This window comes from Mastigoproctus giganteus, chromosome 10 (assembly GCF_048544385.1).
Source record: "Mastigoproctus giganteus isolate SK-2022 chromosome 10, ASM4854438v1, whole genome shotgun sequence".
Taxonomy (NCBI): domain Eukaryota; kingdom Metazoa; phylum Arthropoda; class Arachnida; order Uropygi; family Thelyphonidae; genus Mastigoproctus; species Mastigoproctus giganteus.
In genome coordinates this window covers 68,945,027-70,098,459 of record NC_143584.1, presented here as the reverse complement: position 1 = coordinate 70,098,459, position 1,153,433 = coordinate 68,945,027, and the positions used below count along the sequence as shown (strand labels likewise).

Genomic DNA, 1,153,433 nt, shown 5'->3' with positions numbered 1-1,153,433 from the left:
TTGTTAGCTACCTGAGCAGGATCATCAACAGTTGACCCATCAACATCAAGTGGACCAATCTGATTCATCCCCTTCCTTCTAGAGTTTACATAAGTAAAGAACTCTTTGCTGTTTTTCTTTGCATCCCTTGGCAAGGATTTCTCGTAATCTGCCTTCGCCTGCCTAACCTCCTTTGTAACTTGGTTGCATATCAACTTGTATCTATCATAGGCTTCTGTGTCATGTGTTAATTTGTAAGTATCCCATGCATTTTTCTTCTCTGCCATATGCCTCATTAGTTCATCTGACATCCATTTTGGCCTAAACCTTGAACAATATTTCTTAGTTGGTATGTAAAGCCTAGTAGCTTCCAAGATAAGTTCTTTGAATGCTTCGAATTTTGAATTTGCTGTTGGTAACATCATCAGTTGGTCCCACTGTATAGAATTTAAATACTGTCTCAGTCCATCGTAGTCGCCTTTACGGAAGCAATAACCCTTCCCTTTACCCCTAATGGTAGTTACCTCTTTCAGTAAATCCCACTTCAGCACACTGTGATCACTGCCACCTAGTGGTTCATTTATCTGCAGATTCTTAATGCATGAAGAATCACTGCTGATAATCAAATCAAGAGTATTACTCCCTCTAGTTGCCTCCCGAACATGCTGATGTAGAAAACAATCATCCAATAAATCCACAAAGCCCTGCTAGTGTGTGAGTAACCAGCCCACAAATTCCAGTCAATATCTGGGAAATTAAAATCTCCCATTATAAGACTCTCTGATTTACTGGCCCACTCTATTTCCCTGTACAGTTCCTTATTATACTCATCAGAGTCATTAGGCCTATAGCACACTCCTACTCTCAATTTTGATCTCCCAATGCTTATGTCACACCAAACTGACTCAACACTGCACTGTCCAGCGATGTCGACTGGCTTCACTTCCTTGGTTTTTATGTGTTTCTTAACTAATAGCATAACCCCTCCATCCTTCCTATCCTGTCTATCCTTTCTGTAGACGTTGTACTCCCCAAATTGCAGTTCTGCATCCCTTATATCTGTGTGACACCACGTCTCTGATATCCCAACAATATCTGCCTTGAATGCTTCCCATTTTGAGTTTGCTGTTGGTCCCAATGCATAGAATTTAAATACTGTCTCAGACCATCATAGTCACCTTTACGAAAACAAAAACCCTTCCCTTTACCTCTGATGGTAGTTACCTCCTTGAGTAAATCCCACTTCAACACACTGTGATCACTGCCACCTAGTGGTTCATTTATCTGCAGATTCTTAATGCATGAAGAATCACTACTGATAATCAGATCAAGAGTATTGCTCTCTCTTGTTGCCTCACAAACATGCTGATGTCGAAAGCAATCATCCAATAAATCCACAAAAGCCTTGCTAGTGACCAATCCACAAATTCCAGTCGATATCTGGGAAATTAAAATCCCCCATTATAAGACTCTCTGATTTACTGGCCCACTCTATTTCCCTGTACAATATCTTATTATACTCATCAGAGTCATTAGGCCTATAGCACACTCCTACTCTCAATTTTGATTTCCCTATGCTTATGTCACACCAAACTGACTCGACACTGCCCTGTCCATCGACAGGCTTCACTTCCTTGGACTTTATGTGTTTCTTAACTAATTGGCATAACCCCTCCTCCCCTCCTGTCCTGTCCTGTCTATCCTTTCTATACACATTGTATTCCCCAAATTCCAGTTCCGCATTCCTTATATCTGTGTGTGACACCACGTCTCTGATATCCCAACAATATCTGCCTTTGATGTTTTGAGCAATACCTCAAATTCATCAAATTTATTTACCAAACTCCTAGCATTGGTGTACACGCAGGTATACATGCACCTGATTCTATTCTTAGCTACCCTAACACAACCCATGTGTTTACTTGTACCGCAATGACTCCCAGCAGTCTCTGAAATATCCTGCATCTTGTTTTTCAGGCTTCTCCTCATTTCAATAGAAGCAGCGCAAGAATCACTTCCACCTCTGCCAGTGGCTACTGTTAATCTATTAGTCCTTGTATCCCCCCCCCAACTAGCAGTTTTCCGACCCACCTAACACTGCCTCGACAGCATCAGCAAAAATTCTTGCACCCTTTCTATTTAAGTGTATCCCATCCCTGTAGAAGCAATCTCTCCTGTTAACAAGTACAGTCCAGGCTGAAAAAAATTCTACCCCTTGAGCCTTGCACAATCCCTCCAGGGCCGAATTGATCGACAAGGCTCTCATCATATACTCCCTCCCTCCTATCGTGTCTGGGCAGAATTGCAGACACTTTCAAATTCAACCCTAATTCACGGCTTTTTTTCAACAGTAACCTGTACTTGCTAAGTAATTCCGCTAGTCTCCTACTCTTATTTGTATTGCACTTTACAGTTTCATAAGTTATTCAATAAATGAATAATGACTGATAATGGCTGAGTAATCTCTTCTGTAAACAGACTAATTTACACAAATAAATATCAGATTTAATTCCACACAAACCCAAGGTAAGATTTCACAACCACATTCAAACAAAGATTTTTCTGCAGTTTGCTCTTAGCTGTTCTAAAATGAATGAAAAACATTTCCATCAACTCATGCTTGCACAATATAACCAGCTCATGTACCCATAACTGGTAAATACAATTTACAAAGGGAAAACAAACCGTTATCCTTTTTTGAATTGATTACACATATTAAATGGCAAAAGAATTTTCCATGTTATGAATACTTTGTTTTAGCATGTACTGTATGTACAATTATACATAATACAGTAAACAACATAGGCATATCATGTACAGCTGATCACCTATTACATTATACAGAGAGCTATGTAACAAGTTATAGTGATGACAAAATAAAGCTTAATCCTGTACTGGTGGGCACAGGATCTGTTAGGTGCCACCCGAGAATATCATTTTTTTTTTTTTTTTTTATGAAGACAAAGGGTATTAGAACATATAGTACTCAGTACCATGAGTGGGTTGGAAGTTCAGAAGCCGACAGAAGATGTTTGTTAACATTAGACTTGAACTTCTGTAAACTTTAAGTTTCAAGAAATAAATATGAAGGAAGGTTGTTCCAGAAAACGGCAGTTGAATGGATAAACGAGGAAGATGAAAAGTTGTTCTGTAAGTTTGAAGTTGGACAGCGCACAGATGTTGGCGGCACGTATTCGGACTGTCTTGAAAGAGAGAGAGAGAGAAGGAATTATAGAAGCCAACTGAGAAAAACAGTGCCAATGGAAATATCTGTAGAAACGGCATGCAGCAGAAACAGTATGTCTATGAGACAGAGTGGACAGACTGTTAGAGATGAGTCATTAATTAACCTAATTGTCCTCTTCTGATTGTAATCTAGAAGCCTGAGAGAGGTTTTGGGGGCAGCACCCCAAATGTGGGAACAATATTCCATGGTAGGGCGGATTTGTGATTTGCACAGAGTGAACAGCTGTTTGGAGGAAAAGTGACCAAAAGGGAAAACCAAGTTTTTTAGATGTAGAGGAAGCAATATTTGTAATGTTCTTCAGCCAAGAGAGACTAGAAGTCAGGGCAATCCGCAAAAGAGATATATCATCTTGACTAGAAATTGGAGTGTCACCAAAGATAAGAGGGAAGCAGAAGAATCCTTTTTTGCGAGACATAAGATAGAAGATCTTTACCCCACTGGAGAATTACCTGGAGACCAGCATTTAAGGAATTGGTAGCAGATATTCGAGAAGTTGAAGGTGATTGAGCAGGGCAAGGGTTCTAAAACTGGAAAGTGGAATGCCATGTGCATCAGCAATGGATAGGAATTCTGGTCAATGGAAGAAGATCATTAATATACAACAGGAAAAGAAATGAACCTTGGGTGACACCAGCCTTGGGATATTTATTGGAAAACATTTATTGAATGGATAGGAATTCTGGTCAATGGAAGAAGATCATTAATATACAACAGGAAATGAAATGAACCTTGGGTGACACCAGCCTTGGGATATTTATTGGAAAACATTTATTGAATTTGTCCACAAATGGGTAACATAAGACAGAATATCACCAGTGGATAAACACTGACGGAATATATACTGGTGATCGTTGATCAGCTGGAGGGTTTCTAGAAAATTTAAGAGTTGGCAGTTAATTGAATTCTCCATTATTTTAGAAAGAGTAGAAATGATTGCAATTGGATGATGATTGGATGGGAGTGATTTGTCACCCTTTTTAGGAACTGGTTGGATATGAGCAAATTTCCAAGCACAAGTAAAAACACCTTTGGAAAAAAGAAAGTGAAAAAAAAAAAAAAGTGGCAAAGAAAAAGAGTAAGTTCAGGAGTGCGGGTTTTGAGAACAAGTGGAGAAATACAATCAGGATCTGGAGCTTTCTTAGCATCAAGATTCAACTCCTTCTGACATTCTTTTGATGGAAGACCGCAGGAGTCATTGGATGGAGAGCACTGAGAATTGTGGGATGTGTTTTACCCAGATCATTAATACATGAGTCGGAAGAAAAATGGAATTCTAGCAGGTCACCTTTATCCTTGGCTGAAGTGACAATAGAACCATCTAGTTTTGAAAAAGATAAGAGCAGATAGGGGCAAAGGTTGCAGCCAGTAGCTTTGGCAAGAGACAAGAATGCTTGGTTACCATTAGGGCAAGAAGCAAGTTTTCTACTCTTTTCTACTAAATCTACTAAAGTTTTCTACTAAATCTACTTTGGACTGATTAATAACTCTTTTACAATTGTTGCAAGCTCTGGTGTAGGCAGAAATTGAAACTGAAGAATTGGAAACAAGCCAATTACGATGTGCAACTTTCTTCTCTCGAACAGCATTAGCACATTTTTTTGGGAAACCAAGGTTTATATAAAGGATGAGCTTTTAAGGTGGAGTGTGGAATAAAGGATTCCATTCCTACAAGAATAATCTCACTGACACAACCTGAGCAAATGTTGACATCAGAAGTTCTGAAACAGTAATTCGACCAAAGAAAAGAAAAAAAGAAATCTTCCAGGTCATCCCATTTTGCATTCTTGTAATGCCAAACAACACAAGGTTGGGAACAGCCATGAGATAAAGGCTCCATTGAAGAAGAGACAATCGCCAAGTTATGATATGAGGTGCCTAAAGGACCACTCGCTTCGACCATATACTTAGAAGGGTTGTTTGTGAGAAAAAGATCAGGCGTGTTGGCTGTATGGTTAGGATTGTCCAGTATTCTGATAGGTAAATGAACAAATTGGAACAAACTATTGGAATAAGCAGAAGCCTGGAAAACAAGATGCAGGATATTTCAGAGACTGCTGGGAGTCGTTGCGGTACAAGTAAACACATGGGTTACGTTAGGGTAGCTAAGAATAGGAACAGGTGCATGTATACGTGCGTGTACACCAATGATAGGAGTTTGGTAAATAAATTTGATGAATTAGAGGTATTGCTCAAAGCATCAAAGGCGGATATTGTTGGGATATCAGAGAATTGGTGTACCACAGATATAAGGAATGCAGAACTGGAATTTGGGGAGTACGTCTACAGAAAGGATAGACAGGATAGGAAGGGAGGAGGGGTTATGCTATTAGTTAAGAAACACAAAATCCAAGGAAGTGAAGACAGTCAACATTACTGGGCAGTGCAGTGTCGAGTCAGACTGGTGTGACATAAGCATTGGGAGATCAAAATTGAGAGTAGGTGTGTGCTATAGGCCTAATGACTCTAATGAGTATAATAAGAAACTTTACAGGAAAACAGAGGGGTCCAGTAAATCAGAGAGTCTAATAATGGGAGCTTTTAATTTCCCAGATATTGACTGGAATTTGTGGGTTAGTCACTCACACACTAGCAAGGCTTTTGTGGATTTATTGGATGATTGTTTTCTACATCAGCATGTTTGGGAGGCAACTAGAGTGAGTAATACTCTTGATTTGATTATCAGTAGTGATTCTTCATGCATTAAGAATCAGCAGATACATGAACCACTAGGTGGCAGTGATCACAGTGTGCTAAAGTGGGATTTACTCAAAGAGGTAACTACCATTATGGGTAAATTGAAGGGTTATTGCTTTCGTAAAGGTGACTACGATGGTCTCAGACAGTATTTAAATTCTATACAGTGGGACCAACTGATGATGTTACCAACAGGAAATTCAAAATGGGAAGCATTCAAAGAACTTATCTTGGAAGCTACTAGACTTTACCTACCAACTAAGAAATATTGTTCAAGGTTTAGGCCTAAATGGATGTCAGATGAACTAATGAGACATATGGCAGAGAAGAAAAATGCATGGGATACATATAAATTAACAAGTGACACAGAAGCCTATGATAGATATAAGTTGATCTGTAACCAAGTTACAAAGGAGGTTAGGCAGGCGAAGGCAGATAACAAGAAATCTTTGGCAAGGGATGCAAAGAAAAACAGCAAAGAGTTCTTTACTTATGTAAACTGTAGAAGGAAGGTGATGAATCAGATTGGTCCAATTGATATCGATGGTTCAACTGTTGATGATCCTGCTCAGATAGCTAACAAACTAAATGAATATTTTGCATCGACATTCACACACAAGGAGTTATTCAGCGAGGGGAATGCCAGAGGTGTAATCAACACTGGCAGTAAGCTAGATAATCTTGTAATAACTGAGTGTAAAGTGGAGGAGAAATTAGTAATAGTAATAGTAGTAGTGGCATGTGATGCAAGAAAGCAAGTGCATGAGCTTATGCAGCATCAGCCAAAAAAAAAAAAAAAAAAAAAAACACACCATTCCCTCCAAATGCCTGTCCAGTTCCTCTTTAAATTTATTTAACCTGTCAACTTCCACAACGACAGATGGAAGTTTGTTCCAGCAATTAACCACCCGCTGGCTAAAGGCAAATTTCCGCACATCTATTCTACATCTGTCTTTTCTTAATTTGAATTTATGACCCCTTAGGTTTGTAATCTGAACAAGTGGAAGGATCCCATCAGAATTCAGCGTGCTGAAAGCATTGAAGGCCTTATATACCTCAATCAGATCACTGCGCAGGGGCCTAGTCTCCAGCACTTAAGCCTCTCTTGGTAAAAGGATCCCTTCACTCCCCTCACCAATCTTGTTGCCCTTCTCTGTACACGCTCAAATAAATCTACATCCTTCCTAAAATAAGGCCTCCAGACCTGTATGCAGTACTGAAGGCATAGCCTGACCATTGCCTTATACAGAGGGACAATCACCACCTTCTCCCTGCTAGCAAAATTCCTATATATCATTGATAAAACCCCATGACCTGCCCTGGCAGCCTGTCTGCATTGCTCAGAAAACTTCATATCTGACTGCACAATTACTCCCAGGTCTTTTTAATTTTCTACCACCTTAAGTGTAGTACCACACAGTTGGTACGTTTCGATGGGGTTACTTCTACCCACATGCAGTACTTTGCATTTGTCAAGGTTAAACTTCAGTTGTCCCTTCTTAGCCTATCTGCCTAAATTATCTAGATCCTATTGCAGTAGCACACTGCCATTACTGTCATTAACAACCCTGCTAACCTTTGTATCATCTGCAAACTTCGACATTAAGCCTGATATACCTTCATCAATATCATTAATAAATATACAAAACAACAGTGGAACTAACACCGAACCCTGTGGGACTCCACTAATAACATTAGTCCACGAAGAGCAGCACCCGTTGATTACCACCCTCTGTCTTCTCCCACTTAACCATCCTTTTATCCATTGTAGCAACTTACCCTTAATACCATTCTGCTCCAATTTGTAGAATAGTCTTCCATGCGCAACAGTGTCAAAAGCTTTCCTGAAATCCAAATATATGATATCAAAATTATTTTTTACATCCAGTTCCTTTGTAACCACATCATAATATCCTATCAAATTTGTCAGACAAGACTTTCCCTTAACAAACCCATGATGTGTCTGAATTATTGCTGCAGTCTTGTCTAGATGATCCTGCAATGCATCTTTATCCATGACTCCATTATTTTACCCAGAACAGAAGTTAAACTAACTAGTCTGTAATTAGTCGTGTCACCCTTCGATCCCCCTTTGTGAATTGTGGATACATTTGCACATCTCCAGTTCGTGGGGACCTCTCCTGAATCCAAGGATGCTCTCATAATTATGGCTAAGGGTTTGCTTAGTTCCTTTGCTGCTCCTTTAATATAACTGGATAGATCCATCCACCCCCAGGTGCTTTTCTTATGTTTAACTTCAACAATTTCTCCTCCACTTTCTTTCAGTTATTACAAAATCATTAAATATCCTGCTACAGTTTGATAACCTTCTGCCATTTTCAAACCTTAATAATTCCTCATGTGTGAATGTAGATGCAAAATCCTCATTCAGTTTGTTTGCTATCTGAGCAGGATCATCAACAGTCGAACCATCGATGTCAAGTGGACCAATCAGATTCATCCCCTTCCTTTTAGAGTTTATATAAGTTAAAGAAATCCTCGCTATTTTCCTTAGCATCCTTTGCCAAGGATTTCTCGTAATCTGCCTTTGCCTGCCTAACCTCCTTTGTGACCTGATTACAGACTAGCTTATATCTGCCATAGGCTTCTGAGTAGCTTGATAATTTATATGCATCCCATGCATTTTTCTTCTCTGTTACGAGTCTCATTAGTTCATTAGATAACCATTTAGGCCTAAACCTTGAACAATATTTCTTAATAGGTATGAAACTTTTAGTAGCATCCACGATTGATTCCTTGAATGCTTCCCACTTAGAATTTACTGTTGGTAACATCATCAGTTGACCCCACTGTACAGAATTTAAAAACTGTTGGAGACCACTGTACTCACCTTTACGGAAGCAAAAACCCTTTCCTTTACCCCTGATGGTAATTAAATCTTTAAGTAAATCCCACATCAGTACACTGTGACAACTGCCGCCTAGTGGTTCCTTTATCTGCAAATTCTTAATACACGAATGATAACTGCTGATAACCAGATCAAGAGTATTACTTTCTCTGGTTGCCTCTGGAACATGCTGCTCCAGAAAACAATAATCCAATAAATCCACAAAAGTCTGACTAGCGTGTGAGTGACCAACCCACAGGTTCCAGTCAATATCTGGGAAGTTAAAATCCCCCATTATAAGACATTCCGATTTAATAGCCCACTCTATTTCTCTGTACAATTGTTCATTGTACTCATTCGAGTCATTAGGCCTATAACACACTCCTACTCTTATTTTTGTTTTCGCAGTGCTTATGTCACACCGAACTGACTCAACAGTGCACTTTCATCTATATCAACTGGATGCACTTCTTTTGATTTTATGTTTTTCTTAAATTGTAGGTGGTAGATGACTTTCATCAACCGGTGAAATACCACCACTTTGCTTATTGGAGGCTTGAAGTGGTGAAACCCATGTTTAGTCTCTAGAGCAAAGTTTCCGGCATCCCCCCCCCCATACTTCTCCTTCAACCCATGCATGGTACTAAGTACTATAGGTTTTGATACCTTTCGTGCTTGGAGTTTTCATAAAAAAATAAAAAATAACAGCATAACACCTCCTCCCTTTCTATCCTTTCTGTATACATTGTACTCCCCAAATTCCAGTTCAGCATTCCTTATATCTATGTGACACCACGTCTCTGCTATCCCAACAATATCCGCCTTTGATGTCTTGACCAACACTTCAAATTCTTCAAATTTATTTACTATACTTCTAGCATTGGTATACATGCTCCTACTCCTATTCCTAGTTATCCTAACACATCCCATATACCCACCTATTTCAGGATGACTGCCATCCGTTCCTGAAACGCTCAACACCCCATGCTCCAGGTCGCTACTTATTCTAATAGCAGTTGTGCAAGAATCACCTTCACCTTTGCCTACGGCTACTGTTAAAGTATTAGTCCTTGTATCCCCCCAAGCTATCAGTTTTCCAACCCACCTATCACTGCCTCGATAGCATCAGCAAATATTCTTGCATCCTTTCTATTTAAGTGTATCCCATCCCTATAGAAGCAGTCACTCCTGTTAACAAGTACAGTCCAGGCTGAAAAAAATTCTACTCCTTGAGCCTTGCACAATCTTTCCAGGGCCGAATTGATCGACAAGGCTCTCATCATATACTCCCTCCTATCGTGTCTGGGCAGAATCGCAGACACTTTCAAATTCAACCCTAATTCTCAGCTTTTGTTCAACAGTGACCTGTACTTGTTAAGTAATTCTGCCGGTCTCCTACTCCTAATATCATTAGTGCCAACATGTACAACTATATCACCTTTTGTGCCCTTAAAAGATGATATCCGTTCTACAACATCATCAACCTTTTCCCCTGGCAGACATACCCTGGTCCTGTTCCACCTATCCTTTTTACGAAGGATGTTTCCCGTTTCCCTGACAATAGTCACCAGCAACTACTAGTTCCTGTAGGACCAGCGCATTCTGCTTTGGGGGTTGCCGCTGTGTTGCATGATGACCATGTTGCATGATGACAAGCTCTGACGTTGATGTGGGCAGCTGAGAGCTTGATGGGCGCCTCAATTCAGATCTTTCGAGGGCATCCACCCTGTCCTTCAAACTCTCATATAGGCCCATAACAACGCTGAGTTGTCGCCTGATTTCCTTACACTCCTTACATTGCGCGCACACACAAAGACATCGCCCATGGCAATATCATGTTCCGTTCCAGAGAGTTCGGCAAACATTTCACAAGTCGCACATTTTTTTAGGCTCTGATGCGTTGGAGAATCGCCCCCCCATCAGTTCTTCCCCGAGTCACAGCACTCCTGCCACTTTGTGCCCGTTGCTTTGCTGTTGAAGATAAACACAAGAAAGACACCTGAGGTGGATGGGATCTATCCAGTTATATTAAAGGAGGCAGCTAAGGAAGTAAGCAAACCCTTAGCCATAATTATGAGAGCTTCCTTGGACTCAGGGGAGGTACCCATAGACTGGAGATGTGCAAATGTGACCCCAATTCACAAAGGAGGATCAGAGGCTGACACAAGTAATTATAGACCTGTGAGTTCAACTTCTGTACCAGGAAAATTAATGGAGGCACTGGTTAAAGAAGCACCGCAGGATCATCTAGACAGGACTTCAGTTAAATCTCGGACACAGCATGGTTTTGTTAAGAGGAAATCTTGCCTGAACAATTTGATTGGATACTATGATGCAGTCACAAAAGAACTGGATGCAGGGAATAACTTTGATATTATATACTTGGATCTTAGAAAGGCTTTTGATACTGTTGCACATGGACGACTGCTGCACAAATTGGAGCAGTGTGGCACTGGAGGCAAATTGCTGCTAGGGATAAAGGGGTGGTTGAGGGGAAGAAGACAGAGTGGTAATCATTGGACACTGCTCATCATGGACTAATGTTATTAGTGGAGTCCCTCAGGGTTCAGTGTTGGTTCCATTATTGTTTTCTGTATTTATAAATAATATTGATGAAGGTATATCAAGCTTAATGTCCAAGTGCAGACAATAAAAGGTTGGAAGGGTTGTTAAGGACACTACTGATGCTATGCTGCTGAAACATGATCTGGATAGGTTGAGCAGATGGGCTGATGTCATTTGTCAATGTTTAACATTGACAAATGACAAACATATGGGAAACAGCAACCCCAGAGCAATGCATCACCTCTGTGATACTACACTGACAGTGGTGGAGAATGAAAGGGACCTGGGGGTGGTTGTGCAGGCAGATATGAAGTTCTCTGAGCAGTGGAGATGGGCTGCAAATGTAGCTCATGGAGTATTGTCAATGATATACAGGAATTTTTCTAGCGGAGATAAGGTGGTGATTATTCCCTTTTATAAGGCAATGGTCAGGCCACACCTTTGAGTACTGTATACAGGTCTGGAGGTCTCATTTCAAGGACGCAGAGCTGCTGGAAGGAGTAGAGAGAATGGCAACAAGATTAGTGACTGGAACAAAGGGTTGCTCTTACGAAGAAAGGCTTAAGTTTTGCAAATCACAGTGCCTGGAGACTAGGCACCGGCGAGGTGATCTGATAGAGGTGTATAAAGCCTTGAATGGTTTGAGTATGCCCAATGCCGATGGGATTCTTCCTCTTGCTCAGAATAATCACCTGAGAGGGCATGAATTCAAATTGAGGAAAGACAGATTTAGGATAGATGTGCGGAAATTTGCCTTTAGCCAGCGGGTAGTTGGTTGGTGGAACAGACTTCCATCCCTTGTTGTGGAAGTTGATAGCCTAAATAAATTTAAGGCTCAGCTGGACAGATATTTCGAATGAACAGAGGGGTGAAGTGGAAGTTTTTTTTTTTTTTTTGGCTGATGCTGCATAAGCTTGCTTTCTTGTATCATATGCCTCTACTAATGCTAAATTGTGCTTGGATATTAGCAATTGCAAAAGCCTCAGCATCTCAATCAGCTGGGTCTGTGTGACTAGAAAACAGAAGCCAGCTTGAGTTGCAAACATTAAAATCACAAAGGAAAATTACCTCAGTGTTAGGAAAGTTGGACTGTAAAAAGTCAAGTTGCAAAGTGAGGAAGTCAAAGAGTTCCAAGTGATTAGTGGAGTTGGCAGAACAGTAGAGACAACAAATGAATTTGACAGAATGAGGTACAGATTTTTTAAGCCAGAGAAGATTTCAGGTTACCAATTCTCTGACAGGGAATATCAGAACGGACATATGCACAAGTACCATCTTTGAGGCGAAAGGACTTGTACAGTGAACAATTTTGGGCAACTGAGATGAGCAGTGGTTTAATCAACCGATAACTGAGATTCTGTCAGAAAGAATACATGGGGTTTGGCAGACTGTAAGTGGAAATGGACATCACTGAGATCACGTATATTTGTGAAAGGAACTAGGAAGTGTTTGGGAGGTTTAGATCTTTTGACAGATAAGTTTGCTCTACTAGTTTGGCAATTCATGGTGTATTCGAAAGTAAGAAAAGGTTGGGGGGGTAGGCATGCTATATGAAGTAATGAAATTTTTGGATATGGCATACACATGGTAAGAATATACCCAGTTCCTTGACATAACGTGGCCTCAACATATTTACCTTTTTCACCATTCTTGCAGAGTGGGATGGTTTACCTTATAGACTCTTTAGACTGCAATGAATGCTATGTGCAACAAAGTAAAAGGTTTCTGTGACACAGACAAACATTCAACTTTCCTCCACACGAAGTTCCCCCGCTGGCAGACGTATTTTTGACTACAGGACACATGATTGATCCTATCAAGTTTAGGTAGTACATCATGCTTCAGCCATATCACCGATATTGGCCAGAATCACATCCTACTTTCTACAATTGCAACTCAGGCCTTCATATCACTCTAATTTATAAACTTGTCACAATTCAAAAGGATCACAGGCGGCATCACAGGACATTGTGACAGTAGATATCAATCACATGATCATCCCATCCTGCCGTGGCATTGCTTCCTTCGATCATTTGTTTGTTGTAGCATTGCTGTGCAATGCTACAACATCATTGATAAAGGCATACTTGGATGTTAAAAGCTAACGTTTTTCATTCCTGTTTTTATGTTTTAATCTTTTATCCTTTATATTACTTTTTATCTTGCTTTAATCTTATTTTTAATCAAGAGTTTTTGGCATAAATATGCATTATTTTATCATTTTTATTTCCATCATCTCACCTCTGTATACTGCCATTACAGATTAAAGCCAACCCAGTACGCCTTTATCATTCTTAATAAAATTATTCCCATCTCCAAAGTATTTGTTATGCTTCTGCTTCTAGACATTCTTTTGTACTTCATTATCTCATAACATGGTACACATTTTAATTTTATTTTCTGAAAGCTACTATTACTCTTGTTAAATTCAAACCTGGATAATAAAGATGTATCATCTTGGTTAGCTTTTTAGGTTCTCATTTCCTATGTTTGGATAATTTCCGCAAGATGTCTCCATATACAACCTATAAAGTGCTCTTTTGAATTTTATGTTTCTAGTTAGTTATGTTCTTGAACAAACACTTTTCTCTGTGAAGTAGACACTTCGATTTCTCTCATTAAATTACACCCACAATACAATTCTAATAAATAATTTATTCTGTGCAAAATTTATAATTTATAATGGCAGAAAAACCTTCCAACATCAGTTAATTCCGCAAATTTAAATTTCTGTAATTTCATATACTATACTGTGTAAGGAAACAATTATTTCCAAGTGACCACACTGAACTCAAAAGTTCTGAATTAGCCTAAGGTGGAGCAATATACATTCAGATGTAGAAATTTTTATAGATGGATTAATGTGCAAGCAAGTTCTAAAGCATGTGTCCTGCACTGGTGGTAGCAAAGTATGTAAAATTGCCTGCACAAATTGTTATCTTATATACAGACATTTCAATGTGAGGGTGCAAAGGCTATAATAATTGATAACAACAAATATAAAATAAAGACCTACACATGCACATACAAAGAGGTCCATGTTTTACAATACTATTGACCCCTTAAACATGCTTTTTCTAGGGATAACAAAATTCATAAATCATTATTTATCCCTTAAACATGCCCCTCCCACCATAGATAAAAAAAATCACAAATTTCACAAACTATCATATAATACAAGAATAGTGGTGGTGGAATATTTGTTAAATGCAATTCATGTGGAGAGGCACTAAATGGTGGAAACAGTTTTAAGTTAAAACACATTTTATCTGAAAATTAATTCACCTCATAGAAAAAAATATTAGGTGAACATTTAAAATTTCTGAAGTTGAAAATTCTATCAATTGTATGAGCAAAAGTATTCGGATATACATAAGTACTCGTAAAAAAGGGAATTTTAATTCAAAAAGCTCATACATATTTAGACCACATTTGTCTTTTATAACAAATGGGTTGAATGGATTGAGCACACTGAATTCTGATGGGATCCTTCCACTTGTTCAGATTACAAACCTAAGAGGGCATAAATTCAAATTAAGAAAAGACAGATGTAGAATAGATGTGCGGAAATTTGCCTTTAGCCAGCGGGTGGTTAATTGCTGGAACAAACTTCCATCTGCCGTTGTGGAGATTGATAAGTTAAATAAATTTAAGGAGGAACTGGACAGGCATTTGGAGGGAATGGTGTGATTTTTTTTTTGGGTAATGCTACATAAGCTCATACACTTGCTTTCTTGCATCACATGCCACTACTACTATAACAACCTATCTGGAGATACAATCTACCAACTTCCAGTAGATGTTAGATGGAGCTGACTCGCATATTTTTTGCAAGGAGCCACCACAGCCAATTTTATAGAGTGCCACCCCACTCCTCCACTAAATCTGTCCCATGGGTTTTACAATAGGACTGGGGGCTGTACTCTTGTCTAATTCATCTAACATTTCAATGTCACCACCCACAAACCAGTTCTCTACAAACTATTGATACCGACAGTGCATATTTCTGCAGTATGGCCGTAGCATGCTGTTGTATAAAACATTCCAGTAAGGGTCAGGAAATACTATAAATGGCTGACTCCAAACTGGATTAAATAGTTAGAATGTGAGATTACCTCCAAAACAAACTTCAGGGTACAGACACTCCAAAAGGAAGTGTTCCCTGCACAATTTTCACTCCCAAACACACAGGTCCATGTGGGGAGAGGGGCATTTTGCAACAAGGGCTTTCACTGCATAGCCAGCCATTTCACTAGACTCCATGAACACTGAGAATGACATCATTCTAAACAATGTTTTGCAGTGATGGTTATAATATTTATATGCACAGTTGATTTGCCATTTAACCAAAATACAACTTCAACAAACAGTTAATATACTGTGCAGATGATTTTCTGGCATCTTGGACCTGTCACAAGGCACAAATTATGTTCTTTGAGATTTCCTTCCACACCCCATGATGGATCAAATATCACTATGCAACACAATTTTTATCTCCAAGAACTTAAATGCTGTTTTTAACCAATTTTTATACACAGATTTCGAAAATCACCATAACAGTTACACATCATGTCACAGTCATTAAATATAGAGGGAGTTATGTTTTACCAAAATATCCAATTTCACATAATCTAGCCAGTAAATCAGTAATGTATGACATACTGAATTATTTTAACAGATATAAGCTAATTCTCTTAAATTTAGCAATCGATTCTGGCCTCCAATTTCTCGTAATAAACGTAATCAGACGTCTACCTATGGTTCTTAGGTTCAAATTCCATTGCAACAATCTACAATTTGAAGAGAGCACACAGCATTTTTGTTGAGGATTTTTGTAGGTTGTGCCAAGGTTTACCGAGTATTAACTGATTGTGACATGTTCTCAGGGTTGTAAATCTATCCTCCAAACAGTAGTGGGGAAGATAATAGTGATCAAGTTCACGTTGACGATTCCACGGAAGCCTTCACGCCACAAGATGTCCACTATCATCCAATAAGTTCAGGTAGTGAGGTACAGTTAATCAAACAAGATGATGATGTTGTTTGTTATTTGGTTTTTAGGAGCATTAGCAACTAAGGCCATACTGCTCCGGAATATGCGGTGGTCATTCCCTGACCTTTCTGCATCCTCCGTATTTGGTGGTGACTGGCTCAAATCCAGGTCTAATCAAGAAGCGTATGCTACGCACTGCTGCTCCTTTCCACCTGGCTACGGAGGCACCTCAAACAAGATGAGGTGAATGATTTGGTTTGAGACTAAAATTTGCCAAAAAAAAAAAAACAAGCTGAACTGTTAGGCTCTAGATTACAGCAGTGGAATATACTCACAGCAGGAACAAAGATTTCAGTGTTTTGAAAAATATATGAAAAGTTTTTGAAATATTTTGCTCTGGAGGACAGTTTTTGCAAAGACATTATTGGACTTCTGAAAGAACTAGGTGTAGTGCATGTCAGATAAATGGTGTTTATTCGTAGATGCCTCAAAATTAAGTTTAAAAGAAGTTTTGTTTCATAATAGCAATGAATTTCCATCAGTTCGTCTTTCATTCAGTTGGACTTAAAGAAAGTCATGAAAGCATGTCTAAGGTTCGACATGCTAAAAAACACCAGGATTATCGTTGGAACATATGCAGTGATCCAAAATATTGTTGCTTTTTGTGTTTGTGGGACAGTTATGCGACAAAACAACATTATATTGTGTAACATTGGGACGAGTCACTTGAGAAGTGTGTTTCCTAATTTAACATAGGCCAAACTTAAGGAAGGAATTTTCGAAGGACCCGAAATTAGGAAACTCCTGAAAGATGATGCGTTTGAAACCCAATTAAAGGAGGTTGAATTAGCAGCTTGCCAATCATTTAAGGCAGAAATACATGGTTTTTTGAATAAGATGAAAGAAGAAAGCTATGAAATGTTGGTGTCCAACTTACTTAAGTACTACAAAAACAGGGGCTGTCAAATGTCATTGAAATTCATTTTCTTCATTCCCATCTCGAATTTTCCCCCGAAAATCTGGGAGATGTGAGTGATGAACAAGGGGAGCGGTTTCATCAAGATATTTCCACAATGGAAAAGTGGTAGTCAGTTCTGCTATAACACAGTACATGTGTTCCTAAAAATCTCCAAGTTATGTTATTTCATGCATTAAAAACAACATGGCTTATGGGAAAAATACAGATAGTGGTAGAGAAAGCAAAAAAAAAAAAAAAAAAAGTTCAGTGTTGTAAGTAAAACACTAAAAGAAGTTAGCAACCCAATAAAATTGATAACACAGGCTTAAACATCTTAAATTTCTAATAAATATTAGTGTAAGTATAGCACAGTAATATATGCATACTAATTGATATTTCTGTTCAATGACTTTTTTTAAAATTTAAATCAGTAAAAAAGATAAGCAATCAATAACGACGAACAGCGCGCACACAAATTGCACCAGTGAGATATGGAGTAACAAGTTTAAAATAACTAAATGCACAAGACATAATACGTTAAGAGTTTATTTTATATATAATATCGGTGTAGATACACCATAGACAACGCTTAAGAAAATACGTAGTAGTTGTAGTAGGCATCATATACACCTTTTGGCATCTCTCATATTGTGTGATTATCTTCACAACTGGGTCGTCATGTCTGCAATACCAGGGTATCTGCCCATCCACTGATGATAGGCCAATAGCCCTGAAAGAGTGCCATCTGGGTGGTAGTGGTACTCACTGAGAATAAGTAACAATAGTTTTCTCTATTAGTGAAGCGTTACTTATTCGAGGTAGTGCAATATCATGGCAACTCGGCATGAAGGAAGAGCACAATATGAGAAAAAGAGCAAATGATGCCTACTACGTAGTTTCTTAAAAGTTGTCTATGGTGTATCTACACCGATATTATATAGGAGTAACAAGTTTACGAAGTTTAAAAAATATGAACGAAGAGCAGATTCTGAAAATTTATTTGTTTTTTATATGGTTGAAGGAGAAACACATTTCACCATAATAATGTTAAAATCCACAGAATTCCAGCTATTGGTATTACTGCAAATGCAATAAGATCGAGTTTACCCCATTTATAATAGATTACCCTAACAGAAAAGCCCAATAAACCAGGAACTGCAAATTGTTTTTATTACTTTATGGTAGTGACCTCCAGAAATGTGCTCCTCTGCTCATCCTAACACGCCTCACAAAATTTCTGTTTCGAAGAGTAAAATGTGAGCTCCTGAAAACATGAGTTGGCCTACAATATCACCTGTTATCTTGTGAATACAACGAATGACAACAGTGTGTCTCTAACAAATGCATCTACAGCAAATGGGAAATATAGCTCTTAAACATTTGACATTTTTAAACCTTCGTAAACTTGTATGTACTGCTGTTCAGATCGCTATGTTCAGCTCTGTGTGGGGTTTTGCATTCACCTGGTGTTACTTTCAGACGAAAACGTGCATGAGGCAATGCAAAAATTGCATTATACTCTCATTATTCCCTAATATATCAGTCGCAGTGAAGCAAATTCGTATTGCCAAAATGCACGTTATAGCAGAACTGACTGTACTAATGTTGCTGGGATCCTGTAATGATGGGGGATTACTGCTGGTTCCTTGTGAGGATGAGTAAGCAGGAATACAAGAAGAGTGGGACGTGCAGAAGCACGTGCTCTTTGAGTGGACCGGAGTTCAAGCCTATGACTGCTAAATACGATTAACGTTTGTATTGATTGATTTATGGTAAACTCCACTGACCTGGATCGTGTGGAAAGAGTATAAACAAGAACTTTTTTTTTTTAAATCCCTTAGTAGCAAAAATTTTTAAGGACAATTACAAGTATGCTGATTATATATTATTGAAATATAACTATTTCACTAAGATTTGTGATAATTTTTCGAAAGTTAAATGAGTTATAGAGAATGTATAATATTTTTTTACACTTGTATTATAAACTTCAATTATACCTATACAGGGTGGTCTGTAATTTGTGGTACAACCAGCAAGAGGCTGATTCTTCATGAAAAAATAAGTCGAAATTGCAGAAAATTTTTTTCATATGAGGCTTCATTTTTGAGAAAATCGACTTTAAATATTAGTTGAGTACGCATGCGCTTGATTAAGACACCGTTGAGCAAATCTCAATACCAACCACTATTTACTCTTCTGTTTGTATACAATGTCACAACTTTGAGTGTTTATGATACAGTGTTATCATTTGTTATCATCAGTCTTAGTATCTTACTTATTATCAGTATTCACTAACAGTTTCTATCAACCCATCAATATGGCAAGGTACAGTAATCACGAATATATGGACATGCTCCTTGCATTAGGAGCATGTGCTGGATATGCTTTTGCTGCAGCAAATTATTACAGAGAGAGAGATATCCAAATCCTCACCACCCAGACAGGCGAGTAATTCAAAGAGAAAAGCAAACGCTGTCCGACTGTGGTTCGTTCCACTCTCTGCATCAAAATCTTGGATGTCGTTGACGACTGCCTAATCAAAAAGAGAAGAAGAAATTATGACGGATATCAATAATAATCCTCGTCTTAGTACGAGATATCTTTCTTCTCAACATAACATTAGCAGGTCGACAATTATTCACATACTACGTGACAACAGGATGCATCCGTTTCATGTTGAGAGAGGGCAAGAACTACGAGCTTATGATTTTGTTCCATGAATGGCTTTCTGCCATTGGTTACTTGAGCATCCATAATTTTTATCATGAATTTTATGGACTGATGATTCTAAATTTACACAACATGGAATTTTAAACATACATAATACGCACTGGTGGGCACTTGAAAATCCACAAGTTATTATTGAAATACATTTTCAAAAAAGATGGAGCGTGAACATCTGGGCTGCTATAATCAGTAACGAAGTTGTGAGACCTTATTTCCTTCCAGATAATTTAAGGGGTGCATTGTACTTACACTTCTTATGCAACAAGTTATCCAGACTATTAGAAAATGGTATCTCTGGATACTATAAGAACTATGATTTTCCAGAATGATGGCGCCTCAGTTCATTTTATTGAGAAGTAAGGAAATTTTTAAGTGAGCGATACAAACATTGGATCTGTCATGGCGGGACAATTGCTTGGCCAACACAGATTTATCAGCTTTAGACTTTTACTTATGGAATCATATCAAAGCAATCGTATATTCCGAAGACTGTGTACCAGTCTTGTACAATTGAATAAATGGATTGTACTGGTGTTCGAAACATTAAAAACTCGAAACACACTGAAAAGGCTTCAAGATACCAGCTTTGTATGCAACAGAATGGGCAATATTTTCAACAATTCTGAAACTAATAAAAGGAAATTATCAAAAGGAAATATCGTGTCTCATTTTAATTTACATATCCTATGCACTGGACACTGTAAGCAGAAGAGAGCAAATAGTGGTTGGTATCAAGATATGCTCAAAGGTGTCTTAGTCATGTGCAGGCATACTCAACTAATATTTAAAGTCGATTTTCTCAAAAACAAAGCCTCATATGAAAAAATTTTATTCTGCAATTGACTTATTTTTTCATGAACAATCCACCTCTTGCCAGTTGTACCATGCATTACAGACCACCGTGTATATATCCTTATTTTAACATTAAACGTTGGTACATCTTTTGAGGTAGGTGTGATAGAGACTTTTTATGGTGATTTCGGAATCAGCAAGTTTATTTCCTCCAGAATCGTTGCAGAGGTATGACAAAAAATATTGTTGGCTAGTGTATTTAAAAAAAAAAAAATATATATATATATATATATATCACTGTTGCAAGTACAGACATGTTACGGTTGTGGAATTCAACCACAGTCTGATCCAGAAAGTATACATTCCAATGTGCTACCTACTGATTTCCAACATACAGCTGTTTCACAGATAGACACACAGGATTTATTTTGACATATGCATTCATGTGTGATGTGTGTGTATTTATGAGAGAGGTGGGAGATTGACTCCAAACAAAATATTAGTAAATGGGTGTTCAAATACCTTTGTCTACACAGTGTACTGCTGCAACTGGAATGTAGAATATCAAAGGAACATTCAAGGACCATCTAGAAAATCCATTCTTTAAATAAAAGCTAGAAAATAGGCATCAAAAAAATTATATTTAAAAACAAACCAGCTCCAAATTAAATATTTCTTACCTTCCACTTTTCTTTCGGTGGTGGCTCTCTGAAGCGGTAGTAATGCTTAATTTTATTTATGTCAACATCATCTTCTAATTCCCAAGTACTTTCTTCATATGATAAACCTCTCCATTTCACTAGATAATGCTTAACTGTTTTTCGAATATTTTCAGTTTTGGTAGAATGATTTTCAAGTTCACTGTTTTCCACTTCAACATTTGTATTTAATACAGGATTCTCCTCTGCACTACTGGTATTTTGTTGTTTAGATGGCATCTCACAGTTCGGCTTTAATGGCAACTCAATTAAAGTATTTTCCGTAGAAGTATCTTCTACGTCCAATAATCCTTGCGGACCAACTGAATACTTATTTGATAACTGTTTATAACTGGCTACATCATCTTTTGTATTGTCAAAGGTATCACTTGTTGGATCAAATTTGAAAGGATCCTCAGATTCGTTATTAACTTTTTCATTATCATTTGTTTCACTTATAACAAAATTTTCCTCTTCAATACAAACTGTTCTTGGAGCCTTTTCTGAAGCAGACTCGTCTATTTTGTCAAGAGAATTAATTTCTGGTAATCCATTCAAAGCAGAGCCATCAACTGTTTCAAAAATTTCATTCATATCCAGCACTCTATCAACTTCCACATAATCTGGGTTGAATGGTTCTTCTTCAAGCTAAATTAAAAGGTGAACAAATATACATAAAAAATTAACTTCTTAAAAAATCATTATAACAAGTTTTTTTTTTTTTTTTAAATTTATCAGAGATAATAAAGAATATGCAAGAACCATCAAAGAAACTTAAAAGCTGGACAACATTAAAAATAAATTACATTAATGTCCCATATGTTTAATTTTATATAATTCTATGGTTATACTATAAGTTACTTTATGCATTTAATGTAGCAGATATAAATTACAGTAATAATTGAATTAGTATAGCATTACTCTTTTATACTTGGTGCAGTAATACTATGCAGTAGTTTTAATTTAAACCTTGATACCAAAACTATGCTTTGCACTAGAGCAACGAAGTGTATGATACAGAATAGTGAGGATACTTTGTTTCCGTGGGAGAAATTGCCAATGGCAATTCTCCATTACATCAAAGAATACTATTTGTTGCATGTGTGAAATACTATTTGTTGCATGTGTAACATACACATGAACCAAACGTTGCTAGCCATAATATCCCATGGTGGCAGATCATTCTTCATCATCATATGTTGCAACCTTCCACTTATTCAGAGAGTTCTAGGCTTGATTCCTATTTATTCTGAAGGCCTATTCAATTAGGGCTGTTCAATCTCATAAACAGAAAAAACGTTTTTAACACCAACTTCTTTTGGAGTTTTCAGCCAACACAACATGCAAATCAGTCTACACACACACACACACACACACACACACACACACACACACACACACACACACACACACACACACACACACACACACACACACACACACGCCAGCTAAAATATAGAGATAAGAAGACTAGATAAGAAGCAATCTCTGGTGCTCTTAAAATTGTTTTTTTTTTTTTTTTAATTTTATATTTTTAATTTTTATTTAATTATTTTTTGCTGCTGGCCCCTGCACGCAGTATGGTGGCCATAATAATCGTCCTCATCTTGTGGAAAAAGATGCAATTAAATTCCATTAATGATAAAAGAAACTTTCGTGGCTTTTTTCACACCATAATCAAATTAATTGGTCTGGGAAAGAGCTTACAATACCAGTCAAAATCTTAATACCGGTATTTCAGTATTTTTAATTTATGAAACCAGGATACCAGTATTCCAAAAACAAATGTTTTTCTCAATAAATTTTGATGACAATTAGGTGCAATAAAGTAAGGGGAAAAAAAAAGTATTGTAATTACTTGAATTCAGGTTTTAAATAAACTTTTATTGTAATAATAAATATTCTGAAAAAAAATCATTAAAACACTGTTATTCTAAAAACAAAAAAATACATATTGTTACTGAAAAGTTTAGTTATGTTTAAGCATCCACACTACCTGTCCGAATAAAGTGAGTTCTTAAGAAACATAAGCAATCAATAGTATGATCGTTTAAAATGGATCTAATTTTGGTACATACAGTATTGGATGAGTGGCAGAAAATGCCCTTTCGGATTCTATTCTGGAACTATTGTACTGAGATAATCGTAGACGATCTCAGGCTATATTTTCTAGGCTTTGAACTTTTTTACCAAAAAATAGTTAAAAGTATTTCATTAATTTCCAAATGAAGTTCATCTTTTAAAATCTCATTGGATTCAGGAAATTTCTTATTTTGGAAAGAATTTTCAGAACACTGATGTTCTGTTCCATGTTGGTCTTCCATGGTTGAATTATGTTCATTATTTTCTGAAGGAGAATGACGTTTTATTAAGTGAAGTATAATTTTCACTATAGTATCTTTACTGAGACTAGTGGCAGAGAAGAAAAATGCATGGGATACATATAAATTATCGGGTGACACAGAAGACTGGTAAATTTAAAATTTTTTATTCTGTTTATACTCCAGCACGACAACCAAGTCAGTAGAGTTTACAATAAATCGTCAATACAAATATTTATCGTATTTAGCAGTCACGGGCTAGTCCACTCAAGGAATGTGTGCAATGCACTCTCGCTACTGACCACTCGGCTACTCAGGTAGATATAAGCTAGTCTGTAATCAAGTCACAAAGGAGCTTAGACAAGTGAAGGCAGATTACGATAAATCTTTGGCAAAGGATGCAAAGAGGATTTTGATTTTGGGTTTACTGGCACAATGCTATAATGCGCCGACCACACTCAAACAGGAACATCAAAGACATCTTTACTTACATAAACTCTAGAAGGAAGGGGATGAATCAGATTGGTCAACTTGCTATCGATGGTTCAAATGTTGATGATCCTCAGGTAGTTGACAAACTGAATGAGTATTTTGCACCATATTTAGGAAGGGGAATAACAGAAGTCTATCAAAGTCTAACAGGAAGCTAAAGGATTTTGTAATAACTGAGAGCAAAGTGGAGGAGAAATTGTTGAAGTTAGACATAAGAAAGGCACCTGAGGTGAATAGGATATATCCAGTAATATTAAAAGAGGCAACAAAGGAAGTAAACACACCCTTAGCCATTCTTACGAGGGCATCTCTTAATTCAGGGGATGCCTCCATGAACTGCAGATGTGCAAATATATTCCTAATTCATAAAGAGGATCAAAGGGTGACATACGTAATTACAAACCTGTTAGTTTAACTTCTGTTCCTGGGACAATAACGGAGTCACTGATTAAAGAAGCATTGGAGGATCATCTAGACAAGACTGCAGTAATAATTCAGACACAGCATGGGTTTGTTAAGGGAAAGTCTTGTCTGACCAATTTATTGGATCCTATGATGTGGTCACAAAGGAACTGGATGCAAAGAATAATTTTGATACCATATACTGTTGCACATGGAAGACTATTGTACAAATTGGAGTAGTATGGCATTATGGGTAAGTTGCTGCTATGGATAACGGGATAGCTGATTGGAAGAAGAAAGAGTGGTAATCAATGGACACTGCTCTTTGTGCACTAATGTTATTAGTGGAGTCCCACAAGGTTCGGTTTTAGGCCCATTGTTGTTTTGTGAATTTATCAATGATATTGATGAAGCTATATCAGGCTTAATATCTAAGTTTGCTAATGATATGAAGGTTGGCTGGGTTGTTAATGACAGTATACTACTACAACATGATCTAGAAAAGTTGGGCAGATGGAGTGAGAAATGGCAATTGAAGTTTAACATTGACAAATGCAAAGTACTGCACATAGGTAGCAATAACCCCAGAGTAATGTACCAACTGTGCAGTACTACACTCAGGGTAAGTGCAGAATGAATAAGACCTGTGGGAAATTGTGAGGTCAGATATGCAATTTTCTGATCAGTGCAAGAGAAGCTCCTGGGGTCTTGTCAATAATATACAGGAATTTTGTGAGCAGAGAGGAGGAGGTGATCACTCATTGTATAAGGCAGTGGTCAGGCCACACCTTGAGCATTATATACAGGTCTGTGGGCCTCATTTTAGGATAGAAATAGAGATGCTGGAAGGAGTACAGAGAAGGGGAATGAGACTGGTGAGCAAAACAAAGCTGCTCATAACAGGAAAGGCTTAAGTTCTGCAAATTGCAGCATCTGCAGATTATGCACCTGTGAGGTGTATAAGGCCTTGAATGGTTTGAGCAAGCTCAATGCTGATGAGATTCTTTTGCTCAGATTACGCACCTTATGGGGCATGAATTCAAACTGAGGAAAGACAATTGCAAAATAAATGTGCCGAAATTTGCCTTTAGCAAGCAAGTGGATGATTGCTGGAACAAACTTCCATCTGTCATTGTGGAAGTTGATAGTTTAAATAAATTCAAATGAGAATGGTGGTGGTGTATTTTTTTTATGCTTTCTGGCATCATGTCTCTACTAATGTTAATGCCAAACTCAAATTTGTAATGTACCAAGTTTTAATTTGAGTCTTTGGATAAAAACAAATGATCTCTAAGGATCAAACACAGCATCAAATGCTTGGCTGCCTAATTTATTGCATGCACATAATGTCATATACATGATCACATGTTGGGTTCACTAAAATCAGAAGTCACTGATCTCAAATGAAGCAATTAAATCTGGTGACTGTCAGGGAAAAGGAAATATTTTGCTTAGTGAAGTTAGCATGAAAGAGGGCCATGGTACATCTACTAAGCTGTCAAAGTTAGTACTTATTTCAGAACAATTATAAGCTTGAAAGTATCAGTTTTAGCTATATAATAAAAGGAAGCCCAGGCATTTGCTATATCAGCTGAATAAATAAAAATAATAAAGTAAACTATGTATATGAGTCCCTTCTCATATAAGTATATATTCAGCTGACCAAATTTCCTCAAGTTGTTAGCTTTAAACCACCCATAGGTGGTTTAAAGGGTAATTTCTTTCACAATTTTCCAGCTAAAATGAAACATCCTACAATACAGTCTACACGACTTCTCCATTACTTGAATTTATGGACCCCTAGTTCTAATATCAATTGTTACTGTGAAGTTTCCCCTTCATTTCTTCTGGTATTTCCTCTCAGAACCTTAAAGACCAGACCTCATTCAGATCTAGTTAGCATATATTTAGTTTTTCCATCAATGGATGCTTTTTTGCTGATCTCATGCAAGCTTTGTCCATCTATGGATACCGTCATGTAAGTTTTTTTTTTTTTTTTTTTTTAATTAAGTGTTATCTCCATACTTCTACATGTTAATTCAAGTATCATCTTACACTTGCCTTGTTCAGTGCACCTCCAAATCTCTACAAGCATAGGTTCAATAAATTTATCTGATAATATTGGTCAAAGTAACTCTTGCACATACTTCAAGAGTTCATATCTGTTACCCCAACTGGACATATTATCTAGATGTTTTGGGGGCAGAAACGTTTCAAGTGAGCGGGTAGCTAATGCCAGGGAAGCGAGCCTAAAAAACTTCAAGGGTTGTGTTAGGTTTGTTAAATATACAAGAACAGTAAGTCTTAATTGTTTATATAGTAATGTTAGAAGTGTCGTCAATGAAATGAGCGAATTCGAACTCTGGTTAAAACAAGTAACGCGGACATAATAGGGCTTATGGAGACATGGTGCCACCCAGAAATTGGGGATGATGAGTTTCAGTACGGCTTGTATAATGTATTTAGGAAGGATAGGGTAGATAGAAGGGGTGGTGGGGTAATGCTTCTTATCAGAAGCAGCCTGAGTGCGACGATAGCTTTCCCGGATTCAGACGTTTCACATGCTAGTATAGAATCTGTATGGTTTGTTATTGTTATTTGGTTTTTAGAAACCAAGGCCATATTGCTCTGGGGATATGCGATGGTCATTCCCTGACCTTTCTGCATCCTCTGTATTTGGTGGTCACGGGCTCGAATCCCAGTCTAATCAAGAAGCGTGTGCTACGCACTGCTGCTGCTCCTGCCCACCTGGCTACTGAGGCACCGAATCTGTATGGTGTAAGATAGTTGGAAACAAAGGTATAATGCGAGTAGCAGTAATTTACAGACCAGGTGATTGTGAAGATTATGACAATAGCCTCTACATGCAAATGGAATGGGCAAGTAAGCATCAATGTCTTATTATGGGTGATTTCAATTTGCCTCTAATTGATTGGAGTAAATGGGAAGGAAACTCGACAAAATTTTTAAATCAACTAGATGACTTATTTGTATCAACATATCAGGGAAAGTCCTAGAGAAAAGAATATCCTAGATCTCATCATCACCCATGAATCAGATGAAATAACAGGGTAGTCAGTGGAGGAACCAGTAGCAGAAAGTGATCATGGATTTCTATGGTGGATGATGATGAGAGAGATAGCAGCAGTAAAAGGCAAAGGAATGGGTTTTAATTTCAGAAAAGGAAATTACGATGCATTAAGGTACTACATGGCCTCTATTAACTGGGTAGATATCGCACAGAGAATGAATACAATTGAACTGTGGTATGCTTTTAAAACATTAATCACAGATGCCTTGAATGCATATTAACCATTAAAAAAAATACTCCACGAGGAAAGTTCCAAGCTGGGTGAATAGTGAACTTGCCACATTACTTGAGCAGAAAAAGGTGACATGGAAAGGTTACAGAGCAACAAAAAGTACTGAAGCCTAGAACAGCTACAAGATGATCTGTAATAGAGCCACAGACAGCTTTGCCTGTTGAGCCACAGGTTCGACAGGCAAAGGCAGTTTATGAGAAATCACTAGCAAACAGAGCAAAGAGGGGGGGGGGGGGGTGATAAGGAATTCTTCACACATATAAATGCCAAGAAGAGCAGGACAAACCAGATTGGACTTTTACGTAAGGGAAAGGGGATAGTATTAAATACACCAGCTGCCGTTGGAGATGAACTCAACAGTTACTTTGCATCGATATTTACAAATGAAAAACCTTTTGTAGCAATGGGAAATTGTTGGAGTGAAGTTTAAAAATATGTAATTAATGATACTGAAATTTTGCAAGATTATTTAATGAAAAAACTTTCGAGCCTACAGGCCAGTAAGGCTCCTGGAGTTGATGGAATATATCCTATAATCTTAAGGGATTTGGCAATGAGTGCATCGAACCATTGAGGCTAATTTATGCAAGCATCACTAGACTCTGGGGAGATTCCCTTGGATTGGAAAAGTGCCAATGTATCTCCCATACATAACGGTGGCTCTAAGAGTGAAGTGGGAAATTATCGACCTGTCGGTCTGACTTCAGTAGTAGGGAAAATCATGGAGGAAATGATCAAGGGTGGAATTTGGGATCATTTGGATCGAATTGAAATTCTCAAGGATACTCAGCATGATTTTGTAAAGGGAAAATCATGTTTAACAAATGTGGTTCGCTATTTTGAAAGGGTCACTCACAAGCTGGATTTAGGGAATAATTTCGACATTGTTTATTTAGATTTCAGCAAAGCTTTTGACTCAGTCCCACATGACCGGTTGCTTTACAAGCTGGAACAGGTTGGAATCACTGGGAAAATCCTTAGATGGATAGCATGATGGCTTCAGGGCAGGAGGCAGAGGGTTGTGATAAATGGCTATTCCTCAGTTTGGGTTGCTCTAAGAAGTGGGGTTTCCTCAAGGATCAGTATTAGGACCATTGTTGCTTTTAATTTTCATAAAAGACATTGATGAAGGGATAGAGGGCATGATGTCTAAATTTGCAGATGATGTTAAAATTGGTAGAGAAGTTAATTATCAATGCCAAGCTGAGCTTCTTCAGAGAGACTTAGATAGACTTCAGGAATGGTCAGAAAAATGGCAGCTATGCTTTAACCCAACAATGTGTAATGTATTACACCTGGGAAACAGCAATCCTAAAATAACTTATTCAGTTGGTGAAGTTCAACTAAACCCAGTACTGGAGGAAAGGGACTTGGGTGTTACGATACGGTCAGACATGAAATTCTCTGAGCATTGTAAACAGGTTGCAAGGAAGGCCCATGCTGTCCTATTAATGATCTATAGAATTTTTGCAAGTAGAGATAGTTTGTTTGTTTGTTTGTATTTGGTTTTCAGGAGCATTAGCAACTAAGGTCATATTGCTCCGTGATATGCGGTGGTCATTCCCTTGACCTTTCCGCATCCTCCGTATTTGGTGGTGATGGGCTCGAACCCCAGTCTAATCAAGAAGCGTGTGCTACGCACCGTTGCTCCTTCCTGCCTGGCTACGGAGGCGCCAAGTAGAGATAGGGACGTGATAATCCCATTACATAAGGCTTTTGATAGACCGCACTTGGAATACTGTGTTCAAGTATAGAGACCGCACCTAAAGTAAGACATCGAGCTTCTTGAAAGGGTGCAAAGACGGTTAACTCACCTGTTGAGATCGGCAAAAGGGCGTTCTTATGAAGAAAGACTTCGAATATGTGGGTTGCAGAGTTTGGTAACTAGACACCTTAGAGGAGATTTGATTGAGGTGTTTAAGGCTCTGAGAGGCATCAGTAAAATGAATGAGGACGAAATTTTCAAGATTATAAATGATGCTAGAACTAGGGGACATAAATTCAAGTTATGGGAGGAAATGTTTAGATTGGACTGCAGGAAGTTTTATTTTAGCCAGCGAGTTATAAATTACTGGATTAAGTTGCCTACATGGTTGGTAGAGGCTGACAGTTTGGGGAAATTCAAAGTTCATCTGGATAGTACTTTCGGGTCAGGGAAGCACATAGGACGATAGGTTTAATTTCCATTTCTTTTATTAATTATTATTTTTTTTTATCATTGTTTTATTCATTTTTTTTTTTTTTTTTTTTGCCTGGTGCAGCATACGCCATAGGCTTTCTTCCACCATGCAGCCATTGAAAAAAAAAAAAAAAATTAAACTATTCGAGGCATGGGAGGAGGACCCAGTGAAAAAAAAAATAGTTCCAAAATCTGCCGATAGAGGATAATATGGTGCTGCACAAGAGGAAAGACAGGACAAAGTACCAACAAACTAAATCACAGGCACTCTTTGCTGCCTGCTTTGTAACTACCAAATCCATTCCTCTATTGTTTTTAATTCTCAGAGAAGTACATAAGTTATTGTGGTGTACAGTTAAATATCAATGTGCATAAAAACACAGCATCAAATTCTATGACCATCACTGACGTTTAAGTCATCAGAAAAAACTGTTTGGCACTGATCATTAATCACTGACCTCGAATGAGTACAATTAACAATTGTACAGAGAAATAGAGTGGGCTAGTAAATCAGAATGTCTTATAATGGGGGATTTTAACTTCCCAGATATTGACTGGAACTTGTGGGTTGGTCACTCTCACACTAGTGAGACTTTTGTGGATTTATTGGATGAATGATTTCTGCAGCAGCAGAAAATGTTTGAGAGGCAACCAGAGAGGGTAATCCTCTTGATCTGGTTATCAGCAGCGATCATTCCGTGTATTAAGAATTTGCAGATAATGGAACCAGTAGGTGGCAGTGATCACAGTGTACTGATGTGGGATTTACTTAAAGATATAATTACCATCGGGGGTAAAGGAAAGGGTTTTTTGTTCCGTAAAGGTGACTAGTGGTCTCAGACAATTTTTAAATTCTGTGCAGTGGGATCAACTGATGATGTTACCAACAGCAAATTCTAAGTGCGAAGCATTCAAAAAATTAATCGTGGAAGCTACTAAAAGTTTCATACTTGTTAAGAAAAACTGTTCAGGGTTTAGGCCTAAATGGTTGTCAAATGAATTAATGAGACTCTTGGCTGAGAAGGAAAATGCATGGGATGCATATAAATTATTAGGCAACACAGAAGCCTATGGTAGATATAGGCTGGTCTGTAATCAAGTCACAAAGGCAGCAAAGGCAGATTATGAGAAATCTTTGGCAAAGGATGCTAAGAAAAACAGCAAGGATTTCTTTACTCATATAAACTCTAAAAGAAGGGGATGAATCGGAATGGTCCACGTGATATCGGTGGTTCGACTGTTGATGATCCTGCTCAGATAGCAAACAAACTGAAAGAGTATTTTGCATCTACATTCACACCTGAGGAGTTATTAAGGTTTGAAAATGCCAGAAGGTTATCAAATTGTAGAAGGGTGTTTAATGATTTTGTAATAACTGAGAGCAAAGTGGAGGAGAAATTGTTGAAGTTAAACATAAGAAAGGCACCTGGGGTGGATGGGAACTATCCAGTTATAATACAAGAGGCTGCAAAGGAAGTAAGCAAACCCTTAGCCATAATTATGAGAGCATCTTTGGACTGAGGGGAGGTCCCCACTGACCGGAGATGTGCAAATGTGTCCCCAATTCAAAAAGGGGGGGATCGAAGGGTGACACGAGTAATTACAGACCAGTTAGTTTAACTTCTGTTCTGGGTAAAATAATGGAGTCACTGGTTAAGGGTGCATTGCAGGATCATCTAGACAAGACTGCAGTAATAATTCAGACACAGCATGGGTTTCTTAAGGGAAAGAATGACAAATTTGAATGGATATTATGATGTGGTTACAAAGGAACTGGATGCAAAAAAGTAATTTTGATATCATATATTTGGATTTCAGAAAAGCTTTTGACACCGTTGTGCATGGAAGACTATACAAATTATATTAAGTTCTGTACAAATGGAAGCAGAATGGTATTAAGGGTAAGTTGTTACAATGGATAAAAGAGTGGTTGAGTGGGAGAAGACAGAGGGTAGAAAATAATCTACAGTGCTCTTCGTGGACTAATGTTATTAGTGGGGTTCCACATGGCCCACTGTTGTTTTGTATAGTCATCAATGATATTGATGAAGGTATATCAGGCTTAGTGTTGAAGTTTGCAGATGATAAAAAGGTTGGCAGGGTTGTTACTGACAGTAAAAGCATTGTGCTACTGCAACAGGATCTAGATAAGTTGGGTAGATGGTCCGAGAAGTGGCAACTGAAGTTTAACATTGACAAATGCAAAGTACTGCATATGGGTAGAAGTAACCCCAGAGAAACGTACCAACTGTGTGGTAATACACTTCCGGTTGTAGAAAATGAAAAAGACCTGGAAGTAATTGTGCAGTCAGATATAAAGTTTTCTGAGAAATGCAGACAGGCTGCCAGTGCAGGCCATGGGGTTTCGTCAAAGATATACAGGAATTTTGTTAGCAGGGAAAAGGAGGTGACTGTCCCTCTGTATAAGGCAATGATCAGGCCAAGCCTTGAGTATTGCGTACAGGTCTGGAGGCCTCATTTTCGGAAAGTTGTAGATTTGTTTGAGCGTGTACAGAGAAGGGCAACAAGATTGGTGAGGGGAATGAAGGGATCCTCTTTCAAAGAGGGGCTTAAGTTCTGCAAATTGCAGCAGTTGGAAACTAGGCGCACCTGCAAGGTGATCTGATTGAGGTGTATAAGGCCTTGAATGGGTTGAGCACGCTGAATTCTGATGGGATTCTTCCACTTGTTCAGATTACGACCCTAAGGGGGCATAAATTCAAATTGAGGAAAGATAGAAGTAGAACAGATGATGTGCAGAAATTTGCCTTAGCCAGCGGGTGGTTAATTGCTAGAACAAACTTCCATCTGCCATTGTGGAAGTTGATAGGTTAAATAAATTTAAGGAGGAACTGGATAGAGGGAATTGTTATGTAAATTTTTTTTAATTTTTTTATTTTATTATTATATTATTATTTTTTTTTGGCTGATGCTGCATAAGCTCATATGCTTCCTTTTTGCATCACATGCCACTACTAGTACTACACTTCCAATCACCTAAACGTCTGAAAATTTTGATTTCACATCCTCAATCTTTTGTTGATTTCATTTAATAAAATCAGAAATAATAATGGTTCTCCCAGTAGTAATCTTTTTAGGGAACCCCACAAGTTCAGCATATAAATGGTAACTTCTCATGAGGGAAGTTACCATATATGCTGGTAAAACCAACCTGGTTAAAGATAAAACTCTTTAACCAGGTTGTTTAAAGATTTTTTTATCCTTTATAAAACTATGCAATTTTATCCATTAAAATTCCATTTCTATATAAATCCTGTATTGCACTCCTGATTAGTGCATCCATGCTTTTACAAACCACTAGACCCACCTTTATGTATTGGTAATACATTGGTACTTCTGCACACTCCAAAGGTATTATTCTCTAGTACAAGGATGTCCATGTAATTTATCTTAATGCTTTAACACAACTATTCCTCGCCCTCCACATAATTCAAAATTCTTCAATGGGTATATGCTACCAACAGCTCCACTCGCCTTCAGGCTCAAAAGGTTTTCAGATATAAGTAATTTCACATTGCTGAGCCTCACTGTCAGCCACTCCTTACTATAAAAAGTCTTTCACGGCAAATACCATCATAAAGTACATGATCAATTCATCAGTATCAGGGTTATCTAAGATTTTCCACACACATTAGGCAAGGGTCTAATCTGATGTCTTTTTTTCCTTCTATGTATTCACATAGATGAAAATTTCCTACCCCTGTTCTTTGCTTTCTCTCAAAGCAGAGATGTCTCATTTCACGTTACTATAAAAAAAAAAAAAAAAAACCATTCACATCACTTGTCCATTCTCTCTAATAATTTCTCAAGTTTATCAAATCCTTAAATTTATTGCAACTGCCCACTTAAATAAAAACAGATGGAAGCATGTTCCAACAATCAACTGCTCATTAGAAGAAAGCAATTTCTGCAACTTCCATCATTTTAATTTAATTTATAACCTGTTGTGTGTTGTCTGAGGATGGGTAACAAAGCTATCAACTTATAGCTCAATCAATCCATTCATATTTTAAATACCTCAATAAGATCTCCCCACAGGTGCCTAGTTTCCAATTTCAGTTCTGCAATTTACAGAACTGAAATCTTTCTTGGTTAAGAATTTTTGTTTCCCTCAATAATCTCATTGGTCTTTTCTGAATCCATTCCAACAGAGCTATGCACTTCCTAAGTGAGTCTTTCAGCCTTATATGAAGTGCTCAAGATTTAACCTAAACGTCACCTTATACAAAGAGATAATCACCTAATCCATGCTGGCAAAATTTCTGTATATCACTGAAAAAACAACAAAATGTCCTAGGAACCTGTCTGCACCCCTCAAAGAACAACTCGCACTGCACAATTACCCCCCCCCCCACTGCGTCTTTTACGTTATTCAGTCCCACCAAGTACAGTGCCACACAGTCAGTAGGTTATTCTGGGATACAAATACTCATAGGCAAGCAGTCCTCGTATAGCACGATAGTTGTGTTCTTAGAAACCCTCGTGCAATGCAAAATCGTGCAATATAAACAACAGGCCCTATGGGAAAAATAGGGTTAGGTGCCGACCACCCAAGGTTGAACACACAAACCAAAACCAAACACAATAAATAATCATAATAAAATACTTACGTATTTTATTACAACTATTACGTAATAAAATATTGCTAATGCTTTTGCTTCTATCGTAAGCAAACTTGTTTTTTTGTTTGATTTTCTAATTTTCTATCCAAACAGATAACAGCCGTTCCATCTCTTCCAATTCTTGTGTCTTAATCTAATGGATTTTAATTACACTTTGAGTTGTTCCTGCTATCAAAGTTGTTTTTATTTTCTCTGAATTCTTTGTAATTCTCGGCATTGCCTCATTTAGGTCTGTATCACGTGCAATATCACATGGTCCTTCATTTCGCTCAAAGCGTTTCACAATTTCATATTTTTTCTCTTTCGACAGAGGTGAATTGGCCATAAGCTCTACTGGGGAAACCCCGGTGGGCCGGAGGTCTGTGGGATTTTGGCCATAAATGCTAGTATGAGGCCAATACAAATTTTCCCGGGTAAGAATTTTTGACTCAGTCCGCCTCTGTTTATCGATTGCTTTTCTTTTTCTTTTTCTCTCTGAATCTGCAGTGTCTTCACCAGGACGCTTCCTTTTCACACCTTTTAAGTATTTTACTCATTTAGGGCACAATTACAAAACGAGGAGGCACGCTTGATACACATAAACAAAGCTGTAGCAACTGAATAAACACTAGGGGTTACTACCATAAAACAATAAAAACAATTTCCAGTTGTGTTTCTGCTAGTGGAATCTGTTATAAACTGGTAGTAAACTCGATCTAATGGCATTTGCGATTATACCGATAGCTGGAATTGTGTGGGTTTTTACGTTATTATGGTGAAATGTGTTTCCCCTTCACTGATATAAAAAACATAAATACATTTTCAGAATCTTCTCTTCATTCCTATCGTGTTGCGTTCGGTTGGGGTGATTCTGCATCTGACTGCCATTTCTTGTAAACACAAAGGCGAATCGTGCATAAGCAAATTCAGTTTGTATTATATAAGATATCGGTCCACTATTTATAAATTGTGTATGATGGAATTCGTGTAGTGTAAACGCGTGTTATACGAGGACTGACTGTACTATGCAATTGTCAAATTTAACAATTACAACTTCTAGCCTATCTGCCTAATTTTCTCTAGATCCTGATGCAGTAGCATACCCTGATTACTGCCACTCTAACAACCTTTCTGTAATCCATAAACTTATCTGCCTTCATCAATAATAATATTCCGAATATCATTAATAAATATTGAAAACAACAATGGGTCTGGTGCTGAACTCTGCGGAACTCCATTAATAATAACAATCAAAGAAGAGCAGTGCCCACTGATAGCCACTCTGTTTTCTTCCACTCAAGCATGCTTTTAACCATAGCACCAACTTTCCCTAATGCTACAGTGCTCCAATTTGTACTGCAGAGTTTTATGTGGAACAGTATAAAAAAATTTTCTGAAATTTAAGTATATGATTTCAAAATTATTTTTTACATCCTGTTCTTTTTTTTTTTTTTTTTTTCACATCCAGCTCCTGGTTCCTCGATCACATGCATCCAATCAGATTGATCAGAAAAGATCACCCCTTAAATTGTGAAATGAGGCTGCAGGTCTGTAATTTCATTTCACCCAGTGATCCAAATTTGTGAGTAGGATATACTTTTGAACATCTCCAGCCCATAGAGAGCTCACCTGAATCCAAATATGCTCTCAAATTATGGCAAAAAGTTTGCAACTTCTATTAATAATATTAGATAAATCCATCAGCCTTGGGTGCCTTATTCATGTTTAGCCTCATCAGCCTCTCTTAAGCCCTCCTCTCAGTTAGCACAAAATCATTTGATTTCCAGCTGGCATGCCTATTCCTAAATAATTTCCCAGTGTGCTAGTGTGAATATAGATGCAAAATATAAATTTGGCCTGTCTTCAACAGTTATATAATTTATATCTAGTGGACTAATGAAAATTAGTCCACCTTTCCTTCCAGTTTTATGCAAGTAAAGAAGTCTTTGCTACTTTACTTTCCTACTTTCTTTGCCAGAGACTTCTAGTAATCTATCTTAGTTTCCCTAACCACCTAAGTGACTGTATTGCAGCCTACTTTATACCCACTGTACTTTTTTGCACCCACTCCTGATATGTATCAAATATTGTTATTTGGGTTTTTTTTAGGAGCATTAGCAACTAAGGCCATTGCTCCGGGAATATGCGGTAGTCATTCCCTGACCTTTCCACATCCTCCGTATTTGGTGGTCACGGGCTCGAACCCCAGTCTAATCAAGAAGAATGTGGTACACACTGCTGCTCCTGCCCACCTGGCTATGGAGGCACCTACATCACATATATTTTGCTTCTCTCCCACTAGTCTCATCAGTTCGTGAGACATCCATTTAGGTCTATGCCTTGAACAGTCTCTTATTCGTATAAAAAGCCCAGTAGCTTCTGCATTTACTTTCCTGAATGCTTCCCATTTAGACATTGCCATTGGTAACATCATCAGTTGATCACACTGCATAGAATTTATAAACTCTGAGACCACTATAGTCACCTGAAGAAAGCAAAAGCCCTTCCCTTTGCTGTTGACAGTAGTTTTAACTTTATATCTTACACTGATGCACCACATGGAATTACAGCCACCTAACGGTTCTTTTAGCTGCAAATTCTTAATGCATGAGAAGTTGCTGCTGATAATCAGATCAACAGCACTGCTTTCTCTTTTTGTTTTTCCATACTTGCCTAATAATAAACTTTTCAAGTTAGTAATCATAAATGAGTTACATTCATAACGTTTGGCATAATCACTGGAGAAAAGTTTTCCCTCAGCTTTATTTCCTTTCATTTTCTGTATCATGATGTTTTTTTTTTATTTATTCTTATTACCCATTTTTAATTGCCATCCAATTACTAAGATTTCTATTGTTCACATTTAATGTTAAATAGACCTCTAATGTTCAAAATAAAAACTAAATTAATAGGTACAGTAGACTCAATTTTCTGGGATAGATGGTAAAAAAAAAAAAAAATCCCGGACAATCAATTTCCCAGTTAATCCAAAAACTCCTCAACAATCAATCATAAGCGATATGTTCCAGGACTTCTTACGTAAGTAGAGTTTTACATAACACGGGAATAACTGATAAAACACTGCTATTATATCCGTGATATGCCAAAATTACAAAAACCACATAATATCCTCAGAAGAATGAAGAAAAATAATTATATATTTTTAATTAGTTCAATTAAAAACTTTATCTGTGGACAGCGATGAAGTAGCCGGAGTGGCACATAAGAAAAGAAAAGATAAAAGGAAGAAAAAACGCTTGTTATTGTACTATAAAAATTGATACGTATTTCGTAGCCTTGGTTATTGTAGTTGACTTCACTGCTTCTCATATTCTGGCTTTCTCCTTTATTGTGTTCACCATTGCCACTGACAAATCTGAATTCTGAGCAATACTTGTTAATGTTTGGCCATTTTCATACATCCTTATTATTTTAATTTTCTGATCCAACTCAATCGCTTGCCTTTTCTAGATAGATTTACTAGTACCACTGTCACTTATTCTCTTAGTCGGCACCATGATAACTGCCAAAATTAAATTATCTGAGAACTTCACAGGGTTAAGGCAAAAACTCACAATTACCAACCCCATGCAGGCTTGCATTTTACTAAAGCACATTTCTGGAGATCACTGCCATAGAGCAATAAAAACAATTTGCACTTTACTGGTTATGGGGCTTTTCTGTCAGAGCAATTCATTATAAATGGTAAACTCAATCTTATTACATTTGCAATAATATCGATAGCTGGATTTCTGCAGATTTTTATGTTATTATTGTGAAATGTGTGTCCCCATCACTAAATTCTTCAGTAATAAAAATATATATATAAATAATGTAACGTAAGTCCAAAGCTATGTAAGTCGGGGCCTTACTGTATCCAAAAATGTTCAGCAACCTACATAAAAATAGATAAAAAAAATGAAAACACCTACCACACACTACTCGCATGTCCAATACAATGCGTTCCGTTATTTTTTACAATTTCGCACATGATTTGGTCACCAACATTATAATGGTTCATTACAGATTTAACAGATGCACCGTTTTCAACTTTTGAATAATTTCGCAAGTTTTTGCTTAATTGAAAGCACAACTCTTGCGTTTGCCTATCATTTTTGCAATTTCTAAACAAGCAAACAAAAAAAAAAAAAAAAAAATAGTTCTCTTGAACAGCCTTGGCACATTTATTGGAAAACCAAGGTTTAGATAAAGGACAAGATTTTAAACTGGGGTGTGGAATAAAGGATTCCATTCCTACAAGAATAATTTCACTGACACGATATGAACAAACGTTGACATCAGAAGTTTTGAAATGGTAATCAGAACAAGGAAAAGAAGAAAAGATATCTCGCAGGTCATCCCATTTTGCATCCTACACTAGGTTGGGAATAGCCATGAGATAAAGGCTGCATTAAAGAAGAGATCACTAAGTTGTCATCTGAGGTGCCTAAAGGACCGCTCACTTCGGCCATGTTGTTTGTGAGAAAAAGATCAAGCGTGGTGGCTGTATGGTTAGGACTGTCCGGTATTCTGGTAGGTAAATGAATAATCTCTGCGAGGTCATTAGTAACTGCAAAAGCATCAGCATCTCAATCAGCTGGGTCTGTGTGACTACAACACGGAAGCCAGCTGGAGGTATGAACATTAAAATCACCAAGAAAAATTACCTCACTGTTAGAAAAATTGAATTGGAGAAAGTCAAGTTGCAAAGGGAGGAAGTCAAAGGATCTTCAAGTGATTAGTGGAATTGGGAGAACAGTAGAGACAACAGATGAATTTGACAGAATGAGGTAGAGAGAGAGAGATTTTAAGCCAAAGAAGATCGAAAAGAAGAGATTCCAAATTAACAAGTCTCTGACAGGGAATATTGGAACAAACATATGCATAAGTACCACCTTTGAGGTGAAAGGAATCATACAGCGAATAATAATTTCGGCAACTGAGATGAGCAGTAGTTGAATCAACCGATAACTGAGATTCGGTCAGAAAAAGTACATGGGGTTTGGCAGACTGCAAGTGGAAATGGACATCGTTGAGTCTAGAGCCGACACCACATACATTTGTGAAATGAACTAGGAAGTACTTCGGAGGTTTAGATCTTTTCGCAAATAAGCTTACTCTATTAGTTTGACAATTTATTGTTTATTCAATAGTAAGAAAAAGCAGCGGGGGAGAGAGACATGCTGTATGAAGTAATGAAATTTTTGGGTATGGCGTACACATCGTAAGAATATACCTCGATCCTTGACATAACATGGCATCGACAATCCCCCCCCCCCATCATACTGCTCGGACTCCCTCCAGTCACTATCTTGCAGAGTAGCATGATTATACACTAGCTGATCCGGAAGCTTCCTAGAGAGTTACCGATAGGTTCGGTCCAGTGTACTAACTAGCGGCAGCCCTACGAACACCATTTTAGAGCTGTACCCTAGACATGTCCATCATAAACTTAAAAGTCATCAGTCATACCGCATGATGGAAGAGATGGGAAGGGTTAACTGGAACTTAGCTCTGGAGACTAAACATGGGTTTCACCACTTCAAGCCTCCAATAAGCAAATTGGTGGTATTGCACCAGTTGATGCGAGTCATCTACCACCTAGTACTGCCTGGTAACACAGAGGGGTGGCATTCCTCCATGTGGTGTGGGCACCACACCTCAACCCCTGCTTATGTTGGTTCACACCTGGGTGTCACCCAGTGTGCTTGAGGATAAGGGTTATACCCAGGATTACTAACAATCCCACCACATGAAGGTGCACGCAGAGGATTTGGCTGTTACAGACCGTAACTTCCCTGAAATTGGGTTTGTTTGTTATTTGGTTTTTAGGAGCATTAGCAACTAAGGCCATATTGCTCCGGGATATGCGGTGGCCATTCCCTGACCTTTCCGCATCCTCCGTATTTGGTGGTGACGGGCTCGAACTCCGGTCTAATCAAGAAGCGTGTGCTACGCATTGCTGCTCCTTCCCACCTGGCTACGGAGGCGCCTCCCTGAAATTGGGTCCACTTGAATTGGGTTTCACTCGAATATCAGTTCCATCAACGTTTTTGACTCCCAGGTAGTAAGTCCTGCCTGGTAACACAGAGGGGTGGCATTCCTCCATGTGGTGTGGGCACCACACCTCAACCCCTGCTTATGTTGGTTCACACCTGGGTGTCACCCAGTGTGCTTGAGGATAAGGGTTATACCCAGGATTACTAACAATCCCACCACATGAAGGTGCAAGCAGAGGATTTGGCTGTTACAGACCGTAACTTCCCTGAAATTGGGTCCACTTGAATTGGGTTTCACTCGAATATCAGTTCCATCAACGTTTTAGACTCCCAAGTAGTAAGTCCAGCTTGTCTGGCATATCTGAGAGAATGTCTGCAACAACCTCAAGGAGCACTTAATTTCTACTATTATAAAATCATTTCATTCCATGTTAGTATTCCAAAAAATTCTGTTAACCTCATCTCTAACAAGAAATGCTCAGTGCTAAGGCTTGGACATATATTAAACTTAGAGACAAATAGAATTATCCATGTTTAACAGAAGTGGCTAAAACCTTTTTAAATGCATCACAGATTTACCTATTCATGTGATGCTATACAATTTTTTAAAAAAAATCAACTTAGGCTAATGGTATTTGTCTCTAAGTTGAACACGTGCCTAAGCCTTGGTGTTGAGGATTTGGCACTTGATCTTCAGTAAAAACAGAAAGCCTCTCCACGATCCAAACTGAATGCAAGTAATGTTCAAATTTTGATTTTATTAAGGATTGTTCTTACTCTCTCGAAAACAGAAGGTTTTCCAGATAACAAAATAACAATAATTAAAAATCTGTATTTTATACTTATTGTTATTTTATGCTTTTTATATTATCTATACATAAATACTGCAATTTATGTTATTTATACTTATTGTTTTTGTATGATGCATTAATTTCTTTAAACTTTACTAATTTTCCAACCATGCAGTTCCAAAATAACTAACTTAAGAAGCAAATAGCATTTTAGTTTCACGAATTCGTATCAACTTATTATAGAGGGTATTTCCAAAGTATTTTAAAAAAATTCTGGGGTATATTTTAGAATCTAAAATGAGTAAAAAAAAAATTATGTACCAGATACATAATGAGTTGCTGCCGCTCTACTCTGCGACTGATAGTGTCATTGATAATGTCACAGTGGCAGCCCTTAAAAACATCTTTACTGCAGGAACTCATTATGAAACTGGTACAGTAAAAAAATAAAAAAAGTATGCTGCATTATTTTTATTGAAAAAATTATTTCAGTACAATGAAATACAATTAGTAAATTAATAAGAGGAGTTTACCTCAATATAGTACATGGAACACTTCCGTATGATACCCTCCAGAAATTAAAACGGAATTACCGGTATATTAAAGTATAATATAAATAAAGTAAAATATAAATAATCAATTTAACACAATTCTCGATATTCGGATAAACAAAAATACCTTTCCCAGATTAGGAAGCTTCGCGATAAATTAAAAAATTATCTACATCCGAACGATTGGTCTGCATTGAAGACCTCCATAGATTTGCGACGGGAAGCACAAGCCTCAGAAATAAAAAAGACACGTTAATAAGTTGCAAACATTATCGAATAGTTCAAGACACGTTCATGCAAATTCTAACACATTATCGCGAGCTTGCGACCAAGTTCACACGAGCTGGGTGACATCCCCCCCCCACAGACACACAACGCACTACCACAGAATATGTCGGCTAGTTCACGAACACCCCCTCATCCTGTATCCAACGAACCGACATATCAACAGGTTACAAATCTTTCCTCGTGTACACTATCGCAGGACCAGATTTCACTTTTATCCAAAGGATTAAATTATAATTTACCACCTCGAAAGCTGCCAAAAAAACAATGCGTAATTGATATTGAATTTGGACTTCGTAGTGTTCCACAAAAAGATGTATTTATTCAACAAGTTAACCAAGTAGTGAATAACATAAAAGAAACGCGACTTCCTAAATTGAATACATATGACAGTTCAGCTTTACGAGAACTTCGAGAAAATAAGGACATTATTATACAGAGGGCAGATAAAGGAGATACAGTGGTAATACTAGATAAACATGATTATATTAATAAGTTAGATTCAGTTGTGTCTGATACCTCCACTTATCGTGAGGTGGACCCAGCACTGTTTACCAATTTGGTAAATCAATACAATAAAACGTTAACCACATATCGTAAAAACGACTACATTACTATGGTTCAGTTGAAGGAATTGAAGTCCAGAACATACAATATTCCTGCACTTTTTGGTCAGGTAAAATTACACAAGCCTGGATTTCCGATTCGACCTATTGTTTCCTACAGGAACTCGGCATTTTCAGCCTTAGCCACACATGTATATAACATTATAAAACCTTTTAGACAGGTTATACAATTTGGGATTAAGAATTACGATACATTATTTAATAATCTTAAAGACTGTAGACTCGGCGACAATGACAATTTATTCTCATTAGATGTTACCTCATTATATACGAATGTAAACGTTGAATACATATTAGATATTATTTGGGATATGTTAAATAAAAACTCGACACCGATTAATTATACGAAGCTGCCTATTAAGGAAATTTTTCACTTAATTAAACTATTAGTTGAGGCTAACTACATCACCTTTCGAGACAAGGTGTACAAACAAATTTTTGGATTACCAATGGGTTTGAGCCTGAGTGGCTTAACGTCAGAGATCTATCTCTCAACGATTGAGCAGATACATTTGACACCTTTTCGTCCCCGTATCACATACTATGGGAGGTATTTAGACGATGTTCTAGTTATTACCGATAGTAGTACTATCCAAGACATTTTACATTCGTTTAATAATATTCATTCTAGACTCAAATTTACATTGGAAAGAGAAGATACGGATACTAAGTCATTAAACTTTCTAAATTTCACGCTTACCCGGGATTCAAACAAAATACAATTTAGCATCTATCGAAAACCCACTAACACCGGTATGCTTCTACATTATAATAGCTACCACCCGTTAACCTACAAAAGATCGATTATCTTTAATCAATTTCTAAATACCTATAAATATTCAACGACGGATTCTGCTTTGGACTCAGAAATACAAATATTAACTAGCAGATTCTTGAACAGGGGTTATCCCATTAACACAATAAATTGAATTAGGGTACAAGCTAAGGATAGGATACAAAATACTACACCAATCAACAATAGTAATATCAAAAAATACTTTATTTCTGTCCCATATGTTGAACAGTGGCACAAACAGCTTAACAGATTCTTTAAAGATACCGAATTTAAAATTATAGCTAGGCCTATACGGAAGTTACACACTATACTGAACAATCGCTCGGTTCTTTCCGCGTTCGCAACACAAATTAATGATCTAGTATACAACATTTCTTGCGGTGATTGCGACTCGTCTTACCAAGGTTCGACGCGATTTTCTCTTAATATTCGTGTAAATCAACACAAAGCCTCAGTTCGTGCTTCTCGTTCAGCAGCGTCAGAATTAGCCTTTCATGCCATTAACGAAAAACATACTTTTTTATTTAACGAGGCCAAAATACTTAATGTTCAACGTAATTATACGCGACTATTAATTGCAGAAACCGTTGAAATTAAATTACACGAGAATTCTGTTAATGTTCGGCGGCCATATTTGATTTCCGATGCGTGGACCTTTACGCGCATGCGCGAAGACATAATCACTATTTAAGTTGCAGGTTTAGCCTGATTCGGTAATTTTCATTCCTGTGATCACGACAGTCGGTCGAAAAGCATTGTCAGCTTCAGGAAGGAAAATTGTTTTGAATATTTTCTTTATTCTTTTAATTGCGTTAATTTGAATTTTAATTGTTTTAAATTGATTTTGAATTGTGTTAAATTGATTATTTAATTATTTATATTTTACTTTAATTATTTATATTATACTTTAATGTACCGGTAAGTTGTCGATTTTTTCGTTTTTTCCGTTTTAATTTCTGGAGGGTATCATACGGAAGTGTTCCACGTACTATATTGAGGTAAACTCCTCTTATTAATTTACTAATATTATTATCAACGTAGAACATATCGAGTATTACAGCTCTGATTCATACTATCTAATGAAATAACAATGAATGGAATTTTTCATTGTACTAGTGTACAATGAAATAATTCGTATAAAATATATATAACACTAAAATTATTGGTCTATGGTAACTGAAATAAGATATATAATTTTGACACTCAAATGATTTTAATTCCCGAGTAAATACTCCATCGATTGTTGTTTGTTATTTGGTTTTTAGGAGCATTAGCAACTAAGGCCATATTGCTCCGGGGATATCCAGTGGTCATTTCCTGACCTTTCCGCATCTGCCGTTTCTGGTGGTCACGGGCTCGAACCCCGGTCTAATCAAGAAGCTCCTGCCCACCTGGCTACGGAGGTGCCACTCCTTCGATTGCCATTCCATTATGTGTAGTATTTACTAAAGTATTTAACTTAATATCTAAACTGAAGACATCTTTCATAAATTTACAAAACTTTTTTCCAGCATCAGAATTTAACTCTAGATTGAAATCACCAGCAAGAACTATAGGTATATGATCTACTGGCCCTTTTTTGCACCTTCAACGGTATACGACGTCAAATTCTTGTTTATGAATTTTTGAATTATATCTAATGACATCCCTGGAGTGATGTACAGTAAACCCCCGCTATTCGCGAGGGTTACGTTCCTGAGAAATGCTGTGAATACCGAAAACATGAATACTGAGTTATGGCTCACATAGTAATAAAGGGGTTCCGTTCCAAAGTATGAAATATATAAGAAAAACTAGTCTAAAATTTTGTCTATGTATGTATTATATGTACCTTTATAATATGACTATGTACATACAGTACATAGTGAAATGCAAGTATATGGCATCGTAATGAAAATAAGAAACAGTTTAATATTAAATGTAATATTTATTAGAAATTTCAAACAAATCTTTCAAACTAGCGCCTTTGCTAGCTAAAAAACTTATCCTGCCAGTGTATCACCAGTTTCGCTAAAGTGTTGATAAAGGAGTTTTGCCTTTTCACGAATAATGAGTGAACTTAACAGAATTTTATTTTGAGTTCGGTCTTCTATCCACAGATTTAAAGCTTTTCCATCTTTTCTAATTTAACATCACGAGTTACAGAGCAAATTTTTGAAGCAATTAGCGCATTTTCACAGACACTATGGCGGATTTTTCTTCCGATATCTTGATTGATCGTACCGTTGACTCATTGATTTTATAATGTTTTGCCACTGAGAAGACACTTTCACCATTAGAAATTTTGTCTAATAACTCAATTTTATTCGCCAATGTCATCACCTTCTTTGATAATTTCACATTCACATTTCCATTGTTATTCGTAGCCATATTTTTGTACGGGTTAGAAAGAATTTGTCCAAATAAAGTCACTTTCTTCCATTAACACACTCGAAAAAATCTGTATTTCAATTTTATCAATTTTGTAAGCATATCAATTTATAAATTGATAAATTTATTCAATTTTAAAAGCATATAAATTAAAAACAAATGACGAAACCTTCCATGGCAAGCGCATAACACATACCGAACAAGGATTAGCGAGAAACATCCACGCTCGCGATTTTGTCACCCCTCCCCCCACCCACCCATTGAGCGCTGTTTTGACCGGGAAAGATAATTTTAGCCACGTCCATGTTTTTTTATGGCAGAAAATGTTCACAGCGCTTTAAAATTCACATTTTTTTAGGATTCATTTTATGTTAAATCAGCGACCGTGAATACGCGAAACCGCAAATACAGATACTGCAAATAGCAGGGATTTACTGTATATGGTAACGATGAAAATATATTCACTACTGAATTTGCACAAAGATCCACAAATGTCTCCAATTTCATCTGATAGTGCTGTCGCATTGCTGCTATTATGTTGTGCAAAGATATGTGGTGTACTGATGATAGTTGAACCTTCACGTTGATATATCGCAGCACCACCACTACGAACATCCGACCTTTTAAATTGATTCACACATTGGAATGGTTTAAGTAATATATATGTTCGTTATCATCCAACCACGTTTCACTTAATATCAATATTTTGGATGCTGTAAGATTGCATCCCTTTCGATTCTCGAACATGGGCCCGTAAACTTTGTAGTTTTATTCACAATATAGATATATCACTTTGTATGAAATCTTGCAGTTCATCCAGTAGAGATGGTAGCTTATTATTTTTCAAGTGATCTAGTTCAGCACGAAGTTCTATATTACTAGTAGATTTGCCATGGTGAAATGTCAAACCGTCGTGGGGATTTGTAATATATAAACCTTGCAATGAGGTCACTCGAGATAATGCCATGTATACAAGTTGCTGTCGATGATCTTTCTCATAATTATATACAACTTTGTCGAAGGTCCCTCCTTGAGATTTATGTATAGTCGAAGCACAAGCACATACTAAAGGAAATTGTCTACATGTTAATTTCCTATTGTTCTTGAATGGAATTGTAATTGATCGTTTATTAATAGGTATGGATTGACTAGGTAAATGTTTATCTTTCATATAGTTTATAATCAGACTGAAAAGTTATGTCCTATTTTTGACTCAGAAAATTTCATCCATACTCGTTTAACTGTTTCATCGTCATCAAGTTCAAAATATACTAAAGTACTGATTGCACCATTTACCAATCCATCAACCACATCTATATTTGTAATCGTGTACGGTTTTTCTTTCAATAGTGGTAGAATGTATGGAAGTCCTGCAGTTTCAGTCACTGACATTTTATGAATTTTATTTTGCGTATTTGCTAATTGTTCTTCAGAATGATATCCGTGGTATAAATCTTGTGCAACCACTTCATGGGTTTCATCTGCAACTAAAGCATTTGTATTATAGGCATTTGCATCACTATTTCTTAACAAGTACAGCGCATGGATTTCGTGATAATTTCTAGGTAAAGTAACACTTTTTTCCATATAACGCCGGTAAAAATGTTTTTAACGTCAGAAGTGTCAAACAGGTATCCAAAAGTGCTAATTCCAGAGTTAACAGATGATTTCAAATACCTATTGCTGATTAACAACAATGATCTGAAGTTGCATTCTTAACCTTGTTAGAAGGAAAGAGTGGTGTGAGTAATTCCATCAGGGTAATAATGTCAGTACTTTTTGATTAAGTCTAGGCTAAGAAAAAGCTCTCAATGGCAAAAACTCCTTTACCAAGCTTGATTACTTTTCCAGGGAAACATGTCTACAGATTTCACATGCACAATATACTTCTCTCTCTCTTTTTTCTTTCCTTTTTTTTTTTTTTTTTTTTAGTAGCCATTCATAACTACTTAATCATCCCTTTATACAGAGCAAGTGCATTAACAGACACCTCTTCAAAAACGGACTTATAACCCGACGCATGTCAAATGGACCCCCAAGCAGTGGAAGTCAGTTATTTTCTTGGATGAGAGGAAATTCAACCTGCATGGCTCTGATGGGAGACAAACGATTTGCCGCAGACGTGGAGAAGAATACCATCTAAACTGTATGGTGTCTACAGTGAAATTTCCTACCAGCTAAATAACATGCGGATGCATTTTGTATCACGAAGTAGGTCACCTGCAGTTTATAAAACGTTCCATAAATGCCGATGGATACCTGGCTATACTGGAAGGCAAATTGTTGCCAACCATTACAGACTATTTCAACCTGCCAAGTAAATGCATCTTTCGGAATGACTCTGCTCCTTGTCATAGAGTGAAAAGTGTAAGTAGGCACTTCTGTAATTACTTTAGCTTCATTTCTGCATTAGTGGTTCGACAGTAATGTGTTCACATTCGTTACAGATGAAAAAAGAGTTGGAAGACTGGTCCATTACAACTCTTAGCTAGCCAGGAAACAGCCTGGATCTGAATCCTACAAAGAACTGTTGGCATCGTGTGGAATCTGCAGTTGTCAGAAAGAAACCAAACACCCTTCTTGAACTTCAGGAAGCCATAATTCGTGTTTGAAACAACGAACTATCAGTTGATTATCTTCAAAAATTGATCTTGTCAATGCCTCGATGGTGTGCTGCTGTCATCAGGGCCAGAGGCAGTTCAACTAAATATTAGTTTGTACCTGGTGAACTTCTCATTTTGTTTTTCATTTAAAATGATAAACTGAAGCAAATTGAGGGCTTCTGATAACATTTCAGCCATAGTTGTCATGTTTACCAAATCCGTTGTATAAAGGTTGCAAATGCTCATTTTGGAATATTTTTAGACAGCACCTGTCAAATATTACTTAGCTTTGCCTTAACTATTAAGAAATATCTTTTGTTTATATTCCTATTTGTGATGCTAGTCATTAATGTAATATAACATCTAGAAAAAAGGTTAGAAATGTGAAATTCCTAGGTGGTGCACTTTCTTTGAACGTGTGTGTGTGTGTGTGTGTGTGTGTGTGTGTGTGTGTGTGTGTGTGTGTGTGTGTGTGTGTGTGTGTGCGCGCGCGCGCTGCGTGCGCACTCCATATTCACACACAAAAGAAAATTACAGAAATCAACTAACTGATTACATAAAATCTCAAAATATAATTTAAAAAACCTTTCAGAGGCTACATCATGAATTTTATCAGCAGTTTTGTCATAATCCAACATAAGGTCATCTGAACCTAAACTAGAACAAGATGAGCCAATGTCTGAACATGACAGAAGACTCTCACTCTTTCGACATAATTTATCAGATTCTCCTCGCTTTACAAAAATATTAGCTGCCTGTAATGCAGAAGTTCTGTTACAGACTGCTCAGGAAAGGTACTGAAGATGCATGAAGTTTAGCATTTTCAAATGAAAATGGCTTTTCATTCCAGTCCAGGCTGGGCTCGCTATTTCATCAATTAAAAATTCTCTATTTTCCAGTTCAGATACTGGACTAATTATCCCTTGTTCCATCAGGCTTTCTGATTTATCTTCTGATGAGTCTGGACTAGAATTTTGTCACTGTGTCATATCTTTATGGAATACATAGGAAGAATTTGTACCCGCACTATGAGGTATAAGCTTGCTTTCTTGAATATAGAAATAGAGTGCAGGGGAATAGAGTGGGCCAGTAAATCAGAATGTCTTATAATGGGGGATTTAACTGGGAGTAGAGTGGAGGAGAAATTGTTGAAGATAAACACAAGAAAGGCACCCGGGGTGAATGGGATCTATCCAGTTATATTAAAGGAGGCAGCAAAGGAAGTAAGCAAACCCTTAGCCATAATTATAAGAGCTTCCTTGGACTCAGGGGAGGTACCCATAGACTGGAGATGTGCAAATGTGACCCCAATTCACAAAGGAGGATCAAAGGCTGACACAAGTAATTATAGACCTGTGAGCTTAACTTCTGTTCCAGGAAAATTAATGGAGGCACTGGATAAAGAAACACTGCAGAATCATTTAGACAAGACTTCAGTTATAGTTCGGACATAGCATGGTTTTGTTAAGGGCAAGTCTTGCCTGACCAATTTGATTGGATACTATGATGCAGTCACAAAAGAACTGGATGCAGGGAATAGCTTTGATATTATATACTTGGATCTTAGAAAGGCTTTTGATACTGTTGCACATGGAAGACTGCTACACAAATTGGAGCAGTGTGACACTGGAGGCAAATTGCTGCTATGGATAAAGGGGTGGTTGAGGGGGAGAAGACAGAGAGTGGTAATCAATGGACACTGCTCATCATGGACTAATGTTATTAGTGGATCCCTCAGGGCTCAGTGTTGGGTCCATTATTGTTTTCTGTATTTATAAATGATATTGATGATGGTATATCAAGCTTAATGTCCAAGTTTGCACAAAGGTTGGCAGGGTTTTCAAGGACACTACTGACACTATGCTGCTGCAACAGGATCTGGAAAGGTTGAGCAGATGGGCTGAGAGGTGGCAAATGAAGTTTAACATTGACAAATGAAAAGTACTACACATGGTAAACAGCAACCCAAGAGCAACGTATCAACTCTGTGGTACTACACCGACAGTGGTAGAGAATGAAAGGGACTTGGGGTTGGTTGTGCAGGCAGATATGAAGTTCTCTGAGCAGTGCAGACGTAGCTCATGGAGTAGCTGCAAGAGTAGCTCATGGAGTATTGTCAATGATATACAGGAATTTTTCCAGCATGGATAAGGAGGTGATTATTCCCTTGTATAAGGCAATGGTCAGGCCACACCTAGAGTATTGTATACAGCTCTGGAGACCTAATTTCAAGAAGGATGTAGAGCTGCTGGAACGAGTACAGAGAAGGGCAACAAGATTAGCGAATGGAACAAAGGGGTGCTCTTACGAAGAAAGGCTTAAGTTTTGCAAATTACAATGTCTGGAGACTAGGCACCAGCGAGGTGATCTGAGAGCGGTGTATAAAGCCTTGAATGGTTTGAGCATGCTCAATGCTGATAGGATTCTTCCTCTAGCTCAGAATAATCACCTGAGAGGGCATAAATTCAAATTGAGGAAAGACAGATGTAGGATAGACGTGCAGAAATTTGCCTTTAGCCAGCGGGTGGTTGGTTGGTGGAACAGACTTCCATCCCTTGTCGTGGAGGTTGATAGCCTAAATAAGTTTAAGGCTCAGCTGGACAGGTATTTTTGAACAAACAGAGGGGTGAAGTGAAAGTGGGTTTTTTTTTTGGCTGATGCTGCATAAGCTTGCTTTCTTGCATCAAATGCCTCTACTAATGCTAATGTGGGTTGGTCACTCGCACACTAGCAAGACTTTTGTGGATTTATTGGATGACTGTTTTCTACATCAACATGTTCGAGAGGCAACCAGAGGCAGTAATACTCTTGATCTGATTATCAGCAGTGATTATTCATGCATTAAGAATTTGCAGATAAAGGAATCACTGGGTGACAATGATCACAATGTGATGTGGAAATTACTCACAGATGTAACTACCATCAAGGCTAAATAGAAGGGCTTTTGCTTTCAGAAAGGTGACTACATACAGAAGACTCAAAGTTTTTTAATTCTATACAGTGGGATCAACAGAAGATATCACCAACGATGAATTCTAAAAGGAAGTCTTCATAGGCTTAATTTTGGAGGCTACTAGGCTTTTCATTCCAACCAAGAAATACTGTTCAAGGTTTATGCCTAAATGGATGTCAGATGAATTGATGAGGCTCATGGCAGAGAAGAAGAATGTATGGGATGCATATAAAATATCAGGTGACACAGAAGTCTATGACAGGTATAAACCAGTCTGTAATCAAGTCACAAAGGAGGTTAGGCAGGTGAAGGCAAATTATTACAAATCTTTGGCAAACGATGCAAAGAAAAACAGCAAAGAAGTTCTTTTCTTATGTAAACTCTAGAAGGAAAGGGATGAATCAGATTGGACCACTTAACATAGATGGGTTGACTATTGAGGATCATGCTCAGGTAGCTGATAAACTGAATGAGTATTTTACATCTACATTCACACATGAGGAGTTATTCAATGAGGAGAGCACCAGAGGTTTATCAAACACTAACAGAGAGCTAAGTGATTTTTGTAATAAATCAGAGCAGAGTGGAGGAGAAATTGCTGAAGTTAAACATGAGGAAGATACCTGGGAGTGGATGGGATCTATCCAGTTATATTAAAGGAAGCAGCAAAGGAAGTAAGCAAATCCTCAGCCATAATTTTGAGAGCATCCGAGGACTCAGGGGAGATGCCCATTTAATGCAAGTGTGCAAATGCACAAAAGGGAAAAGGTGACACAAGTAACTACAGACCTGTTGGTTTAACTTTTGTTTCAGGGAAAATAATGGAATCACTGGTTAAAGAAGCACTGCAGAATCATCTAGACAAGACAGCATGGGTTTGTTAAAGGGAGGTCTTGTCTGACCAGTTTGATTGGATACTATGATGTGGTCACAAAGGAACTGAAGCCAAAAATAATTTAGATATCATATACTTGGATTTCAGGAAAACGTTCGATACTGTTGAACCTGGAAGACTGCTGTACGAATTGGAGAGGTATGGCATTAAGGGTATGTTGCTACAATAGATAAAGGGATGGTTGAGTGGGAGACAACAGAGAGTGGTAATCAGTAGACACTGCTTTTCGTGGACAAATGTTATTAGTGGAGTTCCCCAGGGTTCGGTGGTGGGCCCATTGTTGTTTTGTATATTTATCAATGATATTGATGAAGGTATATCAGGTTTGATGTCCAAGTTTGCAGATGATACAAAGGTTGGCAGGGATGTTAATGACAATAACGACAGTATGCTACTGCAACAGGATCTAGAAAAGTTAGGCTGATGGGCTCAGAAGTTGCAACTGAAGTTTAACATTGACAAATGCAAAGTACCGCATATTGGTGGCAATAACTGAAGAGAAACATACTTTGTGATGGACATAAAGGAACTGGATGAAAAGAATAATTTTAATATCATATATTTGGATCTTAGAGAGGCTTTTGATAATGTTGCACATGGAAGACTGCTGCACAAATTGGAGCAGTGTGACATTGGAGTGTGGAATTGCTGCTATGGATAAAGGGATGGCTTTTGTTTGTTTGTTATTTGGTTTTTAGGAGCATTAGCAAATAAGGCCATATTGCTCCGGGAATATGCGGTGGTCATTCCCTTGACCTTTCCGCATCCTCCGTATTTGGTGGTGACGGGCTTGAACCCTGGTCTAATCAAGAAGCGTGTGCTACACACTGCTGCTCCTTTCCACCTGGCTACGGAGGCACCAGGGTTGAGTGGGAGAAGACGGAGTGGTAATTAAGTAAAATTGCTCTTCGTGGACTAATGTTATTAGTGGAGTCCCATATGGTTCAGTGTTGGGTCCATTGTTGTTTTCTGTATTCATTAATGATATTGTTCATGATATATCAGACTTAATGTCCAAGGTTGCAGATGATACAACGGTCAGCAGAGTTGTTAATGACACTAATGACAATACGCTGCTGCAACAGGATCTAGAAAAGTTGAGCATATGGGCTGAGAGATGGCAACTGAAGTTTAACATTGACAAATGTTAAGTACTGCACATGGGAAGCAGTAATGCCAGAGTAACGTATCAATTGTGTGGCTACACTGACAGTGGTAGAGAGTGACAATGAACTGGGGGTAATTGTGCAGCAGATATGAATTTTCTGAGCAGTGCAGATGGTCTGCAACAGTAGATCATGGTATCTTGTCAATTAATATACAGGAATTTTTTTAGCGGGGATACGGAGGTGATTATCCCCTTGTATAAAGCAATGGTCAGGCCACAGCATCAGTACTGTATGCAGGTCTGGAGGCCTCATTTTAAGAAGGATGTGAAGCTGTTGGAATAAGTGCAGAGAAGGGCAAACAAGATTAGTGAATGGAACAAAGGGTTGCTCTTATGAAGAAAGGCTTAAGTTTTGCAAATTACAGTGTCCGGATACTAGGCACCTGTGAGGTGATCTGATTGAGGTGTATAAAGGCTTGAATGGTTTGAGAATGCTCAATGTTGATAGGATTCTTCCTCTTGCTCAGAATAATCACCTGAGAGGGCATAAATTCAAACTGAGGAAAGACAGTTGTAGGATAGATGTGCAGAAGTTTGCCATTAGCCAGCGGGTGGTTGAATGCTGGAACAAACTTCCATCTGTCTAGGGTTGAATTTGAAAATGTCTGCAATTCTGCCCACACACGATAGGAGGGAGTATATGATGAGAGCCCTGTCAATCAATTCGGCCCTGGAAAGATTGTGCAAAGCTCAAAGGGTAGAATTTTTTTCAGCCTGGTTTGTACTTGTTAACAGGAGAGACCGCTTCTACAGGGATGGGATACAGTTAAATAGAAAGGGTGCAAGAATTTTTGCTGATACTATCGAGGCAGTGTTAGGCAGGTCAGAAAACTGCTAGATTGGGGGTTACAGGGACTAATAGATTAACAGTAGCCACTGGAAGAGGTGAAAGTGATTCTTGCACTGCTTCTATTGGAATGAGCAGCAGCCTGGAAAATAGGATACAGGATATTTCAGAGACTGCTGGGAGTCATTGGGGTACAAGTAAACACATGGGTTGTGTCAGGGTAGCTAAGAAAAAGAACAGGTGCATGTATACTTGCGTGTACACCAATGCTAGGAGTTTGGTAAATAAATTTGATGAATTTGAGGTATTGCTCAAAGCATCAAAGGCGGATATTGTTGGGATATCAGAGAAATGGTGTACCACAGATATAAGGAATGCAGAACTGGAATTTGGGGAGTACAACGTCTACAGAAAGGATAGACAGGATACTAAGGGAGGAGGGTTTATGCTATTAGTAAAGAAACACATAAAATGCAAGGAAGTGAAGCCAGTCGACATCGCTGGACAGTGCAGTGTCAAGTTAGTTTGGTGTGACATAAGCATTGGGAGATCAAAATTGAGAGTAGGAGTGTGCTATAGGCCTAATGACTCTGATGAGTATAATAAGAAACTGTACAGGGAGATAGAGTGGGCTAGTAAATCAGAGAGTCTTATAATGGGAGATTTTAATTTCCCAGATATTGACTGGAATGTGTGGGTTGGTCACTCACACACTAGCAAGGCTTTTGTGGATGTATTGGATGATTATTTTCTAAATCAGCATGTTCGGGAGGCAACTAGAGGCAACTACATGAACCACTACGTGGCAGTGATCACAGTGTGCTGAAGTGGGATTTACTCAAGGAGGTAACTACCATCAGGGGTAAAGGGAAGGGTTATTGCTTTCGTAAAAGCGACTACGATGGTCTGAGACAGTATTTAAATTCTATACAGTGGGACCAACTGATGATGTTACCAACAGCAAACTCAAATAGGAATCATTCAATGAACTTATCTTGAAAGCTACTAGGCTTTACATACCAACTAAGAAATAGTGTTAAAGGTTCAGGCCTAAATGGATGTCAGAAGAACTAATGATACATATGGCAGAGAAGAAAAATGCATGAGATACATATAAATTAACATGTGACACAGAACCCTATGATAGATATAAGCTTTTCTGTAACCAAGTTACAAAGGAATTTAGGCAGGCAAAGGCAGATTACGAGAAATCTTTGGCAAGGGATGCAAAGAAAAACAGCAAAGAGTTCTTTACTTATGTAAACTCTAGAAGGAAGGGGATGAATCAGATTGGTCCACTTTATATCGATGGTTCAACTGTTCATGATCCTACTCAGGTAGCTAAGAAACTAAATCAATATTTTGCATCTATATTCACACGTGAGGGATTATTCAAGAAGGGGAAATGCCATAGATGAAGTAAACACTGGCAGTGAGCTAGATGATCTTGTAATAATTGAGAGTAAAGTGGAGGAGAAATTGTTGAAGATAAATACAAGAAAGGCACCTGGGGTGGATAGGATCTATCCAGTTATATTAAAGGAGGGAGCAAACCAAGTAAGCAATTTATTAGCCATAATTATGAGAGCTTCCTTGGACTCAGGGGAGGTACCCACAGACTGGAGATGTGCAAATGTAACCTCATTTCACAAAGGAGGATCAAAGGCTGACACAAGTAATTACAGACCTGTGAGTTTAACTTCTGTTCAGGAAAATTAATGGAAGCACTGCACGATCATCTTGACAAGAATTCAGTTATAGCTCAGACACAGCATGGTTTTGTTAAGGGAAGGTCTTGCCTGACCAATTTGATTGGATACTATGATGTAGTCACAAAAGAATTGGATGCAGGGAATAACTTTGATATTATATATTTGGATCTTAGAAAGGCTTTTGATAGTGTTGCACATGGAAGACTGCTGCACAAATTGGAGCCGTGTGGCACTGGTGGCAAATTGTTGCTATAGATAAAGGGATGGTTGAGTGGCAGAAGACAGAGTGGTAATTAATGGACACTGCTCATCGTGGACTAATGTTATTAGTGGAATCCCTCAGGGTTCAGTGTTGGGTCCATTGTTGTTTTCTGTATTTATAAATAATATTGATGATGGTATATCAAGCTTAATGTTCAAGTTTGCAGACGATACAAAGGTTGGCAGGGTTGTTAAGGACGCTACTGAAGCTATGCTGGTGCAACAGGATCTGGAAAGGTTGAGCAGATGGGCTGAGAGGTAGCAAATGAAGTTTAACATTGACAAATGAAAAGTACTACATATGGAAAACAGCAACCCCAGAGCAACTTATCAACTCTGTGGTACTACACCGACAGTGGTAGAGAATGAAAAGGACCGGGGGGGGGGGGTAATTGTGCAGGCAGATATGAAGTTCTCTGAGCAGTGCAGATGGGCTGCAAGAGTAGCTCATGGTGTCGTATCAATGATATACAGGAATTATTCTAGCAGGGATAGGGAGGTGATTATTCCCTTGTATAAGGCAATGGTCAGGCCGCACCTTGAGTACTGTATACAGGTCTGGAGGCCTCATTTCAAGAAGGATGTAGAGCTGCTGGAACGAGTACTAGTGAACGGAACGAAGGGTTGCTCTTAAGAAGAAAGGCTTAAGTTTTGCAAATTACAGTGTCTGGAGACTAGGCACCAGCGAGGTGATCTGATAGAGGTGTACAAAGCCTTGAATGGTTTGAGCATGCTCAATGTTGATGGGATACTGCCTCTTGCTTAGAATAATCACCTGAGAGGGCATAAATTCAAATTGAGGAAAGAGAGATATGTGAGATAAATGTGTGGAAATTTGCCTTTAGCCAGCAGGTAGTTGGTTGGTTGGTGGAACAGACTTCCATCCCTTGTTGTGGAAGTTGATAGCCTAAATAAATTTAAGGCTCAGCCGGACAGGTATTTCGAACGAACAGAGGGGTGAAGTGGATGGGGTTTTTTTTTTTTTTGGCTGATGCTGCATAAGCTTGCTTTCTTTCATCATATGCGTCTACTAATGCTAATGCTGTCGTAGAAGTTGATAGCTTAATCAGATTCAAGGCAGAACTAGACAAACATATAAAGCAAGTGGATGAAATTAGAAAGGGGTGCGTTTTTTTTTTTTTTTTTTGACTGATGCTATATAAGCTTGCTTTCTTGCATCATGTGCCCTTGCTAATGTTAAAAAAATTCTAATACATAATTTTTTTGCTTGTTTTTCACATATATTTTGCATATTTAAATTTCAAATCAGCCACACAGCCAATAGCTAGTCACAGGCTGTTGTTTTTGTTTTAGTTAAATTACCATCAAATAATGCAGATAAAGCCCACAAAATAAAACAAGATTCATAAGACTGCTTTTCTGGAAACAATAAAAATAACAGCAATGACCACAATGCTTTCATCCAAGATGAAAGGCTATAATTTCTAGACATACATTCCTTCCCAATAAAAAATATCACCAACCAAACCAAAATAACTTATCAATTGGGACATGCACGATGAATAATGAACTAACAAATAATTATTCACGGTGTAATTAATCTTGCTGTTCTGTTAATTCGAAACAAAACTGAAATGTAACAAGATAATTCTAATTGCTCAACCACAAAGGGTGAACACATCAACAGCAATATTTGAATAGCTAATACTTACAAAATCAAAAAAATTACTAATTGTATCTCGTTTCTGCTTAAACCTTTTTATTTTCTGGGCTACACGTCTATCTCCTTTTTCAAGCTCATCAAGTGACCTCCACTCACAATGAATATATGATCTGAAAAACAAACAATAAGAAAAAATATAAGTAATCTGCTCCAGCTGTATATGCTGCACATATTCGGTTCAAGTAATGATCCTAATCGCATCAGAAATTTATTCAAATATAAAAGTAGTTATTCTATTTACTTACAAATTTTTATACTTCACAAAAAATTCTTCAACTTCAATGGTTTCAAAGGAAGTAGGGATGTTTTCAGCATCGCTGTCTTGAGTAGCAATTTCTGGCTAAAGATACAGTCATGTATTAATATTCAAAATAAATGTTCTAAATAGGTAATCATTTAAAATTATAATAATAGTACTGCAATGAAAATGCACAAAAATGAACTATCATTATTTTCTTTTTTAAAGAAATCCACTTGTAATAACTTGTAATAAATGCCAAAAAATTTCATTATTTCCAAGAGAAATTTTTCAGAATACTTTCTCATTTTTCCAAACAATATATTTGTTTACTCCTAAAAACAACATCATAATTAAAATCATTGAAATGTTTGGAATGGCAGTATATACATATTATGAATTTGTATATACAAATTATCAATTTGCACATGTATTTATTATGTAAAACATATTACACAATACAGTGTTCACTTTGTGCCAAATAAGTTACAGAATTTTGCCTTTGCTTAGTCATTTTTCTAAATTACCCTGGTGTGGTTGAAGAAAAAGCATAATCTGGTGAACTCACATAGAATTTTCTGTAACCCACTAGATAACTGCATTAAAACATAAAACATTTTGTTTTACCAGATTCATTCAGGGAGTTCCTTGTTATCTTCTTTACTTTCTATCTTGATAAGTTTGGATAATACACAATCACAACTGCCAGATTACATTGACATGGTACCCTTACAATGTTGGTTTGAAAATCATTGATAAAAGAATTATTACATTTAGAGGATAAAATTTCAAACCACCAACTACAAAATTATCACTAGATCCAATGATCCAGACAGTAGTATCAATATTGGCAAAATGATGCAGGGAAGCAAGCTTATGAAGCACCAACCAAGAAAGAAAGAAAGAAAGAAAATATACATTTTAAAATATAAACTAAATAAGAAGTAATCAATGTAATCTTTCCGTCTTCCATTTACCTTTTGTTGGGAGTTTATTCCAAAGGACTAAAAGAAAAATTTCACCCACCCAGTATACAATTATCCCCACTCAAATTTATGCCTCCTTGTTTATGTCATATGAATAATAAAAATTCTTGTAGCATTTAGTTTCCTCAAACACCTTAATCAGGACACCCTGCAGATTCTTATTTTCCAAAACTGAAGAGTATCTCTCTCTCTCCCCTTCCCCCCCCAAACACATCTGCACATTGTTCTTAAATTGTGGTCTTCAAGCATGTATGCAATATTCAACAAGTGGCATGAAAACTGCTTTAATATAGGGGAGTATCATAACATGTGTGACCGACCCACTTCAGGATCTAAAAAGAAAAAATAAATTAAAAAAAAAAAACTCACGTAAACAGAGATCTGATTTTACTTTGTTTCAAAGTTACAGCCATTTTTGTGTTCCAGCAATTCTTTCCTCAAACTGAGTTAGCATAGCTGGCTCCATTCAACTATTTCCAAACAATGTTCGATATCTCATATAGGACTTTGCCGATAGTTATGTAAACAAGATCCCATGGTGTTCTTTGAGTGATATCAGTTAGTGTTTCTGACAATGGAACTACATTTGGAACTAAAATGGAACTACTTGTTATTAACATTTTGATATTATGCATTTTCTGAGATAATGGAGGCTTATTCAAATCGAGAGATGTCAGTTATGCACCTCATGTTTCCTTATATCCAATTCTTTACTGACAATCTTATAGTAACTAATTACTGACAACCTGAAAGTAGCTGAAAGTAGCTGACAGTAGCTAATCGTAGCATGGCTTGTTACGATCCTTAACAAACACACAATATTTCTTGTGAATTGGCCCTGATGGTTCCTCCCCAACTCCACGATGTAAGAATTAAGATGCATTAAAAACTCGGTCAAGTCCAGATAGTGGGTGTCATTATGTAATTTGTGTCGTGTATGTTGACCTGTTGTTCAGCTGGCTGCTTGGTCAACAGCCCATGAAGCACCATGGTCCCACAGTTTCCTGTCCAGCATCATAAGGAGGTGAGCCAGGCAGTTGGGTATGAAAGTTCCCTGCCTGGGGCAAATACTAGGTATTGCCTGAGCTTGACAAGGTGGCACACCCCCCAAAACACACACACACACACACACACACACACACACACACACACACACACACACACACACACACACACACAGAGGTGACCCCCACGTAACGCTGATACTTCGTCCCCGAAAAACAGAGCTAAGGGAGTGCCGTATTCCCGTAATGTAACGTATGCATTTGAGTTGCAGTCTATGCCATACCATATTTCCTAATCAATAATAAACAGTAGCAAAAAGACGCACAACTGTTGGTCAAAATATTTAATATTAAAACTTTGTACATATGAAATATTCTCCATTACGTACATATATAATTATATGGTATAAAATCATGAATTTATTAATGATTAATTTATCAAAATTAAACTTAAAATTATGAATTTATTAATCCGATGGCCCTGGGATGTCGAGTTTTCATAACTTTGGTCGATTTTGGGTTGTGCTTTGGCCGTCTTCCTAGTAAACTAAAAGCGGTTTTACTTTACAATCCCAGCAGAGTTACCATCCAACAATAAAGTCAACCTCCTCTTTGCCGCTTTGAAGCCTGGCATGTTTTTTTCTTCTTCTTTCAATATGAAACTTCTTTTAGGCATTTGTTTCCAAAAAAGTCCTGTTTCATCTATGCTAAAAACTTGTTGAGAAGTTTTATTACCACTCTTCAATAACTTTTAGAAGTTCTTCTTTGAAAGTTTCGGCTCCTTCTTGATCTGCACTTGTGGCTTCTTCCTGGATTTTAAACCTATCTTACCAGCCCTTACTACCTTTAAATAGTTCCACATTTTTTGTTTTTTTTTTTAAAGGTAAACTTTCTTTAGATCATCATATAGGCTAATTGATTTTTCTTTAATAATATTTAACTTAATGGAACTGTGTGTTGCATATTATCTTCAATAAAATTATTTAGAAGTCTCTCCATTTCAATTATAATAGCCGGCCTAGTTGCTTACAGTGGAACAGCTGTCTTTCCTGCTGCTAAAATTATTTCTTAATTTTTTATAATTGTTCTTACAGTTGAACCTGCCGGTTCTAAATTATTGCACACATCCACTTGTTGAACAGAATTGATTTGATTCAAAACTGATAATTTAATCTTAAAATTCAGTATTTTTCTTACTTTAGTAGGCTTCGTACTGCGTCCAGGCATTATTCCATTTTAATATCCGCCATTATTAATAGCATTAATTATGATACACTGTTCGAGTAAACTGTCCGTTACAGACGATGTCTAACACTGTACTTCAGATAAATGCATATAAAGCAAATATTACAAACAATATACTTGATCATTTTTTAAAATGTTGATCTCGGAACTATGTAACAAATCATCATAGTGCAATTAAATTAGCATGGGAAATTTTGCTATTCATTTTCAAGCTATTTACTACATTAGATGAAACATTTTTGTCAAACATGCCAAAAATTATATAGCAAATTTTTCTATGTAGTGAAATTTTATGCTTTCGCTTGGTTATTACATTGAAAATTGTTTCCATATAACGAAGAAAATTTCCATATAACGAAACGATTTTGAGACACCTGGGTACACGTTCACACCTCTGGCCTTTAGGCAATAAAGTTGATGCTGTAGAAAGCACTTGTTTTAGCTGTTAAAAAATTAAGAGCTAAAAGGATTAAGCATTAATCTCTTTAGCTTTTAATAGCTAAAGGCTTTAATTCCATGAATTAAGAGGTAAAACATTTTATAATTTAATGGTGCCCTGTAAAACCCTGCAGAAGGAAACTAGCCAACCATGGCACGGGTTAGAAAAAGATGTTGGAAAAAAGTTTGGGAGAAGCCTTTGTCCAGCAGTGGGTCAGCAATGACTAAAACAAAGTAAAATCTATACAACTTATACACTACTATGCTGAGAAGTCCCGCTGGTCAGCTGTCCACAGCCATTGGCAAAGATTAAGGCACATTCTCGACACAGGAAAATGGCTCTGGTCAACCTCTTTTCTACCGTAAGCAGCCTATTAGAGAATTAGGATAGAATGATTTTTTATCTCGGAAATTCATCTGTTGTTTTAAAGAAATGAGTCATCCACACTTTCACTAAATTTCGCCTGTCTCTGTTTACATGGTGACTACAAGTGGTCCCTAATTTCAGCTTTGTTTTAACTGCTGTGCAAGTAACCTTACAGTATCTAAGAGGAAATCCTTGAGTGTAGTGTGAAAAAGTGGAAATGCTTAATAGTGTAAATTGCAGGGTTAAAAAAAAAAAAAAAAAAAAAACCACTTTAAAATTTGATGTCCCTGCCAGTAGTGTGTCGACCATTCTGAAAAACCCTGTTTCGATTCTCAAACTGTTTGAGAAAACAGGACCCAGTCGGAAGCGTGTGAAATTATGCCTTTGGGAAGATGTAGATGAAGCAGTTTCACTATCAGGGCTATTAATAAAAAAAAAGGCAATGGAATATGCATCTTTTCTGGGGCACGAATCATTCCAGGCCAGTTCTGGTTTGCTGGATAAATTTGAAGAGCGTCATGGAATGATCAAAAAAGTTATTTCCGATGGATATGGAGTTACAATTGAAGAAGACTATACCCGCTGGAAAGAAACACTTTTGAAAAAAAATAAGGAGGGCTACTGATCCAAAGACATATTCAAAATTGATGAAACATGTCTATTTTTTAAATGTTTGTCGAATAAGACACTGACTTTTAAACGTGATAAAAGTTTAGGTGGCAAAAAAAAAAAAAAAAAAAAAGTAAAGAGAGAATTACACTCTTGGTTGCAAATATGGCTGGTAGTGAAAAACTGAAGCTTTTGGTAATAGGCAAAATTAAATAATCCCGGTATTTCAAAGGAGTAAAATCGTTGGAGTTGGACTACAACTACAACAAAAAACGTTGAATGACAAGCGAAATTTTTGAGCAGTGGATTTTAAATTTCGATAGAAAGATGATGAAAGAAAACAGAAAAATCACGTTGAATGTCGACAACTGCCCTGCCCACTTCACTCGGTAATTTTGAAACTTACAAGTGTGAAGCTTGTTTTCTTCCTTCAGAATAATTCATCTTAACTGCCACAGACGGACCAAGGCATTATCAAGAATTTGAAAATGCACTACCGAAGGCACATACTGAAAAAAATTATACTGAGATTAGAAACAAACAAACCTATATATGTTGGTATGAGTGTTTAATGGCGCACAAACCACAGCAGCTTGTGCGCCATTAAACACCCTTGTGTGGCTTATGCACCATTGTGTATCTATTCACAGGAATGTTAAAAAAATAATTAATATGAAGCCAGTTCAATTTTATTTCAGCTCAGAAACTAATCATATTCAATCATAAATTCCAATGTTTCAAAAAACAGAATAGTTCATTAATAATTGCCTCCTCTCCAATGATATGGTTTAATATTGGCGGTTCCCGGAGGTTAGCCAGAGAATGAAATATTAAAGTTCAATGGTGTTGATAGTATGCAGTCAATTAAAATATGTTTGACTGTTAGCTGTTCTGAGCAGTGTGTACACTGAGGAGGATCATTGCCTGTGAGTAGATGGAGGTGAGTTAGATGAGCATGGCCTATTCTAATTCGTGTGAGTATCACTTCTCACCAAACTGTCTGAATGCTTATACTTGAATGCCAAAATTTTGATTATTGCTTCAATTGGAAGTTTATTATTTGTTTGGTTATGCCATAGCTCTGTCCACTGTGCATGGTATGCTGATTAAATTATGATATTATAATCCGAGGATGGAATTAAGACAGATGATTTTTAGCAGAATTATCAGCCAGTTCATTTCCTGAATGTGCTAGAATCCAGCGAAAGTTTACTAGTTGCTGATGATCTTCAATTTTCAGCAGCAAATTCCTGATATGATTTAAAACAGGATGAACCTTATGAGGGGGATTCCGCATTGCTCTAACTGAGCTGAGAGAGTGTGTAAATTAAATATTTTGCAGATGGGTGAAGAGTCAAATTTTCTAGGGCTAATTGTATTGCATATAGTTCCGCTGAAAAGTTGCTGTACTCAGGTGGAAGATGTTGTTGTTATTTGGTTTTTAGGAGTATTAGCAACTAAGGCCATATTGCTCCGGGATATGCGGTGGTCATTCCCTGACCTTTCTGCATCCTCCGTATTTGATGGTGATGGGCTCGAACCTCGGTCTAATCAAGAAGCGTGTGCTATGCACTGCTGTTCCTTCCCACCTGGCTACGGAGGCGCCACCAGGTGGGAGAGAAGCTGATATAATAGCAGAGGGGAACTGCTGCTGCTCAACAGTTGAATGAGATTTGGAACTATCCGTATATATTGGTAAGAAGTCAACATAGCTTTGAATATGTCTAGCATGGAGTTTTTGCAGATTTAGAGTCAGTAGACTATTCTTTCCCCATTGGAGAAAAATAATTATCACAGGTCGGTTGAGGAAAGGGAGTCCACGGTGGATGAGAATAATTCTTTATCTGCTGCCTATTGTGGAGAGGAATATTCCCTCTCATCCCAATATCACAATTCTATGATATTTCAAGGAGCCATAGGCCTGCTGGTCATATTTTACTTGGTTTATTTCTATAGAGATTGTGAAATGGTGGATTAAAGAGGAAAGGCTGAATGGGATGCGGAGAACAACTTTGTATTTTGGCTGCATATTTAAGTAGTCACATTCTTCTGCAGAAGTACAGAGGGGAATCATGAGCTTGAATGTATAGATTATGAGTTGGAGATGTCCTATATACACCAAGAGCAATCTGCAGTGCATTGTGTTGTACAGGATCAAGCCAGCATAATACACTCTTTCGGGCAGAATCATAAACTGGGGCACCATAATCCAAACGGGATCTAATCAGTGCTCTTTATAAGAGCAGTAAAGTTGTACGATCTGCTCCCCAAAAAAGGGCAGATAAAGCTCTCAGCATGTTCAGCTTTTTCAACAGGTAGTACAAATTAAATTAATGTGCTCAAAGAAGTTTAATTTTTTTTTTTTATGAAAACCCCGAAATGAGAGGTATTAGAACCTATAGTACTTAGTACCGTGCTTGGGTTGGAGGTTGAGAAAACAAAGAAGATATTTGTTGACATTAGACAACAAATGACATTAGACAACAAATGACATTAGACTGAAAATTACAGTCTACAGAAGTTAAATTCTGTAGACTGTAATTTTCAGGAAATAAGTATGAACGAAGGTTGTTCTAGAAAACAGCAGTTGAATAAGTAAACGTGGTAGATGAAAATTTGTTTCTGTGAGTTTGAAATTGGACAGTAAATGGATGTTGGCGGCATGCGTTCGGACTGTTTTGAAAGAGAGAGCAGAAATTATAAAATGCAATTCAGAAGAACAGTGCCCGTGGAAGTATCTGTAGAAAAGGCATGCAGCAGAAACACATAACCTAAGATATGTGAGACAGCGAGTGCACAGACTCTGTTAGAGAGGAGCCATTAATTAACCTAACTGCCCTCTTCTGAATGTAATCTAGAAGCTTGTGAGAGGTTTTGGGGTTACTGCCCGAGATGTGGAAACAATATTCCATGGTAGGGCAGATTAGCAATTTGTACAGAGTGAACAGCTGTTTGGAAGAAAAGTAACGCCAAGGGAGAAGGAGAAAACCAAGTTTTTTAGATGCAGAGAAAGCAATATTTGTAATGTGCTTGTGCCAGGAGAGAGAGAGATTAGAAATCAGGGTAATCCCCAAGAAGTCAACAGTTTTAGATGTATAGATTATGACTTCTAATTCATCTAGATGCTCTGCTGTGTTAGACATTCTGTTTTTGTGAATATTTTCTAACATTTTAAAACAATTATAATTGTTATTGTTTTAAAATGTTAGGAAATTTTATTCATTCCCACTTATTTCTGATTTATTTTCCATCTTTTACTATATTTCTGAATTTACAGTATTTTTCACTGTTTGAACAGTGAAAAATACTGTAAATTCAGAAATTCTGAAAATTTGGAAATTCAGGTCATATTTCTTTATAACAAAGTTTCTGTTTAACAAATTTTTTCAAGGGAACGGTCTATTTCATTATATAGAGGTCCAACTGTGTGTGTGTGTGTGTGTGTGTGTGTGTGTGTGTGTGTGTGTGTGTGTGTGTGCGTGCGTGCGTGCGTGCGTGCATATTAATACAAAAGAAATAAAATCTCTAATGTCTAAGTGATACTGTTTGTTATTTGGTTTTTAGGAGCATTAGCAACTAAGGCCATATTGCTCTGGGATATGCGGTGGTCATTCCCTGACCTTTCCGCATCCTCCATATTTGGTGGTGACGGGCTCGAACCCCAGTCTAATCAAGCAGCGTGTGCTACACACTGCTGCTCCTTCCCATCTGGCTATGGAGGCGCCTTCTAAGTGTTATAAACAACTGAAAAGTGAAATTGTCACAACAGATTAAGCTTTGATTAAACATTACATACGCCTGCTAAATTAAAGAACAATTTTTTTTATTTTTAGACAATATAACCTAAGATATGTGTGTAACCATAACACATCAACATGGGACTAGCGCCTCTCAATACATGCCATCAATAACAACATTAGCTATCTGTTTCTGTGAGTTATATGCCAGTTTCACCTTATTAATATATACTAAATATAGTATACATAATAGCTTTAAGATCAAATTTAAGATTAAATTTAAGTTAAAAATAGCATAAATTTGGTAAAAATGCAAAAAATGAAATTCGCAACAGAAATATATACGCAAGGTAGACTGGCAAAATATAACTGCTAGCCCTACAGATAGCTTTATTCTTACATTATTAGAATATCTGCACGTGTGTCTGTAGCTTAATAGGCAGGAAAAGCAGCAAAGCAAGGGCATAGGCCCAAGAAATAAGCGAAAAGAAAAGGCAACAGGAATAGCAGTAGTGCCTCAATTTCCCTCGAATTACTCTAATAGATTTTGAGGCATAAGATATGAGAGTTAGATAGCAAACAGACAAAAGTAGAGGCAAAGACAGCTAACTACTTCAGAAAATTACTGGGGGTGTAAATCCCCATCCCTTAGTCGGGTTCCTGGTAATTCGTTGTGTAAAGAGACATGTACCTTACAACTAAGATTAAAAGGCTTAAATGCATAAATGAAAGTCATAGTGAAAGCTAGTATCAAGCACCTGAAGACTATATTTCAGAAAAATGTAAAAATTTTACCAATACTTCAGAGCTACCAAAGAAGTGAACTGACCAGAGCTACAGCGTGAAACGAAAGAAAATTCAAAGCTCCCTATACTGACATATGCAATTAGAGAAATAGCATCCACCAATTAGAAACGATATGAACAAAGGCGACCTCTGGACAAGATAAAAAAAAAAAATTATTCCTTCCCATAGAACAACTATGGGTACAACTTTTTCAGAGTGTAAGACACAGATTGACAGTTCTATGAGAAGTGCCTAATACGTACTTATATTTACGTACTTTTACTTATACATACTTTTAGTGAAACCACAAGTTCCTAATTATATCTTGTGGACAAAGATTGATATGCCATAATTTAATCGGCATAATATATTGCTATGAACTCTACGTGAGATGTTCGAATGCCAATGTGTGAGATTAATTGTCTCAAATTTAAAATCTGTGTTTTCGTAAACATTAGTATCAACCTTCCCAGCTGTAATTTTAATATCAATATCTAAAAATGTGGCAGCGATAAAACTATCTTTATTGGTATATTCAAACTCCAGATACGAAGGATAAAAAATAGCCATTTCTTGCAGAAAATTTGGCTCATTAATTAAGGTCATCAATATATCTATAAAGTATGGCACTATTATTAAACTTACTTTCAAAGTGGTACAGATAAAGATTAGCCACAATACATGAACTACACTCACCCATAGCTGTACCGGTATGCTACCTATAAACCGTATTTCCATTGACTTTGAAACAATTAAATAAACATGTCTATTAAATTATCCCAGTTATACTTATCGCAAGGGATAACCCTATAATACACTTTATAATATTCATTCAAAACGTTTCTTAAATTTTCATGCGATATACTAGTAAACAGATTTTTGAATTCATATGCCTAATATTTGTGGTATTGGTATTAAGATAATCCAAAACCTTTCCATTATTTAATATAATCATAGTGGCTCCTACCTTACCCAATACAATTTTTAACAAAGATTCTAGCTTTTTATGTGGTACTTCTAAATAACTATCTCTACAAGAAGTTATAAACCTAAATGCAACTGGGGGCTTATGAAATTTAGGGATCCAATGCACGTATGGAAATTTAATGTGATAGCAGTTAAGTTTTAACCTTTTTCTCATAGCAATCAGTCTTTTGCTGGTAATATTAATGTTAGTATCCACTATCTTGTAAATGGTACTGTTATTAAGCTCATTAGCCAAAGAGGCAATATAAAACTTTTTACAAATAATCCCATAGTTGTTGGCTGCTTTGTCAACTGTGGTTATAATAAATCTTGATTGCTTGTCTAATAACTGCTGTTTAATTAACTTTAAATCAAACATCTTGTCCCTATCATGCCATTTGAACTTACAATGAACCTGTTTGACCAATACCTCATATACAAGGCAAGTCCACGAAATTTTAGGCCAAACTGTGCTAGATCCATGTGGATTTGCTTACAAATTTTCTTAACCCTAAAACAGGGCCTAAATTTAAAACCATAGGCTAACAACCTCCTAAGTTTTACCTGCTTGACAATGCTAAGGTCTCCTGTAATTACATGTTTATGGTGCTAATCTACATAAGATTGATACTCCAGCAAATGGTATAAGCAAAGGGCATAATAATCTGCATATTCAACTTTATAGCCTCTTAATTATAATTATAAATCTTAAGTCCAATGGGCTTAAAGTAGCTGAATCTAGTTCCAATACTAGAATTGGGTAACGGCAGTGCATAGTTAAAATGATTTAGGATCTGATCTAGATTTATGCCGTCTTTATTGGCATTTTTAAAACTTATGAAATCCTTTGAGCCTACTTTTACATTTCCCAGTTTAAACTTAAAAATATCCAATTACTCCAGATGTGCATTAATAAATTTATAATCTCTGCTTACTTTAAGAAAAGCCTTCAGCCAGCTAGCTTTCATACCAAACACCATATCATGAAGTCTTAATGCTGATAGCAGGTTGATCCCAAGTCTTTATCAAATCTGAAAAATTACCAACATAATATCTGCTTTACCTAGATCCTTATTGCTACTATTTTGTAAACCCTTTTTACCATAACATCTAACCACCACTGAATGTGAGACAATAACGTCTAACCACCACAATGTGTGAGACAATTAATCTTACACATTGGCATTCGAACATCTCACATGGAGTTCATAGCAATATAATTATATTGCAAGGATTAATAATAGGAATATAGTCTAGTTAATATTTTAGTATCACTGACAGATTTTATCAACAAGCTATGTAAAAATGGCTTCCCTCTTAAATTTATATTTAAGTATATAAGTAGAGCTATTTTTATTGCGATTAAATTATGGCATATCAATCTTTGCCCACAAGATATAATTAGGAATTTGGGATTTCACTAAAAGAGATGTGTTATGTTGAGCTTATGTATATAAATACATATTAGGTACTTCTCATAGAACTATCGATCTGTGTCTTACACTCTGAAAACGTTGTACCCATAGTTGTTCTATGGGAAGGAATAATTTTTTTTTTTTTTTTTTTTTTTAAATCTTGTCCAGAGGTCGCCTTTGTTCATATCACTTCTAATTGGTGGGTGCTATTTCTCTAATCGCATATGTCAGTATAGGGAGCTTTGAACTTTCTTTTGTTTCACGCCGTAGCTCGGGTCAGTACACATCTTTGGTAGCTCTGAAGCATCGGTAAAATTTTCACATTTTTCTGAAATATAGTCTTGAGGTGCTTGATACTAGCTTTCACCATGACTTTCATTTATGCATTTAAGCCTTTTAATCTTAGTTGTAAAGTACATGTCTCTTAACACAACGAATTACCAGGAACCCGACTAAGGGATGGGAATTTAGATCCCTGGTAATTTTCTGAAGTAGTTAGCTGTCTCTACTTTTATCTAATTGCTATCTAACTCTCATATCTTATGCCTCAAAATCTATTAGAGTAATTCGAGGGAAATTGAGGTGCTACTACTATCCCTGTTGCCTATGCCCTTGCTTTACTTTTCCTGCCCATTAAGTTACAGAAACAGAAACATACATGTAAATATTCTAATAATGTAAGAATAAAGTTATCTGTAAGGCTAGCAGTCATATTTTGGCTGTCAACCATTTGTATATATTTCTATTGCAAATTTCATTTTTTGCACGTTTAGCAAAGTTATGCTATTCTTTATACTATACTTAGTATATATTAATAAGGTGAGACTGGCATATAACTCACAGAAACAAATGGCTCATGTTGTTATTGACGGCATATATTGAGAGGTGAGCAGTATCATGACTTAGCTGACCATAATGAATAATCAATCCACATTTTTTGAAACATTGCTAATGCAGGTTTCGGAAGCTTCATTCCAAGCACTCATGGTCATATGAAGTTATCTGCGTTGTGATATTGGATGATGTTCCCAAACCATCATCTAAAGACTGGATGATTCTTTGCCTCATATCCGATCTATAAATGGTCTTAAAGGATTTTATTATTCCCTGGTCAGAGGTTGAATCAGTGATGTGGTATTCAAAGGTAGAAAAACTAATTCAATGTTTTTGAAGGTCAGCTTTGGGTGAGCTGGGCAGTTAACCAAAATCATTGCAATTTTTTTTGTCTTTCTTATCCAATTGCAAATCCCATTTACAAAGATAATCTTCAAATAAAGATGTCATCCAAGCACAGGCATTATTGGCATATTCAACAGGCAGCTGTTTTACTCATCTAGGCGATTTACTCTTGCCTATAACTAACAGTTTAACATGCAACATGTTCATTTCATGTTGCATGTTAAAAGAACCGTAATCCTGACTTTGATCTTCTTTCCTGCAGAAGCAGGGAAATTTTTAAAAATCATGCAATGGTCTGGGGTGGCCCTGTACAAACCTGTTTCACCTGTTTTAAAAATGTCTTCAGGATTATAAGTGCTTAATACAGTTTGTCAAGACGTTCAACCAGTTTTCAGCTGCAGAACCATTGGAATCCTGCTTTCCCCCAAAACGTTTTTTTGTAAACAACAACATTTCTCTCCTTCCATCAGCCAACCATCCTTAAACTAAGTGTAGTTTTTCAGCAAAATCATTACCTTTTTGAAGAAGAATGCTACAATTGATTGGTGTGTTAAATGAGCTGGCCTGTTTGAACCAAATGAACAGAGCTTCATCTGTTTGGCTGTTGTTGTTATTTGGTTTTTAGGAGCATTAGCAACTAAGGCCATATTGCTCTGGGGATATGCGGTGGTCATTCCCTGACCTGTCCGCATCCTCCATATTTGGTGGTCACGGGCTCTAACCCCGGTCTAATCAAGAAGTGTGTGCTACGCACTGCTGCTCCTGCCCACATGGCTACGGAGGTGCCCCCATCTGTTTGGCATTCCCCTTCATGCTTCTTTTTCTAATTTCACTAATCACATTAGTGCTTAATGTGTGACATGATTTTAATAATTCTGATAAAGATGACCGAGGAACTGCTGCTTCTCTCTGAGACATATTGCCTAAGTTTAATTTTGTCATATGTTTCTATCATTCGTAACTTATCTTTTACACTCAAATTTTCTCTCTTTTGTTGTTCTGTTGTTCACTAACTTTTTTTTTTTTTTTTTAGGTAGTTAAGTTTAAAACACACAACATGCACAAACTGGAAATAACGCGACATGCGCAAGTGAGATAGGGAATAAATAGTTTACGAAGTTTGTTTTTTATATGATTGAAGATTTCAGTGAAAGGGAAACATATTTCACCATAATAACGTAAAAACACACAGAATTCCAGCTATCAGTATTATTGCAAAGGAAATAAGATAGTCTACTATCCACTTATAACAGATTATACAAACAAAAAAACCCAATAAACCAAAATGCGCAAACTGTTTTTGTTGTTTATGGTTGTGACCTCTAGAAATGTGACCTCCAGAAATGTACTTCTGAAAAATACAGCTAGATTGCAATTAGTGGCTGATAATGATTCCCATGAAGTGGCTGCATTATAATTATGTGTAAAATATGGTAATTGGTTCCAGCTCGACGGAAATAGGCAATGAATATTTTTAAACATAAGTTTTTATATGTTTATCAATGAAATATTATAGTAAAGGATAAAAAGAATATACTTATAATTCAAATTTCTTGTTAACAAAGTCATGTAATTATAGAACAGAGGTGTAAACACATTTTACCATAATAACTCACAGAATTCCAGCTGTCAGTATTATCGCAAATTCAATAAGATCGAGTTAACTATCCATTTATGATAGATTGCACTAGCAGAAAAGCCCAATAAACAGGTGACTGCTAATTGTTTATATTATTTTATGGTTGTGACCTCCAGAAATCTGACCGATCTACGTGGTACGGTCGGAGACAATCGTAGGGTGATCTCCAGTGCTGCGGTCTCCTGCCCCGATTAAATGGCATTTTGTCCCAATTAAGTGAAGTAAACCCTGGCTATTTTCTCGATTGGGTTCTGTTTTTTAAGATTTATCCCAATTAAACGGCTGCCCTGATTAACTGGTGGCCAAAATAACCGGAATCCACTGTATTATTATTATTATTATTATTAGCCATATGATGTAACGAAGCCTGAGGCTTACGCTGAACCAGCCGAAAAAAAAATTCTGAATTACCCTGGGAGGGAGGGGGGGGAGGGAGAGAGAGAGAGAGAGAGAGAGAGAGAGAGAGAGAGAGAGAGAGAGAGAGAGAGAGAGAGAGAGAGAGAGAGAGAGAGAGGAATGATGACATCCAGCTCAGGACCCTGGGTGTATGAAGCCCATACTTGCCAGATGTGAGCCCCTGGGCACACGCATGCACGCAATTTTGCTTATATGTAAGCAGAAATATATTTGAAACTTCACTCACTTTTTACGTCTTTTAAACTGGAAAATGTAAGAGAATAAGAGACTTAAGTTCTAGTTTGCACAAAAAATTTTTTGTATGGTTCACCAGAATTACTACTTTTAAATACAAGGTTTCTGTAAAAACACATAGCACATTTAAAATTTTTATTAAAAATTAAAAAATGTACATATAATTACTACAATTCATTAAGAAAAGATGGAAAATTGCACAGTTTAAGCAGAATTCAAAAACCTAAAACACTTCCCAAAAATTAAGTGTTTTATACTTTACAGGGGACTCCAATGTTTTTGCTACATTCTGCTATAAGAGAATAAGTGTTGAAAAACATACACCTATTCTCATCTTTGTTTACCAAATGCTTATATCACTTCACACTGATTCAATACATAGGAACTCCCAGAATCACCTAATACTCGACTTATGGAAATTCAACTTTACATAAGTTTTTGCTGACTGGAGCAAACTTAAAAAAAAATATGGAAACTTATTTTGCATCCCATAGGAATAAATGGAGGTATAATGAAAATACTGTAATGTGAACCCAATAATACATTGTTTCTTTTCTTTTTTTTTTTTTTTTGTAATTTGTTCCAAGTCCTTGGAAGTTAAATTTGCTAAATTACTAAGCTATTTATCTCTTTAAAAGGTCATATTTATAATGGAAATTGCGCTACACTTTCATCTTTATCAAATGTTCCCGTTATAAGAATCAATTTTGAACGCCTTCGTGATATTTTTCTAAAGCATGTTTCTGGAGGTCACGACCATAAAACAAAAACAACTTGCACTTCCCAGGTTATTGGGCTTTCATGTTAGTACATCTAATTATAAACGGATAGTAAACTCGATCTTATTGCATTCGATAAAACACATAAAACATTTTATAAAAAACAAATTTTTTTCAGAAACTTCTCTTCATTCCTATTTACGTATTAGAATGATGAAGCAAAAGCAACCAACGAGCAAGTGCAAGTGGTAGTAGTGCCAGGAAACAAAACAAAATTGATTTAGAAATGAAGATGAAAATGATTAGGAAGTAAGAAGCAGGACAAAGTTTGTCATCTATTGCAAGGAAACAAGGTCTCCCTGCTTCAACAGTGAATACTATTTTAAAGGACAGTGCACATATAAAACAACATGTCAAAGGATCAACGCAAATAAAATCAACAGTGATCACAAAACAGCATTCCGGTGCTATATCGAAGATGGAACAGCTATTAATAATATGGATGGAAAATCAGATTCAGAAGCAAGTGTCAGAGTCTAATGACCATTCAAGCAAAAGAAACAAGTATTTATAAAGATATTAAGGATAAGTATGGTGAACCCCAATTCAAGTTCGTGGTAAGCAATGGGTGGTTTAATAGGTTCAAGCATCGCGCTGGTTTCCACAACATTAACATAAGCAGTGAAGTCGCCAGTGCTGATTCTGCAGCTGCAAAGAAATTTTGTGATGTGTTAGAAAAAATTATTGATGAAGGCAGCTACTGAACACAGCAAATTTTTAATGGTGAGAAAACTGCTCTGTATTGGAAAAAAAATGCCGGATCGAATATACACTGCCAAAGAGGAAAAAACAATGACAGGTTCCAAGGCTTCAAAAGATAGGGCCACGCTTTTGCTTCTTTTACTTGGGACTAATGCAGCGGGAAATTACAGATTAAAACCACTGCTTGTGTACCATTCTGGAAATCCTCATGCATTTAAGGGCATATAAATGCCACCCTACCCGTGCATTTCCGATCGAACCAGAGAGCATGGATCCCCAATCTCTTTGGGGATTGGTTTAAATGCTGCTTCATTCCCAAGGTTGAAAAATATTGTAAAGACAATGACGTTCCTTTCAAGATTTTGCTTCTATTAGATAATGCTCCTGGACATCCACGCATCTAGCTCTTTTCAATTCAAACGTGAGAGTCATATTTCTACCGTAAATCACGCCTTCACTTGTCCAACCCTATGGATCAGGGTGTTAATTCAAATTCATGAGCATACTATTTACACAACATTTGCTCAAGCATTGTCTGCAGTAGATGATGAGAAAAATTATGTTAAGAGACTTTTGGAAATCTTACAATATTTACCACACCATCTTAAACATTAATAAGGCCTGGGCAGAAATTACTAAAATTTGTTTAAATGGCGGATGGAAGGAAATATTCCCAAGGCACGTAAACGGCTTCGAAGGATTTGAAAAACACGAATCATATGAAGAGGTTACAGATAAGATTGTAAAGGATGCAGAGCTACTTCAGTTGGAGGTTGATGCCAAAGAAGTGGAGGAGTTAATAGAGGAAGAAGAGAAGGAATTATCTAACAAACGAAGGAATTAACGAACGTGTAGAGTGGTTCTCTTCAAGACGTCTGATCAGCGTGAAGAGGAAAAGACCAAACCCTCCAGCATATGACAGCACGACAAAACAAATGGCCCTCAGACCACAGCAGCTTTCACTCCCCTTTTTACAGCAGCGAGAGGATCAGAGTGGAAGCAGAGGGTGTAAAGAACCTCTGGGTACGACCAGGCTACCATGCACGGAAACTGAACTTCTCCTGTTATAACGTAAGATCACTCATCGGTGAAGACAGGATATTAGAGCTGGAAAAGGAATTAGAAAATGTGGCTGAAACAAGAAGAAGAAATGAATCATTTATAAGTTTATCAAGTGGAAATCTGCTGTATACCAATGGAAACAGTGAAAGGAGTGATGGTGGAGTTGGGTTTCTGGTCCATAAAGATTTAAAAAACAATATTTTGGAATTCAGAAGTACATCACCAAGGGTGTGAAGACTAATACTCAAGATTTCTAAGAGATACAAGCTAAAGGTTATAATGATTTATGCACCAACATCGAGCCATGATGATGAAGAGGTTGAAGAAATGTACACTGAAATTGAGTCTTCTAGATGAGCAGAAAACCCACTACACTATTATTATGAGGGACTTCAATGCTAAGGTCGGAAAAAGAGAAAATAGTGCAGAAAGGGGAACTATAGAAATTTTGGAATTGGTGAAAGAAGTGAAAGACTTGTGGGATTTGCAGAATCTCAAGAATTGTCAGTAAATTAACACTTTTTTCATGAAAAGAGTGAACAGAAAGTGGAAATGGAAGAGCCCAAATGGATTAACAACTAATGAAATCGACTTCATCATCACTAACAGAAGATATATTGTGAATGATGTTACCATCCTGAACAAGGTAAATATTGGAAGTGATCACAGAATGGTAAGATGCACACTTGATATAGATGTAAGAAAGAAAAGGAAAAAAACTGACTCGAGTAAATAAAGTAAATAAGGACTTTGAGATAACAGAAGAGGAGAAAAAGCAGTATGTACTGGAACTTAAGAACAAGTTTGAGCTTCTTCAGACTGCTCAAGACCAAAATATCGACGAGGAATATTTAAATTTTCTGAAAGTGATAAAGCCCAAGAAACAAATAGGTAAAAAGAAATCCAAAGAAGAAAAAATTAGTCAAGAAACGCTTGTCATGATGAAACGAAGAAAACAAATGAAGAGCAAGATAAATGCTGACAAGGTGAAAACTGAGTATACTGAGTTATGCAAAGCCATTAGAAAGAAACACAGAGAGGACATAAGAAGATTTAACACAAAAAAAATTAGAACAAGCATTAAGGGAAAACAGAGGCCTTAAACCACCAGTAATACAGAAAGACAAATGAAACTGAAAAATACCGATGATGTACATATAAAGAGCAGAGAAGGCATAATTCAAATAGTAGAAGACTACTACAGAGAATTATACAAGACGCAAGGGAATGATGCCAGCAGTGGGGAAGATGGATCGCAAATTAGTAACACATATGATATACCAGATATCCTTTCTAATGGAGGTAGAACATGAGTTGAAGAAATTGAAGAATCAGAAAGCCCCTGGAGAAGATGAAGTTACTGAAGAGTTGTTAAAATTGGAAGGACGAGGAGACACAAAAACTGACAAGACTCTTCAACAAAATGCATCAGAAAAGGTGTGACGCCTAAGGAGTGGAATAATGCAATCATAGTTTTGCTGCATAAGGAAGGAGATAAATCAGAAATTTGAAATTAAAGACCAATTAGCTTGTTATCCCACATCTACAAATTGCTCACAAGAGTCATTACTAACAGATTAGAAAGAATACTTAATGAGAATCAACAGAGAGAGAGAGCAAGCTGGCTTTAGGACAGGATTCTCAACTAGGGATCACCTTCACATAATATCACAGCTAATGGAGAAAGAAAATAATAAAAAACACCATTTTGCCTGGAAATTGTGGATTATTAGCATTAGCAAAGGCACATGATGCAAGAAAGCAAGCTTATATAGGATCAGCCAAAAAAAAAAAAAAAAAAAATCCCTTATTTCACCCATCCACTCACTCCAAATGTTTGTCAAGTTCTGCCTTGTATCTATTTAAGCTATCAACTTCTACAACGACAGATGAAAGTTTGTTCCAGCAATCAACCACCAGCTGGCTAAACGCAAACTTCCACACATCTAACACCCCCAACAGCATTGAGCATGCTGAAACCATTCAAGGCATTATACACCTCAATCAGATCACCTCGGAGGTGCCTAGTCTCCAGATACTGTAATTTGCAAAACTTAAGCTTTCTTTGTAAGAGCAACCCTTCGTTCCATTCACTAATCTTGTTACCCTTCTCTGTACTCGTTCCAACAGCTCTACATCCTTCTTAACTTAAGGCTTCCAGACCGTATACCTCAAGGTATGGCCTGACAAATGCCTTATACAAGGAGATAATCATCTCCTTATCCTTGCTAGAAAAATTCTTGTATATCATTGACAAAACATCATGAGCTACTCTTGCAGATCATCTGCACTGCTCAGAAAACTTCATATCTGCATGCACAATTACCCTCAGGTCCTTTTCATTCTCTACCACTGTCAGTGTAGTACTACAGAGTTGATATGTTACTCTGGGGTTACTGCTCCCCATATGTAGTACTTTACATTCGTCAAGGTTAAACTTCATTTGCCACCTCTCAGCCCATCTGCTCAACTTTTTTAGTTCCTGTTGCAGCAGCTTTATGAAAAGGCATTTGAAGATTTAAACCTGCGAAAAGATTTAAACTTCCGAAACACTTCCTAGTTCGCTTCACAAATATACGTGGTCTCAATTCTAATCTCAACGACGTTCATTTACACTTGCAGTCTACCAAACCCCATGTAATTTTTCTGACAGAATCTCAGTTATCGGTTGATTCAACTACTGGTCATCTCAGTTGCCCAAATTATTCGCTGTATGATTCCCTTTTGCCTCAAAGGTGGTACTTGTGCATATGTCCATGCCGATATTCTCTTTCAGAGACTTGGTAACTTGGAATCTCCTCTTTCTCAATCACAACTTGGTGATTGTCTCTTCTCCAATTGAGCCTTTATCTCATGGCTATTCCCAACCTTGTGTTGTTTGGCATTACAAGAATGCAAAATGGGATGACCTGCACGATTCCTTCTCTTCTTTTCCTTGGTCGGATTACTGTTTAAAAACTTCTGATGTCAACGTTTAATCAGATCATGTCAGTGAAATTATTCTTGTAGGAATGGAATCCTTTATTTCACACTCCGCCTTAAAATCTCCTCCTTTATCTAAACCTTGGTTTTCCAATAAATATGCTAAGTGCTGCTCAAGAGAAGAATGTTGCAAATTCTAATTGGCCTGTGTCCAATTCTTCGGTTTCATTTTCTACCTACACCAGAGCTTGCAACGATTGTAAAGCAGTTATTAATCAGTCCAAACTAGATTTTGAACATACTAAGAGTACAAAACTTGCTTCTTGTCCTACTGTTAGCTGAGAATTCTGGGCTCTTTCTAAAGCTACTGGCTGCAACTTTTGCCCATCTTTGCTCCCACCTCTGTCAAAGCTAGATGGTTCTGCTGTCACTTCAGCTAAGGACAAAGCTGACCTGCTAGCATCCCATTTTTTTTCCAACTCGTATATTAATGATCTTGATAAAACGCACCCCACCATTCCCAGCATGCTCCATTCAATGTCTCCTGTGGTCTTCAGTCAAAAGGATGTCAGGAGGATTTTGACGAATCTTGATGTTAAGAAAGCTCCAGTTCTTGATGGTATTTCTCAACTTGTTCTCAAAAGCTGCGCTCTTGAACTTACTCCTGTTCTTTGCCGCCATTTTCACTTTCTCATTCCAAAGGTGTTTTTTTTTCTTTTGCTTGGAAATTTATTCATATATGACCAGTTCCTAAATAGGGGTGACAAATCACTCCTATCCAATTTTCGTCCCACTGCAATTACTTCTACTCTTCCTAAAGTAATGGAGAAATCAATTAACCATCTACTCTTCAACTATCTAGAAACCTGTCTGATCAACGATCGCCAGTATGGATTCCTTCAGTGTCGTTCCTCTGGTGATATTCTGGCTTATGTTACCCATTCATGGACAAATTCAATACAAAAGTTTGGCGAAAAGAAGCAGTTGCTCTTGACATCTCAAAGGCTTTCGATCGTGTTTGCCATAAAGTTCTTCTAAACAAGCTTCCATCTTATGGTTTGCCAACTGTTTTTTGTAATTGTTTATCCAGTTTTCTGTTTGACTATTCATTGAGGGTGAGGGTCAGAGAGAAAACTGGATAATCAATTACATCTTCTAATTACTTCTTTAACCAATTACCTCTCTATCTTCTAACTTCTCCACTAATGCTGGTGTCCCCCCCCCAAGGTTCAGTTCTTTCTTCCCATTCTTTTCCTCTTGTATATTAATGACCTTCTTCCATTGTCTGGAAATCCTATTTACAGTTTTGCTGATGACAGCACATTCCACTTTGAGAAACCTCGCCCTGCTCAATCAGCTTCAACTACTCGAATATCGACTATTAATTCCTTAAATTCCGATCTCCAGGTAATTCTCCAGTGAGGCAAAGTCAACTTAGTTGATTTCAATCCCTCTAAAACTTAGTCCTATCTTATATCTCGCAAACAGGATTCTTCTGCTCCTAACTTATCTCTTTTGACACTCCAATTTCTAGGCAAAATGATATATCTCTTTTCGGGATTGCTTGTTTGTTATTTGGTTTTAGGAGCATTAGAAACTAAGGGCATATTGCTCCGGGGATATGCCGTGGTCATTCCCTGACCTTTCCGCATCCTTCGTATTTGGTGGTCACGAGCTCGAACCCCGGTCTAATCAAGAAGTGTGCAATGCACTGCTGCTCCTGCCCACCTGGCTACAGAGGTGCCTCTTTTCAGGATTACCCTGACTGATAATCTCTCTTGGCACAAGCATATTACAAATATTGCTTCCTCTGCATCTAAAAAACTTGGTTTTCTCTTTTGGTCTCAGCATTACTTCTCCTCCAAACAGCTGTTCACTCTGTGCAAATCGCAAATCTGCCCTATCATGGAATATTGTTCCCACATCTGGGGCGGTGACTGCAAAACCTCTCTCAGGCTTCTATATTCCATTCAGAAGAGAGCAGTTAGGTTAACTAATGAATCATCTCTCTCCACTCTCTGTCTCATACAGATACATACAAACTGTTTCTGCTGCATGCCTTTTTTACAGATACTTCCGTGGGCACTGTTCTTCTGAATTAGCTTCTATGAATTCGCTCTGTCTTTCAAAACAGTCCAAACACATGCCATCACCAGCCAACATCCATTTACTGTCCAACTTCAAACTCACAGAACCAACTTTTCATTTTCCTTGTTCATTCATTCAATTGCCATTTTCTGGAACAACCTTCCTTCATAAATATTTTCTAAAAATTACAGTCTACAGAAGTTCAAGTCTAATGTCAACAAATATCTTCTTTCATCTTCTCAACCTCCAACTCATGCATGATACTAAGTACTATAGGTTCTAATACCTCTCGTGTTTGGGGTTTTCATTAAAAAAAAGAAGACAAGAGTTGAGGGAGAGGATTTAAGAATTATAAGAAACCTATACCAAGAACAAAAGGTAAATTTCAGAATAAATAACAAAATGACAGTAGTTTGAAGTCAAATGCGGTGTGAAACAAGGTTGTTTGTGGCCACCCTCCTTCAACTTGTATAAGTAAGGAATTAATTTCAGAATCTTTAAAAGACATTTAAGGTATAATAATAAACAGAACTAATTGGAATAGGATTAAATGATTGGTTGATACTGTTATAATTACATTAAATAACTCAGAACTAGAAAGAGCACTTAACAAAATTCACACAATGGGACAAGATAATGTCATGAGATCAAACGTGAGCAAAACAAAAATAATGGAATTCAGTGAAAACAAAAATTTAGAATGTAAAATTGAAAAAAATGGAAGGTTAGTAGAACAAGTGAGAGAATGCAGATACCTTGGAAGTTTGACAACAGTAGATGGAAGGAGTACTAGAGATTTGTTCAAGAATCGGAATGGAAAAGGCAGCATTCTGGAAACACAAAGGACTGATGGAAAGTAATGTGAATAGGGAAATAAAATTGAAAGATGTTGAGATGCTAGGTATGGTCAGTCTTCCTATATGAGTGTGAAACGTGGACTCTGGCAAAAGAGAGAAAGTTAAGATCAATCCTTTTGATATGTGGTGTGCTCAAAGAATGCCGAAAATTGAATGGGCTGAAAAGATTAAGAATGGAGAAGTTTGGAGAAGAATGGAAAGTGACTACAGCTTATTGAAAGAAGTGATGAAAAGGAAGTGGATATATGCTTGACATATTATAAGAGTATCCTCTGGAAACAAACTAGTTACAGCACTATAGGGATGGATGAGGGAAAGAGAGAGAGAGAGGGAAACAACAAAGGAGGTCAAAAAAAGAGAATGGCTAGATGACTTAAAGGAATCGTCCAAAAGGAAGAAATGCTTCGATCTGGAGACTTGCCCAAGACAGAAAGCTTTGGAAAATCATGACTGCGAACCGTCAACACAGCAAGCACCTGATGATGATGACATAGCAATAACTTTGAATTTTTCTCTTTTAGTACTAATTCTTATTCAGTGAGCTTCAAAACGTACCACAAACTGCTCTTGAAATAAATATGTAGCAGCTCATACAGAGCTTATATGAGTTGGAGACCAGTCTGCCATCACTTTAGAACACGGTGCACAAAGACAGATAAAAAAAATTCCCAAGGCAATTATAGTTGGAAATGGTAGTACACTTCATTAAATCTATGGTTAAACTCTTCCACAAACAGAGCCTTGCTAATGCACAAAATCAACAGATTTAATTCCATACAACCAAAGGATTTTTGTTCTGCCATCATAACTAATTGCACAACTCATCAGGTGAATGATTAGGTAAAAAAACTACAGACTGCTGAAGATCTTGGCTTCCCACTCCATAGTAACTCTGCAGAAAACAAAGCCAAGTAACTTTGTTTTTTGTATTTTTTTATTTATTCATTTTTTTTTTTAACTGTCACTCCCTCTGCTAGGGTTATAATGGTGGCAAAAACTAAACTTTCCAACTTTTGTTTTTCTCAACAGTATATTATTAAATGGTTAGAGTTATAAACAAGTGCTGGTGTTAGTGATTAACATTCAATGAAATGTGCTTCTCCAGAACTACTCCAGAAAATTTTAAAATCCCGTATATCTCTCAATTCCCAATGGTGCCAGATTTTAAAGACTTCGCTATATAATTTTAATAATACAACAATAATATGAAGTCACTAATATAAAATAGCAAGTAATATTAAGTCACTAATATAAAATAGCAAGTAATATTAAGTCACTAATATAAAATAGCAAGTAATATTAAGTCATACTAATAGCTATGACTTCGTATTATCTCAAAATAGACACAAAAATAGGAATTGGAGGGGAAGGGGATTCCAAACCTCTTGATTGTCACAAAGCAAAAGTAAACAAACATTATAATTAAAAACCATCCTGAATAATAAAAAAAAAAAAAAAAACTCTTTAGATTTTATATATTTCAGATAAATGCTAAAAATTTCACAATACCTGTCGTTGTACTATCCGTGATGACATTATTTTTTCTACAACCATGTAGTCTTCTGTATTGGCATCCTAGAAGGAAATTAAATACATTCAATTCACAAAGCTTACCTCAATCAATGGCACAAAGAATAATTTAACTCTATCACTAACTATCTCAATACCTATACCACTATTCCTATATCAGCCTATTTCCCATTGATTCAATCTTTGAGAACACTGGAAGCGATTTAGTATTATTAATGGAAAATGATGAAAGCTTATATAGCAAAAACAAAAAAATAATAAATAAATAAATACAGGCTGGCCTCGATTAATGCGATTAATTTGTCTCGTGAGTGCATCATGCAAAACGGAAATGTTGCTAATCGAATATAATAATCAATAGGAAAAATTATAATTGGTCTGTGACCTTCAGAAATGTCCATAAAGAATTTTAAAAATATCTCTTAAATAAATTTTTAAGTGTATACCATGAAAAAGAAAATGAAAATAATTATAGAATTAAATGTTTATTGCGTAAAATACACAATAAAGAAACTATTTGTTACGGAAATATTTGAACAGGTTCGTTTGAACAGTGTTGGCTTTTTTTCATCAATCAATTTCCAATAGCTGGCATTAATCTTCTCTAGGCCCTGGCAAAATAAATTTTGCAGAGAACCTCAAACCTTTTGTAACAGTAAAAGAACTAGATTAAATCTTTCATATCGCAGAGAGAACCTGCAATACAAATGATTTAATCTAGTTAATTTAATTTAATTCACCATTATCTCCTTTGTGGTAACATTTTCATCTCATCTGGCTCCTTTTTTTTTTTTTTTTTTTCATTTAAAAATTAGAATTTTTAAATGAAAGTTTGCATGTGACCTTATTAGTGGGAGACAAACAAGTAACACTTCTGCTTCCGATGGCTGATAGAACTCACCGAGGCAGGAAGTGGGCAAAGACGTGTTCATTGCCCATATGACGTGTGATAAGCTTAGCTTGTGATTCAAATCTTTTTCCAACTATCACTTAAAAAAATATTGCATTAACTGGAAATTTGCAACGTGTAAAATGAAAAGTAGTATAATTTTTTCGAATAGTGGTAATTGAAAAACATATTGATCGAACTCGCATTATGTGAGGTCTGGCTGTAATAATAAAATAAAACAACTAACTTTCTTTGCCCATCCCTTCCAATAAGTTGTCCAATCCTCCTTTAAACTTATTCTAAGCATGCATCTCACCAACACTAGGTGGAATCCTACACTAAAAATCGATCCCTCTATAGATGACACCGATTTCTGGGCATCTATCCTGCAATGATTCTTTTGCAATTTAAATTTCTTCTGTTCCATGCACATGTGACATCTTAGATTCAGCAAGGATGCCATCATCATTTAGTTTGATGAGCAGTTTAAAGCCTTAAGCATGTCAATTAGGTAACCACATATATAATGCTTCTAGAAGCTACAAACAGCTGGGTATTCTTACATATGGACCTGTAGGCAGTACTTGAGACGAAGCCTAACCATTGCCTTAAGCAATGAATAATAACCTCTTTGTCCCTGTTGGGAAAATTCCAGCTGGGACAAAACCCCTTGTTCTGTGCCAGAATACTATCTTCACTGCTCGGGGAATTTCATGCTGAACTGTACAATTACCTGTCTTTTCATTCTCCATTGCCTTTGTGTTGATATCACCCAAATGGTATCTTATTCTGGGATTACTGCTACCAAAATGGAGTCCTTTACATATAACAATATTAAATTCCAAATGCCATTTTTTGGTCATCTGCTAGCTTACAGATCTTGCATACCCTGATTACTGGCATTAACTGCCATGTCCACCTTTGTATCATCAGCAAACCTGGACATGAAACTTAATATGTCAACATTAATATCCTTAATGCATATTAAAAAGGGTTCCAACGCTGAACCCTGTGGGATCCACACATACAACAATAATCCACGAAAGGCAGTCCATTGATAGCCACTGTCTCCTGCTACTCAACCATCCCATTATTCATAGCAGTAATTTGTCCCAACACAGCTCCAATTTGTGCAGCAGCTGTTTGACGAAAACTTATATTTTTGCATGTAGATCCATTGTCTCACAGTAACTAAACAAATCACTCAGACAAGGTCTATCCTTTATTATTAACCCTCCCATCCATATGTATATATAATCATAAAATACAAACATGAAATTATTAGTCACCACCATCAACAAATTCAGAAAAGCATTAAGCACAATGAACCGTATTAATACGATAAAATTTTATTATAATATTTCATTTTTTTAATATCATTGTAACACATTAATACATTGATATACCATGAAACATTAATACATATGCATGTGCACATAATATTTTGTCTAAAAAATAAAGGGATAGGCAATAATAATCGAAACCATTTTACATCTATAATAACTAAGACAAAAAAAAAATTATTTATATAATAATCAAACATAAAACAAAAGAATATTGAATTTTTGTAAATCAACCAAGAGTTGAGAAACACTTTGTGAAACTGAAAGTAGAATGATGAAGCAGAAGGTAAGGTTATAGATGTATACACACACAGTCACACTGGGCCTCACATTGTAATTCTAAAGACAGGCATACCTCGGTTAACGTTACCTCTGATAACGAAGCCTCGATATAACGAAGTCCGCAATTTCAAGCCCCATTTAACATAAAAAAAATATTCCAATTTAAGACCAACGCCCGACAATCATTCGATTGGTGACTGATGGCGACTCGTTACGTATTCCCGAGTGCTCCCGAGCTGCGGGCGTGTCTGTTATAACAGTTTTGCGCATCAATCATAATTTAGTTGTTGTTTACACGATTGACGTTGTTTCAGTGTGGCGCATTGCAATAATCGACGTAGGTTCTTTGTAGCATTACATAACGTAGATTTCGTAAATTTTAATAGAAATATTTTTGTTTTAGTTAATTAAAATGTCAGAATCAAAGAAAAGAAAAGCAATTTCTTTGGAAACTAAACTAAATATCGTACGACGTGTTGAAAGCGGCGAAAGAAAATCCAATGTGGCACATTCTTTAGGATTAGCGCAATCAACTTTAACAACCATACTAAGTCAATCAGAAAAAATAAAACAGTCTGCTCAGAATTGTACAGATGTTACAGCGGCAAAATTAACTCGCTTAAGGAATCCAATTTTAGAAAAAATGGAGAAAATGTTAAGTTTGTGGATAGATGATATGTCACAACGTCATATGCCTTTAAGTCAAATGGTGATTCAAGAAAAAGCATTATTTTTGTTTAATCTCCTGAAATCTAAACAAACTGAAGAAATTACGGAAACCTTTAGGGCTTCTCGTGGTTGGTTCGAGAAATTTAAAAAAACGGGCCAGGATTCATAGTGTAAAATTAACAGGAGAAGCTGCAAATAAGTTTCCAGAAAAACTAAAGGAAATAATTGAACGTGAAAATTTTCCACCAAATTTGGTGTTCAATGTTGACGAAAGCGGTTTGTTCTGGAAACGGCTACCAACAAAAAGCTTCATTTCTATTGAAGAAAAATCAGCTGCTGGGTTCAAAGCAGCCAAAGACCGTTTAACGTTACTCTTTGGATCAAATGCCTCTGGCGATTATAAATTAAAATTGTTATTAGTTTACCATTCAGAAAATCCGAGGGCGTTAAAAGGTAACATAAAAATGAATTTACCTGTAATATGGAAAGCAAATAGAAAAGCGTGGGTTACCAAGGAGTTATTTACTGATTGGTTTGTTAACCACTTTTGTCCTGGAGTAAAACGGTATTGTCAAAAAAAACAACTTTGAAGAAAAAAGCTCTTTTGTTGTTAGACAATGCTCCGGGACATCCTACTGATCTTAACACGTTGGACACATGCATTCCTGTCAAAGTTGTGTTTCTTCCAGCAAACACAACTTTCCTGATTCAACCATTGGATCAGGGAGTAATAGCATCATTTAAAGCTTATTATCTGCGTTGAATTTTAAGCAATTTACCTGAACTACAGGATAAAGAGGAAATGACAGTTAAAACTTTTTGGAAAAACTACACCATTAAAAACGCAATTGAAAACATTGATAGTTCTTGGAAAGAAGTCACTAAGAAATGCTTAAATGGAGTTTGGCGCAAAATATGGCCAGAAGTTGTACTAGAAGAAGAAAATAACATCCAAGAAATTAGAAATGAAGTTATCCAGATGGCTCAATCAATAGGTTTCGAAAATGTCGATGAAGAGGATGTTAGAAATTTATTGAATGCAGAAGATGATGGTTTTTCAGTGGAAGATTTAGAAAACCTTGTTAGCAACGAAGACAAAGATAATGAAGGCGAAGTTAAAGAAGTTCCTGCCGAAAAAGTGTTAACAACCAAAGATTTAAAAAGGTGCTTAAATGACATTGAAAACGTTTTAAATTTTTTTAGTGAAAATGATCCTGATTTAGGAAGAAGTGTTATAGTTAAGCGATCAGTGTTAAATGCAATAACTCCGTATAGGCAATTGTTAAATGAAAGAGAAAAAAAGCAGAAACAATCAACTTTAACCTCATATTTTAAAATGTGATTTCACTTTGTATGTAAGTTGACTGTTTTAAGCAAAAAAAAACAATGGCACAAATAAGAGAACAGAATTACAAATTAGAGGAATATAATTCCACATACGTTTTCACACCTGACAAACCACATGCCGATTTTATGCAGTCCACCACCCCAAAGGAATAAAATTTGAAATATCTTTCATTAAGGGGTAATTTATTTTTTGATATATGAGAGCTGTTCCAAAAATATGCAGACTGGCAACACTGCTTCATTGCTATGGAAATGAAGTGTGCAGTCTAGGAATGTTCTCCCACCTTTTCTTAGTTTGTTTGTGCAAGCACATCATGTAGTATTCATTTTTATGTTCATTATAACAGTTATGTGAGGTGTGTTTTATGATGAGGGGATCAGAAATATATTTTGTCAATTATTAGACAAAGAATTGCAATTGAATTTTGTGTAAAGTTAGACAAAAGTGGCCAGAATACATTTGAGATGATTCAAGAAGCATACGGTGAATAAGTCTTGGGCAGAATGGCTGTATTTAAATGGTGGAAGCATTTTAAGGACGGAAAAAAAAAAAAAAAAGAGTACGAGATGAACAAAGAAGCAGGTGTCCGTCACCCTCAGTGAACAATGAGAACATTGTGGAAACCGAAACATTATTGAAAGAAAACAGACGTTTATCGATTCATGATCTGGCAGTTCAATTGAATGTTGGTATAGCAGGACGTTATGAAATTGTAAAGACACCTTAACATGTCGCGTGTTTGTGCAAGATGGGCACCCACGATCTTACCGCAGAACAAAAAAAACGGCGTGTTGAACTTTGTCAAGCCTTTGACAAGATGGAAGAAGAGCCCAACTTTTTGAATAAAATAATCATGTGATGAGTTCTGGATTAAAGATTTTTTTAGAAAGTCCAAACAGCAGTCAAGCATATGGAAACACCACAATTCACTGCCTCCAAAAAAATGTTTTGTTCTTTGACACCTACAGAACTGGGTTCCTGAGAAATAAACTGTAAATGGAGAATATTATGCTAACAGCTTGACAGTTTACCTCAAAGGAACAATTAGCAAATAAGACCAGAACTGCTTAATCAAGAATGTTTTCTTCTTCAAGATAATGCTAGGCCACATGTTGCACAACAAGCAATGCAAGCTTTAGTGAAAATTGATGGTCAACCACTAGACCACCCTCCATCAGCCCAGACCTCGCACCATGCGATTTCTGGGCTTTCCCATGCCTCAAAAAAGAGTTGAGAAGAAAAAAAAACTTCTTCTTCTTCTTCTTTGGTCCTTAGCTGGCAGCTGGGGGAGGCGGTTGGCCACGCAACCAGTATGCTGCTGTAGGTGCCGCAGGGTTTCGGACTTGCTCTGTGATGTTCTTCCATACCTTACGATCCATGGCGTCAGTCCTGGCCTAGTTAAGGTCGAGGCGTCGGCTCTTCAAGTCATTTTCCACTTGCTTGGCCCACGTTTTCCTAGGCGCGGTCCGTTGGATGCTCCATTGGGTGGGTCGTTGTCTCCAAAGGAGTGTGGATGGTATTCTGCTCGTGCGCATTCTACATACGTGGCCAAACCATCTAAGCCTTCGCTTCTGGATTTGGTCGGCAATGGTTGGTTGCTGTTGGCATCTGGGGCGGATGGTATCATTAGTGATGCGGTCGCGAAGAGAGATGCCCAAGATCTACCGCAGGCATCGCATTTGGAATACCTCAAGTTTGTTCAAATCTAACTTGAGACAAATCCATGTTTCCGATCCGTAAAGAAGAATGGGCAGGATCAAAGTCCGGAAGATTCGGATTTTAGTCTTTGTGGAAATGTTGGTCCTCTTCCACAAACACCATTTGAGCGAGGCGAACGCAGTGGCCGCCTGTCCAATTCTGCTGTGGATTTTCAAGGTGGATGCAACTTTCTTCTCCTGGACCAGCGACCCAAGGTATTTAAAGTCCTGCACTTGCTCGATCTGGACGCCTTCGAGATAGATGGTGGCTTGCGACCCATCTGTTGTCAGGGCCTTTGTCTTACCAGCATTGATCTTCAAACCGTATGGCCGGGCAATGTGGGCAATGTCGTAGAGGATGTCCGTGGCTTCAGCGTCGTTACTGGCAAGGATAGCACTATCATCAGCAAACATCAGGTCAGTCACATAGTGATCCTTGTCATATTGTATGCCCTGTCTGTTTCTGAATGCTTGCCTCATAATGGCGTCGACCACGATGTTGAAAAGCAACGGGGAGGCTACATCCCCTCGGCGGACTCCAGTTTGGATGGTAAATTCCTCAGATAAATCGTTCTGGATGCGCACCTGGCTGGTTAAACCGTTGTATGCAGTTTGGAGGAGTGTGATGACTTTTCGAGATACATGTTCAACCTCTAGTAGTTTCCATAAGGCAGGCCGGTGGACACAGTCGAAAGCAGACTTAAAGTCAATGAAAACAATGACGGTTCGCTGTCCACACCGGATCCTCTCCTCCATCAGCTGACGAATGGCAAAGATTTGATCACAGCATCCTCGCCTGGGTCTAAATTCTGCCTGTTCTTCTCGACTGGTTTGCTCGCGATGTTTTTGCAGTCTTGACTGGATGATCTTCATAAAGACCTTTCCGATGATGGAAAGGAGGCTGATGCCACGGTAGTTCTTGCAGTCCCGGTTATCACCTTTCTTGTGGATCGGTACGATAATGGCTTTCCTCCATGTTAGCGGAATTTATTCAGTGCACCAGATGGTTCTGAGGAGCGAGTGTAGTCGGCGAAGCAGTACATCTCCCCCGGCTCTGATCGCTTCTGTGGTGACTTGGTCCACTCCTGGTGCCCTGGCATTCTTCAGGGATTGTATGGCTGCTTTCACTTCTTCTACTGTGGGCTGAACATCAACCATGGAGACCTCAGGGGGGTCGATCGAGAGTGTGCTGTTGCTGGCGGTCCCTGAGGTGGGTCGTGATTATACAAAGCTTTGAAGAATTCACTCCACCGTTGCAGGCGTTCGGATGGTGATCGCACGAAGGTCCCATCAGCATTCTTGATGTTGTCACTAGTCAATTTGGTCTTTCACTCAGACATCTGAGGGTGCGGTACTCGTTCTTGGATGCCGCCACTTCAAGATCGTCTGCCACTTGGTTCCAGTATGCTTCTCTTTCTGCTGTCATTCTTTGTCGGACTTCTCGGTTTAGCTGCCGGTACCGTTCAAAATCGACCAACTTTGCCTGTTTCCGTTTGTCCACGAGGTCAAGGCACTCGTCTGATATCTGTGGTTGCGTTCGACGTCGGGCAGGTGGACATAGGGGCTTGGCACATTCCAGGATGGTATCAGAGATCTGCTTTTCTTCTTCATTTATATCCTCGGGCACGGCCAGCATCTCGAAGCGGTTGAATAGGGCGATCTGATATGCCTGTTTGTTGGCAGCATTCATTAGCTGCCTCCAGTCCAGCTTGGCTGACCGAGATGATCTTTTTGCATGCTGTAATTTGAGCTGCACCTTAGCCCGGATGAGGTAGTGATCAGATCCGCAATCAGGTCCCCTCATGGCACGAACGTCCATGAGTGATGAGCGAAATTTGGCATTGATCAAAATGTAGTCCAGGATTGCTGAGTCCTTGCCAGATGGATTTTGCCATGTAAGTTGATGTTTTTGAGGGTGCTGGAAATGGCTGTTTTCAATGGTCAGGTTGTTAGATGCGGCAAAGGACAACAAACGTAGTCCGTTGTCATTGATCTTCCCATGGCCAAACTTGCCCATTGTTGTTTCCCAACCAGATCTGTCCACGCCAATGTGGGCATTAAAGTCCCCTGCGAGGATGATCACTTCTGTCTGCGGAATTGAATCCAGCGTATGTTGGAGCTGGTTGTAGAAGTCATTCTTGGTCGGGTCCAGGCTAGTCTCAATTGGCGCATAGGCGGAGATAATACGGGTCTTGATGGTGCCCTTGACAGTAAGGACTGCCAGGCGGTCCGATATTGGTTGTAAAGCGATCACACTACTGGTGGCCTGAGCATCGACCATAAAGCCCACTCCTGCTTCTCGTTTCTCACCACCAGAGTAGAATAGCATAACCGCTTCGTTAGGTGCTGGTGGTTGGATGATCATCGTTCCAGACCCGGTGAGCCTTAATTCGGATAATGCCGCGATTGATATCTTGCACCTAAGTAGTTCTTGGGCAATGATTTCCTTTTGTCCAACGTGGTGCCCCGTTCGAACGTTCCATTTGCCAATGTTAATTGTCCTTTTCGGCGTAGTAAGCTTATTGCTGTGGCCAGTGATCCACTTCACACCAGCACCCTGGGTCCCCAGTGCTGGCGCATCGACTACCCCGGATGCGGTAACATTGTTGTAAGAGCTTGTTCCGAATTTCATGCGGTTTTTTGCCTAGTGTCCCCGGTTTCCCGGTTCTGGTCATTTCGGCAGGATGACCACCCTCCTCCTTTCGCAGCCGGGCTTGGGACCGTCCATGGCGGAGAAAAAAACTTAATACAAATGAAGAAGTTAAATCCGCCACATCCGCTATCTTGCAATGCCTTTCAGAAAATGGGCTGCAGCACGTTTCAGAAGCTAATGAAACTCTGTAAAAGGTGTACAGAATGTGAAGGATGCTATTTCGAAAAGGAGACCCATATCAACCTCCCAACTGACTTTGTGGGAGTCCGCATATTTTCAGAACAGCCTTCGTATAAACAAATTTTCACAAATCTAGTTGTGAGGGTATGCACATGACTTCTGAATGATCTGCAACAAGAACAATCTTAATTACAAGTAAGAACTAAATTTACGAAATTTAGTTCCCCTACCTGGCTGAATATGTAGGTTCTCACATTCAAATTAAGAGAACCAATCTGCAAAATATCTATTTTTTTTTTTTTTTTTTTTTTTTCTTGGCAAAATCAATTCATTTCAGTTTGCTTCAAAATATGATCATCTTGAAGTTAAACATAAATAATATTAAACTTAATGCTACCAATAACCTTGCTAGACAACTTGCTATTCATGAGTTTTCTTTGAGCCAGCAGTTTTTTGACTGCCACAACAGAAAGTCATCTGGCCACCAAAGTAAGTCTGCTATTTTCTTTTTTTCTTTTTTTTATGAAAACCCCAAATACGACAGGTATTAGAACCTATAGTGCTTAGTACCGTGCATGGATTGGAGGTTGAAGATGAAAGAAGATATTGGTTGACATTAGACTTGAACTTCTGTAGATTGTAATTTTCAAGAAATGTGTGAAGGAAGGTTGTTCCAGAAAATGGAAATTGAATGAATAAATGAGGAAGAAGAAAAGTTAGTTCTGTGAGTTTGAAGTTCGGCAATAAAAGGATGCTGACTGTTTACGGCACAGTTGGGACTGCTTTGAAAGAGAGAGCAGGAATTATAAAAGCCAATTCAATTTTACCACACTCAGTGAAATTTTCTCCTACGCTAATTTAATTGCAGTCCAATGACTTGTTACATAGTTCTGAGATCAACATTTGAAAAAATAATCAAGTTAAGGAATATGCATCATTGTTTGTAATATTTGCATCATATGTATTTATCCAAAGTATAGTCATCACTCAGTACAGTGTTAGACAGACACCTTTTTAATGCAATGCAGCTACATTTTTGAAGAGTTAATAATAGCAGATAAGAATCAAAAAGCAAAAACATCTGGATGTGAATGAAGACTACAAAGGTAAAAAAAAGACTGCATTTGAAAATTAAATTAGACGTTTTGAAGCGAATCGACTCTGGTCAACAACAAGTGAATGTGTGCAATAATTTAGGACTGGCAGGTTCAACTGTAAGAACAATTATAAAAAATGAAGAATTAATTTTAGCAGAGGGAAAGATAGCTGTTCCAATACAGGCAACTAAATTGGTTAAGGCTAGGCCGGCTATTATGATTAAAATGAAGAGACTTCTAAATAACTCTATTGAACATAATAACCAACACAGAATTCCATTAAGTTCAGTTATTATTAAAGAAAAAGCAATTAGCCTATATGAAGATCTGAAGAAAGCTCACCTCGAAAAAAATGTAGGACCATATAATGTTAGTAAGGGCTGGTTTGATAGATTTAAAAAGCTCTAAAACCTATTTTTTTCTAGATTTAAAAAGCGCTCAATTTACTGGGATCGGATTAACCGGGACACTTAAAGACACCAAATTTGAAAAAAAATAATAAATAAATAAATAATAATCATCAACCAGAAATCATAAAATTCAAGTAATAACCAGAATAGGTATAAACAGATGTTTTGCAAGTTGTAAATAAGCGACAAGAAGCAGCATTATAAGTCACCATTGGGAGATTAGTGTGCCTATTATCTTGCAACCCCCCATTGTCTTCACACCCACCACTCAAATGTTTAGTTTATTTCAGTGCGTTGCATTGATTGTTTTGTTCCGTCGCACTGCAAAAGGACAAATTTTGTTTCGTTATTTGTCTGGGATGTCGGATTTTTTTTTTTATAGTAACTTTTTTTTTTTTTTTTTTTTAGAAATCACAAAAATGATGGGCAAACAAGAGTTGTGCTTTCAATTAAACAAAAACTTGAAATTATTCAAAAGTTTGAAAACAGTGTGCCTGTTACATCTCTAAGGAACCATTATAATGTTGGTGACCACCAAATGCAACATTGTAAAAAATAAAGGGAAGCTATTAGATTTAAAATCAACATCGTAAAAAATAAAGGGAAGCATCGTATTGGACATGCGGGTAGTGCATGGTAAGCTTTATCGTTTTTTTTTTTTTTTATCTATCGCCATACTTTTTACGTAGGTTGCCGAACATTTTTCGCCACAGTAAGTCCTCGACTTACGTAGCTTCGGACTTACGTTACATTATTTATATATATTTTTTTTTTATGTGACAAACAGATTCAAGGCAGAACTGGACAAACATTTGGAGCGAGTGGATGGGTGAAATTAGAAGGGTCTGTGTGTGTTGTTGTTTTTTTTTGGCTGATGCTATATAAGCTTGCTTTCTTGCATCATATGCCCTTGCTAATGCCTTCATATTTCACCACAATAACGTAAAAACCCACAGAATTCCAGCTAGCGATATTATCACAAATGCAATAGGATCGAGTTTACTACCCGTTTATAATAGATTGCATTAACAGAAAAGCCCAATAACCCAGAAAGTGCAAATTGTTTTTATTGTTTTAAGCACTCCAGAAATGAGCTTTAGTAAAATGTGAGCTCGTGTATGGTGATAATAGTGAGTTTTTGCCTTAACCCTATGAAGTTCTTTTCAGAAAATTTCAAGATTCTCATGTTATCATGGTGCTGACTAAGCGAATAAGTGACAGCGGTACTAGTAAATCTATGAAGAAAAGGAAAGCGATCGAGTTGGATCAGAAAATTAAAATAATAAGGATGTATGAAAATGGCCAAACATTAACAAGTATAGTGCGGAATTCAGATTTGTCAGTGGCAAAGATGAACACAAAGGAGAAAGACAGAATATGAGAAGTGGTCAGTACCAATGAAGTCAACTATAACAAACAGGGCCACAAAATACGTATCAGTTTTTACAGTAAAATAACATACGTTTTTATTTCCTTTTATGTTTTCCTTTCTTATGTGCCACTCTGGCTACTTCATCACTGTCCCCCGATAAAGATTTTAATTGAACCAATTAAAAATATAACTATTTTCCTTCATTCTTCTGAGGATATTACATAGATTTTGTAATTTTGGCACATCATGGATATAATAGCAATATTTTATTAGTCATTCTCGAGTTATGTAAAACTCAACTTACGCAAGAAGTCCTGGAACGTATGTTGGAGACACTGTATTTTTGGATTACCGGGAAATCAGTTATCTGGGAAATTTTTTTTACCATCTATCCCGGAAAATCACATTCCAGTTAATGTTATCGAAAGCTTTTTTAAAAATATCAATGACTGCTAAGAAAGCAGATTCCATAAGTTCCATAAGTTTTTCATTTAGTATTTTAAGGCTGAAGGTTGCTTCTCTGGTTCTTATATTTTTCTAAATCTAAACCCATCCTTAGAAAAATTCTCTTCTACTTTATACTGAAGTCTTCTTGCAATGATTTTTGTTAGAATCTTGGAAGGATGTGTTGCTAAACTTGTTTATTGCTCTTTACATTTATTTTGCTTTGCTTTGTTTTTTTTCTGAATTGGAATTATTAAACTTTTATAAAAGTCACTTGGTATTATGCCAGTTTTATAAATTTTGTTTATTATCTTAAATAGTTCTACACTGCTTACTTCCCTGAGTTTTAAGGAGCTTTGAGGGAATAATGTCACATCCAAGTGCTTTACAATTCTTAAGTTCATTTAAGGATTTGTCAAATTCTGCTCTGATAATGCTCATCCCTAAATGATCTATTTTTTTTATCGTATGTTCATCAGTATCTTCATCAGAGTGTACAGAAAAGCACTCAGGTGATTTAGGAATAAGTTGTCCTTCACCCTGAGGCACAGGACGAATTGTAGTACATTTGGGTACGTTATTGTACACTTTTTCTTCACTGTCATCCCTTTTCTAATAGGAGGCACCATACAGAAGTATGGTGCCTCCTATTAGACAGTCTTAATATAAAACAATCTGTGACGTCATCTGTTGGCTCCCTCCATATCATGGGCACTGAGAAAGGCATAAAACATCCCTTTTGATTCACTCATGCGTTGAGTTTTGATGAATTAGTGCAGCATATGTGTGGAGCCCGGTTCTTGTCATGTTTGTCTACTTTATGCCCAAAGTACAAGAAGTAGGCCTTTTTTATGGCTCAAGTTAAGGGACACTTTCTTGTAGCTAACGTGACTTCTCCAGATACAAAACAGAAGTCATTCGGACTATTCACAAAATTATGGGGCATATTAATCTTACACAATACAAATACTGGGCAGAAAGTAGGAATCTCACAGAGAACAACCGTTAAGTGAGAATTACCCAGTATTTAGCCATATACGAGGATTCCTGCAACAGAGTTGAAGACAAATTTGAGGCGACAACAACTTATCACGTGGTGCAGAGCGAGGCGATGGTTGTTGACCGTGTGATAAAAGCTTGGTGGTACTGAAACTGTGGTGTGCCATGCATTTTGCCAAGAGCCATAGCTGACAATGTAGAATAACTCGTTAACCCCAACTGTAATTAGAAAATAAGAGCCAATCGGCAAATTTTAATGTGATTTTCGTGTTCAGCAGCATAAAATTAGTCAAGATTGAGTATTTTCATTTTCGTAACATTTTATGTGTTGACCAGTGTAATTGGACAACTGTGCCAAGATTGGTAATAAACATACAAAATAACAATATTTATCTCAAGGGGTGAAAATGAACTTTGCAATACATGTTAACCGAATTTTGTAATAAACGAATATATTTACATAGAAAAGCCTATCCTTTCACAGGGAAATGGTCAGCTGAGAATGATATTTAATCAAAATGTCACATTCCTTGAATTTTTGTGCCTGCTCATATAAACGAGTACTTTGTATAAACCGAGTTTGTATTAACGAGATTTTATTGTATATATTAATATATAAATTATATATAATCATTCCCTTGAAAAAATTCGTTAAACAGAAATTTCGTTATAAAGAAATATGACCTTTTCAACAATGAAAAATACTGTAATTCAACATTCAGATATGTAGTAAAAGATGGGAAATAAATCAGAAATAAGGGGGAATGAATAAATTTTCTAACATTTTAAAACAATTAATTTATTAATACATACATACATACATACATATTAAGAAATGACTACTCACATGACGCTCACGATGTATTAGTGATGCTTTTACGAATTATGTTGTAAAATATTAAATTATTTTTTGTTGTACACTGGATTCTACTGTACACTGTTCAAATGTTTGCATTTGTTTAAACACTCAAATATATTTTCTTCACACTGTATGCCTCAACACAAAGTTTCAAATGCTGCCAACATTTCTTGTTTGGAAGGATTAATATTCCCTCATTTTCATCCAACTCTTCGTCGATATTGTCACTAGTTCTTTGAATACTCTTAAAAATGTTGGTGTCACTTGGATATTCAGCTTCTATGACATCATTATGAACTCCTTAAAATTGGTCAAGAACAATTTCTCCACTGATCAAACCTCGTTTGGAACTCTTCCCAAAATTACTCAATGTCTTGTAGTAGTTCGTCCCTCTCATAGCTGTTGATTAGTGTTTTAGCAAAATCTGCTTTTGAAACTATTCTTAATCATTGTTTCCGTCACATCTTGCTTTCTCACTTTCACCAATTCTGAGATGCACATCCACAAATCTATAACAGAATCTATAGGTTGGTTGGTTCCTATTCTCAGTATAATTTTTTTCAGTATGCACCTTCGGTAGTGCATTTTTAAATCCTTGGCCCACTGGCTGCAGTTTAGACGAGGTATTCGGAGGGAAGAAAACAAGCTTCACAGTTGTAAATTTAAAAATTACTGGGTGAAGGTGGTCAGGGCAGTGTTGCAATAAACGCAATTTTTCTGTTTTCCTTCATCTTTCTATTGAAATTTAAAAGACACTGCTCAAAAATTTCGCTTGTCATCCGACCTTTTAAGATTTTTTGTTGTAGTTCAACTCTTACGACTTTACTCCTATGAAAAATCGGAGTCGTTTACTTTTGCCTATTACCAAAAGCTTCAGTTGTTTATTACCAGACATATTTGCACCAACCAAAACTGTAATTCCCTCCTTACTATTCTTACCACCTAAACATTTATCACCTTTAAAAGTCAGTGTCTTGTTCGGTAACCTTTAAAAGATAGACCTGTTTCATTAACATTGAATGTCTTTGGGCTCACAGCCCTCCATAATTATTTTCAAAACTGTTTCTTTCCATAGGTACAGTCTTCTTCAATTACAACTCCACTTTCGCCAATAAATAACTTTTTTGAGTAATCCATGGTGCTGTTTAAATTTGTCCCGTCAACCAGAACTGACCTGGAATGTTTTATGCCCAAAAAATGATGCGTACTCCATAGCCTTTTCTTTTATTAATAGCCTTGACATTGGCATGTTTTAGTCTCGAATCAACTTCACCCTCTTAAAAACGGCTGGAATGCATGGGCAGGAATATCAAATTTTAAAGCAATTACTTTTCTTTTTTTAAGCACTTTCACTTTTTCACACTACACTCAAGGATTTCCTCTTAGACTCTGTAGGTTACTTGCACAGCAGCTAAAACAAAAATGATTTATGGACCACTTGTACCTACCATGTAAACAGAGACATTTAGTGAAAGTGTGGATGACTCATTTCTTCAAAACAACAAATGAATTTCTGGGATAAAGGAAAATCACTCCCTCTCCTAATTCTCTAATAGGATGATTACAGTAGAAAACAGGGTGACCAGAGCCAATGTCAGCATCAGAAATATGTCTTAATCTTTGCCAATGGCCTGTGGACACACAGATAGTAGCTGACCATAAGGTATAAGGTATGTTCGTGTCAGACGGCACCTGGGATTTCTCCGATCTCCGTGTGTGTTTCGCTGTATCGAGGACAGTACACTGTCAAGCCAGAGACTTGAAAGTGTGTGGGCCATGTCTGAGCAGTGTGATATGTTGTGCCCATTGTTTATCCGGCTTATTGGCCACAAGGCCCCTAGTGGGGCCTGACATTGCCCATACCCTGCCACGTGAACGCTAGCCGGGTGTATCCAGTATCACCACAAATTGCTCTGGCAGGTCCTGCCACCCAGTTTCCTGGAATTTCAGTGGCTAGGACCTATTAAAAAAAAATTAATAAAAATTTGCGTCTGACATTAATGCTTAATGGGATTGCTGTTAGGAAATCGCTGGTTGGGGTTGAACGCTAAAGAGACGTGTTAAAGGCCAAATAGGTCGGGCAATATTTTGATGTTATTAAATTTAGACATGTGAGGCTATACGCTAGGTAAAAGCTAATAGTGTTAGTTGTCTTAGAGATTTACATAAAACCGGCAGAATTTAGACGTTGATTATAATTTGGCGGTATTGTAAAGAGTGTACTTGGTCGATTTAGTGAGGGGAGGGAGACTGAAGAAAACAGATAGAAGAATAGGGATGATAGAGTAGGCATTCCTAAAGAGGTCAGTGGAGATGAGCCCACCAGGCGAAGTATGGGGGGTAGGCAGGGAGGACAGAGGAGACAGAGATCCGTCTTCTCCCTCCCCTGCCTGGGGATGGGGTTTTAAAGGGAACCAGGTTAGAGTACCCAGTTCAGATCGCCAATGGTGTGTTGGCAGCAAAGCCACAGAATGTCTTCGTCGGTGTCATGTTCAAGAAGTGTCGAATCTGGTATGAAGGTCAAGCTGACCATCCCTCTCTGGGGGTGGGATATGTTAGCTGGCAGTGGGGAACCCAACAGGCGAGGGAGTGGGAGAGACACACATTTACTTCATTCATAATCTGCATTCTCACTCTACTTGCATTCTTTTTTTTTTTTTTTCCTTTTTTTTTTTATTATTTTTTATTTATTTATTTTTTTTAATACTTTTTTCTTATTTTATAATTTTTTTTCCAAGTTTTTTATATATATATATATTTTTTTTTTTTTTTTTTCCACTCAACTCATTCATCTTTTTCTCACACACAAGGAGGGGATGCAATGATGTGTAGTGTAAATTTAGATAATAATTAAAACTAGGGTTAGTGTGTACTTAACTGTAGCATTTATGGTTTGTGTTCTTTTTCTCACACGCTTACACTTTTATTCATTCTTCTAGCTCTCATCTCATTTATTCGACTCTTACTTTCTGCACTGCACTCTCTGGGCACCGCAACTTACTGTTATTCTTCAGTTGTGGTGCAGGCCTAGCCGCAAGGTTTTTTTTGCAGGCAAGGGGAGAATGCAGTGATAGTGTTTATGTGGTTAGTAAATGTTTGTTGGTACAGTATATATAAAGTAATGCAAGTTATTTTTAACTTTGTATTCTTTCGGCCAATTACATTTGCTCTTCCACTCATTCCCATTCACTCTCTCTTTCCCTCATGCTAGGTCACGCTTTCTTTCACTAAAACTGCCATTTATTCTGGTTTACCATAATTCCTAGTTCACTCAGTGCCCAGCCTATTTATTCTATCTTTCATTTTCATTCATTCATTCTATGTTTCATTTTCATTCAATCTTGCATTCTATATTGCATCCCCTTGCTACTAGCTTACTGATATTTTTCAGTTAATCTGCTTCCCTGGCTGCCTGTACATCTCCCTCCCCTATATGGTTACTTATTTGGTGTGGGGCCCCAGGTTCCTACACATGGCAGGGTAGTCCTGGGGAGTTTTGTTATGTCAGGTTTCTGTCAGGGTGCAGAATACTGCTATCCTAACAGTTTTTAAGTCATCGTCTGGGCGTGGTGGGAAACTTGGGCAATTTTACTATTGATTATTGTTTAATTGCTGGGGGTGCTGAATTGCCATTCTTTGCATTGCTCTGCGCATTTCGAATACTTTCTGTGTGAAAGATGTAAAAGCTTTATAATTTTGCTCTTCTATGAGGAACAGATGTTCTTCTCCCCTGGGAAGGGGACCAATCTATGCTATTAGCTCTGTTCTGGGGATGTCATATATTATACATTTATATAGAATGTGTGCCCAGTCTTCACTTTCGCCACAGGTGCAGTTTGGGTCATCGGTCAGGCCTAAGGAGGTTAGTTTTGCCTTTAGGGAGCCGTGACCTGTCAATATAAATGTTGTAAAAAGTCCAGGGGCATACCACTTAGGTGGCTTTGGGCTAACTATTGACACCCGTGGCAGAAACCGTTTAGTAACCAGACCTCTGGTTTCCTGCTCCCACTTTGTTTGCCATAGCTCGTGGAGCTTTGTGGCTATTCTTTTTCTTTCATCATTGAAGGTGTTGGTTGTATCAAGGGCTATGCCCAGAAATTCTGTGGGTATGCCCTTTTTAAATCTATAATATAAGCCTCTTTTGGCAGGTAAAGTGGGAGAGTTCTGGCCAGCAACTGTAGTGCAGGTGTGCTACATGCTCTAGTAATAGTGAGTAGTATTGTCCTTTGTATCGATTCTAATTTATTCCTATTTCTTACTATGGCTGAGCGGATGAACCACGCACTGGCTCCATAGGTGATAACAGGTAGGAACATTGCATGGTATATGATTTCCAGGGTCTTTCTTTTGAGTCCCCAGTCTGCTTGACTGATCCTGGCAATCATACCTGTATAATTTCTCACTTTCTTCGCCAAGTAGATCAAATGGGGGTAAAAAGTTAATTTTGACCACTCCAAGATATTTTAGTTCCGTTACCATTTTTATAGTGGTTGTATTAATTTTGATTTGTGGACGTGTTCTTATGTCCAAATTGCCTTTTAGAAGTTTTTTTTGGTTTTTACAGGCGATATTTTGAGCATGTGCATTTGTGCCCACTTCTGCAGCTGCAAGAGGGCAGCATTTGATCTTTGTTCTACAACCACTTGCGAGTTACCTTTTACAAGGAAAATCATGTCATCTGCAAAGGCCAGGCTTTCCACGGGGACCACATCCAAGGCCAGAAATTCGTCCAGAACGATGTTCCAAAAGAAAGGGCCAAGGATTGAACCCTGCGGGCAGCCTTTATTCACAGGGCGTGTCAATTCCTGGAACCTTGTGCGTACTGAGACACTTGTGTCTGTAAGGTAGCTGTTTATTACCTTATAGAGGTTTTGTGGGGCATTTGCCTGGCGAAGTCTCCTAAGGACACTAGGCCACCAGAGCGAGTCAAATGGTCCAGCAAAGTCAATGGAGATTGCCAGATTATATTTCTCCTCTGTTTGTTTTTTTTTTTTTTTTTAACTGTTGTGAGTAGGTGGTGCATGGCATCCTCCATAGAATTGCCCTGCTTAAAACTGTACTGATTGTTGGAATGCAAACCTGCTTCTGTGTAATATTGAGCTATTCTGCTATATATTAGTTTTTCATATATTTTCCCTAGTACAGGGAGTAGGGATATTGGTCTATATGATTTGGGATCAATAGGGAGTTTTTCAGGGTTTTTGAGGATTAATCTTAACACAGCTTGTTTCCATATTTTTGGGAATATACCTCATACAGTTATTATTTAGTGCTATTAATTTATCTGGTGCTATTTCTGCTAATTTTTTGATAATCTCAACCTCTAAGATGTCAAAACCTGGGCATTTATTGTTTTTGGTTTTAGATAGTGCTATTTCTAAGTCTGGTATAGTGAACAGAGGTTCAATAATGGCATTGTCATATTCAGTGTTTTCTTTTATAATGTTTAGCTGGGTGGGGGAATGATTTCCAGTTTCCATCTGAATGATACTGTCTAAGATGTCATTTACAGAATCCACCCAACACAGGGTTGGGGTTCCATCTGGTTTGACAGTAGTTTCTAAGACATCTCCTCTTGGTAGCTTGTTGGTCACTATTCTGTAAACAACTCCCCAAGGGTTATTGTTTCCAGTAGTTCCCACCAAGTTCCTCCAGCATTCCTTTTTCTTGTCTCTTATGAGGGCTGTATACTGATTCCTGAGAGATTCTATAAGAATCTCTCAGTGCATCCACCTCACTTTGTGGCCAAGATGTTCTGGCTCGTTGAAAATGTCTCCTCGCCTGGTGTACCCTACTTCTGAGTATATTCAGTTTGGGGCACCACCAGGGAACTGTCTGCTTCCTTGGTTTTTTCAGTGGGATGGACAGGGTTGCTGTTTTTGTTAAAATGTTTGTCATAGTAAGTGCTTGCTTGTCCGGGCTACAGTTGTCTGATCTAGACCACTCATTTTCCTGTTTTTGCAGCTCAGCTGCTGTATGTTCTGCAAAAATCTGCCAGTCTGCCTTTTTAAGGTTATACCTTTTGATATATCCAAAAGGGAGTGTTGGATTGTTTGTAATTGCCTGTTTAGTTTGAAGGAAATGGCTCTGTGATCTGATGTGGTCCAGGCTGGCTGGACACACCAGTCTGCGATTTTATAAGCTATTGAATTGGTGGAAAGAGTAACATCAATATCACTCTCCCACATGGTACTGCTAAAAGTTGGGAGGTTATTTGGTTGGTTTAGCACTTGAAAGGGTGAGGTGGCTATATAGTCTGAAAGTATCTGGCCATTGTGTGTGCCTGCTCTGTCTTCCGTACGGCTATGCCATAAGGCTGACCGGCAGTTGACATCAGCACACACTATGATATTTGCAGTAGGTAGCAAGTTTGTGACTACTTGTAGGTATTCAATAGTTGGATTTATATCTTCACCTGGTCTGAAGTATGGTGAAATAATGTAAAACTGTTGTACAGCACTGGTGATATGGGCACACACTCCCACTGGGAAGTAGAAGTGACCCACCTTTATGACTGTAAGGTCAGTATTTTTAACTACTATTGCTGTAGAAGGGACACCTGAGGTGTATTCTATTATTTTATAGCCTCTTGGGTATCCCTGAACCCTACCCATATGTGTGTGTAGGGTTCCTGGAGTACCAAGATATCTATATTATTTTCTTCCAATTTAGCAGTTTCTTTCAACTGCTATTTCTTCCAAAAGCAGTTGACCAGCGTGACTTCTTGGTATAGTAGTGTATAGGTCGTATATGATTTGCTTCTTTTTAGCCATCGCTGACCCTCTGTTGGCCTCTCTTAAAACTTAAATTTTTTTCTAGAAACCAAAGACCCTTCTTGAACTTCAGGAAGCTGTAATTCATGTTTGAAACAACAAACTATCAGTTGATTATCTTCAGAAATTGATCTTGTTAATGCCTCAACGGTGTGCTGCTGTCATCAGGACCAGAGGCGGTTCAACTAAATATTAGTTTGTACCTGGTGAACAGTTCATTTTGTTTTCCATTTAAAATTATAAACTGAAGCAAATTGAGGGATAACATTTCAGCCATAATTTGTTGTTTACCAAAACTGTTGTATAAAGGTTGTAAATGCTCATTTTGGAATATTTTGAGGGCACCTGTCAAATATTAGTTAGCTTTGCCTTAACTATTAATAAATACCTTTTGTTTATATTTCTATTTGTGATGCTAATCATTAATGTAACGTACCATCATGAAAGGGTCAGAAATGTGAAATTCATAGGTGATGCACTTTCTTTGAACATTGGTATGTTAATCCCAAATTAACATACCAATTGTGTGGTACTACATTCAGGGTAGTGGAAAATCAAAAAAGACTTTATGCAGTTGAATATGAAGTTCTTTGACCAATGCAGATAGGCTGCCAAGAGCCAATTAATGGGGTTTTGTCAATGATATACAGGACTTTTGCCATTGGGAATATGGTGATAATCCTATTGCAAAAGGAACAGTTGGACCACATCATCACACAATCGTGATCATCACAAACTTCATATATAAGAAAATTAAGCATAAAGTTAAAGATATGCAAGTGTATTTATTTTGTAAAGTGCAGCAATCTGCAAAAAGATTTCTCTTGTAAAGAAAGCAGGCTCTCATGCTTATAAAAAAGGATCACAAACAATTTTTTAGTCATTTTTCCAAGATGAATACAAGTTTGAATGCTGGATAAAAGTTTTACTTTTAGCAATTTGCTTGCCATGGAAAATATGGCCCTATGACAGCTGTTTCTTTCTAAGGCTGAGACACTAATATTCTTAAGATAACTTGTTATACAGGATGTCCAAATATAAACTTTTTTGCAGTTCTCATATAATCTTCTTTGTTCTCACGCTGATAATCAGTATCGATGGAAAGACTGATTATCAGTATCAATAATTCTTTGTAAATATTCTTACTTTAGCAAAAATAAATTGTTTATTTTTTTAATGAGAATAGTCATTCAAAACTCAGTAAAATTTATTTTACTAATAAATCTTATCAATGGGGTATAAACCAAAAGGTTTCTTCTTGTTGTAATGATGTTTGAGTGTCTTGCAACCATATAGGATTAATATCAGTTTTGTAGTAATTGCACAATAACACATACTGTTAGAGTACACAGTTACTTAATATCCATAAATTTCCCTAAACAAAAAAAAAAAAAAAAAAACTTTCAGTTGCCACCAAAATAATGACTCAAGAAAAACTATTCTAATACTGTTGGTTTCAGCACACAAAATACATATAACAAACATTTAAACAGAAACAAATTTTTCTATAAATAATACTGATTACAATATTATTTATAGTTTCTATTATTTTATGTGTAATATGTAATATTAAGGTATTTGTAGAACAGCAATAAACAGGAAATATAATAACAAAATCAATACCTTCAAAGAAGAGACAGATAACCCCAAGGGCTCACATCTGGTGAGTATGGACTTGGCACACTCAGTGTCCTGAGCTGGATATCATCATTCTTCTCTACTTCTCTCTCACTTGGTAACTTAGGAATTTTTTTTTTTTGGCTGGTGCAGCATAAGCCTCAAGCTTCCTTGCACCATATGGCTAATAATAATAATTAAAATCAAACTCAGCTTAATCAAAACCTAACAGATGCTTGTGGGCAACATTTTCAAAAACTTGAACTGGCTGGCTGAGAGCCAGTCCAACTTTTGAAAGAGGCATTCTCAAAAGCAGCAATAGTCATAACTGAATTATTTCCCTCATCGAAAGGTGCATAAAATGGATTTTTTGTTAACTATAAATTTTTAGTATCCATTAATAACTTTGTCCCTTACGCCGAATCAGCAGAGAGAGAGAGAGAGTGCATCCACATTTCCTATTATAACTATTTGATTATCAAAAACCCATAATTGATTATTTAAATGCAGTAATTGATTATTTTGATACAAACAGTTTCTAACCAACTGCTAACCAAACAGAAGATGCCAAGCATGTCACTATTCTGTATTTTTTTTTTTTTTTTTTTATGTGAGCCCCAAACACGAGAGGTATTAGAACCTATAGTACTTAGTACCGTGCTTGGTTTGGAGGTTGAGAAGACGAAAGAAGATATTTGTTGACATTGGACTTGAACTTCTGTAGATTGTAATTTTCAGGTATGCCCTAGTAAATACTAGCTTGTAGCATTGGCATAACCAAGACATACTTCATGGTTCAAGAAATTAAAGAAGTTATTCCCAAGATCACCACAAGTAACATATTCTAAGAGATGCCGCATATTACACATGTAAGAGGTCCCATACTGGTCAATCAAATCATAAGATGCAAAAGAGTGGGATAGCTCCTTGCTTATATAGGTATGTATCATTTAGGAAACTATGATAGCATTACCAATTTTATGGTATATAGTGTGTTTAGGATCTAACAGCACCAGGGGTTTCCACCTTCTCCGTTTCTATATCTACTATAAAAGAATGAAGAATACAGAGATGATTATTATCTACAGACCACCCAAGAAACACATTTAATAATAGATCATGGTGCCTAATCAACCACTAAGGACTGAAATAAGCACAAATAAGCACTGAAAGAGTTGGGACATATAAATAACACTGCACTTCTCTTTTAGATATGCTATTCACCACAGTGAAGCAATTAATAGTGAGAGTTAACACATTTGGAAAGGTTACATTCAATCTGGTCATTCTGTACATATGAAAAAAAAATTACTAATAGAAAAATATACAAGCTTTAATAAACAAAGTACCAGCTGTTGTACTTACCACAACTTGTACAGCCTTGTTATCTGAAGATAATATAACGGACTGTCCCAGATCAATTTCAATAGTTTCATCACTTAAATTTAAGTCAATATCATCTGTGTACTTCTTACGTGATGTATTTCTTGCTGAACGACGTTTCTAAAAAACAAAATTTGATTCTATTAAAATGTTTTAATTTTTTTAATGATTAATATATTTAATCAATTCTACTATTTAAATTTAGTATTCAAGATATAGATCCACATTAAAAAAAAAAAAAACCAGATACAAATTTATTTTCTGCACAAAAACAAGTTCAACGCATCTTAATAGTACTAAAAATAATAATTTTGTCTTAATTATATATAGCAATGGCACTGGAATGACATCACCATAAATGTTTCGCACTGGTAACTGGATATTGGGATTATACAGAGCTGCCCCACCATTAAACCAAGGCCAACCTCCCTACATGATTTTGATATACAAATTGATGTTCCTGTGGGCCTCATGGACTTGCTCCATGGTGTGTTCAGCACATGACCAGCATGAGGCAAAAACTGTCCCCTTTATGGTTCAATACATTTTAAGTGAACTTGTAAGTTCATCCAAACATTTTTTCATTAAGCTCACCTACAGTCTTTAACTATGAATAACGTCCACAACAATTGACTTTCAGACTTAAAAAAGTTGCAGTTGCATACGTAGAAAGGACTCCGTAGCCGAGTGGTCAGTAGCACACACTCCTTGAATAGACCGGGGTTCAAGCCCCTGACTGCTGAATACGGTCGATCTGCCAACCAGCACTGGACCAGTATGGCAGATTATGGTCCATTTCCCTCAACATGAATTGTTGAGGAGGCTTCCATCCTGCAGTGGGTTGATAATGGGTGCAGTTCATTTTATTTATTTTTCTTTTTTACAGAGAAAGAATACTGATGTGGCATCCAACTACCATCATATAGTAAAGTTCTGCACGTTCCAAAGCACAATGGTATTTGAACACACTGCTGCAGCAAAGGCAGATTCAGATTTGTACTGGTATTTCAAAAATAGAGGCATAGGGGAACTTTTCACAATCATGTAGGGGTGTCCAAACACCTTTGATCATACAATATATACAAGTTCTAACCTCAATGATGTCCATTTCTTTCTTATAATATGTTATACCAAATTTCATTTTCTGAGAAAATTGCAACTACAAACCGCCCCATGATCCCATTTGTCCTAATTATTTATTCTAAAACTCTAGCAGCTTCTCAGATGATTTTCTGCATCCATACACTGACTTTCCATAGTGAAATTTCCTAATCTGAATCACCTCTTTATCACCTGTTATGTTGTTCCAACTTGATAATCAATCAGCACTTTTTTGACATTCTTTCAAAACTCTACTTTTGCAGTCAAGCTCTCCAAACAGCAAATTAATATTCTATGGTTATTTTAATGTTCAAATCTCAGGCTGACTTCAGCTCTCTATTTATGTAGCCCCAGATAGAAGAGATGCTAAGGTATTCAATTATTGCTAACTATTTTTCAGAACTGGCTTGGTTATTTACTAGACCACCAGACAATTCCGACCCTATATCTCATAAAACCAGATCTGTTCCTCACTACTCTTTCCAAAGTAGGCATAATTATTTTAACTATATTCAAGGTACCTCAGTTCACAACTTAGTGACAGCCTCTTCTGCAATGTGGCATCTCATTTATAATAGTTCATCTCTCTTCTGGACCATTATCTGCAATGTGTCATATATTAACACAGGGGTTCTTAAAGTGGGGTCCACAAAATCCAAGGGTTCCATGGATAGATTTCAGGGGATTCGTGAAATTGGATGGGAAAAAAATTACATCTTTATTTTCACTAACCTCTAACTGAAATTTAGCATTTCCTTCAATTATGAATGTAAGAAACAAACCACAGTAGTATTAGCAGCACCTGCAACTTTGTCATAAATAGAAATTACAGATACCACACAGAAGTTCTCTGGCTTTTAAGAGGAGAAGTCTTGAAATGGATATTCGAACTAAGGACAGAAGTTCCACTTTTTCTGAAAAAAAAAAGAAAACCCACTCTTCGAACACTTTGAAAGGATTTTATCTATGGGTTTGCTTACCTGGAAGATATTTTTAACCACATGAATGAGATAAATCTTTCAATTCAAGGTCCTGAAGTCACCGTTATGGATACTACTGAAAAATTACAAGCTTAATTGGCTATGCTGCCAATATGGAAGAAGAAAATAGAGGCAGACATCCTTGCAAACTTTCAAATGCTGGAGGAAGTGCTTTACCAAGATTTGAGTTGAAATACAAAATTCTCTGTCGATTTCTTTGAAAAGAGAAGTCTGTGAACACTTGAAAATACTTCAGAACTCTTTCAAAAGTTATTTCTATCTTGTTGGCATTAAAGTTGAACCATGGATCTGCAATCCTTTTCTGATATAAACTTTATCAAAAATGTTGACTTAATCAAAGATGAACTCATTGATCTTAGGACAAAATAACTTACTATAACTAGAGTTTAACTCAAAAAGTCTTGGGGAATTCTGATGTTCCTTGAGTGAAGTGCTTATTCAAACTAAGGACAGAAGTTTCACTTTTTCTTTCAGAAAAAGTGGAAAAGTGGGTTTCACTTTTTCTTTCAGAAAACGTGAAACCCACTTTCCTACTTTTCCACAGTGTTCGAAGAGTGGGTTTCACTTTTTCTTTCAGAAAAAGTGAAACCCACTCTTCGAACACTTTGAAAGAAAGGATTTTATCCACGGGTTCGCTTATCTGGAAGATATTTTTAACCACATGAATCAGATGTAGTTAAAATGTTGCAAATGGAATTAAAGCTTCCATAGCTTGCTTTACAAGGTGAGCTGTGGAAACTTTAATTCCATTTGCAACAATCTTTGTAAATCGGGATTTTCGACACTTCTAACCATTGAAACAAAAAATCGAAATCGATTGGATATCCAACATGACATGCGTGTTGCCTTGTCAAAGACCACTCCACAGTTTAATGTTCTTATTCAAGCTAAGCACCAACAGCCTTCACACTGATATGTCTTTAAAAAATAAAATTTAACTTTAACTTGCCTAAAGTAGAGCGGCAGCAATTCATTATGTACCTGGTACATAATTTTTTTTATTTTAACATATCCCCTGTTAAAGCTTTGAAATGAAATTGTAATTTTTTGTCGGTTTGGGTGGGGTGGGGGGGCCCTCCTACGCCTGTGCGGAAATCCGCCACTGCCATTACAAAGCCGAGCATTGAAAGATGAAAATAAAGGACATATTGCATCCTTTCTCGTTTCTGGCAACCCTAGCTGTAGCTGACCGAGTACGCAAGGTCACAGAGGAGGGGAGAGTGGTTTACAGGTAGTTGCGAACGGTGATGCCGGCAAGGAAGAGAGGTCAGGAGAGGGGAGGGAATAGGAGAGGAGAGGGAGAAGCAGGAAGGGAGACAGTTGAGATGGGTGACTGCCGTCGTAAGCAACTGACAAGCTCTTGGACTATGAGAGGCTCAAAGATTGGATGCATGTATGTGCCATGGTCCCTGTTGATCATATTCCCGGTGACACTGATGTGTGCTATTTCCAGCCAACGGAAGATGCTGAAGTTGTGAGAGAAGCCTATTATTTTTGCGTCCTTGTGTGTGTGTGTGTGTGTGTGTGTGTGATATCATGGCTCTCCTGCCAATAGTGAGCAGCTAGCGCTGAATGGGTAAAGTCAGCTTTAGTGATGGCGGTCTGCTGGCCCCTCGACAGGTCATCACCACAGCATCAATGACCAAGACCTCCTCATATCCTACGACGTCACCTCCTTAGACACATGCATCCCTATTTGTTGGGCAATACACTGTCTTCGCCGTCTATTCAAAGGCGACCATATCTTATGCGATGGGACTAAACTTTCCGTATCGGAAAGTCTGTGAAGCAACACAGCTAGCAAGGAAGCACTGAATATAAACAAATCTGAGGCCTTGCTATGTGCTCTCCCATCAGTTCTCACCTGGCAAACCTAGTCATGGAAGAGTGCGAAACAGATTCCCTTTCTAATCCCTCCCCTCCTCCATCACCCTCTGGCATAGATGGATGATATCCTCATCTGGCATAGATGGATGATATCCTCACTATACTCCCCCAAGGCTCCGAGATGAGATTTCTAGGCTATCTCAACAGCAAATCACCTTTTTTTTTTTTCAAAATTCACAATTGAAATCAAGAAGGACAAGGCCCTTCCATTCTTAGATGGGTGGTTCCAGAGAAAGGGTTTGCAGGTCACGTCAGTATATCAGAAATCCACATGTGCCGGACAATACACCAACTACCGTTCCTGTCACTCCAATGCACAATATCATAGCATCAAGCGTTCACTAATGAACAGGGCTTGGACAAATTGCTCCAATGCTACCGGCACACGTGAAGAAATACATAGGGTCAAGAGGGACCTCAGAAAATGCGGTTACCCTGAGCAGGCCCTCAACTACTGGGAACTATGGACATCACGCCGTCACAGCACTGAACACTCTTCATCAGACACCCGACAACTTGACACTTCTGGTTTCTCAGGCATCGCCCGCATCCCATTTTACCCTGCTCTAGCGTACGACATAACCAGAATCCTTCGCAGCTACAATATCCCCACCGTTCAAACACCCGGAACGAAACTCCAATCCACATATCCCCCTCTGAAGCAGAGCGGAATCATTTACTGCATACCATGCCGGGACTGTGACGCAAGTTACATCAGGAAGGCCATCCGCTGTTTGAAAGATGGGTTGAGCAACCACCAGTCCGCCATTACTAAAGCTGACTTTAGTGCTAGCTGCTCACTATTGGCAGGAGAGCCATTATATCATACCCGAGGATGCAAAAATCATAGGTTTCTCCCGCAACTTCGAGATTTGCCATTGGCTGGAATCAGCACACATCAGTATCACCAGGAATACGATCAATAGGGACCGTGGCACCCACATACATCCAATCTTTGAGCCTCTCATAATCCAAGAAAAAGAAAGAAAAGTCCAACAGCTAGGCAGTCTCCCTTCCTGCTTCTCCCTCTCCCGACCTCTCTTCCTCGCCCGCATCACCGTTTACAACTACCCATAAACCACTCTCCCCTCCTCCTCGCATACTTACATAGTCTAAGGTCAGCTACAGCACATAAAAACAACTGCTTGCCAGTGCTCAATTAGTTGAAAAAGGCTACATACAGTAGTCAAAAGCTTCTATGTATGTTCTGTTATGTTATCTCTTAAACATCTGTCCATTGTATCAGTTTTTTTTTTTGTCACCGTGTTTACTCTATCACTTACAAATTAAGTTCTTTTCTCTTGGTCGGTGCAAGCAAGAAATCACTATGAATCCATTACAGAGAGTCAAAACATATTATAGAACAAACTTACTTGTGAAAAGATCTAAGCTTCCAGAAAATGCATTTTCTTGATCTGGAATATGTGGTCCATTTCCCTACAATCTGCCAAACCTAACTTAATTTTTCTGACATAATCTCAATTGTTGACTGCCTCGCCAGTCATCCATTTTTATCCTAATTATTCACTCATTTCTTTTCATTTCAAATGTAGGTAACTCTGCATTTGATGACTTAAATATTCCTTGTCAGAAAACTGATAGTCTGGAATCTTATCTTGATGATATCTCCTATGGCGTAAAATTTCATTAGTCCATTATGTAGGATTCAAGTGTTGCTTTTGTTTTCATGTTACTATTGTTCTCCTAATAATAAACCACTGATAACTTTTTGACTTTCATTTATGCAATACTCCAAAGCTCATTTTTCTAATGATAAGTAACAATCCTTGATAATTTTAATGCACACATCGTGCATTAAAATTACCAATCTTGAAATAAACAGCTTCAAATTTATATTTGCATAGTCCCAGATGGTAGAGGTGACAAGGCTTTTGCAATTACTAATGACCTTACTTGACTTGTTCATTTACTTAAGCATACCAGCTTTTGCAAACCACACACCTTGATCTTTTCAATATTCACAACATTTTTGATTTTTACCTCACCAATAACCCTTCGAAGTACACGGTTATGGTTAGCAGCCTTCAAGGTACATCAGTTTCAAACTTGGTCATTTGGCATAGGCACTTGCCACTGCAAAATTGGATGATCTGAATGGCTTCTGTTCCTCTTTTCCTAATCATAGATTAGGAAACTAGCTTCTTGTTCAAATAGCATTGCAGCCTTCTCATCTCTCCCCTAAACTACTGGTCACTATCTGTCCACACTTCCACTTCTGCCATATTCTGATGGTACTTATTAATCTTAATAAAAACGTAATGCTGAATTATCTTATTTTCCCCCAAACTTTGTATCAATGACCTTTATAAATTTCCTCCCAAAATAATAGACGAATCCATTCAATGCCACTCCCTGTCATATGATTCATTAGAAAAATCTTGAATAATCTTGCTGGATGCAAAAAATTGAATTCCTGGTGGAAATCCTCCCAATGTCATTAAAATGTGCTCCAAAGCACAACTATTACCCTATACCAGAGCCTTACATCTGATCAATTATAGCCAATACAGCCTTTATATTAAAGGCTATATTCGCTATAAAAGCTATATTGACTCCACCAGTTGATCATTCTTAATCAGCTAGTGGAGTCATTGCATATGTTACTCATCTTTGGTTTTTTGTTTGTTATTTGGTTTTTTTTAGGAGCATTAGCAACTAAGGCCATATTGCTCTGGGGATATGCGGTGGTCATTCCCTGACCTTTCTGCATCCTCCGTATTTGGTGGTCAAGGGCTCGAACCCCGGTCTAATCAAGAAGCATGTGCTACGCACTGCTGCTCCTGCCCACCTGGCTACGGAGGCACCTACTCATCTTTGGAAAAATTCAATTAAAAAGTTTGATGAAGTCTGTTCCTCTTAAACTATGGCTTTTGATTGTGTTTTGCATAAGTTTTCTAAACAAGCTTCCATCATATGATCTGCTTTCAGTTTTTTACAAATGAATAGCCAGTCTCTCTCTCTCTCTCTCTCACTGTAGTTGATAGTAGGTGGCTGTGTTTTTAACTTTTGAACTATTATGTTCTCCGAGACTATTCCCCCCCCCAAGTATTTTCCTTCAATACGTTAATATCTTCCACTAACAGAAAACCCTACCCATTGCTTTACCGATGCAAATCTTATCTTATCAGCACACTACATACCACCTAAGTATGAGGAATTCGGTTTCATCACCTGTTAAACATCAGACACCTGTTCCTTAAATGCCAGTCTACAGGCAAATCTGAATCAAACAAGCAAGCAAAATTTGGTTAACTTCAATACTAGTCCTGTCTTATTTCCAATTAAAAAAAAAGTCTTTTGCTCCTCCCATGCTCATCATTAATAAGAGCTTTTTAGTCAGGATCAATACTTTATTAGGGATAACCCTAATTCTAACCACTTCTGGCACAAGCATAACACAAATACTACTTCGGCATAAAAAAAAGCTTTTTCACTTCTGGCATTACTTTTCTGCTAAAAAGCTATTGATTTTATACAAGTCTTAAACTCACCCCAGCATGTACTGATCCTACATCTCAGATGATACCCAAGTGCCTCTAAAACAGTCTCTGGCTCCTAGACTATACAAAAAGAAAGTAGTCCAGTTAATTAATTAATGGCCCATTCCTTATAAGATATCCTTCCATCACAGAGCCATTCAGTTTCTGTTGCATGTCTTTTCTCTAGATACTTTTTCATGGGCACACTTTCAATGAAACAAGTCTGAATGAGTGCTTCAACCAAACAACATCCATTCACTGTTCCTTGTAAAGCTCATAGAACTACCTTTTCATCATTCATCTCCTACTGCTGTTTTCTTAAAATGACCATGTGTATTTCCTAAAAATTTCAATCCACCATCAAGTATCTTCTGTCCTCTCGGCCTTCAAATCACATAGGATCCTAAAGTACTTAACTCTGATATATTTTTTTGCATGTGCTTAAAAAAAAAAAAAAAAAAAGTACAAAATCAATTACACAGCCATTTAAGTAATTCATTCCAAGTTTCTCTAGACTCTGCCACTAATGACTGGAACAGTTATTTTGCAAGCATATGCTTACATCTGATCTTAATCAAAATGCTTTATCTCACTAATGATAAACCATACCTTGGCAATTTTTTTTTTCCATCACATAAGAATAGAAAACACGACTGCTTTAATGAGAAGGCATGTGAAGCGATATAACCATGGAAATCCATAGCTCTCTAGCTAGAAACTGTTTATAAGACTTTATTTTTATTATAAAACAATTTTAATGGGTATATAATAATATCTATTTACAAATATTTAGGGTTTTCTTATATATATATATATATATATATATATATATATATATATATATATATATATAGGTAGTAGTAATGGAGGCATGTGATGCAAGAAAGCAAGCATATGACCTTATGCAGCATCAGCGGAAAAAAAAAACAAAAACAAATTTTAAACATCCATTCCCTCTAAATGTTTGTCCAGTTCCTCCTTGAATTTATGTAAGCTATCAACTTCCGCAATGACAGAAGGAAGTTTGTTCCAGCAAATAACTGAAAGCTGGGTAAAGGAAAATTTCCACACATCTATTCTTCAACTGTCTTTCCTCAATTTCAATTTATGCCCCATCAGGTTTGTAATCTGAGCAGGTGGAAGAATCCCATCAGAATTCAGCATGCTCAACCCATTCAAGATCTTATGAACCTCAATCTGATCACCTCGTAGGTGTCTAGTCTCCAGCCGCTGCAATTTGCAGAACTTAAGCCTCTCTTGGTAAGATGATCCCTTCATTCCCATCACCAATCTTGTTGCCCTTCTCTGTACACACTCAAGCAACTCCACATCCTTCCTAAAATCAGGCCTGCAGACCTGTACACAGTAGTCAAAGTGTGGCCTGACCATTGCCTTATACAAAGGGATAATCACCTCCTTATCCCTAATAGCAAAATTCCTGTACAGGTGACCCCCACAACACTGATAATTCGTTCCGGAAAAACAGAGCGCTAAGCGAGCGCCGCATTAACTCACAAATACCATATGAATTTGTGAGTTGCGGTCGGTGCCACAGGATATTTCCTAATCAATAATAAACTGTAGTGAAAAGATGCACAAATATCGGTCAAAATATTTAATATTCAAATATTTGTACATATAAAATATTCTGCATTACATACATATATAATTATGTGGTAACTACTTACGTATCAAAATTAAACTTAAAATTCCAATTAAAATCATGAAAAATGTGTTGATTTTGGGTTGAACTTTGGCCCTCTTCCAAATAAACTAAAAGGGGTATTAATTTTAAATCCCCAGCAGCGTTACCACCTAACAATAAAGTCAACCGATCCTTCACCGCTTTGAAACCTGGCATGTTTTTTCTTCTTTCAATAGAAACTTCTTTTAGGCATTCGTTTTTCCATAAAATTCCTGCTTCATATATGTTAAAAACATAATACCCCTCTTCAATAATTTTAACTTCTTTTTTGAAAGTTTCGGCTCCTTTTTTTTTTTTTAAGTGAGTTTTCTTCAGATCATCATATTGGCTAATCTCTCTCTCTCTTTTTTTTTTTTTTTTTTTAATATTTAACAACTGAATTCTGCATTGGATATTATCTTCAATAAAATTAGTTAAAGTCTTTCCATTTCAATCCTAATAGCCTAGCCCTAGTTGCTTGCAGTGGAACAGCTATCTTTCCCGCTCTTAAAATGAATTCTTTATTTTTTTTATAATTGTTCTTATAGTTAAACTTGCAAGTCCTAAATTATGGCACACATCCGCTTGTCGTTGACTGGAAACAATTCGCTTCAAAACATCTCATTTAATTTTCAAATTCAGTCTTTTTCTTACATTTATAGTCTTCGTACTTTGCCCAGACGTTGCTTTTTCATTCTTATCGGCCATTATTAACTCTTCGAAAATGTAACTGCGTTGGTTGCATTAATTATGATACAATGTTCGAGTAAACTGTCCGTTTCGCACGATGTCTAATACGGTACTGAGTGATGACGAGGCTTCAGATAAATGCATATAATGCAAATATTACAAGCAATATATTTGGTCATTTTTTAAAGTCACTGTACTGCAATTAAATTAGTGTGCGAGAAAATTTCACTGAGCGTGGAAAAATTTCTCAATTCGGCGTGGGAAACGTTTTAATGCTGTTTTGCTATTCATTTTCAAACTGACTCCATCAAATGAAATGATTTCGTTAAATATGCCAAAAATGCAATCTGTAAAAGAGCGTTATAGTGATCTGTGACAGCGTTATAGTCAGATACAGGTTATAATATAAGAACAGCGTTATAAGATCAGCATAGAGCGAACTGCGTTATAACGGGGGCCTGCTGTATATCATTGACAATACCCCAACATGACCTGCTCTGGCAGCCTGTCTGCATTGCTCAGAAAACTTCATATCTGAGTGCACAATTACTCACAGACTTTTTTCATTTTCTACCACCCTAAATGTAGGACCACATAGTTGGTACATTTCTCTGGGGTTCCTTCTACCCACCCATATGCAGTATTTTGCATTTGTCAATGTTAATATTCAACTGCCACTTCTCAGCCCATCTGGCCAAATTTTCTAATTCCTGTTTCAGTAGCACACTGCCATTATTGTCATTAACAACCCTGCCAACCTTTGTGTCATCTGCAAACTTGGTTATTAAGCCAGATCTACCTTCATCAATATCATTTATAAATATATAAAATTACAATCAGCCCAACACCGAACGCTGGAGAACTCCACTAAAAACATTAATCCACAAAGAGCAACATCCAGTGATTACCATTCTATCTTCTCCCACTCAACCACCCTTTTATCCATTGTAGCAACTTACCCTTACTACCATACCTCCATGTCCAACAGTGTCAAAAGCTTTCATGAAATCCAAATATATGATATCAAAATTATTTTTTGCATTCAGTTCATTTGTAACCACATCATAGTATCCAATCAAATTTGTCATATAAGACTTTCCCTTAACAAACCCATGCTGTGTCTGATTTATTACTAGTCTTGTCTAGATGATCCTGCAATGCATCTTTAACCAGTGACTCCATTATTTTCCCCAGAACAGAAGTTAAACTAACTGGTTTGTAATTACTCCTGTCACCCTTAGATCCATCCCCGTTTGTGAATTGGGGATTCATTTGCACATCTCCAGTCCGTGGGGGCTTCCTCTGAGTCCAAGGATGCTCTCATAATTATGGCTAAGGGTTTTCTTACTTCCTTAGCTGCCTCATTTAATTAACTGGATAGATCCCATCCACCTCAGGTGCCTTGCTCATGTTTAACTTCAATGATTTCTACTCCACTTTGCTCTCAGTTATTACAAAATCATTAAGCACCTTGTTACAGTTTGATAAACTTCTGGAATTCTCCTCCCTTAATAACTGCTTATGTGTGAATGTAGATGCAAAATACTCATTCAGATTATCAGCTATCTGAACAAAATATCAACAGTTGCACCATCGATATCAAGTATACCAATCTGATTTATCCCCTTCCTTCTAGAGTTTATTTTAAGAAGTAAAGAAGCTCTTGCTGTTTTTCTTAACATCTTTTGCCAGATTTCTCGTAATCTGCCTTCACTTGCCTAACCTCCTTTGTGACTTGATTACAGGCTAGCCTATGGCTAGTCTGTAATCAATTAATTATATCTGCAATAGGCTTCTCTGTCACCTGATAATTTATACAGGCAGTTCTCACTTTAAGAGTTCCCGGGTTTACGAGTTTTCTTTCTTTTTTTTTTGTTTTTTTTTCAAGTATCAACAAAATCGAAAATATGAACATTAATTGCAATAAATGAATGTTTTAAACATTCATAAATACCACGTTCCAAACCAAGTGCATAGCTATACAATACAGTGTACCCTGCTTTACAATATTAATCAATTCCAGAGACACCACTATATCGTTAAAATATCATAATGTGAACCCAATAACACTTTTTTTTTTTTGGTAATTTGTTTAAAAATCTCGGAAGTTGAAATTTTCGCTGTAAAACTAAGGTATTTATCTCTCTAAAATGTCATTTTTAAGGTCACGAGCATGACCTTAAGGCCATATAAAAGGTCGTGGGGTGGTTTGCAAATTGTATTAGTTACCAATTCAAATCATTAAATGCACTACACTTTCATCGTTATCACATGTTCCATTATAAGAATCAATTTTGAACGGCTTTGTGATATTTTTCTCAAGTACATTTCTGGAGGTAACAACCATAAAGCAATTGCACTTTCCAGTTTATTGGGCTTTTCTGATATTGCATCTAATTATAAACAGGTAGTAAACTTGGTCTTCTTGCATTTGCAAAAATAGCGATAGCTGGAATTGTGTGGTTTTTTACGTTATTATGGTGAAATGTGTTTCCCCTTTACTGAAATCTTCAATTGTATAAAAAACAAATTTTCAAAATCTGTTCTTTATTCCTTTTATTTTAAGCTTTGTAAACTTGTTACTCCATGCGAATCGTGTTAGTTGCAATTTGTGTGTGCCATTAAAAAATGCTTATGCATGCAATCGTGAAATTTATAATTAAAAGAGAAGATTATCTTGGAAACAAATGCCTCTTGAAGCATATCTGAAGAATACGACTCCTTTGTGCAACAAACCGAGTGCTGAGCCAATAATGAGTGATCAACGAGTGTGCATTTAGTCGATGATGATGAAGAATAAACACTAACATTTGTAAGAGTGTTCTGGGTTTGAGATCCTCTTTCCTTTTTGGTCACTCTCCTTAATTTTCCATTTATCTTCTTAGTTTTATCCTTTAGATAGATGGTATGTGGGAGAAATACCACATACCATCTATCTAAAGATGGTATGTGGGAGAAATATTAGATTCGTGTCTCCTATCACTCTATCGTATTTAATCTTCTGCATATGAGTTAACCTGATTCCAGCATATCTTATCTAAGGTTGTCTGGCTAGTTTGCCTTTGGGTAACAAGTAATTTCTTTTTGCTATTGAGACTGTTGGTTTGTCGTTGCTGCCATTCGATTGGGCCTTAAGTTGTTGTTGGTTGTTGTCTATAAGGACGCACGTGATTGCCCTACAACCAGCATGCATTTAGTCAATGATGATGAAGAATAAACATTCTTTAACATTTGAAAAGTCGTAAATAATTTCTCTATTATTATAATTTGCTTGATTTTTCAGGCTACGTTTTCATTTCTTTCGATAAATCAATCATTGTTTAAACATAAACTAATTAGCTAACTAATTTCATTGTTGAGAACGTAACCCCTATATTTAACCTTATGTCTATGGGAAATAAATTCCCGCTTTACGAGTGCGCACTAGGAACGAATTAACTCGTAAAGTCGAGAACTACCTGTATGCCTCCCATGTCTTTTTCTTCTTTGCCATGCATCTCGTTAGTTCATCTGCCATCTATTTAGACCTAAACCTTGACCAATATTTCTTAATCAGTATGAAAAGCCTAGTAGCTTCCACGATTAGTTCCTTGAAGGCTTCCCACTTAGAATTTGCTGTTGGTGACATCATCAGTTGGTCCCACTGTACAGAATTTAAAAACTGTCAGAGACAACTACATATACATAAAGAAAAAATAAATAAGGAAAGAAAGTGAGGGAGACAGAGAGTGATAAAAGTGAATCAGAAGATTATAAAATATGCATAATAAAAATAAATAATTACAAAACTGATAAAAGGACTTGTCACACAACTTACAAAACCGACCTCTCATCAGGTGTCAAGGACCAGGATTGCAAGAAAGAAAAAAAGTAACATAAGTCTAATTCTGATGTAAACCACAAGCCAGAGGGTAAAAACCATAAACAAATAAAAATTAAAATAAAATTTTTTGTTACTAAAATAAATGAAAATGAAAATACAAAACTGTTTAAACAAAATAAAAATTACAAAGATTAAAAGGGGTTTTTAGAAAATGGCTTGTGAACTTTACACTGTGAAGTTTTCAATTTCTGTTATCAGTTCCAGTTTTAATTTCTCATCTTCATAGTGTCAGCTGTAAAGTTCAAAACCCGTTTTCTGAAACTCCCCATTTGATCCTTGTAATTTTCATTTTGTTCACAAAATTCTATTTTTATTTTCATTTATTTGGTAACAAAAAATTTAATTCTCATTTTTATTTATGATTATGCTTTTTAACCTTTGACTTTTGGTGTACATCAGAATTGAAGACAGATGTTGCTATTTTTCTTGCAATCCTGGCCACTGACACTTGATAAGAGGTCGGTTTTGTAAGTTGTATGGGAACATCCTCATTTTGTCAATTTTGTAATTATTTATTTCTTATTATGCACATTTTATTAGTTATCTTCTATTTCTCTTCTCTCACACTATCTCCCTCACTTTCTTTCCATATTATTTTTTCGTTTTATTGTTGATGCTCCACTTAGTTTTAGCATTTGCTGCCTTTGACTGCACTTGACTTCTCATTCCCCATTTCTCCACCTTCTTATTTTCACTTTCTTGTTATTCCATTCAACACATGTGAGTATATCTATGTGTGTATGCGCACACACATATATACCGGGTGGTTATAAAATACGTTACTCTATTTAGGAGACCCTAGTGTACAAATGGTTAGAGTTAGCGCTGTGAAAATAGGTGGGTATGTCATTTAGGGTATGGGGAAGTGATTTGTAGAAGAAAAAAAATCAGTTCAAATTTCTGCCACGGGAGAAATTGGCACTGTAAACATGGGATGGAATACTTAACTTATGATTAGATTTTAATATCAGAACTTAGAAATATACAGATATTGTTATATGTGCTTTCCTTCACTTGAGATGACATTCTGAAAACTGAGGACTGTGTGCAACAGTTTCGTGTGGCATCTCATTAGGGATGTTGGCTACATGCTGTTTAATGCTTGCTTTCAAATCGACAACCATCTGTATGCCACAACGGAAACTCTGTCTTTCAGGTATCCCCATAGCTAGAAATCACAGGGATTGAGATCTGAAGATCAGGCTGGCTAGAACTGCAGGAAGTCTCTAGAAACGATGCAATCATTTCCAAATGTTGAACACAGCAGTTCCTTTACTTGTCGACCAACGTGGGGAGGGGCACCATCTTGCATGAACACTACAGTCTCCAATAGCCTTTCTTGCATCTCTTAGAAGAACGCAGTACAGTGCACTAGTTACCATACACCTTACGAGGCCAAGAGGTGTAGACTCATCAGAGGAAAATGGTCTGATTATAAACTCTGCTACGAATCCAAATCATACTGTAACGTATTGACTTTGTGGTGGTCTTTCATGCACAGCAGATGGACAAGAAGTTTCCATATTCGGCAGTTTTGTGCATTTACAGTCTCATGAAATGTGCCTCATCAGACCACAAGATCATCTGAGCCCATGTATCATCAAGTTCCATACGAGCCAGAAATCGTAGAGTAAAGTCTATTCATTGTTGCTGAGCACAAGATTGCACTATGTGAATCTTGTACGGGAACCAGCGTAAAATTATTCGAAGCACTTTACGTACAAAAGATCAAGGAAGGTTCTCAAGTCTCTTGACACACCTCTGGCACTATTGACTGATAGTGTTTTGCATTCTGACTATTGCAACTGCCACTTCATCCACTACCTCCATTCCGACACATGGTCGTCCCCTGTATGGAATATGGAATTACACCTAACTTCCCTGGTCGCTTGAAATTTCTTTATTAGTTTTCGAAGCCCCACTGCCGTCAAAGGTCCTTTATGCAAACCTTTAGGTTTCCGATATTCACATAGTGCTGCATTAGTGTTACTAGTATTCTGGTAGAACAGTTTGACTAAACAAAACACATTCCTTTTTTGTAAGAGTCATTGGTTATTAAAGGTGGTATTGGCCTTTCTGCTTTTATCTAACAGGATGTCATTTGCATAAGCAGCATGTCTTCAAGTAAATGACAACTTTTACATATGTGCAGTGCCGTTTTTCCTCTGGTGACGGAAACTGAACAATTTTTTTTTCTTCTACAAATCGCTTTCCCGATACCCTAAATGACATACCAACCGATTTTCACGGCACTAACTCCAACCGTTTTGACACTAGGGTCTCCTGAATAGGGAAATTTATTTTATAACCACCCGGTACATATATATGTATAAATGCATTACAGAAATTTAAACATACCTGAATGCCTTCACCTTCTTGAGGAGACGGTGGAGGAGTTGCTTCCAAATCTGAATTATCTGAAGACCCAAATCTTTTCCGCTTTTTCTTTTTACTAAATTTCAAGGCTATCCTAAGAAGGAATATGGTAACTAATATTAGTATGGTCTAAACAAAAAAAAAACAGTTTATACAACATCAGCAAAAACACATACCAAATTCATTTGACCATACATTTGATAAATATATGTATATGTGTGTGGGTTAAGCTCCTGAGAAATGCAGCGAATACCGAAAACGCGAATACTGAGTTATGGCTCTCATAGTAATAGTAGTAGTGGCATGTGATGCAAGAAAGCAAGTGTATGAGCTTATGCAGTATCAGCCAAATGCCTGTCCAGTTCCTCCTTAAATTTATTTAACCTGTCAACTTCCACAACGACAGATGAAAGTCTGTTCCAACAATTGACCACCCGCTGGCTAAATGCAAATTTCAGCACATCTATTATACATCTGTCTTTTCTTAATTTGAATTTATGCCCCCTTAGGTTCGTAATCTGAACAAGTGGAAGGATCCCATCAGAATTCAGCGTGCTCAACCCATTCAAGGCCTTATATACCTCAATCAGATCACCGCGCAGGTGCCTAGTCTGCAGCCACTGCACTTTGCAGAACTTAAGCCTCTCTTGGTAAGAGGATCCCTTCATTCCCCTCACCAATCTTGTTACCCTTCTCTGTACACGCTCAAGTAAATCTACATCCTTCCTAAAATGAGGCCTCCAAGACCTATACACAGTACTCAAGGTGTGGCCTGACCATTGCCTTATAAAGAGGGACAATCACCTCCTTCTCCCTGCTAGCAAAATTCCTATATATCATTGACAAAACCCCATGACCTGCCCTGGCAGCCTGTCCGCATTGCTCAGAAAACTTTATATCTGACTGCACAATTACTCCCAGGTCTTTTTCATTTTCTACCACCCTAAGCGTAGTACCACACAGTTGGTACGTTTCTCTGGGGTTACTTCTACCCATATGCAGTACTTTGCACTTGTCAAGGTTAAACTTCAGTTGCCACTTCTTAGCCCATCTGCCCAAATTATCTAGATCCTGTTGCAGTAGCACACTGCCATTAACAACCCTGCCAACCTTTGTATCATCTGCAAACTTCGACATTAAGCCTGATATACCTTCATCAATATCATTGATAAATATACAAAACAACAGTGGACCTATCACCGAACCCTGTGGGACTCCACTAATAACATTAGTCCACGAACAGCAGCACCCACTGATTACTACCCTCTGTCTTCTCCCACTTAACCATCCTTTTATCCATTGTAGCAACTTACCCTTAATACCATTCTGCTCTAATTTGTACAATAGTCTTCCATGCGCAACAGTGTCAAAAGCTTTCCTGAAATCCAAATATATGATATCAAAATTATTTTTTGCATCCAGTTCCTTTGTAACCACATCATAATATCCTAATAAAGGGGTTCCATTCCAAAGTATGAAATATATAAGAAAAACTAGTCTAAAATTTTGTCTATGTATGTATTATATGTTCCTTCATAATATGACTACGTACATAGACAGCACATAGTGAAATGCAAGCATATGGCATCGAAATGAAAATAAGAAACAATTTAATATTAAATGTAATATTTATTAGAAATTTCAAACAAATCTTTCAAACCAGCACCTTTGCTAGCTAAAACTTATCCCGCCAGTGTTATCACCAATTTTGCTAAAGTGCTGATAAAGGAGTTTTGCCTTTTCACGAATGAGTGAACTTAACGGAATTTTATTTTGAGTTCGACCTTCTATCCACAGATTTAAAGCTTTTTCCATTTTTTCTAATTTAACATCACGAGTTACAGAGCAAATTTTTGAAACAATTAGCGCCTTTTTACACACACTACGGCAGATTTTTTCTTCTGATTTCTTGATTGATCGTACCGTTGCCTCATTGATTTTATAATGTTTTGCCACTGAGGAGACACTTTCACTATTAGAAATTTTGTCTAATAACTCAATTTTATTCGCTAATGTCATCACCTTCTTTGATCTTTTCACATTTCCCTTGTTATTCGTAGCCATATTTTTGTACAGATTAGAAAGAACTTGTCCACAATAAAGTCACTTTCTTCCGTTAGCACACTCGAAAAAGTGTGTTTTACACTGCAAAACGGTAGATTTATCACTTTTGTAAGCATATCAATTTATAAATTGATTATAAATTTATAAATTTATTCAATTTATAAGCATATAAATTAAAAGCAAACGACAAAAGCTTCCATGACAAGCTCATCACGCATATTGAACAAGGATTAGCGAGAAATATCCACGATCACGATTTTGTCACCCCTCTCCCCCCACCCACTGAGCGCTGTTTTGACCGGGAAAGATAATTTTAGCCACGCCCATGCTTTTTTTTATGGCGAAAAATGTTCACGGCGCTTTAAAATTCACATTTTTTTTTAAGTTTCATTTTATGTTAAATCAGCGACCGCGAATACGCAAAACCGCAAATACAGATACTGTGAATAGCAGGGGTTTACTGTGTGTAAATATATATATATATATTTTTTTAAAGCATTTTTATATATATCTTACTCTATGAAAAGTACACTGGACATTTTTATTTTTTGAACCTCCAAATTCTGAAGGAAATTGAGCCATTGATTCCAAAAATACCATTATATTTCTATCATGTCTCCATTGAGAGAGAGAGAGAGAGAGAGAGGGGGAGAGAGAGAGAGAGAGAGAGAGAGAGAGAGAGAGAGAGAGGGGGGGAGAGAGAGAGAGAGAGAGAGAGAGAGAGAGAGAGAGAGAGAGAGAGAGAGAGAGAGAGAGACTGAAATTTTACTAACTTCATCAATGATGAGTTTCGAATATCATACAGTAATATACCTATACTAACTTAATAGTGAGTCATTCATTTTAAAATACAGTAAACCCCCTATTCGCGGGGGTTACGTTCCTGAGAAATGCCGCAAATACCGAAAACGCGAATACCGAGTTATGGCTCTCATAGTAATAAATGGGTTCCGTTCCAAAGTATGAAATATATAAGAAAAACTAGTCTAAAATTTTGTCTATGTATGTATTATATGTACCTTCGTAATATGACTATGTACATAGACAGCACATAGTGAAATGCAAGCATATGGCATCGAAATGAAAATAAGAAACAATTTAACATTAAATGTAATATTTATTAGAAATTTCAAACAAATCTTTCAAACCAGCGCCTTTGTTAGCTAAAAACTTATCCCGCCAGTGATACCACCTGTTTCGCTAAAGTGTTGATAAAGGAGTTTTGCCTTTTCACGAATGATGAGTGAATAGCAGGGGTTTACTGTACTTGAATCAAACTATAATGTGCTTATGCACTCTATTTCCTTAGATATTGCCAATCAGAAAGTTTTTATTATAGTCCACTTTGTTTTCCCTGCTAAGAAACCAGCAGCAATCTCTTGTCATGGAAGTATCCCAGTGAGCTCGGTACAATTTTTCCATCACGGATATGTTCTGATTAAAAACATTCCCCTTGCACATCACTTACATCTCCCATATTATGAGAGAATAAACTGTGATAGGAATGAATAAATTTATTGTTTAAAGGCAGTCAGCAGCCAATATATTTAACATTGTAGTAACCTTTACACTAGAGATAATTATCATTCTTGCTTCCAAGAAATCTGTGCACGATTACTTGAAATCATCAAGCTGCTAGTTCAGTATAATTATCCATATCTCTGAAGTGATTTGTACAGTTTTTGCAGAGTAACTTAGTGTGAGAACCTGTCAGATATCCTGCCACTAAGTTCTGAATTACATGCTTGTTCAAAATATATCATCCTTGGGGAGTTTCTTTATTTCAGGCCATTAAAAATTTCTTCTTTCAGTTCTGTATCTGTTAAACTGAGAAACACCTCCCTTAAGTAGCAGAATTCATTATCTCCTTTTCCAGAGTCGTTACAAAATTCTTTGGATACAACAACAAAAGCTTTAGATGCAAAACTACAAGAAGAACCTTTCTTTGGTTCAACCAAAGGAATATATTTTATATTACCTCTTCACAGTAAAAATTCCTACTTAATGTTTTCTGTTGCACTGTCCCAAAAACATAGAAAAATAACAGTATTCTGTGAAATCCCCCTGCCCTGCAAAATGAGTAATCCAATTACCACAGGCCAGCACAGCACAGACATTTCAAACAATGTGATGGAAATTCACTACATGGAAATTCAGGTCAGGATCATGGACATATTTTCATGTTTCTTTCAAACAAACAGCATGCTCTGAGGACGAGAGTTGCCGGTGCAGACGTGCCTTTCTGCCACTCTTGGAACAGAGAAGTTTTTTCTGATTTATTTTTTGCTTTATTAGTTTAAATTGACATATTAACTTATTTTCTAGAGTAGCTTTATATTCCTATTTACAGTACTTAAGTTTAAAGTAACTTAGATAGAGATTCTGTAGGTATTACTTAGTATCGGAAAGGGTATCAAATCCACGTGTTTACCGTTCGTAAAAAGCCGCCATTGTTACGGGAAAATTAATCAGTAAAATCTATTAATCTTGTCGAATTCATTGGCAATTAAATTGTACTTTTAACTATACATATAACCACTTAGGTTACGTAACATAAATAATTAGTAAAAATAAATAATTAATACATAACGATACGGAAGTTATATAAAGGGATTTCGTAGATAACACTCGTTACTGAAACAAATATTTCGTAGATAACACTCGTTACTGACACATAAATATTCGTAGATTTCGTAGATAACACTCGTTACTGAAACATAAATATAGCGTTATAACTGTGTTGGGATACAAGTTTATGATTTAATTTTATATTGAAATTGAAATTTTATTGAAAGTAAATCGAAATCATGACTCAAACCAGAGCAGCAAAGCAAAAAGGCTCAAGCTAATGGGAATGATGTGGCTCAGTGGAGAACTGAGGGGGGCAGTTGCCCTCTGAATCACAGCCTTTTAAGATGCACAATTTGCTTGATGTTTGCGGAGCAGTCAGGTATGGGACATGATACTGCCATGGGGGATGTCTTTGTATGTGCGCGATGCAAGGAGTGTAAGGAAATCAGGCGCCAACTCAGCATTGTTATGGGCCTATATGAGAGCTTGAAGGACAGGGTGGATGCCCACGAAGGATTACAAGTGAGGGGCCCCATCAAGCTCTCAGCTGCCCACACCAATGCCAGAGCTTGCACTTGGTCATCACGCAACACAGCGGCAACACCCCAAGGCAGAATGCGCTGGTCCCAAAGGAACTAGTAGTTTTTGGTGACTCTATTGTCAGGGAAACGGGAAACATGCTTTGTAAAAAGGATAGGTGGAACAGGACCAGGGTATGTCTGCCAGGGGCAATGGTTGATGACGTTGAAGAGGGGATATCATCTTTTAAGGGCACAAAAGGTGATATAGTTGTACATATAGTTGTACACACGTTGGCACTAATGATATTAAGAGTAGGAGACCGGCAGAAATACTTAACAAGTACAGGTCACAGAAGAAAAAAAGCCGTGAATTAGGGTTGAATTTAAAGTGTCTGCAATTCTGCCCAGACATGATAGGACGGGGTATATGATGAGAGCCCTGTCGATCAATTCGGCCCTGGAAAGATTGTACAGGGCTCAAGGGGTAGAATTTTTTTCAGCCTGGTCTGTACTTGTTAACAGGAGAGAGTGCTTCTACAGGGATGGGATAAACTTAAATAGAAAGGGTGCAAGAATGTTTGCTGATGCTATCGAGGCAGCGTTAGGTGGGTCGGAAAACTGCTAGATTGGGGTGATACAAGGACTAATAGATTAACAGTAGCCACTTGCAGAGGAGAAAGTGATTCTTGCACTGCTTCTATTGGAATGAGCAGCAGCCTGGAAAATAAGATGCAGGATATTACAGAGACTGCTGGGAATCATGGGGGTACAAGTAAACACATGGGTTGTGTTAGGGTGGCTAAGAGGAAGAGCAGGTGCATGTATACTTGCGTATACACCAATGCTAGGAGTTTAGTAAATAAATTTGATGAATTTGAGTTATTGCTCAAACCATCAAAGGCAGATATTGTTGGGATTTCAGAGACGTGGTGTCACACAGATATAAGGAATGCAAAACTGGAATTTGGGGAGTACAATGTCTACAGAAAGGATAGACAGGATAGGAAGGGAAGAGGGGTTATGCTATTAGTTAAGAAACACATAAAATCCAAGGAAGTGAAGCCAGTCGACATCACTGGACAGTGCAGTGTCGAGTCAGTTTGGTGTGACATAAGCATTGGGAGATCAAAATTGAGAGTAGGAGTGTGCTATAGGCCTCATGACTCTGATGAGTATAATAAGAAACTGTACAGAGAAATAGAGTGGGCCAGTAAATCAGAGAGTCTTATAATGGGGGATTTTAATTTCCCAGATATTGACTGGAATTTGGGGGCTGGTCACTAACTCACTAACAAGGCTTTTGAGGATTTATTGGATGATTGTTTTCTACATCAGCATGTTCGAGAGGCAACTAGAGGGAGTAATACTCTTGATTTGATTATCAGTAGTGATTCTTCATGCATTAAGCATCTGCAGATAAATGAACCACTAGGTGGCAGTGATCACAGTGTTCTGAAGTGGGAGTTACTCAAAGAGGTAACTACCATTAGGGGTAAAGGGAAGTGGTATTGCTTTCGTAAAGGCGACTACGATGGACCGAGACAGTATTTAAATTCTATACAGTGGGATCAACTGATGATGTTACCAACAGCAAATTCAAAATGGGAAGCATTCAAAGAACTTATCTTGCAAGCTACTAGGCTTTACATACCAACTAAGAAATAATGTTCAAGGTTTAGGCCTAAATGGATGTCAGATGAACTAATGAGGCATATGGCAGAGAAGAAAAATGCATGGGATACATACAAATTAACCCATGACACAGAAGCCTATGATAGATACAAGTTGGTCTGTAACCAAGTTACAAAGGAGGTTAGGCAGGCGAAGGCAGATTACGAGAGATCCTTGGCAAGGGATGCGAAGAAAAACAGCAAAGAGTTCTTTACTTATGTAAACTCTAGAAGGAAGGGGATGAATCAGATTGGTCCACTTGATATCGATGGGTCAACTGTTCATGACCCTGCTCAGGTAGCTAACAAACTAAATGAATATTTTGCATCGACATTCACACATGAGGAGTTATTCAGCGAGGGAAATGCCAGAGGTGTATTCAACTCTAGCAATAAGCTAGAGAATCTTGGAATAACTGAGAGTAAAGTGGAGGAGAAATTGTTGAAGATAAACACAAGAAAGGCACCTGGGGTGGATGGGATCTATCCAGTTATATTAAAGGAGGCAGCAAAGGAAGTAAGCAAACCCTTAGCCATAATTATGAGAGCTTCCTTGGACTCAGGGGAGATACCCATAGACTGGAAATGTGCAAATGTGACCCCAATTCACAAGGGAGGATCAAAGGCTGACACAAGTAATTATAGACCTGTGAGTTTAACTTCTGTTCCCAGAAAATTAATGGAGGCACTGGTTAAAGAAGCACTGCAGGATCATCTAGACAAGACTTTAGTTATAGCACGGACACAGCATGGTTTTGTTAAGGGGAAGTCTTGCCTGACCAATTTGATTGGATACTATGATGCAGTCACAAAAGAACTGGATGCCGGGAATAACTTTGATATTATATACTTGGATCTTAGAAAGGCTTTTGATACTGTTGCACATGGAAGGCTGCTGCACAAATTGGAGCAGTGTGGCAATTGAGGCAAATTGCTGCTATGGATAAAGGGGTGGTTGAGGGGAAGAAGAGAGTGGTAATCAATGGACACTGCTCATCGTGGACTAATGTTGTTAGTGGAGTCCCTCAGGGTTCAGTATTGGGTCCTTTATTGTTCTCTGTATTTATAAATGATATTGATGATGGTATATCAAGCTTAATGTACATGTTTGCAGACGATACGAAGGATGGCAGGGTTGTCAAGGACACTACTGACACTATGCTGCTGCAACAGGATCTGGAAAGGTTGAGCAGATGGGCTGAGAGCTGGCAAATGAAGTTTAACATTGACAAATTTAAAGTACTACATATGGGAAACAGCAACCCCAGAGCAATGTATCAACTCTGGTACTACACCGACAGTGGTAGAGAATGAAAGGGACCTGGGGGTGGTTGTGCAGGCAGATATGAAGTTATCTGAGCAGTGCAGACGGGCTGCAAGAGTAGCTCATGGCGTATTGTCAATGATATATAGGAACTTTTCTAGCAGGGATAAGGAGGTGATTATTCCCTTGTATAAGGCAATGGTCAGGCCACACCTAGAGTACTGTATACAGGCCTGGAGGTCTCATTTCAAGAAGGATGTAGAGCTGCTGGAACGAGTAGAGAGAAGAGCAACAAGATTAGTGAATGGAACAAAGGGGGTGCTCTTACGAAGAAAGGCTAAAGTTTTGTGAATTACAGTGTCTGGAGACTAGGCACCAGCGAGGTGATCTGATAGAGGTGTACAAAGCCTTGAATGGTTTGAGCATGCTCAATGCTGATGGGATTCTTCCTCTTGCTCAGAATAATCACCTGAGAGGGCATAAGTTCAAATTGAGGAAAGACAGACAGATGTAGGATAGATGTGCGGCAATTTGCCTTTAGCCAGCAGGTGGTTGGTAGGTGGAACAGACTTCCATCCCTTGTCGTGGAAGTTGATAGCCTAAATAAGTTTAAGGCTCAGCTGGACAGGTATTTCGAACGAACAGAGGGGTGAAGTGGAAGTGGTTATTTTTTATTTATTTATTTTACTTATTTTTTTTTTTTTTGGCTGATGCTGCATAAGCTTGCTTTCTTGCATCAAATGCCTCTACTAATGCTAATAAAGGGAACTCGTGGGAATGAATTTCCATCATACAACTAACTACTTTTAAACTTAATTTTGAAGCATCAATAATTACACGCCATTCACTAGGATTGTGTTCGATGCCCAGTTCATTCAGAAGGGCAATAATATTGTTCCAGAAGAGGATACTGTTTTCTATAAAGAAATATTCTGAACAATTATTTGAAAACGTTACATTGAACACACTGTTTTTCAATAGCTATTTCTGTAATTTTAGTTCCTGCTTCTAATAACACTTCCAGTGATGAACCTAGAACCAAGGAGTTCTTGCTTACTCTCCAGATGTCCTTGAAGCTGTCGCAGACATTCTCTCAGATATGCCAGACAAGCTGTGCTGCTACCTGAGAGCCTAAAATGCTGATGGAACTGATATTTGCGTGACACTCAAGACAAGTGGACCCACCTCCGGCGAAGTCTGGACAGCCTGTGACAGCCAAATTCTCTGCCTGCACCTTCACGATGGTGGCAATGTTAGTAATCCTGGGTATTACCCCCAAGCGCAAGCACACTGTGGGTGACCACCCAGGTGTGAACCAACGTAAGCAGGAGTAGAGGAGTGGTGCCACACCACATGGAGGAATGCCGTCGATCTGTGTTACCAGGCAATACTAGGTGGTAGATGACTCTCATCAACCAGCGCAATACCACCACTTTGCTTACTGGAAATTGAAGTGGTAGAATCTATGTTTAGATTCCAGAGTTAAGTTCCAGTCTGCCCTCCCCCATCTCTGCCATCATGCAAATTATTCCCTGTATGATTCCTTTCACCTCAAATGTGGTACTTGTGCATACAGTCAGTCCTTGTATAGTACAATAGTTGTGTTCCTAGAAATCCTCGTGCAATGCAAAATCATGCAATATAAACAACAGGTCCTGTGGGAAAAATAGGGTTAGGTGCTGACCACCCAAGATTGAACACATATGATTTGTAATCAAAACATTACCAAACAAAAATTATCCTAATAAAATACGTAAGTATTTTATTACGACTATTACGTAATAAAATATTCCTAATGCTTTTGCTTCTATCATAAGCAAAACTTGTTTTTTGTTTGATTTTCTATCCAAAGAGATGACAGCCATTCCATCTCTTCCAATTCTTTCTGTCTTAATCTAATGGATTTTCATTACACTTTGAGTTGTTCCTGCTATAAAAGTTGTTTTTATTTTCTATGCATTCTTTGTAATTCTCGGCGTTGCCTCATTTAGGCCTGTAGCACGTGCAATATCACATGGTCTTTCATTTCACTCAAAGCATTTCATATTTTTCTCTATCGACGGAGGCGGACTGGCCATAAGCCTTACTAGAGAAACCACGGTGGGTCGGAGGCCAATGTGATTTTGGCCATAAACGCAAGATGAGGCCAGTACAAATTTTCCCAGGTAAGAATTTTTTGACCCAGTCCGCCTCTGTTTATCAATATTGCTTTTCTTTTTCCTTCTGAATCTGTACTGTCTTCACCAGGATGCTTCCTTTTCGCACCTTTTAAGTATTTTACTCATTTTTAGGGAATAAAGCACAATTACAAAATGAGGAGGCACGCCCGATACACATAAACAAAGCTGTGCGCGTGTAGCAACTGAATAAACAACACTGTAAAGGCAGAGACAACTCTACCTCACTAGTGCACATTTTACTAAAGCACATTTCTGGGGGTTACTACCATAAAACAATAAAAACAATTTCCAGTTGCGTTCCTGCTAGTGGAATCTGTTATAAACTGGTAGTAAAGTCGATCTAACTACATTTGCGATAATACCGATAGCTGGAATTTTACGTTATTATGGTGAAATGCGTTTCCCCTTCACTGATATAAAAAACAAATACATTTTTGGAATCTTCTCTTCATTCCTATCGTATTGCATTCAGTTGGGGTGATTCTGGTCCGACTGCCATGTCTCGTAAACCCAGAAGCGACTCGTGCATTAGCGAATTCAGTTCGTGTTATATACAATATCGTTCCCCTATTTATAAATTGTGTATGATCGAATTCGTGTAGTGTAAACATGTGTTATACGAGGACTGACTGCACATCCATTCCAATATTCCCTATCAAAGACTTGGTAATTTGGAATCTCCTCTTTTCGATCTCCTCTGGCTTAAAATCTCTCAACCTCATTCTCTCAAAGTCGTCTCTACCATTCTCTCAACTCCACCAATCACTTGGAACTCTGAGTACCTCTCTTGACTTTCTCCAGTCTAACTTTCCAAATAGTGAGGTAATTTTCCTTGGTGATTTTAATGTTCACAACTCCAGCTGGCTTCCGTTTTCTAGTCATACAGACCCAGCTGGTCGAGATGCTGAGACTTTTGCAATTACTAATGACTTAGAATGGATTGTTCATTTACCTACCTGAATGCTGCACAATCCCAACCATACAGCCAACATGCTTGATCCTTTTCTCACAAACAACCCTTCTAAGTACACAATCAAACTGAGTGGTCCTTTATGCACCTCAGATCACAACTTGGTGATTGTCTCTTCTCCAATGAAGCCTTTATCTCATGGCTATTTCCAACCTCGCATTGTTTGGCATTACAAGAATGCAAAATGGGATGACCTGCAAGATTTCTTTTCTTCTTTTCCTTGGTCGGATTACTGTTTCAAAACTTCCAATGTCAATGTTTGCTCAGATCATGTCAGTGAAATTATTCTTGTGGGAATGGAATCCTTTATTCCACATTCCACCTTACAATCAAGTCCTTTATCTAAGACTTGGTTTTTCAATAAATGTGATAAGGCTGTTCAAGAGAAGAATGCTGCATATCGTAATTGGCTTGTTTCCAATTCTTCAGTTTCATTTTCTGCCTACACCAGAGCTCGCAACAATTGTAAAGCAGTTATTAATCAGTCCAAACTAGAGTTTCAACAGGCTAAGAGTAGAAAACTTGCTTCTTGCCCTAATGGTAACCGAGCATTCTGGTCTCTTGCCAAAGCTATTGGCCACAACTTTTGCCCATCTCTGCTCCCACCTCTGTCAAAACCACATGGTTCTGTTCTCACTTCAGCCAAGGATAAGGCTGACCTGCTAACATCCCATTTTTCTTCCAACTCATGTATTAATGATCTTGATAAAGCACCTCCCACCATTCCCAGCATGCGCCATTCAATGTGTCCTGTGGTCTTCAGTCAAATAGATATCAGAAGAATTTTGACTAATCTTGATGCTAAGAAAGCCCAGGTCCTGATAGTATTTCTCCATTTGTTTTCAAAGCTTGCGCTCTTAAACTTACTCCTGTTTTTGCTGCCTTTTTTCACTTTTTTATTCCAAAGGTGTTTTTCCTTCTGCTTGGATATTTGCTCATATCCAATAAATTTCTAAACAGGGTGACAAATCACACCCATTCAATTATCGCCCCATTGCAATTACTTCTACTCTTTCTGATGTAATGGAGAAATCAATTAACCGCCAACTTTTAAAACTATCTAGAAACCTTCTGTCTGATCAAAGATAGCCAATATGGATTCCATCAGTGTTTACCCACTGGTGATATTCTGGCTTATGTTACCAATTTAGGGACAAATTCAATGGAAAAGTTTGGTGAAACACAAGCAGTTGCTCTTGACATCTCAAAGGCTTTCGATTGTGTTTGACATAAAGGTGTTCTAAACAAGCTTCCATCTTATGGTTTGCCAACTGTTTTTTGTAATTGGTTATCCAGTTTTCTCTCTGACCGCTCACCGAGGGTGAGGGTCAGAGAGAAAACTGTATAACCAATTACATCTAATCACTTCTTTAGCCGATTGCCTCTCTATCTTCTAACTTCTCCACTAATGCTGGTGTCCCCCAAGGTTCAGTTCTTTTCCCCCACTCTTTTTCCTCTTATATATTAATGACCTTCTTCCATTGATCGGAAATCCCATCCACAGTTTTACTGATGATAGCACATTGCATTCCACTTTCCAGTTTGAGAAACCTTGCCATGCCCAATCAGCTTCAACTTCTCAAATATCCACTAACAATTCCTTAAATGCTGATCTCCAGGTAATTCTCCAGTGGTGCAAAGACAACTTAGTTGATTCCAATCCTTCTAAAACTCAGTCCTATATTATATCTCGCAAAAAAGATTCTTCTGCTTCTATGCTTACCTTTGGTGACACCCCGAATTCTAGGCAAGGTGATAGGCAGGTTAGGGATTACCCTTACTTCTAATCTCTCTCTTGGCACAAGCATATTAGAAATATTGCTTCCTCTGCATCTAAAAAACTTGGTTTTCTCTTTCGCTCTCGGCATTACTTTTCCTCCAAACAGCTGTTCACTCTGTGCAAATCACAAATCTGCGCTACCATGGAATATTGTTCCCACATCTGGGGTGGTGACCCCAAAACCTTTCTCAGGCTTCTATATTCCATTCAGAAAGGGGCAGTTAGGTTAACTAATGAATTATCTCTAACAGTCTCTCCACTCTTGTCTCATATACATACTGTTACTGCTGCATGCTCTACAGATACTTCCATGGGCACTGTTCTTCTGAATTGGCTTCTATAATCTCCACTCTCTCTTTCAAAACAGTCTGAACACATGCTGCCACCAGCCAACATTCATTTACTGTGTAACTTGAAACTCACAGAAACAACTTTTCATCTTCCTTATTTATTCATTCAACTGCTGTTTTCTGGAACAACCACTGTTCATACGTATTTCCTGAAAATTGCAGTCTACAGAAGTTCAAGTCTGATGTCAACAAATATCTTCTTTTGTCTTCTCAACCTCCAACCCATGTACAGGTTACTAAGTTCCTCTCGTGTTTGGGGTTTTCATAAAAAAAAATATATATATATATATGTTAAAATCACATTATGTTTTAATTTTTTTAATTTAAACATTTCCCTTCATTTTTTATGCAAAGGTTAAGCCAACATATTGCTCACATTCATACTTTACGTTGGATACATCAAACAAGTCTTTACATATTTCTATACCACCTTGTGGTCAATAGCTGATAAGCCTCCCAGTGGTTCAGCGTCCCCCACAAGGCTCGAATCGTCAGGATTTTTAAGTTTGCCGTGGTGATTCCTATAAGACAGAGTTGGTCCGCAGAAGTGTGGAACCAGACCCCCCTATAGGAGATGGTAATAGATGACACTACAGGTTGAAGAAATCCCACCGTGAAAGAGAAGGAAGGTAAGTCCTGTGAACTGTGTTGCTTTGGAAATGGTACTTAGATAAAGTGAGAGATTATTTTAGAGTAAGGTTGGAGAAACACAAGAAATAAGGAAATGTTTAGTACTGAGGTGGTTTATTGGTTGAAGTTGTAAAGAAAATTGATATTGCTAAATGAAGAGACATTACATGGAATTGTTGGCATTAAGTTAGCAACTTATGGATTCTGTTGTCAAGAGAATTGATATTGGAGATAAAGATTAAATTAGTTTAGTGTTTGAAGCTGTAGAAAGAACTGAGATTGAGAGAAATTTTATATTTTATGGAAATGATAGCATGTATTAACAGATTAAATGAGAAAAATGAATAGATTAGATGTAAATGAACACCAGTTATGTATTGTAAGTAGATTTGTATGATAAATGACTTTTGTTTTATATTTGTGTCATTGCTCTTGAGAAACTGACAGCTCACATATAATATATATATGTTTGTTTTAATACAAATTAATATTATTAATATATGATATAATATATATCATTTTTGGTGGGGGGAAGAATATCCCTCGGCTTCTGTAAATTCTCATTTTTTAGCGCAGTCAGGTAGCTTGTGGGGAGTTGCTATAAGAAAATCATAACAATAGCCACTGACGGCAATACTAAAGTGCAGGGAAATAAAAATTAATAAATAAAAAAAATAACCCCTCCCCCCTCAACTTAGATTTAGTTTCCTCACCAAGCTTAAATGTCAATTCCTCTTTTTAATTAATACAGATATAGTACCATAAAAAGTCAAAAAGGAATTATTTTTTGAAGGCGAGGGAATGATGGGGGTGGGGGGGTTAAACTGCAACTCGTCTACGACTATCCCAGAAGAAAGCACCAACCAGCACAGAAACCAAAACGACATTTTCTGCCATTAATTAAATATGTACCAAAATAGATACAGTTTAAATGATAACACTTATTTCCTGAAAATTAAAGTCTACAGAAGTTCAAGTCTAATGCCAACAAATATCTTCTTTTGTCTTCTCAACCTCCAATCCAAGCACGGTGCTAAGTACTATAGTTTCTAATACCTCTCGTGTTTGGGGTTTTAATAATAAAAAAAAAAACCCTCTCCAAAAGAAGTCTTCCTACAATCCAGTCTAAATCTCTTTTCTTGTAATCTGAAATTACCGCCCTTCTGGAGTGCCCAGAAGAGTGTCGAGCTGCCAAACTAACTCACACATTCAAAGCCTTTCTTCATATAGGTATCCTTTTGCAGATCTCATCAAATGGGTTGCACATCTTTGGACATTTTCAAGATATGTATGCAATATATAACATATATGGGAAGGGAAGAAATAATTTGTGGATTTATATTTTTCTGAAATGAGATAGCTCAACAAATCTTTCTAAAACAGCCAAATATAAAATTTCATGAAACCACTCCATTACGAATTAAGTTATTACATGTGGATGGACAGACAGAGTAAAGACAGTAGGTTCTACATTCATATTTGCAAACTTGCCTAAAAAGAAAGATGCATTATAACATTTTATATATGATTGTATTTATTTATATATTTACGGCTTACACCTTCATCTAATATCTTCTGCCAAAACTTTTTGTTACAAATCATGTAATATTACCAACAAACAGTGCTCCACTTGTGAATCCTCCTCTCTCTCAAAGATTTTTTATTAAACTAATTTTCCGGGGAGTGAAGAACGATTAAAATTTAATCAATTTGTAATTTATGAAACAAAATTCTTTTCAAAAAACTTCTTAGCAAATATTAATATAAAAATTAATAAAAAGTTTCAACTTACTTTGGAAGTTTTTTCTTTGGAGTTGATTTTGTTTTATTTTCTTTAGATGAAGATAAAGCCTTGTTGCTTTTATTTTTTGCTTCCTTTTTATCCTTTTTTGATTTACTATCTTTGAGTTCTTTTGGATCTTTTATTTCATTCATATCAAAAGTGATCTCAGCATCTATGCTCACTCCAGTATCATTTAAAACTTTTGTTTCTTTGGATTCTTTTGATTCTTTGTTTACTTTAGGTTCTTTGGATTTTGATTTTTTGGGTTTTTTTGGCTTTGGCTCCTTACAATCTGAAGAATCTTTGTTTTCTTTATCTTTATTAGCCTTTCTCTTTTTTGGCTTCTTTGGAGTTTTATTTTCTTGATCATTTTCAATGGTCATTCCAGAATTTACACCTTCTGTAGAGATATCCTACAGAAAAAGAGAAACATTATTAATAGGAAAGCTGTCATAAAGTTATAACAATAATCACTAATTATACACACTTACATAAATATATAAATTTCTCAGTTAGACCCAAGTATTAAATTACAAAATAACATGAAATAAACGAAGTCACTGTTCAAATTAATGACTCATAATTTGAATAATATATACCAACTTGATTAAAGACAAAATCATTCCACATTATTGAAAATAATAAATACAGAATAAAACATTTACAAAAACAATATAAAATAAAATACAATCTAGAGATAAAACGATACAGTAAAAGTGATGAAATTATAGAATTAAAAGCTATAAAACAGTAGTAGTAATAGTAATGGAGGCATGTGGTGCAAGAAAGCAAACACGTAGGATCTTATGTAGGATCAGCCAAAAAAAAAAAAAAAAGAATTTCACATATCCATTCCCTCTAAATGTTTATCCAGTTCCTCCTTGAATTTATTTAAGCTATCAAACAACGACAGACAGAAGTTTGTTCCAGCATTTAACCACCCACTGGCAGAAGGCAAATTTCTACACATCTATTCTACACTGTCTTCCCTCAATTTGAATTTACCCCCTCAGGGGTTTGCAATCTGAGCAAGTGGAAGAATTCCATTAGAATTCAGTGAGCTCAACCCATTCAAGGCCTTATACACCTCAATCAGATCATCTCAGAGGTGCCTAGCCTCCAGCAGCAGCAATTTGCAGAACTTAAGCCTTTCTTGGTAAGAGGACCCTCTTTGTTCTCCTCACCAATCTTGTTGCCCTTCTCTGCACAGGCTCAAGCAACTCTACATCCTTCGTAAAATGAGGCCTCCAGACCTGTACACAGTACTCAAGGCATAGCCTGACCACTACCTTATACAAAAGGATAATCACCTCCTTTTCCAGACTAGTAAAATTCTTGTATATTATTTAAAATAACCCCATGACCTGCTCTGGCAGTCAGTCTGCATTGCTCAGAAAACTGCACATCTGACTGCACAATTACTCCCAGGTCTTTTTCATTTTCTACCACCTTAAGAGTATGGACACTTAGAAACATACAAATTACACAATTTGTATGTTTCTCTGGGGTTATGTCTACCCATATACAGTACTTTGCATTTGTCAAGGTTACACGTCAGTTGCCACTTCTCAACCCCTCTGCCCAAATTTTCTAAATCCAGATGTAGTACCACACTGCCATTACTGTCATTAACAACTCTGCCAACCTTTGTATCATATGCAAACTTCGACATTAAGCCAGATATACTTTATCAAAATCATTTAAGAATATATAAAATAACAATCGGCCCAACACCGAACCCTGGTTTCTCCACTAATAACATCAGTCCACGAAGAGCAGTGTCCATTGATTACCACTCTCTCTCTCTCTCTCTGTTTTCTCCCACTCAACCATCCTTTTATCCATTGTAGCAACTTGCCCTTAATGCCATACTGCTCCAATTTGTACAGTAGTCTTACATGTGCAACAGTGTCACAAGCTTTCCTGAAATCCAGGTGTATAATATCAAAATTATTTTTTGCATCTAGTTCGTTTCTAACCACATCAGAGTATACGATCAAATTTGTCTGACAAGACTTTCCCTAAAGAAACCCATACTGTGTCTGAATTATTACTGCAGTCTTGTCTAGATGATCCTGCAATGCACCTTTAACCAGTGACTCCATTATTTTATCCAGAACAGAAGTTAAACTAACTGGTCCGTAATTATTCGTGTCACCCTTCGATCCCCCCTTTTGAATTGGGGACACATTTGCACATTTCCGGTCAGTGGGGACCTCCCCTGAATCCGAGGATGCTCTCATATTTATGGCTAAGGGTTTGCTTACTTCCTTTGCAGCCTTTTGTAATATAACTGCATAGTTCCCATCCATCCCAAGTGGATGGGAACTATCCAGTTATATTACAAAACTATCAACTTCAACAATTTCTCCTCCACTTTGCACTCAGTTATTACAAAATCATTAAGCACCCTGTTACAGTTTGATAACTTTCTGGCATTTTCAAATCTTAATAACTCCTCATGTATGAATGTAGATGCAAAATACTCATTCAGATAATCAGCTATCTGAAAAGGATCATCGACAGTCGAACCATCGATATCAAGTGGACCATCCCCTTTCTTCTAGAGTTTATATAAGTAAAAAAGGTCCTTGCTGTTTTTCTTTGCATCCTTTGCCAAAAATTTCTCATAATCTGCCTTCACTTGCCTATCCTCCTTTGTGACTTGATTACAGACTAGCCTATATCTGCAATAGGCTTCTGTGTCACCTGATAATTTATATGCAACCCATGCATTTTTCTTCTTTGCCTCGAGTCATATTAGTTCATCTGACATCTATTCAGGCCTAAATCTTTAACAATATTTCTTAATCAGTATGAAAAGCCTAGTACCTTCACAATTAATTCATTGAATGCTTCACACACAGAATTTAAAAACTGCCTCAGACTACTGCATTCACCTTTATGGAAGCAAAACCCTTCCCTTTATCACTTATGGTAAGTAATTATATCTTTAAGTAAATCCCACATCAGTACACTGTGATCATTGCCCCTTGGTGGTTCCTTTATCTGCAAATTCTTTATACCCTAATAATCACTGCTGATAACCAGATCAAGAATATTACCCTCTCTGGTTGCCTCTCGAACATGCTGCTGCAGAAACAATCATCCAATAAATCCACAAAAGTCTTGCTAGTGTGCAAGTGACCAACCCACAAGTTCCAGTCCATATCTGGGAAGTTAAAATCCCCCATTATAACACAATCTGATTTACTGGCCCATTCTATTTCTCTGTAAAATTTTTCATTGTATGTACTCATTAAAGTCATTAGGCCTATAGCACCCTCCTACTCTCATTTTGCTTTCCCAGTGCTTACGTCACACCAAACTCTGACTCAATATTGCACTGTCCACATATGCAACTGGATGCACTTACTTAGATTATGTTTTTCTTAATTAAATGCATTAATTCCTCCTCCCTTCCTATCCTATCTATCCCTTCTGTACACAGTGTACTCCTGAAATTCCAATTCTGCAATGCTTATATCTGTGTTACACCATGTCTCTGATATCCAAACAATATCTGCCTCTGATGTCTTGACCAGCACTTCAAATTCATTTATTGTATTTCTAGCACTGGTGTAAATGCAAGTATACATGCACATTCTTATTCTTAGTTACCCTAACATAGCCCATGTATTTATTCATTTCATGATGACTCCCACCAGTCCCTGAACCCACAAGCACCCCGCCGTCCAGGCAACTGCTCATTCTAATAGAAACAGTGCAAGAATCACTTTCACCTCTGCCTGTTGCTACTATTAACCTTTTAGTCTGTGAATCCTCCCAAGCTAGCAATTTTATGACCCACCTAACACTGCCTTGACAGCATCAGCAAACACTCTTGCACCTCTTCTATTTAAATGTATCCCATCCCCATAGAAGCAGTCTCTTCTATTAACAAGCACAGACCACACTGAGAAAAATTCTACCCCATGAGCCTTGCACAATCCCTTCAAGGCCTAACTGACTGACAAGGCTCTCGTCATTTACTCCCTCCTATTACGTCTGGACAGAATTGCAAACACTTTCAAATTTAACCCTAACTCATGACTTTTTTTTTCAGCATTGACCTGTACTTGTTAAGTAAATCTGCAGATCTGTCACTCTTAATGTCATTAGTGCCATCATGTACAACAATATCACCCTTTATACCTTTAAAAGATGATATCTGTTCTACAACATCATCAATTTTGCCCCTGTCACTAAATCATACTAAAATTATTACAAAGTTAATATCACTCATATACCAGATGAAATTAAATATATATTTTTTTAAGCTAATCGCCTAAATCACTATACAATATAAGGTGACGTTTCAGGCATCTAATCGATACCTATCATTAGACCGTGCTGCTGTCAGTCTCCTCTTGCCTATGCTTCAAGAAATATGCATACCTTTCTGGAAGCAAGAGGAATTGGATAGCATCATGGTTTAATGATAGGTATCAATAAGATGCCTGAAACATCACTTTAAATTGTATAGTGCTTTAGGCAATTAGCTTAATAAATTGTTATTAATTTCGCATGGTATATGAGTGGTGTTAATTATAATAATAATCGAAAACAACCACATAACTTAACGGAAAATAACCATGTAACGTCCTTCCCTAACTATATTAAAACACACTAAAACTTTGAAAGGTAATCATCTCCTTTGTAAATAGCGGCATTTACTGCGATGACACATCATTATATAGCATAGCAGGTTCATGGCTCAGAATCTGTTACTCAAGGATCACTGTTCTCTCCAAAACCTTAGCCATTAGACAAGGGCCCTATATCTGTTTTAATAAAGATATTAGGCCCTAAATGTAACAATTTAGTCATTAGCATCATGTTTGTACATAGTGAATTACCAACAATGGTAAAATGGCATCACTTTTATCATATCTCATATTTTGAATACCTTCAGAATGAGTTCCCTGATAATGTATTACCTTGAATAATTTATGCTTCACCAGCAGAGAAGACTATTGCTACTTATTCTCAGTGGGTACCACTACCCAGGCAGCCGTTTCAAGGCTCTTTGGCCTCACATCAGTGGGTGGATTCCAATAAGTGACAAACCAGTCATGACAACCTGGTAGACCCAGTAGTGCAATATTAGGCAATTCATGAGGGTATTCACATATGAGATATGATAAAAATTATGCTATTTTACAATTTTCAGTAATTCACTACATAAAAACATGCTAATGCACTAACCTGTCACATTTAGCCCTAAATATTTCCAGTCTATTTTTATATTTCCTGTTGCACAAAATTATCTAGCATCTCTCATATTGTGGTTACAGTTCATAACTGGGTTGTCCCTTATTGTAACACCAAGGTACCTACTCACCCACCAATTAGAGACCAAACAGCCATCTGGGTGGTGGTGGTATCCACTAAGAATAAGTAACAATAGTCTTTTCCACTGGTGAAGCATTACTAATTCAAGATAGTGCAACATTGGGCAACTCATTATCAAGGTATTAACGATATGAGATATAATAAAAACAATGCCTTTTTACCACTTTCAGCAATTCGCTATGTACAAACATGATGCTAACACTAACCTATTACGTTTAGTTAATTTCTAGTTAGTTGCAGCTTTAGCCCTAAAATCTTTCCAGATATAGGGCCCTTAAACTTTCAAACTACATCCAAACTGATGCCAAAATCTGTGAATGATCAATGAAAATTGTGCATTCTGGAGAAATATGATGATTCTTTCCCCTCCCAGAAAAGTGAAAAATGGCTCAAGGTCTTATGGAATTTGTATTTCAGAAAGCATACCATTAACAGAGATATGGGATATGTATTCATTCCAAGTTCAAGGCTGTCATTAATGGATGGGATAAAGGATTTTGCATGGCACATGCCTGGATCATTTCTCGTCTCCATGCACAGATAGAGAACAAATCCCATGATCCTTCATTAATAGGTACTGAATTAAGATCCTGCTGTATAATTTAAGGATGTATCTTCACTATAAATTTCACAATCAAGAAAAGAGGTGATCACCCTTGAAAGCTGCAGTGTGTTTTATTATGCCTTCCCTAGCCGAGTGGTCAAAACACCATGAGGGTACAGAAGTATATGTACTCTAAATAACTGTGATTCAAGCCTGATTGACTACTAAATACAGTAATTTTCATGTATCACTCCATCTGGAGAACTCTTGTGACTTATGTGAATTGTCCCGGAATATAAATAGAAAATTTGTTTTATTATTACTTAATTCTATCTCTTTAAAATTTTCAAAATTCTATACAAAATATGATACCAAAAGTATTGCAAATGACAAACCATTCATTTTAAAAAGTGAAGTTCATTGCAGTCCTTCACATATTTTCACTCCTTTCCAATTATTTGACCTATTCTCACTTTTCTTGGAAAGCTCTGGATGCCCTGTGAATAGTTGTTGCAAAGTTCCCTTAAGACAATCAACATTACCTGAAGTACATCAGGAGTCAATTAAAAATATCTGTGAAGAGGTCTTGTAAATTTTTTTCAAGAATTTATAGTCTAGTGGACTCATGTCCAAACTATATGGTGGATGAGGAATAACCTACCATTTGTAAATTCCTAACATTTCCTTGGGCCACCTGGCAACATGAGCTGTTGTACGTACAGTGGACCCCCCGCTTTACGACGGGTTCCCTATACAATCAAATCATTTTACAATGGACTCTCCACAATAAAATACCTTTCACTATACAATGTGTAGTAAGTGCAGGATATTGTCATCACGTTTTCGAATTGAATTTTATTTCTATTTTAATTAATTAATTCTATTAAACGGAGCTTAAAAATTAGGAATGAAGAAAAGATTCTGAAAATTTATTTTTGTTTTTTATATGATTTCAGTGAAGGGGATTATACGATTTCATTATATGATTTCACATTTCACCATAAAAAACCCACAGAATTCCAATCATCGGTATTATTGAAAATGAAATAAGATCGAGTTTACAACCTGTTCATAATAGATTGCGCTAACAGAAAAGCCCAATAAACTGGTAAGTGCAAATTGCTTTTATTGTTTTATGGTTGTGACCTCCAGAAACATGCTTTAGAAAAATATCACAAATGCGTTCAAAATTCATTCTTATAACAAAACAAAGCAATAAACGATGAAAGTGTAGTGCATTTTAATGAGTTGATCTGCTGATTCTACTAACCAGAAATCACTGGTGCCTACTTATTTCACTCTACAATGGCTTACAATTGTCTCCGACCGGACCATGTGGTCCTCAGCCAATAGCAGCATTTGGAAACGTGTTGGGCACGTGTTTTGTTTTCATATCCTTTAGTTCAAGTGATTTTATTTTTGTGCTCACTTTCTATAAATTTACTGTATTGAATTCTTAAACGTACAACATTGCATAATATGGCCCCTAAAGAATGCAGTAAGAAGAAAATTTCAATTAAAATTAAAAAAGAAATAGTGAAAAAACATGATGGTGCTAAAATTAGTTCAATGGTGTGCGAATATGGTTTTTCACAGTCAACCATTTCTACCATAGTGAAACAAAAAGAAAACCTTAAAAAAGTTAAAGTAAGTGATGAATCTAACACAGTCCAAAAAGGCAGAGAAGTGATTGTAGAAATGGAAAGGCTTTTGTTTGTTTGTTATTTGGTTTTTAGGAGCATTACCAATTAAGGCCATATTGCTCCCGGATATGCAGTGGTCATTCCCTGACCTTTCCGCATCCTCCGTATTTGGTGGTCACGGGCTTGAACCCCGGTCTAATCAAGAAGCGTGTGCTATGCACTACTGCTCCTGCCCACGGAGGTGCAGGAAAGGCTTTTGTTGCTGTGGATAAAAGAAAAACAAATGAAAGGTGATACAGTTCCTAGACAATACATTTGTGAACGTGCAAAGCAAATTTTTGAGGACTTAAAGACTAAAACACCTTCAAGTAGTGATATGCGACATGGGGAATTTAAAGCCAGCAAAGGTTGGTTCGACCGTTTTAGAAAAGGGTCCAATATTAAAAGTGTCATAAGGTATGGAGAGGCTTGCAGTGCTGATCAGGAAGCAGCTGAAAACTTTAAGGTGGAGTTTCAAGAGTTCGTTAATAAGGAGGGTTACCTTCCTTTAATACAGACGAAACGGGCCTCTTTTGGAAAAGGGAACATACAACACAAAAGAAGAGGCCTCGTTGCCTGGTCATAAGCCTATGAAGGATGGGCTCACTCTGCTATTAGGGTCCAATGCCTGTGGTGATTTTAAACTTAAGCCAATGTTGGTTTACCATTCAGAAACTCCCAGTGTTTAAACAGTAAAAGGTCATCAAAAGTAGGTTGGGTGTCTTTTGGCGGTGTAACAAGAAGGCCTGAGTGACAAGACACCTCTTCAATGAATGGATATTTGAAGTGTTATGTCCTTTAGTCAAAGGTTACTTAGGGGAAAAAAAAAAAAAAAAAAAAACTTCCTTTAAAGGCACTGTTAATTTTGGATAATGCTCCAGGTCATGATCCCCAACTTTCCTGATCTCTGAAGGAGCAATTTAACTTCATTGCTGTCAAAGTTCTCCCACCCAATACCACCCCTCTACTTCAGCCAATGGATCAGCAAGTGACTGCCACCTTTAAAAAAATTTACACAAAGAAGATGCTTGTGAAGTGCTTTGAAGAGACTTCAGGAGACAGAGCCATCACCTTAAAGGAATTCTGGAAGACCAGATTTAACATCTTAGACTGTGTACGAATCACTGACAGTTCTTGGAATGAAGTTTCAGCTCGGTGCCCCAATGCAGCCTGGAAGAACTTATGGCCTTCAGTCATCCATGATTTTGAAAGATTTGAAGCTGTTGTTGTTATTTGGTTTTTAGGAGCATTAGCAACTAAGGCCATATTGCTCCGGGAATATGCAGTGGTCATTCCCTGACCATTCCACATCCTCCATATTTGGTGGTGACGGGCTCGAACCCTGGTCTAATAAAGAAGAGTGTGCTACGCACTGCTGCTCCTTCCCACCTGGCTACGGAGGCACCAGGATTTGAAGCTGGAGCAGGAAGTTATCACTTTTGGTGAGTCCTTGGTTCTAGAGATTGATGTGGCAAATGTGGAGGAGTTAATTGCGGACCACAAAAGGGAGTTGACAACAGAGGAGCTCCAGGAATTAGAGCAGATGGGCGAGCATGACAGTGGAGAAGGAACATGAGGAGGATGACTGTGTAGCAACAACTCAAGAAATTAAGGACATGTTTGCTGCATGGGATATTATGAAGAGGACAGTAAGAAAAAACCCAGATAGTGAAACCACTGAATTGATGACCTGGAAATTTGAAGATTTGAAGTTATTTCAAGAACCTTCAGAGAAAGCGCCAAAAGTAAACCCTTTGGACAGTTTTTATAACATAAGTAGCAAGAGGCAGTGATCAGAGAGACCACCAGATCTTGAAGGTTGTCCTGATATCTTGATGGTAAAAGATTTGCTTCCAGCTCCATCATCACCACCACTGACACAGCTTTTCCAATAAGTTAAATGAAAATTACTATTTTTGTTTTTTTAATGTTTATAATTATCATTTTAAACAACATTTGATGGGGGGGGGGGTGGCACTATCAGCATTTTTACTTTTTTTTTTTTAATTTGTATCATGCTCTACTGATTATTCCGGTGTATAAGATGTGCACCACAATTTTAGGGCGAGTTATTTTTAGATAAAAGGTGTGTGGTATACACTAGAAAATACGGTATTCAGTATTCTATATAAAACTAATACAATTTCTGCTATAAAAATCACCTTTAACAGAGATAAATAGCTTAATTATATAGTGAAAATTTCAACTTCCAAGGACTTGGAAGAATTATCAGAAAACAGTGTGTTACTGGGTCCACATTAAGATATTTTCATGATACGATGGTGTCTCTGGAACGAATTAATATCGTAAAGTGGGGGTCCACTGTATTGTTGTTTAAGATAATTACATCCAAATAAAGCATTTCAGGTTGCATTTTTTTAAATCTTCCGCTGCAAATATGAGGGGTGTTCAATAAGTTATCTCCCTATCTATGAAAGAAATGAGATAGAGGCAAAAATCTGTTTTTATTTTTCAATGTAACTCTCCTGAACTTCGATACACTTGTCCCATTTTGTTGGCAATGAGGAATTAAAGAACAAAAAAAAATTCTTTGCCCTGTCCTTCAAGAAACGCTCGAACGGCAGATTATCATCAGTAAAGTGACGTCCACATATGTTTTACTTGAGGTGTCGAAACAAAAGAGTAAATGGGGCCAGAACTGGCCTGTAAGTGGATGGGCAAGTTCTGTAAAGTCACAGTCCCACAAAGCAGAGCAACAGCATGTGATCTGTACACTGGTGCATTGCCATGAAGAATTAGCACACCTCTGGAAAGTTTTCCACAGTGTTTTTTCTTTATGACATCCCTTAGGTTGTACAGTAGGGATGCACATGACTCCCCAATTACACTGCTTGTGTTCCAAATAGTGAATTTACAAAATTCACTCAGCATTCCAACAACTGGTAGCCATAATCTTACCAGCTGAAGGTTATGTGAAATTATTTGGGTGGAGGAGAATCCTTGTGCTGGGAAATCTGGGAACCCACCTTGCACTGACCTTACTCATCCCCAAATGTTCATGGAGGATGGTTATAACTGTTCCCTCAGATATGTCACATTCGCTAGAGATTTGGGACACCTTTAAAAGTCGGGCACACTTCTGGAGTGGTCACTGTCACAGGCCTTCCTGGATGTGGATCATCTTCAATGGACTCTCTAACTCACTTGGATTTTTTTTGACAAAAATTTCACCTGGTACTGCAAAGGTGCACTGTTGCCATACAGAGCCTCCATCCTTTCATGAATGGCCTTTGGCCCATTTCCTTCTTTACTGCCCCACTAACTGCATGCAAGTCACCATCCAGTTCTGCATTTCCTGAAAGACAGCAGCACTGACTTGCTAATTTACTTTTATGTGAACAAACCAGTTGCAATTGTTGCACTGTGTTCAAAGAATAATCTTTTGTTATACAAATCTATTTTTGTGTTTTCTGTTTTAAATGCATCTTAGCTGATATCTTTTTAGAGTGTATCTTTAAATTAATTTAAAGTCTGCTTATAGTAAACTTCATTTAGCAATTATGCTGACAAAACATAAACAGACTGAGAAATAACTCCAGAAATTAAACTGAAAATTATAAAAGAGGTTGTTGATAGTTGTTGTTGGAGGTTTTATGGCGCATTATGGTCATTATGCTTGTTTGTTTGTTATTTTGGTTTTTAGGAGCATTAGCAACTAAGGCCATATTGCTCCAGGGATATGCGGTGGTCATTCCCTGGCCTTTCTGCATCCTCCGTATTTGGTGGTCATGGGTTCGAACCCCCGGTCTAATCAAGAAGCGTCTGCTACGCACTGCTGCTCCTGCCCACCTGGCTATGGAGGCGCCTGCCATTATGCGTCAAACAATGGTAGGTTGTTGATAGGATGGAATGAGATAAAACAGACACTGCAAAATAATACAACATCCCTGTCAGTATTGTAGACAAAGTGTGTACAATACTGAAAAACAAAAAAAAAAAAAAACTTGAAGTATGTGAAGCAGGAACCAGTGGCATAACTATGACAATGTGGCACACTGAGGCCCATGACCGAAAGGGGACCTCACTGCCCTCCTGCCTGAAACAGAAAAAAATTTAATTGAGCAAAAATGTATGTTTTTAAGCTGTTTATGATAAAATTTATTATGTCTACGAACAATTATTTTTTTCACACAAAGCATGTTTATTGTTAGCTAGCTGAAAAGTACAAGCAAAACTGCAGTGAATACAGGTGAAATGGTATTAGCATAGCTGCTGCTTCCAGGACAATTTTTAAGGATTTGTGACAGTGGGGGTCAAAGTCAAAAAATAATAATATAATAAAAAATAATAATAATACATTAAAAACTACAAATTAAACAATATATTGAAATCTAATAGGAGGTATTATTCCACACGCAGTATAAGCAATATATTGGGGATCATTATTACTGAATAAAGCTACTCCCTGACTTATGCGAATCGGGTTAAGGGTTGCATTCTACGGAACTCTAAATATGTTGAATTTTATATAAGTCGGAATTTCCCTAAAAGCTTATACAGCACTCGCAACTATTTGCAATGAATTGGATTGAAGAAATGAAAAGAAATGTTCTTTTTTACTTCAATCAAAAAAGGGACCACGTAGCCCTTCCTCTCGGCCAATAGCAGCGTTTCTAAACGTGTCGCCCATGTATTTTGTTTTTGCATCCTTTAATTAAAAGCGATTTTTGTGTTGTGCTTATTAGATATAAATTTAAAGAAAATTAATACAATTTCCATTATAAAAATAACCTTTTAGAGACATGACTAGCTTAGTTATATATAAAAAATTTAGACAAAGACGGTAGCAAATTTAAAATTGAGAAAGGAGTTCGACAAGAGACACAATATCTCCAAAACTGTTTACTGCTGCCCTTGAGGAAGCTTTCAGAAGATTAGGCTGGTCGCAGAAAGGAGTCAATGTGATTGGAGAGTACCTAAACCATTTACAATTTGCAGATGACATTGTGGTCATAAGCCACGATCCCAAAGAATTAGAGGAAAATCTTATTCAGTTATGCAGAATTAGTAAGGACTAAAGATGAATATGGCTAAAACAAAAATCTGCTGCAGGGATTTTCAAACATTTTTTGACTATGGAACTCTTTTGCTTTCAAATCAATATTTTCTATTATCCAATATACAGTGGTACCTTGGGTCACGAATGCCTCTAGTCACGAACAAATCGGCCCACGAACAGAATTTCCGAACAAATTTTGACTCGACCCGCCAACACTGTCTTGTCACACGAACGCACAAACATGGCTTTGGCGCCATGGTTTCGGCTCACGAACAGCATCAGTTGTACTCGGGTTTGTGCGCTGTGAACATTGTTTGTCGTTGCGTTGTTCTTGGTACAATTTTTTTTTGCTTTTTGCATTAAATTAACCCTCATTATGGCTCCCAAGAAAGTGAAAAGTGTTAGTGACAGTGGTGTAAAGAAGCCTAAGCATATTGCAGTAGAAACGAAGAAGGAAATAATAACTAAACATGAGAATGGTGTTCGTGTTTCTGATCTCGCCAAGCAGTACAACATGGCTAAATCTACGATCTGTACTATCTTAAAGAACAAAGATGTGCTAAAGACGGCTGATGTTGCTAAAGGAGTGACTATGTTAATGAAGCAATGGTCTCAAGTGTTAGAAGAAGTAGAAAAATTATTGTTAGTTTGGATTAATGAAAAGCAGCTTGCTGGAGATAGTGTTAGCGAGGCCCTAATATGCGAGAAGGCTTTACTTTTGCACGGTGATTTAGTGGCGAAAACGTCGAATACAAGTGATGCTAGCGTTGACGAATTTAAAGCAAGTAGAGGCTGGTTCGAGAAGTTTTGTCGATGAACTGGAATTCATAGTGTTGTTAGGCTTGGAGAGGCAGCTAGTTTGGACAAAAAAAGCAGCAGATGCCTATGTGGAGGAATTTGCAAACTTTATCAACTGTGAAGGTTACGTACCGCATCAAGTTTTTAATTGCAATGAAACGGGACTTTTTTGGAAAAAAATGCCAAGAAGGACCTACATAACCCAAGGGGAAAAGTCACTGCCTGGCCACAAACCAATGAAGGACAGGCTTACACTTTTATTGTGCGCTAATGCAAGTGGGGATTGTAAGATTAAGCCTCTTTTAGTTTACCACTCTGATATTCCGCACGCTTTTAAATGCAATAAAGTGCTAACGGGTAAACTTCTGGTATTGTGGAGAACGAATAGCAAGGCTTGGGTAACAAGATTACTTTTTATGGAGTGGTTGACTGAAGTTTTTACGCCAACTGTCAAGAAATGCCTTGAGGAAAATAATTTGCCCCCATCCTCCAAGTATGGAAGAAGACCTTGATGTTGAATACGATTTCATAAAAGTCAGATTTCTGCCTCCTAACACCACTCCTCTCATCCAGCCCATGGACCAGCAAGTAATTTCCAACTTCAAGAAGTTATATACAAAGGCTCTTTTTTCCAGTTGGTCAAATCCGTGAAAGAAAGATAATGAGATCATCAGTCCTGAAAGTGATCCACATGTTCAGAAAAACTTCCACCACAGTAGAAGAAAGATAAAAATCTACGGGGTGGGAGGACGGTTGATTATGGTTTTGTCAAGTCTCAGCCAAAAAATTTTATATGAAATGTATAACCCACTCCCCCTGAGAATGTTGGACCTGCACACAATGATGCCAACAACAGTAAGTTAAATATATAATAAAATTCCCACCAAATCTTGGAGCATCTTACACCTCTTTGATAATCTCACCACCAAATTTGGTGGCGGTGGTGGGATTCCTGTGTGAAAGAGGTACAAGATACTACTTACTGCTTCAAAAAGAGATACCTTAGGGTTTCTTTTTCGAAACATAATGCCAAAAATGCATCACAACAATGTAAAATATACTGCGACGATAACAGGTACTGTTTACATATAAATTTATTACTGGCAAATTAAATAACTCACAGGGTGCAATAATAACACTGATTGTATTCTACTACAGCCATCTATTCACTACTCACCTAAATACATAACGCATTACCAGAAAAGGTAACAATATCATGCTATTACATTTTCCAGTAAGAACCATTATGTCATTACGCTGCCCCACAGCACACATTAATTTAAATGGCCAGGCTGTTAATATTATGATAACAGCAAGCAGCATAAATGTCATTTCAATTACTTAAATACTAACTTTTCCTTCATCTCCAGCAATAAATGAAGACTTTGACTTTCCTTGTTTTTTGGGTCTTGGTGTTTTTGACTTCTTCGGTTCACCTTTTTGAGCACGCTTCTTTGTTTTTTTTGCAGGTTCCTCCTGAATATTAATTTCATATGGATCTTGGGTTAATTCTGGTGTTTCAGGAAGAGGCAGTGTAACATCAACTCCTGCAGCTGTAAATGTCTGTGGATGGTTAATCAACCCTGCAGAATCCTGAAATAACAATATTATGTCAAATATATTTAACAATAAGCATAAGCAATATAAAGATAAAAAGATTCGAAATTGTTTCATCAAAGCTTTTGATGAGTATGAGAAATCACTGACAAAAAAAGATCTAAGAACACAGGGTTTTTAGTAAGTCACATAGGTCCCCTCCAGCTCCAAAAATGCTGGAAAACATAGACGACCCAGCCAGAACTGAAGGTTGAATGGACATTGTGCTCAATTAAGGAAAATTTTTTTAAAGTTTTATTCCTAAACTTTTATTTTAAAACTAGTTTTAAAACTTTTAAAGACATATTTTTGCCATATATGCTTAAATGATATTGTACAGGACATCTTTTGTGTGCATTTACATGCTTCAAAAATATCTACTAGTCATTGCAATGATTCATTTCAAATGAGTGCCAGCCATATATTAGATCAGTTATATTCAACTTTTTCTTTTGTTGATGGATGCCTTAATTTTCTGCCCACACATGCTGATACATTTTTGAAACCAGATGAGCAGACAACACACATTCTCAACTCTGTATTAGTATGCTGCTGCTGCTGTAGCAATTAGCTATCATGTTTGATATTGAAAAATTTATTGGGAAGCCCAAAATTTTTGGTATTTTCTTTCCTATATGCTGTTTATTTTGTATGGGGGGTAGGTTTTCAGCCTAATATAGAGCACAAAGGTTTTTGTGAAAGACAATATTGCCAACCTGTGCTGTGACTCTTCTTATGTGGTCACAAAAAAATTCAGGTTTTTAACTATATTATTCTACTTTACAGAGGAGAATGAAGTGTGAAGGTGAATAAAGATTGCAAATGTTGCAAGAATCAAGCACCATGCAGTCGATGACCACCTTCATTTAAAGGAAATGTTGCTGAAAGAAATTCATACAGACATGCTGCAAACATTTGGGAAATCTTGTCCTTCATATGCCCTGGTCAAAAATTAGGTTTCAGCATGGATGAGACAGTATTGAAGATGCAATCTGGAGTGGGAGGCCTGTTACTGTGTTGACCCTGTAAATGTGGATGCCATTCATGACCTGATCACGCAAGGCTGTAGAATGACACTGAAGCATATTGAGGCTACATTTAACATCTCCCATGAGCGAGCTCACATTATTGTGAACATTTTAGGAATGAAGGTTTCTTCAAGGTGGATCCCTGAAGCAGCGAATGCAGATTAGAAGAAAAAAAACAGTGAGGTGTTGTCATGAGATTGTGCAGCATTTTGAAGCTAATGAAGCTCAGTTTTGGGGATGGTAAGTCATTATGAACAAAACATGTGCACTACTTCAACCGTGAAACAAAAGAACAACTGAAACAGTGGAAGCATCCTTCTCCCTTTCCAAAAAGTTGAGTATAGAAGTAGCTGAGAAAGTCATGGCAGCCACTTCTGGGATGTAGAAGGAGTGAACATGGTTGATTTCTTGGAAGAGGTGTCATTATCAATGCTAAGTATTATTCTAATCTACTGAGACATTTCCACGAGGAACTGAAGCTCGGAGGAGTAGGAAATTGGCAAAAGGAGCCATCTTGCATGAAGACAATGCACCAGCACACAAAGTGCTTGTGTCTGTGGGTTCAAGCTATTACAGCATACACCCCTACTCACCAGAGTAGGGGGTGTATGCTATAACAGCTTGATTCATCAGTCTATTTTTTATTTCCAAATCTCAAAAAGGTCTTGAAAGGACATAAATTCAACATGACAATGCTATGATGGATGCAGTCAACAACTGGCTTGAGCGAAAATCTTTTGAATTTCATTTTAGTGAATTACAAAACTTAGGGGATCATGCTAGAAAGTGTGTTGACTTAAAGGGTACAAGTTGAAAAATAAATGAGTTTTCCAGCATTCCTTCTATGGGATGCTAGAAACTTTTCAACCTTCCCTCATTTTTCATCTAGGTGTCATCTTATGCAATAGAATACAAATACATAAAAGGATGAAGTGTATAATTAGTTTTTTACATAAACTATACAAAGGTTAGAGCTTCAAATTATGAAATAGTTAATGCTATTAAGCCTTACTCAAATTATACAAGATAAGGTTTGTCTTGCCCCATCATGTGTTCCTGGGGCCAGCAGAATTCTGATTGTCTAATTAATGCAATAGTTTTGCCACTCACAGTATCCAGATTCCAATCTGAAAGTGCACAGACAACTAATTACCAGTGCATGGGCAACATAACAGCAACAGGGCATTCGATATTTAGGACTAATACTTGTCATAAACTGACTTTCTCACACGCATTAAACAGTTGAGAAACAGCAAACTTTGTCTTTGCAATGAGCACAAAACATTATATATAGGGATGTGCTGCCAATTTGTTAATAAGGGGCTCGCTTGAGAACAATTTCAGCATCACCTAAGGGCCATCCCCAGTGAAAATTAGTCAGTAAATTTCATCAAAACTAATTTTTTTAATAAATGGGTCAGATAATTTGACAATTGAAGGATACATGTAACACTGGAATTCATATAAGACACACCCGAGTTCCCTCCAGCACACGTTAAAACGCATAGTTTTAACATCGCAACAAAAAAAGGGAAATTATTAATAGAATTGAAAAAGGTGAAAATTTAGGAAATCTCTCCAATGAGTTTAATGTGGACTTCAACAATTTACGACATCAAGAAAAATTCCAATGCTATAACAGAATTGGTGTTGATTATGAATAGTGAAGGAGGATCTAGCAGGAAAAAGACGATGTCAAAATTTGGAAATGACACTTTGGAGAGTGCACTCTATTTTTTGTTTTTTTCAGAGTGAAGTTTAGGTGAACCAGTGTCTGGCCCAATTTTGTGTGAAAAAGCACTGGATTTCAATCCAAAATTAAGAGGTAATGAAGATATTAAGGCAAGCACTGGTTGGCTGAAAAATTTTAAACCAAGACACAGTATATGTGAACTAGCTATTCAAGGTGAGAAACGTTTTGCAGGTGAATCGGCAGCGGTGTCCTTTAAAAGTACGTTCGCTTCAGTTAAGCAAATTACGAAAAATAAAACGTTTATAATGTTCATGAGACAGATTTATTATGAGAAGCATTACCAAGGAAAAAACCCTAGCCACTAAAAGAGAAATGCCTGCACCAGGTTTTAAGATGAGAAAAGAGCAAGTTACCGTTGCTGTGTGTGCAAATGTCATTGGAATGCACAGATTGTTCGGGCTTGTTATTGGTAAGTCGAAAAAACTGAGAGCATTTAAAAATATTTCTAATTTTCATGTTTTGTATAAAAATGCCTAAATGAATTTTTCTGTTTTCCGAGATTAGTTTATAATTTTTTTTATTTAATTAATCTTAATTATTTAATTTAATCATAAGGTAAGATTAAATTTATTTAACCTTATTTAATTAAATAATTAGATTAAATTTATTTAATCTTAGCAGAAAAATTATCCAGAAAATTTTCCGATTTGAAAGAGGTCTTGACATCAATTATTCCAGGTAACTGATGCTCTGCTGTACTTTCAAACAAATAGACGATCTGCAATTGATATGCTGCTATGATAGCCTCTTTCAGGACTTGCTGGTTCCTCATCAGACAGCATGTGGTCTCTTTAAAATAAATGACAAGAAAAAAAAGAACAAAAAACCAATTGGCTATGTCATTTGTTTTATTTAAAGTAGCACAATAATAAGGCAACGCACTGCAAAGTTCCTTCTGCTCTGAGTGATGTATTAACTAGGCTGTTTAAATCCCACTAGCAGAGGAAAAAGTAATTATGATTATAAAAGGCATTTTGATACATCTGTTTTCACAATTTTCTCAGTTAGAAATGCCAAAAAATCAAGTCACAGTACTAACATGGCAACATGAAACAGATTTTTTGAAGTTACTTTTTGTTCAATGAAATTTATATGAGAAAAAAAGTATTAGACTGCTACTTAGGCACTGAATGCACCTAACAATAACAATTTTTCTTTTGTGATTTTCATACAGATGCAGAGTTCTGACATGCAACTGATCTGAAGGAAAGCTATTTTGAGACTCAAAAGTTCAGTGTAGTTTAGTAGGTCATGCTATGTGGCACGTTTTTAACAAGCCTGTCTAGTTTCACATTGTTCATATGGAGCGCGCGCACACGCACACACACACAGCATTTTAACTCTTATGTGGTATCAACCCTTACGGCATGTTGAAGACATTTCCAACAAGTAATGCTGAAAAGGTGTCAACTGCTACCTTAAAAATTAAAATCAAATTAGCAAATAAAATAAATTTGATTTAAAAAAATGAAATAATGATAGGATTCTTCGCTTATTTAATGGTTGTTCCGTGCTTGTTCCCAGCAGCATTTGCACCATTATTTAAGTAGGAGTGCTATAAATAAGCAGTGGATGTAAGCCACAGCTTATTTATTCTGTACTTTTTCAATTATTTAATGTTATTTTTATAGCACATCACTGGCAGTTTGATTGTGCCAGTGATGTGCAAATTTGTAAACCCAATACTGGTGGTTTTGGTCTGACAGGTTCCTCTGCAAAATATTTGTTATGTGGTAATTGCTGGTATAGGTATGTTGAGGGTCAGATGGCTCCGGGGATTTCTCCCATCTCCTCATATGTGCTATGTATTGAGTGACAGTACCCTGTCTATGCCGGAAGTTTAAAATAATGTATGGGATCATGAGGTATATAGTTTGTTGTGGCCATTGTTTATCCTGCCTCTTGGCCGGCGGGCCCCTAGTGGGACCTGGCGTTACCATACCTAGCGACGGGGATGCCGGCCGGGTGTACCAAGAGACTAATTATACTCTGGCAGGTCCTGCCACTTACTTTACTGGGATTTTGGTGACTAGGACCTAAAATAAAGGTTGGAGCGATCGCGGTTGATTTCAGTAAAACCATTTAGAAAGCGCTGTGTGAGGTTTTACACTGAAAGAACTATTTCTAGAGAGCCTAAAAGGTCCGGTAAAATTTGATGTGATTTAAATTTGGACATGTGGGGCAGTCGTTGTAAAAGAGAAGTGCTGGGAGGGGAGGTCATAAAGGTTGGGGGGGTGAAATAGGAAGAAGAGGGGTCGGATAGGAAGGTGATCCCCCATTTTCAGTGGGGCGTGCCCATGCCCCACTAGAGTGAAAATATGGGGAGGCAAGGAGGTAATTGCTGGTTTGAGAATTGTGGCTTTTGTGTGTTTTCCTGAAGCTGAAGGAGCGTCAACTGCAAACTTCATTCAAGCAAAAATTAATATGAACTTGGGTCCCCAAAAAGAGGACCACAAAAAGTTTATATTTGAAATCTCAGGCATACCTGGGACACAACAGTATGCCTGCTCTTATGACTTTTCTGTCATATTCACTGCAAATTCAAAAAAAAACACCCCACAGACAATTTTACTTTCATTTGTACACTTTAAATTATACTAGTTACAGTTTTTCAAATGCCACAACATCCTTTTGTGTGCTATTCGGTATAAACATCGGTTAACCCAAAACTTGTATACATAGTTGGAGACACCATTTCAGGAAAGATGTGTATCTATTAGAAAAAATGCTATGAAGAGCAACAAGGCTAGTTACTGTCATAGAAAAAAGCAAGTATTCCTACAGAGAAAGAGAGAGGGAGAAAAGAGCTTGCAAAACCTCAAGGTCAAATGTCTACAGCAGAAATTGAAATATTTAAGGCTTAAAGTTATAAGTAAACTACAGAATGGAAATATATTTTAACTTTAGCAGGTGACAGAAACTAGGTTTGTCCTTAAATTAAGAAAGATTGTACGTAAGAACTTGTAGAATATATATTAGAAAATTTAGGGAGTTTTTTTTTTTTTTATTAGTTTTCTTTTAAGGCTGGTGCTAAACAGACCTGTTTCCTTACATCATTGTGCCTTTGTTAATAGTGAAAAAGCAGTGAATATATATATATATTTTTTATTTATTTATTTTTTTTTTGTCAAAACCAGTGAATTAATATAACAGTAATAAACCACAAAAAAAATATTTTTTTCAAAATATTTACATACCTGTTCTACATTTTGCAACTGGAGTGGAGCTGAACATGTACCTATTTCTTGAATAATAGTATGACTTTGGGGAGACGACAATAATGGAGTATCTTGGTGTATTTGTGACTGTTGAATCTGTTGACCATAATGTTGTACATGTTGCTGTTGCTGTACAGGTTGTGGAAGATATGAGACCTGAGTTCCTGAACTAAAGAGCACTGGAGAACATGGATATGGAGATGTCACAGGTTGGTTAGTGATACTGGCAGAGAGAGATGAGTTTGTACTAGGTGAGGCACTATTCTGTGATTGCAAATACTGTAACTGTTCTTGAAGCTCTGTTATCTGAAGGATGGAAGTTCAAAATAAGATCATACCTCAAAATAGTAAACAAAGCACCTTTTACATTTTTAGAAGAAAGATCAAATTTAAATATAACATTAAAATAATTAATTTCAATTAATACAATAATGTTAAGTAATAATTAAATGATAAAAAATGAAGTGCAATCAAATGGTGGCACATTTTAGATACTATCACAAATGCATAAGCCCTTAATTAGCTTCATGAAGTCAGTCTGATGTCTGTCCACTGTTGTGTAACAACTTGACAAACATGCAATTTTTTTTTTAACCCAGCAGTAATGACATCCCATTTTCTTAACTTTTGGAAAATGTTATTTTTTTTATTTATTTATTTATTCATTTGGCATGCACAATGACAATATATCATCTTTTCTTAATGAATTGCAATGCTTATTATTTGTAACTGTTTAAGTGTATTAAAAAAAATTTAATTTTTAAAACAAGCTGTGTTTTTACAACTTTTATTTTTAAAAAAATTATTAATTTTGATAAAATTACAAAAAAAAACACGTTAGGCATAAAACAGAAGCATCAGTCTCTTCCATTTTCTAATTTAAGGCAGTTAATATGAAAACCATAAGTTCATTAAATTTCAAACTGTGCATGCAAGTGCATATATTTCTGCTATTATCTATAAAAATATTAACTAATAATATTCAATATTATTAGTTAATATTATTAGTTCATTTCAGTATGTAATATTGAATTATTAGTTCAATATTATTAGTTGCTTCCATTTTCATGCTTATTTCAATTAAACTTATTTAATTAAGCTTATTTCAATTATTAAGCTTATAAAATTAAGCTTATTTCAATTATTAAACATACTGAAATGAAAATCTTAAATTTGGCATCTTCACAATGTGCAAAGTTTGAAACTCTTCCCACCGAGCACCACCCATTTTATGAGAACACTGGGTTTCAATTATCATCTTTGTGCTGTGGAAACAACAATAAATCTTTCAAATATAACTAGGGTAAGATAGAAGTTTATTGATCTAGTGGAAAAGGAAAAACAAGTAACCTGAAACTTTAAAAAACACTGCATCAGCACACAATTATTAGTTCAATATCATTAGTTGCTTCCATTTTCATGCTTATTTCAATATATATCTTAAATTTGGCATCTTCACAATGTGCAAAGTTTGAAACTCTTCCCACCGAGCAGCACCCATTTTATGAGAACACTGGGTTTCAATTATCATCTTTGTGCTGTGGAAACAACAATAAATCTTTCAAATATAACTAGGGTAAGATAGTAGAAGTTTACTGATCTAGTGGAAAAGGAAAAACAAGTAACCTGAAACTTTAAAAAACACTGCATCAGCACTTGTCTGGTACCATCCAATTCTTCAAGCAAAATTCAAATAGTTCCAAAAATGGTGATGGAGCACTTGACAAGTTCTCGTGCTCAATTTTAATATGAAAACCATAAGAATATCAGAAACTGTTAACAGTGAAACTGCGACTATATTTAGGAAGGTAGAAAAAATTTCAGATTTTTTATCACTGATTAACGGTTAATGCTGGGGCACCTGCCAGGTACCCCGCCACTACTGCTGTGCTACTCTACTAATCTTGCTGTCTCTACTAATCTTGCTTTTTATATATAGTAGCACAGCCGTAGTGAGGGGTACCTGGCAGGTGCCCCAGCATTAAAAAGCAGATTGGATGGATTTAACATACTGAAATGAAAATTAAATATGGAAATTACATTATCCAGTGAAACGGAGCTTAAAAGGAGTGTTAAGTAAAATATGTGTTCATTACAAAAATGTATTAGAGAAAGATTGCAGTATTCAGTACACAGCTTGCCAAGATGCTAGAAAAGTAAGAAAAATAAAAGAGTATAGAATATGACAATTATTTCTAATGTAAAAATTAAATATAATTAATGGTCAGACTTGTATTAATTCACAAAGAGATTTGAAAACATACAAGTAAAAGTACAGAGATCCAAAAACAAACTTGAATTAGACTAATAAGTTATACATCTCTATAAATGTCTGTTGTCGATTCCAGTTTTAAATTTCTCATCTTTGTAGTATCAACTGTAAACTTCACAAGGCATTTTCAAAATGCCCCCCTTCTTAATCCTTGGAACAAAAATTTTTAATTTGCTCACAAAATTTTATTTCCATTTGGTAACAAATTTATATTTCAATAGCAAATTTTATTCTCATTTTTATTTATGTTTTTTACCCTTTGGCTTGTGATTTACATCAGAAAGGAAAGACATGTTGCTATTTTGCTTGCAATCCTGGCCTTTTGTAAAATATCGGGCAACATCCTTATTTTGTCAATTTTGTAATTATTTTATCAATGTTGTAATTAATTATATATTATTATATATTTTTTCTCTCTTTTTTCTTTTTTTTTACCTTCTATCACTATTTCCTTCAATTTTTTTTTCACTTTATATATATATACACACACACACACACTGCAGTTCAAAAAAAGTGCATCACCCCTTAAAATTGTAATTGTCGTCAGGATAACCTAAGTATATGGCAATATTTCTTACAGATTAAATTGCATCAGATAAGATTGACACGCACAGGTGATGAAGTAATGTTGCATTAGCCGTTACTTAACACTATATAAGCACACTCTGCAAGAGTTGCAATCATTCCTTGCTTGTGTCAGGATGGCGAGTTACATGCAGTTGACACCACGAAGAAAGAGTGCTATTGTTGCTTCACGTGAGGAAGGATGTTCTTCACATCATATTGCTTATAGAATGTCTTGTAATCAGTCGACAGTGAGTAGATTTCTATCCAAACTCAAGAATACTGGTTCAGCTGATAGGAAAAAAAGGAAAAGGATGCAACCGAGTCTCAACGCCAAAACAGGGCCGCGTTTTGAAGTCCTTATGTCTTAAAAACCATAAAGCTTCTTCGTCTGAGCTGAAAAGAAAATGGCAAGAACATACAGGAGTGGTAGAAAGTGCAGTAACAGCCAGAAGACACCTCTTAAAAAATGGAATTGTAGCTTGTCATCCTAAAAAGAAGTCCCTACTCACACAAAAAATGAAAAAGACCTGATTAATTTGGTGTAAGGAGCATGTCATATGGACCCCTGAGCAGTGGAAGTCAGTTATTTTCTCGGATGAGAAGAAATTCAACCTGCATGCCTCTGATCGGAGACAAACAATTCGCCATAGACGTGGTGAAGAATACCATCCAGACTATATGGTGTCTACAGTGAAATTCCCTACCAGCCAAATGATAAGGGGGTGCATTTCCTATCGCGGAGTAGGTCACCTGCAGTTTATAAAGGGTTCTATAAATGCCAATGGATAGCTGGCTATATTGGAAGGCAAATTGCTGCCAACCATTAGAGACCATTTCAACCTGCCAAGTAACTACATCATTCAGGACGACTCTGCTCCTTGTCATTGAGAAAAAACTGTAGGTAGGCACTTTTGTAGTTACTTTAGGTTCATTTCCGCATTAGAGGTTCAACAGCAATGTGCTTACATTTGTTATAGATGAAAAAATAGTTAGAAGAACAGTCCATTACAACTTAGCTGGCTAGGAAACAGCCCGAACCAGAATCCTATAGAGAACTGTTGGCATCGTTTGGAATCTGCAGTTGCCAGAAAGAAACCAAAGACCCTTCTTGAACTTCAGGAAGACATAATTCGTGTTGGGAACCACGAATTATCAGTTGATTATCTTCAGAAATTGATCTTGTCAATGGCTCAACCGTGTGCTGCTATCATCAGGGTTCAACTAAATATATTATTTTTCACCTGGTGAACTTTTCATTTTGTCTACAATGAAATTCCCTACCAGTCAAATGATAAGTGGGTGCACATTTGCCTTGTCTGATAACATTTCAGCCATAACTGTCGTGTTTACCAAAACTGTTGTATAAAGGTTCAAATGCTCATTTTGGAATATTTTGAGAGCACCTGACAAATATTACTTAGCTTTGCCTTAACTATTAATAAATATCTTTTGTTTATATTTCTATTTGTGATGCTAGCATCACAAATAGAATCATTAATGAAACAAATCATTAATGTAACATACCATCGTGAAAAAGGGTTAGAAATATGAAATTCCTAGGTGGTGGCACTTTCTTTGAACACCAGTATATACCGATGAACCAAAACATTATGACAACCTACCTAATATGATGTTGGTCCTCCACAGACAGCCAAAACAGCTCGTATCATGCAAGGCATCAACGCTACAAGATTTCTAAATGTGTCTTGTGGTATCTGGTACCAACACATAACCAGAAGATAGTTTAACTCCTGTAAGGTCCATGGGTGAGAAGCCACAGATCGGAGTTGCTGTTCCAACACAAACCATAGATGCTCGATGGGATTGATGTCTGGGGAATTGGGAGTTCAGGGCAATACCTGGAAGTCTTCCTCATGTTCTGCAAACCAGTCTCGAACAATTAGGGCAGTGTGGCATGGGGCATTATCCTGCTGACAGATGGCACCGAGAGAGGGAAAGACCGTTGCAATGAAATGGTGTACCTGGTCACCAAAGATGTTTAGGTGGTAGATGTCAGAGTGCCCGGCACATGGATGACTGGATCCAGGGTATCCCAGCAGAACGTTACACAAAGCATGATACCACTGCCACCGGCTTGTTTTCGTCCCACGGTGCATCCAGGCACCATCACTTCTCCAGGTAAATGACGCACACGTATAGGCCATCCACATGGTGCAATAGGAAATGTGATTTATTGGACCGACATCCTTCTTCCAATCACTCAAGGTCCAGTTTCGATGCTCCCGTGCTCATTGCAGGCACTTTCACCGGTGACCGTGGTTAGCACAGGCATTGAGCAACCTGCAGCAACACAGCCCCATTTTCAGCAGGGTTCGATGTACTGTGTGTTGTGACACATTACTCCTATCACCAGCATTCCAATTACTGGCAAGTTGCGAATTGTGCCACAGTCGCCCTTCTATTACCACGTACCATCGGAGAGAGCCTTCACTCACTTCAAGCATCAATGAGCTGTGGTCGTTGGACACCTTGTTGGCGGTTCGTCGGTTCCCCCTCCTCGGACCACTAACCACCCAACCAGCCATGCCGTTTCGGATATGCTCTGACACAGTCGTCTGGCCATTACAATTTGGCCTTTATCAAACAAGCTTAAGTCTGCTACCTTTCTCATCTGAAGAACAAGAGTAACACTGATTAACGGAGCTCAGTATCAGATGTTTTTATACAGTGTCCCGACCCGCACTGTAGTTCACCTGCAGTTGCTTCAATTTGCATACCAACTCACTGGTCATAATGTTTTGGCTCATTGGTGCATGTATATATATATTGAATAGAATAACAAGAAAGTGGAAATAAAAAGGTCGAAAATTAGGGAAGTAGTCTAGTGCAGTCAAAGGCAGCATATACAAAACTTAAGAACATGTAAAATAGAGCAATAGCACAAAAAAAAAAAAAAAAGGTTAAAGAAAGCAAATGTGAGAGAGAGAGAGAAGATAACTAATAAAATATGCATAATAAGAAATATATAATTACAAAATTGAAAAAAATCAGGATGTTGTCACACGACTTACAAAACCAGCCTTCATCAGGTACCAACGGCAAAGATTACAAACAACATAGCAACGTGTGTATTCATTTCTCCAATGTTCCAATCAGGGCCACTGCGACCCTATGTGCCACCAGTGAGCAAAATCAAATTTGCAGCCCCAAAATATTTTGATTAAAAAATAAAATAAGGCATAAATAATTATTATTAATTTATTGAAAAAGAAAAGAATTACAACATATCACACATACAATATAACGAAACAACAAACAAAAATAACAAAATCATTCTTAATGCAACTGCTATATTTGGAAAAGTATCTTTAAAATTGTTTTTAAAAATATATTGCAACACTTCAGATGGAGTAATATTTTCTTTTATATAAATTTGAAGTACTTTTAAGTTCTTCAGTAATGCTAAACCATCAATATCGGACTCATTACGATAATTGTCATTTAATTTAATATGTAAATCTTTACAAAGATTTAAGAAATTGTTATATGACCATTTTTTTTAAATTTAGAAATATTATAAAATATTTTAAATATTTCTACATGTTCTTTCCTATTTCTAAACCTTTCAGTTAACAAGAAAATAATTTGAAATAAAAAGTTAATTTTGAAATTTTGTTGAGGATCCTGAATAGCTTCTTCTCTACTTTCATAATCAAAATGACATCTTTTCCGTACAGTGCTTACTTCTGGAAACTAAGCGGCAATATTAGCTGAAGCAAGAATTTTTGGAATGCGTCCTCTGTTCTGTTGAAAATATTCCGTGATTTCCCATTGGTAGGGATGTAAGGGAAGGATGTTCCATATTCCCCATACTGTTTGATTGATATGCAAAAGCACTGATGAAAGGATTCAAAGAGCAGCTTAAAGGAGGTGTAAAAGTAGGAGGGGAAAAGATAAAGCCAATGAGATTTGCAGTTGACTAGATATTGATTGCTAATAATAAATTATTACAGAGCTCCTTGGACATCTTGAACAGAACAATAAAGGAGTAGAGTATGAAGATTAACAGCAATAAAACCAAGGTAGTGTTAATTTCAAAGAGGCCAGGAAGAATAATTAACATTAGAGGGAATAATATTGGAACAGATCGACAGATACTGTTGTTTATGTTATTGTTATTTGGTTTTTAGGAGAATTAGCAACTAAGGCCATATTGCTCCGGGATATGTGGTGGTCATTCTCCGACCTTTCCGCATCCTCCGTATTTGGTGGTGACGGGCTCGAACCCCGGTCTAATCAAGAAGTGTGTGCTATGCACTGCTGCTCCTTCCTACGTGGCTACGGAGGCGCCGTCGACAGATACAAGTACTTGGGAAGCATAAAGACAGAAAACAAAAAAATTCTGGAAGAAATAAAAACAAAAATTGCAATGGGCAAAGAGGCATTTAGTAATGGAAAAGAACTATTGAGAAGAAATTTCAAGAAGGAATTAAGAAAGCAAATGGTGAAAACATTAATATGGACTGTTGTACTATATGGCTCCGAAATATGGACACTGGAAAAGAGGATATTAGATGCCTAGAAGCTTTCGAGATGTAGATGTGAAGGAGAATGGAAAGGTTGAAATGGGTGGATAGAACAAGTAATGAGACTTTGAGGAAAGTAGAAGAGAGAACACTAATAAAGAATTAGGAGACAAAATAACTTTATAGGACATGTATTGAGAAGAGAAAGCATGTAGAGGAAAGAGAATGAGGGGTAGATGTGTGGGAAGAGAAATGTTGGGAGAAGGGGGATTGGAATGATGGATTGGATAAGAGGAATTATACAGGACTTAAAAGTGTAGCACAAGAAAGGGAAGCATGGCACCAATGGAACCCTGAACTTGCCTGAGGGCAGAGAACTTGAAGATAAAGAAAATTTTATAACTGCAAAATATAAATATGAAACACAGATTCAGATAAGCAACTTAACGTGCCTACAATTTTATGTACTGTATTTATTTCAAATGAATTATTTTCCTGCCATTTGAAAGTTGCATTGATCATCTGATTGTATAAAACCAATCGGATGACCAGTGCTACTTCTGGGTATGTAGGACAGGCAGTTGGTTAGGTTTTATGAGTAACACTAAGTTGCAGAATGGTAATCTCTTTAGCTCTTAATTCGTGCTTAGCAGTAACACTAATTAACTCAATTGCCTGAAGACCAGAGGTGCAAACAATGCACTCCCAGTAAAGTCTCGTAATCCGTTCGTTATATGAAAATTTTCTTCATTCTACTGAAACTATTATAAATGTAATTACTCAGGGGGATTTTAAAAAAAAAAAATCGTTAAATCGCTAGATCATCTAATCATAAGAATAATATATAATAATTCATTAAATTTTGAAAGCCAATTACAATAGAAATTTAACGGCGCCCCCCTCTGACGGGCACCAGGTCCAAATTTATGTGAAATATCACCAACAGATCTAGACAACTACAGCAAAATAAAACAAAAATAAACCAAAAATAGACTGACCATTACGCTCCATCTCAACAGAGGACCACAAGGCCAATAATGGTCAGGGAATTGCTGCATTTCGATCGCTACACATATTGCCGCAAAGGCGAGTCGATCGAAAGATCAGATCACCACCCGAACCCCATATCAAACCGCCAATGCAGAGGACTTCAATAGCGGTGGTTGAGATGGGGCGTAATGGTCAGTCTATTTTTGGTTTATTTTTGTTTTATTTTGCTGTAGTGGTCTATATCTGTTGGTGATATTTCACATAAATTTGGACATGGTGCCCATCAGAGGGGACACCATTAAATTTCTATTGTAATTGGCTTTCAAAACTTAATGAATTATTATTATTCTTATAATTAGATGTTCTAAATTATCTTAGAGATTTTCTGCTGCAATATTTTTACTCTTTTTTACCCCTCTCTTCCCTCCCTGTTTGGTTTGATTCTTTAGTTTAATTTCAACTATTTTTGCTCTTGTCTTGCCATACTGCTGGCATTACTTTATTTTTAACTCTCATTCTAATTTATTTCAAGCATCATGTAAAGCAGGAGTGGGCAACTTTTTTCGTCAGCGGGCCGAATGAAATTTTAGTATCACGATGCGGGCCGAATGAAATTTTCGCATCATGATGCGGGCTAGAATAGATTGAATGATTTAATAAAAAAAATCAGAACCTAAAAAATTTTATATTACTTGAATTACCAAATTATTAATGTATTTTTAAAAAAAATATCTGAATGTCCAATTATCATTGAAAATGTGGCATTCGGCATCAATTTTTCTTTTTTTTTTAATTGGCTCATTTTATGGGCTATAAATTATATTAAATTAAAAATTGTAATAATTAGAAAAGGCATAAAACATAAAATATCTCACACCAAATATTATTTTTTTCAATAAGAAATCAAACCCAAAGGAACTACGTTCGATCGATGCTACAATAATAATTAGGAAATAACTCTTTGACGCTGCGTAGAATCACTTGGTTACTGTTGTACTGGCCGCGATTCCCGATTGAACCGAATTAAGCCGAACGTTTACGGCGAGTGTAGTCAGGTAGGGATTTTCTATATTTATGCATTTACCGAGGGGGCCGGATTCAACATCGTCGCGGGCCAGATGTTGTCCACCCCTGATGTAAAGGGATATGCTTTTTGGTGCCTCTGATGTTTGCTGTACCTTTTTATTTTATTTTTTTTATCATGAAAGATTCAGTTTCCAACTATTTTAAACATTATTCAAATATATGTATAAGCATATACAGGGTGTTTCAGTTAAATGTTTCAGAACTTCTAAGAGGGGTAGGGTACATCCTGACAACTCGAAATCATATAGCAATGTGGGGTCGGAAATGCTTTCCTGAAGCGGTATTGTACACAGAAGTCGTCGTGCGACGTCGTGCAGCACAGATTCGATTTTCGGTCAATGTATGGGCCGGTATTATGGGAGATCACCTCATTGGACCTTACCTGTTACCGTGTCGTCTAACCGGACCTATCTACTTGATCTTTCTGCAGCAAGTATTGCCACAACTTTTGAGAGATGAACAGATTTCTGCATCGACACAACAGACAATGTGGTTCCAACACGATGGAGCCCCTGCCCATTATAGCGGAGATGTTCGTAACTACCTGGATGTCACATTTGGTCAACAGTGGATTGGACGTGGTGGTCCCGTGCGTTGGCCTGCTCGGTCACCCGACCTATCATGTCTTGATTTTTATTTCTGGGGTCATATGAAATCGCTAGTTTATGACACCCCTGTTGACAATGCTGAGGAGCTGGTTGCAAGAATCGCAGTAGCTGCCGAAGAAATTCGAAATTCGCCTGGAGTATTCCAGAATGTTCGGATGTCCATGCGTCGGAGATGTGAGGCGTGCATTGTAGCCCGTGGAAGAAACTTCGAACACTTACTTTAATCCATGTACCTTTTGCTTCTTTTCATGTATTATTAAAACGATTTCTCACTTACGGTCTCTTTTCTTTATGGTGCTTCTGGGTACAACACCGCTTCAGGAAAGCATTTCCGACCACACATTGCTATATGATTTCGAGTTGTCAGGATGTACCCTATCCCTCTTAGAAGTTCTGAAACGTTTAACTGAAACACCCTGTATATATATATATTTTTTTTTTTTGGAAAGGAGGAGGAGCATATTGTATCCAGATCATTTGCATGAATTTCTAAAATTCCATCATTTAGTTCAATTTGTTTGTCAGTATCCATTCCAGTGGTAACGTGGGTGTTGTCATTTTTAATTTAGGTCTTTTTGGAGGGGCATCAGCTAGAATGGTGATTGGAGTATTACTTGCTTGTTCAGATGTAGAATGGTGATTGGAGTATTACTTCCTTGTTCAGATGTTTGCTGCATAGAGTATTATCTGAAACCATAGACAATGGAGCATTTTTCTTTTTTTTTTTTTTAATGAAAACCTCAAGGACGAGAGGTATTAGAACCTATAGAACTTAGTACTGTGCTCGGGTTGGAGGCTGAGAAGACAAAAGAAGATATTTGTTGACATTAGACTTGAACTTCTGCAGACTGTAAAAGAAGGTTGTTCCAGAAAACAGCAGTTGAATGAATAAACGAGAAAGATGAAAAGTTGGTTCTGTTAGTTTGAAGTTGGACAGTAAATGGATGCCGGCTGGTGGCAGCACGTGTTTGGACTGTTTTGAAAGAGAGAGCGGGAATTACAGAAGTCAATTCAGAAGAACAGTGCACGTGGAAATATCTGTAGAATAGGCATGCAGCAGAAACAGTACGTCCATGAGACAGAGAGTGGATAGACACTGTTAGACAGGAGTCATTTATTAACCTAATTGCCCTCTTCTGAATGGAATCTAGAAGCCTGAGAGAGAGATTTTGGGGGCACCGCCCCAGATGTGGGAACAATATTCCATTGTAGGACAGATTTGCGATTTGTACAGAATGAACAGCTGTTTGGAAGAAAAGTAATGCCGAGAGTGAAAGAGAAAACAAAGTTTTTTAGATGCAGAGGAAGCAATATTTGTAATGTGCTTGTGCCAAGAGAGATTAGAAGTCAGGGTAATCCCCAAAACAGATATATCATTTTGCCTAGAAATCGGAGTGTCACTAAAAATAAGCATAGGAGCAGAAGAATCCTTTTTGCGAGATATAAGACAAGACTGAGTTTTAGAAGGGTTGAAATCAACTAAGTTGTCTTTGCCCCACTGGAGAATTACCTGAAGATCGGCATTTAAGGAATTGGTAGCAGATTTTCGAGAAGATGAAGCTGATTGAGCAGGACAAGGTTTCTCAAAATGGAAAGTTGAATGCAATGTGCCATCATCGGCAAAACAATGGATAGGATTTCCAGTCAATAGAAGAAGGTCATTAATATACAAGAGGAAAAGAGTAGGGGAAAGAACTGAACCTTGGGGGGACACCGGCATTAGCAGAGAAGTTAGAAGACAGAGAGCCATCTACCATCACCCTCAGTGAGCAATCAGAGAGAAAACTGGATAGCCAATTACTAAAAACGGTTGGCAAACCATAAGATGGAAGCTTGTTTAGAAGACCTTTATGCCAAACACGATCAAAAGCCTTTGAGATGTCAAGAGCAACTACTTGAGTTTCACCAAACCTTTCCATTGAATTAGTCCATAAATGGGTAACATAAGCCAGAATATCACCAGTGGATTGACACTGACGGAATCCATACGGGCGATCGTTGATCAGACGGAAGGTTTCTAGGTAGTTTAAGAGTTGGCGGTTAATTGATTTCTCCATTACTTTAGAAAGAGTAGAAGTAATTGCAATGGGACGATAATTGGATGGGAGGGATTTGTCACCCTTTTTAGGAACTGGCTGGATATGAGCAAATTTCCAAGCAGAAGGAAAAACACCTTTGGAATAAGAAAGGGAAAAAAGGTGGCAAAGAATAGGAGTAAGTTCAGGAGCACTGGTTTTGGGAACAAGTGGAGAAATACCATCAGGACCTGGAGCTTTTTTAGCATCAAGATTCATCAAAATCCTTCTGATATCCTTTTGACGGAAGACCACAGGAGGCATTGAATGGAGCATGTTGGGAATGGTGGGAGGAGTTTTACCAAGATCATTAATACATGAGCTGGAAGAAAAATGGGATGCTAGCAGATCAGCTTTATCCTTGGCTGAAGTGACAACAGAACCATCTGGTTTGGTCAGAGGTGGGAGCAGAAATGGGCAAAAATCGCAGGCAATAGCTTTGGCAAGAGACCAGAATGCTTGGCTACCATTAGGGCAAGAAGCAAGTTATCTGCTCTTAGCATGTTCAAACTCTAGTTTGGACTGATTAATAACTGCTTTACAATTGTTGCGAGCTTTGGTCTAGGCAGAAAATGAAACTGAAGAATTACAACGTGGTCTCAGTTTCAATCTCAATAATACCCATTTCCACTTACAGTCTGTCAAACCCCACATACCTTTTTTGACTGAATTCCAATTATCAGTTCATTCAACTACTGCTCATCTCAGTTAACCTAATTATGATCCCTTTTGTTTCAAGGGAGGTACCTGTGCATATAACTGCTCCAATATTCCGTCAGACTTAGTAATAACCTCTTTTTGAATTCCAATTATCAGTTCATTCAACTACTGCTCATCTCAGTTATCCTAATTATGATCCCTTTTGCTTCAAGGGAGGTACTTGTGCATATAACTGCTCCAATATAACTGCGTCAGACTTAGTAATAACCTCTTTTTGATCTTCTCCATGTTAAAATCTCTCTACCATACTCTGTCAAATTCATCTGTTGCCTCTATCGTTTTCACAACTCCACTAATCACTTGGAACTCTGACTTTCTCTGTTTGAAACTAGCCTTTCTCTAGTCAAACTTTACTAACAGTGAGGTAATTTTCCTTGATAATCTTAATGTTCAAAACTCCGGATGGCTTCCGTTTTAGCATTAGCATTTTTTAGCATTAGTAGAGGCATTTGATGCAAGAAAGCAAGCTTATGCAGCATCAGCCAAAAAAAAAAAAAAAAAACCCACTTCCACTTCACCCCTCTGTTCGTTCAAAATATCTGTCCAGCTGAGCCTTAAACTTATTTAGGCTATCAACCTCCACTACAAGGATTGGAAGTCTGTTCCACCAACCAACCACCCGCTGGCTAAAGGCAAATTTCCGCACGTCTATCCTACATCTGTCTTTCCTCAATTTGAATTTATGCCCTCTTAGGTGATTATTCTGAGCTAGAGGAAGAATCCCATCAGCATTGAGCATGCTCAAACCATTCAAGGCTTTATACACCTCTATCAGATCACCTCGCTGGTGCCTAGTCTCCAGACACTGTAATTTGCAAAACTTAAGCCTTTCTTCGTAAGAGCACCCCTTTGTTCCATTCACTAATCTTGTTGCCCTTCTCTGTACTCGTTCCAGCAGCTCTACATCATTCTTGAAATGAGGCCTCCAGGCCTGTATACAGTACTCTAGGTGTGGCCTGACCATTGCCTTATACAAGGGAATAAACACCTCCTTATCCCTGCTCGAAAAATTCCTGTATATCACTCACAATACTCCATGAGCTACTCTTGCAGCACGTCTGCACTGCTCAGAGAACTTCATATCTGCCTGCACAACCCCCCCCAAGTCCCTTTCATTCTCTACCACTGTCAGTGTAGTACCACAGAGTTGATACGTTGCTCTGGGGTTGTTGTTTCCCATGTGTAGTACTTTACATTTGTCAATGTTAAACTTCATTTGCCACCTCTCAGCCCATCTGCTCAACCTTTCCAGATCCTGTTGCAGTAGCATAGTGTCAGTAGTGTCCTTGACAACCCTGCCAACCTTCGTATCGTCTGCAAACTTGGACATTTAAGCTTGATATACCATCATCAATATCATTTATAAATAAAGAAAACAATAATGGACCCAACACTGAGCCCTGAGGAACTCCACTAATAATATTAGTTCACGATGAGCAGTGTCCATTATTTACCACTCTGCCTTCTCCCCCTCAACCACCCCTTTATCCATAGCAGCAATTTGCCTCCAATGTCACACTGCTCCAATTTGTGTAGCAGTCTTCCATCTGCAACAGTATCAAATGCCTTTCTAAGATCCAAGTATATAATATCAAAGCTATTCCCTCCATCCAGTTCTTTTGTGACTGCATCATAGTATCCAATCAAATTGGTCAGGCAAGACTTCCCCTTAACAAAACCATGCTGTGTCCGAGCTATAACTGAAGTCTTGTCTAAATGATCCTGCAGTGCTTCTTTAACCAGTGCCTCCATTAATTTTCCTGGAACAGAAGTTAGGCTCACATGTCTATAATTACTTGTGTCAGCCTTTGATCCTCCTTTGTGAATTGGGGTCACATTTGCACATTTCCAGTCTATGGGTACCTCCCCTGAGTACAAGGAAGCTCTCATAATTATGGTTAAGGGTTTGCTTACTTCCTTTGCTGCCTCCTTTAATATAACTGGATAGATCCCATCCACCCCGGGTGCCTTTCTTGTGTTTATCTTCAACAGTTTCTCCTCCACTTTACTCCCAGTTATTTCAAGATTCTGTAGCTTACTGCTAGAGTTGAATACACCTCTGGCATTCCCCTCGCTGAATAACTCCTCATGTGTGAATGTCGATGCAAAATATTCATTTAGTTTGTTAGCTACCTGAGCAGGATCATCAACAGTTGACCAATCAATATCAAGTGGACCAATCTGATTCATCCCCTTCCTTCTAGAGTTTACATAAGTAAAGAATTCTTTGCTGTTTTTCTTTGCATCCCTTGCCAAGGATTTCTCGTAATCTGCCTTCGCCTGCCTAACCTCCTTTGTAACTTGGTTGCATATCAACTTGTATCTATCATAGGCTGCTGTGTCATGTGTTAATTTGTAAGTATCCAATGCATTTTTCTTCTCTGCCATGTGCCTCATTAGTTCATCTGACATCCATTTTGACCTAAACCTTGAACAATATTTCTTAGTTGGTATGTAAAGCCTAGTAGCTTCCAAGATAAGTTCTTTGAATGCTTCCCATTTTGAATTTGCTGTTGGTAACATCATCAGTTGGTCCCACTGTATAGAATTTAAATACTGTCTCAGTCCATCGTAGTTGCCTTTACGGAAGCAATAACCCTTTCCTTTACCCCTAATGGTAGTTACCTCTTTGAGTAAATCCCACTTCAGCACACTGTGATCACTGCCACCTAGCGGTTCATTTATCTGCAGATTCTTAATGCATGAAGAATCACTGCTGATAATCAAATCATGAGTATTACTCCCTCTAGTTGCCTCCCGAACATGCTGATGTAGAAAACAATCATCCAATAAATCCACAAAAGCCCTGCTAGTGTGTGTGACCAGCCCCCAAATTCCAGTCAATATCTGGGAAATTAAAATCTCCCATTATAAGACTCTCTGATTTACTGGCCCACTCTATTTCCCTGTACAGTTTCTTATTATACTCATCAGAGTCATTAGGCCTATACCACACTCCTACTCTCAATTTTGATCTCCCAATGCTTATGTCACACCAAACTGACTCAACATTGCACTGTCCAGCGATGTCGACTGGCTTCACTTCCTTGGTTTTTATGTGTTTCTTAACTAATAGCATAACCCTTCACCCCCTTCCTATTCTGTCTATCCTTTCTGTAGATGTTGTACTCCCCAAATTCCAGTTCTGCATCCCTTATATCTGTGTGACACCATGTCTCTGATATCTCAACAATATCTGCCTTTGATGTTTTGAGCAATACCTCAAATTCATCAAATTTATTTACTAAACTCCTAGCATTGGTGTATACGCAAGTATACCTGCACCTGTTTCTATTCTTAGCTACCCTAACACAACCCATGTGTTTACTTGTACTGCAATGGCTCCCAGCAGTCTCTGAAATATCATGCATCTTGTTTTTCAGGCTTCTGCTCATTCTAATAGAAGCAGTGCAAGAATCTCTTTCACCTCTGCCAGTGGCTACTGTCAATCTATTGGTCTTTGTCTCCCCCCCCAAGCTAGCAGTTTTCCGACCCACCTAACGCTGCCTCGATAGCATCAGCAAATATTCTTGCACCCTTTCTATTTAAGTGTATCCCATCCCTGTAGAAGCAATCTCTCCTGTTAACAAGTACAGTCCAGGCTGAAAAAAATTCTACCCCTTGAGCCTTGCACAATCTTTCCAGGGCCGAATTGATCGACAAGGCTCTCATCATATACTCCCTCCCTCCTATCGTGTCTGGGCAGAATTGCAGACACTTTCAAATTCAAACCTAATTCTCGGCTTTTGTTCAACAGTGACCTGTACTTGTTAAATAATTCTGCCGGTCTCCTACTCTTAATATCATTAGTGCCAACGTGTACAACTATATCACCTTTTGTGCCCTTAAAAGATGATATTCGCTCTACAACGTCATCAACCTTTGCCCCTGGCAGACATACCCTGGTCCTGTTCCACCTATCCTTTTTACAAAGCATGTTCCCCGTTTCCCTGACAATAGAGTCACCAACAACTACTAGTTCCTTCGGGACCAGCGCATTCTGCCTTGGGGGTTGCCTCTGTGGCACGTGATGCCCAAGTGCAAGCTCTGGCGTTGATGTGGGCAGCTAAGAGCTTGATGGGCCCCTCAATTTAGTTTCTTCGAGGGCATCCACCCTGTCCTTCAAGCTCTCATATAGGCCCACAAGAATGCTGAGTTGTTGCCTGATATCGATATACTCCTTGCATCGCGCACGCGCACACACACACACACACACACAAAGACATCCCCCATGGCAGTATCATGTTCCGTACCCGATTGCTCTGCAAACATCAAGCAAACAGTGCATTTTATAAGTCTGTGAGTCAGAGGACAACTGCCCCCTCAGTTCTGCTCTGAGCCACAGCACTTCCATTAGCTTGAGCCTTTTGCTTTGCTGCTCTGGTCTGAGTCATGATTCTATTAATTTATTAATTAATTATAATTAATTATGTTATGTTATTAATTATGTTAAATATAATTAATTATATTACGTTTGTAATCTAAGTCGTCATATGTATTTATTTAGAAGTACAATTTAACTGCTAACGAAGTTCAATTAACGCTATCTAGTACGGTATATAACTATCGTATCACAAAGGCGGAAAAGTTACGAACGGTAAATCTACGGACACTTAAGTATTAATTAACTTTCAAATCTCGCTGTCTCCATTCAGAATAAACTAACGATCCTTACTAGGTCTATAAGCTACTTACAGAAATAATTCGATGTAAAAAATATTCAATCAAGCGGCGGCTAAATATGGCTAAAGAACTTCTCGTTCAGCGGAGTTGCAAACACGTGGATACAGTTACCGATACTTTTATGAAATTACAAGGCCGAGTAAAGAATAAATACACCAAATTAATCAGAAAATCACAAAATAATGTTATACTACTAAATTTAAATCAAAAGTTTTAGAAAAACAATAATTTCAAATCAATAAATAAGAAAAATCCACTTAGCGGCTTTGAACACGACCGTCTCCTTGTAGCCTCGTCAGCAGACTTGCTGATTTTCTAATCACAAGAACCCAGCTTTGCAATTACTAATAACCTCGCACAGATTATTCATTTACCTACCAGAATACCAGACAATCCTAACCACACAGCCAACACGTGGTCTTTTTCCCTCACAAACAACCTTTCTAAGTACACAGTTGACGTGAGTGGTCCTCTAGATACCTCAGATCACAACTTGGTGATGGTCTCTTCTCCAATCTGGCCTTTCTCTTGTGGTCATTCTCAATGTTGTGTTGTTTGCATTACAAGAATGCAAAATGGGATGATCTGCAAGATTTCTTTTCCTCGATCGTATTACTATTTTAAATCTTCTAACGTCGACGTTTGCTCAGATCATGTTGATGAAATTATTCTTGCAGGAATGAAATCCTTTATTCCACACTTCACCTTAAAATCTCATCCTTTATTTAAACCTTGGTTTTCCAATAAATGTGAAAGACTGTTCAATGTAAGAATTGGATATCATGACTGGCTTGCATTGAAATCTCCAGGTTCTTTTTCTGCCTACACCAAAGTCAGCAACAATTGTAAAGCAGTTATTAATCAGTCCAAACTAGATTTCAAACAGGTTGAGAGTAAAAAACATGCTTTGGCTAAGGTAAAAATGCCAACACGAGAAACTTTACTGGGAAAACGCATTTCCCGTCACTGCATTCTTGGCAAACAGATGGTGCATGTTATTGATAGTGGCAGTAGAAGTCAATAACAATGTATTAATTAGTTTTTTCTCATTATTAAAAGCAGACTACTGGAGTCCATGAGTGGTCTGAAATTTGCTTAAGGATAAACCCTCGAGACTGCCTCAGTCTTAGAGTGTTTATCCCCCTTCCTGCTGTTTTAAAATAGGAAAACAACTTCTACTGCAGCTACCGATAACACGCACTGCCTGTAGAAGTTGTTTTCCTTACTTGGCTACATAAGGCCTGATTATCAATATGGATACCATCAATTCTGACACACTGATTATATAGTGGTTATGTTACTATCTAGGCACAAATTCATTGGAAAAGTTCAGTGAAACTCAAACAGTTGCTCTTGACATTTCAAAGGCTTTCGATCGTGTCTGGCATAAAAGGTCTTATAAATTTGCTTCCATCTTATCATTTGCCAATCACTGCAGGTGATGATAGATTGCTTTCTGGCATCAAATTTTCTACTAATGCAGGTGTTCCCGAACAATCAGTTCTTTCTCCCGCTCTTTTCCTCTTGTATATTAATGACCTTCTTCCATTGACCAGAAATCCTATCTATAATTTTGCTGATGATAGCACATTGCATTCCCCCTTCAAAGTTGAGAAACTCTGTATAAACAGCTTCAACTTCTCAAATATCCACTACCAGTTTCTTAAATGCTGATCTGCAGGTATGCTCCAGTGGGGCAAAGATAACTTAGTTCATTTCAATCTTCTAAAATTCATTCCTGTCATATCTTGCAAAGAGGCTTCTTCTGTTCCTATGCTTATCTTCAATGACACTGATTTCTAGACAAGGTCAAATCTCTAATGGGGATTACCCTTTTAACTATACATATAACCACTTAGGTTAAGTAACATAAATAATTAGTAAAAATAAATAATTAATACATAACTTGATACAGAAGTTATATAAAGGGATTTCGTAGATAACACTCGTTACTGAAACAAATATTTCGTAGATAACACTCGTTACTGAAACAAATATTTCATAGATAACACTCAGATTTCGTAGATAACACTCGTTACTTAAACATAAATATTTCGTAGATAACACTCGTTACTGAAACAAATATTTCGTAGATAACACTCGTACATTTCGTAGATAACACTCGTTACTGAAACATAAATATTTCGTAGATAACACTCGTTACTGAAACAAATATTTCGTAGATAACACTCGTACATTTCGTAGATAACACTCGTTACTGAAACATAAATATTTCGTAGATAACACTCGTTACTGAAACAAATATTTTGTAGATAACACTCGTTACTGAAACATAAATATTTTGTAGATAACACTCGTTACTGAAACATAAATATAGCATTATAACTATGTTGGGATACAAGTTTAGGATTTAATTTTGTACTGAAATTGAAATTTTATTAAAAGTAAATCGAAATCATGACTCAAACCAGAGCAGCAAAGCAAAACGCTCAAGCTAATGGGAATGTTGTGGCTCAGGGGAGAACTGAGGGGGGCAGTTGCACTCTGAATCACAGCCTTTTAAGATGCACTATTTGCTTGATGTTTGCGGAGCAGTCAGGTATGGGACATGAAACTGCCATGGGGGATGTCTTTGTGTGTGCGCGCGATGCAAGGAGTGTAAGGAAATCGGGCAACAACTCAGCATTGTTATGGGCCTATATAAGAGCTTGAAGGACAGGGTGGATGCCCTCGAAGGATTACAAGTGAGGGGGCCCATCAAGCTCTCAGCTGCCCACACCAATGCCAGAGCTTGCACTTGGTCATCGCGCAACACAGCGGCAACCCCCAAGGCAGAATGCGCTGGTCCCGAAGGAACTAGTAGTTGTTGGTGACTCTATTGTCAGGGAAACGGGAAACATGCTTTGTAAAAAGGATAGGTGGAAGAGTACCAGGGTATGTCTGCCAGGGGCAAAGGTTGATGACGTTGTAGAGCGGATATCATCTTTTAAGGGCACAAAAGGTGATATAGTTGTACATGTTGGCATTAATGATATTAAGAGTAGGAGACCGGCGGAATTACTTAACAAGTACAGGTTACTGATGAAAAAAATCCGTGAATTAGGGTTGAATTTGAAAGTGTCTGCAATTCTGAGCAGACACGATAGGAGGGAGTATATGATGAGAGCCTTGTCGATCAATTCGGCCCTGGAAAGATTGTGCAGGGCTCAAGGGATAGAATTTTTTTCAGCCTGGTCTGTACTTTTAACAGGAGAGACTGCTTCTACAGGGATGGAATACACTTAAATAGTAAGGGTGCAAGAATGTTTGCTGATGCTATCGAGGCAGTGTTAGGTGGGTCGGAAAACTGCTAGCTTGGGGGGATAAAAGGACTAATAGATTGACAGTAGCCGCTGGCAGAGGAGAAAGTGATTCTTGCACTGCTTCTATTGGAATGAGCAGCAGCCTGGAAACTAAGATACAGGATATTTCAGAGACTGCTGGGAATCATGGGGGTACAAGTAAACACATGGGTTGTTAGGGTGGCTAAGAGGAAGAGCAGGTGCATGTATACTTGCGTGTACACCAATGCTAGGAGTTCAGTAAATAAATTTGATGAATTTGAGTTATTGCTCAAAACATCAAAGGCAGATACTGCTGGGATTTCAGAGACATGGTGTCACACAGATATAAGGAATGCAGAACTGGAATTTGGGGAGTACAATGTCTACAGAAAGGATAGACAGGATAGGAAGGGAGGAGGGGTTATGCTATTAGTTAAGAAACACATAAAATCCAAGGAAGTGAAGTCAGTCAATATCGCTGGACAGTGCAGTGTAGTGTCGAGTCAGTTTGGTGTGACATAAGCATTTGGAGATCAAAATTGAGAGTAGGAGTGTGCTATAGGCCTAATGACTCTGATTAGTATAATAAGAAACTGTACAGAGAAATAGAGTGGGCCAGTAAATCATAGAGCCTTATAATGGGAGATTTTAATTTCCCAGATATTGACTGGAATTTGGGGGCTGGTCACTCACACACTAGCAAGGCTTTTGTGGATTTATTGGATGATTGTTTTCTACGTCAGCATGTTCGGGAGGCAACTAGAGGGAGTAACACTCTTGATTTGATTATCAGTAGCGATTCTTCATGCATTAAGAATCTGCAGATAAATGAACCACTAGGTGGCAGTGATCGCAGTGTTCTGAAGTGGGATTTACTCAAAGAGGTAACTACCATTTGGGGTAAAGGGAAGGGGTATTGCTTTCGTAAAGGTTACGATCGACTGGGACAGCATTTAAATTCTATACAGTGGGATCAACTGATGATGTTACCAACAGCAAATTCAAAATGGAAAGCATTCAAAGAACTTATCTTGGAAGCTACTAGGCTTTACATACCAACTAAGAAATATTGTTCAAGGTTTAGGCCTAAATGGATGTCAGATGAACTAATGAGGCATATGGCAGAGAAGAAAAATGCATGGGATACACACAAATTAACACGTGACACAGAAGCCTATGATAGATACAAGTTGATCTGTAACCAAGTTACAAAGGAGGTTAGGCAGGCGAAGGCAGATTACGAGAGATCCTTGGCAAGGGATGCAAAGAAAAACAGCAAAGAGTTCTTTACTTATGTAAACTCTAGAAGGAAGGGGATGAATCAGATTGGTCCACGTGATATCGATGGGTCAACTGTTGATGACTCTGCTCAGGTAGCTAACAAACTAAATGAATAGTTTGCATCGACATTCACACATGAGGAGTTATTCAGCGAGGGGAATGCCAGAGGTGTATTCAACTCTAGCAGTAAGCTAGAGAATCTTGTAATAACTGAGAGTAAAGTGGAGGAGAAATTGTTGAAGATAAACACAAGAAAGGCACCTGGGGTGGATGGGATCTATCCAGTTATATTAAAGGAGGCACCAAAGGAAGTAAGCAAATCCTTAGCCATAATTATGAGAGCTTCCTTGGACTCAGGGGAGGTACCCATGGACTGGAGATGTACAAATGTGACCTCATTCACAAGGGAGGATCAAAGGCTGACACAAGTAATTATAGACCTGTGAGTTTAACTTCTGTTCCCGGAAAATTAATGGAGGCACTGGTTCAAGAAGCACTGCAGGATCATCTAGACAAGACTTCAGTTATAGCTCGGACACAGCATGGTTTTGTTAAGGGGAAGTCTTGCCTGACCAATTTGAATGGATACTATGATGCAGGGAATAACTTTGACATTATATACTTGGATCTTGGAAAGGCTTTTGATACTGTTGCACATGGAAGACTGCTGCACAAATTGGAGCAGTGTGGCATTGGAGGCAAATTGCTGCTATTGATAAAGGGGTGGTTGAGGGGGAGAAGACAGAGAGTGGTAATCAATGGACACTGCTCATCGTGGACTAATGTTATTAGTGGAGTCCCTCAGGGTCCTTTATTGTTTTCTGTATTTATAAATGATATTGATGATGGTACATCAATCTTAATGTCCAAGTTTGCAGACAATACGAAGGTTGGCAGGGTTGTCAAGGACACTACTGACACTATGCAGCTGAAAAAGGATCTGGAAAGGTTGAGCAGATGGGCTGAGAGGTGGCAAGTGAAGTTTAACATTGACAAATGTAAAGTACTACATATGGGAAACAGCAACCCCAGAGCAACGTATAAACTCTGTGGTACTACACTGACAGTGGTAGAGAATGAAATGGACCTGGGGGTGGTTGTGCAGGCAGATATGAAGTTCTCTGACAGTACAGACAGGCTGCAAGAGTAGCTTTTGGTGTATTGTCAATGATATATAGGAATTTTTCTAGCAGGGATAAGGTGGTGATTATTCCCTTGTATAAGGCAATGGTCAGGCCACACCTAGAGTACTGTATTACTGTATACAGGCCTGGAGGCCTCATTTCAAGAAGGATGTAGAGCTGCTGGAACGAGTACAGAGAAGGGCAACAAGATTAGTGAATGGAACAAAGGGGTGCTCTTAAGAAGAAAGGCTTAAGTTTTGCGAATTACAGTGTCTGGAGACTAGGCACCAGCGAGGTGATCTGATAGAGGTGTACAAAGCCTTGAATGGTTTTAGCATGCTCAATGCTGATGGGATTCTTCCCCTTGCTCAGAATAATCACCTGAGAGGGCATAAATTCAAATTGAGGAAAGACAGATGTAGGATAGATGTGCGGAAATTTGCCTTTAGACAGCGAGTGGTTGGTAGGTGGAACAGACTTCCATCCCTTGTTGTGGAAGTTGATAGCCTAAATAAGTTTAAGGCTCAGCTGGACAGGTATTTCGAACGAACAGAGGGGTGAAGTGGAAGTGGTTATTTTTTATTTATTTTTTTACTTTTTTTTTTTTTTTTTTTTTTGGCTGATGCTGCATAAGCTTGCTTTCTTGCATCAAATGCCTCTATTAATGCTAATGCTAAAACTTCTAATTTTTTTTTTTTTTTTTTTTTTTATTCAATAGTAACAAAATTTTTCAAATCTAGATTTTTCTGCTTCAAACAGTTTTCCACCTCTAGCACAAAATAATTTAGAAACCATTCTTTACAGAAGAAACCATTATGTGATTTTGACCTTAAAGCGTTATCCAAGCTTTTTTATTTGCTTTCCAATATACCAGTATATGTTTTTATTTACGCCTTTTACTGCACAAGGATGAGAAGATCTATAAACTAGCATAGGTGTTATCATATAATCGCCTGATGCATTACTGCACATAAGTAACATTACACTATCTTTTTGTGCTTTAAAACCTGGTGCAGTTCTCTTTTTTCAAATAACTGTTCTGTTGTGAATTTTTTCAACCAAAGATCTGTTTCATCAGCATTGAAAACTTCATGTGGTATGCATCCGTGCTCTTCAATTATTTTTTTAAATTCCTCTGCATACTTCTTGGCAGCTTCATTTTCAGCCAATGCACTTTCCTCTTGAATTTTTATGTTATTTAAATTGCTCAAACCTACCTTTACTGGCAACAAACTCCAGTTAACAAAAGATTCTCTATTTTCTTTAAATGGTTATAAATTTCTAGGGTCTTTTGTTTAATTACACTGCTGTCTAATGGGATCTTTTTTTACTGTTGTCATCAATCCAAATACTGAGTGCATTTTCCATTTTCTCAATTATTGGCACTCTGGAACAAGGTATCATTTGTGGAAATGAAATAACTTGTAGCAACAGCAGTTCTAATTTTTTGTTCTTTATGGTCTGGATTGTTGCTTCATTTAAATTTAAGCTTTTTGCAACGTATGATGCTTTTTTCCTTTTTAAGACGATCCATAATTTGTATCTTTGATTGTAGAGAAAAAGTTTCTTTTGAGCAGTGTTTTTTTTTTTAATTTTCCTTAGGCATAATTTAGGGCTGGAATTTAATTCACAACAAAGTACTTATTCCAATACGGTTCTCTTAAGAACAAAGTTTAGTAATACATACCCAGAAAAATTTATAAACAATCAAGTAAAAACCAAAATAACCTTACAAAAACCTTAAAAGTCACAAATTGCACGCTTCAAAATCACAATTTTTTATGGTCTCAAAACAAGCACAAGTTTGATAGCACGAAACAAAAAAAAAAAAAAAAATGGGATTTCCCAAATATTTTTTTTTTTTGCATAACGACTAGCGAGTCAACAGTGGAAATTCACAAAAAAAGAATGGAAATGTTTAAAAATTACATCCAACATAATTGCAGGGTTCCCCCAAACAAAAGCTCACAAATACTGTATTATGCGAAGTTTGCTGCAATTCTCTAACCATGTTATATAAGTACTGTGTTGTGTGAGGATTACCGCAATTTATCAATCATGTTAGAGTGAAACTGTGTTGTAGAAGTACTCTGTTATACAGGGGTTGCCTGTATTTTCAACGCTTGCATTGAACTCCTGAATCCTTCATGGGTTACTCTTGCAATCTTTTTTCTTTAAAAACTCCGATAAAAATCTGGAGATATTATATCAGGTAGTCAAATTCATTACAATAAAGTTCAATCGCCCCCCCCCCCCAAAAAAAACTCTTCCAACCATTCAGTCATTGAACATGCAGTATGGTCAGGCTCCAACAGGATTGGATTGCTCCATCCTGTTGGAGCCTGATGTCTCTGCATGTTTTAAAATATTTTTCTTCCCTGTGAAGGCAATGAAATGTTGGATAAAATTTATTTCACTGATGAAACATGGTTTCACATTCTCCACTTTTGACTGCTGAATAGCCACTAAAGCAAAACCATGCTTCATCAGTGAAATAAATTTTATTCAACATTTCATTACCATCAGAGGACAGAAAAATCTTTTAAAACAGTGACAGTACCATAATCTTTTAACATCATCCTAAAATTGAAGCTCATGCATACTGTGGATTAAGTTAGAAAAGGTTTTAGGTGTTTCTTACAGCAAATTGAGTGCGTGAAAAATTATGGTTGTGGTGAGAGAATCCCATTTTTGGCTCATAGCATATACATGTATAAAATGCCTGTTTTCTTCACTCCCAGTGGATCGATTTTCGTAAAATTTTAATTCTTTCAGAAAGATTTGTCGATCCATTCCAAATTTCATTAGAACTGGATCAATAGAAATCAGGCAATTATTTCTCTATTTAACCATCCACATGTAATAAAGACTCCCAGTGGATAGATTTTCATATCTGGCTCTTTCAGAATGATCTGTTAAGAATGAAATTGTAGAATGGAGAGATTCACTGCCTACATCACATTCAAGGAGCTGAAGCAAAGCATCATGAATAGTCAAAGTAATGAAGCAACCTTATCTGTGAAAAACTAAACCACACAAAACCTTCTTAATTCGTTATATGTGGCCTCAATTCCAATCTCAGTGATTTCCCAACCTGTGAAGCCCCACTTACACTTTCTGATGGGATCTCCCCTAGCAGCTGCCTCAACAAACACTCTTCACATGTCATTAATATCTGTTCTAGTATTTCATTTTAACCTCTTGCCTGACTACCCATATAATGTATGGGCAGATTTGTTGGTCCAAAAAATTAACTTGTCCCTATGTGGTATGTGCACTATGTGTTTTATGTTTCAGATTTGTTTTGGACAGAAATAAATACTCAACTATATTAGCATTATGTGATTTGACCTTAAAATTATTTTTTTTTTTTTTCTAATCATAACTTGGCTACTGTTTACTAAATGCTTTATATTCATCACTTCAAAGTAGCAATATATGCTTTAATTTTTGGTGTGAGGACTAAGAGTAGGAAAAAAACTTGTCCAAATGGTAGTTGAGCTTTCTGGCCTCTGGCCAAAACTACTGGTCAAAACTTCTGACCACCTATAGTTCCACATCAGTTACACCTCTCTTAAAATCATTACTGAGGCCTCACCTAAAGATAAAGCTGACTTATCTGTAGCAGCATTCAAATTGGTAACCTTGGTAAATTTCCTTTTACCACACCAAACACTATCAATTCAATTTTCCAGTAATTTTCCAGCAGAGAGACAGAATAATCCAGAATAACCTTGATACCAAAAAGTCTCCAATTCCTGATGGCATTTCTCAATGTGTTCTTAAAGCCTACCTGCAGTGCTTAATTCTGTTTCCATTACCTTTCTGCACTTTCTTATTCCAGTGGTGTTTTTCCCTTCTACATGGAAATTTGATAACATCCAGCCAATTTGTGGCAAATCTCTTTTCCAATTATTGCCCCACTGCACTTACCTCAACTCTTTCCAAAGTAATGCAGAAATCCATTAATCATCAATTCTTGTACTGCCTACAAACCAATGATGGGTAATAACTGAACGTTCAATAATCAATTATTTCCATAATCAAAATAATAGATATATAAAAATTAGTTGATTAAAAATTCAACGTACTCTAAAAACAGGAGCAGGCGGGGGAGGGAGTGACAGTGAAGGGATTCTATCTGGTGTCTTCATTCAAACTTCACTAAAGTGCTCTTCCCACTCGGGAAATAGTCTCTCTCTGTCTACAACATTTATCACAACCTAATTTGCATAAAATCAGTTATGAAAATTGCCATAATTGATTACTTCAATTTTTGCTCATAACTGATTATTCCCATCACTACTACAAACAAACCTTCCATTTGATCAATAACAGCCAATAAATCAGTGTATACCCACCACTGATACCTTAGCTTATGTTATCCATCTCTGGATAAATTCAATGAAAAAGTTCAGTGAAATTCAAGCTATTGCTCTTGACAGTTGGCTAGCCAGTTTTCTCTCTACACTTAGTCACTGCAAGTGATGGCTCTCCATCTTATAACTTCTCAAGTAATGTCTAACTAATGGACAGAACCTTTTTCCCAAAGGTTCTGTTTTTTCTTCCACTCTTTTCGTGTATATTAATGACCTCCTCCCACCGAAAAAAAATCCTATCTGTAGTTTTGTCAGTGAATGTTATATTGTGCTGTGTGTAGCACACAAAAACATTACACCCTACAGTTTAAGAGACCTACCCTTCACAAACATCAACAACTTCTTCAATGTTGATCTCCAAGCATTCTAGAGAAAATTATAATGTAAAACTCAGGCACCTTATTTCTTTTAATAAAAGTCTCCTATCCTCACCATCAGGTCACATTTCTTTATTGGAGACAACCATGACTTAACCTCTCTTGGTACAGTGGAACTTCTCTATTACGAACTTTCTTTCAAAACATTACACCTTGCAATGAAATTACATGTAAAATTAACCACATATAGTGAAATGTTAGTCTCTCTATAACGAATTTTTAAAAAATTAGCAGATTTTCAAGCATTTATTGCTAAACAGACAAAATAAATGCTTTAATCATCCTTTTAGTGAACACTTGTAGTCATTGACGGCCGTAGGAAGGTCTTCCTTTAATTTTTGTTACAGTTATAAAACCAAATGGGTTTTCTGAAAAGTGGTCATGAACTTTGCAACAAATAGGGTAGATTAGTAAATTGATGTTGGCTAAGGGGAAAACGAAATTGCTGCGGGTAAAGATTTATCATGCTGCGGGTTATACATAGAATGCTTTGATAGTCTGCTTTTAGTAACGCATACTGAGGGACAGTCACTTCTCACCTCAACCATACTATGTGACCTTCCTGTCAATCATTATATGATAGTTTTTGTATATGTCCATTCTCATCTAACTAGACTCCCAGTAGATGATTTTCATGAATTTTTTTTTTTAATATCGTTCTTTTGGAACAATTTGTCATCAATCATATAGGCTATATGCTCTTGGTTTTTTTTTTTTTTTTTCTCAAAACTAAAATACAGCATACAATTAAACATAAATTTTCTTTCATGTATATATGAATGAAAGCAGAATAAAAGAAATTCGCCAAGTCTATTATTTTTTCAAAGTGATTGATAGGAAAAGTCACGTGATACTGTTGAATTGACAAGTGGACAACAATGAGTAGGCAGTACTAACAATTCACTACATGACCAGTGCAGCGAAGTTTGCAGTGGCTACACGGTGTATGTGTATATATCGGCAAGATCTGCATTTGAGTCATTTTTACAGTTGTGGAAACAATGTCGAAGAGAAAGTGTTTAACTATTAACGATAAAGTCAAGATTCCTCATGATGTTGACCAGGGTTTTAAGAAAAAAGATATTGCGGAGAAATATAGCATACCTGCAAGCAGTTTATCTACAATTTTAAAAAAAATCGAGAATCAAATTTGAAGGAGGAGCAGACGAGAAGCGAATTAAGTTGTGTATATTGTTGTTGTTGATATGGGGGTTTGATGGCGCATAAGCTGCTTTGGCTATAATGCGCCTGAGTTGTGTATATACGAAGATGTTGATAAGCTGTTCTAAAATGGGTGCAAATGAAATTGAAATGATACGTGAAAAGTATATACCAATATCATGTCAAATAATTAAGCAACAAGCTCTGAAATTTACACAGTCCCTTGGACATACAGAATTTAATGTGAGCACTATGTGGTTAGATAAATTTAAGAAGTGCCACAGAATTGTGGAAAAGGTTATTTGTTGAGAAAGTGTTAATGTAAGCGAAAAAGATTGCAACAGTTAGAGGAACAACACCTTAAAGAAGTTTTTGGAAGGATATGAACCTAAGGATGTTTTTAAAGTGGGTTTATTCTTTAAATGTTTACCTAATAGAACACTTGCTTTTAAGGATGATGTTTTGGTGGGAAACAAAGCAAAGAAAGAATCACTGTGCTAGTTGGAGCCAATATGACAGGAAGTGAAAAATTATGACTTTTAGTCATCGGAAAATCAAAAAACTCAAGATGTTTTAGAGGCACAAAATCTTTGGAAGTTGACTACACCTTTAATAAAAAGAAAGCATGGGTGACAAGTGTTATTTTCGAAGAATGGATATTAAAACTAGACAAGCGTAAAACAAAAGAAAAATCGTGTTGATTACTGACAACTGTTCGGCACATCCTGCCAGTATTTCTGCCAAAAAGAACCCAATTCACATCTGCTGTGTGGAGTGTGAAGTTGTTGTTTTTACCGCCAAACGTAACGTCAAAACTGCAGCCAATGGACCAAGGCATTATTAAAAATTTTATTATCGAAAGAGAATTTCCTTAGAGGCATCTCTGAGATTGCAGTTCAGAGATTGCCAGTTCAGAGATTGCAATCTCTGAACTGCAACTCTGAACTGAAACCAAACTTTTGCCAGTTCAGAGATTGCATTTCTGAACTGGCAAAAGTTTGGTTTGGAAAAACGATGCCACTGAATAAACTATTCAAAATTGTTTTTCAAAAGCAAAATTTGCATTGAATACAGAAGTCGAATGACAACCAGGCAAATAAGATGAACTGCCCCTTTCACAACTGAAAAACTTTCAGACAATAGAATCGTCTGGAAACATTGAAAATGAAATAACACTGGATGGTTATGTTTATGTAGATCAAGATCTGGCTACAACAGAACATCCAAATGAAGATGAAATACCGATGAACAGTGTTAGACGCAACCACGATCACGAAGAAATTAACGATAATGCATTAGAACAACACGTAGAAAAGCCAACTTGTGAAGAAGTGATTCATGCTTTTAAAACGGTTCGTATTGGTCTACAGTTTTGTGAAAATGTTCCTGATAATGTTTTTAATGCTCTGAATAAATGTGAGGTTTTCTTTGAGAATCAGGCATTTTTTAATTGTACTGTGCCAATGAAAATTACCATTTTTTTTTTTTAATTTGTGATACTTACCGACGAAAATTGTGTAAACATAATTTAAATAAGTTGTTTTTAAAATAAAATACATTAAAAATAAATGTATATTCGTTTTCATTTTCTAATTAGATAACAATTTCCATTAAAAAAGACTTTTTTTCTTTAACAAAATTTCTCCATGATCAATTTTTTCGCTGGATTTATCGAATTCGTTATAGGGAAGTTTGACTGTATAAGTGTAATACAAACATTCCTTCCTCTGCTATGTATTACTTTTCTTCTAACTGTGAAAACAGAAGAGGAACATACAGCAAATACAAATATCAAATTTGCTTTACTATAAAAATTGTAACCAAACTTGAAGTGGTGTCCCAGATCCTCTGATCAGCTCCTAATATCTATACAAAAGAGGGCAATTGGGTTAATTAATCACCATCTCTTATAAATTTTCTCCATTCTACACATACATTCAGTTTCTACCGCATGCAATTCCAACAATGATTTTTCAAGGCCCTGTTCTTCTGAATTGGGAAATGCATTCCACCACTCTGAACTTCCTTCTAACTCTGCATCAACGTATTATAAAAGAAAACCAACATTAATTAACAAATAAAATATTAATATCAATTCCTTTGGGCATAATGTTTGAATTTTATTTTAATTTAATTATTAGCAATACCATCTGCTTACAGTACATAGTACCTACACATTCAGTTTTTAAATTGCATGCAGGTGTAGTGTAATCATGTGCAAGGATCAAATACTGAAAAGCAAGATCTTGGAGCTTTTTAACCTCATCATTTCCTACCAGTGCATTGGCCTGTGAAGTCAGGTGTTACTGGTGTTAAATTATTTGTGAAAGACTTCATAATGAGAACTCAACAAAAGTTAATCAGTTTCAAACGTGCAAATACTCCTGCTAATCATAACATTAAATTGGGTCAACGTGTGATTAATGACCTCAGTTTTGAAAAACTGAGTGCAAAACATACATCATGCATAACACAATCTGTGTGCCTTTGAACATGAAATGACTCTTCAAATTAGCATTAGCATTAGCAGAGGCATATGATGCAAGAAAGCAAGCTTATTCAGCATCAGCAAAAAAAAAAAAAAAAAAAAAAAGAAAACAACCACTACTCCCATTTCACCCCTCCGTTCGTTCGAAATACCTGTCCAGCTGAGCCTTAAATTTATTTAGGCTATCAACTTCAACAACAAACGATGGGAGTCTATTCCACAAACCAACTGCCCGCTGGCTAAAGGCAAATTTCCGCACATCTATCCGACATCCGTCCTTCCTCAATTTGAATTTATGCCCTCTCAGGTGATTATTCTGAGCAAGAGGAAGAATCCCATCGGCATTGAGCATGCTCAAGCCACAATTAATGAAGTAAAGTAAAGATCATGTCACTCTACTGTTTTGCTTGAATAAAACAGGAACCCATAAACTGCTTCCCGTGGTAATCAGAAACATTGTCATTTATACCGCATATTTGGATATACGGCAGGTCTTGCTGCCTGACAATGTGAAGCAAAATCACAAGATGCTGATAGTGCACAACAATTTATTAGTGACTTAAAATTTGTGTGTCAAGGTTTCCGTGATGAGCAACTATACAATTGTGATGAGTCTGCACTGTTTTATGGAATGTTACCAACGAAATCTTTGGATTTAAAATTAGCACCAAACAAAGCAGGATTGAAGTTAAGTAAGGATCGTGTCACCCTACTGTTTTGCTTGAATAAAACAGGAACCCATAAGCTGCTTCCCGTGGTAATCAGGAACACTGTCATTTATACCACAGATTTGGATATACCGCAGGTCTTGCTGCCTGACACCAATGAAGTGGTGTCAGGCACCGGAAAAAATTCCAAGAAAAATATTAATGTTGTTTTGCAAACTTGCACTGCAGGAGTCTTCCTCACTCAAGTGACCCACTGTTTGCGAGAGAGAGGGAAAAAGCACGGGTTCTTGGATATCTCAGGGATCTTTATTGAGCTTGAGTCGTTCAATTTGCTTATCTCCTCCAACACTAAAAAACGGTTTTCCCAAAAATGAGTCAGATGGGAGCAGTGCATTCAAAAAATGTGGTTGTTTTAGCCTCTGCAGTTAGTATCGATCATACTTCCTTGTGTAAGGGTTGTGTCACTGCAAAAAAAAAGATGATCCATAGTTTGAGATCTACCTGTGCCGGTTGTGTTTTTTGTGACTGTTTCCGTATGTATCGGTGATTTTTTTTACATTTTTGCAAGCTTTACAGACATAGCTATTGTTCATAATAAATTAAAATTGATTTCGGGGGTTAGGGCGAACATTAATAAAAGAAAATCGCACACCATCAAGGAAAAGCTGACTGTAATCAAACAAGTAAAAAGTGGTGTCTCGAAAGCACAAATAAAATGGGAGTTGGGTATTCTGGAGGGAACAATACGAGGATGGATTACAAAAGAAGGAAGACTACATTCCTTCTTGGATAAGTTGGACAAAACACCAGGAGTGGAAAGGAAGAAATCAAGACTGCAAAAACGAGGCACTGGATGATTGTTCATACATGTGGTTCGTTCAGAAACGAAATTTAGGATTTCCACTGTCAGGTCCCATTCTGAAGATGCAAGTGGAGAAACTTTTTCAAGACTAAAAGCTTGATAGTGAATTCCCTGCCAGTGATGGATGGCTATGGTGTTGGCAGAAACGTCATGGCATTGGGGAAATAACAATTAGCAGTGAAGCAAAATCACCAGATGCTGATAGTGCACAACAATTTATTAGTGACTTAAAATTTGTGTGTCAAGGTTTCCGTGATGAGCAACTATACAATTGTAATGAGTCTGCACTGTTTTACGGAATGTTACCAACAAAATCTTTGGATTTAAAATCAGCACCGAATAAAGCAGGATTGAAGTTAAGTAAGGATCGTGTCACTCTACTGTTTTGCTTGAATAAAACAGGAACCCATAAGCTGCTTCCCGTGGTAATCAGGAAAAGTAAGAATCTGCGATGTTTTAAATCCATCAACCGAAAACATCTCCTTGTAGAATACGTGACAGCTCAAAAGCATGGATGACTGAAATTTATTTTGGACCTCGTTCCACAAAATGTTTGTACCATCAGGGCAACAGCATTTGAGAAAAATACACATTGAACCAAAAAACATTACTGTTTTTAGATATCTGTAAAGGAACACCCACCTGCTGACAGTATCATATACAAAGATGGAAAGATTCGGACCATGTATTTACCAAAAAATATCACAGCATTAATCCAGATCAAGGAATCATTTATAATTTTAAGATAAATTACAGACACCAGCTACTTTTATCTTTGCTGTCCTCCAATCGTGATGTTCCTGAATTTCTAAAGGTGTTAAATTTAAAGGAAGTAGCATACAAAATTGGGCTTGCTTGGGAGTATTTTGGAAGATACAATTCAAAATTGTTGGAGAAAATGTGGTTTTCTGAGAACAGCTGATGGAGAGAATCAAACTGTGACCGATAAAAAGCAAAACAATGGACAAATTGCTATACATTGTTGGTTGGTTGGTTTTAATGGAAGCTTATTGGCACAAGGGCAACTAAGGCCAAATTATGCCTGTCACAGTAATTCTGGAATTGAATTTTTTTTTTTTTTTTCCATGGGTCAGATAAGTTTATATAAATGAGTTTCTTTTAAAAAATTAAATAAGCCAGACAGATTTGCATCATCACTGAGAATATGGATCATCTCTAATGAATTGTTTTGGGTTAAAGCTGATTTAAAATTTGTCAAACGAGCAGCGTGATTTTGGGGATATTCGAGGAGGATATGTTTCACTCTTAATAGGGCAGGACAATAATGGCAGGAGGTTAATCACCTGTCAACAAGTGGAGGTGGGTGAGATGAAAATGCCCAATGCATGTCCTTGCAAAGACAACCTCTTCTTGTCTGCTTAATCATGAACTAGACTTCCAAATAAAGAAAAGCCATATTGTGGCTTTTCTTTATTTGGAAGAGTTTATTATGAGTTTGTTGCTGCCATACTAATGCCCACTGGTCAATACATAACTGTTTTATGATGAGTTTGCAGTCCATATAAGGAATTGGGGCAAATGAAGACATGGGGTTGACTGGACTTTTTGCTGCTTGATCTGCTTTCTCATTTCCCTGGATTCCAGCATGCCCAGGAATCCAGCAGAACCTTACCTCTGTGTTATGTTCTGTGAGATTAATTAACTGTGCTCCGATTTTTTTCAAAATAGGATGAGAGTTCTGACATTCATGTTGTAAAGAAGTTACTGCACTCAAGGAATTAGTATAGATTATCTCTTCGTTGGACCTGCCGTTGACGTGTTCGACAGCCATTTTTATTGCATGAAGTTCAGTGGTGCAAATATTGCAACTTGGGAAAAGTTTTTCACAGGTAGCACAAGTGGGAAGAACTACTGCAGCACGTACATCTGTATCAGATTTGGATCCATCAGTATATATTTGCAGACAGTGTGTTTGCTGATGCATGAGTTGAATGTAGCTGCTGTATATTTTGATTTTCCAATGCCTGTTTTCCCCAATTCCGAAAAAATTCAGTGCATAAAGGTTTGAAAGTGGACCATGGAGGCTTCATTTCTCCGGTGTGAGGGTTGATGTTGTCTAGTGGGACACTCCAATTCTGTGCAACATCCTTCAATCTGATTCCAGCAGGTTTATTTTCATTTGGTTTATTCCTCTAGAAATTTAGGAAAGACGGGTTAAAGAGGCAAGGCCAGATGGGATGTGAGGGCATACTCCGAAGTTTGGCTGCGTAAGTAAGCAGAAGCATCTGTCTCCAAAATGATAATGGAGGTTCATGTGCATCAATATAAAGACTCTGGACTGGCAACGTTTGGAAAGCACCTAGAGCTGTTCTAAGTGCACTGTGCCGAATGGTATTTAGGAACTGTAATGCTGATTTTCTAGCTGAGTCATATACAGGTGCATCATAGTCTAGTCTGGATCAGATTAGTTTTATACAGGTGAAGAAAGGAGTGTCGGTCAGGCCCCCCATGACATCGCATAAAGCTCTCTAAGGATATACATTTTCTTCAAAAAATAGTTTGTGCATGCTGTATGTGTTTCAGTTATCCAATATTAAACCTAGGAATCTAATATTGCCAATGACTGGAATAGCATGATTTCCCAGGTGCAATTCAAGATAAGGGTGCAGTTTTTGCTTCTTGCAGAAGTGTATAGCAAATGTTTTCTGTGGAGATAGTCTGTAACCATTCTGTAACATCCACAATTGTGTTTTATTTATTGATAGTTGGAGTTTCCTTTCAACAGAGTACACATTTTGTGAGTAACTAGATATAGTGAGGTCATCGGCATAAAGATAAGTTTCTACTGAATTCGAGATGGTTGTTAGAGTGTGTATTCTAACTGCGAAGAGAGTGTGGCACCAAAATCTCCATACAGGAGGGAGTCCCACTCTTGTGGGACTCCCTCCTGTATAGAGTTTTTGGAGAGTGTACTTCGATAACGGACCTGGAAAGTTTGATATTTGAGAAAGCTCTGAATTAATGCTGGTAAATGTCCTCTTGGTCCTAGGGCATGTAGGTCACGAAGGATGCCATGACGCCATGTGGTTTCAAAAGCTCACCGTGACCAAATGTTCATTCTTTATGAATGCATTTCACACATTTGCCTCAGCCTTTATTATAATGTCTAGGGTAGATCTGTTTTTACGAAATCCAAACTGATCTTTGTTCACAGTAGTTTGAGTTTCCAGATACCGGGTAAGGCGACTATGTACCATTTTTTCCAGCCTTACCTAAGCAGCTAATAAGTGAGACTGGCCTATAATTATGCAGGCCTGATTAGTCTTTTCCTGGTTTTGGAATGAGTAGAACTACAGAATGTTGCCAGGATAGGGTAAAGTAATTTGCAACAAATATTCGGATGAAAAGTTTTGGGAGAGAGTAACGAGTTCTCTCATTTAGATTCTTTAACATGAGGTAGTATATGCCGTCTGGACCAGGTGCACTATTGGATGATTTTTTTAAAGATTCTTCTAATTCATACATGGTAAGTGGTTCATTATAAGAGAGGGCTGACTTCGCTCTGAAATTTATTTTATATTTTTCAGCTATTGATTTGGCTTTTAGGAAAGTTGGATCACATGCGGTTGATGCAGAATGGTAAGCAAAAGATTCCGCAAGAATGTTTGCAATATTCTCGGGAAGAGTTGGGTTATCTCCTCTCCTTTACAGACGATGATTCAGGAAGGAATTGATGGAGACTTTCCAGTAAGGCATCATTTTCTGCCAGATTAGCCCTGCACTTGTGTCTTTAGTGACAGATGAAGCAAAACGAATCCAAGATTCTTTTTTAGCTTTTCACGGGATTTCACGGGCCTGGGCTATACGTTTCTTGTAGATAATCAGATTGGCAGTGGTTGCATTTTTTCGGAACTGATTCCATGCCTTGTTCTTTTCTCCCTTAGCAGTGTTACATGCTGAATTCCACCAGTAATTTTTGTGTTTGGATCCTTTAATTGAAGTTTCAGGAATGGTAGTAGCAGCAGCTACCAACATTTGTTCTGTGATGTGTTTAACGGCATCATCTATGGAGTGATGCTAGATAATATCATCTAGTGTAATGGTGGATGTATATTTATTCCAGTCAGCTTTTGAGAATTTCCATTTAGTTCGACCGCTTACTGGTAAGTTTCTTCTTGTGCAGAGCTTACAGATTATAGGAAGAAAACTTCATGTCTGACGGCACAATTACCCCCAGGTTCTTTTCATTCTCCACTAACCTGAGTGTAGTACCACCCAGTTATGCTACCCATATGCAGTACTTTATATTTGTCAATGTTAAACTTCAGTTGTCACCTCTCGGCCCATCTACTCAACTTGTCCAGATCCTGTTGCAGTAGCATACTGTCACTGTTATTAACAACCCTGCCAACCTTTGTATTGTCTGCAAACTTAGACATTAACTCTGATATACCTTCATCAATATCATTTATAAATACAGAAAACAACAATGGGCCCAACACCAAACCCAGGGGAACTCCACTAATAACATTAGTCCACGAAGAGCAGTGTCCGTTGATTACCACTCTCTGTCTTCTCCCACTCAACCATCCTTTTATCCATTGTAGCAACTTGCCCTTAATGACATATTGCTCCAAGTTGTACAGTAGTCTTCCATGTGCCACAGTATCAAAAGCTTTCCTAAAATCAAAGTACAGTAAACCCCCGCTATTCGCGGTTTCGCGTATTGGCGATTGCTGATTTAATATAAAATGAAACCTAAAAAAATGTGAATTTTAAAGCGTTGTGAATATTTTCCGCCATAAAAAAACATGGGCGTGGCTAAAATTATCTTTCCCGGTCAAAACAGCGCTCAGTGGGTGGGGGGGAGAGGGGTGACAAAATCGCAAGCGTGGATGTTTCTTGCTAATCCTTCAGTATGCGCTTGTCATGGAAGGTTTCGTTGTTTACTTTTAATTTATATGCTTATAAATTGAATAAATTTATCAATTTATAAATTGATATGCTTACAAAAGTGATAAATCTACTGTTTTGCAGTGTAAAACAGACTTTTTCGAGTGTGTTAACAGAAGAAAGTGACTTTATTGTGGACAAGTTCTTTCTAACACGTACAAAAATATGACTACGAATAACAAAGGAAATATGAAAATATCAAAGAAGGTGATGACATTAGCAAATAAAATTGAGTTATTAGACAAAATTTCTAATGGTGAAAGTGTCTCCTCAGTGGCAAAACATTATAAAATCAATGAGTCAACGGTATGATCAATCAAGAAATCGGAAGAAAAAATCCGCCGTAGTGTCCGTGAAAACACGCTAATTGCTTAAAAAATTTGCTCTGTAACTCATGATGTTAAATTAGAAAAAATGGAAAAGGCTTTAAATCTGTGGATAGAAGACAAACCTCAAAATAAAATTCCGTTAAGTTCACTCATCATTCATGAAAAAGCAAAACTCCTTTATCAACACTTTAGCAAAACTGGTGATAGCACTGGCGGGATGATTTTTTTTCTAGCAAAGGCACTGGTTTGAAAGATTTGTTTGAAATTTCTAATAAATATTACATTTAATATTAAATTGTTTCTTATTTTCATTTCGATGCCATATGCTTGCATTTCACTATGTACATAGTCATATTATGAAGGTACATATAATACATACATAGTCAAAATTTTAGACTAGTTTTTCTTATATATTTCGTACTTTGGAACGGAACCCCTTTATTACTATGGGAGCCATAACTCAGTATTTGCGTTTTCGGTATTCACAACATTTCTCAGGAAAGTAACCCCCGCGAATAGCAGGGGTTACGTTCCTGAGAAATGTATATGATGCAAAATTACTTTTTGCATCATATACATAGTTCCTTTGTGACCTAGTATCCAATCAAATTAGTCAGACAAGGCTTCCCCTTAACAAACCCATGCTGTGTCTGAACTATAACTGCAGTCTTGTCTAGATGATCCTGTATTGCTTCCTTAACCAGTGCCTCCATTAATTTCCCTAGAACAGAAGTTAATTATTCTTGTCACTCTTTGATTCCTCTTTGTGAACTGGGGACACATTTGCATATTTCCAGTCCATGGGGACCTCCCCTGAGTGCAAGGAAGGTTTTATAATTATGGCTAAAGGTTTGTAACTCTCTTTGCTGCTTCCTTTAATATAATTGAGTAATTGGCATTTGTCTCATTTACTCAGTTCTTCCTTACTGCGCTGCTTGGCCCGGGCATTTCAACTTACGAATACTTTTCAGTTAAAGTGCAGCCCCGGCTGCAGATTTGCAAGCCAGAGGGAGTGTAGGGTATGTGTTGTTGTTGTTAGTATATAGTTAGGATTGTGTTAGTATTTCTAATACATATATTGTTATTAACTATGTGTTCTTATAGCCAATTACTTTCACTCTTTCGCTCACTGTCATTTACCATAACACTTATTCATTCTCTCTTGCTCCCTTGCTGGGTCCTTCTCTTTCACCAAAACTAAATTTCATTCCCTTTTACCACAATTCCTATTTCACTCTTTCATTCCATATACAGCCCATTCACTCAGTCTTTCAGACGCTTTCATTCTACATTGCATCCTGTTGCTGCTAGCTTACTAATATTTTTCAGCTAAGCTGTCTCTCTGGCTGCCTGTACATCTTCCTCCCCCACATTTACTTATTTGTTGTGGACCCCCAGGTCCCTCATTATAGACAGGGTGATCCTAGAGGGCATCCTAGTTAATCCAGTTTAGTCAAATTTGATTATCTGTCAGGGAGCTGGATACAGCTACCCTGTTAGTTTAGGATGTCATCATCCGGGTGTAGTGAGAGGCACAGACACTTTAACTATGGATTGTTGTTTTGCTGTTGGGAGATTTTTTTAAAGCCACACTGCACTAAAATTTTAATTTCTCGTGCATATTATATCAAAATACAGCCATGGAATTGATTGCCAGTACATTATGCTTTCAAAAATTAGCCTACCTATGATTTTTCTTTCTGTAGATTTTTGTTAGACTCAACTAATTTTTACTGCTTTAAGAAACATAGCTTTGTTCTCTTCAGATATGTTCAGTCAATGTTTTGTTCATAAAAATGGCCCTGCTGTCTAAACTTGCCAGTCAGCAGTGTTTCCAAAGCTTCACCAGGAAAAAAAGGATCTAAACTCAGTTTTTGTTTTTCTCTTCTAATTGTATATTCTCTCACATTCAACACTACTATGAAGAATTGTTAAAATGTCAAGGATGACTTAGTATGGGTAACATGAAACAAGAAAGTAAAGCTTACAGCAGCAAAAAAAAAAAAAAAAAATAACCCCCCCCCCACTTTCTTCCAACAATTTGTCCAAACATTCCTTAAACTGATTAAAACTATTCACCTCCACAATATAAGGTGGATGTTTATTCAAACAAATGATAACTCTTTGGCTGAATGTGAATTTCCACAGAATTATTCTGAAATCATCCAATTCCAATTTTAAAGACTAATATATTCTAGTTAGATCACTTTCAGATGCCTAATTTCTAGAGATTACAATTTTCAGAGCCACAAATATCCTTTGTGCCTCAACTAATCTTATTGCTCTTCACTACATCTTTTCCAACAAATCCATGTACTTCCTAAAACAAGGTTTCCAAATCTGTAATGCAGTATTCTAAATGTGGCCTAACCATTGCCTCATTATGGAATGATCGTCCCTTTATCCCCTTGCTTGCAGAGTTCATTTTTATCACTGACAAAACCTCATCAGCTATTCTAGCAACTTATTTGCAATACTTAGATAATTTCATGTCTGACTATAATTACCCCTCGATCTTTTTCACACTCCACTACTTTCAGAATAGTACCCCATAAATGATATTATTCTGAGTTTGCTACTATCCAAATGCAAGACTTTGCATTTATTACTGCTAAAATTTTCAGCCCATTGGCTTAGTTTATGCAGATCCAATAGATCAAAGGTCTACTGGATACTTACCTGTGTGAGAAGGGAAACACACAATTTGTTTTTTCTTATCTACTTGGTTCGGGTTTTTTTTTTTTTTTTTTTGCCAGTGTAGCAAAAGCCTGTGGCTTCCTTGCACTATAGGGCATATACTACTTCTATTTCTATCCCCTTCAACTAGCATGCCCTGATTACCTTCTCATTAACTACTGTGTCCACCTTTGTATCACAGCAAATTTTGGCAAACTTGAAATACCTACACCAATATCATTAATAAATATTAAAAATAGTAAGGGAACCCAATATAATCTTGGTATTTAGTGTGTATTACATGTCTTATTATCCATAATAAGGCATTTAATAGCCTTATTATCCATATTTATCCATAGTAGTAACTCTCCCCTGCTGTCACACTGCTCCAATTTATATAACAATTTTACATGTGATACAGTGCCAAAGGTTCTAATGAAATCTAAATATATGTCAAAATTATAGCAGCTAATAAGACTGCCTTGTTAACTGCTCCTGTTTTGGCTTCACAAGTCTATTGTGATTGGCTTGATGGTAGGGGAGCAACTAGCTAAAGGTCACACATTTATTTATTTTTTTTTTGTTGTTTTTTTATGTGAACCCCAAACACGAGAGGTATTAGAACCTACAGTACTTAGTACCGGGCTTGGGTTGGAGGTTGAGTAGACAAAAGAAGATATTTGTTGACTTGAACTTCTGTACATTGCAATTTTCAGGAAATACGTATGAAGGAAGGTTGTTCCAGAATACGGCAGTTGAATGAATAAATGAGGAAGATGAAAAGTTGGTTCTGTGGGTTTGAAGTTGGACAGTAAATGGATGTTGGCTGGTGGCGGCACGTGTTCAGACTGTTTTGAAAGAGAGAGCGGGAATTATAGAAGCCAATTCAGAAGAACACTGCCCGTGGAAGTATCTGCAAAAGAGGCATGCAGCAGAAACAGTACGTCTATGAGAAAGCGAGTGGAGAGACTGAGTTAGAGATGAATCATTAATTAACCTAACTGCCCTCTTCTGAATGGAATCAAGAAGCCCGAGAGAGGTTTTGGGGGCACCACCCCAGATGTGGGAACAATATTCCATGGCAGGGCAGATTTGCGATTTATACAGAGTGAGCAGCTGTTTGGAAGAAAAGTAACGCTGAGAGCGAAAGAGAAAGCCAAGTTTTTTAGATGCAGAGGAAGCAATATTTGTAATGTGCTTGTGCCAAGAGAGATTAGAAGTCAGGGTAATCCCCAAAAGAGAGATATCATTTTGCCTAGAAATCGGAGTGTCACTAAAGATAAGCATAGGAGCAGAAGGTTGAAATCAACTAAGTTGTCTTTGCCCCACTGGAGAATTACCTGAAGATCGGCATTTAAGGAATTGGTAGCAGATTTTCGAAAAGTTGAAGTTGATTGAGCAGGACAAGGTTTCTCAAAATGGAAAGTGGAATGCAATGTGCTATCATCGGCAAAACTATGGATAGGATTTCCAGTCAATGGAAGAAGGTCATTAATATACAAGAGGAAAAGAGTGGGGGGAAAGAACTGAACCTTGGGGGACACTGACATTAGTGGAGAATGTTAGAAGACAGAGAGCCATCTACCATCACCCTCAGTGAGCGATCAGAGAGAAAACTCGATAACCAATTAATAAAAACAGTTGGCAAACCATAAGATGGAAGCTTGTTAAGAAGACCTTTATGCCAAACACGATCAAAAGCCTTTGAGATGTCAAAAGCAACTACTTGTGTTTCACCGAACCTTTCCATTCAATTAGTCCATAAATGGGTAACATAAGCCGGAATATCACCAGTGGATCGACACTGAGGGAATCCACACTGGCGATCGTTGATCAGACGGAAGGTTTCTAGGTAGTTTAAGAGTTGGCGGTTAATTGATTTCTCCATTACTTTAGAAAGAGTAGAAGTAATTGCAATGGGACGATAATTGGATGGGAGGGATTTGTCACCCTTTTTAGGAACTGGCTGGATATGAGCAAATTTCCAAGCAGAAGGAAAAACACCTTTGGAATAAGAAAGGGAAAAAAGGCGGCAAAGAATAGGAGTAAGTTCAGGAACACAGGTTTTGAGAACAAGTGGAGAAATACCATCAGGACCTGGAGCTTTCTTAGCATCAAGATTTGTCAAAATCCTTCTAACATCCTTTTGACGGAAGACCACAGGAGGCACTGAATGGAGCATGTTGGGAATGGTGGGAGGTGTTTTACCAAGATCATTAATACATGAGCTAGAAGAAAAATGGGATGCTAGCAGGTTAGCTTTATCCTTGGCTGAGGTGACAACAGAACCATCTGGTTTGGACAGAGGCGGGAGTAAAGATGGGCAAAAGTTGCGGTCAATAGCTTTGGCAAGAGACCAGAATGCTCGGCTACCATTAGGGCAAGAAGCAAGTTTTCTACCCTTAGCCTGTTCAAACTCTAGTTTGGACTGATTAACAACTGCTTTACAATTGTTGCGAGCTTTGGTGTAGGCAGAAAATGAAACTGAAGAATTAGAAACAAGCCAATTATGATATGCAACATTCTTCTCTTGAACAGCCTTAGCACATTTATTGGAAAACCATGGCACAGACATGTGGTGAGCTTTATTGAAAAACCATGGCACAAACATGTGGTGAGCTTCACATGTCTCTTCTCATAACACAGCAGTGATGCAGCACAGTGGTCCAGCTAAACACCAAGAACAATACAGGAATAGCAAGAACAATATCCACATGTTCATGCACTGGATATTAGCTCATATAGGCTAATATCCTATTGTGAATTTCATAGATACCCATGCACACTGTGAGACACAATAAATTATGTCTTGCAAGAACATATCAGCACCAACACTGGACCACCAATGCATGGAAATCAGCTGCCTAGTCTGATGAATCCATTTCCAACTCCATCATGCTGATAGACATATCCACAGTTGGAGAATGCAATGTGAGCCCATGGCACCTATATGCTCTGTTTGGCATTCAGCAGGCAGGAAGTCGTAGTGGGAACTGTTTATGATTTGGGGACTGTTTACATAGCATGCCCTGGATCTTCTGATCACCATTAACCAACAGATAGCATCTGCTGTTCTATCTTGAATCACTGACAAAGTACACCCCTGTATGATGGCACTGTATGCAGACTACCCTAGCATATATCAAGAGAACATGCCATGCCAAGACCTGACAGGATGCTAATTGGCTTCAGGAACATGAGGATGAATACTCTAGCTTCCCATGACTGCTCAACTCACCCAATCTAAACCCAACTGGGAATGTTTGGGAGCTACTGGAAAGGAATTTTAATGCTATGACTACCCACCTGACAATGTGAGGGCATTCCTGGACACACTGTGAATGCATGAGTAGTACTACCACATGACATCCTGCAACATCTTGTAGGGTACATGCCAAGATGTGTACAAGCTGTATTATGGGCAAAACATGGCCCAAACAGGTATTAGTATTCAGTGGTAATACAAAGACAACTCAGCATATATAGAAAAGACAGGGAGTTGATATGAAACTTGCATAACTGAACAAAGAATCAGAATTAGCTGAGCATGTGCTGGGAGGTGCCAAGGCATATAACAATAGGAACTTGGTGATAATGGAGGGGAACTTAGAACTATGGAATGGGCTTTGCAACAATAACATTGAATAGGGATTAAATGGGATGGGATACCATTAGGCTGTAAGAATGCTAGATGGATTGAGATTCTTCTTTATGACATCAGAAAACTAAATGACATCAGAAGTTTGAAAAAATCAAATTTGTATCTATTCTCATTCATTGTGCATGTGAACATGGACCTGTATAAGGTTTGTAATGCGATGCTTATATAATATTTATCGTGGTGTATAGTGTTGTTAAAGTTTGTTTATTTCTTGATGGATATCAAATGCGAAGAAAACATCTCATCTTAAAACATGATTAAAGCCAGATTATTGTTTTGTCAAAAAAACAATTGCATTCTATGAGAACTACTGGTGACATTATGCTTTTAAGCAGTGTTGTGAGCTAAAGTTTTTGGCCCATTACAATATTTTTTAAATATTTTTCATAAATAAGCACACATTTCTTAAAATACAGGAAAATAAGCATCTACACTTTTGCACAGAAATCAACTCAAATATTATGCAACTCCTTCAGTTACTCTATAGGTAGTAAACAAAATTACACCAGTATAACTAAAATAAAAAATTATCAAATAGTTAAATCTAACCAATGCTCACAAAAATGAGATTTTAGTTTTAATTAAAATGGGAAAACTATTATAATTACTACTTAACATATATCTATCTCCCATAGAAAAAAAACATATATCTATCTCCCATAGAAAAAATATTTTACACACAAAATATCAGAATCATAAGTGGTCCACATACTTAATATTATGTATAAAATATAATATATGCACCTGAATATATATTATATATTCACACAATAAATGAACTTGCAAGATAGTCATTTAATAATCATATATGATTCATGAAATAATTAACGTATTAATATTCATTGCAATCATTTTATACTTTTACCTTTTGCTGATTCTCTGGAGTTTGGTGTAAGCTGTAGAGCTGTTGAAGTTCCTGTTGAATCTGTTGCATTTCATATGTCACTGCATTTTCTACTTGATATGATGATGCTTTATTAATTTGATACTGATTACTTGAATTACTAATAGGCTGCATATGACTTGGGGCTGCATTATTAATGTTATGATGTAGTGAAATGTTTGTGTCTGGTCCCACAACTGGCTGCATAACATTTCCATTGTTCGAAGTTGTATATGTTACACTAACATTGTGTTGTCCAGTTATTATTCTTTCCGATCCATTTGAATTTGTTCGAGCTGTAACTCCTGGTCCAGCTGGAACCGGCTGAGAATTTGGCACATGACTTGAACCTAATGTATGACCAACAACTGGTGAGAGCTGCCCCATAGACACTGCAGTTTGTCCCATATAATGATGGTGAGTATGTGATTGGGGTGACACATGAGTAAAGGCAGGGTTTTGGGGCTGAGGACGGGAATCACCAGTTGTGGCAGCAGGTGAAAGATGCTGGTGGTGTTGTGATTGAGTATGTGACTGTCCCAAGTGACCATAATAAGAAGAGCCCACAGGGTGGCTCATAGAAGAGTTCTGAACACCTGAGACACTGGCTCCTGCAGGTGGATTACTTGATCCTGTTCCTAAACGTGGCATCACCATCTGTTCTAAATGCTGCAAGCTGTTGGACGGTGCTCCTGTATTTCCAGGAGAGAGACCCTGTCCAGGACTGGACATGTGAGTGGCATTTGGACTTGGATAGCTTCCCTGAGATTGTGGTGTAGAAGATGTATGCATAAGTCTATCAGGAGTGTGAGATGGAGGAGGCATAGGAGATCCAGCAGGTGGTGTTGGAGTCATATGCTGAGGGGATTGTGTCACTTGAGAAGGATAAGGACTTCGGTACTGTGGACTTGTAGGTGCTTGCGGCAATGGCTGTGTATTAGGATACGGAGATAAATGTGGTGGTGTAACTGCCCCACCTCCACTATTTGCATGTGGCGAAGGCTGAGCACTACTTGGATAAGGTTGGTTAGGAGAATATGGTGGATGATACTGCTGAAGCCTAGCAGGGCTACCTGGGGGAAGAGCACTCCCATGCTGCTGCTGTCCTGAATTGAGTCGAGGAGAAACTGAAGGATAGCTTAACTGTTGTACAGGTCTAATACCAACCATTGGTTGCCCTATTAACTGATTTGATACTGTATGAGGCATTGTGTTACCAACACTTGTAGTATTATAATGAGGTCTACTTATCATGGACTGAGAAGATGTAGCATATGGTCCCTGAGAATATGTCATCACTTGTTCAGACTGAGACATAGGAGCATGGGCAAGTTGAGTGGCACCTGATTGTGAAGCACTACCAGGGTGCATATGTCCACTATTCTGACCTCCTGGAGTTACATAAGATGATCGCTGAATTGCATTAGGTTGTGCAGGTGAATGTTGTACGGCGAATTCTTGCCCACTTATATACTGAGTCTGATTTGGAGTGGTTGGTCGAGGACCCTGCATAGAAGCAGAACTATGAGCAAGTGTACCTGTTCCATGCTGACCTGAAGTTGCTGGGGTTGACTGCTGGTGTGGAGAATATCCTTGAGCAGAAGGTATACAGGGACGCGAGTGTTGTGTATGTCCTACATTGTTCTGCCAAAGATCATTACTTTGAGCGATATGCTGCAAACTGTGAGACTGCTGCTGAAGTGGCTGGTGGGTTACTGAACCATACTGAGGATACTGTGGTGAACTTTGCTGCATGTGAACTGCTGCTGGACTTGGTTGTTGATGTCTTGGCGTAAGATGACCACTAACCATACCCCGGTGTTGGTAACTTGCAACCTGATTAGGTGTTACAGGTCTTGGAGACAGCTGCTGAGGTTGAGAACCATGAGTCAAGAGTGGCTCTCCAATATGATGAAGCCTTGGACCTGAAACATACTGGCCTCCACTAGCAGTACTACCAACACCACCACTCACAACAGGTCCTTGGCTGTAATTACCATAGTGATGCAGCTTTTGAGGCACTTCACTTTGTGGATAGCCATGAACTGAACTTGTCTGATAAACCATACCTCCAGGTCCAGCCTGAGGAGGTGGTTGACCTTGCTGCTGTTGTGTTGGATTCATACCTTGTATCAAAGCATTAGGATTTGGAGTGGAAGATGAAGGCATACCTGATATCATTCCTGTACTTATTCCAGATCCTGCAGCATGAGAACTATGGCCATAATTTCCTGTTAAACCAGAATCTTCTATTATCATTCCCCCACTTCCACTCATGTTATAACCACCATTACTACTGGAACTATTGTTACTGCTACTACTGCCACCTCCACCACCATTGCCACCACCACTATTGCTGATGCCACTGCTGCCACCACTACCACCTCCTCCTCCTCCTCCAAGAAGGTGGTAATCTGCCATCACTGCCTCAGCAGTTTTATGCTACAAAAGCATAGTAATATCACAACCCACTGGCCACGCTTCGAACATGGCATTTACTTTGTTGTCTTGAACTCTATATACCTGCAAGTAAAAATAATAAATCTTTTAAGTAATAATAAACAAAATATAATGATAATTTTTTTTTTTTTTTTAACTTAGTAAAGATATCAGTATTAAAATATCTGCTCAAACTAAGTTCAGTAAACTGCTATAATCTTAAACTATTAATAAACAAAAATTCTGTCCAGCCACAATAGCAGGGAATACATGTTGAGAATTCAACAATACTGTCAGCAGTATTGTCAGTCAATACGGCCCTGGAGACTGTGTAGTGTGGTCTGAGGTTGTTAACAGAAGAGACTGATTTTACAGAAGTGAGATATACTTAAATAGAAGAGGTGCAAGAATATTCACTGATGCTATCGAGGCAGCCTTAGGTGGCCCAAAAAAAAAAAAAAGTTTTGGGTTTAAACAAAATAACAGAATCCATTGAAACATCCAGCAGCCTGCAAACAAAAGTGAAGGGGAATTCAAGTGTTGCTGTGTGTCAACACAGAACAAATAAATACATGGCTGTGTTAGGTTAAACAGAATAAGAATAGGTGCATGTATACTTACTTGCATTTACACTAATGCTAGGAGCATAGTAAATAAATTTGATGAATTTGAATTACTGATTAAGTCATCAAATGCAGATATTTTGGAGATTTGGAGGCATGGTATCACACAGATATAAGGGATACAAAATTTGAATATGGGGAGTATGTGTACAGAAAGGATAAACATAAAAGGATGGGGGAAAGAGTTATGCTCTTAGTTAAGAAGCACATAAAATTTAAGGCATAAGCACAGAGAAAACAAAAATGAGAGTAGGAGTGTGTTATAGGCCTAATGGCTGATGGGTATAATGAACGACTGCACAGACATACGGAGTCAGTTGGGAAATCAAAATGTCTTATAATGGGTGATTTTTAACTTTCCAGATATTGACTGGATTTTATGTGTTACTACTTATACAACAGCAAGGTTTTTTGTGAATTTAATGAATGACTGTTTTCTACACCAGGGTGGGTGGGTGGGTGAGTGAGAGAGAGATTTTTGGATTTTAAGTTTAGCTTAGATGCTTAGGGTTTGATAAAAGACTGACTAGGTGTCAGTGATAGTGTATTGATGTAGAATTTACTTAAAGATGTAACTATTGTCACGGGCAAAGGAAAGGGGGATTTGATTTTTTAAAGGTGACTAGTGGTCAAAGACAATTTATAAATTCTATGCACTAAGACCCACCAAAGATTTTACCAACATATTCTAAAGGGCAAAGATTCTGTGAAGTAAAGCAGAAGCTACTCAGCTTTTTTACACCAACTAATAGATACTATTTAATTCTTAGAAACCTAGATGGATAGTAGATGAACTAAAAAGATTTGTGGTAGAGAAGAAAAATGCATAGGCATATAAATTATCAAGTGATAAAGATGCCTACAGTAGATATAAAGTGGCCGGCAAGCATGTCCCAAAAGAGGTTATGCAAGCTAAGGCAGATTAAGAAAATTCCTGGCAAAGAATGAAAGAAAGGCAGCAAAGGCTTCTTTACATGTGTTTGTGTAAATACTGGAAGAAAGGGGATGAACCACAATAGTCCACTTAATATCAATGGTTTTACTGTTGATGATCCTGCTCAAGTTTCTGACAAACTAAATAGGTATTTTATATTCATACATAAACAGTTATTTAGAGAAAGGGATGGCAGAAGTTTATCAAACCCTAAGCATCTAAGCTAAACTTAAAATCCAACAGTAAGCTAAATTAAAAAAAAAAAAAAAACGACACCTGGGGTGGATCAGATCCATCCAATTATATTAAGCAGCAAAGGAGGTATACAAGCCCTTAGCCACAATTATGAAAGAATCTTTGGATTCAGCAGTGATCACTGTATATTGCAGATGTGCATATGTATCTGCAATTCACAAGATGAATCTAAGCATAACATGAGTAAGTGTTAGCTTCAGGCCCGGGCAAACTATGGCTCGCAAGCCGCATGCGGCACATGAGCTTTAATTGTATTTTCGAAAAAAAGTTTACTTATTTTATGCCTTTTGCGATGCCTTTTTGAAAAATAAATTTGTATATGTAATACATTATAGAATTTGTCGACTTGTAAATTGTTTTATCATCTCTGTATTGTTCAAATTGAGATAGAATTTGAAATTGTGCGCGAACCGGAGCGAGCCAACGGGAGCTTTTATAAAGGTATAATTTGCGATTATAAACTAACCTCGCGAAACTACGGTAACGGACAACCTGTGATGATGACAATGGCTTTGCTGCGGTAGCAGAGTAATAGGATAGGACTGCCGACCTGCTGCAGTTTCAATCTCTATTCTCTGACGATCATCCCGCAGTTAGTTTTTTTGCGTTATCTTCGGTCATCATCTTGGTGCCAGTAGTGATAAAAATAATATTTACGCCCTTTTAAAAATGAATAAAAAACAAAAAAATTCAACAAGAGCATCGTGTCTTCAATGAAGAGTGGAACACAAAATATTTTTTTTGCTAACATAAATAATGAGACTATTTGTCTCATCTGCCAGGAGAGTGTCTCAGTGTTGAAAGAGTACAATATTAAAAGACATTTCACTACTAAACATTCCGAATATGGTGCTAATTTAACTCCAGAAGCGAGAAAGAAAACTGCTGATGGATTGATTCAAAATGTGTTTAGCGGCTAACTAAGGAACAAGAAGCTACAGTAGAGGCCAGTTTTGTTATTTCTCATATAATTGCAAAAAGCAACGAGCCTTTTTCTGATGGAGACTATATTAAAGAATGTCTGACCAAAGCTTGTGGAATTATATGTCCCGACATTAAACACAAATTTGAGAATATAAGTTTATCTCAGCAAACCATAGTAAGAAGAATTGAATGTATCGATACAAATTTGAATGAGCAATTATTATCAGTATTAGAATCCATAACATGGTACTCGATAGCTCTCGACGAAAGTAACGACCAAAAGAATACTGCGCAGTTATTAATTTTCATACGTGGATGTACCTCTAATTTTGAAATTATTGAAGAGCTTCTTTCAAGGGAATCTCTTAAAGACCAAACAACGGGAGCTGATATATTTGAAAAAGTTGAAAAATGCTTAACAAGATATAATTTACAATGGAACAAAATGGTAGCGTAATAACTGACAGAGCACCAAGTCTGACAGGTAAAAATGTTGGAGATTTAAAGAAAATTCGAGAAAATTATCCTGATTATAATTTAATTACAATTCATTGTATTATACATCAAGTATTATGTAAAAATGTGTTAAAAGTTGAACATGTCACATCTTGTATTATTAAACTAGTAAATTTAATACGATCGAGGGGCCTGAAACACAGACAATTCGTTAATTTCTTCAAGATATTGAATCCGAGTACACAGATATTCCTTTTCATAGCCAAATTCGATGGCTTAGCTTAGGAAAAGTTCTTCAGCGAGTATGGGATCTTAAAGATGACATTGTTCTATTTTTAAAACTGAAAAATATTATGGACTTTCCCGAATTAACTGATAATAAATGGATTTGTGATTTTGCATTTACCCTGGACATCGTGACACACTTAAATACGTTCAACACCGTGTTACGAGGGAATAATTTATACGCCCATGATATGGTAAAAAGTCTGAATGGATTTCAATTAAAACTCCAATTGTTCTTTCGACATTTATTGATTAACAAGGTAGACCACTTTCCAACTATGAAGTTGCTGAAGATTCCGTAAAATAAATTTGAAAAATATTGTGAAATTATCAACGCTTTGAATGACGACTTTTCACAAAGATTTGGCGACTTCCGAAAAATTGAGACAAGTTTGGCAACAGTGTGCGACCCATTTTCTATAGAAATTGAGTAAAAATTGAAATTGAATCTAAATAAAAATTCTTTGCGATCAAGCATCGCCGATGAACATTTACAAGCTTTAAGAATCTCAACTACAAAATTAACACCCGAAATTTTAAAAAAATTAACTTTTTTTTAAAAATGTTAAAATTTTTTTTAATTTCGGGTGTTAAAAGATGCAAAACAGTTCCATTCATCTTATTAAATTCTTGGTCGTTAGAGAATAATTTTTTTATGTTATATTTCTTCTTCATGATATAACAAATAATATATATCTAAAAATAGTATTTTACGTGCAGCCCGCCTTCTTTTTGAATTCCTAATGTGGCCCTTCAGCCAAAAAGTTTGCCCAGGCCTGATCTAAGCTAAACTTAAACTCCAACAGTAAGCTAAATTAAAAAAAAAAAAAAAAAAAAAAAAGACACCTGGGGTGGATCAGATCCATCCAATTATATTAAGCAGCAAAGGAGGTATGCAAGCCCTTAGCCACAATTATGAAAGATTCTTTGGATTCAGCAGTGGTCACTGTAGATTGCAGATATGCATATGTATCTGCAATTCACAAGATGAATCTAAGCATAACATGAGTAAGTGTTAGCTTGATTTCTGCTCCAGGGAAAATAATGGAGTCTCTGGTTAAAGAAGTAATGTGGGCCCATCTAGAAATGAATACAGTTATATTGAAGTCAGAGCATGGATTTGTTAAGGGGTAATCTGGTCTGACCAATATGATTGGATACTATGACACAATAACAAAGGAACCAGATGCAAAAATAATTTTGACAACAATCTTAGATTTCTGAAAAGCTTTTGATACTGTTGCACATAAAAGACTGCCATGTAAATTGGAGCAGTGTGGCATTAAGGGCAAGTTTCTGCTATGGAGAGAGCAATGGCTGAATCACAGAAGACATGTTGAGTCTAGGAAAATTTACCGTCGCGTCAGTTTATCACATTTTACCATCTACAAGCAATGAGATGTGTTTGGTCAAATCATAAAAAAATACTTTTTATTTAAGTTTCTGCCTTAAGCTATGATTAGCATATTTTTTGGAATTTATGAACTGAGGGAATAATACGGAAATAAAAAAAAACATATGTATGGAAATATGTAATTTAATAGGTAGATTATGAATTTTAATAGTTATCACAAAAATAGTAAAAAAATCCATTATTTGAACAATATAACAGTTGGTTAATTTTAAACTAAACTAAACTAATTATAATATTATATGTCACACAGTACACTATAAAAATTCAAAATGAATGTTTATGCAATCTTCAGAATCAGTCATGTTGGGATAATTAATTACTAAGAAACTGTAATATTTACAACACAGTATGTAAATTATTAATAAGAAATATTATGCACTATACCTCTTAGATAATCAACAATATCACCCCGTTCATCGTAAGCACTAACAAGCCTTTTAATTCATAAATCACAATACTTCTTTTTTTTGTCGCCCGGATCACTTCCACTTAAGTTAAAGGAATTTAAGTAGGTACCTACCTAATTCCAATTTTGGAAAATAACAGGCAATTAAATTAAAGCACCTGCAATGGTATGTATTTCTAGGAAATGTATACCTAGCATATAACTTCCTTCCATTTTTAACTGCACTTAATTCTTAAATAACACCTATAGAAAGGCCATATTTTCAATTTAAAATGACCAATAAATTTATATAAATTATATGTATTGCCTGGCGATAAAATATGCTAGCAATCATTTGTAGGCTATAAATTGTTTATAAACTTAAATTTTCTTAAACTTTTGGCGATAAACTTTCCTAGACTAAGTCTAGGAAAATTGCAGGCGGTGAATAGGAAAGTTTATCGCCTGCAATTCACCGCCAGAAATTAATCGCTAGCAGTTTACGGCCACGTCAATTTATCGTATAAATAATTTATAGCCTACAAATATGCCAGGCAATATATATAATTTATATAAATTTATTTTTAACTTAAGTAGCATGTTTTAGGGGAGTGGGGGATAGGGCGTGCCGATTAGGGAGGTACTTATGTATTTATAATCTCTTACAATCACAACATTTTCTTATTTTGAGTTTATTTTTCATCCTTTTGAGTTTGTGAATGCATCATGTCGGTGGAATTTTTGAAATCAGAAAAAGGAAAACCGAAATTGTGCTTTAGTGGGCATTTGTTTTATAAAGACAGGCAAAATGAAACAAAAATTCATTGGAAGTGTCAAAATTACCGAAAAACCAAATGTGCTGCTCAAGTTACTACGGTAGATAGCACCATCGTTAAAACATGGAAGGAGCACAATCATTATGGAGACGCAGCAGGAGTTGAGGCAGCACAACTTCTTGATACCATTCAAACTTATGCAGAAACAACAAATAATACGCCTCATAGTATTATTTCAAATGTTTCGAGAACCTATAGCCAAGCAGCAGCCCCTAAGCTTCCAAGTGTAGATACAATGAAACGAACAATCCGAAATATAAGAAATCGAAATTTTGATGGCCCAGTTCTTCCAACGCATTGTAGAGACAGTTTTTACAGAAGAATATAAAACATCATGCAATGGAGAATTGTTTCTACAATTTTATTCTGGACCAGAGGACAATCTTCAGTATTTTCAGTACGAAAAGAAATTTGCAGTTGTTAGCGCGAAGTGAACACTGGTATGCCGATGGGACTTTCAAAACTGTTCCCTTCCTTTTTTATCAGCTGTATACGATACATGGATTCGAGGACAAAATATCGCTTCCATTAGTTTATGCATTATTGCCTAACAAGTCTGAGGAAACATATGTATCTCTACTACAGCAGCTGAAAGTATTGGAACCGGCTATGTCCCCGCAATCAAATAACTATAGATTTTGAGACGGCAATGATGAATGCTTGCAGAAGAGTTTTTCCTGACGCTTTGCAACGGGGTTGTTTTTTCCACTTTTCACAATGTATTTTTCATTCCATTCAGAATAATGGATTGAAACAATGTTATGAAACTGACGCTAATTTTGCTTTAAATATGTGAATTTTGGCAGCAATTGCATTTGTGCCCACTCCAATTGTGACGGTCGTTTTTTTAACATTTGTGTGAAAATGGTGTTTTTCCTCCAGAATCACGAGAAGTTGTTGTTTATTTTGAGGATACATGGATTGGACACCCAACCAGATGACATCTTCGTGGACCAACAAAGTATTCCCATGAAATGTGGAATGTATGCCAGCTTGTTCTTGAAGGATTACCAAGAACGAATAATTCTGTTGAAGGGTGGCATAAAGGATTTGAGGAACAAGTCGCTGCTTATCATCCCAACATTTAGAAATTTATTGATTGCATTAAAAAAGAACAAAGTATTAACGAAATGAACATTGAACAATATTTAAGTGGAAGTGATCTGGACAACAAAAAAATGAAGTATCGCGATTGTGATGAACGAATTAAAAGGCTTGTTAGTGCATACTATGAACAGGGTGATATTGTTGATTATCTAAGAGGTATAGCGCATAATATTTCTTATTAATAATTTACATACTGTGTTGTAAATATTACAGTTTCTTAGTAATTAATTATCCCAACGTGACTGATTCTGAAGATTGCATAAACATTCATTTTGAATTTTTGCAGTGTACTATGACATACATAATGTTATAATTAGTTTAGTTTAAAATTAACCAACTGTTATATTGTTCAACTAATGGATTTTTTACTATTTTTGTGATACATGTAACTATTAAAATACATAATCTACCTATTAAATTACATATTTCCATACATATATTTTTTTTTATTTCTGTACTATTCCCTCATAGTTCATAAATTCCAAAAAATATGCTAATCATAGCTTAAGGCAGAAACTTAAATAAAAAATATTTTTTTATGATTCGACCAAACACATCTCATTGCTTCTAGACGGTAAAATGCAATAAACTGACGCGGCGGTAAATTGCTGGCAGTAAATTTTCTGGACCCCGACATGGTTATCAATGAGCACTGCTCTTCTTGGACAAATGTTATTAGCTGAGTCCCCAAGGCTGGGCCCAGTGTTTTCTATAATTATTAATGATAAAGGCATATTGGGCTTAATGCAACAGTGTGTGGTGTATCTTAATGTGCTGAATAACTAATAACTAAATTTAATTAACTTAAAAGGAGTATAGAACAAGAAGTAATGTTATTACGTACTAAATTTGTATGTACTTGATTCTTTAATACTCACAGGCATACTCTCATCATTCTTCTGACATTCATCTCATTTGTTCAGGTTTTTTCTCACTGGTCTGCTGCTCCTCTGGCACTCCAACTTATTACTATTTTTCAGTTGCCATATAGCCCCAGCTGCATTTCATGCAGGCCAGGGAGAAGTACAGTGTGTTGGTGTTGTTAGTAAATCAGGTCAGGTTGTGCTAGTATCTTAAGCTAAATAAATTATATATATATATATATATATTTTTTTTTTTTTTTTTCTTTGTGTGTATTTATGCAGCCAATGTCATTCATTTCTTCACTCACTCCCATTTACCACAACACTCGTTCACTTTCTCTTGCTCCCTTACTGGGTCACTCTCTTTTACTAAAACTAACATTCATTCCCTTTTATCACAACTCCTTTTTCACTCAATAATTCAGCTCCCAGCACATTTACTCAATCTTTCAAACTCTTTCATTGATTTAATTCATTTAGTCTACACTGCATTCCCTTACTAATATTTTTCAACTAAGTTGCTTCCCTGGCTGCCAGTATATCTCCTACCCCTACATGATTACATAGTGGGTGTGGGCCCCCAGGTCCCTACACAGGGCAGGGTGTTTCTTGGGGGGGGGGGACCCTGGTCAATCCAGTTTCATCGTCAAGTATCTGTCAAGGAGCTGGAAACAGCTGACCTCTCAGGTTGAAATGTCATCATCTGGGTGTGGTAAGAGACATAGGCATTTTTTGGTTATTGATTATGTTTGGCTGCTGGGGTGGGGGGGGCTGAATTGCCCTTCTTTGCATTTCAGATATTTTTTGTGCGAAATCTTTGTAATTACCTTCTATTATAAACAAATTTTCTTGTCCCCTGGGGAGGGGACCAATTTCTGCTATTAATTGTTTCTTGGTATGTCATAAATTATACATTCATTGAGAATTTGTGCCTAGTCTTACTCTCGTCACAAGTACAGTTTGGGTCATCAGTCAGCCAGCCCTAAGGAGGTTAATTTTGCCTTTAGGAGCCGTGACCTATCTGTATAAAGGTAGTAGAGTCCAGGGATGTACACTTTGGGTGATTTTTGACTAACCATTTCCACCTATGGTAGAAACTTTTGGTAACCAGACCTCTGGTTTCCTGCTCCCAATTTGTTTGCCATAGCTCATGGAGTTTTGTGCTATTATTTTCCTTTCAGCATTGATGTTATTGGCTGTGTCAAGGGCTATCCTCAAAAATCCTGTTGGTATGCCCTGTTTGGGGCTACAGTATAAGCCTCTTTTGGTTACTTCCAAGTAAAGTGGGAAAGTGCCAACCAGCAACTGCAGTGAAGGTGTGCTTACAGTACAGCATGGTCTGGTAATAGTGAGAAGTATTGTTCTCTGAAATGTCTCTAATTTGTTCCTTTTCTGACTATGGCCGTGCGGTTAACCATGCATCGGCTCCACAGTTGATGACAGGCAAGAACACTGCCCTGGTATATGACTGCCAGGGTCCTTCTTTTGAGTCCCTAAGTCAGCCCGACTGAATCCTGGCAATCATGCTTGCGCAGTTTCTCACTTTTTTGCTAAGTATGTCAAATGGGGATAAAAAGTTAATTTTGAGTCAAAAACAACCCCTAGATATTTTAGTTCTGATACCATTTTTATGGTTTTTTCATTAATTTTAATTTGAGGGGGTCTGCTTAGGTTTCCTTTCATAAGTATGGATTTAGTTTTTTCAAGTGATATCCTGAGCATGTGCAATTGTGCCCACTCCTGCTGTTGCATGAGGGCAGCATTTGATCTTTGCTCTACAACCACTCTTGTGTTTTCTTTTACAAGGAGGATCAAATCGTCTGTAAAGGCCAGGCTTTCCAATGCACCCACATCCAAGGCCAAAATTTCATCTAATTCAACTGTCCAGAAAAAAAGGGAGTGAGGATTCTACACAAACTTGGAAAGAACGATTGACTAAAAAGTTTCTGATAAAAATGGGGAGATACGGTCAAAGGCTGTGGTATGCAAGTCTTTTAAGATGCCAAACCTCCAAGTTGTGTCATAAGCTTTAGAATTTATTAATTAAATAAATTGAAATCAAATAACCATGGCTCCTAAAGTGCAAGTTAAGAATAAATTTCCATTATATAGTGAAGTAAGAGATGATAAAAAAACATGAAGTAAAAATTAGTGCATTAGTACGTGAGTATGGTTTTCCTCAATTGACCGTTTCTAAAATAGTTAAACAAAAGTATATTCTAAAGAATGATAAAGTTAGTGATGATTACAAATCAGTGCATAAAGGAAGAGATTTTATTGTGGAAATGAAAAGGCTTTTGTTAATATGGATTAGGGAAAAGCAGATGAAGTGACAAAGTGCCAAGACAATTTATCCGCGAACATGCTAAGCAGATCTATGACGATATAAGACTTAAAGCTCCATTAACCAGTGGCAGTGCTGTGCACTTTGAAGACTTTAAAGCCAGTAGAGGCTGGTTCAAATGCTTCAAAAAAAAAGGTAAATATCAAATATCATTTTTATCAGCATCCAGTGCTGATAAAAAAGCAGCTGAGTTCTTTAAAATCAAATTCCAAGAGTTTGTTGATCAGGAGGATTATCTTCCTCCAGAAAAGGTTTTTAATGCTTCAAAAAAAACTGGCTTCTTCTGGAAGCGAATGCCAAGGAAAACGTACATCACTAAGCGTGAGGCTAGTTTACCTGGGCATAAGCCTATGAAAGATAGGCTGACTCTCCTGTTGGGTGCCAATGCCTCTGGATATTTTAAGCTGATGCTTTTGTGGTGTATCACTAACACCCCAGAGTATTTAAACAACAAAAAGTCAACAAAAGCATGCTGGGAGTGTTTTGGAGCAGTAACAAGAAGGCCTGGGTTACAGGATATATGTCTTCGATGGATGGGCATTTGAAGTTTTCTGTTCTTCAGTGAAGAGTTATCTTCAGAAAAGTAAGCTTCCTGTGAAGGCACTACTCTTGCTCGATAATGCCCTATGCCATGATCCCAACCTTGTTCAATCTCTTGAGGCACAATTTGACTTTGTTCAAGTCAAATTTTTGCCACCCAATGCCATTTATTCATCCTCTTATTCAACCAATGGACCAGAAGTGATTGCAAACTTCAAGAGAATCTATACCAAGAAAATGTTTGCAAGTTGCTTTGCAGGGACCTCTAGTGAAAATGCTGTCACACTAAAAGATTTTTGGAGGTCAAAGTTCAACATCCTGGGCTGCATGAGGCTGATTGTTAGTTCTTGGAATGATATTTCCACCAGGTGCTTAAATTCAGCCTGGAAAAACATCTGGCCTTTAATCATCCATAACTTTAGAGTTGAGAAGACTGTGCTTTGATAATATTGTCACTCTTGGTAAATCAATTGGGCTGGAGATTGACGAAGAGGATGTGGAGGACCTTAATGATGCTCATGGGCTTGAGACAACAGAGAAGCTACCAAGAGATTAGAAGAAAATTACAAGTGACACTGGAGAAGAAGAGGAAGAAGAAAACCAAAAGGTATCAGCTGAAGAATTGAACACTGTCATTTCTTGTTGGGAGCATTTAAGAGAAGTGGTAAAAAAAAAAAAAAACACCCCAACATTGAAAACACTGAAGTCGTGATGTGCAAAATGGAATGCGAAGTCATTTCTTACTTCAGGAAGGAACAGTCCACTTTGGACAGTTTCTTACAGTTACTTTGCCAGTAGCAGCAAAAGACAAAAGACTGAAAAGACACTTGATGCCTGATCTAGTTCCACCACCACTGATTTCATCAGCCCTGCATTTCAAGTCTAAGGTAAATGCTAATTTATTGTTTGTTTTTTTATTTTAAATGTTTTACAACTATTTATTAAATAATCTTTATAAAACACTCATTTTTAACGTAAAAATCAAGTATAACATGTAAGAAATACATATTTTATGTGTGGTGGGTCACCTGTCAAAGAGTTAAGAACAAATTACAGGAAATCAATGTATTATTGGTTTCAACTTACAATATTTTCAACACACAATGGGTTTTGTGGAACAAATTAAAATCAGATGTTGGGGGCCCACTGTATTGAAACAATATGCCCACTATCTAGAATACTCTAGAATCATCTACAAAGTTCTACCACATTCAAGAATCTTTTAAAATGTTTTACACCTTTCTGGAATATTCTAGAAGTTTCTTAAATATTATTTAAGTTTTTTGATTTTTATAAATAATTAGTAAAATTAAAAACTGGTAAACAAGTTGGTCCTGTTTGTTTGTTATTTGGTTTTTAGGAGCATTAGCAACTAAGGCCATATTGCTCTGGGGATATCCAGTGGTCATTCCCTAACCTTTCCGCATCCTCCATATTTGGTCAAGTTGGTCCTATTTTAATAAAAACTTTAAAGATTAAGAAAAATGAAACGTGATTCAAAACATTTAGGCAGGAGTGTACATACATGGTGTTTCAATTAAAATACACTGCAATCTATCTTGTTTATTTTTCGGTTTAGGCTATTTGTTGCTTAGGTCTCCTTTGTAAAATCTGGGATGAATTGAATATGCTGTAATTTGGACAAAAATATTACTATTTAGGTTTTACAATTTCTAAATTAAAATTTTGCCTAATCAACCACTTTTTTTTTTTTTTTTTTTTTAACTCATATCATATGAAAAGCTGTTCCCTATCTTTGGGTTTAGTCTGAAAATTTCTTCTCTGTACTTAAGAAACAAACCAACTTTATTTGAATACAAAATAAAATTAGCACAAACGGTTGCATGTTATTCACTTTTCAGTGTGCACATTTAGAAATGAACAGCTACAGTTGTAAGGCACCTCCTCACACTACAACCATTCTGTTTTAATTTTGTTCCAAAGAAGATTGGTTTACATTCATTTCTGAATGCAGAAATGAGGTTTTCAGATTAAACTGAGACATCCCCATCAGGAAAAAAACCAGGTGATTGAGCAAAATTTTAATTTAAAAATCAAAATCTAACAATAATTATTTATTGCATCTAAATCTTTAACTTTTCTAAATTCTTTTTATTTCTTGTGAGCTATTTTATTATTAGCTTTATGAAAGCACAACGAGAAGTTATATTCACTGAGAAGTTGCGTTCTGTATTTTCTCTCCTTCAGAAAATTCAACATCCTCTATTTTTCTTTGTTCATCTTTATTTTCCTTTTTTTATGCTGGGCTGCATTTATCATGAATTTAGTTTTTAGTTTTACATTTTCGCAAATTTAGTTTTTCACAAATTTAGTTTTACATTTTCACAAAACTGTAGACCCATACAAACAGTTTTAAAAGTGCAAATCATTTCTTTGTGAGTTGGCTTTTCTATGGGTTGTTCTGATGCATCTTCAGCATCACCGTTAATTTCTTCGTGATCATGGTCGCATCTAACACTGTTCAGCAGTATTTCTTCTTCATTAGTCAGATCTTGATCTACATAAACATAACTATCCAGTGTTATTTCATTTTCAATGTTTCCGGACAATTCTAATAATGTCCAAAGGTTTTTCAGTTGTGAAAGGGGCAGTTCATCTTGTTCATCCAGTGTGCACATTTAGAAATGAACTTCATTGAAATGTATTCAATGCAAATCCAGCTTTCAAAAAACAATTTTGAATAATCTATTCAGTGACATCGTTTTTCCAAACTTTTGCCAGTTCAGAGAAGGAATCTCTAAGGTTAATTGTAACCTCCAAGTTTCTATTTTCTGATAACGTATTGACACTCTTCATTATTATTCTCTTTCAATAATGAAATTTAAAATTTTTAATAATGTCTTGGTCCATTGGCTGAAGTTTTGAAATTATATTTGGTGGTAAAAACAACTTCACACTTAAGTTTGGCAGAAATACTGGCAGGATGTTCCGGACAGTTGTCAGTTACCAGCACGATTTTCCTTTTTTCTTTTGTTATACACTTGTCTAGTTTTAATATCCATTCTTCAAAAATATCACTTGTCATCCATGCTTTTTTATTAAAGGTGTTGTCAATTTCCAAAGATTTTGTGCCTCTAAAACATCTTGGGTTTTTTGATTTTCCAATGACTAAAAGTCTTAATTTTTCACTTCCTGTAATATTTGCTCCAACTAGCACAGTGATTCTTTCTTTACTTTGTTCACCACCAAAACCTTTATCATCCTTAAAAGCAAATGTTCTATTCAGTAAACATTTAAAGAATAAACCCATTTCGTCAGCATTAAAAGCATCCTTAGGTTCATATTTTTCCAAAATCTTCTTTAAGGTATTGTTCCTCCAACTGTTGCAATCTTCTACACTTACATTAACACGTTCTCCAAAAATAACCTTTTCCAGAATTCTGAGGTGCTTCTTAAATTTATCTAACCACCCAGTGCTTGCATTAAATTCTGTATGTCCAAGGGACTGTGCAAATTTCAGAGCTTGTTGCTTAATTATTGGACCCGATATTGCTATATTCTTTTCATGTATCGTTTGCACCCATTTTAGAACAGCTTTATCAACATCTTTGTACATACACAACTTCGCTTCTTGCCTGTTCCTCCTTCAATTGCATTTAAAATTGATTTTCGATTTTTTAAAATCATAGATAAACTGCTTGCAGGTATGCCATATTTCTCCGCAATATCTTTTTTTCTTAAAACCCTGGTCAATATCATGAAGAATCTTTACTTTATCATTAATACTTAAACACTTTCTCTTCGACATTGTTTCCGCAACTGTAAAAATTACTCAACTGCGGTTCTTACCGATACATGCACCGCAACCTTCACTGGGCTGGCCATATATGAATTGTTAGAACTGCCTACTCAATGACATTCGCTTGCCAATTCAACAGTATCAAGTGACCTTTCCTATCAATGACTTTAAAGAAATATACGACTTTGCGAATTTCTTTTATTCTACTTTCATTCATATATACACGAAAGAAAATTTATGATTAATGTATGCTGTATGTTACTTTTCAGAAAAAAAAAAATTAAAGAGCATATAGCCTATGTGATTGATGACAAATTGTTCTAAAAGAACAAAATTTAAAAAACAAAAAAAAAAAAAAAAAATTCATGAAACCAATCTACTGGAAGACCAGTTAGATGAGAACTGACATATCATATAATGATTGAGAGGAAAATCACATGGTAGGTTTAGGTGAGAAGCGAATGTCACTCAGTAGGCATTACCAAAAACCGACTATAGTAGCATTTTATGTATTGCCACCGCAGAATGCCAAAGATTTGCCGCAGCGAATTTTGTTTTCCTCTTAGCCAACTCCAATTTACAAATCTACCCTATTTATTGTAAAGTTTATGACCACTTTTAAGAAAACCCATTTGGTTTTATAACTGTAAGAAAAATGAAACAAAGACCCTCCCCACGGGTGTCAATGCCCACAAGTGTTCACTAAAAGGATGATTAATTCCAGCTGCTAATGAGCAATTTCAGAGGGAAGGAGGCTGTATATTTGAGCGACTATTTAGCTGTAAATGATTGAAAATCTTCAAAAATGCTTTTGGTAATTTAACTGTAGCAAAACAACATCTGCTTAACCTATATTCTTTCTCTCACACACTGTTTAATTGCCCATGGCAGTATAACATGGGCACTACTCCAATATGCTTTCTTGCAGCTAGTAGGCTAGTGTAGTACACCACACACCTCTCTTGAGTTATATGTATCCTGAGATGTCAGCTGTGTTTGTTCAAACCATGTTTGTACCAATAAAATTATTTATTGTAATTACAGCAGTATGTAATTTAATTAAATTAATGAAATGTGGGGGGAAGTAAGGAAAGCAAGCTGGTTTTTTATGAAAACTATCTGAATGCTCTGGAAAGAATTAATAAAGATGAGTCTAAAAATATTGCTGTTGAATTAGGTGTGGGCAATACAAATGCAAAAGACTGGAAAAAATGATAAAAAAAAAAAAAACTTGAAGAATTTTGCACTCACTTTTGCAAGGGTAGTTGTGTTCTCACTCCACTTTAAAGAAGCCAAAATCAGAGATAATAGAAAATGCACCATGGCTGTGGTTTATGCAAGAAAGACAACACTGAACCCCAATCAGCAAGCCCAAAAAAGTAGCATCAAAGAAAAGGTGAATAATACGAATAATACGAAAAGATGAATGACACGAATAATACCTGTAGCACCAGGATAAAACAAAGTCCAAAGAGCAAATCACAATAGCTGAGGGCTGTGAGGAACTCACAAATGGCTGCTCTGTGTTACATCAAAGACTGACATGCAGAAACCTTTACAGTAAGTGAAGGATTGCTTGGATATTAGAAAAAATGTCACAGTATTTATTTGTGTACCAAGTATCACTGGGAGGAGATTATCTACTGATCAGCTTGCTGCTTGAAAATTTAGAGATTTGAGATCATTTGTCAACAGGAAAAAACTGATTGACTGGGGAGCAACTCAACAACACCGGATAGAACAGCTCTAAATTATAAGATGTTACCTACAAAAAAATGACACAAATAATACCTGTAGCAACAGTGTAAAACAAAGTCCAAAGAGCAAATCACAATAGCTGAGGGCTGTGAGGAACTCACAAATGGCTGCTCTGTGCTATTGGTAAAAGAACTAATCTCAGAGCTTTTAAAAATATAAATTGTTCATCTTTACCAGTTTACTGCCACTCACAAAAATCAATGCATTGACTATGCATTATTCAAAAAAAATGGTTGTTTCATGAATAATTTGTATCTTTTGAAAAAAAAAATTGAAGAAAATAAACTTATCCGAAATGCTATTCTCTTTCTGGATAACACTCTTTCACATTGTTCTCCGTGAATAAGTTAAAGAAAGGGACAAAGGCCATGCTTTTACCACCTTATGTAATGTCCAGCATATGGGTTCAGGGACATACTAGAATGTCAAAAAAGGGGACATAGGCAAATGTTTTTGATTTCAGTTTTGGAACAGATAGAGACACGAATATGAGTCTTACTGAATCATTAAAAGTTATCACATTAAAGACACTAAATTATAGCAATAGTGTGTAACACAATTCCAAGTTCAAAATTTACTAAATCATTGAGAAAACTTTGGGAAAAGGTTGACAACATTAACAAAAGTCCTGAATTACAAGACGAGCACAGTTTATTAATTATGGTTCAGGTTGTCTGGAATCAGACAACCTGAACCTCTACTACATTAGCATTAGTAGAGGCATATGATGCAAGAAAGCATGCTTATATATACAGAATCATCCAAAAAAAAAAAATTCCCATTCGCTCCAGAAGTTTGTCACATGCCTCCTTGAATTTATTTAAGCTATCAACTTCCGCAATTACAAATAGAAGTTTATTCCAGCAATCAACCACTTGCTAGGTAAAGGTAAATTTCCACACATTTCTTCTGCAACTGTCTTTCCTCAATTTGAATTCATGCCCCCTCAAGGGTGTAATCTGAGCAAGAGAAAGAATCCCATCAGCACTGAGCTTGTTCAAATGCTTCAAGGCCTTATACACCTCAATCAGATCACCCTGCAGGTGCCAACCTAGTTTCCAGAGGCTTCAATTTCTAGAACTTAAGTCTTTCTTGGTAAGAGCAACCCTTTGTTCCAATCACCAATCTCATTGCCCTTCTTTGTACTAATTCCAGCAGCTCTACATCCTTCCTAAAAGGAAGCCTCCAGACCTGTATGCAGTACTCAAGATTTGGCCTGACCATTGCCTTATACAAAGGGATACTCACTTTCCTTTATCCTACATAACATGAACAAGACCCCATGAGCTGTTCTGGCAACCTGCCTGCCAGAACAGCTCATAGGGTCTTGCACTGCTCAGAAAATGTTATATCTGACGGCACAATAATCCCCAGATATTTTTCATTCTCCACTACCCTGAGTGTGGTACCGCACAGTTGGTATGTTATCTGGGGTCAACAAATTCTCTCCACTTTCCTCTAAGTTAGAACAAAATCATTTAGCTACCTGAGTTTGATAAACTTCTGGCATCTTCTTCCCTAAAGAATTCCTCATTATGTGAAGGTAGATGCAAACATTCATTCAGTTTGTCAGCAACCTGAACAGAAAACAGTCAAACCATCGATATTGAGTGGCCCAATTTGATTCATTCCCTTCTTTCTGTGTTTATATAAGTAAACACGTCTTTGCTGTTTGTTTTGCATCCTTCGCCAAAGATTTCTCTTAACCTGCCTATGCTTGCCTGACCTCCTTTATGACTGACTAACAAACAAACCCATGGTAGATACTTTGTATCTACCATGGGTTTGTTTGCATCATTTGTCAAAGATTTGTAACTTGATTACAGACTAGCTTATATCAACCAGTCTTCTGTGTCACCTGATAATTTATATGTATCCCATACATTTTTCTTCTCTGCCACGAGTCTCAGTTCATCTGACATCCATTTAGGCCTAAACCTTGAACTTGAAGCTTCCTTGAATACTTCCCATTTAGAATTTGCTCATGGTAACATCATAAGTTGGTCCCACTGTATACCCTAGATAGAGCTTAGATCAGATACAGAAAATACCCTAGATACAGCTTTACATTACATTGAATAACAGTTAATTCAATGGTCAATGATGTGTGATGTTCCCACAAAAAGTGGATTTCTATGCTGCAAAACATTACATCACTTAAAGATTAAAATGACTGATTTTATGTATATGTTTTAAATGAAAATAAGATTCTTAAGATACATATATATACTTATTTCATCATTCCACTCTTAAACCAACTTTTTTTGTGATTAACCAAATCAACTATCAGTCTTGATCATGTTGGAAAAGGCTACTGAATGCACATGCACGCAGATGCACACACAATATATATAATTACCCGTGAATATAGTGACAGCTAAGTGATAGAAGCACTATTAGAAATGTTTGCATCAATAAAAACATAAAAACAATGGCAATAAATAATGCACATCATACCTATCCAAAGAGATAACATGGGTGGTCGTGATGGTGGGAACCAAAAGGAACACGATCCAAAATATCTGGTTACTAACACTTAAGGTATTATGAGTGTCACAGTATGGATAACATTTTGACAGCATGGTTTATGTCAAATTATACCCTAAATGAAAAACAAAGAAATTTTCTATTTGTGTTAACTATTCAGAAAAGGTTAGGAATGCTCAACACCTATTAATAGCATTCCACTACAATAACTAAAACAAAAATTTAAAGAGAATCAAAATCTTTACCCTAAGGATACATATAAAATATAAGCAATGTTATTATCTATATTACAAGCAAAATACATAAATACAACCATGTCTAAGCTTCTGGTTATGGAAGAAGCTATAAACCAAAATAAGTAGTTTTTTGGTGGCAAGGGGATGAAATTCAATTTCATTTAACTATTTTTATAAACCTTGAGGTAAAATAAATCATGCACCATGACAGATAGCTTACCTATAAAATAATTACCTAACCACACATTTAAAATTGATATACGGTATTCCCACCTGAACCCAAGAACTTATATATCACTCAGATAGGGTCAACTATAATTTAACATAACACTTTTCCAAAAAATAATAAAATCAAAGAAAAAAAAATTTTACTACAAGCTGATTACATTTACTAATCACCATATCCAAGTGATACAAAAACCTACTATCATCTGCACCTACTAAGCTAATAATTACAATAAATATACTTTATGTCCACAGCACTTATGGGTCAACTGAACATCAAACAGGAATAATGAATGTGTTAATCACACCAGAAATAATGAACTCATCTTCAATGAATAATTGCTTGATGCCTGTGGAAACTTATTGTATAACATGGAGTAATCACAACTTGTGGTTTGAGATCTGAAATTGTCTACTTTCAAAAATGCTACCTATAATTGCTATTACAGGTAATTTTTTTTAAATTTAAAACTAAACTATAGTCATGAATCTGCTATAATCACTATCTGTCTCATCTATGAGAAGGCATTACTACAAAATGTGTCTAACAAAACATTCAATGGGCTACTGAGTTGCAAATATTTTGCAACCTAGTCAAACAACAACATAATGTGGCTCTGATGACGGTGAATGCCTGAGAATATGAGTATAAAAATATCATTGAACATAAGTCTCCATGCTAGGTTTCACAGATTCTGTGCAACAGCTACAAATATTTTAATCTCACCAAAAGGCGAGTTTAAAATTACATTCCAACATACGGCATGTTAACTTGTGATGTAGGAGTAAACAGATCATGAGTACCAAGAAATTAAAATAATTTAATTATATGCCAACTTTATCTGATAAAACAAATAATAAAAATAACTTGTGGTTGCAAAAACTTGCAATTTGGCCAAAAGCAACCACTCTTGATCAGTGATTCTACTATCTTTATGGTTAAAAACAGGTAAAACGACTGCAGAAAAATAGGATGCAATATCCAAATATTGCATCCTATTTTTAACCACCTACCTAATATGATGTTGGTCCTCCACATGAAGCCAAAACAACTCGTACCAGGTGAGGCATGGACATTACAAGATCTCTAAATGTGTCTTGTGATATCTGGTACCAACACGTAACCAGCAGATCCTTTAACTCCTCTAAGGTCCGTGGTTGAGACACTGCAGATCGGAGTTGCTGTTCCAACACAAACCACAGATGCTTGATGGGATTGATATGTGGGGAATTTAGAGGCCAGAGCAATACCTGGAAGTCTTCCTCATGTTCACGAACCAGTCTCAAACAATCCAAGTGGTGTGGCATGGCGCATTATCCTGCTGAAAGACAGCACCACCAGAGGGGAAAGACCGTTGCCATGAAAGGGTGTACCTGGTCGGCAATGATGTTTAGGTAGGTGGTAGACATCAGAGTGCCTGGCACATGGATGACTGGAGACAGGGTATCCCAGCAGAACATCGCCAAAACCATGACACCACCACCACCAGCTTGTTTTTATACCACAGTGCATTCAGGTGCCATTACTTCCCCAGGCAAACGATACACACGTACTCAGCCATCCACATGGTGCAACAGGAAACAAGATTCATCGGACCTTCTTTCAATTACTCAAGGTCCAGTTTCGATGCTCGTGTGCCCATTGTAGGTGCTGTCTCCAGTGAACCATGATTTGCATGGGCACTCAGAGCAACCTGCAGTTATGCAGCCCCATTTTCAGCAGGGTTCGGCATACTGTGTGTTGTTACACATTACTCATGTCACCAGCATTCCAATTACCAGCAATTTGCACCTACAGTCTCCCTTCTGATGCCACGTACCATCTGGGGTAGCCTTCACTCACCTCGAGCATCGATGAGCCATGGTCGTCCAACACCTCGCCAGTGGTTCTTCCTCCTCAGACCACTTTCAGTAGGTACTAACCATGGCTGACCGTGAACATCCCACCAGCTGTGCCGTTTACTAAAGTTCACGAAAGAGTTCAACGGGTGTTTCCATCCACATTTGCTGTGCCGCTGTCCATAATTCTGTTGCATTCCTGGGTGGACACGAACCCTGTGGGGGTTCCTGTATATGAACCCCCACAGGGTTCGTGTCCATTCACCGGAATTTACGTCTAGATGCATCTCTGGACCGTTCAGAGATGCATCTAGACGTAACAGAGGTCCAAATGTGTGCCAGTTCAACACTCCCCAGACCATTACCGACCATCCACCTGCCTGAAAAGTTCCTTGTTGACATGACAGGTGCATAGCATGGTGCAGTTTGCGCCAGATATGCACCCTCCTGGCCACTCAAAATAACTGGAAATGGGACTCGTCAGACCATGAGGCCAATCTTCAATCATCCAAGGTCCAGGGCCGATGTTCTTTTGTCCCATTGAGGCATAGAGTTCTGTGTCGTGGTGTTAGCAATGGGACTCTGGTGGGTCGGCAGCTCCCATAACCTACTGCGGCTAATGATCACCTGATGGTCATGGTGGAGACATTTCTGGCACCTCCCTCGCTGAAGAGTCGGCATTGATTTGTGCCACTGTTGTTCTCCGGTTGGCTGAAACAATGCAAGACAGACATCGACAGCCACATTCATCCACCATCTTCCTCCGCCCACAGCGCTGTCCATGATGCGATGTTATTCCAGAAATGGTGTATTCCTGATACACTTTTGATACTGTTCTGCAATTTCTGTAGCACCTCTGCGATAGTGACCCATGTGTTCAGGCACCCACTATCATCCCTCTTTCAAAGTCTGTTAACTCACAGCATTTATCCATATTGACATCGAATTAGCATCTACGTGAATGCGGTGTACCTATATACCTGCCAAGTGGTGGGTTCGTCCACTAGAGAGAGAGAGGGGTGACAGCATCGGTTGCCCAGAACCCCATGAATTCTGTCCTTTCAGTGTAATACATATAAATGTCACAAAAACATAAAACCCTCAACTGCTACCAAAATACAGAAAAACAAACGACTCTGCTGGATTCAGCACACAAAATACATAATTTATATTATAAAGTAGCCTTTAAGACCAATATAATTAAAGACCTCACCCTACAGGCTCTCCTCCTGTTCCATCCCTCTGAACTAGAACCGGTACATATCAAGCAAACTCTGCAGTCCTCTTCTATAATCCTAATATCTATGGGAAAAAAAAAAAAAAAAAACTATCAGGAACTCTCAAATTCTTTCTCCCACCTCATATATCTGTTCTAGAAGGGAAAATAAGGCTGGAAGAGTAAGGAGGCAAAGTTCAAAGGATCTCTGCTATTGTGATCAACATATGTACTCCCGATATAGCACTTGGACCTCTTGGTGCCAGAAGTACTACATGAAAGGTAAAATAAAGGAGAATGATGAAGCGTTATATGGATTTTGATATGTTTTAATTAACTCCTAAATGTGGTCAGCAAGGAGTACTATTATATGCAGGTGGAGAAACAGTAAAATTAAAACATAAATTTCATCACAAAAGTGCAAAACATTTAATGGCTTTCTTGTATAATTGTGGATAAAGTACATGAAACACTTGCAGGTTAATACATCATATGCCCCAATCTTGAGGGAACCTCTTCAGTAGCAAGTAATTTAATGTTACTGACTACTGAAGAAGTTCCAAAGATAAAGTATATGTGATGTAGTTTTAAGTAATTTGTGCCAGAAATTTTACAGGAAAGAAATTTTACATTAAACGTTTTTCTTCTATGCAGTGAAGTGTATTTTCTTTCTGCTTTTGACAGTAATTTTGTCAGTTTTAAAATAATTCAAACTTGCATTTATAATGAGTATCCTCATTAAAAAATGCCTTTTAATGAGGAACCTCAGCCTGGAAAGGCATTGTGTAGTTACATCACTGACCACCAGAAAAGCCACAAAAACAGCATGTGGAAAATACATTGGTGTGCAAAACTTGAGGACCAACACTATTTCTAAAGGTTACAACCACAAAATCTTTACTTAAGGTACTCTTTACTGATGAGAATAGATTCAGATTCAGCAGCGATTCTGGACGTCAGCTAATCTGGCGAGAGGTTGGCACACGGTATCACCCCACAAACATCATTGAAAGGGACTGATATGGTGGTCGAGGTGTTCTCATCTGGGGAGGCGTTATCTTGGATGGACTTACACAACTCCAGATACTGGAAGACTGTACTGTAACCAATGCACGCTACTGTACTGAGGTAATCCTCCCCGTGTGCATCTGTTCCAAGGTGCCATTGGCCCCGAGTTCACGTTTATGGATGATAACGCCATGGATGGCCACCCCATTGCACTGCAGCTGTTGACATGCTTTTGGAAAGTGAGGACATTGTTCGTATGGATTGGCCAGCCCATTCCACCGATTTAAATCCCACTGAACACATATGGGACACTCTGGGGAGACACCTAGCAGCACGTCAACACCCACCAGAAAATGTTCACCAGCTGAAGATGGTGCTGACAGAGGACTGGACAATGTTACCGCAAGAACTTATCAACAATACTGTTCTAAGTATGGACAGGTGGTGCAAAGCCTGCATCGACATTAGGGGGTGGCCATATCTCCTACTGAGGACCACCTCTTCCCTTTGTTCCATCTTTGGCAGTGATGCATCTGTATCATGGCAGCCAGTGCTATGTTGCCATTTTGAATAAAGTCCCTCTGTACTGTTTTGTTTCCGTTGTTGTGTCGGTGTTGTTTCCTTCATCATTTCTATAACTCACAAGGTTCTATAGTATGCTTTTCCCATATCCAGGCCACTCCTATGAGAAGCTACAGGTGAAAACCTAACTGGTCCTTGAATTTTGCACACCAGTATATAATAAAAGAAGACAATTTACAAAAGCACAGAACATCCAACCAACAATACACAGAAACAAGGAGAAAGTAACCTCCTCCAACTCCTCCAGAAAGGACTTCCTCCTCCCTTTCCCAACTTCACTCCCCCCCTCCAGTACTGGACAACCTGTGGTCAAATGATATAGAACAGCATCAACAAGAAGTTCAAAAGACAGAGCAGTTTAATATCAGCAAGGTCATTCAAACATGACTACCTTTTATTCAAGTCAAGATAGTGAATAATTGAAGATGGTGCCAGATTTCTTAAAACTATACCTACCAATTAATTTTATGTTTTAATACCAATAATGTGTCAATTAATTATTAATTAAAAGGGAAAACTTATTATGAATGTTGACAGCTCATTTGTTGGTGGACTGGAGCATAAAACTTATTTGCAGTGGTAGTCAATGTTTGTTTGTTGATATACCCCTTAACAATTAAAAACTCTCATAAATGTACTCCTTGCAATTCTTTCAAAGAATACTGTAACCATTAGATTTTCTCTTTCTAAGAAAGATGCCCCCTTAATGTTTTTGAGATAAATGTTTATAATACTTACAATAACTGATGAATTGACCAAAACACTTGATTAATTAAAATAAATTTACCACATAGATATGTTTTATAGATAATTTTCAGAGGTGATGAAAGAACCCCACCATGAAAGAACCTTGCATACCCACATGGGGTATGTTTACCACTGATTTATTATATTTATACTATCATTAATCTCGATAATCTAATTAAAACTATTCAAATGAATGAATGCAGAAAAATGTCTTTCACAACTACAGTAAGATTAAGTTATTTTTCTCTTTGCTATATCCATAACATGTTTGTGGACTTTTGTATTCCATGGTATCACAATTTTAATAATGTGCAGCAGACATAGCAGAGTTAGCTATGCATTAGCAACATCTACCTAATGGAACCACCTTATGACCAAAATACAGCCCATACAGGTCATGGCATGAACTCCAAAAAAAGATGCAGGATGTCCTGGTAATGCTAACCATGCTTTGCACAAAGTGTCAAGCTATGACCATACTGTCAAATCAATGGTGATAGCATTGAATGTCCTTTTCCTGTGGGTCCCACACATGCTCAATGAAAATGAGATTGGATGAGTTCAGTAGACATGGGAGAAGAGAGAATTAATTGTCATATTCCTGAAACCAGTTAGCAACCTATAGAGCTTTACAGCATGGCACGCTGCCTCATCGACAAACAGAGTTGTAGAGCTATACTGCCATAGTGGTGGGGTACTTGATCGGCAGTGATAGAACGGTAGGAGTTCCTATCGAGCCTTTGATTAACAGTGATCAGAGGACCCAGGGCATGCCATAAAAACAGTCCCCCAAACCATAACACTACCTCCATCCTGTGAACTGAGGCTAACATGAAGCCATGCACCGGGATACACTGAAAGTGTTCCCAGGTGCCATGGCCTCATGCTACTTTGTCCAATAGTGGCTATTATCCATGCAAACGGTAGCCCAATACAGTAACAGGTAGATAGGTGGTCATAATTAAGTAATCACTGAATGTATACAGTTGTATTTTAATAGGAATTTTTTTTGGAAGCAATAGGTTTCATTTCATTTTATTTCATTTTAAGTTCCTTTTAGTAATATTTTAATCTGGTTAATTGCTGGGTGAATAGTAATCTGTATACAGTAGACACTGCTTGCTATGGGATTCATCTGGAGCAATAACAATAACCAATGGAACAAGAATGAAGCTATTTAATGTTGTTTATTGATGCAGAACAGAAATGTATAGATAAAAGGCAGAAGTGCTGAGAAAGAAAACATGAAAATCAAGAAACTGGGTGTGGGAAAGTCTTAGATAATTCAGCTGATGAACTAAATAGGTACTTCACATCAGTTTCTGCTGACGAAAGGCCCTTTATGCTAAGAAGACACTGTGCGAGAGAGGCTGAGCCATATGAAACTGGTGATATTGAAATTAGGGATGACTATTTATGAGAAAAACTTTTATGCCTAAAAGCAAGTAAGGCTCCCAGAGTTGATGATACACTTATTAATTTTGAGGGAGGCAGCCAGAGAGTGTATAGAACCATTGAAGTTAATTAAAAGGGATTCATTGGGATCAGGAGAAATTCCTTTGGATTTAAGAAGTGCCACTGTATCACCAATACATAAAGGCAGCTACATTATGGTACAATAAAAGGTGGCTCTCAGAACCACCTGTATGTATTGTATCATAAAGTTTTATTTCAGTCTTATTTCAGTGGTAGGGAAAATCTAAGAGGCAATGATCAAGCATGCAATCCAGGGACATTAAGATAAAAATGGCATTCTGAAAGACCCACAATATGGTTTTAAGGTAAAAATCATGTTTAAACTAGTAAGCTATTCTGACACAGCTACTAATGAGCTGGATGTAGGAAACAATTTCAAGATAGTTTATTTATATTCTGTCATGGCATTTGACTTACTCCCTCATGAGAGGTTACTGTATAAGCTGGAACATGTTGGAATTAATGGAAAGAATCTAAGGTGGAATGCATAGCACAAGGCAGAGGGTTATGATTAATGGATATCCTTCAGATTGGTGTAATAATGTCAGAAGCGTGACACCCCCGAAGGATCGGTTCTTGGACCATTGCTGTTTGTCGTTTTCATAAACCACATCAACAAAGAGATAACAGGCATGATGTCAATATTTGCAGATGACAAAGACTGGGAGTTGTTAATGATCAGTAACAAGCTGCACTCCTTCAGGATGACTTTAACAGGTTTCAAGAATGGTCAGTAATGTGGCAGCAATATTTTAATGCAGCAAAATTAAGGGCTTATACATGGAGAATAACAACGCCAAAATAAAAACTTATACACTGGGCAGGATCAAATTAAAAACAGTAGAGGAAGAAAAAGAAGGAGCTGAGAATTACAATTAGGCAGATATTAAGTTTTCTGAGCATTTCTACCTAATGATATATCAAACAGTATCCTGTAGGGATAGGGAGGACCGCATTTGGAATACTGTGTCTAAATATCAAGACCTCAACTGAAAAAATACACTGAGCTGCTTGAAAGGGTCCAGAGACAGGCAACTCACGAGGTTAGATTGGCAAAATTGCGACCATAGAAGAAAAGACTGATTGTGGGCTACAGGGGTTGGCAACCAGCCACTTCAGAGGTAATCTGAATGAAGTTTGTAAGGTTCTGTGAGGGGGTTAGTAAAATGAATTAAGACAGAATTTTGATTGCTATAAATAATTTCATAACTCATGAGCATAAGTTCAAATTACATTATAAGAATTTTTCTTTTAGCAAGAGAGTCGTTGATTGCTGGAACAGGTTGCCTTCACAGGTAGTTAAGGCTGACAGTTTGAATAAATTGAAAGGTCAACTGGTTAGTTACCTATGTGAGAAGGGAAGTGCATAATTTGTATTTTCTTATCTCCTTGTTTTTTTTTGATCAGTGAAAAAAAAAAAAAGCATGTGGCTTCCTTGGCAAATAGTAATACTCTGACAAAGACATGCAGCAACTGAAATTGGACAGAAATTGGATTGGAAGTGAAACATTTAAAGATGTCCAAAGTTGATTATACCTGATGCAGATACTGATATTCAGGATAGTTTTATGAAAGTTACATAGGAAAAATGTGGTGGATACAATACTCGAAAAACATGCAGTGAGGCAAAATGTTAAGGTGAGATCTGTGAAAAAATATAAAGACAATAAAAATAACTAGATTTTAGACGTTACAGGTAAAATAGAAACAAAGATATCTGAAAAAAAAAAAAAAAAAAAGGATGGATGACATGGAACTCATATATGGTTAAAGATCTTGTGTTGAGGACTAGTTGTTATCACTGTATGGGATTTGGGCACTTAACTACAAAAGCACTACAATCCTTATATCTGTGCTCTCCACTACAAAAACAAGAAGTGTGTTTTTTTGTAATGGAGAGCACAGATATAAGGATTGTAAGAATAAAGGTGGAACACTAACACTTGTTTAAAAAAAAAAAAAAAAATGGAATAAGCTACAAATAACATGATGAATAAAAATTACCCTGAGTATAAAAGAAAAATGGATATAATAAGAAGTAGAATTGACAGTGGGTAGTATTATCAGATATAAGAGAGTAAACGTTATACATCTGAATGGGGAAAGTAAGATGACACCAACTCAAGTTATAAAGATTATTTAAAAAGAGGTAGATATAGTGCACTTGAGGAAACTCACTTTTACAGAACAAGTGTGAGGATATTCAGTGAGTTTGATTTTGATACGTGTAAAGAAAGAAAACAAGTAGCCATACTAACAAGAAAATGATTACATGATGACCTTTTTGAATTCCTCATCAACAACTTGTTGTTGTGTGTTGAAGTAATTACAGATATAGGAAGATTTATTTTAGTGTCTGTACTGTCAGTTTGGTGAGATGTGTCCTTAAATCAGGCAGGGCACCTAAGGACTTAAGAGTAAAATTGATTTCTCTGCATATAGTAAAATACACAGGGAAATCAAATACTGATATACCTTAAGTTAACCCGGGCTTACTGAGGATGGCGAAGAATTGGAGTGTTCACAAGTGATGGGGCAACACATCAGAATCATAGGGCAATAACATTTGAAGGGCAACTGTGGGTGAGAAAAGTATAAATCTGGGATATAGCATTGAAAAATATTCTATGAGAAGTTAAATGGGATGTTTTTCATATCACTGTGTTGACTGAATTTGTTCAAGGTCAATAAATGAAAGCGAGTTCACAAGAGTATGTGCATAAAATCATAAGGTTGTAAAAGAAGCAGTAAGTGCCTACAGGGAAAAAAAAAAAAAAAAAGAAATATAAGAGATCTGTTCTTCAGGAGGCTAATGAGTTGAGTAACAAAAGAAAGGAAATCAGAGTTATATAAACTGTGCAGAGAACGTGAAGAAATTAGGTGCCAACTCAGTGTTCTAATGGGTGTCTATAAGAGCTTGAAAAGTTGTGGGTAGATGCTCTTGAAGGAATTAAAATGGGGTCCCCATCAAGCTCTCAGCTGCTGACTGATTGCCAGAGGTCAAGCAGAGAAGCGGGACTCTTCAAGGCAGTGTGCTGGTCTCACAGGAGCTAGTTATTATCGGTGACTCAATTATAAAGGAAACGATAAATATATTGCGCGAAAAGGATAGGTGGAATAGAACCAGGGTATCTCTGCCATGGGCAAAAATTAATGACGTTGTAAAGCAGATATCATCTTTTAAGGGCACAAAAAGTGATATTGTTGTACACGGTGGCATTAATGATATTAAATGTAGATCTGCAGATTAACTTAGTAAGTACAGCTCAAAAAAGTCAGAGTTAGGGTTAAATTTGAAAGTGTCTGCAATCCTGCCCAGACACGACAGGAGAGAGCATATGATGAGCCTCGTCAATAAATTTGGCTTTGGATAGATTGTGCAGGGCTCATGGGGTAGAATTTTTCTCAGCATGGTCTGTGCTTGTTAACAGGTGAGACTGCGTCTACAGGGAGGGGATACACTTAAATAGAAAGGGTGCAAGAATATTTGCTGATGCTATCAGGGCAATGTTAGGTAGGCCAGAAAACTACTAGCTTGGGTGGGGGGGGGGGGGTTCACAGACTAATGATCAACAATAGCCGCAGGCAGAGATGGAAATAATTCTTGCACTGCTTCTATTGAAATGAGCAGCAGCCCAGAAAGCAAGTTTCTGGGGATTTCAGGAACTACTGAGAGCCATGAAACAAGTAAATACATCAACTGTGTTAGAGTAACCAAAAGTAAGAACAGATGCATGTATACTTGCATGAACACCAACACTAGGAGTACAGCAAATAAATTTGATGAATTTGAAGTGCTGGTTAAAACAACCAAGGCAGATATTGTTGAGATATCAGAGATGTGATGTCACTCAGATATAAGGGATGCAGAATTAGAATTTGGGGAGTACAATGTGTACAGAAAGGACAGACAGGATATGAAGGGAGGTGGGATTACTGTTAGTTAAGAAACACAAAAACTAAGGAAGTGCATTCAGTTGACATAGCACTGACTGACTCAACATTGCACTGTCCAGATGGACAGTGCAATGTTGAGTCAGTCTGGTGTGACATAAGCAATGGGAAAGCAAAAATAAGGGTAGGAATCTGTTATAGGTATAATGACTGATGAGTATAATGAACAATTAAACAAAGAAATAGTGGGTGGGTAAATCACAGTGTCTTAAAATGGGGGATTTTAACATCCCAGATACAGACTGGAAATTGTGGATTGATCACTCACATACTAGCAAGGCTTTTGTGGATTTATTGGATGACTGTTTTCTACAGCAGCAGCAATGAGAGACAATAAGAGGGAATAATTATCTGATTATCAGCAGTGATTATTCAGGCATTAAGAATTTACAGATAAAGGAACCACTAGGTGGCAGCAATCACAGTGTACTGATGTGGGATTTACTTACAGATGTAAATACCAATAGAGGCATAAGGAAGGGTCTTTGCTTTCGTAAAGGTGACTATAGTGGTCTCAAAGATTTTTTAAGTTCTATACAGTGGGATCAACTGATGTTACCAACAGCAAATTCAATGGGAACCATTCAAGGAAGTAATTTTGGAAGTTACTAGGCTTTTTGTTCCAAATAAAAAATACCATTCTAGGTTTAGGCCCAAATGGATGTCAGAAGAACAAAAGAACTAATGAACTTGTGGCAGAGAACAAAAATGCACTGAATGCATATAAATTATCAGGAGACACAGAGGCTATGGCAGATATAAGCGAGTCTGTAATCCAGTCACAAAGGAGATTAGGCAATTGAAGTCAGATTATGAGAAATCTTTGGCAAAGGATGCAAAAAAAAAAAAAAACAACAAAGACTTCTTTACTTATAAAAACTCTAGAAGGAAGGGGATGAATCGAATCGGTCCACTTGATATTGATGGTTCGACTGTCGATGATCCTGCTGAGGTTGCTGACAAACTGAATGAGTATTTTGCATCTACATTCAAACATGAGGAATTCTGTGGGGAAGTGATGGAAAGAAGCTTATGAAATTCTAACAGGGAGCTAACTGATTTTGTAATAACTGAGAGCAAAGTGGAGGAGAAATTATATTATATTACATTATTATTAGCCATATGGTGCAAGGAAGCCTTGGGCTTATACTGCACCAGCCAAAAAAAAAAAAAAAAAAAAACTCCCATGTTACCGAGAGAGAGAGAGACAGAAGTAGAAAGGAATCACCAAGAAAGAGAAGAATGTTGATATCCAGCTCAGGACCCTGGGTTTTCCAAGCCCATACTCACCAGATGTGAGCCCCTGGGGTTAATTTTTAAAAAAGATAAAATCAGAAAGCCACCTGGGGTGGATGGGATCTATCCAGTTTGTCATAATTATGAGAGCATGCTTCGACTGAGTGGACGTCCCCAAAGATTGGAGATGTGCAGATGTATCCTGAATTCACATAGGGGGATCAAAGAGTAATACAACTAATTACAGACCTGTTAGATTGCACTAAATCCTGTTAGTTTAACTTCTGTTTCGAGGAAAATAATGGAGTCACTGGTTAAAGAAGCATTGCAGGATCATCTAGACAAGCCTGCAGTAACAATTCAGATACACCATGGGTTTGTTAAGGGGAAGTCTTGTCTGACTATTTGATTGGATACTATTATCACAAAGGAACTGGATGTAAAAAATAATTTTGATATCATATATTGTACTGTACTTGGATTTCAGTAATGCTTTTGATACTGTTGCACATTAGCATTAGTAGAGGCATTTGATGCAAGAAAGCAAGCTTATGCAGCATCAGCCAAAAAAAAAAAAAAAACCCACTTCCACTTCACCCCTCTGTTCGTTCAAAATACCTGTCCAGCTGAGCCTTAAACTTATTTAGGCTATCAACCTCCACCACAAGGGATGGAAGTCTGTTCCACCAACCAACCACTCACTGGCTAAAGGCAAATTTCCGCACGTCTATCCTACATCTGTCTTTCCTCAATTTGAATTTATGCCCTCTCAGGTGATTTTTCTGAGCTAGAGGAAGAATCCCATCAGCACTGAGCATGCTTAAACCATTCAAGGCTTTATACACCTCTATCAGATCACCTCGCTGGTGCCTAGTCTCCAGACACTGTAATTTGCAAAACTTAAGCCTTTCTTCGTAAGAGCACCCCTTTGTTCCATTCACTAATCTTGTTGCCCTTCTCTGTACTCGTTCCAGCAGCTCTACATCCTTCTTGAAATGAGGCCTCCAGACCTGTATACAGTACTCTAGGTGTGGCCTGACCATTGCCTTATACAATGGAATAATCACCTCCTTATCCCTGCTGGAAAAATTCCTGTATATCATTGACAATACTCCATGAGCTACTCTTGCAGCCCGTCTGCACTGGCTCAGAGAACTTCATATCTGCCTGCACAACCACCCCCAAGTCCCTTTCATTCTCTACCACTGTCAGTGTAGTACCACAGAGTTGATAGGTTGCTCTGGGGTTGCTGTTTCCCATGTGTAGTACTTTACATTTGTCAATGTTAAACTTCATTTGCCACCTCTCAGCCCATCTGCTCAACCTTTCCAGATCCTGTTGCAGCAGCATAGTGTCAGTAGTGTCCTTGACAACCCTGCCAACCTTTGTATCATCTGCAAACTTGGACATTAAGCTTGATATACCATCATCAATATCATTTATAAATACAGAAAACAATAATGGACCCAACACTGAGCCCTGAGGGACTCCACTAATAACATTAGTCCACGATGAGCAGTGTCCATTGATTACCACTCTGTCTTCTCCCCCTCAACCACCCCTTTATCCATAGCAGCAATTTGCCTCCAATGTCACACTGCTCCAATTTGTGTAGCAGTCTTCCATGTGCAACAGTATCAAAAGCCTTTCTAAGATCCAAATATATGATATCAAAATTATTCCCTGCATCCAGTTCCTTTGTGACCACATCATAGTATCCAAATTGGTCAGGCAAGACTTTCCCTTAACAAAACTATGCTGTGTCCGAGCTAGAACTGAAGTCTTGTCTAAATGATCCTGCAGTGCTTCTTTAACCAGTGCCTCCATTAATTTTCCTAGATCTATAATTACTTGTATTGCCCTTAGATCCTCCTTTGATTGGGGTCACATTTGCACATCTCCAGTCCATGGGTACTTCCCCTGATTCCAAAGAAGCTCTCATAATTATGGCTAAGGGTTTGCTTACTTCCTTTGCTGCCTCCTTTAATATAACTAGATAGATCCCATCCACCAACGGTGCCTTTTTTATGTTTATCTTCAACAATTTCTCCTCCACTTTCCTCTCAGTTATTAAAATATCATCCAGCTAACTGCCAGAGTTTAACTCACCTCTGGCATTCCCCTCCCTGAATAACTCCTCATGGGTGAATGTAGATGCAAAAAAAAACTCATTTAGTTTGTTAGCCACCTGAGCAGGATCATCAACAGTTGAACCATCAATATTAGTATTAGTATTAGTAACGGCCGTATGGTGCAAGAAAGCCTATGGCTTATGCTGCACCAGCCAAAAAAAAAAAAAAAAAAAAAAAAATCCGAACAAAACAATGATTAAAACAAAAATTAAATAAATAAATAATAATAATTAATAAATAAATAAAAATAATAAAATGAAATTAAAAATTAAATAAAAAGGAAATTAATCCTATCATCCTATGCGCTTCCCTTACCCGAAAGTACTATCCAGATGACCTTTGAATTTCCCCAAACTGTCGGCCTCTACCACCCATGAAGGCAACTTATTCCAGTAATTTATAACTCGCTGGCTAAAATAAAACTTCCTGCAGTCCAATCTAAACATTTCCCCGCGTAACTTCAATTTATGTCCCCTAGTTCTAGCATCATTTATAATCTTGAAAATTTTGTCCTCGTTCATTTTACTGATGCCTCTCAGAGCCTTAAACACCTCAATCAAATCTCCTCTAAGGTGTCTAGTTTCCAAACTCTGCAACCCACATATTCGAAGTCTTTCTTCATAAGGACGCCCTTTTGCCGATCTCACCAGGCGAGTTACCCTTCTTTGCACCCTTTCAAGAAGCTCGATGTCTTTCTTTAGGTGCGGTCTCCATACTTGAACACAGTATTCCAAGTGTGGTCTAACATAGGCCTTATATAATGGGATTATCACGTCCCTATCTCTACTTGCAAAAGTTCGATAGATCATCGATAGGACACCATGGGCCTTCCTTGCAACCTGTTTACAATGCTCAGAGAATTTCATGTCTGACCGTATCGTAACACCCAAGTCCCTTTCCTCCAGTACTGGGTTTAGTTGAACTCCACCAAGTGAATAAGTTATTTTGGGATTACTGTTTCCCAGGTGTAATACCTTACACTTTGTTGGATTAAAGCACAACTGCCATTTTTCTGACCATTCTTGAAGTCTATCTAGGTCTCTCTGAAGAAGCTCAGCTTGACAGTGATCATTAACTACTCTACCAATTTTAACATCATCTGCAAATTTAGACATCACGCCCTCTATCCCTTCATCAATGTCGTTTATGAAAATTAAAAACAACAGTGGTCCTAATACTGATCCTTGGGGAACCCCCACTTCTTACATCAACCCAATCTGAGGAATAGCCATTTATCACAACCCTCTGCCTCCTGCCCTGAAGCCATCCTTCTATCCATCTAAGGATTTTCCCAGTGATTCCAACCTGTTCCAGCTTATAAAGCAACCGCTCATGTGGGACTGAGTCAAAAGCTTTGCTGAAATCTAAATAAACAATGTCGAAATTATTCCCTAAATCCAGCTCGTGAGTGACCCTTTCGAAATAGCGAACCAGATTTGTTAAACATGATTTTCCCTTTACAAAACCATGCTGAGTATCCTTGAGAATTTCAATTCTATCCAAATAATCCTGAATTCCACCCTTGATCAATGCCTCCATGATTTTCCCTACTACTGAAGTCAGACTGACAGGTCGATAATTTCCCACTTCACTTTTAGAGCCACCCTTATGTATGGGAGATACATTTGCACTTTTCCAATCCAAGGGAATCTCCCCAGAGTCTAGTGATGCTCGCATAACCAGCCTCAGTGGTTCAATGCACTCGCTTGCCGTCTCTCTCAAGATTATAGGGTATATTCCATCAACTCCAGGAGCCTTACTAGTCTGTAGGCTTGAAAGTTTTTTCATTAAATAATCTTGCGAAATTTCAATATCATTAATTACATATTTTTTAACTTCGCTCCCACAATTTCCCATTGCCACAAAAGGCTTTTCATTTGTAAATATCGATGCAAAATAACTGTTGAGTTCATCTGCAACGGCAGCTGGTGTATTTATTACTATCCCCTTTCCCTTACGTAAAGGTCCGATCTGGTTTGTCCTGCTCTTCTTGGCATTTATATATGTGAAGAATTCTTTATCCCCCCTCTTTGCTCTGTTTGCTAGTGATTTCTCATAAACTGCCTTTGCCTGTCGAACCTTTTCTGTGGCTCTATTACAAGTGGACCAATCTGTTTCATCCCTTTCCTTCTAGAGTTTACATAGGTAAAGAACTCTGTTGTTTTCTTTGCATCCTTTGCCAAGTATTTCTCATAATCTGCCTTTGCCTGCCTGATCTCCTTTGTGACTTGGTTACAGACTAGCTTATATCTATCACAGGCTTCCATATCACCCATTAATTTATATGTATCCCACTCATTTTTCTTTTCTGCCACATGTCTCATTAGTTCATCTGACATCCATTTAGGCCTAAACCTTGAACAATATTTCTTAGTTGGTATGTAAAGCCTAGTAGCTTCCAAGATAAATTCTTTGAATGCTTCCCATTTTGAATTTGCTGTTGGTAACATCATCAGTTGGTCCCACTGTATAGAATTTAAATACTGTCTCAGTCCATCGTAGTCGCCTTTACGAAAGCAATAACCCTTCCCTTTACCCCTAATGGTATTTACCTCTTTGAGTAAATCCCACTTCAGCACACTGTGATCACTTCCACCTAGTGGTTCATTTATCTGCAGATTCTTAATACATGAAGAATCACTACTGATAATCAAATCAAGAGTATTAATACCTCTAGTTGCCTCCTGAACATTCTGATGTAGAAAACAATCATCCAATAAATCCATAAAAGCCTTGCTAATGTGTGAGTGACCAGCCCCCAAATTCCAGTCAATATCTGGGAAATTAAAATCCCCCATTATAAGACGCTCTGATTTACTGGCCCACTCTATTTCCCTGTACAGTTTCTTATTATACTCATCAGAGTCATTAGGCCTATAGCACACTCCTACTCTCAATTTTGATCTCCCAATGCTTATGTCACACCAAACTGACTCAACACTGCACTGTCCAGTGATGTCGACTGGCTTCACTTCCTTGGTGAATAATAGCATAACTAATAGCATAACCCTTCCCCCCCTTCCTATCCTGTCTATCCTTTCTGTAGACGTTGTACTCCCTAAATTCCAGTTCTGCATTCCTTATATCTGTGACACCACGTCTCTGATAGCCCAACAATATCTGCCTTTGATGTTTTGAGCAATACCTCAAATTCATCAAATTTATTTACTAAACTCCTAGCATTGGTGTACACACAAGTATACATGCACCTGTTTCCATTCTTGGCTACCCTAACACAACCCATTTGTTTACTTGTACCGCAATGACTCCCAGCAGTCTCTGAAATATCCTGCATCTTGTTTTTCAAGCTTCTGTTCATTCCAATTTGAGTTTATGCCTCCCCCCTCAGGTTTGTAATCTGTGCAAGAGAAAGAATCCCATCAGCATAGAGCCTTCTCAAATCATTCAAGGTCTTATACACTTCAATCAGATCACCTCGCAGGTGCCTAGTCTCCAAAACATTGCAATTTGCAGAACTTAAGCCTTTCTTGATAAGAGCAATCTGCCCTTCTCTGTACTCATTCTAGCAACTCTACATCCTTCCTAAAATGAGGCCTCCAGACCTGCATGCAGTACTCAAGGTGTGGCCTGACCATTGCCTTATATAAAGCGATAATCACCTCCTTTTCGTTGCTAGCAAAATTCCTGCATATCATTGACAAGACCCTATGACAGGGGTGGGCAACCCGCGGCCTTCTAAGATCTTATGTGCACCCTTTGTCACACAATAAGATGAAATAAAATCATTAAATAATCCTACTACTGTTAAACTAATATTTTTTTAAATTAAATATTCAAAACATTTTAATAATAAAAAGCTTTATTTTTTTTTCACAATATAGAAACATTATACAGATAATTAAAAAAGGAAAATACAAATTTTTTTGATCTAAAAAGTAAAATATCAAGTTTAACCTTTTCTATTTATTTAAAAATCGTTTTTATGTACCACAAATGATAAAAAACGAAAGCTATTTAATAAAAGAAAAATTCTAATTCTCTGTTAAGTTTGTTAAAATAAAAAAAATATTTTAACAGAGTTAATAATTTGACGAAAATAGTTTTTTATTTTAAAATTTAAATTGTGACATTGTGATTTTTTATCTGTTGCTTTTATGTGCATATTTGTAACTGTGAATATTTTGACAACCGTATGTATTCTTGTCTCGAATTTTGTAATACTGTAATTTCTTATGTTTGATTTCACAATTGCTTAATTTTTAGATTGCCCATCATGTCCAAAAACGTTAAAAAGAAGTTGAATGAAGAAAACAGAACATTTAAAGAAGATTGGGAGATGCAGTATTTTCTTATTTCTAGGAAAGACAAAATGGTTTGTTTGATATGTAATACAGCATTAAGAACATTAAAAAAATACAATGCAAATCAACATTATCAATCTCACAAGGACCATAAATATGTAAAATTAGAAGCTCATAAATCTGCACTTCAAAAAATGAAGAAAGAAAAACAGCACCAGGAAAAGGCTTTTGGTGCTTTTATTAAGCAAGGAACTTCTGCAACCGATGTTACATACAAAATAGCGCATGTACTTGGAAAAAAAGGCAAACCATTTAGTGACATCGAAATGATAAAAGAATGTATTGTTGAAGCAGCAGGATGTTTAGATCCGGAAAAAGTTGACAAATACAAACTATTACCTCTCTCAAGAAAAACTATAACTAATTATAATCAACTTCCACGACAAGGGATGGAAGTCTGTTCCACCAACCAACCACCCGCTGGCTAAAGGCAAATTTCAGCACGTCTATCCTACATCTGTCTTTCCTCAATTTGAATTTATGCCCTCTCAGGTGATTATTCTGAGCAAGAGGAAGAATCCCATCAGCATTGAGCATGCTCAAACTATTCAAGGCTTTATACACCTCTATCAGATGACCATGCTGGTGCCTAGTCTCCAGACACTATCCTACATCTGTCTTTCCTCAATTTGAATTTATGCCCTCTCAGGTGATTATTCTGAGCAAGAGGAAGAATCCATCAGCATTGAGCATGCTCAAACCATTCAAGGCTTTATACACCTCTATCAGATCACCTTGCTGGTGCCTAGTCTCCAGACACTGTAATTTGCAAAACTTAAGCCTTTCTTCATAAGAGCACCCCTTTGTCCCATTCACTAATCTTGTTGCCCTTCTCTGTACTCGTTCCAGCAGCTCTACATCCTTCTTGAAATGAGGCCTCCAGACCTGTATACAGTACTCCAGGTGTGGCCTGACCATTGCCTTATACAAGGGAATAATCACCTCCTTATCCCTGCTAGAAAAATTCCTATATATCATTGACAATACACCATGAGCTACTCTTGCAGCCCGTCTGCACTTCTCAGAGAACTTCATATCTGCTTGCACAACCACCCCCAGGTCCCTTTCATTCTCTACCACTGTCAGTGTAGTACCACAGAGTTGATACGTTGCTCTGGGGTTGCTGTTTCCCATGTGTAGTACTTTACATTTGTCAATGTTAAACTTCATTTGCCACCTCTCAACCCATCTGCTCAACCTTTCCAGATCCTGTTGCAGCAGCATAGTGTCAGTAGTGTCCTTGACAACCCTGCCTACCTTTGTATCGTCTGCAAACTTTGACATTAAGCTTGATATACCCTCATCAATATCATTTATGAATGATATTGATGAGGGTATATCAAGCTTAATGTCGTAGGTTATAGTTGATAGCCTAAATAAGTTTAAGGCTCAGCTGGACCGGTATTTTGAACGAACAGAGGGGTGAAGTGGAAGTGGTTTTTTTTTTTTTTTTTTTTTTTTTGGCTGATGCTGCATAAGCTTGCTTTCTTGCATCAAATGCCTCTACTAATGCTAATGCTAATAGACAACATGAATTAGCTCAGAATGTACGAGAACAACTTCAGGTAATAATTCACTCTAAAGATGTATATTTTTCAATATTTTTTAGATGAAACCACTGATAGAAATGACTCTGCTCAAATATTATATTTTATTTGTGCTATAACTGAAGATTTTCATTGTCATGAGGAACTTTTTTTTTTTTTTTTTAGGAGCATTAGTAACTAAGGCCATATTGCTCCGGGAATATGCAGTGGTCATTCCCGGACCTTTCCGCATTCTCCGTATTTGGTGGTGACGGGCTCGAACCCCGGTCTAATCAAGAAGCGTGTGCTACGCACTGCTGCTCCTTCCCACCTGGCTACAGAGGCGCCTTAAGAGGAACTACTGGCTTTGGGTGCGCTCGCTGGAAGGACTCGTGGAATTGATATTTTTAACAACTTTAAAGAAATGTGTCTTGAGAGAGGACTAAACCTTGGTAACCTGGTCAGTGCATGCACGAACGGTGCACCTTCTATGAGAGGAAAGCGAGAAGGATTCATTTCATTGTTAAATAAAAGAAAAGCCCAATTTAGAAAAGTTAATTTCGTTCCACTGTATATTACACCAACAAAACCTTTGTGCTAAATCTTCCACATTGAGCAATACTTTGGACAAAATTATTGCAATTGTTAACTTTATTCGAGTAAATGCTTTAAGACATCGCCAATTTCGAAGCATGCTTATATTGGATGATGAGACACATAATGCCGACTTGCCATATTATTGTAAAGTGCGCTGATTATCAAAAGGACAAATTTTGGTAAAAGTTTTGGCTTTACGAGAACAAATTAAAAAATTTTACAAGGAACAACAACAAGAATGTGATTTATTAGATGAAGAATTTTGTAGAAATGCTGCGTTTTTGTGTGATATTATGGAAAAGCAAAATGAATTAAAATGTTTATTTGCAGGGAAAAACAAGACATATATATGACATGTGGCAAAAAATTCAGGTATTTCGAAAAAAATTAATTTTTTACAAAACTCTTTTCTCTAAATCAGAAATATCTGGGGAACATTTCCCTCTTTTAAAAAATATGTTAAAGGAGCAGAAATATGTTGTATGTGACACTTTCAAAGACTACATAACCGTATTGGACACGCTAAATGAAAAATACAATGACAGATTTTCTGATTTCGAAGAACATACTTTAGAAATGAAATTGGCATATGAGCCACATTTAGTTGATATCCTGACGGCACCCATGGAACTACAGATGGAATTAATTGAATTAGGAGAAGATAATATGATAGACTTTTTTTGATACAAAAAGATCCTATTGAAATATGGAAAAATGCAGTTGAATACCCACGTTTACGTCAACATGCTCGTCGACTGCTGTCTTGCTTTGCAACCACGTATTGTTGCGAATCAACTTTTTCATACTTTTTCATTAATGTAGGTGGATGTATTATGATGAGAATATTGTAAATATGTATGTTTTATTGAAATTTATTTGCCTTTCTATAGTTATATGTAATAAAATAACACTGATAATTAAGTATGCTTTACTTCGTAAGTAGTGGTTCGAAGAATCGGTGCGGCCTTTCCACTATTTCCGAAAATGAATATGGCCTTTTATTCAAAAAAGGTTGCCCACCCCTGCCCTATGACCTGCTCTGGCAGCCTGTCTGCACTCTCAGAAAACTTCATATCTGATTGCACAGCTAGTTCAATCAGATATGAAGATTAGTGACTCTTGTATACATATATATTGTATACACGTAGTGTTTTGTTTTAATAAATTATTTGCATTCACTTTTATTGTAATATTATATATATATACATTACGAACAATGCTGAAAACTCAAACAAATCTTGGAGTTGTCAGGTTTCCTTGGAAGATTAGGATGACAATGGATACCAGTGAACAAAACAAAAAACTCACTATTTTGAAAGATTCCACTTTAAAAGTGGAATTGTGTTATTGTGTTACTGAAGGGTTTCATGGAGACATTTTCAAGAGCACCTGTTAAGGTAATCATCGATAAGTATAACAAGCCTCAAAGTGATATGAGGTTTCCTACACTCTATGCAGAGTGTAGGAAGGACAAAAAATATTTGGAAAAATTCAAGGTGAAAAATCTTAAGGATCCGAAAAGGAGTTATTTTCAAATAATGAACTTACACAATGTGCTTCATTAGCTGAGTATTTCCAGGGAAAGGAGATATTCAAACTGAACACATAAGGTAACAAGAGTAAGAAAAGTCTCTGCTGGCTGAGGTATCTGATGTGGATAAACAAAGTGTCCAAAATATTGCTTACTGATAACTGGCAAAAGCTGCAAATGAGGCATTAAAAACAAAAACAGAAGCATATCATGTTATGGCCATTTTCAGGTCTTCCTTTACTGATACTGTCAAAGTTGCTCCTAGTGCTGAAAAACAAAGTTCTGAGAATTCCTGATTAAAGCAAATGACGGTTCTTCTGGAGAGGTTAAACAGGGTATTACAGTTAATATAAAATTAGTTAATATAAAACAGTTAATTTGGTGTATCAGGCTTAATGTCCAAGTTTGCAGACGATACAAAGGTTGGCAGGGTTGTTAAGGACACTACTGATACTATGCTGCTGCAACAGGATCTGGAAAGGTTGAGCAGATGGGCTGAGAGGTGGCAAATGAAGTTTAACATTGACAAATGTAAAGTACTACATATGGGAAACAGTAACCCCAGATCAACGTATCAACTCTGTGGTACTACGCTGACAGTGGTAGAGAATGAAAAGGACCTGGGGGTAATTGTGCAGGCAGATATGAAGTTCTCTGAGCAGTGCAGACGAGCTGCAAGAGTAGCTCATGGTGTCTTGTCAATGATATACAGGAATTTTTCTAGCAGGGACAGGGATGTGATTATTCCCTTGTATAAGGCATTGGTCAGGCCACACCTTGAGTACTGTATACAGGTCTGGAGGCCTCATTTCAAGAAGGATGTAGAGCTGCTGGAACGAGTACAGAGAAGGGCAACAAGATTAGTGAATGGAACAAAGGGTTGCTCTTACGAAGAAAGGCTTAAGTTTTGCAAATTACAGAGCCTGGAGACTAGGCATCGCCGAGGTGATCTGATAGAGGTGTACAAGGCTTTGAATGGCTTGAGCATGCTCAATGCCGATGGGATTCTTCCTCTTGCTCAGAATAATCACCTGAGAGGGCATAAATTCAAATTGAGGAAGGACGGATGTCGGATAGATGTGCGGAAATTCGCCTTTAGCCAGCGGGCAGTTGGTTTGTGGAATAGACTTCCATCGCTTGTTGTTGAAGTTGATAGCCTAAACAAATTTAAGGCTCAGCTGGACAGGTATTTCGAACGAATTGAGGGGTGAAATGGGAGTAGTGGTTGTTTTTTTTTTTTTTTTTTTTTTTTTTTATTGGCTGATGCTGAATAAGCTTGCTTTCTTGCATCATATGCCTCTACTAATGCTAATGCTAATGCTAAAATGACCCATAAAGCAACTTGGAATTAAGCAGATTCATAAAGCTAGAAATAGGAGTCTAACTGTAGGGAAGAGTGAGATAAAAGTTGATAAAATTCAAAAATGAAGCACATTAAATGAGAATGGACTGAATATAAAAATACACAGGGTTCAAGTCCCAAATGGCAATTTATGATGCAGATTCTGAACTCTCAAAAGAAAAGTTTCTACAAGAATTATATAAAAAAAATTTGAAAAACAGAAGAATCCATACGAAAGATTTTGACTAATAACTTCCAAAAAAGTTATTAAGGGCAAAAATAAATTAAGGGAGAAGTTTGCAAATTGGATAATACAGACAAATGGCAAAATAAAATCAGTTTTAAAGAATACTGGAAGGATATATGTAGGCTGGAATTCCTATAAATGTAATGATCATTTTATAAGGTGTTATAAACATAATATATATGGCCATGTATCTAAAAATTGTAACAATGAGCAGTTTTGGATAATGTGTGTGAGAAAAGGATACTTCTATAAGGAACATAAAAACAAAGATACCTTGTTGGAAGATAACAAAACAATGTTATCTTCCAACAATACAATATCCCAAGCCCTACACAATATCATTATTACGTTTATTTCCAAATTGGAAATGTAGTCATAATGTGGGCATAATATAGTCAAACATTTCTTACCATTTCTTCAGTGACTACAAAGTTGGTAAATAAGGGTTATTATTATGGAATTCTGAAATTTTTAGAATTAAAAGTTCTAGTAAATCAAACTTAGATCTAATTCAAAGAATTTTGTTTTAAGGTTAATTTTCATAATAAATAATATGAACACACCAGCTGTCTTTGCAATAGCACTGTCACAAAAGGTCACTTCAGTCACAAGAACTTGCTCCAAGCTGTTCCAAGAACTTCAAGTTCTTGTGACCAAAGTGATCTTTTGTGTTTGAACAAGAATATGTTTTGTCTACAAGGTCTTGTTCTGAGCTAGTCCAAACTGTACCAACATGTTCCATGAACTTTTTCAACAAGTTCTTGCAACTAGAGTGATCTTTTGTGACAGTGATACTGCAAAAACAGCTAGTAAGTGTTTACATATTATTGTTATTTATTATAAAAATTAACCTTAAAACAAAATTCTTCCTTAAATCCTTAAAAAAAATAAAAAATAAAAATAAAAAAAACTTTGGGCAGTTTCAGCTTAACTTCTGCAAAAATCTAGCCGAGCTTATCCAACAAAATCTCTTATAAAAGCCTCTTATAAATCAGCAAAGAAGCCCATCCGCCTTAAAGTTTGCACCTGGTGGTGGTGCCAGGATCTCACTACTCTTCGCAAATCAGTTCATCATGCTCAACATTTATACTAATGATACTGCAACTAGCCTGCTGCTGCTGACGTTGTTTGACTATATAATGACTATATTGTCAAAAAGAACACCTTTAATAAAGCAACTGCAAAGAGAAAGAGAAACCGAGGCACCTTTGTAAAAGAATCCAACAGCAAAAACCCATGGGGCCTCATAAACAAGATAACTCAGGAGAGAACATTAACCTCCGATTTCCTTAGCACTGTTACCACTGAGACCCATGAAACTTTTAGCTGGACAAACTGTTAACCAAATTCTTGATAACTTATTCCCTATGGATAATCCTGAAGATTCTCCAGAGTATATGGCAATTTGGGAGGCAAATAACAATTACACCACTGAAGCCAAGCCATTTACTTTAGAACTAACCTTGGCAATTGTTGTTGTTTGGTTTTTTAGGAGCATTAGCAACTAAAAATTGGTTTTTTAGGAGCATTAGCAAACATTAGCGACCTTTCCGCATCCTCCGTATTTGGTGGTCATGGGCTTGAACCCCAGTCTAATCAAGAAGTGTGTGCTATGCACTGCTGCTCCTGCCCACCTGGCTACGGAGGCACCACCTTGGCAGTAAAGAAGATAAACATGAAAAAGTGTCCAGGAATGGACGTGATTCAGTGTTTCCATTCTCCAGCTGTTAAAATTAAGACCTCTCTACCTGCTCATGCACTTCAATAAATGTCTCCTTGAAGGCATCTTTCCGTCTGGATGGTTTCTTTGCTCCATCTTATCAAAAAGCTGGGTAAGCCTGCCTCAAATCTGCATGCCTACAGATCAATTGCACTGGCTGCCAATCTTGGGAAGATCTTGGAGTGTCTTACAGCTCTTCAACTAACAATCTGTTTCAAAAGCAAAATCTCTTTTCAGCCTATCAATATGGCTTCACTCCAGTCATTCTTGCGAGGTGGCCTTGTCTGACTTCATCTGGCACACTGAAAATTCAAAATGCAAATTTAAAATAGGTATTATAGTCAATGTAGAGGGTGCCTGCGACACTGGTGGGGTAGCACCCTTGAACATCCCTATTCTGCCAGATGCTCTTTCATATATACAAATTATTTCAACATTACTTCTCTGACTGCTCAATAATTATCAAATCAAAATTTCTTCAAGTCTCTATGAAGATCTGTCAAGGGTGCCCCCCCTTATCTAGAACACTGTGCTTCAAGACTGGCTCGGCCGACCTCTCTCCACAATTCGAAAATTATTGCTTTCACTGATGATCTGACTTTGTGGTCTCATGCAGTTCTCATGCGGTATTGAGGTAAATGCAAACCGGATTTCATCTGACCTTTCCACCTGGTCATTGGCAAACAAACTTAAAATTAATCTAAAACAAATATGATGCTTTTTAAATACAAGCTGAATCTCAAGCAGCATCCGCAAGTCAATTTTTGGCAAGTGCAGCTCCCTACAGGAGCTGCACTTGGGAAGCTGCACTTGCCAAAAATTGGCAAAACTCAGGCTAAACTCCCTGGGGTCATTACTGATCATAAGCTTTCCCTCTATTCTCATATGATCCACATGAGTACTAAAATCAAAAAATTCACAGGGTCAATTATTAGAATTTCTATGGGGGAGAGGAGTGGGTCTCTCTAAGAAGTCACTCTTTCTCTAATGCTGTTTTTCTGCCTATAGTCACCTATGTGACAGGAGCTTGATTTCACTGGAAATCAATTGATTTCACCAATTCCAAAATGTGGTTAAATCTGAAATCCATCCAGTGGAGCATGCTCTTCTCTATTAGCATTAGCATTAGTTGGGGCATATGATGTAAGAAAACAAACATATACAGACTCAGCGAAAAAAAAAAAAAAACCTTCCCATTTTGCCCATCCAGTCACTTCAAATGTTTGTCTAGTTCAGCCTTAAATTTGTTTAAGGCTATCAACTTCCACAACAACAGATGGAAGTCTGTTCCAGCAATTAACTACACATTGGTTAAAGGCAAACTTCCGCACATCTATTCTACAACTGTCTTTCCTCAATTTGATTCTGCTCCCTCAGGTTCTTAGTCTGAGCAAGCAGAAGTATCCATCAGCACTGAGTCTGCTCAAACCATTCACGGCCTTATACACCTCAATCAGATCACCTTATAGGTGCCTAGTCTCCAGATGCTGCAACTTGCAAATCTTAAGCCTTTCTTCATAAGTGCACCCCTTTGTTCCTCTCACCAATCTTGCTGCCCTTCTCTGTACTCATTTTAGCAACTCTACATCCTTCCTAAAATGAGGCCTCCAGACCTGTATGCAGTACTTACTCAAGGTGTGGCCTAACCATTGCCTTATAGAAAAGGGATAATTGCCTCCTTGTCTCTGCTAGCAAATTTCTATATATCATTGACAAAACCCCATGATCTGCTCTGGCAGCACATCTGCACTACTCAGAGAACTTCAAATCTGACTGCACCATTACCCACAAGTCTTTTTCATTCTCCACCTCCTTCAGTGTAGTACAACACAATTGGTACATTTCTCTTGTGTTACTGCCATCCATATGCAGTATTTTGCATTTGTCAATGTTAAACTTTAACTGCCACTTCTCAGACCATCTGCCTAACTTTTCCAGATCCTGTTGCAGTACCATACTGTCTTTAGTGTCATTAGGTTAGGTAATCTAACCAACCATGCCAACCTTTGTATCATCTGCAAACTTGGACATTAAACCTGATATACCTTCATCGATATCATTGATAAATACACAAAACAACAACGGGCCCAGCACCAAACCCTGGGGGACCCCACTAATAACATTAGTCCACGTAGAGCAGTGTCCATTTATTGCACACTCTGCCATCCCCCACTCAACCATCCCTTTATCCATTGCAGCAACTTCCCCTTAATGCCATACCGCTCCAATTTGTACAGCAGTCTTCCATGTGCAACAGTATCAAAAGCATTACTGAAATCCAAGTACAGTACAATATATGATATTAAAATTATTTTTTCCATCCAGTTCCTTTATAATTATTTGTGTCACCCTTTGAACCCCTTTAGTGAATTGGAGATACAATTGCACATCTCCAGTACATAGGGACCTCCCCTGACTCTAAGGATAGTCTCATAATTATGGCTAAGGTTTGCTTACTTTCCCTTGCTGCCTCCTTCATTATAACTGGATAAATTCCATTTGCCCCAGATGCCTTTTTTATGTTTAACTTCACAATTTCTCCTCCACTTTGCTCTCAGTTATTACAAAATCATTTAAATCCCTGTTAGAGTTAGATAAACATCTGGCATTCCCCTCCTTGAATAACTCCTCATGTGTGAATGTAGGTGTACTCATTCAGTTTATCACCTTTTTTGAGCAGGATATCATTATTATTATCCATATGGGCAAGGAAGGCTGAGGCTTTTGCTGCACCAGGCAAAAAAAAAAATGAGTTACTCTGAGAGAGAGAGAGAGAGAGAGAGAGAGAGAGAGAGAGAGAGAGAGAGAGAGAGAGAGAGAGAGAGAGAGAGAGAGAGAAGCCCTGGGTGTGCCAAGCCCATACTCATCAGATGTGATCCCCTGGGTTAACATTACTCATCAATAGTCAAACCATATATGTTAAGTGAACCAATCTCATTCATCCCCTTCCTTCAAGTGTTTACATAAGTAAAGAACTCTGCTGTTTTTCTTTGCATGCTTTGTCAAAGATTTCTAGTAATCTGCCTTTGCCTGCCTAACCTCCTTTTGTGACTTTATTACAGACTAGCTTAAATCTGCCATAGGCTTCTGTGTTGCCTGATAATTTATATGCATCCCATGATTTTTCTTCTCTGCCACAAGCCTCATTAGTTCATCTGATATCAATTGAGGTCTAAATCTTGAACAGTATTTTTTAGTTGGTATGAAAAGCCTAGTAGCTTCCAAGACTAATTCCTTGAAGGCTTCCCATTTATAATTCATTGTTTTTAACATCAGTTGATTCCACTGTAAAGAATTTAGAAACTGTCTGAGACCACTGTAGTCACCTTTACGAAAGCAAAAACCCTTCCCTTTACCCTTGCTGGTAGTTACATCTTTAAGTAAATCCCACATCAGTACACTGTGATCACTGTCACCTAGTGGTTCCTTTATCTGCAAATTCTTAATGCATGAATAATCACTGCTGTTAATCAGATCAAGAGTATTACTCCCTCTGGTTGCCCCTCAAACATGTTGCTGTAGAAAACAATCCTCCAATACATCCACAAAAGTCTTGCTAGTGTGCGAGTGACCAACCCACAAGTTCCAGTCAATATCTGGAAAGTTAAAACCCTCCATTACAAGACATTCTAATTTACTGGCCAACTATTTCTCCGCACAACTGTTCGTTGCACTCATCAAAGTCATTAGGCCTATAACACACTCCTACTCTCATTTTCCCTTTCCCAGTGTTTATGTCACACCAAACTAACTCAACACTGCACTGTCCACCCATGTTAACTGGATGCATTTCCTTAGATTTTATGTGTTTCTCAACTAACCGCATAACCCCTCCTCCCTTCCTACCCTGTCTATCCTTTCTGAACACATTGTACTCCCCAAATTCTAATTCTGCATCCCTTAAATCTGTGTGACACCATGTCTCTGATATCCCAACAATATCTGCCTTGATCAGCACTTCAAATTCATCAAATTTATTTACTATACTTCTAGCATTGGTGTACATGCACTTGTTCTTACTCTTAGTTACCCTAACACAGTCCATTTATTTACTTGTTCCAAGATGACTCCCAGCAGGTCTTGAAAATTCTAGCAACCTGCTTTCTAGGCAGCTGCTCATCACAATAGAAGCGGTGCAAGAATCACTTTTGCCTCTGCCTGCAGCTACTTTTAGTCTGTGAATCCCCCCCCCAAGATAGCAGGTTTCCAACCCCCACCACTGCCTTGATAGCATCAGCAAATATTCTTGCACCCTTTCTATTTAAGTGTATCCCATTCCTGTAGAAGCAGTCTCTCCTATTAGCAAGCACAGACCACGCTGAAAAAAATTCTACCCTATGAATCTTGCACAATCTCTCCAGGGTCGAATTGACAAGGCTCTCATCATATACTCCCTCCTATTGTGTCTGGGCAGAATTGCAGATGCTTTCAAATTTAACCCTAACTGGCAACTTTTTTTCAGTCTGTATTCTCAGAGTCTAGAAGTTTCCACCGCTGCAGTACAATTTATTGTAGGGTCTTTCCCTTTGGATCTATTTGTCACCTATTGTTGGCTCTGCTTTCAACACAAAAAACAAATACCTTTAGATTTACTTGGTACCCATTTAAATTTAAATGAAGATCCTAAACAAAGAGAAATCCAGATGCTTTATTTTAACAAGGTAATTAGTATCTGCCAGACCAGGGAGGACACTTCCCCACTTGGCAGCACAATTGTCAATATGCACAAAATTGTTATTGCACTGATCTTAAAGGACAACCTGTGAATTATCCTGGATGGCAAAACAAGTATATATGGAAAAGTATCTTTTTTTTTCTTTTTTTTTTCCCTCTGTTTTTTACCAGCACCAGTGCCTCTTTTTCTGTTGTTGTTTTTCTTAGTCAGCACCACTGGATTTTTTTTTTCCCTTAACTAGCACCACTGGTTTTTTTTTTATTTTCATAACACACACCACAGGGTTTTTTTTTTTTATTATTATTATTATTTATTTCTTCTCTGGAATGGGCCCCTTCTAATTGACTGGTCATGGTTTGATAAATGCAAAGTTGCATGATTTAGGAATTACTGAAAGATCTAGTTGCCACTGTGGCAAAAGAGAATCATGGGAACATATTATGCATAAATGTGAGGAGTACAGCGATCTACAAATTGAATTGGTATCTCGGGTTAGTAATCTCAATCTTAGGGCAGAAGGCTGCGAGACAATTCTAGTTGATAAACAGGAGAACTTCTTGGCTTACCAAGCATTTGCAGCTGCAATATTTCTTAGGCAGAAGACACTTCTGCATCTGGAAGCCTTGGATTTGTAATGTGGTATTGTGTAGTGCCAAATTACCCAAAGTTCTGTGAAATCGTGGAGCAAGTTCTGTGAAATTGTGGAAGCTTGAGTCTGCTATATCCACTGCAACTCCAGCTACTTGTGCTGGCATTTCTATTCTCGGCAGCTCCTGGCTTTCCAAGAGACTTTGAACAGATGTAGCTCTTTCCAATGAAGTTTGGACGTTGTCTGAAATTTAATTACATGTATATTTATTTTTTATGCAATTTGATTATTTTCAGTTTGTTCATATCAATTTTTTTTTGGTCATGGTAGGTTTATTTCCTCCCTGTACTTGGGCAAACAGGAGAGGGAGTATATAAGAGTACTGCTAAATTATGTGTAACTGACAGCAGGGTTGCCATTGGTTGGCTGGGACCGCTTTAACTAATAAATATCAATCAACCTGGAATGGGCCCCAAAGGATCTTGGCCCACATTATGGCAACATTGGGTGGCTCAGAGTCTCTTTTAAGACAGTACATACTCTACCGGGATTGGCCCACCTTCCTATGATGTGGACGAGTACTCAGAATCATCTCTCCAGGTGACTGATGCTTCTGGGTAGAACACAACAACAACAACAGAACCCACGAACACAACAAAACATGCACACTAACACTACTCACATAAACCTACACCAATCATATTTCTGGCCCTTTTACAGTGATTCTGTTCTTTACAGAGACAAGAGGCAGAGTTAAACAGATGTTCTAAATACTGCCCTGTACATATACACATCCACATTCCCAATGCTTGTCAAACTGACTCAACACTGACAATAACATTATTCCACAAAGAGCAGTGTCCATTAATGAATATTTTATGACTTCTTCCACTCAACCTTCCCTTTATCCATAGTATTACCTTCTCTTGTTGCCTCTAACATGCTGCTGTAAAAAACCAATAAAACCAAAAAGTATTGCTAGTGTGATTGATCACACAAGATCCAGTCAATATCTGGAAAGATAAAATTTACTGCCCCACTTTTTTTTCCTCTGTATAGTTCATCATACTCATCACAGTCATTAGGCCTAAAACACACTCCTACTTTCATTTTCCCAGTACAGGTCACACCAAACCAACTCAATATTGAACTGGCCACCCATGTCAACTGAATGCACTGCCTTAGACTTAATGTGCTTCTTTACCTAAGTGCATAAACTACCCCCCCCCTTTTGTCCTTTCTGTACATGGTGTACTCTGCATATTCAAATTCTGCATTCCTTATGCCTGAGTGACACAGCCTTAACAAGTACTCCACGTTCATTAAATTTATTTACTGTGCTCTTAGCAGTAGTGTGCATGCAAGTATACATGCACCTGTTCTTACTCTTAGTTATCCTAACCCAGCCCATGTATTTGCTTATTCCATGAGGACCTATCCAGCAGGACTTTAAATCTGACACCATGCTTTCCAGTTGATCTATTAGTCTGCATTCCACCCCCCCCCCCAAAATCTAGCAGTTTTTTAACCCAACTAAGCCTGCCTCAATAGCATCAGCAAATATTCTTGCACCTCTTATGTTTAAGTGTATCCCAGTCCTGTGTCTCCCATTAACAAGCACAGACCATGTTGTGAAAAACTATACTCCCATGGGCCTTGCACAGTCTCCCCAGTGCCGAACTGATGAAAAGGCTCTCATCATCATCTATCAGAACTCAGCAAAATTTCTCAGACACAATGAGGCCCTCTCGAATTTAATCCTAACTTGTAAATATTCCAATATTTAATCATAAGTTGTGAATATTAAACACTCTCAAAATGGTCACTACTCTGCAAGAAGCAACATATGTAGTTTCAATTTAGCATGCTGTGAAGAGCATCAAATGTTAAATAACTTTAGAAATAAACTTGCAAGCAGAAGTAACTAATCGCATCAAATATATATATTTTTTGATTTTAATAATATTTATATACATAAGAAAAAATATGTGCATGTGAAAAATTTTGTGCACTGCATAGTCTTTTAAATTGGAAAATGAAAGAGACTAAGCAACTGATGCCTTATATTTTATGATTAAAATTATGCAATTTTCAGTGGAATTTTTTTTTTAAAAAACCAAAGGTTAAAATTTTCAATTTTTTTTATAAACTTAAAAAGTTACATACATTAAGTACTGCAATCCATTAAGATGAAATAATGGCATTATTCATGCAATACTCAACATTAATTCAAAACATTTTCCAGAACAAAAGAAAATGATTTGTCAGGTTTTCCACAACCATTTTTTTTCTACAAAAAGGATGCCCTCCCTACCAGGTTAGGACCTAATCATATCACTAAAGTCATGAAGTTATTCACAAAAATTTCTGTAAATGCAACTCTTCTTCCTCTTTGGACCATTATTTCAAATGTATTGTGAAAGGCATTATGTGAGATGAATATTCAAAAGTTAAAACAAATTATACATTTGACTCCATAATTTTATACAATTTTAAATCATTTATAGCAGAGATGGCCAAACTGCAGCATCATGCATGTACCAAGTAATCCATACAGGTCTTATCAGTAGCCTGTGTTTCATTTGAGAAAAAATAATGAAAAAAAAATACAACCAATTTGAAAATCAGAAATTCTTTACGAGTACACCACATACTTTTTTTGTATGGACTATAAACTGTGTGTGTGATTTTCGTGTATGGGCTGCATCGTGGTATATATTTGAAGGGCATTTCAAATAATGTGTCCATTTTATGCATAAATATAACATATGGACTTCACCTTCATGAATATTTCTTGAACCTAAAAATGTTCAAGTAAGTGCTACCAAATGCTATCTACCGTTACTTGGAAAGATATGCCTTTCCAAGTAATTGTAGAGACAGTTCATATGATAATCTTTAGAAAAGTCCATTTCTGTTAGCTTCAGTTCTGATTTGAGCTTACAAAAGACAAAATGGAATAAATTCTTTTGTTTTTCATCAAGTTGATACATATACACAGACAATGAGAATGTTATTGCATCAAAACAAATAACAATGGACTTTTGTTTTACAATTCTTCTCACTTTTTTTTTTTTTATTATTATTTTTAATTTCATTTTGAACAATAATTTCATACTGGGCAGTCAAGTCAAACAAATATTGAAAAAAATCATAAGCCTGAAACAGATTCAACTCCCTCATTAAGGACAATTACTGTATAAAAGGATTATACACAAATGACCTTCAAGAAATTTAAATTGTGGGCTGAGACCACAGTTTTAACCCTATGCTGCATCTCAGATGACACTTTTTAATTTTTTTTAAATTTGTAAATGAAATCAAATCCAACCAAATAACCTTTGACCACCAATATTCTCTAACTCACTATACAGCATTTCTATTTTCTTTTTTTGATATATAAAATTAAAGAAATTAATTAATTTTGTTTTGGCATTTAGCATGTTCGCTGCATGCTCAATGAACAGATGCATCATAAAATATTTCATTTAACTGGTGGAAAATCGCAACTTTAAGAATCATTTTCTTCCAATTTAATAGATGAAAAACAAGATAATTTTAGCAATAACCTTCACCAGATACTGACTAAATTTGGCCTCAATGAGGCGGCGGCCAAAAAATATCTCTGCCTGGCACAATCTAGAGCAGACTGGAGCCCATAATTGAACTCTGTGTGTGTGTGTGTGTGTGTGTGTGAAGGGCAGAAATCATAGGTAGAAGCATGCATGTTAACAGATGCCAAAAACATCTATCTTACAGCGAACTTCTATTCACAACCTGGAATCTCTGAAACACCACCAGCAATAGTTGTCTAATCTTGCTATTGAGATTTAGATTCGACCACTAATGCAAACAGCTGACAAAAATAAAGACATTCACGTCTGTCAAAGGCCATACAAGCATCTGTGACCTTGACAGTTATTATGAATACAATAAACACTTTTTATTATTCGTTCATTCCATAATTTGTAATTGAATTGAGCATCCCATAATTAACAGAACATTTTCATTTCAGTAAGAAATCTAAAAATTTATTTTTTATAATTAAAACCAAAAGAACGTGTCTCCCAGATCACGTGATCATACTTGTTCCACCTATTCCATGTTAATGAAAAAATGGGGGAAAAAAAGTTGGCTACTCATTTATCGAGTCCCCAAAGTAAAAATACCCATTTCCTACCAAACAGCTTCCCAGTACACAAAATAATATATATCATCAGAATCTTTAATAACTCCAACTAATGTTATACAGAATTGAGATAAAAATAAAAACAAAACAATAATGTATATTTATACATAAAACTACAGACTTAAAATAAGGTAAAAGCAAGGTAAAAAGTAAAATAAAGATAAAAATGGGATTAAAACATTAACTTTCGACATCCAAGGAGTCTTTGACAGCCATTAAAACTGTAAAGCAATGCTATGACAAATAAATATCTGAATGAAGCAGCACCAGAGTAAGATGGGAGGATCATATGACAGGTATCTACATGTGCAACATCCTGATACCATCTGCAATCCTTTGGAATAATGACACATTCATAAATGGGATTAATACACCACCCACTTGCAAGTGAAGCAAGCAGGGGTGGTGTGGATATAAAGTGATGCCAACCAATGGTGGTGATGTGTTCTTGTTTATACTCTGGCACAACCACCAGGTCAGAGAAAAAAAAAAAAAAAAAAAAAAGGAAGATTACAATAAATCATGAATATAATCACTTCCCATCCTTTCCAGTTTACTTCAATAATCATATTTAGCAGTCAAGACAAACCACAGTCAACTCAAAGCACATGCTACAGAAATCTCACTCCTGACCACTCAGCTATGGCACAAATGGGATGTCAAAAGGTACCATGTTTTATACTTATTTTTATCTTACTTTTTTACCTTATTTTAAATCAATAGTTTAGTGAAAATATACATTGCTGTTTTATTTTTATCTCATTGTAGTCATAAAGAAGATTCTGATATCATTCATCTCCAACCTAGAAGAGTTTTTTTTTATTCTAATATTGTGCTCTTGTCAATGTTTTAGATCCAGCTTTGGGTATTCATCAAGACAAAGCTGAGCAAATGAAAGTTCTCCTTCGAGAGAATACCAAAAGTTGGATCTAAAACTAGAATGCAATAATATTGGGTATATCAGGCTTACCTTTTAGTAGGAAATAGGTTGAAATACTTCTCATCTATTTTCTATTTCAGGTACACAACAAACCATTTAAAACAAGATGGAATCAAGTGCATTACTTTTTAAATTTAAAAAAAAAAATTATTTCTCCAAATCTTTGCATTAATTTTGAAAACTACACATTACTTTTGCAAAAGCACAACCCATTTCCATTCTGTCACGATCCTCATTTATCCCTTCTACTTCTGTTTTCTGGAACACACATATTTCCCAAAAATTGCTATCTAAAGTAATTTGAGTTAAATGTCAACAAGTATTTCCTGTCTTCGGAGCCTTCAACTCACAAATGGTACTAAGTACTATAGGTTCTAATGCTTTCATGTTTGGAGTTTTCCCAAAAACCCCAAACATGTCATTTTTTGTATTGTCAGAAACAATATGCCTATACCCCCTCTCCTGTGACTCTTCAGTTCTCTTGAGCTGATAGATGAAGTCCTTACCCACCAATTCTTATCTGAGTTTGTCCCACAAATTTTCTATCAGGTTCCTAAATCACCCAACAAAGTTATAGAGCAGCCATTCAAGAACAAGATCAACTTGAAACTCAGAATTGATATCCTGGTGAAATTTATATGTAATATTCCAATTTTTCAGCACTTTTGCACAAATTTTCTTGTAACATGTTTATATATTGCATTTTGTTCATATTACCTTTAATAGACCAATTTTCTTACTCCAACTGTAGATATACACTCTCCCCCCCCCCCAAACCATTATGCTTCCTCCACCATCCTTTAAAGTTAGAGGTTTTAGCTCTTCATTTGGCTTTCACCACACATTCATTCTCGCATCTGAACCAGAAACTTTATATTTACTTTTGTTAGCTTAGAGAACATCATTCCATCAGTTTTCTTCCTTCCCAACAACAGTTTCAGCACACTTGGGCTGCTTTTTTTTCTACTGACTTCATTTATGAATCTTTTTTTCCTAAACACTACCATCATACCCTTGTTTTCTGATAACTCTGCAAATTGGAATTCACAGTGACAAATAATGCAAGAAAGCAAGCTTATACGGCATCAGCCAAAAATAAAAAGTTATGGTTTTTACACCATAACTCCCATTTCACCTATTCATTCCCTCCAATAGTTTGTCTAGTTCTTCCATGAATTTATTTAAACTATTAACTTCAACAACAGCAGAAGGAAGTCTGTTCCAGCAATCAACACCCACTGAATAGAGGCAAACTTTTGCACATCTATTCTGCAACCATCCTTCCTCAATTTGAATTTGTGGCCCCTCATGTGTAGTCTGAGCAAGATGAAGAATCACATCAGCATTAAGCTTGCTCAATCCATTCAAAGCCTTAAAAACACCTCAATCAGATCACTTCACAGGTGCCTAGTAGTCTCCAGACAATGAAATTTTCTGAACTGAAGCCTTTCTTGGTATGAGCACCCTTTGTTCCCCTCATCAATCTCGTTGCCCTTCTCCGTACTCGTTCCAGCAGCTCCATATCCTTCCTAAAATGAGGCTTCCAGACCTGTATGCAGTAATCAAATTATTTCATTATGCACTTCCATACCACATTCCTGAAAAACCTCTTTTGTAAGTTTGATACACTTAATTTTGAAATTTTTTTTTATTTTTCTAATTATCAAGCATTTTCAAGTTTAGTTAGCTTCTCTGGTTGTCATTTTTGGGGCTTAGATTCAATTCTATCTTTGTTCTTATACCTCCTTACAATGTCATCAACTGTACTTCTACTCAATGCTAAAAGTTTGGCCAACCAAGAAGGTGCATCCCTTTTCATAATGAATAATAAGTTGTCTTTATCTTAAGTAGAATCTTTTACCTTTACAATCAACTGATTAAGAATTAATCAAATGGGTCACTCCATCCTGTGATGATCATCAAAGGAAATTGTGAAATACCAGTCAATGAGTACAAAATCGAATTCAGAAGTGATATATCAATACATTTTAAAATTAAAGAAATTATGTTTTGTATGCACACTGCTTTGTTTACATTGTATATTATGAATAAGTATTTACATTTAAAATAAATAACTTTTTGTTTCAGCCTTTAAATATTATAATTAGGCATTAAATTAGGAAAACTTGATGCTGATTGAATATTAAGGCAACTGTATAATTTGGCATACCAATTATTTAAAATTTCTGGCGTTCTTCCTGGTTTAATAACAGTATATGTGTATGTCCTATATATATATTATTATTTTTTTCTATTGTTGCTGTTTTCATGGCCCACCTGTCACTTGAGAATTCATGATGATATAACAGATTGTGCATTACACGAATTATTTACTAAAACATTTTTTACATAAATCAGTACTGTTGCCAGCTGAAGAATTTCTCGGCAAATCGTAATACTGTACAGTATACTATAAATATATTAAGTACATGGATTGTACTGTCCAGTGACGTTAGGCTTAACCACTTATGACTCAATTTCAGGTGGCTGAAAATTCAGAGAATTTGCCGGATTCCACCTTGATATATAAACGCTTTTAAATTATTTTAATTATGTATATCTTTGTTAATAACAAAGAAAATTTTCCACTTTGAACAACTGGTGGAGCTCCGTTTCGCATACATTAATTATAAACAGCTTTTCGGTGGTTACTTGATATACTCATTTGGTACTAGCATGAACGCGACTCTCTTTCTCTCTTTTTTTTCTTTACAGTATAAAAGGTAACCTTTATGTAATAAAAACATATGAAATTAAGGCGATCAGAACGATTTTTTCCCCCAAGCCACAGTACGGCGGGCCGTAATGGTTGAAGGATCCATCCATAAACTGTTCATGGCATATCCAATGATTCTTAGAAATTAGCGCCTATGACATCAATTCTTACTAACTAAAGGCTTTAAATTGCAGAACAATGAAGAATGTTTGTTTCTTTAAACGCCATTTTCAAACCATCTTCAGATCGCGATACCACGATCACATTTGGCGTCTTGCCAGATGATATGTTTTTTGGTATCATCACTGACAACAAATTTATTTTTTTATGTATCGAATTCAACCTCATGTCATGTCGAACACAAATCTTCTAATACACCAGAACTAAAACCTTGTTACTTACGTCAAGAAATCGATGACAGGATTACCCCCATTCGTACACAAATTTCTAAGTTTTAGTTGCTTTAGTAGCTTACATTGTACACTATTCACAGGCACCATCACACTTGTAAAACGATAGCTGATTGGTCAGTGACAGAAAATCACCACCACAATAAAAATATGTCTTCCTTTTCATTTACACCTAAGGAATAATTCGAACATATATTCATCATGCATTGGCTTATACAGTTACTTTACATGCTTATTCCACTTGAAAAAGCTTACATTTCTAAGAAGTAAAGCACTATTATTTCGGAAGCATTCACCAATAATAGGTACGAAAGCAGACAATTCCTTTCGAAAGAGTTATGTTGTTCTCCCGGTAAGCTGGCCAATCATGGTAAAGAAATTTTCATAACTGCCCGGATGTACAATAGCATATTTCTTCAGACAACACATAAGTAATGGTCCTACTAAGATTTAAGTGATATAATTTGAGAACAGTAAATTTCACCTCACACGTTACGCCAGGTGTACTAAATTAACATTTATACGGAAAAACTATTACAAATGACAAGAAGAAAGATTCCAGATAAAAAAAAAAAAAGACACGTGGGGCAAAGAACTATCAAAAAGCTATTCAATCAATCAACTTCCGCAAATATATGCATAGATAATATGTTTAAATTAATGGATACTTTTAATTAATTAATTAAATTTATATATTTAAATATTTTATATATAAAGATGTGAATCTAATAATAATCCTAAGAAAAAATATATATCTGAAATTATAAACTTAAAAACGGGGCTTAAAAAACAGAGAACAGATCAAAGCAAATATTGCAGAGGGCCGCACCACGTTACTTATTATTATTATTATTATTATTAGCCATATGGTGCAAGGAAGCCTGAAGCTTATGCTGAACCAGCCAAAAAAAAAATTTGAGTTACCCTTAGAAAGAGAGAGTCAGAAGTAGAAGGGAATTACCAAGAAAGAGAAGAATGATGATATCCGGCTCAGGACCCTGGGTGTGCCAAGTCCATACTCACTAGATGTGAGCCCTTGGGGTTTTCATTAGAAGGCGAGGACCATATTTCCGTACCGTGGGACCGACATTAACTAACAATTTAAATTGGAGCACATCCGAAAATAATTTATCGTATATATTTTAGTTCGCATTACATCCACCGTTGCTATATTATAATTCTGGGGTGTAACGCATTGGGTCCATCTTTTTAATTTCTCATGACTCTACAACGCGGTGAATGAAAATGTCAGCAGTAAGTGGTCATTCAGTCTCCCATGATCCTTAGTATCAGTAAGAACAGTAGTGACATGTGATGCATCAGGGAAAAAAATGAAAAAAACAACAACATCGCCATCCACTCTAATAATTTATCTTCGTCTTCTTCTTTGGTCCTTAGCTGGCAGCTGGGGGAGGCGGTTGGCCACGCAACCAGTATGCTGCTGTAGGTGCCGCAGGGTTTCGGACTTGCTCTGTGATGTTCTTCCATACCTTACGATCCATGGCGTCAGTCCGGGCCTGGTTAAGGTCGAGACGTCGGCTCTTCAAGTCATTTTCCACTTGCTTGGCCCACGTTTTCCTAGGCGCGGTCCGTTGGATGCTCCATTGGGTGGGTCGTTGTCTCCAAAGGAGTGTGGATGGTATTCTGTTCGTGCCCATTCTACATACGTGGCCAAACCATCTAAGCCTTCGCTTCTGGATTTGGTCGTCAATGGTTGGTTGCTGTTGGCATCTGGCGCGGATGGTATCATTAGTGATGCGGTCGCGAAGAGAGATGCCCAAGATCTGCCGCAGGCATCGCATTTGGAATACCTCAAGTTTGTTCAAATCTTACTTGAGACAAATCCATGTTTCCGATCCGTAAAGAAGAATGGGCAGGATCAAAGTCCGGAAGAGTCGGATTTTAGTCTTTGTGGAAATGTTGGTCCTCTTCCACAGACACCATTTGAGCGAGGCGAACGCTTTGGCCGCCTGTCCAATTCTGCTGTGCATTTCCATGGTGGATGCAACTTTCTTCTCCTGGACCAGCGACCCAAGGTATTTAAAGTCCTGCACTTGCTCGATCTGGACGCCTTCGAGATAGATGGTGGCTTGCGACCCATCTGTTGTCAGGGCCTTTGTCTTACCAGCATTGATCTTCAAACCGTATGGCCGGGCAATGTCGTAGAGGTTGTCCGTGGCTTCAGCGTCGTTACCGGCAAGGATAGCACTATCATCAGCAAACATCAGGTCAGTCACATAGTGATCCTTGTCAAATTGTATGCCCTGTCTGTTTCTGAATGCTTGCCTCATAATGGCGTCGACCACGATGTTGAAAAGCAACGGGGAGGCTACATCCCCCTTGGCGGACTCCAGTTTGGATGGTAAATTCCTCAGATAAATCGTTCTGGATGCGCACCTGGCTGGTTAAACCGTTGTATGCAGTTTGGAGGAGTGTGATGACTTTTCGAGGTACATGTTCAACCTCTAGTAGTTTCCATAAGGCAGGCCGGTGGACACAGTCGAAAGCAGACTTAAAGTCAATGAAAACAATGACGGTTCGCTGTCCACATCGGATCCTCTCCTCCATCAGCTGACGAATGGCAAAGATTTGATCACAGCATCCTCGCTCGGGTCTAAATCCTGCCTGTTCTTCTCGACTGGTTTGCTCGCGATGTTTTTGCAGTCTTGACTGGATGATCTTCATAAAGACCTTTCCGATGATGGAAAGGAGGCTGATGCCACGGTAGTTCTTGCAGTCCCGGTTATCACCTTTCTTGTGGATCGGTACGATAATGGCTTTCCTCCATGTTAGCGGAATTTGTTCAGTGCACCAGATGGTTTTGAGGAGCGAGTGTAGTCGGCGAAGCAGTACATCTCCCCCGGCTTTGATCGCTTCTGTGGTGACTTGGTCCACTCCTGGTGCCCTGCCATTCTTCAGAGATTGTATGGCTGCTTTCACTTCTTCTACTGTAGGCTCAACATCGACCATGGAGACCTCAGGGGGGTCGATCGAGAGTGCTGTTGCTGGCGGTCCCTGAGGTGGGTCGTGATTATACAAAGCTTTGAAGAATTCACTCCACCGTTGCAGGCGTTCGGATGGTGATCGCACGAAGGTCCCATCAGCATTCTTGATGTTGTCACTAGTCAATTTGGTCTCTCCACTCAGACATCTGAGGGTGCGGTACTCGTTCTTGGATGCCGCCACTTCAAGATCGTCTGCCACTTGGTTCCAGTATGCTTCTCTTTCTGCTGTCATTCTTTGTCGGACTTCTCGGTTTAGCTGCCGGTACCGATCAAAATCGACCAACTTTGCCTGTTTCCGTTTGTCCACGAGGTCGAGGCACTCATCTGATATCCGTGGTTGCGTTCGACGTCGGGCAGGTGGACATAGGGGCTTGGCACATTCCAGGATGGTATCAGAGATCTGCTTTTCTTCTTCATTTATATCCTCGGGCACGGCCAGCATCTCGAAGCGGTTGAATAGGGCGATCTGATATGCCTGTTTGTTGGCAGCATTCATTATCTGCCTCCAGTCCAGCTTGGCTGACCGAGATGATCTTTTTGCATGCCGTAATTTGAGCTGCACCTTAGCCCGGATGAGGTAGTGATCAGATCCGCAATCAGATCCCCTCATGGCACAAACGTCCATGAGTGATGATCGAAATTTGGCATTGATCAAAATGTAGTCCAGGATTGCTGAGTCCTTGCCAGATGGATTTCGCCATGTAAGTTGATGTTTTTGAGGGTGCTGGAAATGGCTGTTTTCAATGGTCAGGTTGTTAGATGCGGCAAAGGACAACAAACGTAGTCCGTTGTCATTGATCTTCCCATGGCCAAACTTGCCCATTGTTGTTTCCCAACCAGATCTGTCCACGCCAATGTGGGCATTAAAGTCCCCTGCGAGGATGATCACTTCTGTCTGCGGAATTGAATCCAGCGTATGTTGGAGCTGGTTGTAGAAGTCATTCTTAGTCGGGTCCAGGCTAGTCTCAGTTGGCGCATAGGCGGAGATAATATGGGTCTTGATGGTGCCCTTGACAGTAAGGACTGCCAGGCGGTCCGATATTGGTTGTAAAGCGATCACACTACTGGTGGCCTGAGCATCGACCATAAAGCCCACTCCTGCTTCTCGTTTCTCACCACCAGAGTAGAATAGCATAACCGCTTCGTTAGGTGCTGGTGGTTGGATGATCATCGTTCCAGACCCGGTGAGCCTTAATTCGGATAATGCCGCGATTGATATCTTGCACCTAAGTAGTTCTTGGGCAATGATTTCCTTTTGTCCAACGTGGTGCCCCGTTCGAACATTCCATTCGCCAATGTTAATTGTCCTTTTCGGCGTAGTAAGCTTATTGCTGTGGCCAGTGATCCACGGAGTTAATAATTTATCTAGTACGTCATAGAATTTATTCAAACCCCCACTTCCATAACAACATTCGAAAGTTTGCTCCAACAATCAACCACCTGCTTGAATCCCATCAACATGGGCTTGCTCAATGCTGATGGCATTCAAAGATTTAGCAACCACATACAAATCACCTCGCAGGTGCCTACTCTTCAGACACTGCAAATTTGCAGAAATGAAGCCTATCTTGTTGGAGATTGGTGAAGGGAACCTTATCGTTGCCCTCAGCAATCTCATTGCACTTCTCTGCACCTATTCAAGCAGATTCACATTCTTCCTAAAATGAGGGCTGCAGACCTGTGTGCAGTACTTAGGATGCGACCTAACCAGAGACGAATTGGGTCAAAAATTTTTACCAGGTAAAACTTGTAGCGGCCTCATACTAGCGTTTATATCTGCATTGTTCATGGCCAAAATCACACCAGCCTCCGGCCCACCAGGGTTTCCCCGGTGGTCAGTCTGCCTCTGGACCAAACCATTGCCTAAATATTGTCTTTATCCCCGAGAGCAAGGAGCCCGTATATCACAGAGTACTCAGAGAATTTCACATCTAATTGCACAGTTACTCAGAGTAGTGTTACAACTGCACAGTCCTGAGGGTACTATCATGCAATAGGCTTGTTAATCAAGGATTAGTGCTACTCATATGCAGTACCTTGCATTAGACCAGTGGTTTTCAACCGTGGTACCGCGGCACCTTAGGGTGCCACAAAAACATTCCAGGGGTGCACATAGTTTGGGTTTAAGTTACTTAAACTTATTATTATTTCTTAATTTACCTGTCTCTTTCATTATAAAAAGGTGTACAGTATCTTTATAATTTTGTGGTGATCTACAATTGATGTTTACTGAGTACCTCTATATAAAGAATAAAATTATATACTCTTTATAATTTTTATTATATATGAAAATTAAAATTATATTACAAATGTAATTTTTATAATTATATTATTGTAATAACTATCATATAACATATATCTTTTTAATATTATATATATACAGAGAGAGAATCGGATTTAACAGGCAGAAAATTGAATAGGGGTGCCACAAAACAAAAAAAAATGACTTAGGGGTGCCGTTATTAAAAAAAGGTTGAAAACCACTGCATTAGACAATGTTAATGAAATAGATTAACATTTCTCATCAATGTCATTTCTCAGCCCGTCGACCTAATTTTCCTAGATCTTCTTCTAGCAGATCACTAGAAGACACTAGAAGTTAATACTGTCATTAACTGAACTGACAACTTTGTGTCTGTGAACTTAGACATTAAGCCTAATATGCCATCATCAATATCATTAATAAATATTGAAAACAGCAAGGGGTTCAGCACAGAATCGTAGGGTATTCAACTAATAACATTTGTCCACGGTCAGCAGGTGCTCATTGATTACAGCTCTCTGTCTTCTCCCACTCAGCCAGCCCTTTATGCAAAGCAGTAACTTGCCCTTACCACATTTCTCCCTTTGTACAGCAGTCTTTTATGTGCGCCAGTATCAAAAGCCTTCCTGAAAACCATGTACTGTATATGATATCAAAAGTATTTTTTGCTTCCAGTTCCTTGGTCACTGCATAATGATATTCAATCCGATTGGTCAGATAAGACAGTTACTTAACAAATTCATTATTAGTAAATTAATAAGATTTTCATTTGGATTTTCATTCCTGTGATCACGACAGTCGGTCGAATAGCATTGTCAGCTTCAGGAAGGAAGATCGTTTTGAATATTTTCGTTATTCTTTTAATTGCGTTAATTTGAATTTTAATTGTTTTGAATTGATTTTGAATTGTGTTAAATTGATTATTTAATTATTTACATTTTACTTTATTATTTATATTTTACTTTAATGGACCGGTAAGTTGTCGATTTTTTCGTTTTTTCCGTTTTAATTTCTGGAGGGTATCATACGGAAGTGTTCCACGTACTATATTGAGGCAAACTCCTCTTATTAATTTACTAATATTATTATCAACGTAGAACATATTGAGTATTACAGCTCTGATTCATACTATTTAACAAATTCATACACTGACTGCAGTATAATTACATTCCCATCCAGATGGTCCTGCTTGTTGGAGAATATAAGAAATTCAGGATATTGTGGAGTCCGATATTAATTTCTCTGAGCAGTGCAGACAGGTGGCACGAGCAGGTCATGGGAGATCTATACTGATATACCACACTTGGTCAGCACACACAAAGAGTATATTCCACCCTATAAGGCAATGGTAAAGCCACATGTTGAGTACTGAATAGAGGGTTTAGAAATCTCATTTTAAAAAGGATGTGAATATATCTTGGAACGATTTGTATGGAGTGCAGAACGATTTGCCTCATTTCAAGGATGTAGAGCTGCTGGAACGAGTACAGAGAAGGGCAACAAGATTAGTGAATGGAACAAAGGGGTGCTCTTACGAAGAAAGGCTTAAGTTTTGCAAATTACAGTGTCTGGAGACTAGGCACCAGCGAGGGGGTGATCTGATAGAGGTGTATAAAGCCTCGAATGGTTTGAGCATGCTCAATGCTGATGGGATTCTTCCTCTTGCTCAGAATAATCACCTGAGAGGGCATAAATTCAAATTGAGGAAAGACAGATGTAGGATAGACGTGCAGAAATTTGTCTTTAGCCAGCGGGTGGTTGGTAGGTGGAACAGACTTCCATCCCTTGTCGTGGAAGTTGATAGCCTAAATAAGTTTAAGGCTCAGCTGGACAGGTATTTCGAACGAACAGAGGGGTGAAGTGGAAGTGCTTATTTTTTATTTATTTTTTTTTATTTATTTTTTTTTTGGCTGATGCTGCATAAGCTTGCTTTCTTGCATCAAATGCCTCTACTAATGCTAATGCTAATGCTAACGAGTGCAGGGAAGAACAACTAGATTCGTCAAGAACACGAACAGCTACTATTAACACAAAAGACTTCGAGTCTGCATATTGCAGCTGATAGAATCTAAGCACTTGCATGCAAACCTGATTAAAGTGTTTAGGGCTTGAATTGGATTGTATAAACTTAACGATCATGGTATTCCAAATCTTTCAAAATCAACGAACAAAAGGGTACATACACTGAAATTGAAAAATGACGGCTGCAGGGCAGATATGCGAAAATTGCCTTTTGCATATCGACAGAGAGAGATTCTCTGTTCGAAAATCTACCATCTCGAGTGTGGAAATGTATCATTTGAATAAAATTAAGGAACAATTAAGTATTTTACAAGATAGGATTGCCAAATGAATTGTGTATACCCTCCCACTTTGGCTGATGCCGTATAAGTTTAATTCTTATATAATTTGCCATACTACTTTTCGGTACTTTTTTAGAAAAATAACTTTATTTATTTCGTATGATGCGATCAATACACGAAGGAACCAGTTTTTCCTTGTTTCCTTCGTGTATCGCAGCTGGGATATCCAACCAACCGGTTAGTTCGGCACCATTGTGATATTCAGTCCGAGGCGGGAATCGAACCCGCGACCTTTGGATTGCCAGGCAGGCACTTTACCTACCCGGCTAGCCCGGTGGGTAAAAAAAAAATAATAATAATAGCCTAGAACTGAAGAAAACCAAGGAAGTACAAAAGATACAAGATATACCCAGGAAGTAGAAATACAAGGAAAACCAGCAGAAAATTCTAAATGGGAAACATTCAAGGAAGTAATTTAGGAAGCTACTAGGCTTTTTTTGCAGCTAAGAAATACTGTTCCAGGTTTAGGCCCAAATGGATATCAAATGAATAACGAGACTTGTGACAGAGAAGAAAAATGCATGGAATACACATAAATTAACAGGCTAAACAGAAGCCTACGGTAGATACAAGATAGTCTGTGCCTCCGTAGCCATGTGGGCAGGAGTAGCTGTGTGTAGCACACGCTTCTTCACGATTAGACCGGGGTTCGAGCCCGTGAGCCACTAAATACGGAGGATGTGGAAAGGACAGGAATGACCGCAGCATATTCCCGAGCAATATGGCCTTAGTTGCTATTGCTCCTAAAAACCAGATAACAACAAAAACAACAACAAGATAGTCTGTAATCAAGTCACAAGGCAAGTGAAGTCATATTACGAGAAATATTTGGAAACGATGTAAAGAAAAACAGCAACGACTTCCTTACTTATGTAAACTCTAAAAGGAAGGGGATGAATCAGAATGATGCACTTGACATCAAGGGTTTGATTGTATACGATCATTCTCAGATAGCTGCCAAACTAAATGAGCATTTTGCATCTAAATTCATATATGAGGAGTTATTCAAAGAGGAGAGGGGCAGATGATTATCAAACTCTACCAGGGAGTTCAATGGCATTGTAATAACTGAGAGCAAAGTGGAGGAGAAATTGTTGAAATTAAAGATCACAAAGACATCGAGGGGGGGCTGCTGACGAGGCTAGTGGGAGTCAGACGTGCTCCAAGCCGCTAAGTGGATTTTCTTACTTATTGATTTGAAATTATTATTTCTTTTCTAAAAATTTTGATTTAAATTTAGTAGTATAGCGTTATTTTGTGATTTTCTGATTAATCTGGTGTTTTTATTCTTTACTCGGCCTTGTAATTGCATAAAAGTATCGTTAAAAGTATCAAATCCACGTGTTACAAGTTGCAGCTCTGCTGAACGAGAAGTTTTTTAGCCATATTTAGGGCGAGTCCGGAGCCAGGTGGAAAGAAGCATAAGTGCGTAGCACACGCTTCTTGATTAAACCGGGGTTCGAGCCCGTCACCACCAAATATGGAGGATGCGGAAAGGTCAGGGAATGCCCAACGCATATGATGGAGCAATATGGCCTTAACTGCGAATGCTCCTATAAAAAAACCAAACAACAATAGCCATATTTAGCCGCTTTATAGACCAATTGTTACAACAAATTATTTTCTATATGTAGCTTATAGATCTAGTCAGGATCCTTAGTTTATTCTGAATTGAGACAGTGAGATTTGGAGTTAATTAATACTTAAGTGTCCATAGATTTACGGTATGTAACTTGCCACCATTGTTATACGACACAACGTTATATCCCGAACTAGATAGCTTAAGCTTAGTATAGTACAGTATATAATATATTGTCGATTAATCAGTAAAATCTATTAATTTTGTTAAACTTCGTTGTCAATTAAATTGTACTTTTAACTAAATACATATAACGACTTAGATACAAACGTAACATAATTAATTAATACATAACTTTATACGGAAGTTATATAAACGGAACTCTTAGATAATACTGACACTGAAAAATATATATAGCGTTATAACTGTATTGGGATACAAGTTTATGGTTATAATTTTGTACTGAAATTGAAATTTTATTGAAATTAAATCGAAATCATGACTCAGACCAGAGCAGCAAAGCAAAAGGCTCAAGCTAATGGGAATGCTGTGGCTCAGGGGAGGAAACTGAGGGAAGTTTCAGAATTTTCAGAAGTTTCCCTCTGAATCAGAGCCATTTAAAATGCACTGCATGCATGATGTTTGTGGAGTAATTGGGTACGAGACATGATATTGCCATGGGGGATGTCGTTTTGTGTGTGTGTGTGTGTGTGTGTGTGTGTGTGTGTGTGTGTGTGTGTGTGTGTGTGTGTGTGTGTGTGTGTGTGTGTGTGTGTGTGTGCACAATTTAAGGAGTGTAACGAAATCAGGCGACAATTCAGCATTGTTATGGGCCTATATGACAGCTTGAAGGACAAGGTGGATGCCCTCGAAGGATCTAAATTGAGGGGCCCATCAAGCTTTGAGCTGCTGACATAAACGCCAGAGCTTGCACTGGTCATCACGCAACACAGCGGCATTCCACAAGGCAGAATGCGCTGGTCCCAGGGGTTCTAGAAGTTGTTGGTGACTCTATTGTCAGGGGACCGGGGAACATGCTTTGTAAAAAGGATAGGTGGAACAGGACCAGGGTATGTCTGCCAGGGGCAAAGGTTGACGGCGTTGTACAGCTGATATCATCTTTTAAGGGCCCAAAAGGTGATATAGTTGTACATGTTCAAAAGATGCAAAGAAAAACAGCAAGGATTTCTTTACTTATATAAACTCTAAAAGAAAGGGGATGAATCTGATTGGTCCACTTGACATCGATGGTTCGACTGTTGATGATCCTGCTCAGATAGCAAATAAACTGAATGAGTATTTTGCATCTGCATTCACACATGAGGAATTATTAAGGTTTGAAAATGGCGGAAAGTTATCAAATTGTAGCAGGATACTTAATGATTTTGTAATAACTGAAAGCAAAGTGGAGGAGAAATTGTTGAAGTTAAACATAAGAAAAGTACCTGGTGGATGGGATCTATCCAGTTATATTAAAGGAGGCGGCAAAGCAACTAAGCAAACCTTTAGCCATAATTATGAGAACAACCTTGGACTCAGGGGAGGTTCCCATGGACTGGAGATGTGCAAATGTATCCCCAATTCACAAAGGGAGATAGAAGGATGACACGAATAATTACAGACCAGTTAGTTTAACTTCTGTTCCGGGTAAAATAATGGAGTCACTGGCTAAAGATGCATTGCAGGATCATCTAGACAAGACTGCAGCAATAATTCAGACACAGCATGGGTTTGTTAAGGGAAAGTCTTGTCTGACAAATTTGATAGGATATTATGATGTAGTTACAAAGGAACTGGATGCAAAAAATAATTTTGATATCATATTTTTGGATTTCAGGAAAGCTTTGGACACTTGTGCATGGAATACTAGTGTACAAATTGGAGCAGAATGGTATTAAGGGTAAGTTGCTACAATTGATAAAAGGATGGTTAAGTTGGAGAATACAGAGGCTGGTAATCAGTGGGTGCTGCTCTTCGTGGACTAATGTTATTAGTGGAGTCCCACAGGGTTCGGTGTTAGGTCCACTGTTGTTTTGTATATTTATCAATGATATTGATAAAGGTATATCAGGCTTAATGTCGGAGTTTGCAGATGATACAAAGGTTGGCAGGGTTGTTAATGATAGTAATGGCAGTGTGCTACTGCAACAGGATCTAGATAATTTGGGCAGATGGGCTAAGAAGTGGCAACTGAAGTTTAACCTTGACAAATGCAAGGTACTGCATATGGGTAGAAGTAACCCCAGAGAAACGTACCAATTGTGTGGTACTACACTTAAGATGGTAGAAAATGAAAAAGACCTAGTAATTGTGTAGTCAGATATGAAGTTTTCTGAGCAATGCAGCCAGACTGCCTGGGCAGGTCATGGGGTTTTGTCAATGATATATAGGAATTTTGCTAGCAGGGAGAAGGAGGTGATTGTCCCTCTGTATAAGGCAATGGTCAGGCCACGCCTTGAGTACTGCGTACAGGTCTGGAGGCCTCATTTTAGGAAGGATGTAGATTTGCTTGAGCGTGTACAGAGAAGGGCAACAAGATTGGTGAGGGGAATGAAGGGATCCTCTTACCAAGAGAGGCTTAAGTTCTGCAAATTGCAGTGGCTGGAGACTAGGCACTTGTGCGGTGATCTGACTGAGGTGTATAAGTCCTTGAATGGGTTGAGCACGCTGAATTCTGATGGGATCCTTCCACTTGTTCAGATTACGAACCTAAGGGGGGGGCATAAATTCAAATTAAGAAAAGACAGATGTAGAATAGATGTGGGGAAATTTGCCTTTAGCCAGCGGGTGGTTAATTGTTGGAACAAACTTCCATTTGTCGTTGTGGAAGTTGATAGGTTGAATAAATTTAAGGAGGAACTGGACAGCATTTGGAGGGAATGGTGTGATTTTTTTTTTTGGCTGATGCTGCATAAGCTCATATACTTGCTTTCTTGCATCACATGCCACTACTACTACTATTACTACGTTGTCACTACTGATATTAAGAGTAGGAGACATTTCCCAGATATTGAGTGGAATTTGTGGTTTGGTCACTCACACACACTATCAAGGCTTTTGTGGATTTATTGGATGATTGTTTTCTACATCAGCATGTTCGGGAGGCAACTAGAGGGAGTAATACTCTTGATTTCATTAACAGTAGTGATTCATCATGCATTAAGAAACTGCAGATAAAGGAACCACAAGGTGGCAGTGATCACAGTGTGCTGAAGTGGGATTTACTCAAAGAGGTAACTACCATCAGTGGTAAAGGGAAGGGTTGTAGCTTTCGTAAAGGCGACTACGATGGTTTGGACAGTATTTAAATTCTATACAGTGGGACCAACTGTTGATGTTACCAAGAGCAAATTCAAAGAACTTATCTTGGAAGCTTCTAGCCTTTACGTACCAACTGAGAAATATTGTTCAAGGCCTAAATGGATGTCAGATGAACTAATGAGACATGTGGCAGAGAAGAAAAATGTAACAGCAAAGAATTCTTTATTTATGTAAACTCTAGAGGAAGGGGATGAAAAAAAATTATTATTTTAGGGTTGCTGTTATTATTATTAAAATTATTATTTTAGGGTTACTGTAGTAAATAATAATAATAAAATTATTATTATTTACTACAGGTTGCCCGTAAATTAAATACATTAACTCGTATTTGTGTCTGTAAATTGCGTATGTTCTATGGTCGATTTGCCTGTTTTCCTGGACGAAAAAACCCCAGTTACTGGGGAGAAAAACCTTGCTATCTACGCCTGAGACCGACTAACTCAGCCACGGAGTGAAAAAAAGCCCATTAAAATTCCTCGCGTCATCGATGGGATTCAAACCCAGGCCTTTTCCACCTGGTGTGGACAGGACAGTGACGATATCACTGTGCTACACGCGCAGACAGGAAGGGGATAATAGTGTGCATAGTGTTAGGGTCGTGCGCCACCTGTGGTTTCCCACATCTGCACCATATCTACACTGTGAAGAAATATAGAAATACTGTAAATGCCAAAAAAAGTGTAATGTGTTAAATGTGTAGTTTTGTGTTGGGTTCTGTTGTGTGTCATGGCATTTGGCCGCAGGACCCCAGATGGGACCCCACGTTGGCCGCACACACTCCACTAGGAGGTAGCCAGGCTGCCCATTATTCTCTGGCAAGTCTTTCCGTCAGGGTCGCCTGAGCTTCCTGAATGGAGACCAATTTAAAAAAAAATAAAGAAAAAAAAAATAATAATAATAATAATAAAAAAAAAACAAAAAAAACGATAATAATAATAATAATAATAAATAATTAAAAAATAAAGAAAGTAATAATAAAATAAAAAAATAAAATAAAATAAGTAAATAAATAATAAAAATAAATAAAAAATAAGGTGGAGTGCAGCAGTACAGGGTGTTCGGAAGAAGATGGGGGATGACAGTAAGAGTAAGGGATGTAGGTGAGGGCATCCCCTAAATTGACAGTGGAGCATATGCCCCACCAGTAGAAAAGTGGGGGGGGATAACTCCAGAAGGGTAGAAAAGCCACTCAGTGAGAGTGCTGAGTGTGACTTATATTTTGCGGTGGAGTGGTCAAGACCACTGGAGCCTACCCAACCATATGGAAAGTTAGCAGGTAATCCTACTCTGGATGTTCCAGGGTTAGCAAGTCGATGCTAGTAAAACGGTCAAGTACAGATTTTTTATTTCAAGTTTGAGCAAGTCCCTTACAGGTTTGTATCCCTAGCTTGAGTTGGTTGTAGAGTCCTGCGCCTTGAAAAAAGGTTCTGTGCATACTCCGTTAATGATTTGTAATATTGTTCTTCTGAAATTAACAGGTGCTCCTGTCCTTGAGGTATGTGTTGGAGTCTGGCGTGCAGTGTCCCTCGAAGATCATCATAAATTGGGCAGTCATAAAGAAGATGGTCCCAATCTTCAATTTCTCCACATGTACAGTAGGGGTTATTGATGATTCCCAAGGTAGTCAACTTATGATTTATAGAGCCGTGTCCAGTTATAATATATGTACAGTAGAGGCCAGGAGAGAACCAAGGCAGCGACTTTGGATAAACTAGTTTGACATCCGGGATGAATTTCTTAGTTATTAGGCCCTTGTCCATCTCCTCCCATCTTGTCTGCCAGATTTGTAGTAGCATGGCAGTAGTTTCTTCTTTTCTTGCTTACAGTCAATGCGGGTGTCGATGGTATGTCCAAAGATGGTAGCTGGGATTCCCCGCGACAGGCAATAGTGCAATCCTCGACGGATAACCTCCAAGTCAAGGGGGAGGACACCTGCAAGAACCTGGAGGGCTGGAGAACTTACTGTGCAACAGGCCCTGGTAATGGCAAGCAGTATACTTCATTGAATTGTTTCCAGTTTGCAATTATTGCCCTAAGGTACCAAGTCCCGGATACGTATGTAATAACAGGGAGGAATATAGCGTTATACAGGAGTTTGACTGTTCTCCGGTTCAGACCCCAGTCACACCTGCTTACTCGGACGATTAAGGCTGCATAATTTCTGATTTTTTCTTGAAGGTATGAGAGGTGCGGGAAGAAGGAGAGCTTTGAATCCAGGATGATACCAGGTTTTAGGGAAGTTACCAGCTTGATGGTTTTTCCTTGTACCTTGATCTGAGGAGGCCTTGATATTTGTACGGTGCCTTTGAGAAGTATGGATTGTGTCTTCTGAGGAGAAAACTGGAGCTTGTGTAGAGTCGCCCAGTCCTGTAAGATCTCTAGTGTTTGATTTCCAGTGGCCTCGAGAGCTGCTCTGGTGTCCGCTACGATGGAGATGGTAATATCATCTGCGAATGCTTGGATAGTAACAGGGCCCAGATCCAGACCAAGTAACTCATCAAGGACGATGTTCCAGAGGAACGGGCCGAGGACCGAACCCTGTGGGTAGCCTCTGTAGATAGATTTGGTGAGCTTCTGGTATGGTGAGGAGATGGTGAGCTTCTGGTATGGTGAGGAGATGGTGATCTTCCTGTTGGAAAGGTAACTTTCTATACACCTGTATAAGTTGGCTAGTATGCATGCCAGTCTTAGCCTGCAAAGAATGCTTGGCCACCAGAGCATGTCAAAGGCCCCGGCAACGTCAATGGCTATGAGGAGAAAGTACTTGTAATTAGTGTTGGCTGCAGTTTGGGTTATTTGGTAGAGAGCATCCTCTGTGCAGCATCCTGGGTGAAATCCATACTGTGAATTGGATTGTAGGCCAGCTTCTGTGTAGTGTGTGCCGACCGGGCTAGCCGAGTGGGTAAAGTACCTGCCCGGCAACCCAAAGGTCGCGGGTTCGATTCCCGCCTCGATCTTAGATCAAAGTACTGCAAAAACCTTGGGAGGTGCAATATGGCCACAGACGCCGATGCGCCAACGACTACCAAACCAAAAAAAAAAAAAAAAAAGTGTAGTGTGTTAGGAGTCTGGTATGGAGGAGGCGTTCAAGTAGTTGGCTCAATGTGGACAACAGGGCAATGGGTCGGTATGAGTTAGGCTGTTCTAGAGGCTTCGATGGATTTTTGAGTATTAACTTTAATTCAGCTATTTTCCAGCTTTATGGGAAGGATCCCTGGGTTAGGCATTTATTGAACAAGTTAAGCAGAAATTGGGGATTTACCTGGGCGATCTTTTTTAGTATTTCTGGTTCAATGCGATCCAGTCCTGGGGATTTTTTATCCTTCATTTTGCCAAGGGCTTGCTGCAGTTCTTCAGTGTTAAATTCTTCTCCTCCACAGAGTCAACGTGGTAATTGTCATTATCTGGACAAATTTGCTGCTGTTGTGTTGTGAGATGATCGGCGTCTCTGATAAAGAGAGATATTCATCATGGATTGCTCCCATGACGCTGTCATGATTCCTCGTGGTATTATGGTGGAATGGACTACTTCTCCTCTCCAACAAGCATGTGAGAGAACTATGAAAAAACGTCAGAAGCACCTAAAAACGTCAGAAGCACCTAACAGAAGCACCTTGGTGGTGCAGGGAACTAGAAAACCTAAGGCGGCAAGTCCACACTGCCCGAAAAGCCTTCCAGAGAGCGAGGCACTCCTGGCCTCCTGCTGAGGTCCAGGCTCTACGGGAAGCATATAGAAGATATCGTAACGACTACACAAGCCTCATTCGGCAGAAAAAGAAAGTGTCTTGGCAGAACCTTGTGACAACCACTGGTAACGCAGATCCTTGGGGGGTCGTTTATCGCATTGTTATGAACAAGCTGCCCAGGGGAGAGATGTTAAATGCAACCCTGATTCCTGATGGCAATCCAACACACACATGGGCTGAATCCATGAATAATATTCTGAATTACTTCAGACAGATGAGAGTCCCCTCAATGATGAACAAAAGCAAATTAAACAAGACAACCAGGCCTTCTCCGACAATAAAATAGAACCTCCTTTCACCTCTGAGGAAATGAACAAAGCACTTGACAGAACAAAAATGAATAAATGCCCTGGTCATGATAATATTGAGGTTGAGGTCATCAAGAAAGCAGCAACACATCTCCCAAACCACCTATTAGCACTATTCAAAAAATGCCTTGCGAAAGGAATTTTCCCTGATTCTTGGAAACAGGCAGTGCTTCGACTCATCCTAAAAGGTCCAGATAAAGATCCTACTCTACCCAAATCTTACCGCCCCATTGCTCTTCTCCCGGTCTTGGGAAAGGTAATGGAGCGGCTGCTTCAATCCAGATTATCCACCTACTACCAGACAGCCAACTTAGACTCTCCAAAGCAGTATGGCTTTAAGCCAGGATGCTCCACTGAAGATGCTATGAACAATCTGCTCAACACAGCAAACTCAACCACAGAAAAATATCTACTGGCTATTTCCATTGACTTTGCTGGTGCCTTCGATTCCATCTGGTGGCCCAGCATTGTCAGGAGATTACGTCAAATCAATATTCCACTCAACCTCTACCGCTGTCTCCAGAACTACCTCTTCAACCGCTCAGTCACTGTTCAAACAAATTTTCAGAAAACCTCCCGACCAGTTGTTAGAGGGTGTCCACAGGGCTCGGTTCTTGGGCCCTACTTCTGGAACTTGATACTAGATGAATTTCTTCTTATGGATTTGGGTCCTGTGGACTGCATGGCCTATGCAGATGACCTCATCCTCCTTATCAAAGCTGATTCTAGAACTCAGCTTGAGCAAATTGCCTCCCCTGCCTTAACGATCCTCCAAAATTGGGCAAACAACCACAAGTTAGTCATCTCTGGGGAAAAAACGAAGACTATCCTCCTCAAAGGATCCTTGGACATAAGAAGACCACCCCAAATTAAAATCTTTGGGCAGACATTGCAACTCAAAACAGAACTAAAATATCTAGGAGTAACCTTTGACTCCCGATTGACATTCTTACCTCATCTTAATTACCTCTCCAATAAAATACGTCGTTATACTGCCATGATCGTAAGAATTAGCAGAGCAGACTGGGGTTTGAAGAGGAGGACTCTCATGCTACTTTATAAAACCATCTTCTTACCAGCTGTGTGCTATGGTGCAGCCATATGGTTCCCTCGTGCCATCATTGCACGTAATAAAGCAAAGCTACATACAATTCAACGCAATATCCTACTCACTGTGACTAGAGCATGCCGCACAGTCAGTAATCCTGCCCTGCAGGTCTTAGCAGGCACTCTTCCTCTGGACCTGGAGGTTATTCGTCGCGGCCTTGCATACCGCATAAAGAGAGGAATTGCCACCACCATTCTGGATATAACACTCGATCTAGCTAATGATCCAAAAAACGAAATGAAACAGATTTACTCTAAGCTCTTCCAGCATTGGCAAAGATCTTGGGAGCAAACAACCAAAGGTGAAACAACTAAAAGATTTCTTCCACAAGTTATGATAACTGCACCAAAACCTCCTCCGTGGTACTCACCAGGCCTTCACGTCTCGTTCTTCCTCACTGGTCATGGATCGTTTCGGGCCAAGCTGCATGCCCTGGGTCTCACCGATTCTTCTCTCTGCACATGCGATTTACCCTCTTTATGATTTACCCAGAAGTCTCCTAATTACCAAAACTGGAAATATACCCAGTGGGCAGGAACACCTCTACATAATTGACGAAACCAACTACAAAGCCTTCACTACTTTTGCCCAGACTGTATTTGAAATGCGTCAAATTCACCTACAGCAAACTGTTCAACGCACCCCCATCTTATAATGAACCCAAAACTCAATTCACAGAACATATCCTGAATGGAATCAAAGAAAACACAAACAGAATATTGATCTTTGTCATGACCTAACAGGAATCTCTCGACGTTCACAAAGGAAGCTATCTGACAAACCCACGAACCCAAAAAGGACTTTTCTACAATAGCCACAAGAACTCCAAGCAATCCTTGAGTTTCATGAATCCATGTGCCTCCTCTCATCCCCTAAGAGAAGATTATCGAAGTCCCAGTGTGGGACACTGCTCATTGCCTACAAGTCACCCTTGGATGAAGAAGATTAAATTGCTTGACACTGGGCCCCTTGCCCATTGTGGGACCCACTCACTTGCTGGCACCTCTTCTCTTCAAGGTGTATGACAATATCTGATTTTCCTACTTGTGCAGGAACTCATATAAATACTCCTCTGGGAGTGGGGCTGGCATTTGACTTTCAAATGCAGGATCATGCTATTAGGCAATCTGACTTTGTGGGTCACTTGACCTCACAACCTTTTCTCTTCTTCCTGAGGTAGGGTGGGCTTCCCCCAGGGGGGGAGCCCACCCTACCACACCCTCTCTCTTCTGCTTACCTTCTTTCTTCTCCTCAATCTCTCACCCCTTCTCCTATTTCAAAAAAAAAAAAAAATTATTTTTTTTTATTTTTATTTATTTTTTTATTTATTTTTTTATTTTTATTTATTTTATTTATTTATTTATTTTATTTTATTTTTTTATTTTTTTTTATTTTTATTTTTTTATTTTTATTTTTATTTTTATTTTTTTTATTAATTTTTATTATTATTATTATTATTATTATTTTTTATTTTTTTTATATTATTTATTATTTTTATTTTTATTTTATTTTATTATTATTCTTTTTTATTTTATTTTATTTTATTTTTTATTTTATATATATATATTTTTTTTTCGGTCCTCCCTGGGAAGCTCAGGCTAACCCCAGGGTCGGCCAGCCAGAGTTCTCTTTCCACATACCTGGTCCGGCTCCCAGTGCCAGTGACGGTAACTAGCAGTCTGTGGTGTTCCACAGACCCTAGGCTAAGCGGCCAGATGAACAACATAACTCACACTAAGCAAACATGAACATACACTAACGTATGATATCTGGCCTTGACAGTACTGTACTGTCTTACTTCACAAGAGATTCAAATGCGGAGTTGTGCGAAAGCACCGGTGCCGCTTGTCAAAAAACACTATGTCACTATGTCACTATTCTCCTCTTGGCAATTTTTTGGTAGTAACTCGGTACACCACTCCCTAAAGGTCCGAGTTACCAGTGGTGGTAACCAGCCGCTCCCATGTAGTTCTTTTTCGCTGCCTGATCATGGAAGTGTATTGGTTCCTGGTCCTCTTGTAGTCTTCACGAAGGGCCTCCACATCAGTAGCTGGCCAAGAGGTGCGAGCTCTCTGAAAAGCTTTCCTCTTGTTATGAACAGTCCAGCGTCGACGTTCGAGTTCATGAGATCACCATGGTACAGCACTTGTAAGAGGTTTTTTCTTGGGCATAGATTGATTGCAGGAGAGGGTGATGATGTTAGTTACAAGCTTTTGATGCTACTCGGGATTCAGGGAGAGGATATCAGAAGGGTAATCCATGATTGTTAACTGGAGAGAAATGGTGAACAGCTCCCAATGGCTTTGCTGATGGCATAGCGGTTGATATCGTAGTGCGGAGTAGGAGTTGATTCTATATTTCTTGTGAGGCTGTATGTAATTGCTCTATGGTCGGAGGTGGTCCAGGCTTCATTTACCTGCCACCCCGACACCTTACTTGAGTTTGATCTTGTAGCAATTGTTATGTCTATTGTAGAATCCCACATAATACTGGAGAATGTTGGGAGGTTATTGGGCCTGTTTATTACATTAAATGGTGAGGTGGCTAGAAAGTCTTCCAAAAGCCGCCCATTATGGCAACCAATTCGGTCAGCTGTGAGGCTGTGCCAAACAGGAGAACGGCAGTTAACATCTGCCCCCAGGATGATTTTAGCGTTAAGTAGAGTAGTGGTAACAGTTCTTAGGTAGCCAATAGCTGGGCCGATGTTTTGACTTGGTCTACAATAGAGTGATATTAAATAGAAGGCACCTAAGGGCCAATTACATGGGCACACACTGCCCAACCTGTGCAGAGAGAAGAGATTTTGGTGACCATTATGTTCGGGTTCCGGATGACTATGGCAGCCCAGGGAGTATCTTCATCTGCTTGAATTATTTTATATGTGAGAGAATAGCCTCTAACTTTCTTGGAGTGGGTGTATGGTTCTTGCAGTAGTAATATATCAATGTTTTCTTCATCTGCCTTTTTCCTTATTTCCGCCGCTACTGCACGTGCTCGTTGAGCATTAAGTTGTATAAATTTAATAACACTATTATTGAATGGCTTAGGCCTCACTACCATAGTCGGTCTTCAGTTGTCGGTTTCGCTTTGCCTTGATGTAAATAGGACATTTGCTGTCCCTGATTGAATGGGATGCATCCAGTTTTACTGCTTTGCAGTTTGCGCACGTCGGAGCAGATGATTTGTTTGGGCAACTGCTATAATGATGCCCTTTTTGGGAACAATGCCCACAGGTAGGATCCGTCTATGTGCACGTGTGGGTGGTGTGCCCAAAACCACAGCATCTGAAGCATTTAGGAACAGCCACATGTGCCTTGAATCGTTGGCTGCTCCAACCAATAAAGATCCTGTCTTGAAGTTTTAGCTGGTTCCACACTTGTGGAGAGAGATCCACTACCCAATTGCAAAGGTTGGGAGACTTTGACTTGGTGCAGTATTTTGGTTTTATGTGCTCCTTGTGTCTTTTTTCTTGGGTCGAGTCTCGAATGTTAAAATTTCTGTGTAAAATTTTTTTAAAAATTTCCTGTGTAAAATTTCTTCAGCGATGCTGTCTGGAGTAATTTCCCTGTCCAAGTCAAAAATAAGAATTGATTTCGTCTTGGGGTATTCTGCTGTTAGACCGAGGGAACTAATTCTAGGATTAGAAATTATTGCCTGTGCCTCTTGTTTTTTTGCCGTCTCAATTATGACACCAGCGTTTATAGTTTTCCTGGTGGATTTTATTTTAGTTGTTTTTAAGTCATGAGCAAACTGCTGAACCACAAGAGTTTTAACTGATTCGCTCGAGTCTAGCGATGAGTTGTTTGTAGCTTTAAATAGGACAAGGTGATGTTCTTTGAGAAGCGTTTTCTTTTGATGGTGATCCGTTAGTTTGTTGGTGGTAGTTGTATCCGGTGGAATCGTCCTCAGCGCTTGGGCGTATGTAAGGGGTGCTGTAGTATTTTCATTCACTCTTTTATATAGGAAAGCGTCAAGTTTCGCTTTGATTCTCTCGTGTTCCACGTTCAAATTTGATAGCACATGCTCCATTTTCGACCACACACAGCTAATTTCTCCTCTAACTGCAGCAGTGATTCGATTATCCTTTTGGAGCATGATATCCTCCAGGTCCAGGCGCAATGACAGTACCTGGTCCGTGATGGTTCCGTTTGGTAGTTGGGTAGTAGTTTGGTAGTCATTGTTGGTTGTAATTATCTCTTCATTTTGGCCCATTCTTGAGTTTCGGGTTCGCGTGAGGGTATAGAGCTCTCACCCTCAACGAATTGTTCCTCAAATTCAGACATAGTTGGTGTGTGAATGTAACTTGGTAATTATGGCTTCCGATTTGCGAGAGTTCGGATTAGCTGGGTTATTCCTACACAGGTGGTAAGTATAGTTTGCAAGGGGTAAAGTGGTAGTTCAATTATCTCTGCCAATGTTTAGAAGCCAAGATATGCGGCATAATGAGAGTAAACACATAGTAAAAAAATTAAAAAGGACAGTGTTTTTCTGCAATATGACAGACTGGAATATTTTAACGCGTTCAAAAGTTACACATGGGTTCGGAGAAATAAGTCAGATGCAAGAAAACTTCAGTTAAAGCAGCTTGCCGGCCTGCGGTAATTAGCAGTCTTTGCTCCCGTTCATTCAAAGTGTCGCAGCGGTAACTCACTCCTCTCAGTAGTGAGACATGGGAAGCTATCCAGCTGTGCTTTAACCTCTTTTAGGTGGGGTTGTGATCAAAATACGTTTGTTAGTGTGACCTTGTACTGCGAAGCATTCCGTGGCCTGGTTAAAACAATGAATAGCTGGGTGGGAATTCAAAATTCAAAATTGCTAATAAAATTTACAAGGTGATTCCATAGTGATGCTTTCATCAGATTTAGATACTCGGGACACTTCGGAATCACTGGATATCAAATACTTGACTTGGTTAGCAAAATAGAATTGAAACAAAATACATTAAGCAGGAGCACAAGGCAATGTGACTGTCGGTAATGTTTGCACTGTAACCAGTCCAGGAAGGGGATGCACAGATTGGTCCACTTGATATCGATGGTTTAACTGTTGATGATCCTGTTCAGGTAGCTAACAAACTAAATGAATATTTTGCATCTCCATTCACACATGAGGAGTTATTCAGCGAGGGGAATGCCAGAGGTGTATTCAACTCTGTCAGTAAGCTAGATAATATTGTAATAACTAAGAGTAAAGTGGAGGAGAAATTGTTGAAGATAAACATGAGAAAAGCACATGGGGTGGATGGGATCTATCCAGTTATATTAAAGGAGACAGCAAAGGAAGTAAGCAAACCCTTAGCCATAATTATGAGAGCTTCCTTGGACTCAGGGGAGGTACCCATAGACTGGAGATGTGCAGATCTGACCCCAATTCACAAAGGAGGATCAAAGGCTGACACAAGTAATTATAGACCTGTGAGTTTAACTTCTGTTCTAGGAAACCCGCTCCATTCAATGGCTCCCTTGGCCTTCCGTCAAAAGGATGTCAGAGGAATTTTGATGAATCTTGATGCTAAGAAAGCTCCAGGTCCCTATTTTATTTCTCCGCTTGTTCTCAAAACCTGTGCTCCTGAACTTACTCCTATTCTTTGCCGCCTTTTTTCTCTTTCTTATTCCAAAGATGTCTTTTCTTCTGCTTGGAAATTTGCTCATATTCAGCCAGTTCCTAAAAAAGGATGACAAATCCCTCCCATCCAATTATCGTTCCATTGGAATTACTTCTACTCTTTCTAAAGTAATGGAGAAATCAATTAACCGCCAACTCTTAAACTACCTAGAAACCTTTCTTCTGATCAACGATCGCCAGTATGGATTCTGTCAGTGTCGATCCACTGGTGATATTCTGGCTTATATTACCCACTTATGGACCAATCCACAGGAAAGGTTCGGTGGAACACAAGTAGTTGCTCTTGACATCTCAAAGGCTTTCGATCTTGTTTGGCATAAGGTCTTCTAAATAAGCTTCCATCTTATGGTTTCCCAACTGTTTTTAATAATTGGTTATCAAGTTTTCTCTCTGATCGCTCACCGAGGGTAATGGTAGATGGCTCTCTGTCTTCTAACTTCTCCACTAATGCCGGTGTCCCCCAAGGTCCAGATCTTTCTTCCACTCTTTTCCTCTTGTATATTAATGACCTTCTCCCATTGATTGGAAATCCTATCCATAGTTTTGGCGATGACAGCACATTGCATTCCACTTTCCATTTTGAGAAACCTTGTCCTGCTCAATCAGCTTCAACTTTTCGAAAATATGCTATCAATTCCTTAAATGCCGATCTTCAGGTAATTCTCCAGTGGGGCAAAGACAACTTAGTTAATTTAAACCGTTCTAAAACTCAGTCTTGTCTTATATCTCGCAAAAAGGATTCTTCTGCTCCTATGCTTATCTTTAGTGACACTCCGATTTCTAGGCAAAATGATATATCTCTTTTGGGGATTACCCTGACTTCTAATCTCTATTGGTACAAGCACATTACAAATATTGCTTCCTCTGCATCTAAAAAACTTGAATTTCTCTTTCGCTCTCGGCGTTACTTTTCTTCCAAACAGCTGCTCACTCTGTATAAATCGCAAATTCGCCCTGCCATGGAATATTGTTCCCAAATCTGGGGTGGTGCCCCCAAAACCTCTCTCAGGTTTCTTGATTCCATTCAGAAGAGGGCAGTTAGGTTAATTAATGATTCATCTCTAATAGAGTCTCTCCACTCGCTGTCTCATAGACGTACTGTTTCTGCTGCATGCCTTTTCTACAGATACCTCCATGGGCACTGTTCTTCTGAATTGGCTTCTATAATTCCCGCTCCCTCTTTCAAAACAGTCCGAACACGTGCTATCAACAGCCAACATCCATTTACTGTCCAACTTCAAACTCACAGAATCAACTTTTCATCTTCCTCGTTTATTAATTCAACTGCCGTTTTCTGGAACAACCTTCCTTCATACGTACTTCCTGAAAATTACAGTCTATAGAAGTTCAAGTCCAATGCCAACAAATATCTTCTTTTGTCTTCTCAATCTCCAACTCAAGCACGGTTCTAAGTACTATAGGTTCTAATACATGTCGTGTTTGAGGTTCCCATAAAAGAAAAAAGAAAAGTAATGGAGGCACTGTTTAAAGAAGCACTGCAGGATCATCTAGTCAAGACTTCAGTTATAGCTCGGACACAGCATGATTTTCTTAAGGGAAAGTCTTGCCTGACCAATTTGATTGGATATTATGATGCAGTCACAAAAGAACTGGATGCAGGGAATAACTTTGATATTATATGCTTGGCTCTTAGAAAGGCTTTTGATACTGAGCAGGTATACTCTTGCACATGGAATACTGCTGCACAAATTGGAACAGTGTGGCATTGGAGGCAAATTGTTGCTATGGATAAAGTGGTGGTTGAGGGGGAGAAGGCAGAGAGTGGTAATCAATGGACACTGCTCATCGTGGACGGACTAATGTTATTAATGGAGTGCCTCAGGGTTCAGTCTTGGGTCCATTATTGTTTTCTGTATTTATAAATGATATTTATGATGGTATATCAAGCTTAATGTCCAAGTTTGCAGACGATACAAAGATTGGCAGGGTTGTTAAGGACACTACTGATGCTATGCTGCTGCAACGGGATCTGGAAAGGTTGAGCAGATGAGCTGAGAGATGGCAAATGAAGTTTAACATTGACAAATGTAAATTACTACATATGGGAAACAGCAACCCCAGAGCAACGTGTCAACTCTGTGGTACTACACTGACAGTGGTAGAGAATGAAAAGGACCTGGGGGTGGTTGTGCAAGCAGATATGAAGTTCTCTGAGAAGTGCAGACGGGCTGCAAGAGTAGCTCATGGTGTCTTGTCAATGACATAGAGGAAATTTTTCTGGCAGGGATCAGGAGGTGATCATTCCCTTGTATAAGGCAATGGTCAGGCCACACCTTGAGTACTGTATACAGGTCTGGAGGCCTCATTTCAAAAAGGATGTAGAGCTGCTGGAACAAGTACAGAGAAATGCAATAAGATTAGTGAATGGAACAAAGGGTTGCTCTTACGAAGAAAGTATTAAGTTTTGCAAATTACAGTGTCTGGAGACTAGGCACCGGCGAGGTGAGTAGAGGTGTATAAAGGCTTGAATGGTTTGAGCATGCTCAATACTGATGGGATTCTTTCTCTTGCTCAGAGTAATCACCTCAGGAGGCATACATTCAAATTGAGGAAAGACAGATGTAGGATAGATGTGCAGAAATTTGCCTTTAGCCAGCGGGTAGTTGGTTGGTGGAACAGACTTCCATCCCTTGTTGTGGAAGTTGATAGCCTAAATAAATTTAAGGCTCGGCTGAGCAGGTATTTCGAACGAACGGAGTGGTGAAGTGAAAGTGTTTTTTTTTTGCCTGATGCTGCATAAGCTTGCTTTCTTGCATCATATGCCTCTACTGATGCTAATGCTAAGATACCTGGGGTAGATGGGATATTTCCAGTTATATTCAAAGAGGTGTCAAATGAAGTAAGCAAACCCTTAAGCATAATTAAGAGAGCAAGCTTGCACTCAGGGGTAGTCCCCACGGACTGAAGATATGCAAATCTATCGCCAAATCACATAGGGGTATCAAAGGGTGAGAATCCTAGTAATTTCAGATTTGTTTGTTTGACTTCTATTTCAGGGAAAACAATCGAGTTACTGATTAAAGAAGCATTGCAAGATCATCTACACAAGAAAACAAAAATAATTCAGACAACGCATGGGTTTATTAAGGGGAAGTCTTGTCTGACCAATTTGATTGAATTCTGTGTCATGGTCACAAAGGAACTGGATGCAAAAAATGATTTTGATGTCATATACTTGGATTTCAGAAAGCTTTTGATACTGTTGCTCATTGAAGGCAACTATTCAAATTGGAGCAGTATGAGATTACGGGCAAGTTGCTACAATGGATAAAAGGATGCTTGAGTGGGAGAACACAGAAAGTGGTAATCAATGAATAATGCTCTACGTGGACTAATTTAATTAGTGGTGTCCTTCTGTGTATGGCCCATTGTAGTTTTGTATGAGTATCAATAATATTGATGACGGTATACTGATACAAAGTTTGCTGATGATACAAAGTATGAGAGGTTGTTAATAACAGTAATGACAGTATGCTGCTGCAACAGGGTCTGGAAAAGTTGGGGAGATGGGCTGAGAAGTGACAACTCACTCAAGTTTAACATTGACAAATGCAAAGTACTTCAAATGGGTAGCAGTAATATATGAGAAACGAACCAACTGGGTAGTGTTACACTCTGGGTAGTGGAGAATGAAAAGATCTGGGGTTATTGTGCAGCTTGATATGAAGTTTTCTGAGAAGTGCAGACAGGTTGCCAGAGCAGCATGTCTGCACTACTCAGAAAGCTTCATGGGTTCTTGTCAATGATATACAGGAATTTTGCGAGCAGAGATAAGGAGGTGATTATCCGCTTGTATAAGGCAATGGTCAGGCCAAACCTTGAGTAATGCATACAGGTCTGGAAGCATCAATTTAGGAAGGATGTAGAGTTATTAGGACGAGTACAGAGAAGGGCAACAAGGTTGGTGAGGGGAACAAAGGAGTGCTCTTACAAAGAAAGGCTTAATTTCTGCAAATTTCAGCTTCTGGAGACTGGACACCTGCGAGGCAATCTGACTGAGGTGAATAGGGCTTTGATTGGATTGAGTAGGATTATGGGAGTCTTCCTCTTGTTCAGATTACAAACCCGAGGGAGCGTAGATTCAAACTAGGAAAGATAATTGTAGAATAGATGTGCAGAAACTTCCCTTAACCAGCGGGTAGTTGATTAGGGGATGGGAACAAACTCCCATCTGTTTTTGTGGATATTGAGAGCTTAAATAAATTCAAGGTAGAACTAGACAAACATTTGGAACGAATGAATCGGTGAAACGGGAAGTATTTTATTATTATTTTTTTATTTTATTTTTGGCTGATGCTTTGAAAGCTTGCTTTCTTGCATCATATGCCACTACTAATGATAATGCTAAGATCTCAGAGAGGGAGGTTCAGAGCAAGAAATACAATAGTCGATCAGGTCACTTCATGGGCGAACCTCAGGAACAGGTCATATCCACTGGAACAAAAAAAATTGCTGCAGACGAGAAAAATAGTAGAACAATTCACACAGAAAATAAGGCACCCTGAAACAATCCAATGGTCTATGACTGAAGGAATCATGTGCCTGAAGGAGAAGGACAAAGATACCACAAACCCAGCGAAGTACAGACCAGTCATCTGTATTTTAAGACGTAGATCTTCCTGGTTATCAAAGTAAAACATCTGGACGAGTTGGAACTAGACAAATCATTGAATAGAATGAATAGGTGAAAATGGAGTTGACGGTATTTTATTTTATTTTATTTATTTATTATTATTATTATTTTTTTTTTTTTTTTTTTGCTGGTGCTAAATAAGCTTGCTTTCCTGCATCATTTGCCACTGCTAATTCTTATAACTAAAAAGATATATATGACCATTTGGAGAGCAAACACATCATGGCTTAGCAGCAGAAGGGTTGTGAACAGAATAACAAGCAATGCAAAGAGCAATTAATTCTTAACGCGGCTGTTAGAAAGCAAACCTACAAGAACCAGCGCAACCTCTGCACGGCCTACATCGACCAATGCAAGGGCTCCGACTCCGTCTCCCTTAGCTGGGTGATAGACAGTGAAGATCTACATTGTCAACCCGACACTGGCACACTTGGAAGCAGCCATGGCGAAATGGAATCGAGGTCGAAAATATCACAACCAGACCGATCCCCGTCAGAAGAGATAGATGCCCTGTTTCCACTATGGTACTGTCTACTACTCAATCCACTGTCAACCATGCTCAATAACAACAAGTACGGATGTACCATAAAAGAAGGGAGGATACACCTTCTCTCATCCGATGTACATGGATGACGTCAAACTCTATGCTGCAACCGAGAATCAGCTGCAACAGCTATTCCAGTTAACTAAAGCGTTATCGGATCACTAATTTCACATGGCTAAGCAACTTCTTAGCATGAAGGGTGTTTCTTCAGTAAAGAACGATGCAAAGTACCTATTCAATTCATCCCCAACATCAGCTGGGTTATCTAAGACTTTCCCACACCCGGTACTCAAGGTTCCAATCTGATTAGCTTTCTTCTTTGTTGTATTATTCACATACATGAAAAATTCCTTGTCTCCATTCTTTGAACTCTATGCCAATCCTAAGAGTGCAAAGACTTTTCATCACTCCGTAACTGTCCCATGCCGTCCTTTTCGGCTATATCTGACCAGCCAGTGCCTCAGTCAACCATTTCTGCACTCTCCTCCAACAATATTTTCTTAATGGTATGGAGGTGTTCATGGCTTCTTTGACTTTTGCTTTAAAAGTATTTCATAATTCGAATGTATTCACCATCCCTCAGAAACCCACCCAGTTCACAGATGCCATATAATGCCTTAAGCTGTCATGTCCCCTCTTTTGAAGTTGAAACCTGTGCCTTTACCTTTAACTGCAACACTTTTCATTTTCCAACTGAAGATTACATGTCCACTTCCTCTACTTTAAACCCTGTGATGTCATCTTATTCGTTAGTAATGATGAGATCAAGTATATTCTCGCCCTAGTATTTCTTTAACATGCTGGTACAAATAATAATCATCTAGTTTAGTTTTAAAAGTTGTTCTCCATCTTGACTGTCCCTCGCACTTATTCGAATCAATCTGGGGCATAATAAAGTCACCCATAATAAGACATGCATGCTTGCATGCCCACCATCTGCATGTAAAGAGTCTCTTCACGTTCTTCACAATCTTGTGGTCTGTATATTACTCCCACTCTCATTCTTCCTTTACGTCCGACTAACTCACTCTACACATCAATCGAGCAGTCGTAACTTCAGACTCAGCAAAAGCTCTTTTCGCGCTCCTACTGCTTTTCATATAGGGTGTCCAACTATATAGGGTGACCAACCGTCCCGAATTTTGCGGGACATCCCGATACGTGGATGTCATCCAGCTAGTGGACCAGTGGAATAATTTCTATCCAGTTCATGTCAAGTTCTGTGTCAGTTTGTCTGGTTCAGACGTAGATCTTCCTGGTTATCAGTTCCCTCGTGAACAAGGACAGACGAGAGTCATTGTTCGTGGTTGTAGGTTTTTTTAGTACGGTTTTCTTGTGTATTCCAGTTTTCTCCAGTCCTAGTTTCGTGATTTGTCATCAGCTTACGGGTGCTGTGCATTGTGGTTTGCTATAAGTGCGCTCCTTCTAGTGAAGAGTTTCCGTGCAAAGATGGTAAGGGCTTTATATTCGTGTTACGAGTCGAGAAGGTGCTGTTCTATGTTCTGCGGGAAGTAGGTAATAGCATATACCGCAGGTCCTCATAGTGGTCGTAGTCATACATGAGATGATGCCATGTCTTCTCGTGGCCACAGAGGTAACGGGGAACCTCAGTGATTCAGAAGCAAGACAGTTTTGCAATAAATGGCCCGTGCCCGGTGAGCAGAAAGGTGACGTGGAGCCCCGTTTGGAACCAACTCGGGGGTTTTGGAAAGGCTCTGTTTTCGCTTGGGAGGAACTTCTTGGTGATTTCCCATTTAGTGGACTCTGTCCACCGATCCTGCCATTCCTGTCGGAAGTGGTCGATCAGTCTGGTTTTTTCAAACTTCCTGCTGTTGACGTGTTCCAACATATATTATTATTATTTTAGGGTTGCCCGTAATTAAATACATTAACCCGTATTTGTGTCTGTAAATTACGTATGTTCTATGGTCGATTTGCCTGTTTTGCTGGACGAAAAAAACCCAGTTACTGGGGAGAAAAACCTTGCTATCTACGCCTGACACCGAATAACTCAGCCACGGAGTGAAAAAAGCCCATTAAAGTTAAAAAAGCCCTCGCGTCATCGACGGGATTCAAACCCGGGCCTTTTCCACCCGGTGTGGAGAGGACGGTGACGATACCACTGTGCTACCCTCGCAGACATGTGTTCCAACGGATAGTTCAGGATAGTACACGGTATTTCTTTTGCCATATTATATGTCTGGGCGCATCTAATGATTTCCAAGTCCAGCGGAGGATTCCCGCCAGAACCTGGCGTGCGTGCATGCTGACCGTCGAGACAGCTCGTGTGATTGTCAGAATTATTGACTGCTGGATACTGTCCAAAGTTCTTCTGTTTACCCCAGTGATTACCTTTTTGTACCAAATTGGTGAAGCGTATGTGATGACCGAGATGAAGGTAGATTTGTAGTAGAGCGACAGGATTCGCTTGTTTAACCCCCAGTCCCTCAGTGTCACTCTAGCGACCAACTGAATATTTCCATATCTTTTGTTTAATGTATTTTAGATGGGCCTGAAAAGACAGATTTTTGTCCATGATGATTACGACATATTTGATTTCTGTAGCAAGTTTTATTGTGGTGCTTTGGATTTTCACTTGCGGTGGTCTGGCAAGGTCGAGTCTGCCCTTCAGGAGTACTGAGCAAGTCTTACTTGGCGAAATCCGCAGGCAATGGATTGTAGCACAGTTTTGCAAAATTCCTATCGCGTGGTTGGTTTTTTATTCGGTCTGCGCTCGTGAGTCAGCAGCAACAGTTAGTATCGAATCATCGGCGAAGGCCTTGGCCGCCGACTTCGTCAATATCAAGGGCCAGGAATTAATCTAAAATCATATTCCCTAACAGGGTTCTTATGACGGAGCCCTGTGGGCACCCCCTGTGGATTTTTCTGGCTAGCTTCCTATACGGTGCATGTACTTCAATCGTTCTCTATTTTAGGTAACTACTTATTGTGTTATAACAGGTTTAGAGGCCCTCTAGCCCGCCTAAGTCTCTCGAGGACGCTCCGCCATCATCAGATGCTGTGAAACACACCCGTGAATTCGACGATGATAACAAGAAAATATTTGGTAGTACAGGCTTCTACTTTATACAAGATAGTACTACAGTACTATCTTGAGAGCTTCGATCATGGATAGGCCAGCTTTGAATCCAAATTGCATTGTGTTTGTTAGGTTTTCCGCTTCGTAATAGTGGAGGAGCCTCTTGTGCTGCATTTTCTCGAATAATTTGCTTAAAACTAAGCAAATATAAGTTTAAAGGTGGCAATTGTCATTAGGAAAGGTTCCTTCTTGGAGACAGGTGTTATATAACGTGAATAACAGATCCGGGGTATATTCCACCGTTTTCTTCACAATTTCCGGTTCAATTAGGTCTGGGCCAGGGCATTTTTTGCTTCTGATTTGAATGGAGGCCGCATGCAACTCATCAACGGTGAAGGGTGTTTCTTGTTGGTCAGTGAAGTAAGAGTCATTTTCTTGACAGATCCGCAGTTGTTCCAGGAGGGTAGGAGTTACCTATTCCAGAAAGATGGTGCTTAGGATATTGGTCACCGAGTCATCTCACGCAGTGGTCAGGGAACCCACGGGGTCATTGTTGCTATTGCGACTTCTCCTCTGGAGTGTCTGTTAGTGGTTACTTTATAAACCCCTCCCCCAAGGGTCAGCATTTCTTGCTGTGGAAACAAGATATTCTCAAGTTTTGCGCTTGGTGTCCTTTATTAATTTCGTATATCGATTCCTTGCGTCTTTATACCTGTCCCGCTGGGCCGCGACCTAGAATCTCCCGGCCCGTTGGAAGTCCTTTTGTCGTCTCATTACTTCTCTTCTCAGGTTTTGAATGTCGAGGGTCCACTAGGTCATGGCACCTGGCTTTTTGGGGTTTTCTTTTTCATAGCCTGTTCGCTAACTCTTCTGACGATGTCAGTAACTTTTCTTTGCAGGTCATTTTCCTGTCTGGTCGCACAGAATCACTCTAGTGATGAACAGGCCATGTGTGAGAAACCAACCGATGAAACTGCAGCGATCCTCTAATGTGATGTAGACGACTCAGGTTTCTTCTCCTACAACACAGATAAAAAAGACCTTCGCTGATGTCTCTCGTTCCTCCAGGGACGAAGTCAAACCAAAACTTGATATACTTATCTTCAGGGCTACGAAAGGAAGTACTTGCAACTCTGGTTCTGATGTCAAAACTGTTGTTACCAAAACTCTTCAAAGGGACAGAAAAAACGTCAAGATCAAATCTTTACGTCTCATACGCAATAAGGGCGTGTCTTTCTTCGTCGGAGTCATTTTCGTCTAAGGGTATTAGTACTGTACTGGAGATCCGCGAAAGGGTAATCCCTCGGACTTAATTTTTGACATACCAAAAGTGTTAACTAAGGACAAAATTCTGGAGGATTTACATGTTAAAAACTTGAGTAATTCTGGTTTCACCCTGGAGGACATCAAAAACGAAACATTTTTCCGATTCTCAACTAAGGCCAAAGTTGGCTCTTCTGTAAACTGGGTTGTCAGCTTTACTCCTAAGATATACAAGTGTATCAGTACCCTGGAAAGAATATATCTAGGCTGGAGTTTCCATAGGTTTAGGTCATAGATAGTGGTGACAAAATGTTTTCTGTGCTTCGGGTTGAGACATACAACACAGTTCTGTACGCACGAGGCTCCCTCCTGTGTACATTGCGCACGCAGCGGACATGTGTTCAATGAGTGCCCGAACAAAACTGAGGATCATCTATGTATTAACTGCAAAAGGAGGAAACGAGATTATCACCATTCTGTTAAGGAGAAAAACTGTCCTGTTTACAAGAGGGCCCTAGAAACTGCAAGTTTGAGGATTGCCGATGAATAAAAATAATAATGCTTCTAATTTGAATAGTGCTTCTGTCTCCAACGTACAACGAAAATCACGTGAGATAAAGGTAATGCAAATTAACGGGCAGTGTTCCAGAGTTGTTGCAGACGAAATTATAATTGCTGCCGAACAAAACCATGTGGATATAGTTACAATCCAGGAGTCAAGGGACATATGGGTAATCGCACAAGAGTTCTTGGATTTCCTCTGTCTACTCGTGTCATCCAGCCTGAACAGCACGATCCTAAAACTTGCATTTTAGTCATGAATGAGAATTTCGACGTGACTGTAGTTAATGAATTGTGTAATCAGTTTGCGACCTGCACTCTCATCACAACCTCTGCCTTTAGTTTATACATTGTCTCGTTATACTACCCACCGTCTGGTGACCAGAACGATTCAATGAATTATCTTGAGGCTGTCATTAATCTTCTCGGTCCCAGTAATATTTTAATTTCTGCAGACATAAATGCAAAATCGGAATTCTGGTATAGCTCTCGAACAGACGTTCGGGGTGAAATGATGGAGGAGTTTATTATTAACAACAATATGAGAATTTATAACATCCCTCAGCAATTCGCCACTTTCTCAAGTTCAAATGGAGAGTCGAATATCGATATTACGTTTTCGAACTCTCACTGCAAACTTGATATATCTGAAGGGACCCTTCAGCCGTCTTGGAAGTGCAGTGATCACCGAGCTATCGCTTTTACTGTCAGCTCCTCGTTCTGTTTCTTCACACTCTTATGAAAGTACAGTACCCGAATTCACACGATTTTCATTAAATAATATTGACTGGGATACTTTTAAATTCTCCATAGACACTGACACTCCTGCTTCTGATTCTCCTCGCCTTGATACCATATCTGCTGCTGATGCTGCACCTTATGTTCAGAAAACCCTGATAACAGCGTCGTATAAATCGGCTAGGAAGAAGCGTATTAATGTGAAAACTTGCCCTTGGTGGTCTTCGGACTTGTCTGCCCTTAGGATACAAGTTCACCAATTGCGTAGGACTTACCAGAGACATAAACATTTGTCTCCTGAAGATGTTGAAGAACTCCATAGTCGGTATATTAATCTTAAGAAGAAATATGTTAGGGAAATTGCCGCTAGAAAAAAGGAAACTTGGTCCGATTTTGTTCAAAACTCTGGGAACGCTAACTAGTGGGGTCTATTATACAAAATTATGAGAAACAAACTTAAAACTAAAGAAGTCTTTGGAACTATTGTACATAATGGTTTCGAGACTAAAAACTGGTCTGACTCTGTAAGGGTTATACTTGACAACTTGTTTTTGATTGATGACTCGGGTTGGGACATTGAAATTCATAGAGGTATTCGCTCTGCAAACTCCTTGTCCATATCAAATTCTTATTCTGAACCATTTACTGCTGCAGAGTTAGACACAGTTATAAAACAGATCAATATAAGAAAATGTCCGGGTATGGATATGCTGGAGAATATATTTATTGTGGAGACTGCAAAACTTAAACCTGAAATTCTATTACAGTTATTTAACAAATGCTTGGAGGAAGGACACTTTCTGGAGCTCTGGAAAACTGCTCTTCTGATATGGATTAAAAATCCCAACAAGTTCCCCAGACGAGCCCAGATGTTATCGGCCAGTTGCACTGCTGGCCAATTTGGGGAAATTGTTGGAACGCCTAGTTGCCCTAAGGTTGAACTCTCTTTTCCTTGAAAAATATCTTGCGTCCAACCAGTATGGTTTTTCTCCAGGCCGATCTTGTGAGGATGCCCTTGTAGATTTTATCTGCTATGTAGAAAACTCTCCGTTCAAATACACATTGGCTATATTCATAGACTTCGAGGGTACCTTTGATTCCCTTTGGTGGGATAGCCCCCTAGAACGTCTGCGTTCTGCAGAATGCCCTAAACAGTTATACCTTCTTGTCAAGAGCTGCTTTACAAACCGACTCGTCACAGTCAGATCCAAGCATAACCAGATTCTACGTCAAATTTCTAGAGGGTGTCCTCAGGGATCCATCTTAGGACCATTATTCTGGAACGTAGTGTTACATGACTGGATAAAGAGAACGTTTGAAAATACCAAGATAATGGCTAACGCCGATGAGCTAACAGTACTTTTTAGCGGCAACTCAAGATTTGCCTTGGAAGCATCAGCTAGAATAGTCCTAGAAGACCTACAGATTTGGACCCAAGAAAATAAATTGAAGATAAGTCCTTCAAAGACCAAGATCATGGTTCTTACTATAAACTTGACATTCGGCGTCCACCTATGTGTAAAATTGGTAATGCTCAAATCCCTGTAGTCACGGAAACTAAATTGCTGGGTGTTATTATTGACCATAAATTGAATTTTGGGGGACATTTGTCAAGCGTTGGTGCAAATTTTAAACTCTTTGCAATGCTGTAGTTAGAGTTTCTCGAAATGAGTGAGGCCTCTCCAGACATTCAGCGCATGGTTCTATAGGGTCAAAAATGTAAAGTTTAAAGCTAAATTGATGACACTTCAGAGAATAATGTTACTAAGTGTTCTGAAAGCCTGCCGCACTTCAGGTCCTGGCAGGTTTTCTGCCTCTCGACTTACATGTGATCTACAGAGGATTGACCTATAGACTAAAACGTAAAATTGCCTCAGAACTCTTTAGAATCACAATTAATTTAGACTCGGATGTCAAACATGAACGTAAAATAATTTGGAATGAACTAATAACCCTTTGGCAATCTAGATGGAACACTTCATCAGTTGGCTGTGTTACGAGAAAATTCTTCCCCGAGGCCTACACATTGACGAACAAGAATTTGAATATCTGGTTCAGTATGAATATGTTTACTTCATACTTGCCAACTTGTCACGGTTCGATGAACATTAAATTATATAAATTTAGGTTGTCAACAACAGATCTATGTAAGTGTGGACAGGTTGAAGACTGGCAACATGTACTGTATTCATGCCCAAACTATACGGATTCTAAGGCCAGGCTTAGGGAAACTGTATCTAATCTTTCCACTAGTCAAGAGTCAGTGTTGGTGCAGGATGCGATGCTGATAATTACCGAGCGCTGCAGTCTTTTGCAAAAGAAGCTTTTATGAGAAGACTTGTACAGTCTCAGATGACAGCAGTTATTCACGCCTCTGACCCGAACCACACTTGACATTCAATTTGACGTTTACGACGAACTGTCTGGCTGTGTCCTCACCAGTTTATAAACCAATAGATTTTGCTGTAGATGAATTAATCTCAACTTTTTTTTTTTTTTTTTCAATTCTTGGTGTATTGAAAAGAGGGGGGGAGAGCGAATCTCTCTCGCTTTTTCTCTTAATACGACGCGGGAACCTCTTTTTTTTTTTTTTTTTTTTCTTATTACGTCGCGGGAACCTCTTTCTCCCAGCCCCCTTTTTTCTAATACGCCACGGGAATCTCTTTTTCTTTCTTTTATTTATCAATTTTTTTTATTTTTAATATGCCAGGGAAACCTCTCTCTTTTTTAATTTTCTTCTTTTCTTTTCTCTTAGTACGCCACAGGAACCTCTCTTTTTTTCTTTTTTCTTTTTTTAATATGCTACGTATTAAAAAAAGAAAGGGAACCTCTATTATTTTTATTATTATTATTTATTTTTTAATACACTACTGGAACCCTTTTTTTACGACGCAGGAAACTCTCCCCCCCCCTTTTATTTTTTATTTTTTAATACGTCACAGGAATCTCTCTTTTTTTATTTCTTTTACTTTTTTATGATTAATACGCCAGGGGAACCGCTTTTTTTTTTCTTTCTCTCTTAATACGTGGCGTATTAAGGAACCTCCCTTTTTTCCTTTTTTTTTTAATACACCACGGGAACCTCTTTTATTTACATTATTATTATTATTTTTATTTTTTTTTTTAATACACTACGGGAATCTCTCTTTTTTTTTTCTCCTCTGGAGTGGGCCCCCAGAGAAATCTGCCCCACCTTTTGGCAACCTTTTGGTGTGTCAGACTCGAATTGAGACATCACAAGCACTATTGTGACTGGCCCATCTTCCCGTGGTGTGGACGAGTAGTCAGAATCATCTGTCCAGGTGACTGATGCTGCTGGGTAGCCAAGTGACCAGAACAGAAGAACAGAACTCACACATAATACACACAAACCTCCGTCACACACATAGCTGGCCCATTTGTAGTAATACTTTCTTCACAGAGATACCAGGCGGAGATGAACTGACGTTCAAGGAGCCGCCCTTTACAAAAACACATGTCCACATGTGTTTTTGTAAAGGGCGACCTATGTGCGACTATGTACGACCAGACCACACATGTTTGGACACTGTGCAAGAGAAAGTGCTGGGAGGGGAGAGTGAAGGCTGGGGGTGAAATAGGAAGAAGAGGGTCGATAGGGTGTTCCATTTTAGCCTCCATAGAGGAAAGACCACTACCTGGGCCGTAGCCCATCCGTGGATTTTACCTAATGGGATCATGATTCATGTTCTGTTAGAGTTCACAATTTTAATTTATTAAAACGCAATTAAAACTCACAACAAAATAAACAATTAACTCAAATTTCGGCCACTTAGCCTCCCATCAGAAAAATTAACTTTGGCCTTAAACTTTATCCTGTTAATCTTAATGATGAGAGTTGACGCCCCTGCCCCGGGGAGGCGGACCTCCACTATCTAGCATCAGACGATAACGTCTTTTAAAGGCAGCTTCTACATATTTATTAAAATAGGCAAATAATCTTCTGTCTTCAAACAAGACCCATAGTCCATCTCTCACCGACATACCAACTGAATTTTCCAAATCAAATCTTAAATCGGCATAGTTTGGGCAATCTAACATTACATGTTCAGATGTCTCTGGAATTCCACACTCGCATAACCCACTATCACGCAACCCCAACTGGTGCAACCTTAAGGCAAGTCCATGGCCTGTTATCAAAAAGGTCGCATTCAGACCGAATTGCAACCAATTTTTATTCCTATGGTTTATAAGATCTACTCGAGGTAGAAATTTATAGGTTGGTCTACCTTTTATACTACTATCCCATTGGTCTTGCCACTTATCCATTATCATTTTTAAAATTCTTTTCTTTTCCATTTTAACATCACTTATCTGATAAGTTCGATCTTCAGGGCAAGATGATATTCCAAACAACGTATCTTTAACATTATTTTTAGTATAATAGACCAACCCATAAAACAGTACCATATATTGAGCTGGTACTTTGCCTGAAAGCACCTGTAAGGCTTCAGAGGAGACGGTTCGACATGCTCTAGTAATACCTAGTAGAGCAAATCTCTGAGCCTGAGTTAAGTACTTAATAATAGTCGAATTCTGTACTTTATGAACCCAAGCTCTGGAGGCATAGGTGATTATAGGCACAAACACACAATCATATAATAAATTCACTGCTCGGCCTTTGATACCCCAATCATTCCTAATTACCCTCCTGAGCTTGGCATATAATGTCGAAACTTTTTGTTTTAAAAATTTTGCATGCTCAGTAAATATCATTCGCTCTTGTATTCTTATTCCTAGATATTTAGTTACTCTCACATATCGAACAGTCCAACCCTGAAGCCTCACGGTGGGGGCTCGGTTCATGCTAAGTCTTCCTTTCAGAAGCATCTGAACAGTTTTGTTTCGTGATATCAATAATTTATACATATCAGCCCAATTCACTAATTGTTCTAAAACCAATTTTGCCCTGTTTTCAATTTCAGAACGGGCATTACCCTGGACAACCAGGACGAGATCATCCGCATATGCAATTTTTTCCACATTTTCAACATCAAATTTTCCACATTTTCAAATTTTTTCCACATTTTCAATTTAAAAGGGGCCGATCACCGAACCCTGAGGACAACCTCTATATACATTTCTTTTTACCTCACTATATTTAGTTCTTATTACTATTTCTCGATCTTGAAAGTAACTTCTAAAGCACTTAAAAAGTACTTCTGAACATTCCAACTTCCTAATGCGACTTAAGATACCTTCCCACCACAATCGATCGAATGCACCTTTGAAGTCAATGAAAATCCCAAGAGCATACCTTCCATCACAAGTCTCAACGGTCCGGACCAACTTATAAATTGCATCCTCTGTAGACTTTCCCTTTTTGAAAACAAATTTGTTTCCAGAGGACATATTCTTTTCATTGTATTTAATCATAATTCGATTCTTTATTAACAATTTCATAAGTTTTAGCCAGAACCGATAAGAGTGCGATAGGCCGGTACCCTCCGGTTTCATTTAATAATCCATCAGTATTTTTAACCAGCAACTTTATTTCAGCTGTTTTCCAAATTAATTGGAAGGTACCTTCTTGCATACATTTATTAAAAATATACACATATAATTCAGGCATTAAATAAAAAACCTTCTTCATTACAATTACTTCTATTTTATCAAGGCCCGGCGACCTTCCATCCTTTGCGCGGTCTATAGCTTCTTTTACTTCATTCAGAGTAAATTCTTCTTCCACAGTATTTGACTTATAACTTTTATTCTCTTCCAACATTTGCATCTGATCCCGCCCCAGTTCTCCAGTATCCATCGGAAAGAGATCTTCCAGGATCCTGCTTACAGAATCTTGCCAACTTACAATACACGTATTCGAATCATCAGGCGTATAAACTATGTCCTGCATGGCCTTTTTATTAGTAACTAATTTAAAAATCGAACTCCATGGATCTCTAGATCCCCGCTCTCCAACAAACTTTCTCCAACTATCTTGTTTTGTCTTATTCAACAACCGGACATAATCTGCACGAGCCCTCTGGTAAACATCTTTATAAAATCCACATAAATAACTATCACCTAACCTTCTAACACGCTGGAACTCCCTTCTTCTAGAGAACATATTCTTCCTTTTCTCAGTCAGTTCAGCTGTCCACCAAAAAACTGGCTTATTGACTTTAAAGTTCTTCTTCATAACTTTCACACACACATTCACAATAACTGTAGTCAAGGTCTTAACACAATCCTCTGCACTCCTATCAATCCAAGATATATCACTGAACCTTCTAGCACATTCTTGTTCAAATCTAGCCCAATTCACATTCTTGGTCTTAAACCTGCCAGTATCAATACCAACCCTGCTCTGACTCTCAAAACCCAACTCAAAAGAGATAGTGTTGTGGTCACTACTAGTGCTATTTGATACTTTCCAATTTACAACATTCCTAATAATATTTCTCGTGGGCAGAGTAAAATCAATGTACGACTGTCCATGCACAGAACTAAATGTCGGAATATGTCCCAATGTATTGGCCACCTCCATTCCAGAAGCAGCAAGGAATTCCTCAAGGTCGATAGGGTAGGTGATCCCCAATTATTCAGAGAGGCATGCCCATGCCCCACCAGAGGGAAGGATTGGTGTGGCAGGGAAGAGAGGAGACAGCAAGCCGTCACCTCCCTCCCCTGCCGGGTGTGGGAGTAAAAGAATTGCACTGCACAAGAGAGTGCAGAGCCTTGAGCCAATATGGCTCCGTTGAGGCAGCAACTTGGAGTTTCTCTATCTTCGTCGGTCTTCTCTGTCATTGGTAGCGTTTGGAATCCAGATTTGTCCTCAGCTGTGAACACTGGTCAGGTCCGTTGTTAGTCTGTTAGCAATGGCTGTGGTTCTATTCATCATGGGAAGATCCGTATCTCCATGGGGTTATTCTTGCGATCGCTGGTTTTAGATGATTAGTAGTGAGCAGGTTCCTGAGGGAGGTTCTCCTTGAGTCCTCTCCACGCGTGTTCTGTGTCTCTTTTTATTTATTTATTTTTTTTATTTTATTATTTTTTATTTTTATCTTCTTCTTCTGTAGATGGCTATCAGTGTTTTACGCCTACCAAATAGTTTTTGGGCATGTTCCTTTAGCTCCCTGTATTCCTCTAGTGAGTCCAATAGATGTGATTCCAAGTTCTTGGGGAGGTAGTGTATTGCAGTGATCAGTCTAGACCTGAGGTCCTCATAATGGGTGCAATCATACATAATGTGCTCCCAGCACTCAAGCTCCCTACAGGCACAGCTCGGATCCACCTCAATCCCCAGCGCTGCCAGCTTGGCTTTAAAGGCCCCGTGACCAGTCAACAAATAGGTGGTGTATAAGCCAGGTTGAAACCAAGTTGGGGGACTGGGGTACATCCTGTCGATGTTCGGAATGAATTTCCTGGTGATATTTCCCTTATTTGAGTTGGCCCAGCGCTCCTGCCAAACTTGCATCAGGTGTTTTTTCAGTCTTGTCTTTTCATTTTTTGTGGTGCATTAACGTCCACAGTATAGCCATGGTATGTACAAGGTATTCCTTTCTCTATGTGGTAGTTCATTCCCCTGCGCGTGATCTCTAAGTCAAGGGGGAGAGCTCCGGCCAAGACCTGCAGTGCGTGGGTACTGGTTTTCCTACAAGCACGTGTAACTGTCAGTAGGATGGTTCTTTGCGTTGCATCAAGGATGCGTCGGTTTACTACAGTTGCTGTTTTGGGAAACCATATTGCTGAGGCGTAAGTGATGATCGGTAGGACGGTTGTTTTATAAAACAATGACAGGGTGCGTTGGTTTAACCCTCAGACCCGCCTGGCGATCCTAGCCACCAATCCAGAGTATCTTTTAATTTTGGCTCTGATATAAGTTAGATGGTGTTTAAAGGTAAGATTACCATCTAGTATAACCCCTAAAAATTTTAACTCGGTAGAGATTTCATTCATTTTTTTTTTCATTCATTTATTAACACACAATTTAGTCTCAACATTATGTACATAAAAGTATATACATGATTTATATACAAGATATATTTACATATAATTATATGCTCTGACAAACATGAAACTCTCGTGTGTGTGTGCAAGTGTATTCTTATTCAGGGTAGCTCCCAGGCATAAGCCCAAATCTACCTTGAGAACTTGGGAATATATAGTCTTTACAAAGCAGTCCTTAAAAAATATGTTAAATTACCTGAGTCTGATTTTACTGTAGCGCTATTCGCACTTGAAATCCCGCACCCACTGGAGGTAGTGCAAAACCAGTGAGTGCCAGCAATCCCGCACCCCGGGTTGCCCATACCAGGGAGCCAGCAGGGAAAAAAAAAATAATAATAAAATATATATATATATATATATATATATAATAAAACAACAATAATATTCAATAGTCTGGATGGCACAACTATAAACTTCAAAAATCACAGTTCAACTGAATATTTCCTCACATGCACTGGAACCTCCAAAACCAATAACGGTACTATCCAGCAATCTCCAACTGTACGCCATGGATAATAGAACCTTTAGACCACCAGACCCGACGCAATGAATCTGATCCAGCACGGCAGAATCCAGAATGGAGTATTCATGATCGCAGCACAAAAGACAACCAACCAGAGCACCAGACCCAACACCATGAATCAGGTCCAGCACCCCAGCTGCTAGCCAGATGTAGAAACAAATAGTGAAACTCCATGAAGACAGTTAAGACACTAGGTTTGCCTCTGAAGAAAGGCTCTGAGAACAGCTCTTCTTGAAAAAACAGCAGCTGAAAACTCCTGAAATAAATTAAAACAGTCACGATTTGCAATAAGCAAATGCACTGTATCAAATGATAAGTCAGAATATGCGCCATCAAAATCCGCCTTTGGTCTTCATACTCCCGACATAAAAAAAAATTAAATGCATCCAAGTCTCCTGCTCGCCACATGTACAGAAAGGATCTGTCTCCAACCCTCTCTCATATAATTTGGCCCTAAGTGAGCCGTGTCCTGTTAACAAATAAGAAGTGTACATAGAAGGCGTAAACCAAGATGCCACGGTTTTTGCCAATGCATAGTTCACCTGGGGAATATATTTCCTCGTCACAGCTCCAACATCACCACTTTCCCATCTGGTCTGCCATAAATCCATTAATTTGTTCCATATTCGTTGTTTTTCTTCTTTAATATTATTCTCAAAATCAATTGTAATATCCAAAAACGTTACTGATGTACCCTTTTTCAATTTGTACAAAAACCCTCTGTAGACAATAAATAAATCCAATGGCATGGTACCAGCAATTACCTGTAGGGCGTTTGTAGACGCTGTTCTAGATACTTTCAATAAAGTTAATAACATAGAGCGCTGAAGCGATAAAAGTTTCGATCGAATCCTAGTTTTAGTTACCACAGAAAACCAAACAACAGCCGCATATGCCACTATCTGGAGAAAAATAGTCTTATAATACAATGACAACACCCTCTTATTCAATCCCCACCTCTTTACGAGAAATCCTAGCAATGGAGCCTGTAAAGTGTCTTACTTTTACATTTAGGTGTGAAACATGTGGGAAAAAGGAAAGTTTGTCATCTATAATTAATCCCAAATACTTAGTTTTAGCAACATAAGGAATTTGAACTCCACCTAAAAGAACTCTTGGAGGTCTGCCGTAATCAAATTGTTTCTTAAAAACCATAAAACAGGTCTTACTTGCAGAGATCTTCAATTTGTTCAAATTGGCCCACTCCATTAAATCATCTAAAACTGACTGTATTTTTCTTTCCAATATAAGTCTGGAGCGCCCAGAAACTCCAATCACAAGGTCATCAGCATAAGTTATCTTAGCAAAACTCTGTACTCTCCTTAACAAGCCACTGATCTAAAACTGCATTCCAAAAGAGAGGTCCCAAATCCGAACCTTGAGGACAGCCTCTCGAGACACTGGCACTATATGACAGATGACGTGCACGCACAGTAATAAATCTGTCCTGAAAGTATGACCTTATAGTGTTAAATATGTAACTATTACACTCTGCAAGCACTAGAGATCGAAGGGCACTTTCCCACCATACCGAATCAAATGCTCCTTCGAAGTCTATAAAGACCATAAGAACATATTTCTCAGAAGAATCCTTAATGTACTTTAAAAGAGATGTTATGGCGTCCTCTGTAGAGTGCCCCTTCTTAAATCCATGCTGATCAACAGAACACAGATGCTTATCCTCTAACATCGCAGAAATTCTGGGAGCAAGTAACCTTTCATAAACCTTACCCATGTTTGCCAAGAGAGAAATTGGTCTGTATGCTCTCGGATCAGTCCTGGGCTTACCAGGCTTATGCAATATCTTTAGCAGTGCCATCTTCCACGGTCTTGGAAAAGTACCCTCAGTGAAACATTTATTAAACAAATTTAACATAATTTGAGGAAAGTAATCATAAAACTTAATGATTACTTGATTTTCAATTAAGTCCAAACCTGGGCATTTCTTAACGTTCAATTTAGCTACTGCTGCACCCAACTCCACCAAACTGAAGAGTTCAGCTTCAGCGTCACCTGCTCCTGTAAACTCAGAGTTCATCCGGCGTATCTCCGTTTGTTCAGGTGAATCATCTTGAGGAAGATCCTGAGGAAATAGTCTTCTAACAATCGTTTCCACAGTAGAAAACCAATCCGATGTCTCATCATTATTGTTCAATACAGTGTTGTATATTTCTCCACAAAGCAACTTATTACGAGAAATTTTATACACGAGACCCCAGGGATCTCTGTTACCAACTTCATTAACCAAATTTTGCCAACAAGTTCTCTTGCTCTCAGCAATAGCCTTATGAAAGGCCTTTCTTCTCTCTTCATAGGCATTTTTAAATGATTCCACATCAACACTAGAGAGATGTCTATTTCTTTGGTATACTTTCCTAGCCTGGCATACCTGAGACCTCAGAGAAGACAAAGCAGGAGTCCACCACGGCACAGACAACTTTTTAGTCCTTTTTCTCCTCGTGGAGTGCACACAAGCCTGGAAAATATGATGCTGTACATAGTTTACATATTCATAAGCTGTCATATCATTTAAACTCTCTCCAGGTATCTCACAATTATCACTATCGAAAACTGTAGTCAAATAATTTTTAAAATTGTTCCAGTTAACACGGTCCATAGAAAATCTAGACAGATCACTCGTAGCGAAGCTCTTTTCCCTTACTTCGAAACAGAGATCAAATGAAAGAGAGGGAGAGGAGACTGAAGACTGGGGGGAGAAAGTCAGTGGTTGGGGAGGAGGCAGGAGGGGTAGCCTCCTCCCCTACCGCCGAGGGATTGGGAAAGAAAGATGGGTCCAGCAAGAGCGCCGGCACCGATTGCCATTATGGCTGGAATATACAGAAAGCTCTGCGCTCTCATTGGGCTGGTTGGAATTCAGCTGAGTAGAAAGTCACTCGTGAGGCTGTGACCCGTCCGGAGGAGGTCCATATCTGGTGTGCACTTTCGTGGGTCAGGTCCGGTTCGTATGATCCTCTTATCATGGGTTTATTTTTATGATTATTTTTTTAATTTTTATTTATTTTTTCTTTTTTTTGCTGTCATAGGATTCATTTCATGGTTGTTGCTGTTGCGGTGGTGGAGGTGGGAGGGTCTGCCTTCTTGTGAAGAGGTCTTGCGCATATTGAGTGAAGGCACTATAGGTATCCTTTTCAGTTAGTATCAGATATTCCTGGTCTCGTAGCATTATTTGGGTGGTGGTAAATCGGCAGCGGAGATCCTCGTACAGTGGGCAGTCGTACGTCAAGTGCCCCCATGTCTCGCGTAGACTGCAGTGGCATGAGGGGGTGTCACTCAATCCCAATCCATGGAGTTTTCCTCTTATGGCGCCATGGCCGGTGAACAGGTAGGTTGCGAGAAGTCCAGGAGAAAGCCAAGGTGGATAGTTTGAGTACACCAGTTGGATATCAGGAATAAATTTTTTAGTGATTTCACCTTTGGTTGATGTCTGCCAGCGGTTTTGCCAGCTCTGGTTGAGATGTGCGAGGAGACGTTTGCGTTCCACTCTGTGGCCAGTTTCAGGGTCCACGGTGAAGTTCAGGTGGTTAGCCTCCCGTCCTGAACATAAGGTGTAAGGTATATTGTTGTCATGCGGCACCAGGGGTTTCCCCCATCTCCGCGTTGCTTTCTTTGTGGGTGTACCAGTTTCCTGGGAATGCCAGAGGTTTAAAAGTGTGTGGGTATTGTACCTGTGTAATGTCGTGTACCGTTGTTCATCTGAAGACTGGGGGGAGAAAGTCATTTAGTCATAGCGTGCGCGGGGGACTGGCGAGCGAAGCGACAAGGGGACGAAAATCCCTAGTTATTATTATTATTTTTTTTTTTTTTTCCCCGTACAATGTTCTTGTTTATACTCCGGTCTGCACAGTAGCACAGTGGTATCGTCACCGTCCTCCCCACATCGGGTGGAAAAGACTCGGGTTGGAATCTCGTCGATGACGCGAGGAACTTTAATGGGCTTTTTTCACTCTGTGGCTGAGTTAGTCGGTCTCAGGCGTAGATAGCAAGGTTCTTCCCTAGAAACTGGGGTTTTTGCGTCCAGTAAAACAGGCAAATCGACCACAGAACACACAATTTACAGACACAAATACGGGTTAATGTATTCAATTACGGAAACCCTAAAAATAATATATATATATATATATATTTTTTTTCTGTTTATACTCACGACCACCAGGTCAGTAGAGTTCACAATAAATACACATGTTAATCGTATTTATCAGCACGGGTTTAAACTACGGTCCATTCAAAGATGGTGACCATCACGCTCCTGATCACTCGGTTACGTCAAGCCTATTTATATTGCAAAAAGAAATTCAGTGATAAATGCAGTTTTAATGCAGTACTGTTAGTTTAGCAGTCTTACACAAAAATACATGTATATTTCTCAATTCATACAAGCATAATTCACGATTCTTACACTCCCCTTTCACGATTCTTACATAACAATACATATACAATAATATTATATCAGAATCTCTTGTGAAAGTGCACGTCACTTGTGACACGCACTTCCAAACATATATGAAAAAAAAAAAAAAAAAAAAAAAAAGACGCAAAAAAAAAGGAGTATAACAGAAGAAAGTAATAATACTATACAACTGTAATTAAACTCAATGGCTAAGTTTCGAGAATGAACAATTATACAGTAGAGTTTCAAGTGGTCTACAAAGTTATAATTTTTTCAAATAATTGACGAGGAAATAACTATATTTATTTTTCACTTCGTTAATTATACAAAAAGAAAAACATTCAATTAATTTTAAGAAAAAATATAATCCCCTAGAAATGTATCGCATTGCGTACATTAATTTGTAATGGAAGTATGCTGCCGAATGTTTAGAGTCTTAGACATTTACTTAATAAGAAAAAGTTTCAATCGGTATATTACAGGCCTGACGTAGCCGAGTGGTTAGGAGCGCGAGTGCAGTAGCACGCGATGTTTGAGTGGACCGGGTTTCAAGCCCATGACTGCTAAATACGATTAATATTTGTATTGATTTATTGTAAACTCCACTGACTTGGTGGTCGTGCCGGAGTATAAACAAGAACACATTTTCAGCGTACGTTTGGTCCCTGGACAGCTATTAAGACCATGATAGCCTTTCCTATCTCCCCAATAACCACCGAAATCTATTCATATAAATGGAAGTATATTTCAGTATTACTCTAGAATGAAAATTCAGATCGAATCGAACTTTTTTCAGCCTATTTTCTGTTAGTTCTTGGGAAAATTTCGTCCAGTTACGATTTCACAGCCCTCGTTCCCGTCCAACTCTACAAAAATCAGGATGAATCAAAGTGTTTTCGTATTAATCGACAATATGAATGCAGATTTTTACCAAATTTTCAACATATATTTTGTTTGATGCTTGGATCTTTTTAAGTAAAATTCGGATTTCATAGCAATCCCTCCCCAATTTCTCCTATAGAAATTTCATTATAAATTAGAAACAGGAGCTCTGATCGAATTCGATGTTTACATAAAATGTTTTACGAATCTTTGTAAGAAATGGTCCTTGAGGTTGTCACAGACATTCTCTCAGATATGCCAGACAAGTTGTACTTGCTACCTGGGAGTCTAAAACGCTGATGGAACTGATATTCGGGTGACACTCAAGTCAAGTGGATCCAATTTCGGCGAAGTCCGGATGGTCTGTGACAGCCAAATCCTCTGCTTGCACCTTCACAATGGTGGGACTGTTAGTAATCCTGGGTATAACCTCCATGCACAAGTACATGGTGGGTGACCACCCAGGTGTGAACCAACGTAAGCAGGGGTCGAGGTGTGGCACCCAAACCACATGGAGGAACGCCGCCCCTCTATGTTACAAGGCAGTACTAGGTGGTAGATGACTCTCATCAACCGGTGAAATACCACCACTTTGCTTATTGGAGGCTTGAAGTGGTGGAACCCATGTTTAGTCTCTAGAGCTAAGTTCCGGTCAACCCTTCCCTATCTCTTCCATCATGCAGTATGATTGAGGACTTTTGAGGTTATGATGAACGTCGTGGCCAGATCCAATATTCCTTACATTTCGAGGGTACAGCTCTAAAACGGTGTTCGCAGGCCGGCCGCTAGTTAGTACACCGGACTGAACCTATTGGTAACTCTCTAGGAAGCTTCCGGATCAGCTAGTGTATAATCTTGCTACCTCTACTCTGCCAGATAGTGACTGGAGGGAGTCCGAGTAGTGTGTATGCGGGGAGCATTTGCGACGCCACGTTATGTCAAGGATCTGGGTATATTCTTACCACATGTACGCCATATCCAAAAATTTCATTACTTCATATAGCATGTCCCACCTACTTTTTCTTACTATTGAAAACACCATGAATTGTCAAACTAATAGAGAAAGCTTATCTGCGAAAAGATCTAAACCTCCCAATGACTTCCTAATTCATTTCACAAATGTACGTGGTCTCAATTCTAATCTCAACGATGTCCATTTCCACTTGCAGTCTGCCAAACCCCATGTACTTTTTCTCATCAAACACCCACTGGCTAAAGGCAAACTTCCGCACATCTATCCTACAATTGTCTTTCATCAATTTGAATTCATGCCTTTTCAGGCGAGTATTCTGGGCAAGAGAAAGAATCCTATTAGCATTAGTAGAGGCATTTGATGCAAGAAACCAAGCTTATGCAGCAACAGCCAAAAAAAAAAAAAAAAAAAACCCACTTCCACTTCACCCCTCTGTTCGTTCAAAATACCTGTCCAGCTGAGCCTTAAACTTATTTAGGCTATCAACCTCCACCACAAGGGATGGAAGTCTGTTCCATCAACCAACCACCCGCTGGCTAAAGGCAAATTTCCGCACGTCTATCCAACATCTGTCTTTCCTCAATTTGAATTTATGCCCTCTCAGGTGATTTTTCTGAGCTAGAGGAAGAATCCCATCAGCATTGAGCATGCTCAAACCATTCAAGGCTTTATACACCTCTATCAGATCACCTCGCTGGTGCCTGGTCTCCAGACACTGTAATTTGCAAAACTTAAGCCTTTCTTCGTAAGAGCACCCCTTTGTTCCATTCTTTACCACGCTCAAACCATTCAACGCTTTATACATCTCAATCAGATCACCTCGCAGGTGGAGCCTCCGTAGCCAGGTGGGCAGGAGCAGCAATGCATTGGACATGCTTCTTGATTAAACTGGGATTCGAGCCCGTGACCACGAAATATGGAGGATGCGGTAAGGTCAGTGTGTGTGTGTGTTTTTTGACAGGCGGCACCAGTGCTTTCGCACAACTCCGCATTTGAATCTCTTGTGAAGTAAGACTGTACTGTCAAGGCCAGATAGCATATGTTAGTGAATGTTCATGTTTGCTTAGTGCGGGTTATGTTGTTCATCTGGCCGCTTAGCCTAGGGTCTGTGGAACACCACAGACCGCTAGTTACCGTCACTGGCACTGGGAGCCGGACCAGGTAAGTGGGAAGAGAACTCTGGCTGGCCGACCCTGGGATTAGCCTCAGCTTCCCAGGGAGGGTCAAAAAGAAAATAAATAAATAAATAAAAAATAAAAAATAAAAAATAAAAATAAAAATAATAAAAAATAAATAAAAATAATAAAAAATAAATAAAATAAGATAAGATAAAAAATAAAGATAAAATAAAAATTTTAAAAAATAATAATAAATAAATAAATAAATAAAAATAAATAAATAAAATAAAAAAATTAAAAAAATAAAAAATATATAATTTTTTTTTTTGAAATAGGAGAAGGGGTGAGAGATTGAGGAGAAGAAAGAAAGTAAGCAGAAGAAAGAGGGCGAGGTAGGGTGGGCTACCCCAAAGGGGAGCCCACCCTACCTCAGGAAGAAGAGAAAAGATTGTGAGGTCAAGTGACCCACAAAGTCAGGTTGCCTAACATGACCCTGCATTTGATAAGTCAAATGCCAGTCCCACTCCCAGAGGAGTATTTATGTGAGTTCCTACACAAGTAGGAAAATCAGTATTGTCTTACACCTCAAAGAGAAGAGGTGCCAGCAAGTGAGTGGGTCCCACATTGGGCAAGAGCCCAGTGTCAGCAATTTAATCTTCTTCAGCCAAGGGTGACTTGTAGGCAATGAGCAGTGTCCCACACTGGGTAGAGGACTTGGATAATCTTCTCTTAGGGGATGAGAGGAGGCAAATGGATTTATGAAGCTCAAGGATTGCTTGGAGTTCTTGTGTCTACTGTAGAAAAGTTTTTTTTTGGAGATAGCTTGGTGGGTTTGTCAGATAGCTTCCTTTGTGAACGTTGAGAGATTCCTGTTAGGCCAGGATAAATATCAATATCCTGTTGGTGTTTTCTTTGCGGGATTACTGAGCTCTAGTCACGGTGACAAGCTCTAGTCACGGTGAGTAGGATATTGCGTTGAATTGAATGCAGCTTTGCTTTATTCCGTGCAATGATGGCACGAGGGAACCATACGGCTGCACCATAGCACACAGCTGGTAAGAAGATGGTTTTGTAAAGTAGCATGAGAGTCCTCCTCTTCAAACCCCAGTCTGCTCTGCTAATTCTTACGATCATGGCAGTATAACGACGAATTTTGTTGGAGAGGTAATTAAGATGAGGTAAGAATGTTAATCGGGAGTCGAAGGTTACTCCTAGATATTTTAGTTCTGTTTTGAGTTGCAATGTCTGCCCAGAGATTTTAATTTGGGGCGGTCTTCTTATGTCCAAGGATCCTTTGAGGAGGATAGTCTTCGTTTTTTCCCCAGAGATGACTAACTTGTGGTTGTTTGCCCAATTTTGGAGGATCGTTAAGGCAGGGGAGGCAATTTGCTCAAGCTGAGTTCTAGAATCAGCTTTGATAGGGAGGATGACGTCATCTGCATAGGCCATGCAGTCCACAGGACCTAGATCCATAAGAAGAAATTCATCTAGTATTAAGTTCCAGAAGTAGGGCCCAAGAACTGAGCCCTGTGGACACCCTCTAACAACTGGTTGGGAGGTTTTCTGAAAATTTGTTTGAACGGTTACTGAGCGATTGAAGAGGTAGTTCTGGAGACAACGGTAGAGGTTGATTGGAATATTGAGTTGACGTAATCTCCTGACAATGCTGCGCCACCAGATGGAATCGAAGGCACCAGCAAAATCAATGGAGATAGCCAGTAGATATTTTTCTGTGGTTGAGTTTGCTGTGTTGAGGAGATTGTTCATAGGGTCTTCAGTGGAGCATCTTGGCTTAAAGCCATACTGCTTTGGAGAGTCTAAGTTGGCTGTCTGGTAGTAGGTGGATAATCTGGATTAAAGCAGCCGCTCATTATCTTTCCGAAGACCGGGAGAAGAGCAATGGGGCGGTAAGATTTGGGTAGAGTAGGATCTTTATCTGGACCTTTTAGGATGAGTCGAAGCACCGCCTGTTTCCAGGAATCAGGGAAAATTCCTTTTGCAAGGCATTTGTTGGACAGTGCTAATAGGTGGTTCGGGAGATGTGTTGCTGATTTCTTGATGACCTCAGCCTCATTAGTTAAAATTAGAAAAAATAATGATAAAAAATAGAGATAAAATAATGATAAAAATTAGACATAAAATAAAGCAAAGATAAGAAAAAATAAACTTAAATATGTACGATAATGAATTAAAAATAAAAGATAATTTAAATGCTGGAGTTGAGGAACTGGCAGCAATGATGTTTTTTCTTCTGAAAAAGGCTTTAGTAGAAAAGGTCTAGAGGTATAGGAAGATTTCTTTATGTAGGAGAAGACCTTCTGTGTGTGCTGTGAAGAGAAGATGATGGTAAGTCTGCATGAAATGGGAAAAGGTGCCACGCCTCCACAGGCACAAATGTACGAATCTCGTCAGTGAATTCCCTCCTCCTCATGCCGAGTGGAACAGACCTGAGTTCGAATCCCGTCAATGACGAGAGAAATTTTTACTGGTCTTTTTCAAAAGTGGCTGAGTTATTAATATTAGTATTAGTATTAGTAACGGCCGCATGGTGCAAGAAAGCCTATGGCTTATGCTGCACCAGCCAAAAACACGGTCTTTCCCCTCACAAAATTTGTTTTTTTCGTCCAGAAAATCGACTACATGAAATTTACAAACATATTATATACGGCGCAATATGGCCTAAGCTGCTGATGCGCCAAAGAACTTTACAACATTCCACAAAATGGTCAGTGAAAGTACATTTTACAACATTCCACAAAATGGTCAGTGAAAGTACATTGGTGTTGAGGGATTCGTGAATAGTCAGGATGACAGATGTATACAGACTAAGAGAGAACAACTTCCCATATAATTGAAGTATTGCAAAAGAGAGTTTGTCTTGTTTGCAAAGTGAGAATTTTTGTTTTTCCAGCGGCAAAAGTGGTGACTGGAATAAAAGCTGCTTTATATACAGGCTTTTTTTTTCTTTTTTTTTTCAAAGTATCAAGTATCAACAAAATCTAAAATATGAACATTAATTGCAAAAAAATTAATGTTAAACATTCATAAATACCGCATTTCAAACCACGCGCATAGTAGTTATACAATACAGTGTACCGCGCTTTACGATATTAATCCGTTACCATCGTATCGCGAAAATATCGTAATCTGAACCGAATAACACATTGTTTTTTGGTAATTCATTCCACGACCTCTTAAGTTCAAATCTTCGCTATATAACTAACCCTAAAAGGTTTTTATAATGTAAATTGTATTAGTAAAATCATTAAAATCATTAAATTAACCAATTAAAATCATTAAACGCACTACACTTTCAACGTTATCATATGGTATAAGAACCAATTTCGAACGGCTTTGTGATATTTTTCTAAAGCATATTTCTGGAAGCATCATCATTCTTTTCTTTCTTGGTGATTCCCTTCTACTTCTGTCTCTGTCTCTCTCAGGGTAATTCAGAAATTTTTTTTGGTTAGTGCAGCGTAAGCCTCAGGCTTCCTTGTACCATATAGCTAATAATAATAATAATAATAATAATAATAATAATAATAATAATAAGTCACGACCATAAAACAATAAAAACTTTCCGGTTTATTGGGCTTTTCTGTTACTGCAAGCAATAAACGGCTAGTAAACTCGATGTTATTGCGTTTGTGAAAATACCGATAGCTGGAATTGTGTGGGTTTTTTCGTTATCATGGTGAAATGTGTTTGCCCTTTACTGAAATCTTCAATCGTATAAAAAGCATAAATAAATTTTCAGAATCTTCTCTTCATTCTTTTTTTTTTGCGTCGTAAACTTGTTACTACACGCAAATCGTATTAGTTGCAATTTGTGCGTTCCGTTAAAAAGGCTTATGCTTGTTATTTGGTTTTAAGTAGCATTAGCAACTAAGGCCATATTGCTCCGGGGATATACCGTGATCATTCCCTGACCTTTCCGCATCTTCATTATTTGGTGGCTCATGGGCTCGAACCCCGGTCTAATCAAGAAGCATGTGCTACGCACTGCTGCTCCTGCCCACCTGGCTACGGAGGCGCCAAGCATTTCTGAAGAAGACGACTCCTTGTGCAACAAACCAACGAGTGCCGAGCCAAAAATGAGTGATCAATGAGTGTGGATTTAGTCGATGATGATGATGATGAAGAATAAACATTCTTTAACATTTGTAAGTCATAAATAATTTCTCTATTATTATAATTTGCTTGATTTTACAGGCTACATTTTCATTTCGTTTGGATAAATCAATTATTGTTTAAACATAAACTAATTAGCTAACTAATTTCATTGTTGACATTGTAACCCCTATTTTTAACATTGTGTCTAAGGGGAAATAAATTCCCCGAGTCACAACTCGAGCAAAATGCGCCGATGCGCGCTAGGAGCGAATTAACTCGTAAAATCGAGAACTACCTGTATTATGTGAATCTTCTGAATTTTTGAGTAACACAAATAATAAGAAACAAAAAAGTTAGAGATTATAAAGAACAACTCCTAAATATCTGTGTCATGAAAACAAAATTTAACTTAGTTATGGGAATTTATCTGTGACTCCACATATCTTTAAACACTATCACTTAGGAGAAAAGAGTCCTGGGGGGGGGGGGGCAGAATTAGGCAAGATAAGGAAATATTGCTTCTTCTGACTTCAAACGGTTTATTCAAATATATGATGATACAAACTTAGAAATTGAAAATATAAATAAATACTGTATATACAAAAGGTTTTATTTAAAATCACTGACTGCGTAAAATAAAATAAAACAGGATTTTATACAATTAAAATATAAAATAAGAAACCAAATAAAAGCGCTAAAACATATATGCAGCATATATAAAATAAAACGAGAAGCTTTCGAGGCGTTTGGCCTGTTCTTCAGTTTGGTAAGATCAACGACACTTGATCTTACCAAGCTGAACGAAATATATGTATGCAAGGCTCTATTGTTAACTTGCTACACCCCAGTGGCATTGTGACCACTGTCCTCCACACACCGGGTGGAAAAGGCCCGGGTTCGAATCGCGTCGATATCGCGAGGAACTTTAATGGGCTTTTTTCATTCAACCCGACGCTGCAATTCCTCAACTGTGTTAATGTCAGAAGTGTACACCAAGCTTTTTACATGTTCCCAGATACAAAAATCCATAGGATTTAAGTCTGGTGATCTGGGAGGCCACATTACAGGTCCACCTCTACCTATCCACCTCTCGGTATCTAACTAGAAGGTTGACCAGTGGCGTAGCTACCATGTAAGCAGGCAAGGCAATTGAGTAACTGCTTACATGGTAAGCTTGCCTGCTTACCATGTAAACAGGCAAGACCTTTAGGTGCACGGCGTGTTTGGCTGTCTTCTCGTTTTGCAATTTTCATTAATTAAGTAGGGGCCTGAACATGTTCTTTGCCTCCGGGCCCGAAAAAGGGTAGCTACGCTACTGAGGTTGATCATACCTTCTAGTTAGATACCGGGCCACAACTCGAGCCAAATGTGCCGGTGCACCACCATGCATAAACCAAATGTTCTGGCGTAGCTGAAGTGGAACATTATCATCGTCAAGGAGATCTGGAAGACCATTCTGCAGGAACTGAAGGTAGTTAGCCTCTCTTGTTAGCCTGTTTGGCAGAAAGAGTCTGCGCGGGTAGCACAGTTGTATCGTCACCGTCCTCCCCACACCGGGTGGAAAAGTCACGGGTTCGAATCCTGTCGATGACGCGAGTAACTTTAATGGGCTTTTTTCATCCCGTGGCTGAGTTAGTCGATCTCAGGCGTAGATAGCAAGGTTTCCCCCCAGAAACTGGAGGTTTTTCGTCCAGTAAAAGAGGAAAATCGACCAGAGAACACACGCAATTTACAGACAAAATAAATATACGGGTAGATGTATTCATTTACGCCCTAATATCTCAATTTGTTTGGCAGAAAGTGTGGTCCGGTTAGACGGTCTCCTAATAGTCCTGCAGAGAAATGTTCCTGATGTCGTGACTCGTGAATTGTATTAAGATTTTCGTCGGACCAAATGTGACAGTTATGAAAATTAAAAATACCATCAAGAGGTAAACCCAGCTTAGTCAGCGAACAAAATGTTGTTTAAAAATTGGTGGTTCAAGTCACATTGTTGTTGACTCCACTGGCAGAAGTTCACTCTGGGAGGGTAATTTGTATTGTTGAGACCTGGCACACGCTGGATATGGTAGGGGTACAGCAATTGGCGATGAAAAATTCGCCACACACTGCTATGACTCAGTACACGCTCTTGCAGAGCAACCCTCCTTTTCGAAATTCGTGGATTTTGTTTTATGGAAAAGGCATTACTTCAGAGTTACTAACATTAAATTTAAACAGAAATTGTTATCGATTCAGCGCTCAATGCTTTATGTTATTTCTAATTTGTGCAGAACAGTCTCAACGAATGCTATGCAGGTTTTGGCCGGCGCATTTGCCTCTAGACTTGTACATTGTGTATCGGGCCCTTTGTTATTACTTAAAAAAGGCATAGTGGTTTCTTTCATGAATATTACATCTGATGTCGCTATAGAGATAGCTAAAGCTAAGAAAAATGTTCTAACACAGTTGATTGGTATGTGGCAACAGGGATGGGATCTTAGTGCAACTGGGGAGGTAACTAGATTGTTTATTCCAACAGTTAAATTTACTTATGATAGTAACAACAAATGGTTTTTTCCTTCTATGGTAACATCGTTTATTTTAACTGGCCATGGCTCATTAAATTTTAAACTACATTACTTTGGTCTAGTCAGCTCTCCTTTATGCACTTGCGGTCAACCTGAGACTTGGAGTCATTTATTATATGATTGTAGTTTGTATGTTGAACATAGAGAAAGGCTAAAAGTGAAGATTGGTAATTTAGTTAGGGGCTGTGAAAGTGACCTTATTGCTAATCAGGATAAATTTCAAGCACTGCAAGAGTTCTGTGTAACTGTTTTTCAACGGAGAAGACATTGGAATAATCTAGTAATTACTAATTAAGATTTGGTTATATACATTTTGATTATTTGTGTGTTTTGTTTTTTTTTCTTTTAGTTTGTTTATATTATGTGTGTGTATATATGTATTTTATTTATTTATTTATTTATTTTGCTGGCTTTCAGGTGTGGGCAGCCTGGGAGCGGGATTGCTGGCACCCCCCCGGTATAGCACTACTTCTGGTGGGTAAGTGTAAGTGTGTGTTGTCTTACGGCACCAGGGGTTTCCCCCATCTCCGCGTTGCTTTCATTGTGGTGAACCAGTTCACTGGGAAATGCCAGAGATTTAAAAGTGTGTGGGAATTGTTCATGTGTTGTGTTCTGTACCGTTGTTCATCTGGTCATTTAGCTGTTGGACCCCTATTGAGGCCCAACGTTGTCCCACTTACGCCCCGTGGAGGCAGACCAGGAACCCAGTAGCTGTAGATTCACTGTGGCAGGTCCTGCCGCTTAATTTCCTGGGATTTCGTCGGCTAGGACCTTAAAAAAAAAAAATAATAAAAAAATAATAATAATAATAAATAAAATAAAAGAAAAGAAAAAGAAAAAAAATAAATAAAATAAATAAATAAAAAAAATATATATAAAAATAAAAATAATAAAAAATAAAAAAATAAATAAGTAAATAAATAAAAAAAAATAATAATAAAAAATAAATAAATAAATAAAAATAAAAATAATAATAAAAAATAAAAAAATATATATAAAAATAAAATAACTAAATAAAGAAAAAAAATAAATAAAAAATCTGGGCTGTTGTAGGGGTAATGTCGCTTTGGTTTGCTAGGCCGAGTTTTGGGCGTAAGGTAATTTTATCATATTAATTTTTTGACGTGTGGGGCTTTCGCTATGATGAAGGTAGAGAGGGGAGGGAGACCGAAGATTGGGTGGGTGCGGGATTTTTGTGCATGAGGCACTTAAAATAGAAGACCAGGCCCAGCACCAAGTGAATATGGGCGGCCATTAGGGTCTATTCGCCAACGGGGAGCGGCTGTGCAGGTGACAGCTTCTCCCTGATGGCGAAGAGACCTTCCATACAGGTCTATTTTGCAGAGGTTCTGCACAAAGTCAACTTAATCAGGTGGAGATAGACGGAAGTCTAGGTGCCACCTTAGACATAATAATAATAATAATAAATATGGAAAAGGCAGCTGGATGAACAATTTGTGAACTTACAAAGTTTATCGACAGGGATAGTTTCCGGTGTGCGAGAGCGTGTTAGGTTGTTCTTCACGTCTGTTCTCTGTACGCAGTCTCGGATAGGTTTCTGTGTTGCTTTATTCCTAACTAATAGTGCTATTTTAATATCGAATTATTTGTTCTTTGTGTTGGTGATATTAACAAGTAACAAATAACAGAAAATTTTCTGACAACGTTTGATGTTGGAGCTGAAGTAAGAATTTCCCAGTGTGCTGCTAATAATTTTAGTGTGAATAATTGAATTGGGGTGAGATTAGTTTCCTTTCTCGATTTCTGGTAGGAAATGTAAATTACATTAAAGAATATCAAATAGCAATAACGGCAGTATCAAGTTACTGACGACTGATTTGTAGGTAGTGCTTATTGTTAAAGTTGATATGTTAATGGGATCGATCTTCTTGCCTACATTATATGAGATTGCATTGGATATTATTTTCCCCTACACTGCAGCATGGAGGGGGAAATCGACAAGAAAATCATTACGAACTGGGGGATGAGGCGTCTGCTTTTTCCCCTCTACCCTCTAGAGTTCACAGATTGAATTCAGATCAAATTAAGAAGATAGAAGGTAAATATCTCAATACGTTTTAAGTGTATTAAAGTGGTGAATACAGTGCCAAATTTGGTTGGTTTGCAAAGAACAAGTGATGTTGCCAAGCAAAATACAGTTCAGTTAGAGGTAGTTGGAGAAATTACAAGTGTGACAACTGAACACGGGGTGCAAATAAGTAATGAATTAGATTGATATTCAAGGTTTGGCATTCAAGGTTTGGATTTGATAATTCATATTCAAGTTTGTTGTTGATATTCAAGGTTTGGGTTTGATGATTTCACAGATCTCAATGTAGATGGTGATTTTGATAGTTTATATGGAGATATTACAAGAAGTACAGGAACCAATGTTCGTGAAAGTGACATCATTGTTTCAAATATTCAAGAACAGAGGTTATGTTATGACGTGTAAACTGTGTATGAGTTAATCACTAAGTTAAAGAAGCAGGTAGTAAACTACACCACAAGTGAGTCGAGTAAAATAAGAAAGACGACATCAAACTTTATATTAGCATTAGCATTAGTAGAGGCATTTGATGCAAGAAAGCAAGCTTATGCAGCATCAGCCAAAAAAAAAAAAACCCACTTCCATTTCATCCCTCTGTTCGTTCAAAATACCTGTCCAGCTGAGCCTTAAACTTATTTAGGCTATCAACCTCCACTACAAGGGATGGAAGTCTGTTCCACCAACCAACCACCCGCTGGCTAAAGGCAAATTTCCGCACGTCTATCCTATATCTGTCTTTCCTCAATTTGAATTTATGCCCTCTCAGGTGATTTTTCTAAGCTAGAGGAAGAATCCCATCAGCATTGAGCATGCTCAAACCATTCAAGGCTTTATACACCTCTATCAGATCACCTCGCTGGTGCCTAGTCTCCAGACACTGTAATTTGCAAAACTTAAGCCTTTCTTCGTAAGAGTACCCCTTTGTTCCATTCACTAATCTTGTTGCCCTTTATCTGTACTCCAGAAGCTCTACATCCGTCTTGAAATGAGGCCTCCAGACCTGTATACAGTACTCTAGGTGTGGCCTGACCATTGCCTTATACAAGGGAATAATCACTTCATTATCCCTGCTGGAAAAATTCCTGTATATCATTGACAATACTCCATGAGCTACTCTTGCAGCCCGTCTGCACTGTCAGAGAACTTCATATCTGCCTGCACAACCACCCCCAAGTCCCTTTCATTCTCTACCACTGTCAGTGTAGTACCACAGAGTTGATACGTTGCTCTGGGGTTGCTGTTTCCCATGTGTAGCACTTTACATTTGTCAATGTTAAACTTCATTTGCCACCTCTCAGCCCATCTGCTCAACCTTTCCAGATCCTGTTGCAGTAGCATAGTGTCAGTAGTGTCCTTGACAACCCTGCCAACCTTTGTATCGTCTGCAAACTTGGACATTAAGCTTGATATACCATCATCAATATCATTTATAAATACAGAAAACAATAATGGACCCAACACTGAGCCCTGAGGGACTCCACTAATAACATTAGTCCAGGATGAGCAGTGTCCATTGATTACCACTCTCTGTCTTCTCCCCCTCAACCACCCCTTTATACATAGCAGCAATTTGCCTCCAATGTCACACTGCTCCAATTTGTGTAGCAGCATATTAGATAAGTGGGTTGACATTGAAGTTATTGCAACAGCTGTGCTGATTGATAATGAAAGACTAAAAGCAAAATTAGAAGAGATGGAAGTTAGGTTGCCCTTTTGATGAAATTGTGAGGGCCAACCATTTTCTCCTGCTGAGGAAGAACAGTAAATTTGCTTTGATAACTTTAAAACATACAGTAGAGTAGTTAGAAAATATAAGTAATGGTAATGAAGACAGCAAAATTGGTAATAGAGGTGGGGGGGAAGTAATAAGCAGAAACAGGTGAACACTAATATTAAGAGCAGATGTTAATGCACAGTTTAGTCAGGGGGTCAAAAAAGTGGTACTAAATGTTTTAAAAGATGATTTTAAGGAAATTAAAATGAGAAATCTGCGAACAATACGAAATAAAGGTGTTTTGATAGAAACAGATAATAAAGACGATTGTACAAAATAATAGGTTCAGAGAATTTAGATAGTATGGGTATTAATTATGATAGGTTGAAAACAAATAATCCTTCCATACTGGTGTATGATATACTCAAGGATATTGCGAGGGATGAAATAGTTGAAGACTTATATCTATAGAATTGGAAGGACTATGGTTATGATCTCGAAGAGGTAAAGAATGCAGTTGTGTTTAGATTTAAGAGTTGTTAAAATGTTTGTTTTTGAGAGACAGAATATTTTTGGGATTTTCCTCCCATAACTTTAGAAAATTCACAGTTGTGACCAAATGTTTTAAATGTCTGGGATATGACCACTCCGCCCAGTAGTGTAGTCATAAAACAATGTCATGTGGTCATTGCGCTGAGGGGGTGGGGGCATGTTTATGCTGACTGTCAGCGCAAGGACCAACATCCAAATTGTGTTAACTGTAAGCATAGAGGTCGTGACTATAAACACTCTGCAAAAGATGTAAATTGTCCAGAATATGTTAAAGCACTGGAATTAGCAAGAACGCGCATAAATTATGGATAATGATAATAACGATTGTATTAAACATTTTTGGTTGGCACATAATGGGCATTCGAGGTGCGCGGACGCGCTTCGTCAGGGCTCCTCAGTTAAGTGGATTGTTGATTAGTGCTTTTAAATATTTGATTTATTTAGATATTGTTGGATTATTTTGTTATAGGTTTTCCTGTAACAGTTTGATTTTCATAATATTATAGATATAATTTTCTAAAGTTAATTTTCATATTTGGCTAATTTTATAATAGTAGTTACGAGATCTGCCTTAAACACGTCACAGGGTATCGTGACTCCACGGAAACAGCCGATGGCGATTTACGGGTGAGTCATGATTTAATCTGTTGTGGAACCTGTGGAATGTTTTCCAAGATCGACCTGTCGACTAATCATAGCTCACATGGGGATTCTTTTCTTTGTGATCGATGTAAGGAGTGCACCGATCTTAAATTACAATTTGGTGCACTGATGGAACAATTTGAGTCCCTGAAAAAACGGGTGCTTGCCCTCGAGAATAATGCATCTGGGAGCTCGTCAGGGACTCAAGACTCCAGCAATCTACCAAGTGATGCACACCTGATTCGGGCCTCAAAACAGAAAAACCAAGTGCAAACTACTCTGGTTAAAAAGGACATTTGTTTTATTATGAAACTCCATTGTCAGGGGAAAGGGGGAATATTTTTTGTAATAAGGATAGGTGGAGTAGAACCAGGGTATGTCTGCCGGGAGCAACTATTAATGATGTCACCAACAGATTGTCAGATTTTAAGGGGGGGGGGGAAAAGAGAATATTATTATTCATGTGGGGACTAATGATACACGATCTGACGATTTGTTGGAAAAATACAGGACCATGTTGAGGAAATGCCGCGAGCTAGGCCACACAATGTCTATGTGTCTGCAATTCTGCTCAGACACGATAGGAGGGATTATATGTAAAAAGCCTTGTGGATTAACTCAAGACTTGAAGGACTCTGCAAGGCTTTAGAGGGGAAATTTCTATCAGCTTGGCCCACACTTGTAGGTAGAAGGAATTTGTTTTGTAGAGACGGGATACACTTAAACAAAGGTGGTGCAAACGTTTTTGCCAGTATTATTGAGGATACCTTAAAGGATCAGGAAAACTGCTAGTTAGGGGGGGGGGTAATATTGACACGCGTTTAACTGATAATATTTGTCAAAGTAACTTTTGCACATACATTCTTATCTGTTATCCCAACTGGACATATTATCTAGATGTTCTGAGGGCAGAAACGTTTCAAGTGAACGGGTAGCTAATGTCAGGGAGGAGAGCCTAAAAAAACTTCAAGGGTTGTGTTAGGGTTGTCAAATATACAAGAACAGTAAGTCTTAATTGTTTATACAGTAATGTTAGAAGTGTCGTCAATAAAATGAGCGAATTCGAACTGCTGTTTAAAACAAGTAACGCGGACATAATAGGGCTTACGGAGACGTGGTGCCACCCGGAGATAGGGGATGATGAGTTTCAGTACGACTTGTATAATGTATTTAGGAAGGATAGGGTAGATAGAAGGGGGGTGGTGAGTAATGCTTCTTATAAGAAGCAGCCTGAGTGCGACGATAGCTTTCCCGGATTCAGACGTTTCACATGCTGGTATAGAATCTGTATGGTGTGAGATAGTTGGAAACAAAGGCATAATGCAAGTAGGAGTAATCTACAGACCAGGTGATTGTGAGGATTATGACGAAAGCCTCTACATGCAAATGAATGGGCAAGTAAGCGTCAATGTCTTATTATGAGTGATTTCAATTTGCCTCTAATTGATTGGAGTAAATGAGAAGGAAACTCGACATGGGGAACAAAATTTTTAAATCAACTAGAAGACTGTTATTTGTATCAACATGTTAGGGAAAGTACTAGAGAAAAGAATATCCTAGACCTCATCACCCATGAATCAGATGACATAACAGGGCTGACAGTAGAGGAACCAGTAGCAGGAAGTGATCACGGAGTTCAACGGTGGATGATGATGAGAGAGGTAGCAGCAGTAAAAGGCAAAGGAAATTTCAGAAAAGGAAATTACGCTGCCTTAAGGTACTACATGGCCTCTATTAACTGGGTAGATATCGCGCAGAGAATGAATACATTTGAACTGTGGTATGCTTTTAAAACATTAATCACAGATACCTTGAATGCGTATATACCATTAAAAAAATACTCCACGAGGAGGGTTCCAAGTTGGATGAATAGTGAAGTTGGCACATTACTTGAGCAGAAAAAGGTGGCATGGAAAGGTTACAGAGCAATCAAAAGTACTGAAGCCTATAACACCTCTAGAAGGTGATGTGTAATACAGCCACAGAAAAGGTTCGACAGGCAAAGACAGTTTATGAGAAATCACTAGCAAACAGAGCAAAGAGGGGGGGGGGGGAGATAAGGAATTCTTCACATATAAATGTCAAGAAAAGCAGGACAAACCAGATCGGACCTTTACGTAAGAGAAAGGGGATAGTATTAAATACACCAGCTGCCGTTTCAGATGAACTCAACAGTTATTTTGCATTGATATTTACAAATGAAAAACCTTTTGTGGCAATGGGAAATTGTGGGAGCGAAGTTGAAAAATATGTAATTAATGATATTGAAAATTCGCAAGATTATTTAATGAAAAAACTTTCGAGCCTACAGGCCAGTAAGGCTCCTGGAGATGATGGAATATACCCTATAATCTTAAGGGAGGTGGCAAGTGAGTGCATTGAACCATTGAGACTAATTATACGAGCATTGCTAGACTCTGGGAAGATTCCCTTGGATTGGAAAAGTGCCAATGTATCTCCCATACATAAGGGTGGCTCTAAGAGTGATGTGGGAAATTATCGACCTGTCAGTCTGACTTCAGTGGTAGGGAAAATCATGGAGGCAATGATCAAGGGTGGAATTCAGGATTATTTGGATCGAATTGAAATTCTCAAGGATACTCAGCATGGTTTTGTAAACGGAAAATCATGTTTAACAAATGTGGTTCGCTATTTTGAAAGGGTCACTCACGAGCTGGATTTAGGGAATAATTTCGACATTGTTTGTTTAGATTTCAGCAAAGCTTTTGACTCAATCCCACATGAGTGGTTGCTTTATAATCTGGAACAGGTTGGAATCCTTAGCTGGGAAAATCCTTAGTGGGATAGCAGGATGGCTTCAGGACAGGAGGCAGAGGATTGTGAGGGTTGATGTAAGAAGTGGGGTTCCCCAAGGATCAGTATTAGGACCACTGTTGTTTTTTAATTTTCATAAACGACATCGATGAAGGGATAGAGAGCGTGATGTCTCAATTTGCAGATGATGTTAAAATTGGTAGAGTAGTTAATTATCACTGTCAAGCTGAGCTTCTTCAGAGAGACTTAGATAGACTTCAGGAATGGTCAGAAAAATGGCAGCTATGCTTTAATTGAACAAAGTGTAAGGTATTACATCTGGAAAACAGTAATCCCAAAATAACTTATTCACTTGGTGGAGTTCAACTAAACCCAGTACTGGAGGAAAGGGACTTGGGTGTTACGATACGGTCAGACATGAAATTCTTTGAGCATTGTAAACAGGTTGCAAGGAAGGCCCATGGTGTCCAATCGATGATCTATCGAACTTTTGCAAGTAGAGATAGGGACGAGACCGCACCTAAAGAAAGACATCGAGCTTCTTGAAAGGGTGCAAAGACGAGTAAACCGCTTGGTGAGATCGGCAAAAGGGTGTCCTTATGAAGAAAGACTTCGAATATGTGGGTTGCAGAGTTTGGAAACTACACACCTTAGAGGAGATTTGATTGAGGTGTTTAAGGCTCTGAGTGGCATCAGTAAAATCAATGAGGACGAAGTTTTCAACGTTATAAATAATGCTAGGACTAAGGGACATAAATTCAAGTTACGGGGAGAAATGTTTAGATTGGACAGCAGGAAGTTTTATTTTAGCCAGCGAGTTATAAATTACTGGGCCGACCGGGCTAGCCGGGCGGGTAAAGTGCCTGCCTGGAAGCCCAAAGGTCGCGGGTTCGAATCCCGCCTCGGGCTTGGATCAAAGTACTGCAAAAAACCTTGGGAGGTGCATTATGGCCACAGAAGCAGATGCGCCAACAACTACTACCAAAAAAATAAATAAATAAATTACTGGAATAAGTTGTCTACATGGTTGATAGAGGCTGACAGTTTGGGAAATTCAAAGGTCATCTGGATAGTACCTTCGGGTCAGGGATGCTCATAGGGATGATTGGTTTAATTTTCTTATCTTTTACTAATTATTATTATTTATTTATTTTATATAATTTATTTTTTTATCGCTGTTTTATTCAGGTTTTTTTTTTTTTTTGTTTTGGCCGGTGCAGCATAAGCCATAGGCTTTCTTGCACCATGCGGCCATTACTAATACTAGTGATGATTAGCATTAGTAGAGGCATATGATGCAAGAAAGCAAGCTTATGCAGCATCAGCCAAAAAAAACCCACTCCCATTTCACCCCTCCGTTCGTTCAACATACCTGTCCAGCTGAGCCTTAAATTTATTTAGGCTATATCAACTTCCACAACAAGGGATGGAGGTCTATTCCACCAACCAACTACCCGCGGGCTAAAGGTAAATTCCGCACATCTCTCCTAAATCTGCCTTTCCTCAATTTGAATTTATGCCCTCTCAGGTGATTATTCTGAGCAAGAGGAACAATCCCAATAGCATTGAGCATGCTCAAACCATTCAAGACTTTATACACCTCAATCAGATCAGATTGCAGTGTCTCCAGACACTGTAATTTGCAAAACTTCAGCCTTTCTTCGTAAGAGCAACCCTTTGTTCCATTCACTAATCTCGTTGCCCTTCTCTGTACTCGTTCCAGCAGCTCTACATCCTTCTTGAAAGGCTTCCAGACCTGTATACAGTACTCAAGGTGTTGCCTGACCATTGCCTTATACAAGGGAATAATATCCCTGCTAGAAAAATTCCTGTATATCATTGACAAGACACCATGAGCTACTTTGCAGCCCGTCTGCACTACTCAGAAAACTTCATATCTGCCCGCACAATTATCCCGGGTCCTTTTCATTCTCTACCACTGTCAGTGTAGTATTTAGCATTAGCATTAGCATTAGTAGAGGCATATGATGCAAGAAAGCAAGCTTATTCAGCATCAGCCAAAAAAAAAAAAAAAAAAACCCTCTCCCATTTCACCCCTCCGTTCGTTCGAAATACCTGTCCAGTTGAGCTTTAAATTTGTTTAGGCTATCAACTTCAACAACAAGTGATGGAAGTCCCCGCTGGCCAAAGGCAAATTTCCGCACATCTATCCGACATCCGTCCTTCCTCAATTTGAATTTATGCCCTCTGAGGTGATTATTCTGAGAAAGATGAAGAATCCCATTGGCATTGAGCATGCTCAAACCATTCAAAGCCTTATACACCTCTATCAGATCACCTCGCCGGTGCCTAGTCTCCAGACTCTGTAATTTGCAAAACTTAAGCCTTTCTTCGTAAGAGCAACCCTTTGTTCCATTTACTAATCTTGTTGCCCTTCTCTGTACCCGTTCCAGCAGCTCTACATCCTTCTTGAAATGAGGCCTCCAGACCTGTATACAGTACTCAAGATGTGGCCTAACCATTGCCTTATACAAGGGAATAATCACCTCCTTATCCCTGCTAGAAAAATTCCTGTATATCATTGACAAGACACCATGAGCTACTCTTGCAGCTCGTCTGCACTGCTCAGAGAACTTCATATCTGCCTGCACAATTACCCCCAGGTCCTTTTCATTCTCCACTACTGTCAGTGTAGTACCGCAGAGTTGATACATTGCTCTGGGGTTACTGTTACCCATATGTAGTACTTTACATTTGTCAATGTTAAACTTCATTTGCCACCTCTCAGCCCATCTGTTCAACCTTTCCAGATCCTGTTGCAGCAGCATAGCGTCAGTAGTGTCCTTAACGACCCTGCCAACCTTTGTATCATCTGCAAACTTAGACATTAAACTTGATATCCCATCATCAATATCATTCATAAACACCGAAAACAACAATGGACCCAACACTGAACCTTGAGGAACTCCACTAATAACATTAGTCCACGTTGAGCAGTGTCCATTGATTACCACTCTCTGTCTTCTGCCACTCAACCATCCCCTTATCAATAGCAGCAATTTGCCTCCAATGCCACACTGCTCCAATTTGTGCAGCAGTCTTCCATGTGCAACAGTATCAAAAGCCTTTCTAAGATCCAAATATATAATATCAAAGTTATTCCCTGCATCCAGTTCTTTTGTGACTACATCATAGTATCCAATCAAATTGGTCAGGCAAGACCTGCCCTTAACAAAACCATGCTGCGTCTGAGCTATAACTGAATTCTTGTCTAGATGATCCTGCAGTGCTTCTTTAACCAGTGCCTCCATTAATTTACCTGGAACAGAAGTTAAACTAACAGGTCTATAATTACTTGTGTCAGCCTTTGATCCTCCTTTGTGAATTGGGGTTACATTTGCACATCTCCAGTCTATGGGTACCTCCCCTGAGTCCAAAGAAGCTCTCATAATTATGGCTAGGGGTTTGCTTACTTCCTTTGCTGCCTCCTTTAATATAACTGGATAGATCCCATCCACCCCAGGTGCCTTTTTTATGTTTATCCTCAACAATCTCTCCTCCACTTTCCTCTCAGTTATTACAAAATCATCCAGCTCACTGACAATGTTTACTTTACCTACATCATTCTCCTTCCTGAATAACTCCTCATGCGTGAATGTAGATGCAAAATACTCGTTTAGATTGTTAGCCACCTGAGCAGGATCCTCAACTGTTGAACCATCAATATCCAGTGGACCAATCTGATTCATCCCTTTCCTTCTCGAGTTCAAGTATGTAAAGAACTCCTTTCTGTTTTTCTTTGCATCCTTTGCCAAGGATTTTTCGTAGTCTGCCTTTGCCTGCCTAATCTCCTTTGTGACTTGGTTACAGACCAACAGAGTTGGTCTGTAACCAAGAGTTGGTCTGTATCACAGAGTTGATTCGTTACTCTTGGGTTACTGTTTCCCATATGTAGTACTTTACATTTTTCAATGTTAAACTTCATTTGCCACCTCTCAGCCCATCTGCTCAACGTTTCCAGATCCTGTTGCAGCAGCATACTGTCAGTAGTGTCCTTAAAAACCCTGCCAACCTTTGTATCGTCTGCAAACTTGGACGTTAAGCTTGATATACCATCATCAATATCATTTATAAATACAGAAAACAACAATGGACCCAACACTGAACCCTGAGGGACTCCACTAATAACATTAGTGGAGTCCCTCATTAGTCCATGATGAGCAGTGTCCATTGATTACCACTATCTGTCTTCTCGCCCTCAACCATCCCTTTATTCATAGCAGCAATTTGCCTACAATGCCACACTGCTCCAATTGTGCAGCAGTCTTCCATGTGCAATATTATCAAAAGCCTTTCTAAGATCCAAATATATAATATCAAAGTTATTCCCTGCATCCAGTTCTTTATATCTTCATAGTATCCAATCAAATTGATCCGGCAAGACTTTCCCTTAACAAAACCATGCTGTGTCCGAGCTAGAACTGAAGTCTTGTCTAGATAATTTTCCTGGAACAGAAGTTAAACTCACAGGTCTATAATTACTTGTTTCAGCCTTTGATCCTCCTTTGTGAATTATGGTCACATTTGCACATCTCCAGTCTATGGGTACCTCCCCTGAGTCCAAAGAAGCTCTCATAATTATGGCTAAGGGTTTGCTTACTTCCTTTGCTGCCTCCTTTAATATAACTGGATAGGTCCCGCCCACCCCGGGTGCCTTTTTTATGTTTATAATCAACATTTCTCCTCCACTTTCCTCTCAGTTATTACAGTATCATCAGATATCAAACATAGTTCAGTTGAATGGACACAGGTCTCGCATGGTAATGAATGAACTTAGAATATATGCAATGGAATACCAGTGTGACAGTTTGTTTGCAAGAGCCATAAGCATTACAGCTTGAGCAGAGTTATAGATTGTTAGGTTTTCCTGTAACTGCCAAGTCGGTTTATGTTACTAAAGCGAGGCCAAGAGTAGCAATAATTATTTTTAATAGGAATTTAAGAATAAATGTGGTATCAGGATTGTGCACTCAAGGTATTGTTTGTATTCATGTTGTTATACTTGACATTTCATTTTATTTATTGCCATTGTACTGTTCTCCAAAAGATAATATTGAATATTTCATTTTATGTATGGAAGGTGCAGTGGCACAGATAGGTTATGGCAATGTAGTATTGGCTTTTGACATAAATGCTAAATCCAATATGTGGTTCAGTGGTATGACGGATAACAAGGGAATGTGTATGGAGGGTTTTATAATATCAAATAATTTAGTTTTACTTAATGAATCTCAACAACCGTATACTTTTAGCAATGTACATGGACAATCGAACATTGATTTGACACTGGTTTCAACAGATTTTGTAAAGAGAGTGTGTCGCTGGGTTGTTGATGAGAATGCAACAAACAGTGACCATTGGGCTATATTATTTCATATAAATGTGGGGTATATAGAAAGACTTATTATATTAAAATCAATGAGCAGATGAGATTTGCATACAAAAAGATGAATTGGGAAAAATTTAATGAATTCTTGCGATTGGTTTTTTGTAACGATAAGTATTTGGCTCGGAACACTATGAATGCCACAGAATATACTGTTTGTTGTTGTTGTTTGTTATTTAGTTTTTAGGAGCATTAGCAACTAAGACCATATTGGTCCCGGAATATGCGGTGGTAATTCCCTGACCTTTCCGCATCCTCCGTGTTTAGTGGTGACGGGCTCGAAACCCGGTTTAACCAAGAAGCGTGTGCTACGCACTGCTGCTCCTTCCCACCTGGCTACGGAGGCGCCTACAGAATATGCATTTTATATTCAAAATTTACTTTTTGAAGCTTTGAAGTATGCAACTAGGCGTAGGAAAGCCACAGATAAGCAGGAACCATGGTGGTCTGAACAACTGAAAATTTTAAGGTGAGATGTTTTTTCGCCCAGGAAGCAATTTCAAAGATATAGAAGAGGCTAACTATTATAAGGAAATATATAGGTGTAAAAGGAGGGAATGTCATTGGGTTATTTATCAGCATAAGTTAAGATCATGGCAGAATTTAGTAAGAACTTCAGGAAACAGTAACCCTTGGGGACTACTGTATAAGTTGACTATTAATAAAAAGATAGAGCAGAATGTATTTCACACACTAATAGTAGATGGTAGGGAAACAGTTAGCTGGGAGGCAATTATTAAAGTTGTCATAGACAAACTGTTTCCTGAGGATTGTGTAAGTAATGATACTCTTGAACAGCGTGAGATGAGAGCAGATAATAGAGATGATGTCAACGATGAGAATATCTCTCTATTTACAGCAGAGGAGTAACTTGTAGTCAGTAAACAGATAAATGTTGATAAAACTCTGGGGATTGATTTAATTGAGAACAACAGTATCAATAAGTTATTAGAGATATATGCACCAGTTCTGCTTAATATAAATAAATAAATAAATCTTTATTGTGAAGTAGAGTTACAGCACCATATCCCAACACGGCGACGAGGGCTAGGGGGTTCACATATAGCAGTTAGGGAAAAGATAAGTACGGCGTACAAATACAAAGGCTACACAATACAGCGAACACATACAAAAGGCTACAAAATACCGATCACAAATGCAAATACAGCATAAAAACACAGAGCTAGACACAAATACAGAAATAAATACAACTTTGCAATATATCAGGGTTCAAGGGCTTTGATAAAGTTGTGTCTGTCCTTGTTACTTATTATGCTGTCAACGTCGGCGCCCACACGGTTGAGGGAGGGCAGCGAGCATCTGCTTGGGAAGAAATCTCTCAGTGAGTACAAGCCTGTTATGCTGAGCCACGAGTGCTGGTACCGACCTTAGGCTTGGTTGTGGAATCCTCCAAGAGCAAGCGTTCCAAATATTTGGAGATGATATCTGGCCTGTGATGAGTTTGGCTGTGAAAACCAGCCTCTTTTCCACGATCAGGAACTTCATCCTCTGGATGTCGAGTGCTTGTGTCATCATGGTGGTTGTGGTAGCGGGAGGTAGCCGAAGTTGGTTATTGGCCCATTTCAGTAACCAGTATTCAGCGGTGTACACACGCTTGAGGTTTGTATGTGCAGCAGAGGCCCATATTTCTGCACATAGAGAATGGCGGGGTAGACGGTGGAGGTGATGAACCTTTTAACAGTGACAGGATGTCGGACGTGTAGCAGCTGCTACTTTGAGATCCACCGTAGACGAGAAAATTTGGTACCGATTTTGTCGAACTGGTTGACAAAGGGCATCTTTTTGTCAAACAGAACGCGAAGGTCTGTGTGCGAGGGTACGCTTGGTTTTCGTACCCCTGCGAGTGTAACGTTGAGTACTGTCGGCATGGATTTAAGGGAGGATATAATAGATTTAATTTAAGGACATATGTATAACAAATGTTTATTGAAAGGCACATTTCCTGTTTTCTGGAAATGTGCCCTTTGAAATTGTTGCAAAAACCAGGTAAAGAAAAAACAAGCCCCAATAGCTTTCGACCAATATCGCTGTTAAGCAAGTTGTTTGAGAGATTGATTTTCCAGAGGTGAACTTTATGAATTTACACCACATTGAGTTGCCAGTATGGTTTTAGAAAATACAAATCTATTGAGGACGCGATTAATGATTTGGTGCTTTACGCTAAAAATGCATATAGTAAATATGTTCTTGCTCTATTCATTGACTTTGCAGGAGCTTTTGATACAGTCTGGCACGAGAGTATTCGCTTCTTGTTAAGACACCTCCATTGTCCAGGGAAAATATACCAGGTTGTAATAAGCTATTTAACTTCAAGGCAGATAATTGTAAGGGCACAGCATTTAACTCACAGGAAATTAGTGTCTAGGGGATGCCCACAGGGATCTGTGTTGGGTCCCCTATTCTGGAATTTGGTTCTGAATTAATGGCTTAAATTGAAACAAACAGTTTGCCATAAAATAACATTTTCGGATTATCTGCTTATCTGTGTGCCTAGTAACTCAAGAAGGGATATTGAAGAGAAGGCTGCAATGGTTCTTCAGAGTCTAACATCATGGGCTATTGTAAATAAATTAACAGTTTCAGAAGAAAAAACAGTTATGATGTTAGTTAAAGGTCACCTTGATATCAATCGACCCCCAAAAATTTTGTTAAATTGTCAGCAAATTAAAATTTGTTATCCAAACTAAGTATCTAGGTGTTTTATTAGATGTTAGGTTAACTTTTGTTCCACATTTGCATTATTTGATGAATAAAATTAAGCGTTTTAGTGCAGCAGTAATACGGATTTCTTGATCAGAATGGGGGTTACGTTTTAAATCTTTATTATACAACAGTTTTTCCGCCAATAGTGACTATGTATCATCAGTGTTGGTAACTTCTGTGAATAAGATTAAGTTTAAAGCCAAGTTAAATTCTGTGCAAAGAACGATGCTGATGGCAATTCGGAGGGTTTGCAGAACTGTCAACAAATGCCCTGCAGGTATTAGCGGGCCACATGCCGTTAGATCTTTTTATAATATATAGAGCTTTCTGTTGCCATATTAGGAAGCATAATAATTTCAAATGTTTAACCATTGTGTGTGACCTTAACATTGACCCTAAAGTTGAAAAGAAAAGAATATATGCTAATTTAATGGAAATCTGGGAAGCCAGATGGACGGATAGTATTACTAACGCGGTCACCAGACATTTTATTCCAAATGTTTCTTTTGCATGTTTTAAACTGAATAAGTGTTTTTCCCTAGTATAGAGACTTCTTTTTTGTTAACAGGGCATGGTTCTTTGAATAGTAAATTATATTATTTTGGTTTAAAGTCAACCCCTTACTGTGTATGCGGTGATGGAGAAACTGATTGAGGAATGGAAATAAAAATAACTACTTATCAGATTATAATAAGTTTGTTGCTTTTCAAAGGTTTGCTATTTCTGTATTTCTAAAAAGAAGACAGTTATCAGCCTGGATATTTGTAAACTAATAACTATTCACTGTATAGATTTTTTTTTCTCTTCCCCCCATCCTATTCTTGTCCTGGTTTTTTTATTTTATTTATTTATTTTATTATTATTATTTTGTTTGCTGGCTCTGGAAATTAACCTAGTGCGGGATAAATTTCTAAGGTGAGATTTGGGTAGATGTTTTTTTTTTTTTTTTCTTTCCTAACCACCCGAGTCTTCGTTTTTTTTTTTTTTTTTTAGTATTTATTTATTTATTATTATTATTTTTTTCTTTCTTTTGTTGTGTTTGCTGGAATTATGAACTAAGTGCGGGATTGTGGACCAGGACGGTGTCTTTTTTTTTTTAATTTTTTCTCTCTCTCTTTTTTTTTTTCCCCTCTGCCCACAGGAGTAGGAGATTTTGAATCCTGAATGCCTGTGCGGGGAGGGGAGATTTATTATTTTATTTTATTATTACTTATTATTTTTTTTATTATTTATTTTCATGTGTTTTTATTATTTATTTAATTTAATGTATTTAACTTAATTTATTTAATTTAATTTATTTAATATATATATATATATATATATATATTATAATTTTTTAATGCTGGCTCCCAGGCTTAGGCAACTTGGGGGCAGGATTGCTGGCACCCTCTGGTCTAGCACTTCTACCGGAGTGTGCAGGAATTTTGTGCCGTCAGCACAGACAGTATAATAGACCCAGGCCCGGCTCCACGTTCATAAAGACGGGCATCGAGTAGCAGTTATCCTGGGTGGTGGCCACTCTCTGGTGGCTGGTTGTCCTGTATATAACATAAACTCACACTTACACATTACACAAACCTAACACTTTATTTATTTTTTCTTTAACCAGGATTGTTTAAGTATAATAAAGTCAGTGATATTAGGTGGATTTGGATAAATGTCTAGGGGCCACCAAAGACTATAATAAATAAAAAAATAAATAAAAAATAAAAATACGGAACTGGCGGCCACGTGTCCCTGAGAAGCTTTGACGATCTCCCCACACCACACATATTTTTGTAGTTCAAAATGTCCAACTATAGTGCTCCAATTGCGGAGTTGTCTTGTGAACTGACGTTTTCTGAAGTTCCGGACACAAGTTTCAAGGAACCCTTAATTATGTTGGAGAAAAACCTGGAAGACAAATTTTCCCTTATTCAAGGGCCTTTAAACTCTACTCATACGTATAATGACTCTCAAGACTCTGAACAAACTGGTAGTGCAACTATTCTTGACTATCTCATTGGATTAAAAGCGAATATGCTAGATGCTTTTATAGAGGACTCCACTGTGACACCTCTTATGGTTGTTGAGATGTCCAAAAATTGGAACAATATGAAAAGGTTAGTGATAGATCTAACTATACAGAATGAAAAGTTGAGAACAAAATTAAATGATCTGAAGGTTGAGAGGAAACAACATTTTGTCTTGCCAACCGTTTCAGCTCCCACCTATGTGGGTGTGGCTGCTTTAGGCGCTAGCGAACAATCTCAGAATGATGTTAATTTACAGGATGTTTAAACAAAGTACGTACTCATAGTTAAAGCAAATGCAGATAGAAAATGTAAAACTAGTGAGAAAGTTAAAGTTAAAATTTCTAACCAACTTAAACCTGAATTTAAAAATTATGAGAAAAATAAGAGTTAAGGGAATTTTAATTGAAACTGATAACGGTAAGGATCTTAATAAACTTAGATAAACTAATAGATAAACTTAAATAAACTTAAACCCCAAGTTCAAGGAGTTGAACTTTTCTGTGGATTCCCCTAAAAAATTAAACTCAACAGTCATAATTTATGACATACATAAAGATGTCAATGATCCTGATTTTCTGGAGGGCTTATTCAATAAAAACCTTATGGATCATGGGATTTCCCAGGAGGATTTCGAGTCTGTCAAGGTTCGATTTAAAATCAAATCCCGGAACAAAAACAATCAACATTGGATCCGTGAGATTCCAAACAAAATTAGGAAAGTGTTTTTAGCATCAAATTGTAGGGTTTTTATCGAATGGTCAGTCCATGGTATGAAGGATTTCTACACAGCATCACGCTGTTTTAAATGTCTTAGCTATGGATACTTGGCTAAAAATTGCCACCAGTCCGAGTTTATCTGCGGACATTGCGGTGATAAGATTGTCCTAAAATAGAGGAACTTACTATTGTGGATTATTGCGGACACAGAGCGAAATGGAGACAGAATAAATAATGACAAGTTTAATATTAATTGGAAAACACACATATTAAATTAGATACATACAAAAGCTTTCGGTTAGTTTGTTAACCTTCATCAATCAAACTGACAGTTAAGAGCGTGGAACATGAAGGCGTGTACTGCCAGTCATGTGTATGAACTGTGTGATGTGATGGTTAATTGTTGGATGTTGAAGCCTGTGGCTGTAGCGCATGTGAACGTTGCGAACGTTCACAGGCGAGGTGTGGCTATCCCAAGTCACACCTTGACAGGTGTGACTTACAGACACAGGACCACGTAGCGACCAACAGGAACATCCAAGGTAATGACTCAACCGCGAGCGCCTTAATCTGATACTACCCAAACCTATCACAACCGGGTTTCTAGGGTCCTAACATCACATGGGATAAAATGCGTACAACTCCCAGGCAGAAAGTTACGATCCCTCATTTCTAAAGTGAAAATACCGGTTCCCACCTTACTACAAAGTGGTAAAGTATAACGCATCTCTTGCCGTGATTGCACTAGCTGCTACATTGGGGAAACTGGGAGACGGCTCGGAAAACGTCTTTCGGAACACGAAAGAGCCATACGGACATAGAACACTCGGCCATTGTCGAACACGTCTGGTCACCCACCACGACATTGACCCACACCGCGATGTCCTGATTATTATTATTATTAGCCATATAGTGCAAGGAAGCCAGAGGCTTATGCTGCACCAGGCAAAAAAAAAAAAAAAAAATTCTGAATTACCCAAAGAGAGAGAAAGAAAAGTAGAAGGGAATCACCAAGAAAGAGAAGAATGATGATATCCAGCTCAGGACCCTGGGTGTGCCAAGCCCATACTCACCAGATGTGAGCCCCTGGGGGTAAATACTGTAGATAGGTCCCGCCACTACCGGCGACGCGCCTGGTTGGAGTCGTTGAACATCACATGTTCTAATACCTCAGTCAACAGGTGCAGCGAATGTCGTGCCCACCCTATCATTGAAGCAACCATTTTGATGAATAACAAACGTTGGCAACGTTCACATGCATCACAGCCACAGGCTTAAACATCCAACAATTAACCATCACATCACGCAGTTCATATATATGACTGGCAGTACACGCCCTCATGTTCCACAGTCTTAGCTGTCAGTTTGACTGATGAAGGTTAACAAACTAACCGAAAGCTTTTGTATGTATCTAATTTAATATGTGTGTTTTACAATTAATATTAAACTTGTCAATATTTATTCTGTCTCCATTTCGCTCCGTGTCCGCAATAATTGACAATAGTAATAATGAATCCACAGCGCACATGCCTCTTTAATCATATGGAGGAACCTGTTGTTTGCCCAAATTGTGGGCTTAAAAAGAGGAATGTGGACCATTCCTTCAAAGAAGTTAAGTGTCCTGAATTTGTGAAAGCCCAAGCGCTAGCAAAAAGGTTTTTTTTCTTTACAGTTAAACTGTCAACGATCTTTATCGGTTCTAAGTTAATGGTCCAACACAAACTTCAACTTTTAGGATTACAAGAACTATATCCCTATAAGGGTGTGGTCAACGTCCTCCTTCTCAGCTGTCGCATTATTTCCTCAAACCCTGTTACGTTCGGGGATCGGGGGAACGCGATTACAAGGGTATGGCCTGCGTAATGAGTCAGCAACGTAGTGGTTGCTCACCCCCTCATTACTGTAAGAAAAATTTCGAGTCTTTGCTCCACTCATGCCGCATGTGCATGCTTGGAAGGCTGTTTCGGAAACATTTATGTGATCTCATTGTATTCTCAATGCAGTTAGGCCGGACAGGCAATTGAGCCATTTCTAAATTATATGGAGGACGTTCTGATCCGTCTGTCTGGTTTTATCGTCATTTTGATGATGGATGATAATGCCCACTTTCGGCTTTGGAACAGTCCTACTACAGATTCTAAGGGGGAGCTCTTGGAAGAGCTTATCCAGTCCAATAATCTTACTTTGTGGAATACCCCCAGGACATCCGCCAACTTTCGTTTCGTCTCTTGTTCAATCCTATATTGACATTACCCTTTCAACTCTGCTCTTGGTAATGGCATTTCAATTTACGATCAGTCACAGCAACAATCCTAGGGCCATCAGGTGCTGTTTTGACTTCTTGCGGTTTAAAACAAAACATGTTGATTGGAATAGCTTTGATGTAAAGGTCAGTGAGCTTATTCCTGAAGAAATAATCGTCCAACTTGGCTCTCTTCCAGCAGATATGCAGGTTACCAGGGTCCAAGAGATTCTAAACACGGTCTGCGAGACCACTCTAAAAAGAAAAAAAACGAAAAATGAAATATGTTCCATGGCGGACCCCAAATCTCACTATTCTCAGAAGAAACTTACAAAATGCTTGTCGTAAATTTCAGAAAGCAAAGAGAGCTAACAGACCCAGGGCTGAGATTGACGGACTTGGTGAGTTGTATAAATCCAATGGAAGGAGTTACCATCTTCGCAGAGAAAAAACTGGATTGAGCAAGGTTTGTTCAGCACAACATAAATAAAGATCCGTGGGTATTACCCTACAAACTTATTACAAAAAAGAGTCATCTACTTCAAACAAGATTCAGAGTTACTTCAATACCATCTTCCAAGAGAAAAAACTCGCCTGGGCAAGGTTTGTTCAGCAAAACATAAATGAAGATCCGTGGGGATTATCCTACAAACTTGTTACAAATAAGATTCGTCCCGGTGATGTTTTCTCATCTATTATTGTGAATGATAATGAAACCCTGGATTGGAGCTTGTTAATTAATGCCATTTTGGACGGGTTGCTCCATGAGGACTGCCTCCTGACAATACCGAACTACAATGAGAGTAGATCATTTATCACACTAAGGGCTCAGCGCCGAGGCTCCATTTTCTGATATTGAGCTGGAATCTACTATCTCAACCTTAAGGGATGGAAAATGTCCTGGACAGAACCTCCTTGAGGTTTCTCTATTTGAAAGATTTTGGAAAAATTGCCCATTAATAATATTAAATCTTATGAATGCTTGTCTGTCTTCGGGGTTATTCCTGTTGCCTTGAAAACAGGTAGTCTTAAACTTCTACTTAAGTCATTTGAAAAACCCTCCAATGGCTTATAGGCCCATTGCTCTTCTGCCCATCCTTGGCAAAGTCCTAGAAAAATTAATTATTTCTCGTTTTCTAAATTACTATTTAGATAGAAATCTAAGTTCCCCACTTCAATTCGGGTTTATTCGTAGAAAGTCTTCTGTTGATGCTATTTGTCAGGTTCTGAATACTGTTCAAAATTCCACTTCTAGATATGTCCTGGATCTCTTTGTTGACTTCAAAGGGGCATTCGACGCTGTTTGGTGACCGATTGTCCTGGCGAGGTCCAGAGAGGCCGGGGTCTCTGCTTCCATTTACCGCCTCCTTTTGAATTATTTTGATTCTCGCAGCATCACAGTCGCTTCAGGATTTTGTTCTGCCACAATATCTGTAACTAGGGTCTGCTCTCAGGGCTCTGTGTGCTGGAACATGGTCCTTTATGGGTGGCTCTCGGTTGATCCAGACGACATCCTTCAGCTCTCTTATGCAGACGACCTTGTTATTCTGATTTTTGGTAATTCCCGCCAGGAGCTTGAGCACAGAGCAAATGAAGTTCTCGAGCACTTGAATATCTGCTGCCAAACACATAAACTTCAAATCTAGACTAATAAAACAAAACAAATGTTGCTAAAGGGCTTCCTTGACGTGAATAGACGACCTGTTATTAAGCTAAATGTATAAATGATTAGGGGTACCAGGCGGCATAAATACTTAGGAATTTAACTGGATGATCATCTTAATTTTAATTATCGTGAAAAATATGTACTTCAGAAAATAAAAGCTATAACCTATAAAATTATTAAAATTACCGATAGTACTTTTGGTGTAAAGAAATCTTCTATTAAATCATTCTATTCTTGTATATTATTTATACCAATTGTGTGTTATGCAGCTGGGGCCTGGGGATATAAAATTGATAATTCTTTTGTTCAAATATATCTTACTGACGCACAAAGATTTTTTTCTTTTCGCTGTAAGTAGAGCTTGTCGAACTGTTTCTACAGCTGCTCTCCAGGTCCTCAGTCATCGATTGCCAATTCAATATGAAGTAATGTTACACTGTCTTTTATATTGTAGAAAAAAAATGTTCCTGCGGTTGTACTTATAATACTGACTTACAAGAAAATGTAGACATTAAAAAAAATGAGAAATGAATGTTGTAGAGAGTGGCAAAATACTTTGTCTATTTCTACCTTGGGTAGAGAGACCCCTTTAGGTTTTTTCCCGAGGTTGCTGATTATGATAAGAAGATGGACTGGTTCAATCCTGGCTTATATGTTACGTTTCTATATACCGGTCATGGCAGTCTTAACTCTAAATTGTTCTTGTTAGAATTAAATAACACTCCTCTTTGCAGTTGTGGTGCTCAAGAAACTGTTGAGCACCTCGTCTTTCATTGTCCACTGCATGATGATTTAAGACTGGATTTTCAACTTCTCACAAATGCCATTTGGTTGGAAAGACTTTACTGGGTTTTTTTGAATTTTAATGGACGGGTTTACGTCCTTTTCTATTGTTTTGGAAACCAGAAATTGTAACTATTCTTTTGAAGTATTGTTGGGGACTGATCACTTTGGCTTGTTTGTAGACTGTTTCTGTTCTTAGATTCTCTTACCTGTATTAATCAGTCTGCTGGACTCCGAAGCCCAGTGTTTATTTTGTAACATTATCATTGTAAATAGCATTTATGTATCATTATCATTGTATATAGTTGCCTTAAATTGTACACAATGCATACTGTTACCTTTTAGCGGCAGATATAGGAAACCCTGGAGCCAGCAAAAATTTAATAAAATACTTTGAATAATTTTTATTCTTTCTAACACCCTTTCCCCAACATCAGGTGTTATGCTTCTGGTCCTACCGCTCATACTCCACGTGCGAAGCGCCTATGTTCTCTAAGGCGTTGATGTGCCCTGATGAATGTACGCCTGTTGGGCTTCCTTCAGCGGGGAAATGCTTCTTGGTATAAACGTGCAGTCTCGAGTGCACTGCTTTTGGCTTTAACATACATAAAGTGCATGTCCTCATACCCTTCGTGGCTGTAATCTCTTTCCATGTTGACTATCCTTTGACAAGTACTAGTATGCCTGCTACACCTCAGAGCATTGAGAGAGGGGGGGGGGAGAGAATGAGCATAACCTGATATAACCGCACGATATTTAAGAACCACAGTGTATTCAGCCATTTTGTATGGCGCTGAATTGTGGGCGTCAGCCACCCCTACCCACATTAGGAGAATATATGCGAGTGAATTCTGGCTGCTGAAGTGGGCAAACCATAAGCACCACCTCCCTCAACAGTTAAGGACCACACAGCTCTCTGAACAGCTAAAACTGCAGCGTTTACCAGACATCATTTCCTGGAAACGATTAATAACTACAATCAAAATGATGACTGGCACGATATCATCACCACGCTTCTGGCAGCTTTGTGAGTGGCACATCCCGTCATCTGCATTGAGAGGCACAAAATTCTTGAGAATGAAGACCAACAGACTGAAGATGGCCGACAGGTTTATACCCGCCAGTGCGTTAGAATCAATTCAGTGCCTAACACATATCGGAATTGACCTACTAAGGCTCATAGAAGACCCTAAATATAGGAAACAAACCGCAGTGTGGCTCGCTGAGGCTACTGTTGCCTAGTAGTTGTGCGAATTTCTGTCAAGAACTGTGTGTACGCAATTGTATATCTCGCACAAGTTGATCAGTGGATGTGATGTTAAGATGAACTTTTGTATTACAATTGCCAGGACTCTAGACAGAAATGTAGTGAAGAGGAATGTAGTTTAAATGTAATCTTTTCGTGTAAATTTAACCTTTCTTGTATATTTTAGACATTCTTTTATTCGCATTTTATGATAATCCCCTGGCATTGTCTGCCGTGAAGGGAATTTGTCACTTACCAATGCACACCTATATTTTAAATTTGGTAGGACAAATAAAGATTTATTTATAAAAAAACAAGTCAGCGGTGGATCCCAACTCTGTACAGTTCGCCTTGTCAGTGGTGAGTTCCAACTAAAAATGTGCAGTATCTCGAAAACGATTAATTTAAGGATCCATGTTTACTAGGCATTTTTTGCATATTGTATAGTCTGTACAGTTCACCTTTAAATTATTGACCATTACTTTTGAAACACTGTATAAGTGGTTGTTGTTGTTGTAGTAGGGTTTTTGGATTATCAGTGACTAAGGCCACTTTGCTCCGAGAATACTGGCGGAAAAGTGCATGTGTTCTGAGGTCAATTTTCTATTTGCTGGACGAAAACCGCTAATTTTTGTGAGGAAAAAAAAAACATGTACCCTTGCCTGAGACCGACTAGCTCAGCCACTTCGTAAAAATTCCTCATATCAGGGACGGGACTTGAACTCAGGCGTTTTGCACCCGGTTTGCGGAGATGGCGATTCGACCAACTGTGATAGTCAAGAGGGCATGTATTTAAGTGGCACCCTTCTCAATACATATTATGATTACTACCACCTAATGGTTCCTGTATCCGGATATTCTTTATGCACGAAGTCACAGCTGATAACCAAATCAAGAGCAATGCTTTCTAATTTTGCCTTTTTAACATGGCACAATAAACAGTGGCTGCCTCCGTAGCCAGGTGAGCAGGAGCAGCAGTGCGTAGCGCATGCTTCTTGAATAGACCGGGTTCGAGCCCGTGACCACCAAATACGGAGGATGCGGAAAGGTCAGGGAATGACCACTGCATATCCTCCCGGAGCAATAATGCTCCTAAAAAAAACCAAATAAACAACAAACAATAAACAGTCTTCCGGTAATTCTAGAAAAGTCTTGCTACCATGTGGAGGGATCAAGCTAGAGGTGGACTGGTCATAATACTTACCGGGGAAGCCCAGGTGGTCTGGAGGCCAATGTGATTTTGGCCTTAAACACTAGTTTGAGGGCACGCCAATAAGGATTTTTGACCCAGTCCACCTCTGGATCAAGCCACATGTTCTAGACAATATCTGGAAAATTAAAATCCTCCATTTGAAGACATTGTGATTTATTGGCCCACTATCATAAGCAGTTGGCCTGACGATTACCAGAAATTTCGCAGGAGAAAGCAGCACACTTTCTGTTGTATCATGTAATAGAATCGGGTTCAGCCTGTATTGTGTGAAGAATTCCTGGAATTCTTCACACAATATAGACACTTAATAAATAATTTATTATCAACTCTTCTCTTCTCCATTTTCAAGAAGGGAGGTTTGAAAGAATTAAAGCAGGATATTCTGCTTCCTTTGGGCTGGTCAGTCACAATGCCACAGTTTTGATGCCAATCTTTTATAGTATAGGGAAATACACAGGGGCGTTCCTAGGGTAAAGTGTAAAGTGTGTTTAGGGTCAAGCGGCACCAGGGGTTTCCCCCCATCTCCGTGTAGTTTACATTGTGGGTGAACCAGCTGACTGGAAAAGCCAGAGATTTAAAAGTGTATGGACTTTGTATATATTTGATGCCTTGTACCGTTGTTCATCTGGTCATTTAGCCGCCAGACCCCTACTGAGGCCCGACGTTGTCCCACTTTAGCCCCGTGGAGGCAGACCAGGTACTCACTAGTATATAGTTCACTCTGGTAGGTCCTGCCACCTAATTTCCTAAGATTTCAGTGGCTAGGACCTTAAAAAAAAAAAAAAAAAAAAATTGCGTACGCGTCGCGGGCAGCGCTAGAAGTCCAAAATGTTGGGCAAAATTAATTTAGATTGGTGATTTTAGATTGTGTGGGGCGTATTCACGTTGCTATCAGATAGAGTGGGGTGAAGGCTGAAGACTGGGGGGCAATTAGACAGAAATATGGAGCCGAAATGGAAGGCAACTCCAGTTTACAGTGGGGCATGGCCATGCCCCACCAGAGGGAAGAAATAGGGTGGCAGGGTGGGGAGGGGACAGTTTACTGTCCCTTCCCCACCTGCCAGGAAGAGGTGAGACAGTGAGTCAGACAAGAGAGCTGGCTCAGGTTGCCAATGTGGCCTGTGTGCATGGGTGGGAGCAAACCAGACCACAGGGTCAGGTCCGCACCATCCAGAAAAACTTGAGGCCCAGCAGAGGCGATCCAATGTTGGTTTGGCTGAACAGGTTGGGCAAAATGTCACAGTTGGGAGTCATTCATGGGACTGTTGTCCCGTCCGGTAGTCAATGTTCTGGGAAGTGGAGTTTTCTCACTTCTCATAAGAGTTCCAGTTTTGTCTTGCATGAAGGATCAAGCAGTCAAACCTGACATCTGGTTGGGGGTCTCTGAGAAGCTTTGTTTGACACATCTATTCGAAGTTTGCAGGCAGAGGAATGGTCAAGCGTCTAGCATACAGGTTCTGGGCAAACTTGGTGAACGCTATATATGAGGCTTCATCTTCCAGTAAGTAGTGTTCCCGGTTTTTGGGATTAAGGCGCACTTGGATGATTAATTCAACACGAAGATCTTCATAAAATTCGCAGTCATACATCTGGTGTCCCCAGGTCTCCACAGAGCAAACATTGGGTTGTTTTCGAGTCCGAGAAGGTGTAATTTGTGGCGGATCGCTCCATGTCCTGTTAGGAGATACGTGCTGTACAATCCAGGGCAAAGCCATACCGGATACTGTGGGTATATTTGCTGTACAGCACGGATCTCCTAACAGGACATGGAGCGATCTATTTGCGATCGATATGGCAGCAGCGCTGGACGACCTCCGCGTGACTTCCCCTTTTGTGGAGGTCGTCCAGCGCTGCTGCCATATCGATCGCAAATAGATCTGGAGTCTTTTCTTCTCCACTGTCCGATTTGCAGTTGGGTCTGTGGTGTGATCCTGGAAGGTAGTTGGATTTCCGCGTCTAAGCTTCTGTAACATGCCTAGGCGAATCACTTCAAGATCAAGAGGGAGGGTCCCAGTGAGTACTTGCAGCGCATGAGTAGATACAGTGCGGGGACGCTCTGGTGAGGGTTAATAAAATCGGTCGGTGAATGATGTTGAGTAGCCGACGATTTACCGCCGTAGAGGCCTTATGGTGCCAGACACCAGAAGCATATGCAATCGCAGGGATGATGGCTGCTTTGTAAAGTATTGCAAAGGTTCTTCTTTTCAGCCCCCAGTTGCGGCGGGTAATCCTGGCAAGCATGGCAGCATAGTTTTTCATTTTCTTCTGGATGTATTTTAAGTGGGGTGTAAATGATAAATTTCGGTCCAGGATCATCCTAGGTACTTGAGTTCTGTGGCCAACTTGATCGTTCTGTTGTAGATTTTTATCTGCGGTGGTCTGGTAGGAGTTAGATATCCCTTTAGTAGGATAGATTGGGTTTTAGTGGCAGAGATATTAAGGTGATGAGTTTTGGTCCACTCTCTTAGTGCAGAAAGTGCTGAGTTGGCAAGCGTTTCCAGTTGTGCTCTTGAATCAGCAGGGAGGATTAGGGAGAGGTCATCTGCGTATGCGAGCGCTTGCACACCCCCCAGTTTCAGGGAGAGGAACTCATCCAGCACGTAGTTCCAAAGGAGGGGACCCAGTATAGAGCCCTGAGGGCAGCCCCTGTGTACCTGACGTTCAACCTTGCAGTAGGGAGCCTGCACTAGGACCTTCCTATTGTTCAGGTAGCTCTGAATGCATCCATATAGGTTTGATGGCAGGTTGGCAGCTCTTAGTCTTGCGAGGATGCTCTGCCACCAGAGGGCGTCGAACGCCCCTGCAAAGTCCACAGAGATGAGAAGAAGGTACTTTCGTTGGCAGTTTGATGCGGCATTCATGATATATTCTAGTGCATCCAGAGTGGATTTCCCCGTTTTGAATCCGAATTGTTTGTCTGTTGTTAAATTTGCTGCGGTGTAATGTACTTCAAGCCTCTGTCTAAGAAGTTGTTCCAGGACTTTGCTGAGTACAGACAGGAGGGATATAGGTCGGTAGGACTCCGGTATATGTTGCTGCTTTGATGGGTTTTTTATGATTAATTTTATGCTGGCTACCTTCCAGTCCGAGGGGAACCAGCCCTGACGAAGGCAGTGGTTATATAAGTCTAACAGCAAGTTCGGGACATACTCGGCCACCTCTTTTACCAGTTCTGGTTCAAGCATGTCCAGTCCTGGGGTTCTTTTGTTTTTTATTTTTTGTATGGCAGTTTGTAAATCTTGCAGAGTGAATGGTTGTTCCACTCGGGCCGATTGGTAGGTTTTGTTGGCGTGGCACAGCTGATGCTGTTGAGGTGTGATGTCCTCTTCGATGGGTTTGAAGGTGGCATTGAGAATGTTGTTGACGGTGTCGTGCCAGTTTTTTGCCATGGTGCCTTGTGGGGTGATGGTGGAGGGAGTGACCTATCCCCTTGGTAACTTGTTTGTGGTTATTCTATATATGATGCTCCATGGGTCTGTATTGCCGACTGTGGAAACCAGATGCTCCCAGGACAGTTTCTTCCGCTGCCTGATCATCGCAGTGTAGTTATTCCTGGCCTCCCTGTATTGTTGTCTGAGGGGTTCAACCTCAGGAGGAGGCCAGGACCGTCTGGCTCTTTGAAAGGCACGTCTTTTCCTGTTCATATCTCTCCTAAGTAGGTCAAGTTCCTGCGACCACCACGGCACAGCGCCTGGCCGAGGGGGCCCTTCTCCGGATCGACTGGTCCGCTGCTTGTAGGATGGCATTAGTGACAGCACGCTGGTGTTGATCGGGGGTTTGGTTGTGGAGGTTATTGGAAGACAGGTTCTCTGTGTTCCTAATTATGGCTTATTTAAAGTTGTTCCAGTTGGCCTTATCAACGCCATATCTGTTGAGTTTGTAGCTGTTTGTTGGAGCCCGGTGAAGCGATCTGTGCATCGTGAAGGTGATAGCCCTATGGTCTGAGGAAGTCCAGTCTTCCTGTACCTTCCAATCATTTAGGTGCCCAGCAAGGGATCTGGTAGTCATTGTTGCATCTATAGTGACCTCCCAGAGAGTGGAACTAAATGTGGGGAGATTGTTTGGTCGATTTAGGGCAACGAAGCTGCTGTTAGCCAGGAATTCCTCCATATATTGGCCATTCCCAGTTCCTCGACGTTCAGGAGTCTCACTATGCCACAATGGCGATCGACAGTTTAGGTCAGCAGATACGAGGATCCTAGAACCCACAAGTTCTGTTTGTACTTGATTTAGGTATTGGATGGCTGGTTGGATGTCTGCTCCTGGGCGGCAGTACAGAGAGATGATATATAGCTCTCCCAGTGGAGTAACAATGTGAGCGCAGGCCGCCCACTCCAAGCACAGGTGAGTTATTCTTGTCACAGTTATGTCGGGATTCCTGACAGCCACCACAGCCCAGGGGGTGGCTCCCTCTACCTGAACAATTTTGTAGCTGAGTGGGTAACCCCGGACAGCACCCGCGCAGGTGTAGGGCTCCTGCAGCAGAAGGATGTCCAGGTTCTCTTCTTCAGCTTTTTGTCTAATTTGACCAGCTACGGCAATAGCCCGCTGCGCATTCAGTTGAAGAAATTTGATACAGTTGTTATTGTACCTGTTAGGGAGAGTTCCCATAATTTATTCTTATTTGTTGTGCACTTCTTGCTTTTACGTATACCGGGCATTTGTTGTCTCGAACAGAGTGCGTGTGGGGAAGCTTCTGCCACTTGCAGTTTGCGCAGGCTGGTTCTTTTCCTTTGTTCGGGCAGTTAGCATAGTTGTGCCCCTTCTCGGCACAGTGTCCGCAGGTTGGTTCCTGTTGGGCGCATGTGTGGGTGGTGTGACCGAATCGACAACATCGGAAGCATTTTGGCACCGCGATGTGTTCCCTAAAGCGGTGGGAGCTCCAGCATATGTAGATCCTTTCTTGTTTTGTGATGACTCTCCACGCTTCTGGGGTCAATCCGACCACCCAGTTGTTCGAGCTGCCATCCCTGGTCCTGGTTTGATGTTTGGGAACTACTAAACTTTTGTAGTCTCCGTCGGGGAAGTCTTGTTGCAGATTTCGAATGAAGATTTCTTTACAGATTGTCTCCGGAGTCGGATTCGGGTCTACGCCAAATATGATGACTGAGGGACCTTTTTCTTTAGGAGTTTCCGCCATGGGACCGAGTGTAGGGATCTTGGTGTTGTTGATAATCAATTTAGCGTCTTCTTTATTTTCCGTTTCGATTATCACACCAGCGTTTCTAGTTTTCCGTATGGAGCGGATTCTGGCTGTTTTAAATTCTTGCATTAGCGAGTCAATAACCTTTTTTTTGACATCTTCACTTGTTTTCAGCGTATCTGAGTTGGTCGGTTTGAGTAGCACGAGATGTGGGGTGGTTAGCAGCGTCTTCCTAGTTGCTGATTTTGTGGTTGTAGTGGTCATGGTATCGGCAGCAGTGGCGCCTTTATGCCTCAGCGCTTCAGAATATGTCGGGGCGCGCTGTGGCATTTTACTTGCCCCGCATTCTATGTAAGCATGAAGTCGAGTGGTGGCTCGCTCACTTTCAAGGTACTGGTCATGTAGTATTGTTTCCATCTTGTGGAAAATTGTCACAATTTGAGATCTAAGTCCGGAGGACACTCTGTTTGAATTCTCCTTAAATATATTTTCTAATGCCGTTTTAAGGAAGAGGGTCTTCTCGTAAACAGTTCCCTGTGGTAGGGCAGAGTCGAGGGGTGAGTCCTGCTGCTTGTCCTCATTGGTGTTCTTTTGCAGCGAAGTAGCTTCTGGCAGCTCCCTGTTCTTCGTCTTGGAGCGCATTTCCCGTTCAGGTATTGGGACATTTTCTTTGCGGTTTTTCCGCTTCATTGGGGTGAGCCCGGAAGGGACTATAAAAGATTGGCATCAAAACTGTGTTTTTCCCTATAGTATAGGGAAATACACAGTTTCCCTATAGTATAGGGAAATACAAAGGGGCGTTCCTAGGGTATGTGGCACCCGGTTTCCAATTGATAAAAGATTGGAAACCGGGCGCCTTCTTAATATGTGAATGCAACTTTCAAGTTTTCAGCCGCCCCTTGAACATTGGCGCCCGGGACATATATTGTTATTAAAATATATCGTTATTCTTATTTCAATTCAAAGGAAATTTTTTCATCAAATAATCAATATGTGAAAAACTTTCACAATTCGAGAATTTTTTTATATCACTAATATTTTTTTATATGGGATTGATCACCTGCTTAAATCATTCCAGCACAAAAGCTGCTATTTTATCATTGGGGTATAATTGTTTTTCAAATAGTCTTTTGTATAATACAATGACATTGATTATGTCTCTGATGGCTTATATTGTTAATTTTAAACTAATCTGATATTAAAAAAAACTTCTTTAGGTAGTAATAGTGGCATGTGATGAAAGAAAGCAAGTGTATGAGCTTATGCAGCATCAGCCAAAAAAAAAAAAAAAAAAAAAATCACACCATTCCCTCCAAATGCCTCTCCAGTTCCTTCTTAAATTTATTCAACCTATCAACTTCCACAACGACAAATGGAAGTTTGTTCCAGCAATTAACCACCCGCTGGCTAAAGGCAAATTTCCGCACATCTATTCTGCATCTGTCCTTTCTTAATTTGAATTTATGCCCCCTTAGTTTCGTAATCTGAACAAGTGGAAGGATCCCATCAGAATTCAGCGTGCTCAACCCATTCAAGGGCTTATACACCTCAATCAGATCACCACGCAGGTGCCTAGTCTCCAGCCACTGCAATTTGCAAAACTTAAGCCTCTCTTGGTAAGAGGATCCCTTCATTCCCCTCACCAATCTTGTTGCCCTTTTCTGTACACGCTCAAGTAAATCTACATCCTTCCTAAAATGAGACCTCCAGACCTGTACGCAGTACTCAAGGCGTGGCCTGACCATTGCCTTATACAGAGGGACAATCACCTCCTTCTCCCTGCTAGCAAAATTCCTATATACCATTGACAAAACCCCATGACCTGCCCTGGCAGCCTGTCCGCATTGCTCAGAAAACTTCATATCTGACTGCACAATTACTCCCAGGTGTTTTTCATTTTCTACCACCTTAAATGTAGTACCACAGAGTTGGTACGTTTCTCTGGGGTTACTTCTACCCATATGCAGTACTTTGCATTTGTCAAGGTTAAACTTCAGTTGCCACTTCTTAGCCCATCTGCCCAAATTATCTAGATCCTGTTGCAGTAGCACACTGCCATTACTGTCATTAACAACCCTGCCAACCTTTGTATCATCTGCAAACTTCGACATTAAGCCTGATATACCTTCATCAATATCATTGATAAATATACAAAACAACAGTGGACCCAACACCGAACCCTGTGGGACTCCACTAATAACATTAGTCCACAAAGAGCAGCACCCATTGATTACCACCCTCTGTCTTCTTCCACTTAACCATCCTTTTATCCATTGTAGCAACTTACCCATAATACCATTCTGCTCCAATTTGTACAATAGTCTTCCATGCGCAACAGTGTCAAATGCTTTCCTGAAATCCAAATATATGATATCAAAATTATTTTTTGCATCCAGTTCCTTTGTAACCACATCATAATATCCTATCAAATTTGTCAGACAAGACTTTCCCTTAACAAACCCATGCTGTGTCTTTATTATTGCTGCAGTCTTGTCTAGATGATCCTGCAATGCATCTTTAACCAGCGACTCCATTATTTTACCGGAACAGAAGTTAAACTAACTGGTCTGTAATTACTCGTGTCACCCTTCGATCCCCCTTTGTGAATTCGGGATACATTTGCACTTCTCCAGTCCGTGGGAACCTCCCCTGAGTCCAAGGATGCTCTCATAATTATGGCTAAGGGTTTGCTTAGTTGCTTTGCCGTCTCCTTTAATATAACTGGATAGATCCCATCCACTCCAGGTGCTTTTCTTATGTTTAACTTCAACAATTTCTCCTCCACTTTGCTCTCAGTTATTACAAAATCATTAAGTATCCCGCTACAATTTGATAACCTTCTGCCATTTTAAAACCTTAATAATTCCTCATGTGTGAATGTAGACGCAAAATACTCATTCAGTTTGTTTGCTATCTGAGCAGGATCATCCACAGTCGAACCATCGATGTCAAGTGGACCAATCAGATTAAACCCCTTCCTTTTAGAGTTTATATAAGTAAAGAAATCCTTGCTGTTTTTCGTAGCATCGTTTGCCAAGGATTTCTCGTAATCTGCCTTCGCCTGCTTAACCTCCTTTGTGTCCTGATTACAGACTAGCTTATATCTGCCATAGGCTTCTGAGTAACTAACCTTACTACCTATTGGGTTAAATGACTATAGAAATCATCGAGGAAAGAATTTTAAAAGTTCTGAGATGTAAAACTGTTTAGAAAACCAACCTTATTTTTCTTGAAATGCTTTTCAGGGAAAGCATGCTTATTTTTTAAACCTAAATAAAACAGATTTGAAATATACATAATTTTGAACATAATTTGTTTAATTAACGGTTAAATCTGGACGGAGTTACTTATTCGAAGAATTGTAGATGAAGCCGAATTATCTTCATTGAGGTAACTCTTGCGATCTATCACCTCGAAAGTTTTAAAATTCTTTCATATGTATTTTTATTGATCATTTAATCGAACTGTTGGTCACTTGACTTTTTTAAAAATAAGCTGTTTTTAAGTAACTCACCTCACTGTTGGTTTAAATTTTAAATGTTCAATAGATTAATCTCACATGGAGGGCTATTTTTCTGTTACCCGTGTGGAGCATATTTCAACCTTCACCTCATATTCCCGCGTTAAATGCACTAATGTTTTGTATCCTTTCACCAGTGACTTGTGTAGGTGTAAATCATGGGTATTTAAACTCTTTTTCATGAAAATATAAAGACGTTGTGTATTGATTTAATGGTGTGAAATAACTCGTATATGAACTGGAGACGTAGTATAGGCAAATAGCGACTTTGTTTACATTTTAGAGTGCTGCCGTTAACATTTATGCTAGCCTATTTACTTTGGCGCATATATATCTTTTGAACTATCAGCTGACAGGAGATAAAATTTCCCGCCAGTTATTGGTAAAGGAGTTTTTAGTGGTGGTCACTTATCGGTGCTGATTTCTTTGTATATGTAGGTAATTGCTGATTTTCATATATCACTGAAAGTCAAAAATGAGTTATTCAAATCTTGCTGACCGTGATGTACAAAAGAAGATTCAGGAATTATGTTTTGAATTAAACATGGATAAAAATGCTTCTGATGAAGCGTGGCAGTCATTTCAGAGAATTAGCGCAACTTATACCTTAGAGGTAAACCTTTGCGATGAGATTTAAAATATGCAATTAGATGTATTATGTATATGCTGTGTATATTATGAGTATTGCAGGTTAATATTACTCAGAATCTTGTAATTTACGTAGATTATCGTTAGGTGTTCATAGTGATATTTAATGCACAGGAATAGGAAATGATTTAATTGATGAATTTTTAAAGGTATATACAATATGTATTTATAGGTTATGAAATGACGAACTCTTAAAAAATCGATTTTCCTCACTTGGTGATTTCAGAATTAAGTAACATAATTGGGAACTTTTGGTTTATCTTCAGCTTATGTGGCTTAGTAACTAATAACTGAGTTTGTTTATGATATGACCATAACCGCTAATAATTTCGACCATACACCTAAACTTTCAACATTAGAATTTTGAAAATTATTCATAAGAATCTTATCATTAATACTCTTCATGCCATAATCGCAATTTTATAATGCTTGTTTATAAGGGTTGGTTTGCAATTTAGTTTCAGAGTTAATTAAAGTAATTAATCTCACTTCATCTTGTTACCCATTGTTAGAATGATGTTTGTATACCATTTTATTTTAAAAATTGAGTTATTTTGGTAACCGTTGCAAACTGATGAAATTTATCATATGTTCTAATTTCTCAATGTTAACCCCGATCTTAGAGTACTATAAAACTATAATAAAATCAACATTTATGACCATTTAAAATTTGTGATGGTTATTATATATAATAGTGGGGGAACTTGAATTTCTTACATCAGCTTCTTCTGGTTTTTATTCTTGCAAACATATATACAAAGAAAATACTTTTGAAGAGAATGGAATTGTTTGTAATCAGTGGTACACATACTGCTGTAGAATGATGGTTTCCAACATTATCGCCATGAGTAAAAGAATTGTAGAATTGTGCCTTAGTGTTACAAAGGCACAATTTCCTTCCCAACTTCCATGGTAGTAGTAATGAAGGCATGTGATGCAAGAAAGCAAGCTTATGTAGCATCAGCCCAAAAAAAAAAAAAAAAAACAATTTTACACATCCATTCTCTAAAAGGTTGTCCAGTTCCTCCTTGAATTTATTTAAGCTATCAATGACAGATGGAAGTTTGTTCCAGCAATTAATCACCAGCTGGCTAAAGGCAAATTTCTGCACATCTATTCTACAACTGTCTTTCCTCAATTTGAATTTATGCCCCCTCAGATTTGAGCAAGTGGAAGAATCCCATCAGAATTGAGCCTGCTCAAACCCATTCAAGGCCTTGTACACTTCAATCAGATCACCTCGCAGTTGCCTAGTCTCCAGCCGCTGCAATTTGCTTTTCATGGTAAGAGGACCCCTTCATTCCCCTCACCAATCCTGTTGCCCTTCTCTGTACACACTCAAGCAACTCTACATCTTTCCTAAAATGAGGCCTCCAGACCTGTATGCAGCACTCAAGGCGTGGCCTGACCATTGCCTTATACAAAGGGATAATCACCTTCTTTTCTTTACTAGCAAAATTCCTGTTTATCATTGACAATATCCCATGACCTGCTCTGGCAGCCTGTCTGCATTGCTCAGAAAACTTCATATCTGACTGCACAATTACTCCCAGATCTTTTTCGTTTTCTTCCACCCTAAGTGTAGTACCACACAGTTGTACATTTCTTTGGGGTTACTTCTACCCATATACAGTACTATGCATTTGTCAATGTTAAACTTTAGTTGCCACTTCTCAGCCCATCTGACCAAATTATCTAGATCCTGTTGCAGTATCACACTGCTGTTACTGTCATTAACATCCTTATTCAAGTTTACAGGGTGGGAAGTCCCTCTAATACAATATCAGATCATTTGTCATATAATCTTGTTGTTAATAAAAAAATAAATGAAAAAATAGTTCGAGGATTTTGATGTTATTTTTACCTATCTATTCAGTAATGATACTGCACTGTGCATTTCATTGGAATGTAGTGCAGCATGGAGCAGGTTTTTTTTTTTTTTTTTTTTTTTTTTTGTGATTAAAAAGCTGAAAACTGGCTGAAAGAAAATTTTACCACATCTGTTGTGCAATCGAAGTTTGCCAAATGAAATTTATAACCCCCTTATGTTGTTAAGAAAGAGCAGGGATGTCACCAGCATTTAGTTTACTCAATCATATTTAAGCCACTTCAGTCAGCTCTCTTCAACTTATTATTATCTAAATGTTGCCATTTAAAGAATTCAAGTCTTTCTTGCCAAGTGTAGTACCTGTTTCTTCTCCTGATTGACCTTGTTGCTCTTCCCTGTAGATGTTTCTGCAGATCCTCATACTTTTTAAAATGAGGCTTTAGACCTTTGTATAGTACCAGATATTCTACATAACGACTGTTGCATGCAATGGTTTTGGTTTATAGGTAGCAGAGATCTAATGGTAATCTTACCTTTTTGTATCTTTCTTTCTCCACTAACTTCAGCATGGAACCACCCAATTGCCAAGATATTTTAAGATTATTGCTACCCAAATGCAAAACATTTGATTTATCAATGTTAAGCCGCACATGCTAATTTTAAATCTACCTACTTTTATTTTTCCATGTCTCGTGGGAGTAGCATACCCTGATTGCTGTTATTAACCATTCTGCAAACTTTTATCATTAGCAAATTTCAACACTGAACTTGATATGCCTTCATCAGTATTGTTAAAAATAGTAAGGGTTGCTCCTGAGAGACTCGGGTGCTGTGTACTCCACAGTGTTTACCTAATAACTTTAGTCCATGAACAGAAGTGACAATTAATAACACTCCTGTCTTCTGCCACTCTACTGTTATTTTATTCATAGAAGTAACTTCCCTATAATGCCAGTGTTCAGTTTGTACAGCCATCTTTCATGTTTAACAGTATCAAAAGCTTTTCTTGAATCTAAGTATGTGATGTCAAAATTATTTTTCCCATACAGTTCCTTTGTGACTGCCTTATAGAAGCTAATGAGGTTGGGTAAAGTCTCATCTTATTTACTTTTGGCTTCAACAATTTTTCTTGTACTTTCCTCTGTTTTCACAAAGTTCTTTAGCCCCTTGTTAGAATTTGTTATATTATAAACTTTTTTAAGTGCTAATGTAGATGAAAAATATTTATTCAGTTTCTCAGCAACCTGAACAGGGTCATCAACAGTTAAGCCATTCATATGCAGTTGACCAATGTGATTCAACAATTTCATATTACAAACATAATTTTCTGGTGTTTCTCATAATCTGTCTTGGTGAGTTGCAGACTAGTTATACTTGCTGTAGGCTTCTGTATTCTCTGATCATTTATAATCTTTCCATGCATTTTTCTCCTCGGCTGTCTAGTCTCATCTGACATGCATTTGGGTCTAAAACTTGAGCAGTATCTGATTAGTTCCCTGAGCACTTCTGATTTACAATTTGTAGTTGTTATTGTTGTGAGTTGACCACTGAAATGAATTTCAAGACTGCAAGACCATTATAGCCATCTTTACAAAAGCAAAATCCCTTCTTTTGTACTTGTCTTTATGAAAGCAAAAGTCCTTGAAAACTTCCTTAGTTACAACTAAGAATTGAAAGAAAAGGCCATCTGGGTTAAGAATGAAGGAAATCAAGAATATTCTTTAATGCAAGAAAGCAAGCTTATTCAGCATCAGCCAAAAAAAAAAAAACACACCACTCCCATTTCACCCCTCCGTTCGCTCGAAATACCTGCCCAATTGAGCTTTAAATTTGTTTAGGCTATCAACTTCAACAACAAGTGATGGAAGTCGGTTCCACCAACCAACCACCCGCTGGCCAAAGGCAAATTTCCGCACATCTATCCGACATCCGTCCTTCCTCAATTTGAATTTATGCCCTCTGAGCTGATTATTCTGAGCAAGATGAAGAATCCCATTGGCATTGAGCATGCTCAAACCATTCAAAGCCTTATACACCTCTATCAGATAACCTCGCCGGTGCCTAGTCTCCAGACTCTGTAATTTGCAAAACTTAAGCCTTTCTTCGTAAGAGCAACCCTTTGTTCCATTCACTAATCTTGTTGCCCTTCTCTGTACCCGTTCCAGCAGCTCTACATCCTTTTTGAAATGAGGCCTCCAGACCTGTATACAGTACTCAAGATGTGGCCTAACCATTGCCTTATACAAGGGAATAATCACCTCCTTATCCCTGCTAGAAAAATTCCTGTATATCATTGACAAGACACCATGAGCTACTCTTGCAGCTCGTCTGCACTGCTCAGAGAACTTCATATCTGCCTGCACAATTACCCCCAGGTCCTTTTCATTCTCCACCACTGTCAGTGTAGTACCGCAGAGTTGATACGTTGCTCTGGGGTTACTGTTTCCCATATGTAGTACTTTACATTTGTCAATGTTAAACTTCATTTGCCACCTCTCAGCCCATCTGTTCAGCCTTTCCAGATCCTGTTGCAGCAGCATAGCGTCAGTAGTGTCCTTAACAACCCTGCCAACCTTTGTATCATCTGCAAACTTGGACATTAAACTTGATATCCCATCATCAGTATCATTCATAAACGCCGAAAACAACAACGGACCCAACACTGAACCCTGAGGAACTCCACTAATAACATTAGTCCACGTTGAGCAGTGTCCATTGATTACCACTCTCTGTCTTCTGCCACTCAACCATCCCCTTATCCATAGCAGCAATTTGCCTCCAATGCCACACTGCTCCAATTTGTGCAGCAGTCTTCCATGTGCAACAGTATCAAAAGCCTTTCTAAGATCCAAATATATAATATCAAAGTTATTCCCTGCATCCAGTTCTTTTGTGACTACATCATAGTATCCAATCAAATTGGTCAGGCAAGACCTGCCCTTAACAAAACCATGCTGCGTCTGAGCTATAACTGAATTCTTCTCTAGATGATCCTGCAGTGCTTCTTTAACCAGTGCCTCCATTAATTTACCTGGAACAGAAGTTAAACTAATAGGTCTATAATTACTTGTCAGCCTTTGATCCTCCTTTGTGAATTGGGGTTACATTTGCACATCTCCAGTCTATGGGTACCTCCCCTGAGTCCAAAGAAGCTCTCATAATTATGGCTAGGGGTTTGCTTACTTCCTTTGCTGCCTCCTTTAATATAACTGGATAGATCCCATCCACCCCAGGTGCCTTTTTTATGTTTATCCTCAACAATCTCTCCTCCACTTTCTTCTCAGTTATTACAAAATCATCCAGCTCACTGCCAATGTTTACTTTACCTACATCATTCTCCTTCCTGAATAGCGTGAATGTAGATGCAAAATACTCGTTTAGATTGTTAGCCACCTGAGCAGGATCCTCAACTGTTGAACCATCAATATCCAGTGGACCAATCTGATTCATCCCTTTCCTTCTTGAGTTTAAATATGTAAAGAACTCTTTTCTGTTTTTCTTTGCATCCTTTGCCAAGGATTTTTCGTAGTCTGCCTTTGCCTGCCTAATCTCCTTTGTGACTTGGTTACAGACCAACTTATCTATCATAGGCTTCCATGTCACCCATTAATTTGTATGTATCCCATGCATTTTTCTTCTCTGCACCTGTCTCATTAGTTCATCTGACATCCATTTAGGCCTAAACCTTGAACAATATTTCTTAGTTGGTATGTAAAGCCTGGTAGCCTCCAAGATTAGTTCCTTGAATGCTTCCCATTTTGAGTTTGCTGTTGGTAACATCATCAGTTGGTCCCACTGTATAGAATTTAAATACTGTCTCAGTCCATCATAGTCGCCTTTACGAAAACAAAAACCCTTCCCTTTACCTCTGATGGTAGTTACCTCCTTGAGTAAATCCCACTTCAACACACTGTGATCACTGCCACCTAGTGGTTCATTTATCTGCAGATTCTTAATGCATGAAGAATCACTACTGATAATCAGATCAAGAGTATTGCTCCCTCTTGTTGCCTCCCGAACATGCTGATGTAGAAAACAATCATCCAATAAATCCACAAAAGCCTTGCTAGTGTGCGAGTGACCAACCCACAAATTCCAGTCAATATCTGGGAAATTAAAATCGCCCATTATAAGACTCTCTGATTTACTGGCCCACTCTATTTCCCTGTACAATATCTTATTATACTCATCAGAGTCATTAGGCCTATAGCACACTCCTACTCTCAATTTTGATTTCCCTATGCTTATGTCACACCAAACTGACTCGACACTGCCCTGTCCATCGATGTCGACTGGCTTCACTTCCTTGGACTTTGTGTTTCTTAACTAATAGCATAACCCCTCCTCCCCTCCTGTCCTGTCTATCCTTTCTATACACATTGTATTCCCCAAGTTCCAGTTCCGCATTACTTATATCTGTGTGACACCACGTCTCTGATATCCCAACAATATCTGCCTTTGATGTTTTGAGCAATACCTCAAATTCATCAAATTTATTTACCAAACTCCTAGCATTGGTGTACACGCAGGTATACATGCACCTGTTTCTATTCTTAGCTACCTTAACACAACCCATGTGTTTACTTGTACCGCAATGACTCCCAGCAGTCTCTGAAATATCCTGAATCTTGTTTTTCAGGCTTCTGCTCATTTCAGTAGAAGCAGTGCACGAATCACTTCCCAGACAAGACTCCAGTTATAGTTCAGACACAGCATGGGTTTGTTAAGGGGAAGTCTTGTCTGACTAATTTGATTGGATACTATGATGTAATCATAGAGAACTGGATGCGAAAAAATAATTTTGATATCATATACTTGGATTTCAGGAAAGCTTTGGATACTGTTGCAAATGGAAGATTGCTGTACAAATTGGAACGGTATGGCATTAAGGGCAAAGCAAGTAGATCTAATGGATAAAGAGATGGTTGAGTAGGAGAAGGTAGAGAGTGGTAATCAATGGACGCTGCTGTTCATGGACTAATGTTATTAGTGGAGTGACCAGGGTTCGGTGTTGGGCCTCTTGTTGTTTTCTGTATTTATCAATGACATTGATGAAGGTATATCAGGCTTAATGTTTAAGTTTGCAGATAAACAAAGGTTGGAAGGGTTGTTAATGACAGTATGTTACTGCAAGAGGATCTAGAAAAGTTAGGCAGAGGTGGCAATTGAACTTTAACATTGACAAATGAAAAGTACTGCGTATGGTTAGCAGTAACCCCAGAGTAACATACCAAATGTGTAGTACTATACCTGGGGTAGTAGAGAATGAAAAACACCTGGGGGTAAATTGTGCAGGCAGATTGAAGTTTTCTGAGCAGTGCAGATAGGCTTACAATCCTAAGAAAATTACAGGAATTTTGCTAGCAGGGTTAAGGTGATTGATCCAGTGTATAAGGCAGTTGTCAGACCACACCTTGTATATAGGCCTGGAGGCCTCATTTTAGGAAGGATGTAGAGCTGCTGGAATGAGTACATAGAGATTGGTGAAGGAATAAAGGGTTGCTCTTACTAAGAAAAGCTTAAGTTCTGAAAATTGCAGTGTCTGAAGGCTAGGCACGTGTGGGGTGATCTGATTGAGGTGTATTAGGCCTTGAATGGTTTCAGCAAATTCAGTGATTATGGGATTCTTCCTCTTGCTCAGATTGTGCACCTGAGGTGGCTATGATGAGTATAATTAACAACTATATCGAGAAATATACAGGCCAGTAAATGAGTATGTCTTATAATTGCGATTTTAATTTTCTGAATATTGACTAGAAATTGCGTGTTAGTTGTTCACACAGTAGTAAGACTTTTATGGATTTAAAGAATGATTATTTTCTACAGCAGCATGACTTCAATATTTTGGATTATATTCAAAGAACTGGGGACAATATCAATGATGAGTTGGATGAAGATGAGGGCAATATTAAACCCTACAAACATGAAATGTTGGCAGCATTTGAAACTTTGCATTGAGGCCTTTAATGTTAAGAAAATTAGCCAGAAAATATATTTTGAGTGTTTAAACAAATGTGAACATTTTTATGACCGATGTACAGTAAAATCCAGTGTACAATAAAAAAAACTTACTGATAAAGTTTGCATAGATGAAGGTGAAAATTACAGTGACAAGTACTAGAAGGGTAAGGATAGTAGAATAAAGAAGTAATGTAGATTTGAAAAAGGCAAAAAAATGTTAATATCCTAAAAGTTAAGATGAATTAAGAAAATTATGGGCTGAATTGCAAAGCCAATTTGGAGGTGAAGGAACTGTAAAGTAAAAATATTAATACCAAATAATTAAACAAAATAAAGTTAAAAAAAAAAAAAAGTAATATAAAACAAAACGTGGTAGAGCTGTCATCAGATAATGTGTATATCACACTATAAAATTATACTATATAATAGTTACCTTTGCAATGTTAGCCTTAGTGAAACACTTCGAATAATAGTTACAATCCTATAGAACTACCGTTTCAGGTAGTTTACCAACTTAATTTACCAGATTTTAGGTGGTGTATCTTGAGAGAGAGAGAGAGAGAGAGAGAGAGAGAGAGAGAGAGAGAGAGAGAGAGAGAGAGAGAGAGAGAGAGAGAGAGAGAGAGAGAGAGAGAATACTGCATTTCTAGAGTACAGTTTATACTGTACAGACGTGTTATTACAGTAGAAGTCTTCTTAACTGACCATTAAGAGGACTGTTAAGTCCTCTTAACAGACTTACTGGATTAACTGACGATCTCTTTAACAGATTTCAGGCAAATTGAAGGTTACAAAGATTTACAGCAAGAAGACATGCAAGAGTGGATTTATCGTGACGGTTTGTTGGAAAAACGATGATGCAGAAACAGATGGATCTAAACATGAAGAAGAGATTTGGGTGAAATCCAGAACTAAAAAGTTCTCTTGCAGCAGCCAAAAATGCCCTAGATAAAGCAAAAAAAAAAAAAAACAATAATAAAGTAAATAAAATAATAAATAAAAATAATTTTATAACTGATTCAACATTCAAAAATGTGATGTTTATAAAAACACAGTGTAAGGACTGTGCAGCAAAATATTACATTTCATCATCTAAACAGATGAAACTGATTTTTGTTTAAACGAATACAATCTGCCCGACATACGTAAGAGATACGTTCCAGGACTTCTTACTTACGCTGATTTTTATGTAACTCGGGAATGATTAATAAAATATTTGTACTATATTCCTGATATAATTTTGGCATATTCCTGATATGCCAAAATTATGAAAAGCATATAATATCCTTAGAAGAATGAAGAAAAATTGTTATATACCATAACAGTTAAAAACTTTGTGGTGACAGCAGTGAAGTAGCCAGAGTGGCACATAAGAAAATAAAACCTAAAAGGAAGAAAAATGCATGTTATTTTGCTGTAAAAACTGATATGTATTTTGTACACTGTAGCCATTTATATAAGGGCTACTAAGGGAATTGAAACCAGTGTACATATTTAAGAAAATTGGTCTAAACCACACGATGAATATGTACTTCAGGTAATGAAATGAAGGTAATTTAAAATGAACCTGAAGCATTAATAAGACACATTAATCACAGGGTGTTGTAGGCTGAGTAGAGGACAGGGAGGTAGTATATGATATGAACTCTTCGATCTTCATCTGTTTTGTATGCTTTTTTTTCTCTTCATAAATTTTGCGATAAGCAATCTTAAACTTTTCTTTCTATTTTCAAGAAATGCTCGGTGTTTTCATCCATTTCATCAAATAGAGAAACCTTCCTGAATTTTACGAAACCCTTCTGCCATTTCCCTTAATTTGAACTGCTTCTTGGGTTGCTCCGATTCCTTAATAGATTTGGCTCTCCCTTGCTCCACAAATTTTTGTGTGTTCAACTGGGCTACGTCTTCTGTTGTTAAATCTTCACTTTTTTTCATCCACAAGCTCATCTACGTCTTTGACCTCCAGGACCATTTGCAACTCTTGGGCTAAGTTTACAATTTCTTTGGTAACAGAAGACATCAGTTCATCTTTGTTGAAGCCTTTGTTGTTAAGCTTGTAGTGTTTTATAATTTATTCCGAACTCCGCTTATACAAGTTGTTGTCACATCATTCCAGGCTCTTGAAATGGTATTCCATAAAGGATGTTAAACTTCTTTCAGAATTTCTGCAGATCCATCTTCCATTGCTCTATTGCATTTACAGCCCCAGAAAATGTTGTCTCTATGTAATAAGCTTTAAATGCTCGGATAACTCCCTGATCCATTGGTTAAATCAAAGCTGTTGTATTTGGAGGGAAGTATGCCACCCTTGATGTTGTTAGCATTAGCATTAGTAGAGGCATATGATGCAAGAAAGCAAGCTTATGCAGCATCAGCCAAAAAAAAAAAAAAACCTTCCACTTCACCCCTCCATTTGTTCGAAATACCTGTCCAGCTGAGCCTTAAATTTATTTAGGCTATCAACTTCCACAACAAGGGATGGAAGTCTGTTCCACCACCAACCACGCGCTGGCTAAAGGCAAACTTCTGGACATCTAACCTATATCCGTCCTTCCTCAATTTGAACTTATGCTCTCTCAGGTGATTACTCTGAGCAAGAGGCAGAATCCCATCAGGATTGAGCATACTCAAACCATTCAAAGCTTTATACACCTCTATCAGATCACCTTGCCGGTGCCTAGTCTCCAGACACTGTAAATTGCAAAACTTAAGCCTTTCTTCATAAGAGCAATCCTTTGTTCCATTCACTAACCTTGTCGCCCTTCTCTGTACTCGTTCCAGCAGCTCTACATCCTTCTTGAAATAAGGCCTCCAGACCTGTATACAGTACTCAGGGTGTGGCTTGACCATTGTCTTATACAAGGGAATAATCACCTCCTTATCCTTGCTAGAAAAATTCCTGTATACCATTGATAAGACACCATGAGCTACTCTTGCAGCCCGTCTGCACTGCTCAGAGAACTTCATATCTGCCTGCACAATTACTCCCAGGTCCTTTTCGTTCTCTACCACTGTGTCAGTGTAGTACCACAGAGTTGATATGTTTTTCTGGGGTTGCTGTTTCCCATATGTAGTACTTTACATTTGTCAATGTTAAACTTCATTTGCCACCTCTCAGCCCATCTGCTCAACCTTTCCAGATCCTGTTGCAGCAGCATAGCGTCTGTAGTGTCCTTAACAACCCTGCCAACTTTTGTATTGTCTGAAAACTTCGACAATAAGCTTGATATACCACCATCAATATTATTTATAAATACAGAAAACAATAATGGACCCAACACTGAACCCTGAGGGACTCCACTAATAACATTGGTCCATGATGAGCAGTGTCCATTATTACCACTCTGTCTTCTCCCCCTCAACCACCCCTTTATCCATAGCAGCAATTTGCCTCCAATACCACACTGCTCCAATTTGTGCAGCAGTCTTCCATGTGCAACAATATCAAAATCTAAGATCCAAGTATATAATATCAAAGTTATTCCCTGCATCCAGTTCTTTTGTGACTGCATCATAGTATCCAATCAAATTGGTCAGGCAAGACTTCCCCTTAACAAAACCATGCTGTGTCCGAGCTATAACTGAAGTCTTGTCTAGATGATCCTGCAATGCTTCTTTAACCAGTGCCTCCATTAATTTTCCTGGAACAGAAGTTAAAATCACAGGTCCATAATTACTTCATATCTGCCATTATCAGGGCCATAATTACTTGTGTCAGCCTTGGATCCTCCTTTGTGAATTGGGGTCACATTTGCACATCTCCAATCTATAGGTACCTCCCCTGAGTCCAAGGAAGCTCTCATAATTATGGCTAAGGGTTTGCTTACTTCATTTGCTGTTTGCTTTCCTTTAATATAACTGGATAGATCCCATCCACCCCAGGTGCCTTTCTTCTGTTTATCTTCAACAATTTCTCCTCCACTTTACTCTCAGTTATTACAAGATTATCAAGCTTACTGCCAGAGTTGAATATACCTATGGTATTCCCCTCCCTGAATAACTCCTCATTTGTGAATGTCGATGCAAAATATTCATTTAGTTTTTTAGCTACCTGAGCAGGATCATCTACAGTTGAACCATCGATATCAAGTGAACCAATCTGATTCATCCCCTTCTACAGTTTACATAAGTAAAGAACTCTTTGCTGTTTTTCTTTGCAACCCTTGCCAAAGATTTCTGCCTTCGCCTGCCTAAACTCCTTTGTAACTTGGTTACAGATCGACTTATATCTATATTAGGCTTTTTAGCATTAGCATTAGCATTAGTAGAGGCATTTGATGCAAGAAAGCAAGCTTATGCAGCATCAGCCAAAAAAAAAAAAAAAAGTAACATAAATAAATAAAAATAACCACTTCCACTTCACCCCTCTGTTCGTTTGAAATACCTGTCCAGCTGAGCCTTAAACTTATTTAGGCTATCAACTTCCACGACAAGGGATGGAAGTCTGTTCCACCCACCAACCACCCGCTGGCTAAAGGCAAATTCTGTGTCTTCTGTGTCACGTGTTAATTTATATGTATCCCAAGCATTTTTCTTCTCTGCCATATGTCTCATTAGTTCATCTGACATCCATTTAGGCCTAAACCTTGAACAGTATTTCTTAGTTGGTATGTAAAGCCTAGTAGCTTCCAAGATAAGTTCTTTGAATGCTTCCCATTTTGAATTTGATGTTGGTAACGTCATCAGTTGGTCCCACTGTATAGAATTTAAATACTATCTCAGACCATCGTAGTCGCCTTTACAAAAGCAATAACTCTTCCCTTTACCCCTGATGGTAGTTATCTCTTTGAGTAAATCCCACTTCAGCACACTGTGAAAACTGCCACCTAGTGGTTCCTCTATGTGCAGATTCTTAATGCATGAAGAATCACTACTGATAATCAAATCAAGATTATTACTCCCAGTAATTACTCCAATATTACTCCTAGTTGCCTCCCGAACATGCTGACGTAGAAAACAATCATCCAATAAATCGACAAAAGCCTTGCTAGTGTATAAGTGACCAACCCACAAATTGCAGTCGATATCTGAGAAATTAAAATCCCCCATTATAAGACTCTGATTTACTGGCCCACTCTATTTCCCCGTACAGTTTCTTATTATACTCATTAGAGTCATTAGGCCTATAGCACACTCCTACTCAATTTTGATCTCCCAATGCTTATGTCACATCAAACTGATTCAACACTGCACTGTGCAGCGATGTCGACTGGCTTTACTTCCTTGGATTTTATGTGTTTCTTAACTAATAGCATAACCCCTCCTCCCCTGTCTATCCTTTCTGTAGATGTTGTACTCCCCAAATTCCAGTTCTGCATTCCTTATATCTATGTGACACCACGTCTCTGATATCCCAACAATATCCACCTTTGATTCTTTGAGCAATACCTCAAATTCATCAAATTTATTTACCAAACTCCTAGCATTGGTGTACACACAAGTATACATGCACAAAAAATCACCTGTTCTTTTTCTTAGCTACCCTAACACAACCCATGTGTTTACTTGTACCGCAATGACTCCCAGCAGTCTCTGAAATATCCTGCATCTTGTTTTTCAGGCTTCTGCTCATTTCAATAGCAGTGCAAGAATCACTTCCACCTCTGCCAGCGGCTACTGTTAATCTATTAGTCCTTGTATCCCCCCAAGCTAGCAGTTTTCCGACCCACCTAACACTGCCTCGATAGCATCAGCAAATATTCTTGCACCCTTTCTATTTAAGTGCATCCCATCCCTGTAGAAGCAGTCCCTTCTGTTAACAAGTGAAGACCAGGCTGAAAAAAATTCTACCCCTTGAGCCTTGCACAATCTTTCCATGGCCGAATTGATCGACAAGGCTCTCATCATATACTCCCGCCTATCGTGTCTGTGTAGAATTGCAGACACTTTCGAATTCAACCCTAATTCACGGCTTTTTTTCAACAGTGACCTGTACTTGTTAAGTAATTCTGCCGGTCTCCTACTCTTAATATCATTAGTGCCAACTATATTACCTTTTGTGCCCTTAAAAGATGATATCCGCTCTACAACGTCATCAACCTTTGCCCCTGGCAGACATACCCTGGTCCTGTTGCACCTATCCTTTTTACAAAGCATGTTTCCCGTTTCCCTAACAATAGTCACCAACAACTACTAGTTTCTGTGGGACCAGCGCATTTTACCTTGGTGGTTGCCGCTGTTTTGCGCGATGATTAAGTGCAAGCTCTGGCGTTGGTGTGGGCAGCTGAGAGCCTGATGGGCCCTCACTTTAAATCCTTTGAGGGCGTCCACCCTGTCCTTCAAGCTCTCATATAAGCCCATAACAATGCTGAGTTGTCGCCTGATTTCATTACACTCCTTGCATCGCGCACACACACAAAGACATCCCCCATGGCAATATCATGTCCCGTAACTGATTGCTCTGCAAACTTCATGCAAACAGTGCATTTTAAAAGACTGTGATTCAGAGGGCAACTGACCCCCTGAGTTCTCCTCTGAGCCACAGCACTCCCATTTTCTTGAGCCTTTTGCTTTGCTGCTCTGGTCTGAGTCATGATTTTGATTTAATTTCAATAAAATTTCAATTTCAGTACAAAATTATAACCCTAAACTTGTATCCCAACACAGTTATAACGATATATATATATTTTTTTTTTCAGTGTCAAGTATTAATTATCTATGAGTTCCCTTTATATAACTTCCGTATCAAGTTACTTTTGAATTAATTACATTACATTTATAATCTAAGTAGTAATATGTATTTAGTTAAAAGTTAATTTAATTGACAAGGAAGTTTAACAAGTTTAATAGATTTTACTTATTAATTGACAATTGACAATATTATACTATACTAACGCTATCTAGTTCGGCATATAATGTATCGTATGACAAAGCGGCAAGTTATGAACGGGTAAATCTACGGACAAGTATTAATTACTTTCAAATCTTGCTGTTTCAATTCAGAATAAACTAATGAGCCTGACTAGATCTATAAGCTACTTATAGAAAATAATTTGATGTAAAAAATGCTCAATAAAGTGGCTGAATATGGCTAAAAAACTTCTCGTTCAGCGGAGCTGCAACTTGTAACACGTGGATTTGATACCCTTACTGATACTTTCATGCAATTACAAGGCTGAGTAAAGAGTAAATACACCAGATTAGTCAGAAAATCACAAAATAATGCTATACTACTAAATTTAAATCAAAAGTTTTAGAAAACAATAATTTCAATCAATAAATAAGAAAAATCCACTTAGCAGCTTTGAACACGTCTGGTTCCTACTAGCCTCGTCAGCAGCCCCAGTTGTTGTGCAGATCATCTAGATGTTTAGGATGACCAGGAGCATTAATATCTTAAAAAGCACTGACATTTGTAAGTAATATTTTCCAACTCCAGGGACACAAACACATTTAGAAACAATTCTTCTATCATGGTTATTGTCACATAGGCCTTTGAATTAGCCCTGAAGTGTACAGGAAGCGATTTCTTGTCATTGCCCTTAAAAGCCTGCGGGTTTTACGAGTGATAACCACTAAAGGTTTATAACCCGCTATGTTACTTCCCACTATAAGTTTTACCCTGTCTTTGGCAGCTTTAAACCCAAATATTGACTTTTCTTCAATAGAAATATATCCTACCAGGCATATTTTTTTTTTTTTTTTTTTCCAAGAAACACAAGTCTCATCCACATAAAATATTTGTTGTGGCAAATAACCACTACTTCTTATCTCATCCAATATGTCCTTGAATTTTTGGCAGCCTCACCACCTGCACTTGCTACTTCACTACTTGAGTCAACGTTATGGTACCCTCTTCTCTTACAGAACCTCTCAAACCAACCATGACTCGCAGTACAGGTGGATTCAGTATCATCGCTTTTCTTAAGATGGTAGTTTGACACAAAGTCGTTGAAAATGGTAGGACAATGTGAATTTCAACTTCGCCACGATAACTCGACATGTGTAACAAATCTTACATACAAAATGCAAACAAAAGCTCCCACTTTGCTCTCAAACAAAACTAAACTGGCTCTACAATCCAGAACGAAAGGAAGGAAAGGATGTAGTGACAAAGGGCTAGAGTGTAATTTCTTCAAAAAAGCTTCTAAGGTTGGGAGAATGATTCATATCACAAATTTAAACAAATACACCAACCGTTTAACTATAATAGTTTAATACTGAAAATTATAAAATGTACCAGACGATACAGTACTGCAAAATAATATTTACTAAAAACTGACTTACAAAATAAAATGTATGAGGAAATTTTAAAATGCAATAAAATATAATAAAGGTTGAAAGGGATAAAACAATGATTGTAGCTTTCGGGGGCATCTGCCTCCTTTCTCAACAACAATGATGTTTAGGCAACACACCCTTAAATAACAGGTTCATGGCCCACGTGGCTGACCAGGTGCATGCTCAGTATTTCTTCCATGTGAACCAGAACCGGAAGTGGCTTGGGAGCGTGGAAACGCAAAGCGCTTGTCTTTTGCAAGGACCACAGCCTCCAGAAGAGGGCGGAGCCAAACACCCCTGTCCCTATTCATACTATTGTTTTCAGACGAGCCAATCCACAAACTCTTCAGCCACTTACGGTCCCAGAACCTATTCGCCCGGTCAAGGATGACAGCATTCACTGGGGAGATCTGGTGTAATTTTTCCCAATAATGCTCAGCAATGGCGGACTTATTAAACTCTGTGGTCTGTATGGCTCGCATGTGCTCCCCCAGACGGTCTTTTAGTCGCCGTCCTATCTCCCCCACATAACATTCCCCACATCCTTGACCGGGCGCATAGGCTCTGGGACCGTAAGTGGCTGGAGAGTTTGTGGATTGGCTTGTATGAAAACAATAGTATGAATAGGGACAGGAGTGTTCGGCTCCACCCCCTTCTGGAGGCTGTAGTCCTTGCAAAAGACAAGCGCTTTGCTTTTCCATGCTTCCGAGCCACTTCCGGTTCTGGTTCACATAGAAGAAATACTGAGCATGCACCTGGTCATCCACGTGGGCCGTGAACCTGTTATTTAAGGATGTGTTCCGTAAGCATCATTGTTGTTGAGAAAGGAGGCAGATGCCCCCGAAAGCTACAATAATTGTTTTAACCTTTTATTATATTTTATTGCATTTTAAAATTTCATCATACATTTTATTTTGTAAGTCAGTTTTTGTAAATATTATTTTACAGTACTGTATCGTCTGGTACATTTTATAATTTTCAGTATTAAACTATTATAGTTTAACGGTTTGTGTGCTTGTTTAAATTTGTGATATGAATCATTCTACCAACCTTAGAGGCCTTTTTGAAGATATTGTTAGTGTTTATGGCCATGCAGTTTTGCAACACATCCGTCAGTTTCAAAAGTGCAGCATAGGAGAGGTTAAGCAACAGCAGCAGCACTTAAGATTCATGTATCATTGTAGGGAACATGGACTCATTCCGCATGGATTCAGGATTAAAGCACCGTTTAAGGATGTGCGGATGACGAGGATTATTGCGTGGTATCAGAAGAAGGTTTTAAACACTTGGATACAGAAATTGCATGATGACTTGAGATGCAGTAGGAGATTGATTGGTGTATCTTTAGGTAACATTAGTAGTAGATTATTCCCTTTGCATTTAGCATGTGTTAGGGGGTTAGTTCAAGATAAGATTGGTAGCAATGAATCACTTATAAGTTTATCAAGTGGAAATCCGCTGTACACCAGTGGAAGGAGTGAAGGTGGAGTTGGGTTTCTGGTCCATAAAGATTTTAAAAACAATGTTTTGGAATTCAAAAGTACATCACCAAGGATGTCAAGACTAATACTCAAGATTTCTAAGAGGTACAAGCTAAAGATTATAATGATTTATGCACCAATATCGAGCCATGATGATGAAGAGGTTGAAGAAATGTATACCGAAATTGAGTCTTCTAGATGAGCAGAAAACCCACTACACTATTATTATGGGGGACTTCAATGCTAAGGGTGGAAAAAGACAAAACAGTGCAGAACATAGGAATATAGAAAATTTTGAAATTGGTGAAAGAAATGAAAGAGGTGAAAGACTTGTGGAATTTGCAGAATCTCAAGGACTGTCAGTAATGAACACTTTTTTTCAAGAAAAGGGTGAACAGAAAGTGGACATGAAAGAGTCCAAATGGATTAACTACTAATGAAATTGACTTCATCCTCACTAACAGAAGATATATTGTGAATGATGTTACCGTCCTGAATAAGGTAAATGTTGGAAGTGATCACAGAATGGTAAGATGTACACTTGATATAGATGTAGGAAAGGAAAGGAAAAAACTGACTCGAGTAAATAATACAAAGGTCTTTGAAATAACAGAAGAGGAGAAAAAGCAGTATGTACTGGAACGTAAGAACAAATTTGAGATTCTGCAGACTGCTCAGGACCAAGATAAGGCAATGTTTTGGGCACTGGAAAGACAAGGCATAGATACCCCATATATTATGATTTTGAAGAAAATATATGAGAGTGCTACCCCTTTATTAGACTAGACAAAGACAGTAGGAAATTTAAAATTGAGAAAGGAGTTTGACAAGGAGACACAATATCTCCGAAGCTGTTTGCTGCTGCCCTTGAGGAAGCTTTCAGAAGATTAGACTGGTTGCAGAAAGGAGTCAATGTGAACGGAGAGTACCTAAACCATTTACGATTTGCAGATGACATTGTGGTCATAAGCCACGATCCCAAAGGATTAGAGGAAAATCTTAATCAGTTATGCACAGTTAGTAAGGATTTTGGACTAAAGATGAATATGGCTGAAACAAAAGTAATGGTGAACAAGTATGCCACAGAAAGGGAAATAATGATTGAAGGAGCAGTAATTGAAAAGGTGGAGTCATACTTATCTGGGACAAGTTATTAGCTGTAATAATGATAAATGGCTGGAAGTCAAGAGAAGAATAAATTTTGGATGGATAGCATTCAGGAAATATAGTCACATACTGAAGAGCAATAGTTTGTCTGAAATGTAAAATAATGAACCAATCTATACTCCCCACCATGACTTATGGAAGTGAAACTTGAACACTCACCAAAAGAATGGAAGAGAAACTGAGAACTACACAGCGAAGAATGGAACGAATTATATTGGGAATCAGACTGTTAGATAAGAAGAGAAACACATGGATTAGGCAGCAAACTCAAGTAAAGGACATTCTTATCAAAACTAAAGAACTAAAATGGTCTTAGGCAGGACACAGTTCGAAGACATGATGACAGATGGACTAAGAAAATAACAGAATGATATCCACGAGGAGCTAGAAGAAAACCTGGAAGACAAAGGCGGAGATGGATAGATGAAATTCATGAGTTTGTGGGTAGTAAATGGATGGCCAGTGCTCAAAACAGAAGGAACTGGAAATTTGCTGGAGATGCCTTCATCCTGCAGTGGATTGAAAATGGCTGATGATGATGATGAAGATTGGTAGGATTGCACATTTATATAAGACGAGGCATATTAGCAAATTCAATACATTATTAGAAGAACAGGCAAATATGTATAGGGTTAATAATTCTAATTTCATTCAGAATCTGAGTGGCAAACCCTTAACTAAAGAGCAAGAGGGGGTATTGGCTTTAGGACCCAAGTTTGCCTTGTTACCCCCCTAAACCTCCGATCACTGAGACAACTATGGGTATCGAGAGGGCAATTTGTAAATTGCCGGAACCCATTGCTAATCGTATCTGGGTAAAGGCTTCAGCCATCCTATGTCAGGCCAAAAAGGTTACCTCTAATCTCATCCGTAATCAAAAGAGAGCGTTAAAGGAACTCAAGCAGGATGAAGATATTGTGGTTCTACCGGCAGATAAGGGTAGATCCACAGTAGTATTAAGTAGGGATGATTATCATAAAAAAGCTCTAGATTTATTACAGGATGATAATACATATATCACCCGCAGAAATCCTCTGGCCGGTTTAGAACATGTTAATGAGATTTTACATCTCTGGTTAAAAACGGGTAAGATTTCCAAAGAGAGGTATTGGTGTATGCATGCAACGGGGTGTCAGCTGCCGAGGTTTCACGGGCTTCCAAAAACGTATAAAGTGGGGGTCCCGTTACGACCCATTGTTTCTTTTATTGGAAGCCCTACCTATGCTTTGTCAAAGTTCCTGGTGCAGCTGATTTCCCCTATAGTGGGACGGTCCATGTTGGTTATTAAAGATAGTGTGGAATTTGTAAACTTCGTCAAAAACCAAAATGTAAGGGAGAATGAGATAATGATGTCGCTAGATGTAATGTCATTATTTACTTGTATTCCCATGTCCATGGGGTGGAATGTGTAAAGGTGGCAAAAAGATGATACCCTAAGTACTAGAGAAGAATATCCTCCACACTTAGGTGCGAACCTAAGTGTGGAGGATATATGCTGTGGCGTAGAATAATGTCTTTCGAGTACCACTTTGGTATATAAAGGAGTGATGTACAAGCAGGTTCATGGCACAGCTATGGATTCTCCTTTCAGCGCTATTGTCGCAAACCTAGCAATGGAAGAGTTAGAGAATAGGGTTTTTACAAGTTTGGAGTTCCCTGTGTGCAAGTGGAAAAGATACGTGGATGACACGTTCATTTTGGTACAGAAGGGGAGAGAAGAGGATGTAGTTAGTTTTCTCAATGGTTTCTCTCCTTTTTGTACAGTTTACCTCAGAGGTAGAAGTAAATGGTTCCCTCCCATTCCTGGACGTAATGGTGTACAGAGAATGCTCCAGGCTTAGTACTATAGTTTTTAGGAAACCAATGTGTAAGGAGCCAGTACAGTCAGTCCTCGTATAGCACGATAGTTGTGTTCCTAGAAACCCTCGGGCAATGCAAAATCGTGCAATATAAACAACAGGCCCTGTGGGAAAAATAGGGTTAAGTGCCGACCACCCAAGATTGAACACACATTTGTAACCAAAACATTACTAAACACAATAAATAATTGTAATAAAATATGTATTTTATTAAGACTATTACATAATAAAATATTGCTACTGCTTTTGCTTCTATCGTAAGCAGACTTGTTTTTTGTTTAATTTTCTATCCAAACAGATGACAGCCGTTCCATCTCTTCTAATTCTTTGTGCCTTAATCTAATGGATTTTAATTACACTTTGAGTTGTTCCTGCTATAAAAGTTGTTTTTATTTTCTCTGCATTCTTTGTAATTCTCGGCGTTGCCTCATTTAGGTCTGTAGCCCGTGCAATATCACATTGTCTTTCATTTTGCTCAAAGCATTTCACAATTTCATATTTTTTCTCTATCCACAGTGGCGGACTGGCCATAAGCCCTACCGGGAAACCCCGGTGGGCTGGACTCCGGTGTGATTTTGGCCATAAACCATAGTATGAGGCCACTACAAATTTTCCCGGGTAAGAATGTTTGACCCAGTCCGCCTCAGTTTATCGATATTGCTTTTCTTTTTCTCTCTGAATCTGCAGTGTCTTCACCAGGATGCTTCCTTTTCACACCTTTTTAAGTATTTTACTCATTTTTAGGGAATAAAGCACAATTATAAAACGAGGAGGCACGCTTGATACACATAAACAAAGCTGAGTGCATGTAGCAACTGAATAAACACCGTAAAGGCAGAGATACACTATTAACACCTCACATTTTACTAAACATTTCTAGCGGTTACTACCATAAAACAATAAAAACAATTTGCAGTTGTGTTTCTGCTAGTGGAATCTTATAAACTGGTAGTAAACTGGATCTAATTGCATTTATGATTATAGCGATAGCGGAAAGTGTGTTGGTTTTTACGTTATTGTGGTGAAATGTGTTTCCCCTTCACTGATATAAAACACACAAATACATTTTCAGAATCTTCTCTTCATTCCTATCATGTTGCGTTCAGTTGGGGTGATTCCGCGTTCGACTACCATTTCTTGTAAACACAAAGACGAATCGTGCATAAGCGAATTCGGTTTGTGTTATATAAGAAATCCTTCCCCTATTTATAAATCGTGTATGATCGAATTCGTGTAGTGTAGGACTGATTGTATACCCATTATAGGTCAGCACAGACTGCACAGCATAAAAATAGTTGCCAGGGCACTTTTGGGTAGGGTTAGGACACATTGTAGTACCTCTGAGGGGGGGGGGATGGAGAGAGAGAGAGAGAGAGAGAGAGAGAGAGAGAGAGAGAGAGAGAGAGATTGGGCAAGTTAGGGCGGTTCTTATAAAATGCGGTTACTTGGGTCATTGATAAATATAATAGAGACGGGGAGTCTAATCATGGAACACCGTCTGTTCCAGTCACCACAGTTTATATTCCCTACTTATGCAAGTATGCTTCGTGACTTTCAGGCAAGCTGTGTGCAACGTCCAGGCTGGAGTACCTATCTGAGAATAAGTAACAGTAATAAGTAATAAATGATAGTAATAAATAATAATAAATAGTAATAAATGAGAATAAGTAATAAATAAGTCTTCTCCTTAGGTGAAGCATTACTTATTCGAAGTAGTGCAATATCGTGGCAACCAGCGGCGCCTCCGTAGCCAGGTGGGAAGGAGCAGCAGTGCATAGCACACGCTTCTTGATTAGACCGGGGTTCAAGCCCGTCACCACCAAATACGGAGAATGCGGAAAGGTCAGGGAATGACCACCGCATATCTCGGAGCAATATGGCCTTAGTTGCTAATGCTCCTAAAAAACCAAATAACAAACAAAAACAAAAAACAAAACATCGTGGCAACTCGTTGTGAAGGTATTCACAATATGAGATATAACTTGAAACGATGCCGCCTTATAAATATTCTGTTTATATAGAAATGGCTGTGTATTAATGATGCTATTGCATAGTCTAAATTTGCTCGCAACTTGAGGCTTTAGCCCTAAATGCATCTTAGTCCAAATTACAGAAAGTATCTTTAAAATTTAACCAAAAAAATTTACCTAAATCTTAGGTGACATAAGTCGCGAACTAACTGTATACACATATATATACAGGTTTTAAGTGCAAATATATTTCAAAATTAAATAATATAATTGTTAATAAACTGAGACATTGGTTAGTGCAATTGCATCATTCTATAAAGTTGAATTTTAAGACAAATCAAAGTTTGCACGTTAGGAATCATTACAATAATATCTCGTAATTGTGAGATCCGTCAATGAGTTTCATTCCTCTTTTTTTTTTATTACTTTTTTATATATATATATAAACTCCAAACATGAAAGGTATTAGAACCTATGGTACCTAGTACTGTGCTTGGGTTGGAGGTTGAGAAGACGAAAGAAGATATTTGTTGACATTGCACTTGAACTTCTGTAGACTAATTTTCAGGAAATATGTATGAAAGAAGGTTATTCCAGAAAATGGCAGTTGAATGAATAAACAAGGAAGATGAAAAGTTGGTTCTGTGAGTTTGAAGTTGAACAGTAAATGGCTGGTGGCGACGCGTGTTCAGACTGTTTTGAAAGAGAGAGAGTGGGAATTATAGAACCCAATTCAGAAGAACAATTCAAATGGAAATATGTAGAAGAGGCATGCAGCAGAAATAGGACGTGAGGCAGGGAGTGGAGAGACTCTGTTAGAGATGAATCATTAATTAACGTAACTGCCCTCTTCAAAATGGAATCAAGAAGCCTGAGAGAGGTTTTGGGGGCTCTATCCCAGATCTGGGAACAATATTCCGTTGTAGGGCGTATTTGCGATTTGTACACAGTGAACAGCTGTTTGGAAGAAAATTAACGCCGAGAGCGAAAGAGAAAACAAAGTTTTTTAGATGCAGAGGAAGAAATATTTGTAATGTGCTTGTGCCAAGAGAGGTTAGAAGTCATGGTAATCCCCAAAAGAGATATATCATTTTGCCTAGAAATCGGAGTGACCCCAAAGTTAAGCATAGGAGCAGAAGAATCCTTTTTCCAGGATATAAGACAGGACTGAGTTTTAGAAGGATTGAAATCAACTAAGTTGTCTTTGCCCCACTGGAGAATTACCTGGAGATCTGCATTTAAGAAATTGGTAGCAGATTTTCGAGAAGTTGAAGCTGATTGAGCAGGACAACGTTTCTCAAAATGGAAAGTGGAATGCAATGTGCTATCATCGGCAAAACTATGGATAGGATTTCCAGTCAATGGAAGAAGGTCATTAATATACAAGAGGAAAAAGTGGGGGAAAGGACTGAACCTTTGGGGACACCAGCTTTTGTGGAGAAGTTAGAAGACAGAGCCATCTACCATCACCCGAAGTGAGCAATCAGAGAGAAAACTGCATAACCAATTAGAAAAAAAAATTGGCAAACCATAAGATGGAAGCTTGTTTAGAAGACCTTTATGCCAAACACGATCAAAAGCCTTTGAGATGTCAAGAGCAACTACTTATGTTTTACTGAACCTTTCCATCGAATTAGTCCATAAATGGGAAACATAAGCCAGAATATCACCAGTGGATTGACACTGATGAAATCCATACTGGATTTCGTTGATCAGACGGAAGGTTTCTAGGTAGTTTAAGAGTTGGCAGTTAATTGATTTCTCCATTTCTTTAGATAGAGTAGAAGTAATTGCAATGGGAGGGATTTGTCACCCTTTTTAGGAACTGGCTGGATATGAGCAAATTTCCAAGCAGAAGGAAAAACACCTTTGGAATAAGAAAGTGAAAAAAAGGCAGCAAAGAATAGGAGTAAGTTCAGGAGCACTGGTTTTGAGAACAAGTGGAGAAATACCATCAGGACCTGGAGCTTTCTTAGCATCAAGATTCATCAAAATCCTTCTGATATCCTTTTGACGGAAGACCACAGGAGGCATTGAATGGAGCGTGTTGGGAATGGTGGGAGGTGTTTTCCCAAGATCATTAATACATGAGCTAGAAGAAAAATGGGATGCTAGCAGGTCAGCTTTATCCTTGGCTGAAGTGACAACAGAACCATCTGGTTTGGACAGAGGTGGGAGCAGAGATGGGGAAAAGTTGCGGCCAATAGCTTTGGCAAGAGACCAGAATGCTCGGCTACCATTAGGGCAAGAAGCAAGTTTTCTACTCTTAGCCTGTTCAAACTCCAGTTTGGACTGATTAATAACTGCATTACAATTGTTGTGAGCTTTCGTGTAGGCAGAAAATGAAACTGAAGAATTAGAAACAAGCCAATTACGATATGCAACATTCTTCTCTTGGACAGCCTTAGCACATTTATTGGAAAACCAAGGTTTAGATAAAGGACGAGATTTTAAAGTGGAGTGTGGGATAAAGGATTCCATTCCTGCAAGAATAATTTCACTGACATGATCTGAGAAAATGTTGACATCAGAAGTTTTGAAACAGTAATCCGACCAAGGAAAAGAAGAAAAGAAGTCTCGCAGATCACAGGCGCCTCCGTAGCCAGGTGGGAAGGAGCAGCAGTGCATAGCACACACTTCTTGATTAGACCGGGGTTCGAGCCCGTCACCACCAAATACAGAGGATGTGGAAAGGTCAGGGAATGACCACCGTATGTTTCCGGAGCAATATGGCCATAGTTGCTAATGCTCCTAAAAACCAAAACAACAACAACTCGCAGATCATCCCATTTTGCATTCTTGTAATGTCAAACAACACGAGGTTGGGAATAGCCATGAGATAAAGGTTCCATTGGAGAAGAGACAATCACCAAGTTGTGATCTGAAGTGCCTAAAGGACCTCTCACTTTGACCGTATACTTAGAAGGGCTGTTTGTGAGAAAAAGATCAAGCGTATTAGCTGTATGATTAGGATAGTCCGGTATTCTTGTAGGTAAATGGACAATCTGTGCCAGGTCATTAGTAATTGCAAAAGCCTCAGCATCTCAACCTGCTGGGTCGGTGTGACTTGAAAACGGAAGCCAGCTGGAGTTGTGAACATTAAAATCACCAAGGAAAATTACCTCACTGTTAGGAAAGTTCGACTGGAGAAAGTCAAGTTGCAAAGAGAGGAAGTCAAAGAGCTCCAAGTGATTTGTGGAGTTGGGAGAACGGTAGAGACAACAGATGAATTTGACACAATGAGGTAGAGAGATTTTAATCCAGAGAAGATCAAAGAGAGGAGATTCCAAATTGCCAAGTCTCTGACAGGGAATATCAGAATGGACATATGCACTAGTACCATCTTTGAGGTGAAAGAAATCATACAGCAAATAATTTGGGCATCTGAGATGAGCAGTAGTTGAATCAACCGATAATTCAATCAATGAGCAGTAGTTGAATCAACCGATAATTCAATCAATGAGCAGTAGTTGAATCAACCGATATTTCTGACAGAATCAACTGAGATTCTGTCAGAAAAAAGTACATGGGGTTTGGCAGACTGCAAGTGGAAATGGACATCGTTGAGATTAGAATTGAGACCACGTATATTTGTGAAATGAATTAGGAAGTGCTTGGGAGGTTTAGATCTTTTCGCAGATAAGCTTGCTCTATTAGTTTGACAATTCATGGTGTATTCAATAGTAAGAAAAAGTGGGTGGGACATGCTGTATGAAGTAATAAAATTTTTGGATATGGCGTACACGTGGTAAGAATATACCCAGATTCTTGACATAACGTGGCCTCAACAATGCTCCCCGCATACACACTACTCGGACTCCCTCCAGTCACTATTTGGCAGAGTAGAGGTAGCAAGATTATACACTAGCTGATCCGGAAGCCTCCTAGAGAGTTAACAATAGGTTCGGTCCGGTGTACTAACTAGCGGCCGGCCTGCGAACACCGTTTTAGAGCTGTCCCCCGAAATGTAAGGAATATTGGATCTCGCCGTGACGTTCATCATAACCTCAAAAGTCATCAATCGTACTGCATGATGGAAGAGATAGGTGAACACTTACTTGGATTTTGTTTCTTAACTAATAGCATAACCCTCCTCCCTTCCTATCTTGTCTATCCTTTTTGTACACATTGTACTTCCCAAATTCCAATTCGCATTCCTTATATCTGTGGAACACCACGTCTCTGATATCCCAACAGTATCTGCCTTTGATGTTTTGAGCAATACCTCAAATTCATCAAATTTATTTACCAAACTCCTAGCATTGGTGTACACGCAAGTATACATGCACCTGTTCCTATTCTTATCTACCCTAACACAACCCATTTGTATTTGTACCGCAATGACTCCCAGCAGTCTCTGAAATATCCTGCACCTTGTTTTCCAGGCTGCTGCTCATTCCAATAGAAGCAGTGCAAGAATCACTTTCACCTCTGCCAGTGGCTACTGTTAATCTATTAGTCCTTGTATCCCCCAAGCTAGCAGTTTTCTGACCCACCTAACATTGCCTTGATAGCATCAGCAAATATTCTTGCACCCTTTCTATTTAAGTGTATCCCATCCCTGTGGAAGCAGTCTCTCCTGTTAACAAGTACAGACCAGGCTGAAAAAAATTCTACTCCTTGAGCCTTGCACAATCTTTCCAGGGCTGAATTGATCGACAAGACTCTCATCATATACTCCCTCCCATGGTGTCTGGGCACAATTGCAGACACTTTCAAATTCAAATCTAATTCACGGCTTTTTTTTCAACAGTGACCTGTACTTGTTAAGTAATTCTGCCGGTCTCCTACTCTTGATATCATTAGTGCTAATGTGTACAACTATATCACCTTTTAGCCGACCGGGCTAGCCGAGTGGGTAAAGTACCTGCCCGGCAACCCAAAGGTCGCGGGTTCGATTCCCGCCTCGGGCTTGGATCAAAGTACTGCAAAAACCTTTGGAGGTGCAATATGGCCACAGAAGCTGATGCGCCAACAACTACCAAATCAAAAAAAAAAAAAAATATCACCTTTTGTGCCCTTAAAAGATAATATTCACTCTACGTCATCAACCTTTGCCCCTGACAGACATACCCTGGTCCATCACATGCCTCTATTGATGCTAATGATTAATAAATATAGAAAACAACAAATGGGCCCAGCATTGAACTTTGGAGGACTCCATTAATGACATTAGTCCAAAAGAGCGGTGTCCTTTATTAACCACTCTGTCTTCTAGCACTAAACCATCCCTTTATCCATAGCACTAACTTGCGCTTAATGCCACACTGCCTCAATTTGTATAGAAGTCTTTTTTGTGCAACAGTATCAAAAGCTTTCCTGAAATCCAAGTATATGATATCAAAATTGACTAAATCGTTTACATATGTGATTCCTTAAACAGATACCCAGAGCAATCTAACAAATGCCTTGTCTAAGCAAGTGACTAAATACAGAATTACAACGTACAGCTTCATTACAAAATTAAACTAAAATAAAAATTTAAAAAATAAAATTTAAAAAAATAATAAAAAAATAAATATCCGATAAAAACAAGTTAAAAATAATGTGGAGGTCCCTTCCTGGTAAATGCCAACCAGCCATATTCGAGTCATGCTTAGATGAGCACAGATGAAGGAATGCTTTTATTTTTAGCACATGGACACTGTGGGCATGCATTGAAAGTTGGGGCAAAGTGCAGATTTGAATGTGTACACCTTGTGAGATCATAAGGGCCCACTTCAGTACCCAGAATTCAAGACCCCATAGTTCCTTGAGGCTGGAAAGTTCGTCAGACCATACTTTCTCCATAGGAGAGCAAAACATTGTTATTTTTTCCTTTGTTACTGTATCAGCTATCCATTCAGACTGGTCAGCCATGATCACTCCTTAAATCCATACTGTGATTGTAGTATAATGGCATTCCTGCCTAGATGGTCCTACATTACTTCTTTAACCAGAGATGCCATTATTTTCCCTGGAACAGAAATTAATCTGACAGGTCTGTAATTACTCTTTAACTTTTGATCCTCCTTTGTGAATTCGGTATACACTGGCACATCTCTGGTCCATAGGGACCTTCGCTGAATCCAAAGATGCTTGCATAATAATGGCTATGAGTTGCTTACTCCTTTGCTGCCTACCTTAATATAATTGGGTAGATCCCATCAACCTCAGGTCCCTTTTGATGTGAAAACAACTATGGTGGCACTAGAGTAAAATTTGATTGGTCACGAAAAGTTCAGGTTGTGCGATGTATTATATTAGGAACAATGGCACAACAGCCCACAATGTAGACAGGGTACCGTTGGGTCAGAGCTTAATGTGCTTTCGTACCAAGCTTCACTGGCTTATATAAATTATTTAGCAAACTGCTGTACTTTTCTCTTCCAGTGTAATTTCCTGAGAACTGTTTTTTCTGATTATTATAATTTCATTTATAAACTTTATTGATGATATTAACGTGCCATTTGCCTATTCTTGAATTCTTCGTTAGCTTTTTTTTGCTGAAAGCTGACTGTTTAGATTTTAAATAATGCAAATTGCATCACTTCCTATTAGTTGGCTGTTAGATTTTAAATGACTCAAATAACGTCGCTTTCTAAGTGGCGCTAATGATGCCAACTCAGTCACTAACGTTAATTTGGTAGGGTAAGTAGTTGATTCAGTAGAGTAAGTTCATACTAAGATACGGTAATGATGTCACTTCTTAAAGGCTGCTAACTCAGTCACTAATGTTGATTCGGCAGAGTAAGGAGCCAGTAGTAATATTATGCAAGAATAAAAGCTTGAAAGCCACCGAAGAAGGAGCCTCGTGTCGAAAAGGAAAGAGTTCAAAAACATGGAGAACGAAAAAATTTCAGACTTTAATAAAATCTGCAGATTATATTAAAGAATATTCTTCCGAGAATATACTTTCATACAAGATTATTTCATTGCTTAATTGCTCATTCTTTCAGTAGTTTTTGGTTAAGACGTCATACTAGTCTACAAATGGATTTCGCTTACTATTGAAATGTAAAAATACCTATAAAATTTCGAAGACGGCTAAAACTCGAGCAGAGGGAAATTGAGAGAAGTATGCAAGAATAAAAGCTTCAAAGCCACCGAAGAAGCTTCCCATGTCAAAAAAAAAAAAAAAAAGAGTTAAAAAAAATAGAGAATGAAAAAAAAATGCCGAGTTTAATAAAATCTGCTTCTCAAAATCAACCTTCTACATTGACTTCTCATCAAGAAGCTGGACCGATGGCATCATGAAATTTTATTCAAGAACTTTTCGATCCAGAAGATTTGAGTTCAAATTACCTGAGGATTTTCAATTTGATTCCTGAACTGGCTAGACAGGGTATACCACAACACCAATCACAAGAAGAAGTAAGAGTGTTTCATTGAATAACAACAGAACGATCTTGGCTAAATGAAATCATTTTCCACTAATATCGGCTTGTGCTGTTACCGTCCATAAATCTCAGGGAGGTACTATCGATTCCGTAGTTTATGAATACGAGAAATATCATGAACAACAACTAGTATATGTTGCATTATCTCGTGTTACCGATATCACTGATTGCTGCAAATGGAGAAAAGAAATTTTGTCATGGACTGAGAAACACTACATCCACTCTTGCATTTCAAGCTGAAATGACCAGGTTGTTGAGTAATCCTCTATTTACCATGCAAGATACTTTATATGAGTTCATCAGTAAATGACAAGATCTTTCCATTCTAACATTACATTTTCAATTTACGTGCTCACAGTGATGATCTCACTGATGCCGTCACACAGCAATCCAATTTACTTCTACTTTCTGAAATGTGGCTAAATAACAAAGAATTAAGCATACCTAACTTCGATTGTGTGTCATTCAATTCAAACAAGAAGATCAACAAGCTGGTGGTGTAGCAGTTTATCATAAGAGAGAAAATCGTACTCATGTTGGTGCCTCCATAGCCAGGTGGGCAGGAGCAGCAGTGCGTAGCACACACTTCTTGATTAGACTGGAGTTCGAGCCCGTGACCACCAAATACGGAGGATGCGGAAAGGTCAGGGAATGACAACCGCATATCCCCCGAGCAATATGGCCTTAGTTGCTAATGCTACTAAAAACCAAATAATAAACAACAAACAAACGTACTCATGTTGTTACTTCTCATGTGCAAGTGAATTTATCGAAAAACTGTTGGGAAATCCATGAGTGTTAGACCTGTTGGAGACATTTGTGCAGCTGAATGCCTTCTTCCTGATGGTCAAACGATATTGTCGGTAGTCATTTACATTTAGTTTTACTTCCTTACACGATTGAAGGGGCTGCATTGCTAAAACAATTTTCTCACAAGAAATGCGACCGAATACCAGTGATAGTTAGTGGACATTTCAACGTTAATTTTGCAGATACTCAATCCAAACCTTTGACTGATTTCTTAGAAAATAAATTTGGACTAATGTTAAATACTTCTAGATCTGTATCGACTATTAATCATTGGACTATAATTGATGCTGTGTTTCAAAGACATTTATACTCTTTACAATCTGAAGTGTATGTATCATATTTTAGGTATGACAAACTCATTCTAAGTAAATTACTTATTGAACATGTATTGTAACCTCAAATTCATGAAACTGTCAAAAAAAATAAATGATTTAAAATGTTAAATGTGTTTGGATTCTTTTCATACTTAACCTCGTCCAAGCCAAGGATGTTTTCACATAAAATAAAACATGTTTCGTACGTACAGGGTACACAGTGTTTTTTTTTTTTTTTTATGTTAAACTTCAACAATTTCTTTTACATTTCTCTCTGTTATCACAAAATCAATTAGCTCTCTTTAGATTTGATGAACTTCTGGTATTCTCTCCCTAAAGAACTCGTGCATGAATGTAGTTGCAAAATACCTATTCGGTTTGGGAGCAACCTGAGCAGGATCATCAACAGTTAAACCATTGACATCAAGTGGACCAACATAATTCAACTCCTTCCATCTACTGTTAATATAAGTAAAGGAGTCTTTGCTGCTTTTCTTAATATTCTTTGCCAGAGGCTTCTCGTAATCTGCCTCCACTTGCCTAAGGTTATATCTACTAGTTTATATCTACCGTAGACTTGCGTATCACCTGAATATACATCCCATAAAGTTTTCTTCTGTAAGTCTCATCAGTTCATCTGGCATCCATTTAGGCCTATAAATATTTCTTAAGGTTTACCAATTAAGAAGAATATTTCTTAGTTGGTAAATCACCAGATTGTTCCACTGCATAGAATTTTAAAAACTGAGACCACTGTAATCACTCTTACAAAGCCAAAAGCCCTTCCCTTTACATTTGACAGTTGTTAAATCTTTAAGTAAATCCCACATTAGTACTCTGTGATCACTGCCACCCAGAGGATGTTTAACCTGTAGATTCTCTCTTTGCCTCCCTAACCTTGTGTGTAGTACTATTATAGATTAACTCATAGTTGTAGGCTTCATTACTTTTTATTGTTCTGTAACTTTTCCATGCTATATTTTTCTTCTCTCTTAGACTGGCCAGCTCCATATGTAATCTGACTTGGCATCTTTCTCTTGTTAATTTTATTAATGGTATGTATGTGTTTGTGGCTTCTGTGATTATTTCTTAAAAGATATTTTGTAAGTCTAATGTGTTTGAACTTCCTCTATGATCTCTCCAATTGAGAAATGCCATGTCACTACTTAAACTGTCATAGTTCACTTTTCTGAAATTATGACCCATGCCTGCAACAGCTTTCTTCATCTTCCAGCTAATGTCTACATGATCAATACCTGCCAATGGTTCCTGTACTGTAAGCCCTATGATGTTATTTATGTCATTAGTAATGATGTCTATAATATTCTTATCCCTAGTATTTACTTTAACATGCTGGTACAAATAATAGTCATGTAGTTTATTTAAAAATGTTGTTCTCATCGTTTGTTCCCCTCGCACTTATTCCAATCAATTCGGGCAGTGTTTCTCAAACTTACAATAATTGCCTACCCCTTCTTGGGCAAAGATAATTTTGGGCTAGTTTTAAGAATACTATTTTAACTGGACTAGAGCAAATATAGTAGAATGTGGTATTCATTTATTAATATATAATAAAAGTTATACATATACTTTATATAGAAATAATAATTTTAAAAAAAATGGAGGTAATAAGAAAAATTAACCAACACATTCTGACAGGGCAGTGTAGATGTATATTGAGTGATTTGAGTGATTTGTACCAGTGTAAAATTAAAAGTATGCATGTCACCTAATGAAGAAAGCACATTTTTAATATTTACTAGTTTGGTATTGAAACTGAAGTTGGTATTGCAATTTAAAAATTTTAATGATGTTTAAATTGTTATGTACCAAGCACTTTTTTTTAACGTTTTACGTAACTTACAACATTCACTGAGTAAAAAAGCATTAGTCAAAATTTAACAAAACATGCTTTTTGAAATTCGCAGAAAGGGGGTGACAACAAGCAGTAAACAAAACAAGCGGTAAATCGTTGCTTGGGTCACTACATGCAAACAGTACACATGTGTGTGCGCGCGCGCGCGCGCACACACACACATACACACACACACACTGATCACTTAATGTAGTCCAAGAAAATTAGATGAAAAAAAAAAAAAAAACCTGAAAAATCACAGATTATATAATTCTATCAGCTTTTATGATTCAATAAACTGAAATTGTGATTCTAATAAGAGAGGAGTTTTAAACACAAAGTATAAAGGGTTTGGGTTTTCAAGTTTTGATTCAATTAACCCAGTGATTCCTATAGGTAAATTGTAGAGGATATTCGTGTGTTGTTGTTGTGGCGGATCCCAAGCCCCCCCCGTTTCCGCTGTTTCACATCTTGTGTAGACGCTTATGTCAAAACTGGCCATTTGTAGGTAGTATGTGTAAGTGTAGTGATATGGTATGTTGTTGGCTGGCACCTGGCTCTTAGTAGATGGGAAGTAGCAATGCCTGGTTGCCACGTCCCCCTTCCCCAATCTCTGCGACGTGGAGGTGGCCAGGATCTATCACCTGCTGGATTAACCCAGGGCAAAAGATCCGAGAGAGCCCAGATTATGATGAAATGAAAAGGCTAATGTGAAGTTGAAGTTTGGGAGCTGGAGGGGTAGGAAAGAATAGAAGAGAGGAGGATCAAAAAGAGGAACCTTCCAATAGTTAGAAGCTAGAAGAAATAAAGCAAGAATAAAGGAAAAGGAAGTGAAGTGGACTGACTTCTCATGCCATTGGAAATAATCCCACGAAGGATCCTATCCTAGAAGCTAGGATCAGCAAGATTTCTTGAGATATAATTATGTATAATCCTAAGCGGTAAATCGTTGCTTGGGTCACTACATGCAAACAGTACACATGCGCGCGCGCGCACACACACACACACACACACACACACACTGATCACTTAATGTAGTCCAAGAAAATTAGATGAAAAAAAAAAAAAAACCTGAAAAATCACAGATTATATAATTCTATCAGCTTTTATGATTCAATAAACTGAAATTGTGATTCTAATAAGAGAGGAGTTTTAAACACAAAATATAAAGGGTTTGGGTTTTCAAGTTTTGATTCAATTAACCCAGTGATTCCTATAGGTAAATTGTAGAGGATATTCGTGTGTTGTTGTTGTGGCGGATCCCAAGCCCCCCCCGTTTCCGCTGTTTCACATCTTGTGTAGACGCTTATGTCAAAACTGGCCATTTGTAGGTAGTATGTGTAAGTGTAGTGATATGGTATGTTGTTGGCTGGCACCTGGCTCTTAGTAGATGGGAAGTAGCAATGCCTGGTTGCCACGTCCCCCTTCCCCAATCTCTGCGACGTGGAGGTGGCCAGGATCTATCACCTGCTGGATTAACCCAGGGCAAAAGATCCGAGAGAGCCCAGATTATGATGAAATGAAAAGGCTAATGTGAAGTTGAAGTTTGGGAGCTGGAGGGGTAGGAAAGAATAGAAGAGAGGAGGATCAAAAAGAGGAACCTTCCAATAGTTAGAAGCTAGAAGAAATAAAGCAAGAATAAAGGAAAAGGAAGTGAAGTGGACTGACTTCTCATGCCATTGGAAATAATCCCACGAAGGATCCTATCCTAGAAGCTAGGATCAGCAAGATTTCTTGAGATATAATTATGTATAATCCTAAGCGGTAAATCGTTGCTTGGGTCACTACATGCAAACAGTACACATGCGCGCGCGCGCACACACACACACACACACACACACTGATCACTTAATGTAGTCCAAGAAAATTAGATGAAAAAAAAAAAAAAACCTGAAAAATCACAGATTATATAATTCTATCAGCTTTTATGATTCAATAAACTGAAATTGTGATTCTAATAAGAGAGGAGTTTTAAACACAAAATATAAAGGGTTTGGGTTTTCAAGTTTTGATTCAATTAACCCAGTGATTCCTATAGGTAAATTGTAGAGGATATTCGTGTGTTGTTGTTGTGGCGGATCCCAAGCCCCCTCGTTTCCGCTGTTTCACATCTTGTGTAGACGCTTATGTCAAAACTGGCCATTTGTAGGTAGTATGTGTAAGTGTAGTGATATGGTATGTTGTTGGCTGGCACCTGGCTCTTAGTAGATGGGAAGTAGCAATGCCTGGTTGCCACGTCCCCCTTCCCCAATCTCTGCGACGTGGAGGTGGCCAGGATCTGCTATCACCTGCTGGATTAACCCAGGGCAAAAGATCCGAGAGAGCCCAGATTATGATGAAATGAAAAGGCTAATGTGAAGTTGAAGTTTGGGAGCTGGAGGGGTAGGAAAGAATAGAAGAGAGGAGGATCAAAAAGAGGAACCTTCCAATAGTTAGAAGCTAGAAGAAATAAAGCAAGAATAAAGGAAAAGGAAGTGAAGTGGACTGACTTCTCATGCCATTGGAAATAATCCCACGAAGGATCAGCAAGATTTCTTGAGATATAATTATGTATAATCCTAAGCGGTAAATCGTTGCTTGGGTCACTACATGCAAACAGTACACATGCGCGCACACACACACACACACACACACACACACACACACACACACACACACACACACTGATCACTTAATGTAGTCCAAGAAAATTAGATGAAAAAAAAAAAAAAAAACCTGAAAAATCACAGATTATATAATTCTATCAGCTTTTATGATTCAATAAACTGAAATTGTGATTCTAATAAGAGAGGAGTTTTAAACACAAAGTATAAAGGGTTTGGGTTTTCAAGTTTTGATTCAATTAACCCAGTGATTCCTATAGGTAAATTGTAGAGGATATTCGTGTGTTGTTGTTGTGGCGGATCCCAAGCCCCCTCGTTTCTGCTGTTTCACATCTTGTGTAGACGCTTATGTCAAAACTGGCCATTTGTAGGTAGTATGTGTAAGTGTAGTGATATGGTATGTTGTTGGCTGGCACCTGGCTCTTAGTAGATGGGAAGTAGCAATGCCTGGTTGCCACGTCCCCCTTCCCCAATCTCTGCGACGTGGAGGTGGCCAGGATCTGCTATCACCTGCTGGATTAACCCAGGGCAAAAGATCCGAGAGAGCCCAGATTATGATGAAATGAAAAGGCTAATGTGAAGTTGAAGTTTGGGAGCTGGAGGGGTAGGAAAGAATAGAAGAGAGGAGGATCAAAAAGAGGAACCTTCCAATAGTTAGAAGCTAGAAGAAATAAAGCAAGAATAAAGGAAAAGGAAGTGAAGTGGACTGACTTCTCATGCCATTGGAAATAATCCCACGAAGGATCCTATCCTAGAAGCTAGGATCAGCAAGATTTCTTGAGATATAATTATGTATAATCCTAAGCGGTAAATCGTTGCTTGGGTCACTACATGCAAACAGTACACATGCGCGTGCACACACACACACACACACAAACACACACACACTGATCAATTAATGTAGTCCAAGAAAATTAGATGAAAAAAAAAAAAAAACCTGAAAAATCACAGATTATATAATTCTATCAGCTTTTATGATTCAATAAACTGAAATTGTGATTCTAATAAGAGAGGAGTTTTAAACACAAAGTATAAAGGGTTTGGGTTTTCAAGTTTTGATTCAATTAACCCAGTGATTCCTATAGGTAAATTGTAGAGGATATTCGTGTGTTGTTGTTGTGGCGGATCCCAAGCCCCCCCGTTTCCGCTGTTTCACATCTTGTGTAGACGCTTATGTCAAAACTGGCCATTTGTAGGTAGTATGTGTAAGTGTAGTGATATGGTATGTTGTTGGCTGGCACCTGGCTCTTAGTAGATGGGAAGTAGCAATGCCTGGTTGCCACGTCCCCCTTCCCCAATCTCTGCGACGTGGAGGTGGCCAGGATCTATCACCTGCTGGATTAACCCAGGGCAAAAGATCCGAGAGAGCCCAGATTATGATGAAATGAAAAGGCTAATGTGAAGTTGAAGTTTGGGAGCTGGAGGGGTAGGAAAGAATAGAAGAGAGGAGGATCAAAAAGAGGAACCTTCCAATAGTTAGAAGCTAGAAGAAATAAAGCAAGAATAAAGGAAAAGGAAGTGAAGTGGACTGACTTCTCATGCCATTGGAAATAATCCCACGAAGGATCCTATCCTAGAAGCTAGGATCAGCAAGATTTCTTGAGATATAATTATGTATAATCCTAAGCGGTAAATCGTTGCTTGGGTCACTACATGCAAACAGTACACATGCGCGCGCGCGCACACACACACACACACACACACACTGATCACTTAATGTAGTCCAAGAAAATTAGATGAAAAAAAAAAAAAAAACCTGAAAAATCACAGATTATATAATTCTATCAGCTTTTATGATTCAATAAACTGAAATTGTGATTCTAATAAGAGAGGAGTTTTAAACACAAAATATAAAGGGTTTGGGTTTTCAAGTTTTGATTCAATTAACCCAGTGATTCCTATAGGTAAATTGTAGAGGATATTCGTGTGTTGTTGTTGTGGCGGATCCCAAGCCCCCCCCGTTTCCGCTGTTTCACATCTTGTGTAGACGCTTATGTCAAAACTGGCCATTTGTAGGTAGTATGTGTAAGTGTAGTGATATGGTATGTTGTTGGCTGGCACCTGGCTCTTAGTAGATGGGAAGTAGCAATGCCTGGTTGCCACGTCCCCCTTCTCCAATCTCTGCGACGTGGAGGTGGCTAGGATCTGCTATCACCTGCTGGATTAACCCAGGGCAAAAGATCCGAGAGAGCCCAGATTATGATGAAATGAAAAGGCTAATGTGAAGTTGAAGTTTGGGAGCTGGAGGGGTAGGAAAGAATAGAAGAGAGGAGGATCAAAAAGAGGAACCTTCCAATAGTTAGAAGCTAGAAGAAATAAAGCAAGAATAAAGGAAAAGGAAGTGAAGTGGACTGACTTCTCATGCCATTGGAAATAATCCCACGAAGGATCCTATCCTAGAAGCTAGGATCAGCAAGATTTCTTGAGATATAATTATGTATAATCCTAAGCGGTAAATCGTTGCTTGGGTCACTACATGCAAACAGTACACATGCGCGCGCGCGCGCGCACACACACACACACACACACACACACTGATCACTTAATGTAGTCCAAGAAAATTAGATGAAAAAAAAAAAAAAACCTGAAAAATCACAGATTATATAATTCTATCAGCTTTTATGATTCAATAAACTGAAATTGTGATTCTAATAAGAGAGGAGTTTTAAACACAAAGTATAAAGGGTTTGGGTTTTCAAGTTTTGATTCAATTAACCCAGTGATTCCTATAGGTAAATTGTAGAGGATATTCGTGTGTTGTTGTTGTGGCGGATCCCAAGCCCCCCCGTTTCCGCTGTTTCACATCTTGTGTAGACGCTTATGTCAAAACTGGCCATTTGTAGGTAGTATGTGTAAGTGTAGTGATATGGTATGTTGTTGGCTGGCACCTGGCTCTTAGTAGATGGGAAGTAGCAATGCCTGGTTGCCACGTCCCCCTTCCCCAATCTCTGCGACGTGGAGGTGGCCAGGATCTGCTATCACCTGCTGGATTAACCCAGGGCAAAAGATCCGAGAGAGCCCAGATTATGATGAAATGAAAAGGCTAATGTGAAGTTGAAGTTTGGGAGCTGGAGGGGTAGGAAAGAATAGAAGAGAGGAGGATCAAAAAGAGGAACCTTCCAATAGTTAGAAGCTAGAAGAAATAAAGCAAGAATAAAGGAAAAGGAAGTGAAGTGGACTGACTTCTCATGCCATTGGAAATAATCCCACGAAGGATCAGCAAGATTTCTTGAGATATAATTATGTATAATCCTAAGCGGTAAATCGTTGCTTGGGTCACTACATGCAAACAGTACACATGCGCGCGCACGCACACACACACACACACACACACACACTGATCACTTAATGTAGTCCAAGAAAATTAGATGAAAAAAAAAAAAAAAAACCTGAAAAATCACAGATTATATAATTCTATCAGCTTTTATGATTCAATAAACTGAAATTGTGATTCTAATAAGAGAGGAGTTTTAAACACAAAGTATAAAGGGTTTGGGTTTTCAAGTTTTGATTCAATTAACCCAGTGATTCCTATAGGTAAATTGTAGAGGATATTCGTGTGTTGTTGTTGTGGCGGATCCCAAGCCCCCCCGTTTCCGCTGTTTCACATCTTGTGTAGACGCTTATGTCAAAACTGGCCATTTGTAGGTAGTATGTGTAAGTGTAGTGATATGGTATGTTGTTGGCTGGCACCTGGCTCTTAGTAGATGGGAAGTAGCAATGCCTGGTTGCCACGTCCCCCTTCCCCAATCTCTGCGACGTGGAGGTGGCCAGGATCTGCTATCACCTGCTGGATTAACCCAGGGCAAAAGATCCGAGAGAGCCCAGATTATGATGAAATGAAAAGGCTAATGTGAAGTTGAAGTTTGGGAGCTGGAGGGGTAGGAAAGAATAGAAGAGAGGAGGATCAAAAAGAGGAACCTTCCAATAGTTAGAAGCTAGAAGAAATAAAGCAAGAAAAAAGGAAGTGAAGTGGACTGACTTCTCATGCCATTGGAAATAATCCCACGAAGGATCCTATCCTAGAAGCTAGGATCAGCAAGATTTCTTGAGATATAATTATGTATAATCCTTGTAGACATTGCTCCAGTCACTTCCACAGAGAAACAAGTAATTTTTTTTTTTTTTTACCCCAATTCCACATCTTCAGAAGAACACCAAGAATTTACACTATATACAAGAACATGATCAATGTCCAGCAGTGTATATTTGGTTACATTGAGTATCCAATCATTATAAACTCCAGATAAAATTGTCCCAAATTAGCAAGTCTAAGCTCCTCTCTTCTTTTAAAAAGCATGTGAGGCAAACATGTTCAGTGCTATATGAGCTGCTTGAGATTGATTATGTGCAGGTTTATTTCCCATTCTGAAGTTATCTGAAACAAGCTGGAGTTCACGCCTGTAGTTTTGATAATATTGACACTCAGAAATAATGTGGTCAATACTCTCTAATGTGGTCAAAATGGGATAGGAGACAATCCTAATTTAAATAATTTGCTGTTAATAATCCCCTGACCGGTGAGTAAAAATGGGTTTGGTCTCATTTGCTCTAATCTCACATGCCCTAATGAATGCTTGCCCTAATCACATATGCCCTTATTGCATATGCCCTAACAAACGCTTGCCATAATAGTGACCTGCCATAAGTCTCCCACTGTTAAGGGGGGGGTGCTACTATCACTTGTCTTAAAGTATATAATTGCATACCTTCAATCCCTTTCACTCTAGTGACCCTTTACAGGAGGTTGATGAGCAAGTGAGGTAATGCCTCCCCCCGGTGTTTCCATCTGTGTTTGTCGACCTAAGAATTTGTTAAAATAGTAGCTAAACATCAGCATGATGTTTACCCTTTACAGAGGGGATAATACCAATTAAGGTTATTATAATTATTATAATAATACAGTGGTGCCTCGCAATTCGACTGTAATCCGTCGCTGAATTAGAGTTGATTTGTCGAATTGCGGGTCAGTATTTTCAATATAAGTTTATGGTAAATTGATTAATTCGTTGTCGGAGAGAAATACACAATATTATTGACTTAACTATATTCTACCATATAATAAACAAAATTACGAAATACATAATGAGTACATACATTTCATTGAGCCTTAGATGTTGGAAGGATGTTTTATTTATCTTGTTCTACCCCCTTCTCTTCTCCTCTTGGCTTGAATGGGGATGAGGAATTGATCAAGGGTGGACTGGCTCTCCCTCTTTTTCAAGATAGTCTTGAAGTGATGCATAGTAGTGTTGTTAAACAAGTCTGTCATTCTAGTTACAACAGCAGTGTTGGGGTGCCATTTTAAACAAGCAGACTTCACCTTCTCCCAATGGAATAAAATTTCTTTAATGGCAACTGTTGACATCGGCCCTTTTTCCCTGTCTTCTTCACGTGAAATTTCCTTTTCTCTCTCTTTTGCTTCCTGTCCGCTGAGTGTTTTGAGTTCTTCCACGGTTGGTTCGTCATCGTTGATCGTCCACAAGCTCTTCAACATCAGCCTCATCAACTTCTATGTCAAGGTTCTCCGCAATCGAAATGATTTCTCACATGGCCGCAGCTGCTTCTGATTCTTCAGTGGCTTGGACTGCACTGTTGTCATCCCAAAAAAAGAATGGAAAGAGTTTCTTCCGTGATGCACAAAGGGTCCTCTGTGTCACTTCCTCCCAGACAGTTTTAATAAAGGAAATGGCGTGAAGAATATCGAACTCAGTCTTCCAGAACTCCTTCAGTGTCTTATCAGAAGAATGAGTCACGTCGAAAAGTTGTGAAAACAAAGCCTTGGTGTAAAACAGGCAATTACTTCTTGATCCATGGGTTGGATCAGTGATGTGGTGTTTGGAGGCAAAAACTGGACTTTGATGAAGTCAGTCAATTTCAAGAATGTTTGCCAAGTCTTGAGGGTGGGCACTAGCATTGTCAAGAATCAGCAGTGCTTTCAAAGGTACATTGTTGTCAGTGAGGAGTTTTTTTACGCTCGGGGCAAACTCCTCAAAAATCCAATCTTTGAAGACTTTCTGGTCTACCCAGGCTTTTGCATTGGATCTCCACATCACTGGCAGTTTAGATGATTTTCTTCCCAAAGCACCGAGGATTTTTAGAGTGGTAAACGAGAAGTGGCTTTACTTTAAAGTCTCCGCTTGCATTTGCTGCCAATAACAAGGTAAGCCTATCTTTCATAATCTTATGTCCTGGGAGCGTCATTTCTTCTTGCGTGATGTATGTTCGATTTGGTAAGCGCTTCCAAAATAACCCAGTTTCATCCCCGTTAAAAATTTGATGCTCCAAGTAGCCTTCCTTCATGATTAAATCTTCAAATTTTTTCACAAACTCTTCTGCAGCCTTTTTATCTGCACTAGCTGCTTCCCCATTCTGAGAACACTATGGATACTTGTTCTACCTTTGAATCTGTGAAACCACCCACAAGTTGCCTTGAATTCATCAGTGTGATCTGTGATATGGCCTGGAATTTTCTTCTGCAATTCTTCAAAAATTAACCTAGCCTTCTCACAGATCATTGCCTGAGTTACTGGATCCCCTTTCATCTGTCTTTCTCTAATCCAAGTAAGAAGCAGCTTTTCCATTTCTTCATTGATTAAAGATCTGTTTCTGTCAGAAATTTTCATTGCTCCAGCGAACACCCTAGCATCTATAATCTTGTCTCTTTGTTGCCAAAAAGTTGCCACTAATTGTTCTACCTTTCTGCACTTTATCTATAATTTCTTTCTTTTCTATGCTCAACCAAATGTTTTTCTTTCCTGAATTATTCCGCTGTTCACTTCTCTTAGGACCCATTATCAAATTTCACTCAAAAAATAACTGCCAAAGCGCACAATTTTTTACTTTATGAGAAATGCAGAATTATAAATTAGCACAAACAACTCGAGCAAACATGAACCAGACTACGATTATTAATGAGATAATATAATGTCTCATAACTGAGGAAGAACTGACGGCATACCTGTAGCTATCTTTGAGGGCGGCTAACATAGTTGAATGATTGTAGGATCTATCCTCGCTTTATCTATCATTGGTTAAATGTTACTCATGCTCTTTAATACCATTAGTTAAAATGTATGAAACAACCGTCACTATTTAATAACGTTAAACGCAGCTACATAGTCCAGCAAAGAATTCTATCGTGGAATATCATGTAGCATTTGTGCCGGCCCGCGAAATCCAACTGTCGAATTGCAAGGCACCACTATACCAATATTATAATTTATAGTTAGTGTGTCTGCTGGCTGGTTCAGAATTTTACTGATGCCTATCATCAGGCCATGCTGCTGCTGCTGAGCTTTTATCCTGGATCTGGGGTTCTTGTGTAGTGGAAGCATGGGGTGACCTTTGCTCCCATACTCTGGACATCAGGATTAGTGTGCAGGCTGGTCCAGAGTGTGAGGTTGGCTGGCAGAACATCCTTCATATGAAAAGTGCGAAGAGCTTATAAAATACTTTGAAACAAATTGGATTGGACCCACTGCTCACTTTCCGCCATCACTGTGGAATCATCGTACTAATTTTGGTTCTCGGACAATAAATCATGTGTGAAGGATGGGATTATGGCTTAAATAAATCTGTGGGGCACGATCATGTTAATATATGGAAGATGATTATCCATTTAAAAAAAAAAAGCTAACTTTAAGAGAATGCTAGGATTAGTAAATGTTGGAAATCTTCCACCTCTTAAAAATTGTAAATACGAGGGCATTAATAAGAAATTAATAAAATTAACAGCAGATAGACAAAATGGAGGCATTGATTTACACACTTTCATGCAAGCAGTTGGTTACTTTCTTCCACTTAATGATTAGTACAATTTAAACTGTAATAATTTGCATTTTAAACCTGTGTTTATTTCTTTATTTGATATAAAGACATTTGTATTTTAAACATTATTTGTATAAAGAAAATAAATTTATTATTATTTCAGTGTTATATTTGTTTATTATTTTCATTGTTTTTGAAGTCCTTTTTTATATTTTTATTGCTCTGAAAAAATAGATTACGGTTATATACACAACAGAAATGTGATTATTTTTATTATTATTAGCCATATGATGCAAGGAAGCCTGAGGCTTATGCTGCACCAGTCAAAAAAAAAAAAAAAATCCCTGAGTTACCCTGAGAGAGAGAGAGAGAGAGAGAGAGAGAGAGAGGAATCACCAAGAAAGAGAAGAATGATGATATCCAGCTCAGGAACCTGGGTTTGCTAAGCCCATACTCATCAGATGTGAACCCCTGGGGTTAAATTAGGGCAAGTGGGACATAGAGCATATACTTTTAGGGCAACTGGGAAATATGGCTTAAGCTATTCAGGCATATGAATTTGGACAAGGGTAATGCCGTAAAAATGTGCCATGTAAGCCAGGCACAAACCACAAAGATTCTCTCTTCCTAAACTCCATCGTTGGTAAAAACTCTGGTTATGGTACCAAGTTTTGAAGCTGACCAGTCTCTTTGCCATTTATCTGCATAAATAGAAGAAGCCTTCTCTTCTCAGATGTTAAAGAAGTATCTAGGTCAAGTTGCACATCATCCAAAGTAACATATTGATTTCTTCGGGTGATACATCATAGTTCATTGGGAAAGGTAATTTTCCCAATAACACCTGCAAAGCCATAGTAGAAGCAGTAGCAGATTAAGGTCAGTTTAGGCTCCGGGTGCAGAAGAAAATATTGGGCCCCTTAAAAAAAAAAGAGAGAGACAGGGAAAATAAAAATACATTTTAACCATTTTTTTCATAAATAAAAAATATGTGCTATTAATGTTTTATTTCCAATAAAATTTGAATATAATATATGTATAATATAATTAATAATAGCATAATAATAATCACAAAGTTTTGAACTAATAGTTGAACATATTATTTCAACTAATTTGTTGGGGTTTTGCGTGAGCCCTTCAGAAGTCGGGGCCCAGGGCGCACGCCGTTAAATCCGCCTTTGAGTAGAAGTGGTTCTACATCCCCGTGACATCATCATTAGGGCAGCATGCTGTGCCTGCAGAAGCTGTTTCATAATTGCAGACTTGTTGGCCCTATGCCCCCATGCTCCAGCTGCATAAGCAATGTTAGGTAAAAATAACACAATTATAGTATAACCTGAGAGAATGACCTCTCGGGCCCCATTCCTGTCTCATTCGGGATAAGAAAGACTTCTCTTTCACATACCTTGCATGTGGCAGAAAAACGTAAGGCATCATCAAGTTGAATACCTAAATATTTTGTTATGGTGGTATATTTAATTGTCTGTCCTCTATACTTTACAAGTGGCAGATGTTCTCTAATTTTCTTTTTAAAAGCATCCGCAATGTTTTGTTGTTGAAACCTGCAGTTTGTGAATTGCAGACCAAGTTGAAAGGTCTTCTAATACAGAGTTAGCTATGTCTTCCAGATTCTTTCTTGAATTGCTGCCGACAAGGATGATAAGATTGTCTGCAGTCAGTCATCTTTGTTGCTTCAAATTTCTTGACGAGCCACTAATCAGACAGCACATTCCAGCACAGGGAGCCAAGAATTGATCCCTGCGGGCAACCCTTGTAACATGTCTAGAGATCTGTTTGGTATCACTCTTAACTATGATAGAGCACTGGAAAAATAACTTGAGTAATTTGAAAATTAGTCTAGAAACCCTGGACTCCCGGAACCTCACCAGAAGGTCTCAAAGGTCCCGTTGAAGTCCACAAAGAGGCCAAGCAGGTATTTTGTATCAGTTTCTGTTTGCAAAGTAAGGAGCCTGGCAATTGCATCGGCTGTCCCTTTGCTACGGGTAAAACCAAATTGATCCGGAGACAATAATGCTTTATTGGTGCGAATAAATAATAGCTGATTAGCGATAATTTTTTTCAGTACTTTGCCCATAATTGGAAGCAAGGCAGTGGGTCTGTAGGAAGCTGGGTCATCCTCAGGTTTCTCCGGATGTTTAAGATTTGCAATTTTCCAGGCTTTTGGAAAAACTCCATGGTGAAGTGATTCCTGTAAGTGGAACCCACTGTACTAAATTTTAGTGAATTGTTTTCTGCAGCTTAAAACATAAAAATATGATAAAGTAAAATAAAAAAAAATGCACTGTGTGCACTTTAAAATCATTTTGCATACCCCCCCTCCCGGAGGTACACTGTGGGGAACACTTAATTAGGGAAAGATTGAAGTCCCCCATAAAGACATTCACACTTGCTAAACTTCAACTGCCATTTCTCAGTCCAACAACCTAATTTTTCTAGATACTGTTGCATTAGCTAACCTTGATGTGATAGTCATTAACCACCCTTTAAACCTTGTATCATTCCATATTCCAGCTGCTATCCCTATTCCAGCTGCATGTAGAGACTCCTGTCATCCTCTTCACAATCTACTGGTCTGTAGATTTTACCACTCTCATTATACTTTTTCTTCTCAACTAACTCATACATAGATTCTATGCTGGAAGGCATAACTTTTGACTCGGCAATAACTTTTAATGCTCTGGCTGGTTTTCACAAGAAGCATGGCCTTGCCACCCATCCCTTCACCCTCTGTCTTCCCTAAATAGATTATAAATACCATATTGGAACTCATCATCCCCGATTTTCAGGTGGCATCATGTTTCTGTTATCTGTATTATGTCAGAATTAGTTGTAACGAAACAGGCCTACGCGCTCTGGATTCATTGAGGAATTTATTGTAGCTTAAACACAGAGCGTACAGATAAAGCTTTATATTTCTGCTTTATCTGTACGCTCTGTGTTTAAGCTACAATAAATTCCTCAGAATTAGTTGTCCTAACCAGGGTTCCAAATTGATTCATTTTATTGATAATGTCAGCAGTACGCTGACATGACCGTAAAATTGTTAGTTTACTACTATGATGTCGACCGGGCTAGCCAGGTGGGTAAAGTGCCTGCTTGGCAATCCAAAGGTCGTGGGTTCGAATCCTGCCTTGAGCTTGGATCAGAGTAAAATGCAAAAACTTTGGAAGGTGCATTATGGCCACAGAAGCCGATACGGCAACAACTAACAAAAAAAAAAAAAAAACACCTACCCTGATTTAGGCTTGTCTTCTTAGCTTTATCTTTCCACTCATTTGAAACACTGCTATTCTCAGAGCATCTTGCTAACACTGTTGTTGTGACAACAAACAAAAGTTTTTGAGATGTGTACCAGCATTACTTTGACCCATATCATCAGATATGTGAATGCCTATATTACCCTTCTCCTCCCTACCTGGCAGTTTCCCTGAACACCTAAGGTATCCTCAATGATACTGGCAGAAATCCATGCACTACATTTGTTCAAATGAATATCATCTCTACAAAGTAGATTTCTCCTATCTATAAGTGAGGTTGACAATGGCAAAAATACCCCTAAAGCATTGCTTAGTTACTCAAGTCCCAAGTTAACCCTCGAGGCTTTAAGCATATAATGCCTCCTATTGTGTCTAGGCAGAATTTCAGTCACATACACATTCTGACCTAACTCACTTCATTTTTTTCAGCATGGTCCTCTATTTATCCAACAAATCTTCAGGTTGTGTTTGTTTAATATCATTAGTTCCCACTTTCAATTTTCCCCTTTAATAAAATCTGACAGTCTGTTGGTAACATCGATTATCTCCCAGCAAACACACCCTGGTTCTGGTTCACCTATGTTTATTGCAAAAAAAAAAAAAAGTTACCCATTTCCGTGACCATAGAATCTTCCATTAAAACTAAATCTCTTTCAAACATTAATTTCCTCCAAGTATTCACTTGACTATTCTATTCTGGGATCTGAATCATGGATTCATCACTTTGGCAGGTCATGAGATACTTGAGTTCCTGATGAACTCCCAGTTACGTTTATTTCTAGGGCAAGCACCCATTTCTTCAGTGAGTCAGTTCTTTTTGTCGTGCACCAAGTTGTAATTTAAAATTGGTACACCCCTTACATATTGATGGAGGTATATCAGGCTTAATGTCTAAGTTTGCAGGGTGGGTAATGACTATCATCAAGGTTAGCTAATGCAACAGTATCTAGAAAAATTAGGTTGTTGGGCTGAGAAATGGCAGTTAAAGTTTAGCAAATGCAATGTACTACATATGGGTAGCAATAGCTCCAGAGTAACTTATCAACTGTGTGGTACTGCACTCAGGGTAGTGAAGGATGAAAAAGACCTGGGTTAATTGTGTTGTCAGGCATGAAATTCTCTGAGCAGTGTAGACATGATATCAGAGCAGCTCTTGGGGTTTTGTCAATGATATACAGAAACTTTGCTAGCAAGAATAAGGAGGTGATTATCCCTTTGTATAAGGCCATGGTTAGGCTGCATCTTAAGTATTGTACACATGTCTGGAAAACCCAGTTTAAGAAGGATGTAGATCTACTGGAATGGGTGCAAAGAAGGCCACAGAGATTGGTGAAGGGAACAAACGGGGTTCTCAAGTCCAAAAAGGCGTCAATTCTGCAAATTGATTAGGATGATCTGATTTAGGTGTTTAAGCCTTGAATGAATTAACCTGAATGTTAATGGCATTCTTCTATGTGCAGAGACTACACACATGAGGAGCCATAAATCCAAGTTGAGGAAGGATGGTTACAGGGTAGATGTGCAGAAGTTTGCCTTCAGCCAGTAGATGGTTGATTGTTGGAACCGGAGCTGTGTTGAGGGTGAGGTGAACGAGGCTCTTGCCTCAGGTTAAAAGCTGAAATTGGTGCCAAAAGAAAAATTAAATAATTGGCAATATTTTTGATTTTATGTTTTGATTATCCCAATTTGTTTATCATCTTGCTTTTGCAACACAAAAATCTTTGTCATTCCACTGTACAGATACTGAGCTTTGCATGCCATGATGGTTGTCACCCCACTGGTTGTCATACCTCAATTTTAATTTTTTATTAAAACGTATAACAGAAATGTATTTTAAATAATGACTTATTTTTTTAGTTAAATTTTTTTTTTTTTTTTTTATATTTTAGGGAGGACACAATTTTTTATTCTTGCCTCAGGTACTAAAATGGCTTGGCACAGCCCTGGTTGGAACAGGGGCTTCCATCTGCTGTTGTGGAATTGTATGGGTTGAATAAACTCAAGGAAGAACTAGACAAATTGTTGGAGGGTATGGGTGGGTGAACTGTGTAGATCTGTTTTTCTGGCTGATGCTGTATAAGCTTGCTTTCTTGCATCATTTTCCATTACTACTACTATTGCTACCTCTGGTGAGAAGAAAAGAATTCTTAGTTGGGAATGGTTGTCTACTGGACCAACCCTTGAATACATGAAAAACTCAGAAATGCCTGCAGGTACATCCATTTGAGTCATGATGTCCTTGGGAATGTATCAAAAGTTGATCTTGTAACAACCATTATTCAGGAAAAATTTAAACTTGAGAAAGATTACAAAATTTAAATTAACTAAGTATTACAGAAATTAAAATGTTACCAACATTTTATCCCCTAGTGAAGTGAAAATTAAGTTACTGAAGTAATCGGAAAGAATTTAACTTAGCAAAAATAGTTTAGAAAAGTTAAGAATTATATTTATGAAATATTTCAGAAATTAATTTCACAAAATTACTGAAATAAGATTTAAAATTACAAAAATTAAAACAAATTTTAAACAAATTTTTTTTCTACCAGAAGTCTGATCTTAAACCCTTTCAGTTATAATCTGCTTGATTTAAAACTTGTCTTCTCTGATAAACTACCTATCCTGAGGAAGCAAGTTTCTTCAAGAAATTTTTAAAAATGATAACTTTGTGCATAAATGCGTAATTAATTTCTTATGTTATATGATGTGACTTTTCAGCATTACAGCAAAATTATTCTCAAAAATCAAACCAGAATAAAAAAAAAAAAAAAAGTAATCAATTAATTCAATCCCAACAACTTTTGGATCTTATTCACAAAAAAATTCAAAAATGTTTTGACCTTGCCACCTGTTAAAATGGTTTTGTTATAGCATGTACTGGACAAATTTCAAGTAACACATTACTTGTAACAGTTGAAGAAAGGTTTGAAGGTGTCAAATAATTTGGAGTACTGGAACTTTGCAATCTGATTCCATGAGTTCATTTAAAAAGTTTTTTTCAGTGAAGTATTATTTCTTAATGAATAAGGAAGCAGTAGGTGGAATTTGTGGCAAGCATTCTGGCCACAACAAACTGCTTTGAAACATCTTCCTTTGCTACTCATCTACGATGGTTGATCTTATCCTGGATTTACCTTGAGCTTCTAATGTGGTTCATATTTCATGCTAGATTTCTTTGAGGGCACTCATTGATCCTTTTCTCCTTGGTCTTTTCTTTTCTCCTTGGCACATGCTTCATTCCAATAATAGTTTGTATTAGCCAAATACTAAGTGTCTAATTCTCCCCAAACATGATAGGAGGGAGTACATGATGAGAGCCTTTGTCAATCAATTTGGCCATGGAGAGATTGTGCAAGACTCATTAGGTAGAATTTTTCTCAGTGTGGTCTGTGCTTGTTAACAGGAGAGACTACTTCTACAGGGATGTGCAAGAGTATTTGCTGATGCTATGGAGGCAGGGTTATGTGGGTCGGAAAACTGCTAGCTTGGAGAGACACACAGACTTATTGATTAACAATGCAGAAGTGATTCTTGCACTGCTTCTATTGGAATATGCAGCAGCCTTGAATGCAAGGTACCAAGGATTGTAAGGCCTGCTGAGGGCCATCATGGAACAAGGCAGTACATGGGCTGTGTTAGGATAACTGAGAGTAGGAACAGGTTCAGGTATACTTGCATGTACTCCACTGCTAGGAGCATAGCAAATAAAATTGATAACAATGCTGGTTAGCTATTATATATGCTCTTGTTAAAAGTGTTTATAAATATGGTTTTAAAGTGCTTACTTTAAATACTCTTGTGATACACGGATATATTCTGATAAGGTCTACTAGGTTTGACGATTTCTAATCAAGGAAAGGTAATATTCAAGCTAGATTCGCAATAAGTCTGTTTTGGCAGTTAGAGCATTCTCTATTCTAACTGTCAGTTCTAGCTGCCTACGCTTTAGCATAACGATGGTTATACAAAATTTGAAGAGCTATTTTTTAAAATCTGCAAGGTATGGATGAAGGGGACTTCAAATAGGTGGAAGGGTATATCTGGCTGATTAGTTTCATCTAAGTTTGGAACAAAATATTCTTTTCTTCTTATCTTCTTAGTGGAAAAGATATATAATTTTAAAGAATTTTTAATTTAAATATTTAAGGCCTATACAGCCATTGTTAACGAAGGAAGAAGGCTGGTAGTGCCCCCTATATGGTTATTAGTGTCCTCATAAAAAAAAAAACCTTTATCAAATGGAGTCAGATACACACAGGGTTGATCTCACATGTGAAACAATTTGTGGCGTATTGAAAGAGGTTGCAGGTTCTAAGAATCTTGAAAGTGGTGCTAAGGAGGCTGATCTCACTGTTTCTAGAGACCACTAAGTCTGAAAAATTTCAAATGTAGATTAAGGAAGAATTGGAATTCTTCGTGTAAGCTAGAATTTCAGGATCCAAGTATATCTCAAGGTAACTTGTCACTGAGTCAAAGCAAACAATCTTCTGAGGTCTCTATATCTGGAGTTGTAGGTGAGAAGATGTTGGAATGAGGAGAGGTTCTCTCGGGTAACGCTGTCATGTTAGTTGAAATGGATAGTGAGGATAGTAGGGATGATAAGGACATTGCACTTTTGACGCCACATAGATCTCCTGAATATTCCATCAAAACATGTTGTCAGAGGCAGTTATGCTATGGTGGGGAAGAAAGTTCAGTTGGATCACTGTGTTCATCGTGCAGTAGGTCTCCTGTTTTAAGATGAAATAAAATAATAAGTGGAAAGTCAAGATCAATGCGCATAAAAATGATTGGGATAAGGAATTACTTAAAGTTAAGAAAAATGTTCAGAGTGATATGAATTTGACTGATAAAAATGAAAATTCTTCAGCTAAAATTGAGATAGGGAACAACAATGAAGCGAGTATCTTGTCATTGTGTTAAAAAGAAATAAGAAACAAAAACATTAATTTTAGTTCTGTTGTCAAAAAACATGACTTCTTCTGGGGAGAGAAACTGCCTTGTGCAGAAGGTGATTTCGGAGGAGTAATACTCATAGCTTTATAGAAATAATATTTAAATTATGCAAAGATTTGGAAGATTTTCCTTTGCCAAGGAGAGTTGTATCAATCTGAGTTCAATCAGAGGGATACTGTCTAGATGGGATCTTCTTGAAGCCATGGTTTTGGAACTTGGAATATAGAATGAGAAATTTAAGGAATGGATACAATGTATGTATGAATCTGCTCAGAATTATAGGCAAGATACGTGGATAACCGACAAAATCTAAAACTTTATAGTGATGTAGTTAAGAGTGATATAACTTCTGTTACAAAGGATGCGGGCTTGAAAGTGAGTTCCTCAGACAATGAAGTAGCTAGATCATATGATGACGAGCATGTTTTATTAATTCAAGCTAATGATGACTCTGTACTTAAAAGTAGTGAGACGTCTGAATTGCTGTGGATAAAGAAATGAGAAACTCGTTGAGAGGGGCTCAGGATACAGAAGGTAAGAATAGTATTTGATCATGGCATTGTTTTAGAGACGCAAACTAAAAAAGACAGAAGAAATAAAAAAGTGCGAACAAATTACACGGCTTGGATTAGCTTTTGGATTTTCCAAAAGACCTGGAATGAAGTTAATTGTGTATGATGTTAGTAAGGAAGTTCAGAAGGATGATCTACGTGGCATGTATGAGAAAAATCTTTTGCATTTGGGATTGACGAAAGAGGAGATGGTTGCTGAGGTCGCTGTTCTCTTCATAAGTAGAAACAGGAGTGATTCCTGGAATAACTAGATTTTGGAGGTTTCACAAAGAATTAGAATATTTCTAATGCAACAGCAGTCCTTGTTTGTTGGACTGATGCCTACAAGAGGGGTGAAGTGGAAGTGGTTATTTTTTATTTATTTATTTTTTTTTTTTGGCTGATGCTGCATGAGCTTGCTTTCTTGCATCAAATGCCTCTACTAATGCTAATGCTAAAGTTAAACGATTTATGTTACAATTGTCAGGGTTTTGGGCATACTACCAAAACATGTAGACGAAGAGATCCTATATGCAGCCATTGTGCTGGGAAAGGCCATACATATAAAAATTGCAAAGACATTAACAAAGAGGCTGCGTGTTTGAACTGTATTGCTAGAAATCATGTGGGAGACCATTCTGTTTGTGAAAAAGTGTCCAGAATATCAAAGAGTACTTAAACTAATTAAACTGCCTACGACTGATTCCTTTCATAACTATGGCCAACAGTCCGAATTACTGTAACTCAAATCAGTACACTCACAATATAAGTTCGTTTAAAGGTTTCAAAATAATGCAGCTGAATGCGCAGCGCTCTCAATCTGTTGCGGATGAAATAAAAATTGTATGTCAAGAAAATATCGATGTTGTTTGCATCCAAGAACCTTATTATGTGAATGATAAGATAGTTGGTTATCCCCTTTCCTGTAGGGTCATTTATAATCCTTGTACAGAAGTGAGAGCTACAATAATTGTTTTTAATTTTGATTTAGTATTAACCAAAATTAGCATTAGTAGAGGCATACGATACCAAAAAGCAAGCTTATGCAGCATCAGCAAAAAAAAAAAAAAAAACTGTTCCAATTTCATCCCTTTGTTCGTTCCAAATACCTGTCCAGCTCAGCTTTAAATTTATTTAGGCTATCAACTTCCACAACAAAAGATGAAAGTCTGTTCCACCAATCCGACAACCTGCTGGCTAAAGGCAAACTTCCGCACATCTTACCTACAACTGTCGTTCCTCAATTTGAATTTATGCCCTCACAGGTGATTATTCTGAGCAAGAGGCAGAATCCCATCAGCATTGAGCATACTCAAACCATTCAAAGCTTTATACACCTCTATCAGATCACCTTGCCGGTGCCTAGTCTCTAGACACTGTAATCTGCAACACTTAAGCCTTTCTTCGTAAGAGCAACCCTTTGTTCCATTCACTAATCTTGTTGCCCTTCTCTGTACTTGTTGTTGGCGCCTCCGTAGCCAGGTGGGAAGGAGCAGCAGTGCGTAGCACACGCTTCTTGATTAGACCGGAGTTCGAGCCCGTCACCACCAAATACGGAGGATGCGGAAAGGTCAGGGAATGGCCACCGCATATCCCGGAGCAATATGGCCTTAGTTGCTAATGCTCCTAAAAACCAAATAACAAACAACAAACAACATCTGTACTTGTTCTAACAGCTCTCAGCCTTCTTAAAATGAGGCCTCCAGACCTGTATACAGTACTCAAGGTGTGGCCTGACCATTGCCTTATACAAGGGGATAATCACCTCCTTATCCCTGCTAGAAAAATTCCTGTATATCATTGACAAGACACCATGAGATACTCTTGCAGACCATCTGCACTGCTCAGAAAACTTCATATCTGCCTGCACAATTACACCCAGGTCATTTTCATTCTCTACCACTCAGTGTAGTACCACAGAATTAATGTTATTCTGGGGTTACTGCTTCCCACATGTAGTACTTTACATTTGTCAATGTTAAACTTCATTTGCCACCTTTCAGCCCAAATTGAATCCTTATGTAGCAGTCATGTGGTTTGTGTTAACATTCAGTCTACTGTTGGTGTATTTGTTTCAATATATTTTAAATACAACTCTGACATTCGGCCATGTTTAGTTTATATGGATAGTGTTCTTGATAAGCTAGTAGGTTTGCCTGTATTGTTTGCAATTGATTCTAATGCCAAGGGTTCACTTTGGTTCAGTGGCATTACTGATCATAGAGAGAAGGCTTTAGATGATATGATAGTGGAGCGGAAGCTTATGGTTCACAGTCACTCTGGGGAGGAGTCCACCTTTTGGACAGTAAACGGTGAATCAAATATAGACATAACTCTTACTAACTCAATTGGTGCTAGATTTGTCTGTGGATGGAAAGTCATCTGTCTGGGTATTGAGTGATCATCATTGTGTGATATTTTATGAAATCAATACACGTTGGGAAAACGGTGTTGGCTTGAATCAGTTACGGCTCTTTCCTGTTAAGCATGCAAACTGGGATAACTTTGAGAGAAGTCTTCAGCGGGCCATGATTGCAATCTCTGAGTTATCTAACATGACAGGTGATAACTCTGTGGGGTTTTTGCAAAAACTTATCTATGATGCATGTGTAGCTGCTATGAAACGGAAACAGATAAAACATAGACCAGTTAAGTGGTGGACACTTCAGCTTACTCTATTGAAAAAACAGATTAATAAGGCTAGGAAGCAATTTCAAAAGAGCAAACTTAGGGAAAGTGCCTTGGAAGTTATTTTATTAAAGAAAGACTATCAAAGGCTTCGTAATAAATATGTCCATGCTATCGCTAAACAGAAATATGACTGCTGGAAAACGTTGGTGAAAACAGCAGGAAATAATGACCCTTGGGAATTGATTTATAAAATTTGTACTGGCCAATTCACAGCAGTGGCTGATGTTATATATTCTATTGGCAAGGGTACCACTGAGGAGTGTAGTTGGGAAGATGCCATGAGTGCAATCTTATATCACCTTATAGGTAATGATAACATGCATAACCCATGTGTTAATCTAGAACTTGTCATATGAAAGCGTTGAATGAGTCGTATGGTAACGACTCTGAAGAATTACACTTTACCTGCAATGTACTTCTTACCAATGTTAAGTCCATTAAAAATAACAAATGTCCAGGTATGGACCTACTGGAGGGAGAGGTAATCAAAAAGTTCTCTAATCTTTATTCCAACGAATTGTTACAAGTTTTTAATAACTGTCTAAGAGATGGCATATATCCGTCTCCTTGGAAGGATGCATTGCTCAAGATTTTCCTTAATCTCCAACCAAGCCAACTAGTTCACCTGCTTCAGATAGACCTATTGCATTGCTTTCTGGTCTTGGTAAAGTTTATGAGAAGCTTTTCGTCATGCGGATTGCTATCTACTAAAGAAGTAATATTGGTGTTTCTAACAAACAATAGCTACTGAGGAGGTGCTTCACTCTGTAGTTCGCAATGTTCGGGAATCGAATTATAAATATACCTTGGGAATTTTTGTAGACTTTGCTGGTGTCTTTGATTCCATTAGTTGGGACAGTGTACTGATGATGTTGTGCATGGCTGAATGTTCTTTTAATATGTTCTCTATAATTAAAGATTACTTTGGAGATTACACAGTAGCAGTTTAGTCGAATTTTGGAGCAATTATGTGTCGTGTGACTCTGCAGGGATCTGTCTTTGGTCCTTTAATGTGGAACTCTGTTTTGGAAGATTGGCTCAAGAGAGAATTTGACCACTCGCACACAATAGCTTATGCAGATGATATGGTAATATTTCTGCACGTAAACACCAGAAATGAAATGAAATGAAATGAGGTCTGATTCCATATTGAAAGAAATATGCAAATGGTGTAATTTACATAAGCTGATAATCTCTACATCCAAAACTAAAATCATGATGTTGAATGGTAAATTTGCTCTTAGTAGGCCTCCGTTCATGAAGTTGAATGGTATTTCCTTACAGCAGGTTTTAATGATTAAATACTTGGGAATATGTATTGCTAGCGGCTTGAACTTTATCCCACATATTAATTATATATCAGAGAAAGTGAAGAAATTTATTTCAGTGATCTCAAGAATAAAGCGGGTGGATTGGGGGATAAAGGGGAAAGTACTCCATTTGATTTGTGATTGCATTTTTCTGCTGATTGTTACGTATGGTGCATCAGTCTGGGTTGGCCATGCAATCAAAGTCAGCAACACCAGAGAGCTCTATTCTATACATAGTTATGTTACTCAAAATGGTTATGGCCTGCAAAACGGTTTCCATAGAAGCTTTGCAAGTGTTGGCTGGCAAAATGCCACTTGATTTGCAATTAGTGTTTAGAAGCCTATCCTTTTATTTGAGAAGAGGTATAAAATCTGAGTTGCTGGACATCAAAATTAACACTTTAAATGACTTGAGAAATGAAAAGAAGAGGATTTGGAGCTCCTTTTACAAAAATGGCAAAACAAATGGAATTGTTCGGAAAAAGGTAGAATAACATTCAAATTTTTCCCTTAAGTTAATGGTGTGAATTATATTAAACCAGTCTCGTTAGTACCAAATCTACTTTGTATGTTCTTACTAACAGGTCATGGATCATTTTTTGCTAAACTGAATAGTCTTTGAATCGTAGCAAGATGCAACTGTATATGTGGTGATCTGGGAACATGTGTTTAATTGTTTGGAATATGCTGATTTGTGTTTGGATTTACTGAATAATGTTGATAATGTAACTCGTCTAGTGGATGAGATTGAGTCATTACTTATTAAAACAAGGGAAAATTTTATTGCCTTTCAAAATTTTGCCAATTCAGTTTTCGTGAGAAGGGAATATACTTTTGCAATTAGAAGAGTTAAAGTTGAATAATGGATGAATTGGTGGACTGTATCCTCTTCTTTAAATGGAACAGTATGTTAATTTTTATATAGGAACAGAGAAAAATTCTTTTCAGAGGTGGACATCAGGATGTTGATACTCTGTTTCCTTAATGGGTGGGTGTTGACTTCTGCTCCTGCCAATGCAGTTGGCAAGAAGCCTTAGTGGTTTTTCTTGGATATGATTTTGCAATAACACCTCCTTCTTCCAGCTTGGTTTTGCTGGTTAATATGAGTACGTGCTGATAGATGGCTGTTCGTTGAACTCTGTCTTTTGGAGAATACCGGCAATGATCAAACTTTAGGATGTGATGCTTGTGCTCACTGTGAAAGTGTCTCTTCATCGGGTTCTGTTGTAGCCTACTCGTCCAGCTCGTTGTGATGATCAGTCTCTAGTGCAGAACTTCAATATCTTGTAATGGAGCTGAAATTAATGATGTAAGTCTGTAAGTATCTGTACAGTATTGTGATTAGTGGCGGGGATACCAGGAAAGCTGGGCTGGGGACAGCCTTGTACAATAAATAAATAATAAAAAAAAATATATCAAACGATATTTAATAATATCGTTAGTAGAGGCATATGATGCAAGAAAGCAAGCTTATACAGCATCAGCCAACAAAACAAAAAAAAAACCCCTTCCTATTTCATCCATCCATTTGCTCCAAACGTTTGTCTAATTCTGCCTTGAATTTATTAAGCTGTCAACTTCTACAACGATAGATGGAAGTATGTTCCAGCAATCAACCACCTGCTGGCTAAAGACAAATTTCTGCACATCTATTCTACAATTGTCTTTCCTCAATTTGAATTTATGTCCCCTCAGGTGATTAATCCGGGCAAGAGGAAGAAACTCATCAACATTGAGCTTGCTCAAACCATTCAAGGCCTTATACACTTCAATAAGATCTCCACGCATGTGCTTAGTCTCCAGACACTGTAATTTGCAAAACTTAAGCTCTTTCTTCGTAAGAGCAACCCTTTGTTCCATTCACTAATCTTGTTGCCCGTCTCTGTACTCGTTCCAGCAGCTCTACATCCTTCCTAAAATGAGGCTTCCAGACTTGTATACAGTACTCAAGGTGTGGCCTGACCATTGCCTTATACGAGGGGATAATCACCTCCTTATCCTTTCTAGAAAAATTCCCGTATATCATTGACAAGACACCATGAGCTACTCTTGCAGACTGTATGCACTGTTCAGAAAATTTCATATCTGCCTGCACAATTACCCCCAGGTCCTTTTCATTCTCTAGCACACTGAGTGTAGTAGCATATAAAGTAACCCCAGAATAAGGTTGATACATTATTCTGGGTTTACTGCTACCCATATGCAGTACTTTACATTTGTCAATGTTAAACTTCAGTTGCCACATCTCATCACATCTGCTCAACTTTTCTATATCCTGTTGTATTAACATACTGTCATCAGTGTCATTAACAACCCTGTCAATCTTTGTATCATCTGCATGATAAACCATTATCAATATCACTATGTATATAAAGTGCTTAGCATCATAATACACAGCCATTTCTGAATAAACAGAAAATTTTTAAGGTGGCATCGTTTTAGGTTATATCTCATATTGTGAATGCCTTCACAACGAGTTGCCATGATATTGCACTACTTCGAATAAGTAACGCTTCACCTAAGGAGAAGACTAGTGTTACTTATTCTCAGATAGGTACCACCACCCAGACAGCACTGTTTCAGGGCTATTTGGCCCTTCGTCAGTGAGTGGGTAGGTACCCAAGTGATGCAATGATGGCAAAAACAGTTGTGAAGTATAACTCCACAATATGAGAGATGCCTGATGGTGTATGATGTATTTAGACTAAGGCGCATTTAGGGCTAGAGCCTCAAGCTGCGAACAAATTTAGACTATGTATATAAAGTGCTTAGCATCATAATACACAGCCATTTCTGAATAAACAGAATTTTTCTGTTTATTCAGAAATGGCTGTGTATTATGATGCTAAGCACTTTATATACATAGTCTAAATTTGTTCGCAGCTTGAGGCTCTAGCCCTAAATGCCCTAATTTCTGAATTTCTGAATAAACAAAAAATTTTCTGTTTATTCAGAAATGGCTGTGTATTATGATGCTAAGCACTTTATATACATAGTCTAAATTTGTTCGCAGCTTGAGGCTCTAGCCCTAAATGCGCCTTAGTCTAAATACATCATACACCATCAGGCATCTCTCATATTGTGGAGTTATACTTCACAACTGTTTTTGCCATCATTGCATCACTTGGGTACCTACCCACTCACTGACGAAGGGCCAAATAGCCCTGAAACAGTGCTGTCTGGGTGGTGGTACCTATCTGAGAATAAGTAACACTAGTCTTCTCCTTAGGTGAAGCGTTACCTATTCGAAGTAGTGCAATATCATGGCAACTCGTTGTGAAGGCATTCACAATATGAGATATAACCTAAAACGATGCCACCTTAAAAATTTTCTGTTTATTCAGAAATGGCTGTGTATTATGATGCTAAGCACTTTATATACATAGTCTAAATTTGTTCGCAGCTTGAGGCTCTAGCCCTAAATGCGCCTTATCAATATCATTAATAAATACAGGAAACAACAATGGACAAACACTGAACCCTTTTGGGACTCCAATAATAACATTTATCCACAAAGAGCAGTGTCCATTGATTACTACTGTCTTCTCCCACACAACCATCCTTTTATACATAGAGTAGCAACTTGCCCTTAATGCCACACTGCTCCAATTTGTACAGCAATCTTCTATGTGCAACAGTATCAAAAGCCTTCCTAAGATCCAAGTATATGATATCAAAATTATTTTTTGCATCCTGTTCCTTTGTGACCACATCGTAGTATCTAATCAAATTGGTCAGACAAGTCTTCTCTCTAAGAAACTTGCGATGTGTCCCAACTAATAGTGAAGTTTTGTCTATGCAATGCAGATGCGATGGCACTCAGATATAAGGGATGCAGAATTTGAATATGGGGAGTATAATATATATAGGAAGGAAAAACAGGATAGGAGCGGACAGGGATTATGCTCTTAAGAAGTACATAAAATGCGCTGAATACTCATGTAAAATGAATGCACTAAGCAGTGCACTCATTTTACATGAGTATTCAGCGCAGTGTTGAGTCAATTTGGTGTGACCTAAGTGTTGGGAAAACAAAAATGAGAGTAAGAGTGTGTTATAGGTTGAATGATTATGATTGGTACAGTGAGCCTGTACAGAGAAATAGCATTGGCCAGTAAATCTGAATGTCTTATAATATTGGATTTTCTTTCTCACAAACTGGCAAAACTTTTGTGGATTTATTGGATGAATGTTTTCTACAGCAGCATATTAGAGAGCAATGAGAGAGAGAGAGCAGTGATTCTTCATGCATTAAGATTAAGAATTTGCACATAAAAGAACCCCTAGGTGGCAGTGATCATAGTGTATTGATGTGGAATTCACTTAAAGATGTAGCTATGATCAAGCGTAAAGGGAATGGTTTTTGCTTTGTAAAGGAGCCTACAAGGGTCTCAGACATTTTTTAAATTCTGTACAGTGGGACCAATTAATGATGTTACCAACAACAAAAAATCTAAATGGGAAGCATTCAGTGAAATCATCTAGAAGCTATTAGGCTTTTCATACCAACTAAGAAATGTGGTTCAAGGCTTAAACCTAAATTGATCTCATATGAACTGGTGAGACATGTGGCAGAGAAGAAAAATGCATGGAATGCATCTAAACTATCAGTTAATAGAGAAGCCTTTGGTAGATATAAAGTATTCTGCAATCAAGTTACAAAGGCGGTTATGCAAGCCAAGGTAGATTACGAGAAGTCTGACCTATAAAGTCAAGAAAAGCTACGAAGAGTTCTTTAGTAAAAGGGAGGGGGTTGAATCAGGTTTGTCCACTTGTATCTGTGGTTTAACTGTTGATGAACCTGCCTAGGTTGCTGACAGGCTGAAGGTATTTTACATCTGCATTCACACATGAGGATTTCTTTAGGGAAAGGGATGCCAGAGGCATCCCTTTCCCTAAATTCAATAATCCCTTTTCCTAAAGGGATTATTGAATTTACAGTGAACTGTAAATTGAGTAAAGACAGTTGTAGGATAGATGTGCGGAAGGTTATCTTTAGCCAGTGGGTGGTTGATTGCTGGAACAAACTTCCACCTGTTGTAGAAGTTGATAGCTTAAACAGATTCAAGGCAGAACTAGACAAAAATTTGGAGCGAGTGAATGGGTGAAATGAGAAGGAAGTGTGTGTGTTTTTTTTTTTTTTTTGGCAGATCCTATGTAAGTTTATATTTCTTGAATCATATGCTAATGCTGAGTTTTTTGTGATAACTGAGAGGAAAGTGGAAGAAAAATTGTTGAAGTTAAAGGCACATAGGGTGGATGGGATCTATCCAATCATATTACGGGAGGCTGCAAAGGAGGTAAGCAATCCCTTGGATGAAATTATGAGAGTACCTTTGGATTAAGGGGAAGCCACTAAGTGTAATATGAGTAATTACAGACATATTAGTTACACGAGAGGTTTTAAAACTTATAGTACTTAGTACTGTGCATGAGTTGGAGGTTGAGAAGACAAAAGAAGATATTTTTGACATTAGACTCAAACTTCTATAGACTAATTTTCAGGAAATACGTATGAAGGAAGGCTGTTCCAGAAAAAGGCAGTTGGATGAATAAATCAGTAAGATGAAAAGTTGGTTCTGTGAGTTTGAAGGTGGACAGTAAATGGATGTTGGCTGGTGGTGGCATGTGTTCAGACTGTTTTGAAAGAGAGAGCGGGAATTATAGAAGCCAATTCAGAAGAACAGTTCAAATGGAAATATCTGTAGAAGAGGCATGCAGCAGAAACAGTACGTCTATGAGACAGCGAGTGGAGAGACTCTGGTAAAGATGAATCATTAATTAACCTAACTGCCCTCTTCTGAACGGAATCAAGAAGCCTGAGAGAGGTTTTGGGGGCACCACCCCAGATGTGGGAACAATATTCCATGGCAGGGAGTTTTTTGCGATTTGTGCAGAGTGAACTGGTTGGAAGAAAAGTAATGCGTAGAGTGAAATAGAAAACCAAGTTTTTTAGTTGCAGAGGAAGCAATATTTATAATGTGCTTGTGCCAGGAGAGATTAGAAGTCAGGGTAATCCCCAAAAGAGATATTATCATCTTGCTTAGAAATCAGAGTCACCAAAGATAAGAATAGGAGCAGGAGAATCCTTTTTGTAAGACATAAGACAGGACTGAGTTTTAGAAGGATTGATATCAACTAAGTTGTCTTGCCTCACTGGAGAATTAACTGGAGATCGGCATTTAAGGAATTGGTGGTGGATATTCGAGAAGTTGAAGCTGATTGCGCAGGGCAAGGTTCCTCAAACTGGAAAGTGGAATGCAGTGTGCTATGATCAGCAAAACTATGGATAGGATTTGTGGTCAATGGAAGAAAGTTATTAATATATGAGGAAAAGATTGGGGGAAAGAACTGACCCTTGGGGGATACCAGCATTAGTGGAGAAGTTAGAAGACAGAGAGCCATCACCCTCAGTGAGCAGTCAGAGAGAAAACTGGATAACCAATTACAAAAAAACTGTTGGCAAACCATAAGATGGAAGCTTATTTAGAAGACCTTTATGCCAAATACGATCAAAAGCCTTTGAGATGTCAAGAGCAACTGCTTCTGTTTCACCGAACTTTTCCATTGAATTTGTCTATAAAATGGGTAACATAAGCCAGAATATTATCAATGGATCGACACTGATGGAATCCATACTGGTGATCCTTGATCAGACGAAAGATTTCTAGGTAGTTTTAAGAGTTGGTGGTTAATTGATTTCTCCTTTATTTTAGAAAGAGTATAAGTAATTGCAGTGGGATGATAATTGGATGCGAGGGATATGTCACCCTTTTTAGGAACTGGCTGGATATGAGCAAATTTCCAAGCAGAAGGAAAAACACCTTTGGAATAAGAAATGGAATGATAAAAGGTGGCAAAAAACAGGAGTAAGTTCAGGAGAGCAGGTTTTGAGAACAAGTGGAGAAATACCATCAGGACTTGGAGCTTTCTTTGCATCAAGATTCGTCAAAATCCTTCTGACGTCCTTTTGACAGAATCCCACAGGAGGCCACGAATGGGATGTGCTCAGAATGGTGGGAGGTGTTTTACCAAGATCATTAATACTTCAGTTGGAAGAAAAATGGGATGCTAGCAGGTCAGCTTTATCCTTGGTTGAAGTGACAATAGAACCATCTGGTTTTGACAGAGGTGGAAGTAGAGATGGGCAAAAGTTGCGGCCAGTAGCTTTGGCAAGAGACCAGAATGCTTGGCTACCATTAGGGCAAGAAGCAAGTTTTCTATTCTTAGTCTGTTCAAAATCTAGTTTGGACTGATTAATAACTGTTCTACAATTGTGGCGAGCTCTAGTGTAGGCAGAAAATGAAACTGAAGAATTGGAAGTAAGCCAATTATTATATGCAACATTCTTCTCTTGAACAGCCTTGGCACATTTATTGGAAATTAGGTTTAGATAAAGGATGAGATTTTAAGGTGGAATAAAGGATTCCTTTTCTACAAGAATAATTTCACTGACACGATCTGAGCAAATGTTGATATCAGAAGTTTTGAAACAGTAATCTGACTAAGGAAAAGAAGAAAAGAAATCTCGCAGGTCATCCCATTTTGCATTCTTGTAATTAACATTAGCATTTTAGCATTAGTGGAGGCATACGAAGCAAGAAAGCAAGCTTATGCAGCATCAGCCGAAAAAAAAAAACAAAAAAACTCCCATTTCATCCCTCCATTCGTTCCAAATGTCTGTCCAGCTCAGCCTTAAATTTAGTTAGGCTATTAGCTTCTACAACAAAAGATGGACGCCTGTTCCACAATTAACTACCCGCTGGCTAAAGGCAAATTGCCGCACATCTATTCTACAACTATCTTTCCTCAGTTTGAAACTGTGCACCCTCAGGTTCTCAGTCTGAGCAAGATGAAGAATCCCATCAGCATTCAGCTTGCTCAACCCACATAAGTTCTTGTACACCAAAAAAATTGAGTGGCAAATGCCTAAGGCATTTGCCACTCAATTTTTTAGGCATTTGCCACTCAATTTTTTAAGTCAGTTTGTTACGGTATTATAAGACTACTATAATTTCACTATCGTTCTTGTACACCTCAATCAGATCATCTTGCAGCTGCATACTCTCCAGGTGCTGCAATTTGCAGAACTTAATCCTTTCTTGGTATGAGCATCCCTTTGTTGCCATTCTATGTACTCGTTCTAGCAACCCTACATCCTTCCCAAAATGTGGCCTCCAGACCTGTACACACTACTCTAGGTGTGGCCTGACCATTGCTTTGTATAACGGGATTAACACCTCCCAGCCCTGCTAGCAAAATTCCTATATATCATTGACAAGACTCCATGACCTGCCCTGGCGCCCGTCTGCACTGCTCAGCACACTTCATATTTGGCTGCACAAATCCAGTTGTGCCATCCAGTTGGTACGTTTCTCTTCAGTTATTGCTACCCATATGCAGTACTTTGCATTTGTCAATGTTAAACTCCTGTTGCCACTTCTCAGCCCGTTTTCCAACTTAATTAGATCCACTTGGAGTAGCATACTGTCATTACCGTAAGATCACTCATCGGTGAAGACAGAATATTAGACCTGGAAAAGGAATTAGAAAATGTGAATTGGAATATCATCGGTTTGGCTGAAACAAGAAGAAGAAATGAATCACTTATTAGTTTATCAAGTGGAAATCTGCTGTACACCAATGGAAACAATGAAAGGAGTGAAGGTGGAGTTGGGTTTCTGGCCCATAAAGATTTAAAAAACAACATTTTGGAATTCAAAAGTACATCACCAAGGGTGTCAAGACTAATATTCAAGATTTCTAAGAGATACAAGCTAAAGATTATAATGATTTATGCACCAACATCGAGCCATGATGATGAAGAGGTTGAAGAAATGTACACTGAAATTGAGAGTCTTCTAGATGAGCAGAAAACCCACTACACTATTATTATGGGGGACTTCAATGCTAAGGTTGGAAAAAGGCAAAACAGCGCAGAAAGAGGAACTATAGGAAATTTTGGAATTGGTGAAAGAAATAAAAGAGGTGAAAGACTTGTGGAATTTGCAGAATCTCAAGGACTGTCAGTAATGAACACTTTTTTCAAGAAAAGGGTGAACAGAAAGTGGACATGGAAGAGTCCAAATGGATTAACAACTAATGAAATCGACTTCATCCTCACTAACAGAAGATATATTGTGAATGATGTTACCGTCCTGAATAAGGTAAATGTTGGAAGTGATCACAGAATGGTAAGATGTACACTTGATATAGATGTAGGAAAGGAAAGGAAAAAACTCGAGTAATTTATTTACTCGAGTTCCATTATTTACAAACTCGAGTAAATAATACAAAGATTTTGAGATAACAGAAGAGGACAAAAAGCAGTATGTACTGGAACTTAAGAACAATTTTTTTCTTCTGCAGACTGCTCAGGACGAGGAATATTACAACTTTCTGAAAGTGATAAAGCCCAAGAAACCTACAGAGAAAAAGAAATCCAAAGAAGAAAAAATTAGTCAAACACTTGTTATGATGAACTGAAGGCGAAAAATGAAGAGCAAGATAAACACCGACAAGGAAAAAATTGAGTATACTTATAATAACAGCAGAGAAGGCATAATTCAAATAGCAGAAGACTACTATAGAGAATTATACAAGGAGTGAGGGAATGATGCCAGCAGTGGGGAAGATGGATTGCAAATTAGCAACACATACGACATACCCGATATTCTTCCTGATGAGGTAGAACATGCATTGAATAAAATGAAGAATCAGTAAGCCCCGGGGAAAGATGAAGTTACTGTAGAGTTGTTAAAATTGGGAGGAAGAGACATAACACAAAAATTGGCAAGGCTCTTCACAAAGTGCATTAGAAAAGGGGTGACACCTAAGCAGCAGAATAATGCAATCATAGTTTTGCTGCATAAGAAAGGAGATAAATCAGAAATTGGAAATTATAGACCAATTAGCTTGTTATCCCACATCTACAAGTTGTTCACAAGGGTCATTACTAACAGATTAGAAAGAATACTTGATGAGAATCAAATGAAAGAGCAAGCTGGCTTTAGGACAGGATTCTCAACTATGGATCACCTTCACGTAATATCACAGCTAATGGAGAAAGCAAATGAATATAAAACACCATTATGCCTGGCATTTGTGGATTATGAAAAGGCATTTGACTCCATACAGCATAAGGCAATGTTTCGGGCACTGGAAAGGCAAAGCATAGATACCCCACATATTATGATTTTGAAGAAAATATATGAGAGTGCTACCTCCTTTATTAGACTAGACAAAGACAGTAGGAAATTTAAAATCGAGAAAGGATTTCGACAAGGAGAACAATATCTCCGAAGCTATTTAATGCTGCCCTCGAGGAAGCTTTCAGAAGATTGACTCCTTTCTGCGACCAGTCTAATGTGAACGGAGAGTACCTAAACCATTTACGATTTGCAGATGACATTGTGGTCATTAGCCACGATCCCAAAGGATTTAGAGGAAAATCTTAATCACAAATTGCACAGTTAGTAAGGAAAATGCACAGTTATTATGGATTTTGGACTAAAGATGAATATGGCTAAAACAAAAGTAATGATGAACAAGTATGCCACAGAAAGGGAAATAATGATTGGAGGAGCAGTAATTGAAAAGGTGGAGTCATATACTTATCTGGAACAAGTTATTAGCTGTAATAATGATAATGGCTGGAAGTCAAGAGAAGAATAAATTTTGGATGGATAGCATTCAGGAAATATAGTCACATACTGAAGAGCAATATCCCAGTTTGTCTGAAACGTAAAATAATGAACCAATGTATACTCCCCACCATGACTTATGGAAGTGAAACTTGGACACTCACCAAAAGAATGGAAGAGAAGCTGAGAACTACACAGCGAAGAATTGAACGAATTATATTGGGAATCAGACTGTTAAGATAAGAAGAGAAACACATGGATTAGGCAGCAAACTCAAGTAAAGGACATTCTTATCAAAACTAAAGAACTAAAATGGTCTTGGGCAGGACACAGAGCTCGAAGACATTATGACAGATGGACTAAGAAAATAACAGAATGGTACCCAAGAAGAGCTAGAAGAAAACCTGGAAGTCAAAGGCAGAGATGGATAGATGAAATTCATGAGTTTGCGGGTAGTAAATGGATGGCAAGTGCTCAAAACAGAAGCAACTGGAAAGTTGCTGGAGAGGCCTTCATCTTGCAGTAGATTGAAAATGGCTGATGATGATGACTGTCATTACTGTCGCTAACAACCCTACCAACCTTTGTATCATCTGCAAACTTGGACATTAAACCTGGTATATCTTCATCAGTATCATTGATAAATATACAAAACAACAGTGGGCCCCAACTCTGAACCCTGGGGAACTCCTCTAGTGACATTTGTCCACGAAGAGTAGTGTCCATTGATTACCACTCTCTGTTGTCTCCCACTCAACCATCCCTTTATCCCTTGTGTTTGTGGGTAGTAAATGGATGGCCAGTGCTCAAAACAGAAGGAACTGGAAAGTTGCTGGAGAGGCCTTCATCCTGCAGTAGATTGAAAATGGCTGATGATGATGACTGTCATTACTGTTGTTAACAACCCTACCAACCTTTGTATCATCTGCAAACTTGGACATTAAACCACCTTCATCAGTATTATTGATAAATATACAAAACAACAGTGGGCCCCAACTCTGAACCCTGGGGAACTCCTCTAGTGACATTTGTCCCCGAAGAGTAGTGTCCATTGATTATCACTCTCTGTTGTCTCCCACTCAACCATCCCTTTATCCCTTGTAGCAGCTTACCCTTGATGCCATACCTCTCCAATTTGTTCAGCAGTCTTCCATGTGGAACAGTATCAAAAGCTTTCCTGAAATCCAAGTATACGATATCAAAATTAATTTTGGCATTCAGTTGCTTTGTGACCACATCATAGAGCAATCAAATTGGTCAGACAAGACCTCCCTTTGACAAACCCATGCTGTGTCTTAACTGTTACTGCAGTTTTGTCTAGATCAGTGATGGGCAAACTTTTTTAGGAGTGGGCCCAAAAAAAAAAGAAAAAATTCGGGCCAATATAATTTAATATAAAACACAATAAAGACTCAAAAAAATAGTATATTTTAATAATTCTTTAATACAGGTGAACCCCGGTTAACGCTGATAATGCTGTTCCGGAAAAACAGAGCGCTAAGTGAATCCGCGCTAAGCGAGCGCCGCATTCCCATAAAGTAACATATGTATTTGTGAGTTGCGGTCGGTGCCATACGATATTTCCTAATCGATAATAAGCGGTAGTGAAAAGATGCACAAATGTCGGTCAAAATATTTAATATTCAAATATTGGTACACATAAAATATTCCGCATTACATACGTATATAATTATGTGGTAACTACTTATGTATCAAAATTAAACTTAAAATTCCAATTAAAATCATGAATTGAATTGATCTAAATTGATTTAATTTAATTGATGAATTTAATTATGAAAAATGTGTTGATTTTGGGTTGAACTTTGGCCCTCTTCCAAATAAACTAAAAGGGGTATTCATTTTAAATCCCCCGCAGTTTAATTACCACCCAACAATAAAGTCAACCGATCCTTCCCCGCTTTGAAACCTGGCATGTTTTTTTCTTCTTTCAATATGAAACTTCTTTTAGGCATTCGTTTCCATAAAAGTCCTGCTTCATCTATGTTATAAACTTGTTGAGAAGTATAACACACAATACCCCTCTTCAATAATTTTAACAAGTTCTTTTTTGAAAGTTTCGGCTCTTTGATCTGCATTTGCGGCTTCTCCCTGGATTTTAAATCTATTCAACCAGCCCTTACTAGTTTTAAATGGTTCCAATTTCTTTTTTTTTTTAGGTGAGTTTTCTTCAGATCATCATATAGGCTAATCCCTCTCTGTCTCTTTTTTTATTATTTATAATATTTAACTTAACTGAATTCTGCATTGGATATTATCTTCAATAAAATTAGTTAGTCTTTCCATTTCAATCCTAATAGCCGGCCCTAGCCTGTGGTGGAACAGCTATCTTTCCCGCTGCTAAAATTAATTCTTTATTTATTTTTTTTTTATAATTGTTCTTACAGTTAAACTTGCAAGTCCTAAATTTTGGCACACATGCACTTGCCTTTGACCGGATCGATTCCGCTTCAAAACGTCTAATTTGATTTTCAAATTCAGTCTTTTTCCTTACATTTATAGTTTTCGTATTGCACTCAGATGTTGTTGCTTTTTCATTCTTATCGGCCATTATTAACTCTTCGAAAATGTAACTGCGTTGGTTGCATTAATTATGATACAATGTGCAAGTAAACTGTCCATTGTACTGAGTGATCATAGACTTCGGATAAATGCATATAATGCAAATATTACAAGCAATATACGTGATCATTTATTAAAATGTTGATCTCCGAACTACATAACAAGTCACTGTACTGCAATTAAATTAGCGCGCGAGAGAATTTCACTGAGCGTGGGAATATTTCTCAGGTCGGCGTGGGAAACATTTTAACCGTATTTTTATATAATTTTCAAGCTATCGACTCCATCAAATGAAACGATTTCGTTAAATATGCCAAAAATGCAATCTGTAAAAGAGCGTTATAGTGATATATAACAGCGTTATAGTCAGATACGGGTTATAATAAAAGAACAGCGTTATAGCGAATCAGCGTAAAGCGAACTGCGTTATAACGGGGGCCTGCTGTACTAATGCGATGAATGAAGTTGTGACTGCATTTGTAAAAGTTCTTCATAATCTGGTTCGAACTGGGATATACTGATTCTGAGAAGTGAAGTTAAATGCTTATCTGTCAGTCTGTTTCTAATACAACTCTTTCGAAGTTTGATTGTAGAAAACACCTGTTCACATGTATAGGATGAAGCAAACATAGCACTAACTTTCTGGGAGTGAGATCTCCGATTTGGGAACTTGATTTCGACAAAGACTTGTGAAACAACTGTTTGAGGTGATTGTTAGATTGCAATTCAATTAATTCAAGCTGCAAGTCCGGTCTCACTACTTCACAGTCCACATTAAAAAGCATGCTGAAAATATCCAAGTCTTTTTCAATGGCACTGAAGTCTTGAAATGTTTATTCAAATTCAAGATGAAGTTTTCTCAGGCCATCTTTGTTGCTCTTAAGCTTGTCTTTATTCACTGGGGGCTATCGAATTTAATCTCGGGAAGTGAGACAAGTCGTTCTTAGCTATCTGATTAGCAAACAGAACAAGTTGTAGTTTAAAACCTCTGAGATGGCCCCAGATATCGTTGATAAATTGATTTTTTCCTTGCATTTTGACATTCAACTTGTTCACGTGACAGAGATAATCTGTGAAAAATGCAAAGTCTGAAAGCTATGCTGTATTTTCCAATATTTCACACTGCACAGACTGTTTCTCATGGAAGAATGACACTATCTCGTCTTTTAGCTGCCAAACTCACTCGAAGACGCGTCCTGCAACCACCTAACTTTCGTGTAATACAGCAAATCAGAGTATTCAGATTGCATGGACTCAAGATCATCTCGAAATTGTCTGAGTAAACCCACGAGATCAAATAGTATTTAGAAGCTTCACGATTACATCAAGCATAGGTTTCATATTCAAGGTATCTTGACGTACAACGCAATGTAGAAAGACAACATTATTCCCGGGGTATTTTTGATTAAAGATCCCAACAAATCCAGATTTTTTACCTGTCATACTTTGTGCTCCATCTGTCGTAATATTACATATGGTTGTTATGGGTACTTTCAATGTTGAAAGCCCTTCCTGAAATTCATGAAAAATATCAGACCCTGTTGTTGTTCCTTTTAATGAAAGCATGCATGCCAATTCCTCAGTAATAGAAAAGTTTTCGTCAACACCTCTTATAAATAATACTAGCTGAGCAGTATCATTTATGTCAGTGCTTTCATCTATAGTAATGGAGCAGAATTTAAATTGACCAATCTTTGACTCCAGCTGTGATGTCAGATTTTTATTTATGGCTTTGACTCTAGATGTCGCAGTTTTTCGGGATAAGCTTACAGTTTCAAAATCTTTTTTCTTGTCAGGACCTAAAACTTTTTTCTTGTCAGGACCTAAAAAAACTCCCCATCAGAGAGAGCTTTATTACTTTTAGCAATATTGTATGCTACAATATAACCTGCATGTGTAGCTGCTTTCTGAGAACTATTTTTTTTCTTAAAAAAATTTTGGTAACTTTATAATTTTTTGCGAAGATCTTCTACTTTTTGTTTCCTTTCATATTCGGACGTTGCTTTGTAATTGGAATTTTTATGCTTAGGAGTGAAGTGGCGGGAAATGTATTCTTTGAAGACTGCTATGGTTTCATTGCAGATGAGACACAGTGGTTTATCCTTTACAACTGTGAAAAAGTTCTTCCAGGTCCCATCATCTTAAACTACACTCTGAATCAATTTTGTTTTTTAGTAGACATTTTGGGGTTGAAATATTTTACTAATATCCACAATAAAACTCAAGCGCCAACAACAATAATATTTTTAATAATTTCACCATCACGACACTAACATTCAACATTTATGAAGTGGAATGCGTCTGCCTGTCCGCCATCTTTCCATTCAACAGTAGGTTCCCACTTCGCGCACATTTCCGAACCGACTAATGTTATTTGATGTGGTCATGTGGACAAATATTAGTGCTTCTGTTGTCGTTAATATAAACTCATAAGTAGTATATCCAAATTCTTCTTTCAAAATCTTTTTTCTATTTTTTTTAAATTTAAATATGAAAGAAAATAAGTATATTTTAATAATTTTATACATATTTATTAGGGCTGGTTCCATTTTTTTGCACATGCAAAAGTTTTTAAATCAATTTCTATATAAATTATCACAACTGTATTTTGCATATGCAAAAAATATTCAAATTTCTATGTAAGTTTTCGCATATGCAAAAAATGGAACATGCCCTTAAATGAATTTCTTTAAAACATTGAAATTCAAAATTTCTATACTATTGTTTTAAAGTGTTGATGATTAAGCTTCACACCAGCCAGAAGATAAATAAATTCAATACTGTAACTAAAAACACTTTATTTACAATAAAATAAGTATAAAATAGATATATATTTACAATAAAATATATAAATAACACTAATAAAATATACTAAAAATAGAAATTAAAAGCGATTAAAATTTGCTGTATCTTTCGGAGGCAGCAGTCTCCTTCCTCAGCAGCATATGTTTACTGTGTGGCACATCCTTAAATAGCAGATCCACAGCACGTGTCACATGGTTCCACGATTGGAATTTTCCATTTGTGCACCGGGACCAGAAATGGCTCGGGAGTGCGCTAGCTGAAACTGTTCATCACGTCCAAGAATGATGGTTTCCAGGAGGGGGGTGTAGACATACACCCCTCTCCCTATTAATAGTATTGCTAGCTGCCCCAATACATAAGCTCTCAAGCCATTTACGGTCCCAGAACCCTTGTGCATGATCTGTAATGACAGCATCCTCTGGGGAAATTTGATGTTGTTTCTCCCAGAAATGTTCTGCCACAGCAGACTGCATAATTTGTGGACTTTATTGCGTTTACATGCTCTCCCAGCTGGTCTTTCAATTGCCGCCCCCATTTCACCCACATAACACACCGGGCATTTAATCCACAATTCGGGCATTTAATTTCCTACACCACCCCACTGCTGGCTTCTTTGGATATGGAGTCTTTAACTCGAGATATCGCTGTGTTCAACCTCCGACCTTGGGAGTTGCACACAGCGTATCTGACACCCCCGAATTATACATGCAATGTGGTCTGAAAGGCCCAGATAGTAGGGAATGTGTGCGGTGCTCACAGGGGCAAACTGTTCATTACGGGTGGACTCTACTCTTCTAATGGCGCTGTCCAACACCCTCTGAGTGTTGGACAGCATCCACATCTTGAGTATACAGGTCTGGAGGCCTGCCTCATTTTAAGAAGGATTAGAGCTGTTGGAACGAGTACAGAGAAGGGCAACAAGATTAGTGAATCTTGTTGCCCTTCAAAGGGTTGCTCTTATGAAGAAAGGCTTAAGTTTTGCAAATTGGTGTCTGGAGACTAGGCACCTGCGAGGTGATCTGATTGAGGTTTATAAAGCCTTGAATGGTTTGAGCATGCTCAATGCAGATGGAATTCTTCCTTTTGCTCAGAATAATCGCCTGAGAGGGCATAAATTCAAATTGAGGAAAGAGTAGGATAGATGTGTGGAAGTTTGCCTTTAGCCAGCGGGTCGTTGATTGCTGGAACAATCTTCTATCTGTTGTTGTAGAAGTTGATAGCTTAAATAGATTCAAGGCAGAACTTGACAAACATTTGGAGCGAGTGGATGGGTGAAATAAGTGTTTTTTTTCTTTTTCTTTTTTTTTTGGCTGATGCTATGTAAGTTTGCTTTCTTACATCATGTGCCAATGGTAATGCTAGACACACACCTACTCTCATTTTTCCTTTCCCTGTGCTTATTTCACACCAAACAGACTCAACATTGCATTGTCCACCAACATCAATTGGATGCACTTCCTTAGATTTTGTGTTTCTTAACTAACAGCATAACCCCTCCTCCCGTCCTGTCTATCCTTCCTATACACATTATACTCTCCAAATTCCATCTTTGCACTGCCTATATCTGTGTCTATGTCTCTGATATCCCAACAATATCTGCCTTTGACTGGCACTTCAAACTCATCAAATTTATTAACTATACTCCTAGTATAGTTAATAAATTTGAGTTTAAAGTTTAACTTAGACAGAGATTTTGTAGATTTTACTTAGTATCGGTAACGGTATCAAATCCACGTGTCACAAACCAAATTTTTTTTAACCAAATTTAGTCGATTTATTAACCAACTGTTATATCAAATTATCTTCTATAAGTAGATTATAGACCTAGTCAGGATCCTTAGTTTATTCTAAATTGAGATAGCGGGATTTGGAAGCTAATCAATACTTACGAGTCCGTAGAAATATAGTTCGTGAATTCCCGCCATTTTTACACGATAGCATAAGCTTAGTGTCGTATAGTGCATAATATAATATTGTCAATTAATCAGTAAATCTATTAATCTTGATAAACTTTATTGTCAATTAAATTGTACTTTTAACTCTATATATATATATATATATATATATATATATATATATATAACGACTTAATCGTAACAAATAATTAATACATAACTATAGTGGTGCACGTGATACGGAAGTTGTATAAAGGGAACTCGTAGAAAACACTAGATACCGAAAAAAATATATATATAACATAATTGTTTTGGGATATAACTTAAGGATTTAATTTTTGTTTTGAATTTTATTGAATTAAATCGGAATCATGACTCTGACCAGAGCAGCAAAGCAAAAGGCTCAAGATAATGGGAGTGCTGTGGTTCAGGGGAGAACTGAGGGGGGCAGTTGCCCTCTGAATCACAGTCTATTAAAATGCACTGTTTGCTTGATGTTTGCGGAGCAGTCGGGTACGGGACATGATACTGCCAGGGGGGATGTCTTTGTGTGTGCACAATGTAAGGAGTGCAAGGAAATCAGGCGACAACTCAGCGTTGTTATGGGCCTTTATGAGAGCTTGAAGGACAGGGTGGATGCCCTCGAAGGAAATAAATTGAGGAGCCCATCAAGCTCTCAGCTGCCGACATCAACGCCAGAGCTTGCACTTGGTCATCAGGCAACACAGAAGCAGCCCCCTAGGCAGAATGCGCTGGTCCCACAGGAACTAGTAGTTGTTGGTGACTCTATTGTCAGGGAAACGGGGAACATACTTTGTAAAAAGGATAGGTGGAATAGGACCAGGGTATGTCTGCCAGGGGCAAAGGTTGATGACGTTGTAGAGCAGATATCATCTTTTAAGGGCACAAAAGGTGATATAGTTGTACACGTTGGCACTAATGATATTAAGAGTAGGAGACCGGCGGAATTACTTAGCAAGTACAGGTCACTGTTGAAAAAAAGCCGTGAATTAGGGTTGAACTTGAAAGTGTCTGCAATTCTGCCCAGACACGATAGGAGGGAGTATATGATGAGAGCCTTGTCGATCAATTCGGCCCTGGAGGGATTGTGCAAGGCTCAAGGGGTAGAATTTTTTTCAGCCTGGACTGTACTTGTTAACAGGAGAGATTGCTTCTACAGGGATGGGATACACTTAAATAGAAAGGGTGCAAGAATTTTTGCTGATGCTGTCGAGGCAGTGTTAGGTGGATCGGAAAACTGCTAGTTGGGGGGGGGATACAAGGACTAATAGATTAACAGTAGCCAGTGGCAGAGGTGGAAGTGATTCTTGCACTGCTTCTATTGAAATGAGCAGAAGTCTGAAAAACAAGATGCAGGATATTTCAGAGACTGCTGGTAGTCATTGCGGTACAAGTAAACACATGGGTTGTGTTAGGGTAGCTAAGAATAGAAACAGGTGCATGTATACCTGCGTGTACACCAATGCTAGGAGTTTGGTAAATAAATTTGATGAATTTGAGGTATTGCTCAAAACATCAAAGGCAGATATTGTTGGGATATCAGAGACGTGGTGTCACACAGATATAAGTAATGCGAAACTGGAATTTGGGGAATACAATGTGTATAGAAAGGATAGACAGGACAGGAGGGGAGGAGGGGTTATGCTATTAATTAAGAAACACATAAAGTCCAAGGAAGTGAAGCCAGTCGACATCGATGGACAGGGCAGTGTCGAGTCAGTTTGGTGTGACATAAGCATAGGGAAATCAAAATTGAGAGTAGGAGTGTGCTATAGGCCTAATGACTCTGATGAGTATAATAAGATATTGTACAGGGAAATAGAGTGGGCCAGTAAATCAGAGAGTCTTATAATGTGGGACTTTAATTTCCCAGATATTGACTGGAATTTGTGGGTTGGTCACTCGCACACTAGCAAGGCTTTTGTGGATTTATTGGATGATTGTTTTCTACATCAGCATGTTCGTGAGGCAACAAGAGGGAGCAATACTCTTGATCTGATTATCAGTAGTGATTCTTCATGCATTAAGAACCTGCAGATAAATGAACCACTAGGTGGCAGTGATCACAGTGTGTTGAAGTGGGATTTACTCAAGGAGGTAACTACCATCAGAGGTAAAGAGAAGGGTTTTTGTTTTCGTAAAGGCGACTATGATGGTCTGAGACAGTATTTAAATTCTATACAGTGGGACCAACTGATGATGTTACCAACAGCAAACTCAAAATGGGAAGCATTCAAGGAACTAATCTTGGAGGCTACCAGGCTTTACATACCAACTAAGAAATATTGTTCAAGGTTTAGGCCTAAATGGTTGTCAGATGAACTAATGAGACATGTGGCAGAGAAGAAAAATGCATGGGATACATACAAATTAATGGGTGACATGGAAGCCTATGATAGATATAAGTTGGTCTGTAACCAAGTCACAAAGGCAGGCAAAGGCAGACTATGAAAAATCCTTGGCAAAGGATGCAAAGAAAAACAGAAAAGAGTTCTTTACATACTTGAACTCGAAAAGGAAAGGGATGAATCAGATTGGTCCACTGGATATTGATGGTTCAACAGTTGAGGATCCTGCTCAGGTGGCTAACAATCTAAACGAGTATTTTGCATCTACATTCACGCATGAAGAGTTATTCAGGAAGGAGAATGATGCAGGTAAAGTAAACATTGGCAGTGAGCTGGATGATTTTGTAATAACTGAGAGGAAAGTGGAGGAGAGATTGTTGAGGATAAACATAAAAAAGGCACCTGGTGTGGATGGGATCTATCCAGTTATATTAAAGGAGGCAGCAAAGGAAGTATGCAAACCCCTAGCCATAATTATGAGAGCTTCTTTGGACTCAGGGGAGGTACCCATAGACTGGAGATGTGCAAATGTAACCCCAATTCACAAAGGAGGATCAAAGGCTGACACAAGTAATTATAGACCTGTTAGTTTAACTTCTGTTCCAGGTAAATTAATGGAGGCATTGGTTAAAGAAGCACTGCAGGATCATCTAGACAAGAATTCAGTATAGCTCAGACGCAGCATGGTTTTGTTAAGGGCAGGTCATGCCTGACCAATTTGATTGGATACTATGATGTAGTCACAAAAGAACTGGATGCAGGGAATAACTTTGATATTATATATTTGGATCTTAGAAAGGCTTTTGATACTGTTGCACATGGAAGACTGCTGCACAAATTGGAGCAGTGTGGCATTGGAGGCAAATTGCTGCTATGGATAAGGGGATGGTTGAGTGGCAGAAGACAGAGAGTGGTAATCAATGGACACTGCTCAACGTGGACTAATGTTATTAGTGGAGTTCCTCAAGGTTCAGTGTTGGGTCCGTTGTTGTTTTCGGTGTTTATGAATGATATTGATGATGGGATATCAAGTTTAATGTCCAAGTTTGCAGATGATACAAAGGTTGGCAGGGTCGTTAAGGACAATACTGACGCTATGCTGCTGCAACAGGATCTGGAAAGGTTGAACAGATGGGCTGAGAGGTGGCAAATGAGGTTTAACATCGACAAATGTAAAGTGCTGCATATGGGAAACAGTAACCCCAGAGCAACGTATCAACTCTGCGGTACTACACTGACAGTGGTGGAGAATGAAAAGGACCTGGGGGTAATTGTGCAGGCAGATATGAAGTTCTCTGAGCAGTGCAGACGAGCTGCAAGAGTAGCTCATGGTGTCTTGTCAATGATATACAGGAATTTTTCTAGCAGGGATAAGGAGGTGATTATTCCCTTGTATAAGGCAATGGTAAGGCCACATCTTGAGTACTGTTTACAGGTCTGGAGGCCTCATTTCAAGAAGGATGTAGAGCTGCTGGAACGGGTACAGAGAAGGGCAACAAGATTAGTAAATGGAACAAAGGGTTGCTCTTACGAAGAAAGGCTTAAGTTTTGCAAATTACAGAGTTTGGAGACTAGGCACCGGCGAGGTGATCTGATAGAGGTGTATAAGGCTTTGAATGGTTTGAGCATGCTCAATGCCAATGGGATTCTTCATCTTTCTCAGAATAATCACCTTAGAGGGCATAAATTCAAATTGAGGAAGGACGGATGTCGGATAGATGTGCGGAAATTTGCCTTTGGCCAGCGGGTGGTTGGTTGGTGGAACCGACTTCCATCACTTGTTGTTGAAGTTGATAGCCTAAACAAATTTAAAGCTCAACTGGACAGGTATTTCGAACGAACGGAGGGGTGAAATGGGAGTGGGTTTTTTTTTTTTTTTTTTTTTTGCTGATGCTGAATAAGCTTGCTTTCTTGCATCATATGCCTCTGCTAATGCTAATGCTATTGGAGTATATGCAAGTATACATGTACCTGTTCCTGCTCCTAGCCATCCTAACACAGCCCATATATTTACTTGTTCCGCTATGACTCCAGCAGTCCTGGAAATCTCTGTTATTTTGCTTTCCAGTCTACTGTCCATTCTAATAGAAGCAGTGCAAGAATTACTTTTGCTTCTGCCTGTGGCCACTGTTAACCTTTTAGTCTTTTATCCCCCATGCTAGCAGTTTTCTGACCCACCTAACACTGCCTCGATAGTATCAGAAAATATTCTTGCACCCTTTCTATTTAAGTGTATCCCATCCCTGTAGAAGCAGTCTTTCCTGTCAACAAGCACAGACCAGGCCGAAAAAAATACAACCCCTTGAGCCTTGCACAATCTCTCCAGGGCCGAATTGATTGACAAGGCTCTCGCCATATACTCCCCCCTATCATGTCGGGCAGAATTGCAGACACTTTCATATTCAACCTAACTCGCGACTTTTTTTCAACATTGACCTGTACTTGTTGAGTATATCTGCAGATCTCTTACTCTTAATGTCATTAGTTCCAATGTGTACGACAATATCACCTTTTGTGCCTTCAAAAGATGATATCCACTCTACAACGTCAACTTTTGCCCCTGGCAGACTTACCCTGGTCCTGTTCCACCTATCCTTCTTACATAGTATATTCCCCGTCTCCTTGATAATAGTCACAAACAATAACTTGTTCCTTTGGGACCAGCGCATTCTGCCTTGGAGATTGCCTCTGTGTTGCCTGATTCACAGGAGTGAGCTCTCTTGTTGAGCTGTGCTGCTGAGAGCCTGATGGGCCCCTCATATTAATTTCTTCGAGGGCATTTACCCTACACCTCAAGCTCTCATAGATGCTCATCAGAATGCTCAGTTGGCATCTAATTTCTTGACACTCCAGACACCTAACACACACACACACACACACACACACACACACACACACACACACACACACACACACACACACACACACACAAAGGCATCCTCCTTGGCTAGATCATGTCTTGTTTTAGAAAGATTGGCAAACATTTCACATTTCGCACATTTTTTGAGACTGTGATGTGTTGGAGAATCGCCCCCTTCATTTTTCCCCCAAGCCACAGCACTCTCTCTAGTCTGTGATCTTTGCTTCGCAGCTCTAGTCTGGGTCACGATATCGTTTAAATACAATTTAATTAACGATGAAATTTAATAAGATTAATAATATTTTTGATGAATTGATAATACTATAATAAGCTAACAGATTACTAATACAGTGCTTCGTATTATGCTATCTAGTTTAACTTTATAGCTTACTCTATCAGTTCGAGATATAAATACATTAAGCTATTTCTTATCGTCTACAATATGGCGACTAGTTCAACAATATTGGCGCCAACACCGGGAGTCGTAACTTACAAAAATAACTGGTTAAATTCAAAATAAGAAGCTAACGAATGCTACTCAACCTATTTAATGTCTCCATAAATCACAATGTACTAAGTTAAATAATGAAGAATACGTTAAAAATTACTTATCCCTTTACAGCATCCAAAAATCCACTGGCTGTACTGTTTTGCGATCCCAGCGCCCTCCAAACAACACAATTTTGGGAATAGCCATGAGATAAATGCTTCATTGCAGAAAAGACAATCACCAAGATGTGATCTGAGGTGCGTAAATGACCACTCAATTCGACCATGTATTTGGAAGGGTTGTTTGTAAGAAAAAGATCAAGCATGTTGTTGGCTATATGGTTGGGATTGTATGGTATTCTGGTAGGTAAATGAACAATCTGTGCGAGGTCATTAGTAATTCAAAAGCCTCAGCATTTCGATCAGCTGGGTCAGTGTGACTAGAAAACGGATGCCAGCTTGAGTTGTGAACATTAAAATCACCAAGGAAAATTATCTCACTGTTAGGAATGTTGGACTGGAGAAAGTCAAGTTTCAAAGAGTTCCAAGTGATCAGTTCAGTTGGGATAACGGTAGAGACGACAGAATGAGGTAGAGAGATTTTAAGCCTGAGAAGATCGAAAAGAGGAGATTCCAAATTACCAAGTCTCTGACAGGGAATATTGAAATGGACATATTCTCAAGTACCACCTTTGAGGAGAAAGGAATCATACAGCGAATAATTTGGACAACTGAGATGAGCAGTGGCTGAATGAACCGATAATTGAGATTGTCAGAAAAAGTACTTGGGGTTTGACAGACTGTAAGTGGAAATGGACATCATTGAGATTAGAACTGAGACCATGTATATTTGTGAAATGAATTAGGAAACATTTGGGAGGTTTAGATCTTTTCGCAGATAAGTTTGCTCTGCGAAACTTAGGCAAATAAAAATTAGCTCTACAATGCTCCCCCCCCATGCACACTACTCAGACCCCCTCCAGTCATTATCTGGCAGATTAGAGGCAGCGAGATTATGCACTAACCAATCCTTTAGCCTCCTAGATAGTTAACAATAGGTTCGGTCAGCGTACTAAACAGGGGCCGGCCTGCGAACACCATTTGAGAGCTGTACCCTCGAAATGAAAGGAAGATTGGATCTCGCCATGGTGTTCATCATAACCTCAAAAAATATCAATCACGCTGTGTGATGAAAGAGATGGGGGACGGTTAACTAGAACTTAGGTTTGGAGAATAAACATGTGTTCCACCACTTCAATCCTCCAATCAGCAAAGTTGTGGTATTGCACCGGTTGGAGAGTCATTTACCACCTAATATTGCCTGGTAACACAGAGGGTGGCGAATCCTCCATGTGGTGTGGATGCTACACCTCGACCTCTGCTTACGTTGGTTCACATCTGGGTGGTCACCCGCAGTGTGCTTGCACATGGGGGGTTTAAACCCAGCATTACTAACAGTCCCACCAACGTGAAGGTGCAAGCAGAGCAAACGCTGAAATTGGGTTGCTTGACTTGAGTGTTACCCGAATATCAGTTCCATCAGTGTTTTAGACTCCCAGGTAGCAAGCACAGTTTATCTGACATATCTGAGAGAATGTCTTCGACCGCTTCAAGGACCAAATTTGACTAGATATTATAGTGCAGGGATGGGATGCAAGAAATAATTTTGATATCATATAATCAGATTTTCGGAACACTTTTGATACTGTTGCACACAAACGATTGCTGTAAAAATTGGGGCAGTGTAGCATTAAGGGCAAGTTGCTGCTATGGATATAGGGATAGTTGAGTGCGAGAAGATAGAGTGGTAACTAATGTTGTTAGTGGAGTCGCACAGAGTTTTGTGCTTGGCCCATTGTTGTATTTATTAACAATATTGATGAAGGTTTAATATCTAAATTTGCAGATGAAACTAATGGTGGTTAATGACAGCAATGATATGCTACTGAACAAGTTTTAGGAAAAATTAGGCAATTTGGCTGATAAATGGCAGTTGTGTTTAACTTTGACAAATGCAAAGTACTGCCTATAGGTTGCAGCAATCCCAGATTAATGTACCAACTGAGTGGTACTACACTCAGGGTAGTGGAAAAATGAAAAAGACTGGGGTGTTAACTTTTCAGTCAGATATGAAGTTCTCTGACAGTGCAGACAGGCTACCTGCACAGCACATGGAGTTTATTATTATTTTTTATTATTATTATTAGCCATATGGTGCAAGGAAGCCTGAGGCTTATGCTGCACCAGGCAAAAAAAAAAAAAAAAAAAATTCTGAATTACCCAAAGAGAAAGAGAGAGAGAGAAAGAGAGAGAGAGAGAAGTAGAAGGGAATCACCAAGAAAGAGAAGAATGATGATATCCAGCTCAGGACCCTGGGTGTGCCAAGCCTCTACTCACCAGATGTGAGCCCCTGGGGTTATTGATATACTAGAGTTTTTCTAGCAGGGATAATGAGTTGATTATTCCACTATATAAGACAATGGTTAGGCTACATGTTCAGTACTGCATACAGGCCTGGAGTCCACATTTTAGGAAGAATGTAAAGCTGCAGGACCAGGTACAGAGAAGGGCAACGAGATTGTGGAGGTGAACAAAAAGATGCTCTTACCAAGAAAGGTTTCAATTCTGCAAATTTCTGCATCTGGAAATTGGTCATCTGGAGGTGATCTGATTGAGGTGTTTAAGGTTTTGAATAGACAGAGTTGTTATCAACAAGAGAGGATGAATGCCATCAGCATTGACCAAACTCAATGCTGATAGCATTCTTCCTCTTGTTGAGATTAAGTGGGGCATAAATTCAAATCAAGCAATGATGGTTGGAGAATAGTTGTGTGGAAGTTTGCTTTTAGCCAACAGGTGGTTGATTGTTGGAAATGACTTCTGTATGATATTGTGGAAGTGGATAGTTGGAATGAATTTGAGAAAAAACTAGACAAACTGTTGGAGGGGAAAGAGGGTGAAATGGGATTTTTTTTTTTTTTTTTTTTTTTGGCTGATCATGTATAAGCTTTAATGCATTATTTGCCACTAGTATTAATCCTGTTTTTGTAATTCATGCATATTTAAATAATCAATATTTTTATATTCATAATTAATTTTTAATTTTGGCTATTATTTTAACGCATTCTGTAGGTCTGATCACGAGAAACTGAATTCTCCTGTAACTTAATCTCTAATCTGAAACATGTCTTTGTTATATAAACCTGGTTCTTTAACAGGTTTGCAAAAATGCTCATTTGTGTATCTCTGTACTGATCGTGGCATGTTGAGGAATTTAATTTCCCTCCCATTGCAGACTTTTTGTGTTAATAAGATTGACAGCAGAATTAGACTAAATTAAAATCTGGTATTTTGTTAGAATTAGGGTTCTATACCTGTCTCCAAAACTGACCTGAAATAAGTTAACTTCAAACCTGAATAGACTGGTAAAATATAATTTCTGCTCACCAAACAGTATAGTACAGTACAGCTCAACAAGTTTGCTTCCAGAATGAAAAATTGCATCAAAATGAACTGCAATTTTTGTGCCTGGATGCAATTTTGTGTCCATACATTTGCAGTCAGTAAATGAGTGCTGTAAAAGGAAGGGCAAATGAAATGAGCTACTTTTCCAATAGTGGCTCACTGATTGAACTACTGGTTATTTGCATTACAGTTGAATTTTGCTTAGCATGAATTGCACTGTCTAGAAAGTGTTGTTAAAGCTGTACACTTAGTTCACAGTGTTGTACGTTCTTTGCTTATGTTGAAATTATTTTATCTAGTTTAATATTTTCTACAAGAAGAAAAGAATTTTTTTCGAAGCTTATGTATGCTTGTTGAATTTTAATTCTTTAGTTTTTGAAAATAAAACATCTTTAGTATATGTATAATGATAAAATTTTGTGAAAAAAAAAAAAAAAAAGTGTTTACTTTAAAATTTTACCTTAAAGAGTTGTTATAATTAATCCACAGTTGGGACATCAGGGCTGTAAAGAAATACGAATGGATAGTATGTTGAGTTGATAACGTGAATCAGCTATTTATAATATGTCATCTCATACTGAAATAGAATTCTGTTCAAGTTATGCAGATTCTGAATCTTGTTGAAATGCACCTGTTGATGGCAGAACACTAAAAACAACATACAGCGATGAGCCAAAACATTATGACCACCTACTAATATGATTATGGTCCTCCATGTGTAGCCAAAACAGCTCGTACCTGGCGAGGCATGGATGCTACAAGATTTCTAAATGTGTCTTGTGGTAAAAAAAAAAAAAAAAAAAGGTAAAGTGCAGCCATATCAACCCACTGCAGAATGGAAGCCGCCTCAACAATTCATGCTGAGGGAATCTGGTACCAACACGTAACCAGCAGATCCTCTAACTCCTGTAAGGTTCGTGGTTGAGACGCTGCAGATCGGAGTTGCTGTTCCAATACAAACCACTGAGGCTTGATGGGATTGATGTCTGGGGAGTTTGGAAGCCAGGAAAATACCTGGAAGTCTTCCTCATATTCCGCGAACCAGTCTTGAACAATCCGGACGGTGTGGCATGGCGCATTATCCTGCTGCTGAAAGATGGCACCGCCAGAGGGGAAGACCGTTGCTATGAAAGGTGTACCTGGTCAGCAATGATGTTTAGGTAGGTGGTAGATGTCAGAGTGCCTGGTACATGGATAACTGGATCTGGGATATCCCAGCAGAACATCGCCCAAAGCATGACACTGCTGCCACTGGTTTGTCCCATGGTGCACAATGCACATGTACCCGGCTGTCCACATGGTGCAACAGGAAATGTGATTCATCGGACCAGACGACCTTCTTCCAATCATTCAAGGTCTAGTTTCGATGCTCATGTGCTCATTGTAGGTGCTGTCTCCTGTGAACCATGCTTAGCATGGCACTTGGATCAGCCTGTGACTACGCAGCCCCATTTTCAGCAAGGTTCGATATACTGTGTGTTGTAACCAATTACTGGCTAGTTGCGCCACAGTCGCTCTTCTGTTGCCGCGTACTATCCGAGAGAGAGAGCCTTCGCTCACCTCGAGCATTGATGAGCCGTGGTTGTCCAACACCCCGCTGTAGGGCTTACAATCCTGAGTTTCCAGGATCCCTAATACCGGGATCCCAGTCATTTTTTTCTGGTATTCAAATCCTGGTATTGATACAAAAATTCTGGTTTTTCGGTACTAATTTAAAAAATAATTATCCCTGATTTATTCACATAAAGGTTATAAAATTGACAACAATAAATCATTAATACTGCTGAATTTGCAAATGAGGGAATGTTATATTTCAGGTTATAGTACAAGGGGTGATTGTTATATTTCAGGTTTCCTTGCACTTGTGCAACGGAAAAAACCTGAAAAATGAAAGCGTTTCGATGTGTGGGAAAAACAGAATGTTTTTCCCAACAGAGGAAGAAAAGTGAGTTTAAAGAATAACACCATGATTGGGTCAGGGTGAAATTAGATAGGGGGGGAGATACGTAAATGCGTGCAAACCCTTCTATGGTTTGCACATAAGCTTGTGTATAAAAAAAGTAGTACAAGGGGTGATTGTAACTTGCAATCAATTCAATAAATAAGTAAATGAGAAGGAAATAAATAAGGTGCTTGCACCAAAAGAGGAGTTTGTGGTTGTTCGGAGTGGTAATTCTGGGTTCATTTTTGGTCCAGTTCTGAGAATGTCCAGCTATATAGTGAAGGGTGCCGGACATGTTCCTGTGCTAGAAGTTAATCTGGAAGTTGAATAACAAACCAGTCAGATAGTGCCCTGGCTTCTACTACTGCTGTGGTAATTTCCTTCAGTATTAACAGAGAACTGGTCTCGAAATCCCAAAATAAGACAGTACTGGAAGAGCTAACAGCAGAGATGCAGAGTTCAACTAAGAAGAGAGAGAGAGAGAGAGACATCACTGCACTCCGTGGAAGGAACCCGCACAAAGGAGAATCCCACCGTGAAAGAAAAGGAACGCAAGTCCTCTGAACTGTGTTGTTTTGGAAATGGTACTTTGATAAAGTGGGAGATTATTTTAGAGTAAGATTAAAGTTGAAGAAACACGAGAAACAAGGAAATGTTTAGTATTGAGTTCGTTTATTGGTCGAAGTTGTAAAGAAAATTGATATTGCTAAATTAAGAGAGATTACATGGAATTGTTAGCGACTTTGGATTGCTTTTGTGAAGAGTATTGATATTGGTGATTAAGAATGAATTAGTTTAGTGTTTGAAGCTGTAGAGAGTTGAGATTGTTAATTGAGAGAAATTTTATGGAAATGATAGTATGTATTAACAGATTAAATGAGAAAAATGAATAGATTAGATGTAAATGAACACTAGTTATGTATTTTAAGTAGATTTGTATGATAAATGACTTTTGTTTTATATTTGTGTTATTGCTCTTGAGAAACTGTTGTTGTTATTTGGTTTTTAGGAGCATTAGCAACTAAAGCCATATTGCTCCGGGGATATGCAGTGGTCATTCCCTGACCTTTCCGCATCCTCCGTATTTGGTGGTCACGGGCTCGAACCTCGGTCTAATCAAGAAGCGTGTGCTACACACTGCCGCTCCTGCCCACCTGGCTACGGAGGTGCCTTTGAGAAACTGACAGCTCACATATAATACACACACACACACACACACACACACACACACACACACACACACACACACACACACACTCATTTGTGTGGTTGAGGGGAAATATCTATTAGCTCCTGGAAATTCTAATTTTTTAATGCAGTCAGGTAGCTTGTGGGACTTAGTGCTTGAGGGGAGCTGCTGTAAGAAAATTACAGCAGTGGTCACTGACTGCGATACTCTAAGGTACAGGGAAACAAAAATTAATAAATAAATAAATAACCCCCTTCCCATAAATTAGATTTGGTTTCCTCACCAAGCTTAACCATTAGTCTCTTTCTTTCATTAATACGGATATAGTGCCATAAAAAAAAGTCAAAAAGGAAATATTTTTTATTTTTGATAAAAAGGAAATAAGAATTTTTGAAGATGAGGGATAAGGGTGGGTGGGGGTTAAACTGCAATTTGCCTACAACTATCTCAGTACAAAAGCACCAACCAGCAGCACAGAATCCAAAAGGACATTTTCTGCTGCTAATTAAATATGTACCAAAATTAGATCCAGTTTAAACGAACACGCTATTGAGTTTCTTAAGAACTCACTTTATTTGGACAGGTAGTCTGGATGCTTATTTTTTTTGTGTTTAGAATAACTGTATGTTTAATAATTTTTGCTACAATATTTATTATTATAATAAAAGTTTGATTTAAAACGTGAATTCAAATAATTACTTGTTTTTTCCTTACTTCGTTGCACGTAATTGTCATCAACATTTATTGCAAAAAATGTTTTTTTTTTTTTTTTTTTTTTTTGGAATACCGGTATGCCGATATTAAGATTTTGACTGGAATATTCAAGTTTAAAAACAACATACAGCAATGAGCCAAAACATTATGACCACCTACTAATATGATGTTGGTCCTTCACATGCAGCCGATACCGCTCATACCTGGCGAAGCATGGATGCTGCAAGATTTCTAAATGTGTCGTGTGGTATCTGGTTCCAGCATATAACCAGCAGATCCTCTAACTCCTGTAATGTCAGTGGTTGAGACGCTGCAGATCGGAGTTGCTGTTCCTACACAAACCACTGAGGCTCGATGGGATTAATGTCTGTGGAATTTGGAGACCAGGGCAATACCAGGAAGTCTTCTTCATATTCTGCGAACCAGTCTTGAACAATCTGGGCAGTGTGGCATGGCGCATTATCCTGCTGAAAGACAGCACCACCAGAGAGGAAGACCATTGCCACGAAAGAGTGCACCTGGTCAGAATGATGTTTAGGTAGGTGGTAGACGTCAGACTGCCCGACACATGAATGACTGGATCTAGGGTATTCCAGCAGAACATCGCCCAAAGCATGACACTGCCACCACCGGCTTGTTTTCGTCCCACGGTGCATCCAGGCACCATCACTTCCCCAAGAAAACTACACACACATACCCGGCTGTCCACATGGTGCAACAGGAAATGTGATTCATCGGACCAGATGACCTTTTTCCAATCACTCAAGGTCCAGTTTCGATGCTCGCATGTCCATTGTAGGCGCTGTCGCTTGTGAACCATGGTTAGCATGGCACTCGGATTGGCCTGCGGCTACACAGCCCCATTTTCAGCAAGGTTCGATGTACTGTGTGTTGTGACACATTACTCCTGTCACTAGCATTCCAATTACCGGCTAGTTGCCCTTCTGTTGCCACATACCATCCGAGAGAGAGCCTTTGCTCACCCCGAGCATCAACAAGCTGTCGTTTTCCCAACACCTTGCCTGCGTTTGTGGGTTTTTTTTCCCTCCTTGGACAACTTTCAGTAGGTACTAACCACGGTGACCATGAGCATCCTACCAACCGTGCGGTGTCGGATATGCTCTGACTCAGTTGTCTGGCCATCACAATTTGGCCTTTGTGAAACTCGCTTAAGTCTACTGCCTTTCCCATCTGAAGATCAAGAGTAACACTGATTAATGGAGCTCAGTATCAGGTGTTTTTTATACCGTGTCCCAACCCGTGCACACGCCGTAGTTCACCTGCAGTTGCTTCGATTTGCATAACGACTTGCTAGTTATAATGTTTTGGCTCATTGATGTATGTCAGTTACTTATAGTAATGATTCTTCACAGATTAAATCCCATCCATTTATTAAAAAGCAGTGTCTACTTGTTCCAGTGCCCAAGGCAGAAACGACCCTTGCAAATATGTGGCAGAGAACATTAACATTGATCAGTCAAATTTATTTGACCTTGATGTAGATCAAGATCAATAACCTGTATCTTGATGTAGATCAGTGGTCACAAAATAAAGTATAAATAAAGAATACAGGCAGATTTATTTAAAACAATATTTTTGAATGTGAGAAATCTTTAAAAATCATAATTTCAACCCTGATTTGTTACCTTTCCTTTTATATATACAGTGAAACTTCTCCTAACGGACACCTTGTTAACGGACACCTTGTTAACGGACATCTCTCTACAACGGACATTTTCAAATTCCCCAACTCACTTCTATTGGTTATGTAACGGACGTGGACAGGCAATCTGCACTTTCGTTTAGATTAGCACTTAATTTGATCTCCCCATAACGGACAGCGGGCGAGCTTACGGCCCTTTTTCTAGAAACTTTTCTTTCACGTATTGCCTCAATCGTGTGTTTATTTTCTATTTCCGATTCTCTGAATTTTATCAAGGTTTACGTCGCGATTCTAAACCCTTTTTCAAGAATTTTAAGGCACGTGTAAAACTTCTGATGAATTCGGTGTGTGTGGGGGGTGGGTGGAATATGGTCGGCCTTTCGTCTTTTCAGTTTCAGTTTTGTTCAGTGTCGTGTGAAGTGCACAATGTCTTCTCGTAAACATTTAACTTTAAAAGGTAAAGTCGAACTCATTAATGCGTATGATCGGCAAAAAAATAGTGTTCGCAATCTCGCTGCAAAATTCAAAATCGGGAAGACGCAGGTAAGTGACATCCTAAAGAAAAAAATGAACTGCTTAAACAATTTTGGCAACACGGAAATGATCAGGTTCAAAAATGATTCCCGAAAACTGTTGGACTTCAAATTGACAATGTTACGTATGAGTGGTTTTGTCGCGAACGTGCTAAAAAAAATTCCCATTAATGGGCCTATTATTAGGGAAAAGGCTTTGGAGGTTGCAAAATCTATGGGAGTAAATGAGTTCAAAGCTTCTGTGGGATGGCTAGACAAGTTCAAAACTCGGCATAAAATTTCTTAGAAAACCGTAAGTGGTGAAGGTGGATCTGTTGATACTGGGGTTGTAACAGAGTGGACCGTCAAACTGGAAGATTTGTCGTGATTTTGAAGCTAAGGATATTTACGACTGTGACGAAACAGGGTTGTTTTTTAAAGCTCTTCCTAAAAAACAGAGTCTAAAAAACGAAAAGTGCCAGGGCGGAAAAATTTCTAAGGAACGCTTGACTGTACTATTGTGTACAAATATGCTTGGAGACTTTGAACAACCTCTTGTTATAGGAAAACCACAAAATCCTCGTTGTTTCAAGGGGATAAAGTTGAATTTTTTGAATGTTGACTGGAAGTCTAATAAAAAAGTGTGGATGATACGAGATATCATGAGCGAATGGATAAGTCACTTTAACCAAAACATGATTCGTCAAAACAGAAAAATTATTCTTTTCATGGATAATGCTGCATCTCACCCGCACATTGAATTGTGCAACATTCAAATCGTTTTTCTGCCACCAGACACATCTGCAGAGTGTCAGCCCTTGGATCAAGGGATAATAAAAAAATTTAAACTTCACTACAGAAAACGTGTTTTAAGACATCTCATTGCAAACATGAACGATGTAATATGTGCGAGTGATCTTGCAAAGAAAATCAGCATCCTAGATGCGATTCAGTGGATTTCCTCTTCAGTAAATGCAATTAGAAAACAAACTGTTGTGAACTGTTTTGTAAAGTCTGGCTTCTCAAATGCAAAAATTGAAGTTGTGAACAGCAATGTGGAGCACCAAGAAGAACAAGAACTTCAGCATCTATTGATAACGTATGATACTTCAGCTACAAGTGATATAGACTCGAACCTGGCTACAAAGATATAGACTCGAACCTCACTACAGAAGATGGTGCTCTAGATATCAACGACAGTATCATCGATATTTTTCAAGAAGTTCCTCATGAAGATGAAGAAATGGAAGGAGGTCATTCTGCCGAAGAACATATTAACGACGAACCACTGATGAAAATAGAAGCGCTCATACAAATCAATCGTTTAAAAATGTTTTTCGCCGCTGAAGAAGATACTGAAGGAATTTCGATGGTTTCTTCACTCCAAACAAATGTTGAAAACAAAATTATCAGCCGGAAGAAGGTGCAGAAGAAAATAAGTGATTACTGTATGTATTTTTTTAAGATAAAGTCATAATATGCATAGCACAATTGTATGTATATTATTTACAAAAATATTGTTCAAAATCTGTATATATTTTAATTTAATTTTACATTAAACGTTTAACGATTTTTTTTTTTTCCCCCTCCCTCAGACTTCTTGTTAGCGGACACTTCTCTCTAACGGACACATTTTTTTTCCCCATGGCTGTCCGTTAAAGGGAAGTTTCACTGTATATTATTATTATTATTAGTCATATGGTGCACGGAAGCCTGAGATTTATGCTGCACCAGCCAAAAAAAAAAATTCCCCGACTCACCCTGAGAGAGAGAGAGAGAGAGAGAGAGAGAGAGAGAGAGAGAGAGAGAGGGGAATCGCCAAGAAAGTGAAGAATGATGATATCCAGCTCAGGAACGTGGGTTTGCCAAGCCCATACTCACCATATGTGAGCCCCTGGAGTATGTATATATATATATATATATATATATAAAAAGGCCCTTCTGAAGTTTCCTGGTTGATCTTTTGTGCCCAAATCAGGATAACTGGTTATTCTTATACATGTGTTATTATTTCTTCCTGATGGGGGGTGGGATTCCACCCCCGTTATGGGTTGTACTGACCAAGTGCACAGTGTGGTTTTTTTTATGCTTGGCTCTTATTAATGTTGGTTGAGGAACACTGTGACTATCCTACAGGTGTTCAGGGTTGCAAGTTTCTAGAGTTCCATGTAAGTGTTCTCTGAGAGACCTATTGATGATAGATTCTTATGTAGTGTCTTTGGCACCATACTGGTGATTGACATGATGATCGAGATGGTCATGATTTGTTGTGTGCTACCTATCTTTGATCTCCTATCTTAGGTCGGTGTACTTATCTTTTCCTCATGGGTTTTCTGGAGCTTGCCAGTTTTGGGCACTGCTGTGTTCAATAGATAGGTGACCTTTCCTTCTTGTTGACAAAGGTTATGTCTGGTCTGTTGTGTCGGGTTGTCATGCCCGTTATTATTGCGCAGTTCCAGTATGGTTTGTGGGTTGGGGTTCTAGTATGGCCTGAGGTTTCTACTTGTAATAAGGTACATTTTCTTTGATCAACTGGGATTTATTCGCTAGCTTTAGATGATTATCCTGGCTACCTGGTCTTGTCGCTGAGTGTACTCCATCTGGGTGATCATCCTGCAGTGATGTGTTGGATCATTTCTGAGGCCAAGTGGCATTGTCGATGTGTCATCTGTCGCTCCAGGTTCCTTGGCAACGTGTTTTCTATAGTTTCTGGTGTTGATTACCTACCCTTGAATGGCAAGCATAAATCCTGCAGACTTGGGGATGAGCATCCCGCTCGTGAGGCATGTATTGGAGGGGTCATGAAGGGGTCTTCTCACTTAGGCTGTTGGGTATGCCTCTTCTCTATCCTCCTTATGGGTTGGTAGAATAGCACTGGGTTTTTCTGGAAGTAATCCTTAAGGTTCTTTGTCACTTTCTTTTGTTGCTTAAGCTTAATGTCTATCAAGTCTCTTCCTTATTTTCTGGCTCTGTGCAGTCTCTCTCTGGCTCACTTCTGATGGTGTTAGAATCTCTTGATTATCATTGTCCTTGTCTTCCTTAGCCGACCGGGCTAGCCGAGTGGGTAAAGTACCTGCCCGGCAACCCAAAGGTCGCGGGTTCGATTCCCGCCTCGGGCTTGGATCAAAGTACTGCAAAAACCTTGGGAGGTGCAATATGGCCACAGAAGCCGATGCGCCAACAACTACCAAATCAATCAATCAAAACCTTGTCTTCCTGGTGATCTCCATCCCAATGTTAGTGCATTCTCTGATATCAAAGGAATATGCTAGCACTTGGACTGCATAGGTATTTATGGCTTTTACTCCGTTCCCTCCATTCACCTTTGTTTCAGCATGTTTCTGAGTCTCTGATGGTATTTAGTCAGGCAGGCCTTTATCTCCTTGTACTCATTTTGCTGAGCCTGCAAAATTCCCAGGTATTTACAGGTTTCTCCCCCCTGTCAAGGCTTTGATCTCTTTACCAGTCTGCATCTGGTAGTTTTGTCAACTTATTTCGCATGATGCCATTTCTGGGTCTTTAATTTATCTAGACCAGTGGTTCTCAACTTTTTTTTCCTCGTGGCCCACTTCTGAGTTTCATTCACCTCTGTGGCCCCCACCCCTCATATTGTTTAATTATAAAAATGTAATCATCATCATCATCATCATCAGCCATTTTCAATCCACTGCAGGATGAAGGCCTCTCCAGCAACTTTCCAGTTCCTTCTGTTTTGAGCACTGGCTATCCATTTACTACTCAAAAACTCATGAATTTCATCTATCCATCTCCGCCTTTGTCTTCCAGGTTTTCTTCTAGCTCCTCTTGGGTACCATTCTGTTATTTTCTTAGTCCATCTGTCATCATGTCTTCGAGCTATGTGTCCTGCCCAAGACCATTTTAGTTCTTTAGTTTTGATAAGAATGTCCTTTACTTGAGTTTGCTGCCTAATCCATGTGTTTCTCTTCTTATCTAACAGTCTGATTCCCAATATAATTCGCTCCATTCTTCGCTGTGTAGAAACTCCTTTTAAAATCGAGAAACTCCTTTCTCGATTTTAAATTTGCTACTGTCTTTGTCTAGTCTAATAACGGATGTAGCATTCTCATATATTTTCTTCAAAATCATAATATATGGAGTATCTATGCCTTGTCTTTCCAGTGCCTGAAACATTGCCTTATGCTGTATGGAGTCAAACGCCTTTTCATAATCCACAAATGCCAGGCATAATGGTGTTTTATATTCATTTGCTTTCTCCATTAACTGTGATAGTACGTGAAGGTGATCCATAGTTGAGAATTCTGTCCTAAAGCCAGCTTGCTCTTTCGGTTGATTCTCATCAAGTATTCTTTCTAATCTGTTAGTAATGACCCTTGTGAACAACTTGTAGATATGGGATAACAAGCTAATTGGTCTATAATTTCCAATTTCTGATTTATCTCCTTTCTTATGTAGCAAAACTATGATTGCATTATTCCACTGCTTAGGCATCACACCTTTTCTAATGCACTTTGTGAAGATCCTTGCCAGTTTTTGTGTTATGTCTCTTCCTCCCAATTTTAACAACTCTACAGTAACTTCATCTTCCCCCCGGGGCTTTCCGATTCTTCATTTTCTTCAATGCATGTTCTACCTCATCAGGAAGAATATCGGGTATGTCGTATGTGTTGCTACTTTGCAATCCATCTTCCCCACTGCTGGTATCATTCCCTCGCTCCTTGTATAATTCTCTATAGTAGTCTTCTGCTATTTGAATTATGCCTTTTCTGCTGTTTATAAGTACACCATCGCTATTCTTCAGTTTCAGTATCATTTGTCTTTCTTTATTACTGCTCATGGCTGCTGATTTAAATCCTTTGTTTTCCCTTAATGCTTGTTCTACTTTTCTTGTGTTAAATCTTCTTATGTCCTCTCTGAGTCTCTTTCTAATGGCTTTGCATAACTCAGTATACTCAATTTTCTCCCTGTCAGTGTTTTTCTTGCTCTTCATTTGTCGTCTTTGGTTCATCATGACAAGTGTTTCTTGACTAATTTTTTCTTCTTGGATTTCTGTTTCCCTATAGGTTTCTTGGGCTTTATCACTTTCAGAAAGTTGTAATATTCCTCGTTGATATCTTGGTCCTGAGCAGTCTGCAGAAGCTCAAGCTTGTTCTTAAGTTCCTGTACATACTGCTTTTTCTCCTCCTCTGTTATTTCAAAGACCTTTGTATTATTTACTCGAGTCAGTTTTTTCCTTTCCTTTCCTACATCTATATCAAGTGTACATCTTACCATTCTGTGATCACTTCCAACATTTACCTTATTCAGGACGGTAACATCATTCACAATATATCTTCTGTTAGTGAGGATGAAGTCGATTTCATTAGTTGTTAATCCATTTGGACTCTTCCATGTCCACTTTCTGTTCACCCTTTTCTTGAAAAAAGTGTTCATTACTGACAGTCCTTGAGATTCTGCAAATTCCACAAGTCTTTCACCTCTTTTATTTCTTTCACCAATTCCAAAATTTCCTATAGTTCCTCTTTCTGCGCTGTTTTGCCTTTTTCCAACCTTAGCATTGAAGTCCCCCATAATAATAGTGTAGTGGGTTTTCTGCTCATCTAGAAGACTCAATTTCAGTGTACATTTCTTCAACCTCTTCATCATCATGGCTCGATGTTGGTGCCTAAATCATTATAATCTTTAGCTTGTATCTCTTAGAAATCTTGAATATTAGTCTTGACACCCTTGGTGATGTACTTTTGAATTCCAAAATGTTGTTTTTAAAATCTTTATGGACCAGAAACCCAACTCCACCTTCACTCCTTTCACTGTTTCCATTGGTGTACAGCAGATTTCCACTTGATAAACTTATAAGTGATTCATTTCTTCTTCTTGTTTCAGCCAAACCGATGATATTCCAATTCACATTTTCTAATTCCTTTTCCAGCTCTAATATCCTGTCTTCACCGATGAGTGATCGTACGTTATAACAGGCCAAGTTCAATTTCCGTGCATGGCAGCCTGGTTGTACCCAGAGATTCTTAGCACCCTCTGCTTCCACTCTGATCCTCTCGCTGCCGTAAGAGGGAGAGTGAAAGCTGCTGGTGACTGAGGGCCATTTGTATTGTTGTGCTCTCATTGCTGGAGGGTTTGGTCTTTTCCTCTTCACGCTGACCAGCCGTCTTGAAGAGAACCACTCTACATGTTCGTTGCCACCTAAATGACGTAACAGGGCTTACCATCGAGAAGGTGTGCATGAGTGGATTTTAGGGAGGCAGGCCAACCGGACTTCTCCTAAATCTTCTGTAATAGAGAGAGATATTGGATCCATCAGTGTTTTAGGCTGAGTGTCTGATAACACACAGGATACCTGTTCCCCTATGTAATATTTATAATAAATATGTACTTTCTCAACTGCACTTTTTATTTATAACATTAGCATTAACATTAGTAGAGGCATTTGATGCAAGAAAGCAAGCATATGCAGCATCAGCCAAAAAAAAAAGAAAAAAAAAAAAACCCACTTCCACTTCACCCCTCTGTTCGTTCAAAATACCTGTCCAGCTGAGCCTTAAACTTATTTAGGCTATCAACCTCCACCACAAGGGATGGAAGTCTGTTCCACCAACCAACCACCCGCTGGCTAAAGGCAAATTTCCGCACATCTATCCTACATCTGTCTTTCCTCAATTTGAATTTATGCCCTCTCAGATGATTTTTCTGAGCTAGAGGAAGAATCCCATCAGCATTGAGCATGCTTAAACCATTCAAGGCTTTATACACCTCTATCAGATCACCTCGCTGGTGCCTAGTCTCCAGACACTGTAATTTGCAAAACTTAAGCCTTTCTTCGTAAGAGCACCCCTTTGTTCCATTCACTAATCTTGTTGCCCTTCTCTGTACTCGTTCCAGCAGCTCTACATCCTTCTTGAAATGAGGCCTCCAGACCTGTATACAGTACTCTAGGTGTGGCCTGACCATTGCCTTATACAATGGAATAATCACCTCCTTATCCCTGCTGGAAAAATTCCTGTATATCATTGACAATACTCCATGAGCTACTCTTGCAGCCCGTCTGCACTGCTCAGAGAACTTTATATCTGCCTGCACAACCACCCCCAAGTCCCTTTCATTCTCTACCACTGTCAGTGTAGTACCACAGAGTTGATACGTTGCTCTGGGGTTGCTGTTTCCCATGTGTAGTACTTTACATTTGTCAATGTTAAACTTCATTTGCCACCTCTCAGCCCATCTGCTCAACCTTTCCAGATCCTGTTGCAGTAGCATAGTGTCAGTAGTGTCCTTGACAACCCTGCCAACCTTTGTATCGTCTGCAAACTTGGACATTAAGCTTGATATACCATCATCAATATCATTTATAAATACAGAAAACAATAATGGACCCAACACTGAGCCCTGAGGGACTCCACTAATAACATTAGTCCACGATGAGCAGTGTCCATTGATTACCACTCTCTGTCTTCTCCCCCTCAACCACCCCTTTATCCATAGCAGCAATTTGCCTGCAATGTCACACTGCTCCAATTTGTGTAGTAGTCTTCCATGTGCAACAGTATCAAAAGCCTTTCTAAGATCCAAGTATATAATATCAAAGTTATTCCCTGCATCCAGTTCTTTTGTGACTGCATCATAGTATCCAATCAAGTTGGTCAGGCAAGACTTCCCCTTAACAAAACCATGCTGTGTCTGAGCTATAACTGAAGTCTTGTCTAAATGATCCTGCAGTGCTTCTTTAACCAGTGCCTCCATTAATTTTCCTGGAACAGAAGTTAAGCTCACAGGTCTATAATTACTTGTCAACCTTTGATCCTCCTTTGTGAATTGGGGTCACATTTGCACATTTCCAGTCTATGGGTACCTCCCCTGAGTCCAAGGAAGCTCTCATAATTATGGTTAAGGGTTTGCTTACTTCCTTTGCTGCCTCCTTTAATATAACTGGATAGATCCCATCCACCCCGGGTGCCTTTCTTGTGTTTATCTTCAACAGTTTCTCCTCCACTTTACTCCCAGTTATTTCAAGATTCTGTAGCTTACTGCTAGAGTTGAATACACCTCTGGCATTCCCCTTCCTGAATAACTCCTCATGTGTGAATGTCGATGCAAAATATTCATTTAGTTTGTTTAGCTACCTGAGCAGGATCATCAACAGTTGACCCATCAATATCAACTGGACCAATCTGATTCATCCCCTTCCTTCTAGAGTTTACATAAGTAAAGAACTCTTTGCTGTTTTTCTTTGCATCCCTTGCCAAGGATTTCTCTTAATCTGCCTTTGCCTGCCTAACCTCCTTTGTAACTTGGTTGCATATCAACTTGTATCTATCATAGGCTTCTGTGTCGTGTTAATTTGTAAGTATCCCATGCATTTTTCTTCTCTGCCATATGCCTCATTAGTTCATCTGATATCCATTTTGGCCTAAACCTTGAACAATATTTCTTAGTTGGTATGTAAAGGCTAGTAGCTTCCAAGATAAGTTCTTTGAATGCTTCCCATTTTGAATTTGCTGTTGGTAACATCATCAGTTGGTCCCACTGTATAGAATTTAAATACTGTCTCAGTCCATCGTAGTCGCCTTTACGGAAGCAATAACCCTTCCCTTTACCCCTAATGGTAGTTACCTCTTTGAGTAAATCCCACTTCAGCACACTGTGATCACTGCCACCTAGTGGTTCATTTATCTGCAGATTCTTAATGCATGAAGAATCACTGCTGATAATCAAATCAAGAGTATTACTCCCTCTAGTTGCCTCCCGAACATGCTGATGTAGAAAACAATCATCCAATAAATCCACAAAAGCCCTGCTAGTGTGTGAGTAACCAGCCCCCAAATTCCAGTCAATATCTGGGAAATTAAAATCTCCCATTATAAGACTCTCTGATTTACTGGCCCACTCTATTTCCCTGTACAGTTCCTTATTATCCTCATCAGAGTCATTAGGCCTATAGCACACTCCTACTCTCAATTTTGATCTCCCAATGCTTATGTCACACCAAACTGACTCAACATGCACTGTCCAGTGATGTCGACTGGCTTCACTTCCTTTGGTTTTTATGTGTTTCTTAACTAATAGCATAACCCGCCCCTTCTTATCCTGTCTATCCTTTCTATACACATTGTATTCCCCAAATTCCAGTTCCGCATTACTTATATCTGTGTGACACCACGTCTCTGATATCCCAACAATATCTGCCTTTGATGTTTTGAGCAATACCTCAAATTCATCAAATTTATTTACTAAACTCCTAGCATTGGTGTACACACAAGTATACCTGCACCTGTTTCTATTCTTAGCTATCCTTACACAACCCATGTGTTTACTTGTACCGCAATGGCTCCCAGCTGTCTCTGAAATACCATGCATCATGTTTTTCAGGCTTCTGCTCATTCTAATAGAAGCAGTGCAAGAATCTCTTTCACCTCTGCCAGTGGCTACTGTCAGTTTATTGGTCTTTGTCTCCCCCCAAGCTAGCAGTTTTCCGACCCACCTAACACTGCCTCGATAGCATCAGCAAATATTCTTGCACCCTTTCTATTTAAGTGTATCCCATCCCTGTAGAAGCAATCTCTCCTGTTAACAAGTACAGTCCAGGCTGAAAAAAATTCTACCCCTTGAGCTTTGCACAATCTTTCCAGGGCCGAATTGATCGACAAGGCTCTCATCATATACTCCCTCCTATCGTGTCTGGGCAGAATTGCAGACACTTTCAAATTCAACCCTAATTCTCGGCTGTTGTTCAGCAGTGACCTGTACTTGTTAAGTAATTCTGCCGGTCTCCTACTCTTAATATTATTAGTGCCAACGTGTACAACTATATTACCTTTTGTGCCCTTAAAAGATGATATTCGCTCTACAACGTCATCAACCTTTGCCCCTGGCAGACGTACCCTGGTCCTGTTCCACCTATCTTTTTTGCAAAGCATGTTCCCCGTTTCCCTGACAATAGAGTCACCAACAACTACTAGTTCCTTCGGGACCAGCGCATTCTGCCTTGGGGGTTGCCTCTGTGTCATGTGACGCCCAAGTGCAAGCTCTGGCGTTGATGTGGGCAGCTGAGAGCTTGATGGGCCCCTCAATTTAGTTTCTTCGAGGGCATCCACCCTGTTTATAATATAAGGAATATTAATAATAAAAAGGGGTTTGTTATTATATGTACTGACCATTTCGTATTTTTATTTCTTTTTATATTAGTAATTTTATTTTAGAAGTGAAGTTTTCGTGGCCCACTTTACAGTTTCCATGGCTCCCAATTTTATGATTTTTACCTGTGGCCCCTCAGAAATATGGCATGGCCCCTATTGAGAACCACTGTTGTGGAAGATGAATTTTCGATACCACTGAAGAAACCCAAACTGCTTTTAACTATAAGGAACACTACATTAAGAAACATGATGTAAACAAATTTACATTTAAATTAACCAAGAATCTGCCTACTTAAGAGTTACAGTAATTGTTTATTGGCTGTTTTTAACTTTTCATTTTTACAATTCTGCTGCCTATTCTATACCATAAATAAATTCTCAAATACTGTAATTAGCAAATACTTGTTTCTGTTAAATTGAAATGCTGCTTGGTGTTTTTTTGTTTTTTGCATTAACCATTACAACTTTTTGCAGACGTGACTTTATTTTTTTATTCTTCATAAAGTCATTTTATACGTAGCCAGACTTGCATTTGTTGTACTGAATTTTCGTAATTAATTAAAGTGGTAACAAGGGTAGTTTGCCTGGGACTTGGAAATATTTTTGTTTTTAGTGAAATTTCTGTTAAAATGGTATATGTTGTAACACACCGTTACTGTATTATCATTATATTAATATGTGTATATGGCTGCTTCTGGCTCTTCATTTTAATAATTGATGTCTTGGAGCATAATTGATTTTCAGAATCACAAGACTGATTGGAATGCATCTGGTTTAACATGCTTGTGCTGTTTTTTTATTTTAATGATTTTCACAGTTTAGTTATTAACCAAGTATTAAGAAAAATATTCATTTTTGTTTAGGGTGACAGCCTCCAGTGGGTTGCCTGTGCTTTATATGTTGCCTGTCGCAGTGGGGCAGTTCCCACTGTTGGAAAAGGTTCGTATGTCGAAGGCAACTGTGTCTCATTAACACGTCTTTTACGGTCCTGCAAACTGAGGTAAGTAGCAAAAAGAGAAAATAAAGTAAAATATTTGTTCATATATGTATATAAACAAATAATTTTGTTTTATACTTTGTATTATTCCAAATAGTAAATAATTTCATTGTAACTGTTTTATGTGCATGACATCCTGATTTTGGATTCCTGGATTCCTGAGAAATAGTGACTCTAATGAGTACAATGAACGGTTGTACAGAGACATAGAATGGGCCAGTAAATCAGATTGTGTTATAATGGCAGATTTTAACTTCCCAGATATTGACTGGAATTTATGGGTTGATCACTCGCAAACTAGCAAGACTTTTGTGGATTTATTGGATGATTGTTTTCTGCAGCAGCATGTTTGAAAGGCAACCAGAGAGAGTAATACTCTTGATCAGCAGTGATTATTTGTGCATTAACAATTTGCAGATAAAGGATACACTAACTGGCAGTGAATCCAGTGTACTGATGTGGGATTTACTTAAAGATATAATTACCATCAGGGGTAAAGGGAAGGGTTTTTGTTTTCTCATTGATCTCAGACAGTATTTTAAATTTTGTACAGTGGGACCAAATTTGATTGGATACTATGATGTGGTTACAAAGGAACTAGATAAAAAAAATAATTTTTATATCATATACTTGGATTTCAGTAAAGATTTTGATACTGTTGCAAATGGAAGACTGCTATAAAAATTTGAACAGTATGGCCTTAAGTACTAAGCAAGTAGATCTAATGGATAAAGAGATGGTTGAGTGGGAGAAGATAGAGAGCAGTAATCAATGGACACTGCTGTTTGTGGACTAATGTTATGAGTGGAGTGACCAGGGTTCAGTGTTGGCCTATTGTTGTTTTCTGTATTTATCAATGATATTGATGAAGGTATATCAGGCTAATATTTAAGTTTGCAGACGATACAAAGGTTGGGAGAGTTGTTAATGACAGTAATGATAGTACACTGCTGCAACAGGATCTGGAAAAGTTGAGCAGATAGGCTGAGAGGTGGCAACCGAAGTTTAACATTGACATATGTAAAGTACTACCCATATGCAGTACTTTACATATGTTTAACGAAGTTTAACATATGTAAAGTACTGCATATGGGTAGCAGTAACCACAGAGAAGCGTATCAACTGTGTGGTACTACTTATGGTGCTAGAATATTAAAGAGATCTGGGAATAATTGTGCAGTGCTGATGGGCTACCAGAGCAGCTCATGGGGCTTGTCAATGATACGCAGGACTTTTACTAGCAGGGATGAGAAGGTGATTATCTCTTTTGTTTAAGGCAGTGGTCAGGCCATACCTTGAGTAGCGCATATAGGTCTGGATGACTCATTTTAGGAAAGATGTAGAGATTCTCGAACGAATACAGCGTAAGGCAACAAGATTTGTGAGGGGAACAAAATGTGCTCTTACCAAGAAATGTTTAAGTTCTAGAAATTGAAGCATCTGGAGACTAGTCACTTGTGAGGTGATCTGATTGATGTGTATAAGGCCTTGAAGGGTTTGAGCAAACTCAGTGCTGATGGGATTCTTCCTGTTGCTCACTCTTATACTCTTGAGGAGGCATAAATTTAAATTTGGAAAGAGTTGTGGAATAGATATGCAGAACTTTGCCTTTAGCTTGCGGGATGTTAGAGGTTGGAACAAACCTCGTTTGTTGTGGATGTTGATAGCTTAAATAAATTCAAGGAAGAAGTAGACAAACATTTTTGGAGCAAATGGATGGGTGAATTTGGAAGGTTTTTTCTTCCTTGCTTTTTTTTTTTTTTTTTGCTGATGCCATATAATCTTGATTTCTTGCATCATTCATTATGCTAATCAGGTAGTATCAATAAAAAAGCAGGTATCAATAAAATTTTGTTGTGAAATATAATAGTAGGCAGTCCTGGTGTGTTTTGATTTTGGAGTTAGGAATTCCGAGGCAGCCCCACTCCAAAAATGGCTAAAATTTTACCATTAATTTTTTTTTTTTTTTTTTTTTACAAAGTCTTAACTTAGTTTTAGTTTAGTTTCTTACACTTAGTTTTATTATTTTTTTTCTCTCTTTAAGATCTCAAAAAACCAATAATTTTATCATTTTGGCAGATTGCTCTGCACTCCCACTTCTTTTGTTGTAGTGTGTTTAATAGTCACCTTTTCCTTTATTTGATACCTCAATAATATTGCATTTACACAAGAGCATTAGCATTAGAAAAGGCACATGATGAAAAAGAGCAAGCTTATATAGCATCAGCCAAAAAAAAAAAAAAAAAAATCTAATTTCACCCATCCACTTGCTCCAAATGTTTGTCTAGTTTTACCTTGAATCTATTTAAGCTATCAACTTCTACAACGACAGATGGAAGTTTGTTCCAGTAATCAACCACCCGCTGGCTAAAGGCAAACTTCTGCACATCTATCTTACAACTGTCTTTCCTCAATTTGAATTTATGCCCTCTCAGGTGATTATTCGGAGCAGAGGAAGGATCCCATCGGCATTGAGCATGCTCAAACCATTCAAAGCATTATACACTTCAATCAGATCACCTCGCCTCGCAGGTGCCTTGTCTCCAGATACTGTAATTCGCAAAACTTCATTAGCATTAGTAGAGGCATATGATGCAAAAAAGCAAGCTTATGCAGCATCAGCCAAAAAAAAAAAAAAAAAAAAAAAAACCTTCCACTTTACCCCTCCGTTCGTTCGAAATACCTGTCCAGCTGAGCCTTAAATTTATTTAGGCTGTCAACTTCCACAACAAGGGATGCAAGTCTGTTCCAACTACCCGCTGGCTAAAGGCAAAATTCTGCACATCTATCCTACATCTGCCTTTCCTCAGTCTGAGTTTATGCCCTCTCAGGTGATTATTCTGAGCAAGAGGATGAATCCCATCGGCATTGAGCATGCTCAAACCATTGAAAGCTTTATTCACCTCTATCAGATCACCTCTCCGGTGCCTAGTCACCAGACACTGTAATCTGCAAAACTTAAGTCTCTCTTCGTAAGAGCAACCCTTTGTTCTATTTACTAATCCTGTTGCCCTTCTCTGTACTCGTTCCAGCAGCTCTACATCCTTCTTGAAATGAGGCCTCCAGACCTGTATACAGTACTCAAGGTGTGGTCTGACCATTGCCTTATACAAGGGAATAATCACCTCCTTATCCCTGCTAGAAATATTCCTGTATATCATTGACAAGACACCATGAGCTACTCTTGCAGCCCTTCTGCACTGCTCAGAGAACTTCATATCTGCCTGCACAATTACCCCCAAGTCCTTTTCATTCTCTACCACTGTCAGTGTAGTACCACGGAGTTTATATATATATGGCGCCTCCGTAGCCAGGTGGGAAGGAGCAGCAGTGCGTAGCACACGCTTCTTGATTAGACCGGGGTTCGAGCCCGTCACCACCAAATACAGAGGATGCGGAAAGGTCAGGGAATGATCACCGCATATTCCCGGAGCAATATGGCCTTAGTTGCCAATGCTCCTAAAAAAAACCAAATAACAAATAACAGAGTTTATACGTTGCTCTGGGGTTGCTGTTTCCCATATGTAGTACTTTACATTTGTCAATGTTAAACTTCATTTGCCACCTCTCAGCCCATCTGCTCAACCTTTTCAGATCCTGTTCCAGCAGCATAGCATCAGTAGTGTCCTTAACAACCCTGCCAACCTTTGTATCATCTGCAAACTTGGACATTAAGCTTGATATACCATCATCAATATTATTTATAAATACAGACAACAATAATGGACCTAACACTGAACCCCGAGGGACTCCACTAATAACATTAGTCCACGATGAGCAGTGTCGATTGATTACCACTCTGTCTTCTTCCCCTCAACCATCCCTTTACCATAGCAGCAATTTGCCACCAATGCCACACTGCTCCAATTTGTGCAGCAGTCTTCCATGTGCAACACTATCAAAATCCTTTCTAAGATCCAAATATATGATATCAAAGTTATTCCCTGCATCCAGTTCTTTTGTGACTGCATCATAGTATCCAATCAAATTGGTCAGGCAAGTCTTTCCCTTAACAAAACCATGCTGTGTCTGAGCTCTAACTGAAGTCTTGTCTAGATGATCCTGCAGTGCTTCTTTAACCAGTGCCTCCATTAATTTTCCTGTTAAAGTTGAACTCACAGGTCTATAATTACTTGTGTCAGCCTTTGATCCTCCTTTGTGAATTGGGGTCACATTTGTAAATCTCCAGTCTATGGGTACCTCCCCTGAGTCCAAAGAAGCTCTCATAATTATGCCTAAGGGTTTGCTTACTTCCTTTGCTGCCTCCTTTAATGTAACTGGATAGATCCCATCCACCTGAGGTGCCTTTTTTATGTTTATCCTCAACAATTTCTCCTCCACTTTCCTCTCAGTTATTACAAAATCATCTAGCTCACTGCCAGAGTTTACTTCACCTCTGGCATTCCCCTTCCTGAATAAATCCTCATGTGTGAATGTAGATGCAAAATACTCGTTTAGTTTGTTAGCCACCTGAGCAGGATCCTCAACTGTTGAACCATCAATATCCAGTGGACCAATCTGATTCATCCCTTTCCTTCTAGAGTTTACATAGATAAAGAACTCTTTTCTGTTTTTCATTGCATCCTTTGCCAAGGATTTCTCATAATCTACCATTGCCTGCCTAATCTCCTTTGTGGCTTGGTTACAGACCAGCTTATATCTATCATAGGCTTCCATGTCACCCATTAATTTATATGTATCCCATGTATTTTTCTTTTCTGCCATGTCTCATTAGTTCATCTGACATCCATTTAGGATGTCAGATGAACTAATGAGACATTAACCTTGAGATAATGAGACTAAACCTTGAACAATATTTCTTAGTTGGTGTGTAAAACCTTGTAGCTCCCAAGAGAAGTTCTTTGAATGCCTCCCATTTTGAATTTGATGTTGGTAACATCTTCAGTTGGTCCCACTGTATAGAATTTAAGTACTGTCTCAGACCATCCTAGTTGCCTTTACGAAAGCAAAAACCCTTCCCTTTACCCCTGATGGTAGTTACCTCTTTGAGTAAATCTCACTTCACCACACTGTGATCACTGCCACCTAGTGGTTCCTTTATCTGCAGATTCTTAGTGCATGAAGAATCACTACTGATAATCAGATCATGAGTATTTAGTTGCCTCCCGAACATGGTGATGTAGAAAACAATCATCCAATAAATCCACAAAAGCCTAGTGTGTGATTTTAGCAGCATGGTTTTCAGTTATATCTAAAATGGAAATCTTATTTGGTATTTATATTACAAAGTGATATACCAAATAAGATTTTTAATGATGTTGATGAAGGTATGTCTATTGGGCTGCTGTGGTTGGGGCCTGGAGGGGGTGAGCTGGTGGATTGGATGATGGCAGTTGAATCAGGTAATTAGGTAAACATTGATAATCAGGTATATGTTATTTCTTAAATGGAGATTGTTGAATTGGCAGGTGCTTCTGCCTGCGTGGAGTGGAATCCGCCTTTGGTTTCTTGAAGAGTTGCAGGTTATTTTGAGGTATTTCTTAGGGCTTCTTGTGTCACTTTACAGTCTGTCAGCGACTGTAAAGACAGTCATCTTAAATTTAATGTTATTGTTTTAACCTTAACTGATTTAAAAAATTATTAAACTGGCAATGGTAACCTTTACCAGATGTTTACTAATAGCTGTGTGTTGACTAATTCATATTCTGTTAAGTATGTAAGTCAGTGGTTCTCAAACTTTGTAATGGGAAGACACCCTAAATCCATTATGAAAAATTCCCGGCATCCCTAGCACCGGGTGCATGGGTGCTGGCAGAATATTTTGTAAGGTGGTGCATGTGGAAGGGCAATGAGAGAATTTTTTTTGAAAAATGCATGAAAAAAAAAAAACATTTGGCTTTTGGTGCAGGATTTTTAACCATATTTTTTATTTAAAAATTGGTCTAAACTGCATTTTATGCACAATTTCTATATTTGTAAAAAAAAAATTTAAATTAAATAAATAATATTTGATTGTTTTTTCATACTTATTTTAATGTTTTAGAACAATAAGTACATTTTCTAATTTATATCGAGAAACTAAAATAATTCAAAATTAAAAAAAAAATAAAAATACAAAATTATATTGAAATTTTATTAATTTTAGGAAAAATGCTTATTACAATAAAAATATATTCTTAAAAAGAGAACAAAACATAAAACAATTAATGTGGATTAAGTGCTTGATGTGATTTACATAGTTCGTATATATTTGGGTGTATTTTAGACAAACATACTCGCATTTCATTTTCAACTGACTTCAGTCTTTTCCTGTTTTTAGTTTTGTTATTAACAAGCATAGAAAACTCGAGTTCACACAAATACAAGGTAGAAAATTGTACCCAGACTTGCTCTGGCTCCTATATTGGGATCATCATCATCAGCCATTTTCAATCCACTTCAGGATGAAGGCCTCTCCAGCAACTTTCCAGTTCCTTCTGTTTTGAGCACTGGCCATCCATTTACTACCCACAAACTCATGAATTTCATCTATCCATCTCTGCCTTTGTCTTCCAGGTTTTCTTCTAGCTCCTCTTGGATACCATTCCGTTATTTTCTTAGTCCATATGTCATCATATCTTCGAGCTATGTGTCCTGCTCAAGACCATTTTAGTTCTTTAGTTTTGATAAGAATGTCCTTTACTTGAGTTTGCTGCCTAATCCATGTGTTTTTCTTCTTATCTAACAGTCTGATTCCCAATATAATTCGTTCCATTCTTCACTGTGTAGTTCTCAGCTTCTCTTCCATTCTTTTGGTGAGTGCCCAAGTTTCACTTCCTTAAGTCATGGTGGGGAGTATACATTGGTTCATTATTTTACGTTTCAGACAAACTGGGATATTGCTCTTCAGTATGTGACTATATTTCCTGGATGCTATCCATCCAAAATTTATTCTTCTCTTGACTTCCGGCCATTTATCATTATTACAGCTAATAACTTGTCCCAGATGAATATATGACTCCACCTTTTCAATTACTGCTCCTTCAATCATTATTTCCCTTTCTGTGGCATACTTGTTCATCATTACTTTTGTTTTAGCCATATTCATCTTTAGTCCAAAATCCTTACTAGCTGTGCATAACCGATTAAGATTTTCCTCTAATCCTTTGGGGTCGTGGCTTATGACCACAATGTCATCTGCAAATCGTAAATGGTTTAGATACTCTCCGTTCACATTGACTCCTTTCTGCAACCAGTCTAATCTTCTGAAAGCTTCCTCAAGGGCAGCAGTAAACAGCTTCGGAGATATTGTGTCTCCTTGTCAAACTCCTTTCTCAATTTTAAATTTCCTACTGTCTTTGTCTAGTCTAATAAAGGAGGTAGCACTCTCATATATTTTCTTCAAAATCATAATATATGGGGTATCAATGCCTTGCCTTTCTAGTGCCCAAAACATTGCCTTATGCTGTATGGAGTCAAATGCCTTTTCATAATCCACAAATGCCAGGCATAATGGTGTTTTATATTCATTTGCTTTCTCCATTAGCTGTGATATTACGTGAAGGTGATCCATAGTTGAGAATTCTGTCCTAAAGCCAGCTTGCTCTTTCGGTTGATTCTCATCAAGTATTCTTTCTAATCTGTTAGTAATGACCCTTGTGAACAACTTGTAGATATGGGATAACAAGCTAATTGGTCTATAATTTCCAATTTCTGATTTATCTCCTTTCTTATGTAGCAAAACTATGATTGCATTATTCCACTGCTTAGGCATCACACCTTTTCTAATGCACTTTGTGAAGATCCTTGCCAGTTTTTGTGTTATGTCTCTTCCTCCCAATTTTAACAACTCTACAGTAACTTCATCTTCCCCCCGGGGCTTTCCGATTCTTCATTTTCTTCAATGCATGTTCTACCTCATCAGGAAGAATATCGGGTATGTCGTATGTGTTGCTACTTTGCAATCCATCTTCCCCACTGCTGGTATCATTCCCTCGCTCCTTGTATAATTCTCTATAGTAGTCTTCTGCTATTTGAATTATGCCTTTTCTGCTGTTTATAAGTACACCATCGCTATTCTTCAGTTTCAGTATCATTTGTCTTTCTTTATTACTGCTCATGGCTGCTGATTTAAATCCTTTGTTTTCCCTTAATGCTTGTTCTACTTTTCTTGTGTTAAATCTTCTTATGTCCTCTCTGAGTCTCTTTCTAATGGCTTTGCATAACTCAGTATACTCAATTTTCTCCCTGTCAGTGTATTTGTCGTCTTCGGTTCATCATGACAAGTGTTTCTTGACTAATTTTTTCTTCTTTGGATTTCTTTTTCCCTATAGGTTTCTTGGACTTTATCACTTTCAAAAAGTTGTAATATTCCTCGTTGATATCTTGGTCCTGAGCAGTCTGCAGAAGCTCAAGCTTGTTCTTAAGTTCCTGTACATACTGCTTTTTCTCCTCCTCTGTTATTTCAAAGACCTTTGTATTATTTACTCGAGTCAGTTTTTTCCTTTCCTTTCCTACATCTATATCAAGTGTACATCTTACCATTCTGTGATCACTTCCAACATTTAACTTATTGAGGACGGTAACACCATTCACAATATATCTTCTGTTAGTGAGGATGAAGTCGATTTCATTAGTTGTTAATCCATTTGGACTCTTCCGTGTCCACTTTCTGTTCACCCTTTTCTTGAAAAAAGTGTTCATTACTGACGGTCCTTGAGATTCTGCAAATTCCACAAGTCTTTCACCTCATTCATTTCTTTCACCAAATCCAAAATTTCCTATAGTTCCCCTCTCTGCGCTGTTTTGTCTTTTTCCAACCTTAGCATTGAATTGAATTCTCCCATAATAATAGTGTAGTGGTTTTTCTGCTCATCTAGAAGACTCAATTTCGGTGTACATTTCTTCAACCTCTTCATCATCATGGCTCGATGTTTGTGCAAAATCATTATAATCTTTAGCTTGTACCTCTTAGAAATCTTGAGTATTAGTCTTGACACCCTTGGTGATGTACTTTTGAATTCCAAAATGTTGTTTTTTAAATCTTTATGGACCAGAAACCCAACTCCACCTTCACTCCTTCCACTGTTTCCATTGGTGTACAGCAGATTTCCACTTGATAAAGTTATAAGTGATTCATTTCTTCTACTTCTTCTTGTTTCAGCCAAACCAGTGAGGGATATTCATTCTTAATTAATATTCAAAGGGATTCAAGTGAAATTTTAGTTTAATTTATCGCAATGTGTGGCCATTGGGAATTTGTATTAATTCCTCTTCTTCTTTAACGCTTAACTCCATTTTATTAGATGTCAATTCAACAGAAAGATTTCATATCCAGTCAAAACGGTCATTTAGCATTTTAGCAGTGGCACATGATTCAAGAAAGCAAGCTTATATAGCATCAGCCAATAAAAAAAAAACCAAAAAAAAAAAACTCCTTATTTCACCCATCCCCTCACTCCAAATCTTTGTCCAGTTCTGCCTTGAATCTATTTAAGCTATCAAATTCGAGAACGACAGATGGAAGTTTGTTCCAGCAATCAACCACACCCACTGGCTAAAGGCAAACATTCGCACATCCATCCTACAGCCATCTTCCCTCAATTTGAATTTATGCCCTCTCCGGCGATTATTCTGAGCAAGAGAAAGAATCCCATCTGCATTGAGCATGCTCAAACCATTAAAGGATTTATAAACCTCAATCAGATCACCTCGCAGGTGCCCTCCAGACACTGTAAATTGCAAAACTTAAGCCTTTCTTCGTAAGAGCAACGCTTTGTTGCATTCACTAGTCTTGTTGCCCTTCTCTGTACCTGTTCCAACAGCTCTACATCCTTCTTAAAATGAGGCCTCCAGACCTGTAAACAGTACTCAAGGTGTGGCCTGACCATTGCATTATATATAAGGGAATAATCACCTCCTTATCCCTGCTAGAAAAATTCTTGTATATCATTGGTAAGACGTCATGAGCTACTCTTGTAGACTGTCTGCACTACTCAGAAAACTTCATATCTGCCTGCACAATTACCTCCAGGTCCTTTTCATTCTCTGCCACTGTCAGTGTGGTACCGCAGAGTTGGTATGTTACTCTGGGATTACTGCTTCCCATATGTAGTACTTTACATTTGTCAATGTTAAACTTCATTTGCCACCTATCAGCCCATCTGCTCAACTTTTCTAGATTCTGTTGCAGCAGTCTACTGTCATTAGTGTCATTAACAATCCTGCCAACCTTCGTATTGTGTGAAACTTGGACATTAAGCCTGATATACCATCGTCAATATCATTTATAAATACAGAAAAAACAATGGACCCAACACTGATCGCTGAGGGACTCCACTAATAAAATTAGTCTACGAAGAGCAGTGTCCATTGATTACCACTCTGTCTTCTCCCACTCAACCATTCCTTTATCCATAGCAGCAATTTTCCTCCAATGCCACACTGCTCCAATTTGTGCAGCAGTCTTCCACGTGCAAAAGTATCAAAGGCTTTTCTAAGATCCAAATGTATGATATCAAAGTTATTCTTTGCATCCAGTTCCTTTGTGACTGTATCATAGTATCCAATCAAATTAGTTAGACAAGACTTCCCCTTAACAAACCCGTGCCGTGTCCGAGCTATAACTGAAGTCTTGTCTAGATGATCCTGCAATGCTTCTTTAGCCAGTGCCTCCATTAATTTCCCTGGAACAGAAGTTAAACTAACAGGTCTGTAATTACCTGTGTCTCTGTTTGATCCTCTTTTGTGGATTGGGGTCACATTTGCACATCTCCAGTCCATGGGTACCTCCCCCGAGTCCAGGGAAGCTCTCATAATTATGGCTAAGGGTTTGCTTGCTTACTTCCTTCGCCGCCTCCTTTAATGTAACTGGATAGATTTCATCCACCCCGTGTGCCTTTCTTGTGTTTATCTTGAACAATTTCTCCTCCACTTTACTCTCATTTATTACAAGAATATCTCGCTTACTGCCAGAGTTGAATACACCTCTGGCATTCCCCTCGCTGAATAACTCCTCATGTGTGAATGTCGATGCGAAATATTCATTTAGTTTGTTAGCTACCTGAGCAGGATCAACAGTTGAACCATCGATATCAATTGGACCAATCAGATTCATCCCCTTCCTTCTAGAGTTTATATAAGTAAAGAAGTCTTTGCTGTTTTTCTTTGCATCCTTTGCCAAAGATTTCTTGTAATCTGCCTTCGCCTGCCTAACCTCCTTTGTATCTTGGTTACAGACCACCTTATATCTATCATAGGCTTCTGTGTAACATGTTAATTTATATGTATCCCATGCATTTTTCTTCTCTGTCACATGTCTGACAACCATTTAGGCCCAAATCTTGAACAATATTTCTTTGTTGTATGAAAAGCCTAATAGCTTCCAAGATTAATTCTTTGAATTCTTTCCATTTTGAATTTGCTGTTGGTAACATCATCAGTTGGTCCCACCGTTTAGAATTTATATACTGTTTCAGACCACCGTAGTCACCTTTACGAAAGCAAAAACTCTTCCCTTTACCCTTGACGGTAGTTACCTCTTTGAGTAAATTCCACTTCAGCACACTCTGATTACTGCCACCTAGTGGTTCCTTTATTTGCACATTCTTGATGCATGAAGAATCACTACTAATAATCAGATTAAGAGTATTACTCCCTCTAGTTGCCTTCCGAACATGCTGCTCTTGAAAACAATCATCCAATAAATCCAGAAAAGCCTTGCTAGTGTGTGAGTGACCATCCCACAAATTCCAGTCAATCTCTGGGAAATTAAAATCCCCCATTATAAGACACTCTGATTTACTGGTCCATTCCTTTTCTCTTCACAATTGCTCATTATGCTCATCAGATTCATTTGGTCTATAATACACACCTACTCTCATTTTTACTTTCCCAGTGCTTATGTCACACCAAACAGACTCAAAATTCACCACCAACATCAATTGGATGCACTTCTTTAGATTTTGTGTTTCTTAACTAACAGCATAACCCCTCCTCCCTTTCTGTCATGTACACATTGTAGTTCTTTCTGTACACATTGTACTCCCCAAATTCCTGTTCTTCACTGCTTATGTCTGTGTGACACCATGTGTCTGATATCCCAACAGTATCTACCTTTGATGTCTTCACTAGCACTGCAAGCTCATCGAATATATTAAATATACTCCTAGCATTTGTGTACATGCAGGTATATGTGCACCTGTTTCTACTCTTAGTTACCCTAATATAGCCCATGTATTTCCTTGTTCTACTGTGACTCCCAGCAGTCCTGGAAATTCCCATTGCCTTGCTTTCCAGGCTGCTGCTCAATTGCATTTCAATTGAAGTAGTGCCAGAATCACTTTTACCTCTGCCAGCGGCTACTGTTAATCTATTAGTCCGTGTATCCTCCCAAGCTAGCAGTTTTCCAACCCTTGTAACTCTGCCTCGATAGCATCAGCAAATATTCTTGCGCCCTTTCTGTTTTAAGTATATCTCATCCCTGTAGAAGCAGTCTCTCCTATTAAAAAGCACAGACCAAGCTGAGAAAAATTTTACCCCTTGAGCCTTACACAATCTCTCCAGGGCCGAATTGATCGATAAGGCTCTCATCATATACTCCCTCTTGTCGTTTGTGAGCAGAATTGCACACACTTTCAAATTCAATCCTAACCCACTGCTTTTTTTCAGCATTGACTTGTACTTGTTAAGTAATTCCGCTGGTCTTCTACTCTTAATATCATTAGTGCTAACATGTACAACAATATCACCCTTTTTGCCCTTAAAAGATATCTCCTTTACAACATCATCAACCTTTGCACCTGGAGACATACCCTGGTCCTGTTCCATCTATCCTTTTTGCTCAATATGTTCCCATTTTCCCTGACAATAGAGTCACCTACAACAACTAGTGCTTTTGGGACCAGCTCATTCTGCCTTGTGGTTTGCCACTGTGTTGCTTGATGTTCAAGTGCAAGCTGTGGCATTGATGTGGGCAGCTGAGAGCTTGATGGGCTCCTTAATTTAAATACTTCGAGGTCATCCACCCTGTCCTTCAAGCTCTCATATAAGCCCATAACAGTGTCGAGTTGGCGCCTGATTTCCTCGCACTCTTTGCATCGCTCACACACACACAGACATTCCTCTTGGCAATATCATGTCCCGTTCCTGATTGCTCCACAAAAATCGAACAAGCAGTGCATTTCAATAGATTGATTCAGAGGACAACTGCCCCCCCCCCAGTTCTTCCCTGAGCCACAGCACTTCCATTAGTTCGAGACTTTTTCTTTGCTGCTCTGGTCTGAGTCACAATTTCTATTCAAGTTCAATAAAATTCCAATACAAAGTATAACCCTAAACTTATATTCCAATGCAGTTATAACCCTAAATATATATATATGTATTTCGGTATTGAATGTTATCTCTGAGTCACGTTATTTGACTTTCTTATCCCCTGTCAACTTATATGTACTAATTTATGATGTTACGTTTCGAAAAACTAAATCGCTATATTTATTTAAAGTACAATTCAATTGACAATGAAATTTAATAAGATTAATAAATTTTACTGATTAATTGATACTACTATACTCAATATCTAGTTTTCTGTTAGGCCTTACTCTATCTAGTTTGGTGTACACGTATCATTTAACAATGGCGGCAAGTTACGAACAGTTAATCTACGGACACGAGGCATTATTTACTTTCCAAATCGCACTAAGTTCAAAATAAACCACGGAACTTGACTAGGTCTATAAGCTACTTATAGAAAATAATTTAATCTAACAATTAAGTCAATAAAGTAGCTAAGTATAATTAAAAACACTTTGCGTTCGCGAGAGCTACAAAACCAGTTCAACTTGCTGATTTGATACCTTTACCGATACTAAGTAATAACTTACAAAATCTCTATCTAAATTCAAAGTATACTAAAGTATTGTTACTATAAATATAAAGCAACTTTAAAAAATAAATGAATATGCCAATTTAAGTCAATAAAAAAGCAAACTTCTCTATTTGCTGGAGCCCATAAAAACTTCGCCTGCTCACGTGTACTCTCGCATCCCAATAGATATATCAGGAGAACAATGACAAATCTGTTCTTTTAGTGATGTTAAGTGTTCAGAAATTAACTTCTTTATATTTTTATTTTTTGTTGCAGCTGTCTTTGAAAACATTTCCATGTTGGCTTCATTAAATTTAATTTTCCAAAATTTTACCCTGTCAAAGGTGGCAATTTCCTCAGAATATTTTAATAAATTTTCATCTCTTCTTTGCATATTGGAATTTACATTATTCGATTATTCAAATACAGTCGATTCCGGTTATTTGGGACACATCAGGACTAGTGCATTTTGGCCCGATTAACCGGCTGCCCCAATTATCCGAAGTTTCACATAAATAGTTAAAAATACAATGGACCCGCTTTACAATTGGTTCACTGTACAATCAAATCACGTTACGATGGACTCACCATAGTAAAGTACTGTTCGCTATACGATGTGTAGTAACTGCCGGTCATTGTGATCACGTTTGTGAATTGAATTTTAATTCTATTAAACAGTGATTCTAATGAGCGAAAATAGGAGGAATATTATCCACAGGCTATAAAAGTAAAGATATATTAAGCACAAATTTACCCTTTATTACCTTACCAATTAAAAAATTAAATGATACATGAAAATTGGAAGAATATATGTGATAATTGGAATAATTAATACATATTGTAATATGTACATTCTAACTAGTTGACATTTCTGTTCACTGACATTTGTGAGGTATGAGGTATATTGAGGGTCTAGCGGCTCCTGGGATTTCTCCCATCTCCGCGAATGTTCTATGTATCGGTGACAGTACCCTGTCAAAGCCAGAGATTTAGAAGTGTGTGGGTCATGAGTAGTGTTATATGTTGTGCCCATTGTTTATCCGGCTTATTGGCCACCAGGCCCCTAATGGGACCAGACGTTGTCCATACCTCGCCACGTGGAGGCTAGCCGGGTGTTACCATTGAGTCAATTGTACTTTGGCTGGTCCTGCCACTTACTTTCCTGGGATTTTAGTGGCTAGGACCTAAAATAAAATTGGAACGACCGCGGTTGATTTTAAATCACTTACATTAAAGCACTAATATGGGGTTGATGCTGAAAGCCTGTTTCTGAAGTGCCTAAAAGGTTGGGCGAAATTTTTTGGTGTATTTAAATTTGGACGTGTAGGGCTATACGCTGTGCAAGAAAAAGTGCTGGGAGGGGAGAATGAAGGCTGGTGGGTGAAATAGGAAGAAGAGGGTCGATAGGGTAGGTGACCCCCAATTTTTCAGTGAAGAGAGGCGACAGCAAGCCGTCACCTCCCACCCCTGCCGGGTGTGGGAGTAAAAGAATTGCACTGCACAAGAGAGTGCAGAGCATAGAGCCAATATGGCTCCGTTGAGGCAGCAACTTGGAGTTCTCTATCTTCGTTGGTCTTCTCTGTCATTGGTAGCCATATTTTTCCTCAGCTATGAACACTGGTCAGGTCCATTGTTGGTCTGTTAGCCATGGCTGTGGTTCTCTTCATCATGGGAAGATCCGCAGCTCCATGGGGTTATTCTTGCGATCGCTGGTTTTAGATGATTAGTAGTAAGCAGGTTCCTGGGCGAGGTTCTCCTTGAGTCCTCTCGACACATGTTCTGTTTTTTTTTTTGTTTTTTTTTTTACCTTCTGTAGATGGCTATCAATGTTTTACGCCTACCAAATAGTTTTTGGGCATATTCCTTTAGCTCCCTGTATTCCTCAAGTGAGTCCAATAGATGTGATTCCAAGTTCTTGGGGAGGTAGTGTATTGCAGTGATCAGTCTGGACCTGAGGTCCTCATAATGGGTGCAATCATACATAATGTGCTCCCAGCACTCAAGCTCCCCACAGGCACATCTCGGATCCAGCTCAATCCACAGCGTGCCAGCTTGGCTGTAAAGGCCCCGTGACTAGTCAATAAATAGGTGGTGTATAAGCCAGGTTGAAACCAAGTTGGGGGACTGGGGTACATCCAGTCGATGTTCGGAATGAATTTCCTGGTGATATTTCCCTTATTTGAGTTGGCCCACCGCTCCTGCCAAACTTGCATCAGGTGTTTTTGCAGCCTTGTCTTTTCATTTTTTTGTGGTGCATTAACGTCCACAGTATAGCCATGGTATGTACAAGGTATTCCTTTCTCTATGTGGTAGTTCATTCCCCTACGCATGATCTCTAAGTCAAGGGGAAGAGCTCCGGCCAAGACCTGCAGCGCGTGGGTACTGGTTGTCCTACAAGCACGTGTAACTGTCAGTAGGATTGTTCTTTGCGTTGCATCAAGGATGCGTAGGTTTACTACAGTTCCTGTTTTGGAAAACCATATTGCTGAGGCGTAAGTGATGATCGGTAGGAAGGTTGTTTTATAAAACAATGACAGGGTGCGTTGGTTTAACCCCCAGTCCCGCCTGACGATCCTAGCCACCAATCCAGAGTATCTTTTGATTTTGGCTCTGATATAAGTTAGATGGTGTTTAAAAGTAAGATTACCATCCAGTATAACTCCTAAATATTTTAACTGGGTCACTAATTTTATTGTGGTAGGTCCCACCTTTATTTGTGGCGGTCTACGTATATCAAGCTTGCCTTTTAGCAGGATGGAGGATGTCTTTGTTGTTGATATCGTCAAGCAGTGGGTTCTGGTCCAGTTTTGCAATATCGGCATTGCCTGATTGGCCTTTTCCTCTAGCTGGGCCCGGCTATCTGCAGCAATGGTGAGGACCAAATCATCAGCAAAGGCCTGGGAGCGCACATCACCAAGGTGCAAAGCCAAGAACCCATCCAAAACCATATTCCACAGGAGCGGCCCCAGAACAGAACCCTGGGGACAGCCCCTGTGGACATCACGATTCACTCTACCATAAGGTGCTTCCACGATGATGCGTCTCTCGGAGAGATAAGACCTAATTATGGAATATAAGTTGATCGGCACATGTGCCAGCCTTAGTCTTGCCAGTACGCTCGGCCACCAAATGGTGTCGAACGCCCCAGCGAAGTCAACAGAGATGGCTAGAAGATATTTATTATTGCAGTTTGCTGCTGATTCCGATAGGCTACGCAAGGCTTCCACAGTAGACGAACCCTTCTTGAATCCGTATTGCGATGTCTCTGTGAGTTTCGCTGCCTGGTAATGCTGATTTAAATTTATTATTTCTTATCGTGGTTGCCATTTGTTGTAGTTCATCCCGTGTGAAGGGTGGCTCCTGAGTGTCTGTTGAGTAAACTTCATTATCTTGACAGATGATAAGTTGCTCTGGCAGTGATGGCTCTATTGGTTTCGGGAAGATGGCATCCAATATATTGCTTATAGATTGTTGCCACGTGGTGGTATAATCACCTTGTGGTGTCTGGGTGGTTGAAATGACTTCCCCCCTGTGAAGTTTATTCGTCACTATCTTGTATACCACACCCCAGGGTTCGGTGTTCCCTGTTGTGCTTACAAAGGTCTCCCAGGCCTTGCGTTTGCTCTTGACGATCGCATTTGTGTAGCTGTTTCTGGCTTCTCTATATCTTTCCCTTAAAGCTTCAACCTCATGGGCCGGCCATGTACGCCTTGCCCGTTGGAATTGTTTTCTTCTTGTAATTGTTTCCCGTCTGAGCTGTTGAATTTCCAGGGTCCACCACGGGACAGCCCCCCGGATCGGGCTTCTTCTTTTTATTGCTGCGTTGCTGGCTTCTGTTATTATCTTGGTTACTTTAGTTTGGGTTTTATTGGGTTCCTCGAGCTGATTTGTCTCAGTTAGATGTTGGGCCGTTGCTGGTATTAGGATTTCCTTAAAACATTCCCAATTTGCTTTGCGAATGGCATATCGGCTCTGTATTTGCTTGGATATTGGGGCTCTGTCAAGTGACCTTGCTATCTGATAGGTAATCACTCTGTGATCGGACGTTGTCCACGAATCCCGAACAAGCCAATCCTTAATATAGCCTGCGACGTTCCTAGTGGACAGCGTGACGTCGATCGTGGCCTCCCACAGTGTGTTACAGAACGTGGGCAGTTGGTGTGGCCGATTTAGTACCATGATCGGGGAGTTAGAAAGATATTCGTCTAGTATTTGTGGGGTGTGGATTAAAATTTAAAACAGTAAAAAGATAAGCAATCAATAACAAATAACACGGCACACACAAATTGCAAATAACATGATACGTACAAGTGAAAACAGAGTAACGAGTTACAAAGTTTTAAAAATAGGAATTTAGAGAAAATTCTGAAAATTAATTTTTTTATATGATTGAAGATTCCATGGAAATGTTAACACATTTCACCATAATAACCCACAGAATTCATTCCAGCTGTCGGTATTATCGCAAATTCAATAAGTTTACCACCCGTTTATAATAGATTGCACTAACAGAAAAGCCCAATAAACAGGTGACTGCTAATTGTTTTATGGCTGTGTCCACCAGAATTTTGACCGAACTACGTGGTATGGTCACAGACAATCGTAGTGTAATCTCCAGTGCTGCGGTCTCTTGCCCCAATTAAGCTGCATGTTGTCCCAATTAAGCGAAGTAAAACCTGGCTATTTTCTCGATTGGGTTCTGTTTTTTAAGGTTTGCCCCAAATAAACGGCTGCCCAGATTAACCAGTGGCTCAAATAACCGGAATCTACTGTATATCTGTTATATAAGCGAATTTTGTAGACCAAAAATCATTTTTCAACATTTGACAAAATTCATGCTTGTTTTCTTGCTCAAAAAAAGTGAGTAGTTCTACTTTTAATTTGTAAACATGATTCAGTACTCATCCTTTGGACAGCCATCTGACATCAGTATGAAGAAGGTTCAAATGCACAGATCCAAGTTCTTCTCACAGTTTTGCAAATAACCGTGATTTGAGAGGCCTGCTCTTAATATAATTAACCATCTTAATTATTTCATTCAGGACAGTTAGTAATTCCTCTCCTAGTGTTTTTGCTATTAAAGCTTATCGATGTAAAAAACAATGAGCAGATGTGATATTCTTATTTTCTTTTTAGGCTGGTGATAAAGAACCCTTTAATGACCCAGCCAAGGACAGTGCCACATCTGTGCATATTCACACACACATGATACATCTATAGATTTTAAATATTCATTCCAAATGTTAAAAACATCTTTACCTGTCGTGGTTTGTTCTAATTCTTTGCAACATAAAAATTGTTGTATTATTTTATCATTTTCAATAATAAGAACAAATGCCAGTAGTTGGCTTTACCTCCAGTATCTGTAGATTCGTCTAATTGTAATGCAAATATAGGAGATTCTTTAATTTTAGAAGAAACAGTTTTTTCAATATTATCTGACATATTGCAAATACGTCTGCAAATTGTATCAAATTCAAAGGAATTTTCTTTAATTCTTCTTCTATCCCAAACATTGTTTTACAAATTACTGCACTGGTGTGGAGAATTTCATTTCTTTGGCTGTTATTTCTGCCACTAAATAACTGGCTTCTTGTGCTCGCTCAGCAACTTAATTTTTTTATAAAACTAGCACTTTGTTTTTCTTGCGATTTTAATAAACTTTTGAAGTAATCTGGTATCTGATTAGAAAGGTTACTATGTTTTGTAGTGAAATGTCACAATTTGCTTAGATTCATAGCATTTTTATAATATTACTCCACAAACAATACACATAAGATTAGGTGCAAGACTATCACCACACCATGTAAACTCCATTTCTAAATAACTGTCTTGATAAATAAGAGTTTTCTTTTTTCTTTTTTATAGTTGAAATTGTGCTTACTTCAGTTTTTCTGCTGCTTTGTGAAGTATCTTCATTGTATGCCACTATTTCTTGATTCATATGTTCATTACTATAATAATTTTTTCTCTATTTAATAATAAAGGTTTCCATGGCCACTGTTTTAAAGTATTTGAAATAGGAATATTAAAAAAACTAAAACTTTAATGTGCAAAACATGCTCGACTATATGCACAACTAGGCACACTGATACGCCAAAGGAGGAATGCAATCTAAGGGCTAAGATCTGCTAAGCGAGTATGAGCATTTGCCGCGGTGCTGTGCTGTTTCAAATACAGTGTACACGACGGATGGCTAGGCTTGGCTGTTCCGTGTATGTACATAAACACTGCGATGCGGTCAGCAATTATTCATGAAGACTTCTAATTTACACCAGCGACCTTTTTTAGCGATGGCTACGATGTAAGCCGATACTAAATTTTACATCACGGCAGAGTAAGCACACCCTAGGGTGCCGCGGCACCCACTTTGAGAACCATTGATATAAGTACTAGAAGCTAAATATTACAAGTAAGAAATGAACAATCAAATTAAGAACTCTATATGAATGAAGACACCATAATTTTTCAGTTCTGTTGACTTCACAGTCACCAAAGATGTGGTGCAGGAAGTGTCTCATAACATGTAGAAATGAGAAATTGAAATAGTTCTTTGAGAAATTGGGGCCAGATTGCACTCTGCGCAGTTTGATGTGCTCATTGTTTCACCAATTTCCATTTTCATTCATTGCCTTCACCTAATCTACCTTAGCTTGCCTATCCTCCTTTGTGGCTTGGTTGCAGACTGGTTTGTGTCTACCTTGGTCTTCTGTGTCACCTGGTAGTTTGTGTTCATTCCATGCTTTTTCTTGTCTGCTGTGGGTTTAATTGGCTCATCTGACATCCTTTTTTGTTTCAGCTTGGAATGGTGTTTCTCGGTTGGTGTGGGGGGTCTGGTGGCTTTTGTGATTGCTTCCCTACTGTCGGTGTCATCACTGGATGCTCCCGCTACATAGAATTTGAGTGCCCTTGATGGTGGCTGTCTTTGGGTGGATCCCATATCAGTGCATTGCAGTTGCTGCCACCTAGAAGGTCTTTCGCATTCTTGATGCATGAGGGATCACTGCTGATGGTCCAATGAAGTGTTTCTCAAGGAGTAGAATTTTTTTCAGCCTAGTCTGTGCTTGTTGACAGGAGAGACTGCTTCTACAGGGATGGGATACACTTAAATAGAAAGGGTGCAAGAATGTTTGCTTATGCTATCGGGGCAGAGGTAGGCGGGTCAGAAATCTGCTAGCTTGTAGGGGGGGGGGATACACAGACTAAAAGGTTAACAGTGGCCACAGGCAAAAATGATTCTTGCAATGCTGCTATTAGAATGAGCAGCAGCCTTGAAATCAAGGCAATGGAGATTTCCAGGACTGCTGGGAGTCATTGTGGAATAAGTAAATACATGGGCTGTGTTAGGTAGCTAAGAATAGGAACAGGTGCATGTATACTTGCATGTACACCAATGCTAGGATTTTGGTAAATAAATTTGACGAATTTGAGATTGTTGGTCAAAACTTCAAAGGCAGATATTGTTGGAATAACAGAGACGTGGTATCACACAGACATAAACAGTGCAGAATTGGAATTTGGGGAGTACAATTTGTACAGGAATGATAGACAGGATAGGAAGGGAGGAGGGGTTATGCTGTTAGTTAAGAAACATAAAATCTAAGGAAGTGCTTGCAATTGATGTTGGCGAACAATGCAGTGTTGAGTCTGTTTGGTGTGACATATGCACTGGGAAAGGTCCGACCATATGTTCCGAACCCTTTATGGTATTTTAAATGCCAGAAGTATGGACATTCACAAATGGCCTGTCGTGGAGTCCTTGCATGCACTCGATGCGGTGCCATGGACCACGAAACAACAGCATGTTCAGCCGCAAACCCCACCTGTATTAACTGTGAGGAAGAACACCCGGCCTACTCACGAGCATGCCAGAAGTGGAAAGAAGAAAAAGAATTCAACGGCTGAAGGCAGAGCCAAATATATCATACCAGGAGGCAAGGAAATCGGTGAAACCCCTGAATATCAACAAACCTACCTACGCCCAGAAGGTAGCAGGGAGATGTTCCGTCGGAACTCAGACGGACATGACCATTCCTCCAAAGGAGTCTTTCACTCCCATCGCGCGTTACCTCTTAAGTTCTCAAAAACCTGCACAGAAAAATCAATCAGCTGCCACTCCTATGTCAGTACCTCCTAATGCTCCACAAGTAACAAAGGTAATTATGAAAGAAAAGAATAAGAAAGGGGAAGTCCACCCTAGTACCCAAGAAAACATGGATGTCGAGCAGAAGGAGGTACCCGAAGATTCAGTCTTGGAACTCTTTGCAGAGGAAGAAATGGACACGGGACAGCGTCCATTCTTCCCCAAAAAAGATAAACCCAAGACTGACAAAAGTAAGCCCTCAGCACCTCGGAAGCCGCCTGATGGACCCACCAAGCCAAAATAATGGCTAAATTCCTACAATGGAATTGTCGTGGATTCCGGCGAAATACTGATGACATCAAGGTACTCCTGCAAAAGCACGAGCCAGTTTGCTTTTGCTTGCAGGAGATTATCTAAAGGCAAATGATGATCCCACAATGCATAACATCACAATTTTTCGTAAGGATAGAATTGCTGATGGTCCTGCTCATGGGGGAGTGGCTACCCTTGTGGGTAACCAGACCCCAGTGCAGCCCTTGCTAATTACAACTAGCATAGAAGCTGTTGCAATTCGCCTTACGGTGGGATTTTTATTAACGGTCTGCTCTATCTATTTGCCACCTGGGACTGACACCTCCCAGGAAGACCTTGATGATCTTCTAACGCAGTTGCCTCCCCCTTTCTTACTTCTTGGGGATTTTAATGGACATACTACCCTGTGAGGTAGTGCTAACATCAGTGGAAGGGGACAAGTCGTAGAGCATATGCTAAATGACAATGACCTTTCCCTTCTAAATACTGGAACAAATACCTTCTTCCATATGCCTACCCGTATTTTTTCTGCCATTGATCTCTCTATCTGCTCCCCTTCTCTACTCCCTTCACTCACTTGGGAAGTGGAGGAGAATCTATACGGAAGTGATCACTTCCCTGTGATAACCTCGTTACAGTGGGAGACCATGTCTTCCCTTCAGGTTACCACGGTGGAAGATTGATCAGGCTGACTGGACTGCCTTCCAACATCAGGCAAATTTTGATCTTAGCACAGTCAGTCAAGAGCTTATCAATGATGCAGTTATGTACATCACAGAAATTATTGTCCAAGCAGCTGCGAATGCTGTTCCAAAAAACATCTACCCGGTTTCCACCATTTCCCAAACCTTGGTGGAATTCACAATGCACAACAGCAAAAAAGGCTCAAAACAAAGCGTGGGGGATATTCCGCCGATATCTTACCACGACCAACCTTATAGCCTTTAAACGTGCATGAGCCAAAGCACGATATATCCGCCGTCAGAGTCAAAAGGAATCGTGGATCCGTTTTACATCATCTATTAACCAGTCTACCAACTCTAAGGTAATCTGGGATAAAATCCGGAAAATGAAGGGAAAATATACATCCCACCCTTCTTCAATCCTAGATTATAATGGATGCGCTATTGCAGATCCAACTGCAATAGCCAATTCTCTTGGGGAAACATTCTCTAACATCTCTGCAACATCTTCGTATTCCCCAGAGTTCCTGGTCCTGAAATATAAAATCGAAAAACAGGCACTTTAAATCTAAGAGCATTTATCCCTACAACGGGGATTTCACTATTCAGGAACTGAAAAGAGCCCTCGCTCTTTCCAAAGCAAGTGCTGTTGGACCAGATGGCATCCATTATGAAATGATTAAGCATCTTTCACCAAAATCTATGGGTTATCTGCTCTTTCTATATAACAGAATCTTTATTGAAGGGCAGTTTCCGGATTCCTGGTGCAAGGCAATCGTTCTTGCCTTTGCTAAGCCAGGAAAGGATCCAAAAGTCACTACCAATTATCGTCCTATTGCTCTGACTAGCTGTCTGTGCAAAATCCTGGAGAGAATGGTTAATTCTCGTTTAATATGGTACTTAGAATCAAATGACCTTCTCTCCAACATCCAGTGCGGCTTCCGAAGGAACCGGTCCACCCTGGACCATCTTATTAGACTGGAAACATCCATCCGGGATGCTTTCCTAAAACGCGAACACTTGGTGTCAGTGTTCTTTGACATGGAGAAAGCGTATGACACAACTTGGAGATTTGGCATTTTAAAAGATTTACATAGCCTAGGCCTTAGAGGGCATCTCCCCTTTTTTATTCAAAACTTTTTAGCCAATCGATCTTTCCAAGTTCGTGTGGGATCCTCACTCTCTCGTTCCTTCAGCCAAGAGGAGGGTGTACCACAAGGATCAGTATTAAGTGTCACGCTTTTCGCCATCAAAATAAATTCCATCACAGAACAACTTCCTCCAACTGTAAACAGTGCCCTCTTTGATGACTTTAGCATTTTTTGTCAGTCGTACAACATGAGGGTTATTGAAAGACAACTGCAGAAAGCCATTGATCATCTGAATTCCTGGGCACTTGCTAATGGCTTCAGGTTCTCGCCGGAGTTTCAGGTTCTTTGCGTACACTTTTGTCGTAAGCGTAATCTTCATCCTGAACCTGAATTAAGGCTCGGACAAAATGCTATTCCAGTAGCAGCGGACACAAAATTCTTGGGACTCGTATTCAATAAAAAGCTGACCTTTCTGGATCATATCCGTCAGCTCCGCACGAAGTGCACACGTGGGCTTAATATTCTCCGCTCGCTCTCCTCTACATCTTGGGGAGCAGACCGATGCACCCTTCTTCGGCTTTACCGTGCACTTGTGCGATCCAAACGAGATTATGGGTCCCAGGTATATTCCTCAGCCAGAGACAGTGTCCTTCGATGGCTGGACCCCGTGCATCATCAGGCCCTACGTATTGCTATTGGAGCATATCGCACATCTCCTGTCCAGAGCTTATACGTCGAAGCAAACGAACCACCGTTATCGCTTCGACGTAAGCAGTTGTCTTTAAACTACGCTTTAAAACTGAAATCCCTGCCAGATCATCCTACGTGGCCATTCGTTTTTGAGCCACAATGGGAAAATTTATGCAATACCCGTAAGACTGCCAATCGTCCTTTTGATATTCATCTCCAAGAGCTACTCAAAGAACTTAATATCAAGGTAGACAAGGTTGCCCAAACACCAAAGCAACCCTTTCCACCCTGGCATGCTCATGTCCTGGCATGTGACTTGTCTCTTAGAAATTGGGGAAAGTCGGGCACTCCATCTGTCTACCTGCAGCTTCATTCAGCACACCGAACTGAATATTCCGACTTTGCGCCAGTCTACACAGACGGTTCGAAGTCGGAATCATATGTGGGATCTGCTGCTGTCTTTACAGACAGCTCTACATCGGAGCAGATTCCCTCTGAATGCAGCATATTTACTGCAGAGCTGCACGCTATAGAGTTAGCCTTGGATCACATTAGTGAATGCCAATACCAACGGTTCATTATATATTCCGACTCTCTCAGCATGTTACAGGCTTTAATATCTGTGAGATATAATCCTCATCCAGTTCTGTCTAGTATTCAGCAGAAGATTCACTTCCTTCGTGGACGTGAATATGATATCCGCTTCTGCTGGATTCCCAGCCACATTGGGATTAGGGGAAATGATTTGGCTGACGCCGCAGCCAAATTAGCTATTCCCAATAATAACTGCTGCCTGTCAGTCCCCTATACAGACTACAGGCAAATAATACACCAAAACATACACTCCCAATTGCAGGACTCGTGGAATAGAGAGACTGTGAATAAATTATATCTTATAAAGCCTGTAATTGAACCGTGGCAGTCTAGTCTCCGCAGGAATCGTAAGGAGGAAGTTGTTCTTGCCTGGACCCGCATAGGACATAGTCATTTGACTTATTCATATTTGCTGAGGGCTGATGACCCTCCTATGTGTGAGTTCTGTGGCACAATTTTATCTATTAGACACATTTTAGTTGACTGTCCAGATTTTAGCAATATCCGTTTTACCGCTTTTAACCATCTGACTGAGCCGTATACACTCAGTCAGATTTTATCCGACAATGGCAGTGTGTCTGCTATTTTTAGCTTTTTTAAAGCAATAAAGGTTTTTAATCATATTTAAAATTTGTATGTTATTGTTGTTTCTTTTATTGATTTATCTTTTTAAATATTTGTTATTAGATCTGGACATGGTGGTCTAATTAATTAAGTTTTATATTTATATATTAATTTTTATATATACCTGGTCTTGGCGCATTATAGCCCTAGTTGCTAATGCCCAATAAAATCCAAAATCAAATCAAATCAAAGCACTGGGAAAGGAAAAATGAGAGTAGGTGTGTGTTATAGGCCTAATGAATCTGATGAGTATAATGAGCAATTGTGCAGAGAAATAGTGGGCCAGTAAATCAGAATGTCTTATAATGGGGGATTTTAACTTTCTAGATATTGACTGGAACTTGGGGGTTAGTAATTCCACACTAGCAAGGCTTTTGTGGATTCATTGGATGACTGTTTTCTACAGCAATGTGTTCTAGAAACAATACTGTTGATCTGATTATCAGCAGTGATTATTCATGCATTAAGAATTTGCAGTTAAAGGAAACACTGGGTGACAGTGATCACAATGTACTGATGTGGGAAATTACTTAAAGATGTAACTACCATCAAGGCTAAAGGGAAGGTCTTTTGCTTTCATAAAGGTGACTACAGGGGTCTCAGACAGTTTTTAAATTCTGTACAGTGTAATCAACTGATGATGTTACCAACGTTGAATTCTAAATGGGGGAAGCCTTCAGGGACTTAATTTTGGAGCCTACTAGGCTTTTCATTCGAACTAAGAAATACTATTCTTAGTTCATCTGACATCCATCTAGGCCTAAACAAGGTTTAGGCCTAAATGTATGTCAGATGAACTAATGAGCTCGTGGTAGAGAAGAAAAATGTATGCATATAAAGTATCAGTTGACACAGAAGCCAATGGCAGATATAAAGTAGTCTGTAATCAAGTCACAAAGGAGGTTAGACAGGCTAAGGCAGATTACGATAAATCCTTGGCAAAGGATGCAAAGAAAAACAGCAAAGAGTTCTTTACCTATGTAAACTCTAGAAGAAAAGGGATGAATCAGATTGGACCATTTAAAATAGATGTGTTGACTAATGATGATCATGCTAGGGTAGCTGATAAACTGAATGAGTATTTTGCATTTACATTCACACATGAGGAGTTATTCAATGAGGGGAGTGCCAGAAGTTTATCAAACTCTAACAGGGAGATAAGTGTTTTTGTAATAACTGAGATCAAAGTGGAGGAGAAATTGTTGAATTTAAACATAAGGAAGGCACCTGGGGTGGATGGAATCTATCGAGTTATATTGAAGGAGGCAGCAAAGGAAGTAAGCAAACTCAGCCATAATTATGAGAGCTTCCTTGGACTCAGGGTAGGTCCCAATGGACTGAAGGTGTGCAAATGTATCACAATTTCACAAAGGGGGTTCAAAAGGTGACAAGTAACTATAGACCTGTAAGTTTAATGTGTGTTCCAGGGAAAATAATGGAATCACTGGTTAAAGAGGCATTGCAGGATCATCTAGAGAAGACTACAATAAAAGTTAAGATGCAGCATTGGTTTGTTAAAGGGAGGTTTTGTCTGACCAATTTGATTGGATACAAAGGAACTGAATGCTAAAAATAGTTTTGATATCATTTACTTGGATTTCAGGAAAGCTTTTGATACTGTTGCACATGGAAGACTGCTGTACAAATTGGAGAGGTATGGCATTAAGGATAAGTTGCTACAGTGTAAAATGTGATGGTTGATTGGTAATAAATGGACACTGCTCTTCATGGACTAATGTTATTACTGGAACCCACAGTGTTCGGTGCTGTGGCCATTGTTGTTTTGTGTATTTATCGATGAAGGTGTATTTGGCTTAATGTCCAAGTTTGTAGATGATACAAAGGTTGGCAGGGTTGTTAATTACAGTAAAAACAGTATGCTGCTGTAACAGAATCTAGAAAAAGTTAAGGAGATGGGCTGAGAATTGGCAACTGAACTTTAGCATTGACAAATGGAAAGTATTGCATATGGGTAGCAGTAACTCAAGAGAAACAGTACCAACTGTGTGGTACTATACTGAATAAATTGGAGAATGAAAAAGACCCGAGTGTAATTATGCAATTAGATATGAAGTTCTCTGAGCAGGTCAGATGGGCTGCCAGGGCAGCCCATCTGACCTGCAATCACAAAATTCAAGTAATAACTAGAATAGATATAAACAGATGTTTTGCAAGTCGTAAATAAGTGACAAAAAGTGACATTATAAGTCGTCATTGGGAGATAATGTACCCTATTATCTTGCAACCTCTGCTGTGTTGCACCCTCTGCTCAAAAAAAAAAAAAAAAAAAGAGGAACATATATTTAGTTTGTTTCAGTGTGCCGTATCGATTGTTGTGTTCCGTTGCACCGCAAAAAGACAAATTTTGTTTCATTATTTATGTCAGGGATTTTGAAATATTTTTTTGTTTAGAAATCGTGAAAATAATGGGTAAATGCAAAGGAGTTTTCGTCTTAACTGTGTAATACTGAGTTTTCGCTTTAACCCTTTGAAGTTCTTTATTTAGAGAAAATTTAATTTTGACTGTTATCATGGTGCTGACTAAGAGAATAAGTGACAGTGGTGAAGCTAGAGAATCTCGTAATAACTGAGAGATGAAGATAAACACTGTTGAAGATAAACACAGGAAAGGCACCTGGGGTGGATGGGATCTATCCAGTTATATTAAAGGAGGCAGCAAAGCAAGTAAGAAAACCCTTAGCCATAATTATGAGAGCTTCCTTGGACTCAGGGTAGGTACCCATAGACTGGAGATGTGCAAATGTGACCCCAATTCAGAAAGGATGATCAAAGGCTGACACAAGTAATTATAGACCTGTGAGTTTCACTTCTGTTCCAGGAAAATTAATGGAGGCACTGGTTAAAGAAGCACTGCAGGATCATCTAGACAAGACTTCAGTTATAGCTCGGACACAGCATGGTTTTGTTAAGGGGGAAGTCTTGCCTGACCAATTTGATTGGATACTATGATGCAGTCACAAAAGAACTGGATGCAGGGAATAACTTTGATATTATATACTTGGATCTTAGAAAGGCTTTTGATACTGTTGCACATGGAAGACTGCTGCACAAATTGGAGTAGTGTGGCATTGGAGGCAAATTGCTGCTATGGATAAAAGAGGTTGTTGAGGGTGAGAAGACAGAGAGTGGTAATCAATGGACACTGCTATTAGTGGACTAATGTTATTAGTGGAGTCCCTCAGGGTTCAGTGTTGGGTCAAATATTGTTTTCTGTATTTATAAATAATATTGATGATGGTATATCAAGCTTAATGTCCAAATTTGCAGACTATACAAAGGTTGGCAGGGTTATTAAGGACACTACTGATGCTATGCTGCTGCAACAGGATCTGGAAAGGTTGAGTAGATGGGCTGAGAGGTGGCAAATGAAGTATAACATTGACAAATGTAAAGTACTACATATGGGGAAACAGCAACCCCAGAGCAACGTATCAACTCTGTGGTACTACACTGACAGTGGTAGAGAATGAAAAGGACCTGGGGATAATTGTGCTGGCAGATATCAAGTTCTCTGAGCAGTGTAGATGGGCTGCAATAGTAGCTCATGGTGTCTTGTCTATGATATACAGGAATTTTTCTAGCAGGGATAAGGAGGTGATTATTTCCTTGTATAAGGCAATGGTCAGGCCACACCTTGAGTACTGTATACAGGTCTGTAGGCCTCATTTCAAGAAGGATGTAGAGCTGCTGGAATGAGTATAGAGAAGGGCAACAAGATTAGGGAATGGAACAAAGGGTTGCTCTTACGAAGAAAGGCTTAAGTTTTGCAAATTACAGTGTCTGGAGACTAGGCACTAGCGAGGTGATCTGATAGAGGTGTATAAAGCCTTGAATAGTTTGAACATGCTCAATGCTGATTGGATTTTTCCTCTTCAGAATAGTCATCTGAGAGGGCATAAATTCAAATTGAGGAAAGACAGATGTAGGATAGATGTGCGGAAATTTGCCTTTAGCCAGCAGGTTGTTGATTGGTGGAACAGACTTCCATCCCTTGTTGTGGAAGTTGATAGCCTAAATAAATTTAAGGCTCAGCTGGACAGGTATTTCGAACGAATGGAGAGGGGTGAAGTGGAATTTTTTTTTTTTTTTTTTTTGGCTGATGCTGCATAAGCTTGCTTTCTTGCATCCTATGCCTCTAGTAATGCTAATTATGGCTAAGGGTTTGCTTACTTCGTTGGCTGCCTTCTTTAATATAACTGGTTAGATCCCGTCTGCCCCAGATGCCTTGCTTATGTTTAACTTCAACAATTTCTCCTCCACTTTGCTCTCAGTTATTACAGAATCACTTAGCTCCCTGTCAGCATTTGATAATCCTCTGGCACTCCCCTCATTGAATAACTCCTCATGTGTGAATGTAGATGCAGAATACTCATTCAGTTTATCAATGTTAATTCGTCTAATCTGATTCATCCCTTTCCTTCTAGAGTTTAGAACTCTTCGTTGTTTTTCTTTGCATCCTTTGCCAAGGATTTCTCATAATCTGCCTTCGCCTGCCTAACCTCCTTTGTGAATTGATTACAGACTAGCTTATATCTGGCATAGGTTTCTGTGTAGCCTGATAATTTATATGCATCCCATGCATTCTTCTTCCCTGACATGAGTCTCATTCCTGGGAACCCAAAGTTATAGGTATATATAGGTATGTTGAGGGTCTGATGGCTCCGGGGATTTTTCCCATCTCCGTGTATGTTCTATGTATCAAGTGACAGTACCCTGTCTATGCCAGAGGTTTAAAAATAATGTATCGGTCATGTGGTATGTAGTTTGTTGTGCCCATTGTTCCTTCGGCCTGTTGGCTGCCAAGCCCCCAGTAGGACCCGCGTTACCATGCCTAGCGACCAGGTTGCCTGCGGGGTGTACCAAGAGACTAATTATACTCTGGCAGGTCCTGCCACTTACTTTCCTGGGATTTCGGTGACTAGGACTTAAAATAAAGGTTGGAGCTATCGCCGTTGATTTAAGTAAAACTGCATTTAGAAAGCCCTGCGTGCGGTTTTATGCTGAAAGAACTATTTCTAGAGAGCCTAAAAGGTCGGGCAAAATTTGATGTAATTGAAATTTAGACATGTGGTGCAGTCGCTGTATAAGAGAAAGTGATGGGAGGGAGGGTGAAGATGGGGGGGATGAAATGGAAGAAGAGGGGTCGGATAGGAAGGTGACCCCCTCCCCGAAAAAAAAAAAAATGCACAAGGGAGTGCAGTTTTGGGTCGCCTACTGGCAACCCAAAGGTAGCGGGTTCGAATCATGCCTCGGGCTTGGATCAGAGTACGATGCAAAAACTTTGGGACATCCATTATGGCTACAGAAGTCAATGCGCTAACAACTAACAAAAAAAAAAAAAAAAAAAAGATTTCATTAATTCATCTGACATCCATTTAGGCCTAAACCTCGAACAGTATTTCTTAGTTGGAATGAAAAGCCTAGTAGCCTGCAAAATTAAGTGCCTGAAGTCTTCCCATTTAGAATTTCAACGTTGGTAACATCATCAGTTGATCTCACTGTGCAGAATTTAAAAACTGTCTGAGACCTCTGTAGTCACCTTTACAAAAGCGAAAGCCCTTTAGCATTGAAGGTAGTTATATCTTTAAATAATTCCCACATCAATAAATTGTGATCACTCTCACCCAGTGGTTCCTTTATCTGCAAATTTTTAATGCTGATAATCAGATCAAGAGTATTACTCTCTTGGGTTTCCTATCAAACATGTTGCTGTAGAAAACAGTCAACCAATGAATCCACAAGTCTTGCTGATGTGAGTGTGACCAAACCACAATTTCCATTCAATATCTGGAAAGTTAAAATCTCCCATTATAAAACATTCTGATTGACTGGCCCACTCTATTTCTCTACACAATTGCTCATTAAAGGCATCAGATTCATTAGAACTATAACACGCACACACACACACACACCACACACACACACACACACACACCTACTCTCATTTTTCTTTTCCCAGTACTTAATTCACACCAAACAGGCTCAACACTGCATTTTCCACCAACATCAATGGGAAGAACTTCCTAAGATTGTGTGTTTCTTAACTAACAGCATAACTCATCCTCCTCCCTTCCTGTACTGTCTAACCTTCCTGTATACGTTGTACCCCCCCCAAATTCGAATTCTACACTGCTTATATCTGTGTGACACCACATCTCTGTTATCCCTACAATATCTGCCTTTGAAGTTTTGACCATCAACCAGGCGCCTCCGTAGCCAGGTGGGAAGGAGCAGGAGCAGTAGTGCGTAGCATACGCTTCTTGATTAGACCAGGGTTCGAGCCCGTTACCACCAAATATGGAGGATGCGGAAAGGTCAGGGAATGACCACCGCATATCCCGCAGCAATATGGCCTTAGTTGCTAATGCTCCTGAAAACCAAATAACAAACAAGCCAACAACCTCAAATTCGTCAAATTTATTTACCAAACTCCTATCATTGGTGTACATGCAAGTATACATGCACCTGTTCCTACTCTTAGATATCCTAACTCAGCCCATGTATTTACTTGTTCCACTATGACTTCCAGCAGTCCTGGAAATCTCCATTACCTTGCTTTCCAGGTTGCTGCTCATTCTAATAGAAGCAGTGCAAGAATCACTTTTGCCTCTGCCTGCAGCCACTCTTAGACTTTGTCTGTGTATCTCCCCCACAAGCTAGCAGTTTTCCGACCCACCTAACACTGCCTCGATAGCATCAGCAAATATTCTCGTACCCTTTCTGTTTAAGTGTACCCTATTCCTGTAGAAGCAGTCTCTCCTCTCAATAAGCACAGACCAGGCTGAAAAAAATTCTACCCCTCGAGCCTTGCACAATTTCTCCAGGGCCGAATTGATCGACAAGGCTGTCATCACATACTCCCTCCTCGAGCCTTGCACAATTTCTCCAGGGCCGAATTGATCGACAAGGCTGTCATCACATACTCCCTCCTATCGTGTCTGGGAAGAATTGCAGACAGTTTCAAATGAACCCTAACCCGTGATTTTTTTTTTTTTCAACATTGACCTATACTTGTTGAGTAAATATGCACATCTCTTACTCTTAATGTCATTTGTTCCAACATGTACAACAACATCACCTTTTGTGCCCTTAAAAGATGATATCTGCTCTACGACGTCATTAATTTTTGCCCTTTGCAGACACACACTGGTCCTGTTCCACCTATCGTTCTTGCATAGTATATTCCCTGTCTCTATGACAATAGTCACCTACAATAACTAGTTCCTTCTCGACCAGTGGACCTTGGAGATTGATCTGATGCACAGTAGTGAGATCTGTCGTTGAGCTGGGCAGATGAGAGCTTGATGGGCCCCCTCATTAATTTCTTCGAGGGCATTTACTCTATACCTGAAGCTCTCATAAGCGCCCATCAGAATGCTTAGTTGGTGCCTAATTTCTTGACACAATAGACACCTAGCACACACACACAAAGGCATCCACCTTGGCTAGGTCATCTTCTGTTTTAGAAAGGTTGGCAAATATTTCACATTTCGCACATTTTTTGGGACTGTGATGCTTTGGAGAATCACCCCCTTCGTTTCTCACCAGAGTCACAGCACTCTTGCTAGTCTGTGATCTTTGCTTCGCAGCTCTAGCCTGGGTCATGATTTTCGTTTAAATACAATTTAATTAACAATGAATTTTAATAAGATTAATATTATTTTTGATTAATTGATATTAAGCTAACAGATTCCTAATACAGTGCTTCATACGCTATCTAGTTTTACTTCAAACCTTATGTTATCAGTTTGAGATATATTATGAGGCTTGTATATTGATTCCATAAATTTTGGAAAGTTTCCCTTCTGATATATTAACCTCTGCTGGAACAAATTGGCTGGTGGCCAAGTTGTTCTGAATCTCTGGAAATATTTTCTAGCCTCGTTGCTAGAGAATATCTAGCTCAAAGCACCTGGGCACTGCATATGATATTGATTATTTCTTTCTCATCGAGGTATCTGTAGCTCTAATAGTGTGATCCTTTGATGTGTATGCATTTCATTATTCCATTCTGGGGGTACTTTGGATACCTTCTTTAAAGGAGGTATCCAAAGGTTTCTTGGTATTTCTGCCAGTTAGATTTTTTGATGTTATATCTGATAATATCATGTATTGGAAAAGGATTTGTTCCAGTAGTTGCACCAGCTGAAAGGTTATAGCACGGTGGTCGGATGTAGTTAGTTCAGCCCCCCCCCCCCCTCTGCACATGCCAGTTTGTGTGTTGTGATTTGTGTTGCCATTTGTGTCTATCACATTTTCATGCAACATATTTCTATACGTTGGTGGACTGTGTGGCTGGTTTAGGACTTGTAGTGAGGTTGTGGCTATGTAGTCTTCCAGTTTCTGTCCATTGAAGTTTTGTAATTTGGCTGGAGTACGGCTGCCACATAGGAGATCTGCAATTTGAATGCATTGATGTAAGAATTTTGTTGCCAGGAAGCTGGTTTAGACCCCCCCCCTTCTATCTAATATCTAAAAGGTATTGGATAGAAGGGGCTTTGCTTTGATTTGGTCTATAAAACATCGATATAATGTGGAGGGGAGTAATCTGTGCACATAGTCCCAGTGGGGTACAGAAGCTGGGATACATCTTAGTAATTGCAAGGTTTGTGTTTCAGATTACTATTGCTGTCCACATAGTATCTGTTGGTATGTGTGTCAGTGATTTTATAGTTTCTGGGGCATCCCTTTACCCTGCCACCATGGGTGTAGGGCTCCTGGATAAAAGGCGCTATGTATCTGGTTTTCTTCAATAACTATTTTCAGCTGATCTGACACTGAGCATGCATGCTAGTCATTTAGCTGTAAGAACTTCAAAGTGCAGTCATCGGTATTATGGAGAATATCCATAATTTATTTATGGATATTCCATCAATGTCTGAAAAACAGATCAGCATGGACTTCATATTGCTGTTTAGCTGGTTCGCTGCTGGTTTACTTAGTTAGACAGGACTCTTTGGATCCTCACGGAGTGATTGAATGCCAGCTCAGCAGAAATTTCAGTTGGCACATTTTGCTTCCTACGTTTTTCTACACTCTTTGTAATAATGATTCTCCTGATAGCACAATGGCCACAGGTGGTTTCTTTTTGGGTTCATATGTGTGAGGTATGTTCAAACTTCAGACACTTGTCTGTAGCACTGATTGAAGTGTGCGAGGTGCTACTTAAAAGTTCCTAAAATGTATTTATAAAATAAATTATACTCATCTTGGGTCTTATTTGCCACTGTCACCTTCAAAGTAGTCGCCTTGAGAGCATAAACGTTGATCCTAGCACTTCTTCCATGATTTGAATGCATCCTGAAAGTCCTTTATGTTCAGCACTCCTTGCAATTTGGTTTGGATACCCTCTATGCTGAGATCTTCAATCCTTCAGCTTGATTTTCATTCTTCGGAAGAGGAAGAAGTCGTAGGGGGGTTAAGTCTGATAAATAAGGGGGGACGATTGTCATGTTGTTGGATGCCAAAACTGCACAACAGCCGGAGATGTGTGGGCCAGCACATTATCATGATGAAGGACCCAGTTCTTTGTACATCACTTCTCTGGGCATTTTCTCCTTATGGCTCCCTTAACCATCTCAGGACGTCACAGTAGAACTTTGCATTGACAGTCTGGCCAGGAGGGACAAAATCCTTATGATAATTCCCTCAATGTGTGAAAAACAGATCAGCATAGACTTCACATTGCTCCTGACTTGTTGGGGCAAATATGGGCTCTTCCACTGAGATGATTGTTGATTGGTTTCTGGGTCATACCCATATACCCAACTCTTGTCATCAGTGACTACTGTAGAAAGGAAGTTTTGATCCCTCCTGGCCCGTTCTTGAAGATCTCTGCCAACTTCCATGCTATGCTGCTTTTGGTCTTCACTCGGTAACCGTGGCATGAACTTGGCTGTAATCCTTCTCATGTTCAACTCGTCTGACAAAATCTGCTGACACGTGCCATATGATAGTTCTACAATGCTACAAATTTTGTGAATGGGCCCTCTGCGGTCTTCACGGATCGCCCCCTGAACTATTGCGAAATTTTCCGTGGTAGTGCCCGATGATGGACACCCAGAGCAATCGTCGTCATCAACCAACATTCGACTGTTTTTAAAACAATTAAACCAGTAGTAGATCTGCATATAGCCTCTAAAAGCTTGTTTCAACTTCTTACAGGTTTCTGCTGCTGTATCATTAAGAAGGAAACAGAAGTTGATTCAAGCATGTTGCTCTCTCGCATCAGCCATTGCAACAATCGCAAACTACCCAAAACACACCACCAAAAAACTGCGCATAAGTATTCAGTGACTCTATCCAGCTCAATGGCACACTGATTCACAAAGAATGTATGCAGGGTTTCCTACTGTCACCTTTTGTCTTGGGCTTTTCAGGCCTAGGTTTAGAACAACAGGGTTGGTTCTTATTTTATTTGCACCTTGCCTTGTGGCAACTTCTGTAATGATCTCTGTGGTTGTGGTTTTTCTCAAGCCGGCTATTTTGATGGTCCGAAATTCAGGCTCTAAGTCTGTAGTGTGATAGCCTTTATTTCCTCACTAGAGTTTAATGTACAGTCAGTCCTCGTATAGCACGATAGTTGTGTTCCTAGAAACCCTCGTGCAATGCAAAATCGTGCAATATAAACAACAGGCCCTATGGGAAAAATAGGGTTAGGTGCTGGCCACCCAAGATTGAACACACATTTGTAACCAAAACATTACCAAACACAATAAATAATCTATTACGTAATAAAATATTGCTAATGCTTTTGCTTCTATCGTAAGCAAACTTATTTTTTGTTTGATTTTCTATCCAAACAGATGACAGCAGTTCCATCTCTTCCAAATCTTTGTGTCTTAATCTAATGGATTTTAATTACACTTTGAGTTGTTCCTGCTATGAAAGTTTTTTATTTTCTCTGCATTCTTTCCAATTCTCGTCATTGCCTCATTTAGGTCTGTACCCCGTACAATATCATATGGGCTTTCATTTTGCTCAAAGCATTTCACAATTTCATTTTTTTTTTTCTATCGACAGAGGCGGACTGGCCATAAGCCTTACCGGGGGCCGGTGTGATTTTGGCCATAAGCCATAGTATGAGGCCACTATAAATTTTCCCTTGTAAGAATTTTTGACCTAGTCCGCCTCTGTTTATCGATATTGCTTTTCTTTTTCTGACTGAATCTGCAGTGTCTTCACCAGGACGCTTCCTTTTCACACCTTTTAAGTATTTTACTCATTTTTAGGGAATAAAACACAATTACAAAATGAGGAGGCACGCTTGATACACAAACAAAGCTGCACGTGTGTACCAACTGAATCCACTGAAAACAACACCCTAAAGGCAGAGATACACTATTAACACCTCACATTTTACTAAAGCACATTTCTGGGGGTTACTACCATAAATCAATAAAAACAATTTCCAGTTGCGTTTCTGCTAGTGGAATCTGTTATAAACTGGTAGTAAACTCGATCTAATTGCATTTGCGATTATACGGATAGCTGGAATTGTGTTGGTTTTTACGTTATTATGGTGAAATGTGTTTCCCCTTCACTGATATAAGAAACATAAATACATTTTCAGAATCTTCTCTTCATTCCTATCGTGTTGCTTCCGATTGGGATGATTCTGCGTTCGACTGCCATTTCTTGTAAACACAAAGGCGAATCGTGCATAAGTGAATTCGGTTTGTGTTATATAAGATATCATTCCCCTATTTATGAATCGTGTATGATCGAATTCGTGTAGTGTAAACACGTGTTATACGAGGACTGACTGTACATGATTCAGTTGGCCTTATTTTGACGATATATATGACAATATATGGTGGTTGATTTCTGGAACAAACTTCCATCTGTTGTTGTAGAAGTGGACAGCTTAAATAAATTCAAGACAGAGCTAGACAAACATTTGAAGCGAATGGATGGGTGAAATGGGAAGGGTTTTTTTTTTTTTTGGCTGATGCTGTATAAGTTTGCTTTCTTGCATCATATGCTTCTACTGTTTATTGTAAGTCTTTGTTTGTGGTTTAACAGCTTTCTGGTTATGGTGTTGGGGTCTTTGTCACCTGTGTGAAAGTCATTTGTTGTTTCCTCTGATTTTGGAATTCTGTTTCCATTGCTTCAAATTAGCAGTAAGTAGCTCATTTTTGAATGTATAGGTCTGTTACTCAGTCCAACACTCAATGACAGACTGCCGCCATTATCCTACATGTTTGAGCAGCAATAGGTTCTTCTAATTGTATTCTTACTGCAATTATTTTATCCAGGGCAGAGCCAGCAGCCTGAGGTGTTATATCGGTACCCTCTGTAATGTCTTCATTTTCCTGTTTTTTTTTTTTTTTTTTCCCCTTGTCCATTCAAACTGATATTCAATTGTCATTCTAGTTTTAATTCTATATCTTTTGCTGGAAGCTAGACCAGGTGTTACCTCCATTAGGCAGAGTCTGAAGTGGATTTTCATTGATTTTAGCTTGTAGAATTTAAACTGTAGGGCTCAAATCCTGTTTCATGTCCTAAGATTCTGAGATCATTTTTGGTTGACATCTTTGAGTCTTGTGACTTATTATTTAATGATTTCTGAGATATGGTACCATGCTAATGATAGTTCAAGGGCGTAAAATTTCCGTTTTGTTGCTGAGCAATCGTCTGCAAGTCAAAACACAATGTGCAGGGTGATGAAATTTCTGATGGTCATGATTTTTAAGTTTTACAATCTAAAACTACATAGATCTTGTATAAATTAGTTTAGTTACGTAAATTGCATGCAGTTTTAAAAAATATATGAGGAGTTCTCCTCCTTAACTAAGCTTTAACAAGATATGAGTGTGGCAGAAAAATCCTGCAACAAGGAATATAATTATATTGCAACAATGGCTGCAGCTGTGAATCACACCCTTGTTACCATGTAGCTGCTTAAAACACTGTGATCCAAACAAAAACTCAGTGAAAAGAAATAAAGTTCTTTAACTGGGAAAATTAACCTTTCTGAATTGATTGGAGACTCTAGGTCCATAGCTTCAATCAGGAATGTTCTGTAATTGGTGGTAACGAGTTGGACAGTTGTTAGTAGACTCCTGCCACAATATACAACCAAGCAGACCTCACACTCGCACGTCTATTCTCGTCATTGTCCACATGTGAATCTCTTGCCCAGAAAGGACAGACAGAATAGGGGAGAGGTTATTTGCTCTTAAGAGGCACTTAAAATTTAAGGCAGTGCATCCAGTTGATATGGATGGCTAGTGCAATGCTGAGTCAGTTTGGTGTGATGACATAAGCACTGGGAAAGCAAAAATGAGAGTAGGAGTGTGTTATAGGCCTAATGACTCTGATGAGTACAATAAACACTGTATAGAGAATGAATCAGTAAGTCAGAATGTCTTATAATGAGGGATTTTAACTTTCTGGATATTGACTAGAACTTATGGGTTGGTCATTCACACACTAGCAGGGCTTCTGTGGATTTATTGGATGATTATTTTCTACAGCAGCATGTTAGAGAGGAAGCAACAGAGAGAGTAATATTCTTGATCTGATTATCAGTAGTGATTATTCATACATTAAGAATATTCAGAGAAAAGAGTCACTTGGTGGCAGTGATCACAGTTTATTGATGTGTGGTTTACTTAAAGATATAACAACCATCAGGGATAAAGGGAAGGGTTTTTGCTTTTCTAAAGGCAACTACAATGGTCTCAGATGGTTTATTAAATTTTATACAATGGGACCAACTGATGTTACCCTCAGCAAAATCGAAATGGGAGGCATTCAAGAAAATAATTATAGAAGCTACTAGACTTTTCATACCAACTACGAAATGTCGTTCAAGGCTAAGGCCTGAATGAGTTCCATTGCAGAGAAGAAAAATGCATGAGATGCATTTATAAATTATCAGGTGATATAGCAGTCTGTGGTAGATATAAACTAGTCTGCAATCAAGTCACATGGATGTTAGGCAAGGTAAAGCAGATTATGAGAAATCTTTAGCAAAGGATGTAAATAAAAATAGCAAAGACTTCATTTTTTATGTAAACACTAGAAAGAAGGGAAGAATCATATAGGTCCACTTTATATCGATGATTCAGTTGGCACTGAACCTACTCAGGTTGTTGACAAGCTAAATAGATACTTTGCATAGTAATGTCTATCACACTTTCATGGGGGTGCCAGAAGTTCATCAAGCTTTACCAGGGAACTAAAGGATTTTCTAATAACTGAGAGGAAAGTGGGAGAGAAATTGCTGAAGTTAAATGTAAAAAGGCATCTTGGGTGGATGGGATCTATCTAGTTATATTAAGGGAGGCAGTAAAGGAAGTAAGTCCTAATTGTGAGTGCATCCTTGGATTCAGGGAAAGTCCCATGGATTGGAGATGTGTGAATATATCTTCAATTTAAAAAGGGGGATCAAAGAGTGATATGAGTAATTACAGACCTGTTGGCTTAACATAAGAGGAAAATAATGGAGTCATTAGTTAAAGAAGGAATGCATGGCCATTTAGATAGGAGTGCATTTTTACTTCAGTCACAGCATGGGTTTGGCAAGGGGCAGTTTTGTGTAACTAGTTTGATTGCATACCACAATGCAGTAACAAAGGAAATGGATGCAAAAAATTTTGAAATCATATCAAAATTATCCAGTTTTGGATAATTTTGATATGATTTCAAAATTTGCACAACAGACTGTTGTACACAGTAGAGTCTTGTACAAATTGGAGTAGTGTGGCATTAAGGGCAAGTTACTGCTATGGATGGTTGAGTAGGAGAAGACAGTTGTCATTAATGAACACTAATGATTGTGGAACACTTATCAGTGGAGTCTCTCAGAGTTTGGTGCTGGGCTGATTGTTGTTTTCTGTATTTATTAATGATATTGATGAAGGTATATCAGGCTTGATATCGAAGTTTGCAGGTGATACAAAGGTTGGCAGGGTGGTAACCGTAATAACAGTAATGATGGTGCAAACAAACTTATTTTTAATCCTTCTTTCTTAATTTCAAATTAATTTTTAATTTTCTGTTTCTTATCATTGGACTGTGCAGAATGCACCTAGACCCTCTCCAAATTGATTATATCCAAAGTTAATCGTGATTAATTGTACATCAGTTTGTGCTGTTAGGCAAAGTCATCCCAAATTCCATTAGTGGTTGTGGTCCTCTTTCTTTCCTTTCCCTTCTCTAGCTGATGATTATGGTCATGACTGCAACAGAATTGTCAATGTATGTGAGCTCTTAGAAACACTAAGCTCCATTTTTTACCAGTAGACCAGAATAAAGGTAATTTGGAAAACTGTTTGCTGCACTGCAGTATATAAGTGCTGATTTGTAATAAGTATTTTATGATCAGTACAGTCCTTAGATTTGCAGTAAATATAACTAAATGTAAGTTTTTTACTAGATTGCTAAACTGCACCTCTTACATGTGAGCTGTGGACTCCAGAGAAAAACCTAGGCTGGACAGATCCATGATAACAGGAGTTTAAAAAAAAATAAAATAAAATAAAAATAGTGGTTTAAAATTTCATTTGTCAATGTTAAATTTATTAATTTTCATTTTTCTAGATCTTGTTGCAGTCAGTGCACAAATTTCTTTAAAAAAAAAAAAAGAAGCTAAGTGGTATATACACTGCTGTTCAAAGAAAGTGCATCACCTAGGAATCTCACATTTCTAACCCTTTTTCATGATGGTATGTTACATTAATGACTAGAATCACAAATAGAAATATAAACAAAAGGTATTTATTAATAGTTGAGGCAAAGCTAAGTGATATTTGACATGTGCTCTCAAAATATTCCAAAATGAGCATTTGCAACATTTATACAACAGTTTTGGTAAACACGACAATTATGGCTGAAATGTTATAGGAAGCTCTCATTTTGCTTCAGTTGATCATTTTAAATGGAAAACAAAATGAAAAGTTCACCAGGTGCAAACTAATATTTAGTTGAACCACCTCTGGCCCTGATGACAGCAGCACACTGTCAAGGCATCGACAAGATCAATTTCTGAAGATAATTACCCGAAATTCATGGTTCCAAACACAAATTATGGCTTCTTTAAGTGCACGAAGGGTCTTTGGTTTCTTTCTGGCAATTGCATATTCCACACTATGTCAACAGCCCAGACCTGAATCTTTTCTTCCAACTATTAACAAATGTAACAAATGTAAACACATTACTGTTGAACCTATAATGCAAAAATGAAGCTAAAGTAACTACAGAAGTGCCTACTTACACTTTTTGCCCAATGACAAGGAGCAGAGTCGTCCCGAAAGCTGTAGTTACTTGGAAAGTTGAAATGGTCTGTAATGGTCGGCAGCAATTTGCCTTCCAACATAGCCAGGTATCCATTGGTATTTACGGAACCTTTTATAAACTGCAGGCGACCTACTCCGCAATACAAAATGCACCATATCATTTGGCTAGTAGGGAATTTCACTGTAGACACCGTACATTTTGATGGCATTCTTCATCGCGAATCGTTTGTCTCCCATCAGAGGCATGCAGGTTGAATTTCTTCTCATCCAAGAAAATAACTGACTTCCACTGCTTGGGGGTCCATCTGACATGCTCTTTACACCAAATTAAGTGGGCCTTTTTCATTTTTTGTGTGAGGAGGGGCTTCTTATTAGGACGACGGGCCACAAGTCCATTTTTGAAGAGGAGTCTTATGACTGTTATTGACTTGCTACCACTCTTGTATGTTCTTCCCATTCTCTTTTCAGCTCAGATGAAGAAGCTTTATGGTTTTTAAGGCATAAGCACTTCAAAACACGGGTTTCTGGGTCCTGTTTTGGCATAGAGAGTCGTTTGTGTCCAGTTCGTTTTATTCTATCACCAGAACCAGTATTCTGGAGTTTGGAAAGAAATGTACTCACTGTCGACTGATTACAAGATGGGAAGAACATCCTTCCTCACGGAAAGCACCAAAAACACTCTTTCTTCGTGGCGTCAACTGCACGTAACTCGCCATCCTGACACAAGCAAGGAATGACTGCAATTCTTGCAGAGCGTGCTTATATAGCTGAAAATAATAGCTGATGCAATATTACATCACCTACACATGTCAGTCTTATCTGATGCAATCTGCAATAAATATTGCCATATACTTGCGTTATTCGGATGACAATTGCAATTTTAAGGGGTAATGCACTTTCTTTGAACACCAGTGTATATTCAATTGCAAATTGCATAGTTTTTTTTTTTATAAGAAATTAGGTGTTGGCTGAGAAATATCACAGACAAAACTCCAGTACATGGAATTTTGTCTGTGATATGAAGGAATTTTGCTAGCAGTGATAAATGATTTGTTTATTCTATTGTGTAAGGCATTGGTCAGGCCACATCCTGAGAACTACATACAGGTATGGAGGCCTCATTTTAGGAAGGATGTAGAGATGCTGGAGTGGTACAGAGAAGGGCAGCAAGATTGGTGAGCAGAACAAATAGCTGCTTTTACCAAGGGACTGTTCAATTCTGTAAATTGCAGTGTCTGTAGACTAGGCACCTGCGAAGTGATCTCATTTAGGTGTTTAAGGCTTTGAATGGATTGATAAAGCTCAGTGCTGTTGGGATTCTTTCTCTTGCTCAAACTACTCCCAAGGGAGAGCATAAATTCATATTTTGGAATGAGGATTACAGAACAGATCTGTGGAAGTTTGCCATTAGCCAATGGAACATACTTCTGTCTGATGTTTTGGAAGTGGATAGCTGGAATAAATTCAAGGCAGAACTAGATAAACTGTTCGGGAGATGGATAGGTGAAATGGGAAGTTCTTATTTTTGGCTGATATATAAGCTTTCTTTCTTGCATCATTTGCTGCTAATACTAATTAAAACACATAAGTATTGCTATGAATTTATTGCTTATAGGCCTCTTCTGATATTGTTTACACTGCTGCACAACTATGTAGAAAAATCTCCTACATAGTTGTGCAGAAAAATCCTGTAGAAAAATCTCCTATACTTCTTTACTTATATATAATTTCTAAAAGGAAGGGGATGAATCAGATTGGTCCACTTGATGGTTTGACTCTAGATGATCATTCTCAGATAGCTGCCAAACTAAATGAGTATTTTGCATCTACATTCACAAGGAGGAGAGGGCCAGATGTTTATCTAACTCTAACAGGGAGTTAAATGATTTTGTAGTAACTGAGAGAAAAGTGGAGGAGAAATTGTTGAAGTTAAACATAAGAAAGGCTCCTTGGATGGATGAGATCTATCCAGTTATATTAAAGGAAGCAGCAAAGGAAGTAAGCAAACCATTGGCCATAATTATGAGAGCACCCTGGGACTTGGGAAGTACCCACAGACTGGAGATATGCAAATGTATCTCCAATTCACAAAGGGGGATCAAAGGATGACACGAGTAATTACAGACCTGCTAGCTTCACTTCTGTTCCAGGAAAAATAATGGAGTCACTGGTTAAAGAAGCATTGCAATAGACAAGACAGCAGTTACAACTCAGACACAGCATGGGGTTTGTCAAGGGAAGCCTTGTATGACCAATTTGATTGGATACTATGATGTGGTTACAAAGGAACTGGATGCAAAAGATAATATTGATATCATGTACTTGGATTTCAGGAAAGCTTTTGATAATGTTGTTTTTGATTACACGTGCCACAGTAGTTACATGATAGTACAAATTGGAGCAGTATGGCATTAAGGGCAAGTGGCTACAATGGATAAAAGGATGGTTGAGTGGGAGAAGACAGTGGTGATCAGTGGGTACTGTCCTACGTGGACTACTGTTATTAGTGGTGTCCATCAGGGTTCGATGTTGGCCCTGTTGTTGTTTTGTATATTTATCAGTGATATTGATGAAGGTATATCGAGCTTAATGTCAAAGTTTGCAGATGATACAAAGGTTGGTAGGGTTGTTAATGACAGTAATGGCAGTGTACTACTGCAATAGGATCTAGAAAAGTTGGGGAGATGGGCTGAAAAGTGGCAACTGAAGTTTAACATTGACAAATGCAAAGTGGTGCATATGAGTAGCAGTAACTCCAGAGAACCGTACCAACTATGTTCTTTTACACTCAGGGTAGTGGAGAATTAAAGAGACCTGGGGGTAATTGTGCAGTCAGATATAAAGTTTTCAGAGCAGTGCAGACTGGCTGCCAGAGTAGGTCATCTGGTCTTGTCAATGATCTCATCTGATCGTAAACCAAACAATCAAATAACACATGGTTCCAAGTCTCTAAAGCCTGACAAACACAATACGGGCCAGACTCTATCCCTAGCTCTCACAACTTGCCCTTCAAGAACCGTGACCAGTTAATAAGTAAGAAGTCTTCATTTTCAAATTTTTTTGTGAGCAGCGATATGGAGTTCCTTGTGACCTGGCAGTGGTCAGGCCACACCTTGAGTACTGCGTACAGGTCTGGAAGCCTCATTTTTGGAAGGATGTAGAGTTGCTATAACAAGTACAGAGAAGAGCAATAAGACTGGTGAAGGGAACAAAGGGGTGCTCTTATGAAAATTGCAGCCTCTGGAGACTAGGCACCTTGCGAGGTGATCTGATTGAGGTGTATAAGGCCTTGAATGGATTGAGCAGGCTCAATGCTGATGGGATTCTTGCTGAGATTACAAACCTGAGGGGGCATACATTCAAACTGAGGAATGACAGTTGTAGACTAGATGTCTGGAAGCTTGATATCGATGGTTCAACTGTTGATGATCTTGCTCAGGTAGCTAACAAACTAAATGAATATTTTGCATTGACATTCACACATGAGGAATTATTCCGGGAGGGGAATGCCAGAGGTGTATTCAACTCTCGCAGTAAGCTAGATAATCTTGTAATAACTGAGAGTAAAGTGGAGGAGAAATTGTTGAAGATAAACACAAGAAAGGCACCTGGGGTGGATGGAATCTATCCAGTTATATTAAAGGAGGCGGTAAAGGAAGTAAGCAAACCCTTAGCCATAATTATGAGAGCTTCCATGGATTTGGGAAGTACCCATGGACTGGAGATGTGCAAATGTGACCCCAATCCATAAAGAAGGATCAAAGGGAAACACAGGTAATTACAGACCTGTTAGTTTAACTTTTGTTCCAGGAAAATTAATGGAGGCACTGGTTATGGTTAAAGAAGCATTGCGGGATCATCTGGACAAGGCTTCAATTATAGCGCGCACACAGTATGAGTTTGTTAAAGGTAAGTCTTGTCTGACTAATTTGATTGGATACTATGATGTAGGAACTGAATGCAAAGAATAACTTTAATATCATATATTCGGATCTTAGAAATGCCTTTGATACTGCTGCACAAATTGGAGCAGTGTGGCATTGGAGGCAAATTGCTGCTATGGATAACGGGATGGTTGAGTGGGAGAAGACAGAGTGGTAATCAATGGACACTGCTCTTCGTGGACTGTTGTTAGTGGAGTCCCTCAGGGTTCAGTGTTGGGTCCATTGTTGTTTTCTGTATTTATAAATGATATTGATGATTGTATATCAGGCTTAATGTCCAAGTTTGCAGGCGATACGAAGGTTGGCAGGGTTGTTATTGACACTAATGACAGTACACTGCTGCAACAGGATCTAGAAAAGTTGAGCAGATGGGCTGAGAGGTGGCAAATTGTATAAGGCAATGGTCAGACCACACCTTGAGTACTGTATACAGGTCTGGAGGCCTCATTTTAAGAAGGATGTATAGCAGTTGGAACGAGTTCAGAGAAGGGCAACATGATTAGTGAATGTAACAAAGGGTTGCTCTTACGAAAAAAAGGCTTAAGTTTTGCAAATTACAGTTTCTGGAGACTAGGCACCTGTGAAGTGATCTGATTGAAGTGTATCGTTTGAGCATGCTCAAAGAGGATCGGATTCTTCCTCTTGCTCAGAATAATCACCTGAGAGGGCATAAATTCAAATTGAGGAAAGACGGTTGTAGGATAGATGTGCAGAAGTTTGCCTTTAGCCAGAAGGTTGTTGATTGCTGGAACAAACTTCCATCTGTCGTTGTAGAAGTTGATAGCTTAAATAGATTCAAGGCAGAACTTGACAAACATTTGGAGCAAGTGGATGGGTGAAATAAGGGTTTTTTTTTTTTTTTTTTTTTGGCTGATGCTATATACGCTAATGCTAATTCATGCTTTTACCCAGCAGGTAGTTGATTGCTGGAACAAACTTCCATCTGTTGGTGTGGAAATTGAAAACTTAAATAAATTTAAATCAGAACATTTGGAATGAATGGATCAGTGAAATGGAAATGTTTTTTTTTTTTTTTTTTTTTTGCTGATGCTGTGTAAGCTTACTTTCTTGCATCATGTGCCTCTACTAATGCTAACATCAGTAATATAACAGTGTTATAGAATTTGACCATTCTTAATACAGCACAAAGTACACAAAGTACTTATCAATACAACACAATATAGTTGCAATATTTGAACATTATTTTTTTTATTTAACACAATGATGACACAAGCTGACCGTGGTGTTTTAAGAAATTTGAAAGGAAAAGAAAGTTTTAAGAAATTTTTACCAAATTTGAAAGTTGGTAAACCAGTTCACCATCATGTAGTGAACTGGTTTACCAACTTAATTAGATAATCACATATAATAACTCTACTACTAATTTTAAATCAAAAATCAATTTTTAAGCAATAAAGAAAGTTTCATTTAGCAGCTCCTGATGAAGCTGCTTCTCCAGATTCCAAGAGATTTAATTGAGCAGAATCTCTGATCTTTTGATTCATAATGTAATAAGGAGTTTGGATTATTGTTTATAGACAAACCAGTAATAGATGCATAATTTATAAAAAAAGAAAATATATTCATTTTCTTTTTTAAAGATCTGCAATTTTCTTCTCTTTTTTGCATGATTGAAAAATAATTAGACAGTGAACTTGTTTAAAGGACGCTTGAAACTGGAATTCGAATCTTTTAGGAATCCAAAGCTTACACCCAGAAGTATTTCAATTTGTTGCCTCTTTAGTGCTGTTCTGGACTGGAAATTGGCTTCTCTTTAAATGCCTTATTATGGAATACCATCTGTATTCTATAATGAGGCCTGGTATTCCAGAATGATGCCTCATTATGGAATAATACCATGCTGTAAAAAATTGACAGTCTTGAAAATTTACTTTTTTTTGATAACTCAAATAAAATTGATAACAAACTCAAAATGAATTCAAATACAAAATAGCCCTTTTGATGAATTCCATGAAATATTTTCATCTGTTTAACAAGATTAACAAATTATTTTTGGTTTTAAAAAGTTAGCAACAGTATATTTTTGTAAAAATGTATGTATAATGAATTGTAGATATATTGGTATAATTTCTTGTCTTTCTATCAATGATCACATGCTTTTACTTCTTACATAGGATTTGACATCTTAATCATATGTTTTGAAGTGTGAAATTTTTACCTTAAAATTTCTAATGAATTTTATTACTTCAGATGTTCACGTATTTCTGGCTATGTGTAAATGTCATCAAGCTATGTGGTAATTTCCATCAAAGCAAGATAAATTTTAAGATGCGAAGACATTTCTAGACAGTACTTCAGAAAGTAAAAAAATTTGCTATTTGACATTACAGAAATTTTAGGCCCTATGGATGACTCAGAATTATTACAATTTGTGCTGGTATGATTGTTTTTAAGGATGAATGGGTTGTTTATTAATTGGTTTCAGGGAAACAATATTGAAGCATATTTTACGGTTTTATTGTGTAAGATTTCTTAAAATTGCTTATGGTAAAGTTTTTTTTTTGCACATAGTAAGAATGCTTATTCTCACATTTTTGTATTTTCAGTTTAGTGCAGTTCTTTAGTAAAATGAAAAAGTGGGCTGACATGGCAAACTTGCCACAAAATATGAGGCATAAGGTTGATCGTTTAGAGAGAAACTTCAATGTTTCTACTGTGATATTTAAAAAATTTGAGCCAATTTTTTTAGATATTTTTAAGAATCCTAATGAAGAGCCTCCAAGACCAACCAGGAGCCGAAAGCAAAGGTATTTGCTATTAGGCATTTTAGTAGTTTTATTTTAGTAGTTTTACTCATGTTTTCCCTGATCTTATTCTGCAGTTTTAATATACTATAAAATTAATTCACTTGGTGTCATACTGCAACCCTTAATTAAAATTATAATTAATCATTGGATTGTCATATTTTGGTCTCAAAATCAGTTTATTTCTGAAATATTCCCAAAATTTATCAGTTTTTATTTTTAAACATTTTTCATTTGTTCTTAAAGCTGTTGTGCGATTTCCCCCCCCCCTCAAGAAACAATTTCAAATGCATATTCTTTCCAATAATTACAGTTATTTAAATAACTCAAATCTTCATTCTTTCATTAACTGAAATCTTCATTTATTCATTCTTTCATTAGGTAGGTGTTTGTTGATACATATAGCATTTTCCATCTTATGGTTCATACCCTTAATTTGTGTTTTCACGAACAGGTAGCACAAGTCTTTATTCCAAAACAAAGGTTTCCTAGCTATCTCTTTCCTTATAACAGACTTATGTCTCTCATATAAGATTCTCTTATGTTGAATGGTGAAGTAATTTCTTATGAGTAATGCATGATCCAAACACATTTTATTTGAGGTTATTTTTGTCCTGTTTATTTTGCCTGAACACAATGTTGCAAATGTGATCTTGTCAGTGAATCATATAACAGAACACATCCTACTTTCTTAAGTGCAAAAAAATCATTGATAAAGCATTGTATGCTTTTCTTAACAACCTGCAGGAAAGCAAACTTATACAGAATCGGTAAAAAAAACTCACTGCCCATGTTGCCTATGCATCCTCTCTAATAGTTTTTCTAACTATTTGTTGAAATAATTTAAAGACTACCTAGTTCCACAACACTAGATGAAAGTTTGTTCCAACAATCAACTACCTGCTGGTTGAAGGGAAATTTCCTTACTTCTGTTCTGCAGCCATCTTACTTCAGTTTGAATTTATTCCTCCTCACATGCATTGACCGAGTCATCAGCATTGAGCTTAATTAATCCAAGCTATTAAAAGCATTGAATCCCTCACTTAGCTCTACTCAGAGGGACCTAGTCTAGGGATGCTGCATTTTGCAGAACTGAATCCTTTCTTGGTACGAGCACCCTTTTGTTATCTTTATTAATTTCATTTTTCTTCTCTGCACCCATTCTAACAGATCCACATCCTTCTTACAATGAGGCTTCCAAATCTGTATACGATACTCAAGATGAGACCATTGCCCTGTTATATAGGGCAGTGGTCTCACCATTGCCAGCACCTCCATAGCCAGGTGGGCAGGAGCAGCAGTGCGTATCACACACTTCTTGATTAGACCGGGGGTTTGAGCCCGTGACCACCAAATATGGAAAGGTCTGGGAATGACCACTGCATATCCCCGGAGCAATATGGTCTTGTTGCTAATGCTCCTAAAAACCAAATAACAAACAAACAAATCAGCATTGCCCTATATAACAGGATAATCACCTGCTTAGCTGTGCTAGCAAAATTTTTGTATATCATTTACAAAACCCCATAAGCTCTCCTAGCAGCATCTGCACTGAGTCACTGATGGGCTTCTTTGTTTGACTGCACAATTACATCAGATATTTTCATTTTCCACTAACTTGAGTGTGGTACCATACGTTTGGTTATGTTATTCTGTGATTACTGCTAATCATATGCAGTTCTTGACTTTGTCACTGTTAAACTTAAATTGTCCCTTCTCAGCCTATCTACTTAATTATTCTAGATCTTGTTGTAGTTGCAACTCAACCATTCTTTTATCCCCATCATTAACTTTGCTATTCCACATTGCTCTATGTAGAAGCGTTACTTATGTGGAAGAGTGTCAGAAGTTTTCTGAAATCTAGGTAAAAAATTATTAATTTTAATATGTTAATGTATATTTTTTTTTCTGTCCAGTTCTTTTGTTACTGATCATAGTATCCACTCAGATTGATCACACGGGATCGGATCTTAATAAATACATGCTGAAAGTCACTGGCTGCAGAATAACTGCTTTCCTATCTAGATGGCTTTGCATTACATCTATAACCAGTAACTCTATTATTTTCCCTGGAACATAAGTTGAGCTTACAGGTATGTAATTACTCATTAGCATTAGTAGACGCATATGATGCAAGAAAGCAAACTTATGCAGCATCAGCCAAAAAAAAAAAAAAAAAACATGCTCCCATTTCACCCCTCTTTATTTCAAGTACCTTTCGTGCTCAGCCTTAAATTTATTTAGGCTATCAACTTCCACAACAAGGGATAAGTCTGTTCCATCAACCAACCACCTGCTGGCTAAAGGCAAACCTCCGCACATCTATCCTACGTCTGTCTCCTCAATTTCAATTTATGCCCTCTCAAATGATTATTCTGAGCAAGAGGAAGAATTCCATCAGCATTGAGCATGCTTAAACCATTCAAGGCTTTATACACCTCAATCAGATCACCTCGCAGGTGCCTAGTCTCCAGACATGGTAATTTGCAAAATTTAAGCCTTTCTTCATAAGAGCAACCCTTTGTTCCATTCACTAATCTTGTTGCCCTTCTCTGTACTCGTTCCAACAGCCCTACATCCTTCTTGAAATGAGGCCTCCAGACCTGTATACAGTACTCAATGTGTGGCCTGACCATTGCCTTATACAAGGGAATAATCACATCCTTATCTCTACTAGAAAAATTCTTGTATATCATTGACAAGACACTATGAGCTACTCTTGCAGACTGTCTGCACTGATCAGAAAACTTCATATCTGCCTGCACAATTACCCCCAGGTCCTTTTCGTTCTCTACCACTGTCAGTGTAGTACTACAGAGTTGATACGTCACTCTGGGGTTGCTGCTTCACATATGTAGTACTTTACATTTGTCAATGTTAAACTTCATTTGCCACCTAGCCCATCTGCTCAACTTTTCTAGATCCTGTTGCAGCAGCGTACTGTCATTAATGTCCTTAACAACCCTGCCAACCTTCGTATTGTCTGCAAACTTGGACATTAAGCTTGATATACCATCATCAATATCATTTATAAATACAGAAAACAACAATGGTCCCAATACTGAACCCTGAGGACTCCACTAATAACAGTCCACGATGAGCAGTGTCCATTGATTACTACTCTCTGTCTTCTCCCCCCTCAACCACCCCTTTATCCATAGCAGCAATTTGCCTTCAATGTCACACTGCTCCAATTTGTGTAGCAGTCTTCCATGTGCAACAGCTTTTCTAAGGTCCAAATATATAATATCAAAGTTATTCCCTGCATCCAGTTCTTTTGTGACTGCATCATAGTATCCAATCAAATTGGTCAGGCAAGACTTCCCCTTAACAAAACCATGCTGTGTCCGAGCTATAACCGAAGTCTTGTCTAGATGATCCTGCAGTGCTTCTTTAACCAGTGCCTCCATTAATTTTCCTGGAACAGAAGTTAAACTCACAGGTCTATAATTACTTGTCAGCCTTTGATCATCCTTTCTGAATTGGGGTCACATTTGCACATCTCCAGTCCATGGGTACCTCCCCTGAGTCCAAGGAAGCTCTCATAATTATGGCTAAGAGTTTGCTTACTTCCTTTGCTGCCTCCTTTAATATAACTCGATAGATCCCATCCACCCCAGGTGCCTTTCTATACTCTCAGTTATTACAAGATTATCTAGCTTACTGCCAAAGTTGAATACACCTCTGGCATTCCCCTCGCTGAATACCTCATGTGTGAATGTCAATGCAAAATATTCATTTTGTTTGTTAGCTACCTGAGCAGGATCATTAACAGTTGAACCATCAATATCAAGTGGACCAATCTGATTTATCCCCTTCCTTCTAGAGTTTACATAAGTAAAGAACTCTTTGCTGTTTTTCTTTGCATCCCTTGCCAAAGATTTCTTGTAATCTGCCTTCGCCTGCCTAACTTCCTTTGTAACTTGGTTACAGATCAACTTATATCTATCATAGGCTTCTGTGTCACGTGTTAATTTATATGTATCCCATGCATTTCACTTCTCTCTATATGTCTCATTAGTTCATCTGACATCCATTTAGTCCTAAACCTTGAATAATATTTCTTAGTTGGTATGTAAAGCCTAGTAGCTTCCAAGATAAGTTCTTTGAATGCTTCCCATTTTGAATTTGCTGTTGGTAACATCATCAGTCGGTTCCACTGTATAGAATTTAAATACTGTCTCAGACCATTGCAGTCGCCTTTACGAAAGCAATAACCCTTCCCTTTACTCCTGATGGTAGTTACCCCTTTGAGTAAATCCCACTTCAGCACACTGTGATCACTGCCATCTAGTGGTTCCTTTATCTGCAGATTCTTAATGCATGAAGAATCACTAGAATCAGGAGGCAACTAGAGTATTACTTCCTCTAGTTGCCTCCTGAACATGCTCATGTAGAAAACAATCATCCCATAAATTCACAAAAGCCTTGCTAATGTGTGAATGACCAACCCACAAATTCCAGTCAATATCTGGGAAATTAAAAACCCCCATTATAAGACTCTCTGATTTACTGGTCCACTCTATTTTTCTGTACAGTTCCTTATTATACTCACCAGAGTCATTAGGCCTATAACACACTCCTACTCTCAATTTTGGTCTCCCAATACTTATGTCACGCCAAACTGACTCAACACTGCATTGTCCAGCGATGTCGACTGGCTTCACTTCCTTTGATTTTATGTGTTTCTTAACTAATAGCATAACCCCTCCTCCCTTCCTATCCTGTCTATCCTTTCTGTACACATTGTACTCCCCAAATTCCAGTTCTGCATTTCTTATATCTGCGTGACACCATGTCTCTGATATCCCAACAATATCTGCTTTTGATGTTCTGAGCAATACCTCAAATTCATCAAATTTATTTACTAAACTCGTAGCATTGGTGTACATGCAAGTATACATGCACCTGTTCCTATTCTTAGCTACCTTAGCACAACCCATGTGTTTACTTGTACTGCAATGACTCCCAGCAGTCTCAGAAATACCCTGCATCTTGTTTTCTAGTCTGCTGCTCATTCCAATAGAAGCAGTGCAAGAATCACTTTCACCTCCGCCAGTGGCTACTGTTAATCTATTAGTCCTTATATCCCCCCAAGCTAGCAGTTTTCCGACCCACCTAACACTGCCTCGATAGCATCAACACATATTCTTGCACCCTTTCTATTTAAGTGTATCCATCGCTGTAGAAGCAGTCTCTTCTGTTAACAAGTACAGACCAAGCTGAAATAAATTCTACCCCTTGAGCCTTGCACAATCTTTCCAGGGCCGAATTGATTGACAAGGCTCTCATCATATACTCCCCCCCCCATCGTGTCTGGGCAGAATTGCAGACACTTTCAAATTCAACCCTAATTCAGGCTTTTTTTCAACAGTGATACGTACTTGTTAAGTAATTCTGCCAGTCTCCCACTCTCCCTTTCTGCTGGTCTCCTACTCATGTTACCCTTTGATTGTGCTTTGTGAATTGGAGATGAAGTTGCTCTTCTCAAGTCCTTAAGAAAATTTTCCTCAATCTAGCGATGTTCTCCTAATAATGGCTGAACTTTTGCTTACCTCTTTTGCTGACTCTCTTAATATAATTGGATAGATCTCATAAACTCCCGGTGTTTTTTTTTTTTTTTTTTTTTTTTTTACATTTAGCTGAACAATTTCTTTTCCACTTTGCTCTTGGTTATCACAAAATCATTTGGGTCCCTGTTAGAATTCGATACATTTCTGGCATTCCAATTCCTGTGAATGGAGATGCAGATTACATTTTCAGTTTGTCGGCAACTTGCCATTTTTTACATTCTTTGGCAGAGATTTCTTGTAATCTGCATTATTTTGCCTCAATATCTTTGTGATGTTATTGTAGACTATTTTATGTCTGCTGTAGGCTGACTTTTATGCTTCCCACTTATTTTTCTTTTCTACCATGAGTCAGTTCAGATGGCAGATGAAGTGATATTGAAATGGGTGACCTTACATCCATCTTGATCTAAGCCTTGAACAGTATTTTTTTTTTTTTTGGTATAAAAAAGGCATGGTGGCTTTAATGATTACTTCTCTGAATGCTTTCCATTTAGAAATTGCTGTTGGTAATATCATCAGTTGGTTCCATTGATTAGAATACAAAAACTGCCGGAAACCATTGTAGTCACCTTTTGAAAGCAAAGCTCCTTCCCTTTGTACTCCTTCATTTTAGTTGCATCGTCTAGGTAAATCTCACATTAATATACTGTGATCACTACCTAGTGGTTCTTTTTTTTGCAGATTTTTAATGCATGAAGAATTGCTACTGATAACCAGATTAATAGTATTGCTCTCTCTTCTTGCCTTTCTAAAATGCTGGTGTAGAAAATAGTCAGCCAGTAAATTGTAAAAGTCTTGTGAGAGTCACCAATCCACAAGTTTCAGTCAATATTCAAAAGTTTAAAATCTCCCTCTCCCCTTCCCCGAACTATTGATTTACAATTTTCGTTACACACATCACAGTTGTCCTACAGCACAATCTCCCTTTTTTTTTTGTTTTCCCAGTGCTCATGTCACACCACCCAGACTTTGCACTGCCACTGATATCAGCTCAATGAATTGCCTTAAGTTTTATGTTTGTCTTTACATATGATTTTCCTCTTCCCCAATAACTTTTTATTGAAATCCCGAACATGGGAGGTTAAGAACCTATAATACTTGGTACCATTATTGGGCTGAAGTTTCAGAAGGTTCAGGGTGGCCGAGTAGTTAAGGCGCCAGGCATCTGCCAAGATTGATGGCCTTAAGGGTTGATATAATCATACAGATGTTATTTAATAATATAAGGTTGACAGAAATAAAAAGCAAGTTATGAGTTTAAAAAAAAAAAAAAAAAAAAAGATGAAGGAAGATACTTGTTGACTTTAATTTCTGTAGATTGTAATTTTCAGGAAATATGCATGAATGAAGATTGTTCCAGAAAACAGAAGATGAATGAATATACAAGGAAGAAGAAAAGTTGGTTCTGTCAGTTTGAAGGTGGACAATAAAAGGACGTTGACTGGTTGCAGCAAATGTTTGAACTGCTTTGGAAGAGAGAGCTGGAATAGTAGAAGCCATTTCAGAAGAATAGTACCCATGGAAGTATCTATAGAAAAGGCATTCAGCAGAAACGCTATGAGACTGAGAATGGAGGGATTGTTAGAGATGAGTCGTTAATTAAACTAACTGCCCTCTTTTGAATAGAATCTAGAAGCCTGAGAGAGAGAGAGAGAGAGAGAGAGAGAGAGAGAGAGAGAGAGAGAGATAGAGAGAGAGAGAGAGAGAGAGAGAGAGAGAGTGAGTGAGTTTTGGGAGCAACGCCCCAGATGGGGGAACAATATTCTATGGTGGGGAGGATTTGCGATTCGTACAGAGTGAACAGCCGTTTGGAAGAAAATCAACATCATCGATAGCCAAAGTGAAAACGCAGTTCTTTAGATGCAGAGGAAGCAATATTTGTAATGTGCTTATGCAGAGAAATTGGTAGTTGATATTCAATAAGTTGAATCTGTTTGTGCAAGGCAAGTTTTCTCAAACTGAATGTGGAATGCAATGTGCTGTCATTGCCAAAACAGTGGCTATAATTTTTGGTAAATGGAAGAAGTTCATTAATATACAAGAGGAAGAACTGAACCTTGGGGAACAGCATCATTAATGGAGGTGTTTGAAGACACAGAGGCATCTACCATCACCTGCAGTTAGCAGGTAGAGAGAAACTTCAATACCCAATTACAAAAAACAGTTGGAAAACCATAAGATGGAAGCTTATTTAGAAGACCTTATGCCAAACATGATCAAACGTCTTTGAAATGTCAAGAGCAACTGCTTGAGGCAGTAGGTGCAAGGAAGCCTAAGGCTTATACTGTAACAGCTACACGCACGCACGCACGTTAGTTATAACTCTTGGCTAAATTAAAACTTCCTGCAGCCCAGTCTTAACATCTCTTCCCGTAACTTGAATTTATGGTCCCTAGTTCTAGAATCATTTATAACCTTGAAAATTTCATCTTCATTCATTTTACTATTGCCTCTCAGACCCTTAAACACCTCAATCAAGTTGCCTCTAAGGTGCCTAGTTTCCAAATTGTGCAGCCCACATATTTGATTTATTTGCTCATAAGGACATTCTTTTGTCAATCTCACCAGACGAGTTACCCATCTCTGGACCCTTTCAAGAAGCTCTGTCTTTTTTTTTTAGGTGTGGTCTCCACATTTGATAGAACTCCAAGTGTTATATAATGGATTATGAAGTCCGTATCTCTACTAGCAAATGATCGATAACTCATCAATAGGATACCGTGGGCCTTCCTTGAAACCAGTCTACAATGTTCGGAGAACTGTGTGTGACTGTGTTAAAGCATAGCTGCCACTTTTCTGATTATTCGTGAAGTCTGTCTAGGTCACTCTGAAGAAGCTCTGCTTGGCGGTGATCATTAACTACAGACAGTTCCCGCTTTGCGAGTTTTCGCTTTACGAGGTTTTTTTTCCAAGTTTCAACAGAATCGAAAATATGAACACTGATTGCAATAAATAAATGCTAAACACATAAATACGGAATTTTAAACCACTCGCGTAGTTATACCAGGTGTGTTAAACTCATTTCTGTCGCGGGCCATTTTTTTTTATGGTATGATTTTCGTGGGCCGCATAAAATTTTCTTAAATATTATATATTGATTCAGGATTCAGTAGCATAATCAGGATAATTAAAACTCATATGTAATTAACATTTAAATTTTTATTCAGATCTACAGAATACAAGTAATTTAGAATTTAGTATGTATAGTGAAGAAATGAGAGTAAAGTGGCTGTTGATGAACTGGTAACCAAAGGAGCGCAAGGCAGCCAAAGTAACACACCTCTGTTAGTTACAATTTATTAGGAAATGTTTCGGAAATTGCTGCAAAGACTGAAGATGGATTTTGTAACAATAACAATTTCCGAAACGTTTCCTAATAAATTGTAACTAATAGAGGTGTGTTACTTTGGCTGCCTTGTGCTCCTTTGGTTTTAGCATATATAATTGTTATATTATTATTTTTATTTAAAAATTAAATAGTCAATATATTTATGAAAATAATTAATTTGTTTTCCCGGAAACCTGCCAGCGTTTACCCTCTACTAGTTTTTCAACATCAGGAGACTGGGAACATACAATTTTCAGTATGTCGAAAAGATGTTTATCTGTCAGTCTCGATCTATATGCCGTTTTATTTAATTTCATACATGAAAATAATTGCTCTCATAAGTATGTACTCCCAAAGTAGTACATAATTTGCGCAGCAAATTTTTAATTTCTGGGGATTTTTCACCTAAGTAAGAATATATTTTTGGAATTCCTACTTCTCGATTTCAAATGAAAAAGGTCCAACAAAAAGAGAAAACATATCTTCTAACTCCTCTTTAAAATCATTAAAACGCTTATCGAATTCGTTTTTGATTTCCTCAATTTTGTCACAATATTGTGAGAAAGAGCAATTTTGATTTTGTGTTTTTAACTGCCACAAGTAGGAAAATGGGTCAAAACGTTTTTTTTTTTAAATGATTTTTAAACAACTTTAGTTTCTGTACAAAACTTGCTATTGCATCCTACATGTTCGTTATTAACTTATTTTTACCTTGCAATGAAATGTTAAGATTATTGTGAGGTGGCTTGCAATATCAATTAAAAATGCCAAATCCTTAATCCACAAAGGATTTTTTATAACTGATACTTTTTAATTTTTCATTTCAAGAAAAACTTATTTCCTCCAAAAGCTATAAAATCTCTTTAAAACTTTGTGGCATGATAGCCATCGAACTTCTGTATAATAAGGAAGATCGTTGAACTCAGATTCTAAATCTTTAAGAAGAGAGGTTGCTGATGGTTGAGTGATCTCGCTTGAATAAAGTTGATTGTTTTTGTTACTGTTTTCAATACATTGTCCATTTTTAATATTTTTATACACAGAACTTGTTGATGAATAAGGCAGTGGACAGCCATGGTTTTCGGTTTATCTGGGTACTCAGCTTGTAATTTTCTAATCAATTTTGACACAAATCCTCGATTTTCACCTGTCATTGATTTAGCACCGTCGGTTGTTACAGACAAGTCTGTCAAGTGGAAGCTTACACTTTTCTAAAATGCTCCACACAGCCGCAAAAATATCTTCGCCAGTCATAGTTCCAAGAAGAAGGATAACTTCCAACAATTCTTTGGTGATCCTCATGTTATTATCGCAACCACGAAAAAATACAGCAACTTGAGCAATATCTCGTATATCTGTACTTTCATCAATCGCAATTGAAAAGAACAAGACTTCTGTAGATATATCCTGTAGCTGTGAACTGATGTTATCTGCCATTTTGATAATTCTCTCTACCACTGTATTTCTTGATAATGAAATATCGTGAAATTATTGCACTTTTTCAGGACAGACCATTTCAGCTGCTTTTATCATACATTCTTTAATTAATGAACCATCCGTGAATGATTTTGAATGTTTTGCTAACAAATAGCTTATTTTGTAACTTGCTCTTACTACTGATTCATTAGTTTTCATGAATTTTGTAAATACTTGTTGTTGACTATGAAGTGTTTTTTCTTCATTGTTTTTAATTTTTCTTCTCTTATTTTTCCTTCGAAGCCCGAATATTGTTCCTTATGATTACAGTTATAATGCCTTAATGTTGTATTCTTTAGCAACACTAATATTTTCCTTACAAATTAAGCGTGTAATTTTACTGTTCACTTCCATACAAAAATAGTTCAGCTCCCGCTTTTCTTGGAATTTTCTTCCCTTGTTATCAGTTTTTCTTTTCTTGACTGGTGTTGAAAGCGACATTTTCTATATAAATTCTGTAGTTGAAATTAAAATTATAAAATAAAAAAAAAAACGATTACCTAGGTATTTGTTAAATTATAGATAGCAAACACAATGCACACAACATAACAGATCCCGAGAAAGAAACTAGTACGGATGAAGTATCTTTTTGATAAAATTATAAAAAACGCTGCATTTGCAATATTGTAATATTAGTTTAAATGTAAAAGAAATTTATATTAAGATTTCTCCATTTAAAAAATATTTAAAAAAATAAAATGTAACTCTTTTATTTTTAAAGAAATAAACTAAAAAGTTACAATGTTATTGAAAGATAATAATTTCAATTTTCATTCATTTGAAATTACTATTTATATTTTTAGTTCTTTCTAATCAAGGAAACATCGATCCAGTGTTTTTTTTTTTTTTTTAATTATTATTTTTATATTTATTACAGAGGTTTTTTAATCCTTATATTCTAGAATTATAAATAGGTACTTTTTAATTGTTTACTTTAACATTTTATTTTTGGACATCGCGGGCCACAAAAATTTTGCCGCAGGCCGCCAGTTTGACACCCTAGAGCTATACAATACAATACAATACTACTGCATGTGCACTTTAGGCACCAGCGAGGTGATCTGATAGAGGTGTATATCAGATACGCCTTGAATGGTTTGAGCATGCTCAATGCTGATGGGATTCTTCCTCTCGCTCAGAATAATCACCTGAGAGGGCATAAATTCAAATTGAGGAAAGACAGATGTAGGATAGACGTGCGGAAATTTGCCTTTAGTCAGCGGGTGGTTGGTTGGTGGAACAGACTTCCATCCCTTGTCGTGGAAGTTGATAGCCTAAATAAGTTTAAGGCTCAGCTGGACAGATATTTTGAACGAACAGAGGGGTGAAGTGGTTTGGGTTTTTTTTTTTGGCTGATGCTGCATAAGCTTGCTTTCTTGCATCAAATGCCTCTACTAATGCTAATGTATGCATGCGTTCGTTCAGGCAAAGATAAAGAGGGAGGTCCAGCTTTCAAAGAATTTTGGAAAGAATTCTATATTTTAGATGCAGTCAAAATAACAAAATAAGCATGGGACAAAATTGCAGAGAAGAACATGAAATGTGTTTGGAATAAACTCTGTCATCAGTTTATCGATAACTGAATGATTTCAAGAACCAACAGAGATCATACAAAACGAAACAATCGGTCGTAAATGTTGCTAACCAATTGCAGCTTGAGGTTTCTACAACTGATGTGACTGATCTGTTTCAAGTACACAATGGAGAGCTCACAAATGAAAACCTCATCGAAATGGCAAAATGTGAAGGTTTAGCAGCTGAAACTCCTATTCATTTCTTCACTTTCAAGGGGCTTGACAAAGCTTTTCAACACAGAAAAAGCAACTGAGATTTTAGAGTCACAAGATTCAAATTTCGAGTGCTCTAGAAAATATGCTACAGGTTTAAAAAATGCTTATGTACCATACAGATTGTATATTTGTTATGCATGCTATTGTGAAATTTATAAAGAAAAGAGAAGACTGTCTTGGATACAAACAACTCTTTGAAGATTTTTGAAGAAGAAGATGACTCCCTGTGCTTTCAACAAACCAAGTGCCTGGCCAACAATAAGTGATGAACCATCAACAAGTGAGCATTTAGTTGATGATGATAAAGAATAAACATTCTTTAACATTTGTATGGGGTTCCCCCATACAAATTTAATTAAAATGATAAATAATTTCTTTATCATTATAATTTGCTTGATTTTAAAAGCTGTGTTTTCATTTCTTTGAATAAATAGAACATTGTTTAAGCATAAACTATTATTTTGTTGACCTTTATTTAACATTACTATAGTCAAATTTCATTGTTCAGAATGTAACCCCTGTTTTTAACATCTTATCTATGGAAATTAATTTCCTGCTTTATGAGTTTTTGTTTTATGAGCGCACACGCACTAGGAATGAATTAACTCTTAACATCGGGAACTACCTGTACTTTACCAATCTTTACATCATATGCAAATTTAGACATCACGCCCTATATCCCTTCATCGATGTCATTTAAGAAAATCAGAAATAACAGTGGTCCCAATATCCTTGATCCTTGGGGAACCCCACTTCTTACATTAAGAATTAATGTAAGAAGTGGGGAATACATTAACTAGTCTGAGAATAACAATTTATCATAACCTTCTGTATTGCCTGAGGCCACCCTGCTATCCATGTAAGTAAATTTTCCCTGCGATTCCAACCTATTCCCACTTATAAAGTAACCGCTCATGTGGGACTGAGTCAAATGCTTTGCTGAAATCCAAATAAACAATGGTGAAATTATTCTGTAAATCCAGCTCATGAGTGATCCTGTCAAAATAGCTAACCAGATTTGTTAAAGATTTTCTATTTACAAAATCACTATGTATCCTTCAGAATCCCATTTCTATCCAAATAATATTGAATATCACCTTGATAATTGACTTCATGGTTTTCCCTACTACCGAAGTTAGATTGACCTGTTGGTAATTTCCTACCACACTCTTAGAACCACCTTTATGTATTTGCGATATGTTAGCACTTTTCCAATCAAATGGAATCTTTCTGGAATCCTGTGCTGCTCTTATAATTAGCCTTAATGGTTCAATGCACTCACTTGCTGCCTCCCTTAAAATTATAGGGTATATGCCATCAACCCCAGGAGCCTTATTCCACTGTAGGCTTGAACGTTTTTTCATTAAATAATCGTGTGAAATTTCAATATTATTAATTAGATATTTTTCAACTTCACTCCCATAATTTCTCATTGAAGTAAAGGGTTTTTCTTCTGTAAATATCAATGCAAAGTAACTGTTGAGTTCATCTGCAACATCAGCTGGGATATCTAATACTATCCCACGCCCATTACATAAGGGTCCAATCTGGTTTATCCTTCTCTTTGCATTTATATATATTTATATATATGCAATTCCTTATACCCCACCCTTTGCCAGCGATTTTTCATAATCTGCCTTTGCCAGCCTAACTTTTTCTGTGGCATTATTACACATCAATTTGGCTGTTATAGGCTTCAGTACTTTTTATTGCTCTCTTAAGTTTTCCATGCCATTGTTTTCTGCTCAAGTAATCTGGCAACTTCATTATTCATCCAACTTGGAATCCTCCTCATGGAGTATTTTTTTTAATGGCATATATGCATTCAAGATTTCTGTGATTAATGTTTTAAACTTATACCATAATTCAATTGTATTCTCTCTGTGAGATATATATCTAGTCAATAGAGACCATGTAAGCACCCTAAGCTGTCGTAATTTTCTTTCCTGAAATTATAACCCATTCCTTTGCTGCTACCTCTCTCTCTACCTGCTCTAACTGCTGCTACCTCTCTCTCTCTCTCTCTCTCTCTCTCTCTCTTCATCATCTACCGTAGAACTCTGTGATCACTTCCTGTATAGTCAGCCCTATTATATCATCTGGTTCATAGGTGATGATCAGATCTAGAATATTCTTTTCCCTAGTACGTTCCCTGACATGTTGAAATGAATAACAATCATCTAGTTGATTTAAAAATGTTGTTCCTCCATGTCGAGTTTCCTTTCCATTTGCTCTAATAAATTAGAGGCAAATTAAAATCACCCATAATAAGATATCCATGCTTACTTTCCAATTTCATTTCATGTACAGGCTCTCATCATAATCTTCACAATCACCTGTCCTGTAGATTACTCCCACTCTCTATACCTTTTGCTTCTAACTATTTCATACCATACAGATTGTATACTATCATGTGAAACATCTGAATTTAGGAAAGTATTCATTGTGCTCAGGCTGCTCTTGATTAGAAGCATGATCCCATCACTCCCTTCTGTCTGCCCTATCCTTCTTAAATGCATTGTTCATACCGTACTGAAACTCATCCGCTATTTCCGGGTGGCACCACCTTTCCGTAAGCCCTATTATGTCAGCATTACTTTCTAACCAGCAGTTCGAATTCACTGATTTTATCGACATTTCTGACATTACTGTATAAACACTTAAGACTTATTGTTCTTATATAGTTAACTACCCTGACTTCCTTAAATTTATTTAAGCTTGCTTCATCATCCAAGTTTGCAGATGATACAAAGTTGGCATGGTTGTTAATGGCAGTGTGCTACTGCAACAGGATCTAGAAAAGTTGGGCAGATGAGTTGAGAAGTGGTAACTGAAGTTTAACATTGACAAATGCAAAGTACTACATATGGGTAGAAGTAACCCTAGAGAAATGTACAAACTGTGTGGTACTACCCTCAGGGTGGCAGAAAACGAAAAAGACCTGGGGAGAAATGTGCAGTCAGATATGAAGTTTTCTGAGCAGTACAGACAGGCTGCCAGAGCAGGTCATTTGGTATTGTCAGTGATATTCAGGAATTTTGCTAGTAGGGAAAAGGAAGTGATTATTCCTTTGTATAAGGCAATGGTCAGTCCACACGTTGAGTACAGGGCTGGAGGCCTCATTTTAGGAAGGATGTAAAGTTGCTTGAGTGAGTTAACCACTGGTCTTTTTCATTTTCTACTACCCTGGGTGTAGTACCACACAATTGGTTCGTTAATTTGGGATTACTGCTTCTCATTTGCAGCACCTTGCACTTGTTATTGTTAAACTTGAACTGTCATTTCTCAGCATATCTGCTTAATTTTTTTAGATCTTGTTGCACTAGCTTACACTGATAATATCAAATAATAGCCCTGTTGTAATTTCTGGAATAAACAACAATATCTGACCTTGTGAGATATCTCAAACAATTCGGACTCAAAATTAACCCCAAAAAATCTGAAAGTTTAGTATTCTTAATAAAACATCATCCTATAATTATCAAGTCAGCCTTGCATGGCGACCTGACTTCTGTTTTTAGAAAGCATACCCTTGGACTTGGGTAGTTCTTGGCCCTAAGTTCAGTCATCACCTAGAATTGCTGCTCATTTGTGCCACACAACTCCATTGAGTGGCTAAACAACATCTGCAATGTACATGTAACAAATAAATAACAATCGAGAATATCATTGTAGTTGTTTACAATTGCAATGATGTTCTTGAATGATTACTGAACTCCAGTCATATACATATGCAGCTGAAATCTAAGCATCAGCTGATCCTACAGAAAAACCCCTCTTCACAGCAGAATTCTCGCTCCTCAAATGTTCCCATTTCAACTGAGAACAATTTTTATGGCTCACACTCTGTCCAAACAGAGGGTGCCAAACTTCTTCAGGTGAAAAGGTTACCAACAGTCAAGCTCCTCGTCAGCTTTATTTCTTCATCCTCCTTTTGGGACTCTTGCAACTAGTGGATCCGGTCTGCTGCTCTTAGAGCTGCTCCTAAGCTTTGCTTCTCTCATAACTGGTTTCTAACATAAATTTTTGATAGTGTGCAAGTGTTCAATGCTATCCTCATAAAATTTTTCAGTGACTGGACATACGGAATGAAGATTGTTTAATGAATTTTTCCACCATCAGGCTTTACCGTCATACTGATTCAGTTGGCTAACTGCAGCCACTCTGCTCCATTAGTGGCAGAACTTGCCAAGCATATGATTACAGAACTCCAAAAGAAAACACCCATAAGACATACTGCTTCACAGATTAGCATTAGCAAGGGCACATGATGCAAGAAAGCAAGCTTACATAGCATCAGCCAAAAAAAAAAAAAAAATCACACACGCCCCCTTCTCATTTCACCCATCCACCCACTCCAAATGTTTGTCTAGTTCTGCCTTGAATCTATTTAAGCTAACAACTTCTACAACAACAGATGGAAGTTTGTTTCAGCAATCAACCACCCGCTGGCTAAAGACTAACTTCCGCTCATCTATTCTGCAACTGTCTTTCCTCAATTTCAATTTATGCCCTCTCAGGCGATTATTCTGAGCAAGAGGAAGAATTCCATCAGCATTGAGCATGCTCAAACTATTCAAGGCTTTATATGCCTCAAATGGATAGCAAGTTATGCAGAGAAGAATGATTATTTAAAACTGTTTCAAATGTTGTGATTAGAATAAGCAGTAATCGCTCTTAGTTTTACCAACTGCTTTGTCTTCTCATTGTATACTGTACATACCTCATCATAATGTATTAGCAATGGCCACATGGTGCCATAATAATAATTAATAGGAGAAAAGGAAATAGACAACTTATGTGTTTCCCTCCTCCTATAGGTGGAGGGAAACATATAGGTTGCACCTTAATTTCCCCAAGTATGAATATATTTATTATGGATGTATTTATTATAATTTTCTTATCATTATTTACTATTTATTATTATTATTATAAATTCTCCCTAATGGGGGGGGGGATTTCCATACTGTGATGGATACTGGTACCAAGTGCACAAGGTGGTTGTTATGTCCTACTGTTACTGTTGGTTGAGGAACTCTCTGACCATCCTACAGGTGGTCAAGATTGAGACTTTGTGGATTTCCTTGTAGGTATTCTCTGAGAAGCATTTTTCTGCCAGGTTCTTGTTTTGGGGAAATATGCTGGTGGTTGACACTGTGATTGGGATAGTCATTACAGGCAGCTCTCGCTTTATGAGTTCCCGGGTTTACGAGTCCCCTCCGCATATCAAGTATCAACAAAATCGAAAATATGAACATTAATTGCAAAAAATGAATGTTAAACATTCATAAATACTGCATTCCAAACCACTCGGTAGCTATACAATACAGCGTACCCCGCTTTACGATATTAATCAGTTCCAGAGACACCATTGTATCGTTAAAATATCGTAATGTGAACCTAATAACTATGTTCCCTTCATTCAGCTTTGCTTTCAGCAGGATTCTAAGTGCTCTGATGGTATTTTTCGGTCAGGCAGGCCTAGATCTCTTTGTGCTCAAACTGCTGAGACTGTAATATCCCCACTTATTTGTAGGTCTCCCCCCCCCCATATTGGCTTCAATATCTTTAAGAGTCTTTGTGATGATGGTCCTTCTCTGGTCTGCTATTCACTGTTCTGTGAGCTGACCTTCTTGAACATGAGAAGGCGATTAAGAACCTGTGGGATTACTTCCAGGAAAACACACCCCCAATCTACTAAGCCAGAAAGATAGACAAATGGCACGCAATGCTCAATCTCAACAAGGGAACAATACACACACACACAGAAAAAAACCAAAAAAAGATTTGTGAAGAAGATACTCCATGGCAGATGCTACAATGACTTCCATCAAAACTACACAGATAAGAATGCTTCCAACGCTTGGCTCACTAATGAAAGGCTCTTCTCCAAGACTGAAGGATTAATGCTTGCCATCCAAGAGCAGGTAATCAACATCAGGAACTACAGGAAATACCTCGCCAAGGACCCCAGAGTAACAGATGATTTACGTTGATGAAGCAACCTGTCTCCAGAAACAATCCAGCATGTCACTGCAGGATGCAGTGTGATTGACCAGACGGAGTACACTCACAAACATGACCACGTGGCCAGGATGATACATCAGAAGCTTCCACAAAAATACCATCTTATCAAATAAAGTTTAGCTTATTACAAGTATAAGCCTCAGGCTTATACTTATAATAAGCAAGGGACTGTGCTATCATATAGAGGGACTGTGCTATTATGATAGCACAATCCCTCTATTGGGACTGTGCTATCATAACAGACAAGATGGCCCTGCACAGCAGACCAGACATAATCCTCATTGACAAGAAGGAAGTAGCTACCTACCCGATCGACATAGCTGAGCCCAACACTAGTAACCTCCATAAATCATATGAGGAAAAGATCAGGAAGCACTCAGACCCGAGACAGGAAGTCAAAGATATGGGGTATATGGTACAAGTAATGACCATTCCGATCATTGGGTCAAGCATCGGCATGATGCCAAAGAGCCTCAATATGAACCTAGCAACAATAGGCCGCCCAGAGAACACTTACATGGATCTCCAGAAAGCCATGATCTTGAATACCTGTAGTACAGTAAGAGAGTCCTTGAACTACAGTAGCAATAATAATAATGGTAACAGGACATAAGCAACCACTTCATGCACTTGGTACCAGTACCTGTGCATCCCATAAAAAATGAGAAATTTTTTTTTTTTCAATAAATGTTTGTCAATTTTAAATTTTCTTTAAAATTTCCAGTCTTAAAACCCTAAAGGTTTAATTGGCTATATACTGTTTATATATTAATATACAAACAATAAAGATCCTCTCTCTTTCTATTTTGTTTACACTGCAGGAAAAAGAAATACACTGATTAATAACAACACAAAATACAGGTCAACCATCACTAATCTGGTTCCACCACTAATTCGGACATAATTTCCGCGAATGTAATTTCAAATTTCCCGGATCGGTGCACCGACCTGCCACTACTGTTTTGGTGGCGTTGGTTGCAGATTCAGCTGTTGGCACGAACTCGTAAACACTGGCAAGCCATTTCTACTTGTTTTTCTGCATTTATTATTATAATCTGCTCACATTTAGTCCCAGTCATGGTTCCAATGCATAAAGGAAGTCGCCTCTCGTGGTGTAAATCGCAAACACCATACATTGTCTATAACAGATAAAGTTGAACTTCTGAAAAAACTCGACAGCAGTGTGTATGTAAGAAGTTTAACTCTGCTTAGTTGTAAATTCCAGCAATTTCTCTCAGTTCCTCTTATTTTAGGTAATTTTCTTTTAGCCATTCTTTTTTTTTTTAGAACACACTTATATAAACTTATGGAAAAACACAACACAATATGATGGATAATACAGTGCACTAATGAACTTGTTTTCATAAAATCTCTAACACAAACTTATTGTGACAAAAGAGAGTTTATTTTATCAGTTAGTTTTATTGCAGCACTCGCAATAAACTAATCACAAACAACCTTCATATGTATGCCATAATAGTGTCACACGTATGTGGCTGACACGGCTTCTCAAGAAAAAGTAACCTACTGGGCCATGTCGGCCACATATATGCGACATAAAAAGCTCTTTTTGTTTGATATTTTAAGGGAAAAAATGACAACACTGACATTACAATGTTTATTTTAGAATTACTAATCAAATTATTTGCTAAATATTTTTTGGTCCTTCTAGAATTTTTTTTCTTAAACTAGCTTGCCAGTCAACGTGTTAAAGGTAGGATGAGATGGTTAACTGTTGGGTAAAGTGTATATGCTAGAATAACCACCTGTGGTTATTTTAGCATATAACCATCCGGCTAACTCACTAATCCCACAGGTCCCAAAGCTGCCGGATTAGTGACGGTCGACCTGTACATGATTTCCCGATTCAATGCCATGCAGCTTCAAGTCAATTTGAGGGAGAATGGCAATGAATGGGTGTGAGAGAGAGAGCGTGAGCGAGCAAGTGCGTATTTTGAGATATTATTTTTTGTTTTATGAAAAGCAGTGGCATTTTATTCATCTAATACTTTGAGTTCTGAGACTGTTATGAAGTTCATTGAATTTATCATTCTGTGAATTTTGTAATGTAGTCCAATTATCCTTGCTAATCATGTCTTTGTAAGCTGGTATGAACCAGTGACAAGTTTGATGGTCCTGTAGAGCAGGCAAGAGCTCTCTGTGTGTGTGTGTGTGTGTGTGTGTGTGTGTGTGTACGTACAGAGATCAATAAAAACTGGAATTTAATCAATTTTTTTGTGCTATTTATGGAAGATATTAACCATGAAGCCGTTTTAGGAATTTTTCTCTTTTATTCATTACTCTTTTGCTGAGCCAAGTTAAGAAATGAATGATATAAAATCTGAAAATATCGTGATAATATATAAAATCTAAATACAACAGCAAGTTAGTTTTGCCATTATGTGTTCCCCAGAGAGAACTACTAGTGTTACATGGCTTCGTCATCAGCCGTTTTCAATCCGCTCCAGAGTGAAGGCCTCTCTAGCAACTCTCCATTTCCTTCTGTTTTGTGCAATGGCATCCATTCACTACCTATGAACTCTTGAATTTCATCTGTCCATCTCCATTGTTGTCTTCCAGGCTTTCTTTTGGGTATCATTCTGTTATTTTATTAGTCCATCTGTCAACATGTCTTCGAGCTATGTGTCCTGCCCAAGACCATTTCAGTTCTTTGGGTTTGGTAAGAATGTCCTTTATTTGTGTTTGCTTCCTAATCCATGTTTCTCTTCTTATCTAACAGTCTAATTCCTAATATAATTCGTTCCATTCTTTGCTGTGTAGCTTTCAGCTTCTCTTCCATTCTTTTGGTGAGTGCCCAAGTTTCACTTCCACAAGTCATGGTGGGGAGTATACGTTGGTTCATTATTTTACGTTTTAGATAAATTGGGATATTGCTCCTCAGTATGTGACTATATTTTCTGAGTTCTACCATCCAAAATTTATCTTCCTCTTGACTTCCACAATTTATCATTGTTTCAGCTAAGACTTGTCCAAGAAAGGGGTTCCGTTCCAAAGTATGAAATATATAAGAAAAACTAGTCTAAAATTTTGTCTATATATGTATTATATGTACCTTTATAATATGACTATGTACATAGACAGTACATAGTGAAATGCAAGCATATGGCATCGAAATGAAAATATGAAACAATTTAATATTAAATGTAATATTTATTAGAAATTTCAAACCAGCGCCTTTGCTAACTAAAAAACTTATCTCGCCAGTGCTATCACCAGTTTCGCTAAAGTGTTGATAAAGGAGTTTTGCTTTTTCACGAATGAGTGAACTTAACAGAATTTCATTTTGAGTTTGGTCTTCTATCCACAGATTTAAAGCTTTTCCATTTTTTTCTAATTTAACATCACGAGTTACAAAGCAAATTTTTGAAGCAATTAGCGCGTTTTCACGGAAACTACGGTGGATTTTTTCTTCCGATTTCTTGATTGATCGTACCGTTGACTCATTGATTTTATAATGTTTTGCCACTGAGGAGACACTTTCACCATTAGAAATTTTGTCTAATAACTCAATTTTATTCGCTAATATCATTAACTTCTTTGATATTTTCACATTTCTCTTTTTATTCGTAGCCATATTTTTGTAGGGGTTAGAAAGAACTTGTCCACAATAAAGTCACTTTCTTCCGTTAACACACTCGAAAAAGTCTGTTTTACCCAGCAAAATGGTAGATTTATCACTTTTGTAAGCATATCAATTTATAAATTGATAAATTTATTCAATTTATAAACATATAAATTAAAAGCAAACGACGAAACCTTCCATGACAAACGCATAACACATACTGAACAAGGATTAGCGAGAAACATCCACTCTCACGATTTTGTCAACCTCCCCCCCCCCCACTGAGCGCTGTTTTGACCGGGAAAGATAATTTTAGCCACGCCCATGTTTTTTATGGCGGAAAATATTCACGGCGCTTTAAAATTCACATTTTTTAAAGGTTTCATTTTATATTAAATCGGCGATCGCGAATACGCGAAACCGCGAATACAGATACCGCGAATAGTGGGGGTTTACTGTATATAAATTCACCCTTTCAATTTCTGCTCCTGCAATGATTATATCCATTTCTGTGGCATGCTTGTTCATCATCCAGTTCAGTGTTGGCATTCGAGGTGAGCGGACGCGCTTAGTCAGGGCTCCTCAGTTAAGTGGTTTACTTTTGGATAGTGCTTTTAAATATTTGATTTATTTAGATATTGTTGGATTATTTTGTTATAGGTTTTCCTGTAACAGTTTGATTTTAATAATATTATAGATATAATTGTGTAAAGTTAACTTTCATTGATATTTATTTAATTTTATAATGGTAGTTACGAGATCTGCCTTAAACACGTCACAGGGTATCGTGACTCACACGGAAATAGCCGATGGCGATTTACGGTCGGAGTAATGATTTAATCTGTTGTGGAACCTGTGGAATGTTTTCCAAGGTCGACCCGGTGACTAATCCTACCTCACCTGGGGATTATGTTCTTTGTTATCGATGTAAGGAGTGCACCGATCTTAAATTACAATTTAGTGCACTGATGGAACAATTTGAGTCCCTGAAAAAACGGGTGCTTGCACTCCAGAATAATGCATCTGGGAGCTCGTCAGGGACTCAAGACTCCAGCAATCTACGAAGTGATGCACACCCGATTCGAGCCTCAAAACAGAAAAACCAAGTGCAAACTACTCTGGTTAAAAAGGACATTGTTTTATTAGGAGACTCCATTGTCAGGGAAATGGGGAATATTTTTTGTAATAAGGATAGGTGGAGTAGAATCAGGGTATGTCTGCCGGGAGCAGCTATTGATGATGTCACCAACAGATTGTCAGATTTTAAAGGGGGTAAAGAGAATATTATTATTCATGTGGGGATTAATGATATTAAACGTACATGATCTGACGATTAGTTGGAAAAATACAGGACCATGCTGAGGAAATGCCGCGAGCTAGGCCACACAATGTCTATGTGTCTGCAATTCTGCCCAGACAAGATAGGAGGGATTATATGTTAAGAGCCTTGTGGATTAAATCAGGACTTGAAGGAATCTGCAAGGCTTTAGGGGGAAATTTCTGTCAGCATGGCCCACACTTGTATGTAGAAGGAATTTGTTTTGTAGAGACGGGATACACTTAAACAAAGGTGGTGCAAAAGTTTTTGCTGGTATTATTGAGGATACCTTAAAGGTTCAGGGAAACTGCTAGTTAGGGGGGGATGTGGGTAATACTGACACGCGTTTATCTGATAATATTGGTCAAAGTAACTCTTGCACATACCTCAAGAGTTCTTATCTGTTACCCCAACTGGATGTATTATCTAGATGTTCTGGGGGCAGAAACGTTTGACGTGAGCGGGTAGCTAATACCAGGAAAGAGAGCCTAAAAACTTCAAGGGTTGTGTTACGGTTGTTAAATATACAAGAACAGTAAATCTTAATTGTTTATACAGTAAAGTTAGAAGTGTCGTCAATAAAATGAGCGAATTCGAACTGTTGGTTAAAACAAGTAACGCGGACGTAATAGGGCTTACAGAGACGTGGTGCCACCCGGAAATTGGGGATGACAAGTTTAAGTATGGCTTGTATAATGTATTTAGGAAGGATAGGGTAGATAGAAGAGGTGGTGGGGTAATGCTTCTTATCAGAAGCAGCCTGAGTGCAACAATAGTTTTCCCGGATTCAGACATTTCACATGCTAGTATAGAGTCTGTATGGTGTGAGATAGTTGGAAACAAAGGTATAATGCGAGTAGGAGGAATCTACAGACCAGGTGACTGTGAGGATTATGACAAAAGCCTCTACAAGCAAATGGAATGGGCAAGTAAGCGTCAATGCCTTAAATGGGTGATTTCAATTTGCCTCTAATTGATTGGAGTAAATGGGAAGGAAACTCAACATGGTGAGCAAAATTTTTAAATCAACTAGATGACTGTTATTTGTATCAACATGTCAGGGAAAGTACTAGAGAAAAGAATATCCTAAACCTCATCATCACACATGAATCAGATGACATAACAGGGCTGACAGTAGAGTAACCAGGGATTTAATTTCAGAAAAGGAAATTACGATGCTTTAAGGTACTATATGACCTCTATTAACTGGGTAGATATCATGCAGAAAATGAATACATTTGAACTGTGGTACGCTTTTAAAACATTAATCACAGATGCCTTGAATGCGTATATACCATTAAAAAAAATACTCCACGAGGAGGGTTCCAAGTTGGATGAATAGTGAAGTTTCCACATTACTTGAGCAGAAAAAGGTGGCATGGAAAGGTTACAGAGCAATAAAATGTACTGAAGCCTATAACAGCTACAAGGTGATGTGTCATAGAGCCACAAAAAGGTTCGACAGGCAAAGGCAGTTTATGAGAAAACACTAGCAAACAGAGCAAAGAGAGGGGGGGGGGGAGATAAGGAATTCTTCACATATATAAATGCCAAGAAGAGCAGGACAAACCAGATCGGACCTTTAAGTAAGGGAAAGGGGATAGTATTAAATACATCAGCTGCCATTGCAGATGAACTCAACAGTTATTTTGCAACAATATTTACAAATGAAAAACATTTTGTGGCAATGGGAAATTGTGGGAGGCAAGTTAAAAAATATGTAATTAATGATATTGAAATTTCGCACGATTATTTAATGAAAAAACCTTCGAGCCTACAGACCAGTAAGGCTCCTGGAGTTGATGGAATATACCCTATAATCTTAAGGGAGGCGGCAAGCGAGTGCATTGAACCATTGAGGCTAATTATACGAGCATCACTTGACTCTGGGGAGATTCCCTTGGATTGGAAAAGTGCAAATGTATCTCCCATACATAAGGGTGGCTCTAAAAGTGAAGTTGGAAATTATCGACCTGTCAGTCTGACCTCAGTAGTAGGGAAAATCATGGAGGCAATGATCAAGGGTGGAATTTAGGATCATTTGGATCGAATTAAAATTCTCAAGGATACTCAGCATGGTTTTGTAAAGGGAAAATCATGTTTAACAAATCTGGTTCGCTATTTCGAAAGGGTCACTCATGAGCTGGATTTAGGGAATAATTTCGACATTGTTTATTTAGATTTCAGCAAAGCTTTTGACTCAGTCCTACATGAGTGGTTGCTTTATAATCTGGAACAGGTTGGAATCACTGGGAAAATCGTTAGATGGATAGAAGGATGGCTTCAGGGCAGGAGGCAGAGGGTTGTGATAAATGGCTATTCCTCAGATTGGGTTGATGTAAGAAGTGAGGTTCCCCAAGGATCACTGTTGTTTTAATTTTCATAAACGACATTGATGAAGGGATAGAGGGCATGATGTTAAAATTGGTAGAGTAGTTAATGATCACTGTCAAGCTGAGCTTCTTCAGAGTGACCTAGATAGCTTTCAGGAATAGTCAGAAAAATGGCAGCTACGCTTTAATCCAACAAAGTGTAAGGTATTACACCTGGGAAACAGTAATCCCAAAATAGCTTATTCACTTGGTGGAGTTCAACTAAACCCAGTACTGGAGGAAAGGGACTTGGGTGTTACGATACGATCAGACATGAAATTCTCTGAGCGTTGTAAACAGGTTGCAAGGAAGGCCCATGGTGTCCTATCGATGATCTATCGAACTTTTGCAAGTAGAGATAGGGACGTGATAATCCCATTATATAAGGCTTATGTTAGACCACACTTGGAATACTGTGTTCAAGTATGGAGACCGCACCTAAAGAAAGACATTGAGCTTCTTGAAAGGGTGCAAAGACGGGTAACTCGCCTGGTGAGATCGGTAAAAGGGCATCCTTATGAAGAAAGACTTCAAATATGTGGGTTACAGAGTTTGGAAACTAGACACCTTAGAGGAGATTTGATTGAGGTGTTTAAGGCTCTGAGAGGCATCAGTAAAATGAACGAGGGCGAAATTTTCAATATTATAAATGATGCTAGAACTACGGGACAAATTCAAGTTACGGGGGGATATGTTTAGATTGGACTGCAGGAAGTTTTATTTTAGCCAGCGAGTTATAAATTACTGGAATAAGTTGCCTTCGTGGGTGGTAGAGGCCGACAGTCTGGGGAAATTCAAAGATCATCTGGATAGTACTTTCGGGTAAGGGAAGCGCATAGGATGATAGGTTTAATTTCCTTATTTTTTATTAAATATTATTATTTATTTATTTTTATTATTTTTATTTTTTTGTTTTTATCATTGTTTTGTTCTGATTTTTTTTTTTTTTTTTTTTTTTTTTTGGCTGGTGCAGCATAAGCCATAAGCTTTCTTGCACCATGCGACCATTACTAATACTAATCATTACTTTTGTTTTAGCCATTATTCTCTTTAGTCCAAAATTCTTACTAACTCTGCATAACTGATTAAGGTTTTCCTCTAATTCTTTGGGATTGTGGCTTATAATCACAATGTCATCTGCAAATTGTAAATGGTTTAGGTTCTCCATTCACATTGACTCCTTTCTGTGACCAGTAAACAACTTCAGAGATATTGTGTCCCCTTGTCGAACTCCATTCTCAATTTTAAAAATGCTACTGTCTTTGTCTAGTCTAATGAAGGAGGTAGCATTCTCATATATTTTCTTCAAAATCGTAACGTATGGGGTGTCTATGCCCTGCCTTTTCAGTGCCCGAAATATTGCATTATTATGTATGGAGCCAAATGCCTTTTCATAATCCACAAATGCCAGGCATAACTTCCTGGTGTCTTATATTCATTTGCTTTCTCCATTAGCTGTGATATTACGTGAAGGTGTTCCATAGTTGAGGATCCTCTCCTAAAGCCAGCTTGCTCTTTTTGTTGATTCTCATCAAATATTCTTTCTAATCTGTTTGTGATGACCCTTGTGAACAGCTTGTAGATGTGTGACAACAAGCTAATTGGGCTATTATTTCCAATTTCTGATTTGTCTCCTTTCTTATACACAAAATTATGATTGCATTATTCCACTCCTTAGGTGTCATGCCTTTCCTAATTTATATTGTGAAGAGTTTTGCCAGTTTATGTGTCATGAATCCTCCTCCTAATTTTAACAACTGTGCAGTAACTTCATCTTCATCCAGGGCTTTTTGATTCTTCATTTTTTTCAGTGCACATTCTACCTCATCGGAAAGGATATCAAGTATGTTGTATGTGTTGCTAATTTGTGATCCATCTTCCCCACTGCTGGCATCATTCCTTTGCTCCTTAAATAATACTTTTTAGTAGTCTTCTGCTATTTATAAGTACACTATTGCTTTCTTCAGATTCAGTATCATGGTGGTATATTCAGTAACATGTTCTTCTACCATAATACTGAATCTGAATGCTTGTTCTACTTTCCTTGTGTTAAATCTTCTTATATCCTGTCTTCGTATCTTTATAATGGCTTTGCATAACTCGGTATACTCCATTTTGTCCTTGTCAGTGTTTATGTTCATTTGTCCTCTTCGGTTCATCGTGACCAGTGTTTATTGACTAATTTTTTCTTCTTTGGATTTAGTTTTACCTATAAGTTTCTTGGGCTTTATCACTTTCAGTTGTTGTATTCCTCATCGATATCTTGGTCTTGAAAGGTCTGTGGAGCTTAAATTTGTTCTTAAGTTCCAGTACATACTGCTTTTTCTCCTCTTCTGTTATCTTAAAGACCTTTGTATTATTTACTCAAGTCAGTTTTTTCCTTTCTTTTCGTGCACCTATATCAAAGTGCATTTTACCATTCTGTGATCACTTCCAACATTTACCTTGTTCAGGACAGTAACATCATTCACAATATACCTTCTGTTAGTGGGGATGAAATTAATATCAGTAGTTGTTAATCCATTTGGTTTCTTCCATGTCCACTTTCTGTTCACCCTTTTTTTGAAAAAAGTGTTCATTACTGACATTCCTTGAGATTCTATAACCACATGCTTTTCACCTCTTCATTTCTTTTACACCAATTCCAAAATTTCCTGTAGTTTTCTTTTTTGTCCTGTCTTGCCCCTTTCCAACAGTAGCATTGAATTCTCCCATAATGATGGTGTAGTGAGTTTTCTGTTCATCTAGAAGTCTCAGTTTCAGTGTACATTTCTTCAGCCTCTTCATCATCATGGCTTGATGTTGGTGCATATATCTTTAAAACCGTTAGTTTTTATCTCTTAGAAATCCTGAGTAGTAATCTTAACACCCTTGGTGATATACTTTTGAATTCCAGAATTTTTTTTATATCTTTATGGACTAAAAAGCCAACTCCACCTTCGCCTTTTCACTGTTTCCATTGGTGTACAGGAGATTTCCACTTGATGAACTTATATATGATTCATTTCTTCTTGTTTCAGTCAAGCTGATGATATTCCAATTCACATTTTTTAATTCCTTTCCCAGCTCTAATATCCTCTCTTCACTAACGAGCGATCATTGTAACAGGCCAAGTTCAGTTTCTGTGCATGGTAGCCTGGTTGTACCCAGAGATTCTTAGCACCCTCTGCTTCCATTCTGATCCTCTCACTGCCATAAGAGGGAGAGTGAGAACTGGTGGGGACTGAGGGCCATTTGTGTTGCGTTTTGTCATAAAGTGCTACAGGGTTTAGTCTTTTCCTGATCTCGCTGACCAGGTGTCTTGAAGAGAACCAGTCTACATGTTCTTTGCCACCAAAGTGACATAACAGGGCTTATGAACGAGAAGGTGTGCGTGAGTGGATTTTAGGGTGGTAAGCCAGCTGGACTTCTCCTAAATCTTCTAAAATAGAAAGATATTGGATCCATCAGTGTTTTAGACTTGAGTGTCTGATAACACACAGAATGCCTGTTTCCCTCTAAGCCCCTACTCTGCTTACTGTCCATTAAAATCACAGTTGGCTGACATTTATTTATTTTTTTTTAAATTTTATATACTGGTATGATAATTTGATTAATGATGATTCTTTTTATTTACTGAAGGTATTACCATATTCAATAAACATGTAAATTTCTGAATGGAACTGAATTTTATCATTAAGTGTGACAGTAAATTCTTCTCTCAGTCTGAGGCATTTTAGCCCCAAATCCTATATGTATCAAACTACACTCTACTTGGCATCTCTCACATTGGAATTTAATAACTATCTGGATTGTCCATTCTTATACCACTGGGTTACCTACGTGCTCACCAATGAGGGGGCCGAATAGCCCTGCAACAGCTGTCTCCGTTGTGGTATTCACTGAGAATAAATAACAGTTGGCTTCTGTACCAGGAAAGCATTACTTATTCAAGGTATAATGAGATAGGCAACTCATTGTGAAGGAATTCACAATATGAGATGTTTTGTATTGATGACACTGTATAACATCAGTTTGTTTACTGTATATAGAAATAATGATATTGCACTTACTTATATGACAAACTCTTCTTGCAGTCTGATGTTTTTAGCCCTAAATCCTGTATACATAACCTATATTCATTTTTAAATTTGCAGTAAGGTACTGCATAATTTTTGTGAAAGCTGTTCAGTTTCTGAATATTCCTGAAAAAGCTGTATGGCTTGGGGAATACAGTGGGTTGATATGCCACATTGACATGGTGATATGATTGCAAAATAGCAACCTCTGGAAAGTCTGAAGGATGCAAAGTGGGTGAATATGCCATAGTGACTTGGTGATATGATGCCATGTAGCAACCTCTAGAAAGTCTGAAATTAGATTAACTTTTAATTTTGATGCTATTATACATTATATCGTAAAAGTTCGAATAAAATTAGAGTCCTGTTTTTAATTATTTCATGCCTCGTGTCTAAAGGAACCGAACTGGTAAATTCTGTAAGAGTGTGCCTTCTGCGGTGATTTTTTTTAAAGCAATCTCAAAAGGGCTAATGATTTTTTACAGCATAGGTTTATTACACAACTTTCCTTTCCATTTGTTTGTGTTAATCATATTCAGATTATTTGCTGAAAAGTAGATGTGCTAATTGACATAGTTATACTGCATTAACCTACTTTATTTGTAATATATTAGTTCTAGAACTGGAATTTTCTTCCATATCAGTTATTAATATACAATTACATTTATTAATGGGCTTTATATTGATTTTTGTTTTTCAGAAGACTTCCTTGTACACCAGCAGAAGTGTTCTCATTCTGTTGGACCTTATTTGTTCATGTTAAAGGTTAGTGAAGTAGTTTTATGACACTAATCCATTTTTATAATAGCACTATAAGCTCTCTGATGTGTTAAATTTATACTGGAGGAGAAAGAAAAGTACAGATCACATAATTTTGTTAAGATAGACTTTACCCTTCAGTATTAGTCACCTAGTTTTTTTATAGCTCCATTAGTTACATGGGTGACTGTTGTCCTCCAGTTTAAAATTCATTTTTTAGACTTGCAGATTTATTCCTTTCATGAAGCATTTTTGGTAATCCTTTGAGAGATATAAGCACTGTTGTAAATTGTTGTCTGATGTTTAACACCAGTAGAATACAATATGTTAGTATTTTCATATGTGTTAAATAAGGAATAAAGATGTTGGTTTATGAGATATGTATATTAGGCATATCTTGTAAACATATATTGAAGGAACATTTCTATTGAAAAAAAAAAAGAATTGCATTGTATTACATTGAAAATACAGAAACCATATTTTTAGGTTAAACAAATAGAAAACATATGAATAAATTTATTTTCTTTCAAGTGTTATATTATAAAATACTATTAATGTTAAAGATTCATGTATTAGGATTGTTTGTTTTGGTGTGGTGTATGTGTCAGCATAAGCAAATTCCAGATTTACCTCTCTTACACCTTGATTCCAGTATAAAACAGATCAGCTGTTGTCCTCTTCAACCAAAAGGAACTAATATTGTGAAACTTGAAAGAAGAGATCAACATCCATTTGCATGGGGGTTCTCTGTAAGTGACTGCACTCTTAAATGGAAAATGATTCAAGTATTTATTTTTTTTTAAAATTTATATGACTATTGTTCTAAAGTTAACAAAATAGGGCCTCAGTGTCATAGATATTAAACACAAAGTTTTGACTTATTGAATGTAGCATTGTTTTTATAACTTGGTAATTTGACTTAAATAACTAATAATGAAACTTACAAAAAAAAAAAAAAATTAAACTTTAGTGAATGTTTTTCAGATACAGTATGAGATTATTTTATGTGCAGATTACAGTTAAATAAACCCGTTGCATTATTCATGTTATGTTAACTTGTTTTACTTCAGAAAATAATTTACAATGGTCACCAGATTATAACTAAGTGCCAGAAATAAACATTTCTGGCACTTGTCTTTGATTAGATTTTCATGTTAAAAACTGGATTCTTTATTTGCTTTCTTTTGGCTTACTGTTTTTGATTAGTTCTGTAATCATTCATTCATTCATTCGTTGATTTGCAACATTTGAAATTCTGGCCAGTAATGCAATAGTTTAATTCAGAAAAACCAAAAGCTTACCTTCTATTTTGTTTTTTAGATTATAGACTTACAGAGATAAAATGATCCAAAACTTTTATTACCGACAAAACTGTAGGCAGCTCTGTACTTAATATAGCTGCTTTCCCTTTAAATCCATTATTTCTGAATGTTGGTATATACTTTTAATAACCATAAACATAGTATATCCACAGAAAAGAATAACTCGTAAAAAAATATGCCAAAAACATGTTCTACAATACTTTTTTAGTTCTTGAATATGTTTATTAAAAGCATTAAATTAATTTACTTTGCTTAAATTATATGCTTTATATGCTCAGTGCTGATAATGGTAGTGGCAAAAAGATGAAGCAGTGGCTTTACTTAACAATGAAAATAAATGTTAATTTTGGTAGATTATAATAACAAATCAGTATGTTTTTTTTTTTTTTTTTTTGTTTATAAATGTAATAAATTATGTAAGCACATCATTAACATGATTAGAGGAAACACTGAAAGACTTTTTTGATAATCCAAGCTAATTGGGACTGGGGCTTGTTTGGATTTTCGAACTTATCAAAAATGCTGTTCTGGAGACTAAAAAAAAAAAAAAGGTTCAGTAAGTTTAGAAATAAAAAAAAAAACTAAGTGGTGCTTACGTATTTTTATTCATAGGTAACAAAACAAATGGCACTTTCAGCTACAATAACGTGGTGGCCTTCAACGAAAATAATTACTTATTTTCGTTAAAGAGAAGGAGCAAAACTTTCTCTCCTTCTCTTAATATAATTTAATAGATATCATAATTTCCAGATGCTTTGTTTCTTTTAGCTTCACTGGTTCCTTCCCCACTTTCCTCTTGGTTATCACAGAATTGTGCAACTAACTGTTAGAATTTGATATACTTCTGGCATTCCAATCTCTAAAATATTCTTTATTCTAATAAATTGCTTATTTTAAATTCTAAAGTCTTCATTTAAAAAAAAAATCAAATTATTATTTTCTCTTTATTAAGAGCCTGGAAATACACAGTTAAGTGGTATTTATGAATTAGTGGAATTTCATTAATGGTATTAGCAAAGAATAATTTCATTAAGGAATTATCATATGAATAATTCAGTTGGGTGCATGCATTGCCTTTATTTGAGTTGTAAGCAGTAGCTTAATATATTTAATTTCTCTTATTATAATTTTGTTAAGTTATTTTCTGTAATATGGTTATTTGAATTTAATAGATTTCATAAAATTAATTCTGGTATGATATTTTCTTTGTGATTTGTAAGTTTAAATTCTTAAGTTTCCATATCAGCTTAATTTTTGTTGTCTGCTTAACTTCTCTGATATTTTTAAATTTTATTACAGAAATATTTTGTAAATTTAATGCTATAATTTTTTTTTTAAAAATTAAATTTTTACCTTAATCCTACAGTAACTTGGTAGGGGTGGAGTCCTGTCGCTGTTATGGGTTGTATCAGTCCAGTAGGAAAAGTGTACTATAGAAATGAAATAAAAATTGCAAAAAATGAAGCGTTATTAATATACATGTTAATGTAATGAGAAAAAAAAAAGTTTGAATTTTTTTTGCAAACATATAAATACCAGAGAGAGAGAGAGAGAGAGAGAGAGAGAGAGAGAGAGAGAGAGAGAGAGAGAGAGAGAGAGAGAGGGGGGGGGGGACTTCAGTTCAGCATTCATGTTTTTTTTTTTTTAATATGAGAGGTATTAGAACCTATAGTACAGTCAGTCCTCGTATAGCATGATAGTTGTGTTCCTAGAAATCCTCGTGCAATATAAATAACAGGCCCTATGGGAAAAATAGAGTTAGGTGCCAACCACCCAAGATTGAACACACATTTGTAACCAAAACATTACCAAACAGAATAAATAATCGTAATAAAATATGTAAGTATTTTATTACGACTATTACGTAATAAAATATTGCTAATGCTTTTGCTTCTATAGTAAGCAAACTTGTTTTTTTGTTTGATTTTCTATCCAAACAGATGACAGACGTTCCATCTCTTCTAATTCTTTGTGTCTTGATCTAATGGATTTTAATTACACTTTGAGTTGTTCCTGCTATGAAAGTTTTTTATTTTCTCTGCATTCTTTCTAATTCTCGGCATTGCCTCATTTAGGTCTGTAGCACGTGCAATATCACGTGGTCTTTCATTTCGCTCAAAGCATTTCACAATTTCATATTTTTTTTTTCTATCGACAGAGGCGAACTGGCCATAAGCCTTACCAGGGAAATCCCAGTGGGCCAGTATGATTTTCACCATAAACACTACTATGAGGCTGCTACAAATTTTCCTGGGTAAGAATTTTTGACCCAGTCTGCCTCTGTTTATCTATATTGCTTTCCTTTTCTCTATGAATCTGTAGTGTCTTCACCAACGCTTCCTTTTAAGAATTTTACTCCTTTTTAGGAAATAAAGCAAAATTACAAAATGAGGAGGCACGCTTGATACACATAAACAAAGCTGCGCGCGTGTAGCAACTGAATAAACAACACCGTAAAGGGAGAGACACTAACACCTCTCTAGCTCACATTTTACTAAAGCACATTTCTAGGAGTTACTACCATAAAACAATAAAAACTATTTCCAGCTGCGTTTCTGCTAGTGGAATCTGTTATAAACTGGTAGTAAACTCGATCTAATTGCATTTGCGATAATACCGATAGCTGGAATTGTGTGGGTTTTTACGTTATTATGGAGGATGCGGAAAGGTCAGGGAATGACCACCGCATATCCCAGAGCAATATGGCCTTAGTTGCTAATGCTTCTAAAAATTAAAAACAATAACAACGTTATTATGGTGAAAAGTGTTTCCCCTTCACTGATGTAAAAAACATAAATACATTTTCAGAATCTTCTCTTCATTGCTATCGTGTTGCGTAAACACAAAGGCGAATAGTGCATAAGTGAATTCGGTTCGTGTTATATACAATATCATTCCCCTATTTATAAATCATGTATGATTGAATTCGCGTAGTGTAAACAGTTGTTATACGAGGACTGACTGTACTTGGTTCCGTGCTTGGGTTGGAGGTTGAGAAGATGAAAGAAGATATTTGTTGACATTAGACTTGAACTTCTGTAGACTGTAATTTTCAGGAAATACTTTGAAGGACAGGCGACAACAACTGATACTACATTATGCCTATAAAATTAGATCTATGCCAGAACACCCAAACTGGCCCATACTTTTTACATCACAGCACAGCATAGCAGGTTATACCTAAACCGCCCTAATGCTAATCATCCTTTGGGTACGAGAATAAAACACCTCTTAGAAGAACTAAATTTAACCTTAGACAATGTGGCACATAGCCTCCCATCCTCTCTTGCTCCTTGGAATATCATTCCACCCTCATGTGACTTACATCTTAAAGGAGGCGGCAAGGCAACTAAGCAAACCCTTAGCCATAATTATGAGAGCATCCTTGGACTCGGGAGGTTCCCACGGACTGGAGATGTGCAAATGTATCCCCAATTCACAAAGGGGGATCGAAGGGTGACACGAGTAATTACAGACCAGTTAGTTTAACTTCTGTTCCAGGTAAAATAATGGAGTCGTTGGTTAAAGATGCATTGCAGGATCATCTAGACAAGACTGGAGCAATAATTCAGACACAGCATGGGTTTGTTAAGGGAAAGTCTTGTCTGACAAATTTGATAGGATATTACGATGTGGTTACAAAGGAACTGGATGCAAAAAACAATTTTGATATCATATGTTTGGATTTCAGGAAAGCTTTTGACACTGTTGCGCATGGAAGACTATTGTACAAATTGGAGCAGAATGGTATTAAGGGTAAGTTGCTACAATGGATAAAAGGATGGTTAAGTGCGAGAAGACAGAGGGTGGTAATCAATGGGTGCTGCTCTTCTTGGACTAATGTTATTAGTGGAGTCCCACAGGGTTCGGTGTTAGGTCCACTGTTGTTTTGTATATTTATCAATGATATTGATGAAGGTATATCAGGCTTAATGTCGAAGTTTGCAGATGATACAAAGGTTGGCAGGGTTGTTAATGACAGTAATGGCAGTCTGCTACTGCAACAGGATCTAGATAATTTGGGCAGATGGGCTAAGAAGTGGCAACTGAAGATTTTACCTTGACAAATGCAAAGTACTGCATATGGGTAGAAATAAGGTGCAGCATAAGCCATAGGCTTTCTTGCACCATACGGCCGTTACTAATACTAATAACCCCAGAGAAACGTACCAACTGTGTGGCACTACACTTAAGGTGGTAGAAAATGAAAAAGACCTGGGAGTAATTGTGCAGTCAGATATGAAGTTCTCTGAGCAGTGCAGACAGGCTGCCAGGGCAGGTCATGGGGTTTTGTCAATGATATATAGGAATTTTGCTAACAGGGAAAAAGAGGTGATTATCCCCCTGTATAAGGCAATGGTCAGACCACGCCTTGAGTACTGCGTACAGGTCTGGAGACCTCATTTTAGGAAGGATGTAGATTTACTTGAGTGGTACAGAGAAGGGCAACAAGATTGGTGAGGGGAATGAAGGGATCCTCTTACCAAGAGCGGCTTAAGTTCTGCAAATTGCAGTGGCTGGAGACTAGGCACTTGTGCGGTGATCTGATTGAGGTATATAAGGCCTTGAATGGATTGAGCACGCTGAATTCTGATGGGATCCTTCCACTTGTTCAGATTACGAACCTAAGGGGGCATAAATTCAAATTAAGAAAAGGCAGATGTAGAATAGATGTGCGGAAATTGCCTTTAGCCAGCAGGTGGTTAATTGCTGGAACAAACTTCTATCTGTCGTTGTGGAAGTTGATAGCTTGAATAAATTTAAGGAGGAACTGGACAGGCATTTGGAGGGAATGGTGTGTTTTTTTTTTTTTTTGGCTGATGCTGCATAAGCTCATACATTTGCTTTCTTGCATCACATGCCACTACTACTACTACATCTGCATGAATGGAATAAATCTACATTGCATCGAGAAAACCTCTTGCAACTATACCATGCAGTAGTGGACCAGTTTGCCAGCTTTTCCATAGTACATACTGATGGATCAAAGAATGATGTCCACGTTGGAATCGCCGCAGTTTTTCCAAACATCACATTAACTTATCAGTTATCATGTGAGTTCAGTATATTTTCCGCTGAACTAATAGCAGTTCAGGTGGCACTGAATCATATTGAGTCCTCTGACATTAACCACAGCATAATTTTCACAGATTCTTTAAGTCCACTTTAAGCACTAAAAAACACCATGAACATCACCCACCCAGTTGTGAAAAGAATAGTCAGCTCTTTACATACCTTATCAGAACTTGGAAAAAACACACTTCTGCTGGGTCCCAGGACATATGGCAATTCCTGGAAATGAACTAGCGGACAATGCTGCCAAATTAGCTCACCTACCACCCGAGAACAAGTGGAAAGTGCCTCATCAAGACTATCGACCAATAATCCAGGAAATATGCATGTGTCAATGGCAGTTATCATTTGAAAATCAACCTAATAATAAACTTCGAAATATCAAGCCAAACCTTGAGTGATGGCCTTCCAGCTTTAGTTCAATCCGCTGAACTAATAGCAGTTGGCAGATGGCAATCAGAAACAGATAGCTCTGTTAATTATTGGTAATATTGGCTTTTCTGCGAATAGGTCACACAAATATCACTCATGGTTATCTTTTAAGAGGAGAGATACCCCCCTCAATGTCATCACTGTAATACAATGCGCTCAGTGAAACACATTCTGGTTGAATGCACAAAATATACAAGAGAACGCCAGAATCTTTGCACTTTAGCCACAACAAAAGATCCTACACTTACCTCACTTTTAAACAATGAAACAAATGTCTCAAGCATATATAACGTTCTCAAGATGATTAAAGTATATCACCTTCTTTAGTTAGCTAAAAAAAAAAAAATTACTTTCTGGTTCCTTTTTTCCATTTTCTCTATTTGAGAAGAAATGGCATGCATAATTATCATATATATGGCACACTATGGTCATAGTTGCCGATGCACCCAATAAATCCCGAAATAAACAAACAAACTTATGAAGGAAGGTTGTTCCAGAAAACTGCAGTTGAATGAGTAAACGAGGAAGATGAAAAGTTGGTTCTGTGAGTTTGAAGTTGGACAGTAAATGAATGTTGTCTGGCAGCGACACATGTTCGGACTATTTTGAAAGAGAGAGTGGGAATAATAGAAGCCAATTCTGAAGAACAGTGCCCATGGAAGTATCTGTGGAAAGGCATGCAGCAGAAACAGTATGTCTATGAGACAGATTGGAGAGACTCTGTTAGAGAGGAGTCATTAATTAACCTAACTGTCCTCTTCTGAATTGAATCTAGACACCTGAGAGAGGTTTTGGGGGCACAGCCCCAGATGTGGGAACAATATTCCCTGGTAGAGCGGATTTGTACAGAGTGAACAGCTGGGGTTTTTTTTTTTTTTTTTTTTTTAAGTTGTTGGTGCATCGGCTTCTGTGGCCATATTGCACTTCCCAAGGTTTTTCTATTTTCTACTCTGATCCAAGCCTGAGGTGGGATTTGAACCTGCGACCTTTGGTTGCCAAGCAGGCACTTTAACCCGGCTAGCCCGGTCGGCAAACAGCTGTTTGGAAGAAAAGTAACAGGCAAGATAACATTTTAGTTGCATTTAGTAGCAAACAGGTATATTATCTTGCCTGTTTGCTGCTAAATTATAACATAATTAAGTTTAAGATTTGGACACTGTTAAACAGGCAGATGGCAATCAGAAACAGATAGCTCTGTTAATTATTGGTAGGATATATTGAGAGGGTTAGCCCTTGAAAAAGTTCCTTTCAATGTATCTCTACACCAATAGTTAACTACATAATCATCAATTTATTATATATTTATATTTTATTACTAATTATATGTTTATTTCCAGGGTTTGGCCATGTAAGCTTGCATGGACTATTTTAGTTTTTATTAGTTATTTTGCCCTACTGCATGCTGTTGTATTCATATACATGTTCAGCATCTGTATAGTACTTATTGTGCTTTTACTATAATAACTAGATTATGTGCGTGTGTGTGACTAACTTTGCTAACCAGTAACTGTATCGCTTGGTCACTGGCACCGCTGCTCGTACCTCCATGTGGTGGAATCAGAAACTCTGGATGAAAAGCTTTGCCCCAGGGCTTAATAGGAGCAAAAATGAGAAGGCCAAAGCCATTCACTACTCTGCTTGGATCTTCAGAGAAGGCCCTACCTAATCTCACAACTGAAGATCCAGAAATCATCTCGGTAAAGAGACAGAAAGATGTCTGAAATCACAAACTTTATTCCTCATTATATACTCCATTGGAGAGCAGGCAATTGGAAGAATGTCTCCTTTCTTCATAAAACTGGCAGGAACTCCAAAGTCACTGAGATGTTTGCATTCTGGAGACATCATAATGGAGACAGCAAGTTACAAGTACTCAGAATAGTGTTGAAAGTGATGAATTTTGGGTGAATAGAGGTAATCATCAACTTGCATGCAACACTGATGGTTTCCTCTGTGGAGTCATTTTTGAATGGGATTTACTCCATGATGAAAGTACAAGAACAAAGAGTAGCAAATGTCAAAAGAATAAAAACCTGGAGAGATGGAAATATTTTGCTTACCAGAAATTGGATTCTCATTTTTGATATGACTCCCAACAACCATAAAATTGGGATACCAGAATTGCCCAGTTAGACCTTATATTCTTAACCCCTGTGGTGTTTCAAATCTCCACTATGGTGTTTCATATCTCTACCCAGAGGTGGACTTGGTAAAAAATTCTTACTGGGGAAACTTGTAGCACCCTCATACTAGTGTTTATGGCCAAAATCAGACCAGTTTCCATTGGCCTCAGGCCTCTGGTTCACTGGGGTTTCCACAGTGTCTTGTGGCCAGTCTGCCTCTGTCTCCACCTCAAGTGGAGATGGATATAGAAAAGAAAGGAGGAGATGACCAGTTTTAGAAATCTCTGCCTTAGAATAGTTGATACAGATCACCCATATTTTCCAAAGAAAGAGAAATGAATCATTTTATACTGTAGAACTGTTGATGTTTCTGTAGAAATATCAACGACATCCAACTTCTGATAGACCATAGACCAGTACAAATGTCTCTCTCCCCCCCCCCCCCCACAGGACACTGAATATAAGCTATACAAGAAATCCCAATGATAGAATAAGTGACGGGCTCATGGTTTTGTAGTCTACCTAGTAAATACCTTTTCTCCAGTACAGCACATAACTCTGAACAGCTATCTCGAAGTGGACTACTAGTAGTCCTTTTTTTTTTCAATGGAACTGAAAGGACTACTGTACATATGAGCATAATTATATGCTCATTATATCTACCACCTGGAACTGACATTCATTATGGTGAATTGCATAGCATCATTCTACAGCTGCCCACTCCTTTCTGCATACCAAGCAACTTGAATGGCCATAGCCACCCTTTATGGGATAGCACAGACATTATTGGACAAGGGCAGATTGTGGAACAAATACTTGATCACCACAACCTCTCCATCCTGAATGACAGAACTGTTACCTTTTTTATTTTGCCACTCTGTCTTAGATCTATACACATACGTGCTTATTCCCCCTCCCTCCCTGTTTTCACTTCGGAAACTCAGTCAAAATCCTTTAAGCAGTAACTACTACTCAGTAGCCTCCACACTCAGCAGTACTTCTTATCATTCCAGTAGAACCCTCTGGTGGAAACTTGGATGAACCAAATGGGAGTTGTGCAGTAAACTTGGGCTCCTTTGACACTTTAATAGCTTCAAGAGTCAATAAATTATGCTGTAACACACATCACAGAAAGTATAGTGCAAGCTGCCACACAATGTTCCAAATTTTTTTTTTTTTTACTGCTCCACCAAAAGACAGTAGAATGAACCATTTTAAGAAATGCACAAAATAAGGTGGAGTTGATTTGGAAGATATGCCACCACTGATAACCTACTCAGTAGCCTCCACACTCAGCAGTACTTATCATTCCAGTAGAACCCTCTGGTGGAAACTTGGATGAACCAAATGGGAGTTGTACAGTAAACTTGTGCTCCTTTGACACTTTAATAGCTTCAAGAGTCAATAAATTATGCTGTAACACACATCACAGAAAGTATAGTGCAAGCTGCCACACAATGTTCCAAAATTTTTTTTTTTTTTACTGCTCCACCAAAAGACAGTAGAATGAACCGTTTCAAGAAATGCACAAAATAAGGTGGAGTTGATTTGGAAGATATGCCACCACTGATAACCTAATGTGCAGAAGAAAGATATAATAAGACAAAAGACACAAAAACCGAAAAGGCTTTTGTCTTATTCTGGATCCATTTTGTCTCATCCATAAACCAATCAACTGGAATGAATGCTGTCTGGAAGAAAATATGTACAATCCAACGTAAATACAGGAATTCTGCCTCTCCAAATTGCAGTGTGATGGTGATACTATTGCTGAACCTACTGCAATGGCAAATGCATTAGAGGGAACATTTTTTTTGAGTGTTGGCAAGGACATCTTAACCCCTTAAGCTTTTAATGAACAAAGAGTAGATAGAGAAACTTACACTAAATTCTTGCTCTGATGGGCTTGAGTCATACAAATACACCTTTTACAATGAAAAGAACTCCATACATACTTGTATTGTCATGAGTGAGTGAGTGTGGTTGGACCTGATTACATACATTGAGATGTTTAAAATCACCTTACAGTGACAATCGATTTGCTGCTTCTCCCCTATAATTGAATCTTTACAGAGGATGTTTTTCCCAATTCCTAGGTTCAAGCAATTGCTCTAACTTTCTCAAAAGATGGCAAAGATACTGCCATCTCAAATAACTCTCATCTCATAGCTCTAACCAGCTATGTATAATGTCTTGGAAAGACTGGTGAATGTCACTTTAGTGTGGTACCTAAAGGAGAATCAAAATTTCACCAATATTTGATGTAGCTTTAAACCCAACAGATCTACATTAGATCATTTAATAAGAATGGAAACCACTATATAAAATCAGAACATCTGGTATCTGTGTTCTTTAGTATTTTATTTATTTATTTATTTATTTTTTTTTTTTAGTATTATATAGTTTTTTTTTTAGTATTGAAAAAACATAGGACGTCACTAGTGATATGGAATCCTGAAAGATCTCCATAACGTGAGACTCTGGCAGAATCTTTCACTTTTAATCAAAGACTTCATATCAAGCCGAACTCTTCAGGTCAGATTATGATCTTCTCTTTCGTGATCTTTCTGTAAGGAGGAAGGTTTTCCACAAGGATCATTCTTGAGCACTAGATTTTTTTGCAATCAAAATACAATCACCAGTCAGTTAACACCCACAGTGTTGAATACTTTTTTTTTTTTTTTTTTTTTTAGGAGCATTATCAACTAAGGCCATATTGCTCTGGGTTTATGTGGTGGTCATTCCCTAACCTTTCCATATTTGGTGGTCACGGGCTCGAACCACGGTCTAATCAAGAAGTGTGTGCTACGCACTGCTGCTGCTCCTGCCCACCTGGCTATGGAGGCTCCCACTCTTTATGTAGACAAGTTTAGTATCTCCCACCATTCACAGAACACAATTACAATTGAAAGACAACTGCAGATTGCTATCGGCAATATTAGTGCAATGACCTTAAATGATGGATTATGAATTTCAACGTCAAAAACTGTATGTGTACATTTTTGCTGCAAAAGAAATTTTTATCCAGATCCAGAATTAGATGGACAGCTCATTTCTGTAAAACCATATGTCAAATTTTTATGACTAATACTAGATAAGATGTTGATCTTTCTTGAGAGATATGCTCGAGAAAGGTCAAAATATGTTGCGAACAAACTGTATCAACAAACATGCTACGTGTCTTGTCATCAACCCATTGGGGAGCAGATTGCTATACCTTACTCCGATTATACTGAGTTCTGTTTTGATTCAAATTAGATCGAGTATGGTGCTCCTGTGTATTCGGCTGAGAGAAGTGCTAATAGACCTAGACGTAGTCCATCATAGGTTAGACCTAGTCCATCATAATGTCATTTATATTTCCATTGGAACTTCCATACATGTCCTGCACATAGTTTATATATCAAGGCAAATGATCCATCTCTCTCTCATCTCAACAACAAGCATTGCAATATGTTTCTAAACCAAGGTCCTTACCATTTCATCCTATGTAGCCAGCTGATTTGTGCTCTGCTGAGAGAATCTTTATAGTTCTCGCCTAATTTGTCAATATTCCCCCCTGGGAATTCAAATATGATAATAGGTCATGTGGCTCTTTATGTGAAAGCGCTCTTCTCCACCCTGGAATACTTGCACTCCTTTATGTGGTCTCTCAGTCCTGAAATGATTATACACAAATTTACACAGATGATTTAAAATCCGAAATCCACAGTAGCAGCGGCAGTCTTCCTAGATATAACACCTCATGTAGACTCCCCCTTAGAATGTTGCATATATAGTAAAACCTTAATACAAACTCATTTTATACCAAGTACTTGTTTATTTGAAGCATCTGCCATTCCTGCAAAAGGATAGGCTTTTCTATGTAAATATATTCATTTATTACAAAATTCGGTTAATATGTACAGGTAGTTCTCAACTTTGAGTTAATTCGTTCCCAGCGTGTGCTCGTAAAGCAGGAATTTATATCCCATTGACAAAAGGTTAAAAATAGGGGTTAAACAATGAAATTAGTTAGCAAATTAGTTTGTTTAAACAATGATTGATTTATCAAAAGAAATGAAAACATAGCCTGTAAAATCAAGCAAATTATAATAGAGAAATTATTTACGACTTCAAATGTTAAAGAAAGTTTATTCTTCGTCATCGTCGACTAAGTGCACACTCGTTGATCACTCATTATTGGCTCGGCACTCGTTGGTTTGCTGCACAAGGAGTCATTTTCTTCAGAAATGTTTCAAGAGGCGGTTGTTTCCAAGATAATCTTCTATTTTAATTATAAATTTCACGATTGCATGCATAAGCATTTTTTAATGGTACACACACACAAATTGCAACTAACACTATTTGCGTGGAGTAGCAAGTTTACGAAGCTTAAAAAAAAAAAAAATGAAGAGAAGAGAAGATTCTGAAAATTTATTTGTTTTTTATACGATTGAACGTTTCACCATAATAACGTAAAAAAACACACAATTCCAGCTATTGCTATTTTTGCAAATACAAGAAGATAGTTTACTACCCATTTATAATTGCTTGCATTAACAGAAAAGCCCAGTAAACCTGAAAGTGCAAATTGATTTTATTGTTTTATGGTTGTGACCTCCAGAAATGTGCTTTAGAGAAATATCACAAAGGCGTTTAAAATTGATTCTTATAACAGAACATGTGATAATGATGAAAGTGTAGTACATTTTAAAGATTTGAAAGCGAAAATTTCAACTTTCGAGATCTTGAAATGAATTACCAAAAAACAATGTGTTATTGGGTTCGCATTACGATATTTTAACGATACGATGGTGTCTCTGGAACTGATTAATATCGTAAAGTGGGGTACACTGTATTGTATAGCTATTAATGTGGTTTGGAATGCAGTATTTATGAATGTTTAACATTCATTTTTTGCAATTAATGTTCATGTTTTCGATTTTGTTGATATTGATACTTGGGGGGAAAAACTCGTAAACCCGGGAACTCATAAAGCGAAAACTGCGTATATTACAAAGTTTGTTTCGACCCTGTGAAAAATAAATATTGCTATTTTGTATGTTTATTACACATCTCGGCACAGCTGTCCGATTATTGCCACTATTATTGCCTCTGGCCTGGCCACCCTGTTCCCTATTTCCCAAAGGACAACACTGACTTATTAGAAATTACTTTTGTGTAACCAAATCCAATTTATGGTATCTACAATGTAAGTGCACTCTGAAAAACATCTGAAGGATGAGCTGTTAAATTAACAAAAGAATAAAAACAATTTTCTAAGTTGTTTACATATACTCCTTCACTCTCCACAGGATTAAGGTCAGTTGCAATTGTTACACCAGTTCAGAGTCTTTTGCTGCACTATATAGTAATCTATTTTTTGTGCCATTTTATGTCAGCTCACGTCTTTTACTGCTGGGTTTACTGCTTCACATATGCAGTACTTTACATTTGTCAATGTTAAACTTCAGTTGCACCTCTCATCCCATCTGCTCAACTTTACTAGATCCTGTTGCAGCAGTGTACAATCACTGCTTTAATCATTAACAACCCTGCATCAACAACCCTGCCAACCTTCATATCATCTGCAAACTTGAACATTAAGCCTGATATACCATCATCAGTATCATCAATAAATACAGAAAACAATGGACCCAACACTGAACCCTGGGGGACTGCACTAATAACATTAGTCTACGAAAAGCAGTGTCCATTGATTACCACTCTGTCTTCTCCCACTCAACAATCCCTTTATCCATTTTGCCTCCAATGCCACAGTGCTCCAATTTGTGCAGCAGTCTTCCATGTGCAACAGTATCAAAAGCCTTTCTAAGATCCAAATATATGATACCAAAGTTATTCTTTGCATCTAATAACATTAGTCTACGAAGAGCAGTATCCATTGATTACCACTGTGTAATCTCACACTCAACCATTCCTTTATCCATAGCAGCAACTCACCCTTAATGCCATACTGCTCCCATTTGTGCAGCAGTCTGGTCCAGTGCGGTTCGGCAGATTGACCATATTTAGTAGTCAGGGACTTGAATCCTGGTTTACTCAAAGAGCATATGCTACTGCACTGCCGCTCTGGACCACTTGGCTACAGAGGCCTTTTTTTACCTTCCATGGACGACAGTATCAAAAGCCTTTCTAAGATCCAAAGAGATGATATCAAAATTATTCTTTACATCCAGTTCCTTTGTGACTACATCATAATATCCAATCAAATTCATCAGAAAAGTCTTCCCCCAAACAAACCCATGCTGTGTCCAAGCTATAAATAGTTTTGTCTAGATTATCCTGCAGTGCTTCTTTCACCAGTGCCTCCATTAATTTCCCTGAAACAGAAGTTAAACTAACAGCTCTGTAATTACTTTTGTCGCCCTTTGATCTTTTGTGAATTGGGGTCACATTTGCACATCTCCAGTCCATGGGTACCTCCCCTGAGTCCAAGGAAGCTCATGATTATGGTTAAGGGTTTGCTTGCTTACTTTGCTGCCTCTTTTAATATAACTGGATAGTTATATTAAAGGAGGAAGCAAATTTAATATAACTGGATAGATCCCATCCACCCCAAGTGCCTTTCTTATGTTTATCTTCAACAATTTCCCCTCCACTTTGCTCTCAGTTATTATAAAATCATCTAGCTCACTGCCAGAGTTTAATTCACCTCTGGCTTTCCTCTCCCTGAATAACCCCTTGTGTGAATGTAGATGCAAAATACTCATTTAGTTTGTGAGCTACCTGAGCAGGATCATGAACAGTTGAACAATCAATATCAAGTGGTCCAATCTGATTCATCCCTTTCCTTCTAGAGTTTACATAGGTAAAGAACTTTTTCTTTGCATCCTTTGCCAAAGATTTCTCATAATCTGCCTTTGCCTGCCTAATCTCCTTTATGACTTGGTTACAGACCAGCTTATCTATCATAGGTTTCCATGTCACCCATTAATTTATGTGTATCCCATGCATTTTTCTTCTCTGCCATATGTCTCATTAGTTCATCTGACATCCATTTAGGCCTAAACCTTGAACAATATTTCTTAGTTGGTATTGTAAAGCCTAGTAGCTTCCAAGATTATTTCTTTGAATGCTTCCCTATTGGTAACATCATCAGTTGGTCCCACCATATAGAATTTAAATACTGTCTCAGACCACCGTAGTCACCTTTAAGAAATCAAAAACCCTTCCCTTTACCCTTGATAGTAGTTACCTCTGAGTAAATCCCACTTCATCACACTTTGATCACTGCCACCTAGTGGTTCCTTTATCTGCAGATTCTTAATGCATGAAGAATCACTACTGATAATCAGATCAAAAGTATTACTCCCTCTAGTTGCCTCCTGAACATGCTGCTGTAGAAAACAATTGTCCAATAAATGCACAAAAGCCTTGCTAGTGTGTGTGTGAGTGACCAATCCACAGATTCCAGACAATCTGTGGAAAATTAAAATTCCTAATTACAAGACACTCTGATTTACTGGCCCACTCTATTTCTTTGCACAATTGCTTATTATACTCATCAGATTCATTAGACCTATTCCACCTTGCTATTTTGTTTATCAAGCCTGTACTACCTAATATTGTAATAGGTGCATTATGGCCTTAGTAGCCCTTGCACCAATAAATCAAACCAACAACAACATTAGGCCTATGACACACACCTGCTCTCATTTTCCTTTCTCAGTGCTTATGTCACACCAAACAGATGCAACATTGCATTGTCCACCAACATCAGTTTGATGCATTTCCTTAGAGTTTGTGTTTCTTAACTAACAGCATAACCCTCCCTCCCTCCCTTCTTCCCTTCCTGTCCTGTCTGTCCTTTCTGTACAGGCACCTCTGTAGCCAGGTGGGCAGGAGCAGCAGTGCATAGCAAATGCTTCTTGATTTAGTAACGAATGGGCCTGGAGTACTGGGGTCCATAGTTTATAATATACATAAGTTAATTATAATCCAGTTTAATACAAATATATACTAACAAAAATCAGTAGCTTTCGAGCTATTATGTGTGCAGTTACCCTGCAGGAACCTACGTTCACTTGTCTCCAGCGTGAAGACCCCTGTCACACCTGTCTTACGCAGCAATGTGGTATATTGCATCACCTGTAGAGACTGTAACAGTTGCTACATAGGAGAAACATCAAGGCATCTCCAGGATCGCCTCACGGAACACGACAGAGCAATCCGGCTTGCCGAAACTGACCAGTCCGCTTTCGCGGAACATTTTTGGGCCACCAACCACGATCTTGACCCCAAACGCAACTTTGAAATAGTAGACCACTCACGACACTTTCGCCACCACCTATGGCTAGAGTCACTCAACATAGTAAACAATCCAAAGGCATTAAATCACCAGAAAGGCATACGTCTACACCCCATCCTAGAGACAACAGTTTTAATGCTAGATGATCAGTGGTGTACAAAGCAGCGCACGTCCATGCAACAACAATGACGCATGATTAACGTGCCTCACTCAGCTCGTATTTTTGTATTTAATTTGTCAGTTGACAAAGAGACACGCGTCTCGAAAGCTACTGATTTTGTTAGTATATATTTGTATTAAACTGGATTATAACTAACTTACGTATATTATGCTTCTTGATTTGACCGGGGTTCAAGCCCGTGACCACCAAATATGGAGGATGCAGAAAGGTCAATGAATGACCACTGCATATCCCCGGAGCAATATGGCTTTAGTTGCTAATGCTCCTAAAAACCAAATAACAACAACCTTTCTGTACACATTGTACTCCCCAAATTCCAGTTCTGCACTGCTTATATCTGTGTGACACCACGTCTCTGATACCCCAACAACATCTGTTTTTGATGTCTTGACTAGCACTTAAAGCTCATCAAATTTATTAACTATACTCCTAGCACTGGTGTATGTGCAAGTATACATGCACCTGTTTCTGCTCTTAGTTACTCTAACACAGCCCATGTATTTACTTGTTCCACTATGACTTCCAGCAGTCCTGGAAATCTCCATTGCCTTGCTTTCCAGGCGGCTGCTTAATTCATTTCAATAGAAGCAGTGCAAGAATCACTTTCACCTCTGCCAGCGTCTACTGTTAATCTATTAGTCCGTGTATTCTCCCCCCCCCCCAAGCTAGCAGTTTTCCGGCCCACCTAACTCTGCCTCGATAGCATCAGCAAATATTCTTGCACCCTTTCTATTTAAGTGTATCCCATCCCTGTAGAAGCAGTCTCTTCTGTTAACAAGCACATGTCAGGCTGAGAAAAATTCTACACCTTGAGCCTTGCACAATCTCTCCAGGGCTGAACTGATTGACAAGGGTGTCATCATATTCTCCCTCCTGTCATGTCTCGACAGAATTGCAGACACTTTCAAATTCAACATTGTAAAGGACAGGCCATCTTGGCCTGTCCTTTACGATGTTGACCTTGGCCTCCCAAGACCCAACAGCAGAGAGGCCAGATGAACAAGAGACCAACACTTAACCCAGACTACATTATTATCTACACTTTTCTGGCATTTACACAGTCTGTTGCATCACAAATGGTCAGTGATCATCGTGAATTTGAGGAAACTCTGGGCCATGCAAAGCATTAGTAAAGGATGCAATATTTAATATATATATTTTTATATTAAATTAGATTAATGTACATATATTAAAGATAATAATATTAAAGGTGCAGTTGATGGATAAAAATAAATAAGCAAGGTATGACAGATGCGCCAAAATGCACAAAGCAGTAGTAAAGGATGCAAAAGTATGTATAAGTGTTTAAGAATAGATAAGTCTGATAAAGGTTGCATAGATAGAGGTGAAAAGTACACAAAGTGCCAAAGACTAGAAGGGTAAGAATAGTAGAAAAAAGAAGTATTGTAGGTTTGTAAAAGGTGAAAGAATATTAATATCCTAAAAGTAATGATGAATTAAGACAATTATGTTCTAAATTGCAATGTCAATTAGAGGTAAAGTAAAATGATTAAACAAATAAAATAAAATAAAAAATATGGTGTTAAAGCTGTCATCAGATATGGGTGGGCAAATTTAGTAATAGGTCGAAAACAGGGATAGAAAAAATGAAAAATCAGATGTCAGCTGAAATAAATGATGATACATGGCCAGTTATTTCATCAGGGGACTACACCTGATCATCTATTAGGAACTGTGTTTCTACATAAAAGTGGAAGAGAAGTGAAAAAAGAAGTCAAAAAACAAAAAGAATGAAATTACCATATGGAAAAAAACTTTTAGGGAAAAGGTAGTCTCTTGCTATATGGACAAGGTAGTCCCAATGCCCTGTCAGTGATATAAAATAAGGATAAAGCTAAAATAAAATATAATTGTTTTTAGAGTGGGAAAAAGGTTTTGAATTATATGTAGATTTTTAAGTAATTTTGGAATAACGTATTACTGTAGAAATTAGAAGTATTAAAATTATTTAGCATATGGTATGGGGTAAGGTATTAAATTGAGAATGGGGAAGGCATAAAGGAGTAGTTAAATAAAGACCAAAATAGCGATAGAATGAGGATAGTTGGAACGTAAAAATAAAAAAAGTAAATTGCAGCCACTATCAACCCACTGCAGGATGGAAGCCTCCTCAACAATTCATGCTGAGGGAAATGGACCATAATCTGCCACGCTGGTCCAGTGCTGGTTGGCAGATCGACTGTATTTAGCAGTCAGGGGCTTGAACCCCGGTCTATGCAAAGAGCGTGTGCCACTGCACTCCCGCTCCTGACCACTCAGCTACGGAGGCCTATCACTCTTGTATTGCACTAATACAAATGGAGAAAAAGGTGGAAGTAGAAATTTAAAAGGTATAGAAAAAGTTATTAAACATACTGCTAGCTGGGGTTGTAAAGGCCAACCTTTTAATAATGGCCCTGGCTTTTGTAGGTCAGTGGTTTTCAACCTTTTTTTAATAACGGCACCCCTAAGTAATTTATTTTATTTTGCGGCACCCCTACTCAATTTTCTGCCTATTAGATCTGATTTCTCTCTCTCTGTGTATAACCGGCATCTCCGTAGCCAGGTGGGAAGGAGCAGCAGTGCGTAGCACACGCTTCTTGATTAGACCGGGGTTCGAGGATGTGGAAAGGTCAGAGAATGACCACCGCATATCCCGGAGCAATATGGCCTTAGTTGCTAATGCTCCTAAAAAACAAATAGCATAACAACTGTGTATAACACACACACACACACACACACACACACACACACACACACACACACACACACACACACACACACACACACACATATGTTATATGATATTTATTACAATAATATAATTATAAAAATTACATTTCATAATAGAAATTATATATATACAGTACAGGTGACTCCCGCTTAATGCTGATAATTCGTTCCGGAAAAACAGATTGCTAAGTGAATCCACGCTAAGCAAGCGCCGCATTCCCATAAGGTAACATATGTATTTGTGAGTTGCGATCGGTGCCATAGGATATTTCCTAATCAATAATAAACAGTAGTGAAAAGATGCACAAATGTCGGTCAAAATATTCAATATTCAAATATTTGTACATATAAAATATTCTGCATCACATACGTATATAATTATGTGGTAACTACTTATGTATCAAAATTAAACTTAATTTTGAATGAATTTAATTGAGCTAAATTGATTTAATTTAATTGATGAATTTAATCATGAAAAATGTGTTGATTTTGGGTTGCACTTTGGCCCTCTTCCAAATAAACTAAAAGGGGTATTAATTTTAAATCCCCCCGCAGTTTAATTACCACCCAACAATAAAGTCAGCCGATCCTTCCTCGCTTTGACACCTGGCATGTTTTTTTTTTTTCTCTTTCAATATGAAACTTCTTTTAGGCATTCGTTTCCACAAAAGTCCTGCTTCATCTCTGTTAAAAACTTGTTGAGAAGTATAACACACAATTACCCCTCTTCAATAATTTTAACAAGTTCTTTTTTGAAAGTTTCGGCTCCTTGATCTGCACTTGCGGCTTCTCCCTGGATTTTAAATCTATTCAATCAGCCCTTACTAGTTTTAAGTGGTTCTAATTTTTTTTCCTTTTAGGTGAGTTTTCTTCAGATCATCATATAGGCTAATCTCTCTCTCTCTCTCTTTTTTTTTTAATAATATTTAATTTAACTGAATTCAGCATTGGATATTATCTTCCATAAAATTAATTAAAGTCTTTCCCTTTCAATCCTAATAGCCAGCTTAGCCCTAGTTGCTTGCAGTGGAACAGCTATCATTCCCGCTGCTAAAATTAATTCTTTATTTTTTTTTATAATTGTTCTTACAGTTAAACTTGCAAGTCCTAAATTATGGCACACATCTGCTTGTCTTTGACCGGAATCGATTTGCTTCAAAATGTCTAATTTAATTTTCAAATTCAGTCTTTTTCTTACATTTATAGTCTTTGTACTGCGCCCAGACTGTGTTGCTTTTTCATTCTTATCGGCCATTATTAAATTGGCGTGCGAGAAAATTTCACTGAGTGTGGAAAACGTTTTAACCTTATTTTTATATTCATTTTCAAGCTATTGACTCCATCAAATGAAACGATTTCATTAAATATGCCAAAAATGCAATCTGTAAAAGAGCATTATAGTGATCTGTGACAGCGTTATAGTCAGATATGGGTTATAATAAAAGAACAGTGTTATAGCGAATCAGCGTAAAGTGAACTGTGTTATAATGGGGGCTTGCTGTATCTAATTTTATTCTTTATATAGAGGTACTAAATAAAGATCAATTATAGATCACCACAAAATTAAAAAGATACCGTACAACTTTTTATAATGAAATAAACATATAAATTAAAAAATAATAAGTTTAAGTAATTTAACCCAAATTACGTGGCACCCCTGGAATGTTGTTGCGGCACCCCGGTTGAAAACCACTGTTGCCAGTCTTAGTATAAAAATGAGACTAATACCGAATGCTTTACTGCAGGGAAAAAAGCAGGCGAAAAATCATGCAAGTCAAAATGTCTAAAAACGTGCCGAAAGAAAGCAAGCTTATACAGCATCAGCCAAAAAAAAAACCCCTTCCCATGTCACTAATCCATTCATTCCAAATGTTTGTCTATTTCTGCCTTGAATTTATTTAAGCTATCAACTTCCTCAACAACAGATGGAAGTTTGTTCCAGCAATCAATTACCCGCTGGCTAAAGACAAACTTCTGCACATCTGTTCTACAACTGTCTTTCGTCAGTTTCAATCTCTGCCCCCTCAAGTTTATAATATGAGCAAGAGGAAGAATCCCAACAGCATCAAGCCTGCTCAATCCATTCAAGGCCTTATTCACCTCAATCAGATTGCCTCGCAGGTGCCTAGTCTCCAGAAGCTGCAATTCACAGAACTTCAGCCTTTCTTCATAAGAGCAACCCTTTGTTCCCTTCACCAGTCTTGTTGCTCTTCCCTGTACTCATTCTAGCAACTCTACATCCTTCCTAAAATGAGGCTTCCAGACTGTACGCAGTACTCAAGGTGTGGCCTGACCATTGCCAGGCCACAAGGGAATAATCATCTCCTTATCCCTGCTCGCAAAATTCCTGTATATCATTGACAAGACCCCCCATGACCTACTCTGGCTTGCTGTCAACACTGCTCAGAAAACTTCATATCTGACTGCCCAATTACCCCCAGGTCTCTTTTATTCTCCACTACCCTGAGTATTACACCACATAGTTGGTACATTTCTCTGGGTTACTGCTACCCATATGCAATACTTTGCATTTGTCAATGTTAAACTTCAGTTGCCACTTCTCAGTCCATCCACCCAACTTTTCCAGATCCTGTTGCAATAGCTTACTGTCATTATTGTTATTAAAAACTCTGCCAACCTTTGTATCCTCTTCAAACTTTGACATTAAGCTCAATATACCTTCATTAATATCATTGATAAATGTACAAAACAACAATTGGCCCAACACCAAACTCTGAGAGATACCACTAATAACATTAGACTATGTAGAGCAGTACCCATCAATTACCACTCTTTGTCTTCTCCCACTCAACCATCCATTTATCCATTATATCAACTTGCCCTTAATGCCATACTGCTCCAATTTGCACAGTGTGCAACAGTATCAAAAGCTTTTCTGAAATCTAAGTACAGTATATGATATCAAAATTATTTTTTGCATCCAGTTCCTTTGTGACCACATCATAGTATCCAATCAGATTTCTCAGACAAGTCTTCCCCTTGACAAACCCTTGCTGTATTTGAATTATTTCTGTTGTCTTGTCTATGAGCAAGGCCTTATTCACCTCAGTGATCCTACAATGCTTCTTTAACCAGTGACTCCATTATTTTCCCTGGAATAGAAGTCAAACTAACAGGTCTGTAATTACTTGTGTCACCTTTTGATCAAATAGAGAGACTTAGTAGAGAAATGGAAATAGTGACCTCTATAGTCGTATTTTTAAAAAATAATAGCGTAGAGATACATAAGAGTAAAATTGGAAAAGAGAAAGTATATCTGTAACATAGAAATGTGGTTAGAATAATAGTAGTTTACAGATAAAAGTCATAAAATTTTCAGAAAATAAACATAAAGCAGTTCATAGGTAAATAATATGTATTGAACATAGCAGTGACTGCTAAGTAAAACAGAAAGTAAAAAATGAATGTAGAGCAAAATTAATTTGAAGTCGACCAAGCGATATGGCTTCTGTATATTTAGAGAAATATATGGATGTTGTATAATCCCAGTATGTCACCTTTTGATCAAATAGAGAGACTTAGTAGAGAAATGGAAATAGTGACCTCTATAGTCGTATTTTTAAAAAATAATAGCGTAGAGATACATAAGAGTAAAATTGGAAAAGAGAAAGTATATCTGTAACATAGAAATGTGGTTAGAATAATAGTAGTTTACAGATAAAAGTCATAAAATTTTCAGAAAATAAACATAAAGCAGTTCATAGGTAAATAATATGTATTGAACATAGCAGTGACTGCTAAGTAAAACAGAAAGTAAAAAATGAATGTAGAGCAAAATTAATTTGAAGTCGACCAAGTGATATGGCTTCTGTATATTTAGAGAAATATATGGATGTTGTATAATCCCAGTATAACAATCAATTTTTCCAAATAGGGGGGTATTATTTACACATAAAACTATTTAAATCCAGGATGAGTAATTACATATGTAAGCGTGAAAAGCAGGAAATATGTAGACTATCATAATATCCTCAGATGGAGAAGCAAGGCTAAGAATTATAACCCATAGTCCAAAATGGCATCTTTATTAAGCTTTTCATAATGCATTATTTAACTAGTTAGAAGTGAAACAAGCACTGAAGTAATATCAATTAGTAAGAATCCACAGGTGGTTTGATGTTAGGTGATTTTAAGTAAATCTAGTTAAAATCCAATGATGAAAGAATAAGAAATAAATCCAAGGTGGCATATAACTAGATGACTGCAGACCCAATGTTGGGGTGTTAGGCCTCAAATCCTTAAGAGAATGTAGAAAATAACTTATGCAGAAAATTCTGTAATATAAATAAAGTCACATAGATCCAAAGATAGTATTAGATGCATACAGGTGATGAATCCAAAAGTGAACAGGTACTGAATAAAATTTCAGCAGTATTGAATATGCTCAATACTGAAAGAGATTAGTATATATCCGAAGATGGTTTGATGAACAGATTTAGTGCAAATAATCCAAGGTAATACTTATTTGACTGAGGACAAAAGGTAGAGTTTTAAGGCGCCAAATTCTTGAAGGATCCAAAACCCATAAAAATTGCATTTACCTACATATATTATTATCCAAACCTGAAAACAGAATCAGAAATGTTAAAAAGGCTGAACATGGGAAGTGAATTATAAGTAATTTCATGGATAGTTGTTAGAACATATCAGGTGAATACATGTAGAAAGTGAATACTTAAAAAGTAAAAACTTTGTGAGTAAAGAAACAAAAAGTAATCATTCCAAAGAAAATAATTCCATAGTAAATCATGTATAGCTATTACTTACCAAATAGTGTAAATCCTACCAAATAATATTACAGCTGTACATATACAATTAGAACTGACCAGTTCATAGTAAATTATAACTAAATTTGTTCATGATAAAATGGGAGACTATATATTGAAACTGTTTTATAAAATAGATAGGGATGTTATTATTAATTAGCTTATTGTAAAGTAGTTGTAGAGCTTTGGTGAACAGTAAATGGTTACTGCATATATTAGCAAGTCTAATGGTTTGAGTACAAATTATATTTTTATGTACTTTGTTGGAAATATTAGAGTGCCAATTGGTAATGTAGATGATATTGAAGTTAAATTTATTTCTTTTATCATATATATATATCAAAATTGTATAGAAGAGAAGCATTGCTAATAGTAATATTGAGGTCAAGGAAGTTGACTGTGTGATTAGCAGAGTTTTCTTTATTTAGTTTAAGTTCAATGGGGTAAATTGCTTTAGCTAAGGTTCAAAGTTTGTATTTAAAACAAGGATATCATCTACATATCTGAATGCTAAAAAGTTATGATTAGGGTTGTTTGTGGTGTATATTTCTTCATAATAGTGTAGAAATAGATGGGATACTAAGCTGGAAATTTGGAAACCCATAGGTACACCAATGATTTGTTTATAAGTAAGTTTGCCATCAAAGATATAGTTATTAAGTAAACAGAGATTGACATAATTGTTCCATGTACATCACTTGCCTCTGCCTTAGGAGGGTCTTATTGCAGTGTACAGTGTGTCTGGCATGATGATATTCAATTTATCTTTTTATCTGTGATAAAGTTGTTTTAGCACAAATACCGTAATGTGGGATTGAAATGAAGAGGTTGGTGAAATCAAAAGTTTCTATCTGGTTTTGGTAATAGCAGATTTGAAGGTATTGATGACATCTTAGTTATTGTTTATGATCCAGGTAGATGTAAGATTGTTAAAAATAGTATTGAGTAATTTGAAAAATTGTTTGCCTGGGATGTAGCAGCCACTATTTTTGGAACTAGTAATGAATCTGAAGCCTACTGCTTGTTTATGGAATTTGGCTATCAAATACAGAAAGGGTAAGGTTGAGTTCTGTAATTTAGTATGTAGTTTTTTGTGTAAAGCTATTAGCTTTTTAATTGTGGAAGCAGGATTAAGATTGCAGGGAGTAAAAATGGAACTATTTTCTATTTCATTTTTTTAGTTGGTTATAGTAGAATTGCTTGCAAAATATGCCAAAGTGATGATAAAATTGTCCTGTAATTCTTGAGATTTTCAGTATGGTGTGTAGAAGTTATTGTATAGTTTGTCAGTTTGTAGGTATTTGAGATAGCTTTTACAATGTCTTGATAGATGATGATAACCCAGTTTTGGAATGCTTCGTGTGGAATGGTGTATTTAAAAGCAAGTTTGTGTGCAAAATGAATTAGATTTAGATGCATCTGTGTTGATGCTATTTAGGTTAGCTTTATTTATTGGTCTGAATTTAAATCCTTTGTTCTTAGCAGTTTTTAGATCATGGTTCTTTATGATATACAGATTATCAGTTATAATATGCCGATAATCAATATATGGAGATAGACAGGATTATTGCTATGGCATTGGAGATCTATAAGTAGAATATTTCCTGTGTTGGTAGCATGTTTTTTGTAGTTACAGATTTTTAAACCAAATGGAGAATCATAATTGAAACAGTGATGTTTATTGAATTTGTATAGGCTATGTGAAGGTAGTAAGTTATGTTTATTGAGCAAGGAAGACCAGGGTATTTCTACAATACTTCTTTCCTACGATATTTCTTTTTTCTACTATACTTTAATTTCTAGTCCTTGGCACTTAGTGTACTATATATATATATATATATATATATACATACAGGGTGTCTCAAAAATATTGGTACAGGCGTGTTTAGGGAAGGTAGGTAACATCTAAAAGAATGTGAATCGCATAGGAACCCATAACCGGAAACGTCACCGTAAGTCGGTAGACATGGTAGTTGTCACATGAAGAGCATGCATCGATATACAAACAGTGAGCTGGCTGATATGCACCTAGTGGATTAGCAGAGGGCAATAGACAAGCCCCTCAACGAATTTATGGAGAATGCTTCCCAGACAGACATGTACCGGACCACCGTTTGTTTGTACGTGTGCATCAAAATTTGTGCGATTATGGGTCATTTAGAGGTAACAGGAGTAGTGCGGGCAAACCACGTTCGACGCGAACTCCCGCCATGAAAGAAAGTGTGTTGAACGCCGTTCAGAATAATCATATTACCAGCACACGTGCCGTTCCCTCTGCCTTAGGAGTGTCTCGTTGCAGTGTACAGCGTGTCTGACACGACGATTCCTTACACCCCTTTCATCTCCAAAGGGTTCAGTTACTGCTCCCCCAAGATCATCTTGTATGTGTGGCTTTTGTGCAGTGGTTTCTCCAAGAAAGTTTCAAGACTTGAATTTTCCAGCCTATGTTTTGTTCACGGATGAGGCTTATTTCATGTGGGAAGGCTTATTTAATCAGCACAATGCTCATGTGTGGGCTCACGACAACCCACACAGTGTGCACTGCCATGCAGCACAACATCGCTTCGCAATAAATGTGTGGGCGGGTATGGTCGGTGACTGCTTAGTCGGCCCATACCTGTTACCATCTCGCATGAACTCCGCTAAATATCGGATCTTTCTTGAACAAGTTCTACCAGGGTTACTTGACGATGTTCCAGCAAATGTGAGACGCAACATTTGGTTTAAACATGACAGGGTGCCTGCCCATTATGGAAGGTGTGTTCATGACCATTTCAACAGACCATTTGAATAGCTGTGGTGGACCCGTTGCCTGGCCCCCACGCTCACCTGATTTATCGATCGAGCCTTGATTTCTTTCTGTGGGGAGGCCCTCAAATCTATCGTGTATGAATTGCCTGTGGAGACGGAAATGGATCTCGGGGTGAGACTCGTCTACACTGCTGCTACTGTCAAAGAAACTCCAGGTGTGTGTTTGACCGTGTCTGCCAATCCATGCTGCATCGGTGTCACGCATGCATCGCGTTTCATGGTGGAACCTTTGAGCATCTGTTGTAACATCATGAAATGCATTCATCTCGTACTCCATTGTTAATATTATGTTAAATAAATGTTACTGTTAAATAACTAATTACTGTCTTGTGTCATTTCTGTTTCTTGTGCCTGGCTACTACTTTCCCGTGACGTTTCTGGTTATGGGTTCCTATGGATTCACATTCCTTTAGATATTACCTACCTCTCCTAAACGTTTTTACCAATATTTTTGAGACACCCTGTGTGTGTGTGTGTATATATATATAAAAAATATATTATTAGTATAAAATACAGTAAGTAGATGTTTATGCATAGAATTAAATTAATGAAAATATGGTGTACCCTAGGAGCGATATACGTTGTGAATGAAGGAGAGAAGAAAGGAACCGGAAAAGATAATTGTAACGATTGAAAAGTAAACCAAATGAATTTTTGAAAAAACGGCCAAGGTGGAGATAGCATCAGAGGTCATCCACCAAAATCATGAAAAAGACAGCAATGCTCTTACTTCTGTTTCCGAAAGACTCTGCAATGCTATCTCCACCCTGGTCATTTTTTCAAAAATTCATTTGGTTTACTTTTCAATCGTTACAATTATCTTTTCCGGTTCCTTTCTTCTCTCCTTCGTTCACAACGTATATCGCTCCCAGGTTACACCGTATTTTCATTAGTTTAATTCTATGCATAAACATCTACTTACTGTATTTTATACTAATAATATTTTTTATATATACATTATGGCTGTAGGGTACTTTTGTAATAGCAGTAACCCTGATCCATAATTCATGTTATTGTAATTCAGTCTCATCTAATCTAAATCTTAATTCCCTTCCTTCACTATTGCATTATTCTTGATGATTATATATATATGTGTATTTATAATTATTGATAAAAAAAAAAGAAAAAGTTAAAACGACAATAACTGTAACTAATATGTAAATAACATTTATGAGTCAATGCAGTTGCAAGCAATCTTGCAATACACCCATAATGTCTATAATATTAAGGATAATATAAAGAACCATTAGAATAAGTAAATCAATCCAATAATAATACCATCGGGGATCTAAGAAAACACAAAAAAAAAAAAAAATATATATATATATATTATCGCTTTTTACCGACAATCTAGATGACTTCAACTGGGGCCAGCCACCCAGAATGAAGGCAAAAAACGACAAGAAGTTCTCTGTTTCTGTGATGATCAATATATGCTAAGTAATTTAAATCTAACCAAATATAAACCAGAATAGGCCAGATGTAAATCGAATATAAATTGAAAGAAGATAATAAATTTAGAAATATTAGAATCAAAGATAAGAAATATAAGTAAAATATAAATGTAAGCATATATTAATCATCGTTGACCCGACAGAGAACGTAATTTAATGATTAAAATAAGATTAAATATATAATACATACTATATAGAAAGGGTACTAGGAAAGTTTTGCAATACAGCTTTGTTTATTTAATTTTTTCAAAGTAATTTCCTCTACATTCAATACACCTCTCCATCCTCTGAAACCAATCTTTAAACCAGTTCTGCCAAGTTTCACTAGGGAGTAAAGCACACTCGTTGTCCCAAGCCCGTAGACGGTCCTCATCACTGGAAAACCGCCTCCCTTTTAGCTTCATTTTCACATGCGGGAACAGTGCAAAGTCGCAGGGAGCAAGGTCTGGACTGTGGGAGGGTGCTCGAGAAGTTTCAGTCCTGTCGTGGTCAAATATTCGGTGCAGGCTTTGGCTCTGTGAGCTGCAGCATTATCGTGATGGAGGTACCAGGTGTCCATTCTTGACTTTGGCCGCAGGTTCTTCATAGATCCAATGACTTTAGGCAGGCATTGTTCAGTATACCACTTAGCTGTGACTGTCTTCTGCGTGTCCAAAACGACACGTTCCACAATTCCACTCGATTTGAAAAATACAGCTATCATTTTCTTCTTTACAGATCGGGATTTTCTGACAATTACGGGTGTGTCGTCATCATCAAAGACCCAAACTTTGTTTTGAGCCTTGGTCGGCAGATCGTAATAGTACAGCCAAGTCTCGTCACCTGTCACGATGTTGTTCACATACTGAGATTGTCCCTTATCAAACTTTTTTAACATCTCCCGGCACCAAGTCACACGTCGTGTCATCTGCTCTTCAGTCAGTTGATGCGGCACCCAGAGAGAACAAAGTTTCTTCACGTGCAAATGATCTTGCAGAATCGAACGAATTGCTGGTGCATTTAGGCCCAAAGTATCCTCTATCTGTTGGTAGGTCACTCGCCTGTTTTTGTCAAGCATTTTCCTCACAGCAGTAACGTTTTCCTCCGTAACTGACGTTCGTGGCCTTCCCGGCCTCTCAGAATTCTCCAGAGTGAAATTTCCCCTTTGTAATTCTCTACACCACCTGAATATCGTTGTACGATGTGGACAATCATCATCTAGTGCAAGAGTCATTTCTTCCAAGCACTGGTCTATGGTTAAACCATGCACGAAATTATAGCGCAAAACTGTCCTTATCTCATTTTGTGACCACGATGCCATCGCAAGCACTTTACACTCTCACTACTAATGAATAACTAAGCCCATCGACTTGGCGCGGCGGCTACTATGCACGTATGAACATGTCTCAACATGCAGCAACAAGCAGCTTCCTGTGATTCATTGTTGCGTCATATTGCAAAACTTTCCTAGTACCTTTGTATTGACTGTATCTAGGACATAATGTAATAGTCGTCAAAATAACGTGGTGCCCCCTATGTGATGGATACGGTAAAAATAAATAATTAAATTAACGCATGGAGAAACATGCAGATAGTAAGAAGAAAAACTAAAGGAGTAGGAATAATAGAACCTGAACTCCATAAAGGCGAAAAATAGTGGTATAGATAAGAAATAGTTTCTCCTACGTCCTCGGATTGCCCTAATAATTTCGGAGAAATAAAAGTAAAGAGTGTAGGACAGTTTAAAGACATTACAAGATATAAGTTGTGGCTCCGGTATGCCTGGGATCGCAAACCCGTTCCTATAGTAGGACCCTGAACTGAATTTGCATGTATTTCAGCGTGAACTTAAGTAAATTTAAATGAATTTAATTATATATATTAAAAAATATATATATATATTTTTTATATATATATATTTTTATTTTTATATATATATATTATATAAAATATATATATTTATATATATTTTATATTTAAATGAATTTAATTATATATATATAAAAAATATATATATTTTTATATTTTTTATATATATATATTATATAAAATATATATTTTATATTTAAATGAATTTAATTATATATATTAAAAAATATATATTTTTTAATATATATAATTAAATTAATTTAAATTTACTTAAGTTCGCGCTGAATAACATGCAAATTCAACTCAGGGTCCTACAATAGGAACGGGTTTGCGATCCCAGGCATACCCCAGCCACAACTTATATCTTGTAATGTCTTTAAACTGTCCTACACTCTTTACTTTTATTTCTCCGAAATTATTAGGGCAATCCGAGGACGTAGGAGAAACTATTTCTTATCTATACCACTATTTTTCGCCTTTATGGAGTTCGGGTTCTATTATTCCTACTCCTTTAGTTTTTCTTCTTACTATCTGCATGTTTCTCCATGCGTTAATTTAATTATTTATTTTTACCGTATCCATCACATAGGGGGCACCACATTATTTTGACGACTATTACATTATGTCCTAGATACGGTCAATATGTAGTATGTATTATATATTTAATCTTATTTTAATCATTAAATTACGTTCTCTGTCGGGTCAACAATGATTAATATATGCTTACATTTATATTTTACTTATATTTCTTACCTTTGATTCTAATATTTCTAAATTTATTATCTTCTTTCGATTTATTTATATTCGATTTACATCTGGCCTATTCTGGTTTATATTTGGTTAGATTTAAATTACTTAGCATATATTGATCATCACAGAAACAGAGAACTTCTTGTCGTTTTTTGCCTTCATTCTGGGTGGTTGGCCCCAGTTGAAGTCATCTGGATCGTCGGTAAAAAGCGTTTTTTTTTTTTTTTTTTTTTAATATATATATGTACATATATATATATATTTTATTTTATTTTTTTTTTTTTGCTTTTTCTTAGATCCCTGATGGTATTATTATTGGATTGATTTACTTATTCTAATGGTTCTTTATATTATCCTTAATATATATGTGTATATATATATTTATTTGATTTGAATGCTGACATTGACAAGGCAAGTTCATATATTATACACTAATATAAATTGCAGAATAAGTTATTTCTTTGTATGGTTTTGTCTGGTTAATTCTAGTAATTGTATACGCAATTGCTATTATATTATTATTTTACTATTGGTTAAAATATAACAGATTGATATTACGTTTTTAAAAGGTCACTTTCCTGCAATTTCTGATGACTTAGTGAATTCCTATCACCTCTTGTTGTGCTGCATTGATCTTGTATATAGTAATGCACTTTTATCTGATCGACGTGATTTGTTAAATCCAAGATTTACAGGTTAGTTTAATATTGTGGATTTTAACTTTATAAGATAAAAATAAATTTTCAGTTTTGTTTTCATTATGGTTACTTCAGCAGTATTTCTTATTCTCTTTTAAAAAAAGTACCTATTGTAGAAGTATTTCTAACGTCCCGTTTTATATTAGTATTGCTTTCCCTTAAAAATTAAATGAGAATAATAATAATAAAAAAAGAACTTTCCGTTATTTTATTGAATATATTGAAATTTCTTTAAAACTTTGATAAATAGTCCTGGTCATTTCTGATAGCACGATCATTTGGATTATTTGTTGACCAGATTTTGTCCTTGATAGGTTCTTTTTTGATGACCAGCTTTTTAAAAGCTTTAAAAAGGAATGCACAACCTTTTTTTCTTCAGTGGGCTATATTATCACATGTTTATTTTTTTGTGATTTACATTACGAAATGCTTTTAATATTTAATGCATAAATTATGAGCAAATAATTGATTGGATACATTTAGTTATTAGCATTAGCAGAACGAATGATACAAGAAAGCAAGCATATGCATTATCAGCCAAAAAAAAAACCTGACACCTCCTATTTAACCTATCTGTTCCCTCCAGTAGTTTGGCTAGTTCTTCCTTGAATTTATTTAAGCTATCAACTTCCACAACAACAGATGGAAATTTGTTCCAGCAGTCAGTCACCTATTTTGCAACCATCCTTCCTCAATTTAAATTTGTGCCCCCTCATGTGTCTGTTTTGAGCAAGAGGAATCCAATCAGCATTGCGCTTGATTGATCCATTCTAAGCCTTAAACACTTCAATCAGATCACCTCTCAGGTGCCTAGTTTCCAGACACTGCAAATTTGCTGAACTGAAGCCTTTCTTGGTAAGCACATCCCTTTTTTCTGCTCACCAATCTTGTTGCCCTTCTCTGTACTCGTTCCAGCAGCTCTACAGCAGTACTCAACATGTGACCTGACTATTGCCTTATACAGTGAGATAATCACCTCCTTCTCCTTGCTAGCAAAATTCCTGTATATTCCTGTGATGGGGTTTTGTCATTCCATCAGCTGTTCTGTCTGTCTGCATTGCTCAGAGAACTTCATATCTGACTCCACAATTATCCCCTAGGTTTTTTTCATTATACAGTACCCTGAGTGTTGTACCACACAGTTGGTATGTTACTTTGGGGTTACTGCTACCCATATGAAGTACTCTGCATTTATAAAGGTTAAACTTCAATTGCCACTTCTTAGTCCATTACTTATTATTATTACAATTAGCCATATGGTGCAAGGAAGCCTGAGGCTTTTGCTGCTGCATCAGCCAAAAAAAAACTTCTGAGTTACCCTGTGTGTGTGTGAGAGAGAGAGAGAGTAGAAAGGAATCACCAAGAAAGGGAAGAATGATGATATCCAGCTCAGGACCCTGGGTGTGCCAAGCCCATATTCACCAGATGAGCCCCTGGGGATATATTGTTGATTTCTTATATATATATTTTTATTGAAAAGTGGATATTTTGATATTTTTATCCTCCTCTCAGATGGATCCCTAAGCCCTGTTCCTAAGAAAAGTGAGATAAGGATTGTTCTTGTTTAGTCTGCTCACTGATAGTTGATGTTTTTATTGTTAAATTTGTTGATTTCTTATATATATATTTTTATTGAAAAGTGGATATTTTGATATTTTTATCCTCCTCTCAGATGGATCCCTAAGCCCTGTTCCTAAGAAAAGTGAGATAAGGATTGTTCTTGTTTAGTCTGCTCACTGATAGTTGATGTTTTTATTGTTAAATTTTCTAATGTGTATTTTTTTTTTAAGAATTTGAATTCCTTTGAAGATAATAAAGCACTGAAAACCTATATTGGTATTATTATATTTATTTCTGATTTGGAATATGTACATAATGGAGAAAAACATTTCATTTCTTACTAAAGTAATTCAGTGACTAAAACAATACCTGAGACAATAATGGTAAACACAACTGATTATTATGGAATTCTTAAATTTTTAATGGAATTCAAAGTTTTGGTAAATCAAACTTGGATCTAAATGGAAAAATTTTGTTTTGAGATTAATTTTTTATAGTAAATAACAATAATATGCAAATACTTACGAGCTGTCTTTGATGAACAGAGTCAAAGGGATTATACTTTAAACTCTGTCCACTAAACCATCTGGTAACGAGATTAAGTAAACTACAGTATGTGTTTCACAGATCAGCAAGTTTTTGTGATTGAATTGATGTTTTATGTTGATGATATTGCAAAAACAGCTTGTAGGTGTTTATGTATTATTGTTATTTACTAGATAAAATTAACCTTAAAATAAAAATCTTCGATTTAGATCCAAGTTTAATTTATTAAATCATTTAATTCTACTAAAAATTTAAGAATTCAATAATAATAACCCTTAATTACTGTCACCACAAAACATTTGACCCCTTTAGTCTATATTTTCAATTATGAAATAAAGATAATAATACCAATGTAGATTTTGAGTGTGTTATTATTATATTCAAACAACATGATTTACCTATACATCATTCTGCTGAAGAATGATTATTGATTGATTTACTTGGAAAAAAACCTTTTGATTTACTTGAAAAACTGTTAATAATGGCACCCCCTAACTAATTTATTTTATTTTGCTGCACCCCTACTCAATTTCTGCCTGTTAGATCTCTCTCTCTCTCTCTCTCTCTCTCTGTGTGATAAAAAAAATATTAGCATTAGTAGAGGCATACTATGCAAGAAAGCAAGCTTATGCAGCATCAGCCAAAGAAAAAAACCTGCTCCCATTTCACCCCTCTGTTCGTTCCAAATACCTGTCCAGCTCAGCCTTAAAGTTATTTAAGCTATCAACTTCCACAACAAAAGATGGAAGTCTGTTCCACCAATCATCTACCTATTGGCTAAAGGCAAACTTCCACATATCTATCCTACAATTGTCTTTCCTGAATTTGAATTTATGGAATAATCACTTTCATATAATTTATGGAATAATCAATCTGGCTCTGAATAATCACTCTCAGGTGATTATTCAGAGCAAGAGGAAGAATCCCATCAGCATTGAGCATGCTCAATCAGATCACCTCGCAGGTGCCTAGTCTCCAGACACTGTAATTTGCAAAACTTAAGCCTTTCTTCTTCTTAAGAGCAACCCTTTGTTCCATTCACTAATCTTGTTGCCCTTCTCTATACTTGTTCCAACAGCTCTACATCCTTATTAAAATGAAGCCTCCAGACCTATATACAGTACTCAATGTGTGGCCTGACCATTGCTTTATACAAGGGGATAATCACTTCCTTATCCCTGCTAGAAAAATTCCTGTATATCATTGACAAGACACCATGAGCTACTCTTGCAGACTGTCTACACTGCTCAGAAAACTTCATATCTGCCTGCACAATTACTCCCAGGTCCTTTTCATTCTCTACCACTGTCAGTGTGGTACCACAGAATTGATATGTTACTCTGGGATTACTGCTTCTCATATGTAATACTTTAAATTTGGCAATGTTAAACTTCATTTACTTCATTTTCTCAGCCCATCTGCTCAAATTTTCTAGATCCTGTTGCAGTAGCGTACTGTCATTAGTGTCCTTAACAACCCTGCCAACCTTAATATTGTCTGCAAACTTGGACATTAATCCTGATATACCATCATCAATATCATTTATAAATACAGAAAACAACAATGGACCCAGCACTGAACCTTGAGGACTCCACTAATAACATTAGTCCACGAAGAGCAGTGTCCATTGATTACCACTCTCTGTCTTCTCCCACTCAACTATCCCTTTATCCATAGCAGCAATTTGCCTCCAATGCCACACTTCTCCAATTTGTGCAACAGTCTTCCATGTGCAACAGTATCAAAGGCTTTTCTAAGATTCATATATATGATATCAAAGTTATTCTTTGCATCCAGTTCCTTTGTGACCACATCACAGTATCCAATCAAATTAGTCAGACAAGACTTCCCTTTAACAAACCCCATGCTGTGGCCAAGCTATAACTGAAATCTTCTCTAGATGATCCTGCAGTGCTTCTTTAACCAGTGCCTCCATTAATTTCACTGGAACAGAAGTTAAACTAACATGTCTGTAATTATCTGTCTCCCTTTGGTCCTCCTTTGTGGATTGGGATCACATTTTCACATCTCCAGTCCATGGGTACCTTCCCCTGAGTCCAGGGAAGCTCTCATAATTATGGCTAAGGGTTTGCTTACTTCCTTTGCTGCCTCCTTTAATATAACTGGATAGATTCCATCTACCCCAGGTGCCTTTCTTGTGTTTATCTTCAACAATTTCTCCTGCACTCTGCTCTCAGTTATTACAAGATTATCGAGCGTACTGTGAGTTGAATACACCTCTGGCATTCCCCTCCTTGAATAACTCCTCATGTATGAATGTCGATGCAAAATATTCATTTAGTTTGGTAGCTACCTGAGCAGGATCATCAAAAGTTGAACCATCGATATCAAGTGGACCAATCTGATTCACCCCTTCCTTCTAGAGTTTATATAAGTAAAGAACTCTTTACTGTTTTTCTTTGCATCCCTTGCCAAAGATATCTTGTAATCTGCCTCCGCCTGCCTAACCTGCTTTGTAACTTGGGTACAGACCAGCTTATATCTATCATATGCTTCTGTGACACATGTTAATTTATATGTATCCCATGCATTTTTCTTCTCTGTCACATGTCAAATTAGTTCATCTGATCTCCATTTAGGCCTAAATCTTGAACAATATTTCTTTGTTGGTATGAAAAGCCTGGTAGCTTCCAAGATTAATTCTTTGAATGCTTCCCATTTAGAATTTGCTGTTGGTAACATCATCAGTTGGTTCCACCGTATAGAATTTAAATACTGTCTCAGACTACCGTAGTCACCTTTACGAAAGCAAAAACTTTTCCCTTACTCAAAGTAGTTACAGCTTTGAGTAAATCCCTCTGCAGCACACTGTGATCACTACCACCTAGTGGTGCCTTTATCTGCAGATCCTGGGTACATGAAGAATCACTATTGATAATCAAATAAAGAGTATTATTCCTCTAGTTGCTTCCCGAACATGCTACTGTACGAAACAATCATCCGATAAATCCACAAAAGCCTTGCCAGTGTGTGAGTGAATATCCCTAAAATTAAAATCCCCCATTATAAGACACTCTAATTTACTGGCCCACTCTATTTCTCTGCACAATTGCTCATTATACTCATCAGATTCATTAGGCCTATAACACACACACACACCTACTCTCATTTTCCCTTTCCCAGTGCTTATGTCACACCAAGCAGACTCAACATTGCATTGTCCACACACACATCAATTGGATGCACTTCCTTAGATTTGCTGTGTTTCTTAACTAACAGCATAACCCCTCCTTCCTTCCTGTCCTGTTTATCCTTTCTGTACACATTGTTCTCCCCAAATTCCAGTTCTGCACTGCTTATGTCTGTGTGACACCATGTTTGTGATATCCTAACAATATCTGCCTTTGATGTCTTGACTAGCACTTCAAGCTCATCAAATTTATTAACTATACTCCTAGCATGGATGTACATGCAAGTATACAAGCACCTGTTTCTATTCTTAGTTACCTTAACACAGCCCATGTATTTACTTGTTCCACTATGACTTCCAGCTGTCTTGGAAATCCCCATTGCCTTGCTTTTCAGGCTGCTGTTCAATTGCATTTCAATAGAAGTAGTGCAAGAATCACTTTTAACTCTGCCATCGGCTACTATTAATCTATTAGTCCGTGTATCCCTCCAAGTTAGTAGTTTTACAACCCACCTAAGTGTGCCTCGATAGCATCAGCAAATATTCTTGCACCCTTTCTATTTAAGTGTATCCCATCCCTGTAGAAGCAGTCTCTCCTGTTAACAAGCACAGACCAGGCTGAGAAAAATTCTACCCCTTGAGCCTTGCACAATCTCTCCAGGGCCATATTCATCAACAAGGCTCTCATCATATACTCCCTCCTATTGTGTCTGGGCAGAATTGCAGACACTTTAAAATTCAACCCTAACTCACGGCTTTTTTCAGCATTGTCTTGTACTTGTTAAGTAATTCCGCCGGTCTCCTACTCTTAATATCATTAGTGCCAACATGTACAACAATATCACCCTTTTTGCCATTAACCTTTGCCCCTGGCAGATCTATCCTTTTTGCACAATATAGTTCCCGTTTCCCTGGCAATAGTCACCTACAACTAGTTCCTTTGGGACCAGTGCATTCTGCCTTGGGGGTTGGCCCCTTTTTTTTTACGTGATGTTCAAGTGCAAGCCCAGGCATTGATGTGGGCAGCTGAGAGCTTGATGGGCCCCTCAATTTAAATCCTTTGAGGGCATCCACTCTGTCCTTCAAGCTCTCATATAAGCCCATAACAATTTTGAGTTGGCACCTGATTTCCTCGCACTCTTTACATGGCGCACACAGAAAGACATTCCCCTTGGCAATATCATATCCCGTTCCTGATTGCTTCACAAACATCAAACGAGAAGTGCATTTCAATAGACTGTGAATCAGAGGACAATCGCCCCTCTCAGTTTTCCTGTGAGCCACAGCACTTCCACTAGTTTGAACCTTTTGCTTTGCTGGTCTGGTCTGGTCTGGTCTGAGTCATGATTTCTATTCAAGTTCATGATTTCTATTCAAGTAACTATTTGAGCCGTAAAAACTTTGACTGTTCACATGTACTCTTGCACCCACTCTCCCAATCCGTTTTTGACTTTTGTTGATCAAAGAAAGTATACTGTGTTAAAAGTATGTACCTCAAACTATACTCGAGACCCCTACTCATAAAGTATACCAAGACTGTGCCATAATAATGGACAAGGTGGTCCTGCAGAAGAGACCAGGCAGAGCCTTCATTGACAAGAACAAAATTGCTGCCTACCTGATCAACATACCAGTGCCCAACACCAGCAACCTTCAGAAAACTCACGAGGAAAAGATCGGGAAATACACAGACCAAAGAGAGGAAGTCAAAGAAATGTGGCATGTGGAACAAGTAATAACCTTCCCAATCACCATGTCAACCGTTGGTGTGTGTGTGCCAACGGCTTCTGTTAGGATCGCACTGCAATAGGGCTTACTAAGAACACTTGGCCCACTCTCATCATCCATTTTTCCTAGATGGATGATGATGTCAAAGAGAAATAATAATCATACTGCATCAGGTGTGGCACAGGATAAAGTTACTTGTATTCAGGGCTTAGGCAGAGTGGTTAGTTTGAAAAGTTAGAGACTGTCTCCCGGGGAAGACAATGGAACAAATGGTGGCTACCACATGGAAAGGGCAAGATCATCCAGCCGAACCACTTGGAAGTGCTTCCTATGCAACTGCACTAGTGACCACCCACGAAGGAGGAAGATGTCAATGCATGAAGTAGAGCATCAAAATGAATACGTTGATCATGCGAGCATACTATGCAATAATCAACTTAGAGACTGATATGTCAATGTACAGCCTGAGACTACATACCAAGTGGTTGGAATCATTCCCAAATATACAGCTCACCAAACAGTGAATAGTAGACCAGAGAAGGAATATCGTCACAAAGAACCAGCTCCTGCAGTCTTTGAAAAATCAAGTAGGACATGAGCGATTTAACTACAAAGAACAAAGAATATGGACAACATGGGACCAGAGGAGGTAGAGCAGGAAGAAATACAACCCAGAGCATCTGAAGTAGAAAGAGGCAAGGTCATGATATATTACGTTCTTAGCGTTTTTTCACCAACCTTTCATGGAGTAAAATAAAATTAAAATAAAATAAAACAAAACAAATCTTGATAACTATATTTACAATAACCTGTATTTACAAAATTAATATACGTATTACAATATTAAAAGTATTAAAAGTATTAAAACACAAGATTAAAATGCATTAAAATATACTAAGTTAAAAGCGATAAAATCCCGTAGCTTTCAAAGGCTCCAGCCTTCTTCTTCAGCAGTACTCTCTATTATTCAGTACACCTTTAAATATCAGCAGGGTAATGGTAGGCATCACATGTTTCCATTCTCACGTGTTCCGCACTCTTGCATTGTGGAACAGAAGTGGCTCGAACGGAAGTCGTACGGAACCGTTCATCCTTTTTTAGGATAATAGTCTCTAAAAGGGGGTGAATCCGTACACCCCTATCCCTATTAATGTTGGTTGTAGAGCTGATCCGCAAACTCTCGAGCCACTTACGGTCCCAGAACCTATGCGCCCAATCGGTGATAGTGGCATCGTCTGGGGAGATCTGGTGCTGCTTCTCCCAAAAATGTTCGGCCACGGCGGACTTGTCATATTCCGCATTTCTTATTGCTTTTTTGTGTTCCCCCAGACGATCTTTGAGACGACGTTTTGTCTCCCCTACATAACATTCCCCACAATCCGGGCATCTAATATTATATACGACCCCACTAGCATCCTCTTTTTGAATGGGGTCCTTAACTTGAGACACAACTGTGCGCAGTTGTGTCTCAAGAGAAGGTCATGATATCTAGAATAGAAGACAAATGGAAGATGGCCCTACCAGAATTTGAAGAAATGGACCCCAGAAAGGCTTACATGATACCGAAGAAGAGACCCAATAGAATCCTGTGAAGCGTCACAGACCCACCTCAGTTGGTAAATAATACCACATTTCATCGATAACAATGGTGCAACACTGGAGGACATCCACACAGCCAGACTGGCAGCAGAAGAACCGAATAAACAAGAAACTGCATGCAAGCTTGGGAAAGTAGGTTTCAGCAGAAGATAGAAGAATTAAGAATCAAGATCAGCCAATTGACACTGTACCAATGGGGTAATAGGAGTAAGAAATTGAATAGAAAAGTGAAGAGCATTCTCAAGAGAGACAACATTCGCAGCAAATGTGAGACTGAAAATTAAAGAATAAGAGAATACTCAGACACACTGAAGCAGAACCTCCTCACACTCAGCAAGAGACTATGCCGATACAGAGAGAGCTCCCAGAGGAAAATAAACAACTGTTTTGATGAAAACCAAAGAGCCTTCTATAGGTGTATCCGGACAGTCAGGACAGATGGAAATGGACCTTCGAAGCAGAAGACAGTTGAGGAGTTCTGGGGCAACATATGGATCAATGAATTAAGACATAACACCCGAGCCCCCTGGATGAAAATAGAATGGAAGAAAACCAAGGATGTACTAGAGATTAGACAATGGGAGATTCAGGAGGAAGAAGTGCAACAGTTAATCAGGAATCCCACAATTGGTGAAGCCCAGGAAAGATAACATCCACAACTACTGGTACAAGAAGCTCACTTGCACACACACACACACACACACACACACACACACACACACACACACACACACACACACACACACACAAAAGCTCTAGCAATGCAATTCACCCAAATGATAAGGCAATCAGAGACAATCCCAAAGTTTCTTACACAACGAATCACATATCTGAAGGCTAAAGACCAAGATACAAGAAACCTGGCAAAATCCAGGCCAGTCACCTGTCTCTCAACGATGTAAAATTTCCTGACCAGCTGCATAACCAAGGAGATACAGAACACTTGGAGGGCCAGAACATAATGGCCGAAAAGCAGAGAGAGAGCAAGTGGATGAGCAAAGGGTGCAGGGGGCAATCAACCATAGATGCTACAGTTATAGAGCATGCCTACAGGAAGTGTCAAAACCTGTACATGACCTACATTGATTATCGCATGGACTTTGACTCCATGCCTCATAGTTGGCTAATAGAGACGCTGAATCTGTACAAAGTCAATCCGACAGTGACAAACTTCCTAGAAGCAACAATGGCAAAATGGAGTACAACCATCAAGGTTCAAAGCATCATAACCAGACTGATCCCCATCTGGAGAGACATCTTTCAGGGAGATGCCCTGAACCCACTGTTGTTCTGTCTGGCACTCAACCTGCTATCCACCATGCTCAACAACAACATCAAGTATTGATATAACCTCAAAGAAGGAAGGAAAAACCTGTACATCCTCTCCCACCTGAAGCACACGAATGACATCAAGCTCTACACGGCAACCAAGAAGCAACTCCAGCAGCTACTCCAGATGACCGAAGTATTCAGCAGTGATATGAGGATGGAATTTGGTATCGACAAATGCAAGACATGAAGTTCTCAGAGCATTGTAGACTGGTTGCAAGGAAAGGCCATTGTGTCCTTTCAATGATTTATTGAATGTTTGCTAGTAGAAATAAGGACATCATAATTCCATTATATAAGGTTATTATTGTTATTCGTCAGATTAGGTTAATGTAAGAAGTGGAATTCCCCGAGGATCAATATTGGGACCACTCCGGAGATGGGGGAAACCCCTGGTGCCGTCAGACAACTAACACATTTAATACACTATTGGGCTCACTGTTGTTTTTGATTTTCTTAAATGACATCGATGAAGGGATGATAGAGGGTGTGATGTCTAAATTTGCAGATGATGTAAAGATTGGTAGAGTAGTTAATGATCGCCGCCAAGCAGAGCTTCTTCAGAGTGACCTAGATAGACTTTAGGAGTGGTTAGAAAAGTGACAGTTATACTTTAATCCAGCAAATGCAAGACCTTACACCTGGGGAACAGTAACCAAAATAACTTATACACTTGGTGGAGTTTAACTAGTCAGAAGTAGAAGAAAGGGAATTGGGAATTATGATACAGTCTGACATGATGTTCTCTGAGCATTGTAGACTGGTTTCAAGGAAAGGCTATGATGTCCTTTTAATGATTTATTGAACATTTGCTAGTAGAGATAAGGACATCATAATCCCATTATATAAGGCTATTATTAGACTACACTTGGAATACTGTGTTCAAGTGTGGAGACTGTACCTAAAAAGAGACATGGCATTCTTTTGATCCTTGTAATTATCACATTCAAAAGATCATTGAGCAGAAATATTTGCTGAATACTTTTTGGAGGATAGTAAATGTAAGTGATTGATTTGCTGTTTCGTTGTTCTTAGCTTCTAGGACTTGGAAACTAGGCACCTTAGAGGCAACTTGGTTGAGGTGTTTAAGGCTTTGAGAGGCAATAGTAAAATGAATGGAGATGAAATTTTCACAGTTATGATTCTAGAACTAGGGAACATAAATTCAAATTATGGGGATAGATGTGTTCACTGGATTGCAGGAAGTTTTATTTTAGCCAGAGTTATAAATTACTGGTTTAAGTTACCTACATGGGTGGTAGAGGTTGACAGTTTTGGGAAATTCAAAGGTCAGCTGGATATTACCTGTGCAAGGTGGGAAATGCATAGGTTTTTTATTTTATTTAATATTATTATTATTATTTTTTTAAATTTTTATTTATTTATTTATTTTTTTGGCTGGTGCAGCATAAGCCTTTAGCTTTCTTGCACCATATGGCCATTACTAATACAAGTCAATCCCACACAACAGACTGGACATAACCCTTTTTGACAAGAAGGAAAAGACTACCTATCTGATTGACATAACAGTGCCCAACACAAGCAACCTCCAGAAAACCCAGGAGGAAAAGATCAGTGAGTATATGGACCTAAGACAGGAGATCAAAGAGATGTGACACATGCAACAAGTAACGATCATCCCGCTCATTGCATCAACCTCCTGTATGGTGCCGAAGACCCTACTTAACAATCTATCAGTAATAGATCTACCAGAGATTCACCTACAAGTAACTCCAGAAAGTTGCAATCCTTGAACACTTTTAGGATAGTCAAGGAGTTCTTCGACTAGTATTAATACCAGAAATAACAAAACCCTGTGCACTTGGTAGCAGTACCCATCATGCAGAAATAATACAATAACGATAATTTAGTTTATTGCTTTTTACACTTGCCCGTGTATAGTTTGCAAGCTACAGGTGTGCAAGTAGGATAGTTACATAGATTATTTGTTGATTTGCAATAATATTTACAATTTTGAAGATTGTTACTTAATATATATCTATATACAATGTATTAATATATATACAGAATGGGAATATTGATACTTAGAAAGGAGCATTCTAGAAATATGGTTGAATTGAAGGTAGATTTCGAAATTCATAAATCAATAACTGTTTTTAACTCAGTTTTTTATACTGATTTCAGTTATTCATTTTTTTTTTTCCTTTTTCTATTACATGTTATTGAATGTATTAAATTAGGAGTAAATGCTGGGAAATTGTAAATTAAATCTTCACACGTTGGCAGCACTGCCTTCAATCGTTTCCTTGACCTTGAGAGCTCCATTCAGCAGTGTTTGTCGGTATGAACTCATTTTATGAGGTTATCATGCCAAATTTATGCTGAAAATTGAGTAAAATGTCTTCACATAAGTGTTTGAACAATCTGAACTTATTTTGTTGTATTTATGGAAGTTATGTAGCCCTCTAGCAAAGATACAAGATACTATAGAATTTGTAAAAAATATGTATTCTGCTAATTTTAAAGTAAAACTTTGTGACCAAGATAAACAATGGGCTCCACATAAAGTTTCCTGAATCTATGTTAAAGCATTGAGAGTTTGTGTGAAAATTGTGATAAAAGGCTGTCATTTGCAATTCCTATGATTTGACAGGAGCTTACAAACCACTGTGATGACTGACTTTTGCTTTGTTAATGTAGAGGGTTACAATGCAAAGAGTAAGAAGGGCATTGTGTATCCTAATATTCCATCTGCCATTAGACCTGTCCCACATGGAAGTAACCTACCAATCCCATGCCCTGTTATGTAGCAGCAGAGAATGCTGAAAGGGAGCTTGATGTAGGAGATTATTTTAACATTGTTTATTTGAATTCCAGCAAAGCATTTGGCTCGGTCCTGCATGAGAGGTTACTTTATAAATTGGAACATGTTAAAATCACAGGGAAAATCCTTAGGTGGATTGCAGGGCTAGAGGCAGTGTTGCAGTTAATGGTTAATTTAAAAAGTTTGATTCTCCCAAGGTAATGGGACCACTGCTGTTTCTGATTTTCTTAAATGGCATTGAACCATTTAAGTCACAATGGAGGTTAGGCAAGCCAAGGGAGATTACAAGTATCTGGCTAAGAAAGCCAAGAATAGCAAAGACATCTTTACTTATATTATCAGCAGAAGGAAGGGGTTGAAACACATTGGTCCACTTGATGTTGATGCTTGTTGATCAACCTCCAAGTTTCTGGCAGGCTAAATAAGTATTTTGCATATACATTCCCATGAGGAATTCTGTGGGAAAGGGAAGGCCAGAAGTATATTAAACTCTAACAGATCACAAAATGATATTGTAATAGCTGAGAGCAAAGTGGAAGAGAGATTGTTTTGAAGTTTAACATAAGAAAGGCAACTGGGATGGATGGGATCTATCTAGTTATATTAAATGAGGCAGCAAAGAAAGCAAACAAACTCTTAAGACATAATTATGAGAGCATCTTTGGATTCAGGGGTGGTCCCTGTGAACTGGAGATGTGCAAATGCATCCCCAATCACAAAGGGTGATTCGCGTCAGCCTTTTATCCCCCTTTGTGAATTGGGGATACATTTGGACATCTCCAATCTGTTTACTGTGTTATTAATTCTGTAACACTCACTGATACTTGTCTGACAGATAATGTTTTCTATCAATAAATATCATTATAATTGACATATATTTATAATATCGATTATGGTTGATTTTTTAGAAATAAATATGAGTACCATTGATATGATAAGTATTGATGTATTTATAATAATGTTATCTTATTTATTCATTTTTAATGCAGTAAAATTCAATTACAACATAATTTCTTGGGGGTGGGGGATATGCAAATTGGTTGTAACAACATTTTATTTTAATGAATATCATTGAAAATTATTTCAAAGAAATTATATGATAAATGTTGCTGAACCTTTCCAAATATATAGCAGTGGTAATTTCTACTTCATTTCACTTAAATATAAATTTTAAAATCAATAAATAATTAATGTTGACATACATATACTAAAAAGTGGGAATAAAATTGTTTACAAAGCATATTTTTATTTGTCAGAAATAGCGCATATTCAGTGATATGGTACAATCAGTATAACTTATTGATGATTTTTATTTATTAATAATATCATTTATTAATATGCATATGCTCTTTTTCTCCACACGTAAATATGAAAATTCAGTTTTAGTGCAATCAGAAATATTTAGGAGGTTGCGCTGCTTTAAATGCTGTGAAAATTGTGAAAACATGAGGCCTCATTCTGTCTCTATGTACTCTTTGTTTGTGTTTTGGATTTGATAATTTTTTTTTTATTTCCTCCACATAAAGGTTTATCATCACACATTCTTGTAAGTGTGAAACAGTGAAAATACAGCATATCATTGTATATTTGCAGGAATTAAAAAAATAAGTAATAAAAAAGTATAGAGTGTGATACTAAATTCTCTTGCCACATCTTTTAAAACTTATCTTAAAAAAAATTTTAATCGAGAATTCTGCCAGTCTTATTTACAGTATGGTTATACGGTATCATTCGTAATTTTCACCAAGTCTCAAGTAATTTTCTACCAGTATATTTCAGTATAAGTGGAATTTGAAAATAACTTTTTGTACTGATGAAATTTTTATAATTTTTTTTTTGGACTTAAAAAATTTCGAATAATAAGGGAAGGCTGTCTGGAGAACTTGGAAATAATTTCATTATGTCGAAACTTTATTCGTTTGTAATGGGATTTTGCCATACTTGTAAATATAGGAACTTATTTTTATTACGTTAAAGTGCTTTGGTGGTGTGTATTATATCGATATAGTATCAAGTAAATTTATTTTATATTTTCAGGTTTACCAAGCAATTTTGATAGCAAAGATTATAAGTCTCCATCCGAGCCACCATGTATTATTGATTTTTTGTGTAAGATCCATCAGGGCATAGCAGTAGAGGCAAAAGGAATCAAAGAACACTGGTGGAAACCACATATACGTAGGATGATAGAGAAGAAAGTAAGTATGATGTGTAAAGTATAATACCATTGGGAGGTGAGGAAATTCCACTAGTATTTGCATGGATATTTTGTATTAAAATCATCTATATTGTTAATTTTCTGCCTAGCCTATCTTGGGAGCATTTGTCCCTAAACTGCCTTCAGATAATATAGGGCGCACACACACACACACACACACACACACACACACACACACACACACACACACAATAATAAGCATACATAGGATATATAGAAAACTGCATATATTATTCTATTAGCATTAGTAGTGGCACATGATGCAAGGAAGCAAGCTTATACAGCATCAGCCAAAAAAAAAAACCACCCCATTTCACTGACCTAGTCATTCCAAATGTTTGTCTAGTTCTGCCTTGAATTTATTTAAGCTATCAACTTCCTCAACAACAGATGGAAGTTTGTTCCAGCGGTCAACCACCTGCTGGCTAAAGGCAATCTTCTGCACACATATTCTACAACTGTCTTTCCTCAGTTTGAATCTCTGCCCCCTCAGGTTTATAATCTGAGCAAGAGGAAGAATCCCGACAGTATTGATCCTTCTCAATCCATTCAAGGCCTTATACACCTCAGTCAGATTGCCTTGCGGATGCCTAGTCTCCAGAAGCTGCAATTCACAGAACTTAAGCCTTTCTTCATAAGAGCTCCTTCACCAGACTTGTTGCCCTTTGTTGTTATCTACTCTGTGTCCATCTATTTGTTCTAGCAACTCTATATCTTTCCTAAAATGAGGCTTCCAGACCTGTACGCAGTACTCAAGGTTGGCCTGACCATTGCCAGGCCACAAGGGGATAATCACCTCCTTATCCCTGCTCGCAAAATTCCTGTATATCATTGGCAAGACCCAAACCTACTTTGACCTACTTTGGCAGCCTGTCTGCACTGCTCAGAAAACTTCATATCTGACTGCACAATTACCCCAAGGTCTCTTTCATTCTCCACTATCCTGAGTGTAACACCACATAGTTGGTACATTTCTCTGGAGTTACTGCTACCCATATGCAATACTTTGCATTTGTCAATGTTGAACTTCAGTTGCCACTTTTCAGACCATCTACCCAACTTTTCCAGATCGATCCTCTTATAGCAGCATACTGTCATTACTGTTATTAATAATTCTGCCAACCTTTGTATCATCTGCAAACTTTGACATTAAGCTTGATATACCTTCATCAATATCATTGATAAATATACAAAACAACAACAATGGGGCCAACTAATAACATTAGTCCACATAGAGCAGTACCCACTGACCACCACTCTGCCTTCTCCCACTCAATCATCCTTTTATCTATTGTAGCAACTTGCCCTTAATACCATTCTGCTCCAATTTGTACAGTAGTCTTCCATGTGCAACAGTATCAAAAGCTTTCCTGAAATCCAAGTATATGATATCAAAATTATTTTTTGCATCCAATTTCTTTGTGACCACATAGTATCCAATAAAATTGGTCAGACAAGACTTCCCCCTTGACAAAACCAATCTGTGTCTGAATTATTGCTGCAGTCTTGTCTAAATGATCCTGCAATGCTTCTTTAACCAGTGACTCACTATTTACTCATCCATTGCCATTATTATTTCCAACTCAATGCACTGTAGTAGGATGGACCCTGCTTCTGAAGTCTGTCAGTGTCTTTATCATCCCTCAAAAAAGCAATCCATGAATATGCTTTTTCCAAACAGAAAAAAGCCATGCAGGGCCAATTTGGTTATATGCAGGATGAGGCAAACTCTCCACCCTACTTCTGCAGTTTTCATCTGAGTTATATGGGCGGTGTGTAGCCTGGCATAATTGTGATGTAATGTGATTTGTTGTAGTATTAGAGTATTCTTTTTTTATTTTTATTTTATGGCCATATTAAATTTATTAATTGTTTGGCTGTATCTTTTCTTAATTAGGGTCTGGCTTTACTCAAAAAAATGAACTGAAATTGGGCCTTCTCTGCCCAACACCACTGCTTTAATTTTTTGTAATGGTCTGGCAGTTCAAGGATTTTTTCTTCATTGAAGATGAATGATATGACTCTTCCATAGACTGGCATTTGTAATAAGGGTCACAATGGAAGATCCATATAAGAACTTGTTGGGATACTCTCCTCAAAGTTTCATGAATCCAGACAGCTCAGTTTCTTCCTTACTTGAAATGGAAATCTTTTCATTAATCCACACAGCTCAGTTTTCTTTCTTTCCTAAGTTGAAAAGGAACCCAATCACCAATTTTTGCTGAAAACATACGTGAATTTGATGACTCTTTGTAGTTTAAGATGTTTAATAGATATAATCTTTTATTTTAGCCTATTTCTTAAAATCAGTACTAGAAATCTATAAAACTTCATTATGCTGATTCACTTAATATTTTTTTTACCAAGAAGCATTACTTATGAAACCAAGAAGCATTACATATGATTTCCATTTTTATAATAAAATTGGAAATTATCTATCTTTGCTTTGATGTTAATTGATGCTAAATTTCCAAAAGTGCAGAATTTATCTTTCCCCTTTAACAATACGTCCAATTCTTAAATTTATTCAAATTACCAACTTCCACAAAATCGGATGATAGATTTTTTTTAATAATAACTTGCTTTCTGGTTGAAAGTAAATTTTCAAATTAAACTGATCTGAAACCAAATCCTGCAGCCATTCTTTTTCAATTTAAGTTTGTCCCTGTGTGTGTTGTCCAAGAAAGAATACCATCATCAGTAAGTGCTCAATCCATTTAAAACCTTAAACAATTTAGGCAAGTCACCTTGCATGTTCCTTGTTCCAACCACTGCAATTAGTTGCATAAGTTTTTTGTGGTAATAAGAGTATTCTTATTACCACGAAAGACTTTGACTTTTGTGTTCTTGACCAATTCGGTCACTCTTCTCTGCTTTTGTTCCAACATATTGACATTGTTCTTTCACACATTTCACTTCCTGAGTACTACATAAAGATGTGAGGCTTTTGCACCTTTATGTAGTACTCAGGATGTGTTGCCTTATCTCCATTTGTGATAATTATCTCCATTTACCTGCCGGCAAAGTTCCTATATATTATTGACAGAGCCCAATGAGCTGTGCTATCAGTCTGTTGTGCTTCTCAGAGAATTTTATGTTGGATTGTAATTACTTATCTGCCACTTTCTGTAGCACCACTTAATTGGCATATTACTCTGGAATTACTTCTGCCCACGGGTGCCTCCGTAGCCCGGTGGGAAGGAGCAGCAGTGCGTAGCACACGCTTCTTGATTACACCGGGGTTCGAGCCAGTCACCACCAAATACGGAGGATGCGGAAAGGTCAAGGAATGACCACCGCATTTCCCGGAGCAATATGGCCTTAGTTGCTAATGCTCCTAAAAACCAAATAACAAACAAACTTCTGCCCACATGCAGCACCTTCCATTTATCAAAGTTAAACCTCAGTTGCTATCTCAGCCTCTCTGCCTAATTTTTCTGGGTCTTGCTGCAGTAGTAGTAGTTAGTAGTAGCATACTCTGATTCTTGTCATTAACCAACTTGCCAACCGTCATATCATCTGCAAACTTAGACGTTGACCTTGATATTGCCTTCCTCGGTATAATTAATAAACATTGTAAGCAGCAAGGAGACCCAGCACTGAACCCTGGAGGATTCCACTAATAATATTAGTGGGGTCCCTCACTCAACCATCTCTTTTGATAGCTAAAACTATTTGTTTATCTGTGTTGTCACTAGAGGCTACCTTTCTGCATTGCGAGGGACCTGAAAAGCAGGCTGTTGTAGCACTAACTTTTTGGTTAGTCATTTATTTATAATGAAATGGTCAGTTAAGACCATGGTCTTAACTGTCATAAGATACCATGGGTAAGATATCAAATTGTAAAAGGTACTGAAGCCTATAACAGCTACAAGTTTATCTGTAATCATGCTGAAAAGGTTAGGCTGGCTAAGGCAGATTATTAGAAATTGTTGGTTAAGAAAGCAAACAGCGGGGAGTTTGTGGGCTATATGAACACAAGAAAGAGAAGTATGAATCAGGTTGGACCCTAGCATAATGGGGGGAGAGGGAGGGAAAGTCTTAGATATCTCATTTGATACTGCAGATGAGTTAGGTACTTTGCACAGGTACTTTTCATCAATTTCTTTACAGAAGAAGAAGGGTCCCTTCAGAATTTTAGAGTGAGGGAGGACTGGGCAAGTGAAGCTGAAAAACATGAAATTAGGGATATAATAACATACACGTATAAGTTATAAATCCAGTTTAATGTAAGAATACAAATATATACTAACAGTAGCTTTCGAGACGCGTGTCTCTTCATCAACTGACATTTAAATACAAATATACAATGGATAAGTGCAATGAGCTGAGTGAGGCACGTTAATCATGCGTCATTTTTGTTGCACGGACGTGCGCTGCTTTCTACTCCACTGATCATCTAGCATTAAAACTGTTGTCTCTAGGATGGGGTGTAGACGTATGCCTTTCTGGCGATTTAATGCCTTTGGATTGTTTACTATGTTGAGTGACTCTAGCCATAGGTGGTGGCGAAAGTGTCGTGAATGGTCTACTATTTCAAAGTCGTGTTTGGGGTCAAGATTGTGGTTGGTGGCCCAAAAATGTTCCACGACCGCGGACTGGTCAGTTTTGGCAAGCCGGATTGCTCTGTTGTGTTCCGTAAGGCGATCTTGGAGACGCCTTGATGTTTCTCCTATGTAGCAACTGTTACAGTCTCTACAGGTGATGCGATATACTACATTGTTGCGCAAGACAGGTGTGACAGGGGTCTTCACGCTGGAGACAAGTGAACGTAGGTTCCTGCAGGGTAATTGCACACATTTGATGTTGTAATTTCTAAGGACCTTCGAGATCCGTCCTGACACGCCTGGATAATAGGGAATGTAGGCGGACGATATACTGGCTTGGTTCGGTGGTCTTGGGTTGGATGTGAGTTCTTTTGCCTGTAATAGGCATCTGCTTAGCACATGGGATGGATAACCACATTTGGTTAGGTCCACCTTCACACGGGAGATCTCGTTACGCCTAATTGTATCAGAGCTGGAATGGCCCCAAGCCCTGGAGAATAGGGTGCGGGCAGTGCTATTGAGATGGCTTGGTGCGTGGCCGGATCTGTAGTTAGTGAATTGACCGCACCACAGCACTCGAAAAACTTACTCAAACCTTAACCATCGTCAACATGCCGCCCTATCATCTATAAGAAAAGACAACTCCATCGTCGTACTTCTTGCGGATAAAGGGCGCCGGTCCGTTGTGTTAGACCGATCAACCTACCGAGAGAAAGCCCTGACCCTACTACTAGACCCAAACGTATATGAATCTCTATCTGATCCACCCATTAAGGTCTTGAAACGTCTGGAGACACATGTCAATAAACTCGTCCACACATGGTTTAAAGATAAGAATATCTCGACTACAACTCAGCGTCTTCTACGTGCTACTGGCTGCCAACTACCGCAATTCTATGGATTACCAAAGATCTACGAACCGAGTATTCCCCTCAGACCAATAGTGTCGTGCTGCAGTGCCCCAACGTATGAACTGTCCAAGCATATCGCGCGCCTCCTCTCACCTTTATAGGTAATACCTCGCACACTGTTAAAAATAGCAGTGAATTCATCCACCTCATTAAGGACCTTTCAATCCCTGACAACACTGTCATGGCATCATTTGATGTGATTTCTTTATTCACTTCAATTCCCGTCCAACAGGCCGTGCTCTGCGCCAGAAGGCTCCTTGAGAACGACTTAAGCCTCCAATCCAGGACATCACTATCCACTGATGACATCTGTACCGCCCTCAACCTATGCTTATCAAGCAGTATCTTCACTTTTGAGGATTCAGTCTACCAGCAGGTACATGGCACTGCTATGGGTGCCCCTGTCAGTTCCGTAGTAGCTAACATCGCCATGGAAGATCTGAAGGAGCAGATACACCGTAACCCACCTACACCTATTATACGTTGACGATATTTTTACCGTAATACCACGTGGCTCTGAAACTGCACTACTGGAATATCTCAACTCCCTATCTAATTTCATCAAGTTTACTATAGAGTCAGAGGTGAACGGTACACTCCCGTTCCTGGACATCCTAGTGCATCGCGTAGGCCCACATCTAGAGACTTCAGTATACTGTAACCCATGTGGTGCGGTCAGTTCACTAACTACAGATCCAGCCACGCACCAAGCCATGTCAATAGCACTGCCCGTACCCTATTCTCCAGGGCTTGGAGCCATTCCAGCTCTGATACAATTAGGTGTAACGAGATCTCCCGTGTGAAGGCGGACCTAACCAAATGTGGTTATCCATCCCATTTGCTAAGCAGATGCCTATTACAGGCAGCAGAACTCACATCCAACCCAAGACCACCGAACCAAGCCAGTATATCGTCCGCCTACATTCCCTATTATCCAGGCATGTCAGGATGGATCTCGAAGGTCCTTAGAAATTACAACATCAAATGTGTGCAATTACCCTGCAGGAACCTATGTTCACTTGTCTCCAGCATGAAGACCCCTGTCACACCTGTCTTACGCAGCAATGTAGTATATCGCATCACCTGTAGAGACTGTGACAGTTGCTACATAGGAGAAACATCAAGGCGTCTCCAAGATCGCCTTACGGAACACGACAGAGCAATCCGGCTTGCCAAAACTGACCAGTCCGCGGTCGTGGAACATTTTTGGGCCACCAACCACAATCTTGACCCCAAACGCGACTTTGAAATAGTAGACCACTCACGACACTTTCGCTACCGCCTATGGCTAGAGTCACTCAACATAGTAAACAATCCAAAGGCATTAAATCGCCAGAAAGGCATACGTCTACACCCCATCCTAGAGACAACAGTTTTAATGCTAGATGATCAGTGGAGTAGAAAGCAGCGCACGTCCGTGCAACAACAATGACGCATGATTAACGTGCCTCACTCAGCTCATTGCACTTATCCGTTGTATATTTGTATTTAAATGTGAGTTAATGAAGAGACACGCGTCTGAAGAAAGCTACTGTTAGTATATATTTGTATTCTTACATTAAACTGGATTTATAACTTATACGTGTATGTTATTATAAACCATGGACCCCAGTACACCAAGCCCATTCGTTACTGAAATTAGGGATATTTAAATTTCAGAAAATTATTTATTTATTAAAAACTTCTTGAACCTGAATGCAAGTAAGGATATATATCTAACTGCAAGTAAGGATATATGAATATAAAAGAGGTGCTACCCAAAAGTTCCAGAAATGAATTTATAAAATAAATTAGACTCACTCTGGGTCTTATTTGCCACCGTCACCTTCAAAGTAGTCGATATTCCTACAGTGCCCCTTGAGAGCGTAAACACCGATCCCAACGCTTTTCCCACGATTTGAATGTGTCCTAAAAGTCCTTCGTCAGGCGCCTCCATAGCCAGGTGGGCAGGAGCAGCAGTGCGTAGCACACGCTTCTTGATTAGACCGGGGTTCGAGCCCGTGGCCGCCAAATACAGAGGATACAGAAAGGTCAGGGAATGACCGCCGCATATCCCCGGAGCAATATGGCCTTAGTTGCTAATGCTCCTAAAAACCAAATAACAACAACCTTCTTTGTCGTAGAGTTCAGCCCCGCCTGCGATTTGGTTTAGATATCCTCCACTCTATCAAATCTTCGACCCTTTAACTTGATTTTGATTGTTGGGAAAAGGAAGAAGTCACAGGGGGCTAAGTCTGGTGAATAAGGGGGGAATGATTGTCATGCTGTTGGATGCCAAAAACTGTGCCACAGCGAGAGATGTGTGGGCCGGCATGTTGTCATGATGATGGACCCAGGTCTTTGTGAGCCAAATCTCAGGATGTTTCCTCCTGACGAATTCCCTTAACTGCCTCAGGATGTCACAGTAGAACTTTGCGTTGACGGTCTGGCTAGGAGGGAAGAATTTCTTGGGGGGAGGGGGGACACAGCTGTGAGGAATCGTCAACGCTTGCTGAACACAACAACCCCAGATCGCACCCGGCCCAAAAATAAATTGAAAATTAAATTCTGAAATTGCCACTAAAGCCATCTATTGAGAGAAAAACAAACTGACAACTATTTTTGATCTGTAAAATGGTTAGGCTGGCTAAGGCAGATTATGAGAAATCGCTAGCAAAGGGAGGGAGGGGAATAAGGAATTCTTCATATATATATAAATGCAAAAAAAGAGGATAAAGCAGATTGGACCCTTATGTAAAATGGACATGGGATAGTATTAGATACCTCAATTGAAATTGCAGATGAACACAACAGTTACTTTGCATCGATATTTACAGAAGAAAAACCCTTCACACCAATGAGAAATTCTGGGAGTGAAGTTGAAAAAAATGTAATTGTAAATGACATTGAAATTTCACATGTTTATTTAATGAAAAAACTTTCGAGCCTACAGCCCAGTAAGGCTCCTGGGGTTGATATCATTTACCCTGTAATCTTAAGGGAGGGGGCAAGTGAGTGCATTGAACCATTGAAGCTAATTACGAGAGTATCACTGGACTCTGGAGTGATTCCATTGGATTGGGAAAGTGCCAATGTATCTCCAATACATAAGGATGGTTCTAAGAGTGAAGTGAGAAATTACCGGCTGGTTAGTCTAACTTCAGTAGTAGGGAAAATCATGGAGACTATGATCAAGGGTGGAATTCGGGATCACTTAGATAGAAATGGAATTCTTAAGGGTACTCATGGTTTTCTAAAGGGAAAATCATGTTTAGCTAATCTGGTTAGCTATTTTGACAGGGTAACTCAAGAGCTGGACTTAGGGAATAATTTCGACATTGTTTATTTGGATTTCAGCAAAGCATTTGACTCAGTCCCACATGAGTTGTTACTTTATAAGCTGGAACAGGCTGGAATCACACGGAAAATCCTTAGATGGAAAGCGGGTGGCTTCAGGAAAAGAGGCAGAGGGTTGTGATAAATGATTATTCATCAGATTGAGTTTATGTAAGAAGTGGGGTTCCCCAAGGATCAGTATTAGGACTATTGTTGTTTTTGATTTTCGTAAATGACATTGATGAAGGGATTGAGGGCGTGATGTCAAATTTGCAGATGATGTAAAGATTGGTAGAGTAGTTAATGATTGCCACCAAGCAAAGCTGCTTCAGAGTGACCTAGATAGACTTCAGAGATGGTCAGAAAAATGGCAGCTATGCTTTAATCCAGCAAAGTGTTAGGTATTGCACCTGAGGAACAGTAACCCCAAAATAACTTATACACTAAGTGGAGTTGAACTAAAATGGTGAATGTGCTTGAAGGTGCTCCTGAAATTTTGCATTTTTAAATAGTTTTTTAAAAGCTATTTAATGGTGATATTTTTTTGTCTACCGGGGACTAAGCTCACAAAAGATCTCCAGGTCTGGTCTCACTGCATCGGGTCGTCTGATTCAGGTACTTTTTTTATAATTTGTATCATTGTTTTTCCCACCTTTGACAAAGAAAGTCAGCTCCACCAGCTCCACATGTGGATAAGGTCAGGGCAACTCCCTCACTGAGTGTTCCCTGCTCTGTGCTTAACTAGCCTGGGGCTCACTTATGAAGTGTTTACCCTCTTGTGTTTACTCTATCCATCCTAAAAACGAGAGCTTTCACAGACCTCGTTAAGCCTGTTTTGACACTACAGTTCAGTTTATTTCAGCATGGTGAAATTTTTGTGTACCCCGGATGTCATAAGCAAGCAGGTTGTTAAGCCTAGTCAGATTGAAAATTCATATAGACTTTTTCCCACAAAAAAATAAAATAATAATAATAATAATAATAACTGTATTTATCTGTTAAAAAAAAAATGAATTCAATTCAGTTGGACAGACTTAAACACAGTTTTCCACCCCTCCCACTTCTTCATGGGCTGATAATGATAGTGCTTCTGTAGACCTCCTGCTTCTATAGACAAAGACACTGCACGATTATCTGTGAATCCTGACTCTCCACCACCTAATGAATCTGCTGAGATTGCTGATCAATCCCAGTCTAATTCAAACACTGATGTGTATGTGGAACAGGTTTTTGCCTTAAGATCTACTCTCACTGACATCAACTCTGATGGAGGTACACTAGCAAAACCAGTTCAGTTATAACAGACATCCACTTGGTCAGCAATGGAGCAGCTACTTACCAATGTAATTTTAGAAAACGAGCATTTGAGAGCTAGGCTGGAGGAAAAAGAATTTCAATTGAATAAGTTACAGGAAAATTATAGTAGACCTGGTTCTGTTACACCCCTATGTTGTATGCACTAGTGACACTGTTTTCTCCTTTTATTCTCAAGCTGTTTAATTCTTGTTTGCGACGTGGAATTTTTTTTAAAGTAACACAAAGTATTGCTACCAAACAGGGAATAACAACTAAGCCTTCACAGCAGCGCATGTGATTTTAATTAAGGCTCAGGAGGGCAGCACTTTTTCTACCAGCGATGAGGTCAGACTTGAAATAAAAACCAAACTGACACCTGACGTCGAGGATGTCAAAATAAAGTATATGAGAAAAATCAGAGCAAATGGAGTTCTTATTGAGAAGGCTACATCTCAGGATCTGGAGAAGATTAGAAACTGTTCTAGACTGCAAGAGTGGGGTCTTAAGCCAGAGACGCCTAGGAAATTAAGCCCTACTGTTGTAATATATGACATACACAAAGACGTAAAGACAAATGATATAGTGAACGATATCTTTCACAAGAACTTGAAAGATCACGGCTTCACGCCTCAGGTGGTCAAAGAACAAATAAAGCCACGTTTTTCTACGAACCCTAAACCAAATCAAGTGTGAATTGGATTCTTGAGGTCTCAAGAAATATTCGCAAGATTCTCTTATCTGTTCGCAGGGTATATCTTGGTTGGACCTCACATACAGTGAAAGATTACACCATTGTTCCCAGGTGTTTTAAATGCTTGGGATATGACCACTCTGCAAGAGTTTGTACTCAGGAGGAGCGAACCTATAGGCATTGTGGACTTAGGGGTCATAATTTTGGTGACTTCCCAAATATAGATAAACCATCAGTGTCCAAATTGTAAGAAGAGGAAAAGAAATTGTGGCATTCATTTAGGGATTTGAAATGTCCTGAGTATTTAAAAGCTGTTGATATGATTAGGTTAAAGACTTCTTATCGTTAGGACACAATCAACAGGTACAGCTTCAAGTTCAAATTATCCCAAACTTAAATTCTTACAACTATATTTCCACCGGTCAGTTTCAGTTATGAATGATCAAACCATTATTGTTCAAGAACATTCTGTACAGGTTCTTGCTCTTCAAGAACCTTATTCATATAAAGGTTTTGTTAAGGGTCTACCTATTTGTTATTAGATTATACAGTCCAACCCTATCACAGTAGGGACTGGAGGAAATGCTCGATGATGGATCTGGGCTTTAATCGTGATTACAGATCCAAACCTGACTGTTACAAAGATTCCTAGTTTGTGTTCTCTGCATGCTCTGTGTGTTTGCTTGGAGGGTTGGTTTGGCCAGATTTATCTGGTCTCGCTGTATTGCCAGTGCTCACAGTACCGGGATTCCATTCAACCTTTCGTCAATCATTTGGATGCAACATTACGATCCCTTATGGATAAACAGGTCAACGTTTTGATGGATGCAAATGCAGAGTCCACCTATTGGAATAGTCCACAGACAAATCAAAAAGGAGAGTTGCTGGAGTTCCTTATTCTTTCACAACGTTTAAGAATTCTCAGTACTTCTGGACATCCTCTGATTTGTGTAGCCCCTCAAGGACATTCCTACATCGATGTATCTCTTAACCTTGTCCATTGACTCTAAGATCAGCTGGTCTTGGCGCATTATAGCCTTAGTTGCTAATGCGCCAATAAAATCCAAACCAAACCAATCTAAGATCAGTGACTGGAAATTACACACAAGCCGGTCCACTAGTGGCCATAATGTAATCACTTTTTTTGGGTGCTGACATCTCTGGAACCAGATTGGATACAACTGATAACCCTAGATATCATACACAATCAGCCAAATGGCAAATTTTTGAGACTTCCTTCAAGGGGTCTCTTTCATCAGACCTGCTGAATGTCATGGAAACCCTTTCTGTTGACAACCAGGTAAATTTCATTCAGGACAATATACTACAGGCGTGTGACAAATCGATGAGTTTTAGGAAGAGGGAAAACTTATGTGCCCTGATGGTCACCAGTTTTATTGCCAACTAGGTGAACATGATGTGAATTTCAGAGAGCAAAAAGGGATAGAACCCGTTCATCCCTGGAAATACTTACTATTGTTACAAAATAGATATAAGCAAGCTTCACGGCAATATCACCAAGAGATATATAGACATAAAAGGCTTCATGGGAAAGTATGGCAATATCACCAAGAGATATATAGACAGAAAAGGCTTCATGGGAAAGTATGGTGAGTTCCCAGGGAAATGCCGATCCCTGGTGGCTGGTGTAAATATTACTGAATAACAAGATCCCGCCTGGAGAGGTGTTTTGTGCTTCAGTTAAAACTGAGAGAATCAGGACACCCTTTCGTGGATGTCGCCTGTTAATAGAATTCTTGATGTAATCATACACTAGGATGATGGAACATGCGAGCTCCCGGAGCAAGTGGAAATTAAATACAAAAATTTGACTTATATTGGACAGTCTGAAGAGCCTCCTTTCATGTTTGAAGAGGTAGATAATGCAATAAATTCAATGCACTCTTAGAAATGTCCAGGTTTTGATGGTCTTGAAGTGGACTTCCTCAAAAGAGCCTGGAAAGTTTTCTCCTTTTATTCTCAAGCTGTTTAATTGTTTGTGACGTCGAATTTTTTCTAAAGCCTGGAAAATTTCAAATCTTAAGATACTCCTTAAACATTCGAAGAAACCTGAGCATGACCTGGCTTCATACAGGCTTGTTACCAGTTATGGGCAAGGCACTGGAAAAAGTGAATGCTAATCGGCTGTTATTTATTCACACCAATAAAGCATTATTAATTTGGATCAGTTTGGTTTTACTCGTGGTAAGGGGACTGAGGATGCAATTGCCAGACTCCTTATTTTTCAAAAGGAAACTGAAACAAAATACCTACTTGGCCTCTTTATAGACTTCAAAGGGGCCTTTGACAGCAGAGTGTTCTGGAGAGGTTCTGGGAGGCTGGGGTTTCTAGACCAATCTTCAAATTACTTAAAAGCAATTTTTACCAGCACTCTATCATAGGTAAGGGTGGTACTAAACAGGTCTTTAGACGTTACAAGGGGTTGCCCACAGATCAATTGATCAATTCTTGGCCCCCCCCCCCCCCGTGTTGGAACGTTGTGTTTGATTCACGGCTCACCAAGAAATTTGAAGGAACAAAGATAATTGCCTATGCAGATGATCTTGCCATCCTTGTCTGCAGAAATTCAAGGAAGAATCTGGAAGACACGGCTAACTGCATCCTACAAGAACTGGTGCATGTATACTTCCGTGTACACCAATGCTAGGAGTTTGGTAAATAAATTTGATGAATTTGAGGTATTGCTCAAAGCATCAAAGGCGGATATTGTTGGGATATCAGAGACGTGGTGTCACACAGATATAAGGAATGCAGAACTGGAATTTGGGGAGTACAAAGTCTACAGAAAGGATAGGAAGGGAGGTGGGGTTATGCTATTAGTTAAGAAACACATAAAATCCAAGGAAGTGAAGCCAGTCAACATCGCTGGACAGTGGAGTGTCGAGTCAGTTTGGTGTGACTTAAGCATTGGGAGATCAAAATTGAGAGTAGGAGTGTGCTATAGGCCTAATGACTCTGATGAGTATAATAAGAAACTGTACAGGGAAATAGAGTGGGCCAGTAAATCAGAGAGTCTTATAATGGGGGATTTTAATTTCCCAGAGGTTGACTGGAATTTGTGGGTTGGTCACTCACACACTAGCAAGGCTTTTTTGGATTTTTTGGATGATTGGTTCTATATCAGCATGTTCGGGAGGCAACTAGAGGGAGTAATACTCTTGATTTGATTATCAGTAGTGATTCTGCATGCATTAAGAATCTGCTGATAACGGAACCACTAGGTGGCAGTGATCACAGTGTGCTGAAGTGGGATTTACTCAAAGAGGTAACTACCATCAGGGGTACAGGGAAGGGTTATTGCTTTCGTAAAGGCAACTACAATGGTCTGAGACAGTATTTAAATTCTATACAGTGGAACCAAACTGATGATGTTACCAGCAGCAAATTCAAAATGGGAAACATTCAAAGAACTTATCTTGGAAGCTACTAAGCTTTACATACCAACTAAGAAATATTGTTCAAGGTTTAGGCCTAAATGGATGTCAGATGAGCTAATGAGACATATGGCAGAGAAGAAAAATGCATGGGATACATATAAATTAACACGTGACACAGAAGCCTATGATAGATATAAGCTGGTCTGTAACCAAGTCACAAAGGACATTAAGCAGACAAAGGCAGATTATGAGAAATCTTTGGCAAAGGATGTAAAGAAAAACAGCAAAGAGTTCTTTACTTATGTAAACTCTAGAAGGAAGGGGATGAATCAGATTGGTCCACTTGATATCAATGGGTCAACTGTTGATGATCCTGCTCAGGTAGCTAACAAACTGAATGAATATTTTGCATCGACATTCGCACATGAGGAGTTATTCAGCGAGGGGAATGCCAGAGGTGTATTCAACTCTGGCAGTAAGCTAGAGAATCTTGTAATAACTGAGAGTAAAGTGGAGGAGAAATTGTTGAAGATAAATACAAGAAAGGCACCTGGGGTGGATGGGATCTATCCAGTTATATTAAAGGAAGCAGCAAAGGAAGTAAGCAAACCCTTAGCCATAATTATGAGAGCTTCCTTGGACTCAGGGGAAGTACCCATGGACTGGAGATGTGCAAATGTGACCCCAATTCACAAAGGAGGGTCAAAGGCTGACACAAGTAATTATAGACCTGTGAGTTTAACTTCTGTTCAAGGAAAATTAATGGAGGCACTGGTTAAAGAAGCACTGCAGAATCATCTAGACCAGGGGTCACCAAACTTTTTTTCATGATGGGCAGGATAACTGAGAGATTGACGAGCGCGGGCCGCATAATCATTTTGTTCAATATGTACAGTTAAGTAAATACAACAAAAATGAAGACAACAAATATATTTATTTATCAATACACAAAATATGCAAAAATAAAGAATATACAGAAAAATAAAGATAACAAATATATTTATTTATTAAAAACTTAAAGGCGACATTAGGAATAAGATAAGCAGAAAAGATTAATGTGATTTATGGAACTGGCATTTAGCTTTTAGAATATCATCAATGTTTGCTTTTGAATTGCTACACCCAACCAAGAGAATTGCCTTTAAATGTTCATCACTCAGCCTTGTTCGATATGTGGACTTTAGATATTTCAGTTTTGAAAATGCTTGCTCACAGACATAAGTTGTACCGAACACTGATGCCATACCAAAGGCAAATTTCTTTAATTTTGAAAACTCATTATCAGATAAAGAGCGATTCTACAAGATTTCCTTCTCTGTGTTTCTCTTTCAATAGGGCATTTGCTTGTAAATCAATGATCTCTAACTGTAGTTCGACTGGTACGTCATCAACGTTACAATGAAACGGATTTTGAAACAAAAGGATATCACTCTCAATTCTGTCGAGGTCTGAAAAACTTTCCAAAAAATGCTTTTTTAAGTCATTAATAATTTTCTTTGGAAACTCGAGATTGATATCTTCTCCGATTTCGCTCGCCGTTGCCAAGGTATAAGCCAAGCTGTCATTGAAACAGTACTATTTCGTTGATTCACTATTTATTATATTTCCATATAAATAATTACAATATATTTTAGAAATTTTGATCATTTGTAGCACAGTGCGGGGGTGGGCCGGTTGAACAGACTACGCAGGCTGAATCTGGCCCACGGGCTGTAGTTCGGTGACCCCTGAAGACTTCAGTTATGGCTCAGACACAGCATATTTTTGTTAAGGGGAAGTCTTGCCTGACCAATTTGATTGGATACTAAGATGCAGTCACAAAAGAACTGGATGCATGGAATAACGTTGATATTATATATTTGGATCTTAGAAAGGCTTTTAATACTGTTGCACATGGAAGACTGCTGCACAAATTGGAGCAGTGGCATTGGAGGTAAATTGCTGCCATGGATAAAGGGGTGGTTTAGAGGGAGAAGACAGAGAGTGGTAATCAATGGACACTGCTCATTGTGGACTAATGTTATTAGTGGAGTCTCTCAGGGTTCAGTGTTGGGTCCATTATTGTTTTCTGTATTTATAGATAATATTGATGATGGTATATCAAGCTTAATATCCAAGTTTGCAGACAATACAAATGTTGGCAGGGTTGTTAAGGACACTACTGACGTTATGCTGCTCTTTAATTTTGAAAACTCACTACTGACGTTATGCAACAGGATCTGGAAAGGTTGAGCAGATGGGCTGAGAGGTGGCAAATGAAGTTTAACATTGACAAATGTAAAGTACTACATATGGGAAACAGCAACCCTACAGCAACATATCAACTCTGTGGTACTACACTGACAGTGGTAGAGAATGAAAAGGACCTGGGGGTAATTGTGCAGGCAGATATGAAGTTCTCTGAGCAGTGCAGATGGGCTGCAGGAGTAGCTCATGGTGTCTTGTCAATGATATACAGGAATTTTTCTAGCAGGGATAAGGTGGTGATTATTCTCTTGTATAAGGCAATGGTCAGGCCACACCTTGAGTACTGTATACAGGTCTGGAGGCCTCATTTCAAGAAGGATGTAGATCTGCTGGAACGAGTATAGAGAAGGGCAACAAGATTAGTGAATGGAACAAAGGGTTGCTCTTACGAAGAAAGGCTTAAGTTTTGCAAAATACAGTGTCTGGAGACTAGGCACTAGCGAGGTGATCAGATAGAGGTGTATAAAGCCTTGAATGGTTTGAGCATGCTCAGTGCTGATGGGATTCTTTCTCTTGCTCAGAATAATCACCTGAGAGGACATAAATTCAAATTGAGGAAAGACAGATGTAGGATAGATGTGCGTAAATTTGCCTTTAGCCAGCGGGTAGTTGGTTGGTGGAACAGACTTCCATCCCTCGTTGTGGAAGTTGATAGCCTAAATAAATTTAAGGCTGAGCTGGACAGGTATTTCAAACAAACGGAGGGGTGAAGTGGAAGGTTTTTTTTTTTTTTTTTGGCTGATGCTGCGTAAGCTTTCTTGCATCATATGTCTCTACTAATGCTAATGCTAACTTGGTCTGCAATTCACAAACTGCAAGTTTTAACAACTAAAACATCGCAGATACTTTTAAAAGTCAAATTAGATAGAGAACGTCCACCACTCAATGACAGACAGTGAAATTTACCGCCATAACAAAATATTTAGGTATTCAACTTTATGATGCCTTAAGTTTTCTGCCACATGCAAGAGAAGTGCAAGTCTTTCTTATCCAGACTGAGACAGGTAACCAGGCAGGGATGGGGCCTGAGAGGTCATTCACTCAAGTTATACTGTAATTGTGTTTTTTTAACTATTATTGCTTATGCAGCTGGAGCGTGGGGACATAAGGCCAACAAGTCTGAAATTATGAAACATCTTCTGGAGGCTGAGCATTCTGCCCTCTTGATGATGTCACTGGCGTGTAGAACCACTTCTTCTATGACTTTGCAGGTGTTATTGAGAAAATTACCTCTACACTGTGAAATACAATTCAGATATATGATGTATCACCTGAAGAAATCAATACCTGTTATTTTGAATGATGTGCAACTTGACCTGGATGCTTCTTTAACATTTGAGAAAAGAAGGCCTTGTTCCATTTATGTAGATAAATGGCAAAGAGACTGGCCAGCTTTGGAACTTGGCGCTGTGTTTTTACCATCGGTGAAGTAGTTCAGGAAGAGAGAATCTTTGTGGTTTGCACCTGGCTTGCTTGGTACATTTTTGCTCACTGGCTACGGGACTATTAACAGCAAATTATTCAAATTAGAAATGTGTCAGACCCCGTTTTGTCTCTGTGGACAGGAACAGCGTATTGACCACATTATATTCAATTGTCAATATTATCAAGACTGCAGGTGTGAACTGCAGCTTGTTTCAGATACCTTCACAATGGGAAATAAACCTGTGCCTATCTGATCTCAAGCAGCATTTATAGCACTGAACAGCTTTGCCTCACGTGTTTATGGCCCCGAGTGCCAAGCGATAGTTCCCAAGCGATCTTTCTAGTGCGATTTTCTAGCGTTTTTCCTAGGGCGAGTACTAGTGCTTTCATAAATGCTCCAACGCTCGCAACGTTACTGCTGACCGCTCGCAACGTCACTGCTACAACGCTAGCAACGTTACTGCTAACCCCGCTTGCAACGTTACTGCCATCGCTAGCAACGTACTGCTCTCCTCTTGTGCTGATCGCTTGGTCACTGGTTGGCACCGCTCCTGCCTCCACGTGGCGGGGCCGGTAATCTGGGAGAAGGAATTACCTCTTCCAGGGCTAAAAGGAGCAATGATGGATTGCAATGAATATCCATCTCTGGAGCCCACAGGTGGCAAAGTTGTTAACTCTGTCTCAGAACATGAGTCCAATCGTCCGAAGAGACTTCGGACGGAAAAACAGATTTCAGATCTGCCAGCATTTCTTATAATGCACTCATTGTCCACACAACCTGTCGGCAAGCTATCACCTTTTATGATACAGAAATGTTTAGAATCGGTTGTTGGATCCCCTAAAATGGTGAAGCATCTCCAATCAGGAGACCTTTTAATTGAAGCAGCAAAAACATCTCATTCAGAAAAATTGTTAAATTGAACAACATTCAACAATATTCCAGTGTCAGTTACGCCCCATAACACCCTGAACACGTCTAAAGGCGTTATCAGTGAATGGGACCTATTAACTGTTTCTGAAGAAGAAATAGTACAAGAGCTTAGCGAACAAAAGGTGACACATGCACGGAGAATAATGACCAAAAACGATGGAAATCTACTATCAACTAGGTCCATTATTTTGACGTTCAGCACTCCAAATCTTCCATCTTCTGTCAAAGCTGGTTATTTAAACTGCAAGATTCGACCTTACATCCTGAATCCCATTCGCTGCTTTAAGTGCCAGAAGTACGGCCATGCACAGACTGCATGCAGAGGCGATGCTGTGTGTCCTATTTGTAGCTCAAAGGAGCATTCCCAAGGAGAGTGTACAGCTTCCACACCTACTTGCCCAAACTGTAAAGGAAGCCATCCTGCATTTTCTAAAGCATGTGATCTCTGGAAAACAGGAAAAAAAATCCAGAAATATAAAGTGGAGCATAAAGTCACATACCCTGAAGCAAGAAAGCAAGTGCTGTTAACCATGCCTAGCAGATCATATGCATCAGTAACCAGAAGTAGCTGCTCAATTGCAACACAAACAGATGTCTCCATAGAACCAAGCAGTTCTTTTTCCACCTGGGCCAAAACTGCGCTGCTAACATCCAAAAAGAAACTTACAGTCAATGAGACTAACAATACACCAATTAGTATCCCAACTGATGCTATCTCATTATTGCCCGAAACAGCGAAATCAGCAAATGTTGAAGACCACGAAAAAGGGAAACAATGCAATAGGAAAATGGAAATTGATATTCAACCAGAGGATGAAGAGTCAGTTTTAGAATTATATGCTAATGATACCATAGAAACAGGACGCCCAACCTTTTCAAAGAATGAAAAATCAAAACAAAGCAGACTGAAGCCTTCTCAGAAAAAACAGTCAGATCAATCTTATTCAATCAAATCCAAACAATGAATAAATTCATACAATGGAATTGTAGAGGATTACGTAGCAATTTTGATGACCTGAGTGAATTACTTTTTCAAACAAATGCAGTAGGTGTTTGCTTACAGGAAACATTTCTATCACCAAAAGTCTCTCTCAGATTCAAAAATTACACCATGTTTAGACAAGACAGAGATTCTGATGGTCCTGCCCGTGGGGGCTAGCTGTTCTTGTAAAATCTACTATACCGTCAAGACATCTCCAGCTACAAACCTCCTTAGAAGTTGTTGCAGTTCGGATGGCATTGGGAATATCATTAATGCTTGCATCCATTTATATCTCGCCCAATTAACCTTGCTCCCTGGCTGAACTTGACAATCTAATCGCACAATTGCCGCCTCCTGTCTGCTTATTCGGTGATTTCAACGGCCACCATCCATTGTGGGGATCTTCCACCATGGATAGGAGAGGCCAATTAATTGAATCATTCCTGGATAACCATAACCTGACTCTGCTGAATTCTGGCTCTCCAACTTTATACAACTACCTACAGGTACTACCTCAGCCATAGGCTTGTCCATCTGTTCAGCATCTCTTTTTGCAAGCATGAAATGGTTAGTGTTGAATGATCCATTCCACAGTGACCATTTTCCTATTATCAATTCAATTGAAACCCAGGCTGTGTCATGTCCAAAAGGCCGTACTTCTTGGAATTTTTATAAAGCAGACTGGGTAAACTACTCAGCTCGTGTCCTTCTTGACACTCAATATGTTCAACATCAACATATTGATGATGTAACTGACCACATTACCAGCCAAATCCTATATGCAGCAGAAATTTCCATCCCAAAATCAGACCAATGCAAACATGTACACAAAAACCAGTGGTGGAATACGGATTGCTCTAAAGCAAAAGTAGAAAAAAACCGTGCTTGGAACCGGTTCCGCAAATGCCCAACTACTGCCAACCTAATTTTATACAAAAAAACTCAGAGCAAAAGCAAGGCAAATTAGGAAGAAAGCAAAACGTGACTCCTGGATAAGCTTTGCATCAACTATTAACAAAAATACTGACACTCGAATTATATGGAAAAAAATACAAGCCCTCAATGGAAAATTTCCTCCACAGCAGTCGCCGATAATAGAATGGAATGGGCAGGACCTATCCTCTTCTACTGACATTGCAAATGCTTTAGCAGAATCTTTCTATAACATTTCCGCCTCCTCTTCTTATGTCACCTCCTTTCAACGCATTAAATCTGTTGAGGAACGTCATAAATTTAATTTTTCAACTAGACTCTCACTTCCATATAATCAACCCTTTTCTATAGCTGAACTCAAAGAATCCTTGAGCAAATCTCCAAATAGTGCAGCAGGACCAGACGGCATTCACTACAGTATGCTGAAGAATCTATGTGAAGCCGATCTCTACATACTATTACTCTTTTATAACCGGATCTTCTCAGAAAATGCATATCCTCTCTCATGGCGTCATTCCTACATTTGTGCTATTCTAAAACCAAGTAAAGATCCTTCCATAGTTGAGAATTACAGACCAATATCCTTGACTAGCTGTTTCGGCAAAATCTTTGAAAGGATGGTGCATAAGAGGCTCATGTGGGTGCTAGACTCCCAAAACGTTCTTTCCGATCATCAATATGGCTTCCGTAAAAACAGATCTACCCTAGATTTACTACTCAAAATTGAATCTAACATACGTAACGCTTTTGTCATGAGACAACATCTGGTGATGGTGAACCTAGATATTCAGAAAGCATTTGATACCACTTGGCGTCATGGTATTATTAAAGATATACATCAGTTGGGGCTGAGAGGCTACCTTCCACAATTCATCCAGAACTTTTTAAGGTTACGCACCTTTCAAGTCCGATACCAAAATATGCTATCAGCAACTCACATTCAAGAAGAGGGTGTTCCTCAGGGTTCCATACTGAGTGCTACCCTATTTGCTATTCGGTTCAACCACATATTGGAAGAACTTCCAAAATCCATATAAATATACATGTATGCAGATGACCTCACCATATCCTGCCAGTCACAAAGTATGAATGCTGTTGAAAGACAGTTACAAATTGCTCTTTCCAGAATAGAATCTTGGACCTTACGTAATGGATACCGCCTAGCTGAGCAGAAATCCACCACTACTAATTTTTGCAAATTACGGTCACTGCATCCTGATCCTGAGCTAAAGATCAATAATATTTCAATTCCTTTTGTTCACACTGTCCCTGTTCTTGGCCTCGTACTTGATAAGAAACTGAACTTTCAAGCACATGTAGCTTACCTTAGAACTATCTGCTTGAAAAAGTTGAATATCCTCCGGTGTGTGTCATCTATGTCATGGGGTGCTGATCGACATACCCTGATCCATCTTTATCGAGCCCTCATCAGATCCCGCTTAGACTATGGCTCTCCAGTGTGTGACTCTGCGAGAAGAACTACTTTAGAGTGATTAAACACGATCCAGCACAGTGCGCTGAGAGTTTCTCTAGGGGCTTTCAGAACCTCCCCTGTTCAGAGCCTTTATATCGAAGCTCATGAGCCACCTTTACATCTTCGGAGGAAAACATTACTTTTGATGTTTGCCGCAAAAATTCGCAGTCTTCCCTCCCACCCTAGTTGGAAATATCTGTATAATACCGAATGGGAGTCATTTTACAACAGTAAGCCAAATGAAAACTGACCTGCTGCACTTAGACTTAAAGAACTCACTCAAGCATGGAATATAGACATCAGCAATATATTTCAGGACATGACACCTCCTGATCCGCCTTGGAAAAATATTTCTGTTAATTACGACAACTATTTTCAACAGTGGGGTAAGAACGCCTTGTCCCCATCCAATATCGCACAGTTACATGAAACTCACTCTTCTAACTCAGAGGCCTGTAAAATCTATACAGATGGATCAAAAACTGAGACTCAAGTAGGTGCTGCAGCAGTCTTCCCTTCATTCACCATTTCTGTTTCATTACCAACAGAATGCAGTATCTTTACTGCTGAGCTCTATGCTATTAATTTAGCTCTTGATCGGATAATTGAATTTTTAATTACGACCACTTTAATATACACCGACTCACTCAGTGCTGTCGCTGCTATAATAAGTGGTAACAACTCTTCTCACCCTTTAATAAAACAGATTCGTTCTAAGCTACTTGACTGTAAGGAATTAAACCAAACTGTGACATTCTGCTGGATCCCAGGACATTCTGGAATAGCTGGCAATGAAAGAGCTGATCATGCAGCCAAACAACCAGAAACCACCATTTCACAGAATTTTCAAGTTCCATATACAGATTACAAACACATTATCCGTAAAGCATGTTATAACAGTTGGTCATTAATCTGGAAAGGTTATCCAGGAAATAAACTCTACCAAATAAAACTGGAACCAAAGCTATGACAATCCAGCTTCAGAAAAAACAGGCGAGATGAAGTAATTTTAGGAAGGCTAAGGATTGGGCATACTCACCTCACTCACCTATATCTATTAACTAATGACAGCGCTCCACAATGTACATTCTGTCAAGTACAACTGACCATTCGCCATTTGTTAGTGGACTGTCCCTACTTTCAAAATATCCGCTTAAACACCTTTAAATCAATAGCTAATACACAGTCATCAATAAATTTATTACAGATTCTGGGTGATGATTCTAATGAAAAAGAACTATTTATTTTCCTAAATCGTATAGGAATATATCATAAAATATAGTTATATTCACTATTAGAAAGACACAGTATGGCCCTAGCAGCCTATGTGTCGTTAAACACAACAACAACATCACGTGTTTATAAAAGAAGAGAGGAGCTTAGACTTGAAAATTTGGGATTATTTTTCAAGAGTTGATGATGATTGGATACTCATGCTAACCAAATATACCCTGCTGACATTGAACATGTTCCTGTATATAGTGTGAATTCTTGGTGTTCTTTGAAGACATGAAACTTATTTATAGCGTGATTGGGGTAAAAAAAAATAAAAATAAAATAAATGAAGGAACTTGTTTCTCCGAGGAAGTGCCTGGAGCAGTGTCTACAAGAGATTATACATAATTATATCTGAAGAAATCTTGCTGATCATAGCTTCTAGGATGGGATCCTCTATGGGATTATTTCCCATAGCATGAGAAGTCAGTCCACTTCTCCCCCTCTATTTCCTTTAACTTTGCTATATTTTTTCTACCTTCTAACTATTGGAGGGTTCCTCTGTTTGATCCTCCTCTCTTCTATTGTTTCCTACCACTCCAGCTCCCACCCCTCCTTATAGCCTTTTCATTTCATTCTAATTTGGACTCTCAAGTCTTTTGCCCTGGGTTAGTACAGCAGGTGATAGTAGATCCTGGCCGCCTCCACATGCTCTGGGATGGGGGGTTGGACGTGGTGACCAGGTGTTGCTACTTCCCATCAGCTAAGAGCCAGGTACCAGCCAAAAACATAACAACACACTATATCACTATACTTACACATCCAACATGAGGGGAACCCTGGAATCAGCCTCAACAATACATGAATATCCTCTGGTTGCAAGGAAGGCCCGTGGTGTGCTATTGATGATTTATTGAACAATCGCTAGTAGAGATAAGGACATCATAATCTCATTATATAAGCTATTGTTAGACCACAGTTGGAAAATTGTGTTCAAGTATGGAGATCGCACCTAAAGAAAGGTGCGATCTCCATTATTCTTCTTGAAAGGGCCCAAAGCTGGGTAACTTGCCTGGTGAGATCGGCAAAAGGGTATCCATATGAGGAAAGACTGAATATGTGGGTTGCAGGGCTTGGAAACTAAGCACCTTAGAGGGCACTTGATTGAGGTGTTTAAGGCTCTGAGAGGCATAAGCAAAATGCATAAGGACAAAATTTTCACAGTTATTGATTCTAGAACTAGAGTCCATAATTTGGGGTGGGGGGGGGTTGTTTAGACTGGATTACAGGAAGTTTTATTTTATCCAGTGAGTTATAAATTACTGGAATAAGTTACCTACATGGGTGATAGAGGCTGACAGTCTGGGGAAATTCAAAGGTCAGCTGGATTACTTAATGGAGGGGGGAAATGAATAGGTTGTCCATTTCCTTTTCTCTTATTAATTTTTATTATTATTATTTTTAAAATTTTCTTATTATTATTAATTTGTTTTTATTCTTATTAATTTGTTTTTATTCTTATTATTTTATTTTATATTTTTTTTGTTATTTTATTTTATTATTATTTTATTTTATTTTTATTTTTCTATTTTTGGCTGGTGCAGCATAAGCAATAGGCTTCCTTGCACCATGTGGCCATTACTAATACTGAAAACAGATACAGCACGGGGCAAAGATGGGCCTTCCGCTGGGATGATTGTTGCTTGTTTTCCGGGTCATACCCATATATCCACCTCTCGTCACCAGTGACGACCTTAAAAAGGAAGTTTTGATCACTCCTGGCCCATTCTTGAAGATCTCTGCTAACTTCCACGTGATGCTGCTTTTGGTCTTCACTCTGTAATAGTGGCACTAACTTGGCCGCAACCCTTCTCGTATTCAACTCGTCTGACAAAACCTGCTGACACATGCCATACGATAGACCTACAATGCCACAAATGTCGTGAATGGTCTGCCTGCGGTCTTCACGGATCACTGCCCGAACTTTGGGGACATTTTCCAGAGTGGTGCTTGATAATGCCCAGAGCAATCGTCATCATCAACCAACATTTGACTGTTTTTAAAATGGTTAAACCAGTAGTAGGTCTGCTTCTGGCCTAAAGCATTGTCACCAAAAGCTTGTTTCAACTTCTTATGGGTTTCTGCTGCTGTATCATTAAGAAGGAAACAAAACTTGATGCAAGCATGTTGCTCTATCACTTCAGCCATCGACAGTCGCAAACTATGTGAAACACACCACCAAAGAACTGCACATAAATAATCAATGATGACTCTTTCCAGCCCGACAGCACATGGCACACTGATTCACAAAGTATGTATGCTGCGTTACCTAGTGCCTCAAGTCTGTACTAGATGTAGTTCCCTTGCAGCATTCCAAATTTCGGGAACATTTGGGTCGCACATCGTAAAGCCATTAATTTTGAGAGAGTTGGCAGGCAAGTGCATTTAATACTAAATTAATTAAGGTGTGTAAGGCTCTGAGAGGAGGAAGTAAAATGAATAAGGGTGAAGTATTCCCTGCTCTAAGGGATTCCAGAACTATTGGTGGTAGTGTGTGTGTGTGTGTGTGTGTGTGTGTGTGTGTGTGTAGTTTCAAATTAGGCTTCCTTTCAGCATATATGGCTAATACGAATACTTTGCATCTGCTATCTTGTGGTAATTTTTTTTCTTTCCTTAACCATAAATCTGTACTGGTAGACCATGCTATTCCAACTGGATCTATAAAAATTGGGAAAATGGGCTGAAAAGTGGCAACTGGAATTTAACATTGACAAATGCAAAGTACTGCATAGGGTAGCAATAACCGAAGAGAAACGTAACAACTGTGTGGTACTACACTCAGTGAAGTGGAAAAGACTTGGGGATAATTGTGCAGCCAAATATGAAGTTTGCTGAACAGTGCAGATGGGTGCCAAGGCAGGTCATGGAGTTTTGTCAATGATATATACTTTATATAGGAATTTTGCTAGCAGGGAAAGGGAGGTGATAATCCCTTTATACAAAGGGTACTAGGAAAGTTTTGCTATACAGCTTTGTTTATTTAATTTTTTCAAAGTAATTTCCTCTACATTCAATACACCTCTCCATCCTCCGAAACCAATCTTTAAACCAGTTCTGCCAAGTTTTACTAGGGAGTAAAGCACACTCGTCCCAAGCCCGTAGAAGGTCCTCATCACTGGAAAACCGCCTCCCTTTTAGCTTCATTTTCACATGCGGGAACAGTGCAAAGTCGCAGGGAGCAAGGTCTAGACTGTAGGGAGGGTGCTCGAGAAGTTTCAGTCCTGTCGTGGTCAAATATTCGGTGTAGGCTTTGGCGCGGTGAGCTGGAGCATTATCGTGATGGAGGTACCAGGTGTCCATTCTTGACTTTGGCCGCAGGTTCTTCATAGATCCAATTACTTTAGCCAGGCATTGTTCAGTATACCACTTAGCTGTGACTGTCTTCTTCGTGTCCAAAACGACACGTTCCACAATTCCACTCGATTTGAAAAATACAGCTATCATTTTCTTCTTTACAGATCGGGATTTTCTGACAATTACGGGTGTGTCGTCATCATCAAAGACCCAAACTTTGTTTTGAGCCTTGGTCGGCAGATCGTAATAGTACAGCCAAGTCTCGTCACCTGTCACGATGTTGTTCACATACCGAGATTGTCCCTTATCAAACTTTTTTAACATCTCCCGGCACCAAGTCACACGTCGTGTCATCTGCTCTTCAGTCAGTTGATGCGGCACCCAGAGAGAACAAAGTTTCTTCACGTGCAAATGATCTTGCAGAATCGAACGAATTGCTGGTGCATTTAGGCCCAAAGTATCCTCTGTCTGTTGGTAGGTCACTCGCCTGTTTTCGTCAAGCATTTTCCTCACAGCAGTAACATTTTCCTCCGTAACTGACGTTCGTGGCCTTCCCGGCCTCTCAGAATCCTCCAGAGTGAAATTTCCCCTTTGGAATTCTCTATACCACCTGAATATCGTTGTACGATGTGGACAATCATCATCTAGTGCAAGAGTCATTTCTTCTAAGCACTGGTCTATGGTTAAACCATGCACGAAATTATACCGCAAACTGTCCTTATCTCATTTCATGACCACGATGCCACCGCAAGCACTTTACACTCTCACTACTAATGAATAACTGAGCCCATCGACTTGTCGCGGCGGCTACTATGCACGTATGAACATGTCTCAACAAGCAGCTTCCTGTGATTCATTGTTGCGTCATATTGCAAAACTTTCCTAGTACCCTTTGTACAAGGCAGTGGTCAGGCCATACCTAGAGTACTGTGTACAAGTCTGGAGGCCTCATTTTTGGAAGGATGTAGAGTTGCTAGAACGAGTACAAAGAAGGGCAACAAAATTTGTGAGGAGAACAAAGGCGTGCTCTTACCAAGAAAGGCTTAAGTTCTGCAAATTGCATCGCCTGGAGAGTAGGCACCTGCGAGGTGATCTGATTGAGGTGTATAAGGCCTTGAATGGGTTGAGCAAGCTGAATGCTGATGGGATTCTTCGTCTTGCTCAGACAAAGAACCTGAGGGGGCACAGTTTCAAATTGAGGAAAGATAGTTGTAGAATAGATGTGCAGAAATTTGCCTTCAGCCAGCTGGTAGTTGATTGGTGGAACAAGCTTCCAGCTTTTGTTTTGCAAGCTAATAGCTTAAATTTAAGGCTGAGGACAGGCATTTGGAACAAATGGAGGGATGAAATTAGCATTAGCATTAGTAGAAGTATTTGGTGCAAGAAAGCAAGCTTATGCAGCATCAGCCAAAAAAAAAAAAAAAAACCCACTTCCACTTCACCCCTCTGTTCGTTCAAAATACCTGTCCAGCTGAGCCTTAAACTTATTTAGGCTATCAACCTCCACTACAAGGGATGGTAGTCTGTTCCACCAACCAACCGCCCGCTGGCTAAAGGCAAATTTCCGCACGTCTATCCTACATCTGTCTTTCCTGAATTTGAATTTATGCCCTCTCAGGTGATTATTCTGAGCTAGAGGAAGAATCCCATCAGCATTGAGCATGCTCAAACCATTCAAGGCTTTATACACCTCTATCAGATCACCTCGCTGGTGCCTAGTCTCCAGACACTGTAATTTGCAAAACTTAAGCCTTTCTTCGTAAGAGCACCCCTTTGTTCCATTCACTAATCTTGTTGCCCTTCTCTGTACTCGTTCCAGCAGCTCTACATCCTTCTTGAAATGAGGCCTCCAGACCTGTATACAGTACTCTAGGTGTGGCCTGACCATTGCCGTATACAAGGGAATAATCACCTCCTTATCCCTGCTGGAAAAATTCCTGTATATCATTGACAATACTCCATGAGCTACTCTTGCAGCCCGTCTCCACTGCTCAGAGAACTTCATATCTGCATGCACAACCACCCCCAAGTCCCTTTCATTCTCTACCACTGTCAGTGTAGTACCACAGAGTTGATACATTGCTCTGGGGTTGCTGTTTCCCATGTGTAGTACTTTACATTTGTCAATGTTAAACTTAATTTGCCACCTCTCAGCCCATCTGCTCAACCTTTCCAGATCCTGTTGCAGCAGCATAGTGTCAGTAGTGCCCTTGACAACCCTGCTAACCTTTGTATCATCTGCAAACTTGGACATTAAGCTTGATATACTATCATCAATATCATTTATAAATACAGAAAACAATAATGGACCCAACACTGAGCTCTGAGGGACTCCACTAATAACATTAGTCCACGATGAGCAGTGTCCATTGATTACCACTCTCTGTCTTCTCCCCCTCAACCACCCCTTTATCCAAAGCAGCAATTTGCCTCCAATGTCACACTGCTCCAATTTGTGTAGCAGTCTTCCATGTGCAACAGTATCAAAAGCCTTTCTAAGATCGAAGTATATAATATCAAAGCTATTCCCTGCATCCAGTTCTTTTGTGACTGCATGATAGTATCCAATCAAATTGGTCAGGCAAGACTTCCCCTTGACAAAACCATGCTGTGTCCGAGCTATAACTGAAGTCTTGTCTAAATGATCCTGCAGTGCTTCTTTAACCAGTGCCTCCATTAATTTTCCTGGAAGAGAAGTTAAGCTCACAGGTCTATAATTACTTGTGTCAGCCTTTGATCCTCCTTTGTGAATTGGGGTCACATTTGGACATTTCCAGTCTATGGGTACCTCCCCTGAGTCCAAGGAAGCTCTCATAATTATGGCTAAGGGTTTGCTTACTTCCTTTGCTGCCTCCTTTAATATAACTGGATAGATCCCATCCACCCCGGGTGCCTTTCTTGTGTTTATCTTCAACAATTTCTCCTCCACTTTACGCCCAGTTATTTCAAGATTCTGTAGCTTACTGCTAGAGTTGAATACACCTATGGCATTCCCCTCGCTGAATAACTCCTCATGTGTGAATGTCGATGCAAAATATTCATTTAGTTTGTTAGCTACCCGAGCAGGATCATCAGCAGTTGACCCATCTGTATCAAGTGGACCAATCTGATTCATCCCCTTCCTTCTAGAGTTTACATAAGTAAAGAACTCTTTGCTGTTTTTCTTTGCATCCCTTGCCAAGGATTTCTCGTAATCTGCCTTGGCCTGCCTAACCTCCTTTGTAACTTGGTTGCATATCAACTTGTATCTATCATAGGCTTCTGTGTCATGTGTTAATTTGTAAGTATCCGATGCATTTTTCTTCTCTGCCATATGCCTCATTAGTTCATCTGACATCCATTTTGGCCTAAACCTTGAACAATATTTATGTAAAGCCTAGTAGCTTCCGAGATAAGTTCTTTGAATGCTTCCCATTTTGAATTTGCTGTTGGTAACATCATCAGTTGGTCCCACTGTATAGAATTTAAATACTGTCTCAGCCCATCGTAGTCGCCTTTACGGAAGCAATAACCCTACCCTTGACCCCTAATGGTAGTTACCTCTTTGAGTAAATCCCGCTTCAGCACACTGTGATCATTGCCACCTAGTGGTTCATTCATCTGCAGATTCTTAATGCATGAAGAATCGCTGCTGATAATCAAATCAAGAGTATTACTCCCTCTAGTTGCCTCCCGAACATGCTGATGTAGAAAACAATCATCCAATAAATCCACAAAAGCCCTGCTAGTGTGTGAGTGACCACCCCCCAAATTCCAGTCAGTATCTGGGAAATTAAAATCTCCCATTATAAGACTCTCTGATTTACTGGCCCACTCTATTTCCCTGTACAGTTTCTTATTATACTCATCAGAGTCATTAGGCCTATAGCACACTCCTACTCCCAATTTTGATCTCCCAATGCTTATGTCACACCAAACTGACTCAACACTGCACTGTCCAGTGATGTCGACTGGCTTCACTTCCTTGGTTTTTATGTGTTTCTTAACTAATAGCATAACCCCTCCCCCCTTCCTATCCTGTCTATCCTTTCTGTAGACGTTGTACTCTCCAAATTCCAGTTCTGCATCCCTTATATCTGTGTGACACCACGGTGTCACAACAGTAATTGCCTTTGATGTTTTGAGCAATACCTCAAATTCATCAAATTTATTTACTAAACTCCTAGCATTGGTGTACACGCAAGTATACCTGCACCTGTTCTTTTTCTTAGCTACCCTAACACAACCCATGTGTTTACTTGTACCGCAATGGCTCCCAGCAGTCTCTGAAATATCATGCATCTTGTTTTTCAGGCTTCTGCTCCTTCTAATAGAAGCAGTGCAAGAATCTCTTTCACCTCTGCCAGTGGCTACTGTCAATCTATTGGTCTTTGTCTCCCCCCAAGCTAGCAGTTTTCCGACCCACCTAACACTGCCTCGATAGTATCAGCAAATATTCTTGCACCCTTTCTATTTAAGTGTATCGCATTCTTGTAGAAGCAATCTCTCCTGTTAACAAGTACAGTCCAGGCTGAAAAAAATTCTACCCCTTGAGCCCTGCACAATCTTTCTAGGGCCGAATTGATCGACAAGGCTCTCATCATATACTCCCTCCTATCGTGTCTGAGCAGAATTGCAGACACTTTCAAATTCAACCCTAATTCTCGGCTTTTGTTCAACAGTGACCTGTACTTGTTAAGTAATTCTGCCGGTCTCCTACTCTTAATATCATTAGTGCCAACGTGTACAACTATATCACCTTTTGTGCCCTTAAAAGATGATATTCGCTCTACAACGTCATCAACCTTTGGTCCTGGCAGACATACCCTGGTCCTGTTCTACCTATCCTTTTTACAAAGCATGTTCTTCGTTTCCCTGACAATAGTCACCAACAACTACCAGTTCCTTCGGGGCCAGTGCATTCTGCCTTGGGGGTTGTCTCTGTGTCGCGTGGTGCCGAAGTGCAAGCTCTGGCGTTGATGTGGGCGGCTGAGAGCGTGATGGGCCCCTCAATTTAGTTTCTTCGAGGGTATCCACCCTGTCCTTCAAGCTCTCATATAGGCCCACAAGAACGCTGAGTTGTTGCCTGATATCGATACACTCCTTAAATCGCGCGCACACACAAAGACATCCCACATGGCAGTATCATGTCCCGTACCCGATTGCTCTGCAAACATCAAGCAAACAGTGCATTTTATAAGGCTGTGAGTCAGAGGACAACTGCCCCCCTCACTTCTGCTCTGAGCCACAGCACTTCCATTAGCTTGAGCCTTTTGCTTTGCTGCTCTGGACTGAGTCATGATTCTATTAATTTATTAATTAATTATAATTAATTATGTTATGTTATTAATTATGTTAAATATAATTAATTATATTACGTTTGTAATCTAAGTCGTTATATGTATTTATTTAAAAGTACAATTTAATTGCTAACGAAGTTCAACTAACGCTATCTAGTACGGTATATAACTATCGTATCACAAAGGCGGGAAAGTTACGAACTGTAAATCTATGGACACTTAAGTATTAAGTAACTTTCAAATCTTGCTGTCTCAATTCAGAATAAACGAACGATCCTTACTAGGTCTATAAGCTACTTACAGAAATAATTCGATGTAAAAAATATTCAATCAAGCGGCGGCTAAATATGGCTAAAGAACTTCTCGTTCAGCGGAGTTGCAAACACGTGGATACCGTTACTGATACTTTTATGCAATTACAAGGCCGAGTAAAGAACAAATACACCAAATTAATCAGAAAATCACAAAATAATGTTATGCTACTAAATTTAAATCAAAAGTTTTAGAAAAACAATAATTTCAAATCAATAAATAAGAAAAATCCACTTAGCGGCTTTGAACACGACCGTCTCCTAGTAGCCTCTTTTTTTGGCTAATGATGTATAAGCTTGTTTTCTTGCATCATATGCCTCTACTAATGCTAATGCTATTTTCCGATTAGAGAATAGCAAATTTTCTGTTCAAAACAGATTTTTCATTAGTGGTTCTTTCCAACAGAAAATAATTTAACCAAAGTTCTATAGAAACATTCTATAGAACTTTCTTCTTTGTAGTAGTTAGCAGTGGCAAATGATGCAAGAGATCAAACTTATATAGCAACAGTAAAAAAAAAAAACCTACACACTTCACCCATCCATACCCTATAAGAATTTGTCAAGTTCTTCCTTTAATTTAGCATTAGCTGAGGCATATGATGCAAGATAGTAAGCTTATGCAGCATTGGCAAAAAAAACCAAAAACCTCCCATTTCACCCCTCCATTCGTTCCAGCTCAGCCGTAAATTGATTTAGGTTATCAACTTCCACAACAAAAGATGGAAGTCTGTTCCACCAATCAACCACCAGCCTGGCTAAAGGCAAACTTCTGCACATCTATTCTACAACTGTCTTTCTTCAATTTGAATCTATGACCCCTCAGGTTCTTAATCTGAGCAAGAGGAAGAATCCCATCAGCATTCAGCTTGCTCAACCCATTCAAGGCTTTATACACCTCACTCAGATCACTTTGCAGGTGCCTACTCTCCAGATGCTGCAATTTGCAGAACTTAAGTCTTTCTTGGTAAGAGCACCCCTTTGTTCCCCTCACCAATCTTGTTGCCCTTCTTTGTACTCATTTTTAGGGATTTGACTACCACATATATACCTAGTTATTCAAACCATCCACTTCCACAACAACGGATGGAAGCCTGTTCCTACAATCAACCACTTGCGGGCTGAAGGAAAACATCTGCACATCTGACCTGCACTCAACTTGAATTTATGCCCCCTCATGTGGTAGCCCTGTGCACTTCTCACATTCATGCATAATATAAGTTTGGACTCGCTCTCTCTCTTCTAAATCTGTCTCGAACAGAAAATATTTTATCCTTTTCATTTTTCAGTATAATTTCTTCCTTACTGCATAGTTCTGAATTACTTCATTTTCATATCACTTTTTTGTTAATACTCCTTTTGCTTTTTATCTTTTTTTTTTTTTTTTCAAATTTTATTTGTATTAAGGTTATCTACAAGGCTATGAATTATTCACAATACATATATTGTTCAAATTTCAGAAGGGAATCAATCTATCCATATGTTTAACCATATTTCACAATGAAATTTATGTAGGAAGTGATATTAATGGATATTTTTTCTCTCTGTTGTCTTAGTAATGGTTTTTCCTCTCGTTTTCTGTCATTCTACTTCATGTATTGCATTGATACATTATATCTTTCTCTCCATTAATCTTCCATTTTAATAATAAATTACCCCGTGTGTGTGTGTGTAAACTTTAAAAAAATAAACTTTGGATGGCAGTATGAGCTCTGCATTAGCACATAGACTCACTATTAATCGTGTATGTGTTTATATATATTACAACAAAAAATTATTCTGATAACTGCAACTTATCAGGCGTAAGAATTTAGTATACTAATCATGAAATTTTTTTATATTACTACTGGAAGGAAAAGAATGAACCACATTGGCCCACTAGATACGAATGGCATAATTATTGATAATCAGATTGCTGACTAACTTAATCAGAATTTTTCATCTACATTCATGTGCCAAGATGTTTTTAGGGATTTGACTACCCTATATATATATACCTAGTTATAAATGGGTGATACTTGATTTTGGGATAACTGAAAAGAAAGTTTAAGAGAGACTGTTGGAGCCAAGAGGCTTAGAGGGGGAAACAGGAATTCTGTGTGTTATCAGTCACTCAGTCTAAAACAGTGATGGATCCAATATCTTTCTATCTCAGAAGATTTAAAGAGAAGTCCGGTTGGCCTGCCTCCCTAAAATCCACTCATGCACACCTCAATGGTAAGCTCTGTTATGTCATTTAGTTGGCAATGAACGTATAGAGTGGTTCTCTTCAAGACACCTGGTCAGCGTGAAGAGGAAAAGAGCAAACCTTCCAGTACATGACAGGACAACAAAACAAATGGCCCTCAGTCACCAGGGGCTGTCGCTCCTCTTACGACAGTGAGAGGATCAGAGTGAAAGCAGAGGGTGCTAAGAATCTCTGGGTACGACCAGGCTGCCATGCGCAGAAACTGAACTTGTCCTGTTACAACGTAAGATTGCTCATCGGTGAAGACAGGATATTACAGCTGGAAAAGGAATTAGAAAATTAGAATTGGAATATCATCGGTTTGGCTGAAACAAGAAGAAGAAATGAATCACTTATAAGTTTATTAAGTGGAAATCTGCTGTACACCAATGGAAACAGTGAAAGGAGCAAAGGTGGAGTTGCTTTCTGGTCCATAAAGATTAAAAAAAAAAAAAAAAAAAAAAAACATTTTGGGATTCAAAAGCACATCGCCAAGGGTGTCAAGACTACTACTCAGGATTTCTAAGAGGTATAAGCTAAAGGTTATAATGATTTATACACCAACATCGAGCTGATGATGAAGTGGTTGAAGAAATTACACTGAAATTGAGTCTTCTAGATGAGCAGAAAACCACTACACTATCATCATGGGCGACTTCAATGCTATGGTTGTAAAGAGACAAAACAGCTCAGAAAGGGGAACTATAGTAAATTTTGGAATTGGTGAAAGAAACGAAAGAGGTGAAAGACTTGTGGAATTTGCAGAATCTCGAAGATTGTAAGTAATGAACACTTTTTTTCAAGAAAAGGGTGAACAGAAAGTGGACATGGAAGAGCCCAAATGGATTAACAACTACTGAAGTCGGCTTCATCCTCACTAACAGAAGATATATCGTGAATGATGTTAGTGTCCTGAACAAGGTAAATGTTGGAAGTGATCACAGAATAGCAAGGTGCACACTTGATATAGATGTAAGAAAAGAAAGGAAAAAAAACTGACTCAAGTAAATAATACGAAGGTCTTTGAGATAACAGAACAGCAGGAAAAAGCAGTATGTACTGGAACTTAAGAACAAGTTTGAGCTTCTGCAGACTGCCCAGGACCAAGATATTGATGAGGAATATTACAACTTTCTGAAAGCAATAAAGCCTAAGAAACCTATAGGTAAAAAGAAATCCAAAGAAGAGAAAACTAGTCAAGAAACACTTGTCATGATGAACCGAAGGTGACAAATGAAGATCAAGATAAACACTGACAAGGATAAAATTGAGTATCCCGAGCTATGCAAAGCCATTAGAAAGAGAATCAGAGAGGACATAAAAAGATTTAACAGAAAAAAAGTAGAACAAGCATTAAGGGAAAACAAAGGAATAGCTGCTGATTTAAGTCCAGTAATACAGAAAGACAAATGATACTGAAACCTAAGAATAGTGGTGTACTTATAAATAGCAGAGAAGGCATAATTCGAATAGCAGAAGACAACTATAGAGAATTATACAAGGAGCATGGGAATGATGCCAGCAATGGGGAAGATGGATCGCAAATTTGAAACATGTAAGACATACCCGATATTCTTCCTGATGAGTTAGAACATGCGTTGAAGAAAATTAAGAATCAGAAAGCTGCACTGGAAGATGAAGTTACTGTAGAGTTGTTAAAAATGGAAGGAAGAGACATGACACAAAAACTAGCAAGACTCTTCACAAAATGCATTAGAAAAGGTGTGATGCCTAAGAAGTGGAATAATGCAATCATAGTTTTTCTGCATAAGAAAGGAGATAAATCAGAAATTGGAAATTATAGACCAATTAGCTTGTTTTCCCATATCTACAAGTTGTTCACAATGCTCTTTACTAGCAGATTAGAAAGAATACTTGATGAGAATCAACCGAAAGAGCAAGCTGGCATTAGGACAGGATTCTCAACTATGGATCACCTTCACATAATATCACAGCAATTGAAGTTTAACATTGACGAATGTAAAGTACTACATATGGGAAGCAGTAATCCCAAAGTAACATATCAACTCTGTGGTACCACACTGACAGTGGAAGAGAATGAAAAGGACCTGGGGGTAATTGTGCAGGCAGATATGAAGTTTTCTGAGCAGTGCAGACAGTCTACAAGAGTAGCTCATGGTGTCTTGTCAATGATATACAGAATTTTTCTAGCAGGGATAAGGAGGTGATTATTCCCTTGTATAAGGCAATGGTCAGACCACACCTTGAGTACTGTATACAGGTCTGGAGGCCTCATTTCAAGAAGGATGTAGAGCTGCTGGAATGAGTACAGAGAAGGGCAACAAGATTAGTGAATGGAACAAAGGGTTGCTCTTACGAAGAAAGGCTGAAGTTTTGAAAATTACAGTTTCTGGAGACTAGGCTCCGGCAAGGTGATCTGATAGAGGTGTATAAAGCCTTGAATGGTTTGAGCATGCTCAATGCTGATGTGATTCTTCCTCTTGCTAAAAATAATCACTGAGAGGGCATAAATTCAAATTGAGGAAAGACCGATATAGGATAGATGTGCGGAAAATTGCCTTTAGTCAGTGGGTAGTTGGTTGGTGGAACTGACTTCCATCTTTTGTTGTGGAAGTTGATAGCCTAAATAACTTAAGGCTAAGCTGGACAGGTATTCGGAACGAAGAGAGGGGTGAAATGGGAGCAGGTTTTTTTTTTTTTTTTAATTTTTTTTGGCTGATGCTGTATGAGCTTGCTTTCTTGCATTATATGCCTCTACTAATGCTAATGGAGAAAGCAAATGAATAAAAAACACCATTATGCCTGGCATTTGTGGATTATGTAAAGGCATTTGACTCCATACAACATAAGGCAATGTTTCGAGGAATGGAAGGACAAGGCATGGATACTCCATATATTATGATTTTGAAGAAAATATATGAGAACGCTACCTCCTTTATTAGACTAGACAAAGCAGTAGCAAATTTAAAATTGAGAAAGGAGATTGACAAGGAGCAACAATATCCTCGAACTTCTATTAGAATAAGAAGCGACCTGGAGCGAGGGGTGTTGGGGGTTTCAGCGACGGATGGCAATCATCATGGAATAGTTGGGTATATGGGATGTGTTAGGGTAACCAGGAATAGGCATAGGAGCATGTATGCTTGCATGTATACCAATGCTAGAAGTATAGTAAATAAATTTGATGAATTTGAAGTGTTGGTCAAGACATCAAAGGCGGATATTGTTGGGATAGCAGAGACGTGGTGTCACAAAGATATAAGGAATGCAGAACTGGAATTTGGGGAGTACAATGTGTACAGAAAGGATAGACAGGACAGAAAGGGAGGGGGTGTTATGCTGTTAATTAAGAAAAACATAAAATCAAAGGAAGTGCACCCAGTTAATATAGATGAACAGTGCTCTGTTGAGTCAGTTTGGTGCGAGATAAGCACTGCGAAAGGAAAAATAAGGGTAGGAGTGTGTTATAGGCCTAATGACTTGAATGAGTACAATGAACAATTGTACAGAGAAATAGAGTGGGCCAGTAAATCTGAATGTCTTATAATGGGGGATTTTAACTTCCCAGATATTGACTGGAACTTGTGGGTTGGTCACTCACACACCAGTCAGACTTTTGTGGATTTATTGGATGATTGTTTTCTGCAGCAGCATGTTCGAGAGGCAACCAGAGAAAGTAACACTCTTGATCTGGTTATCAGCAGTGATCATTCGTGTATTAAGAATTTGCAGATAAAGGAACCACTAGGTGGCAGTGATCACAGTGTGCTGAAGTGGGATTTACTCAAAGAGGTAACTACCGTCAGGGGTAAAGGAAAGGGTTTTTGCTTCCGTAAAGGGGAGTACAGTGGTCTCAGACAGTTTTTAAATTCTGTACAGTGGGATCAACTGACGATGTTACCAACAGTAAATTCTAAGTGGGAAGCATTCAAGGAATTAATCGTGGAAGCTACTAGACTTTATATACCGATTAAGAAATATCGTTCAAGGTTTAGGCCTAAATGGTTATCAAATGAACTAATGAGACTCGTGACAGAGAAGAAAAATGCATGGGATGCATATAAATTATCAGGTGACGCAGAAGCCTGTGGCAGATATAAGCTAGTCTGTAATCAGGTCACAAAGGAGGTTCGGCAGGCGAAGGCGGATTACGAGAAATCTTTGGCAAAGGATGCTAAGAAAAACAGCAAGGATTTCTTTACTTATATAAACTCTAAAAGGAAGGGGATGAATATGATTGGTCCACTTGACATCGATGGTTCGACTGTTGATGATCCTGCTCAGATAGCAAAAAAACTGAATGAGTATTTTGCATCTACATTCACACGTGAGGAATTATTACAGTTTGAAAATGGAAGAAGGTTATCAAATTGTAGCAGTGTGCTTAATGATTTTGTAATAACTGAGAGCAAAGTGGAGGAGAAATTGTTGAAGTTAAATACAAGAAAGGCACCTGGGGTGGATGGGATCTATCCAGTTATATTAAAGGAGGCGGCAAAGCAACTAAGCAAATCCTTAGACATAATTATGAGAGCATCCTTGGACTCAGGGGAGGTTCCCACGGACTGGAGATGTGCAAATGTGTCCCCAATTCACAAAGGTGGATCGAAGGGTGACACGAGTAATTACAGACCAGTTAGTTTAACTTCTGTTCCGGGTAAAATAATGGAGTCACTGGTTAAAGATGCATTGCAGGATCATCTAGACAAGACTGCAGCAATAATTCAAACACAGCATGGGTTTGTTAAGGGAAAGTCTTGTCTGACAAATTTGATTGGTTATTATGATGTGGTCACAAAGGAACTGGATGCGAAAAATAATTTTGATATCATATACTTGGATTTCAGGAAAGCTTTTGACACTGTTGCGCATGGAAGACTACTGTACAAATTGGAGCAGAATGGTATTAAGGGTAAGTTGCTACAATGGATAAAAGGATGGTTAAGTGGGAGAAGACAGAGGGTGGTAATCAATGGGTGCTGCTCTTCATGGACTAATGTTATTAGTGGAGTCCCACAGGGTTCGGTGTTGGGTCCACTGTTGTTTTGTGTATTTATCAATGATATTGATGAAGGTATATCAGGCTTAATGTCGAAGTTTGCAGATGACACAAAGGTTGGCAGGGTTGTTAATGACAGTAATGGCAGTGTGCTACTGCAACAGGATCTAGATAATTTGGGCAGATGGGCTAAGAAGTGGCAACTGAAGTTCAACCTTGACAAATGCAAAGTACTGCATATGGGTAGAAGTAACCCCAGAGAAACGTACCAACTGTGTGGTACTACACTTAAGGTGGTAGAAAATGAAAAAGACCTGGGAGTAATTGTGCAGTCAGATATGAAGTTTTCTGAGCAATGCAGACAGGCTGCTAGGGCAGGTCATGGGGTTTTGTCAATGATATATAGGAATTTTGCTAGCAGGGAAAAGGAGGTGATTGTCCCTCTGTATAAGGCAATGGTCAGGCCACGCCTTGAGTACTGCGTACAGGTCTGGAGGCCTCATTTTAGGAAGGATGTAGATTTGCTTGAGCGTGTACAGAGAAGAGCAACACGATTGGTGAGGGGAATGAAGGGATTCTCTTACCAAGAGAGGCTTAAGTTCTGCAAATTGCAGTGGCTGGAGACTAGGCACCTGCGCGGTGATCTGATTGAGGTCTATAAGGCCTTGAATGGGTTGAGCACGCTGAATTCTGATGGGATCCTTCCACTTGTTCAGATTACGAACCTACGGGGACATAAGTTCAAATTAAGAAAGGACAGATGTAGAATAGATGTGCGGAAATTTGCCTTTAGCCAGCGGGTGGTTAATTGCTGGAACAAACTTCCATCTATCGTTGTGGAAGTTGATAGGTTAAATAAATTTAAGGAGGAACTGGACAGGCATTTGGAGGGAATGGCGTGATGATTTTTTTTTTTTTTTTTTTTTTTTTGGCTGATGCTGCATAAGCTCCTACACTTGCTTTCTTGCATCATGTGCCACTACTACTACTACTACTACTACTTGTTTACTGCTGCTCTTGAGGAAGCTTGCAGAAGATTAGACTGGTCGCAGAAAGGAATCAATGTTAATGCAGAGTACCTAAACCATTTATGATTTGCAGATGACATTGTGGTCATACGCCACGATCCCAAAGAATTAGAGGAAAATCTTATTCAGTTATGCAGAGTTAGTGAGGATTTTGGACTAAAGATGAATATGGCTGAAACAAAAGTAATCATGAACAAGTATGCCATAGAAAGGGATATAATGACTGAAGGAGCAGTAATTGAAATGGTGGAGTCAAATACTTATCTGGGACATCTCATCAGCTGCAATAATGATAAATGGCTGGAAGTCAAGAGAAGAATAAATTTTGGATGGATAGCATTCAGAAAATTTAGTCACATGCTGAGGAGCAATATCCCAATTTTTCTGAAACGTAAATAATGACCAATGTATACTTCCCACCATGACTTATGGAAGTGAAACTTGGGCACTCTCCAAAAGAATGGAAGAGAAGCTGAGAATGACACAGCGTAGAATGGAATGAATTATGTTGGGAATCAGACTGTTAGATAAGAAGAGAAACACATGGATTAGACAAACTCACGTAAAGGACATTCTTATCAAAACTAAAGAACTAAAATGGTCTTGGGCAGGACACGTAACTCAAAGACATGATGACAGATGGACTAAGAGAATAACAGAATGGTACCCAAGAGGAGCTAGAAGAAAAACTTGGAAGACTACTATGGAGATGGTTAGATGAAATTCATGAGTTTGTGGGTAGTAAATTGATGCCATTGCCAAAAACAGATGGAAAGGTAAAGTTTCTGGAGAGGCCTTCATCCTGTAGTTGATTGATAATGGCTGATGATTATGATTTTAGAGCCCAAGTAAATGAGGTTACCTAGGACTGCTGGGATCTGACCATTGTATTAACAGAAATAACAAAAGGTAAACAAAACTTTGGCCATAATTATGCTAGCATCTTTGGGTTCAAGAGAAGCTCTTGTAAATTGGAGATGTTCAAGTTATTTGGTTGAGTTGTTTATGCCTCTGCATAGTAGGTACCAATCTGGGTTGGTACTTGTGTTTATAAGTAGAAGTTAGGATTGAGCATAGGAAGAATGTTTGCATGGGCTGGGCAAATGTGAGGCCTGTCGTAGCCCAGTGGTCAGGAGCGAGAGTGCATAGCACATGTTCCTTGAGTGGACCGTGGTTCAAGCCCCTGACTGCTAAATATGATAAATACAGTGGGACCTCTCTATTACGAACTTCTATTTAACGAATTTCTCTATATTACGAATTTTTTTCGCAAAACATTGCACCTTGAAACGAAATTACATGTAAAATTAGCTCCATATAGCGAAGTGTTAGTCTCTCTATAACGAATTTTTTAAAAAATTAGTGAAGGCATTTTTGAAGATTTTCAAGCATTTACTGCTAAACAGCCGCTGAAATATACTGCCTCCTTCCCTCCAAAATTGCGCATTAGCATCTGGAATTAATCATCCTTTTAGTGAACACTTGTGGCCATTGATGCCCGTAGGAGGGTCTTTGTTTCATTTTTGTTACAATTATAAAACCAAATGGGTTTTCTTTAAAGTGGTCATAAACTTTACAATAACTATTGTAGATTTGTAAATTGATGTTGGCTAAGGGGAAAGCAAAATTCGCTGTGGTAAACCTTTAGCATGCTGCCCCGGCAATACATAGAATGCTACCATAGTTGGTTTTTAGTAACGCCTACTGAGTGACATTCGCTTCTCACCTCAACCGTACCACGTGATCTTCCTGTCAATCAATATATGATATGTCCGTTCTCATCTAAGTGGACTCCCAGTAGATGGTTTTATGAATTTTTTTTATTTCGTTCTTTTAGAACAATTTGTTATCAACAATTATTTTTAAAAGATTAACATACAGCATACATTAATCATAAATTTTCTTTCGTGTATATACGAATGAAAGCAGAATAAAAGAAATTCAAAAAGTCGTATATTTCTTCAAAGTGATTGATAGGAAAGGTCACGTGGTACTGTTGAATTGGGTAATTTTTACAATGTCGAAGAGAAAGTGTTTAAAGTATTAATGATAAAGCAAAGACTGTTATGATATTGACCAGGTTTTAAGAAAAAAAGATGTTGTGGAGAAATATGGCTTACCTGCAAGCAGTTTATCTACGATTTAAAAAAATTGAGAATCAATTTTAAATGCAATTGAAGGAGAAGCAGAAAAGAAGCGAATTTAGTTGTGTATATATGAAGATAAAGCTATTCTAAAATGGGTGCAAATGATACGTGAAAAGAATACACCAATATCGGGCACAATAATTAAGCAACAAGCTCTGAAATTTACACAGTCCCTTGGACATACAGAATTTAATGCGAGCACTGGGTGGCTAGATAAATTTGAGAAGCGCAACAAAATTGTGAAAAGGTTATTTGTGGAGAAAGTGTTAATGTAAGCGAAGAAGATTGCAACAGTTATAGGAAAAATACCTTAAAGAAGATTTTGGAAGAATATGAACCTAAGGATGTTTTTAATGCTGACGAAATGGATTTATCTTTTAAATGTTTACCGAATATAGGGTGTCTCAAAAATATTGGTACAAACATTTAATGGAGGTAGGTAAAGGTAGGTACCCATAACTGGAAAGTTATGGGTACCTACTACTTATGGGTACCTAGTCGGTAGATGGCACGGTAGTCGCCGCACGAAGAGCATGCATCGATATACGAACTGTGAGCTGGCAGACATGCACCTAAACGTATGGATTAGCAGAGGACAATGGACGAGCTGCTCAACGAATTTATGGAGAACACTTCCCAGACAGACATATACCGGACCACCGTTTGCGCGTGTGCATCAAAATTTGTGCGATTATGGGTTATTTATAGGTAACAGGAGTAGTGCGGGCAGACAACGTTCGACGCAAACTGCCGCCTTGGAAGAAAGTGTGTTGAATTCCGTACAGAATAATCCTACTACCAGCACACGTGCCGTTGCCTCTGCCTTAGGAGTGTCTCGTTGCAGTGTACAGCATGTCTGGCACGACGATTCCTTACACCCCTTTCATCTCCAAAGGGTTCAGTTACTGCTCGCCCAAGATCATTCTGCACGTGTGGCTTTTGCGCAGTGGTTTCTCCAAGAAAGTGTTCAAGACTTGAATTTTCCAGCCTATGTTTTGTTCACGGATGAGGCTTATTTCACTCGGGAAGGCTTATTCAACCAGCACAATGCTCGTGTGGGCTCACGACAAACCAAACAGTGTGCACCCCCATGCGGCACAACATCGCTTTGCAATAAATGTGTGGTCAGGTATGGTCGGTGAATGCTTAGTCGGCCCATATCTGTTACCATCCTAAATATCGGATAAATATCGGATCTTTCTTGAACAAGTTCTACCAGGGCTACTTGACGATGTTCCAGCAAATGTGAGATGCAACATTTGGTTTCAGCATGATGGGGCGCCCACATTATGGAAGGTGTGTTCGTGACCATTTGAACAGTCGTTTTGGGCGTCGATGGATTGGCCGCGGTGGACCCGTTGCCTGGCCGCCACGCTCACCTGATTTATCGAGCCTTTCTGTGGGGCCCCTCAAATCTATCGTGTATGAATCGCCTGTGGAGACGGAAATGGATCTCGTGGCGAGACTCGTCTGCGCTGCTGCTACTGTCAAAGAAACTCCAGGTGTGTGTTCGACCCTGTCCACCAATCCATGGTGTGTTGGTGTAACGCATGCATCGCGTCTCATGGTGGAACCGGCGAGCATCTGTTGTAACATCATGAAATGCATCCATCTCGTACTCTATTGTTAATATTATGTGAAATAAAAGTTTGCCACTAATTACTGTCTTGTGTCATTTCTGCTTCTTGTACCTCTGCTACTACTTTCCCGTGATGTTTCGAGTTATGGGTTCCTATGCGATTCACATTCCTTTAGATGTTACCTACCTCCCCTAAACGTTTGTACCAATATTTTTGAGACACTCTGTAGAACACTTTCTTTTAAGGATCATAAATGTTTTGGCAAAAAACAAAGCAAAGAAAGAATCACTGTGATAGTTGGAGCAAATATGACAAGAAGTGAAAAATTTAGATTTTTAGTCATCGGAAAATCAAAAAACTCAAGTTGTTTTAGAGGCACAAAATCTTTGAAAGTTGACTGCACGTTTAATAAAAAAGCATGGATGACAAGTGATATTTTTGAAGAATGGATATTAAAACTAGACAAGCGTATAACAAAAGAAAAAAGGAAAATCGTGATGGTAACTGACAACTGTCCTGCCAGTATTTCTGCCAAACTTAAAAGTGTGAAGTTGTTGTTTTTACCACCAAATGTAATGCAAAACTCCAGACAATGGACCAAGGCATTATTAAAAATTCTAAATTTCATTTATTGAAAGAGAATAATAATAAAGATTGTCAATGTGTTATCAGAAAATAGAAACTTGAAGGTTACAGTTAACCTGAGAGATTGCATCTCTGAACTGGCAAAAGTTGGGACAAACGATGTCACAGAATACACTATTCAAAATTGTTTTTTGAAAGCCGGATTTACATTGAATACAGAAGTCGAACAACAACTGGACGAACAAGATGAACTGTCCCTTTCACAACTGAAAAACTTTTGGACATTATTAGAATCGTCTGGAAACATAGAAAATTAAATAACACTGGATAGTTATGTTTATGTAGATCAAGATCTGCCTACAATAGAACATCCCAAATGAAAATGAAATACTGCTGAACAGTGTTAGATGCGACCATGATCACGAAGAAATTAACGATGATGCTGAAGACACATCAGAACAACCCATAGAAAAGCCAACTCGAGAAGAAATGATTCACGCTTTTAAAACGGTTCTTATGAGTCTACAGTTTTGTGAAAATGTTCCTGATAATGTTTTTAATGCTCCTGAACAAATGTGAGGTTTTCTTTGAGAATCAGACAATTTTTTTGTACTTGGACTTGCAAATGAAAATTACAGATTTTTTTGAAATTCGTGATACTTATCGGCGAAAATTGTGTAAACGTAATTTAAATAATTGTTTTTTAAGTACAATACATTAAAAATAAATGTAGATTCATTTTCATTTCCTAATTAGATAACAATTTCTAATAAAAAAGATATTTTCTGTATAATGAAATTTCTCTATAACGAATTTTTTTTACTGGATTTATCAAATTCATTATAGGGAAGTTCGACTGTAATTGTATTGATAATTTATTGTAAACTCTACTGACTTGGTTGTCGTGCTGGAGTATAAATATGGTGATAGTCTCATTAGCTTTTGTGGATGTTGGTTCCTTCACGTCATTTCTGACTCATTTCCCATGGGAAATGAGAAATGACATGAAGGCAGTTGTCATTTGGTCAAAATACTTGGACTGTGATTATTGGTCTCATCATGGGTCAAGTGTGATTTTTGCCTTAGAATTAGGATGGGTGGGGGTCTGCTCTGAGTTAACCAATATATTCATTTCTGGAGATTGAATATCACTATCTGAGATATAGTCCGATGTGGGGGTGGATTGTCAAGTGGTAGTGGCAAGCAGATCCTTGGTTAGGAGTTTTTTCCTCTCATCCAGAAGTCTTTCAGCTGTGTGTTTCTGATTCAAGAGATTTTATGGATTTTTTGGGGACTTTTCAACAATCTTCTAAAAATGAATTCCATCCTTTTAATTAGGGCTTACATAAAACTGAGAAATTTCAAAACCGAGTTTAACCAAAGTTTACTTTTAAAACCGATTTTCTCAGGCAGTAGCGGATTAAGATCGGTTGAGACCCCGGGCGCAGAAGAAAATATTGGGCCCCTTAAAAAAAAGAGAGACAGGGAAAATAAAAATACATGTTAACCATTTTTTTAAATAAATAAAAAATATGATGTACTATTAATGTTTTATTTCCAATAAAATTTTAATATAATACAGTGAAACTTCCCTTTAACGGACATCCATGGGGAACGAAAATGTGTCCGTTAGAGAGAAGTGTCCGCTAACAAGAAGTCTGAGGGAAAAAAAAAAAGAAAGAAAAATCGTTAAACGTTTAATGTAAAATTAAATTAAAATATATACAGATTTTGAACAATATTTTTGTAAATAATTTACAATTACATACACAAGATATAAAGAAAAATCGTTAAACGTTTAATGTAAAATTAAATTAAATTATATACAGATTTTGCACAATATTTTTGTAAATAATATACATACAATTGTGCTATGCATATTATAACTTTATCTTAAGAAAAATAAATACAGTAATCACTTATTTTCTTCTGCACCTTCTCCGGCTGATAATTTTGTTTTCAACATTTGTTTGGAGTGAAGAAACCATCGAAAGTCCTTCAGTATCTTCTTCAGCGGCGAAAAACATTTTTAAACGATTGATTTGTATGAGCGCTTCTATTTTCATCGGTGGTTCGTCGTTAATATGTTCTTCGACAGAATGACCTCCTTCCATTTCTTCATCCTCATGAGGAACTTCTTGAAAAATATCGATGATAATGTCGTTGATATCTAGAGCACCATCTTCTGTAGTGAGGTTTGCGTCTATATCTTTGTAGCCAGGGTCACTTGTGGTGGAAGTATCGTACATTATCAATAGATGTTGAAGTTCTTGTTCTTCTTGGTGCTCCACATTGCTGTTCACAACTTCAATTTTTGCGTTTGAGAAGCCAGACTTTACAAAACAGTTCACGACAGTTTGTTTTCTAATTGCGTTTACTGAAGAGGAAATCCATTGAATCGCATCCAGGATCTGATTTTCTTTGTAAGGTCACTCGCACATGTTACATCGTTCATGTTTGCAATGAGATGTCTTAAAACACGTTTTCTGTAGTGAAGTTTAAATATTTTTATTATCCCTTGATCCAAGGGCTGACACTCTGCAGATGTGTGTGGTGGCAGAAAAATGATTTGAATGTTGGACAATTCAATGTGCGGGTGAGATGCAGCATTATCCATGAAAAGAATAATTTTTCTGTTTTGACGAATCATGTTTTAGTTAAAGTGACTTATCCATTCGCTCATGATATCTCGTGTCATCCACGCTTTTTTATTAGACTTCCAGTCAACATCCAAAAGATTCAACTTTATGCCCTTGAAACAACGAGGATTTTGTGGGTTTCCTATAACAAGAGGTTGTTCAAAGTCTCCCAGCATATTTGTACACAATAGTACAGTCAAGCGTTCCTTAGAAATTTTTCTGCCCTGGCACTTTTCGTTTTTTAGACTCATTGTTTTTTCAGGAAGAGCTTTAAAAAAATAACCCCGCTTCGTCACAGTTGTAAATATCCTTAGCTTCAAAATCACAACATAAATATTCCAATTTGACGGTCCACTCTGTTACAACCCCACTATCAACAGATCCACCTTCACCACTTACGGTTTTCCAAGAAATTTTATGCCGAGTTTTGAACTTGTCTAGCCATCCCACAGAAGCTTTGAACTCATTTACTCTCATAGATTTCGCAACCTCCAAAGCTTTTCCCCTAATAATACGCCCATTAATGGGAATTTTTTTAGCAAGTGCGCGACAAATTTGAAGTCCAACAGTTTTCGGGAATGATTTTTGAACGTGATTATTTTCGTGTTGCCAAAATTGTTTGAGCAGTTCATTTTTTTTCTTTAGGATGTCGCTTACCTGCGTCTTCCCGATTCTGAATTTTGCAGCGAGATTGCGAACACTATTTTTTTGCCGATCATACGCATTAATGAGTTCGACTTTATCTTTTAAAGTTAAATGTTTACGAGAAGACATTGTGCACTTCACACGACACTGAACAAAACTGAAACTTCTCCAGCTTTTCACTTCTACTGCTAGTTGCCTCCAAAATTTTAAATTCTTTGCTGATTTCCAATTCACTCGGATATTTTGAAGTCTCTTCAGTTAATCTCTTTATTACACTATCATACTCTCGCATGAATGTATCTCCAACATCGGAACTAGACGAGTCTTTGTTTTCTTCTAAAAGAACAGTTCGTTTATTTTCAGTTTCTTCATTCAACGCTAAGACTCCTTCGGAATGTTCTGCAAATAATCTCTGATAAATCTCTTCAGCATGCTTTTTCAAAACTTGCTTACTTGGAAAATCAAAAGTTCTTGAACTTGAATCTTCTTTCCTAAACTTTTTTGGGTTGTGTAGATAAGCTCAGCAAAGCCACAGTTTGGCAATTTTGTCTTACATTGTAACGCTGCAAAAGACTTTGGTGAAACTTCAAATGGGTTTTCTGCTGTATCAAGCTTAGCAAGCAGAAATTCTATTGAAGACTCTGCTTAAGTAAGTCTGTATCTTCTGAGGTTATAGCCTTCAGAATCATTTCAACTGGTCGCAAAGCTTCACATAGCAATTCAAGTGTTTTCCAGGCATCGTCAGACACAGCTTCAGTTGACATTACTGCACATAAAGCATTTGGAATGCAATTTTTCAATTTCAAAAATCTCTCAATCATATAGAATGTGCTATCCCATCTAGTCTTGCAATCTAATGTAAGTTTATATTCTTTCCCATTAAATTTTGCTTTAACAAAATTTTGTAATATGTCACTTTTGGTAGGCGATTTTCGAAAGAGCTTGCAAATTTTTCTGACTTTGTTAATATTTTGTGCAATATTGGCCATTTGGATTGAAGAAATAAATGAGCTCATCGGTAAAGTTGGTTTGATAAGGCATGCCTTGCTGTCTTCAACTTCTTCATTGTCTTTGGAAGACTCAGACTGTGGCACCATAATTGATTGCTTTTTCATCATCTATAACTGACAGATGTATACAATGTTGATGATTAGGTGTAATTTGCTTGCCAAACTTAATCATCCTTGCTGCTCCATCGGTGGTGCAGGCAACAATATCCTCATCCAAGTCCAAACTAAATTCCTTCAAGTATCCATTCACAATTTGCTCAGTTCTGCTATCAAGTGAGCCATTAATCTCAATAAGACCTAACGACCAATGATTGTCTTTTGAATGCACATTTATATTCATATTCCTTTTATTTTGTATATTCGTCTAGAGTCGATGAATACCGTGCACCCAAAACCAATGAATTTTTGGCTGAATGAGTTCTTCTTTCTTAGTTTTATAATAATTCAGAACCATATTTTTAATTCCATTCACTGAGGCTGGTGGTAATTTATCGTATTTATTTCTCTGAAGGTGAAGGCTTGATTGTATAAATTCACTCTTGGCAATTGAATTAAAAGAAAATCCATCTAAAGCAGCTAATTTTGAAATCTCTTCTTCCATAGATTTTTTAACGATAAAGTTTTCTAATGTTCTTACCATTTTTATGGAAGGTTCACTGTTATCTTGTTTAATGTCAATCTGATGCATTTTCTTTAAATGCAACATCAAAGGTGGTCTAGATCCTCCAGACGACTTCATTATCTTCTGACATTTCGAACATTGTGCTTCTTCATCTTTGTTTTTTCGAGCAAAATAATTCCATACATTTGATTTCATCTTAGACATATTAGGAGTACTAAATATTAATTAGTAGGAATTTATATCACCGACAATTTTAAATAAAACTATTGAAGATAACAAAGGCATAATACTGTGCGTCACTCCCGCAAGCACTGAATGAAGAGTCTAAACGAGGCAAGTTTCAAAATTTTCACGAAAGAAATTTTTTATTTATTTACTTGCAATTTTTTTTTTCCCCAATTAAATCTATTGTATTTTCGAAATTACATAAAAGCTAAATTTGGTGAAGCTGCTTTTTGGAGAACATTTGATCGCAAATTTAATAGGAATAAAGAAGCAAAAAACTTTCTATGATTGAAATTTTATGCAATATTCAGCGAATCTGTTTCTAGTGGGTAACCATCAATACGGCGCATTCCATAACTTGCCTGGCGAACAAGATAGATGGAACGGAGAAATGTTGAGCATTTTCTTTTACGTTATCGTTCCGACTCACTCAGTCGTAAATGAGTACACCTGCATCGAGCCATGATTACAGGTGGGAAGATAAAAGGTATCCCTCCTAGATTTGGGCCACTTGCCCATGAGATTCATACCTAAACATAAAAAACATGTTTAAAGCAGTTGAACAATCCAGACAAACGAACAAACAAAAGAAAATGTGCGTAACAAAAAACTATATTAGAGGGCTAACTAAAAAAAAAATTCGAATCCGGTTTTAGAAGCTCGGTTTTAACAACTCAATATGGAAACCGGATTTAACCGGTTTATAAAACCGGTTTGCAAGCCCTACTTTTAATGAATATTTACTTAGGTGTTTAATGTTGCTGCAGAAAATGCAGATAAGTTTATTGCACCTGGTACATTTGATATGCAAATTTAACCCAATAGATTTCTCTGTTGTGTATAGTGAGGGGCATTCTTGCCATTTTAATGTGCCTATGTTTCCTAAATTAGCAATTTTCTGGATGGAACACTAAGTGTACTTAGGTGTTTAATGAAATACACTCTCTAAGTATATGCCTTACCCACATAAACTGGACTTGATGCACAATGGCCTGTATTTCCAGTGCATCATAAAAAATCTAGCTGAAAAAATTTTTACCTGATGAATCTGATATTGATTGATAAGGATTGATTGATTTGACAACAATAGTCAACCTAAAAGGCTTCGAACAGAAGCTTTCCAGACATTCCTAATTTTTTGGTGACACACTCTGTCCACCCAGCCTGTGGGTAAGTTATCTCCATTCATGATTCAAAGACATCTTGAATCTATTGCAGGATCACCAAAAATGGTAAAGCGACTACAATCCAGAGATCTCCTGATTGAAACGCCACCGCTAAACATTCGGAATGGCTATTAAAGATAATGACATTAGGGTTGTCAGTCTCTGTTACTCCCCACAATACCTTAAATTCATCAAAAGGCATCATCATCACAGAATGGGACTTAATTACAATGTCTGAGGAGGAATTAGTACAAGAACTTAGTAATCAGTGCTAAAAGAATAATGACAAAAAAAGTTGGAAATCTCATTTTTGAACTCGTTTCGTCAATTTAACTTTTAGTACTCCTGATTTGCCATCCTCAGCAAAAGCTGGATATTTAAGCTGCTGAATTTTTCCATACATCCCGAATCCTCTTCGCTGTTTTAAATACCAGAAATATGGCCATTCACAGCAGGAATGCAGAGGTGATTCCATCTGTCCTATTTGTGGAGCTAAAGATCATACACAGGCAGATTGTTGAGTTGCAATTCCCATTTGCCCCAACTGCAAAGGCAATCGCCCTGCCTTTTCTTAATCATGTGGAAAACAGGTAAGAAAATTCAAAAATGCAAAGTAGAACATAAAGTCACATATCCTGAGGCATTCAGACAAATAATGTTGACCATGCCTAGTCCATCTTATGCCTCTAGAACCCGAAGTTTTCATACAACTGCAATTCAAACAGATGTGTCAATACCGCCCAACATCTCGCTAGCTAATTGGGTTAAATCAACCACTGGAAAAGAAAATTCTAAAACTAAAACTAGCAGTGCCACTAACACCCTAATTAGTATCCCAACTGATACTGTGACAATCTCAAATGACACAGAAAAATTGAAATCTAATAAAGACTAACGAAACTGATCCACCCGGCAACACTATGCGGATATATACAATCAAATTATATACACCCCACCTAAGTGGATATACACCTAAATTATGAAGAACCTATCCTAGAACTCTATGCCAATGACACTATGGATACCAGATGCCCCTTATTCTCAAAAAATGACTGGAAAAAATGCCCTGCATACAAAAAACAGTCAGATGAATCATCCTCAGCCAAACCAAAGTAATGCCTAACATCATACAGTGGGATTGTAGAGGACTAAGCAGCCATTCTGATGACTTAAGGGAATTAATCTCTCAGTTTAATCCCATAGGTATATGCATACAGGAAACATTCTTGTCACCCCAAGTTTCGCCGATTTTCTCAAATTATATGATATACAGACAAGATAGAAGCCCAGAGCCTCCTGCCCATGCAGGAGTAACCATTCTTGTAAATTCTAACAAACCATCTAAACCAATCCAATTAAGAACCACCATAGAAGCCATGGCAGCTCAGATTGCAGTTCTTACCATTGTTTCGATTTATATTCCACCATCTCCTACCACTTGCCCTTTCAGAACTTGACAACTTCATTACACAACTCCAATTTGTCTTTTCGGTGACTTTAATGGACACTATCCATTGTGGGGATCAGCTACAATGGACAGAAGAGGCAAGTTGATTGAGGAATTTATAAATAATAATGATCTAAATTTATTAAACTCTGGATCTCTTACCTACAGGACCTACTTCTCAAATTGACTTTGTCAGTTTGTTCACCTTCCATCTTTCCAATCATGACATGGTCTGTATTAACCGATTCTTTTAACAGTGATCAGTTTCCGATCATTTGCTCCTTACACACAGGGGTAACACCAAATCCTGATCAACGATCCTCTTGAAAGTTTAAAAAGGAAAACTGGGATGGCTATTCTGCTCAAATACTTCTAGACAGACTTTACATTAAAAAAGAACCTATTGATGATGTAAATCCTTACATCACCAATCAGATTCTGACTGCCGTAAATACCTACATTCCAAAATCCAAGACATATTGCAATCACCGAAATCACTGGTGGAATGCAGATTGCTTCACTGCCAAGCAGGAAAAAAACCGAGCTTGGAATAATTTCAGTTAAGAATCCCACCACTAATAACTTAATTGCTTATAAAAGGCTTAAAGCAAAAGCAAGGCAAATTAGACGGAAAGCGAAACGAGACTCATGGATTGCTTTTGCCTCAACAATCACAAAAGACACACGAACACACGCCTCATCTGGAAAAGAATACAGGCACTAAATGGGAAATTCGCTCCTCTGCCCTCTCCAATACTTCATTGGAAAGGGAAAGACCTATCTACAGCTGAAGATGTTGCTAATGGACTTGCAGATTCATTTGCTACAATCTTTGCTTCTGCTAAGATTGTAGCAAATGTGTCCACATTTCAGAACATCAAAGCTAGTGCAGAACGATATAAAATTAACTTTTTCACGCATCGCTCTTTCCCGTACAACCAACACCTTTACATTCATAGAACTTCAAAAATCGTTAAACAGATCTTCAAATAGTGCTGCAGGCCCAGATGGAATTCATTACGTTATGCTGAAGCATTTACTTGAAGATTTGAGTACCATGTTAATCTTTTATAATCGGATATTCTCCGAAAATGCCTATTCTTCTTCCTGGCATTATTCTTTCATTACTGCCTTACCAAAACCAGGAAAAGATCATTCCTGTGTTGAAAATTATAAGCCAATATCTCTTATGAGCTGCATAGGTAAAATTTTCGAAAGGATGGTTCATACTAGGCTTACTTACATCCTGGAGTCAGAATCTCCTTCCAGATCATCAGTATGGCTTTCGGAAGAATATATCAACGCCGGACATGCTTATCAAAGCCGAAGCTCATATCTGTAATGCCTTTGTCATCACACAACATCTAGTCATGGTCAACCTAGATCCTGAACAGGCATTTGACACTACATGGCATCACGGGATTATTATGGACCTTTACCATTTGGGGTTTAGGGGCCATTTTCCGAAAATAATTCAAAATTTTCTGCAATTGCGTTCTTTTCAGGTCTGATATAAAAATGTACTCTCTGCATCTCACATTCAGGAAGAAGGAGTCCTACAGGGATCTGTACTTAGTCCAACACTACTTTCAATCCGAGTTAGCAGCATAACACGAGATATCCCAAAAACCGTTGATACTTACATGTACGCAGATGACCTTACCATTTCTTGTCAGTCTCAAAGTATGAACACCATTGAATGGCAGCTCCAACTTGCCATTACCGAAATACCATCATGGACATCACAGAATGGCTAAAGACTAGAAAATAAATGCACTCTCACTCACTTTTGCAAGAAACGAGCTCTCCATCCCAATCCGGTACTACAAATAAACAATATTCCAATCCCACTTGTAAGTACCGTTAAATTTCTTGGATTGATATTAGATAGCAAGCTGAACTTCCAAGCTCACATCTCTCATTTAAGAAATACATGTCTAATGCATCTTAACATACTGCGATCAGTCTTGGCTATGTCATGGGGCACTGATCAGTATACTCTACTGCATCTTTATACAACTTTAATCCGTTCACGGCTAGATTATCATTGTTCGGTCTATGACTCTGCCAGGAGTACTACTTTACAACATCTAAATATTGTCCAGCACAGTGCTCTCAGGACTATGTTGGGTGCCTTTAGGACTTCTCCAATCCAGTCTTTATATCGAAGCACATGATCCTCCATTACATCTTTGTAGGAAATCATTACTGCCCCACTACGCTGCTAAGATCCAGTCTTCCCTCTCACCCCAGTTGGGAGTATCTTTATAATACTCGGTGGGATTTGTTCTTTGAGAGCAAGCCAAATGAAAACAGACCTGCATCACTCAGGATTAAAGAGCTTTCTCAGAGTTGGAATATCAATTTAAGTGATATTTTTCAGGACACAACTGCACCTGTTCCACCTTGGACACGTTTCTTCCTCCCATGATACACATTTTCTGGAGTGGGGAAAGAATACTGTACCTTCCTTTAATATCAGGCAGTTGCATTTAGCTCACAATACTCTGAACTCCCATGCCTGTAAAGTCTATACTGATGGATCCAAAACAGCCAGTACGGTTGGTGCTGCTGCAGTTTCCTTCTCTAACGGTTACTGCCTCACTACCATTAGCCTGCAGCATCTTCACAGCCGAATTATATGCCATCAAATTAGCACTTAGTAAAATTATTGGACTTTCCATCTCACCTGCCATAATTTATACTGATTCGCTTAGTGCTGTTTCTGCCCTAAGGAAGAATTTCTCTTCTTCTCATCCTACCTTGAAACATTCATTGTAAGCTATTTTCTTGCAGCGTGTCCAATCAGTCAATCAATTTTTGCTGGATCCCTGGCCATTCTGGCATTTGGGGAAATGAAAGTGCAGACCTCACAGCCAAACATCTTCAACCAGCTGTCCCAGAACATCCTCAGGTTGCTTACACTGATTATAAGCCTGTTATTCGCAAAGCAAGTTAAAACTGGTCACATATCTGGAAAAGTAACACCAACAATAAACTTTACCAGATAAAGCAAGAACCAAAGCTGTTGCTCCTAGGCTTTCGAAGAAACAGATGAGAGGAAGTGGTACTGGCAAGACTCAGAATTGGACACACTCATCATACCCATCTGTTCCTGCTACTGGGAGAAGATCCACCCCAGTGTTCATCCTGTGACAGTGAACTTACTGTTAGGCATTTTTTCTTTGATTGCCCCTTATGTTCATCCATACGGTCAAACACTTTTCAATTGGTCTCTAGGCTGAACCTCTCACATGATTTAACTCATATCCTGGGAAATGAAGCAAACATAAAAGAACTTGTAATCTATTTAAAATGTATTGGCCTATACAGGAGTATTTAATTTAACATCTATAGTGGTATATTTCGATTAAATAAACTGAGCAGACACAATTTGACCTTGTGTCATTAAGCCAAATAACAACAACAGACCTGCTCAAGGTGTGGCCTTACTATTGCCATATACAAGAGGATAATTACCTCCTTATCCCTACAATGGGATAATCTCATCCTTCTCCCTGCTAGCAAAATTCCTGTATATCATTGACAAGACCCCATGAGCTACTCTTGCAGCCCATCTGCACTTCTCAGAAAACTTCATATCTCACTGCACAATTACTCCCAGGTCTTTTTCATTCTCTACCACCTTAAGTATAGTACCACACAGTTGGTACGTTCCTCTGGGGTTCCTTCTACCCATATGCAGTACTTTGCATTTGTCAATGTTAAACTTCAGTTGCCACTTCTCAGCCCATCTGCTCAACTTTTCTAAATCCTGTTGCAGTAGTGTAATGTCCTTACTGATTTTAATAACCCTGCCAATCTTCGTATCATCTGTAAACTTGGATAGTAAGCCTAATATACTTTCTTCAATATCATTGATAAATACAGAAAACAACAATAGGCCCAACATGGAACCATGGGGTACTCCGCTAATAGCATTAGTCCACGAAGAGCAGTGGGGATGCATGCTGTCACTCCATTGCCCTTCATGGACTGATATTATTAGTGGACTTAGAGATTACCTCCCACTCCCACTTTTCTCACTCAACCATCCCTTTATCCATAGCAGCAACTTGCCCATAATGCTATACTGCTCAAATTTGTACAGTAGTTTTCCATGTGCAACAGTATCAAAGGCTTTCTTAAAATTTAAGTACATGATATCAAAATTATTTTTTGCATCCAGTTCCTTTGTGACCGCCATTGTAGTATCGAATAAAACTGGTCAGACAAGACTACCCCTTAACAAACCCATGCTGTTTCCGAACTATAACTTCGGTCTTGTCTAGAGGATCCTACAGTGCTTCTTTAACGATTGACTCTTATTCAAGTAGTCCTTGCTGTTTTTCTTTGGATCCTTTGCCAAAAATTTCTTGTAATTATTTATTATTAATATTAGCCATATTATGGTGCAAGGAAGCCTGAGGCTTATGCTGCACCAGCCAAAAAAAAAAAAAAAATCCCTCACCCCCCCGGCGAGAGAGAAAGCAAGAAAGAGAAGAATGATCATATCCAGCTCAGGACCCTGGGTTTGCCATGCACATACTCACCAGATGTGACCCCCTGGGGTACTGCCTTCACTTGCTTTTAACCGCCTTCGTGACTTGATTGCAGACCAGCTTATATCAACCATAGTATTCCATGTCTCCTGATAATTTATATGCATCCCATCCATTTTTCTTCTCTGCCATGAGTCTCATTAGTTCAAATGACATCCGTTTAGGCCTACGCCTTGAACAGTATTTCTTAGTTGGAACAAAAAGCCTAGTAGCTGGAAAGGTTACTTCCTTGAATGGTTCCCATTTAAAATTTGCTGTTGGTAATGGCACCTGCGTAGCCAGGTGTGCAAGAGCAGCAGTGCGTAGCACACGCTTCTTGATTAGACCGGGGTTCAAGCCCGTGACCAACAAATACGGAAGATTAGGAAAGGTCAGGGAATGACCACCGCATATCCCAGGAACAATATGGCCTTAGTTGCTAATGCTTCTAAAAAAAAAAAAATAACAGCTGTTGGTAACATCATCAGTTTGTCCCACTGTAGTCACCGCTATGAAAGCAAAAACTTTCCCTGATGGTAGTTACATCTTTGAGTAAATTCCCCATCAGTACACTGTGATCACTGCCACCTAGTGGTTCCTTCATCTGCAGATTCTTAATGTATGAAGAATTACTATGATAATCAGATCAAGAGTATGACTCCGTATAGTTGCCCCCCCCCCCCCCCGAACATGCTGCTGTAGAAAACAATTATCCAATAAATCCACAAAAGCCTTGCTTGTGTATGAGTGACCAATCCATGAGTTCCATTCAATAGATATCTGGGAAATTAAAATCCCCATTATGAGACAGTCTGACTAACTACCCCACCGTATTCTCTGTACAGTTGTTCATTATATTCACCTCTCATCAGGTCTATAACACACTCCTACTCTCAATTTTGCTTTGCCAGTGTTCATCTCACACCATACTAACTCAACACTGTTAGTATGGTGTGAGATAAACACAAGTGCAGCCAGTTGATATGTCTACCCATATCAACTGGCTGCACTTCCTTAGATTTTGTGTTTCTTAGCTAATAGCATAACCCCTCCTCCCTCCCTATCCTGTCTGTACTTCTTGTACACATTGTTCTCCCCAAATTCCAATTCTGTATAACTGTGTGACACCACATCTCTGATATCCCAACAATACCTGCCTTTGATATTTTGACTCAAAACCCGAAATTCATCAAATTTATTTACAAACTCCTAGCATTGGTGTACGCACAAGTATACATGTACCTGTTCTTATTCTTAGTTACCCTAACACAGCCAGTGTATTTTCTTGTTCCGCGATGATACCCAGCAGTCTCTGAAATCCTTCGCACCTTGTTTTCCAGGCTGCTGCTTATTCCAATAGAAGCAGTGCAAGAATCACTTTCACCTCTGCCAGCAGCTACTGTTAATCTATTAGTCTGTTTATTTTCCCAACTTTTCCGACGCACCTAACACTGCTTCGATAGCATCAACATTATTATCTAGTTTTAAATTAACTAATTTAAAAATAGTTTAACCTGCTAAAATTAATCTTTATCTTATGTTTACTAATATATGTCTGTTAATTAACTCGGGAGCTTTTACACAATTACTAAAGGCTAAATATTAACTACTAAACAATTTTTAATTAAATTAAGAACTCAATGTAAATCAAGTAACCATAATTTACCAGATATGCTGTTTTTACAGTCACTGAGCAAGTGGTACAGGAAGTACCACAAAACCTCTCAGGATAATCTGTAATTCTTTAATAGATTAGTATTAGTAGTGGCAAATGATGCAAATAAGAAAGCTTGACAGCATCAGCAAAAAAAAAAAAAAAAAACTAAACCTTCCCATTTCACCTATCCATCACCTCTAATAGTTTGTCTAGTGTGTCCTTGAATTCATTCAGGCTCTCCACTTCCACAACATCTTGTGGAAGTTTCTTCCAGCAGTCACCCATCCTCTGATTAAAGGCAAACTTCTGCACAGCTGTTATATCACCATCCTTCCTTAGTTTGAATTTATGCCCACACATGTGTGGTCTGAGGAAGATTAAGAATCCCATCAGCTTTGACCTTGCTCAATCCATTCAAAGCCTAAATGCCTCAATCAGATCACTTTGATGCCTAGTCTCCAAATGCTGCAATTTGTAGAACTGAGGAATTTCATTTGTAAGAGCAGCCCTTTGTTCTCTTCACAAATCTTGTTGCCTTCTCTGTGCCTGCTCCACCAGTTGTACATCCTTCCTAAAATGAGTCTTCCAAACCTGTATTTAGTACTCAGAATGTGACCTGAACATTGCCTTGTACAATGGAATAGTCATTGCTTTATCTCTGCTATTAAAATTCCTTTATATCATTGACAAAAGTCCATGTGCTGACCTGGTAGTATGTCTGCAATGCTCAGAGAACGTAATATCTGGCTCCACAATTACTCCCCCCCCCCAAGTCTTTTTCATTTTCCGTTATCCTGAGTGTAGTGACACACAGTTGGTACATTAATCTGGGATTACTGATACTCATGTGCAGCACTTTGCATTTATCATTGTAAAATCTCAGTTGCCATTTCTCAGCCCAACTGCCATATTTTTCTAGATCTTGTTGCAGTAGCTTACCATGATTACTCTCATTGACCACCCTGTTATCTGGAAACTTAGACATTAAGCTTGATATACCTTCATTAGTATCATTAATAAATACAGAGAAAACAATGGGCCCATCAGCCAAACCTGAGGGACTCCACTGATACCTTCAGTCTACGAATCACATCCACGAAGAGCAGTGACTATTGATAACAACTGTCTTCTCTCACTCAACCATTCCTTTAACCATAGCAGTAACCTGCCCTTAATGCCACACCGCACCAATTTGTATAGCAGCTTTTATGCGCAACAGTATCAAAAGCTTTCCTGAAATCCAACTATATGATTTGAAAATTATTTTTTGCATTCAGTTTCTTTATTGCTGCATCATGGTATCCAATCAAATTGGTCTGGCAAGACTGCCCCCTCGACAAACCCATTCTGTGACTGAAGTATAACTGCACTCCTGTCTACATGGTCCTGGATTACCTCTTTAATCAGTGACTCCATTAATTTCTCTGGTACAGAAGTTAAGCTAACAGTCTGTAATTACTCATGTCACTCTTTGTTCCTCCTTTCTGAATTGGGGATACATTCTCATATTTCCAGTCTGTCGAACTTCCCTGAATGCATGGATGCTCTCATAATTATGGTTAAGCGTTTGCTTACCTCCTTCAATAAAATTGGATAGATCACATCCACCCTAGGTCTTTTTCTTACATTTAACTTCAGCAATTTCTGTTCAATTTTCCTCTCAGTTATTATAAAATCATTTTGCTCCATGATAAAGATTAATAAACTAGATGCAAAATATGTATTCAGCCTGTTCCCTCAACAACCTGAGCAGGATCATCAACAATTGGACCATTGATATCAAGTGGACCTCTTATGATTTATTCCCTTTCTTCTTAACTTCATAAGTAAAGAAGTCTGCTGTTTTTCTTTGCATCCTTTTGCCAGAGGTTTTTCATAATCTGACTTTGCTTGTCTAACATCCTTAGTGACTTGATGACTAGTTATGTCTACCATAGATTCTATATCACCTGATAATTTATATGTATTCCATTAACTATATAATATCGGTGTAGATACACCATAGTTTACCCATAAATTTGAACTATGCATGTAGTGTAAAAGGCATTGTTTTAATAGTATCTCATACCCACAATATGAGATACTGTTAAAACGATGGCTTTTACAATTCATACGTAGTTCAAATTTATGGGTAAACTATGGTGTATCCACACTGATATTATACAGTTAATATAGGCCTTGAATGGGTTGAGCACGCTGAATTCTGATGGGATCCTTCCACTTGTTCAGATTACGAACCTAAGGGGGCATAAATTCAAATTAAGAAAAGACAGATGTAGATTAGATGTGCGGAAATTTGCCTTTAGCCAGCGGGTGGTTAATTGCTGGAACAAACTTCCATCTGTCATTGTGGAAGTTGATAGGTTCAATAAATTTAAGGAGGAACTGGACAGGCATTTGGAGGGAATGGTGTGCGTTTTTTTTTTTTTTTGGCTGATGCTGCATAAGCTCATACACTTGCTTGCTTGCATCAAATGCCACTGTTGCTGCTGCTACTACTACTATTATTATCTAAACCCATAAGAAATTATGCCTTGTGCATTTTATTTTATATTATGTTATATTAATATGTGTTCTATGAATTTTCTTCTCTGCAGTGAGTTTCATTAGTTCATCTGACATCCATTTAAGTTTGAATGGTATTTCTTATTTGGCATGTTAAAGCCTAATAGGTTCTATGATTATTTCCTGAGTGCTTCCCAGTTTGAGTTTGCTGATGGTGACGTTATCAGTTGGTTCCAAATTTATAAACTGTCTTAGACCACTGCAGTCACCTTTATGAAAGCAAAAACCCTTCCTTTATCCTTGATGATGGTAGTTGCCTTTGTTAAGTAAATCCCTCATCAATACGCTGATCACTTCTTCCTAGTGGTTCTTTTATCTCCAGATTCTTTATGCATGAATAATGACTGTTGATAATCAGATCAATAATGTTACTCTCTCTTGTTGCTTTTCTAACATGCTACTGTTGTAAAAACAGTCATTCAATAAATCCATACAAGTCTTGCTAGTGTATGAGTGACCAACTCACAAGTTCCAGTCAATATTTGGAAAGTTACCCCCCCCACCTGCATTATAAGACATTTTGATTTATTGTCCCACGCTATTTCTCTGTACAGTTGGGTGTTGTACTCATCACAGTCATTAGGCCTAAGGCTGACTGCACTCCATGCAGGTTGAATTGCTCATTATTTTGCCATTTTCCAATCCTGTGGCTGTATTTTATATGAAATTAATATTTTCAGTGAAGCTTAATTTCTGGTGTGGTGTGGTGTGGTGCAGACTTTTAAATAGTTTTTTTTTTTTGCAAGAATTCTTTATTTTATTATTATTATTATTTTTGCCTGTTTTGGCTAAAAAACCCCTGTTGTCCTCCTGCTTATGGAATCCCAATCTCCAGCTTATGGAAGCTCAAATGTTGGTAGCTGTCTCTGGGGTGAGTTATCATTACTTTTGTGTTACTTTGTGATAAGTTGTGTTCCTTCGATTTGCTGTTATTTTGTTATCATCCTTTATACCTTGGTGTATAGGAATAAAAGTTAATTATAAATAAATTTAAAAATCTCTTAATTTTCAGAGTTTAATTATTACTGGACTGTTCAGTGATATCATAACTTGAATATAATGATATCATTGTTATCACAGCTACAATTGTGATTGTAACATCACAGTTATAAAATTAACAGACATTTCCAGAATATATAACATTAACAAATGCATTTACAGAAACTACAGCAACCTTTCAAATAGGAGTGTTTCTTGCAGGGTGGCAACAATCTGCACCTCTCAAATTATTTTTGAAATAATTTCACTCAGATATTGGATGATCAAGTCAAAATAAGAATTTAATATTTAAAACATTGTACATAAATGTTTTAAATATTAAATTGTTCTTATTTTGACTTGATCACCCAATATTTGAGTGAACTTATTTTCTGGCAAGCAGTGTCTGTGCCCACTGCTTGCCAGAAATTTGCTACTTAGGATACAGACATGGTTAAGAAACTCAGTATGGGTAGGGTTAACACCAACTTCATTGGAATTTCTAGTTTACCAGAGATGTTCAATATAGTTTTGAAAATTATTTAGTTATATAAGTCTTTTGTTTTGAAAATGAAGCTGATTGTTATTGCATCTTATATTTAATTCAGTGCTTCTTATGATTTCCTTGATTTTCAGATATTAAAAGGAAAGATTGATTCATTTTCTTCATTGTTGGACACCAGCTGGTTTGAACTTAATAAGTAAGTGGTAATATGCATACATTTAACTGCATATTTATCATTGTAACATATAAGAAAGGAAAGGAAAACCCTTTCTTTGAATGTTAATAAAGAAATATTTCAGTGCTTGAAATGTGAATGAAATAAGCTTTTATAAATTTAAAAAAAAATTGCTTTAAATAACATGTTTTGTACAGTAAACAAGAATAGTTATGGATAGTCTTGTTCAAAAATCATTAATATTTTTAAATTGTGATATGGTTTTCTTTGATATCAATTGAAGTATCTTTAACTATGAAGGGCCAGTGCTAAAAAAACACTCAGAATAGTCTTGAATGATATAACTTGGATGTTAAATTATATTGGGGGGGGGGTTAATATTAATCGGTGTGGTAAGAAAGAGAAGAATTTATTTCTTTTAAATGGAGTTTAAAATTTAATCATTAGGATATATCAAAATAGCCTTACGAGCCCTCTTTCAGGTCCTTTCTTGAAGGCAAACAGTGATATTGAAAAGTTTATAAAAAAAAAAGATCCTTACTTCTTTTGTTAACTACCAAACCTACCATCCCTGTCCTTACAAGAAAACATGTGTTACTGCTGTGGTGGGTTGAATTTGGTATTTGTCAGTTGTTTGGAGAGATCTGGTTTTATATTCTGTAGAAGTGAAACCACTCAGCAATTTGCAGAATCTGTTAAAAAAAAAATCTAAAATTCTGCAGTATCTTGTTTATCTTGAGTGATGAATTGGTATCCAGTTTGTTAGTCTACATTACATGAAGTATGGAAGTTAGAACTTGGGTAGCAGTCTTATGTGTGACTGCAGTGTGTTTTTTTTTTAATTTTATTTTTATACTGTAAACTATCATCATTTTACTATTATAGCTTGGGTATTGTGCGATTGCCAAACACGCTGTGTGCAGCTGCCAGGGCAGAGGTTGCACACAGTCGTGTCACAGGTCAAGGACCCCATACCAAGGGAATGTATTAGTGGCATCGTGTATGAGATAAGGTGCCCGGTTTGTGGGGAATGTTATGTTGGTGAAACGAAAAGTTGGTTTAAAGATTGTCTGGGGAGCATATGAATGCGATAAAGACCGCAGATTACAGGAAGTGTGTAAAAATGTTCTACCACAGTGTGCTGTGGCAGAACATTTTTGGGAGGAGCACCATCAAAATCTCCACAGATGAAGCTGTTATCGTCGACTGGGCGCATAGATTTTGGGACTGCAAAATGGTTTGAGAGCTTGCGGATTTGCTCCTTTGAGAGTAATACCATTAATAGAGACAGGGGAATCCACATTCATCCCCTCTTTGAGGTGGTGGCTCTTGGACAGGATATGGGTTCCACCTGGCATGCTCTCGAGCCATTTCCGGTTCCAGTGCACATGGGAGAATACTGTCCATGCTCCTGTAGAAATATGTGCTCAGAGAACCGTGAGTCTGCTGATATTTAAGGATGTGCTGTATGATAAACCTCTGTTGAAAAAGGAGGCAGATGCCTCTGAAAGCTATGGTGTTTAATGCTTTATCGGTTTGATTATCCTGTGTTTTATCTATATTATTTATTGTAATTTATTCATTAGAGTTTAAAATTTCATATTTTATTGTACAGACAGTTAGCTTTTCATCAGTTTTATCCAGTGTAATTATATCATTCTATTTATTTCATTTATTTGTATCATTCTTATTTTAATATAACACAGTGCTATTTATTTTATTTATTTAATAACGGTTGGTGTAGGATTGTGCAGTTATTGTGAATATAAATATTTTTGGATAGTTTGTGTTGATTGGACTTCTGATGATCATTGCGCAATTTTCTTTCAGATTTAACCTGTTCCTTCCATTTCTTCCCAGGTACACTTCCACCTCCTCTCGCTTTTCTTGCAAAATGCTAATTGGAAAAAATTCTCTAATATTTTGATTTCTGAATTTTCTTGTTTTTCCGAAGTTTCTGAAAATATGCCTCCAGATGACTGTGATAGTCTTGTTTACAATACTCTCCTCAAATTCTGTTACTCACTCTTCTAAAAGGAAATCTAAAAAACATGTTACCACTCCTTGGTGGAACAGAGAATTGAAAGTCTTGCATCTTGAAGTTTTCCAGCCCCAAAATAATTATCAATGGCACAGATGTTTTTGGCCAGCTGGTGTCAACCAACTCCACACAATCTGTCTTAGGAAAAAACATCAATATGTCAAACTCATTGCTAAATCCAAATTTGACACCTGGAAGAATCCGTTCATTTTGTCAGTAATCAAACTCTCTGGAACATTGTTTACAAAATTGCTGAAACTAGCTACATTCACATATTATCTATAACAGCAGTTCCCAAATTACTGAGATTTACTGACCCCTTCAAAAATCAAAACATGCAAAACAATCTACAACTTAAAATTATTGAAATTATGAATGAGTATCCTGAGTTTGACATTGTTGAAATTACAAGAAAATTAAGCATTGACATGCTCAACTCTGTCGAAATTACTAGTCAAGTGGCTGCTTGGTATTTGCTTTGCCAACTGACGTGTGAGAGTTCAGTTGTTGTAACGTATATACTTACCGCATGGCCTGTCAAGCGAGAGCTTAATAGAAAATAGAACTAAGAAATGGAATGAGAAAACATGGGTAATGATTCTACCAACATTTGGGGGGGGGGGGGGAGAGAGAGAGAGAGAGAGAGAGAGAGAGAGAGAGAGAGAGAGAGAGGAGAGAGAGAGAGAGAGAGAGAGAGAGAGAGAGAGAGAGAGAGAGAAAATTGGTTTAATAAGTACAAGAAAAGACCTCCAGAACTAGAAAATGTTACTTTAGCCGACTTCATTTCTAATTATACATCTCGGGACATCAATATCGACTTCTTCAATATCCAAAAATACTTCGATATCGAAACTATGATGTGGCCAACGACTTAAATGAATATAAAAGAAAGATGGGTACTCTTCATTTCTCTTCACTGAACACAAACACGTTATTTTAGAACATCTTAAAAATTAGGAATCTGATTTAGATATTCACAAAACTATGGAGATCTGTCATGAAATATGCCATACTGATATAGAAGCTAATGCAGCCGTCGTCGGTATAATACAACTTTGCATTGTTGATTCTTGAAGATGCTGATCCATTTAAAGATTGTTACGATTGTGTTGTTCAATTCAAATGAGAAGATCAACAGGCTGTTGGTGTAGCATAAGAATGAAAATCATACTCATGTTGTTGCTTCTCATATGGAAGTGATTTATCGGCAAACTTTTGACAAATCCATGAGCATTAGACCTGTTGGAGACATTTGTGCAACTGAATGGCTTCTTCCTGATAGTCAAACGATATTGTTGGTAATCATTTACATTTCACCTAACCAAAGGATCGAACACATCATTGAATTCATCCATTTTGTTTTACTTCCTTACATGATTGAAGGAGCTGCACAGCTACAACAATTCTCTCACAAAAAATGTGATTGAATACCAATGATATTTAGTGGAGATTTCAATTATGCAGATATTCAATCCAAACCTTTGACTGATTTCTTAGAAAATAAGTTTGGACTAGCATTAGCAAAGGCACATGATGCAAGAAAGCAAGCTTATATAGCATCAGCCAAAAAAAAAAAAAAAACCTTTATTTCACCCATCCACTCGCTCCAAATGTGTGTCTAGTTCTGCCTTGAATTTATTTAAGCTATCAACTCAACGACAGATGGAAGTTTGTTCCAGCAATCAACTACCCACTGGCTAAAGGCAAACTTCCATACATCTAATGGTGCCTCCGTAGCCAGGTGGGCAGGAGCAGCAGTGTGTAGCACACACTTCCTGATTAGACCGGGGTTCGAGCCCATGACCACTAAATACGGAGGATGTGGAAAGGTCAGGAAATGGCCTTAGTTGCTAATGCTCCTAAAAACCAAACAACAACAACCATACATCTATCCTACAACTGTCTTTCCTCAATTTGAATTTATGCCCTCTCAGGCAATTATTCTAAGACGGGGGAACAATCCCTTCAGTATTGAGCAAGCTCAAACCATTCACGGCTTTATACACCTCAGTCAGACTACCTCGTAGGTGCCTAGTCTCCAGACAATGTAATTTACAAAACTTAAACCTTTCTTCATAAGAGCAACCCTTTGTTCCATTCATTAATCTTGTTGCCCTTCTCTGTACCCGTTCCAACAGCTCTACATTCTCTTAAATGAGGCCTCCAGACCTGTATACAGTACTGAAGGTGTGGCCTGACCATTGCCTTATACAAGGGGATAATCACTTCTTTATCCCTGCTAGAAAAATTCCTATATATCATTGACAAGACACCATGAGCTACTCTTGCAACCATCTGCACTGCTCAGAAAACTTCATATCTGCCTGCACAATTACCTGCAGGTCCTTTTCACACTCTACCACCGTCAGTGTAGTACCATATAGTTGATACATTACTCTGAGGTTACTGCTTCCTATATGCAGTACTTTATATTTGTCAAAGTTAAACTTCAGTTGCCACCTCTCAGCCCATCTGCTCAACTTTTCTAAATCCTGTTGCAGCATTGTACTGCCATTAGTGTCATCAGCAACCCTGCTGACCGTCATATTATTATTATTAGCCATATGGTGCAAGGAAGCCTGAGGCTTATGCTGCACCAGCCAAAAAAAATTTCTGAGTTACCCTGAGAGAGAGAGAGAAATGATGATATCCAGCTCTGGACCCTGGGTATACCAAACCCATACTCACTAGATGTGAGCCCCTGGGGTTAGCAAACTTGGATATTAAACCTGATATACCATCAATATCATTAATGAATACAGAAAACAATGGACCCAACACTGAACCCTGGGAGACTCCACTAATAACATTAGTCCACGAAGAGCACTGTCTATTGATTACTTTGGCGCATTATGGCCATAGACGCCCATGCGCCAAAAAAATCCCCAAACAAACAAACAAACAAACCATTGATTACCACTTTGTCTTTTCCCACTCAACCATCCCTTTATCCATTTTGCCTCCAATGCCACAGTGCTCCAATTTGTGCAGCAGTCTTCCATGAGGCACCTCCGTAGCCAGGTGGGAAGGAGCAGCAGTGCGTAGCACACGCTTCTTGATTAAACCGGGGTTCGAGCCCGTCACCACCAAATACGGAGGATGTGGAAAGGTCAGGGAATGACCACCGCATATCCCGGAGCAATATTTTAAAAGCATTAGCAGTATTTTATTACGTAATAGTCATGATAAAATACATAAGTATTTTATTACGATTTTTTATTGTTTGGAATGTTTTGGTTACAAATGCTCCTAAAAACCAAATACAGTGGTACCTTGGTTTGCGAGCATAATTCGTTCCAGAAACGTGCTCGTAATCCAAAGCACTCGTATATCAAAGCGAATTTCCCCATAAGAAATAATGGAAACCTAGATGATTTGTTCCAAAACTCAAAAATATTCATATACTGTAAAAATGATTAATACAAAATACATACCTTTTTATATTTTTAATATTTAAATTTAATATACATAAAGCAATCGAATTTATTAATTATTGGGTAGGACGACTTTCACTGTCTCTAACGGAATCACTGCTATCTTTTTGTGCAACTTTAACAAGGAATCTTTCCAATGACACTTGCTTTTGCCTCCTTTTGAGGTTTTCACGGAAATCAGATTCATCGCTCGCACTATTACAAAACGAGGAGGCACGCTTGATACACATAAACAAAGCTGCACGCGTGTAGCCCGGTGGGCCGGAGGCCGGTGTGATTTTGGCCATAAACCATAGTATGAGGCCACTATAAATTTTCCCGGGTAAGAATTTTTGACCCAGTCCGCCTCTGTTTATCGATATTGCTTTTTTTTTTTTCTCTCTGAATCTGCAGTGTCTTCGCCAGGATGCTTCCTTTTCACACCTTTTAATTATTTTACTAATTTTTAGGGAATAAAGCACAATTACAAAACGAGGAGGCACGCTTGATACACATAAACAAAGCTGCGCGTGTAGCAACTGAATAAACAACACCGTAAAGGCAGAGACAACTCTATTAACACCTCACATTTTACTAAAGCACATTTCTAGGGGTTACTACCATAAAACAATAAAAACAATTTCCTGTTGCGTTTCTGCGAGTGAATCTGTTATAAACTGGTAGTAAACTCGATCTAATTGCTTTTGCGATTATACCGATAGCTGGAATTGTGTTGGTTTTTACGTTATTATGGTGAAATGTGTTTCCCCTTCACTGATATAAAGAACCATAAATACATTTTCAAAATCTTCTCTTCATTCCTATCGGGTTGCGTTCGGTTGGGGGTGATTCTGCGTTGGACTGCCATTTCTTGTAGACACAAAGGCTAATTGTGCATAAGCGAATTCGGTTCGTGTTATATAAGATATCGTTCCCCTATTTATAAATCGTGTATGATCGAATTCGTGTAGTGTAAACACGTGTTATACGAGGTCTGACTGTACTCGTATTGCAAGACCTCGCTCGTTTATCAAGTTAAAATTTATTAAAAATTTTTGCTCGTCTTGCAAAACACTCGCATACCAAGTTACTCGTAATCCAAGGTACCACTGTAACAATAACAAACAAGCAGTCTTCCATGTGCAACAGTATCAAAAGCCTTTCTAAGGTCCAAATATATGATACCAAAGTTATTCCTGCATACTTTGTGACCACATCATAGTATCCAATCAAATTGGTCAGACAAGACTTTACCTTAACATACCCATGCTGTGTCCAAGCTATAACTGAAGTCTTGTCTAGATGATCCTGCAATGCTTCTTTAACCACTGCCTCCATTAATTCCCCTGGAAATTAATGGAGGTTAATCTAACAGGTCTGTAATTACCTGTGTCTCCCTTTGATCCTCCTTTGTGACTAATGTTAAATACCTCTAGATCTGTATTGACTACTAATCATGGAATTATAATTGATGATATGTTTCAAAGACATTTACGCTCTTTATAATCTCAAGTGTACATATTATATTTTAGCTATCATAAACCCATTTTGTAAGTAAGTAAACTATTGAACATGTATTGCAACCTCCAATTCATGAAACTGTCAAAATAAAATAAATGCTTTTAAATGTTAAACGTATTTGGATTCTTTTCATACCAAACCCTTTAAACCTCATCCAAGCCATGGATGTTTTCACATAAAATAACACATTTTTTGTGCATATAGGGTACACATGCTGCCTTTTTTTATATATATATATATAGGAGGCACCATACAGAAGTAACAGTCTGTCACGTGTTTTGTTGGCTCCCTCCATATTCTTTGGAGGGAGCCATGAGCATTGCAAAAGGCATAAAACGTCCCTTTTCATTCACCAACACACTGAATTTTGATGAACGGGTAGTGCAGTGTGTGTGTGTGTGTGTGTGGAGCCCAGTTCTTGTCCGGTTGTGAAAATCCAAATTACAAGAAGTATGCCTTTTTTATGGCTCGAGTTAAGGGATGCTTTCTTGAAGCTAATGTGGCTTCTCCACATATGTAACTGAAGTCATCTGGACTATTCACACAATTACGGGAAAATATTAACCTTATACGACACAAATCCAGAAGAAATCACCCAGTACCTAGCTATATTCAAGGATTACTGCAACAAAGTTGAAGATACATTTGAGGCAACATTTGCTGATACATGATAAGAGCGTGGTCGTACTGAAAATGTTGTATTGCCATACAATTTGCCTACAGCTGTAGTTGATAATGTAGAGTAAGTAACTTGCTAATATTGGAACCCCCAACTGTAATTCATAAACTAGAGCCAATCGAGAAATTTTAATGTGCTTTTCTTGTTCAGCAGCATGAAATTAGTGGAGATTAGGTATTTTGTTCTCATAACAATTTACGTGTTGACCAGTGTTATCAGCTGTGATTATTCATGCATTCATCTGGTCACCTCTGGAACCTGCTGCTATATAAAATATAGTCAGTCCTCGTATAACACGTTTACCCTACACAAATTCAATCATACACAGTTTATAAATAGGGGAATGATATCGTATATAACACAAGACCAAGTTCGCTTATGCACAATTCACCTTTGTGTTTACAAGAAAAGGCAGTCAAATGCAGAATCACTCCAACTGAATGCAACACGATAGGAATGAAGAGAAGATTCTGGAAATGTATTTTTTATATCAGTACACAATTCCACACACAATTCCAGTATTGGTATTATCACAAATGCAATTTACTACCAGTTTAAAACAGATTCCACTAGCAGAAACGCAACTGGAAATTGTTTTTATTGTTTTATGGTAATAACTTCCAGAAATGTGCTTTAGGAAAATGTGAGCTAGTGAGGTGTTATTGTGTGACTCTGCCTTTACGGTGTTGTTTATTCAGTTGCTACGCATACACAGCTTTGTTTATGTGTATCAAGAGTGCCTCTTCATTTTGTAATTGTGCTTTATTCCCTAAAAATGAGTAAAATACTTAAAAGGTGTGAAAAGGAAGTGCCCTGGTGAAGACACTACAGATTCAGAGAGAAAATGAAAAGCAATATCGATAGACAGAGGCAGACTGGGTCAAATTCTTACCCGGGAAAATTTGTAGTGGCCTCATACTAGCATTTATGACCAAAATCACACTGGCCTCCGGCCCACCGGAGTTTCCCTGGTAAGGCTTATTGGGCAATCCGCTTCTTTCAATAGAGAAAAAATATGAAATTGTGAAACACTTTGAGCAAATGAAAGACCATTTGCCATGTGATATTGCATATGCTACAGGCCTAAATGAAGCAATGCCGAGAATTAGAAAGAATGCAGAGAAAATAAAAACCACTTTCATAGTAGGAACAACTCAAAATGTAATAAAATTCATTAGATCAAGACACAAAGAATTGGAAGAGGTGAAACGGCTGCCATCTGTTTGGATAGAAAATCAAACAAAGAACAAATTTGCTTACGATAGAAGCAAAAGCATTAGCAGTATTTTATTACGTAATAGTCATGATAAAATACATAAGTATTTTATTACGATTTTTTATTGTTTGGAATGTTTTGGTTACAAATTTGCATTCAATCTTGAATGGTTGGCACCCAACCCTATTTTTCCCTTAGGACCTGTTATTCATATTGCACAAGGGTTTCTAGGAACACAACTATCATGCTATACGAGGACTGACTGTACTCATGAATAAATCTACAAAAGTCATGCTAGTGACTAATTGACAAGTTCCAGTCAATATTTGGAAAGTTAAAATCCCACATTATAAGACATTCTGATTTCCTGTCCCACTCAATTTCTCTGTCCATTTCGCTCATCAGAGTCATTAGACCTATAACTAACTCCTCTCATTTTTGCTTTCCCAGTGCTTACGTCACACCAAACTAATTCACCATTGCACTGGCCACTCATGTAAACTGGATGCACTGACTTAGATTTATGTGTTTCCTAGTAATAGCATAACCCCTCCTCCCTTCCTATACTGTTTGTCCTTTCTGTACGCATTGCACTCCCCAAATTCAAATTCTGCATTTCTTATATCCGTATGGCACTATGACTCTGATATCCCAACAATATCTGCCTTTTATGTCTTAAACAGCACTTCAAATTCATTTACTACATTTCTAGCATTTAATGTTTATGCAAGTATACTTGCACATCTTACTCTTAGTTACCCAGACACAGCCCAGGTGTTTACTTCTTTCATGATGACTCAGCAGTTTTTGAAATCCCCAGCACCTTGCTTTCTTGTCTGCTACTCATTCCAGTAGAGGCAGTACAATAATTACTTTCACCTCTGCCTGCAGCTATTGTTAATCTCTTATCTGTGTATCTCCCCCCCCCCACAAACTAGCAGTTTTTCAATCTTCCTATTTAAGTGTATCCCATCCCTGTAGAAGCAGGCTCTCCTGTTAACAAGGCTGTAGCCACTCCAAGCAAGCTACACCATAGGCATTTTGGTGGTGATGGTGACCATTCTCTAGTTGCACAATCTTGGTTGGTGTTGGAGTTATGATATGGTATGATCAGATGTGTTTTTCTGTTGCTCTTGATGGGATTATTGCTATAATTGGCACCCCTGGAACTGAAAGGCTTCTGTGATGGATAGGACTAGTCAGCAGCTCATTGTTTTGCCAACAGCTTTCGGAGGTGAAGCTAGAGGTACCTCTTTGGGTGGAGGAAATAAATATGGATTTGCTTCTTGTGGGTACTCAGAAAGATGGAGAGTGGATTATGGGTTCTTAGACAGACTGCGTATTGGAGGGCATACAGCTGCTTATTGCGCAAATGAACAATAGTGCATACATTTCAGTTTTTTCATTCTTGTTTAAGAAGGAAATACCAACCTGTCACTTAAGATTGTACTAGATAGTTTGGACTGGGAGAGAAAGTGTAGTCCTTTGAATAGCCTTTGCGATGACCAGAACAGATTTGCCCACTAATTTTCAAATGCATTCATTTGTGTCTGTATTGAGTTTGGATCAACTTTACTTTGCAACTAGATGCAATATGGCTATTGCTCCTAGTTTTAAAAACATGTAAAAAAGTGATATCCTCATCTAAATTCTGCAATGATTGTTTTTTTTTTCTTTTTTTTGTTTTTTTTTTTTTTGTTTTATAATATGTTTCTTTTCTCAGATGACTGCCAATTCATGTGTATATATTAAATTAATTTTTTGCCATTGTATTTTTATTTCAGTGAAATTTTTTATATAATTATTTTTGCTATGAATCATGTTTACTTTTGCATTTCAGTAAAGCTGTTAATAAAGAATATGAAGAATATGTTTTGAATGTTGGTGATTTTGATGAACGTATATTCTTGGGTGAAAATGCCAGTGAAGAAATTGGTACTGCCAAGCAGTCATATTTTACTGGTACTGAGCTTGCTGATAGCATGCTGATGAAAAAGAAACTAGAGAAGCACATGGAAGAGGTATGAGGGATCCTCTTCTAACTTCTACTGTAAATTTTCCTTTCTGTCTAGTTTGATACACTTCAATATAATTTTATCAAAATATTTAATTTTTCTTTTTCATAACATATTCAATAAATTCAAGTATTATAAAAGGCTGTGGTGGCCAGATGTGGAAACATGTCCGTGACTGTTTTATCCATTATCTTGTTGTACTATTTTAAAAAAATGAAAATATTTTGATTAAAAATTAGCTGTGCAGTTACAAAGAGTATACAAACAAACAAAGGGCTGTTTCATCTATTGATTCAGATTAAATAGAATTATACAAATTAAAGATGATATCACTGCTGGAAACTGATAAATTGAACACATGTGGTTTGATATTGGCCTTTTCTTCTTCATCATCATGAACTTGGCTGGCTTAGGTCTTTTAAGACCTGTTCCGTTGTAGCTCTTGGAGGTGGTCTTGATCTCGCCATCGTTGTCTTGGTCGACCAACATCTCTCTTGCCTGTAGGTTTGTAGTTAAAGGCTAATTTTGGAATCCGGTCTAGGTTCATTCTTTCTATGTGGCTGATACATTTTTCCCGATATTGTTTTATGTTCTCGCAGATATCTAAATTTTTTTTGGTGGTCTAGTCTTGTAAAGCCTAATAATGGTCTTAAAAATTTCATTTGTACTGCTTCTAGTTTGTGTGCATCTTTCTTATTTATGACTCAAGTCTCACAGCTGTAGAAGAAGGCTGGTTTTGAAGTGATGCTGTGCAGTCATAATTTTGTTTCAATTGTCATTTGTTTTCCGAAGTGGCGTTTAATCGTTCCATTCATTTTATTATATTTTTGTAGTTTAGTGTGGATGTCTTTCCCTTCATTTGATTTTAAATTTCCCAAATAGGTGAAGTCAGATATTTGTTCTATTATTTTATCATCAATAACAATTTTGACTCTTTGTATGTTTTTTCCACCTAATCCCATTGATTTTGTTTTTGAGGTGGAGATTTTCATCTCGTACTTTTTACCTATTTTATTAAGTTCATTTGCTGCTATCTGTAGTTCATCTTCATATTTTGCAATTATGACTTGATCATCAGCATACAATATAGTTTGGATTTTATTTCTGTTGTTCAACTGTATTCCATTGTTAATTGTTTGTTTCCATTCTTTAAGAATTTTATTGATGTAGATATTAAATAAATTTGGTGATAGTCCACATCCTTGTTTCACTCCTTTCTTGGTGTTAATTGGATCTGATAGTTGGCCATTAGAATATGTTATACAGACTTTTGAGTTTTTATATAGGTTTTGGATCGCTTTCCGGAGTTGGGTTGGGTTATTTTCTTCACATAGAATCTGCCAAAGTTTTTCCCGGTTTACATTGTCATATGCTTTTTCATAATCAATAAAGAGCAGAAATGTTGGTAGATTGAATACTCTTCTTTTCTCCAAAATTTGTTGCAGTGAGAAAATGGCATCTATTGTGCTTCTCCCTTTTCTGAATCCACATTGTTCTTCTAAGAATTGTTCACTGTATTTATTAAGTTTATTCTTTAGTATATTAGAGTATAGCTTTGCAGCAGTTTACAGCAGTGTTATCCCTCTGTAGTTGTTAGGGTTATTTCTGGAGCCTTTTTTTGTGTTAATTGATTACTATTTCTGTTTCCCAATCTTTGGGTATCTGTTGCTTATGCCATACGATGTTAAATAATTTTAGTAGTGCGTTTTTTAGTAAGGTTCCCCCATATTTAAATAGTTCTACATTCAAATTGTCAATGCCTTGGCTTTTCGGTTTTTTGATTTTTGCAATATTAACTCTAGTTCTTCCATTGTTATATTTTCTTCATCTTTGGTTATCACAGATTCATCTTCCAATTCCTTTGTGCCTGGGTTATATCATAGTTTGGAATAGTGTTGCTTCATTTCTGCTTGGGAGATGGAGTTTGTTTTTATTTGATCATTTGTGTCGTTGTAATTTCTTAAAAATTTTAAAAGCTCTTCTCTGTGGGCTTGTGATATCACGTTCTAAAGATTTAACAAATTTATTCCAGCCATCTCGTCGGGTTCTTCTGTTCTAAGCTTTTTATATTTTGTATCTTTAGTTTGTAGGAACAGTTTATAGGTTTTTTTTTTTTATCGTTGATTGTTTGTTTCAATTCTTCATTCCAAGTTCTTAGCCAGTTTTCATTTTTTATATGTTTATATCCAAGACTGTCTTCAGCAGCTCCCAGAATTGATTTTTCATGTTTGACCAGATTTCCTCAACGTTATCACTTTCATTTGATTTGAGTTTATCTTTCAATCGACTTTCATACAGGAATTTAGTGCTTTAATCTTCCAACAAATGTATTTTTAATTTCTTAGTAGTTTTTGTTGGTATTTTCTTCTTTTTATTAAGATAATTTCTTTTTATTTTGAAAGTGCTTTCTACTAGGCAGTGATCACTGTCACTTTCACTGTCTCTGATTACCCTAGTGTCTCTAATTTTGTAATTTAAATTTTCATTAATGATAATATAATCTATTATAGATTTTGTTTCTTGCTTCCTATGTGAATTTATAGATATTCTTGTGTCTGAAAAAGTATTTGTAATTTTAAGTTTATTAAAAATGCAGAAGTCTATCAGGCATCTTCAATTATTGTTGACCACAGTTTCGCCTTCTGATCCTATACATTTGTCTACTGATTGAGCACCAACCCTTGCATTAAAATCTCCTGCTAGTATGAATTACTCGTTTTTGTTAGTTTTTTTTTTTTTTTGTGAACCCCAAACACGAGAGGTATTAGAACCTATAGTACTTAGTACCGTGCTTGGGTTTGAGGTTAAGAAGACGAAAGAAGATATTTGTTGACATTGGACTTGAACTTCTGTAGATTGTAATTTTCAGGAAATACGTATGAAGGAAGGTTGTTCCAGAAAACGGCAGTTGAATGAATAAATGAGGAAGATGAAAAGTTGGTTCTGTGGGTTTGAAGTTGGACAGTAAATGGATGTTGGCTGGTGGCAGCACGTGTTCAGACTGTTTTGAAAGAGAGAGTGGGAATTATAGAAGCCAATTCAGAAGAACAGTGCCATGGAAGTATCTGTAGAAGAGGCATGCAGCAGAAACAGTGCGTCTATGAGAAAGCGAGTGGAGAGACTCTGTTAGAGATGAATCATTAATTAACCTAACTGCCCTCTTCTGAATGGAATCAAGAAGCCTGAGAGAGGTTTTGGGAGCACCACCCCAGATGTGGGAACAATATTCCGTGGCAGGGCGGATTTGCGATTTATACAGAGTGAGCAGCTGTTTGGAAGAAAAGTAACGCCAAGAGCGAAAGAGAAAACCAAGTTTTTTAGATGCAGAGGAAGAAATATTTGTAATGTGCTTGTGCCAAGAGAGACTAGAAGTCAGGGTAATCCCCAAAAAGAGATATATCATTTTGCCTAGAAATCGGAGTGTCACTAAAGATAAGCATAGGAGCAGAAGGATCCTTTTTGCGAGATATAAGACAAGACTGAGTTTTAGAAGGGTTGAAATCAACTAAGTTGTCTTTGCCCCACTGGAGAATTACCTGAAGATCGGCATTTAAGGAATTGGTAGCAGATTTTCGAGAGGTTGAAGCTGATTGAGCAGGACAAGGTTTCTCAAAATGGAAAGTTGAATGCAATGTGCTATCATCGGCAAAACTATGGATAGGATTTCCAGTCAATGGAAGAAGGTCATTGATATACAAGAGGAAAAGAGTGGGGGAAAGAACTGAACCTTGGGGGACACCGGCATTAGTGGGGAAGTTAGAAGACAGCCATCTACCATCACCCTCAGTGAGCGATCAGAGAGAAAACTGGATAACCAATTACTAAAAACAGTTGGCAAACCATAAGATGGAAGCTTGTTTAGAAGACCTTTATGCCAAACATAATCAAAAGCCTTTGAGATGTCCAGAGCAACTACTTGTGTTTCACCGAACCTTTCCATTGAGTTAGTCCATAAATGGGTAACATAAGCCAGAATATCTCCAGTGGATCGACACTGACGGAATCCATACTGGTGATCGTTGATCAGACGGAAGGTTTCTAGGTAGTTTAAGAGTTAGCGGTTAATTGATTTCTCCATTACTTTAGAAAGAGTAGAAGTAATTGCGATGGGAGGGATTTGTCACCCTTTTTAGGAACTGGTTGAATATGAGCAAATTTCCAAGCAGAAGGAAAAACACCTTTGGAATAGGAAAGTGAAAAAAAGGCGGCAAAGAATAGGAGTAAGTTCGGGAGCACAGGTTTTGAGAACAAGTGGAGAAATACCATCAGGACCGGGAGCTTTCTTAGCATCAAGATTCATCAAAATCCTTCTGATATCCTTTTGACGGAAGGCCACAGGAGACATTGAATGGAGCGTGTTGGGAATGGTGGGAGGTGTTTTACCAAGATCATTAATACATGAGCTGGAAGAAAAATGGGATGCTAGCAGGTCAGCTTTATCCTTGGCTGAAGTAACAACAGAACCATCTGGTTTGGACAGAGGTGGGAGCAAAGATGGGCAAAAGTTGCGGCCAATAGCTTTGGCTAGAGACCAGAATGCTCGGCTACCATTAGGGCAAGAAGCAAGTTTTCTACTCTTAGCCTGTTCAAACTCTAGTTTGGACTGATTAATAACTGCTTTACAACTGTTGCGAGCTTTGGTGTAGGCAGAAAATGAAACTGAAGAATTAGAAACAAGCCAATTACGATATGCAACATACTTCTCTTGGACAGCCTTAGCACATTTATTGGAAAACCAAGGTTTAGATAAAGGACGAGATTTTAAAGTGGAGTGTGGGATAAGGGATTCCATTCCTGCAAGAATAATTTCACTGACACGATCTGAGCAAACATTGACATCAGAAGTTTTGAAACAGTAATCCGACCAAGGAAAAGAAGAAAAGAAGTCTCGCAGGTCATCCCATTTTGCATTCTTGTAATGCCAAACAACACAAGGTTGGGAATAGCCATGAGATAAAGGTTCCATTGGAGAAGAGACAAACACCAAGTTGTGATCTGAAGTGCCTAAAGGACCTCTCACTTCGACAGTGTACTTAGAAGGGTTTTTTGTGAGAAAAAGATCAAGCGTATTGGCTGTATGATTAGGATTGTCCGGTATTCTTGTAGGTAAATGAACAATCTGTGCTAGGTCATTAGTAATTGCAAAAGCCTCAGCATCTCGACCTGCTGGGTCGGTGTGACTAGAAAACGGAAGCCAGCTGGAGTTGTGAACATTAAAATCACCAAGGAAAATTACTTCACTGTTAGGAAAGTTGGACTGGAGAAAGTCAATTTGCAAAGAGAGGAAGTCAAAGAGCTCCAAGTGATTAGTGGAGTTGGGAGAATGGTAGAGACAACAGATGAATTTGACACAATGAGTTAGAGAGATTTTAAGCCAGAGAAGATCAAAGAGAGGGGATTCCAAATTGCCAAGTCTCTGACAGGGAATATCAGAACGGACATATGCACAAGTACCACCTTTGAGGCGAAAGGAATCATACAGAGAATAATTTGGGCATCTGAGATGAGCAGTAGATGAATCAACCGATAACTGAGATTCTGTCAGAAAAAGTACATGGGGTTTGGCAGACTGCAAGTGGAAATGGACATCGTTGAGATTAGAATTGAGACCACGTATATTTGTGAAATGAATTACGAAGTCCTTGGGAGGTTTAGATCTTTTCGCAGATAAGCTTGCTCTATTAGTTTGACAATTCATGGTCTATTCAATAGTAAGAAAAAGTGGGTGGGACATGCTGTATGAAGTAATGAAATTTTTGATATGGCGTACATGTGGTAAGAATATACCCAGATCCTTGACATAACGTGGCCTCGACAATGCTTCCCGCATACACACTACTCGGACTCCGTCCAGTCACTATCTGGCAGAGTAGAGGTAGCAAGATTATACACTAGCTGATCCGGAAGCTTCCTAGAGAGTTACCAATAGGTTCAGTCCGGTGTACTAACTAGCGGCCGGCCTGCGAACACCGTTTTAGAGCTGTACCCTCGAAATGTAAGGAATATTGGATCTCGCCACGACGTTCATCATAACCTCAAAAGTCATCAATCATACTGCATGATGGAAGAGATAGGGAAGGGTTGATCGGAACTTAGCTCTAGAGACTAAACGTGGGTTCCACCACTTCAAGCCTCCAATAAGCAAAGTGGTGGTATTTCATTGGTTGATGAGAGTCATCTACCACCTAGTACTGCCTGGTAACATAGAGGGGCGGCGTTCCTCCATGTGGTGTGGGCGCCACACCTCGACCCCTGCTTACGTTGGTTCACACCTGGGTGATCACCCACCATGTACTTGTGCATGGAGGTTATACCCATGATTACTAACAGTCCCACCGTCGTGAAGATGCAAGCAGAGGATTTGGCTGTCACAGACCGTCCGAACTTCGCCGAAATTGGGTCCACTTGACTTGAGTGTCACCCGAATATCAGTTCCATCAGCATTTTAGACTCCCAGGTAGCAAGTACAGCTTGTCTGGCATATCTGAGAGAATGTCTGTGACAACCTCAAGGACCTTTTTGGGCTATGATCTGTTGTAATTCGTCATAAAATTCTGTGGTTTCATCAGTGTTGCCTTCTACTGGTCATAGATGCCAATGTTAATGTATAAGATAGAATCTTTAGTCTTAATTTCAATATTCTGAGTGATATCCAAGAGTAGTCTAATATTTTGTTTTCTTATTTTTTCTTTATTATAACAACAACTCCTGATGATGCCCACATTTCACTTGGTATGCCGGAGTATATCATTATGAAGTTACTTATTTCTTTCGATCCTTTGTTCTTCTTTTTTGTTTTGGTAATGGCTGCTCATTATTTCTATTTTCTAGTTCCATGTTCAATTCATCTAATTTGTGATTTATTCCCCTAACGTTCCAAGTTGCTACTTTTAAGTTCCTTAATCGTAGTCCTATATCCATTGCCTAGGTCGTTACCCTTGAGATCCATCCAGTTTTTCCCCCTTGAGCTTATTTCGAGTATTTAGAATGTCCCCCCCGGATAGGTTACCAGCCTTTCGCGGAGTAAGTCTAGTGGTGGGGCTGCCACCTTATAGCTTCTAGACAGGCTCTTGATGTGACTTTTCTTGATTGTACTAAAACACTGTACTGTATTCTGCCATTCATAGTTCATGCATCATCATGAATTATTATTATTATTAGCTATACAGTGAAAGGAAGCTTGAGGCTTTTGCTGTACCAGCCAAAAAAGAAAATTCTGAGTTACTGAGAGAGAGAGAGAGAGAGAGAGAGAGAGAGAGAGAGAGAGCAGTTAGAAGTAGAAGGGAATCACCAAGGAAGAGAAGAATGATGATATTCATTCTTGAATATCATCATTCAAGCTCAGGATCCTGGTTGTGCCAAGATATACCCCAGGGGGGTCATATCTGGGTGTGCACTCACATGATGTGAGCCCCTGAAGTATATCTTCACTTTACAGCGAGAATGTGTGTGCAGCATACAAAAATTATGATACAAGCAACATCTAGATGGAGACTGAGGAACCTCCTACCCAACATACAACAATTTCCATCAATTGTAGAAATGAGTTGATATTTTTGCTGGTTTGTCCAGAGACTGACCTGCTACTGTGCAGTAGTAGCTCAGCTACTTATTCAGGTTCCTTAACTTTATTCAGGTTAAGATATTAGTTGAACCTTAGCCATAATACTGAATATCCTGCTCAGTTTTCAGTAGTCTTTAGTGATCCATATGATTGAAAATCGAATGTAATGAAACAAGAATTTTTTTTATGACATTGACATATTTCACTGCAATCCTGTATTGTTGGTTAAGGTGCTGCTGTTTGGTTTTTAGAAGCATTAGCAACTAAGGCCATATTACTTCAGGGCTATGCAGTGGTCATTCCCTAACCTTTCCACATCCTCCGTATTTGGGGGTCATGGGCTAGAACCCCGGTCTAATCAAGAAGCGCGTGCTACGTACTGCTGCTCCTGCCCACCTGGCTATGGAGGCACCATTATTGGTTAAGTGCAGCCAAGTTTTATGCTTAAGTATAATGGTCACTATGTATTTAAATGGAAGCTTTGCTTCCATACATTGCATGGCTGTTTTCTAAATACATTATTCGTGATTCAGCATACATTTGTTAATAGAATCAACCTACCAACTGATGAGGAGCCAATAAATGCCTTAGTAGCTGCTCTAATGGTGCCTCTGATTTTTAAATTTATGGTGGATTTTCATTTGCAAGGGATGCTATTAAAAGTTATGAGCAATTTAGGTGAGACCATGGATAGTGATATTTGTCTCTAAGTAGGTCATAAGAGTTGGCTTTTTGGTCCATAAAGATATAAAAAACAACATTCTGGAATTCAAAAATACATTACCAGTGGTGTTTAGACTAATACTCAGGATTTCTAAGAGGTACAAGCTAAAGATTATAATAATTTATGCACCAACATCGAGCCATGATGAAGGAGGAGGTTGAAGAAATGTACACCGAAATTGAGAGTCTTATAGATGAGCAGAAAACCCACTACACCCTCATTATGGGGGGACTTCAATGCTAAAGTTGGAAAAAGACAAAACAGTGCAGAAAGGGAAACTATAGGAAATTTTGTAATTGGTGAAAGAAATGAAAGAGGTGAAAGACTTGTGGAATTTGCAGAATCTCAAGGACTGTCAGTAATGAACACTTTTTTTAAGAAAAGCGTGAACAGGAAGTGGACGTGGAAGAGTCCAAATGGATTAACAACTACTGAAATCGACTTCATCCTCACTAACAGAAGATATATCCTGAATGATGTTACCATCCTGAACAAGGTAAATGTTGGAAGTGATCAAAGAATGGTAAGATGCACACTTGATATAGATGTAAGAAAAGAAAGGAAAAAACTGACTTGAGTAAATAATACGAATGCCTTTGAGATAACAGAAAACGAAAAAAAGCAGTATTATTATTATTATTAGCCATGTGGTGCAAGGAAGCCTGAGGCTTATGCTGTACCAGCCAAAAAAACTAAAAAAATTTCTGAACTATCCCAAGAGAGAGAGAGAGAGAGAGAGAGAGAGAGAGAAAAATAAATAAATAAAAGGGAATCACCAAGGAAGAGAAGAATGATGATATCCAGCTCAGGACCCTGGGTGTGCCAAGGCCACACTCACCAGATGTGAGCCCCTGCAGTATGTACTGGAACTTAAGAACAACAAGTTTGAGCTTCTGCAGATTTCTCAGGACCAAGATATTGATGAAGAATATTACAACTTTCTGAAAGCGATAAAGCCTAAAAAACCTATAGGTAAAAAGAAATCCAAAGAAGAAAAAATTAGTTAAGAAAAACTTGTCATGATGAACCGAAGGCGACAAATGAAGAGCAAGATAAACACTGACAAGGAGAAAATTTGAGTATACCGAGCTATGCAGAGCCGTTAGAAAGAGGCTCGGAGAGGACATAAGAAACTTTAACAGATGAAAAGTAGAACAAGCATTAAGGGAAAACAAAGGACTTAAATCAGCAATAGCAATAGCAGTAATACAGAAAGATAAATGATACTGAAACTGAAGAATAGTGATGGTGTACTTATAAATTCTAGTTCAAGTCACCCCACTTAACACCCTGAATTCCTTCATGGAAGTGATAACTGAATGGGATCTATTAAACATTTTTGAAGAAGAAATAGTCCAGGAACTAAAGGAACAAAATGTAAATCAAGCAAAAAGAATCATGATACGAAAAGATGGCACCTTAGTCCCAACATGTAACATAATTCTAACGTTCAATACACCGACTCTACCAGCTTCAGTCAAAGCAAGTTATTTAATTTGCCATGTTTGGCCCTTTATTCCAATCCCCTTAAGATGTTACAAAAGCCAGAAATTTAGTCACTCCCAGACAACGTACCGTGGAGTTGTCCAAACTGTGACTGCACAACTCACACTCAATCACAATGCAAGGCACAAACTTTGCAGTGTCCTAATTGCAGTGCACATCTAGCATACTCTAAAGAATGTGATATCTGGAAGTCGGGGAAGAAAATCCATTACTGAAAATAGTCTATCAAGAAGCTAGCAAACAAGTTAAATTAAGCATATCAGCAGACAGAAGTGTCACTCTCTCCAGACAAATCGATTACAGACTGGGCTCAATCAGTACTATCTACCAAACTTATATATTTTTTTTTTTATGTAGACCCCAAACACGAGAGATATTAGAACCTCTCGTGTTTGGTTCTTAGTACCATGCTTGGGTTGGTGGTTGGGAAGACGAAAGAAGATATTTGTTGACATTGGACTTGAACTTCTGTAGACTGTAATTTTCAGGAAATACATATGAAGGAAGGTTGTTCCAGAAAACGGCAGTTGAATGAATAAACAAGGAAGATGAAAAGTTGGTTCTGTGAGTTTGAAATTGGAAAGTAAATGGATGTTGGCTGGTGGTGGAATGAGTTCGGACTGTTTTGAAAGAGAGAACAGGAATTACAGAAGACAATTCAGAAGAACAGTGCCCATGGAAATATCTGTAGAAAAGGCATGCAACAGAAACAGTATATTTATGAGACAGCGAGTGGAGAGACTCTGTTAGAGATGAATCATTACTTACCTAACTGCCCTCTTCTGAATGGAATCAAGAAGCCTGAGAGAGGTTTTGGAGGCACCACCCCAGATGTGGGAACAATATTCCATGGTAGGGCAGATATGTACAGAGTGAGCAGCTGTTTGGAAGAAAAGTAACGTCAAGAGCAAAAGAGAAAGCCAAGTTTTTTAGATGCAGTGGAAGCAATATTTGTAATGTGCTTGTGCCAAGAGAGATTAGAAGTCAGGGTAATCCCCAAAAGAGAGATATCATTTTGCCTAGAAATCAGAGTGTCTCAAAAGATAAGCATAGGAGCAGAAGAATCCTTTTTGCGACATATAAGACAAGTCTGAGTTTTAGAAGCATTGAAATCAACTAAGTTGTCATTGCCCCACTGGAGATTTACCTGTAGATCGGAATTTAAGGAATTGGCAATGGAAGAAGGTCATTAATATACAAGAGGAAAAGAGTGGGGGGGGGGAGAACTGAACCTTGGGTGCACTGGCATTAGTGGAAAAGTTAGAAGACAGAGCCATCTACCATCACCCTCAGTGAGCGATCAGAGAGAAAACTGGATAACCAATTACAAAAAACAGTGGTAAACCATAAGATGGAAGCTTGTTTAGAAGTCCTTTATGACAAACACGATCGAAAGCCTTTGAGGTGTTTAGAGCAACTGCTTGTGTTTCACCAAACGTTTCCATTGAATTAGTCCATAAAGGGGTAACATAAGCCAGAATATCACTAGTGGATTGACACTGACGGAATCCATACTGACGATCGTTGATCAGACGGAAAGTTTCTAGGGTAGTTTAAGAGTTATCGGTTAATTGATTTCGCCATTACTTTAGAAAGAGTAGAAGTAATTGCGATGGGAGGGATTTGTCACCCTTTTTAGGACTGGCTGGATATGAGCAAATTTCCAAGCAGAAGGAATAACACCTTTGGAATAAGAAAGCGAAAAAAGGCGGCAAAGAACAGGAGTAAGTTCAGGATCACAGGTTTTGAGAACAAGTGGAGAAATACCATCGGGACCTGGAGCTTTCTTAGCATCAAGGTTCATCAAAATCCTTCTGACATCCTTTTGATGGAAGACCACAGGAGGCATTGAATGGAGCATGTTGGGAATGGTGGGAGGTGTTTTACCAAGATCATTAATACATGAGTTGGAAGAAAAGTGGGATGCTAGCAGGTCAGCTTTATCCTTGGCTGAAGTGACAACAGAACCATCTGGTATGGACAGAGGTGTGAGCAGAGATGGGCAAAAGTTGCGGCCAATTGCTTTGGCAAGAGACCAGAATGCTCGGCCACCATTAGGGCAAGAAACAAGCTTTCTACTCTTAGCCTGTTGAAAATCTAGTTTGGACTGATTAATAACTGCTTTACAATTGTTGTGAGCTTTGGTGTAGGCAGAAAATGAAACTGAAGAATTAGAAACTAGCCAATTACGATATGCAACGTTCTTCTCTTGAACAGCATTAGCACATTTATTGGAAAACTAAGGTTTAGATAAAGGACGAGATTTTAAAGTGGAGTTGTTGTTTGTTATTTGGTTTTTAGGAGCATTAGTAAATAAGGCCATATTGCTCCAGGGATATGCGATGGTCATTCCCTGACCTTTCCGCATCCTCTGTATTTGGTGGTCATGGTCTTGAACCCCTGTCTAATCAAGAAGCATGTGCTACACGCTACTGCTCCTGTCCACCTGGCTGCAGAGGTGCCATTAAAGTGGAGTGTGGGATAAAGGATCCCATTCCTGCAAGAATTATTTCAATGACGTGATCTGAGCAAATGTTGACATAAGAAGTTTTGAAACAGTAATCTTACTAAGGAAAAGAAAAGAAGTCTCGCAGGTCATCCCATTTTGCATTCTTGTAATGCCAAACAATAAGCTTGGGAATAGGCATGAGTTAAAGGCTCCATTGGAGAAGAGACAATCACCAGGTTGTGATCTGAGGTGCCTAAAGGACCTCTCACTTCGACCGTGTACTAAAAAGGGTTGTTTGTCAGAAAAAGATCAAGAGTTATTGGCTGTATGGTTAGGATTGTCTGGTATTCTTGTAGGTAAGTGAACGATCTGTGTAAGGTCATTAGTAATTGCAAAAGCCTCGGCATCTCGACGAGATGGGTTGTTGTGACTAGAAAACGGAAGCCAGCTGGAGTTGCGAACATTAAAATCACCAAGGAAAATTGCCTCACTGTTAGGAAGGTTTGACTGAAGTAAATCAAGTCGCAAAGAGAGGAAGTCAGACAGCTCCAAGTGATTAATGGAGTTGGGAGAACAGCAGAGACAACAAATGAATTTGACACAATGCGGTAGAGAGATTTTAATCCAGAGATCGAAAAGAGGGAATTCCAAATTACCAAGTCTTTAACAGGGAATATCAGAACAGACATATGCACAAATAGCACCTTTGAGGCGAAAGGAATCATACAGCGAATAATTTGGGCAACTGAGATGAGCAGTAGTTGAATCAACCGATAACTGAGATTCTGTTAGGAAAAAGTACATGGGGTTTGGCAGACTGTAAGTGGAAATGGACATAATTGAGATTGTAATTGAGACCACGTATATTTGTGAAATGAATTAGGAAATGTTTGGGAAGTTTAGATCTTTTCGCAGATAAGCTTACTCTATTAGTTTGACAATTTATGGTATATTCAATAGTAAGAAAAAGTGGGTGGGACATGCCCAATGAAGTAATGAAATTTTTGGATATTGTGTACACATGGTAAGAATATACCCAGATCCTTGACATAACGTGGCTTCGACAATGCCCTGCATACACACTACTCGGACTCCCTCCAGTCACTATCTGGCAGAGTAGAGGTAGCAAGATTATACACTAGCTGAGCCGGAAGCCTCCTAGAGAGAGGGCACCTCCATAGCCAGGTGGGGAGGAGCAGCAGTGCATAGCGCACGCTTCTTGATTAGACTGGGGTTCGAGCCCGTGACCACCAAATACTGAGGATGCGGAAAGGTCAGGGAATGACCATCGCATGTCCCCGGGGCAATATGGCCTTAGTTGCTCCTAAAAACAAACAACAACAATCTCCTACGGAGTTACCAATAGGTTTGGCCTGGTGTACTAACTAGCAGCCGGCCTGCGAACACCGTTTTAGAGCTGTACCCTCGAAATAATAAGGAATATTGGATCTCGCCACGATGTTCATCATAACTTCAAAAGTCATCAATCATACTGCATGATGGAAGAGATGGGGAAGGGTTGACCGGAACTTAGCTCTGGAGACTAAACATGGGTTCCACCACTTCAAGCCTCCAATAAGCAAAGTGGTGGTATTGCACTGGTTGATGAGAGTCATATACCAATTAGTACTATATCTAAAGTACTATATCTAAGTACTATACCTAGTACTATATCTAAGCTTATATTTAAACCAAAGGCAGTAGACCACAGTAACAATTCACCACTCACAGTTCCAACTCAAAGCATAACCACCTGTAATGTAGTAGAAAAATTTCAAAAATCAGATCCTCTTGATGTTAAATAACCACACCCAACAAGGATGGATACTGATGATGTGACCAACCAAGATCTTCTTGAATTACATGCAGATGTAATAAGGTGATATGGAAGATAAGAATGATTCAACTTTCCCCAGTTTTCCCAAAAAAGAAAAATCTAAACTTGACCATTATAAACAACCCACTCATAAAAAGCAGACAGATTCACCTCCCTCTTACACGGCCCCCAAGTGCCAAGCGATCTTTCTAATGCGATTTTCGTAGGGTGAGTAATAGTGCTTAAATAATCCCTCCACCGCTTGCAATGGTACTGCTGACTGCTCGCAACGTTACTACTTTAGTAACGTTGCTACTAAATGCTAAAAGCTAGGAGTTTAGTAAATAAATTTGATGAATTTGAGGTATTGCTCAAAACATCAAAGGCAGATATTGTTGGGATATCAGAGACGTGGTGTCACACAGATATAAGGGATGCAGAACTGCATTTTGGGGAGTACGTCTACAGAAAGGATAGACAGGATAGGAAGGGGGGAGGGGTTATGCTATTAGTTAAGAAACACATAAAAACCAAGGAAGTGAAGCTAGTCGACATCGCTGGACAGTGCAGTGTTGAATCAGTTTGGTGTGACATAAGCATTGGGAGATCAAAATTGAGAGTAGGAGTGTGCTATAGGCCTAATGACTCTGATGAGTATAATAAGGAACTGTACAGGGAAATAGAGTGGGCCAGTAAATCAGAGAGTCTTATAATGGGAGATTTTAATTTCCCAGATATTGACTGGAATTTGGGGGCTGGTTACTCACACACTAGCAGGGCTTTTGTGGATTTATTGGATGATTGTTTTCTACATCAGCATGTTCGGGAGGCAACTAGAGGGAGTAATACTCTCGATTTGATTATCAGCAGTGATTCTTCATGCATTAAGAATCTGCAGATAAACGAACCACTAGGCAGTGATCACAGTGTGCTGAAGTGGGATTTACTCAAAGAGGTAACTACCATTAGGGGTAAAGGGAAGGGTTATTGCTTCCGTAAAGGCGACTACGATGGACTGAGACAGTATTTAAATTCTATACAGTGGGACCAACTGATGATGTTACCAACAGCAAATTCAAAATGGGAAGCATTCAAAGAACTTATCTTGGAAGCTACTAGGCTTTACATACCAACTAAGAAATATTGTTCAAGGTTTAGGCCAAAATGGATGTCAAATGAACTAATGAGGCATATGGCAGAGAAGAAAAATGCATGGGATACTTACAAATTAACACATGACACAGAAGCCTATGATAGATACAAGTTTATATGCAACCAAGTTACAAAGGAGGTTAGGCAGGCGAAGGCAGATTACGAGAAATCCTTGGCAAGGGATGCAAAGAAAAACAGCAAAGAGTTCTTTACTTATGTAAACTCTAGAAGGAAGGGGATGAATCAGATTGGTCCACTTGATATTGATGGGTCAACTGTTGATGATCCTGCTCAGGTAGCTAACAAACTAAATGAATATTTTGCATCGACATTCACACATGAGGAGTTATTCAGCAAGGGGAATGCCAGAGGTGTATTCAACTCTAGCAGTAAGCTACAAAATCTTGAAATAACTGGGAGTAAAGTGGAGGAGAAACTGTTGAAGATAAACACAAGAAAGGCACCCGGGGTGGATGGGATTTATCCAGTTATATTAAAGGAGGCAGCAAAGGAAGTAAGCAAACCCTTAGCCATAATTATGAGAGCTTCCTTGGACTCAGGGGAGGTACCCATAGACTGGAAATGTGCAAATGTGACCCCAATTCACAAAGGAGTATCAAAGGCTGACACAAGTAATTATAGACCTGTGAGCTTAACTTCTGTTCCAGGAAAATTCCTGGAGGCACTGGTTAAAGAAGCACTGCAGGATCATTTAGACAAGACTTCAGTTATAGCTCAGACACAGCATGGTTTTGTTAAGGGGAAGTCTTGCCTGACCAACTTGATTGGATACTATGATGCAGTCACAAAAGAACTGGATGCAGGGAATAACTTTGATATTATATACTTGGATCTTAGAAAGGCTTTTGATACTGTTGCACATGGAAGACTGCTACACAAATTGGAGCAGTGTGACATTGGAGGCAAATTGCTGCTATGGATAAAGGGGTGGTTGAGGGGGAGAAGACAGAGAGTGGTAATCAATGGACACTGCTCATCGTGGACTAATGTTATTAGTGGAGTCCCTCAGGGCTCAGTGTTGGGTCCATTATTGTTTTCTGTATTTATAAATGATATTGATGATGGTATATCAAGCTTAATGTCCAAGTTTGCAGACGATACAAAGGTTGGCAGGGTTGTCAAGGACACTACTGACACTATGCTGCTGCAACAGGATCTGGAAAGGTTGAGCAGATGGGCTGAGAGGTGGCCAATGAAGTTTAACATTGACAAATGTAAAGTACTACACATGGGAAACAGCAACCCCAGAGCAATGTATCAACTCTGTGGTACTACACTGACAGTGGTAGAGAATGAAAGGGACTTGGGGTGGTTGTGCAGGCAGATATGAAGTTCTCTGAGCAGTGCAGACGGGCTGCAAGAGTAGCTCATGGAGTATTGTCAATGATATACAGGAATTTTTCCAGCAGGGATAAGGAGGTGATTATTCCATTGTATAAGGCAATGGTCAGGCCACACCTAGAGTACTGTATACAGGTCTGGAGGCCTCATTTCAAGAAGGATGTAGAGCTGCTGGAACGAGTACAGAGAAGGGCAACAAGATTAGTGAATGGAACAAAGGGGTGCTCTTACGAAGAAAGGCTTAAGTTTTGCAAATTACAGTGTCTGGAGACTAGGCACCAGCGAGGTGATCTGATAGAGGTGTATAAAGCCTTGAATGGTTTAAGCATGCTCAATGCTGATGGGATTCTTCCTCTAGCTCAGAAAAATCACCTGAGAGGGCATAAATTCAAATTGAGGAAAGACAGATGTAGGATAGACGTGCGGAAATTTGCCTTTGGCCAGCAGGTGGTTGGTTGGTGGAACAGACTTCCATCCCTTGTGGTTGGAGGTTGATAGCCTAAATAAGTTTAAGGCTCAGCTGGACAGGTATTTTGAATGAACAGAGGGGTGAAGTGGAAGTGGGTTTCTTTTTTTTTTTTGGCTGATGCTGCATAAGCTTGCTTTCTTGCATCAAATGCCTCTACTAATGCTAATGCTACTTCTCTCGCTGAGCAACATCACTGCTTCATCGCTGGCAACGTTACTGCTTACACCGCTTGCAACATTATTGCTATCGCTAGCAACTTACTGCTCTCCTCTTCTACTGATCGCTTGGTCACTGGTTGGCACTGCTCCTGCCTCCACGTGGCTGGGTCGGTAACCTGGGAGAAGGAATTTCCTCCTCCAGGGCTAAAAGGAGCTGTTATGGATTGTAATGCATATCCACTGCTAGAGCCCACGGGCGCCAGACCTGTTAAACTCTGATTCAGAGCATGACTTGAATCGTCCAAAGAGACAGCGGACTGAAAAACAGAGTGCAGATATGCCAGCATTTCTAATAATTCACTTATTTTCCACACAACCTGTCGTAAAGTTATTGCCACTTCTAATGCAGAAATGTTTAGATTCGTTGTTGGATCCCCTAAATTGGTGAAGCTTCTCCAATCTGGAAACCTTCTAAATGAAGCTTCCATGCCAAGCCATTCAGAAAAACTATTAAAATTGACAACATTTGACAGCATTCTAGTGTCAGTTACGCCCCATAGCACTCTGAACATCTCTAAAGGCATAGTCAGCAAATGGGATCCACTAACTGTCTCTGAACAAGAAATAATACAAGAGCTTAGTGAACGAAAAGTGACTCGTGCACGGAGAATCATGAACAAAAAAATGTCAACCTACTACCAACCAGGTCCATCTCATTTTTAAAATTCAATACTCCAACTTCCATCTTCTGTTAAAGCAGGTTATCTAAATTCCAAGATTCAGCCTTACATCCCGAATCCATTCGCTTCTTTGAATGTCAGAAGTATGGCCATTCTTAAACAGCATGCCGAGGCGATGCTGTGTGTCCTTTTTGCAGTTCCAAGGATCATTGTCAAGAAGACTTTACAGCTTCCACTCCTATTTGTCCAAACTGTAAGGGAAACCACTCTGCATTTTCTAAAGTATGTGACCTCTGGAAAACAGGCAAAAAAATCCAGAAATATAAAGTGGAACATAAAGTCACTCACCTTGAAGCAAGAAAGCAAGTGCTACTAACCATGCCTAGCTGATCATACACATCTGTCACCAGAAGCAAACAGATGTCTCCCTAGAACTCAGCATTTCTTTTGCCGCCTGGGCCGAAACTGTGTTATCATGCAATAAGAAACCTACAGTCGGTGAAACCAGCAATATGCCGATCAGCATCCCAACTGATGCTATCTCGACCTTGCCTGAAACAACAAAATCAACTACCGTTGAAAATCAGAAGTAGAAGCCACGGAATTACAACATGGAAACTGATGTTGAATCAGAGGATGACGAAACAGTACTCGAGTTACATGCCAATGATATCATGAATACAGGATGTCCAATCTTTCCCAGAAATTAAAAACCAAAACAAAGCAGACAGGAACCTTCATAGAAAAAAAGTTAGATCAATCTTCCTCAATCAGACCCAACCAATGAATAAATTCCTACAATGGAACTGTAGTGGATTACACAGTAATATAGATGACCTCAGTGATTTTCTAATGCAGTAGGTGTGTGCTTACAGGAAATCTTTTTATCACCACACACTTCTATCAAATTCAAAAATTATGCTATGTTTAGGAAAGACAGGGTTTCTGACTCTCCTGTTCATGGTGGGGTAGCTATACTTGTTAAATCTACAATACCCTCAAGACATCTCCAACTACAAACCTCCTTAGAAGTTGTAACAGTTCGGATAGCAATGGGAATATCGTTAACCCTTGCATCCATTTATGTATCACCGAATTACCCTTACTCCCAGACTGAACTGGACAGTCTTATCACACAACTTCCACCTCTTGTGTGTTTACTTGTTGATTTCAATGGTCACCATCCATTGTAGGGTTCTTCCACCATGGATTGGAGAGGCCAGTTAATTGAAACGTTCCTGGATAACCACAACCTGACTCTGTTAAATTCTGTCTCTCCAACTCATATTGAACTACCTGCAGGTGCTACATCAGCCATAGACCTATCCATCTGTTCAGCATTTCTTTTTCCAAACATGGAATGGTCAGTGCTAAATGATCCATTCCACAGTGACTATTTTCCTGTCATCAGCTCAATTCAAACATGGTCATGTCCATACCCTTAAGGCCGTAATTCTTGGAACTTCCACAAAGCAGACTGGAAAATCTATTCCAGTTGTGTCATACTTGAAAAGCAATATGTACAGCAACAGAATCTTGATGACGTAACTGACCACATTACCAGCCACGTATTATCTGCAGCTGAAATTTCCATTCCAAAATCTAACCAGCACAAGAGTGTACACCAAAATCAGTGATGGAATGAAGAATGCTCCAAAGCAAAGCGTGATAAAAACTGAGCTTGGAACCACTTTCGTAAATTCCCAACTACCGCCAACCTAATTGTTTACAAAAAACTCAGAGCTAAAGCAAGACATTAGAAAAAAAGCGAAACATGAATCCTGGATTAACTTCGCCTCATCCATTAGCAAAAATACTGACACTTGAATTATCTGGAAAAAAATACAAGCACTCAATGGGAAATTTCTACCGCTGCAATCAACAATAATACAATGGAATGGGCAGGAATTATCTTCCCCTACTGATATTACAAATGCATTATCAGTGTCTTTTTATAACATTCCTGCCTCATCCTCTTATGTGACCTCCTTTCAACGCATTAAAACTAATGAAGAACGTCAAAAATTGAATTTTCAAACTAGACTCTCACTTCCTTATACCCAGCCTTTTACTCTAGTTGAGCTCAAAGAATGCTTAAGCAAATCATCAAATAGTGCAGCAGGACTGGATGGCATTCACTACAGTATGCTGAAGCATCTATCTGAAGCTGACCTTGGCATATTATTATATTCTATAACCATATCTTTTCAGAAAATACTTATCCTCTGTCCTGGCAGCATTCCTATATCTGTGCTATTCCAAAACCAGGCAAAGATCCCACTATGGTCCAGAACTACAGACCGATATCATTAACAAGCTGTTTAGGCAAAATATTTGAAAGGATGGTGCATAAGAGGCTCACCTGGTTTCTAGATTCCCAGAATCTTCTTTCTGATCACCAATATGGCTTCCGTAAAAACAGATCTACCCTAGATTCGCTTGTAAAACTTAAATGCAACATACGAAATGCCTTCATCATGAAACAGCATCTAGTGAGGGTCAACCCAGATATTCACAAAGCATTCGATACTTGGCATCATGGCATTATTAAAGATATGCATCAGTTGGGGCTGAGAGGCTATCTTCCTCAAATAATTCAGAACTTTTTAAAATTACTCACCTTTAAAGTCCGATATTGAAAAACACTGACAGCATCTCGCATTCAGGAGGAGGGTGTCTCGCAGGATTCAATACTGAGTGCTACCCTATTTGCGATTCAGGTCAACAACATATTGGAAGATCTTCCAAAAACCATTCAAAAAGACCTCATTATATCCTGCCAATCACAAAGTATGAATACTATTGAAAGACAGTTGCAAATTGCTCTATTCAAAATAGAAGCCGATGGGTATTGTCTTGCTGAGCAGAAATCCACCACTACTCACTTCTGCTAACTACGGTCATATCATCCTGATCCTTAGCTAAAGATCAATAACATGCCAATACCCCTTGCTCACACTGTCCGTTTTCTTGGCCTGGTGCTAGATAGGAAACTAAACTTTCAAGCACACTCTACCTACTTTCGGAACATCTGCTTGAAGAAATTGAATATCCTCCAGTGTGTGTCATCTATGCAATGGGGGGGGGGTGCTGATTGACATAGCTTGATCCATCTTTATCGAGCTCTCATCAGGTCCTGCTTAGACTATGATTCCCCAGTGTATGACTCTGCTATAAAAACTACCTTAGAGCAATTGAACACGATCCAGTACAGTGCTCTGAGAGTTTCTCTAGGGCCTTTCAGAACCTCCTCGGTTCAGATCCTTTACATTGAAACCCACCAACCTCCCTTACATCTTCGGAGGAAAAGATTGCTTTTGATGTATGCCACAAAAATCCACAGTCTTCCCTCTCACCGAAATTGGAGATGTCTGTACAATACCGAATGTGAGTCATTTTACAACATTAAACCAAATGAAAACAGACCTGTTGCACTTAGCCTTAAAAGAACTAACTCGAACGTGGAATATAGAAATCAGCAATATATATCAGGACATGACACCGCCTGATCCACCATGGACAAATATCCCTGCAATTTACGATGACTTTTCCAACAGTGGGGAAAGAACACCTTGTCTATCGCACAGTTACATGAAACGCACTCTGCTTATAATTCACAGGCCTGTAAGATCTATACAGACGGATCAAAAACTGAGACCCAAGTAGGCGCTGTGGCAATCTTCCCGTCATTCACCACTTCTGTCTCATTACCTGTAGAATGCAGTATTTTCACTGCTGAGCTTTATGCTATTAACTTGGCTCTAGATGACATTACTCAACTTCTAATTTCATCTGCCTTAATATATGCTGACTCGCTCAGTTCTGTCTTTGCCACAAATAGTAATGCCACCTCCTCACCCTGTAATAAAACAAATTACTAAATTACCATTCTAAATTACTTGTGTGTAATAAGTCAAACCAAACTGTGACATTCTGGTATAGCAGGAAATGAAAGAGCAGATCTTGCAGCCAAACAACCAGATACTTCTATTTTACAGAATTGTCAAGTTCCATATTCCGATTTCAAACATATCATCCGCAAAGCATGTTACAATAACTAGTCACTAATCTGGACAGGCTATCCAGGAAACAAACTATACCAAATAAAACCAGAACATAAGCTGTGACTCTCCAGTTTCCGGAAAAATAGACGAAGAAACAACTTTAGGAAGGCTTAGAATTGGGCATACTCATCTCACTCACCTGTATCTATTAACTAATGACAGCACTCCCCACTGTACATCATGTCAAGTACAACTGACCAGTCGCCATTTGCTAGTGGACTGTCCCCACTTTCAAAACATCCGCTTAGACAACTTTAAGTTAATTTCTAATATTCAGTCATCAATAAATTTAATGCAGATTCTGGGAGATCCTAATAAAAAAGAACTTATTTACTTTCCTAAATCAGATAGGAATATATCTTAAAATATAGTTATTGTTTCATATTCACCATTAGAAAGACACAATATGGCCCTAGCAGCCATGTGTTGTTAAACTCAACAACAACATCCCTCTTACAAAACCAAATAATGGAACATATATCCAATTGAACTGTAGAGGCCTTTGCAGTAACATCAATGATATCCATGAATTAATTCACGACTACAAACTTCTTGCAATGTGCTTGCAGGAAATGAATTTGACACCTCAGGTCTCAATTACAATCAAAAATTATACTATATTTTGACAATACAGAGCAGCCACTGATAGTGTTCATGTAGGAGTAGCAGTATTTGTGGATTTAAGCATCCCCCCCCCCAAATGCATCCCATTGTAAACAGCCTTAGAACCTCTGCCATACACTTCATAAATGTTACTGTGACATACACTTCATATTACTGTGACACTTGTTTCAGTTTATCTTTCGCTTAATCATCAATATACTATTCAGGAAATCGAAGATCTTTTTTGCAGTTATCATCTCCAATTTTTTTACTAGGAGACTTAATGCACACCACCCACTATGGTTGATGTGCATTAAACCTACCTCAGACAAATGAGGAAAGCTTATCGAAATGCTGATCGACAGACAGAATTTAACATTACTAAATACTGACTGCTTCTTTATCCATTTCCCTACGGTTCAACATCTTCAATAGACCTTTCCATTTTTTCTCCAATCCTCTTTTCAAGTTTAGATTGGGAAACTCTGAGTGATCTGTAGTGCAGTGACTATTATCTGTTAATCTGCAAAATTCAAACATCCGATTCCTTCCCAACAGAAAATCCAATTAAATGGAAATTTTCATGGGCTGACTGGACAAAATACAGAATACACGTCATTGGCGCCTCCATAGCCAGGTCGGCAGGAGCAAGGTTCGAGGTTCGAGCCCGTGACCACCAAATACGGATGATGCGGAAAGGTAAGGGAATGACCACCGCATATTCCCTGGAGCAATATGGCCTTAGTTGCTAATGCTCCTAAAAACCAAATAACAAACTAACAAACATCTCATTTTACAACTACATGATTCAGTCCTGTTCCATCAACACATCATAAATCAAATGCTGACAGCCACATCTGCTGCCATTCCGCAATATCAAGTAAGAAATACACAAAACATAAATTACTAGTGGAATGAAGATTGCAATGATGCAAAAAAAGAGAAAAACAAAGCAAAGCATGTAACCTTTTCTGCAAACATCCAACCACCTCCAATTTTATTAATTATAAATGTCTTAGAGCAAAAGCTTATTATCTGATGTAAAGCAAAAACAGAAAGTTGGATTAAATTTGCCTCTTCACTTAATAAAAATACCAATATCAGATTAATCTGGAGAAAAATAAAATGTTTAAACAGTAAATTTTCTACTTTATCCACCCCACTACTGAACTGGAATGGACAGGAGCTCTCTGCTCCTACCGAAATATAAAATGCACTGGGAATCATATTTTCTCAGTTACCTTTTTCTAATGCTTTTGATCAATCATTTCAAAAACTTAAAACCATTGAATTTTTTTCTGAACATACCTTCCCAAATTCCAGGCGTCCTTCTTATGTACTGGCAATTGCAAAATCCGGTAAAGATCATTCTGTTTCTCAAAATTACAGGTCGATATCTCTTCCCAGCTGTCTGAGCAAAACCGAAGAGGAAGTGATACATCGCCATCTCACTTGGTTCCTTGAGTCCCAAAACTTGATTAACAACAACCAGTTTGGATTCTGGAAAACCAGTCTTCATTGGATCTCATGATCAAAGCAGAGGCAAACATTAGAAATGCTTTCATCAAAAAGGAACATCTCATCATGGTTTGCCTTGACGTTGAGAATGCCTTTGAGGCTACTTTACTTTTGTCTTAAAGGAACTACATTCTCTTGTCCCGAGAGGCAATTTACCATATTTTATCCAAAAATTTCCTAAAACAAAGATCTTTTCTATTTCATTATCGGGGTACCCTCTCTAAAAACTTTATCCAAGAAGAAGGAATTCCACAAGGGTCTGTTCTCAGTGCCGCTTTGTTCGCAATGAGAACAAATCATATAATTGAACCTATTCCGAAAACTCTGGATTCATACCTTTTTGCTGATTATCTCACAATTTCCTGTCATTCTCAAAACACGAACTACTTTGAGCACCAACTGCAAATATCAATTAATTGCATCCAGACATGGATGACACAAAATAGTTATAGACTATCCAGCCAGAAATCTACTGCCATTCACTTTTGCACCAGAAATAAATTGCATCCTGAACCTGAGCTTTGCTTGAAGAAATATCCTCTTCTCATAGCTAATTGTCTTTGAACTAATTTATCTGCTAGGCTTAATTTTTGACAGTAAGTTAAACTATCAAAAGCACATTGAACATCTCCACACTGCTTGCCAAAAAAAAAACTGAACATACTCAGAGTCTTATCAGTAACAACGTGGGGAACAAATCGTTACAGCCTGCTTCACTTATCCATAATCAAATCATGCCTGGACTACGGTGCACCTATCTTTGATTCTGCTAGGAGAGTGCTTTATGTTGCCTCAACCCTATTAAACATTCAGCTCTTAGGGCAGCTCTAGGTGCATTCAGAACATCTCCAGTGCAAAGTTTGTATGCTGAAGCCCATGTACCTCCTCTAAATATCAGGAGAAAGATGCTGCTGAACTATGCAACCAAAATCCAAAGCCAGGTGATCCATCCTAATTGGTCAGTGCTTTCTGATCCACAGATTAAGACCTTTTATAGAAACAAACCACAGACAGTTCTAACAACCTGTTGGTATTAGGCTAAAGGAACTAGCAGAAGATTGCAATATATGCTTCAATAAAATTCTGCAAGATGGTCTGTCGTCAAGCCACCTTGTGATAATTATTTCCACCAATGGGGTAAATGCTCTGATAAACACTCTATCAGATATTAACATCCAACAGGTACACATTGTGTATGTTATTCACAAAGCATGAACACGATTGACGATAGCTCCAGTTATTGTTAAACAAAATAGAAGCATGGATAAAAAAAAATGGATATAGAATAGAATATCTGAGAAAAAAATCAGCTGTTTTACATTTCTGTAAAATCTGTGGTCTTCATCTTGAATCAGTTTTATATTTAAATAATTTTTCTCAAGCTGTTGTTCAAAATTTTTCCTTTTTAGGCTTAACATTAGATAGGAAACTAAAATTTCATGAGCATATATTAAAACTTTGAACTGGCTTCCTCAAAAAACTTATCTTGCACTCAGTATCTTCATTGGCTTGGGGAGCTGATGGGTACACATGACACAGCTGAGTGGTCAGTAGCGTGAGTGCAGTAGCATACGCTGTTTGAGTGGACCGGGATTCAAGCCCTTGACTGGTAATTACAATTAACATTTGTATTGGTTGATTTATTGTAAATTCCACTGATCTGGTTGGTCGTGCTGGAGTATTAACAAGAACATTACTACAATTATATAAAACTTTGATTATATCTTGATTAAATTGTGTTTCTCCTGTATATGCTCCAGCAAGATCGAGCATGTTACAGCTCCTAGATACCATTCACGATAGTGCTCTCTGCATAGCTCTCGGAGCTTTTAGAACTGCACCAATTTACAGCTTGTATGCAGACGCATTGGAATCATCACATCCAAACTGGTCCATTATTCATGGTCCACTATGGACAAATAATTATGATTGCAAGCTAAATGAAAATAAATCAGTAGGACTGCATCTCTTAGTTCAAGTCTGGGAAATACATTTCCATCACATTTCTACAATAGATATAAATTCAGAACATCCTTGGCTGCAAACTATGCCTTTGTTTCATATCTTACAAACGGGAAGAAAAAGGACATATCTCCATTTGATATACATTCCATCCACTGCAGTTTTGAAAATAGAAACAGTTAATCAGATTTACACGGATGGATCAAAATAGAACAATTCAGTAGGTGCGGAGGTATTTTTCTGGAATACACTATCTGTCTCCATGCCTCATGTTTCCAGTATTTGCAAAGCAGAGCTGTATGCTATTAAACTAGCACTGGATGGTATTAGCACACACCAGCTTCTTCCTGCCCTAATCTATACCAACTCCCTTAGTGAAATAGTAGCTCTACAGAATAGCAAATATTCTTCAAACTTCTTGATTCAACAAGAAAACAAGTTTCTACCTTCTGTTGGATTCCCAGCCATGTTGGAATCCTAGGAAAGAATCATGCAGATCAAGCTGCAAAAATTCAACATTTTTATGCACACTATAACGTTCGGTTCATACCTTACAAACGTTTGTAAAATGTTTGCAGTATTTGCAAAGCAGAGCTGTATGCTATTAAACTAGCACAGGATGGTATTAGCACGCACCAGCTTCTTCCTGCCCTAATCTATACCGACTCCCTTAGTGAAATAGTAGCTCTACAGAATAGCAAATATTCTTCAAACTTCTTGATTCAACATCTTAAAAAACAACTTAGAGACTTTCAAAAAGCAAGAAAACAAGTTTCTACCTTCTGTTGGATTCCCAGCCATGTTGGAATCCTAGGAAAGAATCATGCAGATCAAGCTGCAAAATTCGGCATTTTTATACACACTATAACGTTCAGTTCGTACCTTTTAGCATTAGTATTTAGAATTAGTTGAGGCATATGATGCAAGAAAGCAAGCTTATACAGCATCAACCAAAAAAAAAAAAAAAAAAAAAAAAAACCTCCTATTTAACCCATCCATTCACTCTAAATGCCTGTTTAGTTCACCATTAAATTTATTTAAGCTATCAACTTCCACAGCAAGTGATGAGAGAGAGTTTTCATTGCAACCTAAGAAAAAATGTTACAGAGAACTTAATGTAGCAACTTGTCACGGTGAGCTGGCCAGGGGTTAATAATGCCAAGACATATAATATGAAGTAAACAAAAAAAAAAAAAAAAAAAATCAGTCCAACTAATGTCGTTGCATGGAAACACCTTCTTTTTATATCTTTTATCACATGCGAATTTGTTAATATCAGCATTAAGATAAGATTGTACACCTGGGAGAGCATCTGAAAAGGGAGGAATCAATCTGTTAGGAAAAGTCTCAAATTCCGGGTGGCCAGTCTAGGAGTTGTCTGCAAGGCAGAGATAGGGATTTTCCAACAGCATGTATCCCATATGGATGGCTCAGAGATGAATCCCGCAACCATTTTTTGCTGACAACCAGCCTCCTGGAATCAATAAGCTCGGAGAGACAGGGAACCCGCATTGCATTTTCTAATGCTGTTGTTCTAGCTTGTGTCAGAAGATTAGATTTCCAATTGGCCCATTTCAGTGCCAATATTCAGATGCAATGAGAGGCTTTTTAGATGTTTTGGTGGTGAGGCCCAGGCTTCTGATGCGTACAGTAAAGGTGGGTAGATAATTGTTCTAGTATTTCTTGATTATTTTGGGATCTTTGATGTGCAACTAATTTTGTTTTGGTGTCCAACGAAGACTCGAAGACCGTGAGGCAAGTTTATCCAGCTGTTTATTAAAACATAAGTTTAGGGTCAAACATTACACCGAAGTAAGAATAGGGATTTGGGTGTTACCAAAAGTGGGAACAATCACAGAAGGATTGATCTACAGAGCCATCTTGGTTTTCTTGAAATTGATCGTCAGGTCCAAGTGCTGTAGAAAGGATGCGATTTCCAAAAGACTATTATTAATGTGGATAGTGGTTGTGATGAGGTTGGGACTGGGCTCGATTAGGGTAAGAATCTTAAGGTCATCTGCATAGGAGATGATTTTTTGATTATTCCACACCAGTGGGGCAATAATTGCTGGGAACAACAATCCAGAGAGGATACCCTCCTGTGGTACCCCCGCGGTAATAGTCCTCCGATAGCCTCTTCCTCCAGTGTCAAGTCGCAACAACCTCTTGTTAAGGAGAGCAGATAGAAAGTGCAGCATGTGTATCTTGATTTTATGGTATGATCGTAAAAGCCACAAAAGAGAAGGGACATTCACAGCATGAAACACGGCCTCATTATCTTTGTAAGTTTTAGCAAGTTCATGATTACTGTTGAATGCTGCTAGTATGACATTTGTGGTGGTGAGGAGATTTGTAGTCGTCAGACGCTGAGAGGGACCATAGTGAATCTGGGGAGGCTTATCTGCAAGTATTTGTTCGGTGAGGATTGGTAGCAGCATTTTCCCCAGTTACTTCAGAAGTGTTGAGGCTTTAGAGATTGGATGGTAATGTTTAATAAGCGATGGGTTACTAATCTTGGGTATAGGCCTGACAGCATAGCTGTTCCACTAAACTGGAAAATAGTGGTTCTTCAGGATGTCATTGTAGATAGACAGCAGTGGTTGAATAATAAAAGAGTTGAGGCATTTCACAATGAATTGGGGAACATTATCGGCCATTGACTCATTAGCTCCCATTGCAACAGCAATGGGAGCTAATGAGTTGATGGCTTTTATAAGCTAATGTTGAAAAAAAGCCGTGAAGTAGGGTTGAATTTGAAAGTGTCTGCAATTCTGCCCAGACACGATAGGAGGGAGTATATGATGAGAGCCTTGTCGATCAATTCGGCCCTGGAAAGATTGTGCAAGGCTCAAGGGGTAGAATTTTTTTCAGCCTGGACTGTACTTGTTAACAGGAGAGATTGCTTCTACAGGGATGGGATACACTTAAATAGAAGGGGTGCAAGAATATTTGCTGATGCTATCGAGGCAGTGTTAGGTGGGTCGGAAAACTGCTAGCTTGGGGGGAGACAAAGACTAATGGATTAACAGTAGCCACGGGCAGAGGTGAAAGAGATTCTTGCACTGCTTCTATTGGAATGAGCAGAAGCCTGAAAAACAAGATGCAGGATATTTCAGAGACTGCTGGAAGTCATTGCGGTACAAGTAAACACATGGGTTGTGTTAGGGTAGCTAAGAATAGAAACAGGTGCATGTATACTTGCGTGTACACTAATGCTAGGAGTTTAGTAAATAAATTTGATGAATTTGAGGTATTACTCAAAACATCAAAGGCAGATATTGTTGGGATATCAGAGACGTGGTGTCACACAGATATAAGGAATGCAGAACTGGAATTTGGGGAGTACAACGTCTACAGAAAGGATAGACAGGATAGGAAGGGAGGAGGGGTTATGCTATTAGTTAAAAAACACATAAAATCCAAGGAAGTGAAGCCAGTTGACATCGCTGGACAGTGCAGTGTTGAGTCAGTTTGGTGTGACATAAGCATAGGTAAATCAAAATTGAGAGTAGGAGTGTGCTATAGGCCTAATGACTCTGATGAGTATAATAAGATACTGTACAGGGAAATAGAGTGGGCCAGTAAATCAGAGAGTCTTATAATGGGGGATTTTAATTTCCCAGATATTGACTGGAATTTGTGGGTTGGTCACTCACACACTAGCAAGGCTTTTGTGGATTTATTGGATGATTGTTTTCTACACCAGCATGTTCGGGAGGCAACTAGAGGGAGTAATACTCTTGATCTGATTATCAGTAGTGATTCTTCATGCATTAGGAATCTGCAGATAAATGAACCACTGGGTGGCAGTGATCACAGTGTGCTGAAGTGGGATTTACTCAAGGAGGTAACTACCATCAGAGGTAAAGGGAAGGGTTTTTGCTTTCGTAAAGGAGACTATGCTGGTCTGAGACAGTATTTAAATTCTATACAGTGGGACCAACTGATGATGTTACCAACAGCAAATTCAAAATGGGAAGCATTCAAGGAACTAATCTTGGAAGCTACCAGGCTTTACATACCAACCAAGAAATATTGTTCAAGGTTCAGGCCTAAATGGTTGTCAGATGAACTAATGAGACATATGGCAGAGAAGAAAAATGCATGGGATACATACAAATTAATGGGTGACGTGGAAGCCTATGATAGATATAAGTTGGTCTGTAACCAAGTCACAAAGGAGATTAGGCAGGCAAAGGCAGATTATGAGAAATCCTTGGCAAAGGATGCAAAGAAAAACAGAAAAGAGTTCTTTACCTATTTAAAATCAAGAAGGAAAGGGATGAATCAGATTGGTCCACTGGATGTTGATGGTTCAACAGTTGAGGATCCAGCTCAGGTGGCTAACAATCTAAACGAGTATTTTGCATCTACATTCACACATGAGGAGTTATTCAGGAAGGGGAATGTCGTAGGTGAAGTAAACATTGGCAGTGAGCTAGATGATTTTCTAATAACTGAGAGGAAAGTGGAGGAGAAATTGTTGAGGATAAACATAAAAAAGGCACCCGGGGTGGATGGGATCTATCCAGTTATATTAAAGGAGGCAGCAAAGGAAGTAAGCAAACCCCTAGCCATAATTATGAGAGCTTCTTTGGACTCAGGGGAGGTACCCATGGACTGGAGATGTGCAAATGTAACCCCAATTCACAAAGGAGGATCAAAGGCTGACACAAGTAATTATAGACCTGTTAGTTTAACTTCGGTTCCAGGAAAATTAATGGAGGCACTGGTTAAAGAAGCACTGCAGGATCATCTGGACAAGAATTCAGTTATAGCTCAGACACAGCATGGGTTTGTTAAGGGCAGGTCTTGTCTGACCAATTTGATTGGATACTATGATGTAGTCACAAAAGAACTGGATGCAGGGAATAACTTTGATATTATATATTTGGATCTTAGAAAGGCTTTTGATACTGTTGCGCATGGAAGACTGCTGCACAAATTGGAGAAGTGTGGCATTCGAGGCAAATTGCTGCTATGGATAAAGGGATGGTTGAGTGGCAGAAGACAGAGAGTGGTAATCAATGGACACTGCTCAACGTGGACTAATGTTATTAGTGGAGTTCCTCAGGGTTCAGTGTTGGGTCCATTATTGTTTTCTGTATTTATAAATGATATTGATGATGGTGTATCAGGCTTAATGTCCAAGTTTGCAGACGATACAAAGGTTGGCAGGGTTGTTAAGGACACTACTGATACTATGCTGCTGCAACAGGATCTGGAAAGGTTGAGCAGATGGGCTGAGAGGTGGCAAATGAAGTTTAACATTGACAAATGTAAAGTACTACATATGGGAAACAGTAACCCCAGATCAACGTATCAACTTTGTGGTACTACGCTGACAGTGGTAGAGAATGAAAAGGACCTGGGGGTAATTTTGCAGGCAGATATGAAGTTCTCTGAGCAGTGCAGACGAGCTGCAAGAGTAGCTCATGGTGTCTTGTCAATGATATACAGGAATTTTTCTAGCAGGGACAGGGATGTGATTATTCCCTTGTATAAGGCATTGGTCAGGCCAAACCTTGAGTACTGTATACAGGTCTGGAGGCCTCATTTCAAGAAGGATGTAGAGCTGCTGGAACGAGTACAGAGAAGGGCAACAAGATTAGTGAATGGAACAAAGGGTTGCTCTTACGAAGAAAGGCTTAAGTTTTGCAAATTACAGAGCCTGGAGACTAGGCATCGCCGAGGTGATCTGATAGAGGTGTACAAGGCTTTGAATGGCTTGAGCATGCTCAATGCCGATGGAATTCTTCCTCTTGCTCAGAATAATCACCTGAGAGGGCATAAATTCAAATTGAGGAAGGACGGATGTCGGATAGATGTGCGGAAATTCGCCTTTAGCCAGCGGGCAGTTGGTTTGTGGAATAGACTTCCATCGCTTGTTGTTGAAGTTGATAGCCTAAACAAATTTAAGGCTCAGCTGGACAGGTATTTTGAACGAATTGAGGGGTGAAATGGGAGTAGTGGTTGTTTTTTTTTTTTTTTTTTTCTTTTTTTTTGGCTAATGCTGAATAAGCTTGCTTCTTGCATCATATGCCTCTGCTAATGCTAATGCTAATGCTAATAAGTTGAGGCAGAGTGAAATTATATCTGTGATGGATATCCAGATAAGATTGTAAAGTTCTGGCTTGTTTTGGGGTAAGCACACTTCATGGTTGATATCTCGTAATGTGGTCCATTCACTGGTCAGGATCAACAAGGATTTGGTTGCTAAGGCTCCTACGACGATAGGTGGATTGTCCCCATATGAAGCTGAGCATTGAAGAAATTAACAATCACATATGATTTTTGTCTGTTGAAATGAGCCCGTGCTTTTTATTACGAAATTTGAGCACCAACATCATTTGTGTCCTTCCAAATTTTGTGCAGTTGTTGTTTCAGTTGAAATAAAAGTCCTTGTTCACAAGCATCACGCCTTTGAGTGGGGTGGGGGGTGATTTTAACCTTCTTGGAGGCGGAAAAGTTTGCAACAGTATTAATCCAGTTTGTAAGAATGGTTGTTGCAAGCGTGACCTCACACCCTTCAAGAACATGCCAAGGAATGAGTGTAGCAGCCATAAGGCATTTTTCAGTATTTAGAAATTTTGGCTGATGATTGTGGATTCCACTCCGATTATAAACAGATTTGCATGACTTATGAACAATCTCTTTGCTTGGTGCAGTAAAATTTGCGAAACAAGAGGGTCATGATCAGAGTTAAAAGATTTTTTGGGTGGGGAGTCACAGAATATACATTGTGTGGATGAGAACATAAGGTCAAGTGATAAGAATTTTAATATGAAAGGATACAGGGGTTTAGCACTCTTCCTGCTGCCCAAAGTCAAATTAGGATGCACACTTAAACAAATAATTTTGGAACTCATAGCAATTGGTGGGTAGCAGTTTAATTGCTAACTAGATCCTCTGTTTGATTGGTAGAATGAGAAGATTTGGAATATTTTTACTTTCGAACCTAGAGGCCAGATTCGGGTTATGGGGATTCAGCAAGCTGTCACAGTGGCAATGGTCTCAAGTGACCTGAAAAGAGTTGTATGTGGGGCGTTTGGCCTTTATCTGTCCGACATCAACTTGTACATTGCATTTTCTTAGAACATATTCGTGTAACTCGTCTATAGTGGTGGACGGGTCTAGTTTTATAATAAATAATTTCTTAGACGATGGCACTGCTTTGAGGCTTGAGAACCTATCAGATCCAAGAATGAATTGAGTTGTCCTTTATGAGGGTTAATTTGTCTCTTTACTTGCATTTAGGCTGCATGGTGGGATATTTGAGCTATAAAATGAGCATGTTTTGATGGACATTATGTTGTGATGGACAAACTGAACGCTGTGTTCTGCTCACCCGTACTATTTCAATCTGATCCAGTAGATAGGGTGGTTCTTCACATAGGGTTTCTCTGATCTCCTGATTCCCATCATGAGGAGAGATGTGAATCTTCTTCTGACCTATTGTGCAGACTGCGACTGCAGTGGCTAGGTGGTGTTTTTGAGAGGGAGCTCAGCACGTTAGTTTAGTTTGGAAGATCTTCAATTTTTGCTAATTCTATTTTATGAAATATATCCAACAGGATTATCGCGATGTCTTTATTCTCCCAGTGTTATCCCAAAACAGTCGGTCAACTTGGAGGTCTGTGTGTGCATGTCAACCTCTGCCCGGAGATTGGAGAGAATATGTGCTGAGAATTCACCAGCAGACAGCCGGGTTTCGAAGAGCTCACTTTGATCATATAATTGAGGACCTTGATTTGGGCCATTAAGACATCTGTTTGAAACCAGATCACTCAGTTGTTGCATTTCCAGCTTTGCGATGGCGATAATGTTCCCGAGATTTTGTTCCACTAAGGTAAGAGCATCTATTTTATCAACAAGGTACACTAATGAAGGTTCTTGAGATGGTGGGATCTCTGTATTGCCTGCTGATGTTGCTCCATTCGGTTTATCTGTTTTCATTGAGATCACGGTGAACAGCAAGAACTGCATATAAATGGGCGCTTAATCTTTTTAGTGATTTTGCATTTGGATGAGTATGGGCTACATGACCCACATAAATTTGCTTGGACATTATTAAGGTTATGGTTTATGGTTTGTTTTGCAAAAGAAAATGCTGCATAAAATTCAGCATTTTGCAAATACTGCATTTTATGTCCGTGCTACATGAACATAAAATGCAGCATTGTGGCCTTCATTTTGCCTGTTTTTGCCATATTCAAGTGGCTAAGCAGCACCACAGTGTTGTTTTTTTTTTAAATTCTTCTAGATCCGTATATTTAACTGAAAGCAGTGGAGAAGCTTTAGGCAAAGCTTAAGCTTTGCGGGGAGGTCACTGCCGCACCTCCGCCTTACTATTGTCTGCAAGGCTCGCAACCCTGGCATAGCTGGGGCATTCCCACTACGTGAATATAGTCCTTTATTAACACAATTTTTGAAAAACCATCATTAAAGATTTTACCTGATACCCTTGACACAAAGGATGGCGATTAACACTGTAAGAAGGGTACAGTACGTCCTCAAGATAAGTAAACTTTCAGCACTGTTGGTGACCTGGATCGTTCCAAAACTATGTGGATTACGGAGTACTGAACATGCTTGGCACATACACACACACAAGTGTAGTGAAGAGAGCAAGTTAACAAGTTAAAATGCAAATAATTCATATTTATAAATAAAACAAATATGAAAACAAGTCTCTACGTATAGCATTTAAATTAAGTTCCACAAAATGACTAGTGTTTTCTTTGGAAAGGTTCAGAACACCCTGCATTCAACATAACGAAACATTTTTTCCAACAGTTTCAATGTTAAGTGGCAGCCATGTTGTCTGCTTAAAGTATCCATAGGTAAACAACAATGTTATTAGACCTAACGCTATTTTAACAGTTTTAGAATCGAAATAAACAGGGCAACCAAACAGTAAAAACACAAAATCTAGACTATTCAGAGTCATCCACTGTTCATGCTTAATAAAAAGGCAGTTTTGATCCAAGGGACGTTTAAAATTATGGTAACCCAAGACTTCTGTCAGACAGATGCACTTCTGTTGCCATTAGTAAGACTCAGTCTGTTCCAGCAATCAACTACCTGCTGGCTAAAGGCAAATTTCGGCACATCTATTCTACAATTGTCCTCAATTTGAATCTATGCCCCTCAGATTCGTAATCTGAACAAGAGGAAGAATCCCATCAGCATTGAGCTTGCTCAACCCGTTCAAGCCCTTATACACTTCAATCAGATCACCACCAGGTGCCAGGCTCTGCAATTTGCAGAACTTAAGCCTTTCTAGGTAAGAGCACACCTTTGTTCCCAACACCAATCTTGTTGCCCTTTATACTCATTCTAGCAACTCTATATCCTTCCTAAAATGAGGCCTTCATACCTGTACATAGTACTCAAGGTGTGGCCTGACCATTGCCTTGTATAATGGGATAATTACCTCCTTGTCCCTGCTAGTAAAATTCCTATACAGGATGGCCTCGATTAACGCGATTAATTTCTTCCTGCGAGCGCATCGCGCAAAATGGAAATGTGTTAATCGAATATAATAATTAATAGGAAAAATTATAATCGGTCCTTCACCTTCTGGAATGTCCATTAAAGAATTTTAAAAATACCTTTTAAATAACTTTTTAACTGTATACAATGTAAAAGATAATGAAAATAATTATACAATTAAATGTTCATTGCATAAAGCAGCCGGTTCCCAAACTGTGCGCCGTGGAATATTTTAAATTTTTGAGGGAAACACAGTGATACTCGACATCTGTCGGACACCGTGCGAACTACTAGCTCGAGGTACTTCACAGTTTGAACATTTCTTAGTTGTTTGGACCTAACTACTAAAGGGAACTGTTAGGTATTTCTTTTGGTCTGTGTGCGCCATGAAAAAATTACTGAGACACTAAGGGTGCCGAGAAAGTTTTGGAATCTCTGACATAAAATACGCAATGAAGAAATGACTGTTGCGGAAATATTTGAACAGTGTTGGCTTTCTCTTTTCATCAATCAGTTTCCGATAGCCGGCAGCAATCTTCTCTGGGCCCTGGCGAAATAAATATCGCAGAGAACCTCAAACCTTTTGTTTGAGGTTCTGTTCGATTTGAAAGATTTCATCTAGTTCTTTTACCGTTATCTCCTTTGCGGTAACATTTTCATCGGGCTCATTTAAAAATTTGAATTTTTAAATACAAGTCTGCATTGACTTTATTAGCAGGATTGTCTCCCGCTAATAACATGTCTTCTTCTGATGCTAATAACAAGTAATGTCTTCTTCCAATGGTTGATGGAACACACCGAGGCAGGCAGCAGGCAAGCATTTGTTTATTGCCTGTCCAACGTGCGGTAAGCTTAACCCGTAATTCAAATATTTTTCAACTATCACATAAAAAAAAAAAAAAAAAAAAAAAAAAAAAGATCATGTCAACTGGAAATTTGCATCGTGTAAAGTGAAAAGTGGCATATTTTTCAAATAGCGGTAACTGAAAAACACGTTAATCGAACTCGCGTTATGCAAGGGCTGGCTGTATATCATTGACAAAACTTCATGACCTGCTTTGGTACCATCTGCACTGCTCAGTGAACTTCATATCTGACTGCACAATTACCCCCAGTCTTTTTCACTCTCCACCTCCCTCAGTGTAGTACCACAGCTGGTATGTTTCTCTTAGGTTTCTGCTACCCATATGCAGTACTTTTCATTTGTCAATGTTAAACTTCAGTTGCCACTTCTCAACCCATTTGCCAAACTTGTTTAGATCCTGTTGCAGTAGCATAATCTTTTACTGTCGTTAACAATGCTGGCAACCTTTGTATCATCTGAAAACTTGGACAATAAGCCTGATACACCTTCATCAATATCATTGACGAATACACAAAAACAACAATGAGCAAATCACCGAACCCTGGGGAACTCCGCTAATAACATTAGTCCACAGAGAGCAGTGTCCATTGATTACCACTCTTGTCTCCCACTCAACCATCTCTTCATCCATTGTAGCAATTTGTCTTTAATGCCATACCACTCCAATTTGTATAGCAGTCTTCCATGTGCAGCAGTATCAAAAGCTTTTCTGAAATCCAAGATTATGATTTCAAAATTATTTTTTGGATCCAGTTCCTTTGTTACCACATAGTATCGAATCAAATTGGTCAGACAAGACCTCCCTTTAACAAACCCATGCTGTGTCTTAATTGTTATTGCAGTCTTGTCTAGATGATCCTGCAATGTTTCCTTAACCTGTGACTCCATTATTTTCCCCTGAACACAAGTGAAACTAACAGGTTACTTGTGTGGCGCCTCTGTAGCCAGGTGGGCAGGAGCACCCGGTCTAATCAAGAAGCACACGCTTCTTGATTAGACCGGGGCTCGACCCGTGACCACTAAATACGGGGTATGCGGAAAGGTCAAGGAATGATCACCGCATATCTCCGGAGCAATGTGGCCTTAGTTGCTAATGCTCCTAAAAACCAAAACCAAACAACAGGTTACTTGTGTCACCTTTTGAATCCCCTTTGTGAATTTGGGATACATTTGCACACCTGCAGTCCATGGAGACCCCCCCCCCAAGTCCAAGGAAGCTTTCATAATTATGGCTAAGGGGTTGCACTTGCTTTGCTGCCTCCTTTAACCTAACTGGATAGATCCCATCCACCCCAGGTGCTTTCCTTATGTTTAATTTCAACAATTTCTCGTCCACTTTCCTGTCAGTTATTACAAAATCAGTTAGCTCCCTGTTAGGGTTTGATTAACATCTGGCATTCCCCTACTTCAGTAACTCTTCGTGTGAATGTAGATGCAAAATACTCATTCAATTTATCAGCTACCTGAGTAGAATCATCAATAGTCGAGCAATCTATGTTAAGTGAACCAGTCTGATTCATCCGTTTTCTTCTAGAATTTGCATAAGTAAAGAACTCTTTGCTGTTTTTCTTTGCATTCTTTGCCAAAGATTTCTTGTAATCTGCCTTTGCCGGTCTAACCTTGTTTGTGAATTAATTAGACTAGCTTAGATCTGCTATAGGCTTCTGTGTCACCTGATAATTTATATACAATCATTGCATTTTCCTTCTCTGCCACAAGCCTCATTAATTCATCTGCCATCCATGTAGGCCTAAACAGATTTTACAGATAACTTTTACAGATTATAGAGATGTCTTTTGTGCCAAATATTCTTTCATTTGGACACAACTTTGGCGAGATCAACCGAGCAATAAACACTGTAGGGGAGAAAAAAAAAAAAAAAACTATGTTTATGGCATTCTATTTCACGTAAAATCAGAGGGGAAGAAGTTATATTGACAAGACTGCTTCTTGGGCATACCTTCCCATGTAAGTATATGCTTCTAGGAAAAGATCCTCTGCTCTATTCTTTCTGTCAAATACAAGTCGCAGTAAGGTACATTCTGATTGATTGTCCATATTATTGAGCCATTTGTACCATGTCCTTCTGATCATTAGGAAACTTGTAAGCTCCTCTGACTCCCTTCCATATACTTGGTGACAAAGCAGTCCTGAGTGAACTCTATGTATATTAAACATCTTAAAATAATAAATACAACTTGATATTATATCCATAATTCATTAAAACGAATATATTGACTGACAGACATTTTGGCGATTGTTGCCCTTGTGTTGTTAAATTCATATAACAACAACTCGGTCATGCAATGACGAAAATGCCATGTCTTTCTCCCTTTATTCGTTTAAATTTTCTTGGTTATTCCTCTGTTAGTTTTTTATTGGTAGTTTTATTGTGTGTGTGTAAAATGGATAAATTGCCAAATCTGTGGTACTTTACTGTCTTGTATAGTTACTTCTTTTGAGTGATTTTTTTTTTTTTTTTTCACTGTCTATTATAGTATTCCTCTTTAATTTATGTTGCTTTTCATAGACCAGATCTCTTGCACCAGCTACACCATTGACAGGAAGAAAATATCTCAAAGATAAGGAAACTGCTTATGTAACTCCTGTTTCAACTGCCACTCAAAGTGTAATTCATCTACAGTCAATCCTTAAAGGTTATAAAACTTCTCCTAGTGATAATCTTCTAGAAATTTTCAAGTAAGCGAATACTTTTTTAATTTAATTTAAGTAAAACTACAAAACAATTTACAATTATTCAACATTGATTTATTATTATATAATTGATGTAATTGTTTCCTATAATTTTTTATCTGCCTTTTCTTATTATTATTGTTGCTCTTATATTATTTCTCCCTGATTTGGGGTTCCCCCTCATGATGGGTATTACTACCAAGTATACAGAGTGGTTGCTGTTATGTCTAGTGTCGAGGAACTCTCTGACTATCCTACTAGTGTTCAGGATTGCGACTTTCTGAAGTTTCTTGTACGCGTTCGCTGGGAGACCTATTGCTGATAGGCAGTTATATAGGGTCTTTGGCACCATACCTGTGGTTGACACGATAATCGGGATGGTCGTTACTTGTTGCATATGCCACATCTCTTTGATCTCCTGTCTTAGGTTCGTGTACTTCCTGATTTTTTCGCATGGGCTTTCTGCAGGTTTCCAATGTTGGGTACCACTACGTCAATCAGATAGCATCCTTTTCCTTCTTGTCCACGAGGGTTATGTCCGGTCTGTTGTTCGGGATTGTCCTATCCGTTATTGTGGCGTGGTCCCAGTACAGCTGCTGGGTTTGGGTCTCTAGTAATGCTTGGGGTTTGTACTTGTAGTAGGGTACACTTCCTTCGACCAGCTGGTATTTCCTTGCTAGCTTCTGATACATTATCCTGGCTACCTGATCGTGTCTATGATTGTACGCAGTCTGTGTGATGATCACCTTGCATCCCGCAATGATGTGTTGGATCGTTTCTGAGGCCAGGTGGCATCATCGACATGTGTCATCGGACACTCCCGGGTTCCTTAGCCATGTATTTTCTATAGTTCCTGGTGTTGATTACCTAGTCTTGGATGGCGAGCATGAATCCTTCAGTTTTGGGGAAGAGTGTCCCGCTTGTGCATTGGAAGCAACTTTATCTACGTGATCTTGATGGAGATCACTGTAGTGTCTGCCATGGAGTGTCTTCTCTGCCCTCTTTTTAGCTTCATTTGTACCTCCTGGTTGGGTGGGGACTCCACACTTAGGTTGGGTGGAGTATACATTTGTCTGTCTTCCTTATGGACTGGTGGAGTGCTGCTGTGTGTTTCTGGAAGTAATCCTTCAGGTTAACTATCACTGTTTTCTCTTGCTCTATCAGGCCCCTTCCTCCCTCTTTCCGAGCTATCGTTAGTCTCTCCACTGCTGGCTTCGGGTGGTGTTGCGGCTCTTGGTCATCATTGTCCTTGTCTTTCACATGATATCTTCTAGCTCAGTGTTAGTCCAATATATGACCTTGAAGGTGTATGATAGTACTGGAGCTGCATAGGTGTTTATGGGTTTAACTGTGTTCCCTCCATTCAATTTTGCTTTAAGCAGGCTTCTGAGTCTCTTATGATATTTTTCAGTCAGGCACTTCTTGATTTCCTTGTGCTCTAACTGCTGAGCCTGCATCATCCCTAGGTATTTGTACATCTCTCCTTCTGTCATAGCTTCGATCTCTTTACCTGTTAGCAGCTGGTAGTTTCAGCCAACTAATTTTCCCTGGTGCAGTGTGTGGGTGTTACATTTGTCTCGAGTCTCTAGACCAAATTCCATCCTGATATCCTTGCTGAATTCTTCGGTGATCCGGAGTAGTTGCTGGAGTTGCTTCTCGGTTGCTGCATAGAGCTTGGTGTCATCCATGTACATCAGGTGGGTGAGGTGGGTGTACAGGTTCTTTCTTCCTTCTTTGAGATTATATCCATACTTGCTGCCGTTAAGTATGGTGGATAACAGGTTGAGTGCTAGATTGAACTACAGTGTGCTCAGAGCAGCTCCCTGAAAGATTCCTGTTCTAATGGGGATTGGTCTGGTTGTGATGTTCTCGACCTTAATGGTAGTACTCCATTTCGCCATTGTTTCTCCCAGGAAGTTTGTCACTATCGGATTGACCTTGTAGATCTTCATCGTCTCTATTAGCCAGCTATGAGGTACGGAGTCGAAGGCCTTGCGGTAATCGATGTAAGCCATGTATAGGTTGTGGTGCTTCTTGTAGGCTTGCTCCGTAACTGAAGCATCTATGGTTAATTGCTCCTTGCATCATTTGCTCCTCCGTTTGCATCCTTTCTGCTCTTATTATTTCTTACTATTTCAACTGACTTATTATTTCAACCCTACATATATATATATATATATATATATATATTTCAATAAAAAATGTCATGAGTTAGGCCAGAATGTGCATGTTTCTGTAATTCTACTGCCCAGGTATGATAAGAGGAGCAATAGCAATATTCTGAAAGCCTTACTAATTAAATCGAGACTTGAGGGATTCAAGGTTTTTGGGGTTAGAGATTTTTATGAATGTGGTCTGCTCTTGTAGGTAGAAGGAATCTGTTTTCTGTAGATGAGATGCACTTGAACAGAGGTAGTGCAAGGATTTTTGCCAGTATCACTCAGCTGCCATTAAGCATGATTCCAGCCAAAGTTCATGCTAGTTAAACAAGCTTAAATAACTTTGATGGGTGTGTCAAAGTAGTTTGTGTAATGTCACCAATCACTAGGAACTCTTTGGTTCCCTCTACTTTCTCCACTCTAATTTTCTAATAGTGTAGTAATTTTGTTTATTTATTTAATGTTCAAAGCTCCATTTGAAACCAAATGAAGCTTTAATATTTAAAAAGCTCCATTTGGTTTAAATTTTTCTGTTACACAGACCCAGTTGATTTAGATTCTGAGGCTTTTTCAGTTAATATCAAACAGCTTGTTCCTTTACCTACAAAATACTAGACAGTCTCAACCACACACACAAACATTTGATCTTTTTATCACCAACAACCTGGCCATTAGGACTAAGTGATTTGAGTGATCAAGTGATTCTTCTATGGTTAGTAGTTCTTCTCATACTGAGGACCTTTCTGTTTAATGTGTTTATGGAAAATATCTGGTTCACATAAGATCCTAAAATAGTCACCTAAGTAGAAAGGAAAGAAATCTCTCTTTATTTCTTCTTTCTTTATATCAAAACTAAGTCTACTACCTACTAAAGCTGATTGCCCATGTAGTTGCACTTCTGCCTCCACCGGGCAAGTTTTGGTAACCTTTTTAAGGAAAGCAACTCTTCCAGGGTGAAAGAAATGGAGTGGATTCCAGAAATCAACCAGTCAATACTATGGACTTGATCTGAGCTGGTGAAAAACCTGATGACAATGACCCAGACACAGTCAAAAGTTAAAATAACTTATGAATATCTAAATCCATAATCATTGTTTCTAATATTAGATTTGACAAATGTGGTGCAAGAGATTTTACCAGTACCACTGAGGATAAGGATTCAGTGGAAACTGTTAGTTAGGGTATATAGAGTAAGTTTTGTGTTTATATGAGGATATGAATCAAAGTAACATTGGTGCACATCTCAAGGACTCTTGTTTGTTGCCACAACAGCTTATGTTGGTAAGATGTTCAGAGAGCAGTGAGATTTCAAATCAGACAAAGCTCATTCTAATGAAATCACCTTCAATAACTCAAGCAGTGTGTCATTGGATTGACCATGGGCTAGTTGTCTCCAACATTAAATCAGAAGTGGGTAGAATGGGCATTTGATGATCCAGTGGCTTAGATCTCGCGATCTCTTAGTGGAGTGGAAATGACAAATTATAGCCAATATGAAAACCACTTAAAATCAAATTCTTCGTTGCAGGCAAATTGGCAACATGTGACCCCTCCCTCCCAAATACCACTCATAACATTTCAAAAGATGTTATACTGATTCTTCTTTTAGCATTAGCATTAGTAGAGACATATAATGCAAGAAAGCAAGCTTGTGCAGCACCAGCCAAAAAAAAAAAAAAAAACACGCTCCCATTTCACCCCTCCGTTTATTGGAAATACCTGTCCAGCTCAGCCTTAAATTTATTTAGGATATCAACTTTCCCAACAAAGGATGGAAGTCTTTTCCAACTACCCACTGGCTAAAGGCAAATTTCCACACATCTATCCTACATCTATCTTTCCTCAATTTGAATTTATGCCCTCTCAAGCAATTATTCTGAGCAAGAGGAAGAATCCCATCAGCATTGAGCATACTCAAACCATTAAGGCCTTGTACACCTCAATCAGATCACCGCACAGGTGCCTAGTTTCCGCTCACTGCAATTTGCAGAACTTAAGCCTCTCTTGGTAAGAGGATCTCTTCATTCCCTTCACCAATCTTGTTGCCCTTCTCTGTACACGCTCAAGCAAATCTACATCCTTCCTAAAATGATGAGGCCTCCAGACCTGTACGCGGTACTCAAGGCCTGGCCTGACCATTGCCTTATACACAGGGACAATCACCTCCTTTTCCCTGCTAGCAAAATTCCTATATATCATTGACAAAACCACATGACCTGCCCTGGCAGCCTGTCGGCATTGGTCAGAAAACTTCATATCTGACTGCACAATTACTCCCAGGTCTTTTTCATTTTCTGCCACTTTAAGTGTAGTACCACACAGTTGGTACGTTTCTCTGGGATTACTTCTACCCATATGCAGTACTTTGCATTGGTCGAGGTTAAAGCTTAGCCCATCTGCCCAAATTTTCTAGATCCTGTTGCAGTAGCACACTGCCATTACTGTCATTAAAAACCCTGCCAACCTTTGTATCATCTGCAAACTTCAACACTACAAAATCATTATCAATATCATTGATAATGATATTGATTAACCGAACTCTGTGTGACTCCACTAATAACATTAGTCCACGAAGAGCAGCACCCATTAATTACCACCCTCTGTCTTCTCACACTCAACCATCCTTTTATACATTGTAGCAACTTATCCTTAATACCATACTGCTCCAATTTGCACAATAGTCTTCCATGCGCAACAGTGTCAAAAGCTTTCCTGAAATCCAAATATATATCAAAATTATTTTTTGCATCCAGTTCCTTTGTAACCACATCATAATATCCTATCAAATTTGTCAGACAAGACTTTCCCTTAACAAACCCATGCTGTGTCTGAATTATTGCTGCAGACCAGGCGTCTCCGTAGCCAGGTGGGAAGGAGCAGCAGTGCGTAGCACACGCTTCTTGATTAGACCGGGGTTCGAGCCCATCACCACCAAATACGGAGTATGCGGAAAGGTCAAGAAATGACCACCGCATATCCCGGAGCAATATGGCCTTAGTTGCTAATGCTCCTAAAAACCAAATAACGAACGAGCTGCAGACCAGTGACTCCATTATTTTACCCTGAACAGAAGTTAAACTAACTGGTCTGTAATTACTCGTGTCATCCTTCGATCCCCCTTTGTGAATTGGGGATACATTTGCACATCTCCAGTCCATGGGGACCTCCCCTGAGTCCAAGGATGCTCTCATAATTATGGCTAAGGGTTTGCTTAGTTGCTTTGCCACCTCCTTTAATATAACTGGATACATCCCATCCACCCCAGATGCCTTTCTTATGTTTAACTTCAACAATTTCTCCTCCACTTTGCTCTCAGTTATTACAAAATCATTAAGCACCCTGCTACAATTTGATAACCTTCTGCCATTTTCAAACCTTAATAACTCCTCATGTGTGAATGTAGATGCAAAATACTCATTCAGTTTGTTTTGTTATCTGAGCAGGATCATCAACAGTCGAACCATCGATATCAAGTAGACTAATCAAATTCATCCCCTTCCTTTTAGAGTTTATATAAGTAAAGAAATCCTTGCTGTTTTTCTTATCATCTTTTGCCAAAGATTTAAAACATCTTCTTCACCCTTTCGACATACAATAAAAGTCTTTTTGTCTTTTTGTGTGCGCGTGCGCGTGTGTGTGTGTGTGTGTGTGTGTGTGTGTGTGTAGTAGTGCATCAGTTATCCGGAATAATTAATGTTAGCCTAAGGTGAAATAGGTAAAATAAAAAATCAAACGTATGGTAAAATTATATAAATTCTGTTATTATGTACTAAGGTAACAGAAAAAGATTTTAAATAGCGTGAAAAAATGCGAGTTTATTTAATTAAAAAAAAATTAATAACAATAATTTATACCAAAAAATTTGCACATTTTAATTTCTCGTGACCTTCACATTTCCTTGTGTTTAAAAATAATTTTCATAATATGCATATGAAAATTATTTTTAAATTAGTTTTTTTAAAAAAAGTTTATATATGAAAATTTGTTTAAAGAATTTCTATACAGAAAGTATAGATATGTATACACATTATACATATTTACACTTACTGTATATAAACTCAATTGCCAGTTTATTAGATACACTGCCATAATCCCCTCCATGAATAAAAATCATAGGAATCACCCACTACAAGGCTATATAGAGTAGTAAGTGAAATATCAATGGATGTATTTGTGGGTGCAGTTCATTGAGGAAAATGGTCAGCAGCATCACCTAAATGATTTTGTGCTATTTGTGCCAGTATCACATACATTGCTGCCATGATAGGTGTTCATGCTCAATAGCATCTAGAGCAGTGTTTTCTAGTTGGTGTTACTATAGCATTACCCATGCATTCTGTTACATGTTCCACTAAAAATTAGCATGTATCTACATTTCAATATTTTTTATGCACTTTGAAATAAAAAATATATATGTACTTGATATCTATGCTAAAAACTTCTTTTTTTATATATATACTGAAAGTGAACAAATGATATAGTATATTTCATTTGTTCACTTTCAGGTCCTTGAGGTTGTCACAGACATTCTCTTAGATATGCCAGACAAGCTGTTCTTGCTACCTGGGAGTCTAAAACGCTGATGGAACTGATATTCGGGTGACACTCAAGTCAAAGTGGACCCAATTTCGGTGAAGTCCGGACGGTCTATGACAGCCAAATCTTCTGCTTGCACATTCACGATGGTGGGACTGTTAGTAATCCTGGGAATAACCTTCATGCACTAGTACATGGTGGGTGACCACCCAGGTGTGAACCAACGTAAGCAGGGGTCGAGGTGTGGCGTCCACACCACATGGAGGAACGCTGCCCCTCTATGTTACCAGGCAGTACTAGGTGGTAGATGACTCTCATCAACTGGTGAAATACCACCACTTTGCTTATTGGAGGCTTGAAGTGGTGGAACCCATGTTTAGTCTCTAGAGCTAAGTTCCGGCCAACCCTTCCCTATCTCTTCCATCATGCAGTATGATTGATGAATTTTGAGGTTATGATGAATGTCGTGGCGAGATCCAATATTCCTTACATTTCGAGGGTACAGCTCTAAAACGGTGTTCGCAGGCCGGCCGCTAGTTAGTACACCGGACTGAACCTATTGGTAACTCTCGAGGAAGCTTCCGGATCAGCTAGTGTATAATCTTGCTACCTCTACTCTGCCAGATAGTGACTGGAGGGAGTCCGAGTAGTGTGTATGCGGGGAGCATTGTCGAGGCCACGTTATGTCAAGGATCTGGGTATATTCTTACCACATGTACGCCATATCCAAAAATTTCATTACTTCATACAGCATGTCCCACCCACTTTTTCTTACTATTGAATAGACCATGAATTGTCAAACTAATAGAGAAAGCTTATCTGCGAAAAGATCTAAACCTCCCAAGGACTTCGTAATTCATTTCACAAATATACGTGGTCTCAATTCTAATCTCAACGATGTCCATTTCCACTTGCAGTCTTCCAAACCCCATGTACTTTTTCTGACTGAATCTCAGTTATCAGTTGATTCAACTACTGCTCATCTCAGATGTCCAAATTATTTGCTGTATGATTCCTTTCGCCTCAAAGGTGGTACGTGTGCATATGTCCGTTCTGATATTCCCTGTCAAAGACTTGGCAATTTGGAATCTCCTCTCTTTGATCTACTCTGGCTTAAAATCTCTCTACCTCATTGTGTAAAATTCATCTGTTGTCTCTACCGTTCTCCCAACTCCACTTGGAGCTCTTTGACTTCCTCTCTTTGCAACTTGACTTTCTCCAGTCCAACTTTCCTAACAGTGAGGTAATTTTCCTTGGTGATTTTAACGTTCACAACTCCAGCTGGCTTCCGTTTTCTAGTCACACCGACCCAGCAGGTCGAGATGCTAAGGCTTTTGCAATTACTAATGACCTAGCACAGATTGTTCATTTACCTACAAGAATACCGGACAATCCTAATCATACAGCCAATACGCTTGATCTTTTTCTCACAAACAACCCTTCTAAGTACAAGGTTGAAGTGAGAGGTCCTTTAGGCACTTCAGATCACAACTTGGTGATTGTCTCTTCTCCAATGGAACCTTTATCTCATGGCTATTCCGAACCTCGTATTGTTTGGCATTACAAGAATGCAAAATGGGATGACCTGCGAGACTTCTTTTCTTCTTTTCCTTGGTCTGATTACTGTTTCAAAACTTCTGATGTCAACGTTTGCTCAGATCGTGTCAGTGAAATTATTCTTGCAGGAATGGAATCCTTTATCCCACACTCCACTTTAAAATCTTGTCCTTTATCTAAACCTTGGTTTTCCAATAAATGTGCTAAGGCTGTCCAAGAGAAGAACGTTGCATATCGTAATTGGCTTGTTTCTAATTCTTCAGTTTCATTTTCTGCCTACACCAAAGCTCGCAACAATTGTAAAGCAGTTATTAATCAGTCCAAACTAGAGTTTGAACAGGCTAAGAGTAGAAAACTTGCTTCTTGCCCTAATGGTAGCCGAGCATTCTGGTCTCTTGCCAAAGCTATTGGCCGCAACTTTTGCCCATCTCTGCTCCCACCTCTGTCCAAACCAGATGGTTCTGTTGTCACTTCAGCCAAGGATAAAGCTGACCTGCTAGCATCCCATTTTTATTCTAGCTCATGTATTAATGATCTTGGTAAAACACCTCCCACCATTCCTAACACGCTCCATTCAATGCCTCCTGTGGTCTTCCGTCAAAAGGATATCAGAAGGATTTTGATGAATCTTGATGCTAAGAAAGCTCCAGGTCCTGATGGTATTTCTCCACTTGTTCTCAAAACCTGTGCTCCCGAACTTACTCCTATTCTTTGCCGCCTTTTTTCACTTTCTTATTCCAAAGGTGTTTTTCCTTCTGCGTGGAAATTTGCTCATATCCAGCCAGTTTCTAAAAAGGGTGACAAATCCCATCCAATTATCGTCCCATTGCAATTACTTCTACTCTTTCTAAAGTAATGGAGAAATCAATTAACCGCCAACTCTTAAACTACCTAGAAACCTTCCATCTGATCAACGATCGCCAGTATGGATTCCGTCAGTGTCAATCCACTGGTGATATTCTGGCTTATGTTACCCATTTATGGACTAATTCAATGGAAAGGTTCGGTGAAACACAAGTAGTTGCTCTTGACATCTCAAAGGCTTTTGATCGTGTTTGGCATAAAGGTCTTCTAAACAAGCTTCCATCTTATGGTTTGCCAACTGTTTTTAGTAATTGGTTATCCAGTTTTCTCTCTGATCGTTCACTGAGGGTGATGGTAGATGGCTCTCTGTCTTCTAACTTCCCCACTAATGCCGGTGTCCCCCAAGGTTCAATTCTTTTCCCCACTCTTTTCCTCTTGTATATCAATGACCTTCTTCCATTGACTGGAAATCCTATCCATAGTTTTGCCGATGATAGCACATTGCATTCAACTTTCCATTTTGAGAAACCTTGTCCAGCTCAATCAGCTTGAAGTTCTCGAAAATCTGCTGCCAATTCCTTAAATGCCGATCTTCAGGTAATTCTCCAGTGGGGCAAAGACAACTTAGTTGATTTCAACCCTTCTGAAACTCAGTCTTGTCTTATATCTCGCAAAAAGGATTCTTCTGCTCCTATGCTTATCTTTAGTGACACTCCGATTTCTAGGCAAAATGATATATCTCTTTTGGGGATTACCCTGACTTCTAATCTCTCTTGGCACAAGCACATTACAAATATTGCTTCCTCTGCATCTAAAAAACTTGGTTTTCTCTTTCGCTCTCGGCGTTACTTTTCTCCCAAACAGCTGCTCACTCTGTATAAATCACAAATCCACCCTGCCATGGAATATTGTTCCCACATCTGGGGTGGTGCCCCCAAAACCTCTCTCAGGCTTCTTGATTCCATTCAGAAGAGGGCAGTTAGGTTAATTAATGATTCATCTCTAACAGAGTCTCTCCACTCGCTTTCTCATAGACGCACTGTTTCTGCTGCATGCCTCTTCTACAGATACTTCCACGGGCACTGTTCTTCTGAATTGGCTTCTATAATTCCCGCTCTCTCTTTCAAAACAGTCCAAACATGTGCCGCCACCAGCCAACATCCATTTTCTGTCCAACTTCAAACCCACAGAACCAACTTTTCATCTTCCTCATTTATTCATTCAACTGCCGTTTTCTGGAACAACCTTCCTTCATACGTATTTCCTGAAAATTACAATCTACAGAAGTTCAAGTCCAATATCAACAAATATCTTCTTTCGTCTTCTCAACCTCCAACCCAAGCACTGTACTAAGTACTATAGGTTATAATACCTCTCGTGTTTGGGGTTCTCATAAATAAAATAAATTATAATAATTTGGTGGTCACTGGTTCGAGCCCGTGACCACCAACGGAGGATGCGGAAAGGTCAGGGAATGACCACCACATATCCCCAGAGCAATACGGCCTTAGTTGCTAATGCTCCTAAAAAACCAAATAACAACAACGACAACAACCAAAAATCCAAAAGGAAAGAACATACTGGTAATTGCAAGTGATAGTGACTTGTGATGAATGATCTGAAAACATCAATCTCGTAAGACACCCTTACTAGATGGGGGGAAGAAGGGGAAAGACTAACCTCGGCTAAAGAACATGCTGATTGGGCAATTAAGCAATGAGAATCTTTATAATATTCTCAGTGCTAAACTTGATGTAAATCTAATAAAGCTTATCAACCAGGACCGTAAAAGTTTCCATTGGGCCGGATGATTTGGAAATGCATAATGAACAAAGGAGTGGGCATAATACCTTTTGTAAATACTCTTAATGGTAATTGCTGCATAAAAATTGTAAATGAAGCAGCTCTCTGTCACTGTAGAACTCTTTCACGGAACAGAAAATTGGGTTTTATGACATGATTGTGCTTCACTGCACATAAGATTAGTACCAAATTATGTAATCATTTAATACCAATTTCTAGTACAGTAATTTTAACTTGTTTCAAACACTGAATGTTTTATCAATTTTTTTTTTTTTTTTTTTTATATAATCTATAGGTGAAGAAGTTCATTCAAGACTGCATGAATTTCTTTACCTAAAGTGCAGAAAAAGGTATTTCTTTCTCCACTTAGATTGCTAATGGTATGCAGAAGCCAGTTTGAATTAAGCACCAATGTTTTTTCCTTCCGTTTCTTTGCCAATATTGCATTGAATTGTGATAAACATGCATTGGTTTCTCTCATAACAATAAGGTTTATTTTTCTGTAGGATTTATTTGCTTTGTTTTCACCTTCTGTATTATGCCTTGTTGCATTTAGTTTATTTTAATATTATCACATATACCTTTTGGCTTCTCTCATATTGTGTGATTAACTTCACAACTGGGTTGGCATGTTTGCAATACCAGGGTACCTGTCCATCCACCACTGAAAAGCCAACTGGCTTTGAAACGGTGCTGTCTGGGTGGTGGTGGTGGTGCTCACTGAGAATAAGTAACAATAGTCTTCTCTATTAGTGAAGCCTTACTTATTCGAGGTAGTGCAATGCATGGGCAACTCGTTCTGAATGATGAGCACAATATGAGATACGGTACACACGAAATTGATTCTTTGACACTACTACTGTAGTTTTTCTTTAAGAGTTGCCTATGGTGTATCTGCACCGATATTATATAGATATAGAATCTTAAACTCTTAAAATATTACCTAGTTGCATTTAGTTTTCTTTAAATAATAAACATTATGAAAATTTGCTCCCCGTTTTAAGTGGAATTTTCTTTAACATAGAATGTATGTACAGGGGATCCTCCTTATCCGAGGATCCCCTGTATGCATTCTATCTTCTAGAGTTGGCAGAGCTTTATAAAACATCAATGAGTGTGTGTGTGTGTTTGACTGAATTTGACCTAATTGTTTTGGTAGAATTAAAATCATTTTGAAGAAAGTGATATAAAGTAGGAAGTTTTTAAACATAGTCACTAGTGCCAGATAATAAAGTGCTTATCGTGAAATTACACCATAATTTAGGTTGAGTTTCTACTTTGATTTTGTCCAGGTATGTATAAAATTCATATTATATTTTTTTAATTTTGCATTTGTTACTTCTGTAATAATTTTAATCATGACTAATTGCCTTTTAGTAGTTACATTCCATTATTAGAATAGTGTTATTCTAATTTTAGAGAGTGTAGCAGGAATCCTGAAGAAATGGTCATGAAAAGGGTTAAGGAAATGGGAGAAACATTTTCCACTAGTTATGCCCAAGTTAGTGAAAACAGTTTTGATATGTTCAGTGCTATTTCTGGTTATATGTTTTTGTACATAACTTAATTATATATGAATAGCTGATATAGCATGCATAAATATAATTTATTATATTTTTGCATGTATTTGTTTTTATATATCTAACCATAGGTTGTGAAAAAACTGTCATTTAAAATAAATGTAATGTTTTTAATAAGCTGTGATGGAAGTGACATATGCAGAGCACTTCTATGTAATATACTAACTAGATAAATTTCCTATTCTAGCAAGCAGATTTATTTATGGTTTTGTATGAACATGATTGTTTTTTATTGTCATATATTTCCAGAGTTATCTGGCTGCTCTGGAATTTTGGAAAAATGACCACTAATTGCCATACTTGTAACAAAGAAACGATGCAAAAAGTTTGATATCATGTATTTAGATTTCAAAAAAGCTTTTGACAGTTTTGCACATAAGACTGCTGTAAAAATTGGAGCACTGTGACATTAAGGTAAAATTTAGACATTAGTTACAATAGGAGAGATTGCTTCTGCAAGGATGGGATACACAAATAAAAAGGGTGCCAGGATATTTTCTGATGCTATCAGGGCATTGTTTGGTGGGTCAGAAAATGGATACCTTCGTGGGGGGATAAACAGACTAATAGATTAACAATAGCCACAGACCGAGGTGAAAGTGATTCTTGCACTGCTTCTACCGGAACTTGCAGAAGCCTTGAAAGCAAGGTGCTGAGGATATCAAGAGTTGCTGGGAGACACCAATGCTAGTAGTATAGTAAATAAATTTGATGAATAAGAGATGCAGTATTTGAATATGAGGAGTACAATGTATACAGGAAGGACATTGTGTATATTTTCAAGTGATGCCAGGGGGGGTTTCCCCCTTTAAACAATGTATTATACATTGTGACACTACAAACTCTAAATATCAGAGATAGTGTAAGTTTTAGTGTTAGTTTACATAGTGTAGCGTAAGGTTGTGTTGGCCTGTAGTTCCTCCAGCATTTAGCTGGGGTCCCCATGTTTCTTCTCCTCTGCTTTGGGGAGGAAGATGGGTGTAGTACAGGTAGAAAGTTCTCTGGCAGTGGCAAACCCTGGGATACATCTGAGCTTACCAGGGAGTGCTCTGGGGGAGTGAAAAGGGGATGACAGTGAAGAGGGAGGGAACGAATGAAGAAGTTAAGGTGAACACTAGGAAGGCTGTCTATCTGGAAATAGCAAGTTAAAGGGATTGAGGAGCACCACCACCCCTGTGGGAGGAGCCCATTCTCACAGGAGGTGGGAGGCTGTTAAGGGAAAGTAAAGGGTTTATGGTGGTAGGATCCACCAGGCGAAAAATAATAACAATATTTTGAAAAGAGAAGTTGGGATGGGAGTTTGGGGGAAGAAAGTGTGCAGTGTTCTGGTAGCCCTCCCACTTGGACTGCAGTGGGTTACTCCCACTACAATCCAAGTGGGAGGGCTACCAGAACACTGCACACAATCTTCATATGTTCAGACCTTACACACACCTTTTACTCTTACAGATATACTGATATACACACTTCTTTTCTTTTTATTATTATTATTATTACTCATTTAGGGGCAGACATTAATCATTCATTTATGTGCCTCCTTTCATTCATAATCATACACTCAGAGACAGGACACAGTATCACCTAAATAAACAACTGTGAAGACATCCAAATTTTTTTTTTAAACTCATCACACTACATTTATTCTGCCACCATGCAGTTTACACAGGTGACTTTATTTCCACTCACGTTTGTACATCTTAACCTGGAAAGAAACCTTTTTTCGCGCGCGTGTACGCACACACGCACACGCACACACGCACACGCACACGCACACACACACACGCACACACGCACACACGCACACACGCACACACGCACACACGCACACACACACACACACACACACACACACACACACCCCATAGTGTATGCAGACAATGCTGCTATTATTATCAGCAGAAGATAAAGAGCAGTACTTGAATCCAATGCCAAATCTCTTCTACAGGATCTGACAAATTAAGCCAAACTTAACAAGTTAAATATTAATACACTTAAAACTAAAATGCTTCTGCTGAAAGGTAATTAGATCACAACAGACCTCCACAAATAAAAATTGATAATCTTCAACTTCCTTTAATAACCAAAACAAAATACTTGGAATTAATATTGGATGAAAAATTAAATTTCAGTGCCCACCTTTCTCATTTGGTGACTAAAGGTAGGTACATAGGTACGTACATGCATACATACATAGATAGATAGATATGTACGTATGTAGATAGATACATACATATGTACACAGATGTTCGCGTGCACACACACACAGTGTGTTTGTTCTGTTGAGTGTTTGCTGGCTCCTGGCATGGAACAAATTTGATCAATGCCCCCTACTTCCTATCCTTCATCACATGCATGCATGCCAGGCACATTACACCGATGGTACGTCCAGGAAGAGGTTCCTCTGTGTCCTCTCCCCAAAGTGAAAGGAAGATTGTATGTCAGTGGGAGAAGTCAGGTTTCAAGGAGGGGAGGAGTAAAGTTTTAGGCATTAGGATATAGAAGAGAGAGAGAGAGGCATCCCTTGAGCAAAGTAGAGTGAGGACAGTGGTACCCTTTCGTCCCGATCAGGATTCTTCAGCTTGGTGCTGTGCTTTGGTCATTGTCATTGTTAGTGAGTGTCAAAATCAGTGTCCATCTACGTCCAGGTTCTGTTTATAGCAGTAAGGATTCTTCTGCATTTGAAGATGCCGTCCACAAAGTCAACGAATGAGGTGAATCTTTGAGGAGTCGAGATGAGATTTTTGACATTCTTGATCATGTACTTCACTGATTATTTTTAGTTGAGCTTTTATGTCCTGATAAATGTGGCATTCGGAGATTAGGTGATTGACTGTCTCTGGTGATCCGCAGAATCAGAGAAGTGAGTCTTTTAGTCTATAAGAGTATAACTTTGAGTTTATGCTGCCATGTCCAGTCACCAAAAACAATAGGTGAAGTCGAGGCCTGAACCATGTAGTGTATTGTTTTGTTGAATATTTTAGCTTCTGGTAGGAATTCATATGTGGTTCTTCCTAGCCCCGAGGCAGTCCACTCCCTTTTCCACTCTCATCATTTCTTGGATTATTGTTGTCTTCTTTAGTTGACACATTCAGGTTTATTGCATAGTCTCCATTTCTTGTGGAGAAGCTTTCCTTCTATAGTATTGAAGATGGTGGAAGGCTACTTCATATTGGATCAGTAGCTTGCTGCAGGTGATCTGGAGTGCAGCTGTGGACACTGTTCTGCAAGCTCTCAAGATTGCAAGCAGGAAAATCTTTCGGCCTGCAGTAGGTGTTTCTTCACAAGGCTGTTGGTGATTCTGTGGCCCATGCACCTGCAGTGTAACAAGCAATGGGGATGAAGATGCATTCATAATACAGTCTGAGGGTTGAAGGGTTGATGCCCCAGACTGCCCTAGTTATCCTGATTAGTTTTCTTGTAACCTGTTTAATCTTTTTTGTTTTACTATATACTTGTGTGGAATGAAGCTCAACTTGCTGTCCAGCAAAATGCCAAGATATTTATATGTGGTCTCAATCTTGCTGGCCTGATCATTGACTTTGATTATTGGTGGTCTTTTTAGGGTTCGTCTAAGTAGAACTTGCTTCGTTTTGGAAATAAGGATGTTGAGCTTGTGAACAGAGCACTAGCAGGAAAGATGGGCATCTTAGTATTGAAATATATGAGGCATTATTCTACTATCTAGTGCAGTGGTTTTCAACCCGGGTGCTGCAACAACATTCAAGGGGTTCTACATAATTTGGGTTTAAGTTACTTAATCTTATTATTATTTTTTAATTTATATGTTTATTTCATTATAAAAAGGTATACAGTATCTTTTTAATTTTGTGGTTATCTATAATTGGTGTTTACTTAGTACCTCTATATAAAGAATAAAATTATTAAAGATATATAATTTGTATTATGAATTGTAATTTTTATAATTATATTGTTGTAATAAATATATAACATATATATTTTTTAATATTATATGTATATAATAATACAGAGAGAGAATTGGATCTAACAGGCAGAAAACTGAGTAGGGGTGCCGCAAAATAAAATAAATTACTTAGGGGTGCCATTATTAAAAAAAGGTTCAAAACCACTGATCTAGTGCACTAAAAGCACTGCAGATGTATCCATTAGAGTTAGTGCAATACCAATGGAACTAGTCTCCCTAGGATGCCTAACCCATGGAAGAAAAATTGACTAGTGGTATTTACGTGTACTTAGATTAGTATTCCTAACCCCATTAAAGATAACCTTAACTAAGTTAGCAATTTAGAAACAATTAAATTTGTGTACAGCAATAATAAATATTTACAAACATAAAATTTCTATACACAAACCCTAATCTCATAATTAGCGTATATATCTGAAACAGGTTATTCTGGATTTGAACTAACACAATTTAAAGACTACAGAAAGGACAGCATAGGAGTGGAAGAGGTAGGAGTTATGCTTCTTAATTAAGAAGCACAAAATTTAAGACAGTGCATCCACTTGACATGGGTGGCCAGTGCAATGTTGAATCAGTTTGGTGTGACATAAACACTGGGGAAGCAAAAATGCGAGTAGGAGTATGTTATAGGCCTAGTGACTCTTGTGAGTATAGTGAACAGCTATATAGAGAAATAGAATGTAAATCACAATGTTTTCTAATGTGGGATTTTAACTTTTCAGATACTGAGAGGAAGTTGTGGGTTGGTCACTCACAGATATAGCAAGACTTTTGTGGATTTATTGGTTGACATGCTTTCTACAGTAGCATGTAACTACTAGGTGGTAGTGATCACAGTGTATTGATTTTGGATATACTTAAAGATGTAACTACCATCAAAGGTAAAGGGAGAGGTTTTTGCTTTCATAAAGGTGAATACAGTAGTCTTCAGATAGTTCTTAAATTCTATAAAGTGGGACCAACTAATAATATTGCCATCAGCAAATTCTGAATGAGAAGCATTCAAGAAATTAATCATCGGAGCTATAAGGCTTTTTATCAACTAAGAAATACTCTTCAAGTTAGATAAGCCTAAATGGATATCAGATAATCCGATGAAAATTGTAGCAGAGCAGAAATGTGTATGGTATGCATATAAATTATTGCACGATACAGGCACTTATGATGGATATAAATTAGTGTGTAATCAAGTTACAAAGATGGTTAGGCAAACGAAGGCAGATTATGAGAAAACAATGCTGGATGATTGCAAAGAGAAAATGCAAAGAATTCTTTACTTATGTAAACACTAGAAGAAAACAATATCAATCTGATAGGTCCACTCAATATTGATGGTTTGACTGTTAGCATTAGTATTAGTTGAGGCATATCATAAAAGAAAACAAGTGTATACAGCATCATTTCACCCACCCAGTCACTCCAAATGTTTCTCTAGTTCAGCGTTAAATTTATGTAAACTATCAACTTCCACAACAACAGATGGAAGTCTGTTCGAGCAAGCAATTACCCACTGGCTAAAGGCAAACTTCTGCACATCTTTCTACAGACCTGTTAGTTTAACTTCTGTTCCTGGAAAAATAATGGAGTCACTAGTTAATTCCCAGGAGCTCACATCTGGGGAGTATGGGCTTGGTACACCCAGGATCCTGAGCTGGATATCATTATTCTTCTGTTTCTTGGTGATTCCTTTCTACTTCTCTCTGTATCCTTCCACTTGTTCAGATTACGAACCTAAGCGGGCATAAATTCAAATTAAGAAAAGACAGAGGTAGAATAGATGTGCGGAAATTTGCCTTTAGCCAGCGGGTAGTTAATTGCTGGAACAAACTTCCATCTATCGTTGTGGAAGTTGATAGGTTGAATACATTTAAGGAGGAACTGGACAGGCATTTGGAGGAAATGGTGTGGGGTTTTTTTTTTTTTTTTTTTTTTTTTTGGCTGATGCTGCATAAGCTCATACACTTGCTTTCTTGCATCACATGCCACTACTACTACTATCAGGGTAACTCGGGAATTTTTTTTTTTTTTTTTTTTGTCTGGTTCAGCAAAAGCCTCAGGCTTCCTTGCACCATATGGCTAATAATAATAATCATAAAGAAGCATTGCAGGATCATCTAGACAAGACTGCAGTAACAACTCAGACACAGCATGGGTTTGTTAAGGGAATTTCTTGTCTGACAGATTTGATTGGATATCACGATGTGGTCACAGAGGAACTGGATACAAAAAATAATTTTGATATCATATACACGGGTTTCAGGAAAGCTTTTGATACTGTTGCACATAAAAGACTGCTGTACAAATTTGAGCAGCGCGGCATTAAGGGTAAGTTGCTGCTAAAGATAAAGGGCTTGTGGAGTTGGAGAACACAAAGTGGTAATCAATGGACATTGCTCTTTGCGGACTAATGCTATTGATGGAGTCATCCAGGGTATTGGGTCCATTACTGTTTTCTATGTTTATCAGTGATATTCATGAAGTTATATAAGGTTTAATGTCCAAGTTTGCAGATGGTACAAGCTTGCCAGGGTGGTTAATGATAGTAATGGCATTATGCTACTGCAACAGATTCTAGAAATGTTAGGCAGATTGACTGAGCAATGGAAGTTGAAGTTAAACATTGATAAATGCAAAGTACTTCATATTGGTAACAGTAACCCCAGAGCAACATACTAACTGTGTGGTACTACACAGTTGGTAGCGGAAAATATAAGGTAGTGGAAAATGAAAAAGACCTGGTGGTAATTTTTGTGCAGTCATATATGAAGTTTCTGAGCAATGCAGACAGAGGTTTTGTCAATGATATCCAGGAATTTTGCTAGTAGGGATAAGGATGTGATTATCTTATTGTATTAGGCAATGGTCAGGCAATACTTTGACTACTGCATACTAGTCTGGAGTCCTCATTTATAGAAGAATGTAGAGCTGCTGAAACACATTGTCTGCTGACAAGGCTAGTGGGAGTCAGAAGTGTTCAAAGCCACTAAGTGGATTTTCTTATTTAATGATTTGAAATTATTGTTTTTCTAAAACTTTTGATTTCAGTTTAGTAGTATAGCATTATTTTGTGATTTTCTGATTAAACTGGTGTATTTATTCTTACTCGGCCCTGTAATTACATAAAAGTATCGGTAAGGGTATCAAATCCACATGTTACAAGTTGCAGCTCTGCTGAACGTGAGGTTTTTTAGCCATATTTAGCCGCTTTATTGACCAATTGTTACATCAAATTATTTTCTATAAGTAGCTTATAGATCTAGTCAGGATCCTTAGTTTATTCTGAATTGAGACAGCGAGATTTGGAAGTTAATTAATACTTAAGTGTCCATAGATTTACCGTTCGTAACGTCGCCATTGTTATACCACACAACATTATATCCTGAACTAGATAGCGTAAGCTTAGTATAATACAGTATATAATATAATATTGTCAATTAATCAGTAAAAGCTATTAATTTTGTTAAACTCTGTTGTCAATTAAATTGTACTTTTAACTAAATACATATAACGACTTAGATTACAACCGTAACATAATTAATTAATACCTAACTTGATGTGGAAGTTATATAAACGGAACTCGTAGATAATATTTGATACTGAAAAATATATATAGTGTTATAACGGTGTTGGGATACAAGTTTAGGGTTATTATTTTGTACTGAAATTGAAATTTTATTGAAATCAAATTGAAATCATGATTCAGACCAGAGCAGCAAAGCAAAAGGCTCAAGCTAATTGGAGTGCTGTGGCTCAGGGGAGAACTGAGTGGGATAGTTGCCCTCTGAATCGCAGCCTTTTAAAACGAACTGCTTGCATGATATTTGTGGACAATTGGGTACGGGACATAATATTGCCATGGGGGATGTCTTTGTGTGTGCGCGCAATGCAAGGAGTGTAACGAAATCAGGCGAAAAGTCAGCGTTGCTATGGGCCTATATGAGAGCTTGAAGGACAGGGTGGAAGCCCTCGAATAATCTAAACTGAGGGGCCCATCAAGCTCTCAGCTGCCCACATCAATGCCAGAGCTTGCACTTGGTCATCACACAACACAGCAGCAACACCCAAGGCAAAATGCGCAGATCCCACAGGAACTAGTAGTTGTTGGTGACTCTATTGTCAGGGAAATGGGGAACATGCTTTGTAAAAAGGATAGGTGTAACAGGACCAGGGTATGTCTGCCAGGGGCAAAGGTTGATGACGTTGTAGAGCGGATATCATCTTCTAAGGGCACAAAAGGTGATATAGTTGTACACGTTGGCACTAATGATATTAAGAGTAGAAGACTGGCAGAATTACTTAACAAGTACAGGTCACTGTTGAAAAAAAGCCGTGAATTACGGTTGAATTTGAAAGTGTCTACAATTCTGCCCAGATACGATAGGAGGGAATATATGATGTGAGAGCCTTGTCGATCAATTCGGCCCTGGAAAGATTGTGCAAGGCTCAAGGGGTAGATTTTTTTTCAGCCTGGTCTGTACTTGTTAACAGGGGAGACTGCTTCTACAGGTATGGGATACACTTAAATAGAAAAGGTACAATAATATTTGCTGATGCTCTCGAGGCAGTGTTAGGTGGATCGGAAAACTGCTAGATTGGGGGGATACAAGGACTAAAAGATTAACAGTAGCCACTGGCAGAGGTGAAAGTGATTCTTGCACTGCTTCTACTGCAATGAGCAGCAGCCTGGAAAACAAGATGCAGGATATTTCAGAGACTGCTGGGAGTCATTGCGGTACAAGTAAACACATGGGTTGTGTTAGGGTAGCTAAGAAAAAGAACAGGTGCATGTATACTTGTGTGTTAATCAACGCTAGGAGTTTTGTAAATAAATTTGATGAATTTGAGGTATTGTTCAAAACATCAAAGGCAGATATTGTTGGGATATCAAAGACGTGGTGTCAAACAGATATAAGGAATGCAGAACTAGAATTTGGGGAGTACAATGTGTACAGAATGGATAGGAAGGGAGGAGGGGTTATGTTATTAGTTAAGAAACACATAAAATTGAAGGAAGTGAAGCCAGTCGACATCGCTGATCAAAATTGAGAGTAGTAGTGTGCTATAGGCCTAATGACTCTGAGTATAATAAGAAACTGTACAGGGAATTAGAGTGGGCCAGTAAATCAGAGTCTTATAATGGGGGATTTTAATTTCCCAGATATTGACTGGAATTTGTGGATTGGTCACTCACACACTAGCAAGGCTTTTGTGGATTTATTGGATTTTTACATCAGCATGTTTGGGAGGCAACTAGAGAGAGTAATACTCTTGATTTGATTATCAGTAGTGATTCTTCATGCATTAAGAATCTGCAGGTAAATGAATCAATAGGTGGAAGTGATCACAGTGTGCTGAATTGGGATTTACTCAAAGAGGTAACTACCGTTAGGGGTAAAGGGAAGGGTTATTGCTTTCGTAAAGGCGACTATGATGGACTGAGACAGTATTTAAATTCTATACAGTGGGACCAACTGATGATGTTACCAACAGCAAATTCAAAATGGAAAGCATTCAAAGAACTTATCTTGGAAGCTACTAGGCTTTACATACCAACTAAGAAATATTGTTCAAGGTTTAGGCCTAAGTGGATTTCAGATGAACTAATGAGACATGGCAGAGAAGAGAAATGAATAGGATACGTATAAATTAACATGTGACACAGAAGCCTATGATAGATATAAGCTGGTCTGTAACCACGTTACAAAGGAGGTTAGGCAGATTATGAGAAATCTTTGGCAAAGGTTGCAAAGAAACACAGCAAAGAGTTCTTTACTTATGTAAACACTAGAAGGAAGGAGATGAATCAGATTGGTCCACTTGATATCGTTGGTTCAGCTGTTGATGATCCTGCTCATAACAAACTAAATGAATATTTTGCATCGACATTCACAAAAGAGGAGTTATTCATCGAGGGGAATGCCAGAGGTGTATTCAACTCTGGCAGTAAGCTAGATAATCTTGTAATAACTGAGAGTAAAGTGTAGGAGAAATTGTTGAAGATAAACACAAGAAAGGCATCTGGGGTGGATGGGATCTATCCAGTTATATTAAAGGAGGCAGCAAAGGAAGTAAGCAAACCTTTAGCCCCATAATTATGAGGGTTTTCTTGGACTCGGGGAAGGTACCCATAGACTGGAGATGTGCAAGTGTGACTCCAATTCACAAAGGGGGATCAAAGGCTGACACAAGTAATTATAGACCTGTAAGTTTAACTTCTGTTCCATGAAAATTAATGGAGGCACTGGTTAAAGAAGCACTGCAGGAGCAGCTAGAGAAGACTTCAGTTAAAGCTCGGACACAGCATGGTTTTGTTAAGGGAAAGTCTTGCCTGACCAATTTGATTGGATACTATGATGCAGTCACAAAAGAATTGGATGCAGGGAATAACTTTGATATTATATGTTTGGATCTTAGCAAGGCTTTTGAAACTGTTGCACATGGAAGACTGCTGCACAATTTGGAGCAGTGTGGCATTGGAGGAAAATTGCTGCTAGGGATAAAGGGATGGTTGAGGGGGAGAAGACAGAGTGGCAATCAATGGACACTGCTCATTGTGGACTAATGTTATTGGTGGAGTCCCTCAGGATTGAGTGTTCGGTCCATTATTGTTTTCTGTATTTATAAATGATATTGATGATGGTATATCAAGTTTAATGTCCAAGTTTGCAGACGATACAAAGCATGGTAGGGTTGTTAAGGACACTACTGATGCTATGCTGCTGCAACAGGATCTGGAAAGGTTGAGCAGATGGGCTGAGAGGTGGCAAATGAAGTTTAACATTGACAAATGTAAAGCACTACATATGGGAAACAGCAACCCCAGAGCAACGTATCAACTCTGTGGTACTACGCTGACAGTTGTAGAGAATGAAAAGGACCTGGGGGTAATTGTGCAGGCAGTTATGAAGTTCTCTGAGCAGTGCAGACGGCTGCATGAGTAGCTCATGGTGTCTTTTCAATTATATACAGGAATTTTTCTTGCAGGGATAATTACATGATTATTCCCTTGGATTAGCCAATGGTCAGGCCACACCTTGAGTACTGTTTACAGATCTGGAGGTCTCATTTCAAGAAGGATGTAGAGTTGCTGGAACACATACAGAGAAGGGCAACAAGATTAGTGAATGGAACAAAATGTTGCTCTTATGAAGAAAGGCTTAAGTTTTGCAAATTGCAGTGTCTGGAGACCAGGCACTGGCAAGGTGATTTGATAGAGGTGTATAAAGCCCTGAATGGTTTGAGCATGCTCGATGCCGATGGAATTTTCCATCTTGCTCAGAGTAATCACCTGAAAGGGCATAAATTCAGATTGAGGAAAGACAGATGTTGGATAGATGTGCGGAAAATTGCCTTTAGCCAGCGGGTGGTTGGTTGGTGGAACAGACTTCCATCCCTTGTTGTGAAAGTTGATAGCTTAAATAAATTTAAGGCTCAGCTGGACAGGTATTTCGAACAAACGGAGGGGTGAAGTGGAAGTTTTTATTATTATTATTTTTTTTTTCCTGATTCTGCATAAGCTTGTATCTTGCATTGATATGCCTGTACTAATGCTAATGTAACGAAGTCTGGATCTCACCATGGTGTTCATCATAACCTCAAAAGACATCAATTTACTGCAAGATGGAAGAGATGAGGGCGGGTTGACTGTAACTTAGTTTTCCTTTTTTGGGTTCAACCTTTGAGTGGAACCCAACATGTGTTCCACTACTTCAAGTCTCCAATATGCAAAGTAATGGTATTGCACTGTCCGATGAGAGTCCTCTACTACCTAGTATTGCCTGGTTACACAGAGGGGCGACATTCGTCTGTGGTGTGGTCACCCACAGTTTGCTTGTGCATGGGGGTTATACCCAGGATTACTAACAGTCCCACCATCGTGGAGGTGCAAACAGAGGATTTGGCTGTGACAGACCGTCCAGATTCGCCGAAATTGGGCCCACTTGATTGAGTGTCACCCGAATATCAGTTCCATCAGTGTTTTAGACTCCCAGGTAGCAAGCACAGCTTGTCTGGCATATCTGAGAGAATGTCTGTGACAGCCTCGGTCTAAATATGGACAATCTGCCAACCTGCACTGGACCAGCGTGGTATATTATTTCCCATTTCTTTCAACATGAATTGTTGATGAGGCTTCCATCTTATATTGAATTGATGACTGCTGCGTTTTACCTTTTTTTCATCTCTCCCCTCTTGTCTAGCCTAATAAAGGAGGTAGCGTTCTCATATATTTTCTTCAAAATCATAATATATGGAGTATCCATGCCTTGTCTTTCCATTCCTCGAAACATTGCCTGATGCTGTATGGAGTCAAATGCCTTCTCATACTCAACAAATGCCAGGAATAAGGTTTTTATTAGCTGTGATATTATGTGAAGGTGATCCTGGTTAAGAATCCTGTCCCATAGCCAGCTTGCTCTTTTGGTTGATTCTTATTCAGTATTTTTTCTAATCTGTTAGTAATGACCCTTGGAACAACTTGTAGATATGGGACAACAAGCTATTTGGTCTATAATTTCCAATTTCTGATTTGTCTTCTCTCTTATTCAGCAAATTTATGATTATATTATTTCACTCCTTAGGGGTCACACCTATCCTAATGTATTTTGTGAAGAGTTTTGTCAGTTTCTGTGTCATGTGTCTTTCTCCTGATTTTAACAACTCTACAGGAAGAAAATCGCATTCTGTTGATTTCCATTAAGTCGATTTATCATTATCCTGGTAACTTCCAACCACTTCATAATTGGCACCTCCGTAGCCAGGTTGGAAGGAGCTGCAGTGCATAGCACACGCTTCTTGATTAGAACGGGGTTCGAGCCCATCACCACCAAATATGGAGGATGCGGAAAGGTCAGGGAATGACCACCGCATATCCTGGAGCAATATGGCCTTAGTTGCTAATGCTCCTAAAAACCAAATAACAACATAACAACAAATTTCATAATTATGCGACACCGTTTCTGCCTCCACATGGTAGGACAAATAATTGGGGAAGAAAGGCCACCTTGGGGGGGGGGAGCAATAATGAAATAATTAAAACTCAGTTCAAAGCTGATCTCTGTTACTCAGACTCAACAGCCCAACAGGTTTACCATCACACTCCCAATGCAAAAGATGGACTGATATAAACCAACTCCATGGTCCCACTTTTCTTATGTTGAAAATATAGGCCATCAGAAACACTAAACACTTGCCTTTTATTATATAAAGCACAAGTGTTTATATAAAGATGACTGCTTTAAACTATTAAAAAGGAGTAATAATGGAATGGAACGGAACCAAATAATCAACACAGCAGCAGAAATAGTCTAGGAATTAAAACGAGAAAGTAAGGCCAAAAGAATTTGGCCATTAGATACCAGAAGTTACCTACTTTATATGGGAACGGCAACTGAATATAAAGAGATACTGTGATCATTATCAGTCTTATTAAAATTTCCATTTTACATAGTATTGTCTAATTAATCTTTCAATAACGCTGTATGCTTAATAATAAATTTATATAATTTAATTTGATTTAGCCCTCTGATGATCATCCTGGGTCTCACCTTGAATTTGCGAAGAAACGACTTCAACTTGGAGAAAAATTATATTTTAAAACATTAGAAAATATCATGCTTCTTGAAAAGAAGAGATTTCCTCCAAAAACAGACCTTTCAGTAAGTTTATTATTAGATCTTGACCTTGTTTATTTTGAATTGTAGTTTATCTTCATTGTATCAGGCTATTAAATGTTTGAATTTTGTTCTTACTCAGAATAAATTAGCACTGTTTATATGAATTTCAGTTTGTAAAAGTTCTTTAATCTTCTATAATGTGTGTGTAGGTCTGTTATTGTGTGACTTGACCATATTATATTAAAACTTGAATTTTCTTTGAGACATAAGATATAAAATGTATATTATATTTTCTTTCATATATTCAACGAATACTGTTTTATAGAAATTTTGCTATAATATGTTTTGCAAAACTTTGCTTATTATGCTAGTCCCAGAAGTTGCCAGTGTAAAGTTGGAGATATTTGGGATAAACAGATACTTGACAGAAAAAATTTTAGATATTTTGTGGAGATCTATTTATATGAAGAGGGTGAAAATGATTACGCCGCTATTTCCATGAATTGAATAATAAACATCAGATGATTTTATAATTTCTTATTTATACTATGTGTGGTCCCTTGTCTGTTAGAATAGCTAAAGTTCTTGGTGCTCAAGATGACATGTTTTTTTTACATGGGTTTGAATGCTGGATAGTAGAGGCCTGTGCAAAAATTCACTACACAATTCTTCACAAAGTGTGGCAGTAGGTTTAGCATTGCTCAAATCACTTCCAGTAATAAAATGTAAATGTGTCCCATACGTCACTTGTAGCTGGACTTTCAGATGTATTAAATTGCTTAAATGTACTTGTGTCAGTAGGAATAAAAGATTAATTCTCACAGTAGTGACAACGTAACAAAGTAACAGGAGAGACTGCTTCTACAGTGATGGGATACACGTAAATAGAAAGGGTGCAAGAATATTTGCTGATGCTATCAAGGAAGAGTTAGGTGGGTCGGAAAACTGCTAAATTGGGAGGGATACACGGACTAATAGATTAAGAGTAGCCGCTGGCAGAGGTAAAAGTGATTCTTGCACTACTTCTATTGAAATGCAATTAAGCAGCAGCCGGAATGCAAGGCAATGGGAATTTCCAGGACTGCTGGGAGTCATAATGGAAAACAAGTAAATACCTGGGCTGTGTTAGGGTAACTAAGAGTAGAAACAGGTGCATGTATACTTGCATGTATACCAATGCTAGGAGTATAGTTAATAAATTCGATGAGCTTGAAGATCTAGACAAGACATCAAATGCAGATATTGTTGGGATATCAGAGACATGGTGTCACACAGATATAAGAAGTGCAGAACTGGAATTTGGGGAGTGCAATGTGTACAGAAAGGAAAGACAGGACAGGAAGGGAGGAGGGGTTATGCTGTTAGTTAAGAAACACACAAAATCTAAGGAAGTGCATCCAATTGATGTGGTTGGACAATGCAATGTTGAGTCTGTTTGGTGTGACATAACCATTGGGAAAGGAAAAATGAGAGTGGGTGTGTGTTATAGGCCTAATGAATCTGATGAGTATAATGAGCAGTTGTGCAGAAAAATAGGGTGGGCCAGTAAATTACAGTGTCTTATAATGGGGGTTTTAATTTCCCAGATATTGACTGGAATTTGTGGGTTGGTCACTCACACACTAGCAAGGATTTTACGGATTTATTGGATGATTGTTTTCTACAGCAGCATATTCGGGAACAGGGAGTAATTATCTTGATCTGATTATTAGTAGTGATTCTTCATGCATCAAGAATCTGCAGATAAAGGAACTGCTAGGTGGCAGTGATCACAGTGTGCTGAAGTGGGATTTACTCAAAGAGGTAACTACCATCAAGGGTTTTTGCTTTTGTAAAGGTGACTACGCTGGTCTGAGACAGTATTTAAATTCTATGTAGAGCAGTCAAAATGGAATACACACATTCAATCAGAGATCCAAACTGCCCGGTCTATATCAAAACAAAGGGTCAATACCAGAAGAGAACTGACTATGGAGACAAACAATAAGAAATATAATACATTCAAAATAGAGATCATCCAACAAAATGCGCAAAGTGCCAGAGCAGTGGCAGAACAACTAAGGATAAGAGCTGACGAAATCAATGCCAGCTTTCTCATACTCCCGGAGCTGTACACCCACTCTAAACCGGTGTGCGGATACCCAACCACATATAAGATAGTACACGAAGAGGAAGATATCCCTTGGGTGGCGGTAGTGGTGCGCAACCCAGACTACACAGTCACGAAAATTAAACAATTGTGCTCGACATGGGCATCTTTTGCCCACATATTGACGCTACTAGATCAGTTCTGTCTAGTAGCACTTTATTGTAGACCGGGAGAGGACATTCCCCAGTTACACAGTACCTTCAAGCTTTGGTGGACATGCTCCCGAATCAGAAAATAATCATAGGAGGGGATGTCAATTGTCGATCCCCCACCTGGCACAGCCTTACTCTGGACAGAAGCGGAACTCGGAACGGGTAAATACTAGATGAATACCTTTCCAACTCCCCGATCGTGGTGATAAATAGGCCGCACCAACTGCTCATGTTCTGTAACACACTGTGGGAGACCACGATCAACACCATTCTGTCCGCTAGGAACGTCGCAGGCTATATAAAGGACCGGCTTGTTCGGGATTCGTGGACAACATCCGATCACAGAGTGGTTACCTATCAGATAGCAAGTTCACTTGACAGAGCCCCAATATCCAAGCAAATACAAAGCCGCTATTCCATTCGCAAAGCAAATTGGGAACGTTTTAAGGAAATCTTAATAACAGCAGCGGCCCAATGCCTAAATGAGAGAAATCAGCTCAATGAACCTAATAAAACCCAAACTAAAGTAACCAAGATAATAACAGAAGCCAGCAATGCAGCAATAAAAAGAAGAAACCCAATTCAGGGGGCTGTCCCTTGGTGGACCCTGGAAATTCAACAGCTCAGATGGGAAACAATTAAAAGAAGAAAATAATTCCAACTGGCAAGGCACACTTGGCCGGCCCATGAGGTTGAAGCTTTAAGGGAAAGATATAGAGAAGCCAGAAACAGCTACACAAATGCGATCGTTAAGAGGAAACGCAAGGCCTGGGAGACTTTTGTCAGCACAACAGGGAACACCGAACCCTGGGGAGTGGTATACAAGATAGTCACCAGTAAACTTCCCAGGGAGGAAGTCATTTCAACCACCCAGACACCACAAGGTGATTATACCACCCCGTGGCAACAATCTATAAACAATATATCGGATGCCATCTCCCCGAAGCCAATAGAGCCAACACTGCCGGTGGGTAAAAGTACCTGCCCGGCAACCCAAAGGTCTCAGGTTCGATTCCCGCCTCGGGCTTGGATCAAAGTACTGCAAAAACCTTGGGAGGTGCAATATGGCCACAGAAGCCGATGCGCCAAACAACTACCAAATCAAATTAGCCAACACTGCCAGAGCAACTTATCATCTGTCATGGTAATGAAGCTTACTCAACAGACACTCAGGAGCCACCTTTCACACAGGATGAAGTACAGCAAATGGCAACCCTGATAAGAAATAATAAATGTCCAGGCCTGGACTGCTTAGAACCCGAAATTATTAAGAAGACTGTGGAGATCGTTCCACACCTCCTCTTACACCTCTATAACAGCTGCTTGGCTAAGGGCATCTTCCCTAAAAATGGAAGACAGCAAAGGTTAAATTAATCCCTAAAAATTTGAACAAACCACCCCACCTGCCAAACTCTTATCGGCCAATAGCCCTACTGCCGGTTGCAAACAAACTGCTAGAAAGACTACTCTACACAAGGATAAACCAGCATTACCAGGCAGCGAAACTCACAGAGACATCACAATACGGATTCAAGCAGGGTTCCTCTACTGTGGAGGCCTTGCATAGCCTATTGGAATCAGCAACAAACTGTAATAATAAATATCTTCTAGTCATCTCTGTTGACTTCACCGGGGCATTCGACACCATTTGGTGGCCGAGCGTCCTGGCAAGACTACGGCAGGCACGAGTGCCAGGTGCCTCTGTAGCCAGGTGGGAAGGAGCAGCAGTGCGTAGCACACGCTTCTTGATTAGACCGGGGTTCGAGCCCATCACCACCAAATACGGAGGATGCAGAAAGGTCAGGGAATGACCACCGCATATCCCGGAGCAATATGGCCTTAGTTGCTAATGCTCCTAAAAACCAAATAACAAATAACAGCACACGTGCCAATCAACTTATACTCCATAATTAGGTCATATCTCTCTGAGAGATGCATCATCATGGAAGCACTTTATGGTAGAGTGAATCGTGGTGTCCGCAGGGGCTGCCCCTTGGGTTCTATTCTGTTCTGGGGCCACTCCTGTGGAACATGGATCTAGACAGGTTCTTGACTTTGGACCTTGGCAATGCGCCCCCCAAGGGCTTTGCTGATGATTTAGTCCTCACCATTGCAGCGGATAGCAGGGCCCAGCTAGAGGAAAAGGCCAACCAAGCAATGTTGATATTGCAAAACTGGACCAGAACCCACTGCTTGATGATATAAACAACAAAGAGGTCCTTCATCCTGCTAGAAGGCAAGCTTGATATACGTAGGCCGCCACAAATAAAGGTGGGATCTACCACAATAAAACTAGTGACCCAGTTAAAATATTTAGGGTTTATACTGGATTGTAATCTTTCCTTTAAACACCATCTAACTTATATCAGAGCCAAAATTAAAAGATACTCGGGATTGGCGGCTAGGATTGCCAGGTAGGACTTGGGGTTAAACCAATGCACCCTGTCATTGTTTTATAAAACAACCTTTCTACCGATCATCACTTACTCCTCAGCGATATGATTTCCCAAAACAACAACTATAGTAAACCAACACATCCTTGATGCAACACAAAGAACCATCCTACTGACAGTTACACGTGCTTGTAGAACAACCAGTACCCACACACTGCAGGTCTTGGCCGGGGCTCTCCCCCTTGACTTAGAAATCAGGCACAGGGGAATGAACTACCACATAGAGAAAGGAATACCCTGTACATACCACGGCTATACTGTGGACATTAATGCACCACGCTAAAATGAAAAGGTAAGACTGCAAAAACACTTGATGCAAGTTTGGCAGGAGCGCTGGGCCAACTCAATAAGGGAAATATCACCAGGAAATTCATTCCGAACATCGATTTTTAAAGCCAAGCTGACAGAGCTGGGAATTGAGGAGGAATCGAGCTGCACCTGTGGGGAGCTTGAATGCTGGGAGCACAGAACAGAACCGCAGCCATTGATAATGGACTGACAATGGACCTGACCAGTTTTCTTAGCTGAGGAGGACAAACCTGAATACTAAAACCAATGACAGAGAAGGTAGATTGCACACATTACGAGGACCTCAGGTGCAGACTGATTGCGATACATTAACTCCCCAAGAACCTGGAATCACATCTACTGGACTCACTAGAGGAATATAGGGAGCTAAAGGCCCTTCACTCTCCCCTCCAAAAACTATTTTCTAGGTGTAAAACACTGATAGCCATCAACAGAAGAAACAGATTAAAAAAAAGAAAAAAAAAAAAAAAAGAAACAGGAACACATGGAAAGGACTCAAGGAGAACCTCCCTCAGGAACCTGCTCACTACTAATAATCTAATACCTAGCGAACGGAAGAATAACCCCAAGGAGATGCCAATCTTCCCCTTATGAACAGAACCGCAGCTATTGATAATGGACCTGACCAGTTTTCTTAGCTGAGGAGGACAAACCTGAATACTAAAACTGATGACAGAGAAGTTCAACGAAGATATAGAAACTCCAAGTTGCCGCCTTGACAGAGCCATTTTGGCTCAAGGCTCTGCACTCTCTTGTGCGGTGCAGCCCTTTTTTTCTTCTACATCTGGCAAGGTGGGGTGGGGGGGTGATGGCTCACTGTCTCTTCTCCCTTGCCACACCATTCCTTCCCTCTGGTGGGCATGGGCATGCCTCACTAAATAATTGGGGGTCACCTACCCTATCGACCCTCTTCTTCCTATTCACCTCCCCGGCCTTCACTCTCCCCTCCCAGCACTTTCTGTTGCACAGCGTATAACCCTACACGTCCAAATTTAAAATTCAACAAAAAAATTTCGCCTGACCTTTTAGGCACTTCAGAAACAGGCCTTCAGCATCAAACCCCATATTAGTGCTTTAATGTAACTGAACAATGTAATGAACTTTAATGTAACTAAAATTAATGTAATGATCTTTAATGTAACTAAAATCAACCATGCTCGTTCCAATTTTATTTTAGGTCCTAGCCACTTGACAATTGACTCACTGGTAACACCTGGCTAGCCTCCATGTGATGAGACACGGGCAACGTTGGGTCCCATTAGGGGCCTGGTGGCGAATAAGCCAGATAAACAATGGGCACCACATTTAACACTACTCATGACCACACACTTCTAAATCTCTGGCTTTGACAGGGTACTGTCACCGATACATAGAACATTCGCGGAAATGGGAGAAATCCCAGGAGCCACTATACCCTCAATATACCTCATACTGACAGTGGTAGAGAATGAAAATGACCTGTGGGTAATGTGCAGTCAGGTATGAAGTTTTCTGAGCAGTGAAGACAGTCTGCAAGAGTAGCTCATGGTGTCTTGTCAATGATATACCTGAATTTTTCTAGCAGGGATAAGGAGGTGATTATCCCCTTGTATAAGGCAATGGTCAAGCCACACCTTGAGTACGGTATACAGGTCTGGAGACCTCATTTTAAGAAGGATGTAGGGCTGTTGGAACGAGTACAGAGAAGGGCAACAAGATTAGTGAATCGAACAAAGGGTTGCTCTTACGAAGAAAGGCTTAAGTTTTGCAAATTACAGTGTTTGGAGACTAGGCACCTGCGAGGTGCAGATGGTATTCTTTCTCTTGCTCAGAATAATCACCTGAGAGGGCATAAATTCAAATTGAGAAAAGACGGTTGTAGGATAGATGTGTGGAAGTTTGCCTTTAGCCAGTTTATTGCTGGAACAAACTTCCATCTGTCGTTGTAGAAGTTGATAGCTTAAATAGATTGAAGGCAGAACTTGACAAACATTTGGAGCAAGTGGATGGGTGAAATAAGGGGGTTTTTTTGGCTGATGCTATATAAGATTGCTTTCTTGCATCTTATGCCTTTGCTAATGTACACAACCTGACCATCTATTGGAGAAATATAGGACTATGCTGAAGAAATTCCATAAGTTCAGAATGTGTATGTGTCTGCAATTCTGGTACTATATACTGAAAGCCTTGTGGATTAACTCCAGACTTGAGGGAATCTGCAAGGGTCTAAAGAGGAAATTTTTATCAGTGTGGCCCACTTTTGTAGGGTTTGTATTCATTGACAGTGAAATGATGCAAGAAAGCAAGCTTTATACAACATCAGCCAAAAAAAAGACATTGAGGACACCTCCCATTCCACCTATTCATTCCCTCCAATATGTTGTTTATTTCTTCCTTCAATTTAGTCAAGCTATCAACCTCCGCAACAACAGGTGAAGCTTATACCAGTTAGCAACCATCCTTCCTCAATTTGAATTTGTGTCCACTTGTGCCTAGTCTGAGCAGGAGGAAGAATCCCATATTGTTGAAACCTTAAATAGCTCAATAAAATAACTTGCATGTTTGTAGTCTCCAGATGCTGCAGTTTTCAGAACTGAAGCCTTTCTTAGTAAGGTCATCCATTTGCTCTGCTCACCAATCTCATTACCCTTCTCTGTTCCCATTCAAGCAGCTCCACCCTTCCTAAAATGAGTCTTCCAGACCTCTATGCAATACTCAAGATTTGACCTGACCATTGCCCTATACAATGGGATCATCACCTCCTTATTCCTGCAAACCAAATTCTTATATATCATTGACATTCTCTGTGAGCTATCCTGGCAGATTGTCTGCATTGCTCAGAGAACACCATATCTGACTGCACAATTACCCCAAGTTATTTTCATTTTCTACTAAGCTAAGTGTTGTACAACACGGTGCATTACTCTGAGGTTACTACTACCCATATGCAGTACTTTGTATTTATCGATGTCTTATGTGCAACGGTTCAAAAGCTTTCCTGAAATCTAAGTATATGATATGAAAATTATTTTTTTGCAGCCAGTACCTTGGTCACTGCATCTTAGTAAACTATCAGATTGATTACATAAGACCCCTTGCTTAATAAATCCATGCTGTGACTGCAGTATATAACTACATTCTTGTCCAGGTGCTACTGCATTACTTCTTTAACCAATGACCCCATTATTTTCCCTGGAACAGAAAATAAACCAACAGGTGTGTCCCATGCATTTTTTTCTCTGCCACATGTCTCATTAGTTCTTCTGACATCTATTTAGGCCTAAAATACAGCATCAGCCAGGAAAAAAAAAAAAAAAAAAAAAACACCCCAATTCATATCACACACTCATTTACTCCAAATGTTTGTCTATATTAGCATTAGTAAAAGCACGTGATGCAAGAAAGCAAGCTTATATAACATAACAATCTTCCAAAAAAAAAAGGAAAAAAAAACCTCATTTCACCCATCCATTCGCTCCAAATGTTTGTTTTGTTCTGTCTTGAATCTATTTAAGCTATCAACATCTACAACGACAGATGGAAGTTTGTTCCAGCAATCAACCGCCTGCTGGCAGAAGGCAAACTTCCTCACATCTATCCTACTTTTCATACTGGTATGAAACTTCATTTATCAATGTTAAACTTCAGTTGCCCCCTCTCAACCCATCTGCTCAACTTTTCTAGATCCTGGTGCAGTAGTGTACTGTCATTAATTACTCTGTAATTACTTGCCTTGCAATATGTAGGTTACTGCAAATGCTTCATTTTAACATAGCTATCTACCAAAGTAGTTAAATTAATTAATTAAATTGGCATCGTTTTGGTTATATCTCATATTGTGACTGCCTTTACAACACAATATGAGATATAACCAAAATGATGTCAATTTAATTAATTAATTTAACTACTTTGGTAGATAGCTGTGTTAAAATGATGCATTTGCAGTAACCTACATATTAGTCATTCTACCTCGTAGCATGAGGCCTTTGCCCTTAAATACTTTATTGCCTTGCAGTTTAATCCTTTTTTTGAACAGGAATGCATTCACACATTTCAGTCTGTGGGGACCTCTCCTGAATCCAACTATCCTCTCATAATTATAAGTAAGGGCGCTTAATTTCTTCCCTGTCTCTCTTAATATAAATGGATAGATCCTATCTACACCTGGTGGTTTTCTTGTGTTTAACTTCTACAATTTCTTTTCCACTTAGCCATAGTGGAGGCATATGGTGCAAGAAAGCAAGCTCATACAGCATCAGCAAACGGGGAGGGGGAAACAACCCAATTCATATTACACATTAATTTACTCCAAATGTTTTTCTATATTAGCATTAAATAAATAAATAAATCTTTATTGTGAAGTAGAGTTACAGCACAATATCCCATCACGGCGACAAGCGCCAGGGGTTCACATATAAATAAATTAAGTACGGCGTACAAATACAAATGGCTGCAAAATACAGCGAACACATACAAAAAAAGGCTACAAAATACCGATCACAAATGCAAAAGAAATACAAATACAGCATAAAAACACAGAGCTAGACACAAATACAGAAGTAAATACAACTTTACGATACATCAGGGTTCAAGGGCTTTGAAGTTGTGTCTGTCCTTCTTCTTACTTATTATGCTGTCGATGTCGGCATCCACACAGTTGAGAGCGGGGAGCATCTGCTTGGGGAGAAATCTCTCAGTGAGTGCAAGCCTGTTGTGGTGAGCCACGAGTGCTGGTACCGACCTCAGGCTTGGCTGTGGAATCCTCCAAGAGCAAGCGTTCCAAATATTTGGAGATGATATCTGGCCTGTGATGAGTTTGGCTGTGAAGACCAGCCTCTTTTCCACGATCAGGAACTTCAACCTCGGGATGTCGAGTGCTTGTGCCATCATGGTGGTTGTGGTAGCGGGAGGTAGACGAAGCTTGTTATTGGCCCATTTCAGTAACCAGTATTCAGCAGTGTACACCCGCTTGAGGTTTGTATGTGCAGCGGAGGCCCATATTTCTGCACCATAGAGAATGGCGGGGTAGACGGTGGAGGTAATGAACCTTTGAACAGTGACAGGATGTCGGACGTGTAGCAGCTGCTGCTTTGAGATCCACCGTAGACGAGAGAATTTGGTACTGATTTTGTTGATCTGGTTGAGAAAGGACAACTTTTGGTCAAACAAAACGCCAAGGTCTGTGTGCAAGGGTACATTTGGTATTCGTACCCCTGCGAGTGAAACGTTGAGTACTGTCAGCATGGATTTGAGGGAGAATATAACCTGGGCAGACTTCACTGGGTTGATTTTTAGATTGAAGTTTGCCAGGTACAATTCTAGATCCTTAAGTTGGGAATTGATCTTGTTGCTGAGCTGAACGGGATTGTCGCCAGGGTTAATTTGAGTCAGCAGTTTAAGGTCATCGGCATAGCATAGGAGACCATTTGTTGAGGCAATAATGGGCACGATGATAGCTGTGAACAGGACACCGGATAGGATACCCCCCTGCGGTACTCCAGCAGTAATGTCGCAGGATAGGGTGTGTTGTTGCCGATGGAGAATAAGTACCCTGTGATAGAGAAGAGATTCCAAAAAGCACAGCATATCACCTCGAATGTGAAATTTCTCCTTAAGTAGGAGGAGCAAAGCCGGGATCGACACGGCATCAAAGGCTGCGCTTATGTCTAGATACGTGGTTGCTAGCTCAGCTCTTTGTTCGAATGCTGAGAGAATGCGTTCAGTGGTGGCTGCCAAGTTAGTGATTGATGATTTTCCTGCGATGGCATAGTGGATTTCAGGTGGTTTCGTCTGGAGGATTTTTTGAGTGATTGTGGGTAGCAAAGCCTTTTCAAGAGTTTTTAACAGACAAGAGTCAACTGATATGGGTCTGAACTGGCTGACGTTTGTGGCAAATTGGTTTTTAGGGATGGGGTACACTCTGTACTTATTCCACTGGGGTGGGAAATAATGCTCCACGAGGCATCTGTTGTAGATCGAGAGAAGAGGGTCTATGATGAATGTGCTTAAGCATTTGATCATAAATTGCGGAATTCCATCCTCCCCAACAGTGGCTGTTGTGGGAAGGGAATTGATGGCACGTATGAGCTCCTGTTTCATGATCTGGATACTCCCTAGGACATCTGAAGGGTTTTCATAGTCAGGCTGGACCACTGTAGATGGGACTGTGGTTATATTTGAAAACCTGGCGATGTATTTGAGCCATTCTTGAGGATCAAGCATGTGATTGAATCCACCATGTGGGGCAGCATAGAATGGCTTTCCTTTCCTCAGAGTGCGGTTAAGATTTACTTGGATTGCAGCAGCTTTCTTTTGATTAAAGTGGGCCCTGGCGCGGAAAAGGCGATTCTGTCTTGACTGCCATTCGTTTGCTTCCATTTCTTATGTAGGACTTGTTTCATTTTGAAGCTGTTGTTGAGGTCAGCGGTCCACCACGATCTGGAACGGGGAGTTACTGTTACTCGTTTGGTGGCAGCATAGTCGGTGACGGATTTAATCCAGTTAGACAAGAGTGTCACTGCGAGGCTGAGGTCACAGTCAATGAGGACATTCCAAGGAATGCAGGATGCTGCTTCTACACAAAGTTGGGGATTAAGGTATTTAGGTGCTGAAACGTATTTGACGATTTTGTTGTCAGGGATGTTGAAGTTTGGCACCTGCAATGACCATGTCAAAACTATGGGCTGGTGATCGGACAGGAAGAATGCGATGGGATCATCCTCAGCTGTGCATGGTGTTGAAGCAAAAGCAAGGCACGTGATGCAAGAAAGCAAGCTTATATAACATCTGCCAGAAAAAATAAAAATAATAAAAACCCTTCTCATTTCACCCATCCATTCCCTCCAGATGTTTGTCTAGTTCTGTCTTGAATCTATTTAAGCTATCAACATCTACAACAGATGGAACTTTGTTCCAGCAATCAACCACCCGCTGGCTAAAGGCAAACTTCCTCGCCTCCTATCCTACTTTTCATATTGGTATGAAAAGCCTAGTAGCTTCCAAGGTTAATTCTTTGAATGCTTCCTATTTAGAATTTGATGTTGGTAACATTATCAGTTGGTCCCACTGTATGGAATTTAAAAACTCTCAGACCACCATAGTCACCTTTACAAAAGCATAAACCCTTCCCTTTACCCCTAATAGTAGTGACCTCTTTGAGCAAATCCCACACTGTGATCACTGCCACCTAGTGGTTTTTTATGCATTACTACTGTTAGAATCACTACTGTTAATCAAATCAAGAGTATTACTCCCTCTGGTTGCCTCCCGAACATGTTGCAGTAGAACACAATGATCCAATAAATTCACAAAAGGCTTGCTATGAGTATGAGTGACCAACCCACAAGTCCCATTGAGGATCTGGGTAGTTACAATCCCCATTATAAGACAATCTGATTTACTGGCCCACTTTATTTCTTTGTACAGTTGTTCATTATACTTATCAGATACTTATACCTATAACACAGTTCTACCCTCAATTTTGCTTTCCCAGTGTTTATGTCACGTCAAAATCACTTAACACTGTACTTCCTTAGATTTTGTGTTTCTTAACTAATAGCATAATTCCCACTCCTCCCTTCCTCTCCTGTGTGTCCTTTCTGTATACATTATACTTCCCAAATTCCAATTCTGCATTCTTTTTATCTGTATGACACCACATCTCTGATATCCTAACAATATCTGCCTTTGATATTTTTACCAACACCTCAAATTTAGTTACTAAACTCCTAGCATTGGTGTACATGCAAGTATGCATTCACCTGTTCTTCTTATCTACCCTAACTTAGCCCATGTATTTACTAGTTCCATGATGACTCCCAACAGTCTCTGAAATCCCCTGCACCTTTTCCAGGCTGCTGCTCATTCCAATAGAAGCAATGCAAGAATCACTTTCACTTCTGCCAGTGGCTACTGCTAATCTGTTATTCCATTTAGCCCCCATCCCAAGCTAGTACTTTTCTCTCAGTTATTTTAAAATCATTTAGCACCCTCTTAAAGTTTCATAAACTTCCAGCATCTCCTTCTCTAAAGATTCCTCATGTGAATGTTGATGCAAAATAGTCATTCCTTTTTTTAGTAACTTCAACAGGATCATCAACAGTCAAACCATCGATATCCAATGGACCAATTTGATTCATCACACTTTCTTCTCACCAAAGATTTCTTGAGTAAGACTAGTTTATGTCTACCATAGGCTTCTCTGTTGCCCGACAATTTATATGTATCCCATGCACCTTTCTTCTTTGCCCCAAGTTTCAGTAGTTCATCTGACATCTGTTTAGGCCCTTGAAGAGTATTTCTGAGATGGTATAAAACGCCTAGTGGTTACAATGATTAATTCCTAGAATTGATCTAAGAATTACGTGATAATATCATCTTATAAAAACGTTTATATTGATAATTGTGGGCAAGGGAATTACTGTGAGCTGGTCAAGTAACTTGAAATTTTTAAGTGATAAAAAATAAAACTTCACTGGATATATGGGTAGTGTGTGTTGCTTTGTCAATGTTAAAAAAAAAAAGGCAAACTGCAGCCATTATCAATCCACTGCAGCATGGAAGCCTCCTCAACAATTCATGTTGAATTTAATGGACCATAATCTTCTACACTGGTCCAGTGTAGTTTGGTAGCCTCACCATATTTATCAGTCAGGGTATACTCAAAGAGCGTGCACTACAGCACTTCCACCCGGATCTTAGTTATGGAGGCCTTAATGGGGACTAACTTGCTATTAAATGCATTCTTTAGTACTCTGTCATTTTAAGGTAATGGAGTTTCCCCTCCCCCCATGCGATTAATATGAAACAAATCTCCACTGAAGGCCCCGAGTGCCAAGCGAGTGATCAAAGCGAATTTAAAAAGTGAACTTCAAAGCAACTTCTCCAGAATCAGCAGATTACTGAGAATTTAAGTCTTTATTTACAAAATTATTTCATTTCTGCTCTTCTGAATAAAGAAGCAAGCTCTTCAAAAAAGAAAGGAAAGGTACCTTTCTTCTTGTATATTGAACTAATTTATATAACACACTAACCACTAACCTCTGATCGCTTGGTCACTGGTAGCACCGCTCCTGCCTCCACGTGGCGGGGCCGGTAACCTGGGGGAAAAGTTATCCTCCGGGGCGAAAAGGAGCAATCATGGATTTTGACAATTATCCCGCACTTGAGCCTAAACGCTCAACTCATGACCTGATTGAAACCGAACATGACGTATCACAAACCAAAAGACAACGTAGAAATGAGAATCAGCAGGAATTACCAACATTCCTTATATTCCATTCTCTCTCATCCAAGCCTATGAGTGCCCTTTCACCATTTCTAATTCAGAAATGTTTAGAAAGCGTAGCTGGTTCACCGAAAATGGTGAAAAGACTCCGATCCGGGGATCTACTAATTGAAACAGCGAAATATCAGCATTCTCAGGCTCTACTAAAATTATCAAATTTTGGAGGAATTCCTATACAGGTCACCCCTCATGCTACACTAAATAGTTCCAAAGGAGTAATAGCTGAGTGGGACCTGATGAATGTCGCTGAAAATGAGATAGTCGAAGAACTAAAAGAGCAAAAAGTCGTCCAGGCAAAACGAATAATGATTAAAAAGGATGGTGAACTTGTTCCAACTAGAAACATTATTTTAACATTCGATACACCTACCTTACCATCATGTGTGAAAGCCGGATACCTAAACTGCCGAGTACGTCCGTACATTCCCAACCCAATCAGATGTTTTAAATGTCAGAAATTTGGACATTCACAAACAGTATGTCGAGGGGACACTACTTGCCCGAACTGCGGCTCCGAAGATCATGCACAAACTGACTGCACTGCAGAAAAGCCACAATGCCCTAACTGCAAAGGCCAGCATCCAGCGTATTCAAAAAATTGCGAACTCTGGAGAGTAGGTAAAAAGATTCAGAAGTACAAAGTCGAACAAAAGGTCACCTATCAGGAAGCTAGGAAGCAAGTTATGCTCGATATGCCAAAAATTACATATGCTGCAGCAACCAAAAAATATCAGTCAACAGCAACACAAACGGCAGTAACAGTACCACCATCCATTTCAATTGCTGATTGGGCTCGATCAGTGCTATCATCCCCACAGCAGTCACCTACAGAACAATCTAAAGCAACTTCTGCTAGCAATACCCTGCTAACAGTTCCACCAACCGCTTCTGATACCCTACCAGAAACTGCAAAATCAAAAGCATCACTCCCAAACAGTTCAAACCAAACATGCTCCGCAAATATGGATATTGATTCTGGTACCCTACAGAATGAACCAATACTAGATCTACATGCAGAAGATGATATGGAAATCGGACGCCCCACTTTTCCAAAAAAAGAAAAGATCAAACTAGATCGAGGCAAACAGGTAGGACACAAAAAACAGACAGAACCATACACAATTTCTAAAACTAAATAATGCACAACATTATACAATGGAACTGTAGAGGTCTACAAAGCAATATTTTTGATATTTATGAACTAATCAAACAACACAGTCCAGTTATCCTATGCCTGCGAGAAACCAATCTAACCCCACAAGTGACTCCAGTGATCAAAAACTATAGTATATATCAACAGGACAGAAACAATACTAATTCAACAAGAGGAGGTGTAGCCATAATTGTCGACAACAAGGTTCCTACAAAACAGATCCCGCTGCAGACCACATTAGAGGCTGTAGCAGTACGAATTGATCTGAATGTTATGTTAACAGTAGTCTCACTGTACCTTTCCCCAAACAAAGAATTCACTGTGAAAGAGCTGGAGGAACTTATAAGGCAGTTTCCATCGCCTTTTATTCTGCTAGGAGATTTCAATGGGCACCACCCTATGTGGGGATCACCCCAGATAAACAAAAGAGGAAAACTCATTGAAACAATTATTAATAACCAGAATCTCACATTATTAAATACTGGTGCTGACACCTATATTCACTTTCCAACCGGAGTATCTACTGCCATAGACTTATCAATATGTTCCCCAAAATTGTTCCCAATCATTCAGTGGTCAGTCTCAAATAACCCACTGAGCAGCGACCATTACCCGATTATTTGCAAATTGCAAACAAACAGAACCTCACATATAATCAGTCCCATAAAATGGAAATTCTCCAAAGCAGATTGGAACAAGTTCACCAATGCAATTTCCTTTGATGATCAAGTTATTAAAAACCAGCCTATTGATGATGTTACCGACCATATTACTACACAAATAATAACAGCTACAACCAGTGCCATACACAGAGTCACAATCGGTCCACATAGATATGCCAATATTTGGTGGAATCGTGATTGTCGAGATGCTAAAAAAGAATGGAATAAGGCATGGAATCTTTTTCGTAAGCATCCAACAACCGAGAACCTAATTAATTTTAAGAAACTCAAAGCCAAGGCACGTTACGTGCAGAAAAAAGCAGTAAAAGACTCTTGGATCCGGTTTGCTTCTACCATCACTAAAAATACTGAAAGTAGAAAAATATGGAATAAAATAAAGAAACTAAATGGAAAATACCTCCCAGAAAAAACGCCTATTCTAAGTTGGAAGGGTAAAGAGTTTTCTTCTTCAGTGGACATTGCAAATGTCCTGGCAGAATGCTTTTCTCAAATATCAGCCACGGCAGCATACGAGCCTGCCTTCAAACAGCATAAAGCCAACGCAGAAAAGTATAAACTGAACTTTCATACAACGGCATCTCTCTCATATAACAGACCTTTTACATTACTGGAACTAGAGAGCTCCCTAAACCGATTAGCGAATACTGCACCAGGGCCTGATGGAATATACTACATGATGCTTAAACATCTAAACAATCAAGCTGTGAATTCACTACTGGCATATTTCAACCGGCTATTCTCAGAAGGTTACTTCCCTCTTTCTTGGCGCCACTCAATTGTCCTAGCCTTTCCTAAACCTGGAAAGGATCAGTCAGAACCACAAAACTATCGGCCAATATGTCTCAGCAGTTGCCTTGGTAAGATAATGGAAAAAATGATTCATGCTCGATTAGTCTGGTTTCTAGAATCTTATTCGGTAATGGACAAAAATCAATATGGCTTTAGGAAAAATCGATCAACTCTAGATCTTATGATCAAGGCTGAATCCAACATACGGAATGCTTTTATCCGTAGAGAACATCTCGTCATGGTCTGCCTGGACATTGAAAAAGCCTTTGATACAACCTGGCGTTATGGCATACTTCAAAATCTCTATGCTACAGGACTTCGGGGCCAGCTACCACTAATCATACAGAGCTTTCTCCAAAATAGAACATTTCAGGTGCATTATTGCAATACACTGTCCCAAAAGGTCGTTCAGGAAGAAGGGGTCCCACAAGGATCAGTTCTTAGTGCAACACTCTTTGCAGTTATGCTGAACAATGCAACAGATAATATTCCGCGCAATGTCGACACTTATCTTTACGCAGACGACCTTACTATATCCTGTCATTCACTAAATATGCGCTCCATTGAACGCCAACTGCAACTCTCAATAAACAAAATAGAGTCATGGGCATCCCACAATGGCTATCGCCTATCCAGAACAAAAACCACTGCTATTCACTTTTGTAAAAAGCGACAGCTTCATCCAGATCCTGAGCTAAGGTTAGGAGCCCAACTAATACCATTTAGTAACAATATCCGGTTCTTGGGTTTAGTACTGGACACTAAACTTACCTTTCAGGCACATATAATGCAAATGAGAACTCAGTGCATGAGAAAGATGAATATTCTCAAAGTTATCTCTTCTATGACATGGGGAGCCGATCGCTTCACACTCTTACACTTATATCGTACTTTAATAAGATCTCGACTAGATTATGGAGCCCCAGTCTATGACTCTGCGCGTAAGACAGTACTAGCCCGGCTCAATCCAGTCCAGCATAGTGCTCTGAGAATTGCTTTAGGAGCCTTTAAGACCTCCCCAGTGCAAAGTTTGTATATAGACGCCAATGAACCACCACTATATCTTAGGAGAAAAGTATTGCTCCTTAATTATGCAGCCAAACTACGTAGCCTCCCTTCTCACCCCATCTGGACATATCTGTTTGAACCTCAGTGGGAAAATTTGTATAAAAATAAACCCAATGAAAACAAACCTGCTGGTATCCGGCTACAAGAGCTAACCAAAAATTGGAACATCTGTCTAGGAAACATCTCTCAAGCTGCAGATGTATTACAAGCACCATGGGCAATGTATATACCTCTTTGCGATAACTATTTTCTACAGTGGGGAAAACACTCCCTATCAAATCACAATCTTAGACAGTTACATGCGGACCATGCATTGACCAATGCTCACAGTCTTCATATATACACACAGACGGATCCAAGACTGATATATCCGTGGGAGCTGCAGCAATCAGTCCTACATCCACTGTTTCTGTACAATTACCGTGTGAATGCAGTGTATTTACTGCCGAATTATATGCAATCAAAATGGCTCTAAATCTCCTTAATGATCTTTTAAATATCCAGGTCATAATATACACAGACTCTTTAAGTGCAATGAATGCCCTACAGGAAAATCAACAAATTTCCCATCCACTTCTCACACAAATCAGATCACAGTTATATCACCTCAATAAAAATAAGCTGACTGTTACTTTCTGCTGGATACCCAGCCACGTCGGAATTCCAGGAAACGAGCGTGCAGACGAAGCAGCAAAACACCCTGCTTGCTCTGATCCCATCCCAGTTCCTTTTTCTGATTACAAGCCAACCATACGGAGGATATGTACAGAGATGTGGTCTGAAAAGTGGCATAATCAGATATCAAACAAACTTCTTGAAATAAAACAAAACCCACAGCTATGGAGATCTAGTTCCCGATTAACCAGGCACGAAGAGGTCGTCCTTGCAAGAGCACGAATTGGTCAATACGCACCTAACGCACCTTTTTTTACTGCTAGGAGAAGAGCCTCCTCTCTGCTCGCACTGTAGTTCCATTCTTACAGTGAAACATATCATTATTGAATGTGCACACTATGGTTCAGCTAGAATTGAATGTTTCAGATCTTTAATCAACTCACAAAAACCCTTGCAACTAGATAATATACTTGGAGATGACGCCAATCTATCAGAACTGTTTAAATACTTAAAAATGATAAACGTATACAATCACTTCTAGAACAATTCCTTTCATATATTGACCAACAATCTTAAGTTATAGGCGCATTTTGGCCATAGCAGCCCTTGCGCCAATAAACCCCACTTCAACAACAACAAATCTCCACTGAAAAGCTTGAGAACTAATTTATTAAACAATTTATTTGACATTCATGGTGTGGATTTTACTGTATCTACATATCAAAACAGGACTAAAATTTCTTGGTGAAATTGCAGATGAAACTTTGATAACTTAGTGATAACACTAAGTGAAACTTGGATAACATTTACAATGTTGATTTAGCTGTGACAGAGGTTGTGTAATTTACATGCTAAGTAAGTATAGATTGAATCTTCTCATAATTGGCCCATGATATTAAGTGACTCTGTTATTTTGTGTTATCACATTGTTTTGCTTCTTACCAAATTTATGTATCATTTTAATATCTGTTTATTTTATTTTTTTTTTAGAATATGGTAGAACACGATATGTTTCATCGATCGTTGTTTGTGTGCTGTCTGGAGATAGTGATCTTTTCTTACAATTCTCAGAGGTGAGTATACAATCGTTTAATTTTCAGATACTTATGTCCTGTTACATATTTTGAATCAGAAATGAAATCTTCTATGACAAAAACAAATAATAAAATAAAGTTTTCAAGTTTTTCTTATAAAAAAATCAAACATCAATTCTTTATTTTATTTATTTAGTTTTTTGTTTATTGAGATTTGCATTCCAGTCTTAGATTATTCTTAGAATCTCCTTGATGCATTTCCATTTTCATTTATTATTTATGACATTATTAGCCCGAATGTTATTATCCATTTTGGTGTAACTTTCTACTGAAGTAATTAATTTTAGTGGCATTATGTAAAGCAAATTGGTGTAAAAGAAATAATTTCAGAGGTAGCTGTCTTCATTAGAAGGCTGAGGATTAAAAAATGGTGCTTATCAAGCATCCCTAGTTTCTCAGAGGGATGGTTAAATATTGCATCGAATGGTTTTAGCCTAAATTTTGATCGATTTTTATTTTTTTGTGGTAAAATTTTTTATAAATAGTGTAATTAGAGTTATAGAGAGAATTTTGATGAATACAGTTGTTCAGTAATGGATCACAGGCGAGTTTCCTAAAATGAATTTTTTCTTGTTTTGTGTTCACTCTTGCTTGTATACAAAACTTTCTATAGTCTATTGCAATTTTAGGTGCGTTTGAGTCTCTTAGAACAAGAGTTAATAATCTACAGAAAATTCAAATGGGGGAGGGATTTTACAGAGTCCCAGTTGCCTGTTTCTACAATGATTGAAGCCATCTTGAATTCATCCACAGTTCTGACTCTTTCAGTGCAGAATACTTTGGTTCCACAGGAGATAGAATCCCAGGGATGGGGGAATTGATTGCATGGGAAACTAGAAATATATTCTGTAATAAAGATGGATGGAACGAAACCGGAGTATTTCTAAAAGGTGTGAAAGTGTATGATATGTCTAACCATTTATGAATTTGAGGGTTGTAAGCGGTGTGGTGTCTGTGTTGCTATTGAAATTTCACTGCAAAACTCCCTTCTGTTTAGTAGGGTATTTCAGTGAGCACTATCCATTATGAGAATCTCTCCAAGTGGATAAACAACAACTAATAGAATCTAGATAAATACACTCTCACTTCACTAAATGCAGCTTCTCCAACTTGTATTCTCTTCTCTACAGGATAAACTTAAGCAATTGACCAGTTAGTCTACACTCTCATTGTATTTCCAAGATAGAGAGGTCAGTATTAGAAAGTCCTCTTAGCAGCAACAACTATCCAGTAATCTGTAAACTACAAACAGCAGCTACAGTGCATCAAGTAACTTGAATGAAATGGAAATATTCCAAGGCAGATTGGACTAAATATGATTCATATATTTGCTTCAGTAATATTATATGATACTGAAAAATAAAATTGTTCAACACCATCCCATTAATGTTACCAAGAATATTAGCAAAGATGCTAACAGTACCAGCCTCTATACCACAGTGAACTCTTGGAAAATGGAAACACATCAGACATTTGTGGAAAAATGCCTTCCCAATAGTTGAGGCTGACAGTTTGAATAAATTCAAAGGTCAACTGGATAGTTGACCTGTGTGAGTAGGGAAGTATATAATTTGTGTTTTCTCATCTTTTTTTTTATTTTCCAATGCAGCAAAAGCTTGTGGCTTCCTTGTACTATATGGTGAATACTGTTACTATCATTGTCTATTTATTCTAGCATGGAGTGGGTTGTTCTAACTGACTTTCACAGTAGTGACCAGTTCTCCATAATTTGCAAAATATAGATGGGCACAGAATTTCATAGTAACAAAACAATTACCTGGAATTTTCATAGTCTACTGGGAACAAATTTTGAATCTAATCCCATTTGATAATCTCTTGATCCTGCTATCATTAATAATGCCACTATACATGTAGTAAAATAGATATTTAAGGCTGCTGCTGTTGATGCAATACTAAAATAAGTCTTGCTACCACACAGTTATATAATGGATGGTGGACAAGAGGTTTTTTTCTTGTCAAAAAGGAAACAAAATATAAGGAGTCATCATTTTTTAGTAAAATACTGCAGTGAAGAATCAGTAAATGACTCAGAGCTGAAGCTTGATGGATTTGTAGGAAAGCAAAATGGGGCACCTGGATACAGTTTATCCGAAACCATCTGCAGAATCAATCTGGAGAAAGTTCCATACCCTTAGTGTAAAGTATCAGCAAACTCCATCTTCAATCCTATCTTGGAAAGGAAAGGAAAGGATCTTTCTTCTCATATTAACATAGAAGCATAAGTTGAAACCTTTACTGCCACCTCATACTTTGCTTGTTATGAGGACTCATTAACCACATAGAAGTCTGTGGAACAAATTAAGATTAATTTTGCTACTACTCAATCAGGTTCCTATAACCTACCATTCACTTTTATTGAATTCAATGAACCCATCCAAAATTCTCAGAATAGTTCTACTGGACTGGATGACATTTATTATACAATGCTCTGCCACTTTAACTCCAATTCCACATTCACATTATTGCAATTAATGAGGGTGAGGCTGAGGGTGAGGGCTGATGACCCTCCTATGTGTTGAGTCCTGTGGCACAATTTTATCAATTAGACACATTTTAATTGAATGTCCAGATTTTACCAATATCCGTTTTACTGCTTTTAACCATCTGACTGAGCCGTATACACTCAGTCAGATTTTATCTGACAATGACAATGTGTCTGCTGTTTTTAGCTTTTTAAAAACAATAAATATTTTTACTCGTATATAAAATTTTTACATTTTTCTTTTATACCTTTTGACATAGTGACCTAACTAATTAGGTCACTGAAAATTTAAAATTTTTTATAAATGACCTGGTTTTGGCGCATTATAGCCTTAGTAGCTAATGCGCCAATAAAACCAAAACTAAACTAAACTAAACTAAACTAAACACAGGCTGAGGCAGTTGAACTTTAACATTGATAAATGTAAGGTACTGCATATGGGCAGCAGTAATCCCAGATTAATATATCAACTGTGTGGTATTACACTCAGAATAGTGGAAAATAAAAATGATCTGAGGGTGATTGTGCATTCAGATAAGAATTTCTCTTTGCAGTGCAGGCAGGCTGCGGGACACTCATTAGGTTTTGTCAGTGATATACAGAAACTTTGCTAGGAGGGAGTGATTATCCCTTTGTATGGTAGCTGCATCTTGAGCACTGTATAAAGTTTGGATGACCTCATTTTATGAGATATATAGGTCTCCTGGAATGCATGCAGAGAAGGGCAATGAAGGGAACAAAAGGGTGGTCTTATGAAGAAAGGCTACAGTACTGCAAATTGCAGCATCTAGAGACTAGATACCTGTGAGATTTGATTGAGGTATTTAAGGCTCTGAATGGACTGAACATGCTAAATGTTCATGCCATTCTTCCTCAGATATTTGCTGAGACCACACATGAAGGGCATAAATTCAAATTGAAGATGGATGATTGCAGGATAGATGTGCAGAAGTTTGCCTTCAGCCAGCGAATGGTTAATTGGCGGAACAAACTTCCGTCTGTCATTGTGGAAGTGGGTGGTTTAAATAAATTCAAGGATGAACTAGACAAGCAAATTCTTGGAGGGGAGGATGGGCGAGATCTCTCTCTCTCTCTCTCTCTCTCTCTCTCTCTCTCTCTCTCTCTCTCTCTCTGTGTATTTGTGGTTTGCTGATGCTCTAAGTTTGTTTTCTTACATCATTTATTAATACTAATACTAATTTTACAACAGAATCTTTGAAGAGAATATTTATCCTGCTCTCATACCAGGAAATCATTGGTAGTCAGAGCAAAACTGGAAAAAGATGCTTCCTTCCACAGCAGCTGCCATCCTATATCTCTGACCAGCTGTCCAAAGGAAGTCTTAGAAAAGATGGTTCTCAAAACACTTGTCTGTATTCTTGAAGACGAAAGTGCTGAATCACACAATCAAATGTAAAGTACTGCATATGGAAAGCAGTAATCCCAGAGTAATGTATCAACTATGAGGTACCACAGTGACAGTGGTAGAGAATGAAAAGGACTTGGGGGTAATTGTGCAGGCGGATATGAAGTTTTCTGAGCAGTGCAAACGGTCTGCAAGAGTAGCTCATGGTGTCTTGTCAATGATATACAGGAATTTTTCTATCAGGGATAAGGAGGTTATTATCCTTGTATAAGGCAATGGTCAGGCCACACCTTGAGTACTGTATACAGGTCTGGAGGCCTCATTTTAAGAAGGATGTAGAGTTGTTGGAACGAGTACAGAGAAGGGCAACAGGATTAGTGAATGGAACAAAGGGTTGCTCTTATGAAGAAAGGCTTAAGTTTTGCAAATTACAGTGTCTGGAGACGAGGTGATCTGATTGAGGTGTATAAAGCCTTGAATGGTTTGAGCATGCTCAGTGCTGATGGGATTCTTCCTCTTGCTCAGAATAATCACCTGAGAGGGCATAAATTCAAATTGAGAAAAGACAGTTGTAGGATAGATGTGCGGAAGTTTGCCTTTATCCAGCAGGCGGTTGATTGCTGGAACAAACTTCCACCTGTCGTAGAAGTTAATAGCTTAAATAGATTCAAGGCAGAACTTGACAAACATTTGGAGCAAATGGATGGGTGAAATAATGGGGTTTTTTTTTGGCTGATGCTATATAAGTGCTTTCTTGCATCATGTGCCCTTGCTAATTCTAATTTTAATTTGGCACCTGTCATAAAAAGTCTGAAACTGATATTTGCATCAAAGCCAAAGCACATATTTGAAATGCTTTTATTAAAATACCTAAGTGGTAATAACTTTTGATTTTGAGAAAGCATTTGATACAACTTGGAGATGTTAGAATTCTGCAAGAATTTTTTACAGCATGGGACCTTTCAAGAAAGATTCCAAAATGCATTATCAACAATGTGTATACCAAAAGAAGGCATACTTCAAGGATGAGTTTATTTTAAACTATTTTTCCATCATATACCAGTTATGTAACTAGAGACATTCTAGCTATAGTAGAAGCTTGCCTGTGTGTGGATGATCTTGCTGCTTCCTCTCAATCATCAGATATTGCCATCATTGAAAGACGGCAATACTTGATGATTGGCAATAACTAAAATTGAAACTTGGACAAATTTCATGGCTGTTGATTATCTGAAGGAAAATGTACAGCAACATCCTTCTGTAAGTCATAAATCATGGTCTCTTGATTATGACTTACATAGGTCTCAACCAGAACCTATTGTAAAACTGAATAGTATGCAAATACTCATGACAAATTCCATAAGAATATTAGAATTGGTTTTATATGCCGAAGTGCATTTTCATAAATATATTACCTATCTATGAATTGCATTCTTTCACAAATTGAATATTCTCTGTGTGGTATTCTCATTGTTTTTGGGTCCTGACAAGTCCTCACTCAATTTATACTATGCCTTAATTAGATCAGAATTACACTATGGAGCTGTAATATATTCTTCAACTAGAAACACCATCTTATGATATCTCAACAACTATCCAATACAGTTCTTTCAATTCTGCACTAGGTGGCTACAAAACCCTAGTAATTCTCATCAACAGTGAAGCACATGATCCCCCAATTTATCTTATAAGATGGATCCTACTCTGTCAGTATGCTGGCACAATGTGAAGTTTTTCTTCCCATCCTAATTTAGCATAACTTAATCATCTCTTTGGGCATCATTATGTGTAGTTAATCCAAGTGAACTTAAGCCTACCTTCAACAAATGTTATTTAAGTATTTATTATAAGCAGAAAATTTATATTAGCATTAGCAAAGGCACATGATGCAAGAAAGCAAGCTTATATAGCATCAGCCAAAAAAACCCCCATTATTTCACCCATCCATTTGCTCCAAATGTTTGTCAAGTTCTGCCTTGAATCTATTTAAGCTATCAACTTCTACAATGACAGGTGGAAGTTTGTTCCAGCAATCAACCACCCGCTGGCTAAAGGCAAACTTCCGCACATATATCCTACAACCGTCTTTCCTCAATTTGAATTTATGCCCTCTCAGGCGATTATTCTGAGCAAGAGGAAGAGTCCTATCCGCATTGAGCATGCTCAAACCATTCAAGGCTTTATACACCTCAATCAGATCACCTCGCGGGTGCCTAGTCTCCAGACACTGTAATTTGCAAAACTTAAGCCTTTCTTCATGAGAGCAACCCTTTGTTCTGTTCACTAATCTTGTTGCCCTTCTCTGTGCTCGTTCCAACAGCTTTACATCCGTCTTAAAATGAGGCCTCCAGACCTGTATGCAGTACTCAAGGTATGGCCTGACCATTGCCTTATACAAGGAGATAATCACTTTCTTATCCCAGTTTGAAAAATTCCTGGATATCATTGACACCATGAGTTACTCTTGCAGACCATCTGCACTGCTCAGAAAACTTCATATCTGCCTGTACAATTACCCACAGGTCCTTTTCATTCTCTACCACCGTCAGTAAGTGTAAGTAAGTGTTTTCAGTGTCTAACGGCACCAGGGGTTCCCCCATCTCCACATTGCTTTTATTGTGGGTGTACCAGTTCACTGGGAAGGCCAGAGATTTAAAAGTGTATGGATTATGGAAGTGTGGTGTTTTGTACCATTGTTCCTCTGGCCATTTAGCCGCTGGACCTCTGCTGAGGCCCAACGTTGCCCCACTTACGCCCCGTGGAGGCAGACCAGGTACCCGATAGTCTTTAGTTCACTCTGGCAGGTCCTGCCACCTGAGATTTCAGTGGCTAGGACCTTAAAAATAAATAAATAAATAAAAAATAAAAAAATTAAAAAAAATAATAATAAAAATTTACACATATAGGCAGAGATATATATGTGTGATATCTCTCGATTGCATAGGGTGATGTCACTTGAATAGGGAAAGACCGAAATATGTGCGTAAGTTAATTTGGATTCATTGAGTTTGTGTGGGGGGAATTCGCTTGTGTAAAGATAGAGATGGGGGGAGACTGAAGACTAGGGGATTAAAGGAGGAAGGATAAGGCCAATAGAGTCTTCAATTTGGTGTCAATAGGGCATGCCCATGCCCTGCCAGAAAGAAGAATGGGGTGGAGGGGAGGAAACAGTATGACCCCCCCCTCCCGCTGGGTTGGGGTAGAAAGGGCCGGACAAGAGAGCCAGCACAGGTTGCCAATATGGCATGTGTGCAGAGTGGCTAGGTCAGCAGGTTCAGAACAGCATCACGACACTGGCCCCACCAGGAGGTACATCCAGGGACAAGGTCTGTAACAAGGTCTGTACCGACTTGTTCACAGATCGGTTGAATGCCGGCGTTGGTCATTGGATCGAGGTCCAGTTTGGTCATGGTCCTTCTATTTCCATTTTGGGTGGTCATTCTTGGTATGGGGTCACTTCCACTGTTTGTTCCGTTGTCTGGGTGCCGATGCAGTGTTGTCACTCTTGCATATGTTGATTGTCACATTCTAGGGTAGTTCGTTGGGTAAATTACATGCGCTGTCGGTCCAGTTGACAGGGTGTCCGTGTTTCATAGTGACGTTTGTGCGAGCAGAGTCCTGTCCGATATCGTGGTACTTTGATCTTTCTGGTTCAGTTGATAAAGTAATGGCACTCATGAGAACAGAGTCCCCTCCAATTAGTTGTAGTCAGGTCCTGCATCAGGCCTGGGGAGGTTGGGTCATTGCCCTTAGCCGAGTAAACAGCTCATGTGCAAAGCATGAGAGGGCCTTGTAGTGCTCCTCCTCATATAATATAAGGTGCTCCCGTTCTTTCGGGTTAAAGCATATCTTTGTTGATGAAATGACATCTGATGTCCTCAAAGAGGGGGACAATCGTGCATTAGGTGTGACCATGTTTGGTTTTCTCCGCAGTGGCATAATGGGGAATCCCTGATGCCGAAAGTTGACAGCTTGGCATTAAAAGAGCCGTGCCCCAATTAGAAGAAAGGTGGTGTAGAGCCCTGGTGAGAACAAGTTTGGCTGTTTGGGATACACTTGGGTAATGTCCGGGATTAACTTCCGGGTTATCTCACCTTTAGTTGAGTCCACCCATTGAGACTGCCAGGTTTGTTGAGAATATTTGGTTAGTCGTTTCTTTTTTGCATTGCCGTTGTTAGTTGGGTCTGTGGTGTGAAGCCAATGCAAGTTACACTGTTCCCTCTGTCAGTGTGGTACCACAGAGTTGATACGTTACTCTGGGATTACTGCTTCCCTTATGTAGTACTTTACATTTATCAATGTTAAACTTCATTTGCCACCTCTCAGCCCATCTGCTCAACCTTTCCAGATCCTGTTGCAGCAGCATAGTGTCAGTAGTGTCCTTGACAACCCTGCCAACCTTTGTATCGTCTGCAAACTTGGACATTAAGCTTGATATACCATCATCAATATCATTTATAAATACAGAAAACAATAATGGACCCAACACTGAGCCCTGAGGGACTCCACTAATAACATTAGTCCACGATGAGCAGTGTCCATTGATTACCACTCTCTGTCTTCTCCCCCTCAACCACCCCTTTATCCATAGCAGCAATTTGCCTCCAATGTCACACTGCTCCAATTTGTGTAGCAGTCTTCCATGTGCAACAGTATCAAAAGCCTTTCTAAGATCCAAGTATATAATATCAAAGTTATTCCCTGCATCCAGTTCTTTTGTGACTGCATCATAGTATCCAATCAAATTAGTCAGAAAAGATTTCCCCTTAACAAACCCATGCTGTGTCCGAGCTATAACTGAAGTCTTGTCTAGATGATCCTGCAATGCTTCTTTAACCAGTGCCTCCATTAATTTCTCTGGAACAGAAGTTAAACTAACAGGTCTGAAATTACCTGTGTCTCCCTTTGATCCTCCTTTGTAGATTGGGGCCACATTTGCACATCTCCAGTCGATGGGTACCTCCCCCAAGTCCAGGGAAGCTCTCATAATTATGGCTAAGGGTTTGCTTACTTCCTTTGCCACCTAATATAACTGGATAGATTCCATCCACCCCCATTTGCCTTCCTTTTGTTTATCTACAAAATTAAACAAAATTGAAGAAAATACATGCCCATTACTATCCCATGAAGGTAAAAATTCTGCATTATAGAAATTAGAAAAACATTGATCTCTACTTGGAGGTCAAAAAATATACCATCACTGATATCCAACAGTTATGTGCTAAACATACTGGACACACTGAAAAAAAAAATGGTTTCCCAGTGTGTTCTGAAGTCCCACTCGTACGTGGGAGCAGCTGTGTTTTCCTCATATCATCTCAAATTTCTTTTCAGTTGAGTTCATTGTACTAGCAGCCCCGTATAACACTCTACTCGGTTTCACTCTAACACAGTTAGAGAATTGTGGCAAACCTCACACAATGCTATATTTGAGCTTTTGTGCAGGGTGTAATTTTTCAACATTTCCATTTTCTTTTTTGTGAATTGCCACTATTGAGTCGCTAGTTTATGCAAAAAAAAATTATTGGGAAATCTCCATATTTTATTTTGTTGGGAAAACTCCATGTTAGGTTCTATGCTGTTAAACTTGTGCTTGTTTGAGATTTTTGACAAAAAATTGTGACTTTTAAGGTTATTTTAGTTTTTATTTGATAATTTATAAATTTTTCCATGTATGTATTACTAAATCTTGTTCTTATGATCCGTATTAGAATAATTTCTTTATTGTCAATTAAATTCCAGCCCTAAATTATGACTCAGGAAAGTAAAAAAGTACTGCTCAAAAGAAACGTTATTTCTCTAGAATCAAAGATACAAATTTTGGAAAGTCTTAGAAAAGGAGAAAAGGCATCAAACTTTGCAAAAAGTTTAAATTTAAATGAAGCAACAATGTTTATCAGAAAGAAAAATAAACAGAAAATTAGAACTGCTGTTGCTGCAGGATCTTTCATTTCTATAAATATGACAGCTTGTTCCGAAGTGCTAGCAATTGAGAAAATAGAAAAAGGACTGCGTATTTGGATTGAAAAATAGCAGTAAAAAATGGATCCATTAGATGGCAATGTAATTAAGCAAATGCTAAAAATTTACTAAAAATGCTAAAAATTCATTACATAACATAAGAATTCAAGGGGAAAGTGCATCAGCTGATAATGAATCTGCCAAGAAGTATGCAGAGGAATTTCAAAAAAATTATTGAAGAGCACGTATATGTACCAAATCAATTTTTCAATGCTGTTGAGTTAGGTCTTTGGTGGGAAAAAAAGCCCAACAAAACATTTGTTTCAAAAAAAGAGAAACTGCACCAACTTTTGAAGAATCAGTAGATTGTGTAACGTTACTTACGTGCAGTAATGCATCAGGAGATTACATGATAAAATCTGTGCTAGGTTATAGATATTCTACTCCTCATGCAATGAAAGGTGTAAATAAAAATTCATTACCTGTATATTGGAAAGCAAATAAAAAAGCTTGGGTAGCTGCCGATTTATTTAAAGAATGATTTCTAAATTGTTTTGTGCTAGCTACAGAAAACTTTTAAAAGCGGAAAAATCTAGATTTCAAAGTTTTATTACTATTGGATAATATGCCAGGCTATCCAAAAGATTTAAGTCATTCAGATGTTGAGGTAATGTTCCTGCCATCTAATAAAAAAAAGGAAACTGCAGCCATTATCAATCCACTGTAGGATGGAAGCCTCCTCAATAATTAATGTTGAGGGAAATTGACAATAATCTTGCCGTGTACGGATGATAGTGACAGTTTCCAGTACAGGTTGTCAAATCGAATGTATTTAGCATTCGGGCTTGAACCCTAATCTACTCAACGAGTGTGTACTACTGCATTTCCACTCCTGACTACTCAGCTACAACTTATTTAATTTTGCCATTAGATCAACACATATCTACCTTTAAAACTCATTACATCAGAAAATTGTTACAATGGATTTTGGAAAAAATTAATTCTGAATCTATTGAAGTAATGGAGGCATGGAAACATTTTTAAATTGTGGATTCTCTCACAATAATAGCTTTATCACTCGAAGAAGTCAAACCGACAACATTAAATGTATGTTGGAATAATGTATGGCCAGAGTCATTTCATTCAGGAAATATGGTCAAACTGGCAGAAAACTGAATCGGTGCAATCATAGAACTTGCTAAGTCGGTAGTAGGGGGAAGGTTTTGATGATATGACTACTGAAGATATTCTTCAAGAATGACTGGTAGAAAAGGAAGCTGGCGAAGCAGATTTGGTGGAAATGGCATCGGAGGTAAATAAAACAAAGCCATTCAGAGGATAACAGCACAGATGAAATATCTGAAGTTACAAATTTGCACTAAAAAGGTTCCAAATTTTACACTTATTTCAGTACCATGAAATTTACAAAGATCTATCAAGAAAAAGCAAACAAAAGAAGATTACTGATTTTTTAAAAAGAGCAGAAGATACATGAAGTCCATACAAGTTCAGAAGGTGAAGATATTCTGCAACAGAGAAAATGTTCTTATTTGATTGTGCTTAGCAGCGATGAAGAGGAAGCAAATTTAATGAACATACATTATCTGATATATAAGTATTACAGTTTGTAAAATGTTTATTGTTCAGTTATTACTATTTTTAATAAAAATTTAGTGTCCGAGAGTTTTAAAAAAAGTGGTATTTTTGTTAGATTTTGGAATGTAACCCCCCATTTTGTACTGGTTCTTAGTCCCGTTTAACCTTCATTAAATGAAATATATTAGCAATCATCACTTTCTGTGGTAATATTGTTGGGATTTTCTCAGTGACATTTCAGCTTTTGTAAGGTTAACGAGAAACTTCAAAACCGAGAAACTTTGTAACGAGAAATTTCAAAACCGAGTTTAACCGAAGTTTACTCTTAAAACCGATTTTCTCAGACTTAGGGAAAATAATTAAAAGCTTATAACACAGGTATTTATTTTATCTTGGGTAGAGTGTACAAATCGTAATCAAATCTTTTAAACAAAATCTATCACCTCTTATAGTTAAAAAAATTAAAATGCTCCAAAAAAGTAACTAGCTTGAGATTATACAAAATTACAAATTGTATTCAAATCCTTTGAATAAAAACTATCTTCTCGTATAGTAAACAAAAAAATAATAAGCCCTATAATAATAATAATAAATAAATAAAAATGTGAAAAAAAAAACAGCTTGGGGAAATTACTTTACTATTTATTGCTCAGCTTTTTTCTGAAAATGATCCTTTAAAAAACACAGTATATTAAGCATTTTTCCTTGATAGACTTGACCTTATTTTTGTGCTAAAGAGACCAGTGATCGAAAACACTCTCTCAGATTGGACACTTGTTGGTTTAATAGTCAGCAGTGCTCTATGAACTTTCTCCAGCTTTTCACTTCTACTGCTAGTTGCCTCCAAAATTTTAAATTCTTTGCTGATTTCCAATTCACTCGGATATTTTGAAGTCTCTTCAGTTAATCTCTTTATTACACTATCACACTCTCGCATGAGTGTATCTCCAATGTCGGAGAAAGACGAGTCTTTGTTTTCTTCTAAAAGAACAGTTCGTTTATTTTCAGTTTCTTCATTCAACGCTAAGACTCGTTCGGAATGTTTTGCAAATAATCTCTGATAAATCTCTTCAGCATGCTTTTTCAAAACTTGCTTACTTGAAAAATCAAAAGTTCTTGAACCTGAATCTTCTTTCCTAAACTTTTTGGGGTCGTGTAGATAGCTCAGCAAAGCCACAGTTTGGCAATTTCGTCTTGCATTGTAACGCTGCAAAAGGCTTTGGTGAAACTTTAAAGCAAGTGGGTTTTCTGCTGTATCAAGCTTAGCAAGCAGAAATTCTATTGAAGACTTTGCTTTAAGTAAGTCTGTATCTTCTGAGGTTATAGCCTTCAGAATCATTTCAACTGGTCGCAAAGTTTCACATAGCAATTCAAGGTTTTCCAGTCATCGTCAGACACAGCTTCAGTTGATAGTACTGCACATAGAGCATTTGGAAGGCAATTTTTCAATTTCAGAAATCTCTCAATCATATAGAATGTGCTATCCCATCTAGTCTTGCAATCTAATATAAGTTTATATTCTTTCTCATTAAATTTTGCTTTAACAAAATTTTGTAATATGTCATTTTTGGCAGGCAATTTTCGAAAAAGCTTGCAAATTTTTCTGACTTTGTTAATAGTTTGTGCAATATTGGCCATTTGGATTGAAGAAATAAATGAGCTCATTGGTAAAGTCGGTTTGATAAAGCATGCCTTGCTGTCTTTCTTCAACTTCTTCATAATCACTACTTTCTTCATTATTTTCATTTTCTTCATTATCTTTGGGAGACTTAGAGACTGTGGCACCATAATTGATAGCTTTTTCATAAAGTACATCTATAACTGACAGATGTATACAATGAACTATACATTGTTGATGATTAGGCGTAATTTGCTTGCAACTTAATCATCATTGCTGCTCCATCGGTGGTGCAGGCAACAATATCCTCATCCAAGTTCAAACCAAATCCCTTCAAGTGTCCATTCACAATTTGCTCAGTTCTTCTGCTATCAAGTGAACCATTAATCTCAATAAGACCTAACGACCAATGATTGTCTTTTGAATGCACATTTATATTCATATACCTTTTAATTTTGTATAGACGTATATTCGTCTAGAGTCAATGAATACCGTGCACCCAAAACCAATCAATTTTAAATGCTGAATGAGTTCTTCTTTCTTAGTTTTTTAATAATTCAGAACCATATTTTTAATTCCATTCACTGAGGCTGGTGGTAATTTATCGTATTTATTTCTCTGAAGGTGAAGGCTTGATTGTATAAACTCACTCTTGGCAATTGAATTAAAAGAAAATCCATCTAAAGCAGCTAATTTTGAAATCTCTTCTTCCATAGATTTTTTAACGATAAAATTTTCTAATGTTCTTACCATTTTTACGGGAGGTTCACTGTCATCTTGTTTAATGTCAATCTGATGCATTTTCTTTAAATGCAACATCAAAGATGATGTAGATCCTCCAGACGACTTCATTATCTTCTGACATTTCGAACATTGTGCTTCATCTTTGCTTTTTCGAGCAAAATAATTGCATACATTTGATTTCATCTTAGACATATTAAGAGTAATAAATATTAATTAGTAGGAATTTATATCACTGACAATTTTAAATAAAAAAATATTGAAGATAACAAAGGCACAATACTATGCGTCACTCCTGCAAGCACTGAATGAAGAGTCTAAACGAGGCAAGTTTCAAAATTTTCACGAAAGAAATTTTTTATTTATTTACTTGCAATTCCCCCCCCCCCCCCCCCCAAATTAAATCTATTGTATTTTCAAAATTACATAAAGCTAAATTTGGTGAAGCTGCTTTTTGGAGAACATTTGATCGCAAATTTAATAGGAATAAAGAAGCAAAAAACTTTCTACGATTGAAATTTGATGCATTATTCAGCGAATCTGTTTCTAGTGGGTAACCATCAATAAGGCGAGTTCCATAACTTGCCTGGCGAACAAGATAGATGGAATGGAGAAATGTTGATCATTTTCTTTTACGCTATTGCTCAGACTCACTCAGTTGTAAATGAATTCACCTGCATCGTGCCATAATACAGGTGGGAAGATAAAAAGGTACCCCTCCTAGATTTAGACCACTTGCCCATGAGATTCGTACCTTAAAATAAAATAAAATAAAAAAGCATGTTTAAAACATAAAGCAGTTGAACGATCCGAACAAACAAAAGAAAATGTTCGTAACAAAAAACTATATTCGAGGGCTAACTAAGAAAATATTCGAATCCGGTTTTAGAAGCTCGGTTTCGGTTTTAACAACTCAATATGAAAACCGATTTAACCAGTTTTATAAAACCGGTTTGCAAGCCCTAGTTAACATCCTTCTTATTAGATGCACACACACACACACACACACACTTCAGCATGTATGTCTGTATGTCCATCCATTTCCAGTGTTCATATCAAACAGCTTGATTCTCACTGGACTGTTTTTCTTGAAATTTTATATTGTTCTTTTAGAAATATTCATCAAGCCATCCAAAATTTCATTAACATTGGACAAATAGAAATCTGGCAATTATCTGCTCATTTATATATGAATTCTCCCCCCCCCCACCATACAGTTTGTACAGAAAAAAGAAATTCGTACATTAAATGTAGTTTTAATGCAGTATTGTTAGCAATTGACACTCCTTGCTCACTTTATGTGTATTGTATGTAAGACTCCCGAACATGATTTCACTTCTGAAGAGGTGTATATATATATATATATAGAGAGGAAAGAGAAATAAAAAGGGGGAAGAAATGGTTACATTGTAGAAAATTAATAAATATTATACAGTAGAAATAAATGAACCATTAAGTTTAGAGAAAATGAAATTATAGTTTTATTAAGTGATCTGTAAACTATAAAATTAGTATTTAATTAATAAGGAGATAACTATATTTACTTTTGACTTCTTGTTAATCATAGAAAAAGAAACAAAAAATTGAGCACACCTGAAAATGTAATGTACTATGCATTAGCATCAGTAGAGACATATGAGGCAAGAAAGCAAACTTATGCAGCATCAGCCAAAAAAAAAAAGCTCCCATTTCACCCCTCCGTTCGTTCCAAATACTTGTCCAGCTCAGCCTTAAATTTATTTAGGCTATCACCTTTCACAAATAAAAGGGTGCAAGTCTGTTCCACTAACCAACTACTCGCTGCTTAAAGGCAAACTTCCGCACATCTATCCTACATCTTTCTTTCCTCAATTCGAATTTATGCCCCATCAGGTGATTATTCTGAACAATAGGAGGAATCCTATCAGCATTGAGCATGCTCAAACCATTCAAAGCTTTATACACTTCAATCAGATCACCTCGCAGGTGTCTAGTCTCCAGACACTGTAATTTACAAAACTTAAGGATTTTCTTTCTTCGTAAGAGCAATCCTTGGTTCCATTCACTAATCTTGTTGCCCTTCTCTATACTCGTTCCAACAGCTCTACATCCTTCTGAAAATGACTCCTTCAGATCTGTATACAGTACTCAAGGTGTGGCCTGACCATTGCCTTTACATGGGGATAATCACCTCCTTATCATTGCTAGAAACAATTCCTGTATATCATTGACAAGACACCACAAGCTACTCTTGCAGACCCTCTGCACTGCTCAGAAAAATTCATATCTGCCTGCACAATACCCCCAGGTCCTTTCTTTCTCTACCACTGTCAGTGTAGTACCACACAATTGATACGTTGCTCTGGGGTTACTGCTTCCCATATGAAGTACTTTGCATTTGTCAAGGTTAAACTTCATTTGCCACCTCTCAGCCCATTTGCTCAACCTTTCTAGATCCTGTTGCAGCAGCATACTGTCATTAATGTCCTTGACAACACTGCCAACCTTTGTATCGTCTGCATACTTGGACATTAAACCTGTTATATCATCAACAATATCATTTATAAATACAGAAAACAACAATTGACCCAATACTGAACACTGAGGGATTCCAATAATAGCATTAGTCCAAGAGATGAGCAGTGTCAATTAATTACCACTCTGTCTTCTCCCACTCAACCATCTCTTTATGCATAGCAGCAATTTGCCTCCTCTTTACCACAATGCAACAATTTGTTCAACAGTCTTCCATGTGCAACAGTATCAAAAGCTTTTCTAAGATCCAAATGCATGATATCAAAGTTATTCCCTGCATCCTGTTCCTTTGTGACCACATCATACTATCCAATCAGATTGGTTGGGCAAGGCTTTCCCTTAACAAAACCATGCTGCATCCGAGCTATAACTGAAGTTTTCTCTAGATGATCCTGCAGTGCCTCTTTAGCCGGTGCCTCCATTAATTTTCCCGGAACAGAAGCTAAGCTACAGGTCTATAATTACTTGTGTTGCCCTTTGATCTTCCTTTGTGAATTGGTGTCACATTTGCACATCTCCAGTCCATGGGTACCTCTCCTGATTCCAATGAAGCTCTCATAATTATGGCTAAAGGCTTGCTTACTTCCTTTGCTGGCACCTCCGTAGCCAGGTGGACAGGAGCAGCACACGCTTCTTGACTAGACCAGGGTTCGAGCCCGTGAGCCACCAAATATGGAGGATGCGGAAAGGTCAGGGAATGACCTCGCATATCCCCAAAGCAATATGGCCTTAGTTGCTAATGCTCCTAAAAACCAAATAACAACAACATCAACTTCCTTTGCTGCCTACTTTAATATAGATCCCATCCACCCCGGGTGCCTTTTTATGTTTATCTTCAACAATTTCTCCTCTACTTTCCTCTCAGTTATTACGAAATCACCTAGTTCACTGCCAGAGTTTAATACCCCTCCCTGAATAACTCCTCATGTGTGAATGTAGATGCAAAATACTCATTTAGTTTGTTAGCCACCTGAGCAGGATCATCAACAGTTGAACCATGAATATCAAGTGGACCATCTGATTTATTCCCTTTCCTTCTAGAGTTTACATAGGTAAAGAACTCTTTACTGTTTTTCTGTGCATCCTTTGCCAAAGATTTCTCATAATCTGCCTTTGCCTGCCTAATCTCCTTTCTGACTTGGTTACAGACCGGCTTCTATCTGTCATAGGCTTCCATGTCACCCATTAATTTATATGTATCCCCTGTATTTTGCTTCTGTGCCACATGTCTCATTAGTTCATCTGACATCCATTTAGTCCTAAACCTTGAATAATATTTCTTAGTTGGTATTGTAAAGCCTAGTAGCTTTCAGGTAGCTAACAAACTAAATGAATATTTTGCATCAACATTGACACATGAGGAGTTATTCAATGAGGAGAATTCCAGAGGTGTATTCAAGTCTGGCAGTAAGCTAGATAATCTTGTAATAACTGAGAACAAAGTGGAGGAGAAATTGTTGAAGATAAACACAAGAAAGGCACCTGGGGTGGATGGGATCTATCCAGTTATATTAAAGGAGGCAGCAAAGGAAGTAAGAAAACCCTTAGCCATCATTATGAGAGCTTCTTTGGACTCAGGGGAGGTACCCATGGACTGGAGAAGTGCAAATGTGACCCCAATTCACAAAGGAGGATCAAAGGCTGACACAAGTATTTATAGACCTGTGAGTTTAACTTCGGTTCCAGTAAAATTAATGGAGGCACTGGCTAACGAAGCACTGCAGGATCATCTAGAGAAGACTTCAGTTATAGCTCGGACACATCATGGTTTTGTTAAGGGAAAATCTTGCCTGACCAGTTTGATTGGATACTGTGATGCAGTCACAAAAGAACTGGATGCAGGAACAAACTTAGCATTAGCATTAGTAGAGGTGCATGATGCAAGAAAGCAATCTTATGCAGCAACGGCCAAAAAAAAAAAAAAAAAACACTTCCACTTCACCCCTCTGTTTGTTTGAAATACATGTCCAGCTGAGCCTTAAATTTATTTAGGCTATCAACTTCCACAATAAGGGATGGAAGTCTGTTCCACCAACCAACTACCCACTGACGAAAAGCAAATTTCCGCACATCTATTCTACATCTGTCTTTCCTCAATTTTAATTTATGCCATCTCAGGTGATTATTCTGAGCAAGAGGAAGAACCGCATCAGCATTGAGCATGCTCAAACCATACAAGGCTTTATAAGCCTCAATCAGATCACCTCGCAGGTCAGATCACCTAGTCTCCAGACACTGTAATTTGTAAAACTTAAGCCTTTCTTCGTAAGCCGCCGACCGGGCTAGCCGAGTGGGTAAAGTACCTGCCCGGCAACCTAAAGGTCGCGGGTTCGATTCCCGCCTCGGGCTTGGATCAAAGTACTGCAAAAACCTTGGGAGGTGCAATATGGCCACAGAAGCCGATGCGCCAACAACTACCAAATCAAAAAAAAAAAAAAAAAAAATCTTTGTAAGCCTTTGTTCCATTCACTAATCTTGTTGCTCTTCTGTGTACTTGTTCCAGCAGCTCTACATCCTTCTTGAAATGAGGCCTCCAGACATGTATATAGTACTTAAGGTGTGGCTGACCATTGCCTTATACAAGGGAATAATCACCTCCTTATCCCTGCTAGAAAAATTCCTGTATATCATTGAGAAGACACCATGAGCTACTCTTGCAGCCCATCTGCACTGCTCAGAGAACTTCATATCTGCCTGCACAATTACTCCAGGTCCTTTTCATTCTCTACCACTGTCAGTGAATTACCGCAGAGTTGATATGTTGCTCTGGGGTTGCTGTTTCCCATATGTAGTACTTTACATTTGTCAAGGTTAAACTTCATTTGCCACCTATCAACCCATCTGCTCAACCTTTCAAGATCCTGTTGCAGCAGCATAGCGTCACTAGTGCCCTTAACAACTCTGCCACCTTTTGTATCGTCTGCAAACTTGGACATTAAGTTTGATATACCATCATCAGTATTATTTATAAATACAGAAACAATAATGGACCCAACAGTGAACCCTGTGGTACTCCACTGATTACTACTCTCTGTTTTCTCCCCCACAACCACCCCTATATCCATAGCAGAAATTTGCCTCCAATGCCACACTGCTCCAATTTCTGCAGCAGTCTTCCATGTGCAATAGGATCAAAAGCCTTTCTAAGATCCAAGTAAATAATATCACAGTTATTCCCTGCATCCAGTTCTTTTGTGACTGCATCATAGTATCCAATCAAATTGTTCAGGCAAGACTTTGTTATCAAAACCATGCTGTGTCCGAGCTATAATTGAAGTCTTGTCTAGATGATCCAGCAGTACTTCTTTAACCAGTGCCTCCATTAATTTTCGTGGAACAGAAGTTAAACTCACAGATCTATAATTACTTGTGTCAGCCTTTGATCCTCCTTTGTGAATTGGGGTCACATTTGTACATCTTCAATCTATGGGTACCTCCGCTGAGTCCAAAGTAGCTCTCTCTCATAATTATGGCTAAGAGTTCGCTTACTTCCTTTGCTGCCTCCTTTAATATAACTGGATAGATCCCATCCAACCCAAGTGACTTTCTTTTGTTTATCTTCAATTTCTCCTCCACTTTACTCTCAGTTATTACAAGATTATCTAGGTTACTGCCAGAGTTGAATACACCTCTGGCATTCGACTCGCTGAATAACTCCTCATGTGTGAATGTCGATGCAAAATATTCATTTAGTTTGTTAGCTACCTGAGCAGGATCATGAACAGTTGAACCATCGATATCAAGTGGACCAATCTGATTCATCCCCTTCCTTCTAGAGTTTACATAAGTAAAGAATTCTTTGCATCCTTTGCCAAAGATTTCTCGTAATCTGCCTTCGCCTGCCTAACCTCCTTTGTAACTTGGTTACAGATCAACTTATATCTGTCATATGCTTCTGTGTCACATGTTAATTTATATGTATCCCATGCAATTTTCTTCTCTGCTATATGTCCCATTAGTTCATCTGACATCTATTTTGGCCTAAACCTTAAGCAATATTTCTTAGTTGGTATGTAAAGTCTACTAGCTTTCAAGATAAGTTCTTTGAATGCTTCCCATTTTGAATTTGCTGTTGGTAACATCATCAGTTGGTCCCACTGTATAGAATTTAAATACTGTCTCAGACCATCATAGTTGCCTTTACGAAAGCAAAAACCCTTCTCTTTACCCCTGATGATAGTTACCTCCTTGAGTAAATCCCACTTCGGCACACTGTGATCACTGCCACCTAGTGGTTCCTTTATCTGAAGATTCTTAATGCATGAAGAATAGTAGTAGTAGTAGTGGCATGTGATGCAAGAAAGTAAGTGTATGAGCTTATGCAACATCAGCCAAAAAAAAAAAAAAAAAATCACACCATTCCCTCCAAATGCCTGTCCAGTTCCTCCTTAAATTTATTCAACCTATCAACTTCCACTACGACAGATGGAAGTTTGTTCCAGCAATTAACCACCCGCTGGCTAAAGGCAAATTTCCGCACATCTATTCTACATCTGTCCTTTCTTAATTTGAATTTATGCCCCCTTAGATTCGTAATCTGAACAAGTGGAAGGATCCCATCAGAATTCAGCGTGCTGAACCCATTCAAGGCCTTATACACCTCAATCAGATCACCGCGCAGGTGCCTAGTCTGCAGCCACTGCAATTTGCAGAACTTAAGCCTCTCTTGATAAGAGGATCCCTTCATTCCCCTCACCAATCTTGTTGCCCTTCTCTGTACACGCTCAAGTAAATCTACATCCTTCCTGAAATGAGGCCTCCAGTCCTGTTTGCAGTACTCCTATATATCATTGACAAAACCTCATGACCTGCCCAGGCAGCCTGTCTGCATTGCTCAGAAAACTTCATATCTGCCTGCACAATTACTCCCAGGGCTTTTTCATTTTCTACCACCTTAAGTGTAGTACCACACAGTTGGTACGTTTCTCTGGGGTTTCTTCTACCCATATGCAGTACTTTGCATTTGTCAAGGTTAAACTTCAGTTGCCACTTCTTAGCCCATCTGCCCAAATTAACCAGATCCTGTTGCAGTAGCACACTGCCATTACTGTCATTAACAACCCTGCCAACCTTTATATCATTTGCAAACTTCGACATTAAGCCTGATATACCTTTATCAATATCATTGATAAATATACAAAACAACAGTGGACCTAACACCGAACCTTGTGGGACCCCCTACTAATAACATTAGTCCAAGGAGAGCAGCACCCATTGATTACCACCCTCTGTCTTCTCCCACTTAACCATCCTTTTATCCATTGTAGCAACTTACCCTTAATACCATTCTGCTCCAATTTGTTCAATAGTCTTCCATGCGCAACAGTGTCAAAAGCTTTCCTGAAATCCAAATATATGATATCAAAATTATTTTTTGCATCCAGTTCTTTTGTAACCACATCATAATATCCTATCAAATTTGTCAGACAAGACTTTCCCTTAACAAACCCATGCTGTGTCTGAATTATTGCTGCAGTCTTGTCTAGATGATCCTTCAATGCATCTTTAACCAGTGACTCCATTATTTTACCAAGAACAGAAGTTAAACTAACTGGTCTGTAATTACTCGTGTCACCCTTCGATCCCAATTTGTGAATTGGGGATACATTTGCGCATCTCCAGTTCGTGGGAACCTCCCCTGAGTCCAAGGACGCTCTCATAATTATGGCTAAGGGTTTGCTTAGTTGCTTTGCTGCCTTTTTTAATATAACTAGATAGATAGATCCCATCCACCCTAGGTGCTTTTCTTACGTTTAACTTCAACAATTTCTCTTCCACTTTGCTCCCAGTTACAAAATCATTAAGTATCCTGCTACAATTTGATATCCTTCTGTCATTTTCAAACCTTAATACTTCCTCACGTGTGAATGTAGATGCAAAATACTCATTCAGTTTGTTTGCTATCTGAGCAGGATTGTCAACAGTCGAACCATCGATGTCAAGTGGACCAATCTGATTCATCTCCTTCCTTTTAGAGTTTATATAAGTAAAGAAATCCTTGCTGTTTTTCTTAGCATCTTTTGCCAAGGATTTCTCGTAATCTGCCTTCGCCTGCCGAACCTCCTTTGTGACCAGATTACAGATTAACTTATATCTGCCATAGGCTTCTGAGTCGCTTGATAATTTATATGCATCCCATGCATTTTTCTTCTCTGTTACGAGTCTCATTAGTTCATTTGACAACCATTTAGGCCTAAACATTGAACAGTATTTCTTAATAGGTATGAAACTTTTAGTAGCTTCCACGATTAATTCCTTGAATGCTTCCCACTTAGAATTTACTGTTGGTAACATCGTCAGTTGATCCCACTGTACAGAATGCAAAAACCCTTTCCTTTACCCCTGATGGTAATTAAATCTTTAAGTAAATCCCACGTCAGTACACTGTGATCACTGCCACCTAGTGGTTCTTTTATCTGCAAATTCCTAATACATGAATTATCACTGCTGATAACCAGATCAAGAGTATTACTTTCTCTGGTTGCCTCTCGAACATGCTGCTGTAAAAAAAAACAATCATCCAATAAATCCACAAAAGTCTGACTAGTGTATGAGTAACCAACCCACAAGTTCCAGTCAATATCTGGGAAGTTAAAATCCCCCATTATAAGACATTCCGATTTACTAGCCCACTCTATTTCTCTGTACAATTGTTCATTGTACTCATTCAAGTCATTAGGCCTATAACACATTCCTACTCTTATTTTTGCTTTTGCAGTGCTTATGTCACACCAAAATGACTCATCAGTGTACTGTTCATCTATATCAACTGGATGCACTTCTTTTGAATCACTACTAATAATCAAATCAAGAGTACTACTCCCTCTATTTGCCTCCCAAACATGCTGATGTAGAAAACAATCATCCAATAAATCCACAAAACCTTGCTAGCGTGTGAGTGACCAACCCACAAATTCCAGTCAATATCTGGGAAATTAAAATTTCCCATTATAAGTCTCTCTGATTTACTGGTCCACTCTATTTCCCTGTACAGTTTCTTATTATACTCACCAGAGTCATTAGGCCTATAGCACAGTTCCACTCCCAATTTTGATCTCTCAATGCTTATGTCACACCGAACTGACTCGAGGCTGCACTGTCCAGCGATGTCGACTGGCTTCACTTCCTTGGATTTTATGTGTTTCTTAACTAATAGCATAACCCCACCTCCCTTCCTATCCTGTCTATCCTTTCTGTACACATTGTACTCCCCAAATTGCAATTCTGCATTCCTTATATCTGTGTGACACCATATCTCTGATATCCCAACAATATCTGCCTTTGTTGCTTTGAGCAATACCTCAAATTCATCAAATTTATTTACCAAACTCCTAGCATTGGTGTACACGCAAGTATACATGCACCTGTTCCTATTCTTAGCTACCCTAACACAACCCATGTGTTTACTTGTACCGCAATGACTCCCAGCAGTCTCTGAAATATCCTGCATTTTGTTTTCCAAGAAAGTGATTCTTGCACTGCTTCTATTCCAATAGAAGCAGTGCAAGAATCACTTTCACCTCTGCCAGTGGCTACTGTTAATGTGTTAGTCCTTGTATTCCCCCCCAAGATAGCAGTTTTCCGACCCACCTAACACTGCCTCAATAGCATCAGCAAATATTCTTGCACCCTTTCTATTTAAGTGTATCTCATCCCTATAGAAGCAGTCTCTGCTATTAACAAGTACAGACCATGCTGAAAATATTCTACCCCTCGAGCCTTGCACAATCTTTCCAGGGCCGGATTGATCGACAAGGCTCTCATCATATACTCCCTCCTATCGTGTCTGGGCAGAATTGCAGACACTTTCAAATTCAACTCTAAGTCACTGCTTTTTTTCAACAGTGACCTGTACTTGTTAAGTAATTCTGCCGGTCTCCTACTCTTAATATCATTAGTGCCAACGTGTACATCTATATCACCTTTTTTGCCCTTAAAAGATGATATCCGCTCTACAACGTCATCAACCTTTGCCCCTGTCAGACATATCTTGGCCCTGTTTCACATATCCTTTTTACAAAGCATGTTCCCCGTTTACCTGACAATAGAGTCGCCAACAACTACTAGTTCCTGTGGGACCAGTGTATTCTGCCTTGGGGGTTGCTGCTGTGTTGCGTGATGACCAAGTGCAAGCTCTGGCGTTGATATAGGCATCTGAGAGCTTGATGGGCCCCTCAGTTTAGATTATTCGAGGGCTTCCACCCTGTCCTTCAAGCTCTCATATAGGCCCATAGCAACGCTGACTTTTCGCCTGATTTCGTTACACTCCTTGCATTGCGCGCACACACAAAGACATCCCCCATGGCAATATTATGTCCCGTACCCAAGTGCTCCACAAATATCATGCAAGCAGTTCGTTTTAAAAGGCTGTGATTCAGAAGGCAACTATCCCACTCAGTTCTCCCCTGAGCCACAGCACTCCAATTAGCTTGAGCCTTTTGCTTTGCTGCTCTGGTCTGAATCATGATTTCAATTTGATTTCAATAAAATTTCAATTTCAGTACAAAATAATAACCCTAAACTTGTATCCCAACACCGTTATAAAGCTATATATATTTTTCAGTATCAAGTATTATCTACGAGTTCCATTTATATAACTTCCATATTAAGTTAGGTATTAATTAATTATGTTACGTTTGTAATCTAAGTCATATGTATTTAGTTAAAAGTACAATTTAATTGACAAACAAGTTTAACAAAATTAATAGATTTTACTGATTAATTGACAACATTATATTATAGAATACTATACTAAGCTTAAGCTGTCTAGTTCGGGATATAACGTTGTGTCGTATAACAGTAGCGCCAAGTTACAAACGGTATATCTGCGGACACTTAAGTATTAATTAACTGCCAAATCTCACTGTCTCAATTTAGTATAAACTAAGGATTCTGACCAGGTCTATAAACTACTTATAGAAAATAATTTGATGTAACAATTGGTCAATAAAGCGGCTAAATATGGCTAAAAAACTTCTCGTTCAGCGTAGCTGCAACTTGTAACACGTGTATTTGATACCCTTACCGATACTTTTATGCAATTACAAGGCCGAGTAAAGAATAAATACACCAGATTAATCAGAAAATCACAAAATAATGCTATACTACTAAATTTAAATCAAAGGTTTTAGGAAAACAATTTCAAATCAATAAATAAGAAAATCCACTTAGTGGCTTTGAACACGTCTCACTCCCAATAGCCTCGTCAGCAGACTTCAATCCAATATTATATATTTGGATCTTAGAAGGGTTTTTGTTACTGTTGCACATGGAAGACTGCTGCACAAATTGTAGCAGTCTGGTATTGGAGGCAAATTGCTGCTATGGATAAATGGGTGGGTGAGGGGGAGAAGACAGTGGTAATCAATGGACACTGCTCATCGTGGACTAATGTTATAAGTGGAGTTCCTCAGGGTTCAGTGTTGGGTCCATTATTGTTTTCTGTATTTATAAATGATATTGATGATGGTATATCAAGCTTAATGTCCAAGTCTGCAGACAATGCAAAGGTTGGCAGGGTTGTTAAGGACACTAATGACAATATGCTGCTGCAAGAGGATCTGGAGAGGTTGAGTAGATGAGCTGAGACGTGGCAAATGAAGTTTAACATTGACAAATGTAAAGTACTACATATGGGGAAATGCAACCCCAGAGCAACGTATCAACTCTGTGGTACTACCAATTTTAAACACACACACCAACCGTTTATGACTGATTGAATAATAAAATAAAATAAAATGATAGAAAAGACTGTAAAATAATATTTACAAAAAACTTTTAATTATTTACAAAAAACTGAACTATAACAAAAATGAAATAAATAAAATCTGTGGTACTACACTGACATTGGTAGAGAATGAAAAGGACCTGGGGTTAATTGTGCAGGCAGATATGAAGTTCTCTGAGCAGTGCAAATGGGCTTCAAGAGTAGCTCATGGTGTCTTGTCAATGATATACAGGAATTTTTCTAACAAGGTTAAGGAGGTGATTATTCCCTTGTATGAGGCAATGGTCAGGCCACACCTTGAGTACTGTATACAGGTCTGGAGGCCTCATTTCAAGAAGTATGTTGAGCTGCTGGAATGGGTATAGAGAAGGGCAACAAGGTTAGTGAATGGAACAAAGGGTTACTCTTACGAAGAAAGGCTTAAGTTTTGCAAATTACAGAGTCTGGAGACTAGGCACCGGCAAGGTGATCTGATAGAGGTGTATAAAGCCTTGAATAGTTTGAGCATGCTCAATGCCGATGGGACTCTTCCTCTTGCTCAGAATAATCACCTGAGATGGCATAAATTCAGATTGAGGAAAGACAGATGTAGGATAGATGTGCTGAAATTTGCCTTTAGCCAGCGGGTAGTTGGTTGGTGGAATAGACTTCAATCTCTTGTCATGGAAGATGATAGCCTAAATAAGTTTAAGGCTCAACCGGACAGGTATTTCGAACGAACAGAGGAGTGAAGTGTTTTTTTTTTTTTTTTTGGCTGATGTGCATAAGCTTGCTTTCTTGCATCATATGCCTCTGCTAATGCCAAGATAAATTCTTTGAATACTTCCCATTTTGAATTTCGCTGTTGTTAACATCATCAGTTGGTTCCACCATATATAGAATTTACATTCTTTTCAGACCACTGTAGTCTGAAAAACCTTTACAAAAGCAAAAATTGCTTAATTCCCTTTACCCTGATGGTAGTTACCTCTTTGAGTAAATCCCATTTAATCACACTGTTATCACTGCCACCCAGTGATTCCTTTATCTGCAGAATATTGATGCATGAAGAATCACTACTGATAATCAGATCAAGAGTATTATTCCCTCCAGTTCCCTCCCGAACATGCTGATGTAGAAAACAATCATCCAATAAATCTACCAAAGTCTTGCCAGTGTGTGAGTGACCAACCCACAAATTCCGGTCAATATCTGGGAAATTAAAATTCCTCCATTATAAGACTCTGATTTACTGGCCCACTCTATTTCCCTATACAGTTTCTTATTATAGTCATCTGAGTCATTAGGCCTATGACACAGTCCTACTCAATTTTGATCTCCCAATTCTTATATCACACCACACTGACTGGACACTGCACTGTCCAGCGATGTCGACCGGCTTCACTTCCTTGGATTTTGTGTTTCTTAACTAAAGCATAACCTCTCCTCCCTTTCTATCCTTCCTATACAATTGTACTCTCCAAATTCCAGTTCTGCATTCCTTATATCTGTGTTACACCACATCTCTGATATCCTTCCAATATCTGCCTTTGATGTTTTGACCAACACCTCAAATTCATCAAATTTATTTACCAAACTGCTAGCATTGGTGTATATGCAAGTATACATACACCTGTTCTTATTCTTAGCTAACCTAACACAACCCACATGTTTACTTGTACTGTAATGACTCCCAACAATCTCTGAAATACCCTGCATGTTGTTTTCCAGGCTGCTGCTCATTCCAATAGAAGCAGTGCAAGAATCACTTTCTTCTCTGCCAGTGGCTACTGTTAATCTATTAGTTTGTATCCCCCCCAAGCTAGCAGTTTTCCGACTCACCAACACTGCCTCGATACCATCAGCAAATATTCTTGCACCCTTTCTATTTAAGTGTATCTCATCCCTGTAGAAGTAGTCTCTCCTGTTAAGAAGTACAGACCAATGTGAAAAAATTCTACCCCTTGAGCCTTGCACAATCTTTCCAGGGCCGAATTGGTCGGTAAGGCTCTCATCATATACTCCCTCCTATTGTGTCTGGGTAGAATTGCAGACACTTTCACATTCAACTGTAATTCACAGCTTTTTTTCAACAGTGACCTGTACTTGTGAAGTAATTCCACCGGTCTTCTATTCTGAATATTATTAGTGCCAACGTATACAAAAATATCACCTTTTGTGCCCTTAAAAGATGATATCCACTCTACAACGTCCTCAACCTTTGCCCCTGGCAGGCATACCCTGGTCCTTTTCTATCTATCCTTTTACATACCATGTTCTCCATTTCCCTGACAATAGATTCACCTACAAGTACTTGTTCCTTTGGGATTAGCGCATTCTGCCTTGGGGATTGCCGCTGTGTTGCTTAATGATCAAGTGCAAGCTCTGACGTTGATGTGGGCAGCTGAGAGCTTTATGCCCCTCCCCCCTCTCAATTTAGATCCTTCGAGGGCATCCACCCTGTCCTTCAATCTCTCATATAGGCCCATAACAATGCTGAGTTGTCACCTGATTTCCTCACACTCCTTACATCACGCACACACAAAGACATCCATCCCCCTTCTCAATATCATGTCCCATACCTGATTGCTCCAGAAATATCAAGTAAGCAGTGCATTTTAAAAGGCTGTGATTCAGAGGGCAACCCCCCTCACTTCTCCCCTGATCCACAGCACTCCATTTAGCTTGAGCCTTTTGCTTTGCTGCTCTTGTCTGAGTCATGATATCGATAACTGCATTGGGATAAACTTGTATCCCAACGCAGTTATAACACTATATATCGATATATTTTTTTCAGTATCGAGTATTATCCTCGAGTTCCCTTTATATAACTTCCGTATCAAGTTATCTATTAATTAATCATGTTACGTTTCTAAAACCTAAGTCGTTATATGTATTTAGTTAAAAAGTACAATTTAATTGATAATGAAGTTTAACAAGATTAATAATTTGTACTGATTAATTTATATTATATACTATACTAAGTTAACGCTATCTAGTTTGGGATATAACATTGTATCGTGTAACAATGGCGACAAGTTAAGAATGGTAAATCTATGCACACTTAAATATTAATTAACTTCCAAAATCTCGCTGTCTCATTTCAGAATAAACCAAGGTTCTTGACTAGGTCTATAAGCTACTTATAGAAAATAATGTAATATAACAATTAGTCAATAAAGCTCCTAAATATTGTTAAAAAAACTTGTTCGCCGCAGCTGCAAAAGTTGTAAAACACGTGGATTGGATACCCTTACCGGTACTAAGTAATAACCTACAAAATCTCTATTAAGTTAAAATTTAAACTAAGTATCGTAACTAGGAATATAAAGCTACTCTAGAAAATAAGTTAATATGCCAATTTAATCCAATTTAAGTTAATAAAACAGAAAAAACTTTCTCTATTTCCCTTAGCTGTAAAAACTTTGCCTGAACAAGGCTACTCTCATTCCCAATATCAACTGACTTGTTGCTCTGTCCTCCAGAAATCTGTATTTTAATCAAACTCAAAAAATCTCTCAGAAATAACCCTTTGTTAGATTTCAAGAACTCAGGAATAGTGGGCAGTAACAAACGGACGATATACCTACGTCAGCATCAAAACTACCACATAAGGCAATGGTGGTCCCCTACAATTATTATGGACCAATGATTGGAAGAGAAAGTGAAAAAAAATGGGTGTAGGTATGGGGAAACCAAATCCGCAATAAATTACGTGATAAAAAACCTGATCCACAGATATGTGACCTTGCTATCAAACAAAGCCATACAGAATTACCCACTGCATTGCACATTTGCCACACATCTTGTGCACTATTATCTGTTACTCACTGAAAATCCTCCTCTGTACATCATGCCAAATTAACTCTCGTTGAAGCATATTCTACTGGTATGCCCTTGATTGAGAAAGATTTCATGTTTATGTAATAATCACAGTTCACCTACCTTTTAGTGGATAGTAATTAACTCCGTAAATCCTGAAAAACTTTTCTTTTATACAAGAAATCTGCTTTGATAAGCAGATCTAACAAAGCTGGAGTTACATAATGAAATCTTGATAAGATACATTTTGACCCTTGTTGCCCTTGTGCTTAAACAACAACCGACATGTATTAACTGAGAGAGAGAGAGAGAGAGAGAGAGAGAGAGAGAGAGAGAGAGAAATACTTAGGTTTAAAGCAGAGCTGAACAGATCATATCAGGAAGTAAGAATGGCGATGAAACCCACAAAAAACAGCAAATCTTCATATGCTTCGAAGGCTGCAGGAATAAAGAAAAGAAAGCCCAGTCAGTTGCCACCTATATACCAGTTTTGTCTACTGAAACCTAGCGGTAAAGTAAAACTACAAAAAAGCTTAATTGACAAGAAGAAATGGATGTTGAGGTGAAGGAGGTACCAGATGGTACCTCTATGGAGGAAGAAATGGATGCAGGAATGGTGTCTGTACTTCTGAAAAATAAAAGATAAATCTGTGACTAAGAATATGCCCTCAGCACTTTGGAAGCCATCCAAAATATCCACCAATCCTAAATAATGGCCCAATTCATATGGAGGAATTGCCCTGGATTCCACTGAAATAGAGGTAGTTCCTGACTTTACGAGTTAATTCGTTTCTAGCGCATGCTCGTAAAGCGGGAATTTATTACCCTTTGACATAATGTAAAAATTAAGCGTTACGTTCTCAACAATGAAATTAGTTAGCTAATTCGTTTATGTTTAAACAATAATTGATTTATCCAAAGATAGGAAAACGTAGCCTGTAAAATCAAGCAAATTATAATAATAAATAAATTATTTTTTTTGTAGCTTACAAATGTTAAAAAATATTTATTCTTCATCATCATAGACTAAATGCACACTTTTTATTATTATTATTAGCTACATGGTGCAAGGAAGCCTGAAGCTTATGCTGCATCAGCCAAAAAAAAAAAAATTCCCCGAGTTACCCTGAGAGAGAGAGAGAGAGAGAGAGAGAGAGAGAGAGAGAGAGAGAGAGAGAGAGAGAGAGAGTGTTTGTGTGTCAAAAAGTAGAAGGAAAGTAGTGAGCCCCTAGGGATGCTTTTGTTGGTTTGTTATAACTAATTTCATTGTTGAGAACCTAACCCTTATTTTTTACATTGTCTATGGGTAATAAATTCCCACTTTATGAGCGTGCGCTAGGAACAAATTAACTCGTAAAGTCAGGATCTACCTGTATTTCATTGGAATTCAGGGAAATTCCTCCATGTGAATTTGGCCATTATTTAGGATTGGTGGATATTTTGGATGGCTTCCAAAGTGCTGAGGGCATATTCTTCTTAGTCGTAGATTTATCTTTTATTTTTAAGAAGTACAGACAAGCAGTCGTCTTTTTCAGAAATGCTTAAAGAGGCATTTGTTTCTGAGATAATCTTCTTTTTTCTTTATAAATTTCGATAGCATGCATAAGCATTTTTTAACGGAACGCACAAATTACAACTAACACAATTTGCACGGAGTAACAAGGAATGAAGGGAAAATTCTGAAATTTTATTTATGTTTTTTATATGAGTGAAAATTTCAGTAAAGGGGAAGCACATTTCACCATAATAAAGTTAAAAAACACAATTCCAGCTATCAGTATTTTTTGCAAATGTAATAGCACGGAGTTTTCTACCCGCTTATAATTACTTGTAGTAACAGAAAAGCCCAATAAACTGGAAAGTTCAAATTGTTTTTAATGTTTTATTGTCGTGACCTCCAGAAATGTGCTTCAGAAAAATATCACAAACCCGTTCAAAATTGGTTCTTATAACAGAACATATGATAATGACATGAGTGTAGTGCATTTTAATCCTTTGAATTGGTAACTAATACAATTTACCCTGTAAAAACTACCTTTTAGAGAGTTACATGGCGATAATTTCAACTTCCAAGTTCATGAAACGAATTACCAAAAAACAATGTGTTATTGGGTTCATATTACATTATTTTCATGATATGATATGGTGTCGCTGGAACAGATTAATATTGTAAAGCGGGGACACTGTATTGTATAGCTTACGTGTGTGTGTGTGTGTGTGTGTGGTTTGAAATGCAGTATTTATGAATGTTTAACATTTGTTTTTTGCAATTAATGTTCATATTATTGCTTTCGTTGATACTTGGAAAAAAAAAAAAAAAAAAAACGTGAACTCGTAGTAAAGTGGGAACTGTCTGTTTAGATGACATTCGGTTCTTTTTCTATAAGCATAAACCAGTTTGTTTTTATTTCAGGCAATGATTCCCGAGGACCCTACTTTGCAGAATTTCATTCTGATGCCCAGACATAATAGGGTATCAAAGAAACTTGCTTATGGTGAAGTCACTATCTTAATGTGCAGCCATATTACTTTCCAAATAATTTTTCTTACTACCACCATAGAGGCACCCAAAATAAATGATGCAGCAGATAATAATGTGAATTTAGCTGTTTCCTTCAATAATTCTTGCTTGTCTGTCCCACATACAGACTCCAGCCAAACCATTTCTTATTAGCAAAAAAATGATACTCCGAGTGGCAAGATTCTTAAACCAAACGAAAACTAATAAGGATGGTTTACGAAATTAACTAAAACTGATTAAGCCTGTAATCAAACAATGCAGTTCAGTCTGTGCAGGTTTCAAAGAGAGGAAGTTTGTCTTGCTTGGCTCTACATGGTTACAGCTCAGGGAAGACAGTATTTTGAGAACTGCAAAGTATTTTATTCATTCATCATATATTTATGGAATGTCTTGTTTTTACCACTGCACTCTGTTGATAATTTATTGCTTTTAGTTTTATGGTTGAACTGTTTATGCTCTTCAGATTTTAGATGATAGAGACAATATGTCTGATGTTTTTAACTTTTTACAGCCCATTAACAAAAATATAAAAGGACAAAAAAGTCCTTTTATATTTTTTGATATATATTTATTTATTTTGACTTAATGCATTATGATTTAGCACCAATGGACCATTAAACACCAGATAACAAGACAAAGCAACACCCTATATTCTGAAGGATTTGGATCCTACTAACCAGTTTTGCCAAATACAGCAATACCTCGCTTAGCACTGCTTCAAACATCACGGGTTTCACTATAACACAGTTTTCAATTAAATTTAAGTTGAAAATTTACTGTACATATTAAAACTCATTCAATAGCCTAGACACACACACTACATATATTCTGCGATGCCAACTGTATTGTCTCATATATGCTGCACATATGACAGTAGTCCCCTCAGGGCCCCGGGTGCCAAGCGTTATAGTGATCAAGCGATTCCCTGAGTGATTTCTAGAGCGTTTTTGTCAAAGCTACAGTTATATTCATTTGTAAAAGTTTTCTTACGTTCCCATTAATTATTTGTTAACTTAGTATTACGAATTGTAACTAAGTTACAGGAAGGAAATTCACCTTTCTTTTTTTCTCTTTAAACTAACGCATTAACCCTTGTACCGCTTGGTCACTCTAGCGGCACTGCTCCTGCCTCCCTGTGGCGGGGCCGGTAACCTGGGAGAAGAAATCCACTCTCCCGGGGCTGAAAGGAGCAAAGATGGAAAACAGTTCTTTTCCACCTTTAGAGCCATCGAGCTCAAGACTAGAAAAAGACACCGAAAATGACTATTCTCAACCAAAGAGGTTGAACACAACCCCACAAGAGGAAATACCAGCTTTCCTCATACTACACTCTCTATCAGAGCTGCCTCTGAGTAAACTGTCCCCATTCCTTATCCAAAAATGCATCGAGTCTGCTGCAGGCTCACCAGAAACAGTAAAGCGGCTCCAGTCTGGAGACCTTCTTGTAGAGACTATGAAACCACAGCATTCCGAAAAATTATTAAAGATGACTACTTTTGGCGGACAACCAATAAAAGTTACTCCCTATGCCACCTTAAACTCCTCGAAGGGAGTAATCGCAGAATGGGACTTGCTAACTGTATCAGAGGAGGAGATAGTTCAAGAGCTAGGTAAACAAAAAGTCATACAAGCAAGGAGAATTATGACTCGGAAAGATGGTGTTCTTGTTCCCACGAGGAGCATAATTCTCACTTTCAGCTCTCCCATCCTACCATCATCTGTCAAAGCAGGCTATCTCCATTGCCGTGTCCGGCCTTACATCCCAAACCCAATCAGGTGCTACAAGTGCCAAAAATACGGACACTCCCAAACTGCATGTCGAGGTGAGTCAGTATGTCCAATTTGTGGATCGAAGGAGCACAATCAAACTGAATGCACTGCTACGACTTCTGTTTGCCCAAACTGTAAGGGTGATCACCCAGCTTTTTCCAAAAGTTGCGAACTTTGGAAGCAAGGAAAAACAATCCAGAAATATAAAGTTGAGAATAAAGTGACATATTCAGAGGCCAGAAGGCAAGTACTAAAAACAGATCGAACACGTACATATGCAATGGCTGCTAAACAATTTCAGTCAATAGGTACACAAACAGATGTTGCCGTTCCCCCAAATATGTCCATCGCTAATTGGGCACGCTCCATTCTCTCTGCTCCCAAACAGTGTCCTTCGCAACAAAAAAACTGAACAAGCCTGTAATACCCCAATTACCATTCCAGCTAATGTAAACCCAACAGCAAAACAAAAAGTGACAGAAACCATGGTACTCAAACCACCAAATTGAACCAGAATGGATATTGACCAGCACAATGACTCCGAAGAGGCCATATTAGAACTTCATGCGACTGATGAGATGGACGTAACACGCCCCTACTTTCCAAAGAAAGACAAAGGAAAATCGGATCGATGTAAACAAGTCGCAACTAAAAAGCAGTCAGAAACAAAAACAACCAACAAAACCGCTTAATGGAAAGAATTCTTCAATGGAATTGTAAAGGGTTTCGCAGTATAAAAGATGATATATGTGATCTCATCCACCGTTATGATCCAGCAGCCTTCAGGAAACTTATTTAAATTCACAAGTGTGTCCTACTATAAAAGATTACTATCTTTAGAAGAGATAGAAGTATTGACTCTCCAGCCCGTGGAGGAGTGGCGGTGCTTATAAGAAACAACGTACCATCGAAACATATCGCTCTTCAGACTCCTTTTGAAGTAGTGGCAGTGCGCATTGAAATTGGCATCACTCTTACAATAGCATCTATATATATTCCTCCTAATTTCTCATTTTCTTCAGATGACCTAGAAAATCTAATAGAATAGCTACCGTCTCCTTTCTGCTTACTTGGAGACTTTAATGCTCATCATCTGATGTGGGGATCTCTAACAATTGACAAGAGAGGCAAGTTAATAGAATCCCTTCTGGAATCTTATCAACTTACCCTTCTGAACACTGGTGAACCTACCTATATTCATTTTTCAACAGGATCCATGAGTGCAATAGACCTATCAATCTGTTCTCCTTCCGTATATAGTATTATGGAGTGGTCGGTTCTTGAAAATCCGCTAAACAGTGACCACCTTCCGATTCTCTGCAAGCTGCAAACACGGGTAAACTCTCCTTCACTACGTCGCTCCTCTTGGAAATTTCGTAGGGCACACTGGTATGAATATGCCTCTCATGTGCAGTTAGACAACAAAATAATCCAATCTCAACCCATAGACAATGTCACAGAACATGTAACTAATCAAATATTACGAGCTGCTACCTCTGCAATACTAAAATCTTTCTCAATGAAACGGAAACATAGTAGTAATGGTGGAATCAAGATTGTACACACGCCAAACAGTACAAAAATAGAGCTTGGAATTTATTTCGCAAATTTCCCACAACTACCAATCTAATTAACTTCAAAAGACTGAAAGCCAAGTTCCGCCAAATAAGACGAAAAGCAAAGAAAGATGCCTGGATCAGCTTTTCCTCGAGCATAAACAAGGATACAGACAGCAGAATTATCTGGAGGAAAATACAAATGCTTAATGGCAAATACATTCAGTCCCCAGCTACAATACTAAACTGGGAAGGGAAAGAGTTGTCATCCCCGGGAGAAATAGCAAATGCCTTAGCAGAATCATTCGCCAGTATATCAGCAATAGCCTCCTACAAACCAGCCTTTCAGCAAATTAAAAAAACTACAGAGCAGCATAAGATTAATTTCTCTACCAGAGATTCACATCCATATAACCAGCCATTCACATTGAGCTTTTTGGAGCGCTCAATAAAACATCAAATGGCGCTGCTGGCCCAGATGGGATCTACTATATAATGCTAAAACAACTGAACGACAGAGAAAAAAGATCATTGTTAAATTATTACAACCGAATATTCTTAGAAAATGCTTACCCTATCTCCTGGTGTCACTGAATAGTTCTAGCCTTCCCAAAGCCCGGAAAGGATCGTACCTTTCCACATAATTATAGGCCAATTTCACTGACCAATTGTTTAGGCAAAGTCCTGGAAAAAATGGTTCACCGGCGTTTAATCTGGTTCCTGGAAACAAACAACTTGCTAAATAGTAATCAGTATGGGTTCCGAAAATACCGTTCCACCTTAGACGTAATGATAAAAGCAGAGTCAAATATACGGAATGCCTTCATAAGGGGACAGCATCTGGTCATGATTAATCTAGATATTCAGAAAGCCTTCGATACCACCTGGCGATATGGTGTTCTACAAGATCTTCATTCTTTCGGCTTGAGAGGTCATCTACCCCAATTTATACAAAGCTTCCTATGCCATAGAACTTTTCAGGTCAGATACATGAATAATTTATCTAAAACATTTGAACAAGAGGAAGGTGTACCACAGGGTTCCATTCTGAGTCCAACGTTATTTGCAACAAGAATCACCAACATGACAAGGGATGTACCAAATACAGTACAATCGTACATGTTCGCCGATGACCTCATTAACTCTACTCAATCCCAGACTATGAACACCATTGAAAGGCAACTTCAAATTGCTATAGCTAGAATAGAATCATGGGCATTGCGGAATGGTTATTCCCTAGCAGAAAAGAAGTCTGCTGCTATTCATTTCTGTAAAAAACGGAAACTACATCCGGATCCAGAAATATTTTTAAATAACAGCCTCATTCCGGTCACTACCAATTTCCGTCTGTTGGGTTTACATTTAGATAACAAACTTAACTTCGCTTCCCATATGGCATACCTCCGGAATACTTGTCTTAAAAAACTTAATATCCTAAGAGCTGTCTCTGCTATGTCCTGGGGTGCTGACAGAAGCTCTCTCCTACACCTCTATAGAGCTTTAATAAGATCGCGCTTAGATTATGGAGCACCTATCTACGACTCCGCCAGGAAAAGTTCTCTATTACGTCTGAACACCATCCAGCATAGTGCCCTTAGAATAGCTGTTGGGGCCTTCAGAACATCTCCGGTTCACAGCCTGTATATTGAGGCAAACGAATCCCCTCTGCATCTCAGGAGAAAAATGTTATTGTTAAATTATGCAGCAAAGATTGGAAGTAATCCAGCCCACCCCAGCTGGGAGTATCTGTTTGATCCTCAACACACCCTGCTATATCACAATAAACCTAATGAAAACCGCCCCGCAGGAATTCGACTGCAAGAACTCATGATCAGTTGGAAAATTAACTTTAAGAATATATTCCAAGACCTTGCCACTCCTGAACCTCCCTGGACTGAATTCATACCTCTTTGTGACAATTTCTTTTCAAGATGGGGAAAATCCTCCCTGGCAAATACCAACATTCAACAGCTACATAAACTGCATTCTTTGGAAAACTCAGAGAAAGTTCATATCTATACTGACGGCTCCAAAACAGATACGGCTGTTGGTGCAGCAGCAGTTTCCGCCACTTTCTTAACAGCTGCCTCTCTTCCCACTGAATGCAGTATCTATACTGCAGAATTATTTGCAATAAAACTGGCTCTAGATAACATAAACAAATATCATATCAAACAATCTTTGATATATACAGACTCTCTAAGTGCAATCAATGCCTTTCAATCTACCTTTCCTCCCTCTCATCCCGTTCTTAAAGAGATCCGGTCTAAATTATCTTACCATCTAACAGCCAACTACAAGGTTACCTTCTGCTGGATTCCTGGTCATGTCGGCATCCAAGGTAATGATAGTGCAGATGAGGCTGCTAAACATCCCGACCCTGGATCTTACAGTCAACTGAAAGCTCCATACACAGACTATAAATCCATTATTAAAAAAACATGTTGGAAACAATGGTCTGATCTCTGGCAATCTCAAACCAATAATAAACTGTTCCAGATAAAAAAAGAGCCCCAACTGTGGACATCTAGTTTTAGAAGAAACAGGCGACAAGAAGTAATTCTGGCAAGGCTTCGCATCGGTCATTCACACCCAACTCATCTGCATTTGCTTTTGGGAGAGACTCCTCCTAAGTGTTTTTTCTGCCAGTCGCAACTAACAATAAAACATATTCTCATTGAATGTCCACACCTTTCATCTGTCCGAAATTCCAGCTTCAGCTCCCTCTCCAATTTGCAGGAACCCTTAACGTTATCACATATTCTTGGCAACGAAGCAAATTTCGAGGATCTGTTTAAGTATTTAAAACGCATCAATTTATATAATAGTCTCTAATCATAACGTGAAATCAGTGATACCCAAACCATGAACAGGCACAATATGGCCCAAGAGGCCCTTGTGCCAAAAACCTCAAGTACAACAACAACAACAACAGTCCCCTCAGGCAGTCAGTGGCAACAGTGTCTACTTTTTCTTAATTCCATCCTGACGAGACGACACGATAGCTTTTCAAACTTTTCATTACACAATTTATTTTTTACCCCTCTAAATACAATTGAAAATATATCTGCGTCTTGGTTAGAAATCATTGCCAACAACATGCGTTATGTTTGGCAGCATGTTTTGCCCCATTTGGCAAATGATTTCATTGGTTTTGAATCGCAAGTTCAGACAATTGCCAAACACATTGTGAAGATCGGAAAAGACTTGGGATTCGAAACTTTGGATACTGCCAATGTACTTGACTCACATTCAAATAACTTAGATGATGCAACTCTCCTTGGGCGCGTCCGTAGCCAGGTGGGCAGGAGCAGCAGCAGCAGCAGTGCGTTTCACACGCGTCTTGATTAGACCGGGTTCGAGCCTGTGACCACCAAATACTGAGGATGCGGAAAGGTCAGGGAATGACCACGGCATATCCCCCCCCGGAGCAATATGCCCTTAGTTGCCAATGCTCCAAACAAACAACAGCAACTCTCATTGAAATTGATAAGAAAATTGCATATGAAGAAGAGGAAAGCAATTCTGAAGTGGATAACACCCAAGTGGCACCAAAAGAATTTTCAACAGAAGAATTGAAAGTTGTTTGGGGCTTGACATTGCTTGCGAGGCAATTATGAATGGAGATCCAAATACGGCAAATTTTATAAGATGGGATTCAATGCTACAAAGACTTCTATACTGAGAAAAAGAAGAGATGACTTCACCAAACTTCATTTTTGAAATACCCAAATAAACAAAGCTTTTTTCTCATCTCTCATGAGGTTACCTTTTCATTAATAAATTTTTGCTGTTTTTTTTATTTCAAATCCATTTTATTGGTTATCAAGTGCAAATTGTTTATAGATTTATTTTGATTTGTTTATAGACCGTTTCTCTGGTATGTATTCATTTAAAATCCATTATAATTATACCTCAATCAGCACGGTTTCACATAACACGGAACAGTTTCGGTACCAATTATCAGTGCTATGCGGGGTATTGCTGTACAGAACTTTTAAGAATGCATCCCTATAGTTTCAATTCCTGTAATTCTGTTCATTCTATGTGGACATAATTGTACGATATTGATTGTCAGGTCTCTGAATGTGGCTGGTATCTGATCTGACTTAAGAGTATAGTTTATGCGTATATTTCTGTTAACCCTGACCAGGCTATTATGTTTTATGTATATATTATAAAAGTATTTAGAAAATTAGTTCAATATAATATATTGAACTAATTTTATTAGTTCAATATATTATATTGAACTAATAAAATTAGTTCAATAATAGTATTAGGCCAAGTTTATAATGAATTAAATTTCATCATATTGGGGTATGGAAACAAAGCTCTATGGATATGCGTCATTATAAAACAAAATAAAATGAATGCTTTTGAGATAGTTTGCCCATTGCCATGTGATCATAGTGTGTCTTCTGAAGCAGCTTACAAAGCAGTTTTATGAAAAGAAATAACTCTTATTTTTAGTTAAAATAATTGGTTCATTTAAGTTATGAAGTTTGTAAATGTTAGTCTTAGTGAAGCAAAGAAAGAAAAGACATTTTTCTTTATTTTTTTGTATTCATTAATCAAACTAGCCCAACACCACTTAGTATTATGGCACTACTTGGGTTACCCCTGGCAGGAAAAGGTGCTTCTCAACTTTTCTGCTAATTGAGTGAACATGCTCTAATCTAACCTAGGCAATGCGAAGGGACATTTGTCAAAAGACAATGCTAATCTAGACTATACTGCCATTCTGTGTTTCCAACAATACAAAGTGGTAGATGACCGTCATCAACTGGTGCAATACCACTCTTTGCTTATTGGAGGCTTGAAGTGTGGAACCCATGATTAATCTCCAAAGAAAAGCTCTGTAATCCCCCATCTGTTCCATCATGCAGTATGATTGATGTATTTTGAGGTTATGATGGCTATAATGGTGAGATCCAATCTTCCTTACATTTCATACCAACGAAGATGCACTCTTCAGGGCTTAGACTTAAATGGATGCCATATGAACTATACCGACAAGTGGCAGAGAAGAAAAATGTTTTGGGATGCATATAATTTATCAAGTTATTCAGAAGCCTATATGAGATATAAATTAGTCTGTAATCAAGTCACAAAGGCAAGCTAAGGCAGATTATGAGAAGTCTGGCAAATAATGAAAAGAAAAGCAGCAAAGATTTCTAAGCTTATATTAACAGTTGAAGGAAGACTCCCCTCTTAATAAATAACTATGAGTGATATTTGTGTGACATATTCATAGCCGTGCCAATATTACCTCCTGTTGTCGAATTGAGCTGAAGCTTGAAAGTCATCGCTCAAGATTTGGCTTAATACTTCGGAGCTTATTGTTATATTGATTTTTCCACGATAATTGCCAATGGTACATGCATTTTGCCTGGATTGTTGATATATATAGTCCTGACTTTCCAGTTGTCATCGGGTGGTAAGACAGCCGATTTCACAGCATTGTCAGCTAATTCATTTCCTGGGATTCCCATATGTCCAGAGACCCAGCAGAGGTGTATGCTTTTTACAAGTTCAGAGTGCAGAGAAGGGCAACCAGATTGGGGAACAGAAGGGTGCTCTTACCTAGAAAGGCTTCAGTTCTACAAATTGCAGGATCTGGAGACTAAGCACCTGCGGAGTGATCTGATTAACGTGTTTAAGGTCTTGAATGGATTGAGTAAGCTAAATGTGAATGGCATTCTTCCTCTTGCAGAGACTACACACATGAGGGGGAATAAATTTAAATTGAAAAGGATGGATAGATGTGCTAAGTGTTCCTTCAGCCAGCGAGTTGATTGTTCGAACAGGCTTCCATCTGTTGTTATAAAAGTGGATGGGAGAAGTGTGTATTGCACTTTTTTTTCTTTTTTTTTTTTTTTTTTGCTGTTCTATACAAGCTTGCTTTCTTCCATCATTTGCCACTACTATATCAAGAGTACAGCTCTAAAACAGTGTTTGTAAGATGGCAGCTAGATGCTCCACTAGATTGAAAATAATCATAACTCTCTAGGAGCACCTGGAACAGAAAGTGCATAATCTCACTTCCCCTATTCTGCTATATATTGAGTGGAGAGAGTCCATCTATTGTGCATGCAGTGGGTATTATCAGGGCCGCATGATATCAAGGAGCTGGGTGTATTTCTGTGTGTATGCCATATCCAAAAATTTCATTTCTTCGTATATCATATCCCCCCCCATACCTTTTCTTTACTGCTGAATGCATAATGAATAGTTAAACTAATAGGACAAACTTATATGCAAAAAATTAAGCCCCAAACATGCTTTTATTCATTTGACAAATATATACGATCATCAGTTGCAAATTCAATGTTCGTTATACACTTATATCTGCAAGCCCCACTTACTTTTTCTGACAGAATCATAATTATCTTTTACTTCAACCACTGCTCATCTCAGTTGTTTTAATTCTTTGCTGTATGATTTCTTTTGTTTCAAATGTAGTACTTATTAAAACCTTTTCTTTTTTTTTTTTATTGGATTTTTCGGCCTCATGACTGGTAGGGGTTAATTGGCTGTGCATGGCTACTATTATTATTATAACTGGTGATCAAAGAACTCTTACTATCCTACAGGTATTCAGGATCATGGCTTTCTATAATTCCATGCAATTGTTCTCAGTGAGGCCTGTTGCTGCTAGATTCCTATGGAAGCTTTTTGGAACCGAACCATTGGTTGACACGATAATTGGGTTTGTTTGGGGATTTTTAGGTTAATCGGCATCTATGGATATAGTGTGCCAACAGTAATTGGGGTAGTCGTTATTTGTTCCATATGCCGCATTCCTTTGACTTCCCAACCTTTTCCTCGTACGTTTTCTCGAAGTTGTTGGTGTTATGCACCACTATATTGATCAAGCAGGTAGCCTTTTACTTGTCTCTTGCCGAGTGCCAGAAGTTTCTGTTTGAAACTGTCAAGGTATTCGATCCTCTGATTAATAGATCTTGTTTGTGTGCTGTAGGTGTTGTATTCAGGATTGTCTTCACTTTTCTGATCAGCTTTTTACTCCTGTTACACGTTGTACTGGTTTAGTTGGCCTATATTTACTGTTATTTCTTCCATCTTCAGCTGTAGCCATTCTTTTCCAGAATGGTGGTTCCTTGTCTTTGCATTTTGTTGTCTGTTGGCCACAACACCAGCACAGTAGATGACTGTGCATAGGGTGTAGTGTTACTTCAATTTTGTTGAAGTAAGCTGGTTTTAGTCACCTAGTGAGGTGTCTGTGACTTGCCAGAGAATTCTATTGGGCCTCTGCTTTTGTGTGGATCTTTTTTGGGTTCATGCACACAAATAGACGTGCGGAAATTTGCCTTTAGCCAGCGGGTGGTTGGTTGGTGGAACAGACTTCCATCCCTTGTAGTGGAGGTTGATAGCCTAAATAAGTTTAAGGCTCAGCTGGACAGGTATTTTGAACGAACAGAGGGGTGAAGTGGAAGTGGGGTTTTTTTTGGCTGATGCTGCATAAGCTTGCTTTCTTGCATCAAATGCCTCTACTAATGCTAATTCTTCTCGGGCCTTCTTTTATACTGTATATTGCAACCTCATCTGCTTCCACTTCAGCTGCTTCGGGTTGTTGTCCCTCAGTGCTGCTTCAGTTGTGTCCATATTTGTTATTCTTTGCAGTTAGTTGCTCACATCTCCTGGCTGATTTTTTCCAAGATTGCAGGAGCTATTAGGTACTCGTTGATGATGATCCGTCTCTTGTCTGCTATTTGCAGGTTGTTGACATGAACAGTCAGGAACCATCAGGAACAGTGAGCAAAAACAATGGACAGAAACATTTCCTTATCCCATCCATGCCTTATATATTGACAAAAGAATAAATAAATAAACCACACCAGCCACGCCGCCAAGGTCTCGTCTGTCGGAAAGGCTCAAATGCCAAGGATTGTGGAGACGTTACCTCCGAAAGCACTTCGGCATTTAATGCCTATGAAAAGCAAAGGTTGTTGAATTAAATCACATCCACAATTTTCCTTTTATCAAAATTTCTCACTCACTCCTAATATAATATAACTAAATGTTAAAAATCAGTTGTCTCAAGGGAAAAGAAAACCCAATGAGAGAAATTGAATATTAAGGAATAAGCTGTTGTTGGGTAGGGTTGAACTTTGGAGGGCCACAAACTATTCTAATACACATGATCCCCCAAACCAATTTTCACCCCCTTGGGGCCGATATCACTCACGTTGAGAATCCCAGCCTTACGCCAAGTTAGCATTAGCTGTTGTTGTTTTTGGTTTTTAGGAGTACTAGCAACTAAGGCCATATTGCTCCGGGGATATGGGGTGGTCATTCCCTGACCTTCTCCGCATCTGGTGGTCATGGGCTTGAACCACGGTCCAATCAAGAAGCGTGTGCTATGCACTGCTGCTCCTGGCTACGGAGGCTCATTAGCATTAGTAGAGGCATATGATGCAAAAAAGCAAACTTATGCAGCATCAGTCAAAAAAAACACAGCTCCCATTTCGCCCCTCAGTTCGTTCCAAATACTTGTCCAGCTCAGGCTTAAATTTATTTAGGCTATCAGCTTCCACAACAAAGGATGCGAGTCTGTTCAACCAGCTACCCGCTGGCTAAAGGCAAACATCCACACATCTATTCTACAATTGTCTTTCCTCAGTTTGAATCTATGCCCCCTTAGGTTCTTGGTCTGAGCAAGCAGAAGTATCCCATCAGCATTGAGCCTGCTCAAACCATTAGCATTAGCATTAGCATTAGTAGAGGCATTTGATGCAAGAAAGCAAGCTTATGCAGCATCAGCCAAAAAAAAAAAAAAAAAAGTAACATAAATAAATAAAAATAACCACTTCCACTTCACCCCTCTGTTCGTTCGAAATACCTGTCCAGCTGAGCCTTAAACTCATTTAGGCTATCAACTTCCACGACACGGGATGGAAGTCTGTTCCACCCACCAACCACCCGCTGGCTAAAGGCAAATTTCGGCACATCTATCCTACATCTGTCTTTCCTCAATTTGAATTTATGCCCTCTCAGGTGATTTTTCTGAGCTAGAGGAAGAATCCCATCAGCATTGAGCATGCTCAAACCATTCAAGGCTTTGTACACCTCTATCAGATCACCCCGCTGGTGCCTAGTTTCCAGACACTGTAATTTGCAAAACTTAAGCCTTTCTTTGTAAGAGAACCCCTTTGTCCCATTCACCAATCTAGTTGCCCTTCTCTGTACTCGTTCCAGCAGCTCTACATCCTTCCTGAAATGAGGCCTCCAGGCCTGTATACAGTACTCTAGGTGTGGCCTGACCATTGCCTTATACAAGGGAATAATCACCTCCTTATCCCTGCTAGAAAAATTCCTATATATCATTGACAATACACCATGAGCTACTCTTGCAGCTCGTCTGCACTGCTCAGAGAACTTCATATCTGCCTGCACCACCACCCCCAGGTCCCTTTCATTCTCTACCACTGTCAGTGTAGTACCACAGAGTTGATACGTTGCTCTGGGGTTGCTGTTTCCCATATGTAGTACTTTACATTTGTCAATGTTAAACTTCATTTGCCACCTCGAAGCCCATCTGCTCAACCTTTCCAAATCCTGTTGCAGCAGCATAGTGTCAGTAGTGTCCTTGACAACCCTGCCAACCTTCGTATCGTCTGCAAACTTGGACATTAAGCCTGATATACCATCATCAATATCATTTATAAATACAGAAAACAATAAAGGCCCCAATACTGAACCCTGAGGGACTCCACTAATAACATTAGTCCACGATGAGCAGTGTCCATTGATTACCACTCTCTGTCTTCTCCCCCTCAACCACCCCTTTATCCATAGCAGCAACTTGCCTCCAATGCCACACTGCTCCAATTTGTGCAGCAGTCTTCCATGTGCAACAGTATCAAAAGCCTTTCTAAGATCCAAGTATATAATATCAAAGTTATTCCCTGCATCCAGTTCTTTTGTGACTGCATCATAGTATCCAATCAAATTGGTCAGGCAAGACTTCCCCTTAACAAAACCATGCTGTGTCCTAGCTATAACTGAAGTCTTGTCTAGATGATCCTGCAGTGCTTCTTTCACCAGTGCCTCCATTAATTTTCCGGGAACAGAAGTTAAACTCACAGGTCTATAATTACTTGTGTCAGCCTTTGATCCCCCTTTGTGAATTGGGGTCACATTTGCACATCTCCAGTCAATGGGTACCTCCCCTGAGTCCAAGGAAGCTCTCATAATTATGGCTAAGGGTTTGCTTACCTCTTTGCTGCCTCCTTTAATATAACTGGATAGATCACATCCACCCCAGGTGCCTTTCTTGTGTTTATCTTCAACAATTTCTCCTCCACTTTGCTCTCAGTTATTACAAGATTCTCTAGCTTACTGCTAGAGTTGAATACACCTCTGGCATTCCCCTCACTGAATAACTCCTCATGTGTGAATGTCGATGCAAAATATTCATTTAGTTTGTTAGCTACCCGAGCAGGGTCATCAACAGTTGACCCATCGATCTCAAGTGGACCAATCTGATTCATCCCCTTCCTTCTAGAGTTTACATAAGTAAAGAACTCTTTGCTGTTTTTCTTCGCATCCCTTGCCAAGGATCTCTCGTAATCTGCCTTCGCCTGCCTAACCTCCTTTGTAACTTGGTTACAGATCAACTTGTATCTATCATAGGCGTCCGTGTCACGTGTTAATTTGTATGTATCCCATGCATTTTTCTTCTCTGCCATATGCCTCATTAGTTCATCTGACAACCATTTAGGCCTAAACCTTGAACAATATTTCTTAGTTGGTATGTAAAGCCTAGTAGCTTCCACGATAAGTTCTTTGAATGCTTCCCATTTTGAATTTGCTGTTGGCAATATCATCAGTTGATCCCACTGTATAGAATTTAAATACTGTCTCAGTCCATTGTAGTCGCCTTTACGAAAGCAATACCCCTTCCCTTTACCCCTAATGGTAGTTACCTCTTTGAGTAACTCCCACTTCAGCACACTGTGATCACTGCCACCTAGTGGTTCATTTATCTGCAGATTCTTAATGCATGAAGAATCACTACTGATAATCAAATCAAGAGTATTACTCCCTCTAGTTGCCTCCCGAACATGCTGATGTAGAAAACAATCATCCAATAAATCCACAAAAGCCTTGCTACTGTGTGAGTGACCAGCCCCCAATTCCAGTCAATATCTGGGAAATTAAAATCCCCCATTATAAGACTCTCTGATTTACTGGCCCACTCTATTTCTCCGAACAGTTTCTTATTATACTCATCAGAGTCATTAGGCCTATAGCACACTCCTACTCTCAATTTTGATCTCCCAATGCTTATGTCACACCAAACTGACTCGACACTGCACTGTCCAGCGATGTCGACTGGCTTCACTTCCTTGGATTTTATGTGTTTTTTAACTAATAGCATAACCCCTCCTCCCCTCCTATCCTGTCTATCCTTTCTGTAGACATTGTACTCCCCAAATTCCAGTTCTGCATTTCTTATATCTGTGTGACACCACGTCTCTGAAATCCCCACAATATCTGCCTTTGATGTTTTGAGCAATACCTCAAATTCATCAAATTTATTTACTAAACTCCTAGCATTGGTGTACACACAAGTATACATGCACCTGTTCTTTTTCTTAGCTACCCTAACACAACCCATGTGTTTACTTGTACCCCAATGATTCCCAGCAGTCTCTGAAATATCCTGCATCTTATTTTCCAGGCTGCGGCTCATTCCAATAGAAGCAGTGCAAGAATCACTTTCACCTCTGCCAGTGGCTACTGTTAATCTATTAGTCCTTGTATCCCCCCAATCTAGCAGTTTTCCGACCCACCTAACATTGCCTCGATAGCATCAGCAAACATTCTTGCACCCTTTCTATTTAAGTGTATCGCATCCCTGTAGAAGCAGTCTCTCCTGTTAACAAGTACAGACCAGGCTAAAAAAAATTCTACCCCTTGAGCCCTGCACAATCTTTCCAGGGCCGAATTGATTGACAGGGCTTTCATCATATACTCCCTCCTATCGTGTCTCGGCAGAATTGCAGACACTTTCAATTTCAACCCTAATTCACGGCTTTTTTTCATCATTGACTTGTACTTGTCAAGTAATTCCGCCGGTCTCCTACTCTTAATGTCATTAGTGCCAACGTGTACAACTATATCACCTTTTGTGCCCTTAAAAGATGATATCCGCTCTACAACGTCATCAACTTTTGCCCCTGGCAGACATACCCTGGTCCTAATCCACCTATCCTTTTTACAAAGCATGTTTCCCATTTCCCTGACAATAGAGTCACCAACAACTACTAGTTCCTTTGGGACCAGCGCATTCTGCCTTGGGGGTTGCCGCTGTGTTCCGCGATGACCAAGTGCAAGCTCTGGCATTGGTGTGGGCAGCTGAGAGCTTGATGGGCCCCTCACTTGTAATCCTTCGAGGGCATCCACCCTATCCTTCAAGCTCTCATATAGGCCCATAACAACGCTGAGTTGTCGCCTTATCTCCTTACACTCCTTGCATCGCACACACACAAAGACATCCCCCATGGCAGTATCATGTCCCATACTTGACTGCTCCGCAAACATCAAGCAAATAGTGCATCTTACAAGGCTGTGATTCAGAGGACAACTGCCCCCCTCAGTTCTCCCCTGGGCCACAGCATTCCCATTAGCTTGAGCCCTTTGCTTTGCTGCTCTGGTTTGAGTCATGATTTAGATTTACTTTCAATAAAATTTCAATTTCTGTACAAGGCTTTCATTCAAGGCTTTATACACCTCAATCAAATCACCTTGCAGGTGCCTAGTCTCCAGATGCTGCAACTTGCAGAACTTAAGCCCTTCTTCATAAGTGCACCCCTTTGTGCAACCATGCTCTATAACAGCAAGTATATCCATACTTGCTGTTATAGAGCATGGTTGGCAGCGGGTTGGGTGATAGATAGAACCATAGTGGGCTCAGGGAATCTACCTGGAATGTTCTTCTTCTGATGGGGATTGGTCTGGTCTATAATCTTCTCAACAATTAGTCTATAATCTTCTCAACAATTAGTCTATAATCTTCTCAACAATTAGTCTATAATCTTCTCAACAATTAGTCTATAATCTTCTCAACTTTGATGGTGATCCTCCATTTTGCCATGGTTGCTTCTAAAATGTGTCTTGCTGTCAGGTTGACTTTTTAGGTCTGCAGCATCTCTATCAGGCAGCTATGGGGCACGGAGTCCAAGGCCTTGCAGTATTCAATGTAGGCTGTGTACAGGTTGTGGTGCTTGTTGTAGGCTGTCTCTGGTGGAACTGTAGCATCAATGGTCAATTACTCCTTACATCCTCTGTTTATATGCTTACATCCCTTCTGCTGCTTGGCCAAGATGTTCTGGCTCTCTATGTGATCTCTTCTTTCTTCTGCAGCTGGTGAGGATCATGTAAATTGTGGGAAGACAGATGATTGGTCTGTACTTTTCCAGGTTGGTGTGCTGGCTTTGTCCTCGGCCTTCACATAGGTGATTCCATGAGTCAGAGACTGGGATTGTGCCAGGGTGCATTTTTATCTGGCTGAACTGCTCTGCTATGTGTGTGTGTGCAGCTGAACTTCTTGTTCCAGTAGTTGTTCATGCTATTCTTGGGGTTTGCAATTTGTGTGACTTCCTGATCGACTGTTGTATATCTTTCTCCTAAATCTCCTATTCTGTCATCTCGTGTACATTCTTGGTTTTCTCCCTTTCTAGATATTCAATGTAGGCTGTGTACAGGTTGTGGTGCTTGTTGTAGGCACTCTCTGGTGGAACTGTAGCATCAATGATCAATTACTCCTTACATCCTCTGTTTATATGCTTACATCCCTTCTGCTGCTTGGCCAAGATGTTCTGGCTCTCTATGTGATCTCTTCTTTCTTCTGCAGCTGGTGAGGATCATGTAAATTGTGGATGCATATATACAGGATGCACAGCTCTTATGGCCTCCGGAGCTTCATTGCTCCGGAGGTTTCCCAAGAACTCTTTCTAGTACCTTCTGGTTGGATCATTCATTGCCTGCCTTCTCCTCTTGTTCAGTTTTTTTTGTAAAGACCTTTTTGGTTTTCATCAAATGTCATGTTATCTGTTTTTCCCTGGGCACTCTCCCTGTACTGGTGAAGGTTCTAGCTGAGTGCCAGGAATTTCTGCTTTAGGGTGTAAAAGTATTCTTCAATCCTCTTATTATATGTTACATGTTTGCTGTGGATGTTTTCTTTCCTAAGGATGGTCTTCACTCTTCTGACCAGCTTCTTACTTCTCTTACCCCATTGGTATTGGGTCAGTTGGCCTATTTTGTCTTCGGCGGCTGTAGCCTTCTTTCCCAGAGGCTATCATGTGATATGTTGGTTTCTAGTTTCTCTTCTGTTATTTCTGGTGGCTGCTACAGTGGCACAATAAATGGCTGTGCAGATGGTGTCTAGTGTTACTTCATTGTTGTTGAGGTTATCTGGTATGATTTGCCGATTGAGGTTGCCTTTCACCAGCCTTAGGATTCTGTTGGGTTTCTGCTTTGGTATAGTGTGGATCTTTGTGGGATCCATTCCCTCGAATTCTGCTAGGGCTTTACTCCACTCTTCTTCTATTCTGAATATTGCAATTTCGTACATTACCACATTAGCTTCTCTGAGTTATAGTCCTTGTACTTGCTGTTCCACCTCCAGTTTTGGTTCCATTTTGTCCATATTTGGTGTTGTTTGTCGCTCAAATCCTGTTTGATTTTTCCAAGATTTCAGGAACTGTCAAAGTTGTGTTTGACGATGGTTTGTCTCTGATCTGCTATTTGCTGTTCAGTGAGCTGAACATTCAGCAGTCGTTCCAGTCATTTAGCAGGTAGTTTCTTCTATTGTATACATTGTCACATCTGTCTCTGGCTTTGTTATTTCGTAGTTTGTTTGCATGATGAACTTATTCATTTCAATGCTTCACTTCATTCGTTGGCTTTTTCCTCCCTCCTGGGTGGTTATTAGCACAGTCATGCAGGAAGCATTTCCACTTAGCCATATGATAGACAGTCCCACTTGTTCCACTGTCACCTGCAGGTGACTCTCTCCAACTTTTTGAACCGACCTTAATGTTAATGACTATGTTCTATGACACACTCGATGCAGTATATTCAGTATTTCTACAGCTCATCTACATCGGGCTATGGAGGTGGACCTGTTTAGCTTTTGCATCCAGCAGTGTGTGGTAGTTATGGGAGCGACAACATGGTGCCACTCTGCTTCATCTGTTGCTTGAAGCTTGGGGGAGGCAGGTCTAATGAAGTGCCTTTCGCATTCTCTCTCTCTCTCTCTCTCTCTCTCTCTCTCTCTCTCTCTCTCTCTCTCTCCCTCCATTCAGTGATATATATATATATATATACACACAGCAAAACTTCCCTTTAACGGACAGCCATGGGGAATGAAAATGTGTCCGTTAGAGAGAAGTGTCCGCTAACAAGAAGTCTGACGGAGAAAAAAAAAAGAAAGAAAGAAAAATCGTTAAACGTTTAATGTCAAAATAAATTAAAATATATACAGATTTTGAACAATATTTTTGTAAATAATATACAATTACATACACAAGAAATAATGAAAAATCGTTAAACGTTTAATGTAAAATTAAATTATATACAGATTTTGCACAATATTTTTGTAAATAATATACATACAATTGTGCTATGCATATTATGACTTTATCTTATGAAAAATACATACCGTAATCACTTATTTTCTTCTGCACCTTCTTCCGGCTGATAATTTTGTTTTCAACATTTGTTTGGAGTGAAGAAACCATCGAAAGTCCTTTAGTAAGATACTTCAACGGCAAAAAACATTTTTAAACGATTGATTTGTATGAGCGCTTCTTCTATTTTCATTGGTGGTTCGTCGTTAATATGTTCTTTGACATAATGACCTCCTTCCATTTATTCATCCTCATGAGGAACTTCTTGAAAAATATCGATGATAATGTTGTTGATATCTATAGCACCATCTTCTGTAGTGAGGTTTGAGTCTATATCTTTGTAGCCAGGGTCACTTGTAGCTGAAGTATCATACATTATCAATAGATGAAGTTCTTGTTCTTCTTGGTGCTCCACATTTGCTGTTCACAACTTCAATTTTTGAGTTTGACAAGCCAGACTTTACAAAACAGTTCACGACAGTTTTTCTAATTGCGTTTACTGAAGAGGAAATCCATTGAATCGCATCTAGGATGCTGATTTTCTTTGCAAGGTCACTCGCACATGTTACATCATTCATGTTTGCAATGAGATGTCTTAAAACACATTTTCTATAGTGAAGTTTAAATTTTTTTATTATCGCTTGATCCAAGGGCTGACACTCTGTAGATGTGTTTGGTGCAGAAAAACGATTTGAATGTTGGACAATTCAATGTGTGGGTGAGATGCAGCATTATCCATGAAAAGAATAATTTATCATGTTTTGGTTAAATGACTTATCCATTCGCTCATGATATCTCTTGTCATCCACGCTTTTTATTGGACTTCCAATCAACATTCAAGATTCAACTTTATGCCCTTGAAACAACGAGGATTTTGTGGTTTTCCTATAACAAGAGGTTGTTCAAAGTCTCCCAGCATATTTGTACACAATAGTACAGTCAAGCGTTCCTTAGAAATTTTTCCGCCCTGGCACTTTTCGTTTTTTAGACTCATTGTTTTTTCAGGAAGAACTTTAAAAAACAACCCTGTTTCGTCACAGTTGTAAATATCCTTAGCTTCAAAATCACAACATAAATCTTCCAATTTGATGGTCCACTCTGTTACAACCCCAGTATCAACAGATCCACCTTCACCACTTACGGTTTTCCAAGAAATTTTATGCCGAGTTTTGAACTTGTCTAGCCATCCCACAGAAGCTTTGTACTCATTTACTCCCATAGATTTCACAACCTCCAAAGCCTTTTCCCTAATAATAGGCCCATTAATGGGAATTTTTTTTAGCACATTCGCAATTGTCAATTTGAAGTCCAGCAGTTTTCGGGAATGATTTTTGAACCTGATCATTTCCATGTTGCCAAAATTGTTTGAGCAGTTCATTTTTTTTCTTTAGGATGTCGCTTACCTGGTCTTCCCGATTTTGAATTTTGCAGCGAGATTGCGAACACTATTTTTTTGCCGATCATACGCATTAATGAGTTAGACTTTATCTTTTAAAGTTAAATGTTTACGAGAAGACAATGTGCACTTTACACGACGCTGAACAAAACTGAAAAGACGAAAGGCCGACCATATTCTCCCCGCCCCCTGCACACTCTGAATTCATCAGAAGTTTTACACGTGTCTTGAAAAAGGGTTTAGAACCGCGACGCAAACCTTGATAAAATTCAGAGAATCGGAAATAGAAAATAAACACACGATTGAGGCAATACGTGGAAGAAAAGTTCCTAGAAAAAGGGCCGTGAGCTCGCCCGCTGTCTGTTATGGGGAGAGCAGATTAAGTGCTAATCTAAACGAAACAGTGCAGATTGCCTGTCCGCGTCCATTACAGAGAATGTCCGCTAGACAGAAGCTGCAAACACGTTAAAACCAATGGAGTTGAGTTGGGGAATTTGAAAATGTCCGTTGTAGAGAGATGTCCGTTAACGAGAGGTGTCTGTTAGGAGAAGTTTCCCTGTATATATAATATATATAATATAATGGTATTTGTTGAACTGTATATGAAGGGAATCAAATGACAAATGAAATTTAATAAGAATATGAAATATAGGTATTAAGAGTAAAAGTATACCTATAGAGCCAGAAGGCCAAGTATTTAGATAACCTAAGTTGGACTTCATTGTTATACCCTATAATTAAACACATAATTAATAATAAAATACAATATAATAATAAAATGATGATGAAGCAAATTACTGATAAAAGGATACATTGAATGGAATGTTGATGAGGGCTAGCATCAATAATACATCCTATCAATAATTGGTTATGGCTATCTGTTTCTGTTTGTCATTTGCCAATTTGTCTAGGTTCAAATATTCTAAAATTATAGATTCAAATACTATAAAATTATAGATGCAATCTATGTTAAATTTAGCAGCAAACTGGCAGAATAATAGCTAGCCCGACAGATAGCAATGAATCAAAAATAATGAAAGTGGTTGCCAACTAATAATTTTCTTATTCGTTTATTTACTAGTGAAAAATAATTATGTAGTGAAAAGGAAAGGCTTTTGCTGAATTAAGGCGAAGAGGAGGAAGAGTAGGGATGGCAATAGTACCTCAATTTCCCTTGAATTACTCTAATAGATTTTGAGGTATAAAATTTAGGGTTACTACATTATTTGAGTTATCATCCATTCGCTTATAAACGTTCTATTATTTTAAATCAATTCACAAATGCATACAAATATATGACAATGGAGACTGCTATGACAATGTAGACTGCATTAGACCATGAAATTGAAGAACTTACGTACAGATTTTTAAATAGGGGATATTTGCCATGTACCATAAAAATATTAGGTTGCAATTCAAAGAAAGGTTGGTTAATAATGGGAACAACAAGGTGGGAAAAAACATTTTATTATGATTCCATATGTCCAGCAATGGTACAAACATTTCAATATTCTTTTCAGGGACACAGATTTTAAAATAATAGTGAAACCCACTTAGAAAACTGCATTCCATGCTGAAAAGTCTTTCTGCACTTTCCTCTTTGGTAATGGAATCACACGATGTAGTATATAATATTCCATGTGATAATTGTGATTCTCCGTATGTCGGATCTACGAGATGCCTTTTGGATACACGTCTAGAGTGACATGCAACATTCGTTAGGGCAATGAGGGCCACTGTACCGGCCTCGGGTGCCAAGCGATTGTGACTAAGCGACTTCTCAGTACTTCCAGTGCGATTTCCAGAAAGCGATTTACAGTTCCTTTTTGTTGTTATCGTTAAAAAATGTATTCATTTTATAACAGCTCTCGTAACAAAAGTCCCTGTACAGAGCAAGGAAGGAAAGCCACCTTTCTTTTTTCTCCTAGTATATTACTAATACCTACTAATTTTCGCTTGGTCACACCAGGCACTGCTCCTGCCTCCCCGTGGCGGGGCCGGAAATCTTGGCAGAAAAGTCTCTCTGCCAAGGGCTAAAAGGAGCAAAGATGGACTATACCAACACTGACTCTTGCGGGCTCAATGCCCCATCACATTCTAGAGAGCAGGAAGATTATACCCCTTCCTTTGCTAAGAGACAAAAGAAGGATACAGACCAGAATATCTGGCCTCATTTCCTCATAATACATTCTTTGACTGACCAGCCAGTCAGCAAGCTTTCTCCTTTTCTGATTCAGAAAAGTTTAGAGAACATCGCTGGCTCACCAAAAATGGTTCGCAGACTAAAATCAGGTGACCTGCTTGTTGAAACAACTCAATCCAAGCATTCTGACAAGCTACTTAAATTGAAAACACTTGGAGGAACTCCCATAGAAGTAACACCTCATGCCACCTTAAACTACTCAAAAGGAGTTATAACAGAATGGGATCTTTTACATGTATCCGAGGAAGAAATCAAACAAGAGCTTTCAGAACAAAATGTTATTCAGGTAAAAAGAATACTAATTAAAAAGGATGGTTCACTGCTTCCAACCAGAAACATTATACTAACTTTCAACTTGCCAAATCCACCAACATCTGTAAAAGCCGGATATTTGAACTGTCATGTCCGACCATATATACCGAACCCAATCAGATGTTATAAATGTCAAAAATTTGGGCATTCACAGACAGTATGTCGAGGGATTGCTGTATGTGCTTCATGTGGTTCTAAAGACCATACCCATACCGAATGTTCTGCACAAATCCTACAGTGTCCAAACTGTAGAGGCAACCATTCCGCTTACTCCAAAGACTGTGAAACATGGAAAAAAGAAAAAATGATTCAGAAGTATAAAACCGAGCACAAAGTCTCCTACCCTGAGGCAAAGAAACAAATATCACCAATTACAACAACACGCTCATATGCAGCAACTGTCCAACAACATAAACAAATAACTGCTGTCACCACCACTACCACTTCAGTTCAAACCAACGTTACAATTCCCCCAAACATCTCTATTTCTGATTGGGCTCGCTCAATCCTAGCTCCATCAGCAAAATCATCTTCAATCTCAACTTCTAATCAAGCCATAAATACACCTGTTACAATTCCTCCAACAATGCCTTCCACGTCACGGCCAACCATAAATACTAAAAACATAGATATGGATGACAAACTCCCTGTCCATGATCATATGGATACATGTGAAAAAGAAGTCCCAGAAGAACCAATCTTAGAGATACATGTTGAGGAAGAGATGGAAGTTCGCCCAATCTTTCCCAGAAAAGAGAAAAAGCCTGAGCGATCCAAGCAAACCCCTACTCGTAAAAAGTCAGAAACAAATACAACTACAAAGCCAATATAATGCGCACAATAGTACAGTGGAATTGTCGAGGTTTCCGCAGCAACATTGATGACATTCGCAACCTAATCGATAAATATCACCCTGTAGGTATATGTCTTCAAGAAACTAACCTAACTCCACAAGTAAACACAGCAGTGAACCGTTACGGTACCTATAGACAAGACCGATGCCTTTCCTGTGGAGCTCATGGTGGAGTGGCAATTCTAATTGACTCCAAAATTCCATGTAAACGCCTCCAACTACAAACATCTTTGGAAGCAGTTGCAGTAAGAGTCTCAATCCAGTTTACTTTCTCACTGGTCTCACTCTACCTTCCCCCAAATCAAGAGTATGCATATTCAGACCTAGAAGCATTAGTAACCCAGCTACCACCCCCGATCTGTATCATGGGAGATTTAAATAGTCACCATCCCATGTGGGGATCCTGTCATCAAGACAAACGTGGTAAATTGATTGAGAAATTACTGGAAGAGCAAAATCTCTCTCTCCTTAACACTGGTACTGAGACATACATCCATTTGCCCACTGGAACAGCCTCCGCAATTGACGTATCCATATGTTCACCTGTCCTATACCCATTGATTGAATGGTCAATATTGAAGAATCCACTGAATAGCGACCATTTTCCTGTGGTCTGCAAAATACTAACAAATGATGTTGCACATCACGATGGCCAAAAAAGATGGAGATTCCATAAAGCTAACTGGACTAAATATAAAACAATTGCAGCAATAGATGAACAAATAATCACCACTCAGCCCATAGACAATGCTACAGCTCATGTCACAAACCAAATTTTAATAGCAGCTGAAGCCACAGTTCCTCGGTCATCTGGAAAACATCATAAACATGACACAGCATGGTGGAATGAAGAATGCAGGATAGCCAAAAGAGAGAAGAATAAGGCTTGGAATCTCTTCCGAAAGTATCCCATTTCCATCAACCTCATAAATTTTAAAAAAGCTAGAGCCAGAGCAAGATATATCCAGCGTAAAAGTAGAAAGGATTCATGGGTACGATTCGCCTCCACAATTAATAAAAATACAGATACCCGTGTCATATGGAACAAAATCAGAAGACTTAATGGGAAATTTCTTTCAGTCCCAACTCCACTAATAATCTGGAAAGGACAGGAAATAACTAACTCCAAGGAAATCGCAAACTTACTTGCAACTACTTTTGCAAATATATCAGCAGTATCGGCATATACCCCATCCTTTCAGAAAACGAAAACTGTAGCTGAAAAATACAGACTAAACTTTAATACCAGCCAACAACTACCATATAACCAACCTTTCAATATAGAAGAATTGCAAAAAGCTCTGGCTAAGTCTAGGAAGAGTGCAGCAGGTCCTGATGGAGTTCACTATGAAATGATCCAACAACTTAATCAAAAATCTCTAAAGGCTTTGCTTATGCTATACAACAGAATTTACATGGAAAACTACTATCCAAATTCTTGGCTTCACTCCCTTGTAATTGCCTTTCCTAAACCTGGCAAAGATCATACAATTCCCACAAAGTTATCGTCCAGTAGCACTAACAAGTTGCCTTGGGAAAATCCTCGAGAAAATGGTGAACAACAGATTAACCTGGTTTTTAGAAACACATAATGTACTTAACATAAATCAATACGGCTTTCGTAAAAATAGATCATCTCTAGATCCCATGATAAAAGCAGAAGCAAATATCCGAAATGCTTTTCTAAGGAATGAACATCTAATAATGATCAGTCTCGACATAGAAAAGGCCTTTGATACTACCTGGCGATACGGCATTCTTAAAGATCTCCACAGCATTGGTTTGCGAGGCAACTTACCACTCTTAGTAAAAAATTTCCTGAAAGTCAGAACCTTCCAAGTAAAATATCAAAACAATCTGTCATAAATATATACTCAGGAAGAAGGAGTTCCTCAGGGCTCAGTACTGAGTGCAACCTTGTTTTCAATCAAAATAAATTCTATTACAAAAGACTTGCCAAAAACAGTGGAAACATTCCTATATGCAGATGATGTTACTATTTCATGCCATTCACAAAACATGAACATGATTGAAAGGCAGTTACAAAGCGCAGTGAAAAAAATAGAATTATGGACTAAAAACAATGGCTATAGAATATCACAACAAAAAACAGTGGCAATACATTTCTGTAGAAAGCGAAAAATGCACCCAGATCCAGAAATAAGACTAGAAAACCAGCTGATACCTCTAGCAAATAGTATACGTTTTCTTGGCCTCATTCTAGATAAAAAACTTAACTTTTTGGATCACATCAAATGCCTCCGAACAACCTGTCAAAAAAAACTAAATATTCTCAAAGTTCTTTCTGCAATGAAGTGGGGAGCTGATCGGTTCACACTACTTCACCTATACCATGCTATAATCAGATCAAGACTAGACTATGGAGCCCCTGTGTATAGTTCGTGTAGACCAAGTGTCATCAAATGGCTCGATACCATACATCATAGTGCCTTACGAATCTCCTTAGGAGCATACAGAACTTCACCAGTCCAAAGTTTATATGCAGAAACCCACGAGCCCTCACTATACCTCCGGAGGCAAATGCTGCTATTAAACTATGCAATTAAAATCCGAAGTCTTCCTCATCATCCTACTTGGCAGTATCTTTTTAACCCACAGTGGGAAATTCTCTACAACAATAAACCTACAGTAAATAAACCAGCTGGAATACGACTAAAAGAAATAGTTTCAAAATGGGGCCTAAGCTTTGACAACATACACGAGGATAATAGCATAAGTATTCCACCATGGTACACTTTCACGCCTAACTGCGACACTTATTTTCAACAATGGGGAAAAAGCACTCTGGCAAATGTCAACATAAAACAGATGCATGCAGCCCACTCATCACAGTTCTCTGAATACCTTCATATATATACAGATGGCTCTAAAACAGACACCAAAGTTGGTGCTGCAGTGGTATTTCCACACACTGTTATCTCACAGCAACTCCCAAACCAATGCAGCAGCTATTCTGCCGAGCTATTCGCCATACTAATGGCCTTAAAATACATAGCATCTTCCCCGCATCTGAAACATCTCATATACACAGATTCATTGAGTGCAATACACGCTCTGCAACAAAGGCAGACTCCATCACATCCCATTCTTCATCAGATACAAACTCATCTTGTGAAACTCAAAAGTAAAATGAGGCAAGTAAAATTCTGTTGGATTCCAGGACATACAGGCATTGAAGGTAATGAAAGAGCCGATAGAGCAGCAAAGAATCCTACAAACACAAACCTAAAGCTTTACAAAGTTCCACATTTGGATTACAGGCCTATTATAAAACAAATTCTCCATACACAGTGGTCACAAATGTGGCAAAATGAATCAAACAATAAACTGTTTCAAATAAAACATGAACTTCAGCCATGGAAATCGAGTCTTCGTAAAAATCGGCACGAAGAAGTCATTTTAACCAGACTGCGCATTGGACATACTCATCTCACGCACTTTCACTTACTCATCAAAGCAAACCCCCCAGAATGTTTTCACTGTTCTTGTCAACTCACTGTAAAACATTTCCTTATAGAATGTCCACAATATCACATGGCCCGACAGTCAGCCTTCCATCTCCCTATAAATTTCCAAGATTCTCTGACCTTATCACAAATCCTAGGCGATAACTCCAACATTGAAAATATATTCACTTATTTAAAATTAATAGGATATTTTGACCAGATATAAATCATATTTAAGAAATATAAACTTCCTTGTCACATAAACATTAATAGATAGGTGCAATATGGCCAAAGTTGCTTTTGCGCCAAAAAAACCCAACAACAACCAACCAGCCACTGTACCTAAGCTGTCATTTCATTTGATAAACGAGGATCATGTCTTGTTTAATGAAGCTAAGGTTTTGAAAGTACAGCACAATTCCACAAGACTTGCTGCTGAAACCTTAGAAATGAAAATCAAAAACAATGCGATTAACATATAGAGACCCTTTCTCATCTTGGATTCGAGGACTTTTTTGCACTTTCGTGTTAGCAAGTAATCTCTCTCAGTAATAAATAATGTGGAGAAAGTTCACATTAGACAGTTTGATTCCTACCTATGATCATGACAGTATGTCAAAAAGTTTTGTCCCTTTAGAAAGGAAAGTAATTTTAAAGTATATTCATCATCGTATATTAGTATACAGGTAGTTCTCAACTTAACAAGTTAATTTGTTCCTAGCGTGCGCTCATAAAGCAAAAAGCTCATAAAGTGGGAATTTATTTCCCATAGGCATAATGTTAAAAATAGGGGTTACATTCTCAACAATGAAATTAGGTAGCTAATTAGTTTGTTTAAACAATGATTGATTTATCCAAAGAAATGAAAACGTAGCCTGTAAAATCAAGCAAATTATAATAATAGGGAAATTATGTCTGACTTACAAATGTTAAAGAATGTTTATTCTTCATCATCATCATCGACTAAATGCATACTCATTGATCACTCATTATTGGCTCAGCACTCATTATGTTTTTTATACGATTGAAGATTTCAGTAAAGGGCAAACACATTTCACCATAATAACGTAACAACCCACACAATTCCAGCTATCGGTATTTTCACAAATGCAATAACATTGAGTTTACTACCCGTTTATAATTGCTTGCAGAAAAAAAGAAAAGAAAAGCCCAATAAACCGGAAAGTGCAAATTGTTTTATGGTTGTGGCTTCCAGAAATGTGCTTTAGAAAAATATCACCAAGCCGTTCAAAATTGGTTCTTATAACGGAACATATGATAACGGTGAAAATGTAGTGCATTTAATGATTTGAATAAGTAACTAATACAATTTACACTATAAAAACGGCTTTTTAGGGTGTTATATAGCGAAAATTTGAACTTTCGAGGTCGCGGAATGAATTACCAAAAAACAATGTGTTATTGGGTTCGCATTACGATATTTTCACAATACAATGGTAACGATTAATATTGTAAAGTGGGGTACACTGTATTGTATAGCTACGCATGTGGTTTGAAATGCGGTATTTATGAATGTTTAACATACATTTTTTGCAATTAATGTTCATATTTCTGATTTTGTTGATACTTGAGAAAAAAAAAACGTAAACCCAGGAACTCGTAAAGTGAGACTGCCTGTATTCATGAATTTTAACGGCATTTATTTTTAAACTTTGAACAATGTTTTCAATTTCTTGAGGTTATGTGATGTTTTGGATAAATCTGGGGTCGGGTTGGGGGCCTTCGACTGTGATCCCGGGGGTGTCTGGTCATTCATAGGCTAAGAGAATTGGGCTAAGTTCATTTAATGGATTTTAATGAAGTGTATATTTTTAAAATTTTGAACCTGGTGTAAACAAGAATAAGGGGGGTCGAATTTGGAGAGTTTAGAAGAGAAGTAATCCTATGGAGAAAGATAGAGGTGCCTCTTATGAAATTTTAAATCTGATTTTGGCATAGGACATATTGAGTCTTGGTTGCTCTTGATTTTATAGTAACTGTTAATATAAGTAAAGAAGTCTTTGTTGCATTTCTTGGTATTCTTTTCCAGAGACTTCTAGTAATATGCCTTAGCTTGTCTCCCAGACTGACTTAGTGACTTGATTACATACTAGTTTATATATACCATACACTTCTCTATCACCAGATAATTTATTTCCATCCCATGCATTTTGCTGTTCAACCATAAGTCTCATCAGTTTATCTGACATCCATTTAGGTATAGTATACTATGGTATAGCCCGGAATAGTATTTCTTAGTTGGTATGAAAAACCTAGTAGCATCTACAATTACTTCCCTGAATGCTTCCCATTTAGGATTTGCTACTGGCAACATCATCCCACTGTGTAGAATTTAAAAAAAAAAAAAAAAAAAAAAAATGTCTGAGATGACTTTTAGTCACTCTTACAGGAGCAAAAGCTCTTTCCTTTACCATTGACAATAGCTATGTTTCTAAGTAAGTCCTACATCAGTACACTGTCATCACTACCTCTCAGAGGGTTCTTTACTAGGAATTTCAATGCATTAAGGGTTGTTTCTGAAAATCAGACCAAGAGTATTGCTTCCTCTTGTTGCTTCCCTAACATGCTGCTGTAAAAAATCATCCAATAAATCCATATGCTAGTTTGTTGAATGACTAGTTTCCAAATTCCAGTCAGTACCTCGAAAGTCAGAATCCTTCATCATGAGACTTTCTGATTTACTGGCCCACTCTGTTTCTTTGTATAGCTGTTTATTATACTGATCACCATCATTAGGCCTTTAACACATACCTACTCATTTTCGTATTCCCAATGCATGTCACCCCAGACTGACTTAACATTGCACTCACCTCCATGTCAATTGGATGCACTGGCTGTTTCAATGATGGGAGTGCCAGAAGTTTATCAAACTCTAACAGGGAGCTAAGTGATTTTGTAACAACTGAGAGCAAAGTGGAGGAGAAATTGTTGAAGTTAAATATAAGGGAGGCACCTAGGGTGGATGGGATCTATCCAGTTATATTCAAGGAGGCAGCAAAGGAAGTAAGCAAACCCGTAGCCATAATTATGAGAGCTTTCTTGGACTCTGGTGAGGTCTCCCATGGACTGGAGGTGTGCAAATGTATCACCAATTCACAAAGGGGGTTCAAAAGGTGACACAAGTAACTACAGACCTGTTAGTTTAACTTGTGTTCCCAGGAAAATAATGAAATCACTGGTTAAAGAAGCATTGCAGGATCATCTAGACAAGACTGCAGTAATAGTTAGGGCACAGCATAGGTTTGATAAAGGGAGGTCTTGTCTGACCAATTTGATTGGATACTATGACGTTGTCACAAAGGAACTGAATGCATAAAATAATTTTTATATCATATACTTGGATTTAAGGAAAGCTTTTGATATTATTGCTGTACAAATATTATTGTATTATTGCTGTACAAATATAATAATATTATTGCTGTACTGCTGTACAAATTGGAGAGGCATGCCATTAAGGTAAGTTACTACAATGGATAAAGGGATGGTTGAGTGGGAGATAACAGAGGTGTGGTAATCAATGGACACTGCTCTTCATGGACTGTTATTAGTGAAGTTCTCCAGGGTTTGGTGTTGGGCCCATTGTTGTTTTCAGTATTTATCAATAATGTCTGCCAGGGGCAAAGTTGATGATCTTGTAGAACAGATATCATCTTTTAAGGGCACAAAAGGTGATATTTTTGTACATGTTGGCACTAATGATATTAAGAATAGGAGACAGGCAGAATTAATTAATGAGTACAGGTCTTGAAAAAAAGCCGTCAAATAGGGTTGAATTTGAAAGTGTCATGGAATTCTGCCCAGACACGATAGGACAGAGTATATGATGAGAGCCTTGTTGATCCATTCGGCCCTGGAGAGATTGTGCAAATCTCAAGGTGTAGAATTTTTTTCAACCTGATCTGTTCTTGTTGACAGGAGAGACTGCTTCTACAGGGATGGGATACACTTAAATAGAAAGGGTGCAAGAATATTTGCTGATGCTATAAGGCGGTGTTAGGTGGGTAGGAAAACTGCTAGCTTGGGGGGATTCACAGACTAATAGATTAACAGTAGCCGATTGAGATGTATAAAGCCTTGAATGGTTTGAGCATGCTCAATGGTAATGGGATTCTTCCTCTTGCTCAGAATAATCACCTGAGAGGGCATAAATTCAAATTCAGGAAAGAGTTTTAGGATAGATGTGCGGATGTTTGCCTTTAGCAAACTTCTCAGCCACTTGCCACCTCTCAGCCCATCTTCCCAACTTATCTATATCCAGTTGAAGTGGTGTACTGTCTTTACTGTTGCTAACAACCCTGCCAACCTTTGTATCATCTGCAAACTTCGACATTAAACCTGATATACTTGCATCAATATTAACATTAGTAGAGACATACAATGCAAGAAAGCAAGCTGATGCAGCATCAGCCAAAAAAAAAATGCTCCCTTTTCATCCCTCTGTTTGTTCCAAATACCTGTCCAGCTCAACCTTAAATTTATTTAGGCTGTCAACTTCCACAACAAAAGATGGAAATCTGTGGCCCATTCGAGCTTTGGATCCTCCACCCAGGAATGCGGCAGAATTATGGACAGCGGTGCAGTAAGAATGGATAGAAATACCCGTGGAATGCTTTTGTGAACTAATGGACTCTATAATTGGCCTACCCATTATTAGGCAGGTATCCCATCATTTCTGTCCACTCAGTATACTATTTAAAGGTCAAATGTTTCACTTGTTTTTCTGCATTTTTCTCCTGGAACCATATTTGATGAACATAGGGAGTTGCTGGACTGAATTGATTGGCCAAAAAACTCCATGCCAGTAATGATGAATTGGACTTCACATTGTCATGGTCTGAAATTTTGAATTAAAATGAAATGAGAAAATCAGTCTGTTTACCAGCTGGTAATAATAGGCTGCCATAGGCATGTGAAGAATTTAATGTGTCGAGAAAAATATATGACAGCTCGAAACATATTGTGCTTCTTTGCATTATATTGTGTTGTGTCAACTTAACATAACAAGCATAATCTTAGTGCTTTTTGAACAAATCTCTTAACATTCACATTGATATTGATTTGTTTATTTATTTGTTTATTTATTTATTTATTTATTATATGGAACATAGGTCATTTCCATGGATCCTTCAGATATTCGATCTTCAGTCTTATTATTTTTATAAAGTAATTGAACTTCTAATCAGAGCAGAAGATGGTTTATCCAGAGATGTGGTAAAACATTTAAACCATGTAAGTATTTTTATAATTGATGACATTATTTATCATTAGTAAGGTCAAGTGATGCAAAGAAGTGAATTTATGAAAACTGATTCTGTTTTGTACTTAGCCAGACTCACCACATCGGCAATTTTGGAAGTTAGTTTTTTCCAGTTGTCAACAAATCCTTGTACCCATAGGTGCAGTTCTTGAGATTCAGTTTTCTGTTATTCCACGAAATTTTATATTTGTATGCCCCCTGGTTTTCTTCACTTCCCTGTGAGGGAGAACACCTTCATTATTTATTTTACTCAACCCCTTCAGTGCACTATACTGCTCAAACAGTTTTGCATTTGGATGTCTTGTCAAATTTAGCAGTCCTCACCTTCTAAGCTGTTCTTTGAATGTGCATCGCTTTGCACTCATCTTGAATCTGGTTGCCCTTCTATGAAACCTCTCAGGCATTTCATGCCTTTTTTTTAGGTGTGATCTCCAGACCTGAATACATATTTCAAACGCAGTATAACTATCCTCTTGTATAGAGGAATACTGACATCTTTACCCCTACTAGGAAAGGTCCTGTAAATTGTTGACAATATATAATGATCTGTTCCATCTGTTTATAATGGAAAATGTCTGACTGAATCATGAACCCTATGCTGTTTTTTTTTTTTTTTTTTTTTTTTGTCCCAAATGACTTAGCTGCTATTTGCAGAATTTTGGATGATGCTATTTATCAAATCAAGACTGAATATAATTAGCTATCTATGTAGAAACATTTCTATGCAGATAGCTTAAAGACAGAATCAGAAGTTGGAGTGGCAGTGATATCTCCTTCTGCCTATGTGTCACCTTCTAGTTTAATGCAGCATCTATACATCTGATCTATATGCAATGAACTTTGCTTCTAACACTCGAGTTATAATATACCTTGATTCCGCGAGTGCAGTAACCATTAAAAAATAAACTTCCATCCTCTCTTTTTATTCTTTATCCTCACAGTGGGTGTGAATAAAATCAAAAATTCACTTAATAGACTATCCTAATCTTTGAAATTTTGTTGAATACGTGGACATGCTGGCATTTCTGGCAGTGGGAGAGCAGATTAGTCTGCAAAGCATCTGCTCAACACCAATCCAACTCAGTTCTATGTACCATATACTTGATTACAAAGTCATCATACAAAAAGCATATATGTAAACAACAGTTTTGGAAAACTCAAATAAAAAATAAGCTCCTTCAGACTAAACAAAAACCTCCAGCTATGGTCTGCTCAACACCAATCCAACTCAGTTCTATGTACCATATACTTGATTACAAAATCATACAAAAAGCATATATGTAAACAACAGTTTTGGAAAACTCAAATAAAAAATAAGCTCCTTCAGACTAAAGAAGAACCCTCAACTATGGTGCTCCAACTATAGACAAACCAGATAAGCGAAACTTGCAAGGATGTGTGTGTGTTAGAAATACTAACCTCACATATTTCTCCCTTCTCATTGGAGGCTACCCATCTCAATGCATATTCTGCTAGAATGTAGGCATTTACAGCTTGAGAGGACAATCCTGAAATCTCATGCTAATTTATAACCATTAACTTTATCTCACCTCTTAGTTCAGTTAAGAGCATGTAACTATGTTCTTAACTGAACCATGTTATTTTTGTAAATTAAGCACACGTGTGCTTGCACACACTTTATATGTTGCTAGAGTTGCTTGTCATATCTCACCAGGAGATGCTGGCTAGTTCTTGTTCTCCCCCTTCTCCCCCTCTCTCTCAATTCCCCATTTTACCTCTTCCTTCTCCTCTTCATTTTCTTCCCATATTTTTTCTCCTTATTTGAAGGGGAAATTTAACTTATTTTTATTTTTGAATAATTTTTTATGCCTTATTAAAGTTGTTAGTTGTTTCAAGATTTTATTATTATATATATATATATATATATTTATTTTTATTTATTTTTTTATTTTTTTTATTATTATTATTTTTTTTTTATGAGTAATTTTTGATGGCTTCTCTAGTACATCCTTGCTAACATCATTTATCAAAATTAGGAGGAAGGGAAGGACTGGTATTAAGGTACTACACGTTATTCTGGTTCGTTTCTACTTACACGAATGGAATAAATCTATTTTACATAGGAAAAATATCTTGCAACTAAACCATTCAGTATTGGACCAGTTTCCCAACTTTGTCGTAGTACATACTGACGGACAAAGAATGATGCTCATGTTGGAATCTCTGCAGTTTTCCCAAACATCATATTAGCATATGAGTTGTTATTTTGCCATGTGAGATTAGTATATTCTCCTGCAAAACTAATAGCAATTCAGGTTGCACTGAATTACATTGAGTCCTCTGATATTAAAGACATCATAATTTTCTCAGATTCTTTAAGTGCACTTCAAGCACTGAAAAACATCATGAACTTTATTCACCCAGCCATGAAAGAAATAATCACCTCTTTGCATATCTTGTCAGAACTTGAAAGAAACATATACTTCTGTTGGGTCCCAGGATATATGGCAATTCCTGGAAATGAACTAGCGGACAATGAGACCAACTTACAACTGCTAACTTACCACCCAGCAGCATGGGAAAGTACGTTATCAAGACTATAGACCAATAATCCAGGAAAAATTCATCTGCCAGTGGCATTTATCCTGGCAGCAACAACTTAACAATAAGCTTCAAAGTATTAAACCAAATCTTGAGCCATGGCCTTCCAGCTTCAGTTAAATCAGACAACAGGAAGTAATACTAAGTCATCTGCGAATAGGTAACACTAATGTTACTCGTGGTTATATTTTAAGAAGGTAGATGCTCCCCAATGTCATCACTGTAACACTGGGCTTTCAGTAAAACTTCTGAAGACTAAATGCACAAGGCACAATATGTTATGCATGAAATTAACTATATAATATTGGTGTAAATACACCATAGTTTACCCATAAATTTAACTAAATAAGTAGTGTAATGGAATCATTTGATTTTATCACCCTCACAATGAGATACCAGGTATTGCATTACTTCGAAAAAATAATAATGTTTCTGTAGTAGAGGAGGCTACTGTTATTTATTCTCAGTGGGCACCACCACCCAAATACGTTTTGGAGCTTGTTGGCTCACTCGTCAGTGGGAGGGTAGGTACCCTGATAATGCAGACATGCCATCACAGTTGCGAAGTTAATTCCACAATATGAGAGATGCAAAATGGTGAAGATAATGATAATATTATGAAGACTAAATGCACAAGGCACAATATGTTATGGATGAAATTAACTATATAATATCAGTGTAAATACACCATAGTTTACCCATAAATTTAACTACATAAATAGTTGTAAAAGAATAAGAGAAGTTTACCCCAATGTGATACCTAGAACACTTCCATATGATACTCTCCAGAAATTAAAATGAAAACAATTAAAAAATAGAAAATCTTACATTACTGTAAGAAATAATTAACAGTAATTAAAAATCAACTTAACACAATTAAATCAACTTAATGCAATTAAAAATTAAGTAAAAAATTGCAAAACCTTTTTTCATTAAATTAATTTTTTACTTAATTTTTAATTGCTTTAAGTTGATTTTTACTTGTATTCTTTTGATTTTTAATTACTGTTAATTATTTCTTACTGTAATGTAAGATTTTTGATTTTTTTTTTTGATTTAATTTCTGGAGAGTATCAAACGAAAGTGTTCTTCGTATCATATTGAGATAAACTTCTCTTATTCTTTTACAAATATTGATATCAATGTAGAACGTATTGGGCATTATAGCTCTGGTTCATACTATCTACATAAGTAGTGTAACGGCATCATTTGATTTTATGTCATATTTTGGCTACCTTCACAATGAGATACCAGATGATACGAAGAACAATATTTATTTATTCTTTATTATTTATTCACTATATTATATTATCTATTTATTCACTATTTATTATCTATTCAACAATATTATTTATTCACTATTTATTCAGTACTGTGAATAAATAACGCTTCTAGTAGGGGTGACCTGTTATTTATTCTCAGTGGGCACCACCATCCAGATGCATTTTGGAGCTTGTTGGCTCACTCATCAGTCAACTTTGCAACCCTGATGGCATGTCTGCATTATCAGGGTACCTGCCCGCCTGACCACCTCTACTAGAGAAGCGTTATTCATTCGAAGTAGTGCAATACCTGGTATCTTGTTGTGAAGGCAGCCACAATATGAAATAAAATCAAACAATGCCATTACACTACTTGTGTAGTTAAATTTATGAGTAAACTATGTGGTATTTACACCGATATTATATAGTTAATTTCAACCCATAACGTATTATGCCTTGAGCATTTAGTCTACAAAATAGATATTGAACATTATTGGCCCTGCATGAGTGCCCTGAGGTGTGTATATATATATAAATATATATAAAGCCAGGTTCTCTTCTTTTGCTACTAATATTGTAAGGAGTTAGACAAGGATTATCTAGCTCAAGGGACTCACTTGCTCATGTAGAAAATGTAATCATGTAATTGAGAGAATAAATAGCCCAGTGGGCCACACTTTAGAACCCAGTAGCTGGTTCAGCTCTCTGACGTGTGAAGTTTGCTTCTGTTACTGTCCAGCTTGAAATTTGTGTCCCTCTTTGGGGGGGGGGGGGTTATTATTAAGGTAGAGTTAAATCCAAAACTGGTGTATAACCATGTTTAATATATTAAGGGTGCACTATTCTTGATAATATATGCTCATAAATGTTGAGCTAGTACTATAATTATAGTGGTTGGGGGAATCCTTATGCAAGCAGTACTGCAAAATTAACCTGGTGATACATTGAAATTGATCAACTTGTATATCTAAAAATATATTCTTGGCTAAATGCTAAGAGTATGAATGAGATAGCTTATGCATGGGTACTGCACATACATCTATACTACCCAGGTAGTATGAATGCATTGTTTAATTATATCTCATATTGTGAATCAACCTTCACAACAAGTTGGCGCCTCTGTAACCAGGTGGGCAGGAGCAGCAGTGCGTAGCACACGCTTCTTGATTAGACCAGAGTTTGAGCCCGTGACCATCAAATACGGAGGATGCGGAAAGGTCAGGGAATGACCACCTCATATTCCCGGAGCAATAAGGCCTTAGTTGCTAATGCTCCTAAAAACCAAATAACAAACAAACAAATCACAACAAGTTGCAAGGTATCGCACGGCTTTGAAAAAGTAACACTTCACCAGTGGAGAAGACTAATGTTACTTATTCTTGGCGGATACCACCACACAGACAGCACCGTTTCGAAGCTTGTTGGTTTACTCAACGGTGGGTGGGCAGATAGCCTCTTGTTGTCATAGTGACAGTCTAGTTATGAAGTATTACTCCAAAATATGAGAGATGCTTGATGGTGTATATGATTTAATCTAAAAATATATTCTTAACTAAATGCAAAGAGTATGAAGGAGATGGTTTATGTATGGATACTGCACATACATCATTTCTTCTACCAAGGTAGTATGAATGCTTCATTTAATTATATCTGATATTGTAGAACTTGCATATATTTTTAAATCATATTAATGTTTATAAAATAGAATTAATTGCTTTTAACTTGTTTGTATTTCAGATTGAAGAACAAATTTTGGAGAATCTTGCGTGGAAAGCAGAATCTCCATTATGGGACTCCATTAAGGCATCTCAAGCTTCAGTTCCTTCTTGTGAAGAAGTGAGTTTGCTTGTGTGTGTGTGTGTGTGTGTGTGTGTGTGTGTGTGTGTGTGTGTGTGTGTGTGTGTGTGTGTGTGTGTGTGTGTGTGTGTGTGTGTGTGTGTGTGAATTCAAATACAAAATGCTAATATTATTATCCTCTTTGAAAACTAAGTATGCTGAAGCAGTACTTCTCAAACTGTGGGATGTTCCTGTCTTCTAGCTAATATTAGTATAGATGCAGCTAAGTGGTTGAGAGTGCAGTAGCCTACTCTTTGAGTGGACTGTGGGTCAAGCTCATGTGGCTTCTAAGTGCAGTTAATGATTGTATTCATGATTAATTGTAAACCCTTCTGACCTGCTAGTCATGCCAGAGTATAAACAGAAACATTTCTTACTGGTAGTGCACAAAGGCATTTTAAGGCAGCACTTCAAAAATCATCACACTGATAATTTAATTTGAAATAACCATAGTGTCTGAGTTGGTTGCAAGTAAAATATATGAGAGACATTGATGTGAAAAGTGAATCTCATACTCAGAATTGGTATCTCAGTTGGGCAATTAATTTTCTCCCACAACTTCAAATTTTACCCCAACAAGTAGGTATCCTAATTTTACTACATTTTCATATGCTTAGGTGCATGATAATCCAGAATACACTTCTGTGAACTGTATATTCTGTCTTGGTGCAGTTGCCAATCTTGAGTGTGCCATTTGTTTGGGTGTTTTCTTTTGACATTCTCCCTGAAATGCCTTAGGATCTTGATGTAGAAATGGTGATTTACAGTTTGGCCTGTAAATGAAAGTTATGAAAGAAAGCATTCAACATTTTCTTGATGTTGATATGATCTGCCTGATCTTTTTTGCTTCTGGTGGTGGATTTTTCCACTTGGAAGATTGCTGCTTGTTTCTGGGTCATAATAGCAAACCAGCTTTCATCCCCTGCTATTACCTTAGAAAGAAAGTTTCTGTTGTTGCACATAGGTAGACAGCTGGTTTGGTTTCTGTTCATTGATCAGCAAAGGGGCAAAATTTTTTGAGCAATCTGCCACATATTTAAATTTTCAGTGAATTGGCACATACCATACACTAGGCCTAGAATGTTGCAAACATTGATAAATATACACTGTCTGTCATCATGGATGATTTCGTGCACTTTTTTCATATTTTCATCAGTTTCACTTGAAAATGGAGACAATCTGAGTGCGTGAAATCCACAACTAAAGTTTGTCTGCCTTGACACACTATACAGTCATCCAAAACTACTGTCTCTCACAATGGCAAAAATTCTGGCAAAGACATCAGATAAAACCTAAATTTGAATATTGGAAGACAAGCACAAAGAAATTAAGAAGAGAAGTAGTACTGACCCAGCCATGGATAGGATGTAAGGACATCACACAGTTTTATCTATTTCAATCTGTCGAACCTCCAAGGTGTCAAATGTGCAATACTAACTTAACAGTTAAAAATATATTGATAGCTATCCCAGTAAAGTATCTTCACGTCGTTACTTAAGGAGAGGCGAACATCACCCTCAGAGATGTCCTAGGCAACAATGAACATGTATCAGATATACTTAACTTCCTGAAGACAATCAACAGCTACTCCATACTGTTAATAAATTATATATGAGAAAAAATATTTAACCTTCATAAATGTGGATTTAGTTTCCATACAAAAGACATAATATACCAAATTATCTGGCACATTTATGATCTCCATTGTTGATGCACTAATAAATAACAAAAAATGAACCTTATCTTTTAAGGTAAGCATATTTTCTTGTAGGAACAAAAAAAAAAAAAAAAAAAAAGAGAGAGAGTGAGCTAGAGATCCAATTTAGTCAGTATTTGTGATGTCATTTTGATTTTGTCTGTAAGTCAACAAAATCTTTTCTGAACAAATCGTCTTCCATTCTTTCATAGTTCAGTGTTTATGGGTGTACATATTTGTAAATCGCACATATTTTTAAAAATACTCCTTGGGGTGTCTTAAATTTCTGGAACCGCCCAAAACTTGAACTATACAATACTCATCTGATATGCAAACAATTCTGCCATAATTTTTAAAAAATATTCTGTGTATGGGAATGTGTTTGCATTTCAAGAGGACCTCTTCAAGATCTGGATAGTTAGCCTTTCATGCTCTGGGCTTGCTTTGTGCAGCTGACTTCTGTGTTCTCAATCTTTTTTTGATCATTCAGAATGGTTAGCAGCCTTCCCTTAGGAATCAGGTCAACAATGTCCTTAAAACACATAGCTTTAGCATCTTAATTTTGTCAGCTGCTGCTTGCCCCTGTGAATCGAATAGCTTTGATATTGGCAAAGCTACTCGTTTCATGGGAACGAGTAGCTTTGCCAACATCGATGAACATGCAGTCCAGGAAAAGCTTCATTCCACAAATTGCAGTGTTTATAGACAGAACCTATGAGGAAATCTAATTGAGTGGTTTAAGGCTTTGAATGGATGGAATAAGTTCCATGCTGATGACATATGTCCTCTTCCCAGACTGTATGCATGAAGGATCATGAATTCAAATTGATAAAAATGGTTGCAAGGTGTAAGTTTGCCTTCAGTCGGTGGGTAGTTGATTGTTGGAACAAACTTCCATACAGCATTGTGGAAGTGTGTAGTTTTAATACATTTAACGAAGAAGTACAAAAAATAATTAAAAACGGGGTTAGATAGGTGATGGGAAGTGTTTTTTTTTTTTTTTTTTTTGCTGGTGCCTGCCTCCTTTCATCATTTGCCCATACTACTATTTCTACTACTATTAATAATAATAAATGGTCACTATTTCGTGAGTTATCCAAATCCACCCATTCAGTAAGTGGAGATAATATATATGGGAAATAATACTGGAGAACATTTTACTGGTTGTCTGTTGCTAAGCTGGATTTAGTTGAGAGGTGAAATAGGCTGGATTTTAGTAGGTGGGCAATGTTTTTGAAAAATATTCTGGAGTTTCTTTTTTTCCTTTCTTTGTTCTTGGGTTGATAGTGAATTTTAATGAAGATATTGGTATAGTACATTCAGCAGCTGTTATTCAGGGCTGAAATGAGGGCTGAAACATCCAGGACTGAAATGAGAAGTTAGGTAATGACCTGCAAAATCAATCAAGAGGATTTGAATGTTACTTTAATGTAGATGAGCTGTAGTTTGTGTTCTGCCTAGGTGGCTCTCTTGAATTTTCAAGTTATTTCTATTTCATTTTGCAGGGCAAGTTGGTTCAAAATGTAATATTACTAGAAATTGGTTACTATTTTGAATCTACCACATCAATAAGTGGAATAAATACTGGGTTGATTTAGAGATTTCTTAGGTGCCTCAGCAACTATGGCCATAGTGTGCCAGAATAAATACTGGGAAATGTAACGTTAATTCTATTTCTCTGCTGTATTTCATACGTAAGTGAACATATGTGTGAGCACCATTTTTGAGGAGAGTTTTATTGATTATTTTTTCAATTAATTCACCCCCCCCCCCCCAATCAAATCTAAAAGAGCCCACAGAGGATGATTTCCATTCATGTCAAGTTGTTTAAAGGTCTGATTCTGTGAAAGATACAATGAAACAAACATTATTTTTATAATGCATGTTTCATGAAATCTGACCATCTGCTACTACTTCTAAGGGTGCTTGCAGAGGTATTGGTCTGGAAAAAGACAAGATTTAACTGCTATTGCTATACTGCTGTGTGCTGAAGCAGGGGAATTTTTATCCTTCCTAAATAATGTATTACTGTTTTTTTTAGACAGATGAGTAAGATTAGTTTCCTGTAAACACAAACCTACAAAATTACATACACAATTCCATCTTGAGATAATATATATCATTTAGGGCAGTGGTTGGCAATCAGTGGTCCACAGAATAATCTGAATATATTTGCAATTTTCGTGTTTATTAAATTGTTTCATAATATTCTGATTCTACTTTTTTGCAATTTTCGCCTTATTACGTTGCATGTTTATAAAAGGCCCAGTGCAATATCCGGTATTAGCGATGCTTTTATTGTAAAAAATATATAGAAAGCTATTTCTATTTCTTATCGATGGCCTAGCCTGGACATAGCACAGTTCTTAGGTAAGTGAGCAGTGATATTTTTATATTCAAATAAAATAACCCCAATGAGTGAGAAAAAGCAAGCAAGCATTTTGCGCTTCTTAGGTAATACATTGCATTGTCATGAGTTGGTTAATGAATCAGAGCCTCCGCAGCCACTGCAAGTCATCATCAGGAAGGACATTAGAACTGGAGGTGGAGAGAAGAAAACGTTCAAAGTTTCAAGAAAATATGATGGAGACTATTTGAAGTTTTCAAGAACCTGGAAGTGAACTGGATCCATGGCCGCTTTGTATTATATGTTCTGAGAGTTTATCCAGTGATGCCATGAAAACTTTGAAACTTGGCAGTCAAAACACCCAGATTTAGCTAAAGAGCCAGTTGAATACTTCCAAAGGATGTGTGGAAATTTGCAAAAGCAAAAAAGTTCATTAGCAACTTATTAGAAGATTCTTAGTAAAATCTTCTTATTTGATAGCACTTCAAATCCCGAGGTCTAAAAAGCCATATACGATTGGAGAAGAATTAATTAAGCCTTGCTTGTTACAAGCCTGTGAAGAGATTTTGGGGAAACAGGCTGTCCAGAAACTGAAAGGAATTCCTATGTCCGCTAACACTGTGAAACGCAGAATTGAAGACATGGCCAAAGATATTGAAAATCAAGTGATTGCACTTGTGAAAAATTCTACGTTTTATTCAATTCAACTTGACAAATCAACAGACATAACTAACAAGGCAGTTCTTCTTTGTTTTGTGAGGTTTGATTGCCAAGGAGAATTAAAGGAAGAACTCCTCTGTTCACTAATCTTGTTGGGTAGAACAACAGGCTCTGAAATTTTCAGTGCACTTAATGGTTATTTCCTGAAACACAGTATTGAATGGAAGAAATATGTTGGGATATGCACAGACGGTGCAGCAAGCATGACTGGACATCGTTCAGGAGTTGTTGCAAAAGTGAAAGACATTGGACACCCAGACATCTTGTTTACTCATTGTATTATACATCGTGAGCAACTTGTGGCAAAAAGATTAACTCCAGAACTGCACAAAGTACTCTCTGATGTAATGTAATTAAAACTGTAAACGGAATTTGCCACAAAGCACTCAATTCTTGAATATTTGAGGCACTTTGTGGAGAAATGGGCTCTCAACATACTCATGTTCTTCTTCTCGCTGAGGTGAGATGGCTGTCGAGGGGCAAAGTACTAACCTGATTGTTTGACCTGCACCAAGAAGTCGTTATCCTTCCAGCAGCAAAATAATTCAAGGTTCCATGATCTCTTGTCCGACAATGATTGGCTAGCCAAGCTTGCATGCCCGGCAGATATTTTTTCTCTGTTAAACGAGTTGAATACGTCCTTGCCAGGACAGCTTATGGACATATTCACACTGCGAGGCAAAATGGATGCATTTCAAAGGAAGATATTGCTGTGGCAAACGCGGTTGGCTGAAGATCTGAAAATGTTCCCAAATTTTAATGATTATATGAAACAGGAGGATGTCAACCGACAGGTAATAACTCTTGTTCGATTGCACTTATAGTCGCTCACTGACTCTTTTGGTCGTTATTACCCAAAGGAAGAGGATCCCAGACACAGAAATATGTCGATAATAGATCCATTTTCGGCGAAAATCGAGGATAGTAATTTGAACATGAAAAAAAAAGAAAGCCTAATCGATCTATCATCTGACGACAGTTTCAAAGGTAAATTCCACTCGTCCCTAACAAGATCTCATTTTTGGCTTTCCATAAAAAGTGGGTATCAAGTGCTGAGTGAAAAGGCCATCAAAATTTTAATTCCATTCACAACTACATGTGTGTGAAAAGACATTTCATCAGTTACAGCAATTAAAAACAAGTACCGCTGTCGTCTATAAATACAAACGGCTCTCTGTGTTGCAGTAACGTCATTGGAGCCAAGAATCCAATAGCTTATTTCAAACAAGTAGCAACAAATGTCACACTGATTATTTTGCTATAATTAATCCTTTATACACCTCTATGTCGAAGTGCACTTGATAATTGTTAATATTAATTTTTTTCTGTTAATTCTTTTTTAATAAAATGAAATTTAAAATGTTCTTTTGCGTTTTTCGTAATGAATATATCTGCATTTATTTATTATACTTTTTTTATCATTATAAGGCCATTATATTATTAATTATATTAACATTAATGATATCCAATTTTTTGCAAATAACTTGGAGTGCAAAAACAAGTGTAAGTACGATTTCATATTTAGAATGTCACTTTTATGGAAAAATCATGGTAGTGGTCTGCGGGATTCAAAATTGAGTTTAGAGGTCCGTGAGGTCCGAAAGATTGCCGACCGCAGATTTAGGGTACCGTGAAAGACAAGACTGTTCCATTGGATTAGAGTGGTCATTATTTTGATTTTTCTTTTTTAAATTACTCTTTGTTTCCACAAAGTGTGTTGCTTGGGGGGGGGGATGACTTTCCTCTGTCCATGTCACCTTCTGTGCATATATCAAAAGGCGCCTCCGTAGCCAGGTGGGAAGGAGCAGCAGTGTATAGCACATGCTTCTTGATTAGACCGGGGTTCGAGCCCGTCACCACCAAATACGGAGGGTGCGGAAAGGTCAGGGAATGACCACCGCATATCCCGGAGCAATATGGCCTTAGTTGCTAATGCTCCTAAAAACCAAATAACAAGCATATATCAAGAATTAGGTCATCATAATCTTTCTTACTGTCAGCATCAATATGATCAGTAATGCATTTGTTATTGTCAACTGTTTTGGTCCTGGGTGCCAAACGTTATAGTGATCAAGTGATTTTTGAGTGATTCATAGTGTTTACTCAAAGCCACAGTTCTTCAGTTTGAAAAGTTTTTTTATATTCTCGTTAATCAGTAACAAACTTAGTCTTACGAATTGTAGGCAAGTTTAAGAAAGGAAAGCCACCTTTCTTTCTTTTTCATTTAGACTAACACTAACTTTTATACCGCTTGGTCACTCTAGCAGTACTGCTCCTTCCTCCCCATGGTGGGGCCAGTAACCTAGGAGAAGAAATACCCTCTCCCAGGGCTGAAAGGAGCAAAGATGGATAACAAAATGTTTCCACCTTTAGAGCCATTGAACTCAGAACTAGTGACAAATGACACCGATGATGACTACTCCCAGCTGAAGAGGTTGAAAACAACCCCTCAAGAGGAGGTACCAGCTTTCCTCATCTTAAATTCACTATCAGATCAACCTCTGAGAAATTATCATCCTTCCTAGTGCAGAAATGCAATGAGTCTGCTTCTGGTTCACCTAAATTGTTAGGTGCCTCCGTAGCCAGGTGGGAAGGAGCGGCAGTGCGTAACACACGCTTCTTGATTAGACCGGGGTTCGATCCCGTCACCACCAAATACGGAGGATGCGGAAAGGTCAGGGAATGAGCACCGCATATTGCCGAAGCAATATGGCCTTAGTTGCTAATGCTCCTAAAAACCAAATAACAATCAAACCTGAATTGGTAAGGCAATCCCAGCCAGGCGATATTCTGATAGACTACTCAACCTCAACATTCTGTGAAGCTATTACAGCTCACAACCTTTGGAGGACACCCAATAAAAGTTACACCCCACACCACCTTAAACTCCTTTAAGGGAGAAATAACAGAATGGGACTTAATACTTGTATCAGAGGAGGAAATTGTCCAAGAATTACATGATCAAAAGGTCATCCAAGCAAGGAGAATCAAGACCCAATAATTCTTACTTTTAGTAGTCCTATCTTACCAACATAGGTAGAAAATGAAAAAGACCTGGGAGTAATTGTGCAGTCAGATATGAAGTTTTCTGAGCAATGCTGCCAGGGCAGGTCATGGGGTTTTGTCAATGATATATAGGAATTTTGCTAGCAGGGAAAAGGAGGTGTATAAGGCAATGGTCAGGCCACTCCTTGAGTACTGCGTACAGTTCTGGAGGCCTCATTTTAGGGAAGGGCAACAAGATTGGTGAGGGGAATGAAGGGATCCTCTTACCAAGAGAGGCTTAACTTCTGCAAATTGCAGTACTAGGCACCTGCACGGTGATCTGATTGAGGTGTATAAGGCCTTGAATGGGTTGAGCACGCTGAATTCTGATGGGATCCTTCCACTTGTTCAGATTACAAACCTAAGGGGGCATAAATTCAGATTAAGAAAAGACAGATGTAGAATAGATGTGCGGAAATTTGCCTTTAGCCAGCGGGTGGTTAATTGCTGGAACAAACTTCCATCTGTCGTTGTGGAAGTTGATAGGTTGAATAAATTTAAGGAGGAATTGGACAGGCATTTGGAGGGAATGGTGTGATTTATTTTTTATTTTTTTTTTGCTGATGCTGCATAAGCTCATACACTTGCTTTCTTGCATCACATGCCACTACTACTACATCTGTAAAAGCAAGCTACTTACATTGCCGTGTCCTACCATATATTCCGAATCCCATCAGGTGCTATAAATGCCAAAAATATGGACACTCACAAACTGCATGTCGAGGTTAGGCAATATGTCCCAACTGTGGTTCAAAGGAACATAACCAATATGACTGCTTGTTACCACTCTGCATTGTACAAATTGTAATGGTAACCATCCTGCTTTCTCAAAAACATGTGAATTATGGAAGGAAGGAAAAAAAATTCAGAAATATAAAGTAGAAATTATTATTAGGTGAGAAGACAGATAATCAAAACAGAGACATGGTGCAATTATGTCACAGCAGCTCAACATTTCCAGTCTGTTGGGATCCAGACTGAAGTATCAGTTTCTCCGAATATATCTGTTGCAAATTGAGCATGTTCGCTGCTCTCTATTTCAAGTGTCCTACACAAGAAACAAGTGAACAAGCCAGTGAACAAGAATACCCCAATTACCATACCAGCTGACGTTTCTTCAGCAATAAAACCAAAAGTGACAGAAACCATGAAACTGCAAACAACACTCTCCACTAGAATGGACATTGACAAATATCATGATTCAGATGATGGAATCCTAAAATTACATCCAACCGATGAGATGGACGTGACCCGTCCCTTCTTTCCTAAAAAAGGCAAAACAAAAATAAATCGTTACCATCAAACTATAACTAAAAAGCAGCCATAACAACGTAAAGCAGCCTAAAAAACAACCCATAAAACCACAGAATGGAAAGGATCCTTTATTGTAGAGAAATTGTAGAGGCTTTCGGAATACAAAAGATGATTTGCAGGATATCATCGATTGGTATGAACCAGCTGCCATAGCTTTACAGGAAACGCTTTTAAATTCTCGAGTGTGTCCTACGGTTAAAAACTATCTTATCTATAGACAAGATAAGGAGTATTGCTATGCCAGCTAATGGAGGGGTAGCGATTATTGTCAGAAACAATATTCCATCGAAACATGTTTCTCTTTATCACCAAATTTATTTAATATCTATATCAATAAAATTCTTAAAGAATGGAAACAAACAGTAAACAACAGAATACAGTTGAACAACAGGAATAAAATCCAAACTATATTGTATGCTGATGATCAAGTTATAATTACAAAATCTGAAGATGAACTACAGATAGCACCAAATGAACTTAATAAAATAGGTAAAAAGTACAATATGAAAATCTCCACCTCAAAAACAAAATCAATGGGATTATGTGGAAAAAAACATACAAAATTGATGATAAAATAATAGAACAAATATCTGACTTCACCTATTTGGGAAATTTAATATCAAAATGAAAGGAAAGACATCCACACTAAACTACAAAAATATAATAAAATGAATGGAACATTTAAACGCCACTTCGGAAAACAAATGACAACTGAAACAAAATTTCGACTGCACAACATCACTTCAAAACCAGCCCTCTTCTACAGCTGTGAGACTTGGGTCATAAATAAGAAAGATGCACACAAACTAGAAGCAGCACAAATGAGATTTTTAAGACCATTATTAGGCTTTACAAGACTAGACCACCAAAGAAATTGATATCCGCGAGAAATTAAAAGTAGATAACATAGTAAATGACATAAAACGGTATCAGGAAAAATGGATCAGCTACATAAAAAGAATAAACCCAGACCAGATCCCAAAATTAGCCTTTAACTAAAAACCTACAGGCAAGAGAGATGTTGGTCGACCAAGACAACAATGGCGAGATTAATACCACCTCCAAGAGCTACAACGGAACAGGTCTTAAAAGACCTAAGCCGGACAAAGTTCATGAAGATGATGATGATGACATGTTTCTCTTTAGACTCCTTTTGAAGTAATGGCAGTGTGCATTGTAATTGGTATCAGCCTCACAAGAGCTTCTATGTATCCCACCAAATTTCTCTTTTTCTTCAGATGACTTAGAGAACCTAATAGATCAGCTACCATCTCCCTTCTGCTTATTCGGGGACTTCAATGCTCATCACCCGCTATGAAGTCTCCAGCAATAGACAGAAGGGGCAAACTAATAGAATCCCTGTTAGATACTCATCGTCTTACCCTGTTAAACACTGGCAAGCCTACCTATATCCATTTGTCTATGGGATCTGTGACTGCTATAGTCTCTCAGTCTGTTCTCCTTTCGTATATGCCAATACGGAGTGGCTAGTTCTTGATAACCCATTAAACAGTGATCATCTACCAATCCTTTTTAAGATTAAAACATGAGTAAACTTGTTCCCATTGCAGTGCTCCAACTGGAAATTCCGTAGGGCTCACTGTCACGAATATGCCTCTCTAATTCAGTTTGACGATGATATAATCCAGTCCCAGCCTTTGATAATGTCACCGATCGTATAACCAACCAGACATTACAAGCTGCTACTTCTCCAATACCTAAATCTGTGCCTGGGAAACGTAAACACAGCAGTTACTGGTGGAATCAGGATTGCACACATGCTAAACAAGAAAAAAATAAAAAAGCTTGGAATTTATTTCGCAAATTCCCTACAAGGCTAAGTTCCACAAAATAAAAAGAAAAGCAAAGAAAGAAGCCTGAATAAGCTTTATTCCGCCATTAAAAAGGACACGGACAACAGACTCATCTGGAAGAAAATCCAAGCACTTAATGGTAAATACATGCAGTCCCCAGCCTCAATCCTACACTGGAAAGGACAAAAGTTGTCTGCACCAACAGATATAGCAAATGCATTAGCCAAGTCTTTTGCCAGTACATCAGCAGTGTCCACATACTGCCAAACCTTTAAAAAAATTAAGTCATCTGCAGAAAAACATAAAATAAGCTTCTCTACCATGGTATCACACTCTTATAATCAGCCATTCGTATTAACAGAACTTTTAGTCCCTCAGTAATGTTAAAAAAACTAAATAACAAAGCAATAAACTCCCTGTTGAATTTCTATAACCAAATATTTTTAGAAAATGCTTATCCACACTTTTGGCGTCACTCAATTGTACTAGCATTTCTGAAGCGAGGAAAAGATCATACCATCCCACATAATTACAAGCCAATCTCACCAGCTAGTTGTTTGGGCAAAGTCTTAGAAAAAATGGTTCACGGGGGCAGCTAACATGGTTTCTGGAAGCTACCAATCTGCTAAACTGAAACCAGTGTAGGTTTTCGGAAAAATCGACCTTCGATGTGATGATCAAAGCAGAAGCTAACATCTGCAATGCTTTCATAGGGAGACAATAACCTGGTTATGGTTAATCTTAACATTGAGAAAGCCTTCAATACTACTTGGAGATATGATCTCCTCCAGGACCTTTGTTCTTTTGGTTTAAGGGGTCAATTACCCCAAATTATACAAAATTTCTTGCACCACAGAACGTTTCAAGTCAGAGGTATGAACAATTTATCTAAATCATTTGAACAAGAGGTGGGTGTACCGCAAGCTTCCACCTTAAGCGCAACATTATTCACAATAAGAATTACAAATATGACACAAGACATTTGCTGATGACCTCATTATCTCTTGTCAGTCACAAAACTATAAATACCATCGAAAGTCAACTTCAATTATCCATAGCCAGAATAGAATTGTGGGCACAACGGAATGGATATTCCTTAACAAAAAGAAAAAAAAAAATCAACTGCAAATTACATCTGGATCCTGAAATATATTTAAAAAAACAACCCGATTCCTCTTACCAACAATTTTCTTTTATTGGGTTTAATATCTAGAGAATAAACTTAATTTTTACAATCACATAGCCTACCTTAGAACGGCCTGTCTTAAGAAATTAAACATCTTAAGAGCTTGTTCCATTTAAGTCCTGGGGACACTCTCTTATATCTTTATAAAACTTTAATTGGGTCTCGCTTAGGTTACGGATCACCTTTTTACTCTGCAAGAACCAGTTCCTTGTTATGTCTGAATACCATTCAACATAGTGCCCAAGGATAGCCACGGGAGCCTTCAGAACTTCTCCAGTCCACAGCCTATATATTGAGGCAAATGAACCCGCACTGCACCTCAGACAAAAATCCTTTCTATGTAACTATGCTGCAATGGTTAAACGTATTCCAGCTCATACCAGCTGGGAATACTTTTTGACCCTCAGTATATAATTCTATACCGTAATAAACCTAATAAAAACCGTCCAGCAGGTTTTAGATTGCAAGAGCTGATGCATTAGCATTAGCAGCATTTGATGCAAGAAAGCTTACGCAGCATCAGCCAAAAAAAAAAAACCCACTTCCACTTCACCCTTCTGTTCATTCGAAATGCCTGTCCAGCTGAGCCTTAAACTTATTTAGGCTATCAACTTCCATGACAAGGGATGGAAGTCTGTTCCACCAACCAACCACCCGCTGGCTAAAGGCAAATTTCCGCACATCTATCTTACATCTGTCTTTCCTCAATTTGAATTTATGCCCTCTCAGGTGATTATTCTGAGCAAGAGGAAGAATCCCATCAGCATTGAGCATGCTCAAACCATTCAAGGCTTTATACACCTCTATCAGATCACCTCACTGGTGTTTAGTCTCCAGACACTGTAATTTGCAAAACTTAAGCATTTCTTTGTAATTTGTTCCATTCACTAATCTTGTTGCCCTTCTCTATACTCGTTCCAGCAGCTCTACATCCTTCTTCAAATGAGGCCTCCAGACCTGTATACAGTACTCTAGGTGTGGCCTGACCATTGCCTTATACAAAGGAATAATCACCTCCTTATCCCTGCTAGAAAAATTCCTATATATCATTGACAATTCACCATGAGCTACTCTTGCAGCCCGTCTGCACTGCTCAGAGAACTTCATATCTGCCTGCACAACCACCCCCAGGTCCCTTTCATTCTCTACCACTGTCAGTGTAGTACCACAGAGTTGATACGTTGCCCTGGGGTTGCTGTTTCCCATATGTAGTACTTTACATTTATCAATGTTAAACTTCATTTGCCACCTCTCAGCCCATCTGCTCAACCTTTCCAGATCCTGTTGCAGCAGCATATTGTCATTAGTGTCCTTGACAACCCTGCCAACCTTCGTACCATCTGCAAACTTGGACATTAAGCCTGATATACCATCATCAATATCATTTATAAATACAGAAAACAATAATGGACCCAACACTGAACGATGAGCAGTGTCCATTGATTACCACTCTCTGTCTTCTCTCCCTCAACCATTCCTTTATCCATAGCAGCAATTTGCCTCCAATGCCACACTGCTCCAATTTGTGCAACAGTTTTCCATGTACAACAGTATCAAAAGCCTTTCATGCCTAGTTGAAATATTAACTTTCAGCATATCCCCGAAGCTGTTGCTCCTCCTGAACATCCCTGGATTCATTCCACACCTCCTTGTGATATTTTATTTCTGAGATGGGGAAAACGCTTTCTGTAAACTTCCCATTTAAAATTTGCTGTTTAGGTAACATCATCAGTTGATCACACTGCACACAATTTAAAAACTGTTTGAGACCTCTGACAGTTTTTGACACCTAGTGGGGCCTTTACTTGCAGATTCTTTATGTTTGAAGAATCACTGCTGATAATCAGATCAAGAGTGTTTCTTCCTCTTGTTGCCTCTCTAACATGCTGCTGTAGAAAACAGTCATCCAAGAAATCCACAAATTCTTGCTAATGTGTGATCGACCAAGCCACAAATTCCAGTTAACATATGAAAAGTTAAAATTCCCCATTATGAGACATTTTGATGTGCTGGCATACTCTATTTCCCTGTATAGCTGTTTGGTATACTCATCACAGTCATTAGGCTTATAACACACTCCTCTCAGTTTGATTACACCTACATACTCCTACTCAGAATTACCGTAACTATTCTGCACTTGAGCCTTGGTGCTTATCTTCTTATCATCTGAACGAAACAGACCGTGATTCAATTCAGTTCAAATAGACTACAAGAAAATGGACATTAACAGTGAATATCCAACATTCACTACCTTACACTCTGCCCTAAATCTCCATTGGCCCATTCACTGTTTCTAATTCAGAAATATTTAGAAAACATTGTTGGTTTACTCAAAAGGTGAACAGACTCCGGTCTGGAGATTATGTTGAAACAAGCCATTACTATTCTCAGGCTGTACTTAAGATCTCAACTTTTGATGGAATACCAATGCAGGCTACCTGTCATGCTACAGTAAATAGTTCCAAAGGAGTAATTACAGATTTGGTCCTGATAAAATTTTTCTGAAGGTGAGCTAATTTGAGGATTAAAAGATCAAAAGTCTTTCAACTAAAATTAATAATGATCATGAAAGAATATAATGCAGTTGTTTCCACTAGAAAAATCGTATAGAAACATTTGGTATGCCAAACTTATCATCGTGGGCCAAAACGAGATTCCCCCTTCAAGATGGATGAGGACAACTCATTTAAAATTCTACTGGACAAACAGAATTTAACACTAGTTTACTCATATACAGGCAACCCCCTATAACACAGTACAGTCGGTCCTCGTATAACACGTGTTTACATTACAAGAATTCGATCATACACGATTTATAAATAGGGTAACGTTATCTTATATAACACGAACCGAATTCGCTTATGCACGATTCGCCTTTGTGTTTACAAGAAATGGCAGTCGAACGCGGAATCACCCCAACTGAACGCAACACGATAGGAAATGAAGAAGATTCTGAAAATGTATTTGTGTTTTATATCAGTGAAGGGGAAACACATTTCACCATAATAACGTAAAAACCCACACAATACCAGCTATCGATAATTTGCAATTAGATCGAGTTTACGACCAGTTTATAACAGATTCCACTAGCAGAAACGCAACTGGAAATTGTTTTATGGTAGTAACCCCTAGAAATGTGCTTTAGTAAAATGTGAGGTGTTAATAGTGTATCTCGGCCTTTACTGTGTTGTTTATTCAGTTGCTACATGCGCACAGCTTTGTTTATGTGTATTAAGCGTGCCTCCTCGTTTGGTAATTGTGCTTTAAAAATGAGTAAAATACTTAAAAGGTGTGAAAAGGAAGCGTCTGGCAAAGACACTGCAGATTCGGAGAGATAAAAAAAAAGAGCAATATCGATAAACAGAGGCGGACTGGATCAAAAATTGTTAGCCGGGAAAATTTATAGTGGCCTCATACTATGGTTTATGGCCAAAATCACACCGGCCTCCGGCCCACCGGGATTTCCCGGATAAAGCTTATGGCCAGTCCACCTCTGTCGATAGAGAAAAAATATGAAATTGTGAAACGCTTTGAGCGAAATGAAAGACCATGTGATATTGCACGTGCTACAGACCTAAATGCACATTAGGTCTGTAGCACGTCGAGAATTACAAAGAATGCAGAGAAAATAAAAACAACTTTCATAACGGGAACAACTCAAAGTGTAATTAAAATCCATTAGATTAAGACAAGAATTGGAAGAGATGGAACGGCTGTCATTTCTATCTGTTTTTCGATTTTCTATCGTAAGTTTGCTTACGATAGAAACAAAAGTATTAGCAATATTTTATTACGTAATAGTCGTAATAAAATACGTAAGCATTTTATTAGGACTTACGTATCATTCGTGTATTAAGAATTTGCAGATAAAGGAACCACTAGGTGGCAGTGATCACAGTGTGCTGAAGTGGGATTTACTCAAAGAGGTAACTACGGTCAGGGGTAAAGGAAAGGGTTTTTGCTTCCGTAAAGGGGAGTACAATGGTCTCAGACAGTTTTTAAATTCTGTACAGTGGGATCAACTGACGATGTTACAAACAGTAAATTCTAAGTGGGAAGCATTCAAGGAATTAATCGTAGAAGCTACTAGACTTTTCATACCGATGAAGAAATATTGTTCAAGGTTTAGGCCTAAATGGTTATCAAATGAACTAATGAGACTCGTGACAGAGAAGAAAAATGCATGGGATGCATATAAATTATCAGTTGACGCAGAAGCCTGTAGCAGATATAAGCTAGTCTGTAATCAGGTCACAAAGGAGGTTCGGCAGGCAAAGGCGGATTACGAGAAATCTTTGGCAAAAGATGCTAAGAAAAACAGCAAGGATTTCTTTACTTATATAAACTCTAAAAGGAAGGGGATGAATATGATTGGTCCACTTGACATTGATGGTTCGACTGTTGATGATCCTGCTCAGATAGCAAACAAACTGAATGAGTATTTTGCATCTACATTCACACGTGAGGAATTATTACAGTTTGAAAATGGAAGAAGGTTATCAAATTGTAGCAGTGTGCTTAATGATTTTGTAATAACTGAGAGCAAAGTGGAGGAGAAATTGTTGAAGTTAAACATAAGAAAGGCACCTGGGGTCGATGGGATCTATCCAGTTATATTAAAGGAGGCGGCAAAGCAACTAAGCAAACCCTTAGCCATAATTATGAGAGCATCCTTGGACTCAGGGGAGGTTCCCACGGACTGGAGATGTGCAAATGTATCCCCAATTCACAAAGGAGGTTCGAAGGGTGACACGAATAATTACAGACCAGTTAGTTTAACTTCTGTTCCGGGTAAAATAATGGAGTCACTGGTTAAAGATGCATTGCAGGATCATCTAGACAAGACTGCAGCAATAATTCAGACACAGCATGGGTTTGTTAAGGGAAAGTCTTGTCTGACAAATTTGATTGGTTATTATGATGTGGTCACAAAGGAACTGGATGCAAAAAATAATTTTGATATCATATACTTGGATTTCAGGAAAGCTTTTGACACTGTTGCGCATGGAAGACTACTGTACAAATTGGAGCAGAATGGTATTAAGGGTAAGTTGCTACAATGGATAAAAGGATGGTTAAGTGGGAGAAGACAGAGGGTGGTAATCAATGGGTGCTGCTCTTCGTGGACTAATGTTATTAGTGGAGTCCCACAGGGTTCGGTGTTGGGTCCACTGTTGTTTTGTATATTTATCAATGATATTGATGAAGGTATATCAGGCTTAATGTCGAAGTTTGCAGATGACACGAAGGTTGGCAGGGTTGTTAATGACAGTAATGGCAGTGTGCTACTGCAACAGGATCTAGATAATTTGGGCAGATGGGCTAAGAAGTGGCAACTGAAGTTTAACCTTGACAAATGCAAAGTACTGCATATGGGTAGAAGTAACCCCAGAGAAACGTACCAACTGTGTGGTACTACACTTAAGGTGGTTGAAAATGAAAATGAAATACGTAAGTATTATTTTATAATACGTAATTTATTTATTTTATAATACATAATTTATTATTTTATATAAAATAATACGTAAGTATTATTTTATATACTTACGTATTATAAAATAATACGTAAGTATTTTTTTACGACTATTTTATTTAATATAATAAATTTTTTACGAATAAAATAGAAATTTTATTCGTAAAAAATACTTTTAGTATTAAAAATAATAAAAATGCTTTATTATAATATAATAAAATAATAAAAAAATAAATATTTTTTATTATATTATAATAAAAAAAATATTATATTATTTTTTATTACGTATTTTTAATCGTTATAAAATACTTAAGTATTTTATAACGATTAAAATTACCCGATTATTTATTGTGTTTGGTAATGTTTTGGTTCCAAATGTGTGTTCAATCTTGGGTGGTCGGCACCTAACCCCACTTTTCCCATAGGGCCTGTTGTTTATATTGCACGAGGGTTTCTAGGAACACAACTATCGTGCTATACGAGGACAGACTGTACTTCTACAACACGTTTCATTTCTAACGTGGTTTGAGAATTGCAGCAATCCTCACATAACACGGTACTTCTGCAACAAGGTTTCGGTCTAACACAGTTTGAGAATTGTTGTAAATCTCGCATAACATGGTATTTTTGAGCTTTTGTGCTGGGAAAAAATGTTAGATGTAATTTTCTATGTTTCCATTCCTTTTTGTGAATTCCTGCTGCTGACTCGCTCGCTGATATTGCCCTTGTGATATTTTTCTAAAGCGCATTTCTGGAGGTCACTACCAAAAAACAATTTGCACTTTCCATTTTATTAGGCTTTTCTGTTAGTGTAATCAATTATAAACGGGTAGTAAACTCTATCTTCTTGCATTTGCTATAGTACTGATAGCTGGAATTCTGTGGGTTTTCACTTTATATTCAAATCGAAATATTCAATCCTATAAAAAACATAAATAAATTTTCAGAAACTTATTACTCCGTATCGTATTTGTTGCAACTTTTGCAAGCCGTTTTCTTTGTTATTAATTGCTTATCATTTTTACTGTTTTAAATTTTACAACCAAAAAAAAAAGTCAGTTAACAGAAATATCAATTAGTTAGTATGTATTCACATATACAGTATGTATTAATTAAGCTATGTACGTAAGCGTAAATTTATTTTTATTTTTCTGACTGGAAAATTATTCTTCCGATTTTCACGTATCATTTACCTTTGTTAATTGGTAAAGTAATAAAGTTAAATTTGTGATTTATATCTTTAAAGCTGGGGTCCACTGTATTTTGTTGGGAGATCCCTGGGTCAGGTTCTGTGCTATTTAAGTTGTGCTTGTTTGAGACCATAAAAAATTGACTTCGAAGCATACAGATTGTCACTTTGATTGTGACAGAGAGCAGAAAGTACACGGAATCTAGATGCTGCAGAAGAGATTGTGCTTAGCAGCAATGAAGAGGAAGAAAATTAAATGAACGTACATTATCTGACATATAAGTATCACAGTTTGTACAGTAAGATGTTTGTTCAGTTATTACTATTTAAGTTACTATTGTTATAAAAATAAAGTTAAAATATTAAGTTATTACTACTATAAAAATTAAGTTTCCGATGATTATTTGAAAATTTATTATAATTTATTATATAATTATTTATTTAGAAATTTTGATAAAAGGAAAATAGTGGGCGTGAATTAATTCAACAATCTTTGCTTTTCATATGCATTAAATGCCGAAGTGCTTTCAGAGGTAATGTCTCTGCAATCCTTTGCATTTGCGCATTTCCGACAGATGAGACCTTGGCGCCGTGGTGGGTGTGGTTTATTTATTTATTCTTTTGTTTCATTGGTCAATATTTAAGGCATGGATGGGATAAGGAAATGTTTCTGTCCGTTGTTTTTGCTTTTTAAGGAACAATTAGTATTGATTTATTGTTTCCTTGTGGAAGTTGTTTATTTTTGATCCAAAATGCCTTTGTGAGTGACGTGAGCTATGAGAGTTAAATAAAAATAGTTTACATTTTATTATTTAATTCTTCGTAGTTATTCAACCCATAATCAATCATGTAAAGTGCTGATAAGAAAAAGTGTCTGTAGTATCTGGATGAATATCTAGCTTATGGTTTTACTGAAGCCCATTCGACTCAAACAGCCTATGTGTGTTGTGTAGTTCTTTTTTAAGTAAGTGGGGCTACGAAACCATCAAGACTTTTACATCACTTAAAACGGAAACATCTTGATAAAATTGGTAAACATTGAATATTTTAAAATTATAAATTTTCTTTTCCTTGTTAAAGAAAACACAAACAAATGACGACGGAATGATTGCATCTTATGAAATTGCAGAAATCATTTCGGAAACTGGTAGTGCTCATACAATTGCTGAGACTGTTATATGACCCACATTAGAGACTGTAATTTCAACAGTGATGTATAAAAATCCTTCCAATATTTTAAAAGCATTGCCATTGAGCAATGATTCAATTCGAAGACTAATTGATGAGACGTCAGTTAACATTAAAGAGCAGCTAATTGACAGACTAAAAATGAGAAAATTTTCTATTCAGATTGATGAATCCACAGTTACTGACAATAATGCCCTTCTTACGTTCATTATTTCGATGATGATTGCAAATTGCAAGAAGAGATGCTGTTTGTAAAATCTGTAGAAACTGACTGTACTGGAGCATCCACTTTTGCTGCTATAAAAACGTGGTTTGATGAAAGACAAGTACCATTGGAAAATGTGGTATCCTGTGCCACTGATGGTGCTACCCCCAAATCCTACATGGTTGGAAGACAAAGGTTTTATAGTCCACATAAAGGAAGTACAGCTACTTCCCAATTTATGTAAGGGTTGCATTTCGTGGAACTTCCCTAAATAAGTTGGAATTTCTCTAAATGCTTAGGCAGCACTAGCAAATTTGATCGAAGCAAAATGAAATGTTTGAGAACGTGTAAATAGAATCATTTATTCAATTTTTTTATCTCATGTGCAAGAAAAATTACAAAAAAAGTGTACAAAATTATGAAATCACAAAAAGAGAGAGGAGACAGGCATAACATCAACAAGTTTTACCTTTCGAGCATCACTTCCAGAATTAACTCTCCAGCTGATAAGCACACTGCTGCGGAAGTTGAGGGCTGTGGCGATTTAGGAGTTTTTTCCCAACGCATCACAATTTCTCTGCACCTGCAGAATTGGCACTGGCGACTTCACTGCATATTTTAATGTTCTGGAAACCAGTGCCTATTAAACCACCTGTTGATTGCAGCGAACTTGGCTTGGGTTTCGCCGTACTTATTCTTAATATCTTCATAAATACTTCTTGCTTTTGCTTGAAAGGCCATTGGACTCAGGGGCACTTGCTTCTGAATCTGATTTTCCATTCATATTATTAATAGCTTTTACATCCTCAATGTTGCACCTCACCTGAACACTGTTGATCCTTTAACATGTTCTTTTATACGCACACTGTCCCTTAAAGTAGTATTCGCTGTTGTAGCAGTGAGACCTGATTCTGTGCAATAGATGACAAACTTTGTCCTGCTTCAATTCTTAATTAATCATCTTCATTTCTAAATCAGTTTTGTTTTGTTTCCTAGCACTGCCAGCACTTTCACTGGTCCCTTTCCCTTCACCGTTGTAATAAGTAAATATGAATGAAAAGAAGATTTTGAAAATTATTTCTTTTTTATATGATTGAAGATTTCAGTGAAGGGGAACTCATTTCACCATAATACCATAACGTTAAATCCCACAGAATTCTAGTTATCAGTATTATCGCAAATGCAGTAAGATTTTTACTACCCGTTTTTAATAGATTGCGCTAACAAAAAAGCCCAATAAACCAGAAAGTGCAAATTGTTTTTATTGTTTCATGGTAGTTACCTCCAGAAATGTGTTTTAGAAAAATATTACAAATGCGTTCAAAATTGATTCTTATAATGGAACATATGATAACGATGAAAATGTAGTGCAATTTCTATTATAAAAATGACCGTTTAGAGAAAGATAAGTAGATTAGTTATATGGCGAAAATTTCAACTTCCAAGGTCTTGGAATGAATTACCAAAAAAAAAAAAACAATGTGTTACTGGGTTCACATTGTGATATTTTCACGATACCTGCATTTATTCCCACGGGATGCAAAATACGTTTCCATGATTTTTTTTTAAGTTTGCGCCGGCCGGCAAAAACACATGCAAAGTTGAATTTCCGTAAGTAGAGTATTACATTCTTGCAATACACTACAATGTGCACCAATTTCATCTGGTTGCAAAAAATATTAGTCCAGTTCTTTATCACTTTCTCAGTATAGTTATTAAAACCATCAAAAAAATAAAGTCACATAGCAAATATGATCTCCTTTTCAGAAAATTGTGTTGATAATAAAGAATAGTATATGAAGCTTCTTTTACATACAGAAGTCAGATGGCTTTCTAAAGGAAACTGTCTAATAAGATTTCTAAAACCTTTTTGATAAGATGATTAGTTTTTTAGAAAGAGAAGGATATAAATTTAGCAAAGGAGATCAGCAAACACGAAAACAACATATACTATATGGCTTGAATTTTTCGAAAACTTAATGAAGTATCACTTCAACTTCAACGGAAATTAATTACGATGATAGACTGCAAATGTGTATTATATGCGTTCACTAAAAACTGGAAATAATGAAAGGAATTTAATGAGAAAAAATTTCATGGTATGCAAGGGTTAGCTGAAATCAATGAATCTCTCACTGGGAATGATCATAAGAATTATTGAGATCATTTGTGTTCTTTAAAAGGTAAAATGAAAAATAGATTTTCAGATTTATTTTCTTTTGAAGTGAAGCCATTGATGTTAGATCCAATTGGATGCGATGCCAGGTCTGCTATTGAAAAATTCAATATGAACTCGTTTAATTAAAATATAACGAAGAATGCAAATATAAATTCAAAAAAAGTGAAATGGCTGAGTTGTGGGGATCAAAAACAACTAATCTTCTTTATCCAACAATGCGGTCTGAAATGGCCAAAATACTTCTTTGTTTTCTGGGTTGAAAGTTGTTTTAGTTCGGTAAATAACATATTAACAAAGGAAAGAAACAGAATTGATATTCGTTCAAAAGGAGATGCTAGAATTAAACTTACTAACATCATATTGAACTTTTAGCTGAGAAGCATTAGGCTCAGGGATCCCATAGAATAAAAAGAGTAAGTATAAAGTATTTTATTGTTTAAAATTTCATGGGAGACAATAACGGGGGGAAAATGGTGTAAAAAAGCTCTTTTGGGGTGATAATTAAAAAAGGTTGAGAAACACTGGTGTAAGGTATAATGTAAACTCGATGGCGTAATACATATCACTGCATTTAGGAATCTGTTAGCTTAGTGTAATATTGTCAATTAATCTTATTAATTTTCATTGTGAATCAATTAAATTATTTAAACCAAAATCATGCCCCAGACTAGTGCATCAAAGCAACGGCCAACAGAAGGGGTGCCAGAAAATTTGCTGATACTATCGAGGCCTAAGTTGGTCGGAAAACTGCTAGGTTGGGAGGATATATAGACTGATAGTATAACTAGAGCCGCAGGCAGAGGTGTAAGTGATTCTTGCACTGCCACTGTTGGTACATACAGCAGCCTGGAAAGCAAAGTGCCTGGGACTTCAGGCTGTGGGGTCATCATGGAACAAATGAATACCTGGGCTCTGTTAGGGTTAAGAGTAAGAACACGTGGATGTATACTTGCATGTACACTAATGCTAGGAGCACTGTAAATAAATTTTATGAATTTGAAGTACTGATTAAGTTGCAAATACAGACATTATGGGAATAGTGGAATCGTGGTGTCATTCAGACATATGTCACGTTGAATTTGTATGTGGGAGTACACTGTATACAGGAGAGGTGGAGAAGTTATGATCTTTGTTAAGAAGAATGTTAAATCTAAGGCAGTGCATCCAGTTGACTTGGGTGACAAGTGCAATTGAGTCAGTTTTGGTGTGATAAAAGCCTCAGAAAACGAAATTGACACTAGGATTGTGTTCTAGCCTTAATAACTGTGATGACTATACCACACAAATAAAGAGTAATGGACTGAGCCAGCAAAGAAGAATGTCTCATAATGAGAGATTTTAACTTTCCAGATGTTGACCGGGAATTTGGGTTGGTCACTTACACACTAGCAAAATTTTGTAGAATTCTTGGATGACTGTTTTCTACAGCAGCATGTTAGAGAAGCAACAAGAGAAAGCAATATTCTTGATTTTGTTATCAGCAGTGATTCTTCGTGCATAAAGAATCTGTAGGTAAAAGCCCCACTAGGTGGCAGCAATCACAATGTACTAATGTGTAATTTAATTAAAAGCAACTACTGTCACAGTTTAAAGGAAAGGCTTTTCCTTTTTTAGTGACTACAGAGTCTGTTTTTAAATTGTGTGCAGTTGAACCAATTGATGATGTTACCAACAGCAAATTCCAAATGTGAAGTATTCAGGAAAGTAATCAAAGAAGCTACTAGACCTTTCATACCAACAAAAAACACAAACAAACTGTGTTTGTACCCTGTACGTGTGAAAGATGTTTTTTGTGAAAACATCTGACGAAAATCAGAACCGTTTTAAAATCAAACACCTAGAACCAAAGTTATGAATAATGTAATGTTTTATGCTCACTTTCTCTGCTTACTGTAACAAAACAACATTAGTAACATTACCATTGTACAGTCAGTTCTGCTATAATGCTAATTTTTGTAACATGAATTTGCTCGAATGCAACTGATATATTAGGGAACAGTGCATAATAACATTATTTTTGCATTGGCTCATGCACGATTTCATCTCCTAATAACATCCGGTGAAAAAAACTCAGCACTAAGCTGAATAGCAACCTGCGCAGCAATACATACAAGTTTACGAAGCTTAAAAAATGTCAAATGTTCAAGAGCTATATTTCCTATTTACTGTAGTTGTATTGGTACACTTGTCATTGGTATGTTCACTGTATTCACAATGTAACACGTGATATTGTAGGACTCATGTTTTCATGAGCTCACATTTTTCTGTTTGAAGAGAAATTTTGTGAGGTGGGATAGCATGACTACATTTCGGGGTGTCACTGCCATAAAACAATAAAAATTTGCAGTTCCCAGTTTATTGGGCTTTTCTGTTAGTGCAGTCTGCGCTGGAAGAACAGTGGTTATCGTCACTGTTCTCCCCACACCTTGGGGAAAAGGCCCGGGTTCGAATCCTGTTGATGACATGAGGTACTTTAATGGGCTTTTTTCACTCCGTGGCTGAGTTAGTCAGTCGCAGGCATAGATAGTAAGGTTTTTTCGTCCAACAAACAGGCAAATCGACCAGAGAACACAAGAATTTATAGACACAATACAAATGGGTAGTTGAATTAACATTCTGGGTGACCCTAATAAATAGCTTTCTGTTAGTGCAATCTAATTATAAATGGAAAGTAAACTATCTTACTGCATGTGCGATAATACTGATAGCTGGAATTGTGTGGGTTTTTACAATACAGTAAACCCCCGCTGTTCGCGGTTTCGCGATCGCTGATTTAATATAAAATGAAACCTAAAAATATGTGAATTTTAAAGCGTCGTGAATATTTTCCACTATAAAAAAACATGGGTGTGGCTAAAATTATCTTTCCTGGTCAAAACAGCATTCAGTGGGGGGGGACAAAATCGCGAGCGTGGATGTTTCTCGTTAATCCTTGTTCAGTATGTGTTATGCACTTGTCATGGAAGGTTTGTCGTTTGCTTTTAATTTATATGCTTATAAATTGAATAAATTTATTGATATGCTTACAAAAGTGATAAATCTACCGTTTTGCAGTGTAAAACAGACTTTTTCGAGTGTGTTAACGGCAGAAAGTGACTTATTGTGGACAAGTTCTTTCTAACCCGTACAAAAATATGGCTACGAATAACAAGGAAAATGTGAAAAGATCAAAGAAGGTGATGACATTAGTGAATAAAATTGAGTTATTAAACAAAATTTCTAATGGTGAAAGTGTCTCCTCAGTGGAAAAACATTATAAAAGTCAATGGTATGATCAATCAAAAAACGGAAGAAAAAATCTGCTGTAGTGTCCATGAAAACGCGCTAATTGCTTCAAAAATTTGCTCTGTAACTCATGATGTTAAATTAGAAAAAATGGAAAAGGCTTTAAATCTGTGGATAGAAAACCGAACTAAAAATAAAATTCCGTTAAGTTCACTCATCATTCGTGAAAAGACAACTCCTTTATCAACACTAGCGAAACTGATGATAACACTGGTGGGATAAGTTTTTTAGCTAACCAAGGTGCTGGTTTGAAAGATTTGTTTGAAATTTCTAATAAATATTACATTTAATTTTAAATTGTTTCTTATTTTCATTTCGATGCCATATGCTTGCATTTCACTATGTACTGTCTATGTACATAGTCATATTATGAAGGTACATATAATACATACATAGACAAAATTTTAGAGTAGTTTTTCTTATATATTTCATACTTTGGAACGGAACCCCTTTATTATTATGGTGAAATGTTTCTCCTTTCATGAAATCTTCAATCATATAAAAAACTTAAATAAATTTTCAGAAACTTCTCTTAATTTCTATTTTTTAAGTTTTGTAAACTTGTCTCACTTGTGTAATTTGTATGTCCTGTGTTCATCATCATTGATTGCTTATCTCTTTTAGTATTTTAAATTTTACATCCAAAAAAAAAAAAAAAAAAAAAACCGTCAGTGAAGAAATAGCAATCAAGCAAAACATATCTTGTCAAGGTAAAGTGTTATATTTACTGTAATATTTATTAGAAATTTAAGATAAAACCTTTGTTAGCAATTTTATTGGGTTTCTAACTTTTTTAGTGTTTTACTTACCAAACTGAAAAAATTTTTTTTTTTTTTTTTGATGGCTCTGCCCCTATCCCTATTTTTCCCGTAAGCCTTGTTTTTAAATGTGTGAAATACCATAACGCAGAGATTTTTGGGAATACATGTACTGCGTTATAGCTGAAATGACTGTACTTCAGTCGGAAATATTTAGTATGAAGGATGTAATCTTTTATGCATATGCCCACTGCTTACTCTACCAAATCAACGTTTGGAAGGGTTGGCGAAATCCAAGCCAATAGCCTAATTACTCATTTGATTGTAGCCATTTGTTGAATAGTATGATTGCAATGATACAAGTATTTGTACTTATGCAATCCACATTTTCGCTACATTCCATTGTTTTGTGTTGCTAAAGATGTTTTCATATCAGTTATTTTCTGAGCAGCGAAAGGGACTGAATGCCACATGCCATAGCATTCCTGTTCAATGAAGTCAAATGCAGAGTATTGTCGAGAGTATTGAGCAAGCCAACCTAACAGAATGGATGGTGGTAACTATGAGAGAGCAAAAACGACAATATTGAGATTGCGTAAAAGACAAAACATTTTAAAAATCAAGCACTGGATTTAGCAGTGCTTTCAACCAGCAATGCCTTTGCTCTATCTAACAATAATGTACCCAGAGTGAGTATTAATTATGTACAATAGAACTTTTATCCAATTGCAGAGCAGATGAGTTAACATGATCAAGCTCCTTTTCCTTACACCGACTACTTTTTACATAAGAACGTGCATAGAGAGTTTGAAAGGAAAAATGATTTGTTCTGTATGCTACATTTGCAATAGTCTGTGGTTCGAAAACGACACAGAGACCAGCTGCCAAGGATGCACCATTCATATGCACTGCATTTCCCAATGTTGACATCAACGGAATTCTTGTGTGTAATGGATGCTGCAGAGGATCACTCAAGAACAACACCATTCCAGCACAATCTAAGTTAAATGGCTTTATCTACCCCAGAAATTCCACTTCATTTACCAAAGTGTTGGATTTAGTGACAGAGAGGCTTATTTCTCCTTGCTTACCGTTCATACAAATAAGGCACCTGAGATAGGCATGTGAACAATACAGCATTCTGGCCCAATTGATCAATAGTAACAGTAATAGTAATTGTGGCATGTGATACGAGAAAGCAAGCGTGTGAGCTTATGTAGCATCACGCGCCTCTGTAGCCAGGTGGGAAGGAGCAGCAGTGCGTAGCACACGCTTCTTGATTACACCGGGTTTCGAGCCCGTCACCACCAAATACGAAGGATGCGGAAAGGTCAGGGATTGACCACCGCATATTCTCGGAGCAATATGGCCTTAGTTGCTAATGCTTCTAAAAACCAAACAACAACAATTATGTAGCATCAGCGATAAAATAAAATAAAAAATTTACACAACTATCCTGCTAAATGTTTGTGCAGTTCCTCCTTTAATTTATTTAACCTATCAACTTCAACAACAACAGATTGAAAAACTGGAAGTGACGTCATTTCCATTTTGCAAAATCATGACAAATTGGTGTTAATTCAGTCCGAAATTTAGTAGGCGCTGCCAAATATGTTTTCACATCAAAAATACTCTTCAAGGCCTAGACATAAAAGGATGTCATGTTAATTATTGAGAAACATGGCAGAGAAGAAAAGTGCATTGGATGCATATAAGTTATCAGCTGATACAGAAGCCTATAGTAGATATAAATTAGTCTGTAATCAAGTCACAAAGGATGTTAGAAACGCAAGGCAAATTATGAGAAGTTTCTTGGAAAGAATGCAAAGACTTCTATGCTAATATTAAAAGTAGAAAGAATGGATTGAATCAAATTGGGCCACTTGATGTCTATGGGTTAACTGTTGATGACCCTTCTCAGGTTGCAGACAAATTGAATAGCTATTTTGCATCTACATTTACACATGAGGAATTGTTTAGGGAAGGAGATGCCAGAAGTTTAGCTTATAATGAGTAGCTAAATGACTTTGTGATAGTAAAGTTGATGATGTACATAAAAAAGGCATCTTTAGGATGGAATCTATCTATCTATCTATCTATCTGTCTATAAATCTATCTGATGCCCCGACCAAATACTTTTTCTCATTAGAAAGCAGACATCAGAAATCAACCACCATCACTGCCATTCAGCTGCAAAACAGAAACATCACTGAAGACCCAGAGGAAATCTTCTCTGAAGTAACAAGATTTTATAGAGAAATTTACAGTTCTCAAGAAACCTCTACAAAGGCAACGGAGGAAATCCTATCAGGACTTAAAAAAATCTCCCATACGGCCCATTGCAGCATGGAGAAACAAATCACCCTACAAGAACTAACAGCAGCATGCAAAGCCCTTTCCAAAAATAAATCACCAGGTCTGGACGGACTGACTTCTGAATTCTTCCAAACGTTTTGGGATCAACTCGGAATGCTACTCTTTGAAATGCTTGAAGAAGCTCAGTTCCATGGACTACCAGCTTCGGTCACCACCTCTGTCGCTCGACTGATTCCCAAGAAAGGAAATCGCGCCAGTCTACAAAACTGGCGCCCGATTTCCTTAATGAACACAGACTGTAAAATCATTTCCAAAGCCATCGCCAATAGATTAAAAGCCACTCTCCCTGATATCATCGATCACCAACAAACATATTCTGTACCTGGAAGATCGATTCACGACAATCTACATCTGATCCGAGACCTCCTCTCCACTGCAAACAGCCAAAGAGAATTCCTAGCACTAATTAGCCTTGACCAGGAAAAGGCATTCGACAGCGTTGAACACAGCTACCTATTTCAAACCTTGAAAGCCTTTGGATATGGACCTTACATCATCGGAACAATCCATCTGCTATATAAGGAAGCCAAATTCTGCCTGAAACTCAACAACCAGCTCACCTGCCACTTTCCGTATTCCAGAGGGATAAAACAAGGCTGCCCACTCTCTGGACAACTCTATGCAATTGCCATAGAACCATTCCTTAATAAAATTGCCACCAGTATACAATCCCGACGAACGCTGCTACCAGAACCCCACCTAAATATAACCTACTCAGCATACGCAGATGACGTCACAATTGCAATACGACACGAGAGTGAATTTGAAGTCATTCAAAAGGCTCATGATCTTTATGCTCAAAAATCAGGCGCAAAACTCAACCACTGTAAGACCAGCGGCCTGTGGGCTGGCAACTGGAAAACTAGAACCGACTCCCCCATCCAAGGCACATGGTCCAGCGAGGGACAGAAATACCTAGGTGTGTACCTCGGCAATACCCTCCTTTCCTCCCAGAAGAACTGGCCCGAATTGCTGAGTCGTTTCAACAAAGTACTCGGAAGATGGAGAAGCGTGTGCGCCACATCTTCGCTGAGAGGGAGAGTGCTTGTGGTCAATCATATGGCGGCAAGCGTTCTCTGGCACACCTTCAAAATTCTCACTCCACCTGCTGACTTCCTCCACCAAATCCAGGCATCTATCCGAAGCTTCCTTTGGAACAAAACCAACTGGATGTCCTGCTCCAAACTTAGCCAACCACTTACTCACGGGGGTCAAGGGTTGGTCTCTTTAGACGACAAAATCACAGCATTCCGGATCACCTTTCTTCTTAAGACGCTGCAAACAAAATACGCACAATCCAACACTACGGATAAACTACTAGCCACAGCCACTAGAGGACTATCCCTTTCAACAATATTGAGAATGGACATGGCACCAGTACCACTCAAACTACCGCCGTTTTATAAAGACGCACTATACCGCTGGAAAAAGCTAAACCTTCACCATAATCTTGAGAGAACATCCCTTCCCGGAATACTTTCAGAACCGCTCTTCTACAATAAAAGAATAATAGACCCTGCAAATGATGATATTCTCTTCTTCCCTACGTGGAACTGGGCAGGAATAAGAACCATAGGCGACCTCCTGACACCAAGCCTTGAATGGAAAGGATCAGAAGATTTGCCCATTAAAACCATTAATGCAAAGCAGCAACACATACATCTAAAATCAGCGATCACACAAGCTCTTCCAGACATCACTACAACTAAAGGGATTGGAAATGTCACTGGATCCTCGCTTACACCAACCTTCGTCATCACATCACCAGAAGACACAGTACCTCTGTCTCCTGCACCCTCCAAAAAAGTCTATCAGCTAATCATGTCTCGCCATGCAACCACGATTTTCCAGTCATCCACCTGCCAAGCTGTCCCTGCACCCCTCTCCACTCACCACAAGCCACCATCAAACTTTCAGTGGAACTTTCCGTACAGGACGAAATGTTCCAAATCGGACGCAGACATCCAGTGGAGACTGTGGCACAACATCCTTCCCACCCCATTCAAGCTACAAATCTTCGGGTTACGCTCCTCAAACTACTGCCTCTTCTGCGCCACCCCAAGTACCCTGGAACACATATACCTGGCATGCCCTGTGAACAAGGAATTCGTCAAATACGCTTTGGATGCAGCAAAGCTTGCCTGCAACCACGCCCACACTCCGGAGGACTACTGGTACCTACTTCACTCTGAGCAGACAGCACACACCACCTGCAACTTCCTATTCATTGCGGCCAAGGCCGTCATTTACAGCTTCTACTTGAAGCACACAAGAAGCAGTGATGACGTGCCACCTGTCGACACATCGGCGCAACATCTGAAGTGGAGCCTACGGAGGAAGTTGCAAAGCAGACTCCTACTCGAATTCCACTGCAAAAGACCAGAAACTGTGGATCGTCTTAACAGCGAATGGAACAGTGGCGGTCACCTCTTCACCATCACTGAACAGTCCATCACCTTCAACGTGTGACACTTAACAGGAGAACGACCCAACCCCAAGAAACTGTTTTTTTCTTATTTCCTGAAATTAAAATATTGAAACCTTTGTATTTCTTTCTAAAAAGTTTTTCTTTATCTTTCCTTTTTGCTTTGTACATAGAATGTAAATACAGTAGTTGTTGTTGTTGAAAATGTATCTACTGTTCACGTTTTAATAAAAAAAAAAAAAAAAAAATATCTATCTATCTATCTATTATATTATATTAAGGAAGGCAGCAAAGGAGGTAAGGAAATCTTTACAAGAGTTACCAAGAATGCTTTTACATAATTGTGAAAGCATTCTTGGATTCAGGGGAAGACCCTATGGGCTAGAGAAATGCAAATATATTCCCAATTCATTAAGGGGGATTAAAAGGGGACATGAGTAATTATTGACCTGTTAGCGTAACTTCTGTTCCAGGCAAAATAATGGAATCACGGTTAAAGAAGTAATGTTGGGTGCCAACTCAGTGTTATTATTGGCCTTTATGAGAGTGTGATGAACAGGGTGGATGCCCTTGAAGGATTTAAATTGGGGTCTCATCAGCCCACATCAATGCCAGAGCTGCACTTGATCATTAGGCAACACAGCGGCAATACCCAAGGCAGAATGCACTGGTCTCACAGGAGCTAGTTGCTGTCTGTGACCCTATTGTCAGGGAAATGGGAAGTATATTGTACAAAAATGTCAGGGGGCAATAGTTGAAGTTGTAGAGCAGATATCATCTTTTAAGGGTACAAAAGGTGATATTCTTGTACACGTTGGCACTAATGACATTAAGAGTAGGAGATGTGCTTAATTACTTAATAAGTACAGGGCAATGTTGAAAAAAATTGCGTTAGTTAGGGTTAAATTTGAACATGTATGCAATTCTGCCCAGGCACGAAAGGAGGGAGTATGTGAAGAAATCCATGTTAAACAATCGGCCCTGGAAAGATTGTGCAAGACTCATGGGGTAGAAATTTTAATAGTGTGGTCTGTGCTTGTTAGAAGGAGAGACTGCTTCCTCAGGGATACATTTAAATATAAAAAGTGCATGAATATTTGCTGATGCTATTGAGATAATGTTTAGTGGTTCAGAAAACTGCTATCATGAGAGGACACACTAACTAATAGATTAACAACAGCTGCAGACAGAGGTGAAAGCTATTCTTGCACTGCTTCTATTGGAATGACCAGCAGCCTGGGAAGCAAGGTGTTTGGAATTTCAATAAGTGTTGTGGGTATTGTATAACAAGTGCATGGGCTCTGTTAGGGTAACTAAGAGTAAGAACAGGTGCATGTACACCAATGCTAAGTATGCTATGTAATAAATTTGATGAATTTGGAGCGCTTGTCAAGACATCAAAGGTGGATATTTTTGGGATATCAGAGACATGATGTTGCACAGACCTAAGGAATGTAGAATTTCAATTTGGTAAGTACAGTTTGGATAGGAAGGTAGGAGGGTTATGCTGTTAGTTAGGAAACACAAAATCTAAGGAGTACATCCAATTGACATTGGTGGCCAGTGCAATGTTGAGTCTGTTTGGCCTGACGTATACAATGGGAAAGCAAAAATTAGAGTAGGTGTGTGTTATATGCCAAATGACTCTGACGAGTGCAGTGAACAGCTGTACAGAGAAATATAGTGGGCCAATAAATCAGAATGTCTTATAATGGGAGATTTTCATTTGCCAGATATTGACTGAAACTTGTGGGTTAGTCACTCACTCACTAGCAAGACTATTGTGGATTTATTGGAAGACTGTTTTCTACAGCAGCATGTTCAAGAGGCAACCAGTGGGAGCAGAACTCTTTATATGAAATATCAGCAGTGAAAATTCATAAATTGGGAATCTGCAGGGAAAAAAAAAAAACACTAGCTCCCAGTGTTCACAGGGTACTGATGTGGGATTTAGATGTTCAAATGTATCCCCAGTACACAGAATGATATCAAAGGGTAACATGAGTAATTACAGACCTGTTAGTTTAACTTCTGTTCCAGAGAAAAATAATGGTGTCACTGGTTAAAGAAGCAGTGCAGGATAATCTAGGCAAGATTTCAGTTGTAGTTTAGACTCATCAATGGTTTGTTAAATGGAAATCTTGCCTGTCCAGTTTGATTGGATAATACAATGTGATCACAAAGGAACTGAATGCAATAAAAAAAATTTCGATATCATATATTTGAATTTGCCCACCGATGGTATCTTTATCTTATTTTATGGTGGTGGGGCTTGCTTGTCTCAATGAGCTGCAGAGCTATGCTAATGCTAGCTTGCTACTGGTAGGACCTCCCAAGCCAGAAAGGTTTGTGGCTAGAGACCAGATGATAAAAGATACTGTGGTCCTCCAGGTTGTGGGTTAATGCAATGGGCCAGCTCCTCATTCATCATAAAACATACTTACAATGCTAAAAGACTTAAAACAGAGAAAAAAATTGGATGGACAAATAGGAATTGAACTGGAAAACGGAAATGGTGTATGAATTTGTGCTGCTGGACTGTACAAGGACTTAAACAAGATGAAATTTTATTGGAATTGGGAAAATATAAATTGGATGTGGCGGTCTTAACTGAAACAAAGAAGAAAGAGAGAGGTGAAGAAATGACTGGAGAATATATTTTCCTTTGGTCTGGTGTCGACCAACATGTCAGAGCTAAAGCAGGGGAAGCCGTTCTTATTCACAAGAATCTCAGAAAGTTTATTGAAAAATGGAGCTTTGTTGATGAATGAATCATGACACTTGAAATTAAATTATATGGAAGTGAAATTACTGTTATTGGGATATGCACCTCTAATAATGAATTTCCTACACATATTAAAGAAAATTTCTGGGACACCTGACAGAAGTAATGGAAGCAATTTCACATTGCAGAGAGGTAGTCATAATGGGGGATTTTAACTCCAGAGTGGGACAAGCTGTAGACAATGAAGTGGTGGGAAGACATGGAGAAAATGTAAAGAATGATAACATAGAGAGACTAATAGAACTTTGCTCTCAATATAAGCCGAGGATTTAGTAACACCTACTTCCAACATAGAGATATTCATAAATTCACATGGTTCCAAGAAACAAATGGAATAATATCAATAACTGATTATATGATCACTAAACAACAAAGCACAATTTTTAATCTGTGATGTTAGGGCCCAGAGAGGAGCAGATTGTGGTTCTGATCACTCTTTGGTGACGTCTACGTTGTACAGTGGTCTCAGACAGTTTTTAAATTCTGTACAGTGGGATCAACTGACGATGTTACCAACAGTAAATTCTAAGTGGGAAGCATTCAAGGAATTAATCGTGGATGCTACTAAAAGTTTCATACCTATTAAGAAATATTGTTCAAGGTTTAGGCCTAAATGGTTATTAAATGAACTAATGAGACTCGTGACAGAGAAGAAAAATGCATAGGATGCATATAAATTATCAAGCGACTCAGAAGCCTATGGCAGATATAAGCTAGGCTGTAATCAGGTCACAAAGGAGGTTTGGCAAAAGATGCTAAGAAAAAAAGGAAGGATTTATTTACTTATATAAACTCTAAAAGGAAGGGGATGAATCTGATTGGTCCACTGGATATCAATGGTTCGGCTGTTGATGATCCTGCTCAGATAGCAAACAAACTGAATGAGTATTTTGCATCTACATTCACACTTGAGCAGTTATTAAGGTTTGAAAATGGCAGAAGGTTATCAAATTGTAGCAGGGTGTTTAATGATTTTATAATAACTGACAGCAAAGTGGAGGAGAAATTGTTGAAGTTAAACATAAGAAATGGCTCTGGGGTTGATGGAATCTATCCAGTTATATTAAAGGAGGCGGCAAAGCAACTAAGCAAACCCTTAGTCATAATTATGAAAGCATCCTTGGACTCAGGGGAGGTCCCCACGCACTGGAGATGTGCAAATGTATCACCCAATTCACAAAGGGGGAATCGAAGGGTGACACGAGTAATTACAGACCAGTTAGTTTAACTTCTGTTCCAGGTAAAATAATGGAGTCACTGGTTAAAGATGCATTGCAGGATCATCTAGACAAGACTGCAGCAATAATTCAGACACATCATGGGTTTGTTAAGGGAAAGTCTTGTCTGACAAATTTGATAGGATATTATGATGTGATTACAAAGGAACTGGACGCAAAAAATAATTTTGATATCATATATTTGGATTTCAGGAAAGCTTTTGACACATGGAAGACTATTGTACAAATTGGAGCAGAATGGTATTAAGGGTAAGTTGCTACAATGGATAAAAGGATGGTTGAGTGGGAGAAGACAGAGGGTGGTAATTAATGGGTGCTGCTCTTCATGGACTAATGTTATTAGTGGAGTCCCACATGGTTTGGTTTTTGGTCCACTGTTGTTTTGTATATTTATCAATGATATTGATGAAGGTATATCAGGCTTAGTGTCAAAGTTTGCAGATGATACAAAGGTTGGCAGGGTTGTTAATGACAGTAATGGCAGCGTGCTACTGCAACAGGATCTAGATAATTTGGACAGATGGGCTAAGAAGTGGCAACTGAAGTTTAACCTTGACAAATGCAAAGTACTATATATTGGTAGAATTAAGGTGGTAGAAAATGAAAAAGACCTAGGAGTAATTGTGCAGTCAGATATGAAGTTTTCTGAGCAAAGAAGACAGGCTGCCAGAGCAGGTCATGGGGTTTGTCAATGATATATAGGAATTTTGCTAGTAGGGAGAAGGAGGTTATTTTCTCTCTGTATAAGGCAATTGTCAGGTCATGCCTTCAGTACTGTGTGCAGTGGCTGGAAACTAGGCACCTGTGCAGTGATCTGATTGAGGTGTATAAGGCCTTGAATGGGTTGAGCACGCTGAATTCTGATGGGATCCTTCCACTTGTGCAGATTACAAACCTAAGGGGGCATAAATTCAAATTAAGAAAAGACATATAGAATAGATGTGCGGAAATTTGCCTTTAGCCAGTTTGTGGTTAATTGCTGGAACAAACTTCCATATGTCGTTGTGGAAGTTGATAGGTTAAATAAATTTAAGGAGGAAGAATTTTAAAATTTAAGAATAGTAGTAGTGGCATGTGATGCAAGAATTTAAGGATTCTTGCATCACATGCCACTACTACTATTCTTATGAGTGTGCCAAAAAAGGAAGATAAGTCGTTGAGAGGAATGAACAGCTTTACACTGAAAAGATTCAATGTGGACTCACTAAAAGATAAGAGCACTAGGGTTTTGTATCAATGAAAGTTAGACCAAGAATTATATGAAACCTATGTGGAGAGTGCAAAAAGATATATATGAATATGTGAAGAAAATTGCTGGATAGGCAATAGGAAAATCTCAAAAGATGAAACAAAATGATTGGCTGAACATGGAAATTAAGGAATTAATAATGGAAAAAAAAAAGAAAAAAAAAAATAACTTTTTGAGCTCAGCCATAGATGGCTGGAGCTCAAAAAGTATATAAAGAAAAAATTAAGAAAGCGAAAGAAGAAGTCATCAAGGCAAAAAACAAGTCCTGGGATAGAGCATGTGCTGAGGTGAACAGCAAACTGGGATGTACAAGATCTGTAGAAGCATGGAGAGAATTGAAGAGTTTAAGGAAACCTCATAAGCAGAATGCTAGACTGGAAACAATAGATCTGGTTGAATGGGTCAATTATTATGAACAGCTATTGAGTGAAGAAAGAGAGGAATTCAGAGAAACTGAAACAGAGACAGTTGTCATGAAAAGAGGATTGAACATCCAAATTAAAGAAGTGGAAAAAAACTGGAAACAAAAATGGCAGAAAATGGAAAAGCAGCTGCTTAAATATGGAGGTCAAAAAGTTAAAAATCTACTAATTTGACTGTTCAACAGATTATGTTATGGTGACAAAATACCAGATGAGATGACAGTTGGATACATTACATCAATTTTTAAGAAAGGTGACAGAAGAAGATGCTCCAACTGTAGAGGAATTTGCGTTATGAGCTCTATTGCTAAACTATTTGGGAAAGTGATAAAATCAAAACAAGAACAAGTGATTATAATTTCTGAGGAAGTGTGGCTTTTCAACTGGATGCTCATGTCTAGATCATTAATCACTGTTAAGCAAATTCTGGAAAAATGTCAGGCTACAAACCAAGATGTGTGTAGAGTGTAGAGTGTGTTTAGTGTCAAACGGCACCAGGGGTTTCCCCCCATCTCCGCGTGCTATACATTGTGGGTGTGAAACAGAACACTGTCAATGCCAGAGGTTTAAAAGTGTATGGATTTTGTACATGTGTAGTGTCTTGTACCGTTGTTCCTCTGGTCAATTAGCTGCTGGGCCCCTAATGGGACCCAACGTTGTCCACACTCTGCCTCGTCGAGGCAGACCAGGTACACCACTATTATAGTTATTTACTCTGGCAGGTCCTGCCACCTAATTTCCTGAGATTTCAGTGGCTAGGACCTTAAAAAAAATAAAAAAATAATAATAATAAAAAGAAATAATAATAATAATAAAATAATAAATAAAATAAATAAATAAAATAAAATAAATAGATAAATAAAAAAAAACGTTATAGTTATGGGTCAGCCAAAAAGTACTATTTATGCAAATAAATGTTAAGTTTTTGGATGTAGGGCTCAAGCAATTTAACAATGGTTCAGACACTAGTAATTATAATTAAAAGAGAGAGAGAGGGGTGGGGAGACTGAAGGCTGGGGGGAAAAGACAGAAATAAGGGGTCCATAGAGAAGATGATCCCCAAATCAGTGGAGCAGGTCCATCAGAGGGAAGAGAGGGGCGGCGAGGGGAGGAGGAGCCCAGAAGTCACCTCCCCCTCCCGCCCAGGGAGTGGAGGCAAAGGACCACGCAAGGGAGCGTGGCTTAAAAAAAAAATATCTCACCCATACAAGACCTTCCCAAAGGAAGGTCTTGTATGGGTGAGAGCCAGCTTCGTTGAGTCCAAGAATGGTTAGTTTAGTCGTGGTGCCTGTTTTTGATCCCTGTAGATAGCAATAAGTGTCCTCCTTCGGGTGAACAGTCCCTGGGCGAATTTTGTCAGCTCCTTATACTCCTCTTGCGAGTCCAACAGGTTTGATTCCCTATCGCGAGGGAAGTAAGTGAGCTTTGTCATCAGGAGGCAGCGGAGATCCTCAGTTTTCACAGTTGTACATTATGTGAGACCATGTCTCTACTTCCCCACAGACACAGCAGGGATCGTTTACTAATTTGAAACTGTTTAGTTTGGCGTTCAGGGCCCCATGACCTGTTAAAAGGTACGTAGTGTACAATCCAGGGTGAAACCATGATGGTGCTTTTGGGTATAATCTTCCGACATCAGGCAGAAATTTCCTCGTTATTTCCCCTTTTGTGGATTCTCACCACCTATCCTGCCAGATCTGCTGCAAGTGGGTGGCGAGTTTTGTTTTCTCTCTTTTCAGGTTTCCTGTAGGGTCAATGGAGTGGCCCAGGAAGGTGCAGGGAAGCCCTTTTGTGAGATGCTGCACCATGGCACAACGCACCACCTCGAGGTCAAGGGGGAGTGCTCCCGCCAGAACCTGCAGAGCATGTGTACTCACAGTGCAGCAGGCCCGTGAAATAGAGAGGAGTATTGTCCGCTGGATGGAAGCTAGTGTCAGTCTGTTAACTGCAGTTGTTGCTTTCTGGAACCAGATGGGTGACGCGTAAGTTATGGCTGGTATAAATGTCGTTTTGTAATACAGTCCCAAGGTGTGCCTTTTGAGTCCCCAATCCCTTTTAGCTATTCTTGAGACGAGGGCAGAATATCTCCTGATTTTCTCTCGGATATGTTTCAAGTGTGGGTTGAAAGATTGGTTCCTGTCCAGTATGATTTTTAGATATTTCATCTCACTGAGTAGTTTGATAGTTGTATTTTCTACTTTAATTTGCAGTGGTCTACGGAGATTTAATGTTCCTTTCAGTAGCATTGAGTAGGTTTTTCCCGGTGAGATCTTAAGAAAATGGACCTTCATCCAGTCTTGTAGAATTTGAATTGCTCGATTTGCCTGGGTTTCCAATTGAAGTCGGTTGTCTGCGGCAACAGTCAGTATCAGGTCATCTGCAAATGCCTGTGAGTGGACTTCCCCCAGGTCGAAGGACAGAAACTCATCCAATACCATACTCCAGAGGAGCGGTCCCAGTACCGAGCCCTGGGGGCAGCCCCTGTAAACAGGCCGGGTCAGTTTCTTGTACGGAGTCACTACTTGTATTTTTCTCTTGGATAAATATGACTTCATTATTTTGTAAAGGTTGATGGGTGTTTTTGCCTTCTGCAGTCTGGCCAGGACGCTCGGCCACCAGATGGTGTCGAACGCCCCAGCAAAATCGACCAAAATAACCAAGAAGTACTTCCTATCACAGGCAGCAGCCAAACTTAGGAGGCTGTTGAGAGCTTCCACTGTTGAGGTTCTGGGTTTGAACCCAAACTGTGTGGGCATCACGAGATTTGCAGCTTCATAGTGGTGCAGGAGTCGCTTGTAAAGCATCTTTTCAAGGAGTTTACTAGCAACTGGGAGCAGGGCAATTGGCCGGTGTGGTTCGGGTGGCTTCGTAGGATTTTTTAGAATTAATTTGACGTTAGCCATTTTCCAGTCAGATGGAAAGACTCCAGTCTTCAGGCATGTGTTGAAGAGGTTTAGCAAAGTCTGCGGAGAGATGTCTACTACTTTTTTTAATAATCTCCGGCTCCAGAAGATCTGGGCCTTGGGCATTTTTTATTCCTTATTTGTTGCGCTGCCTGTTGTAGTTCTTCTAGAGCAAAAGGTGGTTCCATTTGGTCTATGTGATATGCTTCATTTCCATCGCAGATCTGCAGTTGTTCTGGTAGTTGCGGGTGTGCTGGGGTTTGGAAAATCACATTGAGGATGTTGATGATAGACTGTTCCCTGCGGGGTGCGGCTGGAGGTCATGACCTCACCCCTGGGGAGCTTATTCGTAGTGACTTTGTACACCACCCCGCAGGGGTAAACCAAGATGTAGTGTGCTGTTCATAGACTTAGGCTCTAAACGTGGAAATACATCAGTTTCCATTTCTGCTCCTTTTAGCCCCGAGGGAAGAAAGCATATGACAATGTGCCAAGAAATCTTCTATGGAAGGCTATGGAAAAAATATCAATAAGCCAGCCATTAATTGATATAATTAGAAGAATCTACAAAAACAATACATGCTGTATTAAAATCGGTTCAAAATTATCAAGAAAATTTAAGACTTCAAAAGGACTACTTCAAGGATGCTGTTTGTCACCTACTTTGTTTAAGCTATACCTAGAAGTTATTCTAAGACTGTACTAGGTGTGGTAGCACAGGACAGTGATGATGCAAATTACATGGGCAGAAAGTTACTAGAGGAATATAAAACATGGGGACTGGCATTAAAAAAAGACAGAGTACATGAATCAAAGTGAGAAAGTTCTGGATTTAGATGGAATACAGGTGAAAACTGTACAGCAACTTAAATACTTGGGTGCAGTTATTCTGGCTGACGGATCATCTGCGCAGGAAATTGCGAGAAGACTGGGTGAAGGTAGAAAGGTCATAGGAGTACTCAGTTCTGTGCTATGGAATAAAAATATTATTAACAAAACTAAACATTAAATATATGATGCAATATTACAAAGTGTTTTTTTATATGGATGTGAGACTTGGACCTTAAGTGAAAGACAAAAAAATAAACTGTTGGCTGTTGACCTGGTTTTCTGGCAAAGATTGACAAGTCTAGGACTGAAAAAGTTAGAAATAACATGATAAGCAATGTAATGAATGTACAAAAAAAAATCATTGATATAATATAGGAGAAAAGATTGGAGTGATTTGGCCATGTGAAGAAAATGGAGGACAACAGATTGCCTAGAGGATCCATGGAATGGATGCCACAGAGAAGAAAAAAGAGAGGAAGACCAAGAATTACCTGGATAGAGGGTGTGAGATTAGCTATGAATAGAAGAGAACTGGTAGACGGAGATTGGGAAGGTAGAAGAAAATGGAAAAAAAAGAATAAAGGAATGACTTTTCGATGTTTAGTTGAGGAGAACCATTGTAAAAGTGGAATAAATCATAAGAAGAAGATATACTTGGATTTTAGAAATGCTTTTGATACTGTTACACGTGGAAGGCTACTGTGCAAATTGGAGGAGTTTGGCCTTAAGGGCAAGTTGCTACTATGGATAATAGGCTGGTTCAGTGGGAGAATACAAAGAGTGGTAATTAATGGACACTGCTCTTGGTGGACTAATGTTATTAATGGTGTCCCCCCCGGGTTCAGTGTTGTAACCATTGTTGTTTTCTATGTTTATTAATGATATTGGTGAAGGTATATCAGGCTTATTGTCCAAGATTCCACATTACATAGAGGTTTACATGGCTGATAATGACAGTAATGATGGTACACTGCTGTAACAGGATCTAGAAAGTTGGGCAGATGGGCTGAGAGGTGGCAACTGAAGTTTAAAATTGACAAATGCAAAGTATTGCATATGGGTAGCAGTAACCCCAGAATAGTGTACCAACAATAGGTAAAAAGTGCAGCCATTATCAATCCACTGCAGGATGGAAGCCTCCTCAACAATTCATGCCGAGGGAAATGGACCATAATCTGCCACGCTGGTCCATTGCAGGTTGGCAGATCGACGGTATTCAGCAGTTAGGGGCTTGAACCCCGGTCTACTTAAAGAGCGTGTGCTACTGCACTCCCGCTCATGACCACTCGGCTACGGAGTACTAGACCCAAACTAGCACAGAATGAAAAAGACCTGGAGGGTAATTGTGTATTCAGATATGTAGTTTTCGGAGCAGTACCGAAAGGTTGCCAGTAACAGCTAGTGGTGTTTTGTTAATGATGTACAGCAACTTTGCAAGCAGGGATAAGGAGGTAATTAACCCCTTGTATAAAGCAGTGGTCAGGCCACATCTTGAGTACTGCAGGCCTCTTTTTAGGAAGGATTTTAGAGTTGATAGAAAGTACAGAGAAGGGCACAAAATTGGTGAGGGGACCAAAGGGGTGCTCTTACAAAGAAAAGCTTAAATTCTGCAAATTGCGGCAACTGTAGATTTGGCACCTGTGAGGTGATCTGATTGAGGTGTATGAGGCTTTGAATGGTTTGAGCAAGCTCAGTGCTGATGGGATTCTTGCTCAGATTACACTTGAGAAGGGTATAAATTCAAATTGAGGAAGGACAGTTGCAGAATAGATGTGCAGAAATTTGACTTCAGTCAGCAGCCTCAGGTGCCAAGCGATTTTGTGATCAAGTGTGTTTGCCAATAACTCCAGGGGCTCATATCTGGTTGTATGGGCTTGGCACACCCAGGTTTCTGAGCTGGATATCATCATTCTTCTCTTTCTTGGTGATTTCCTTCTACTTCTCTCTCTCTCTCTCTCTCTCTCTCTCTCTCTCTCTCTCTCTCTCTCTCTCTCAGGTTAATTTTTTTTTTTTTTTTTTAGCTGGTGCAGCATAAGGCTCAGGCTTCCTTGCACGATATGCTAATAATAATAATAAAGTTGTGCTCTCTTTTTCTTGAATAAATAAATTTGTCTTCTTTTTTTAGCATTACACTATCAATTAAATAATCTTCAGTAAAGAAATAACTTTCCTTCGTTTGAAGGAAATGTAGCCTTCATTCTTTTTACCTTTTATTTGTTTATTATTACTGACCCAATACCACTTGGTCACAAAAGTGGTACTGCCCCTGTCTCCACATGGCTAGGCTGACAACGTAGAGGGAGGGAAAAGATCTCCTTTCCAGGGCAAAATGGAGTAAGCAGTTCCCACAATCCAGGAAACCTCTGAGTTCATAGATGAAACCCTGACAAGGCAAGAGGAGCCTGGTTTTGTTGCAGAAAAAAAGTCAAAATATTGATGGACACAGAATCTGAACTTCAACTTTTGTCACCATTTGTTCAACTTAAGAACAACAAATTGGAAAGCTCTCTCCATTCCTAGTGCAGACATGCCTAGAAAGCACAATGGGTACTCCCAAGACAGTTCTTCATTTCAGATCAGGGGACTTACTGGTTGAAGTTGTCACTGCCCAAGAGTCTAAGCAACTACAAAAACTAATAATGTTTGGTGGAACTTCTGTTAGCATGTTTTTCTTCTGTTAGCATGTTTTTCTTCTGTTAGCATGTTCAGCATGTTTTTCTCTGAACATGCCAAGAGGCATCTTCGCTGAATGGGACCTCATCAATCTGTCAGATGAAGAACTGAAACAAGAACTATGAGATGGAGTCATCAATGAAAGATGAACTCTGACAAATGAAGGATGATATACTAGTTCCTACTTCGAATATAATCCTCAATTTGGCAATCCAAACCACCAAAAATGATCAAAACAGGTTACCTTAACTGCTGAGTTGAACCCTACATCCGAAATTCATTATGGCACTGGAAGTGCCAGAAGTTTGGGCACTGACAGACCTTTTGCAGAGGAGCAGCTGACTCTGTGCCACATGTGGATCCACTGCCTGCACTAGTAAAGACTGCACAGCCACAACACCAGACTGTCTTAACTGTGAAGAAGCCCATCTGGCATATTCGAATGAGTGTCCCCTTTGGAAATGTGAACAAAAGATATAGCATAGGCCCGGGCAAACAATGTCCCGTGGGCCGCATGCGGCCCACTGCATATTTTTGTGCGGCCCACGAGCTTTAATTGTATTATTGTATTTTCGAAAAAAGTTTACTTATTTTATGCCTTTTGCGACGCCTTTTTTTGAAAAATAAATTTGTATATACTTTGTATAATACATTATAGAATTTGTCGATTTGTAACTTGTTTTATCATCTCTGTATTGTTCAAATTGAAATGAAATTGTGCGCGAACTGGAGCAAGCCAATGGGCGCTTTTACAACCGTATAATTTGCGATTATAAACTAACCGCGCCAAACTACGGTAACAGCCAACTGGTGTGACGACAACAGCTTTGCTGCGTTTGTGGAATAATAGGATAGAACTGCTAACTGGCCGCAGTTCCAATCTGTTGTCTCTGACGGTCATCCCGCAGTTAGTTTTTTTGCGTTATCTTTGGTTATCATCTTGGTGCCAGTAGCAATAAAAATAATAGTTACGCCCTTTTAAAAATGAATAAAAAACGAAAAAATCAACAAGAGAATCGTGTCTTCAATGAAGAGTGGAACACAAAATATTTTTTGCTAACATAAATAACGAGACTATTTGTCTCATCTGCCGGGAGAGTGTCTCAGCGTTGAAAGAGTACAATATTAAAAGATATTTCACTACTAAACATTCCGAATATGCAGTGGTGGATTAAGGATATTTGGGACCCCTAGGCAAATTATATTTGGGGGGCCCCCCAAAAAATAATAATGAAAAAAAAATAATAATAAAAGAAAGTTAGGTGGCAAATAAATGAAATTTTGTACTTTTGAATTTTTTGCTTAAATTTGCACTTAAATTAATCAAGATTTGCGCTTAAATTAATCAAGATTTTTATGATGTTTACTGAAAACATTAATCTATTTTAGAACATTATAGGAAAATGTCTTGGCTTGGGGGCCCCCAAAGCCTGGGGCTCCTAGGCACGTGCCTCATTGCCTTAATGGGTAATCCGCCACTGAAAATATGGTGCCAATTTAACTCCGGAAGCGAGAATGAAAACTGCTGATGGATTGATTCAAAATTTATCTAGTACAACAAAATGTGTTTACGTAGCTAACTAAGGAACAAGAAGCTGCAGTAGATGACAAGTTTTGTTATTTCTCATATAATTGCAAAAAGCAACGAGACTTTTTCTGATGGAGACTGTATTAAGGAATGTATGACTGAAGCTTGTGAATTATGTCCTGACATTAAACACAAATTTGAGAATATATAATTTTTTTTCGGCGAACCGTAGTAAGAAGAATTGAATGTATCGATACAAATTTGAATGAGCAATTATTATCAGTATTAGAATCCATAGCATGGTACTCGATAGCCCTCAATGAAAGTAACGGCCAAAAGAATACTGCACAATTATTAATTTTCATACGTGGATGTACTTCTAATTTTGAAATTATTGAAGAGCTTTCAATGGTATCTTTTAAAGACCAAACAATGGGAGTTGATATATATTTGGAAAATGCTTAACAAGATATAATTTACAATGGAACAAAATGGTAAGTGTAACAACTGACAGAGCACCAAGTTTGACAGGTAAAAATGTCGGAGCGTTAAAGAAAATTCAGGATAAAATTTGAGAAAATTGTCCCGATTATAATTTAATTACAATTCATTGTATTATACATCGACAAGTATTATGTAAAAATGTGTTAAAAGTTGTGATACAAGATGTGAACATGTCACATCTTGTATTATTAAACTAGTAAATTTATACGATCGCCTGAAACACAGACAATTCGTTAATTTTCTTCAAGATATTGAATCTGAGTACACAGATATTCCTCATCATAGCCAAATTCGATGGCTTTAGCTTAGGAAAAGTTCTTTGGCGAGTATGGGATCTTAAAGATGACATCGCTCTATTTTTAAAACTGAAAAATGTTATGAACTTTCCCGAATTAACTGATAATAACTGGATTTGTGATTTTGCATTTACCCTGGACGTCGTGACACTTAAATACTTACAACACCGTGTTACAAGGGAAAAATTTATACACCCATGATATGGTAAAAAGTTTTAATGGATTTCAATTAAAACTCCAGTTGTTCCTTCGACATTTATTAATTAACAAGGTAGACCACTTTCCAACCATGAAGTTGCTGAAGATTCCAGCAAATAAATTTTAAAAATATTGTGAAATTATCAATGCTTTGAATGATGACTTTTCACAAAGATTTGGCGACTTTCGAAAAATTGAGACAAGTTTGGCAATAGTGTGCGATCCATTTTCAATAGAAATTGATAGTGCGCCGAGTGAACTACAGCTTCAGATTATAGATCTGCAGTGTGATACCGATTTAAGGGAATTGCACCATCATGAGGAAATCTGTAAATTTTACAATACTCTTAGTTCGGACAAATTCGATGAACTTAAAGATTTTGCCCGAAAAATGTTGGTTATTTTTGGATCAACCTACATATGTGAACAAACATTTTCCATCATGAATCTAAATAAAAATTCTTTACGATCAAGCATCACGGATGAACATTTACAAGCAGTTTTAAGAATATCAACTACAAAATTAACACCCGAAATTAAAAAAATGCTGAAAGATGTAAAACAGTTCCATTCATCTCATTAAATTCTTGGTTGTTAGAGAATAATTTTTTTGTTATATTTCTTCTTCATGATAACATATAATATATATCTAAAAATACTATTTTACGTGCGGCACTTTCTTTTTGAATTCCTATTGTGGCCCTTCAGCCCAAAAGTTTGCCCAGGCCTGATATAGCAGAACAAAACCGAACATAATATAATCTGCCAAAAAAGGTCTTGGCAGTTCCGAATAATAACAAGCTAACTTATGCTCAAATAGCCACACAACATGTTTCAGTTGCTACGTAAACATAGGTAACTATACCACCAAGCAATTCTCTAGCTGAATGGGGCAAGGTCAGTATTGTCCCCAGTCCATCACACCAAACGAAAAGAAAACAAAGCAAAGCTATAAATACGCCGATCACAATAAAATCAGATGCCATTCAACAAGAGAATACTACAGTATCTACTACTCCTGACTCAAATTAGATAGATTACGTGGAGTCAGAATATAATTTATATCAAGATAAACAGGTTTTATTATTGTTCACCGATGAGGAGATGGATACAGGGAAACCATATTTCCCAAAGAATGCGAAAGGTGAATTTGAGCGATGTAAACCTTTTGTCCCTTGAAAACAAATCGAGGGCTCCACCAAACCCAAATGATACTTACTTTCTTACAGTGGACTGTAGAGGCTATTGTAGTAATTTGACTGACATACTAGACACAATGGGTTGCATTCTGTGTACAGGAAACCAAGATGACACCAAATATAATTTATTTCTCTTCAGAAATACACAATGCATAGGTAAGATCATGTTGCACACAATCCGAATCTTGCACATGGAGCAGTACTACTTATCATCAACTCCCAGATACCCTCAAAATCAATCCGACTAAAAACAAACCTTGAGGCAGATGCTGCATGGGTCAGTGTTAATTTAGACTTATCATAGTCTCATTATACTTTCCACCTAACCACGATATAAGCTAAGTCAAATAATAATAGAAGAATTAGTGATACTACTTCACAAACCTTACTGCATCCTAGGAGACCTCAACAGACACCATCCACTATGGGTAAACATAAACCTGGACAATGGCGGTCAAACTATTGAAAAATCATTGGATCAACACAATCTGATAACTCTCGATAATGGAGTGTGCACTTATGCGCTTCTCCCTACAGGATCTGCCTCAGCAACCATCTATCCTCTATTTGGATGACTATCCACAACAATCCACTGGACTCTGATTGTTACCCTGTGATATGCCACACTAAGACAAGTGTACCCCATCATCTCACTGAATTGCCAAATGGAACTTTTCCAAAGCTGAATGGGTCATGTACAAGCAACTAGCAACACTAGAAGAAAAGCAGGGCCAACAAACACCCATAAACCTGGCAGTAGAATATATATCTAACCAAATACTGCAGACAGTGGACAAAGCGATTCCAAAACAATCCACAAAAATATTGGCCCACTCAAAAGTGTTGTGGAATGATGAATGTAGTGCATCTAAAAAACAGAACAGACCGTGTTCTGGAAGTTCCCAACAACAGCAAACCTCATCCAGTTTAAACAAGCAAAGGCAAAAAGGGGTCAGGCAGACTAGTAAAAGGGAAGCATGGAGGTGTTTTGTTTCCACAATTAAAAGAACGACAAAAACCCAAACAAAATTCAGCGAATTTGCATAAAACACCAGTGCTTCAACTGTCCCATTCTTACTGTCAATGGCTATGATATTACAAAACCAGAGGAGATGGCAAACGCCCTGAAGTAGATCCTTCATGGAAATCCCAGCTACGACATCATACTTGCCACATTTTCAGGCACACAAACCATGAGCTGAAAAACACTTAATTCTGGATCAGCATCCTGTGCTGCATACAATCTCTCATTTCTCTACAACAGAATATTCAAAGAAAACACTTTACCCGATAAATGGCGGCATGCTTATTTTTTGGCATTTCCAAAACCACGAACCTACAAATCTGCAACATTATCAACCTATTGCATTCACCAGCTGTATGAGCTAGGCCATGGAAAAAACTATCACTGCCTGGCTATCCTGGTTGCTAGCTCGGAATTACCTAATAAAGTTCACAACTAATTCTGATAGAAGGGGTACAAAGATCAGTGCTAAGTGCCACTCTCTTTAACATAATGATGTATTCTATGACACATGACCTACAACAAACAGTATCCACTACCTCATACCCCAATGAGTTCAGTATAGCCTTCTGTTTGCCTAATATGCAAATGATAGAAAGACATTTGCAATGTACCATCAACAAATTAGCTGAATAGTCCCAAAACAATGGATTTCGTCTCTCAAACCAAAAAATGATTGGGATACACTTCTGTAGGAAGTGTAACCTACTTCTACACCTGGAACTTTGTCTAGAAAATCAAGTCATACCAGTGGTCCCTAGTGTACAATTTCTTGGTGTGATAGTCAACCAAAAACTCGCCTTCCTTTGAACCTATAAGACGCTCCAGATTACCTATTTAAAAAGCCAAACATCTTAGGAGTTTTGTCAGGCATAACATGGAGAGCTGACCATTACAAACTACTACTACATTTGTGTCGTGCATTAATACTGTCACTTCTGGACTACAGTTCTGTAGTTTATAGCTCTGCTAGATCAAGCACTTGACTTGATTCTGTACACCATGGTGCTTTTTTTCTAGTGCTGAGGGGTATACCGTACATCATTGCTTCAGAGCCTATATGCTGAAGCATATGACAGCTCCTTGATGCTACGCCAACAAATGCTTTTATTAAGCTATGCAGCAAAAGTCAAAGGGCATTCAAACTATCCCACTTGAAAGGTCTCTCTCTCTCCCCTAAATAGGGAAAGCTTTACAGTTCTTATCCGTCTATAAATCTACCAACGGGTTACATCTTTGCTCACTGCAGGCTGACTGGCAAATTGACCTTAATAAGATACAGGCTATTGGCTCTCATACAATCTCATCTTGGACATATGTACCACTGTGTTACCTTTCATTCACAGCCTGGGAAAAACACACCTTGTCCAAACAGAACATCCTGCAGATATGTGGCACACTGGGAGCCAAGCACGGCCAGTACACACCAATCTACACAGATGTTCTAAAACTGACAATGTTGTTACAACGGCACTATTTCCCAACATTATCATATCCAAGAAGCTCCCTACTGAATGTAGCAGCTATACTGCAGAACTCTGTGCTATCCAGGTAGATTTAAATTACACACTCTCAACAACTGTATTATATAGTATCATATATACAGACTCCATTAGTGCTATCCAAGCTATACAACAGAATGCGAAGAATGATAACCCCTTGCTTAGACACATCTGCAACATTCTGACTGAATTAAACCATAAGAAACAAGTTCTCTTTTGTTGGATCCCTGGTCATGCTGAAATTTCTGGAAATGAACACACTGCCCTAGCTGCCAAAACTGCTACTGATCCTATAGACCAGTGGTCTCCAAAGTTGGGTGTGCACACCCCTAGGGGTGCACAAGAAAATCCACAATAAATCAATATTAATCAATTATGAAAACTTCAGTTTTTCGAAATGTAATTGAAAATAAAAATTGTTAAATAAATAAATAAATGTTTTTTTAATACTTCAATATGTGACTGTGCGATCATGCTGTCAGTCTCGCTCATGTCCGAAACGAAGCAGCCACATGCTCCCTTTGGGCTCGGTGAACACCCTTAATCTATCTCTCCAAGGTAAAGGCGATGTTTTAAGGATGTGCGAGAAGGTAACTGCTTTTATAAAAAAATAATAATAATAAAAATACTCACACTGTGCAGAGAGAGATGGTTGAAAAAAGATGTTTCGATCATTATGTGATTTTTCTGTTGAAAATGATTTGAATATATCATTAATAAAAACAACTATACTTGGGCACTACAAAAATTGGAAACAGAATTTTGTTTGGAAATATGTCAAACAAAGAATATAATTGGGTTTTAGGTCCATTTGTTGAAACCGTAAAGATTCAACACCTGCTGATCATTGCCCAATATCGGCAGATTGACATTAGGGAAGATGAAAATTTAGGAGCTGAATTTCATGAAAAACCGTTGCATAATTTCTGGATGGGTTTGAAAAATGAATATCCTGATTTAGGAAGCAGAGCAAGTGATGCAATCCTTCCATTTGGATCAACATACCTATGTGAGGTGACTTTCTCTGCAATGACTATTATTGAAACCACGTTTAGAAATAAACTTAACTTGGAACCACATCTTCGGGTAGATGTTTCCCAAAATATGAAACCAAGATATCCAGCAATAATGAAAAATATTCAAGCATGTTGTTCCCACTAAAAAGTGCTGTTGATTTCATTTTGTTTTGTATTTTTTCATCGAATTAGACTGTGATCTTTTGGGATCTTTTCAAATTATATGTGATTTAGATATAATGCCTTCCATGTAAATTACTAATGTGCAGTGTATGTATGAGGCTGCACCTCTTTGTAAAAGGAACTTTGACTGCTGTGAAATATAGAAACAAAATCCTTGAATCATATGTCAGATTTTATTTCAGTGATGCATTAGATCCCTGATGCCAGTGGAACCAAGACTTACTTCACCCATAATATAATGCTCTGTAGATTGAGGTTAGAATTGAGATAATATATATTTGTGAGATGACTTAGTGTTTTTTTTTTTTTTTTACAAATAGATTTTTTCCATTAGTTCCACTATTCATGATGTGTAATCGTTATGAAGATTTTATATTATATTGTACTTGTGGCAAGGTATAACAAACTCATTATATCATGATCTGCACTGTCCCCCTCCACACACACAACTCAAACTTCTTCCAGTTATAGCTGACAGAATAGCGGCAGCAAGATTATTCACTAGCTGGTCTGGATATGTGCTAGTGTACCAATAACCCCAGGGGCTCACATCTGGTGAGTGTGGGCTTGGCACACCTAGGGTCCTGAGCTGAATATCATCATTCTTCTCTTCCTTGGTGATTCCCTTCTACTTCTGACTCTTGTTTTCTCTCTCTCTCTCTCTCTCTCTCTCAAGGTAATTATTTATTTATTTATTTTTTTTTTTTTGGCTGGTGCAGCAAAAGCCTCAGGCTTCCTTGCACCATATGGCTGATGATAATAATGATAATGAAATAATTATTTATAAATTAAAAACAATATTAAACTTATATATTTAATTTTTTATTCCGGGGTGCACGCTAGTCCTTTTAAGTAAAATAAGGATGTGCAACCATAAGTTTGGAGATCACTGCTATAGGCCATTCGTTTACTACGCCTGCATCTGACTACAATTACATTATAAAGAAACAATGTCTTGAACAATGGCAACACATCTGGCAGAGTCGAGGCAATGACAAGTTACTTAGTAAACCATGGAAATCTAGTATATGCGAGAACCAACATGAAGTCATATTAGCCCGATTATGGAGAGGGCACACATAACTGACACATCTTTGTCTGTTCTTGGCTGCTGACCCACCACAGTGCACAAACTGCAATACCCATCTTAGTCTAGCCTATACTCATTGATTGCCCCATTTACAGCAGTGAACAACAAACTCTCTTTGCCTCATTTTCAGCAACAATTTCCTAGCAGATATGCCACATATGGACAGAATCTTTACTTTCTTCCAACAAATCTATAACGCACTTTAAACTTCAACCACAGTCCACATTGATAAAAAAAAAACAGAGCACTGAACTTCTCCATAGTTAGGTGCCTTGCGCCTTAAAGCCCACAACAACAACTTGTGACATCATATACTTGGACTTCAGGAAGGATTTTGATACCACATAAAAGAAAGTGCAAACTCTAACAATGTGGCATTAATGGCAAGTTACTGCTATGGATTAAATTTTTATATATCACCTGGTTTTGGCGCATTATAGCCTTGGTTTCTAATGCACCAATAAAACCCAACAACCAACCAACCAACTGATGGATAAAGGGATGGGTAAGTGGAAGAAGACAGAGTGGTTATTAATGGGCACTGCCGTTTGTGGACTATTAGTGGAGTTTCCCAGGGTTCAGCCCTGAGTCCATTGTTGTTTTCAGTATTTATCAATGATATTGATTAAGGTATAACGGGCTTAATGTCTAAGTATGCATATGATACAAAGGTTGGCAGAGTGGTTAATGACAGTCATCAGGGTGAGCTACTGCATGAAGATGTAGGAAAATGGGGTCGATGGGCTGAGAAATGGCAGTTGAAGTTTAATATTGACAAATGCAAGGTACCGCACATGGATAGCAGTAACCCCAGAGTAACTTATCAACTGTGTAGTACTATACTCGGATAGTGGAGAATGAAAAAGATCTGGTTGTAATTGTGCAATCAGATATAAAATTTTCTGAGCAGTGCAGACGTGCTGCCAGGACAGCTTATGTGGATTTTGTCAGTGATATACAGAAATTTTGCTAGAGGGATAAGGAGGTGATTATCCCTTTGTATAAGGCCATGGTTAGGTTTCTTCTTGATTACTGCATGCAGGTCTGGAGTCCTCACTTCAGAAAGATGTAGATCTGCTGGAACAGGTGCAGAGAAGGGCAGCCAAATTGGTGAAGGGAACAAAAGGGTGCTATTACCTAGAAAGGCTTCATTTCTGCAAATTGTAGAAATGAGGGGGCATAAATTCAAGTTGAGGATGAATGGTTGCAGGATAGATGTGTGGAAGTTTGCTTTCAGCTAGTTGGTTGTTGATTGTTGGAATAAGCTTCCATTTGTTGTAGTGTTAGTGGATGGGATGAATAAATTCAAGGGTAAATAAATACAACTGGACAAATTCTTGGAGGTTATGGATGGATGAACTGTTTTTTTTTTTTTTTTCTGTTGCTTTATAAGTTTGATTTCTTGCATAATTTTCCACCCTTTCTGCTAATTCTATCGAGGGGGAAAAATGCAGCATGAAACTTATTTCACTAATACTCCAACACTATCTTATTAGCGATAAGAAGCTTAGAGCTAAAGCCCATTACTTCTGGAGAAAGGATAATGAAAGACTCATGAATAAGATTTGCATCCTTAGTTAACAAATATATTGATGTTAGAATAGTCTAGGAAAATAAATAGTGTCTAAATATTAAATATCTTAGGTTGCACTCTCCTCTTCTTAATTGGAATGGAAAGGGAACTCAACCCCTGCATATATTGCAAATGCTTTAGACATTGTTTTCTGAATTGTCTGCCTGAGACACACATGGTGCATCCCGAGAAATCAAAACTGAGCTTTAAAGCTAACTGTCAGCTACCTTATAACCAGACGCTCACATTTTCTAAACTGCAAGAAAAGAATCAAACTTCAAGTACAATGCTGCTGACCCTGATGGGATTTAACATCTAAATCATAACCTTGCTTAAACATCTAAATCAGAAATCACTATTCTCACTGTTGAAATTTTTCAGTAGATTTTCTTTCAACATACATTTTCTAGTTCCGTGATTCCTCCTATGTAATTGTAATCCTCAAATCAAGAAAAGAAGGCGCCTCCGTAGCCAGGTGGGAAGGAGCAGCAGCAGTGCATAGCACACGTTTCTTGATTAGACCGGGGTTCGAGGCCGTCACCACCAAATATGGAGGATGTGGAAAGGTCAGGGAATGACCACCGCATATCCCGAAGCAATATGGCCTTAGTTGCTAATGCTCCTAAAAATCAAATAACAAACAAACAAACAGGAAAAGATCATTTTGTTTCCCATAACTACAGACCAATTTCACTTACCAGCTGCCTAAGTAAAACTATAAAAAAAACAATATACCATTATCTCATGTACAGGGTGTCCGAAAAGTCTGGAACCAAAACTGTGCCTTCAGGTGACAGGACAAACTGGTTGACATGATAAATTGCCATGTGCCACTTGTTTCGAGGTCAGAGTTTAGTTTCCACCAGTGACTTGTAGAATTTTTAAAGTCTTCTTCAGTCAGGGCCGAAAATAACCAATGTTGGGTGAAGAAGGCAGAGTTTTATCTGTGAATTATGCTGGGTTTTTCAGCCTTCACAGCATAACAGTTTGCCTGTATTTCTACTGACATGATACTCTTATAATAGTGAGCATACATTCGGCAGGCCCCATCCCCTTGGCTGTTAATACCATTGATTGACTTTTTTAATAAATTCTTTTACCTAACATCATTCTTCTAGTTCCGTGACTTTTTTTGAAATTTTTATTTTTTCTCCTGAAAGCGAACTGTTTTCATATGTGTCCATAAAAAAGATGATTTTATACTAATTTATCTGTATTTATATCATAAGAGTATAATTATTGTAAAAGAAGAAACAGGACTTATAGGTTTTCTAAATAAATTGACGTTTAGAAAAGTTTAATGTTTTGAGTTTTTTTTTTTTTTTATATCAGTTATATTATTAGCATTATAATATCACTGATTAATTATCAATACCACTATCAATATTAATGATACTGGAATAAAAATTCCTGTCTGTTCTGCCTACTTAGCAATTCCTGTTTTGAGAGTAATAGTTCCATATGTATTATGTGACGGTTAAGTCCTTGTAGACAAAAGTAAACCAAAATAAAGTATTTTATTTAGGTCTCACTGCCTGGTCATCTTGGATCTTCAGCAGGAGGAACTCAGCCACTCTCTTCACCTCTTGCTCATCCTGCTTTGCGCAGAGTTACAGGACATGAAAGAAATCTTCCATTACGAGGTGATTGTGGTTTCCATTTGTTATATAATTGCATTCCAATTATTGACAGTAATAAGTATATTCAGGGTGGTCATAAAGTCTCACACCGGTTTTAAATTTTAATCGCTAAAGTTTAACAAATAAGAGATCCATTTAGTAAAAATTATATAAAAGTTCAATCCTAAAAGTTTTTTATATAATAATTTCATCCATTTAAATATGTTTTTTTTTTTTTTTTTTTTTTTATTTGCAGATATTGAATGACCCCAAATGGTAACAATTGAATAAAAAATTAACTGCATGCTTTGGCTTGCAGATTTTAAATCAGTGGCAACTCTAAGAAGGAAGTTCACTACTCATTATAAAAAAGATGCACCCCATAAAAAGTCAATAAGTAGTCGGATGAAAAATTTTAAAGAAACTGGAGCAGTTGACAATTGATAGTGGCCATGTTGAAGTGTGATTATTAAAAACTGCATTAAGAATCTTTAAGAGTAAATTTCATATAATTTTTACAAAATAGTTCCATTATTTGTATATCTTTAGTTATTCAAATTTAAAACCAGTGAAAGACCCCGTATATTAATTAGAAGTACATTACTCAATATTGATAATTTTCTATTCGTCTTTTTTTTTTTTTTATATTATTATTATTATTATTCTGAAATTTTGCTACTGATGTATTTATTTACAGGCATATTTAGTAATGGGCAAGCACAGTTACAATATGACATTAAGAATACCATATTTCAAGAAGAGGTAAAAATTACACTAACATGGGACTGAATATGTTCTTGATAAAGTCCATTAGCATTAGTAGAGACATACGATACAAAAAAGCAAGCTTATACAGCATCAGCAAAAAAAAAATAAAATAAAATAAATAAATAAAACCCTTCTCGTTTCACCCCTCCATTAGCCCAAAATGTTTGTCTAGTTCTGCCTTGAATTTATTTATTCTGTCAATTTCTACGATGACAGATGGAACTTTGTTCCAGCAATCAACCACCCGCTAGCTAAAGGCAAACTTCTACACATCTATTCTACAACTGTCTTTCCTCAGTTTCAGTTTATGTCCTCTCAGGTGATTAATCTGGGCAAGAGGAAGAATCCCATCAGCATTGAGCTTGCTCAACCATTATACACTTATAGCCTTATACACTTCAATCAGATCACTTCACAGCTGCCTAGTCTCCAGACACTCTAATTGAAAAAACTTAATCCTTTCTTCGTAAGAGCAACCCTTTGTTCCATTTACTAATCTTGTTGCCCTTCTCAGTACTCATTCAAACAGTTCTACATCTTTTCTAAAATGAGGCCTCCAGACCTGTATGCCTCAAGGTGTGGCCTGACTATTGCCTTATATAAGGGAGTAATCACCTCCTTTTCCCTGCTAGAAAAATTCCTGTATATCATTGACAAAACACCATGAGCTACTCTTGCAGACCCTCTGCACTGCTCAGAAAACTTCATATCTGACTTCACAATTACCCCCCCAGGTCCTTTTCATTCCCTTAGCCCATCTGCTCAACTTTTCTAGATCCTGTTGCAGTAGCATACTATCTTTACTGTCATCAACAACCCTGGCAAGCAACCTTCATATCATCTGCAAACTTAGACATTAAGCCTGATATGCTATCATCAATATTATTAATAAATACATAAAACAACAGCAGACCCAATACTGAACCCAGGGGGACTCCACGAATAATATTAGTCTATGAAGAACAGTGTCCATTGATTACTACCCTCTGTCTTCTCCCATTCGGCCAGCCCTTTATCCATATCAGCAATTTGCCACCAATGCCAGTCTTCCATGTGAAACAGTATAAAGCCTTCCTAAGATCCAAGTATATGATATCAAAATTATTCTTTGGATCCAGTTCTTTTGTGACATCATAGAATCCAATCAAATTCGTCAGATAAGATTTCCTCTTAAAAAACCCATGCTGTGTCTGAACTATAACTAAAATCTTGTCTAGATGATCCTGCAGTGCTTCTTTAACCAGTGCCTACATTACTTTCCCTGGAACAAAAGTTAAATTAACAGGACTGTAATTACTTGCGTCCCTTTGATCCTCCTTTACGAATTGGGGCCATATTTGCACATCTCCAGTCAATGGGTACCTCCCCTGAGTCCAAGGAAGCTCTCATAATTATGGCTAAGGGCTTGCTTACTTCCTTTGCTTCCTCCTTTAATATAACTGGATAGATCCCATCCACCCCAGGTGTCTTTCTTATGTTTATCTTCAGCAATTTCTCCTCCACTTTGCTCTGAGGTATTTCAAAATCATTTAGCTCACTGCCAGAGTTTAATACGCCTCTGGCATTCCCCTCCCTCAATAACTCCTCATGTGTAAATGTAGATGCAAAATACTCATTCAGTTTGTTAGCTACCTGAGCAGTTGAACCATGGATATCAAGTGGACCAATCTGATTCATCCCCTTCTTTCTGGAGTTTACATAAGTAAAGAAATCTTTACTGTTTTTCTTTGCATCCTTTGCCAAAGATTTCTCGTAATCTGCCTTTGCATGCCTAACCTCCTTTGTGACTTGATAACAGACTAGCTTATATCTGCCATAGGCTTCACTGTCACCTGTTAATTTATATGTATCCCATGCATTTTTCTTCTCTGCCACATATCTCATTACTTCATCTGAAATCCATTTAGGCCTAAACTTGAACAATATTTCTTAGTTGGTATGAGAAGCCTAGTAGCTTCCACGATTAATTCTTTGAATGCTTCCCATTTAGAATTTGCTGTTGGTAACATCATCAGTTGGTCTCACTGTATAGAATTTAAAAACTGTCTCAGATCACCGTAGTCACCTTTTCGAAAGCAAAAATCCTTCCCTTTTCCCTACCCCTGATGGTAGTTACCTCTTTGAGTAAATCCACATCAGCACACTGTGATCACTGCCACCTAGTGGTTCGTATGTGATTCTACTAAAACACTGATTCAAATCGATAAAATGTGTCTTTTAAAATAAAATAAAAATACACATACTGACTGTATAAACTATATAAAATAAAATGGTATATAACAAGAATAAAATGCAATGTGATAAAATATAAAATTAAAATCACTAAAACAGGGGCTTTCGGCAGTAGCAGCCACCTTCATTGGCAATAATGGTTACAGGTTATCTGACAATCTATACAGGGTGTCTCAAAAATATTGGTACAAATGTTTAGGGGAGGTAGGTAACATCTAAAGGAATGTGAATCGCATAGGAACCCATAATTGGAAACGTCACTGGGAAGTAGTAGCATAGGCACAAGAAGCCGAAATGACACGACAGTAATTAGTAGCAAACATTTATTTGACATAATATTAGCAATGGAGTACGAGATGGATGCATTTCATGATGTTACAACAGATGCTCGAAGGTTCCACCATGAGATGCGATGCATGCGTGACACTGACTCAGCATGGATTGGCGGACACAGTCGAACACACCTGGAGTTTCTTTGACAGTAGCAGCAGTGCAGACGAGTCTCGACACGAGATCCATTTCCGTCTCCACAGGCGATTCATACACAATAGATTTGAGGGGCCCCCACAGAAAGAAATCAAGGCTTGATAAATCATGTGAGCGTGGGGGCCAGGCAACGGGTCCACCACGGCCAATCCATCGACGCCTAAAACGCCTGTTCAAATGGTCACGAACATACCTTCCATAATGGGCAGGCGCCCCATCATGTTGAAACAAAATGTTGTGTCTCACATTTTCTCTAACAACATCGTCAAGTAACCCTGTAGAACTTGTTCAAGAATGATCCGATATTTAGCAGGGTTCATGCGGGATGGTAACAGGTATGGACCGACTAAGCAGTCACCGACCATACCTGCCCACATATTTATTGCGAAGTAATGTTGTGCCGCATGGGGGTGCACACCGTGTGGGCCCCTCTGCTAATCCATACACTAGTTGCATGTCTGCCAGCTCACAGTTCTTATATCGATGCATGCTCTTTGTGCGGCGCATACCGCTTGAATGAGTAAACAAGAAATTTTCTCTCTCACGAACTGATGAACAGCACCGTGTACCGACTTACGGTGACGTTTCCAGTTATGGATTCCTATGCGATTCACATTCCTTTAGATGTTACCTACCTCCCCTAAATTTTTTAATTGTGTCCAACATTGAGTTTTAATTATTTTTCATTTTTAATTGTAATGCAAGATTTGCGATTTTTCCTTTTAATTGCTGGAGAGTATCATACGGAAGTGTTGTACATATTATATTGAGGTAAACTTCTCTTATTATTTTACAAACATGGTAAGAATATATCCATATCTTTGACATAACGTGGCCTCTACAATGCCCCCCGCATACACACTACTCGGAATCCCTCCAGTCACTATCTGGCAGAGTAGAGGTAGCAAGATTATACATTAGCTGATCCGGAAGCCTCCTAGAGAGTTACCAATAGGTTCGGTCCAGTGTACTAACTAGCGGCTGGCCTGCGAACACCGCTTTAGAGCTGTACCCTCTAAATGTAAGGAATATTGGATCTCGCCACGACGTTCATCATAACCTCAAAAGTCATCAATCATACTGCATGATGGAAGAGATAGGGAAGGGTTTACCGGAACTTAGCTCTAGAGACTAAACATGGGTTTCCCCAATTCAAGACTCCAATAAGCAAAGTGGTGGTATTTCACCATTTGATGAGAGTCATGTACCTCCTAGTACTGCCTGGTAACATAGAGGGGCAGCGTTCTTCCATGTGGTGTGGGCACCACACCTCGACCCAACGGTCATCAGCCGTTGTTTCCAGATATCTTGGCCACCTCACCGGACCTCACCCCCATGCGACATCTGGTTGTGGGGTTTTTTTGAAGAACCACTTAACGCTGCCTCAATAGCATCAGCAAATATTCTTGTATCCTTTCTATTTCAGTGTATCCCATCGCCGTTGAAGCAGTCTCTTCTGTTATCACACAGATCATGCTGAAAAAAATTCTACACCGTGTTCCTTGCACAATCTCTCCAGTGCCAAATTGATTGACAAGGCTCTCATTATATACTCCCTCCTGTCTTGTCTGGGCAGAATTGAAGACACTTTCAAATTTAATCCCATCTCACGACTTTTTCACCATTGACCTCTACTTGTTAAGTAAATCTGCAGATCCATTATACCTAAGGTCATTAGTGCTAATGTGTACAACTATCACTTTTTGTGCCCTGAAAAGATGATATCTGACCTACAACATCAACTTTCGACCCTGGCCTATATACCCTGGTCCTATTGCACCTATCCTTTTTACATAATATGTTCCCCATATCCCTGACAATAGTCACCAACAATGACTGCTTCCTGTGGGACCAGTGCATTCAGCACTGAGCTCTGGCATTGATTGGGCAGCTGAGAGTTTGATGGGCCCCTCATATTAATTTCTTTGAGGGCATCTACCCTACACCTCAAACTCTCTAGTTGCCCATCAGAATGCTGAGGTGGTGCCTAATTTCTTCACAGTCACACAAAGACATCCTTCTTGGCTGGCTCATGTCCTGTTCTATACAGGTCTGCAAACATTTCACATTTTGCACATTTTTTTAGATTGTGATGCATTGGAGAATCGCCCCTTCAGTTCTCTCGCGAGCCACAGTATTATCGTGACTTTGCTTTTCTGCTCTAGTCATTGCTTCGCTCCTCTGGTCTGGATCATGATTCCATTTAAGTATAATTTAATAAGATTAATAAATTTTACTGATTAATTGATGATACTATACTAATCTATCAGATATCTAATACAGTGCTACTTGTTTCGCTATTTAGTTTTACATTAAACCTTATGCTATAATGTTTGGGATTTATGTTACACTATTCCATATCGTATAACAGTGGTGCGAAGTTACGAATGGTAAGATCTATGGACACTTAAGTATTAACTTTCAAAATCACTATCGAAATTGAAATATACCAAGGAGCTTGAGTTGGACTATAAAGCTACTTATAGAAAATAATTTAGTATAACAATTAAGTCAATAAAATGATAAATATATAGAAAAAATTAGCATTTGCCAGAGCTGCAAAAATCTTGGCCAACACTTTAGTAACCTCGTATCCAGGATCTGAATATGGCTGACATCATATTGAACAGTATAATCTTATCAATTTTCCTCAATGCTCAACATGCTTAAAGCTTTGCAACGTACTAAGCAAACCATTAGCCATAATTATGAGAGCATCCTTGGACTCAGGGGAGGTCCCCACTGACTGGAGATGTTGAAATGTATCTCCAATTCAGAAAGGGGGGATCGAAGGGTGATAGGAATAATTACAGACCAGTTAGTTTAACTTCTATTCCAGGTAAAATAATGGAGTCACTGGTTAAAGATGCATTACAGGATCATCTAGACAAGACTGCAGCAATAATTCAGTCACAGCATGGGTTTGTTAAGGAACAGTCCTGTCTGATAAATTTGATTGGATATTGTGATGTGGTTACAAAGGAACTGGATGCATAAAATAATTTTGATATCATATACTTGGATTTCAGGAAAGCTTTTGACACTTTCACGTGGAAGATTACTGTATAAATTGGAGCAGAATGGTATTAAGGGTAAGTTGCTACAATGGATAAAAGGATGGTTGAGTGGGAGAAGACAGGGTGTTAATCAATGGGTGCTGCTCTTCGTGGAGTCCCACGGAGTGCGGTGTGGGGTCCACAGTTGTTTTGTATATTTTGTCAATGATATTGATGAAGGTATATCAGGCTTAGTGTCGAAGTTTGCAGATGATGCAAAGGTTGGCAGGATTGTTAATGACAGTAATGGCAGTGTGCTATTGCAACAGGATCTAGAAAATTTGGGAAGATGGGCTGAGAAGTGGCAACTGAAGTTTAACGTTGACAAATGCAAAGTACTGTATATGGGTAGAAGTAACCCCAGAGGAACGTACCAACTGTGTGGTACTACACTTAGGGTGGTAGAAAATTAAAAAGACCTGGGAGTAATTGTGCAGTTAGATATGAAGTTTTCTGAACAATGCAGACAGGCTGCAAGAGCAGGTCATGGGGTTTTTTCAATGATATTGTTCTGCGGGCTCTTTCTGTTATAGCGTGTGTGCTTACCCATGTGCTGCTGGTTCAATCTTGCCATCAGTTGAAGCTCTCTGTGAAGTATACAACTGCTGGTCAGAATGCACGCTGATATGCATATCCAGAAAACCTGGGTTTCATATGATAGTCCAGTAGTTTGGATTAGGACAAATCTTGTGCCGTCGAGTCTCACTCAGATTGACACTGAGAGCAAACTCGCAGCATCGAAGATTGCGTTGGGTTTTCACTCAAAACCTTTCTTTACAATTGGATCTTTGAGCGCCACTTAACTATGGTTCATAATCAATGATTTACTCAGTGAGTTATGTGTAGCAGAGAATTGTCACAAGGCAGAATCAATAACTAAACAAGGTTCATTAAACATACTAAATTGTACGATTAATCATTAAAGAACTGGTCATGGTTTGGGTAACACTTGCATAAGACTACTTGGGTTAAAATATTGCTGCTATTGATATAACAAATTAACAGTGTTCTTCATATGGGTTCATACAGCCAATTATTTCTCGTAGCTGACAAATATTACAACACACTTGTGGAACTTGTAAGTTTGTAGGTTATAATTAATATTAAGACATTCATGGTGATAGGTTACAATATCTGTTAAATATGAAATGGTAAATGTAATAACAGACTTATCAAAGTGTGTGTGTGTGTCCATGAAGAAAGATGTCTAAAAATACGAATAATACCGGGGGGGGGGGTAGATTTGACTTTGGGCAATTTCGTACATTTTGTTATTAAGCAACAAGGGTTGACTTACCCGAGTAATTCAGCATCGCTTCTGGAACTGTAGTTACAGGACAGTAGTTCATCTTCGATTCCTTTCTATATCTCCTCAATGGGTTTTCTCCTCTCGACTCCTTTTCTTAAGGGTGTTTTCTCCACTCTCAACAAAAGACTATCATCACTACGGCTCTCCAACTTACTAACTACCAACTCCAACTAACTTCTCACCATTGACTCCGACTAACCACCCTCTTGCTAATTCCCCCTCTTCGCATATTTATATGTCCCCCTTTTCTTGCCAACCCCTCTTGCATTCCTCTGGTTAATTTCATCTGGCAGAACAACATCTGGGGAACTGTCATTTACAGAGACCTGACTCAACCAAAAATCCGATTTATGAAGGTAGTAAAAAGAATTTCATGTTTGTATGCGGTTGCGTCTCTGAACTGGACAAAGGCCAATCGGACATAAAACTTGCCCACTCCGACACAAGGAATCTACGAAATAACAAACACTCTGCTCATGCCTGATTCAAATTACAACAGAAGTATTATTTTCCCAAATGTGACTCCTCTTCTCTACAATTAGCGTCGTGTCTATCCCCCTGTTTTGCCAACAACGTGCCCCGAGGCCTGTCCACTCCGATCGAATAAATAACCTCTGGCCGCTACGTAGCAGGCACCTGGCGGTGGTTTGGTATTTCATGGGTGCGGCCTCTGCTGCACGTGCAAAACCCAAAGTATTACAGCCTCCTCTGGGAAGTGAGTGTTTCTTCAAATACAGGGCAATGGCAAAAGCATGGATGCCTTTTCTCTCCAAGGATGAACCAAGACGGCTAAAAATGAATGCATTTTTAACAATATACAGGAATTTTGCTAGCAGGGAAAAGGAGGTGATTGTCCCTCTGTATAAGGCAATGGTCAGGCCATGCCTTGAGTACTGCTTACAGGTCTGGGGGCCTAATTTTAGGAATGATGCCTGGAGGGGAACACCTTTGTCATTAGATTTGCTTGAACGTGTACAGAGAAGGGCAACAAGATTGGTGAGGCAATGGTCAGGCCATGCCTTGAGTACTGCTTACAGGTCTGGGGGCCTAATTTTAGGAATGATGCCTGGAGGGGAACACCTTTGTCATTAGATTTGCTTGAACGTGTACAGAGAAGGGCAACAAGATTGGTGAGGGGAATGAATGGATCCTCTTATCAAGAGAGAGGCTTACATTCTGCAAATTGCAGCAGCTGGAGACTAGGCACCTGCAAGGCGATCTGATTGAGGTGTATAAGCCCTTGAATAGGTTGAGCACGTTGAATTCTGATGAGATTCTTCCACTTATTCAGATTACTAACCTAAGGGGCCATAAATTCAAATTGAAGAAAGACAGCTGTAAAATAGATGTGCAGAAATTTGCCTTTAGCCAGTGGATGGTTAATTGCTGGAACAAACTTTCATCTGTCGTTGTGCAAGTTGATAAGTTAAATAAATTTAAGGAAGAACTGGACAAACATTTAGAGGGAATGGTTGTGTGAATTTTTTTTTTTTTTTTTTTTTTTGGCCGATGCTACATAAGCTCATACGCTTGCTTTCTTGCATCACATGCCACGATTACTATTACTACCAAAATTATCTTTCTCATCCTGGGGCCAGTTTCATATTAAATGACCAAAATATCATTATGAAATCAGAATATTATTTTCTTCTAGAAAACGTTAAGAGACATGAACAAAAAGATGAAGCAACAAAAAGAAAAATAGGTCCTATCAGCCTATCTGCATTGCTCAGAAAACTTATTGTAAGATTGTACAATTTCCTCTAGGTCTGTTTAAGTGTCCACCACTTCCTGGTTGTGTACAAAGTTTCAAATCATTGCAAATCATTTTCTTGCATAATAACTCCAAAGGAACATATTTTCTAGCATGTCTTTACACTGAAACCCCTTCCGTTATGGTCCCTAGAATATAGGTTGCCTGGAGGGGGACATCTTTGTCATTAGAAAAGTCCATATCTTTTGAACAGACACATTAGCATAAGCAGTGACAAATGAAGCAAGAAAGCAAGCTTATATAGCATCAGAAAAATTAATAAATAAATAAAATGAAATAAAAAACATTTTCCATTTTACCTATCCAATCCCTCCAATAGTTTCTCTATGAAGCTTCTACACTCCAGAAGAGGACAACTAGTTTAAATATTTGTATAAGGCAGTGGTCAGGCCACACCTTGAGTATTGTATACAGTTCTGGAGGCTTCATTTTAGAAAGATTGTAGAGCTCCTGGAATGAATACAGAGAAGGGCAACAAGATTAGTGAAAGGAACAAAGGGTTTCTCTTATGAAGAAAGGCTTAACTTTTGCAAATTACATGTCTGGAGACTAGACACCGGCAAGGTGATCTGTTTGAGGTGTATATGGCCTTGAATGGTTAGAGCAAGCTCAATGCTGATAGGATTCTTTCTCTTCCCCAGATTAAGAACCTGAGGGGATATAAATTCAAATTGAGGAAAGATAGTTGTACAATAGAATGTACGGAAATTTGCCTTTACCGTTTAGGTGGTTGATTTCTGGAAAAAACTTCCATCTGTATCTTCAAACAGGCCTATGGGGCTGGGAAATTCCATACTGCAATAATTAAAGACAAACACCAGCCAAGGAATAAAAAATTTTTACTATAAAAATAATAAAATAATGTGATACACTATCGGAAGACTAAAATATTACAATAAATTACGATAAAATAAACTACGATAAAACGTTAAAAATATACCGAAGCAATAAAATTATCTAAAATAAACTGGATTAAAAGCGATAAAACCTGAAGCTTTCGGAGACTGCTGTCTCCTTCTTCAACAGTATTGTTGAAGAAGGTATAATGGTAAGGGTGCGTTTTTTTTTTTTTTTTTTTTTGCTGATGCTGTATAAGTCTGCTTTCTTGCATCATGCTAATTAATGATTCTCTCTACTGATGCTAATTAACAATTCTCTCTGCTGATTTTACTTAACGATTCTCTCTCACTCACACACATACACACACACAGCATTCTGTTTCTGCTGCATGTCCTTTCTATAGATACTTTCATGTGCACTGTTGTTCTGAATTGATTTTTACAATCCCCCCCCCTCTCTCTCTCTCTGTCTCTCTCTTCCAAACCATTCTGAACTAGTGTCACAATATCATCATTCTTTTACTGTCCAACTTCAAACTCACAGAACCAACTTTTCTTCATTTATTCCTTCCACTTCTGTTTTCTGGAACAACCTCCCTTCAAACATATTTCCTGAAGATTACAATCTACAGAAATTCAAGTCTAATTTCAACAAGTATCTTCTTCAACTTCTCAACCTTCAACCCATTTATGGTACTAAGTACTTTATTTTCTATTACCTTTCTGGTTTGGGGTAAAATCATAAGCAAAAAATATAATCTTTTATGAACAACATAGTATACTGTTGATTTCGAAATTTGAATTTTTTGTGAAGCACATGAAATTGACTTTTTGGCTTCTATGGAATGTATTACAAATGTTCTCCTGAACTTTCCAACCATACAAGACATTTACAGCTTTTCATGCTACCTTTTGGCACAATCAGACTTTTCCATTATTATGCATAAAAGGTGGGAACACTTAATGGATCCATTCTAAGCATGTGATGATAATTATGTTGAACCTAAATTAGTGAGCACAACAAGCAACTGAACTTTTTTATAGAACAGACGCCATGTTGTTTTATGGTCTACTCTCTTGCATCACATTTGAACCAGTGATCTATGAAGTACATGCTATACAAACTTTGTATACTTATTCTTTGAAATGCTGAAAACTTTATCTGTTTTTTCATATTAGAAAAAAAAGTTATGGACTTTTTTAATAATAAAGGTTTCTTTTGGGCATCTTGTATATTCTAGAATTTTTTTCATGTACTTTTGAAATGTGATAAATTAGTAAGATGCTTACTCAGACTTCAATGTGTGATAAATAAAATTCCATAAATGCTGGAAGCCCATTTTATATATGCTTCTTAAATTATGCTTGAATATGTTTTCCCTTCACTGTCTTTCCCTTTAATTATTTGCTTTCATATATTTTAGATGCACACCAGTCACCTGGTGGACCATCAGTTACAGACCGCTTTCCATCACCCTCTACAGGCAGTGCACCATCCTCAGCTAGAAGAAGACTTTTTGCAAATTCATCATCACAACCGCCGTCTAATGCTCTTGCTGTATCAATATCTCAGGCTTCAACTACCATGGCCGAAACTGTTCAAGCTGCGAATAGTAGTCCTTTAATGAGTCCGGGAAGAACATTGTCGATAACAGTGCAGAGTATGATTTTCTCTCTCTCTCTCTCTCTCTCTCTCTCTCTCTGATATTTAAGAGATATTAAAAGAGTGAAGAAATATAAAAAAAACAAGTAAAAAATAAATAAATATATATATACAGTAATATATATATATATACAGTAACTTGGAATGTATCCCCTGTATCGGCGGGGGATACATTCCAAGACCTAACGTGGATGGCTGAAACTGCAAATATAAGCGAACACCTGCTGACCCCATATATAACGTGATTTTCTTGTACATACATAAGTATAATAAAGTTTAACTGATAAATTAAACACACAGTAAGACCTTACCAACATTAAATACTGTAATAATAAAGTACAGCAGACTCAATTTACCAGGATTGAATTAACCGGGATACTTCAAGACTCTAAATTGAAAAAAAAAAAAAAAAAAATCCATCAAGCAGAAATCATAAAATTCAAGTAATAACTAGAATAGGTATAAACCTATTTTAGATGCACACCAGTCACCTGGTGGACCATTTTAATAAGCGACAAGAACCGACGTTATAAGTTGTCATTGGGAGATTAGTGTATTTTTCTTGCAACCCCCCACTGTCTTCACACCTACTGCTCAAAACAAAAAAAGGGACCAAATGTTTTATTTGATTTAGTGTGTGCAACGATTGTTGTGTTCTGTCGCACTGCAAAAGGACAAATTTTGTTTCATTATTTGTCAGAGACATCTTTTTTTTTTTTTTTTTTGTTTGTTTAGAAATAGCGAAAATAATGGGCAAATGCAAGAGTTGTGCTTTCCAATTAAACAAAAACTTGAAATTATTCAAAAGTTTGAAAACGGTGCATCCATTAAATCTCTAAAGAACCATTATAATGTTGGTGACCAAACCATACACGACATTGCGAAAAATAAAGAGTAGCTATTCGATTTAAAATCAACATCATAAAAAATAAAGGGAAGCATCAATATGATGCCGCCTTTTATTTTTTATGATGTCGATTTTACGCGAGTAGTACATGCTAATTTTTTTTTTTTTTTCTTCCCCATGGTTAAAGCATGTGATGATAATTATTCAGTACCCTTTAACCACGGGTACTGAATCAGCGGATATGAGGGCACAAACTGTGTAAATAAATATATATATATATCTATTAGTTCTTTTCTCACGGTAGTATTATTATGAATGCATAGAAATGTCTCGAGCATGTATATATTTGTCATTTTTAGGTCTTTCTGCTGCATTTTTCAGGTATTAACTTTCGTCTTTAGGCCTTCACTGTTTGCGACTTTCTAAGCTTCTATTTTTCGACTTTTCTCTATGCTGACATTTGGTTTTGGTCACTTGCTATTTGCTTACTTAAATTCTTTTATGCCATTATCTTTATTTTATCTTTATATTACAGGTTATTTTTCTATCCTTTTCCTTTTTACATTCTGTGTAACTGGCCCATCCATTATTATACTTATTTTTATTATAAATATTTATGTGTACATCTGCATCCTTTGCTGCTTTGCATGCTTTGATGTATTTGTCATATTCAATTTATTTATTTTTATTTTTATCTCTGTATCTTTTATATATGTGTGTGTGTGTATGATTGAAACTAATGTTGAACCACCAGATCAAGAAATGGAAAAAAGGCATATAAATGAAACCATGTAAATTAACTTTAAACTTAACAAAACTGATTAATGTCGTTGAATAAATGTTAACATTACATCAGATTGTGATATTTGAAACTATAGAATATGAAACATATATATATTTAAAAAATTGGAAAACAGGTTAGTCAATACACATGGAAAGCTGTAAACAAAAGAGAAGCCTAAAAGATAAAAATAATAATAATAATAAATAAAATATCAATATTACTAAAATTATTATAGCTAATTATCATATAAGGATACATTGAATGGTACATTATCAAGGGTTAGCACTATTCAGTACATCCAAATAATAGTCAGTGTCTGATGTCTGTTTCAGATCAGGGCTGGCCACAAGCATGTTCAACTGGTTCTGTCGAATAGAGCCCCTCCTCTCAAATGGTTTAAATAATTATATCACAATGTGTCTTTTCTGCATTTCTATCGACGAGCCTACCGCTGTCTTACCCACATTATCATCACTACAAGAGCACTTGTGCTAGTCAACTTAAAAATTGCTACAAGTAGAGCTATACTTCATTCTCAATGTGTATGTTTCATTTGATATCGAACATAGGACATTATTTAAAAATGTCATTTTTATCTAATACTCACTTTCAGTAATATCTGTATTGTTTATGTGATGTGTGTGTGTGATTATTGGTTCCAATTATTATTTATTCACGTTCCTATTTTTATGAGATGACTGCAATTGTCAAACAATATCGTTGATTAATGTATTAAATATTATTTGCCTATAAAATTTTTGTTCAATATAATATAAAATTATTTAATTATTTCTTAGTTACTGTAAAATTTGAAAAAATCAAAAATTAAAAAATCACTAATACAGAAACACCCCTAAGTTTTGCCCAGGACCCCTGGGCATGCAAGTAATTCTTCAACAGGGTCCCACAAATTTTGGGGCCGGTCCTGTTTCTCATTACCAACTGCGAGTAATTGAAACGCCTAATAATATGTCAAAAGGCCAGAGTTAGAAAGATGAGATAAAAATATGTGATAACAGTAGAAATTAAAATTTAGAAACAGCTGGCAAAATAAGATTTTAAAATCTGTTTATATATATAAAATATATATCTGTTAAACAAATGAGGAAATAATTGATTGTACACTTAATTTTGTTTGACAAAGCTATTAAGAAGGTGCTTAATAGCTTCTAGAACAGGTATCCTGTGTGTTATCAGACATTCAGCCTAAAACACTGATGGATCCAATATCTCTCTATTACAGAAGATTTAGGAGAAGTCCGGTTGGCCTGCCTCCCTAAAATCCACTCATGCACACCTTCTCGATGGTAAGCCCTGTTACGTCACTTAGGTGGCAACGAACGTGTAGAGTGGTTCTCTTCAAGACGCCTGGTCAGCGTGAAGAGGAAAAGACCAAACCCTCCAGCAATGAGAGCACAACAATACAAATGGCCCTCAGTCCCCAGCAGCTTTCACTCTTCCTCTTACGGCAGCGAGAGGATCAGAGTGGAAGCAGAGGGTGCTAAGAATCTCTGGGTACGACCAGGCTGCCATGCACGGAAATTGAACTTGGCCTGTTATAACGTACGATCACTCATCGGTGAAGACAGGATATTAGAGCTAGAAAAGGAATTAGAAAATGTGAATTGGAATATCATCGGTTTGGCTGAAACAAGAAGAAGAAATGAATCACTTATAAGTTTATCAAGTGGAAATCTGCTGTACACCAATGGAAACAGTGAAAGGAGTGAAGGTGGAGTTGGGTTTCTGGTCCATAAAGATTTTAAAAACAACATTTTGGAATTCAAAAGTACATCACCAAGGGTGTCAAGACTAATACTCAAGATTTCTAAGAGGTACAAGCTAAAGATTATAATGATTTATGCACCAACATCGAGCCATGATGATGAAGAGGTTGAAGAAATGTACACTGAAATTGAGAGTCTTCTAGATGAGCAGAAAACCCACTACACTATTATTATGGGGGACTTCAATGCTAAGGTTGGAAAAAGGCAAAACAGCGCAGAAAGAGGAACTATAGGAAATTTTGGAATTGGTGAAAGAAATAAAAGAGGTGAAAGACTTGTGGAATTTGCAGAATCTCAAGGAATGTCAGTAATGAACACTTTTTTCAAGAAAAGGGTGAACAGAAAGTGGACATGGAAGAGTCCAAATGGATTAACAACTAATGAAATCGACTTCATCCTCACTAACAGAAGATATATTGTGAATGATGTTACCGTCCTGAATAAGGTAAATGTTGGAAGTGATCACAGAATGGTAAGATGTACACTTGATATAGATGTAAGAAAGGAAAGGAAAAAACTGACTCGAGTAAATAATACAAAGGTCTTTGAAATAACAGAAGAGGAGAAAAAGCAGTATGTACTGGAACTTAAGAACAAGTTTGAGCTTTTGCAGACTGCTCAGGACCAAGATATCGACGAGGAATATTACAACTTTCTGAAAGTGATAAAGCCCAATAAACCTATAGGGAAACAGAAATCCAAAGAAGAAAAAATTAGTCAAGAAACACTTGTCATGATGAACCAAAGACGACAAATGAAGAGCAAGAAAAACACTGACAGGGAGAAAATTGATATACTGAGTTATGCAAAGCCATTAGAAAGAGACTCAGGGAGGACATAAGAAGATTTAACACAAGAAAAGTAGAACAAGCATTAAGGGAAAACAAAGGATTTAAATCAGCAGCCATGTAATACAGGAAGACAAATGATACTGAAACTGAAGAATAGCGATGGTGTACTTATAAACAGCAGAGAAGGCATAATTCAAATAGCAGAAGACTACTATAGAGAATTATACAAGGAGCGAGGGAATGATACCAGCAGTGGGGAAGATGGATTGCAAAGTAGCAACACATACGACATACCCGATATTCTTCCCGATGAGGTAGAACATGCATTGAAGAAAATGAAGAATCGGAAAGCCCCGGGGGAAGATGAAGTTACTGTAGAGTTGTTAAAATTGGGAGGAAGAGACATAACACAAAAACTGGCAAGGCTCTTCACAAAGTGCATTAGAAAAGGTGTGATGCCTAAGCAGTGGAATAATGCAATCATAGTTTTGCTGCATAAGAAAGGAGATAAATCAGAAATTGGAAATTATAGACCAATTAGCTTGTTATCCCATATCTACAAGTTGTTCACAAGGGTCATTACTAACAGATTAGAAAGAATACTTGATGAGAATCAACCGAAAGAGCAAGCTGGCTTTAGGACAGGATTCTCAACTATGGATCACCTTCACGTAATATCACAGCTAATGGAGAAAGCAAATGAATATAAAACACCATTATGTCTGGCATTTGTGGATTATGAAAAGGCATTTGACTCCATACAGCATAAGGCAATGTTTCGGGCACTGGAAAGACAAGGCACAGATACTCCATATATTATGATTTTGAAGAAAATATATGAGAGTGCTACATCCTTTATTAGACTAGACAAAGACAGTAGGAAATTTAAAATCGAGAAAGGAGTTCGACAAGGAGACACAATATCTCCGAAGCTGTTTACTGCTGCCCTTGAGTAAGCTTTCAGAAGATTAAACTGGTCGCAGAAAGGAGTCAATGTGAACGGAGAGTACCTAAACCATTTACGATTTGCAGATGACATTGTGGTCATAAGCCACGATCCCAAAGAATTAGAGGAAAATCTTAATCAGTTATGCACAGTTAGTAAGGATTTTGGACTAAAGATGAATATGGCTAAAACAAAAGTAATGATGAACAAGTATGCCATGGAAAGGGAAATAATGATTGAAGGAGCAGTAATTGAAAAGGTGGAGTCATATACTTATCTGGGACAAGTTATTAGCTGTAATAATGATAAATGGCTGGAAGTCAAGAGAAGAATAAATTTTGGATGGATAGCATTCAGGAAATAAAGTCACATACTGAAGAGCAATATCCCAGTTTGTCTGAAACGTAAAATAATGAATCAATGTATACTCCCCACCATGACTTATGGAAGTGACACTTGGGCACTCACCAAAAGAATGGAAGAGAAGCTAAGAACTACACAGCGAAGAATGGAATGAATTATATTGGGAATCAGACTGTTAGATAAGAAGAGAAACACATGGATTAGGCAGCAAACTCAAGTAAAGGACATTCTTATCAAAACTAAAGAATTAAAATGGTCTTGGGCAGGACACATAGCTCGAAGACATGATGACAGATGGACTAAGAAAATAACAGAATGGTACCCAAGAGGAGCTAGAAGAAAACCTGGAAGACAAAGGCAGAGATGGATAGATGAAATTCATGAGTTTTTGAGTAGTAAATGGATGGCCAGTGCTCAAAACAGAAGGAACTGGAAAGTTGCTGGAGAGGCCTTCATCCTGCAGTGGATTGAAAATGGCTGATGATGATGATGATTAAGAAGGTGATTGCACATCTTAAGAGCTATGTAGTTCTATCTCCAAAAAAGTGTAATTTTGCTGAATTATTGTTTTCTATAAATAATGTTCTATTTGGCCAAATTTAAAGTATCCATTTTAGAAAATTTTATCTTCTTATTTACATCTGTATGTTATTATAGTTAATCAACTGCAAGATGTAACATTTCGGGATGGTATTTCTCATTTCGCAATGATACTATCCTTTGGGATTGCTAAGTCAGGAACATTACCAGGGTACATCTTGCCTTTTAGGTAGTTCCAAAGCAATGTATAAGTCACAGGGTTGAACAATCAAAGTGTCTACGGTTTTGGAAGTAAGTGGCTGATTGCTCTTGCTCTTGCTGTGGTAAAGTGCTCTAACAGCAGTTATTGTATAGATTTCATAATATCTGGGTGCTCTGTCTTGTATATAAACTTGTATCCAGGCATACTCGCTGGTCTATATGTGGAGTGATGCTTTTACTTGTTAATGTGTCACAGTACTGTTAGGGTGCTTACTCATGAAGCACAAGTTAACCAAATTCTGCTAAGGAACACATGCTTATTTTCTTACTGGATGGACACCTATAAAAAGCAACGTGAATAGTGCAAATTCATGTAACATGCAGTTAGGTAAGTTTTACTAGAAATATTAAAACTAGAAAATAAGCCAACCCTTTTTTTTTTTTTTTTTTTTTTTTATTCTTCACTTTAGAAGAATCTACACATACCTAAAGTTCCATTTCTTTATATGAGATTAATTCTTATGGAAAATGTTTATATATATATATATATATGTATAAAACAATTTTAGCCTACACGGGAGAGAAGGTTTGCGCAATCAGAGAACCAAGAACACGTTATTTCTGTGCACTGATTGGAAGAACAGAATTGCACTTTTATTCATCCACTCCGAAAGAACAGTGTATCCCCTGATTCATTAACTGACAACCATCAAGCTTTTGATCCAATGTTTCAATAAGAAGGTGGATTAACACAATCAGCAGTGGCCAGTCCTTTCAGCTCTTACTGTATACCCCCATTTTCCATGATTTATTTAAGCTGCTTGAAAGTGCTGGTTGCCTGGGATATCCTAGCGGAAACTATAAGTTCAAAACATTCAGAACAAATACTATGAGTTATAAAGTATTTCTGTGCATCTGTGTGCACTGATTGGATGAATGAAATTGCATATTTATTCATCCAGTTAACACACAACAAGAACACTATTCACTGCTTAAGTAAATAAGGTGGATTAACACAATCAGTAGTGGCCAGTCTTGACATGTGCTTACTATGTTCTCCCATTACATTACACGATTTATTTAAGCTGCTTGAAAGTGCTGATTGCCTGAGTTATCCTAGTAGATACCACATGTCCAAAACATTCAGAACATATACTATGAGTTACAAGGTTTAGCTATCATCTTTTAAGGGCACAAAAGGTGATATTGTTGTTCGCATTCTGCCAATGATATTAAAAATAGGATATGTGAGGGCAATGTTGAGAAAAAGTTGCAAATTAAGATTAAATTTGAAAGTGTCTGCACTTCTGCCCATGTGTACTCCCAATAAGAGCGAGCACATGACAAGAGCTTTGTCACTCATTTCAGTCCTGAAAAAACTGTGTATGGCTTAAGTGTAAAATTTTTCGCACTGTGATTTGTGTTTGTTAACAGAAGAAACTTTTTTTCAAAGAGATGCAATATGCACAAACTGGAAGACTACTTGGAGTGCAATACTATTTGTTGTTGCTTTCAAGGCATTGTTCGGTTGGTCAGAAAACTACTGGCTTGAAGGTGGGTTAGTGTATATAAACTACTGGTTTAACAACACTTGAAAGCACAGGTGAATATAACCCTCAAGCTGTTTCTATCGCAGCAGCTACAAACAAGGTATGTCAAGGCTATGGAAGTCTGCTCTTGGCCCTCATGAGACAAGTTAATACTTGGGCTCTGTTAGGATTACAGAGCAAAAACATTCTCATGTGTACTTAGTTGTACACCAATGCTAGAAATATTATAAACAAATTTGATGAATTTAAAATTCTGGTTAAGTCATGAAATGCACACATTGTAGGAATATTGGGAAAATGATGCCACTCGGGTATAAGGAGATGCAAAATTCGAATATTCTGTCTTTGGGGAGTCTGGTGTTATTAATTTTTATGTTATCATCGTTTAAGTTGGCCCAGACTATGTCTAAGGTGTATGAAGTCACATCCAGTGAATATAACTTCATATCCTCCTTGATATGGAGATCTTTGAGGTTCATGAATAAAGCATCGTAGTTTTTTATGTTATATGTTAGGAGTTCTCGGAGTGGTTTTAGAATTGGGTAGATGAACATGGCTAAGGAAGCAAAAGCTGAATTCTTATATGACACGATTGGACGAATTGGGTATCCTGTTTTGTGTAATTTTACTTGGACGAATAAGGTTGGGATATTGTATGTGTGGGCTTTAAATTGTTTAAGTTGGGCCATAGTGATGTGGTCATCTTTCCTATAGGTAGTGAGCATTTTGTCGAAGTTTGCAGACGATACAAAGGTAGGCAGGGTTGTCAAGGACACTACTGACACTGTGCTGCTGCAACAGGATCTGGAAAGGTTGAGCAGATGGGCTGAGAGGTGGCAAATGAAGTTTAACATTGACAAATGTAAAGTACTACACATGGGAAACAGCAACCCCAGAGCAACGTATCAACTCTGTGGTACTACACTGACAGTGGTAGAGAATGAAAGGGACCTTGAGGTGGTTGTGCAGGCAGATATGAAGTTCTCTGAGCAGTGCAGACGGGCTGCAAGAGTAGCTCATGGTGTATTGTCAATGATATATAGGAATTTTTCTAGCAGGGAAAAGGAGGTGATTATTCCCTTGTATAAGGCAATGATCAGGCCACACCTAGAGTACTGTATACAGGTCTGGAGGCCTCATTTCAAGAAGGATATAGAGCTGCTGGAACGAGTACAGAGAAGGGCAACAAGATTAGTGAATGGAACAAAGGGGTGCTCTTACGAAGAAAGGCTTAAGTTTTGCAAATTACAGTGTCTGGAGACTAGGCACCAGCGAGGTGATCTGATAGAGGTGTATAAAGCCTTGAATGGTTTGAGCATGCTCAATGCTGATGGGATTCTTCCTCTCGCTCAGAATAATCACCTGACAGGGCATAAATTCAAATTGAGGAAAGACAGATGTAGGATAGACGTGCGGAAATTTGCCTTTAGCCAGCTGGTGGTTGGTTGGTGGAACAGACTTCCATCCCTTGTCATGGAAGTTGATAGCATAAATAAGTTTAAGGCTCAGCTGGACAGGTATTTTGAATGAACAGAGGGGTGAAGTGGAAGTGGTTTTTTTTTTTTTTTTTTTTGCTGATGCTGCATAAGCTTGCTTTTTTGCATCAAATGCCTCTACTAATGCTAATGCTAATAAGAATTACAAATATGACACAAGACATACCAAAAACAGTTAAATCATACATGTTTACTGAACACCTCATCTCTTGTTGTCTGTCACAAACTCTGAATGCCATTGAAAGGCACTTCAACTATTCATAGCCAGAATAGAATCATGGGTGCAACAGAATGCTATTCCTTGGAGGAAATAAGTCGACTGCAAATTCATTTCTGTAAAATACTCTGATTACATGCAGATCCTGAAATATATTTAAAAAGCAACCTGATTCCTCTTACCAACAATTTTCATTTATTGGGTTTATATCTAGACCAGGGGTGGGGCGTCTGTAGCCTTAGGCTGCATGCGGCCTTTTGTGTATTTCTCTCAAATGCAAAATCTGCCTTTTATTTCATGACATAACACCAAACTCAAAATATTTTTAAGGTAAATTTCATATATCATTATTCTCCTTATATAAATTAGTCTACATTTACATTAGCAAAAGAAACATAAATGTCATAAAAATATTGGATCGATCGATAGAGGACAAAACAAAATGAAGAGGTAAAATTATTTATATTGATAACTGTGTAGTTAACAAGATGCTTGTCAGTGGAAACTCAGTAATTGGTGAACTGGCAACCACCCAGTGATTTGCTTCACAGGCCTGAGAGCTTCTTAAGAAAGAACTGTAACATGGAGCTGGATATCATCATTCTTCTCTTTCTTGGTGATTCCGTTCTATTTCTCTCTCTCTCTCTCTCTCTGGTAACTCAGAATTTTTTTTAATTTTATTATATATTTTTTTTTTTAGCTGGTGCAGCAAAAGCCTCAGGCTTCCCTGCACCATATACTAATTATAATAACAATAATGTTAAACAAAATGTATGTATTAAATAAAATGTATGCATTGCCTTTTCTAGTTAAGAAAAATAATAATGAATTATATATTAAAGTAAATACAAAATAAAGCATTGATTCTAATTCACTAATCTTTACAGAGTATTATTGTTTCCCATATAGATGATACGGCATCACTTCCGCTTGAAACCGAAATTCATTTGGCAACATTGCATTTCTTATCAGTGATGACTCATCTCGCTGACTGCTATCAGTATCAGTTGACATTCTGGTCATTCTGCCCAGTGCCATTGGTTTCCAGTGTTTTTTTTTCCTTTAAAATTGAATCTTCAACCAATGTGTATTTCATTTTTAATTTTTACTGGTAACACGATTATGTCCAGAAATAAGAAAAGATCATTAAAGGAAGAAAAGAGTATTCAATGAAGAATAGGAATTGCGTTATTGCATTGTTACAGTGAATGATAAAATGATGTTTGCTCTGCGATGATTGGTATAATGCATATCAGCATAATGCATATCAGCATTATTGCGACTCATAAGGACAACAAATATGCTAAACTAGAAGGAGACCCTCAAAAGTCTGCGCTTAAGAAAATGAAAGGTGGAAAGCAGCAGCAACAAGTATTCAAAACTACGTCAGGATAAGGGACTGACATCACTGAAGTGACACAAAGTAGCATATATACTTGGAAGAAGAGATAAGCCATTTAGCAATGTGGAAATCATAAAAGAATGCATTGTTTAAGTTGTGGGATGTTTAGATTCAGCTAAGGTTAATAAGTACAAACAGCTACCTCTTTCAAGGTATGATCGGCAACATGAATTAGCACGTAATATAGCAGAACAACTTCATGCAATATGCCAAGGCAAAGCCATTTATTATTTGATCGCCTTGGATGAATCCAAGCTTCAGCTTAATGATGAAAAATTCAGTTTTGATCTGCCCTATCATTCTAAAGTGAGTTGGTTGTTCCAAAGAACAAATACTTGTCCAACTTTTTATCTTTGTAAAAACAAATCCCGAGCTTTTTTGAGGAACTGAATCAACAGTGTCAATTGTCAAAAGTCGAATTCTGCAGAGATATTGCATTTTTGTGTGATATTAATGTCATTTCCATTCCATTCCATTTATTTGTACACACACAATTATTACATATATATATATATATGTATATATATATATATATTTATAATTTACATAAAGATATACAATTTTATATACATTAACGTTCTTGTTACACATAATAAGACATTATATTATACTTCCTGGTCCACTTCGTACGTGTATCCCAGAGCCAAGGGTGGCTGCCTGATTTACACTAAGATGCATTTAGGGCTAAAGCCTCAAGCTGCAACCAGATTTAGACTATGTATATATTGCTTCAATTTCAGCCGCTGTGGGCTGATGATCAGCCCATCTCCACCTAAAAGTTCATCTATCTAGTACATCTGTTTTGGCGTAGAATCTCAACAAATCTAGCCTAAAAACATGTGTGAGGTATTTTACCACCGCCAATATAAGACAGCTGGTGCCCTTCTCTAGGCCCGGGTATACGTTATGTATTTGTGCCGAATGCACAAGTCCCGCACCCACCGAATGTAGTGCAATACCAGTGGGTGTCAACAAATGAATTACTAGGGAAGAACTTCCACAAATTATCCCTTACACCCACTAATTATTATATTAAACAGATATATACAATACTTTTTTTTTCTTTTTTTTTTTTTTTTTTTTTAATATGCTCAGTCTCTGAATTACTGAGAACCAAGAAAACAATATATAACATACATCTTTACAATAACAATTGACATAAATCTTGTCGATAACAATTGGCCAAAATCAATGCAACATTAATTAACATAAATGTTAATTTATGTTAATTAATGTTAACATAATAAGTCAACATAATAACAGTTAACTAAAATGCATTTAGGGCTATAGTCTCAAGCGACGAGCAAATTTAGACTACGTATATATTAACAGCAATAGCATCATTAATACACAGCCATTTCTGAATAAATAGAATATTTATAAGGTGGCATCGTTTTAAGTTATATCTCATATTGTGAATACCTTCACAACGAGTTGCCATGATATTGCACTACTTCGAATAAGTAACGCTTTACCTAAGGAGAAGACTAATGTTACTTATTCTCAGATAGGTACCCCCCACCCAGACGGCACCGTTTCAGGGCTATTTAGCCCTTCTTTGGTGGGTAGGTGCCCAAGTGATGCAATGATGGCAAAACAATTATGAAGTATAACTCCACAATATGAGATGCCTGATGGTGTATGATGTAATTAGACTAAGATGCATTTAGGGCTAAAGCCTCAAGCTGCGAGCAAATTTAGACTATGTATATATTGCTTCAACTTCAACTGCTGTGGGCTGATGATCATTCCATATGTATATACTTCGCCATTATTTTAGTAATTCTGTACATTTGAGGTGAATTAGAATGCTTTAATAATCAGTGCCATTTGTCTGTTATATTTCTGAGGTTTTATTAGACAGTGATGACAATAGTTCAGGTATATTCATGTTTTTTTTTTTTTTTTTTTTTTACTTATAAAGTTATATAATTTCATTTTAATTATTTTTACAATTTTATCTCTTAGCTGCTTTATATTGTGTAAAATATTACTTTATATTAATTAAGTATACTTTTATGTTATATAAAACGAAGTGTTGATACTACTGGTACTTTATTTTATATATATATATATATATACTATCATTGAATTATATTAAACAAAGTTAAATTATAATGAAATGAATAAATAAATAAATAATTAAGCATTCATTAGAGGCAGCGACATGCAATTCCTCCATATGAAGCTGAAATACATCCAATATTTTAAATTAAATAAAATATAAGCCAGTAGTATGGCAAAAACTGTAGAGCGAAAATTAACATAAAAATAACCCAAAGAAACAATCGAACGAAAAAAAAAGAATAGATATAAATAGTAGCCCATAAACCCTTGTATAATTTCGAACTTTAAATGCAATTAAAACTATACAAAATTTAGACTAATGCCAATTATTTATTAATTTAGCGGTACCCCCCCCCCCCCCCGAGAGGTACCAGTTCCGAAAGACGTGAAATATCACCAAAAGAGGGTTAAAGGAACTACCAAACGATAACAAAATCAAAATAAATTAAAATAAAATAGACTGACCATCATGCCCCATATCGACAGAGGACCACGAGGCCAATAATGGTCATGGAATCGCTGCATTTCAATCGCTATACAAATCGTCGCCGTGGTGAAAAGATCGAAGTACCAATTCACCCTTCCTCCTCCGATCGATCCACCAATGCAGAGGATTTGCACGGCGGTGGTCCTTATGCAGCGAAAAATAAAATGTAGAACAGACAGCACTCTAGAGCAGAGCCACACCACTGACATACTGTAAGCTGAATCAGCTTATATAGAAGAAAAAAGGAAAATAGATGGCGGCACAGGCGTTGCTAAATTAGCATATCGACCCATTACTATTGAATTATATTAAATGTTAACCAAAGTTAAATTATAATAAAATAAATAATTAAGCATTCATTAGAGGCAGCATATTGCAATTCCTCCATATGAAGCCGAAATATATACTATCATTGAATTATATTAAACAAAGTTAAATTATAATGAAATGAATGAATAAATAAATAAATAATACAGTTTTTGCCATACTACTGGCTTATATTTTATTTAATTTAAAATATTGGATATATATATATATCTATATATATATATATATATATATATATATATCTCCAAAGTATGTAAAATACATAAATGAATGTAATCAATAAACTAAATATAATAAATATACCCAAATTTAATAAATATACCCAAATTTAATTTAATAAATAAATAAACTAACACAGATCCGATTAATGCCATCTTATAAGATTAAACATTACATCTGTCTGTATATTTCTCAGTATACACTATAAACCGCTAAATTTTGATTATAATTACACCGTTAGACTCTACCACTATAACTAACATCTTAAATATATATATATATCTGCTTGAAAATCCAGTTAAATGAAAATTGTTTGTTTGTTATTTGGAACATTAGCAACTAAGGCCATATTGCTCAGGGAATATGCAATGGTCATTCCCTGACCTTTCGGCATTCTCCGTATTTGGTGGTCACGGGTTTGAACCCCGGTCTAATCAAGAAGTGTGTGCTACGCTCTGCTGCTCCTGCCCACAAGGCTACGGAGGCACCTCTCTGTGAAAACTGTGGGAGTTGCATCACCCTTCTTATTTTAGATTTATGGCATCTTTCTTATAATGTAGTTTTTACAGTAACAAAGAACTACAGCATTGGCTTGCAAAATATGGACAATTAATAAATCAATTTAATGTGCAACAATGCATTGATTTTATTGTGACTGTTACCTGTATTTACCGAGCACTATGCCATTTGATACTTATATAAGAAAATAATTGAATATTTGATGTATTCTGAATTCCCTAGAATTTCCATGGTAATTTTTTGTTGTTGCCTCAGGAAACTTAAACATATTCCAAACAAAATTGTAGTAAATGATATTAAGACATATCTTTGTGCATATCAGCTCAAAACATCATAGTTTGGAAGTGTTTGTATTGAATAGGTAAATCACATATTAAAAATCAATACAGAAATATCACTGATAGTTCTGTAGTGAATTTCTAATTCAGTGTGTATTACACCTTCCATGTTTATTTTTATTAGTATTGAAAATAATAAATGATTTTTATAATGAAATTTTTTGTTTTTATTTGTTCTGTTGTAGCAGTGCAGAGTGATAATGGAATTACGTACATTTTGCCAGCACAGATTACTAGTTCTTCTCTTTCAAATGCAACTTCACAGCAGTTACCCTCAGCACTACAAAATTCAGTACATTCCAGTATATCCAGCACTGATGCATGTGGGACTGCGGCTACTACTACTATTAGTAAATCAGGGAATGAAAATAAATCCAGTAACAAACCAAAGAGAACTGGCTCACTTGGTCTTTTTTTTAGGAAGGTAAAGCATTCTCTTAATGCTTGCTTGGTTATATCCTTTTTCAACTTAAAAATTATGTTAAAACAATTGGTGAAGATAGAGAAAGCCAACGCAAGAAACATGGGGAAACTTACCAGGCAAACTGGTTTTCCACTATCCCAGTTTCTCCCTGCATTCTCGGTAAACAGATTGTACGTGTTATCGGTAGTGGCAGTAGAAGTCAATACCGATGTATTGATTAGTTTTTTCTCATTATTAAAAGCAGATTATTGGAGTTCATGAGTGTAATGCCTTCGTGGCTGAAATTTACTTATGGGTACACTCTCCAGACTGCCTCAGTCTTAGGGTGTTTATCCCCCATCCCACTGTTTTAAAATAGGAAAACAACTTCTACAGATGGTGCATGTTATCGAGAGTGGCAGTAGAAGGTGTTTTCTAATTTTAAAACAGTGGGAAGTGGGGGAGGATATACACCCTAAGACTGGGGCTGTCTGGAGGGTGTACTTGTAAGTAAATTTCAGCCACGAAAACACTCATGAACTCCAATAATGTGCTTTTAATAATAAGAAAAACTAATCAATACATCATTATCGACTTCTGCTGCCATTATCGATAACATGCATCATCTGTTTACTGAAAATGCAGGAAGAAACTGCGGTAGCTAGCAACCAGTTTGTCCAGTAAGTTATCCTGAAGTTTGCAGTGGTTCTCGCATTGGGTTTCTTTACCTTAGCCAAACAATTTTTTAAGCCTAGTGCTCAGTTTGAAATTTTTTTAATTCAAGAAATCAAAATGTGAATGAACCAATATTGTAAAATATGCTATTCAGAAAATAGTATTTTCTAAAATATAATTTACCCTCATTATTTTCTAAATAGTAAGGGAACTGCCCACCCATTTTAAAAAACAGATTAACAACAACTGAGGAAACTATTCAGGAATGCTTTCAGAATTGCAGAAACCATAGAATATATTTTGAAGAGATTCTTTGAATAGCTAGAAAGCTTTATCATTTACCAAATATTAGTTAAGTCACCGAAATTTTCGATAGCACTTATGTATACCTCACAATTATTCTTATTAGCATTAGTAGAGGCAAGGCATACGATGCAAGAAAGCAAGCTTATGCAGCATCAGCAAAAAAAAAAAAAAAAACACCTCCAATTTTTACTCCCCCCCCCATTCGTTCCAAATGCCTGTCCAGCTCAGCCTTAAATTTATTTAGGCTATCAACTTCCACAAAAAAAGATGGAAGTCTGTTCCACCAATCAACTACCTGCTGGCTAAAGGCAAATTTCTGCACTTCTATTCTACAACTGTCTTTCCTCAATTTGAATCTGTGGCCCCTCAGGTTCTTAATCTGAGCAATAGGAAGAATCCCATCAGCATTCAGCTTGCTCAACCCATTCAAGGCTTTATACACCTCAATCAGATCTCTCTTCAATCCAGAACTCTCCAGGCACTGCAATTTGCAGAAAGAGCACCCTTTTGTTCCCCTCACCAATCTTGTTTCGCTTCTTTGTACTTGTTGTAGCAACTCTACATCCTTCCTAAAATGAGGCCTCCAGACCTGTACACAGTACTATTATTATTACTACTACTACTTGTTATTCTTGTTACTAGCCATATAGTGCAAGGAAGCCTGAGGCAATCTTATGTTGCACCGGCTAAAATAAATTTCTGAGTTACCCTGAGAGAGAGAGAGAGAGAGAGAGAGAGAGAAAGGATGATATCCAGCTCAGGACCCTAGGCGTGCCAAGCCCATACTCACCAGATGTGAGCCCTAGCCTTTGATCGTATTAAGAACAAGGATATTGCCAACAGAGCGAGAACTATACAGGTGTGCTCATCAGTCTACAGGCTTTATAAAACCCTTTTGATTCCTCTTACCCTGTTCTCATCAAGTTACTTTGATTTGATTACTTTTGCTAAGCAAAGGCAACATATTCAATCATTGGATTCTTTGTTGGATTTCTCTTGATGAAATAGCAGATCGTGCAGCCAAATCCTGCAATTCTAATAATTTCACGTAGCATATGAATATAACAAAAGTAGTGCAAAATGGTGACCACAGATCTGGACGGGGCTAGCCAGTTGGGTAAAGTGCCTGCCTGGCAACCCAAAGGTCGCGGGTTTCAATCCCCCGCCTCAGGCTTAGATCAGAGTAGAAAATGCAAAAACCTTGGGAGGTGCAATATGCCACCAGAAGCCGATGCGCCAACAACTTAAAAAAAAGGGGGGGGGGGTCAGAAAGACATCACCCACTCTTGCTTTCTCAAGGAGAGAAGGTTAGAGTGGATGATCCTCCCCCCCTCCCTATGCCAGACAAGTAATACAAGCATAATAATCAGATTAACTAATTACAGTTATCTAGCTTTCACAAATATTAGCATTAGTTGAAGCATATGATACAAGAAAGCAAAAAAAAAAAAAAAAAAAAACCCTTCCCATTTCACCCATCCAGTCACACACACACACCAAATGTTTGTCTAGTTCAGCCTTAAATTTATTTAAGCTATCAACTTTCACAACAACAGATGGAAGTCTATTCCAGCAATCAGCTACCTGTTGGCTAAAGGCAAACTTCTGCACATCTATTCTACAACTGTCTTTCCACAATTTGAATCTCTGCCCCCCCCCCCCCCCCTAGGTTCTTACTCTCAGCAAGTGTATGTTGGGAGTTTTGCTTGATTGCATCTGGGCTCGGGAGCCTCAGACCTGGAAGCTTTATGTCAATAGTATTGCACTTTCTCTTTTGGGTGTAGAAACAGGCTAATGTTTCTAAGTGTTATTGTTAAATTAATGTCATTCTAAGTGTATGTATTTGCTATTTACATGTAAATATTTGTATAATGTTGCTTTTGTCTTAACAAGTATACATTGTTCTTAGTTGGAAATTTTTTTTTTTTTTTTTCGCTGGCCTCCAAGTTTGGGCAGCCTTGGGGGCAGGATTGTTGGCACCTACCAGTATAGCACTACTTCCGGTAGGTGCGGGATTTGTGCATTACAGCACACTCAGAGAATGGTTGATCCAGGTGTTGGTTAATCCCTGATGGCGAAATGGCCTGAAATAACACTCTTTTTCAGGCCTGTTTTGCAGACATTCTGAGATTTTACAGGAGTAAAAGGTGGAGATGGGCTTATGTCTAGGAGCCACCCTTCTTATCAGGACACACACAATCAAATGTACAAGAAAGACTACAGTATATATAAGAGTATGTATATAAAATCTGTATATAAATATTGTATATAAATTGATTAATGTATATTAGAGAATGTATATACAGTTGTATGTTAATAAAAAAAAAAAAAAAAAGTCTCAGCAAGTGGAAGTATCCTGTGAGCATTGAGCCTGCTGAAACCAATTCAAGGCCTTTTACACCTCAATCAGATCACCTTGCAGGTGCCTAGTCTCCAGATGCTGCAAATTGCAGAACTTGCCTTTCTTCATAAGCGCCCCCTCTTTGTTCCTCTCACTAATCTTGTTTCCCTTCTCTGTACTCGTTCTAGCAACTCTACATCCTTCATAAAATGAGGCCGCCAGACCTGTTACAGTACTCAAGGTGTGGCCTGACCATTGCCTTATACAAAGGAATAATCATTGAAAATACTCCATGACCTGCTCTGGCAGCCTGTCTGCACTGCTCAGAGAACTTCATATCTGACTGCACAATTACCCCCAAGTCTTTCTCATTCTCCATCTCCCTGAGTGTAGTACCACAGAGTTGGTACAAACGTACATCAGAGAGTATTCACCACCAACCACTTATCTTACAAATCATCCTGGAAAACAAATGACAGACATTCAAGATTTTTTTTATTTTCTCAAATTGATTTACCTTTATCTCCACATTTGAATGGTAGATAACTTACAGATATGGTGCATTGAACAATATGAAACCCAGAAAAATCAAATATGTTGTGTTGTCAGTAACTCCAAGATTGTGCACTGTATCCATAGTTGCTTGTGTGCTGTAAAAATATGCAATCAAACAATACCAATGAAAGTGATCCAGATTTATTTGTAGTGTAAAATTCACAGATTTTGCTAATCAGGATTCACAGATAATCATATAATTTTTTTTTTTTTTTTTTTTTTTTTACTTTGTGGAATATCCATTGTACCATTGGTCACAATTTTCTTAAATGTCAGGTGGAAATAAGCTCACAATCAAGAGACCAGTGGAATAAAGCAAATTCTGGCACCCACCCAAGAGAATACCACACACTTAGAACAATAATTGAATGCATTTTTGTTTGTTTCTAATTAACCTTTACTCCTATGTGCATACTTGCTAACTTTCCAGCTTTGCCAGATTTTCAGTATTCGTGTGTATATTTCAGTTTTCCAGCAAGTTTTACTGTTCATTCAGATAACTGCATATATGTTATTATATGTACATGTGTTTGTTTTATTTATTCAGTGTGACTCTTAAGATATCTGATGACTCTGCTTATGTTTAATGTGATTTTCTTTGATTGATAAATGATTTTTTTCCTCTTATAAACAGTAAAATCTCCTATTTACTTTTAAAAATATCTTTGGAAATCTATAGCTTGCCTCAGGATTGACTTTGTTTCTTTGAGTAAAATTATCAATAGAATCAATAATTTTGCTCACAGAAAGTTGTTTTACCCAAATGTATCTGTGTGGGATATATATATATATATATATATATATATATATATAGACATTATAGATACCAGACACTCTATTGGGGGAGGGATACCTCATTTTTATGGATGGAGAAAGTGTTATTCATCTTTGATTCAAAACATTCTTCCTCCCCATTTAATGATCAGTAACTTGCTTCTTGAACAATATGTTATCAGATGGTACTTTGATTGACACTGTTGCGCATGGAAGACTATTGTACAAATTGGAGCAGAATGGTATTAAGGGTAAGTTGCTACAATGGATAAAAGGATGGTTAAGTGCTAGAAGACAGAGGGTGGTAATCAATGGGTGCTGCTCTTCTTGGACTAATGTTATTAGTGGAGTCCCACAGGGTTCGGTGTTAGGTCCACTGTTGTTTTGTATATTTATCAATGATATTGATGAAGGTATATCAGGCTTAATGTCGAAGTTTGCAGATGATACAAAGGTTGGCAGGGTTGTTAATGACAGTAATGGCAGTGTGCTACTGCAACATGATCTAGATAATTTGGGCATATGGGCTAAGAAGTGGCAACTGAAGTTTAACCTTGACAAATGCAAAGTACTACATATGGGTAGAAGTAACCCCAGAGAAACGTACCAGCTGTGTGGTACTACACTTAAAGTGGTAGAAAATGAAAAAGACCTGGGAATAATTTTGCAGGCAGATATGAAGTTTTCTGAGCAATGCAGACAGGCTGCCTGGGCAGGTCATGAGGTTTTGTCAATGATATATAGGAATTTTGCTAGCAGGGAAAAGGAGGTGATTATCCCTCTGTATAAGGCAATGGTCAGGCCACGCCTTGAGTACTGCGTACAGGTCTGGAGGCCTCATTTTAGTAAGGATGTAGATTTACTTGAGCGTGTACAGAGAAGGGCAACAAGATTGGTGAGGGGAATGAAGGGATCCTCTTACCAAGAGAGGCTTAAGTTCTGCAAATTGCAGTGGCTGGAGACTAGGTACCTGCGCGGTGATCTGATTGAGGTATATAAGGCCTTGAATGGGTTGAGAATGCTGAATTCTGATGGGATCCTTCCACTTGTTCAGATTACGAACCTAAGGGGGCATAAATTCAAATTAAGAAAAGACAGATGTAGAATAGATGTGCGGAAATTTGCCTTTAGCCAGCGGGTGGTTAATTGCTGGAACAAACTTCCATCTGTCGTTGTGTGAAGTTGATAGGTTGAATAAATTTAAGGAGGAACTGGACAGGCATTTGGAGGGAATGGTGTGATTTTTTTTTTTTTTTTTTTGGCTGATGCTGCATAAGCTCATACATTTGCTTTCTTGCATCACATGCTGCTACTACTACTACTACTACTTTCTTTTTGGTGCCTGTGAACGATAGCATTACTATGAATATAAAGAACACTGCTAGTTGAAATATGATATAGCTTTGTTGCAGCAGTTCCTAAGGATTCTGGCCCTGAACCAATTTCCAATGTGATTTATAGAATTCTTTTAACAAGTGACCTAGTTCTACTTCATTTGTAGTGTCATTGTTCTTTAGTTTATTTCTATCATTCTCTGCTTTAAAGGTTTCAAGTAAGAACTCAGAAAGGAAATCTTTCTCTGTGTGTGTGTGTGTGTGTGTGTGTGTGTGTGTGTGTGTGTGTGTGTGTGTGTGTGTGTGTGCGTGTGTGCGTGTGTGTGCGTGCACGTGTGTAACTTTAATAACTCCAACCTTCTCAACCACTTGGTCACTGGTGTCCCTCCACGTGTGTCAGAACCAGAGACCTGGGTTGTAAAGTTAACCACAAGTGCAAAAAAGAGTAAACCTTGGACTCACCTCACATGAGCCTTTGAGCTCATACCGTCTTGATTCGCTAATACTTGCCCAACCATGACAGTTCTAATCCAAAGAGGTTAAAAACTTGAACTGAAGAGATTAAAAGCCATCAATAGGACTCCATTATTTTTGATATTCCTTTCATTATATCAACCAATGAGTAAACTGTTACCTTGTTGAAACTGTAAACTACAAACACTCAAAAGCTCCCTTCGATCTTTCAACTTTCAGCAGAGTCCCTGTTATAGTAACACATTATGCAACTCTTCCTCCTCCTCCAAAGATATAATTTCTGAATGGGACCTAATGGACGTTACAGAGAAAGAAATCGTTCATTAATTATAAGAGTCAAATGTTTATACAGAAAAAATGAACATTAAGTAGAAAAAATGATATATTGGTCCACAGACATAACATCATTCTAACTTTCAGCACTCCAATCTTGACAAATAGTTATTGAATTCATCCTGAATCCTACAAGATACTACAAATCAGGAACATTTGCTTTCTCAAACGACTTATCGAGGAATTCCTCTTTGTCCCAACTGTGGTTCCAAGGATCATATACAAACTGACTGCAATTCCCAAACTGCAAAATATCTGAGTCTTAAATGCAACCATCCAACCTATTTTCCAGAGCATGTAAACAATGGAAAATGGAAAAACAAATACAAAATAGAAAACAAGGTAACATACCAGGATGTAAAAAAGGCAATTTTCCCATGTATGGAATGCACTTATGCTACTCCTCAACAGAACATTCTTTAGGAACTCTGACTGATGTATCAACCCATCAATATTTCACTTGCTAACTGGACTCCAGTCTTCTGAACTATCAATATGTGCCCAAGCAAGCAGTCCATAGATTTCAATCCGTCCATCTGCCACCCCAATCCAGTCAACAAAAACAAAAGGATAGGAGATCCATGCAGAATATAACATAAATACCGGACATCTTCCCTAAAAAATTAAAAAAATAAAAAACTAAGCTGACCAAAATAAACTGGGATTTTTGAAGGAACAGAGAGATTCATCTTCTATTGAACAAAAGTAATGCACAATATGATTCAATGGAGCTGTAGAGATCTTTGTAACAGTACAGAGAACATTTATGATCTCATAACAACCAGGCAGGTATTTGCCTACAAGAAACAAACCTGATTCCACAAGTAACACTTTCAGTTGAAACATACACCCCTTGACTGACAAGACGGAAACAGTTCAGCTACTGTCCATAGTGGAATGAGCATACTTGTAAAGACAACAGTATCGTCCAGAGATATCCTTTTGCAGACAGATCTAGAAGCAGTTGTTGTGTGCACACTTCTGAATTAGTCGATTCCAAGAAGTATGTATATGACAATGATACAGTGACCTTTACATCATTGTATCTACCACCAAATCTTCCTTACATTAAAAAAAAACCTTGTGGATTTCATTATACAGCTATCTTCCCCACTCTCCTTGGTGGGAGATAGCTGTATAGACAAATTTTTATTTCAATTTGATGATTTCAATATTCAGCACTCTCTAGGAATCTCCCCAAACTATGGGGTTGAAATAATTGAATCGGTTCTATATACTCAAAAAAATCTCACTCACTATGTTAAACACTGGCACTCACACATATGTGCAGCTATCAAGTTGATCAACATCAGCTATTGATCTTTCCATTTTTCCCCCAGTTTTGTACTTCAGCATTGAATCAACAGTAATAAATGTTCCCCCTTAAATTGATCATTCATGTGATCACTTTCTGATCACGGTACAAGATTCAAACATTATAGTGCAAACAAAAATTCACAGCAAATGGAAATTTTTAAGGCATAGCAGAAAAAAAATAAAAAAAATCGTCCATCAATCAACCATTAAATGGAAAACTATTAAGACAGAATCCATTGACAATGTTACTAAGCATAAACACTAAGCATTAGTAAAGGCATACGATGCAAGAAAGAAGCTTATACAGTATCATCAATAAAAAAAAAAAAAACCTCATTTCACACATCCACTCGCTGCAAATGTTTGTCTACAGGGTGTCTCAAAAATATTGGTACACATGTTTAGGGGAGGTAGGTAACATCTAAAGGAATGTGAATCGCATAAGAACCCATAACCGGAAACGTCACCGTAAGTCGGTACATGGCGCTGTTCATCAGTTCGCGAGAGGGAAAATTTCTGGTTTACTCCTTCAAGCAGTATTCACCGCATGAAGAGCATGCATCAACATACGAACTGTGAGCTGACAGACATGCACCCAGTGTATGGATTAGCAGAGGGCAATGGACGAGCTGCTAAACGAACTTATGGAGAAATCTTCCCAGACAGACAGACATGTATCGGACCACCGTTTGTTTGCACATGTGCATCAAAATTTGTGCGATTATGGGTCATATTAGAGGTAACAGGAGTAGTGTGGGCAGACCACGTCGACAGATGCAAACTTCCACCATGGAAGAAAGTGTGTGGAATGCCGTCCAGAATAATCCTACTACCAGCACACGTGCCGTTGCCTCTGCCTTAGGAGTGTCTCGTTGCAGTATACAGCATGTCTGACACGATGATTCCTTACACCCCTTTCATCTCCAAAGGGTTCAGTTACTGCTCCCCCAAGATCATCCTGCACGTGTGGCTTTTGCGCCGCAGTTTCTCCAAGAAAGTGTTCAAGACTTGAATTTTCCAGCCTGTGTTTTGTTCACGGATGAGGCTTATTCAATCAGCACAGTGCTCATATGTGGGCTCACAACAACCCACATGGTGTGCGCCTCCATGCGGGACAACATCGCTTCACAATAAATGTGTGGTCAGGTATGGTCGGTGACTGCTTAGTCGGCCCATACCTGTTACCATCCCGCATGAACTCTAAATATCGGATCTTTCTTGAACAATTTCTACCAGGGTTACTTGACGATGTTCCAGCAAATGTGAGATGAAACATTTGGTTTCAACATGACGGGGCGCCTCCCCATTATGGAAGGTGTGTTCGTGACCATTTGAACAGGCTTTTTTGGCGTCGATGGATTGGCCGCTGTGGACCCGTTGCCTGGCCCCCACGCTCACCTGATTTATCGAGCTTTTCTGTGGGGGCCCTCAAATCTATCATGTATGAATCGCCTGTGGAGATGGAAATGGATCTCGTGGCGAGACTCGTCTGCGCTGCTACTACTGTCAAAGAAACTCCAGGTGTCTGTTCGACCCTGTCTGCCAATCCATGGTGTGTTGGTGTCACGCATGCATCGCGTCTCATGGTGGAACCGTCAAGCATCTGTTGTAACATCATGAAATGCACCAATCTCGTACTCCATTGTTAATATTATATCAGATAAATGTTTGCCACTAATTACTGTCTTGTGTTATTTCTGCTTCTTGTGCGTCTGCTACTACTTTCCCGTGACATTTCCGGTTATGGGTTCCTATGTGATTCACATTCCTTTAAATGTTACCTACCTCCCCTAAACGTTTGTACCAGTATTTTTGAGACACCTTGAATCTGTTTAAGCTATCAACTTCTACAATGGCAGATGGAAGTTTGTAACAAGAAATGAACCACCCACTGTCTAAAGGCACACTTCCACACATCTATCCTGCAACTGTCTTCCCTCAATTTGAATTTATGCCATCTCAGGCAATTATTCTGAGCACGAACAAGGAACCCATTAGCATTGAGCATGCTCAAACCATTCAAGGCCTTATACACCTCAATCTCTTCCATCATGCAGTATCGCTGGTTACTTTCGAGGTTATAATGGACATCTTGGCGAGATCCAATCTTCCTTACATTTCAAGGGTACAACTCTAAAACGGTGTTCACATGCCAGCCACTAGTTAGTACACCGAACCTATGGAGGATGTCTTTGTGTGTGCACAATGTAAGGAGTGCAAGGAAATCAGGCGACAACTCAGCGTTGTTATGGGCCTTTATGAGAGCTTGAAGGACAGGGTGGCTGCCCTCGAAGGAAATAAATTGAGGGGCCCATCAAGCTCTCAGCCGCCCACGTCAACGCCAGAGCTTGCACTTGGTCTTCAGGCAACACAGAGGCAGCACCCTAGGCAGAATGCGCTGGTCCCACAGGAACTAGTAGTTGTTGGTGACTCTATTGTCAGGGAAGCGGGAAACATGCTTTGTAAAAAGGATAGGTGGAATAGGACCAGAGTATGTCTGCCAGGGGCAAAGGTTGATGACGTTGTAGAGCGGATATCATCTTTTAAGGGCACAAAAGGTGATATAGTTGTACACGTTGGCACTAATGATATGAAGAGTAGGAGACCGGCGGAATTACTTAGCAAGTACAGATCACTGTTGAAAAAGAGCCGTGAATTAGTGTTGAATTTGAAAGTGTCTGCAATTCTGCCCAGACATGATAGGAGGAAGTATATGATGAGAGCGTTGTCGATCAATCCGGCCCTAGAGGGATTGTGCAAGGCTCAAGGGGTAGAATTTTTTTCAGCCTGGACTGTACTTGTTAACAGTAGAGATTGCTTCTACATTGATGGGATACACTTAAATAGAAAGGGTGCAAGAATTTTTGCTGATGCTGTCGAGGCAGAGTTAGGTGGGCCGGAAAACTGCTAGTTGGGGGGATACAAGGACTTATAGATTAACAGTAGCCACTGGCAGAGGTGGAAGTGATTCTTGCACTGAATCTATTGAAATGAGCAGAAGCCTGAAAAACAAGATGCAGGATATTTCAGAGACTGCTGGGAGTCATTGCAGTACAAGTAAACACATGGGTTGTGTTAGGGTAGCCAAGAATAGAAACAGGTGCATGTATACCTGCATGTACACCAATGCTAGGAGTTTGGTAAATAAATTTGATGAATTTGAGGTATTACTCAAAACATCAAAGGCAGATATTGTTGGGATATCAGAGACGTGGTGTCACACAGATATAAGGAATGGGGAACTGGAATTTGGGGAATACAACGTCAACAGAAAGGATAGACAGGATAGGAAGGGGGGAGGGGTTATGCTATTGGTGTGACATAAGCATTGGGAGATCAAAATTGGGAGTAGGAGTGTGCTATAGGCCTAATGACTCTGATGAGTATAATAATATATTGTACAGGGAAATAGAGTGGGCCAGTAAATCAGAGAGTCTTATAATGGGGGATTTTAATTTCCCAGATATTGACTGGAATTTGGGGGCTGGTCACTCGCACACTAGCAAGGCTTTTGTGGATTTATTGGATGATTGTTTTCTACATCAGCATGTTCGTGAGGCAACAAGAGGGAGCAATACTCTTGATCTGATTATCAGTAGTGATTCTTCATGCATTAAGAATCTGCAGATAAATGAACCACTAGGTGGCAGTGATCACAGTGTGTTGAAGTGGGATTTACTCAAGGAGGTAACTACCATCAGAGGTAAAGGGAAGGGTTTTTGCTTTCGTAAAGGCGACTATGATGGTCTGAGACAGTATTTAAATTCTATACAGTGGGACCAACTGATGATGTTACCAACAGCAAACTCAAAATGGAAAGCATTCAAGGAACTAATCTTGGAGGCTACCAGGCTTTACATACCAACTAAGAAATATTGTTCAAGGATTAGGCCTAAATGGTTGTCAGATGAACTAATGAGACATGTAGCAGAGAAGAAAAATGCATGGGATACATACGAATTAATGGGTGACATGAAAGCCTATGATAGATATAAGTTGGTCTGTAACCAAGTCACAAAGGAGATTAGGCAGGCAAAGGCAGACTACGAAAAATCCTTGGCAAAGGATGCAAAGAAAAACAGAAAAGAGTTCTTTACCTATTTAAACTGAAGAAGGAAAGGGATGAATCAGATTGGTCCACTGGATATCGATGGTTCAACAGTTGAGGATCCTGCTCAGGTGGCTAACAATCTAAACGAGTATTTTGCATCTACATTCATGCATGAGGAGTTATTCAGGAAGGAGAATGATGTAGGTAAAGTAAACGTTGGCAGTGAGCTGGATGATTTTGTAATAACTGAGAGGAAAGTGGAGGAGAGATTGTTGAGGATAAACATAAAAAAGGCACCTGGGGTGGATGGGAATCTATCCAGTTATATTAAAGGAGGCAGCAAAGGAAGTAAGCAAACCCCTAGCCATAATTATGAGAGCTTCTTTGGACTCAGGGGAGGTACCCATAGACTGGAGATGTGCAAATGTAACCCCAATTCACAAAGGAGGATCAAAGGCTGACACAAGTAATTATAGACCTGTTAGTTTAACTTCTGTTCCAGGTAAATTAATGGAGGCACTGGTTAAAGAAGCACTGCAGGATCATCTAGACATGGATTCAGTTATAGCTCAGACGCAGCATGGTTTTGTTAAGGGCAGGTCTTGCCTGACCAATTTGATTGGATACTATGATGTAGTCACAAAAGAACTGGATGCAGGGAATAACTTTGATATTATATATTTGGATCTTAGAAAGGCTTTTGATACTGTTGCACATGGAAGACTGCTGCACAAATTGGAGCAGTGTGGCATTGGAGGCAAATTGCTGCTATGGATAAGGGGATGGTTGAGTGGCAGAAGACAGAGAGTGGTAATCAATGGACACTGCTCAACGTGGACTAATGTTATTAGTGGAGTTCCTCACTGTTCAGTGTTGGGTCCGTTGTTGTTTTCGGTGTTTATTTATGATATTGATGATGGGATATCAAGTTTAATGTCCAAGTTTGCAGATGATACAAAGGTTGGCAGGGTCGTTAAGGACACCACTGACGCTATGCTGCTGCAACAGGATCTGGAAAGGTTGAACAGATGGGCTGAAAGGTGGCAAATGAATTTAACATTGACAAATGTAAAGTACTACATATGGGAAACAGTAACCCCAGAGCAACGTATCAACTCTGCGGTACTACACTAACAGTGGTGGAGAATGAAAAGGACCTGGGGGTAATTGTGCAGGCAGATATGAAGTTCTCTGAGCAGTGCAGACGAGCTGCAAGAGTAGCTCATGGTGTCTTGTCAATGATATACAGGAATTTTTCTAGCAGGGATAAGGAGGTGATTATTCCCTTGTATATGGCAATGGTTAGGCCACATCTTGAGTACCGTATACAGGTCTAGAGGCCTCATTTCAAGAAGGATGTAGAGCTGCTGGAACAGGTACAGAGAAGGGCAACAAGATTAGTGAATGGAACAAAGGGTTGCTCTTACGAAGAAAGGCTTAAGTTTTGCAAATTACAGAGTCTGAGGACTAGGCACCGGCGAGGTGATCTGATAGAGGTGTATACGGCTTTGAATGGTTTGAGCATGCTCAATGCCAATGGGATTCTTCATCTTGCTCAGAATAATCAGCTCAGAGGGCATAAATTCAAATTGAGGAAGGATGGATGTCGGATAGATGTGCGGAAATTTGCCTTTGGCCAGCGGGTGGTTGGGTGGTGGAACCGACTTCCATCAGTTGTTGTTGAAGTTGATAGCCTAAACAAATTTAAGGCTCAACTGGACAGGTATTTCGAGCGAACAGAGGGGTGAAATGGGAGTGGTGTTTTTTTTTTTTTTTTTTTGGCTGATGCTGAATAAGCTTGCTTTCTTGCATCATATGCCTCTGCTAATGCTATTGGTAACTCTTTAGGAGGCTTTCGGATCAGCTAGGGTATAATCTTGCTACCTCTACTCTGCCAAATAGTGACTGGAGGGAGTCCGAGTAGTGTGTATGCGAGGGGCATTGTCAAGGCCACATTATGACAAGCATCTGGGTATATTCTTACCATGTGTACACCATATCCAAAAATTTCATTACTTCATACAACATGTCCCCCGCCTCCATTTTTTCTTACTATTGAATACATGATGAATTGTCAGACTAATAAAGTAAGCTTATCTGCAGAAAGATCTAAACCTCCCAAACACTTCCTAGTTCATTTCACAAATATACGTGGTCCCAATTCTAATGTCAACGATGTACATTTACACTTGCAGTCTGCCAAACCCCATGTAAGTTTTCTGAGAGAATCTCAGTTATTAGTTGATTCAACTACTACTCATCTCAGTTGCCCAAATTATTCACTGTATGATTCCTTTTGCCTCAAAGGTGGTACTTGTGCATATGTCCATTCAAATATTCACTGTCAGAAACAGTAATTTGGAATCTCCTCTTTTCGATCTTCTCTGGCTTAAAATCTCGCTGCTTCATTTTTTGAAATTCATTTGTTGTCTGTATCGTTCTCCCAACTCCACTAATCACTTGGAGCTCTTTGACTTTCTCCAGTCCCACTTTCCTAACAGTCAAGTAATTTTCCTTGGTGATTTTAATGTTTCACAACTCCAGCTGGCTTCCGTTTTCTAGTCACACCGACCCAGCTGGTCAAGATGTTGAGGCTTTTGCAATTACTAATGACCTTGCACAGATTGTTCGTTTACCTACAAGAATACTGGACAATCCTAACCATACAGCCAACATGGTTGATCTTTTTCTCACAAACAACCCTTCTAACTTAACGGTTGAAGTGAGTGAACCTTTAGCCACCTCAGATCACAACTTGGTGATGGTTTCTTCTCCAATGGAGCTTTTATCTCATGACTATTCCCAACCTTGTGTTGTTTGGCATTACAAGGATGCAAAATGGGATGACCTGCGAGATTTCTTCTCTTCTTTTCCTTGGTCTGATTACTGTTTCAAAACTTCTGATGGCAACGTTTGCTCAGATCGTGTCAGTGAAATTATTCATGTAGGAACGGAATACTTTATCCCACACTCCACTTTAAAATCTTGTCCTTTATCTAAACTTTGGTTTTCCAATAAATGTGCCAAGGCTCTTCAAGAGAAGAATGTTGCATACCATAATTGGCTTGTTTCCAATTCTTCAGTTTCATTTTCTGCCTACACCAAAGCTCACAATTGTAAAGCAGTTATTAATCAGGCCAAACTAGATTTTCAACAGGCCAAGAGTAGGAAACTTGCTTCTTGCCCTAATGGTTGCCAAGCATTCTGGTCTCTTGTGAAAGCTATTGGCTGCAACTTTTGCCCATCTCTGCTCCCACCTCTGTCAAAACCAGATGGTTCTGTTGTCACTTCAGCCAAGGATAAAGCTGACCTACTAGCATCCCATTTTTCTTCCAACTCATGTATTAATGATCTTGATAAAATACCTACCACCATTCCCAACACTCTCCATTCAATGCCTCCTGTAGTCTTCCATCAAAAGGATGTCAGAAGGATTTTGACAAATCTTTATGTTAAGAAAGCTCCAGGCATTTGTTCTCAAAACCTGGACGGTCCTGAACTTACTTCTGTTCTTTTCCGCCTTTTTTCTCTTTCTTATTCCAAAGGTGTTTTTCCTTTTGCTTGGAAATTTGCTCATATCCAGCCAGTTCCTAAAAAGGATGACAAATCCCTCCCATCCAATTATCGTCCCATTGCAATTACTTCTACTCTTTCTAAAGTAATGAAGAAATCAATTAACTGCCAACTCTTTAACTACCTAGAAACATTTCATCTGATCAATGGTCGCCAGTATGGATTCCGTCAGTGTCAATTCACTGGTGTTATTCTGGCTTATGTTACCCATTTATGGACAAATTCAATGGAAAAGTTCGGTGAAACACAAGCAATTGCTCTTGACATCTGAAAGGCTTTCGATTGTGTTTGCCATGAAGGTCTTCTAAACAAGCTTCCAACTTATGGTTTGCCGACTATTTTTTGTAATTGGTTATCCAGTTTTCTCTCTGATCACTCACTGAGGGTTATGCTAGATGGCTCTCTGTCTTCTAACTACTCCACTAATGCTGGTGTCCCTCAAGGTTCTTTCCCCCACTCTTTTCCTTTTGTATATTAATGACCTTCTTCCACTGACTGGCAATCCTATCCATAGTTTTGCTGATGATAGCATATTGCATTCCACTTTCCATTTTGAGAAACCTTTCCTTTCTCAATCAGCTTCGACTTCTTGAATATCCACTACCTATTCCTCAAATGCTGATCTGGTAATTCTCCAGTGGGACAAAGGCAACTTATTTGATTTCAATCCTTCTAAAAGTAGTCTTATCTTATATCTCGCAAAAAGGATTCTTCTGCTCCTATGCTTATCTTTGGTGACACTCCGATTTCTAGGCAAGTTGATATAGCTCTTTTGGGAATTGCTCTGACTTCTAATCTGTCTTGGCACAAGCACATTAAAAATATTGCTTCCCCTGCATCTAAAAAACCGAATTTTTTAGATGGAGAGGAAGCTTAGATGCTTTGTGTGTGCACAAAGCCCTATGGGCTTTCTGTGCCTATCGCTGTTTGATGATTCTGACACTAATTTGACAAAATTTAAATTTAACACATTATCTATTCTCATTTATTTTTTATACAATCACCTAAAAATTAAACTCAGTCAAAAGTTAAATGGAAATAACAGAAACGGGTATGTATGAGACAATCTTTTAGTCTGGCTATCAGTCTGCTCAAAGCCCAAGAAGTAGCAAGACCGATGACCAAGTGGAAGAATGTTATTTTCATTTTTTCATTATTCTAATTTTATTTTCCTATAAATTCTATTATTAGCCCTCACCTTTAGTATATAGGCCTTCCAGACAAAAGCTAGTTTTATTTTACTAACTTGTTAGTTTGGTCCATATACACCTAATTCCCTAAAGATGGATACCATATAATAAAATTGACTAATCTTTGACTTATTATGGTAAACTTTACCAAATATAATTTTTATAGTCTTCAGTAAGAAGTGTGTGTGTGTGTGTGTGTGTGTGTGTGTGTGTGTGTGTGTGTGTGTGTGTGTGTGTGTGTGTGTGTGTGTGTGTTAGGGCTTATGTATATTCTCCAATTGTCTTTCTTCAGTTTGAAACTATGCCCCCTCAGGTTTAATCTGAGCAAGCGGAAGTATCCCATTAGCATTGAGCTTGTACACCTCAATCAGATCACCTCGCAGTTGCCTGGTCTCCAGATGCTGCAACTTGCAGAATTTGAGTACCCCTTTCCCTTTGTAAGAGCACCCCTTTGTTCCTCTTGCCAAGTTTGTTGCCCTTCTTTGTACTCATTCTAGCAAATCTACATCCTTCCTAAAATGAGGCCTCCAGACTTGTATGTAGTACTTGAAGGTGTGGCTTGACCATTTCCTTATACAAAGGAAGTGATGACCTCCTTGTCGGCCGACCGGGCTAGCCGAGTGGGTAAAATGCCTGCCTGACAACCCAAAGGTCGTGGGTTTGATTCCCGCCTCGGGCTTGGATCAAAGTACTGCAAAAAAAAACCCTTGGGAGGTGCATTATAGCCACAGAAGCCTATGCGCCCCTCAACGTGGGCACCTGTACGTGGTGAGGGGCACCTCCCAGTGATGCTGCTGGTTCTCCAGATTAGCATCACTGGGATCTAATGCCCATGCCTTGGTTCCAGGGTTACATCTGTGGAATCCGGCGTGTGCAGCTGTGCACTGTGACCCGTGGATTTCGGAAAGGGGGATTCTGGTGGTTGAGGGGCCCAGCCTTAATACACCACTTTGGCCTCTGCTTCGACAAGACGGGAGGTCCCGGAACGGCCCGACTGGGATCAATCGGCAGGTGGTTTTTTACTGCTAGGGTCAACTGCGTTCCAATAAGTCTCCCTCCCTTTGGTCCTGCGATGGGATAAAGACTTATTGGTAATGTGGGTATGGTGCTCCTAAGCGAACTCGGCGTCCCATTCGTGTATGCAGTACCTGCTAGTTCACGAGTGGGCGTCCCCTCGTAGGGGTCCGTGGTGGGTGAGGTACTTAGGCATCAGACATTTTTTCTTTACTCTTATGAGTAATTTAAATTCTATTTCTTCTGGGCCCCCAACAAGGCCCCTACCTAACCGATCAGATGAGAATGACACCAATTCTGCCAAAAGAGCCAGAACTGAGGATAAACCACCATCTATAACACTGCTTTTCCTCATTCTCTATTCCACCAGAGAGCAGTCAATTGGGAAGATGTCACCCTTCTTTATCCAGAAAGGATTAGAAGGGTTGGCAGGATCACCAAAATCCGTAAAATGGCTGCATTCTGGCGATCTTTTACTAAATATTAAACGCGACATCCATAGGGGGAATACCAATCAATGTAACACCCCACAAAACTTTGAACTCTTCACGTGGTGTCATTTCAGAGTGGGATCTTCTTCATGTCTCTGAAGAAGAGATCTGCTCTGAACTAAAAGACCAAGGAGTGACAGCTGTCAAGAGAATATCAGTGCGGAAGGAAGGGAATCTCGTCCCTACCCGAGTTTTCATCCTAACATTTAACACCCGACGGCCTCCTAGTTCCATCAAGGCAGGGTATTTAAACTGCCCAGTGAGGATCTATATTCCAAACCCACTGAGTTGTTTTAAATGCCAAAAATACGGCCACTCACAAACGGCTTGTTGTGGTAACCCTGCCTGTGCTCGATGTGGTGCGAAAGACCACGAGAGCAAGGAATGTTCAGCTTCTAAACCGATCTGTGTAAATTGCCAACAAGATCATCCTGCCTACCTACTCCAGAGCATGGCGGTGGAAGGATGAAAAAGAGATCCAAAAATTGAAAACGGAGCTGAATATCTCCTACCCAGAGGCTAGAAAACGCATTCAACCAATAAATAGCGGGAAGCCTTCATATGCCCAGAAGGTTTCTGCAAAGTGCACTAGCGGTACACAAACTGAGATGACTGTACCACCAAGAGAGTCATTCACACCGATTGCCCGCTATTTATTGAGTTCACAAAAGCCCACCAAAAAAACCCAGTCAGCTGCCACTCCTATATCCGTACCTCCTAATGCTCCACCACTACCAAAACCAAGTGGCAAAGAGCCAACAGTAATAACAGAAACAATGGATGTCCAGGACAAGAAGGTACCGGATGAATCAATCTTTGAACTCTTTGCGGAGGAAGAAATGGACACGGGTCAGCGTCCATTCTTCCCCAAAAAGGATAAATCCAAGATTGGCAAAAGTAAGCCCTCAGCACCTCGGAAGCCGCCTGACGGACCCACCAAGCCAAAATAATGGCTAAATTCCTACAATGGAATTGTCGTGGATTCCGGCGAAATACTGATGACATCAAGGCCCTCCTGCAAAAGCACGAGCCAGTTTGCTTTTGCTTGCAGGAGACTTATCTAAAGGCAAAAGATGATCCCACCATGCATAACATCACAATTTTTCGAAAGGATAGAATTGCGGATGGTCCTGCTCATGGAGGAGTGGCTATCCTTGTGGGCAACCAGACACCAGTTCAGCCCTTGTTAGTTACAACCAGCATAGAGGCTGTTGCCATTTGCCTTTCAGTGGGATTTTTATTAACGGTCTGCTCTATTTATTTGCCACCTGGGACTGACATCTCCCAGGAAGACCTTGATGATCTTGTAACGCAGTTACCTCCCCCTTTCTTACTTCTCGGGGATTTTAATGGACATAACACCCTGTGGGGTAGTGCTAACATCAATGGAAGGGGACGAGTCATAGAGCGTATGCTAAATGACAATGACCTTTCCCTTCTAAATATTGGAACAAATACCTTCTTCCACATGCCTACCCGTACTTTTTCTGCCATTGGTCTCTCTATCTGCTCCCCTGCTCTAGTTCTGTTCACTCACTTGGGAAGTGGAGGAGAATCCATATGGAAGTGACCACTTCCCTGTGATTACCTCGTTACACAGTGGGAGACCATGTCTTCCCTTGAGGTTACCACGGTGGAAGATTGATCAGGCTGACTGGTCTGCCTTCCAACATCAGGCAAATTTTGATCTCGGCACCGTCAGTCAGGAGCTGATCAATGATGCAGTAACGTACATCACAGAAATTATTGTCCAAGCAGCTGCAAATGCTGTTCCAAAAACATCTGCCCAGTTTCCATCATTTCCCAAACCTTGGTGGAATTCAGAATGCACAGCAGCAAAAAAGGTTCAAAACAAAGCGTGGGGGATATTCCGCCGATATCCTATCACGTCCAACCTTATAGCCTTTAAACGCTTACGAGCCAAAGTACGCTATATCCGCCGTCAGAGTCAAAAGGAATCATGGATCCGTTTTACATCATCCATTAGCCGACCGGGCTTGCCGAGTGGGTAAAGTACCTGCCCGGCAACCCAAAGGTCGCGGGTTCGATTCCCGCCTCGGGCTTGGATCAAAGTACTGCAAAAACCAACCTTGGGAGGTGCAATATGGCCACAGAAGCCGATGCGCCAACAACTACCAAATCAAAAAAAACATCATCCATTAACCAGTCTACCAACTCTAAGGTAGTCTGGGATAAAATCCGTAAAATGAAGGGAAAATATACATCTCACCCTTCTTCAATCCTAGATTATAATGGATGCACTATTGCAGATCCAACTGCAATAGCCAATTCTCTTGGGGAAACATTCTCTAACATCTCTGCAACATCATCGTATTCCCCAGAGTTCCTGGTCCTGAAACATAAACTCGAGAAACAGGCACTTAATTTTAAGTCTAAGGGCGTCTATCCCTACAACGGGGATTTCACTATTCAGGAACTGAAAAGAGCCCTTACTCTTTCCAAAGCAAGTGCTGTTGGACCAGATGGCATCCATTATGAAATGATTAAACATCTTTCACTAAAATCTACGGATTATCTGCTCTTTCTATATAACAGAATCTTTATTGAAGGGCAGTTTCCGGATTCCTGGCGCAAGGCAATCGTTCTTGCCTTTGCTAAGCCAGGAAAGGATCCAAAAGTCACTACCAATTATCGTCCTATTGCTCTGACTAGCTGTCTGTGCAAAATCCTGGAGAGAATGGTTAATTCTCGTTTAATGTGGTACTTAGAATCAAATGACCTTCTCTCCAACATCCAGTGCGGCTTCCGAAGGAACCGGTCCTCTTTGTACCATCTTATTAGACTGGAAACATCCATCTGGGATGCTTTCCTAAAACGCGAACACTTGGTGTCGGTGTTCTTTGACATGGAGAAAGCGTATGACACAACTTGGAGATTTGGCATCTTAAAAGATATGCATAGTCTTGGTCTTAGAGGGCAACTCCCCATTTTTATTAAAAACTTTTTAGCCAATCGATCTTTCAAAGTTCGTGTGGGATCCTCACTCTCTCGTTCCTTCAGCCAAGAGGAGGGAGTACCACAAGGATCAGTATTAAGTGTCACGCTTTTTGCCATCAAAGTAAATTCCATCACAGAACAACTTCCCCGAACTGTAAACAGTGCCCTCTATGTTGATGACTTTAGCATATTTTGTCAGTCATGCAACATGAGGGTTATTGAAAGACAACTGCAGAAAGCCATTGATCGCCTCAACTCCTGGGCACTTGTTAATGGCTTCAGGTTCTCACCGGAGAAGACCGTTTGCTTACACTTTTGTCGTAAGCGTAATCTTCATCCTGAACCTGAATTAAGGCTCGGACAAAATGCTGTTCCGGTAGCAGCGGACACAAAATTCTTGGGACTCGTATTCGATAAAAAGCTGACCTTTCTGGATCACATCCGTCAACTCCGCACAAAGTGCACAAGAGGGCTGAATATTCTGTGCTCTCTTTCCTCAACATCTTGGGGTGCGGATCGATGCACCCTACTACGCATCTATCGTGCACTTGTAAGATCCAGACTAGATTACGGGTCCCTGGTATACAATTCGGCCAGAGACAGTGTACTTCGATGGCTGGATCCTGTCCATCATCAGGCTCTCCGTATCGCTACTGGGAGCATTTCGAACATCTTTATACATCGAAGCAAACGAACCACCGTTATCACTTCGACGTAAGCAGTTGTCTCTAAAGTACGCCTTAAAACTGAAATCCCTGCCAGACCATCCTACGTGGCCATTTGTTTTTGAGCCACGATAGGAAAATTTGTACAACACCCGTAAGACTGCCAATCGTCCTTTTGGTATTCGTCTCCAAGAGCTACTCAAAGAAGTTAATATCAAGGTAGACAAGGTTGCCCAAACACCAAAGCAACCCCTTCCACCCTGGCATGCTCATGTTCCAACATGTGACTTCTCCCTTGGAAATTGGGAAAAGTCGGACACTCCATCATCTGTCTACCTGCAGCTTTATTCAGCACACCGAGCTGAACATTCTGACTTCGCGCCAGTTTACACAGACGGTTCGAAGTTGGAATCATATGTGGGATCTGCTGCTGTCTTTACAGACAGCACTGCATTGGAGCAGATTCCCTCTGAATGCAGTATATTTACTGCAGAGCTGCACACTATAGAGTTAGCCTTGGATCACATTAGTAAATGCCAATACCAACGGTTCATTTTATATTCTGATTCTCTCAGCGTTTTACAGGCTTTAATAACTGTGATATATAATTCTCATCCAGTTCTGGCTAGCATTCAGCAGAAGATTCACTTCCTCCGTGAACGTGAATATATCTGCTTCTGCTGGATTCCTAGCCACGTTTGGATTAGTGGAAATGATTTGGCTGACACCGCAGCCAAATCAGAAATTCCCAATAATAATTGCTGCCTGTTAGTCCCCTATATAGACTACAGGCAAATAATACACGAAAAGATACACTCCCAATTGCAGGATTCATGGAATAGACAGACTGCGAATAAATTATATCGTATAAAGCCTGTAATTGAACCGTGGCAGTCCATTCTGCGCAGGAATCGTAAGGAGGAAGTTGTTCTTGCCCGGACCCGCATAGGACATAGTCATTTGACTCATTCTTTTTTGCTGAGGGCTGATGACCCTCCTATGTGTGAGTCCTGTGGCACAGTTTTATCCATGAGACACATTTTAATTGATTGTCCAGATTTTAGCCATATCCATTTTACCGCTTTTAATCATCTGACTGAGCCGTATACATTCAGTCAGATTTTATCCGACAATGACAATGTGTCTGCTATTTTTAGCTTTTTGAAATCAATAAAGGTTTTTAATCGTATTTAAAATTTCTATGTTATTGTTATTTCTTTTATTGATTTATCTTTTTTATATATTTGCCATTACATATCTGGACAGGGTGTAGATTGTGTTTAGTTTCAAACGGCACCAGGGGTTCCCCCCATCTCCGCGTGCTATACATTGTGGGTGTGAAACAGAACACTGTCAATGCCATAGGTTTAAAAGTATATGGATTTTGTATTTGTGTAGTGTCGTGTACCATTGTTCATCTGGTCATTTAGCCGCTGGGCCCCTAATGGGACCCAACGTTGCCCCACTCCGCCCTGTGGAGGCAGACCAGGTACACTACTTAGTTATTTACTCTGGCAGGTCCTGCCACCTAATTTCCTGAGATTTCAGTGGCAAGGACCTAAAAAAAAAAAAAAAAAAAAAAAACACGTTATAGATAGGGGTCAGCCAAAACAATGGGAGTACTAGTTGGGCGATTTGACGTTGTTAAGTTTTTGGATGTAGAGCTCAAACAATTTGGAGTTGATTCAGACACTAGTTGTAAGTTAGAGAAGGGGAGGAAGACTGAAGGCTGGGGGGAAAAGACAGAGATACGGGGTCCATAGGGAAGATGACCCCAAGTCAGTGGAGCAGGCCCATGCCCCACCAGAGTGGGGCATGGGCCTACATATCTGGACATAGTGTGCATAGTGTTAGGCTCAGGCGCCACCTGTCATTTCTCACATCTGCGCCATATGTACGCTGTGAAGAAATACAGAACTACTGTAAATGCCAGAAAAGTGTTGTCTGTTGTATATGACATATTGCGTTAGGTTTTGTTGGGTGTCCTGGCATTTGGCCGCAGGGCCCCTGGTGGACCTCACGTTGCCGGCACACACTGCTAGGAGGTAGCCAGGCTGCCCATTATTCTCTGGCTGGTCTCCGCCAGGGTCGCCTGAGCGTCCTGGACGAAGACCAAGTTAAAAAAAAAAAAAAAAAAGAGAGAGAGAGAGGAAGAGAAGAGAAGAGAAGGCCTGGGGAACAAGAGGAAGAGGGATCTGAATGTGAGGAACAAGCTAAAGTGGACAGATAGAGAAGGCAGTCCACCCGAGTAAGGAGAAATAGTGGATGGGTAGAGGGATCAAAAGTCACAGGGGCAGGTGCCACTGTGCGAGTGCCAAAGGCCAAGCACTCTCTGGGAGTCAGCTTTTCAAGGAGTGCCAACCATGATGATGCCAGCATAGTATTTAATCTTCAGTCTTACTCTTTTATCAGTTGGGAAAATGCTATCCGACCCCAGTTTGTGTTTGCACTTGAAGGTCATTGTTCTGAGCAGCTCTAAGTTCAGCAAACTTTGCCCAAACGTCTGATGGTAAAGACAGCTTGTGCGTAACTCGTTAAGGCTTTGTATGTTGTTTCATTCTGAAGCAGGTATGTTTCATGGTTACGACGGTTCTCCTGGATTTCAGTAAAAAATTTGAGCCTTCAATCATCGTAAGCAGGGCACTCATGCATGACATGCCCCCATGACTCCTCTTCGCCACAGTGGCAGAATGGATTGCTTTCAATTCCCATTGCTGTCAATTTTTGTTGAAAGGGCCCATGTCCTGTGATCAGGAATAATGTAACTTGCAGACCAGGTGAAAACCAGGAAGGAGACTTTGGGAAAGTCATGTCAATGGATGGGAGGAATCTTCTGGTAATTTCTCCTTTGGGCATGGTTTCCCATGAATGCTGCCAAATTCCTTGAAGGTGTGTGAAGATACGTTTTCTTTCTTGTTTCAGGTCATTGGTAAGCTGCAGTTGAAGATTTAACAACTGTGTCGGAATTCCCTTCTTTAATCGATGGTAAAGTCCCCTTTTAATCACCTCAAGATAGAGTGGCAAGCATCCAGTAATAACCTGTAGGGCAGGGGTGCTGACAGTGCGACATGCCCTGCAGATAGATAACATCATGAATCTTTGTATTGAGTCAAGTTTACGCTTGTTCTTTTCCAGGATAGCCTTTGTACACCAGACTGAGGCTCCATAACACACAATTGGGAGAAACGCCGCTTTATAGATGAGAGACAAAGCTTTATGCTTCAAACCCCAGTCCGCTCTGCTGACTCTTCTTATCATAGCCGTATACTTTCGGATTTTTGTGGATAAGTACTTCAGATGAGAGTGAAAGGTAAGACCGGTGTCAATGTAGATTCCCAGGTATTTGACTTCTGTGTAGAGACGTATAGGGATGTTATTTAACTTCATTGTTGGAGGCCTGCGTATTTGTAGCTTTCCTTTGAGGAGAATCGATTTTGTTTTCTCACCAGAAATTGAGAGGTTGTGGAGTGCTGCCCAGTTTTGGAGCTTTTCCAGAGCTGTATTTGCTTCTGCTTCCAGTGCCGCTCTTGTGTCACCTTGCACCACCAGAACAAGATCATCAGCGAAGGCTAAGGGTCTGGCTCCACCCAGGTCAAACCCATCTGGACATGGTGGCTAATTAATTAGGTCACTGAGATGTTAAATTTTTATATATTACCTGGTCTTGGTGCATTATAGCCTTAGTTGCTAATGCACCAATAAAATCCAAATCAAATCAAATCAAGCCTATGCGCCAACATCTACCAAAAAAAAAAAAAAAAAAACCTCCTTGTCTCTGCTAGCAAAATTCCTATATATCATTGAAAAAACTCTATGCCCTGCTCTGGCAGCCCATGTGCACAGCTCAGACTTCATATCTGACTGCACAATTACCTCCAGATCTTTTTCATTCTCCACCTCTGAGTGTAGTACCACACAGTTGGTATGTTTCTCTGGGGTTACTGCTACCCATATGCAGTACTTGGCATTTGTCAGTGTTAAACTTCAGTAGCATACTCTGTCATTAACAACCCTGATAACCTTTGTACCATCTGCAAATTGGACAGTAAGCCAGATATACTTTCATCGATATCATTGATAAATTCAGAAAACAACAATGGGCCCAGCATCGAACCCTAGGGGACTCCACTAATAATTTTAGTCCATGTAGAGCGGTCTCCATTTTTTACAACTCTCTGCCGTCTTCCACTCAAACATCCCTTTATCCATTGCAGCAACTTACCATTAATGACGCTCCAGTTTGTGCAGCAGTCTTCCATGTGCAACAGTGTCAAAAGCTTTCCAGAAATCCAAGTGTATGATGTGAAAATTATTTTTTGCATCCAGTTCCAATGTGACCACATCATAATATCCAATCAAATTGGTCAGGGAAGACTTCCCCTTAACAAAACCATGCTGTGTCCGAGCTATAACTGAAGTTTTGTCTAGATGATACTGCAGTGCTTCTTTAACCAGTGCCTCCATTAATTTTCCTGGAACAGAAGTTAAACTAACATTTCTATAATTATTTGAGTCCCCTTTGTGAATTGGGGATACATTTGCACATGTCCAGTCCATGGGGACCTTCCCTGAATCTAAGGATGCTCTCAAAATTATTGCTAAGGGTTTGCTTACTTCTCTCGCTGCCTCCTTCAATATAATTGGATCGATTTCATCTGCCCCAGGTGCTTTTATTTTGTTTAACCTCAACAGTTTCTCCTCCAATTTGCTCTCCATTATTACAAAATCATTTAGCTCCCTGTTAGAGTTTAGTAAACTTATTCTCCTTAATTTACTTACAGCATTCCTCGTGTGTGAGTGTAGATGCAAAATACTCATTGTTTGTCTGCTATCTGAGTAGGATCATCAACAGTTGAAACATCAAGTGGACCAATCTGATTCATCCCCTTCTTTCTAGAGTTTACATAAGTAAAAAACCTTTGTTGTTTTTCTTTGCATCCTTTGCCAAGTATTTCTCGTAATCAGCCTTTGCTTCCGTAACGTCCTTTGTGACTTGATTACAGACTTATATCTGCCATAACCTTTTGTGTCACCTGATAATTTATATCCATCTCATGCATTTTTCTTCTCTGCCATGAGCCTCATTAGTTCACCTGACATCCATTTAGGTCTAAAGCTTGAACAGTATTTCTTAGTTGGTATGAAAATCCTACTAGCTTTCAAGATTAATTCCTTGAAGGCTTCCCATTTAGAATTTGTTGTTTTAACATCATCAGTTGATCCCACTGTAATGAATTTAAAAATGAGACCACTGTAGTCACCCTTATGAAAATAAAAAACCCTTCCCTTTACCCTTGATGTTGGTTACATCTTTAAGTAAATTCCACATTAGTACACTGTTATCACTGTCTCTTGGTGGTTCCTCTATCTATAAATTCTTAATCCATGACTCATCACTACTGATAATCAGATCAACAGTATTACTCTCTCTGGTTGCCCCTCGAACATGTTGCTCTAGAAAACAAGCCTCCAATAAATCCCCAAGTACAAGTCAATATCTGGAAAGTTAAAATCCACCGTTACAAGACATTCTGATTTACTGGCCCACTATTTCTCTGCACAATTGTTCATTGTACTCATCAGAGTCATTAAGCCTATAGCACAATCCTACTCTCATTATCTCTTTCCCAGTGTTTATGTCACACCAAACTGAGTCAACATTGCACTGTCCACCCATGTCAACTGGATGCACTTCCTTAGATTTTGTGTTACCCTTTCTATTTAAGTGTATTCCATCCCTATAGAAGCAGTCTCACCTGCCAGCAACTAATGCTAATGCCAATAAAACATCTCCACTGTGTAGGATTGTAATTCCCAAATAGTTCATTAAGTTATTTTTGTTACTGCAAAAAAGCCCCATAGAATCGCCCTCAGAAAACTAGGGGACTAGTTCTCGTCCTCTTTCTGCACCATGAGAAAAATGTCCCATCAGATGTTGTAGGCAACTAAAGTTGCCTACACATCTGATGATAGCTATTCCACCTTTTATTTTAGTTGTTTAATCATTTTGCTTTGCAGTTGCCTCACCTCTAATTGGCTTTACAATTAAGCCTATAATTCTCTTAATTCATCATAATTTATAGGGTGTTCACATTCTTTCTCCTTTTAAAAATCTACCATACTTCCTTTTTCTGCTATCCTTACCCTTCTAGTACCTGGCCATTTTGTGTATATTTCACTTCCATCTGTGCAAACTCTATCAGACTTATCAGTTCTTACATACGTATATTTACTTTTGCATTTTTTACTGCTGCTTTGGTGCATCTGTCATAAATTGCTTATTTATCTTTATCCCTCAGCTGAGGATACATGTTTGATACTCATGATTCTATATTACATTTAATAATCATTTAAGTTTTAGCCGTGTGATGGTATTCTTTAAACTACATCTACTCAATATTCATACTTCTACAAACTCTCTGGCTTTTACAAACTCTTGCCATATTCAATTTATATCTTCCAACACCATGAGTAAAAAACCAACTAAGAAAATGGTGAGTCAACTCTAGTGCTGCATCAACTCTAGTCTTTCTAGAAAACGTGCTGCATTCCATCCATTTCCTGAGGATTATCTGTTAAATCTTTTTTTCACAGGAAAACCATACTTTTGGCTCTGACCTTCTAAATTCTAAGATAATAATAATACAGCACATCCAGTAGTGACAAGTTATTGTCTCTACTATTTGAAATGAACAGAAAAGAAATTCTGTTCATTTAAATCCCGAACACAACAAACATAATTCTAAATCAGACTTTGTCCTTCTCCAAATGCCTGAATAAAAGTTGCCTAACTTATCCCTCTTTGGGTAACCATAAGATTAACCCTAACACAGATTCCTCACCTTTCTGCAAAACTATAAATGTCATCTACTTACCTGTAAAATTTGCAATATTAACTATGTAGGACAAAAATCCAACTCCCTAAATATCAGAATTAATGAACATAGATCAAAAAGTAAAAACCTGTCTGTAGGTAAAAACAATGACACAGATCTTGAAATACCACACTTTCACCACCACAGTTTTAGTAATGCTATCATAAAAATCTTAGCATCCTAAAAATCAATAACAAATTCTTTAATAAGATTTTGTTTAGTAATAGCTCTTTAAACATCAAACACTTTATTTATAAATTATTTAACCATAGTCATATTGTGCGGACTTCTAAACACAGACACTCACGTGGTGACAAAAAACACAATCCATTCAAAAATAAAAATTTGATTTTAAAAATATCCTTAGTTCCTGGGACAACACTACCCTTGATCTACCTAAAATTGACCACTTCCTTTTTAGCATTAAAAAATCAGTTCTTAAGCTTTAGTTTCATTCTGTTATAAATTGAGGTTTAATAACATTCAACTTCAACACATCATACAAGACATTGGTCTCTATGGAATTGGCAATATTGCATCTCACGGCATTGAATTTTGCAATATCAAATTTGCACAAAAAGGTTCAACAAAATACCCAGCTCTTCCTTGCTCAATAAACATAATAACTAACTACCTTCACATAGCCTATACAAATTCTATATACATCATTGTTTCAATTATGATTCTCCCATTAGGTTTAAAACTCTGTAATTATAAACAACTTGCTACCGACATAGGAAATATTCTACAGTAATACCCCGATTTACGCGAACTCTGAGTTACGCGGTTCTTGATTTTTTCGTTTGGCAACACAGCCGCCCACTATCTTCAAGGTCGTTTTTCATATGTTATCAATATGTGGTGTGACGGCGGAGAGTGAGAGCGAAAGATGAACAAAATTCAACTTTACTGCGCATGAGCTGCACACATACAAGAATTTGTATTCCAACTGTCATATTTATATGTGTGCATTCGAATTCGTGCTCAACGTTTGTCAGAAATTACATAGTTTTCATGAGAGATATGGATTGTGTCGGTCGAGCCATATACAGTCAGTCCTCGTATAACACGTGTTTACACTACACGAATTCCATCATACACTATTTATAAATACGGTAACGATATCTTATAATATAACACTAACCGAATTGGCTTATGCACGATTCGCCTTTGTGTTTACAAGAAATGGCAGTCGAATGCAGAATCACCCCAACCGAACGCAACACGATAGGAATGAAGAGAAGATTCTGAAAATGTATTTGTTTTAGGGGAAACACATTTCGCCATAATAACGTAAAAACCAACACAATTCCAGCTATCGGTATGCAATTAGATTGAGTTTACTACCAGTTTATAACAGATTCCACTAGCAGAAACGCAACTGGATTTTTATTGTTTTATGGTAGTAACCCCTAGAAATGTGAGGTGTTAATAGTGTATCTCTGCCTTTATGGTGTTGTTTATTCAGTTGCTACATGCGCGCAGCTTTGTTTATGGGTATCAAGCGTGCCTCCTCGTTTTGTAATTGTGCTTTATTCCCTAAAAATGAATAAAATACTTAAAAGGTGTGAAAAGAAAGCGTATTGGTGAAGACACTGCAGATTCAGAGAGAAAAAGAAAAGCAATTATCAATAAACAGAGGCGGACTGGGTCAAAAATTCTTATCCGGGAAAATTTATAGTGGCCTCATACTATGGTTTATGGCCAAAATCACACAGGCCCACCGGGGTTTCCCCGGTAAGGCTTATGGCCAGTCTGCCTCTGTCAATAGAGAAAAAATATGAAATTGTGAAACGCTTTGAGTGAAATGAAAGACCATGTGATATTGCACATGCTACAGGCCTAAATGAGGCAACGGCGAAAAGCACATGACAGTTGCAAACTTGACAGAAGGTCTCAGCTCAATTGAAAAGGGCTTAAAAATTTTAGAAAACATAGACTACAACAAAGAACACGGTATAGTTACAAAGCAAGGAATAAAAAAATTATTAGCTTGCTACAAAGAAATTCTGCTTGAAAAAAAGAAGTCTCTGTGTCGTCAAACGAATTTGTTAAGATTTTATGAAGCCATCGACATCGAAATAACTTTTTTACGTAAGTCATTTATTTTTTTAATACATATTTTGTATTATGTATTAATATAAAGTATTAATGTATTAATAAAGTAGTAAAATATGTATTAATATACATATTTTGTATAAAGAACTGCAATTTTATTAATATTTTTCTTCTAAACTAGTGTTTTTGTTAGTCCTTGGTCCCAATTAAACAAAATTTATATGCAAAGTTGTACCCCGACTTACGCGAATTCGACTTAAGCGATTTTCGTCGGACCCACCTATCGCGTAACTTCGGAGTATTACTGTACTTACAGCTCTCCCATGCCACTGCAATAATCATGTATATGCTTCATATATTGATCAATATCATGGACTTATTACTGATAATTTTAATATCATAAAGAACCATGATCTTAAAACTGCTATGAGCAAAGGATTTAAATTCATGGCTAATCTAAATTGCAACATCAGAGAATTATATCTAAATCTAATGCATTTTGCTAACAAACTAGCTTTTAAATAATACACCATACCACACGAAGAATTCCACAACTGGATTGCCATCATCTATCGTGACATTGTAAAAGCTATTTCAGATGCCTACAAACTGTACAGTAACCTTTTACACACCATACTGCAATCTTAAAAAATATATAAAAGAATTACAGGACAATTTTGTCAACTTTTGCAAGCAATATTACTACAATAAACTTAAACATGAAATAGAAAGTAGTTCCACTTTTACTCCATGCAATCTTAATCCTGCTTCCACCATTAAAAAACTAATAGCTTTGTGCAAAAAATTATATATTAAAATACAGAACTCAACCCTACCCTTTCTGTATATGATAGCCAAATTCCATAATCAACTTATAGGCTTCAGATTCATTACTAATTCCAAGTACAGTGGCTTCTGCCTCCCAAGTAGATGTAAGTTTTTAACAAATTTACATCTACTTGGATCATAAACAATAACCAAGCTGTCATTACCTTCAAATCTGCTTCATATTCAGCAGAGAAACTTTTGATTTCACCAACCTCTTCATTTCAATCCCACATAACCTCCTGGTATTTGGGCTAAAACAGCTTTATCACAGATACAAAGATAAATTGAATATAAGTGAAAATACATGGAATAATTATGCCAGTCTCTGTTTACTCAATAACAAGATCTTCAGTGGCAAACTTACTTATAAACAAACCATTTAGTTTTCTTCAACACCTCTTCAGCACCTCTTTGGATTTATGATACTCTATCAACATTATATCTGTTTATTATTTGTACAGAAATGATTACTGAAATTATTTCAGTATCTGTTCACTTCTAACTAGTTAAATAACTCAATTTAAAAACCCTTAGTAAAGATGCCATTTTGGACTACAGGTTATTATTTTTAACCTTTCTTCTCCATCTCGGGATATTATGTTATTCATTACGTTTCCAGCTTTTTATGCTTACATACATAATTAATCATATCCTGGATTTAAATATTTTTTTTATATGTGAGCAAAACTAATTGGTAAAATTTCACTTTTTGCCAGGATTATACAGCCTCCAAAGTTTGCTAATTATATAGTAATTAGCAAACTTCGGAGCCATATCTCTTGGTTTATCTTGAACTAATTTTGATTTATACAAAGGGTACTAGGAAAGTTTTGCAATACAGCTTTGCTTATTTAATTTTTTCAAAGTAATTTCCTCTACATTCAATACACCTCTCCATCCTCCGAAACCAATCTTTAAACCAGTTCTGCCAAGTTTCACTAGGGAGTAAAGCACACTCGTTGTCCCAAGCCCGTAGAAGGTCCTCATCACTGGAAAACCGCCTCCCTTTTAGCTTCATTTTCACATGCGGGAACAGTGCAAAGTCACAAGGAGCAAGGTCTGGACTGTAGGGAGGGTGCTCGAGAAGTTTCAGTCCTGTCGTGGTCAAATATTCGGTGCAGGCTTTGGCGCGGTGAGCTGCAGCATTATCGTGATGGAGGTACCAGGTGTCCATTCTTGACTTTGGCTGCAGGTTCTTCATAGATCCAATGACTTTAGGCAGGCATTGTTCAGTATACCACATAGCAGTGACTGTCTTCTGCGTGTCCAAAACGACACGTTCCACAATTCCACTCGATTTGAAAAATACAGCTATCATTTTCTTCTTTACAGATCGGGATTTTCTGACAATTACGGGTGTGTCGTCATCATCAAAGACCCAAACTTTGTTTTGAGCCTTGGTCGGCAGATCGTAATAGTACAGCCAAGTCTCGTCACCTGTCACGATGTTGTTCACATACCGAGATTGTCCCTTATCAAACTTTTTTAACATCTCCCGGCACCAAGTCACACGTCGTGTCATCTGCTCTTCAGTCAGTTGATGCGGCACCCAGAGAGAACAAAGTTTCTTCACGTGCAAATGATCTTGCAGAATCGAACGAATTGCTCGTGCATTTAGGCCCAAAGTATCCTCTATCTGTTGGTAGGTCACTCGCCTGTTTTCGTCAAGCATTTTCCTCACAGCAGTAACATTTTCCTCCGTAACTGACGTTCGTGGCCTTCCCGGCCTCTCAGAATCCTCCAGAGTGAAATTTTCCCTTTGGAATTCTCTATACCACCTGAATATCGTTGTACGATGTGGACAATCATCATCTAGTGCAAGAGTCATTTCTTCTAAGCACTGGTCTATGGTTTAACCACTCACGAAATTATACCGCAAAACTGTCCTTATCTCATTTCGTGACCACGATGCCATCGCAAGCACTTTACACTCTCACTACTAATGAATAACTGAGCCCATCGACTTGGCGCGGCGGGTACTATGTACATGTCTCAACATGCAGCAACAAGCAGCTTCCTGTGATTCATTGTTGCGTCATATTGCAAAACTTTCCTAGTACCCTTTGTATTACTTTCTGATTTGCTGGTTACTGCTTTGTTCAATATATATTGGTTTATTTATGGACTGGTTTATGTTTGTTTTCTACATATCTTATGACCTTATATCTGTAAATTTTTGTTATTCCAACCACATTTCTACATTATAGATTCTCTTTGCCAAAACTACTGTTATACTTTTATTTTGATAAATAAAAGCACTTATTATATCAAAATACGACTATACACAGCTATTTATAAATTGCTATATGCCTGAATTGCTGCTATAAATTGCTATATGCCTGAAGCGAAGTCATTAATGTGGTACTGATTTAGATACACAACTAATTATGTTTGCTATATTTTCCCACTTTCTTCTGTCCACTGCATATTACTTGAAAATTCAGTGTATTGTTGCTATTCTCTATTTTCTTGTTATACTTTCTGTTTCTGCTTCTGCTGGTTTTTAGGCTTGTTTTGACTTACATGATTTCTGCTTTGCTCTGCAGTATTAGTCTCCATTTTATACTAACACTTACAAAGCCAAGGACCTTACTGAAAGGTTGTGCTTTATAACCCCAGTTAGCCTAGATGTTTAATATCTTTTTTCTATAATTTTTATCTTTATACTTACTACTTCTATCTTTTTTTTTCCCTGTTCGTAAAGCTATTGGTGCAATACGAGGGTGATATGAATGTTCCACCTGTCCCCATTCTATCTTTATTTTCGTCTTTAGTTAATTACTTCTTTATCCTTCCCCATCCTCATTTTAATATCTTATCCTATACCATGTGTTTGTTCTAAATTCTAATTTTAATACATCTAATTTCCCCCAAATTTACTTAAAATCTACATAAAATCCAAAAATCTTTTTTCCTACTCTGAAAATGCTTATTTCTATTTTATTTTAGCTTTATCCTTAGTTTTACCTTAATTTTTATGTCAGTGACACTGCTTTGGGACTACCTTGTCCATACTGTAAGAGAATGTGCTGCTTTATCCCTTGTAATTTTATTCTTTTTACTTTATTTAGCCCTTCTTCCACTCTTATGGACAAGTATTTAAATGCAGTTCCAGATACATGATCTATCGTCAGATGTAGTTACCTGACCATATATCTATATTTACTTTAGCTGACATCTGATTTTTGCATATTTGCTTTCCCTGTTTTTCGACTTATAACTGAATTTGCCCACACACACACACACACACACACACACACACATATATATATAAAAGTCTTGTCTGACCAATTTGATTGGTTTCACGTGGAAGACTACTGCACAAATTGAAGCAGTATGGCATTAAGGGCAAGTTGCTGCAAGGGCAAGGGCAAGCAGTATGGCATTAAGGGCAAATGGATAAAAGGATGGTTGAGTCGGAGAAGACAGAGAATAGTAATCAATGGATACTGCTCTACATGGACTAATGTTATTAGTGGTGTTCCTCAGTGGTATTCATTGTTGTTTTGCATATTTATTATTATTATTACTAGACATATAGTGCAGGGAAGCCTGAGGCTTATGCTGCACCAGCCAAAAAAAATTCTGAGTTTCCTGATAGTCAGAAATAGAAGGGAATCACCAAGAAAAAGAAGAATGATGATATCCAGCTCAGGACCCTGGGTGTGCCAAGCCCATACTCACCAAATGTGAGTTCCTGGGGTTATCAGTGATATTGATTAAGGTATATCAAGCTTAACGTTAAAGTTTGCAGATGATATAAACGTTGGCACGGTTGTTAATGACAGTATACTACTGCAACAGGATCTAGAAAAGTTGGACAGATGAGATGGGCTGAGAAGTGGCAACTGATGTTTAACATTTACAAAGGCAAAGTACTGGAAATGTTACTACTCAGGGTAGTAGAGAATGAAAAAGACCTAGGGATAATTATGCAGTCAGATATGAAGTTTTCTGAGCTGTACTGACAGGCTGGCAGAGGCCTCATTTTAGGAAAGATGTAGAGTCGTTAGAATAAAGTGCAGAGAAGGTTGGCACCACCAACCACCTTGTTACCACCACCAATCAATGAGATTGGTGGTGGTAACAAGGGAGTGCTCTTACTAAGGAAGTTCTGCAAATTGCAGCTCCTGGAGACTAGGCAACTGTGAGGTGGTCTGATTGAGGTGTATAAGGCCTTGAATCGTTGGAGCTGGCTCAATGCTGATGGAATTCTTCTTCTTGCTCAGATTACAAACTTGATGGGCATAAACTCAAATTATGGAAAGACAGTTGTAGAATAGATGTGTGGAAGTTGATAGCTTAAATAAATTCAAGGAAGAACTGGACAAACTTTTGGAGAAATGGATTGGTAAAATTGAAAGTGTTTTTTTTTTTTTTTTTTGCTGATGCTGTACAAGCTTGCTTTCTTGTATCATATGCCTCTACTAATGCTAATATAACAATATTAAATTTATCAGAAACATTTAAAGTTAAATATAAAATTTAATTGGTGTGTTGTCATGACCAGTGTTTCTAGCTGATTTTAAGCCAATGTTTCTCTATATAACAATATCAAATATAACAGAAACATCTAAAATTAAATATAAACTTTAAGTACATAAATTATGTTTTATGCGACAAAACATAAATACAATATATGTTCAATAAAATGCAAGAAAGCTTACCTTAAAATTATGGTACATAATGTATACTATATTTACATTATTTACAATTGCAGATTACAAAACGTTTGATTTTAAAATCAACAGTATCGTAAGGTATTGATTTTAAAAATCACTCAAAACCACTAAGTGTAGTGTAAATCCAGCACTTGCCTAAATGCAGTTCTTTTTAGAGGATCCAATTTAGTTTCCAACAAAGTAATCCAATAGTGTTTTACCTTCTTCTCATTATTAGTTCTAGTTGACTCGTTTGACTTCTTTAATGCTATTTTAAAAAAAAAAAATTGAAATTACCAACACAGTGAACTAAAATCATCCACTTGGACACTAAATGTACATAAAGAATAAGTAAATCCAAACTAAACTGAAAGCATCATTACTGAGTAGTGCTGCTACTGAATGGTGCGCAACTAAAAGCAACTCCTTGTCAAGAAAGAACAGTTCTCAAAAAGAAATTTTTTAAACAGCACTTCAGTTAATCAGAACCCCTGAAAGACGGGCACTTACTTTTCAGTAACCTGCTAGGTGGGATTATGTATACAGAAGAGTCTCGGTTAACCAGAATTGGATTAACCGGGTAACCTGCTAGGTGGGATTATGTATACAGAAGAGTCTCGGTTAACCAGAATTGGATTAACCGGGACACTTCAAGACTCCAAATTTAAAAAAAAAAAAAAAAAGAAATCAACCAGAAATCAAAAAATTCAAGTAATAACCAAAATATCTGTTTATGTAGGTATAAACAGATATTTTGCAAGTCGTAAATAAATAAGCAGAATTATAAGTCGTCATTGGGAGATTAGTGTACCTTGCAATCCCCACACGTCCGCCGCTCAAAAAAAAAAAGAGAGAGAGACCAAATGTTTAGTTTGATTTAGTGCGTTGCATCGATTGTTGTATTCCGTTGCAGCACAAAAGGACAAATTTTGTTTTGTTATTTATATCAGTGATGTCGGAATTTTTTTCATAGTAATTTTTTTTTTTTTTTTTGTTTAGAAATCGTTAAAATGATGGGTAAATGCAAAAGAGTTGCGTTTTCAGTTAAACAAAAACTTGAAATTATTCAAAAGTTTGAAAACGGTGCATCTGTTAAATCTCTATGGAATCATTATAATGCGGATGTATCAAAATGGCCAAACATTAACAAGTATCGCATGGAATTCAGATTTGTCAATAATAATATAGTAGCAATATATTTTAGTCATTCCTGAGTTACGTAAAACTCAACGAAGTAAGAAGTCCTGGAACGTATCTCTTATGTATGTCGGGGACTTTTGTATTTTTGGATTATCCGGGATTTGGTTTTTACCATCTATCCCGGAAAATCGAGAGTCTACTGTATATTTGAAATATGCACAAAATGGTGCAGACTGCTTCAACATGTTTTCCACCTATAGCCTTGAATGACTAGTATTGTTCATTCATGGACACAGAAGACTTGGTAGAAATACAAACAGCTACAGAAAAATAAGGATGTAAATTATTTATTTATTTTAACATATACAGTGGCGAACAAAAAACAGCATCACCTTAAAAAAAGTAACATTTGTAGTGAAACATAAGATATTGTTTGATTATAGTCATTTTGTTAGTCAGAAAGCAAAGATATTGCATCACATAACCCTTCTATTGCATCAAACAGTAATTGCAATTTCTATAAATTTGGCATTGGAAGGGTATACACGCTTCCAATGTATTCATTAGTATCCTGTTTTTCTGAGTTGTATGCATGGCTCCACCTGTTCAGTTGACACCAAGAAAAAAAAGTATAGCTGTTGCTCTGTCCCAGAAAGGGCTTTCTACGCATGCTATCGCTGATAAAATAGGTTTCCACCAGTCAACAGTATCCTGGGTGCTGAAATTAAAGCATAAAACCAGTGACATAAGAGAGTGACTATGCCTTCCCAGGTTCGATAAAACTGCTATTCCTTCGTAATCGCCATGCTAGTGCTCCTGATCTAAAACTGGACTTTGAGATAGCCTCTGGTGTTGAAACACCAGAGGCTATCTCAAACTATCCAAAGATGGCTTTCGGAATGTGGTCTGCATGCCCTATCGGCCCACGTGGAAGCCTTTGTTGACCCAACAAATGAGAAAGAAACGATTTGCTTGGGTTAAAACATGTTTCATAGACAAAAGAGCAATGGGGCACCGTCAGATTTTCTGACGAATCAAAATTCAATGTATGGCTCAGATGGGAAGCGATATGTCTGAAAACAAAAATCGGAGGCATACCATTCTGACTGCATAACACTGACTGTAAAGTTCCCCGCCGTTCAGATGGTCTTGGGATGCATAACAAACAAAGGGGTGGGGCGAATTAAGTTTATTAATGAAACAGTGAATGCAGAAACCTACACTGCTATCTTGGAGGAGTGCTGAACCCCATTATTAGGGATTACCACACAGACACCCAAAACTGCATTTTTCAACAGGACTCAGCACCTTGCCACATGGGAAAATTGGTAAGTTTTATGCTATTTAGATTTAATGAGTTTTTCTTCTTGTCTCACAAGGCTTAAAACATACTTACACCAATGTTTTCCCTCATTTTTCTCCCTTAAGGTGTAGTCATACCTCAGAAATGCTGGCATTACAGTGTTGGACTAGCCCAGCAACAGTCCAGGTTTGAGCCCTATTGAAAATTGTTGGTAAATAAAGTCATCTAAAATTGCTAATAGATGATGCCAACAAGTAAGATTCAGCTGCAGGAGAGCATTTTAGTTCATTGTTGACTCTGAGTCGGACGGGTGCTATTGCTTATACCGCTTCATTTGTGTACTTCTTTATACATATACATAAGTTTTGCATATTTTATATAATTATGGGTTCTAAAGAATTAATAAGTGAATAAATGAATGATGCAAAAAATAATTTTAATATCATGTACTTGAATATCAGATGAACTTTTGATACTGTTGCAACTTAAAAGACTGCTGTACAAATTGGAGCAGTGTAGCAATAAAGGCAAGTAATTGCTCTGGATAAAGGGATTGTTATGTGGGAGAAAACAGAGAGTGGGTGTGGTACCACGAAATTGGGCAACCATATATCCAGATGTTATATGCCACATTGTTGCAAGGCTGTAATTGCTGCTTGAGGTGGAACAACAAAATATCGAGGACTTATTTTGTTGATTTACAGTACATAGTACTATTACATTAACTTATCATTTCAGTTTGTACACGTAAATTGCATTTACGTGTACAAACTGAACACGTATGTTTGGTTGTCATGATTGCCATTTTGAATGATTTCTCATATTTCTATTAATTACTCATTTTACCCTTTTGGAAGATATTTATGGCAATTAGGTATACCAGGTGGAGTCTTTTCTTAGGATTTCATTCACAGATAAATATCCCATCTAACAAATGCATTTCGAACATTTCTGCAACCCACAATGCAAAACACATTTGTTTTGCATTGTGGTCTGCCACTGTAATATATACAATAGGCATGCACCCAGTTAAAGTGTGTAACAGAGCAGATAAAAGAACAAAGATTGCACAAAACAAAAATAAACATTAGAACAACACACTTTGTACAATGAAAGTTCATTCAAATGGGAAAAGTCCAATTCAGGAAAATAAAAAATGTATTCATGATATTAAGTCCAGTCCAGTCCAGTACCATGAAGAAATTCATAGAGAGCAGGTGGATGCAAGAGGCAACTGGGGTAGATGGGATCTATCCAGTTGTATTGAAGGAGGCAGCGAGGGAAGTTAGCAAAGCCTTAGCCATAATTATGAGATCATCCTTAGATTCAGGGGAGGTCCCCATGGACTGGAGATGTGTAAATGTATCCCCAATTCACAAAGGTGTTTCATAGTGTCCAGTCAAATGACCAATTTGACTGGATACTATTTGGTCATGATGGAACTGGATACAAAAATTTATTTTGATATCATATACTTGCATTTCAGGAAAGCGTTTGATACTGTTGCACATAGAAGACTACTGTACAAATTGGAGCCGTTTGGCATTAGGGGCAATTTACTGCAATGGATAAAGGGATGGTTGAGTGGATGACAGCAGAGAGTGGCAATAAATTGACACTGCTCTACGTGTACTAATGTTATTAGCTGAGTCCTCCAGGGTTCGGTAAACTAAAACTAAACTAAAGCCATTATCAACCCACTGCGGGATGGAAGCCTCCTCAACAATTCATGTTAAGGGGAATGGACCATAATCTGCCACATTGGTCCAGTGCAGGTTGACAGATCGACCATATTTAGCAGTCAGGGGCTTGAACTCCGGTCTACTCAAGGAACATGTGCTACTGCATTCCCGCTCCTGACCACTTGGCTACAGAGGCCATATCAGGGTTCAGTGCTGGGCCCATTGTTGTTTTGTGTATTTATCAATGATATCGATGAAGATATATCAAGCTTGATGTTAAAATTTGCAGATGATACAAAGGCTGGCAAGGTCATTAACGACAGTATGCTGCTGCTACAGGATCTGTAAAAGTTGCACAGATGGGCCTGAGAAGTGGCAACTGAAGTTTAACATTGGCAAATGCAAAGTACTGCATATGGGTAGCTGCAACCCCAGAGAAATGTACCAACTAGGGGGTGTTACACTCAGGGTAGTAGAGAATGAAAGAGACGGGGGGGGGGGGGCTATGAAGTTTTCTGGGCAGTACAGACAGGCTGCCAGAGGAAGTCACAGGGTCTTGTCAGTTTTTTTTTTTTTTTTTTTTTGGTAGTTGTTGGCGCATCGGCTTCTGTGGCCATAATGCACCTCCCAAGTTTTTTCAGTAGTTTGATCCAAGCCCGAGGCGGGATTCGAACCCGCGACCTTTGGGTTGCTAGGCAGGTACTTTACCCACCCGGCTAGCCCGGTCGGCATCTTGTCAGTGATATACAGGAATTTTGCTAGCAGGGATAAGGAGGCTATTATCCCATTGTATAAGGCAATGGTCAGGTCACGCCTTGAGCGATATGTGTACAGGTCTAGAAGCCTCATTTTAGAAAGGTTGGAGGGTTGCTAGAGGGGAAAAAAGGATGCTTTTACGAAGAAAGACTTAAGTTGTGCAAATTGCAGCTTCTGGAAATTAGTCAACTGGGAGATGATCTGATTGAGGTAAGGCCTTGAATGGATTGAGCAGGCTCGGTGCTGCTGGGATTCTTCCTCATGCTCATATTACAAACCTGAGGGGTATAGATTCAAGCTGAGGAAAGACATTTGTAGAATAGTGTGCAGAAATTTGCCTTTAGCCAGCGGGTTGATGATTGCTGGAACAAACTTCCAACTGTTGTGTGGAAGTTGATAGCTTAAATAAATACAAGTGAGAACTAGACAAACATTTGGAATGAATGGATATCAGCGAAAGGGGAAGTGTTTTTTTTTTTTTTTTTTGGCTGATGCTGTATAAGCTTGCTTTCTTGCATCATATACCCGTGCTAATGCTGTTGAGCCGTTATTAGAATTTTTACGCATGTTCAAAATGACTTCAGGTCTCTATTCACAGTGAAACTGCATTGAACTGATTGAATATAATGAGCGTGCTGATTTCTGATTATCCTTTTAATGTTGCTTCTATGTTCCTTCAACTGTGACATATGTTTCATCACGTGTCACCTGACACTGTTCTCTGGCTCAAATAATCGCAATTATGTCTGTTGTGAACCAATGAGGGAATTTGTTACTGTAATTTTTACTGATAGCTACGAAGTCCTGAATGATAAAGGAGATTGTTCTAATAAGATGATCGGTGACTGTGCCAAGATCGTTAATCTGTGGGAATGAGAACCAATCAATGTTATGAACTTCATCACGTTATTGCCAGTCTGGTCTCCTGAAGTTCAGCTCCACTTTGACAAGAGTAGTGCATTTACTTTCTGTGATATGTTTATTTGACAGCCTAAAGCCTTGTGATCAGAAGTCAGAAATTGAAACTGCTTCCAATATAAGGATCTGCTTGGGTGCAAAATTGAAATCCAGCAACGTCTTGCCTCTAGTACAAGTATTGTTATACTGATTTAGTCCCAGTTTGGACATGATGTCATATAAGAGCCTAGTTGTTGTGGATGACTCCTCAATTTTCAATGGAGAGTGTTGAATATTGAAGTCTCCAACCAAGTAAACCTCATCCAACTGGTAAAAAAAAAGTTTCAACTCACAAAGTACTTGTGACAGCCTCTCCATAACAAGAAGATTGACCAGGGGTGGAAGGTAGATAGCTGCAGTGAGAACAGTTTTGTTATGAACCTTCAGCTGACAAAAGATTCCTTCAATATTGTGAAAGTCCTGTGCATTGTTACTACAAATTGGTTTGAGATAATGTTCGTGACACCACCTCCCCTAAGTCCTTTGTCACTTCTGAGGACAGTATAGCCCACTGCCTCCACTTCCAAATCCAGAATCCCATTGTGTAACTATGTTTCTGTCAAATTATATACATCAAACTCCAAAGAGCAAAGAAAGATTCTAATTTTGTCAATTTTATTCACTCAACTGCTACAGTTCTAATAATATATATTTTAAATGGGCTGATTATTAATCTCAGAAGCCAATATAGGGATTCCAGCAATTTACTTTTGTCCACTGTATTGCAGATCACCAAGAAAGAAGCGTACGAGGGAGGTTTGGTTCTTACTGCACAATCTCAACTACCACTCCGATTTTGTTACTAATGAATTCGTGTAAAACTTCCACCTTCATATGTGGACCAAGTTGGGAAATGAATAACCTGGATTTGCATGGTACTACAATGAGATTGTATTTATCTTTGGATAGGTTATCCTTACACTCAGAAAGTGCATGTGCAGAAGAAAGATCAACGACAATGGGCTGATGAGGTGTTGCTCTTCATTAGACTCTTACCATTCTCATGAGTTCTATCGGTTTCGATGTTTTTGTCCTCTGTCCTCATCCAAATGCAGTGCCTTATTCTTTGGAACTTTATTATCCATGAGCACGAAAAATAACTTTTGGGACAATATACAGACAGCTTTAAAAATTTCTCCTTGTCATAATTCGAAAATTCTTTGCAGTGGCAGTTCATCCCTTTTCTCATTAATTACTGTATAATTTAAAAGTCTATTTAAATAAAAGAACACCGCTTTGAACACCATTACCGTGAATTGCAGTTGATCGGAAAATTAGCATTAGTAGAGGCATAGGATGCAACAAGCTTATGCAGCATCAGCCAAAAAAAAAAAAAAAAAAACACTCCCATTTCACCCCTATGTTCGTTCAAAATACCTGTCCAGCTGAGCTTTAATTTTATTTAGGCTATCAAGTTCCACAACAAGGGATGGAAGTCTGTTCCACCAATCAACTACCCGCTGGCTAAAGGCAAATTTCCACACATCTATCCTACATCTGTCTTTCCTCAATTTGAATTTATGCCCTCTCAGGTGATTATTCTGAGCAAGAGGAAGAATCCCGTCGGCATTGAGCATACTCAAACCATTCAACGCGTTATACACGTCTATCAGATCACCTCACCGGTGCCTAGTCTCCAGAGACTGTAATTTGCAAAATTTAAGCCTTTCTTCGTAAGAGCAACCCTTTGTTCCATTCACTAATCTTGTTGCCCTTCTCTGTACTCGTTCCTGCAGCTCTACATCCTTCTTGAAATGAGGCCTCCAGACCTGTATACAGTACTCAAGATGTGGCCTGGCCATTGCCTTATACAAGGGAATAATCACCTCCTTATCCCTGCTAGAAAAATTCCTGTATATCATTGACAAGACACCGTGAGCTACTCTTGCAGCCCTTCTGCACTGCTCAGAAAACTTCATATCTGCCTGTACAATTATCCCCAGGTCCTTTTCATTCTCTACCACTGTCAGTGTAGTACCACAGAGTTGATACGTTGCTCTAGGGTTCAATTGAATTGAAGAGCTTTTTTTTTTTTTTACATATCCTAATAGGTAAGTCTTACCAAGGCATTTGTAGGGAATAGCACTATTCCATGGGAACAGAGTGCAACTGTGTGGAGAGGTACAGCTGTATTGCAAACAAGCGCTCGGTGAATCATGCTATAGTGGGAGATAATAACATATAAATTGCACCTTGTGTATTGGGAGAATTTCTGAGCACAGCTAATTAGCAATAACTGATGAAACAAGAATGCAGCTGTTCAACGTTGTTTATTGACGCATAGTGGAAATGTGCTCATAAAAAAAGGTGGAAAGGACAGAAAGAAAACATGAAAATCAAGCAATATGAAATTTAATTTGACTTTCTACTATTGATGACTTCAAGCAAGTCATCAATAAAAATGAAACTGTCAGTATTCCTGAAAATTTATATTGAATTAACACAAATAAAGAAAATATTAAAATTGAGAGAATTATAAAAGGCTTAAATCCGTCTGTGTGGTTCACGGATGAACAACACTGACAGTCATACAAACTGCATAAAACAACAGCAGTAACTGGATACGCAACATGTTGGAGTTCAAGAACATGTTTATGGGATGCTACGTAATCACTGCCACTGCACATGCATAATCCACAATACTGCAAAAAAGCAATAACAAAAACTGAAATGGCAGTTAAAATAAACTTCATTTTTTCTATGTATTAGCAGTGCTTTTTTTATAAAAAAAAATAGGTGCCGGTACTCATTCTTTGCTTTCAGGAAAATTTTTAAATTAAAAGAATATGAAAAATATTCTAAATTTTTTTCCCCGCTGATATTTTTACTTTAGTAGTAATGTTTTTAGAATAAGAACAACAAATTTAGTATATTAACACAGTTTATTAAGTATAAATTAATTATTCAAGTATATAAAAAAATAAGTAAAATGTGAGTAAAAAAGTAAAAATAATTTCATAATTAAGTTTTTGTAGAATATTCCAGATTTTTATTAAGTTCTCATCCAACACCCTGTGCCGACTTCTTTTTCTCCTCTTTGTGTGTTGGTTGCTAAATGATGTTTCCAAAGCAGCCACGAATTGGCGATCAGATTCATTTGTGAAAATCCTCATTCACATTCACTCGGTGAAATTGGCATCGTACTCAGAGCGTTCATCAAATGCTTCAATTCTTCTGAAACCTTATCTGTTAGGTATCCATGAATTGCATTTAACTGTAATTGACAATTTTCTAACTTCGTATTCACCAAATGCCAACAATTCATGTTCAGAAGGATTAATACCTCCTCTTGTCATTGAAATTGTCACTAGTTCTTAAATTTGTTTTTTGTTTGTTTTTTTTTTTTTTTTTTTTTTTGAAACTGTCCAAAATATCGGTGTCATTTGGATATTCAGGTACTGTGACCATGTAAAAAGAGATAGGGAAAATTTACGGAAAAATGTGGATAGCGCACTTCCGCGAAACAACGTGATTATTGTCGCGGTAAAAGAAAATCACTTTTCTAATTCTCGAACGGGGTGCTTCCAGTTGATTCATAGCGGTGTTCAACCTACAGCCCGCAAGGGAAGTGAACTAAAACAGCATTTTAAAGTTTGTTAATTATTAAAAACATTTTCTAATTAAATGTTTTGTTCAGTAAATGTAACTGTGTATTGTACTTAATAAAATTTTTGAATATTTAAAATTTTACTTTTACATGGAACAAGATATCGAAAATGTAACACACTAAAGAAGGCTAACTTTGAATTTTTTTGAATACGACCCCTGTATGGGAAAAGGTTGGACACCACTGCAAGAAGGTGGACTAGAGCCCATTGGGAATACACCTCGATCTGCTCACTCTTGACCAGCCTGACTTCTCCATATGTGGGACAGGTGGTTGGATAGGTTTTACCACGTACCACTAAGTTATAGAATGCTAATCCCTTTAGCTTTCTTAATTCGTGCAGCAGCAGCACTAATTGCCTGAAGGCCAGAAATATGAACAGGGCATACTGAGTTAATTCTCTCCTAATCCGTTCGCTATGTGAAAATTTTCTTCGCTCAACGGAAACTATTTTAAATATAACTTCCAAAGGGAATTCAAAATAATTAAACAGAGATCTGACTGAGTAATTTAGAATCATAAAAATGGTTATACAGTTTTATATAGAAAATATCTTAACAATAGACAGTAAAAATGCAAATTTAGTTAAATCACTTTAAGCTTATTTCAATAGTAGGTAAATGTGAAAAAAATTTACTAAATATTATAATTTCAAAGTGCATTGCATCCAAATGTTAGCGTCACTGTTAACAAAGGTGCTGGTATGCTGTTCCATTGCATACCATCCCAAAAAAAGCACTAGTTATTAGTATATGTCTAATTGGGATTTGATAAATGTAATAATACTATATGTGATCACAATTAACAACATGCACTGTCTTTTTAAATTACATTTACAACATAGAACAGGGGTGGGTCTGGGCCTTTTTTGAGAGAGGGAGGCACTGTAATAATAATGATGGTGGTGATGTGTGTGATTGATACGAATGAAAAATGCTTGAATTTATCTTATATGTATATATTGGGGGGGGGGGGACAACCTCCCTGGTATCCCACCATAATAAAATATAATAAAATTTTAGTTCAAAATTATTATATCACTTCAGGGAATTTGGGTAAATGTTATCTTTTAGTTTCAAGGGTTTATGTGTATATAGCTTTTAATTTAAAAAAAAAAAAAAAAAAAAAAATTTTTTTTCCCTTTAATATTGAAGTTGTGGGACAATTCGAGGAAAAAATATCGGGTTAAAATATATTACTTCACCTTTAAGGGTTGTTACCGAACAGCATTTCAGTGGATATCCACATATGCTTTGTAAGAACAGCAGAGTGAATAAATTGTTAATATGAAACATTTTCAGGGTAGATATACCCGCATATGCCCTTGTAATACATTTCAACACGTGTGTTGTGGACAATTTATCCATGAACTTTTTTTTTTCTTTTTTTTTTCCCCCTCTAGGAATCTCAGGGAAGTAATCATTGAAGCCACTAGCGACTAAGATATTGTTCTTTTTCTGCTAAGAGACAATATTTTAGCTGGTTGACTAAGACTAAGAAATTGTTCAAGGTTTAGACCTAAAATGCATGTCATATGAACTGATTAGAATAGTGGCAAGGCAGATAATGCATAGGATGATTATAAATTATCAGGGTTCACAAAATCTGCAGTGAGTATAAGCTAGTCTACATCAAGTAACTGAGGTAATTAGGCAAGCTAAGGCATATTATGAGAAATCTCTGAGAATGTTAACGTTAGAAGGTAAGGTGTAAACCATGTTGGCCTGCTAGATATGAATGGCATAACTGTTGTTGATCCTATTCATGTTACTGGAAAAACAATAAATATTAAAGATGCAGACTATTTTGCATCTACATTCATGTGTGAAGAAGCATTTATAGATGGGATTACTAGAAATATACCAAGTTACAACTTGGAACTGACTGATTTTGAGATTACAGAAGAAAGTGCAACAGAAATTGCAGAAACAAAGTGAATAAGGACCCAGTGCTAAATGGAATCTAACCAATTATATTAAAAGAAGCAAAAAAAAACAGGTAAACTGACCCTTAGCTATAATAATGGCAATATCCTTATTATAGCTAAGGATCATTGGGGTACCTCCCTACAGATTGAAGATGTGCAAATGTCTCCCTCATTCATAAAGGGAAAATTAAAGGTGAAATTGGTAATTATAGAACTATAAGATTGATTTCCAGGAAAAATAATGGAGGTAGTGGTCAAAGAAGTAATGCAGGATCACTTCACGGGAATGCAGTTATACAGCAATTTTTCATCATGGATTTATTAAGCAGAGATCTGAACAGTCTTATTAACTACTGTCACACAGTAACAAAGAAATTGGATGCAAAAAAATTATTTTGACATTATGTGCATGTAATTATATTTCAGTAAAGATTTTGGCACTATTCCACATGAAATACTGTTTTAAAAATGGAACAATGTGGAATTATGGTCAAGTGACTGCAGTGGATAAGGGGTTGTGTTCCAAAGGACAGATGATGGATTTAGACTGTATTATTTGTGGTGTCCCTCAGGATTCAGTGCTGACCCTGTACTGTTTTCAATATTTATCTGTGATACTGATAAAAAAATATCAGATTGTTTTAGTTTCAGTATTATACAGAGGTTGGCAGGAATCAAGGCATAACTGCAGCAAGACCAGGAAAAATTATGCAGAAGTGGCAGTTTGATTTAATGTCAATAAATGCTGTGCATCGCATAATTGACTTAATAATCCCAGAATAACCTACAGTTTGGATATTACAGGCGCCTCTGTAGTCAGGTGGGAAGGAGCAGCAGTGTGTAGCACACATTCTTGATTAGACCGGGGTTCGAGCCTGTCACCACCAAATACGGAGGATGCGGAAAGGTCAGAGAATGACCACCGCATATCCCGGAGCAATATGGCCTTAGTTGCTAATGCTCTAAAAACCAAAAATAACAATAACAGTTTGGATATTACCACACTCACGGTGAAGAATGAAAAAGACCCAAGGGTAATTCTACAATCCAGCATGAAATTCTAGGAGCATTGTAGACAGGCTGCTTAGGACCGTACATGGGGTTATGTTAATGATATACTGGGATATTATAAGAAAGGAAATGGAGCATTTATAAGCAAATGGTTCTGCTGCATCTTGAGTTATTCAGAAGTGACAGTTTGGCTTAATTATGCAGAAGTGGCAGTTTGATTTAATGTCGATAAATGCTGGGCATCGCATAATTCACTTTAGTAATACCAGAATAACAATTGGATGTTACCACACTCACAGTGAAGAATAAAAAAGACCTAAAGGTAATTCTACAGTCCATCATGAAATTTTAGGAGCATTGTAGACCTGCTTAGGATCGTACATGGGGTTATGTTAATGATATACTGGGATATTATGAGAAAGGAAAAGGAGCATTTATAAGCAAATTCTGCTGCATCTTGAGTACTATATACAGATCTGAAGCAGCATTTCATGAAGGATGTGGATTCTATATATTAATGGAATGGGTGCATCAAAAAGCAACAAGATTAGTCAGGGACACAAAAGCTCACTCTAAGCAAGAAAGACTTCAATTCTACACATTGTAGTTTTATTGATGGAAGTGTTTAAGGCTTTAAATGGATTGAGTAAACAAAATCTGATAGCATACCTATTCTTTCTCAGACAACAACTGCATGCAGGGTCATAAATTTAAATTGAAAAGGGGTGGCTGCAGGAGGGGTGTATGAAAATTTGCTCTAAACTAGAGAATTCAGTGTGGTATTGTGGATCTGAATAAATTTAAGGGGAAGGGTGAGAAAAATTGTTAGAGGTATATACAGGTGAGTGTTTTATTATTATTATTATTATTAAGCTGTTTGCTGTATAAGGTGGCTTCCAAGCATCACTTATCACTATGAATACTAATATGAATTTATTCAATTTCTGCTTTTATTACCCCAAATCAGACAATTGAAGCTATCAGATATGATCCTGTCTTCCTTTTCAAAGCTGTTTTCCAACTGCCATTGATTATAAACTGTTTACAATCACTTGGAAACATGGATAAGATATGCCATTATCTTATCCATGTTTCCATGGATGAGATACTGTCATAGCTTACTTGAATATTTCTTGACAATTCATATATAAACAAACATTTATTTTAAATGACTTTTAAAATATGTTTATATATTGTGCGGAACCCTCATATGAAAAATGGGTACAGATTGTTCCCGACTTTGAGTTAATTCGTTCCTGGCACACGTTTGTAAAGCGGGAATTTAATTCCCATAGACTTAATGTTAAAAAGAGAGGTTACGTTCTCAACAATGAAATTTGACCATAGTAATATTAAATAAAGGTCAATAAAACAGTAGTTAAGGCATAAATAAACAATGATTTATTTATCTAAAGATGAAAACATAGCCTTTAAAATCAAGCAAATTATAATAATAAGAAAATTGTTTATGTCATACAGTGAGTGACAGTTAAAGAATATTTATTCTTCATCATTGACTAATTGCACACTCGTTGATGGTTTCATCATTCATTGTTGGTTCGACACTGGTTGTTGATTTGTTGGAAGCACAAGGCGTTGTCTTCTTTAAAAGTCATTTATTTCCAAAAAAGTTTTTTCTTTTCCTTGTAAATTTCACAATAGCATGCATAAGCATTTTTTAAATCTGTAGCAACTTTTCTAGTGCACTTGAAATTTGAATTTTGTGACTCGAAAATCCTTTGGACTACCTTGTCCATACTGTAAGAGAATGTGCTGCTTTATCCCTTGTAATTTTATTCTTTTTACTTTATTTAGCCCTTCTTCCACTCTTATGGACAAGTATTTAAATGCAGTTCCAGATACATGATCTATCGTCAGATGTAGTTACCTGACCATATATCTATATTGATGCGGAAAGGTCAGAGAATGACCACCGCATATCCCGGAGCAATATGGCCTTAGTTGCTAATGCTCTAAAAACCAAAAATAACAATAACAGTTAACAATAGCTTTTTCTGTGTTGAAAAGCTTTGTCAAGCCCCTTGAGAGTGAAAGAACAAACAGTAGTTTCAGCTGTTAAATCTTCTTCCCCCAGCTTCTTCACATTTTATCATTTCAACGAGGTCTTCAATTGTGAGCTCTCCATTGTGTATTCAAAGCAGATCAGTGACGTCAGTTGTAGAAACCTCAAGATTCCATTGGGTAGCATCATTTATGATTGCTTATGTTTCATTTTGTACGATCTCTGCTGGTTCTTGAAATCCTTCAAAGTTATCAGTAATGTGATGATAGAGTTTATTCCAACCACAATTCATGTTCTCTGTAATTTTGCCCCATGCTTGTTTTGTTATTTTGATTGCATTTAAAATATGGAATTCTTTCCAAAATTCTTTGAGTTGGACCACCCTCCTTATCTCTGCCTGAACAAACAAATGCACACACAGTACTGTATTATACAGCTACACATGTGTGGATTGAAATACCATATTTATGAATGTTTAGCATTTATTTATTGAAATTAATGTTTATATTTGAAAAAAAAATAACTCTTAAAGCCGAAACTGCCTGTATACGTGTGCATACGCATGAAAGGGTAATCCATACTTGAAAATGATGCATTTTTTCATGCTAGGTGTAATATAGTATTCTTAACCATAAACTACTATCAAAAATAACTGATTTTATCACTGGATTTGTGTGGTTGTTCTGCTGTAGTTAACCATAGTGGATGCTGCATTTCCTCTTACTATTTCTGTTTTTTACCCTATCTTATGAGCCATTCTATATGAAACTAAACAAATTTCTACCATTGGCAATGAACTACTTTTATTTTGGTGGCTGCTTTTATGAGCAAAATTATATTAATTTGACTTACCCTTTCATAGTACTTATAGGAAAACTGTGTGTGAGTAAAATTTTGTTTGAAATTTCATTTTTTGTAATGTGTAATCCTTTCAAATTAATAGGTTTATCATTTGGCTGGCGTGAGAATGATAGATCTCTGTGATAGATTAAATATTGTAGATGATGATTTAAGACGGAAGATATGGACATGTTTTGAATATTCATTGATGCAGTATACAGAACTGATGTGTGATCGTCATCTTGACCAGTTGATAATGTCTGCTGTTTATGTCATATGCAAGGTATGTAGTACAGTTTGTGCATTAAAGATAATGTGGAACATTTTATTAATACAGGATATTCATAAACCTCCTTTGCAAAACTAAATGCTGTTATAGGCCATAATACAAACCCAAAACCGCTTCCAGTTGATAGTAATATCAAGTTTTTTTTTTTTTTTTTGCCCAACTGAAAAATGTGTGCACAATAATAGATGTCAGCATAATCACAAAACTGTAATAGTGACAGAATTTACCAATGAAATTTCATCTTGCTTTTGCTGTCATTCGACAGCTTCTGTGGTGACAAAATCTTAACTTGTCCAGGTTGCTCTTGTCCTGGACAAGTTAAGCTCATGACTGGTATATCCATATCATATGGATTTCTTGGACTCAACATAAAGTAGCCTATTAAAACATATCAAACCATGTTCATTTGTGATCCTTTCTGTATCAGTCCTTTTGCTAGGAATAGGGAGTTCCCCAAAATCTCTTTTAACTCGTGCTTTTTTTTTTTTTTTTTTTTGTTGTCAATGTTAATTCTGTGTCTGGAAAACTTCCTTCGAACCTGAATGCATGTTGTATATGTAGTACATATACAACTGAATTGTATGCTATAGAGTTGCTTTTGATCAAATTAAAATCGACAATTATCAAACATAAGTGATATATATGGACTCTAAGAATTAACATGCCTTATTAGTGATGAGATGTAATCCTCGCCTCTTTTTGAATCTTATTTGACATCCACTACTGCTAGATCCCATGTTAATTATTATTGATGATTCCAACATGCGATGTTGGAATCATCAATAATAAACTGGCAGATGCTGCAGACAGGTCAGTGGAACCCAAGAACATTTGTAGCCTGCTAGTTTCCTATTCATCATCATCAGCCATTTTCAATCCACTGCAGGATGAAGGCCTCTCCAGCAACTTAGCAGAAGTGAGAAAAAACAACTTCCTCCCTCTCTCTGGTTTCTGCACTGACTATACTGGCAAATTTTAATTACAGGCTTAATCGATATATACCTTGCTTGTAACTTGTCCATGCCATGAATGTTACCACTGGGATGTAATCTATTATATATTACTTGCCTGTAATATGAATAGGAAACTCATCATCATCATCATCAGCCATTTTCAATCCACTGCAGGATGAAGGCCTCTCCAGCAACTTTCCAGTTCCTTCTGTTTTGAGCACTGGCCATCCATTTACTACTCAAAAACTCATGAATTTCATCTATCCATCTCCGCCGTTGTCTTCCAGGTTTTCTTCTAGCGCCTCTTGGGTACCATTCTGTTATTTTCTTAGTCCATCTGTCATCATGTCTTCGAGCTATGGCAGGACACATAGGCTCAAAACAGAAGGAACTGGAAAGTTGCTGGAGAGGCCTTCATCCTGCAATGGATTGAAAATGGCTGATGATGATGAGTTTCCTATTCATATTACAGGCAAGTAATATATAATAGATTACATTCCAGTGGTAACATTCATGGCATGGACAAGTTACAAGCAAGGTATATATCGATTAAGCCTGTAATTAAAATTTGCCAGTATAGTCAGTGCAGAAACCAGAGAGAGGGAGGAAGTTGTTTTTTCTCACTTCTGCTAAGGACATCATCAGCCATTTTCAGCCCACTGCAGGATGAAGTCCTCTCCAGCAACTTTCCAGTTTCTTCTGTTTTGTGCAATGGCCATCCATTTACTACCCACAAACTCACGAATTTCATCTATTCATCGCAGTCGTTGTCTTCAAGGTTTTCTTCCAGCTCCTCTTGGGTACCATTCTGTTATTCCCTTAGTCCATCAGTCATTATGTCTTCGAGCTATGTGTCCTGCCTAAGACCATTTTAGTTCTTTAGTTTTGATAACTATGTCCTTTACTTGAGTTTGCTGCCTAATCCATGTGTTTCTCTTCTTATCTAACAGTCTGATTCCCAATATAATTCATTCCATTATTCACTGTGTAGTTCTCAGCTTCTCTTCCATTCTTTTGGGGAGTGCCCAGGTTTCACTTCCGTAAGTCATGGTGGGGAGTATACATTGATTCATTATATTACGTTTCAGACAAATTGGGATATTGCTCCTCAGGATGTGACCATATTTCCTGAATGCTATCTATCCAAAATTTATTCTACTCTTGACTTCCAGCCATTTATCATTTTTACAGCTAATGACATGTCCCGGATAAGTATATGACTCCACCTTTTCAATTACTGCTCCTTCAATCATTATATCATTTCTGTGGCATACTTGTTCATCATTACTTTTGTTTTATCCATATTCATCTTTAGTCCAAAATCCTTACTAACTGTGCATAACTGATTAAGATTTTCCTCTAATTCTTTGGGATCATGGCTTATGACGACAATGTCATCTGCAAATCGTAAATGTTTAGGTACTCTCCGTTCACCTTGACTCCTTTCTGCGACCAGTCTAATCTTCTGAAAGCTTCCTCAAGGGCAGCAGTAAACAGCTTCGGAGATATTGTCTTCTCGTCAAACTCCTTTCTCAATTTTAAATTTGCTACTGTCTTTTTCTAGTCTAATAAAGGAGGTAGCGTTCTTATATATTTTCATCAAAATCATAATATATGGGGTATCTATGCCTTGTCTTTCCAGTGCCCGAAACATTGCCTTATGCTGTATGGAGTCAAATGCCTTTTCATAATCCACAAATGCCAGGCATAATGATGTTTTATATTCATTTGCTTTCTCCATTATCTGTGATATTACGTGAAGGGGATCCATAGTTGAGAATCCTGTCCTAAAGCCAGCTTGCTCTTTCATTTGATTCTCATCAAGTATTCTTTCTAATCTGTTAGTAATGACCCTTGTGAACAACTTGTAGATGTGGGATAACAAGCTAATTAGCATTAGCATTAGTAGAGGCATTTGATGCAAGAAAGCAAGCTTATGCAGCATCAGCCAAAAAAAAATATTCAAAAGAATTGTGAATGTCGATGCAAAATATTCATTTAGTTTGTTAGCTACCTGAGCAGGATCATCAACAGTTGACCCATCGATATCAAGTGGACCAATCTGATTCATCCCCTTCCTTCTAGAGCTTACATAAGTAAAGAACTCTTTGCTGTTTTTCTTTGCATCCCTTGCCAAAGATTTCTCGTAATCTGCCTTCGCCTGCCTAACCTCCTTTGTAACTTGGTTACAGATCAACTTGTATCTATCATAGGCTTCTGTGTCATTTGTTAATTTGTATGTATCCCATGCATGTTTCTTCTCTGCCATATGCCTCATCAGTTCATCTGACATCCATTTAGGCCTAAACCTTGAACAATATTTCTTAGTTGGTATGTAAAGCCTAGTAGCTTCCAAGATAAGTTCTTTGAATGCTTCCCATTTTGCATTTGCTGTTGGTAACATCATCAGTTGGTCCCACTGTATAGAATTTAAATACTGTCGCAGTTCATCTTAGTCGCCTTTACGAAAGCAATAACCCTTCCCTTTACCCCTTATGGTAGTTACCTCTTTGAGTAAATCCCACTTCAGCACACTGTGATCACTGCCACCTAGTGGTTCATTTATCTGCAGATTCCTAATGCATGAAGAATCACTGCTGATAATCAAATCAAGAGTATTCCTCCCTCTAGTTGCCTCCCGAACATGCTGATGTAGAAAACCATCATCCAATACATCCACAAAAGCCTTGCTAGTGTGTGAGTGACCATCCCCCAAATTCCATGTCAATATCTGGGAAATTAAAATCTCCCATTGTAAAGAACTCTTTGCTGTTTTTCTTTGCATCCCTTGCCAAAGACTCCCTGATTTACTGGCCCACTCTATTTCCTTGTACAGTTTCTTATTATACTCATCAGAGTCATTAGACCTATAGCACACTCCTACTCTCAATTTTGATCTCCCAATGCTTATGTCACACCAAACTGACTCGACACTGCACTGTCCAGCAATGTCGACTGGCTTCACTTCCTTGGATTTTATGTATTTCTTAACTAATAGCATAACGCCTCCTCCCTTCCTATCCAGTCTATACTTTCTGTAGACGTTGTACTCCCCAAATTCCAGTTTTGCATTCCTTATATCTGTGTGACACCACGTCTCTGATATCCCAACAATATCTGCCTTTGATGTTTTGAGCAATACCTCAAATTCATCAAGTTTATTTACTAGGTTAATTTTAATTGGTCTATAATTTCCAATATCTGATTTATCTCCTTTCTTATGCAGAAAAACTATGATTGCATTATTCCACTCCTTGGGCATCACACCTTTTCTAATGTATTTTGTGAAGAGTCTTGCCAGTTTTTGTGCTGTGTTCCACAGGGTTCCTTCTGTTTTAACGTGTGTGCTTGCTTAAACAACGTTCTCTATGAATTCTTCGACTTCTGACAAGGCTGCCCGCTAATGTGTTTCCAGAAAGCCTGGGTTTCAAATGAAAGTCAAGTAGTTGGATTAGGACAAAATCTTGAACCCTCAAGCCCACTCAGACTTAAATATGAATAAGCCTGCAGCATCAAGATCGTGTTGTGATTAACTCAAAGGTTCTCCTTAAATTGAACCTTGAGCCTGCATAACTCCAACTCAAAATCTACTCAAGAAATTATGTAAATTATGTGTAACAGAGAATTGTCACAAGACAAAATGATCAACAAAACAAGATTTATTAAACATATAAGTCATATACATGAGTATAATTGAACTGGTCAAAGCTTAGTTTAATTTGTATGTGATTGTTAGGTAAATTAACTGAATACACAAGCATTATCTTGCTGATAGCAGTATTACAGTTTTGTAATGTTCTTCATGTGGCTTTTCCACTAATTCTCCAACATGAATTCACAATAACTAATGACAGTTATGTCATACAATTGTTCCATTATTTGAATAAGAATACATCTGTCAACATAACAATTACAATTAGTATTAAAACAACTAATTGGACAATTCGTGCTTACTGTTAACTTCTGACTATAAAAATAGATATATTTTGTCAGAATGACTTTAATGAGAAGAGGTGTGTGTGTGTGTGTGTGTGTGTGTGTGTGTGTGTGTGTGTGTGTGTGTGTGTGTGTGTGTGTGTGTGTGTGTGTGTGTGAATTCAAGGCAAGGGAAAAGTATGATTATCTTCTAATGGTTGAGTTTATGTTGTTTCAGAAAAAGGCTAATCACTTACCGACAAAATGTCTTTCTTTCTCGGCACTTCTTAGTACTACCATTTGATCCATAATTACGACTTTGGGCTATCTTCCTCGATTTTCTTTATCGGCTGATCTTCCACTCTCTCTTCACTACTTTTGGTGCTAGAAAAACTCTACCAGATACTGGAAAAACGTATTGTAAATCTTCAACTGTTTTCTAAGTCTCAGATCTCACTCTGGCTCTTCCAACACCGAATGCCATGAAATCTACGTTAAGACTGGCAAGCCCTCTCAGTTTCTTTCCCCTTTCTCTATAAATACCTCTACATTTCCCTTTCCATTATGACCTCATGGGTCAATAATGGAGCTAACTTGGGGACTGTCAACTTTGGAATTTGACACAACTGAAAATGATATATTAAATAGATACAGGAAATCTCATATTTTTGTAAGGCAGTTTCTTTTGTTTTGCAGTCGCGGTCATTGAACATAAATCGATACACTCATACGAACGGAATTTTAGAATGACGGTCATTGGGTGTATTAGTTTCGATCTCGTAAGGAATTATGTCTCATGTTCTAATTTCTCACTCTCTTCTGTCACAAGTCGCAAGCTGCTCTTGTCGTTCTGAGGCAATTACGCAATACGTGGACTGGACTGCCCTTGGCTGTCGGGGAGAGGGGTGACTGACGTAATCACCCCTCTCCCCGACAGCCAAGGGGTGACTGACGTAATTTAATTGCTCTGGGCACTAAACGTGGTGTATCTTTTCAACAGCAACTTCCTCCTAGGGAGGCGACTGACTGCCGTTATGAAACCGAAAGTTAAACGGCGTTCATTCCATCAGATTAATTGTATAGACCGTGTAAAAAGTATAGGACGCTTTGAAGTATAAATGCTTCTTAAAAACAGGTTAAAGGGATAAAAAATGATAGCATTTTTTAACACTTTAACAGCTGTGTCTCTTCCTCCCAATTTTAACAACTTCATCTTCCCCTGGGGCTTTCTGATTCTTCATTTTCTTCAACGCATGTTTTACCTCATCAGGAAGGATATTGGGTATGTCGTATTTGTTACTAATTTGCGATCCATCTTCCTCACTGCTGGCATCATTTCCTCGCTTCTTGTATAATTCTTTATAGTCTTCTGCTATTTGAATTATGCCTTCTGCTATTTATAAGTACACCATCGCTATTCTTCAGTTTCAGTATCATTTGTCTTTCTGTGTTACTGCCAATGGTTGCTAATTTAAGTCCTTTGTTTTCCCTTAATGCTTGTTCTACTTTTCTTGTGTTAAATCTTTTTATGTTCTCTATGAGTCTCTTTCTAATGGCTTTGCATAACTCAATATACTCAATTTTCTCCTTGTTAGTGTTTATCTTGCTCTTCATTTGTCGTCTTCGGTTCATCATGACAAGTGTCTCTGACTAATTTTTTCTTCTTTGGATTTCTTTTTACCTATAGGTTTCTACCCTAACACAACCCATATGTTTACTTGTACCGCAATGACTCCCAGCAGTTTCTGAAATCACTTTCAGAAAGTTGTAATATTCCTCGTCGATATCTTGGTCCTGAACAGTCTGCAGAAGCTCAAACTTGTTCTTAAGTTCCAGTACATACTGCTTTTTCTCCTCTTCTGTTATCTCAGATACCTTTGTATTATATACTCTAGTCAGTTTTTTCCTTTCTATTCTTACATCTATATCAAGTGTGCATCTTGCCATTCTGTGATCACTTACATTTACCTTGTTTAGGATGATAACATCATTCACGATATACCTTCTGTTAGTGAGGATGAAGTCAATTTCATTAGTTGTTAATCCATTTGGGCTTTTCCATGTCCACTTTCTGTTAACCATTTTCTTGAAAAAAAGTGTTCATTGCTGACAATCCTTGCTGACAATCTTTCACCAATTCCAAAATTTCCTATAGTTCCGCTTTCTGTGCCGTATTGTTTTTTTCCGACCTTAGCATTGAAGTCCCCCATAATAATAGTGTAGTGGGTTTTCTGCTCATCTAGAAGACTCTCAATTTCAGTGTACATTTCTTCAACCTCTTTGTCATCGTGGCTCTATGTTGGTGCATAAATCATTATAACCTTTAGCTTGTACCTCTTAGAAATGTTGTTTTTTATATATTTTTTGTTGGACGAGAAAGCTGACTCCACCTTCGCTCCTTTCACTGTTTCCATTGGTATACAGCAGATTTCCGCTTGATAAACTTATAAGTGATTCATTTCTTCTTTTTTTTTTTTCAGCCAATCCAATGATATTCCAATTCACATTTTCTAATTTCTTTTCCAGCTCTAATATCCTGTCTTTGCCGATGAGCAATCTTACATTGTAACAGGCCAAGGTCAGTTTCTGTGCATGGCAGTCTGGTTGCACCCAGAGATTCTTAGCACCCTCTGCTTCCACTCTGATCCTCTCACTGCCGTAAGAGGGCGAGTGAAAGCTGCTGGGGACTGAGGGCCATTTGTTTCATTGTGCTGTCATGTGCTGGAGGGTTTGGTCTTTTCCTCTTTGCACTAACCAGGTATCTTGAAGAGAACCACTCTACATGTTCGTTGCCACCTAAATGACTTAACAGGCTTAACATCGAGAAGGTGTGCATGAGTGGATTTTTGGGAGGCAGGCTAACCAGACTTCTAAATCTTCTGAGATAGCAAGATATTGGATCCATTAGTGTTTTAAGACTGAATGTCTCATAGAACACAGAATGCCTGTTCCCCTCTAAGCCCCTTGCTGTCCTGCTAAGAACATTATCATCTTACGCCATTTCTGCTTAGGGCTGATGATCCACCAATGTGCAAGAACTGGCCATTCATTTAAAATATGACAATCCATTACTTTTTTGTATGAATATCCTCCTTTTATATATGAATGCCTTTCATATTTTACCACTATTAGTCAACTGACAGAGCTGCTGTATACACTCAGTAGATACTTTCTGGCAGTGACTACGTATCAACCATTCTGTGATATTTAAATTCCTTATTTCATAAGGGCTGCATAAATTCAAATTGAGGAAGGATGGTTGTTATTATAGATGTGTAGATGTTTACAGGAGTGGGTTATTAATTGTAACAACCTTCCATTTGTTGTTTTGGTATTGGTAGTTTGAATAAATTTAAAAAATAGACAAATTATATGAGGGGGATGGACAGGATTCACATACACTCACTCACTGTTTCTGAAGAATTCCATAGTAAAGGGATTTTAATTTGCATCAAAATGCTATTTAGTCAATTGTCATTAACATTTTTATATTATAAATGAAGTTTATTGCTACTTCATTGTTCATTTGGAATTACTATCAAAAGTACTGGAGAGTAAAGCAAAATCAAATTTTTTCATATGATATATATTTATTGTGTGCAGGTTACGATTTCTCAGCGAACTGAATGACCAGAAATATGAGTTTTTGCATGATTAAAATCAGATTAAATCAATCTCAATTGGTAGGGAATGAGAAATACCTTCATATCTGATGAATTGTTTTATTATGCAGCTTAATACTTTTTTCTATATTCTTAGGACAATGTTTCTAGTTGTGTCAGTAATAAAAACAATTTTTTTAGGTGACGAATGAGGACAGAAGTTTCCAAGAGATAATGAAATTTTATCGGTTGCAGCCACAGGCTGCTAGTCATGTAAGTATAAGAGTAATAATAATGTTAGATAAGATGATTTATAAGCTGTGGGTTGTGCCACCAAGGAGAATTGAAATTGTTCTTAAAATATAAAATTATGCACTATTATGGGACTTGGTGCAGATTGGCCTCAATTGTTCTTGTGCCAAAAAAAAAACTCAAATCCCTCACTCATACCACTAATTTGGGCTTAAAATAAATTATTTTTATTGTATAACTTCATGACAGATATAGATAATACAAAAAGAATTTAATGCACATATAAAGAGTTAAAAGAAAAGTTAACTTTAATATGATATATCATTATTTCACAACCGGATATATTTCATCCATCAATAAAAAAATGTCTTGTGTACTAATCATGTAAAACTGTTTTGATTGAGAGGACAACTATCTCATCTAACTTCTTTATCAGTTGTATCTATTACTGCAAGTTGTTCTTTAAACTTTGGGGGAGGGGAAAGAAAAGAAAAGTACTTGGGGGTCATAATTAAAGTTTTGATAGAAATATCCGTATTCTTCCATCGTGCAGTATGATTCGTGTCTTTTGAGGTTATGGTGGGCAACATAGTGAATCTAATCTTCCTAGCATTTTAACAGTACTGCTCTAAAACTGTGTTTGCAGGCTAGCCACTACATGGCCCACCAGACCAAACCTGTTGGTAAGTCCTTGGGAGCCATTCTGATTAACTGGCATTAATATCATTGCCACTGCTCGGCCAGATAGTGATTATAGGGAGTGCGAGTGATATGTAGGCAGGAGGCATTGTCAAGACCATGTTATGTCAAGGAACTGGGTATATCCTTCTTGTGTTTATGCCGTATCTAAAAATTTCATATTTCAACAATGTTCCATTCCTCCTCACCACCTTTTCTTTATTACTGAACTGAATATATCAGTTCAGTAATAAAGAAACCTCCCAAACACTTCCTTTTTCATTTTCCAAATATGTGTTCTAAATTCCAATCTCAAAGATGTCTATTTCTACTTAGTCTACCAAACTCCTTTTACTTTTTCTGAGAGAATCACAGTTATTTGTTGCTTCAACTTGATCTGCTTAAGTTGTCCTAATTATATGCTCCTTTTACTTTTTCTGAGAGAATCACAGTTATTTGTTGCTTCAACTTGATCTGCTTAAGTTGTCCTAATTATATGCTTTTCAATTCATTTCCCTTCAAAGGCGGTACTTGTGCATATTTCTGTTGTGATATTCTCTGTCATTGATTTTGTAATTTAAAATCTCCTCATTAGCATTAGTAGTGGCATATGAAGCAGGAAAGCAAGTATCTGGTGGTTATAAAATAAGTTTCCCTATTCAGGAGACCATAGTGAAAAAACTGTTTAGAGATAGCACTGTGAAAATCGGAGGGTATGTCATTTAGGGTAAGGGGAAGTAATTTGTAGGGAAAAAAAATTAGTTCAAATTTCTGCCACCGGGAGAAAAACGGCATTGCACAAAAGTAAAAGTTGTCATTTACTTCAAGACATGCTTCTTAAGCAAATGACATCCAGTCAGATTAAAGCAGAAAGGCCAATGCCACCATCAATAACCATTATGGCTCTTACAAAAAAAGAACGTTTCCTTTTATTAAAACTGTTCTACTGGAATAATAGTAAACCTAATGCAGCACTACATGAATATCAGAAACTTGAAGGTTTGCGTAAAAGACCTTTGACGTTAGTGGGGGATTCAAAAACTAATAAAGAAATTTGAAGCAACCTGAGGGTTAGGCGTAATTCCAGGTAGGGGATGACCACATATCGGAAAAGAGGTAGTGGATGAAGTGGCAGTTCCAATGGTCAGAATGCAAAACACTACCAGTCAGTAGTGCCAGAGGTGTCAAGAGACTTGAACCTTCCTTGGTCTACTGTACGTAAAGTTCTTTGAATAATTTTACACTGGTTCTCGTACAAGATTCACATACTGCAAGAACTAAAGTCTTGCAATCAGCAACAACGAATAGACTATGCTCTATGATTTCTGGCTTGTATGGAACTTGACGATACATGGGCTCAAATGATCTTGTGGTCTGATGAGGCACATTTCACTCTTCATGGGGCTGTAAATGCACAAACTGCCAAATATGGCGAACTTCTCGTCCATCTGCTTTGCATGAAAGACCAGTACAAAGTCCATAGGTTACAGTATGGTGTGGATTCGCAGCAGAGTTTATAATTGGACCATTTTTCTTTGAAGAGTACACCTCATAGCCTCATAAGGTGTACAATAACTAGTGCACAGTACTGCGCTCTTTTAAGAGATTCCCGCTCTGCAAGAAAGGCAATGCTTGGAGACCATAGTGTTCATGCAAGATGGTGCCCCTCCCCACTTTCGGAAATTATTGCATCATTTCTAGAGACTTTCCACAGTTCTGGCCAGCCCGATCTCAGATCTCAATCCTGTGATTTCTGGCTATGGGGATACCTGAAAGACAGAGTTTGCCATGGTGGCATACAGATGCATACCGATTTGAAAGCAAGCATTAGACAGCATCTACCCAAAATCCCTAATGAGATGCTATGCTGAACTGTCACATGCAGTCCTCCGTTTTCAGAATGTCATCTCAAGTGAAGGAAAGCAAATAGAACAATATCTGTAGATTTCTAAATTCTGATATTAAAATCTAATTCTAAGTTAAGTATTCCATCTCATATTTATAGTGCCAATTCTCCCTTGGTTCAGAAACTTGAACTATTATTTTTTTATCTTTTCCTACTACAAAATGCTTCCCCATACCCTAAATGACATACACACCGATTTTTCACAGCGCTATCTGTAACCATTTTGATACTAGTTGTCTCCTGAATAGGGAAACTTATTTTATAACCACCCGGTATATACAGCTTCACAAAGGAACCAAAAAATAAATAAAAAATTTCACCTATCCATTCCATCCAAAACTTTTTTTTTTTTAGTTCTCCTTTAAATTCATTTAAGCTATCAACTTCCACAACAACAGGTGAAAGTTTGTTCCAGCAGGGAACCACTCACTTACTAAAGGTAAATTTCCTCCCATCTGTTCTGCAACTTTCTTTCATCACTTTGAATTTATGCCTCATCAGGAGCATAACCTTAGCATGAGGAAGAATCCTATCAGCAGTGACCTTGTTTGAACCATTCAAAGCTTTAATAACCTCAATCAGATCACCTCCACATGCTGCAACTTGCAGAACTGAAGCCTCTCTTGGTAAAAGCATCCCTTTGTTCTCCTCACCAATTTCATTGCCATTCTCTGTAATCATTGTAGTATTTCTACATCCTTCCTAAAATGAGACTTCCAGACCTATATGCAGTACCTAAGTTGTGGCCTAACCATTGCCTTATACAAAACGATAACCACCTTTTCCCTGCTAGCAAAATTCCTGTGTATCATTGACAAAACCCCATCAGCTGTCTTGGCAACCTGTCTGCACTTCTCAGAGAACTTCATATCTGACTGCGCAATTGCCTTCAGGTCTTTCATTTCTTCTACCCCGAGTGTAGTACCACACAGTTGGTACATTACTCTGGTGTTTCTGCTACCTGTATACTGTACTTTGCATTTTTTTATGTTAAATTTCAGTTACCACTTATCAGCCCATCTGCATAGTTTTTCTAGATCCTGTAGCATTAACATACTGTCATTAACCACCATGCCAACTTTGTATCATCTGCAAATTTGGATATTAAACCTGATCAGCAATCAGCCCAACACCAAACCCCGAGGGACTCTACTAATAACATTAGTCTATCAAGAGCGGTGTCCATTAATTGCCACATTCTGTCTTCTCCTGCTCAACCATCCCTTTATCCAAAGCAATAACTTACCCTTAATGCCACACTGTTCCAATTTGTACAGCAGTCTTTTATGTTCAACACTATCAAAAGCTTCCTGAAATCCAAGAAAATGATATCAAAATTATTTTTTGCATTCAGTTCCTTTGTGACCACATTGTAGTATCCAATCAAATTGGTCAGGCAAGATTTCCCCTTAAAAGATCCATGCTGTGTTTTCACTATAACTGCAGACTTGTTTAGATGATCCTGCATTTTAAGCAATAACTCTTATTTTGCCTGGAACGGATGCTAAACTAACAAGTCTGTAATTAATCATGTCACCCTTTGGCATCCCTTTATAAATTTAGGGATACATTCACACATCTTCAGTCCTTGTGGACCACCTCTGAATCGAAGGTTGTTCTCATAATTATTATTAAGAGATTGCTTACTTCCTTTGCTGCCTCCCTTAATATATTGAATAGATCTCATCCACTCCATTTGCCTTTCTTATGTTTAACTTCAACAATTTCTCTTTCCTCTCGTTATTACAAAATCATTTAGCTCTATGTTAGAGTTTGAAAAACGTGTGGCCTCCTCCCAAAAGAATTCCTCATGTGAATGTGGATGCAAAATACCTATTCAATTTGTCCGCAACATGAGCAGCATCATTAACAGTTAACCTCAGATATCAAGTGTCCCGATGTGATTAAACCCCTTCCTTCTACACTTAATATAAGCACGAAGTCTTTGCTGTTTTTCTTTGCCAGAGGCTTCTCATAATCTGCCTTAGCTTGCATAACATCCTTTGAAATTAATTAAGAAAGAAAGAAATTACAGATTAATTTGTGTCTACCATCAGTTTCTGTGTTACCTCATAATTTATATGCTTCCCATGAATTTTCCTTCTCTACCATCAGTCTCGTTAGTTCATCTGATATCCATTTAGGCCTAAACAAAAGAACAGTATTTCTTAGTTAGTATGAAAAGCCTAGTAGCTTCCTTGATTAATTCCTGGAATGCTTCCCAATTATAGTTAGGCGCATTATGGCCTTTGCTGCCCTTGCGTCGTGAAGCCTACAAACAACAACAACAGCTTCCCATTTAGAATTTTCTGCTGGTAATATCAGCACTTGGTCCCACCGGATAGAATTTAAAAACTGTCTGAGACTGCTGTAGTCACCTTTATGAAAGCAAAAACTCTTCCATTTACCCCGATAGTAGTTACACCTTTAAGCTAATACACTGTAATTGCTTCCACCTGGTGGTTCCTTTAACTTTAAATTCTTAATGTGCAAATAATCACTGCCGATAATCAGATCAAGAGTATTATTCCCTTTGGTTGCCTCTTGAATTTGCTGCTATAGAAAACAATTGTTCAGTAAATTCACAAAAGTCTTGTGAGTGACCAATCCACAAGTTCCATTCACTATCTGGAAAGTTAAAATCTCCCACTATAAGACATTCTGGTTTACTCCCCCACACTATTTCTCTGTACAGTTGTTTGTTATACTCATCAGAGTCATTAGGCCTATAACACACTCCTACTCTCATTTTTGCTTTCCTGGTGCTTGAGTCACACAAAACTGACAAAACATTGTACTGGCTACCCATGACAACCTGATGCACTGCCTTAGATTTATGTATTTCTTAACTAACAGCATAACACCTCCTTTCTATTCTGTCTGTCCATTCTGTACACACGACTCCCCATATTCAAATTCTGCATTTGAATGAAACCACGCCTCTGATATCCCAACATTGTCTGCATTTGATGTCTTGACCAGCACTTCAAATTCCTCAAATTTATTTACTATGCTCTTAGCATTGGTGTACATGCACCTGTTCTTACTCTTAGTTGCCCTTACACAGCCCATGTATTTACTTGTTCTATGATGATGCCCAGGATTCCTTGAAATCCCTGGCACCTTGCTTTTCAGGCTGCTGTTTCTTCCATTAGAAGCAGTGGAAGAATCACTTTCACCTATGCCTGCAGCTATTTTTAATCTATTAGTCTGTGTATCCCCCCCACCAAGCTCAGTTTTCTGACTCACATAACACTGCCTCGATAGCAGCAGCAAGTATTCTTGCACCCTTTCTCTCTTTTCGATCTTCTCTGTTTAAAATCTCTCTACCCCATTCTATCGAATTAATCTATTGCCTCTATAACAGTGAGGTAATTTTGCTCGGAGTTTTTTAATGTATGCAACTACAGCTTACTTCAGTTTTTTAGTCACAATGACCCAGCTCGTTGAGATGCTGAGACTTGCCAACACTCTTGAATCCTTACACGTACACGGTCAAGCTGAGTGGTCCTCTCTTTTTCTGAGTGGTGCCAGTCTCTTTTTCAATGGAGCCTTTCTCTCATGGCTATTCTTAGCCTCATGTTGCTTGGCATTACGAGAATGCAAAATGGATTGATCTGTGTGATTTTTATTCTATATCTCCTATTTGGTTGGATTTCAGTTTTAAATCTACGGATGTCAGTGTTTGCTCAGATCATATCAGTGAAATTATTCTTGTAGGGATGAAATCCTTTATTCTGCACTCCACCTTAATATTTCATCCTTTTTCTAAACTTTGGATTTCTAATAAATATACTAAGGCTGTTCAAGATAAAAATGTTGCATATTGCTATTGTCTTGCATCCAGATTCATTTTCTGCCTACAGCGAAACTTGAACAAAAATCATAAAGCATTCATTTAACAGTCATTAAATTTTGAGCAGACTAAGAGTAGTAAACTTGCTTCTTGTCCAAACAGTAGTCGAGCATTCTGTTCTCTTGCTATTGCCCATCTGTACTGCCACCTCTATTACAAACTGATGTTCCGTTGCCACCTCACCTAACAATAAAACCAACTTACTAGCATCCTACTTTTCTTCTAATTCATGATCTTGCTAAACCATCTCCTACAATCAAGTTAGGTCAGAATGTGTATGTGTGCAATTCTGCCCATATACGATAGGAGGGATTATATGCTGACGGCCTAACTCTAGAGGCCCCGAGTGCCAAGCGTTTCTTGAGGCCAAGGGATTTTCTGTGCTATTTGTACTGCGAATCCCAAAGCGATTTTCTAAAGTGATGAATTTTTCCTTGTTTTATTTCGTTCATAAGTCTTTCTGTTGATTTGCTCCTCTTTTTAATAGTGTAAAAATAGAGCCAGGAAAAGGCAATACCTTTTCTGTACTCTTATTAGTTACTAATCATACTAACTTTTACGCTTGGCCACAAGGACTGCTCCTGCCTCCCCGTGGCGGGGCCGGTAACTTGGGTGGAAAAGCAAACCCTTCAGGGCGAAAAGGAGCCAACATGGATACATAAAATTATCCAGCATTAGAGCCTCCAAGCTCAAATACCACAGATTGGTATAACTCTGATGAATGTAATGTGCATCATAAGCGCCAAAAAAAAAAAGACAATCACCAACTGGAGTATCCAACTTTCCTTATCATTCATTCCTTAAGTAGTAGTCAATCAGTGAGCAAACTCTGACCATTTATGATACAGAGATTTCTAGAAAATGCTGCTGGATCTCCTAAAATGGTAAAGAGATTGCAATCAGGGGATTTACTTGTCAAAACGACAGTCCAAACACTCAGAATTGTTGTTAAAGGTTACAATGTTTTGGGAAATTCCCATTAAAATCTCTCCCCACACAACTCTAAATAGTTCTAAAGGTGTTATCTCTGAGTGGGATCTGTTGAATGTAACAGAAGAGGAGCTTGTGAAAGAAATGCAAAATCAAAAGGTCATTCAAGCCAAAAGAATTCTGACTCGTAGGGATGGCAATCTTGATTCCAACTCGCAGCATAATACCCACTTTTAATACACCAAACTTGCCAAATACTGTTAAAGCTGGTTATCTGAATTGTCATATCTGCCCCTATATTCCAAATCCAATACGCTGTTATAAGTGCCAAAAATTCAGACACTCTCAGACATGTCAAGGAAACAATGTATGCCCAAAATGTGGTTCCCAAGAACACGCTCAAACAGATTGTACTTGCAGCATTTCCAGTTTGCCCAAATTTCGGGGGGCGGGGGGGATCATCCTGCATATTCAAAAAAACTGCGATTTATGGAAACTTGGAAAAACAATACAGAAATATAAAGTCGAACATAAGGTGACTTATCAAGAAGCCAGACAACAAATAGTGAAAGATAATCCAGCACATACGTATGCTAATATCATAAAGAAATGTCGCTCAGTTGCGACTCAAACCAGTGACTCAATTCCACTTGACAAATCCCTTGCTGAATGGGTTAGAGCTATGCTTTCAGTTCCTCAGCCGTCTGTTAAGCAAAACAAAGATCAAACATGTAATACTCCCATTTCTATCCCCTCTACTAGGGGCATCAAGTCCCAAAGTGAGACCAGGGTGGGAAAAGCTGAATCCTATGCTAAGAATGAAACTAATACTGCAGTAATGGACATAGATGACACAACACAAGAACCTATATTAGAAATTTATGTTGAAGAAGGTATGGACACTGGACGTCCTAACTTTCCAAAAAAATATCGCCATAAGGCTACTGCCTCTAAAAAGCAACCAGATAAGACTAAATTCCACTGTAAAATGTACTGCATTTTACAGTGGAATTGTCGAGGACTATGTACAAATATAGATGAGCTCTATGACCTAATACGAGATCTTAATCCTGTAGGTATTTGCTTACAGGAAACTTCTTTTAACTCCACAAGTGACACCCTCTATAAAAAAATATACTTTTACAGGAATGCAGCAACTGCAGCACATGAAGGTGTAGCGGTTTAAGTATCCCTTAAGAATAACAAACATTATTATTGAAAGAATGACACAATATAATAGCGTAGCTTAATTTAATTTATTATGGTACTCACCTTTTTACAATCTGCATTGATGTTAGAATGAAATGGATGATAATTTTAAATTTAAGTTAGCGTGAATAAGTTAGTATTTAAAAACAGAATTAAAATATGTGCAAGGAAGTAAAAGTGCACGTCTTCGTCCATGGTTGTCAATTTTGAAATTGGAACAATTGAAGTTATATGGTTGAAAACAGAAGGCCAATAGCCATAACAAGTGGCTTTCGTTTTACACGTCTTCAGTTGGCAATGGTAGAATGAGAGTGAATGCGTGTATTTAAGAAGACTAAGGTCCCGTGATGCTCCTGGATACACGTGGGAATCTCGGGTGCATGAGATTCCAGATCGATGCTATGTTATAGGGTAGTTTGGAATTTAATACTTGGAGAGTGGAATGGCAGCAAAACCATTCTATAACTAGGGTTCATATTGGAAAATTTTAATTTGATAATAGGAATGGCTGAATCTACTAAGGGGGTGTGGTTGTGGGATTTAACATGTGTTGCTAATTAGGTATTGGACTGTCCCATCCTAAAGCTATTGTAGTGGTATTACGCACGTGTGTTTGATGTTTTGATGGAACCGTATTTTGTAGTGGTGCTACTACCAATGTAGCAGGCATTACAGTTATGTTGACATTTTATTAAGTAGACAATATTATTCATGTCACTAATGTGGCAATTGTGTGTGTCTTTATATGAGCCTAGTTTATTATAAGATGAGAATGTAAGGGTGATATCAGTAGCGTTTGAATAAACGGCGTAATTGATTGGCAAAATTACTATGGTAAGGGAGGATAATACGTGAATTATTATTGGAAATGTGTTTGGGTGGGTTGTTAATATTATTTTGGACTGTGATAATAGTTTGTTTGATTAATTGAATAGGATATTTCCTAGATATGAATTTACTTGTAAGATATTGAAGTTCATTATTAAGGTCGTAATGTGTGGAACTATTTTATAGCATTGTAAATTTGATTATAAAGGACTGCTTTTTTTGTGTTAAGGGGATGATCCGATTCAAAGTGTAAATATTTGCCCGTGTGAGTATTTTTTTTTTAGAAAATTCTTGTTCCTAGTTTTGTAGTGCTTCTGTATATAGTGAGGTTTAGAAAATTAATTTGTCCATTTTCTTCTAATTACAGGTTATATTTTAATCTATTATGCATGGAATTAAATTTAATGAAAAGATCATTTATTGTGGATTTGTGCCCTATTAAGAGGATATCGTCAGCGTATGATATAAATAATTTAATATCTAGGGGGTATGGTTGTAATATATGATTTTCTATGGAGGCTAGGTAAATTTCAGATAGGGGGGGGCTGAGATCCCTAATCCCATAGATTTGCTGATAAATCTGATTAAGAAATCAGAAGTATCTGGCATCTAACAGAAAGGTCATGAGCTCTAGTATGCTATTAATTGAGAGGGAAGTGCGATTGGATAAGGTTTTGTCGTCTATTAAGAAATTACGTAAGGTTTGTAATGTTGACGGCAAATGTACATTAGTGTACAAAAAAAAAAAAAAAAAAAATGAGACTACATCAAAAGAAGCTAGGATGTCATCATTGGTTATTGTAATATAATTTATTTTTTTCAAAGGTTTGGGAGGTATTGTTTACTTTGAATTTCGAAAATCTGGTGAGGGGGAGATAATTTTGACCAGGAAGAAAGATAAATTAGTGAACGCTGATTTGCTAAAGGATATTATGGGTCTTAGTGGGTGGTTGGGTTTATGGAGTTTGGTAATACCAAACATGCAGCTGACCGGGCTAGCTGGGTGGGTAAAGTGCCTGCGGCGCCTCCGTAGCCAGGTGGGAAGGAGCAGCAGTGCGTAGCACACGCTTCTTGATTAGACCGGGATTCGAGCCCGTCACCACCAAATACGGAGGATGCGGAAAGGTCAGGGAATGACCACCGCATATCCCAGGAGCAATATGGCCTTAGTTGCTAATGCTCCTAAAAACCAAAACAACAACAAAGCGCCTGCCTAGCAACCCAAAGGTCGCGGGTTCGAATCCCGCCTCGAGCTTGGATCAAAGTACTGCAAAAACCTTGGGAGGTGCATTATGGCCACAGAATGTATGCGCCAACAACTACCAAAAAAAAACCAAACATGCGGTAAAATATTGTTTCGGATTTGATTATAAAGGTCTGTTGAAGGGTGTATAAATTAATTTCATTGTTGGACCTTAATTTCCTTAAATAATGTCAAGCTTATTTTTATGTTCGGAAATAGTATGTGTTATCCAGTTTGTATGTATCTGAATCGGAGAGTATAGATTCCATTTTTTCTATACAGTGCAATTCACTACCAGTGCGACAAACTTGCAGGAGGTGTAGGGGGCACAAAGACGAATCTGAATCACATAGCATTGCAGGGTCCGAAATGCCTTCGTCATGCGGTAGAGGACGTTGAACCAGAGGTCGCGTGAACAGCGATCCTGCCTGAAGTCAGTATTTGCGAACCGTTTCTGTTGAAGAAACCAAGTAGCAAAGGTCCTCTGGAGTGGATAATCCGCAGGCTCCAATGATTGGACACGTTGCAGATGGTATGAACTCATTTGGTTTGTTGACAGTATCCTCCATACAGTGGATTGGGAAATACCCAATCGGTGGCTTATCGCTCGTGTACTCGTATTGCCTTCTGCAAGACGTAGGACATTCTCCTCATTGTCTGGCGTCCTCGTCATTCACTCTCGATTCATGGAACCTCTCGTGAAACAACCAGTCTCACATAACCTTCAGTGCACACGTGCGAAAATCGTATGATGAGGAGCACGCCTGTGCGTGAAACGTTCCTGGTACAAGTGCAGAGTGGTGCGCCCGTTACAGTCCACAGCTCCATTCGCTAGGTGCATGTAGGCCAGTTCAACGTTTGAATACTCGTCCATCCTACTGCCTCGGGAACTGGTTCGCAAATGCTGACTTCCAGTGGGATCGCTGTTCATGCAACTTCCCGTTCAACGTCCTCTACCGCTTGATGAAGGCACTTCGGATCCTGCAATGCTGCAAATTCCGATTCGTCTTTGTACCCCCTACACCTCCTGCAAGTTTGTCGCACTGGTAGTGAATCACCTTGTATATGTGCTTTTGTTTATAATTACTGTGGAATCACCTTTGTCGGCTTTCTGGACTATAATATTTGGGTTGTTACGTATTTTTTGTAAGTTAATTAACTGTTGTTTGTTTGTGTTGGGTTGGGGTTAGAATCTGGAGTTAAGAATTGAATTACTTTGGTGTATTATTCCTCATTTATCCGGATGGTTATCTAATTTGGCTTGTAGTGCTATTATATATTCTTTGTAGGGATATTTATTATCTTTAATAGCAAAGTTAAAACCGTAATCGAGGATAGCGAGTTCAGTGGGAGAAAAAGAGTATGAAAAAATGTTTATAGTGGAAGATTTTGTGGGGATGTGAGGTTTCTGTGTAAGGGTCCTCCATTTTCTGTTGTGTCTGAGTTCGATGTCTTTAACGGCAGCTGCTATACGTATTTCATTAAATGTCATAAGGTCCGTCCAAGATTGCGGTGTCATATTTCTTTTTAGGCTGAATCTTAATTGGTGTTTTGGGATAGTAGGTTATATTTTTTATTGTATCTCTTCTGTAATTCTTTTTGTACAATAACTTAAATACAATAACTTTACTTTAAGTTAGTCACGCTAACTTAAATTAAAATATACCCTGGAATTAGAAGAAAATGGACAAATTAATTTTCTAAACCTCACTATATACAGAAGTGGTTTTCTAAACCTCACTGTATACGATACAAAACTAGGAACAAGAATTTTTAGAAAAAATACTGACATGGGCAAATACTTACACTTTGAATCGCATCATCCCCTTAACACAAAAAAAGCAGTCCTTTATAATCAAATTTACAATGCTATAAAATACAGTTCCACACATTACAACCTTAATAATGAACTCCAATATCGTACAAGTAAATTCATATCTAGGAAATATCCTATTCAATTAATCAAACAAACTATTATCACAGTCCAAAATAATATTAACAACCCACCCCAAACACATTTCCAATAATAATTCACATATTATCCTCCCTTACCATAGTAATTTTGCCAATCAATTACGCCGTTTATTCAAAGGTACCGATATCACCCTTACATTCTCATCTTATAATAAACTAGGTTCATCATTCAACTCATATAAAGACACACACAATTACCACATTAGTGACATGAATAATATTGTCTACTTAATAAAATGTCAACATAACTGTAATGCCTGCTACATTGGTAGCACCACTACAAAATACGGTTTCATCAAAACATCAAACACACATGCGTACTACCACTACAATAGCTTTAGAATGGGACAGTCCAATACCGAATTAGCAACACATGTTAAATCCCACAACCACACCTCCTTAGTAGATTCAGCCATTCCTATTATCAAATTAAAATCCAGTTTTAAAATTTTCCAATATTGAAGCCCTAGTTATAGAATGGTTTCACTGCCATTCCACTCTCCAAGTATTAAATTCCAAACTACCCTATAACATAGCACTGTTCTGGAATCTCATGCACCTCAGATTCCCACGTGTATCCAGGAGCATCACAGGAACTTAGTCTTCTTAAATACATGCGTTCACTCTCATTCTACCATTGCCAACTGAAGATGTGTAAAACGAAAGTCACTTGTTATGGATATTGGCCTTCTGTTTTCAACCATGTAACTTCAATTGTTCCAATTTCAACATTAACAATCAAGGACGAAGACGTGCACTTCTACTTCCTTGCGCATATTTTAATTCTGTTTTTAAATCCTAACTTATTCATGCTAACTTTAATTTAAAATTATTATCCATTTCATTCTAACATCAATGCAGATTATAAAAAGGTGAGTACCATAATAAATTAAATTAAGCTACGCTATTATATTGTGTCAGTACTTTAAGAGAGCTACAATTTTCGAATTATTGAAAGAATGTTAAAATTTTTAACATTCTTTCTTACTATCCAGAAATTCGTAGAAGGTGGAAATTCTCAAAGGCAAACCGGATAACATTCTCTTTAAGTACCACTTTAGATAAACACTATATAAACACATACAGAATCAATCAATAGATGAAGCTACTGACCATATCACAAAACAAATACAGCAGCAGCTGATAAAGCTATTCCTTAGTCATCTACTTGTCCACGCAGGCAAAAAAACTGCTGGTGGAATGAAGATAATCCAGCACATACATACGCTAATGTCATAAAGAAATGTCACTCGGTTGTGACTCAAATTGCAAAATGGTAATAGAGTAAAAAAAGGAAAAGAATAAAGCTTGGAATATTTTCTGCACGCATCCCATTACTATTAACCTTATAAACTATAAGAAATTCAATGCTAAAGCAAAGAAAATAAGAAGAAGATTCTTGGATACAGTTGCATCAACCATCACAAAAAACACTGATACTAGATTAATTTGGAGGAAAATCCAACATCTAAATGGCAAATATCCATTGTCATCCTCTCCTATATTGATCTGTAATAGACAGGAACTGTCTTCCCCCAAAGACATAGCAAACGCTTTCTCTGAAGCTTTTGCTAAAACTTCAGCAGCACATTCATATGATGTTCCATTCCAGAAAATTAAAGAGGCGGCAGAAAAACATAAGGTAAATTTCAACACCGGTCTCTCTCTCTCTTCCATATAATCAACCTTTTACAAGGTCTGAGTTAAAGGAAGCTCTTAACAGAGCACCCAATAGTGCGACTGGCCCGGTTGGTGTATTTTATATTATGCTGAAACACTTGAATGACTTAGCTTTACAAAGTCTACTAATATTTTTTTAACAGAATTTTTCAGGAAAATATTTATCCTCGCTATTGGAGACATTCACTTGTATTAGCCATATCTAAACCAGGAAAAGATCTCTCTAATCCAGTTAACTATCGTCCAATTTCCTTAACTAGTTGTTTAGGAAAAACACTGGAAAAATTGGTTCTCAAATGCCTCACCTGGTTTTTAGAATCTCGCAACATCCTGTATAAAAATCAGTGTGGCTTTCGGCAAAACAGATCTGCTTTTGATATGATGACTAAAGCAGAATCAAACATCAGAAATGCTTTTGTCAGAAATGACCACCTAGTTGTGGTAAGTTTGGACTTAGAAAAGGCTTTTGATACAACATGCCGTTTCGGTATTCTACAGGATCTTCACACCTTTGGACTACGAGGCAGGCTTCCCTTGTTTATTCAAAGCTTTCTCCAGGGCAGAACCTTTCAGGTTCGTTATCAAAATGTTCTTTCTAAAATCCATATACAGGAGGAAGGCGTTCCTCACGGATCTATTTTGAGTCCTACTCTATTTTTAATTAAAATAAACAACATCATCCATGATATTCCAAGCACAATTGAATTATATCACTATGCAGATGACCTCATGATCTCGTGCCAAGGGGAAAATATGAATTCTGTCGAGAGACAGCTTCAGATCTCAATTAACAAAATAGAGCTGTGGATGTATCGGAATGGTTACTGCTTATCAGCACAAAAATCAAACCGTATTCATTTCTGTAAAAAGCGTAAGATCCACCCTGAGCCTGAATTTTACCATGCTTCTTTCCAATAGTATCAGATTTCTTGGTCTAATCCTGGACAATAAATTAAACTTCATACAGCACATCACATATCTGAGAACCATTTGCTTAAAAAAATTGAATATCCTCAGAGAATATCCTTCATTCACGTGGGGTGCTGACCGATATACTCTGCTTCGGCCATATCAGGTATTAATCCGATCTCACTTGGATTATGGAGCTCCAATCTATGACTCGGCCAGTAAAAGTTCACTACTTCGGCTAGACATTATCCATCACAGTGCTCTAACGATTGCTTTAGGAGCATTCAGAACATCCCCTGTACATAGTCTATATATAGAAGCGCACGAACCTCCACTCCATCTTTGGAGGGAAATGTTGCTACTGAACTATGCAGCAAAAATACGGAGTCTTCCCTTTCATCCTACCTGGCCATACTTATTTGAGCCCCAATGGACCACCTTTTATGAAAACAAGCCAATTGGAATAAGGCTACTGCAGTTCATAGAATGCTTGAACTTACATATGGATAATATCTTTCAGGATACAAACACTTACGAACCTCCATGGTCTAGTTATATACTGGTCTGTGATCTTTCTTTCCAACAATGGGCGAAAAAACAGGCAGCAGATCCCACCATCAGGAAACTCCATGCTGCTCATGTAGCTAAAAGTTCTCAGTATTTGCATATATATATACCGATGACTCAAAAACAAGTACAACAGTATATGCAGCAGCAGTTTCCACTATCTTTTCTTGTTCTGTGTCCCTTCCGAAGGAATGCGGTGTCTATACTGCCGAACTTTTTGCTATAAAGATAGCTCTGGATCACGTAACTGATCAGTCCTGTAAGCAAACAGTGATATATTCTGACTCTTTGAGTGAAATAACAGCATTAAAAAAATCATCCAAGCCAATCCACCCTGTCTTGAAGCAAATCAGATCACAGATAATTGTGTTACATGCTGCCAATCAGTAAGTTACTTTCTGTTGGATACCAGGTCATGTAGGCATAAAAGGAAATGAACATGCAGATCAAGCCGTTAAACATCCGACCACTGCGTGCTCTTCTAACCACTTAGTGCCTTATATCGACTACAAATCAGTTATAAAAAAATGTCTGTGAAGAACAATGGTTGCAGATCTGGCAGGCTCTGGGCAGTAATAAGCTGCTGCAATTCAAACGGGAACTTCAATTTTGGGCTTCAAGCATGAGATCAAATAGGCAAGAGGAGGTGATTCTGGCTAGGATGTATATTGGGCACACGCATCTAATCCATATTTATCTGCTCATGGGGGATGATCTGCCTATATGTACATATTGTCAGACTGCACTTACGGTGAAGCAATCCTACTAAATTGTAACAATTAAATTAATGCTCAAAACACAATTTTCATGTTGCTTTCACATCTGCAAGAACCTTTAACATTATCTCATCTGATTGGAGACAACGCAAATTTAGCTGAGTTTTTTGCGTTCTTGAAACAGACACGATTATTAAACAGATTTTAAACATTTCAACTGCAGTATTAAATAGAATCAGGACAATATGGCCTTAGCAGCCCTTGTGCCATAAAACAACAACCTAACTCTAGAGTGGAAATTTTTTATCAGTGTGGCTCACATTTGTGGATAGAAGGAATCTATTTTGTAGAGATGATATTCATTTGAGCAAAGTTGGTGCAAGGATTTTTGACAGTATCACTGAGGATATCTTAAGGCTCAGGGGAAACTGCTATTTGTGTGGGGGGGGGGTAATTTAGATTCTTATTAATTAGATGATATGGGTCCAAGTAATGCCTGCATTCACCTCAAAAATTCTTGTTCGTTGCCACAACAGCCAATGTTAATAAGATGTTCAGAGGGTAGCAGCATTTCAGGGGTATGTTGGGGTAGTATACCATAGAAGATTGCTTAGTGTTTACTGTGCCTACAGTAATGTCACTAGTATTGTCAGTAAAATGACTGAATTTGAACTTCTGGTTAGGAGAACTAATGCTGGCATAATAGGGCCAACAGAAACATGGTGCCACCTGGGAATCAGGCATAACGAATTTCACTACATTATGAATAATATATTTAGGAAAGATAGAAGGGGTGGAAGGGTCATGCTTCTTATTGAAAGGAGTCTGAGAGCAATGAGCTTTTGCTGAGTCTGAAGTTAAATCTGCCAGCATAGAATAGGTCTGTTGTGAGTTAGTTGGCAGCAAAGGTATAATGAGAGTGTGAGTAATCTACAGACCGGAAGATTGTAAACAATATAACAAAAGTCTTTACATACAGATAGAATGGGCAAGCAAGCATGAATGTCCTATTATGGGTGAGGTGACTTTAATCTGCCCCATATTGATTGGAATAAGTGGGAGGGAAAATCACCATGGGGAAAATTTTTTTAAAATAAACTAGATGATTATTATTTGTACCAGCATGTTAGAGAAAGTACTAGGCTGGAAAATATTTTTGACCTCTTCATTACTAACAAATCTGATGGCATCACAAGGCTTCAAGTACAGGAACCATTGTCAGGAAGTGATCATGCAGTCAGCAGTTGGAATATGAAGAAAATGTTTCAGCAATTAATGGTAAAGGCACAGGTTTTAACTTCAGAAGAGGGGACTTTGATAGTTTAAGGCACTATATGGTATCTATGAATTGGGCGGATTGCCAAGGGAAGGCAAATACATTTGAATTATGAAATACTTTTATAGCAAAAATTACAGAAGCTATGAATGCATACATCTCATTAAGGAAATATTGCAGGATGAGAATACCGAAAAGGATGACCATGGAGCTGGCCATTGAAATAGAGCAGAAAAAGATAGCATGGGATGGTTACAGAGTGATGAAAAATACCAAAGCCTTCAACAGATACAAGTTGATCTACAGTAGTCCTGCAATTGAGGTTGGGGGGGGGGGGCAAGGCTGTGTATGAAAAAGCATTGGCTAGGAGATCAAAGAATGGGGGAGAAGATTTTTTTTTTCATGTAAATGAATATGACGAAGAAGAAAGCTGATCAGATCGGACCCTTGTACACTGGCTGTGGGAAATTCTTAGATAACCCAGCTTAGGTTGCGGATGAACTGAATAGGTACTCCTGCATCGGTCTTTACTGACAAAAGACCCTTCATGCTTTGAGCTATGTGAAATTGGTGATTTCATAATTACAAATGATTTTTTATTAGAAAAACTTTTGAGCATAATGGAAAATAAGCCCCTCTGTAGTTGGTGGCATATACCTGGTAGTTTTGAGAGAGAGAGTGGAACCATTGAGGTTAATTATGATTGCATCATTGGACTTAGGAGAGATTCCTTTGGATTGGAGAAGCGCCAATGTATCACCAAGAGTGAAGTTGGTAACTACAGACTGGTTAGTCCGATTTCAGGTAGGAACAAACTTAGAAGCAGTGATTAAGAGTGCAATCTAGAGACATTTAGATAGATATGACATTCTGAAAGACACACAACATGGTTTTGTTAAGGGAAAATCCTGTTTAACTAATTTAGTAGACTACTTTGACAGAGTTACTTGTGACCTGGCTGTAATATGGCCTTAGTTGCTAATGCTCCTAAAAACCAAATAACAAACAAACAAACAAACAATCGTGACCTGTCTGTAGGGAACAATTTCAACTTAGTTTATTTGGATTTTAGCAAAGCATTTGACTCGATCCCTCATGTAAGGTTACTCTATAAGCTTCAACAGGTTGGGATTACTGATAAGATCTAAGATGGATTGCTTGGTGGCTGCAAGGCAGAAGGTTATGATTAATGGATATCCTTCGGATTGGTGCAGTGTCAGGAATGGGGTTCTTTAAGGATTGGTTCTTGAACCACTGCTATTTTTCATAAATGGATAGAAGGCATGAAATCAAAATTTGCAGACGCCATAAAGATTGGTAGAGTCGTTAATGATCTGTGCCAACATCACACTTTCAGAATAACTTAATCAGGCTTTAGGAATGTTGGAAAAGTGGCAACAAAGTGCAAGGTCTTACATTTTGGGAAGAGCCAAATGAAGACCTTGGCTTACATTTGGCTCAAAATAAACCCCAAAATAAATTATACACTTTGTGGAGTTGAATTAATAATACTATTGAGTTATGGTATGGACAGATGTGAAGTTTTCTGAACAGCCCATGGTGTCCTATTAATGATTTTTCGAAAGTTATCCCATAGAGATAAGGAGGTCATAATCCCACTGTATAAGACAATTTTAAGACCACATTTGGAATACTGTGTTCAAGTATGGAGACCTCATCTGAGAAAGGCATTGTGCTTCTTGGAAGGATCCAAAGATGAGCAACTGAAATGGTGAGATCAGCAAAAGGACAACCATATAATGAAAGACTTCGATTTTGTTCATGAAGATCGGTACATTGTTGTGTCCCGCGGTACCTTTAGAAGTGAAGTCTTTAATCGCGTCTTTCGAGTTAGAAATACTGCTTAATTTGTTGATGGACAGTATACATCCATCCAAAGATGGACAGTATACATTCTTTAAATTCTGGACAAGGATTTGTTTTGCTGTCAAAGCAAGTTGTGTTCCAAGTTGAAATCGGACAGTAATGGATTGGATATTTTGGGGTATATTGTAGTTTTTTTTAATCCTATTAGATGTGAATTGTAGGATTTTTTTTCCTCTTTAGTTTGTTAAACTTATTACAGTGAGCTAAGAAATTTAGGTAGTCATTTTTCATGTTAAATTTTTTTAAAATTCCTGAAAGCCTTTTGTTTTAATTTGAAAAGGAACTCAAATTGTGGTGTAAACCAAACATTTGAGTTGAAAGAAGGAATGGTGTTTTTTGATGGTGCAAATTTTGAGATTGAGGCTAACCAGGTTGAGAACAAAGTATGTGTCCATTCTCTGGGACAGTTGACCAAACTATCCCAGGGGTATACAGGCTTTGAAACTCCAGACAGATGCCCTGTTTTGAATGTTTGAGGTTAAATTAACTCTTTTTGTAGACTGGGTTATCAGACAGGGATGGAATGATGGACAGTGTTTTGAAATTGGATCATGGTCAGATTCAGTTGAGAGTGAGAGTTCGGAAGACATAGCAGCGTTAGAGAAGATTTAGTTGAGTGTGTTGTTACCTCTGGTAGGCGATGAAATTAAGGCTTTAAACTTAAGCTTTCAAACTGTGATGTTACAAATTTAAACAGATCACTAGATGGTATCGGTAAATTAAAGTCCCCACCAATAATAATGGAATTGTTTTTTGAGATTTTAGTGATGCCCGGTTTACAAATTCAGAATGTCTTTCCACAGAGGAGTTATGTGGCATATAGACCGAGATGATGTCCAGAAAATTATTTGTCAGTTTAGTTCTGATGTGAATTGCCTTGAAGTTAGATGAAGGGCATTTGGATTCTGACACTATCACAAATGAGTTCTTCAGGAAGATGGCAGTTCCCCTACCTTTTTTTTTTTTTTTTTTTTTTTTTGTAGCTCTTGCTGCCGCTGCAACATTGTATGGAGAGAAGTTAGCTATGGAGAGAAGAATAAAATAAACCTGGATTTCAGACTAAGTCTAGGTTTCCGGGAGTAGTATAAGATCGTAGAATTTAGACAGGGTTATGATTTCCAGAGTGGTGATTTTATTCCAAATACTTCTGGTGTTCAGGAGAGTTTTAACCTGCAGAGGTGGCTTATTTAATTTAATTTCTCTTAGGTACATTTTCCTGGATTTTTGCATAATTTCCTTCTGCTTTTTATAGTCCGCACAGTGCCGGTCTTAGTAAATGCGGGGTCCGATTGGAGCGTGCTGCCCCCCCCCCCCCCCCCAAAAAAAAAATTCACTATTAACCCCTCAACATTTTGAAATAATTAAAAACTCTATTAATACTTCTTTATTATTTTTATATTACAATTTATTAGAAATTGACCAGACATTTTGATAATATAAACAAAACTAATCAGAAGGATATTTTCTTGCCTTTTATCAGCAAAATCTTTCAAACTTTTCTCAAAATTTAAATTCCTTGCTTCTCTTTCAATGGATAAAATTGCAAGATGCTGTCAGTCTCTCTTGAAGCAATAGTCAATATCAGATATGTTTTAATTAACTTTAATCGGGAAAAGCTTCCTTCCCCCTGAAGTCGTAGTCATTGGAATCATTAAAAATATTCTTTGCAATATGAATAAAATCAGAAATCCAGTGGCTCTTTCATTAGTTGCAAGAAAATTTAAAATATTTAAAGGATTTTCGAAGCACGATTCTAGAAGATTTCAATACTTCCATTTCCTCCACTAGCATATGGCCAACAATATCTGCCACCTATACAGACTTGACCAATTCGTAGCCCTAATTGATTTTAGTATCTGAAAGTGTGTTTTCTTAGCTCTTTGGAATTGGTAGAAATCTGCCAGTATTATCGAGGCAGTGTTAGGTGGGTTGGAAAACTGCTAGCTGAGGCGGGGAGGGGGAATACACAAACTAAAAGGTTAACAGCGGCCACAGGCAGGGGCAAAAGTGATTCTTGCACTGCTTCTATTAGAATGAGCAGCAGCCTGGAAAGCAAGGCAATGCAGATTTCCAGTACTGCTGAGAGTCACAGTGGGACAAAAAAATACATGGGCTGTGTCAGGGTGGCTAGGAACAGGTGCATGTACACCAATGCTAGGAGTATAGGTAATAAATTTGATGAGCTTGAAGTGCTAGTCAAGACATCAAAGGCAGATATTGTTGGGATATCAGAGATGTGGACTCACACAGACATAAGCAGTACAGAATTGAAATTTGCAGAGTACAATATGTACAGAAAGAATAGACAGGGAGGGAGGAGGGGTTATGCTATTAGTTAAGAAACACAAAATCTAAGGAAGTGCATCCAATTGATGTTGGTGGATAATGCAATGTTGAGTCTGTCTGGTGTGACATAAGGACTGGGAAAAGAAAAATGAGTGTATGTGTGTGTTATAGGCCAAATGAATCTCATGAGTATAATGAAAAATTGTGCAGAAAATAGAGTGGTCCAGTAAATAAGAATGTCTTATAATGGGCGATTTTAACTTTTCAGATATTGACAGGAACTTGTGGATTGGTCACTCATACTATTTATTGGATTACTGTTTTCTACAGTAACGTGTTCAAGAGGCAATCAGAGGGAGTAATACTCTTGATCTGATTATCAGCAGTGATTATTCATGCATTAAGAATTTGCAAATAAAGATCACTGGGTGACAGTGATCACAATGTATTGATGTGGGAATTACTTAAAGAAGTAACTACCATCAAGGCTAAAAGGAAGGGAAGGGCTTTTTCTTTTGTAAAGGTGACTACGTGGTCTTAGGGTCACATTGAATTCTAAATGGGAAGCCTTCGGTGACTTAATTTTAGAGGCTACTAGGCTTTTCATTCCAACTTAAGAAATACTGTTCAAGGTTTAGGCCTAAATGGATGTCAGATGAATTAATTAGGCTCGTGGCAGAGAAAGAGAATGTATGGGATGCATATAGCATATAAAGTGACACAGAAGCCTGTGGCAGATATAAACTAGTCTGTAATCAAGTCGCAAAGGAGGTTAGGCAGGCGAAGGCAAATTACGAGATATTCTTGGCAAAGGATGCAAAGAAAAACAGCAAAGAGTTTTTACGTATGTAAACTCTAGAAGGAAAGGGATGAATCAGATTGGACCACTTAACATAGATGGGTTGACTATTGATGATCATGCTCAGGTAGCTGATAAACTGAATGAGTATTTTTCATCAAGCGTAAAAAATACTCATTCACACGTGAGGAGTTATTCAGTGAGAGAGTGCCAGATGTTTATAAAACTCTAACAGGGAGCTAAGTGATTTTGTAATAACTGAGTGCAAAGTGGATGGGATCTATCCAGTTATATTAAAGGAGGAGCAAAGGAAGTAAGCAAACCCTTAGCTATAATTATGAGAGGTTCCTTCTATTCAGGGGAGGTCCCCATGGACTGGAGATGTGCAAATGTATCACCAATTCACAAACGGGGTTCAAAAGGTGACACAGGTAACTATAGACCTGTCAGTTTAACTTGTGTTCCGGGGAAAATAATGCAATCACTGGTTAAAAAAGCATTGCAGGATCATCTAAACAAGTCTGCAGTAATAGTTAAGACACAGCATAGGTTTGTTAAAGGGAAATATCTTGTCTGACCAATTTGATTCTATACTATGATGTGGTCACAAAGAAACTGAATGCCAAAAATAATTTTGATATCACATACTTGGATTTCAGGAAAGCTTTTGATACTGTTGCACACGGAAGATTACTATACAAATTCGAGAAGTATGGCATTAAGGATAAGTTGCTACAATGGATAAGAGGATGGTTGAGTGGGTGACGACAGAGAGTGGTAATCAATGGACACTGCTCTTCGTGGACTAATATTATTAGTGGAGTTCAGTGTTTGGCCTATTGTTGTTTTGTATATTTATCAATGATATTGATGAAGGTATATCAGGTTTAATGTCCAAGTTTTCTGATGATACAAAGGTTGGTATGGTTGTTAACGACAGTAAAGACAGTGTGCTACACCAACTGGATCTAGATAAGTTGGGCAAATGGGCTGAAAAGTTAAAACTGGAGTTTAACCTTGACAAATGCAAAGTACTGTATATGAGTAGCAATAATTGAAGGTAAACGGTTATTGCTACCCAGAGAAACTGTGTGGTACTACACTCAGGAAAGTGGAAAAGACCTGGGGGTAATTGTGCAGTCAAATATGAGGGGGAAAAAGGGGTGCTCCTACCAAGAAAGGCTTAAGTTCTGCAAATTGCAGCACCTGGAGTGTAGGCACCTGTGAGGTGATCTGATTGGGTTGAGCAAGCTGAATGCTGATGGGATTCTTCCTCTTTCTGAGATTAGGAATATGAGGAGGCACTGATTCAAATCGAGGAAAGACAGTTGTAAAATAGATGCGCGAAAATTTGCCTTTAGCCAGCGATAAGGAACTTGACGATACGTGGGCTCGAATGCGCTTGTGGTCCTGTCTTCATTCTTCATGGGGATGCAAAAATACAAAACTGCTGAATAAGGGGAACTGCTCATCCATCTGCTGTGTACGAAGGACCACTACAAAGTCTGTACATTATACTATGTTGTGGTTTCACAGCAGAGTTTATAATCAGACCATTTTTCTTTTAAGAGTCTACACCTCATGGTTCTGTAAGGTGTAATGGTAACTAGTGCACGGTACTGCGCTTTTCTAAAAGATCACATTATTCCCACTCTGCAAGAAAGATAATGCTTGGAGGCCACAGCATTCATGCAAGATGGTGCCCCCTCCCCACGTTGGTCGACAAGTGTAGGAACTGCTCCATTCAACGTTCAGAAATGATCGCATAATTTCTAGAAACTTTCTGCAGTTCTGGCTAGCCTGATCTTCAGATCTCAATCCCTGTGATTTCTGGCTTTGGGGATACCTTAAAGATAGTTTATTGTGGTGGCATAGAGATGCGTTTTGATTTGAAAGCAAGCATTAAACAGCATGTAGCCAACATACCCAATCAGGTGCTACATGAAACTGTGTCGCACACAGTTCTCCATTTTCAGAGTGTCATCTCAAGCGAAGGAAAGTACAGTAAACCCCCGCTATTCGCGGTATCTGTATTCGCGGTTTCGCGTATTCGCGATCGCCGATTTAATATAAAATGAAACCTAAAAAAATGTGAATTTTAAAGCGCCGTGAATATTTTCTGCCATAAAAAACATGGGCCTGGCTAAAATTATCTTGTCCGGTCAAAACAGCGCTCAGTGGGTGGGGGGAGAGGGGTGACAAAATCGCGAGCGTGGATGTTTCTCGCTAATCCTTGTTCAGTATGTGTTATGCGTTTGTCATGGAAGGTTTCGTCGTTTGCTTTTAATTTATATGCTTATAAATTGAATAAATTTATCAATTTATAAATTGATATGCTTACAAAAATGATAAATCTACCGTTTTTCAGTGTAAAACAGACTTTTTCGAGTGCGTTAACGGAAGAAAGTGACTTTATTGTGGTCAAGTTCTTTCTAACCCCTACAAAAATATGGCTACGAATAAAAAGAGAAATGTGAAAATATCAAAGAAGGTGATGACATTAGCGAATAAAATTGAGTTAGACAAAATTTCTAATGGTGAAAGTGTCTCCTCAGTGGAAAAACATTATAAAATCAATGAGTCAACGGTACGATCAATCAAGAAATCGGAAGAAAAAATCCGCCGTAGTGTCCGCGAAAACGCGCTAATTGTTTCAAAAATTTGCTCTGTAACTCGTGATGTTAAATTAGAAAAAATGGAAAAGGCTTTAAATCTGTGGATAGAAGACTGAACTCAAAATAAAATTCCATTAAGTTCACTCATCATTCGTGAAAAGGCAAAACTCCTTTATCAACACTTTAGCGAAACTAGTGATAGCACTGGCGGGATGTTTTTTTTTTTTTTTGATAGCAAGCAAAGGCGCTGGTTTGAAAGATTTGTTTGAAATTTCTAATAAATATTACATTTAATATTAAATTGTTTCTTATTTTCATTTCGATGCCATATGCTTGCATTTCACTATGTACTGTCTATGTACTTAGTCATATTATGAAGGTACATCTAATACATACATAGACAAAATTTCAGACTAGTTTTTCTTATATATTTCATACTTTGGAACGGAACCCCTTTATTACTATGGGAGCCATAACTCAGTATTCGCGTTTTCGGTATTCGCGACATTTCTCAGGAACGTAACCCCCGCGAATAGCGGGGGTTTACTGTACATAGAACAATATTTGTAGATTTTCAAGTTCTGATATTAAAATCCTAATCTTAAATTAAGTATTCCATCTCATATTTACAGAGCCAATTTCTCCACTTGTGGCAGAAATTTGAACTAATTTTCTTTTCTTCTAAAAATTGTTTCCCCATACCCTAAATGACATATCCACCAATTTTCACTAGAGAAACTTATTTTATAACTACCCGGTATATTTATATTTGACACTGGCTTTGCTGAATATTTCACGACTATCTTTTATTTACTAATATTTCTATAAGCATGGCATTAGTCTAAACAATACTTCAGCGGCCAGTCGCCAGGTTGATAAGAATGTGTTACATTTAATTTTTAAAAAGTTGCTCGTTTATTTATGAAATTCAAATTGTCTTGAGAAATGAATCTGTCTTCCAAATTTCATGGGCTGCTTTCAAGCTCGGTGCCAATTCAGTTGCTTTGGCATAGTTATACCACTGGATTTGTGTCGTGTTCCAACTCAAGAAATAAAATAAAGAATAAAATACCATGTTGGTTGGCTTATAAGATGAACCCTGATTTTGGAATGGTAAATTTAAGAAAAAAAAACTTTTGAAAAAAATTTATTGTTAATACCTAAATTTAAAATTCAATAAAAATAAAACACAAAAGCCAATAAAGAAAGGTATTCCCCATATTTGGCAATAAAGAAAGGTATAGGATTATTACTCTTATTTTAGTATTATTCAACTTCATATTCATCACTATTTTGATCATCATTATCCTCAACATTATCATAATCATCATCATTCCTCTTCACTAGCATCACTGTTACTCTCATACAATAAATGATCTTCAGTGCCATTCATTGCACCACTTATACCAGATTTTTTAAAGGTCTTAATCACAATTTCAGTCTTAACATAGTGCCATGACTTCAGCACCCATTCACTTGTGCTATTCATGGTCGTATCATGGTTCCCCTCTATCATCCATTGCTTCTGCATGCCATTCTTGAATGGCTTATTGACTGACATCTAACGGCTGTAACTGGAAAGTTAAGCTACCTGGAATTAATGCCAATTCTGTGTTCATTTCGGCCAGTTGTTTGATGTTTTCAGTCCTAAGTGCTTTAACTGATCCTATACTAGTAGTGCATTTTTACTCAGTAGTCCACCAGGACGTGTGAACCAAACATTTAAAAACCTATCTTTGATATATTCATCATCTATACATCTGTTCGGTTGTACAAGTATGAGAATTCCATTTGGCAGTTTATCTTTCGGTAAAGTTTTTCTTTTAAAAATTAACATTGGTGGAAGTTTGATCCCATCAGCACAACAAGATAAAACTGTGGTGCAAGCATTCTCTGGGCTATTCTAGTTCTTATGCATAAACTTAACCCGTTTCTTTTCTTGAAATACCAAGATTCAATTCCTTTAAAGTCATGTATCCCAATATCAGCTGCTCATTTCCGTGCTTCTACTATTATCATTTTAGTACTCACTGTAATACCTACATCTCTGTGTTCCATAATTCAACTACACAAGTTTTTTTCCAGATTTGACCACTTAGGTGGAATTATACCAGACACTTATACCGATGGCTGTGTTTTGTTTTATCAGCTTCTTGTAATAAAATTTCCTGCTTCATCCATTGGCGAATCATCTTCTCGGTAGACGGTGGTGCGAAATTTAGTTCTGCTGCTCTGTTTCTATGTTCTTTGGCAAATTGTACTACTTTTAGCTTAAATCCAAACATAGGAGTTAACTACTGTATGTTAATTCTCGGTATTGTGCATGTACTATATTGCCACTTTTGGCTTTTAAGATGCAGTGCGATTTTTTAAGGTATTTATCTTATCTGACAAATACGGTAAATTTTACTTACCTACATAAGGAGCACAATTCAAATAAAAACACACCAATATTACTAAACAACTTTATAGTGATGATGTGTACTGCGTTTGGTGGGGCGAGCAGGGTTGCTTTGCCATACAGTGGGTGCAGGACAAAAGTAATTAATTTTCATACATGTATACTTCGCCTTTTGTCTGGCCCCTATGTAAGGTGGGGTATACATGTATGAAAATTAATTGCTTTTGATATTTCAAGGGATGTGTAAAATCTGGCCTTGAGATAATTAGCCCTAGATAATGGCCAAAATTCCCATTCCTTTATAAATTATACAGACTTTGCTTTTCACATGTTATGAATTGAAAAAGAAAAAATATAAATAAAATAATAATAATAAAAAATAAAAACACTATTTTTCTCTGCATCCCCTGTACTCGTTGATAAAATGCTAATCATATTTTCTAAACATATTTTAAAAAAGTCATTGTTTCAGGTTTTACAGGATCCCCATGTGATTTAAATACTTTTTAAGATCAGTTCTTTAACTAAACTTAAAAAAAAAAAAAAAAAAAACCTTTTTTCTTCTACTTTTTCTCTTCATTTATCTCTTTTTTTTTTTTTTCATCCAATTTTAAATTTTTCTGCCACGCACAGGGCCTGTTTGGGTCCAATCGGCCTAAGGCCAGCCCTGGGTTCACAGTGATGTTATTAATCTTAACTATTTTAGTTGGATTTGCATACGATTCTGGGGTGTAATTCTTACAGGTATTTTCTTACACTCGGTCTCGCCATTTGCTGTTGTCGAGCCAAGCGGCGAGATCCTTTGGTTTATTGCCGGAGCATTATCACCTTTCGAAGTATTGCGCAATTTAATTCTGTGGTTACGGTTCCTTCTTTTTTCCAGCTTTTTTTCTCTCTGGATCATTTAGTAATTCCAGACAAAAGGAGTTTATTAAATACAACAGGCTGAGCCCTGGGTACCAAGCATTCTGTGGCCAAGTGATCTCAGTGCGTTTTTCAAGGCGATCTATCTATATCCATGATCTAATTAACTGGTATTCTCCAGTTACGCTTTGTCTTAATGAAACTTACTTAACCTTGCAAATTTCTCCTTCAATAAAGAACTATTGCCTTTATCGAAGAGATCACAATACAGCAAATGCTGCCCACGGTGGTGTAGCAATCCTAATAAATTCAAAGATCCCAACTAAGCATATCCCACTTCAAACTGAAATAGAAGCTGTTGCTATTCATATAACTCTCCATGTTGCAATAACACTAGTCTCAATCTACCAAGAGCCAAACCATACTTATTGTTTAAAAGAACTTGAAGACCTCTTCATACAGATACCTCCACCTCTCTGTATATTTTTAGAGACACTAAACCTCGCCATACTGAATACTGGCACGCACACTCACATTCAGCTCCCAACTGGACATATTTCAGCAATAGATCTCTCCATTTGTTCTCCAGTACTGGTTCCGATCACAGAGTTGTATGTTATTAATGATCCTATGGGCAGTGATGCAAGGTAAACCCTGCAGAAAATGGAAATTTGCCCGAGCAAACTGGGCAAAATTTCATTCATCAATCTCTTTCGATGAGGAAAAAATCCGTCTCCAGCCATCACGTTGCATCTCCTAAATGTGGTCTAAGATACAATACCATTATCAAATCCCCCTGGCCGAAAGTATTATAGTTACTGGTGTAATGAGGAATACACAAAAGCGAAAAAAATAAAGCCTGGAATTTGTTTCAACGACATCCAATCACAGTCAATCTGATAAATTATAAGAAATTAAGGGCAAAAGCACGTTTCATACAAAGGCAAGCCAAAAAAGAATCCTGGACCCGTTTTACAGCAACAATTAACAGAAACACTTGACATCGAATTAATTTGGAAAAAAATTAGATAGCTTTCTGGTAAATTTCCAACCATACCTTCTCCAGTCCTCTCCTGGAATGGCGACTCCGTAGCCAGGTGGGAAGGAGCAGCAGTGCATAGCACACATTTCTTGATTAGACTGGTGTTCGAGCCCGTCACCACCAAATACGGAGGATGAGGAAAGGTCAGATGAGGAAAGGGTGAGGAAAGGTCCAAACTGCTCATTCTGCCATATAACAAACCTCTACAATATTCCGGACTTTTGCATGCCATTAAAACGGCATCCGGAAAATTTACCGTCGCGTCAGTTTATCGCATTTTACCGTCTAGAACCACCGCATATCCCGGAGCAATATGGCCTTAGTTGCTAATGCTCCTAAAAACCAAATAACTAGCAATCTCCTGGAATGGGCGAGATTATCTAGTCCTTGAATATAGCTAATGTTCTGGGCAATACTTTTGCTGAAATCTCAGCAACATCATCAGCTTATGCTACATCTTTCCAGCGAATTAAAAACATCATCAGCTTATACTACATCTTTCCAGCGAATTAAACAGCAGAGAACAGCATTTTTCTCTGCTGTTCTTCAACTTCCAAACTGCTCATTCTGCCATATAACAAACCTCTACAATATTCCGGACTTTTGCATGCCATTAAAACGGCATCCGGAAAATTTACCGTCACGTCAGTTTATCGCATTTTACCGTCTAGAAGCAAATGAGATGTGTTTTGTCAAATCATAAATAGTTATTTTTTATTTAAGTTTCTGCCTTAAGCTATGATTAGCATATTTTTGGAATTCTATGAACTAAGAGGGAATAGTATGGAAATAAAAAAAACACACATATGGAAATATGTAATTTAATAGGTAGATTATGTATTTTAATAGTTACATGTATCACAAAAATAGTAAAAAATCCATTATTTGAACAATATAACAATTGGTTAATTTTAAACTTAACTAATTATAACATTAGGTATGTCATAGTACATGGCAAAAATTCAAAATGAGTGTTTATGCAATATTCAGAATCAGTCACGTTGGGATAATTAATTACTAAGAAACTGTAATATTTACAACACAGTATGTATATTATTAATAAGAAATATTTTGCGCTATGTATACCTCTTGGATAATCAACAATATCACCCCATATGCACTAACAAGCCTTTTAATTTGTTCATCACAATCATGATACTTCTTTTTTTTTGTTGCCTGGATCACTTCCACTTAAATATTGTTCAATACGCATTTCGTTAATACTTTGTTCTTTTTTAATTGCTGTTAAAATACATATTCTGAGTTAAAAACATGCTACTTATGTTAAAGGTATTAAGTAGGTACCTACCTAATTCCAATTTTGGAAAATAACAGGCAATTAAATTAAAGCACCTGCAATGGTATGTATTTCCAGGAAATGTATACCTAGCATATAACTTCCATTTTTAACTGCACTTAATTCTTAAATAACACCTAGAGAAAAGCCTTATTTTGAATTCAAAATGACCTGTAAATTATATGTATTGCCTGGCGATAAAATATGCTAGCGATCATTTGTAGGCTATAAATTTTCCTAGACCAAGTCTAGGAAAATTTATCACTCACAATTCACCGCCAACAATTAATCGCTAGAATGGTATCAAGAAGTTATGCTGCCTCAACTCCTGCTGCGTCTTCATAATGATTGTGCTCCTTCCATGTTTTAACGATGGTGTTATCTACCATAGTAACTCGAGCGGCACATTTGGTTTTTTGGTAATTTTGACACTTCGAATGAATTTTTGTTTCATTTTGCTTGTCTTTATAAAACAAATGTCCGCTAAAGCACAATTTCGGTTTTCCCTTTTCTGATTTCAAAAATTCCACCGACATGATGCGTTCACAAACTCAAAAGAATCAAAAATAAACTCAAAATAAAAAAATGTTGTGATTATAAGAGATTATAAATATATAAGTGCCTCCCTAATCGGCATGCCCTACCCCTACTCCACTAAAACATGTTACTTAAGTTAAAAATAAATTTATATAAATTATATGTATTGCCTGGCGATATTTGTAGGCTATAAGTTGTTTATGCGATAAACTGCTAGCGATTAATTGTTGGCGGTGAATTGTGAGTGATAAATTTTCCTAGACCAAGTCTAGGAAAATTTATCACTGTGAATTGTGAATTGTGAGTGATAAATGTGAATTGTGAGTGATAAATTTTCCTAGACCAAGTCTAGGAAAATTTATCACTCACAATTCACCGCCAACAATTAATCGCTAGCAGTTTATCGCATAAACAACTTATAGCCTACAAATATCGCCAGGCAATACATATAATTTATATAAATTTATTTTTAACTTAAGTAACATGTTTTAGTGGAGTAGGGGTAGGGCATGCCGATTAGGGAGGCACTTATATATTTATAATCTCTTATAATCACAACATTTTTTTATTTTGAGTTTATTTTTGATTCTTTTGAGTTTGTGAACGCATCATGTCGGTGGAATTTTTGAAATCAGAAAAGGGAAAACCGAAATTGTGCTTTAGCGGACATTTGTTTTATAAAGACAAGCAAAATGAAACAAAAATTCATTCGAAGTGTCAAAATTACCAAAAAACCAAATGTGCCGCTCGAGTTACTATGGTAGATAACACCATCGTTAAAACATGGAAGGAGCACAATCATTATGAAGACGCAGCAGGAGTTGAGGCAGCATAACTTCTTGATACCATTCGAACTTATGCAGAAACAACAAATACTACCTCATAGTATTATTTCAAATGTTTCGAGAATCTGTAGCCAAGCAGCAGCCCCTAAGCTTCCAAGTGTAGATACAACAAAACGAACGATCCAAAATATAAGAAATCGAAATTTTGATGGCCCAGTTCTTCCAATGCATCTCAGAGGCATAGTTTTTACAGAAGAATATAAAACATCGTGCAATGGAGAATTGTTTCTACAATTTGATTCTGGACCCGAGGACAATCGTATGTTAATTTTCAGTACGAAAAGAAATTTGCAGTTTTTAGCGCAAAGTGAACACTGTTATGCCGATGAGACTTTCAAAACTATTCCCTTACTTTTTTATCAGCTGTATACGATATGTGGATTCAAGGACAAAATATTGCTTCCATTAGTTTATGCATTATTGCCTAACAAGTCTGAGGAAACGTATGTATCTCTACTACAGTGGCTGAAAGTATTGGAACCGGCTATGTCCCTGCAATCAATAACTATAGATTTTGAGACGGTGATGATGAATGCTTGCAGAAGAGTTTTTCCCTGACGCTTCGCAATGGGGTTGTTTTTTCCACTTTTCACAATTTATTTTTCGTTCCATTCAGAATAATGGATTGAAGCAACGTTTCAATCCATTATTCTGAATGGAACGAAAAATGTGCCCACCCAATTGTGACAATCGTTTTTGAATTTGTGTGAAAATGGTGTTTTTTTCTCCAGAATCGCAAGAAGTTGTTGATTATTTTGAGGATATACGGATTGGATGCCCAACCAGGCGACATCTTCGTTGACCACCAAAGTATTCCCATGAAATGTGAAACATATGCCAGCTTGTTGTTGAAGGGTTACTAAGAACGAATAATACTGTTGAAGGGTGGCATAGAGGATTTGAGGAACAAGTTGCTGCTTATCATCCCAACATTTGGAAATTTATCGATTGCATTAAAAAAGAACAAATATTAACGAAATGTGCATTGAACAATATTTAAGTGGAAGTGATCCGGGCAACAAAAAAAAAGAAGTATCGCGATTGTGATGAACGAATTAAAAGGCTTGCTAGTGCATGCGATATACGGGGTGATATTGTTGACTATCTAAGAGGTATAGCACATAATATTTCTTATTAATAATGTACATACTGTGTTGTAAATATTACAGTGTCTTAGTAATTAATTATTCCACCATGACTGATTCTGAAGATTGCATAAATATTCATTTTGAATTTTTGCAGCGTACTATGACATACCTAATGTTATAATTAGTTTAGTTTAAAATTAACCAATTGGTATATTGTTCAAATAATGGATTTTTTACTATTTTTGTGATACATGTAACTATTAAAATAATCTACCTATTAAATTTCATATTTCCATGCGTGTGTTTTTTTATTTCCGTACTATTCCCTCATAGTTCATAACTTCCAAAAATAAGTTAATCATGGCTTAAGGCAGAAACTTAAATAAAAAATAACTTTTTATGATTTTACCAAACACATCTCATTGCTTCTAGACAGTAAAATGCGATAAACTGACGCAGTGGTAAATTGCTGGTGGTAAATTTTCCTAGACTCCATTAAAACTGCTCATAATGGTGCCGCCGGACCAGATGGGATCTATTATGTCATGCTGCAACATCTTGATGACAAAGCTTCTCCTGGTCTTTTACTACTGTATTTTTTTAGAAAATGTTTATCCAGCTTCTTGGCACCACTCTATTGTTTTGGTGTTCCTGAAGTCTGGAAAAGATCCATCCAAGCCCCATAGCTATAGACCAACATGTCTGTCAAGCTGCCTCAGCAAAATCCTTGAAAAAATTGTCCCCAGTAGACTCGTCTGTATCATAGAGTCATAACATCTAATGAACCATAGTCATCAGGGCTGAATTTGCCATTCGCAATGCCTTTGTTAAACACAAACATCTAGTAATGGTTTCTGTACATATAGAGAAGGCTTTTGACACCACATGGCAGAATGGCATACTTAGTGATCTTTATTATCTCGGTCTACGTGGCAACCTTCCCATATTTGTTCAGAACTTTCTTTCAGGAAGGTGTTCCTCAGAGTTCAGTACTGATTGCCACTCTTTTTGCTCTTAGAATCGATTCCATCACTAAACAGCTTCCAAACACAGTTGAGACTTACCTTTATGGGGATGATCTTTCCATCTCCTGCCATTCCAAAAACATGAGATCTTTTGAAAGGCAGCTTCAGATATCACTCAATAAAATACAATTGTTGTGAGAGTCGATAGCCTTAACGGCTATCGACTCTCACAACAGAAAACAGTTGCTGTCCATTTTTGTAGACAACCCAAACTTCATCTGGATCCTGAACTTCAAATTTCCAATGTCTCTAACCCAGTCACTACTAACATCAGATTTCTAGGATTAATCCTTGACAACAAATTAAATTTCTTAGTCCATATTAAAAATGTACCTACTTCCTGTTTAAAAAAGTTGAATATACTCAGAACTTTATCCGCCCTAACATGGGATGCAGATCACATCTCCCTGCTTCGGGCATTAATCAGATCCCATCTTGATTATGGTGCTCCTGTCTGTGATTCTACCAGAGCAAATGATTTGCGCTGGCTTGATCCAATTCAGCACACTACCTTAAGGATTGCACTTGGGGATTTCAGAACATCACAGCACATCGCCTCTAAATTGACACTCATGAACACCCCCCCCCCCCCCCCCCCCCCGTTAATTCTACGTAGGAAAACACTGCAACTGAAGTATGCTGTCAAAATACAAAGTTGTGCATCGCATCCAATTCAGTCATACCTATTCACTCCACTATTAGAAAACCTGGCCCCGAGTGCCAAGCGATTTCTCTCTGCGACTCATAAAGTAATCTTTGAAAGTGATATATTTCTATTTTTGTTGTGCGATTTTCTTCTGTTTTGTTCACTTAAAGTGGTTCTTCACTTAAAGTCTTACGTAAGAACCCAGAAAGGGAATCTACCTTTCTTTTTTAGTATTTATATTAAATACTCTCACTCTACTAACCTTAATAACCGCTTGGTCACTGGTGTCACCGCTCCTGCCTCCACGTGGCGGGGCTGGTAATCTGGGAGAAGAAAGACCTTCTCCCAGGGCTAAAAGGAGTAAACATGGACACTCATGATTTCCCACGATTAGAGACAAATAGCTGTCATCATGACAACCACGAAACTGATCATGACTTCTCATTGTCGAAAAGATTAAAAAAGGATGCAAACAAGCAGGAACCTCCAGCTTTCCTGATTATTCATTCTTTGTCTTCACAACCTGTCAGCAAGCTCTCTCCTTTCATCATACAACTATGCCTTGTAAATGCAGCAGCATCTCCAAAAGTGGTGAAACATCTTCAGTCCGGTGAGACCTCTCACCCGAGACACTCTGACCTCTTGTTAAAACTTACATCTTTAAGTGGAATTCCAATTCAAGTCACTCCACATAACACCCTGAATTCTTCCAAGGGAGTGATCAGTGAATGGGACCTATTGAACGTTTCCGATGAAGAAATAATTCAGGAACTAAAGGATCAAAATGTCACTCGGGCCAAGAGAATTATGATACGAAAAGACGGCACCTTAGCATAACACGTAGCATAATTTTAACCTTTAGTTCACCAAATCTACCATCCTCGGTGAAAGCAGGCTATTTAAACTGTCGTGTTCGGCCCTTTATCCCAAACCCTCTGAGATGGCACAAATGTCAGAAATTTGGCCACTCCCAGACAGCATGCTGTGGAGATGCAACATGTCCAAACTGCGGTTGCAAAACTCATACTCAATCTGAATGCAAGGCCCAAACTCCACAGTGTCCTAATTGCAAGGGCAATCATCCAGCTTACTCCAAAGATTGTGATCTCTGGAAGTTAGGAAAAAAAATACAGAAATACAAGACTGAAAATAAAGTATCTTTTCAAGAAGCTAGAAGACAAGTAAAATTAAGTATTCCAAAAACCACTTACACTTCGGCTACCCACAGTTTCAAATCAGTAGCATGTCAGACAGAAGTGTCAGTCTCTCCCGACAAATCGATCGCCGACTGGGTTCGATCAGTACTATCAACTCAACCTACATCTGAATCACAGTTAGTGGACCAAAGTAATAATACGCCACTCACAGTTCCAACTCAAAACGTAACCCACAGTACAATGGCAGATAAATTGCATAAATCAGATCCTGTGGAGGTGAAACAACCTACAAGCATGGATACTGATGATATGCCCAACCAAGAAGATTTTCTTGAATTGCATGCAGATGGAGATAGGGAGGATAAAAATGATTCAGGATGTCCTAATTTTCCCAGAAAAGAAAAATCTAAATCCGACCGTTACAAACAACCCATGCATAAAAGCAGACAGATTCACTTCCTCTTACAAAACCAAATAATGGAACATATTATCCAATGGAACTGTAGAGGTCTTCGCAGTAACTTAGATGATATACATGAATTAATTCATCACTATAAACCTCTTGCAATGTGCTTGCAAGAAACTAATTTGACATCTCTGGTCTCAGTTTCAATCAAAAATTACACTGTATTCAGACAAGACAGGGCTGACTCCAATAGCGCTCATGGAGGAGTAGCGATTCTGGTGGATTCAAGCATCCCCACCAGACGTATTCCATTACAAACATCCTTAGAAGCCGTTGCCACACGTGTTGTTAATGGTATTACTCTAACATTGGTTTCCATTTATCTTCCGCCTAATCATCAATATACTATTCAGGAACTTCAAGATCTTGTTATGCAGTTACCATCACCGTTTTGTTTACTAGGAGACTTTAATGCACATCACCCATTATGGGGTTCTCCCACCTCAGACAGACCGAGGTAAGCTTATCGAAATGCTGATCGATAGGCAGAATTTAACATTACCGAATACTGGGTCTCCTACATATGTGCATCTCCCTACGGGCTCAACATCTGCCATAGACCTTTCCATCTGTTCCCCAATCCTTTTTCCAAGTATAGATTGGATATCTCTGAGTGATCCTTATAGCAGCGAACATTTTCCTTTATTTTCCAATTTTCCAATTCCTATTCCTTTCCAACAGAAAGTCCAATTAAATGGAAATTTTCAAAGGCTGACTGGGCAAAATACAGATCGCACATCTCATTTGACAATGATATCATTCATTCCGGTTCCATCAACAGTATTACCGAATACATCACAAATCAAATGCTGGCAGCTGCATCCGTCGCAGTTCCTCAATATCAAGCAAGAAATAGACGAAAAATAAATTACTGGTGGAATGAAGATTGCAATAATGAAAAAAAAGAGAAAAACAAAGCATGGAATCTTTTCCACAAATATCCTACCACCTCCAATCTTATTAACTATAAATAGCTCAGAGCTAAAGCTCGCTATGTCAGACGCAAAGCAAGAAAAGAAACTTGGATTAAATTTGCCACATCAGTTAATAAAAATACCAATATAAGATTAATCTGGAGAAAATTAAAATGTTTGAACAATAAATTTCCACCTCTATCCACCCCGCTACTAAACTGGAATGGACAAGAACTCTCTAATCCCAAAGAAATATCAAATGCGCTGGGAATTATATTTTCTCTGTTGTCTTCTTGTAATGCTTATGATCAAACATTCCAAAAACGTAAAACAGTTGCAGAGAAATCCAGACTGAATTACACTGACAATTCTGCCTTATCTTATAATCAACCATTTACCGTGTTTGAGCTACAGCAAGCTCTTACAAAATCAAGAAACAGTGCTCCTGGCCCCGATGGGATATATTATGTAATGCTCCGAAATCTGGATCAAAAATCACTCTCTTCGCTGCTCATATTTTATAATCGAATTTTTTCTAAACATACCTTCCCCAGCTCCTGGAGTCATTCATATGTACTACCGATTGCAAAACACAGTAAAGATCATTCTGCTCCTCAAAACTACAGACCGATATCCCTTACCAACTGTCTCAGCAAAACTCTTGAGAAAATGATACATCGCCATCTCACTTGGTTCCTCGAGTCTCAAAACTTGATAAATAACAACCAATTCGGTTTTCGGAAAAACCGATCCTCGTTAGATCTCATGATCAAAGCCGAGTCAAATATCAGAAATGCTTTCATCAAGAAGGAACATCTCGTCATGGTCTGTCTTGACGTTGAAAAAGCCTTTGACACTACGTGGCGTTTTGGCATCTTAAAGGATCTACATTCTCTTGGCCTGAGAGGTAATTTACCATATTTTATCCAAAATTTCCTTCAACTGAGATCCTTTCAAGTTTGTTATCGGGGAACCCTCTCTAAAATCTTTATCCAAGAAGAAGGAATTCCACAAGGGTCTGTTCTCAGTGCTACCTTGTTTGCAATAAGAATGAATCATATAATTGAACTCATTCCGAAAACTGTGGATTCATACCTTTTCGCAGATGATCTCTCAATTTCTTGTCATTCTCAAAACATGCATTACATTGAACGCCAACTTCAAATATCAGTGGATGACACAAAATGGTTTATAGACTATCCACCCAGAAATCTGCTGCCATTCACTTCTGCTCCAGACGCAATATGCATCCGGAACCCGAGCTGCACTTGAATAACCATCCTCTTCCCATAACTAATTGTATTCATCTACTAGGATTGTTCTTTGACAATAAGTTAAATTTCCAAAAGCACATAGAACATCTCCTGACTACTTGTCAAAAAAAACTGAACATACTTAGTCTTGTCAGCCACAACATGGGGAGCAGATCGTTACAGCCTGCTTCATTTATATAGAACCATAATCAGATCACGACTGGACTACGGCGCACCTGTCTTCGACTCTGCTAGGGAGAGTGCTTTATCTCGCCTCAACCCTATTCAACATTCAGCTCTCAGAACAGCACTAGGTGCGTTCAGAACATCTCCAGTGCAAAGTTTGTATGTTGAAGCTCATGAACCTCCCCAAAATATCAGGAGAAAGATGCTGCTGCTGAACTATGCAACCAAGATCCAAAGCCAGATGACCCATCCTAATTGGTCAATACTTTATAATCCACAGTTTACGACCTTCTATAGAAACAAACCACAGTCAGTTCGGCCTGCTGGTATTAGGCTAAAACAACTAGCAGAAGATTGGGATATAGACTTCAATAAAATCTTACAAGATCCTATAGATCCTGATCCTCCATGGTCTGTCATCATGCCATCTTGTGACAATTATTTCCAACAATGGGGTAAACACTCCCTATCAGATACTAACATCCAACGGCTACACACAGTGCATACTCAACGTTATCCTGACTTCATTAAAATTTATACAGATGGATCGAAGTCTGAGAGTGGAACGGGCGCAGCAGTAGTACTCCCTGATACTATCATTTCTCTATCTCTTCCAACAGAGTGCAGTAGTTACACGACTGAATTATATGCCATAAAGCTAGCTATAGAACATATTTTCCATATGTCAATTCAAAAGAGTTGAATATACACAGACTCGCAGAGTTCCTTATTAGCCTTGCAAAACAACTCCCCGTCTAATCACCCTCTAATAAAGCTCATTAGAACAGAGTTGATACGTCTGAGAGAGCATCAACAAAAGGTTATTTTCTGCTGGGTACCTGGCCATACTGGAATACCAGGAAATGGAATTGCGGATGATGCTGCTAAACATCCATCGAGAGCAGCCCCAACGAATTCCTTAGTACCTTTCATAGATTATAAAATTAAGATCCGAAGTATATGTAAAGGTCGATGGACTCTTCAATGGCAAGCGCAAATTCATAATAAGCTTTTTTCAAATTAAACCTGTACCAAAATTATGGGCTTCCAGCCCCATTGCAAACAGACAAGAAGAAGTAATTCTGGCCAGAGCCAGAATCGGCCATACTCATTTAACTCATTTGTTCCTCCTGTCAGGGAACGACCCTCCTCAGTGTAACCATTGCCATACACCACTCACAGTCAAACACATACAAAAAAAAAAAAAAGTGCAATATGGCCTAAGTAGCCATTGCACTTAAAACCCCAACAACAACTATAGTAGAAAACCTCTACAGAAATAAGCTTAGTATAGTAAAACCAGCAGGTCTTCACCTTCTTGAACTGATGCAGGTTTGGAATGTTTCCATTCATTCTGTTCAACAGGTAGTAACGTGCGCTCAACCACCACGGATTCGTCCTCCTCTACCGACCTGTGACACTTACATTTGCCAGTGGGGAAAAAATATTCTTCAAGCATCGAATGTGAAACAACTTAATGCAGTTCACACTCACAGATATTTAGATTTTTCTCCAATTTATACAGATGGCTCTAAATCTAACTCAAACATTGGAGCATCAGCAGTGTTCCTAAATACCACTATTTTAGCATCCCTTCTGAAGTCAGTATCTTCTCAACAGAATGATATGCAGCTAAACTAGCCTCAGAAAATCTCTGTTTTGACTGCTCATTAAAATTTGTTATTTACACTGATTCTCTCAGCTCAATTATGGCATTATGTAACTCCTCAGATAAAGTTCACCCTGTTCTAAATGAAATTAGAAGATTATTACTGCAGATCGAAGAGCGCCACCAACTGATCACCTGCTGGATTCTGGCACATTCCAGAATTTCTGGTAATGAACTGGCTGATAAAACTGCAAAAAATCCAACTACCTTAAATTTAACCAATATCCCTGTTCCAGCATCAGACTATCCACAAATCATTCATGGTGCATGCCTAACAGAATGTACAGCACTCTGGCACTCTCAAACAAATAATAAACTTTTTCAGCAAGAATAGGTCATACTCATTTGACTCACCTTCATTTACTCGCAGGAGATGATCCACCACAGTGTCCACATTGTTCTATAAATCTGACTGTTAAACACATTCTCATTGAATGCCCATATTATGCAAATATTCCAGAATTTTTCCACTTTCTGTAGCAAATCGGAGTTTTTCGTTATTTCTGATTTCAGCGTTTTCTGACGTTACAAGAATTTCTCGAATTATTACAATAAATGAATAGGTATATTATAGCTAAAGCAGCTTATACGCCATCAAACCCCCACAACAACAACAACAGCAGCAGGCTGGAGCCAGTAATTCTTCAGTTCTAAGAGAGGATTGATTTTGTATATGAGATTTCTCTTACATTTCTCTAGTTAGCCAGACAGGCGTTTTTGCAGAGCTGTTGTCGGTTTGCCAGCCCAAAGAGTATTGCAAACAAGCAAGGTTTGTTAGCATATACATTAGGCTAAGCACTACTGTATGAGTAGAGCGAGAGCGAGCCCGAAGAGAACAGCGAGAACACTTCGATATAGTTTGAATTTTAACATAAAACCCGTATACGTGTGAAAACTGAAAACATTAACTGAGAGACATCACGCAAAAAAGGGCAGCCATACCAAATTAGCGCCACCACACTTGTTTAATAGAGGAAAGTGATGGAGAAATCCATTAACTGCCAACTCCTAAACTATCTCAATCTTCCATCTGATCAGTGATCAGCAGTATGGATTCCATTGGTGATATCGTGGATAATGTTACTCATCTATGGATAAATTTAATGGAAATGTTTGGTGAAACTCAAGCAGTTGCCCTTGACATTTTTAAGGATTTTCATTGTGTTTAGTATAAAGGTCTTTTAAACAAGCTACCACCTTGTGGAGTGCCAACTGGTTTTTGCAATTGAGTATTCACTTTTCTCTGACCACTTGCCATGGGTGATTCATTATCTCTTCTAACTTCTTCACTAATGCTGGTGTTCTCCAAGATTCAGTTCTTTCTCCCACTCTTTTCGTTTTGTATTTTAATAATGTACTTCCATTGACTGGAAATCCTGTCTATAGTTTTGCTGATGATAGCACACTGCACCTTCCAGTTTTTGAATCCTTTCCAGGCACAAACAGAGAGAGAGAGAGAGATAATCTTTAATGCCCTTCACGGCCAAAAAGCCAGGGGTTTACATTTTTACAACAGCTTCATCTTCTCGAATATCCACCATCAATTCCTTAGTTGCTGATTTCTAAATAATTCTCCAATGGGGAAAAGGTAGCTTAGTTAATTTCAATCCTTCTAAAATGCAGTCTTGTCTTATACCTCACCTTAAAGGAGTCTACTGCTCCTCTGCTTATCTTCAATGATGCTCAGATCTCTTGACAAGATCACACATTAGGGGGTATCTAACTTCTGATCTCACTTGCCATTAGCACATCATAAATATTGCTTCCTCTGCTTCTAAACAACTTCTCACTCTGTACAAATCTTAAATCTGCCCTACCGTGAAATATTGCTTCCCTGTCTGGAAATTTTGCCCAAACCTCTCTCTCAGGCTTTTAGACTATTCAAAAGCAGGCAGTCAAGTTAATAAATGATCCATCTCTTATAAAGACTCTCCAATCTGTCTCATAGATACTTTCATATTTGATATGATACTTGTATATGATACTTTCGTATACATATATTCTTCTTCTGAATTGGCATCTATAATTCCCCATTTCTGTTTAGAATCAATGTGAACACATGCTACAACCTTTCAGCATCCTTTTACTGTCCGACTTCAAATTCATAGAACCAACCTTTCTTCAGATGTATTTCCTGAAAATTACAATCTACAGAAATTGAAGTGTAATATCAACAAGTATCTTCTGCCTTCTCAAACTTCAACCCATGTAGTGTAAAAAAAGTTCTATAATTTCTAATACCTTTCTTGTTTGGGATTTTCACCAAAAAAAAAATCCTGTACCCTAATCTCTCCTATACATCTAGGGGAAGGCCGACACTCCATCTGTCTATCTGCATTTCTACCTGGCACCCCTTTGTTCCTCTCACCAATCTTGTTGCCAAGCTGAACACTTTTTTTTTTTTTCCGGTCTACACAGATGGTTTGAAGTTAGAAGTGTCCATAGGATCTGGCACTGTCTTCTTGGTCACTACTTTATCCAACGTATTTCCCTGAGAAAGATCCACATTCACTGTTTTTCACACTATAGAGCTAGCCTTGGATCACATTCAAACACTTGACTACTGAAACTGCATGAGGCATATGATGCAAGAAAGCAAGCTGATACATCATCAGCCCAAAAAAAAAAACCCATTTTGCCCATCCGGTCACTTCAGATGTTTGTCTAGTTTGCCCTTAAATTTATTTAGGCCATCAACTTCCACAACAACAGATGGAAGTCTATTCCAGCAATCAAATACCTGTTGGCTAAAGGCAAACTGCCACACATCTATTTTACAACTGTCTTTTCTCAGCATGAATCTATGTCCCCTCAGGTTCTTAATTTGAGCAAACGGAAGTATACCATCAGCATTGAGTCTGCTCAAACCATTCAAGACATTATACACCTCGGTCAGATCACCTTGCAGGTGCCTAGTCTCCAGATGCTGCAACTTGCAGAACTTAAGCCTTTCTTCATAAGCGCACCCCTTTGTTCCTCTTACCAATCTTGTTGCCCTTCTCTGTACTCATTCTAGCAACTCTACATCCTTCCTAAAATGAGTCCTCCAGACCTGTACACAGTACTCAAGGTGTGGCCTGACCATTGCCTTTTACAAAGGGATAATCACCTCCTTGTCTTTGCTAACAAAATTCTGTATATCAGTGACAAAACTCCATGACCTGCTCTGGCAGCCCATCTGCACTACTCAGAGAACTTAATATCTGTCTCAGATTTTGACTGCAGCCAAGGTCTCCATTCCAAAATCCATGCCACATTGAAATCACTGGTGGAATACAGTCATTAAATGGCAAATTTGTTTGGCTGCCCTCTCCGATACTCCATTGGAAAGAGAAAGATATTTCTACTCCTGAAGAAGTAGAAATGAAGTAGAAACTCCTGAAGAAGTAGAAATTCACTAGCAGAATCATTTTGCAAATGATTTTGCTAGAATCATTTGCAAAAATCTCAGTTTCTGCCTCCTGTGCATCCACCTTCCAGAACATCAAAGCAGGTGCAGAATGGTATAAAATCAACTTCTTCATGTGCCGCTCATTCCTGTACAACCAACCCTTTATTAATAGAACTTCAAGAATCATTAACAGATCTTCCAATAGTGGCGCAGGTCCAGATAGAGTTCATTACGTTATTCTAAAGCATTTACTTGAAGAAGACTTGAGAACCCTATTAATTTTTTATAAACAGTTCTTCTCTCAAAATGCCTATCCTTCTTCATGGTACCATTCGTTCATTGTCGCCTTACCAAAACCAGGAAAAATCTTTCCAGTGTTGAAAATTACAGGCCAACATCTCTTACGAGCTGCATGGGAAAAATTTTCGAAAGAATGGTTCATACTAGCCTCGCTTACATCCTGGAGTCAGAGAATCTCCTTCCAGATCATCAGTATGGCTTTCGAAAAAAGATATCAACCCTAGACAAGCTCATCAAAGGCGAATCTCATATCCGCAATGCCTTTGTCATGAAATCTTGTCATGGTCAATTTAGATCTTGAAAAGGTATTTGATACTACAAAGCATCATGGTATTATTATGGACCTTTACCATCTGGGGCTTAGGGGCCATTTGCCGGAAATAATTCAAAATTTTCTGCAATTGCGTCTTTTCAGGTCTGATATAAAAACGTACTCTCTACATCTCACAGTTCAGAGTCCCTCAGTGATCAATACTTACTCCAACATTTTTCAATCTGAGTTAGCAGCATGACACAAGATACCCCAAAAGCCATTCAAACTTATATGTATCCAGATGACCTCAATCCCAAAGTATGAATACCATCGAACAGCCGCTCCAACTTGCCATAACCAAAATAGAATCCTGGACTTCAAGGAATGGCTACTGACTATCAGAAAATAAATGCGCTGTCACTCACTTTTACAAGAAACAAGCTCTCCATCCCGAACCTGAACTACAAATAAACAATACTCCAATTCTGCTTGTGAATACCATTAAATTTCTAATATTAGATCGCAAACTAAATTTCCAGGCACACATCACTTATTAGAGAACGTCTTGTATAAAGCATTTGAATATACTTTGATCGGTCTCGTTAATATCATGGGGAGCTGATCAGTATACTTTGTTGCATCTTTATAGAAGTTAAATCCTTTCACAGCTAGATTTTGGTTGTCCAGTGTATGCCAGGAGCACTACTTTAAAACGGCTAAATATGATCCATGACAATGGTCTGAGGACTGCGCTGGAAGCCTTCGTGACTTCTCCAATCCAGAGTCTATATATTGAAGTGCATGATCCTCCATTCATTACGACTGCGTAGAGAAACACTATGCTCCACTACGCTGTTAAGATCCAGAGTCTACCATCACACCAAAGTTGGGAGTATCTTTATAATACTCAGTAAGAATCCTTTTATGAGACCAAACCAAATGAAAATAGACCTGCCTCGCTCAGGATCAAAGAGCTTGTTCAGAGTTGGAAGGTCAATTTAAATGAAATTTTTCAAGACACAACTGCACCTGTTCGACCCTGGACATATGTGTCTGTCTCTCAAGATATACGCTTTCTGCAGTGGGGAAAAAATATTATGCTACTATGAACAACCATGCCTGCAAAATTTATACGGATGGTTCCAAAACTGACAGTGTGGTAGGTGCTGTGGTAGGTTTCCCTTTAGGTACAAGTTCAGCCACACTCCCCTCGACATGGACACCTGTACATGGTGAGGGGGACCTCCCACTGACCCTGCTTGTCTGCCAGATTAGCATAACTGGGATCTAATGCCCACAGCCTAGGTTCCAGGCCAACACCATAGGAATCCGGCGTGTTTGCCATGCACTGTGACCCGTGGAAACTCAAAAAGGGGGATCCTGGTGGTTGAGGGGCCCAGCTTCAACACAACACCTGCTTCGACAAGTCGGATGGTCCTAGATGGCTCGGCCAGGATCAATCGGCTAGTAGGCTAACCTGCAGGGGTCAACCATATCAAGGTCATGCCCCTACCCTCATGGTCCGAAGGACAGGATTCAGACTGGCGGCTGTGCGGGTATAGTGTCTAGCTAGCCCTGGCATCCCAGTCCTGAGCACATTTATTGCTTGTCGGGTTGTGGGTGTCCCTTTGGGCTCTGTGATGGGTGGGCAGCCCAGGCACTGAAAAAAATCAAAAACTTCATGAATCCAAATGCTATAAATTCTTCTTCTGCGACCCCAATACGGTCCCTACCAGTTGTCAATGATATAGATGCAGCCACCACCACTTCACCAAAGAGGCCCAGAACTGAAACAATATCAAGTCCTACACCAAGATACTTGATAATCCACTCTACTGGAGAAAAACTGATAGGGAAAATGTCACCCTTCTTTATCCAGAAGGGTTGGCAGGCTACCCCAAATCGGTAAAACAGCTACGTTCCGGGGATATCCTCATGGAAACTAAGTGTGACAAACACTCTGAACACTCCTCAGAACAACCACCATCGGGGGAATGCCAATTACGGTAACACCCCGCAAGACATTGACCTCATCCCAAGGTGTGATCTCTGAATGGGATCTTCTTGAAGTGTCTGAAGAGGAGATGGTTCAGAAGTAAAATCGCAAGGAGTGACAGCTGCAAAGCGAATGTTTATACGTAGGGATGGGAATATAGTCCCAACTAGAAATATCATCCTTACATTTAATACACCTACTTCACCTGATGAGTTTAAAGCTGGTTATCTGAACTACACAATACATCCATATGTTCCAAACCCGTTAAGGTGCTTCAAGTGCCAGAAATTACAGAGTCTGGAGACTAGGCACCGGCGAGGTGATCTGATAGAGGTATATAAGGCTTTGAATGGTTTGAGCATGCTCAATGCCAATGGGATTCTTCCTCTTGCTCAGAATAATCACTTCAGAGGGCATAAATTCAAATTGAGGAAGGACGGATGTCGGATAGATGTGCAGAAATTTGCCTTTGGCCAGCAGGTGGTTGGTTGGTGGAACCGACTTCCATTATTTGTTGTTGAAGTTGATAGCCTTAACAAATTTAAGGCTCAACTGGACAGGTATTAAGAATGAACGGAGGGATGAAATGGGAGTGGTGTGTTTTTTTTTTTTTTTTTTGGCTAATGCTGAATAAGCTTGCTTTCTTGCATCATATGCCTCTACTAATGCTAATGCTAATATGGACATTCACAAACAGTCTGCCGTGGTGCTCTTGCTTGCACTCGCTGTGGTTCAAAAGACCACGAAATGACATTATGTAAGGCTTCAAAACTCACCTGTATAAATTGCCAAGATGAGCACCCTGCCTACTCTAGAGCGTGCCAGCGGTGGAAGTAAGAAAGGGAAATTCAAAGACTAAAGTCGGAATTGAACAACTCATACCAGGAGGCCAAAAAAGCAGGTAAACCAGTAAATACCTGCCAGGCAACATACACTGAAATGGTTGCCAAAAATGTTCAATTGAAACTCAAAGAAATGACCATACCACCAAACGATTCATTCATGCCCATCGCCCTTACTGAGTTCAGAGAAACTAGCACAGAAATCTCAGTCAGCTGCCACCCCAATATCGGTACCTCCTAGTGCTCCAGGATTACCAAAAGCGAACACTAAATTAATATTACAAACAACTGAACCACCCACATCAGCACAAGAAAAAATGGATACTGAAACCAAGGAGGTACATGACGATTCAGTCTTGGAACTCTTTGCAGAGGAAGAAATGGAAAAAGGACAGCATTCATACTTCCCCAGGAAAGAGAAATCCAAGACTGACAAAATTAAGCTCTCAGCACCTCGGAAGCCACCTGATGTCTCCACCAAGCCCAAATAAGGGCTGAATTCCTACAGTGGAATTGCTGTGGATTCCAGCAAAATACTGATGACATCAAGGCACTCCTGCAAAAGCACAAGCGAATTTGCTTTTACATACAGGAGACCTATTTAAAGGCAAATGATAACCCCAACATGCATAACATTACCTTCATCCGAAAGGACAGAATTGTGGATGGTCCTACTCATGGAGGAGTCTCAATCCTCGTGGGCAACCAGACCCCCTTTTAGCCTTTGCAATTTACAACTAGCATTGAGGTTGTAGCAATTTGCCTTACAGTGGGGTTCTTATTAACTGTCTGCTCTGTTTATTTGCCACCTGGGATTGACATCCCCCAGAAAGACGTTGATGATCTTATCATTCACTTGCCTTCCCCCTTGCTCAATTCTTGGGGATTTTAATGGATATAGCACCCTGTGGGGTAGTGCTAACATCAATAGAAGAGGACGAGCCATTGAGAATATGCTCACTGACAATAACCTCTAACAATAGCCATTGAGAATATGCTCGCTGACAATAACCGATGCACTCTACTCCTTCTTAATGTGGGAATAAACACCTTCTTCCACTTGCCTACCCGTACGTTCTCTGCAATTGATCTTTCTATCTGCTCCCCTTCTCTCCTTCCTTCACTTACTTGGGAAGTGATTACTTCCCCGTTATAACCACCCTAACTAGTGGTAGACAGTGTCTGCCATTTAGTTTACATCGGTGGAAGATTGATCAGGCTGACTGGAATGCTTTTCAACATCTGGCAAACCTTGACATCACTGCAGTAGTAAGTCAGGAGCCAATCAACGATACAGTCACGTACATCACAGACACTATTGTCCATACAGCTGCAATTGCAATCCCAAAATCAACCAATTCTTTTCCCACAATTTCACAAACTTTGGTGGAATTCAGAATGCACAGCAGCAAAAAAAGCACAAAACAAAGCCCAGGGGGATATTTCAATGATATCCTACCACAGTAAACCTATTAGCCTTTAAACGTGCATGAGCCAAGTCACACTACATCCCCCATCAGAGTCAAAAGGAATCGTGGATCTGGATCTGTTTCACATCACCCAGACAACCAGCCCTAAGGTGGTCTGGGAAAAAATCTGGAAAATGAAGAGAAAATACACAGCACACCCCTCATCGGTCCTTGAATATAATGGATGTACTATTGCAGACACTACTGCAATAGCCAATGCTCCTCGGGAAATATTTTCTAACATCTCTGCAACATCATCTTACGCCGTCTTCTGTCTACCTTCATCCTTAAAGCACAACACTGAAAAACAGGCCTGTAAGTTCACATTGAAGGGCTCCCTATCCACAAGCTCCATTGAAGGGCTTGTGGATAGTAAATGGCCCATATAATGGGGCCATTTACTGTCCACAAGCTGAAAACAGCACTTGCCCATACAAAGGCTACCGCTGTTGGACCAGACAATGTCCATTATGAAATGATCAAACATTTTTCACCAGAATCGATGGACCTTCTGCTCTTCCTGAATAACAGAATCTTTCTTGAAGAGCACTTTCCAGATACCTGGTGCAAGGCAACTATTTTTGCTTTTGCCAAGCCAGGAAAGGATCCTAAATCTCCAAAAAACAATCATCCTATTGCTCTGACTAGTTGTCTGTGCAAAATATTGGAGAGAATAGTCAGTGCTCATCTCTTGTGGTATTTAGAATCAAATGACCTTCTCTCCCACTTTCAGTGCGGCTTCTGAAGAGACAGGTCCACACTGAACCATTTAATTAGACTGGAAACATCTATCTGAGATGCTTTCCTGAAAAGAGAACACTTGGCGTCCTTCTTCTTTGACATGGAAAAAGTGTACGACACAACTTGGAGATTTGGTATTTTAAAAGACCTTTACAATCTCGGTCTAAGTGGTCACCTTCCTGTCTATTAAAAAATTTTTATCTTGCCATTATTTCCAAGTTCGTGTAGGATCCCGGCCCTTTTGCCAAGAGGAGGGGGGGGTACCACAAGGATCTGTCTTAAGTGTCGCACTTTTTTCCATTAAAAATTTCCGAACAACTTCCTCCAACTATAAACAGTGTACTCTATGTTGATGACTTCAGCATATATTCTCAATCATGCAATATGAGGGTTATTGAGAGACAACTGCAACAAGCTTTTGACCATCTTAACTCCTGGGCCACAGCCAGTAGCTTCAGGTTCTCAGCGGAGAAGACTGTTTGTGGCCATTTTTGTCGCAAACATAACCTCCACCCTGAGCCTGAATTACAACTTGGACAAAGCACCATTCCAGTTGTATCAGAGACGAAATTCTTGGGACTTATTTTTGACAAAAAGCTGACATTTGTCCAACCCATTCATCAGCTATGCACAAAGTGCACAAGAGGGCTTAACATTCTCCGCTCTCTCTCTATTCTGCCTCTTGGAGCGCACACCGATGCACTCTACTCCATCTATACCGTGTACTAGTACGTTCAATATTAGACTGTGGGTCTCAGGTATACACATCTGCCAGAAATAACGCTGTTCGTTGGCTTGACCCCATCCATCATCAAGCTATTCGTATTGCTACTGGTGCATTCAGGACATTGCCTGTCCAAAGTCTGTATGTTGAAGCAAATGAACCATCCTTGTCACTTCGACGAATGCAGTTGTCTCTACAATATGCCTTCAAGCTGAAATCCTTGCCAGATCACCCACGTGGACATCCTTTTTTGAGCCACGATGGAAAAATCTTTATAACACACGACGGACTACCAATCACCCATTTGGCATTCATGTTCAAGAGCTACTCAATGAGGTTAACATCTCGGTAGACAAGGTTGCTCAATCACCAATGAAGCCCCCTCCACCCTGGCATGCACAAATACCAGCTTGTGATTTCTCAGTCAAGATTGCGACAAAGTCCAATACTCCATTTTCTGTCTACCTTCAGCTCTATTCACAGCACTAGGCAAAACATTCTGACTTCCTGCCAGTTTACACAGACGGCTCGAAGTCAGAATCGTATCTGGGATCTGCTGCTTTTTCCAGATAATACTATATCAGAGCAGATATCCCTTGATTGCAGCATTTACACTGCAGAGTTGTGTAAATGCTGCAGTCAAGAGTTAGCTCTAGATCACATAAGAAATCACTGATACCAACGGTGTATTATATATGCCGACTCAATGAGTGCACTACAGGCTTTATCAGCGGTGTCACACTAATAATCCAACCCTGTCCCGAATTCAGCAGATAATATACATCCTCTATGCAGGTGGATTCGATATCCACTTCTGCTGGATCCCGTCACATCGGGATTAGAGGAAATGATTTGGTGACATTGCAGCCAAAGTAGCAGCCCTGACGGATAATCTTGACCTGTTAGTCCCCTATACAGACTACAGGCAAGTAATCCGTACTAACTTACATTCTCAGGGGCAAGATTCGTGGAATCGCCTGATTATTACAAACAAACTATGTCGAATTAAGCTTGTTATCCACCGTTGGCGGTCCAGCTTATGCAGGGATCACAAAGAGAAAGTTGTTCTTGCTCGGCTCCACATAGGACATTGTCATCTGACACACTTCTCTTTTCTGAGGGCTGATGACCTTCCTATGTGCGAGCAATGCAACACCATTTTATCCATTCAACATATTTTATGTGATTGTAACAGTTTTAGAAATGCTTGTTTTACTGCTTTTACCCATCTGACTGAGCCATATACACTCAGTCAGATTTTAAATGACAATGTGTCAGCAGTTTTAAATTTTTAAAATTGATTAATATATATACACTCATATGAAATATACAGTTTGCTTTTACCATTGTACTGATTTTATTTATTGATATGTATGTATATATATGCACTTTTCGTCAAAGTAACCTTTTTAAAAGTTACCAGTTTCGTCTTTCTTGAATTATAACCTTGCTGTTTTTGTGCCACAAAAAAAAGTCAAAAATCAATCAATCAGCCACACTACCGCTAGCTTCCAGCATCTTCACAACTGAATTATATGCCATTAAGTTAGCACTTAGTAAGATTATCGAGGCCATAATTTACACAGACTCCCTTAGTGCTGTCTCTGCCATAAGGAAGAATTTCTTCTCTTCTCATCCTACATTGAAACAGTTTCATTCCCAGTTATTCTCTTGCAGTGTCCAGTCAGTTTTTGCTGGATCTAGCCATTCTGGCATTCCTGAAAATGAAAGTGCTGACTTTGCCGCTAAACATCCTCAATCCGCTCTCTCACAACATCCTCAAGTTCCTTACACTACTATAAGTTTGTCATATGGAAAGCATGCTACGATAAATGGGCACAGATCTGGAAAAGTAACACCAACAATAAACTTTACCAGATAAAAGAAGATCCAAAGCTGTAACTGTCTGGCTTCCAACGAAACAGATGAGAGGAAGTAGTACTGGCAAATCTCAGAATTGGACACACTCATCATACTCATCCCTTCCTATTATTGGGAGAAAACTCACCTCAGTGCTCATCCTGTCAGATGCAACTTACGGTCTGTCATTTTCTGGTTTGATTGTCCCTTACATTCTAACCCCAGGGGCTCACATCTGGTGAGTATGAGCTTGGATATCATCATTCTTCCTTTTCTTGATGATTCCCTTTTACTTCTCTCTCTATCGGGATAATTCAGAAATTATTATTATTTATTTAATTTTTTTTAATTTTTTTTTTTTTTTTTGTTTTTTTTGCCTGGTGCAGCATAAGCCTCAGGCTTACTTGCACCATGTGGCTAATAATAATAATAATAATAATAACCATCCGGTCAAACACTTTTCACTCACTCTCCATATTGAATATCACCTGATTTATCTCATTTCTTAGGAATTGAAGCAAATATTGAAGACAAGCACATTTATTGCCTGTCCAGAAACAATATGCTTCTTGTGAATAGATGATGAACAGACACAATTTGGTCTTAGTAGCCCTTGTGTCGTTAAATCCAATAACAACATCAACAATCATATCTGACTGCACAATTATTCCCAGGTCTTTTTTCATTCGCCACCTCCCTGAGTGTAGTACCACATAGTCGGTACATGTTCTGGGTACAGCACAGGCTACATCTTTTCAAATCCAAGTTTGATATTTGTTTCTGCTGGATCCTCAGCCATATTGCAATCAGGGAAGATGATTTGGCTGACCTTACAGCCAAGTCAGCAGTGACACTGAATGACCCTTGCATGCTATTCCTCTGTATACTCCTTTACCAGGCAGTATGCAAGAGACTGGTCTACAAATGGCATGTGCAGGCTAGAAACAAATTATTCAAGTTCAGCCTGGAAACAAAATATTCAAGTTCAGCCTGTAATCGAACAATGGCTTCCTAGTCTCTGCCAAAATCATAAAGAGGAAATTGTTTTAGTTCAGCTCTGCATAAGACTAGCTCATCTTACACATATTCTACTGAGAGCAAATGACCCCTCTCCTTGTGAGCACTGTGACAGTGCTCACAAGCTTTCAAGCACATTTATTGCCTGTCCAGATATTATCAATATGCCTTTAGCCTTATGAAATCAATTAGAATTTATCTAACAGACAACACTTGTAAAATTTTTGGTTTTTAAAACTTAATTCAGTCTCTTGCAACTCGTGTATGTATATATATATATATACAAATTAGTTCTTGGTAAAGCATATCGTGGTTTATTTTTTAAAAAAACTAACTTCTTTTTGATCTTTTTACTACTTTTATACACCTTTACGTATTTTTACATGGTCACGTTTTCCAACAGTAATAGTTTGGTATCTGTTATGATTATTTAGGCAAGTTGCCCTAGTACTTCTTAAGAGTAGTGTTTGGTCCAATATATATAAAAATAAAAACACTTATAATATATATCTAATATTAAATTAAAATTTCTCCAATAATCACATGCCTAATGCACATTTAAATATTTAGCGATTATTAATTCTTTACAAGTTATCCAACTTCTCATATCACAAACCAGTTTACCCATATCATCAACATTATTCTTAATTTTTAGCCATGCCAACAGCAAATAACAAATTAATGATGATTAAAAATGTGTTTTTAATTCAAAATACTTTTATTATTATATAAAATAGTTTTACGAATATTTTGGATGTGTTTATAAATCCTAAGCAATAATTTTTTATGTCAGGTTTATCGTAGTGTCCTGTTAAATAGTAAAAAGCGCCGAAATTCAGGAAGTAGTGAAAATAGCAAAAATGGATCTGGTTCAAGTTCTCCCGTCCCTCCTGATAAGGATGATAAAGAAAGAGGTAAAATTTTAGGCAATTCAGAGCATTAGGATCTGTGATTTTTTTTTTTTTTTTATTTCACTTTATATAATATGAAGACAACTGTTATTTGAATAATTAATTTCATGTGTATAAACTTTAATGTATATAATTTGTCTTGGATGGCTAAGCAATATCAAGGCACTGCTAGCTTACAGCATCTTCACAACTGAATTATATGCCATTAAGTTACACTTAGCAAGATTATTGAGCTTTCCATATCTCTAAAGATTCTCTAAAGAAAAAGATTCTTTAGAGAATCTCTAAAGAACATTTTCAGCGAGTACTTTTTTTTTGTTCCAAATACTGTTTTCCTTATTTAATATATTATTAGAGATAATATTAATATATTATCCTTTGCTCCATAAGAAGTATACTGCAGCCCAGAAACTTTGTTTATTGTTCTAATAGGACTAATCAAACTAACCCAGCCGCTCTGTCATCTCTTGACCCTGGATGGGACCTGAAACCTTGGAGGAAAAGGTAACTCCCTGAGGATAAAGAAGCAAATATGGACTATAGGGCAGATATGGACTGGTTAATTACCCCTAGGATCTCTTGATCCTGATGAAAGGGACAGGGAACAAGATACTATAACATCCATTGCAAAAAAGACAAAGCTGACACTACCAATCTATTATATTTTTTTTTTTTTTTTTTTTTTCTTGCACCTCATGTGCAAGTTATCATTCTTGTGATGTAGAAGTCTGTAAAAAGCATTGCTAATCGCCCTCAGGTGGTCTACATACGACCATCGGGGGATCTCTTTGAAATGGCAAAACTTCAACATTCCGAATGGCCATTAAAAATTCTCTACTTTTGTTGGAATGCCTACTAAAGTCAAGCCTTATGCCACTTTGAATCTCTCTACATGTATAATACTGAAATAGTAAAACTGGAATTTGTTACAAGTGGCAAAAATAAAAATAAATAAATAAATATGAGCTCCAAGACAAAAAAAAACATTATATACGTCAAAAGCAAAATGAACTCAAAGCGATAAGTGCTTGTCCCTACACATATGATACTTGTCATTTTTGGTGTCCCATATTTGCTTTTATTTCTAAAGAACTTGAAGAATTTTACACTTCACTTTAACTGTAAAATCAGACCTTATATTTCAAATCCAATTAAATGCTTTAAGTATTAGAATTTTGTTCACTCCCAAACAGTTTGTAGGGGAGTTGCTGTATATGCCTCGTGTGGATCTAAGGGGCATACCCATAAAGGCTCTCTGCAGAATCACAAAAGAGCCTGAATTTTTTTTTTTTTTATGAAAACCTCAAACACGAGAGGTATTAGAACCTATAATACTTAGCACCATGCTTGGGTTTGAGGTTGAGAAGATGAAAGAAGATATTTGTTGACATTAGACTTTAACTTCTGTAGACTGTAATTTTAAGGAAATACATATGAAGGAAGGTTGTTCCAGAAAATGGCAGTGGAATGAATAAACGAGGATGAAAAGTTGGTTCAGTGAGTTTGAAATTGGGCAGTAAATGGATGTTGTCTGATGGCAGTACGTGTTCAGACTGTTTTCAAAGAGGGAGTGGGAATTATAGAAGCCAATTCAGAACAACAGTGCCCATGGAAGTATCTGTAGAAAAGGCATGCAGAAGAAACAATACATCTATGAGACAGTGAGTGGAGAGACTCTGTTAGAGAGGAGTCATTAATTAACCTAACTGCCCTCTTCTCAATGGAATCTAGAAGCATGAGAGAGGTTTTGGGGGCACCTCCCCAGACGTCGGAACAATATTCCATGGTACGGCAGATTTGTAATTTGTATAGAGTGAATGCAAAGAACGAAAGAGAAAACCAAGTTTTTTCGATGCAGAGGAAACAATATTTGTAATGTGCTTGTGCCAAGAGAGATTAGAATTCAAGGTAATCCCCAAAAGAGATATATCGTTTTACCTAGAAAATGGAGTGTCACCAAGATAAGCATAGGAGCAGAAGAATTCTTTTTGCGAGATATATAAGACTGAGTATTAGACTATATAAACTAAGAGAACTTAGTTGATTGAAATCAATTAAGTTCTCTTTGCCCCACTGGAGAATTACCTGGAGATCAGCATTTAAGGAATTGACAGCGGATATTCGAGAAGTTGAAGCTGATTGAGCAGGGCAAGGTTTCTCAAAATGGAAAGTGGAATGCAATGTGCTATCATCGGCAAAACTATGAATAGGATTTCCAGTCAATGGAAGAAGGTCATTAATATTACAAGAGGAAAAGAGTGGGGGAAAGAACTGAACCTTGGGGGACACCGGCATTAGTGGAGAAGTTAGAAGACAGAGAGCCATCTACCATCACCCTCAGTGAGCGATCAGAGAGAAAACTGGATAACCAATTACAAAAAGCAGTTGGAAAAACATGAGACGGAAGCTTGTTTCAATTCAATGGAAAAGTTTCACCAAACTTTTCCATTGAATTTGTCCATAAATGGGTAATATGAGCCAGAATATCACCAACAGATTGACACTGAATAACATTTCTTTGTCTACACAAAGAAATGCAATTGATCGGAACGGAAGGGGGAAAAAATTCACATAAAATATAGAATAGAGTAGCTTATCAGGAGTCCTAGAAACAGATACAGCCATCTACCAGTGCTGGAACCTGTGACAACTTTGTTATGTTTGTGTAGGCTGATGACTTAGTTTTGCTGGTGGATGGTGACTCGAGACCTCAATTAGAGGAGCAATAACACTTTATTTTGCTTGCGCTGAGCATTAGCATTAGCAAGAGCACATGATGCAAGAAAGCATGCTTATATAGCATCAGCCAAAAAAAAAAAAAAAAAACCCTTATTTCACCGATCCCCTCACTCCAAATGTTTGTCAAGTTCTGCCTTGAATCTGTTTAAGCTATCAACTTCTACAATGACAGGTGGAAGTTTGTTCCAGTAATCAACCACCCGCTGGCTAAAGGCAAACTTCCGCACATCTATCCTACAACCGTCTTTCCTAATTTGGATTTATGCCCTATCAAGCGATTATTCTGAGCAAGAGGAAGAATCCCATCAGCATTGATTGAGCATGCTCAAACCATCCTCAATCAGATCACCTCCAGACACTAAAAATGTTAGTCTCCAGACACTAATTTGCAAAACTTCAGCCTTTCTTCGCAATAGCAACCCTTTGTTCTGTTCACTAATCTTGTTGCCCTTCTCTGTACTCGTTCTAACAGCTCTACATCCTTCTTAAAATGAGGCCTCCAGACGTGTATACAGTGCTCAAGGTGTGGCCTGACCATTGCCTTACACAAGGGGATAATCACCTCCTTATCCCTGATAGAAAAATTCCTGTATATCATTGACAAGACACCATGAGCTACTCTTGCAGACTGTCTGCACTGCTCAGAAAACTTCATAAATGTCTTCACAAATATCCCCAGGTCCTTTTCATTCTCTACCACTATCAGTGTGGTACCACAGAGTTGATAGGTTATTCTGGGATTACTGCTTCCCATATGTAGTACTTTACATTTATCAACATTAAACTTCGTTTGCCACCTACATCCATCATCCTAGTGAATTAGGGTTAAATTTGAAACTGTCTGCAATTCTGCCCAGAACGATAGGAGGGAGTACGTGATGAGAGCCTTGTCAATCAATTCGGCCCTGGAGGAAATGTGCAAGGCTCAAGGGGTAAAATTTTTTTCAGCCTGGTCTGTACTTGTTAGCAGGAGAGACTGCTTCTACAGGGATGGGATACACTTAAATAGAAAGGGTGCAAGAATATTTGCTGATGCTATCGAGGCAGTGTTCGGTGGGTTGGAAAACTGCTAGCTTGGCAGGGATTCACAGAATAAAGGTTAAAAGTAGCTGCAGGCAGAGGAGAAGGTGATTCTTCCACTACTTCTATTAGAATAAGCAGTGGCATATTATAGCAAGGGGTGTTGGGGGTTTCAGAGACTGATGGCAATCGTGAAACAGGTGGGTATATGGGATGTGTTAGGGTAACTAATAATAAGAATAAGTAGATGTATACTTATGACGTATACTTGCATCTGTACCAATGCTAGAAGTATAGTAAATAAATTTGATGAATTTGAAGTGTTGGTCAAGACATCAAAGGCGGATATTGTTGGGATAGCAGAGACATGGTGTCACACAGATATAAGGAATGCAGAACTGGAATTTGGGGAGTACAATGTGTACAGAAAGACAGGATTGGAAGGGAGGAGGTGTTATGCTGTTAATTAAGAAAAACATAAAATCAAAAGAAGAGCATCCAGTTGATATAGATGAACAGTGCACTGTTGAGTCAGTGTGGTGTGACATAAGTGCTGCGAAAGCAAAAATAAGAGTAGGAGTGTGCTATAGGGCTAATGACTCGAATGAGTACAGTGAACAATTGTACAGAGAAATAGGGGCTAGTAAATCAGAATGTCATATAATGGGGGATTTTAACTTCCCAGATATAGACAGGAACTTATGGTTTGTTCACTCGCACACTAGTAAGACTTTTGTGGATATATTGCATGATTATTTTCTGCAGCAGCATGTTCGAGAGGCAACCATAAAGGGTAATACTCTTGATCTGGTTATCAGCAGTGATCATTCGTGTATTAAGAATTTGCAGATAAAGGAACCATTAGGTGGCAGTGATCACAGTGTAAAAGTTATGATTACCATCAGGGGTAAAGAAAGGGGTTTTTGCTTCCGTAAAGGTGACTATAGTGGTCTCAGACAGTTTTTAAATTCTGTACAGTGGGACCAACTGATGATGTTACCAACAGCAAATTCTAAGTGGGAAGCATTCAAGGAATTAATAGTGGAAGCTACTAAACGTTTCATACCTATTAAGAAATTCAAGGTTTAGGCCAAAATGGTTGTCAAATGAACTAATGAGACTCGTGGCAGAGAAGAAAAATGTATAGGATGCATATAAATTATCAGGCGACACAGAAGCCTATGATATATATAAACTAGTCTGTAATCAAGTCACAAAGGAGTTTAGGCAGGCGAAGGCAGATTACAAGAAATCTTTGGCAAAGGATGCTATGAAAAACAGCAAGGATTTCTTTACCTATATAAACTCTAAAAGGAAGGGGATGAATCTGATTGGTCTACTTGATATCGATAGTTCAACTGTTGATGATCCTGCTCAGACAGCAAACAAACTGAATGAGTATTTTGCATCTACATTCACACATGAGGAGTTGAGGTTTGAAAATGCCACACGGTTATCAAATTGTAACAGGGTGCTTAATTTTGTAATAACTGAGAACAAAGTGGAGGAGAAATTGTTGAAGTTAAACATAAGAAAGGCACCTGGGATGGATGGGATCTATCCAGTTATATTAAAGGAAGTAACCAAACACTTAGCCATAATTAAGAGACCATCCTTGGACTCAGGGGAGGTCCCCACGGACTGGAGATGTGAAAATGTGTCCCCAATTCACAAAGAGGATCAGAGTGTGACACGAGTAATTACAGACCAGTTAGTTTAACTTCTGTTCTGGGTAAAATAATGGAGTCACTGGTTAAAGATGCATTGCAGGATCAGCTAGACAGGGCGGCAGCAATATTCAGACGCAGCATGGGTTTGTTAAGGGAAAGTGTTGTTTGACAAATTTGATTAGTTATTATGATGTGGTTACAAAGGAACTGGATGCAAAAAATCATGAATTTTGATATCATATACTTGGATTTCAGGAAAGCTTTTGACACTGTTGTGCATGGAAGACTACTGTACAAATTGTAACAGAATGGTATTAAGGGTAAGTTGCTACAATGGATAAAAGGATGGTTGAGTGGGAGAAGACAGAGGGTTGTAATCAGTGGGTGCTGCTCTCTTTGTGGACTTATGTTATTAGTGGAGTCCCACAGGGTTCAGTATTGGGTCCACTGTTGTTTTGTATATTTATTATGGTATATCAGGCTTAGTATCGAAGTTTGCAGATGATGCCAAGGTTGGCAGGGTTGTTAATGACAGTAATGGCAGTGTGTTACTGCAACAGGATCTAGAAAATTTGGGCTGAGAAGTGACAACTGAAGTTTAACATTGAAAAATGCAAAGTACTGCATATGGGTAGAAGTAACCCCAGAGAAATGTACCAACACCACCTCATGGATAAGCAACAAAGAGTGTAATGATGGAAAAACTTCGTCCGGACTTATCAAGACAATCCTAATTTCCTCAACTCTATTGCCACTGGAGAGTTGCATGTTTAAGTACGATCTCATGGATGTACCGGTAAAAACCAGTACAGCATTGTTTTATTTTATTCATTGCTGAAACAAGTACTTTTTATCTTTTCTTTTATCTGATGAAGTGTCAGAGCATGCAGTGGACTTAAATCATGATGAAGCCTAAAAGGTTTCATTTATGGAAATCTAGGATCAAGCTGAAGCTGACCATGTTTTTGATAAATAGGGTGGGATGCACAGGGAATTTATACCTAAGGTTAAGAGAGTTCTATTCTAAATACAGGTGCTTCAATTCAAAGACTGTTGAAATACATTTCCCAGGTGAGGCCACAATTTCGAGAGAAATGCAGCTGGTTCTTGTTGAGTGATAATGTCCCTACCCATTCTGCACTCGTGAAGACATTTCTGATGAAACATGACATTATACAAATCAACCATCCACCCTGCTCTCCCAATCTAGCACCATCAGCCTTCTTCCTTTTTCCCAAGGTGAAAACTGCTCTAAAAGAAAAGAGATTCCAGGATGTTGAAAGCATAAAGAAAAACATAACTGCTGAACTGAATATATCATCTTTTTGGATGCCTTCACTGACGCTTCAGAAACTTTAGAATGGTGTAATAAGTACATTCAATCAGGTAGTGATTACTTTTAATGAAAATAAAGCAATTTTTGAGCTCCTTCACTTTGTGTTCTTTTTATTGCACCAGTCTGCGAACTGTATTGCCACACCTCGTATATATACAGGGTGTCCCATGAGGAAAGGTCAATATTCCAGGAGGTGAAAGGATAGGTCATTTTAAGCAAAAAAGTTCATATAAACATGTGCCCTATCCCGAATGGTTTCCGAGATAAAGGCATTTGAATATTTACTTTCAAGTGACAAATTTGGAACAGTTTATAATAAATTTTCAAAAATGCCACCATCAACTTCAATGCACTTTTCTATTCTCATGAGAACATGGCGTGTTGCTTGTCTAAGTGTATCTTCATGTTCCTTTATATAGGCAACAGCGTCCATTATGCGAGCTAGCAGATCTCTTGTATCCACCTTTCTTCTGTACACTTCACTCTTCATCCAACCCCATAAACAAAACTCTAATGGGGTAAGGTATAGAGATCTTGGTGGCCAGTTAATGGCACCACCTCGACCAATCCACCAATTAGGGAAGATTTGGTACAGATGTTGCTTCGCACATCTGGTAGAATGGGAAGGGGCCCCATCATGCTGAAAGTACATAGCACACCACATGGCCAAAGGAACATCCTCTAGTTGTTCATCTAATGTATTTTGCAAAAATTGAAGGTAGTTGTGTCCTGTCATTCAATGTTCTAAAATAATGGGACCTATCAACAGGTTATCCATCATGCCACACCACACATTGATTGAGAAACAAACTTGGAAATTTGTTTTCCCTGTACCATGTGGATTCTTGTGCGACCATTGATGAGTGTTACGTGTGTTGTTGATTCCATTCCGGGTAAACGTGGCTTCATCAGTAAATAGTATTGATGGAAACACTTCACAATTGGCATTTAACCAATGACAATATTCAAGCCGCGTGCCACTGTCCCCTGTGTGAAGATTTTGCACACGCTGTGGGTGAAATAGGCACAAGCTCTCTTCATGTAGTGTTCGAGACATGCAGAAAGTCTTTGTGTGCTAATTGTAGGACTACGCTGAACCTTGTTCAGAATGTGTTCCTGTTCCTGCACATTTTGTTGACGTCCTCGTTCAGATGAAACATGAGCACTGGGAAGTATACACTTTCACACAATGTGTTGAAAACACTCTACGATGCAGAATTCAACATGTAGGAAAGCGCCGACGGTATTCTTCAACAGCAGCAAGGGGGCACTACCATCACAGAAGCCGTAAACATACAGCATATCTGCATATTCGACATTAGTAAAAATGTGCGGCATTTTTAGCAGACACTTCTACAATTACAACTGACGCTACTCACTGATTCACTTGCAGTCAGATTCACTCCTGATTCAGTCAACTGATAACTGGCAACTGACAATCAAATGGCGCAGTCTGATGGGAGGGAGGGAGGGAAAATATTGTGCGCCAATTTCAAAACATTAAAGTAGCTCTATCTTGGAAACCATTCGGGGCAGGGCACATGTTTATATGAACTTTTTTGCTTAAAATGACCTATCCTTTCACCTCCTGGAATGTTGACCTTTCCTCCTGGGACACTGTGTGTGTGTGTGTGTGTGTGTGTGTGTGTGTGTGTGTGTGTGTGTGTGTGTGTGTGTGTGTGTATAAACACACATATATATTTAAATTCTATCTGACGCTGTTGTTAGAAAATAAACATGAACATTGTTTAGTCTGCACTAAGCATGAGATGAAAAACCAGTACAGCATTGTTTTATTTTATTTTATTCATTGTTGAAACAAGTACTTTTTATCTTTTCTTTTATCTTCTGAATCCATCCAAATATCTGTTTTGTCAATTTTAACATAGGATAAGAAATATGCTGAATTTATTCACAAATTTACAACTTATGTATTGGTGAAACTAGTAGTTTTTATTATTACTAGGAAACTCGACCTGCTACTTAGGTAGATGACTGCTAAGGAATACCTAAATTCATTCAACAATTCTTTATGTAGCTGAGCCATTTCTTGTTGTTTGTTTAAAGTACTCTAAATTGGTTTCTCTGTAAACACTGCCTCAATTGGAAGTCCATGTCTGCTATAAGAAATTGACTTTTTTTGGTGCATATACAGTACTACTGGCTGTTTAAATTGTCCCCGCCCCCAGTTGTATGTGTAACTAATTTTAAAAAATCAGAAACGAAGATCAACACTCAAATTTCACTTTCATTGCCAGAAATTATGATCCAGGTTTCATCGTGTGAATATCATATTTATTCTGTATGGATGAACATTGATTCATTATTCTGTATTAAATTAATTTTATAATTATAAAATTGTTTTAAATTTGTTATTACAAGTGCATAGCATATTCTAACATAGTTACCAGAAATATTTAGTGGGGAAGGGTACTGATTTCAATACCTTCTAAAGTGACTCATGAGGCATTTCCTAAATAATGTGGCCAGCTGCTGGAAATGGTTGGCCACCCCTGTTCTAGATGATTGTATAAATGCATTCATGAATATTATAATGATAATAATCCCATTTTAGTGTATAGTTTTTAGCAACACAACAAATTGTGTCCCTTGTGGAGCCACGCCTCTCATAATATATTATTATTGCTAGTTGCGTGCTGTTCATGCTCGTTGGGAGGAAGGAGCAGGAGCATTATTTAGTCCACCTTACAATAATTCTCTTGAAGTCAAATGAAATTTTCATTTGTTTGCAATAGGCATTTACACTTAGTTAAAAGAAATGCATTCTCTTCTAGCCATTTAAGTAATAATTGCATTTACATTTGTACAATCATTTCAGTAAAAAACAGGCTTTGGGTTGCATAATCATATTTATTTAATAAAGTTATTTTAATCATTTCAGTTTTCCTGTATGCTGTTCCTTTCCCTATCCTACCCCAAATCATTTTAAATACTAAACTTCTATCCTGCACAGTGTTATCACTGTACTTGTTATTATTTGAATTCTATTTGGCTTGTTCTCTTTGTGGGTAGGGAAGTCTAGATCATTTTTTTTTTTTTTTTTAACATGCACACATACATCTCCAGCATCATTATTATATACGTTGGTGTTCAAAGAAAGTGCATCACCTAGGAATTTCACATTTCTAACCCTTTTTTGCGATGGTACGTTACATAAATGACTAGCATCACAAATAGAAATATAAACAAAAGATATTTATTAAGAGTTAAGGCAAAGCTAAGTGATATTTGGCAGGTGCTCTCAAAATATTCCAAAATGAGCATTTGCAACCTTTATACAAAAGTTTGGTAAACACGACAATTATGGCTGAAATATTATCAGAAGCCCTCAGTTTGCTTCAGTTTATCATTTTAAATGGAAAACAAAATGAAAAGATCACCAGGTGCAAACTGATATTTAGTTGAATTGCCTCTGGCCCTGATGACAGTGGCACACCATCAAGGCATTGACAAGATCAATTTCTGATGATAACTAACTGATAGTTCATAGTTCCAAACACGAATTATGGCTTCCTGAAGTTCACGAAGGGACTTTGGTTTTTTTTTTTTTTGGCAACTGCAGATTCCACACGATGCCAACAGTTCGCTATAGGATTCAGGTCCAGGCTATTTCCTGGCCGGCTAAGAGTTGTAATAGACTGTTCTTCCAACCATTTTTTCACCTGTAACAAATGTAAACACATTACTGTCACACCTCCAATGCAGAAATGAAGCTAAAGTAATTACAGAAGTACCTACTTACACTTTTCGCCTGATGACAAGGAGCAGAGTCATCCTGAAAGATGCAGTTACTTGGCAGGTTGAAATGGTCTCTAATGGTTGGCAGAAATTTGCCTTCCAATATAGCCAGGTATCCATTGGCATTTATGAATTTACGGAACCTTTTATGAACTGCAGGTGACGTACTCTGCGATATGAAATGCACTCCCATATCAATTGGCTGGTAAGGAATTTCACCGTAGACACCGTACAGGTATTCTTCACCATGACTATGGAAAATCATTTGTCTCCCATCAGAGCCATGCGGGTTGAATTTCTTCTCATCCGAGAAAGTAACTGACTTTCACTGCTCAGGGGTCCATTTGACATGCTCCTTTCACCAAATTAATCGGGCCTTTTTAATTTTTTGTGTGAGGAAGGTCTTCTTCTTAGGATGATGGGCTACAAGTCCATTTTTGAAGAGGCATCTTCTGACTGTTACTGCACTTGCTACCACTCCTGTATGTTCTTCCCATTCTCTTTTCAGCTGAGATGAAGAAGCTTTATGGTTTTTAAGGCATAAGCGCTTCAAAACATGGTCTTGTTTTGGTGTAGACTCGTTTGCATCCGGTTCCTTTTTTCCTCAGTAGAACCAGTATTCTTGAGTTTGGAAAGAAATCTACTCACTGTTGACTGATTACAAGACACTCTATAAGCAATATGACGGGAAGAACACCTTCCTCACGTAAAGCAACAATAGCACTCTTTCTTCGTGGCGTCAACTGCACGTAACTTGCCATCCTGACACAAGCAAGGAATGACTGCAACTCTTGCAGAGTGTGCTTATATAGCTGAAAGTAACAACTGATGCAATATTACATCATCACCTATGTGTGTCAATCTTATCTTATGCAATCTGTAAGAAATATTGCAATATACTTAGGTTAGGATAACAATTACAATTTTAAGGGATGATGCACTTTCTTTGAACACCAGTGTATGTCAGTGGAGAAACAAATGTAAAAATAAAAGGGTGGATAATTTTAAATACTTCAGCTTGATAAATTCTTTCCATTAATTTTGAAGTAATTACACTACTTTTATCATATGCACCAAAATTTTATTTGTAAAGGATGTGTTTTTTTGTCTTTTTTTTAATTGTGAGAATAATTTTTTCCTCCTTCATAAGAATCACGAAGAACAGAACAGTTAAGCACCATTCGGTCTTCCAGTACCTTACCTGTTCCTCACCCAAGCAGCCAGCCGCCAACACCAACTCGACTTGCAGGGTCTGGGACTCATTTTGAATTTGAAGAACGAGGCGATCTTATAATGTTTTATAATACTGTGAGTAGGGAAAAAATTCCTGTAATGTTAATCTTCATTTAAGGCAGTTTCTACTGCTTAATTTTATGAAATTTTAACCTAATTGAGAATTGAATTAAAAATAAATTGAAATTTTATAGATCTATATCTACTGAAATGGGTGCATTTATTCCTCCCATTTTCAGGCTAGACTCAAACATTACTTTCAGGCACTTCACGTGGCTCTTGGCAACAAAAGATGAATTTTGTAACAAGCCTATTTCAATTCCAACATCTCCGTCACCTTCACGAGGGCAAAATCAAATCACCTGTAGCCAAGAAACTCTGTGATGTAAATACGGATGTGGAAGATAAAATTAATCAATAAGTAACAATATTAGAGATCTATGCAGACCTTTTATAGTTATCGTTCTTTCTTTAATCACTTCACTCATTCATTCTAATGAATGAATGAATTCATTCTTCATTCTAATCACTTCTTTTTTCATGGGCTATCTTAATTTATTAAGATAGCCCTTAAAATTCTTAAATCCCAACTTTCCTTTGAATCAGTAATGGCTAAAATGTTGTGTACCTTTTCCTAACTTCATAAAAGGCTTTTATAGTTTAGAACAGGGTTTCCCAAACTTTTTCAAGTGTGGACTGTTCGCAGATTTTTTTTTTTTTTTTTGCAGCACGCCTATAGCTATAAATTAATGTATTTTCAATCATTATACTTGTAGGTTCAGGAAATAATGACACTACCATTAGGACATTTAACATACCAGTAATAATGCAGTTAGGTATTCATTAACATCAGTAAATATAAATAAAAAAAGAGGTACAGTGAAACTTCCCTTTAACGGACAGCCATGGTGAACGAGAATGTGTCCGCTAGAGAGAAGTGTCCGCTAACAAGAAGTCTGAGGGAGAAAAAAAAAAAGAAAGAAAGAAAAATCGTTAACGTTTAATGTAAAACTAAATTAAAATATATACAGATTTTGAACAATATTTTTGTAAATAATATACAATTACATACACAAGAGATAAAGAAAAATCATTAAACATTTAATGTAAAATTAAATTAAATTATATACAGATTTTGCACAATATTTTTGTAAATAATATTTATACAATTGTGCTATGCGTATTATGACTTTATCTTAAGAAAAATACATACAGTAATCACTTATTTTCTTCTGCACCTTCTTCCGGCTGATAATTTTGTTTTCAACATTTGTTTGGAGTGAAGAAACCATCTAAAGTACTTCAGTATCTTCTTCAGTGGCGAAAAACATTTTTAAGCGATTGATTTGTATGAGCGCTTCTTCTATTTTCATCGGTGGTTCGTCATTAATATTTTCTTCGGCAGAATGACCTCCTTCCATTTCTACATCCTCATGAGGAACTTCTTGAAAAATATCGATGATAATGTCGTTGATATCTAGAGCACCATCTTCTGTAGTGAGGTTCGAGTCTATATCTTTGTAGCCAGGGTCACTTGTAGTGGAAGTATCATACATTAGCATTAGTAGAGGCATTTCATGCAAGAAAGCAAGCTTATGCAGCATCAGCCAAAAAAAAATAAATAAATAAATTACCACTTCCACTTCACCCCTCTGTTCGTTGGAAATACCTGTCCTGCTGAGCCTTAAACTTATTTAGGCTATCAACTTCCACGACATGGGATGGAAGTCTATTCCACGAACCAACCACCCGCTGGCTAAAGGCAAATTTCCTCATGCCTATCCTACTTCTGTCTTTTCTCAATTTCAATTTATGCATTCTCAGGTGATTATTCTGTGCAAGAGGAAGAATCCCATCAGCATTGAGCATGCTCAAACCATTCAAGGCTTTATACACCTCTATCAGATCACCTCGCCTGTGCCTAGTCTCCAGACACTGTAATTTGCAAAACTTAAGCATTTCTTCTTAAGAGCACCCCTTTGTTCCATTCACTAATCTTGTTGCCCTTCTCTGTACTGGTTCCAGCATCTCTACATCCTTCTTGAAATGAGGCCTCCAGACCTGTACCATACCTAGAGTACCACAGTACTCTAGGTGTGGTTTGACCATTGCCTTATACAAGGGAATAATCACCTCCTTATCCCTGCTGGAAAAATTCCTGTATATCATTGACAATACTCCATGAGCTACTCTTGCAGCCCATCTGCACTGCTCAGAGAACTTCATATCTGCCTGCACAACCACCCCCAAGTCCCTTTCATTCTCTACCACTGTCAGTGTAGTACCACAGAGTTGATACGTTGCTCTGGGGTTGCTGTTTCCCATGTGTAGTACTTTACATTTGTCAATGTTAAACTTCATATGCCACCTCTCAGCCCATCTGCTCAACCTTTCCAGATCCTGTTGCAGCAGCATAGTGTCAGTAGTGTCCTTGACACCCTGCCAACCTTCGTATCGTCTGCAAACTTGGACATTAAACTTGATATATCAGTATCATTTATAAATACAGAAAACAATAATGGACCCAATACTGAACCCTGAGGGACTCCACTAATAACATTAGTCCACGATGAGCAGTGTCCATTGATTACCACTCTCTGTCTTCTCCCCCTCACCCACCCCTTTATCCATAGCAGCAATTTTCCTCCAATGCCACACTGCTCCAATTTGTGCAGCAGTCTTCCATGTGCAACAGTATCAAAAGCCTTTCTAAGATCCAAGTATATAATATCAAAGTTATTCCCTGCATCCAGTTCTTTTGTGACTGCATCATAGTATCCAATCAGATTGGTCAGGCAAGACTTCCCCTTAACAAAACCATGCTGGGTCCGAGCTATAACTGAAGTCTTGTCTAGATGATCCTGCAGTGCATCTTTAACCAGTGCCTCCATTAATTTTCCAGGAACAGAAGTTAAACTAACACGTCTATAATTACTTGTGTCGCCCTTTGATCCTCCTTTCTGAATTGGGGTTACATTTGCACATCTCCAGTTCATAGGTACTTCCCCTGAGTGCAAGGAAGCTCTCATAATTATAGCTAAGGGTTTGCTTACTTCCTTTGCTGCCTCCTTTAATATAACTGGATAGATCCCATCCACCCCAGATGCCTTTCTTGTATTTATCTTCAACAATTTCTCCTCCACTTTACTCTCAGTTATTACAAGATTTTCTAGCTTACTGCCAGAGTTGAATACACCTCTGGCATTCGCCTCGCTAAATAACTCCTCATGTGTGAATGTCAATGCAAAATATTCATTTAGTTTGTTAGCTACCTGAGCAGGATCATCAACACTTGACCCATCGATATCAAGTGGACCAATCTGATTCTTCCCCTTCCTTCTAGAGTTTACATAAGTAAAGAACTCTTTGCTGTTTTTCTTTGCATCCCTTGCCAAAGATTTCTCGTAATCTGCCTTCGCCTGCCTAACCTCCTTTGTAACTTGGTTACAGATCAGCTTGTATCTATCATAGGCTTCTGTGTCACGTGTTAATTTGTATGTATCCCATGCATTTTTCTTTTCTGCCTTAGGTCTCATTAGTTCATCTGAAATCCACTTAGGCCTAAACCTTGAACAATATTTCTTAGTTGGTATGTAAAGCCTAGTAGCTTCCAAGATAAGTTCTTTGAATGCTTTCCATTTTGAATTTGCTGTTGGTAACATCATCAGTTGGTCCCACTGTATAGAATTTAAATACTGTCTCAGTCCATCATAGTCGCCTTTACGAAAGCAATAACCCTTCCCTTTACCCCTAATGGTAGTTACCTCTTTGAGTAAATCCCAATTCAGCACACTGTGATCACTGCCACCTATTGATTCATTTACCTGCAGATTCTTAATGCATGAAGAATCACTACTGATAATCAAATCAAGAGTATTACTCCCTCTAGTTGCCTCCCAAACATGCTGATGTAGAAAACAATCATCCAATAAATCCTCAAAAGCCTTGCTAGTGTGTGAGTGACCAGCCGCCCAAATTCCAGTCAATATCTGGGAAATTAAAATCCCCCATTATAAGACTCTCTGATTTACTGGCCCACTCTATTTCCCCGTACAGTTTGTTATTATACTCATCAAAGTCATTAGGCCTATAGCACACTCCTACTCTCGATTTTGATCTCCCAATGCTTATGTCGCACCAAACTGACTCGACACTGCACTGTCCAGCAATGTCGACAGCAATACCTCAAATTCATCAAATTTATTTACTAAACTCCTAGCATTGGTGTACATGCAAGTATTACGTGCACCTGTTCTTTTTCTTAGCTACCCTAACACAACCTATGTGTTTATTTGTACCCTTGGTGCTCCACATTGTTGTTCACAACTTCAATTTTTGCGTTTGAGAAGCCAGACTTTACAAAACAGTTTGTTTTCTAATTGCGTTTACCGAAGAGGAATTGCGTTTACCCATTGAATCGCATCTAGGATACTGAGTTTCTTTGCAATGAGATGTCTTAAAACACGTTTTCTGTAGTGAAGTTTAAAATTTATTATCCCTTATTCCAAGGGCTGACACTCTGCAGTTGTGTTTGGTGGCAGAAAAATGATTTGAATGATACAATTCAATGTGCGGGTGAATAATTTTTGAATAATAACAGAAAAGAATAATTTTTCTGTTTTGACGAATCATGTTTTGGTTAAAGTGACTTATCCATTTGCTCATGATATCTCGTATCATCCACGCTTTTTTATTAGACTTCCAGTCACCTTCAAAAGATTCAACTTTATGCCCTTTAAACAACGAGGATTTTGTGGTTTTCCTATAACAAGAGGTTGTTCAAAGTCTCCCAGCATATTTGTACACAATAGTACAGTCAAGCGTTCCTTAGAAATTTTTCCGCCCTGGCACTTTTCGTTTTTTAAACTCATTGTTTTTTCAGGCTCTTCCTGTTTAAAAAACAACCTCGTTTCGTCACAGTTGTAAATATCCTTAGCTTCAAAATCAAGACATAACTCTTCCAATTTGACAGTCCACTCTGTTACAACCCCAGTATCAACAGATCCACCTTCACCACTTACGAGGCGCCTCCATAGCCAGGTGGGAAGGAGCAGCAGTGCGTAGCACACGCTTCTTGATTAGACCGGGGTTCGAGCCCGTCACCACCAAATACGGAGGATGCGGAAAGGTCAGGGAATGACCACCGCATATCCCGGAGCAATATGGCCTTAGTTGCTAATGCTCCTGAAAACCAAATAACAACAACAACAACAACCACCACTTACGGTTTTCCCAGAAATTTTATGCCGAGTTTTGAACTTGTCTACAGAAGCTTTGAACTCATTTACTCCCATAGATTTCGCAACCTCAATGCCTTTTCCCTAATAATAGGCCCATTAATGGGAATTTTTTTAGCACATGCGCAACAAAACCACTCATATTTAACATTGTCAGTTTGAAGTCCAACAGTTTCCGGGAATGATTTTTGAACCTGATCATTTACGTGTTGCCAAAATTGTTTGAGCAGTTCATTTTTTTTCTTTAGGATGTCGCTTACCTGCGTCTTCCCGATTTTTAATTTTGCAGCGAGTTTGCGAACACTGTTTTTTTGCCGATCATACGCATTAATGAGTTCGACTTTATCTTTTAAAGTTAAATGCTTATGAGAAGGCATTGTGTACTTCACACGACACTGAACAAAACTGAAAACTGAAACTCAAAAGACGAAAGGCCAACAAAATTCCCCCCCCCTCCCCCTTCACACACCGAATTCATCAGAATTTTTACATTTGCCTTAAAATTCTTGAAAAATGGGTTTAGAACCGCGACGTAAACCTTGATAAAATTCAGAGAATCGGAAATAGAAAATAAACAAACGATTGAGGCAATACGTGGAAGAAACGTTCCTAGAAAAAGGGCCGTGAGCTTGCCCACTGGCCTTTATGGGGATATCAAATTAAATGCTAATCTAAACGAAACAGTGCAGATTACCTGTCTGTGTCCGTTACAGAGAATGTCTGCTAGACAGAAGCTGAAAACACGTTAAAACCAATAGGGGAGAGTTGGGGAATTTGAAAATGTCCGTTGTAGAGAGATGTCCGTTAAAGAGAGGTGTCCGTTAGGAGGAGTTTCACTGTAATTCATTTCTTTATTTATTATCAAAGGTTTACATAAAATACCCAGGGGCTTACATTTGGTGAGTATGGGCTTGGCACACCCAGGATCTTGAACTGGATATCATCATTCATCTCTCTCTTGGTGATTCCCTTCTACTTCTGTTTCTCTCTCTCTCTCTCTCTCTCTCTCTCTCTCTCTCTCTCTCTCTCTCTCTCTCTCACACTCTCTCTCACACACACACACACACACACACACACACAGGGTAACTGGTAACTCGGAAAATTTTTTTGGCTGGTGCAGCGTCAGCCTCACGCATACACTATATGTCAACTACTACTAATAATAATAATAAAAATAAAATTGACATATATTTGAGTCTGTTTTTGGGCAAATAAATATAAAATGAGTAGGGTGATGCTGTTTTCGATTACATTGTAATTTTAAATCACGGGGAAAAGATATCAAATTGATTCTCAAATCTTTATCAACAGCCAATCTGTTCCAGTATTTGGTTTTTTTTTTTTTTTTAATTAATGTTGAGAATGCAGTATCACATTTGTAAGTTGTTGTTACAAATGGCATAAAAAATTGCAGTGCTTTTTCTGATAAATTCTTATGTTCTTCGGTGACTTAACCAAAAATTTATCAATGAGACCTAATTGAAGCAGCCTTTTAATGCTCTGTCACATGACAGTTCAATAACTGAATCAATAATCAGAATTCTTCCACATTAAAAGTAAATGGGTTTCAAATCCACATTTTACTGCTGTCAATTGAAGGAAAATATTCTTGAAAGTTTGATTTTACATAAATAGGACACCTTAATTAGCCAATTAAAATCATTAAACCTGTCTTTAAATTCGAATATTGCATCCTTTGGTGATGGAGGATGTTGCTCCAAAAACAATAAGTACTCATTCTTCATTTCAATTATTCGTTTCAATAGATTTCCTCTTGATAACCATTGAATATCACTGTGTAATAGAAGATATTCATAATTGCTTCCTAATTATTTGCATAAAGCAGTAAAGGTTCTTGAATTCCAGGAATATTATATAGTTAACAAATTTGACACATTCTTGAATAGCTGTATTCAAAACCAAAGGCATTTTTTTATTTTTTATTTTTTTATAGCTAACACTTCTAGGAGAATACTGCTATTCACAATCTGGAGCCACCTCTCGAACCCTCAGAAAATGTCCCATACGGGAACCTGCCATTGAACAGGCACCATTGCAACTCAATCCGACACATTTGTTTCAATCGATTCCACTTTGAGTTATATAATTATTGATTAATTTAAAAAGTTCTTCAGCCGTTGTTCTCGTTGATGGGGGTTTACAAAAAAAAAATCTTCACTGACGGTGTCCTTAAAATCATACTTTGCAAACCACATTAAATTGGCATTATCTGCTATGTCTATACAGTACTTCCATCCACTTGAAAAGAAAAAAGTTTCCAGTTTTGAATGCACTTTATGAGAGTTCAATATTATTCGTTTGCCACTTTCACAGTTCTGCGCTTCACTGTATTATTTCATAAGGAGAGTAAATGCAGCTGATTTTCTTTCTTTTTATAAAGGTGAGATGTAATTATTTTAGTGTGGGAAGTATTAACTTTTAGCATATTAGCATTAGTAGAGGCATATGATGCAAGAAAGCAAGCTTATGCAGCATCAGCCAACAAAAAAAAAAAAAAAAAAAAAAAACCCTTCCACTTCACCCCTCCGTTCATTCGAAATACCTGTCCAGCTGAGCCTTAAACTTATTTAGGCTATCAACTTCCACGACAAGGGATGGAAGTCTGTTCCACCAACCAACCACCCACTGGCCAAAGGCAAATTTTTGCACATCTATCCTACATCTGTCTTTCTTCAATTTGAATTTATGCCTTCTCAGGTGATTATTCTGAGCAAGAGAAAGTATCCCATCAGCATTGAGCATGCTAAAACCATTCAAGGCTTTGTACACCTCTATCAGATCACCTCGCCGGTGCCTAGTCTCCAGACACTGTAATTTGCAAAACTTAAGCCTTTCTTCATAAGAGCAACCCTTCGTTCCGTTCACCAACCTTGTTGCCCTTCTCTGTACTCGTTCCAGCAGCTCTACATCCTTCTTGAAATGAGGCCTCCAGACCTGTATACAGTACTCAAGATTGCGGCCTGACCATTGCCTTATACAAGGGAATAATCACCTCCCTATCCCTGCTAGAAAAATTCCTGTATATCATTGATAAGACACCATGAGCTACTCTTGCAGCCCATCTACACTGCTCAGAGAACTTAATATCTGCCTGCACAATTACCCCAGGTCCTTTTCATTCTCTACCACTGTCAGTGTAATACCACAGAGTTGATACATTACTCTGGGGTTGCTGTTTCCCATATGTAGTACTTTACATTTGTCAATGTTAAATTTCATTTGCCACCTCTCAGCCCATCTGCTCAACCTTTCCAGATCCTGTTGCAGCAGCATAGCGTCAGTATCATCCTTAACAACGCTGCCAACCTTTGTATCGTTTGCAAACTTGGACATTAAGCTTGATTACCATCATCATTATCATTTATAAATACAGAAAACAAATGTACCCAACACTGAACACTGAGGGACTCCACTAATAACATTAGTCCACGATGAGCAGTGTCCATTAATTACTACTCTCTGTTTTGCCACTCAACCATCCCTTTATCCATAGCAACAATTTGCCACCAATGCCACACTGCTCCAATTTGTGCAGCAGTCTTCCATGTGCAACAGTATCAAAAGCCTTTCTAAGATCCAAATATATAATATCAAAGTTATTCCCTGCATCCAATTCTTTTGTGACTACATCATAGTATCCAATCAAATTGATTAGGCAAGACCTTCCCTTAACAAAACTGAGCTGTCTGTGTCTGGGCTGTAACTGAATTCTTGTCAAGAGATGATCCTGCAATGCTTCTTTAACCAGTGCTTCCATTAATTTTCCTGGAACAGAAGTTAAACTCACAGGTCTATAATTACTTGTGTCAGCCTTTGATCCTTCTTTGTGAATTGGGGTCACACTTACACATCTCCAATCTGTGGGTACCTTCCCTGAGTCCAAGGAAGCTCTCATAATTATGGCTAACAGATTACTTTACTTCCTTTGCTGCCTCCTTTAATATAACTGGATAGATCCCATCCACCCCAGGTGCCTTTTTTGTATTTATCTTCAACAATTTCTCCTCCACTTTACTCTCAATTATTACAAGATCGTCTAGCTCACTACCAGTGTTTACTTCATCTATGGCATTCCCCTTCCTGAATAACTTTTCATGTGTGAATGTAGATGCAAAATATTCATTTAGTTTGTTAGCTACCTGAGCAGGATCATGAACAGTTGAACCATCGATATCAAGTGGACCAATCTGATTCATCCCCTTCCTTCTAGAGTAAAGAAGTAAAGAACTCCTTGCTGTTTTTCTTTGCATCCCTTGCCAAAGATTTCTCGTAATCTGCCTTCGCCTGCCTAGCCTCCTTTGTAACTTGGTTACAGATCAACTTATATCCATCACAGGCTTCTGTGTCACATGGTAATTTATATGTATCCCATGCATTTTTCTTCTCTGCCATATGTCTCATTAGTTCATCTGACATCCATTTAGGCCTGAACCTTGAACAATATTTCTTAGTTGGTATGTAAAGCCTAGTAGCTTCCAAGATAAGTTCTTTGAATGCTTCCCATTTTGAGTTTGCTGTTGGTAACATCATCAGTTGGTCCCACTGTATAGAATTTAAATACTGTCTCAGACCATCGTAGTTGCCTTTACGAAAGCAGTAACCCTTCCCTTTACCCCTGATGGTAGTTACCTTCTTGAGTAAATCCCACTTCAGCACACTGTGATCACTGCCACCTAGTGGTTCCTGTATCTGCAGATTCTTCATGCATGAAGAATCACTACTGATAATCAAATCAAGAGTATTGCTCCCTCTAGTTGCCTCCCGAACATGCTGATTTAGAAAACAATCATCCAATAAATCCACAAAAGCCTTGCTAGTGTGTGAGTGACCAACCCACAAATTGCAGTCAATATCTGAGAAATTAAAATCCCCCATTATAAGACTCTCTGATTTACTGGCCCACTCTATTTCTCTGTACAGTTTCATATTATACTCATCAGAGTCATTAGGCCTATAGCACACTCCTACTCTCAATTTTGATCTCCCAATGCTTATGTCACACCAAACTGACTCGACACTGCACTGTCCAGCGATGTCGACTGGCTTCACATCCTTGGATTTTGTGTTTCTTATCTAAAAGCATAACCCCTCCTCCCTTTCTATCCTGTCTATCCTTTCTGTAGATGTTGTACTCCCCAAATTCCAGTTTTGCATTACTTAAATCTGTGTGACACCACATCTCTGATATCCCAACAATATCCGCCTTTGATGCTTTTTGAGCAATACTTCAAATTCATCAAATTTATTTACCAAACTCCTAGCATTGGTGTACACGCAAGTATACATGCACCTGTTCTTTTTCTTAGCTATCCTAACACAACCTATGTGTTTATTTGTACCCCAATGATTCCCAGCAGTCTCTGAAATATCCTGCATCTTATTTTCCAGGCTGCGGCTCATTCCAATAGAAGCATTGCAAGAATCACTTTCACCTCTGCCAGTGGCTACTGTTAATCTATTAGTCCTTGTATCCCCCCAATCTAGCAGTTTTCCGACCGACCTAACACTGCCTCGATAGAATCAGCAAACATTCTTGTACCCTTTCTATTTTTTTAATATAGCTGTATTTGGTATTTTATTACATGTTCATTTTTTCTATTTTTCACCAATAGTATGAGGGTATCCTGTCTGGGCTATTAGTTTTGCAACTTCATATGAGGCTATAACCAAGTCTTGATTACATCTCACGAAACCGTCTTTACAAAACTTTTTCTAGATAAAATATATTCATTTTTCTTATTAATGAAAAATTCCTTTGAATATTCTCGATGCACACTAAGTGACGTTTCAGTTTTGAGAGTTTCATGCATCCATTTGACTATGTTTCAAAACGAATAACGCACAGTTGCATATAGTTATCTCAGATGAAACCAAATTTTAAATAATCTTCATAATACTGCCTTGTCGAAGAGGTTTTGGATTTCTTTTCCACACTTTCAGTCTGCCTATTGCCATGGTGTTTATTTTTATTATCTCTACTTGTACTAGGCTACACATCACTTGACTTGTTAGATGGACATTTCTTCAGCCATTTATCCATATTAAAAATGACATCATGTTTATATAAATATATATTTTTAAAAAATGTGTAATACTATGTATTAAATTTATCACTTCACAGGCAACTGCGATGAAAAAGAATAAGACACAACAATAGCCACATCGTCATCATCATCAGCCATTTTCAATCCACTGCAGGATGAAGGCCTCTCCAGCAACTTTCCAGTTCCTTCTGTTTTGAGCACTGGCCATCCATTTACAACCAAAATCTCGTGACTTTCATCTATCCATCTCCGCCTTTGTCTTCCAGGTTTTCTTCTAGCTCCTCTTGGGTACAAGAGTTCTTTAGTTTTGATAAGAATGTCCTTTACTTGATTTTGCTGCCTAATCACCGTGTTTCTCCTTATCTAACAGTCTGATTCCCAATATAATTCGTTCCATTCTTCGCTGTGTAGTTCTCAGCTTCTCTTCCATAAGTCATGGTGGGGAGTATACGTTGATTCATTATTTTACGTTTTAGACAAACTGGGATATTGCTCTTCAGTATGTGACTATATTTCCTGAATGCTATCCATCCAAAATTTATTCTTCTCTTGACTTCCAGCCATTTATCATTATTACAGCTAATAACTTGTCCCAGACATATGACTCCACCTTTTCAATTACTGCTCCTTCAAACCTTATTTCGCTTTCCGTTGCATACTTGTTCATCATTACTTTTGTTTTAGCCATATTCATCTTTAGTCCAAAATCCTTACTAACTGTGCATAACTGATTAAGATTTTCCTCTAATTCTTTGGGATCATGGCTTATAACCACAATGTCATCTGCAAATCGTAAATGGTTTAGGTACCCTCCGTTCACATTGACTCCTTTCTGTGACCAGTCTAATCTTCTGAAAGCTTCCTCAAGGGCAGCAGTAAACAGCTTCGGAGATATTGTGTCCCTTTGTCGAACTCCTTTCTCGATTTTAAATTTGCTACTATTTTTGTCTAGTCTAATAAAGGAGGTAGCACTCTCATATATTTTCTTCAAAATCATAATATATGGGGTATCTATGCCTTGTCTTTCCAGTGCCCGAAACATTTCCTTATGCTGTATGGAGTCAAATGCCTTTTCATAATCCACAAATGCCAGGCATAATGGTGTTTTATATTGATTTGCTTTCTCCATTAGCTGTGATATTACGTGAAGTTGAGAATCCTGTGCTAAAGCCAGCTTGCTCTTTCCGTTGATTCTCATCAAGTATTCTTTCTAATCTGTTAGTAATGACCCTTGTGAACAACTTGTAGATGTGGGATAACAAGCTAATTGGTCTGTAATTTCCCATTTCTGATTTATCTCCTTTCTTATGCAGCAAAACTATGATTGCATTATTCCACTGCTTAGGCGTTACACCTTTTCTAATGCACTTTGTGAAGAGCCTTGACAGTTTGTGTTATGTCTCTTCCTCCCAATTTTAACAACTCTACAGTAACTTCATCATAGCCACATACACTCTGCCTTATTGGGTTCTAACTGGCTGCTCATGACTGTTGTGTGGTTCGTAAGTTAGAGATGGCACAGGCAGCCCAGATGCAAGATGTACGCATGCGTGCTAATTACATGGCATAATAAAATTGATGAGAACATCAGCCACTGGTGTGTGTGTGTGTGTGTGTGTGTGTGTGTGTGTGTGTGTGTGTGTGTGTGTGTGTGTGTGTGTGTGTGTTAAGAGCTGAGCCACCTGGAGGCATCATAGATATAAATTTAATAAATTATAAAAGCATTAAATTTATTTTTTTTAATATAGCTGGGTATTTGGTATTTTATTACATGTTCGTTTTTTCTATTTTTTCAGGAAATTTTCTTGTAGTGTTATGTAGGTATATTTCAAATAAGTTGTTTGCAGACCACACTTTGGGAAACCCTGGTTTAGAAGCTGTTGCCATATGAGCAGCACTAAGAATTCCAGCAATATTACTCTAATTATACCTTCTACCAAATTCTTCTTTTAGGCTTTAAGAACCAGAAGGCCTTACAATTCAAGTGCCAAACCCTTCTGTCTCCTAAGTGGCTTTAATGTGCATCACCTGTGAGGATCTCACAGGGATTGAAACTTGACTGGATCAACAGCATTTAAAGACTGGCTAGCACCTTACACTAGGTTCCACTTGAGTACTTGATATCTGTCTTTTACCCTCTCTATTATGATGTATAGAGTGGGGAGTCTTAAATGACCCACACAGTAGTTAGCATTTTTCTTTTCATATGTAGAATCCAAACAGAAAAAATTCCATCCCCAAATTATTAAGCAACATGGAAATTCTCAAAGGCTGACTGGGCCAAATATTTGGCCCATATTTATTTTGATAATCAACTTATTAAACCAATCAGTACATCAGTCAAGGTACTGAACACATCACCAAACAAATCCTGCCAGCAGCAACTTCTGAAGCAATACTGCACGCCTCTGCAGATTTGCAAACATGCAAAGCACTGAGGGAATAAAGCTTGTGCCAATGCTAAAAAGAACAAAAAGACGAGGCCTGGAATCTGTTTTGAAGGTTTCCCATTACCTTATACCCTATATTATATGTGGAACTCAAAGCTAAAGCATGACAGATTAAAAGACAAGCCAAAAAAGATTCACGGATACAGTTTGCCTCTACCATAACTGAGACACCAACGTTCAAGTGATTTGTAAAAAAAATTCAGCAATTAAATGGTAAATGTCTCCTGACCCCTGCATCAATCATAATTATCGATGGGAAAGAAATATTCTCCCCTGAGGAAATAGCCAATGTTCCTGCAGATATATATATATATATATATATATATATATACACACACACACAGCCACTCCCCGGCTTACATGATATTCGACTTTATATAAGTATTTTGCATCCCATAGGAATAATTGGAGGTATCATATATCGTAATGTGAACCCAATAGCACTTTTTTTTTTGGTAATTCTTTCCAAGACCTCGGAAGTTGATATTTCCTCTATATAACTAAGCTATTTATCTTTCTAAAAGGTCATTTTTATAATGGAAATTGCACTAATCTTTCATCATTATCATATGTTCTGTTATCTGTTATAAGAATCAGTTTTGTACGCATTTGTGATATTCTAAAACACATTTCTGGAGGTCACTACCATAGAGCAATAAAAACAATTTCCACATTCCTGTTTATTAGGCTTTTCTGTTAGTGCAATCTATTATAAATGGGTAGTAAACTCGATCTTATTGCATTTGCAATAATACCGATAACTGGAATTCTGTGGGTTTTTATGTTACGGTATTATGGTGAAATGAGTTCTCCTTCACTGAAATCTTCAATCATATAAAAAACATAAATAAATTTTCAGAATCTTCTCTTCATTCTTATTTACTTATTACAATGGTGAAGAGAAAGGGACCAACGGAACGTGGAAGTGCTCGCAGTGCTAGGAAATTAAACAAAATTGATTTAGAAATGAAAATGACTAATTAAGAATTACGAAGCAGGACAAAGTTTCTCATCTGTTGCACGGAATTAGGTCTCGCTGCTTCAACAGTGAATGCTATTTTAAAGGACAGTCTGCAAATAAAAGAATATGTTAAAGGATCAGTTCATTTAAGATGAACATCATCATCATGAGCCATTTTCAATCCACTGCAGGATGAAGGACTCTCCAGCAACTTTCTAGTTCCTTCTGTTTTGTGCAATGACCATCCATTTACTACCCACCAACTAATCAATTTCATATGTCCATCTCAGTTGTTGTCTTCCAGGTTTTCTCTTAGCTCCTCTTACCATTCTGTTATTTTCTTAGTCCATCTATCATCATGTCTTCGAGCTATGTGTCCTGCCCAAGACTATTTTAGTTTTGATAAGAATGTCCTTTACTTGAGTTTGCTGCCAAATCCACGTGTTTCTCTTCTTATCTAATAGTCTGATTCCCAGTATAATTCGTTCAATTCTGCCTGTGTAGTTCTCAGCTTCTCTTCCATTCTTTGGTGAGTGTCCAAGTTTCACTTCCATAAGTCACGATGGGGAGTATACATTGGTTCATTATTTTACGTTTCAGACAAATTGGGATATGCTCCTCAGTATGTGACTATATTTCCTGAATGCTATCCATCCAAAATTTATTCTTCTCTTGACTTCCATCCGTTCATCATTATTACAGCTAATGACTTGTCCCAGATAAGTATATGACTCCACCTTTTCAATTACTGCTCCTTCAATCATTATATCCCTTTCTGTGGCATACTTGTTCATCATTACTTTTGTTTTAGCCATATTCATCTTTAGTCCAAAATCCTTACTAACTCTGCTAAATCCTTACTCTGCCTACCTGATTATAAGATTTTCCTCTAATTCTTTGGGATCGTGGCTTATGACCAAAATGTCATCTGCAACTCGGAAATGATTTAGGTACTCTCCATTCACATTGACTCCTTTCTGCGACCAGTCTAATCTTCTGAAAGCTTCCTCCGGGGCAGCAGTAAACAACTTCGAGGATATTGTGGTCGAACTCCTTTCTCAATTTTAAATTTATTACTGTCTTTGTCTAGTCTAATAAAGTAGGTAGCATTCTCACATATTTTCTTCAAAATCATAATATATGGGGTATCTGTGCCTTGTCTTTCCAGTGCCCGAAACATTGCCTTATGCTGTTGGAGTCAAATACCTTTTCATAATCCACAAATGCCAGGCATAATGGTGTTTTATATTCATTTGCCTTCTCTATTAGCTATGACATTACGTGAACGTGATCCATAGTTAAGAATCCTGTCCTAAATCCAGCTTGCTCTTTCGGTTGATTCTCATCAAGTATTCTTTCTAATCTGTTAGTAATGACCCTTGTGAACAACTTGTAGATTTGGGATTACAAGCTAATTGGTCTATAATTTCCAATTTCTGATTTATCTCCTTTCTTATGCAGCAAAACTATGATTGCATTATTCCACTCCTTAGGTGCCACACCTTTTCTAATGTATTTTGTGAAGAGTCTTGCCAGTTTTTTTGTCATGTCTCTTCATTCCAATTTCAACAACTCTACAGTAACTTCATCTTCCCACGGAGCTTTCTGATTCTTCATTTTCTTCAACGAATGTTCTACCTCATCAGGAAGGATATCAGGTATGTTGTATATGTTAGTAATTTGCAACCCATGTTCCCCGCTGCTGGCATCATTCCCTCGCTCCTTGTATAACTCTTAATAGTAGTCTTCTGCTATATGAATTATGCCTCCTTCTCTGCTATTCATAAGTCATCATCATCAGCCATTTTCAATCCACTGCAGAATGAAGACCTCTCCGGCAAATTTCCAATTCCTTCTGTTTTGAGCACTGGCCATCCATTTACTACCCACAATCTCATGAATTTCATCTATCCATCCCTGCATTTGTCCTCCAGGTTTTCTTCTAGCTCCTCTTGGGTACCATTCTGTTATTTTCTTAGCCCATCTGTCATCATGTCTTCGAGCTATGTGTTCTGCCCAATACCATTTTAGTTCTTTAGTTTTGATAAGATTGTCCTTTACTTGAGTTTGCTGCCTAATCCATGTGTTTCTCTTCTTATCTAATAGTCTGATTCCCGATATAATTCATTCCATTCTTCTCTGTGTAGTTCTCAGTTTCTCTTCCATAAGTCATGGTAGGGAGTATACATTGGTTCATTATTTTACGTTTCAGACAAACTGGGATATTGCCCTTCAGTATATGACTATATTTCCTGAATGCTATCCATCCAAAATGTATTCTTCTCTTGACTTCCAGCCAGTTGTTATTATTACAGCTAATAACTTGTCCCAGATATGACTCCGACTTTTCAATTATTGCTCCTTTAATCATTATTTCCCTTTCTGTGGCATACTTGTTCATCATTACTTTTGTTTTAGCCATATTCATCTTTAGTTCAAAATCCTTACTATCTGTGCATAACTGATTAAGATTATCTTCTAATACTTTGGGATCGTGGCTTATGACCACATTGTCATCTGCAAATCATAAATGGTTTAGGTACTCTCCGTTCACATTGACTCCTTTCTCCAACCAGTCTAATCTTCTGAAAGCTTCCTCAAGGGTAGCAGTAAACAGCTTCGGAGATATTGTGTCTGCTTGACGAACTCCTTTCTCAATTTTAAATTTCCTACTGTCTTTGTCTAATAAAGGAGGTAGCATTCTCATATATTTTCTTCAAAATCATAATATGTGGGGAATCTGTGCCTTGTCTTTCCAGTGCCCGAAACATTGTCTTATGCTGTATGTCAGTAATGAACACTTTTTTTCAAGAAAAGGGTGAACAGAAAGTGGACATGGAAGAGTCCAAATGGATTAACAACTAATGAAATCGACTTCATCCTCACTAACAGAAGATATATTGTGAATGATGCTACTGTCCTGAATAAGGTAAATCATTGGATGGAAGTGATCACAGAATGGTAAGATGTACACTTGATTTAGATGTAGGAAAGGAAAGGAAAAAACTGACTCGAGTAAATAATACAAAGGTTTTTGAGGTAACAGAAGAGGAGAAAAAAAAAGCAGTATGTACTGGAACTTAAGAACAAGTTTCAGCTTCTGCAGACTGCTCAGGACCAAGATATCGACGAGGAATATTACAACATTCTGAAAGTGATAAAGCCCAATAAGCCTATAGGGAAAAAGAAATCCAAAGAAGAAAAAATTAGTCAAGAAACACTTGTTATGATGAACTGAAGGCAAAAAATTAAGAGCAAGATAAACATTGACAAGGAGAAAATTGAGTATACTGAGTTATGCAAAGCCATTAGAAAGAGACTCAGAGAGGACATAGGAAAATTTAACAAAAGAAAAGTAGAACAAGCATTAAGGGAAAACAAAGGATTGAAATCAGCAGCCATGAGCAGTAATACAGAAAGACAAATGATACTGAAACTGAAGAAAACGATGGTTTACTTATAAACAGTACAGAAGGCTATAATTCAAATAGCAGAAGACTGCTATAAAGAATTATACAAGGAGCGATGGAATGATGTCAGCAGTGGGGAAGATGGATTGCAAATTAGCAACACATACGACATACTCAATATTCTTCCTGATGAGGTAGAACATGCATTGAAGAAAATCAAGATTCAGAAAGCACCGGGGGAAGATGAAGTTACTGTAGAGTTGTTAAAATTGAGAGGAAGAGACAACACAAAAACTGGCAAGGCTCTTCACCAAGTGCATTAGAAAAGGTGTGATGCCTAAGCAGTGGAATAATGCAATAATAGTTTTGCTGCATAAGAAAGGAGATAAATCAGAAATTGGAAATTATAGACCAATTAGCTTGTTATCCCACATCTTGAGATTCTGCAAATTCCACAAGTCTTTCGTCTCTTTCATTTCTTTCACCAATTCCGAAATTTCCTATAGTTCTCCTTTCTGTGCTGTTTTGTCTTTTTCCGACCTTAGCATTGAAGTCCCCCATAATAATAGTGTAGTTGGTTTTCTGCTCATCTAGAAGACTCAATTTCAGTGTACATTTCTTCAACCTCTTCATCATCATGGCTCAATGTTGGTGCATAAATCATTATAACCTTTAGCTTGTACCTCTTAGAAATCTTGACACCCTTGGTAATGTACTTTTGAATTCCAAAATGTTGTTTATTAAATCTTTATGGACCAGAAACCCAACTCCACCTTCACTCTTTTCAGTTTCCATTGGTGTACAGTAGATTTCCACTTGATAAACTTATAAGTTATTCATTTCTTCTTCTCGTTTCAGCCAATCCGATGATATTCCAATTCACATTTTCTAATTCCTTTTCCAGCTCTAATATCCTGTCTTAAACCGATGAGTGATCTTACGTTGTAACAGGCCAAGTTCAGTTTCCGTGCATGGCAGTCTGGTCGTACCCAGAGATTCTTAGCACCCTCTGCTTCCACTCTGATCCTCTCGCTGCCGTAAGAGGGGGAGTGAAAGCCGCTGGGGACTGAGGGCCATTTGTTTCATTGTGCTGTCATGTCCTTTAGAGTTTGATGTTTTCCTCTTCACGCTGACCAGGCATCTTGAAGAGAACCACTCTACACGTTTGTTGCCACCTAAGTGGCGTAACAGGGCTTACCACCGAGAAAGTGTACATGAGTGGATTTTAGGGAGGCAGGTCAACCGGACTTCTCCTAAATTTTCTGAAATAGAAAGATATTGGATCTATCAGTGTTTTAGACTGAGTGTCTGATAACACACAGAATGCCTGTTCCCCTCTAAGTGATCACAAAACAGCGTTTAGGTGCTATATCGAAGATGGATAAGCATTAATAATAATATGGATGGAAAATCGGATTCAGAAGCAAGTGCCCCTGAGTCCAAAGCCATTCAAGCAAAAGCAAGGATATTAAGGATTAGTATGGCGAACCCCAAGCCAAGTTCATGGCAAGAAATGGGTGGTTTAATAGGTTCAAGCATTGTGCTGGTTTCCAAAACATTAAAGTATGCAGCGAAGTCGCCAGTGCTGATTCTGCAGCTACAGAGAAATTTTGCATGTTGGGAAAAAAACCTTTCTAAATCTCCATTCCAGACACACTCAATTCATATTCTGTCACCTGTGTGGAGACTGCACCAAAAAAAAAAAAAAAAAAAAAATATCGAGCTTCTTGAAAGGGTCCAAAGATGGGTAACTTGCCTAGTGAGATCAGCAAAAGGGCATCCATGTGAGGAAAGACTTAAAAACATTTTTAGTGGACTTTATATATTTTTATTTTGTTTTTCATCGTATTTTGGTCATGTTCTGACTTATGTTTTTGGCCTGCGTTTTTTCAGACAATGTCTTCCATCATTAGAGGTTACATGGGGTTTGATATTTCTGGGGTCGGGTAGGGGTCTATGACTGTGATCCTGGGGTATTGAATTACTGGTGGGCTGATGGTGAGGGAACACATTGAGAAACAAAATTATTTTAAATTATCGCTCGTAATTTATTGGCATTCTATGAGAGTTGGATAAGAAGAAATCTTATAGACGGAATAAAGGTAATTCCTTTGTTTATTCTTGAACGTTAATTTATGATAAAAGTTTCTCTTCATATTAACTATAGTCGATTGTCCTGTTGGTTTTAACAGAGCCTTGTGACTTGCAGTGCAGATAAGGCTGAAAAGTTGAATATCTGATATAAGAAACAGTTGTAGTGATTGAATATTTACAGGCACTCATTATAGCAGCAGAAGGAAGCAACTTCATTACATGGAAAACTGGAAAACTACAGTCTTAGTGGAATCTGTCATTTTGACTTGATTTCAACTCTTCTCTGTCTCACCATCATTTATATGGTACCGTAGTGTTTCCTCTTTCATTTTCTTTTTTTTAATAAAAATAGTAACACTATTAAAATTATGTATAATCAGCAGTCACTGCCCACACCTGTGAGGTGTAACTCAAAAAATAACGTGTCTGTCTGTCTGTGTACTGATTGATGAAAAAAATGTTATTTTCTGTACTTTCCTAAATAACCCCAGGGGCTCACATCTAGTGAGTATGGGCTTGGCACACCCAGGGTCCTGAGCTGGATATCATCATTCTTCTTTTTCTTGGTGATTCTCTTCTGATTCTTGTTCTCTCTCTCTCTCTCTCTCTCTCTCTCTCTCTCTCTCTCTCTCTCTCTCTCTCTCTCTCTCTCTCTCTCTCTCTCTCTCTCTCTCTCTCTGGGTAATTCAGAATTTTTTTTTTTTTTTTTTTTGGCTGGTACAGCATAAGCCTTAGGCTTCCTTGCACCATATGCTAATAATAATAAATTTTTACTTGCTATGGTTTTTTGAATATTTATTTATTGTTTTTCCAGAGTTATAGTTGCAGCCCCACCACATTTTTTTTCTTTTAATTTTTAGTAATGATAGCAGAGGAAACAGAATGCTACAAAGCGTAGAATTGTGTTTATTCAAGTTTATAAAACTCTCCATGTGATCTAACAGTTGATAACAGCTCTAAAGGCTCAGAACTACTTATTTTTGAATAATAAACAGTATAAGCAATAATAACCTCGGATAGAGTTAGCAATATTCAGATATTGTATGCTCCATAGCATGCCAAATTTGAAATAGATTTTGAAAAAAACAATTGAAAATGGAAGTGAAAAGTAATATCTATTATATGCATATGGCTTGTAATTTTTTAGGAACTATTTATACATATAATAAGCAGAAATGTGTATGTGGGCATTTTAAAATTTTCACATTTAAGTGTTTTTTAAATGGAAAAAGCTCATAGATTCATTTTTATATTTTATGCCTATAACATTTTTAGCATTGTAGCATATGCTCATAAGCATCTGTTGTCTTCATCATGTCTGTCTGTATGCATACAACAACTTGCCTCCCAGTGATTGTACATGGACTTTATTCTTGACTCCCATCTTCATGTGCATGGACTGTATTGTTACGTAAGACTGTTGAACGTGGTGTTGCTTGTATATCCCCGGGGGCTCACATCTGGTGAGTATGGGCTTGGCACATCCTGAGTGGATATCATCATTCTTCTCTTTCTTGGTGATTCCTTTCTACTTTTCTTTCTCTCTCTCTCTCTCTCTCTCTCGGGGTAATTCAGAAATATATATATTTTTTTTTGCCTGGTGCAGCAAAAGCCTCAGGCTTCCTTGCACCATATGTCTAATAATGATAATAATAAAAAAGAGATACATCTGAGATGCACAGAGAGAAAGAGATAAGCATTTATTCGAATCTGCCCCCATTGTTTTTCTTATCGGTATAGCAGATACTGGAAGTTTCTACATAACTTGTGACAGTGTAATCAGTGTCAGCAGGGGATTATAAACTATGAATTATAGCACTGCTTATCGGTTTTAATAATTTAACTTGTCACATGGATGTTATGTACCACAGTAATAATATTAATAGAGCTTTTAGAATCGGTGATTTGGCATAGATAGCTAGCGTGAGAGTTCAGACCATGTGGGTGGCAGTAGTGCCACCTACTGCCACCCACATGGTTTGATACAATTTAATACAATTAATATTTTTAATTGTATTAAATTTATATTTGAATTGTATTAAAATTAAATTGAAATAATGCCTCAGAACAGCAAAGCAAAAGACTCAAGGTAGTGGGAGTGTGCTGTGGCTCAGGGGAGAACTGAGGGGGATGGTTGTCCTCTGAATCACAGCCTTTTGAAATGTGGAGCAATTTGATGAATTTGGGGTATTGCTCAAAACATCAAAGGCAGATATTGTTGGGATATCAGAGACGTGGTGTCACACAGATATAAGGGATGCAGAACTGGAATTTGGGGAGTACAATGTGTACAGGAAGAGAGGAGGGGTTATGCTACTAGTTAAGAAACACATAAAATCCAAGGAAGTGAAGCCAGTTGACATCACTGGGCAGTGCAATGTCCAGTCAGTTTGGTGTGACATAAGCATTGGGAGATCAAAATTGAGAGTAGGGATGTGTTTTAGGCCTAATGACTCTGATGAGTATAATAAGAAACTGTACAGGGAAATAGAGTGGGCCAGTAAATCAGAGAGTTTTTTAACCCGGTCCAAGTCCGCCCTGTTTTTTTCTAATTTTTAACGCTAACTTGAAAGTTGTCGCCCCTGAAGGAAACTAACAATTTCCATAATTTCTACTCAATTTACAAAATTTAAACTCTCAATATACATAAACAGAAGTATATTCTTTGATTTCCTACCTTTAGCACTCAGCGAAAACTATTAATTCACTCGAAAACAGCAAAATGTACGATCACGTTTCAATTTATTTAATTTTGATGTCGGTAAAACAAGATCCAAGCTTTGAAAATAAAACGTGTTACATCATTAGTTCAAATATTTGCGCCTCAGCTCGGCGCCTCTGGTTAAAACGAATCAACACACGCGGAGAGATAATTGACTGGTCAAGCTTACATGATTAGCGTTACCAAGGTGATCCAAGGGGAAAATAAAACTGTTTCGTGGAAAACAAACAGTTGAGCATCATTACGGTAAAAGATGACTGTTATTTGTATCAACATGTCAGGGAAAGTACTAGAGAAAAGAATATCCTAGACCTCATCATCACACATGAATCAGAGGACATAACAGGGCTGACAGTAGAGGAACCAGTAGCAGGAAGTGATCACGGAGTTGTACGGTGGATGATGACGAGAGAGGTAGCAGAAGTAAAAGGCAAAGGAATGGGTTTTAATTTCAGAAAAGGAAATTACGATGCCTTAAGGTACTACATGGCCTCTATTAACTGGGTAGATATCGCGCAGAGAATGAATACAATTGAACTGTGGTACGCTTTTAAAACATTAATCACAGATGCCTTGAATGCGTATATACCATTAAAAAAATACTCCACGAGAAGGGTTCCAAGTTGGATGAATAGTGAAGTTGCCACATTACTTGAGCAGAAAAAGGTGGCATGGAAAAGTTACAGAGCAATAAAAAGTACTGAAGCCTATAACAGCTACAAGGTGATGTGTAATAGAGCCACAAAAAAGGTTCGACAGGCAAAGGCAGTTTATGAGAAATCACTAGAAAACAGAGCAAAGAGGGGGGATAAAGAATTCTTCACATATATAAATGTCAAGAAGAGCAGGACAAACCAGATCGGACCTTTACGTAAGGGAAAGGGGATAGTAATAAATACACCAGCTGCCGTTGCAGATGAACTCAACAGTTATTTTGCATCGATATTTACAAATGAAAAGCCTTTTGTGGCAATGGGAAATTGTGGGAGCGAAGTTAAAAAATATGTAATTAATGATATTGAAATTTCGCAAGATTATTTAATGAAAAAACTTTCGAGCCTACAGACCAGTAAGGCTCCTGGAGTTGATGGAATATACCCTATAATCTTAAGAGAGGCGGCAAGCGAGTGCATTGAACCATTGAGGCTAATTATGCGAGCATCACTAGACTCTGGGGAGATTCCCTTGGATTGGAAAAGTGCAAATGTATCTCCCATACATAAGGGTGGCTCTAAAAGTGAAGTGGGAAATTATCGACCTGTCAGTCTGACTTCAGTAGTAGGGAAAACCATGGAGGCAATGATCAAGGGTGGAATTCAGGATCATTTGGATCGACTTGAAATTCTCAAGGATACTCAGCATGGTTTTGTAAAGGGAAAATCATGTGTAACAAATCTGGTTCGCTATTTCGAAAGGGTCACTCTCGAGCTGGATTTAGGGAATAATTTCGACATTGTTTATTTAGATTTCAGCAAAGCTTTTGACTCAGTCCCACATGAGCGGTTGCTTTATAAGCTGGAACAGGTTGGAATCACTGGGAAAATCCTTAGATGGATAGAAGGATGGCTTCACGGCAGGAAGCAGAGGGTTGTGATAAATGGCTATTCCTCAGATTGGGTTGATGTAAGAAGTGGGGTTCCCCAAGGATCAGTATTAGGGCCACTGTTGTTTTTAATTTTCATAAACGACATTGATGAAGGCATAGAGGGCGTACTGTCTAAATTTGCAGATGACGTTAAAATTGGTAGAGTAGTTAATGATCACTGTCAAGCTGAGCTTCTTCAGAGAGACCTAGATAGACTTCAGGAATGGTCAGAAAAATGGCAGCTGTGCTTTAATCCAACAAAGTGTAAGGTATTACACCTGGGAAACAGTAATCCCAAAATAACGTATTCACTTGGTGGAGTTCAACTAAACCCAGTACTGGAGGAAAGGGACTTGGGTGTTACGATACGGTCAGACATGAAATTCTCTGAGCATTGTAAACAGGTTGCAAGGAAGGCCCATGGTGTCCTATCGATGATCTATCGAACTTTTGCAAGTAGAGATAGGGACGTGATAATCCCATTATATAAGGCTTATGTTAGACCACACTTGGAATACTGTGTTCAAGTATGGAGACCGCACCTAAAGAAAGACATCGAGCTTCTTGAAAGGGTGCAACGAAGGGTAACTCGCCTGGTAAGATCGGCAAAAGGGCGTCCTTATGAAGAAAGACTTCGAATATGTGGGTTGCAGAGTTTGGAAACTAGACACCTTAGAGGAGATTTGATTGAGGTGTTTAAGGCTGTGAGAGGCATCAGTAAAATGAATGAGGACAAAATTTTCAAGATTATAAATGATGCTAGAACTAGGGGACATAAATTCAAGTTACTGGGGCAAATGTTTAGATTGGACTGCAGGAAGTTTTATTTTAGCCAGCGAGTTATAAATTACTGGAATAAGTTGCCTTCATGGGTGGTAGAGGCCGACAGTTTGGGGAAATTCAAAGGTCATCTGGATAGTACTTTCGGGTAGGGAAGCGCATAGGATGATAGGATTCATTTCCTTTTTATTTATTTTTTATTTTATTATTATTTTTTTTATTTATTAATTATTATTATTTAGTTATTTATTTATTTTTTGTTTTTATCATTGTTTTGTTCGGATTTTTTTTTTTTTTTTTTTTTTTTGGCTGGTGCCGCATAAGCCATAGGCTTTCTTGCACCATACGGCCGTTACTAATACTAATGCTAATTACTTGCAAACACTATTTTGCATGGCTCTCTCACAACAGTTTGCTTTACTGCTTTTCATAATTGTTGTACGAAAGAATTGCATCGAATTGGTTTGAAAAACTAAAATATTGCATTTCCTTTCTTCAATATGTATTGTATCTACTAACAAAAAATCAAGGAAATTCATCTATTGGAAGCCATACTGGAAACGGAAGGAAAACAAAAGAAGAAAAAAAACTGTCATATCATAAAACTGATCACTACAGTGCGCATTTCATAAAAAAAAAAAAAGTTTGCTTTATTGAAATTGTTTCTAGAGGACTAAGTCGGAACACCAGTTTCATGGATGTATATTTGATCTTCTTACGAACTTTCAAGAAAATATTTCTATTCATAGCTGCCTTATAAACTTCAAAAATTGATGTCGAAGGAACTTCACATGCATCTCACCTGGTGTACAAACAAAAAAAAAAAAAAAAAAAATGCGCTGCTAGTTACAGATTGTGAGAACAATCCATTACTTGTAGTGAGGGATTGGGAAATTGTAAGTAATTGTTATTGAATACTTCAATATTTCCTTGATATGCATTTGATACCATCAAAAAATTTAAAGAGAAAAATTAAATTTTCATTATCACACAACGCCTGAAAAATTCACCATAAAATGTCATGTGTTTCAATGCTTGAATTCCATTCTGAGCTGCAACTGTAATAAAGTCACTTCTCTTGCACTAACAGAGTAGCCGTTCACCGAATGAAGAAAAACAGGGATCATTTTCATGAAATTTCCAATTCCCTTCTTTCATTTGAGGGGAAAAAAACTCCTTAGGGGAGGGAGTCCACCCTTTCTAGTCCCAACCCTAGAGAGAGAGAGAAATAAAAAATACCCTTTTGGTGGGGAGAAGGCCAAGAGATTGTCAAAGGTCCAGAGAGCTAACTTTCATTTATTTTATTGATTATTATTATTTTTTAAAATTTATTATTATTATTATTTTTTAAAATTTATTATTATTATTATTTTTTAAAATTTATTATTATTATTATTTATTTATTTTATTTTATTTTTTTCTTGTGTTGTTCTAGCAATCCATCCTGGATTGGGGCTTTCCTGGGCCAGGATAGTTCTCCTCTTTTCTCCTTCCCTCTCTTCATCTTATACAAGTTTTTCTTTCCTCCCTGGGAAACTCTTTCCCCAGGGAGGAAGGCGTGCAGATAGTAGGGGAGGCCTTGCCCTCCTGCCAGGGACGAGTACCTGGAAGCAGTCATCCAGGTGATCACTGCTTCCAGGTAGCCAAAATGCCAAAACACAACATCACAATACAGAACACACACACACACAAGCTCACAAACAGTTTTTCTTTCCTGTCACTTTCTCCCGTGCAGGATGAAAAACTTTTTTCTCTCTCTCTTGCCTTCCTTTTCATCTGTCTTCATCCAAGATGGATGGATTTGTTTTTCACGACACACACTGGCCTTACCTTGACAGTGCATAAAAACTGAACAGAGCAAAGAGGCAGAGATGAACTTTTGTTCTAGGAGCCGCCCATACAAAAACACACACAAAAAAAATAATAATAAATAAATAAATAAATAAAAAATAGCATTGCAGCTCTAAGTCAGCTTTATCCTAGGATGCCGAAACTGCAATTGTTTTAGAGAACAATATTTTGCATTTTTTCTTACATTATTTTGCTTTATAGCTCTGTTACAATATTTTGCTTCATTTCTTTACATTATTGCTGTAGCCAACGATATCGGTGTGCACGACGTTTCATCACAGATGCTGAAGTTCTAATTAGTCAGTTCATCCTAGGATGCGGAAGTACTAATTAGTCCGATTTTGGTCTGGTGCTCATTTGAGAAAACATTCAAAATAATTCCTCTGGAAATATTATCTTGTGAACTGCATTATAAATTTCAAACATTGCTGTATTGCTTATCCTTGAATGCTTATCCTTTGAGTGACCGCATGTTTTTGCCTTGTACAGATGTTTTATTGTGGACACTTCCTTCCAGTCAATAAAATCATCAGTAGTCGTCCTTTATTATACCTATAAAGTAATTCGTTATGTTGTGGGAAACCTTTTTTGCTCTTAATTGGTGTTTTATTGTGGACACTTCCTTCGAGTCAGTAAAATCATTAGTAGTCGTCCTTTATTATACCTATAAAGTAATTCGTTATGTTGGGGGAAACCGTTTTTGCTCCTAATTGATGTAGCACTTTTGAATTTTGCGAAGTGGATTATTTGAACACAACATACATTAGAAGGTCGGTAAAAGAGTTGATGATTGGTGGGCAGCATTCCGACAAACAAATTTTCTGTTTATATTCCATGATGACCACATGGTCAGAGATCCCGAAATAAACAGAGAGAGAGAATACAATAAACTGCACCGCATTTAGCAGTCACCGACTCATCTGCCAAAAACCGCAGTAAAACAAGAAAAGTGATGGGGAGTAAGTCTATTTTTCAGCGGGGTTTATCTGTTTATTGCAGCTCAGAACAGCTTTATGGCTGTGGATAGTTTCGGCAGTTGAGCAGTTAGGCTGAGAGGTGGCAAATGAAGTTTAATATTGACAAATATAAAGTACTACATATGGGAAGCAGTAACCCCAGAGTGACGTATCAACTCTATGGTACTACACTGACAGTAGTAGGTAACGAAAAGGACCTGGGGGTAATTGTGCAGGCAGATATGGTTTTCTGAGCAGTGCAGACAGTCTGCAAGAGTAGCTCTTGGTGTCTTGTCAATGATATATGGGAATTTTTCTAGCAGGGATAAGGATGTGATTATCTCCTTGTATAAGGCCACACCTTGAGTACTCTATACAGGTCTGGAGGCCTCATTTTTAGAAGGATGTAGAGCTGTTGGAATGAGTACAGAGAAGGGCAACAAGATTAGTGAATGGAACAAAGGGTTGCCCTTATGAAGAAAGTTTTGCAAATTACAGGAAACCCTTGATTAATGCGGTTTTGAACAATGCGGTTTTAATTAGTGCGAAAAAATTTTTTGATACTATCCCCTTAATATATGCGTTATCAAATTTGATTAGTGCGCTGTTTTTTTCTTGCGGTGCTTGGCAACTCACAACGGCGCCTAAAGCGGCAAATACGTGACACGCACTCACCAGGGTCTTCTAACTTAAATGAATGGGAATCGACTTCAAAATGCTCGACAGCAGCACCCCATACCACTCTGAAATTGAAATTTGCTCTGGTAACTCATATTCTTTTATTATTTTATTATTAATATTAAACTTCTTTAATATTATGATTTATTAAAGAAGCAGTTGAGAACATACACAAATTGTGGGAAGAAATGACGAACAGCTGCATGAGAGCTGTCTGGCAGAATCTTTTGCCTGAATGTGCAAATGATTTTTGCGGTTTCATTAATCCTGTCAACAAAGTTATTGATGAAATTACTACAATTGGAAAAGACCTCGGCTTTGAGGAAGTAGATTCAGAAAACGTTAGAGAATTATTGGAATCGCATTCAAAAGACTTAAGTAACGACGATCTTGAAATTGAGCATTAACATGCATACGAGGAAGAAGACGAAAATGAAGCAAAAGAAAAGCAATTTGCTCCCAAAGAAATTTCATTCAAAAAACTTGAACTATTTAATACACTTTAAAAAGCAAAAGAACTCATACTAGAGATTGATCCAGATGCAGAGAGAAGCATGAACGTTCGTTGAGGGTTAGATAAGCAAATTGATTGTTATCGCAAAATCATGGAGGAAAGGAAGAAAGCCACCACTGTTCAATTGAAGTTAGATAAGTTTTTTTTGCAAAAAATAAAATTTAAATCATACTATCTTTTTTTAAATTTATTCCTTAATAATTTAAGAACTATGCAGTGCATTATAGGTACGTATTGAGTAAGAAAAAATATATTTTTACAATTTCATAATTTTCAAGGATTCATTATAATTATTCCCATTGTTTCTTAAGTTTGATTAGTGCGGTTTTAATATGTGCGGTATATTTCAAGGATTCATTAACCGCACTAATCAAGGGTTTCCTGTACAGTGTGTGTGGACACTAGGCACCTATGAGGTGATCTGATTGAGGTGTATAAAGCCTTGAATTGTTTGAGCATACTCAATGCTGATGGAATTCTTCCCCATGCTTAGAATAATCACCTGAGAGGGCATAAATTCAAATTGAGGAAAGACAGATTAGGATAGATGTGCGGAAGTTTGCCTTTAGCCAGCGGGTAGTTGGTTGGAACAGACCTCTATCCTTTTTTGTGGAAGCTGATAGCCTAAATAAATTAAAGGTGAGCTGGACAGGTATTTGGGACGAACGGAGGGGTGAAATGGGGGCATGTTTTTTTTTTTTTTTTTTTGTTTTTTTTTCCTGATGCTCCATAAGCTTGCTTTCTTGCATCATATGCCTCTACTAATGTTAATATCATTGATAAATACACAAAACAACGAGTCCAGCATCGAACTCTGGTCCACGAAGAGCAGTATCCATTGATTACCACTATCTGTCTTCTCCCACTCAAACATCCCTTTATCCGTTGGAGCAACTTAATGCCGTACTGCTCCAGTTTGTTCAGAAGTCTTCCATGTGCAACACTGTTAAAAGCTTTCCTGAAATGCAAGTATATGAAATCAAAATCATTTTTTTTTGCATCCAGTTAATTTGTGACCACATCATAGTATTCTGTCAAATTGGTCAGACATGACCAATTTGACTTAAAAATCCCATGCTGTGTTTGAATAATTACTGCTGTCTTGTATAGATGATACTGTAGTGCTTCTTTAACCAGTCACTCCTTTATTTTCCCTGGAACAGAAGTCAAACTAACAAGTCTCTAATTACTCGTGTCATCCTTAGATCCCCCACCCCTTGAGAATTCGAGATACATTTGCACATCTCCAATCTGTGGGGACTTCCCCTGAGTTTAAGGATGCTCTCATAATTATGGCTAATGGGTTGAATACTTACTTTGCCACCTACTTTAATATAACAGATAGATCCCACTACCCCAGGTGCCTTTCTTATGCTTTACTTCAACAAGTGCTCCTCCACTTTGCTCTCAGTTATTATAAAATCAGTTATCTCCCTGTTAGAGTTTGATAAACATCTGGCCCTCTCCTCCTTGAGTAACTCATGTGTGAATGTAGATGCAAAATACACATTTAGTTTGGCAGCTGTCTGAGAATGATCATCTACAGTCAAACCATTGATATCAAGTGGACCAATCTGATTCATCCCCTTCCTTTTACAGTTTATATAAGTAAAGAAGTCTTTGCTGTTTTTCTTTGCATCCTTTGCCAAAGATTTCTCATAATCTGCCTTTGCTTGCCTAACTTTCACATCTGGTGAGTATGGGCCCGGCGCACCCAGGAGCCTGAGCTGGATATCATCATTCTTCTCTTCTCTTTCTTGGTGATTCCTTTCTACTTCTCTCTCTCTCTCTCTCTCTCTCTCTCTCAGGGTAACTCAGGAATGGGTTTTTTTTTTGCTTTTTTTTTTTGGCTGGTGCAGCCTCAGGCTTCCTTGAACCATATGGCTGATGATAATGACTTGATTACAGACTAGCTAATATCTTCCATAGGCTCCTGTGTTGCCTGATAATTTTTATGCATCCCATTCTTTTTTCTTCTCTGCCACGAGCCCCATTAGTTCATCTGACTTCCATTTCGGCCTAAACCTAGATGTGCTTAATGGTATTTCTTAGTTGGAACAAAAAGCCTTATAGCTTCCAAGATTAGCTCCTTGAATGCTTTCCATTTAGAATTTGCTGTTGTTAACATCAACAGTTGGTGACACTGTATAGAACTTAAAAAATTTCATAGACCACTGTAGTTACTTTTACGAAAGCAAAAACCCTTCCCGTTACGTCTTTAATAAATTCCACATCAGTACACTGTGATCACTGCCTCGTAGTGGTTCCTCTTATCTGTAAATTCTTACTGCATAATAATCACTGCTGATAATCTGATGAAGAGTGTTAATCCCTCTGGTTGCCTCTAACATGCTGCTGTAGAAAACAATCATCCAATAAATCAACAAAAGCCTTGTTAGTGTGCGAGTGCCGACCAACTTACAAGTTTCAGTCTGTATCTGGTAATTTAAAATCCCCCATTATAAGACACTCTAATATACTAACCCACTCTATTTCTCTGTATAATTGTTCATTATACTCATCATAGTAATTATTCCTAAAACAAACTGCTATCCTTATTTTTGCTTTCCCAATGATTATACCACACTGACTCAACATTGCACTGTCCGTCTGTGTCACCTGGATGCACTTCCTTAATTTTGTGTTTCTTAACTAACAGCATATCTCCTCTTTCCTTCCTATCCTGTCTATCCTTTCTGTACACATTGTACTCTCTAAATTCCAATTATACATTCCTTATATCTGTGTGACACCACATCCCTGATATTCCAACAATATCCACCTTTGATGTCTTGACCAGCACTTCAAATTCTTCAGATTTATTTACTATACTCCTAGCATTGGTGCACATGGAAGTATACATGCACCTGTTCTTACTCTAACATAGCCCATGTATTTACTTGTTTCATGACTCCCAGCAGTTCCTGAAATCCCCAGAAACTTTCTTTGTGGGCTGATGCTCATTTCAATAGAAGCAGTGCAATTGTCATTTCCACCTCTGCCTGCGGCTACTGTCTGTTAGCCTTTTAATCTGTGAATCCCTGCAAGCTAGCAGTCTTTGGGTGCACAGCTGTGCACTCAAGGATTGTACAGCTTGGAAACTAGGCACCTTAGAGGAGTCTTGATTGAGGTGTTTAAGGCTCTGAGAGTTGCCAGCGAGTTATAAATTACTGGAATAAGTTACCTACATGGGTGATTGAGTCTGACAGTTTGAGAAAATTCAAAGGTCAGCTGGATAGTTACCTATGGAAGGAGGCAAAATGCTTAGATTGTCTATTTCCTTTTCTTTTATTATTTATTAATTATTCATTTTATTATTATTTTTTTTTTTTTAATTTTTTTTTTTTTGGCTGATGCAGCATAAGCCATAGGCTTCCTGACACCATACGGCCATTACTAATATGGATCACATTGTAAGACATCTGCAAATTTCAATAAACATTGAACAGTGTGTGACACAGAATTGATACAGATTACCTCATCAGAAATCTACAGCCATACATTTCTGTAACAAACACAAGGTACATCTGAACCTGAGCTACAATTATTCAACCTTCCTTTGCCAATGATAAACAGTATTTGTCTCCTCAGTCTAAAATTTGGAAAGCTAAACTTTCAAGAGCATGTTAAACATCTATGGAATACTTGCACAAAGAAAATTAACTTACTCTCTGTCATTTCCAATAGAACATAGGGTGTAGGTTGCTTTACCCTGTTCCACTTATATAGCTCCCTAATTAGATCTCATCTAGACTATGAAGTACCTGCATATGATTCGACTAGGTAGATTACTTTGGAACAACTCACCCAATCCAACATTCTGTGCTTGCCCTTGGTGCATGCAGAATGTCTCCCTTTGAAACATGTATGTGGAGGTGCGTGAACCTCTATTTGGTATCAGATGAAAAGTTACTGCTTAACTAAGCAGCTAAAATTAAAAGACTCCCCAACCATCCTACAGGACCTGCAAGTGGTCAACCCAGATCAAATCAGTCTGCTGGCATTAGATTACAGAATGCTGGAAGACATCCTTAAACTACATGGAGATCTTATAGACCCATATCCCCCTTGGGGGATCTTGGCCTGCAAGATTCTTCTGTCTGACAATTACTTTCAGCAATAGGAAAAAGATGTCCTAGCAAACATCAACAACCAACAACTACATCTCGTTCATGCAAAATTATTCCCACTTTAATAAAGTCTACACCAATGGTTCAAAATCCTGTAGTGAAGTGTGTGTGTACCTGCTCTTCCTTTATACAACCGTTTCTGTTTCACTTTCTCCAGAAGTGAAATTTATAAAGCAGTATAGCTGCTGAGTTATATGCCATAAAGCTTACCTTAGAAAATATTTCATATATGTCAATTAACAAAATCATAATATATGCTGACTCACAGAGTGCTCTCAACTTTGGTAAACAACTCCTCACCTAATCCTTTATTAAAGCACATAAGACATGAACTGATACGTCTCCATGAGAATCAGCAAATAATTATCTTCTGTTAGATCCTAGGCCACACTAGAATTCCAGGAAGTGAATGCATAACTCATGCTGCAAAACACTCCTCTAGCACATCCTCAACTAATGTTCTAGTCCTATATTGATATGTCATATACTAATTAGAGATGCAATATACATAGAATATGCATGGAACAATGGCCACTGCTATGAAAAATGCAACGAAGCCATTTCAATTCAAACCTGAACCACAATTTTGGATCTCTAGTTTCCATAAAAGTAGAAATGAGGAAGTAATTCTAGCAAGAACTTGAATAGGTCATACTTGCCTCACTCGCCTGTTTCGTTTCTCCTAATATGAAATGATTCTCCAGAATATACACACTGTATAACACAACTCACAGAAATTCCTTATTGAATTTGTCTTGTTCAACAATGCTCATCACTCTGAATTCAGTTTCCTCTCAGATCGGTAAGAACTTTTGTCACTTTCCCATGTTTTTATGAAAGAGGTAATGGTATGAACTCTCTGAATTTTTTTTTTTTTTTTTTCTTAAACACATTCAGCTGTATGACTGCTTTTCTTCCTTTGCATATGTAGCCTCAATTACTCTGATAGCTGTAATATGATCTAAGTGTCTTATGGAATTTTCTAAGCCAGAAAATTCCATAACGACAACTTCCTTCCTAAACAGATTTGGTCTTTTTTTGCCAGCATGATCACTGTACTCAACTTGTTGGAATGAATGTATATTTATTTTGATTGCATCAGCTGGCTGGTCTTCTACATCTTAGATCATCTCAAACATATTTCTGGCCATATTTAAATTCACCGTATCCCCTAATTATTGTGACATAAGGAGTAGTACTTTCATTATAAATAATTGTCATTTCTAAATGATTGTCTTTGATTGGTTCCTTCCAGAACACTAAAATTTTATGATAGATCTAAACTCTTGCTTTGAGATTTCTGTTATTCTTTAACTAGAATAAAAGGAAATCAAATTTTGTAGTAAACGTAAGTTGATTTTTTTAAAAATATATATTATATACAGACATATATATATATATATAGGTACATATAAAATATGCCTTTGCATGCATATTTTATGCATTTCAACCTTTCCTTTTTAAATCTTTTGAACACCATGTGTATATTTGTTTGGCTTCTCCCCCCCACCCACCCAACCCCCATGAGTCCTGATGAAATGGGGGGAACCGGCAGAGAGGTCCCCCTGTTTACATGAAATTTTGTTATTAGTTCTCTCCCCCCCAAAAGCTATAGCTGCAGAAGTGATATGGTCTTATCAATCCTTCTGTAATTCTGTGAATTACAATATTTCCTTTAATCTTAATTCAGCACAGTATAAAAGAGGCACCAGTTTTAATTCCTTTATATATCACCCGTCACATGCATATTTAATATATTTCAAACTTTTAAAAATCTATTTCCTATACAAAACATTTTGAAATTAAACATTACATATTCATTGTGTCCATAAATGATTAATTAACATTATTACAGTTTTGCTATAATTTTTTTAATGAGTCTAATATCCATTTTCTTTTTACAGGTAAGCGCACACACCTTCAATTTTTGTGGTGGTGAGTTTTGTTGATCATATCTGCTGTTAGGAGTGCTGTAAAAGCTGTTCGGTGAAAATGGCACCTGTGACAGAGAAAGCACAATATATTGTTTGGCTTGCAGAAACAAAATCTTCTGCGAGTGTTCAGAATGAAGTGTAGAAAGAATCCACCTGATGTGAAGTTAATTAAGTCATGGATGAGAAAATTCTTGGAAATAGGAGCAGTGGCCAACCATCAATTTTTGATGAGATTGAGATTCAGGCTGCTTTTATACCAGCTTTTATACCAGTCACCAATGAAATCATTGAGACAAACTTCACATCAACTACAGATATTGAACCCACCTGGGTCCTAGCGACTAAATGGCCAGAAGTACAATGGTACACGACACTATGCACCACAATATCCATCCACATTTAAATCTCTGGCCTTTACAGTGTACGTATCACATGACAATGTAAACTACGCGGAGATGGTGGAAACCCCTGGTACCATTAGACCTTAAACACACTATACAGATACTAAAGTCATTGGTTTACAAGGTACGTTTATTCAAAAACCTGATGAACAGTGAAATTATATGAAATAATTTGAAAGCATATTCAGAACAGTGAAAATTGACTGGTGTGGTCTAGTGCATGACAGGATAATGGATACTTCCTTCTTAGTTGATAATACTGTTACTGCAAATGTACCTAGATATGCTCACTTTCAATTATGCAATTCCTCAGCTATAGGATAGGCAGTTATATGTCATCTTCCAACAAGATAGAGGACCCCCTTCATTGGGCAATCAATTTTCGTGAAACTTTGGACCCAATATTTCCAAATCAACGGACTGGCAAAGACAAAACCATTCCATGGACTTCTAGGTCACAAGACATTATTCTGACGAATGTTTTTCTGTGGGGTTACTTAAAAGTTGATTTTCCAAACAGTTGTTCCCAACATCAGTAATTTGCATAAACACATTGTTAGTGCAATTGCTACAGTTTCCCCAAAAATGCTGGAAAATGTGTGTCGTGACTGTCAGTAATGTTTAGACATTAGGGACCACTAATGGCTCACATGTAAAAGTTTATCAATAATGCAGCATAGTTAGATCAGGGTAATCATTTATGGACACCTTAAAAAATAACATTATGTATTAGCCCATGACAAAAGCTGCCATAAAGGGTGTTAACATTTTTGCTGTATATATGTGTGTATATATATATGTTGTATACCAAATTATACAAATTAAGATTATTTTTTTATATTATATACTGCTTTGATACCCTTAACTAACACGTTTTACTATTTCATAGGTATATGTCTTGCATTTACAAAAATTTGTGTGTAAATTCTTTCAGACGTGCAATGGAGTAAGTATTTTTATATATCATTTGCCATTTCATAAAAAAAGAGCAAATAAGTAAAAACTGATTTAGAAATTTTATACTTAATTTTTGCATATAGATATATTTCACACCAAGTGAGACTACTCTCTTTGATCTTGGTTTTGCTTATTAACAGTTTCCTTTTTGCCTCAGAGTTTTTCTGTTTGCCAACTAGATTTTGTTTGTTTCCTACAAACATGATGAGCTATTATTAAGTAAATTACTGAATGAGTAAAAAAAAAAAAAAAAACAAACCATGTTAATTTGACATTTAAAATACTACATCATTACGCAGCTAATTATTATTACCATATTATGATAATTACTTTTGATGTTTGTTAAATCTTATACCCTTTATTAATAAAGGAATATGTTACACACCACCACTGCTTATCCAGTTAGCTTTTTGGCTCCAGGTGTCAAGCAACTTCTAAGATCCAGTGAGGTAAAGTTTCACTGACACTGACCAACATGACCATAACTCTTCTCAAGCTTTGGGCTCCATGGTGGGTGGGGAGCCTAGCCTTTGAACAAATTCAAAAAACCCTTGAATCCTGATAAAATTCTTTTTTCTGGGGCCCCAACATGGTCTCTCTCCAAAAAATTAGAAGTTGACCCTGCTGATAACACTTCAGCAGGGTCAAAAATACAGAAAACTGAAACCATATCAAGTCTAGTACCCCATTACCTGATAATACACTCTACAAGTGTGCAAGCTATTGGAAAAATGTTACCCTTCTTTATCCAGAGGGATCAGCAGGCTCTCCTAAATTTGTAAAATGGCTTCGGTTCTCCTTGTAGAGACCAGAACTAATAGACATTAAGAATAGCTCTTCCAATTCACATCTATCAAGGGAATGAATGCGTATCACAGTTAGCCCCCCCCCCCCCATAACACACTTAAGTCATCCCATGGTGGCATCGCCGAATGGAATCTCGTGGAAGTGTCAGAGGAGGAAATCTGTTCTGAATTAAAACCCCAAGAAGTTGACAGCTGCAAAACAAATCTTCATGCATAGGGATTGGAAACTTCTTCCCACTAGAAACATCATCCTGAACTTTAATTTACCAAAGTCTCCTAATGAGATCAAAGCTGACTATATGGGATCTCTGACGCTGGAGCATTCCACCTGCCCAACTTAGAGCCACTCCAACTATTTGCCCTCTTCATTCACGCCTCCACCTATCAGATCGTTTCCTACCATACAAGATGCTTGGACGAATCCAGGACATCAACACCAACCTTAAGAAATTTGCCGTCAACTGATGATATATATGTGGGATACTCGGCCCAACATCCTCCATGGACTGCAAACTGTCAGCTGCATCTGACAATTGCCCTTAACTAATACAGGGAATGGCAACCACAACGGACGTAGTTCCACCATCTCTTGACAAAGCGTTACAACCCATCGCAACCATCTAGATGGAAGCGAAACTGCCCTGGTTGGAGACCACTGTGAATTAATTAGGGAGCATAATGGGAAAGAAGCCTGACAGTGCTCTTGCTACTATCTCCCATGAATTGTGAGGACAACAGTCACTGCTGTAAATTGTATATGTATTTGTCATTTTGTTTTATCCCTATATCATTAATGTCATCTTGTTTTTGTTCTTGAATGTCTTAAGGTATTTAATGTTTTTGTAACACCTCTTATCTGTAAACCCCCCTGGCCTTTTGGCTGTGAAGGGAAAGTTGCAATAGAGATTTACTCTCTCTCTCTCTCTCTCTCTCTCTCTCTCTCTCTCTCTCTAACAGTCATTAAGGTGCTTTAAATGCTAAAAATATGGCTCGCAAATAGCTTGTGGTGAAGCTGTTGCATACACTCGATGTGCTGCAAAGGACCACAACTACGTCATATTCGGCAACGAAATCCACCTGCATTAGCTGCTAAGGAAAATATCCTGCATACTCCCGAGCATGCCAGAGATGGAAGGAAGAAAAAGAAATACAAAGACTTAAGGCCAAGCTGAAAATATCATATCAGTAGGCAAGAAAAGCAGTGAAACCTATGAGTATAAATAAACCAACCTATGCTCAGAAGGTATCAAGGAGATATTCCATCAGAACTCAAACCAAAATGACCATACCACCAAAAAAGTCCTTCACTTCCATTGCATACTACTCCCTAAGTTAAATAATATCTGCACAGAAGGATCAATCAGCTGCCATTCTTATATCTGTACCTCCTAATGATCCACCAGTAATAAAAGAAATTGCCAGAGAAAAGAATAAGAAACCTCACATACATCCTAGTTCTCAAGAAAAAATGGATGCTGACGAGAAGTGGTGGATACCTAACAAAACAATCTTGGAACTCTTTGTGGAGAAGGAAATGGATACAGGACAGCATCCATACTTCCCCATAAATCCAAGTTTGTTTGTTTGTTATTTGGTTTTTAGGAGCATTAGCAACTAAGGCCATATTGCTCCCGGAAATGCGGTGGTCATTCCTTGACCTTTCCGCATCCTCTGTATTTGGTGGTGACGGGCTCCAACCCCGGTTTAATCAAGAAGCGTGTGCTACGCACTGCTGCTCCTTCCCACCTGGCTACGGAGGCGGCTATAAATCCAAGACTGGGAAAAGTAAGCCCTCAGCACTTCAGAAGCTATCTGATGGACCCACCAAGCCCAAATAATGACTAAATTCCTATAGTGGAATTGTTGTGGAATCTGTTAAACTACTGCATCAAGGCCATCCTGCATAAACACGAGCCAGTCTGCTATTGCTTGCAGCAGACATTTAAATGCTAAAAAAAACCTAACAATTCATAATATTAGTTTTAGAATTAGTAGAGGCATATGATGCAAGAAAGCAAGCTTATGCAGCATCAGCCAAAAAAAAACCACCTCCCGCTTCACCCCTCCATTCATTCCAAATGCCTGTCCAGCTCGGCCTTAAATCGGCTATCAACTTCCACAACAAAAGATGGAAATCAGTTCCACCAATCAACTAACCACTGGCTAATTTGAAAGGACACCATTGGGGATGGTTCTTCCCATGGAGGAATTGCCATCTTTGTGGGCAACCAGACCCCATTCCAACCTGTGCCACATTTCACTAACTTAGAAGTGGGAGCAATCCGCCTTACAGTTGGGTTTTTATTAACAGTCTGTTCCATTTATTTGCGGCGCCTCTGTAGCCAGGTGGGCAGGAGCAGCAGTGGATAGCACACACTTCTTGATTAGACTGGGGTTCAAGCCCGTGACCACCAAATACAGAGGATGTGGAAAGGTCAGGAAATGACCACCGCATATCCCCAATATGGCCTTAGTTGCTAATGCTCCTAAAAATCAAATAACAACAACAACCATTTATTTGCCACCTGGTGCCAACATATCCCAGACAGAACTTGGTGATCTCATTGTGCAGCTGCCATCCCTTGTCCTGCTTCTTAGAGATTTCAGTGAACATAACACTATGGGGTAATGCCAACATTAATGGAAAGAGAGGTTTCATAGACCATATCTCACTGAGAATGATCTTTCCCTTCTAAATGTGGAAACCAACACCTTTCACGTGCCTACCCATACGTTTTCTGTCCTTGATCTTTCTATCTGCTCCCCTTCTCCACTCCCTTCACTTGGAACCCATATGGATGTGATGACGTTCCTGTCATAAGTTGCTTACAAAGTGTCTTACTTTTACGTTACTGTGGTAGAAGATTGATCAGTCTGACTGCCTTTCAGTATCTGCCAGATTTGGCATCACTACAGTCAGTCAGGAGCCTATCAATGATGCAATCATGTACATCACAGAAAATATCATCCAAGCAGCTGCATGACTACAGTGGTCTCAGAGAATTTTTAAATTCTATACAGTGCTACTAACTGATGATGTTACCAACAGCAAATTCTAAATGAGAAGCATTCAAGGAAGTAATCTTGGAAGCTACTAGGCTTTTTTGTTCCAACTAAAAAATACTATTCTCGGTTTAGGCCCAAATTTTAGTCAGAGGAACTAATCAGACTCGTTTCAGAGAAGAAAAATGCATGGGATGCATATACATTATTAGGTGACACAGAAAGACTTTTATTCTAAAATGAAGGGGATGAATCTGATTGGTCCACTTGATATTAATGGTTTGAATGTAGCGTTAGCAAAGGCACATGATGCAAGAAAGCAAGCTTATATAGCATCAGCTGGGAAAAAAAAAAAAAAAAAAAAAAAACCCTTATTTTACCCATCCACTCCCTCCAAATGTTTGTCAAGTTCTGCCTTGAATCTATTTAAGCTATCAACTTCTACAACAAGAGATGAAAGGTTGTTCCAAATTTATTTAGGCTATCAGCTTCCACAACAAAGGATGGAAGTCTGTTCCAGCCAACCACCCACTGGCTAAAGGCAAACTTCCACACATCTATCCTACAACCATCTTTCCTCAATTTGAATTTATACCCTCTCAGGCGATTATTCTGAGCAAGACAAATCCCATCCGCATTGCGCAGGCTCAAACCATACACCTTAATCAGATCACTTCGCAGGTGCCGAGTCTCCAGACACTGATTTGCAAAGCTTAAGCCTTTCTTCGTAAGAGCAACCCTTTGTCCCATTCACTAATCTTGTTGCCTATCTCTGTACTCGTTCCAACAGCGATACATCCTTCTTAAAATGAGGCCTCCCAAGGTGTGGCCTGACCATTGCCTTATACAAGGGGATAATCACCTCCTTATCCCTACTAGAAAAATTCCTGTATATCATTGACAGGACACCATGAGCTACTCTTGCAGACCGTCTGCACTGCTCAGAAAACTTCATATCTGCCTGCACAATTACCCCCAGGTCCTTTTCGTTCTCTACCACTATCAGTGTGGTACCACGAAGTTGATACGTTACTCTGGGATTACTGCTCCCCATATGTAGTACTTTACACCTGTCAATGAATGATAAACTTCATTTGCCACCTCTCAGCCCATCTGCTCAGCTCTAGATCCTGTTGCAGCAGTGTACTGTCATTAACAACCCTGCCAACCTTCGTATCGTCTGCAAACTTGGACATTAAGCCTGATATATCATCATCAATATCATTTATAAATACAGAAAACAATAATGGACCCAATACTGAACCCTGAGGGACTCCACTAATAACATTAGTCCACGATGAGTCGTTTGCTGGCGCAGTATAACCTTAGTTGTTTTTGCACCAATAAAACCAAAATCAAATCAAAACCACAATGAGCAGTGTCCATTGATTACCACTCTCTGTCTTCTCCCCCTCAACCACTCCTTTATCCATAGCAGCAATTTGCCTCCAATGCCACACTGCTCCAATTTGTGCAGCAGTCTTCCATGTGCAACAGTATCAAAAGCATTTCTAAGATTCATATATATGATATCAAAGTTATTCTTTGCATCCAGTTCCTTTGTGACCACATCACAGTATCCAATCAAATTAGTCAGACAAGACTTCCCTTTAACAAACCCCATGCTGTGTCTGAGCTATAACTGAACTCTTGTATAGATGATCCTGCAGTGATTCTTTAACCAGTACATCCATTAATTTCCCTGGAACAGAAGTTAAACTAACAAGTCTGTAATTACCTGTGTTTCCCTTTGATCCTCCTTTGTGGATTGGGGTCACATTTGCACATCTCCAGTCTGGGGGTACCTCTCCTTAGTCCAGGAAAGCTCTAATTATGCTAAGGGTTTGCTTACTTTCTTTGCCACTGCTTCCTTTAATATAACTTGATAGATTCCATCCATCCCATGTGTCTTTCTTGTGTTTATCTTCAACAGTTTCTCCTCCACTATACTCTCAGTTATTACAAGATTATCTAGCTTACTGCCAGAGTTAAATACACCTCTGGCATTCCCCTCCCTGAATAACTCCTCATGTGCGAATGTCGATGCAAAATATTCATTTAGTTTGTTAGCTACCTCAGCAGGATCATCAACAGTTGAACCATCGATATCAAGTGGACCAATCTGATTCATCCTCTTCCTTCTATAGTTTACATAAGTAAAGAACTCTTTGCTGTTTTTCTTTGCATCTTTTCCAAAGATTTCTCGTAATCTGCCTAACCTGCTTTGTCACTTGGTTACAGACCAGCTTATATCTATCATAGACTTCTGTGTCACATGCTAATTTATATATATATATATATATATATATATATATATATATATATATATATATTTTTTTTTTTTTATGAAAACTCCAAACACGAAAGGTATCAAAACCTATAGTACTTAGTACCGTGTATGGGTTGACGGAAAAGTAATGGGGGGAATGCCTGAAACTTTGCTCTAGAGATTAAACATGGGTTTCACCACTTCAAGCCTCCAATAAGCAAAGTGGCGGTATTTCACCGGTTGATGAAAGTCATCTACCACCTATATGTATCCCATGCATTTTTCTTCTCTGTCACATGTTTAATTAGTTCATCTGACATCCATTTAGGCCTAAATCTTGGACAATATTTCTTTGTTTGTATAAAAAGCCTAGTAGCTTCCAAGATTAATTCTTTGAATGCTTCCCATTTTGAATTTGCTGTTGGTAACATCAGTTGGTTCCACCATATAGAATTTAAATACTCTCTCAGACCGCCCTAGTCACCTTTTCGAAATCAAAAACCCTTTCCTTTACCCTTGATGGTAGTTAGCTCTTTGAGTAAATCCCACTTCAGCGCACTGTGATCACTGCCACCTAGTGGTTCCTTTATCTGCAGATTCTTGATGCGTGAAGAATTACTACTGATAATCAGATCAAGAGTATTACTCACTCTAGTTGCCTCCCAAACATGCTACTGTAGAAAACAATCATCCAATAAATCTACAAAAGCCTGGCTAGTGTGAGTGACCAACCCCCAAATTCCAGTCAATATCCTAGAAATTAAAATCCCCCATTATAAGACACTCTGGTTTACTGGCCCACTCTATTTCTCTGCACAATTTCTCATTATACTCATCAGATTCATTAGGCCTATAACACACACCTACTCTCATTTTTCTTTCCCAGTGCTTATGTCACACCAAACAGACTCAACATTGCATTGTCCACCCACATCAACTAGATGCCCTTCCTTAAATTTTATGTGTTTCTTAACTAACAGCATAACCCCTCCTCCCTTCCTGTCCTGTCCATCCTTTCTGTACACATTGTACTCCCCAAATTCCAATTTTGCACTGCTTATGTCTGTGTGACACCATGTCTCTGATATCCTAACGATATCTGCCTTTGATATCTTGACTAGAACTCCAAGCTCATCGAATTTATTAACTATACTCCTAGCATTGGTGTACATGCAAGTATACATGCATCTGTTTCTACTCTTAGTTACCCTAACACAGCCCATGTATTTACTTGTTCCACTATGACTCCCAGCAGTCCTGGAAATTCCTGTTACCTTACTTTCTAGGCTGCTGCTCAATTACATTTCAATAGAAGTAGTGCAAGAATCACTTTTACCTCTGCTAGCGGCTACTTTTAATCTATTAGTCCATGGATCCCCCCAAGCTAGCAGTTTTCCAACCCACCTAACTGTGGCTCGATCATGGCAGATTATGATGATCATTATCAGATAGCTACCAAACTAAATGAGTATTTTGCATCTACATTCACACATGAATGAGGAGTTATTCAAGGAGAAGAGGGTTAGATGTTTATCAAACTGTAACAGTGAGTTAAATGATTTTGTAATAACAGAGCAAAGTGGTGGAAAAATCGTTCAAGTTAAACATAAGAAAAGCACCTTGGGGGGGCGGGGTCGATGGGATCTATCCAGTTATATTAAAGTAGATGGCAAAGGAAGTAAGCAAAATCTTTTTACTTTTACTTTAGGTGGCAAAGGAAGCAAGCAAAATCTTAGCCATAATTTTGAGAGCATCATTGGACTCAGGGAAAGTCCCCACAGACTGGAGATGTGCAAATGTATCTTAATTCACAAATGGGGATCAAAGGGTGACAAGAATAATTACAGAACCATTAGTTTGACTTCTGTTCTAGGTAAAATAATGGAGTCACTTGTTATTGAAGCATTGTAGGATCATCTAGATAGGACAGCATTAATAATTCAGACACAGCATGTCTTTGTTAAGGGGAAGTCTTGTCTGACCAATTTGATTGGATACTATGACGTGTTCACAAAGGAACTGGATGAAAAAAATAATTTTGATGTCATATATCGAATTGGATTTCAGGAAAGCTTTAGATACTGTTGCACATGGAAGACTACTGTACAAATTGGAGCAATATGGCATTAATGCCAAGTTGCTACACTGGATAAAAGGATAGTTGAGTGGGAGAAGACAGAGAGTGGTAATCAATGGATACTGCTCTTCGTGGACTAATGTTATTAGTGGTGTCCCCCAGCGTTTGGTGTTGGGCCCAATCTTGTTTTGTATATTTATCAGTGATATTGATGAAGGTATATTAAGTTTAATGACAAAGGTTGGCAGAACTGTTAATAACAACCATGCCAACAGATCCTGTTGCAGCAGCATACTGATATTATTATTATTATTAATAATAACAGTATGCTACTGTGTAATGACAGTATGCTGCTGCAACAGGATCTGGAAAAGTTTGGCAGATGTGCTGAGAAGTGGCAACTGAAATTTAACATTGGCAAATGCAAAGTATGCATATGGGTAGCAGTAACCCCAAAGAAATGTACCAATTGGGTGGTATTACACTCAGGATAGTGGAGAATGAAAGAGACCTTGGGGGTAATTGTGCAGTCAGGTATGCAGTTTTCTGAGCATTGCAGAAAGCTCCAAAGCATTGCACAGGCTGCCAAAGTAGGTCGTGGGGTCTTGTCAATGGTATACAGGAATTTTGCAAGCAGGGATAAGGAAGTGATTATCCCCTTGTATAAGGCAATGGTCAAGCCACACCTTGAGTACTGCATTCTGGTCCTGAAACTTCATTTTAGGAAGGAATGAATGAATTTCTTCATTCTAGAGTTGCTAGAATGAGTACAGAGAAGGGCAACAAGACTGGTGAGGGAAAAGTATGCATATGGGTAGAATACTTTTGCAGTGTCTGGAGACTAGACACCTGTGAGGCGATGTGATTGAGGTGTATAAGACCTTGAATGGATTGATTAGGCTCAATGATGATGGTATTCTTCCTCTTGCTCAGAGTACAATCCTGAAGGAGCATAAACTGAAATTGAGAAAGACAGTTGTCAAATAGATGTGCTGAAATTTTCCTTTAGCCAGCAGGTAGTTAATTGCTGGAACAAACTTCCATCTGTCATTCTGGAAGTTGATAGTGTAAATAAATTCAATGCAGTACTAGGCAAACATTTGGAGCGAATGGATAGGTGAAACGGGAAAAGGTTTTTTCTTTTTTTTGGCTGATGCTGTATAAGCTTGCTTTTGTGCATCACATTCCTCTGCTAATACTAATGCCATTCCAAAATCAAATACCCTGTTGTCACCTTTTTCCAAACCATGGTGGAATTCAGAATGCGCAGCAACAAATAAAAAGGATAATAGCTTTTAAACATGCACAAACCAAAGCACGCTGCATTTGCCGTCAGAGTCACAAAGAATCGTGGATCTGTTTTTTGTCTTTTATTACTAAATCCACCAGCACTGGGGTGGTCTGCGATAAAATCTGGAAAATGAAAGGAAAATATACATCTCACCCTTCATCGATCTTAGAATATAATGGATGCACTATTGCAGAGCCAACTGCAGTAGCCAATGCTCTTAGGAAAACATTTTCAAACACATTTGCAATATCTTCATATTCCCCAGAGTTCCTGATCTTTAAAGATAAAAGCAAAAAACAGGCACTACATTTCACATCAAAGGATTTTATCCCTACAATGAGCCATTCGCTATACAGGAACTAAAAAGAGCTCTCACCCTTTCTAAGGCAAGTGCTTGTGGGCCAGATGACATCCATTATGAAATGATTAAACACCTTTCACTAAAATATATGGATCACCTGCTCCTTCTATATGACAGAATCTTTATTAAAGAGCAGTTTCCAAATGCCTGGCACTTGGCAAGCGTTTGCTTGCTTTTGCAAAGGCAGGAAAGGATCTTAAATCCATACTAGTTATCGGCCTATTGCTCTGACTTGCTGTCTGCACAAAATCCTGGAAGAATAGCTAATTTTGTTTAAAATGGTATTTAGAATCAAATGACCTTCTCTCCAGCATCCAGTGTGACTTCCAAAGGAACAGGTCCACTCTGGACCATCTTATTAGACTGGAACCATCCATCCGGGATGCTTTTCTAAAACATGAACATCTTGTGTCTGTATCCTTTGATATGAAGAAAGCCTATGGTACAACTTGGAGATTTGGCATCTTAAAATATTTGCATTGCCTCAGTCTTAGGGGGCACCTCCCTGTTTTTAAAAACTCTTTTAGTCAATCAGTCTCTCTAAGTTCATGTAGGATCCTCACGTTCTCGTCTCTTTTGCTTAGAGGAGAGAGTACCACAAGGATCAGTATTATGCGTTACACTTTTTCCATCAAAGTAAATTCCATTACAGAACAACTTCCTCCAACTCTAAACAGTGCTCTCTATGTTGATGGCTTTAGCATATTTTCTCAGTCATGCAACATGAGTTATTGAAAGACAACTGTAACAAGTCATTAATCGTATTAATTCCTGGGCACTTGCTAATGGATTTCGGTTTTCGCTGCAGAAGACCCTTTGCGTACACTTTTGTCATAAGCATAATCTCTATAACTGAACTTCAGTTATGGCTTGAATGAAATGCCATCCCAGCCGTATCAGACACAAAATTCTTGGGACTCATATTTGATAAAAAGTTGACCTTTCTGTAACAGATCTGTCAATTTTGTACAAAGGGCACAAAAAAGAGGATTAAATATTCTTCGTTCTCTCTCTCTCCTCTACATATTGGGGTGCGGACCAATATACCTTACTATGTATCAGCCAGAGACAGTGTACTTTGATGGCTGGATCCTGTCCATCATCAAGCCATCCATATCGCTACTGGAGCATTTTGAACATCTGTCCAGAACCTATACAAGGAAGTGAATGACCACCTCTGTTGCTTCGACGTAAGCAGTTGTCTCTAAAGTACGCTTTAAAACTGAAATCCTTGCCATACCATCTTATATGGACATCCATTTTTGAACCTCGTTGGAAAAAGTTGTACAAAGCCCATCACATTACCAGTCATCCTTTCAGTATTTATGTCCAAGGATATTCAGATTATAAACCTCTTATCCAACAAGCATTCCACAATCAGTGTAAAAATCTATAACAGTCACACCCAAACAACAAACTGTTTCCACTTAAACAGCAACCCCAACTGTGAAATAAAGTTTTCAGAAAAATTGACCTGAAGTTATTCTTGTTAGAACATGAATTGACCACGCCCATCTGACACATCGCTTTCTGTTAGCAGAAAAGATCCTGTACAGTGTGTTCAATGCCATGCCTTGTTAACCGTAAAACACATCCTTATACACTGCCCTCATTACCATACTGACAAGACCTTCAAATCTTTTTCAACATTATGTGAACTGTTAACACTGCAGCAGCTCCATAGAATTCTACATTTACTAAAAATTAATTCAGCTATATAATCACTTTTAATTAACTTCCTATATCAGTTCCTCAGTATATAACGAACAGGTAAAATACAGCCATGTAGCCTTTGCAATATTAAACCCTAATAACAACAGCCTCCTCATATTAGCTTTAGCATTCGTAGAGGCATATGAGGCAAGGAAGCAGATTTATACAGCATCAACCAAAAAATAATAATAATAAAAAAAACTTTCCATTTCACTGATCCATTCGTTTCAAATGTTTGTCTAGTTCTACTTCAAAGAGGGGAACTTGCTGGATCATTTAAGTAAAAATATCAGACTTATGTTTGCATGCACAAAGTTTTGTTCAAGGGAAAAGGTTTTAATTTAAGGGTAAGTAGATTAAATTAAGAAGTACTAATCAGACTTGTTCAAAATGATAATTTCCAACTTATTTAAAATTAACTGCGCATTTTTTTTTTTTTTAAGAGAACATCTCTCACAACCAAAGAATTGAGGTATGTTAAAAAATATATATATAAAATAATATTTGTAAAAAACACAGAGCTAATAGGCTCAACAGCTTCTGCATTGTAACTGTATTTAAAGGCATAAGAGATTACCTCAATCTTATTTGTTTACATTTGGAGAGCATCGACTGGAAGCATTCTACATGTTAGCATTCTCTTACTCTTTTAAATATAAAATAATAATAATAATTTACTTCATACAGATTCAAAGCAGAAAATTGCGTTCATCTGTCCATAATGAAATTTAAATTTCATTAAATTGTATATTATTCTGGCTTATATTATTCTAGCTATGCGAGAATAATAAAGGTTTAATTGCACAGTTATAACTGTTTGAGAAATTTATTAGAGCTGACTAAAACAACTATACTAATAACTGAATATAGCTAAAATTATACTAATAAATGTATAAAATGATAATGAAACTTGCTTGTTTAGAAAATGCTGGATATTTACATGCTGGACAAATACCTGTCTGGTATTTGCTCAATTTGTTTACCAAACAATAAGCTCAAATACATGACTGTCCAGATTGAAACCAGATACTGGCATTCCCTGTAAACAACTACAATGTTTGATATTAGCTACATGTATTGCATTGGTTACATGGCTCAATTGTAATTGCAACAAAAACTGCACCTAACATTTGCACATGGTTTGATAGTCTTTTTTTGTATTAATAACACAATCAAAAAGTGTTTTTGTTTATTATTTATTTTTTCTTTCATGTAATTTTTTTGTCAGTTTTAAATTAATATTGCTTATGTTTTTACTTGATGATCTTTATAATATGTGCATGTAATGATAGTGATATGTATACTAAACTCAGTAGAAAATAATAGGTTACTAATTCAATATTCTCTGCTGAGCTTAAATTAATGTGTGTGGGTGTGTGTAATTTATAAGAATTTTACAAAGAATGTAAGAGTATATGTTATTAATGGTTTATGGACCAGGGACACTGCAAAAATTAAGCAGAAAGAACCCAACGACCATAATGGATACATATGTTTGTAAGTAGAGAGGAAGGGAATGGTAAAGGGCTAATGGAACTGAAATTGTAGCTACGGAGAACAAGGAAGGGTCAGAAGGTAATAAGAAGTCCTTGATGCTGTGTATCTTATGATTTCACTGCCTACTTCAAGGGAAAAACAGCAAGAAGTAAGGCCTCTGTTTCTGACATGAAATATATGCAGCACATGGTAAATTTCAAAAGCTGGTGTAGAAGATAAGAGTTAAAATTTAAATTATAAGGCATGTGTATATTTCATGGCCGACCTTACAGTGGCAGAATGCAGAGAGAGAGAGAGAGAGAGAGGTTATGACTGAGGAGAGAGAAGGCCTGTACTGCAGTGGTGAGTCATGAAAAAGTTACATATAAGTCTGAACTAAAGCATTTATGGTATACACTAGCCACCCATGTGATAAAAATTGAAAAAAAGTAAGTTAAGGAAATAATCAAAATTAAAATACACAAGCTATCCCTAACTGTAAAATACACAAGCTATTCCTTTCACTAACTGTAAGTTAGCGAAAATAGTCAAAGTTAAATTAAAATTACGAATATATACTGGGAGTAGGCATTAAACACATGAAGTAGTACAGCCCAGGATAGAAAGGAATAACAAGCTTACAAAGTAGCAGTAAATAGTTGCTAAACTTTGCATAGGCGAAAAAAGTGTGTTACAGTGGATAAGGAGCATCTTGATATTGCATTCGGTAAACTAATAAACGAGAAATAAAAATATAGAATGGTAGGAAAGTGTAAAGAAAATGGAAGAAGATGGAAATAGATCATGCTCGGGCAGTTCAGAGTTGCTGTTCCCATTCCTATAGTAGGATGCTGAACATAGTTTTGGGAGTATACTTCCAGTGTTTAAGTCAGTTATGTATGGTATATAAAATATTAAGACATATGAAATAATAAAAAAGGATAAATAAAAAAAGATAGAATATTCCTTCCTATCCTAGGATGTACTACTTCATGTGTTTAATACCTACACCCAATATGCATTCGTAATTTTAATTTAATTTTGACTATTTTCTCTAACTTACAGTTTCAATTTTCTGACACATGGAGTAGCTGGTATATTTTACTTTTGATTACTTCCTTAACCTACTTGATTTTTCTGTTTTCTTACACACGGAGTATAACATACTCTGGGTGTAAGAAATCTGATCTAAAGTATACCATAAATACTTTAGATCAGACTTATTTGAAACTTTTCATGACTTTCTTGCTCCTCAGTCATTTACCAACTTGATCTAAGTTAGTTATTCTCAGGCGCCTCAGTAGCCAGGTGGGAAGTAGCAGCAGTGCGTAGCACATGCTTCTTGATTAGACCAGGGTACGAGCCCATCACCACCAAATACAGAGGATGCGGAAAGGTCAGGGAATGACCACTGCATATTCCCGGAGCAATATGGCCTTAGTTGCTAATGCTCCTAAAAACCAAACAACAACAACAAGTTATTCTCTTTCATTTTAACCTTTCTCTTTGCATTTCTACCATGTGCTGCATATATTTCATGTCAGAAACAGTCCTTACTTCTTGCTATTTTTTCCTTTGATTCCAGCGGCGGGCCTTGAAGTAGACATTGAAACCATAGGATACACAGCATTAAGTACTTCTTATTGCCTTCTGTCCCTTCCTTGTTCTCCACAGTTATCATTTCAGTTCCGTTAGCCCTTTACCTACCATTCCCTTCCTCTCTACCCACAAAATTATATATGTATGTATTATATATATATATTCCCCACCCCACCTCTTTTCATATGGGTTTTTTTGGATAAGTTCATTTTCACTCTACTGGTTTGCCATACTTGAAAATTTTTTTTTTTTTTTTTTTTATGTAAACCCCAAACACTAGAGATATTAGAACCTATAGCACTTAGTACCGTGCTTGGGTTGGAGGTTGAGAAGACGAAAGAAGGTATTTGTTGATATTGGACTTGAACTTCTGTAGACTATAATTTTCAGGAAATACGTATAAAGGAAGGTTGTTCCAGAAAACGGCTGTTGAATGAATAAACGAGGAAGATGAAAAGTTGGTTCTGTGAGTTCGAAGTTGGACAGTAAATGGATGTTGGCTGGTGGCTGCACGTGTTCTGACTGTTTTGACAGAAAGAGTGGGAATTATAAAAGCGAGTTCAGAAGGAAAACAGTGCCATGGAAGTATCTGTAGAAGAGGCATGCAGCAGAAACAGTACATGTATGTGACAGTGAGTGGAGAGACTCTGCTAGAGATGAATCATTAATTAACCTAATTGCCCTCTTCTGAATGGAATCAAGAAGCCTGAGAGAGAGATTTTGGGGACACCACCCCAGATGTGGGAACAATATTCCATGGTAGGGCGGATTTGCGATTTATACAGAGTGAGCAGCTGTTTAGAAGAAAAATAACGCCGAGAGCAAAAGAGAAAACCAAGTTTTTTAGATGCAGAGGAAGCAATATTTGTAATGTGCTTCTGCCAAGAGAGATTAGAAGTTAGGGTAATCCCCAAAAGAGATATCATTTTGCTTAGAAATCGGAGTGTCACCAAAGGTAAGCATAGGAGAAGAATTCTTTTTCTGAGATATGAAACACGACTGAGTTTTAAAAGGGTTGAAATCAACTAAGTTGTCTTTGCCCCACTGCAGAATTACCTCAAGATCAGCATTTAAGGAATTGGTGGCAGACTTTCAAGAAGTTGAAGCTGATTGAGCAGGACAAGTTTTTTCAAAATGGAAAGTGGAATGCAATGTGCTATAATCAGCAAAACTATGGATAGGATTTCCAGTCAATGGAAGAAGGTCATTAATATACAAGAGGAAAAGAGTGGGGAGAAGAACTGAACCTTGGGGGACACCGGCATTAGTGGAGAAGTTAGAAGACAGGGAGCCATTACATTCAGTGAGCGATCAGAGAGAAAACTGGATAACCAATTACAAGAAACAGTTGGCAAACCATAAGAGGGAAGTTCATTTAGAAGACCTTTATGCCAAATAAAATCAAAAGCCTTTAAGATGTCAAGAGCAACTACTTCTGTTTCACCGAACATTTCCATTGAATTAGTCCATAAATGAGTAACATAAACCAGAATATCACCAGTGGATCGACACTGATGGAATCCATACTGGCGATCGTTGATCAGACAGAAATTTTCTAGGTAGTTTAAGAGTTGGCGGTTAATTGATTTCTCCATTACTTTAGAAAGAGTAGAAGTAATTGCAATGGAATGATAATTGAATGGGAGAGATTTGTCACCCTTTTTAAGAACTGGCTGGATATGAGCAAATTTCCAAGCAGAAGAAAAAACACCTTTGGAATAAGAAAGTGAAAAAAGGCGGCAAATAACAGGAGTAAGTTCAGGAGCACAGGTTTTGAGAACAAGTGGAGAAATACCATCAGGACCTGGAGCTTTCTTGGCATCAAGATTCTTCAAAATTCTTCTGACATCCTTTTGACGGAAGACCACAGGAGGCATTGAATGAAGCGCGTTGGGAATGGTGGGAGGTGTTTTACCAAGATCATTAATACATGAGTTGGAAGAAAGGGATGCTAGCAGGTCAGCTTTATCCTTGGCTGAAGTGACAACAGAACCATCTGATTTGGACAGAGGTGGGAGCCGAGGTGGGCAAAAGTTGCAGCCAGTAGCTTTGGCAAGAAACCAGAATGCTCGGCTACCATTAGGGCAAGAAGCAAGTTTTCTACTCTTAGCCTGTTCAAACTCTAGTTTCGACTGATTGATAACTGCTTTACAATTGTTGCGAGCAAGAATTTTCTTTTCATTTCATTTCAAGAATTTCATTTTCTGCCTACACTTTACAAGTGTAGGCAGAAAATGAAACTGAAGAATTAGAAACAAGCCAATTATGATATGCAACATTCTTCTCTTGAACAGCATTGGCACATTTATTGAAAACCAAGGTTTAGATAAAGGACGAGATTTTAAAGTGGAGTGTGGGATAAAGGATTCCATTCCTTCAAGAATAATTTCACTGACACGATCTGAGCAAACGTTGACATCAAAAGAGTTGAAACAGTAATCCGACCAAGGAAATGAAGAAAAGAAATCTCGCAGGTCATCCCATTTTCATTCTTGTAATGCCAAACCCATGAGGTTTTTTTTTTTTTTTTTTATGTAAATCCCAAACACGAGAGGCATTAGAACCTATAGTACTTAGTACCGTGCTTGGGTTGGAGGTTGAGTAGACGAACGAAGATATTGGTTGACATTGCACTTGAACTTCTGTAGATTGTAATTTTCAGGAAATACGTATGAAGGAAGGTTGTTCCAGAAAATGGCAGTGAATGAATAAATGAGGAAGATGAAAAGTTGGTTCTGTGGGTTTGAAGTTGGACAGTAAATGGATGTTGGCTGGTGGCGGCACATGTTTGGACTGTTTTGAAAGAGAGAGCGGAAATTATAGAAGCCAATTCAGAAGAACAGTGCCCGTGGAAGTATCTGTAGAAGAGGCATGCAGCAGAAAAGTAAGTCTATGAGAAAGCGAGTGGAGAGACTCTGTTAGAGATGAATCATTAATTACCCTAACTGCCCTCTTCTGAATGGAATCAAAAAGCCTGAGAGAGGTTTTGGGGGCACCACCCCAGATGTGGGAACAATATTCCATGGCAGGGCGGATTTGCAATTTATACAGAGTGAGCAGCTGTTTGGAAGAAAAGTAACGTCGAGAGCGAAAGAGGAAACCAAGTTTTTTAGATGCAGAGGAAGCAATATTTTTAATGTGCTTGTGCCAAGAGAGATTAGAAGTCAGGGTAATCCCCAAAAGAGATATATCATTTTGCCTAGAAATCAGAGTGTCACTAAAGATAAACATAGGAGCAGAAGAATCCTTTTTGCGAGATATAAGACAAGACTGAGTTTTAGAAGGGTTGAAATCAACTAAGTTGTCTTTGCCCACTGCATTATTACCTGAAGATCGGCATTTAAGGAATTGGTAGCAGATTTTCGAAAAGTTGAAGCTGATTGAGCAGGACAAGGTTTCTCAAAATGGAAAGTGGAATGCAATGTGCTATCATCGGCAAAACTATGGATAGGATTTCCAGTCAATGGAAGAAGGTCATTAATATACAAGAGGAAAAGAGTGGGGAGAAGAACTGAACCTTGGGGGACACCGGCATTAGTTGAGAAGTTAGAAGACAGAGAGCCATCTACCATCACCCTCGGTGAGCGATTAGAGAGAAAACTGGATAATCAATTACTAAAAACAGTTGGCAAACCATAAGATGGAAGCTTGTTTAGAAGACATTTATGCCAAACACGATCAAAAGCCTTTGAGATGTCAAGAGCAACAACTTGTGTTTCACCGAACCTTTCCATTGAATTAGTCCATAAATGGGTAACATAAGCCAGAATATCACCAGTAGATCGACACTGATGGAATCCATACTGGCGATCATTGATCACACGGAAGGTTTCTAGGTACTTTAAGAGTTGTTGGTTAATTGATTTCTCCATTACTTTAGAAAGAGTAGAAGTAATTGCAATGGGACGATAATTGAATGAAGAAGGTTGGGAATAAAGGCTCCATTGGAGAAGAGACAATCACCAAGTTGTGATCTGAAGTGCCAAAAGGACCTCTCACTTTGAGCGTGTACTTAAAAGGGTTGTTTGTGAGAAAAAGATCAAGCATGTTGGCTGTATGATTAGGATTGTCCAGTATTCTTGTAGGTAAATGAACAATCTGTGCAGGGTCATTAGTAATTGCAAAAGCCTCAGCATCTCGACCAGCTGGGTTGATGTGACTAGAAAACGGAAGTCAGCTGGAGTTGTGAACATTAAAATCACCAAGGAAAATTACCTCACTGTTAGGAAAGTTGGACTGAAGAAAGTCAAGTTGCAAAGGTAGGAAGTGAAAGAGCTCTAAGTGATTAGTGGAGTTGGGAGAATGGTAGAGACAACAGATGAATTTGACACAATGAGGTAGAGAGATTTAAAGCCAGAGAAGATCGAAGAGAGGAGATTCCAAATTTCCAAGTCTCTGACAGGGAATATCAGAACGGACATATTCACAAGTACCACCTTTGAGGCGAAAGGAATCATACAACGAATAATTTGGACATCTGAGATGAGCAGTAGTTGAATCAATTGATAACTGAGATTCTGTTGTTGTTGTTATTTGGTTTTTAGGAGCATTAGCAACTAAGGCCATATTGCTCCGGGGATATGCGGTGGTCATTCCCTGACCTTTCCGCATCCTCCGTATTTGGTGGTCACGGGCTCGAACCCCGGTCTAATCAAGAAGCGTGTGCTACGCACTGCTGCTCCTGCCCACCTGGCTACGGAGGCGCCAAGATTCTGTTAGAAAAGGTACATGGGGTTTGGCAGACTGCAAGTGGAAACGGACATCATTGAGATTAGAATTGAGACCACATATATTTGTGAAATGAATTAGGAAGTGCTTGGGAGGTTTAGATGTTTTTGCAGATAAGCTTGCTCTATTAGTTTGACAATTCATGGTGTATTCAATAGTAAGAAAAAGTGGGTTGGACATGCTCTTTGAAGTAATGAAATTTTTGGATATGGCGTACACATGGTAAGAATATACCCAGATCCTTGTCATAACGTGGCCCCGACAATGCTCCCCACATACACACTACTTGGACTCTCTCCAGTCACTATCTGGCAAAGTAGAGGTAGCAAGATTATACACTAGCTGATCCGGAAGCCTCCTAGAGAGTTACCAATAGGTTCGATCCGGTGTACTAACTAGCGGCCGGCCTGCGAACACCGTTTTAGAGCTGCACCCTCAAAATGTAAGGAATATTGGATCTCGTCATGATGTTCATCATAACCTCAAAAGTCATCAATCATACTGCATGATGGAAGAGATAGGAAAGGGTTGACCAGAACTCTAGAGACTAAACATGGGTTCCACCACTTCAAGCCTCCAATAAGCAAAGTGGTTGTATGGCGCTGGTTGATAAGTCATCTACCACCTAGTATTGCCTGGTAACATAGAAGGGCGGGGGTCCTCCGTGTGGTGTGGGCACCACACCTCGTCCCCTGTTTACGCTGGTTTACACCTGGGTGGTCACCCACCATTTATTTGTGCATGGAAGTTATACCCAGGATTACTAACAGTCCCACCATCGTGAAGGTGCAAGCAGAGGATTTGGCTGTCACAGACCGTCTGGACTTCGCCGAAATTGGGTCCACTTGACTTGAATGTCACCAGAATATCAGTTCCATCAGCATTTTAGACTCCCAGGTAGCAAGTACAGCTTGTCTGGCATATCTGAGAGAATGTCTGTGACAACCTCTAGGACCAAAATATTATAAATAGTATTATATGCTGGGCGGGTAAAGTGCCTGCCTGGCAACCCAAAGGTCATGGGTTCGAATCCCGCCTCGGACTTGGATCAGAGTAGTGCAAAAACCTTGGGAGGTGTATTATGTCCACAGAAGCCGATGCACCAACAACTAACAAAAAAATAAATAATATTATTTATTATTTTATAAAATAAAATATATTACTACTGGCATATATTTTATTTAAGTGTGTGTTGTGTGTGTGTGTTATATTAATATATACAGTAGAACCTGGATAAGAAGTTTTTCAAAGTAGCTTTGGAACTTCTTACGTCGGAAAATGTCTTCTAAGATGTTTTCCCACATAAGAAGGAAAATGACTTATGGATGTGAAATAACTACACAAATAAAAATGAAATGAAAAAAATAAATACGTAAGTTAAAGATCATTTTTAAGTCCTATTTCAGAATTTATAAATATTTTACTCTGCCTATGGGAAATATTTTTTAACTGAGGATTCTAATTGCTTAACATTCTGTTCATTAAACACATTAGCAATTTGGAAGAATGTGCTCCTTTGGAGTTTAAACATATCTTAAAAGGTCACAATTACAAAAAGACATAGCAACAATCCACTAAGTAATTCTGAACTGTTCACAACCATCAGAACTTAACGCTTTACGTGGTCTACATATCCAATTATGGATGTCGATGAAAACAATTGCAATATGTCACTTCTATTATATCACAATATTTCTACTAAAAATGTTTTAGCGCTGAAAGCTATGTATATAGAAAATTCACTAATCAAACAAGTTAATGCCAAGCATCGTTTTAGTTGGTAGTAAATCACCAAAGTAAGTGAGTGCCTTCACAATGAGTTGCTCTGATATTGAAATATCTCGAATAAGTAATGCTCTGACAATGGATTCTCGAATAGGCAACACTTCGTGAATAGATTCTCAGTGGATACCATCATCCCACAGCCCTTGGGTGGTGGTATCCGCCGAAAATAAGCAACATGTCTTCTCAGGCTGGCTATATTTTGAAAATTGGTAAACGGGATAATGAAACGAAATGTATAGTATGGCATTTTTTCCTTCAAAAAGTAAAAGGAAAATATAAAATTGCAATTAAAATAATTTTTTTTTTATCAAAACAATCAGTCGTAGTATTTATTTGTTATATGAGTGTTGTTAATATGTATTTGTCCTATATAAACTATAATATTATTTATAACAGTTATTTTAAAAATAGCGAGGAATACTACTTTTACTTTATATATTTTTCTTTAGATTTCGCTAGTTTTAAAATTTTTGCTGCTTCCGAGAATTTTAAAAAGTTTATAAATTCTGAACAGGACATGTTATAGTTTTCTTTCACCATAAGTTCAGTGTCTAAATTTTCTAATAAAAGACCATTTCTCTGTTTCCATCAAGCAGTTTTCATTAAGCTGAAAACTCTTTCTGATGAAGCATTTGAATGCATAATGCTTAATATGGAGCTTACAATTTGAGACAAATTATTTGCCTCTGGAAATTGAGAAAAATTGCACCCATTTTTTATCAGCACACATCTTCTTTTCTTCATCACTCAGTGATGAACAAAATGCTTCTAGACTTTCTCCATTTTCTCTTGTTATTAGAATTAATTTTTAACACAACCGTTAGATTCCAATAAGAATTTATTAAAAATACATAAAATCAATAAATAACAGTTTTTCCCCTGTCTTATCAGGACAAATTATGGTATTATCGGGAAACAGGATTTAGCATTAGCAAAGGCACATGATGCAAGAAAGAAAGCTTATATAGTATCAGCCAAAAAAAAAAAAAAAAAAACCTTATTTTACCCATCCACATGCTCCAAATGTTTGTCAAGTGCTGCCTTGAATCTGTTTAAGCTATCAACTTCTACAACGACATGGAAGTTTGTTTCATCAATCAACCACCTGCTGGCTAAAGGCAAACTTCCGCACATCTATCTTGCAACTGTCTTTCCTCAATTTGAATTTATGCCCTCGCAGGCATTTATTCTGAGCAAGAGGAAGAATCCCATCAGCATTGAGCATGCTCAAACCATTCAAGGCTTTATACACCTCAATCATATCACCTCGCAGGTAGGTAGGAGCAGCAGTGCGTAGCACACGCTTCTTGATTACACTGGGGTTCGAGCCCATGCCCACCAAATACGGAGGATGCAGAAAGGTCAGGAAATGGCCACTGCATATACCCAGAGGAATATGGCCTTAGTTGCTAATGCTTGTAAAAACCAAATAATAGTTATAACCTCGCAGGTGCCTCGTCTCCAAACACCGTAATTTGCAAAAATTAAGCCTTTCTTTGTAAGAGCAACCCTTTGTTTCATTCACTAATCTTGTAGCCTTCTCTGTACTCATAACAACAGCTCTACATCCTTCTTAAAGAGGCCTCCAAACCTGTATACAGTACCCAATGTGTGGTCTGACTATTGCCTTATACAAGGGGATAATCACCTCCTTATCCCTTCTAGAAAAATTCCTCTATGTCCTTAAGACACCATTAGCTACTCTTGCAGACTGTCTGCCCTGCTGAGAAAATTTCATATCTACCTGCGCAATTACCACCAGGTCCTTTTCATTCTCTACCACTGTCGGTGTGGTACCACAGAGTTGATATGTTACTCTGGGATTACTGTTTCCCATATGTTATACTTTGACAAATGTAATGTTAAACTTCATTTGCAACCTCTCAGCCCACGTACTCAACTTTTCTAGATCCTGTTGCAGCAGTGTACTGTCATTAGTTGGGATTAACAATCCTGCCAAACTTCATATCGTCTGCAAACTTGGACAGTAAGCCTGGTATACCATCATCAGTATCATTTATAAATACAGAAAACAACAGTGGACCCAACACTGAACCCTAAGGGACTCCACTAATAACATTAGTCCACAATGAGCAGTGTCCATTGATTACCACTCTCTGTCTTCTCCCCCTCAACCATCCCTTTGTCCATAGCAGCAATTTTCCTCCACTGCCACACTGCTCCAATTTGTGCAGCAGTCTTCCATGTGCAACAGTATCAAAATTATTTTTTACATCCAGTTCCTTTGTGACTACATCATAATATCCAAAATTAGTCAGACAAGACTTCCCCTTAACAAACCCGTGCTGTGTCCGAGCTATAACTGAAGTGTTGTCCAGATGATCCAGCAATGCTTCTTTAACCAGTGCCTTCATTAATTTCACTGGAACAGAACTTAAACTAACAGGTCTGTAATTACCTGTGTCTCCCTTTGATCCTCCTTTGTGGATTGGGGTCACATTTGCACATCTCCAGTCCATAGGTACCTCCCTTGAGTCCAGGGAAGCTCTCATAATTATGGCTAAGGGTTTGCTTACTTCCTGTACTGCCTCCTTTAATATAACTGGATAGATTCCATCCACCCCAGTTGCCTTTCTTGTGTTTATCTTCAACAATTTCTCCTCCACTTTACTCTCAGTTATTACAAGATTATCTTGCTTACTGCTAGAGTTTAATACACTCGTGGCATTCCCCTCCCTGAATAACGGCCCCGAGTGCCAAGCGATAGTGACAAGCAATTTTTCCCTGCGATTCATAAAGTGATCTTTGAAAGTGATATAGTTCTATTTTTGTTGTGCGATTTTCTTCTGTTTTGTTCACTTAAAATGGTTCTTTGCTTAAAAAATCTTACGTAAGAACCCAGAAAGGGAATCTACCTTTCTTCTTTAGTATATATATTAAATACCAACTCACCCTACTAATCTTAATAACCGCGTGGTCACTGGTGGCACTGCTCCTGCCTCCACGTGGCGGGGCTGGTAGTCTGGGAGAAGAAAGTCCTTCTCCCAGGGCTAAAAGGAGTAAACATGGATACTAATGATTTCCCACGATTAGAGCCAAAGAGCTCGCAACACGACAACCACGAAACTGATCATAACTTCTCATTGTCGAAAAGACTAAAAAAGGATGCAAACAAGCAGGAAGCTCCAGCTTTCCTGATCATCCATTCTCTGTCTTCACAATCTGTCAGCAAGCTTTCGCCTTTCATCATACAACGATGCCTTGTAAATGCAGCATCTCCAAAAATGGTGAAAAGCCTTCAATCTGGTGACTTGCTAATAGAGACCTCTCTTCCAAGACACTCTGACCTCCTGTTAAAACTTACATCTTTAAGTGGAATTCCAATTCAAGTCACTCCACATAACACCCTGAATTCTTCCAAGGGAGTGATCAGTGAATGGGACCTATTGAATGTTTCCGAGGAAGAAATAATTCAGGAACTAAAAGATCAAAATGTAACTCAGGCCAAGAGAATCATGATACGAAAAGACGGCACCTTAGTCCTAACCCGTAGCATAATTTTAACCTTTAGTTCGCCGAATCTACCATCCTCGGTCAAAGCAGGCTATTTAAACTGTCGTGTTCGGCCCTATATCACGAACCCTCTGAGATGCTACAAATGTCAGAAATTTGGCCACTCCCAGACAGCATGCCGTGGAGATGCAACATGTCCAAACTGCGGTTGCAAAACTCACACTCAATCTGAATGCAAGGCACAAACTCCGCAGTGTCCTAATTGCAAGGGCAATCATCCAGCCTACTCCAAAGATTGTGATCTTTGGAAGTTAGGAAAAAAAATACAGAAATACAAGACAGAAAATAAAGTATCTTTTCAAGAAGCTAGAAGACAAGTGAAATCAAGTATTCCAAAAACTACTTATGCTTCGGCTGCCCATAGTTACAAATCAGTAGCATGTCAGACAGAAGTGTCAGTCTCTCCAGATAAATCGATCGCCGACTGGCCTCGATCAGTACTATCAACTCAGCCTACATCTGAATCACAGTTAGTGGACTAAAGTAATAATACGCCACTCACAATTCCAACTCAGAACATAACCCACAATACAGTGGCAGAAAAATTGCATAAATCAGATAGTGTAGAGGTGAAACAACCAACAAGCATGGATACAGATGATATGCCCAACCAAGAAGATTTTCTTGAATTATATGCAGATGGAGATATGGAGGATAAAAATGATTCAGGACGCCCTAATTTTCCTAGAAAAAAAAAATCTAAATCTGACCTTCACAAACAACCTAAGCATAAAAAGCAGACAGATTCATCTTCCTCTTACAAAACCAAATAATGGAACATATTATACAATGGAACTGTAGAGGTCTTCGCAGTAACATAGACGATATACATGAAATAATTCATCACTATAAACCTCTTGCAATGTGCTTGCAAGAAACTAATTTGACATCACTAGTCTCAATCAAAAATTACACTGTATTCAGACAAGACAGGGCTGTCTCTAATAACGCTCATGGCGGAGTAGCGATACTCGTGGATTCAAGCATGCCCGCCAGACGTATTCCCTTACAAACATCCTTAGAAGCCGTTGCCACGCGTGTTGTTAGTAGTATTACTTTGACATTGGCTTCCATTTATCTTCCACCTAAACATCAATATACTATTCAGGAACTTGAAGATCTTGTTATGCAGTTACCATCACCATTTTGTTTACTAGGAGACTTTAATGCACATCACCCATTATGGGGTTCCCCCACCTCAGACAGACGAGGTAAGCTGATCGAAACGTTGATTGATAGGCAGAATTTAACATTACTGAATACTGGGTCTCCTACATATGTGCATCTCCCTACTGGCTCAACATCTGCTATAGATCTTTCCATATGTTCCCCAATCCTCTTTCCAAGTATAGATTGGATACCTCTGAATGATCCTTATAGTAGCGACCATTATCCATTAATCTGCAAAATTCAAACATCCTGTTCCTACCCAACAGAAAGTCCAATTAAATGGAAATTTTCAAAGGCTGACTGGGCAAAATACAGATCGCACATCTCATTTGACAACGATGTCATTCAGACCGATTCCATCAATAGTGTTACTGAGCACATCACAAGTCAAATCCTGGCAGCTGCATCTGTCACCATACCTCAATATCAAGCAAAAAATAGACGAAAAATAAATTACTGGTGGAATGAAGATTGCAATAATGCAAAAAAAGAGAAAAACAAAGCATGGAATCTTTTCCGTAAAAATCCTACCACCCCCAATCTTATTAACTATAAACGGGTCAGAGCTAAAGCTCGCTACATCAGACGCAAAACAAAAAAAGAAACTTGGATTAAATTCGCCTCATCAGTTAATAAAAATACCGATATCAGATTAATCTGGAGAAAAATAAAATGTTTAAACAATAAATTTCCACCTCTATCCACCCCGCTACTAAACTGGAATGGACAAGAACTCTCTAATCCCACAGATATATCAAATGCACTGGGAATTGTATTTTCTCTGTTGTCTTCTTGTAATGCTTATGATCAATCATTCCAAAAACGTAAAACCGTTGCAAAGAGATCCAAACTGAATTACGCTGACAATTTTGCTTTATCTTATAATCAGCCATTTACCATGTTCGAGCTACAGCAAGCTCTTACCAAATCAAGAAACAGTGCTGCTGGCCCTGATGGGTTATATTATGTAATGCTCCGAAATCTGGATCAAAGATCACTCTTTTCGCTGCTCATATTTTATAATCGAATTTTTTCTGAACATACCTTCCCCAGCTCCTGGAGTCATTCTTATGTAATACCGATTGCAAAATCCGGTAAAGATCATACGGTTCCTCAAAATTACAGACCGATATCCCTCACCAGCTGTCTCAGCAAAACTCTTGAGAAAATGATACATGGCCATCTCACCTGGTTCCTCGAGTCTCAAAACTTGATAAATAATGAACAATTTGGATTCCGGAAAAACCGATCTGCATTGGATCTTATGATCAAAGCCGAGACAAATATCAGAAATGCTTTCATCAAAAAGGAACATCTCGTCATGGTCTGTCTTGACGTTGAGAAAACCTTTGACACTACGTGGCGTTTTGGAATCTTAAAGGATCTACATTCTCTTGGCCTGAGAGGTAATTTACCATATTTTATCCAAAATTTTCTTCAACGGAGATCCTTTCAAGTTCGTTATCGAGGAACCCTCTCTAAAATCTTTATCCAAGAAGAAGGAATTCCACAAGGATCTGTTCTCAGTGCTACCTTGTTTGCAATGAGAATAAATCATATAATTGAACTCATTCCGAAAACAGTGGATTCATACCTTTTCGCAGATGATCTCTCGATTTCCTGTCATTCCCAAAACATGCATTACATTGAACGCCAACTTCAAATATCAATGAATCGCATCCTGACATGGATGACACAAAATGGTTATAGACTATCCAGCCAGAAATCTACTGCCACACACTTCTGCTCTAGACGCAATATGCATCCTGAACCTGAGCTGCAATTGAATAATCATCCTCTTCCCATAGCTAACTGTACTCGTCTACTAGGATTGTTCTTTGACAGTAAGTTAAATTTCCAAAAGCACATTGAACATCTCCGGACTACTTGTCAAAAAAAACTGAACATTCTCAGAGTCTTATCGGCCACAACATGGGGAGCAGATCACCAAAGTCTGCTACATTTATATAGATCCATAATCAGATCTCGACTGGACTACGGTGCCCCTGTCTTCGATTCTGCTAGGGAGAGCGCTTTATCTCGCCTCAATCCTATTCAACATTCAGCTCTCAGAACAGCACTAGGTGCGTTCAGAACATCTCCAGTGCAAAGTTTGTATGTTGAAGCTCATGAACCTCTCCTAAATATCAGGAGAAAGATTCTGCTGCTGAATTATGCAACCAAGATCCAAAGCCAGATGACCCATCCTAATTGGCCAATACTCTACAATCCACAGTTTATGACCTTCTACAGAAACAAACCACAGACAGTTCGGCCTGCTGGTATTAGGCTAAAACAGCTAGCAGAAGATTGGGATATACACTTCAATAAAATTTTACGAGATCCTATAGATCCTGATTCTCCATGGTCTGTCATCACACCATCTTGTGACAATTATTTCTACCAGTGGGGTAAACACTCTCTATCAGATATTAACATCCAACAGCTACACACATAGGGCATACTCAACGTTATCCTGACTTCGCTAAAATTTATACAGATGGATCGAAGTCTGAGAGTGGATCAGGCGCAGCAGTAGTACTCTCTGATACTACCATTTATCTATCTCTCCCAACAGAGTGCAGTAGTTACACAACTGAATTATATGCTATAAAACTTGCTCTGGAAAACATTTCCCATCTCTCAATCAAAAAGAGTATAATCTACACAGACTCGCAAAGTGCCCTATTAGCAATGCAAAAGATTTCCCCACCTACTCATCTGCTACTACAGCTAATCAGATCAGAATTGATTCGTCTCCGAGATCATCGGCAAAATGTTGTCTTCTGCTGGATCCCAGGCCATACTGGAATACCGTGAAACAAAATTGCAGATGATGCTGCCAAGCATCCATCCAGCACATCCCCAATGAATTTTCTGGTCCCGTTCAGGGATTACAAAGTATATATACGAAATATATGTAAGGAACGATGGAAACTACAGTGGCAAACGCACATTCACAACAAACTCCTTGAAATTAAACCTATACCGCAATTATGGGCCTCCAATTTTCGCACAAACAGACAAGAAGAGGTTGTCCTGGCCAGAGCCCAAATAGGCCACACCCATTTGACCCATCTATTCCTGTTATCAGGTAATGACCCTCCACAGTGTTCACATTGCCACAAGCCACTCACAATAAAACACATACTCCTGGAATGCACCTTGTATAACAACTCCCGTCTAATTTCATTCACTTCTCTCTCAAACTTACAGGAATTGTCACTTAGCCATATCATAGGCGAAAATTCAAACCTTACAGAATTCTTTTTCTTTCTGAAACAAATCGGTTTATATAACCGTTTCTAACTGCTTCCATAGAAACCAATAAAATTAGTACTAACTACTATGATAGGTGCAATATGGCTTAAGTAGCCTTTGCACTAGAAAAATCCAAGCACAACAACAACCCTGAATAACTCCTCATGTGTGAGTGTCAATGCAAAATATTCATTTAATTTGTTAGCTACCTGAGCAGGATCATCAACAGTTGAACCTTCGATATCAAGTGGACCAATCTGATTCATCCCCTTCCTTCTAGAGTTTACATAAGTAAAGAACTCTTTGCTGTTTTTCTTTGCATCCTTTGCCAAAGATTTCTCGTAATATGCCTAACCTCCTTTGTCACTTGGTTACAGACCAGCTTATATCTATCATAGGCTTCTGTGTCACATGTTAATTTATATGTATCCCATGCATTTTTCTTTTCTGTCACGTGTCTGATTAGTTCATTAACATCCATTTAGGCCTAAATTTTGAACGTTTCTTTGTTGGTATAAAAAGCCTAGTAGCTTCCAAGATTAATTCTTTGAATGCCTCCCATTTTGAATTTGCTGTTGGTAACATCATCAGTTGGTTCCACTGTATAGAATTTAAATACTGTCTCAGACCACTGTTGTCACCTTTACGAAAGCAAAAACCCTTCCCTTTACCCTTGATCGTAGTTAGCTCTTTGAGTAAATCCCACTTCTGCACACTGTGATCACTGCCACCTAGTGGTTCCTTTACCTGCAGATTCTTGATGCATGAAGAATCATTACTGATAATCAGATCAACAGTATTACTCCTTCTAGTTGCCTCCCGAACATGCTGATGTAGAAAACAATCATCCAATAAACCACAAAAGTCTTGCTAGTGTGTGAGTGACCAACTCACAAATTCCAGTCAATATCCGGGAAATTAAAATCCCCCATTATAAGACATTAATTTATTGAACCACTCTATTTCTCTGCACAATTGCTCATTATATTAATCAGATTGATTAGGCCTATAACACACACCTACTCTCATTTTCCCTTTCCCGGTGCTTATGTCACACCAAACAGACTCAACATTGCATTGTCCACCCACATCAATTGGATGCACTTCCTTAGATTTTATATTTCTTAACTAACAGCATAATCCCTCCTCCGTTGCTGTCCTGTCTATCCTTTCTGTACACATTTTACTCCCCAAATTCCAGTACTGCACTGCTTATGTCTGTGTGACACCATGTCTCTGATATCCCAACAATATCTGTCTTTGATGTCTACTAGCACTTCAATCTCATCAAATTTATTGACATTAGTGTCACATAGTATTGCTGTACATGCAAGTATACATGCACCTATTTCTATTCTTATTTACCCTAACACAGCCCATGTATTTACATGTTCCACTATGACTCCGAGCAGTCCTGGAAATTCCCATTGCCTTGCTTTCCAGGCTGCTGCTCAATGACATTTCAATAGAAGTAGTGCAAGAATCGCTTTTACCTCTGCCAGCGGCTACTATTATTCTATTAGTCCATGTATCCCTCCCCAAGCTAGCAGTTTTCCAACCCACCTAACTCTGCCTCGATAGCGTCAGTAAAAATTCTTGCACCATTTCTATTTAAGTGTATCCCATCCCTGTAGAAGCAGTCTTTCCTGTTAAAAAGCCCAGAGCAGGCTTAGAAAAATTTCACCCCTTGAACCTTGCACAATCACTCGAGGGTCGAATTGAACGACAAGGCTCTCATCGTATACTCCCTCCTATCGTATCTGGGCAGAAGTGCAGACGATACGAAGGTTGGCAGGGTTGTCAAGGACACTACTGACACTATGCTACTGCAACAGGATCTGGAAAGGTTGAGCAGATGGGCTGAGAGGTGGCAAATGAAGTTTAACATTGACAAATGTAAAGTACTACATATGGGAAACAGCAACCCCAGAGCAACGTATCAACTCTGTGGTTCTACACTGACAGTTGTAGAGAATGAAAGGGACCTGGGGGCGGTTGTGCAGGCAGATATGAAGTTTTCTGAGCAGTGCAGACTGGCTGCAAGAGTAGCTCATGGTGTATTGTCGATGATATATAGGAATTTTTCTAGCAGGGATAAGGAGGTGATTATTCCCTTGTATAAGGCAATGGTCAGACCACGCCTAGAGTACTGTATACAGGTCTGGAGGCCTCATTTCAACAAGGATGTAGAGATGCTGGAACGAGTACAGAGAAGGGAAACAAGATTAGTGAATGGAACAAAGGGGTGCTCTTACGAAGAAAGGTTTAAGTTTTGCAAATTACAGTGTCTGGAGACTAGGCACCGGCGAGGTGATCTGATAGAGGTGTATAAAGCCTTGAATGGTTTGAGCATGCTCAGTGCTGATGGGATTCTTCCTCTTGCTCAGAATAATCACCTGAGAGGGCATAAATTCAAATTGAGAAAAGATAGATGTAGGATAGACATGAGGAAATTTGCCTTTAGCCAGCGGGTGGTTGGTTGGTGGAATAGACTTCCATCCCTTGTCGTGGAAGTTGATAGCCTAAATAAGTTTAAGGCTCAGCTGGACAGGTATTTTGAACGGACAGAGGGTTGAAGTGGAGGTGGTTATTTTTTATTTATTTATTTATTTTATATTTTTTTGGCTGATGCTGCATAAGCTTGCTTTCTTGCATTAAATGCCTCTACTAACGCTAATGCTAATACTTTCAAATTCAACCCTGACTCATGCCTTTTTTTCATCATTGTCTTGTACTTGTTAAGTAATTTTGCTGGTCTTCTACTCTTAATATCATTAGTGCCAAGTGTACAACAATATCAGCCTTTGTGACCTTAAAGGATGATATCTGCCCTACAATGTCATCAACCTTTGCACCTGGCAGACATACCATAGTCCTGTTCCATCTATCCTTTTTGCACAATATGTTCCCCATTTCCCTGACAATAGAGTCACTTACAAGAACTAGTTCCTTTGGGACCAGCACATTCTGCCTTGGGGGTTGCCGCTGTGTTGCGTGAAGTTCAAGTGCAAGCTGTGACATTGATGTAAGCAGCTGAGAGCTTGATGGGCCCCTCAATTTAAATTCTTTGAGGGCATTCACCCTGTCCTTCAATCTCTCTTATAAGCCCATAACAATTCTGAGTTGGCGCCTGATTTCCTCGCACTCCTTACATCGCGCGCACACACAAAGACACAAAGGCAATATCATGTCCTGTTCCTGATTGCTCCTCAAACATCAAACAAACAGTACATTTCAATAGACTGTGATTCAGAGGACAACTGCCCCCCTCAGTTCTCCCCTGAGCCACAGTACTTCCACTAGTTTAAGCCTTTTGCTTTGCTGCTCTGGTCTGAGTTATGATTTCTATTCAAGTTCAGTAAAATTCCAATATAAAATATAACCCTAAACCTATATTCCAATGCAGTTATAACACTATATATATGTATTTTGTTATCGAATATTATCTCCGAGTTACGTTATATGACTTTCTTATCCCCTGTCAACTTATATGTATTAATTTATGATGTTACATTTGTAATAATTAGGTTGCTATATTTATTTAGTTAAAAAAGTACAATTAAATTGACAATGAAATTTAATAAGATTAATAAATTTTACTGATTAATTTATACTACTATACTCGCTATCTAGTTTTCCATTAAACCTTACGCTATCTAGTTTTCCGTTAAACCTTACGTTGTATCGTATAACAATGGTGGCAAGTTACGAACGGTTAATCTACGGACACGAGGTACTGTTTACTTTCCAAATTGCGCTATCTAAATTCAAAATAAACCACGGGGCTTGACTAGGTCTATAAGCTACTCATAGAAAATAATTTAATCTAACAATTAAGTCAATAAAGCGGCTAAGTATAATTAAAAACTTTCATTTGCGGGAGCTACAAAACCTGTCCACACGTGGATTTGATACCCTTACTGATACTAAGTAATAACCTAAAAAATCTCTATCTAAATTCAATTTAAACTAAAATATTGTTTAAATTGAATCTCTAAAAAATAAATTAATATGCTAATTTAATTCAATAAAAAAGCAAAAACTTCTCTATTTGTTGGAGCCGTAAAAACTTTGCCTGTACACATATACTCTAACACCCAATGTCCCTCCTAATGGGATTTGATATTTGGAACTTGAAGTTCTAAATCCGGACCATATTGGGGCAGTTGGCCATCCTGTGTCTTCTTCGTTGGCAAAGCATTGCTTATTTGGAAGTAGCGCAATATCAGGGCAACTCGTGAAGGCATCACAGTATGAGATACATGTACAGTATATCAAAACAATGCCATTTCACCTACTTCAGTGGTTTACTATGAATTAAAATGATGCTTGGCACCAGCTTGTTCAATTACCAAATGTTTATATTGTTTAATATTTTTTTAATATTAAAAATAAATAATTTCTTTATTTAAAAATGTATTAAGTGGGGAAACATCATTATAATAACATACTGTTAGATAGTATGAATCAGAGCTGTAATACTCAATATGTTCTACGTTGATAATATTAGTAAAATAATAAGAGGAGTTTACCTCAATATAGTACGTAGAACACTTCCGTATGAACATTTCCTTCGAGGAAGGAAAATCGTTTTGAATATTTTCGTTAGATTCTTTTAATTGCGTTAATTTGATTTTTAATTGTTTTAAATTGATTTGAATTGTGTTAAATTGATTATTTAATTATTTATATTTTATTCTAATGTACCTGTAAGTTGTCAGTTTTTTCGTTTTTTCCATTTTAATTTCTGGAGGGTATCATACGGAAGTGTTCTACGTACTATATTGAGGTAAACTCCTCTTATTATTTTACTAATAACACACTGTATATTTTTTATCACAAACTTTTTATGTGTGGAAACTTTTTACCTGGGAACTTCTTACATGGAGGTGAAAAAATAACATCAAAAAAAGCATTGACTTGTTCTACAGAGTTGAAATTGGGTCTTAAAAAACCAAATCTAGTAAAGGGGAAAACTTCTTATGCAGGAATATCTTATCCGGATTCTACTGTATATATATATATATTTCTTTATTTTGCAGGTTTGCTAGATTTGTAAATGTGTTTTTTATTTATTTTTTAAGGGAGAATCTCCTCCACTCTCTCCACTGCCAAGATTGAATGCAAATCCCTTATCACCATGGAGAAGAGTATCATCCAAACATTCAGTGTATATTTCTCCACTCACAAATGCCAACTTTCCACCATCACCTAATCGACCATTGTCCTATAGTTTTAATAGAAGTCCTGCTAAGGTGAGCTTCAACTTCCGTGTTATTTCTTTTGTTCTTCAGAATTAGCAAATATACTGAGTTGCACACTTATCCAAAAGACTATTTGTCAGACCACTCTTCCTGAAGCCCACAGAACAGCATTCTTGTACTAACCAAATCCCAGTGCTATTCAAAAGAGTCTTAAATCAAGGCTGCAGGTGACAGGCATTCTCGTGACCAAGTGATTCCTAATGTGACTTCAAAGCATTCTTCTTAAAATGGCAGTTTATATTTAATTTTTCCATTCTTTCTTTAGTTTTCATTAAAAAAGCAGATTGTCTTACAACCTGTAAGCAACTTTCAGAAAGGAAAGCTAACCTTTCACATTCTTCTTCTTTAACAGAATAACTTTAATCCCCCTTAGTCACTCCAGCAGCACTGCTCCTCCCTCCCCATGGTGAGGCCAGAAACGTGGGTGATAAAGCCAATACACGGGGCTAAAAAGAGCAGACACAGACATTTACACCTTTTCACCATTACAGCCATTATGCTTTCAAATGTGGATTCACATACCAATCATGACCTCTCACTTCCTAAAAGACTGATAAAAAGGACTTAAACATTCAAGTGTTTCCAACATTCCTAGCAAGCTCTCTCCGTTTGCTATTCTTCGTTCAGCAGCGCTTAGAAACTGCAACAGGTTCAACCAAAACAGCAGTGAAGGGACTTGTTGATAGAAACAACTCAAGCCAAGCATTTGTAACTATTACGCTAGCCAACATGATTTTTTGCCTCCAAGAACATAAATGCTGTTTTTAACCAATTTTTATGTATAGATTTCGAAAATCACCATGATAGTTTCACATCACAGTTATTAAATAAAGACGGAGTTATGTTTTACCAAAATATACCAATTTTGCATAATATAGCCAGTAATATATGACATACTGCTTTATTTTAACAGATATAAGCTAATTCTCTTAAATTTAGAAATCGATTCTGACCTTGGTTTTCTTGAGATAAACATAATCAGACTTCCACCTATGGTTCTTAGATTCAAATTTCAATGAAACAATTTACAATTTGAAGAGAGCACACTGCATTTTTGGTGAGAACTTTTGTAGGCTGTGCCAAGGTTTTCCAAGTATTAACTGATTGTGACATGTTCTGAGGGTTGTAAATCTATCCTCCAAACCTAAACAGCTCCTCAAGAGTAGGAGGGTGCGGCCTGCAACCCTTGCTGTAGCAGTAAAATAATTTCCGGCTCTGCCAGCTGATTTGCAAATATTTTTCCTTTCAGTGTTATCACACAAGTAGAACTAGTAAGTTGCCACATCTGTGTACTGTGTAGTGATAAAAATTGAATTTGTTTTGTTTTTTTATATTGTAGTGTTCAAAACTGAATTTACATTTTCAGGGTTCATTTAGTGCTACAATGAATAAGCAGACACAGGAAGTGTATCAATCTCCAGATAATTTTTGTTATGATTGTGGCTGGTTTACTCCAAATCCTCAAAGGAAAAGTATCTATCACATTACAAAACTTTCGTATTCTTTTTATTTCGGATGTAAAATTGGTGATCAAGACAAACCTTGGGTGCCTCACAAGTGTTGTTATTGCCTGTACAAACCTTAGGAAGTGGTTACAGGCAAACTCAAAGCGTTACCTTTTGCAATCCCTATGGTTTGCCAAGAACCATCTTTGGCGATCATTTAAGGCAGTGGTACATGGTTTTTTGAGTAATAGGAAAGAAGAAAACTATGAAATGCTGGTGTCTAATTTACTCAAGTGCTACAAAAACATGGGCTGTCGAATGTCATTGAAAATTCATTTTCTTCATTCCCATCTTGAATTTTTCCCTGAAAATCTGGGAGATGTGTATGATGAAAAAGGGGAGTGGTTTCATCAAGATATTTCCAAGATAGAAAAGCAATACCGAGGTCACTGGGATCACGTAATGATGGGAGATTACTCCTGGTTCCTTATGAGGGAGAGTAAGCAGGAATACAAGTAGTAGTAGCAAACATATTTCAGGACAATTACAAGTATGCTGATTATATACTATTGAAGTATAACTATTTCCCTATGAATTATGATAATTTTACCGAACTTAAATAAGTTGGGGTTTTTTTTTTTTTTTTATTCAATGTGTGAGGCATTATATATGATATGGATTTAAATTAACTAAACAATAATATTATTATATAGTTAATTTAAACCCATATCATATTATGCCTCGCATTGAATCTTTAAATATTATATCATTCTGTACACCATTTAGCATCTCTCATATTGTGGAACCACTTCGCAACTGTGATGTCATGTTTGCATTATCAAGATACCTGCCCACCTACCAATGATAGGCCAATAGCTTTGAAACGGTGACCATCTGGGTGGTAGTATCCACTGAGAATAAATAACAGTCTTCTCTACTAGAGAAGCGTTACTTATTCGAAGTATTGCAATACTTGGCGTCTCGTTGTGAAGGTAGCCACAATATGAGATACAATTAAAAACAATGCCATCACACTACGAAAGTAGTTTTTATGGGTGTATCTACACTGATATTATATAGTTTTTTTATATATATATATATATGTATATATATATGAAAATCCCAAACACAAGAGGTATTATTAGAACCTATAGTACCTAGTACTGTGCTTGGGTTGAAGGTTTCGAAGACGAAAGAAGATATTTGTTGACTTGAACTTCTGTAGACTGTAATTTTCAGGAAATATGTATAAAGGAAGGTTGTTCCAGAAAACAGCAGTTGAATGAATAAACGAGGAAGATGAAAAGTAGTTGGTTCTGTGAGTTTGAACTTGGTCAGTAAATGGATGTTGGCTGGTGACAGCACATGTTCTGACTGTTTCGAAAGAGTGAGAGGGAATTATAGAAGCCAGTTCAGAAGAAAACAGTGCCCATGGAAGTATCTGTAGAAAAGTAATGAAGCAGAAACAGAATGTCAATAAGACAGAGTGGAGAGGCTCTGTTAGAGATGAATCATTAATTAACCTAACTGCCCTCTTCTCAATGGAATCAAGAAGCCTGAGAGAGATTTTGGGGGCACCACCCCAGATGTGGGGTGGTGCCCCCAAAATCTTCCATGGTAGGGCGGATTTGCGATTTATACAGAGTGAGCAGCTGTTTAGAAGAAAATAACGCTGAGAGCGAAAGAGAAAGCCAAGTTTTTTAGATGCAGAGGAAACAATATTTGTAATTTGCATGTGCCAAAAAAGATTAGAAGTCAGGGTAATCCCCAAAAGCAGTATATCATTTTTGATACTGTTGCACATGGAAGACTGCTGTACAAATTGGAGAGGTATGGCATTAAGGATAAGTTGCTACAATGGATAAAGGGATCATTGAGTGTGACAGAAAGCGGTAATCAATAGACACTGCTCTTTGTGGACAAATGTTATTATGCGTGGTTCAGTGGAGTTCGGTTGGGCCCATTGTTGTTTTGTATATTTATCAATGATATTGATGAAGGTATATCAGGTTTAATGTCCAAGTTTGCAGATGATACAAAGAGAGGATTATTAACGATAGTAAAGATAGTAAGCTACTCCAACTGGATTTAGATAGGTTGGGAAAATGGGCTCGGAAGTGGCAACTGACATTTAACATTGACAAATGCAAAGTACTGCATATGGGTAGCAATAACCAAAGAGAAAAATGTACCAACTGTGTGGTACAACACTCAGGAAAGTGAAAAGAACCTGGGGGTAATTTTGCAGTCAAATATGAAGTTCACTGAGCAGTGCACACGGGCTGCCAGGGCAGGTCATGGAGTCTAGTCAATGATAAACAGGAATTTTGCTAGCAGGGACACGGAGGTGATTATTCCATTATACAAGGCAATGGTCAGGCCATACCTAGAGTACTGTGTACAGGTCTGGATGCCTCATTTTAGGAAGGATGTACAGTTGCTAGAACGAGTACAAAGAAGAGCAAAAAGATTTTGTGAGGGGGAGCAAAGAGGTGCTCTTACCAAGAAAGGCTTAAGTTCTGCAAATCGCAGCACCTGGAAAGTAGGCACTTGCAAGGTGATCTGATTGAGGTGTATAAGGCCTTGAATGGGTTGAGCAAGCTGAATGATGATGGGATTCTTCCTATTGCTTAGAGTAAGAACCTCGGGGGGGGGGGCACAATTTCAAATTGAGGAAAGATAGATGTGGGGAAATTTGCCTTTAGCCAGCAGGTAGTTGATTGGTGGAACAGACTTCCATCTTTTGTTGTGGAAGCTGATAGCCTAAAGAATTATTATTATTATCATTATTATTATCAGCCATATGGTGCAAGGAAGCCTGAGGCTTATGCTGCACCAGCCAAAAAAAAAACATTCCCGAGAGAGAGGAGTAGAAAGGAATCACCAAGGAAGAGAAGAATGATGATATCCAGCTCAAGCCCCTGGGTGTGCCAAGCCCATACTCACCAGATGTGAGCCAGACTGACATTTGGAACGAATGGAGGGGTGAAATGAGAGGGTTTTTTTTTTTTTCCTGATGCTGCATAAGCTTGCTTTCTTGCATACTAATGCTAATCATCTTGCCTAGAAATCAGTGTGCCACCAAAGATAAGCATAGGAGCAGAAGAATCCTATTTTGCGAGAAATAAGACAGGGCTGAGTTGTACAAAGATTGAAATCAACTAGGTTGTCTTTATCCCACTGGAGAATTGCCTGGAGATCGGCATTTAAGGAATTGGTAGTGGAGCAGGACAAGTTTTCTCAAACTGGAAAGTGGAATGCAATGTGCTATCATCAGCAAAACTATGGATAGAATTTCCAGTCAATGGAAGAAGGTCATTATTATAAAAGAGGGAAAATAATAGGGGGAAGAACTGAACCTTGGGAGACATCAGCATTAGTAGAGAAGTAAGAAGACAGAGCCATCTACCGTCACCCTCATCGAGTGATCAGAGAGAAATCTGGATAACCAATTACAAAAAACAGTTGCCAAACCATAAGATGGAAGCTTGTTTACAAGACCTTTATGCCAAACACAATTGAAAGCCTTGGAAATGTCAAGAGCAACTTAATGGTTAATTGATTTCTCCATTACTTTAGAAAGAGTAGAAGTAATTGGATGGGAGGGATTTTTCACCCTTTTTAGGAACTGACTGGATGTGAGCAAATTTCCAAGCAGAAGAAAAAACACCTTTGGAATAAGAAAGTGAAAATAAGGTGGCAAAGAACAGGAGTAAGTTCAGGAGTGCAGGTTTTGAGAATAAGTGGAGAAATACCATCAGGACCTCTAGCTGTCTTAGCATCAAGATTCGTCAAAATACTTCTGACAGACAGAAGACCACAGGACACATTGAATGGAGCGTGCTGGGAATGATGGGATGTGTTTTACCAAGATCATTAATACACGAGCTGAAAGAAAAAGTTATAGAGAATGTATAATACCTTTTTTACAATTGTAGTACAAACTTGGATTATACCTATATATCTCTTTATTTTAACATTAAACGTTAGTATTTCTTTTGATGTAGATGTGATAGAGACTTTATATGTTGATTTTCGGAATTGCATATTTATTTTCCCCAGAATTACATATTTTAATTTCGGAGGTATGACAAAAAATATTTTTTGTTGGCTAATGTTATTAATGATGTCCTCCTTAAGTGGAATTCCAGCTGAAGTCACCCCACCTACCATATTGAACTCCTCCAAGGGAATTATAAGTGATTGGGATCTACTAAATTTGCAAGAAGAAAAAGTAAGAAATACATGAGCAAAAGCAACATTAGCTAGAAAAATTACAGTCCAAAAAGATGGCAGTCTAGACTCATCACATAATATTATCCTAAATTTCAATACACCTCAGTTAAAGGTGGTTACCTACCACTGCCATGTGCATCGATACATTCAAATCCTCTAATGCAGTGTTTCCCAAAGTTTGTTTGTTATTTGGTTTTTAGGAGCATTAGCAACTAAGGCCATGCTGCTCCGGGATATGTGGTGGCCATTCCCTGACCTTTCCGCATCCTCCGTATTTGGTGGTGACGGGCTCGAACTCCGGTCTAATCAAGAAGCGTGTGCTACGCACTGCTGCTCCTTCCCACCTGGCTACGGAGGCACCTGTTTCCCAAAGTGTGGTCTGTGGCCCGTTACCGGTCCGCAAAGAGGAAAAAAAAAAACCAGACAAGAATGCAATATTCAGATTTAAAGACAGGTTTAATGATTTTAATTGGTTAATTAAGGTGTGCTACTTATATGATATTTTTGGGTTTTTTTGTGCCTTAAATTTACAAGGTATTGATATAAATATTTTTAAAGTTCAGGTAAAAATAGAGGCAGCTACGAATAAACTTCATCTGTGGGTACGTAGAGTCGAAAAGGGGAATTATAATTTTCTTTCTCGTTTCATAAATTACAAAAAGAGTGTTCGGAGCGACATTCCTGCTGAGATTTCTATGGCGATTAAAGAACACATCTTTTAATTGAAATCAAACTTTCAAGAATATTTTCCTCCAAATGACATCAATAAAATGTGGATTCGAAACCCATTTACTTTTAATGTGGAAGAATTCTGTCTCAATGAACAAGAATGAATGCAACCCAAGCACGTTACTAAGTACTATAGGTTCTAATGCCTCTCGTGTTTGGGGTTTACATAAAAAAAAAAAAAAAAAAAAAAAAAATTGATTCTGTTATTGAACTGTCATTTGGCACAGTATTAAAAGACTGCTTCAATCAGGTCTCATTGAAAAATTTTTGGCTAAATTGCTGTGAAGAATATAAGCACGTACCAGAAAAGCACTGAAATTTCTTATAACATTTGTAACAACTTACGAATGTGAAACCGGATTCTCAACATTAGTTTTTTAAAAAACAAACGCCAGAACAGTTTGGACGTCAAGCCAGATTTGAGTATCAAGATGACATCTTTTTCCCCTGATTTAAAATTACTATGTGATGAAAAACAGCATAACCCTACTCATTAAATACATATTTATTTGCCAAAAAACAGACTCAAAAATGTCAATTTTATGTAAACTTTTGAAAATAAACAAAGAAATGAATTACCTATCTTTTATTTATATTTACTGATGCTAATGAATACCTAATTGCATTATTATTGGTATGTTAAATGGCCTAATGGTAGTGTCATTATTTCCTGAACCTACGAGTATAATTATTGAAAAGACAGGTAGTTCACGACTTTACGAGTTAATTTGTTCCTAGCTTGAGCTCCTGAAGTGAAAACTTCTAAAGCGGGAATTTATTTCCCACAGACAATGTTTAAAATATGGGTAACGTCCTCAACAATGAAATTAGTCAGCTAATTGGGGATAATTGTGCAGGCAGACATGAAGTTTTCTGAGCAGTGTAGACGGTTTGCAAGAGTAGCTCATGGTGTCTTGTCAATGATATATAGGAATTTTTCTAGCAGAGATAAGGAGGTGATTATCCCATTGTATAAGCCAATGGTCAAGCCTCATTTTAAGAAGGATGTAGAGCTATTGGAACAAGTACACAGAAGGGCAACAAGATTAGTGAATGGAACAAAGTGTTAAGTTTTGCAAATTACAGTGTCTCAAGACTAGGCACAAATGTAGCCTGTAAAATCAAGCAAATTATAATAATAAAGAAATTATGACTTACAAATGTTAAAGAACGTTGTTTATTCATCATCATCGACTAAATGCACCCATTATTGATCACCCATTATTAGCTCGGTACTTTAATGATTTGTTGCACAAGGAGCCGTCTTCTTCGAAATGCTTTGAGGCATTTGTTTCCACCATAATCTTCTCTTTTCTTTATAAATTTCAATAGCATGCATAAGCATTTTTTAAGGGAACGCACAAATTGCAACTAACACGATTTGCGCAGAGTAACAATTTTACGAAGTTTTAAAAAAAAAAAAAAATGAACAGAAGATTCTGAAAATGTATTTATGTTTTTTATATGATTAAAGACTTCAGTAAAGGGGAGGCATTTCACCATAATAAAGTAAAAAACAACACAATTCCAGCTATCGGTATTTTCGCAAATGCAATGACATGGAGTTAACTACCCGTTTATAATTAGATCCACTAACAGAAAAGTCCAATAAACCGGAAAGTGCAAATTGTTTTTTATTGTTTTATGGTCGTGACCTCCAGAAATGTGCTTTAGAAAAATATCACAAAGCCATTCAAAATTGGTTCTTTGAATTGGTTACTTAATACAATTTACACTATAAAAATGACCTTTTAGAGCAAAAATGTCAACTTTAGAGGTCATGGAACGAAGTACTAAAAAACAATCTGTTATTGGCTTCACATTACAATATTTTCATGATATGATGGTGTTTCTAGAATGGATTAATATCATAAAGCGAGGTATGCTGTATTGTATACTACACGCATGGTTTGAAATGCAGTATTTATGAATGTTTAACATTCATTTTTTTTCCAATTAATGTTCATATTTTTGATTTTATTGATACTTGGTACTTGAAAAAAAAAAAAAAAAAAAAACCTCGTAAGGTGGGAACTGCCTGTACATTAATTTATAGCTATACGTCGGCTGCAAAAAAAAAAAAAAAAAAAAAAATCTGCAAACACTGGTCCGACACTTGAAAACGTTTGGAGAACCCTGCTATAAGGTATTAGTATATGAGGAATATGATGCAAGAAAGCAAGCTTATACAGCATCAGCCATAATAAAATAAAAAAATAAACCCTTTCCATTTCACCCATCCGGCCACTCCAAATGTTTGTCTAGTTCAGCCTTAAGTTTATTTAACTATCAACTTCTGCACGTCTATTCTACAATTGTCTTTCCTCGATTTGAATCTATGCCCCCTCAGGTTCTTAATCTGAGCAAGTATCCCGTCGACATTGAACCTGCTCAAACCATTCAAGGCCTTATACACCTCGATCAGATCACCTTGCAGGTGCCTAGTCTCCAGATGCCGAAACTTTCAGAACTTAAACCTTTCTTCTTAAACCTTTGTTCCTCTCACCAATCTTGTTGCCCTTCTCTGTACTCATTCTAGCAACTCTATATCCTTCCTAAAATGATGCCTCCAGACCTATATACAGTACTCCAGGTGTGGTCTCATTGTCTTATACAAAGAGTAATCACCTCCTTGTCTCTGCTAGCAAAATTCCTATATATCATTGACAAAACTCTATGACCTGCTCTGGCAGCCCATCTACACTTCTCAGAGAACTTCATATCTGACTCCACAATTACCCTCAGGTCTTTTTCATTCTCCACCTTCCTGAGTGTAGTACCACACAGTTGGTACATTTCTCTTGAGTTACTGCTACCCATATAGAGTACTTTTCATTTGTTAAGGCTGAACTTCAGTTGCCACTTCTGAGCCCATCTGCCTAACTTTTCTAGATCCTGTTACGATAGTATACTGTCTTTACTGTTATTAACAACCCTGCCAACCTTTGTATCATCTGCAAACTTGGACATTAAGCCTGATATACCTTCATCAATATCATTGATGAATACACAAAACAACAATGGGCCAAGCACTGAACCCTGGGGAACTCCACTAATAGCATTAGTCCACATAGAGCAGTGCCCATTTGTTCCCACTCTCTGCTGTCTCCCACTCAACCATCCCTTTATCCATTGCAGTAACTTGCCCTTAATTCCATATCACTCTAATATGTACAGCAATCTTCCATGTGCAACAGTATTAAAAGCTTTCCTGAGATCCAAGTATACAATATCAAAATTATTTTTTGCATCCAGTTCCTTTGTGACCACATTATAGTATCCAATCAAATTGGTCAAACAAGACTTCCCCTTTATAAACCCATGCTGTGTCTGAACTATTACTACTGTCTTGTCTAGGTGATCCTGTAATACTTCCTTAACCAGTGACTCCATTATTTTCCCCGGAACAGAAGTTAAACTATCAGGTCTATAATTGTTTGTGTCACCCTTTGAACCCCCTTTAGGAATTTTAGTTGCTAATGCTCCTAAAAACCAAAAAATAACAAAATAACATAATTATAGCTAGCGGTTTGCTTACCTCCCTTACTGCCTCCTTAATTATAACTGGATAGATTCCATCTACCCCAGGTGTCTTTTTTATGCTTAACTTCAACAATTTCTCCTCCACTTTGATCTCAGTTATTTCAAAATCACTTACTCCCTGTTAGAGTTTGATAAACTTCTGGCATTCCCCTCCTTGAATAACTTTTCATGTGTCAATGTAGATGCAAAATACTCATTCAGTTTATCAGCTACTTGAACCTATGTTCAGTGGACCAATCTTATTCACCTCCCTTCCTTCAAGAGTTTACATAAGTAAAGAACTCATTGCTGTTTGTTTTTTTTTTTTTTTTTTTTTTTTTTGCGTTCTCTGCCGAAGATTTCTTGTAATCTGCCTTTGCCTGCCTAACCTCCTTTGTGATTTGATTACAGACTAGCTTATATCTAAGCGCCTCCGTAGCCAGGTGGACATGAGCAGCAGTACGTAGCACATGCTTTTTGATTAGACCGGGATTCGAGCCCGTGACCACCGAATACAGAGGATGCGGAAAGGTCAGGGAATGACCACCGCATATCCCCCGGAGCAATATGGCCTTAGTTGCTAATGCTCCTAAAAACCAAAACAACAACACTTATATCTGCCATAGGCTTCTGTGTCACATGATAATTTATATGCATCCCATGCATTTTTCTTTTCTGCCAGGAGCCTCATTAATTCATCCGTCATCCATTTATGCCTGAACCTTGAACTGTACTTCTTAGTTGGTATGAAAAGCATAGTCGCCTCCAAGATTAAGTCCCTGAAGCCTTCCCATTTAGAATTCACCATTGGTAACCCCACTGTATAGAATTTAAAAACTATCTGAGACCACTGTAGTCACCGTTACGAAAACAAAAACCCTTCCCTTTACCCTTGATGGTAGTTACATCTTTAAGTAAATCCCACATCAGTACATTGTGATCACTGTCAACTAGTGGTTCCTTTATCTCCAAATTCTTAATGCAAGAATAATTACTGCTGATAATCAGGTCTAGGGTATTACTCCCTCTGGTTGCCCTCCTAACATATTGCTGTAGAAAACAATAAATAAATAAATAAATCCCATGTTTGGGAGGCAACTAGAGGGAGTAATACTCTTGATTTGATTATCAGCAGTGATTCTTCATGCATTAAGAATCTGCAGATAAATGAACCACTAGGTGGCAGTGATCACAGTGTGCTGAAGTGGGATTTACTCAAAGAGGTAACTACCATTAGGGGTAAAGGGAAGGCTTATTGCTTCCGTAAAGGCGACTACGATGGACTGAGACAGTATTTAAATTCTATACAGTGGGACCAACTGATGACGTTACCAACAGCAAATTCAAAATGGGAAGCATTCAAAGAACTTATCTTGGAAGCTACTAGGCTTTACATACCAACTAAGAAATATTGTTCAAGGTTTAGGCCAAAATGGATGCCAGATGAACTAATGAGGCATATGGCAGAGAAGAAAAATGCATGGGATACTTACAAATTAACACATGACACAGAAGCCTATGATAGATACAAGTTGATATGCAACCAAGTTACAAAGGAGGTTAGGCAGGTGAAGGCAGATTACGAGAAATCTTTGGCAAGGGATGCAAAGAAAAACAGCAAAGAGTTCTTTACTAATGTAAACTCTAGAAGGAAGGGATGAATCAGATTGGTCCACCTGATATTGATGGGTCAACTGTTGATGATCTGCTCAGGTAGCTAACAAACTAAATGAATATTTTGCATCGACATTCACACATGAGGAGTTATTCAGCAAGGGGAATGCCAGAGGTGTATTCAACTCTAGCAGTAAGCTACAGAATCTTGAAATAACTGGGAGTAAAGTGGAGGAGAAACTGTTGAAGATAAACACAAGAAAGGCACCCGGGGTGGATGGGATCTATCCAGTTATATTAAAGGAGGCAGCAAAGGAAGTAAGCAAACCCTTAGCCATAATTATGAGAGCTTCCTTTTACTCAGGGGAGATACCCATAGACTGGAAATGTGCAAATGTGACCCCAATTCACAAAGGAGGATCAAAGGCTGACACAAGTAATTATAGACCTGTGAGCTTAACTTCTGTTCCAGGAAAATTAATGGAGGCACTGGTTAAAGAAGCACTGCAGGATCATTTAGACAAGACTTCAGTTATAGCTCACCACACAGCATGGTTTTGTTAAGGGGAAGTCTTGCCTGACCAATTTGATTGGATACTATGATGTAGTCACAAAAGAACTGGATGCAGGGAATAGCTTTGATATTATATACTTGGATCTTAGAAAGGCTTTTGATACTGTTGCACATGGAAGACTGCTACACAAATTGGAGCAGTGTGACATTGGAGGCAAATTGCCGCTATGGATAAAGGGGTGGTTGAGGGGGAGAAGACAGAGTGGTAATCAATGGACACTGCTCATCGTGGACTAATGTTATTAGTGGAGTCCTTCAGGGCTCAGTGTTGGGTCCATTATTGTTTTCTGTATTTATAAATGATATTGATGATGGTATATCAAGCTTAATGTCCAAGTTTGCAGACGATACAAAGGTTGGCAGGGTTGTCAAGGACACTACTGACACTATGCTGCTGCAACAGGATCTGGAAAGGTTGAGCAGATGGGCTGAGAGGTGGCATATGAAGTTTAACATTGACAAATGTAAAGTACTACACATGGGAAACAGCAACCCCAGAGCAACGTATCAACTCTGTGGTACTACACTGACAGTGGTAGAGAATGAAAGGGACTTGGGGGTGGTTGTGCAGGCAGATATGAAGTTCTCTGAGCAGTGCAGATGGGCTGCAAGAGTAGCTCATGGAGTATTGTCAATGATATACAGGAATTTTTCCAGCAGGGATAAGGAGGTGATTATTCCCTTGTATAAGGCAATGGTCAGGCCACACCTAGAGTACTGTATACAGGTCTGGAGGCCTCATTTCAAGAAGGATGTAGAACTGTTGGAATGAGTACAGAGAAGGGCAGCAAGATTAGTGAATGGAACAAAGGGGTGCTCTTACGAAGAAAGGCTTAAGTTTTGCAAATTACAGTGTCTGGAGACTAGGCACCAGCGAGGTGATCTGATAGAGGTGTATAAAACCTTGAATGGTTTGAGCATGCTCAATGCTGATGGGATTCTTCCTCTAGCTCAGAATAATCACCTGAGAGGGCATAAATTCAAATTGAGGAAAGACAGATGTAGGATAGACGTGTGGAAATTTGCCTTTAGCCAGCGGGTGGTTGGTTGGTGGAACAGACTTCCATCCCTTGTAGTGGAGGTTGATAGCCTAAATAAGTTTAAGGCTCAGCTGGACAGGTATTTTGAACGAACAGAGGGGTGAAGTGGAAGTGGTGTTTTTTTTTTTTTTTTTTGGCTGATGCTGCATAAGCTTGCTTTCTTGCATCAAATGCCTCTACTAATGCTAATGCTAAATAAATCCACAAAAGTCTTGCTAGCATGACCAACCCACATATTCCAGTGAATATCTGGAAAGTTAAAATCCACCATAACAAGACATTGATTTTCTGACCTATTCTGTTTCTCTGCACCACTGTTTATTGTACTCATTAGCGTCATTAGGCCTATAACATATTCCTACTCTCATTTTCTCTTTCCTAGTGTTTGTCACACCAGACTCAACATTGCTCTGTCCACCTGTGTCAACTGGATGTACTTCCTTAGATTTTGTTTTTCTGAAATAACAGGATAACCCCTCCTCCCTTCTTACCCTGTCTGTACACATTGTACTCCCCAGATTCTAATTCTGCACTGCTTTTATCTGTGTGACACCATGTCTCTGATATCCCAACAATATCTGCTTTTGATGTCTTGATCAGCACTTCAAATTCATCAATTTTATTTACAATACTTCTAGCATTGTACTAGCAGTTTTCCAGTCCATCTATCACTGCCTCGATGAAATCAGCAAATATTCTTGCACCCTTTCTATTTAAGTGTATCCCTGTAGAAGCAGTCTCTCCTGTTAGCAAGCATATACCACGCTGAAAAAGATTGTACTCCATGAGCCTTGCACATATCTCCAGGGCCGAATTGATTAAAAAGGCCCTCATCATATACTCCCTCCTATTGTGTCTGGGCAGAATTGCAGACACTTTCAAATTTAACCCTAACTCGTGACTTTTTTTCCCAGCTTTGATCTGTACTTGTTATGTAAATCTGCAGATCTCTTACTCTTAAGGTCATTACTGCCAACGTGTACAACAATATCATCTTTTGTGCCCTTAAAAGATGATATCTACCCTGCAACGTCATGAACTCTTCCCCTGGCAGATATAATTTGTTCCTGTTCCATCTATCGTTTTTTGAATAATATATTAGCATTAGTATTAGCATTAGTAGAGGCATTTGATGCAAGAAAGCAAGCTTATGCAGCATCAGCCAAAAAAAAACCACTTCCACTTCACCCCTCTGTTCGTTCAAAATACCTGTCCAGCTGAGCCTTAAACTTATTTAGGCTATCAACCTCCACCACAAGGGATGGAAGTCTGTTCCACCAACCAACCACCTGCTGGCTAAAGGCAAATATTCCCCATCTCCCTGACAATAGAGCCACTGACAATAACTAGTTCCTGTGCAACAAATGCATTCTGCCTTGGAGATTGCCTCTGTGGTGCCTGATGCACATTAGTGAGCTCTGGCATTAAGTTTGGCAGCTGAGAGCTAGGTGGGCCCTCAATTTCTTCGAGGGCATTTACCCTACACCTCAAAGGTGTTATGAATGCCAAAAGTTTAATCACTCCCAGGCCACATGTAGGGGTCATGCCACATGTCCAAACTGTAGATCAAAAAAACAATTTAAACAGAATGTACTGAAACATTTCCAAACTGTAAAGGTGGTCATGCAGCCTACTCTAAATGATGCAATTTTGTGGACAGTTGCAAAAAAAATTTTAAAATACAAGATAAGTGACACACCAAGAGGCCAGAAAACAAATTAAGTTAACCATGCAAAAACACACATCATACTAACCTGGAAATAAAATAGAACAACTAAATGGCAAATTTGCTTCACTTCTCAACTGGAATTGGCAAGAGCTCCCTTCCCTTGCAGAGATTTCCATTGCCCTTAGGAACCATGTTCTTTCAGTTATCATCTTCAAATGCATATAATCAGTAATTCCAGAAGATTAAAACTTTAACTGAAAAATCCAAACTTCTCGTCCAGCTGTCTTTTAGTCTACAACCAACCGTTTATAATGTTAAAATTAAGAAAATCCATAAGTATCTCAAAAAACAGTGCAGCTGGTGCTGACGGGATATACTACTTAATGCTTCAGCATCTAAATGAAAAATCATTGTCTTCAATTGGATCTGCATTGAGCACACATTTCCCAGTTCATCGTGCCACAGTGGCAGTCCCCAAACTAGGAAAAAGACCATTCCATTCCTTACAACGATAGACTTGTTTCTCTTACAAGTGTTTTAGGGGAAAAACACTAAAAAAAATGATTCACCACCAGCTAACTTGGTGTCTTGTCACAAAACTTGATCAATGAAAAATCAGTTTGGCCATTGTTTTCTTATCTCTCACCCAATTATACCTATACCATAAAAAAATGTTGAAACAGTTGACCAAATCTCAGTTCCATTCTGTATATTTGGCAACTTGAACAACCACTGTTCATTATGGGGATCCTCTCAAATGAATAAATGAGGAAAATGAATAATATCATTACTAGATTCTCAGAACCTTGCCCTCCTGAATAATGGCTCTGCACTTATCTGTTCACACTTATCAAGTCTATTTAAATTCAATCCTAAACAATATCAATTTCAGCCATTGATCTCGCCATCTTTTTTGCAAAGTATTTCCAAGCATTGAGTGCACAGTACTAAATGATCTCCTCAGTAGTGGTGCCTCCGTAGCCAGGTGGGAAGGAGCAGCAGTGCGTAGCACACGCTTCTTGATTAGATCGGGGTTTGAGCCCATCACCACCGAATACGGAGGATGCGGAAAGGTCAGGGAATGACCACCGCATATCCCAGAGCAATATGGCCTTAGTTGCTAATGCTCCTTAAAAAAAAAAAAAAAATACCAAACCCTCAGTAGTGATCATTAACAGATGGTTATCTGTTAATGAACACTACTGGACCTATGAAATACATTGACGTGATTGTCTTATATATAATCTGAACAATATAGCGTGTGTGTGTGTGTGTGTGTGCACACATCACACACCAAGCGATAGTGTTGATAATCAGCTCTATTGCTCGCAAATGATCCACCACACTGTTTACATTGCCATTCTCCACTTACTATAAAACATATCCACGTGGAATGTGCTTATTATCATACTCCTAGAATCTCTTCCAATCCCTTAAAAGAACCACTAAATCTCAAGCCAGATCACTGTAGTTGATGTCAATTTAAATGATCTGTTCACTAATCTTAAAGCAGTCAATTTGTATAACTGCTTCTAAATTCTTTTCTTTACCATGCTGATCATCATTTCAAAGTTGAATTTGCAATTTCCCATAGTAACCTTTGTGCCATTAAATCTCCACTCCAACAACAACTACCCAAGGTATCTTTGTATTTCATTCACAAAACTATCTGTTAATGAAGCATTTCACACTTTATGTATTTAAGCTCACACTTTCTCTAATACTTATTTCCTTATTTTTAGGATCTGAGAGTAATTAATAATTATGTAAAATTGGGAGAGAAGAAAGTTGGAAAGAGGATTCTGCAAGATGATTCTGATGTTGAAAACCCAAAACGGTTGTCTCCTGATCTTGCAGTGCGCAAGATCCAGAATGTCATCACTGAGAGACAAGGAGCTGTTGCAGAATGAGCATTTTGACTATATCAATTTCATCATATTCAATAAAGTGTAGGGTCTCAGATAATGATTGGAAGTGGACTGAAGAACAGTGTGGCTGGTTTGCTAGTGCTCACCCTAAAAACTAGTCCAACAATGAAGGTGTTTGTGTATGCATACTAAAATGTATATAGCCCTACACTTGTTCTTGTTATTATTATTATTTTTTTCCTAATCTTGTTTTTAATATATTGTGGTTTTTTGTGATGTCATTAAATAGTTCTTGAAGTCGCATCTTCTGAGCTATTCAAGATCATAACTTCTCCCTGTTGAGAATTATCATTATTACAGTATTTTTATTTGTTTTGTTTTAGTTTTGTCGAATAGATGAAAAAGTTTTTGACTTAAGGAATAGTAAATTTATTAGTTCTACTTTTTAGTAAGTTTACTAAATTTAAATAAGTTGGCATAAATAGCAGTTGCTTACTTATTTGTGAAAAAGGGCATATTTTTTTGATCTCCGTTGAAAGATTTGTTAATGTGATTTTTTGCTGGTCAATCAGGTTTGAGCCAAGTGTTAAGAAGTTTTTGCTTGCCCCCCCCCCCCTTTATGTATGTGCATATATTAAATCAAGTTTGATATAAGTGATTTCCATATGTTTTAGTTTTGTATAATAGTTTTTATTGTTGTTACTTCATAATGTATATAGTTTTAAAAAGGACTGAATGAGAGACAGATGTGAATAATTCTTCAACACTAAATAAAAAAATAAATACCCAGCATTATTATTATTATTCTGTTTCAGTTGAATATTTTTGTTTCTGTTTCTCTGGATGTGCGAGTGCCTTTACATTAAATTAAATCTGAAGCTAATTGTGGAAAAAAAAATAAAAAATAAATAAAAGAAAACAGATTTTACTGCCTTCTGTGATAGATGGCATTGGATCTTTACATTTTTGAAGATTCTTATCTTACCTATGAAATTTTCGTAGTATCACTTGTATATAACAGCTGATATTTTATCAGTGGATTTTTCAAATATTTGTTACTAACTCATTTAGTAAGCAACATGATATAATTATTAAACACACTGTTATATTTTATGGTGTGCTTAATAGATTTACATCCAGAACATACCACATAATACAGTTTCTCATAAAACAAGGTAAATACATTACAATAGTTGAATGACAGCACATATTATGATAAAGAAGCAAAGTATATAAAATTGCCACCCCTTTGTGATGAGTGGATTGGGTGTTTGACACTAAAAGTTGCACAAGTTCCCATTATGTCCTTGCTGTAAAAATGTAAAAATTTGTAATTGTCAGTGCTTTATATAAAGATTACTAAAATCCAAGGTCAAAATGACAGGCAGAAAAGAAATAGCTCAAAAAAAATACACAACCCAATAATAGTTGGTTAAAGAAAAAAAAAAAAAAAAAAAATCATGTATACATTGTCATGAATTTCACAAAAGAACCTGTACAACAAACTTTTTGATCAGCAGAGAATAGTTAGTTCTCCATCCTGGCTGTTTATTGATGTGTTTTGGATATCATCTGTGTAAAGTTCTCTGCAAGAAGCTGAATCTCATAATCTAAATTTCCCTCTTTTATAACAATCTATAGGTGTTTATTGTGTGTAGTTTCTGAAAATTCATGGTTACCACAAGCACTTCTAAAAGTAAGTTAAGGAAGAAAGCAATTACATAAAAAAACTGGTAGTTTTGCTACAGAAATTGAGCACTCAGTGCATTTCTTAATAAAATATGCAAAATGAATGAAGGTCAGTTGGAATCCTTTATCCAAATTTTCATACTATAGCCAAGGGCATAATATACAAGGTAGGATCAAAAATTTTCAGGACTGAATGTCAAATAAACTTTATTTTGTAACCTACAATGTCTAGAATTTTTTTATTAAAGTAGGAAATGTTTGATTACACACGTGCAGAGGTTCACTTTTTGGTCATCATAACTGTTCATTTATTTTTATCTGCTGTTGATAGTAATTTTGCAATGACATTCAAAATGCACTTAAAAAAACAAAGATTTTTTCCATATTTTACTTTTTTCTGAAATAGCCTCAGACTATAGAAGTTGTTGTTAAAACATATGTTGAAAATGCATCATTAAAGGGTAGAATATTTTCTTTGTACAATCCTCATGCCTTATGTCATTGAGAATGACATAAGGCATGAGGATTGTGGGAGATTTTACACATCAACAAATGATAAATCTCCCACATTGCAAGTTGGGGCAATCATCGAATAAGAATTTGAAAACAGAGTTGTGTTATCATATGGTAGTTCTAAATCATCATATCTGATATTTTAAACATGAAAAATTACACAACTTTGTTTCCAGTTTTTTAACTGCTGATCAGATAAATGGTTGAAATATGATTGCGATCCAAGATTAATAAAAATAATTACAGGAAATAAAATGATTTAGCACCTATGGAAAAAAATATAAATCCTGTGAATGGAATTCTCCTTAGAAGAAAAAAAATGTTATTGACAGATCTAAAGGTAAATTTTTAATAATTCAGTGATTACTGAATTACGACCACCTACCTAATACCATGTTGGACCACTGTTTGCCTAGGCATTGACTCCACTAGATATCTGAAGAAGTCCATAAGGATCTGCAGCCATGCCAACTGCAAGGCTTTTCACAATGTCAGAATAGATGACAGTTGTGTGATCCATATGCCTCACTTCCTGTTCCAAAACATCCCATGGGTGCTCAATTGGATCAGGTGAATTTGGAGACCAATCAAGATGAGTGATATCTTCACCGTTCCCCAAGCCATTTGTGCACAGCGAGGGCCCAGTGACATGGCATGTTATCATCTTAAGATCCTATTTCTGTCTAGGAAAATATGCAACGTGGCAGGGTGCACATTGTCTCCTAAGGGCTGCTGATAGACCTTACCAGTGAAATGTTAGTCAACGCACACCAGTGGTCCTAGTTCTTGCCAGCAAAACATGCTCCATATTATGTATCCACCATCTTAATAGTGGGTACCATGCATGATGGGTTCACGGACTCGTGTTGCTTGCACCACAAATGAGGGCATTTGTTGGTACGTTGCACCAGATAATTGGACTCCTCTGACCAGCACACTCGTTTCCAATGTCCAACCAGCATGTTGTTGATACCACAGCATTTGGCATTGACAATGATCAACAGTGAGGGAAGGGTGTCTCTTGGATCATCTATTGTGGAACTTCATACATGTGAGTGTGCGGCACATTGTTATTTGGGATATTGTTCTTGTATTCCCCATACTGTATTACGATATCAGCTGTTACATAGTAACCTGCCATTCAGCCTGTACAACATTCTGCACCTTTCGCTTACCAGAAACATCCACGTTGCACAATCCTTTACAGCTCTTGGTGGGAGCTGGTTTGACCCATTCAACACTATCTTTTGTACACCTTAATCAGAGTGGATTGTGAGCTACTGAGAAGACATGCTATTTCTAATATGGAAGCAACTGACAAAACATGCTATTTCCAATGTGGAAGCAACTAATGCACATGCTCCCACGGTGATGCCCTTTTTGAAACTCCATGATCAGTTTGGCCCTGGAGAGATTTTGCCTGCTCTGTGCTTGTTGACTGGAGAAACTGCTTCTACAGGGATGGGATACACTTTAATAGAAAAGGTGCAAGAATATTTGCTGATGCTATCGAGGCAGTGTTAGGTGGGTCAGAAAACTGCTAGCTTTTGGGGACACACACACAGACTAAAAGGTTAACAGCCTCAGGCAGATTCTTGCATTGCTTCTATTAGAATGAGCAGCAGCCTAGAAAGCAAGGTAATGGAGATATCCAAACTGCTGGGAGTTAGTGGAACAAGTAAATACATGGGCTGTGTTAGGGTAACTAAGAGTAGGAACAGGTGCATGAATACCAATGCTAAGAGTATAGTTAATAAATTTGATGAGCTTGAAGTGCTAGTCAAGACATCAAAGGCAGATATTGTTTTGATATCAGAGACGTGGTGTCACAATTGATGGTAATTTTGCAGTGCAGAATTGAAATTTAAGCAGTGCAGAATTGAAAGATGTAAGCAGTGCAGAATTGAAATTTGGGGAGTACAATGTATACAGGAAGAAGAAACAGGACAGGAATGGAGGAGGGTTATGCTGTTAGTTAAGAAACACATAAAACCTAAGGAAGTGCATCCAGTTGATGTTGGTGGACAATGCGGTGTTGAGTCTGTTTGGTGTGAAATAAGCACAGGGAAAGGAAAAATGAGAGAAGGTGTGTGTTATAAGCGTAATGAATCTGTGCGTGTTATAGGTGTAATGAGAAATTGTGCAGAGAAATAGAATGGGCCAATAAGATATCTTATAATGGAGAATTTTAACTTTCCAGATAATGACTGGAACTTGTGGGTTGGTCAGTCGCACACTAGCAAGACTTTTGTGGATTTATTGGATGACTGTTTTCTACAGCAACATGTTCGAGAGGCAACCAGAGGGAGTAATACTCTTGATCTGATTAACAGCAGTCATTATTATTCATGCATTAAGAATTTGCAGATAAAGGAACCACTGGGTGACAGTGATCACAATGTAATGATGTGTGAATTACTTAAAGATGTGGCGCCTCCATAGCCAGGTGGTCAGGATCAGCAGTGCGTAGCACACGCTTCTTGATTAGACCGGGGTTTGAGCCCATGACCATCAAATACAGAGAATGCGGAAATGTCAGGGAATCACCGCATATCCCCAGAGCAATATGGCCTTAGTTGCTAATGCTCCTGAAAACCAAAATAACAACAATTTAAAGATGTAACTACCATCAAGGCTAAGAGAAGGGCTTTTTCTTTTGTAAAGGTGACTACAGAGGTCTCAGACAGTTTTTAAATTCCAACGTTGAATTCTAAATGGGAAGCCTTCGGGGACTTAATTTTGAAGGCTACCAGGCTTTTCATTCCAACTAAGAAATACTGTTCAAGGTTTAGGGCTAAATGGATGTCAGGTAAATTATAATTAGGTCATGGCAGAGAAAGAGAATGTATGGGATGCATATAAAGTATCAGGTGACACAGAAGCTTATGGCAGGTATAAACTAGTCTGTAATCAAAGTCACAAAGGAGGTTAAGCAGGCAAAGGCAGATTATGAGAAATCTTTGCCAAAGGATGCAAAGAAAAACAGCAAAGAGTTCTTTACTTATGTAAACCCTAGAAAGAAAGGGATGAATCAGATTGGGCCACTTAACATAGATGGGTTGACTATTGATGATCATGCTCAGGTAGCTGATAAATTGAATGAATATTTTGCATATACATTCACACATAAGGAGTCGTTCAATGGGGGGGGGTGGGAGTGTCAGAAGTTTATCAAATGTTAACAAGGAGCTAAGTGATTTTCTAATAACTGAGAGCAAAGTGGAGGAGAAATTGTTGAAGTTAAACATAAGGAAGGCACCTGGGGTGGACGAGATCTATCCAGTTATATGAAAGGAGGCAGCAAATGAAGTAAGCAAACCCTTAGCCATAATTATGAGAGCTTCCTTGGACTCAGGGGAGGTCCCCGTGGACTGCAGGTGTCCAAATATATCACCAATTCACAAGACTGCAGTAATAGTTAAGACACACATGGGTTTAACAGTTCCTTTGTGACCACATCATTGGATACTATGATGTGGTCACAAAGGAACTGAATGCCAAAAATAATTTAGATATATACTTAGATTTCAGGAAAGCTTTTGATACTGTTGAACATGGAAGACTGCTGTACGAATTGGAGAGGTATGGCATTAAGGGTAAGTTGCTACAATGGATAAAGGGATGGTTGAGTGGGAGATGACAGAGAGTGGTAATCAATGGACACTGCTCATCGTGGACAAATGTTATTAGTGAAGTTCCCCAGGGTTCGGTGTTGGGCCCATTGTTGTTTTGTATATTTATCAATGATATTGATGACGGTACATCAGGTTGGTGTTCAAGTTTGCAGATGATACAAAGGTTGGCAAAGTTGCTAACGTCAGTAAAGACAGTATGCTAACTCCAACTGGATCTAGATAAGTTGGGAAAATTGACTCAGAGGTGGCAATTAACATTGACAAATGCAAAGTACTGCATAAGGAGCAATAACCAGAGAGAAACATATCAACTGTGTGGTACTACACTCAGGAAGTGAAAAATACCTGGGGGTAATTGTGCAGAACTTAAGCCTTTCTTGGGGTAAGGAGCACCTCTTTGCTGCCCCTCACCGAATCTTGTTGCCCTTCTTTGGGTACTCATTCTAGCTACTCTACATTCCTCCTAAAATGGAGGCCTCCAGACCTATACACTGTGTATAGGTCTGGAGGCCTCATTTTAGGAAGGATGTAGAGTTGCTAGAATGAGTACAAAGAAGGGCAACAAGATTGGTGAGGGGAGCAAAGAGGTGCTCTTACCAAGAAAGGCTTAAGTTCTGCAAATTGCAGCATCTGGAGAGTAGGCACCTGCGAGGTGATCTTATTTATGTGTATAAGGTCTTGAATGGGTTGAGCAAGCTGAATGCTGATGGGATTCTTCCTATTGCTCAGAGTAAGAATCTCAGCGGGCACAGTTTCAAATTGAGGAAAGATAGTTGTAGAATAGATTTGGAGAAATTTGCCTTTAAGAGTGGGTAGTTGATTGGTGGAACAGACCTTCCATCTTTTGTTGTGGAAGCCAATAGCTTAAATTAATTTAAGGCTCAGCTGGACAGGCATTTGGAACAAATGGAGGGGTGGAATGGTAGGTTTTTTTTTTTTTTTTTTGTTGATGCCGCATAAGCTTGCTTTCTTGTATTGTGCACCTCTACTAATGCTAATTCCAATATCTTTACTCTGGTAACGAATGGGCCTGGTGTACTGGGGTCCATGGTTGAGAGAACAAATATAGATTATAACCCAGTTTCATGTAAAATATACTAATAAGTAACAGGCAGTAGCTTTCGAGACTAACGAGTCTCTTTATCAACTGAAATTATCTTTACTATGTCCCATAACTGCTACTTCATCACTTTGGCTTGCATGACTAGATGCAAATTACCACTGCTCTAGCATATGAAGCTCTTTGGTTTTTATATTGCAAGCTATGCAGCATAGTTCATTACTAATGGGGTGATCACTGAGTGTAGATTATCATTAGTAGTGGCAAATGATGCAAGGGGGTGCAAGCTTATACAGATTAGCCAAAAAAAAAAAAACCTCGCATCACCTATCCTGCAACCATCATTCAAAAATTTAAATTTAAGTCCCGTTATGTGTGTTGTCTGAGCAAGAGTAAGGATGCTATCAGCATTTAGCTGATGGCATCTTTGCTTTGTCAATCCAATGTTCACACCTTAATAAATTCTCACAGGTGCCTAGTGATGCTACAATTTTCAGAACTGAAGCCTTTCCTGGTAAGAGCTCCCTTTTGTTCCGTTTACTAATCTCATTGCTGGAATCACACCCATTCCAGCATATCACACCCTTCCTAAAATCAATCTTCCAGACCTAAAGGCAGTACTCACATTGTAGCCTACCCATCACTTTATGCAATGGGATAATCACTTCCTTATCCATACTTACAAAATTCCTGTATATCATTGACAACACCCTATGACCCATCCTAGCAGACTGCCTGCACTGCTCAGAGAAATTCATGTCTGACTGCACAATTATCCCCAAGTCTTTTCATCCTCCACTACTTTGAGTTTAGTACTACATAGTTGGTTTATTATTTTGTGACTTACTGTTAACTATATGCATTATATATTTCATTATGTATTTGTACCAGGAGGTTGCATTATTAATACTACTACTACTTAGAAATCATTAAGCTGAATTGAGAGATGCATTCAGAAGGGAAAGACATGATCTTTGGACAAGAGGAAATTGGAAATTATTCTAATACAGTGCTTTTGTGCATCGTTCAACAATAATTCCTGAATACCCTCCTAAATGCTTTTCAAAAAACTTTATCCCCCACAAAGCCAAAAATCTGAAGGGGATGATGATTTTCTCGGGAAAGAAAACTAAAGACAACTCTGATAAACTGATCAAGTAAACTCAAAGAAGATTTTTTGATTATATAACTCATGGAAAAATGCATACATAGCCAAGGTCATTATTTTGTAAAATACAATTTAAAATTGTCTAAGTATTACATTTGTTTAAATAAAAATTTCAGCAAATGTTTTGATCCTACCTTGTATAATGATTTCAGGATAGTATAAATCTGTGATTACAGAAAAGGATCAGGCTCACTAGCTTGTTACCAAGATGTCTGATGTCATTTACTCTAAATTTGGAAAGTGGTAGTATGTATTTCACATTCTGAACCATGGAACTAGCATTTGACTTTCTTTTCATCCATATATTTATATCCAGTCTATTATATCTAGTGAGTTGCTAGGTTAGCTATAATAGTACAAATAAGTCCTGAACTATCAGACTTCCATTTACTATTTTACTTTATACTACCTTCTTAGATCTTCAGCCCTAACTTCTCTTCAGTTATGCATTTTATTTGGTTTGTTTGTTTTATCCTCTTTTTGTTTGCATTGATTCCACTACTGATATTGCTGCTCATTAGCACTAAGAAGATATGTGCAAAACATGAGATGACATGCTTTTTAGTGTTGCAATCTTCAGTTGTTCACCTCAAAGCAAATGATTTAACATTCACTGTTTTTTTTTTTTTTTTTTGTTCATAATCTTATTTTATTTTTTAGCTGCAATTCCCCTCTGTCTTCTTGATTTCTGTGATAGTATAAATCTGTCACTACTGCTCTCATATATTAGGAAAATTCATTTCCATTTTTAATTAGTTAAGTAATCTTAAGCATCTCTCTCTATGTGAATGATTTCATTAACATTTTGTACAATTTTTCTCTTGTTTATTCATCCCTAGATACTTAAATCCCAGTATTTATATTTCAATATTCTTGTTCATTCTCTTATCCTCACCTACAGATGATGTTCAGTTTATTGAATTTATATCCTTGCTATTAATCCATCATAAATTCATTCTGTATACTGATGTCATTTTTAAAGATCAATTTTGTAATTAGAAACTGAGCTATTTATATTAAATGTTTTCAAAGGTATTGCATTTATTAATTATTAGAAGAATTGTGAATTTGGAAATTCTTAGACAACTAAATTAAATGTATACTGGACGATGCTTTAAACAAAAAATGTGCCAAAACACATTGATACCTGTATTTTTAATAAATGACCAAATTATTAAACTAGCAATGAAGTTCTCATATGACATAATATATTTTTTGTTAATCTGTTTATAAAATACTTTGTTCAGTTTTTCTAAAAATGTTATAGCGGGACCCCTCTGAGATCTAGAAATGTTCAAAACTCTATGAGACCGAGCCTTGCATGATGTGTAGAAGGTTAAGAAAAACAATCAGTTTGTAAAACAGTGTTTCTGGCAGATATAAAAAAAAAAAAAAAAATCTATAATCTATTGAAATAGCTCTGCTACAGTAAATTGGAAAGTTTCTTGCAAATATGGGTGTGGGGATTACTACTGCTAATTTTGGCCCTTAGTGTTATTGCATTCAGTGATAAAATCCAAATTCCACCTACAGAAAAATTTAATCTTAGTGTCATTATGTATAGTGGGAAGACTATGATATTATATATGATATGATAGTATTATATAATACTATCATATACTATTAGTTAATATGATAGTATTATATTCAGTTAAATATGTTCTATAATTTTTTGAAGTTTTTATAATGTAAACATAAAGTGAAAGTAAAGTAATTTTTCCACCCTATGTAAATAAAAATAAAATGAACAAATTATTTACTGCACCAGGAGAGTCTATTGACTTCATTTGTACCATTGAGGTGCCTGAACTGACATTTTACTGGATAAGAAAACAGGAAAATTATAAATTATTGTTGTTATATTTATTATTGATTATGGTGCTATTCAAGTGCAAAAATTCTCCAAATTAAAACATAAGTTTGCATATAGCTAACTTTTCAGCATTAATTGAATTAGCATCTTAATTCATCCACTTTCACCTGAGCCAGTTTTATATTATTTTATTTATTTCTTTTGTATAGTTACCCCAAACACGAAATATATTAGAACATATTGTACTCTAGTACCACATGGGCAGACGGTTGAGGTGACAGAAAATACTTATTTAAATTGGACTTAAATTTCTGTAGCTTCTAATTTTCAGGAATTACATAAGAAAGAAAGTTGTTCCAGAGAACATAAGGAAAAGGGATGAAAGAATAAGAAAAGTTAGTTCACTGAGTTGGGAGTTGAAATGTAAATAATTACCTGCAGCAAAAAGGCCCTGAGTGCCAAGCAGTAACTCGTGATAGAGTAACTCTTTGTGCAATTTGAAAAGCAATTTCCCAAAATTACAATTTATATTTAGTTTCAAAAGTTTTTTTATTTCCCCCTAATTAAGGTAGACTTAATCTTACAAATTGTAAGCTATTGATCCTTCCAAGATACTATAGATATTATTAAATACAGGCAACCCCTGTATAACACGGTGCTTCTACAACATGGTTTCGCCCTTAACACGATTGATAAATTGCGGCAATCCTAGCACAATATGGTACTTTTATAATACAGTTTTGCTCGAACATGATTTGGGAATTGCGGGAAATCTCGCAAAACACGGTATTTTTGTACTGAGAAAACCCTGCTATTATGTTAGATGTAATTTTCAACGTTTCCATTCCTTTTTGTGAATCCCTGCTGTTGACTTGCTAATCGTTATCGCCTTTGTGATATTTTTCTAAAGCACATTTCTGGAGGTCACTACCATAAAACATTAACAAAATTTTATTTCCTGTTTATTGGTCTTTTCTGTTAGTGTAATCAGTTATAAGATAGTGACTCGATCTTCATGCATTTGCTATAGTACCGGTAGCTGGAATTCTGTGGGTTTTCATGTTATTATGGTGAAATGTGTTTCCCCTTCCATGAAATATTCATATAAATATTTCATATAAAAAATATATGAAATAATTCATAAAAAAATTCATATAAAAAATTCATATAAATTCATATCGTATAAAAATTATAAACAAATTTTCAGAAACTTATTACTCCATATCTCACTTGTGTGTATCGTGTTTGTTGCAACTTGTGCATGCCATGTTTTTTGTTTTTTTAATTGCTTATAATTTTTACTGTTTTAAATTTTACAACAAAAAAAAGTCAGTGAACAGAAATATCAATCAGTTAGTATGTATTAATTAAGTTTTGTACATAAGCATAAATTTATTTTTATTTTGCTAACTGGAAAATATTCTTCCTTTTTCCATGTATCATTTAACTTTGTTAAATGGCATTAGTTGAGGTATATGATGCAAGAAAGCAAGCTTATACAGCATCAGCCAAAAAAAAAAAAAAAAACCCCTTCTCATGTGGTCACTCCAAATGTTTGTCTAGTTTAGCCTTAAATTTATTTAAGCTATCAAATTCCACAACAACAGATGGAAGTCTGTTCCAACAATCAACAACCTGCTGGCTAAAGGCAAACTTTCACACAATCTATTCTACAACTGTCTTTCCTCAATTTGAATCTATGCCCCCCTCAGGTTCTTAATCTGAGCAAGCGGAAGTATCCCGTCAGTATTGAGCCTGCTCAAACAATTCAAGGCCTTATACACCTTGATCATATCACCTCATAAGTGCCTAGTCTCCAGATGCTGCAACTTGCAGAACTTAAGCCTTTCTTCATAAGTTGCACCCCTTTGTTCCTCTCACCAATCTCATTTTCATCTGTACTCGTTCTAGCAACTCGACATCCTTCCTAAAATGAGGCCTCCAGACCTGTATATAGTACTCAAGGTGTGGCCTGACCATTGACTTGTACAAAGGGATAATAGCCTTCTTGTCTCTGCTACCAAAAATTCTATATGTCATTCACAAAACTCCATGACCTGCTCTGGCAGTTCATCTGCACTGCTCAGAGAACTTCATATCTGATTGCACAATTACCCCCAGGTCTTCCTGAGTGTAGTACCATACAGTTGGTACATTTATCTTGGGTTACTGCTACCCATAGGGAGTACTTTGCATTTGTCAATGTTAAACTTCAGTTGCCACTTCTCAGCCCATCTGCCTAACTTTTCTAGATCCTGTTGCAGTAGCATACTGTCTTTAGGTCATTAACAACCCTGCCTACCTTTGTTTCATCTGCAAACTTGGACATTAAGCCCGATATACCTTCATCGATATCATTGGTAAGGTAATAAAGTTAAATTTGTGCTTTACATGTTTAAAGCGGGAACCCACTTTATTTTGTTGGGAGATCTCTGGGTTAGGTTCTGTACTATTGAACTTGTGCTTGCTTGAGAACATAAAAAATTGTGGCTTTGAAGCATTCAGCTCGTGACTTTTAAAGAGAGCAGAAGGTACACGAAATCTAGATGCTGCAGAAGAGATTGTGCTTAGCAGCGATGAAAAGGAAGAAAATTAAATGAATAAAATAATCTGACATATAAGTATCACAGTTTGTAAGGTAAGAAGTTTGTTCTGTTATTACTATTTAAATTATTACTATCATAAAAATAAAGTTAAAATATTAAGTTATTACTACTATAAAAATTAAGTTTCTGATAGTTATAAAAAAAATGGTGTATTTTGTTAGCTTTTGCAACGTAACCACCCTCTTTGTACTGGGTCTTAGTCCCATATAACATGGGTTCGCATTACACGAGATTTTGTAGGAACCAAACTACAGTGTTATACGAGGGTTACCTGTATTCCATATTGAATATTCCAAGCAGTAAGAAAAGAAACCTTTCTTTCTTTGTTTTTCTTTTTATTACTGACTTTATACTGCTTAGTCACTTCTCTGGCACTGCTCATGCCTCCCCATGGCAGAGAAAGAAACCTCTGTGGCAAAGCTAACCCTCAGGGCTAAAAGGAACACAAAAATGGACGCAGTGGACTATCCGCCATTAGAGCCATCAATCTCCCAACAAAATTGCTTGCACCAAATTGAACATGACCTCTCCCTTGAATAAATTAAAATAGGACAAATATGAATAAGAACTTCCAGCTTTCTTGGTCATATACTCATTTTCATCTGAGCCTGTGAGCAAGCTCTCTCCATTCATTATTTAAATCTGCCTTGAAAATACAACAGGGTATTTTCCCATGTGAAAATTGCCTGGGGTGCGCCTGAAGAATTATGATTCGAAAAGACAGTAATCTGGTTCTGATGCATAACACCATGTTAACTTTCAGTAGGCAAATTTGTCAACTTCAGTAAAAGCAGATTTTATCAAACAGCCATGCCCAAATCTACATGTGAGGTGAGCCACATTCCCAAACAGAATACACTGCATCATCACCACCGCTCTAATTGCAAGGTTGATCAACCAGCTTTTGAAATGAAACTTATTTAGGCATGCCCCAGGCAGTTTTCATATGGGAGTAACTTTGTCCGTGGATTGACAAAAATCGCCATGAAAATGCGGCATGAAATGATTCGTCACCCAACCATTGTACAACTCTTTTCCAGTCAAGAGTGATGCAGTGGCTTACATAGCAGCAACGCAATCAGTACCCCTACAGTGCGACTACGGTGTAACTTGCATGTGTATCACGTTTAATTGCTATATTTCGGCTTCCAGCAGTAAAAATTTAAAAACCAAAATATTTATTTCATCATTCTCTACTGTATTTCATAAATGTATAATTCAACATGCCAAAGACTAATAGTGAGCATTGTATATAGCACACATACATACAATGCAACCACCTAAACCACCTCCATTGAGTACAAAGAAGAAATCTGTAAAAACTTTGTAATAAACCTGTAAAACAGTTGTAAAATATTAAACCACTGTAACATTGAAATAATAAATGTTTCAAAAGATTCTAAAGAAGTTTCACTTAACTTCCACTATGTGTGCTCGGCGCGCGCACACACAATTTTTTTCTAAATTGTATGATTTAAGGAAGTTAAGGGGAAAAAATGTGTATGTATATATAGATATATATATATATATATATAATCAAAAACAAAGTGACATACTAAGAAGCAAGGAAGAATGCGAAATTAACTTTACCAAAACATACTTATGTCTTAACTACTCAAAATTACAAGTCTGTAGCTACTCATACAGGTGACAGTTACCTGGACACATCAGTAGCAGTATGGACTTGATCAGTGTTCTTCATCCATTCCAAGCCATGTCTTGTAGAGCAAAGAAATAACACTCAAATCGCAGTACCAATAGGTAGTCCGAGTAATAAAGCACTAGAAAAATCTCATAATCCAGATGCAGTTGAGGTATGCCAGTCACACCAAATCGATGTAAACAGCGACAATAGCAAGCAAGATGAAACTGTGTTATACCTTCATGCAGAAAATAACATGGATAATGTTCTTTAGGTTTAACCAAGAGGAGAGAGTTAGAAAAGGATTCTGGACACCTCGTTTTTCCAAAAATTGAGAAAAGTAAACCACTCATAAAAAAAGACTGACATCCTTCTCCTTAAACAGAATGCTAAGAAACATATGATAAAATTGCCGAGGATTACACAAATTGCCGAGGATACTGTGATATCTGTAATATGATCTATAAGAGCCTAATCTGATTCCCTGGCTGACTCCTAAACTTAAGAGCTATATTTTGAATTGAAGAGACATAATCCTCTACAAATGGGGGTGTAGTGATTCTAGTGCATACAAAAGTTCCAAGACAGATTGCCCTTCAAATGTCCCTGGAAACAGTTGCTGTTCACATTATGCTGACAATTGTATAACAGTTGTTTCTGTATATCTTCCTCCAAACTACACCTGTAACAACCAAAGAACTTGTAACTGGCACCCTTCTGCTCATTAGGTAACTTTAATGAGCATCACCCATTATGGAAATCACCACGTGGATAGAACGGACATATCATAGAAACCTTACTGGACCAGCAAAACCTTAACATTACATAACACTGGATCACCCACCCACACACATTAGCATTAGCAGAGGCATTTGATGCAAGAAAGTGAGCTTATGCAGCATCAGCCAAAAAAAAAAAAAAAAACCCACTTCCACTTCACCCCTCTGTTTGTTTAAAATACCTGTCCAGCTGAGCCTTAAACTTATTTAGACTATCAACCTCCACTACAAGGGATGGAAGTCTGTTCCACCAACCAACCACCCGCTGGCTAAAGGCAAATTTCCGCACTCTATCCTACATCTGTCTTTCCTCAATTTGAATTTATGCCCTCTCAGGTGATTATTCTGGGCTAGAGGAAGAATCCCATCAGCATTGAGCATGCTCAAACCATTCAAGGCTTTATACACCTCTATCAGATCACCTCGCTGGTGCCTAGTCTCCAGACACTGTAATTTGCAAAACTTAAGCCTTTCTTCGTAAGAGCACCCCTTTGTTCCATTCACTAATCTTGTTGCCCTTCTCTGTACTCGTTCCAGCAGCTCTACATCCTTCTTGAAATGAGGCCTCCAGACCTGTATACAGTACTCTACGTGGTGGCCTGACCATTGCGTTATACAAGGGAATAATCACTTCCTTATCCCTGCTGGAAAAATTCCTACATATCATCGACAATACACCATGAGCAACTCTTGCTGCCCGTCTGCACTGCTCAGAAAACTTCATATCTGCCTGCACAACCACCCCCAGGTCCCTTTCATTCTCTACCACTGTCAGTGTAGTACCACAGAGTTGATACGTTGCTCTGGGGTTGCTGTTTCCCATGTGTAGTACTTTACATTTGTCAATGTTAAACTTCATTTGCCACCTCTCAGCCCATCTGCTCAACCTTTCCAGATCCTGTTGCAGTAGCATAGTGTCAGTAGTGTCCTTGACAACCCTGCCAACCTTCGTATTGTCTGCAAACTTGTACATTAAGCTTGATATACCATCACCAATATCATTTATAAATACAGAAAACAATAATGGACCCAAAACTGAACCCTGAGGGACTCCACTAATAACATTAGTCCACGATGAGCAGTGTCCATTGATTACCACTCTCTGTGGTAATCAATGGACTCCCCCTTAACAAAACCATGCTGTGTCCGAGCTATAACTGAAGTCTTGTCTAAATGATCCTGCAGTGCTTCTTTAATCAGTGCCTCCATTAATTTTCCGGGAACAGAAGTTAAACTAACAGGTCTATAATTGTGTCACCCTTTGATCCTCCTTTGTGAATTTTTGTCACATTTGCACTCTCCAGTCCATGGGTACTTCCCCTGAGTCTAAGGAAGCCCTCATAATTATGGCTAAGGGTTTGCTTACTTCCTTTGCTGCCTCCTTTAATATAACTGTATAGATCCTATTCACCCCAGTTGCCTTTCTTGTATTTATCTTCAATAATTTCTCCTCCACTTTACTCTCAGTTATTACAATATTCTCTAGCTTACTGCCAGAGTTGAATACACCTCTGGCATTCCCCTTAATATTCCGCTGAATTATATCTGTGTGACACCACATCTCTAATATCCCAACAATATCCACCTTTGATGGCTTGACTGGCAGTTCAAATTCATTTACTATCTCCTAGCATTGGTGTACATGCAAGTATACATGCATCTGTTCTTACTCTTAGTTACTCTAATACAGCCCATGTATTTACTTGTTTCTGAATCCCCAGTTCCTGAAATCCCCAGCAACTTGCTTTCCGGGGTGCTGCTCATTACAATAGAAGCAGTGCAAGGATCATTTCCACCTCTGCCTGTGGCTACTGTTAATCTATTAGTCTGTGAATTCCCCCAAGCTAGCAATTTTCCGACCCACCTAATATTGCCTCTATAGCATCAGCAAATATTCTTGCACCCTTTCTATTTAAGTGTATCCCATCCCTGTAGAAGCAATCTCTCCTGTTAACAAGCACAGACCACACTGAGAAAAATTCTACCCCATGAGCCCTGCAGAATCTCACCAGGGTCGAATTGATTGACAAGGCTCTCGTCATATACTCCCTCCTATCGTGTCTATCGGCAGGATTGCAGACACTTTCAAATTAACGCTAACTCGCAACTCTTTTTCAACATTGACCTGTACTTGCTAAGTAAAACTGCAGATCTACTACACTTAATGTCATTAGTGCCAACGTGTATAACTATATCACCTTTTTGCCCTTCAAAGATATCTGCATTAAATAATATCATTGGAGAGGAGGCAAATATTAATGAACTTTTTGTTTCCATTTTTTTTTTTTTTTTTTTTTTCAAAAAAAAAATGTATGATCGAATATGAATATTTTCTGAGCTGGCTTCATATTAATTATTTTTTAAGATTTCTACGAACAGGTGCACTATAGCCACAGCAGCTTGTGTGCTATTAAACACCCATATCACACACAAAACTAATGATTTTATTTTTGCAAATTAATACATTTTCTGCCACTGCCCCCCACCATGATCTTTGTCCTACACTCATTGAGTTCAATGATCACAAAATTGACTGGTGAGGGCAGAAACGTTTTTTGATCTTTTGTCTTACTATGGCCAAATTAGGCAGTCTCTGATGAAGGTTTGCTTGACAAAAATATCCAGTTTTTCAGCTCACAAATTGGAAGAAAATGTTTCTTAAAGTCAGGTTTTTTTTTTTATCCAGGTTCATGAAAAGTTCTGTATGTATCAAGCAGGTAAGTGTGCTTAGGGTCAAATTGCACCAGGGATTTCCCCCAATTGCCACGTAGTATACATTGTGGTGTGATACAAAACACTGTAGAGGCCAGAGGTTTAAAAGTGTAAGAATATTGTGCTCTGTAGTGTTTTGTACCATTGTTCATCTGGCCTTTTAGCCATTGGGCCCCTAATGGGACCTACCATCAAGCATGTGGTGAACATATTAAGCAATCAGTTATTATTAGCCATATGGTGCAAGGAAGCCTGAGGCTTTTGCTGCACCAGCAAAAAAAAAAACAAAAAACATTCTGATATAACGAGTCAGAAGTAGAAGGGAATCATCAAGAAAGAGAAGAATGATGATATAATTTAAAATAATTGAGAGCTGTTATTTAAATCTTTATGACGGCCCATTGCTCAGCTGCAGGGAGTTTGTGGGCATTGCGTAGAATTCATTGATAAGAAATTGAGAGTTTGGGAACCTGTTGATCTAATATTTAATTCTGAGGAAAAATAAAATACACAGGTTTTTTTATTGCTAAGTTTTTTTACAAAATTAGCAAACCCACTGATCAAAAAAATAAACTAATTACTAGATTTGCTATGAAATAAGTTTCAGTAAAATTTTGGCCACATATAAAAATACTAAATAAAATTCTTCTAAAGAAAATACCAGTAATCTTGCAGTAATATGAATTTGTTATTAATTTCTAAATTATTTAATGGCTTATTACATTGGATACTTCGAAAAGACAAACTTGTGTAAACTGTTAACATATTCTGTAAATTGAGTTGAGAGTTTATATTTTGAGGGGTAAGACAAAATAATTCCTCTGTCTGCCTTTAACAGGATATATGGAATACTGTTCATATTTGGCCAGCATAACTGCTTGAAGAGAATTCAGTGCAAATATTAGAAGTTAAATTCACAAATCAGTCAGTCATTATACAATGATACATTTGTAAATACTTAAAAAAAAAAAAATGCCTAAATTATGTATGCTTATATATGTGAAGGGATTTAGCATAGGTTAAAAATGTAGTTTTGCATTAATGAAGTTTTTTAAATATATTTAAAAAATCAAATTTTTCCTACCACTATTACCTTTAAATGCTCTTTATATGTAAATGATAAAACCATTTCATGTAATAGAAAGTATGTTTTTAAATACATCTGCTTAAAGCAAATATATTATTTACATTACTTAGATTAAATGTTGATACAAGAATTGTAATTTAAATAACTGTTGTAAATGACAATTTGTTCCCAGATTAAATTAATACTTCTGTTTAGGGAAACCATCCTTTTACATCTGGTGAGTATGGGCTTGGCACACCGATAGTCCTGAGCTGGATATCATCATTCTTCTCTTTCTTGGTGATTCCCTTCTACTTTTGATTCTCTCTCTCTCTGGGTAACTTGGGATTTTTTTTTTTTTTTTTTTTTGGCTGGTGCAGCATAAGCCACAGGCTTCCTTGCACCCTATAGCTAATAAAAAAAGGAACTGACATTCAATTTATTTATAAATTATTAGCAAGAGGGGCCTAATGGAAATTAGCATTAGTAGAAGCATATGATGCAAGAAAGCAAGCTTATGCAACATCAGCCAAAAAAAAAAAAAAAAAAAACCACCACTCCCATTTCACCCCAGCCTTAAATTTATTTAGGCTATCAACTTCCACAACAAAGGATGGAAATCTGTTCCACCAACCAACCAACCACCTGCTGGCTAAAGGCAAACTTCCGCACATCTATCCTACGTCTGTCTTTTCTCAACTTGAATTTATGCCCTCTCAAATGATTATTCTGAGCAAGAGGAATGATTCCATCAGCATTGAGCATGCTAAAACCATTCAAGGCTTTATACACCTCAATCAGGTCGCCTCGCAGGTGCCTAGTCTCCAGACACTGTTCACCTGCAAGGTGATCTGATTGAGGTGTGTGTTTTGACTTTAAAAAGTATGCTGTATATCAAGGTTGCATACCTCATAGAATTATGGAGAAGAAAAAAGAATTAAAATCATCACTCTGTATATTAGAAGTTAAAAAAAACATGTCTATGCTACAGCCACAGAGTTCCCATCACATGCTTCTAAATTTTTTTATATAAAGTTTAGTATTACAAAATATTTATTTCCATGAATTACCGTATTTCTTCGATTCTAAGACACCATTTATTGTAAGACGCACCTTAATTTCAGTAAAAAAAGCTTTGATTCTAAGAAACAAAAATAAATAAAATAAAACACTAAAATAAATCTAACCAATATTTTTATTATAATTGAATTCAATTTACTAACAACAATAATACTGGTATTTATCAGTTGGTAAGTTATTGATCACTTCCTTCTGAGCTGCCGATATCTGCATCTGAATCAATATCAGAGTATACTTCACATTCGGGGTCAGATTCTTTTGAGCCGTCATTATCCTCATTATCCCATTATATATCATCTTCTGAGCCATCAGGAGCGTTGGTGATGCAGCATTTTTTAAATGAGTGCTTGACTATTCTTTCTGGGATCAGCTTCCAAGCTGTTGATACCATTCTGCCAATTTTGATGCCGGCGCTTTCTTAATTTTTCGGGAAGGTGTCAGCAGATGGTTATCGCTCAACGGCCAGAATTCATATTCCTTTCTCAAGTAATCTTTAAATGGTTTGTTGACTGAAATGTCGAGTGGCTGAAGTTGGCTAGTCATGCCACCAGGAATCACAACCACGTCACCATGTTTTTGCACCATTTTATTTTCGACCCGTTCAGACAAATATCCATGAAATGCATTAAGTACTAGCATGCTGGGTGGGTTATTAAGACTTCCAAGACATCTATTCCACACAACATTTAGCCAGTCTTCCATAAGCTCTGCCGACATCCATCCATTTTTTTGTGCACGCACAATAACATCTTTGGGGGAAATTTCATTCTTCGGTATGGTTTTTCGATTTAAAATTAAATATGGTGGCAACTTTTAACCATCAGCGGTGATGCATAGCATCACAGTGATACACTGCTTTTTGTAGCCCATGCTTATAATCTTGATTTCTTTAGCGTTGACTGTAATTTCAAGGCATATTGAAGAAGACTGGGGTTTCATCAGCATCTCCAATTAGACTAAACTCAGTTTCTTTTTTTCCTTAATTTCAATCACCTGTCGCTGAAAGTTAATCAGCTTCTGTTGAAAGTCTGCAGGAATTTTTTGAGAAACAGATGTTCGGCTCCTTAATGATAATCCACTACGACGCATGAATCTGTCGCACCAGCCACGACAATCTTTAAAAATTATTTTCTCTATTCCGACGGACTTGGCAATTTCTCCGGCTTTCAATTGCATGGATTGTTGAGTGATGAGTAATCCTTTTGTGCCTGTCTCCATTACAAAACATATCACAGCTTCATCGACTTGTGGAAATCTTCTTTTCTTAGGCCTTCTAAAGCACTTGGTTGTTGCTTTGCACGAAAATATGGAATTGCAATCATTTCTCCAACAACGAACATTAACTTCACTAATGTCAAATTTTTTTTTTTTATGTGAACCCCAAACATGAGAGGTATTAGAACCTATAGTACTTAGTACCGTGCTTGGGTTGGAGGTTGAGAAGACGAAAGACGATATTTGTTGACATTAGACTTGAACTTCTGTAGATTGTAATTTTCAGGAAATACGTATGAAGGAAGGTTGTTCCAGAAAACGGCAGTTGAATGAATAAATCAGGAAGATGAAAAGTTGGACAATAAATGGATGTTGGCTGATGGCGGCACATGTTCGGACTGTTTTTAAAGAGAGAGAGCGGGAATTATAGAAGCCAATTCAGAAGAACAGTGCCCATGGAAGTATCTGTAGAAGAGGCATGCAGCAGAAACAGTACGTCTATGAGAAAGCAAGTGAAGAGACTGTTAGAGATGAATCATTAATTAACATAACTGCCCTCTTCTGAATGGAATCAAGAAGCGTGAGAGAGGTTTTGGGGATACACCCCAGATGTGGGAACAATATAACATGGCTGGGCGGATTTGCGATTTATACTGAGTGAGCAGCTGTTTGGAAGAAAAATAACACCGAGACAGAAAGAGAAAACCAAGTTTTTTAGATCCAGACGAAGCAATATTTGTAATGTGCTTGTACCAAGAGAGATTAGAAGTCAGGGTAATCCCCAAAAGAGATATATCATTTTGCCTAGAAATCGGAGTGTCACTAAAGATAAGCATAGGAGCAGAAGAACAAGACTGAGTTTTAGAAGGGTTGAAATCAACTAAGTTGTCTTTGCCCCACTGGAGAATTACCTGAAGATCGGCATTTAAGGAATTGGTAGCAGATTTTCGAGAAGTTGAAGCTGATTGAGCAGGACAAGGTTTTTCAAAATGGAAAGTGGAATGCAGTGTGCTATCATCGGCAAAACTATGGATAGAATTTCCAGTCAATGGAAGAAGGTCATTAATATACAAGAGGAAAAGAGAGGGGGGTAAAGAACTGAACCTTGGGGGACACCGGCATTAGTGGAGAAGTTAGAAGACAGAGAGCCATCTACCATCACCCTCAGTGAGCGATCAGAGAGAAAACTGGATAACAATTACTAAAAACAGTTGGCAAACCATAAGGTGGAGGCTTGTTTAGAAGACCTTTATGCCAAACACGATCAAAAGCCTTTGAGATGTCAAGAGCAACTACTTGTGTTTCACCGAACCTTTACATTGAATTTGTCCATAAATGGGTAACATAAGCCAGATTTTCACTAGTGGATCGACACTGACGGAATCCATACTGGCGATCATTGATGAGATGGAGGGTCTCTAGGTAGTTTAAGAGTTGGCAGTTAATTGATTTCTCCATTACTTCAGAAAGAGTAGAAGTAATTGCAATGGGACGATAATTGGATGGGAGGGATTTGTCTCCCATTTTAGGAACTGGCTGGATATGAGCAAATTTCCAAGCAGAAGGAAAAACAAGCTTTGGAATAAGAAAGTGAAAAAAGGTGGCAAAGAATAGGAGTAAGTTCAGGAGCACAGGGTTTGAGAACAAGTGGAGAAATACCATCAGGACCTGGAGCTTTCTTAGCATCAAGATTCATCAAAATCCTTCTGATATCCTTTTGACGGAAGACTACAGGAGGCATTGAATGGAGCGTGTTGGGAATGGTGGGAGGTGTTTTACCAAGATCATTAATACGTGAGTTGGAAGAAAAATGGGATGCTAGCAGGTCAGTTTTTTCCTTTGCTGAAGTGACAACAGAACCATCTGGTTTGGACAGAGGTGGGAGCAGAGATGGGCAAAAGTTGCGGCCAATAGCTTGGGCAAGAGACCAGAATGCTCGGCTACCGTTAGGGCAAGAAACAAGTTTTCTACTCTTAGGCTGTTCAAACTCTAGTTTGGACTGATTAATAACTGCTTTACAATTGTTGCGAGCTTTGGTGTAGGCAGAAAATGAAACTGAAGAATTAGAAACAAGCCAATTACGATATGCAACATTCTTCTCTCGAACAGCCTTAGCACATTTATTGGAAAACCAAGGTTTAGATAAAGGACGAGATTTTAAAGTGGAGTGTGGGATAAAGGATTCCATTCCTGCAAGAATAATTTCACTGACACGATCTGAGCAAACGTTGACATCAGAAGTTTTGAAACAGTAATCTGACCAAGGAAAAGAAGAAAAGAAGTCTCGCAGGTCATCCCATTTTGCATTCTTGTAATGCCAAACAACACGAGGTTGGGAATAGCCATGAGATAAAGGTTCCATTGGAGAAGAGACAATCACCAAGTTGTGATCTGAAGTGCCTAAAGGACCTCTCACTTCGACCATGTACTTAGAAGGGTTGTTTGTGAGAAAAAGATCAAGCATATTGGCTGTATTATTAGTATTGTCCGGTTTTCTTGTAGGTAAATGAACAATCTGTGCTAGGTCATTAGTAATTGCAAAAGCCTCAGCATCTCGACCTGCTGGGTCGGTGTGACTAGAAAACAGAAGCCAACTAGAGTTGTGAACATTAAAATCACCAAGGAAAATTACCTCACTGTTAGGAAAGTTGGACTGGAGAAAGTCAAGTTGCAAAGAGAGAGAAGAGGAACTCAAAGAGCTCCAAGTGATTAGTGGAGTTGGCAGAACGGTAGAGACAACAGATGAATTTGACACAATGAGGTAGATTTTAATCCAGAGAAGATCAAAGAGAGGAGATTCCAAATTGCCAAGTCTCTGACAGGGAATATCAGAACGGACATATGCACAAGTACCACCTTTGAGGCGAAAGGAATCATACAGCGAATAATTTGGGCATCTGAGATGAGCAGTAGTCGAATCAACCGATAGCTGAGATTCTGTCAAAAAAAGTACATGGGGTTTAGCAGACTGCAAGTGGAAATGGACATCATTGAGATTAGAATTGAGACCACGTATATTTGTAAAATGAATTAGGAAGAAAATGCCCCGCAGCTCTATTTCCATGTTCTTTTGCATACACAATAACTTTTCGTTTCAATGCAGCTTCGTAGTGCAATCTTTTTGACATTTTAATGTGCAATAAGGGATCAAAATACAGTAACTCCACTTATGTACTTTCGAAGATACAAACAAAACTTCCTAGTTTTCGCTGAGTGAGCTCCACTATAATGAAATAACGGTGGCTTCACATTTCGAAAGTACGTGATATCACTTTATTCTCCATTTGAATTGGAGAATGCAATAACGGTCAAACTTGGAAACGGGGTTTCCACGAAAAAACAAAATAAAACATTTGGTGCTATGCAAAGCGTGGGAAAATTAAAAAAAAAAAAAAAAAAAAAAAACTGTGATTGGAAGAAGCACTCCGGTTTTAGAGATGTTTATAGGGGGAAAAAAGTGTGTCTTAGAATCAAAGAAATACAGTAGTATTTGCAATCTTTAGTATGCAACTTACAGCTATTGGGTTGGAAGAATTCATATCAAAAAAATTTTTATTGATAAACTTTTTTGACTCATACATTAACAGGCCCTTGTGATCAATTAATCTGCAGTTACTACAGTTTAAAGTTCAACTAATGAATTTATTGATTGTTCATTGACCTACCAGAATACTAAAAAATCCTAACCACATACACACCCAACACTCATAACCTTTTTCTCACCAAACAACTCTTCTCGAATGGAGCCTTTCACTTTTGGCCATTCTCAGCTTCATGTTGATTGAATTACAAGAATGCAGAATAGGATAATCTGCAAGATTTCTATTCTTCTTTTCCTTTGTTGGATTACTTTTTAAATAATGTTTGCGCTGATCGTGCAGTGAAATTATTTTTTATAGGGTTGAAGTCCTTTATTCACAACTCCACCTTAAAATCTCATCGTAAACCTTGATTTTTCAATAAATATGCTATCACAACTGGCTTGAACACAAATCTCCAAGTTCATTTTCTGTCTACACTAATACTCACAACAAATTTAAAGCAGTTATTAATCAATCCAAACTACATTTTGAACAGGCTTAAGCTTTTGCTTCTTGTCCATATGGTAGTCAAACATTCTGGTTTCTTAACAATGCTATTTAGCCCAAATTTTTGCTCATCTATACTCCCATCTCTGTTAAATCCTGATATTCTGTTGCATCCTCAACTAAGGATAAAGCCAACTTAATAGCATCCTACTTTTCTTCTAACTCTTGTATTGATGATCTTGGTAGAAAACCACCTCCTACCATTCCCAGTACACCTCACTCAATGCCTCCTGTGGCCTTCCATCAAAAGGAAGTCGGAAAAAATCTTGAGGCCAAGAAAGTTCCAGGACTCCAGTTCTGTGTTGCCTTTTCCTTATTCCCTTGGTGTTTTTCCATCTGCTTGGAAATGTGCTCATATCCAACCAGTTGATCAGTGGAGTGACAAATTCTTCCCATCCAAAGTATTGACAAAATCATTTAATTGCCAACTCTAAACTATCACAAAACCTTCCATCTGATTAATGATCACAACTGTCGATTCTATCATTGTTAATAAAAGGCATGTTGCCCATCTATGGACAACTTCAGCGGAAAAGTGGTGAAACTCGAGTTGTCCATAGATGGATTAAATGGGTTTCTCTTTACATTTTTAATGTTTTTGATCATGTTTCGCATAAAGCTCACTAAATAAGCTTTATATTATGGATTGTAAGATGCTTCTCCTATCTCTTATATTTCTCCTATATATATATATATATATATATATATAGGAGAAATATTTTTTACAGACCACACATTTTATATATACAGGGTGATTCACTACAAGTGCGACAAACTTGCAGGAGGTGTAGGGGGCACAAAGACGAATCGGAATCACATAGCATTGCAGGGTCTGAAATGCCTTCGTCATGCGGTAGAGGACGTTGAACGGGAGGTTGCGTGAACAGCGATCCCACTGGAAGTCAGCATTTGCGAACCGTTTCTGTTGAAGAAACCATGTAGCAAAAGTCTTCCGGAGTGGATAATCTGCAGGTTCCAATGATTGGACGCATTGCAGATGGTATGAACTCATTTGGTTTGTTGACAGTATCCTCCATACAGTGGATTGGGAAATACACAATTGTTGGCCTATCGCTCAAGTACTCGTACTCTGATTGCCTTCTGCAAGACGTAGGACATTCTCCTCATTGGTGTCCTCGTCATTCGCTCTCGATTCATGGTACCTCTCGTGAAACAACCAGTCTCACGTAACCTTCTGTGCACACATGCAAAAATCATATGATGAGGAGCACGCCTGTGCGGGAAACATTCCTGGTACAAGCGCAGGAATGGAAATGTTAAAAAAATTACATCCAACGTAAAACAGGAATGGAAATGTTAAAAAATTACATCCAACATAATAGCAGGGTTTTCTTCGCACAAAAGTTCAAAAATACTGTGCTATGCGAGGTTTGCTACAATTTTCAATTGTGTTTGAGCAAAACCGTGTTGTGAGAGGATTGCAATTTATCAATCATGTTAGAGCCAAACAATGTAGAAGTACCATGTTATAACGGGGTTGCCTGTATATATAAATGCAAAATGGGAAACTTCAAAGGAAGTTACTCTGGAAATTACTACACTCTTCATACAGAAAAAATAGAAATAGTATTCTTCAAGGTATAGGCCAAAATGAATGACAAAACTTGCCTACGGTGGAAGAAAAAAAAAAAGATGCATGAAATGATTACTTATCTATTAACTAGAACTGCAGGCAGAGGTGAATCACTTTCACCTCTGCCTGCAGCTTCAAAAGCAATGTGTTAAAGATTTCAAGCTCTTCTGTGTCATCATGAAACAAATGAATACATGGGCTGTTTTAGTGTAACTAAGAGGAAGAACTGGTGCATTTTTACTTACATATACAGTAATACTAGGAGCACCAAAAATAAATTTGATGAAATAAGTACTGATTAAGTCATAAAATGCAGACATTGTGGACATATCAGAGACATCTTGCCACTTGAATATAAGGGATGTAGAATTTGATTATATATTACATAGTATATTGAACAGTACAATGCATACATAATGTATAGTGTTGATTGGCAAGTAGCACTGAGGGGCCTCAACTCCACACTTGTATACTCTGTGTAGCAGTACAAACTCTGTAAAAGCCAGATGAATTTTAGCATTGGTCTGCATATTGTATTGTTGGGTTGTGTTGTTCCTCAGGCCATTTAGCTCACTATGGTCCACACAGGGGCCCTAGTGAGCCGCCACTTAGCCCTTTCTCTACCCCAGGGAGGTAGGACAGGTATAGTAGGGAACAGAGTGATGCCTGAGCTTGCTGGGGGAGGGAGGCACATGGGAATAAAAAAATACTGCAAAATGAAAACAGGAGTGGGGAACATCAGGAGGAGAGAAACATAAAGTGGGATGATGTGAAGACTTTCTACCTGGAAATTGAAATGTAAAGGGATAGAGAGGCACCTTGGTGGAAGGGATCCATCCTCCATGGGGGGGGGGAGAGATTGTGTTGTGGACATTATGCTTGTCTGCTAGTTCATACCACACTGGCCAGGCAAGCTGAAGCCGGTGTCAGCAAATCCCACGTCATGATGGGATTTGCTATCTACCTAACAGAAAACCTACGGAAAGTAGGTTTTCTGTTAGGTAGCCCCCCCACTGCAGTTTAGGGGGCCTGTTAATAAAAACACACATTCTACATGCACTCAGCCCAACTGCACACTTGTCAAACTTATTTACACAATTACAAATACATATTTAGGAGAAGACTAAAAAAACAACAAATAACACTCTCTCCACGTTTACCATCATACAGACAGACAGGACATAGGTGCCACCTAAATATAACAACTACTAAGATATTTTTTTATTTTAATACCAATCATAAACATTCATTCAGTCACTGCATGATCTGATACTGCATATGGGTAGCAGTAATCCCAGATTAACATTTCAACTGTGTGGTACTACACTCATAGGCAGTGGAACTTATAAAACACCTGTACTGTCCAGTGCAGACAGGCTGCCTGAACAGCTCATGGGAGTTTTGTCAACAATATACAGGAATTTTGCTAGCAGCGATAAAGGTGGTGATTTTTCCCTTGTATAAGGCAATCGTCAGGCCACATCTTCAGTAGTGTATACAGGTCTTGAGACCTCATTTTAAGAAGGATATAGAGCTGCTAGAGTGGGTACAGACCAGGGCAATGAGATTGATGAGAGGATCAAAGGGGTGCTCTTACCAAGAAAGGCTTCAGTTCTGCAAATTGTGGTGCCCAGAGACTCTTCACCTGCAAGGTGATCTGATTGAGGTGTTTAAGGCTTTGAATTTATTGAGCAAACATTGCTGATAGCATTTTCCTCTGGTTCAGAATAAAAGAGCAGATTTAAATTTAGGAAGGATGGTTGCACGATAGATGTGCAGAGGTGCCTCCAGCCAGCAGGTAGTTGATTGTTGGGACAAATTTTCTCGTTTTTTGTGGAAGCAGGTAGTTTGAATAAAATCTAGGACAAATTATTGGAGAGGAGGGACAGTTGATATGAAAGTTTGTTTTTTTTTTTTTTTTTCTTGGCTGATGATTTTTAAGTTTGCTTTCTTGCTTCATATGCCGCTAATAATAATTAGCAACATTCCCTGAAAACTTCAGTACGTATAAATTAGTATATAATAAAATTACTCGTGGGTTCATGCTAATGTAGATTATTAGGTATTAGGTATGTTCGGGGTCTGACGGCACCTGGGATTTCTCCCATCTCCGCATATGTTCTCTGTATCGGACAAGCCAGAGATTTAAAAGTGTGTGAGATATGTACTGTGTAGTTTGTTGTGCCCATTGTTCATCCGGCCTTTTAGCCGCCGGGCCCCTAGTGAGATCCGACGTTACCAATACCTGCCACAGGGAGGCCGGCCGGGTGTTACCAATATTTGTACTCTGGCTGGTCTTGCCACTTACTTTCCTGGGATTTCAGTGGCTATTATGAGAAGTCCTTAGTATAACCTCAGTATAATGCGGCTGTCAGGTGACACCTTTGATATCTGCATTAAGAAAAATGCATTATAGCCGAAAACTTTTTACCATTTTTTTTAACCTAAATACTTTATTTACTAATGCTTTTTATGAGTACACAGAAAAAAAGACAAAGTATTAAAGGTTATATCATTCCCTTTACATTCTACTACTACACTGCTAGTATGGATTTGCATTTTACACATCCGTCTGAAACAGTTGTGTAATTTAATTTAACAGAACTGATGACTATTTTTTAAGTACATAATTCTTAATAATAGTTCAGATGCAATAAAGGAAAACATTCGCTATTACTCTGACAATTTAACTAGGCCATATGAAAATACTTCTAATTCAAGGTTATTATTAGCGAGCTTTTCTGTAATATTTTCAGAAATTATAGAACTTCAATTTCTGAGTTCACCAGAAGTACCTCACAATAGTGAGGTACTTGTGAATTTTGAAGACTCAAACAGTGCTGAATTAATGCATTTGTGTTCCTTGGCAGAAATGGAACTCTGATATTACCATCTTTTGATTTCAGGACATGAGATGGGCAGTGATCGAACAGTAACAGAACCTTTTCTTCATGTTGACATGCAAAACACTGAGGTCTTCAACTTTTACTGAAGCACAATGGCTTTAGCTTGTAATTTTGACTCTTGTTTTTACACATTAATTCTCTCTTTGTTAGTTTAAAGCTTGCTATGTTGGGCACTTTTTCAGGAATTCAGGAAATGCTTCTTTTGCTGTAATGTCACCAAATGCAGATTTGCCTACATGAGTAATCTGGGATATCCCATAACGAGCCTTCCATTTCCAAAGCCACCCTTCAGAAGCTTTAAATGTGTCATCTCCACCAAGTAGCTTATGAGATATAAGTTGTTGTTGTTTGGTTTTTACAAGCATTAGCAACTAAGGCCATATTGCTCCGGGGATATGCGGTGGTCATTCCCTGACCTTTCTGCATCCTCCGTATTTGGTGAACCCCAGTCTAATCAAGAAGAGTGTGCTATGCACTACTGTTCCTGCCCACCTGACTATGGAGGCACCTGAGATATAAGTGCCTGTGCTTTCAAAATTATCTTAATTATCAGTACTCCTTCATTACTCTTGATATGAAGATTTGTCAGGGAGACAGGGAATATACTATGCAAGAAGGATAGTAGGAACAGGACCAGGTATTCTGCCAGGGGCAAGAGTTGATGTCGTAGAGCAGATATCATCTTTTAAGGGCACAAAACGTGATGTTGAACATGTTGGAACTAATGACATCAAGAGTAAGAGTTATGCAGATTTACTCAACAAGTACAGATCATTGTTGAAAAAAAGTTGTGAGTTAGGGTTGAATGTGAAAGTGTCTGCAATTCTGCTCAGACACGATAGGAGGGAGTATACGATGAGAACCTTGTCGATCAATTCGGCCCTAGAGAGATTGTGCAAGGCTCAAGAAGTAGAATTTTTTTTTCAGCCTGCTCTGTGCTTGTTGACAGGAGAGTGATTCTACAGGGATGGGTACACTTAAATAGAAAGGGTGCAAGAATATTTGCTGATGCCATCAAGGCAGTATTAGGTGGGTCAGAAAACTGCTAGCTTGTGGGGGGGGGTATGCAGACTAAAGTGTTAACGGTGGCTGCAGGCAAAAGTGATTCTTGCACTGCTTCTATTAGAATGAGCAGCAGCCTGGAAAGCAAGGTAATGGAGATTTCCAGGATTGCTGGGACTCTTAGTGGAAAAAGTCAATACATGGGCTGTGTTAGAGTAACTAAGAGTAGGAACAGTACACCAATGCTAGTAGTATAATTAATAAATCTTATGAGCTTGAAGTGCTAGTCAAGACATTAAAGGCAGATATTGTTGGGATATCAGAGATGTGGAGTCACACAGACATAAGCAGTGCAGAATTGGTGGGGAGTACAATGTGTACAGGTAGGATAGACAGGACAAGGAGGGGGGAGGAGGAGGAGTTATGCCATTAGTTAAGAAACACAAAATCGAAGGAAATGCATCCAAATGATGTTGGTGGACGATGCAGTGTTGAGTCTGTTTGGTGTGAAATAAGCACTGGGAAAGGAAAAATGAGGGTAGGTGTGTGTGTGTGTTATAGGCCTAATGAATCTGATGAGTATAATGAACAATTGTGCAGAGAAATAGAGTGGACCAGTAAATCAGAATGTCTTATAATGGGGAATCTTAACTTTCCAGATATTGATTGGAACTTGTGGGTTGGTCACTCGCACACCAGGAAAATGTTTGTCGATTTATTAGATGACTGTTTTCTACAGCAACATGTTCGAGAGGCAACCAGAGGGAGTAATACTCTTAATCTAATTATCAGCAGTCATTATTATTCATGCATTAAGAATTTGCAGATAAAGGAACCACTGGGTGACAGTGATCACAATGTACTGATGTGGGAATTACTTAAAAGATGTAACTACCATCAAGGCTAATGGGAAGGGCTTTTCCTTTCATAAAGGTGACTACAGATGTCTCAGAAGATTTTTAAATTCTGCACAATGCGATCAACTGATGATGTTGCCATGGGAAGCCTTCAGGGACTTAATTTTGGAGGCTACTAAGCTTTTCATTCCAACTAAGAAATACTGTTCAAGGTTTAAGCCTAAATGGATGTCAGATGAATTAATGAGCTCGTGGCAGAGAAAAAGAATGTATGGAATGCATATAAAAGTGAAGCCTATGGCATGTATAAAGTAGTCTATAAATCAAGGTCACAAAGGAGGTTAGGCAGGCGAAGCCAGATTACGAGAAATCTTTGGCAAAGGATGCAAAGAGTTCTTTACTTATGTAAACTCTAGAAGGAAAGGGATGAATCAAATTGGACCACTTAACATAGACAGATTGACTATTGATAATCATGCTCAGGCAGCTGATAAACTGAATGAGTATTTTGCATCTTACCTCCTCATACATGAGGAGTTATTCAATTAGGGGAGTGCCAGAAGTTCATCAAATGCTAACAGGGAGCTAAGTGATTTTGTAATAACAGAGCAAAGTGGAGGAGAAATTGTTGAAGTTAAACATAAGCAAGGCACCTTGGGTGGACGGGATCGATCCAGTTATATTAAAGGAGGCAGCAAAGGAAGTAAGCAAACCCTTAGCCATAATTATGAGAGCTTAATTGGACTCAGAGGAGGTCCCCATAGACAGGAGGTGTGCAAATGTATCACCAATTCACAAAGGGGGTTCAAAAGGTAACACAAGTAACTACACACCTCTCAGTTTAACTTGTGTTCCGGGAAAAATAATGGAATAACTGGTTAAAGAAGCATTGTAGGATCATCTAGACAAGACTGCAGTAATAGTTAAGACACAGCATAGGTTTGTTAAAGGGAGGTCTGGTCTGACCAATTTGATTGGATACTATGATGTGTTCACAAAGGAACTGAATGCCAAAAATAACTTTGATATCATATACTTGGATTTCAGGAAAGCCTTTGATACTGTTGAACATGGAAGACTGCTCTAAGAATTGGAGAAGTATGGCATTAAGGGTCATCATCATCATCATCAGCCATTTTCAATCCACTGCAGGATGGAGGCCTCTCCAGCAACTTTCCAGTCCCTTCTGTTTGAGTTTTCTTAAAGTTTTCAAATTTCTCAAAGTTCCCCTTCACTGAAATCTTCAATCATATAAAAAATATAAATAAATTTTCTGAATCTTCTCTTCATTCTTATTTACTTATTACAATGGTGAAGAGAAAGGGACCAACCTAAAGTGGAAATGCTGGCAGTGCTAGGAAATGAAATGAAAATGATTAAGAATTAACGAAGCAGTACAAAGTTTGTCATCTATTGCACGGAATTAGGTCTCGTTGCTTCAACAATGAATGCTATTTTAAAGGACAGTGCGCAAATAAAAGAATATGTTAAGGGATCAATGCATTTAAGATCAACATCATCATCAGCAATTTTCAATCCACTGCAGGATGAAGGCCTCTCCAGTTCTGTTTTGTGCAATAGCCATGCATTTACTACCCACAAACTCATGAATTTCATCTGTCCATCTCTGTTGTTGTCTTCCAGGTTTTCTCTTAGCTCCTCTTACCATTCTGTTATTTTCTTAGTCCATCTGTCATCATGTCTTCGAGCTGTGTCCTGCCCAAGACCATTTTAGTTCTTTAGTTCTTTAGTTTTGAAAAGAATGTCCTTTACTTGAGTTTGCTGCCTAATCCATGTGTTTCTCTTCTTATCTAACAGTCTGATTCCCAATATAATTCGTTCCATTCTTCGCTGTGTAGTTCTCAGCTTCTCTTCCATTGTTTTGGTGAGTGCCCAAGTTTCACTTCCATAAGCCATGGTGGGGAGTATACATTGGTTCATTATTTTACGTTTCAGACAAATTGGGATATTGCTCCTCAGTATATGACTATATTTCCTGAATGCTATTCTTCTCTCGCCTTCCATCCATTTATCATTATTACAGCTAATGACTTGTCCCAGATAACTATATGACTCTTAACCTTTTCAATTACTGCTCCTTCAAGCATTATATACACCTTTCTGTGGCATACTTGTTCATCATTACTTTTGTTTTAGCCATATTCAACTTTAGTCCAAAATCCTTACTAACTCTGCATAACTGATTCAGATTTTCCTCTAATTCTTTGGGATCGTGGCATATTACCACAATGTCATCTGCAAATCGTAAATGGTTTAGGTACTCTCCATTCATGTTGACTCCTTTCTGCGACCAGTGTAATCTTCTGAAAGCTTCCTCAAGGGCAGCAGTAAACAACATCGGAGATATTGTGTCTCCTTGTCGAACTCCTTTTTCAATTTTAAATTTATTACTGTCTTTGTCTAGTATAATAAAGGAGGTAGAATTCTCATATATTTTATTCAAAATTATAATATATGGGGTATCTATACCTTGTCTTTCCAGTGCCCGAAACATTGCCTTATGCTATATGGAATAAAATGCCTTTTCATAATCCTCAAATGCCAGGCATAATGGTGTTTTATGTTCATTTGCCTTCTCCATTACGTGAAGGTGATCCATAGTTGAGAATCCTGTCCTAAAGTCAGCTTGCTCTTTCGGTTGATTCTCATCAAGTATTCTTTCTAATCTGTTATTAATGACCCTTGTGAACAACTTGTAGATGTGGGATAACAAGCTAATTGGTCTATAATTTCCAATTTCTGATTTATCTCCTTTCTTATGCAGCAAAACTATGATTGCATTATTCAACTCCTTAGGTGCCACACCTTTTCTAATGTATTTTGTGAAGAGTCTTGCCAGTTTTTGTGTCATGTCTCTTCTTCCCAATTTAATAACTCTACAGTAACTTCATCTTCCCCTGGAGCTTTCTGATTCTTCATTTTCTTCAATGCAGGTTCTACCTCATCAGGTATGTTGTATGTGTTGCTAATTTGCAATCCATCTTCCCCACTGCTGGCATCATTCCCTCGCTCCTTGTATAACTCTTTATAATAGTCTTCTACTATTTGAATTATGCCTTCTCTGCTATTCATAAGTACACCATCGCTATTCTTCAGTTTCAATATCATTTATCTTTCTGTATTACTGCTGATGACTGCTGATTTAAATCCTTTGTTTTCCCTTAATGCTTGTTCTACTTTTCTTGTGTTAAATTTTCTTATGTCCTCTCTGAGTCTCTTTCTAATGGCTTTGCATAACTCAATATACTCAATTTTCTCCCTGGCCATGTTTTTCTTCAGTTAGTCTTCAGTTAATAATGACAACTGTTTCTTGACGGATTTCTTTTTACCTATGGGTTTCTTGGGCTTTGTCACTTTCAGAAAGTTGTAATATTCCTCATCGATATCTTGTCCTGAACAGTCTGCAGAAGCTCAAACTTGTTCTTAAGTTCCAGTACATACTGCTTTTTCTCCTCTTCTGTTATCTCAAAGACCTTTTTATAATTTGCTGGAGTCATTTTTTTCTTTTCTTTTCTTACATCTATATCGTGTGTATCTCACCATTCTGTGATCACTTCCAACATTTACCTTGTTCAGGACAGTAACATCATTCACAATGTATCTTCTGTTAGTGAGGATGAAGTCGATTTCGTTAGTTGTTAATCCATTTGGGCTCTTCCATGTCCACTTTTTGTTCACCCTTTTCTTCAAAACAGTGTTCATTAATGACATTCCTCTAGATTCTGCAAATGCCACAAGTCTTTCATTTCTTTCACCAATTTCAAAATTTCCTATAGTTCCTATTTCTGTGCTGTTTTGTCTCTTTCCAACCTTAGCATTGAAGTCCCCATAATGATAGTGTAGTGGGTTTTCTGTTCATCTAGAAGACTCTCAATTTCGGTGTACATTTCTTCAACCTCTTAATCATCATGGCTTGATATTGGTGCATAAATCATTATAACCTTAAACCTCTTAGAAATCCTGAGTAGTAGTCTTGACACCCTTTGTGATGTACTTGTGAATTCCAAAATGTTTTTTATATCTTTTTGGACCAGATATCTTTATGGCATTATGGGTAAGTTGCTACAGTGGATAAAGGGATGGTTGAGTGGGAGATGACAGAGAGTGGTAATCAATGGACACTGCTCTTCGTGGACAAATGTTATTAGTGGAGTTCCCCAGGGTTCGGTGTTGGGCCCATTGTTGTTTTTATATTCATCAATGAAATTGTTGAAGGTATATCAGGTTTAATGTCCAAGTTTGCATATGATACAAAGTTTGACAGGGTTGTTAACTACAGTAAAGACAGTATGGTACTCCACCTGGACCTAGATAAGTTGGGCAAATGAGAAGTGGCAACTGAAGTTTAACATTGACAAATGCAAATACTGCATATGGGTAGCAAAGAGAAACAGAACAACTGTGTGGTACTACACTCAGAGAATTGGAAAATGAAAAAGACCTGGGGAGTAGTTGTGCATTCAAATATGAATTTCGCTGAGCAGTGCAGACAGGCTGCAAGGGCAGGTCATGGAGTCTTGTCAGTGATATATAAGAATTTTGTTAACGGGGACAGGGAGGTGATCAGCCCGTTATACAAGGCAATGGTCAGGCCACACCTAGAGTACTGTGTACCGGTCTGGAGGCCTCATTTTAGGAAGGATGAGAGTTGCTATAACGAGTACAAAGAAGGGCAACAAGATTAGTGAGGGGAACGAAGGGGTGCTCTTACCAAGAAGGGCTGAATTCTGCAAATTGCAGCACCTGGAGAGTAGGCACCTGCAAGGTGATCTGATTGTGGTGTATAAGGCCTTGAATGGGTTGAGCAAGGTTAATTCTGATGGGATTCTTCCTCTTGCTCAGAGTAAGAACCTGAGTGGGTATAGTTTCAAATTGAGGAAAGATAGTTGTAGAACAGAGTTGCGGAAATTTGCCTTTAGTCAGCGGGTAGTTGATTGGAGGAACAGGCCTCCATCTTTTGTTGTGGAAGCTAATAGCCTAAATAAATTTAAGGCTGAGTGGACATTTGTAACAAATGGAGGGGTGAAATAGGAGGTTTTTTTTTTTGGCTGATGCTGCATAAGCTTGCTTTCTTGCATTGAATGCATAATTGTAATGCTAATATCTGGGTTGATATTCAGGTGACTGTTTGCACCTTTACGATGGTGGGACTGTTAGTAATCCAGGGTATATTCTCCATGCACAAGCACACTGTAGGTGAGCATCCAGTTAACAAGGACCAATGTAACAAGGGGTCCAGGTGTGGTGCCCACATCACATGGAGGAATGCCACCCCTCTGTGTTACCAGGCAATACCAAGTGGTATATGACTCATTAACCGGTGCAATATCACCACTTTGCTTATTGGAGGCTTGAAGTGGTGGAATCCATGTTTAGTCTCCAGAGCTAAGTTCTGGTCAACCCATCCCCATCTCTTCCATCATGCAGTATGACTGATGATTTTGAGTTTATTATGGACATCATGGCGAGATCCAATGTTCCTTACATTTCAAGGTTACAGCTCTAAAACGGTGTTTGCAGGCCGGCCTGTAGTTAGTATACCAGACCGAGCCTATTGATAACTCTTTAGGAGGCTTTCCGATCAGCTAATGTATAATCTTGCTACCTCTGCTCTTCCAGATAGTGACTTAAGGGAGTATGAGTAGTGTGTATGCGGAGGGGCATTTTGGTATGTCAAGGACCTGGGTATATTCTTACCATGTGTGTGCCATATCCAAAAATTTCATTACTTTATACAGCATGTCCCCCCCCCCACTTTTTCTTACTATTGAATACACCATGAATTGTCAAATTAATAGAGTAAGCTTATCTACAAAAACGTCTAAACCTACCAAACACTTCCTAGTTCATTTCACAAATATACATGGTCTCAATTCTAATCTCAACGATGTCCGAAATGGACATCGTTGAGATTAGAATTGAGAAGAATTGAATGCAGTCTGCCAAACTCCATGTACTTTTTTTTAAAGAATCTCAGTTATCGGTAGATTCAACTACTGCTCATCTCAATTGCCCAAACTATTCGCTGTATGATTTCTTTCGCCTCAAAGGTGGTATTTGTGAATATGTCCATTCCGATATTGCCTGTCAGAAACTTGGTAATTTGGAATCTCCTCTTTTTGATCTTCTCTGGCTTAAAATCTCTATCTCATTGTGTCAAATTCATCTGTTGTCTCTACCGTTCTCCCAACTCCACTAATCACTTGGAGCTCTTTGACTTCCTCCAGTCCAACTTTCCTAACAGTGAGGTAATTTTCCTTGGTGATTTTAATGTTCACAACTCCAGCTGGCTTCTGTTTTCTAGTCACACCGACCCAGCTGGTTGAGATGCTGAGGCTTTTGCAATTACTAATGACCTTGCACAGATTGTTTATTTACCTACAAGAATACCGGCAATCAGTAGCATAGGAATGCCTTGGCATTGGGGCAGATGCCAAGGATGCCACTGACAGCTCAAATCAGTTCCATGCTAAGCTATTTCGACACCTGAGGCTAGCCTCAGGTGTAGAAATGGTGACAATGTTGAAATAGCTGACGAAATGGTGCCCCTAAATAATGTCCCATCAGGATGAGAGCAGGGGTGTGAAAATTAATATTCACCAAATGGCATGTTTTCAGAGGGCAATTCAAGCCTGCATGCATCCTTAAATCTGCATAGATCTATTTGCCATCCAGAACGTAACTTTGAAAGGACCAATCAGGTGACCACTTCATCAGCACATGCTCGAATGCATCTTCTTCTTCTTCAGCTTCCGTATTTAATTTGAACGTTGTAGACCAACATTTTCCAGCCAATTCTGTCTCTTGCTTTGTGAAATAGTTCTTGTGTCGTAAGACCCACTGTCCATTCTTTGATGCTATCAAGTCACTTTTTTCTTTGTCTTCCTTTTGCTCATTTGCCTTTAATCTTCCATTGCAGGTCATAGTGTTGGTCTCTGCTGTTGTTGGTCATATCGCTTGTTCAGAATAAGAACCTGAGGGTTCTTAATCTGAACAAGCAGAAGTTTGTCTTTAGCCAGCGGGTAGTTGTTTGCTGGAACAGACTTCCATCTGTTGTGGAAGTTGATAGCTTAAATAAATTGCAGGCTGAACTAGACAAAATTTGGAGTGTCTGCATGGATGAAATGGGAAGGGGTTTCTTTTTTTTTTTTTTTTTTTTGGCTGATGCTGTATAAGCTTTTTTTCTTGCATCATATGCCTCAACTAATGCTAATATGATTTCGATATTAATTTCTCAGCATACTTAATTGTTGTCTTATTGGATTTAATAAAACTACCTGTACAAAATGCTATGTTTGTTTGTTTGTTATTTGGTTTTTAGGAGCATTAGCAACTAAGGCCATGTTGCTCCGGGATATGTGGTGGTCATTCCCTGACCTTTCCGCATCCTCCGTATTTGGTGGTGATGGGTTCGAACCTCGGTTTACGCACTGCTGCGCCTTCCCACCTGGCTACGGAGGCGCCACAAAATGCTATAATATAAAGATAAAATTTCTGAGAGTGCTGTATAACTGTATATATTGTTGAACTGAAAGTAACATGAGATTGCCATGTATTAATTATCAGTCTTAAAATAGCACTAAATATCCAATTTAATTACATTTAATTACAATGCACAAATACAGGCCGTTCTCATCTTACATTCATGATGAGGACAATGTATTTTCTGTAACTCAGAATATAAACTTAGAATAATTTCAGGTGGATCACACTTTTAAAAAATACTCTTTTTGAATATTTAATAAATATTTTAAAAATATATATTAAAAGGAATGCAAATAAACTACTGACAGTTTGACAGCTACATTTCTTATAAATGGATGTTTATATGTGTTTCAAAAAATTAAATGTTTCTCTAGAGATTTAAGAGTATGTTGCGGACAACTGTTTGTGTCTGTAACATATACATAAACAATACTGTGCAAAAAAACATTGTGGGACGAATACTCATGTTAATGATGAATATGCAATTTTAAATGGTGTACAGAGTCATTAAAGTAGAAATTAGACAAAAAAAATTCCCCTCCATCTTATGGTCTAAAGGAATAAATACCAGGTATATGTAGCAAGTCTATCTCTAGCTGCTCATCGAGGGAGCCTTAAAAAAAAAAAAAAAAAACACTAGTTCAGATTATATGTAATGGAGGCAACAAAAAAAAGATAATTGCCAAATTAAACAGTGTTAACTGAGATTCCAGGAGGCTTTGGTCAACTGCAACCATTGAACATCTCAATTAACCAGTAATCAGGCATGCAGACTTTTTTCTGTTCTTCACATGCACATAGTTAATGAGATAAAAAGTTATGCATTAACATGCAAAAGCCAGGTGTATTGCCATAAAATTATTTGAATTTCCAGTCTGAGAAAGCTATCTGGATTGGGAGGCAAACTTCATGGAATTCATTTGCTCTTCTGTTTGAATAACTGGTCATTTGGTTAACAGGTGCTATACTATAAAAGAAATTCAACAGAATTTCTTTCTCAACAAACCTGACCTCTGTTCTACTGTATTAAATTTGTATTCATAAATTTGGGACCTAAACCACCCTGCAAAAATTGTGGTTCTATTTAAAAAGGTGCTGTGAATCATAATTTTAGGGTGCCATCCAAAAGAATTTGGGAACTGTTGATCTTGACTGACAAGTGAAATGTTAATTGAAAAATCTGTGCACTTTAATGGATGCCAGCCAGACTCTTCCACTACAAAACCAGACAGCATAATGACAGGGTACACTGCCATAAAGCATAAAGAATGCATGCTTCAACAGTTTCATGCAAGTGGTGCGACTAATTTTAAATTCACGTTTTTTCAGCACATGTATACAATTATTGAGAATAGGCTTTACTTGGTCTTGAATTTTTACTGTTTGCACAAATAACTCAAAGATTTCTGGAATTTTAAATGGAATAATCAAAGAAAACATTTCACTAAAAGGTACTGGAAGTGGACTGAGGAGAATAAGAATTTGAAATCACTAAAATTATATGGGATGTCTTGAAAATCCCACTACACTTGATTACAGGTTAACAGACCTTTCACAAGTGAGTAGTGAAATAAAATTGGATGGATAGATGGAGGTGCCAAAATATAATTTGACACTAGAAAAAGAGGCAACCAATAATGCTGCAAGTGCAAGTGGGTGAAAAATTTGTGGGATTTAGTGAAATGCAAGACAGGTGCCAAATTTTTAAAGCAATATTGAGTCAATGCCCTTGGTGGCAATGAGAATGATGCAAGCTTTGAAGGAAATGAAATTGAAAGCAGTAATAAATTAGTGTGACAGTAGCGAAAAAGGAGTTATTGTTCTGTAATAAATAAAACCTTTACACTAAAATTTTTTTTCAATAAGCACCTTGTGAATTTGTGTTTCAAATAAATGTAATAAAGTTTTTTCCCCCCAGACAAAATTTGCCTTTAAAACATGGATGTGTCTTATGGTCTAGTTCATCTTATCATGCAGAAAATTTGGTATGAGTATGTATACAGGGTGTACTAGGAAGAAAGAGCCAGACTTTGGGAGAATATTCCTTAGGTCAATCTACGTTGAAATAACCAAACACACCTAATATCCAGAGTTGAAGGATTACAAATAATAACAAGAGACAAAGGTGACCTTCTTGCTTGTGAATTTCTGCCACTGGCTCACAACTCAAGTTTGATTTTATTCACAGATGAAACTTACTTTACCAGACATGATGCAAAGAATTCATAAAATGCATTTAAATGGTCATATGGAAATCTGCATGAGACAAGAAAAGGTAACTTCTAAATGAGATTTTCAGTGAATATGTGGTGTGGTTTACTTGATAACATAACTGGACTGTTGTCTTCAACAACAAGCTAACATTTGACTGCTGTGAATTCCTTCTGAGAAAGAAATTACCAGGTCTGTTGGAAGACACTTTTATATCATAGAGCTCTCCCACATTATACTCAGCACATGTGGAAGTATTTACATGAATTTTTTTTTTTTGAATTGCTGAATAAGTTTCAGTGGACTTATTCATGGCCACTGAGGCAGACATTGGCAGACCTTACTCCTCTCAGTTACTATCTTTGGGGTTACATGATAATGTTAATGTATGAAATAATGGTTGATTCAAGAATAGTACTACATTCTCATATTTTTGCAGAGGCAGAACACATATGCAACCATTATGAGCAAATTGCTGAAGCTCCCTACTTACTACTGATGCATGCTGAGATGTGCATATAAACTCAAGGAGAGCATCATGAAGAACTATTGTAAATTGTATTGCGTGTTTAATGTGATAGTTTGGTTCTCAAAATGTGTAAAAACTCATACTCCATTTTACTTTATAGTTTAGTTTGATATTCAGTGAATGTCCTTTAAAATTTATCGTCTCTATCACTGTTGCAATGATAGATGATATGACCATCGAAATGACCAAACATAACTATATCCAGAGTTGAACAGTGACT

General features: G+C 38.1%; 2 protein-coding genes across 2 annotated transcripts in view; one reads left to right on the top strand and one right to left on the bottom strand.

The window, feature by feature from the left end:
- The window catches only part of kis (chromodomain helicase DNA binding protein kismet), a 1,089,809-nt gene extending 822,682 nt beyond the window's left edge, over positions 1 to 267,127 (bottom strand). The window contains 13 exon segments of the mRNA XM_090383876.1: positions 21,484 to 22,149; positions 58,311 to 58,431; positions 58,567 to 58,661; positions 83,501 to 83,566; positions 107,519 to 107,656; positions 123,641 to 123,752; positions 139,451 to 139,854; positions 154,194 to 154,433; positions 160,415 to 160,741; positions 205,993 to 208,533; positions 227,391 to 227,535; positions 230,934 to 231,022; positions 266,868 to 267,127. Of these exon segments, the coding sequence (XP_090240002.1) occupies positions 21,484 to 22,149; positions 58,311 to 58,431; positions 58,567 to 58,661; positions 83,501 to 83,566; positions 107,519 to 107,656; positions 123,641 to 123,752; positions 139,451 to 139,854; positions 154,194 to 154,433; positions 160,415 to 160,741; positions 205,993 to 208,431 (4,608 nt within the window). The 5' untranslated portion in view covers positions 208,432 to 208,533; positions 227,391 to 227,535; positions 230,934 to 231,022; positions 266,868 to 267,127.
- Positions 267,128 to 358,309: 91,182 nt separating this feature from the next.
- Positions 358,310 to 1,111,740, top strand: LOC150079073 (retinoblastoma-like protein 1). The gene is made up of 24 exons (XM_090383691.1): positions 358,310 to 358,573; positions 458,722 to 458,858; positions 507,513 to 507,713; positions 537,936 to 538,000; positions 570,332 to 570,457; positions 585,196 to 585,356; positions 648,365 to 648,429; positions 659,119 to 659,299; positions 698,211 to 698,380; positions 710,653 to 710,734; positions 724,275 to 724,412; positions 743,997 to 744,079; positions 808,791 to 808,911; positions 814,501 to 814,599; positions 869,539 to 869,656; positions 881,521 to 881,757; positions 896,826 to 897,064; positions 948,866 to 949,045; positions 957,723 to 957,794; positions 1,011,909 to 1,012,029; positions 1,023,701 to 1,023,858; positions 1,060,441 to 1,060,497; positions 1,094,666 to 1,094,836; positions 1,111,417 to 1,111,740. The coding sequence occupies exons 1-24, from the start codon at positions 358,436 to 358,438 to the stop codon at positions 1,111,582 to 1,111,584; spliced, it is 3,288 nt and encodes a 1,095-aa protein (XP_090239817.1). The 5' UTR covers positions 358,310 to 358,435; the 3' UTR covers positions 1,111,585 to 1,111,740.
- The last annotated feature ends 41,693 nt before the right edge of the window (positions 1,111,741 to 1,153,433 follow it).

What these genes read in the sequence shown, in the direction of transcription:
- LOC150079073 (XM_090383691.1), top strand. Translation starts at nt 358,436, where the DNA reads ATGAGTTATTCAAATCTTGCTGACCGTGATGTACAAAAGAAGATTCAG. An exon ending in CAGTTCCTTCTTGTGAAGAA is followed by an intron (nt 814,600 to 869,538) that starts GTGAGTTTGCTT and finishes TATTTTATTTAG; the next exon opens with GTCTCACTGCCTGGTCATCT. An exon ending in CTGTTTATGTCATATGCAAG is followed by an intron (nt 949,046 to 957,722) that starts GTATGTAGTACA and finishes CAATTTTTTTAG; the next exon opens with GTGACGAATGAGGACAGAAG.